Source organism: Moschus berezovskii, chromosome 13 (assembly GCF_049115385.1).
Source record: "Moschus berezovskii isolate FMDL1 chromosome 13, NW_MosBer_1.0, whole genome shotgun sequence".
Lineage (NCBI taxonomy): Eukaryota > Metazoa > Chordata > Mammalia > Artiodactyla > Moschidae > Moschus > Moschus berezovskii.
The window spans coordinates 52,607,266-53,760,698 of NC_142472.1; the positions used below are offsets into that span (position 1 = coordinate 52,607,266).

General features: G+C 44.0%; 10 protein-coding genes, 1 non-coding gene and 2 pseudogenes across 29 annotated transcripts; 6 read left to right on the forward strand and 7 right to left on the reverse strand.

Annotated features, from left to right (window-relative positions):
* Positions 1 to 74,441: 74,441 nt before the first annotated feature.
* Positions 74,442 to 76,349, reverse strand: AMER2 (APC membrane recruitment protein 2). Of its 3 annotated transcripts, none has more exons than XM_088842850.1 (2): positions 75,596 to 76,349; positions 74,442 to 75,313 (listed from the first exon to the last, which is right to left on the reverse strand). In XM_088842850.1, the coding sequence occupies exons 1-2, from the start codon at positions 76,347 to 76,349 to the stop codon at positions 74,442 to 74,444; spliced, it is 1,626 nt and encodes a 541-aa protein (XP_088698976.1). The 3 variants fall into 3 exon arrangements, with proteins under 3 accessions (XP_088698976.1, XP_055282767.2, XP_088698975.1); XM_055426792.2 differs by having other exon boundaries at positions 74,442 to 75,316; positions 75,605 to 76,256; XM_088842849.1 differs by having other exon boundaries at positions 74,442 to 76,349.
* A 20,428-nt stretch (positions 76,350 to 96,777) lies between these two features.
* Positions 96,778 to 135,456, reverse strand: MTMR6 (myotubularin related protein 6). 6 transcript variants are annotated; one of them, XM_088842691.1, is made up of 15 exons: positions 135,316 to 135,456; positions 131,613 to 131,729; positions 128,313 to 128,475; positions 126,748 to 126,905; positions 126,441 to 126,569; positions 124,858 to 124,992; positions 124,060 to 124,173; positions 122,355 to 122,487; positions 121,502 to 121,611; positions 120,970 to 121,095; positions 118,430 to 118,479; positions 117,787 to 117,987; positions 117,286 to 117,417; positions 117,055 to 117,181; positions 113,065 to 115,239 (listed from the first exon to the last, which is right to left on the reverse strand). In XM_088842691.1, the coding sequence occupies exons 1-15, from the start codon at positions 135,439 to 135,441 to the stop codon at positions 114,979 to 114,981; spliced, it is 2,082 nt and encodes a 693-aa protein (XP_088698817.1). In that variant the 5' UTR covers positions 135,442 to 135,456; the 3' UTR covers positions 113,065 to 114,978. The 6 variants fall into 6 exon arrangements, with proteins under 6 accessions (XP_055282343.2, XP_088698817.1, XP_088698818.1 ...); XM_088842692.1 differs by having other exon boundaries at positions 135,320 to 135,448; XM_055426368.2 differs by lacking the exons at positions 113,065 to 115,239; positions 124,060 to 124,173 and adding an exon at positions 96,778 to 97,001 and having other exon boundaries at positions 135,320 to 135,448.
* Positions 135,457 to 139,685: 4,229 nt separating this feature from the next.
* NUP58 (nucleoporin 58) lies at positions 139,686 to 178,606 on the forward strand. Of its 3 annotated transcripts, none has more exons than XM_088842693.1 (15): positions 139,686 to 139,996; positions 145,855 to 145,994; positions 148,900 to 149,049; positions 149,648 to 149,785; positions 151,322 to 151,432; positions 153,045 to 153,069; positions 154,050 to 154,115; positions 154,459 to 154,633; positions 155,289 to 155,368; positions 159,539 to 159,657; positions 160,010 to 160,092; positions 162,397 to 162,598; positions 167,956 to 168,054; positions 169,614 to 169,709; positions 176,453 to 178,606. In XM_088842693.1, exons 1-15 carry the CDS (start codon positions 139,890 to 139,892, stop codon positions 176,533 to 176,535), a joined length of 1,674 nt encoding a protein of 557 aa, XP_088698819.1. In that variant the 5' UTR covers positions 139,686 to 139,889; the 3' UTR covers positions 176,536 to 178,606. The 3 variants fall into 3 exon arrangements, with proteins under 3 accessions (XP_088698819.1, XP_055282338.1, XP_055282336.1); XM_055426361.2 differs by lacking the exon at positions 176,453 to 178,606 and adding an exon at positions 171,167 to 173,282 and having other exon boundaries at positions 139,687 to 139,996; XM_055426363.2 differs by lacking the exons at positions 151,322 to 151,432; positions 176,453 to 178,606 and adding an exon at positions 171,167 to 173,282.
* A 16,259-nt stretch (positions 178,607 to 194,865) lies between these two features.
* Positions 194,866 to 680,068, forward strand: LOC129556377 (phospholipid-transporting ATPase IB). Its single transcript, XM_055426358.2, has 37 exons — positions 194,866 to 195,074; positions 260,711 to 260,855; positions 294,847 to 294,946; positions 295,377 to 295,475; positions 296,237 to 296,282; positions 296,949 to 296,989; positions 300,622 to 300,695; positions 302,457 to 302,526; positions 303,812 to 303,939; positions 305,131 to 305,242; positions 312,138 to 312,303; positions 315,826 to 315,953; positions 316,783 to 316,860; positions 322,050 to 322,138; positions 324,715 to 324,759; positions 325,526 to 325,601; positions 327,741 to 327,846; positions 328,203 to 328,285; positions 329,763 to 329,812; positions 330,422 to 330,491; positions 332,710 to 332,794; positions 333,984 to 334,123; positions 335,526 to 335,664; positions 344,192 to 344,256; positions 404,421 to 404,593; positions 461,778 to 461,961; positions 466,056 to 466,166; positions 512,423 to 512,497; positions 520,074 to 520,196; positions 522,158 to 522,236; positions 537,930 to 537,991; positions 539,416 to 539,472; positions 540,831 to 540,938; positions 613,559 to 613,647; positions 620,872 to 620,976; positions 667,721 to 667,812; positions 674,940 to 680,068. The coding sequence occupies exons 1-37, from the start codon at positions 194,999 to 195,001 to the stop codon at positions 675,035 to 675,037; spliced, it is 3,567 nt and encodes a 1,188-aa protein (XP_055282333.2). The 5' UTR covers positions 194,866 to 194,998; the 3' UTR covers positions 675,038 to 680,068.
* On the reverse strand, positions 245,734 to 246,789 carry LOC129556615 (E3 ubiquitin-protein ligase RNF146-B pseudogene; annotated as a pseudogene).
* Positions 338,628 to 338,734, forward strand: LOC129556660 (U6 spliceosomal RNA). The gene has a single exon (XR_008686064.1). It is a non-coding gene; the product is annotated as a U6 spliceosomal RNA (small nuclear RNA).
* On the reverse strand, positions 538,357 to 538,535 carry LOC129556654 (U2 spliceosomal RNA; annotated as a pseudogene).
* Positions 680,069 to 709,727: 29,659 nt separating the features above from the next.
* On the reverse strand, positions 709,728 to 715,205 carry SHISA2 (shisa family member 2). Its single transcript, XM_055426359.2, has 2 exons — positions 714,875 to 715,205; positions 709,728 to 711,905 (listed from the first exon to the last, which is right to left on the reverse strand). Exons 1-2 carry the CDS (start codon positions 715,203 to 715,205, stop codon positions 711,352 to 711,354), a joined length of 885 nt encoding a protein of 294 aa, XP_055282334.1. The 3' UTR covers positions 709,728 to 711,351.
* Positions 715,206 to 750,755: 35,550 nt separating this feature from the next.
* On the reverse strand, positions 750,756 to 835,801 carry LOC129556553 (phospholipid-transporting ATPase IB-like). 2 transcript variants are annotated; one of them, XM_088842852.1, is made up of 36 exons: positions 835,644 to 835,801; positions 832,795 to 832,894; positions 830,281 to 830,379; positions 829,184 to 829,229; positions 828,505 to 828,545; positions 826,851 to 826,924; positions 823,759 to 823,828; positions 818,367 to 818,494; positions 817,894 to 818,005; positions 817,428 to 817,593; positions 815,515 to 815,642; positions 814,014 to 814,091; positions 811,064 to 811,152; positions 810,754 to 810,795; positions 810,004 to 810,079; positions 807,846 to 807,951; positions 807,186 to 807,268; positions 806,796 to 806,845; positions 804,099 to 804,168; positions 801,933 to 802,017; positions 798,680 to 798,819; positions 797,032 to 797,170; positions 790,286 to 790,350; positions 787,131 to 787,303; positions 785,168 to 785,351; positions 780,826 to 780,936; positions 776,449 to 776,523; positions 773,487 to 773,609; positions 771,996 to 772,074; positions 766,972 to 767,033; positions 765,526 to 765,582; positions 762,571 to 762,678; positions 762,001 to 762,089; positions 757,123 to 757,215; positions 752,972 to 753,066; positions 750,756 to 750,874 (listed from the first exon to the last, which is right to left on the reverse strand). In XM_088842852.1, the coding sequence occupies exons 1-36, from the start codon at positions 835,742 to 835,744 to the stop codon at positions 750,756 to 750,758; spliced, it is 3,456 nt and encodes a 1,151-aa protein (XP_088698978.1). In that variant the 5' UTR covers positions 835,745 to 835,801. The 2 variants fall into 2 exon arrangements, with proteins under 2 accessions (XP_088698978.1, XP_088698977.1); XM_088842851.1 differs by having other exon boundaries at positions 813,966 to 814,091; positions 835,644 to 835,780.
* Positions 776,554 to 778,977, forward strand: LOC148775838 (F-box only protein 27-like). Its single transcript, XM_088842551.1, has 4 exons — positions 776,554 to 776,610; positions 778,142 to 778,535; positions 778,699 to 778,801; positions 778,878 to 778,977. The coding sequence occupies exons 1-4, from the start codon at positions 776,554 to 776,556 to the stop codon at positions 778,975 to 778,977; spliced, it is 654 nt and encodes a 217-aa protein (XP_088698677.1).
* A 42,912-nt stretch (positions 835,802 to 878,713) lies between the features above and the next one.
* On the reverse strand, positions 878,714 to 890,925 carry RNF6 (ring finger protein 6). Its single transcript, XM_055426356.2, has 5 exons — positions 890,692 to 890,925; positions 889,937 to 890,023; positions 888,543 to 888,749; positions 887,358 to 887,453; positions 878,714 to 881,695 (listed from the first exon to the last, which is right to left on the reverse strand). Exons 3-5 carry the CDS (start codon positions 888,733 to 888,735, stop codon positions 879,981 to 879,983), a joined length of 2,004 nt encoding a protein of 667 aa, XP_055282331.2. The 5' UTR covers positions 888,736 to 888,749; positions 889,937 to 890,023; positions 890,692 to 890,925; the 3' UTR covers positions 878,714 to 879,980.
* A 14,452-nt stretch (positions 890,926 to 905,377) lies between these two features.
* Positions 905,378 to 980,906, forward strand: CDK8 (cyclin dependent kinase 8). Of its 6 annotated transcripts, none has more exons than XM_055426353.2 (13): positions 905,378 to 905,655; positions 931,218 to 931,293; positions 940,166 to 940,276; positions 944,532 to 944,672; positions 960,456 to 960,513; positions 962,757 to 962,888; positions 969,806 to 969,949; positions 972,743 to 972,812; positions 973,626 to 973,698; positions 976,279 to 976,376; positions 977,047 to 977,125; positions 977,246 to 977,401; positions 979,616 to 980,906. In XM_055426353.2, the coding sequence occupies exons 1-13, from the start codon at positions 905,528 to 905,530 to the stop codon at positions 979,739 to 979,741; spliced, it is 1,392 nt and encodes a 463-aa protein (XP_055282328.1). In that variant the 5' UTR covers positions 905,378 to 905,527; the 3' UTR covers positions 979,742 to 980,906. The 6 variants fall into 6 exon arrangements, with proteins under 6 accessions (XP_055282328.1, XP_055282326.1, XP_088698821.1 ...); XM_055426351.2 differs by having other exon boundaries at positions 977,243 to 977,401; positions 979,616 to 980,905; XM_055426354.2 differs by lacking the exon at positions 905,378 to 905,655 and adding an exon at positions 905,718 to 905,991 and having other exon boundaries at positions 977,243 to 977,401.
* Positions 980,907 to 1,075,255: 94,349 nt separating this feature from the next.
* On the forward strand, positions 1,075,256 to 1,147,882 carry WASF3 (WASP family member 3). Of its 4 annotated transcripts, XM_055426348.2 has the most exons (11): positions 1,075,300 to 1,075,374; positions 1,079,962 to 1,080,059; positions 1,110,262 to 1,110,354; positions 1,118,659 to 1,118,801; positions 1,129,366 to 1,129,500; positions 1,131,592 to 1,131,745; positions 1,135,381 to 1,135,498; positions 1,139,896 to 1,140,071; positions 1,144,075 to 1,144,338; positions 1,145,777 to 1,146,144; positions 1,146,944 to 1,147,882. In XM_055426348.2, the coding sequence occupies exons 4-11, from the start codon at positions 1,118,669 to 1,118,671 to the stop codon at positions 1,147,099 to 1,147,101; spliced, it is 1,506 nt and encodes a 501-aa protein (XP_055282323.1). In that variant the 5' UTR covers positions 1,075,300 to 1,075,374; positions 1,079,962 to 1,080,059; positions 1,110,262 to 1,110,354; positions 1,118,659 to 1,118,668; the 3' UTR covers positions 1,147,102 to 1,147,882. The 4 variants fall into 4 exon arrangements, with proteins under 4 accessions (XP_055282322.1, XP_055282325.1, XP_055282323.1 ...); XM_055426347.2 differs by lacking the exon at positions 1,079,962 to 1,080,059 and having other exon boundaries at positions 1,075,256 to 1,075,374; XM_055426350.2 differs by lacking the exons at positions 1,079,962 to 1,080,059; positions 1,139,896 to 1,140,071 and adding an exon at positions 1,143,104 to 1,143,270 and having other exon boundaries at positions 1,075,256 to 1,075,374.
* Positions 1,147,883 to 1,153,433: the final 5,551 nt, after the last annotated feature.

Genomic DNA, 1,153,433 nt, shown 5'->3' on the forward strand with positions numbered 1-1,153,433 from the left:
GTCTCCTCGCTACCAGTGCTAAACACTGGCTCCTTCTTTCACAGACTTCATTTCACTCTTTTCCTAACTCTTAACGTTCTTTTGCTCCACTGAGCCTGGCTCCATCTCCTCCTTCCTTCTTTCTGCTTCTTTCTTGTCTTTTAAAAAAAGGCTCCCTCCGCTTCTTCCCAGACAGAGGTGCAGCCTGGGGGTGGTGAAGGGGAGACAAAGGATTTTGCACGCAGCCTAATTGGGTCTGTTGAGAGGCTCAGGCTTGGTCCCCAAAGCTCACAAGTGTGTCTGCTTTGCAAGGGCATCACACAGAATCACTTGACCTCATCAGAAGACGGGACTCTCCCTCTCTGGGTGACTCTGACCAAATCACTCAACTTCTCTGAGTTTCTGTTTTCTCATCTATTAAAAAGTGGTGATGCAAATTCCTGTGAAGGGGTTTAGGACAACTCTCCCCAAACGGGCCACTTTGGCACATGGATTGTTTTGCGCTGAAGACAATAAGGTCCCAAAAGACTCAGGAAGGGCTTTTGACCTCCCCATCACCTGGCACTAGTGGTAAAGAATCCACAGATCCTCTTGCAGATGATGACAGACAATGTCACAGGGAGTCCTGTGGATGGACGGTGGTGATGGTCACACAAGAGTGTGAATGCATGTGGTGGTTCAGTGGTAAACAACCCGCCTGCCAATGCAGAAGACTTAAGAGACCTGGGTTCAATCCTTGAGTTGATAAAGATACTCTAGAGAAGGGAATGGCTATCCACTCCAGTATTATTGCCTGGAGAATCCCATAGACAGAGGAGCCTGGCACGCTACAGTCCATAGAGTCTCAAAGAGTCAGCCATGACTGAAACAACTTAGCACTCATCTAACTTCCTACAGGGATTAGACTGAGGCCTGACTCAGAGACAGGGTTATTACAGAGAGAACTTTTATCTGAATGACTGATCTGTATGGCAGAGCAACTACCAAACTTAGCAAACATCTGTTTTCTCATTGTCCTGGGAATGACCCCTTGCCCATGGAAGCCTCAGGCCCCCATGCCCTTCCTCAGCTCAGGATATTACAGAAGCCTCAGCTCCCAGACTTGTCCTTGGGTCTCACATCTTTGGGGCTCTTCTACATATATAACTAAATTTGTTTTCTCCTGGTAATCCTTCTTATGTCAGTTTAATTATTAGACTAGACAAAGAACCCAGAAGGATGGAGGAAAAAGTTTTCCTCCTCTACACTTGCATGGTTGTTATGAGGTTAAATTAAGATAATACACTGGAAAATAATTTATATACTAGTCACCATAACCCTCGTTAATTCTTTTCTTACCTTTTGCCATCATCCATAGCTAATTAATTTGGATAAAAATTTCTATCTGCAAAATAGGTACTACCTAGAATTTTAGAGTGTGGTGGCATGAAAAAAATTAGAATTTCTATGACTCTGAATATACATATTTTAAAGGATTATTTCTACTCTATATCTCATTGACCTGATAAATTTTATTTTTTTTTCTCCTGCCAGTTAATAATTATGAACAGTGTTGCACTTGGTATTAAGAGGAGGATTCTAAAGACACAAAAGATCTGGTTTCTGCAATCTGTTCAGGAAAATAATATTTTAACTGTAAAAACACTTATAAAATTATTTTACAGTGGTTTTCAGGGCTGTGATGGGGTGTAGGTAGCCAAATCTAACTGCAGGTCAAGCCAGCTACAAACCCTGAACTTTCTAGGACAACTTTTCAAAAGGCAATTTCCAATTATCACCCATCAGCAGATGCTGATTGCAGCCAGGAAATTAAAAGACACTTACTCCTTGGAAGGAAAGTTATGACCAACCTAGATAGCATATTAAAAAGCAGAGACATTACTTTGCCAAACAAGGTCCATCTAGTCAGGGCTATGGTTTTTCCCATGGTCATGTATGGATGTGAGAGATGGACTGTGAAGAAAGCTGATCGCCAAAGAATTGATACTTTTGAACTGTGGTGCTGGAGAAGACTCTTGAGAGTCCCTTGGACTGCAAGGAAATCCAACCAGTCCATTCTAAAGGAGATCAATCCTGGGTGTTCATTGGAAGGACTGATGCTAAAGCTGAAACTCCAATATTTTGGCCACCTCATGCAATGAGTTGACTCACTAGAAAAGAGTCTGATGCTGGGAGGGATTGGGGGTGGGAGGAGAAGGGGACGACAGAAATGAGATGGCTGGATGGCATCACCGACTCGATGGACATGAGTTTGAGTGAACTCCGGGAGTTGGTGATGGACAGGGAGGCCTAGCGTGCTGTGATTCATGGGGTCGCAAAGAGTCGGACACGACTGAGCGACTGAACTGAACTGAACTGAAAGACAATGCCAGGATAACTAACAAATCTGATTGAAAAAATTTAAAATCAGGAAATATAATAAAAACATGAATGATAACTAAGTATATATTTTGCTTTAAAGAAGTCTAATTCTGTAACAGTTTGTACTATAGAATCCTTTAATACACAAGTACCTCCAACATCCTTAAAACATGAGTTTAATAACCAGATCTTAATTTTCTTATTAACTTCTTAGGAACCCCTGAAAAAAAAGATTATTGATGACAGCAACAGTCCAGTAGGAAAACCATACCTTCCTCAAAAATGAAATTGATATCTGATTTTTGAAATACCTTGCTTTTGAAACAGTTCAACCAAAAAGAAAATTACATAGGTTTCTTTTTTTTTTTTTGGTGGAAATTCAAAAACTTCAAAGATAATTTGGTTTGTAGGGACATTGGGTCAAATGGTTTAATGCTTCAGAATCAGGACATCATAGCAACCATGTTTGAATTTAGATCATGACTTAACCACTTATTGACTGTAAGTCCTATGGAAAATCACTGTACTTTTTCTGAGCGTCACCTTCCTCATATTCTCAATGGGTACCTTTGCCTTGAGAGGGCAAGCATGGTCAGGGCGCCGCCTCCTATTAGCAACAGAGGCCATTCTGAGTGGATTCCTAAGTGAAAAAATATCATAGTGGATTCTGATCACTTACCAGCCTTCGCCTCTCCCTAAACGGTGAGTTTTTCTAATTCAACTTTGTCCCTCTCACCACTCACTCCTTTTCTCTCAAGTCCAGCAAGATACACAGCATGGATTAGAACTCCAACCCATGTCTGATGAATGAATACACGAATAACTAAATAACACATGCTGCTGCTGATGCTCAGTCGCTTCAGTCGTATCCAACTCTGTGCGACCCCGTCTCCATTGCATGAAAGTGAAAAGTAAAACTGAAGTCGCTCAGTCATGTCTGACTCTCAGCGACCCCATGGACTGCAGCCCACCAGGCTCCTCCATCCATGGGATTTTCCAGGCAAGAGTACTGGAGTGGGGTGTCATTGCCTTCTCCGAAATAACACATAGATAAGTTTTAAATGGAGGTAGAGGAAGAAAGAGCCTAGTGTATGGAATACATTTTAAGTACTGGTAGCAGATCCATGTCTTTGGCAAACAATTTAAATCTGGAGAAACAGATGAAAAACGCCAAAAAAAAAAAAAAACAACCCTCTTATAGGAGGATAAAAGGAAAAGAGAGTGGGTGCAAGTTCCACCGTAGCTGTCAGTCACTGCTCTGGAAAAGGTTATTCAAATGCTTTGCAAATCTTTTTCTGTAGTGTATCGCTAAAACAATCTTTAAAATAACAAGCCAAAATTATCCAGCACATTTACGTGTAAGAAAATACCCAGTGAGGGGCTTTCCTGCTGGTCCAGTGGTGAAGAATCCATCCTGCAATGCAAGGGACATAGGCTTAATCCCTGGTCCAGGAAGATCCCACATACCTTGGAGCAACTAAGCCAGTGGGCCACAACTACTAAGCCTGTGCGCTAGAGCCCAGGAGCTGGAACTACTTAAGTCCGCGTGCCTAGAGCCTCTGCTCTGCAAGAGAAGCCAGGGCGATGAGAAGCCCATGCACCGCTACTAGAGAGTATCCCCCACTCGCAGCAACTAGAGAAACCTCTTGTGCAGCAAAAAAGCTCCAGCGCAGTCAAAACATAAAATAAATAAATAAATCTTATTTTTTTAAAGGGGAAAAAAGAGAAAATACACGGGGTGGGGTGGGGAAATGAAGTTAATTCTCTCACATACTTTTAAAGAGTCATGTTTCTCTAAAACATTTTAAGATGCAACTGTCTGAATTTTAATATTGTATGTGCTTTACTTTTGCAAAGCTTTTTATTAATATGCCCAAAAGGCCAAAGGTCCATTCGTTTTCATGACTTCAAACCAGGTTCTCTATTTAGTTTTTTTAAGTGATAATAATTAAGGGATATCCAAGTAAACGTAGAAACAAAAATACTTCTTTTTGTTGTTGCTTTAGAAAGGATATCTTCTAACTTTTTCACGTCTTCCTTCTGACCACAATCTAAGTAGTTTCAAAAATAGAGTATTAAGGCATCGAATAGGCGGTAACCTAGAAGCCTGATTACCTAACAGCACTGCCAATAGGCTGCAGTTACCCCAGAGCCGAGCGTCAAAGAAACACCAGACTTCGTGGCTGGTCCTCTGAGCAGCTTCCTAGATGCCGCGAACCCCTTCCCGCGTTCCTCCGTCGTCTGGCAACCAGGGCACGCCACGGCTCGGCCCCGCCCCCGCTACCATGGCGACGCACGCCGCGACCGAGCCCCGCCCCCGCTGCCATGGCAACGCGGGCTGCGGATTGTGTGGAGCCTCCCAAGCACAGCTCCGCGCTTGCGCTGCACCTGCTGGGGCCGCGGCAACTTCTCAAACCTCCGGCTCGGCCAGTGCTGCGGCCGCGGTCTCACGCCGCTCCTTCGCCTGTTCTCAGCCTCGCTTTAGAGAGTGCACAGACGCGGGATTTCAACCACCTGCTGCTTGGCGGTTCCCTCCCCAAAAGTGAGGGCGGAGGGACCGCCGGCGCAGAAACCCGCTTACCTTTCTCAGCATCCCTCCACGTCAGCGGGGTCTCCGGCAGGATCGCCCACCCCGCGCCGAGTTCGGGTGGGAAGGCGGTCACGGGGAAACAGAAAGGGAACTCGGCCCCGGCGGAAGCCGCCGAGAGGACACCTGCATCCCCGTCATTTGCAGGACAAAGTGGGGACCTTCGGCTGCTTGGGCGGGAGACGGTGAACCGGTCCAGCTGCTACCTTCCGGGCCGAGTTCACCCGGGCTCCGAAGGGCTGTTCAGACGCCACGTTTCCGGAGCGACCAACATCCAGGGGCTCCTGTCCCGCGGCGAGCACGCCTCCGGGACTCCGGGCTGCGCTATTGTTCGCCGGCCGTGCAGGGCGTGGTGGAGGCTGGGGTAGGCCGGAGCCGTTAAAGGCCGACAGAGGTTGAATTTCTTTCAGGGTTTTCCTCTGGTGCTTCCTCCCAGCCCCTCACTTTTGCATATTCATAAGGAGGCGGGGCCGCTTGCATCTCTTTTGAATCCTCGGGGTTGATGAAGTCCCGGCGAAGTGGAGATGATTTCATTTGGAAACAAACACTAACAGAAGGACAGGGTGGGGAAGGAGTAACGTAAGCAAACAGAGGGGTCCTGTTTCACTCACCCCCATTCCCCAGGCATCCAGGGCTCACACATGCACACACAGGACCTTCCTCAATTCCTGAACTGAGCAAAGGAAGCTTCAAGGAGAGTCTCACTAAGTCCCTTGGTCCTAACTGTGCTGCTAAGTCACTTCAGTCATGTCCGACTCCCTGCGACCCCATAGACGGCAGCCCACCAGGCTCCCCCGTCCCTGGGATTCTCCAGGCAAGAACACTGGAGTGGGTTGCCGTTTCCTTCTCCGATGCAAGAAAGTGAAAAGTGAAAGTGAAGCCGTTCAGTCGTGTCCGACCCCAAGCGATCCCATGGACTGCAGCCTATCAGGCTCCTCCCTTGGGATTCTCCAGGCAGGTGTACTGCAGTGGGCAGCCATTCCCTTCTCCGAAGAGATCTCTAGTCTTTCCATTCTATCGTTTTCCTCTATTTCTTTGCACTGATCGCCGAGGAAGGCTTTCTTATCTCTCCTTGCTATTGTTTGGAACTCTGCATTCAAATGGGTGTATCTTTCCTTTTCTCCTTTGCTTTTCGCTTCCTGTCTTTTCACAGCTATTTGTAAGGCCTCCTCAGACAGCCATTTTGCTTTTTTGCATTTCTTTTCTTGGGGGTGGTCTAGATTCCTGTCTCCTGTACAATGTCAGTTGTACATTGGAGACAACTGTACTGCATCCTGTACTTGGCAATTTAGACAGTTCAAAATGGTGTGGGAAACTGAGGAATGAGCAATCTTGTTTCTATCAAAAGCCACAATACTCGGGGAAAAGACAGACATCAAGTTAAGAACTTGAGGTCCTAACTGTAGTAGTAGACTAATTGGGGTATTTGACTGGGGGCACGGATTTTTAACAGATGATTTGATCTATGTGCTCTTTCCTCATACCAAAGAGAGAAGTTAAAAAATTATATATGCAGACCTTACTCATCACATCGATTTTATTGAATTTCATTATAATTGTCTGCTTTTAATGTAGTGCAGCCCTCCATCAGGCTTTAAAAAGAAGAAACAGATTTTTCTGGGCTTCCCTGGTGGCTCAGAGGTAAAGAATCCATCTGCCAGTGCAGGAGACACAAGTTTGATTCCTGGTGGGGGTAGATCCCACATGCATCAGAGCAGCTAAGCCCATGCACCACAACTACTACCACAGTTTCCCCAGACTTAACAAGTGGTCCTCCAGAAGGGCTTCTCTTTCCTCCCTGAAATGTCCACCAGGGGCAGCATAACTGAATTACACCACAGACTTCAGATCTAGCTGCCCCTCACAGCACAGGTGGTCCCTGAAGAGGTGATCTGAGGAATGCAGAAACTCTTCTGCTTAACACTTGACCCCCAAACGACCTGCTTTCACCACAGAATTCACTCCTCTGTGTTAAAGTCCTGTAGAGAAATCCCTGTTAAGATGTAAGTTTGTTAGCCAAAAGAGGTGACCCGAGCTCATATCCCCTCACTATTTACATCTGGTTAGACTCATGGATGGGCTTCCCCGGTGACTCATCAGTAAAGAATCTGCCTGCAATGCAGGAGATGCAGGAGACATGGGTTCTATCCTTGGGTTGGGAAGATCCCCTGGAGGAGAGCATGGCAACCCACTCCAGTATTCTTGCCTGCAGAATCCCATGGACAGAGGAGCCTGGCAGGCTACAGTCCATGGGGTCACAAAGAGTCAGGCACAACTGAAGCAACTGAGCACAGCACAGACTCATGGGTGTTAGAAATGCCCTCATTCTGCAGGTCCTCACTGGTGCCTACCTACTAGTGAACAGTGGGTGCTGGGGAATCAGATGACAATGAAATAGCCCAGGGCACTGCCCTGGGAGCCAACATTCTAGTAGCAGACAAACTACCACAAACAAAAAGTCAGAGTTATCATCACTGCAGAGAAAAATAAAGCCATGTAGAAAAGCAGGTGCTTGAAGCCCAGAGGGTTCAGCGGTGCCTTGACGTCCTGGATGGAACCAACTGAGATTGAGTCCAGGTGTCCTGACGGGGTTTTAGGCCCGTTCTGTGGTCACCAACTGTGTGACATTTTGAATTGCCCTTCTGAGTTTCTGTTTCCTCTTAAAGCAAACAAACGAAAGGCTAGGCTACCTTTTTAGTAGTTTTCAGTAGTCAGAGAAGGTTGCTGTGCTGATGGCAGGCACATGGAGGGGCAGAGGGTCTGACAGTGTGGTTGGATGATCAGTGCATGGATGCTGTGGTCAGATTACTAGGCGAGACCCTTTGCCTCTGAGTCTAGTTGCCCCTGTTGTAAACTTGGGTAATAATATCCACCTCAGACATGCTGGGAATTTTAAATAAATGGAAAAAAAAATAATAGGATTAGTTATTGTAATAATGTCTCACCTTCTGGAGGGCAGCCCACTGGCATATCCTTGAAAGAGTGTTTGCTTGACTATGAGAACTAACGTTGCTTTCTAACCTTGACCCTTGTCTTTAGTCTGTCCTTGCAAAGGGAAGTAGAATGTGAGGGACAGGCTAGGGCCTACAGATGTCCCCTCTGGCACTCTTTGCACATCATCTCTTGGCCGCAGTCACCTCTAAACTTGCACAGATTCAAAAGAGAATCTGAGCACGGTTTTCCTTAGTGGTATAGTCACTTCTAGAGAGTTAATATGGAGAAGGCAATGGCAACCCACTCCAGTACTCTTGCCTGGAAAATCCCATGGACAGCGGAGCCTGGTGGGCTGCCGTCTATGGAATCGCACAGAGTCGGACACGACTGAAGCGACTTAGCAGCAGCAGAGAGTTAATAAAATCACTGTGAGACATAGAGACAAAAATACACCCCCGTTCTATTCTAATCTGATGCCCGCATGTGCCCTGCATGTGTCATAAGTACTTGCTAACTGTCCTGTTGATTAGCCTTTCTTCTTGTGTTGATTCCTGTGAGTGACTCTGAAACATGTTTCTCCATCGTTTCTCAGGGCCCACTATGATGAAGGTTTCTGGTGCCGGCCGTCAGTTTGTCTGTGAAAGCGTGCAGAAGGTGCTTCTGGAGTTAAGATCACCCTTCCACAAAGGATGAGGAAGAGAGCAAAGATGCGGAAGAGGGAGGGTGGGGAGGCCTAGCCGTGATGAGCTGGCTGCCCTGTGGCGAGCTCTGAATCAGGAGCACTGGGACCTGGGAAAGACGGCCAGCCAGGCGCCCACCCCAGAGATGCCATCTAGACCCCAAGGAAGTAGCCGAACCCTAATGAGCCTCCTCATTAGCATGTGCTGAACACAGTAAAATGTTTGTGCACTTGTCTGGAGATCTTCAATCTTATCAGGGACACAGTACTTTGTTAGGTACTGCTGTCTATGAGGTTTGGCTCAATGACCTCTCTTGTTCATTCTTCAGTACTGTGATCATCTGTGGTCAACTAATTTGGATAGATATTTCTTCTGCATTTGAAATACAGAGAAATGCACTGTATTCCCTCCCTGGATTTCCAAGTTTATCCAAAAGAAATGTTAGGCTAATTATATAGAAAGACCTTTATCTAAGTCACAGGCAGGCAGAAATACACAAGGCAGAATCTCTCCAAATTTCAGAATGTGATGTTATTCCCATGAATTGCTCTAATGCATTATTGGGACTTGAATCAAATGAAAGGAAATCAAAAGTGGGTAAGAAAGACTCATATCTACTGCCCTAAATTATTCTAAGCATCAAACAAGCATGTTACCTCGGGGTCCTAAAAGTCACTTTTTGTCATTTTCATTGCGTACCCCAGAGAAGAGACACATAAGCAAAACAGACAAGCTCTGACAGTGTCGTTAACCACCAGTGCCAAACTCGATCACTGTAGCACAGGATTCCTCTCATAGTTGTGCTACTCTGTACAAGCACCTGATGCCCTCCATCTACCAGGCAGACGTGGAGGAGAGGGAAGTGAGATTGAATTTGAGGTTTCTTAGCAAATTGACCCCAGAGTGGGCCCTTAGGAATTGTCAGTCAGATTTCCCCTAAATCACTGATTGTGCGCATCTCTCTGTTGCTTTTGAAGACATAAGCTGTCACTCACCACTTTGACTTTTGTTCACCGTTTCATTCAGCAACTGTCAATCGAGTAACTATGTATAAGGCAAGATGTCAGGTACCTGGGGAGGTTTTTTTTATAAAGCAATTGTCCATAAGGACATAAAAATATAGTGAAAAGGTAACATCTATGTATACGTCATTTTTCTATAAATTAAGTTGCTTCAGTGTAGCTTTAAAAGATACACAGTGTGTTACAAAAACACCATAACTATGCGTGGTGGTGAATGTTAACTAGACTTCTTATAATTATTTTGCAGTAAATACAAGATCTGGGCTTCCCTGGTGGCTCGGTGATAAAGAATCTGCCTGCCAAAGCAGGAGACACTGGTTTGGTCCCTCAATGGGGATGATCCCCTGGAGTAGGAAATGGAAACCCTCTCCAGTACTCTTGCCTTGGATATCTCATGGGCAGAAGAGCCTGGCAGGCTACAGTCCATGGGGTCACAAAGAGTCAGAGTCAGACATGACTCAGCAACTGAGCACACGTGATGGCATATACAATATATATATCAAACCATTATTTGTACACCTGAAACTAACATAATGTTTCATGTCAGTTGTATCTCAATTTAAAAAATAAAGGGCCATTTCCAACCAAAAGAAGACATAATTTGAGGAATTATGTGAAACATGGTTTTGTAAAGCCAAGAATCCCATTGTAATATGAATAACAACCTTTACTTGATTTTTAAGTTGGAATACTGGTATAAAACATATTTGTAAAGTTGAGAGGAGTCTGAGAAATGGCAGATTTCTTCCTGAAAGTTTTCCTGCATGACCTGGGTGGGGAATGATGGAGGTGACGAGGGATTGGACAAGGACATAGAGAAAAGAGATGAGGAGATGTCCAGGGTGGGAATGGGGACCCCCAAGATGGGGAGAGATGAGGATGCCAGGTTCAAAGGAGCCTCTAACTCAAGGCAGAGAGGTTCTGATACATATGATTCAATGCCCAGTGTCCCGAGAGGGGCTGGAGGCTATGATCGGTGGTCATAGGTCAGGATTCCCATCTCGGCAGCAGAACAAGCACAGATCTTAGTTGTCCAGGAATTGTTGCCATGGGGCTCAGCCCAGGTACAGGAGGGTCAGACAAGTTCAAGGAATGTGGAGAGAGAGTAAGTCAGCTCAGGGGAGACGGTTGGGAACAGTCTCCAATGGACACAAATCAAGTAAAGGCTGTTACCTGAGACATGAAGGAAGTGAGATGAGCTGGGCTGCTCTGTGGGGGAGACTTCCAGAAAGAGCCAGCAAGTGTGCGAAGCCAGAGATGCATAGTTTAATGGGCTAAAAGCATCAGGACTCACTTGTCTGCTCATGTCCTCTCCTTTCCACTAGAATGAAGCACCACAGTTTACCCAGTAAACTGAAAATTCCCCCACAAAGCCTTAAGAGATTTAGTGTGTCTCTGAGATTACAGTCCAGAGCAGACTGTTACCTTTCTTTAAAGTGAAATCACATAAGTAAGACACACGGATCTTGAATGTAGTTTGATAAGCTTTGATAAATGTGTACACTTGTGTAATTACCACCTTAATAAAGACAGAGCAGAAAATTTCCTCAAGTCCATTTCTCCTCTCCTGCTTCTCCCCTCAGAAGCAACCACTATTGTGGTTTCTATCCTCACAGATGAGAGTGGACTATTGTTGGGCTTTATCAGAACAGAATCCTGCAATACGTATTCCCTGGTGCCTGGCTTCTTTCACCGAGTGCACTGCTTTTGAGTTTCACCCACATTGTGTACTAGGAGTTTGCTCTATTTCATTGCTGTGTAGAAATCATCTTGAAATGGACAATTAATGTTTATCAGCAGACTTTTTTCATATCATTATAAATATCTTCTCAATGGAAAGAATTTCATGTTTTAAATTTCTCTTCGCTGTGATATTGTTCCTTGTATACAACATAGGCCATCAGATTCAGATATAAAGTACCTACTTTCTCTCACTCACTCATAGATACACCGATTACATCCTAGGCCGGAGCTGTGGGCACTGATGAATGGGCTCAGCTCCCCCATGTTGATAATTAAGGCCAACGGCAACCCAATCCAGTGTTCTTGCCTGGAGAATCCCAGGGACGGGGGAGCCTGGTGGGCTTCCATCTATGGGGTCACACAGAGTCAGACACGACTGAAGTGACTTAGCAGCAGCAGCAGCAACAGCTCCAGACTGTTATCTCAGAGAGATGCTAAATCGCAATTACAAGGTAGAGCTTCCGTAAGCTGAGCGGATGCTGACAGATTGTGGAGTAGGGGAGTGGTTTTGTTCAGTTCAGTTGCTCAGTCATGGAAGACTCTTTGTGACCGCATGGACTGCAGCATGCCAGGCTTCTTTTCCATCACCAACTCCTGGAACCTACTCAAACTCATGTCCATCAAGTCGGTGATGCCATCCAACCATCTCATTCTCTGTTGTCCCCTTCTCCCCCTGCCTTCAATCTTTCTCATCATCAGGGTCTTTTCAAATGAGTCAGTTCTTCGCATCAGGTGGCCAAAGCATTGGAGTTTCAGCTTCAGCATCAGTCCTTCCAATGAATATTCAGGGTTGATTTTCTTTGGGATGGACTGATTTGAGCTCCTTGTAGTTCAAGGGACTCTCAAGAGTCTTCTCCAACACCACAGTTCAAAAGCATCAATTCTTTGACAATCAGCTTTCTTTATGGTACAACTTTCACATCCATACATAACATGACAACTGAAAAAACCATAGCTTTGACTAGATGGACCTTTGTTGGCAAAGTTATGTCTCTGCCTTTTAATATACTGTCTAGGTTTGTCATAGCTGCAAAACTGGAGCGCTCTGCTCTAAAAAGAAAAAGAAAAAAATATGTCTTATGGAAATAAACATAAAAACAGCTATTTAGAAGGGCACTATGACCCCTGAAAATGACCCCACACCACACAAACCCTGACCACCACTGCACAAGTGCCAAATGGAGGGAATATCTAAGAAGACTGGTCAGGAAGAGAGCACAGAGACCCTGAAGCCATCAGGGCTAAAAGACTGATCGATAATAGCTATTTTATTTCTATATATTAACACCTAGCAGCGGAAAACGGCATTCTAGAAACAAATATAGCACTCCTAGAGCAACCGCTAAAAAGCAATGAAATTAGTTAAAAAGCCTAGATTAACATTTACTAAAAAAAATTTTTTTTGTTTAATACATAAAAGGCAGGGAAAAGGACTAGAGGGACTTTTTAACACTTTTGGCCATGCCACACAGCTTGTGGGACCTTAGTTCCTCAACCAGGAATTAAACCCAGGTCCAGGGCAGTGAAAGTTCTGAATCAGCCACTGGACCACCAGGGAAATCCCTAGTGTGATTTTTTTACAAACAGAGATGAAACAAATAGAAAATCATCAGGCAACATAAATCCTATCAATAATTAAATGAGTATATAGTTGTATTTTGATTTTGATGGGGCTTGCATAATTGCATTCATTTGCCAAAATCATAGAAATCTGTGAATGTTATTGAATGCAAATTTTCTTGAAAGATGAAAAATTCACATGTAAAAATGAATATCCTTCAAGTGTGAAAATAACAGTCAGGGAAATAATTCAGCAGAAGCACCTGACTCCACCCCCAGGAAGGCTCTGCACCAGCTGTACCCGTGGGCTCTCTGGTCTTGCCTCTGGTTGAGTTTGGCCAATGGAAAGCGCCAGCTAGAGATCCAAGGTGCAGGGAGGAAAGGGAGGAGGCACATTTATTTCCTCCTCTGCCACTGTTCTCTCCGGTGGTGTCACAGCAGGCTGGTGGTGTCCCTGGACCAAGGTCATGGTTCCTGTCTCCAAGGGGACCTCCGAGTGTGGGATACACAGTCCTTCCTTGCCCTCGACCGCTCACACCTGGCTGAGAGCTGAGGCCCGCTGGTTCACAGCCCAAAGGCACTAACTCCTCTGCCCTCTTGCTTCTTCTATATTTTGTTCACATTTTTGTAAATATCACGTTTCTCTTCTTTATCACGTGAAGTTATCCAACTCAAATTGTGTCATTTCCTTACTTATGAAGCTTTTACTGATACAGAGCCCAATCGAAATAGCAACAAAAAAGGAAAAATACATCAGAATTAACAAACCAGAAATTGCAGAAGTTATGTAAAGAAGAATTCAAAATCCACAGAAGACGTAAAGGGAAACACACCTATGTACTTGGACAGGAAGCCTCAATATCATAAAGACATCAATTATTCCTCAGCTAATTTGTAAGTTGAATGCCAACTGATACTTTTATTGTTGTGTTGCTATTATTGCTGTTGTTTCATTTTTATATAAACAAACCAGTTTTATCATTCATGTTGAAAAACAAACAACAATAGCTAAGCAAACTCTTAAAAAGAAGGGCAAATAGTAAAACATAAAATTATCACTAATTTTTTAAAAATCGTATGGTACTGGCCCATGAGTAGAGACACCCATATAATTAAACAAAAGCCTAGGAATATATGCACATACTTGTGAAAATTACAACAAATTTTGCATCTCAAATCAGTGGGGAAAAGACTAGTAAATAAATGATTTGAGGACAGCAGGTAGCATTCTGGAAAACAAAGGCAGCTGAACATTTTAACGTGTATTGGGAGAAATTCCAAATGAATCACAGATTTAAATGCAAAAATGGAATCATGAAAGTATTAAAAGTAAGTGAAAGGTGTTAGATGCTCAGTTGTATACAACTCTTTGCGACCCTATGGACTGTAACCTTTGTCCATGGAATTCTTCAGTCAAGAATACTAAAGTGTAGCCATTCCCTTCTCCAGGGGATCTTCCTGACCCAGGGATAGAATCCAGGTCTCCTGCATTGCAGACAGATTTTTTACCATATGAGTCACCAGGAAAGCCCTATTAGAAGTAAATGTGAGCCCTGTTAGAAGTAAATGCAAGGGAATTTGCAATAATTGTGGAGTGGTAAAAGTCTTTCCAATTATCTTAAAATCCAGAAGTCATGACAAACATTACTGAATATAGATTCCAAAAAAACTAGTAGTAATGTCTAAAGATGAAGTGGGAATAAAATATCAGGTTCCCAGAGATCCATAAGAAAAAGACCAATAACCCAGTACAAAAATGACCAGAAGACACAGTTAGAAGAAAAAGAAAAACAAAAGAGTTTTAAAAGCAAGAGAAGATGCCCAACTTTTCTCATAATAAAAGAAGTGCAAATTAAAACAACACTGAGAAATCACTGTCCACTTATCAGGAAGAAATCTTAGAAAAATGATAAAGAAGTCCCTGGTGAGGCTGTGAACAAAGAGTTTCCTCTGTACAAGGTTCTTAGGAGTAAGTTGGTGTCCCCTCTACAGAGGGCTGTTGAAAACATCTATTAGAGTTCAAAATGCATTTACTCTTTGATCTAGCTATTCAATCCCTGGATATTTAGTCTGCAGACATACTTGCACAAGTGAAAAATTATGTCTACATAAACTTTCTATCTCAGCATGATTTTAATAGCAAAAACCCAAACCCCCAAATAATCCAAATATCTAACAATGAAGAACTGATGCAATAAATTAACACATATCTATTTCCAGGTGGCTCAGTGGTAAAGAATCCACCTACCAATGCAGGAGATGCAGGTTCGATCCCTGGGTCAGTAAGATACCCTGGAGGAGGAAATGGCAACCCACTCCAGTACTCTTGGCTAGGAAATCCTGTGGACAGAGGAGCCTGGTAGGCTACAGTCCATGGGGTCTCAAAGAATCAGACACGACTGAACAACTCAGTGCACATACATCTATGAATTACAATATTTTGCAGCCTGAACAAACATAGAGAATGCCCTCCACTTACCGATATGGCAGAATACTCCTTGGAAATGCTAATTGAAGTAAGCAAGATTCTGAGGAGGGTGTGTAGTGTATTACTAATTGTATGAACGAAAAAGTAGAGGAAAGTAAGAAAGTACAGATTTACAGTTGCTTGTATATAAACAGGAATACTCTGAACAACAAGGTCTTACTGTATAGCATGGGAAACCATATTCAATATCCTGTGATAAACCATAATGGGAGCAAATATGAAAAAGAATATATATGTGTATATATATATATATATATATTTGCGTACACCTGAACCTAACACAACATTGTAAGTCAACTATACTTCAATGAAATAATTTTTTAAAAAAGAGTACTTTGAAAGGACGGGCAAGAAACTAGTCAGAGTGATTGTCTGAGGGACAAAGGTGAGAGGCAGTGACAGCTAGGTGGATGAAGAATAGAGGTGGGAAGGCGGCTTGCATCATTTATCTTCTTATATTTAGGGAAGTCGAACCCTATAACTATCAATATAGCCTCTATTCAAAATTTTCAAAACATAGAGACTTCCCTGGTAGTCCAGTGGTGAAGACTGCAAGCTTTCAGTGCAGGGAATGTAGGTTTGATTCCTCATCAGGAAACTAGGATTCCACATGCCATGCAGTGCAGCCAAAAAAAATTAATGATAATAAATAAATAGATAAGTTCTTTTTAAAAAACATTGTTGTTGTTGTTGTTTAATTGTTAAGTCATGTCTGACTGTTTTGCGACCCCATGGTCTGTAGCCCGCCAAGCTCCTCTGTCCATGGGATTCTCCAGGCAAGAATACTACTGAGTGGGTTGCCATTTCCTCCTCCAGGGGATCTTCCTGACACAGGGATTGAACCTAAGTGTCCCGTATTGGCATGTGGGTTCTTTACCATTGAGCCACTAGGGAAGCCATTAAAAACATTAAGGTATGTTCATCTTAAAAGCAGGACCCCAGAATGACGAATGCTAGTATATTAGGTCAACAATTGCTCCTTAATTTAGCATGGGTTCTTCACACCCCTGGGGTTCACAATGTGCTGTGAACATTTTCTGTTCTCATCCAGAGAAAACCAAAAAGAGCAGGTCTGTACCCTTTGTTCCCAGCCTGGACACTTATTCCTCAGTTCTGACCCATCTCAGGACTCAGAGGCAGGAGAAAAGCCCTAGGAATGATCCGCTTCCAGTCAAGTCGTGAGGGTGCCTACGTCTGGTGGTTTTCGCAGGACTGTTGCACTTCTCTCTTTGGACGAGTTAATAAGCGCAACTGCAACACATTCAACCTCATCATAAAATTCAGCACCATTGCCAAAAAGAGGCCTTTAGTTTAGCCTGACAGCCTGTGATTGGTACTTTTCCTTTTTTTCTTCTTTTTTTTTGCATAAGAACCTACTTCATTCAGCCTTAATTTGTGCATACGACTGACTGCCTTAAGTTTTATCTACAAAAACATCTAGGAGGAGGTGTTTTCTACAGATCGTGGGCTCTCCAGCAGATGAGCATTCAAACCTGTCACTGGTGAAAATCACGAAATGAATAGAAAGCTCCACAAAAGGAAAGGGAAAGCATAGGAGTCAGATGTGTGAATTTATTTTTCATTTTATTTTGGAAACCATGGAGACTGAGAGCTCCAATGAAGCCATACAATACGCCAACAATATGCCAGCATCAACTCAGGTGCATGTTGGATGGACTATATCCCTTTGATCTATTTCATTTCTTTTCCTACTGGACAAAAATCAATGTTTGCCAACCACCATCAAGGTTTATATACCAAATATGTTTATAATAAACCAAACGGACCAATAGCTGCCCAGCAGAAATGACCTCCTGATGCATAGCTTAGCCTTGTTCCTCATGCCTCCGTGTTCCGGACGTAGGATTACAACCCTGAAAACTTCTGGAAATCTAAAAATGAAGTTACAGATTGAATCATAGGTCTCCATCCACTGCCACTCCACCCACAGGAAGGAATAAAAGCTGGTCTGTTTTCATGTCTTTGTGAATCTGCCTTCCTATCCATTTGCACACTGAAATGGCTTTACTCTGCAGCCTTTCTTTGAAAGAAAAGAGCATTTTGCATTTGTTAATGAGGCAGAAAATTCATCACACATCTTAAAGTGATCACACCATTCTTAGCACCTACTTTTTCCAAGACTGCATTCTTCAAATGATGTGTGTATTCCTAAAAAGCTGAGTATGAATCTAATTTTTAAAACTTTAATTGAATTTTGTATTCATGAAGATCGCTATTTAGAGAAGCTCTGGAATGAATTCTTGGTAACAAGGACAGACTCTCCTAATTGATCCTTTTTGTAGACTGGACCTTAAAGGATTTTGTTAACAGAACTATTTCAGATTGTCAATTATTAGATATATAGCTACATTAAGTCCCAAAATCAAGGTTGTTTACTTTTGAGTGTAAAGCTCATACTTAACATGCGAATTTCCAGTATGACTCCAAGAGAACATATATATACTTATATTATGTATTTGTTATTTATTTTATATAGTTACACATTTACTATATAGTTATATACTTATATAAAGTAGAATGTATTATATATAAATTAAAACATAATATTTTAAAAACCCACATAATATGTATATTAATAAAGTAGAAAGGAAAAAGAAAATTTTTCATTTGACCTAGTTTTTCCAACATTTTAAAATTTGGGATCTGAAAGCTAGCCTTGGAAAATTATTAATTTTACTGATCTTTCTCTGCCTTTTCTGAATTATGATTTTGGTATCTCCCAAAATATCTCAAATATGAAAATCACTTTTTTCATCCAAAATTTCAGATCTTTACATAATAGAATTTATTTTTAACATTCATAAATGAAGAAAATACACAACTGCATAATGAAAAATATCTATTATAAATTCAGCAACTTTTAAAACAATCATAAGATTAAATTTTATGTTTTTTTAAAGATAACTAATCAAGATAAATACACACATAACTTTTATTTATTTATTTTTTTTTGACGTTCCTACACCAGTTTTATTTAAAACACAAATAAGTATTTATCTTGCTGTAATGGCAAACTGTTCAAATAATGGTGAACATGAATCACTGACTAACACAAGGCTTTAAATATGAAACAAAATGGTTTTTTTTAAAAGCAAAAGAATAAAGGTTATATACAAAAGGGACCTGGAATCTACAAGCCGATTCCCAAAATGAAATGAGTAGAAAATCTGTGGTGAAACCAGAACATTTCACCCCTGCTTTGGAGAAGGGCTATTAGACAACATTCAGTCAGCTGAAGATGGACTGGTAGATAAGTATCTATACATAAACTTCAAGTCATTTTTGCTTGTGTAGAATCATCCAGATCTACATTTTATGTTTTTTTAAAGATAACTAATCAAGATAAATACACACATAACTTTTAAAATCTAGTTGAATAAGGGCATTCCTGGTCTTGATCACAAGCTAATCACTTTAAATCACTTGGTTTTATAAGACCACTTTACTGAGATGTGATGGACACACAAAAAGCTGTACACACTCAATGTACACACAACTTGATGAGATAGGGAATAAATACACACCCCTTAAACCTCACAACATACAAGGCCATGACTTATCCATCACCTTTTCAAGTTTTCCTTCTGCCTCCTTTATTCATTTATTTGAATTAATTTTTTTTTTCCCTTTTGCAGTAAAAGCACTTAACACAAGGCCAGGTGAGTGTTGCTGACCATGGGCTCTGGTTGCACAAAGCAGATCTCCAGCTTCCTCATGGCACAACTGAAATTTGGCATCCTTTCACTGATATGGCCCCCTCCTCCTCATGCTGCCCCTCCCCGGGCTGCTGGTGCCCATGATTCTACTCTCAAGTTCTGTGAGTCTGTTTGGAGAGCCTTGGGAATGAGACAGCGTTTCAGCTGAGCCTTTAAACATGAGTGAGATTTGGATAGATATTAATACTAAAAAGGAGAGTAGGTGTTAGAGGCTAAGGGAATTTGTCCAAAGGCAGATGGCTATTCATCAAATCTCAGAGTTGTCTCCCTTCCCTGGAATCGAGTTGTTTCTGGAAAGCAGCTGTCCTTCTAGCTCCTTGTTCCATCTAGAATGGGCCATGTCATGAACCCTCATCCACAGAAGGCCGGGCAGCTAGGACACAGGGACCTTTCCACTGTCTGTCTCCTCATTTCCTGGAGGAAGAGCAGTCGCATCCATTAAGAGAAAGAGGAGCCAGAGACAGAAGCTTTGGCCCAGAGTCTCTCCAAGAACAAAGCTACTCACCAACTAGTAACACACTCCTTGAACTGGAAAGAAAAGAAAGCACGAAGTGAGGATCCAGGCTATGGTCCTGTCATTACAACACACTACATTTATCACTCAAAGGAGGAAGAGCCATCAGAGATTCTTAAGGCAGGAAGCTTCTAGTTGGTTAAAATGTTGAAAGAAAAAAATACTCATCTTCTAAATCTCTGTGGATGGTAACCGTAGCCATGAAATTAAAAGACACTTGCTCCTTGGAAGAAAAGCTATGGCAAATCTAGACAGCATGTTAAAAAGTAGAGACATTACTTTTCTAACAAAGGTCCGTATAGTCAAAGCTATGGTTTTTCCAGTAGTCATGTATGGATGTGAGAGTTGGACCATAAAGCAGGCTGAGCGCTGAAGAATTGATGCTTTCAAACTGTGGTACTGGAAAAGACTCTTGAGAGTCCTTTGGACAGCAAGGAGATCAAACCAGTCAACCCTAAAGGAAATCAACCCTGAATATTCATTGGAAGGACTGATGCTGAAGCTGAAGTTCCAATACTTTGGCCACCTGATATGAAGAGCTGACTCATTTGCTAAGACCCTGATGCTGGGAAAGATTGAGGGCAGGAGGAGAAGGGAGCAACAGAGGATGAGGTGGTTGGATGGCATCACCAACTCAATGGACATGAGTTTGAGCAAACTCCGGAAGATGGTGAAGGACAGGGAATCCTGGCGTGCTGCAATCCATGGGTTCACAGAGTCAGACACGACTTAGTGACTGAACAACAATCTTCACTACACTCTTTCTTTAAAATACATCCTTTGGGACTTGGGAGTCATTTAGAGAGGGCACAGTATGCAAGTTGAAGGCAAGGGAAGAAAGGGCTCCCCTCCCTGAAAGGATAACTTCATCGCACACTGTGGCCCAAGGATGCAGCTGACAAACCTCAGGTTTACTTTTCAGTTTCCCCTGGGCTGTTCATGGCTGCCCCTACCACTGGGAAAACTGGGTCATTAAATGGTAAGCACAACTGTCCTCATTTCCAAAGCTCTCTGGGGAACTCCTGCCTGGGGCACCACTTGTAACAGAAGAAGGCAAAGCTACCAGGGTTTTCTGGGTGATGTGAAAGACAGAAGATGCAAGGTAATTAGGCTGCTCCAAGCAAACCAGAGTCCATGGTGGGGATAGGCCTGCCTTCAGAAAGATAGACCTGCAGTTCAATCAGAAAATTAATGTCAAATCAGATTATATCATTAGACTTAAGCTGACACTAGCCAGTTAACATTTAACATTAGCCTTTAGGATACATCAAGTCTAAAACAGTCAAAAGAAGAAGCTTCTAAATAAATAGGGACTCCTCTCCAAAATCCCATGCCCATTAAGACATTTACAAGACTGCACACAGATCTGTGTAATGAGCCATTCATCTGAGGCCGGCACACTAGTGTATGTTGACATGAAGCCCTGGAGACAGATAAAATCAGATGAACCTGGGATCTATCATCTGGGATAATGGCATCACTGACTCCACGGACGTGAGTCTGCAAACTCTGGGAGATAGTGAAGGACAGGGAAGCCCAGTGTGCTGCAGTCCATGGGGTCATAAACAGTAGGACACAACTGAGCAACTCAACAACAACAATGTAGGCCGTTATAATAATATATCATTTTCACTGTAATAACTAAGCACCTTGGATTAAAAAGTGATCAACTACCTGTCCTGTCTTTTGGCTTTTATTTCCAGTCGAAGGAGAATGGTGATCAAATACCAACCAACAGTCAACCTAAAGGAGAGAGACCCTGAGAAGAAGGCCTAGAACGCACTCTGCCAAGGACCCGTGAGTGCTTCTTCATCACCAGGATTCACCATGAGATGCCATGTTTTCATGAATCATTGCTTAAGCTATTTATATGTAAATACGATGGGTATCATTTTAAGGGGAAGGCCGCAGAGCTTTTGAGACAAGCATTCTCCTGCAAAAGGCAAGAAGCTGCGTCTGTCAGAATGGGGCTATCTCTGCTGGGTGCTATGCTCTCCTGGCCCAAGGAGATGGACACCCAGGGCCTCCATCAAGGGCAGCTGGGCAGGTAAAGCCACAACTCTCCAGAACATGCCCACCTAAGTAGACAGAGCATACCTCCACCAGTGCACTTAGACCAACAAGAGATGCAGGTGGTTTTACAGCATCTGTTCAGGTGTCACGGGCTCTCTGTCTCACGCAGCATCAGCAGCATTTGAGGAAGAGACATATAGCTATTCTTTCAAGGGGCAGGAAGTCAGTAAGCAGGGGAAATCATTAGGCAGCTTCCAGTGGAATTTATTAAAAAGATAGTGTAGGCACTACACATTCTAGAAACATACCATATGACCAGTGTACCACCAGGACACACGTGAGAACATGGACCAGGATACTGGCTGCAGGGACCAGGCACGTGCATCTGAGTAGGAAGTAGAAGAGAAATCCATCCTCTAAGGAAATGTCACAGCATTTTAAAATTACCCATTTCCTTCTAATGCATTTTATAAAATAGTTTATGGAACAAAATCAGTAGGCCACCAAGAGCCTATGTCGCATGCCAAATTGGCACGACTGATATTTTGCCAAGTCTGCAGTTAAGGGAACAGAGGCTCATCTGCTAAGTATCAATATTTTAAAGTTATAAATATTAAATGTTATAAATCAATAAACAGCTAAATAAAATATGGTCTACCCATTGCCTTGTCAAATAGACCTTCATAACAGAAGAGTAGAAAAAAATGTGTAGAGTTGTGATTTTTATATTTTGGCTTCAAGTCCAAAAATCACTGTTTATGTTTTTATTGTCAAGCCATTTACAAAATTTGTCTTCTTCAACCATAATAATCTAAGGGATTTAAAATAAAATGTAATGGTAGTCAAAGTGTGAAAATTTCAAGTATATATGGGAATTCCCTGGTGGTCCAGTGGTTAAGAATCCACCTGCCACTGGAGGGGACGTGGGTTCCACCCCTGGTCCAGGAAGATCCCACATGCCTTGGGGCAACTAAGCCCGTGAGCCACAACCACTGAAGCCTGGGCACCTTAGAGCCCATGCTCCCCAACCTGAGAAGCCACTGCAATGAGAAGCCTGCACACCCCAACTAGAGAGTCATCCCTGCTCGCCACAACTAAAGAAAGCCTGAACACAGCAATGAAGACCCAGCATCAGTTCAGGTCAGTTCAGTTCAGTCACTCAGTCGTGACCGATTCTTTGTGACCCCATGAATCACAGCACGCCAGGCCTCCCTGTCCATCACCAATTCCCGGAGCTCACTCAAACTCATGTCCATCAAGTCGGTGATGCCATCCAGCCATCTCATTCTCTGTCGTCCCCTTCTCCTCCCGACCCCAATCTTTCCCAGCATCAGAGTCTTTTCCAGTGAGTGAAAGTGCTGCACTCAATATGCCAGCAAATTTGGAAAACTGAGCAGTGGCCACAGGACTGGAAAAGGTCAATCTTCATTCCAATCCCAAAGAAAGGCAATGCCAAAGAATGCTCAAACTACCGCACAATTGCACTCATCTCACACGCTAGTAAAGTCATGCTCAAAATTCTCCAAGCCAGGCTTCAGCAATATGTGAATCGTGAACTTCCAGATGTTCAAGCAGGTTTTAGAAAAGGCAGAGGCACCCGAGATCAAATTGCCAACATCCGATGGATCATGGAGAAAGCAAGAGAGTTCCAGAAAAACATCTATTTCTGCTTCATCAACTATGCCAAAGACCCAGCATAGGCAGATACAAATAAACATGTAAAAAAGTATATATGATAAAATGAGTAAATGAAAAAATTAAATTATTTCAATGTACATTTTTCAAAAAGATTTTATTAGAATATATTAAAACTGCCTTTTAAAATCTAAAGGCAATATATCAATTATTAGTTAATGAGTATCAAAAACTTTTAGGGTCAAAATTTTTAATCCAAAATAAATCAAAGCTGAAAATCATATTCTTTCTAGAATTTCCCTAAATGTTAAATATTATTTTAAAGGATATAGATATATACATATATAAAAACATAAGACATATATCAATATTTATGAAAATAAAGCTGTCAAAATCTAGTGTTTGATGTTCATCTAGTTGTCAATGTAAGGAGTTGATAAGCACTTCACTCATTATATACACACACACAGATATATACACATCTGTGGGGGCTTCGGACCCTCCCAGCATCTTGAAGACAGGGGTCTGGGACAGTGACAGATGTAAGCAGCAGCCCCCGCCCCGAGGGCCGGGGAAGGTGTGTGGCTGGGAAGTGAACCTAGAGCCCCACATGTCCACTGGGCTCCTCTGTGTGCATCTGTGCATTCATGATGCTTCAGAACCATGGCCAGGAAGGAAGGACATGCGCCACCCCCTGCAAGAGATGGTTTGTTACAGAAAATCCACTGCATGCCTGAAGCGAGGAAGCCTTTGATAAATTGTTTAGTCACTAAGTCCTGTCTGACTCTTTATGACCCCATGAACTTTAGCCTGCCAGGCTCCTCTGTCCATGGAATTCTCCAGGCAAGAACACTGGAGTGGGTTGCCATTTCCTTCTCCAAGGGATCTTCCTGACACAGGGGTCAAATCAAGTTAGATGTCTTTTATCAAAATAGTTCATTCACCAAGGACCCCTGACCCTCAATTCTTCCTGTTAATCTGGAGCAAAGTCCACCTCTAAAATCAATAGCCACACCCCCAGTTTGCATGCATTACGATGGAAAAAGTGAATTCCCTGCGGCCCGAACCATGCTGCCCCAAGAACACCTGCTACTAAGGCCAGGCTAAGCACAGGCAGATGCAGCAGTGTGGGCCAACCCTTAGCGCCACCACCGGTTGGGGGTGGGGCCTCCCGGCCCCAGTCTCAGGTGGCTCTGCGTAAGGAGCGCTGTGGCCAGAACTGTAAAGCCAGCCCGGAGTTTCATTTTGAATTTTCTAGTAGCCACGTTAAAAAACAAAAAGAGGTGAAATTAATTTCAATAGCTTGTTTTCTTCAAGCCAATACATCCAAAATTCATTATTTTAATATGTACTCAATACAAAACGGAGAAGGCAATGGCAAGCCACTCCAGTACTCTTGCCTAGAAAATCCCATGGATGGAGGAGCCTGGTGGGCTGCAGTCCGTGGGATCGCTATGAGTCGGACACGACTGAGCGACTTCACTTTCACTTTTCACTTTAATGCATTGGAGAAGGAAATGGCAACCCACTCCAGTGTTCTTGCCTGGAGAATCCCAGGGAAAGGGGAGCCTGGTAGGCTGCCGTCTATGGGGTCGCACAGAGTCGGACACGACTGAAGTGACTTAGCAGCAGCAGTAGCAGCAGCAATACAAAAAATGATTCATGGGATATTTTACCTTCTTTTCAAAAAAATCAAACTAAGACTTCAGAACCCAGTGGTAATTTTGCATGTATAGCACATCTCACTGAAGATCGCCACATTCTAGACAGCACGGCCAAGGCATCTACTTCCCACACCCATTTTTTAATGTCTTCAAATTTATTTAATTGGAGGTAATTGTTTTATAATATTGTGTTGATTTCTGCCATGTATCAACATGATACCACCATATCAGTAGGAATCAACCGTAAGTTGGTAAGAATCATAAGAATCAACCATAAGGGAACCATAAGTCCCCTCCCACCCCAACCCACCCCTGTAAGTTGACACAGAGCACTGGACTTGAGCTCCCTGCATCATACAGCAAGTTTCCACTGGCTATCTATTTTACATATGGCAATGTATATGTTTCAATGCTACTCCCTCAATCTGTCCCACCCTCTCCTTCCCTCACTGTGTCCACAACCCACACCCATTTGACTAGAACAAAGGAACACAAAAATCTTCTCTGAGCAGAAGATAATGGCTACCATTTATGAAGTATTTACTTGACCAGGTACCATAATAAGCATGTTATACTAATTCTTTCATCTAGCTCACTTGCAGGTACTATTTCTTTGCATATTTTAAAGATCAGGAAACACAAGAGAGTGATGAGTCCTTGACTGAGGAAGAAGAACATCTCAAGTCCTAGACCCTGCATTCCAGAGCCAAGGAAGCCACTGGAATAGGACAGCCCCCGAGCGCTCTGCTGCACTAAGTTCCCCAGACGCGCTCCACAGAAAGAAATCAGGAGATAAGAAGATCACTTCAATGTCTTTGCCCAATACTGACTTGTTAGCATGAGCTCCATTTTGGATTTTTCCTCTTGGGCTTCTCATACCAAATAAAAATGGCACTGCTCCCCCACCACCCACCCTCCAATGCAGGAGCCAAGAGAAATTCCATATGAGGACTCGTTTATTCCAAGGGTAGACAGCCAAGCGGGTTGAGAAATTAGCTCCTGCTTGGATGCAGGAATAATGAACTTGGCATAAGGACTCAGTTGGTTGTTAATCTTGTGTTAACCAGACATTCTGGAGTGCAGCAGAATTTTCATCAGACCTGGGGATCATGCCAATGTTAAAAAACTGGGGCAACTTTGTAGGTTAGATCACTATGCAGATAGCATCCATCAGCACGGTCCTGTGATAGATTGGGCAAACCGACAAGGTACACAAAGAAGAAGGATTTCAGTTCCCCTGCTCCCCACAAGACTAAAAGATATTGGGAAGTGAGGTGGGCCAGATATCTGTTAATAACACTGAACAAAAAAAAAATCTATAGAATCAGGATTTTTCATGTAAAGAATGTATTTAATCAGTACAGCTTTATAGCATAGTTTGAAACAATCAGGAAGACTGAAGCCTCCAGCTTTGTTCTTTTTTCTCAAGTTTGCTTTGGCTATTGGAAGTCTTTTAAGATTCATACAGATTTTAGGGCTGTCAGTGGGCAAAATTTCTTAAACAAGTCACCAAAAGCAGTAATCATGATATAAAAGATTAATAAGTTGATTAATAAATTAGCCATGATAGAAAAGACTAATAAGTTGATCTTCATTAAAATTAACAACTTCTGGGAGTTCCCTGCAGGTTCAGTGGTTAGGATTCGGCACTCTCACAGCTGTGGCCTCAGTTCAACTTCAGAAGCCAAACGGCACAGCATAAAAAAAAAAACAGTTAAGAATTTCTGTTCAACAAAAGACAACCCTGAAAGCAAAAGGGCTAGTCACGGACGGGGAGCATATTTGCAATCCCTTCCCAGGTTGTGCTAGTGGTAAAGAACCTGCCTGCCAATGCAGGAGATACAAGGGACGCGGGTTTGATCCCTAGGTCAGGAAGATCCTCTGAAGGAGGGCACAGCAACCCACTCCAGTATTCTTGCCTGGAGAATCCCATGGACAGAGGAGCTTGGTTGGCTACAGTCAACCAAGAGGTCGCAAAGAGTTGGACACTACTGAAGCGACTTAGCATGCACCCAAGATGTCTGATGAAGTACTCATTTCAGACTATTCAAAGAACTACAAAATAACAACAAAATTCAAATTCAATTTTAACTTCTTTTTACCAAATGAAGGAAAGACTCAAACAGGCAGTTAACAAATATCCAAATAGACAAGAAGTTCCCAAAAGATGTTGAACATCATATATAGTCATCACTACAGCACAAACTAAAGCCCCAGTGAGGTCACTGCACCCCCACCTGAAGGGCTTAAAAGGGCTGACAGTACCAAGTTGGAGGTTGTGAAACAAGCAAAACATGAACATACTGCAATTAGGGTATTAATGGGGGCAACCACTCTGTAGAACTGTTTGCTGCTGCTGCTGCTGTCGCTTCAGTCGTGTCCAACTCTGTGCGACCTCATAGATGGCAGCCCACCAGGTTTCCCTGTCCCTGGGATTCTCCAGGCAAGAACTCTGGAGTGGGTTGCCATTTCCTTCTCCAATGCATGAAAGTGAAAAGTGAAAGTGAAGTCGCGCAGTCATGTCCAACTCTTCGCGACCCCATGGACTGCAGCCTACCAGGCTCCTCCGCCCATGGGATTTTCCAGGCAAGAGTACTGGAGTGGAGTGCCATTGCCTTCTCCAGTAGAACTGTCTGACATCCTACAAAAACGGGATGTATGTATCATGATCCAGTATTTCCGCTATATGTGTCCACCTAATGTAAATGAGTTCCTAGATCCAAAAGACATGGACAAAAGTGTTCACAGCAGCTTTATTCATAACACCCTGGAGTGGGAAAATCTAAATGCATATCAGAAGAATGGATAAATAAATAATGGGATATTAAAAATGGAGCGCTACACAGCTGTGAGAAGAAGAGACAAACTCTGATGAATGCATCCGTGTGGACAATGTCTGAAGATATCTTGCTAAACAGAAGGAATCATAACTGAAAAGATCCATCTCCATGATCTATTTCCGTGAAGGTCAAGGACAGGCCATGGTCATCTATGGTGACAGAAAAGGAAAAGCAGCAAAACTTTGCAGTGGTGGGAAGGAAGCATTGACCAAAGAGACAAGGTTGGTAACTTTCTATATCTGCCTCTGGGTGGTTGATCAGTGAGTATGCTCATGCTCAGTCACTTCAGTCGTGTCCGACCCTCTGAGACCCCATGGACCACGGCCCGCCAGGCCCCTCTGTCCATGGGATTCTCCAGGCAAGAATAGTGGAGCGGGTTGCCATTTCCTTCTCCAATCTGGAGATCAGTGAGTATACACATGTTTAAAAAGTATTCCTGAAACTAACACAACAGTGTAAATCAACTATGCTCAAATAAAAAAATTTTTAATAAAAATTCACCAAGATGTACACTTAGGATGTGTGCACCATATTGTTTGTAAGTTATATGTCAGCTTTTAAAAATTAAAGGAGGAAGAGAAGAAGTGAGAGCAACACATCCCCTGAGAACTGCTAAACCGAGTACCAGCCCTAGTGACAGGAACTTTAGTACTACTCTAAAAACAAGAAACCTTCTTGGTAAGGAAAGCATGACACTCAGTCCAAATTAATTGCCCGCAAGTGCAAGAACACATGCTAATCAGGTTTGTAGTGTGAGACAGAAGAAAGAACAGTGTTGAGTTTGAATGGGATTGAATTTCCCTGTCCTGTAACTGTCTTTGCCCTTCACATATGTATTTTGCTTCTGACTCAGTTTGCTTTTGATTGAAAATATCAGAAAATCCAGCTCCATCTGGGTTAAACTGCCACGGAATGTACTGTCTCCCTAAATGTACAAGCCTCCCTAGGATCGGCTTGGTTGGTAGACAGCTGCAACAAGGAATCCCACCGCTGTTCCATCTTGTCTCTTTATCATCAACAGTGTGGGTGCAGTTTAAGCTGAATTACTTCGTGGGGGTGAGACAGTTGCATGGAGGCTACACTCTTCCTCATCCTGTGAGAAGAACTGCTCCTGAAGATCTCCCCAGAACCTCCAGCAAATCACTTCTTGTGTCTTCTTGGCCCAAGTTTTGTCCTAGTTCCATCCAAACCAAGCACTGGCTGGAGTGGGGGGTGGAGCGTGGGTGAGTGAGACGACCAAGATGGGTTTGATCTAAGGAGTGCCAACCCTAGGGCTGATGGTGGGGTGGAGAATGGGGGGAAATGCAGGACTCTGTTTAGAAAGAGAAAGGCAGGGGCTAGAAAAGGCATATGTTGGGTTGACAACCAATGATACTCAAGACAGTTTCCTCAACAAGATTTTAAGCACCAAGGTAGCAGCAAAAGTGTTTATTCCCACAGTATGGTACTGTCTGAGGACCATGGAAGATAGAGAACAGGAGACAGGTGTGTAGCACCCCAGAGTTTCACACATCAGAGGAACAGCAGCTGATACTTTCAGCTAACAGTCCAGAGATGCGGATAAGGTTTCCAAGAGTGCCCCAAAGTTTAGAAGAGTAAGGAAGACAACAGCTTCTGCTGGACAGAGCCCTGTTCATATCAACCCTGTAGACAATGAGCTAGAATAAAAGTCACAGCCAATCAAGGAGGACCTGGTAACCTGCAATGGAGTCAAATAAGGAGGCAATGTTTCTTTCCTTTCCCCCTGCCCTCTCAGTAAAGAGTCTGGAACACAGTAGGAGCAAAAGTCTAGCAAAAGTCTAGCTTGGAGGTTGGAGTAGGCAAATGAATTGAACATGAGCTTGAAGTTTAAATATGAACAAGTCAGTGATAACTGAGATGTACACTTTCATAACAGCCATATATATGTATAAAATTCACGCACCATAAACTTCACCCTCTCAAAAAATGTAACTCAACTATTTCAGTCTATTTCCAGAGTTGTGCAGCCATCACCACTGTCTAATTCCAAAACATTTTCCTCTCTCCAAAAAGAAACCCAGACCCATCAGTTACTCCTCATTCCTCTCTCCCCTTAAGCTTTGGCAGCCATGACCTACTTTCTGCCTCTATGGATTTGCCTGTTCTGGACCTTTCACAGAAAAGGAATCATACAATATGTAGCCTTCCGCATCTGTCTCACATAATGTTTTAGAGGTTCATCCATGTGGTATCATGTATTAGTGCTTCATTCCTCTTTATTGTTGAATAATATTCTATCATATGGATGTACCACATTTTGTTTGTACTGTATTTTCAGTGCACAAGTCTTACACTAATTTGTAAACTTATTCTTAAATATTAAATATTTTTCCCTTTTATGAAGCTGTAGTGAAATTGTTTTCTTAATTTCATTTGCAGATTTTTAATAGTATACAGAAATCACTGGTGGCTCAGTTGGTAAAGAATCCACCTCCAATGCAAGAGATCTGGCTTTGATCCCTGGGTAAGGAAGATCCCCTGGAAAATCAAATTGCAATCTACTGCAGCATTCTTGCCTAGAGAATCCCATAGACACAGGAAAATGGCAGGCTACAGACCATGGGGTCACAAGAGTCGGACATGACTGAGAACTAAACCACCACCATCACCATACAGAAATATAATTTATTTTTGCACATGCATCTTGCATCTTACACAGGGTATAAGTTTGCTGAAAGTCAGTGAATCTTACCACACATGCATTTCACTGCAAAAAGTTTACTTCAATAAAAAATTAATATGTAATTTTAAAGCAAATAAATAGGACTTGTTTTTAGAATGAGACCATTCTAATAACTGGAAATAATAAAGGTTTATATAAGTGGACTGGCTCTTCGCAGAGAGAAAGGAGTGGTGATGTTCAACAGAGCACAGCTAAAGGCTGTAATGGAAAAATAAAACCGTTCAGTATCGATTCTCCAACGAGTGAAGACGACCCACTACATCAGTAACCATGGTGATAGCAGATAGTGTAGGCTATTATCTGCATTATGTTGACATTTATTTTATCAGAGCACTCTCAATCAAAAAGGTGTTTGTTTCCTTTTAAAAAATACATACTGTCTCTCTGTCAAACGCTTATTGAACTCGCCTCTGTCATAATCAGTGAACACCCAAGTCCCAGAATCTTTATGCTTGGTACTCCTGTCTTAACCGCTCACGTCTCCAGGCACCTGGGGCATGAGCAGCGCCTTTACTGTCCCTCCAGCTACATTGCGAATGCTGAGCCTCTGCTGTTCAGTACTTATAAAGAGAGGTTTCGGCTGTCAATCAAGAAATAAGGCTCTTTCGGTGCAGATCTTGTGAAAATACAACTCTGACAAGTTTTCATAACTATTGAGATAGGTGGGTCCACTTCTTACTGTAGTAAAATCTATTTCTTCTAAAGAGTTCATGACACTAGAGCTCATGACACTAATGAACCTTAGTACCTGTTCAATGCTTCCTGGACCTTCCAGAATTTATAAAGAATGCTTCAAGACCAGAAGCTCTTGGAGACGTTGGTCTTTGAGCTTTTATACCTAAAATTAAAGGAAAGAAGACCAGATGGATAAAATGGGCTCCATGGATCATAAACACTTTGTCAGTGACAAGATGGTTCATCTTTCACATTCTGAGGCCTCAGCAGATCTTAGTCTAAGAAAATCCTCTGCAAAACTAGCCAACATTTACTTAAAAACAATCTGTTGATCTTTAGTCTTCTAATGTGAACTGCTATCACGTAAGAAATCTAGGTATTCCTAAGATGATTACAAATAATCACCCTTCAAGTACATTCTATAAAAAATTAAATTAACATTTGTTGAGTGATGCATTGTTCTGGTGCTTTTATACATAATCTTCAGCTTAACAAAATTTTTATATAATGAAAGAAAAAAATGCACTTTACCTGCCAAGTCAATTCAATAAATTTATGTTTGTTAAACGGACAACTAAAACATTGTTCATATACACTCCAGTTTTTTTCTTAATATTTTAAGCTTTCCAAAAATTACCATAAAGGCATCAAAACCTAATCACAGTTCATCCTTCTGATTTTCCCACTGAAAGAAAAGAGAAGAAAATTCCATATCTGTCATCTTAAATCTATTAGTAACTATTTTGGCTAAGCCTTGAAACTGAGATGCCACAGATCAATTACACAGGTATGAACTGACATTTGCTTCCTGCCAGGGGCAATATGCACAGGTAGAAAGAACGGCTTTTCTGAATCTTGTTGCAGAAGACAGTGTTCAAGTTCGCAGGAATCTGAGATTTATGAATCTAGAACTAAAAGCTGTATGTTCCAAGAAAAGACTCAGGTGTGGGGAGTCTCTGGAAGCCCCACATTTCCTTGGTGTGGCATCTCTTCAGCTGGCTTATCTGGATGTGCTGAAGCAGAAAGAATGCTCTTTCTTACTTCCGGCAGAGTTGGGCAGTAGTCAGGGGAGGAGGTAAATCCTTAATCCTCTCCCAAGGCCTCCAAAAGAAGAAATATTGAAATGTTACACCTGAAAGAGCCCTGAGAAGCCCACAGTCCTTGTCAAACAGACAAGGGAATGAGGTAAAGACTGAAGGTGACCTCAGTTGAAGCTTCTGGACCCTTTGTCATCCCAGCATTTCCATATGTTGTTTAGAGATGATCCCCAAAAGTTTTGCTGGTGGGACTGGAACTTGGGTCCTTTTCAGTTGAGACAAGGAAAATGCAGAAATGATGTCTCGTGTGTATGTTCTTGGGTGTGTGTATGTTTTTATGTGTATATATGTGTGCCTATATACATAAGTGATTACAAAATAGCACAAAACACACAGAGAATCACTTACAGTAAGAGAAGAATCCCTTCCAAAGAACCTCTGATCCTCTCCACAGTGGCCCTCTAAGGAGTCACAGGTACACCCAGACAAGTGGGTGTCAGCCCAAATGCAATTTCCACCTCGCAGGACCTTCTACTAAAGTAAGGTGCCCTCTGCTTCACAATGGGCTTCAGGACTGGACAGCCAGCTAGATGGAGATCAGTTGCTTTTAAAATACCACTGAGCTGGACTTCCCTGTTAGCCCAGTGGTTAAAAATCCACCTGCCAACGAAGGAGACATGAGTTTAATCCCTGGTCTGGGAAGATCTGTGAAACAACTAAGCCCATGCATCACAACTACTCAGCCCACATATCTAAAGCCAGTGCTCCCCAGCAAGAGAAACCACCACAGTGGGAAGCCCGTGTACCGCAACAAAGAGTAGCCTCTGCTCACCACAACTAGAAAAAGTTTGCATGCAGCAAGGATGACCCAGCACAGCCAAAAATAAAATTAATTAATTAATTTTAAAAATAAAAAATTAATTAGTTTATACTTCCCCAGCGCTTCCCTGATAGCTCAGTTGGTAAAGAATCTGCCTGCAATGCAGGAGACCCTGGTTCGATTCCTGGGTTGGGAAGATCCGCTGGAGACAGTATAGGCTACCCATTCCAGTATTCTTGGGCTTCCCTGGTGCCTCAGCTGGTAAAGAATCTGCCTGCAATGTGGGAGACCTAGGTTTTATCCCTGGGTTGGGAAGATCCCCTGGAGAAGGGAAAGGCTACCTACTCCAGTATTCTGGCCTGGAGAATTCCATGGACTGTATAGTCCATGGGGTTGTAAAGAGTCGGACATGACTGAGAGACTTTCACTTTCATACTTCCCCGGGTTTGATCACTAGGTCAGGAAGATCTGCTGGAGAAGATCTGCTGAAGATCTACCCACTCCAGTAGAATTTCCTGGAGAATTCCATGGACAGAGGAACCTGGTGGGCTACAGTCCATGGAGTCACAAAGAGATATGACTAAGCAACTAACACTTTCACTTTTCCACTTTTTTCAGAATATTTACATTAACAAGAAGAGCATATGCAATCCCATCTAATGATGTCTTTCTGGGAATAAACTTAACTCCTATGCTGGCAATAAAACAACCAAGTTCAATCTTCCCTTATATAAGAAAAAGACTGGTGTCCTTTCTGAGACCCCAAAATAGAGAGAACCCCTCTTTCCAAAAGTCTACATTTGATAGATTCCCAACATTCCAGTTTTCCAGCTCTTGTAGCAAAAGCAAATTTCTAAGCAATAGACCTTATGCTTTGCTGAAGCAATAAATTTCAACAATACATGCAATATTTATTTTCTGGAAATTAGGATATAAACACATGACACTTGGATTAGAAATCATAGGAAAGGTGTTTCCCCCTGTTTCTCACACTTTTTGATTCAAAACTATTGAGTGAAAGACTTATCTCTTACTATTTTTCTATGTAAAGTGATTGTTTTTTACTGGCAGTGTGTAATAATGGATTCTGGTAGGAATGTGTCCACTCAAATGTGAATGTCCTGGATACAGTCTGAGATTATGGCGTAAGAGTGTCTCACTGCTGCCATCTTCTGGAGATTTCAGTCTCTGCACTATTGACCAGACCGTTTTAAAACCCAAATAATTTCTGAATAATTAACCTCACTTAATGAAAAAGCCAACATGGCTACACTTGTGGCTTCAGGTGTGTTTATGGTGGAAAAGCTTGACTACCTGAAACATGGAAGAAAAATCACATAGGATTGATCATAGAACAGAAGGTGTGATTTCTACTCTGTCCTTTAAGTGATCACAATAGCTCATGTTATGACAGTCAACAAAAGAGTTCGAAATGCAGTACTTGGATGCAATCTCAAAAACGACAGAATGATCTCTGTTCATTTCCAAGGCAAACCATTCAGTATGACAGTAATCCAAGTCTATGCCCTAACCAGTAATGCTGAAGAAGCTGGACGGTTCTATGAAGACCTACAAGACCTTCTAGAACTAACACCCCAAAAAGATGCCCTCTTCATTATAGGGGACTGGAATGCAAAAGTAGGAAGTCAAGAGCTACCTGGAGTAACAGGCAAATTTAGGCTTGGAGTACAAAATGAAGCAGGTCAAAGGCTAACAGAGTTTTGCCAAGAGAATTCACTGGTCAGAGCAAACACCCTCTTCCAACAACACAAGAGAAGACTCTACACATGGACATCACCAGATGGTCAAATTCTTTGCATGGAAGATGGAGAAGCTCTATACAGTCAGCAAAAACAAGACTGGGAGCTGACTGTGGCTCAGATCATGAACTCATTATTGCCAAATTCAGACTGAAATTGAAGAAAGTAGGGAAAACCACTAGACTATTTAGGTGTGACCTAAATCAAATCCCTTATGATTATACAGTGAAAGTGAGAAATATATTCAAGAGATTAGATCTGATAGAGTGCCTGAAGAACTATGGATGGAGGTGCGTGACATTGTACAGAGACAAGACTATCCCCAAGAAAAAGAAATGCAAAAAGGCAAAACGGTTGTCTGATGAGGCCTTACAAATAGCTATGAAAAGAAGAGAAGTGAAAGGCAAAGAAAAAAAGGAAAGATACACCCATTTGAATGCAAAGTTCCAAAGAATAGCAAGGAGAGATAAGAAAGCCTTCCTCAGTGACCAATGCAAAAAAATAGAGGAAAACAATAGAATGGGAAAGACTAGAGATCTCTTCAAGAAAACTACAGATACCAAGGGTACATTTCATGCAAAGATGGGCACAATAAAGGGCAGAAATGGTATGGACCTAACAGAAGCAGAAGATACTAAGAAGCGGTGGCAAGAATACACAGAAGAATTGTACAAAAAAGATTTTCATGACTCAGATAATCACGATGGTATGATCACTCACCTAGAGCCAGACATCCTGGAATGTGAAGTCAAGTGGGCCTTAGGAAGCATCACGATGACCAAAGCTAGTGGAGGTGATGGAATTCCAGTTGAGCTATTTCAAATCCTAAAAGATGATGCTATGAAAGTGCTGCACTCAATATGCCAGCAAATTTGGAAAACTCAGCAGTGACCACAGGACTGGAAAAGGTCCGTTTTCATTCCAGTCCCAAAGAAAGGCAATGCCAAAGAATGTTCAAACTACCTCACAATTGCACTCATCTCACACGCTAGCAAAGTAATGCTCAAAATTCTCCAAGCCAGGCTTCAACAGTACATGAACTGTGAACTCAGATATTCAAGCTGGATTTAGAAAAGGCAGAGGAACCAGAGATCAAATTGCCAACATCCAGTGGATCACTGAAAAAGCGAGAGAGCGCCAGAAAAACATCTACTTTTGCTTTACTGACTATGCCAAAGCCTCCGACTGAGTGGACCACAACAAACTGTGGGAAATTCTGGAAGAGATGGCAATACCAGACCACCTGGCCTGCCTCCTGAGAAACCTGTATGCAGGTCAAGAAGCAACAGTTAGAACTGGACATGGAACAACAGACAGGTTCCAAATTGGGAAAGGAGTATGTCAAGGCTGTATATTGTCACCCTGCTTATTTAACTTATTTGCAGAGTACATCGTACGAAATGCTGGGCTGGAGGAAGCACAAGCTGGAATCAAGATTGCCGGGAGAAATATCAATAACCTCAGATATGCAGATGACACCACCCTTACGGCAGAAAGTGAAGAGGAACTGAAGAGCCTCTGGATAAAAGTGAAAGAGGAGAGTGAAAAGGTTGGCTTAAAGCCCAAACATTCAGAAAACTAAGATCATGGCATCGGGTCCCATCACTTCATGGCAAATAGATGGACAAACAACGGACACAGTGAGAGACTTTATTTTTTTCGACTCCAAAATCACTGCAGACGGTGAGTGCAGCCATGAAATTAAAGGACGCTTGCTCCTTGGAAAAAAAGCTATGACCAACCTAGACAGCATATTAAAAAGCAGAGACATTCCTTTGCCAACAAAGGTCCGTGGTCATCTGCATCACCGTGTTTGTCATCACCTTCAGAAGCAGCAGTGCTTCCTCCTCCCCCTCCCACTGTGCAGGCTACAGCCCATTTCAGGAGAGCTCACTGGGGGAGTGGTCTGTGCCTGGGGTCAGCTTGGGGCAGCGGGCAGTGTCTGTTTCCATCGAGGGCCATCAGTGCTGGCTGAATGCTCTGCAGCATCACCAGGCACTCTCTGTGGAAGAACCGCCACCCCACACCCCAGCTTGGCCTCCAGGCCCCACGCTGCCTGGAGCCCATTTTCTGGAGTTTTGGAGCGCCCCTGCCTGGTGGACCTGTGCGGCTCTCGCCCCTCCCTCATCTCTGAGGCCTGAACTCTGGGACTTACTTTTCCAAAGACTGCTGGGGGTGTTTGCCACAGTTCTGTAGCTTCTGTAACAGCAAGCCATGTAGGAGAACAGCCTTTCCAGCTAAACAAACCCATGTTCCTCTGTTCATCAAAACACATACACACCAAGTCCTTTCACATAAGTCAGGGTGGCAAGTTTCCGTCTCACCTTAGCTCCAGAAAGAAACAGAAACTCAACCAAATACAGGCAATTCATTTCAAATTCAGTCCCAAGACATCAACATGTCACCTCTATTGCAGGGAAGGCCATCACTGGAGGATGGGGCTTCTGGCCGTGGAAAAGCAGGCATCCTTGTGCCAGACCTGGGATGAGGGGGCTGTGTTCATCCCACCCAGGCAGGGCTGCCCCAGGAAACCTGCAGCCCAAAGGGGCCCTGGAGCCAACCCTCAAAGGGGGGCGGGCAGGGTTGACCTGCCCCATGTCACCATCAGGACCAGAGTGGTTGCTGAGGCTTAAACTGAAACATCCCACACGAGAAGGACCCTCATCCCAGCACATAATATGCAGCTTTCACAAATAAAGCAAGAGTTTCACCTTGAAACATAGAACTTAACTTCTGTGTTGAACCATAAAGGGTAGGTTCTAAGTCAACTGACAAAGACAACAGGGGTCATTCTGAACAAATGGGTTTCTCTTTAGAGACACTTGTCTTTCAGTCATATGACCTCCCCCAAATCATCCTCCCTAAAGAAAAAGACTTGAGTTTTGATAAGCACCTTAGAAACACCAGTTTTCAGCAGATGGTGCTGGGCACCTGGGTTTAGTGAGTGACGGAGGGGTTCAGTGGGACCAGAAAGGCTGGTCCGGGTCTTGGCTGTGTGTGTGTATATGTGTGTGTGTGTCTGTAGTCAGCAAGTTCCTTCAGCACTGGAGCCAGGGGTTCTCAATCTTCAATTTGATGACAAATCTCCTGGAGGGTTTATTAAAAATGCAAATTCCCAAGCTCCACCTCAGAGCTTCTGACTGAGATCAGGAACCTGATTTTTAAATAAGTGCTCCCATGTGATTCTTAGGCAGATGGTCTCTAAGCCATGGTATATGTGTGTGCTCAGTGGTGTCTGACTCTTTGCTACCCCATGGACTGTAGCCCGCCAGGCTTCTCTGTCCATGGGATTCTTCAGTCAAGAATACTAGAGTGAGTTGCCATTTCCTTCTCCAAGGGATCTTCCCAACCCAGGAATCAAACCCGAGTTTCTTTCACTACAGGTAGATTCTTTACCGCTGAGCCACTTGGGATGCCCCCTCTGGGCCACAATTTGAGGGAAATTGTGATTGTTCCTCGTGGGTGAATTTCAAACCAGATCTTCCCCATGTCCCTCCGCTACATCTCTGTAACATCACCTGGGAAATTGCAGCCCCTGCACCGGCAGGATGGCTCTGTGGGTTAACTTCGTTATCTCCAGGATACCTCCAATACTCTCCAGCAGAATGGTCTAGATTCCTCCCTGGGTGTGTAGAGCATGTATGCGTAGACTCTTGCGGGCTTTTTATGTCACACCCTGTGTTCCATTCTCACCATCCTCTTTACGTGTCTTTCTCCATTTCCACCTAAAGCCAAATGCTTCCCTGAATTTGGGGTTTTCTGTGGTATCTGCCAGTCACATCTCAGCAGATTCTCTTCAAGCCCCTGCTGTGTTCATTTCACTGTGAAAGCCATCAACCACAGGTGCAGACTGGGGGTGGCCAGCTTTGCCATGGACTTGGGGTATCACAGCACCTCAGAGTCCTCAGGGTGCAGCCCCGGCCCTCAGTCTTGTCCCAGCTTTGCTCAGTGGTGCTTTTACTCCTGGTCTGGCCGCCCCTGTCCTCACTGCCCTGTAACTGGCTCTGACCTGACTGACACCATCCATCCCTGATCTCTGGACGGGGACCAGGGGCCGCACCTGCACGTCAGTCTCCCCCAGACACTTTCCCAGGAGCTGGCTGGGAACACGACTGATAGCCGATCTCATTTCAATTCTTCCCAAACTTCCCAACACACGATACCCACACCATCTGTGTTTTACTGAATTCTCATCCTTTCCTCTTATTCCAAATCAAATCTACTCCTCTGCCTGCTCCCACACATCAGTAAGCCATCAGGATGAAATAAATGTCTGCAGAACCAACAGGCCCGTGATTAAACAAGGTACTGATCACCAATGTGGTAGCTAATCCCTGATGTTTGTGGCGATGAAGATCCCCTTAAAACTCCCCTAAAAGTGCTCTTGTCCTTGACCAAGTGTCATCAGCCCTGGGGCTACTCATGTAGGGACTTTGGAAGACCAGGTCATATTACTGTGCTTTGAATAACTGTCATTTTCCCATTAAAATAAACATATTCACAGTGTTCTTTCTCTTAATAACACTCTTTTCTGATACTTTGTGGCTGGGATACTTACAAGCTTGTTAGTTGGTACCAACACACAGAAAGGCCTGATGGTCCCATATTCCTGGATTTGGGGAATTTTAACAAAGAGAACTGTGGGATAAATACTATTTATTTATTCTCATAAATCCATGGGAAAACTGTGGCTTGGGCATCTTGGAGCTAAGTGAGGTGTGGCCTGTGTCCACTCAGAGTGGAGATGCTTTCATACCATCCTCACACGTTTGCTGCAGACAGATTGTAAGTGGAGGCATAACAGCCCCAGGCTGGTGGGAGTCCCGGGGGAACAAGCCTACAGCATAAGGCTCTGTTGTGCTGTATCTATTCTGGGGGAAAATGACTCTCCTCAATGTGTTGAGATCTGAGGATGGTTCTGAAACGCTATTCACAAAAGACACTCCCACAATAGGAGGTGTGGCCTGAGTCATGGGAGCCAGGGGGACAGATGGAGTGATGACTGAACTGGGATGCTATGTGCGTGCAGAGTCCACCTTCCCGCTGCTGGGCAGGACAGCTGTGCTGATGGAGCAGAGGATGCTGCACATGGGCTGCATGAGACTTGGATCCTAAAAGCAAGACTTTTCTAGGAAGAGGGTATGGAGGTGGCATGTCCTTAGCTCCTAGCTTCTCAAAGTTGGGAAAACCTGGGTTCTTTTTACAAGTGTGGTCCTGCTCAGATCCATAAAATTCAAAGATGTATTTCATCAAGACCTCTAAGCAGCTCACATGCACATAACAGCTCAGCAGTGCTGGCCCAGATCTGGGAAGAAGGCACAGCCAAGAATGGAGACAAGGACTGGAGGGGAGGGACCACTCAGATGAGCCGAGAAGATGCTGATGGAGAGGATGTCTGGAGCGTGGGGGCATCTTGAGCTGAGTCACCTCTTCACACTTTTTCTGGGATCCTCACAGTCAGAAACCATCTGTCTCTGTAATTCCAACAACAGCTAACACTTACATGGTGCCAGACATGCTTCCAGGCCCTGCACGTGTATCAGCTCGTTTGATCCTCATGACAGCCATGAGGTGATGACTACTATTATCCTGCAGATGAGAAAACTAAGGACTCCCCTGTGCCCACACAGCCCGCAGTTAGACCAGGACTCAGACCTGGGTGCTTCCATCCTGATGCTATAGGTGTCACCACTGTGTTCTGAGGCCAAGTAGGAGCTCAAGCTCTTTGCATTTGCTTTTTGTTCTTCTTGGAGTGTTTGTCTGTTTAACAGGCAAACAAAAAGGTTTTCTCTTTCTAAGTTTCAGAAAGAGGAAGGGACTGGAGTGTCCTGGACTATTTCCTCCTCCAGCCCTGTTTTGTGTGAGCTGGCAGGCCAGAGGCTGAGTTCAGCCTCCAGTGAGTTTTCCTTCACTAGAGGTGTTTTAAAAACCAGAAGTTTGCACACAAAAATCCCCCTGCTCACATCTCTGCCTCCAGATTGTCGCAGTCCCCACCACTCCCTGACGTCCTACATGAGGCCACTTCGTGGGGTCATATCCACTGCCTCTCCCTCAACACAGCATTTCCCCCACCCCATGTTCTCCTCTGAACTACAAGCTCATGAGAACTGTGTCTCCCAGTCGTCCGTGTCCCCCTACAGTCCAGCATTGGGCCTGGAGCAGCCAGATCAGTGATCCCTGCTCTGAGCATCCACGAGGAGAAGTGGGCAGAATCAGGGCCCTGAGGAGTGGAAGCAAGGGCAGAGGAATCAACACGAGAATCCCTGACTCAGGGAGGAGGCTTTCGTAAGATGACTGTAAATGATGGTGATCCAAAGATAAATCCCGACTTTAGAGCGAGCAGCTGGGAAATCCCTCTTCCCTTTGAGTCAAGCCCCACGCCTGCTCCATGGAAACCTGCCGTGCTGTCTCAAGTAGCTGATTTCTTAATAAGCGAATGCATTTTCTGCTGTCGCAGTCTCTCTCCTTCGCACACCATCTGTCGCTTTGCCTCTCTACAAATGGATCCCTTCCAAGACATCACAGGTTTTGAAGTGGGATGAATATGCTCAAAGATGCTCCACCGCCAGGAGGACTGTCTGCCCCCCACCCTCACCAGAGCCAGCAAAGACCTCCTTACCCTTCTCCACTTTTCTGAAGTGTGAGCATTCATGACTCACGTGTGTGCACACATGCTAAGTCACTTCAGTCGTGTCTAACTCGTTGGGACCCCCATGGACTGTAGCCCACCAGGTTCCTCTGTCCATGGGGTTCTCCAGGCAGGAGTACTGGAGTGGGTTGCCATTTCCTTCTCCAGGAGATCTTCCCCACCCAGAAATCGAACCTGAGTCTATTATGTCTCCTGTATTGGCAAACGGGTTCTTTACCACTAGCACCATCTGGGAAGCCCTCATGACTCATGTACTCAACACTAAAAGTGAATTTTTAAGGAAATATAGTCATGTTCTCTTAAAGGAAAACACCAGTAAAGCTGGTCCCACTGTGATTCACTGTTGGAAAGACCAAAGTCTCCATATTTTCCACCTGTCAATTGGATTCTGGAATACAACTCTGATAATAAAAGATTTAATACTATTTGCCACTAGTTCAGTTCAGTTCAGTTCAATTCAGTCGCTCAGTCGTGTCCGACTCTCCGCGACCCCATGAATCACAGCACGCCAGGCCTCCCTGTCCATCACCAACTCCCGGAGTTCACTCAAACTCATGTCCACAGAGTCGGTGATGCCATCCAGCCATCTCATTCTCCGTCGTCCCCTTCTCCTCCCGCCCCCAACCTTTCCCAGCATCAGAGTCTTTTCCAGTGAGTCAACTCGTTGCATGAGGTGGCCAAAGTATAAGTAGCTAAGTTCAAAAGGGGCTTCGCTGATGGCTCAGTTGGTAAAGAACCCATCCACCAATGTAGGAGACAGGATCAATTCCTGGGTTGGGAAGATCCCCTGGAGAAGGAAATGGCAACCACTCCAATATTCTTGCCTGGGAAATACCATGGAGAGAGAGGAATGGTGGGCTACAGTCCATGGGGGTCACAAGAGTCGGACACGACTTAGTGTCTAAACTATCACCACAGCTAAATTCAAAAAATAAGTCTCCGCTTAAAGCAAGTGATTATTAGAAAGGGACACCCTTGTATACTGTTGGTAGGAATGTAAACTGTGCAGCTGCTGTGGAAAACAGCATGGAGATTCCTCAAAAAAATTAAAAACAGAATTACTGTATGATCCAGCAATCCCACTCCTGGGTATATATTTGGAAAAAATGAAAACACTACTTCAAAAAGATATACACACTCTCACTGTTCCTAGCAGCATTATTTACAATTCCCAAGAAATGGAAACAACTGAAACTCCAATACTTTGGCCACCTCATGCAACAAGTTGACTCACTGGAAAAGAGTCTGATGCTGGGAGGGATTGGGGGTGGGAGGAGACGGGGATGACAGAGAATGACACGGCTGGATGGCATCACCGACTCAATGGACATGAGTTTGAGTGAACTTCGGGAGTTGGTGATGGACAGGGGGGCCTGGCGTGCTGTGATTCATGGGGTCGCAAGGAGTCGGACACGACTGAGCGACTGAACTGAACTGAACTGAAGCGCCTATAAATAACTGACTGGATAAAGAAGATGCCATATATACTATATATAATATATATTAATATTATACATACATATACACAGTAGAATACTTTCTCAGTCATAAAGAAAAGAATGAAAGGTTGCCATTTGCAGCAAAATGGATGGACTTGGAAGGTATCATGCTAAGTGAAACAAGTCAAACAGAGAAAGACATATACTGAATGATATCATTTATATGTGGAATCTAAAAAATACAACAAAGTAGTAAATATAACCAAAAAGAAGCAGACTCATAGCTATAGAGAACAAACTAGTGGTAACCAGTGGGGCGAGGGAGGGACAGACGGCAAGACAGGGGTAGGGGATTAAGACATACAAACTGACTAGGTATAAAATAAATAATCTGCAGGGCATATTGTATAGCACAGGGAATAGAGCCAATATTTTATAGTAACATAAATGGACTATAACTTTTAAAAATTGTGAATCAATATATTGTACATATGTAACATATAATATTGGATATCTATAATACTTCAATAAAATAAAAATAATAAAGCAAGTGATTAGTTCACATAGAAGAATGGTGCAAGGATATTAAATATTCTTGCAGCTCTTTCTTCTACTAGGAAAATATCCAAAGAGAAAATCAGAGTCAGGTTATCATTTCTAGAAGGAAGAAAAATGAGCCTCCTGCTGGGGAACACAAGACGTTTATTAAAGCCTGAAACCCGAAATTCTCTCATTTCTGTCTCTTTGCCCCATCCTCACCCCCTCCTCTCCCAAACACATCCTGCCAACTAAGCCTTAAACCGTGTACGTGGTCGTGTTTATGCTGTTCTGTGCTGTCCTTCTCCTGGTCCCTGAGCTGCAGCCACCTAAGCACCAACCACTGAGTCGCACTGTCCCGGCTCTACCAGCTACGGTCAAGGGCCTCACTCTGCCAGGCGGTTGTTTCTCAATTTTACTCTCTGAGTTGTTGCAAAACATCTAGAAAGGGACTTATGACTTGTTTCCTTAAGTGACATATTAGATTTGTCCCTTTGAAAAGGGTGGAGATTTTCCAAAAATAATCCTGACAGGAAAGACCTTATTTTTAATATGTCTATCTCAGATGCATCCTAGAACAATGCATTTTGAACTTACAAGTCCATTCGCTAGAAAAAATGTTTTGAAGTTAGTGAGTTCTTAACCTGTGTTCCTGCTGTCTCCCATCCGTAAAATGGAAACAGTTACATCCATCAGAGTGACTGGAAGGAGAAAACAAGTGGACGCATGAACAGTATGAAAAGCACCACACGTAAGCCTTCAGTCAGTCAGTCAGTTCAGTCGCTCAGTCGTGTCCGACTCTCCGCGACCCCATGAATCACAGTACGCCAGGCCTCCCTGTCCATCACCAACTCCCGGAGTACACTCAAACTCATGTCCACAGAGTCGGTGATGCCATCCAGCCATCTCATTCTCCGTCGTCCCCTTCTCCTCCCGCCCCCAACCTTTCCCAGCATCAGAGTCTTTTCCAGTGAGTCAGCTCGTCTCATGAGGTGGCCAAAGTATTGGAGTTTCAGCTTTACGTACATACATACTGCCGCTCACACACAGTTCCTCTGGAAAGTGCTCAGCATGAAAACTAGGGTCCACACCAGCAACATACGACCTGCTGTCTGCGTAAGTGACTGGGGAAAAAGATACTCAGCAGGTATTCCGGTATCAATTTTCCTTAGTTCTCTGCAAACAGTCACCTGGCTGAAGAAGCCGAGGTTAGGGATTCAAGTGATGGAAAAGCTGGCAAGGGTCTCCTGTCTGTTTGAGGAACCGGTGTGTGGAAAGAAAGGACATTGGTTCCCACAGACTCCGATTTCTGCCAAGGTCAGTGAGCTCTCCTTACTCCTGGTCCCATCATTAGTGATGGCATCGAGGAAAACAATGGCTTACATTTCCACTTCAATCTTCCCACAAAAGAGAGCTCAATCTGATAAGGCAAAATGCTACCACATTTCAAAGCTCTCATTACATAATTCAAAGAGAGTTTAGGAGCTTTTTAAAATTTCTCTTCAATTATTCATAACAGGCATCTTTGAAATATTTACACTCCTTTCTCTGGCGGTCAGAGGAGAATGCTGATGGAAGGCACGCTGCTGCCTGGAAGACACGCGATGTGATGCTGGGGGCTGGAGGCAGGCAGAGGGGTAGGGGGAGATGGCCTCCCCATCCAACCTCTCCACCCAACCGAATGCTTTTTGTTCTACAAAAGGCTTGCTCTGCTTTCTGAAACTAAGATCCAGGTTTTAGCAAATGGGATTTATTTTATCTAATGTTATTTTTGAGGAAGAGCCCTCAACCAAACCCAAGCAAACATGTGAAAAAGTGGGAAGGTCCTCCCCATAGCAAATGAGAAGCGGCTCGTTAGCAGATCATGGGGATGCTACTACCCAGACGCTAGTGCAGCTGGCACCCCTTCTGAGAGGGGATGATTCATTACCATGGTTACTGATGCCAGAAATATTACCTTCTGCAATCAGCACACACAAAGATCCTTTAAAGAGAGTGTAAAAATTAGAGCGCTGTCAACAATTAGTGAAAATTGCCAATGGGCACGGAGGCTGCACTCACACAATGCTGCTTTCAGGGCAGCAAAATGGGGTGGGGGGAGGCGAGGGGGGATGCACCAAGGCTGCATCAGCCAATCTGGCTGAAAGCAAATGAGACTCTCATGTTCAGGGAGGGAGCAGAAGGCCCCACCCACAAGCATTTCTGTACAGACTTGCTACCAGTCACATGGACAAAGTGAGAAAAAGGCCTGATTGGTCATCTCCGAATGATCAAGCTACTTAAACCCACAATCAGTTTATGTTAAGTTGTAAAAATGGATTAAATTTCTTTTTTTAGACCAGTTTTAAGGTTACAGAACACCCCCTGTCCCCACCCCGACAAACTCCCCAAGCATCAACAACCCCCACCAGTGGTCCACTGGTAACTGAAGCTCCATCGTGGATACATCTTTATCACCCAGAGTCCATAGTTTACCACGGGGATCATTCTTGGTGCAGTACATTCAACGTGTGCTCAGTCATGTCTGACTCTTTGTGGCAAATTCTTTACCACTAGTGCCACCTGGGAAGCCCGTACATTCTGTGGTTTTGGGCAAATGTATAATGATACGTATCTGCCATGAAAGTACCATGCAAAGTACTTTCAATTCCCTAAAATCCTCCATTCTACTCCAATTGATCCTTCCCTCCCCTCTAACTTCTGCCAACCACTGGCCTTTGTACTGTCTCCATACCCTCTACCAGAATGTCACAGAGTTGGAATCATGCTGTATGTAACCTTTTCACACAGGGTTCTTCCACTTAGCACTATGCATTTAAGCTTTCTCTATGTCTTTTCATGGTTTGATAGCTCTTTTTTTTTTTTAGCACTGAATTATATTCCACTGTCTGAATCGACCACAGGTTATTTATTCACTGACCAAAGACATCTAAGTGGTTTCCAAGTTTTGGTAGCTATGAACAAAGCTGCTATAAATATCCACGTGGATGGACCTAGAAGTTTTCATTTTAAGTGAAGTAACTCAGACAGAGAAAAACAAATATCATACACTATCACTTATTTGTAGAATCTTAAAAGAGATGTAAATGAACTTATTTACAAAGCAGAAATAGACTCTCAGACATAGAAAACAAACTTATGGTTACCAAAAGGGATAGGGGAAGGGAGGGAGAGATAAATTAGGAGTTTGGGATTAGCAGATACAAACGACTATATATAAAATAGGTAAACAACAAGGACTGGCTGACTAGCGCAGGAAACTATATTCAATATCTTATAATAACCTATAATGGAAAAGAATCTGAAAAAAATCTATATAAGAATAAATGCAGAATATATAACTGAATATAAGAAGGTATAACTCAATCAGTTTACTGTATACTTGAAACTAACAACATTGCGAATTAACTATACTTCAAAATTCTTTTTAAATTTAAGAAAGAAATGAAAAAAAAGCTGCATGCAATTTTTTGTGCAGAAAGAAGTTTTCAGCTCTTTTAGGTAAATACCAAGGAGCATGATTGCTGGATCAGAGGGCACGGGGATGCTTAGTTTTGTAAGAAACTGCCAACTGTCTTCCAAGTGACCGTACCATTGTGCCCTCCCACCAGCATAAATAAGAGTCCCCCACAGCTTTTGCAAAGTGCCTTGGAAGATGCAGTGTATTATAGTGATACATCATTACAGACCAGTGCTGTTACATCTTAGTAACAAAACAAGGACAAAGAAGTTCAGGGAAAGGAAGTGTGGCTGTTAAATGATGACAGTTTCATTTTCAACTGCAATGGATTTTTTCCCAAGTTTTGAAATGACAGATGAACTCCCACAAGAAAGCTTTGAATGGATGAGTCACTTCTGTACTTATTTTATTCTATCTAAAGAACATCAACACTTTGAAGCAACCCAGGCTTTCATAAACTCTACTCCAAACCCAGTACATCTCAAAGTCCTACCCTGCTCTACTGAAATACCTGTGGTAGAACCTGGATTGTATAAAACTCTCTAATTCCTATCACGATCACTCACATGTTCAAAGGACAGAAGTTTACTCCCAGCAGCATCATTTCTTCATACACCAGTTGTTATATCAATTTGTAGTATCAATAAGATAATAATCTAACTATAGGAAGAAAGTGATGTCGCATTTTGTAACACAACCTTCAAAGTTGGTGAAACTGTTCTTTATTTCACATTTATTATCTAGTCTTTAAGAAAGAACAGCAGTTTATCAATACTTTATTAGCTGCTAAAATGTGATTTGATAAATACAGGCACAGATATATTCTGTACATGCCTGTGTGTGTGTGCTCAGTTGTGTCTGACTCCTTGCAACCCCATAGACTATAGCCTACTAGGATCCTCTGTCCATGGATGCTCCAGGCAAGAATACTGGAGTGGATTTCCATGCCCTCCTCCAGGGGATCTTCCCGACCCAGTGATCGAACCCACATCTCCTGCATTCCAGGGAGATTCTTTACCGTTGAGCCACCGGGGAAGTCCCATTCTGTACACACACACATACAAAAGTAGATAGATGTATGTATAATGTGATCTCCAACCGAGCAATGTTTTCTCTTTTGTTTATATTAACCATTTATCCCAAGAACCGAGACAAGTGTCAGCACATCAAAGTTATAACCATATAGTTTTCTAATATCTACACACACACACACACACACACACACACGAATAACTATGAAGGCTCCCTCCTTCCACACTCGAATTCAAAACTCTTCATGTTTTCTTTCTTTTCTTTCAGGGAGAACAGCAGCTCACCCTCCCTCAGGGCTGTAACTGTGCTTTGCAGGTCTGGCATCCCTGGCCCCCCAAGTGCCCACCAAGAATCACCTGATTCTTGCTCTTGGATCTCAGGTTTGATTCTGGCCCACTTGTCCCTACCTTGGTCCCGTGGGCTGCTTCTGCTTTGCCTCAGCTCTTGGGTCCCCAAAACCAGCTTGGAAAGGGCCCTTGCTTTTTCTCTGCTTCACTTTGAGGTACTTCTTCAAAGCTCCAAACAGTAGCTGAAAATGACATAATTGATCTGATCTTGTCAATTCTTACAGCATCCTTGCTAGCTGTTCCTTGGTGCTAATGGTTGGTATTCAAATCAGTGCAACTAAGCGCTCTCAGGGAACAAATGCCCTTGCACACCAGTGCATGGTCAGCCAGAGCAAGACTGGCCAAAGGCCGCAGACCAGCTAAACTGCTGGGCTTGCTAACACAGTAGCTCCCAAACAGAATCCACTCAAAGGGGCTGATTCAGCAGTCATTAAACTCTGCTTCTTTTTCTCTTTTAAGCAACTACATACATTCTGAGATTAACCAGGCTTGAGTACAATCATGTGCTTCCTGCTGTCTGAGGCAGAGGGCCTGGGGAGTGGTATAGGACAGGATGATGGGGGTTGTTCATCTCTCTGGGGCCTGCTCTGTCCCCCACAAAGTCAGGCTGACAGGGCTTGGCTGGTGTGGACCCCCTGTAAGGACCCACATTTCTCTGCCTCAAAGGAATATCAGGCCACCTCTGGCCATGAAGACACCTGAGAACAGACAAACTCCCAGGTCAGGTTCTTCTCAGGAGACAGCTCCACAGAGCAGGCAGGGGCCTGGCTGGAAGCCTAGCACAGGGGGATTCCCACCTCTGCTGTGTGCTACCTGCATTGTTTTAGGAAAGCTTCACAACTTCTCTGGGCTTCGGCTCCTGTCACTGTAAAATGGCAAAAGTCATCGCCAAGCACGTAGGCTGTGACGAGGCGGGCACAAGTGAGCATAGAGTATAGGGTGCACAGAGACCCTGGGGTTCTGCCTGGACTGTTCACCTATGGTCATCATAATACCTGGATGGCAGCCCTACCTGGTGACCTCTGTGCACACTCCGTGTTCCCTGAGCACCCTCAGACCAGCTTCAAGATGCAATAATGAGAAACGTGGGTTTTATTCAAGATTTTATGAAGATTCAGTAGAGAGGCCTCAGCAGCCAGTGCCCAGTAGAAACAATACAATTTCCCTGGTTAACACCTTGGAAGTTTTCCTTGACAGTCATCAGCATCACATCTGCTTCTCTCCCCACAACACAGATTTGAAAGACCTTGGTGATCCCCTGTTCCATCCAGCCCCAGGGTCAGCTCCACATCCCACACTGAAACATAGGGCTCAGGGGTCAGCAACTTCCTGTCTGTCTGGCAGCTGGTGTAGACTTGAACTCCCACAGCTTTGGCCCAAACGTCGCTCTGGGGCTCCTCGTCTCTCAGGGAAGGAAAATACAGGCAACTCTGACGTGAGAAATGATCAGCTTCCCTCATAGCTTTTCAGTTCAGTCGCTCAGTCATGTCTGACTCTTCACAACCCCATGGACTCAGCACACCAGGCCTCCCTGTCCATCACCAACTCCCAGAGCTTATTCAAACTCATGTCCATTGAGTCGGTGATGCCATCCAACCATCTCATCCTCTGTTGTCTCCTTCTCCTCCATCCTTTAATCATTCCCAGCATCAGGGTCTTTTCAAATGAGTCAGTTCTTCGCATCAGGTGGCCAAAGAATTGGAATCAGTCAAGTCCTCACAGTAAGGTAGGCTGAGGACTGCCCATGCAAGCCTACCGCTGTAAGTCCCTGCATGTCCAGCCCCCTTCCTGTGTGTCCTGGGTTTTAGGAGCGCAACTGCTTTTCTGTCCCACATGCCCTGCACTGGGCAGGTAAAGTTTAATGAGAATACTGGATGCGTCCAGATCCCTCCATCACCTGTGACATAAAGTGGAGTGTGAGACCTGGACTGCCTTTGAGTAATCCAACCGCAGGCGTGGTTTCCTGGCAGAACGAAGCCCCTCACCCTTTTCTCTGTCCCCCCAGCCTCCCTTCTTCCCTCAGGTGTGTGGGCAGCTTATCTCCCATTGCACTTACTCCCACCTGCAGGTCTGGGTCTGTGCAGTAGTGGGAGGTGGAGTGTAAGCTTTGCATCTTCCTGCTCAGTGCTTGAATCTCGGGTCCCCTGCTTACTAGTGGGTGGGATCCTTAACCTCTTGGAGCCTAAGTTTCACCATCTGTAAAACACGATAGTATTACCTCTCAGAGGCCTGTGGTTCAGACCCAGTGTCTGCACAATGCACTTCCTGACAGAGAGTGAGGATATGTCCTGATTTGGGCAGAGCTGGGTTTGGGGTTCCCTTACCATCTGATGGGCTTTATTTCGAGGATCAGCCACACAGGCCTGCATGTCATCCTCAGGGGTCACCATCCTTGCCCCGACCACATCACTTCCTGCCCGTCTGGACCTCAGGATTTCTCTCTCATTACCCTTTGTTTTCCTCAGTGACCCTCAACTAGGGCAATCATTTTAGCAGGTCTCGGACACTGGGCTCTGCCTGGAGAGTTTTGTGGCTGCCATAGGTTTGGGGGGCGGGGAGTGGGATTGGTGTGCTACTGGTATCTGGTGGGTGAGGGCTTCAGACAGTGAATAGGACAGGCCCTGCCACCGAGAATTGTCCAGCCCCAAGTGCTGCTGAGCTGGGAGGTCCAAGACCTTGTATCCAGAGGTATACGCTCACAGATGAAATGGCATTTTTTATTAAGTGGGGGAAAAAATTTTGTTGGAGGCACCTATGCAAAAAGTGCACTTGTGGACAAATTCTCTGAAAGAAAACCAAGACCTGTTATCGAAAGAGCAAGATCTCAGGTGAATTTTCTTGATTTTAAAGTCTTCCTATAAGGTTGTTTGGGCAACAAATAAAAAAGAAGAAGAAATGAATTATTCTAGAGTGAGGCACAAGATTCAGCTGATATTTAAAGATACTCAGACTTGGAGACTCCATGACATTCAGACTCTCTTCTTTCAACCAATGGGTCAATTTGTCCCCACCCCACACATACTAAGAGATATTAACATTGGCAGGGGATAGGGTGAGAAAGTCCATCCAGGTGAAAACAACTTAAGTAGGGTTTTTAAATTCATTTAATTTTTATATCACTGTTCATTAAACCAGAAAATGACAGTGATTGCCATGACCAGTTACGTCCATTTGGACAAAATTTTTCTGGTTTGAGTGGTTTTTCCTTCAAAAAAATATTTTTTTCTCCAGAAACTGTTTTGTCCTGCTAAGTCATTAAAAACTGTCAAATCAATCTGTGTAAAACAGAACCAAAGAAATTTAGTAGCTCAGAGGGGGAAAAAGTAAGCACTTAAAATCCCTTCCACATTATGGACAGACAGCATCCATAATCAGAAAAGGAAAAGTAACAGGACCTTGATAGTGAAGTGGCTGAACATGAGATGATGTTATTAAATCAAGGTGAAAAAAGATTCCTACATACAACACAAAAGGTTAATCAGAGTAAAACATTGAAAAGCCCCATTCATTTGAGGCCACAAAATGGCTTAGATCTCCAAATACTATTAAAGAACCAGTTACACCCCATGTTTCTTGTTAGCCAAATACGTGAGACTCGGTAACTGCTTTCAGCCACTTGCAGCGTGTTGCGTTAATGTGTATGTGATTTATATACACTCTTCTGCAGGTAGGTAATGTTTTTCATAAGTCTGAACTTTTCATTATTTTTTTTTCAAAGAAAAAAATCCATTGACTAATGGTGTGGGTGTCTTTCAGCTGTTAGTTGGAGCAGCTTTTGTCGTTCTGCCTCTAACTGCAAGCTCCTGAATTGCCCTTTTGATTTATTTACTAACACTGATCAAGGCAAGGTAACATGACACTCCAACCTTTAATCTTTGAGATGGTTCTATAGGATAGGGCTGAGCTTAGTTCCCCAGCAGAAAACACCAACGTTATGAAATTATAAACTGTATTATTTATGAAAGAGGAATTTTGTTGTGACAAAAATTAGCTTTCAGGCGGTATTCTGTAATGGGTACAGTTAATTTGATCTGCTCATTCTACCCTGTCTAGTCTTGCAGAAATAATCTGTTTATTTATTCATTGATTCATTTTTGCTTCACTCCACAAATGCTTCTGGGAAGAACACACACATACAATGCACACACATACACACACACACACACAGAGTACTTGATGTGATAAAATTGAGGGAAAAGGCTTAAACCAGGGAGAGATTAGAGCACAGAATTCAAGCCATGCAATGCTATGGAGCTCCCTGCTGCTGCTGCTGCTGCTAAGTCACTTCAGTCGTGTCCGACTCTGTGTGACCCCATAGATGGAAGCCCACCAGGCTCCCCCGTCCCTGGGATTCTCCAGGCAAGAACACTGGAGTGGGTTGCCATTTCCTTCTCCAATGTGTGAAAGTGAAAAGTGAAAGTGAATGGAGCTCCCAGTGTGGGCTAAAAATTTGGTGCCAAGCTTCTCTGCAGCCAAAGCAAAAATCATACTCCAATTATTACAAGATTCACAGAAAAAAAATCAGTTGTTCAGAAGTAGAGTGATTCTTGACTGTGAAAACTGAAAGAACATTCTTGTTGTGCCTCATAACGGCAGTTTCTTAAGAGAGTTGTCAAGTAATAGTAATGCTTGTGTCTTCTGTCTCATTACTGTCTGCACTTATCTGTACTGTTTCCAAAATAGGTTAACAGAACACAATTTTGAAAAAACACGCCCTAGAGAAACCCACATATGTACCTAAGAGCATTGTTGCAAAGAAACAAATGTTCATCATTAAGAGAATGCATAAACAAACTTTAAGAGCCATACATGGGAATATAATACATCAGTTGAAATAAATGAATTAATTCTACATCATCAATATGAAGTCTCAAAAATATTGAATCTTAAAAAGCAAGTTGGAATATGATACATACACTTTGTCTCCTTGAGTAATACTAGATAGTGACTATGCTGCTGCTAAGTCGCTTCAGTCGTGTCCGACTCTGTGTGACCCCATAGACGGCAGCCCAACAGGCTCCCCTGTCCACAGGATTCTCCAGGCAAGAACACTGGAGTAGGTTGCCATTTCCTTCTCCAATGCATGAAAGTGAAAAGTGAAAGTGAAGTCACTCAGTCGGGTCCGACCCTTAGTAACCCCATGGACTGAGCCTACCAGGCTCTTCCATCCATGGGATTTTCCAGGCAAGAGTACTGGAGTAGGGTGCCATTGCCTTCTCCGAGATAGTGACTATAGACATAAACACATATAATTAACAAAAACATATAAACTTGGGTGGGAGGACACAGAATAATTTCAGGATAGTGATTTCCTTAAGGGGACAGAGAGAAGCATGTGGTGGCAGTGAAACTGAATGCCATGTAGGGGGCAGGACAGCAGGCTGCTCCTCCTGTACCTCTAAGGCTCTCTTTAAACACAGATATGACACAAACATGGCAAACTAATTAACAGTCTAAAATGGTTGTGGGCACTTCAATGTCTGTTGCATATTTCTCTGAACTTTTCTGTGTATTGAAAATTTTAATTTATGTTTAAACATAAAAAATTAAAAGAGTGAAAGTGAAGTTTGAGGACAGAATTTGAGGGATGGGATCTACCATGAGATCTACCATGAACTTTCTTCTCTGGGTATTAAAAGTATTGGTGCAGAGGGCAGTCTTGTTAGAGCTGTGCTCTAGAAAGATTGTTCTACCATCCACATGGGATTGATATGAAGGAGGAGGGTTGGAGGCAAAGAGATCTGCTTGGGAGTTGTTGAAAAATGCCCACTATAAGAGTTAGTGTGCAACCTACCACATTAGTTAGGAAACATACACATATTTGCTTAAAGTAGGTAAATCATCATGCTCTCACTCTTTCTATGATACATACATAATTCCGCCCTTATCCTTTGATGTCACAGTCTCAAAGTTATTCCACAAGGATTATGGAACACTCACTGTCCCATTTCACCACCAGGATCAATGTTTCTTGACTCAGCTGTAGATCTTTGAAAGAGAAGACTTCGTTATTGTAGGGAGTGAATAAGAAAAAATGAGACTAAGGGTAGAGAGGGGATCAAGAATCTAGAAACATATTTGCTGTGATTAAAAATACCCTAAGGGGAGCAACATAAAATTAAAACTGAAAGCAGTCTGTGGGAATTACATGCCAATTCACTGGTGGCCCAGCTATTTTAAGCACTGACTTTGTTAGGTGTGATTAACACGAGCACATCAAATTTAAGGACTCATCCCAGCACCCCCTGTTCCTCCTTGTTTGGGTATCATTCCAAAGTGTGTCACTACACTTTCCCCAGGAGTAAATGTGCCTGCACAGAAAGCCTTAAGTCACGTCTGTTCCAGCCTGTGATCTGTTTGTGCCCCCAAACAAGGCCCTCCATGAGCAGGTCGGGAATTTCCCATGAGTCGTGCTCTGTTGCTGACATAGATCACTTTATTAATACACCCTGGCAAGAAGTGTCTGCACTGGGTGTATTTCTACCAACATTTCTGCTTTCTCCCCTCAAACTCCAAGTACTGCTAAAAAAAAAAAAAAAAAGTCTCATTACTGTGCCAATGGACTCAACTGTGTATTTGTGCTATCTAACCTCAGGGCCCTTGCCCAATCCTTTAATTGATATTTCAGTCCCCTTGTCTGGGTCCCCATTGGCTGTTTCAGACTGTAGGTCATCTGAAGTTCCTCCCTCTCTCTGGTCCTGACAGCAGAAGGCTTCCCTTTCCCTTTACTAAGGACATAGGAGCCCTCTTTGTGCTAAAGCAGGCTCACCTGTACTTCACACTGATCACCTGCCTCCTCGGCATCAGCCTCCTGCTCTTTCTACCCCTCTGAGGATTTGGTTTGATGTGGCTCTCACAATCTTTTGAGTTGGAACACAGGACCCAGAACTTACTCTTTTTCATGCTGAAACCCCTCAGCCACATGACTGGATCAGAGGCGGTCACATGTTCTGGGAGCTGGCCAATCAGAGCCATTCAAATCCCTAGGCACAGGGATGGGTTCAAGGATGAGCTTAAGATCTGAACTGGCTTGCTGCTGCTGCTGCTGCTAAGTCACTTCAGTCGTGTCCGACTCTGTGTGACCCCATAGACAGCAGCCCATTAGGCTCCCACGTCCCTGGGATTCTCCAGGCAAGAACACTGGAGTGGGTTGCCATTTCCTTCTCCAATGTGTGAAAGTGAAAAGGGAAAGTGAAGTCGCTCAGTCATGTCCCACTCGTAGCGACCCCATGGACTGCAGCCTACCAGGCTCCTCCGTCCATGGGATTTTCTAGGCAAGAGTACTGGAGTGGCTCGTCATTGCCTTCTCCGCTGAACTGGCTTAGTCCAGGCCAACGCAGGACTGAGGCTGGACTTCCAGGAGGAAACCTCTCCTCTTGCCCTGTGCTTGATCCCAAGAAGAGGAGCAAGTTTCCGGGGACTGTCAACTGCTCTGAGAATTGGAGCCAACATAAAGGAGGGAGGGAAAGAAGCCAGCTCTGATGGCCTTGTCTGAAGTCCTAGATGCAGCCCTATCTGGGACTTTTTTTTTTTTAGTTTTTACTTTATATTGGAGTATAGTTGATTATCAAAGTTGTTAGTTTCAGGTGTCCAGCAATGTGATTCAGTTTTACACATACACGATGTGACCAGCAGCTTTCCTTTCCGCCTGAGCAGGGTTTCCTGTCCCTGCAGTTAGACAAGCCTGACTGGTCCAGCTGATCCAGGGCTCCCCCCACTCCCCAAAGCGGCCCCTGTCCTTCCCCTCCAGGCTCCACACCCCCTCCTATTCACCCTCAGCAGGCACCTGCCTCCTCCCCCTCGGAAAAGAGAAAGCACCAGGCACAAAGAAGGAAGAAAACGAAGAATAAAAGAAGGGAGAGAGAAATGGATTGAGACAGAGAGAGGGGGAGGGAGGGAGGGAGGGTTGAGGAAAGAAATGAAGATCACTTCCCTTTTTCCTGAAGATCAAGCTATCATCCCTTTTCTTCACTTTACTTCTCGTATTTGTTTCAAGAACATTCTGTACCCCCGCCCTTCTCATCCTCCATTCACTCCTCAGCCTGCTGCAATTAGGATTCTGCTCCCACTTTCCTGACATGGCCAAGTTCAGTGACCTAATTCCAACATCTCTCTACTCTGGAACAGTGACTCTGCTGATTTATCCTCCTCAGAATGGCCCCTCCAGCAGTGCCCTCCCCCCACCCCAGAGATCTCACTGTTTCTCTCCAGGGCTCCCTCCTCCTCTCTCTACCCCTAAAGCCAACAGGGCAAAGGCTTTTAAGGATGACAAACCTACTGAAAATTTGACAGAACCTATGGTTTCTTTCCCTAGAAATGTATGCTTTGCACAGTATTGGTCAAGGTTGTTAGAAACAAACAAATGGCCTTCTCGGGCTAGTTTAATCAGAAAGGACTTTCCTAAGAGGTCGGAGTTCCCATAAGGGTTGGAAGGGTGAAACTTCAGGAACCTGAAGCCCTTTGCCTCTGCTGGGAAGAAGGAAGGCTTACAGACGGAAAGCCACCACCAAGTTGCTGGCACAAAATTGCCACCCTCTCTGGCAGGAACTGTGCCGGCAAAGGGGTACCTGCCCACCACTCTGCGCTTATGTCACTCTGTCCCAGATCAATCACTTGTGAGGCTCACGGGGCCCCAAAAGTGACCCAGTTTCTCATCAAGGTTGTTACAGCTCCTCTCACGGGCAGCACCTGAATCTCAGCCAGAATCCAGGCTTCGACTGGGAGCAGGAAGCGTTTCCATCATCCCAGCTCTGCACAGGAGGAGGGGCTGATGGGGGAGTGCTGGCTCATCAAGCACCTGGAGCCCATGCGCGGGTACATTATTGGCCCAGACACAGAGCAACCTTGGTCACACTGTGTCTGTGAACTTGGCACAGGAATTGCTCACTCACTCAGGTAACCTCTCCACCCTGCTTCCCCACGTATCTCTCAGGCAGGAGCTCCCCGCCATAAATTGGAGATCTCGTCCCCTGTCCCCAGCACCAGAGCAACCCTGGCAGACAAGGAACCCATTTCCCCAGTAGTTTTAGCAGAAGACCTAGGGTGATACCCAGGGAGCCAGGCACTCCTCCTGCACCCACCATGCAACCAAGGACTGCTGAGCTCCTGAGGAGCGTGTCTGGGCAGTGTGTCCAGCCCTGGGTCCAGAATGTAGGGGGTCTCTATATGAACAAGTCAGACTGATGGGCAGGCTTGGAGGTGCTCCCCCAGGAAACAGTACGTTGTTACCAATGTAGGGAGAGCAATGCTGGGAGAGCTAATTCAAGGGCTGTCCATCACACCAGAATTCTCTCTCTCACCTCCTGGTCCACATTCCTTCTGGATAACCTCAACTACTTCTGTGATTTCAAGTGCTGCCTTGATGGAGGACCTGCTTCTCTGATCATTTTCATCCGAATTTCAAGTCACTGAAGGATACTGTCCAGTCCACAAGGCATTTTTGAGAAGGGGCGGGCACTGTGGTTTCCTTTTTGGTCCAAGACAACAGTAAACAACACCCAGAAATGACTCCCACCACTTCTGATCCTCTGCTGGAAATGAGATTACATGTATTCACTAGTGGATAATCCAGTTCACCTTGTCAAAAGGGTGGACACAGGTGTTTTTGTCCATAATATTTTAAAAATATATTTATTACTGCTTCTCCAGGAACAGAACTCATTTTTTAAATTTATTTATTTTTGGTTTCACTGGGTCTTCATTGCTGTGCACGGGCGTTCTCTAACTGCAGTGAACAGGGGCTACTCTCTAGCTGCAGCGTGCAGACTTCTCATTGCCATGGCTTCTCTTGCTGTAGTGCATGGGCTCTAGGCGCAGGCATCCATAGCTGTGGCTTGTGGGCTCAATGGTTGTGGTTCCTGGACTCTAGAGCACAGGCTCAGTAGTTGTGGTGCACAGGATTAGCTGCGCCATGGCATGTGGGATTTTCCTAGACCAGGGACTGGACCTGTGTCTCCTATATTGGCAGGCAGACTCTTTACCGCTGAGCCACCAGGGAAGCCCCAGGAACAGAACTCTTAATCCTTGAGATCTTCTATTGAGATATTCAGTAAGTCATTTTTCTCACTTAAAAACATATTAAACTTGTATGTTTATTTATGTTCACTGTTACTCATCACACGAGAATCTGCTGAGATTTATGGTGTTCAGGATGTTATAATCTAACAGTTCATGGGGGAGGGAACAATATAAATGGATTTTTCTGATATGAAATAGAGTGGGTAACGGAATTATAGACAGTTTTTGAGTTTCCCTAAAATATGAATGAAGTGACTCTCACCTGAGTCTGGGCACCTCCTGACTGAGGACAGCTAGACCCCATGCTTTTCCCTTTGAAGCCCCTATAGAAAATGACAACCTGTCCATGCTACTGTCAGGGAGGAAGTAGGGAGAGCCTGCGGACAACCACAGGGGACTTGGTAAAAAAAAAACACTGCATTTTCATCATATTATACAGTTATGCCAATGCTAAAGCTGAAACTCTAATACTTTGGTCACCTCATGAGATGAGTTGACTCACTGGAAAAGACTCTGATACTGGGAGGGATTGGGGGCAGGAGGAGAAGGGGACGACAGAGAATGAGATGGCTGGATGGCATCACCGACTCTGTGGACGTGAGTTTGAGTGAACTCCTGGAGTTGGTGATGGACAGGGAGGCCTGGCTTGCCGTGATTCATGGGGTCGCAAAAAGTCGGACACAATTGAGTGACTGAACTGAACTGAACTGATAACAGTTATGCCAAAAAAATAAGATAGGAAGTATCAGGGAAAATATGTAACACTGATTTTCTATAAAACTTTTCAATAAAATTTCTTTAAGAACTTAGCTGAGAAAGTCCAGGTTGCTCTCCTGGATGTGGTTTGTGTCTTTCAGGGTTTCAGCCTTACTTGGCTTCACATTTCTTTTCAAACCCATGCCAGTCACCATCAGGGAGAAAATGTGTTCATGCAGATGGGTGATAAAAAATTGAAAACCATTTTGCAAAGCTTTCAAACATTTATAATGGTTGAGATTAGATTTTAAAAGTCAGGAGCTCAGCCTTTTCTTTTATGATGGAAGTTCTCAGAAGAGCAAGTGGATTTTGAACCCAATTGGACTTTTTGACATTAACAACTTTGAAATGTGGAAGCTCTCCTTTGCTTGTCTCATGGGTGTGAAAGCAGTCATTCTGGGGGCAGTTACTCTGTGGAAAGTGTCCTCAGTCAGAAACAGAGAGAAGCACTCTAGGTGGGTGGACAGACAGCACTGGGCCCACCTGGTCTCCTCTACACCAAGTCTGACTGCACCCTGGGCTGTAGAGCCCAGTACCCTGCCCTTTCCAGTCCAAATGCCACTTCATAGCTCTACCCTTTGTCCATCAAATGGGCAGCAGGCGACTGAGCCTGGGTCACCTTGCCTGCTCTTTCTATCATGGCAGGGAGCCCAGGTTTTCTCATCCATCCTCAGACCTGTGGGTACCATATGATGATGTCAGGACCTCCATCCTCTGCCCCAGCCACACTCTACAGACCTCCAAACCAGAGTCTGGTGAGTCACTCCAGACACTGCCAGGCTGCCCAAGGGCTGAGGGGATCTGGTCCTCCCAGTGGAACTCTGAGGACTATCCAGTTAAAGCCATAAGTAATAAATCTTTAAAGGTTCAGAGAAAGTCTCCTAAAATTAACTCAGAATCAAGCATAGCTGGTAGATCAACTAGGTATATAAGCTATAAGAACATAGTATAATTTTTATTTCATTATAGATAACATAATAAAAATAACTTTTGATAAGGTTTTATTTGGGGCTGATAGAATCAAGGCTTTCTTTTCATTGTGTCCTTGCAATGCTGCAGTTCACTTCTGACACTAGACATGCCAACTGAGCAGTTTTGTGCTCTTTCTCTGCTCACCAGCCAGGAGGCTATACCAAGAAGCCCCAGTGTCCAGGGATTTGATTGGGCCTCATTACATAGGTGATTCAGTCATTGGCCATGTGGTTGAACTCAGTCTCCAGCCCCTTCCCCTCCATGGAAGTCAGAAGGGCAGTTCATATCACGGGGCTCAGAGCCCCAACCCTCCAATCACGTGGCCAGTCTTTCTGGGTGATCAATCCCCATGCTGAGTCAGCTCACTCCATAAACTCAGGTGCAGCTGGAAGACCCGCAGTGAACAACAAAGACATTCTTATCACTCAAGAAATTCCAAGGATTTCAAGGCCGTCTCCCAGAAAGGAACAAAAGCTAGGTATGTCCTTTATACAACAATCCCTGGCTACACTAGTTTATCAGCACAATTCTCAGGACGAGCCTCCCAGATAAAGCAGATAGTACACTGATTTTTCCCTAAAGGAGAACAAATGAATTGTTGGGAAGATGATTCCGGGTTAAAGGTCAGTAGGCAAGAAGGTTACTAAGAGAACAAAGAGCAAAGAGGATAGTAAGAAAGAAGGAAAGATTTCAACCAAAAAACATAATCTGAAAAGAAGAGATCCATTAGAAGATGCAAGTCCTTGGAATGGGGACACTTAGACCATGGGGAAAGGTGGAACCAAGTAGGGTTTCACTTGTTACTGCTGTTTAAAGACCTACAGGGGGACGGGGATCACTGTTGGGAGGTCAGGACTCTCTGAAGCAAAATTCTAGGCTTGGACTCACCAGTGGATGGGCCCCCCACTGAGAAGAAACTCCAGGACACACACCGACCAGACACATCCTGGTGAGTGTGGCATCAGGCCAAGAGTAAGACACTTGGTGAATGTGGCATCAGGCCAAGAGTAAGACAAGATGTGACAGGAGGCTTGTGAAATGCAGTCCCGTGGGCAAAGAAAGATTTAGACACTTGTTAAGAAGCACATTGCCATCTGGAAATAAGTACGTGACATAGATTGATGAGGAATTGGTGTCTTCCAGGAAACACTGAGGGGCTAGCTGCTAACGAAGAAAGATCTTTCTAGATTCTCACTCAGTTCTTGTGTGCCCAAGTGGAAGGCCTGGGAGATAAGCAAAGACAAGAAGCAAAGATGTCAAATGTACAGGTTCTCATTTTCTTCCAAAGTGAGAAGCTTGAGAAATAACCTTCAGTTCAGTTCAGTCGCTCAGTCGTGTCCAACTCTTTGCGACCCCATGAACTACAGCATGCCAGGGCCCCCTGTGCATCACCAACTCCCGGAGTTTACCCAAACTCATGTCCATTGAGTCAGTGATGCCATCCAACCATCTCATCTTCTGTCGTTCCCTTCTCCTCCTGCCCTCAATCTTTCCCAGCATCAGGTTCTTTTCAAATGAGTCAGCTCTTCACATCAGGTGGCCAAAGTATTGGAGTTTCAGCTTCAACATCAGTCCTTCCAATGAACACCCAGGACTGATCTCCTTTAGGATGGACTGGTTGGATCTCATTGCAGTCCAAAGGACGCTCAAGAGTCTTCTCCAACAGCACAGTTCAAAAGCATCAATTCTTCAGCGCTCAGCTTTCTTTATAGTTCAACGCTCATATCCATACATGACTACTGGAAAAACCATAGCCTTGACTAGACGGACCTTTGTTGACAAAGTAATGTCTCTGCTTTTTAATATGCTGTCTAGGTTGTCATAACTTTCCTTCCAAGGAGAAAGCGTCTTTTAATTTCCTGGCTGCAATCACCATCTGTAGTGATTTTGGAGCCCCATAAAATAAAGTCAGCCACTGTTTCCCCTGTTTCCTCATCTATTTGCCATGAAGTGACAGGACTGGATGCCATGACCTTAGTTTTCTGAATATTGAGTTTTAAGCCAACTTTTTCACTCTCCTCTTTCACTTTCATCAAGAGGCTCTTTAGTCCTTGCTGCTGCTAAGTCGCTTCAGTCGTGTTCGACTCTGTGTGACCCCATAGATGGAAGCCCACCAAGCTCCCCCATCCCTGGGATTCTCCAGGCAAGAACACTGGAATGGGTTGCCATTTCCTTCTCCAATGCATGAAAGTGAAAAGTGAAAGTGAAGTCGCTCAGTCGTGTCCAACTCTTAGTGACCCCATGAATTGCAGCCTACCAGGCTCCTCCATCCATGGGATTTTCCAGGCAAGAGTACTGGAGTGGGGTGCCATTGCCTTCTCCGCTTTAGTACTTACATTTGTGTAATTCTGTACAGACCTTAGTTGTGTCTATTTGGCATCATCTTCACTAAATAGTAATTGCTTCCCAATGTCTGGACATTTGGCGGCTGTGTTACCCAAGCACCAAAGGGCTTCCCCAGTGGCTTAGTGGCAAAGAACCCACCTGCCAATGCAGGAGATGTAAGAGATGCAGATTCAATCCCTGGGTCAGGAAGATCCCCTGGAAGGGGCATGGCAACCCACTCCAGTATCCTTGCCTGGAGAATCCCATGGACAGAGAAACCTGACTGGCTACAGTCCATACGGTTGCAAAGAATCAGACACAACTGAGTGACTAACATACACACAACCCCGTTTTACCCAAACGCCTGTCCATGTGCCCCATGCACAGTGAGGCCAAACCATTCCAAAATATAAGGAGTTGGGTGCTTGCGCCTGAAAAAGCCCAAACTCCCCAAAAGCTTTCATCAAAGCCCTTTTCTAGGAAAGGTGAGGGAGGGGCATGGTTAATTGTTATAAACCCCTTGCTATGGGATCCTTTATTCTTGAGGTCAGATTATGGTCAGGTAACCAAATGTTATTCCCTGTTCAGACAAGAAAGAGCCAGGTCCCAAGCACAGCTGTTGTCCTCCCAGATCCTGGTCCTGACTGAGAGGAGGCAGAGCTCAGCTGGCAGCTCCCTCAGGGCCAGGTCCCCAGACCCTGCCCAGCCGTCACCCCTGAGGGAGACAGGCTCCCAACCCAACAAGCCCTCGGACTCCTCAGGCAGCCATATAGTGGAGGCCAGGTCCAGAAGGCTGCATGCTATGCCTATGCTGTGAGGTGGCAGAGGCAGGGATGGGGAAAGAGTAACCGCCTCAGGGTCTGGGCCCCGGTCAGATGGCGGCCCTGGCGAGGGCTCTGGAGCCCTGCAGAACACAGCTCCCAACCTGTTTCCTGGGCTGCCCCAGCTCACCTGCTGGTGCTAGGCTAGGTGAACCAGAAGGACCCCAGGAAGAACGCTAGGGTCCGCCTCTTACCTCACTCTCCTACTGAGGACCACTGTTCTACTGACGGTTGACAGAATGGGCTGCTAACAGTCGCTCCTTGACAGGTGGCTGCCCGTGGGAGGGGCCACTGCAGCTCCAACCAATGGCTGAGCAGGACTATTAACGGTTGCTTCTTGACGGTTGGTTGCCCGTGGAGGGGCCACTGAAGCTCCAACCAGTGGCTGAGCAGGACCATTAACAGTTGCTTCTTGACGGTTGGTTGCCCATGGAGGAGCCACTGCAGCTCCAACCAATGGCTGAGCAGGACCATTGACAGTTGCTTCTTGACAGTTGGTTGCCCATGGAGGGGCCACTGCAGCTCCAACCAATGGCTGAGCAGGACCACTAAGAGTCCTTAGGTAACCATTGCCTGGTAATGGAGAGGAGGTTTGTAAAGTCAAGACCAAAAGTCCACAGTGCTAAGGTCTGGGCATCATGGCCCTCTATGCCAGCTGCAGACTCAACACTTACGTATGTGTACTCAGTCAGTTAGTCATGTCCGACTGTTTGTGATCCAACATTTAGATAACTGTCTTGACCACCATGTGTCTGGTCACGGCTCTTGAGGCTGCCAACTCAGCAACCATCCTTGACGTCCTCCACAAAGACAAGGTGTCATCCCTGAATCTCTCCTAAACACATGTACGCTTTTCATTTCAGAGCAATGTGTCTCAGAATAACACACTCAGACCTCTCTCCTCCTCAGCTGGCTTCACTCTCTTTACCAATGAAAGCAAGTTCTCTGTTCAAGAAAAGTTCAACTCCAACCCATCAAGTTTTAATTTTTATAAATGCCTCTTTTAGAAAAACAGAAGGAGCTAAATTAACATATACAAAAATATGTATTATGTCTTTGACACCTGCCTTTCTGAAAGTTAATCATGGTACAACTACAGTGTAGATTAAATCTCATTATCCTCCTTCTATAGAGCAGGAAACTGTGGCTCAGAGAAGTTCAGGAAACTGCCTGAATTCACACAGCTGGTAATTGTCCAAAGTGAAAGTTTCTCAGTCATGTCCGACTCTTTGCAACCCCATGGAGGTAGCCCACTGGGCACCTCTGTCCATGGTGACTCTCCACACCAGAATACTGGAGCAAGTAGCTGGTCCCTTCTCCAGGGGACCTTCCCAACCCAGGGATCGAACCCAGGTTTCCAGCATTGCAGGCAGATTCTTTACTGTCGAGTCACCAGGGAAGCCTGGAATTCAAACTGGATTCTGTTTGATTCCCAAACTCTGTCTCTTTTTACCAACTTCACCACCTCAGAGACTTTAGGAAAGTCACAGCATCCCTAGGCTTTAGTTTACTTATTGCCTCTTGAAAGAGGAATTTGGTTTGTTCTTGCGAGGTGCCTTCTGTTGAATTCTAGGAAAAGTGGAAAAAGAAGGGTCGAGGAGAGCTGGAAGAAGGGAGAGCAGACAAGGCATAGAGATTTTGGGAGTCTCATGTCTCACTGTTTATGGCTTTGTGTTCACTTACTATGACTCTTCTTTGTGACGAATCACAGCTCCCTTTGGAAGTGTGTGTTCATTGTGTTCTATAGATAAATTTGAGTTTTTCTTCTTAAGAGAAACGTTAGCAACTGCAGTATGGACAACTCCATTTTAAGAGAAGTAGACTTTCAAACGGAGAAGGCAATGGCACCCCACTCCAGTACTCTTGCCTGGGAAATCCCATGGACGGAGGGGCCTGGTGGGCTTCAGTCCATGGGGTCGGGAAGAGTCGGACTCAACTGAGCGACTTCACTTTCACTTTTCACTTTCATGCATTGGAGAAGGAAATGGCAACCTACTCTAGTGTTCTTGCCTGGAGAATCCCGGGGACGGCGGAGCCTGGTGGGCTGCCGTCTATGGGGTCGCACAGAGTCGGACACGCCTGTCCTGACTTAGCAGCAGCAGTAGCAGCAGACTTTCAAACAATCTAGGAAGACTTCAATTCTTATTTTTCAAACAAAGTGGTGCAACCTCATTATTCATCACATTAAGTTTCAGAAGTACTTAGATTTGAATTACTAGTCAGATGCGGTGAAAACATACCCCTCAAACAAAACTGAAAACAGCTCTTCAGAAATATTCTAATTTGCTACTGCCTACAGTCACATGCAGCAGGTGGGTCCAACTCACAGGGCATTATAAGGAACAGAGATTTTCCTAGTAAAGGCTCAGAAATCAGATCAGAGTCAGAATAACAAACAAGCTTTTCCAAAGGCATTTGCTCAAGCCAAACAGTAACTTATCACCTGTTCACAAAGTGTGGAAAGAAATACGAGCCTCCTGTTGGTCAAATGTACACACCACACATAGCACACATGCACCACACACCCCACACGTATACACCACACATACACACTACACCTACACAACACACACCACACACATACACTATATACACACACCACACATACCTCATACACTTCATTCATATCAAACACACCACACACACTACACACACACCACACACACACTACACACACACCACACATCACACACCACACACACATCACACACCACACACACCCCACACACATACACTATATAGACACACCACACACATCTCACAATCTTCACTCATATCACACACACCACACACACTACACACACACCACACACACACTACACACACACCACACACACACTTCACACATATACACTACATACACACACCTCACACACACTGTACACACCACACACACACCTCACACTACACACACACAACACACACTACACATACTACATACACACCCATTGTACACATACCACACATACCATACACACTTCACACACAGACCACACACACAACATTGCATATACTCACATCACATGGTCATTATTTCACTAGTATAAACTAAAAATTTTGGAAATAAAATTTATCCTGGAAAAATAACCACCAACAGAAATCACATTTAATGTAAAGAAGCAACAAAATTTATTGACTGAATTAAACACAACATTTAAAATGGCAGTGCTGTACTTTCATTTTAAGATGTTTGAATGAAGAAAAGTGCTATTAGTCCAAGCTTCTTACATTCATTAAAAGGGTGACTATAAAAACCAGCAACATGCACAGTGATACATATGCACGAAATGGAATTATATCAACAAATATACAAAATACCCAAAATAAAATATTTACAGGTTTAAAAATATAAACATTGGTTCATCTATCCCATTAAACCATTGGAGAGGAGAAAAAGAAAAGACCCTATTGTTATTTAGAATCCTTTTTAAAAACAAGTCTTAAAAACATAGAGTAATTTTAGGAGACAATTTTTGATGTTGGGGGAATTTAACATTCTATTACAAAAATAATATCTATAAACCTACCAACAACTTTCCTCCTGTGCACAAAAATAATACAGCCAAAAGCTTGTCCTCAGAGATACACTTGACTTTCAGGAAAACTAATTTTAGAAATATGGAGTTTCTTATTTGGATTTTCTTTGTCTTTATTTTCAACAACCTGCAATTCCCTATATTACACCGAGATATTTTCTATAAATAACTTGGGCAAAACTGAAGTTAGCAGTGAGCGTGGTATGTAGCTGGAGTCCATTAAAAGATGACAGGAATTTATTTTGTCTATAACATCTAAACCATTTCCCCTGATATTCTTGGAAAAAAATACCACCATCCGATCCTTCATGTTCAGCTAAATGTATACGTTAGACATTATTTTGTTAAGAGTTTTTCCTCTTCTATTTAGAAATAACTCTAAAATGGGGCATATTTGAGAAGGTTTACTAATTCCTCCAGGCACCCTTGGTCCATTTCATTTTACGACATGATAACGAGTCTTTCCTGTGTGTCAATTTAATGCCCCTGTGTCATTTGATCAGTTATTTTTAGTATTTTCTTTTTTTGTGTATAAGGTAGGGATCTGAGAAAGTTTATTATGCCTGTAACAACCAGTGACCTAGGTTATCTTTTATTAAAAATGATCTCACATAGAGCAGAAAGTTACTCTACCTAATTATTGAATAACTTCCAAAAATTACCCCAGTTTACTATCCAACACAATGATCACCTGTGATTAAATTCTTTCACTGCTTCTCATTAAAAAAGCATTTCAGCAAGTGTGGGCAGCCCATATATGAATAAAATAACCTCTTTAAATGTGACAGTGATGCATTTCAAAATGATTTTCCCTAAACACTGACACTTGCAATTTCATAGAATCAGAGTGGAAGAAAACAGGTTGTAACCTGCCAAATTTACTATTGAAATTGCTTTTGTTGGTTTTTATTATTGACAAAGCAGTCATCAGATTATAAAATCTGTATGCAGACCTGCTAGCATGCAGTAATTGGTGGATATGGCCTAAATTTTTGACTGGCCAGGTGAAGGGAAAAAAACAAAAAACAACCCTGCTAGCTCCAAGATCTGCCTTTCAGACATGCATGTACAAAGGCCATCAAATAGTTTTTTTTAAAAAATCAAGTCCACTTTTAACTGAAATAGTCATTCTTTTAATGGTATCCACCATCATAAAAATCTGGTTTGACTCTTGCAGTTCAGAACTTTGATCAGTTTCTTAACTAAATCATACATAAATTTAATCAGACGTCTAAAAGAGACTTACAATTAAAGCACAAGAAATAGATTTCTGGTCCAGATTCTGTCAGTGGCTTGTTAAATTGCTGCCATTTTCCAAAAGGAAGAGGTATTTTACCTCTTCATCATTTTCTTCCTCCAAAGAACAGAACCTCCATAGAACAGAACAAGGCCCCACTTTGCCTGATTCTTGTGGACAGAATGTCAGTGAAAACAGAGCACCATCTCAGCTCACAATAAATGCACAGCATAGGGTTAGACTTAGAGGTGTGCATGAAATATTAGTTGAATGAACAAATTAGAAAATCCAGGCCAGCATTCAATGACCAGAGACAGAACGTGGATGTACTACTTTCAAAAGAGCCAGGAGTTCTGCAGTTCAGAATCATGTTGAGGTGGGCATCACTCCACCAGCTACTAGTTCAACAAATAACACAGGATACCCAGAACCAGCCTAGACTGGGCTTAAGGTAGAAAAACAAGTGAAACGTGCTCAGCATGGCTGAAATCCTATCAGAGCAAAAGTATCACCATGACAACAGAAGAGATGTCTGTCTACACTTTTGAAGTTAATCCCAAGAAGGTGCGGATCCCTCCCAAGCAAGGAAAACTGTCTGCCTCTAAATGGTACCCAGCGGCAGCCTTCCCCCAGAATGATGCTGAATACCACCATCTCAGACACAAAACCAATTCTCAGCTGCATGACATGCGTGAGCTCTTTCTCTATTGAAAGTGAGCTGTTGATGAGATTTAGCAGTTCTTAGCGCTTGTATTACTGTAAATCATTAAAGAGTGTCTATCCTTGTCCTGGGTGGAGAGAGAAAAAAAGAGGGATGGATGGAATGAATGGGGTAGAAGTAAACCAAAAGGATGAATTAGATATGCTCTGTGAGGGAGGTAATATCACTTAACCCACATGGCTGTGAGAGGACTGAGTAAATATTTGTAAAGCTCCTGTAAGGGGCTGGCATGAACTAAGTACTCGACAAATGTTAATTGTTTGTATAATTACTATTCTTACTTTTAGAGGAATATGTGTGTACATGCAAAGTTGTTTCATTCGTGTCTGACTATTTAAGACCCTCTGGACTGTAGCCTGCCAGGTTCCTCTGTCCATGGGATTCTCCAGGCAAGAACACTCGAGTGGGTTGCCAAGCCCTCTTCCAGGAAATCTTCCCAACCCAGGGATTGAACCTGTGTCTCTTATGTCTCCTGCATTGGCAGGTGGGCTCTTTACCACTAGCGCCACTTGGGAAGCCCTTTTAGAGGAATATGTTTGACTTATTCCATACCACCCTTGTTCAATCTCACTGCATTCTGCTCCAACCCACAGACTATCAGCAAAATAAATAAATAAAAGTATACAATGAAATAAAGGTATTTCTAATGAATATTAAGAATGTCTGATTCCAGTACAACTATGTGTGAACTCTGAACTGAATGGGTTTTTATTAAGCATGAGATCCAGTATAAGCCCCTTGAATATGTGTTGCATAGAATTAAATATCAAAATCAGATGTGCCCACTTTCAGTTCTGGAGGCTTAGTGGCTATTTTAACCATTTGTTTTTCAGTTTGAGAAGTAAGTGCTTTCCATAATCATGAAACAATCATTCTGAATCAGTCCTTAGAAACATTGTCTTGGGATATAACTTTCCTTGGAAGTGGCTATTGTTGCAACAAATTGCCTCCTCTCAATGGTCATCACAGTGAAAAGGCTGTGAGAGGCCATGCAGGGTGGCCTTCACACAACCTTCAGAGCAGGACAGGGTCTGCCCTGACGAGGGACCACATGCCCAAATCACCTGTTACAGCCCCCCCCCTTCAACAAGTATTAATAAATTTTGGCCTCTGGTTTTCCCACCTGAGAAACCAGGCTGCCCTGTTAGTCTTTGGCTTCTAAACTCCTTTTAAATATTTGTGCGTACAAAATTGAAGACTCCTAAATAAGAACTGTGCTGTTCATCCTTCGGTCTGCCTGGTTAGTGGAAGGGAAGCGGGAATTGGGCTGGGGTATTTCAGTTTCTCCTCTTATTTCACCCAGGTACTTCTAATGGGCCATCCTCAGTTACATATGGATGTGAGAGCTGAACCATAAAGAAGGCTGAGCACCAAAGAACTGATGCTTTCCAACTGCGGTGCTGGAGAAGACTCAAGAGTCCCTTGGACAGCAAGGACATCAAACCAGTCAATTCTAAAGGAAATCAACCTTAAATATTCATTGGAAGGAGTGATGCTGAAGCTGAGGCTCCAATACGCCACCTGATGTGAAGAGCTGACTCATTGGAAAAGACCCTGATGCTGGGAAAGACTGAAGGCGGAAGAGAAGGGGGTGATAGAGGATGAGATGGTTGGATGGCATCACTGACTCAGTCAACATGAGTTTGGGCAAGCTCTGGGAGATAACGAAGGATAGGGAAGCCTGGTGTGCTGCAGTCCTTGGGGTCGCAAAGAGTCAGACATGACTGAGCGATTGAACAACAGCAGTGGTAGGAAAAAAGATGTAACTGTGAGGCTTTTTCCTTATGTTTAATGGTGTAAGAGTCTTGGATTAATTTTTTACCACTGAGACGGGGAGCTGAGTATACATGTGAATGTGGAAGCCAAGCACAGGGGGCCACATCCACATAGTCTTAATGCAAGAGAGAAATCTAGAATGTGAGTGAGGACCGAGCTCCACTGTGCAAGTGTCAAAACAGGCGAACATGCTGAGCTGCATCCCAGTACTGCTCCCTGAGGGCACCACGGAAACAGGATGGAAAAAGGAGAGATCAGAAAGCTCGTAAACCAGTCTCTTCAGCCAAAGTTAACTGTAAAAGGTCACTGAAAATTAATCTGATGAAGAACATAAATAACAGAAACTCAGAAAGTTCAGCCAAAGACACCGCCACCCCTAATACCATCTTTCTACTCCGACAACTGTCAAGGTAAAGGGTTATGTGAATATTCATGGAAGTGCCAATACCTGAAAACTACTTGAGATTAATGAATAAACCCTTAAACTCCTGAGTCATCACTTTCATAGACATCACACAATTTGTATTTAAATAGGCAGATAATTTGTGGGAAATGGAGCTAAAGGAAGTCTTTAACGTTCTACATTCCATGGTTGTTATTAGATGACATAATGCAAATATATTTCCTCTTGCGATGATTCAAAATGCTCTAGGGCTAATGGAAGCAAGAAAACCTTAGTAAGAAGCACAGGGGTTCGAGCCACACTGCCTAGGTAACACAGATGCTGAAGTTAGGCTGTCTTTGTGCCAAGTTGTTAAAATGACTGATAAATGGAGGACCAACAACTGATTTGGACCTAGAGGATGAGACGATTGGATGACATCACCAACTCAGTGGACATGAGTTTGAGCAAACTCTGGGAGACAGTGAAGGACAGGGGAGCCTGGCACGATGCAATCCATGGGGTGGCAGAAAGTCAGACATGATTTAGCAAATGAACAACAAAACAATTGATTTGACTTCTTCCTACAAAATTTGGCCAACTCTTTAACTAAAGGATCTCAACCAACTAGCATCATAGATTCATAGGAAAGGTGTCGGCAGCCCATATCCAACCCTTTCCTTTAAAAACCAGCAAATATGGTCAAGTTAGGTAAGAGCGTTAATAATTACTGGGAAATAGCAACCCACTCCAGTGTTCCTGCCTGGAGAATCCCAGGGACGGGGGAGCCTGGTGGGCTGCCGTCGGTGGGGTCACACAGAGTCAGATACGACTGAAGCGACTTAGCAGCAGCAGCAGCAAGCCTACTAAATTTCTAGAATACAATCTCTATGAACATGAATAAGAGAAAGTAGCCCTTGGCACAAAAAGGCAACGACAACCCCTTGTCTGTGGTTGGAAAAGGTTAAGACACAGCTCCCTACACTGGTCTTGATTGCCCATCAGTGACTGAGGCCATTTTATTCATTGCCTGAATCCTTCATTTGACTAGTGTGGATGGAATTCTTAAAGACAGAGAGTTTTTTTTTTTTTTTTAAAAAAGGAAAATATATGGGAAAAAGAACAGAAAAAAATAGTTTAAATCCTGTATAAATGGTTCACTGACAGGCAAGGGGAAATTAAGGTAAACTTTGCTGACATTTTTCTTTGCTAATAAAAAGACACAACACAGAGGTACAAATGTAGAAACAAGTCCCAAAACCGTGAAAGCAAATCTAGTTTGTTCCAGTGCTTACAAAATAGACAAATAGGTTGTCTTCCTATTACAATATTCTCATCAGTCCTTCAGGGCTTCCTACCTTCCCTGTGCTATTGAACAAACAGAACTCTGTCATGGATTCAGGCTGGGGAGACTATGACCCCTGCAAGAAGATGCATAGGAAGAAAATAAAGATCCTTTGTTTTACAGCTAGAAGTAAAATTTATGTTCTTCCCCTTCCCTAGGGGGAAATGGACATATTTTGAGTCTAAGTAGTATGATCAGTGTTGAATCGAATTCAAATCCCTTTCTCAAGACCAAACTAATCTCTAAGACATCTCCAAGTTCACGGTGAACGCCTTTGTCTGTTGGTTGTGCACAGCTGAGTGCGTGAGCACGTGTGAGCTGCTTTATGAATTCCTGGTGGTGTATTCAGAGTGCTTAAGGCTATGTCAGCCTATGAGACCTCATCGACAGACATAGGAAATTAAATATTAAAACACTACTTTGAAATAACATTAAGGATCTGACACAACGCAATAAAAGCCAGTAATCTGAATAATAAATAAATTCAGTCAATTTCTACCACTTCTTCTAATGGAGTCATTGCAGGTTTAAAATGGGGAACAACTTGCTTTGTGCTATTGGCTAGGATTTGTATTCCTTTGATGTCTGTTTATTTTGTGACTTCTTTCACATTATTAAAATAGATCTTCATATACGTGCCTTATTCTTTCTTTTATAAAACAGAAAACAAACTTAACAAGCATGTACTACCAGTTCATTACTTAGGGAATCTCCCTGGAAAATGCGAGTTGGAGAGAAGCGTGCATGTCTTTTATGTGTGTGTGGTTTCACTTGAATACGAATCTCCCCAATACCATGAACCATCTCCTAGTAGAAGCTCTGATCTTTTGATTAAATACACCGAAATGTTTCAAAGAAGATATTTTATAACCATTAGACCCTAATAGCATTCTAGGAAAGGCTTCAGTTTATCATTCAAACTATTGAGGCATATGGTAACCCTTTCTGAAATAAATGCTTCATCTAAAATAACAGAAAACACACATATAAGTAAACCACTTTTCAAAAATAATCTTGGCATACAATGTTAACGATACATAAGCTTCCCAGTGTCATATTCTTAACATATGTGGCTCAGTCCTAAGTCATAAAGAAGAAGTCAATGAAAAACTACATTTTCTATTGTTTTTCTTTACGTGTTCCTCGTTTTGGACTCCTCATACTGAGACACGGTTGAATCCGAAATTTTTATAACCAAGGTAAAAATCTCTGAAAATCAGGGTCCAGGGTGAGAAACAGACTTTTACCCAAGACAAGGCAGAACCATTCCTTTGGGACAGCAACACAATAGATTTTTTTTCCCCTACACTGAAAGCCAGAGAACCCTTATAAAACAAAAAGAGAACTGCTTCTGTTTACAGTACATAAAAGAACATCAGTGGTTTGGGAGCAGTTACGGTGTCTAGCTATAAAACCAAATTTTAAACTGGAGGTTACTGACAGATTATAAAAGGTTAACAGCTGGATAATCTGTAAAAGATGCGTTATCTACACATGAAAAGGTTACAGTTCATAAATGCTAAAACACTGTGTCTGTTGGCATTTAGTGAAATCTTGCCCTGGTCCTCATCTCTGTACTGGGTGGGGAAATAAAAAAAGAAAAAAAAAAAAAAAAAAACCTGCTCTGCTGAGGTTTTTATTTCTCCCCAAACAAATGATCTAAATAAACCCACCAAACCCAAACTCTTGTGATCATCTTAGTGGTAGATATTTATCTATTTGCGTACCTAGCAACTGAAAGTACAGCAGGTTTTCTGCCCATCAGTCCTGCCTCTGCTCATCAGGTAAGTACCTGGCTCTTTCAGCTTTGTAGGTGTTTCCCACACAGTGATACAGCAAAGGGTGGTTTTTTGTTTTCTTTTTTCCCCTGGAAAGGAAAAGGAAAATAAGGAAGTAAAGTGTCAGGAAGAGGAGGGCTCCTCTCTGGTTCTTCGGATGGTTCCTAGAGGCCCGCTGAACGGTGACACAGCCAAATATCATGGCATGATGCTTCCTTAGGTTGGGTTAAGTCTTGTTTTCTGCAAAGGCAAGTAAAGGTGACTTCCGAATGTTCGGTGCAATAAAGAAAAAAAGAAAGGAGCGGGGCGAGGGAAGATTTTTTAAAAGGTTAAAAAAAGGGGGGGAAAAGTGCTTGAAAAGAATCCTCAGGGAATTATCTGGATGGGGGAATCCCGTTGTGCAGCATTCCCCTGCCTGGGGGCAGAGCTCCTGGGTCCAGGCTCCGAGTGGGGACTGTCGGCAAGGCCCTTCTCTGGGGATGCAACATTTGTCCTAGCAGTTTCCAGACAAAGTTGTATTCCTCGACATGCGGCCCCTCCACCTAGGCCTCGGAGATCTCACAACTTTTTGGCACTATCGTGGCACGCCGCGGCCCGGAGGGTGGTCCCAGCCAAGCCCCGGCTGCTGACCCGGCGGACCAGCACCTTGGACACCGGGATTTTGGTTCTGGGCAGCTCGCTCCTGGCTGGTGGCTGGTGCACCACCGGGTGGCTGGATGGCAGGTTCGCCAGATGCTTGATGCTGACCGGGATCTTGGAGTCCTTCAGCAGGCTCCCCGGCGTGCGCAGGGGGCAGGTGATGGTGACCGGAGACACAGGCTTTAACCGGGACGAGGAGGACGTCTCTTCGCTGGCGGCGGGGGCGGCGGGCAGGGCCGCGGGGCTTCGATCCGGCTCGGCGGCGCAGAGCTCGTCGCCGCTGTCGCTGTCCCGGGGGAGGCCGGTCTTCCTCGCGCCGCCGTCCTCCTCCGGCCTGGGGGTGGGGGAGTCCCAGTAGCCCTCGTCGCTGTTGGGGACGCCTTCCTGCGGCTCCTTGTCCGGGTGCTTGGGCTCTTCCTTCGGGGGGAGCTCCGTGGGGACCCGGTGAAGCCTCCGGCGCTTGACCGAGGACGCGTCCTTGGTCACCTCTGCACACCTGGCTTCTTTGGGGGTCTCGGGAGGCACCTGCGCGTCGGACGCCGCCGCCGCCGCCGGGGCCGCTCCTCCCTGGGGCCCCTCTCCCTGGTCCTCGGTCTGGGACAGCATGTCCCAGAACTCCTGCAGGTACGAGTCGTCCGCCTCGGCCGGGCTCGCCATCTCCTCCCCGCCTCCCTGGTAGGCCACCACGCCCGGCGGCTTTGTGGCGGGGCCCGGCTGGCCCGGCCCGGGGGCGTGCTTGGCACAGCCGGGCCCGGCCTCGTCCTCGGGGTCTGCGATAATATCTCCGCAGCCTGTAAGAGAGTCAAAGCTTTTCAGTGAAGTCACGTCAGAAAACATCAGACAAATACGATCGGCCGATGGGTCGGAGGGCGGATCGACCGAGGAAGGGTCGGGGGCGGCGGGCGCGCGGCCGCCTTCGGAATCTGCCCCGGGCGCCGTCTCTGCCGGCGCGGCCCCGGACCCCGCGGCGTCCTCGGCCGGCCGGCCCTCCCCGGCGCGCGGCTCGGGATCGGGGGGCGCGCGGGGCCGCTCGGCGCGCCGCCCGGGCCCTGAGGCGCCCACTCCCGGGGCGCAGGCCGGCTCGGGCTCCCCCGCCGCGGGCTCACCTGCTGGCTCCGGCTGGCGCGCGGCCGCGGGCGCCTCCTCCTTGACGCACTCCAGGCTGGCGGTGAGCGAGCCCGGCCGCGCCAGGCCGCCCGGGGCCCCCGCGCGCCCCGCCGGCGCCGCATCCTGGGGCCGCCGGTCCTTCCTGCGCCAGCGCACGCCGCCCAGGAGCCCCCGCAGCCCCCGCTTTTGTCTGCCGCCGGCCTTGCCCGCGTCGGCCTGCTCCGCCCCGCCGCTCTCGGGCCGCCCGTTCTTCCGCAGGAGCGAGAAGAAGCTGTGCGACTTGGCCACCGAGCCGCCGGCCGCCGGGCCCGCGCCTCCCGGGGCCGCCCGGGGGGCCGCGGGGCCCGGCCGCGCCCCGTCCCCGCCGCCCGCGCGCGGCTCCTCGCGGCGGCCGCCCTCCAGCGCCAGAGCCTCGGCCAGCCCGTCGTGCGTCCGGCTGCGCACCAGCCCCGCCGGCCCCGCGCCCTTGCCGTCCCCTTTGTGTTTGACCCCGAAGATGCTGGGCATCGCGCCGCCCGGCTTCCTCTTCTTGAACAGTTTGAAGGCGGCCTTGTTGATCTTCCCCGACGGCGGCTCGGCGGCCGGCGGCTCGGCGGCGCGATCACAATGCAAGTCCATCTCTACCGCGAGGGTCCTGGCCGCGGCCCGCGCCTTCCTCCCGCAGCCCCCCGCGGCCGCGCGCCCGCCGCTGACAGCCGCGCCGCGCCCGCCCGTCTCCATGGCGACGCGAGCAGCCCGGCGTCAGCGCGGCCCGCGCCCGCCCGCGGTCACCCGCGCTCTGCATCCGCCTGCAGAGCGCGGAGAGGGCCGTCTCCCCTCCCGCCGGGGCTTATATAACGCCCTAACCCACTTCACGGCCGGCTCGGCTTTGTGCTGCGGCTTTTCTGCGGCAGAGCCGCGAGCTGATTGCAGAAATTAAAGGCCAGTAATCTCGGGATGCAAATTCCATCCAGTCTCACCCACCTTCAGATTCCTCCTCCCGGCTCGCTCTTTTCAGAAGCCCAGTCCGAGGATAGAAAAATGCCCCCCACATGGACAAAGAAAGCCACGCCAGTACAAAACGCGGATCTCTCCCATCAGACTCTTCATGCCTTTCCCACACCCTTCATGTCCCTCTTTATCACTGGGGTACCAAGTCCGGCTGCCCAGGTGGCTCAGTTGTAAAGAATCTGCCTGCCAATGCAGGGGATACAGGTTCCATTCCTGGGTGGGGAAGGTCCCCTGGAGGAGGAAATGGCAACCCACTCCAGTATTTTTGCCTGGAGAAACCCATGGACAGAGGAGCCTGGAGGACTACAGTCCATGGGGTCGCAAAGAGTCAGACATGACTGAACAACTGAACAACAGCAACCACTAGCAAGCCCTCCAGGCACAGAGGGTGTCTGTTTCCATCGGTCTTATCCAGGGTGGAGCACAGTCTCCCAGGGGATATGGAGTCTGTGTCACTGCAGTTCTGGTTCTTGCCCCAAAGGCATGGGCTGAAAAGCAACTCTGCCATGCAAGTGCAAGTTCTGCGAGGTGGAAGTTGACTGGTCCGGTGGTACAACCTTGGCTTTTATCCCAGACTCCAGCTACTGGGGCTGAAGTCACAGAAGCCATTAGCCAGTCTGGCCAAGCTGAGGATAGAGCACCCAGTTTGAGACTCTCAGGTCCCCTCCACAGGTGGTCCATGGCGTCCAGGCTCTACCCTCTCCTTTTCCATCCGGCAGGGTCCAGGCATGACTCCTGCTGCTGCTGCCAGCCCCGTTCACCCTCTCCCAGGGCTGGTCTGTAGCTGCCTCCCCTATGGGGCAAGAAAAAGCCTGACAGGGTCCCTGAGTGCCATTTGGTCTGGCTGCTTGATCTGGGAAAAGGGAAATCTTGTCCCCCATAACAGCCCAATCTGGAGATCTTTGCTATGTTCTGACTTTGAAAGTGGCTGCTGATATGGTAACCTTGACACCTGACTTGATGATCCTCGCTGAGGGATTATTAGCAAATAAAGAAGAAAACTGGAGAAATGCATGAGGAATCATTTGGGAGCCCACCACTGTCATCGTCACCATCAACACCATCAATTCTTTTCTCAGGTGTCTTCCAACCCACCTTTGCCCTAAAATTCTCTATTTTAGCAGAGCTACCAGAATGTAACTTGGAGAAGGCTGGGTGAGGCATGTGGCTTCAAGCCACAGCGGCTGCCAGAGGACCTGCCCCTGCCACAGCATCCCTATTAGGGAGACTGAAGGCTCTATCCTAAATTTGCTTCAGGTCTTTAAAGGGATAATGTTTAATCAGTGAAGTTTGAAGTGATCCTTGACCTGGGACAAACACCTCGCATTCTCTGACCATTTAGCTGCTCTGGACCCCAGCCCCATCAGAAATGCCAGCTCCCCATCCTTGACCCCCTACAATTCCACCCCATGATTATCCTCCAAGGCGAGCATCAGAAGCCCTGTGATGTGAAAGAAGACCCTCAACTGTGCTCCCACCCAAGGTCCTTGTTCTGGGGACTCTCAAGGAGAGCCCCAGCTTTGCCCTGACCCTTACCCAGAGTCCATATCCCAGGCCTGGCCCTGCCCTCCAAGAGAGGGCGAGGGCCTCTTGTGAGCTGAGACCAACAAGGTGACATGCATGACTGCCAGGAGAGCACAAGTGGGTGCCCCTTGCAGGAATCCTGGCCAGGGGGATCCTGTGCCCTCATTCCTGGGGGGAGGAGGGGATGCTCTGGGGCAGGGCTGGCAGGACGAGGGCTAGAGGGGTCTTGGCACAGAAAGTCTCAAGCTAGACTGAAGTCCTGATGTTTTCTTTCTCATATTTTGATTCCTGATGGCTTCCCTGGTGGCTCAGATGGTAAAGAATCCGCCTGCAATGCAGGAGATGTGGGTTCAATCCCTGGTTGGGAAGATTCCTGGAGAAGGGAATGGCAACCCACTCCAGTATTCTTGCCTGGAGAATCCCATGGACAGAGGAGCCTGGCAGGCTACAGTCCATGGGGTTGCAAAGAGTCGGAAACAACTGAGTGACTAACACTTTCACTTCACTTTCATTTTGATTCCTGAATTCCCCAAATATCAGCTTTCACTGTGGATTGATAGCTGTTCTGATTATGTACGTATTCAGAGGAGAAACTCATTTCTAATGAGTAAATGCAGGTGTAAAAAGCCCAGCATAACTCGTGATTTTCCGCATTAACCGGGTGCACAGTTGGGGCTGCTGAGGGGACAGAAGTCAGCCTCGAGGAGCAGGAAGCCATAGGGGTTCTGGAATGGTCAGGGAGCTCAGCGCACGAGCTGGTCTGGGCACAACAGGTCTTCACTCAGACGGTGTCCCCTCAGCCCGGGCCCCATGGCTTTGTACCTGGATCCTGGAACAACAGTGCCCAACAGGAGACCAAATGAAAGCAAAATGAGTGCTTCTCTGCATTGCCCAGGGGCTCAGGCGCAGGAGCCAGGCGGCAGGGGGCAACGCTGCATTTGGGCAGTGGCTGCGCCTCTCCTGTGGCTTCTGGTGATGGCTGCAATCATGGCATTCCTTGGCTTCTAGACACTCGGTGCTAAACACTGACCCCATCTCCACACAGTGTGGTCTGCATCTCTTCTTATAAGGACATCAGTCATGTGGCCCACCTCACTCACTCCAGCAAGACCTGATCTTAATTTACATCTTAGTCACATCTACAAGTACCCTGTTTCCAGTAAGGTCGCATCCCCAGGTGCCAGGGGTTACGACTTCAGCATGTCTCTGGAGGGACACGATTCCCCCGGGACAAGCGTTTTCAGCAGTGCTGACAGCACCCGCCACACCTCCGTTCTTCAGCTCGGTCACCAGTACCCTGGACACAGATGTCCACGTCGGTGGCTTCAGGTGGGGCCTGGGCTGCTCCCGCAGGTGGGGGCCCTCAGCAGATGTCAAGGTCATGGGTGGCACTTGTGGAATTGCCAGCACCCCTGCCAGCCAGTGCAAACAAGAACGTGGGACTGGGCTTGAAGAGTCGGTCTTGCCATCCGTTTGTGATACCCTGGGGAGCCTCAGATTATCCAGGAGGAACTTAACCCAGTGATCCCCTTTTCCTCCTACTCTGCTATCTGGCTGGGGCTAGTCTTAGAGAACATTCAGTCCAAAACGAACACAGCATTGTTAATTAACTATCAGTTCAGTCAGTTCTGTCGCTCAGTCGTGACCGACTCTTTGCGACCCCATGAATCACAGCACGCCAGGCCTCCCTGTCCATCACCAACTCCCGGAGTTCACTCAAACTCATGTCCATCGAGTCGGTGATGCCATCCAGCCATCTCATTCTCTGTCGTCCCCTTCTCCTCCCGCCCCCAATCCTTCCCAGAATCAGAGTCTTTTCCAGTGAGTCACCTCGTCGCATGAGGTGGCCAAAGTACTGGAGTTTCAGCTTTAGCATTGGAAGGACTGATGCTAATCAACTATACACTTATATAAAATAAAAAACGTTCTTAAAAAGAGAAAATATTCCTCCCCAGATTGTAGGGTGGGGCGGGGTCTCTCCAGACTCTTGGCACCACGGTGGCCGAAGGGGAGGCCCAAAACAAGCAGAATGAGGTCAGGTAGCAGAGGCGGATAGACGCCAAGCTTCATGCTTGGATGAGTGCACTTGGGGAAAGGCCAGGCTTGGCCGCGGGAGCCATCTAATCCTAGCGGGAATGCAGACTAGACCAGAGTTCAAGATGTGGGCCCGCAGGTGTGCATGCGGAGGCGAGACACTGGAATTCACGAATGTGAGCCTGGAGAGGCTGCAAACAGCCAGCCAAGCCCAAGCCCCTGGGCCCTCACTGAGCTTGTGCGCCTGGCAAAGGAACTCTGCTCTGAATCAGCTTCCCGCCAGGAAGCAGCGTCACACATGGGGTAGGTCCAGCCTTCTAAGCAGACACAGGTCACCTCCAAGCCCAGGTACAGCCTCTGCTGTTCCTCATTGCCACCTCTGCTGGGGGAATCCCCTCGTCACCACCACACGGAGGCCTTGGGTGGCCATTGACCCCCTTTCACATCTGTCTCAGAGATTCCAGAAAGCTCCCCTACTTCCCCCACCCCTGCTCCACATGATACTACCCCATCCTCACCTGCCAGGATGGCATGGGGACTCAGACAAGGACGCTCAGCCCATGGGGTGTCCTAGCCCCGCTCCTTTGGGGTTGACCTGGGTGCAGGGTTAGCCACACAGTTCAAAGTTTATATTGCAATAAACTTAGCTTCTAAAGGTGAGTCTTCTCTGTCCTCCCGCATGTCTGCCTACCTATCCTAGTTTCCCGGCTCTGTCCCATCCGCTATGCACAGTACATAAACAGTCGCTCTCACACTCTGTGTTCCAGCGAGTCTGAGCACAGTCCCTGGATAGGTGCTGGCCGTCTGCAGCTGAACCACTGCCGCTGTCACCTGGGGTAGTATTGCCCCGCCCCCACCCTATACAGCTTAGGATTCCTAGGCACGCTCTCCACAATGGCGGGGACCCCAGGTCCTCTGGGTCTCTCTGAGCTGCCTCAGATTCCCACAACACCGTCAGGCTGTTTTCTACCCAGCATCCATCATCTTGCCCAGGGCCCGCCCCCAGAATTGGGCTTTGACTTTGGGGAACCGAAGGCTGTGATGACAGTGAAGGGTGTGGTTCTTCCCCAGCAGTTACGTGGCTCTGTCAACTCAATCGGAGGCTGATGAAGCTCTTCCTGGGGCCACCGTCTCCCTGTTTCGAGTCATGCAGGTGGGTGGGTTACTTCCCTTGGTGTTCTAAGGTGTTACTTGGAATTGTGCTGGCATCTAAAACAAATAGCTCCCCAAATATCATGACTCAACCCTATAGAGGACTACTTCTTGCTCACCCCCCGGGTGGATGTTCAGGTCATTGGAGGCCTTCTCCTCCACAGGATCTGCAGGGTCCCAGCTGTCTTGCCCCCCTGTCTTCTCTGGGGTCAGGTTGCCGCCTGCATCTGGCTGATGGGAGGGGGGGGAAACCCTGGGAGAAGCTGCGACTGAGACGCGATGCATTTCACTTCCTTTCAGGGTCTGTTGGTGACAACTAGGCACGTAGCTGCATCTAGTGACAGTGAGTGGGAGATCCCGTCTCAGCCGTGCCTGGCTGCGCGCCCATGACTGTGGAAGGAGAGAAGAGATTCGAGCAGACAGCTGGCAGGATCTGCCACCCATCCACCTACCCCCAGCCATGTGAGGAAAGGAAGCCTTCCACCCCCAGGGGTTCACCTGCCTTCCTGCCTCCTCCTCCATGAGCCGTGTGGGAGATCCCAGGACCTCCGGGCCCACACCCAGTTCTCACGCCCTGTAGCCTTCTCCTTCAAAGAGAATGCTGCTGCTGCTTCTAAGTCGCTTCAGTCGTGTCCGACTCTGTGTGACCCCATAGACGGCAGCCCACCAGGCTCCCCCGTCCCTGGGATTCTCCAGGCAAGAATACTGGAGTGGGTTGCCATTTCCTTCTCCAATGTGTGAAAGTGAAAAGTGAAAGTGAAGTTGCTCAGAATATTCAAAGAGAATATTCTCTGTTAAAAAATAATTATATCTAGTAAATGTTCTAAATGGGCTTCGCAGGTGGCTGAGTGGTAAAGAATCTGCCTGCCAATGCAGGAGATGTGGGTTTGATCCCTGGGTCAGGAAGATTCCCTGGAGAGGGTTATGGCAACCCACTCCAGTATCCTACCTGGAGAATTCCATGGACAGAGGAGCCTGGTGGGCTGCAATCCAGGGGTCGCAAAGAGTTGGACATGAATTAGCAACTAAGCAGCAACAACAATAAAATGTTTGAAATAGACTAAATTAACCACCTGAACATGGTTATCTTAGGAAGGGTCCCCATGCCAACTTAGCTGTGTCCATTTGAGTTTATGGAGCATCTACTGTGTGCCTGGAGGTTGGCAGAAATCAAGCATGATGCCAGCCCTGGACACTGACCAGAAGATTCGTCACTGTGACCCTTATTCAGTATGAAACGCTCCACTTGGCCAGACTGACGTGACCTGGTTCCATCTCAGTTGTGGACCAGTGTGATGGGGCTTTGGCAGTTTGCATGTTAGATTTCTCTCCTTTGGGGAAAAAAAAAACACCAAACCCTATGTTTACCTCCAGGATGGGTTAATCCCCAAACAGCCCAGCCCAGGGCTTGTGCCCAGACGCTGGCCCCTCCTGGGCTCCCTCGCTTGGGGCTTAGCCCCTGATCCGGCTTCACGCAGTTCCCATTTGTGTTTTCTTTGCCATCCACCACCACAAGCATACTTTTTTCAAAAGACAGACATCTCAGCGGATGAATTCATTCTGGGATGTTTCCCGGACACACACTAGTGAGCTCATTAGCCCAAGCTAATACCAGGAGGCTTTTCCCCCCTTTTTCCCTTTTTCTTTCTTTTTTCCTTTTAGTTTGCAGCAAAGAGCAGGACCACGTGATCTCCTCCAGCTCTCACTAGTTTGGGCAGCCGGGACTAAAATCACCCGCGGGAAGGGAGGGCTGGGCTTTCTAAACACACCCGCTTCTTAGGAGTGTCTGCTTTTGTTTAGCTGACGACAGAAGCACATACAGGAGATTTCTAGGTCAGCTACTCTCTGCTCTAATGAAAGAGAAATTGAGCCAAAGAGCACAGCAAAACCGTGGCCCGGCTTTCTGGAGTGCCTTGTCTGATTACCCAATGATTACGGCTCAGACAAGGCAGGGATTAACCCCTGAGGTGGGACAGATGGGGAGCACTATTAAAGCACCCCACGGGGGGCTGCAGACTGAGTAGCAAAGTGACCACCTGTCCCCGTCTCCTGGGTCAGCCCGTCCTCATTTGGGGCCCCAGGATTGCTGTCCTTGAGGCCCATGTGTGAAGCCAGTGACTGCCCCTGGCTGGCTGAGGACCCCTGCCCTCCTGCGTCTCCGTCCCCATTTTCTGCTCTACCCTGGAATGACCTGGTATAATTGTTCGCTGAACTGCCAGTGACTTGGGGCTCGGGGCCTTTGGGACCAGGGCTGGGACACTTTATCAGATCGTAGCGGATGGGACGGTTTCCATCCAGGCCTCCTTTGCTTTGTGAGCTTCTGAGTGGGCAGCTCCTTCCTTTCCTGGCCTCCAGGGGCCACCTGGGCTGCTTCTGTGTCTTGGAAGCTGGAGACGAGTTAACTGAGATCCGTTTCATGTCTTGGGCCTTTTTGCTTCTGCATTTGGGAGGTCAGGACAGTCTGTACAAGTTTGGGCAAGGAAGTCCAGGTTGACCGCACAGGCAGGAGGTTGCTGCTTGCAGCCCATTCAATAATCAATAATCAGACTCCTTGATCCTATAGAAGTGGTGATGTTGACCTCATGAGGATGGGTCCAGGAACATCCATGCTTGATGAGAAGACATTACGGCAAATTGAACATGTTGGGTGATCTCAAATTCGTAACGATTTAGCCAGATGAATATTTCTTTCTTATCTCTCTAGCTCATGTCCACTCAGGAGCAGTGCATGGAGCAAAATGAGGGCCTCTTCCACTGGAGACATGGGACAGAGGACCTCAACCGTGTGACCAATAGCCCACGCACGACTGCAAGGCCCCCAGGAAAAGGGCCTCTCACTTCCCCAGGCAGCTCACTCCACATCTGGACGATTCCACTAGAGACATTTTTAATAGAGTTGATTTATTTTGTATCTTATTATTATTATTTTGTATCTTCCATCCCTCCATCCTCATTCTACCCCAGGTTTTATGGAACAGGGATTGTTCTAAATGATTCTCATGTGTTAAATTATTTAATCCCAACTATCATCACATGTTTTATAGAAGAAACTTGGACAAAGAAGTTTCATGATTTTCTCCAGATCAAATAGCCAGAAGGTGGCCAAGCAGCTGGCTCCACAGCTTAGCTTCCCAATCACTGTCTGGTATAGTTATTGCTAAATAATGTTTCTCTCCAAAACCTTAGTTGTTTAAAACAAGGCTCATTGGATTGGCTCCGAATTCTGTGGTTCGGCTATTTCAGGAGGGCTTCGCTGTGTGGATCTTCTGTCCCACTGGTACCAACTGAGGTCCCTCGAGGACTGCAGTGTGATGGCACTGGAACTGGGATGGGAGGGTGACTTCACATCTGGCATGTGGCAAGGACAAGCTGAAAGGTTCCACATGACTTTTGCCAAATGACAACTGGACCCCCAAAGCAAGCATTTCAATCTGCATAGGCAAAAGCTGTATGCTCGCTAAGACCCAGAAGTTACCTGGCCCCACATCCACCAAATTCTATTGATTTAACAAGTCTCAAGGCTGCCCAGCTTCAAGGGGAAGATAACTAAACTCCACCGGTTTATCAAAGAATGGCAAGGTCGTAACACAAAAGAACAGGGCAGGTGAGAGAGGGTGTTGTGGCCATCTAGGGAAACACCATCTACGAAAACCACGCCACCACATTGCATCTCTAGAAGAGAAGTTCATGCAACTTTCAAGTGATACCTCTCCAGGTATGCAAAACTCTCTCTCGAGTCTCTCTGAGCCTTCTGTTTGTCAGCTTAGCCTTCTCATTCCATCAGCCATTCCTTATGAGGATGGGGCGCACGCTGTCCTTCTTCTCTGACACACCCAGAACGTAGTGTCTGGCTCCAGGCTGTGTCTCAGCTGAAGGGCCGTCATGCACGTGTTATAGCTGTGGATACTGCACTGGGAATTGTACACTGTCTCACGTGGCAGTTCTGTCACCTGAAATTCTCCGTCCCCCATGTTGTACTTGTGCAGTTGTTTCCAGGAACCCAAGTTAAATTCCATCTTATGAAATCCAGCCTCGCCCTCTGATTCACTGAGCCTTTCTGGATCTCCATCTTGCCTGCCACTGCATTCACGCCCCTTCCCAGCTTTCAGTCAAATGTACGTTTGACTCACAACTCACCTCCTTCTTCTACATCTTCTGCCACATGACTGACAAAACTACTGGCCTGTTCAGAGACAAGAACGAAGCTCTGAGAACCACCACTCGAGCCTGTCTCCGTGTTACAATATAGCCATGAATCGGCAGCTTTGCAAATGGATGGGGCATTTGCTCGGGGAGTTTGGGCTTCAAACTGCCCATGCCTCCAAACCACCTCTTTCTGTCCTGGCATAAGAACCACTGCTGGCAGTTTGTTCAAGTTCTACAAACTTCCTGCTCCATGACTTCCCCTGTTGTGCAGCTTAAGGAGTTTAGTTGGTCGGCCTGGGTGCTTTATGGAGCCCCTGTGGACTCCTGGCGATGGCAAATCCTCCCCTCCGCCAGTCATCCCGTTAGTATCCCACGCTGGACCCCTGCCCCACCGTGTTTACCTGCTGCCTTGTCTGGACATCACTGCACTGTCTACCCATCTCCAGCCCTTCTCCTGGGCTCCAGAGCCCTTCAGAGAGAACCTCGGGTATGCACTCATGGAATTAATCACAGCGCCACTTCAAGTCTGATCCTCTTAAGAATCTGGGTCAGCAGACATAAAGTTAGAGTAGCAGGTGCTGCCAACTCTTTTCTAGGAATGTGGGTTTCTGCTCCCCTCAATGAGAAGGGCATAGGTGCTACCTTCAAGCTGCTTACAACCTAGTTCAAGGGCGCATGCTAGTAACAATTATATATTTAAAAAAAGAATGTAATTGCTACCTTTATGAGGGTGGACGTGAGCCATGACAGGGTTTATAAGACAAATTACTTCTACTTGGACAGAGAAAAAGCTTCTTGGAGGCAGTGGCACGTGGAGTAAATCCTAAATATCTGCTGAGTGCTGGCGGAGATGCAGAGAGATGGCTTCTGCTCTGTTGCTTATAAGTCTATCTGTTCACGGACATTCTTGAGACTGGCCAGATGACAATGTAGCATATTTCTTTAACATGCTGCTACCATTTGATCTAGTGCTGGGCTCCTCTGGTGGCTCAGATGGTAAAAAATTTGCCTGCAATGCAGGAGACCCTGGTTCAATTTCTGGGTCTAGAAGATCCCCTGGAGAAGGAAATGGCTACCCACTCCAGTATTCTTGCCTGGAGAATCCCATGGACAGAGGAGCCTGGCAGACTATAGTTCGCAGTGTCACAAAAGAGTCAGACATGACTGAGTGCAAAGTCCAAGGAACTCATCCACACACAAAGAGTTCAAAGTGTTATTAAAATGATATTGCTGTTGAATGGAAGGGCCTCTCCGGTGGCTCAGTGGTAAAGAATCTGCCTGCAATGCAGGAGACCAGGTTCGATCCCTTGGTCAGGAATATACCTGGAGGGGGGCATGGCAACGTGCTCCAGTATTCTTGCCTGGAAAATCCCACTGATGGGGGAGCCTGGAGAACTACAGTCCAGAGGGTCACAAAGAGTCGGACGTGACTTACGGCTGAACGCGCGTGCAGGCTGTTGAATGGAATGCTAGGCAACCAGCAAAAGACCATGGTGGATGTAGACCTGACCTCAGCTTAGGGATTTAAGAGGAAATGGCAACCCACTCCAGTGTTCTTGCCTGGAGAATCCCAGGGACGGGGGAGCCTGGTGGGCTGCCGTCTATGGGGTCACACAGAGTCGGACACGACTGAAGTGACTTAGCAGCAGCAGTAGCAGCACTTGCTGACCTAGGTATCCAATTAACATGTTCTGACTCTCCACAACTGTTGAAAATGCAATGCTTTCCCGATAATCGTGTAAATGATCAAGTATTTCCTTCCTCTCAGATGTTTTTTCTGTCTATGCCCCCTGTCTGGGGCTGCCCCATCTCAGCTTCTCCACTCCCCCAAGCACTTCATGCTTTGGGTGACCTTACTGTCACTGTGGGGATGAGTAAGGGGGCTCAGATGAGGCTGCTAGGCACCAGCCCACCCTCAATTCCCTGGCACAACAGACAGGTCAGTCCCCATGCTTCTCCAGAGCTTTTTCCCCAAAAAGGAGGCAAATTTTTCCTTAGAAGGAATTCTTGTATCAGCTGCTAATAATATACATTTCCCTCCTTACATTGGTGTGTGAGGAATTTCTTGTGACATGGGAAAATGCTTATGATAACATGAGCTGTGTGTGTTAGTCGCTCAGTCATGTCTAACTCTTTGTGACCCCTTGGACTGTAGTTCTCCAGGCTCCTCTGTCCACAGAATTCTCCAGGCAAGAATACTGGAGTGGGTAGATGTTCCCTTCTCCAGGGGATCTTCCTTATTATTGTGTATATATTAATCCCAAACTCCGAATTGATGCCTCTTTGTTATGTCTTTATGTACATCAAAGATATAGAAAATGGTGCTTACCCAGTAAATAATCCAAGTATGCATGCGTTATGTGCAAAACACACTTACTAGAGACCTTAGCCTCCTTCCTGAGTAGAAGGGTGTGGTAGGACCTGGGAAGAGAGACAAAGAAGCAACCGGAGCTTAGATGGTAAGTTGTGTCTAGTTCATTCCACAGAGCAGGGCCAGCTTCATGGCACAGCCAGTATCACAGGGCCTTGTTGGCTAATGGCCCATCGTTACATCTTGAAATTGCTAATACGTTCTGCACAGGGGAGCCCTGCATTTGCATTTTGCACTGAACCCCACAGACTCTGTAGCCAGCCTTGCTGCAGAGCTCAAGGTCCCAAGAGTAACAGAGAAGGTCAGTGGGGTCTCTCCTGGAAACATTGTTGGCGGCGGCACTGTGGGTCCAAGCGCGCCAGGATCACGGGGTGTGGCCCCCTGGGTGGCCTGCAGAAAGGTCCGCGGAGATGAGCTTGGGGAGGGCCAGGGGCTAGCCAGACGGCCATGTGAGCTCCCCTTTTGAGGCCGGCGCCTGGGAACAGCTGCTCACTCTGCCCGGTTGAAGAATTTAGCTGCAAAAAATCTAATTTGGAACTCCCTAATTAAGCTAATGAAGTCAAGTCATTTTAATCTGTTCTTGGTTCAGTCCTGTGTCTAATCCTGGAATAAATAGATAATTGTGACTTTGTGGCATATGTGTCCTTTTTTTGTGATATGTGAGCCAGGCAACATCTTATTTGATTTTTTTTTTTAACATTTAGAAAAGGAACTGATTTTCCTTAGCCTTGAGTGTTTGAGATGAAGTGAAACTGCAGTACCTTTAAAATCAGTCAATCATACCCCCATTTTACATTTACTGATGACTACGAACCAGCTGTGCCCAAACAGTCCCTTAGTCCTGAGAGACGCTATGAGATCCACAGGCTTTTCTTTTTAAAAGAAAACTTATGAACAATCAATGTCCATTCATACAGATGTCTCCTGAAACGGGCTGAGGTTAGCGGAAGAGAGGCCAAGCTCTTTCTGTCCTTTGGCCTGGAGTTCTACAAACCAGGAAAATTCACTCATTTACCTTTAAACTGTATCAAATTATTTCCCTGAGACACACACATCTTCGTAACGTCAGGAGAACCTATAAAGTTCAGAGACAGAGTGACCCTTGGTTTCATCTGTCTAGCTTCCTGCCAATCACGGTCCCTCCTTATGACAAATTCCTACCTTTCCTCAAATAACAGAGATGAAGTCATTCTCTCCCCTTTGGAGCTGATGGCTTCATTTTCTGAATTTTTAAATAGGAATCCAAACACTAGGCTAGTTACAGGCATCATCTATTTCTCTCTTTGTGCTCAATTGCTCAGTCATGTCTGACTCTTTGCAATGCCATAGACTGTAGCCCGCCAGGCTCCTCTGTCCATGGGATTCTCCAAGCAAGAACACTGGAGTGGGTTGTCATTCCCTTCTCCAGGGGATCTTCCTGACCCATGGATCGAACTCATGTCTCCTGTGTCTCCTGCATTGCAGGCAGATTCTTTACCCGCTGAGCCACTGGGGAAGCCCAAAGATCCCACATGCCTCCCAGCATAAAATAAAACAAGATAAAATCTCTCTGTCGGACCAGGTTTCTATCACTCCACTGATAGAAAGCAAGTAGCATCACTGTGTATTTTGGAAGGAAGAAATCTCCTGTGTGTGGACGCTCTGAACAAACAATGACTTGTGTCCAGCTTTCTGTGTGACCCCACACAGGCCCACGGAAGGCAAGTGGTCCCCTAGGTGAGCACTGTAATCAAGGCTAACCTGTTAGCACCGAGTCCCGAACGACCCCAGTGTGAGGAAGGGCGGGTTCAAGGAAGACAGGCCCGGAGGGGGACCTTCCAAAGGCTGAGGATGGAGAGAGAAGATGGAGGACAGAGCTGCCTCAGCGGGGAGCACCCTCTGGACTCCCCCATCATCCTGTGACTCCCTCCAGCGACACTGGACTCTTTCAACCATGGACAGCAGGGACCACTGCCCTGCTTGACTGATCCAGGGCACCGCATCTCCTACTGGTGACCCCAGAGTCCTGGGCTTCGTCCACGCTCTGCTGTCCCTTGCTGGGGATTTGGACAAAGGTTGTGAGGGTAGCCAACTTGGAGGGAAAGAGGCTCCCCAGCCGTCTATCTCTGGAGAAGCCTCTGAGCTTCCATTTAGGCGGACAGAACCAGAGGGTTTTCAAGAAGCTTTGAGAAGGAATCCTGGGGGACCAAAACTAACAGAAAAAGACAAATAGCTTTTCTTCTCTATTTTAATATCTGTCACTGAAGAGTCCCCTTGTTTATAACCCTCAGGGCATGTGCTCAGCTCCCATGACAATGCCACTGCGGAGCCAAAATGTGAGCTCAGACGCATTGTCAACCACAGATGTGCGGCAGGGTCTGGGCGGGGGGTGGGGGCCCCAAAAGGAGGGGCTGGTGTCAGCTGAGCACGAAGCAGTGGCACACTGTGTGCCGTGGCCCCTGATCACTGCAACAGTCCAGCTGGGGGCTTTTCACGTGAGGTTGGAGAGCCCACAACAGAGAAGATTCTGGGAGCCAAGAGGAGAACACAGCTGAATTTGGGTGATGAATTGAGTCTCGTTTCATATAGAGACAGGGAGCTTCTCTGCAGTCAAGGCATTTGCTGAACCAAGAACGAGTTCCTGCTGTTGGACAGTGGACAAGTTGCAGTGTCCTCTGGGAGACGACAGATGCCCAGATCATATTAATATGTAAGCTGATTAAAGATTTGTAGTAGCTCAGTTTAACCATGTCACTAGACTCACATCTTTTACTTCTACTTTAATTTTGAGGTTAAAATGAGAACCGTTGTGAAAACAAGCATGGAATTAATTTCCTGTCATCTTCCAGGAGGAATGTGACATCAGTACCATCACTTGCACGGCAGGGCCGTCTGACTCGGTGAAAGTCGAGAGTCAGGCACTACGTTAAGGCTTTGGAAGGGTGACTCTTCTAGTGACAGAAGCTTCCCATTTAATTTTTATCCCCTGTTTTGTTGTCTGTATGCACAGCTGAGCTGCAGATTTCAGCAGAACAGGAATCAATTTGTCTGCATCTACGATGCCTTGCACAGTGCCCCAGAAGCACATAGTAGCCACTCAATAAATACTTGTTGAATGTATGAACATGAATGAACATAGTTCCCATGAGGCAGGGAACTACGAGGCCTATTTTTAGGGCAGAGTTCCCATCTCCTGCCCTTAAAGTGTGCAACCTGGTATTCCAGGATGCTTCTGTCACCAGGAGAGGCACCCTTCCAAAGGCTTAACGTAGTGCCTGACACTCGAATTTCACCGAGTCAGACAGCCCTGCCGTGCAAGCGATGGTACTGATGTCACATTCCTCCTGAAAGATGACAGGAAATTAATTCCAAATGGACATGAGTTTCAGCAAACTCTGGGAGACAGTGAGGAACAGGGAAGCCTGGAGTGATGCAGTCCATGGGGTCACCAAGAGTTGGACACAACTGAGCAACTGAACAACAAAGGAAAGAAAGATAATTTTTTAAAAGCTCATACAAGGCTGACTGACTTAGTTGACAAATAGGAGTGTCTCACATTTGCTTATGTATTCAGTTAACGGACTTACCAGGTGGCGCTAGTGACAAAAAACCTGCCTGCCAATGCAGAAGACTTAAGAGATGTGGGTTTGATCCCTGAGTTAGAAAGAGCCTCTGGAGGAGGGCATGGCAACCCACTCCAGTATTCTTGCCTGGAGAATCCCATGGACAGAGGAGCCTGGTGGGCTACAGTCCACTGGGTTGTAAAAAATTAGATATGGTAAGGAAATGAATAAAATATTTGGCTGTAAAATTATTAATTTCTGTTCAGTGAATATTACTATAAATAATGTGAAATGAAAATTATAACCTTACAAAATAAAATGATAACATCCTAAAATTTAAAAAATCAAATCACTTAAATACATGCTAAAATGGTAACATTATAACGTTTATTTTCGATGTTCCAAATGTAATCTCCCCGAACTGAAGTACTTCCATCCCCACAACATTCGCTGGAACACAAGCCACCTTTCCCCAAACCACCACCGTCAGCAGGTCCTCCCGTCTCCATGGAAAGGGAAGCGGAGGGAACCAGCAGGATGCAGAGCCCATCTAAGTTGAGCTCTGTGTCCTAAAGGAGTGCAGCCCTCCCCGCCCAGAGCCAGGCTGCCTGCTGGCTCCTCCACCCTCTCTGGACAGGCCTTTCACAAAGCTCTTCCCTCGGTCATGGTGCTAGGAAGCTTCTGTCCTGTGAGAAACAGTCCTGGAGGCAGAGGCCAGAAAGGGAGAGTCTTCACTGGCTGAGATGCCAGCAGACCAGTGCCCCTGGCACTGAGAATTCTGCCCCTGTCACTCACTCAGGAGTCTATTCAGAAGGGAAAATCATCTTTAAAACGGATTCTCTAAAAGGAGAGAAACCATCTGTGACACAAACATCAAAGGACAAAAATTATGTGAGTAGAGAGAGCAGAACTTCTTTGGCATCTGGGCTCTTTTTTTTCCCCCAAAAAAATAATGCATTAGAGAAACATAACCGAGAGATTGATGATGTCGATACAGATACAGATAAGAGATTTCTTACAGGAACTGGCTCCCATGGCTATGGGGGCTAAGAAGGCTCAGGGTTTCCCAAACCTACTGGCTGTCTCTGGAGGTGGATAGGACATGTGCAAATTATTCTAAGGATGGAATGGAAAGGAGAGGATTTCTTTCCTGTACAGACCATATTTCAGAGAAACCCAGCAGCTAATGGGGGGAAATGCTTAACAGAAGAACACAGCTAATTAATATGCAAGCAATTATATTCTCGGAAAATCACAATTTTGGGAAGAAACAGTGGAGCTTGGGAACAATCATCAGTGGCTGTTAAAATCCATCAGGAGTGACGTGAAGACCTGAGAGACCCATCCCACAAACGGAAGGCAAGGGGAGGTCCTGATTTGAATAAATGAACTGAAACATTCATTTTTGAGTCAAGAGGAAAATTGAACCTGAGTTGCCTCCTAAATATTAGATGTTGCAGGAATATTACTAAGTGTGGTTGGGCGTGATAACAGCATTGTGGTTATGCTTTTTTTTTAATGTCTGTATGTATTAAAGACACACACTTAAGTACTATCAGTGTTGTGATGCCATGTCTGGGATTTGCTTTAAAATCCTCCAGGAGACATTGCACAGGGGAATAAAAGGTAAAAAACAAAAAGTAGAATACTGTTGATTTTTAAAGGGGGCAGTGGTTATGACTCTATTCTGTCTACCTTTGTGTACGTGTGAAACCCATTTCCACAATAAATTAAAACAAATTTTTGTGAACAAGCTAAAGCTTCTCTGCAGCCAGTTCAATTCCAGCCTGAGGACAGGAGGGTCTTCCATCTCACCTGGGGACTGGGGACCCAAACCCTCCTCTGGCCAACATGGAGAGGCTTACCCTCCCTCCCCCACCACCCTACTTCCTCAGCCCGGGCGGGGGGCCACACCAAGGACTGGTACAGCTGCCAAGTGTGGTCTGGGGTATGTACAGGAGAGAGAGTGAGGTGGGAAGTGGGTAAAGTGAGAGATAGGAGGGCAGGGGAGGAAAGAGAAAGGGCTGCTCTCTCTGTATTTGCAGGTAACATTTACAGATTTTACGATACTTCTGTTTTCTGCTGCTGAACACTTGAGCAGGTTAGACCGTGGCTTATTTTAATTAGTCTGAATATCCCTGCACCGGGTGGGAGGTTAATTTAATTTTCACCACTGTAATAGACTAATCGGATTCTCCTCCTGGGGAGTTTGAACGTGAAATACAGAGACAGAGTTAGCAGAAAAGACTGGAAGCAAAGTGAGGAACCGACGGTACCAGGCTCTGCTGCCCTGAGAGCTGCCATGCGTTCAGACTGAGAGTCAGGTCTGCTCTGCTCTCCTGAGACCAGGGACCCAGACCGCACGTCTCCATCTCCTCCATATCCGTTAACAAGCCCTCCTCACACAAGGGAACCAGATGAGAACCTTTTTTAGCGCTAGGAGAGCTCACTAAGATCATTGTTCATTACTTACTGTTTTTTAACCCTCTTCAGCTTTTCAGGTGGTGCAGTGGTAGAAGAACCCACCTGTCAATGCAGGAGACAGAAGAGAAGGGGGTTCGATCCCTGGATTGGGAAGATCCCCTGGAGGAGGGCATAGCAACCCACTCCAGTATTCTTGCCTGGAGAATCCCATGGGCAGAGGAGATTGAGGGGCTAGAGTCCATGGGGTCGCAAAGAGTCAGACAAGACTCAGCAACTGAGTGCATTGCAGTGTCTTACTTCTCAGTTTCCATCCTGAATGAATAAGTGAAATATGTCCCAGCTCTCTGCTCATGAACCACATTGTTGCCCAAGATTTGGTCCGGAGATGTGGCCTGTGTGGCCAAAAGTGGAATTCACTCCTTCATTCCATTATGGAACCATTGACCAAAATTGCCCACCGTGGCCACAGGATGACAACCACTTGCCTGAGTTGTCCCACAACAGAGGGGCTCAATACAGAGTGCAGTGCTGCCCCGAAAACTAACCCACAGAATTAACCTGGAGAATTCGGGGTGGGGGACAGGGGGCAGGGGAAGGAGGAGGGAGGAGTTGATTTGTCCTGCCAACCTCCCAGAATCCTTTGTGCTGGAATCTGTCTTGGCTGAGAGATGTGTGAACCACCACCAGGAAGGACCCTGAATCATCACATACAGTCCAAGCAAGATGATTGTCCAGGGACAAACAGGAAACCAAATCCATCACCTTAAAACCAAACTCATCACCATAAAACCAAACCCATCATCATAAACCAAACCCATCACCATAAAACCAAACCCATCACCATAAAACCAAACTTATCACCATAAAACCAAACCCATTACTTAAAATAAAGCCCATCACCATAAAGCAAACCCATCACCCTAAAACCAAACCCATCACCACAAACCAAGCCCATCACCATAAACCAAACCCATCACCATAAACCAAGCCCATCACCATAAAACCAAACCCATCACCATAAAACCAAACCCATCACCATAAAACCAAGCCTATTACCATAAAACCAAGCCCATTACCATAAACCAAACTCATCACCATAAAACCAAACCCATTACCTTAAAACCAAGCCTATTACCATAAACCAAACTCATCACCATAAAACCAAATCCATCACCATAAAACCAAGCCCATCACCATAAACCAAACTCATTACCATAATACCAAACCCATCACCATAAACCAAGCCCATCACCATAAACCAAACCCATCACCATAAAACCAAACCCATCACCATAAAACCAAGCCTATTACCATAAAACCAAACCTATCACCATAAACCAAACCCATCACCATAAACCAAACCCATTACTTAAAATAAAGCCCATCACCATAAAGCAAACCCATCACCATAAAACCAAACCCATCACCATAAACCAAGCCCATCACCATAAACCAAGCCCATCACCATAAAACCAAACCCATCACCATAAACCAAATCCATCACCATAAAACCAAACCCATCGCCATAAAACCCAAGACTGCAAGCAACATGGCAGAGAAGTCCTCCTGGGTTCCCTCACCCCAGGGGTCCCCAGACTCCAGGATCTAATGTCTGGTGATCTGAGGTGGAGCTGATGTAATAATAATAGAAATAAAGTGCACAATAAATGCAATGCTCTTGAATCATCCCGAAACTATCAAACCGTCTCCTAAACCCCAGTCCGTGGAAATACTGTCTTCTCCGAAATTGGTCCCTGAAGCCAAAAGGCTGGGGAATGCAGCTGACCCTACTGCTCTCTGTCTGGGCGCATCTTCCCAATCTGCCCTGCGTGCCAGGTTAGGGGGTGTCTCAGGTGAGCAAAGTGGCATCGAGGTGTTACCAGTCCATCTGGAATATCTGACACTTTAGGAAAGAGCATGGAAAGACCAAAACCAAAACCAAGTGAACGATGGGAGAAGAAACATTCAAAAGATCCTCATTGGCTCCAGGGAAGAGGAAGAAAAGAGAAAGGGCGGTGAGGCGTCTGTGTCCTGGTGGGGTGGGCAAGGACGTGCGGGTTATCGGAGCGTGCACCTCGGGCCCCCGACAGCTGGCCCTCTCCAGACAGGCAGCCGGGCCAGGAGACAGCCTGAACTGGTCCTGCCAGCACCCCCAGTGCAGAAACGCCCCTCAGCCCCTGAGGCTCCTAGGGTTGGTGGGGGAGCCCGCTCTGTGTGTCCTTGGATGGGGGTGGGGTGTCCAAGGCCCAGGCAGCTGGAATGAGGCTGCACTCTGGACAAGGGTGGCCGTGTGTCTGGCCGTTCAATCTGAAAGATCATGAAGGTATTTTATAAGAGCCAAGTGCTGGTCAAGGAGTGCCCACAGAGCTACGTAAGGGAGCAAGGACACATGTGTGTGCCAGCTCCCAGATGTGCTCCAAGGGAAGGGTGAGTGGCTTCCTAGATTGAGGGCTTGGGCCACAGTTTCCTGGCTACATTTTGAATCATTAAGGAGAAGGATCTTCTGAGGATAGTTGGCTCCGTGACTGAAGGCCAAAATGGAAGACAGAGCACCAGGCTCAGTGGCTTCCCTGACGTGACTCCTCAGGATGTGGCATCACTCAGAGGCCCACTGGTTCTGGACCCACTCACATCCTTCAGACCAGGCCCTGGGGCATGGGCTCTGAGCATGCTTTTAGATAAGAATCACTGGAACAATTTTTCTTACTTTTAGCAACTGTTGGCCCTCACACTCAAAGAATCTCCTGATTCCACGTAGACAGGGCAATAGAGACAGTGGCTCCCACTGTCCTTTGGGGGAACCTCTCATGTGCCGGGCACCCCAAGAACTGAAGGAGGGAAGCTCTGCTGACCCCAGGCAGTGAACCCCACTCCTAGGCCTATCTTCATCCTTCACAAATTGGGGACCAGGGCTCTGAAAGGATGGGTAACTGAGGCCTGTCACATGTGCAGCCCATGAAAAGCCTTGAAAGCTAACCATCTTTATTGTTCACCAGCAAATAGGGCGGAGGGGGGCACATGGGCCCTCAAGTGCATTTACTGATTTACATGCATCCTCAGTGGACAAAGGCAGAAACAGGATTGGCGGGTGAGGGTCACACCAAGCAGGATGTCGGCCTGGTGGCGTCAGATTGTCTGAGTGTCGTCAGGATGCTCTCAGCCTGACTGTCCACCTGACAATGTGGTGATCTGAAAGAGGAGAGAACAGCCCCCTTTAGAGAACGGCTGGGAAATGCCAGAAGCAGGTGCCCTTGGCCAGCCTCACCCACTCTCGGGAAATGGGTACCTCACAGTGGGGCCCAGCTCTAAGCTGGGAGCCCAGTTCCTCTCAGTGTCTGATCCTTACATCAGGTGACAGCAAGACTTCTTGCACATATCATCTATTGGTGATGATCCAAAGATTATGATGATCCAAAGATGGAAGGAGATGCTGAGCAGTACGGTTCCTGATGAAGTTACATGGACGAAGTCTTGGGTGTTTGTTCTGGTTTTGCCCAGAGATAACTCTGAGCCATGGTTCCCACAGAGCAACCCCAAGACCTCAGTCCAAATCCCCAGCATCTCCTCAACCCTGCTTCCTCATCTGTGAAGTGGGCAAGAGCCTGTGAGCCCCAGCATTTACCCAAATACCATACGTATGCCATGATTCCCCCTTTTTCTCCCTTTTGAGGCCCCCAAAAATTGCATCTCTGTGTGCCCCAGAGCAAGGGGAGGAGTGTTGCTGTTGTTCAGTCATGGTTCACTCTTTGCAACATCATGGACTACAGCACACCAGGCTTCCCTGTTCTTCACCATCTCGTGGAGTTTTCTCAAACGCATATCCATTGAGTCGGTGATGCCATCCAACCGTCTCATCCTCTGTCATCCCCTTCTCCTCCCGCCTTCAATCTTTCCTAGCATCAGGGTCTTTTCAAATGAGTCAGCTCTTCATATCAGGTGGCCAAGGTACTAGAGTTTCAGCTTTAGCATCAGTCATTCCAAACAATATTCAGGGTTGATTTCCTTTAGGATTGACTGGTTTGATCTCCTTGCAGTCCAAGAGTCTCCTCCAGCACCACAGTTCAAAAGCATCAATTCTTCGGTGCTCAGCTTTGTTTATAGTCCAACTCTCACATCCGTACATCTGTGTGCCCCAGAGCACAGGGAGGACTGCCTCTCTCCAAAGGTCGACTGTCTGTTCAAATTCCATCGAGGACCCTTTCACACACATCACTGGTGCTGATGAAACAGGGCAGGGTCCGCGGTTTCCTTCCCAGGCCGTTCTGCTGAGAACAGCCCAGGCAGGGCATTGGCCTCCCCGCTGCATGTGCATGTCCTGTGTGGCTGCACACGTGCCTCTAATCTCCCGACAGCTGCTCCAGAGAGGAAATATCTGACTGATCAAATGCTCCTGGGACAGTGATTCCACACGCTTTGATATAAAATAACATTTATGAAATACCCCAGGCTTTGGGTTGGAAGTGAAACATGAGGGTCATGAATGTTTCATCTCCTTCATTAGGCACAGCGTCCCCGTGTCCCATGAAGCAGGTCTGCAGCTCCATCCATCACGTTATTCTGTGCTGATCTGGAGAACAGCCGTGAGACCCTTCTGCGAGAGTAATGATTAAGGATGGAGTTTATAACCAGGAAAAACAGAAGCCTGTCTATTCTCTGATACTTACAGAAGTGCTGGGGGCATGAAATAGGATGGTTTGGGGTTCTGCCCCTTGGAGCTGCAGTCTGGATGAAACTGTCTTGGGCACACAGGGCCTGGGCATGGGACCCAAAATAATCCCCTTTCTCTGCAGGTCTCCAATCCTCACTGCTGTCCCCAGGAGCCTCGCTCTGTAGGATGGGCTCTCCCTGGGCTCAGTAAATCCAGTCTGATGGGATCACTGAAGTATTACCCTCAGGTCTCTGCTCAGTCTCTTCTGCAGAAGGTTGAGTCCTCAGAGACTGTCCTTTCTTCCCACTGTCCTTCCAGGTGGTGACTAATGACAGCACCGGTTCTGGGCAGTCTCCCCAGGGGTTCCAGAGACCTCAGAGAGGCTGATGAGCCAACCCTGGAACAGATGAGGACTTACAGGGCCTGTCCGGATGGATGGAGAGGCATCGTGCCCACACTCTCTAAGGGGTCCTCGCTCTAGCCCCTTGTTCCACACAGGCTTTGACCTGCCTGTGGGCTGTCCCCAGGGTATGAGGGCACAGCTAGGTCCTGACCTTGTGCCATAGTGGAAGGGGTCACACGAGGGACCAGCAGCTGGGAACCAGGCTTCACAGAAAAGGTGTCTGGCAGACAAAGCAGCAGACAAAGATCTAAGCCACCACTGGTGACATCTGGTTTATCATGGGAGGTGGTGCCAACCAGGGACAAGTCAAGGGTGCTGGGGTCCTTTTCACTCTCTGAGAGGCGAGTGATCTGCTTGCCATCAAAAGGATGCTGTAAAATGAAGATCCTGGATGGGACCTCTTCCGTGAAGCCCTCCTGGATTCTTGCCAGCAGGCAGCATGAGGGGAAGGAAGCCTGAGAAACTGTTGATGACCAGAGGAGGTTACAGGGACACGACCCCTAAATGGAACCTATGATAGGGTCCTGGAACAAAGAAGAACATTGAGGGAGAAAATGATGAAGTCTGAGAACAGAATGCAGCTTCGTGGTAACATGCCAATATTGGTTCCTGGGACAAACCCCACTGCGGTGAGATGCCAGCAGTGGGGGAAATGGGGAAAAGCGTCTGGGATTCTCTCCGCATCTCTGCTGTAAAACTAAGGTTATCCTAAAGTCAGGCATTTCCTAAAAAATTAGATGAGACTCAACAAAAACCGGTATAATCCATGTGTGTAAGTAAGACTGAGGAGGAAATTCTCCAATGGTCCAGTGGTTAGGACTCCCTGCTTCCACTGCAGGAGGCACAGGTTCAATCCCTGGCTGGTGAACTAAAATCCCACAAACCACATGGCATGGTCAAAGACAAACAACAACAACAACAAAAATGCCAAAAACAAACAAACAACAAAAACTAAGGAATAGATAGACCAAAAAAAAAAAAAAAACTAAGCTGAACAACACCTGGACCCTGTTATTTCCAAGACCAGTTAAGACAACACAGATGGAATCAAATGCAGATAACAACTTCGCCAAACACCAATTAGCTCAGGTTTGGGTCTCAGGATGCTCAAATGATCGGTGGCTGTACATGAAGTAATTAATTATAAAAGATTAACTAGACTATGATTCAATTTAAAGTTTGAGTTTCCAATCATGCTGCCTTTTGTCCTGGGGAATCCCAGTTGAATGCGTCTCTGAACTGTGAATTGCACTGGCAGTGACAGACCAAGAGTCTGAATGTCCTCCTCTAGGAAAGGGTGACCAGTTGGCCCCGCTCCTCTCTGTTACCTGACAGCAGCACCAGCAGCAGCAGCTAATCCTAGGTTGCAGGAGCTGAACGAGGTTTACATTTCAGAGGGCTTCCCTGGTGGCTTAGCTGGTAAAGAATCTGCCTGCAATGCAGGAGAGCTGGGCTCAATCCCTGGGTCATGAAGATCCCCTGCAGGAGGAAATGGCACAACACTCCAGTATTCTTGCCTGGAGAATACCATGGACAGAGGAGCCTGGCAGGCTACAGTCCATGGAGTCACAAAGGGTCGGACATGACTGAGCAGACATGACTGAGCGACTAACATTTTCACCTTTTTTTTTTTTTTTTTTAACATTTTAGAGCCTTAACTCTAAAAGTGCTGGTGCAGATGATGTGGGTGATGTTAAGGGGGAGGGCTGCCCCTTCCCAGGGCCGTTTCTCCGTGGAGATGGTCCTTGCATGCTCTCTGGGCCTTGGCAACAGGGTTTTGGACTTCCAGTCCTGCTGTGTCTGACTGGCAGCTCAGTGGGAAACCCAGCTCAGCACAATGAAAGCCCTGGTCCTCCAGACCAAGGCAGGAACACCCGCAGCTCTGTTCCCAGGCCTCCCACAGAAGGGGGCGGGGGCGAGGCCAGGGGTGCTGTGAAAGTGCCCTCCTTCCGGTGCCCCGCAATTCAATTTCCCATCATCCTCCCCTTCCCCCCGCCACCCCCGCTTCAGCAACCAAGCACTGGAATGCTAAAAGTGGTATCGCGGTTTTGACAGTGGGTTTGATTTTGTCTTCCTAAGAAAGGATTCGTAATGAGGACAAAGGCTCCTTTTATCCCATTCTGGCTCATGGCACACAAGAGGCCTGCTGGCAGGGAAAAGGTTACATCCACAGTCCCCAGCGAGGGGCTGGGATTTTAGTCCCCAGTGAGGGGCTGAGATTTTACTCCCAGTGGGCCAGGGGGCCGTTGGAAGGTGCAGTCATTCAAGAACAGTGTGTGCTCAGGAGCACAAGAGGCTTGCCTGGAATGAGGGGAAGTTTATGGGCTCTGTCTTCTCCCTCATGAATCTTCATGACACGGTAGGAAATTGAGGTCAAAAGAAAGTGACTCTTACCTTTAAGATCAGTTTCAAGCAGAGTGACTTCCTCAACATGCAAACCGCCCTGTGGGCTGGAGTTGTGAGGTACACGTCCCAGAATGAGGAAGAGGGAAAAATCACATGGGTGGGAAAATTGTTGTCCAATTGCTAAGTCGTGTCCGACTCTTTACAACCCCATGGACACAAAGCATATCAGGCTTCCCTGTCCTTCACTACCTCCCAGAGTTTGCTCAAACTCATGTCCATTGAGTCGGTGATGCTATCTAACCATCTTATCCTCTGCCACCCCTTTCTCCTTTTGCCTTCAATCTTTCCCAGCTTCAAGGTCTTTTTCAATGAGTCTGCTCTTTGCATCAGGTGGCCAAAGTATTGGAGCTTCAGCATCAGTGCTTCCAATGAATATTCAGGGTTGATTTCCTTTAGGATTGACTGGTTTGATCTCCTTGCTGTCCAAGGGACTCTCAAGAGTCTTCTTTAGCACCACCATTTGAAAGCATCAGTTCTTTAGCACTCAGTCTTCTTTATGGTGCAACTCTCACATCTGTACATGACTACTGGAAAAAATCAAAGCTTTGATCTGTAACATTTTCTTAATGAAAGCTCTGGCCCCACTTCTGAATTATGACAAACAATTTGTTTCAGACAAGATAGAGAATGCGGCAGCTGGCTGGTGCAGAAGCAGGCTCTCAGTTGTTAGTAATCTTGCATCCAGTCACTTTACTGATTCTTCATCAGGAAATGCTTCTTTAATTGATTATCTGGGGTTTTCATAGGCAGTCAACAATACTGTCTGTGATTTTCCGCTCCTTTTAAGTAATTATATATCTTATTTCCACTTGATCTAAGTGCATTGCCCAGAGATTCCAGGAAATGGTGAGCAATGATAGCCATATCAGACATCCTTGGTTCACCCCCAGTATTGATGGAAATACTTCTAAGGTTTCACATTGAAGTCAGCTGCTGTTTAATGAAGCTACATATTCTGTACAAATGTGCACTTTCAAATCTCTAGTGTTTTAAGGCTTTTTCTTATCTCGGTAGGGCAAGAGCCTTGAACTTCACAAGTCTCTTCAGCCTCTAATGAGATGAACTTTTCCTTTTAGAGTTATTCATTTGATTAATATATTAATATTAGTGTAGTTATTCTTGTAGTCAATTTTACATGATCATAATAAATGATTCCTTAAATGTGCTGTTCCATTTATTTTGCTAGCATTGTATGTAGGATTTTCACCTGTGTTTGAAGCGGAGGTTGGTCTACAGTTTTCTATTCTGGAATTTGGGGAAAATAAATCTTTAACAAAAATTTTGATAATTTTAAATTATTGATCTATTTCAGTTACCCTTTTTATCCAGTTAAATTTTTTCCATTTATTAGCATTTATTGTATTTTATAATCTTTTCAAACTCCTCTATACTTTTTCATTCCTCCCTTCAACAACTATTGTGTTTGAGTTTATAGATCCAATTCATAAGAGGTCTGGCAGGGAGATGTCACATTTTAGGTTAAAATCACTGTGCCTAGTATTGGTTTAGGTGCTGGTGATACAGCTGTGAAAATAGCAATAGAGCTTCCATCCCAGTGGGGCAACCATAGACAAAGTAAACAAACTGACTATAGACAATGGCATGAAGATGACCAAGGGGGGACGTGTAATGGGGACAGAAGAGCGGCTGCCTGGTACACAGTGCTCAGAGGAGCTCGGGTTTCATGGAAGGCAGGCCTGCGAAGGCCTAAGGCCAGCACTGCCAAGGATGCAAAGACAGAAAAAGCACGGCAAGTTAAAGAACAAAAAGAGGGCAGGAGGGAAAGTCAGGCAGGTGATGAGAAAGGAGGCCAGAGACAGGCACAGGTGAAGTCCCTTTTGGGCACCGCTGGAAGACTGGATGGCTGCTAAGGGCAACGGGAGGATGATGGGGGAGTCTCTGCTTGGCTAGACAGAATCTCGTGCACACCTCGAGAAGGGCAGTATGGCTGTTGCAGGGGTGTCGGGGCAGAGAACCAGAGTGGCCGCGGGGAGACTCGCTTGGGATTGAGTGGGTGTCCAGGCAGGAGATGAGGGTGTGGCCACGTCTCTCCTCTCATTTTGTTTTAGTACCAAGTAGTTATTCTGGAAGTTTGCCTGCTTGATCGCTTTCATCTAGGGGACAGCTCTTGGCTTTCCTGATGCACTCACTCTTCTGATGTTCTCTTGTCAATAATTCATCAGTGGTGTTCTGGGCTCTGTGATTGCTTTCTATCTACTCCTTTTGACATTCTGTTCCTTTTGCTCTTATCTGAGTCTTAGTTCATATGTGTGTTGCTTTCTTTAAAAACAAAAGCATTTTGAGACTTCAATGTATCCCATTATCTGATAGGTAGCAAAACCTTAGTTCAGCAGACACGCCAGTTGGGATATTAACATGGAGGGCCCAAATTTCACTATATCAAGCTCCAACGTGGACAACTGTGGTTCTTTCTGAAAGCTCCCAGGCTTGGGAACTTTCCACCCTACTGAAATAGAGCAGGACCCTGTGGTCCTTGCCTGCACATCCTCTGCCTGCCTTTCGTTTGTGAAAAAACTTCAGCCAAAGAATAAGTTTAATCAGAGAAGTGAGAAAATGCAGAAACAAGGGAAAACAGTCCAATAAGACTAAGTAATAATAGTTTAGTCAGTGGTGGTGGTCAGTTCAGTCCAGTCACTCAGTCGTGTCCGACTCTGCGACCCCATGGACTGCAGCATGCCAGGCTTCCCTGTCCATCGCCAACTCCCAGAGCTAGCTCAAACTCATGTCCATCGAGTTAGCTGTGGTGGTGGTGGTGGTGATTTATTCGCAAGTCATGACCAACTCTTATGACTCCATAGACTGTAGCCTGCCAGATTTCTCTGCTCAAGGATCTTTAGTTCCTCCTCAAGGGCTATAGATAATATTCTGAGCCATGTCCTGTGAGCTGTCTTATAGAGACTGAAATCCCCATCAGGTGGAAGAAGTTAGCTACGTGATGACCACACCGCAGTCACGACGTAAGCTGCTACAATTCTGAGAACTAGCTCCAAGGAAATGGGAGAAAACCAACCTGGAACTGAAGATTATATTTAAAACAATCAAGGTGACACTAGTCAGACAACCCATGATCAATTTAAAGATGACTGTCAGAGCTGCCTGTGGAGTCTTCCCCGACCACTTCCTGGGTTGCCAGCATCCAAAATAAAGCAAACTTTCCTTTCCACCAAACTGGCCTCTCTCTTGGCTTTTGAGCAGCAAGCACTGGATCCCATTTTCATTTACACTATGGAACATCAATGATCTACCCCAAATTAAATAGAAATCCCAGATAAATGCCCACCTCTTTGGTGCAAGGAAATGCATGTTAGACTCTAAACAAGAAGCCAGGGACAGGACAGCCAGGGCTGCACACACCTGCCAGGACAAGGCAGCAAGGCCACCCCCACACATGGGGCTACAGAGCAGAGGGGAGCCAATGGCAGGAAAAGTTCCATGCAGGAAGGATGACCAATCACATCCAAGGTCCCAAGAAGACAGATGGGGAGCAAAGAGAACTGGCCATTGGAGGTGGCAATGGGGAGGCCATGGGAGGGGAAGCCCTTTTGGATGGCGTGTGTTCTCACAGAACACAGAGAAGCCAGGCCATCACCTGGAGGAAGGAGGCTCCAGGAAAGGTTGGAGATTTATAGGAAGGCAGCCCTAAAAGTTCTCAAAATTTTTTTAGCGATCAACATGGCATGTGTGTGTGCTTGTTTCAGAGAATGCAGGAATACAAGTTAGATAAATTGCACCTTAGTCTAAAGCTACTACCAGGAGAGGGAACCCTGGGTTGCCAGCAAGGTCCCTGGCTGCCCAGGTCTATGGAGGTAAATTCAGTGCCCCCTCCAGTCCTGAGCAAAGCAGAACCACTCCCTAGTTATGGCCTCATCTCCCGCCAGGAAAACAGACTTCACATGCTTGGAAATTGAATTTCATTGACGTGAAATACCCAATATACCTTTTCCCGCCGATGTAACTGTAAAAACTAGTGGAGACTACTTCACAGACTTGCTTCTGCTTTTATTGAACACGGCATGACTCCTCCCTCCTGGTGAGCACATGTTTTTAGTGATCTCTCCCTGCTTTCCTCTGTGGGTCAAGGCTCCTCTTTGAATGTACCCCCACCCCACAGGCGGGCTAGAGAGAAGTCAAGGACATAAATATTTGAGGTGGCTAAAAGCAGGTTTTCCCTGTCAAAATACTGTACTCCACCACCCAGAGTGAATCCAGACGTTAAAAGCCTTCTCTTGGAACCCACACACCCCCAGATGACACTTGTAACCTTGTCACTGGCTTTCTTGGGACTGCTCTCTGGTGACTCCATTATAGGAGTAAGCTCCTTTCGCACACACAATGTCAAGTCCCCACAGCAGGCTGATTTTAGACAGAATCTACAGAGTGAATGCCAGATGCTAGAATCCTTTTCTCGTTTACACAATAATCAGGTATTTGACTACCTGACGCTCATTCGTTTTCTTGACCATATTAACCATGAGTTGTGAACCTAGGAGGTTGACCGCTGGAGACAATGCTTGGTATGGGTCCTTCGTCATCGCCACTGAGCTACTGCACAGGCTTCCTTGTTAGGACCTGCCATCCCACCTGGGTCTCCCTTCCCCTCCCCCTGAGAGAGGCGTGATGGGCAGCTGGGTGTAGAAAGTGGCTTTGGGAGGTACGCACAAGAGTTGGGGGAAGGGATTTCCCTGGTGACTCAGTGGTAAGGAATCCGCCTGCCAAAGAGACCTGGTTTCAATTGCTGGGTCATGACGATCCCCTTTGCCAACAAAGGTCCATCTAGTCAAGGCTATGGTTTTTCCAGTGGTCATGTATGGATGTGAGAGTTGGACTGTGAAGAAAGCTGATCGCCGAAGAATTGATGCTTTTGAACTGTGGTGTTGGAGAAGACTCGAGAGTCCCTTGGACTGCAAGGAGATCCAACCAGTCCATTCTAAAGGAGATCAGTCCTGGGTGTCCATTGGAAGGACTGATGTTGAAGCTGAAACTCCAGTACTTTGGCCACCTCATGCGAAGAGTTGACTCATTGGAAAAGACTCTGATGCTGGGAGGGATAGGGAGCAGGAGGACAAGGGGACGACAGAGGATCAGATGGCTGGATGGCATCACCGACTCGATGGAGGTGAGTTTGAGTGAACTCCGGGAGTTGGTGATGGACAGGGAGGCCTGGCGTGCTGTGATTCATGGGGTCGCAAAGAGTTGGACACAACTGAGCGACTGGACTGAACTGAACTGACGATCCCCTGGAGGAGGGCATGGCAACCCACTCCAGTATTCTTGCCTGCAGAATCCCATGGACAGAGGAATGTGGTGGGCTCCAGTCCATGGGGTCGCAAAGAGTCAGACACGACTGAAGTGACTTAGGACGCACACATGCGCTAGAGTGGGGGAGCCTGAAATGAGGCAGGCAGAGCAAAGCCAGCACAAGGGTGAGTTCCTGGGGCCCCCTGGGCCTCTCCTACTCCTCAGGCCCGGGCAGGTTGCCTCTCTGGACTGTCCACCCAGGAGGGGGCCAGGAGAGGCGCTGACCCACTGGCTCCCATCCTTCACCGTGAGGGTGTGAAATCCTGTGCTTCCCAGGTGGGGGAGGGGTGTGTGGGGAAGCACCAGGGGTGTCTGACACCCGCCCAATCACACCCTTCCTTCCCAGTATCTTCCTAAAATATACACTGACTACACACCTCCTTGTGTAAAATTCCCTGATCCACGGCACCCACCACCAGAGCAGAGCATAAGGCCTTTCTGCTCCAGCCACCACTGCCCTCCCCACGTCTCCCCACCGCCCCCTGGCTCCGTGTCAGAGCACCTGTGTCGCTTGCACTCATCACCCTTGTCCAGCCCTTGTGTTGGTTCATCCGCCCACGTCTTCTCCACCACCTGGTGGACTCCGCTCCTCATCTGAAACTCAACTTCACCACCACTTCTGTAGAGCCTTCCCGACTCCCAAACAAGCCCCCAGCAGGACCCACAAAGAACCAGCTAAGGCTCCCCACTCCTTTGTTCCTGTAACAAACAGGAGGAACAATGTACACAACTCTAATGCCACCTGTCAACTGTCTTGATTACACGCCGATCTCTCCCCTACCATCCACCCTTGAGTGCATGAACACCTAAGTCTTATTTTTGTTTTTTTAGTGCCTTGAATAGTGTTAGACTCGAAGGTCATGCACAAAGTATTTCTTGAATGACAGCATGGATTTGTCATGTAAGGAATCAGCCACTTGGCTAAGAATCTGATGCAAATGTCACTCAAGTGCAGGCAGGGAAGAATCAGAAACCTGCCCAAATAAAATACCCCTGGAAGGCACACCATCAGGCGGTGACCTGGCAGATATAAAGAGCTGAAAATTCATCCCTCTACTGTTTGTCTTCACTGAAGACCACAGCTTTCTGTTTTTCCTATTCTACCCTTTAAAATATAGTCCTATGAGAGCAACTGCTATACACTGTATTAGTTCAACATCTCCAAGAACTTGCAAATTCTTTGGAGGAGGCACTGGGGGGTAAGGTAAGTAGACGTGATTACCATGCAGAATAGAAAATTGGATTAAAGCAGTCCAGGTGACAACCAAGGAAAACAGCACCAAACACAGGGTCTTCATACAGAGGACAGTGCTTTGCAGCAGCTGCAAAGGAGGGACATTAAACATTTATTAATGTTGCCCATTTTCAGAAGCCATTTGGCCAAGAGCCACCTGGCCTGCCTCCTGGAGCAGTGGCCCTGGCCCCGAGGCTGCCAGGTGGCTGCCAGGAGGCTGCCCTTGGAGCACACTTCCAAGGCCTTCCAAGTGAAAGCTGACATATGGCATAAGGGCTTCGAGCCGAGCTGAAACATCCCTGCTAGGATCCTATATTCTCATTAGCTGGTATCAATATTCAAATTTTAAAATCTTAACTCACTGCCAAGCTCTGTAAGATACTAAAATATTTAGATTAAATACTCTGCTAGAATTATGAAGGGAAGAGAAAGCATATTAAGAAATAGTCATCCTAGCAAATGGGGGAAATGACAGCCTAGTCGAAAATTAAAAGTATCCGTTCTTGGTATGCATCAATATTTTAACATGATTCTGTTTAATTCCTTTTAATGCCATCTGAAACTAGAAAGAAATGACCCTAAAAAGGCTGGGGCTGTATCTCTATCCACCCACCCAATCAATAAAGCTCTCCTGTCCAACTGCTGGGCACCTGGCCATGTGCCCTGAGCTGCAGATAAAAAGAGGAAGGTGCCCAGTCATTGAGTGGCTTGCAGTCCAGGACCAAGGGCGCTAGGAGCTGCTCTTCCCGTTCTGTTCCATCCCCGTGGGCTCTGTGTGCTCGGGTTTTAAAAGCAATGATCTTTAATATACATCAATCCTTCTAATGGGGAAGTTATATAGACAAGAATTTTGTTTCCTTTCTAGTCATAAGTGCAATCTGCCTCCATGGTCTCTACTTATGCATTTCTCTTCAATTGTAAAACCACTGAAGTTTGATTTTTGCGTGTACTTTAAGGAGGCTTACGTTAGTTATGTTAAGTGGTTGTTTTTTATTTTTCAGGTAATGGGATACAAGGGGGATGGAAGGGCCACACAGAACAAGACCGAGGTGTCTGTGAGCAGCTGGTAACGAGCAGTGTGCCTGACTCACCTCCCGCAGACCTCACGTGAACAGGAGTGGAAGGAAGGCAGGCCAGCCTCCCTGCACATCGACCCCTGTTCCCAGACTCTCTGAAGCTCTCTCCATCTACCCACTGCTCAGAAGCCCTCCCTCTCTCTGGCTCCCACGAGCCCAAGACCCTGCACAAACCCACGGCCTCACCTGCTATGGCTCTGACCCAGCCCTCCTTTCCCCTCAGAAGCCGAGACTGAGCGTCAGTTTCTGCCCGATGTCTGATCATTTCTAAAGACGGTGTCATTGCACAAACTGAAGGCTCCAGGATTTACACCTATCTGCAGGAACTGTCTTGTATCCAAGCTTGCAGTTGGGTAATTATTTAACAACAGAGGGCAGGAAAACAATCAATTTAACCTGTGAACCTTTGGGAAAGTAAACAGAGGAACAGATCTTGGGCAAAGGAGACCCCACTGGTTAGGTTTTTGCTGCCCCAGACAGCAGGCACGTGTGACTATCGAGCATCTATGATGTGGCAAGTCCAATGCAATGGTATCTTCATACCTAAGATGTATATATATTCACACACAAATACACACATTTTGAACTGTTTGGGTAAAAATAAAATAAAAATTAAAAATCTGGGTAAAAATTAAATACAAAAAATAAAAATCACTGTTTTGTGATCACACAATGAAATAACTGATTCAGGCAAATATCAACGGGTAAATTGTTAGAGAACAGGATATCCATACCCTGCAGAGCATTGGCTAAATCCAGAGGGGAAAAATGTACCTTTACGTTGGAGAAATCAACCAAGTGACCAAATTCAGCATCAGCACGGCCGACAGTCTGATGCTATACCCTCCAGAGGGATTCAATATGCAGTGCGCAGCATCCTTCCTAAATTGCTTAATCTGAATCTCACCTTGTGCCTACTTTACAGGAGGTACAGCTGACGGAGGAGCAAGCTGTACTACACCTGGGGGAACAGCTGGACAAGTGTGCAGCACAAGAGGGCAGAGTGGTACTTCACACCTGCTCTGGTTCAAAGCATCAATGCCAAGGGGCAAAGGTCAGGTAATGTTTGAGGCTGAGACAAAAGGGCTCCAGCCAAATGCACCACCTGAACCGTTACTGGATATGAGTACAAGCATCCTCAGTAAAAGGTCATCTGGGGATGATGAGGAAGTGGTCTTCAGATGGAATCAGAATCGCTCCCTTCTTTGGTGTGTCAGTGGTCTCACCATTCTGGAAGGACCCGGTCATCTACGGTAACAAACAACCCAAACCCTCAGTGGCTCAGAACAAAGGTCTCTCATTCTCACCCTTGCAGCACACACATGGACATTTCAGATGTAAGATGTTCTCCAATCTACTCCTCTTTTGTACAAGAGCAATTTGGTTTTTCTTTCAGTAATGAGAGAATCTGATTGAGGATCAGGGTAGGTGATTTAGGGCAGCGATCCTCAGAGTGGGATTCTCCTACCATTTGCATCAGAATCTCCAAAACATTTTAAAATGCAAATGCTTTATTGCTATATAAATGTTTTTAACTCCACAGTCCCAACCCACACTTGCTGAATCAGGAGCTCAAAGCCAGGGCTTTAGGAGTCAACAAACTAGATTCTGAAAGTGGCTTTTAGTTACACATTCCACTATTTTATAGAAGTTGCAGTGCAAAAGGATATTCTACTTGCTCAGTGATGAGCAGCATTAACATTATTTATAAAAATGGCAGAAATTCATGCTTTTTTAAATAAGATGGCCAGCAAAAAGTATATACTTCTTTTGATAATCAGTCATTCTAAATTACAGGCTTTTTTCTAGTATAGGTTCTTAAAGCTTATAGTGACCTTTTAGTTTTGTTTTTAATTTTTATTTGAGTACAGTTGATTTACAATGTTGTGTTAGCTTCTGCTGTACAGCAAAGTGATTCAGATACACACATATATATATCCACTCATTTTTAGATTCTTTCCCCAAACATGCACTGTGTGCTAAGTTGCTTCAGTCACATCCAACTCTTTGGGGCCCTATGGACTCTAGTCCGCCAGACTCCTCTGTCCATGAATTCTCCAGACAAGAATACTGGAAGGGTTGCCTTGCCATCCTCCAAGGGATCTTCCTGACACAGGGATCAAACATCTCTCAAGTCTCCTACCTTGGCAAGCCGGTTCTTTACCACTAGCGCCACCTGGGAAGCCCCTTCCATATAGGTAAAGGGACATGTTTTTAAAAATAGGTTAGAATGTACATATTTAAGCAAGATATGCTAATGCCAACTGGATTACTGCATAGAAAAGCCAACAATATAGCTCAAACCTGGGGAATGAAAACGGACCAATGTCAGTAACAGTGTGCAACTGCCCTGCAGAGCACTGCAGGTGACAGCAGGCATTTTGTCCGACTTGGGATGCCAGCTGGAAAACATCCAGTATTCCTAAGCTGACCTTCTGCACAAGGGGGAGAAAAGCAAACACCACCGGCTACACACCTACAGGAAGGCCAGTGTCCTGATCACTGACAACGCCATGTACTGGGCAGGGTGTGAAGCGGCAGGAAGCCTCAAGCATTGCCAGTGGGAGTGCAGATTCCCACATGCAGAATGCAGAAATCCTTGCTGGTGGGAATGCAGATGCTGTACAGCCTCTCCAGAAGACCGACCTGCGGGTTCTTACAACACTGGGCACATTCCTCCTCTATAAGCCAGCCGCCACGCTCCTCGCTCCTCGGTTCTCACCTGCACAGAAACCTAAACACAGATGCAGATGTTCACGGCAGCTTTATTCCTAACTGTTGAAATTTGGAAAGCAACCCAAATGTTCTACAGTAGGTGAATGGATAAATAACCTGTGGCTCATCCAGATGATGGAATATTCCGTTCCGTTGCTCAGTCGTGTCCGACTCTTTGCGACCCCGTGGACTGTAGCCTACCAGGCTTCCCCGTCCATGGGATTCTCCAGGCAAGAATACTGGAGTGGGTTACCGTTTCCTTCTCCAGGGGATCTTCCCGACCCAGGGATCGAAACCCGGGTCTCCCGCATTGAAGGCAGATGCTTTAACCTCTGAGCCACCAGGGCTCAGTGCTAAAAAGAAACGAGCTACCAAGCCACGGAAAAAAAACAACACAAAACCTTAAATGCACATGACTAAGTGAGCATCTCTGTAACTGACCTGGAAGGTTACACACTGTATGACTCCTGCTGTATGACATTCTGGAAACGGTGACACTATGGAGACAGTAAAAAGATGGGTGGTTGCTGAGTGTTGGGGGAGGTGGGGATGAATGGGTGGAGCACAGGGGGGATTCTTAGGGCAGTGAGACTGCTCTGTGTGACACTATAAAGGTCAATACATAACATTTGTCCAAATCCTCAGGATATGACACCGAGATGAACCCTAAGGTGACCTGTGGACTTGGGGTCATTATGATGTGTGTCTCATCAGTCCTAACAAACGTGCCATCTGGTGGGGATGCTGACGATGTAGGAAGCTGTGCACGTGTGGGGCACAGAGAATACAGAAAATCTCTGGACTTGCCCTCCAGTTCTGCTGTTAACCTAAAACTGCCCGAAAAGTAATGGTCTTTAAAAAAAAAAATTGAGGTTAACTACCCCCTGCCCTGCTACCCCACCGAACAAACTGGAAAAAAAAAAAGGCCTTCCATCCATCTTTATTTAGTGACAATTTCCCAAGCTACTTCTAGCCTAACCAACCTGATAAACACCCTTATATAAAGTCACACGTTTCTCTATCAGGCACCTTCTTCTTCCTGATTACAAGCAGATCGGCCTCTGGGGAAGACCCTGCCCCTTGAAGGGACACACCCACTGGACACCACCTTCCATCGACATTGAGAAGGGCGCAGTAAAATACTGATGTGACATCAGGAAGTGACAGGATCGAAAGGAAAATGCAGTGACATTATCAACTGTTATCTGTTGAACCTTTCAGCCCTCTATGCTTATTTTAAGTATTGTGGAAATGATTTCTATATATGTTATTTTTATCAACATTCACTTTTGAAAAGTGAAATGCTCAAACCTTACACTACGATGAATGTGTTATGTGCAGGTTATTTTGCCTGCTGCTGCTGCTAAGTCACTTCAGTCGTGTCCAACTCTGTGCGACCCCACACTAAATAAGGGAAAAAACACACCACAACTCAATCCCATTTGTTTAAAAAACAAATTCAATGTAAAACATGAGCATTAAATAATATATGTAATAAGGTACATGCTATACACTCCCAAACACACTGAATACAAATCCAATCTTATAAGACATATACACAATCTACTTTTCACCAACACACACCCTGTAGGTCACTGAGGATGTTAACAGATTTCTCAGTCCACACGTGAGTACATGAACGCACATATATATGCCTCAAGCTGAAGATGAAGACAATAAACCAAAGAGCCGAAGATGGGAAGGGTGCTGTGGAAGATCCTAAAACCACAGTCAGCAACTGGAACCAGGTAACAAGGCACAACAGCTTCCCTTCTGTGGTCACAGAGATTAAGTTTCTCATCCCAGGGCTCAAACATGGAAATACACTTGGCTAAATCACAGACTATACGTTACAGTGTGTTTCTATTACTGTTTAAAAACAAGTATTTTTCTTATTACATAATGCATTACAGAAAAGCACTGAAAAAATAGGATTAGATAAGCTCATACAATAAAGCCTGTTTTTCCATTTGAAAAAGATATTTATGTTTAAAATCAATATAACAGATGTAGGTGTAATAAAAAGCAGCAGAAGGGATCCTATGCAGATTTCCTAGTACCCCTGAATCACAGCTTGTGTCACTCCTGTTGAATTTTCCATTTTAAAGCCAGCTGGGTGATACTGTCAATTGAAAGTAATTTCCTTTTATTTTTTCTTTTTCTTGTACTTTAATGATATGTACTAGTACAGAGAATAAACAGTTACCGTAACATGGCAAAATGAAACTCTTCCTAGCATTGAGTTTCTTTGTTAAACATTACCTTTGTGTTAATTTTCCTTCTATGAAAACAGAGAAGAAAAAAATGTGTCACAGAGAAAAACTCATGCAACCAAGCAAAATCTGAACTATCTGTACTCCTTTTTTAAACCCAAAGATTCTTGAGTAAATTGAAAACTTATTCTAGGAAGAGCAATTCGGTGAGAGATAAAACAGTTTGCAAATATACATATATGTACTATTCATTGTTTCTAATAACGATTTAGAGCTTTAGCTTTGTAAACTCACACAGTTATCCAAGGAATAAGGCCAACCACAAAATAAGAATCAATAGGATGCAGTAATCCGTCCAGAAAAGACGGTCAAATGTAAGCACAAGAAACCAACAATCGAAGCTGTGAATAATAAGTCATGAAATGCAGCACTAAACAAATAGTAACCAGAATTAAACTGCCAGTTTGGTTGTTTTGACTCCAGAAGTGGAACCAGTCACACCTGAGGTTGGCAGTGTCCCTCGACCATGTCTCCGTAGGGCCTGCAGCTCTTGCGGGTTTGAGAGCAACCCCTCACAAACAAAACCAGGCTGATCAAGCAAAACAGAACAAACCATTGCTCTCGGCTATAAAACCTAAGAGTGATGTAATGACTAATGAGTAAACTGAGGTTTTAAGGCTTTCTTAGAAATATTTTTCATGGCACTTCAACAATAAACACCACTAATAGGCAACATTTGCAAACATTCATAGTTACATAATTGAAAGTACATGCCATGTCAATTATTAAGTGAGGGACGGCTTTGTCAGTTGAGTCTTCTGGCTATCAAATTATACTTATGGAAAGCTATTCAGGTTTGGCTGCAATTAACATGTAAATCATATAGACAGGTCACTTTACTAGTATACAGTACACACTGTGTCTGGAGTACCTTGGCCAATATATCACCTTTTTCTTACAGAAATGAAAGTCATTCATTCCTTGCTAGAAATGCAATTAAACTGACTTCTCTCACAAGAGTAGTTGTCACCCTGACTTCAACAATTAACCTGTTAAACTCTAAGATCATTATTAGGCAAATTCCTCGCATCACGCACACAGACCACCCTCACAATAATTGCACCACAGGCAGCCAGAAAGCCCTCTCTGAGCCTAGCAGGTCATCCTGGCCACGCCATACTCCAGGCTGACCACCGCAGGCTCGGCTTTGGAAAACTCGTCTGCGTATTCGCTGTAGCGGTTATCTGCAGGGCTGCTGCCCTCTATAGTTCGAAGAACATCGTTCACAGGCAGCAGAGCCTGCTCCTTGAGACTCAGGGTGGCTTTGAGGGCGGGTGATTCAGGACGGACTGAATTTAACAATTCCTTGCTGAGAATTCCATCTGTATGCTTATTTTTACGTTGCTTAATTTGCTAGAACAAAGCCAAATTTGAAAGAAATTATGAGCTGCACACCCCACATGTTCAATATATACTAGATAAAAGCTAGAAAAAGATCCTGCGTTTGCAAATGCTCCGTTTATGTACAATGCAAAATTAAATCTCAAAAAACTAAAATCTAGTGTAGGTGAGACAGGACTGAGAATCCGAACTGTTCACAGTTTTTGCAATGGAAAGTATATTTGAGAGAAGAGGGTCACTAGACCTTCATATTTGAAAAGCACATACATTTCCTAGAAAGGATAAAAAGTAAGCATTTTATAATGTAAGAAATATGTATGAGACGGTCACCCTGAAATCCCAGCTGTACAATGTGACAAACATACACTCGTTTAGCTGAAGATCTGCTGGCCTGATGAGCTCTGTCTGTGGTGAGCCTGCACTGGTCTATTACGTGAGTACAACAGGCGCTAGAACACGACAGAGTTTTTTACTTCAACAGATTTTAAAAGAATTCGTTGGCAGAGTTCACACTCCCCAGATCCTCGGACTGATCTCCAGATAACCTTCCTGTGCCACCTAAAACTGGGGCCTCTCCGACAGGTCACTCACGTGGTCATGGCCTCCTTATCTGAGAGCCGACCAGCAACAGCCCTGCCTAAAAGGCAGACAGGACAGTCTCACAGAGATATAACAACTGGTTAGGCTTTTTTAAAACATGTACTTACTGATCCTTTTTGGGTACATATAATGGTAAAGAAATGTTTTAGGGTGGGGAAGGATTTCTTTAAAAAGGCATAAAACAAAGACTGATGAATTTGACTATATTAAAATTCACAGTATCTATACAAAACACACCATCGTGAAAATGGAAAAAACAATGACTGGACAAAGCCATTAATGATAAATTTAACTAAATAAGAATTAGTGTCTAGTATATAAAGAATTCTTAGAAACTGGTAAGTAAAAGGCAAATATACCAACAGAACAATGAGTACAGGTTTGAACGGGCCATTCGCATGCAGAAAGGGAAAAACCAAATGGCCAACAAAAACATGAAAAGTCATCCAACTTCACCTGTTGTGACAGAAATCCAAAACTGCAAATAACTGAAATGTCTAGTGTAGCTGAACTGATAGACTGTGCCATAGTCATAGAAGAGAATATCAGGTAGTAGTTACTGAGAAAACAGATGAACTAAATCTACATGTACCAACGCGGACAAATTTAAGAACAATGCAGAGAAAGGTGAAGCATGACAGTGTGACAGACTTTGTATAGTTTTAAAATATGTGGTTCCTGAAGTGGAGTGAAGGGACTGGGCATTTGTGTAGTTTGCTGCCCTTTATAGAAAACTGTTTTCTTCTGTGTTTTTTCAATACATAATAAAAATAATATATTAAACCAAACAAAAATTTGTGACAAACTGTTTGTGGATACAAGCATATATAGAGAAAGTATGAAAACACGGGCAGGCTTAGTACAGTGAGAACGGGTAGCAGGATGCAGCAGGCGCTGCAAACAGATCAATGATGCTCCTTTTCTTCAGAGAGAAACAGGAAAGACCTGAATCAAATACAACAGATGCTAAAATCTCACAAAGCTAGGTGGGGAATACCCTAATATTCATTATATTTTTTCTATATACTTCAAATATTTCAATATATTTTAAAATTCAGAAAATGCAATTTGAACTAACCATTTCAAGGCAGAGGAGATCTAATTTTGAAGCAACCATAGGTACTTGTGAGATTTCTATATATACTGATTTACACTGAGAGCACAAACAAGGAAATAAACTAACTTAATATTCCAAACATATCACACAAGATGCTTCAGAATACTTACAGATTCTAAGTCCTTGATATCCTTCTCTAACTGCTTATTCTGCTCATTCAGGTTCATAATTATATTAAATACAGACTGCCTAGGATGCAGTGTTCGATCAAACTGGTGGTACATGTTTCTCCAAAACCTTGATGACAAAAACAGACAAAAAAAGAGAAATTTTTTTTTTCAATAAAAATTGCGTCTGAGAAAGACTGAGTATAATTAAGTATTTCAATAATGCCACCTTACTTAAAATTGAAAGACACTGTATTTGGCTCCAGAACTGCCGATTTCTGAGACTGGGAACTGTAGAGAGGATTGAGGTACTTCTTCTGGTCGCCCAGAAGAAACGGCCACAGGGAGTACGTCTTCTCCTTCAACCTGATGTGATGAGAAAAACATGAAGACCCTTCCCAGAGACGCTGACACTCTCCTATAAAGCAGGTAATCATTTCCCACATAGATTTAGTTTCCCCTTTTTCTTTTAGTCAGTCTAACCTCACCTCTGAATTTTTCACACTTAGGCTATACATACTTGTCTGCACACACCACACTTCAAAACAAATTCTTAACTATTAGCCGAGAATGTGAGGAGTGCTCAGAGCTCACTCGGCTGCAGAAATACAGACAGCAAAATACTCATGTTAAGACCCAGCTCTATATCATATTGTCAAGACAGTTTAAGTTCAACTACAAGTTAGACCTCAGCTAAATAGGAAAAAAAAAGCCCATTTCAATCAACTGTCTTACTTGAGTTCTTCTCTTTCCTTCTGACAATTCCCAATAAAGTTTCCAAACTGGCATGAATGAATATGTTCATGGATCTGAAGAAGAAATGCTTCATTGAACTCGAAGGCTTGTGGAAACTGTTCGGTCAAATGCCACACACACTCCAAGAACTGAGTAAACACCGGTGAGACTTCCTTTGGGTCACCATCCAAATGGCCACACCTAACCCCCCAGAAAGTACAAGCTTTTGAAAATGCCACTGGAAGAGGTCAACTGCTTGGGTACTGTTAAATTTAAATACATATCCCCCCATCCAGAAAAAAAAAGTCCTAAAACACTGTTATATTGGCATTAAAAAAAATGCCAAAACCTGACATGTTTCTATTGAAACAATTTATGAGTTTTTCAACTACAGTTTTCTTTAAAACTATTACATTCTAACCACTACAATCCAGACAAAAAGGAAGGTAATTAAACTGCCATGAGAACTAATGAAAGTATGAGACTTAAAAAAAAAAATGACAGAAAAAAAATTAAATTAAATCGGTTTTCATACAAAAACCCACACCACTCTCATTTCCCATCATGAAGAACCAGAACATTCTGGTCATCTAAACTAGTTCTATTAATTTTACAAAATACCTGAATGTACATTGTGACTCACCTCTCTGAAAACTTATGTCCAAAGGAGATCCAATCTTTTTCTATTAAAACCTTAATGAGAAAAAGTAAAATCCATTTTACAACCCCTTTTAATTCCTTTTTTGTTTAGAATGGATTCAATCCTGTTACCTTAAAAACGCATTACTTTTTTAACTTATGGTGGCAAATAAAAAACTGTTTAAATTATAAGCAAAACCCAGCAAGAACCTGAGTTACAGGTTGGCCTAACAGAAAATGAAAATCATTCATAAAAAGAAGTATAGTGGTCTTGTGACTTAAGTTTATTTTTTTTTCAGTTGCGTTTAAATACTATGTTTTAAGTGGAAAGCATGTTATAAAACACTACTGCATTTTGTATGAATGATGATGATATATGTATAGAAAAAGCTTAGGAAAATGCAAACCAGGAGGTCACCAGTGGTTATTGGGTGGTAGACAGGGGTGGATGGTTTAAATCTTTTGGCTTACTGTACATCATTTCCATAATATTGGTACTTAAAGAAAAAATAATGGCAAAGAAACCAACGAAAAGTTTATATTCAAATTCAAATGGTAATATCTAACCTCTTGAATGAACTCTGTATGTTTTCTCTATTACAACTCTACTAAAATAATAGGCTTCGAATTATTTTCGGTCTAATCTCAACAATATTATCTTTGTAGTATTTAACATACTTTCTAATTTCATTATATAATCACCAAGTACATCCTTTTCGATGTCGAAGTTGTCACTTTCAGCTCCTCTGACTTTGTCCTGAATCTCTCCAAGAGGCTACAGTACTCTAGGGTAAGGTGCGGACCCTGACGTTATGGTGCCCAGGCTCAGATCCCAGCTTCCCTACCATTCATACACCGCAACTCCTGGCACCTGTTCTGCCTGCAGCCCCGGACTTTACCGTGGGCTCCTTGTCGCCTTTTGACACACCCACCTCTGAAAGTTAACTCAGTACCCTTCTCACTAAATTCACTCCTCTGCTGTCCAAGTGAAGAGCAGAATGGCACAGTCCATCCTGCAACTGAGCCCTGAGCCTGCACACCATCCTAGAGGAGGACTCTTCTCTGGCACTACCTCCAGTCCCAGAACAGCTCTTACTCTACTGTCTTAACCTCCCCAGAGGTGGACCCGGCACGCCCCCCTCCATCCGTCTGCATGCACTACCTTAGCTCTGCCCTCTTTTCTCCCTAAGCTGTCCTAACAGGTTCCAGCAAGTCTCCTACCCTCCATCCCCACCTCTCTGCATTCAAGACATCAAACCATTTTTAAAAAAACAGTTCTGAGCATGTTACTTTTCCTGCATTTAACGGCTCTCACCACCCAGGGAGGATAAAGTCCAGATGCTACATTTTTCTTCCTCAGGCCTGCAGCCCACTCCACTCTCCTGCACCCAGCCTGCCCCTCACACAGCCTGCAGGCCCCTGCAGGAGCCACGCTTTAGTTCTCACTGCTCCTTGGTCTGGGAGGTTCTGACACAGTCACTGGTCACTGCTTGAGTTCATCTGGACATCAAGACAATGAAAGCGAAACACGGCCAAGGAAACATCTTGATTCACATGCTAGAGGCAAGCGGAACTGCACTTTATCAGCAGCACTTCCACCTGGCCTGTTCACAATTCAACATGTTGGCGCTACAAACACAACAGTTCTGAAAGGGATCTGGGGATGTCCAACCTTCCCCTGCTAAGCTGGCACTGTGTGGAGTAATTTCAAACCAAGGAAAACTGTTCACCAGCTCTTCATTTATATACTTGCTCTGAGTTAAGATGCAAAGTTTGAAAACACAAGTTAATCTGATCATATGTTAAAAAGGCAAACAAAACCCAGGAGCCAGGGCTTTAGGGCCACAAAACAAAATCTGTCCAATTAGAAACTGTCTCTTCAGATTTAAAACAAGCTTCCTAATGTGTACCTGGGCTTCCCTCTTGCCTTAGAAGGTAAAGAATCTGCCTGCAATGCAGGAGACATGTCTTTGATCCCTGGGTTGGGATGATCCCCTGGAGAAGGGAATGGCAACCCACTCCAGTATTCCTGCCTGAAGAACCCCATAGACAGAGGAACCTGGTGGGCTACAGTTCATGAGGTTGCAAAGAGTCAGACAAGACTGAGCAACTAACACTTAACACTTAAGGTGTACCTACGACTGATAAATGAAGGTGTGTTAAATACAATTTCCTGTGGAATATAATTTATAAGTACTCTGATCTATGGCTTGTCTTACTACAGTATTTACATTTGTTAGATTAAAAATGAGGGAGAAATGCTGAATAATTCTACTGCAATACTTTGCAGGGGAAAAAAAAAGTTTAAAACTTTTTGTCAAAGAGATGGCACAAGTGGAAATTTGTCTAACCCAGGGTTTCTCAGCCTTAGTATCATGGACATTTTGGGCCAGGTAGCCCTCTGTTGAAGGGTTGTCCTGTGCATTACAGGACATCACCAGCTGGCTCTCCACCAGCTAGAGCCCAGGTGTACCCTGCTCTTTAGATGTAAACATCAAAATGACTCCTGCTTGTCTCCGCTGGCCTGGCCAAGCAAGCCCTTACCATGAACCCTCTGATCGTCCTGTAGTAGGGATCCAGCAGGAGAGAGCCCAGGGAGCAGACCTGTGAGGTCCTATCCCATCCGTCAGAGCAGTGCACCAGCACACTCGCGCTCTCAACCGAGATTGCCTGAAAAGACAGACCACACACTTCGATTCTACCAGGATACATTTTAGGTAAGTCAGGAAGTTCTACTTACTCAAAAACCAGCTTAGCAGGTATGCATTATGAAGAAGAGCTAGGGTTGCAGTGATAATGCTGTCAGAGCTTATCCTCCAAAACACATGACAGAACACAAAACAAACAAAAAACACAGACAAGCATGTCATTTCAGAGCACTGGGGAATTTCTTCTGAAGCTCCTACATTAACTACTATATGATATTTTTAAAGCTCCAATTAAAATAAATCTCACTAAAGAGATAGAACGCAGTAACAGCGATCTGACTGGGAAGGATACAAGAACCCCACAGAATGAACCCGTTCCTTCCCAACCACGGAAAGACCACGATCGAAGGTGAGTGATGAAGCGTTACTTTGGCTAAGAAGATCGCAGCGTCCATCACAGCTTTGATGTGGCGAAGCCATCCTGAGCTCTCTAGACCAGAGTAGAAATCGTTGACGGAAAGCCCTTTGGTACCGTTGACTGCAAGGGGAGAGACAGTCCAGTTAGGAAGGAGCCTGAGTCCCCACTTCTATTCAAGAGACCCCCAGGGAGCCAGCTGGAGAAGACAAAACAAACAGGCTAGACTCTTCATACATGGAAACACGCTATTTAAAGCTCATTAATGGATTTTTGGGTACATTTTTCTGTCATTTCTTGTGCTTTGAAAAGAAAAAATAATGTTCCAATGTCCCTTTTAAAATAATCTGCAACACAAGTGTTTAAAATAGTCTGATATTTTAATTTTTTAAATTCCATATCAGGACTGGAAAGATTAATATTTAAACAGAACATTGTTATATATTAAATCTTCATGGTACTGACTGATGAAAATATCTAAACAATAGCAATTTTTTGTAAAACCATTAGAATTATACTGCCCAATAAATATAGTAGCCACTACTGAAATATCGCTATTAAACACCTGAAATGTGAGTATTCCAAACTAAGATGTATTGCAAGTGTAAAAGACACCCTAGCCAATTTCTAGGACGTAAAGAGAAAAACCAAAACATATCATTACTAATTTTTTATACTGATTACATGTTAGCATGTTTTTAATATATTAATTTAATTATGTTATTAAAATTTATTTCAATTTTCTTTTTACACATCTGAATGTAACTACTAGAAAATTTTCAAGTATGTAACTTTAAATTTTATACTGTGACAAGCATTATGTTTCTGTTGGACAAAGCTGTCTAGAAGGCATGCAATAATCGTACCTTCCAATAATTTCTGAAGGCTGGACCGCATGACATGGATATTTTCAATTCCAACAAACTGAAATCTAATATTAGAATAGTTGTCTTCATTTTCATAACCTTTTCCAGCTGCTCTGTTGGCCATTGCATTCAGCTAAAATTTTAAATTTTAGAAATTTAGAGACAAATTGCCTTTCTCTTTTAATTTACCAAATATCATGAAAACACTAAATAAACTACCTTTTAGCCAGCAGAGTTTAAAGGAAGTCATCAAAACTGAATGTGCTACCATTTTTTAATAATCAAAAACTATCATCTATATTATTCAAAGTACAGAGGATCCTATAAAGTAACAACACGCTTGCTATGTAAGGATCAGACAAGAAATTGCTTACACATAATTCATGACACTGATTCACATGTGCATTTAGTCAGTCTTCCATATGTTTGTAATATTTCAAAATTTATAAAAGAATTATCTCCCATCTAAACCCTACACGATTCAGTGTTAAGCAGAGCTGTTACAGAATGAACTTTCAGACTCACTTCAGAACAAGCCTGGAGCACCTGATCACTCAGAAAGCCACAGAGACCCTGAAGCACAGCTGAAACACAGGTCAGGTCACTTGGGATCAGATTATACAGTACACCACACAGTATGCAATGAGCTAGCCTGATACAGCTCCAAGAACTGGGCCCCAAAACAACCTGATTCCTAGGGAGAAAAGACCGCCTATGGGCCCATGGTCTTAGGTTATTAGATCAAATGCTCTCAGAGGTTAATATTTGGGATGTTTAATTCTTTCAGACTGGGATTTCCTATGGTATGTTATGACATTTGTCAACAGTCTTAAGGAGCTGGATGAAACAGAACCTAAACTGGAAGAAAAAACTGCTTTTCTTGCAGTGAACTGGGGCTCAGGTTGGTAAGAAGTACAGTTACATCGTCTACTGACTCACTGGTCATTTGGGATCTATGATAACTAAGGCAAGACTTAGATACTTAAAAAATGCTTCCACATTATTGCTGCTGCTGCTGCTGTGTCACTTCAGACATGTCCGACTCTGTGTGACCCCATAGATGGAAGCCCACCAGGCTCCCCCGTCCCTGGGATTCTCCAGGCAAGAACATTGGAGTGGGTTGCCATTTCCTTCTCCAATGTGTGAAAGTGAAAAGTGAAAGTGAAGTCGCTCAGTCGTGTCTGACCCTTAGTGACCCCACGGACTGCAGCCTACCAGGCTCCCCCGTCCCTGGGATTCTCCAGGCAAGAACACTGGAGTGGCTTGCCATTGCCTTCTCTTAACTAGTAAAACACAACAATCAAATAAAGACATACATTTTTTGTGTAGACATCAATTATATAAGAGATATTAGGGCCTGAGAAACAAATCACCCTCAGACCTCATGTTCAGAAAGTCTTAAATTACGGTCATCCTTTGTATCTAATATTACCTAAAAATAGTGCTATGAAATTAACCCACTCAACTTATACTAGGAAGTAAACCAAAATTTTTCTTACAAGAGATCACACCAACTCTCTCAACTTCTAAGAAAGTCTTTTTTTGTTAAACAAAGATTAACAAATTATCAATCTCTAACTTTTAACACTTAATTTACACAAATTACTCTTATCTTTTCTCCATTATCTTTTGTAAAACTGCATAATGATGAGAATTACGATTCCTTTCAACAAAGCTGCCTAAAATTGTGTTTTGTATCGCTCACTCGCTTTTTCTCATCGCTTTCTCTTATTTTCTCATCATTCCAGATTTTTGAAGAAATCCTCACTATAATTCTGCCAATGTCCTTTTGTGTAGCCCACCAGCTCTGCACACGATGCTACAATAAAAATTAAAAGTAATGTTAGCTATTACTGTTGAGGATTTTAATTATTTTAGTTTCAGGATCCTATATGAATTGGTTGTTTTACTGCACTGACAAAAGGAAAAAGGGATTCGGACATTTGTCCCAAAGATAAAAATGTATCCTGACATGATAGATACCTAACAGAACAATTGTTTATTGTTCACTAGTTCAGTGTTCAACGTTCAACTAGCTTATTAGTTCAATTCTCTAGTTCAATGTTTCTTAAGTTAGCTCACTATCTATTTTCCTTATTTTCTTGAACATTCCATATTAAGGAACATCATTTTAACACAAAGTGTTTTGCCAATTAAAAATTCGATGAAAAAAAAAGTAGTGTGAATTTCTAATTTTCACAACATACTTCACAATAACATAACACTGACATACCATCTAGAGCTCCTAATATAAAATTCAGCTTTCCTAAACTTGTACATGTATCAGAAAACATAAAAAATCACAACCTGGGTTATTGGGAACTGGGTCTCCTAAGTTGGTATCCTGTAAAAGATTGACTTCCTTAGCCTCAGCTCATTTAAAGCTAGGATTCAGCATGTTCAACATGGACACAGTGCCCGGCTCCCACTAATTGAATCAGCAAAGACAGTGAACTGCCAGGCTGTACTGGGACATACACATATGTATGTAGTGGACACATACTCTGGGTCTGGTGTCCATGACGTACATGTAGCGGTTGGCTGGGTTGGCCTTGCTGATGGCCTGAAGTAAGTGTTCATCTTCGAGGCACCGGGCACTGAACCCTGACAGCGGCTGACTACAGCGACAAATGGCAGCCTAGTTATAGAAAGAGAGAAAGCCGGTTATCCAGAGAAGTCTAAAACACATCTTGAAAACATGCTTAAAAGAAAAAACCCACAGTTAAAATCAAATGTACAATCTGTTTAAAAGCTGACAGGACGATTAGATTTCCTGGTGACTCAGATGGTAAAGAATCTGCCTGCAATGCAGGGACCGAGGTTTGATCCACGGGTTGGGAAGATCCCCTTGAGACAGAAAAGGCAACCCACTTTAGTGTTCTTGCCTGAAGAAGTCCATGGACGGAGGAGCCTGGGTTGCAAAGAGTCGGACATGACTGAGCGATTACTGCTTTCACTTTCAACTTAGAAATCCTACTTGTATTAAATACTTTCCAATATTTTGATGTTTATCTAAGTTTTCTCAATATTCTCTTCTACTAAGAAATCTGAATACCTCCTTACTCAAGAGTTTGATGGAAAAAAAAACCCCAAAACCTGTGATCCTAAGATGTAACAACTGTTTGATTCCCTATCAGGTAACCTAACCAGATACCTGCATTCTGTGCTCTGGGTTACAAGATTCTTTCAAGTTCAAGTAATTGATTTAGTCAATAAATGTAGAACAGAATTTTTAAAAATAGCAAAATTTGAACTTTTACTTTCCAAAGTCATTCCAATATCTAATTAGAAATCACTGATGTTTATATATAATGAGACTTATGAGAAAAATAAGTTTCAATTCAAGTTTGGTTAAAATACAGTCAGTCTAAGAGGGAAAAAATATCTATAATAAGCCATGTGTGTTGGATTATTTACTGTTGCTTAAAGTCTTAAAAAAGATTTCTAAGATTTAGACCCATACACTTTTTCTCCAACCTCATTCTTACTGACTCCAACTTGATCCTACCCAAACATTACAATTATAGTACCACGAAGTAAAAAAGCACACGTAAATTCATATTCACACAGTTTAAACTCACCCACAAAATAAAATCATGGAAATGTAAGAAAATAGTAGAAGAAAATAAGGATTTCCTGAGCCTTTTTTTCCAGACCTATTTTCTGTATTTGTTAAGCTGGGCACTGAATATCTATTTTCAGCCCAGTTTTCCCATTTAAAAAATGTACAAAAACATGGGTGTGTCAAATAAAGGCTATAATGAGAGTGATAAAACCCCTATGACTTTTCTGTGAAAAGTTGATGAGGAACTTCTTTTTAAAGTTTTACTTTTTACCTCTTGCGCCCTTCTAAAACCTGACTAAAATTCTAATAAAGGTGAGGTGAGGAAGATGATAAGGATGAAAGTTTCCATATTTCAGGATAATTTTGTTTCCAAATTTCAGAAATGTAATCAAGGGAAAGGTCAGCACTTCTCTATCAGCAACACTGACAGTGACCTCTAAGTGTAGAGATGGGTATTCTTTTGGACACCTAGACCTGCAGAGGACTCGTACCCCACTAATAAGGTCAGAGCAGCTCCTTACCTCCTTACTCTGGTGGTAGTAGGAGAGAACAGGAAACCTCCCCTTGCTCCGGAACTTGGAACTACCGACAATTATTGGTTTGCTTGCTATTCGGGGCACATACAGTTCTCTGGGGTAAGTTTCACAAATCTGTAAAAATCAAACGAAACACACAACGATTCTACTCACAGTTCTAGAACCAGGTTAAAAATCACCTTTAAAAACCTCTAAAACTCACTAAATGCAAGAACAGTGAAAGTTACTGCTGTGACAGTCTCGGACTCCAGTACCTCGTATTCTGAGTACCTCCGGAGAGGGACAGGGGTACCTTGTAGTCTCGGTTGGCGTCAGACAGCTGCCAGTTGGAATTGGGCACTCCCATCCTCTTATACTCCTCGGCGAGGTCAATGAGCTCCCATCCCCGCAGTCTTTCAGCATCATTTTGTTTGGGATTATAAGAGAACGCATAGAGATCTTCGTATTTTGCTAGAGTATACAAAACACATGAATGTTAAGAGGCAACTTCTAGGACTTAGGACACTACAAATGAGAGTAATTTTTCAGTTTTATCTCTCTATTTAAAAAATCTTCAAAGAGACGGCTAACATCTGAACATACTACAACTTAACACCTCAGTTCTTTGAAATGGATGATTATACCTAAAGGCACACATATATAGATCTGAGATTCACTTTATAAAATCAGCAAGAGCTAGTAAACAATACACACATATTAAATACTACACTGCAGTATTTCCTTTTTCTGAAAGTAAAATTTTAAAGATACAAGTAGACAGTCCCCAAATGAGATGGAAGTCCAATGTGCACTTGGTGGAAAGCTAGAGGTGACATACAGAACCTGAGGCTGCTCACACCCCACCACATAAACTTGCAAAGGCTGTGTAGAGCTCTAGAGACCACCTACTCCCGAACAGTGCCAAGCCCCAAAGTCACAGGGCCATCCCTGCTGCAAGACATGGCTGCCCTGGGGACACTGGGATCAATGGCATAGGCTTCCAGGGCTGGGAAAGGGGAGTGAGCGTGGACCTGCTCCCAGACCACTGCCACCCAGGTGTTCCACACAAAGGAACATTCAGGAATCGGTGCGCTTCACCTCTAGGAAAGAGCGTAATTCCAGCATGTCCTGGAAGGAAGCCTGCAGACCCCAGGGGCATAAGCAGTGATGTGATTCCTCCTTAGGGTGTGTCACACCCTCACTGCCACCTCTGCTAAAGCAGAGGTCATCCCCTCAGGCTCCACTTCGATGGATTAAATGTACTAACCCCACTGCTATCAGAGGAGGCTGACTGCCCTTAACTTAATTAGGAATCAATTTCCAAGTCATTTCTCGTGGTTGTGAGATACCCACTTAAAAAAGAAAAAAAAAACAACTGTGGTTCAGGTGATCAATAGACTTTGAAAACATCCACATAAATCTACGATTTTTCAGTGGTTTAAAATGTTTTGCTCTTTCCTTATTATCACCCCTTCTTTGGGCTTCCCTGGTGGCCCAGTGGTAAGAATCTGCCTGCCAATGTAGGGGACCCAGGTGTGATCCCTAGGTTGGGAATATCCCCTGGATGAGGGCATGGCAACTCACTCCATTATTCTTGCCTGGAGAATCCCTTGGACAGAGGAACCCAGCAAACTACAGTCCATGAAGTCACAAAGAATCAGGCATGAATGAGCAACTGAACAACAACAATAACTTCTTTGGAAACCAGTCTCATAATTCAAAAGTTTCTAACTATTTATAGGTAAAATTTTTTGGAATACAGTGCACAGGACCTTAAGAGTAACTTAAAGTACAAAATAACAATAATGAGACACTTAAAAAGCAGCTTAGAGAATCCACATCAATTGAGAAGTAAGCTTTGGTCCTGAAGAACAGCACCTTGCTTTGACAGCTGCAGCAGAGAGTTGTAAATATCGTGGCAGTCTCTCTCTCTGGGAACGATGAAGTGCACGGTCCGGAAGTTCTTGCACTGGATCACCAGGGGGCATCCAGAAGTCGTCAGAGCGAGCTTCTCAACCGAGGCAATGTGGTGGTGCAGTATCTACAGTGCAAGAAAACATTCGCTCATCATCAAAGTAAAGCTTTTAAAAGACCAAATACCCAGGCCAGAAACATGCCTGATACCTCCCCACCACGGCACCTGTTCCACACACAATCATAGCTTGAGAACAGGGACTCAGAAACATTTCTGCACCCTGTCCCCTTCTCTCCATCTCCACTGTCATGGCCCTAGGTGCAGTGTCCCCACCGGAGCTACTGTAAACAGCCTCTGCAGGCTCTCTCCACAGCCACTCTTCACCTCTCTAAGCCATCTTCTACAAGGCAGAGGAGTGACCACTGAAAAGCAATTAAACAGTTGACATATGACACGGCAATGCCACTCCTGGGCACATAGCCAGACAAAACTACAATTCAAAAAGATACATGCAGTTTATGTTCACAGCAGCACTATTCACCATAGCCACGACATGGAAACAATCTAAACGTCCATTGACAGATGAGTGGATAAAGATATGCGTATATACAATGGAATATTACTCAGCCATAAAAAAGAACAAAATAATGCCGTTTGCAGCAACACAGATAGACCCAAAGACTATCATACTAAGTAATCCAAAAAGGAATAGGAAAAACAGGAGATCTTTTCAAGAAAATTAGAGATACCAAGGGAACATTTCATGCAAAGATGGGCTCGATAAAGGACAGAAATGGTATGGACCTAACAGAAGCAGAAGATATTAAGAAGAGGTGGCAAGAATACACAGAAGAACTGTACAAAAAAGATCTTCATGACCAGGATAATCACGATAATGTGATCACTGACCTAGAGCCAGACATCTTGGAATGTGAAGTCAAGTGGGCCTTAGAAAGCATCACTATGAACAAAGCTAGTGGAGGTGATGGAATTCCAGTTGAGCTATTTCAAAGCTTGAAAGATGATGCTGTGAAAGTGCTGCACTCAATATGCCAGCAAATTTGGAAAACTCAGCAGTGGCCACAGGACTGGAAAAGGTCAGTCTTCATTCTAATCCCAAAGAAAGGCAATGCCAAAGAATGCTCATCTACCGCACAACTGCACTCATCTCACACGCTAATAAAGTCATGCTCAAAATTCTCCAAGCCAGGCTTCAGCAATATGTGAACCGTGAACTCCCAGATGTTCAAGCAGGTTTTAGAAAAGGCAGAGGCACCAGAGATCATATTGCCAACATCTGTTGGATCATGGAGAAAGCAAGAGAGTTCCAGAAAAACATCTATTTCTGCTTCAATGACTATGCCAAAGCCTTTGACTGTGTGGATCACAATAACCTGTGGAAAATTCTGAAAGAGATGGGAATCCCAGACCACCTGACCTGCTTCTTGAGAAACCTGTATGCAGGTCAGGGAGCAACAGTCAGAACTGGACATGGAACAACAGACTAGTTCCAAATAGGAAAAGGAGTACGTCAAGGCTGTATATTGTCACCCTGCTTATTTAACTTATATGCAGAGTACATCATGAGGAACGCTGGGCTGGAAGAAGCACAAGCTGGAATCAAGATTGCTGGGAGAAATATCAATAACCTCAGATATGCAGATGACACTACCCTTATGGCAGAAAATGAAGAGGAACTCAAAAGCCTCTTGATGAAAGTGAAAGAGGAGAGTGAAAAGGTTGGCTTGAAGCTCAACATTCAGAAAACAAAGATCATGGCATCTGGTCCAATCACTTCATGGGAAATAGATGGAAAAACAGTGGAAACAGTGTCAGACTTTATTTTTTTGGGCTCCAAAATCACTGCAGATGGTGATTGCAGCCATGAAATTAAAAGGTGCTTACTCCTTGGAAGGAAAGTTATGACAAACCTTGATAATATATTAAAAAGCAGAGACATTACTCTGCCAACAAAGGTCGGTCTAGTCAAGGCTATGGTTTTTCCCGTGGTCATGTATGGATGTGAGAGTTGGACTGTGAAGAAAGCTGATCGCCGAAGAATTGATGCTTTTGAACTGTGGTATTAGAGAAGACTCTTGAGAGTCCCTTGTACTGCAAGGAGATCTAACCAGTCCATTCTAAAGGAGATCAATCCTGGGTGTTCATTGGAAGGACTGATGCTAAAGCTGAAACTGCAATACTTTGGCCACCTCATGCGACGAGTTGACTCACTGGAAAAGACTCTGATGCTGGGAAAGGTTGGGGGCGGGTAGAGAAGGGGATGACCAAGAATGAGATGGCTGGATGGCATCACCGACTCTGTGGACATGAGTTTGAGTGAACTCCGGGAGTTGGTGATGGACAGGGAGGCCTGTGATTCATGCTGCGTGCTGTGATTCACGGGGTCGCAGAGAGTCGGACATGACTGAGCAACTGAACTGAACTGAATCCAAAAAGAGAAAGGCAAATGCCATATGCTATTTACATGTGGAATCTAAAATATGATAAAAATCAACATATCTACAAAACAAAGAAAGGTTCACAGACATAGAAAACAAACTTGTGTTTGCCAAGGGGGCAGAGAGGTAGGGGTGGAAAGAAGCGGGAGTTTGGAATTAGCAAATGCAAACTATTACATATAGGATGGATACACAAGGTCCCACTGTATAGCACTAGGAACTATATTCCTGTAACAATTCATAATGGAAAAGAATATATGTATGTATGTAAACATAAATCTGAGTCACTGTGCTGGACGACAGAAATAAACAAAACATTCTAAATCAACAATACTTCAATATAATTTTTTAAGATAAAATAAATTTTTTAAAAAAGGTAGTTATAAAAAAAGCTGTCTAATCATGCTACTCCCCATTCCCCTAGCCTCGCTTCAAGTCCCCCCGCATCCCTAAGTTCTGGTGACAACAGCTGTCTTTCAGCTCCTCCGGACGCATCAAGCTCCTTCACACAATGCTGCACTTCCCCGACCTACTGGGATGAGGCAGCTCTAACTCTTCACCTGGGAACCTCGAGTGCTGTTTCTGGCCTTCGCTTACAATTCACCACTGAGAAAGAATGCCACTCACTCCAGTGACACCACTGTTTTATTTAAAGAGGAGGGCAGATGTAACAACGTGACTGTGAAATTTCCTCAGTTAAGACAGCCAGCCAACAGGAGCATTTTTTTGCACATGTTCAGAGAAAACATGGTGCGACTCCATTACTATAATTACAGTGACGAGTGCAGCACAGGCCCTCCTCACCCAGGTTTCTTTCTGATGAGCATCTATGAACAGCAGGTGCGTGGCTGTGAGATACAGCGTTCCTGTTAACGACTTGTTGCTTGTACTGAACCGGTCAAGTAACTTCACTTGCTCAACCTGAAAAAGAGAAAGTGTTATTTCTCATTACAAAGTCATATAAATTCTTTTTCTTTTTATCTCAGTACTTAAATGTACAGTTTCAAACTGCTTCCTCCTGTTCAAAAAGATGAGATTACTTAAGGTTGAAAGTTAAATTTCACATATCTTGGGTAATATATAAGCCACCAACAACATTGATATTACTTACAGCAACAAAATACAGCCTGCAAAGAAAAACTCTGTAAGAAATTTAACATAAATATGAAAGAATCTGGGAGGAAGGGTATGGTATCAATAAGCATAAACATTTTTCGTATCCAAGAGTCAATGTATTTTGTACATGGCAAGTCAAGAAATAAATAAGGTTATTATCCAGGGTTAGGAAAGTAAAGTACCACCGCTCAGGACCATTTCTTCCTTAAATAAAAGTCTAACTTTATTATACCACACACTTCTCATCAAAACATAAACATGTTTAAAACAATGGGATCAACTACTGTTGACTCCTCCTTAACTGTGTGAGGCTCGCTGAAAAAGGACACTCTGGTCAGCCAACAGTGATACCTGGATACAAAGCTCATCTGTCTTACTCCTGCAGCAATTAAAGCGAAGTGCTCTAAAGAAAAGAGAACTAACGCATATACATGGAAATAAAGGTTATTATAAAGCATCAATGCTACTCAAGCAAATGATCTGTGTCTTTAGTAATAACCTTTGCACATGCATTTACAAAAAAATGGGGGCACGTAGCAGGCTAAGAAGAAAGCATCACTTTTGAAAGAACTCAATTTGAGTCTCAATGGGATCAGATTTTCAAGGGATATTCCATTCTTTAACCAGCTCTAGGAAGCGGTCTTTCATACACAGAGCGCCAAAGAAAATCCTCCCATTCCATTCTGTAATGTTCCATTTACAATAAGCAGCACAACACCATTTGGCATCAACATATGATGTCAGCCAAAGAAAGCACTGGGGCCTGGCGGGGGAAAGAGGATGCATAAAAAAGGACTGTCTCCGCACAGCTCCCTTTGTTTCCTGGCAAGACTCTCGTTAGGGGAAAGTTAGAGCTCAAAGTAAGAGACGGCTGCTAAGCTGCTCACAAATACAGCCTGGAAATGCACTTTCAGAAATGCAAATTCAGACTTGACGTCTTTATTGACACTATACAGTTAGTAAGTCAAATGTGACCAAAACAGGATAATATATCTGATCCTAAATTTTAGAACTATAAAGCCATCTATAAAGTCAGGTAAAATACTTTATCTGATACATCTCTGGTTAGTAACTTTTTAAAATGACTAAAACAGCACAAAAGACAATACTATTTATTTACTTATGTCAAGAAGAAGTTTGGGGAAGAAAAAGTTCTTAGAATTATTAAGATTTCTGAATTAATATTAATACATTTGAACAAGCAGACTGAAAGCAGAGAGGCAATGGAAAAGCCACTGTGTAGTTTGTGGGTGAGACAGCTTTGAGGTAAATTTTGGCTCTACCTCTCACAGGCTAACTGGGAAGGTCGCTTAAACTCTTGAAGCTGATTTCCTCCTCATCATAAATGGAGATAACGTCCCCAAGGGCAGCGGTAAAAGATCAGTGATGATTTTGAATACATTAACATATTTGGGAATTGTAAATATTGTGAAATCACATTGTAGAGTTGGCTATTCTGACATACCCTTGCTCAATAAAAGGTAATTATTACTTCTCAAATACAGCCAGTCTGAACAACACTGAACAAAGCACGAGTTACACAGTTACTACTCTGACAGTCAATTCTTGATCGCGACTAAACTACACAGGTCAAAACAGCTAAATAAACGGAAAGCAATTCATTTTTAGTTTTCAAATACTTACAGTTACTTTTGCAGCAAATTAACTGTCCAGGTGAAGGCTATGTGTAATAGAAACAAAAAGTTGGAAACAAAAAACAGAAACGAAAATCTTTTAAGAATACGCCGTAATTTAGGAGGATATCCAGTCCACCGAGCAACTCTCAGAATGTCTGCCCAGCTCACTGCTGTGGGCCTGACACGTAACAGTCCCTAGGAAATATCTGTTTAACAGCAGTTCACTCACAGGCATTTAAGAGAGTAGGAGTGGTCTAAAGCTAGAAAAATAACCCAAAGAAATAAAGAAGCACACTTGAAAAGTAATGTTAATAAGAAATTAGTCAGAAATCTTTTTAGTCTTTTAAAAAAATTCATAAAAAGACCTTACTAAACCACCAGTATGGGTCCACTGTGAAAAGGTAAGACAAAATTTAAAAATTAAAGTCCATCAACTGGTAGTTAAAGAGAAACATTAGGCCAAATGAAAGTCATGGGCAAGAAACTTCAGATCATGAGGGTTGTTACAACTGTAGAAATAGAAACAAATATATATAGTCATCATAAATTTCAGATGAAAAGATTTAAAATAAGCCAAAGGATCCTAAACATTTTCTAACATTCTGTCCCCTCTAACCGATCCTGAGGAGTACGGTTTGCTCTGATTGCTTCCATTCAGTTCACTCTTTACTATTTTTTCATTGTGTGCTCCACACTGCGGCCAGCAGGATGAAAGATGCAATCAAGAGGTTCAACTGTGCACAGAAGGAAGTCACGGTGCACACAGCTGCTACCTAACACACACCTGGAACCTGGAAACCAGGACAAGACCCTGCTAGTCCTCTTCTCCACCTCTGCACCTTCTACTACTTTGCATCTTTACTTAGGCACCCTTCTATCTTCAAACTTTAAGTGGCAGTAACTTGAATTCCAGAGTTACTTTATCTTTCCTCTCTTAAACATACAAATTTTTTTTCCAATGGTATTACTTTTTAGCATCTTTAATTTTATTAGATACAGTATGGGCCACGTTTTGCTTTTCTTTTTTTTTTTTTTTTGAAGCTTTACTATAAATCCGCCTTAGGAAGGTTTGTGAAACATTTTAATGATTTCCATCTCACATTCTCCCTGGGACAGATGAAGAAGACGAATGTCTGCTCTTTTCCCTACTGGAGCTGTAACTTGAGGATGGGCCACAATTGACTGATGGCTTCGGCAAAACCCGGAGGGAGAGTCAAGGCTCACAGGGGATCCCTGTCCTGATTTTGTTAAAGGCTCAGCGTGGGCCATTCAGTGCTTCTGGTCTCGATTTGTTTTCCCCTCCCCCGCCCTAAGTTGAAGATGAACTTCATTGCGGACGGTCAAGCAAGTCGCCGATATTCTGATGTCACTCCCTTCCGTTTTCACAGCTGTCCCAGGATCACAACCCTAGTGAGTGCCCTTCACATACAACACTGAAGCGAGGGGCTTCGTGAGCTCAGCTGCAGAGCGTTTCCCTCAGACACGTTAAGACGTGGGCTCACACTCCCCTTCTCCGGAGCTCGTCTTTGCAGCTGACTGGACTCTAAAGACCCCCGAGCGAGAAGCGGCGAAGGAAACCGACACCCCCGGGGAAGTGAGGTGTGGAGTAGGTGATCGAGGGGAGGCCGCTGGCCCCTCGGGACTGACTGCAGGCCCCCGGAGCCCAACGCCTGACGGAAAACCCGCCCAGGCGGCCCGGCCCGCTGGGCCCTCCGCCGCGCAGCCGCGCCCCGTCGCGAGCGGCCGCCGTGCACCCACCTTGGTCGTACGGATGTGCTCCATCCCGACGAGGCGCCCACCCGCCGCCGCCGCCGCACCGCGAAGAAGAGGACCCCCAGCCCGGCGCGCACCACCACCGGCCCGCCGCACCCGCTGCGCATGCGCCGCCCACCCACCGTCTCCTGGAAACACTTCCGCAAACCGCGGAGCGCCGAAAGGGCGCGGCGCGGCGCGCAGAGCGGCCGCGGACTCGCCCGGGGCCCTCGGCTGGACGCACGGCGCCCCCTGCCGGTGCAGGCTCTCCGATCCCCGGGAGAGCGTGGTCCTCTCCGTGTCTACTGGCCCGCGCTTCTACCCGGTGGACGAGGTCGCGGGGATCGGCCGTGCAGAGCATTCGGTGGGTGAGGGGGAGACAGGGAGTCCCTGGAGTCCCTTTACCCTCTCAGGGGACGGCACCAAATCTCGATATTTCCGCTTTTGTCTGAGCTGCAGTTCTTTCACGAGAATCTCAGTTCAGTTGCTCAGTCGTGTCCGACTCTTTGCAACCCCATGGACTGCAGCACGCCAGGCCTCCCTGTCCATCACCAACTCCCGGAGTTTACTCAAACTCATGTCCATTGAGTCGGTGATGCCATCCAACCATCTCATCTCATCTTGTCCCCTTCTCCTCCAGCCTTCGGTCTTTCCCAGCATCAGGGTCTTTGCAAATGAGTCAGCTCTTCGCATCAGGTGGCCAAAGTATTGGAGTTTCAGCTTCAGCATCAGTCCTTCCAATGAATATTCAGGACTGATCTCCTTTAGAATGGACTGGTTGGATCTCCTTGAAGTCCAAGGGACTGTCAAGAGTCTTCTCCAACACCACAGTTCAAAAGCATCAATTCTTTGGCGCTCAGCTTTCTCTGTAGCCCAACTCAAATCTATACATGAATACTGAAAAAAACCATAGCTTTGACTAGACGGACCTTTGCTGGCAAAGTAATGTCTCTGTTTTTCAATATACTGTCTAGGTTTGTCAGAGCTTTACTTCCCAGGAGCAAGCATCTTTTAATTTTATGACTGCAATCACCATTTTCAGTGATTTTGGAGCCCACAAAATAAAGTCTGTCACTATTTCCATTATTTCCCCATCTATTTGCCGTGCAGTGATGGGACTGGATACTATGATCTTAGTTTTCTGAATGTTGAGTTTTAAGCCAGCTTTTTCACGCTTGTCTTTCACTTTCATCAAGACGCTCTTCAGTTCTTTGCTTTCTACCAGAAGGTGGTGTCATCTGCATATCTGATGTCATTTATATTTCTCCCGCAATCTTGATTCCAGCTTGTGCTTCACCCAGCCTGGCATTTTGCATGTTGTACTCTTCATATAAGTTAAATAAGCAGGGTGACAATATACAGCCTTGATGTACTCCTTTCCCGATTTGGAACCAGTCTGTTGTTCCATGTCCAGTTCTAACTGTTGCTTCTTGACCTGCATATAGGTTTCTCAGGAGGCAGGTGAGGTGGTCTGGTATTCCCACCTCTTTAAGAATTTTCCACAGTTTATTGTGATCCACACAGTCAAAGGCTTTGGTGTAGTCAATAAAGCAGAAGTAGATGAGTCTAGGTTAAGGAAATAATCAGATGTATTTTATGTAGTCTTATCTGAATCCAGCACAATCTCCAGTATTATGGGATTGCGATGTATCTCCACAGTTTAATATCATCATCTCTTAAAAATTATGTGATGAGTCCAAGCAAGTAAAAACCTTTCTCTGTCTTATTTTCCCCCAAGGTTTTGTCTTTTTCTCCATTTCACATCTTCATACATGTATCATCAAAACTCTATCTCCTCCTCCTCTTCTCTTGTCATTTCTAACCTTCTCTTTTTTCAGTTCTCATGGAGAGGTAACAACACTAACACTTTAATGATTACCAGGTGGCAGAAAGAGTACTAAGTGCTTTATCTGTATTATGGGGAAAATACTGTTATCCTTTTCATTTTAAAGATGAGGAAAGTGAAACACAATAAAGTAACTTGCCCTACATCACACAGCAGATAAAGCCTAGATTCCAGAGGTAAAGCCAGACAGTCTGACTCTAGAGTCTGTATTCTTAACACTGTTCTGTATTGATTTGTTTTTCAAAATCCATTAAAATTTCATTTGCGGTAATTTGGTAGGCTAGGAAATGAGTCTGTGCTTTTTTTAAAAATAAGTAAAATAATATCTAAAATAGAAAATTAAGGGACTTCCTTGGCAACCCAGCAGTTAAGATTTTGCCCTTCCAATGCAGGTGGTGCAGATTTGATCCCTGGTGGGGGAGCTAAGATCCCATATGCCTCCCAGCATGGCCAAAATAAATGTATGAATGAATAAATAAAATAGAAAATCAAATTCCATAAAGTACCAAATAACTGAGAAGAGAGTGAAGACTTACAAGTGCAAAATAGAAGGGAAAGTGTGTATGCACAAAGGTAAGCAGAATGCAGACATTCCTGCCAAAGGGCCATTTCCAAACCAGGTGAATTTAGTACTTCTTTTGACACTCTCACAGCACCCAAAGTCCAGGAGTCAAAGTGTAGGGCCCACCTCAGGTAGGGAGCACAATGGGAGATTCTATCTACGTGAAGCCAGGACCAGAAGGAGTCTCAACCAATCCAGTGCCCAGAATACTGCAGGAAATTTACCTTAACATTTTACCTTTACCTAAAAAAAAGGTCACTGGATACATTTATATAACCTAGATTCATCCCACCCAAAAGACTTAAAAAAAAAAAACCCTCAGGTTGTGAATATCATTTTAAACCTTTGGGATTAGTGCCTAGGAATGGGAGGGCAATAGAGGATGAGATGGTTGGATGGCATTACCGACTCAATGGACATGAGTTTGAGCAAATTCTGGGAGATGGTGAAGGACAAGGAAGCCTGATGTGTTGCAGTCCATGGGGCAGCAAAGAGTTGGACATGACTTAGCAACTGAAGGACAGCAAGGAATATCAGCATAGCAAACACAAATCTTTTTTTGTGTGTGTGAAATGCCACTCTATAATAAATTTTAAATAACCCTCACAATTAATTTTCCAGGGAAAATCATTAGCCACCATAAAAATAACTAGCACAAGAGGAAACAATTCTTAAAGAGATAATTTGCAAGAACAGCATAAGTGGCAATAAGAGTTTATAATTATCAGGCTTAGTTTGTAAAAAAAAATTATCCTCATTATGCTCAAAGAGATCAGACATGATGAAAATATCTGCAGTGTATGGGGGGAAAATAGTTTCTTAATGATCTAGCAGACATGAAGAACCAAATAGAACTCTTATAAATTTATTTTTTCCTTTAAAATAAATTTTCCTCTTTTTAAAAATTAATTTTTATTGAAGTATAGTTGCTTTGACTTCCCAGGTGGCTCTGTGGTAAAGAATCCACCTGCCAATGCAGGAGAGGTGAGTTCCATCCCTGGGTTGGGAAGATCCCCTGGAGAAGGAAATCAGAACCCACTCCAGTATTCTTGCCTGGAAAATCCCATGGAGTGGAGCCTGGCGGGCTACAGTCCATGGGGTCGCAGAGCGCAAAAGGACCGATCCACTAAACATTTCGAATATGCACACGCACAGACACATAGTTGCTTTACAATGTTGTACTTGGTGTCTCATTATTAGGGAACCAATCCTGTCATGACGGTCCTACTCTTACGACCTCATCTAAGCCTTATTGCCTCCCAAAGGTTCCATCTCAAATAACTACCAGGACATTGGGGATTACGTTTTCAACATGTGAGCTGCGGAGGGACACAGTTCAATGCATATCAGGTAGCCTAAGCTCAAGGCAGGAGAAAATGCTGCATTCATGTATGGATGTGAGAGTTGGACTGTGAAGAAAGCTGATCGCCGAAGAATTGATGCTTTTTGAACTGTGGTGCTGGAGAAGACTCTTGGTGGTCCCTTGGGCTGCAAGGAGAAATCAGTTCCGAATATTCACTGGAAGGACTGATCCCAAAGCTGAAGCTCCAATACTTTGGCCATCTGATGCAGAGAGCTTATTCATTTGAAAAGACCCTGATGCCGGGAAATATTGAGGGCTGGAGGAGAAGGGGACGACGGAGGATGAGACGGTTGGATGGCACCACCGACTACAATGGATATGGGTTGGAGTAAACTCTGGGAGTTGGTGATAGACAGGGAGGCCTGGCGTGCTGCAGTGCATGGGGTCGCAAAGAGTCGGACACGAATGAGCGACTGAACTGAACTGACTGAGACTCAAGAGCCATACACCAAAGAAGCAACAGAGCACAAACGCAAAACTGAACAGAGACCAAAGCACTATCCCAGCGGGACATCCGGGCACCGCCCCCGTCCGTCCCAGGGCGCCTTGCGCGACGCGCTGGCCCCGCCCCTTCCCAGCAGTCCCTGCGCGGCGGGCGCGCTTCCGGAGCTGCGTGCGCGCGACCAGCCCAGACGTGCGCGGCGCGGCCTCCACCCCCCTCAAGCCTGTCTTCGCGGCTGCAGGGCTCGGCGTTCGCGCCAGGTCGCGACTCGGCGGGAGCGATGCTGCCGGGCCCATCTGGGCCTTGAGGCGGGAACGGCGTGCCGACACTTTAGCTTGCCGACGGCGCGCGGAGCCCGCAGCCATGTCCACAGGGTTCTCCTTCGGGAGCAGCACGCTGGGTTCCTCCACCGTGGCCGCTGGCGGGAGCGGCACGGGTGGAGGTTTCTCGTTCGGAACCGGGACGTCCAGGTAACCGCGAGCGGCCTCTTTCCCGGCGGGGCTGGGGGCAGGCGGTCTTGGGGGCTGGGGCCTGAAGGCGGGGGCGAGTGGGGGTGGGGGCCTGCGGGAGGCAGCCTGAGGGCCGAGGGGTCTGGGGGACGAGTGGCCTAGGGGGAGCGGCCTGGGGGGCGAGGGGCCTGTGGGGGGCGACCTTGGGAGCGAAGGGTCTGTTGGGGGGCGACCTTGGGGGCGGGGGGCCTGTGGGGGGCGACCTTGGGGGCGAGGGGCCTGTGGGGAGCGGCCTGGGGGACAAAGGGCCTGTGGGGGCGCCCTTAGTGGCTGGGGACAGCCTGGGGGTCGCGGGCGGCGGGGGTGGGTGGCCTGGGTGGAGGCTCGGCGGCGGCATCGTGGCTTCTCTGGCCCCATCGCGGCGCTCTACTGCGCCGCCCATTGAATGTCAAGCGGCTGAGTGGATCTCAGCTTGTTGGGGTTAGAAAAAAACAATAGGAAATTTTAAGGGGGTACAATGTCAAGTTTGTCCCCGATAATTGAGACACCGTTGCAGGATATGTGGTTTGGGACGTTAATGATTTGCTGGTTATTTTAAACACGGTTTCAAACCTTTTGTGCTTCATGGAAGCTTATCTGAACTTTTGTGGGGTTTTTTTGTTTGTTTATTTCAAATACTTGCTACAGCACTTACTGGCGGTAATTTCGAACAGTCTCTGCAAATTAGTATAACGCAGGTGAGGGCGTTGTGTCGACTCGCATTGTTCTTTACTTGGCTTATAAAATGTAGGCTCCATAGTCATCGTTTTTGTGGAGCCTGCTACTCACCCCGCCCCCCCCCCCCCCCCCCCCGCTGAAGTGTGACAACCATTTGGTTAGCTGATCTCCAGAAAAAGGCAGTTAAGATCTTTTTAATGATGTGAGATTTGATCTTAAACTCAATCTTTTAAATATAAAAGTGGAGGAGATCATTAAATAAAGAGGCGTGTGTAGAATGAATTACAAGATAGCTCCTGAAACTTGAAGAATGTGGTTGTAGATTATCAAGGCCAAAAAAACACACTAAAAACAAAACCTATAGCTTTGTCTGTACCAAAAGGGAGGGGGGCACAGACTCTGCAGTGAGGTCAGAAATCTGGAGTTTTCCTTAATAGCTCTTTCCCTCGTAATAGTAAGGCCTGATATTCTTGATGCTTCACTTTCCATTTGCTTTACTTCCAGAGACACCACCATGTTGTAGGCTCTTGTCATTTGTAGAACAGGTTCCTATGTAATAGGCTCTCTTTTAGCCAGTAAAATAAGTCCTATTCTCCTGAAGCTTACATTCTTATGAAAATACTTAAGATTCCTGCCAATTTCTCAACCAGTGACCTTTCTCATGTTAGATGAAAACTGCTTCCATCTACTACTTTGATTAGTTCCCTGGAATCCCAGTTGTCTCAGCTGCATTCATGTCGGCTTTTTTTTTTGTAACAACATTATCGCCAGGGTGATTAAAAATTTTTGTTTCCATTTCCTTTTCATCAATGATTTTCTGCTGTTGCTCCAAATGAGATAAAAATGAATCTTACCGTGGTCCACCAGACCCGGTCTGGAATCTCTTCAGACATCCTGAGCCCACCTCATTTGTTTGCTCCAATTCAGTAATATAGGTCCACTGTGAAAAAACAAAAACCCTGCAGGCACACCAATAAATAACTGAAACAAAGTTTCAACAAAAGATACTACCCTTACACTTTGATATTTTCTATGTGCTTTAATCTTTTGATCTTTTCTCTTTTTCTTTTTTGACCTGATACTCTTGTTTCCTTTTTCTTCTTCTTCTTTTTTTAAATGCTGGTTATTCTTTGGGGGATCCTGATCTTAGTTTGAAAAACACAGCTTGGGCATTTTCTCAGTTCCTCAGGTGAAAGCCAAATCCCTTCCAACTTGAGGGCAGTTCCCTCTGCTTGGAATTGCCCTGCCACCTGCCGTACTGAGCTGATTCCTACTGTGGGCCTCAGGTGGTTATAGCCCAGGGAGGCTTTTCAAGACCTGTCAGCGGAGAGGGGTGTCCATCCCTTACCTGATGTCAAAGCACTTACACAGTTGTGCTCAGTTCATTTTATTTTTTGTTGACTTGTTTATTGTCTGATCTCAGTGGTACAGTGTAAGCTCCATGATGGTGGAGGTCTTTTCATGCTGGTTTTCCAAGAGACACAGTGGAGCTCAGTACATACTTGTTCAAAGTGTGCACTAAGTTGTTTTGGTGGGTTTGTCACAACCCTGTGGACTGTATTGCCCAGCAGGCTGCTCTGTCTGTGGGATTCTCCAGACAAGAATACTGGAATGGGTTGCCATGCCCTCCTCCAGGGGATCTTCCTGACCCAGGAATTGAACCTGCATCTCTTACCCCCTGCACCACCTGCATGAATGATAAATATTTCTCTGGTTGGAAACTTCCTGAGGGCAAGGTCTTAAGCTCATTTATCACTCCAAGACCCTGTGACAGTGCCTGGCCATATAAGAGGGCTTTTATAAATACTTGTTGAATGATTGAGTAATAAACTAGAAACGTTTATACATGCTTTAGAAAGTCTTGGGAAATTAATGAAAGAAGAGATGGTCTAACACCTGCCTTTTGAAGTACTAGTTTGGAGACCTAACATTCTTTTGGAAAATCATTTTGGGGAAGTTACTCTCCAAGCTTTAGTTCTCACATCTGGGAAAGGGGTATGATAACGTACTGTTTATCTCAAAGGGTTGCTGGGTGAAATGAGCCGGTTTACTATGTAAATGTCACTTGTTTAGCTCTGAAGTTCACAGTAAGGCCAGCGGGGAAGGTAAGATTCCATTCCCGATCTGCCTCAGTCTTCTGGTTTTTCTATAACACATTGACAGATAATTGTATTGTTTGAGACAGTAATTGATTAGGTCTGGGGTAGCTTTTTGTTTTTCTTTCAGTGATCTTCTCTGCCACAGAGGAATTTCTCCTTTGCTTCTCTGGTGAAGATTTCACTTTGATGTATTTTCTTTGGTAATGTTTTCAACTTTGTGAAGTTGTGAAACACTTCATTGTGTCTCCACTTGTCTTGAATTGTCAAGAAACTTTAAATACTTGTCTTAAATGTGCATACTTTCACTATATATCTTTTGTATGTTCATAGAAAGGCAGCAAAACCATGGAGTTGCTGATTTGTTTCGGAGCAAGGGGAGCATAATAAACATTTTCTTAATTTGATTCTGTTTCGTAAAGTATGATTTGATTTAGTTGATTGTAATTGTGAGTGAGACCTTGCAGCCCTACTCTGCCAGTCCCCTGTGCTTATATATACCAGGGGCACATTTACATTGCTGATGAGGAAAGACACAGGGTGCACCTTCTCCTTTTTCCTGCGCAGTACTGATGACAGATTTCAAGTTCTCCTTCTTTAAGAAGCTCTTCTCCTTCCTTAAGAAGCTCTTCTCTCTCTATTCCTCTCACAGTGATTTCCTGGCATAATACCTTGTATATAGTGTGTTTAGTTGAATTTATAAGTGCTCCTTATGATAACAGTAGCAACAACATTTATTGAATGAAGTTAATGGAGAAAGCAAGAGAGTTCCAGAAAAACATCTATTTCTGCTTCATTGACTATGCCAAAGCCTTTGATTGTGTGGATCACAATAAACTGTGGAAAATTCTGAAAGAGATGGGACTACCAGACCACCTGACCTGCCTCTTGAGAAACCTGTATGCAGGTCAGGAAGCAACAGTTAGAACTGGACATGGAACAACAGACTGGTTCCTAATAGGAAAAGGAGTACGTCAAGGTTGTATATTGTCACCCTGCTTATTTAACTTATATGCAGAGTACATCATGAGGAACGCTGGGCTGGAAGGAGCACAAGCTGGAATCAAGATTGCCGGGAGAAATATCAATAACCTCAGATATGCAGATGACACCACCCTTATGGCAGAAAGTGAAGAGGAACTCAAAGGCCTCTTGATGAAAGTGAAAGAGGAGAGTGAAAAGGTTGGCTTGAAGCTCAACATTCAGGAAACGAAGATCATGGCATCTGGTCCCATCACTTCATGGGAAATAGATGGGGAGACAGTGGAAACAGTGGGAACAGTGTCAGACTTTATTTTTTTGGGCTCCAAAATCACTGCGGATGCTGATTGCAGCCATGAAATTAAAAGACGCTTACTTCTTGGAAGGAAAGTTATGACCAGCCTAGATAGCATATTAAAAAGCAGAGACATTACTTTGCCAACAAAGGTCCGTCTAGTCAAGGCTATGGTTTTTCCCGTGGTCATGTATGGATGTGAGAGTTGGACTGTGAAGAAAGCTGATCGCCGAAGAATTGATGCTTTTGAACTGTGCTGCTGGAGAAGACTCCTTGGACTGCAAGGAAATCCAACCAGTCCATTCTAAAGGAGATCAATCCTGGATGTTCATTGGAAGGACTGATGCTAAAGCTGAAACTCCAAATACTTTGGCCACCTCATGCGACGAGTTGACTCACTGGAAAAGAGTCTGATGCTGGGAGGGATTGGGGGTAGGAGGAGACGGGGATGACAGAGAATAAGATGGCTGGATGGCATCACCGACTCTGTGGACGTGAGTTTGAGTGAACTCCGGGAGTTGGTGATGGACAGGGAGGCCTGGCGTGCTGTGGTTCATGGGGTTGCAAAGAGTCGGACATGACTGAGCAACTGAACTGAACTGAACTGAATGTGCTCTTCATAATCTCTAAATCTTTATAGAAAATTCTTGTTATTCCCATTTTGCTTATGGCTCAGAAAGGGTATGTCACACAAGTGCCAGGAGGTTGGAGAACTGGTACTGGATCACTGCTGCCTGCCCTTTTAGTTGAAATGCTGCAGGCTTTGAAGATTCTTTTAAAACTGACCTTGGTTGTGTTGTGGCATTTATGTCTATGTGGAAGGGCAGAGAGAAGAAATAAAGATTTGGGCTTAGGATAAATGGGATTTCCCTTTATGTTATACAGGTTATAATCACTCTTAACTCTCCTACATAATTTTTGAAGTCTCAGAGTGTCAAGGTATTTTGGCTTGTTTTCATAATTTGTTCTCCCATTTATAGATAGCAAATTTGAGCCTCTGCAGCCTGGAGAATCCCAGGGATGGTGGAGCCTGGTGAGCTGCCGTCTATGGGGTCGCACAGAGTCGGACACGACTGAAGCGACTTAGCAGCAGCTTGCTAAGAACAGTTGAAAAGCTGTGAACTTTGTTCACATCACTTGTCATTGTCAGCTGCTCTTTTTTAAGCTTTCAGAGGCTTTGAAGAGCTCTGACTTCTGCCAATTTCACATTGTCGTGGTAGAGGGTAGTTTTGCCTTGCACGTTCCTTGTGCCAGGACACATCTGTTTGTGTCCCTCACCCCAGTCCCAGTGGTGGTAATATAGTGATAGGTGGTGGGGACAACTTAGACTAACTTTTCTGTTTCTGGTCATGTGTTTTCTGTAGCAGTTGGGGAAGGAGAAATGAGCTTAGCAGTGTGAATTGTACATACTTAGTTCAAAAGGAGAATGATCCACATTTATAGGATTTCCTATAAATGGTTGTTTTAAACTACGTCAGCTTTCAAGCAAAAACTGGTGAGAGCAGAATATATGTGATCCTGTTTATAACTCCTTGGGATCTGAAATCCTAGCTGCCCTAGATTCTACTTTTCTTGAAGAATGATGCCTTTTTTTAAGGATAATTTTATATGTGGATTTATTATTAAAGAGAACAGAAAAATACTTGAACTTAGTTGCTTAAAGGTAAATTGTTAGTTATTTTTGTAGCCTGTGGAGATGCGTGAGATACTAACTTCAAAGAGCTAGCTTGCATTTCTCTTAAACAAGTATTGGCTTTAGTAGACTTTACTTTGTGTTTTTTATAAACAAGCAACCCTACTGTGGGGCTCAATTTTGGGACACTTGGGAGCACCGCCACTCCAGCTACAACATCTGCTTCTGGTGGCTTTGGAACCAGCCTCTTCGGATCTAAACCTGCCACGGGGTTCACTCTGGGAGGAACGAGCACAGGTAAGGGGGATCATCACATTCTCAGGGAGTGGGTTTGGGATATTCATTCTTTGCAGGTTCTGTCCTCTGTCTCCTCCCTTTACAAGAATCATCATTGTTGGTAGACTTAAAGAAATAGAAAATACTGATAGGAAAAACCATACAGGGATGTGGGATTAAGGGCCAGAGATAGGGCCAGCCATTAACTGTGATTTACTTCAGTGACGGAGGGACAACACACATACGTCTAAGAATGAAAGAAAATAAATCTTTTTAAATATAATGAATTAAAGTAATTCAAAAGTTTATGTTAGATTATATAACACAGTGTTTTACATTAGTGAAGATTAAGTCAGTTTTAGAGTTTGGGCATTAATTTAGCATATATGGGACAGTCAGCTTCCTATTTTGCTGTAACATTATAATTTACATCCCTGAGAGATGTCTTAGATTTTTTTTTACTATTACAAACAATTGTTTCACTGGGAAAGGGCAGGAGTAAAGCTTTCTGGTAAACATTTTAATAATAATTAAAAAAATACTGTATTTTGTTATAAGCCAAAAATATGTTTCACTGGAGCCACCATTTAAAAGTTTGCTTCCTTGCTTACCTTTGTCCTCTGCCCTCAGAGCCTCTTGGTCTCTGTTACCACCTTTGACATTGAGCTGCCAGCCTCACTGTAGCACTTCCCACAGCCACGCAGAGACCATGGAAGGACTGTAGGAGTAACGTGAGTGTGCCTTTTGAGACAGTGCTGGTGTTTTGTTGGGAGTAGCTTTTTTTTTTTTCCTCCTTGCTTGATTTTGTTACAGGCAATAGTTCCTTGCATTTTACAACTCAGTCCCTAATTAGCCAAACTACATACAGCTTGTAATAAGGGAACCAGTGCTGCAGGAAGAACGCTAGTGTTCGATCGTGATTGTGGTGGAAGATACTGTGTTGCCCGTCAGTCTCACCAGCAGTGTTACAGCTCCCTCAGGGTGATTTCAAATCCTCCCCTATGACAGGGCAAAAGAGTGCAGTCTTCCACTGATGATTCAAGCTTATTTCTCTTTTTGTCCTCAGCAATAACAACAACTATAATTACAGGATTAACTCTGAGTAAGGGTTTCTGAGGGGAGGTCCCGGATCTGTGGTTTTCTGCTCTTTCCTGGTCTCTCACAGAGTTGGGCTGTAGAAGACAGTGTCCGAGGACCTGATACAGATAACAGTTACTGACTTCTCAAAGAACCTTTCAGTATTTGAGTATTTAAAAAATAAAACCATCGATGACTGTGTAATCCTTTTCTAATTCAGAAAAAATTTTAAATACAGAATTTTTTTGTAAAAATTTATTTCACAGTTATATTGTTCAGTCATTTAAGCCCTTTTAATGGAGAAACTTTAGGCCAGAAGTCTTGGAGTTGAGCGCTGGTTGTACCTCTAAATAGTTGTGAGGCCTTCGGCAGTCATGTCTGGCAGCATTTAGCCACCTATCAAGGGAGGGCATTGGAATGGAAGGTTTAGATTCCTGTCCAGCTCTACTGTCATAGCGCTCCATCATGATATGCTGCCCAGAATGTGGGCAGCCAGGGCGGCAGTTGCCTTCTCCTTGATGCCAGGGAATAATGCAGAAAGATGAGAGGACAGTGAGGAACCACAACGGTTAATTCATTTAGTTAAATGCAGGTTTAAAATAGAAACAAATTAAATATTTGTGGACTTTCTTTACTTGGATGCTGCTTGCCTGTTATCCACAGAAAGCATGTCTGTTTACCACTGAAGTTTTAGACAGGATTGGTTACACGGTCAAGCAGTTGACTCCTCTTGTGAGATTTTAGAACATAAATGTGTCCGAAGCACAATACCCTGGCAGGGACTCCAGTTGTAGCAGGGTCAAGCCAGGAGCATGGTTTCTGGCTTCTTTTCTCTCAGTTTTCAGGAGAAGCCAAAATGCAGGTCATTCATAATTTCTTTGTGTAATAATTTTGAGCTACTGCTTCTGGCTGTGACCTTGAGTCTGCCTGATGCTTTGAATATTGAGTTTCAGCAGAATGTGCTGGAGGTGGTGGTATGTTTGAAGTAGAATTGACAGAATGCATGGGAGAGAAAGTATGTCATGGATGTTCATGGTCTCTGGCTTTAGCAACCCAGTTGACTATGGGGAATTTAGGGAAGTTTTTGTAGGGAGACGTGTGGAGTTCAGAGGAACATAAGGCAGAGATAGCTTTGGAGACTCAGATAGATACCGACTTAGACCCGTGAACCTACAGTTGAGATTCTGAATGTGGGCAAGATGTTTTAGGAAGTGAGAGAGCAAAAACAGAGCCAGATGGAGTATGATTTAGTAAGTGAACAGAGATATACAACTAATACATGTGAAGAATCAATAGACAGCACGGGGAACTAAATTCAGTATCTCGTCATAATCTGTAATGGAAAAGAACCTGAAGAAAAAGTATGTATTTATAAAACTGAATCACTTTGCTGTACTCTTGAATCGTTGTTAAATCAGCTGTACTTTAAGAGAAGACGTGAACTGAGGAAGGAGACAGACAGGAGGGACTGGAGGAGCCGCATGGGCAGGAGAAGCGAGGCAGCTGGGCACTGATGGAGGAGCAGAGGAGGAGGGCTGCCAGCAGCAGAGGAGGTGTTTTAATTTAGTCCTGGAGAAGGAAGACTTTTTCTGTTGAGTATAAAAGAAAGGAGGGGACGCGCTGTTCTAGGTACATCTGGAGGTGGGGCAGAAGATGAATTCCAGTGTCACCGCTTCAGCTGGATTTTCCTCTTCGGTGTTCACTGTGGTTTGGTGAATGATTTCTCTCGTTTATAAGTGCATATATCTGTTTTATCTACACAAAGTAGGATCTTAGGTTTTTAGGGTCCTGATTGATACCAATATAGTATGCATGTGGTTACGGTAAGATGGAATTCTCTTTAAAACAGGAACGGCAGCCACGACATCTGCATCTACGACAGGCTTCAGTTTAGGCTTCAGTAAACCCGCAGCGTCCGCCACGCCCTTTGCGCTGCCCATTGCCTCTACCTCGGCCAGCGGTCTCACGCTCTCGTCTGCACTGACATCCACTCCTGCAGGTGAGGCTGATGGAGAATAGTGGCATTTTCTAGTTTTATTCACATTTCATTCAGTTAGTGAACACAGGTGTCCACCTTTAGAAAAGGTAACTTCAGTTGGGGAAAATTTTTACTTCAGTCATTCAGCAGTGTTGACACACTGAATTACTGGTTTGTGAAGATCTGCCTTGAGCATTAAAGCAGCAGAGGCCCTCTTGGAAGTTAGTCTCTTTACAGAGCAAAGCAGGGTACTGGATGAGAGGTCACGTGTGAACCTGTTCCTGTCTGCTTTGTTCTCAAGGAACATTCTGGTGATGGGAGGGTAAAGACTGCATAAACCTTGCCTGGTTAGGAGTTATCTAGTTTTGAGTGTGTACTGTCTGCACTCTCTCACCTGATACCATGCTAGTATTAACCAAAGCTTATGCTTGTCACTGGTTTTTGCTTTAAAGATAAAACTTCTTTCTATTCTTAAGTATATAGTATATTCTTAAGTGAATAGTTTTCCCCAAGAGCCAGTTTTATCTTGATATCAGTTTAAGAAAATGCTTTGTATTTTCTATGATGTTCTTAGAAATGATGTTGCTTTTTGAAGTCTTACAGTTTTCACTTTTTGTAGCATCCACAGGATTTACCCTGAATAACTTGAGTGGAACAGCAGCCACAACTACCACTGCCTCAGCAGGCCTCTCTTTAGGGGGTGCCTTGACTGGTTTGGGAGGCTCACTTTTCCAAGGTACAAGCACAGCAACATCAGGTAAGTGGTGACACCTACTCTCCAGAAGAGTGAATAATAAAGTTTTTCATACATAATTGGATATCTTTGCCATATTTTAGAAGTAAATTTTCTCAACATGACTAGATAAGGAGACAAAGAAGGACCTGTTTCAAGAGTCAGTAAACTGTTCCAGAGAAACTTGTCTTTTGAATAAATGGCAGTTGGATAGTACTGAATTGTTTAGCCTCTAAATTCACTGTGAGAGAACTTGACCTCCTGACCCGAGTTCTGGGAATGGCTTTTTGTTACAGATGTTAGGAAAGGGTGTTAGAGTGCTTTGAAGGCAAGGCATTAAAAGCAAGTATTAAATTATTTTATTAGTCAGTTTTGTAGGTGTCTCCTATTTTTTTTTTTTGGTGAGTATCTTCTAATAACCAAATCACTGGCTTACTGTAGCATACATTTCTTTGTAGGATAAATATTTAAACATCTTTCCCAAAGATTCCAGTGAGATCAAAACACAAAAACAATAGAAGAGTCAGGATTGCTTTTGTATCTCAATGTTGAGTTTTGGTTGACACAGTATTCAATGCTTACTCTGTGTTGTGTTCATCTAAAAGTGCCATTGATTTTTTTAAAAATTCATAACATTTATCCAGCTGTGTGTTTTCCATACATTGTCAGGATTTCAACCCAGTTTTCATTTATCCCATGCTGTTATCCAGTACATCCTGCTGTTTTCTGTTTTTAAAGTAAATAGCGTCTTGTCTAAAAAGAACACATTTATGTCAGCTTGAGAATGCATGGACTTAAATGATTTACCAGGGCAGGGTCTTTGAAGGTTTGATTTGATTCACAGGTGTACGTTGATGACTGATTAACTGTAGTCTAGCTCTTCCATGTCTTTTTCTCTGTGAAGTAAAATTTAAATAAGTGAAGTCTTTTTTGTTTGTTTAATCAAAAGAACTTGAGAATGTGAAATTTTGATGTTGACTGCAAGTTTCTATCAGTTCTTTCAATTTCATTAATAGTAAAACTGTTTGCTTTGTATTATACTAAAAATCTTATAAATTCATGCTAGATTATTTCTTTTTCCCCAGCTTTGTTGAAATATAATTGACAAGTAAAACTGTAAGATGTTTAAAATGTACAACTTGAAGGTTTAACTGTATACCTTATTTCCCCCATCAAGTTAATTTATACATCCAATACTGGATGATTTTGAAGTATAGAATTCCAAAGCATGATTGGAAGATGAGAAAAATGTGCACACTAAAGCTACTTTGATACGGTTTAAAAACATAAAATCGAGTGTCCCTGTATATCAGTTAACAGATATATTCTCACCCTCTTGATAAAAATCACATCATCCAAACTACATACAGCACTGAATCCAAGTGAGATTATCAGTCTTTGTCCAAAGAATGCTCTGAACTTGTTTCTTTTTATTTGTCTAAGTCAAGCATGATGATAAACTGGGATCCAACTTAAAGGTGTTGAGTGTGTTGGTCATTCGGGGAAGTCTTTATATATTAGGGTGAGGAACTTTATCAGTGATGTTTGGCTTGTTTGTAGGACTTGGACAGAGTGCTTTAGGCCTGACTCTGGGAACTACAGCAGCTGCTTCAGCTGCTGGCAATGAAGGCCTCGGAGGTATAGATTTTAGTAGCTCATCGGATAAGAAGAGTAAGTAATGTTACTGTAATTTCACATTCTAACAGTCCTATTGAGGGAATTAAATTCCTGTGTCTGAAAAATTATTAGTTAAATATTCAATAGGGAAATTTTTAAGTTTGCATTATATTTCACAAATTTTGTGTGTGTTACACATTTAAGATTTTATTTTTGTAAAGGGCTCAAATTTGTATGTGCATTTGTCTTATGTAACTATCTGAATGCATATATTAATACACATTTTAAAAATCGGGACCATGGTCCATGTGTTGTTTTGTAACCTTTCTTGTGTAATATATCACAAATTTTAATCAGAGTCAGTAATTCTTTACAAATATTTTAATGTGCTTATCATCAGTTTTATGAAAGGATGTATCATGATTCAGTCAGCCATCAACCTCCAGTCAGTGTTTGTCTCCAGAACTTTGCTTTGGGAAGTGTCACTGTACTGGGCACCCTTGCAGAGAGAGGCAGTGTGATATGGTGGCTAGCCTGTTTGCTGGCCGTAGATCCTGGCTCAGCTGTTCACAAGCTCTGTGACCATATTCAAGCTCTTTATCCTCTTGGTGCTTTATGAAGTAGGGGAAATAACAGTCCCTGCTTCATGGGGTAGGTTTGAGGATTGTAAAACCTCAGCAGAACCAGGCACACAGAAAATGCTGTTTGATTTTATTATGACTTTGTGTTCATATTTTGGTTATTTCTTTAAGGCAGATACCTAGAAATTGAATCATTGGCTTAAAGGGAGGGACATTTTGGAGTCCCATCGTATATATTGTGAAAGTGCTTTCTAAAAAGATTTACTCACCAACCAGTATGAAAATGCCCTTCTTGCTGTGCTCTTGGCATGCCTAGTATTCTTTAAAAACATTTTTCCAATCCAAATTCTTTATGAAGTTTCTTTGTGTGTGGTTGTTGGTTCTGTGTGTGATTTGTTCTGATGAAAGCACGTTCCTCCAGAGTGCATACATACATACTGCACTGAAGCTTTTTGAAGAACAAGGATGACATCATGCATGAAGAAGGATATTCAATGTCCTGTGTCTGTACGGAATTTTTCAATTGGACATGGATTTTATTATTAGAAGATACTATTATAGGGTGAATTACTATCCTAAAAGTTGATATAATCCTTTTAACCTAAGAAGATTTGAATTTATTTTTCTTTGAATGAAAAATTTAAACAGAAGGTCTTATCTTGTTTTTACTTAATTTTCTTTGTAGTAATTCCATAATTCAAAAATAGCAGCAGCTTATTTTTTTACTCATATGGAACACCCTGATAATAGGGCCTTAAAAAGTGTCAAAGTTCTCAGGAGTTAAACTCCTCAGCAAGAAGATTTTTCAGGGAAGATAGTTGAAAAAGGAACGTTCTTTCCCTTGAAAGAAATACTTGCAAATCAGCTGTAGAACTGTTATATATGTAAATAAAAACAGTTATATATGTCTGTAGCATGCTGTGATTAGAGTGTGACAAGTCATGACATCACATACTGTTTAAGAGGCAGTCTAAGAAATCTTTAACCATTTCTACTTTTACCTTAGTTTGTGTTAACTTAAAACTTGTATTTGGAATACACTGATAAATAGCATATTTTTACACTAAGCTTTTTCAATTTTCTAGGTGATAAAACAGGAACAAGACCAGAGTAAGTTTACAATTTGACTTCTAAAATATTTTAATTATAGAGTTTTGCTTATTAAACTATAGGCAAATGGTATGGTTGGAAGTAAATGGAACCTTACACGCATTTAGAAGAATTGTTTTGAAGTTTTTGTGGCAAAATAATAAACATAGGCTCTGGAGAGATTGTGAAAGGTCAGATATTTGAGAAAATTATAACTATTACTTTCTACGAAGTAGTTGGCTTTTCCTCAAGTAATAAAAATAAGCACAAATATATGTAGTGTCTCTTTACCTTCTTTTAAGTATTAAACAACTCATGGAACTTTATTCTTGGACCACTTTTTATTTATGTATACAAATTAAACATGTATATGTACCTTTTCTTTTATGTAAATTACTGTGCTAGCACCATTCACTTCCTGATGTTGAAGAGGGAAAAGGCCTCCATGTACTTTATGTGTATGTTTGAAGAGTTTCATTTATTCCTGTCTTTGTTAAGTAATCATGATTCCTTTAGCTACCCCTAGGTCTTATTTTGTTGAAGAACAAATTGAAGTTATAAAATAATAAAATAAAAGTATTGTGAGCATCTCACTGTGAGAAGTTTGGCAGGCTTTCTTTCTTTAACGAATGCTGTAATACTTTTGAACTGAACAAAATGTGAACTGGGATTTTTGAGTTGGAGAAACTTAGTTTAATATCTCATCCTACCTGCAGTATTCTCTGATTTTGTTCTGAAACATTTAGTCAAATGCATCTATGTGAACTTGTAACAGATGCCAGTCTTCTTAGAACAGAAACCTGCATGTCAGGTGAATTGTTAGTTATTGTGTAGGTCAGGATGTTTATTACTCTTTTTAAGAAACTTTAAAGTCATCCAGGAAAGATATAAATAAGGAATATTTGCTCTGTTTTCACATGCTTTAACACACACTGTAGTAGAATTAAACTGCCAGCTTCTTATGATCTCGGGTGTTAATGCGCCTGTGGTATCTTTCTCAGGGACAGTAAAGCACTGAAAGATGAGACTCTGCCTGCTGTCATCTGCCAGGATGTCGACAACCTCCAGTAAGTGTGTCAGGTGTCACCAGGAGCTAAGTCAGACTCCAGCGCGGGCAGTGGTGGGGGGTGGGTGTGGATTTCAGGGGGACCATCTCCTCCTCCTCCTGAGCATTTAAACTTGTGGAACATTGGAATGCCTGTAGAAGTTAAAGAAGCAGAGCAATTGAATGAAGGAGAAAAAGGAATTAAAATTCTGTAACTGCCATTCTGTGAACTGTAGATGAATTTTTTAATAGTTGCTTCTCAAAACACTCAGACTTAAAACCCTGACCAACGTGTGGTAAATGTACTTTTTTTCTGTAGAAAACCAAAGGTGTATTTTTTTTAAAACTCAGTGTTTTTTTTTTAGGAAGTTTGTGAAGGAACAAAAACAGGTTCAAGAAGAAATTAGTAGAATGTCTTCAAAAGCAATGCTTAAAGTCCAGGAAGATATTAAAGCTCTGAAGCAGCTTTTGTCACTGGCTGCCAGTGGATTGCAGAGGAACACTCTCAATATTGACAAACTGAAAATAGAAACCGCTCAGGTAAACTGAGTGTCATTTGTTTTAGGTTTTTTCGTTTTTTTTTTTTTTTAATAGAAGTAGGTCTTTTTAAAATTATGAAGTTTCGTGTATAAGAAAACCACATAGCACATGCACTTTTAAATTACTTTAATAGTTCCTGGTTTTTATTGAGTGCTTACTTTGTATGAGGCAGTATTCTAAGCAGTCTAGATATATTAACCCAGGGATTTTCCACAGTAGCCCCATGAGGTGACGTTTGTTAGAGAAGTAGAACCTGTAGCAAAGGGCTTGGTACACAGTAAGTGCCGCTGCTGTCATCATCCTCAGGGTTATTTACCTTGTTTTTATACAACAGTGTTTTCTATGGTTGTATAGTACAGGTTTTAAAATAGTAATGTCTGTATCTGTGGATGAATAAACTTCATGAATCCTGCATAAATCCATAGTTTAAGATGGACCAACAGCTCGTTTTACATTTATTATGAAATTTGTTCATGAAAGTATAGTTTGTTCTGCCTGAAAGGAGGTTTCAGCACCTTGTGATGGAGCTTCAGTCATAATATGTTCTCACAGCATATGAAGCTCTGAGAGTCGCTTTACTGAAATCCTGAGATGGTTGGTATTTTTAGCCTGACTTGTTAACTGGCTTTTTCTTTTTTGAAACCTGTTATATTAGGAGTTAAAAAATGCTGAAATAGCTTTAAGAACCCAGAAAACACCACCTGGATTGCAACATGAAAATACTGCTCCTGCTGAGTAAGTTAAATATTTGTCTTTAAAATAGCAGAACAATAAAAACAGTATACAGGCCATGGATTTCTTAGTTCACTTTTTAGCAAGTCTGGGTACTTTGTGTGAATTTTTAAAATTTAATTCTCATAATAATTCTGAGAAAGTTTATCACCCCCATTTTACTGAAGGGTAAGTGAAAGCTGGCATATTGAGTGCAGCACTTTCACAGTATCATCTTTCAAGATTTGAAATAGCTCAACGGGAATTCCATCACCTCCACTAGCTTTGTTCGTAGTGATGCTTTCTAAGGCCCAGTTGACTTCACGTTCCAAGATGTCTGGCTCTAGGTCAGTGATCACATTATCGTGACTATCTTGGTCGTGAAGATCTTTTTTGTACAGTTCTTCTGTGTATTCTTGCCACCTCTTAATATCTTCTGCTTCTGTTAGGTCCATACCATTTCTGTCCTTTATCGAGCCCATCTTTGCATGAAATGTTCCCTTGGAGTCTCTAATTTTCTTGAAGAGATCTCTTGTTTTTCCTATTCTGTTGTTTTCCTCTATTTCTTTGCATTGATCACTGAGGAAGGCTTTCTTATCTCTCCTTGCTATTCTTTGGAACTCTGCATTCAGATGCTTATATCTTTCCTTTTCTCCTTTGCTTTTCACTTCTCTTCCTTTCACAGCTATTTGTAAGGCCTCCTCAGACAGCCATTTTGCTTTTTTGCATTTCTTTTCCATGGGGATGGTCTTGGTCCCTGTCTCCTGTACAATGTCACGAACCTCCGTCCAGAGTTCATCAGGCACTCTATCTATCAGATCTAGTCCCTTAAATCTATTCCTCACTTCCACTGTATAATCATAAGGGATTTGATTTAGGTCATATCTGAATGGTCTAGTGGTTTTCCCTACTTCCTTCAATTTAAGTCTGAATTTGGCAATAAGGAGTTCATGATCTGAGCCACAGTCAGCTCCTGGTCTTGTTTTTGCTAGCTGCACTCAATATGCCAGCAAATTTGGAAAACTCAGCAGTGGCCACAGGACTGGAAAAGGTCAGTCATCATTCCAATCCCAAAGAAAGGCAATGCCAAAGAATGCTCAAACTACCGCACAATTGCACTCATCTCACACGCTAGTAAAGTCATGCTCAAAATTCTCCAAGCCAGGCTTCAGCAATACGTGAACTGTGAACTCCCAGATGTTCAAGCAGGTTTTAGAAAAGGCAGAGGCACCAGAGATCAAATTGCCAACATCCGCTAGATCATGGAGAAAGCGAGAGAGTTCCAGAAAAACATCTATTTCTGCTTCATTAACTATGCCAAAGCCTTTGATTGTGTGGATCACAATAAACTGTGGAAAATTCTGAAAGAGATGGGAATCCCAGACCACCTGACCTGCCTCTTGAGAAACCTGTATGCAGGTCAGGAAGCAACAGTCAGAACTGTACATGGAACAACAGACTGGTTCCTAATAGGAGTATGTCAAGGCTGTGTATTGTCACCCTGCTTATTTAACTTATATGCAGAGTACATCATGAGGAACGCTGGGCTGGAAGAAGCACAAGCTGGAATCAAGATTGCTGGGAGAAATATCAATAACTTCAGATATGCAGATGACACCACCCTTATGGCAGAAAGTGAAGAGGAACTCAAAAGCCTCTTGATGAAAGTGAAAGAGGAGAGTGAAAAGGTTGGCTTGAAGCTCAACATTCAGAAAACAAAGATCATGGCATCTGGTCCAATCACTTCAAGGGAAATAGATGGAAAAACAGTGGAGACAGTGTCAGACTTTGTTTTTTTGGGCTGCAAAATCACTGCGGATGCTGATTGCAGCCATGAAATTAAAAGACACTTACTTCTTGGAAGGAAAGTTATGACCAACCTAGATAGTCTATTAAAAAGCAGAGACATTACTTTGCCAACAAAGGTCTGTCTAGTCAAGGCAATGGTTTTTCCCGTGGTTGTGTATGGATGTGAGAGTTGGACTGTGAAGAAAGCTGATAGCCGAAGAATTGATGCTTTTGAACTGTGGTGCTGGAGAAGACTCTTGAGAGTCCCTTGGACAGCAAGGAGATCCAACCAGTCCATTCTAAAGGAGATCAGTCCTGGGTGTTCATTGGAAGGACTCATGCTAAAGCTGAAACTGCAGTTCTTTGGCCACCTCATGCGATGAGTTGACTCACTGGAAAAGACTCTGACGCTGGGAAAGGTTGGGGGCGGGAGGAGAAGGAGACAACAGAGAATGAGATGGCTGGATGGCATCACCGACTCTGTGGACATGAGTTTGAGTGAACTCCGGGAGTTGGTGATGGACAGGGAGGCCTGGCGTGCTGTGATTCATGGGGTTGCGGAGAGTCGGACACAACTGAGATACTGAAATGAACTGAACTGAAGTGAAAGCTAAGGTCGAACTTTTAAGCACTCTTCTGCAGTTGCACTTCATATTGCTTATAGGGTCTGTTCCACTTGATTACGTTGTGCAGATAGTAGAAACTTATGATTATACCATAAGTACTTTCAGTTTAAAAATATTTTTATGATAGTCTTTTCCTTAAACAGGGCATACTAAGTGTAGTCTAACCCTTTTATTTATTTCCATAAATTTATTTGCATTCATAACTTTTATTTGCATACATAATAATCTTCAGGAAGAAAAATTTTGAAGTGTAGATAAGCAGCTTGAAAAAGCCACCTGTACCTAGCTTGTATGTTCATCTAGTTTCCATTCATGTGATCTCTTGTTGTCTGTTTCCATATCCTTTTGTGTTATGCAAGATGATAATAGTTAGCATTGTCAGATGCTTGCCATAAACCACCTGGGTGCTTGGCTCTTTACTGCCAGATCTGACTTTGCGCAAATCCTCTCAGGCTGTCAGAGTCCACTCTAAGAGATGGGGAGCCTGAGGCACGGAGATGTGAGTCCTGAGCTTCTGGGTGGGTGGGGTCCATTGGATTCCTGGTCCCTTATTCTTTTTTTAAGTTTTGTTTTGATTTCAGATTTCCAAAAAAGTTTCAAGCATAAAACCAAGAATTCTCACATATCTTTCACCCAGACTCCCTGCATGTTAGCATTTTTATTGCAGTTGTTTTGTTCCTTGCTGTCCATGTTTATAAACACATGTCCCCTGTGTAGAGTTATTTGTCAAAATCATGCCCTTGAATGCTTGAGTGCTTCAAAGTGTATTTCTTCAACATAAGGATATTCTCTTTCATACCACAGTGCAGTGGTCAAACTCAGGCAATGACAATGATGGTAATACTCCTGTTGCCTTATTCAGATGAGCATGGGGAGAGCTGCTTTACTGGACTTCTCAGTATCTTATCCTGCTGTCTTTGTTCTTCATGCTGCCATCAGAGCTAATTCTGAAATGGGTTGAATCATATGATTTTCCACTATAAAAACTTTCACAGTTCCCCATTTCTTATAGAGTCAGTTCCAGCTGTGTTTCGTGCTATTCAAGGTCTCTTTTTATCTTTCTAGCATTCTCTGGTTACGTTTATCAGAATAGTAATTGTAATTATATACTTGTGTAGTACCCTGTAGTGTTTTCAGCTTATAAATAGTACTTCCAATTATAAATATAAGAACTCTAAGTATTTGGCTGTAAAATCTGGTTGACAATTGCACTTTTTTAAAAAAAAACTGTTTCTTTTAAATTTTCAACTTAAAGTTGCAATATTGGTAGTACAGTACAAAGAGTTTTCTTCCACTCCTTAACCGTTAACATAGTGCATAATTATATATATATATGTATAGTATAATTATCAAGAAGAGGAAATTCACATTGCTACTGTATTAACCAAAGTATAGAATTTACTTGAATTTTACTGTCTTTTCCACTAGTCTACTTTTTCTGTTCTAGGATTCTTTTCACATTGCATTTAGTTATGTCACTTCCAGCCTACAACATTTATTCAGTCTTTTCTTTGATGACCTTGACATTTTTAAAGACTATTATTTTGTAAATTATCCCTTAATTGAGATTTTTTGTGATTGGAGTAAGGATATGCATCTATTTTTGATACCTTGATAACTTATAAATTTGAGGTTTTGTTTCAGTAATACTTGTGTCACTTAAAGGTATATTGTGTCATCAGACTAATTCAAAAGCCTGTTTTTGTTGGAGTTTTGAATATGAAGGAAGCAGTGTTTTTATGCTGTGGTCTGTTCTGACTTGGTAAATGTTCTCGTGTAGCTACTTCAGGATCCTGGTTCAGCAGTTTGAGGTGCAGCTCCAGCAGTACCGACAGCAGATTGAGGAGCTGGAGAACCATCTTGCCACCCAAGCGAACAATTCACATATCACCCCGCAAGGTAACATGCTTTCTGTGGTCATTTTTTTAATAGTGCTTTTAGTAGTTGTCTGAAGCTGCCATAAGACAATTTCTTTAAGTCGTTGAGGAGATCTGTATTTCTTACAAATATAAAATGCTTTATTATGAACACTTATGATATCATGGGCAGATGTCCTGGGGCCCGCCTCCCCCAGATTACTGATAGAAGTCCTTCTCTCAATCTGCTCTGCTATCTTCTCTCGGCCTTGGAAGTATTGGTGTAATTTGTTTCATCCTACACGTTAACTGTACCGAGAAATGGACTCAAGTAACAGAATAATATTGATTGTGTTATATGTGTCTTTGTGTGATAATATGATTTTCTTTTATAGATTTGTCAATGGCTATGCAGAAAATTTATCAAACATTTGTAGCTTTAGCTGCACAGCTTCAGTCTATTCATGAAAATGTGAAGGTGAGTTCTCATTCCCTGTTCATTTATCTGGACATCTGTACCAAGTGAAGTATTTATTCATTTGCAGGACATAAGTGTCCATGATCATCGCAGAAATAGCTCAAATTACTTGTAAGTGAAAAAGACCAACTCTGAAATAATCTATATGCCCAGACACAACCGGGCAAGTGTTCTGTGAAGTGTGTTAACTTTTTTCATCAACATATTGTAAATGACTTTCCACATTCATACATGTACTTGTTTGCCATCGTTTCAGTAGTTAAGCAGGATTTTGGTGCATGTATGTGCAGTTTGTTTAACCCATTGTCTTTTGTTGGACATTTTGGTTGTTTCCATCTCTTATAGCACTATAGAAGGTAAACATTCTTAGTAGCAGAATCATTTCCCACTGCTTGAATTTTATCTGTGTTTTTTTCTTAATGTGTGTTTTAAGTGTTTATTGGACCCTTCATAAAAAAAACTTGCTAACATTTGTCCATTCTAAACACAGGAAAATATATTTATCAAATAATAAAAATAAAAAACTTTGTCACTGAATATTTTGAGCCTTGTGTAATATGTTCATTTTTTAAAATTACTTGGGCGAAATAAATATAGGTATACTTTACCAATCAAGCAAATAAAATTGGTCTTTCTTGGATTTATATGTGGTCAGAGATAACCTTTAAAATTCAAAGCATCCAAACGAATCTAGATAAATTCTTAACTGTATAGATTAGAATTTCATGGAGATTACAGTGCTTTCATTTTTATTCTGATGCATGGTAATAGAATTTTTTAAAGTTAACCACTTAAATCATAGTATTTTTGAAGTGATAACATAGTTCAGACCTTTTGCTTTGATTGGTTAAAAATTTTAAACCAAATCTTTAAAATAACTTAATTTTTTAAAAATAATTTTAAAGGAGGAATTTTTACTCAATTCTCTTGAAACTTTGTAATAAGTGTTTAGTTTTTTAAAGTGCTGAAGGTGGTTCTGTCTTGGCACTTTGAAGTCTATGTTGTGCAGATGTTTTTCTTCTTTGTCTTATTATGAAAGTTTTCAAATATATAGAAAGTAGTATAAAGCTGATTTATTTAAGCTAAACTTTTAAGGAAAGTATTTAATAATCCAGGGTGAAAAAGAATCATTCCTATTCATAGCCTTAATTAAGGAAGATGTTGTGTTGGGTAATCCTACCCATCTTATGAACTTGGTAATTTTTTTCTTGGGCTTCCCTGATAGCTCAGTTCGTAAAGAATCTGCCTGCAATGAAGGAGACCCCCGGTTCGATACCTGGGTCAGGAAGATCTGCTGGAGAAGGAATAGGTTTTACCCACTCCAGTATTCTTGGGCTTCCCTTGTGGCTCAGCTGATCAGCTGATAAAGAATCTGCCTGCAGTGCGAGAGACCTGGGAAGATCCCCTGAAAAAGGGAAAGGTTACCCTCTTCAGTATTCTGGCCTGGAGAATTGCATGGACTGTATAGTCCATGGGGTCACAGAGAGTCAGACACGACTGAGCGACTTTCACTATGTTATTCTCATTGTAGAATAATCAAATAGTATTGATATAGTATACCCTCCAAGCTCTCTTTGCTTTGGTGACATTTTGATAGGTGTCACCTGCACCTTTTAAAAGGTATTTAACATAAAATCCCATGGATGGAGGAGCCTGGTGGGGTCGCTAAGGGTCGGATATGACTGAGCGACTTCACTTTCACTTTTCACTTTCACACATTGGAGAAGGAGGTGGCAACCCACTCCGGTGTTCTTGCCTGGAGAATCCCAGTGACGGGGGAGCCTGGTGGGCTTCCGTCTATGGGGTCACACAGAGTCAGACACTACTGAAGTGACTTAGCAGCAGCAGCAACATACATATATATGCATATATATATATATATATATATGTATTTAGTAGACTTTTTTTTTAAGCTGTTTACATCTAAGTTATCCAAAGGTTGGCTATTAAAGGGGAAATTGTCATGAAAAATTAGAATATTTAAAATGGAATTTTAGATACTACTCTGCTTGTCTGCAGGCTCTCTAACTGGCCTCAGGTAGCCAGAATATGCAGGCAATTGATCGTAAAGACATATGGGTAAAAGCAGGAAGACACTATTAAAGTTGTGATAGAACTCTCAAATTCACCACTTCCCACACCATGCCTGTGCAGTGCCAGCACTGTGATTGGCAAGTTAGATGAAGTATATGATGCAGTGTTTTTGATCTATCTTTGCTAACTTATTGCATGGTTATATTCACCCTCATATTGTCAAAGTCAGCACAAGACGTGATTAACATGTTCTGTTTTTCATTCCTATAGGTGCTCAAAGAACAGTACCTTGGCTACAGGAAAATGTTCTTGGGAGATGCTGTGGATGTGTTTGAAGCCAGGCGAGCAGAAGCCAAGAAGTGGCAGAACGCACCCCGAGTCACTACTGGACCCACCCCCTTCAGCAACATGCCAAACGCAGCAGCCGTTGCCATGGCTGCAACTCTTACACAGCAGCAGCAGCCTGCTACAGGTCTGAATGCATTCAAGTTATAGCTTCTTACTGTTAAAGTTCAGAACACTGATGTGCATTTTTATGAGTCTTCCTTTTGTGTTAGCACTGAAGAAATTCTGAGTAACTGTTCCAGTACAGTCTAAAAATTGTGATGGACACAATTATAAACATATACCTGATAAAAACACAGGGTAGTCTTAGCAATAATTAATTATACATCAATTAGATACTGAATATTGTGAATTTACTTCATGTTATTTGCTGTGTTGCTATAAATGCCCTTTAGAACATGGTGTTTCACTACTGAATTACATTTAAGAACAGATTCTAAATTTGTGACTGTATCGTATATTGTTTTAAAGTCGGAGGTAAAGTAGCCAGAGGTTGCATTCTTCTCTCTGTGATGCTGACAGGCAGTGTGTTCTCGCGTGCAGTGGTTACAGAATGCCCACACTCAGGATGAAGTACGTCTTTTTTGACTGAAGGCGTGTTGAGAGCAGTAGGTTTGTATAATGACTGGAAACAGAACAGGCCTTCTTAACCAAATTTAGAAGAAGGTACATGCTGGAGTTGTTCATACCTTTCACGATGAACAGAACAGTGGCAGGAGCAGGAAAAGGATGTTTGGAATTGCTCTGGATTGTGCATGAGGTATGTGCTGGGAGGAGCAGATGAAATAACTGGGGAGATACTGGAAAGCAGGTAATGGTAGTCCTTGGTTTAATTTCACTTCCTATGAGAGAGACATTTCTGTGGTCCAGTTCTGCATGTTTAGTTTGGTCCTGGGTCTTTCAGAGATTATTGTCTTTTTATTTCTGCAGTCCCTGTTTTGTCAGGCTTGAAGTGTGGCATAGAGAAATACAGTTACTGGATGCTGATTTTTTTATTTACTCATTCATACATTTTTGAATAGTGCTTATGAGTTACTTTATGGCATGTGTCTTTCTGAGAGTTCCATAGAGTCCAGTAGTAAGTTACAGTGTGCAAAAGTAAAAAAAGTGCACGTCTAGATTGCATTCAGGCTGCCTCTTCAGGGGAAGCATTCTCTGGGTTTTACTGTTGGCAATTTAAAAAATTGTTCTTCATACTTGGGGATGACAGAGTTGACTTAACCATCAGTGAATGGCTAATGATGGCTTTATGCCGAATCTCCCATGTTCCATGGCTGGACCCATGTGGACAGTGGCCCACATAGGCCCTGTGTAGTAGTTCTCTAGATGGCTAGGGTGTAGGACTTATGTTACAGAGGGAAAAAGTTACTGTGGCATTGGTTCCCAGCGGGTCATTGTTGGGTGGATAGAAATCAAATCAGCCCAGTACTGGTGCCTTCAGTTCTCCTGATGATTTATTTAATCAGCTCATCAAACTAACTGTAGTACCAGTTTACTTTTCAGAGCAAATACTAATTCTAAAATAGACCAGAGAAAGCAGGATTTGGTTAGGTATTCTTTATATGTAAGAGATTTCTATTCTAATCAGTGAAACAAGTCAGTTATCTAAGCTGTTATGCTATAAGGGAATTATGTTCTGTGGTGTATGCTAAAATTGAGGTAAAGTCACCTGTTGGATTTTTGTTTTATATCCTTCCTTATGTAGGCAGTCTTGAGAGGTTTGTCAGTCTCCCTGCCTGTGTTTTGGGCTTAGGGAAATACTTGTTCATTCTTTGAGTGCCTCCCCTGTGCCAGACTCTAGGGATAGCAAGGAAAACAGCAGAGATGCGGTCTGTGCTGTCTGTAGTGGTGGAAAACGTTAGCTTAATTTAGAGGAGCCATCCTGAAGCACCCTTTGCTCACGTGCTTGGGTTCTTTTAGACCTTTCCCAGGCTTTGGGGACACTGACTGCCTTGTACCTTCCCTGCATTTGTGAAGCCCATCTAGGGCTTTCTGATCAGGTGGCAGGAATTGTAATTTATTAACCTAAACAGTCTTGCAGTGTTTTCATTTTGCATTGTATGGATTTTTGAACTGAGAAGCTGAACAGTAGTGATCATTTTGTGCTGTCCTCTTGGTTCCCTTTTGTTTCTCTGAGGGTCTCCATGTTCCATGGCCCATCCTTTTATGCCTCTCTGGGTCAGTCAGGATCTGCCGCATTAGTCGCGTCACCCACCACTGGAGTGAGACTGAGAAGCTGTTAGATGCATGCAGCCCATTAGAAATGCCCTCTTTATTGCATTGTGCTTTGTACCCGTGTCTTGTTCCTTATGTCCTGTGACTGGTGAAATCTTTAAGTGCCAGTAACAGAATTTAAAGACCATCTCGATGAAGATGGGTGAGGCTTGTTTGCAGTTTTTAGTCAACCCTGTTGGTCTGTGCAAGTCTTGAGTTGTCAGGGGGCTTTGCTTCTGTTTGCATATAGGTTCTTGACTTTATTAATGTAAAAAAAGCAGACCGCTTCTTAGGCTGCTACCTTCTGAAGGTGCATTCTGTGTAATCTTTCTTGGAGGTGGAAGTATGGACGTAAGTGACTTCATGATCCTCCTTCAATGTCTTTTAATGAAAAAATATATATAATAGACCTAAGGCCTGTGTGATTTATGGTTATTGCTTCTGAAAGCTGAGGAGAATTGATGGCAAACTCCGCAGGCTATTTATGTATGAAATTAACTTCGTTATGTGGATAGATTACGTGCTGGCAGATCTGTAGCACGCCGTGCACCGTGCTTCTGAAGCCTCTTAAAAAGCTTAAGGCATCAACATTAGGCTTTTCAGTGTAATTTTTACTTAGGATAGATTGTTTTAAGCTAATGAACTGGGATTAAGTTTTGCTGTTGTGTTTTGATGCTTTTAAAAGTTCTTGATGTTTACATAAAAAGACTTTTCTCATGTGACTTAACTGCTGTTTTTAAGGAGAGCTGAGACATTTTGTTAGGAATTCCTACTTTCTAGCTTTTAGTGTAGGTTTGGACATTTAAGGTGTATTGCTAAATAGGAAACTTCTTCATTTGAGTTTCTTGTGGTTTTACAATTTTGTTGTATGTAATAACCAAAGGAGCATTCCCCACTAAATCAATGAGTAAAATTTTTCAAACTGGGGAAAAAGCAGTTTTTGTTTTTTAAGAAAAATTATTACTTTAAAAAATATGATTTAGGAATAACCATCCTCATTACATTAGGTATTTTGAATGATCATTGAAAATTATAAAAGAAAAATTTAGCACTTTAGTCCTTTTCCTGTGAATTCAGTTTTACTTTTAAGAAAGTAGAATTTATTCTGAAAAATATGAATTAAAGTGCTAATAACTTGATTTTGTTATGTGTGAATATATATACAGTAACTTTTGTAAAATGTTACTCTACATGAAGGTTTCACTTTGGGCAATCACTGGGATATGTTACTACTAACTGGGTATTATTTATGGAACTAAGAGCCTCTCATTGAATGACTAATGACTATTCAGATTTTGAGACAGATTTCTTGAATTGTTTACGTAATCTTTGCCTGAAGGATGTAGATTCTGCTTTCTAATAGTGAAAATAATTTATATGGTGGCCAGAGTGTAATATATGCTAATACTTTGGCATGGGAGATATTTATCATGAGTTTTTACTATTAAAAATGTTATACATTTGCCTACTAGTTTTATAAATGATGTTGCCTTCAGAATTTGTGTGAAGGTACAAAACTCAAAATATCATGTACCTGTTGTGCAATGGAAAGTCTTGTCATTCTTAGAGTTCTTGATTACCTATCTCCTGAATATTAATGATTAGAGTTGCTCTTAAAAGCAGACCCGCACACAATGAAAAGCATATTATGTGAGTAACTCTTGGGATTTGTAGGGCTGAGGGCTGTGGTGTGCATTATGCTCTAGGGTCTTCCACCAGCAGTGCCTCCTATGAACACATGACACTTATGTCTCTCAATGTTAAAGAAACTGGACGTGTGTTTTCTACATAATACTTCTGTTAGAAATAAGAAGGTAATATGCTTAGTTTCTTTTTCATATAGTAACATTTTACAAAAGAGCTGCTAGGCAGGTATTTTATTCTCAAGTTGATCTCAAACTGGATGTAAAAATTTAAATCTTTTCTAATTTATTTTTTAATAGTAGTGTAAGAACTCTGGCTACTGTTGGTCTTTCTTTATTTTCTGGGTAGAAGCTATTTGGAAAGTCCAGTTTCTGTCCCAGTGTAGCAAAATGTAGTTTCTTAGTTTCTTTTTTCTTCTTTCTTCAGTGTTTTATAATTTTACACTACCTTTTTGAATAAAGAAACCTCATTCTTCATTGAGCAACTTGAAGGCTTTGATTTCTTTAAGAAGTCTAAATATCAATCAGTATGTTACTTTGGCAGTTCCCTCAACTTTGAGATGCACTGATCACTGTGCTTGAAAAAGACAAGACTGAAGATTGTACTATGAAATTTATCAAATAATTTTCATAAATGATCAAATGAGAGATTTTTAGATTTTTGTATTCTGCTTAGTTTAAAAATAAAGTAGTTAAAAAAGAGAGGCTAGTAAGTTTGATGCTATTCTTGCCAAACAAACTCAGCCAAAATCTTTAACAAATGGGAAAAGGATGACTTAATTGTTTTGCATCTGAGTACATTTTCCAAAATGTTGAGAAGAAACTTCTGAATTGAAATCTTGAATGTATTGAATCTGTCAAGGTACACAGCAGTGCCTTTGTAAATGTTCATTCTCTATCTTATTTAATCAGGTGATAAGTGGTGTGATGTAGCAGAGCCTAACAGTAGAACTCAGTTATCACTTTTTGTGAACAAGTTGGAATTGTCATGTTACTGTGTAATTGATTTGCTTTAAAATGAACAATAAATTTAATAAAATAAAACATTGTCTTGTTTTTTATCTATTTATTTATATCATTTATATTTTCTGTAAGAAATCATGCCTAGTTTTTGGTACTTACACTTATGAAGTAACATGATGGTTTTGCATGTTAGTGTCAGTCTCTTGATAATGGGGACTTGACTCTAACAGTAAGGAGCTTATTTTAAAAAGAAAAAAAGTAAAAACCTTTACTGATTACAGCAACTAATTTTAACCAAAAACAACTGGGGAGATCTAAAATCATCCTAGAAGTAAAACTAAAAGAACTATAACTTACAATACATTAAAGATTTCAAATTATTTAGTAGGTTAAACTAACACTTTTTTCGTATGGTAAGCCTCTTTGTACTTAAGTGTGAACAAGTTAATTTTTTTTAAATTTATTTTTGAATAGGTAAATCCGCTGGGACAGATAAATTAGGCTGGGGAGACATCCTGAAAACTAAGTTTTAGCAAATAGAATTTGTTAGAAATAATGACTGTTCATTTTAAAATTAATTTCATAAAGAAACTTTAATCTTGAAAGAGTAAGGCAAATTTGTTTTTTTTTCCCCCCCATTTTTTTTTTTTTTTTTTTATACCAGGGCCACAGCCATCTCTGGGAGTTAGTTTTGGAGCGCCATTCGGCTCAGGTATTGGCACTGGCTTGCAGTCAAGTGGCCTAGGTTCTTCAAACCTTGGAGGTACACTTTAACTTTTCTCGTATTGCATTGCACTATGATACATTCGAATTGCTACTAGCCTGTAAAAACCTCTAAGAGGATCTGCTTTTTGGGGAATTAAGGTTCTATCTGGCTAAAAAAAAAAAAAGGATTCTCTAAACATATCAGTACTTTCTAAAATTATTAGATCTAGAATTTTAAAAATCATTTCATCTCTGTGAATAGTAAATATAAAAATGTATTAAAATCAAATGGTAAGGGTGTTCATATTTTCAAAGCACTATGCTAAAATATGAACTTGAAAATTGCTTATTTTTATTAAATTAACTTTAAAAAATTAGTTGGAGTTCAAGCTACTTCTGGACAGACATTCTCCTAATCATCTTTCTTTTCTGAAAATGCAGTGCTTTAAATGGGGAAAAAATTGTATCATAAATTGAACAGCCCAACTTCTTTCCATTTCTAGTCACTTTTGGCCTATTTGCCTTTATGTTTACTTCTGTACATAAGCAATTAAGTTTATTTAAATAGTTTTTATAACGTAACTAATTAGTAAGGTAAGTCTTCTGCAAAATATGCTGAAGTACAAATGCATTCCCAATTCTCTGGTGTGGGTAATTGTAGGTTGATTGTATTTTGACAGGTGCATTGTCATGTGATGAGTAAGAGTCCCTTATTACCATTAGAATATATCATCATAAGAGGTGAAGCCTATTAGCTATATGGTTATGTAATATATTAGACTGTGTTAGGAATTATTAGAATTAATGGCAGACAGCATAATTCCTGTGGTCTGTATTCCAGTTTGTTACCATATTTCATAGAGTTACAGGCAATAATACTATCAAACTCAATAATTTAGATGAACTATTGCAAAGTAGCCAAAGATGATTTTGAATTTCATTTTCTGAGCACTTGAAACAAGTCTTCAAGTACTTAGCAGACTCTGCTCTAGAACTCTGTATGATGAACACATGTTCTTTATTTAAATTGTGACTAGTATTGTTAAGAGAGAAACCATGCTGCCCCTGCTCCCAGTTCCTCAGTATTGCGTTGCTGGTACTCTTGCAAGAGGCTGCTCTTCCTGCGTAGAATTAGTGACTGACTCTTGTGTGGTCATGCACTTTCCCAGTGGTAAACTTAAGTGAAAGTGTTTTTGTAAAAAGAATAAAATTACTATGCGGTACATTATGTTTAAATTGTTGTGCATGTGCTTATTCATGAATTTACAGTTTTTTCTTTCCAAAATGAAATAACCCCTATAGATATATGTATATGTGTTTGAGGAAAGTCATACTTGAATGGTCACTGAAATTTCTAGTCTGTTGGGAGAGAAAGTACTATTCTTATTTTTTTATGGCTTTGTTCTTTAAAAATTACTGAGTGGTCGTGAACTTAGTCTAAATAGATAAATGTTTTATTTGGGAATTGATCTAGTTCCTCTAGAAGTCTTAGACAAAGGGGTAAATAGCAGATCTCAGTAAGGCTGTGGTTTTCGACACTGTTTATTATTGGGTGTGGCTTGTCATATCCTTTCACCTGTGTTTTACCTCCATGTGTCTCTCTATCACCCCCACTAGGCTTTGGAGCTAGCTCTGGTTTTGGATGCAGCACCACAGGGGCCTCCACATTTGGATTTGGAACAACAAATAAACCCTCAGGAAGTCTTAGTGCAGGTTTGTGTGTTTTAGCCTGAATTTCAGGCCACTAGGTGCATTATTTTAAAAGTATAAGTGTTGTTACTTCCAATATCAAAAAAAAGATCCCTGATTCAGTTTCTATCCCTGGATGAAGCCTACAAGCCTAATATTCATATAGCTTTCTCTCTTATACGCTGAAGGTCAGGTTAGTAGAACCTTTCTAACAACTTTCTCATACGCTGAAGGTCAGGTTAATAGAACCTTTCTAACAACTTAAGTTTGATATAATAAATAATTACATATGCTGTTAACTATGTAGAGATTATTTTGAACCCTAAGACTAGTTTTATGATTAAACAGTTTTTCTTCATTATTACAAAAATAAACCCATTGTGAGTTTTAACCCAGTTTTTATCATTATTCATTCAGGAGAATAATTTTTTTCCTGAAGAGATACAGTTACATAAGTTATAAATTCTTTAGTTGCAAGTCCCTCTGATTTTAAGAATACCAGTCCTACAAATGATGATTAATTGGGTGCTTTGCTTTTAGGTATAATTTTTTGACACTTCTAATAGAGAATTCCAAATTCCATCTCCTTTTGCATTTTTTTCTATATTTATAAATAATGACTTGTTATATTTTATTTTCTTTTTTTATTTATTTACTTTTTGTGGTCTCGCAGCACAGCTTTTGGGATCTTAGTTCCCCAGCCAGGACTGAGCCCAGGCCTTTGGTAGTGAAAGTGTGGTGGATTCCCAAACACTGGACCACCAGGGAATTCTCAATAATGACATATTTTATTGTACAATGCTTAGGGATTAATAGCATGCCTAAAATAACAACAATTTAATGTGGATTAACTTTTCAATTGAGGAAATTTTAAGGAAATTCCATTTAAATTAAGTAGCGTTTAAAATCAGTAGTCCCTAGGAAGTAAGATAATAGAATTCAGTGGTGTCAGGATTATAATTTAAATATTATATGCTAACATTAATTAGCTAGGCTGGATCTTAACTATGTGAAGGCTCTTATAGCAACAGTTGGTACTGCTCTTCCATGTAGTCTTTGTCCTGAAAATTGTGGTTTGAAGCTTTCTTAGAGGACTTAGAATTGCGAGGGTGGGTCCAAAGGCTGGGAAAGTCTCTGCTCTACATTTTGATAAAGTGTATATGGATGGCTAAGGAGGAAGGCACCTTGGCATATTTAATTAATACAAAAGTGACTGCCAACTTGAAGTTTTCTGTTGATTTCAGTTACTTGTGTAAGGTTTCTCTCTTGGCCTGGATCACTCAACTTGTGTCTATAATAGGGCCACTTAGTTGTCAGCTAAATTATTTTCCTGTAAAATTCCATGTTAGAAATTTAGGGCCCTAAGACATTTGCTGTTTTCATGGGTTATATATTCTTTCAGGTAGAGAATTATCCCCATTTTTTACATTTGTTTTTGTGACTTAACTTCTGATATGAATATTTTCTTCCCTAAACATAAGGCTTTGGCAGCTCAAGTACATCTGGGTTTAACTTCAGCAATCCTGGCATCACAGCATCAGCGGGTTTGACATTTGGGGTGTCCAATCCTGCCTCTGCAGGCTTTGGGACAGGAGGACAACTCCTTCAGTTGAAGAAACCTCCAGCTGGAAACAAAAGAGGAAAAAGATAAACCTATGGGTTGATGTGCTGAGAGAACGCACAGCAGCATCATTCATTCTCTGAGTCTATTTTTCTAAAGTTGATGCAGTAAATAAATTGCATCCCAGGAGATTTATAAAGTTTTGATATTTTTCCTTACTTCTGGAATTTGAACTCTGTTCTTGTTTGCCATGCTAAACAACTTTTCTCTTGTGAATTTGAAACCTAGTTGTATATCTTTCGTTATTTTGATCCTCAGTGTAAGAAATATTCTTATTACATCGCTGATTGGTAAAACCTACTACTATTTAACCTAGTGTTTTAGCATTGTTTTTGTTGATAAGGTTTACTTTATGTGAATATATGCACATTTGTTTCTTATATGGATGTTATGAACTCTAGGGCCTATACTAGAATCTGTGTGTTCCTTGACAAAAGGCCTTTTGAACTACACTGCAGGGCATCTTGTGAATATGTACATAAAATATATACAGGATAATACACACAACCGTGTGTGCATATAAAATATATATTTACAGACCTACAACTTTTGCCTCAGACTGTTCCCCTTTTCTAAGGGTGTTCATTTTTCACCTTTTATGCTTCAAATCCTCAGTGCTTGTAGAATGAGGATCTAGAGGTACCAGGTCTTATAGTTACTTGCTTAAAGACTTAGTGAAATGGTTACTGGTGTAAATATTGGCCAACTCAACAACATTGTCCTCAGTCTTCCCCATTTTTGTTTCCACCTTAATCTCAGCAGTTCCTCCTGTCGAAGGCTGCTGTGAGACTGAGCAGGCATATCTCTCAACAACTTAATTCCCCTATGTATTCTTATATCCAAGATGAACCTTCAGGAGCACGTTTGAACTCCAGACTGGTGTCTGGGGGCAAAGAGCTTTGGAGCCAAATTGATTCTATGCAGGTGTAGGATGCACTATTATTTTAGTGGAAACTTTTCTAGCTATTCCAATACAGAGTTCTTTCTTACAGGGCTATTGATATTGACACCAAATGGAGTGGCTTCTCAGCCTCTTTTATGTCTTAAGTAAGTGCATAATACAGAAATAGAGAAACGGTATATTTTAAGAAAAAAGTATTCTCTGTAGCAACAGTAAACTATCCCCTGTTTTAACCGTGAACAGAAAGCTCCAGGTAATAACACACAGACATGTCAGGTTGCATCTGTGTATTATTAGTATTAGTGATAGAGAGTGGGTGAAAAAGAGAGCCCTTGGAAAGAGAACTGCCTTAGCCATGATTTCAGACAGAAACCGTTATGTAGACCTATTTATCTTTCAAGTACAGTTTTCAGGTGAGATGCTGAACATGGAATTTCATTGAAAATAGTTTAATTTTTTATATAGAAGGTTTTGTACATAATGTGCATCAAGTGAATATTTTCAGAATCATTTTCACCAAGGCACCTTTTTTTCTAAAATAGGTATTACATACAATATATATACATATATATATATTTTAGTATAATGTTACTTGGGTTTGACAAAAGTGTTGTCAAGTCTGTTTTATTTATCTGCATATATCAATGATTGGCTTTTGGAATTGAAGTTTTTGCACCTTGATGCATTAAAATAAGGAAAATGCTTTGTTTCTGAGCACTGAAGTTGTTTTTATTTTTTGCATACTTCTCTAATAATGCAGTCCCCAGATCCAGGTTTTGGGGAAGGGTAGGAAAACATGTGTTTAATTAAATACACAATTACAGCAAACTTTTTTTTAAAAAAGGACATTGCATTGTGCTGCAAAAATCTGGATATTTATATTTCTTGGGTTTTTTCTTTGTATTTGACATTTTAATATGTTGACCATTGAGACTTTGTAATGAATCTGTTTGTGACAGGAGTTTAAATGTGTCGTCCCCGTGTTCACTGTGTCCCTATTCTGTCCAGAGCCTGTCATGATGTAAACAATAAAATTTACTGTGTCAGCTGCTTTGAATCTTTATAGGCGTCAGTAGTCGTTCTTAATACATAATATCCTTATTAATCCTTATTATTTCCTCTTTCATTCTCTGGTTGGTTTTTAGTGTTTTGTTTTCACTGGTTTATACATCTTGCTTTTTTAAAAAACAAAAGGCTGAGCACAAGATAGCAAGTTCTTCATCACTCGCTTTTGTCTTTGCAAAATTATAAAAACATTTTAAATTATAAACAGAAATACTGAGTGAAAAGTGAAAGTTGCCTTCAACTCCTGGGCCCCACTCGGTCTCTTCCGCACAGTGTCCACTCTTCATAGTTTGGTGTGTATCCTTTCAGACCCTTTAAAAAATGCCTTTCAACTTGTGTACAGATGCTCGTTCTTTTTCTCTCATTTTCTCACATTTTATTCTCTTAGATCCTTTTCCTCTTTTTTAACAAGTGGCTTAAAGGTCTATGTATTCCGTGACTTGCCTGTCTCTCCTTGAGTGGCGAATCAGGGACATCTTTGCACATCAGTCCGTGGAGACTCTTTGCTGACTGACCATGGCACGGATGGCGGGTCATCCGCTCTAGACACTCCCTGTTCTTCCTAGTATTTCACTTTTACAGAAAGAGCTGCAGTGAATATCCTTAAACATGACAGTTGGTGCTCATGTTTAATGCTTCTTTGGGATCAATTCTAGAAGAGGACTTGGTGAAAGAAGCATACAGAATGTATGTTTTAATGTCAGACTGCCTTCCATACATGCTGTATAAACAGATGCTCCTGCTCTGTGAGTACCCACTTCCTGACTGCAGCCCTAGATAACCATCAGTCTTTAAGTCCATGTGAGCTGGAGCTTTCTAGCATAAATGTTAGTCATTTGCATATTAATTTAATTGCATATTAATATCCAGTGTCCATTTTATACCAGATGACTTGGGAGTTTTTTTTCTTAATGATGTCTGTAGGTAACATAATCTTAACATTTTTCTTACGAGACAGACGACTCCTAGCTGACTTTCTGGGAGTCAGCTCGGCTTCAGATCCCTGCCTGGAACGTGTGTGGTCTCTGGCAAGTTTCTGTTCTAGACCTCAGCTTCGGCACCTGCAAAATGAGGACAGTAAAGACGTGTGGTCGTATGAGGGTTGTGTCTACATGAGGCACTTTGGTGCAATCCCTGACCCTGTAGAGCCTTGTGTTGGGTGACTTCTCTAGGACCTTCAGGATGTATCTATTTTGTCAAGTTCAATTTTTTCATAGGAAAAATACTTTTGGGTTTTTATTAATAGGTTTATACAAATGAAATCTGTACCTGGGGAGAATCAATGTCTTTCTATGTACAACCTGGTATGTGCATTTGTTAGGTCTTTTCTTTCAGCAAGGTTTTACAGTGTGTGTGAGCTCCCTGATGGTTTCCCCTGACAGCTGCTTAATTCTGTTTCTCGTTGAGGGTCTTTATCCTACAGTCAGTACAAGGTCATTCACATTATTACAGATGCAGATTAACTGTTCTTTTGTGATAATATAGTATGCCCAAGTTAATGTACTACTAATCTCAAATAGGGGCTTCCCAGGTGGCTCAGTGGTAAGAGAATCTTCCTGCCAGTGCAGGAGATGTGGGTCCAATCTCTGGGTTGAGAAGAATGGCTGGAGAAGAAAATGGCAATCCACTCCAGTATTCTTGGTTGGGAATCCCCATAGACAGAGGAGCCTGGTGAGCTTCAGTCCATGGGGTCGCAAGAGTCAAACACAACTTAGCAACTAAACAACAATCTCAAAAAGTGTCTTTGCAGCAAGAGAATAATGGTGCCTCCAGAAATTTTGCGGTGGGATATTTCTGTGTGGGACATATTTGAGTTAGGACGGTTTATCAGAAGATAGGCAGCATCACCTTCTATGAGCCTTGCTGCAGCCTATCACTGTGGATGAGCCTGGCTGCAATGTGCCTTCTGGAGCACACACCAGAAGGTGTTACTCAGGTAACATTACTCCATAATGTGGGCCGGTGTCCTGGAAGCACCAGGGAGTGCAAATCTGAATCTCACTCGCAGTCGTGTCTTACTTGTATGTAGTCTGTTAGGGGCAGCACACTCAGAACTTTATATACTTGACCTTGTTTAGCCTTATTATTTCTCAAAAGCAGAAATCTGCCATGTCTAGATGAAAGAACAGGTTAGATTAAGCAACTTCCACGAGGTCACACGGCTGTTCAGTCCTGGAGCTGGGGATTTTCTGTGATACAGGATTTTCATGTCCATCCTTTCCATAACACTGAAGGTCATGTGATGATTTTTACAGTGGGGTTGCACACCTGCAATAGACTAGATCACGGCAGGTGAGGTGAGTACAAAGGTCTCTGGGCTTGAGGGAGCGTGATCATGTGTGGGGTCTAAGGAGTGTTCTGAAGACATGGGAGTGCCTCACAGCCTGACTTCTACTCCCACCCACCCCTTTGGACACCCTTGCACACCATGGCCCTTCTCGGACACCATGTCCCTTCCACCACTCCGCTTGTGCACCAGTCATTTCTGTGAAAGTGAAAGTCAGTCACGTTCGACTCTGTGCGACCCCATGGACTATACAGTTCATGGAATTCTTCAGGCCAGAATACTGGAGTGGGTAGCCTTTCCCTTCTCCAGGAGATTTTCCCAACCCAGGGATTGAACCCAGGTCTCCCCCATGGTCTGGAGTAAATGTTGGCCTTTCAGTGCCATCTTTTCTCACCCTGAACACACACCTCCAGTCCGCGTAGACTTTGGGTCTCAGGGTGCAGGCTTCCTTACATGGTTTTCTTGATGGATCTGTTTGTCTCCCACTTTAGATTGAGTAGTCCCAGAACAGGAACCCTGTCCTCTGTTGTTTCGGTTTGGTATTGTATCATCAATACTTACCATCTAATTGAATTTCATAAATACCTCTGAATTAAGTAATTAGTGCAGTGGGAAAAGGTTAGTTAATTTGGTGACCCACTGCCAACCTTTCTCTGGACTTTGGAACCATGCTGCTGGTGTAGAATTTTGCTCCACCACCTAGTAGGCGTGCGGCCTTGGTCAGGGTTAACGTCTTTGTGTCTCTTTAGTAAAACAGTGAGCACTACTGATGTTCCAGGTTGACTGTGCAGACTAAAATGAGTTAACTTAGGTAAGATGAAAGCTAAGCATGTAACAAGTGGTATCTACATGTGTCCTAGTATAGTCTAAACTATTTTTTCTTTTTCTCTCAGGCAACAAATCACAGGTTTTAACTGGATTTCGAAAACCCAGTATGACAGAAGTCAATGAGCTAGGAAGAAAAATCCAGTTCTGAGCAGGCACTGAGTCAGCAAGTGTCTACTTTGCAAGAAACTTCTGATTGTCATCCTGGGAATCTGATTTGCCGTAGAGTGAGTTTGGTCAAAAGCTCGCCCCTGTTGTTTAAGGACAACCTAATGGATTATATACAGATCCTAGGAGTGTTTAAAGCAATTGCAAGCAGCCTGCTAATCCAGTGTATGCAAGGAATAGAGGAAAATTCACAGATGGAATAGGGAAAGCTGATCCAAAAGGCAACTGGCCAAGTAGAGTGAATTAAATGTTTGTAACTTTAATTACACAACTCATACTATTTTTTTTAAAAGAGCTTTATTGAGGTATAATTTACATACCATAAAGTGAATGAGGGGTGCATTTCAGTGGTTTTTAGTGTATGGACAAAGTTGGGCATATCACAGTCTGATTTCAGAACACGTGGGTGTGTGTGCTTAGTCACTCAGTCATGTCAGACTCAGCGACCCCGTGGACTATAGCCTGCCAGGCTCCTCTGTCCATGGGATTTCCCAGGCAAGAATCCTGGAGTGGGTTGTTGCCATTTCCTATTCCAGGGTGTCTTTCCGATGCAAGGAAGTCCTGGGGTCTTTACTGCACCTGAACATTTTTGCCACCCCAAAGAGAATCCCCATATACATTAGCAGTCACTTACCATCACCACCACCCCAAGTACTCAGGACCGTTCATCTACTCTCTGTTTCTACATAATTTGCCTATTCTGGCCATTTCATATAAACATGACTAGCTTCTTTCACTTAGCACAATGTTCCCTAGGGCCATCCATGCTGTAGGAGACATCACTACTTTATTCCTTTTAGTTGCTGAATAATATTCCATTATGTGGATATAATCTATAATTAAATGTATAATTTTTTTAATCGTGATTAAACCTGAAGGACAGAAAAAAACTGAAAAAATATGAATAGAGTTTTAGGAACCTGTGGTATAATGTTTAAAAATCCAACATCAGTGTGAAAAGACTCCTAGAAGGGGAGGAGATAAATGATGGAGTAGAGACTACACTGAAATAAATAACAGCCAGACACTTTCTAAACTGGATGAAACACATGCCTTTACAGACTCAAAAGGCTCACTGAACTCTGAGCAAAACAAATCCAAAGACACTCTGCCAGATATAGTCAAACTCCATGAGACCCAATATAGAGAAAAAGGGGACTTTGCTGGTGGTCCAGTGGCTAGGACTCAAACCTTCCACTGCAGGCTTCAATCCCCAGTCGGGGGACTAAGATACCACATCATGCATGGCAAAAAAAGAAACAGTTAAAGTTAGTATAGGAAAATAATAATTAGAATAATGCTGAATTTCTCCTGAGAAACCATGGAAATGTCTGTAGAGCACTGGAGGGAAATGGATTCAGATGTATGCTTACGATGACTCAGAGGCCAAGGGTGCTGGGGGAGACTAGGGAAGGTTTCCAGTTACTTGATCATGGCCAAGTTTATAGCTGTGCTTTCCAACACACTAGCCTCTAGCCCTTGGGTGTCTATGTAAATGTAAATTAACTGAAAGTAAAAGTGAAGGTGTGGTTCTTGAGCCAGGCTCAAGAAAGCTGCATGTGACAAATGACCGCCATACTGCACTGAATAGATCCAGGATGTTTCCATCATCACAGTCCTACTGACAGTGCTGGGCGCATGCCCACGGGAGTGGGTGCTGATAAGAGACTCTGTGGAGGAAGGGAAGTTAAGGAACCCTGAGGCCAGGGTGCTGTGAGGACTATGTACACGGATATTGGAGTCATCCAGAATCTCCCAGGAGTAGTATTGGAAAGAGTGGGAGTCAGGAGCTAAAGTCTTCCAGGAAGGAGAGAGGAGGAATGCAGGCAGTGGTGCAGCCTGATGGCCTGAACTTTGGAGCGCAAGGATTTTTTGAAAGCATGAGAGAGGTTGGCCCAGAAGCAGCCTCCAGCAGTCTCCCGGCCAGGTGTAGGGGATATGAGAGCAGGTTGCCAGAAGCAGTGCCCTGGGAGAGAGGTGAGTTTCCATCAAGGCAAGATGACAAGAGTCCAGTTCTGAGGCTGTAAGGGACTTTGCTGAGAACTGACCTCCTTTGCAGACACAGAATTCAAGAACTGGGGAAGGGCGGGTGATGAGATTAGGGGTCAATGTGCAAGGGTGTAACATGTTTAAATGTGAGGTTTGAGGGGTGGATGGGGAGTGCTGGGGTAGCATGTCGTTCAATCGTTCAGTCGTCTTCCTCTTTGTGACCCTACGGACTGCAGCATGGACTCTGCGATTCTATGGACTGCATGCACGCCAGGCTTCCCTGTCCTTCACTATCTCCCAGAGTTTGCTCAAACTCATGTCTATTGAATCAGTGATGCCATCCAACCATCTCATCCTCTGTCATCCCCATTGTTGTCAGTCTTTCCCAGCATCAGGGTCTTTCCTAGTGAGTCAGCTCTTTACTTCAGGTAGCCAAAGTATTGGAGGGTAGCCAAAGTATTGGAGCTTCAGCTTCAGCAGCAGTCCTTTCAATGTATTCAGTTCAGTTCAGTTCAGTCGCTCAGTCGTGTCCGACTCTCCGCGACCCCATGAATCACAGCATGCCAGGCCTCCCTGTCCATCACCAACTCCCGGAGTACACTCAAACTCATGTCCACAGAGTCGGTGATGCCATCCAGCCATCTCATTCTCTGTCATCCCCTTCTCCTCCCGCCCCCAACCTTTCCCAGCATCAGAGTCTTTTCCAGTGAGTCAACTCGTCGCATGAGGTGGCCAAAGGATTGCAGTTTCGGCTTTAGCATCAGTCGTTCCAATGAACACCCAGGATTGATCTCCTTTAGAATGGACTGGTTGGATCTCCTTGCAGTATAAGGGACTCTCAAGAGTCTTCTCCAATGCCACAGTTCAAAAGCATCGATTCTTCGGCGATCAGCTTATATTCAAGGTTAATTTCCTTTAGCATTGACTGGTTTGATCACCTTGCTGTCCAAAGAACTCCCAAGAGTCTTCTCCAGCACCACAACTCGAAGGCATCAATTCTTCAGTTCTCAGCCTTCTTTATGGTCCAGCTCTCTCATCCGTACATGATTACTGGAAAAACCAGTTTTGACTATATGGATCTGTGTCAGCAAAGTGATGTCTCTGATTTTGATACACTATCTAGGTTTGTCATAGCTTTTCTGGATCAAGCATCTTTTAATTTCACAGCTGCAGTCACAATTTGCAGTGACTTTGAAGCCCAAGAAAATAAAGAGTTTCACTGTTTCCATTTTTTCCCCATCTATTGGTCATGAAGTGTTGGGACTGGATGCTATGTTCTTAGTGTTTTGAATGTTGAGTTGTAAGCCGGCTTGTTCACTCTTTCACCTTCATCAAGGGTCTCTTTAGTTTCTCTTCCCTTTTTGCCATTAAGGTGGTATCATCTGCATATCTAAGGTTTATTGATATTTCTCCCGGCAATCTTTTGATTTCAACTTGTGATTCATCTAGCCTGGCATTTTGCATGACGTACTCTGCTTATTTTGAAACACATATGCATGCTTGCCAGGTGGCACTAGTGGTAAAGAATCTGCCTGCCAGTTCAGGAGATGCAAGAGACATGGGTTTGATACCTGGGTCGGGAAGATCCCCTGGAGGAGGGCATGGCAACCCACTCCAGTATTCTTGCTGGAGAATCCCATGGACATGGAGCCTGGTGGGCTGCAAGCCATGGGGTCGCACAGAGTTGGACATGACTGAGCACACACTTCCCTAAATGTTTCATTTAGCTTGTTTTTGAATGTTATAAAAATGCTACCTTGTATGTAGTCTGAAAATTGCTTATTTTCTCTCAACATTATATTTTGAGGTTTACCCATGTCATATCGAGGTATATCTAGGTTCGTGAACTTTCACAGTGGTGTAACATACATTGTGTAAAGCTAACTTTATGTGTCCTGAGGGTGGAGCTTTGTTGTTCCTACACTATTTTCTATGAGAACCCATGAACATTACCAAGTGAGTTCCCTGATACACTGTGTAAGAGGGTCTCCAAGGCAGTGGCCTACTATCTGATTGTGACTGTGGCTCACAATTAGTAAGCCATGAAAACAAATGAACAGAATGCAACCAACATCTGTAGATTTCAACCAGACCTGCCATGTTTCAGTAAGGCCCAGAATGAAGAACGGACGGTGTACAGAGGAGGGGCCTGGTTGAACAGAGGGGAATCCTCCGAAAAGCCACACTGCGGACCAGGGAACATAGCCTCACAAACATTATCACTGCAAAGCTGAGAAGACTTTAGGACCTCAGACACCAGGCTTCTGAAACTGTTGGATCAAAGATGACATTTACCAAGAGAGTGAATGTGTGCTTTGAACACAATTATTTAAGCATTCTAGCAGAGAGGGTGCGTCCAGAAATGTGAAGAAAAATGATCAACCACAAATGGAAGTGGAGAGAGAGGGACACTTGGATTCAGCTGGAGCATCTGTCTGCTCTGCCCAAAACCAGTCATTTGGAAAAAAGTATAAGCTTGAGACAAAAAGATGAGCACATGTCCTTCTACTCTACCATTCATCTTCTTGTCTCAAAGCTATGGTTTGTCTAGTAGTCATGTATGGATGTGAGAGTTGGACTATAAAGAAAGCTGAGCACCGAAGAATTGATGCTTTTGAACTATGGTGTTGGAGGAGAGCCAACCAGTCCATCCTAAAGGAAATCAGTCCTGAATATTCATTGGAAGGACTGATGCTGAAGCTGAAGCTCCAATACTTTGGCCACCGGATGCAAAGAGCTGACTCATTGGAAAAGACCCTGATGCTGGGAAAGATTGAAGGTGGGAGGAGAAGGGGACGACAGAGGATGAGATGGTTGGATGGCATCACCGACTTGACATGAGTTTGAGTAAACTCCAGGAGTTGGTGATGGACAATAAGGCCTGGAGTGCTGCAGTCCAGGGGGTCTCAAAGAGTTGGACATGACTGAGGGACTGAACTGAACTGAACGGAAACATTTGTGAACAGGTTTTTGTGTGATTGGAGGTTTTCATTTTTCTTGGTAGATTCCTAGGAGTAAAATTGTTGGGTCATATGGTAAGTTTATGTTTAACTTTTTAAGAAACTGCTAAAATGTTTTCCAAAATGATTGTACGTTTTTACATTCTCACCAGCAACATATGGGGATTTTAATTTCTATCCACATCCTCACCAACACTTGTTATTGTCTGTCTTTTTTATTATAGCCATTGGGGTTTTAATTTGCATTTCTCTAATGACTAATGATGTGTAGAATTTTAAAATGTGATTCTGAGCTTTTGTATATCTTCTATTCAAACCTGTTTTGTGTTTTCAACTTAGGTCATTTGTCTTATTGAACTGTTCTGTGTAAGTCCTTTGCCAGATATATGATTTGCAAATCGTTTCATAATGATGTTTTTTGAAGTGCAAACATTTTTTTCTCAAGGAAGTCAAACTCTTTCCTCTTTATGGACTATGTTTTTGGTATCCTGTCTAAGAATGCCGTACTTAATCCAAAGTCACAAAGACTTTGTTTTCTTCTAGAAGTTTTATGGTTTTAGTTTTTATATTCAGCTCTATGATCTATTATGAGTTAATTTTTTTTATGTGGTGAGATGTAAGGGTTTAAATTCACCTTTGTGTATGTGGATATCCAACTGTTCCAGCATCCTTTGTGAAAAAATGTTCTTTTGAGATGTGTGGAGCGAAAAGACATTTACCTTCTTCCTAGGTACTATATAAATTTGTTACAGTGTTCCTGAAGAGCTTGCACATCAGCTGGCATATCTGTAGTCATGTTCATACCTGGTTGTGTGTCTCTACTGATTGTCTCTAGTTAAAATAACCCTCACAAAGTTAACAAGTCACTTTAAAAACTGGGTGGACATTGAGAATCATAACAGTCACCTGTAATTGCAAACTGGAAGCAAATTGGCAGTGTTTCTACAGGCTCTGCATTCCTGGCCAGTTCATGCCATGTCCACCCACATTCTCCCTTTTTCACTGGATGCTCCTGCTTTCCTTTGCATCTCCTCTTTCTTCGAGGTGGAGGGGGGAGGAAACTAAGTTTTCCTGAGAGACAGCTGGGGAGGATGTAGTGTGTCAGGACGGCCTTTCCGGCTGTGATGGCTGGTCGGGCAGGCAGGGGAGGGCAACTTCCTTTCCCAGCCTGTTTTCCAGAGAATTGTGCCTTAAGGTATGGCTGACAGAGGGGTCTAGGTCCACTCTGCTCAGCCGTTCCCTGGGCTTTGAGGTCCTGGATGAGAGGCTGCCCTCTGGAGCACGGGCATCATGCTGTACTCCAGACCCCCCATCACTCGGGGAACAAACAGCACACCTGGAGCAGACCCAGCTTCAAGACGCTTCCCATCCCCGTGAGCATGTGTGTATGCAGGTTACGTCACACACCACATGTGCCTGTGTCCCCACCTGAGTGCCTGCCTTTCTCAGGGTCTTCGCTCACCCACTCTGGTCACTCTCTGGGGTTCTTTCTGTCCGAGCTCAAACAGAGCAGTTCTGACTCTCAGGTCACGAGGGACAGGGTGGTGGCCACAGCCAGCAACCCGGGAACTCAGAGCCCATCCTGGAAGGGCTGCTCTGTTCTCTGTTTAAGCAAAACACAGACGGTCAGATTGAATCTAAGGCAGTTTTCTCAGAATGGGGTAGAGGCCATGCATATCAGAACCACCCAGAATGCTTGGAAAAAGGTAGATACCCTTGGGACTACTAGCCACGACTTACTGAATCCGGTTGGGGGAAAGGGATATGTAGGTCCTCAGCTCCTGGGTTTAGTAAGAGGTGCTTTTCTTTGCAGAAGCTTAACACCTAATAGTCCAGGGGATGTCACAGAAGGACATGTAGAACTGACCACAGTCGACTGCTGTTGAATACAATTGTGGCTCTTGATCCTTTGTACAAAATGGACTTTATTATGTTTGTAGTCACTGCATTTCAGAGTTTAAAGAGACTTATTGCTCATCTAAATAAGGCCAATGGATATGCACTGGCTTGCCTGAAAAACCCATTTTTCTTTATTCCACTGTCTCCTTAGTGGCACGTCTGTAAAAGTGCTCAAATGGGATGACAGACCTTTCACCCAAAGGTAGAATGCAACTCATAGAAAGAATTATGAAAGGGAAATGGGAAAAAAGATGTATTAGTTATCTTTCAAATTCATCTAAACATGAAAGGTTAGCTTCCCCAGGTGGTGGAGAATATTCTGAGATAAGCAGAAAATGCTGACATAAATGTGAGTCTGTGAAACTTGTTTTACTCGACCTTGTAATTGAGTTTAAATTGTGAAATCAGATCTTAGTAGAAATCACATATTTAAAAGCCTCTATAAGTCTCTGAAATTTCCTGTTGATGTTTGAAATTTATCTTAGGCAGAAGGCTACTGCTTGGCTACTGAGACACTGAGTCCTAAACTTCCTCTAAGAAAAGGAAATAATCGAGAAAGTGTTTGAGGAACTGTGTCATCCTTAAAGTTAGGAAGAAGTTACCTTATTCATGGAGAATTATATAAATGGCAATAAGGTACTGGTGGGGAATTTGTAGTGGATGGGCATTCTTTATGTCCAAGGTCTTAATTACTTCCCAGGGAGCATCACACAATGGACATAAAAAGGTCCAAACACACTCAGGACACAGGTTTACGAATTTGCATTTTTGTGATGGAACACCATGGCCAATATACCAGCTGATGCTCATAAACACATTTCATTTTTGAAATAAAAAACTATTGAGACACTTCGAGAAACTTGGCTGTTGCTTTGTTTTATGTTGACAAAAACAACGTATACATGGGCTTCCCTGGTGGCTCAACTGGTAAAGAATCTGCCTGCAATGTGGGAGATCTGGGATTGATCCCTGGGTTGGGAAAATCCCCTGGAGGAGGACATGGCAACCCACTCTAATATTCTTGCCTGGGGAATTCCATGGACAGAGGAGCCTGGTGGGCTATAGTACATGGAGTTGCAAAGAGTCGGACATGACTGAGCAACTTTCACTTTCATACATCTATACACAGCATTCTTTATAATAGCAGGTTCCAGGCAAATCTGCTGACAAACAGAAAGATTCAGAAATGGTGCAGGGATGTGTATTAATCAGTAATATTTTGGTTGCCAACAATACAAACCTTGCTGGTTTCAGGAGCGTTTGCCACACTTCAAGCTATGTTTTCTAGCTTTTTTCTCCCTAAATCTTTCCTATGTAGAACTTCCAGAGTTGCACATTATCTGAAGTAAAGAAAGGAACTTATTTAATCACATAAAGTCCAGTGAGTGGTCTGGGTTTCAGAAAAAGCTGGACCAATCAGGTCACAAAATATTATCAGAAATGAATCTCAGGGAATTTCCTGAGAGTGCAGTCCAGTGGTTTGCACTCCATGTTTTCATTGCAGGGGGCACAGGTTCAATCCCTGGTCAAGGAACTAAGATCTCACAAGCCACAGGGGTGGCCAAAAAAAATGAGTCCCAGTCTTTGCTACCTACACATGGTCTCTCCCAGTGGTACTAAGATGGCTGTTGGAAGCCCCAGACTTCACATCCTTCTTGTAAGTCCCTACAGTCTCTCTGTCCTCAAGTTTCTCTCTGTAAGTCTCTGTGTAAAGCCCTCTAGTTCCGCCTGCTTGGATCACCTTTTCCTCCGGAGGTAAAGCCACGTTTTCAGGGAGACTTACTCTGGTTGGCCAGCATGGCTCCCCTGGCCACATATTTGTGGGAGAGGGAGGCTGGGACACTTAATCTCTCCCCCAAAACTGCTGGTAGTAAAAGATGACAAGTCACAGATGTCTGTCCACCAAGGATTGATGAACCTCAGAGTTAGTGGAATATGAGTTTTTACTCATAACGTATATGAGAGTACATGTGTTCAAATCTGTAGTTACCTTTTTTTTTAATTGGAATATAGCTGATTTACAGTCTTGTGTTTCAGAGTACAGCAATGAGATTCAGTTATACATATATCTATTCTTTTTCAGATTCTTTTCCATTACAGGTTATAACAAGATAACAAGATATTGAATATAGTTCCCTGTGCTCTACAGCAAGTCCTGTTGTTTATCTGTTTTATTTACAGGACTGTGTAACTATCAATCCCCAATCCTAATTTATCCCTCCCCCCAAAGCTGTATTTACCTTTGCTGGTCTTTGGTCAGCAGATGTGAAAGAAAATACAGAAGCTTTAGTAAAGTCCTTCATTTTGTTTATATAAAACTGTGCTTTTTATTTGTGCTATTACAGCTTCTAGATTTTTTTTTTTTTCAATCTCTCTGTTGGGAGACCTCTTTGGAGCTGCAAGAGAGGAGCGTAATTATGAGTGTGACCCCTCGACACAGGTAACAAAGAGCTCGCTTTCTGGCTCCACGTCCTGACTACCTGTGTGATCGTGGGCGAATTATTCAGCTTCTCTAATCCTGCATTTTCTCATCCACACAACAGAGGCAATAACGTGCTTTCCTCTTTGAGTTGTTTTGAAAAGGAAAAGCTATCATGCAAGCAAAGCTTTGAGCTTCTTGCTGCTCAAAGGAAGCACTCAGAAGTGCTCTTGTTATCAATATTATGAAACCAGTTCATCTGCTTTTATGCCTGTTCACTGGTCATGGTTGCCAGGTTGCCCGGTTAGCTGTTGAGTTCCCCAGCACTCAGCAGCAGGTGCTGTGTTTCCTTCGGGAGGGGCTTCATGCCCAACCCCACCGCCCTCAGGCTCAGCCGGGTCACCAGTGCTTGCTCTGGTCACTGACTTTCACCCAGTGCACTGTTCTCTGTGGAATTCCAGCAAAGCGACACCTCTGAGCAGCACCTCGTGCAAGAAGACACTTTTTCTTACTGTATTGTGAAAAATGAAAATATACCAAGAAGGATAAGAAGGAAATGAAAGCCACCATCCAGAAGCAATAACAGCTAACGTTTTAATACCTCACTCTTCAGATATGAGGATATGTGTGTATATATACGTACACACACACACACACACACACACACACACACACGTAATAAATGAAAGTGAAAGTGTTAGCCGCTTGGTCATGTCTAACTCTCTGTGACCGCATGGACTGTAGCCCGCCAGATTCCTCTGTCCATGGGATTCTCCAGGCAAGAATACTGAAGTGGGTTGCCTTTTCCTCGTCCAGGGGGTCTTCCCTACCCAGGAATTAAACCTGAGTCTCCTGCGTTGCATTGCGGGCAAATTCTTCAACGTCTGAGTCACCAAGGAAACTCTCTGTATATGTGTATTTAAAACTAGATCACAACATATACAGTGGCATTTTCCCTTTGTTCATTTAACATTTGACATTCATTTAACATAGTATGGCTTCTCAAACCATTAAGCAGTCTTCAAAATTTTTGCTTTTGAAGAGAATCATTTTCTAGAAAGAATTTTGAATTATTTAAACGCTTATTCTTTTGTCGTTGGGCTTGCTTTTCAGGTTTTTGCTATTAGGAATAACATTATTATGAGTATCCCAGGACAAGCATCTAAAATACTCGCTTCCTTTATTTAGTATTTTATTTTTTTTGGCTAGGTGGTACAGCTTTCGGGACCTTAGTTCTCCAACCAGGAACTGAACCAGGCCACAGCAGTGAAAGCCTGGAATTCTAACCACTAGGCCACTGGGGAACTCCCTTTTATTAGTATTTTATTTTTTTGGCCACACCGAAGGTGTGATGTGCTCTCAGTTACCCAAGAGCAGAAACTGACTCCGTGCCCCCTGCAGTGGAAGCTCGGAGTCTTAACCAGTGGACTGCCAGCGAATTCCCTTTGTTAGCATTTTAAAAGCTGGTCTAGTTTCCCTGAAATATACACATACATATATATATAACCTCTCTCTGTATGCATGTGCATGTGTGTATATATGTATATGCTCAGTCACTCAGTCTTGTCTGACTCTTTGCAACTCCATGGACTGTAGCCCACCAGGTTCCTCTGCCCCTGGAATTTTCCAGGCTAAAATACTGGAGTTGGGTGCCATTTTTGACTCCATATATAAATATATAGACACACATGTGTCATATATATACACCACATTTTCTATATCAACTCATCTATGGACGGGCACTTAGAGTGCTTCCATATATTGACTGTTATAAACAATGCTGCAATGAACACAGCAGTGCCTATATCTTTTCAAATTAGTGTTTTCATTTTCTTCCAATAAATACCCAGAAGTAGAATTGCTGGATTCTATGGCAGTTCTATTTTTAATTTTTTGAGGACCCTCCATACTGTTTCCATAGTGGCTGCAGCAATTACATTACCACCAACGGTGCATGAGGGTTCCTTTTTCTTCACATCCTCCCAACCACCAGTTCTTTCTTTTCTTAAACAAAATATTTATTTTATCTATTTGACTGTATCCTGTCTTAGTTGTGGCACACAAGACCTTAGATCTTAGGTTGTGGCATGTGGGATCTAGTTCCCCGACTAGGGATTGAACCTGGGCCCCCTGCATTGGGAGCACAGAGTCCTAGCCACTGGACCACCAGGGAAGTCCTGTATTTCTTGTCTTTATGATGTCAGCTATTCTTACATATGTGAGCTGATCCCATTGTTTTGATTTGCATTTCTCTGATGATTCGTGATGTTGAATACCTTGCAAGAGATTTTTATAGACCAGAGTGAGCAGGAACAAGGAAGTGATACTGGGCATTTGCTGATCGGTTAAGTCAGCGTGGTGGTTGTTCGGTCACTGCTTTCCTTGTAAGGAACAAAGGGAAGTCTTGGAGCAGACGGGAAGCTTGTGCTGAGCAGACAAGCCCTGATAGGTGGATGAGGCTTTCCTTTTCTGGGAGAGTTAAGCACAGAGCGTAGAAATTTTGTTAAGTTTTGGTTTGCTGATGTGGGGCTTGGCATGAGCAACTCATCTTGGGGTTAATCTGGCTATTTTAACATTTGTTGTTGTTCAGTTGCTTGGTTGTGTCTGACTCCTTGCAACCCCACGAACTGCAGCAACCAGGCTTCTCTATGCTCCACTATCTCCTGGAGTCTGCCCAAATTCATGTCTGCTGAGTCTGTGATAACCATTCTTTATCTAATCTTTTGTGTGTTGCTTTCATTCAGCTTCCCTCATAGCTCAGCTGGTAAAGAATCCGCCTGCAATGCAGGAGATCCTGGTTCAATTCCTGGGTTGGGAAGATCCCCTGGAGAAGGGATAGGCTACCCACTCCAGTATTCTTGGGCTTCCCTGGTGGCTCAATTGGTAAAGAATCCACCTGCAATGTGGGAAACCTAGGTCGATCCCTGGATTGGAAGATCCCCTGGGGAAGGGAATAGCTACCCACTCCAGTATTCTGACCTGGAGAATTCCATGGACTGTATAGTCCATGGGATTGCAATGAATTGGACACGACTGAGTGACCTTCACTTTCATTCAACATCAGGCTCTTGAGATCCATCTTGTTGTACACATTGGTAATTGCAAATGCATCCCTTTTACTGCTGAGTCATCTCCTATGAATTTATTACAATTGTTTATCCAGTTACCTGTTGGGTTGTTCCCAGTGTGAAGTTGTTATTGTTCTTAGTTGTTAAGTCATGTCCAACTCTTTACGACCCCAGGGGCTGTAGCCCACCAGGCTCCTCTGTTCATAGGATTCTCTGGGCAAGAATACTGGAGTGGGTTGCCATGCCCTCCTCGAGGGGATCTTCCCGACCCATGGACTGAACCCAGGTCTCCTATATCACAGGTGGATTCTCTACCACTGAGCCACCAAGGAATCCCAGTGTGAAGTTATTATGAGTAAAACCTACTATTAATATCCTTTTACAAGTCTTTTTGTAAATGTGTGTTCATTTCTCATGGGTAAGTACCTAGAAGTGGTATCTCTAGATTTATGGAAGGTGGATATTTAACTTCTACAGGGACTGTGAGTGTTCCAGAGTGGTTACAGCATTCTACACTCACCAGTAATGTCTGAATTTTTGTTGCTCAACACCCTCCACAATAATTTGGAGTCATTTATCCTTGACATCCTGTGGGTGTGTAGTGGACTACTGCTTTTTTTTAAAAATTGGAATATAATTGATCTACAATGTTGGGTTAGTTTCAGGTGTACAGCAAAGTGCATCAGTTAAACGTGTATCCTCTTTTTTAAAATATTTTATTCTCATATAGGTCATTACAGACTATGGTGTAGAGTTCCCTGTGCTGTATGCTGCTGCTGCTGCTGCTAAGTTGCTTCAGTCGTGTCCGACTCTGTGTGACCCCATAGATGGCAGCCCACCAGGCTCCCTGTCCCTGGGATTCTCCAGGCAAGAACACTGGAGTGGGTTGCCATTTCCTTCTCCAATGCATGAAAGTGAAAAGTGAAAGTGAATTCGTTCAGTCGTGTCCGACTCTTCACGACCCCATGGACTGCAGCCTTCCAGGCTCCTCCGTTCATGGTATTTTCCAGGCAAGAGTACTGGGGTGTCATCACCTTCTCCCTGTGCTGTATCAGTTCAGTTCAGTCGCTCAGTCATGTCTGACTCTTTGAGACCCCATGAATCACAGCACGCCAGGCCTCCCTGTCCATCACCAACTCCCGGAGTTCACTCAAACTCATGTTCATCGAGTCGGTGATGCTATCCAGCCATCTCATTCTCTGTTGTCCCCTTCTCCTCCTGACTCCAATCCCTCCCAGCATCAGAGTCTTTTCCAGTGAGTCAACTCGTCGCATGAGGTGGCCAAAGAACTGCAGTTTCAGCTTTAGCATCAGTCCTTCCAATGAACACCCAGGACCCATCTCCTTTAGAATGGACTGTTTGGATCTCCTTGCAGTCCAACGGACTCTCAAGAGTCTTCTCCAACACCACAGTTCAAAAGCATCAATTCTTCGGCGATCAGCTTTCTTCACAGTCCAACTCTTACATCCATACATGACCACTGGAAAAACCATAGCCTTGACTAGATGGACCTTTGTTGGCAAAGTATTGTCTCTGCTTTTTAATATGCTATCTAGTTTGGTCATAATTTTCCTTCCAAGGAGTAAGCATCTTTTAATTTCATGGCTGCAATCAGCATCCGCAGTGATGTTGGAGCCCAGAAACCTAAAGTCTGACACTGTTTCCACTGTTTCCCCATCTATTTCCCATGAAGTGATTGGACCAGATGCCATGATTTTTGTTTTCTGAATGTTGAGCTTCAAGCCAACCTTTTCACTCTCCTCTTTCACTTTCATCAAGAGGCTTTTGAGTTCCTCTTCACTTTCTGCCATAAGGGTGGTGTCATCTGCATATCTGAGCTTATTGATATTTCTCCCAGCAATCTTGATTCCAGCTATAGTAGGTCCTTATTAGTTGTCTATTTTATATATAGGAGTGTGTGTATGCCAATCCCTGTCTCCCAGTTTATCCCTCCTCTCATCCTTTCCCTCTGGCAACCACGTTTGTTTTCTACATCAGTGACTCTATGTTTCGTAAATAAGTTCATTTGTACCACTTTCTTAGGTTCCACACATGAGCAACATCACATGATATCTGCTGTGATGTGCACTTTCCTTATGATGAACAAGGTGGAGCTGTTCTTTTAGTTGTGAGCTGCGGGAATTACTTATCCACTCTAGATCCAAGTCCTTGTCAAAAGGGTGCATTGCAAATATCTTTTCCTGGTCAGTGGATGACCTATTCATTTTCTTGGCAGAAGAAATGATGTTTGATGATGTCCCATTTATTAGTTTTTCCTTTTCTGATCAGGGCTTTTTGTGGCCCAGCACAGGAAGTATTTTCTCCTCCGTTTTCTTCTAGAAGTTCTCTCTGCTTAGGTTTTTACTTTTAAGTCTGTGGTCCATGTTTAGTTAATCATTGCATATGGTTGAGGGGGTCAAAGTTATTTTTTTCCTATGAATGTCAAGTTGTCACAGCACCATTTATTGAAGACTACTTTTCCCTATTGAACTGCTTTAGCACCTCTCAAAATCATTTCCCCACATGTGCAGGCATCTGTTTCTGGACTCTGTCTACTCCCATGCCCACACTCCAGTGTCTTAAGTAGTGTTCACATTCAAGTAAGACCTGAAACCAGGCAGTGTAAGTCCATCAGTTTTGTTCTTTGGGAGCCTGAATGCCTTGTTTTCAGTGTGAAGGTTCTGCACATATTCCACTAATTTTTCAATAAGTGTTTTACGATTTTGCTGCACTTACGACTAATAGTTTATGAAAATCACAATTGCTTCCTGGTAGTTCTGATAGACTATATTTCTCAAAATGGCTGCAACGGTTTCCAATCCTCATGCTCCTGCAGACTCCGGCCACTCTCCCATCAGTAGATGGGGTCTCCTCTTTCCTGTCCCCTGGGACCGACTGGGCCCTTGTGGCTGCCTCAGCGAACAGGATGTGGTGGGAGAGATGGTGCATGATTTCCAGGGTCAGGTTGGAAGGGCTGACAGTGTCCACCTGCCTCTCTTTCCTGGGACCCTTGGATCCAGCCAGCGTGTTGTGAGGAAGCCGGGGTTACCAGGAGCGGCCATGTGCAGGGGTCCTGCTGCAGCCAGCATCGCAGCCAGAAGTGAAAGTGAACGAATGACTGAGGGGGAGGGCCTGCCACAACTGCCGCTTTGTCATCAGGAAAACAGATGGGCAGTTCTACTGCAGGTTGCTTTTTCTTTTCTTTGAAAATTTTATCTTTAATTTTGGCCAGAGTAGGTCTCCCTTGCAGCTCCCGGGCTTTCTCTGGTTTTAACAAGTGGGCTCGACCCTTCCTTGTGGTGCGCAGGCTTCTCTTGTTGCAGAGCGCCGGCTCTAGGCTTCATGGGCACCAGAGCGCAGCCTCAGTAGTTGTGGTGCATGGGCTTAGTCGCCCTGAGGTATGTGGAATCTTCCTGGGCCAGGGATGGAACCCGTGTCCTCTGCAATGGCACGTGCATTCTTTACCATTGGGCTGCCAGGGAAGTCCCATATTGCTTTTTCTATGTCTGGTGTGGTCCACTGCTCCCTAAAAACAATGTGTAACATTGAAAAGAATCTGGAGAAGAGTCATCAAAACGCATGTGCAGAGCTCTTACGAAGCCCACCGTAAGAGAATAAAGATTTCCACTGACTGTTCTTCCTTCCCAGTTGCTGTCCAGTCCGTAAGTTGTGTCTGACTCCGTGACCCCATGAACTGACCCTTTGCTTAATCCTGTCAGGGTTGCTCTTTGCTTTGTTAGTTTGTAAATAACATCAGAGGAGAGCTTGAAAGGAAATTGGTCTGGGGACCAGAAGGAAAGGAAGGAGGTTAGGGACTGGTGGCTTTCACTGTGTCTGGATTTGTTTGTTCCCTAAACTGGGGTGGAGAGGTGTGCGCGCTAGCTATATGCTTATCTGTGCCTTTTTTACATGCCATATATATGCCTTTCCTTTACAAATGTCTATAGACATGCATCATATGTAAACATGTGTTTGTGGTTACTTGTGTCCGACTCTTTGCGACCCCATGGACTGTAGCCTGCCAGGCTCCTCTGTCCATGGCATTTCCCAGGCAAGAATATGGGAGTGGGTTGCCATTTCCTCCTCCAGGGGATCTTCCTGACCCAGGGATGGAACCCGTATCTCCTGTGTCTCCTGCATTGGCAGGTGGGTTCTTTACCACTGAGCCACCTGGGAAGCCCATCCATATGTAAAAGGTAGACATGTATATGTATACCTACTATGGACATTTTTAAAAGGAAATGAGGTTTTAATTTGAGGAAAAGAAAGGGTTAAGAAATGGCTTAAAGTCTTTTTAAAAACATTTATTTATTTATTTGGCTGCACTGGGTCTAGAGAAAGAAATGACAACCCACTTCAGTATTCTTGCCTGGAGAATCCCATTGACAGAGGAGCCTGGTGGGTACAGTCCATGGGTTGCAGAGTTGGACACAACTGAGCAACTACCTCTTTCACTTTTCATGAACATTTTAAAAAGGAAATAGGGTTTTAGTTTGAGGACAAGAAAGGCTTAAGAAATGGTTTAATATCTTAAAAAAATATACATATATATATATATATATATATATATTTCTTTGGCTGCACTGGGTCTTAGCTGCAGCCCGTGGGGTCTTTGATGTTCCTTGTGGCAGGGAGGTTCTTTTAGCTTCAGCATGTGGGCTCTTCAGTGGCAGCATGTGAACTCTTAGGGCTCGTGGGATCTAGTTTTCTGACCAGGGACTGAACCCAGGTCTCCTGCATTGGGAGCGCAGAGTATTAGCCACTGGACCACCAGGGAAGTCCCTTGAAGTCTTATTTATAAATTTATAAAGATGAACTCACTGGTAGAAACTTTTAGGATCCCCCCAGCAGTTCTGATGACCTCCTAAGAAAACCTCTTTGGCCACCCTGAAGCTTAGCCCTGCAGTTTAGAACATGTCCTATTCCTCAACTTCCTGCTAAAGACTCATCAGGAACCTGTTTTGTTTTGTTTTAGGGCCCAGGATAGGCAGGAATCCTACTTGAAGCTGAAATTCCCAGCCCACAGTTTTCAAAGCAAGTTGTCCATCCCTTCTGCATTTTTTTTCTAAGAATGGAGGCAGAGGCCAGCCATGGGGGAGCTTGGCACCACATGGCTTTGTGACCGCGGGAGGATTCTCTGTGCTGAACTCTGTTCTTGACAGGCCTGATGTTTATGTTTTTTGAAGGTTAATGATCACATAGTAAATTCTGGGGCAGGCTCTTACTTACATCGTTTTGTGTGTGTGTGTGTGTGTTCACTTTGAGGTCAGAATTTTATCAGATATTAAACAGATTTGGCACCCCCACCCCCACCTCCGCCTTTATGGAACTGTGCCCAGGAGGACCAAGCCCAGTTTCAACATTAACATTAAAGTAAAAACAACCAGAAGTAGATCATGTGATCTTGGACCAGTCCCCTCACCCCTCAGTGATTCTGTTTCTGTGGCAGAAGGTGTGAGTGTGTGTGTGTGTGTGTGTGTGTCCGGCGTTAAATGATGCCCACAATTTCTTATAGCTTTAACAGGCCATCAGCTAGAGCTGGAGCGAGGTTGTGTCCTGGTGGTGGGAGTGGGTTGGGTGGGTGGGTGGTGTGGTATGAGTCTAGAGACCCAGGACTTCACTGGGGAAAAGGCCACCATCGGGCATCTTAGAAATACCTGTTCCTGTGAGGTTCCGCATAGGCCCCAGCAGACCGGACACGGAGGAAATGGAAGAACAGAAACTGCGGGGGAGGGGGCGTATAAAGAGAAAGCAGGCGTCCCGACCGCCTCACATCAGCGCCCCACGGCAAGTGCAGGGAAACCAAAGTCCCTGAGCGGCGCGCGTCCCCGAGGCGAACCCCCAAAGCACGGATCCCCTGCCCCGCCCCGCGCCTTCTCCGCACCTGCAGGCGTACCGTCCTGCGTGACGTTCGGCGGCTTCCCGGAGCCCCGGGCGCCCCCCCGCCCCAGCCCCGCAGCCCGCAGCCCGGGCGCCGCCGCACTGGTCGCCGCAGCGGCACGGACGGCGCAGCCCCGCGCAGAGGCCGCCCGCTTCCGCCCGGCGCGCCCCCCATGGCCCTCGGGCCGCCGGCCCCGCGCACAGCCCCGCGCAGCGCCCTCGGGGGGCGTGATGCCCAACGGCCCCGGCCGCGCCCAGGCTCTTAGGATGTCCCTGCCCGGGAGGCCACGGATCCGCGCGTCCGTGGGTGAGAGCGGGGGCGCGGACTGGGGGGTACTGGGCGGGGGCGCGGGAGGAGGGGGGGCGCGGGCGGGGCGGGCCGGGGGCGCGGTCAGGACACAGCGCCCCGCCCTCCGTCCGCGCCTCCGACCCCTCCCCGCGCTGCGAGGCCGGGGCCGGGGGTAGGGGGCGGGTCCCCCCGGGATGGGGAAGGGAGGGGCCCGGATCAGAGCCCCGGCGCCGGCTCGCCTCCAGCCACCGCCATCGCCCCCGCACCCGCTACCCGCGTCCGCTCCGCGGTGGGCTCGGGGCGGGCGGCGCACCAGCATCTCGCCCCTCTGGCCTCGCCGCGCGTCTTGCTGCCGCACAGCTGGGGTGGGGGCCGGCGGGGCACCCGGTTCTGTGACTCCCTGGGGACCCCGCAGCCGCGCGCAGCGACGCCCGAGCCGCTGACCCCTCCCTTTCCCACCGCCGGGGGCCGCCCGGCGCCCCCGCGAGCCGGCACTGCGCCTCGGAGGCCCGGTCGTTAGAGCCACACGCAGCCCGGCGTCGAGGGCGGCCTGGGGCTGCCAGTCCTCAGGAGCCCTGTGTGGTTTGTTATGTAAACGTGTGTAGGGACCACAGGCTTGTGGAGCTGGGTGTCACGTGATGGTGACACAGGATGCGCTAGCAACACCCTTCGATCATGAAACATTGAAAGGGTGCTTCAAAACGATTAGATTTCGTGTCATTTTGGGGCTCTTGGCGAGTTTGTAGGTACATACACGCAGGTGCAGGGTTTGCGGCTTGGAGCTGGCTTCGCTGGTAGCAGTCTCCCATTGATTTTGTTTGAGAAAATAGGCATATAAAAATAAGTGACTTCCCTATTCCTGTGGCTGAATGATGTGAAAGGGAAGCAGCTTTTCAGACAGTCTAGACCGGTGTTTCCGAGGCTTGAGTGATGTACTGGCACCTTCGGAGTTACTTGCAGAGAATCCCAGCGACAGAGGATCAGGGGCTGACAGGCTGAGACCAGACTGCGGGAGTCCCAGATCCGGGGGAGGGCAGATGGTCCCTGTGTGGGTGCCAAGGGGGAAGGGAGAGTACAGCTGCCTTGTGTTTGAAGGTAGGACCTACAGCATTTGCTCATGATTAGGATGAGGGTGTAAGTGAAAGAAGAGATGCAAAGATCGAGGTTTTGGGTCCAAGAAATGGTTACTGAGTTGGGGAAAGGTTCGGGAAGAGCAGGGTTCTGTTTTTTTTGGGGGGAGAGGGCATCACGAGTTTGGTTTTGAACCTGTGAAGTGCCAACCAGAGGGCCCAGTGGATAGAGGCAGGCTGGTGTACAGACCCCAGAGGAGAACTGTGAGGATTGCCCAGCAGGACGGGCTCTCAGGACTGATGTGACCAGTACTCACTCAGGCTGCCATCTAGAAAGAGTGCCCAGTTTGCCTTCAGGCCCTGTCCTTGCTCTGTCGGAATTCTTCCTTATTTTTGAGCCAGGGGCCTGCACTTTCATTTGGCTCTGCGCCCTGCCGATTACGTAACCCGTGTGTATAGCTGTGGCCAAAATGAGAGGGGTCCTTGCCCAGAGCCCTGGGCACTCCACATTTCAAGGTCAGGGAGATGCAGGTGGCAGCAGGGGGCTGCGAGGTTGGCCAATGAGCTCAGAAGGAGCCGAGAGACTGTGTCCGGGAAGCAGGGTGTCCGACTGGGCCTGGCATCACCCCGGGATCAGCACAGGTGAGGCCTGAGAACCGTCTGTTTGTTCAGCAGCAGGGAGGGGAGGGCATCGGTGACCTTGCAGAAGCTGATTCTGTGTGATCCCGGGAAGAATGTCCATAAGAGATGAAGAGGACAGGCGTTGAAAACAGCTTGACCAGAAAACTCTTTAGGGTCAACTTTGTTGCTCGGGAGAGTTGAGCAGAGGGGGAGTGGTCGCTGGAGGAGGATATGAGTTTTAGAAGGCCGTTTTAAGGCTAATGTGACAGTTGTACAGTTGTTGGCATGGACGTAAAAGCCAGGGGAGAAGGGAGGGCAGGGTTCTGAGATTCAGAGAAGAGAGCACATCGTCAGGGTGGAGCAGTGGAGACGTGTCCAGAGGTGGAGGATGGGGGCCTCGCTGTTGGATAGACTGCAAGATGGGAGCTTATTTGGGGTCTATTACACTTCCCTGGAGGCTCAGGTGGTAAAGAATCTGCTTGCAATGCAGGAGGCCCTGGTTTGATTCCTGAGTCAGGAAGATCCCCTGGAAAAGGGATAACCTACCTACTCCAGTATTCTTGCCTGGATGATTCCGGACAGAGGAGCCTGGCCGGCTACAGTCCACAGAGTTGCAAAAAGTCAGACATGACTGAGCGACTTTCACTTTTTCACTACACACCATGTAAGGAAGAGGGAGGCCTTGACAGTGTGGGCTCCCTGGGGCATTCATTTGAACTTGCATAAAGGGCCTGCTGGGCCTTCCCAGGTGATGCTAGAGGTAAAGAACTAGCTTGCCAATGCAGTAGATGTAAGAGACACGGATTCTATCCCAAGGTGGAGAAGATCCCCTGAAGAAGGGAATGGCAACCCGCTCCAGTATTCTTGCCTGGAGAATTGCATGGACCAAGGAGCCCGATGGGCTATATTCACGGGGTCACAAAGAGTTGGACATGACTGTGCATGTACCCAAAGACTAAAAGAAAAAAAAAGGATTATTCACAAATTACAGTTTAAATTGATTTTGCTAGTGCGTGGGGTCGCTAGGGGTTGGACACGACTGAGCGACTTCACTTTCACTTTTCACTTTCACACATTGGAGAAGGAAATGGCAACCCACTCCAGTGTTCTTGCCTGGAGAATCCCAGGGATGGGGGAGCCTGGTGGGCTTCCGTCTATGGGGTCGCACAGAGTCAGACACGACTGAAGTGACTTAGCAGCAGCAGCAGCAGCAGCAAAACTTTGGGGTTTCTATATTGATTGTATATCCAACAACCTAGTGGGCTGTCTTAAGAATTTTTTTTAATCAATTGATTTTTTATTGACAGATAATTGCTATACAGAACTTTGCTATTTTCTGTCAAACCTCAACATGAATCAGCCATAGGTATACATATATCCCCTCCCTTTTGAGCCTCCTCCCATCTCCCTCCCGATCCCACCCTTCTAGGTTGATACAGAGCCCCTGTTTGAGTTTCCTAAGTCATATAGCAAATTCCTGTTGGCTATCTATTTTACAAATGGTAATGTAAGTGTCCATGTTACTCTTTCCATACATCTCACCCTCTTCTCCCTTCTCCCCATGTCCATAAGTCTATGCTCTATGTCTGTTTTTCCACTGTTGCCCTGTAAGTGATTTCTTCAGTCCCATTTTTCTAGATTCTGTGTATATGTGTTGTTGCTGCTGCTGCTGCTGCTGCTGTGTCACTTCAGTCGTGTCCGACTCTGTGTGACCCCATAGACAGAAGCCCACCAGGGTCCCCCCATCCCTGGGATTCTCCAGGCAAGAACACTGGAGTGGGTTGCCATTTCCTTCTCCAATGTGTGAAAGTGAAAAGTGAAAGTGAAGTCGCTCAGTCGTGTCTGACCCTTAGCGACCCCACGGACTGCAGCCTACCAGGCTCCTCCATCCATGGGATTTTCTAGGCAAGAGTACTGGAGTGGCTTGCCATTGCCTTCTCCGTATATGTGTTAGAATATGGTATTTATCTTTGTCTTTCTGACTCACTTCACTCTGTATAATAGGTTCTAGGTGCATGCACCTCATTAGAACTGACTCAAATGCATTCCTTTTTATGGCTGAGTAATATTCCATTGTGTATATATACCACAACTTCTTCATCCATTCATCTGTAGATGACATCAAGGTTGCTTCCATGTTCTAGCTATTGTAAATAGTGCTGCAAAGAACAATGGGGTATATGTGTCTCTTTAAATTTTGGTTTCCTCAGTCTATATGCCTAGGAGTGGAATTGCTGGGTCATATGGTGGTTTTCAGTCCTGGGTGTTCATCGGAAGGAATGATGCTAAAGCTGAAACTCCAATACTTTGGCCACCTCATGCGAAGAGTTGACTCACTGGAAAAGACTCTGATGCTGGGAGGGATTGGGGGCAGGAGGAGAAGGGGATGACAGAGAATGAGATGGCTGGATGGCATCACCGACTCGATGGACATGAGTTTGAGTGAACTCCGGGAGTTGGTGATGGACAGGGAGGCCTGGCGTGCTGTGATTCATGGGGTCGCAAAGAGTTGGACACGACTGAGCGACTGAACTGAACTGAATTGATGGTAGTTTTATTCCTAGTTTTTTAAGGAATCTTCATACTGTCTTTTATAGAGGCTGTATCAATTTACATTCCCACCAACGGCACAAGAGTGTTCCCTTTGCTCCACACCCTTTCCAGCATTTAATGTTTGTAGACTTTTTGATGATGGCCATTCTGACTGATATGAGGTGATATCTCATTGTGATTTTGATTTGCATTTCTCTAATAATGAGTGATGTTGAGCCTCTTTTCATGTGTTTGTTAGCCATCTGTATGTCTTCTTTGGAGAAATGTCTGTTTAGGTCTTTTTCCCACTTTTTGATTGGGTTGTATGTTTTTCTGGTATTGAGTTGTGTGAGCTGCTTGTGTATTTTGAAAATTAATCTTTTGTCAGTTGTTTCATTTGTTATTATTTTCTCCCATTCTGAGGGTTGTCTTTTCACCTTGCTTATAGTTTCCTTTACTGTGCAAAAGCTTTTAAGTTTAATCACGTCCAACTTTACTTTTGTTTTTATTTCTGTTACTTTAGGAGGTGGGTCATAGAGGATCTTGCTTTATGTCATCAAGTGTTCTACCTATGTTTTCCTCTAAGAGTTTTATAATTTCTGATCTTACATTTAGGTCTTTAATCCATTTGGAGTTTATCTTTGTGTATGGTGTTAGGAAGTGTTCTAATTGCATTCTTTTACATGTAGCTGTCCAGTTTTCCCAGCACCATTTATTGAAGATGCTGTCTTTGGCCCATTGTATATTCTTGCCTCTTTTATCAAAAATAAGGTACCCATAGGTGCATGGATTTATTTCTGATCTTTCCAGCTTGTTCCATTGGTCTATAATTCTGTTTTTGTGCCTGTACCATACTGTCTTGATGACTGAGCTTTGTAGTATAATCTGAAGTCAGGAAAGTTGATTCCTCCAGCTCCATTCTTCTTTCTCAAGACTGCTTTGGCTATACGGGGTCTTTTGTGTTTCCATTTGAACTGTGAACTTTTTTGTTCAAGTTCTGTGAAAAATACCATGGGTAAGTTGATAGAGATCACATTGAATCTGTAGATTGCATTTGGTAGTACAGTCATTTTCACAGTATTGATTCTTCCTCCCCAGGAACAGGGAATATCTCTCCATCTGTTGATGTCATCTTTGATTTCTTTCATTAGTGTCTTCTAATTTTCTGTGTACAGTTCTTTCATCTCCTTAGGTAAGTTTATTCCTAGATATTTAATTCTTTTTGTTGCAATGGTGAATGGGATTGATTCCTTAATTGCTCTTTCTGATTTTTCATTGTTAGTATATAGAAATGCAAGTGATATCTGTGTATTGATTTTGTATCCTGCAACTTCACTAAATTCACTGATTAGCTCTAGTACTTTTCTGATACTATCTTTAGGGTTTTCTATGTATAATATCATGTCATCAATAAACAGTGAGGGCTTTACTTCTTGTTTTCCGATCTGGATTCCTTTCATTTCTTTTTCTTCTGATTGCTTTAGCTAGGACTTCCAGAACTATGCTGAATAATAGTGGCAAGAATTTTGATAGTTTATAGATTCTTTAAAATTTTCAAGCATAGGTAGTCTCTGTATCTGCCAATAGTCATTTAGTTTCTTCCTTTATAATTGCTATAATATTTTTTCTCCTTTGATTATATTTGCTAGTACTGCCAATAAACAGTTACCGGAAGTGCAATAAGGGGTTAATTCCAGGATCTCGTGCTTCTGGAGTGTGATGTGTGCTCTCAGAGCAGTAGTTCTGTTACACTACGGAAGGACTCTTGCCCTCCTACCTGTACCCAGTTCAGTATGGGCAGAGGCTGTTTTGCTTGCGCCTTTTAGATAATCATAAGAAAACAGAAAATACATGAAGATTCCGGGTGGCTGTGGGGGGTCCCTCCCTTTTTCCTCTGGAACTTTGTGTTGATTAAAGTGAACCATGGAGCATCTATCAGAATGGCTATAATGAAAAGTGGTAACATCACCAAACACATGCCAAGGTGCAGAGAAACTGGATTGCTCATACCTTAGTGCTGGGCAGGTAAAATGGTCCACCCAACCACTCAGGAAAAACGTTTGGCAATTTCTTACAAAACTGAACTTGCAGTGTCCTTTGACACAGCAGTTGTACCCTTGGGCATTTATTTCAGAGAAACAAACTTCCCTTCACACAAAAACTTGTACACTGATATTCATAGCAGTGCACTAGATAGCCAAAAACTAGATGTCTTTCTGATAGCCAAAAACTAGATGTCCTGTGGCTGGGTGATTGAACAAGAACTATGGTGTCTCTGTACCAGGGATCACTGCTCAGCAATAAACAGGAGCCAAGTACAGCAACTTGGGTGGATCTGCAGAGAATTGTGCTGAGTGAAAAAAGTCCAGTCCCAATAGGTTATATGCTGTCTGATCCCATTGACGTAACATTCAAGAATTGCAACTGAGAAATGGAGAGCTGGCTAGTGGTTGCCGGGGTGAAGGAGGGTGCAGGGGTGGAGAGGTACAGGGCAACACGGGCATCCTTGTGCTGATGGGCATTTCTGCGTCTTGACTTCCTCCATGTCAGTATCCTGCTTGTGATTCTGCCTTATAGTTTTGTAGGATGGTGCCACTGGGGGAACCAGCTGGAGGGTACACGCAGTCTCAGTGTCGTTTCTGTTTTAAATAGTTTTATTTATTTATTTTTTTGGCTGCACTGGGTCTTCGTTGCTGTGAGGGCTTTGCTCTAGTTGTGGAGAGCAGAGGCTGCTCTCCAGTTGCAGTGGGCGGGCTTCTCATTGCGGTGGCTTCTCTGGTGGCAGAGCACAGGCTCTAGGGGCACGGGCTCAGTGGTTGTGGCTGTGGGCTGTAGAGCACAGGCTCGGTAGTTGTGGCACACAGGCTTAGTTGCTCCACAGCATGTGAGGTCTTCCTGGTTGGGGGATCGAACCCATGGCCCCTGCATTGGCAGGCAGATTCTTTACCACTGAGTCACCAGGGAAACCCTCAGTTGTCATTTCTTACAACTGCATGTGTATCTGAAATGATCTCAAAATATAAAATTTAATATACAAAAGTAAGGCATAGTCATTTTTCATCAAATCAAATAATAGTTAATTGTCATGTTCCAGGTCTTGTGGTATACTCTCATTGAAGACATTTTAATTATACTGTTATAATTTCATTGATAGGAGGTTCCTTCAGGGCATTAGATTGCCCACCACCTTTGTAACACCACAGAGCCTCTGTGTTTAAGAAGCTTTGTGCTTGGCACGTTACCTCCTGCTTGATATATCTTGGCAGGGTGCTGCTGGGGGTGAGCTTAGACAATAGTATACTCCCTTCAAAGTGTGCTTCTCATTTTTTACAAACTAGTAATGAAGGGATCAGCGGTCACGGTCTGCTTTCAGATTATGTGCCAACAGACATAGAGAACCGACTTGTGGTTGCCAAGTGGGAGAGGGATGGGGAAGGGGTGTCTGGGAGCTTGAACTTAGTGTATGTAATCTATTACCGATAGAATGGATAAGCAACAAGTCCTACTGTACTGCACAGGGAACTATATTCAATTTCCTGTGATAAACCATAATGGAAGAGAATATGAAAAAGAATATATGTATGTATAACTGAGTCACGTTGCTGCACAGCAGAAATGAACACATTGTAAATCAACTGAACTTCAATAAAATATTTTTTTAAAAAGACTACATGCCAAGCTGCATGTGCTAGGTTGCTTCAGTCGTGGCTGACTCTTTGCGACCCTATGGACTATATAGCCCACGAGGTTCCTCTGTCTGTCCGTGGGATTCTCCATGCAAGAATACTGCAGTGAGTTGCCATGCCCATCTCCAGGGAGTCTTCCCAACCCAGGGATCGAACCCGAGTCTCTAATGTCTCCTGCATCGGCAGGCAGGTTCTTCACCACTAGTACCATCTGGGAAGCCCTCCAACCTGCATACTGTTGAGTAAAATAATTCTAGGGTTGTTGTTTCTCACCTACGAGATGTCTTTGACTCCTGCCTTAACCTGGATGTGAGACTGTGCTTTGGTCAGCTCAAATATACTTTGTGCTGGTGTGTTTCAGACATTTTCCCTGGAGATGAGAATACAAAGACTACTAAGAAGGTCCTCCTGCCTCTGTAGAACTTACAGTTTGGTTGAGGTGGAGCCTTTCAGTCTAGTGAGGGAGGCAAAGTGGAAACAAAGTCATTGATTTGAACACATATGTATGGGGACCTGCTATGTGCTGGGCACACGGGATGCGTGTCCTCACGGTGCATGTGGGTGAGCAGGGAATCAGGTGCTGAGTGTGTCGGTGGGTGTGCAATGGGGGTGAGAGTGAGGACGGACCGGAAGGGGAGGTGTTTTCCGTGGACGATGATGGCTGGTGGTATTGGGCAGCAGCTTACCCCTGTGTAATTCAGTGTGTGCTGTGTGCTTAGTCACTCAGCAGTGTCCGACTCTTTGTGGCCCCATGGACTGTAGCCCACCAGGCTCCTCTGTCCATGCAGATTCTCCAGGCAAGAGTACTGGAGTCGGTTGCCATGCCCTCCTCCAGGGGATCTTCCTGACCCAGGGATCAAACCCAGGTTTTGTGAATTGCAGGTGGATTCTTTACTGTCTGAGCCACCAGGGGAGCCTTACTGAATGTATCGATTTGGCAAAGGTTTAGCCACGGTGAGCAGGCAGGAGGCACACAGACCATATACCGACCCCAGAGGCTGACATCTCTTCCAGAAGAGCCCTCCAGATCCACACCCCACCCATCCATCTTGTCTGCCCTCTCCTGGTCTTCAAAGGTGGTTTTAATTTTGTTTCATTTTAAAAAGCGTTCCTACAAGGACCTAGATTTCCCCTAATGACCTGCCCCATGTTTCCAGGGGAGAATGAGGAGAACTGGGGCAGCTGAAAGGGCGAAGACCACAAATGTAAGGACTGGAAGAGATCTCAAAGTTTAATCCCCTCATTTCACAGAAGAGACACCAACCCCAGGTGTGTCTTGCCTGCTGGTTAACTTCCAGCAGGACCAGCTAGTTTCCAAATCCAGGGCACTTTCCACCACATCCCACTTGCCTAGTTCAGTATCAGACCTGCATTCACAGAACAGGTTCATACATTCTGTATTGTCTTCTGTTCCTCCAGTGGAAATAAAGAACTAGGTCTAATTTCTTCCATTTTCTGTACTATCTATCCTGTGGGTACTCAATAAAGATTTGGCTGAGCTTTGTCATGCATTATTTTTGCACTTGGTCTAACTTGGAAGATTCCTAGAGGTCACACATATATGGGGTTTAAAACATCAGGCTTTTGGGTTAGAGAGAAGTGGATTTAAATTTTGACACTCATTTGCTACCTGTATGACATTACAAAGGTTTCTCTATTTCTACTACCAATGAGGATGAAAGTAAAAAATGTGTAGTTCATGGGGTGGTTGTGATTAGTGAGTAGTGTGTATAAAGGGGCACACGTTAGTTACCCGGCCCATTAAAAAGAGGGCTTTGTGATCCGATTGAGCTCGTATTGGCATATCCGGTCTTTCTCATGCTGCCCAGCATCAGCCAAGGTCAATTCCACCACCTACTTATCCTACAAACAGCAGAATTGGCAGAAACTTCAGTTGTTATTTTCTTGTCTGCATCAAATGATGGAGGCTTAACTGGGAGATGACTGCGTGGTCATCACTGGATAATTTGTGTTCTGTTTGTGCTGTTATCCGGTGTGCGTCATTACCCAGCAAGCACTCTGATTTTCATCCTCTGGTGTCTCTGAAGATTGTCACCTTCTGTTAGAAGCAGTCTTCCCTCCAAGACTGTTTTCTACACAACAGGGGTCAATAAGCACCTCAGCTGATGACTTCTGATATTTTATCATTCATTGATTTTACTTTACAACGGATGCTTTATCTCAAACCCTCATCTAGCATAGATGCCAGCTAGACAAATGGATTAAGTTAAAGTTATTCTCTGAAAAGGTTTCATACATTTGTGGGTGGATGTGTACAGAACACGTTTAAAGATGGGTCTCCACATTTCCATTCTGGGTCTTTACATGGACTAAATATAACCTCTGGTCAATGCCACACTGCATATAGGTGTTATTTACATCCTTTTAGGCTGTGACAGTGCTTAGAGCAAATATTAACAACCGTTAGGAAAGGCTAAAAATAAAAGTGATCTCATATCCGTGCCCTGGGAGCTTCTCTCCATCATCAAGGATAAAGGCAGAAGCAGGACCTTGGACAGAGCCCTCACCTGGACTTGAGGATGGTTGGTTGCACTTGAAAATACTCTGACAGTGGAAGGGACAGAGTCCCACACACACCGCTGCTTGGGTCTGCATGGTAGCTGTGTTCCTATTGTTCCATTCATTCATCAGCGCATGTGTATGTGTGTGTCTGTGTTGTTTCTGTGTGTCTCTTGTTCTGACAGCTCATCTCTTACCTTGCTCAATGCCTCTCCGTACACACTGCTATATTTAAAATAGATAACATAAAAGGACTTACTGTATAGTGCAGGGAACTCTTCTCAATGATATGTGGCAGCCTGAACTGGAGAGGAGTTTAGGGGAGAATGGATACTACATGTATGACTGAGTCCTTTTCTTGTTCAGCTGAAACTATTGAAACATTGTTTGTTAATCAGCTATATCCCAATACAAAATAAAAAGTTCAAAAAAAAAAAAAAAAGACCCAGAATAGGCAAAAATTAATTTTTTTTCTAAAGTTAAAAAAAATTGAACCATAAAAAAGGAATCAGAATCTAATTTACCATCCAATTTCACCCTAAAAAGACCCTAATCTTGATTAACTTTGATTTAGAGGTTGTACATTTGCAATCAAGTCTTCCAGTCATGTGTAACCTATGCCAAATGGCGCATTTCCCACATTTTGGAGGGGCATTTGGGAGCCCCCGTTCCCTTTTCTGTCTCTGTTAGCCATCAGTGGAACCGAGGATCCCAGGCTTATGGTATTATTTTAAGCACATCACCGAGACTGGTCGTCCGGGGAACCAGGGTGAGCAAGCGACACGTGGAGTCAGCACTCCTCCGCTCTGACGTCGGGAATCTCATTCCACATCCTCAGTGCAGAAATGCTTGCTCTTCCCAGTAGCTGATACCTTCATACCACGAGATGCTCGTGCATCTTCAGAGCGGGGAGCGGCTTGCTCACTGCGGGTGATTTATTCAGGTCAGGGCGCTGCAGGATCAGGCCTCTTATAGGCTATTTTTAGCCTCATCATGCTGATCCTTATTTAAGATTCTTCAGTTTTCTTTTCTTTACTCATGCACTGAGGAAGCATAACTTTGATTTTAAAGCTATGGAATTAAAAAAAAATGTTTACTGAAGCAGAGTTGATTTATAATGTTGTGTTAATTTTTTCTGTATAGTAAAGTGATTCGGTTATACGTTGACATACATTCATTTTCATATTCTTTTCCATCGTGGTTTATCACAGAATATTGAACTATAGTTCTGTGTGCTGTGCAGTGGGACCTTGTTGTTTATCCATTCTATATATAATAATTGGCATCTGCGAGTCCCAAACTCCCAGTCCACCCCTCCCCACCTCCTTCCCCCTTGGCAGCTACCAGTCTGTTCTCTATGTCTGTTTCCGTTTCATAGATAAGTTCATTTGCATCTTATTTTAGATTCCACATCTAAGTGGTATATGGTATTTGTTTTTCTCTTTCTGACGTCTCTTAGTATGATAATCTCTAGTTGCATCCATGTTGCTCCAAGCGCCATTATTTCATTCTTTTTATAGCTAAGTAATATTCCATTGTAGTTATATATGTTCCACACCTTCTTTATCCATTCCTCTGTCCATGGACATTGAGGTTGTCCATCTCTGAATCCCCAGAGAGGTAGTTACTGTATATCTAGCAACCAAGCTTCTGTCCTCTGGAATCTCAGGGACTTGCTCAAGGGCCAAGTGTAGCCGAACTGAATTGCTAGAAGTGTCTGATTGTGCTGTTTCTATTGTGTGCCCTGCCCTACATGTCCCTTCCCTAAAGTACCCTGCTCATTGTTGCTGGCGAGAATAACGAAGAGAGGCTCCAGGTCTGCTCTGCGCTGTGTTCGTGTGCCCCCTTCCCGGTGCCTGGATCCCAGTGCTTCTTTGGGCTCCACTTGTGAGTCAGGGCTCAGGCGCTTTTTCTGGAGGGGGAACACCATTGTGGGCAGGTGACTGAGAGGAGCCGCCTGTGAAAATGAATGGGACTGGGTAGAAACATGGGATCAATGAAGACTGCAAATGAAGCGCACGGTTAGGGGCTGTGGGAGATGCCAGCCTGAACCAGGGCAACGTCAGAGATGAAAAGGGAAGATGGTTATGGAATCGCCAGCTGGAGAGACAGAGACCATCATGTGAGAGGTGAGGAGACGTTTTCTGAGGGTGGGCAAGGAGAAAAAGCTGTATTTCCGTCTTGCTGGTCTGATATCTGTCCCTCAGAGAGCTCGAGGTTTCTGCCCAAAGTCAGACATTGTCAACGCTGAAGGCGTCCCCCATGTCTGTGCCATCCAGTGTGGGGCCAGCAGCCCCACGTGGCTACTGAGCACAGTAAAATGAATCAGAAACAAGCTGTTGTATAAGTGGAAAATACGCACTGGAGTTTGAAGACCTCTTACAAAAATGGAATGTAAAATGTTCATTAATATTTTATGCATGTTATATATTGAAATAATATTTTGGCTATGTTTTTTGGGCTCCAAAATCACTGCAGATGCTGATTGCAGCCATGAAATTAAAAGACGCTTGCTCCTTGGAAGGAAAGTTATGACCAACCTTGATAGTATATTAAAAAGCAGAGACATTACTTTGCCAACCAAGGTCCGTCTAGTCAAGGCAATGGTTTTTCCCGTGGTCATGTATGGATGTGAGAGTTGGACTGTGAAGAAAGCTGATCGCCGAAGAATCGATGCTTTTGATCTGTGGTGTTGGAGAAGACTCTTGAGAGTCCCTTGTACTGCAAGGAGATCCAACCAGTCCATTCTAAAGGAGATCAGTCCTGGGTGTTCATTGGAGGGATTGATGGTAAAGCTGAAACTGCAATACTTTGGCCACCTCATGCGACGAGTTGACTCACTGGAAAAGAGTCTGATGCTGGGAGGGATTGGGGGTGGGAGGAGAAGGGGATGACGGAGAATGAGATGGCTGGATGGCATCACCGACTCTGTGGACATGAGTTTGAGTGTACTCCGGGAGTTGGTGATGGACAGGGAGGCCTGGCGTGCTGTGTTTCATGGGGTCGCGGAGAGTCGGACACGACTGAGCGACTGAACTGAACTGAACTGATGTCAGGTTTAATAAAAACATATTGCAAATTATTTTCCATGTTTCTTTTTACCTTTTGTAGTGAGGCTACCAGAAGATTTCATGTTGCATATGTTTAATGTTGCATTGTATTTCTGTTGGTCAACAAACTTATGGTTACCAGTGGGGAAGGCGTGGAGGGCAGGGATAAATTAGGGTATTGAGGTTGACATATACTCGCTGCTGTTTATAAAGTTGGCCACCTGATGCAAAGAGCTGACTCATTGGAAAAGACCCTGATCTGGGAAAGATTGAGGGCAAGAGGAGATGAGGGCGACAGAGGATGAGATGGTTGGATGGTATCACTGACTCAATGCACATGAGTTTGAGCAAACTCTGGGAGATAGTGAACGACAGAGGAGCCTGGCGTGCTGCAGTCCATGGGGTTGCAAAGAGTTGGACATGACTTAGCAACTGAACTACAACAGCAAAAATATGTAAAATGGATAACTAATAAGGACCTACTGTATAGGTCTCTATAGAGTCTGTAGAGTCTATAGACCTCTGAGGAGGTCTCTATGGAATAGGAACTGTATTCAATATTCTGTAATGACCTATATGGGAAAAGAATCTAAAAACTACACACACACACACATATATATTTAAAACTGACTCACTTTGCTAAATGCCTGAAACTAACACAACTTTGCAAATCAACTATATGCCGAGAAAAAAAAATTTTAAATGCTAAAAAATATTTCTGTTGGATAATGTGATAGATCATCTCATCCAAACAGTTCTGATTGACTGTTCATGGAATTGCAGACTTTTTGGAATAAAATCATCCGGCAGTCCAGCACCCACATTTCCAGGTGAGGAAACCAAGGCTGGGAGTGGTGAAGCCAGGACCCATTGGGGCCACAGGTCAGTGATGGAGACCAGGACCCATGCCTTCAAGCTCCAGCCGTGTCTTGTCAGGGTTATTTTATCTTCCTCTTCCACTGAGTGAAAATCTCCCATGGGTGCAGTCTAAGAGATCCACCTAGAATTAATTTAGAAAAAAACTGGGTCATAATACTGCAAAGGCCTGTTATATTTCCTTGAACCGGTGGCTCAGTTGGTGAAGACTCTGCCTGCAATGTGGGAGACCTGAGTTCAATTCCCTGGGTCACGAAGATCCGCTGGAGAAGGAAATGGCCACCTACTCCAGTATTCTTGCCTGGAGAATCCCATGGACAGAGGAGCCTGGTGGGCGACAGTCCATGGGGTCACAAAATAGTCAGACACAACTGAGTGACTCACTTTCCCTTTCACTTTCAATCACTCATAAAACTTAGTTGTTAGAGAGTCTTGGTTGTTGGGTGTTATCCTTCAGTCTTTGCTGGGAGGATCTTCAAACACCATACACTTGGGATTTGCAGATAAATGGACTTTTGACCACATGCTGTGCTGTCTAGGGGAGCGGCTGACAAATCGGTCTGTGGCTCATCTTTTCATTCTCTGTGCCTTCAGCAGAGCACAGGTTTTTAATTAAAAAATAATTCAGTTTATCAATGTTTTCTTCCATGAATGATGCTTTTGTTGTTTTCTTTGGTAATGTTTTCCCCTTAGTTTTCGGAAACTTGTACAAGAAAACCTATTCTTCTAGAGGTTGCTTTTGAGTTGTAAAAATAGAATACACATATTTATTTTTTTCCTGTAACAGTGGCTGGAATTAATCAGTATGTTGATCCCGTCCCTCTCCTCGCCGAGCCCCCAGGACAGAAGGAGGACACGCCGTGGACACTGTCTCTCCTCTCCACTGCCTCCCCTCCCCTCCATGCCTCCTTGCTGACATCACTTGCATCTGTTCCACACAGCAGGAAACAGGTACCTACTAATTTCTTTGCTCACAGATCTTCCTCTTTGTGTTTCATTTCTCTCATTGGAAGAGATCCCCTAAGGTCTCCCAGTGACCATCTGTGAGTGGTGAACTGATTCTTTTGTCCTTGAAAACACTTCTGTGCCATCCTTGCAACTGAGGGATAGTTTTGCTGAATACAGAGTTCTAGACTCGAAATGCTTTTCCTTCAGCACTTAAAAGATACTGCTTCTTTATCTTCTTCTACCTGGACTTGCTGATAAAAAACTGGCTCTTGTTCCTTTGCAGCTAAGCTGTGTTTTTCTTTTTGATTAGTTTGAAATATTTTTGTCCTTGATGTTCTCAAATTTTGGTATGACAGCCTCAGTATTTCTTTTTTCCATTAGTTAAATGTTCCGTTCTGGGAAGCTCTTGCAATCTGAGAATTGTGTCTTTCTTTGGAGGAAATTCTTGCGTCCCACCTCCCTGGTCAAATCTTACCGCCTCCCCTCTGCTCCTCTTCCTCCCTGCAACCCCAGTTAGGTTGCTGTTGGTCTCTTGCCCAACTCAGTTCTCCGTCCCCCTGCCCGGCCATCTCTTTATGCGCTACTTGGGGAGAATTGCTTTGAGTTGCCTTCCAGTTCAGTAATTCTCTCTTCAGCTTCTCTTCTTGTCAGTTCTTCCTATCTATTGACTTTTTGTCTCAACAATTAGGTATTTTATTTCCAGAGCCTCTAACCAGTTCTTTTTTGTAACAGTGTAGTATTGCTTAATGGATTGGTTACTCACTCCCTTCCTGGAAGACAAAATTATACTTGTTTCAGAGTATTTTCTGTTTACTTTGTTACTGAATATAAGCTCTTCTTGCTTTTCATGGTGTGCATGCATCTTTGGGACTCTGTGATTTCAGAACTCTTTTTTTTTGAAGTTGAGCGTTGCTGGAAGGGATGCATCTGGCTACTGGGACCGTCCACACAGTCTTCAGTGAGTGCAGGATGGTGGGATGAGCTGCCAGGGCTTCCTCATGGAGGGTCTGCTGAGCCCTGTCCTCATCCGTCGGCCCTTCTGTGTACCCTGTGAACTGGAGGCCCCACCAAGGGAAAACTGCTGGCGTTTCAGTTCCCAGGGGGCCAGTGTTTCAGTGGGTTAACCCTTTCTAGGCATCGGGGTCACATGCCCATGTGAGTTGTCTGTTCCATTTTTTCCTTTCTTTACTTCAGAACGTGTGTGCTGGTTGAAGCTGGAAGCCAGCCATACACTCTTTTCTCCTTTGATTGGACCTGTGGTCTGGGCTGAGCACAAAATACTTCTGTGTCACCCTTTCAACTTAGGGCTAGTATTGCTAAATACAGAGGTCTAGACTCGAGATGCTCTTCCTTCAGCCCTCGGGAGGCTGCTTCCTTATCTTCCCCTACTCAGATTTGTGGATCAAAATCTGATTCTCGTTCCTTTGCAGCTATTTTCCTTTTTAATTAGTTTCTAATATTTTCACCCTTGATGTTCTCAAATATCAACATGATGGCCTCAGTATTTCTTTTTCTGTTAGTTAAATGCTCAATGCTGGAAAACTCTTTCCATTTGAGAATTGTGTCCTTCTTTGGGGGAAATTCTCCCCATGGGGTTCTTAGCCAGGTGGCTGCTGCTGTGGGGTTTGACCCTGACCCCTCCTCACTGGGTGTCCTTGGGGAAGTGACCTCCCCTTCAACACCACTTTCCTCGCCTGTAAAACACAGTGGTAGCCCTCCCTACCTCCCTGATTACTGAGAGCACCTCACACTGCCTGAAACTTAGTGTGACTTATGAATTATTATAAAATTAATAATGAAAGCAGTGACTTAAATATGATAATGCAATTATTTCAAGAACAATAAACTGGGACTATAAGACCCTTATCACCCAACAGTTTATTTTGTTTATAACTAGATCGTTAACTTCTCTCTGTATAATGCGAGCTCTGTCTGTGTGGTTACAAATGTCTTTGGGAAGTCATATGTCAGTCTTAGTGGGCTTAATTTTTAAAACAATTTTTTTTGAAATAGAGTTTATTGGCAATGTCATGTTAGTTTCAGGGATGAAGTGAAGTGATTCAGTTATATATATATATAAATAATAATATAAATATATATATTATTTTTTAGAGTATATATATATGTGTATTTTCTTTTTTAGAGTGTTTCCATCATAGGTTATTATAAGATTTGAGCAGAGTCACCTGTGCTGTACAGTCAATCCTTGTTGGTTATCTATTTTATATATAGTAGTTTGTTAATCCCAAACTCTTCATTTATCCCTCCTCTCCCCTTTCCCTTTTGATAGCCCAAAGTTTGTTTTCTGTATCTGTAGGTCTAAATAAATTCATGTGTATCATTTTTCTAGGTTCCAGATATAAGTGATATCATATGATTTTTGTCTTTATCTGACTTACTTCAGTTCATATATTCTCTGGGTCCATTCATGTTCCTGCAAATGGCATAATTTCATTCTTTTTTTTTATGGCTGATTAGTATCCCGTTGTATATAATATGCCATATCTCCTTTATCCATTCTCCAGTCAATGGACAGAGAGTGGGCTTAATTATTGAAGAGCATTAATGAATTCTGCTCATATCGGTAAGTGCACAGGAGAATTTGTCTCTTCCTGTGAAACAACATCAGTTTCCCACTTGGTAAATTTAAGAGAATCTATGACATGAGACTGCAGGTGGGGGTGGTTTAGTGGAGAAAGGTGTTTGCACACCTATTTATCACACTCAACTTTGGATTGAAGAAGTCCCCCATATATTTCACTTATCTGTTTTTTAATGCAAATACTTATTGAACATATCTCATCTACGTTATGTCAAGCAGTGACCTGGGTACCTTGTTGTGGATGAAGGAGGTACAGGACTATACAGTCTGTTTCCAAGGATTTGACCATCTGGATGGGGAGATAAGAGCTGGGCATGTCATGAAAAAATAATGAAAAATAGATAACAATTCGTGGCAGTCATAGAAGAGCTGCCCACAAGGCATGATTAATTGCTGGATGGGTTACGTGGATGATAGAGGAACACTAGAGGCACAGAAGGGTTACGGGGAGCTTTTTTGGAAAAGTTGATTTATTTATTTTTTTAAAACTTTAAAGAAAAAGTTTGTCTGTGTTGGGTGTTTGTTGCTGTGGTGGCTTTTCTCTGGTTGCAGCAAGCAGGGGCTACACTCTAGTTGTGATGCTTGGGCTTCTCGTTGAGGTGGCTCCTCTTACTGTGGAGCGCAGGCTCTGGGCTGCTCAGGCTTTAGTAGTTGCAGCTCCTGGCTCTAGAGCACAGACTCAGTTGTTATGGCACACTCACCAACCATCTATCATAATGTACAATATATAAGTACATGGATTAAGAAATAAAGCTATTGGACTTTCCAGGTGGCTCAGTGGTAAAGAACCTGCCTGCCAATGCAGAGGACATGGTTCACTCTCTGGTCCAGGAATATATCACATGCCACAGAGCAACTAAGCCCTTGTGCCACAACCACTGAGCCCACGCACCATAGAGCCTGTGCTCCGCCACAAGCGAGCAGCTCCCTACTCGCTGCATCTAGAGAAAGCCTGTGCACGGCAACAGACACGCAGCGCAGCCAAAAGTAAGACATAAGTTATTTTAAAAAGGAAGACATAAAGCTATCAAATTCCAGGGCGTGGAGGAGCAACCAGCACGTCCCTGGCTCCACTGTCTTCGTGCCGAGTCCACACAACGTGAAGTGTGGTCACCCTCGGGGCTCCACCTGGGCTGGCTGTTGCCCCGGATCCATTGTGAAATCTGGGCTGTGGTGCTGGGATCTGGATGGGGGCCCCAGCGGTAGAGTCGGGAGAGGAGGGAGACCTTTATAGAATTGTGCCCGTACAGTGTGGTTGATATATTTCATTGAAAGCTGTGGGTGAGGTTGAGAGGTGGCGGTCTGAGTGCACATGGACTCTGACTGCCAGCTCAACAATGGGCATTTTATGGTTTAGTGCCTTTTCCTGTGATCACGTCCTCAGCTGGCATTAATGGCAACTCTTATTCAGTTCCCTGGATGACTGCTGCGCATGCTGGGTTAATATGAATCAGCCACATGGGGCCGCCCAGCTGGGAAGTGAAACAGACGTCCTACCTGCTCTAGGATGCCTGTTTTCTTCATGAGATCTGAACACGTTCTCACCCTTGCAGTGTTGCAGAGTCAATGAGGATAAGGAGAAGTAAGCTAAGGCCCTTTAAAGTGGTTCAGTGTTATAAATGAAGGGGATAGCCGTTCCTTTTACTCAAAGTGTTAAACATGGGATCTGCAGATAGCTGTGGCATGATGCTGTAATTGAAGTGACATTTTCTCACGGGCTTTCAGCCTGCCTCACTAGAGCAAAAGTGTATATCTCTCAGGTTATAAATCAAACCTGAAAAAATGGCTAGCAGCAGTATTATTATTATATTTTAGTTTTAAGTCATGCTGTGGGGCATGTGAGATCTTAGTTCGCCAACCAGGGATTGAACCCATGCTCCCTGTGTTGGGAGCTCAGAGTCTTAACCAATGGACTGCCAGGGAGTCCCCGATATTAATAAATGCTTACTCAGGCTGACTCATTGAAAAAGACCCTGATGCTGGGAAAGATTGAGGGCAGGAGGAGAAGGGGACATCAGAGGATAAGATGGTTGGGTGGCATCACCAACTCGATGGACATGAGTTTGAATAAGCTGCAGGAGTTGGTGATGGACAGGGAGGCCTGGTGTGCTCCTGTCCATAGTGTTGCAAAGAATCAAACATCACTCAGCGACTGAACAACAACAGGCTATAGTAGGAAGTTCTTGTTTCCTTTTTTTTTTTCATTTTCTTTTTTATTTTTAACCTAGAGTGTCCTTTTTAATAACTTAATTAAATCTTTTAGCAGTATCACGTAACAAGGAACTGTCTCAACAGTGAGTCTTAGTAAACACTAGACATTAACAAAACTAGAAACTTAATTTAACAATTTACAAACTGGCAGCCAAAAACTTTCTTCTCCAAAAATTACTGTTTTTCATCCCTATTCTCCTGCTTCAAGCTATTTCCCCCCACCCCCAGCAATTAATATAGTGTAGGCTAGATTTCAAGGGACAAAGATAAGTGCCTTTTGGTTCAGGAGGAAAAGGCAGCAGATGTGTGCATGACAGCAAGGTGATCAGCCTCAAGCAGGCATCCTGGCCACGGGGCCTCTGTGCTGGGGGTGTCTGTGTGGGTGAGAGGGCAGGCTTGATGGACGGTGCCCTTTGCAGTCAGCCTGTGTTCCATGTTGGTTTTCCGGGTGCTGGCTCCTGGGACAGTGTAGGATTTACTGGTTCAGTCTCATTTTTTCTCTGCCTTTCAGTAGACAGTGGCTGAGTCTGGCAGAATGCCAGTTCAGGACTCTGGTGGAAACAGAGTCCTCTGAATTTTAAGTTGCCCAGGCCCACCTAGGGACTACCCAGGTGGTGCTAGTGGTAAAGAATCCACATGCCAATTCAGGAGACGTGGGTTCAATCCCTGGGTTAGGAAGATCCCTTGGAGAAGGAAATCGCAACACAGCCCAGTATTCTTGCCTGGAGAATCCCATGGACAGAGGAGCCTGGTGGGCTATGGTCCATGGGGTCACAGAGAGTCTGACGTGACTGAGCGAATGGGCATGCTCATAGAGGCCCACTGACAGAGGCCTCCTTGATAGAATGGTTCTTGTTCCATGGAACCTTCTGTCTTGGTTAGTCCTATTGAGCTGGAAGGGACTGGAGCTGCAGAAAATATGAAGAAAACCATAAGCAGAATTGGTGGTGAGTCGTCTGAGTTGTAAATTCTGACTCCGCCTTTGCCAGGAACTCACCGGGTGACCTTGAATCAGTTTTCAACTCTTCTGCATCCAGATGTTTGCCTCCAGGCCAGCTTTCTCCATACTGAGCTAGGAGTGGGGGGCACCATGTTTCCCCAGAACCCAACCAGAACATGTGGTCTAGAGGCATATTTTTCTAACATACATTTATTTTTAAAGGGAATGTTGCCCACTGACTTGAGGCATTTGGTAGCTAGTTTCAGCCATGACACTTTGAAGATTAGGGCCTGAGAGGAGTAGAGACCTTGACGTTGGGAATGTCCAAGAAAATCCTATGTATGATTCTGTAATCTGCATGGAAGTTATCAGGTCACTTCATTGATCACGGGTGAAGAATCCTGGGATCATGCCAGATGCAGGGGACACTGGTTCGTGTTCTCATCCATCCACTGGGACAGTCGTTGAGTACTTGCTGGGTGCAGGTGCTAATTAAGTGCTGACACTGTGCTGGGGGCCGGGGGATCCAGATGAGTAGATGGCTTGTTCAGGGTGATAGGTGCCATGACAGGGGGAGGGGAGGGGGGGCACTCAGAGGAGGCTCCATGTGAAGACCGAGTCTTGGAAGGAAGGTGTCGGGGTGCACGAGGACTCAGGGCCCAGGAAGCAGCCTGTGGGGGCTGGATATGTCTGGTCTGGGGAGCGAGAATGCCCAACTTCCTTAAACAGCTTGAACTTCACCTGCAAAGTGGTGGAGGATCCTTTGAAGGATTCTAAGGTCCCACAATGGGTTTCACACTAGAGAATTTTGACTCCGGTTCCACTCTGGAGGGGGGCTTCCCTGGTGGCTCAGATGATAAAGAATCTACCTGCAATGCGGAGATCCAGGTTTGATCCCTGGGTCAGGAAGATCCCCTGGAGAAGGAAAAGGCAACCCACTCCAGTATTCTTGTCTGGAGAACCCGATGGACAGAGGAGCCTGGCGGACCACACTCTGTGGGGTCACAGAGTCAGATACAACTGAGCAGGCATACAGCATGCAGCCAGGTTTGTAGTAGAGCAAAGTAAAAACTCTCCAAGTGTTGTATTAGCATCTTATTAATGAGTTCTGTTTATGGGTTTTCTGTACTAAGCCTTTACCTTAAATCTTCTCTCTCCCAAAATAATCTTGGCCTTATTTTAAAGACAGTTTCATTAGGAAATCCTCATAGCTCCTGTGCTTTGGAACAGCTCTCTTGGTTCCTGGAAACCCAACTTATGTCTAATAATTTTAGGAAACTGATTTTATGTCTCCTAGTTTTGATTTCTGATTATAGATGGAGAACAATACTGTGATCCTCCTGAAAATGTTGCACAAGAAGCAGCCTAAATACAGAAAAAAAATGGGCTTTCTGAAAATATGCAAAGAATCATAATAACACTTCAGTAAAGCATTGTTGTGGCGGTTGATTTTAGTATCTTCAGTTATATGCAAATTCCTATATCATGTTATGGAATTGTTATTTGAAGATCTTTCTTTTTTAGTTTTCTCTGCTCCTTCTGAACTGATGTATGCCCTTTCTTACTTTGATATTCCTGTAAAGCTCGCTTTTTCTGCACACAACAATTTCTGGAAATAACATTGCTGGCTAGACCAGCGGGCTGGCTTTCATTCCTTCTCTGCCCTGATGCACACTCTGTCCACTGCAGTATTGACTCAGAGTCTGCAGGCTTAGTACTAATGTCGATTGTGTCTGTTTACAAAAAGGGATTTGCTTGGGCTTCATTTCCCTCTGGGGAAGAAGGAGACGGTTACTGACATTTGTTTATCAGTCTGAGCGTGATCATTATGGAGCATAAAAAATACAAACAAAAGGGCAAGCTCTCTGATATCCAGGGCTCAAGACCTACGATGAAAAATTCCAAATACCATAGCAAATAGCTAAGCTGAAGTGAGACAGAGATGGAACAGATAACCTGGAAGAGTGAATGGAAAAAGTGATTTGACAGGATGATAGAGTTTTATTTCAGGTTCTTATAAATCACGACCTTCAGGAAGAGACAGAGGTCTGTGCCAGGCACGTCGAAGCTCTGGTCTAACAGGGTTGCTGCCTCTGAATCAGAGGGTAACTGGGAAAACCATGGAAAATACTAAAACGTTAACATTCACCAAGGAAACAGGACACACTGCCCAGTCTTCAGGAAGGACTGTGGGCCTCCAAGTTGGCCAACAGGAGTTAAACCATTTTCCTGTTGCACCAGTGTGCTGAGTGTGTGCTAAGTCGCTTCAGTCGTGTCTGACTCTTTGTGACCCCCTGGCCATAGCCTACCAGGCTCCTCTGTCCATGGGATGCTCAGGCAAGAGTATTGGAGTGGGTTGCCATGCCCTCCTCTAAATCGAACACACATCTCTTCTATCTCCTGCGTTGGCAGGAGTGTTCTTTATCCCTATCGCTACCTGGGAGGCCCAACATCTTATCATATTACAAGGAGTAGCAGGGACCAGAGAGGCCGCCCCTGGGACAGTGCTTTTCCAGAATAAATACGAAGCCCACTGCAGTGGGGCTTCTGCTTGGCCCCCACTGCGGGGCCTTTGTTCACAGCACACATGTGGCCGTGGACTTACATGTGCAGATGAGTTTGTACAGATGTTACTTCTCAGGCCTTCTCCCCCTTCACGAGAATGGTCTCTCCAGTTTTGAGTCCTGAACTTACTTTGCCTTCAAAACCGGGCCCAAGGCGCTTCCTCTGGGAAGCGTTTCTTCTTAACAGCGTGGATGTAACTTTTCTAAAAGCCCCACGCACCGCTGTCTGTTTCTAGGGAGACATTCGTTTGCTGTCCTATATTTATTTATACTTCTGTCTCTCCCATTGGATTCTGACTTATTTGAACTCACAGGCTGTATCTTCTCCCTTCTGTTCTCAACGTCCTGCACAGTGCACAGCAGGAGAATACTCTCCCAGGAGATGTTTGCCTGGGGAATAAATTAGTTCTAAATAAAGCAGAAGGATTGGGGCCCTCGTTTAGCAGATCGTGTTGAGTCAGCACATGGTTTTTCAGCTCTGCCCGTGAGGAGGGTGGGCATGCATTCTGAGAAGCCTGTCGTCAGGACTGGAAGGTTCTCTGCCACTGATGAGCCCTGCTGTGGCCTTACCCCTTGGCAGCTGGCAGAGCCAACATCATCTTCCCAGGGATCACACTCGGGGAAATTCCCAGAACGGGCAAAGACCCTGGGCCCATCTTACCTTCATGTCTCCCCGATCACTGCTTCCACCATCCTCCTCTTTCTGGCTCTTTGCACCTTCACCTGTGGGATCCTGCGAGGTCCGCCCAGCTGCCTGCTCTGTTGTCAGCATCCCTGCTTCCTAGTGACGCTGTCTTCCAGGAGTGCTGGGCTCCTGTCCACTCCCCATTAGATTCTTCCCTTACCTCTTCTCTGGAAAGCTGCCCATCAGTCAGTATGGCCAAAGACAACAACTTATTTATAATGTTGTCAAGCATATTTTTATAAAAACCTCTTATCAGCTTCAGCAACCTCAGATATGCAGATGATACCACTCTGATGACAGAAAGTGAAGAGGAACTAAAGAGCCTCTTGATGAAAATGAAAGAGGAGAGTGAAAAAACTGGGTTAAAACTCAATATTCAAAAAACTAAGATCACGGCATCCGGTCCCATCACTTCATGACAAATAGATGGAGAAAAAGTGACAGAGTATTTTTTTCTTGGGCTCCATTATCACTGTGGATGATAATTTTGTGACTGTAGCCACAAAATAAAAGATGATTGCTCCTTGTAAGAAAAGGTATGACAAACCTAAACAGTATTAAAAAGCAGAGACATCACTTTGCTGACAAAGATCCATATAGTCAAAGCTATGGTTTTTTACAGTAGTCATGTGTGGATGTGAGAGTTGGACCATAAAGAAGGCTGAGCGCAAAAGAATTGATATCTTCGAATTGTGGTGCTGGAGAAGACAATTGAGAGTCCCTTGGACTACAACGAGAACAAACCAGTCAATATTAAAGGAAATCAACCCTGAATATTCATTGGAAGAACTGATGCTGAAGCTGAAGCTCTAATACTTTGGCCAAATTGAAGGCAAAAGAAGAAGGAGGCAGAGGATGAGATGGTTATATAGCATCACCGACTCAATGGACACGAGTCTGAGCAAACTCTAGGAGACAGTGTAGGACAGGGAAGCCTGGTGTGTTGCAGTCTATGGGTTTGCGAGAAGTTGAACATGACTGAGTGTGCATGCATGCATGAGCACACACACACACACATACTCACATACAGTGTGGAGTTCAAACACTTCTTTTTTAAAATAAGAAAATGGAGGCTGGAAATGTTCCATGACCAGTGACTGTAAGGCTGGTGGTTACCTCGGGAGAGGGCATCCCACCTGGGAGGCCCGCTTCTCCATTGCTGACCATTTGCTCTCCATTGCCTGGCCATTATTTCAGAATGAGAGTTTTCCATTCTTAAAAGGCCTTGTGTTGTAATCCCTCAGTAACCCTCTGTTTTAATTTCTGTTTCTTTGATCCCTAATGAGGTTCTTCATTTTCCTGCCAACGAGCTGAAAATCTTTAAAAGTGGAGGCCTTGTTCTTGCCTTAGTGGCTGCAGCGATGAGGGCGGGGGATTGGCTAGTGTCTGCCGTGTGGCCTGACCGTGATCAGAGAGCAGACCTGTTGGAGAGGAGGAGGCTGGGTGGTCACGGACCTGACCTTGACTTTCACACTGTGAGACTGAGACCCACAGGCACCCAGTGACTTTTCAGGGACCGAGGGCTGTGACTGGGAACTCCAGACCCTTGACACCGTGTCTGTCTTCTTGCATGACTATATTTCTAAACAGGAGCATCAGTTGCATAGCCTTTAAAAGTAAACGTATTTTAGGAGGTGAAGCTGGCTGCTCTGTGATCCAGGACACATTTAGAAGCATCTGCATCAGTCAGTCCCTGGAATCATCTTACTTCTCTCACTTTTCCATAAATTGAGTGTTTCCATGTAGCTTACTGAGGCTTCCTGTATGTTAAGGACCCTTGTCGTGTATTAATTCCGTGTTGAAAGTCTCAGAATCACAAATGAGGCTGCATTTCATTGGCTTATCTTGGTTAATTACCTAATGTACATTTTGTTCTCAGAGAATTGCCCTTGGTTGCTTTTAATCTGTTCCTTCCTTGTGTGCCCTCACCACTACCCAGCTGTTCTTCTGTCTCTTCATTTGTTCTTTTGTCAGTTCTTGGCCCAGGGCGTGATGAGCGGGTACTCTGTAAATAATTGACCAGGAGCACATATGTATTTGGAATTTTCAGGGTTGAAGCGAAGAGCATGGTGCTCTTGCGGATCAAGGAGATGCTAAAGATGATTGGTTTCCGGGAGCAGGCGCTCTGAGCACACATTCCTGCCCGAACACTAATGTGTCTTTTCAGTCCACTTAGAATTTAGTTTAAAGTCCATCACAGGTGCAGGTCCTCTGTGACCGGCCGTGGGACCCTCACTGACTCCCCGCCAGCCTCCTACTCCTGCCTGCACCCCCAGCACATGGCTTCCCTGACGATTTTCAGACACTCTGGCCTCCATCGGGACGCTGTGCACTCACAGGGTTGGTTCCTACTTCCGGCATCTGAAACTGCACTCCTGGCTCACTCTCTAAGCCCTTAGTCTCTATGTTTCTTCACTGAATGTGTGATATGTGTGTTATCTGCCCGCTGACGATTGCAGGCTTCACAAGACGTGCATCGTTTTATTTTGTTTTTTGGCTGCACCATGCAGCTGTCAGGATCTTAGTTCCCTGACCAGGGATCGAACCCGAGCCACCACTGCAGTGGAAGCTCAGAGTCCTAACCACTGGACTATCAGGAAGTCCCTGGGCACTGTTTTTTAAAAATTAATTTTTATTAATTATAGTTGTAAATGTAAAGAGCATAGATGCTTTACATTCTGGTATTAGTCTCCGCTGTACAGCTATACATATATCCCCTCTTTTTTGGGGATTTCCTTCCCATTTATATCACCCCAGGACATGGAATAGAGTTCCCTGAGCTATACAGGAGGGTCTCATTAGTTATCTGTTTTATACATCGTAGCATAGCTATGTCAATCCCAATCTCCCAGTTCATCCGATCCTCCTTTTCCCACCCCCACCTCCCCACCTTGGTATCCATAAATTTGTTTTCTACATCTGTGTCTCTATTTTGGGTTTTGTTCACTGTTTCTGATACAGAAAACCAATATTTGTGAAATGAATAATTGGGATTATCTGAGACTCTAATGCGATGATTAAGATCCCTATTAAAGCTCAGAGTTTTGCAGCTGAACATTAGGGCTACAAGGGTGCTGGCAACATGCAGTTAATAAAATCCTAGGATTTCCTTTATTGTCGCTCACTGGGTCTGTCTGTGTGGCCCTTCCCCCCAGCCCCGCCCCCAGCCTGAGCCCATTTATCTTTCTAGATTTCACACGAAGGTCTCTGAAAGACTCCAGGGCAGATCCGGACACCAGACTCGGAAGGTGAGAGCCCTGCTTGCTCCTCTCATCCGGCATCCGGTGACAGCAAGACGAGATGTGTGTGCACTTCCAGGCAGCTCTGCTGTCCACGTGCTCATCTGCTTGACAGGAAGCTGAGGATCTGTCTTCCTCTCCCCCAGGCCCTCTCCAAATGGGCTGATTCTAACCCCCTTGGGGCCCGTTCCTGCCATCCTTTGTTAGCTTGTCACATCACAAGACGTAATGGCCCAGGAGAAGCCCGAATTGTCCATAATTCTTGCAGAATGATCAACTGCATTAATATTTAAGATTAATCTCCAATGGTTTCCTATCCCTTTACTCCTTTCTTTTATTCATGGAAGATGCTCACAGCAGCCCTTCTTTTAGAGTTGAAACTATTGAGACAAACACATGTCAAAAGCCTTGACTTGGTCCTTGTGACCTGTGATTCTTCTTGTCATGGGAGGTCTGGGGTCTCTCCTGCTCAGGACTGTCACCAGGCTTAAAACTTGGGCCACCTTGAGGGGCTGTTTTGAAAACTGGTTTCCAAATTGAGTGATGTCATTTATCAGCAATTTAATTACAAAGTGAAAGTACTTCATTTCTTTCCCCTTGTCTGAAGACCCCATCTTTGCCCCTGGGACATTTTGTCCTCAGTTTTACAGAATTCATGGCCGTTTCTGGAAGCAGGTTATGATTTCGGTTTCCCTAGGTTAGGCTGAATGTGGCATTTCCATCCATCCTTAGCCTGATGGTATAACAGGATCTCCAATTTCTGGGATGCTGTGCCCTGACCACACGGTAAAGGTTGAGGTACCCCCCGCCCCCGGTGCTCGGCCCCAGGTCCTGCCTTCTTGGTCTAGGCAGAATTCGTCACAGTCTAATGCCATGGTCTTGGCCAAGATACGCTGACGTTCAGTTTCTTTGTCTATAAGAGGAGATGGTTGTATTACATCATCTGTCCGAGAATTCATTCATCAGCAGATACATGGGTTTCGATCTTCCTGGACACTGCTTAACTCTTGTTTAAAAATTTTTTTGGTGTATAGTTGATTTACAATGTTGCGGTATTTCAGGTATACAGCAAAGCATCTCAATAATATGTATGCATATATCCACTTCTTTTTAGATTCTTTCCCATATAGGTCATTGCAGACTATCAAGTAGGGCTCCCTGTGCTATACGGTAGGTCTTTATTATCTGTTTTATGTGTAGTAGTGGATAACTCTTCACTGGCTGATTCATTCATTCATCAACTCACATTCGAGTTTGTTTCTGGGAAGAATTTGAGGCAGCCAGGTAATAGCCTTTGCCTTCACAGCATACAAAGCACTTTCACGAAAACAATCCCTCTTGGTTATCATAATATTTCTGTGAGGCAGGTCATTTAGATATGAGGCTCGGACGGTAAAGAATCTGCCTGCAGAGCAGACGACCCGACTTCTTGGGTTGACAAGGTCCTCTGGAGAAGGGAATGGCAGCTCCAGTATTCTTGCCTGGAAAATTCCATGGACAGAGGAACCTGCCAGGTTACAGTCCATGGGATCACAAAGAGTCAGACATGATTGAGCAACCAACACTAACTGTAGAAACCCCTTCCAATAACTCAAATTTGATAGTTCGATAGTCCAGTCGTCCTGCTGTTCAGTTGTATAATGATTCCATTTCAGCGATTTTCAGACTTCAGTGTATATAAATGAGGAGTCTGTTTAGAGCGGAGATTTCTGACTCACTGTTTGGGGTGGAGCCCAAGAATCTCCACTGTAACAAGGAATCATAACTGTTCTGATCAGGGGGCTATTGGCTGTACTTTGAGAAACACCGTGTCTCCAACAAGGGTGCCAGACACAGCATGAGTGTTCATCCAATGCTTATTGGCTTAATCTATGGACAACCGATCTCAAGTCAGTATTAACCGTAGAAACAGAATTAAAATTTCTAAGTAGAGATGGACAGGTGACAGTGTATTCAGTGACATCAGCCCCTTGACCCTAGAGAGGTGACCTCTCATCCTACTGAACTGCTGGCACCCCTCAGGGCTGTGGTCCAGCCTCTTACCTGTAGATCCTTCATCTGAAGCATGCAGAAATACCGGGGTGCCTGTCTACAAGGTTTGTGTGAGGATTGGCTCAGATACGCCTGTCAAAGCACTTCATACGTGATCGTGTGAGCATATGTGTTGTGTAGTCCCCTCCTCACTGTCATGTGGGCCATCACCTCCATCCCGGCTATTGATTTTGGTCCTTCCTTATATGAGAGTGAAGGGAGCAAGGATCCTGAGTCACATCCTTCTTCTAGCTCTTCTTGTGTGAACTAAATAGATTGCTGAACTTCTGTGATTCCCCCATGGTCTCATCATTCAAACTGAGGTAACAGTATTCACCCGCTATGTGCGTGTATGTGCGTGAGTGTGTGCGTGTTTAGCCACTCAGTCATGTCCCTCTCTTTGTGACCCCACAGACTGTAGCCTGCCAGTCTCCTCTGCCCATGGGATTTCCCAGGCAAGAATACTGGAGTAGGTTGTCATTTCCTACTCCAGGGGATCTTCCTGACCCAGGGATTGAAGCTGCGTCTCCTGCGGCTCCTACATTGCAGGCAGATTCCTGACCACTGAGTCTCTGGGAAGCCCCTATTCACCCTGCTAGTATTTTGTCTTGTGGCTCAGCTGGTAGAGAATCTGCCTGCAATGAAGAAGACCTGGGTTCCATCCCTGAGTTGGGAAGATCCCCGGAGAAGGGAAAGGCTACCCACTCCAGTATTGTGGCCTGGATAATTCCATGGACTGGCGTAATTCCATGGGGTTGCAAAGGGTCAAATATGACTGACTGACTTTCACTTTCAGGATTTTGTAAAATTGAAATCAAATGACATGCAAAGTGCTGGCATGCAGCAGGCCTTCTCCAAAAGTGAGCTTGCTTCCCTTCCCTGCCAGTAACCTGGCTCCACTGACCTTATCTTCCTCCATCATGGGGTGGGGCTGAGGGTGAAACATGGATCCCTACAGCATCCAAATCACAAAAATTCCATGAAGTTTAACTCATACCCAAAGGACCTCTCACCAAGGGTCTCTGAGTTTCTGTAGCAGAACTGGCTGTGACTCAGAGAGACAATAGTCTATGGGAACCATCAGGAAGTTCGTTTTCTTCCAACCACAGTGTATTTAGTACAAGCGTTGGTCCTGTGCAGGCTTCTAGAGAATCGTAAGACTTAATCACTTGCTTTAGGGAGCTTATATTTAACTGGATATATAAGCTTAAAATGGGAGATTCTACAAGAGCAAAATACAGTCAGGAGCTGTGATGACAAATAATGTAAATTAATGATAATAGCTGTAGCTGACTCTCCACTTATGATTCTTAACAATCCTGACTAAGGGCGACCTTGGCCAGGATTCTCCTGACAGTTGATGGGAGCAAAGAACTGCTGCAGATGTGTGAGTGGTCCTAGAAACCATCATCAGAGATAACTCGCGAAGTGTGTGTGTGCACGCAGTGGCCCAGAGTCTAAGTCATCTCCCAGGATTCTGGGGTTTTCTATTGAAAGGTTTGCAGAAAAACCACCAGAGAAACAGTCTTCATATTGAAGCTTGGGAGCATCTCCAAACTTGACTCATTTGGAGGATGGCAAGAGGGCCAAAAGGGATTCATCCTTGGGACCCTTTGAAAAGAACCACTTTAGGATGAATTGCCTGGAAGCGGGTTGCTTCAGGCAGGACCCCAGCTGGGGTGAGTGGCAATCAGTTCAGTTCAATTCAGTTGCTCAGTCGTGTCCAACTCTTTGAGACCCCGTGGACTATAGCACACCAGGCTTCCCTGTCCTTCACCAACTCCCGGGGTTCACTCAAACTCATGTCCATTGAGTTGGTGATGTCACCCAGCCATCTCATCCTCTGTTGTCCCCTTCTCCTCCTGCCTTCAATCTTTCCCAGCATCAGGGTCTTTTTAAATGAGTCAGCTCTTCGCATCGGGTGGCCAAAGTATTGGCATTTCAGCTTCAACATCAGTCCTTCCAATGAATATTCAGGACTGATTTCCTTTAGGATGGACTGGTTGGATCTCCTTGCTGTCCAAGGGACTCTCAAGAGTCTTCTCCAACACCACAGTTCAAAAGCATCAATTCTTCGGCACTCAGCTTTCTCTGTAGCCCAACTCTCACATCCATACATGACCACGGGAAAAGCCATAGCCTTGACTAGACGGACCTTTGTTGGCAAAGTAATGTCTCTGCTCTTTAATACGCTGTCTAGTGTGGTCATAACTTTTCTTCCAAGGAGCAAGCATCTTTTAATTTCATGGCTGCAGTCACCATCTGCAGTGATTTTGGAGCCCCCCAAAATAAAGTCTGTCACTGTTTCCACTGTTTCCCCATCTATTTGCCATGAAGTGATGGGACCAGATGCCGTGATCTTAGTTTTCTGAAAGTTGAGCTTTAAGCCAACTTTTTCACTCTCCTCTTTCACTTTCATCAAGAGGCTTTTTAGTTCTTTGCTTTCTGCCATAAGAGTGGTGTCATCTGCATATCTGAGGTTATTGATATTTCTCCCAGCAATATTGATTCCAGCTTGTGCTTCATCCAGCCCAGCATTTCTCATGATGTACTCTGCATATAAGTTAAATATGCACAGTGACAATATACAGCCTTGACGTACTCCTTTCTCTATTTGGAACCAGTCTGTTGTTCCATGTTCATTTCTAACTGTTGCTTCCTGAACTGCATACAGATTTCTCAAGAGGCAGGTCAGGCAGTCTGGTATTTCCATCTCTTCAAGGATTTTCCAAAGTTTGTTGTAGTCCACACAGTCAAAGCCTTTGGCATAGTCAATGAAGCAATCAGAGACCAGTATAAAATGAGGGGGTGTGTCAGAGGGGCGGGCAGTTTTGCTGCAAGCCAAACTGCAGTCAAGGCCAGGCTGCAGTGGAAGGGAGGTCTCTTTTGTTTTACAAGTTATTTTCTCAGAAATGGGATATACCAAAGATTATTACATTGAATACTAGACACACTTTAGGTGCAATGTTGTGAGTACAAGATAAAACTTAATGGGATGACTGAAATGGACTTCACATTGAATCTGTAAAGTTACATGCTTTCATGCTCACAGTCATTGATCTTAGTAGAGCTCAAATGTTAAAGGATGAATTTCAGTTTTAAGATTTAGTTGGGATAGGTAAAACCAGCTCTGTACAAATGCCTTTTAACTTTACCTTAGGTCCACAGAATGTCTCCAGGGTTATCTTATTTAAGCTTTGCCTTCCCTGTATTTCCAAAACTTTGCTCCAAGTTCTAGGTCTAATTGTGAAATAGCTCAGATTGTGTCTATTGTGTAAAGTGTGAGAAAACTCTAAAGGGACAGAGGCCTCATGTTCTTAAAGAAATGACCACTGATAAAAGAAATGCTCACATATTGAGGTCTGGGGAAGTCAATCTGGCTTACACATTAACTTGATTTTTATGCTAAGTGAAACAGCCTGCTTGTGGCCCACCAAATGCTTTAATTACTGAAGAAAAGGGCACATTGACCAGAAGTAAAGAATGTGTTTAAAAATGAAAATAAAGATGAAATGCCTCCCTCCCTGGTCCTCCTTTGATGATAAGCCTTCCTTCCCAGGTGTCAAGGGCCTGCTGACTCGCTGTGCTCATGCTGATTTTTTTTTTTTTTCAGTTGTTTCTCTGACTTGTTTCTGATAAGAAATAAAGCTGTGCTGAAAACCCTGCTCCTCTGGAGCAATTTCTCAGAGTCATCTGGGAATCAGGCTTGCAGGCTCGTCTTCAGTTTGGTTTAAGTAAGACTATGTTCTGTTCCTATTACTGATTGTTTATTGATCATTTTCGTTGGCATAAAACGCACAGGTCGGGTTGAACTTCCCAGGGATCGTTCTCTTGGGCTGGGGTCGCAGTGGTTCCTGGGTGCTTGCTTGTCGGTGCGTTTTGTTTGTGGGGTTCCTCCAGAGTTGTGTTCCCCAGTTTGTGTCGGGAGCATAGTGACCCTTCTTACATTTGTTAACCTATTTCTCCATAGCTTAGAGTTTCTCTTCTCCTTTTAAAAGAGGAGTGAACTGTATGGCCACCTGAAAATGACACAAGTAATGATCACTTTTTGTGCCTGCACAGAACTGGCAGTACACAGCAGGGCAAAGAAAACAAAAATAGAGTTCAGTCTGTCACCATGTGCCGGCTCTGTTTGGTGCCGTGGAAATCCGAGATGAAGATTGGGTGTGTGTTTACTGCTGAACTGTGGGACCTGGCAGGGCTGACAAAGACAGCTGAAGTCCCTTGGACGGTATTTGAATCTCTCTTTTTTTTTTTGCTCTTTGTAAATGTATCACCATTTTTCTGCATCACGTAGTGTCCTTCCTACTGAGCAATTATTGGGAGGGGATTAAAAACAGGTGCAGGACTGCAACCTTGACTTCTGATCTCAGGAAAGACAAGGCAGCGTCATCGTCCTCTTCTGGCTTGTGAGATGGAAGAGGATGCTGATGATCAGTGCCTCTCCCAGCTTAAGTGTGTCTTCCTTCCTAAAATGTATCTTACAAAGTAGACATTCATTGTGTGTGTGTATTGCATACAATACCCAACACGTAATACTTATCATATTAGTTACATGATATAAATATCTGTATTTCCTATATATAATCTATAATCTCCTATTTTGATGATAAAGCCTTTGAGTGGGCCAGAAGACCTCAGCGACATTCATTTTATATGCTTTCTCTAAAACAAATTTTAATTGACGCATTCTAATGCAACCTTTATTTTGGGAAGAAGCCTCATGCAGTCACAACAAATTGGGAATTGATTCCCCCCTACTCCCTGAGCTCTAGAAGACAACCTGAGGTTATCTGAGATTCAATTAAGCTCTAGCTTGATTGCTTCTAATTTAATAGGAAATGCTTCTGAGAAAAAAAAGCTTGTAGCATTTTTTTTACAAGTTTAACTTGTCATTACATTATTACTTATAGAAAAGTGCATGGTTTTTATTTTTTATTTTAGTCACATGCATTAAATGTATGCTTTTAAAGTGTACAATTCACTGGGTTTTACTACATTCAGAATCCCATGGCCATCACTACATCTAATTCCAGAACATTTCCATCAGCTCCAAAGTAACCTTGTACCCCTTAGCAGGCCCTCCTCTGAGCCCCTAGCGGTCACTTACCTGCTTTGTCTCCATGGCTTTGCCTGGTTGGGACATTTCTTGTAAGTTCTAGGATATGGGGCTTTTTGCATCTGGCTTCTTTGACTTAGTATAATTTCTTTTTTAAATCTGATTTTAGTATTGGAGCATAAAGGCTTTATTACATTGTGTTTCTGCTGTGCAACGTGAATCAGCTGTTGTTGTTCATTTGTTCCGTTGTGTCCGACCCTTTGTGGCCCCATGGACTGCAGCACGCCAGGCTTCCCTGTCCCTCACTATCTCCCAGAGTTCGCCCAAGCTCATGTCCATTGAATCAGTGATGCCATCCAACCATCTCATCCTCTGTCGCCCTTTTCTCCTCCTGCCCTCAATCTTTCCCAGCTTCAGGGTCTTTTCCAGAGCTTCCCTGGGGGTTCAGGTGGTAAAGAATCGGACATTTGTATACATATTTCCCTTCCCTCTCGAGCCTCCCTCCCACCTCCCCATCTCTAGGTCACTACAGAGCACCGAGGTGAACTCCCTGTGCTAGATAGCGGCTTCAATTAGATATCTGTTTTACACATGGTAATGTATATACGTCAATCCTACTCTCCCAATTTATCTAGTCCTCTCCTTCCCCACCCCCTGCCATGTCCAGAGGTCCATTCTGTCTGTGTCTCTGTTCCTGCCCTGCGAATGGGCTCATCTGTACCGTTTCTCTAGATTCCATATATATGTGCTAGGGGCTTCCCAGGTGGTACAGTGGTAAAGAATCCATCTGCTGATGCAGAAGATGCAGGAGACTTGGGTTCAGTCCCTAGGGTGGAAAGATCTCCTGGAGAAGGAAGTGGCAACCCATTCCAGTATTCTTGCCTGGAAAATTCCATGGAGAGAGGAACCTTGCAGTCTAGAGTCCATGGGGTCGCAAAGAGTTGGACATGACTGAGCACGCATGCACACATGTGTATGTGTTAATATATGATACTTATTTTTCTCTTTCTGATTTACTTCACTCTGTATGACAGACTCTATGTCCATCCACATCACTACAAATGACCCAATTTCACTCCTTTTGATGGCTGAGTAGCATTCCATTGTATATTACTTCTTCAATGTACAGATCTTACTTATCCACTCATCTGTCTATGGACACGTAGGTTGCTTCCATGTCCTAGGTATTGTAAATAGTGCTGCAGTGAACGCTGGGGTGTGTGTATCTTTTTGAATTATGGTTTTCTTAAGATATATGCCTACTTGTGAAATTGCTGGGTATGGTAGCTCTATTTTTAGTTTTTTAAGGAATCTCTGTGCTGTTCTCCATAGTGGCTGCACCACTTTGCATTCCCATCAACAGTGCAAGAGGGTTCCCTATTCTCCACACCCTTGCCAACACTTATTGCCAGTGAAAGTGTTAGTTGCTTAGTCATGTCCAACTCTTTTCCACCCCATGGACTGTGGCCCACCAGTCTCCTCTGTCCATGTAATTCTCCAGGCAAGAATACTGGAGTGGTTAACCATTCTCTTCTCCAGGGGATCTTCCCGATCCAAGGATGGGATTGAGCCCAGGTCTCCTGCACTGCAGGTGGATTCTTTACCTTCTGAGCCAGTAGGAAGCCGTGTTCCAGTTTTTTAGATAATAGCCATTCTAACAGATGTGAGGTAATACCTCACTGTGGTTTTTTAAATTGAAGTGTAGCTGATGTACAATATTATGTAAGTTACAGGTGAACAATAGTGATTCAAAATTTTTAAAGGTTACACTCCATTTATGTGTTTAGTAACTCAGTCGTGTCCTACTCTTTGTGACCCCATGGACTGTATCCCCCTGGGTTCCTCGTCCCATGGAATTCTACAGTCAAGAGTACTGGATTGGATAGCCTATCCATTCTCCAGGTAAACTTTCCGATCCAGGAATCCAACTGGTGTCTCCTGCATTGCAGGTGGATTCTTTACCAGCTGAACTACCAGGGAAGCCCACAATCCGTTTACAGTTATTATAAAATACTGGCTATATTCCTTGTAGAATATGTCCTTGTAGCTTACGTGATACATAAATTTGTAGCTCATACACCCCAACGCCTAAATTGCCCTTCCCCCTTCCCTCTCTCCACTGGTAACCAATGGCCTGTTCTCTTTCTTGTTAGTCACTTGTTCGCTGTATTTTTTAGATGCCAATAAGTGATATCATGCAATATTTCTTAAGATAATGGTAATTTATTAATCCAATATTAGTAAGTCATTAAAAAGAATAGTAAACTAGCCTTCCTATTGCTTTTGAATCATAAAATGTTTGCATTTTTGAAAATATGAGCACAGAAACAGAAATAAAGAAGAAAAAAGTCATCTGTGTTCTTAAAGCCCGAAGAAGATAGCTGCTGCTAACATTTTGGTGTCTGTCCTCTTAACAAGAAATAATGAGTTTTAGTTCTTTGCTTTCACTGGTTTGCTGAATTTGTTTTTTTTCAGGGTCACAATCTGAAAATCTTAAATCAGTGAGTGACTCTGAGGCATTCTGTGATCCTTAGTGGGTTTTTAACCTAGGGATAATTAAACCTTGAAAGCAGATGAGAAGTGAGAGAAGTTCTGGGTGGGAGATTTGTAACCTAGAAAAGTCCTGTACGTATTTAAGAAAGACGCCTACCTCTAAAAACCTTGTGTTTTCAGTAAGAGCTTTTAACTGTTATCAACTTTTGGGGATGATTTCTTTAGAGTTTCACTTTCTACAAAAAAGGTAATGAATTAGAAAACACAGTCTCTCTTAGCTTTAAACCAAATTTGGTAGCAAATTCAGCCTTGTTTATGCTGAGATTTTGTTTCTGTGTGACAAATTATTTATTTCACTATAGTCCTTTTGTGGAAGGATAGCTTATCCACACATCAATATGGCATGGTGTGTCTCAATTTAAAAGAAGGCAGAAAATAGGCAATAAGAAAAACCAAAGGTAAGAAGTAAGAAAACCAGAGGTCAGAGAAAGAACACTTGGCTCAGCCTTTAATCAGCAAAAGTGGAAAGGAAACATGATGTGTCCTGAGAATTAGTGTCCAGTCATGGAGAAACTCTGCCCCGGGGCCACTGAGCTATTTCTGATACTGAGGTAAGAGTGGGATTTCTCTCGTGGGATGCAAACTGGCACTGTGATCAGGGACCACAACCTCCACAGCATCCTTAGAGAAGGCAGAGTGGTGTGCCTGCCTGCAGCCTTCCTGGTGCTCACCGTGTGCTGGGGCTGGGCAGGGACAGTCCTGGGGCAGTTCTTGCAAATGGTCCCTGTTAGATGTACCTGGAGCTGCCTCAGGGTCTCCCTACCAGGGAGGTGGTGCTACATCTTCCCGGGAGGTGGGAGATGCTTTAGGACAGAGTTACAGAAGGCAACTCTGCTGGCTCTCCTGTGGGTGTCCCTGGTGACTTTGTGAGGAGCTCCAGACTCAATCTGGCCACTTTGTATAAGGAAGAGCCTCTGATTTTTTTTTTTTTTTATCACTTTCAGGGATAATGTTTGCCGCTGCCTCTGCACATCCTTGATGCATGACGGGCTTTAAAAATGTCACAGGATTCTAACTCCCTCTACTGATTTTGGGTTTTAACTAGGTCCCATGTATGGTTTGAAAAGTTCAGTATGTTGAGTTTGAGGACTTCTATATATTTCCTAGATGTCAGCCAAAAGCCATCATGCTGAGAGATCTTTGCTATCTTTGGAGTTGGAGGATTAAAATCCAAGAGTCATTTTATTTATTTTCAATTGAAATTTAATTGATTTGCAGTGTTTTAATTTCTGCTGCATAGCAAAGTGATTCAGTTATACATATATATATACATATACATTCTTTTTCTTTTAATATTCTTTTCCATTTTGACTTATCACCGAGTATTGAGTATAATTCCCTGTACTCTACAGTAGGACCTTGTTGTTTGTCCATCCTGTGTATAATAGTTTGCATCTGCTGACCCCCAAATCCCAATGCTTCCCTCCATAAACTCTCCTCCCCCTTGGAAGGAGAATCCTCTGTTCTCGGTGAGTCTGTTTCTGTTTCATAGATAGGTTCAATTGTGTCCTATTTCAGATTTCACATCTAAGTGACATCATGAGATGTCTGTCTTTTTCTGACTTAAAATGACACTCTCTAGGTATATCCACGTTGCTGCAGGTGGCATTGTTTCATTGTCTTCCATGGCTGATCATATTCCATGTCCTGGCTGTTGTAAATAGTGCTGCTGTGAACCAGGAGGTGCAGGTATCTTTTGGGCTTATAGTTTTGTCTGAATATATGCCCAAGAGTGGAACTGATGGATGGTACTTCTATTTTAATTTTTAAAGAACCTCCATGGTGGCTGCACCCGTTTACATTCCCACCAACAGTGTAGGTGAGTCCCTTTTCTCCACACCCTCCAGGAGCCATTTTACAGGAGGAGGTTAGCCAGGGAGAAACTGCGGTTGCATGTGTCACCCACTTGCACCGTCCTTGTGAATGATGTGATGTGGTACTCGCCTGAATTTTACAGGAAGATCGGTTAGCTGGGAGGCGCTCCGGGGTGGCCAGGACAGCCTGGGTCTTGGCATGGCTCTCCCTGTGACTCAGTCACGGACTCTACGATCAATCCTCAGATGTGACTGGGAAGTACAGCCAGGAAGACTTCCTATTGATTAGAGGGTTTACTGTAGCAGCAGGAAATAGCACTGAGTAGTATTCCTCCCTCCCCCTTTCTCCCCCTTCTCTAATTTAGTAGGTAAAAGGGTTGTTTTTTTTTTAAAATTCCCCCATTCTTCAATTCCACGTGACACTATCCTACCCATTGTGAGTTTCTTGTGCTTGAGAGTTGTGTTTCCTGCCAGCTGAACTAGAGCAGGACAGTTTCAGGACGTAACACAACTCTCCCAGATTATCATGAGATCAGCCCTGAGCTCTCCTAATACTCAGACCCATCAGCGGTTACCGCCGCCTTAGTCTCCATGTGTCCGTGTAGGGGACGGAGCGCCATGCCTCTGGCCCACAGCTGGAGAAGATACTGCTCTATAGGTAATGAACACATCTGCAGCTGTTGAGCAGAGATGTAGGCCACACAGGAGTGGCTCATGGGTTCCCTCTGAGGAGCAGCAAGGTTTTGAGTAGATGGTTAATCTGTAGTCAGCAATTCTTCATTCTTACGCCTGCTCAGTACTGAGCATGTGTCATTTAGCTTAAAATGAAGCTGAAACAGCCTTGGTAATGACATAGGGAATTCTTTTTATTTTTGCAAATGTTAATCAAATATTTTAAAAATATTTGTTGAGAGCCTTGAAATAGCTTTTTTGTAATGCAAATATTTAGACAGTACTTAGGACAGAGGTTACTTGTGAATATGTTCTAATAATATTCTGTGGTCTTGGAATAGATTTCTTTACCCCTCAGCAGGTGAAAGAAATATTATAAGCTCAAAACTTTATGCTTCCGATTGGCAGGAGAGGAAGTAATTTTAATGCTGAGCGTTACAAATCCCCTATTTTTTTTTTTTTCGCTATTTCTTTTAGTTTAAATATCATGGTGAGTTAGGTATTTAATTTGCTTTGGCAACAGTGATGGAATACTGCTGAAGTATAAAAATCCAAAGAACATGAATTGAACTCTGAGTTTCTGGGCAACTTCTTTTAATTGGTAATAATTATAGCTGTTAAACTGTAGCTGAACAGACTGTAAAGCTGTTTGTCAAGATACAGTGCTTTATTTATTTTTTTTTAAGATACAGTGCTTTTGGCAATCAAATGTTTTGATCCCTACGGTACAATTAGAGCAACAGTATCAGGACCTTGAGTCCAGAAGTGCCAGTCGTTTATTCCAGACCTGTGTGACGAGGTGTTGCTGCACCAGGTACCATGAGGTGGTCTAGGAGCTCTCTCCTAGTTCGGTCTGCTGTCCTGGCCTATCTGCTCATTCATTTTTTTCTCCATCCTAACTATAACTTGGGACTCCGGTTTTTGCAACCGGATACAAATTGTTCTCTCAGACATACTTTAAGTATTATTGGATGACCAAGCTATGGTATACATCCAACACTAAAATTTCATGCTTTGTGTATGTATGTTTTTCAGTAATTAGACTGGACTTTTAAAATTTGAGATTATTGACCTATATAACATGTTAGTTTCAGGTATACAACATAATGATTTGATATTTGTATGCAGCTAAACAGATCACCACAGTGAATCTTATTGATATCCGTCACACATTACTAGAAGTTTTTTCCTGGTTGTATTACTACATGTAACAAATGAAACTTACTACTCTCATGGAGGAGATGAGGCAAGTTCAGGGTGGTTTGGCTGTAGATGGCTACTCTCATAGAGACTGAGAACAACTGTGGTTGCCAGGAGCCTGGGGGTAGGGAGGTAGGGAGTTAGTGTTTAATGGAAACAGAGTTTCAGTTTTGCAAGAGAAAGAATTCTGGAGGTTGGCTACACAAGGATGTGAATGTACTTAACACTTCTGTATGCTTAAAGCACATACTTCTTAACCATTTTTATCACAGTTAAAAAAAAATACACGAAATTGTGTGTATCCATCACGACTGGATTTAGCCAGTAGTTTATGGGGTCAGTGCCGGAATAGTAACTCAGACTCCCTCCCCATCCCATTCTCCATCCTCACTCATTGAAACTTTTTTGTTATTTTACATTTATCCTTATAAAATACTATATAACTCATTTACTGTCTCTCCCCTACCCCAGATTGTGAGGGCAGACCCTTCTGCTTGCTTGTTTTCGCTGTAGCTTTCATGTCTGGAAGGGTTCCTGGTCCACAGTAGGGGACCAGCCAGGTTCTATTGGTTTCATTTCTGCATGTGTTTCTCTATTTTTCCCAGCACCATTTGTTGCAGAGACTGTCTTTTCCCCATTGGGTATTCTTGGCTCCCTTGTTGAATGTTCAGTTCAGTTCAGTTCAGTTCAGTCGCTCAGTCGTGTCAGACGCTTTGAGACCCCATGAATCACAGCACGCCAGGCCTCCTTGTCCATCACCAACTCCCGGAGTTCACTCAAACTCATGTCCATCGAGTCGGTGATGCCATCCAGCCATCTCATTCTCTGTCATCCCCTTCTCCCGCCCCCAATCCCTCCCAGCATCAGAGTCTCTTCCAGTGAGTCAACTCGTCGCATGAGGTGGCCAAAGTATTGCAGTTTCAGCTTTAGCATCAGTCCTTCCAATGAACACCCAGGATTGATCTCCTTTAGAATGGACTGGTTGGATCTCCTTGCAGTCCAAGGTACTCTCAAGAGTCTTTTCCAGCATCACAGTTCAAAAGCAACAATTCTTTGGCAATCAACTTTCTTCACAGTCCAACTCTCACATCCATACATGACCACGGGAAAAACCATAGCCTAGACTAGACGGACCTTTGTTGGCAAAGTAATGTCTCTGCTTTTTAATATGCTATCTAGGTTGGTCATAATGGCGTGATTTAATTCTGGGTTCCCTGTTCTGTTTCATTGGTCAGTATTGAACTCATTGTTAACTTTATTCTTGAGCTCACTGAACAGCATTTCTGAATTTTCCTGTAGCTCACCGAATTTCTTCCTAACAGCTGTTGTGAATTCTTTCAGTTAGATCGCAATATTCCATGTCTTTGGGTTTAGTTGCTGGAAAACTGTCATTTTCTTTTTTTGTGATACTGTACTACCATGATTTTTCACAGTGCCTGGTGGAAAGTGCCCCTGCTGATGTCTTGGACACCTTCCTAATTTAGACTATCCTTCACTTATTTTGATTTTAATAGTTCAACAGTTTGCCAGTTAGGAGTCTCCTTGTTTTCCAGGAGGTGGTGTTACAGTGCAAGTTTTCGGTTTCTCTGAGCTGACTCCCCAGTAAGGTTGGGAGTGGGCATGTTAAAAACAGACACAAAGAAACAAAGGGTGGGGGCATAGTGGGGTGAGGGGTGTCTGTGGCCCTCGGGTGCGCCCACACCTGGTAAAAGGGGATCCTTGATTGGCAGGGGCATCCCAGCGGTCAGTGGTGCTGCTCCTGCCTCCCGGGACAGACAGCAGGGGACACTCTCCTCCAGGGTTCTTCGTCCAGTCCACCACCTCCCGTCCCTTTCCCTCGTCTGGTGACTGAGGCCCGTCCTCAGAGAGCAGCCGGTCCTGGCAGACCCCACTCACCACCTCCACACTCCGCCGCCTCTGCCAGCGGTTGTGCCCATCTGCTGCCAGGTGGACAGTCTCCTCTGCTCCCGCTGGCCCCATGTCCAGTCCCCTTGCCGCGCAGCTGCCTCCGAGGTCCAGTCTACTCTCAGATGCGCAGATGGGTGCATCTGTCAGTGTCCTGGGCTACTCAGCAGAGATGCTTTTTCAAAAAAAATTTTTTATATTGAAGGATAATTGCTTTACAATGTTGTGTTAGATTCTGCCATACAGTAATGTGAGTCAGCCATGAGTGTACACAGATTCCCTCCCTCTTAAGCCTCCCTCGCCCCCACCCGCCATGGCATCCCACCCCTCTAGGTTGTCACAGAGCACCGAGTTGAGCTTCCTGTGTCATCCAGCAACTTCCCACTAGCTATCGGTTTTACTCGTGGAGGTGTATGGACATCGGTGCTGCTCTCCCATTTCATCCCACCCTCTCCTTTCCGCTCTATGTCCACAAGTCTGCATCTCTATTCATGCCCTGCAAATAGATTCACCAGTACCACTTTCTAGATCCACATGCATTAATAAATAATATTTGTATTTCTCTTTCTGACTTCACTCTGTATAGCAGACTCAGGGTTTGTCCACCTCACTAGAACTGACTCATATTTGTTCCTTTTTATGGCCAAGTAATATTCCATTGTATATTTGTACCACATCTTTTTTATCCTTTCATCTGTTGATGGATATCTAGGTTGCTTCCGTGTCCTGGCTGCTGTAAATAGTGCTGTAGTAAACATTGGGTTTCATGTGTTTTTTTGAATTATGGTTTTCTGCGAGTATATGCCTAGTAGTCAGATTGCTGGGTCATATGGTGGATTTATTACTAGTTTTTGAAAGAAATGGCCAAGGCACTATTTTCCCAGTTATGGATATTCATGGGCTTCCCAGAGAGTTCAGTGATAAAGACTTAACCTGCCAAAGATTCAATCTACCATAGACTCAACCTGCCAATGCATCTCCCCAATGCAGTTTTCAATCTCTGGGTTGGGAAGATGCCCTGGAAATGGAAATGGCAACCCACTCTTGTATTTGTGCCTAGAGAAATCCCATGGACAGAGGAGCCTGGTGGGCTATGGTCCATGGGGTTACAAAAAGAGCTGGACGTGACTTAGCAGACACATGGATGTCTGATTAGTTGTAAATAACAGGGAGAGAAAAGAGGAATGATTCGCACCACCTTGATGCTGCCTGAACTTTTTTAAAACTCTGTTTCTGCTTAATGTTAAAAGAGAATATGTTCTGTTTGCCACAGCAGAGGGGGATAATAATTTGAGAGTGGATAGATTAACTTGGACTTCAAACCTTTGTCTTCTCTCTGCTTATACGGTTGAGCATAACTTCCCTGGTTTGCCCCTCACTTTTCCTTTGTGAGCTTTCAATTATAAGCTTTTTTAAAAATTGAAGTATAATTGACCTACAGCATTGCTAGTTTCAGAGGCATGACATAGTGATTCGATTTTTCTGTGCATCTGAAAATGCTCATCATGATAAATCTAGTTACCGTCTGTGGCTGCACAAAGCTATTACAATGTTATTGACTCTGTTCTCTGGGCTGTCCACTTCATCCCCGAGAGTCATGCTGGACGTTTGTAGCTTTTAATCTCTCCCACATATTTCCCTGCTCCCTCCACCTTCCTCTCCTCTGGAAACCTCATGTTTGTTCTCTGTATCTGTAACTGTTTCTGTTTTGTTAGGTTTGTTTTCAATTCCACATATAAATGAAATCACATATATTTGTCTTTCTCTTGTCTTTATTTTTATTGAGTTTGACATACTTCCGGATTTTCCTTTTCATTTCTTCATTTGCCCTACAGTTTAGAAGTGTGTTTTAATTTTCAAATATTTGGAAATTTTCAAAGAGCTTTTCATTATTGATTTCTAATTGTGGTCAGATAACATGTTTTGTATCATTTCAGCCCTTTTAAAGGAGTTGAGACTTCATAGTATAAATGTGGTTTGTCTTGTCGAATGGTCCACCGTAAGCTTTTGTTGGGTGGAGTGTTCTGGAAGTGCCAGCTGTGTCAATTTGCCTTATAATGATATTCAAATTGCTGCATGGTTGCTTGTTTCACTGTTGATTTCTCTTTCTCCTTGTTGTATCAACTGCTGAGACATATTCAAGTCTCCAAGTATACTTGTGGCTTTGGCTGTTTCTACATATAAGTCTGTTAGTTTTCGTTCCTTTATCTTTGAATAGAGGTGTAAATGTTTAGTGTTAAGTCTTCTTGGTGAGTTCAGTCCTTCATCTTTCTGAGAGATGCCTTTTACCCCGGTAAAATTGCTGTAAAATCTCCTTTTGCCCAGTGCTTTGTGGCCACGCGTTCTGGGAAACACTCCCTCAGAAGGACAATGCAGAGAGTGGAGTGCAGTTTATTATACCGGCGGGCCTAAGGCAGAGTCTCCTCTTAGCCAAGCACCCCGACCAGTTTTTGTGAAAACCTTATATACCCTAAGTGTAGGTACCCAAACCCACCTCCCCAAATTCCCTGAAATGAGTCTGAACAAAGGAAAAGGAAAGATACAATCAAAGTTAACCTGTGATTCACATGCCCTAAGCCTAGGTAGTTAACTGTGGACAGTCATCAATAGGCCTGTGGTCATACCCCAATAAGCATAATAGAATGTATGATTCTATTTGGTTCCACAGAAAATTGGGGTATTCTTTTAGGCAATGGAGAGCCCTGGAGCTCTTCCTTCGGGGGGCCTGGTTTTCCGGTTGATATGTCTTTTCCTTGGATACTGGGCATGTAGCTCAAAGTCCACAGTCTGGCCCAAGATGGAGCCCTGCTTTCAAGACAGAGCTGTTCTCTTTCCTCCTTCAGTGCTGTTAAACTCCAGCCTCCTTTTGGTATCCTGCTTGGTATCTCTTTTCATTTAGTCTGTCTGTTTTATATTTAAGATGGATTTCTTATAGATCGACTATAGTTTGATCTTTTTAATTCTGTATGAAAGTTGAATAACTTAGAATACTTGGACTATTTATAATTAACATAGTTATCAATGTGGTTGGGTTTAAACGGTCTTTGTTTTTTATTAGTCCAATCCCTTCTTTGTTCCTTACTTTCCTCTTTTATCACTTAAAAAATATTAATTGTGTATTTTAGATATTTTTTGGTGGTTGTTCCAGGATTTCCTACATACATCTTTCCATTTGTCACTTTCTACCATCAAATAACAAAGTATTTTATGTGTAATGTAAGGACCTTAATATGGTATCTTTTATTCACTCCCCTTCTATCCTTTGCACTATCCAGTTTGGTGTTGTGAAGGAGGAAACAGAACAGGCTCTATCTTAAAAGCAGGACTCCATCTTAGGCCGGACTGTGGACTTTGAGCTATATGCCTAGTATCTAAGGAAACGACATACCAACTGGAAAATCAGGTCCCCCTGAAGGAAGAGCCCCAGGGATTTCCATCATCTGAAAGAATACCCTAATTATCTGTGTAACGGAATAGAGTCATACATTCTATTATGCTTATTGGGGTATGACCACAGGCCTATTGATGACTGTCCACTGTTAACTACCTAGGCTTAAGGCATATGAATCACGGTTAAACTTTGATTGTATCTTTCTTTTTCCTTTGTTCACTCATTTCAGGGAATTTGGGGAGGTGGGTTTGGGTACCTACACTTAGGGTATATAAGGTTTTCACAAAAACTGGTCGGGGTGCTTGGCTAAGAGGAGACTCTGCCTTGGGCCCACCAGTGTAATAAACTGCACTCCACTCTCTGCGTTGTCCTTCTGAGGGAGTTTGTTTCCTGGAACACACAACAGTTATTCGGTCACTCAGTCATGTCCGACTCTTTTGCGACCCCATGGTCTATACAGCACACCAGGTTTTTCTGTCCTTCACCATCTCCCAGAGCTTGCTCAAACTCACGTCCATCGAGTCAATGATGCCATCCAACTATCTTGTCCTCTGTTGTCCCCTTCTCCTTCTGCCTTCAACCTTTGCATCAGGGTCTTTTCTAATAAGTCAGCTCTTCTCATCAGGTGGCCAAAGTATTGAAGCTTCAGCATCAGTGCTTCTGATGAATATTCAGGATTGATTTCCTTTAGGAAATCAGTTTAGTTCCAAGTATAATTTGCACAACACACTTTTATATTATCTATTAAAAATTTGTACAGAAATGTCCCATTTACCCCAGTTTTAGGCATCCCTTTGTGTGTGTGTGTGTGTGATCTAAGTTTCTATCTATATTCTTTTCCTTCAGCCTAAAAATCTTCCTGTAACTTTTCTTGTAGTTCATAAATTCTGTCACCTTTTGCTTTTCTAAAAAACAAAGTCTTTATTTCTCCTTCATTTTTGAAAGATATTATTACTTGGTATAGAATTCTAAATTAAGTTAAACTCTTTGAAGATATTTTTCCATTTTCTTTTAGACTTGCATAGTTTCTGATGAGAAGTTTGAGATATTTGTTTGTTCCTCAATATGTAATATGTTTTCTCTGGCTTCTGGTAAGATGTATTTATTCTAGGCTTTGTCATCTGAATGTTGTCTGGCTTCTTTTATACTAAAAGGAGAAAGGGTTAAGTCTTGTTTCTGGGTCAGTCTCAGAGTGGATGGATGTGTTAATTTCTTCCTTCCTGCAGCCCTTCACAGGATGTTTCCTGCAAGCTAAACAAAGGTATTGTAGCTAAATGCTCATTACATGGGAGGCAGGGTTCCCAGAGATGGGCCATTGGGTGCAATTTAAACTTATAGAGAACACCCCTGTAGTGATTAACTTGTAATAGCATACCAAGGTTCTTCCTTATTGCATCAATACCCATCGTAAGATACTTTGGAGCGCTATAATGGAATAGTCTTTGGTCTTTGGGTAATTCATGACTATACTTACCAGTCCTCTAGCCAGGAGGTTTATACCAGGAGATTTGGGTAATTGACAGGGTTTGTTTTTTATTTTTTCTGTGATGCATTGCGTCACCATGATACAAATTTGAGGGCAAATTTTAAACCTGGAAAATATTTCCAGTATGAACTGTGACTCCACTGTAGGAACAGAAGAGTTTGTCAGGTCAGATAATGCAATATACAAGTGAACTGCTTTTGTGTGCAAGGGAAATATGGGACTTAGTTTAGAATTATAAGGTACAGGAGCAATATGGTCGGAAGGACTGGTAGACGCGGGATCCCCTTGTCATCTGAAACTCACCAGTGGATGGGGGAGAGGAATTCCTGGCTGGAATATAAAGTAAGTAAACAAGAGAGATTCTTGGGAGAAATGAGTCTTTTATTTTTTGATAAATTCTAGTATTTATTAAATTATAAAGTCTGTAATAAAGAAAAGTGTGGATCAAGAGAAACCTCTAACTACAAGGACTAGACAGCAAAGCCTATGAGAACGCCATGAAGTGTGTTACAGACAAGATTCTGAAACATAAGTTATAAGCTGTTTTCTTTATATTTCCATTTCAGTAACTTTGTTGCAGGAAAGGGGACCCCTTCCAGGGCCTGAAACTGGGCTCTTGTCTAACACTCGGAAAAGAATTGTCCGAGGAGACACGTGCTGACAAAGCAAGAGACTTTATTGGGAAGGGCACCAGGGTGGGGAGCAGTAGGGTAAGGGAACCCAGGAGAACAGCTCTGCCGCGTGGCTCGCAGCCTCGGGTTTTATGGTGATGGGATTAGTTTCCGGGTGGTCTTTGGCCAATCATTCTAATTCAGAGTCTTTCCTGGTGGTGCATGCATCGCTCAGCCAAGATGGATGCTAGCGAGAGGGATTCTGGGAAGTGGACGGACACCCAGTGTCTCCTTTCCACCTTTCCTGAACTCTTCCGGTTGGTGGTGGCTTATTAGTTCCATATTCCTTATCAGGATCTCCTGTCATAAAACAACTCATGCAAATGGTTACTATGGTGCCTGGCCAGAGTGGGTGGTTTCAATCAGTGTGCTTCCCCTAACAACTTTACTATTAAGTAGTTGTTATTCTTCTATTTTAAAACCCCAAATTCACATCTGTTCTCACGTTAATTAAGCTTTCTGTTCATATTGATACCAGACATCTCGTAGGTGCCAAATTTTAGTAATGGTTTCATGTCAATCCATGCATACAAATATGAACCAATGCAGTAGTCAGATGAGGACCATTAATGCACAGATAATACACACATGCTGGCCAAAAGAACTGAAGGTATTTTTAAAAACTATAGAATAAACAGACCTCAGGAAAACTGGGTTATTACTAAACAGCTCTCAGCTATTAACACCCAAGTTCCTTATATTAAATAAATTTCTCAACAGAGATGTGTTCAGTTCAGTTCAGTTCAGTCGCTCAGTCGTGTCCGACTCTTTGCGACCCTATGAATCACAGCACACCAGGCCTCCCTGTCCATCACCAACTTCTGGAGTTCACTCAAACTCATGTCCATCGAATCGGTGATGCCATCCAGCCATCTCATTCTCTGTCATCCCCTTCTCCTCCCGCCCCCAATCCTTTCCAGCATCAGAGTTTTTTCCGTGAGTCAACTCGTCGCATGAGGTGGCCAAAGTATTGCAATTTCAGCTTTAGCATCAGTCCTTCCAATGAACACCCAGGATTGATCTCCTTTAGAATGGACTGGTTGGATTTCCTTGCAGTCCAAGGGACTCTCAAGAGTCTTCTCCAGCACCACAGTTCAAAAGCATCAATTCTTCGGTGATCAGCTTTCTTCACAGTCCAACTCTCACATCCATACATGACTACTGGAAAAACCATAGCCTTGAGTAGACGGACCTTGGTTGGCAAAGTAATGTCTCTGCTTTTTAATATGCTATCTAAGTTGGTCATAACTTTCCTTCCAAGGAGTAAGCATCTTTTAATTTCATGGCTGCAATCAGCATCTGCAGTGATTTTGGAGCCCCAAAAAATAAAGTCTGACACTGTTTCCACTGTTTCCCCATCTATTTCCCATGAAGTGATGGGACCAGATGCCATGATCTTTGTTTTCTGAATGTTGAGCTTCAAGCCAACCTTTTCACTCTCCCCTTTCACTTTCATCAAGAAGCTTTTGAGTTCCTCTTCACTTTCTGCCATAAGGGTGGTGTCATCTGCATATCTGAGGTTATTGATATTTCTCTCAGCAATCTTGACTGCAGCTTGTGCTTCTTCCAGCCCAGCGTTCCTTATGATGTACTCTGCATATAAGTTAAATAAGCAGGGTGACAATATACAACCTTGATGTACTCCTTTTCCTATTTGGAACCAGTCTGTTGTTCCATGTCCAGTTCTAACTGTTGCTTCCTGACCTGCATACAGGTTTCTCAAGAGGCAGGTCAGGTGGTCCGGGATTCCCATCTCTTTCAGAATGTTCCACACTTTATTGTGATCCACACAGTCAAAGGCTTTGGCATAGTCAATGAAGCAGAAATAGATGTTTTTCTGGAACTCTCTCGCTTTCTCCATGATCCAGCGGATGTTGGCAATTTGATCTCTGGTGCCTCTGCCTTTTCTAAAACCTGCTTGAACACCTGGGAGTTCACGGTTCACATATTGCTGAAGCCTGGCTTGGAGAATTTTGAGCATGACTTTACTAGTGTGTGAGATGAGTGCAATTGTGAGGTAGTTTAGGCATTCTTTGGCATTGCCTTTCTTTGGGATTGGAATGAAGACTGACTTTTCCAGTCCTGTGGCCACTGCTGAGTTTTCCAAATTTGCTGACATATTGAGTGCAGCACTTTCACAGCATCATCTTTCAAGATTTGAAATAGCTCAACTGGAATTCCATCACCTCCACTAAAGATGTGTTAGACATTTTAATTACAGGTCTATCCTTCCCATACCCCTTCCCACCCCAACTCCCAAAATACACTACTAGGGGTGAATATAATGTTACATGGGCAGAAATTTACAGATAACCATTTCATCTTGAACACGGATCTGAAAACTTTTTTATTTAAACTTCCGTTACTGTGCACTGTCCATCAGGCCTTCGAGATCTGATGCTCACTGTTTCACCCGCTGCCACTGATCGATCAGTTCCTGACTGATTAGATCGATCAGATACTGTCTGATTTGGATTAGGAACCAAACGTCTCTGTTGGGTCAAGGAGTGTACTGCAACAAGCGCAGATACATCCTCACTGTCACTGCTGGCATCGGATTCGGTTTCTTCAATCGAAGTGTCTGGTGGTGCCCTGCCTGAAGATGGTGATCCATGCTCTCCTTCTTCCCTCTATGACTCCTTTCCACCATGCTGTCTCCACCAAGTTGTAAATGAGCAAAAGAGTCTTCCAGAGAAGTGCTTGCATCAGGGGATGGCATGGCGGGCTTGTTAGCTGACCATCTACTGACGTCAGGGGCCTCACAGAAGACGACTGAACAGAAGCTCCGCTCTGGGCGGGTACACTGTCCGCTCCGTCAGCAGAGTTCTCTCTAGGTTTACGGAATTAGCATCACAGTCCAGCCTAAGTCCGGCTACTCCCTTCTTTGCTATATCTAGTATATCCCGCTTGATCTTCCTGCGACGTCCATGTTCGTTTCTCCTATCCTGTACCATATTTTCAAGATCAGCAACATACAAAAACCCGGCAATTAACATTTCAGTGCTCTTTTTACCTTTGGAAAAAGCATCCTCCAACTCTCTGCTAGTGTGCTCGTCATACTGCCACCACCCATTTCTTCCTTCATAATACCAGGCATATTCACCGTTTCCTCTACTTGCTGCCTTGAGTTCTTCTGGTGACAACAAGGTTGGCTTATCAAGGAAATCTTCAGGGATTTCTTGTCGACAGAGGGCACATCGTTTTCCAAGCCATGAAGCTCCCTTCACACACAGATAGCAGAAAACATGCTTACAAGGCAGACTGACTGGGTGAACACATGTTTGCAGACAAATGGCACATTCAGGGACAGTTAGAGAAGGCGCAGTATTAGAACAGGACTCGTTTGCTTTCCTGTTCATAGGAAGCATGTTTATAGAGTGATCAATTTCTCCACAGCCAGCCATCATTTCTATTACAGACCCCACAGATGCCTGCCACAAAAACAAAATCTCATCTTCATGAGTAATCAGCCAGTCTGCAGACTTTTCTCCTCCATCGCTGGATCATCCTGTGCTCTGTGGCCACAGCCTAAGCCGCCTCGCCGTCTTTTCTCTTTGGCCTCCGAGCCCGCCGTGGCCGGGAACGTGCGTGCATGCGCGGCAGTCAGAGACATGAGTCTTGACACAAAGAGTGATCCCTGTGTTGAGGAATTCTGGTAGCTGATATCAGAGAAGGCAATGGCACCCCACTCCAGTACTCTTGCCTGGAAAATCCCATGGATGGAGGAGCCTAGTAGGCTGCAGTCCATGGGGTCGCTAAGAGTCGGACACGACTGAGCGACTTCACTTTCACTTTTCACTTTCACGCATTGGAGAAGGAAATGGCAACCCACTCCAGTGTTCTTGCCTGGAGAATCCCAGGGACAGGGGAGCCTGGTGGGCTGCCGTCTATGGGGTCGCACAGAGTCGGACACGCCTGAAGCGACTTAGCAGCAGCAGCAGCAGCTGATATTTAGATACTTAAGTGTTCTTATGGTGTTGTGCTTAGTCACTCAGTTGTGTCCCACTCTTTGTCAGGGCAGAGAGCCCACCAGGCTCCTCTGTTCATGGGATTCTCCAGGCAAGAATACTGGAGTGGGTTGCCATTTCCTTCTCCTGTTATGGTGTTGGAACTCTTTTATTTGACAATTACAGACATAGGGGTTCATGGAATTGTTAATAGAAAAACTCTGTGTTTGTAAAATTTGTCTTTGTTAACTCTAACACCTCTCGGGAGGGCCTATCAGTGTTTGGGGTCAGGGAGATTAAGAGATTTGTTATGAGGTCTGGAGGTAGGATTATGACGTTGGGTTAGACAGACTTGAGTTCCTTGTAACATCTGGTGTCTGGCTGTGATGAGATCATTGCATTAATAGTGTTGGCTCATGTGGGAAGCTTGCCACAGGCTTCTAGCAGCTTTGTATTTACGGTGAGGCTGAAATTTCACCCTTAGGGAGTGGGCGCTTGACAGCTGTCACCCGTAGCAACAGAATAGGAGAGAACTGAATTGGGAACCATGTTACCCTGCTGGCTCAGATGGTAAAGAATCTGCCTGTAATGCAGAAGATCCGGGTTTGATCCCTGGGTCGGGAAGGTCCCCTGGAGAAGGAAATGGCTACCCACTCCAGTGTTCTAGCCTGGAGAATTCCATGGACAGGAGCCTGGTGGGCTACAGTCTTTGGGGTCCAAAGAGTCAGACTTGACTGAGCGACTAAGACTTTCACTGTTTAACACTTGAACTAGAGTGACACACTGCTGACGGCAAGCCGTGCGTTTCAGGCGGCTACATCTTATGAATCTCTCAAGGGACTCTTTTTGGGGAATTGGCTTTAGTAATTTTTATCTTGCTATAAAACAGAATTGAACTTGCCTGGTGGCTCAGAGGGTAAAGAATCTGCCTGCAATGAAGGAGACCTGGGTTCAATCCCTGGGTTAGGAAGGTCCCCTGGAGAAGGAAATGGCCACTCCAGTATTCTTGCCCGGAGAATCCCATGGACAGAGGAGCCTGGTGAGCTACAGTCCATGGGTTCACAAAGAGTCAGTCACAACTGAGTGACTTTCACATAAAGCATAATTAAGTTTAGAGCACTGACTTTTGACTTTGAAACTATTAATATCATTTTGTTTCAAAACTGTCTTAAAGTTATTCTTAGAGGATGATAAAATTCAAAACAGAATGCAAATTTTTTCTTTCAAATCAGAAGTTACTTTTAGGGGCTTCCCAGGTGGCTCAGTGGGTAAAGAATCTGCCTGCAATGCAGGAAACACAGGAGACGCAATTTCCATCCTTGGGTTGGGAAGATCCCTCCTGGAGGAGGGAATGGCAACCCACTCCAGTATTCTTGCCAGGAGAATTACGGGGACAGAGGAGTCTGGTGGTCTACAGTCCATGGGGTTGCACAGAGTTGGACACGACTTAGCAACTGAGTATGCATGAATAGGCCAAGATGCTGGCATGTTTCCACGAGAGGCATTGATATGAAACAGGCATTCCTGTTGACAAGTGTGACTCACCCAGGTGTGAGCAGGGGAAGTTGTGCTGGGCCCTCTGTATGCCTCCCCCTGTTCGTGGCCTCACCTGGGGCTGGAACCGATTTCTTGGTGGCCAGTGCCTGCGTGACACCAGGGTGGAATATGTGTGTGTATAGACCAAGCCCTGACCGGAGGCTTGGATGAGATGGGGGGAGGGGCTCAGGTGTGTGTAAGAGGTGCCTTGCTTCCCCTCTGCAGGTGGGTCTGAGAGGAGCTGCTTCCGAGGAGGAGGTTGAAGGATGGGGAGAGTTATCAGTGCACAAAGACCTAGGAGCTGCTTGTGTCGAGCTGCAGAGAAAAAATTCAGCCTCCAGGCATCGAGCTAGTTGCAGAATTATACTTCCATGTGTGTGTATGTGTGTTTGCACGCACACACTCAGTCATGTCCAACTCTTTGTGACCCCGTGGACTGTAGCCCGCCGGGCTCCTCTGTCACTGGGATTCTCCAGGCAAGAATGCTGGAGTGGGTTGCCATTTCCCCCTGCAGGGGATCTTCCTGACCCAGGGATTGAACCTGCATCTCTTGTGTCTCCTGCACTGGCGGGTGGGTTCTTTACCTCTGTGCCACCTGGGAGTTACTCCTTGCCCCATTTTCTGTTTTCTCCCAGGTTGCATATGCTTACCCTGTGATTGTTACAGGCATCATAAGGGTTAACATAGATAAAATGCTTAGACAAGGCTCGACAGAAGATAGAGGTGCTTCTTATCATAACCTCATATCTATGACCTCGTGACGTGACGGAGACAACAGACGTGGCAACACCGAGTTGGCAGAGGGGCTCAAGCTCCAGATGTCTGCGTCTCCTTGGCGTCCCGCTGCCTTTTTTAACGATTTCCCATATTTGAGACTTTCTCACTTCTCTGTCTGAGAAGAAACGTGATACACAAAATGTCACATCAGTAGGAAAGTCGTGAGGAGCCATCACACTGGGGAAGAGTATCTTTTGTATGTGATAAGTTGGCCATGAAGATGGATGAGTTGGCCTGCGTGTTGGTTTCTTCAACTCTGCATCATTTTCGAGGTTACATTAAGATTGTTGATGAAAGCACAGTGTTAGCCTTGCTTGTCACCATGGGTCCTGGCACCCTAACGGGCTGGTTTGCATGTGACACTGGGTGGTGGCCGATGCACACGAACATGCCTTTCTCTTGAACGTGGCATCTGACTTGTAGGCATTCAGAGCTCTGACGGCCCTGGGAAGATGAGAAATTCCAGGAGAAACCTCATGGTGCTGTACCTCCCACCTTTCAGGAGGAGCAGGGACAGGGAAGCACAGATTTTGGTTATGAGGAGTCTTTGCAGGTCGGTTTCTCACCCTTTTGTCATATTTACAACAGATGTTGGGAGTCTTGACTCAGCGTTTTCTAGCTTGAAGATGAGCTGCCTCAGTGGGTTTTTAAAGGGTTGTTTGGAATCCAGAAGGATGGTGTCAGGGCCAGGCACTCAGAAGCTCACCTCAGTGTTTGATCTTCTCAGGACAGAAAGGAGAGGGTTTGGGAGAGACACTGGACAAGAGACATCTGAATTTTTCTCCTCTGGGAAAGGTTTCCCCATTTGGCGAGCTGAGGTGTGGGGGACACATGAGGGTAAAACCGAGAGCTGGTAGGTTTCGTTTTCTCGAGTTGCCTGCCTGACAGTCGATGAGGTCCAGGAGCTGACTGGAAAGCCTCTGGCCAACCAGAGGCTGGTCCTGCACGGCTGCAGGTGGATGGCTGATGTGGACAGACTGGATTCAGACAGTGGCAGGGGTGGCGGTTTTAGCAGAGGGAGCCCAGGTGAGGGGCAGCCTCCTGGGGACACAAATGGTCCCTGATGGAGCCAAGCCAGACCTGTCACCAGCTGTAGCCACAGATTCCAGCAGGGGGCCCGGGATATCACCCTGTAGACCAGTGGAGACAGAAGGCACCCAAGGATCTGGGCTCTTCCCACGCCCATGCCCTGCTCCCTCCCACCTCCCCCCACCATGCCATCTGAAGGTGAGAGGAAGAGGGTGAAATTCTGGCAGCCAGAGCATCTTCCCTCAAGAGAGTTAACACCACTTACATTAACTTTTAAATTTATAAAACTGGACTAAGTTCCAAACCGAACTGGATATTGCCCTTTCTCCCCCAGGTCCCTTTTGGGTGGTACCTTAGGGTCCAATTTGCAACTCCTTGAATTCAATCTACATTTTTCTCTGTCCACTTAAGACAGGATATGTTGTGGTCACATTCTCTTTGCTCCTTGGACACATTTATTGAGCACCTTCTGTGTCCCTTCACTGGGGACATGGAGGCGACTGGCATGAGCAGGGCCCCTGCTCGTGGAGCTTACAGCTAATGCTGGAAGTCAGAGGATGAGCAAACCAGTTTCCTAGGTGCAGTGAAAGGAAGGATGTGGCATCAGGGAAGATCTGAGCTGAGGAGTGCGGTGGAGATGGCAGGTCGTCAAGGGCTGTGATGGGATGGTGTCAGCAAAGCCAAGCCTAGAGGAGCAGACCTGGTGGAAGGAAAGGCAGGTGCTAGCGCCCTGGGGGACAGAGCTGAGGAGGGGAGAAGGCTGCTTTGAGGAGAGGGGAGCTCTAAGACCAAGGGAGAGATGGATCACCAGGGTGCTGGAGAAGAGCACTGGCTGTGAGAACATGTGCAGCAAGCCTGTGTGCCTTTGGCCAAGGTCTTGTGAGTCTCAAAACACTTGTGTGTGTGTGTGTGTGTGTTGCATGTTTAGTCGCTCAGTCATGTTCAGCCCTTAGCGACCCCATGGACTGTAGCCCGCCAGGCTCTTCTGTCCATGGGATTCTCCAGGCAAGAAAACTGGAGGAGGCTGTCATTTCCTTCTCCAGGGGATCTTCCCCACCCAGAGATCAAACCTGAGTCTCCTGCACTGGCAGGCAGATTCTCTACCACTTAGCCACCAGGGAAGCCTAAAACACCTAGAATAAGCAGACTACAAGTTCAAACTGGCCCTCTCCTAGGATTAACTGAGCAGAGACTGTGTTCACTCATGTTGAATCGGTGGTGCCGTTTAAAGTCTGTCTGTAATTCCAGATCAGTTTTGAGGCCCCAGGAGTGATGGAGAATGCCAGCAAAAGGGGGCCTTGCTTCAGAAAACTCATTGGGCTTGTATTTTAAGTTTCAGTCAATCCAGTCCATGTTGAAAAAAACCTCTGAATTGAATATTTGAAGCATAGATTTTCTTCTTCATTTTTAGTTATTAAATGTATTTCCTTAAAAGTATAGTTTTTTTCACCTTTACTTAACCACTTTATTATAGTCTTTGTTGTTATTTCTAAACTTTATATTTTTAATTTTGTATTGGGGTATCGATGAGTCACAAGGTTGTAATAGTTTCAGGTGGACAGCAAAGCAACTCAGCCATTTAATACATGTATCCATTCTCCCTCAAGCTCTCCTCCCATCCAGGCTGCCACATAACATTGAACACAATTCCATGAAAAGCATACTTGTTTTAGTTTACATGATGGATTTTAATGTGTCTGTCTCCCTGGGTAGCTCAGACAGGAAAGAATCTGCCTGCAGAGCAGGAGACCTGGGTTCGATCCCTGAGTCAGGAAGATCCCCTGGAGGAGGGCATGGCAACCCACTCCTGTATTCTCGCCTGGAGAATCCCATGGACAGAGGAACCTGGCAGGCTATACAGTCCATGGGGTCACAAAGAATTGGACACAACTGAGTGACTCGTTGCATGAGGTGGCCAAAGTATTGGAGTTTCAGCTTTAGCGTCAGTCCTTCCAATGAACACCCAGGATTGATCTCCCTTAGAATGGACTGGTTGGATCTCCTTGCAGTCCAAGGGACTCTCAAGAGTCTTCTCCAGCACCACAGTTTAAAAGCATCAATTCTTCAGTGATCAGCTTTCTTCACAGTCCAACTTTCACATCCATACATGACCACGGGAAAAACCATAGCCTTGACTAGACGGACCTTTGTTGGCAAAGTAATGTCTCTGCTTTTTAATATACTGTCAAGGTTGGTCATAACTTTCCTTCCAAGGAATAAGCGTCTTTTAATTTCCTGGTTGCAATCAGCATCACCTCATGCGACGAGTTGACTCCCTGGAAAAAGAGTCTGATGCTGGGAGGGACTGGGGGTGGGAGGAGACGGGGATGACAGAGAATGAGATGGCTGGATGGCATCACCGACTCGATGGACATGAGTTTGAGTAAACTCCGGGAGTTGGTGATAGACAGGGAGGCCTGGCGTGCTGTGATTCATGGGGTCGCAAAGAGTCAGACACGAATGAGCGACTGAACTGAACCGAACTGAACCGAGTGACTAAGCACACAAGGTATAAAACGGGCTTCAAGGAACAGCCCAGTCTGTGTAGCTGTGCTTACTGGACACTAGGCTTTGGGTGACCGTGGCTCACCTTTCACCCACCAGCTGGAGCCGGCCAGGCTGTGAATTAAGCATCACTGGCTTGTGTCTCGACTCGTGTGATACCGTTCCTGGAAGGCTCTGCACTTTGTCTGCACAACCAGATCATAGCCATTCTTAATAGCTGAGTGCAAACTCTTCCTTAATGAAATCGCTCTGGGTTTTTGGCCGGCATGAGCGTGGCAGTCACGTTTGTCCTCTGAATTCCCAGGTTATTGGTTCTTTCTGTTGCCTCTGTTAAATGTAAGCCTAAGACTGTGTGCCTTTCCCCTTCCCACCACCCGGCAACACGCCTCTGTCTGGGAGATGCCCCATGACTCCGGGTGAAATGGTGCCCCTGCTGCTGCTGCTGCTAAGTCACTTCAGTCGTGTCCGACTCTGTGTGACCCCATAGACGGAAGCCCACCAGGCTCCCCCATCCCTGGGATTCTCCAGGCAAGAACACTGGAGTGGGTTGCCATTTCCTTCTCCAATGTGTGAAAGTGGAAAGTGAAAAGTGAAAGTGAAGTCGCTCAGTCGTGTCCGACCCTTAGCGACCCCACGGACTGCAGCCTACCAGGCTCCTCCATCCATGGGATTTTCTAGGCAATAGTACTGGAGTGGCTTGCCACTGCCTTCTCCGGAAATGGTGCCCCACAACATCTTAAATCGTAAATAGTCCACGGCCGTACTTTCCTCCCCATCTTTTCTTTCCCTGAAAAGAGAAACTAATAGGCATTTGCAGTCATGAGAGATCCTGACCTGCTGGTGTATTTCCTTTGAAATCTTAGGTGGAAGTGGATCACAGATGCTGTGTTTGGGGAGGTGTGGTTTACACAAGATGGGTGGTCTAGAAAAGGCCCAAGGTGAGAATAGGCACATTTTGCATTTGTGCAGTGTTTTCATTATGTTGCTTTTATTAGGAGAGCTAACAGCCCCAGTGCCTCCTTGGCTACCAGACTGCTCTGTGTCTGTCTTGAAGGGTTAGAAACATCTTTGTTAATGTGGGTAGATGCTGGACTTGAACTCGAAACTCCTTGGGAAGGAGGGTGTGTATGTCTGTGTGTGTCTGCGTGCGCGCGCACATTCATGTACCTCTTGTTGCATAGCTCTGTGATGACTGCAGTCTTTTCTTGGAAATCTTTCTGGAGGCAAAAACCCCCCATCTTTACATACTTTGCAGGTACATAAAAAGTAGGAAAATGACATGACCAACTTAAAAATATTTTTAAAATATTTTAATAGATACAAAAATAGTCAACAAAATGTTTTATTGAAATATAGTTGATTTACAGTGTTGTATTAATTTCTGTTCTACAAAGTGTTTCAGTTATATAAACTTATATTTTCATATTCTTTTCCATTATGGTTTATCACAGATATTGATATCCTGTGCTGTACGTTATGGGCTTCCCTTGTGGCTCACCTGGTAAAGCATCCACCTGCAATGTGGGGGACCTGGGTTTGACCTCTGGGTTGGGAAGATCCCCTGGAGAAGGGAAAGGCTACCCACTCCAGTATTCTGGCCTGGAGAATTCCATGCAGAGTCGGACACGACTGAGCAAGGACCTTGTTTATCCAGTCAACTTTTAACTCATGAGGCCAAAGCCCAAGCACCTGTGTTGCCAGGAATTTGATGTCCTGTCTTTTTGATAAAGGAGAAATTTAATCTAACTTTTCCTTGAGATGGGGGTTGGGATATAGTTAGTTTAACTGTGAAAGGACTTGGTTTATGTGAGTCAACAAATTCTGGTCTGAAGAGGGGCTAGATTGGTTCATGCATTTTTTACATTTTGTTGTTTAAAAAAAGAGACTGAGGCCACATGTAGCCCCAAACCTGAAATATTTACTACCCGACCCTTTGCAGAAGTTTGCCAGCCCTTGATTTGTGTATTGTTTTGTGGCCAAAGAAATCAGGGCTCAGGGGTGCTGAGCTCATGGGGCAGCCAAGCCCAGTGGAAGGAGAATTGGGTCCAGGTGTCTGCACGTCTGGCTTTTAACCCTGCTTTCATTGGACCTACCTAATACATTTCTGTGATTGTTGAAGTTTCCCTTTTGACTCTGTCATCCTGGAATTCAGAGTGGTGCCTGCAATGAGATTCAAACACTAACTACCAGGAGTTGGTCAAACTGCACAGGTTAGGGACACAATTCTTTATGTCTGTCCTCAGTCAGACACCAGCTGCAAGGTCTGGGGTCCCCAGATCATCTGCACTTACGAGCAAATGGCTACAAATTCAGGGTTCACATTGACCTTGTGGTTTCAATAATAAACTAAAATAACTCAGAGCACTCAGGAAAGAGTATTATTGGTCGTTCAGTCACTAAGTCGAGTTCACCTCTTTGTGATCCCAGGGACTGCAGCATGCCAGGCTTCCCCATCCCTCACTATCTCTTGGAGTTTGCTTAAATTCATGTCCATTGAGTCGGTGATGCCATCCAACCATCTCATCCTCTGTTACCCCCTTCTCCTTTTGTCTTCAATCTTTCCCAGCATTAGGGTCTTTTCCAATGAGTCAGCTCTTTGCCGACCTATATAGAGGAGTCCCATAAAAATGACCAAAGTATTGGAGCTTCAGCTTCAGCATCAGTCCTTCCAATGCATGTTCAGGGTTGACTTCCTTTAGGACTGACTGGTTTGATCTCCTTATGATTATAGTTTTATCAGACAGGGTACAAATCAGGACTAGCCTAAAGAGACAGAGTGAGGCTTGGGAGGTTCCCTGTGGGAAGCTTTCTCCAGACACATCGCCTGAGCTTTGGTGTTCGTAGTTTTATTGGGGTTTCATGAAAAAAGAAACTGGAATTGTCCAGACAAGAATACTGGCATGGGTTGCCATTCCCTTCTCCAGGGACTCTTCCAGACCTAGAGATCAAACCCGGGTCTCCTGCATTGCAGGGAGATTCTTTACCACTGAGCCAGGGAAGCCCATTTATTACACGGGTGTTATTAGTTGGCCACATGACTGAACTTTCATCTGAGATAACTTTCTATCTGAGAAACTTCACTGCATAACAGGGCACAGGGCAACCTTTGTTTTTCAAACACCTCCTCTGCCTCCTGTGAAAGGTCTTCCTTCGTGTCCTGACACCCCCCTGCCCCCTTAGCTCAGGATGTTACATAAGCTGCAATTTCCTGGCTGCGTTTTAGGCCTTATATTTTTATGGGATTTCTGTATACAGGTCTCCAGTCCTCATGTTGCCCCCCTGCACTGCCATTCAGGAGGTCAGGCTGATGTCAACTGGCTCAATCCCAGCCCTCCAATCACACGGTGTTCCTGGCAGGTCAGCCCCCATCCTAAGACTGTCCAGGGTCCACAGGGGTCACCCCATTGGTATAAACTCAGGTGTGCTCAGATGGTTCCAGCATGAACAACAGATAGTCCTATCACTTGGGAGATTCCAGGGGGCCAGAGGCTCCCCGCTGGGAAGCCAGGACTCTGACCAGCTGAATTCTTCACTCTGACAGTGGCCGAGGCTTGACACTTCCCACGGAGCTGGGGGCAGTAGTGCCAAAAGGCTTATGACTTTAACAGGCTTCTGACTTAGGAAGGCAAGAGTCTTTCCCAAGAATTCCTTCTGTGTGATAGTAAAACTTTGCATGTGAAAAGGCAGAAAAATGTTCCTTCTGTCCTTGGAGGTTCTCTAGTTGATCTAATAATCAAATTGACATATGATAGATCAACAGAAAAACAAATCATCTCCCTGGGTCCCACGTCAAAGTTCCCAGGAGAAAGACTTTTACTGGGTCAACTCGGACCACATAACCACATGGCGCTGTGTTTCCCCAGTTGATAGGAGGACGGGGGTAGAGCCGTGAACTGGAGAGAGTCCCTGCCCTCGTGGCCTTGGCAGTCCGCTGTCCAGTCTGGGTTGCTTTGTGCTCATCTGAGTCTGTTCTTTCATTTTACTTTGGCTTCTTTCTTAGTAGACGTTTCCTGAGTTCCTGCTGACACCAGGCTTATGTACATGGGGGAGATGTAAACATACACTTCGATTTTATATGGTGGTATTTTCCTAGCGCATTAACTCAGAATTCATCTCATGAGTCTGAATTTGAAACCTTGGTCATAATGTGCTTTGCTATATATGGTACAGCATTCTCCTTAGGCAAGACATTTTCAACAAATCATGTTAGTTATTTTCAAAATATTAATGTCTTTCTCCAAAGCAGGATTGGGTCACGATGCAGCCCCTGAGCTAGAAGAAAGTTATCTGAGTCCTGGAGGTGGGATGAGGAGGTAGGGACAGTATTTCTACTTAAAATTCCAGATTTGGCCCCGTAGTTGTATAGAAAGGTGAGCTGGCCTGAGAGATGACATGTACTTGGGATATCATTCACTTCATGTTGTTCCCACCAATGTGTCAGTAATTTTTCACCCCATTATCTATGATCCAACATTGAAATACTTATTAGGGAAAACTTGTTTCCATTCTTATTTCTATCAGGGATGGGTTTGTTTTTTTTTTTTTTTGGCCTCAGTCTTCTCTTCACACCTCTGTTATCCAGTATTTCTTCTTCTTTCTGGTCCACACATTTTGTCCAAAAGAAGTCATGCAAAATTTTCTTTTGAAATGTTTCTCATGTCCATTGTTTTTCCCTTCCCCCTGTAATAGATGCTTTTATCATTTTTCTTCTAGATGGTTGGGCTTTCCTAGTAGTTCAGCTGGTAAAGAATCCACCTGCAATGCAGGAGACCCTGGTTCGATTCCTTCATCGGGAAGATCTGCTGGAGAAGGGATAGGCTACCCACTCCAGTATTCTTGGGCTTCCCTGGTGGTTCAGCTGGTAAAGAATCTGCCTGCAATGCGGGAGACCTGGGTTTGATCCCTGGGTCAGGAAGATCCCCTGGAGAAGGGAAAGGCTACCCACTCCAGTATTCTGGCCTGGAGAATTCCATGGACTGTATAGTCCAGGGGGGTCACAAAGAGTCAGACACGACTGAGCAACTTTCACTTTCCTTCCTAGATGGTGGAGTTCATTTTCTGCCACGTCTTTTCCCATGCTCGTCTTGTGAGTCACTGCTGGCTACGCTTGTCTCCTGCTTAGAAACCTTCTGTGGTTCATCTGACCTTCAGGATGAAGTTCAGATTTCTTCCCCTGGAGTTAAAATCATCCACGTCTGGCTACTGACTATTTTTCTGAGTTTCCTTTCTATTATTTCCCAATCTGAACGCTCAGGGCGGTTTTTTGTCATTCTCAGTTGCCCCCTGATGTGCTTTGTCTACAGGGCCTCTGTCTGAGGTTTTCTTGTCCTCATCCAGATTGTCTTCCTTTTTCCTGCTATAAACCTGACCCAGAGGTTGAGGCTCTGAGACCTGCCCTCACACTGTTCCTTGGCACAAAGTGGCCGCTGACCTCTGACCCCTCTTAGTCACCGGGGTTATGTTGGTTAACACTTTTGAGAGCAGGAGCCAGCTTTTTTGTTTTTGTGTTCTCGCCTGCATCTCACCATGGATTCTCAACCGTGGCTACCCATTCATATCACTTTAAGAAACTTTAAAAACAAGAGGCACAATCGGTGAGGGGTGGGCCCAGGAACTGGCTAATTGTGAGAGCTTTCTCGGTGGTCGTGTGCAGCCAGAGTTGAAAGCCACGAACGAAGACCACATGGAGTGAGCTGCTCTGCCCACAGTAGGGTGTGGGGTTTGTGCCCTTTATGCCCATCACCATGTCCCTGCCTGGAGAATTCAAAGCGACCCTTTACATGACTTACTCAGCCAGCAAATACGAGTGCCCGTTATGTGTCAGGCACTGTTCTGGGCACCAGGTCCCTGTACTGGACAAAACACATCTCTGCTGCCTTGGAGCTTCTGCTCTTGGCCTTGGGGAGACAGACCATAAATAAATAATGTCAGGTAATGATGATACCGGCTGTGGAGGAGAACAAAGTGGGGTGAGTGGGCAGAGAGGAAAGCAGCACTTTTGTATAGGCTGGTTTCAAAAATATCCTGTGTCGGCCTTAAATCAGCAAATGCTTTAAAACCAGCCTCTGAGGTCCAGCCGGGTTTGAAGGTCCTGCTGTTCTCTGCTGCCCCCTGTCGACAAGCAGCGGGCAGAGCAGAGGGACGCCAGAGAATGAGGGCTAGAGGGGGTGATCTGAGAACGGGGGTCCTGTACTCAGACCTACACCCAGCTTGTGACCAGGGACCTGGTTGTGAGCACGTCCCATGACAGCATGTCAACTCTCAACAGCCAGTGTTACACTGGGATGTCCCCATCTTAGGATGCAGATCATAACAGGATTCTAATCACTTGAAAAAGATGATAAATTGACATAGCTCAAACTGTCTACTTCAAAACGTTTCTGAGCATGAAGTGGCTGTGTCTGAAGTGAGATGCCTGTTACCTAAGTTCTGCGACACCTGTTTCTTTTATAGGTGGAACGTGAGGTACTAGAGCAGATGGGATTTAAGGAAAAGGAGAGAGGCCTCCGTCACCTGCAGGGCACTTATTTCTCTGTGAGCCTGGACTTCAGGGCCTCCTCCCTGAAGGTCAATTCTCAAGCTGGGTTGCCCTGTCCAGGGAGGGAGCCTGCCTTGTGGTTGGAGGTGTGTGTGTGTGGTGGGGTGGTGGTGGTGAGCCCGGGGAAGTGGTTTCAGTAATGGTTATGTCATCATTCCCCTTGCTGACCCCTCCTCAAGTGAAGGTGAGTGGGGACTTTTAGCCCAAGAGAGGGTCAGCTGTATGGCTGAAATTGCGTCTTAAGGAAACAGACGGGCTTGGGTCTTAACCACAAAGACTTGGGATGCAGGCTTGGGGTGCAGGCTCGCATGTACCCCTGAGCTGGGATGGGCAGTGCTCTGCGGTCGGGTGGCCAGGGGCATCTGCTTGCTGCTCTGTGCAGACTAAGCCGGGGTGGGGCGGTGGGTGGGTGGTGGTGGGCCAGGGCACTGCACCAAGGTATGGGAATTTCATCTTGGAGCACAGAGGTGTCTTCCTCAGCCCCTTCTCCTGGGGCCGAGTGCTGGGCACACCCCCTTGCAGCCCTCTCGCGTTTCCCAAGCACAAAGGAGCCAGAAAGCCAGCTCCAGAATTCGGTCTCTGGGCCTGGAGGGGGAGCTCGCCCGGGGGAGGGGAGGCTCTGGTCTCTGCTCCCCACATCCCCGCAGTCCACGGGGGCCCTGCCTCCAGCCGTGCGCCCCTCGCCATCCCCGCGGAGCCTGCGGGTCTGGCGCAGGGGCTGCAGGTTTGGGGAGGGAGGATGGAAGGAGGAGGGAAGCGGGAGGTGGGGGGAGGGGCGAGTGGGGGCGGGGCCGAGGTTCCCACCCCCGGAGAGGCTCCTCCGCCTGGGGACCAGCGGGCGGGGCGGGGCTGGCGCCCGTCTCCAGGGCAGCAGAGGGACTGGGTGGCGCGACGCCCGGAGCATCCTTCCAGCTAGTCCCCGCCCGCCGGTGCTGCCGCCGCTGCCCTGCGTGACTTCTTTGTGTTTTGCGTTCTGCCCGCGCCTCTTCTCCGCAGGACCTGTCCGTCCTCCTCCGGGCTACAAGAAGGCAGACGATGAGATGTCCCGGGCCACGTCTGTTGGAGACCAGCTGGACGCACCAGCCCGCACCATTTACCTCAACCAACCGCATCTCAACAAATTCTGTGACAACCAGATCAGGTAGGAGAGGGCGGCCCAGTCGGAGCAATTCATTAATTCCCACATAGGAGGGGGCTTGGCTTCCTCTGAGACCTCCGCAGTAGCCAAGCAGCCCCCACCCGTGCCCCTGCGGCCTCCAGCACTCCCCTCCCCTCCCCACTCAAGCCCGGCAGTCTATACCCGCGTTTCCCACTGGGGTGTGGGAATATACCTTTCATCCTTCTGTCCTTTGCATTGGTTCTGTGTGCAGGCTCTCTGTGAGCCTGGAGGATGCTTGTAGGCTTCTGTCCTGGCAAAAATAAGGTTTCTTCTCTCTCTTCATCCCTGAGTTCCCTCCCAAGAACTCCCCCATCCTGTTTTAAGCCAAATTTTAAAAAGACAATTTAAGCCTGTTTTAAGCTCTCCTTAGCAATTTGCCGACTGTAATGTGGCAGAGTGCTTTATAATGGATCCCTCCGGTCACAAGAACTTGCATTCAGTTCTCAATGCCCAGGACATTTTTTAAGAAGGCTTTCTTTGCTGGGAAACTTTGCCCAGAGTGAGCGGGAAGACAGATGGACACTAAGATTTAGATATCTGCTCTTTGCCGGCTGCTCTATTGGATGCTTTAGTTACACTAGCTTTATGAAACCTCATCACCTCTTGAAGAAGGCAGTCTTACCTTCACATGAGGAAACTGACATAGGAAGATAGATATTAAAAGACCTGTGGCCATTTAGCTACCAAGTGGCAGAGCTGGACATAGAACCCAGCCTGTCTGGCTGCTGAACTCAAAGTGTTTGTGCTGTGCAAAGCTAAATCTTTTAGGCACGGAAGTTGGCATGTTTGCAAATTTCATTAAACTTTCAGGCTTCGACAACTTTATCCCTGGGAGGGACTTCAGAGGATGTGGTTCTGTGAGTGGCTCTGAACTGCGTGCTCAGGTGCAGAGAAGGGAGGCGATGGGTCAGGTTTGCCAGTACTGTGTGTGTGTAACTGAATTCCAGTCCAGGGCTCTCTCCTGAAAGCTGTGGCTAAAACTTTGTTGTGTATTGTGTCACCCTGAAGCCTTAGCACTTGAACTTAGCCTTAGCTCTTTATTCAGAAAAGCCTGGCTGTTGGGTGTTATTGTAGCTTCATAGGGTTGGGGATAAAATAATGGTGCATATACTGTGCAGAAGTGACACTTATTAAAAGAGTGTTAGATTATCCTGACTTTATTTTGGGTTTTAAGAATGGCCATTGGGGCCTATTTTTTTACTCAAATGTGTAGCTTGGAAGAACAACTGAGGCCAAAATTCAAAGATGAGTGAGTTTGGTTTAAGATGCAGAGCAGCACACATGAGTTACTGCTTCACCCACTGTGATAGCGCCAATCAAAAAGACAGTAGCAAGTGTTGGCAAGAATGGGGAGAAATGGGACCCCTCCTACATTGCTGGTGGGAATGAAAAGTGGTGCAGTTGCCTTTGAAAACAGTTGGGCAGTTTCTTAAAAGGTTAAATATAAAGTTACACATGATCCAGCCATTCGAGGTGTATATACCCAAGAAAAAGGAAATCATACGTCCACACAAAACTGGGTGCAGATGTCCATAGCAGCTTCATCAGAGTGGCCCAAAGGGGAGACAGCCCAGGTGTCGATCAACTGACAAATGAATAAATAGAATGCGGTACATCCATACAGTGGAAGGTCATTTGGCCACAAAGGGGAATGTAATACTACAACATGGATTAACCTCGAACACATTGTACTAAGAGAAAAGCCAGTAGTAGCAGGTCTCATGTATGACTGCATTTATATGAAGCATCCAGAAGAGGCAAATCCATTGGGACAAAAGATAGACTAGTGGTTTCTAGGGTGGAGGAGGAGGTTGGGAAAAGAGAGACTGTAATATACGTGGGGTTTCATTGTGGGGGATGGATCCACAACTCTGTGAAAGACGCCTCCACCGTCCGGAATCCTGCGTTGACAGCACAGTTCCGTTTCCTCGGACTTTGTCATGTGTTTCTAACCTTAAGATGTTTCCAAGTAGTGTTTTTGCCTTTGCGACCCCTTGGATTGCAACACACCAGGCTCCCCTGTCCTTCACTATCTCCTAGAGTTGCTCAGATTCATGTCCATTGAGTCAGTGATGCCATCCAGCCATCTCATTCTCTGTCGTCCTCTTCTTCTTTTGCCTTTGATCTTTCCCAGCATCAGGGTCTTTTCCAATGAGTCAGCTCTTTGAATCAAATGGCCAAAGTGTTGGAGCTTCAGCTTCAGCAACAGTGAATATTTAGGATTGATTTCCTTTAGGATTGATTGATTTGATCTTATAGTCCAAGGAACTCTCAAGAGTCTTTTGACTAGTTCCTATTAATTTTCTTAATTTCAGTATTCATTTGTGGACGCTTAAAGCTGGGAAAAAGAAATAGGGGTCTTTGTTTTTTGTCTAAATTCTTTAGTTCCCATGGAAGGTGAAGATTTTTAAAAGTCTAGGTAGTGGGGGTCTCACAACCTGTTTAATTGACTCACATTGACTTTGAAAAAAATTTTATTTATTTTTTATTGAAGTATCATTGGTTTGCAGTGTTAGTTTCGGGTGTACAGCAAAGTGATCAGTTCTACACACAGCTCTATATATACATGTATATGTATAAATCCTTTTCTAGATTCTTTTCCATCATAGGTTATTACAAGATATTGAATATAGTTCCCTACGCTCTACGGTAGGTCCTTGTTAGATCTATTTTATATATATATATAAATATATATATATAGAGAGAGTTGGATATATATGTTAATCCAAAACTCCCAATTTATCCCTCCTCCTATTTTTCCCTTTTGGTGGCCATAAGTTTATTGCGTATATCTGAAGACTCACTGACTTTTGAGATTGATTTTTATATCAGGGATTTCCAGTGACTGTTTGTTATACAGTTTCGTTTGTACTTTTTTGGAGTGGGGGAGTGCTCAATGGGAGTATACCATAGATGGGCTAGGAATAAAGTAGGTAGACACAACCATTCCTTATATGTGAGTGTACAATTGAATTAGTTAAATATTCTTACAGTTCATACAGTTTCTGAGTTCATGGCTTATACTATGAGCATTGGTTTCAGAATACACGGAATAGGCTCTTAGAAATTAAGGTGTGTTGCCTGCTGTCCTAGAATACAGTCTTCCAATTTTTACTTTATCTTGACTGTATTTAATTAGGAATTACTAATGGTAATGTGACCCATAGTTCATTAAAGAATTGATTTTAAAGCTTCTTGGCATTATGGTTTAAGGATTTTATAAAATGTTGAGCAACATTGTTCAAGCACTGGACCATTCATTTTATAAGATACCGATTAAAAAGAAAAATAAGGCTTCTTATCTTGGTCATGAATGTTTGCTGAAAGTTGATAAAGCTACTGAAAGGGAAATTTTCATTAAAGGGAGTTGATAAAAGATTTCTTTTTCTTAATAGCTTTTTCTTGAGAAAACACTGATGGATTTTCTTGGTGGGTCAAAGAGTGTCATCCCAGCATCTAAATTGAGGCTTTTGAGAAGAAGGGACCATGTGATTGGTGGCGAAGGGGGGGGGGTTGTCTGGCATATTTGACACTCTGCCCTTCCGAAGGCTGGCCTTCGCTGGGACCCAGCTCTCACTTATCTTCCCGCATCCCAGGGCCTCCCTGGATTGGAACCTGGTGATGGTGACAGTTGCTTTCTGACTGCCTTCGTGAGCAGCTGGTGTTTTGACTTCACTAGAGGGACTGGAGTTTGCCTGGAAGGGATATGGTGGTTGGGTGTTTGGGGAGGTTGGTGAGGGCAGGATGGTACCATTAGAGCAGGGACGGACGGTCTGGGGTTAGCGTTTGGACTGGTGTGTCTGTCCAAGGAGGAGGTGCCACCAGGCTAGTGGGAGTGAGAAGGTCACTGCCCGGGTTGATTGTGGCCTTGGCAGCCCCAGGGGAATGCCAGTTGTGGTGACTCAAATTCCAAGCTGTTTCCTGAAATTCGGGGAGGGTCTGTGCTATGTAAACAGATATCTTTCTAAACCTTGTTCTTGACACTTGACACCAGCATTTAATTTGACCTGAAGCTGTGGTAGGATGAAGCTTTCCATTACTGAAGCCAGTGAATTTAGATTATGATAATTATGGAGACACATAACGTGGTCTTTTCTTGTGTGTGTGCTGTGTGCGAAGTCATTTCAGACGTGTCCCACTCTTTCTGACCCCAAGAACTGTAGCCCACCAGGTTCCTTTGTCCGTAGGATTCTTCAGGCAAGAATACTGGAGTGAGTTGCCATTCCCTCCTCCAGGGGATCTTGTAGGGATTGATTTTTCTAGGATCTTAATGGTGAAGACAATAGTTGTCTTCCATCATCCAAAAATGAGTAGATTTTGCAGTGTAATTATTACACCTGTACATGTACGATTGTATGTATGTCTACTTTACAAGATTCCTTTTCTGAAGTGTACAATTACATCACCTTTAAAACTGGACAGGTTTATTGAGAGATAATTCACATACCAGATAATTTTGCCCATTTAAAGGGTACAGTTTTGTGGCTTTTAGTATATTCAGAATAGTACACACATCACCACCACTTCAGAACATTCTGTCATTTCTCGAAGAAACTGTTCCCATGGCTGTCATATCCTAGTTCCTTTCTCTCCATGCTTGAGACAACCACTAACCTACTTCCTATCTCTGTAGATTTTCCTGTTCTGGATATTTTATATGAATGATACCATGTCCTTTAAGCATTTTAAGTTAAATATTAAATGCTTATAGAAAGTTTGCTATTTAGAGAAACTTGGTATTAATTATTCGTGATGGAGAATAATTAATTTCATGTATCTATATCTTAAATGTTTCAAATTAAATTTTTTTTTCCAGAAAATATCTTCATGATTTATTGGTCAGAGGAATGGGCAATGTTTATGCCATCAAGTTCAGTGCAGTCTTTTTATGTGAATGTCAGCACACCATGTAAAACAGTGAGTTTCAAGGCTATCAAATGGTTTTCTCCAGTGTCTGAAATGAGGTTTTGTTAGGAATGTTTATAGATACTCAGTTTTGAATGAGTCATTCATTTTAGGCAGGAGTTTTAGGTAGCAAAAATCTTCATTAAAGCAGTAACTCGAGCTTTGCCAAGCTATTGAGTTGCTTTAGGTTCCTTTGTCTTGAAAGAAAATTACTTCATATGAATATTCTGTTGGTTTTGCCAAGAGAAGATTGAAATAGAATTTTGCCTTTACTGAAAGGAGAATTGAGTACCGGGTGGTAGGTCTTGTAGCATCATAGTCGTATAATATTCTGCTGGGATCCTGATGTCTGAGAGGATATCTTTGTCTTAAGGAGTGAAGAGAACAGAGTCATCTTCAAAAGCACTTTGTGCATGAGTAGGAGTGGTAAGGGATGATACGGTACCGGTCTAAGACCGTGGAGGACTTCGAGGAGCAGTGTCTTTCCCTGGGTGGCTACCGATGCAGAATTTAAGTAGAGTCTGGTCTTCACAATGAAGGTGCTTACAGTTTAATAGAGAAAGAATACCAAGAGATTGTTAACAACTCTAACTTCCTTTTGATTCATGTACAGATTGTTGTATTAAGAACCGTGGTTTACAGATCTCACTTGAGATAGTTATCCTTGTCAAGATTGGTGAAGGTATATAAAAACCCTTATCAAGAATAGTTGATTAAGAGCTATACAGAAACATATATCTACTCTATTTCAGGTTCTTTTTCTATATAGGCTATTAGAGTATTGAAGAGCGTTCTCTGTGCTATAGTAGCACCTTGTTATTTATCTATTTCATATAATGTAGAATGTATATGTTAATCCCAACTTCCTTTGCATGTATCTTCCTATCATTTCCATAGAATTTGGCCAAGGAAAGAAAGTAAATACAATGTTCAGCACCCCCCCACCCTTACCCCAAATAGTTGGTTATGTTGAAAGCATTGCATTTACCTACTTTCAAATGACCAAGATTTTCTTCCATTTAATGTTCTTTTTATTTTTCTGTTTATTTATTTTTTTAATGAAAATTATATGTATTTAGAAAGTGAAAGTGTTAGTTGCTCAGTTATGTCTGACTCTTTGTGAACCCATGGACTGTAGCCTGCCAGGCTCCTTTGTCCATAGGATTCTTCAGGCAAAAATACTGGTGGGTTGTCATTCCCTTCTCCAGGAGATCTTCCTGACCCAGGGATTGAGCTCTCATCTCCTGCATTGCACGCGGATTCTTTACCGTCTGAACCATCAGAGAAGCCCCAATATAAATATATTTTTTATTTTAAATTTTTAAATGAAAATGGGCTGGAAGAAGCACAAGCTGGAATCAAGATTGCTGGGAGAAATATCAATAACCTCAGATATGCAGATGACACCACCCTTATGGCAGAAAGTGAAGAGGAACTCAAAAGCCTCTTGATGAAAGAGGAGAGTGAAAAGGTTGGCTTGAAGCTCAACATTCAGAAAACTAAGATCATGGCATCTGGTCCCATCACTTCATGGGAAATAGATGGAAAAACAGTGGAAACAGTGTCAGACTTTATTTTTTTGGGCTCTAAAATCACTGCAGATGCTGATTGCAGCCATGAAATTAAAAGACGCTTGCTCCTTGGAAGGAAAGTTATGACCAACCTTGATAGTATATTAAAAAGCAGAGACATTACTTTGCCAACCAAGGTCCGTCTAGTCAAGGCAATGGTTTTTCCCGTGGTCATGTATGGATGTGAGAGTTGGACTGTGAAGAAAGCTGATTGCCGAAGAATTGATGCTTTTGAACTGTGGTGCTGGAGAAGACTCTTGAGAGTCCCTTGGACTGCAAGGAGATCCAACCAGTCCATTCTAAAGGAGATCAATCCTGGGTGTTCATTGGAAGGACTGACGCTAAAGCTGAAACTCCAGTACTTTGGCCACCTCATGCGACGAGTTGACTCACTGGAAAAGACTCTGATGCTAGGAGGGATTGGGGGCGGGAGGAGACGGGGACGACAGAGAATGAGATGGATGGATGGCATCACTGACTCGATGGACATGAGTTTGAGTGAACTCCGGGAGTTGGTGATGGACAGGGAGGCCTGGCGTGCTGTGATTCATGGGGTCGCAAAGAGTCGGACAGGACTGAGCGACTGAACTGAACTGAAGACATACAAAATGAGATTTGATTTATGTAGTGAAAAGCTACAGTTTAGCTAATCTCTTCACATAGTTACCATTCACTGTTTTTTAATTTGCATGCTAAGTTGCTCCAGTTGTATCTGACTCTGTGAGACCCTATGGACTGCAGCCCACCAGGCTCCTCTGTCAGGAATTCTCCAGGCAAGAATACCAGAGTGGGTTGCTGTGCCCTCCTCCAGGGGATCTTCCAGACCCAGGGATCGAACCCACGTCTCTTACATCTAACCTGCATGACAGGCAGGTTCTTTACCACTGGTGCCACCTGAGAAGCCCTTAGAGCCAAATATTTATTCTCCAAACCAGGCACTCCTATCTTATATTTCCTGAATATGAATGTCACAGTATACTGAGAATCCTTACTTTATACAAGCCAGTAGCAATTAAGGCCACAGAAGCTGCTTGTAATTAGAACTATTACCAGGTTTGCACCCCTGGACAAGGCTTTTGAGGCATTCTGCAGGCAAAAGCATTCAAACTCAGGGCCTTTGGCATTGTATAGTTTGGTAATCAAACACTTGAGCTTTCTTGAAATATATTATTTTTAGAAACAGAAAACTGTGTCAGCCTTGGGCCAGTTTTGTATTTGTTTCTAAGGAAACAGCAGATGTCTAGGGGAGTTGACTGGGGTGAAGTTTACCCTTGTATGGGTAGATCTGGTGCATATTTTTAATTTAATATTCAAAACTAAATATTTTTCAAAATTAATATTCAAAACTAAAAACACAGACTAAAACGTCTGTGCCATTCTGATATGTAAAAACTGGGAAAGGTGCTGGGTTTGAGTTCTGGTCACTAACTTATTTCCCCTCATCCCTGATCGCAGATTTTGTTAACTTTTAACATCCTCTGCGAACTTAAGCACTTCTGATCTTTACCCATGAGAAGAATGAAGCATCAGGATTTGTGAAAAACGCAAGTTAAAATTAACATAATTGGAGGAGACTAAGGCGATGTGACAACTAAATGCAGTATCAGTTCTAAATCAGATCTTGGAACAGAAAAGGTACACTGGAAGAAGCACTGTAATTTTTTTTTAATTGAAGTATAATCAATTTACAGTGTTGTGTTGATTTCTATTGTACAACAAAGTGATTCAGTTTTATATATATATATATATATATATATTCTTTTCCCTGTCCTTTTCCATTATGGTTTATTTCAGGATATTGAATATAGTTCCCTGTGGTATACAGTAGGACCTTGTTGTTTATCTGTTCTATATATAATAGTTTGCATCTACTAATCACAGACTCCCAATCTATCCCCCTCTCCCCTACCCCCTGCCCCTTGGCAACCATGAGTCTATTCTCTATGACTGTGAGTCTGTTCTGTTTCACAGATATGTTCATTTTATGTTGTATTTTAGATTCCACATATAAGTGGATATCATTTGGTATTTTCCTTTCTCTTTCTGACTTACTTAGTATGATTGTCTCTGGGTCCATCCATGTTGCTACAAATGGCATTATTTTGTTTTTTTTTTTAATGACTGAGTAATATTCGATTAAATGTATGAGATCAGTCCTGGGTGTTCGTTGGAAGGACTGATGCTGAAACTCCAATACTTTGGCCACCTCATGCGAAGAGTTGACTCATTGGAAAAGACTCTGATGCTGGGAGAGATTGGGGGCAGGAGGAGAAGGGGACGACAGAGGATGAGATGTCTGGATGGCATCACTGACTCGATGGAGGTGAGTTTGAGTGAACTCCGGGAGTTGGTGATGGACAGGGAGGCCTGGTGTGATGTGATTCATGGGGTTGCAAAGAGTCGGACACGACTGAGCAACTGAACTGAACTGAACACTAGTGAAATTGAACTCTATAATTTGGGGTATTCTTATGCTGATGTCATTATATTAGTTTTGATCTAATTTGATCTAGATTATACTGTGGTGATTGAAGATACTGACATGGGGATAGGGTGAAGGTTTATGGCAGCTCTGTACTATCTTTGTAACTTCTCTGACTATAAACTTATCTCAAGATAAAAGTATATTAAAAATTAACAAGAACTGTCTGAGAGATTAGGAACTAAATGCTCAACTCTCATCTTTCTGTTGGATGCTACGGGAAGTGTTGGGTCCTTATTGGAGAGAGCCGTGTGTTTGAAGGGGAGGTAGTCAGGGAGACTGGACTCCTGTCTTCACACATTTATCATGACCAGACAGGGAGACAGCATCCCCTCAACTGGCAGTACTGGAGTTTGCTTCTATAATGTCCGATCTAGCTGTGTTGAAGTTGAAAAAGTAGAACTGTGGGCTATAGAAAATGGTGCAGTCAGAGTTCAGTCTTGTGAGCTTTTGTGTAGTGATCTAGAAAGTAGCATCTAAGTGTTCATTCTACTACTTCTGGCTGAGTCACTCAACAGACAGCAGAAGCTTACTCAGAAATGCCAATCAGCAGCCCTTTCAAGAGGGACAATGCTTCCGGAGAACAAAAGGCGAGGCTGACCATTGCAGAGAAATTTCCTGAAATTGTGAGGTTGGGTTTGATCATTTAAATGCTGATCTACCCTTTTCTGCTAAATGAAAGCCTCGTCACAACTCAGACTGTAGGCTTTTAGCTATCCTTGTGCAGTGCTGTGGTTAGTCTCTCAGTCGTGTCCGACTCTCTGTGACCTCATGGACTGTAGCCCACCAGGCTCCTCTGTCCATGGGATTCTCCAGGCAAGGATACTGGAGTGGGTTGCCATGCCCTCCTCCAAGTATCTTCCCAGCTCAGGGATCGAACCCAGGTCTCTCACATTGCAGGCAGATTATTAGATTTAATTAGGATTGGGGGTTGAGCTTGGGATGTTGTGGTTTATCCTTTGGAGAAATTCTCTGTATACTCGGTATTCATCCTCCGCAAGCTCCTGGAGGGTGTTGGCTGGCTCGGGCTTTCAGACCTGCCTGAGAGAGGATGACATCCGGGGAGGGGCCCTCCCTCTCTCACATCAGCTCTGCGTCTGTATCAGTGATCTCCACACTTTTCTGATCACGTGGCCCATCAGTAAAACTTTTTACCATGAACCTGTACTATGTCTATTTAACTATCTGTCTATATGTGTTACCGAGCTTCCCTGGTGGCACAGTGGTAAAGAATCCACCTGCAATGCTCAATCCCTGGGTCAGGAAGATCCTCTGGAGAAGAAAATGGCAACCCACTCCAGTATTGCCTGGAAAATCCCATGGACAGAAGAGCCTGGTGGCTGGCTGCCCATGCAGTCACAAATGAGTCAGACGTGACTGAATGGCTAACACTTTGACTTGATATGTGTTACAGCTCTTATCTGAAGACCCAATATGTATTGACCAAGATTTCTTGGTTAAGAATTGTGGGTGTCAATCCATATTGTTGGTAGCTTTCTTGATTTTTGAATACTTTGGGCTGATTTATCAGATTCGATTCAATCATCCTAACACAACCTGGAAACATGATTTTGAAGAGCTTTTCTTTCCTAGAAGTGCCAGTTCTGCTGTCTGTGGGCTTGTCATTAGTTTATCATTTTCAGTCTGCAGTTTGCTTCGTTGCATCAGTCTTAAGCCCCTTGTTCTTTTTGGGAGGGTTAGTTGGGTTGAAATGAGGTAAATTAATCATCAGTGCACCTAGCTGGACACAGAAACTGAAACCCGTCGTGATGAGCTGAGAGAACATCCAGGGAGGGCACCTCTGTCACTCCCGGTCTTAAGTCATCTCAGCTGCCGTGACAGAACACCGTGGACCGGGGGCTTCCACCTCAGAGATGCATTTGCTCACAGTTCTAGTGGCTGGAAGTCCAAGGTGAGAGGGTCAGCAGGGTCAAGGTCTGGTGGGGACCCTATTCCTGGCTTGCAGACAGCCTCCTTCTCACGCGGCGAGGAGAGAGAGAGACCAGGCTTTCCGGTGTCTCTTCCTGGGCAGGCAGCAGGGCCATGCGAGGGCTCAGCCTCGTGACCTCATCTCAGCGTCCTCACTTCCCAGTGGCCCCATCTGCCAAGGGTGAGGGCTTCGACCTGTGGATTCAGGGGACACAGTTCAGTCCACAGCACCCCACCCGCACTGTTAGGGTGCTCCCCTTGCAGCCGGGGGTACCGGCTGAGTGTCAACACATTCAGTAAGTGTTAGTAAAGCGTGCTTTTTGGAGGCACATGTACATATAAGCTGTAAAACGTCCCCCCGCACTCCCTGGTGGAACCATCTGCTTTAGAGTCTCTTTCTTGGGGAAAACCTGTCCTGCCCAGTCAGCCTCAGCAGCCATAGACTGATCACAGAAGGGAGACTTGAGCGCCGCTTCCGGCCTGCGTTGGTCTGTGTGAGGGAGGGTGTGAGCCCCCTTCTGTCAGGAGTGATGTACGATGGCGTGGGCTAGGGGTGGCCTGTGGCTCTGAGGGGTGGGGGAAAGCTGCCTGCGGGTCACCAGTGAGCTGGGTTGGAGGTGAGCAGCAGTTGATGCTGGGAGGGCAGAAGGTCTAGGAGCCACGTGTGTGCCTTTCCAGAAACCATGTGGATGATGCTTGAGGTGCCTGGAAGGGCCAGGCTCCAGAGGAGGGTTAGCTGTAGCCAGGAAGGCTTTTAAAGGGACAAGTGACAGCGATCCTTCCTGTCTGAGACCCTTCTGACTGACTCAGTTACATAAGGGAATATTCCTTAAATTGGATAATTTAAGGAATCAAAAAATTCCTCCTTTATTTCTGCTCCTGGAGGTTTTGAAAGTATTGTCTAGCATGTGAAATGTGTTACCAAGCTCTGACAGTTTAAAAATAGAGCTCTTTACTTGAAAAGAGGAAGGCTGTCGACTGAGTAGTATATCCTTACTTCCTTAATATTCCATCTCTGTTAGAATAGTTAAGCCTGAATTTTTCATGTTGCCGTTACAAATTAGAGTTCATTAATCATTCTAGTGTTGATATATCAGAATAAATTGAAGTATTTCATAAAACAACTGTGGCGAGGGCAGACAGAAACGTGGACTTCTCTCAGTGTTCCTTTTTTGCCTGTCAGCTGTCACAGGATTTCACTGCTGCTGGGATTTCAGTAACATTTTATTCATTCTGTTTCTTCAGATGTTTCAGGATAAATAATTTTAAGGACAGGAAGGCATGTGTGTGTGTGTGTGTGTGTGTGTATGTGTGTGTATGCGTATGTGTGTATATGTGTGTGTCTGTGTGTGTGTATATACAGTTATTCTCTATATGGAGGTCTTGACATGAGTCAACCATGTTTATAAGCCAAATATTGTCAATATTGTGAAGTCAGGAAACTCCAAGGCAAAAGATAACAACGTGGGACTTTCCTTCTGTTGTCTTAACCAGTCTCCTTCCTCCATTCTGTGTAAATGTGTGTCCATGAGTACCCCTTTCCCACACCGGAAACTCTCACTTAGTACTTGTAACTCATTTGCCTACAAATGAACACCTTATCCAACACCTGTTGGATAAGGCAAAAGGGTTGGAGAAGTTGCCTACCATGCTTTTGCCCTTAAAACTATACTTGAAACCTCTAAAACTGCATGCTCATGTAGAACTCTGAGGACATGTTGAGAAAGTTTGATGTTGCTCAGTTCAGTTCAGTTGCTCGGTCGTGTCTAACTCTTTGCGACCCCATGAATCACAGCACGCCAGGCCTCCCTGTCCATCACCAACCAACTCCCGGAGTTTACTCAAACTCACCTCCATCGGTGATGCCATCCAGCCATCTCATTCTCTGTCGTCCCCTTCTCCTCCCGCCCCCTTGATGTTGCTACTGGCCATTTATTCATGTTTCTAATTCCAGTTTCTGAGGACAATGTATTTTAACTTTTGTGGTCCACTTGATAGTCTTTCTTTGGATGGTTCCTGGACACAATATAGTGCTGCAAAGGTTTGTTTCACATGTCATGCACTTAACCTAGACAAGAAACTATTTTTTAATACAGTGCTGGTGTTTGCCATCAAGTAAAATAAATGTTTTACAGAAACCAACACATGATGTCTAAGGATTTTGGAATAGTGGATTGCTTTATAAGAAAGTTAGCTGACTTTGATTTTAATTCATAATCCCTTCTATATAAATAGTCTGAAGATACTGATTTAACATTCTGCACAGCCAAATATGTTTTTGCACACAGTGGTTGAAGACAGATTGATTATGCATCACCTGTTCTTTTGAACTGTTTTGGTAAGGGACCTCATGAATTTTGGTGCTTTGAGGTATTGTGTTTAGAAAAAATGAACACAGTGAGAATGTCTAGGGTTTTTGAGAAACTCATATCCTGTTTACTTTTTGAAATACATTGGCTGTTTAAAAAATTAGCCTAAAAATGGGTTCACAAATGTCCATGGAATAATGTTTATGACATACTGAGCAGAGTAGTGGTTGAGTGAAATAGCTTTGTCATAACATCTAAGATATATTCTCTGCTTAGCAAGACTTTGAAGATAGTCTCTGACAAAGGGGGTGAGGGTGGGGGAGGAATGTATTGGGAGTTTGGGATTGGAGATGCGAATCATTATGTACAGAATAGATAATCAACAAGGTCCTACTGTACAGCACAGGGAACTATATTCAGTATCCTGTGATAAACCACAATGGAAAAAAATATGTAAAATAATATATATAACTGACTCACTTTGCTTTATAGCAGAAATTAACACATCATTGTAAATCAACTATACTTCCATAGATTGTTTTTGAAACGTGAATTGTCTCTAAAACCTTTTTGCCAGGCTTTTGTAGCCCATAAATGATGAAATACATTTTAGTGAAATCTTTGCAAAATGGCATCAGTGCCTGTGGTCACTTTTTGCCCTCAATTTCTTGTTATTATCATGCTTGTACTCCACAGGCTGTTATGTATTGTGCTTCTCATTTCCTGTCATATAGATGGGGAGACCAGGAGATATAAATCACCAAAAATAAATAAATAAATAACTTTACGTTGCATAAGAAATCTCGGGGCTCTGATTCCTGTTGGAAACTAGTTCTTGGTGATTTTGAAGGTGGCATCATTTTCACCCTATCCTGCAGAATGCTGCTGCTGCTAAGTCACTTCAGTTGTGTCCGACTCTGTGCAACCCCATAGACGGCAGCCCACCAGGCTCCGCCGTCCCTGGGATTCTCCAAGCAAGAGTACTGGAGTGGGTTGCCATTTCCTTCTCCAATGCATGAAAGTGAAAAGTGAAAGTGAAGTCGCTCAGTCGTGTCTGACTCTTAGCAACCCCATGGGCTGCAGCCTACCAGGCTCCTCCGTCCATGGGATTTTCCAGGCAAGAGCACTGGAGTGGGGTGCCATGGCCTTCTCCGGAACATTTTATCCTGCAGAATAGAATATATGTATTCTTTTCCCACATTCTTTTCCATTATGGTTTATTCCAGGAGGGTTTCACATCACGGAAGCCTGTCTTTCTTGTTTCACATCCCCCCAGCCCCTTTGGCAACTCCAGCCCCTCTCAGCCCCATAGCGCTGCACTGACTTTTCTGTTGGGGACTTAGCTGGTTGGGTTGCATCACATCTATCTTTATGGCTGACTCCCCAGCTCCTCTGTATCATCCTTGATGGCAAAGTCCATCCACTTTACCCAGCATCCTCCCCAGGACCCAGTCCCCATGCTGGCCAGTCGGAAGCCAGAAGTCTTTGCTGACTGACTTTGCTCCACAGGTGAAGGTCGGAACTGAGCAGAAAATAGGAATTGGCTTCACACATTGTTCTAAGATTTCCCTTTCTTCTTAATTGCTTATCGAACAGAGCTGAACCCCAAAGCAATTACTTAAACCTTGGAAATTGATGTTTTATGTGGTTTTGATGTTTTGCTTTTATTTATGAAGTACTCTTGAAAAGTGGTGGGGCAGTGTGCTGAGTTAGATGCTTTTCACATCAGTTCTTCAGACTTAACAGATTGATATTTGCCCTCCAGGGTGGGTGCCTTTGGGATTTAATGTGATCGCTGGCATCCTTAGTCATTTCTGTCCTTCAAAGTTTAAAATGAGTTCATTCGACAAATTTATTTTTAGTCCCTAGTATACCAGTCCCTGAGCTGCCACTGGGGATATGATGGAAAAGCAAGGTATCTGTGACTTGTCTCTTCCCCACCCCACCCCCCTTTTTTTTTTTGCTTTAGCGTTTTGGATGGGCTTGAGTGCAGGTGATGACTGAGGGACCACACATTTTGTCCAGACCTGAGTCCTACTTAATTGCTTATCAAACAGAGTCAACCCCTCAAAGCTAGTTGCCCTCTGCTTTCTGGCTCACACCCTCAGCCCCTTAGTAGAGGAGTTCTAGGAGCTGGAGACTCAGATCAGCTTTCCTGGCGTTTGTAACTTTTGCTCCCATGGTACCTTCCTCTTAGGCTCTCCTGGGGGTATAGACTGCTCACAGGCAAGGGGGCCAGGTTCCCACTTCCAAGCATTCATCCCAAGGAGAGGCTGGGTGGGAAGTGTGGGCAAGGCAGAGCTGGGGTCCCTACTTCACGGGAAGACCTGCAAGGAAAGGGTCTGTAACTCATCTGAGCCTCACAATCCATGGAGGACTAAGGAGCCATCTGCCTGAGATGCAAGCAGTAAAACCAACTAAAAGTCTGTCTGCTATACATCGTCTTGTGCACCAGCAGTGGTCAGCAGTGTTGGCAGAAGTCTTCAGTTGAACTAAGGTCTAAACAATTGCAGTAATGATTAGGTTCAATTCAGTTCAGTCACTCAGTCATGTCCAACTCTTTGCGACCCCATGGACTGTAGCATGCCAGGCTTCCTGGTTTATCACCAGCTCTTTGAGCTTGCTCAAACTCATGTCCATCGAGTCGATGATACCATCCAACCATCTCATCCTCTGTCATCCACTTTTCCTCCTGCCTTCAACCTTTCCCAGCACCAGGACCTTTTCCAATGAGTCAGTTCTTCACATCAGGTGGCCAAAGTATTGGAGCTTCAGTTTCAGCACCAGTCCTTCCAATGAATATTTAGGACTGATTTCCTTTAGGATGGACTTGTTGGATCTCCTTGCTGTCCAAGGGACTCTCAAGAGTCTTCTCCAACACCACAGTTCAAAAGCATCAATTCTTTGGCGCTCAGCTTTCCTTATAGTCCAACTCTCACATCCATACATGACTACTGGAAAAACCATAGCTTTGACTAGACAGACCTTTGTTGGCAAAGGAATGTCTGCTTTTTAATATGCTGTCTAGGTTGGTCATAGCTTTTCTACCAAGGAGCAAACATCTTAATTTTATGGCTGCAGTCACCATCTGCAGTGATTTTGGAGCCCAAGAAAACAAAATCTGTCACTGTTTCCCCATCTATTTGCCATGAAGTGATGGGACTGGATGCCATGTTCTTAACTTTTTGAATGTTGAGCTTTACTCTCAATGTTCCCTTGGTATCCCTAACTTTCTTTACTCTCTTTACCACTCTTTCACTGTCCTCCTTCACTTTCATCAAGAGGCCCTTTAGTTCTTCACTTTCTGCCGTAAGGGTGATGTCATCTGCACATCCGAGATTATTGATGTTTCTCCCAGCAGTCTTGATTGCAGGTTGTGCTTCATCCAGCCTGGCGTTTCTCATGGTGTACTCTGCATATAAGTTAAATAAGCAGGGAGACAATATACAGCCTTGAGGTATTCCTTTCCCAATTTGGAACCAGTCTGTTGTTCCATGTCCAGTTCTAACTATTGTGTCCTGACCTGCATACACATTTCTCAAGAGGTGGGTCAGGTGGTCTGGTATTTCCATCTCTAAGAATTTTCCGCAGTTTAATGTGATCCACACAATCAAAAGCTTTGGCATAGTCAATAAAGTAGAAGTAGATGTTTTTCTGGAACGCTCTTGCTTTTTCGATGATCCAGCGACTGTTGGCAATTTGATCTGTGGTTCTTCTGCCTTTTCTAAATCCAGCTTGAATATCTAGAAGTTCTCGGTTCATGTACTGTTGAAGCCTAGCTTGGAGAATTTTGAGCATCATTTTACTAGCGTGTGAGATGAGTGCAGTTGTGCGGTAGTTTGAGCATTCTTTGGCATTGCCTTTCTTTGGCATTGGAATGAAGACTGACCTTTTCTAGTCCTGTGGTCACTGCTGAGTTTTCCAAATCTGCTGGCATATTGAGTGCAGCACTTTCACAGCATCATCTTTCAGGATTTGAAATAGCTCAACTGGAATTCCATCACCTCCACTTGCTTTGTTTGTAGTGATGCTTCCTAAGGCCCACTTGACTTCAACTCCAGGCTGTCTGGCTCTAGGTGAGTGATCACACAATTGTGATTATCTGGGTCATTAAGATCTTTTTTGTACAGTTCTTCTGTGTATTCTTGCCACCTCTTCTTAATATCTTCTGCTTCTGTTGGGTCCCTACCATTTCTATCCTTTATTGAGCCCATCTTTGCATGAAATGTTCCCTTGGTATCTCTAATTTTCTTAAAGAGATCTCTAGTCTTTCTTATTCTCTTGTTTTTCTCTATTTCTTTGCATTGATCACTGAGGAAGGCTTTCTTATCTCTTCTTGCTATTCTTTGGAACTCTGCATTCAAATGGGTATATCTTTCCTTTTCTCCTTTGCTTTTCGATTTTCTTCATAGCTATTTGTAAGGCCTCCTCAGACAGCCATCTTGCTTTTTTGCATTTCTTTTTCTTGGGGATGGTCTTGATCCCTGTCTCCTGTACAATGTCACTAACCTCCGTCCATAGTTCTTCAGGCAGTCTGTCTATCAGATCTAATCCCTTGAATCTATTTGTCACTTCCAGTGTATAATCATAAGGGATTTGATTTAGGTCATACCTGAATGGTCTAGTGGTTCTCCCTACTGTATTCAATTTCAGTCTGAATTTGGCAATAAGGAGTTCATGATCTGAGCCACAGTCAGCTCCTGGTCTTGTTTCTGCTTCTCCATCTTTGGCTGCAAAGAATATAATCAGTCTGATTTCGGTGTTGTCCATCTGGTGATGTCCATGTGTCATCTTTAGTGCTGTTGGAAGAGGGTATTTGCTATGAGCAGTGCGTTCTCTTGGCAAAACTCTAATAGCCTTTGCCCTTCTTCATTTTGTACTCCAAGCCCAAACTTGCCTGTTACTCCAGGTGTTTCTTGACTTCCTACTTTTGCATTCCAGTCCTCTATGATGAAAAGGACATCCTTTTTTGGTGTGTGTGTGTTAGTTTTAGAAAATCTTGTAGGTTATCATAGAACCATTCAACTTCAGCTTCTTTAGCATTACTGGTCGGGGTATAGAGTTGGATTACCGTGATATTGAGTGGTTTGCCTTGGAAACGAACAGAGGTCATTTTGTCATTTTTGAGATTGCACCCAAGTACTGCATTTTGGACTCTCTTATAGTGATGATTGTTTAGTTTTAAAGATAGTACTGGGCTGGGTTGGCCAAAAAGTTTATTTCGGCTTTTCCATATTATAGAAAACTCTGAATGAACTTTTTTGGCTAACCCAATATATGTGTAAAACGCATGCACATATATGTTCCAGGCTAGCACATTTTTGTATTACTTTATTATTTTCAACATGGGGTTTCAACTAGGGGCAGTCCCAGGCAACCCTCTGGCACCCATCTACTGTATACAGACTAAATTAATAAAAATCTTACAGTTGAGACTTTTTTGTAATTATTCATTGTTTGCAAATGTGGAGACCAAATCAAGAAAATAGAAACCTAACATTAGTGGTATGATTTAGTAGTTGTCTAAATTACATTTTTTGCAGACGTTCCAGTTTTATTAAATTTCACCTGTGAGTTACTTGACAATTATGGACGTAAATATTGTAGCAGCCTGTAACCAAAAGATCCAAGTTCAAGCTGCCACGTAGATATAAAAATGATTGAACGAATAGCTGTGCTTTTTTGGTGCTATCATTTTAGTACCCAAATTAGACATGATTAGATAAAACTTGATCACGACAATGTTTCCTGTCTGTTTCCTGGTCAATTTTATATGTTTTAATTTTATGATTGTTACTGAAAGTAATTTTGCAACACAGAGGAGGGGATTGTTACACCCCGTCTCCTCTGGGTGTGTGACACACTGGACGCAGGCTGGCCTGGCCTGATCCTGGTCTCTCGCTGCGCTTGACTGTGGACCCCATCTCCTGCACCTGGGCAGGTATAGTTGGCCATAGCGCTCTGTCTTCTGGGCCTTAGTCTCCTTCTGTGTTAAATGAGGGGCTGGAGGATATCTTTCAAGGTCTGTTTCACCTGTGATCTGTGGTGTCTTGATGCACCCGTGGCCTGGCGCTGGGAGAACAGGTTTGGTGTGACCTGTGAACCCGTTTCTGCTGTGACCCCCCACATCTGCCATCCTTAGCCCTGGAGGTGGGCGGGATCAGTTTCTCTTGCCCGTTGGCAGACGTTGCAGGTGGTCCGTGGGCATGTTGTGGATTCCTTCTTGTTCCCTCAGATTAGGAGAGAGAGGTGTGCCCAGGTCTCCCTTTGCACTTGGGAGGAAATAGATTCTCTGGAGTTCCTTTGTTCACACTATCACGTCAGGGGTCCCCAACCTCCGGATCTGATGCCTGATGATCTCAGGTGGAGCCGGTGTAATAATAATAGAAACAAAGTGCCTGGTAAGTGTAATGTGCTCGAATCATCCTGAAACCTTCCCCCACCCCTATCCGTGGAAAAATTGTCTTCCACGCAACTGGTTCCTGGTGCCAAAAAGGTTGGGGAGCACTGTTTGACATGACACTCTATGTTCTTACCTATCCAGTTAGTCTGATAATATCATCAGTCTCCCCCTCTCACAGATTTTTTGGTCAATGTGCTCAGGAGTTTTGCTTGACTTGCTTCACACTGTGTCAGTACCTAGAATTTACCACGCTGGTGGTGACTTGACTCTGATTGGTATTTCTGAAGTGTTTGTCGCTCAGTTGTGTCTGACTCTTTGCGGCCCCGCAGACTGTAGCCCGCCAGGCTCCTCTGTCTGTGGGGATTCTCCAGGTCAGAATACCAGAGTGGGTTGCCATGCCCTCCTTTGGGGATCTTCCCAACCCAGGGATCATACCCGGGTCTCCTGCATTGCCCGTTGATTCTTTTACCATCTGGGCCACCTAGGAAGCCCACAGCTATGCTTATTGATTGTTCTGGCCTCAGACTTGATTTTGGTGGAACAGAACAGCCCTTGCTGTCTTTTTGCTTATGTTTGTGTTGTTGCTTATGAACACATTTTTACTTTTTCTAAGTGACAGACTCCTCACAGAGGGACACTTGACCTCTCTGTTGTTTGTTTCGTCTGTTTTTGCTTTCTTGTCTTTTTCTGGACTCTCAGGTGTGACTGCGGACGCTCATCATGGAAGTACTGACCAAGTGGGAAATGGGAGGCGGAGCCATCGGCTTGGGCCATCAACGCTGACCTGGCAGGTCTGGGACGGGCAGGCAGGTGAACCCAGGACGTGCTGGTCCAAGGAGGGCTTTTGTGGTAGAGGTCAGGGCTGGAGGTGGACTTGGTGACCGTGAGCACCCTGGTGGCAGTTTGAGAAATGGAAGTGAGTGGACAGATGCTCAAGGATGTTGAGCAAGAGAGGGTCCCATCTAAGTGCCCATCAGTGAAGGAGGGAAGGTGGTCCCCAGGGAGGAGGCCCTCTGGGGAGGGAGGTGGACCGGAGCCCCTTCCTCTGAGATAAGTCGATGAAGAGAGGTTGATAAAGGGGAGAAGCTCTGCAGGGATTTTATATCAAAATAGATGTTGCTGCAGAGTTTTGAGCCTGTTCTTAGTCTAAGGGGTAAGCAGTGAGGGAGAGGAGAGGAGGGCGGAGATGTTGACACTTCTGATGGTACCAAGTCCTGGAGGAGACGCTGGGGGTTAAGGGGTGACCGTGGACTTGGACAGGATGGGAGAGCCATCCCTTCCCAAGAGAGGATGGGGAGGATGGAGCCTGAGGAGCTGGGGCAGCTGGTGAGCTGGAGTTCCAGGTGAAACAAGTCTAGTTACCTCCGTGGCGGGGGAGGGAAGGGGCAGAGCCTTGGAGGAAAGGGGCGGGGCTGGTGGGGAGGGGGAGGGGCAGGAGCAGGGCCCTGGAGGCTGGGGAGGGAGCTGTCCCCTCCAGAGGGGCCCAGAGAACCCAGGGAGACACGTGGGTCACTGCACAGTAGAGGGTCTGCTGGGCTTTGCTTCCTGGATTAACATGCATTAGTGTTTTTTAAACCTTTGTTGAAAAAGAAAGCTGAAATGAAGTAGAGAGACCAGCCTGGCTCTGAGGCAGACTTCTGGGTGTGGTAGAGACCGACTCTGAGGGGCTTTGTGGGTGGGGGAAGCTTTGACCTTCCTGCCACTGCAGAGGGTTGAAACATGAATAAATATTTAATTAGGTTTCCTGGGAACCAAACCACCGCTGCAGAGGGTATGGAGGCTGGTTTGGCAGAGATGGATGGGAAAGGCGGGTGTGACAAGAGAAAAGGGAGGACGCAGCCTGTGTTTGTTTCTTTGTTTGCATTTTTTGAGGGGCAGGGACTCTGGTACCTGTGGGCTTTTAGAAAAGCTTTGTTTTTCTGGTGTTCAGAGGACCTTCATCTGTGTTTAGAAAACTGAAAACAGAAGGACAAAATCTGATCTGAAGCTTTTGACATGTTTATAATTGTTTTGAAAAGCAGTCACCTCTGTCTTCCCGTTTTTTCTTTTGGACACCTTCCGCCCACATCCAAATTTCTGGAAGAAATTTGATGGAAATATCTCTTGATTTGACACCAACCATAAAAATTTACATGGCACAGCTGTTCATGAATTATGACGCTGAAAGAAACATTACCGAAAGAGCAATGAAAAATAACCGTGAGAGGAAAGAATGAATTCTTTTTATATTTTTTTCTATAAAAACTGTTACAAAATTATTGTGCGACTATCAATTTAAGCAATGAAATATGGGGGAAAGTTTTATAGAATACCACATATTTAATAAAAAATATTGTTTTCTGGATGTTAATGTAGTATATACCAGCTTTCATGAATTATTTGGTGATTCTTTTCCCCTGTCATTCTAAATAAATATTCACTTTTGTACTTTGTTTTGTTCTGGTAATTTTGTGTTTTTTCTAAAAAAGTGAGATTCCCAAGTTGTATGCCTATTATATACAAATCATATTCTCAATCCCACAAAATCTGGATCTGAATATTTAAATGAGTAAATTAAATGAAAAGATGAGAAACAATTTTAGGATTACTTAGAGCTCAAATGGTAAAGAATCTGCCTGCAATGCAGGAGACCCAGGTTTGATCCCTGGTTCAGAAAGACCCCTTAGAGAAGGAAATAGCAAACCACTCCAGTATTCCTGCCTGGGAAATCCCATGGACAGAGGAGCCTGGTGGGCTGCAGTCCATAGGGTCGCAAAGAGTTGGACACGACTGACCCAACTAACAAATTCACATTCAGGAATGAACTAGAATAGTTTATTTTAAAAATATTTAGTGGCCACAAGTGAATATTGTTGTTCAGTTGTTTCTGACTCTTTGCCACTCCATGGACTGTAGCACACCAGGCTCCCCTGTCCTTCACTATCTCCCAGAGTTTGCTCAAACTTATGTCCATTGAGTCGGTGATGCCATCCAACCATCTCATCCTCCTCTGCCTGCTTCTCCTCCTGCCCTCAATCTTCCCTGACATCAGGGTCTTTTCCAATGAGTCAGTTTTCTGCATTGGGTGGCCAAAGTATTGGAGCTTCAGCTTCAGCATCAGTCCTTCCAATGAATATTCAGGATTGATTTCTTTTAGGATAGACTGGTTGGATCTCCTTGCAGTCCAAGGGACTCTCAAGAGTCTTCTCCAACACCAGTTTAAAAGCATCAATTCTTTGGTGCTCAGCTTTCCTTATAGTCCAACTCTCACATCCATACATGACCACTAGAAAAACCATAGCCTTGACTAGACGGATCTTTGTTGGCAAAGTAATGTTTGATTCTGCTTTTTAATATGCTGTCTAGGTTTTTCATAGCTTTTCTTCCAAGGAGAAAGCGTCTTAATTTTATTGCTGCAGTCACCATCTGCAGTGATTTTGGAGCCCAAGAAAATAAAATCTGTCACTGTTTCCATTGTTTCCCCATCTATTTGCCATGAAGTGATGGGACTGGATGTCATGATCTTAGTTTTTTGAATGTTGAGTTTTAAGCCAGCTTTTTCACTCACCTCTTCTTTTAAGTGTCTTTTAATTTCATGGCTGCAGTCTCCATCCGCAGTGATTTACTCAGGGTTGATATCCTTTAGGATTGACTGGTTTGATCACCTTACTGTCCAAGGGACTCTCCAGAGACTTCTCCAGTGAATTTACGTGGGCCAGCTATTAAAATTAAATAAAACACAAACGTTCTTCATTAAATACTGGTCCTCTGAGGCTTTGTTAGGAAATGACTGAGGACCCAGGTCTGGCTCAGGCTGGGTGGAGCTGCGAGGTTTACCGGCAGAAACGCCGCTGTGATGACTAGCCAGCAGAGGGCGCTGCGTTGCTGGTGTGCGGGGTGCGTTTCGTTCTCCACCTGCAAGGCAAGCACAGGTGGTTAAGGGAGGGGATCTTTGATGTGGCTCATAGAGCCCACCGCTAAGAGCAGAGGGAATTGCTTTTTCCCTCTTCCCCCCACCCGCCCTCACTCCCTCCCCCCACCCACACTCACACACGCAGCTGAAATGATTGTGTTGGGAAGGCACGCATAAGGAAAAGCTTGCAGGGAAGCTGACCCCTTGGGCTGTTGGCTCAGAAGAGAAGGATGTGGTTTGAGAAGAAGAAAGAAAGATGTTCTAGGAATTTGGCAGAGGATGACAGGAAGCAAGGGAACTGAGGAAGAGCTCGATACTCTTCAGAATAAATGATTTCCATTTAAGGGGGAGGAGCTTTATTCTTGTTTCTTCTGTGGGCTGAAGTTACAGGGTCGAGGCTCCCTTCCTGAAAGCCAGAGTGCTCTTCTCAAAGGGACAAAAGGAAAAACACCTTGTACCTGGGTTTCTGGGCTGATGTCTGCTCCTCATTAGGCTCATGGAGGGCAGGTTAGAAATCCCTTCCTTTTATCCCTCACCAGGGACCCAGAAGCTGCTGGCAGAAGAGGGTGACCATAGCAATCACTGTCAGAGATGAGTGTCAATAGATTGTTTTGTGCTGGGAGGTACTATGGGAATAACTTAGGTCTTCAGCCTGATTTCATGTTCTAATAAGCAACTCCTTATATGCGACCATTCCTGAAATTAGCTTAAAACAGAAGAACCGATAGTCCCTTGACAGTTACATCTGGGTACTATTCTTATTTAAAATGTTTATTAATAAAAAAATACATGAAAGTAGTTAAAAATTCAAATGCTGTAGAAGCTTAGCATGAAAATCAGTACCTCCAGCCTCATCTGTCCCATTCTGATTCTACTTCACCAAAGGCAGCCACTGTTTTTAATTCTTTTGGTGGTTTCCACCATGTTTCTAAACTAGATTTAGAAGAGATCTCTCTGAATTCTCTTGTAGATGGATATTTAACTCATTTGCTTTGGGATGAATTAGTGAAGTAGTGTATCATGTTCATCTCTTTTCTAATACAACTTACTTTTCCTGGGTTATTTTTCTACTGGAATTTTTTTTTTAGCATATCAATTCTTATTTTTTTCTATTAGAACATTTTGTATTTATATTTTGCAGCCTCTCACTGTACCTTATTTTTAAAGTGTTTTTATTTTTTCTTCCATCTGTACTGAGATATAACTGACATATAATACTGTTTAAGGTGAACTGTTTTGACAACATATTTTACATCTTCCTGGGTATTCCTTAATAATTATTGTGGATACAGACATTACTATGACTGTCTCTAACCTTCCTACTAGCTTTATATATGGCTGATTTATTACCTTTACGGTGTACTTTGCTTTTTTTGTTGTTGTTCAGTTGTTCAGTCATGTGTGACTCATTGTGACCCCATGGACTGCAGCACGCCAGGCTTCCTTGTCCTTCACCATCTCCTGGAGTTTGCTCAAACTCATGTCCATTGAGTCGGTGATGCCATCCAACCATCTCATCCTCTGTTGTCCCTGTCTCCTCCCACCTTCAATCTTGGCCGGCATCAGGGTCTTTTCCAGTGAATTGGCTCTTTGCATCAGGTGGCGAAAGTATTGGCACTTCAGCTTCATGTTTGCCTTTACTAATAATTTTTTCTTTGGTGACTTTCATATTTCTAGTTGTGGCCTTTTCCGCTTAGAAAAGTTCCTTTTACAATTTTTTTATAAAGTTAGTTTGGTGCTGAACTCTCCTTGCTTTTTGCTTGTCCGTAAAACTTCTGACTTCTCCATCAAATCTGAATTCAGCCTTGTTGGATTGAGTAGTCTTGGTTATAGGTTTCATTCCTTCTGGCCTGCAGAGTTCCTGCTGAAAAGTCACCCGATCACCTTATGGGAGTTGCCTTGTATCTAACTTGTTGCCTTTCTTTTGCTGCTTTTAATATTCTCTTTAATTTTGCCTCATTGAAATCGCAGTCTTTCTTGGTGTGTTCTCTCTGGGTTGATCCTTTTTGGGACCGGGAAGTCCCAGTCCCTCTGTAGATCCCTCTCAAATCACGGCTCGTTTTCAGAAGACATCTTAGAGGAGAGTAGATGTCTTTTTTTTGCCAGAAGCAGAAAGGAGTCTATTTCAGGGGGAAAAATCGCCTTAGCTGATAATTTCATTCCTCAATTTTAAACACATGGCATTCTTTCCTACTATTTTAATGGTGCCCGAGTAGGCAGAAGAGTAACATGTGTGTTTCCATTCCACAGTTGGGTGTCAGAAGCCAGGTTCCCTTAAGACTGGGCCGTTGTTGCTCTCGAATCCACTCATGGAGACTTGACACCCCTCATGTATCTGTGTTAAATCTCAGGCAGTCACCTCCATGGGTGTGTTCACTTCTGGAAAGTCCAGTTGTATCCTTAGCTCATCCTGCATGTAAGAAATTGCACAGAACCCAAAAGGAAACCTGTCACTAATATTGAACATTTGGATTAAGTTTGGCAATTATGTGAGAAATTGACAGAAATAAACTAGACCTTCAGGGGCTCAGTAAAGAATCTGCCTGCAATACAGGAAACGCAAGAAGCGCAGGTCCAATCCCTGGGTCGGGAAGATCCCCTGGAGGAGGGCATGGTAACCCACTCCAGTATTCTTGCCTGGAGAATCCCATGGAGAGAGGAGCCTGGAGGGCTACAGTCCATGGGGTCACCGAGAGTTGGACATGACTGAGGACGCGCATGCACACACGTGCACACACACAATGATAAAAGACAGACAGACTTGCTTTACTCCAGCCCTGAGTGACGTCTGTGTGTGAGTCCTGCACCCTGATTCCACCTCCTCCTGGTCTCTGGGTAGGTGTCACTCACTGTTGGAGCTCCCAGACTCTGCCCACCGGTAAATGACCTCATGGACTAGTCACAGTGCCCTCCCCTTGCGACCCGCAGCACCACTGCCTCCTTGACTGAGGGCAGAGACGTGCACGGTGGACTTGGATGCTTTTGTTTTTATAACTCAATTTCAGAGTCAGGTCACACCTTGTTTGACATCTCAGTTCAGTTCAGTCGCTCAGTCGTGTCCGACTCTCCGCGACCCCATGAATCACAGCACGCCAGGCCTCCCTGTCCATCACCAACTCACGGAGTTCACCCAAACTCATGTCCACAGAGTCGGTGATGCCATCCAGCCATCTCACTCTCTGTTGTCCCCTTCTCCTCCCGCCCCCAACCTTTCCCAGCATCAGAGTCTTTTCCAGTGAGTCAACTCGTCGCATGAGGTGGCCAAAGTATTGGAGTTTAAGCTTTAGCATCAGTCCTTCCAATGAACACCCAGGGCTGATCCCCTCTAGAATGGACTGGTTGGATCTCCTTGCAGTACAAGGGACTCTCAAGAGTCTTCTCCAGCACCACAGTTCAAAAGCATCAATTCTTCGGCGATCAGCTTTCTTCACAGTCCAACTCTCACATCCATACATGACCACGGGAAAAACCATAGCCTTGACTAGACAGACCTTGGTTGGCAAGGTAATGTCTCTGCTTTTTATTATACTATCAAGGTTGGTTATAACTTTCCTTCCAAGGAGTAAGCGTCTTTTAATTTCATGGCTGCAGTCAGCATCTGCAGTGATTTTGGAGCCCCAAAAAATAAAGTCTGACACTGTTTCCACTGTTTTTCCATCTATTTCCCATGAAGTGATTGGACCAGATGCCATGATCTTTATTTTCTGAATGTTGAGCTTCAAGCCAACCTTTTCACTCTCCTCTTTCACTTTCATCAAGAGGCTTTTGAGTTCCTCTTCACTTTCTGCCATAAGGGTGGTGTCATCTGCATATCTGAGGTTACTGATATTTCTCCCAGCAATCTTGATTCCAGCTTGTGCTTCTTCCAGCCCAGCATTCCTCATGATGTACTCTGCATATAAGTTAAATAAGCAAGGTGACAATATACAGCCTTGACGTACTCCTTTTCCTATTTGGAACCAGTCTGTTGTTCCATGTCCAGTTCTGACTGTTGCTTCCTGACATGCATACAGGTTTCTCAAGAGGCAGGTCAGGTGGTCTGGGATTCCCATCTCTTTCAGAATTTTCCACAGTTTATTGTGATCCACACAGTCAAAGGCTTTGGCATAGTCAATGAAGCAAAAATAGATGTTTTTCTGGAACTCTCTTGCTTTCTCCATGATCCAGTGGATGTTGGCAATTTGATCTCTGGTGCCTCTGCCTTTTCTAAAACCTGCTTGAATATCTGGGAGTTCACGGTTCACATATTGCTGAGGCCTGGCTTGGAGAATTTTGAGCATGACTTTACTAGCGTGTGAGATGAGTGCAATTGTGCGGTATTGAGCATTCTTTGGCATCTAGGGCAGCCTTAATCTTTCCCTTCTGAGAGGGCTTGTTGCCCTGGGTTTGGAAAGAATATACTGAATTCTGAGCAAAAGGCCAAGGGTGTTGTAATTCAGTGGACTGACCTGTATTGCTTTCTTTCTGTGGCCCAGTGCTAGGATCGGGCCTCAACTATGACTGCTTCCATGCTTAGCTGCCTTCAAGACAGATAGTTTCATAAATATCTGCTGTTTTTTTTTTTTTTTTTTTTTTACTGAAGATGAGAATTCTCATGGAAAAGGATCCTTGGAGATTTGTGATGCAAAATTGAATGAGTCTCAGAACTCCTTTCCATTTGATTTTACATGATAAAATTCACACGTTTTCTTGTAAAGCAGATGAATCTAACCTACTCTTTCACGGTGCTGTGTTTAAAGATGTTAGCCATCAGTATCTAACGTCCGACCTTTGAGAATGCTTGCCTAAGAGTTTTCTGCACTGAAAGACTTGCTTGGCAGCAAGCACCATGCTCAAGATGCTGTCTTCTCTCTTTTATCTTCTTCTCAGCCCATGTTTCTATGCAAAATAAATTGCTTTATGGCCAGAGCTATTCATTGAATAATACATTGAGTAAAGAAAACCAAATTAGGAATGTGAAAGGAACAAGACTCTCCTGCTGTTTAATAGGAATTATGAGGGTATCTAATTTTCAAAGGTACATTTATAAGCTGATTAAAATTCAACCCATTTTTCTCATTGGATGTGTGTTATAAAGATTAGGCTGATCTTTCAGCTGGCATGATCTATAATAAAGGCTATAAATAATTATAGCATTAATAGCACTGCTGGTCTCGTGACTACATTGCGGTCCAGGCCATGAGGCCAGGCAGGATTTAGCGCTTGTTTCCCAGCTATAGACCAAAAAATCAGAGGAGTGTTGAAAATAAACATGGCAACATTTTGAAATGAGTTTATTAACCTCTGATGTGCAACGGGTAAAATTTTAATAGTTTAGTAAAATGAGGTAAAACTTTCTAGTGAGGTGGTCTTATATTCATGTGGATGGGCACTGGTGATTAAGATGGATTTTTGCATTTGGGATTTCCAGAATATACTTTGGGAGGGGTGGTTGACAACACATCAGGAGTCCCAGCCAGGGGAGAGGACGGTGGGCTTGGCTGTCCATTGGAACGTCCTCCTGGGTGTGTGGTGAGGCCAGGTGTCAATGAGAGTGGCAGGGGGTCTCCTGGGGGCTTTGCATAGAGTGGTCTGGGTTAGAGAATAATGGACTCTTAAGGGGTAAATTGAGCTTCCCTGGTGGCTCAGATAGTAAAGCATCTGCCTACAATGTGGGAGGCCTGGGTTCGATCCCTGGGTTGGGAAGATCTCCTGGAGAAGGAAATGGCAACCCACTCCAGAATTCTTGCCTGGAGAATCCCATGGACAGAGGAGCCTGGTAGGCCACAGTCCATGGGGTCGCAGAGTCAGACACGACTTCACTTTCACTTTCAAGGGGTAAAAAGGGCTTTCCTGATAGCTCAGCTGGTAAAAAAATCCGCCTACAATGCAGGAGACCCTGGTTTGATTCCTGGGTTGGGAGATCTGCTGGAGAAGGGATAGGCTACCCATTCCAGTATTATTAGGCCTCCCTGGTGGCTCATCTGGTAAAGAATCTGCCTGCAATGCGGGAGACCTGAGTTCGATCCCTGGGTGGGGAAGATCCCCTGGAGAAGGGAACGGCTACCCACTCCGGTATTCTGGCCTGGAGCATCCCATGGACTATTCCATGGAAGAAGTGAATGAAGCTGAAATAAATGGAATAAATGAATGAAGGGGTAAATGAATGAAGCTGTTTATGAGGACATGAATGACTGTCTGAGGACGTGTCTTCTTCCTCTGGTAATTCGGAACTTCTTTCTCATTGAGTATGTGAGAGCAGAAAGGTGGAAGGTCTCCTGCAGGGAGCTGGGGAGAGTGGAGGGTACCAGAACAGGGTGTTAGAGCCCCTAGCCAGCTCAAAGGGGTGAAGGGGTTTAAACGGGCTCCTGCTTTTCCAGTAAACATTGAACGGTTCGGGTACCTTAGGCTCATGCAAGAGATTTATTTGTGTGGGGCCAGAGAAGGAAAACACCCCAGTGTGCATTTACTGTTCACATGTAGGGTGTACACTAATTTAGTTCCTGGGTTTCTGGAGGCTTGTTATCTGGGGAAGTTACACTTTGAGCTGCTTTTGAATTTTTAGACTTGCCTTTGGAAATCAACTTGAATTTTTCTCCAGCTGAAAATTCACATTCAGACATCATTTCAGGGTTGGTCCTGGGGCTGCCTTCTGGAGGTCAGATTCTGTAAGTGCTTGTGACTTGTGATGGGTGGGGAGCCCCCGACCCACATTTCTCCAGGTCCTATTTTCTGATGGGTTGTTTCCCACACTTGCCACATTGTAAGAGTTTCCGCAAGGCATGTGTTCACCGCATGTGTAACCAAGTTCCTGCCTTGCTGAGTCAGGTCCCCAGAGAGGCCTTTGCTCACAGGTCACCTTCTCAGCAACATGGTCCCTTATCACCGTTGAAAGCAACCTCTTCCCCCACCCTCCACCCCTGGTCTGTTTTCCTCCATGGTATTCATCACCATCTATCCTGCCACGCATTGGTTTTTAAATCTCACTTTCCTCTAGAATGTAATTCCCTTGAGACTATGCTTTTGTGACCCTCTGGTTTCCCACAGTGCCCGGCCCTGTGCCAGGTGCATGGATGGGGCTCGGGACATACCTGTGGATGGATGGATGGATGGGTGGATTTTTGTCAAGCCCCTGGTCATTCTTCATGTCACCCGATTTCAGGAAACAGTGGTTTGACAGGTGTTTAGATGAACTGAACCACAGGGTACGATTGTGTTTTCTCCTGGTCATTTTTTCCCATGCCCCAGGCCTTGAGGACTTGCTCAGTGCCTGAGATTCGCTGGCAGCCGTCGCTGGGCCAGGCTCTCAGGGGTGCTGCCACCTGCTGGCTGAGGGGGAACGCGATGGGATCAGTGAGCACACCCGGTGGACAGACTGTTCTGCTGGGAAGCGCTTCCTTCCCCCAGGTCATCCTGTACGTGTTCTTCACCTGGGGCAGTGATGGTAAAGATCTCCCATCCTGTTACATCGTGTAATGTTCAGCTGGACTGAACTCAAATGTGAGATTTGAATACATCTACCTCCTCAGGGGTAGCTCCTACTCAAACTGTGGTCCTCAGACCAGCAGCTCTGGTCTCACCTGGGAATGTGTTAGAAATGCAAAATCTGAGACCCATACCAGACTCTCTGAATCAGGAAGTTAGTTGCTCAGTCATGTCTGACTCTCTGTGACCCCATGGACCGTAGCCCACCGGGCTCCTCTGTCCATGGAATTCTCCAGGCAAGAATACTGGAGTGGGTTGCTATTCCCTTCTCCAGTGAATCTTCCTGACCCAGGGATGGAACCCATGTCGCCTGCATTGCAGGCAGATTCTCAACCGTCTGAGCCACCAGGGAAGCCCCACTGAATCAGGATATGCATGAGATGGTTAATCTTCCATGTCATTTTGGCTGGGCCATGGCACCTGGATATCTGGCCAAACATGTCTCTAGATGTTTCTTTCAAGGTGCCTTTTGGATGAGGTTTACATTTAAATTGATGGGCTTTGAGTAAAGCAGATTACCCACGGTAATGTAGGTGGACCTTGTCAGATCAGCTGACAGCATTAATGAACAAAGAGTCACCTCACTGAGGAAGAAGGTATTCTGCCACCAGATGGTCTACAGACTTGAATCGCTACATCAGATCTTTCCTCGGGCCTCCAGCTCTCCAAAGCCTGTCCTTCTGGGTTCTTATGGAGGCTTCATTGCAAACACACAGTTGAGTGAATCATTAAATCATTGGCTGTTGGTGATTGAAATCAATCTCCAGCCCCTCTTCTCTCTTAGGAGGGGGCAGGACTGAAATTTCCAACCCTCCAATCATGTGGTTTGTTCCTCTGGCAACCAGCCAGCATCCTAGGGACTTTCCATGAGTCACCCCATTGAGGTGACAAAAGATACCTTTATCTCTCTCTCAACACTGTGGCAGTCCCCAGCGTTTTGGGAGCTCTGTGCCAGAAACTGGGATGAAGACCAAATATATGTTTCTTGTGATGAAGCACAGTATCACAGCACTTTACAAAGAAGAAGGCTAAAGATAACTCAAGGATGACGGTAATCACCGTATAATGAAACCCCAGGCTGTGGTTGTAGGTCTTCCCTGAGGCAGTGGCCATAGATGGTCCACAGAACCGCTTCTCAGCTCCATCAGATGGCCTTTGGCTGCTGTGTTGTTTGAGTTGTCTGCTTTCATGTTTCCTTCTGCCCTCCCAGGTTTGGTCACTGTCAGGTCTTTCAGGAGTACCTGTGCTTCAGGTGGTCTATCTTCTGAGCCCTTGGCTCTTCTGTCTGGTGCTTCTAACTGAGGTGTATTTTCAGTTCAGTTCAGGCGACTCTTTGTGACCCCATGGACTACAGCATGCCAGACTTCCCTGTCCATCACCAACTCCTGGAGCTTGCTCAAACTCATGTCCATCAAGTCAGTGATGCCATCCAACCATCTCATCCTCTGTCGTCCCCTTCTCCTCCTGCCTTCAATCTTTCCCAGCATCAGGGTCTTTTCCAATGAGTCAGTTCTTCGCATCAGGTGGCCAAAGTATTGGAGTTTCAGCTTCAGCATCAGTGTATTTTAAACCTAGAAAATCTCTCGAGACTGTACTTCAGATAAGAGTTGGCTTCAGAAAGTAAGCTGGGACTCAGGCAGGTACTTTTGTGGATGAGCCTTTGAGCAGCTAAAGGAGGCCTGGTTCATTTTATCCCTCAGACCTCCAGTTCAGGCCTTTTCATTATTTCCTGGTTCATTGATTATCTGCTACGTGCCAGGAATATATGAAGTCGAAGTTGTTTAAAAAAAATTCACCTGAGTAAATTTTAAAGATCTTATTGGTTTTTTTCAATGATTCATGAGTTGGGCAGCATTCCATCAAGCAGACAGAAAGGAGCTCTGAAGAGCTGTGCAAAGTGAAAGACTTTTATAAGCATATGGGAGCAGGCAAAGAGGCTGCTAGCAAAGAGTAGGTTGTTGGGGACAAGATCACCTTCCTTTGGGGGGACAGCATGGGGGTCTGTAAGGCAGATTACCTCACGAGTGCTCAGCAGGTGATTCCAGACTGGTTGAGAATACATTCCTGAGAGAGGCTGAAACTCATCCATTAGATCCAGCATTGAGCCTTGGTTTGAAATTGTGGGCTGAGCACAAGTGACTCTATTTTGGGTTTGTTTGTTTTTTTTTAAATAAAGTAAATAATCTTATTATTCCCAGAGTCTGTTCTGGGAGTAGATAAATATAATACAAAGCAAAGCAGAGACTCTGAAATGGAGGTGTAAACACCACCCTGGGACTTGGGGGAGGAGCCTTGGAACTGGACCAGACTTCACTGGAGGGTAAGATGGGCAGGACCATTTAGTCCTGGAGACACTGCATGGAAGCACAGGACGTTGGCCGTGGAAGCTGCAGTGTGAATGAACGTGTCTGAGTGAAGGGTGTGTGGAAGTGGGGTAGAGTGTCTGTGGTGAGTGCCCAGAGAGGTACTTTAAACGGCCAACCATGCACCTGTTGCCATGTTCGGCAGAGTTGACTGTCTACATTGAATCAGCGACTGTGTGAGAATTCTAGTGCATCACCAATCCCAGGGTGATAATCCTCCCTTGATGGTGAGTTTCTCAGTTGATGCTTCACCTCTCTGTGTTCATATTTTACTGCGTTGGGAACGTGTGCCTCTCTCTGTTTTGTGATCTTTGACACATGTCTTTATCTTTAAAAACATCATTTGCACCCTCACTCTGTTCACAGCCCGAGGCTCCCAGAAGATGGGTTCATGTCCCTGCTTACACCATGTGGCAATAACCAAACACATATCCATCAAAGTTTGAAAGCCAAGATCACATCAGAATATTTTCTTAGGAAAGGTATCTTTTTACATAATGAAGCTTCATAGGAGTGGGTCAGCACAGCAACGTTCTTATCCTGAGTTTTGAAATATTTTGTTCTTATAGTTACTCATGTAATTTTGGAATCTTTGTTTTCGTTGTTTAGAATTTCTGTCTATACCTGATAGCAGTGTTGTCCCTTGCCCTCACAGTACGGCCAAGTACAGCGTGGTGACGTTTCTACCTCGATTCTTGTACGAGCAGATCAGGAGAGCTGCCAATGCCTTCTTCCTCTTCATTGCCTTATTACAGGTGACGTTTATTTAAAATTCATAGCTTTAATTGCATGCAAAAGAAGCTCTTGCTGAAAGGTTACTTAACTGAGAAAGTGTTATCATACCTGATGAACTTTGCTTGCTTCATCCAGTCACTGTGTGCATGAATGCGATATTTGCATAAAGGTAGAGTTCTTTAGGTGTTTGCTTACGGGAATTGCAGTTGTGAAAAGAGGCATTGAGACATGATTGCGGGGTCTCACTTTAACCCTGTTTTTGTTCCAAACACAGAGATAGCGGGTAAAATTATAAAGCCATGTAACACACTTAGCTAGTTTAAGGTAATCACTTTGCAACAGAAATGGAACAGATCTCCAGAAGAGTGAGGAGTGAGTACTGTGTTTTCTTTTTCATGGAGAGGATTTTTAATGTGCCCAGTCCCTACTTTTGGTCTCTTTATCTTACAGCAAATTCCAGATGTATCTCCAACAGGAAGATACACCACCCTGGTGCCATTGATCATTATTTTAACAATCGCAGGCATCAAAGAGATTGTAGAAGATTTTGTAAGTTTTTGCTTTCGGATAATAACAACATTGTATTGACTGTAACTTACAACTTATTTGTTGCTTTGGAGTCTTTAAGACAGAAAAATTGGTCTGTGGGCTAACCAGCCTCTCAAGGCTTGTGACGGTATTTTGGGGAAGAAAATGTGCACACACAATGTCTGAAACACCCGCACAACGGACAGAAGCAGTTCAGTCCGTGTTTACTGATGTCAGGTTGCCTGGAGTAGCAGCACTGAGGTTATTTTGACAAGACTCTTCGTCTTGTTTCAGTGTCTCCGAGTCCATTAGCTCACACTCTCCTCTGCGTTCTGTCTTCTTTTCAGGCTCTGTCTTCTCCCTCTCTCTTCATGCACGCACATTTCTCTGGAAATAGATAAATGAATAAATGCAATGTAAACCGAAGCCAAGGCACTTTACCCATAAAGTTCTTTATCAATAAAATGAACTCAGTTGTTTGTTGGTAATCATGTAGAATAATTCTTCTTCTTCAATCCAAAACAATCTAGGAGTAAAAGTTTTATACTCCAAAGTGCTTGTTCCTTGCTATAGCCAAAATATAAGCATTTAAACCTGATCTGTTGTTACTGTGTTAGCCTCTGAATTTACTGAGTGACCTTGACCATCGAACTGAATTTTAGGACGTTAGTGTTCCTGCGAGTTGCCTTCTTGGTCCTGTTTTTGCCGAGTCTTATTGTTCGCTGTTTCAGTTATTCACCTGGAACTTTTGAAACTAACATCTTTTTTTCTTTCTGTGACAGAAACGACATAAGGCAGACAATGCAGTTAACAAAAAGAAAACCATAGGTAAGAGTCCAGGCTGACTCACCTTTTCTGCTGGAAAACTTAAGAACAAGACTTGCATTTAAGGAATTTTGAATTGGTAGTTAGTGGTGTTGAGATAAATTGAGGGAAGTAATCTATAAAATACACTAAAAATTGCAAAATGACGGACGAGTCCAATAGAAGGTGAGTCCTGGTAGTTAAGATGTGAACAGGATTTGTGTAGAGTTTAAGAAAAGATGGTAGTTTTCAGGAGTGAGACACACTTTATGTCCGTAAAAAGTCAAAGCATTCATAGTCTGGCTTTGTAATTGCTCCCCACCTCTGTCTACTTATTCTACCATTTCTAGAACAGTAGCTCTGTGTTATTAGGGGGTGCATATGTGATTTGGTAAAATCTTGTAGCAGCACAGTGATGTCCTTTACTTCATATGGGCTAAATATGCATAGATGAAGCTTCCTTGCATATACATGTATTTATGTGCGTGCATTGCTGTATATATGGTATGTCAGTATCTTGATGGGGCTTTGTTTTGGGGAGTGATGGTGTTACACCTTTATGTCTAAGAACATGGTGTATTGGAATTAATCAGTCGAATTTTAAAAGGAGCCTTTTGGAGTTTGGAAAGCTGATCTTATTCTGATTATCATCAGTATTAACGAATACATTGTTTTGTTTTTCTTTGTCAGTGTTAAGGAATGGAATGTGGCAAACCATTGTGTGGAAAGAGGTAAAGACTGATTTTATTTCTTTTTTAATTTATGTATTTTAATTGGAGAATAATTACAATATTGTGATGGCAGATATGCCAGAAAGTACTGGCTTGGAGACTTGTAATTAATTGTTACTGCAGATTTTGGAATTCAGTTTGTGTTAAGACACAAGCCATGTCCATTTCAGGTAAGTGTGGCAGTGTGGTTTTCCCCTGAGACTTCCCTAGATGGGTGTGTGTATCCTTCTTTCCTGGATCTTATAGGTGTTCCCCCATGTCAGCTCAGAGCTGGGAAATTCATTGCTCTTCATGGATGTTTCTGAAAATTCACAGCATTTTCTAGTTTCTAAACCCAGTTCAAGAAACATTTTCCTCTGGTCTTCCATTGCTATCTTGGTGTCCAATTTTTTTTTAAGTTTTTTTTCTTTTTAACTTTTGAGATTCTCACTTCTGACATTTTTGGTGGAAAGGGTTTGGGTCTGATTAGCACTAAATCTGAAGTGATGGAGCCGGGGTTTGGAATCGTCGTGTGTTGGTCCTGAGGCTGAGAGTTGTTGATGCTTTTAGCTTTACAAGAGCAAGAAGGCTTTGCATCCACACGCCTGGAGGTTGGGGTTGGCAGGGCTTGAGAACGGCCTGGTGATTCGGTTGTTGCGAGTGATAAATAGAAGACTGAGAAAGGCTCTGCTGTGCCATCTGGGTGTTTCGTGTCTACTAAAGTTGGCTTTTTCAGGGAGTGTCTGTTGTGACTGAAGCTTAACGGTCACAAGATGTTCTTGGAGTGTGACTCATGATTCCAAGATGCAACGCTGACTATCTTCATTTCAGAAGAAGAATGTGTTTTTGAAGTTTCTCTTGCTAAGCATTTAATAAGCGATGTTTCAAAATGTCTCTATGACCTTGTGAGTCTCCAGGATGCCCAGAGATGTGGTAATGCAGCCTTCATTGTAGTTCTTTTCTTTTAACTTTGTTACTGGCTTACATTAAGCCCCCTGGTACAGTTATGTGATAGCACCTTAACCTGTTAGACACCCAGAGGTCCTGTATTGTAAATACTAACTGATCTCACTTGGATCTCATTTGGAAGTAGACTGGCCCTCGGTCAAGTGGTTGCAAATTCTTGCCTCCGCAGAGGGTGGCAAAGCTCCCAGTACTAGAGAAACTCGAAAACCTCCCAGGCACTGAGGAATGGCTTTTCTCTCCCTAATGTCCCTGCTGCCACTCCCCACCCCCTCCCCGGAAAGGCAGTGATCCTGGCCAGAGTGGAGAATTATTTGAATTTGGGATCTCCCAGCACTACTTGAAATTGGAGTGAGGAGCTCAGAATTTTGGATCTAGGAGCGGATGGATTCAGATTCTTAAATCTCGTTACTATTTCCCACACAAGTTTGCTGAGATAAGAGAAAAAAACAAAACAAATACCTGTTATATGCTTTGCCACATGCATTTTTATTTCAGTTAAAAATGCATTGTGCTTATTTAATTGGATCTCTTAGCATGGACCAGGAGAAGGCAATGGCACCCCACTCTAGTACTCTTGCTTGGAGAATCCCATGGACGGAGGAGCCTGTTGGACTGCAGTCCATGGGGTCACAAAGAGTCGGACACGACTGAGCAACTTCACTTTCACTTTTCACTTTCACTTTCATGCATTGGAGAAGGAAATGGCAACCCACTCTAGTATTCTTGCCTGGAGAATCCCAGGGATGGGAGAGCCTGGTGGGCTGCCGTCTATGGGGTCGCACAGAGTCAGACACGACTGAAGCGACTTAGCAGCTGCAGCAGCAGCATGGACCAGGCTTCCCTGGTGGTGCTACGGTAAAGAACCTGTCTGCCAATGCAGGTTAGATGTAACAGACTGGGTTTGATCCCTGGGTAGAGAAGATCCCCTGGAGGAGGGCATGGCAACCCACTCCAGTATTCTTACCTGGAGAATCCCATGGACAGAGGAGCCTGGCAGGCTGCAGTCCATGGGGTTGCACAGAGTCAGATACGACGGAAGCAACTTAGCATGAAGCATGAAGAGCATGGACCAGAGGCAGTCTTAGGAGCTGAAATGCAGATAAGAATTAAGCCTCGCACCTGCCCTTGGAGGGGTTTGAAGTGATCAGGCTCCAGCTGGCACCCCAGTTGCCTGGTGGGCTGGTCCAGTGATGTGCTGAACTCCTCTCTCAGACCCTTTGATCCAGCAACTCCAGGCTGGGGCCTTGGAATTTGCATTTTTAAGAGTTCCTCGGTAAGGTTGATGCTGTTGGTCCGGGAGTCCCACTCCAGAATCACAGGTGTAGTGGAAGTGACGGGCAGGTAAACAGGATGCTGTGTGGACACTGAGCCCTGGGGTGGGGCCTGCTTCAGATGCCTGGGGCCGTTAGGGAGGGACACCTGGTCTGGACCCACTGGTTCAAGTCAGGAAAGACTTGCTTCACAGATGCTGCAGTGAAGAGCTAACTGGGCGAAATTAGAGGTGGATGGAGAGCCAGTGCCACAGAGCTGCTCAGTGAGGCTGAGAATTGTGTGAGAGGACAGGTGATGGGAGGTTGGGGTGATGTGCGGGGCGAGGGGGTCGGGCGTGGGGAGCTGGCTGCCTTTCAGGTCACCAAGCAACGCGACTCGAGCCTGAGACTTGGAAGCTGGAGTTGGCCGTCCTGGTTCTCCAGGTGCAGCAGCAGCTTCAAGGGGTTCTCCGTGACCCTGGCTTTATTTTCCTCTGCACTTATTCAGAACCATGAGCAGCCCTGTGAGGCAAGAGGGGATTCAGGGACTGCTGGGGGCCTCTTTCCCTCCTTAAGAAACCTTCTTCTAGGTAGTCACATGAGGGACAACCACACATGAGAACACCAGATAGAAAACTATTTTCAAATGAGATTCCAAGTAAGTAGTTTCTCATATATAAAAAACTTTTTAGTGCTTTTTTTTTTAATCTAAGAAGCATTTCTACCCCATTAGCAAAGACAAGGGAAAGCCATAATTTCCCTGTCCTCCCACTTTGAACTAAAAAAAAAATCCATGGCCTTTTTTCTTTTGAAAACATGAGTAATTTTCCTTTCTAGTTTTTTCCTTAACTAATTGCTTCTGATTTTCTTCTGTGTAATTAAACTATTCATGTACAATGTTTTTACATTAAGAAAACGTTTTCCATTTTCGTTAAGTGCTTCTGCTCGTGCTGGTTGTCGAAATAGGTATGTGTTGTCTTTGACTTCATTATGGGATCTTTAATTATTTGCCTTTCTTTTGCCTTTAAATTGGATATGAACGTCAAATGTTGACACACACAGGAAAGGGGTATCCCTGGGGAAGGGGGATTGATCCAGGCAGGCTCTGGATCTGTGCCCTTAGCCACTCGCCCTGCGATCCACAGCCGTGGGGATGGACATGAGTGTGTTTGGAAGTGGAGGAATAGCTGTGAGAAAGTGAGACCTTGATCATTTTGACTCATCCCTCTTCTCCTGCTCCTGCGTTCAGCATCATTGTAAAAAGGCAGTATTACCATTCGTCTGTATTGAAATGTTTTTATTCTTGTAGAGGAAAGGAATTGGAGCTTCTCTGCCTTAAACATCACGGCACAGTTACACAGTAATTTTTCCTCCAGGTGTTTAACCGCTTTGTGCTTTCTTGTCTCATGCATCTGTATCCTTGTCCCCGGGTTCTAGGTGGCCGTGGGAGACATCGTCAAGGTCGTCAACGGGCAGTACCTTCCAGCAGATGTGGTCCTGCTATCCTCCAGGTTAGGTGGGCTCGTGGGCACGGCTTTGAAGTCGGGGTTGAGGACAGTGGAGTGTCACCTGGGGCCTGGAGAGGACTCCGGTCACCTCCCGTCCACCTCCGGGTCACCACCCCCTCCCAGTCTCCTCTTTTACTCCTTTGAGTTGTCCTGCCTTCACCTTGTACTTTTTCCTGAACTTTTCTGTTTTTTGATTCGTTTTCATCTCATGGCTGTGTGGGCTGTTCCTCATTGGTAGAGAAACATTTCAGAGCAGTGGAGTGATGTGTTGAGTAGTGTCCAGGTCACAGAGTCTCTGAAACTGGAGGACCAGCTCTGATGGAGGGTCCAGCACAGCAGCCTTCCCTAGAATCCAGGTCTCCCTTCACTAGAGGTTCAGAGGCCACAGGCATTTCTCAGTGTCCATATGATTTGCAGATGGTCCATATTTTGCCCTCTTTCTGTCCAAGCATTGTTGCCTTGTTTTCAAGGTAATTTGTGTCACAGAGGTGTCATCACCAAGGGGCATAAATGATAGAATCTCAGTCCTTGACTTTCCCCTGGATGACACATAAAAACGTCTATCAGAGAAGAAAAGCCCAAATCAGGATAAGAATACACTTGAACTTGAGCTCAAGGTTAAACTAGATGCTGTACCGATGTGCTGCTGGGAATCAGCTGTCACACTGGGTGTGTGATTTGAGCGCAGACAGACTTTCTTTTATGGGCCTGAATCACTCATTTTGTCAGATTTTAAGCCTTATCACAAATTTTCTCCTTGAGATTAAAAGCTTAATAAAAGCACCTCAGGCCTGTAGAGAGGGAAGAGCACTGTATACACTGGGGCAGGGCTCATGTTTGTCCCTAATGATCAGTAACCAAGAAACTCTCAGAAATAGTAAAATGTTGATCACTTGATAGTTTGGGTTATGAGGATTGGATGTGACCCTCAGGAAGCCTGGTTTGAAGGCAGTGTGTCTGAGCAGATGTCACGTATCCTGTGTGCTTATTGGTGTTTGTGCCAACCACCTGCTGAGAATGTTATCCCATCTAATCTTCCCACCAACCCTAGGCATCCCTACGTGTTCCATGAGAAAACATGGGATGCAGAGAATTGGGACAGCTTACCGAGGTCACACCACCAGGAAGGGCAGCACCAGGAGACTGTACATGGCTGGTGGTCATAGAATCTATTCTCTTAACCCTGAACTCTGCCTGGACCTGAATATCCAAACTCAGGGTGTAGTCTCTGCCATGCTTACATTTCTTCTTTGAATTTTCTGTCCTTGAAATTAAGTGTTTTGATTAAAAAGTTGCCTGTAGACATAGTAAAAACTGTAGAAAGAAAAGACCTGCAATCCCCTGCCTTGGTTTCTCAGCTCCTCCGGCCGCGATCTCCTTCAGAAGTTGCGTGTGCGGCTCTCGTGGGCGGGCAGCTCTTGTGGCCTAGGGCAAGCTGGCCTCCGACTTTCAGGGTCACCTGAGCCCACTGGGCCGGTCTTAGCTGGGGCATCTTGTACTTCCCATCACGTGCCTGTCCCCTTCTGTTCATCCTGTTACTTCTGCCCACGTGAGGTCAGGTGCCGTTGTGTGCGGCCCTTGTGGGCGGATCACTGGACTAGAGTGTCCGTCTGTCTGCCTGGTCAGTCGCTGCTCCTGCGGTGGTCGATTCTGAAACCCCTGTGAGGGTCCATCAGCAGAGTTTCCATGGTGGAGGCTCTTTCAGCCGTAAAGTGCTGGAGTGGACCTTACTCACCTTGGCTGTTTTGTTTTCTCTTTCCTTAGTGAACCTCAGGCAATGTGTTACGTTGAAACAGCCAATCTGGACGGGGAGACGAACCTTAAAATACGTCAGGTAACGTGGCCCTTTACCACTTGCATCATCATGGAGCCCAGATTGTGAAGCTGCTTCCCAGAGGTTAACCATCGGTGCTGTTTCCAGAGGGAACAAAATGTTCTGCTGCAAAAGGTTATGCCTTCATCCTGATGGGAACCGTGGGAAGAGCACGGTTAGGAAAGGGATTCCTTGGGAATGATGACAAAACTAGAAAGAGTGGACTTCATCAGAGCACAGGCCATGCAGGGAGCCGTGTCTTGATTGATATCTTCCTGGACTCTCTGCCTGTAAGGATGGGTGGAAAGGGATCCTGGGGGAGGCAGTGGGCAGCAAGTGCAGTGGACAGAGGAACCAGATGGGCTCTGGGTCCCTCACTGGACTTTGTTGTTTTCATGGCGATTCTAATTCTAGAGAGTAGTATATTAGATTTCCAGCGTACAAAACATCCATGCCTTAAATAAAGCTATTCTTACCATATATTTTAATTCTTGAATGGAGATTAGTCTTTAATAGAAAAGTTTTAAGTTTCAATGAATAATGATTCGTTTTGACACTTCAGTTTTCTGTGGTACCAAGTGGAATTTGGTGATTCTGTCCACATGTTTTTCATTTCTGTGTTAGATATTTGGCTTAGATATTTTATTTTTCTCTTTAGAGAAGAGTTACAGGGCATTGAACATCACAGTGTATTAAAGGGGTACTTTATTCTGTGTTTATGGTCATGTCAGGATACCGCTAATGGATGCTTTCTGTAAGGTGTTTGGGTGTGGTAATTATCATACAGAAGCTCCAATACTTGGCCACGTGATGTGAAAAGCTGACTCAGTGGAAAAGACCTTGATGCTGGGAAAGACTGAAGGCAGGAGGAAAAGGGGACAACAGAGGATGAGATGGTTGGATAGAATCACCAACTCAATGGACATGAGTTTGAGCAAACTCTGGACGATAGTGAAGGACAGGGAAGCCTGGTGTGCTGCCGTCTATGGGGTCTCAAAGAGTCAGACCAGGACTTAGTGACTGAAGAAAAACAAATTATGACTTTAGTATGAATGTGTCAGCATAGTGGTAGAGTCTTGACCTTTTGGTTTGTTGAATTTTTTTGAACCTTTTCTATTTGGTTGCTGTGGCCAAAGTCACCTATAATCCATCCTGAGGGGTTGATACGTTTGAGGACCCCCCTCCCCCAAAACTATTCCATTTTAGTTGATTCAGGCTTCCTTTTGGATTAACAGTAGGGATGCTGCATGTCATTCCTAAGCCTGGAAGGTTGTGTTCAGTTTCCTCTTGGGTTTAAACCTTTTAGGGTTTGAGTCACACTGCGGACATGCAGACGAGGGAGGTGCTGATGAAGTTGTCTGGGACCATAGAGTGTGAAGGGCCCAATCGCCACCTCTACGACTTCACTGGGAACTTGAACTTGGATGGGAAAAGGTACCACTTCCTCTTGTCCTAGTGGTTTTTATTTTAATCTTTAACATGACTTAAGAATTATATATCGGAGCTTTGGGAAATATAAGTTTGTCTTCTAGTTTCATAATGTTTTAAAACAGATTTCTCCACGATGAGCTTTTTTCGAAACACCATTTTAATCAATTTAAGCCTCCCCTGAAATTTAAGGAAAGACCTGATTATTGGCAAGAAAATATCACAAGGGTCTGAAATGAAGTTCACAAAACTCGCCTGGTGTGTCTATCTGTGTGTATTACCCATCAGGTAAAAGACTAGTTGGTTTTGAGTGCATAAAATTGTGCAGAAAAGTGGAAGAGAGGTGTCTGAAGTATATAAAGGAAAACAGTTATTAGAGAAACATCCTTTTTATTTATCTTTTTGCTTTCTTCTAAGTAGTCTCTGCTTGTAGCAAGTTAAATGAAAGGAACAGCTGTCCTTCCATTAGAATGTTCACTGCCCTGTTGTCTATGTTCTGTCATCCTTGTCCTCTTGGCATTTTTTTATCATTTGAGTCATTTTTTGTCATTACGTTGGGGTGCAGTGTCTCTCTTCTGCTCATCTTTCATCATCATGCCTCTTACTAGCGCTCCCCACCTTCATATTTGAACAGACCCAAAGGGAACGACCCAGCCATAGGAATCAACCTACAACTCTGACAACTCTAAGTGTGACAGCTTTCTTGGTTTCATGCAGTGTGCAGAGCAATTCTGTAGGCTATCTTTTTAAATTTCTAAATTTTTACTCAGGCTTTTATTTAATGAAGTCATCTTTGACAGATCTGATATTATAGCTTTGGTGTTTTTTTTTTCTTATAATCTATAAACTGACTTTCCCACATGAATAAACTTCTGGTTATCTTAGCAAGTTCCTTTTTGGATATTGAGTTTCCTAATAGAGTTATAAGAGAAAATATTTCCTGTTAATGTTTTAAAGGAAAAAAAAAATGGAAACCTTTTCTGTGTTGATGAATGGATGAGGTCAGCCTTTCTGTGTGGGTCTCTTTTGGGGTAGATTAAGCCAGTGGTAACCTTTATGGCCCCTATGTCCCAGTGAAACAGTCCGAATTTGACTAAAGGAAACACTTCATTTACTGTGGGTTTTTGTTTAAGGGGAAAGCTCATGCTCATTTTTTTTGAACTCTCATTGAATATAAATGTTGTTTCTTGTTTTTAGCCCTGTTGCCCTTGGGCCGGACCAGATCTTATTGAGAGGCACACAGCTTAGAAACACTCAGTGGGGCTTTGGCATAGTTGTTTACACTGGACATGACACCAAGCTCATGCAGGTAAAACATTTCTGTGCTGAGAAACAATGCCGATTTTAGTCTTTTTTTCCTTTTTTTTTTTTATGAAGTAGAGGGTGGAAAATGCAGATGTTGCATTTAAGAGGCTCAAGTTTTGTCTGTGAACCTAAATTTGGAAAGGAAGGGCCTTTATTTTGGTTCCCAGGTGGTTTCTCCTGGTTTTCTTTTATTGTATCAGGTATTTGTTACCTCTTGCCTGAAATATCCACCGTCTTTATTTTCTGGATCTAATGGGACAATCAGTCCTCGCCTATTTTGTCTTCAAACTCAAGGGGGGGATTTGTTCTAACATCTTTATTTTTCTCTCTACTTCTCCTTCTCACACGATTGATTAAGATTTGATAGGAAATTGTCTTATGTAACTGAATTGTAGGCAGTTGAAAATCAGCTTTGAAATCATGCTTGTTCTTTGTATCCTATACCAAAGAGAAAAAGTACTAGAATGATTTTGTTCTTTAAGATTATTTGTGAATTTATAGCCTGTAATTCTTTTATGACACATTTTGCCAGGTGACTTTGAAATCCTGCCTAAATCAGTGTCCCTCCGTGTCCTTTCTTACATTGCTTTGCTATCACTTGGCATCGTACTGGGCTCATGGTTGTTATTCATCAGGATTGGCTTTTTAACTTGTCTGCCCTTTTGTATAACCTCTGAGGCACATATTTGGTGCTATTTCTTGATTTAACAGTGTTTAGTGGCCACCATGCACCATGTCTTGTGCCAGGCTGTGTGGCTACAATAGTGAAAGGCCCAGTCTTGCCCCCCCCCCACCCCCCGCCACCCCAGAGAGTTAGACAGACCGAGGAGTGATGGGGATTACAGAGTGGAGAGATGATTGTGTGATGCGGGTCATTACTGAGGGCCGTGGGTCCATGGGGACTTTCCAGGTGGCTCAGTGGTAAAGAATCCACCTATCAGTGCAGGAGACACAAGAGGTAAGGGTTCAGTCCCTGAGTTGGGAAGATTCCTTGGAGTAGGAGATGGCAACCTGCTCTAGTATTCTTGGCTGGAAAATTCCATAGGCAGAGGAGCCTGGAGGGCTACAGTCCATGGGGTCACATAGAGTTGGACGTGACTGAGCAGGCACACACACACACAGGTCCATATGGAAGGCCAACCAGCCCAGGTTAGGAGGTGTCAGTTGACCAGATACCAAGAAGCACATTTTGATGTTGAATTGAAGAACAGAGGGTGTTGTGTTGGCCTGCTCTTGAAGGTCGAATGATACAGAAGGAGAGAGTTAGCTATTGATTAGGACCAATGGGGTGATATAGCCCAGTGTCTACACCAGCTGGTCACTGCAGTGCAGATAGGAGAGGAAGGTCGGGGGGATTAGAAGGGCTGAGACTTACTGAAGTGGAGGAAGACTGATGAGTGATAGGCCTCTGTGCAGGGCGCTTGGCTTTGACCTCCTGGGGCAGAGGGTTTGTGGAGTGGAGAGACCCAGGCCTGATCGCTGGGGGGTAGGATGTGAAAGGAAAGCTGTCGGAGGCCATTGAGGAGTGATGGATGATGCAGGGACCACAGCATTTGGTGACCGTAGGATGAGGGCCAGGTAGAGAGGGACGCCGAAGCCAGTGGCTCAAGTCTTCAGGGAGTGGGGGGAGGGGAGAGTTGGTGGACTTGCTGGGGGAAGGGGCAGAAGGCGGTGTAGCCAATGCAGGAATGTTACATGTGGGTTTTTAACACAGCACTGGAGGAAGAAAATGTCAGAATATTAGCGGGTCCTGAGTATACGCTTAGTAAGACTGTCTTCTGCAGCGTGGGAGTCTGCACGGAGACCCCTCTGCTGGGGGGACCTCCCGGGATGGGTGGGTGAGGCAGGGGCAGGGAGGAGGGCCTAGGGGCCTAGGGCAGTCGTGGTCTTGGAGAAGGGTGGGTTGCTGCAGAGGGTGCCCTGGGCAGGAGGGGTCCATGGCAGCTCACAGAGAGAGGAGCTGGTGAGTGCTGAGAGGCGGCTCTTGAGTGGATGAAGGCTTGCGCTTACCTGGGAGGCACCTGCTCCAGCCTTCCTGTAGATCCTCACCTGTCCACCAGCGCTGATCAGAGCACGTGACGTGTGTGGGTTCTGAGCGGCTGTGTAGAAGATCTGATCTCCGTGAATAGCTTAGTGCCCTGCCACCTGGGGAGGGTCCTCACCCTGCCCCAGCCCAGCACCAGCAGCCAGAGGCCGAAGGTGGAAGCCCCACCGGCCACACTTCACCTCCGTCTTTATGATGAAGTGACAGAGAACGAGGTACCCGCTCAGATTTGGGCAGGGCCCTGAGACTAGTTTTCAGGTTGTACAGTTTACAAATGTGACCGCTCTCTAAGATTCCTTGTACCACGAGTGTTTCTTTTTTCAGGGTGCAGTACTGTTTCTCTATGGAAATCTTGGGGTTCCCTGATGGCTCAGTGGGTAAAGAATCCACCTGCAACGTAGGAGACTCAGGAGATGCGGGTTCTATCCCTGGGTCGGGACGATCCCCTGGAGAAGGAAATGGCAACCCACTCCCGTGTTCTTACCTGAAAAAATCCCATGGACAAAGGAGCCTGGCCAGCTACAGTCTGTGGGATCACAAAGAGTCATACATGACTGAGCGACTAAGCACGCTGTTTCTCTGGATCGTGTGTTGGTAATACAGCTTTGTTAACTAAGGCGTAAGAGATAATTAAGTGACACTCAAGAGTGATTCCGTCCTCCCTTCGGTGAACAAGGTGCCCTAAGTGAACTCATGAGGTCTGTGTCCCCTGAGTGTGCTGGGCACCTTCCCTGCCTCTGCATGTGCTAAGCCTCTTTGTGAGGCTTCTTACATGTTGACTGCTCAAGTGCAGAATAATGGAAAGCCCCAGGAACAGCTGTGCTAGGGTTGCTGTGCCTTTAGGGCTAAAACAACAAGTAAAAATAATGAGCTTTTAAAAGGAATATAACATAACACACGTCGCTGGAAGCCATCCTGTTTGTGAAATAACATTTCCCGTCTGGACTTGTGCTGCTTGACCACAGAGAGGAAACACTGTTGCTTTAGGGTTCTTCTCCTTTGTTTTTTCAACTCTTACCTCAGTGTCTTCCGCTCTTCCAAGTTCCCTCATTTCATGTGGAGAGTACTTACTGGTAAAAATACTTCAATGTCTACTGTTTCTGTTGATTGAGTGAATGGGAAAGAGATACTGTCACATTAATAACAGCAAATAGTGCCCCATGCATTGTTCCAAGAAACTTGCATTTATGAACTCATTGATTTCTCACAACAGTGCTATGAAGAATACAAATTGTTGTTCCCATTATCTAGATGAGGACACAGGCGCAGAACCTAAGTAAGCTACCAAAGTTATATTCCCAGTAAGAGAGAGCTGGGATTCGAACCTAGGCAGTCTGGCTCCTTGTTCTGACTAAGTACCCTGCCGACTGTTTTCTTAGAAGGGAATCAAACGTGTAAAGTTCAGGCCTGATTTAAGATTTTGCAAAATCTGATGTTTGGGCCTGTTTCTATTTAGAACTTCATCCACTCAGAAGTAGCAGTATTTTCTGAGAATTTTGGAGAGGAACTTATATCAGATTCCTACTTGCATTATTACATTATCATCACTACAAGGAGAAATGCTTAGGGAAGGGGGGTAAAGACGTAGACCTTGTCTCCCCTAAGTGCATGAGCTGAAGCTGGAAGTTTTGGGTTGTTGCTGCTCTTGTGTTTAATGAAACACAGCTTCTCTTAACCCAGTTAACTGGCCAGGATTCAAACACTGGGAAAGATCAGAAGTTATTAAACTTACAGAGTCATAGAAATAATGTTTATTGTAAATTTTTTCCTACTGTATCTCCAATGAATGTTTATTAAAAATAACTTTTAAAAGGTTGGGGTAGGCAGTCTTGAAACGGGTCTTCTGGCTCTTGCCATGAGGCCAAAGGTGATGTGTCAACCCTATCAACTTTGAGATGATATTTGATAAGTTGGCCGTTACTGATGGATTTCCATTTAGATTCCAGAGGAAAATTTAAAAAAAAAATCTTCAAAGGATGAATAATTTAGGGAACTATAAAGTGAAACTAAAGTGAAGCTTCAAAATCACTGCAGATGGTGACTGCAGCCATGAAATTAAAAGATGCTTGTTCTTTGGAAGAAATGCTCTGACAAACCTAGACAACATATTAAAAAGCAGAGACGTTACTTTGCCAACAAAGGTCCGTCAGTCAAAGCTATGGTTTTTCCAGTAGTCATGTATGGATGTGAGAGTTGGACTATAAAGAAAGCTGAGTGCTGAAGAATTGATGCTTTTGAACTGTGGTGTTGGAGAAGACTCTTGAGTCCCTTGGACAACAAGGAGATCAGACCAGTCCATCCTAAAGGAAATCAGTCCTGACTATTCATTGGAAGGACTGATGTTGAAGCTGAAGCTCCAATACTTTGGCCACCTGATGTGTGGAGCTGACTCATCGGGAAAGACCCTGATGCTGGGAAAGATTGAAGGGAGGAGGAAAAGGCGACAACCAAGGATGAGATGGTTGGATGGCATCACCGACTCAATGGACATGAGTTTGAACAAGCTCTGGGAGTTGGTGATGGACAGGGAAGCCTGGCGTGCTGCAGTCCATGGGGTCACAAAGAGTCAGATACAACTAAGCGACTGAACTGAACTGAAAGTGAAATGGAGAAACGAGTATATGTGAAGGAAATGGTGCTGTGCTGTTTAGATTCTTAGAAGACTACAAAATCGCCAGCTTTGCAACTCCTAGACTCCCTAGCCTCACAGAAAGCCACAGTAACGGTAGTCTTGGATTTGGGGATATAATTCAGATAAGGTTCAGCCTCCTGTGGTCTGAGATTCTCTATGGAACGTAGCAATGAGTCGCCTCTCATTTTTATCTCGATTTTGTTCCCACGTTTTGACTTTGTGGTCTTACTTTCAGGGACATTTTCATCCTAGTTCTGTTGGGGTCCGATAGATTGGGAAGAGGGAGTGAGAGAGTGGACTCGAGTTGGCACCATTTTTTTGGCCAGTCCGTGCCCTGCAAGCATTCATATCATCTGATCTTGTGAATCAGTGTCGCCTGTAGAGGGACAGGGCTCAGGACTCGTGGAAGGAGACTGTGGAGTGGAGCTCTCGCCACCCCGCCCCCACTGTCCTCCCCTGGCTTCTGCTCTGTCTTCCTCCAGGAAGGGTTGTCACCATCTGCTATATTACTGTGTCATTTTCCTGTTGCTTCTATGACAAATCGCACAAATGCCGTGGCTTACAACCACATGAAGCTCTTACATGACGTTCTGTAGGACGGAGGTCTGATGAGGGTCTCATCCACATCGTGGTGTTGGCCGGCAGCCTCTTTAGAACATTCCAGGAGGTTCCAGAGGAGACTCCTTTCTTGCCTTTCCCAGCATCCTAGAGGCTGCCTGAATTTCTTGGATGGCAACCCACTCTTGCCTGGAAAATCCCATGGATAGAGGAGCCTGGTGGGTTACAGACCATGGGATTGCAAAGAGTCGGACAGGACTTAGCGACTAAGCACATCCATTTTAGGAACTTCCCTGATGGCTCAGTGGTAAAGAATCTGCCTGCCAGTGTAGGAGACTCAGGTTTGATCCCTGGGTTGGGAAGATCTCCTGGAGAAGGGAATGGTGACCCACTCCAATATTCTTGCTGGGAAATCCTATGGACAGAGGAGCCTGGCGGGCTATAGTCCATGGGGTCGTAAAGAGTCAGACATGGCTGAGTGACTAAACGACAATAACATCCATCTTCAGAGCATCAACACTGCATCTCTTTGGCCATTTGTTTGTAGTTATATCTCCCTCTGACCGTAGCTGGGAAAGGATCTCTTCTTTTTCTGCTTTTGAAGACCTAAGTAATTAAATTGGGCCCATTTGGAGAATTCAGGTTAATCTCCCGAAGTCATACCAGAAAAGCCCCTTTGCTGTATAAAGTAACATATTCATGGGCCAGGTCATCTTGGGGAGGAACATTATTCTGTTCACCACAGCTAACTTCTGAGATTTTCAAAAAATGACTTTGAGTTAATACCTGTCCAGTGCAAACTGTTGTGTTGACTTTTCCACTGCAGAGGGTATACAGCTCCAAAGGTGATGTGCAGTGGTCTTCAAATCTGGTCTTAATGAAGCTTTCTGGCCTCACTCGCTTTTTGTGTAGCTCGGCTGGTTTCCCCACCAGCAGTGAGAAAGCAGGCCATGAGCATTCACAGACGCTGCTCTGTCTGCTTTTATCATTGCTTCCTGCCCGTATTCTGTCTGTGGTTAGGACCTTAGGACTCTGTTCAGAATTCTCCTGGCTCCTCAAGCTTTCTTGATTCTTCTTTGTTTCTCATTCACAGTTTTCCAAATAAACTCTTTGTCTATCCATTTATTTTTGACACCTGCTGTTCTGTTTTGCATTACTGATGTGTGTGTTTGTGTATGTCTCCCCCCCTGCTCCCACACCACCCCAATTAAAATTTGAGCTACTGAGCTTAAAAAATAACTCATCATGTATTAATTACAGAGCTATGTTATTCCTTTGAAGATTCTAGATTTTCCTGATGTAGAATCTTTGTTTCTCTTAAATTAGCAACATCTTGATTTCTTTAAAACTGGATGTAAATGACGTAGAACCTGCCATGTTTTAAGATCACACAAGTCTCTAATTTTTTGTTAAAATGTAGTCATAAGAAGTACAAACTGAATCGGGTAGAGTTGTGACGATTTTTAGAGTGTGTCTTCTGTGTTCTTTATGTAAAACTAGATGTTGATTGAGGCGCGTAGTACACTTTAAAATTTCTTTGCTTATTGGGCAAAGAAAATACAGTCTTTTATTTGTTGAATTTGGTTAACTTGCCTCCTTTTCCCCCTCCTGTTGGCCCCTGAGTGTATTCTGTGACCCTTATTGATTTTAAATGCTCTTGTGCAGAATTCCACCAAAGCCCCTCTCAAGAGGTCGAACGTGGAGAAGGTAACCAACGTGCAGATCCTGGTGCTGTTCGGCATCCTCCTGGTCATGGCCCTGGTGAGCTCGGTGGGGGCCCTGTACTGGAACGGCTCTCAAGGAGGGAAGAACTGGTACATCAAGAAGATGGGTATGTACTGGGCAGGCTGCTTGTTGACGTGGTCCACCCTTCCGAGTATGTGCCATCCTAACTCCTTCTTCACCCTTGGCCTGTTGTACACAAAGCCCATCTTTGAAGAACCGCTAGCAGGAGTCTCGTGATAAAGTGAAGGTGGACTCCTCTGGGGATTGCTGTATATTCAGGTGGTTATTTCTTAAAATTACTTATGTTTTGGCTGCACCGGGTCTTCACTGCTGCGTGCACGCTTTCTCTAGTTGTGGCTCGCGGGCTCCTCACTGTCAAGAGAAGGCACACGGGCTCCAGAGCCTGTGGGCTTTGGTACTTTTGGCGCGTGGGCTCTGAAATTGCAGCACATGTGCTCAGTTGCTCCGAGTCTTGTGGAATCGAACACACGTCCCCCGCACTGGCAGGCAGATTCTTAACCACCGGACCACCAGGAAAGTCCCAGATGATTCCCTTTTGATTGTTCGTGTTGGAGTTATTTTCTTAGTGGTTGCTTAAGGAATTATGGCTTATGTCTTAATTCATCAGCATCGACTTCAGATTAATACTAACTCAATTCCAATAAAATACAGAAACTTTACTCCAGTGTAGGTCCATTTTCTGCCCTACTTTGTGTTGTTATTACCATATGTATTACATCTGTCTTTGTTATCAAGCCAATAATACAGTGTTGTACTTACTGCGTATGTAATTTTATGTCTTTTAAAGAAGCAAAAAGAAAAAAAACAAGTGTGTTTATAGAGTTGTTTCACTTTAACTTACTTATTTACTCTTATTCCCAATTCTTTTCATTTCTTCCTGTGTATCTGAGTTACCAACTTGTCATGTCTTTATTTCACGTACCTTCTTTGTTTCCTGACCTTTTTGCTGGCATGTATTTTACATTGGGGCTTCCATAGTGGCTCAGTTGGTTAAAAAAAATTTGCCTGCTTTGCAGGAGAGTGCTTGCAGTACAAAAGACATTAGTTCAATCCCTGGGTTGGAAAGATCCCCTGGAGAAGGAAATGGCAAGCTACTCCAGTGTTCTTGACTGCAGAATCCCATGGACAGAGATGGGTAGGCTACCATCCATGGGGTCACAAAGAGTTGGACATGACTGAGCAACTAAACCACCACTGCCGTGTTACATCTAGATATGTCCGTTGTGCAATTTTATAATCTTTTATCACTTAAAAAAATCCAAGTGGAAGTATAGAACATATGTAATTATATTCTTTTATAAGTACTTACATAATTACCTTTATTGCCCTTGTTTCTTTATGTGCATTGAATTGCTGTCTGGTGTCACTTCTGTTTTCCTGGAGAATTTCCTTTGTTATTTCTTGTAAGGCAGACTGGATAGCAACAAATCATCCCAGGTTTTTATCTTGGACTTCTAGGGGGTCAGCATAGCTTAGAAGTCAGCCAGTGGGTGGTCAGAGGTTGTCCTGACCTTCCCTTGAGCCAGTGAGGGGCCAGTTGTTTGATCTATGTGTGGCTTCGGAATTGGCCTCACTGATGGGAAGTTTAAAATCAACCCCACGTTCAGTCAGGCACTAGAGGCTCACAAGGACTCGTCCAGTCTCCTGAGCAGGTGCAGCCTTGCACATGGACCTGCCCTCTGGACCACCAGGGCTGGGTGTAATCCTAGCTAGTTTTCCTTGGCCATCTTTCCATGGATCTGCCTGTTTAATATCTGTCTAGTCTGCTGGGTTTTTTGCCTCTACTAGTATTGGGAGAGATTTGTCTTCCCTGATCAGGGATGTCTATTGTTTTTTCACAGTGCCCTAGGCATGGCAGTTTTATGCTCTGCTTCAGATACTGTAGGATCCCTCAGACTGTTCCTGTTCTGACAGTCTGTCCCACCCTGGGATAGAATTTATGCAACTTGGGCTGGGGTGGGGGGATGAGAGTTGCCAGTCCTCAGGGCCCTCCCCACCTACCACCCAGAGCAGAACTTAAGCAACGTGGATCTGGGGGAGAGAAGGGGAAAATAGACTTTGGCTTAAGTGCCAAAGTCTCCCACTCATTGAGATCGAGCAGTTATTCTTGAATTCATGCTTTTGAATTTTTTGTGTGCTCTATGATCGGTTTCTCGGCACTTTGAATGCTTGTTTTGATAGTTTTGTCCAGTTGTATGGCTTTTTGTTTTGAGATTTGCTAATCTCCTTCCACAGCAATTCCAGAAAAATAAATAAAATTTAATGACAAAATAAATAGTGATAAGTTGAGTAATACATTTGAATTTTAAGCTTTGAAGTATTTTCTTGGGATAGTTATTATTCCCAGCTTTCTTTATATTTTAGTTAAACTGATGGAAACATTTTTTTTCCCCTTTCCTAGTTGTCTCATATAGAAAGCTCACACATTTTGAACTGCCCAGGAGGACTGTTGTTGCCACTTTATAGATGGGAAAAGTCACTGGGACTTCCATTGTAGGTTGGGTCAAAATTCCTTGATTTTGGTTCTTAAAACATGGATTTCAACCATGTTGTATGTTTAGCTTCAAACGTGACGACAGATGGTTTTGTTTATGTATTAGTTGCAGCATGTCATGGTTTAGGTGCATAAACAACAGTGACGCTATACTGATGTACAAGCTTTGTGGAAACTGTCATTTAAATTGCTCAGCTGACATCAAACTCCAGTACTAGCTGCATGATTTACAGTGAAGAATTTACTTATTTTTGGTTCCATTCAGTGCTTTGTGCCTTGTTATCCTTAGGGTGAAGTCTAAGTAGCTCCAGTAAAAGCCATCAGACTTCACATTTGTACCATCAGTGTCAGAGCTTTGACTTCAGAGAACTTTCCTCTTTGACACTCAGAGACCCTGTGCCTCCCCCTCCTCTCCTGGTCCCTTCTGCCTTAGCCGATTCTGCTTCAGATTCTTCCTTTAGGGACCATGTTCCATTAAGGCATTCTTTCTCTTGTCTTCTATAAATAGGCTCAAAGCTTCCTGTCTGCCTCCCTGTCTGCACCTGTTTTCCTGTTCACACTTGCCCCAGTTTGACCAATTCTTTAGGGTGTCCCCATACACTCCTACCTTAGTGAGGTTGTAGGTATTCCTACAACCATCTCGGACGCCTGTCCTCTTTTCTGCATCCTTTTCAGTTAGCTTCCTTCCTGCCATCCTCCAGAACTTGTCTTAAGCCTCCGTTCTTCTGGATGATTTTGAGTGACTGTGACTGTGCCTTCCCATTAAACCCCTGCTGCCACGGTGTCTGCATGCCTGTGAACTCCTCTTTAATCGATATCCCCTGCTGCATGATCACCTTGGCAGATGCTAACTTCTGCTCACGCCTTTCCCCCAAAGCCTCCTATTGGAAGCCAGCTCTTTATTGGAAGGAATTGTATCATCACAGCCTTGTGTATCCACAGTTCATGGCACAGAGCAGGTGCTCAGTAACTATTTCAACTTGAATCTCTAAATGTACACTTAAGCCAATCAACTTCTTTTGTGAACATCTTTCAAAAAAATGCCAGCATAATAAAGTACAGGGATACTGAACGGAGACTAAGCTATGCACATATTGTGGTTTTCTTCTGTAGACGCGACCTCAGACAATTTTGGATACAACCTGTTGACATTCATCATCCTCTACAACAATCTGATTCCCATCAGTCTGCTGGTGACTCTCGAGGTTGTGAAGTACACACAAGCCCTCTTCATAAACTGGGTGAGTATCACACATGGCTGGAAGCAGAGCTGCTGGGGATGTGTCATTTCCTAATATCCTGTCAGAGCCTTAGTGATGAAACCGGACCTCCAGAAAAAGAGGAGAGTCATTGATTTAGAATTCGATCTTGGATTTCACTGCCTAGAGACTGGGCAAGGTTGTCCCTGAGCCAGTGGTGGTGGTGACTAGTCACCTAGTGTCTCAGTTTCCTGGGCCATGAAACAGGCAGGTGCTCTCAGAAGCATCAGTGGGATAATGGAGAAGAAGGCAAGCAGGTCCCTGTCTTCCAGTGCGTGGGGATGAAGTGGCTGCAGCTGCTCATGTTTTATAGTCTCCTTAGTGCAGAAGGAAAGCTCTCTTAGGTGTGTCTGCTTAAGTGTTTTTTATATCAAAATTCACAGTGACAGTGAGCTTGGGTTCTGTTGCAAGAGTCCAGGTGGAATTTTCAAGGACCCACCATGGTCGTGAAGCACTGGACCTCAGCAGCTAGTATTTGATGATCAGACACTTTCATGTGCATTTTTTTTTATGGGCGTTTTTATTCGAGCTTCACAACAACCCTTTGAATGAGGTAGTAGCTAAGCTCAGAAATATGAGTTAGTCTAGGTTAGGAAATGATCATCTGGAAGCCAAATCTTCTAGATATAAATAAATACCATGTTTTCCCCTGTATCTCAGTCTTTTTCTACATAAATAGACTCTGTATTTTCGTCACTAAATTAAAAATTAGCATCTATTTGAGTTATCTCTTTTGAGCTTCTTCTTAATCTAAATGAGCGATGGATGGTGGATATTTGCTGAAGTCCCCCCACTCCTTTCTCTCTCTCAGGACACAGATATGTATTATCTAGGAAATGACACTCCTGCCATGGCCAGGACGTCAAACCTTAATGAAGAGCTTGGCCAGGTGAGAGCCTCTTGGGGACTTTGGGACAGTGATGTGAGCATGAGGGCAGACAAGTGTTGGAAGAACTGTGGAGAGATTGTGCAAAAATAATTCTCCATAAAAGTGGTTTTGATGTCTGAAGAGCTCTGTAGTATTTACAGGTATTATTCAATACAAATGTTAATTGATCTTGACTTGCTTTTTAAGGCATGGATAGATCTTATCACCTAGAAGATCTTATCACCTGCAACACATTTAGTACAAAAAATATAGTGCAAGGTTACTTTGCATGCAAGATTGTTCATCAGGAGCAAATAAAGGGAAGACAATGGTTAAGATGCTTGGATATTGGGTTGTTGTTCAGTTGCTAAGTTGTGTCTGACTCTTTGCAACCCCATGGACTGCAGCACGCCAGGCTTCCCTGTCCTTCACTATCTTCCAGAGTTTGTTCAAACTCATGTCCATCGAGTCAGTCATACTATCTAACCATCTCATCCTCTGTTGCCCCCTTCTCCTTTTGCCCTTAATCTTTCTCAGCATCAAGGTCTTTCCCAATGAGATGGCTCATCGGATCAGGTGGCCAAAGTGTTGGAGCTTCAGTTTCATCATCAGTCCTTCCAGTGAATATTCAGTGCTGATTTCCTTTAGGGTTGACTGGTTTGATTTCCTTGCTGTCCAAGGGACTTTATGTGGGGGCTAATTTGAAGGACATAAATCCATAAAATCTCTCACATGTTCCTGATTTTGTCTCTGTAATATTTCAGGGACCCAGTTTCTCTCCCACCATCACCCCCAAACCCCATTGCCGTTTTACTGAGTTACACTTTGCATTATGTCCTCATTGTGAGTTGAAATCACTGCAAAGTCTAAGTCTGTTGAATACACTATAATTACAGATTATAATTTCATTTTATTTACTTATCTTATATGATTCTCCCCACAACCCCATGAAGAGAGTGCAGTATACATCAGACTAAACTGGCCTTCTCTTTGAACCCTGCTCCAGTCGTCCATCAGAGTTAATTTACCTGAAACAATCTCTCCAAACACAAATACAGTAAAAAAAAGTGACAGTGATATGTTTCTGTTTCCATCCTGGGATTTCTGAGCCTGTTCAAAGGTGTGGAGACGAGGTCTTTGGTCATCTTTGTCTGCCTTTGTTATTTTAGCATAATGGTTAGCGTAACTTCGTTCTCAAATGCTGTTGAACTGAACCCAAATGATTGAAGGATTCAGTGTCCTCCGCTCCTACGATGAGATCAGTCAGTTCAGTTCAGTTCAGTCGCTCAGTCATGTCTGACTCTTTGCAACCCCATGAATCACAGCATGCCAGGCCTCCCTGTCCATCACCAACTCCTGGAGTTCACTCAAACTCATGTCCATCGAGTCAGTGATGCCATCCAACCATCTCATTCTCTGTTGTCCCTGTCTGCTCCCGCCCCTAATCCCTCCCAGGATCAGAGTCTTTTCCAGTGAGTCAGCTCGTCGCATGAGGTGGCCAAAGTACTGGAGTTTTAGCTTTAGCATCAGTCCTTCCAATGAACACCCAGGATTGATCTCCTCTAGAATAGACTGGTTGGATCTCCTTGCAGTCCAAGGGACTCTCAAGAGTCTTCTCCAACACCACAGTTCAAAAGCATCAATTCTTCAGTGATCAGCTTTCTTCACAGTCCAACTCTCACATCCATACATGAACACGGGAAAAATCATAGCCTAGACTAGATGGACCTTTACTGGCAAAGTAATGTCTCTGCTTTTTAATATATTATCAAGGTTGGTCATAACTTTCCTTCCAAGGGGTAAGCGTCTTTTAATTTCATGGCTGCAATCAGCATCTGCAGTGATTTTGGAGCCCAAAAAAATAAAGTCTGACACTGCTTCCACTGTTTCCCCATCTATTTCCCATGAAGTGATGGGACCAGATGCCATGATCTTTGTTTTCTGAATGTTGAGCTTCAAGCCAACCTTTTCACTCTCCTCGTTCACTTTCATCAAGAGCCTTTTGAGTTCCTCTTCACTTTCTGCCATAAGGGTGGTGTCATCTGCATATCTGAGGTTATTGATATTTCTCCTGGCAATCTTGATTCCAGTTTGTGCTTCTTCCAGCCCAGCATTCCTCATGATGTACTCTGCATATAAGTTAAATAAGCAGGGGGACAATATACAACCTTGACATACTCCTTTTCCTATTAGGAACCAGTCTGTTGTTCCATGTCCAGTTCTAACTTGCTTCCTGACCTGCATACAGGTTTCTCAAGAGGCAGGTCAGGGGGTCTGGTATTCCCATCTCTTTCAGAATGTTCCACAGTTTATTGTGATCCACACAGTCAAAGGCTTTGGCATAGTCAATGAAGCAGAAATAGATGTTTTTCTGGAACTCTCTTGCTTTCTCCATGATCCAGCAGATGTTGGAAATTTGATCTCTGGTTCCTTTGCCTTTTCTAAAACCTTCTCGAACATCTGGAAGTTCACGGTTCACATATTGCTGAAGCCTGGCTTGGAGAATTTTGAGCATGACTTTACTAGCGTGTGAGATGAGTGCAATTGTGCAGTAGTTTGAACATTCTTTGACATTGCCTTTCTTTGGAATTGGAATGAAGACTGACCTTTTCCAGTCCTGTGGCCACTGCTGAGTTTTCCAAATTTGCTGGCATATTGAATGCAGCACTCTCACAGCATCATCTTTCAGGATTTGAAATAGCTCAATTGGAATTCCATCACCTCCACTAGCTTTGTTCGTAGTTATGCTCTCTAAGGCCCACTTGACTTCACATTCCAAGATGTCTGGCTCCAGGTGAGTGATCACGCCATCGTGATTAACTTAGTCATGAAGATCTTTTTTGTATAGTTCTTCTGTGTATTCTTGCCAACTCTTCTTAATATCTTCTGCTTCTGTTAGGTCCATACCATTTCTGTCCTTTATTGAGCCCATCTTTGCGTGAAATGTTCCCTTGATATCTCTAATTTTCTTGAAGAGATCGCTTATTTTTCCTATTCTGTTGTTTTCTCTATTTCTTTGCATTGGTCGCTGAGGAAGGCTTTCTTGTCTCTCCTTGCTATTCTTGGGAACTCTGCATTCAAATGCTTATATCTTTCCTTTTCTCCTTTGCTTTTCACTTCTCTTCACAGCTATTTGTAAGGCCTCCTCAGACAGCCATTTTGCTTTTTTGCATTTCTTTTCCATGGGGATGGTCTAGGTCCCTGTCTCCTGTACAATGTCACGAACCTCCGTCCAGAGTTCATCAGGCACTCTATCAGATCTAGTCCCTTAAATCTATTTCTCACTTCCACTGTATAATCATAATGGATTTGATTTAGGTCATATCTGAACGGTCTAGTGGTTTTCCCTACTTTCTTCAATTTAAGTCTGAATTTGGCAATAAGGAGTTCATGATCTGAGCCACAGTCAGCTCCTGGTCTTGTTTTTGCTAACTGTATACAGCTTCTCCATCTTTGGCTGCAAAGAATATAATCAATCTGATTTCGGTGTTGACCATCTGGTGATGTCCATGTGTAGAGTCTTCTCTTGTGTTGTTGGAAGAGGGTGTTTGCTATGACCAGTGCGTTCTCTTGGCAAAACTCTATTAGCCTTTGCCCTGCTTCATTCCGTGCTCCAAGGCCAAATTTGCCAGTTACTCCAGGTGTTTCTTGACTTCCTACTTTTGCATTCCAGTCCCCTATAATGAAAAGGACATCTTTTTTGGGGTGTTAGTACGACGAGATAGTTCATCCTAATTGGGAATAGGAAAAGTTTGCATGGGGAAGTAGTTCTGAGTTGGAACTGAAAAGACAAGTCAAAATCCAATAGGCAGAATAATAGAAAAATCTTAATTCCTTATTATAAAATTGTCATTTTGAAATATTTTGATATCATCTTTTAACTTTTAAAAAAGAAACAGGAAGAGATACTGCGTTTTGAAAGGCTGATTCTACTGAACTTTTTATACCCCTAGTCTTACTGCAGATAAAACTTATATTTAAACTTGTTTATGGTTAAAGCATTCATTACTTTAATAATGTACTGATTTCATATTTCTGTGTACTATTTGACTTCTTTAGGATGGTTAATAATCATTACTTGAAGGCACTTTAAAAATTATTCTTAGTATTTGCTTATATTGTATCAATTAGGAAAAGTCTTGAGTACACAGTTCTTGTTATTAATCTGTCTTGTATAAAAACAGTGCAGTGTGACTTCCCTAGCACAGTTCTTGGGAATTCCTGGAATCCATCTCATATCCAGCCGCAGTCATGACCCCTCTTTAGAAAGTCACTGAGAAACTGGAATTTTACTGGAGACAGTTCTGTTAATACTCCCCTCTCACTAATCTATGATGTAATTTCCCAGAAAGTTAGACATGGAGTAATGTTACTTATCTTCTGGCCAAACGCTTATGGACATGGACGTTGAGTCCCAGAAGGCTGAGGTAACTTTTCCAACCCGCACGATTCAGAGCCTGACCTGGACTCCCTTCCCTTGCGGTCCTGAGTTCTTTGCCTGTTCCCCGCTCGTACATCCACGCAGGAGGACAGAACGGAACAGCACACGTGCATTTGGGCTCATCTCCTGTGCACTCAGTTAATCATGTCTAAATGGTTTGCTTATTGACTCTCACAGGAATTTCTCTTTTCACCTTTGTATATCGAGAGCCTAGCGTGTTAAGTCATATAGAACTTTGTGCCTTAGAAAGTTACATTAATCTGTTGCAGTGCCATGCTGCCTTTATGTAACCTCACTATGATGGTGATTGAAAAGCTTAGTGTTCTGTGCTATTTCAGGACATGCTTTCAGTCCAACCAAGGGATGGAGTTTTAAAAACAAATATTTTTTGGTTGCCACAGTCTGGTTTTATTGTCTTGATGTATTAGACACAAGAATGAATTCTGTGTAAGTGTCATTGAGATGCCTTGTGGTGAAATTTAGTGCTTACTGATGTTAAATGGATTCAGGTCTGTTACTGAAATCTCTTTTGTATGTTTCCACACATGTGGACTCCAGAATTGTGGTCTTAAGCTTTAAAATATATTAGTTTTACAATATATAATTATCACATATAACATATGTTTAATTATAAAATATGTTTTGCTTGCCTAAGGAAATTTACCTTTGAAAACTAATACAGATTTTGAGACATGTAGAATAAAAGACTTCACTTATGTGCCTTTGCATGTTATTACATTCTTGGCATATATTTTTCTCTTTGATTTAGGTAAAATATCTATTTTCCGACAAAACAGGAACTCTGACATGCAATATCATGAACTTCAAAAAGTGTAGCATTGCTGGGGTAACCTATGGGTGAGTGTCTTTATGACATACTGGATTTCATTTGTATTCTTCCAACAAAAAAAGTTTATTTTTAGCCACTTAGTCAAATACCTTCACTTTCTGATACTTTGAAAGGGTATTTATAAGGGATTTGGTTTCATAATTACTACTGAAGATATTTAACACTGAATGAGTCCCAATTTAGAACAGTTAAAACATGGTTATTTCTAGAAATACTAACCTATGAGGAAATCTCCAGGAATATGTAACTTTATATTTCCAGTCTAGTAAGTATACGTTTCTACTTCATGTTTAGATCTCAACACTTTCCTTTTTTAAAAGGAGCATAGTGCATCTGGCTATGTTCTTATTTCTCAAGGGTTTGTGAGTCTGTATACATTTTAGAATTGTTCTGTTTCTGGCATTTTGATATGGATTGCACTGGGCCTGTGGATTTCTCTGGGTAGTATAGACATTTCAGCACTAATTCTTCCAATCCATGAGCACAGAACGCCTTTCCGTTCATTTGTGTTGCTGAATTTCTTTCAGGACTGTATCACACTTTTCAGTGTATGATCTTTTATTCCTTTGGTTGAATTTATTCCTAGGTATTTTCTTCTTTTTGATGCAAGTATAAGTGGAATTGTTTTCTTAATTTCTCCTTCTGATAGTTCTTTACTAATGCATCAGATTTTTGTATATTGATTTTGTATCTTGCAACTTCACTGAATTTGTTAGTTCTAACAGATTTTTGGTAGAATCTTTTAGAGTTTATATATATAATATCATATCATCTATAAATAGTGACAGTTTTGTTTTTTCCTTTTCTATTTGGATACCGTTTACTTCTTTTTCTTGCCTAATTGCTATGGCTAGGACTTCTAATACTATGTTGAGAAAAAAATAATAAGAGTAGGCATCTTTGTTTTATTCTTGATCTTAGAGGAAATGCTTTCTGTTTTTCACTGTTGAGTATGATATTAGCCTTGGATTTGTCATATATTATATGGACTTTATTATATTGGGGTACATTCCTTATATACCCATTTTGCTGACAGATTTTTCATTATATGTGAATTTTGAATTTTATCAAATGCTTTTTCTGCATCTATTGAGGCAAATCTATTGGGGCTTCCCTCATAGCTCAGTTTGTAAAGAATCTATTTGCAATGCAGGAGACCCCAGTTAGATTCCTGAGTTGGGAAGATCCACTGGAGAAGGGATAGGCTACCCACTCCAGTGTTCTTGGGCTTCCCTTGTGACTCAGCTGGTAAAGAATCCACCTGCAATGTGGGAGACCTGGGTTTGATCCCTGGGTTGGGAAGATCCCGTGGAGAAAGGAAAGGGTACCTACTCCAGTATTCTGGCCTGGAGAATTCCATAGACTGTATAGTCCATGGGTTTTCAAAGAGTCAGACACAACTGAGCAACCTTCACTTTCACTTTCTTTCATTGAGGCAATTATATGATTTTATTTTTCATTTTGGTAATGTGGATGGTGTTGTCATATTGATTTGCAGATACTAAACTGATCTTCCATCCTTAGAATAAATCCCAGTTGATCATTGTGTATGACCCTTTTATTGTATTGTTAAATATGGTTTGCTAATATTTTATTGAGGATTTTTGTGTCTGTTATTCAGGGATATTGGCCTGTAATTTTCTTGTGATGTTCTTTTTCATTTGGTATCAGGGTAATGCTGACTTTGTAAAATGAGTTTTAAAGTGTTCCCTCCTCTTCTATTTTTTGAAAATGGTTGGTATTAATTCTTCTTTGAATGTTTGGTAGAATTCACTAGTGAAGCCTTCTGGTTCCAGACTTTTGTTGGGAGTTTTCAAATTACTGATTCAGTTTCTTTAGTAGTAGTGGGTGTACTCAGATTTTCTGTTTGGGTTGTATGTTACTAGGCATTTATCTATTTCTTCTAGGTTGTCAAATTTGTTACCATCTAATTGTTCATAGTTGTCTTTTGTGATCTTTTTATTTCTGTAGTGTCAGTTGTAATGTCTTCTCTTTCATTTCTGATTGAGTCCTCTCTTTCTTGGTGAGTCTAGCTAAAGATTTCTTAACTTGATCTTTTCAAAGAACCAACTTTTGGTTTCATTGATTTTTTTCTATTGACTTTTGAGTCTCTATTTCATCTATTTTTGTTCTAATCTTTATTTCCTTCCCACTTTGCGTTTTATTTGTTCCTTTTCTAGTTATTTTCAGTATAACGTTGTTTGAGATTTTTGTTTCTTGAGGTAGGCACTTATTGCTATAAACTTCTCAGAACTGCTTTTGCTGCATTCTGCAAGTTTTAGTATTTTCATTTATCTCTAGGTATTTTTGGATTTCATGTTTGATTTCTTCATTGATCCATTGGTTTTTCAGTCACATGTTGTTTAATCATCACATATTTGTGAATCTTCCATTTTTTGGGGGGTAATTGAGTTTCAGTTTCATGTCTTGTGATAGGAAAAGATGCTTGCTAGTTCAGTCTTCTTAAATTTACTAAGACTTGTTTAGTAGCCTAGTGTATGATCTATGCTGGAGCTTGTACTTTGTGTGAATACCTGTGTTTTTGATCACAGCTCTGTAACTGCTCTGTTTCTCTCTCTGGCAGTCATTTTCCAGAACTGACAAGGGAACCATCCTCAGATGATTTCTCGTAAGTATATTTTAACAGTTCTTTATACTTTAGTGGGAAAGGCTTTGGAACAATTTTATATTAGCATTTCTCAGCTGATTATTTTGTAAATAAAAGTTGCATGTTATTTCAAGAGAGAACCAGAATGAAAATGAAACATGAGTATGGTTTTAAAAGTCCAATCATGCTACAGGGTTTTTAACAAAAATACCCAGCTGTCAGTCTGGTACGTCCTGCTCACTTCCCACTTGCCAGCATAATATCCTTAAGGTTGTAACATACATGTTGTAGCACGTATCAGAATTTCATTCCTTTTGAAGGCTGAGTAATATTCCATATATACACACCACGTTTTGTTTATTAATTCATCTGTTGTGTGGCTGTCTGGGTCCAGCACGGCAGTGTTTCAGTTTTCAGCCTCGTGAGGGTGGGGCTACACTTGCTGCCCAGAATCACAAGAGAGGATTGTACCATGTGTTGCCATCCTGTGGAGAGATCAAAATTCAAAGATTGAAAGATAGTTTCTACTGAATGCTTATCAGTTTTGCACCACTGACAAGTTATTAAGTCAAAACAATGTAAGTCAGGGACCATCCTTATTTTGTTTATAGTCAGGTGTGAGATTTACTGTCTTAAGGTTTGAAATCATAGACAATATTTCAAATCTTTAAAAGTTTAATATAAATTTATAGGCTTTTTATGTGTGGTTCTTTCTGAAGACAGATTCTTCCTAGGTTTGAGTTAAAGGAACTCTGGAGCTGAGTAATATCTCCTGTTCTCTTCTCAGCCGGATTCCTCCTCCACCTAGTGATTCCTGCGACTTTGATGACCCCCGGCTCTTGAAGAACATCGAGGATCATCATGTAAGGGCCCTCGTTCACTCCTGGGACATTACACATCTTATGATGCTCTAGCATTTATGTATGTATATAGCATCGTGAAAGATGCTATTTTGGAACTTGGGGAAGAGATGTGGCTTCACTTCTATGGTGTTAGTACTTTAGGAAAATGATCAGCTGTTTGTGAAGAACACTTTGCATAACTTAATTTGGAGCCCAATTAAGTATGTAGTGAAGTTATAAAGTAAGTCCATCAAGATGAGTCTGATTATAGAATTTGCTAGCATTTCAGATTTCTGTTGTTTTGTAGGATTTCTGCAAGACTGTTTCTTCATAGTTGTGAATCTAAGAGGTCATGTATTTTGAAAAGTAATTGCAGTATCTTTTGGTTAGGATCATCTAGGAAACGTGATATATAATATGCAGGATTTATAGCATCCTACTTATGTGCTGGACATTTGAAGTATACTTCCTTTAGCACCTGAGTCACCTCAGAGGGGTGATGGGGAGTTGCATAGGAAACTTAACTTGGCCAAAAGTTACCCGGAACACAGATGGAGAAATGAGAGTCAGAATTTAATCTGTTGGATTCTTAACTGTGATGTCACATTCTGGACTATTGTAGCAAACCAGGATTTACTGCTGGTCCATATAAATGCATTTTTGTTCTAAAGGCTTTTCTGAAAAATACTAACTTTTTGAGTGATCAGAGCATTTCACAACCAGTTTAACCAGTATAAATTAGACCTAATATGACTTTTCTTAAAAAAAAATTCAGTTTTAAAATTAGGTAAACTTGAGCAACATTAAAACTTTGTCTTTCCCAAATTTCGTGAAGAGATAGATACACTTAAAACATTCTCTGAATTTTAAGCGAGAAGGTCTGCTATACTGTATTTCAGTTAGTGCCTATTTGTTGATGCTAGAACTTTCCCAGCAGTGTTCTGAGATGTGAGCATGGAAGGCACCCATGCTCCTGGGCTGGGATGCAGCCATCCTGCTTCAGCCCCAGAGATGCTGACCAGGTGGTCCAGGCTGCACAGAGGATGCTGCTGACGGCCGTGCTCTGTGTCAGGATCACAGACGTTGATACTGTCCTTTGCTGGATTTTGGTCTCAGAGGTAGATGGTGCTACTCGGCTAGAGGTCCTCTAAGCAGAAGAGTGGCGTCTCAGAAGAACCTTCTGTGGAGGAGGGGAGTGTTAATTAAGGATGTTAAAGAAACAAGCCCCTGTGAGGACTTGCTTTCTGAGAAAGGACTCAAGCGTCATCAAAGTGTGTTAGGTTGAGAGTGATAATGCAGATGGATGGCGGAAATGGTCTGTTCGCATCGGAATGGTGAAGGGTGAGGAGAAAGTACAGGGTGACAGCAGCAAAGGATTTAAACTATCAAACAGAAAACTGGTCAATAAGAGACTCATTCATTTAGAAACAGTTTCAGGGCTTCAGTTCAGTTCAGTCGCTCAGTCGTGTCCGACTCTCCGTGACCCCATGAATCACAGCACACCAGGCCTCCCTGTCCATCACCAACTCCTGGAGTTCACTCAAACTCATGTCCACAGAGTCGGTGATGCCATCCAGCCATCTCATTCTCGGTCGTCCCCTTCTCCTCCCGCCCCCAACCTTTCCCAGCATCAGAGTCTTTTCCAGTGAGTCAACTCGTCGCATGAGGTGGCCAAAGTATTGGAGTTTAAGCTTTAGCATCAGTCCTTCCAATGAACACCCAGGATCGATCTCCCTTAGAATGGACTGGTTGGATCTCCTTGCGGTACAAGGGACTCTCAAGAGTCTTCCCCAACACCACAGTTCAAAAGCATCAATTCTTTGGCGATCAGCTTTCTTCACAGTCCAACTCTCACATCCATACATGACCACGGGAAAAACCATAGCCTTGACTAGACGGACCTTTGTTGGCAAAGGTTTAAGGGCTTAGTTTACATCAAACACCTTGCTAGGTACCAGGAGTAGGGGGTTGTGAGCTGTAGGAGATGGGCTGGGTGGTGAGCAGGTGTGAATGGAAGGTGCCTGGAGTCCACACCGGGGCTCCCGACCTCTATTCTGAGGGGAGCAGGAGGGAACCCCTGGATTCTAAGCAGGAGGTGCCTTGAGCCTGACCCTGAAGTAGGGGCATCCTGACAGCTGCTGACCTCGGCTCCGTTTGCAGCCCACAGCACCCTGCATCCAGGAGTTCCTGACCCTGCTGGCTGTGTGCCACACCGTGGTCCCCGAGAGGGATGGGGACAGCATCGTCTACCAGGCCTCCTCCCCAGGTGAGGCCCCACGGCCGGGGTGCCCGCTGCCACCTTCCCCGACCCCTGGGTGTTTGCGGTGCTGTTGCCGGCCCCACCGAGCCCTGCCGTGTGCCTCCGGTCTCCCGCTGACTGCAGAGTGTCCTGGGGGACTAGTTCCAGGTCCACAGCTTCTCCTCTGAGGGAGGTGCTCCTTTCTGGGCCCTAGTAGGGAGCGAGGAGTGAGTGGGCACCTTCTAGGTCCTCAGACTTTACTGCATGGAAAGCCAGGCATCTGTCGCTGGTGTGGGTCTTTTTCATGTGAAAAATAACACTTGCTGAACAGAATGCTGTCCTTCCCAGAGACGAGTCAATGCCTCCTCTGTTCTTATTGACAGACGAAGCTGCTTTGGTCAAAGGGGCCCGGAAGCTGGGCTTTGTCTTCACAGCCAGAACGCCCTACTCCGTCATCATTGAGGCCGTAAGTGACAGCCCCAGGCACCGCCGGATGCTCCTCGTCACCTGCTTTCTGGAAGGCTGTCCGTTAGATATAATAACGTCTGTTGTAGTTAGGAGAGCTGGTTGTCTGAGAAACTAGGCATGTTGAGAATTGACAGGTTGTGTGGTTCTGCTGGCTCAGTGTTGTGTGCTTTTATGTTGTTGGCTCAGGGTTGTGCTTTTGCATTTCTGTCATCTTTCTTTCTCAAAGGCACTACCCCTGGTCTTCCACCCGCTGATGTGGAATAACATGCAGGAGAGAACGTGGGAAGCCTGATACTGGGTCTGTGGTTGTTGGGAATAATCCCCATCCACCCTCCGCCCCAACCCCATCCTCAGGGGCGGGTCCATGTCTGTCTCTCTGAAGCCCTCAGTCTCTGACTCTGGTCTCCGGGGCTGGCAGAGGATGGAGTTGGCACTTAAATTTTTTTTTCCATCCCTTGAAATCAAAGAGTTTGATTTTTTTCTGAGTTTCCCTCTCGAGGAGCTAGAGGGAGAAATTTGGGGATAAGAAAAGGTTTAAATCAGGAATGAGGTCAGATAGGAACCTTGGGGGTGGCAGAAGGGACACGGGTGGGTGGGATGGGTGTTTTCTGTAATGAGCCAAGAGGGGCCACGCCTACTGTCTTGGTGGGTGAGGGTCTGTGGGCAAGTCCTCTAACAATCCCCACCCTCCGTCTAGGGAGGACTCGTGGCTTTTTACAGCTCTTGGCTTTCTGCATCCTCGAATCTCATGGATGCGTGTGAGGTTCATGTTCATCTGGTGTAATAAGTCCATGTTGTTCCCGACCTGGCAGCAGTCCATTCTTTTACTTACATGCAAAACTTATAAAATATCATATTCCAAGTTCTTTTCAGAATTCCCCAGAATTTGGGGTGTGGACACTTGGTAGCAAAACCCAGTGGGACTGCCATGGGGCTGCGTCTGTTCTGTGTGACTTTCACCTACCTACATGTCTTGCTGCACAGGCTACAGTCCAGGGTTCCTACAAAGAGTTGGACTGAGCGACTAACACTGCAGAAAACCCACGTGTTGTATAGCAGGGTGCACTCCCAGCCACCCGGGAATGTAGTGGGGTGCAGTGTGTGCTCCTGCTATGAAATGTGGAAAATTCTGGATTCGTGAGCCTAACTGGCCTCAGGTTTGGGATGGACCTGTGTAGCTCGTGTCCTTTATTTATTGTCTGGGAAGCGACTCTGTCACTAGCTAGCAGGGCGGTCACTCCTGGTGGAGGAAATGAGAAGCTTCCACCAGAAGGGGGCGCTGTGACCCTACCAGCCTAACTGCGGGGATCCTTACAGGTTGGAAGGCGTCTGACGGGGAATAGATGGGGAGAATGAGAGAGGATGAAGGGGAGGGGCGGGGGCAGGTGTGCGTAGAGAGGTTTGTAAACAGGGAGTTGGTTGTTTTGAGATGTAATGCTTTGCACTTCAGGTAAGAGCTTTTTTCCCCCCTCTAGATGGGACAGGAGCAGACATTTGGAATCCTGAACGTCCTGGAATTCTCCAGGTATGTTTCTCTTTTCTTAAACTCTCTCTGTATATACTGATCGGAAAAAAGAAGAATCAGAGGGAGAGGGCAGGCCCTAATGGAAGACGTGCAAGGAGGCACGTGCTGGTGGGGGCGCTGGGGAGGAGCCATGGAGGGACCTCAGTGCTAAATCGCGAGGTTCTCGGAATCCATCCTCTCTTTCCACTCCAGTCAAAAGAAGGCAGGATGAGATGCTTTTGAGTGAAGTGGGTTTGTATTCGATCTTCCCCTTTGTTGCTTGGCATGTGACTGGATATTTTTGAGCTGTGCAATAAGAGTACATGGACAGAGTATCATCAGAAGAAAATTAGATGCACAGAGGAGGCACTGAGGGTCTCCACTTCTGTCTCTCCTGCCATCCAGAGCTGTGCTAGTGAGTCTCCTTGGTAGGGAAAAGAATAGGTTTATGTCCCTTATATATAAATAAGAGAGTAGGAGGCACACACATTTCTTGGAGGAGGAAGGTAGGGAAAATGGAGATTGGAGCAGCCAGACCAACTTTTGGGCTGCTTACTGTTTAATCACAGGATGTGATCCTGTTAAACAGCAATGACAGCTTTTTTTTCCTTTGTGTCTTTACTCTTACAGCGACAGAAAGAGAATGTCTGTGATAGTGCGAACTCCTTCAGGACAGCTTCGACTCTACTGTAAAGGGGCTGTAAGTACTGGCTGATGTTGCATGGTGGGGGACCCCTACTTCTCCCTTAATTGCCATTCTCAGCACCCTTCCTGGTCACCCAGGTTGAAAGGCTCCTGAAGTTCACTGAGAGGTAAAAGCCCGCTGACCATGACAGGGGTTCAAGCCAACGTAGCCAGGACAGTCAATGATTGGTTTCAGAAACAGTAGCTGGCTGTGTCCTCCAGAATCCTTGGCGTGTAAATTCTGATTGCTGTTTTCTACCCTTGCACTGTGACTATGAGAGATGCAATCATTTGTGTCAAGGCTATGGTTTTTCCAGTGGTCATGTATGGATGTGAGAGTTGGACTATGAAGAAGGCTGATTGCCGAAGAATTGATGCTTTCGAACTGTGGTGTTGGAGAAGACTCTTGAGAGTCCCTTGGACTGCAAGGAGATCCAACCAGTCCATTCTAAAGGAGATCAGTCCTGGGTGTTCATTGGAAGGACTGATGCTGAAGCTGAAACTGCAATACTTTGGCCACCTCATGCGACGAGTTGACTCACTGGAAAAGACTGATGCTGGGAAGGATTGGGGACAGGAGGAGAAGGGGATGACAGAGAATGAGATGGCTGGATGGCATCACCGACTCGATGGACATGAGTTTGAGTGAACTCCGGGAGTTGGTGATGGACAGGGAGGCCTGGCGTGCTGCAATTTATGGGGTCGCAAAGAGTTGGACACGACTGAGCGACTGAACTGAACTGATGATCTTTTAGGGTTTCCCAGGTGGTAAAGAAGCCCCCTGCCAATGCAGGAGACGTAAGAGATATGGGTTTGGACCCTGGGTCAGGGAGATCCCCTGGAGGAGGGCATGGCAACCCACTGCAGCACTCTTGCCTTGAGAATCCCATGGACAGAGGAGCGTGGGGGGCTACAGTCGGTGGGCTTGCACAGAGTCAGACACAACTGAAGCGACTTCATCTTTTAAGGACTCTGGTGTGTGTTTTTTCTTTAGTAGTTGTTCTCAATATTTGTGGTTTTTATTCACTGCAGAGGCTGTGTGGCAGGCTTGAGGCGGTGTCCATCTGTGGTCCATCATCACGTCTGGTCCCCTCTGGTTACTTCCTACGTCAGGCTTTTTGTCCTCTCTGCCTCCTGGTCATTGAATCTAAATCTTTAGGGAAAGATGCTGTTGTTTATGAGCCTGACTCACAAAACTACATTCTGTAAAACTGTGGTCTTATGTGTTGAAGGAAAGCTTTAAAAGCTCAGTTTTTGAGTCTGTGTCAGGAAATATGAAATAATACTAGGATTAACAATGCATTGGAAATCTTACTGATTTTTACCAATTTTGGGAAGAAGTATTTGAGGACACTGTGACCAGAGTTTTTAAAAGTGGGCAATGTGTGTAAATTCTAAAAGCATCCTATGTGAATTCAATAAGGTCCAGATTATGTTAGGATTGCTGTGCACCGGGCTTCCCTGTCCTTCACTGTCTCCCAGAGTCTGCTCAAACTCAGGTGAGTTTGTCAGTGATCACTTGGGTCAGTGATGTCATCCAACCATCTTATCCTTTGTGTTCCCTTCTCCTCTTGCCCTCAGTCTTTCCTGGCATCAGGATCTTTTCCAATGAGTTGGCATTGATTCTTTGCATCAGGTGCCCAAAATATTATGGGATTTAATTTTTTCCAACTTGCCTCCCCCCAAACCAAACTAGATTTCTTAAAAAATTTGGGGAGAGTCTAAAAACTGTGCCGTTTGTAACATATTTGCTGTATGATCTGTAGCCTGCAATCCTCCAGCCCTACTTTTGTAGGTCACGTGAATAATCCCTGGGTGATGAACTGTCTATACCATGTGCTCTCAGCTGAACTGGATTCTGTGCCAGGCAGGTTGTGCCCACCCCCAGGTGGGAGTCCGGCAGCACTAGGAAGAGACTGCACACTTGAACAGTGTAGGCTGTGTGTTTACGCTTCCCACTTCTACAGAGGGTATTATAAACTCCACTGTGAGCTTCACAAATCTGGGTGAACGTGGACCCCTTTGTGTCCCTGATTATTTATCCTCCTGACACCCGGGGTCCTCCCCGATTTGTGTACCCACAGCTCATGACTGCGTCCAGCCCAGAGCTGTCCTTCCCCTTCCCCACTCAGGCGTGCACTGGATTGAAACCAGGAAGTCAGAGCTGAGCTTGCGGCGCTGAAGGGTCAGCAGGCCTAAGGGTTTGCCTATTACAGCGTTTCCCTGTTTTATAGGATAACGTGATTTTTGAAAGACTTTCAAAAGATTCAAAATACATGGAGGAGACTCTCTGCCACCTGGAGTACTTTGCTACGGAAGGTGAGTGGAGTTTGAAAATGTTATTTCTGCCGGCAGAGCGGTGCTTTCAGGGGGCACTCCAATGAGCTTTCATGTTCATGTGTCATCTCTGGGCAGCGCTTGGCTTGCTTCACAGGCGGGTGGTGGTCTCATGCCAACCCCGTCCCCACCCCTAGTGTTCTGTGCCACTGGCAGTGACAAGAGTTGAGGGTCCAGACGAGCTGTGCTCTGTGACCTACACAGGAATTGCCCCAATTCTTAACCCCGGGGACGCGGGTGAGGCAGGTTCACACCTGATGCTGCACAGAATTGTCTTCTAGTTCAGAGTCCCTTTCTGGGAAAACTCCCCTTGTTGTTGTTTTCCTTATGACACTGGCTTACCCTTGACTTCCGGTGAGAATAACCCACTGAAGCCACAGAGAACAAGAAAGGAGTTCTCTGCAGGGCTTTAGACAGACTGATGTCAGGCTCCCCTGCACGTGGGTGCAATGAGAGCTGGGCTCCTGTGTGAGTGCTGGCCACCGCTTCCTCATCTCCCTGGGCTCCCGTGGGCATGTGTACCCATGTCTGTGCATACACACGCACACACGGGGATGTGGGGGAACACACACGGGCACACACCCGCACACGTGGAAGCACACGCCCACACTGGGACACATGCACACATGGGAGCGCACATGGGAGCGCACATGCGCACACGGGAGCGCGCAGGGAAATGCACATGCGCACACCGGGCACACGGGAACGCACATGCGCACACGGGAGCGCACATGCGCACATGGGAGCACACGCCCACACAGGGACATATGCACACGCACACACACAGCCTGGCTGATTGAAGCCTGTGTCTTTCGTGTGGTAGCGTGCTGGGCCTTTGTTGCTGTCTGACAGGTGTTCCTGCTCCCCAGCCCTGGCTCCTCCCGGGTGTGGGTCGTGCCCAGCTCTTGTCCTCCTCTTCTCCTGGGGACTCACTCTTATGGCTTCTTCTCTACTGTCAGCATCTGTAGAAGAGCTGGTTTATATTAAAATAGAATTGCTTTTAAATTCCCCTTTTGAGCGTGCGAACGTGGAATCAGAGTGACCCTACAGAGCCGACGGTCTGTCTCACTTTTGCACACGCTGGTGGGGGCCTCATGGTGTCCCCTGGGGGTGAGCCCCCTGCTGCCTGTCGCCAGCAGCCTCACCGAGAGACGCTGGGGCTGTCTTGCAGGCTTGCGGACTCTGTGTGTGGCTTACGCCGATCTCACTGAGCGGGATTACGAGGAGTGGCTCAAAGTCTACCAGGAAGCCAGCACCATCCTGAAGGACCGCGCTCAGCGGCTGGAGGAGTGCTACGAGATCATTGAGAAGGTAACTGCACGTGGCGGGGTTGCTATCGCCCAGTGACACCCAGCGGGCAGACAGTCTGTGAGCAGGACTCCTTTTGCTCTACCTTCACAGTGATGTTCCCTGTCTTACGAGTGTCTTAACTCACCATTAGCGTTTTTTTTTTTTTTCTCACTAGGAAATTACAATTTATTGAACACAAAAATTGGCAGCCTGGTAACTTACTTTATGACATATTACCCTTATGTAACAGTTACCTGGTTATTTGAAACTTTTCATAAAACGAGTTCATTAAATCAATGAGGTACATCCGTGAAGAAAGATACACTTTGGAAAAACTCAAAACCAAGTAAAAAGTCATCATTAGTTTTTAATCATTTCTCTGCTTTAAGAAACCATCAGTTTTTATGGGCTACTGGAAGGGTCTCGACCCTCTGTCAGGCATTTGTGTCTTAAGTATCAGGGCAAAAACAGCATCGATGACTTTCTGGACTGGCCTGAGATGAGGCTTAATGAGATTAGTTGACCCTATTGAGTTTCCTGGGCCGATAGAATGCCTAGGCTGCTTGGACATCATACCTACTGTTCTCAGACTTTATATCCCAGCATGGTTTGAACTCTGCCTTTGCTGTTCCATGTTGCTGGTATGGATTTTGTTGTTATTTCAGTTTCTCCCAAGATGTGAATTAGCTTTCTGCAGGCTGATCCCTGAAATCTGGCAGCCGTATTTCAACCTTTTGTTTCGTGACAGCAACTGTTGGTCTGTCCGTTTTCCAGTTTCAGTAGCTTCAAAGTCATTGCTTACTTGCTTTTCTCCTTCCTTTATTTATTTTAATTCACCTTTGCTTTTTCCCCCCCTTGTTTGTCATTTTAATGAAATTTGGGTGCAGATGGAGCTGAATTCATGTGTCCATTTACCCTGATTCCCTGACGATTCCAATATTTACTTTGTGAGTCATAAAGCAATTAAATAGATAACTGTACCCCTGTGGCCCCATGCTAGCGGTGGGCACATCGTTGGCTTGCTGGTCACTGAATCATTTCTTCTCAGGTGTTAGCTGTGCTACTGTCCTTTGCTTGTCAGTGAAGTGAGGGGGAGGGCTCAGTCCTATAAGTGTCCCCAAGGTGACTTGGCTGAGTGCTCTGCTGCCAGACGGTCTCTGTCTCATGATGCCTGGGTACCCAGAAGTGGATGATGAGTGCTGGCCTGCGTGCGTGGGGGAGGAGTGGGGGGCTCTAGCCTTGTGGATGGTTTTGAAATGCCACACGTGTCAATCATTAATTATCTGCAAACAAAGGTTTCGTGTAGAGGAAATAAGGTAATTACTTCAGAACATTTTGACTGCCTTTCGTTTGTGAGGAGTTTTGTCATTCATGCTGCTCTCACGTGTTTCCCCATTTTAACTGAAACTGTTTTTCAATCCAGAATCTACTGCTGCTTGGAGCCACTGCCATAGAAGATCGACTTCAGGCAGGCGTGCCGGAAACCATAGCAACTCTGTTGAAGGCCGAGATTAAAATATGGGTGTTGACAGGCGACAAACAAGAAACTGCTATTAATATAGGTAATTCATTTAAAAAATAATTTCCCGATGCTGATTTTTGTCTTGTGTTTTTAAAGTCTTGTAGAAGTGTCCATAGGCTCCTCAGACACACTGACAGATGGTGATTTATAGAATTCTCCGTTCACAAGGTCGAGAAAAGTTTCCTGAAACCAAATGAACACGCTCTTCATGAGCATTATCTGCCTGTTATAAACATTAAAACTATGACACCTTCCTGAAAAGTAATTGGACACACTTAGAGGGCTTCCCTGGTGGCTCAGTGGCAAAAAATCCACCTGTAATGCAGGAGACACAGGAGAGGCTGGTTCAATCTCTGGGTTGGGAAGATCCCCTGGAGTAGGAAATGGCAACCCACTCTAGTATTCTTGCCAGGAAAACCCCATGGACAGAGGAGCCTGGTAGGCTAAAGTCCATGGAGTCAAAGAGTCAGACACAACTGAGCGACTGAGTATATATTCATAAAACCTAGAGAATTCAAGAATTGATGAAAGCTTGATTTTCTTACTTTTTTCACAAAAATTTAGTCTCAGAGACTAAGCATATTTTCATTAAGTTTAAATATGCATTACTATTTTATATAGTTATAGCCATTTTAATGATTTTTAGCAATTGATATCGGAGAAGGCAATGGCAAGCCACTCCAGTACTCTTGCCTAGAAAATCCCATGGATGGAGGAGCCTGGTAGGCTGCAATCCGTGGGGTCGCTATGGGTCGGACACGACTGAGCGACTTCACTTTCACTTTTCACTTTCACACATTGGAGAAGGAAATGGCAACCCACTCCAGTGTTCTTGCCTGGAGAATCCCAGGGACGGGGGAGCCTGGTGGGCTTCTGTCTATGGGGTCACACAGAGTCGGACACGACTGAAGTGACTTAGCAGCAGCAGCAGCAGCAATTGATATGTTTTTCTAAGAGGCTTGCATCTTTCCCTTCCCTGTATGAGTTGACAACCTCTTTGGTTGCTAAGTATTGCAGACATGAAAACTGAAGAAAGGGAATTTAAGTCCAAATGACTTGATGAGTGTTGCTGAAGATGGCTGTATTTCTTGTTTATGGCTGAGTAGTATTCCACTGTGTATATACCACTGAATTAGGGCTTCAGTTGAGCCTGCAGAGGATGCAGTGTAGATGTCTAGACTTGAGGTTAGACTTGTCCACATCAGACCACAGGCAACGGCTGTGAGCAGCTTGAGGTCACGCTCCAGATCAAGGACAGTTGTCAGCCTCTGTCCTGGTCCCATGTTCCTCAAACCTTCTGTGATATGAGCTGTTTGCATCTGTCTCCCACAATATGGACTGGATATTTTGTACATTTTGGTGTGTCCTATGTGTATGTTAGGGTACCCAGAAGGTACTTGGGAAGCAGATCCAGTTCTAGCAGTTCTCCTTCTGGCTGGAGTAAGGAGAAGAGTCCTGAGAGCCAATTTTGCTGTGCTGTGTGTCGTTTCTCCACCCTGTCTTTGGTCTTTACACATCAGCAGTCTTAGAGCCCTGGGAGCGGGAGACATCAGAGTCTACAAGGTCTCACTCTACATAATGACCAAGCTAGTTAGTGCCGGGTCTTGGGGCCATGAGTCCTGGTGCAGGATGCATTTTAAACAGATTCACACAGCTTTCATGAACACCCTTCTCCAAAATTTGACTTATAAAACCCTAGAAAAGGTACTTTATTTCATGCATTCTAAGAAACACATTGTTTTCATATTTCACTGCCTCCGAAGTTGGAATGTCTTGTGACTGTTGACTGTTACGGTTTTTACCTGGCAGCATTTCCCGTTAGAGGTGACATGTGGTGTTTGCTGCTATTGTCCGTCTTTAGTATTTGCTCTGTCTCTTGCCATTTATCTGCCACCTGTCCACCCATCTGTCTGTCAGAGTTTGAAAATTTATTTAAAGCATTCCTTTTAGCTTCTACCTTGAAAATAAATACATGTAGTCAAATTAAATTCCAGTATATTTGTCCCGTATGAGCTTATGAATATTAGGTAGACACAGTCATCCCGCATATGACTTTGAGGTCCTTTGGAACTGGCACAGTGCCAGGACTCTGCAGTGCTGTGCTTGAAACACACTAATGAACTGTGTTTCCGGGAACTGGCAATTCTCTTTTTTAGCCTAAAAACTTAACATCAGCTATTCTAAAGTGAAATTTCAGCTGTAGCCTTTGTGAATCATGTAGTTGTCATTTCCTATTACGGCTGGATGAAGCATTATTACATGGTAAGAAAGTAGATGTGAGGTTTTCAGAGTCTATAATTTTCTTTTAATGGAGGTAGCATAAGTGGGAACAAACTTTGAATGCATATTCCATCTTAAAGTCATCGTGCTGGGGACAGCTTTCATGGTGAACCGTCTGAGCTGGAGTTCAGACACCTCCCCCTGCCTCTCACATTTTGGTGTCATTTGATACCTTGAAACCACTTCTGTAGTCTTTTGCAAGTTTAATTTCTGAAAGCCATGAACGTGGACTTGCCCACTGGCAGGAAGATGAGTCTGGTTGTCGGGCAGTGCTGGGAGAGCTCGGCCCCGGCCCCAGTGATGCCCACAGAAGAGTCAGGTGCGTGGTTTCTTGGTGACCTGCAGCTCCGCAGTTGCCAGCGGCTCCCCTGTAGACTGGGGAGCTTAGATTCCCATCTTGGGGCCTGAGTGAATCATGAGACCAACTCAGGAATGAGATGGATGCGAAAGTGCCAGTCATGCAGTGTAGATGCTGAGCATGGCTGGCGTTCACAGTGGTTACTCAGTGACTGTGCGCAGTTGGCGTACGATGGCTAAGTCCTTTCTGTAAGTCTTACATTCCCTTTGAGATCGACATTATCCCCTTTGAAAGATGGAACTGAGACTCAGAGGTACCAGGTCACCTAGCCTGGGCCACACCTAGCCTGAGAGTCTGAGCGTGTGAGCCTGACATGGGATAGTCACTTCCCGGAAGGAAAGATGTGTGTCAGAAAGGCCAAGGGAGTGCTCGCTTCAGCAGCACATATACTACCGTTGGAACAATGCAGAGAAGATTAACATGGGCCCCGTGCAAGGATGACACACAAATTCGTGACGCGTCCCATGTTTTTTATATATGGCATCCAGAAAAAATGGGACTGAAGAATTTATTTACAGGGCAGCAGTGGAGAAACAGACATAGAGAATAGACTTACGGACTTGGGGAGAGGGGAGGAGACGGGGAGATGCATGGAAGGAATAACAGGGACACTCACATGACCAAAAGTAACATAGACAGCCCGCGGGAATTTGCTGTATGGCTTAGGAAACTCAAACGGGCTCTGTATCAACCTGGAGGGGTGGGATGGGGAGGGAGTTTCCAAAGGGAGGGGATATATGTATACCTATGGCTGACTCATGTTGAGGTTTGACAGAAAACAGCAAAATTCTGTAAAGCAATTATCCGTCAATAAAAAATTAATTAAAAAAAAAAGAAAGACCAAGGGAGGCTCCGTGGCTGAGATGGGTTTAAAACTTGAACCTCAAGAATTTGTTTCAGACAAAGAATGAGCATAGCACAGGTCAATGATGGCAGGGTTTGCAGGGGACATGGTGAGGTACGGTTGAAGCCCTTCTGAGAGCCATCTGAGGATCTGGCGAGAAAGGTGCCTGGGTGTGGTTCTGTGGACAAGCCTTCAACATTCTGGTTCTCTGATGGGGAAGGATTCTGGAGCCTTGACCCAGTCTGGAGGAGACTGAGTTCCATCTGTTATCATCCGTTTTTGACGTCTGGCGCTATGTTTCATATGCTCACACTCGAACACTGAGTGACCAGATTCTACCTGATCTCATTTAGAACCAGCAGCACACTTGCTGAGGATTTGGAGCCAAGGTGAATCCCACTGTCGGGTAGCTTAGTGGATCCCAGGTATATGGTTAGTAGGAATCAGTCATTCCTAACCCTTCCAGAGGGCTTCCCAGGTGGCACAGTGGTAAAGAACCCAGCTGCCAATGCAGGAGATGTAAGAGACACGGGTTCAATCCCTGGGTCGGGAAGATCCCGTGGAGTGGGAAATGGCAACCCACTCCAGTATTCTTGCCTGGAGAATCCCATGGACAGAGGAGCCTGTGGGCTACAGTTCATAGCGCCACTAAGAGTTGGACACGTCTGAAGCGTCTTAGCATGAACACAAACCTTCAAAAGTATCTCTGAAGAAATCTGGGTTGAGCTATCTTTGACAATATATGCTTACCTCAAAAAAAAGACACTGATCGTGAGTTCCAAGGGGTTTGGTTTGGTCATATTTTCTAGTGTGAATGATGATTTTATTAAAGTCAGGTCCTGTTCTAAGTACCATAGATGCTGTAATATTTTGATTTCTTTGATTCTACTCAGGTAGCAGAAAGACTCAACACTTTTGTGGTGTACTGTTAACTTCAGGCCTAGTAAAGAGTGAAATCCCAGAGGTCCCCTCCTCAGTCATTTTACGGTCGTCTTGTTAGATTGTGAGATTAAAGAAATAGACCTCAATTTACAAGAGTAGATTGACATTTCATACCTGGCTCTTCTCCAAGAGTTGATCTCATTTTATCCAAAAACATTAGAAATCAAGCACAGCAAAGTTGGATTGACATAATTTAATTTGCCACATTAGCTAAGTCACATTTAACTGTGTTAAACTTCCATGGTCTGTCTAGAGCAAGTGTTCTGTGTGATAATTCTTTAAGCAAAATCTTGATTCGTTTTCCAAATTAAAAAGAAAAAAAACCTGTTTCTTCTCAGAAGCCTTGAGTTCTGTGTATTTAAATTCATGAACATGTCAGTGGTTTTATTTATTACCCTCTCCCTGCAACGGATAGAAAAATACTTTGAGCTTTTCCATAATATCTTTATGCAGCTTCAGTTGTCAAGTGGCATTTGACTTAAATTGCGAAATGTAAAATCAAGAGGCAGGCGACGGCTTAAAGATTACAGCTTACTTCTGCAGCTGTTGTTCATATCAAAAACTACCAGCAAATCCTTTCACGTGAGTTATACTAAATTTGTAACAGTCTCTATTGTGTGGAGTTGCTGGAAGTTTCTGGGGCAAGGGAAGAAAAATGATTAAAGTTTCAATATCCCTGTTTGTCAATGAAAATAAAATGTAGACCTCCCTTCTATACTTCACCTAAGAATTTATAGGAAGGAAGAATACATTTGTAAAATTTTGGGGAAAGAAAGTTCAATTATTTGTATCTTGCTGTTAGAAATTTTAATGGCATCCTGGGAAACTCATTTCTACTCATCACTGTTGTTAAAATACAGACTTGAACAGGTTTGGAAATGCATTGAAAATTGTGCTGTGTTTCCTCCTTTTTTTCCCCCTCCCCCTTTTAGAGGTTAAACAGGTGTTTGCTTGTGTGTTCCTGTGATTTTTGACTTAGTTGTTTTTACTTTAAAAATATTAATAATACGTGGCCGTTGTAACCAGCAAAATAGTCTCATTTCCTTGAGATAACTGTTATTAACTGCCTGGACTAGGTATTCTTGATGGTATTCTTAAAAAAATTCAGTTCAGTTCAGTCGCTCAGTCATGTCCGACTCTCCACGACCCCATGAATCACAGCACGCCAGGCCTCCCTGTCCATCACCAACTCCCAGAGTTCACTCAAACTCATGTCCACAGAGTCGGTGATGCCATCCAGCCATCTCATTCTCTGTTGTCCCCTTCTCCTCCCGCCCCCAACCTTTCCCAGCATCAGAGTCTTTTCCAGTGAGTCAACTCATCGCATGAGGTGGCCAAAGTATTGCAGTTTCAGCTTTAGCATCACCCCTTCCAGTGAACACCCAGGATTGATCTCCTTTAGAATGGACTGGTTGGATCTCCTTGCAGTCCAAGGGACTCTCAAGAGTCTTCTCCAACACCACAGTCCAAAAGCATCAGTTCTTCGGCGATCAGCTTTCTTCACAGTCTAACTCTCACATCCATACATGACCATGGGAAAAACCATAGCCTTGACTAGACGGACCTTGGTTGGCAAAGTAATATCTCTGCTTTTTAATATGCTCTCTAGGTTGGTCAAAACTTTCCTTCCAAGGAGTAAGCGTCTTTTAATTTCATGGCTGCAATCAGCATCCGCAGTGATTTTGGAGCCCCCAAAAATAAAGTCTGACACTGTTTCCACTGTTTTTCCATCTATTTCCCATGAAGTGATAGGACCAGATGCCATGATCTTTGTTTTCTGAATGTTGAGCTTCAAGCCAACCTTTTCACTCTTCTCTTTCACTTTCATCAAGAGGCTTTTGAGTTCCTCTTCACTTTCTGCCATAAGGGTAGTGTCATCTGCATATCTGAGGTTATTGATATTTCTCTCAGCAATCTTGATTCCAGCTTGTGCTTCTTCCAGCCCAGCATTCCTCATGATGTACTCTGCATGTAAGTTAAATAAGCAAGGTGACAATATACAGCCTTAACGTACTCCTTTTCCGATTTGGAACCAGTCTGTTGTTCCATGTCCAGTTCTGACTGTTGCTTCCTGACCTGCATACAGGTTTCTCAAGAGGCAGGTCAGGTGGTCTGGTATTCCCATCTCTTTCAGAATGTCCCACAGTTTATTGTGATCCACACAGTCAAAGGCTATGGCATAGTCAATGAAGCAGAAATAGATGTTTTTCTGGAACTCTCTTGCTTTCTCCATGATCCAGCGGATGTTGGCAATTTGATCTCTGGTGCCTCTGCCTTTTCTAAAACCTGCTTGAACATCTGGGAGTTCACGGTTCACATATTGCTGAAGCCCGGCTTGGAGAATTTTGAGCATGACTTTACTAGCGTGTGAGATGAGTGCAATTGTGCGGTAGTTTGAGCATTCTTTGGCATTGCCTTTCTTTGGGATTGGAATGAAAACTGACCTTTTCCAGTCCTGTGGCCACTGCTGAGTTATTAACTGCCTGGACTAAGTATTCTTGATGGTATTCTTAAAAAAATTACAATTGGATAAAAAGTCGTAGTTTTGTGCTTGAAAATTTGTGTTCTGAGATGGCTGCTAAATATTCTTGTCAAATGATCATCATTAGTGAAGAATATACTTCATACATTCCAAAATAAACAAAAATATTTATCACCCCCCCCAAAAAAAAAACCCCAAGGTTTTTCTCATCTTAATTTTAGTCTGTCTTAAATTCTATTTTGTGCCTGATAGTGGTGCTTCCTGGGGATGAAAAGAGAGCCTGCTGGGTAGAATTGAGCACAGACACACAGTAGCTCTGTGATTTGTTCATCAGTTAAATGCCTGTCATCTTTTGTAGTAAATACACTATCTATGGGAAGGGCTATTTTGGCTCTTTTGTAGAGGAGAACCCTGGCTCCTGTTGCCCAGGGAACAGCATGGGTTAAGGCCCTTCATGTGATGGTCACCTGCGTCCTTGCATGAAGGGTGATGTCCTTCATGCTGATGACTTGTTCCCTGTTTCTGGGTCAGTTGCCATTATTGCTGTAAGGGCCACTTTTCTAGGTGGGAGGACTCTCTTCTTGCCTTTTCTCAATGAGATCAATTGAGTAGGGGTTGGTGGTGAATGCATGTTGTTGCCAGCTCTCTCGAGCAGGGTGATTTGAAAGAAAGCCCAGGGCCCCTATAAACACCCTGGGACTTTGGGTTGGCTAGGCCCACCTCCTCCTCTTCCCCAGAGCCTGGGGATTTGAAGGGGAGGAGTCAGAAGAGGCTCTCAAAGTCTGAGTAGGAAAGAGCTTCATAGAAATATGTTCACCTTCTGGGAGGAAAAGTGGGAGAGTACCTGGCTTAAATTAACCTACAGAGGAGAGGTACCGTTGTTTAAAATGCAATGGGAATTGTTACAATTAGCACTGAGATACTCTTATTCCAAACCTTTTTTAAAGCTCATTTGATTTTTGAAATGGGATTGCTTTGAGCTTTCGCAGGAAAAGTAACTCTCTCTGTGTATCATAGTATTCCTTAGAAACCTGCCGTGAGAATTGACATAAAAGTGAAAGTGTTAGTTGCTCAGTCACATTTGACTCTTTGCGACCCCATGGACTTGAGCCCTCCAGGCTCCTCTGTCCATGGGATTCTCCAGGCATGTATACTGGAGTGGGTTGCCATCCCTTTCTCCAGGGGATCTTCCCAACCCAGGGATCAAACTCATGTCTCCTGCATTAGCAGGTAGATTCTTTACCGTCTGAGCCACCAGGGAAGTCCCAAGCAGGTGAGGGACTCAGTGTCACAGTAGGCGCTTTTATGGTGATTGAGGAGCACTTTTGGGTTCCATTTGTTTTCTAAAGTGTTTGATGTTGTTCTAGAGAACCCAGGACTCATCCTGTTGTTCTACAAGGATAACAAGGATAAGGGAAAATCCACAGAAAACTGACAAGTGTTTATTGATATTTCAGTCATTAGTTATGGAGACCTTCTTGAGCAGTGCTGTGAGAGCCTTCTGCAAGGGTCAAGCTCTACTCGATTCCTCTGTGTGAGCCCATTGGCTTAACATGGTCATCAGTCAGGTGCAGGAGGGGAACTGAATTCAGGTGACTCTGAACATGGTGCGACCTGGCCAGGATGGTAATTCACGTATCTTGTTCTTTTTTTCACTCTAGGTTATTCCTGCCGGTTGGTGTCACAGAACATGGCCCTTATCCTACTGAAGGAGGACTCTTTGGACGTAAGTAGCTTTTCAAAAGTTATATTTGATATAATTGTGTTAAATCTTTTGTTTATTTCTACTATGGCTGATAAGCAGTGTTTATTTATTTTACTGAAAAGTGACTATGAAACTACTTTGTGTGTTTTCTGTTTTTGTTTATGAATGGATGGCCTAAAGTCATATCTGTAAACATCAAAATAGTAAGTTTAGGACATTTCTTTGTGAGCTTCGTGGTGATGCTTTGTTTTACTCACCTAGAGTTGTGCATTTATAATGGAGTAGTCTTAGCCTGGTTTGACTTCCTGTTAGGATCTCCATAAAGGAGTGATGGTCAGCTCAAGTGCTGCTTGCTATGGAGACTTGCAGGATTTCCTTTTTAGTTTCAAGCGTCAGGAGCTGTATATGACCGTTGGTTACACAGGCTCAGGGAGAATGGAAGAGACCCCTATTTGTCCTCTCATGGTCTAAAGCCACTGGTAAGACCCTGGCTGGGAGCTGATTTGAGGGTCACCAGTGGTCTGCTTGGCAGTTTGATAAGTTACCAGGAGCTCAACAGTGAGGTTCCATTTGTAGGTCACTTAACAAGAGCTTGTTCCTGGCAGGCGCCCGTGGCCGTGCTTACGGTCAGTGCGTTATATTTAAATGCCAGCGCTCAGAGCAGGTGTTAGGGTTAGTTACACTTGTAAAGGGGGGAGATGTACTACCTGCAAACTGGGGATATGCATCCTCCTGTCAAGGCCAGGACGTGGTGTACCCGTTGAGGATTCCAGGGGTGGGAGTCAGGGGGTGTCTGTACCTCTGAAGCCTCTCATCAGTTGATGTGGATGGTCTCTGCTTTTTCTCCCTGGGGTGTGGTGCTGGGTGAGGTAAGAGGTAAGAGGTACCTCTTACCATGAGAGGTAAGAGGTGTTGCTGATTGCTCTTCTGTTTGGATGAGCATTTTCTTTCCAGTCTTTCAATATGAGAGCAGTCTTAAATGCATGACTTAATAACATGTTGAACAAAAAGAATCCCTGGGCAGATAAAAACCCAAGCTTACTGTATAAGTAGGAATAGGAGTATTCTTTCTTAGAGATGAGCTGTCTGCTCTCATTGGGGAAATTCTTAAGTTACCACCGTCTCCTTCTCCTGGTGTAACCATCTACTTCTTCCACTTAAATTCGAATCATAAACCTCATGGAAGATGTTTTAGTTCATGTGAACTTACTCATTTGACCTGAACATTATTTTATTGAGGTACTCTTTTCCCTTTATTACCCAGAACTTAAATTTTCAGTGTAAAATAAAGCAATATATATATAAAAAAGAGAAAACTTCCTGTAAGGGGTTAATGAGAAGTGAAAATGTTTTTCTCTGCTGTCCATGGCAATAGTCACTTGCCATAAGTGGTTATTAATTACTTGAAACATAACCAGCTTGATTAAGGAACTATCGATTTCAAGTAATTTAAACAACCACATGTAGCTAGTGGCTGCTGTACTAGAAGACACAGTGTAGGTCATTTTCAGTCCATTTGTGCAGGGGTCAGCAATTTTTGGCCATTGGTCCAAATCTAAGCTTACCACTTTTTTTTTTTTCTCTCAGTTTTATTGAGACATAATTGACGTACAGCACTGTACACATTGGGCTTCCCTGGTGGCTCAGACAATAAAGAATCTGCCTGCAATGCATGAGACGTGGGTTCAATCCCTAGGTCGGGAAGATTCCCCAGGGAAGAGGATGGCTATCGACTCCAGAATTCTTGCCTAGAGAATTCCATGGACAGAGGAGCCTGGCAGGCTACAGTCCATGGGGTTGCAAAGAGTTGGATGTGACCGATAACACCCTGTATCCATTTAAGGTGTTCAGCAAAATGACTTACCTGCATTATGAAATGATGACCACAATACACGGAGTGAATGTCATCTCCTAGATACAAAATTAAATAGAAAAAATATTTCTTGTGATGAGAACTCTTAGGATTTACTCTTAACAACTTTCATATATAACTTACAGCAGTTAATAAATAAATTATATTTATCATGTTGTACATTCCACCCCTAGTGCTTATTTACTTTACAACTGGAAGTTCGTAGCTTCTGACCACCTTCCTACACTTCCCCCTCCCCAATCCCTCACTTCTGTCACCCACAAATCTGATCTTTTTCTATGAGTTTGCTTTTGAAATATAATTGACCTATAGCACTGTTAGTTCCTGTTACACAACATAGGGATTTGACCACCTGTTTTTGTAAATGAAGTTTTATTGGAAGACAGTCATTTACATATTGTCAATGGTAAAGGTAAATAATTGCAAAACAGAACAAGTGGTTCATGAACCCTCAACTATTTGCTGTCTGCTCCTTTGCCCTCCCTGATCAGAGGGAAACTGACTCCATTCTAGTTCCATTGTGTGCTATTGCTGCGTCTTCTAAAACAATGTTTTTTGAAATGTTAAGAAGCACTAAGAGAGAAGTAGAATCTCTGGCTAATTTGGGGGGAGATCCAGAGTTATAAATAATTAAGTACGTTTCCCTACCACAAGTTTGTGCGATCTTTAATATGCTTATCACACTGAGAGTCAGGCAGAGGGTGATATAGAATATTTTGTTAACCAAACTTATTTAACCACTGAGTTTCTTTTTTGATGAGTGACTCTTGTGATAGCATTACAGGTTTAGAAATGCTGATTTTAAAAATATAGACATTTCCTCTTTACAGATGTGATAAAGTAAAAGCAAATAAAAGAGGATACTCAGAGTAAGAAAACAGAAAAACACATATTTAAGTTCAGAATTTATATGAAATCAACAGATATTTGAGTGTTCTTAGTAGGCCGGGCAGATTGCTAGAATTGCAGATGTAGCAATAAATGGCAGTGTATTCTCTACTCCCAGTTTCTATTTTAGCTGAGAAAATAGCCATTTAGTATTGACTTAATTAAGCTTTTTTTGGTGACAGTTGCCACAAAGGAGAAGTGTAAGGTAAGATGCTAAGTACAAATAGTTAGGAGGGTTCATGAGCTTTCTTGGCGAAGGATGAGATGGTAAATATTTTAGGCTCTAGGTCACAGCTGCTCTTTTCTCCCCCTTTAATGAGAAAGCAGCTGTAGATAGTACACACACAGGTCACACATACATAGATGTGAGCGTGCCCCATTTGCATACATACATCTGTCTCTTTGTACTCATGTTCTTAACACATTACTGACTGGGGGATTTTGCAGACACTAACACCAGTGGCCATAATACCTCTTTGGTCAATAATGTATTGAGTATTTTCCAAAAATGACTGTACGAGTCATAAAGGAAGTCTTCATGACATTTCAGAGAATTGGTAATCGTTTGGCTTGTTCTGTGAATCGAAGGCTCCGAACCAACAAATCAGTGATTTTAAAAAAAGTTCATTATAAAACTTCCCTAGGCTTCCCTGGTGGCTCAGCTGGTAAAGAATCCGCTGGTAGTGTGGGAGACCTGGATTCGGTCCCTGGATTGAGAAGATCCTCTGGAGAAGGAAAAGGCTACCCAATCCAGTATTCTGGCGAGGAGAATTCCATGGACTACAGTCCATGGAGTCGCAAAGAGTCAGACACGACTGAGGGACTTTCACACTCGTAAAAATCTGTACTCTTGGAAATTTAAAAACCACTCATAAATAATTCAACAGTCAGAGAGGAAATCACATTGGAAATCAGAAAATACTTAGAATAAATGAAAAATGCTTTGCATCAAAATCTGTGGGATTTGAATTTCTCGGACAGAGAAATTTGTACCATCACTGCTTATCATAAAAAAAGAGGAAATACTTAAAATTAGTAAGCTATTCATACAATTTAAGATGTTAGCAAAAGAGCAAGATAAGATCAACAAAACTGAAAGTGGATTCTTCAAAAAGACTAATGAGATTAACACACACAAAGCTGGTCAGGGAAAAAAATGTTAGGAATGAGAAAAGAGAAATAACTCCAGGTAGAGAGAGCAGTGATTAGAGTAATATGAATGACTTTGTATAAATAAATTTGAGGCTTAGATGAAATGGGTAATTACCTAGGAAAAACATAAAACTTCAGACTTGAGGAAATAGGAAACCTGAATAACCCTACAACCGTTAAAGCAATAGTATCATGACTTCTGATTTTTCCTCCAAAGAGAATACATTATACTCTAGTTTTGTCAAGAATTAAAAGAACAAACAGTTCCAATTTTATAAAGAGTCTTCCAAAAAAATACCAAAAGAAGTCAATACTTTTCAGCGTAGGTTGACGTTTAAAGTTACCTTTGGATCAAAAGCAGCAGGGGCAGAATGATAAAGAAAAATTGCAGATCAATCTCAACTGTGAACAGAGGTAACATTCTTTGATAAAAGATCAACAAACCAAATCCAATAATGTAAAAGAAATCAGACATATGATACAGTTAGGTTTAATTCCAAGGCTGTAAGCATGTATTTTCTTGAGAAAAATCTGTTAATATACTTTACCTCATTAACAGATAAAAATAATACAGTCATCCAATTGGATGTAGAAAAATATTTAGTATTTATCTTTAACCAACAACAGCAACAAACTTTAAATCCTGGAGTAGGTGTGCACTTAACTTGATAAGGTGCATCTACTGAAATCCTATGTCAAATAACTATATCATTCACGGTCAATGATAGACTTGTTGTCTCTAAAGTAGAGAGACAGCATGTTCCTGCCAGGAGTCCCTTTTATTGCTAGATGTCCTGGGTTGCTAGATGACTTTTTAAAGAAACAGAACATTTCAGATGATTGAAGCTTCATTAGTTCTCCTTTATCCATGGTCTAAAACCTTTGGGTTCCTTTGCCATCCACGTGTGTATCTATAAGCTATGTCAAACCTGGTTTTGAAGCTTTAATTTTGAGATCATATTTTATGTATCTCTGCAGTTTGCCTTTTTCACCCGTGTTTTTGACATTGACTCATGCCGATCAGTCTAGTTCTAGCTCATTGCGGAACAGCATTGAAAACTTGGTGGTAGGCGTTTCAGATTGAGTTTCCATTTTTGTGTTGTTGTGAGTGCTGCTGAGAACGTTGCACGTGTGTGATCTCTGTGCCCCTGCACCGAGACACGAGTCCAGCTCCTCAGTGTGCACACCCTCTGTGTCACCAGGTGGTGCTTCTTTCTGTCTGGAGTGGTTCCACCACACACTCCTCTTCCAGGAGTGTGTACAGGTTTCCATGACTACAAACCCCATTTCTGCGGATGCTCCATCCGTATACAATAGGCACAAAAAGATGTCAGTTTCCTATTATCTTTGCCGAAGTCTGACAGTCACCTCTTAGTGGGTCTTTTTCGTACTGCTTCCTGACTGCTTGGGAAAAGTTTTCAGTGTGCTCCTCCACTTTGATTTCTCACAAGAGCTTCTGGGGCCTGTGTGACGAATTATGTTGTCAGTGTGTGGAACATCATTCTCTTCTTAAGGATTGTGGACTCCACCTCCTGCCCTCCGTACCTTTTTGGTGGTCTTTTTTTTTTCTTTGTGGGTAAGTGGTTTCTAAAGCAGTCCTTTTCCCCCAGATAAATGAATACGAATCCTTCTTTGTTTCCATTCTTCAGTGACCACTTAATGAAGCCGAAATTTTGAGAGCAGTATTTGGTATAGCTTATCTCATCAGATTCTTCGAGTCTCTGAAGTTACCTGTTGGGGATCCAGAAAGAAAGTGATACTTCTAGGCTGCCCCCACCTCTGGAATGTTTATTTTCTGTTTCTGAAACACAAGAATCCTAGGAATCACTCTTTGTTCCTTTAAAAAAAAATTAGCAAATCTGATAGATTGAATTAGGTTGTAGGGGACAAATTGCTGTGGCCAACCAAGCACATATGGCTCCTATTGAAGGCAATCACAGTCACCCTTTGACACGTGTGGCAGCTGCTGCCAGTCTCCAGCCGGGATCTAGGCTTAGAGGGCGGTGCACATGTAATTTAAGCAGTAACCTTGAGATTAAATATGTCATTGACAATGATTTTGCAGAATAAAGCTGAAGCCTGCTGTATCTTGAAAAGGAAATTATTTCAGACATATAAATAGCTTACTGTACAGTTTAATTATAGTCTTAGTAGTAGACAAGGCTCAACTGATGAATCTCCACAAGGAGATTCACGTAGGACTGAAAATCTTGCTGCATTTATATGGCAATAGCAAAAGCTATGATGCCAAGTGGAATGTAAAACCAGTTTCAGTTAATTTTGAAGTTAATTTTTTGACTATAATTGTATGGAGAGTTATTATTCCATGACCGTGTACAATTTCTTTATCATTGTCTAATAGATTAATTTGAAGGTCTTTTCCTATTATTTATGTGGCATTTGCAGTATTTAGATATTAGGTTTTAGTTTTAGAAGTTGATTGTTTTTATATATTATTTTTCTTTTTGACTGCACCTTGTGGCTTATGGGATCTTAATTCTCTGACCAGGGATTGATCCTGGGCCTCAGCAGTGAAAGCACCAAGTCCTAACTACTGGACCACCAGGAAATTCCCTTTATATCTTTATTTAAATTCTGGGATTTTATGTTCCATTGAATCTGAATTATAAGCACTTTTAAATATTTCAGTTCTTTCCATTAAGAATTTACAGACTAGTTTTGTAAGTGGGTGTTTATTTGAAGGGTTTGGCCAAATAGAACTGAAAACTGGTTTATCTAACAAAAACTCTTCAGTTGGGTGCCGAGACAGATAAGATATTTGCTTGCCAACCTGATTCTTTGTTGGTGTTACCTCAACTTTGTTGTTTATTGCAGTTTTCTCTATGAATTTCTTGAATTTATTTTTGTTAGAATCATGCGATTTACTGAATTTCTTATGTTTTCCCATGGTTTTTCTTCATCACTTTAGAATTTTAAAAAGTGAGTGTGATCTGGTGAGATTTTAAGAAACACCCCTCTTCCTTCACTCTTAGCTTCTGTTACCTTCCCCTCATAAACCTTATTATCTAGACTTAAAATACACAATCGGAGAAGGCAATGGCACCCCACTCCAGTACTCTTGCCTGGAAAATCCCATGGACGGAGGAGCCTGGTAGGCTGCAGTACATAGGGTCGCTAAGAGTTGGACACGACTGAGCGACTTCACTTTTTCACTTTAATATACACAATGGATAAAGAAAGGAGTGGGTTTCTAACTGTTTTGCAAAATAGCACTTTGTGGTGTGATGCATGTTTGTGTTTAAAATTCAACCATTTCTACCCATGTAGCCTACCGAACCCCTCTGCCTCATGACACATTATTTATATTAGTTAATTTGTGTGTTTCTATGTTTTATATTATGAGTTTAAACAATACAGAAATTGATTACTGGTCTGGAAATTACGTGGAAGTGTCCAGCATGTTAAGTATGCCATATTCATGAAAGCAGGTTGAGAATCCAGGGCTTGTTGCCTGTCCTGTGGAAAATGTGTAGGAGTTGAAAGATGGTATGAGCTTGGATGGATATTTGGGTGGCAGTGGGAAAGCAGATTCCTTTTTGAACTTTAGAACTGAAGCTGTTTCTAGTTTTTAGTTGTGGTAGGTGTAAGCTTAACCAGCTCTCCTGCTGAAAATAAGTAAGGCTGTTGAATTAATATTTTCATAAGTGTTGAAGAGAAGACAGGTGAGGAATTCTCAGATAAAACTGAAGGAAGAACATAAGCCTTGTCCTGAAGGCCTTCATGGCCACAGCCTAGGGATCTGAGTGAGCTGGGACGAACCTGGCTTCCTGTGGGCTTGACACCTGGGTTCTTCTCACCTGTCAGGTGCAGAGTACGCACAGAACTAGGGCTGAGAAGTTGAAGTTTGTATTTTGTACAGAAAGAAAATGGCCTCGGGTGGAAGACCTAAGTTGCACAACAGACTAGAAAGCAAAGAAAGTGTAAAATGTGCGCTAAAACCTAGATTAATACTGAATGTATTCAGTAATACCTGGGGATATAGTATCAATTTGAAATATAACATGATGATAGCCTACAAGTTGAAGAGTGGGAAACAGATATTAGTTGGAAACCCTCATGTTGTTTGGAAATAGTTTTCAAGCAGAAATTGCTTTATGGTTGATAGAACACTGAAGACTTAACAGCTTTTTCCTCCCTTTTAAACAGAATCATGGAACCAAATGTTCCAAGTAGACACTGAATCCTATTGCTTGGCACCTGTCATCAAGGGGGAGAGTTGGAAATCAGTAACCCAATGATGACGTTACTTTTTATTGAAGTATAGTTAATTCACAAAGCCATGTTAGTTTCTACTGTGCCATCAAAGAGATCAGTTATGTATATTATATATATTCCTTTTTATATTCTTTTCCGTTATAGTTTATTATGAGATATTGAATATAGTTCCTTGTGCTATATAGTAGGACCTTGTCATTTATCTTTTTAATATATAGTAGCTTGCATCTGTTAATCCCAACCTCCTAATTTATCCCTCCCCTGCCTTTTTCCTTTGGCAACCATGTTTGTTTTCTATGTCTGTGAGTCTGGTTCTGTTTTGTCTTATGAGTTCATTTGTATCATATTTTAGATACTACTTATAAGTGATATCATATGGTATTTGTCTTTCTCTGACTTCCCTTCATATGATACCTCTAGGTCCATCCATGAAAATGGCATTATTTCATTCTTTTTAATGACTGAGTTATATTTCGTCGTATATATGTACCACATCTTTGTTATCTGTTCATCTGTCAATGAACATGTAGGTTGCTTCCATGTTTTGGCTCCAATGATGACATTTTAATTTTATTTCCGTAAAATTGTATGAAACTGTAGAGGGAAAAGAGACCTAAACAAATGAAAGAATCCTCAAGGAATGTATGATCATTATGGTGGGGAGCTGGTTTGAGGGAGTTAAGGTGAGGGTTGAGCCGTGTCCCTGTGGAAGGATTGTCAGTGTTGCTGTCTGGCCTCTGTTTTATTTCTCCTCTTGCTATGTTAGTGTGACTGGTCCCAGCGTCCTCCACTCTGGGCTCAGCATCCCCAGGGAAGGTGTCTTATCCTACTTACTCTTACATCTGCTCTCTTCTCCAGTTCACAAGAAGGTACCTTGAGATGCATCAAGAAATATTTACTTAATAATCAGGAGAGAGGCTCTCAATATAACTTGTTTTGTAGATTAATAAGTATAAAACCTACTTATGTGTCAAATATCGTATTTCTTAGTCCCTGGGCTGAGTGTTGGTGGACACACTGGATGACAAATTAACCGTTAGACTCAATTAGAACTAGGCTAAATCTGTTTACTTCGCTATTTTTATTTTCCACAAACTGTTCTGCTACTTGGTGCTTACTTGCCATTGTCTTGGATTTTTTAAATTAGTATGTTTAACTCCTAAAGTATTATCTTGGGCTGATAATGCTTATAAATGTCGATCTTGGAAATTCTTGTGGGATTTTGCAGAACAGAGAGATCAGTTCCTTTCTCTTAAGTATAATTGTCTTAGGTTTTATTTAATGCACTTTCATTTTTCACCAAAATCTAATTCAGTTCAGTTCAGTTCAGTCGCTCAGTCGTGTCCGACTCTCCGCGACCCCATGAATCACAGCACGCCAGGCCTCCCTATCCATCACCAACTCCCGGAGTTCACTCAAACTCATGTCCACAGAGTTGGTGATGCCATCCAGCCATCTCATTCTCGGTCATCCCCTTCTCCTCCCGCCCCCAACCTTTCCCAGCATCAGAGTCTTTTCCAGTGAGTCAGCTCGTCACATGAGTTAAATTCGCCATCATGCATTCTTATTTCTGTATAATGAGACATACTGGAACATGGAGTTTTATTTTTGTTTCAAAGTTTTGAGACAGTAAAAGAGGACTTCTTTCTTTAAGCAAGCTCATACATTTCATTTTAAGTTGCATTCATGTGGAAAATACCATAAATTTAGTTCATGGGGCAAAATATGTTTTCTGTTCTCCCTTTCTATAGGAACTCCATGAGGTCATTTCTAATTCTGAATTTGTATCAAAATCTACATAATGGCAATGAATAAATGATGTAAAATACTTATTCAAATAAAAGATTGAATTCTAGAGAAAAAAATAAACAAAAAACCTTACTGTGTAATCTATATTCTTCCTAACGAGAGTCATTATGGACAGAGATCTTCATAGTTTTTTTGGTCAGACCCCAAAATTCATTTTTTTTTTTTTACTTGAAGAAACTTTACACTTTATTTTCTGTCACTTTTAATGTAATCACACAACATTCTCCTGTCTTATGTCACCATATTAGTGCATTTTTAGTGTTACAAGTGTAAAAAATAAACATAAAGCGTCACTGTATTTTTATGGTTTTAGCTGTTCAGTTTTAAAGTGTTACATAGTTATTTTTTTTTTATTGGAAGCTAATTATTTTACAATATTATATTGGTTTGTTTTGCCATACATTGACATGAATCCGCCCTGGGTGTACATGAGTTCCCCCTCCTGAACCCCCCTCCCACCTCCCTCCTCCCTTTATCCTCCCTCTGGGTCATCCCTGCACACCAGCCCCAAGCATCCTGTAACATGCGTCGACCCTGAACTGGTGATTCGTTTCACATATGACAACATACATGTTTCAATGCCATTCTCCCAAATCATCCCACCCTCACCCTCTCCCAGAGTCCCAAAGACTGTTCTATACATCTGTGTCTCTTTTGCTGTCTCGTATACAGGGTTATCATTTGCATCTTTCTAAATTCCATACATATGCGTTAGTATACTGTATTGGTGCTTTTCTTTCTGGCTTACTTCACTCTGTATAATAGGCTCCAGTTTCATCCACCTCATTAGAACTGATTCAAATGCATTGTTTTTAATTGCTGAGTAATACTCCATTGTGTATATGTACCACAGATTTCTTATCCATTCATCTGCAGATGGACATCTAGGTTGCTTCCATGTCCTGGCTATTATAAACAGTGCTGCAGTGAACATTGGAGTACAGGTGTCTCTTTCAGTTCTGGTTTCCTCGGTGTGTATGCCCAGGAGTGTGATTACTGGATCATATGGCAGTTCTATTTCCAGTTTTTTGAGGAATCTCCACACTGTTCTCCATAGTGGCTGTACTAGTTTGCATTCCCACCAACAGTGTAAGAGGGTTCCCTTTTCTCCACACCCTCTCCAGCATTTATTGCATGTAGACTTTTGGATAGCAGCCATTCTGACTGGTGTGAAATGGTATCTCATTGTGGTTTTGATTTTTTTTTTATCATTCCAGCTAATGTTGATATTTATTAAATCCAGTACTGATACATGTGAGGAAATTTGGGGGTGGGTGGCAGGTGCGATTGCTTATGTAACAATGGGTTTCCCCTTGAGGAATTTGAAGATCTGTTTCTTTTGAAGTACTGGTTGCAAAAATTAGAAATCATAGAAAACAAATTTGTACTGAATCTAGAGCAAATTTACCCCACAGTTTGTCTTTAAAATCTACAATGGGCTTTGAATTTAGTCCCGTGGACATGATTCAATTACACCTTGACCCTGTGTTATTTTTATAAATCAAGATGCTCAGGGAATTTATGTGGCAAGTGTGAGGTGTGTAAGTGTAAGGAGCTAAGCAGATTTTGGGCAGCTGGCCTGTTTAGTGCCTAATGGAGAGAAAAGAAAACGGAAGAACCAGTGACATAAGGAGTCTTGTGAGGGGTGATGGTGAGCAGAAGCCAGGAGAGAGGGTGTCCCAAAAGAGTGGGAGTGCTGATGAACGAGAAAGACAAATACCGCATGATATCCTTAAATTGGAACCTGAAACATGACACAAGTGAACCTATCTGTGAAACAAACAGAATCCTGGACATTAGAGAACAGACTTGTGGTTGCCAGGGAGAAGGGGAGGTAGGGGAGGGAAGGATTGGGAGTTTGGGGGTAGCAGACACAAGCTGTTACATATAAGATGGATAAACAACAAGGTCCTACTGTAGAGCACAGGAACTATACTCAATATCCTGTGACAAACCACAATGGAAAAGAACATGAAAACAATGCATATATATGGATAACTGAATCCCTTTGCTGTGCAGCCGAAAGGAGCACACCTTTGTAAATCAACTATACTTCAATAAAAGTTTTTTAAAAGTGGTAACGTCAAGGTATAAAATTATTATATTTTGAAACCCAGAAAAGCAATGAATCTTGTCCTGCCCCCCCCCCAACCCTTCTCCCCGCTCCCATACTTTAGAAAAGGGTGAAATAATCTGAAACAAATGTTTATAGGAGTTCCTATAGGGTCATGTAAGAGAAAAATGGATTTGCCAAGATTTTCTCATTCAAACATTTGTGTGTAAATGTGTGTAAATAGAACTCTGGCCCCAAGCTTAACCTACTGTCTCTTCCCAAGCTGTAAACAGAGATATTCTCGATTAAATGTCTTTGCTATAAATTATGAGCCACTGACGTTTAAAGAATATATTGTAATATGTATCCCTCAGCCCCCAAATTAAACTTGAACACGAAAGGCTAAGACCATGATTTTTTTAAAGATTCTTTTCAGTATCAACTCAGATGATGAAACAGGTTTTTTTCTTTTTTTTTCCCAAGGAAAGATATGAAGAGGCCAATATAAAAATCTTGTAAATTCACTAAATGTATTTTTTGCATATGTGTGTGTGTGTGTATTTTTCATTTTCTGATGCTGTCATTAGGACCAGTTTCTCTTTCTTTGCTCTTTTTTCATTTTCTGATGCTGTCATTAGGACCAGTTTCTCTTTCCCCATCATGAACTTGGGACATTGGAGGAGTTTATCTTGATGGAAACAAAACTGCTCTAACTTTTCAGTTGTTATCGAAAACTTCCCCAAAATATAATCCTCCCAAATCCATCCCCCCCGCATCTTATTCCCTACAATTCTGAATTGGTCTATTGAACAAACCCTGCCTGTAACATCCTCAGCATCCAGCATGCTGCCTTACATTATGATGGGTACTGAATATACCGAAAGAATGAATTTCTCACTTTGTTCCTCATTTTCACTCCTGAAATACTCACCCTAATCCTGCTCGTGTGGATGATCATTTCTTCCTGGCTTATCTTGTTTCCTTCATGCCTGCATCTCTCAAACAAGATTTGGGTTTCCATGTCCTCATCTTAGGGAGCTTATTTTGCTGATTCAGTGGAGGCTTTGCCTAGTTCCCCTTAGGGTTGTGAGCTTGTGTGTTAAGACAGTATGTCTTGATGTTAGAGAGCTGTTAAATATATTCCATGTAGGTGGTGCTTAAGACAATTACAGAATTGAAATCCCTAAGAAGCATATTTTTAAATGGGAAACTGTCCTGCCTTTTTCTTTATGTTTCTTTTCTAGTTGGCATATCTCACTTTTCTTGCCTTTGCTGGTCTGTAGGAGTCCCTGCTGTATAGTGCTTATAGCTTGGGAAGAGACAGTAGGTTAAGCCTGGGGCCAGAGTTCTATTATCACCTATTTATACCTGTGGTTTATGAACACAGAAGTGAAAAAGGAGAGGAATTTGGAGGAAATTAAATTATAGAAACTGCCTTGGGTTGATTGAGTTATAATCTTAATGCTCTGCTTTTTCTAACTGTAGACAGGTCCTTTACCTTCACACATGTCATCTCAATTTCATTTACATTTTGCTACGTTGTTGGGAGACTTGGTGAATTGCAACAAATACCTGATATTTTTATGTATATTTATTTTTAATGGCATCTGTATTGGAAAATATTGCCTAAAGTGGGAACAAGGCACTTCCTAAGCACGCATCACAGTAACAGTATTTTCCCAAACTGTAAGTACAAAGGGCATCTGAGATATGTATGCAACTTGCCAACTTGCCAGCGGGTGGTCTTGTGTACATGAGCTGCTTTGCAGAAATATAGCCAGTTTTCCCAAATAACATGACTAGTACAATTTTCCTGGTGACCACCCCTGTAAGTTCTCATTTCTGTTTCAGCTCCTGTAAATTTAATGACTGCCTGACTTTAGGAGATCCCTTCCATCTGCAGTAGTGTGTTGCTTGGGACATACTTAAATTGGCTGAGATCTAGAAGGTTTTTGTATTTGACTTCCCTCTAGACGTGCAGAAGGGTTATGTTTTTCTTTAATGGCGTAAGGAAAGCTTCACAGCAACGACAGATTGTGCACGATCAGTTATATATAGTCCTATTTGTGGGGAGCACAACTTGGAGTATGAAGGGTGGGCGATGAGAAGATGGACCTTTAGTGACCAGAGGAAAAGAAATTGGTGTGGATCCAGAGTTGCACTTGTCTCAGCTGCAGGGAATCAGCAACACTGTTCCTTAGGGGGACGTACAAGCTGGGGCCCAGTCATCAAGAGACAAAGTGTTCTTTAAGAAGACAAAACCTTGTTCTTTTTGTTTCCATTTTTTAAAAAAATTATTTTTTGAAGTATACTTGATTTGCAGCATTGTGTTAGTTTCTGCTGTAAAGCAAAGTGATTCAGTTATACATATACATGTATATACATATATATATATACATACATATATATACACACACACACACACATTCTTTTCCATAGTCTTTCCCACCATGGTTTATCACAAGACATTGAATATAGTTCCCTGTCCTATACAGTAGGCCCTTGTTTATCTAGCCTATATATAATAGTTTGCATCTGCTATTCCCAAACTCCCAAACCATCCCTCCCCCACCTCTCTTCCCTCCCTTGGCAACCATGAGTCTGTTCTCTCTGTCTGTGAATCTATTTCCATTTTGTAGGTCAGTTTATTTGTGTCCTGTTTTAGATTTTGCTTATATGTAATTTTTCTTTTTCTTTCTGAGCTCACTTTGTGTGATAATTTCTAGGTCCATCCATGTTGCTGCAGATGGCATTGTTTCATCTTTTTATGGCTGAGTAATATTCCATGGTACGTCTGTACCGCATCTTCTTTACCCATTCATCTGTCAGTGGATGTTTAGCTTGTTTCCATGTCTTGGCTGTTGTCAGTAGTGCTGCTGTAAACTTAGGAATGCATGTATCTTTTTGAATTTTAGTTTTGTCTGGGTGTACACCCAGGAGTGGGATTGCAAGATCATATGGGAGCTCTATTTTTAGTTTTTTGAGGATCTTCCATAGTGTTCTCCATAGTGGCTGCACCAATTTACATTCCCACCGACTGTGTAGTAGAGTTCCCTTTGAGAGAAACTCCTTCTTTATCAATCCCTCAAATGCAGTCCTTGAAGACATCGTTTAATGAAAAGGGTGTAGAAATGCAGTCATGTGAATAGGACTTAAAAGACGTGGCTCTTCACACCCAAAGTTCCCTGCACAGTGTGAAGTGATTGTCCAAAATTACCTGTGCTGCTACGGTGATTGAACTCCGGCTGCTAAACGAGCCCTCAGGTTTTTAAAACTGCACAGACCTCATCAATTCAGAGATGCCTGAATTATACTTTCTTGTGGGAACCACCATCCATAGGTTCGAGCAGTGGGGAGGAAGGTCTTGGAGATGCCAGGTGATGGGTGTCTCCTTACAGCTTTGCTGCCTGGCCCTTTTTGTGAGGTGTGGGCTCCTTCCTAAGTGGGGAGATTTGATTACTTCGCAGGTCTGGAAAAGTTGAGGTTTCTTGAATTGACTCTTGCTTTGATTTTTGGGTTGATCTCTGAGTGTCTAGAAATTAAATGACTTATGAACCAAAAAGTGCACATTGGTATATAACTCAGTTCTGTTATTTAACTTTCCCGGCAGCTCTGTCTCCCTCTCACACATGGATGTATTGGGCTCAGAAGTGACTTATCCATGGTCACACCACTAAGTAGAATTGCTGACACTGTCTCTCCTGGTTCCAATTTACTTTTAATTTTATTTTTAAATTTTATTATTTTTTACTGGAGGATAAGAGTTTCTTCTGTGCAGCAATACACGGAATCAGCTACACATGTACATATATCCCCTCCCTCTTGTATCTCCCTCCCACACACCCCCCACCCCTCTAGGTCATCACGGAGCATCGAACTGAGCTCCCTGTGCTATACAGCAGCTTCCCACTAGCTATCTGTTTTACACATGGTAGTGTATATACGTCAGTCCTACTCTCTCAATTCATCTCACCCTCCCCTGCCCTCCCTGTGTCCAGATGTCCATTCCCTACGTCTGACCATTTTTATAAACTATGTCTTTGCTCCGTTGAGTTTTCAGATATCTTATAGTCAAAGATCAAGTCTATAGTGATTTTGATTTTCCAACCCATGTTCAAGGGGTGATGATGGGATTCTCATTAAAAGAGGTTGAATTCTTCAGTTCAATAAATTTGTTGAGCAGCTGCTGGGTGTGGTTTTAGGTGACAAGGAATAAGAGGTTATAAAGGGCACAGAAGGTGCTTGAAGGGAGTGCCTCATGTAGTTGGAGGGAGGTGGGTGGATAAATGAGTCAACAAGACCATGTAAGTGCTTTAAAGGGCGGGAGACAGGCTGGTGTGTTGAGTGGTTTGAGGGGTAAAGGGAGGGCACCTTTCTGTAGGATGCTCAAGAGAGTTCATCGTGAGGAGCTGGCCTTCTGCCCGAGATCCAGCGATGGTGGCATTGGGCCAGGGGAGGAGCATGTGGACCAGGAAATGGGTATTTACCCTTACTCCACCCCCACCAAGGGACTTGCTGGGTGAGGTCCAGAAGCAAGAAAGGATTTGGCAGGTCACATGGGGCCCTTGTACACAAGAAGGAGCCCGGACTATCCTAGACATTCTAGAACTTGATAATGCAGAGTGATTAGTTAGCACAGGATCAAAGCATTATCTTAATGAGAATGAGTGGCTCCTGGGCTAGAGGTCCTGTTGTATAATTCGACTGAACATTAAGGAAAGAAAAAACTGAAAGAGATAAAAGTTGGTAAAAAGGAAAGATGATAAGGATCCTGAGAGGCCGACCACCTGGGTATTTCGAGCAACCAAAGGGACGGTGCCCAGGAAGATCCCGCCAGGCTCAGTGGCAGTCATTCACAGACCGTGCCACCCCGTCTGACGCTGTTAAATGTTTAAAGTGTAGGAGGAAGTTCTTTCTATGACAGCGTTTTTAGTAATAATTTTATTGTTTTGATATTTGAGAGAGAACTTAAGATATGGAGGGAAGGGAGAATATAATATTGCAGTTCACGTGGGAACCACAGTTTAATTTTATGACAAAATCACCCACTTTAGAAAGGGTGATGTATTTATGGAACTGAAAGTTTTGTGTTGGCAATTTCTTTCAAAGAAAGCGATTCTTATTATTCTGTCATAGACCTGCACCACCCTCATGCTATTAAAGACACTTTTTTCCCCTTCCTTGAGCAGGCAACTGGGAGGGAAAACCAGGCGTAGGGTGTTTCAGTGCTTGCCTTCCAGGGTTTTATTTCTAAGTGAATGGAGACCATATGGTCACATAAAGCTGAAGCTAGGAGGTTCAGAGCTTTAATTTTGTGGCCTTGAAACATTTCCAGTTTTGCTCACAATTAGTGGGAAATAATGTGTTCATAGGACAATTTATAACTCAAACCCACCGCGTGAGTCCCACAGGCCAGCTCTAGTTACTGTCGTGTGTCCAAGAGAAGTGGCAAGTCTCCGTAGAGATGGCCAATCAGAGGACACTATGCCCTTTCCCTCTGTATCTGACAACATTTATTTGGTGTGACACTGACTTTCCAGCGTCAGTTTCCTGGCCAGTGTGTCCCAGCCGTAATCCTCATTTTACACACAGGCGTGTTCCTCCTTCATCCTTCATGGATGAAGCTTAGCTCCAGGCAAACAATTTTAAGTGCCAGAGCTTTGCTTTGCTCACTCAGCTAGCAGTGCTCGTGTCCTCTGATGAACAGAAAACTCTTCCAGGTATTTCCTGGAGGGAAAGACTCTGCAGAAAACCTGGAGACAGCTCTTATGTTGATACATGTAAAATCCGCCATTTAGTTATGCATGTTGGTGATAATCGGATAAACGGAGTGATGACTGAGTGCTCCAGTGTGCTGACTGGCTGGCAAACAGGGTGTTTACGAATCCTCCAGACATACCAAAGGCCAGTGTATCATTTATTGAGAAGTTGTTCGAGTTCTCTTTTTCCTCCTTCATTTTAATTTGCATAAGCGGTGACTGCTCTTGGGAATGACCTGGGAGTGTTTCCTGGGGATTAAGTCTGGGTATGGAGTCTTGGGCTATGCTGGAGACCACAGGCTTCACGGCGAAGGGCCTCTCTCATTGGAGCTTAATCGCAGCATCTTGAATTGTTGACGGTGGATTTTCAGAGACCAAGAGAGCTAAGAGCAATTTCCTTTTCAGTTTCTGACCCAGCAAGTGTAACTTTCCCCAAGTAATTGTTTAGTAAGAGAAAAACACATGTGATCTTTGCAGGGGGAGTAACGACGGGTCTTCAGAACTTACAGCAGCAGCGTCCCCTCCTGCAGGAATGTTCGTTTGTGCTCTTCGTGCCCTTGGCCACCTCTAGTCACTTGTGGCCAGTGCGCCCAAGGACCTCAACTTTTTATTCCACTGAATTTGTGTGTAACTAACCACATGTAATTGGTAGCTGCCTCATCAGGCAGTGTATTAAATAGATTGAGACTATTTTTAAAGACCAAAGACAGTTCTGAAAGTGAAAAGTGAAAGTGTTAGTCACTCAATTGTGTCAGACACTTTGTGACCCTATGGACCATAGCCCACCAGACTCCTCTGTCCATGGGATTCTCCAGGCAAGAATACTGGAGTGGGCTGCTATTTTCTCCTCCAGGAGATCTTTCTGACCCAGGGATCAAACCTGGGTCTCCTGCATTGCAGGCAGATTCTTTATTATCTGAGCCACCAGGGAAGCTCCAAGAACACTGGAGTGAGTAGCCATTCCCTTCTCCAGGGGAGATTTAGACTATTTTTAAAGACCGGAGATAATTCTACCTGCTGGAGATAATTCTAAGTAAATTTAGTGTACTTAGGTCCATTCCAGGATACATTTATATTTTTGGTCCTGAGTTGATGTGAGGAAGAGGCTTATGTTTTTGAGGTCATCTGGAGTCCCTTGAACTGCAAGGAGATCCAACCAGTCCATTCTAAAGGAGATCAGTCCTGGGTGTTCATTGGAAGGACTAATGCTAAAGCTGAAACTCCAATACTTTGGCCACCTCGTGCGACGAGTTGACTCACTGGAAAAGACTCTGATGCTGGGAGGGATTGGGGGCAGGAGGAGAAGGGGACGACAGAGAATGAGATGGCTGGATAGAATCACCGACTTGGTGGACATGAGTTTGAGTGAACTCCGGGAGTTGGTGATGGACAGGGAGGCCTGGAGTGCTGTGATTCATGGGGTCGCAAAGAGTCGGACACGACTGAGCGACTGAACTGAACTGAAACTTACTCTTTATGCAACGTCATTTTGTCCGTGCTGGGTGAGGATGATGACCTTGACTCTCGAAGAAAAAGCTTGCTGCTCATGTGGGGGAAGACTAACCTGGTGGGTCGTGCTTCATTCACAAGCTGAAGAGACCAAGGCTGTATCTGTCCTGGGCATGATACTGTTTCACCTGAGGCTGAATTAGCTTATAGTGGCCCAGGGAACATGATGACAGTGTTTTTAAAGTGCATTTAAACAGTGCTGCTATCGTCAACATGGATACCATTCCTCTACTTCTTCCAGTTTGTGCATTCATAGCTCACCTGGTTTTTGCCCTAAAGTGCCTGTCCTTCACCTTGCACTCTCTTTGACCTGGTGGGCTTCTGCAGGCTGTAGTCAAGGTCATTGCACAGGGGTAATTCATAGGGGAGGGTGGGTGGGAGGTAGATGGATGGTGGGATCCTGGGCTGCGAGGGGCAGTTCTGTGGGAGCACCTTTCATTTAGAGATTCAGAGGAGTTGTGGGCATCTGTGTCTTTGTGATGCAGGATCTTCTTGAGTCCCCAGCTCAAGGGGGAAGCTCTCTTCTCAGGGGAATGGGGGTGCCCTGCTCACCCTCCAAGTTGTTGTCACTTCCCCAGGGAGGAGACTCCGGAAGATGCTCTCAGAGTCACACGGTTTATTTACTACTGGCAGTTTGGTGATGCTTTCATGCCTAGGTGACCAACTGTTTGCAAATCAACCTTTTAAGTAAAAGTGTTGAGTCATGGAAGTATCAGTCAGTCAGTGAGTTTAGTTGCTCAGTCGTGTCCAACTCTTTGCGACCCCATGAATCACAGCACGCCAGGCCTCCTGTCCATCACCAACTCCCGGAGTTCATTCAAACTCATGTCCATCGAGTTGGTGATGCCATCCAGCCATCTCATTCTCTGTCGTCCCCTTCTCCTCCTGCCCCCAATCCCTCCCAGCATCAGAGTCTTTTCCAGTGAGTCAACTCGTCGCATGAGGTGGCCAAAGTATTGGAGTTTCAGCTTTAGCATCAGTCCTTCCAATGAACACCCAGGATTGATCTCCTTGAGAATGGACTGGTTGGATCTCCTTGCAGTCCAAGGGACTCTCAAGAGTCTTCTCAAACACCACAGTTCAAAAGCATCAATTCTTCGGCGATCAGCTTTCTTCACAGTCCAACTCTCACATCCATACATGACCACGGGAAAAACCACAGCCTTGACTAGACGGACCTTTGTTGGCAAAGTAATGTCTCTGCTTTTTAATATGCTATCTAGGTTGGTCATAACTTTCCTTCCAAGGAGTAAGCGTCTTTTCATTTCATGGCTGCAATCAGCATCTGCAGTGATTTTGGAGCCCAAAAAAAATAAAGTCTGACACTGTTTCCACTTTTTCCTCATCTATTTCCCATGAAGTGATGAGAACAGATGCCATGATCTTTGTTTTCTGAATGTTGAGCTTCAAGCCAACCTTTTCCCTCTCCTCTTTCACTTTCCTCAAGAGGCTTTTTAGTTCCTCTTCACTTTCTGCCATAAGGGTGGTGTCATCTGCATATCTGAGGTTATTGATATTTCTCCCAGCAATCTTGATTCCAGCTTGTGCTTCTTCCAGCCCAGTGTTCCTCATGATGTACTCTGCATATAAGTTAAATAAGCAGGGGGACAATATACAACCTTGACGTACTCCTTTTTCTATTTGGAACCAGTCTGTTGTTCCATGTCCAGTTCTAACTGTTGCTTCCTGACCTGCATACAGGTTTCTCAAGAGGCAGGTCAGGTGGTCTGGGATTCCCATCTCTTTCAGAATTTTCCACAGTTTATTGGGATCCACACAGTCAAAGGCTTTGGCGTAGTCAATATTTAGTGTCTAAGAATGTTTTACTGAAAAAGGGGATCCTGGGGATTGGTTTCCTCCAGGCTCTACTTACTCCCATTAGCAAAGAAAAATGAAGTTAGATTCCTCTGGAGCTTGGTGATATCCATTATTATAACCTTCATAGATTGAGGTTGATCTGGCCTAGCGTGCTGTTTTTACAGAGTCAAGATTGAGGTTCCCCAAGTGTCCACATCAAGTAGGTAACGACCTTTCTTTAGAGTGGCATGTAAAGACATGTATTGTTTCCTGGAGTATTCATTGTATATTCCATATTCATTGCTCATAGTCTGCTTTTAAGGGGATTCATCCTGTAGTGTGATTTCAAAGAATGAAGAGTGAATACTATCCATCATTAGTCTGAGTGGTTTGAATTACAGCTTTGTCTTCCTTTCTAGGAGGCTTCCCTGGTGGCTCAGTCAGTAAGAACCTGCCTGCAATGCAGGAGACCCGGGTTTGATGCCTGGGTTGAGAAGATCCCCTGGAGAAGGAAATGGCAACCCACTCCAGTATTTTTGCCTGGAGAATCCCATGGACAGAGGAGCCTGGTGGGCTAAAGTTCATGGGTTCACAAAGAAAGAGGTGGGAGGTGGGGGCAGGGGGAGAGGAAGAAGCAGAGAATGAGAATATGAAATGCATCAGAGTGTGAGTGAGATCACATCTTTGACTTTTTATCGGGTTGGCCAGAAAGTTCGTTTGGGTTTTTCTGTTTCTGGCCAACCCAATAGAAATCTCAGATGTTGGCATCAAAATTAATTTCTTACTTTGCCCTTTCGGTAACAGCAGTAAAATGACATGTGATGGCAATAATGATGCTGTAATAGCCACTTCCTGTCAATTTGTCTCTGGGAGGACAAACTGTGCACTGCAGGAATGAGGTGTGGGATAAGTTGGATGTAACACAGCATCAGCAAAATCAAGATTGTAGTCAAGAGTAGCCTGCAAATATTGTTTGTTGATGGAACAACCACCTGAATATTAAACATGATCAAGAAAAAATGAACTTGAGTGCTCTCAAAATCTGCAGAACTTTACCCCAAAATGTAAGAACTGAAAGGATTAACTCTGTCAGGCTTGACACAGACTTGTGCTGTCTCTGCTTTTAGCTACAGATGTTTTAGGAGACAATGTCCCCAAACAAGTCTTCAGAAAAGCTGTCAGTTTTTCTCTGGGAACCGTTACTACTGTTGGAAACTGTGCTCCTGATGGAGCAGGCATCAAATCAATTGAACTCATGAATATTAATTTCTAAAAAGTAAATACTAGGTCTCTAGCCCTTTAAAATGGCCACATTCTGCTTTAAACTACAGTAAGCACTCTTAGTGTGTGTGGGTGTTCAGTTCATCCAGCCTATAAAGTGATCGTTCAGAAATAAAATTCTAACACATCATAAACTTAAGCTACATCTAAACTATGAAAAAATTCAAATTTTAATGAGAAGTAGTTCATCTTAAGGCTTTTCAGCTATGACTATAACAATCTCTTAAGACTCTCTAAGGAAGTTGGAACTGATGTTTTCTTTTAAATCCTCCTGTACCAAGTAGTGGCGTGAAAAACAAGTCCATGTTTGGTTTGCTTTTACCACTGCTTTCTGTGGTGGTACTTTTGTATTCTGTCTTCAGTGGAAAATGTTGGAAAGAAGACTTGTGTCAAACCTTTTTTCCACTTGCCTCCTTCCACTTGTCTTTTCAAGTTGACGTAGAATTGCAATTTTAACTCTGGTTCCTGACCAGCTAGGTCTGCCAGGGGAGTTAGGACCCTGAGGACTAACCTCCTTGACACTAACCATCATGGCTAGCCATTGGTTTGGAAGCTGTAATCATAAAAAACACAATTACCTGATCATTAGCAAGCACTTTTATTTTTTTTAAGAGAAGGATGGAAATACCTACTGAAATTGCTCTGTGGAATGTTCTTCTAATTAAAAAAAAAAGTACCAGAAACAAAACTAGGGGGAAAAAGTGAGTTTGCATTGCTGTGTGTGCACTGTCTCTATCTGCCTAATGTTTATGAGTTTTTACTACATGGTAGGGGCTTCGCTCTGTGCTGGGGAGGCAAGCCCTCATCACGATTCACCAAACTCAGTCCAAGGGAAAGGGACCAACATAATGTTTTAAAAGTGCAAACTCATAAGCCTAGAGAGGGCTGTGGAATAAGGGGAGATGTGGACAGGAGTAGGCTAAGATTGGCAAGGGTTAAGGCTGAAAAAATGAATTGGAGAGAAAGCCCAGGGGGGGAAAATGAGGCATGAAAAGTTCCTCCTTAAAGGTTGCCATCATGTGTGGAGTGTCCCGCTGAGTATCTGTGTCCACAAGAAAGATCGATTGTGGCTGAAATTTTGTAATTTCTCCTTAAAGGTCTCCTGTATACTTTTAGATTTATTTCTGGGTATATTGTGTTTCTCTGTGTTGTGATAGATAGTGACTTCTTCCAAATTTCATTTGCTACATATACATTGCTGGCATTTCTAAACGGAATTTATTTAGTAGATTATTTTGTGAACTAGGAACTTTGCTAAACTCTAATAGTCTAATTTAAATACTAGTTTTTAATGAAAATGAAATGTTTTTAATGAAACATTAAAAATGAAATGTTAGTTTTTAGTTAAAATGATAATATACCCTTTGAGTGGCATTGTAGTACATCTTCGTCCTTATGGTTTATCCCGTCTTGACTTACCTTACTGACTGGGTCCTCCAGCACATTGCCAAATAAAAGTAGTCAGGGGGCTGGTTTTGTTTTTTTCTTGCCTGAATTCTTTTCAAGTTTTACCTTTAAGAATGATGCTTATTATAGATTTTCTGTAGATACTCTTTACCATGTTAAGATGAATGGATGTGAGTTGTATTAGATTCTTTTTATATATTCATTTGGAGAATCTGTTGATTTTTCATCTTTCATCTTTTAATTTTTGAGCTACAATTAATTTTCTACTATCTTTTCATTTATTTATTTTTGGCTGTGCTGGGTCTTCGTTTCTGCAAGGGCTTTTCTCTAGTTGTGCAGAGCGGGGGTGCCTCTGTAGTTGCCTGTGCTGGCTTCTCATTGCAGAGGCTTCTCTTGGTGTGGAGCGCGGGCTTTAGGGTGTGTGGGCTTCAGTTGTTGCAGCTCCTGGACTCTAGAGCACAGGCTCAATAGTTGTGGTGCTTGGTCTTGGTTGCTCCGCAGCATGTGGGATCTTCCCAGGCCAGGGACTGAACCTGTGTCTCCTGCAGTGGCAGGCAGATTCACTGAGCCACATCAGGGAAGCCTGGAAGTACTTTTAATTTTTGAGCTACATTTACATTTGTTCAATATTAAACCAGTCTGGCATTCCCAGAAATATCCCACTTAGGATGAATTACATTTTTTATTTTTTACTGACTTTTGTTTGCAAATGTTTATTTAGAATTTTATATCTCTATTTACATGTATATATACTTTATATGTGTGTAATTTGTCTGTGATTTTTGTTTCTCTCTGTTCTTGTTGGATTGTGATATCAGTTACATAACACATAGTGAATTAAGGACAAGTTCTATGTTTTTCTCTGATGGTTTGTATAAAGCTGGAATTACTTCTTTTTTTTTTTTTGTACAGTTTGCTAGAGCTCATTTGTAATTGTCTTTGTGGAAAGATTTAAAATATGGAGTCCATTTCTTGATGATTATAAGATTATTCAGTTTTCTTTTTCTTGGAAAGTCAGGTTATTATGCTATACTGTTCTTCAGGGGATGGGAGTTGCTCATATCGTTCAGTTTTCAAATTTATTGGCTTAAAGTTACTCATAGTTATGATCCTCTTAACTTTATGACTGAAGTGCCTCTCATTTTAATTCAGTTTGTTATTGATTTATTTTAGATCTTATTGATTACAGCATTACCAGAGAGTATGTTAGACTTTTCAAAGAACAGACTTAGGGCTTTATTTGATAGCCATTCTGAAGGGTGAATTGTATGCATCTATTTCACTCTTGTCTGTCATAATCATTTTTCTTATTTCTTATAAGTTATGTCTTTATGAAAGATATTAATCATTTAACACAATTTGTTGTAAATGATTTTCTCTGCTATTCTTCAGTCTTCAGTCAGATTTTTTGTCATTTTTCACTTGATTTTTAGACCTGGAAAGCCATCTTCTATCTAGCAATTAAAGATTTAGAAATTTCTCCCAACTTAATTTTATTTGTATTTCTAATGAAACTCCAATCTGAAGTGTTATTCTGACCTTGGATATGAAATAAGACTGTAAGATTCAAAATCCCAGCTTTGCGATCAAGTCACCCGAAGCTAGTCCACTTGGTAGAAGTTTCAGTATCTAGAGGACAGCTCAAAGGACACAGCTCAGAATATTGTCTCTGGCCCTTGATGGGGAACCGAAGGGCAAGATCATTTATTTAATGATGAAACTATTGCTATTTTAACTACTTTTTCTATATTTCCTCGTTTGTGTCTGATGAAATTTATTCTGACTAAACTTTGTCTATAGACGAGAGGCAGGTGGAGGACATGGCAGGGCTAGGGGACTGTCCTGGGAGGAACCCGTAGGGTCGCTCTTGATCCGTTTCACAAGCTCAGATGCCTCTGGTAAGAGATAGGGACATACGTGAGTGTGGTGGCTGGGTGAGGACTGTCACCAGGCAGAACTTTCCTCCTAAAGGTTCAGCCACCGACTGGTGCCAACCGTTTGTTTCATGCAGGAATTCAGGCCCACCATCCCAGAGTCTGATTTTTCAAAAGAAGCAGGAACTTAGATTTTTATGTAAAAAACCTCTTGATTTTGGCATGCTGGAAATGATGTTTTAGGAGTACTGAACGGCCCCAGTAAATCATATCTTAGGATCCAGGCTTAAAACCATCAGTTGGCTTTCTTTGAAATGGGAAGAACACATTTACTATGCCTGTAACGCAGGAATACCAAGGGTGTCAGGTGATGTTACTGGAAACTCTGAGTGAAGTGGCCTGGAGAGGACTAGTGAGGGTTATTGTGGGCTGGCTGGTCTACTGTGGGATGGCTGAGTTATTCGGGGCACCCGCTGTGTACATAACTCCACCCGCAGTTTCTCGGTAGAGCAGTTGCTACAAGTCAGACTTGGCCCAACGCAGCAGACGCTACCCTGTAAAATGCTTGGAATGCTTCTCTTTTGCCTTTTAGTGATGTTTCCCTTGTCAAGATTCAAGGTTTGGGTTCTTCTCTTCTTTCATGTTCAACTGATTGCATCATCTGCTAAAGAATTTCAGTTTTATGGCTCAGAATCCCGAAATCAGGGGAGGCCTAGGGGTGGACAGAGACACCCAAGCTTGCAGGACCCCCAGACCTAGGCATGGATAGCAGACGGTCATCTTAATACATCAGAGCAGGTTGAAGTAACTGCTTGGCCTCTTCAGCAGATAGTTGTTTGGCTTTGTCTTTCGTTAAAGATACCCTAAGGGAGGAGAAGGGAACGACAGAGAATGAGATGGCTGGATGGCATCACCGACTCTGTGGACATGAGTTTGAGTGTACTCCGGGAGTTGGTGATGGACAGGGAGGCCTGGCGTGCTGTGATTCATGGGGTCGCGGAGAGTTGGACACGACTGAGCGACTGAACTGAACTGAAGTTGAATTACCTGAAAAACTTATGTGACTTTGCAAGTTGACTGTATAGGCAGATATACATAACAGAATTACCAGTCCAAGGCACAGACACCCACACTCTCTCCTCCGCTGCAGGTGGCTACTCTGCTTTACCGTTTGACGATCATCCCTTCCTTGGGTCTTTCCATCTTCTTGATAAAACTACCAAGATCCCTGATCACAGATTTGCCCCTGCTTTCTGACAGCTCCCAATCCAGAGAGAACTCGAGCCTTCTGTGAAGCTTTCCCCAAATCAGCTGATAGAACTCAACCTGTAACAAGCTCCTCCTGGACCTGTTCTGGAGCGCCCACCGCCCCAGTTCCCATTGCCTGTTGGCCGCCTGATTCCCATAGACTGTCCTGGTGATCCGCAGATGAAGGGCACTGATACCCGTGTAAGAGTTGATGGTATTATTACATCGTTACTTTCGTTACTTGAGAAACAGAGGCAGAAGGACAGCTTATAGGAGAAAGTTTATAAAGGAACATGAATGGTAAAAACTGAATGAGTGATCCATTTCATTAAAAGCTGCTTCACACATGGTCTCTCTTCCAGGATGTGAGACCTGGGGGGAGCGGGGTGGCCTCTACAGGACCTGGGAGAGCCAGGCCATCTTAGGGGCGGAACTGCAGACGTGGTGATTCTCAGTCAGGAGGAGCTGATGACCCCTGGCAACCCAGGTTGAGAATGTTCTTTCCAAAAGCTATCGATTGTGCTGATTATGATCCTAGCAGGTTTCAACCTGCTGTCCAAGTCTGGAACTTGAGACAAGTTAAGATCAACAAGCATCTTGCGGTCGAGTTTCATTTAATTAGCTTTTGCTGCCAAGTCATGGTTTGGAAGCCGACTTCCATGCCAAGTGTGTTTCAACAGTCGAAGTGGACAACCTCCCAGGACATGCTGCCTTTTTCCCATACTGGTTAGCTGGTAGATCCGATGTGGCGAGTGGACCCTGGACCAACCCTTCCAGCACCACTGCCTAAAGGACTCTTTGCTGCTGATGTGTGAAGATAAAGCGAAGCCTATGAGGTGGTGGAATTAGGGAAGCCGTTTGGTAGGCTTTTCCCAAAAGCCAGAGGAAAGTATTTTTAGTCCTTTATCAGGACAGCTTTTTTAAAAAATGTAAGCTGACTTTTATTTTTTCAGGTCACTTTTCTAGGAAACAGGCAAGGTCCTCTCTCAGGCTCTGGCAGCTCCCTTTGTGAGGCAAACGCAGAGCCTTCTCTTGCCAGCTCTATTATGTCATTGAATTAATAACGTTGTAAAGACGAAATCAGAAGTCAATTTGGCAGCTGTGCCTTTGGGGAAATTTTTGGAAGAGTGACCTTCCATTTTTAATAAGCATGTTATTACATTTAGAATTGAATTACTGAGAGCTGAGCCACCCTCCTGAATTTGCTATTAGCCATTTTTTCCCCTTTTATTTTTAATGAACTAGAACCAGTTGAAGCCAGTTGTTGCTAACAGGACACAGTCAGAAAGGAACTCAATCTTTTACTGTCAGGCCCTTTATTTCAGAAAAGCTTAACTCTTCCAAATGTTAGATTTAAAGAAGTCTTTCTAGACAGCATCCGTTTCTTTTTTAAAAAATTAAAGTGGGATGGAAGAATCTTTTTCATTACTTTCAGTGCCCCTCCTCATGCTTGAGCTTTCTCCCCTAAAGTCAAATACATCATCTTCATTGAAATCTTGTGATTCTGAAATTCATGCAGAAAACAAATGGGCCAGAGAGGCCAGTGGTGTTGGGTTGGCCAAAAAGTTTGTTCGAATTTTTCCATAACAGCTTACTTAAAAACTCGAACTTTTTGGCCAACCAAATGAGAGGGCTTAACCTATCAAATACTAGAGCCCAAGTTAACACACTGATCCTTAAAACAGTGTGGTGCTGGGGACACATGAAATATCAGGAACTCAGAGGGCAGTCGAGAAATTGCCAGCTAGCAAGTTGACTCTATTTTAATATCAAAAATTACTCCCAAATAAGACATTGGAACTCTTCAGGAGTGATGGTGGCATAGAAAAATGGCAGTTTGGAGCCAGAAACTTAGATCCCAGACCATAAACCTAAAACAAACAAAGGGTACCCCACATTATCTAATGATAACGAATCATCAAACTGTAGAGAATATCATAGAAAATAAACTATGCTCAGGTGTGAAGCAACAAACCAGGTCATAAATCTAGAAGCATTCCCCTGTTATCTCAAGATACTCTTGAGAGCAGGGCCTGTCAGGTACTCTTGGTTTCTGGCAGCTAACATACCTACCCGGTTAAAGCCCACACACTGGCAAGGGTAGGTTAGAGAATGTTGCAAGTGAGGAGCCATTGTCTGAACTAGCCTGTGGGGATGTGTAAGGAAATATACAAAAAATTTAAAATATGCTGGGATGATTACAGTATGGATAATTTTCAAGAAAAATCCCTTTAACGTATTTGCAGCAAATTGGGAAAAACAGTAAACTAAGCAATATGCTTTTTAGCTTCTGTGAAGTCTTTGATCCAGCAGCAGGTATATTATTTTGTTATCTCTTTCTCAGGTGGATGATGATGGCAGAATTTTTTGAGTTCTTATCACATGCTGAATGCTTTTAAAATAATTAACTTGGTTCACAGCAACTGTGGGGCTTCCTGGGTGGCACAGTGGTCAAGAGTCCACCTGCCAGTGCAGGAGACATGGGTTTGATCCCTGGGTCAGGAAGATCCCCTGGAGAAGGAAATGACAACCCACTCCAATATCCTGGCCTGGAGAATCCCATGGACAGAGGAGCCTGGTGGGCTGCAGTCCATGGGGTCACAAAGAGTCAGACACAACTCACACACTCAGCACATACATACACAACAATTGTATGAGATATCTGGGTTTCTGAATTCATGTTAACCGTAGATCTGTAGTAAGAACTGATGTGTGTGCTTGCACATGGGTCTGAGAGAGAGAGAGAGATGTGTGTGTGTGGGTTGGGGGTAGGGGGAGATTTAGAATCCTCTACTGAATCGTGAGTTCCTTGAAGTTCAAGAACATTATGATACACAAGTTCTCTGACACCGGAACACACCTGACCAACCTATCAGATACTGACTATAGGACCATCTCTTCTACTCTTTCATTTCCCTAAAACCTGCTCCTGCCCCACTTAATCTAGATGGATCCCAAGTTGAATAAATGCATAGTATTGAAGATCAGAAATACTTTTCTACTTGTACTTTTCTTGATTCAGATGATATTCGTTCATTCGTTTTGTTTATTGGCATATAGATGGGTCTTTTGGTCCTCATTAGGATAGACAATTTTTGTTTTTGACCACAATTATTATGTAGATTGGGAAGATCTGCTGGAGGAGGGCATGGCAATTCACTCTGGTATTCTTCCCTGGAGAATCCCATGGACAGAGGAGCCTGGTGGGCTATGGTCTGTAGGGTCGCAGAGGGTTGGACACAACTGAAGCAACTTAGCAGGCATGCACATTGTGTAGATCGTTGAGTGAAGTCAGGATTATCTTTTCTCTTGTTTATTACCCTTGATATTTCAGTTACATACTAAATCAAGTGAAAACTGCTTGAAGGAAAAAAGGGGGAACTTAAGCAGGATAAAATCAATTTGCATAGCTCTGGAGAGGCTATATGTCACTTCTGTAAAGCAGGATTTAGAAGATGTGAGATGTAATGTCTGAATCACGAACCATGTGACTCTACTTAGCACCCATTTCTAACATCCTGATGGGCACTGACATAAAATTAACCTGATTGTTTGGGATTGAGGAGTAAATTTGTTGTTTGTATAAAGATGTTTTAAAAATAAGTGAAAGTGAAAGTCAGTCATGTCCGACTCTTTGCCACCCCATGGACTATACAGTCCATGGAATTCTCAGGGCCAGAATACTGGAGTGGGTAGCCATTCCCTTCTCCAGGGGATCTTCCCATCCCAGGAATCAAATCCAGGTCTCCTGCATTACAGGTAGATTCTTTACCAGCTGAGCCACCAGGGAATAAGGCATCATTCTAAAGGAAAGAGGATATATGCTAATCAAAGTGTTGGTGTGAGGTTGGGGTTGACACACGTGCAGCACTGATGTGAACTGAGAACCAGTGGAAACGTGAGGATTCTGTACTTTGACTATGCTTGTTTCCAACACACTTGAGGCAATGTAGGGTAGCAATTAGCCCAAGAATCCTGAGGTCAGATGGTCTGAAACTGAATCTGGTTGTACTCCTTTATGGCTGTGATCTGGACCAAGTTTCTTAAACTCTCTGTGCCTAGACTTTCCCTATTGTAAAATGGTGGTAATCATAACACCAACCTCAGGATTATCAAGTGAGTTAAAATAGGCACACGAACACACTGCTATATTTAACATGAATAACCAACAAGGACCTACTGTATAGCACATGGAATTCTGCTCAGTGTTATGTGACAGCCTGGATGGGGGGAGGGGGGACTTGGGAGAGAATGGATACATGTATATGTATGGCTGAGTCCCTTCGTTGTTCACCTGAAACTCTTACAACATTGCTCATCGGCTATACCGCAATACAAAAAATAGGCACTTGATAGCATATTGTCAGCACCATGTGTTGGCTACCGTGACTTGCTGTGATGAATGGGCAGAGATTGACTAGGACACAAAGGCAGCTCACAGCATCAGAGATAAGTGTGTTTTGTGGGCTGTATCCTTGATAAAATTTGGTAGTTGCCTACAATCAATGATAATGGAAAATATATAAAAAAGAATATATATATATGTATAACCGAATCACTTTGTACAACAAAAATTAACACAGCATTATGTGTTAGTAATAATTCAATTTAAAAAGAGGTTTAGTAGGTGCCCCAAGATGGCACCCTATTTTTCAGAAAGAAAGTACTGTAGGCATAATGTGTGACCGATTGGAGCCTGCATGCTCACCACCCCTGTGTGGGCTTCTGGATCTTTGTTCTTCTCTAGTTTGGTATGTTGAATGTTGTTTTCTTAGTTGTATTAAACAGAAGAGAGGTCGTACTAATTTTTAGATCCTTTGGTATCAAAATAAGAATGTTCTTGAAATGGTCTGTCTGAGAGAGAAACCTGACTGGAAGTTAATAGCGAGTTGTTGCAAACTGAAACGAATTATTCTAAGAAGTGTGATTTCACAATCACTGTTCTAAAAGTGAATTAGTGATTAACCTAGAAAAAAGAAATCCCTTCGCAACAAATAAACCTTACACATTGAGGTGAAAGTCAAAGTATTAGTTGCTCAGTGATATCTGACTCTGCTGTGACCCCACGGATTGTAGTGCACCAGGCTCCTCTGTCCATGGAGTTCTCCAGGCAAGAATACTGGAGTGGGTTGCCATTCCTTTCTCAAAGGAATTTTCCTGACTCAGGGATTGAACTTTGCTCTCCCACATTGCAGGCAGATTCGTTATTGTCTGAACCACCAGGGAAGCCCTCACACTGAGGTACCTGTGTGTACTTGTCTTTAGGCTGCTGATGTCCCTTAAAACTAATAGCTGAGGGATCTAAGAAGGTGCTCTTGAAAAAGTTTATAGAAACCTGGGTCTGTGCTGAAGGTTCTTCTGGGAACTGGGAATATTTGCTTGTAGCATCTGTTACAATGCAGAAGAAAACCTTCATACACAGATACTAGCTCATTTCCAAGTACCCTGTCAGTGAAAAGATGGCAGTAGCCCAAACGCAGAGGATCACCGAGAACTCACAGAGTAACTGGTAGGGAGCCAGGTGGACACCTAACCAACCACTCTGCCTGTGCTTTGTGCTGGCATCCTCAGCCATCAGTCCAGTGAATGTGCTCTGGCGTCCAGAAGAGGGGCACAGTGGCCTCCATCTGGGCTTTGGAGGAGAATGAAGCTGAGAGAAGAAGAGCATCCCAGCCAAGATCACACACAGAGCGTGGCAGAGCCAAGGCTCGCATCACTCAGTTTGGAGTAACTCCAGAGCTGCCGAATCACCTGAAGGTGCAGGTTTCATAAGATTCAACTAATGCGTCTACAAGGTACTTCAATGCAACCAGGAATATCTGCCTGTAGAAAAGACCCTGATGCTGGGAAAGATTGAGGGCATGAGAAGAAGGGGCGGCAGAGGACTGGATGCTTAGATAGCATCACCAACTCTAAGACATGAATCTGAGCAAACCTTGGGAGATAGTGAAGGACAGGGAAACCAGGCGTGCTGCGATCCATGGTGTCGTAAAGAATCAGACACAACTTAGCAACTGAACAACAACAGCAAAAAGCATCCTGTTATAATGCAGAAGAAAACCCTTATATGCAGATGCATCAGTGTTTTTTAATTGATGTATAGTTGCTGTACAATATTATATAAATTACAAGTGTGCAATATAGTGTTGTTGTGCAGTCACTAAGTCATGTCCAACTCTTTGTGACCCCATGAACTGCAGCACGCCAGGCTTCCCTGTCCTTCACCATCTCCCGAAGTTTGCTCAGACTCATGTCCACTGCGTCAGTGATGCCATCCAACCATCTCGTCCTCTGTTGTCCCCTTCTCCTGCCTTCTATCTTTCCCAGCATCAGGGTCTTTTCCAGTGAGTTGGCTCTTTGCATCAGGTGGCCAAAGTATTGGTGCTTCAGCATCAGTCCTTCCAATGAATACTCAGGGTTGATTTCCTTTAGGATTGACTGGTACAATAAAGTGATTCACAATTTTTAAAGGTTATACTCCTTTTATAGTTATTATAAAACATTGGCCATATTCCCCATGTTGTACGTGTATCCTTGTAGTTTATTTTATACAGAAAAGTTTGTACCTCTCATTCCCCTCCCCATGTATTGTTCCTCCTCCTACTGTATCTGCCTTTATCTGTCTGATTTATTTCACTTAGCATAATGCTGTCCAAGTCCATTCAAGTTGTTGCAAATGACAAAATTCCTTTTTTTTAAAAAAAGACTGAGTGTTATTCCATGGTGTATACATACTACATCTTCTTTATCAAATCATCTATTGATGCTTAGGTTGCCTCTATGGACATTGGGGTACATTAATCTTTTTAATTTAGTATTTTTGTTTTTTCTGGATATATATTCAGGAGTGGAATTGCTGGTTGGATGGCATCACTGATTCAATGGACATGAACTTGGGCGAACTCTGGGAGATGGTGAGGGACACAGAGGCCTGGCATGCTGAGGTTCATGGGGTAATGAACTGAACAACAACATGGTAGCTCTACTTTTAGTTTTGTTTTTTTTTTAGAAACCTCCATATTGTTTTCCACAGTGGCTGTACCAATTTACATTCCCATCAACAATATACAGGGGTTTCCTTTTCTCCACACCCTCTTCCACATTTGTGTTCCTTTTGATGCTAGCCATTCTGACAAGTGTGAGTTGATATCTCATTGTGGTTTTGACTTGCATTTCCCTAATGATTAACAATGCTGAGCATCTTTTCATGTGCTGTTGGCCATCTGTATGTCTCCTTTGGAAAAGTGTCCCGTCAGGTACTCTGCCCATTTTTTAAATGAGGTTGTTTAGTTTTTGATGTTGAGTTGTATGAGCTGTTTAGGTATTTTGGATATTAATCCCTTATAGGTCATATCATTTGCAAATATTTTCTCCTATTCAGTAGGTTGTCTTTTTTTGTCGATGGTTTTCTTTGCTGTGCAAAAGCTTTTAAGTTTAATTTAGTCCTGTTAGCTTATTTTTTGCTCTTTTTCCCCTTGCTTTAGGAGATGGATCCAGAATAGTTTGCCGCAGTCTAAAAATTTGTGTTCTACTTTATTGCCTCTAGGAGTTTTATGGTTTCTGATCTTTTATGGTTTTAGGTTTTTAATCCATTTTGAATTTATTTTTGTGAAGTTAGAAAATGTTTTAATTTTGTTCTTTTACATGTAGCTGTTCAATTTTCCCAGTAACCGTGCTGGCTAGGTTTTTAAATCCAGAGCTGGATTATTAAGCCTTGTATAATCATGAAATGTGTGGTAGAAAATTTAAGATTAACAATGGTGTTTGTTTCCTTTGACTCTTATTGGCTGGTGGGAAGAACATCACAGGCTTGTAAACAGAATGTTTACCCAGACCAAGGCTAGTGTGCCTTCCTGTTCTCAAAAACTGGTGTGGTATGACATGGGCTTTAAACTTCCTGGGAAGAGATTCTTTGGAACTTTTATTTATTTATTATTTTTTTTAATTGGAGGCTAATTATTTTACAATAATATATTGGTTGGTTTTGCCATACATTGACATGAATCCGCCCCGGGTGTACATGAGTTCCCCTTCCTGAACCCTCCTCCCACCTCCCTCCTCCCTTTATCCTCCCTCTGGGTCATCCCCGCACACCAGCCCCGAGCATCCTGTAACATGCATCAACCCTGAACTGGTGATTCGTTTCACATATGACAACATACATGTTTCATTGCCATTCTCCCAAATCATCCCACCCTCACCCTCTCCCACAGAGTCCCAAAGACTGTTCTATACATCTGTATCTCTTTTGCTGTCTTGTATACAGGGTTATCATTTGCATCTTTCTAAATTCCATATATATGCGTTAGTATACTGTATTGGTGTTTTTCTTTCTGGCTTACTTCACTCTGTATAATAGGTACCAGTTTCATCCACCTCATTAGAACTGATTCAAATGCATTCTTTTTAATGGCTAATACTCCATTGTGTATATGTACCACAGCTTTCTTATCCATTTGTCTGCAGATGGACATCTAGGTTGCTTCCATGTCCTGGCTATTATAAACAGTACTGCAATGAACATTGGGGTACATGTGTCTCTTTCAATTCTGGTTTCCTCAGTGTGTATGCCCAGGAGTGCGATTGCTGGATCACGTGGCAGTTCTATTTCCAGTTTTTTGAGGAATCTCCACACTGTTCTCCATAGTGGCTGTACTAGTTTGCATTCCCACCAACAGTGTAAGAGGGTTCCCTTTTCTCCACACCCTCTCCAGCATTTATTGCATGTAGACTTTTGGATAGCAGCCATTCTGGCTGGTGTGAAATGGTATCTCATTGTGGTTTTGATTTGCATTTCTCTGATTATGAGGGATGTTGAGCATTTTTTCATGTGTTTGTTAGCCATCTTTATGTCTTCTTTGGAGAAATGTCTGTTTAGTTCTTTGGCCCATTTTTTGATTGGGTCATTTATTTTTCTGGAATTGAGCTGCAGGAGCTGCTTGTATATTTTGGAGATTAATCCTTTATCAGTTGCTTCATTTGCTATTATTTTCTCCCATTCTGAAGGCTGTCTTTTCACCTTACTTATAGTTTCCTTTGCTGTGCAGAAGCTTTTGATTTTAATTAGGTCCCATTTGTTTATTTTTGCTTTTATTTCCAATATTCTGGGAGGTGGGTCTTGGAGGATCCTGCTGTGATTTATGTCAGAGAGTGTTTTGCCTACGTTCTCCTCTAGGAGTTTTATAGTTTCTGGTCTTACATTTAGCTCTCTAATCCATTTTGAGTTTATTTTGGTGTATGGTGTTAGGAAGTGTTCTAGTTTTATTCTTTTACAAGTGGCTGACCAGTTTTCCCAGCACCACTTGTTAAAGAGACTGTCTTTTCTCCATTTTATATTCTTGCCTCCTTTGTCAAAGATGAGGTGTCCATAGGTGCATGGATTTATCTCTGGGCTTTCTATTTTGTTCCATTGATCTATATTTCTGTCTTTATGCCAGTACCATACTGTCTTGATGACTGTGGCTTTGTAGTAGAGCCTGAAGTCTGGCAGGTTAATTCCCCCAGTTCCATTCTTCTTTCTCAAGATTGCTTTGGCTATTTGAGGTTTTTTGTATTTCCATACAAATTGTGAGATTATTTGTTCTAGTTGTGTGAAAAATATCGTTGGTAGATTGATAGAGATTGCATTGAATGTATAAATTACTTTGGGTAGTATACTCATTTTTACAATATTTATTCTTCCAATCCACGAATGCGGTATATTTCTCCATCAATTGTCGAATCTTAAAAATAGTAGTTTTAAAATGAATGATTTCAGGTTAAATTTTGCTATCTCACATATTGGGGATTATTATCATAACTTTGAATTTTTGGGCTTAAAAGTGGATTTTTTTTTTGGTATTTTTCCTCTTTTCATTGTTATATATGTTAAACTCTGAGAGTTTGACACCAAGCTGCTGCAAAGAACCATGCATTTTAACTTTGCTTTCAGAAAGATTAGGGCAAAGGAATAAAACTTCAAGATGGATTTGCAACTAGGTTATCTGGTTATATGGTTATATCTAGGTTATCTGGTTATATCTGGTTATCTGGCAATATCAACATGATCCCAGGACTTCTGATGTCTCTATAGAGCACAGGGAACTATATTCAATATCCTGTGATAAACCATAATGGGAAAGAATATGAAGGATGTATATGTATAACTGAGTCACTTTGCCATACAGCAGAAATTAACGACTTTGTAAATGTGAAAGTGTTAGTCACTCAGTCATGTCTGATGCTTTGTGACCCCATAGACTGTAGCTCACTAGACTCGTCTGTCCATGGAATTCTTCAGGAAAGAATATTGAAGGGGGTAGCCATCCCCTTCTTCAGGGGATCTTCCTGAACCAGAGATCAAATCTGGGTCTCCTGCATTGCAGGCAAATTCTTTACCATCTGAGCCACCAGGGAATTCCCTAAATCAACTATACTTAAGTTAAAAAAATTAAAAAACAAAAAAACCCCTGTTAACTTCAAAATGAAGCCTCAGCTTTAGTGGCTCCCCTTCAAGCGCTCCCTTAACCCAGCCTGGTCTTACTCTCCCACCAGTTCCCATTTTGTTTTGTATTCGCAGCGAGCCAGTCGCCATTGCTGGTGTAGAGCCTGGGGTCTCCACCTTGTAGTTCCCTTTTCCCCATGTTTCCCCTCCCTCACCTTCTCTCCTTCGTGGGTCTGTAATCTACCTGTTCCTCAAAATCAGTCTCAGATGTCCAATCTGCCAGTTGTGGGGGATTGGAAAGCTTTGTAAAAGAAACTTCTACTTTTAAAAAAATTCCTTCTTACTTTACTACTTTTTGCTCTTAATGTTCCAGGGTCTTGTAGTTATTTTTGGTGCACATGCTTTCTTATTCACTTGTCTATTATATATCACATCTTAGCCTGTAGCCTCTGAAACGAACAGAGGAACAGGATACAGTTTTGTTCTGTGAGGACGTTGAAGGCTGTAGCATCTGCCTCAGATGGGTACCAGCTAGGAGTATATGCCAATCTGTCTGTCTCTTATCTCTTTCTTTGACTGTCTCTTTGTATGTCTTTTGTCTTGTTTGAAGATTGATATTTTTTTTTTCTATAGGGAATCAATACAAGATGCCCAAGGAGATTCTGATTCTGTTTCAGCCTGTCTTTGCAGGCCACCGTAGAACAGGTTGGAGTAGGAAATGGCAACCCACTGTAGTATTCTTGCCTGGAAAATTCCATGGATAGAGGAGCCTGGCAGGCTACATTCCATGGCATTGCAAAGAGTCAGACACTACTAAACATGCACGCGCTAAAGCAGATATGTCAGGCTTCTTGTCTTTTCTGACTGTATTGTCCTAGGCATTTCTGTAAGTACTAATCTCTTACAGCATCACTTGACAAGGTTAGTCCATTTCTCTTTGTGGCTGGACCTTGGGGATGGGGCAGTATTCTTTTCTAACACATTTGATACGGGAAGTCAGATCCCAAAGTATCAGGAATATATTTTTTAACATGTGTGCTTTCTTTTTTTTTATTTTTGAGAGGCCCTAAAATTTCCTTGCCTCCAAACTTATTCTGGCTGCTGTTTCTTTTCTTCATTCTCTAAATTCATTTGGCAGCAGCATTCTGGAGCTGCCTCTTCCGGTTGCCAGGCGTGGGCCAGTTTGTTCCCTTGTGAGTGTGGATGCATCTGACCTTAGGATGGGGTAAAAATCTGTCCCAATGGGTCCCGGTTCTGCCTTTTGGAGCTAATATATTCTTCTAATTTCCCTCGCATATGATAGCTATTAAAACATTTTGAGACTGTGAACATGCTTATTTAAGACCGGAAGAGCCTGGGTCATAGAGGAAAGAGGAGGCAATTACAGAGTCAGAGGGGAGTGGGGTGGGACAAGCTCCGGTGGTTTCAGGGACTTTGGGAGACGTGAATAATATGAGGCATTGTGGAAGAGATGGAAGAGGTGGGACAGGGACAAAAATTTTGTTCCTGTGGTAGCTTTTATGGTCAGTGCACCCTGAAAGCCTCTGATGGCTCAGACGGTAAAAAGTCTGCCTACAATGCAGAAGAACCAGGTTCGATCCCTGGGTCGGGAAGATCCCCTGCAGAAGGAAACAGCAACACACTCCAGTATTCTTCCCTGGAAAATCCCACGGACAGAGGAGCTTGGCAGGCTACACTCCATGGGGTCGCGAAGAGTGAGACGTGACTGAGGGACTAATGCACACACACACGTGCCCTGAAAAGAATCTCTCCAGCTTCCATCTTCAGAATGAAAATGAGCATGGTATTTTAGATGGAAAATCACAAAATTCCCACGTTAGCCCTGTGTTTCCATGTGACCCTGCCCCTGTCCTAACAGCAGAGGAGGACCAGAGGGGAGACTGAGGCATTCCTACATTCTCAAAGCTCTGGCTTTGAGATCACACCATTTGCATGTTTCTGTTGAGATTCTTACCAGTGAATGCTGCTGGCCTTCTGTAAACTTATAAGGGATTCTATTCAATAATTCTTTTTTAACTTCCCAGAGACCAATTGCTGTAACTAGAAAGCAATGAGTCTCATGTCTGTACACCACACAGGAAATGAAATCTCATTACTCCAATCCTGTTGTGTATAATATCGATGTAATTATAGGAATGGAAGTAAAAAATATACTGTAACTAATGTGATCCTGAGAGTCATACAGCCTTACCGACTAATTTACCTTAATTTCATGACATTTACAAATTGGCATTTATCACTCCCTGTTCACCCTGCTTTGCTCCTCCAGTAAGCTAGGTTTCTTACTCGAGACACAAATGGAGTTGGAATCTTCCATCTACTCTACCCAGACAGCTCTTCGTAAGTGGGAAAAATGGTTTAGGCTTATAAAGAATACTTTACAACAGCGGAGTTTACAAAAAGAAAGGAAAATGGCTACTGAACTAATGGAAAAGGAACCCCTTAGTTTGAAAGATGTATTTATTTGCTTCTGTGGGCCTAGTTTTACTTGGGCCCTTAAGTGGACAGGAGAAATACACAAAGTGAGTTCAGGGAAAAAGGTGAAAGACAGTATAGGACATTGGTTGGAAATTTTATAGTCTACATGCTGCTTTGTCCTCCTAAAGCTTGTGTTTTAAAGTCTTGGTGGTTCAGCAGAAAACACCCCGGAGTGTGACTGCAGCTATGGAGTCCATCACGGCTACACCCTGCCTGAAGAAAGATGCCTTCGGGATGGTGTTGATGTCTTAAGTTATAACCGAACCATCCAAGGAGCTCCATTTTCTGCCCAAAGTAACATTTCTGCACTGAGAGAAGCCTCCAGATCTCTGTGAAGGGAACACAGTCATCCTGGTCATGGTCCAGGGGTCCTGTGGAGGGTCCAGATGTCAAGAAACTGTATCAGTTCTATGAGGACCCTGGGCACACTCCAAGAAGCTTGTTTTATTTTCAGCCATGAGTGGAATAAAGCATGCAAATTAGGTTTTTTTTTTTTTTTTTTATAAATCATGACTCCTCACATAATGGTTTTTCCATTCCAGGCAGTTTTAGGCCTCCAATCAAGTCATTAGGTCCTGAATTGGTTGAAACAAATTAGCTTTTAAATGTCTCCGATTCATGTTGGCACCCATATTTCAGCGTGAGGAGGTTACCATGGGCTCCCTGCCAGGACTGCCCTCTTGTTTCTGCCTCTCCTAGTAGGTGGTATATTTGTTGCTTTATAATCCCTGCAACAAATTGGAGTTTCCTATTCTTTTTTTTTTTTCCCTCTGAAGAGTATAAAATTACTATCAGATTTGGAGAGCAAAGTGAGACTGAGACTTCGAGAGCAAGTACATTCTCTGGCACAATCTCCACACCCCGGAATCCTCAGCGGCACATTTCTTCCTGTTGCTTAGCTCTCGAGAGAGTAATAACTTGACTCCCTTTTCAAAATGGCAGTGTGACTGTAGTTCTGAATAGCATGGAATTGGGAGCAGGGCTGAAGTGAGCGAGGCTTGCAGACTGAAACTGCACCTGAAACGTTTCCACTTGCCTCGAGAAGATCGTCTCACGGGTGGGCTTTTGAAGGTACCAGATTCACTGGTGGTGTTTCTGAGCGCTTTGAAAGCAAAACTGTAGTCATAAGTGAATATAGGGGGCGATGGAAGGACCATTTCATTCTCACCCTTCCTCCCTCTCTTATTCGTGGGACTGTTCTGGGGCCAGGTGGGGGTGGACCTGCTTTTTCTCCCTCCCTTTGTCCTTCATGCCGATTCTCCCCCTGAATGTGTCCACCTTGTTAGCATCAGACTTTACAAGGTAGGTGAACAGATGAAATAGACATGGTCCCCATGAGGTGGAGGGGAGGCCTCCTGAGACGGCATCTGGGGAATGGCGGCAATGCCTGTTACCTGTCTGTTGTGTCTGTTGTCCTGAAGATTTGGGTAATGTGACCTGGAATGCCAGGTGGCTGAGTAGGAGCCAAGCTGACTGTCTGTCTCCAGGACCAGTGCCCTGCAGTTGCCAGTCTGAAATGCTTAAAGACGTCTGACATTCTTCCTTTCCAGAAGGCATGTCCTGTGTACATATGGTCACTGTTGAAGTCAAGCCTAGTGGATACATGAGTTGTAGAACAGGATAGATGGAATCGCTGCAGGCCAGGTACATGCCTGCAATCTTTTTCAGATGCTGGCGACTATGTGGAGGTTGTGTCTTTTATCAAGTAGGTTCTCATTTTAATATCTTAGGAAATGTGATGACATAACCTTTACTCACTAATATCTTATGTGCTTTAGGCAGAATGTGAAGTCATTCTGCCAGAAGTAGGAAAGAATTATGGAAGAACGATGTCTTGTGAACAGATTTTAGCAGATTCAGACATTAACTTTTGTTCTGATCAGTATGTTTTGGAGAGTGAAGGTGTTTGGAAGAGTGTTGAAAATATTCTCCTGGGCTCTGCTGGAGTTCATGAGTTGAGTACGCTTACTTTCAATTAGCAGACCTGTGTGCTCCCAATGAGTGATGCAGAGGCTCTAAAAAGAACATTTGATTTTTTATTTTATATTGGAATATAGTTGATTTACAATACTGTATTAGTCTCAAGTATACAGCAAAGGGATTCAGTTATATGTATATGTGTATCTATTCTTTTTCAGATCCTTTCCCCACAATATTGAGTAGAATTCCCTGTGCTATACAGTAGGTCCTTGTTGATTACTTTACATATATTGTAGTGTGTATATGGTAATCCCAAATTTAGTCAGTTGTAGTGAGGTGGACGGAGAAGGCAATGGCAAGCCACTCCAGTACTATTGCCTAGAAAATCCCATGGGTGGAGGAGCCTGGTAGGCTGCAGTCCGTGGGGTCGCTAAGGGTCGGACACAACTAAGTGACTTCACTTTCACTTTTCGCTTTCACACATTGGAGAAGGAAATGGCAACCCACTCCAGTGTTCTTGCCTGGAGAATCCCAGGGACGGGGGAGCCTGGTGGGCTTCTGTCTATGGGGTCGCACAGAGTCCGACATGACTGAAGTGACTTAGCAGCAGCAGTGAGGTGGATGAACCTAGAGCCCGTCATGCAGATTGAAGTGAGTCAGAAAGAAAAAAACAGATATTGCATATTTATGATATATACATATATATATGTATACACATATATATGGAATCTAGAAAATTGGTACTGATGAACCTATTTGCAGGGCACGAATAGACACAAATGTAGAGAACAGACTTGTGGAAACAGCAGGGGAAGAAGGGGTGGGATGATTTGAGAGAGTACCATTGAAATACATACATTCAGTTCAGTTCAGTTCAGTTCAGTCGCTTAGTCATGCCTGACTCTTTGCGACCCCATGAATCACAGCACGCCAGGCCTCCCTGTCCATCACCAACTCCCGGAGTTCACTCAAACTCATGTCCATCGAGTCGGTGATGCCATCCAGCCATCTCATTCTCTGTCGTCCCCTTCTCCTCCCGCCCCCAATCACTCCCAGCATCAGAGTCTTTTACCAAATGTAAAATGGCTAGCTGGTGGGAAGCTGCTGTATAGCACAGGGAGCTCAGCTCAGTGCTCTGTGATGACCTAGAGGGGTGAGATGGGCTGGGGTGGGAGAGAAGCTCAAGAGGGAGGGGATATATATACACTTATAGCTGATTCATGATATCGCACAGCAGAAACCAACACAACATTGTAAAGCAATTATCCTCCAATAAAAAAAAAACAAAACCCAGTCTCCTAATTTGGCCCTCCCCACTTTCCCTTTTGATAACCAAAAGTTTATTTTCTGTGAACAAAAAGAATACTTTTAAATGGAAATCTCCCAGTTGATGCTTTCTTTCTTTGATTTAAGTTACATAAACTCACTATAATTACATCATTTATTTATTTACTTGGTTATTTATTCATTTGAAAAATCTGAGTGCCTTGGAGGATAAGTCTTCTGACAGAGAGATAATGGTTATAAGCTCATGATCTGATTGGAGGTACAAATCAGGGGATTGAAATTTCAAATTAAGGAGTAAGTTTCCAACTTGAGAGCTTAAGCATAGAGATTGTCACAGGTCCTTAATGTTCATGGGCATTTGGGGAGGGGTGAGCTAGGTTGTTTTTTCCCATTTGGCTTAGATCTTTCTGCATTTGCTGCCCTCAGTAGCTCGTCACCAAAGTTGAATTCTACTGGGAAACTGCAGACCTTTGTGTGAGGCAGAGCGTGGTAGATAAGTCATTTCAGAGGAGTGAGGTCTAATCTGGTTCAGAGATCACTGTGAGCAGTACCTGAGGACATCCTGATTGTTTCCTTGGCAGGGGTTGATTTTACGTGAGCATATCATAAAGCCTACTACCTTCCCCCAGCCTTGCCACACTTCAGAAATAGATTGTTTTATGTGTGCCAACAAAGGCTGAATTTTGACAAATTGGAAAGGAAAATGTAGAAATTCCTGTTACATGATTATTTTACATTTTATATATTCTTTCTAGAAAATAATAATTTTGCATTTGACTTGATAGAATGATGAACTTAGTAGGGGCTCAAAATTTCTTACTGGTAGAGTTAGTCAATTGGAAATTCAAATTTGACAAGATTCTCAAATGGAAAAACGTCTTATGGTAAAGAATCTGTCTGCAATGTAGGAGACCCGGGTTTGATTCCTGGGTCAGGAAGATCCCCTGGAGAAGGGAATGGCAACCCACTCCGGTGTTCTTGCCTGGAGAATCCCATGGACAGAGGAACCTGGTGGGCTACAGTCCATGGGATCGCAAAGAATTGGACATGACTGACTACTAACACACTTTCAAGGCTCCCAAATGGAAAAATGTCTTATCTTCTATAGTCTTTTGGTTTTTGTTGTTTTGTGTTTTTAAAGAGTTTAGGAAACCCCTTACTCTTCTTTTCGTTTTTCTTTTCCTAGTGCCTTGGTGATGGAACAGAGTCCTCTCTTTCTCTTCCCTTCTAGAGAAGTCTGCCCAGATTGCCTCCAGGGGGCACCTGGCTAGTTTCCCTACTGGGTCCACAGCACACTACATGCCCTCCTGCTGGATCACACTCATCTTTTAAAAAATCTTCTGTCGTGGCATCACCATAGTCTAGAAATCTACCCACTCCTGTTGCCACCAGCTGTGTGTGGCTATTTAAATTAAAAGCAGTTGAAATGTTAGTTCCAATGTGGTTTCATCAGCCACATTTCAGGTGCTCCACGGCCATGTATGGACCAGACAGAAGAACACTGACATCCTCACAGAAAGTTCTATTGGTGATGCTGGTGTAACATCCATAACAGTTTCCTGTTTTTTAAAGCTTCACGTGTAAACACCTTAACCTGGCTTCTGAGCCTTCTGCAGTCTTGCTGTCTGTATAGACTGAGTATGACTCACTATCAGGTGGTGAGGAAAACCCACGGCTGGAGCTCCCAGGAGACTGGGTGGACCGGATGAGGCAGCTCATTCCTTTCTCAAGAACGGGTGCTCCAACAGGCAGGAGGTGGGTCTGAGGAAAGGTGTGAATGGGAAGTCAATTTAAGAAGTGTGGAAGATCTTGGTGAAGTATAGGGAACAAAGGGCAACCTCCTAGGCCATTTTCTTTTCCCAGAACAAGGAGAATAATTCCCATTCTCTGAACCACTGCAGGCTGATGGGTGAAGGGAATTTGTGTGGAAGCATTTTTTTTTGTTTGTTTAATTGAAGTCGGTATCACAGACTCAATGGACGTGAGTTTGAGCGAACTCCGGGAGATGGTGATGGACAGGGAAGTCTGGCATGGGGCGTCCATGGCGTCACAGAGTCACACGACTTAGTGACTGCATAACAAACAACAACAGCTGATTTTACAACGTTGTGTTACTTTCTGCTGTACAGCAGAGTGACTCAGTTATACCCATGTTTACATTCTTTTGTTCTTTTCCATCCTGGTTTATCACCGACTATTGAATATAGTTTCCTGTGCTATACAGTAGGACCTTGCTGTTTATCCATCTTATATAAGCTGGTTTGTATCTGCTAACTCCAAACTCCCAGTCCATCACCCTCCCTGCTTCCCTCTTGGCAACTGCAAGTCTTGGAAACAGTTGGTTTTAAAGTGACTGATTCTTTACAAGGGCCTCCAGGAACACTGGGAATTCTAGATGGGCTTTCTGGAGAACAGAGTCTTTGAAGGTTAAGAAATTCAAAAATAAAAGTAAAGATCTGTGTTCAGGCAGATGGACGTCCCCAGATCCAGGGCCTGAGGGTGGCAAAGGCATTGCAGGCTGGTTGTCTATGTGTCCCGTGACTCCGGACACATGAGAACCTGTGTCTTCAGTCCATTCTGTTAGAGCTGCCATATTGGAAGGTGTAAGTTCAGTTCAGTCACTCAGTTGTGTCTGACTCTTTGTGACCCCATGGACTGCAGCACGCCAGGCCTCCCTGTCCATTGTCAACTCCCGGAGTTTACCCAAACTCATGTCCTTCGAGTTGGTGATGCCATCCGACCATCTCATCCTCTGTCATCCCCTTCTCCTCCCACCTTCAATCTTTTCCAGCATCACGGTCTTTTCCAATGAATCAGTTCTTTGCATCAGGTGGCCAAAATATTGGAGTTTCAGCTTTAGTGTCAGTCCTTCCAGTGAAGGACTAAGTGTTGACATGTTAAAAGCTTTGTCACATATTGGATGCAACATGAAATATTTGTGTTGCCCTCACTCATGTTTTCTTTAAGTTTCCAAGCTGTGGTTACTCCAGAGATGGACAGGTGTGTGACTTTGGGTTAGCAGCCCGACCTGTGTGCATTCCTGCCGTCCTGGCCACCATGGGCTCCTGGCAAAGCCCCTCTGGCTGGGAAGAAAGCAGCGGGGAGCCCTTCTCGAAGTTTCCAGGGCCTCTCCAGAAACAGTGGTTTCTCCCAGTGGAAGAAGAGATGTGGTCCCGGTAGGAGCTGTGGACGGCCCTGCTTCCCCTCCATAGATTGGCCATTCCGTGCCTTCTCTTTTTACCTTCCCCCTCCTCATCTCACCAAGACCAAGTGCCTGGGTCCTCAAGAGCTGGAAGTGTGTGCAAACAGTGATCTGAGATGACAGGAGACAAGGGGAGCCTCAGGGCCTGTTCCCTTCCGTGCACCTTTCAGAACAGAGCGGGTGAGGGGACAGCTGTGGGTTGTTGGCTGGCCACGTGGTCTGTGAGACTAATACAGACCGAGTCTCTAGCGAGGGTGCTGGACCATAATCCAGGCCCAGAAGGACACTCTGGTCCTTGGCTGGTGCCGAGAAGCAAACCACGTCACATAGAAGCAAGATGAACACGTGTCGGCTTCTGCTTGTAACTGTGTGTGTAGCTGTAGCTGCAGGAAACTAACCTGGGGGGAACAGCTTGTGACTGCTGTTCTCTGTGACCCAGACAATGGCAGTAAGAAGTGCCACGGCGATTTTCATGAAGATGTGGCACCCTGGGGGCAGGGGCTTCTGGAGTTCCCCGTCGGCCTTGCCCCTTCCCCGTGGGTCTGTGGTTAACTGGACCCTCCATCCCCGCTCCTCCCCAGACACCTTGCAGTTCTGAGAGGGGTGACTAGGCCGCAGCCCGGCCCTGGCACCCCGTGCGCCCTCCAGCTGGAGTGGCCAAGCTGCCTGGAGTGCTCCCCAACCACTGGTTTTCTTACTCGTGCTGCTGCTTTAATTGGCCCCAGTTCTCTTCATCTGTTGTGAAAACTCTTGAAAATCATACGAGAGTCATTTCCCCCCTTCTTTATTGGGATTATTTTCTCTGCATGAGGTGCCATGGCTGGTGAGGAAACCTCTGCCCTCTGCTCAGTTTCTTGGCAAAGCCATCAACTGGTGGGTTTCTGCAGGGCAACCAATTGCGTTACCCCTGAGGAATGCTGGACCTGGTTAGTTCTCAGCTGCACGATGTCTTTCCCTGAAGTCCTCAGGCCATGGGGCCTGCTCTGAGGCTTCACATGTGCGGATTGGTTTGCTGCTGCTCTTGTTTAGTTGCTCAGTTGTGACCCCATGGACTGCAGCACTTGAGGCTTCCCTGTCCTTCACTGTTTCCCAGAGTTTGCCCAAACCCGTGTCCATTGAGTTGGTGATGCCCTCCAGCCATCTTGTCCATGCTGGTGGGTGGCACTTTGTAATTGGCCACAGATCCCACCGCCCCTCAGTGTCAGCTGTACTTTTATAACCTGTCTGGTGCCCTGAGGTCATTTATCTGCACATAGATACATTTGTGTGCAGATAAATGACCTCCCAAAGCACATTTTCAAGTTCTTCCCAACCAAAAGTCAATAGACAGATTTCTATTCAGTTTATTCAGTTGACCCTTGACCTGTCATTAGAGCAGGGGTTAGGGACACCTACCCCTGAGTAGTTGAAGATCTATATTCTACTATCTCTGCCTCAAAAACAAAGGAATGTTTTTCAACTCAACTCATTCAAATGCACAAAGTTGAAACGTTTGGGGTAGACTCAAACCCTCCTTTTTCTGATTTTACATTTTGTGATCTCTAACAATATCAAAATGTTTCCCCATTTAGTTAATTTAAAGATCTATAAAATGAGAATATAAGCACTACATTTATTGGAAACCCTATAAATGTTTAAAACTCCATATAAGTGGACCCGCACAGTGCAAAACCCATGTTGTTCAAGGATCAATTGTATTTGTATTTATCTCTCCACTATCTTCTGATAGTGGTTTAAAATGAACAGTTGAGGGGATTTCCCTCGCGGTCCAGTGGTTAAGGTTCCACTGCAGGGGGCATGGGTTCGATCCTAGGTCAGGGAACTAAGATCCCACATGCCAAGCAGTGTGGCCAAAAAAAAGAAAGTTGAAAATGAAGAGTTGAAACAACATTCACGAAAGGAAATAAAACTGCTGAAGGATCGACTAGGAAGGCTTAGGGCCAGGATTACAGATTAACTGCTTTATTAGTCTGTTGGTTGGTGACGTTGATCTTAATGACTGCGTTTAGGGTGGGAAGCTGACTGAGTGAACAGTCCTGGTATTGAATGACCTTGGTTTCACTGCTTTTGATCTTACTGGAAAGATCTTTTGCTGCTAGGTTTCCCTTCTTCCCCAAATGCTGCTGAATTAACACAAGCAAAATCGTCTCCATTTCACATACTTCTCTTATTTGTTCTCTTGAAAGTGTTGATCTCGCGACTGGCTACAGCCTGAGCCTGGCTGGCAGTGGTGTGATCAGTTCCTCCCCACGTTCCTGTCTGTGGTCAAGGGCTGTCTTCTGGAAAGGCCGTATCAAGTTCGTCCTCTGTTGTGAATGAAAATAATCAGTTGGTGAAAGCCCAGAATTAGAACCCTCTTGGTATATTTATTTCTGTGTCTCAAGAATTCTGATTTAAAGCAGACATTATTTCAAGTCATGTGAACAGTAGGTCGTTCAGGAGTCTTGGATGAATCAATGTTTTCTTCCCTTCTCTGTAAGAAAATGTATTTAAAGGAAAGGTCAAATCTAGCCTGGATTTAGAACCTATTAAATGTGGGTCTGGAGGAAAGAGCTGCTACTCTTTTAAATTTTTTTCTACATAGTTTTCAAGCACTAGGGACACTCTGGTCTTCTGCATATCATCATTTCATGCTTATTTCTGGTGTTGGTATTTTTCTTTTCTTCTGGGGTGTAGCACAGATACCTAGTGAATTTGAGCCCATGTGGGTCTTGGGCTTGTTCAAAGAATAAATTGTTCAAGGAATAAATTAAGCCTTTAAAAATCATCTTGGAGGAGTTTATTAGGCTTTGAACTGCATCTGAGAAGAATGGATCAGTGCCCCTTGTTTAATTTAGAGGCTCAGAAGTCAAACTCTGTGTCCACCCGTCCTGCCCTCCCCTGATCCCTCCAGCTGCCCCCAGCTCCATGAAGGTGGTCTAGCTATTGTTGGAGGTGATGGCCCCTCCCACAGCCTTACTCTGTTACCAACCCCCCTGGTACTTCTGCTGCAGAGAAGTCTCCAATCCCACACTTCCCAGCCCAGCCTCGTGCCCTCTGCGGCTGTTGGCACAGACCCTGGACTGGTCTTCCGCTCCCCACCCATGGCTCCCTTCCCTAAGCTCTCGTCGCTCAGGAAAGATTGCCGCATACTCTGCAGGTCAGGCTCAGAGAAAGGCCGTGGGGAAGGCATCAGTCAAGGGAAGAGGTCACCTGTGGAAACGTGACCTTTCCTACGCTCTTTACTGATTTATTTGGTTTTATTTTTTCATTTTTCAAATGCGTATGCCGTGGAGTACACCCCTGGCTTTTCTGACCGGAGACTATCGCTTAGAAAGTGTTTAAGTGTGCAGCAGTGTCCACGAAGACATCAGATGTTTTCCTAACAGAGCTGAGGGTGTGTGAACAGCTGGCCTCTCCTCTCACGTGACAGATTCTTCTCCCAACGACTGCTGATTCGAGAAGTGCAGAGGACCTGTGGGCAGACTCTTTGTAGAACCGGGCCGGGGTGAGTCGGCTCTGGGGGCAGCCAGGCCCAGTCCTCCTCCAGTGCTCCTGCCTCAGTGCCCCCAAAGGAGAGCCCGTGGTCCCTTCTTCCTGCGGGTGACACTCTTCACTGCCTGCTTGCACAGCCCACAGCTGCCACACATGCCACACACAGGTCATTTTTATGATCTGCCTTCACTGTTTCTCTTTCAGAAATTTTTTTTACCCTCTCTGTGGCTCACACAAGTCTAAACACAGTCTGCACACGTTATAATTCCTCTCGGAGTCCAGAAGCCTTTAGAAGTAGGAAGGGCAAAGGCCGTATCATCGAAATATTAATGTTAAAAGCTTAAACCTCCAATGTCAGGAAATTAACTAATGTTATGATCACTTTTTACATGGCATCATAAGGTTTATTTTAAAAGTTAGCCTGTGTTTTTAAAGAATCTGGTCTGATCATACTACAAATCAGTAGTTCAAGAACGGAGATGATTTTGTAGCAGTTGCAATGTGCTCCGCATGAGGACATGACAGATGTTAGCATTTGTCACTGAGGAGCAAGTTAGGCCTTTAGTTTGTAATTGGTATTTTATCTGTTTTTTAATTGAAGTATAGTTGATTTGCAGTGTTGCATTAGTTTCAGCTGTACAGCAAAGTGTCAGTTAAACATATACATGTACCTATGTATATATGTTGGGCTTCCCAGATGGCTCAGTGGTACAGAATCTGCTTGTCAATGCAGGAGACACAGGAGACTCAGGTTTGATCCCTGGGTCAGGAAGATCCCCTGGAGGAAATGGTAACCCACTCCAATATTCTTGCCTGGGAAATCCCATAGACAGAGGGACCTGGTGGGCTACAGTCCATGGGGTTGCAGAGTTGGACACAACTGAGCACACACCAAGCATATACACATGCCCAGAAATACCTGGACTTATGAATTTAATATCTATACTATAATCAATATTTTATAATAATCTATAAGGGAAAAGACTCTGAAAAAAATCTAGAATATATATATATATATATATGTATATATAGAGAGAAGAATATTTACTAGATTCTTTTTCAGATACTTTCCCCTTATAGATTATTATAAAATATTGACTATAATTCCCTGTGTTGTACAGTAGGTCCGTTGAGATATGTCATCTTTCCCATGTGAGATTGATAGCACTGTTTTCCTTTGCCAAACTTTACCTGATGTAGTTAATCACACAGTTCATTAGAAATACTCTACCAACTTTTTCTGTAATACTTTTCTTTTTGCATTTCTCAGCTCAGTCACCATTGTATTTGCTTTGGGCACTTTGTAATTCCTCCAAGAACCAAGGCAACTTTAGAAATAGTGAAGTGTGATGACTGTGTCATAGATAGGTTATAAGTTAAAAATGTAAATCTGCAAAGGTAAGGAAATTAAGCAATTAAGCTGAGGTTGTTATGTGGAGTGTAAAATTATTCCTGGTGAGTGTTTTTTTTTTTTTTTTGTGGTTGGGGTGGGGGATAAGGCCCAGGAATTTTGGAGTCCAGGAGGTACTTTAGTGATAAATGTGTTATTTGTGACTCTTTCAGAATCACTGATGATGCTTACATCTTTTTTTCCTGTTGTATTTATCTGTGAGTTCTTTATCTTTTTATTTTTATTAAAGTCTAATTGATTTACAGTGTTGTTACTTTTTGCTGTGCAGCCAAGTGACTCAGTGACATATACATATGTTCTTTTCATATTCTTTTCCAGTATGATTGATCACAGGATATTGGATGTAGTTCCCTGTGCTCCACAGTAGGACCTTGTTGTTTATCTATTGTGATGATTGTAAATATGATTCACCATGTCCCCAAAATAGACAGCTACTTCCTGAGACCCAGCCTGGACAGATGTGTGAGAAGCGACTGTTGCATGGAATTATAGAGGGTCGTTTTCTACACAGCTGAGTGATCACTCACAAATGCAGATGTCACATTCTTCTTGCAAGAGGGTCATGCTTTGAAGTCGTTTCTTAAAGAAAAAGGTTATCTCTTTTCTCCAAAATTGCCAAAAGGATCCATAGTTGAAGTTCAAATACCAAATGCTTTTTCATGCATCTACATTATTTCTGAGATGTTATTATACACAGTTGGGCTTCCCTTGTGGCTCAGCTGGTAAAGAATCTGCCTGCAATGTGGGAGACCTAGGTTCCATCCCTGGGTTGGGACTATCTCCTGGAGAGAATGGTTACCCACTCCAGTATTCTGGCCTGGAGAATTCCATGAACTGTGTAGTACATGGGGTTGCAAAGAGTGAGTGACTTTCACTTCACTACACACAGTTATGCAAGAAGCATATCTGTTCAGTCTATAAAAGGATTCCTGGTGCTAAAACCAAAATATGCTTTTTTGGAAGAAAATAAGCATATTTGGGTTGCTACTTAATATCCTTTGAGAAGTAAAAGGAAGTACATATTTTCAGGGAGTTTTTTAACCTTGGTGATGTGAACTGTGTCACAATTTAGTTGAATTTTCTTTCAATAAATAGTGGAGACCGATAGTTTTCAAACTTTCTAGGCTCTTAAGCCTCAGTGAATAAATGGTCTCTTTCTTATAAATGGTACTTGTGGGTGAGTGGCTGCTGCCGGTTTCTTTCACACGCCCCACTTGCTGAACCTCTTTTCTAACACTGCTGCGGCTGCCTTTTCAGGAAATCATGGATCTTTGTGGATGTGAAATGTAGAAAGAAAAGAAGAACCTGAAAAAATAGAGTGTTCTGGCCCTGAAGAGAGATTCTTGGTGCTAGCCTATGTACATGGCTGTTATTAGTCAGTCAGTGTTAATTGCTCGATCGTGTCCCACTCTTTGTGACCCCATGGACTGTAACCTGCCAGGCTTCTCTGTCCAACTCTCCAGCCAAGAATACTTGAGTGGGTTGCTATTTGTTTCTCAAGGGGATCTTCTTGACCCAGGGATCAAACCCGGGTCTCCTGCGTTGCAGGTGGATTCTTTACCATCTGAGCACATTACCCTACGTAGTGTCTCCCATGTATTATGTGAATTATTCCACTGCACTTGTTGCATGTCATGAATTCCAGCAAATAGAAGTCTGTTTAATTCTTTAAGCATCCAAAGATATTTCAAACTGTCAGTCATTTGAGAAATGCAAATGAAAACTACTAAATCTAACACTACCTATCTATTAGAATGGCTGACATTAGCAAGACGGATGGTGTCAGTCAGTGTGGACAAGGGTGAGGCATAGTTGGAAAGCTCAGCTGGGACTGGTGAGAAGGCAAAATGATAACAACCACTTTGGAAAAGATTCTGTTTCCGTAAAGTAAACATGTGTGTGTTCTGTATGTATCTGTATAGATGGTAAGACAGAGTAATTCCAGTTTGGGAATCTACCAAAGAAAAATAAAAACGTATGTCGGCACAAAGACTAGTATTTAGTAAAATTAATTCAGAATATCCTAAAACTAGAAACAGTCCCCATGTGTAATAACAGGTGAGTGAACGATTGTGGTGTAGTCATACATTGGAATACCACTTGGAAACAAAAAGGAATACGCTATTGGTAAGTGCGTAAATATTGGACAGATTTCAAAAGATTGGGCTGAATGGATAGGTGAGACATAAATGACGAAACTGATTCTATTTATATGGCTTTCCAGAAAAGGAAAAACTGTAGTAACGGAAGTGGCCAAAGGGTGGCAGAGGAAGGGGTGAAATTGCCTGTGGAGTGTTGGGTGGGGACATTTTGGAGTGATGGAGATCGGTATTTTAATGGTAGAAGAGGTTGCGTGACCAAGTTGTAGAGAGATTCTTGGGGCTGGCCTTTGTCCTCCACTGTTAGCGTTGTTTAGTCACTCAGTCATGTCCAGCTGTTTTCGACCCCATGGACTGTAGCCCACCAGGCTCCTCTGTCCATGGGATTTCCCAGGCAAGAATACTGGAGTGGGTTGCCATTTCCATCTCCAGGGAGTCTTCCCAACCCAGGGATTGAACCCACGTCTCCTGCATTGGCAGGTGAATTCTTTACTGCTGAGCCAGCAGGGAAGCTCTGCTGTTATTACCCTACACAAAAATATCTCTGTGCACTACTTGAATTATTCTACTTCATTTAGTTTTATGTCTTGAAATCCTTTTGTATTCTTTTGGCAAAACTCATTGAATTGTACACTTAAAGTGGCTCAATTTTGTGTTAATTATAACCCAACGAAGCTGATTAACAAAGCCAAACCAAACAAACCTCTGGATAGGCTTTTGTGCTTGTGCAAATTTGGTAAATTGGGTTGGTTGACTCTGAGATTAATTTTTTTAAATCAGAAATGCAACCTTTCTATAGAGGGTGGAGATGGCCGGTGCAGGGACAGGCCTGATGGGAGTGGGGGATGGGGTAAAAGGTGATGTGAGGATACCTGACAGGCACCTTGTGTTTGTATTAATAGCAAGAGACCAAGTGATTTCTTGAGGATGTTTGCTTCATGCCTGTGATATATCATGCCATTTTTCCTGGAATTGTTTGTGTTATAGGAAGTCTTTGAAATGTTACACATCTAACAGATTCCTCTTCTCTTGAACCTTTGGACCATAGGATGACCACGAGCCTAAGAGGCTCGCGAGCTCAAAGTTCCCTCAGGAGAAGGTGGTTTGCCCTCGAATGTGAAGGCTGTGCAAGTTCTTGAGTGTGATTTGATTGAGTTGCCGCCCCTGAAACTCAAGCCCTCCCGGCTTTTCAGCATCGTCAGCTCTGAGCAAGTTGGAATTTATAGAACATCAAAGTGAGAGCTGAGGCAGCTGCTGCTAGCAGGGCAATCTCAGACATTCCTTAGGACACTGCCAAGGTCAGGGAAGGGGAGAGTGACCCTCCTGGACAGAGTCCAGTGCTCGTGCACTGTTTAGTTTTGAGGAAAGATTCCTGCTATCTGCAGACTGGTAGTCATGCATCCAGGGTCTAGAAATGGTTGTCTCTCCTGGTTTGTTTATTAAATCTAAAGTCAGAACAGTAGCGCCACCTTCCAAATCCCATCTGCCTGTAGGCTGAGCGGGGTGCACTTCAGCTGTGCTCAGGGGCCATCTGATGAACATCTGATCTGTGAATCTGCACAGGAGAACCATTTCCTGAGATCACAGGGTAGCACGGTCTACGTTGTTTATCTAATCATATTTAAAAACCCGGAAAGGCAGAGGCAAAGACTGACTTTATTGATAAGAAGTGCAGGGTTCATTGTACAGCATGTCTGGGTAAAAGTGTCTGGTATGATTCAGGGATCAATCTATACTCAGAGTTGCCCACTTTTGGCTTTAAGTCTTGTGTGCTTTTAATTGTGAAGGAAAATGGAGAATGTGTATGCAAAGCTGGAAATGTAATTTTTCATAGCAATGCCTAAAAGGCAAATTCTAACAAAGAATTTCGGAATGTTTTGCATCTTTCAGGCAATGAAACCCCAGCCCCAATTCCCTCTGCCCTTCGTAACAGCCATGTCTATTGTAACTTTCTGTAATTGGTTTTTTATTAAAATAAGAGAGTGTAGTATAAATTTTAGCAACTAGGCTAAATAGGTATTAACAGGCCCTGGGATCCAACCACAATTTGTAACATCGTTCCTTTGGGAGAATGGATTCTAAGTGCCCCATAACTAACTTACAAATAGACTTTTGAATCATAGTCCATTTGAGAATAAGGAACTGTTTGTGATAGTAATACCTCCGATTGGCTGGCTCCAGAATTACACAGAAGGGACCTATATTCTGCCACACATGTGTGGTGAGCCGAGCTAGTCTGGGTTTGATCAAAGATTATTGCTGAGTGGGCATTGAAAGCGTAGGAATTAAAACCAAAGTAGAGACTGGAGACAAGTCAAGGGTGGAGTTGGAAGGATGGGCCTGGAGGGGCTTTAGTGGTAGGAAAGGTTTTTAATCTCAAAGGTGCAGATGTGATTCTGAGCCAATGAAATGAGGGGAGAACAGGTGACAAGGGTGGTTAAGTGTAGAAAACGTTGAAGACAAAAAGGCTAGAATAGGAGGGGGAAGGTGAATCAAGAACCAGTCATTTTTTTTAAACCTGGAAATATAAATTACGTTTTAATTGGTTTGCAAATATTCTTATTAAATTAGAGAAGGTGAGTTATACCCTTATCTCTTTTATAGTTGATATTATTTCCCATACATATTATGGATTTTACTGAGAAGTGTTAAATTTAGTGGCATTCTTTAAAAAAATGAAAGAATTTCATTTGTAGCAATATGGTTGGATCTGGAAATTATTATACTAAGTGAAGTAAGTCAAAGACAAACTCCATTGATATCACTTATATATGTCCATGGGGTCGCAAAGAGTCGGACACCACTGAGCTGCTGAACAACAATAAATACGTGGAATCCAAAAAAATGATACAAATTAAAAATGAACCAATTTGTAAAACAGAAATAGACCCATATTCATGGAAATCAAACTCATGAAGAACCAGACATTTTTAAGGAAATGTAGTGTTAAATGTGCCAGTAAGGCTGGATAGCTCACGTCTTCCAGACAAACAAATGCCTCCAAGACCTATAAATAATCTCTTAAAGATACCACACTGAAGGATTAGCTGAGACTCATTCATTTACAGAGTCAGCACATTTACTGAGCACCTGCTCTGGGCTTGCATGATCCCAGTTTGGCAAAGGAAGTTTCTGCCTTCATCGAATTTACAATTGAGTACAGTTCCAGCCAGACTCAAAGATGAGCCAGAGCTGGCTGGGGCAGGATGTTGGTGAGACCTATACTCTGCCCGTAAGAATATTAGGTTTTTATTCACTCTTCTGTGTGTGTATTTGCTACCCTGATGGTATAGTAGGACTTCTGGGGGTATATACACCCCCAAAGCATAGTAAGTACTCGAGTAACCACATCTTGGTTGGTTGATGGTAATAGGTCTGACTCATGTAATTGCTTAGTTGAACCCTTTTTATTCATGGGGAAACTTGTATTTGTTAATGTACTACGCTCTACCAGTGTATGAGAAATTGCCCAAACAATGGAATATGAACATGAAATCTCTTTTTTAAAACATGCTTTTTGGTAACATTTAGTGTTCTTACTGCAAGTGGAGAGCTTGCTCACCCTGTTTTTATAGGGTGTAGTTCAGCATAGCCAATGGGCACCACCCGCCCCAGTGGCCATGCCCTGCTCACCCTAATTCCGTGTATTCATGGCCTTGTCTCCCATGTTGCATATATCTGACACCGCCCTTGCCACACTGGAGTAGAAGGCTCATTCCAGACAGTAAATGTGATGGGTTATTGCTTGTTCAGTGACCGTGTCCTCCCGGTCCTTTCATCTCTGTGTCCACTACTCCAAGAAGAGTGCTGCATCATCTGTGAATTCACCGAGTGGCCTTCTGTCTTAGCTCAGGCTGCTGTCACAAAAGTACATAGTCTGATGGCCTAGACAACAGGAACTCTCTCCTCATGGTTGTGAAAGCTGGAAGACCAGGACCCAGGAGGAGACCCAGTGTCTGATGTGGGCCTTCTTCCTGGTTTGTCTTCATGAGGGTTGAGAGGGGAAGGGAAAGAAAAGAAGTTCTCCTATCTCTTCTCCTAAAGGCACAATGGGGTTATTATGGGCTCATTGAATTCTGTCCTTTGTGCATCTTATCTCGGGCCACTGTCCTGCTTTTCTCCATCTTGAACCCCCAAGGGTATACAGTCAGGGGCAGCTGTGGTGGCTGATGATTTGATGACTGCAACACCCTTTATTTACTGACATGGCAGGTGACATTTTTGGTCCATACCATCTTGGGCCTAGTTGGTTTTAACCAGTTTTATTCTCTGCAGCTTCTTCCTAAAACTTAGATAAGAGCAACTGATTGACATTTGAGGGAGGGGCTGGGGTATGAAGGGCTTCCCTGGTGGCTCAGTCATTAAAGAATCTGCCGGCAATGCAGGACACTTGCGTTCAATCTCTGGGTCAGGAAGATCCCCCAGAGAAGGCTATGGCAACCCACTCCAGTAAACATTACCTGGAGAATCCCATGGACAGAGGAGTCTGGCAGTCTGTAGTCCATGGGTTCACACAGAGTTAGACACAACTGCATGACTAACTTTCACTTCAGGGTGTGATTCCAGGGGAGCAGCCTTGGTAACCCTGGAGCATATTTTATCAGCACATTTCTGCCATCATGTGCCCTTTGCTCAGACTTCTTCTGGGCCCACTCCGCATTTAATGCCTGAACCTCCACGGACCACATCTGCAAACCCATTCTCATTGCTGTGGTGAGAAGATTCCCAGGAGGATGCTCTGGCCACTGTGCACTGACCCAGGCAGGCACGCCCTCCAGAATTGCCTGGACCTGTCTGAGTTCCCCTGGAGACATCCCCAGACTGCCAGGCTGGAGTTTCCCTAAGTGGTTGGAATTGTCTTCTCTACCCAAATTCTGAGGGACAGGCTGTTGGCACAGATAAAGTAAACATAGATGTTTTGTTTGAGATTCAGAATTACCCAACTCACCAACAGTAAGAAGCATAAAGTGTCCTTTATTTTTATTTTTAGTAGGAGCCCATTTAATTTTTTTTTTCTTAGAGCATTATTTTATGACTTCCTCTATTACCACGTTGACAAAGCAGGTCTTGTCACGGATGGCATTCATTCACTGCCTGAAGTGGCAGAGATGTGTGTTTTCCTTGATGTGGGAAGTCCTTATTGAATAAATAGTAACAGGAAGAGGAATGGGTTTGACTGGATGCCTATTATGTGCCAAGTAGGTTACGCTGAGTAACTCATTTTTCATAAGAAAGGCACTATGAAGTGAGTATTCTTAGCTCCACTTTACACTCGAGGAAACTGCTATTTAAAGAGGTTTTGCATCTTGCCCAAGGTCACAGAGGCAATAAGGGGAGAGTTGGGACCAGACCACAGGTCACTTGACCATAGAAGGACAATTGTGCCTTAGATGCATCTTTTTTGAAATTAATTTCTCCTGGAGTATGAGTTTGAACTCCGGGAGTTGGTGATGGACAGGGAGGCCTGGCGTGCTGTGATTCATGGGGTCGCAAAGAGTCGGACATGACTGAGTGACTGAACTGAACTGAACTGATAGTTGCTTTACAGTGTGGTTAGTTTCTGCTGCACAGCAAAGTCTTTTTGATATTGACAGCCTCCTGTTGAGAAGGAAAACTGAGTAGTCAGACAGTAGAACCTGCTTCTTACCTTGAGATGGTAGCTGATCCTCAGTTTAACGAGGGGTAGAAGAATTCCAGTTCATTCTACATGTTTCTACATGTTATGTTATCAGATGACAAATTTATATATATATATATATATCACTTAATAGCTGAAAGACAGTTGTCCAAACAGAGTAATTTCAGCCGACTGGTATACTTCCCTGATTAATTTAAAGCAGGTTTTTATTATGAGCCCAAAATATCTTCTTATATTTGAACTGGATATCCTATTCATAATCATGAATTCCCTAGGGAGATCAGAACATCCTTTTTTTTTAATCTTAAAAATGGTTCTATAATGAACTTATGGTTGCTGGAGGGAAAGGATGAGGGGAAGGGATAGTTAGGGAGCTTGGGTTGGACATGTACATACTTTTTCTATTTAAAATGGGCTATCAGCAAGGAGCTGGTGTATAGCACAGAGAATTCTGTTTAATAGTTATGCGGCAGCCTGGATGAGAGAGGAGTTTGGGGGAGAATGGATACATGTACATGCTGGGCTGAGTCCCTTTGCTGTCCATCTGAAATTCACAACATTGTTAATTGGCTATACTCCAGTACTAAATAAAAAGTTTTAAAAAATGGTTCTATGCTTTAATTCCATCTGATAATAGATATCACACTAAAACACTCAGGCTGGTAGTAACGTTTTAAAAGGTACTGGTGATTTAATTTGGTTGAATATATTTTGTAACATGAAAAAAATTATCAATTCGTTTCTTACTCCAATGATTCATGAAGAAAAATGGTTTAATATGCAGACCTCAGCAAAGAAAAGAAAGGGACCTTTTGCGTTATTTTTATATCCTCTAATTTCTTTTTCATGCTTTGAAGATGACCTTGTGTAAACTGAGAAATTCTTGACATTTAAGTTCCAGCAACGTTATCACCCTCACTGGCCCCCCCCAAATTTTGTATTTATGGAATTTCCTGTTCTAGGAACACCAAGAATAATGTGTATGTAGGTAAAGGAGGGGAGAGAAAGATAGTCACAAGAATCTTAGCAATTAAAGTTCCAATGGAAAAGAATTCAGATGCTCTAGGTCAGCTGAAGATGGCAACCACAGTAGGTTATTGTAAATGTCACTGTGGGGATGTTTTCAGCCATAGCACAGACCTAGGCTGTGGTCTGTTGTAATATCAATGCATCAATAGGCCAAGTTGAGCTCTGTTTGTATGTTTTACGTTATAGGGGGCATGTTTTCATTTTAAGGAACTTAGTTTGGATTTCTGGGTCTTTTTTCTGCTGTTTAAAAGCTTCTGTTTCTGCTATACTGAGATGTAACACCGCGCCTCCCTCTCCCCGCCACTACCTTGTTTCAGGCCACCCGGGCAGCCATCACCCAGCACTGCACCGACCTCGGGAGCCTGCTGGGCAAGGAGAATGATGCGGCCCTCATCATCGACGGCCACACCCTCAAGTACGCCCTGTCCTTCGAGGTCCGGAGGAGCTTCCTGGACCTGGCCCTCTCGTGCAAGGCGGTCATCTGTTGCAGGTAGGTGCCAGGCTGCCCCAGGCTCATGCTCTGACTCGGCCGTGTCCTTCGTTTATGTAAAAGAACCACACGTGGGAGTTCTAAGGGTGAACTTTCGGGGGGAAAGAAAAGCAAAACAACAGTACAGATTCAACTGTCCGTTCACAGATTTTGTGAAAGGCAGTCAGTGGTTTTCGCATTTTTGTTTTCTTTACTGTCTTCTGAGAAGGTAAAAGTGATCAGAGCCAGGGAGGCAGGCACACTGTGGGGTCTGTGAGGTGTCACCACCCAAGGGCATCACTCACTGTCTCACGCGGAGCCGGAGGTCATGGTGAGAATGTCACCATCCCTGGCAACTGCCACGATGACCAGGGAGCCATCACCCCGCCGCCGCGGTGAGCAGAGACACACCAGAAACCACCAGAATCAACACGGAAAATCTGGTAGACTGTAAGTCCCAGCACATGTGCTCTAACTTCATGGTTTTTCAAGGAGGAAGTGAAACGAGCCCGTTTGGGTTTCTCAGGGGAGAGCAGAAATGCCTTCCAGGCTCTCCGGGAACTCACGCTCTGCTTGCCAGGTGCTGGACACCAAAGGAAAACATCTCTTTGCCCTTCTGACCATGGCTGCTCTCTGAGGCCTCTGTGTGTCTCACCTCACTGAGTCCCTCACTGCTTCACAGGAAGGCGTTCACCCTGGAACTGGCACGGAAAGAGGAAATTTCAAATTAAATACCGTTACTGTCTACAAAATAGAAGCATTAATTGGAAAAAAAAAAAAAGAACCTGGGATGGTGCAGTTTTGCCTCCAGGAGACGTTTCTTGGCTGGTCTCACATTTAAGATTAAGGAGAAAAAAACCACATACATTTTTTTTTTTTAAAGCACATCTTTCAGATGCTTTCTCTTCATTGAGAATTTAAACTTTAATATGTGACTTCAAATATAAGGTTACCCTTCCATTTAAGGTTGACCTTTTCAGCTTTAAAATGTAATAGTTATCAAAGTTACCCTTTTCTCTAATAATAGAATAAAATAATTTTTTTTCAGAAAATAATTTTTCACTGAAATTGTTTTGTGTTGTCTCCCAGCAGTATTGATTCAAAGACTGGCAAAGGCAGTGTGAAAATGGATAAATGCTTTAGAGCAATATTTTAGGCAGCAGAAAAAGGGGAAATGGAAGAATTTAAGATTTTGCTGAGATTGGAATCATACTGTTTTACTAATTACACATTGTTATACTAAGATCATGGCATCCGGTCCCATCACTTCATGGCAAATCAATGGGGAAACAATGGAAACACTGACAGACTTTATTTTCTTAGGCTCCAAAATCACTGCAGATGGTGACTGCAGCCATGAAATTAAAAGACGCTTGCTCCTTGGAAGAAAAACTATGACCAACCTAGATATCATATTAAAAGGCAGAGACGTTACTTTGCCAACAAAGGTCCATCTAGTCAAGGCTATGGTTTTTTCAGTAGTCATGTATGGATGTGAGAGTTGGACTATAAAGAAAGCTGAGCGCCAAATAGCTGATGCTTTTGAACTGTGGTGTTCAAAAGACTCTTGAGAGTCCCTTGGACAGCAAGGAGATCAAACCAGTCAATTGTAAAGGAAATCAGTCCTGAATGTTCATTGGAAGGACTGATGCTGAAGCTGAAGCTCCACTACTTTGGCCATCTGATTTGAAGAACTGACTCACTGGAGAAGACCCTGATGCTGGGAAAGATTGAAGGTGGGAGGAGAAGGGGACGACAGAGGATGAGATGGTTGGATGGCATCACCGACTCCATGGACATGATTTTGAGCAAGCTCTGGGAGTTGGTGATGGACAGGGAAGCCTGGAGTGCTGCAGTCCACGGGGTCTCAAAGAGTTGGCCATGACTGAGCGACTGAACTGAACTGAACTGATACCAGAGTATTTTTTCATGTGCTTAAAATCCTAGGAAAGTCATCATCTGGGTAGCAGTACATTTAGTGATCAGTGTGGACGACAGCTTACTGTTGTTGGCAGGGATGTTGCCTTTTATTTGTTGAGAAGTAAAATGAATAGTCCACTAAGGTGTTTATTGTAGGCTTGATATTCACACTGTATGTTCCTGGGCATCATAGGAGAACAGAGAAAAGACTGGTCTTTGCCTTCAGTGCAAATGATGAATGTGTGTTTATAATCCTTGCTTCTGGTCTCTTCCTTTACTTCTATGGTACTCCTCTCCTCCTTGAAATCAGGCCTCCTCCAGGAAGGCCTCCATCTTGCCATACCCACAGCCTCTCAATTCCTTTCTTGATTTGTCCTCAGCATCTGATGTTGAGAGCCACCGCCCGTTGGATTCTCCTCTATTTCCATGACACCTTTCTCTTCTCCCTAGTTCTGTGTTTCCCTCATAGGGTCTTTCACACCAGCTTTGAGACTCCATATTTTCAGCTTTCACCTTTGGCCCTGTTGTATTTCCAACCCACGTCTCTTCCACACATGTGTTCCCTCTGCTCCTACGGCTCATCTGTCTTCTCCATTAGTGATTCTCAGTGCTAACTTCCCACTGGATCATCTGGAGAGCCTAAGACATTTTCTTTATAGTTAAGCATAGAATTACCACAGTATGACCTAGCCATTCCACTCTCGTGTAGCTACCCAAGAGAATTAAAAAGAGGTAACCAAGCAAGCCACTCCAGTACTCTTGCCTAGAAAATCCCATGGATGGAGGAGCCTGGTAGGCTGCAGTCTGTGGGGTCGCTAAGGGCCAGACACGACTGAGCAACTTCACTTTCACTTTTCACTTTCACACATTGGAAAAGGAAATGGCAACCCACTCCAGTGTTCTTGCCTGGAGAATCCCAGGGACAGGGGAGCCTGATGGGCTTCCGTCTATGGGGTCACACAGAGTCGGACACGACTGAAGTGACTTAGCAGCAGCAGCAGCAACCAAGCAAATGCTTACGTGTGCATGTTCAAAGGAGCACTAGTTGTAATGGCCAAAAGGTGGACACAACCCAAGTGTCACTCAATGGATGAATGGACAAGCAAAATGTGGTCTTTCCATACAATGGATGCTTTTTCAGCCATAAGAAGGAATGAAGCGCTGATCCATGCTGTAGCGTGGATGAACCTCAAAAACATACGCAGAAAAATAAGCCAGTCGCAAAAGACTATGTATTATAGGATTCCATTCATGGGATATATTCAGGATTAGCAAATCCACACAGAGAGAAAGTGGCTTAGTGGTTGTCCAGGGCTTGGGGAGGAGGACTGAGGAGTGAGTCTCTGGTGGATACGGGTCTCCTTTAGGGATGATGAACGTGTTCTGAGACTCCACAGCAGTGATGCTTCTCAGCACTGTGAATGAGCTGAGCTGTTACACTTGACGTGATTAATTTTATGTTAACTTTGCTGTTGTTCAGTCATTCAGTTGTGTCTGACTCTTTGTGACCCCAGGGACTATAGCACACCAGGCTTCCCTGGCCTTCACTGTCTCCCAGAGTTTGCTCAAACTTATGTCCGTCGAGTTGGTGATGCCTTCCAACCATTTCATCTTCTGTCATCCCCTTCTCCTCTTGCCCTCAATATTTCCCAGGATCAGGGTCTTTTCCAGTGAGTCAGCTCTTTGCAATCAGGTGTCCAAAGCATTGGAGCTTCAGTTTCAGCATAAGTCCTTCTCTTGAATATTCAAGGTTGATTTCCTTTAGGATTGACTGGTTTGATCTCCGTGCAGTCCAGGAGCGCCACACTTTGAAAGCATCGTTTCTTTGGCCTTCTTTATATCTCTCGCATCCATACATGACTACTGGAAAAACCATAGCTTTGACTATATGGATCTTCGTTGGCAAAGTGATGTCTCTGCTTTTTAATACCTGTCTACGTTTGTCATAGCTTTTCTTCCAAGGAGAATGTTAACTTAAAAATATAAACAAATGAACCAGAGAATTCATCCATTGCAATGACATGATTGTCGAATGAAAAAATGGAATGTTGAATGGAAGTTTTATTGATTCATTTGAATGAAATCTTTGTTGAGAGAAAATAAACAAAAAAAAGCCTGCGCCCTAGGCCCTATCCCAGGATAATTAATGTGGAATTCTAGGAATTTTATGAGCCTCTGGGTGGTTCTGATGAATAGTCAGGGTTGAGACTGGATGACCTCCCCAGTCTTTCTGTCCCGTGCGACCTTTCCCTTGAGTTCCAGCTTGAGAGCCCCTCCATCTGTGTCTGGGCTTCCTCACACTGACGTTCTTGGGTGCCTTGAGTTGGAATGTGGCTGAGTTGGCTACTGTCCTCTGGTCTGTGCATCTCCTCATCCTTGCCAGTCTTCCTACTGGTTTTCCAGGTTTACCGTCTCAGTGGATGGTATTCCTCTTCTCCATTGCCAGGGCCTTTTTGTAGCAGAATAGGCATGATTTTATACCCAAGGAACTTTTAGAGAGACTAAACCACAATGACAGATTATGACATCGAGGTCAGAAATTGCAGGCTCATAACTCATTCTTGAAAAGTGTTGTCTTGACTTTTTAGAAGTGAGGAAATGAAAGCCTCAGACAAATTACATCATCTTGCCTATGGGTTCAGCAAGTGATGGAGGCATTATCCACAATCTGAGTGAGATGAGGACCTCTGCTTCTGAGTTGTGAAGTTGTCTGTGCCAGAAAATCCACGGTCTTGTGTTTATTATTGGGACCAGATGTAAGGTTTGATTTTTAACACATTTTTCAACCCATAGAATTTGTTTAAACCTATTCAGCATAAAATTTTGTGGGACTTGTCGTTGCCCAGAGTGCTTCCCAGGTAGTGCTAGTGGTAAAGAACCCACCTGCCAATGCAGGAGACTAAGAGATGTGGATCGATCCCTGGGTCGGGAAGATTCCCTGGAGGAGGCATGGCAACCCAGTCCAGTATTCTTGTCTGGAGAATCTCATGGACAGAGGAGTCTGGCAGGCTACAGTCCATGGGGTCACAGAGAGTGGGACATGACTGAAGTGACTCAGCAAGCACACATGGAAGGATAGCAGGCATGTAGAAAATGGGTTGAAAGAAGGAATCCTCTGTTCTCTCTTCCCTGTTCCCATTACCTAAAATGACCATCTATCTTGTTTTCTTATTTTTCCTTTTTCTGTGAAGCTCTTTATTTTGTAAAGCTTCAAAATGGAGATCAATTTTGTAGGCACAAATGAGAGTCTGGGGACACTTTGACTTCTTGAACATTGACAAATTTGAAAGTTTATCTTGACAGGAAGAGAGTCATGAAAGAATCATCAGGGCCTGCTTTGTGAGGGAGCTGGTGGATGGCCCCACCACAGCCCTCTGCAAACACGGGGTGCTCACAGCCCCAGTGCCGCCACCCGGGCAGAGGTGATTTATGGCTCTGTGTCTCTGGGCAGGAGATGGAGTGGAAGGAAAACATCACAGCAGAGATTTCCCCTGGTTGTGCAAATTAGGCATCTCAGAAGGCATCGTTTATTTTCTCCGATGTGTTTAGACTTCTGTCTTTCAGGACGGATGCAAAGATAAACAAGTATGTACCTACCCTCGTACCATGGGAGTTAAGACAGTGCAGAGGAGAGCACAGAGTGGATACGACCAATGTTTCTGAAAGCTTTGGGGGCTTATTTTTCTAAGAGTGATTTATATTTCTTGTAGAGAAAAGCCAGAAAGTGCAGATAAACAAGAAGAAACAGCATTCCCAATCCTGTAGACTGGAGATAAGCCTTGTTAGCGATCAGTGTCTAAATGTAGATCTTTTTCAGTTGAAATGGCTTTTCTTGGAAGAGGGTTAGACTGTCCACAATACGTGGAGTGCAAAGATGATAAACAGTTTTTATGGCAAATAGTAACATAAAATGTGTTGTTTAATTTATTCCTCGTTGCTGAATATTCAGGTGAAGAGGGTTTTTTTTCCCCCCACTGTTTAAGTAGCACATGAATAAGGTTGTTATAGCTCAGTCTTTGTAAGGATGCTTGATTTCCCTAATATAATAGTGGATTCAAGAGGGAGCAATACAGAAATTTACAAAAATGCCTGTGCCCTTCCCCTCAGAAAGCGAAGTGATGACTTGGGTGTGGTCAGTGGTCACTCTCTGGTTCACTGGTCCACTCTCTGGTCACCCCCGGCCAGGACAAATGTGCTGTCCTCTGGGCAGCAGAGCTGGGCTTTGTTCGTCTCACCTAGAAAGAGGAGCAGTTGTGAGGCTATTTTGTGTCGGGACACACATATGTAGAATCTAGGGAGAAACCACACTGCATTTTTACCTGCTGACAGTGTCATTCCCACGGCTGGCTCAGTCTTACATTGTCTGAGCTCCCTGAAGCACCGGACTCACTTATCCAATGTCTGTGCCTCTGTCCCCCTGGGAAAGGAACTGCTTCTTCCCACTCCGTCTCCCTCCAGCTCCGCTCTCCCACTAATGAGGCATGATGGACTTTTGAGACGTCTCAGTACGCTGTGATTTTGCATGGGGTGTCTTTCAGCCTGTGAGCCATCCACAAGAATAATATCAACGCAGAGCTCAGACACACTAATTAGAATTGTACCACCGATAGTGTTTGGGTTGGCCTTGATGTTGGTAGGGATCCAATCGTACACTTGCAAAAATAAAACTTTTCTTTGGTTTCTTTCATGATGTGATTTCTCGGCATCCTATGTGTTTGGTTACAAGTCAGCTTCCTCCTTGGACCTTTTATTCCAGAGAGCATTATTAACTTGTCGAGTTGTAAGTCTATCCTTGGGTTGTTTGTATTACGGCTTAAGAGTATGTAAGCCCATTTGTTGATTAAATGCAATTAAGGGAGAATTCATTTTTAGACAGGTTTTTTCTTTTTTTGGTTAGCTCTAACATGAATGCTATTATTTGAATGATTACAGCAATTTTATGTGGTCCTAACTGGCCTTATTGTTACTCTGCTAAAGATGAGTGCTTGGATGTAATGGTTCTTTGGCAACACATTGAATGAAAACAATTTCCAGAAGCTCAAAGTTTAAGAAATGTTTTTCTACCCGCAGTTTTACTAGTGTTTCTCCAGAATGAAAATGAGATGGATGTAGATTTTGTAATGTATAAAAAATTCCTTATGTTAACCATTGTAGAGACTGGCATATTTGAAGGCTTCAGAGTATTAACCCGAAATAGTGAAAGGAATCCCTTTCTAAACATTCCATCTTAGAAAAAAAATTTTATTCAACTTTTGGAAGCCAAAGATAATTTTGGCTATGACTCATGTTTAGAAATGGACTATTTTCATCTTAAGTAACTATTGCAGGAAATAGTTTATGCTAATCACTCTGAGATCAACTTTTGACTTTTATAGATTTCTGATATGTTTGATTCCCCTCCAGCTAAAAGTTATCTATTACCATTATTTACATGTAACTGCTTCCGGTGAGAAATAGAAAAGTGAATTAACCTGTCAACTTAGTTGCTTGTGTCCAGAACTAACAAAATGATTTGGTAAAGATGTCTTTTTATAGTGCATGTGATAAAACATGGGAAAATATTTTAGTATAGATTCAGACTGCAGGAAAATCCTCTTTAAGAAAATCTAGTATAAGTAATTCAAATGAAAAGTTGGTACTTACAGCATGACAACATGATAGAAATATCTACTAGGGGACACTTGATAATAGTGTTTGATCTATAATAATATGCTATGTTATTGGAAACATCTCCTAGAAGAAAATTCTTTTTAGTTATAAAATTGGTGTTATATCACTTTTCATCTGTAAGGAAAGTATTATTCTGAACATTTCTGAAAAGTAGTTTACACGACAAGAGTTCCCTTGGATTGGTGATCTTCACATCAGTGTGTCTACATAGGACCTCAGGTAGAAAGTGGGCAGGGGGAGGGTGGAGGCCCTTTTCCTTTTCGGCAGTAGTCTAAGAATTATGGTAACAGGATTCCCCAGCTCTCCATCCCTCTGCTCTGCTGCTTCCAACACGCGGCCCTGCAGGATATGCCAGAGGAGCCCAGAGACACGTCACGTCTCACGTTTTCTCCTGTGTTTCCTCCTCTCCCCCCTTTCATGAATGATTAATTTGCCAGTGCATGTCATTTTTGACAATGCTGCTTGCCAAACGAAACAGGGTGATGTTAGGTCAAACCGCGGTCCAAAGTTCTGAAATAGAAGCTCATAATATTTGGCATCTTTCCTACTAGAAAAACAAACCAGTGGAGGACAAAGTCAAGAGCAGAGCTCAATTAAGCATGTGGAATATGTCGTGAATATTTATGTCCCCAGGTCTTGCCTTGTGATAGTATTTGTACTTAAAGTGCCTTTTTTTTCCTTTTCCTGTGAAGTCGTCCAGAACGTGTTTCATTAATACAAGAAAGTGTCATGTTAACTTTCGTTCGGGAAAAAAATCGCACTTCTCCTGACAGCACTGATGTTTTTCTGATTGAGAATATGCAAAGTAGCTCTTACCTTAATTGGTCCCAAAGAAAATTATGTTTTCCCTTTCCCTGTCTATGTATCTGATGCGTTCCCTCATTTATCACCTCTTGAATTATCGATGCCGTCCCTGTCCTCATCTGACAGCTAGGATTCCTCCGATGACTTTGAACATCATATGGACTGCTCCACCCTGAAGTTTCACTGTCCCCCAGTTTGAATAGGAAGGATCAGGGTTACAGTTTGCATCCACAGACTGCAGGCATCTATGTTTCTGCTTGTATTTTCCAGCTCTATTAAGGTGTAATTGGTATACAGAAACCGCACGTAATTATCATACGCAGTTTGCAGAGTCCAGACATATGTATCTACTCTTTTCACCATCACTACAATCTGGGCAATTAACATATCCACCACCTCCCAGGGTTTCCTTGTGTCCCCATTGGTGTTTTTTGGCTTGTTTCTTTTGATTGATGTAGTAAGGATGCTTAGCATGAGATCAGCTCTGTGGACAGATTGTAAAGGACCTCATCGTGAACTTCAGCAGCTTACTCATGTGTTACTGGAAGTCTGTACCCACTGGACAACAGCCCCCCACCCCTCTGTCACCACCTTTCTGTTATTGGTTTCTGTGGAAAGAAGAAAGTGAAAGTGTCAATCGCTCCATTGTGACCCTGTGGACGGTAGCCCGCCAGGCTCCTCTGTTCATGAAATCCTCCAAGCAAGAATACTGGAGTAGGTAGCCATTCCCTTCTCCAGGGAATCTTCCTGACCCAGAGATCAAACTGCCATTGCAGGCAAATTCTTTACCTTCTGAGCCACCAGGGGCTCTACCAGTGACTATTTTAGACACCTCTTGTAAGAGGAATCATGCAGTGGTTGTCCTTCTGGGACCAATTTGTTTCACCGGCATAACATCTTCTGGGTCCATCTGTCCACCGTGAGGGCAGGGTGACTTCTCTGCTTTGAGCTCCTGAGATTCCATGGTGAACTTGAGAGAGGATGCAGGACAATGGAGAGAATGCAAGACAGAGAAGAACATTGACGTCTTTTGTTTCTCAGAGTTCTTGATATGATATTTATATTCTGTCCCACTTTGGATTACAAGCAGAATTGTCAACAGGAGAGAAGTCAGATTGGTGGAGTCAAGTTGCCAAATTATGGAAGCCTGAACTTGGTTTGAGTTTTCTGATTGGTGATTTCAGAGCTTTGTTATCAGGGTCCTCTGCATAGCTTTGTTGGGTCAGCGAAGGCTAAGAGCTTCTGCTGAAAGGCTTGCCCTTCTGCTGTTTGTTGATCAGCTGACAGAGGTCTGCCAGCCAGTGGTCTCCCATGGCTGAGTTCCGAATAGGCTGGCAAATGAGAGAGCAAGGTAGACAGACAGACAGCCACTCTCACCCAAGCACACCATCATTTGACATCTGGGTCATCTGAGAAGAGCAGAGCCAGCCTTTCTTCCTACTAAGTGAGTACTCGTTGTGGCATCCTTTCAATTGGGCACACCAGTCATTAAAGACCAAAGTAAATACACCAGCTTGAAGACAATCCTTTCACAAATATACAAGCATCAAGTTAAAACCATCTGTCAATCATTGTGTGTTTTTCCTTTTATTTGTTTTAATGAATAGGTGTTGTTTGAATATACTAGAGCCTGAAACATTAGAAGTCTTATGTTATCACAGTATTTTGCCAATGCACAGATAATTGAGGCTTAAGTTCTTATTTTGTCTTTATGAAACCACGATGAACATGAATTATTGTCCCTGAAACAGAAGATAGCAACAGTAACAGAATAGATGCTTATTTGTAGACGATTGAACATGTGAACATATAGATTCAGTGTTTTTTCAAACCTGAATACTTCACATCACAATAGGAAGTTTGAATGATCCAATCTGGGAACAAATGCAAGATTAATATAGGAGGCAATGAAGCCTTTTTTGAAAAATGGAGGAAAAATGTTGCATGATGTTCACTTACTTTCATGACAATTGGGATCTGAATTTCTATTCCCATATAGCTGTATTGTATATTAGCCCATGAGAGTGTAAACACAGCTACTTAAGAATAATAAATAACAACCGCATTAGGGCTGGCACCAACATTTCATGAAGTTTAAAATATTTATAATCAAAGAAGTTAGAGAGAAGGCAGGGGTTGGCTGTGGTCCTGTTTGTGTTTCCTGTGTTTAAAAACTGCAGCCGAATCTTTAGCGTGAGTCCCCCCTTGGGGACCTGGCCGTATTTCTTTTGTATATGAGGTTGTCTTGTGCTAAAGATTTCTCTGGATTCAGTGTCATGTTATTTAGAAAAAAAGAGAAAAAGAGGGCTTTAAATATTTTCTAGACCTGCCAAAGTCTAATTACGGTTAGAGTTAATATTTTTATATATGTTTTTAACTGAAGTATAGTTGATCCACAACGTTGTATTCATTTTAGGTGTATAGCAAAGTGATTCAATTTTATACACATACCTATATTCATATCCCTACACACACACATATATACTTTTTCAGATTCTTTTTCCATATAGGTTATAAACAAATATTGAGCATAGTTCCTTGTGAAATACAGTAGGTCCTGGTTATTTATCTGTTTTATATATAGTAGTGTGAATGTGCTAATTCCAAACTCCTGATTTACCCTCTCCTCCCTTTTCCCTTTGTGCAAACCATAAGTTTTCTGTCTGTGAGTCAGTTTGTGTTTTGTTGGTAAGTTCATTTGCATCATTTTTTTAGATTCCACATAGAAGTGTTATAATATTTGTCTTTTGACTTGCGTCACTTAGTATGATCATCTCTAGGTCCATCCATGTGGCTGCAAACTGCATTCAATTAGTCAGCTACAGTATAGTTTATGCAGCTACAGGATGAAAACAAGAGGGAAAGACTCTGAGCTGCACACAGAGTCACCCTGAGCTTACATGCAACCTGGTGAAAAAAATATAAACATAGTATGTCTTTAGAAAATATAGAAAACAACGCATGTAAATGATGAGAGCTGACTGCAAATTAAATATCATACAGCGGCAAGTTCTAGTATTTATCGTTGTGGTTTGTCTGATCAGGGGACGTTTTCTGGAGGAGGAGAATTCTCTTTGCAGCTTGCAGAAGTGGTGGAAATTTGTAACACGGGGAGAGGCTAGTACTATCCTCCTAGGGGGTCAGGCTGGATCTGAGGTGGACAGGACTTCAGGACGAAGGTGCATCACAGCTGACGCAGGCTGGGACACCAGGTGACATGGTCGGCATCTTTCATACAACAAATGTTCTATGAACGTTCCTTTTTGATTGCAGGAGGAAACTGGAATGTTTAGCAGTTGATTTTGGGGGGCCCTTGCTTTTCTGTATTAATTTCCTTGATGTGTGAAGTTGCACTGACAAGCAGCCACTGAAAGTCTATGCTCTCCTCTATCGACTTGCTGAGCTTCCATCAGGTGCAAGTTGCAGGGCTGCTCTTTTCCTTTGGGTTTGTGAGCCAGGCTGCTGAAGCTGTTCCCATGAGAAAAGGACTCTGAGCTCTGCTTGGTTTGCACGGAACATGGGAGTTTTCACCTCAAGGCATGGAGACCATCTTCATCGGTCAATGCTGCTACCTCTAGGTCTCCGGAGCTGAGAGGACAAGCCTTGTAGGAAGTCCCTCTTTCTCCGTGCAGGCTCAGAAGAGGAGAAAGTGCCAAGGAAGGTGAAACATCCTCCATAACTCAGTCCCTCTGTCAAGGTCACAGAGAGGCAGGGCTTTGGGTAAGGTCAGGCTTGCTTGCTGAGTAATGAACCTATTCAGGGTAATGGAATATGCTGCCTGTATCCAGACCAATCCCATGGGTTTGCTGGAAGTCTACAGACTCTGGGCGACTAGATGACAAAGATCTAAGTGGCTCCCCTCATGCTCTTCCCGAGACCACAGATACAGTGAAAGGGAATCTAAGTGCTATGGACATAATTACATCCTCCCAAAATTTAACTAGTCAGTCCTAAAGGAAATCAACCCTGAATATTCACCAAAAGGACGGATGCTGAAGTTGATGCTCCAATACTCTGGCCACCTGATACAAAGAATCAGCTCACTGGAAAATACCCTTTTGCTGGAAAAGATTGATAGCAAGAGGAGAAGTAGGTGACAGAGGATGAGACGGTTGGATGGCATCACCAACTCAATGGACATGAGTCTGAGCAAACTCTGGGAGATGGTGAAGGACAGGGAAGCCTTCAGTCCATGGGGTCCCAAAGAGTTAGACATGACTTGGTGACTGAACAACAACAAAATTTGTATGTTGAAACCCTAGCCCCTAATTTGACCATGTTCAGAAACAGAGCCTTAGGAGGTAACTGAGGTAAAATGAAGTCACAAAGGAGAAGAGGGTGACAGAGGATGAGATGGTTGGATGGCATCATCCACTCAATGGATGTGAGTTTGAGCAAATTCCAGGAGATAGTGAAGGCTAGGGAAGCCTGGCATGCTGCAGTTCACGGGGTCGCAAAGAGTCAGACATAACTTAGCGACTGAACAACAAAAACACAGCAATAACCTGATCCAATAAGCTTAGTGTCCTTGCAGTTGGTACCAGAGAGCTCTCTGCCAGGTACGTACACAGTGAGAAGGCACCGTCTACAAGCCAGGAAGCAGCTCTCCCCAGAAACCCAGCTGGTCAGCACCTTGGTCTTGGATTTCTAACTTCGGAACAGTGGGAAAAGTGTCTTTCTGTTGTTGAAGCCCCCCAGTCTGTGGTACTTTGTTATGCCAACCTGAGCCAACCAATAAGCTTAGGTCTCCATACTGCTCAAGCTAATTAATAAAATCTTCAAGTCTGAGTTTGTGTATATAAAAGGATTTGTGGGGTATGAATGGTAGGTGGGGAGAATTGCATGAGTAGGAAATAATAGCCTTAAAAGTATTTCCTTGTGAAATAAACCAGGAGCTGCTTGGAATGGAAATTTATGCCATCCCAATGAAGCATATGGAGAAGGAAATGGCAACCCACTCCAGTATTCTTGCCTGGGAAATCCTGTGGACAGAGGAGCCTGGCAGGCTAGTCCATGGGGTTAAGAGTGGGACATGACTGAGTGACTAAACAACAACAAGCAACAAAGGATATGTTATCTCAGCTGATGGGAAAGTGAGGGAAATCTTCATGGAACTGAAAATTTACTACTGTATTTAGTTCACTGTACCAGTCTCCCCTTAAGATTATCCTAAGATTAACTTGATTTATTTTGTCTTAAGGTACATTTAGTAACTTAATCCTTAAAAATCAACATGGTGATCACTGTACACAGTTCCCTCTTTTCCCAGAATGATGTCTGTTTCTCTTACTAAGTTCCCAGCTTTGTCAGTTCATCCCATATTTAAGTTTTGATGTCAGCTTTGAAAAGCAGAAATTGCCTCCTCTGTTTCCAACTTGAAAGGCACGTTTACAATTCTGTGTAACAAATTGCATCATTCTCACAGAGTCTGTGTTATCTGACAGGACTAAGGGGTGATTTTCATTGGCTTCGGAATTTTCACCAGTTTATATATATATATGTATTATATTATTCAAGTATACCTTTGTGTAAGAAAGGGTGCTGATTTAACCAATTTACATTAGCCCACTAATTTTCAAATTCCTGAAATTAATCAATCTGATTTGGAGTGCCATAGCTTTCATGTTGGAGAAGGAAATGGCAACCCACTCCAGTGTTCTTGCCTGAAGAATCCCAGGGACGGGGGTGCCTGGTGGGCTGCCATCTATGGGGTCACACAGAGTTGGACACGACTGAAGTGACTTAGCAGAAGCTTTCATGTAGATATTTTAGGGAAAATAAATATCTCATTGCTGTGAGCTCAGATTCTCAGGCAAGATTCTAGAAAAGTCCAATATGAATCTAGTAGGTGCTAATGATTTATAAGTTTTTCCTATTTTTACCTTAGTGCCTTTCCTGTGACTATCCCAGAAAATTCTAGAAGTCTTCTAAAGATTAATTCAAATGTCGGTCACAATGTGTGTGTCTTGAGTTGAAAATCAAGACGAAATTTGCATATGTGTTGAATGAGTTAAAGGTACGTGGTATAAAAATACTTCCTGCCCAATACCTCCTTGGGGCTCCTGGTCTGTTCTGGGGACACAGTTGTATGGCGGCAGCGGAGGGGGAGGTGGTGGAAACAAGGTCTCACATGTGTGTCCATGCTTGGGTTGAACGCAGCAAGTCACACTCTAGGCGGGTAGAACAGAGATGGTAAGTAGTCTTCTGCAAAGAAAGATGCCTTTAGTTGCCACTGTCCCATAGGTGCTGTTTTCGCCTGTGAGTTTTTCATTTAATGTGTGTTTCCAACTGCTGGTGACGTTGCCAGAGACCGGCAGACTGAAAGAATGGCCACTCTTTCGTTTACTCATCTCATTCATTCATTGGTCCATAGTCAGTCAGATCTGAGTAGTTTGGATTAAGGAGTTGAAGAGAAAGTCTTGAAGAGTTCTGAAGAGTTCACAGATTTGAGGGTGGTCAGGATGGAAAATGGAGAGTACTCTAATCAAGTAAGAAAAGTCAGAGTGAAAGGAGCAAATTGTCAAGAATGGGACCAGGGATTCAATATTTTATTGGTAATGATAGCTATTTATGCTGAGAATGGGCTCCCTACTGAGCACCTCCCAGGCATCATTTCAGATGATGTCCAAAAATCCTTTCAAGGTGAGCACCACCACCACTGCCCTCAGACGAGATCAAGTCTTAAGGATATAAAGTCACAGGCCCCAGATCTCAAAACTGTGAACCTTGATCAATAATAGTTCCTCTTACTAGTGCGCTGAACTTCCTTTTACTTTGTCAAACTCCTTTCTTCAAAAAGTATCCAAAGATGGAATGAAAGAATCTATAATAACTCTGCTGCTGCTGCTAAGTCGCTTCAGTCATGTCTGACTCTGTGCGACCCCATAGATGGCAGCCCACTAGGCTAAGTAAAACTTTATCAAAGAAGGAAAGTTGACCCCGAAAAAGCCATCATCTCACTGACTCTGTAACGTATGATGGTCTTTTGGAGGCTGTGCTTGCTTTTGTGGGGATGAACCCTGGTCTGAACACTTCTCTTTGTATAATTGACCCTAGTCGTTACAGCATGTGCCCCACTGAAGTTCCTCCTGGGGTGGGCAAGGGCCTAAGGCAGGGTGAGGGTGGGATGATTTGGGAGAATGGCATAGAAACACGTATGTTGTCATATGTGAAACGAATCACTAGTTCAGGGTCAATGCATGTTATAGGATGCTCGGAGCAGGCATGCGGGGATGACCCAGAGGGAGGATAAAGGGAGGAGGGAGGTGGGAGGGGGGTTCAGGAGGGGGAACTTATGTAAACCCGGGGCAAATTCATATCAATGTATGGCAAAACCAACCAATATAATATTGTAAAATAATTTGCCTCCAATAAAAAATAAATTAATTAAAAAAAAAAAGCAAGTTGGAATGAAGAATTGAGATCAGGCTTGCTTATCATTGGCATTTTAATTTCCTCCATTTTACTGCATGATATATATTTTAATGATAGCGCTTTAAAGTCCAGGCTTCCAAGAAAAGAAAATGATATTGCATGTAAAGACTTGGGGATTAGATGGTGGGACGGTCCTGGGGCCTAGTATATGGGGCTTACTCCTGCCTGATGTCACATGTATCCCAAGATCTTTTCCCCTTGATGTTGGGACTGGTTAGGTCATGGGATTTTATTTGTGTGGTGGTGTGCTAAATTTTTAGAGTTGTATGGTGATGTCAGGGAAGTTGGATTAAGATTACTTTTTTTGTCATAATGATGAAATTCAGCAACAGTTTCCAAAACCAAGCATTTGTGTTATTCCTTGAGTTGAAGGAAAATCTTGGATTATAAAATTTATTAAAGAGCATCTTAGTATCTCAGAGACTTGGGGTCAGAAGAAAGTTAAATGACTAGACAGTTTGTTTTGAGCTTTGTTTCCTTTTCATTGTCCTGCTGTTCTGAATCTTTTGGTTCTTTTTTTTATGTTTATCGCTCTTGGAGTTACAAATGCCCGCTAGTGCACAAAACTGAGAGCCTGTTTGCTGTTGTTTAACTGACACTGTGTTAAATCTGGAGGAGTATGTATTTTTTTGCCCAAGTGAGCTACAAAAATCAATACATACTAAAAAAAAAAAAATTAAAGAAAGTGCTGAAGAACCAGTAATAATCTAGGATACATCCTCCAAGAAGACCCAATACAGAGGCCCCGCCTCCTGAAACAATGAGTTGAGGAAAGAAAACAGGTGGTTTAATTTAGCTAAGAATAACAATGAGAGATTAAAACAATAAATGCTGGAGAGGGTGTGGAGAAAAGGGAACCCTCTTACACTGTTGGTAGGAAAGCAAACTAGTACAGCCCCTGTGAAGAACAGTGTGAAGATTCCTTAAAACACTGGAAATAGAACTGCCATATGACCCAGGAATCCCACCACTGGGCATACACACTGAGGAAACCAGAATTGAAAGAGACACGTGTACCCCAATGTTCATCGCAGCACTGTTTACAATAGCTAGGACATGAAAGCAACCTAGATGTCCATTGGCAGATGAATGGATAAGAAAGCTGTGGTACATGTACACAATGGAATATTACTCAGCCATTAAAAAGAATGCTTTTGAATCAGCTCTAATGAGGTGGATGAAACTGGAACCTATTATACAGAGTGAAGTAAGTCAGAAAGAAAAAACACCAATACAGTATACTAACGCATGTATGTGGAATTTAGAAAGATGGTAACAATGACCCTATATGCAAGACAGCAAATGAGACATAGATGTAAACAACAGACTTTTGGACTCTATGGGAGAAGCTGAGGGTGGGATGATTTGAGAGAATAGCATTGAAACATGTATATTACCATATGTGAAATAGATCGCCAGTCCAAGGTGGATGCATGAAACAGGGCACTCAAAGACGGTGCAGTGGGACCACCCTGAGGGATGGGAGTGGGGAGGGAGGTGGGAGGGGGTTCAGGATGGGGGACACATGTACACCCGTGGCTGATTCATGTCAATATATGGCGAAAACCATCACAATATTGTAAAGTAATCAGCCTAAAATTAAAATAATTAAGAAAAAAGCAAACACCAGTACACTGTTTTAAATTGATCTTTCAAAAGTTGGTTAGAAGTGAAAACATATGAACATGGGCCACTTTAGTGAGTGTTCTGTTGTAACTGGCTTCCGGCTTGGATGGGAGCAAACTGAAGGAAGGAAGGAAGGAATGAGTGAACAAAGTTGGTACAGAATGGCAGAGGGAAGGAAAGGACAGCTCCCTGCTCACGTGCAGAAACACGCACGTGGACACCCGGTGGCATCGTCTGTGTGTGCAGGGTCTCACAGGCGGTGCCTTCTTCTGGCTCTTTTGAGTTCGAATGTAGTGTGAAACACTCGGCCTTCAGTGTCCGCGGGCGCTGTCACCCAGGCCTCCTTCACTGAGCCCTGCTGTCCTGGGACTCCAACTCAGGCCCAGAGAAAGACTTTATCATTGGGCTTCAGGCTTCAATTCGGAAAGTCTCCCTATTTCATTTCTTCCAGACTAGTCCCACCGCATCACTGCCGTGTGCTAGCTGGACAGCTGCCCTTTATCCTTCAGGGATGACCACAGTAAAACAAATACTGCTGTCTCCCTCCAGGGCCAAGAAATGGAACCATATCAATGGTGCTGAAGCCCTTCTGTACACGAGACCACACCCGCTCCTCCCCCACGGAGGTGCCGCTGCCCACTCACCTTGTTTGCTTGGCCAGTTGCGTTCCTCCTAGTTTCTGCCTGTCTGTGACTCACGTTGCTTCCCTGTACGTATGTTTGAATGTGGCATAAATGGAATTGTACTGCAGGGTGGCCCGTTTGGCTCAAGGTTGTTTGAATTTAATCTGTGATTCGTGTAACTGGTATTTTCATTCCCACTGCCACACAAATGCCCATTGTATGAATATCCCCATGACTTATTTTATTATTCTCCCGTCAACAGGCATTTATTTGGCTTGATGGCAGATTATTATGCATACGCACAATGTGGATATGGAAATAGTAAATGTCCCTTTGTGCACACGTACAAATATTTTCCTAGAGTGGAATGCTTGGAAAGTAGAATTTCTTGGTAGTGGGAAATGTGTGTTTTCAACTTTTCTAAATAGTGCAGAATTGCTTTTTCAAGTGGCTGGTCAGCAGTTTATAGGAATTTCCCCAGATCTACATATATGCTAAGACATGTATTTTTTTTAACTTTATTGAAGTACGGTTGATTTGCAATGCTGTTAATTTCTGCTATACAGCAAAGTGATTTACTTGTGTGTGTGTGTGTATGTGTGTGTATGGTGCTGATTTAATTGCTAAGTTGTGTCCGACTCTTTGTGATCCCATGGACTATAGCCCGCCAGGCTCTGGTGTCCATGGGATTTTCTGGGCAAGAATCCTGGAGTGGGTTGCCATTTCCTTCTTCATATGTGTGTGTGTATTCATATTCTTTTCAATTATGGTTTATCACAGGATATTGTTTATAGAACTTGTTGTTTATTCATTCTATATATAATTGTTTGCATCTGTGAATTCCAACCTCCCAGTCCGTACCCCACACTGCCTACCCTATGGCAATCACAAGTCTGTTCTCTAAGAACATGGATTTTTAAGGTGTTTAACTCTTGTTCAGTCACTAAGTTGTGTCTGACTTTTTGTGACCCCATGAATTGCAGCACACCAGGCTTCCCTGTCCTTCACTATCTCCCCAAGTTTGCTCAAACTTGTGTCCATTGAGTCGGTGATGCCATCCAACTATCTCATCCTCTGTCACCCCTTTCTCATCCTGCCCTCAATCTTGCCCAGCATCAAGGTCTTTCCCAATGAGTTGACTCTTTGCATCAGGTGGCCAAAGTATTGGAGCTTCAGCTTCAGCATCAATCCTTCCAATGAATACTCACGATTGATTTTCTTTAGGATTAACTTGTTTGATCTCCCTGCTATCCAAGGGACTCTCAAGAGTCTTCTCCAGCACATGTTTAACTCTTACCAACCTCAAAAATGTGATGCGCCTTATCTCCTTGTCCCAACTTTGTTCCCCACTTGCTCATGAGAGGCATTTCTGTATTTTTAGCAATGTTTTTTGTTGTTGTTGTTTACAGTCTCATGTCCGATACTAATTTTTCACAGTAATGAGTTCTCTTTAGTGAGCATCTGCCTGGCACATCCTCCCCCATCCTTTCACTTCTGGCTTTTCTGTGTTCCTTCCAAGCATCATCTAGCTGGCTTTTGTTAGTTTATGGTTTGTAACTCTGTTGGGAGGGTCGGTGTAGCTAGAGAGGGTGATCGCTTCCTAGAGACTGTGCTGATTGTTCGCTGCTGTTCGGGGTGAGTGAAGGATGGGAGGGACGAGGTGACGTGTACTCCATCTGTGCAGTGATCCAAGGTGGGTAAGTCATCGCTGGAGGCTCATCACTTACCCGTGAGAATGGACCCAGAGGTTCGGGGCAGAGTCTGAGTGTGGGGTCGTGTGCTTGTCTGGCTGACCTGGGTTAGAGGTGGTGACTGTTGACCGAGATGGGGTCCGAGTGCCTTTTCAGACCCGAGGTTCACTGTGCAGACTCTGTTCCTCTGAGGTGAGCATTCCCAGACCTGAAGGGCTGAAGATTGGGGCAGGACAACAGAGAACTCATTCTTAGGAGGGTACGAGGATGGAGCAGCAGGGGAGCCAGGTCCCACAGGTGCTGATGGCAGAAAACTGTGCATCTGTGGTCGCCAGGCCGCTGGGTGTGACTCCCAGACACATCTGTTGGCCTGGACCAGACACTGTTGGACGGCCGCCCTCGGGCCTGCCCTGGCTGAAAACCTGCCCCGTGCATTGCCCAGGCCTCGGAGTTTATTACCGAGACACTACACTCTTGGTCCCTTAGCTGCTGGACCCTTCATCCCACCAGCTTCCTCTCTGTCTCCTCCTGCTGATATCACCCTGGTTTGTTCCTGATGGTCACACATAACGATGGGTCCCTATTCCTGTTTCAGTTCCTGTATCATTGATGATGTTCTTGTTTCTGGTGTCATGGAGATGCAGCCAACCACAGTGGGGATATGCTGTGAGTTTTTCAAGTGATGAGACTGGGCAGTCAGATGAGCTGGTTTTCCGACTCGTAGACCCATCGTGTGCCTTTTAAGTCCTAGAGCACGGGGGATCAACATGATCCCTGTGACTCAGTGTCGCATGCCGGGGCGATGACACGCACTGAGTGCTCATCATGTACTGGCTGTTATGCAAGGCGTTTTATATGTCATTTCATTTGTGTGCCTACACTACTTTTCTAGAAAGAAAACTGAAGCTCAGCGGGGATTAGTGACTTGACAAGCACTATCTGAGCCCATGTTCGCCTGTGGTATATAGATACACATTTAATAGAAAACTCTGCCAACATATTTTGGACCTATTTATTTCAAAGGCATCAGTGGTGTTTATTATTTAAAGAATTATTAGATGAGAATTATTTTCCAAAGAGGAAATACTGCATATATAATGAAAAAGTTTCCTATATATCCAATATTTAGGATACCTATATAGGGAAAAAAAGTTTCCAATTTGGGTGAAATAGATCATCGTGTTTTGTTGTCCAGAAGCTGAGGCAAACTATGTTTAGAAGGCAGACAGGACTGGGGGAGCCGCAGTGGGTGTGGGAAACATGACGGGGACAGATGCAGGGAGGGCAGGGAGCCCCTTGCAAGCTGGGCGGTATCAGCAGTTTTCTCTTGCTGCTGTAACCAGTCTCCACAAGTTTAGCAGCTACTCTCTTACAGTTCTGGAGGCTCCAGGGGAGATTGTTTCCTTGTCTTTTCCAGCGTCTGATGGATGCAGAATTCTAAAGGGTTTCTTTTTTAAAAAAATTTATTTTAATTAGAGGCTAATTACATTACAATACTGTGGTGGTTTTTGCTATACATTCACATGAATCAGCCATGGGTGTACATGTGTTTCCCCATCCTGAAGCCCCCTCCCACCTCCCTCCCCATCCCATCCCTCAAGAGGGTGGGATGATTTGAGAGAATAGCATTGAAACATGTATATTATCATATGCGAAATAGATCGCCAGTCCAGGTTCGATGCATGAGACAGGGTGCTCAGGGCTGGTGCACTGGGATGACCCTAAAGAGTTTCTTCAAATGAGAAACTCCTCGGCTTGTGGCCCCTTCTCCCATCTTCAGAATGCATCACTTCAGTCTGCTTCTGTCATCACGTCAGCTCCTCTGCTTCTGCAGTAAACCGTCCTCAGTGGACGGCAGTGATCACATGTAGAGACCACACAGATAATCCCAGATAATCGCCCCAGCTCCAGCTCCTGAACTTAATTATGTCTGCAGAGGTCCTCTTTGCCATATAAGGTAACATTTATGGTTTACAAGGATTAGGATGTGGGCGTAAGCTTTTATTCAGCCTAGAATGATTGGCTTGAAAGGACAGAGGAGTCATTTGATGGATTCCAAGGAGACCTTTCCATGAGAAGGTTGGATTTCCAGGGGCTGGAGGAAATATCTAGCAACAAGACAGAAATGCTAGGAGGCTCTGTAGGGAAGAGCAGTTAACAACTTACTGACCAGGGAGGAAGTAATACATCTTGTGTTCAGTTCAGTTGCTCAGTCGTGTCTGACTCTTTGCGACCCCATAGACTGCAGCACGCCAGATTTCCCTGTCCATCACCAACTCCTGGAGCTTACTCAAACTCATGTCCATCATGTCGGTGATGTCATCCAACCATCTCATCCTCTGTCATCCCCTTCTCCTCCTGCCCTCAATCTTTCCCAGCATCAGGGTCTTTTTCAATGAGTCAGTTCTTCTCATCAAGTGGCCGAAGTATTGGAGTTTCAGCTTCAGCATCAGTCCTGCCAATGAATATTCAGTACTGATTTCCTTTAGGTTGGACTGGTTGGATCTCCTTGCAGTCTTGTGTTACCTGGACGTTATTGACTGGAGCCATAGCAATATCCCTTATCTGACACATCTCCAGCCACAGACATTAGTTTCTGCAAAAACCCCCCGGTCATAAAGTGTTAAGCATCAGCTGGAGGAGGAGGAGGAGTTGGGTGGACACGTGTGTATACATTTCACTCCCTTCCTTTGTCTTGATGTTCAATGCAGTGCCTGGTACCTACTCCAGCTGGGGTAGGGTGTGTGCACATGTGTCCTGTTGGACTGGGGTGATCAGGGCCTCACAGAAAACCTGGCCCATCCAGGGTATGTTTTTCCCCTCAGCTCTCAGAGGAAAGTCTTTGTGTATAAATTAACCTCACTGTGGCATGATGGAGACTGTAAAGGTCACCTGAATTTTCAAGGTAAGCCATGAAACTCGAAACCTTTTCAAGCTTAACCCTCCTGTGACAGACTTCCGTCCTCTGAGAAATATTGTTTACTGCACTGAAATATTACAGGAAGAAGTTTAGGGCTTTGGGGGTTATGTTTGGTGTCATGGAAACCTTGGTTCCCACAAGATGCTGTGCACAGCCAGGGAAGTAATTCTGTCCATGGTGTCATTTGTGTCAAGACCAGAGCATCCACCACGTGGTAGGGCTGTATTTGCAGTATAGAAAAGCAGATACCACGGGCCTTTGAAGAATTTGAGACCCTCTGTCCTAGAGGAGTACTCGCAGCTGAAGTCAGCCCTTACCCAGAATCAACTTCCCCAGAGGGAATTTTCCAGACTTACACAGCGGACTGGTAATAAAACACAAACTGTAAAGAGTCCTCCGGCAACAAAAACACGTGGGATGTTTTTGTATATAATATTTCACACTAAATGTAATTGTAGATTAGTTTTTATAGAGAAAATATTTATTGAAGCCAGATATGCTTAAATCCTTTCATTTCCTCAAGTATGACAGAGCGCTGGGAATATGCCCCTGTGTAATTTCCTACTGGTTCGCCTCAGTTACGGAAGAGCATGGACCCTGCAGAGGCTGCACATGGGGAAGGACCCAGATGGAAACCTTAAATTGCCTCTAAGCCCTCTGTTCTGAGGTTCAGAGTCACAGCGCACCTGTGGTCCCTGGCCCACTCCCCAGGTGTGGCCCTAACCCTTTGCAGTGGGAGTGGTGGGACACTGTGGCTGTAGTATGGATGGGGCATGGGTGGGGTGGGCTGGGGGCATGATATGGGGGTGACAGGCATTGGTGCGGTGTCTTGGGGGCATGGCAGGGGTGCTGTGGGTGGGGTGTGGGCAGGGCAAGGCCGTGGCATGGGCATCCACAGAGCCCTTTCCTGCTCTAAACTGGCACATGGTCTGTTTACTTAAACCTTTGTCAGATTTAGTTAAACCAAAACCCATGTTTGTAGTCTTTACCAGACATCAACATTTGGACCAATATTTTTTATTACTTATTATTAAGTACTCATTATTAATGATGTATTACTGTTTAGAATTTAACAATGTCTAAATGGCTGGTGTGAACAGACTTAGCAGCTATAGTTAGGAGGGCGCAGGTTGTGAACCTTGTCTCGTCCACCTGCTAGTTGTGGGGCCTCATCAAGGAGTTGACCAGAATCATGTGTTGGATCTCTTGTAAGATGCGGGGACATCTGCCTCACAAACCCACCTGTGCAAATGTGAAGTGCCCAGCACACTGCCTGGCTGATGATATTACCTGTTTAATAATGGAGGTAAAAGCGGCAGTGAGGTCTTGCCCAGTTTTATAGGAAGACGTTTAGGGCTTTTCATCTGAGCTTCTCATCTTGTGCTGAAACCACTAGGACAGATGGTCCCTGATTTATGATGGTTCAACTTACAGTTTTTTGACTTTATGATGGTGGGAAAGTGATATGCATTCAGTAGAAACCATACTTCAAATTTGGGGTTTGGATATTTTCCCAGGCTAGAAATAGGGGGTCTGATTCTCTCTTGTGATGCTGGGGAGCGTTGGTGAGTGAAACTCCCCTGCAATCACAAGGGGACGCACCTGACATGCTGACTATCATACAGGATGCAGACAACCATTCTGTTTTTCACTTTTGGTACAGTATTCAGTCAATTACATGACTTGCTCAGTGCTTCAGTATGAAATAATCAGTGCGTTAGATGAATGTGCCCAGCTGTAGGCTAATGTAAGTGTCCTGAGCATTGAAGGTAGACTGTGCTAAGCTGTGGTGTTCGGTTGGTTAGGGGTATTAATGCATTTTCAGTTTACTATATTTTCAACTTGATGATGGACTTATCAGAACATAACACCATTGTAAGTTGAGGAAGATCTGTACTTAAAGGTCGTATTTCTTTTTAGGACAACAAAAGACTCTGATGCTGGGAGGGATTGGGGACAGGAGGAGAAGCGGACGACAGAGAATGAGGTGGCTGGATGGCATCACCGACTCGATGGACATGAGTTTGAGTGAACTCCGGGAGTTGGTGATGGACAGGGAGGCCTGGCGTGCTGTGATTCATGGGGTTGCAAAGAGTCGGACACGACTGAGCAGCTGAACTGAACTGAACTGAGGATATTTGAGCCATGAAATGAACAGATTAAAAGGTCTTTGCCTTAGGGAGCAAATGGACTTTGTAAGTGGTCAGGATGGCATCATACTGTCACCAGCAGATATTTGAGTTCAGCATCTGAAATACGAGTGGTGAAGCATCTGAGCCTGCAAGAAGGTTTGGTGCTGTGTCCCCAAGAACAGAACCACTGAGATCTTCCCTGCCACCACCCCTGGTCTTGTGCTGTTTGCACAGCTGTAGCTTTCAGGTTGAGGTTCTCACTGCATCTCTTTGGTGTGTGTGTGGAGATCTGGAATTAGCACTTGGGTGTGCGTGTCTAGGCATGTGCCTGAGACTGTTGTGAGGTTCCCATTGAGTTCTCCTTGGACAGTGACTGCAGGCAACGTTGACTCTGAAAATTGTTTTTCAAAAGGCAGGTATAACTTCGAGTCAGCCTTATCAGATGGATCTCTTCTTGTTTCATTCATACACCCTCAAGGGTAATCTTGCTTTTCTCTCTCTTTTCTTGCAGAAAATTTCACTGGTCTATTGGGTCACCCTCACAGGAACATGTCCTTTCAACTTAGAATTTTCATCTTTTCTGGATACATGCCCAGGGTTGGGATTGCTGGAAAGCCATAATCATTAAAATATTAATCAATTGAATTATTGTCTTGATTTCCCCCTTCTCTTTCCAAACTCTTTTGGCCACAGACTACTTTTTATTTGGAGGAAGGCCTGTCCAGTCTTGTACTTCCATTTTTCTGAGTCAGAGTGCTGATTCCATGAGAGCTCACGTAAGACACTTCAGTTCAGTTCAGTTCAGTTCAGTCGCTCAGTCGTGTCCAACTCTCCACGACCCCATGAATCACAGCACGCCAGGCCTCCCTGTCCATCACCAACTCCCGGAGTTCACTCAAACTCATGTCCACAGAGTCGGTGATGCCATCCAGCCACCTCATTCTCTGTCGTCCCCTTCTCCTCCCGCCCCCAACCTTTCCCAGCATCAGAGTCTTTTCCAGTGAGTCAACTCGTCGCATGAGGTGGCCAAAGTACTGCAGTTTCAGCTTTAGCATTAGTCCTTCCAATGAACACCCAGGATCGATCTCCCTTAGAATGGACTGGTTGGATCTCCTTGCGGTACAAGGGACTCTCAAGAGTCTTCTCCAACACCACAGTTCAAAAGCATCAATTCTTCGGCAGTCAGCTTTCTTCACAGTCCAGCTCTCACATCCATACATGACCACGGGAAAAACCATAGCCTTGACTAGATGGACCTTGGTTGGCAAAGTAATGTCTCTGCTTTTTAATATATTATCAAGGTTGGTCATAGCTTTCCTTCCAAGGAGTAAGCGTCTTTTAATTTCATGGCTGCAATCAGCATCTGCAGTGATTTTGGAGCCCAAAAAAATAAAGTCTGACACTGTTTCCACTGTTTTTCCATCTATTTCCCATGAAGAGATGGGACCAGATGCCATGATCTTTGTTTTCTGAATGTTGAGCTTCAAGCCAACCTTTTCACTCTCCTCTTTCACTTTCATCAAGAGGCTTTTGAGTTCCTCCTCACTTTCTGCCATAAGGGTAGTGTCATCTGCATATCTGAGGTTATTGATATTAGGGTCACCGAAATGGTTAGTGGAATATGTCTGTTGGTGTGATCACATTTTCAAAAAGTAGAATCGAATGCTTTCTTGATCTTAGGGTGACACCATCAACACTGGAAAACCAGACTTTTTCCACAGGTGGGTAGTGCCTCCCCCTTGGAGCTCTGGTGTCCTTGTAGGATCCCCAGTGTTACCCCCCACTGGTTCCCCTCCCTCTTCACCATCCCTCTTGTGGTGCTGTACCTGGGACATGCTGCTCAATCTCCCTAATATCAGGAGAGGAAACAGGTTTTTCTCTCCCCAGCCCAAAGAGCTTGGCTTTTCCTGGAGGAACGAGAAACCCCTGGTCCAGTCATTGGGTTTGGAGGAAGGAGGCCCTTCTTCCCCTGTACAGTGTATGGAGCTGGATGTGTGGATGGTCCCATGTGGATGAGATGTGCTCATGGGTTTCCAGGGATGAGCAGCATTGCATGATGGGAGAGGGTCTGGACCTGTGTGGCCACATGGAGACTGTCACTCACCATGAGTTCCTTGAACAAGCTGTTCACACTTCAGACCCCTATTTCCTGATTATAAAGTAGGAATAGACTCCACCATCTCCAAGGTATTGTTTGTTGTTCAGAAATTGTAGATAGTATTTAAATTTCAGTACCTAAGAGAAATGAATGAAATCTCTCCTGAATTTACTTTGGGCTTATCGCTTGTAACCAAGAATATTCATTGATGTCAATGAGTCATTTCAGGAAGTGCTTTTTAACTTTTCTGTGGGATTATATTTGACTTGAAATGTTTTATTTTCACGGCATCCCGATTTATCAAGGATCTCAGCCTAGCAAACTCAGTGACAACAGAATGGATGCTGTCTTTAATGAGTCAATCAGTGAGGTCTCAGAGGGATAAAAATTATGGAAAAAAGTACATAATTTGCCCCAGTAAAAGAGCTAACTTATGGCTGAAAAGAATACCTCATACCCGGTATTATTGCTGATTTGTCCCACAGGTGTGAATACACTCAGAAAGCATAAACATTTGGAAGTTATTGAAAATTTATTGGAAATGTAGTACAAAACTCCCACCCTTTCTTTGTTCCTGTCCAAAAATCTAGAATTATTATAGTTGGCTGGGGTTTGTCTTATATCTCAATGGTGTCATTTCCCACATGTGAGAAAATTGAATAGGGTGGATTGGAGAATAATAGGCTGTTAAACAACAGTTTTACATGCTTTTAGGATGAAATATGGGTGGTAGGAAATGTGCGTTGTGAAGTCTTCAAGCTGAATACAGGAAGAAGCTGACCCACAGCAGGTGTTTTGATTAACAGAGAAGTTAGTTTATAGCATAATAAAGAATGGCATGAAGGATTATATTGCCCCCCAAAATAAGACAGATTTGGGGGGGAGTGGGAAGGGGAACAATTTCTCCCTCCCCCAACTATAGAAGTAATAGATATTAACTGTAGAATTTGAAAAAAGTGCAGAAACCAGAAATCACTAACGGTGCCACCATTTTCAGACAAATGCTATTATTTCCTTATAATGCCCTTTGCTGCAGGTACTTGTTTGTGAACACACACGTGGGGTTCAGTTCTTTTGGTGTACACAGGGTGCATCGTGCATTTTCTGCAAGGTCAAATAGGTCATCAATGATGTGAGCAGATTGGAAACCTAGGTCAACAAGACCCAAAAGTTCTACTCTTTGTGTTAAGAACTAACTTTTCTCTTTTCGTTTATACTAATCTAGAAGTTACTTATTTTGTTCTTTGTACTTGGTCAACCCTCTTACTTACTGGGTTTTAATAGTGTTTCCAAAGGATGTGTTGTTTAGTGGTTGCAAGTATGGAATCACTTAGTCTATTTTATACATAAGCCCACTTTAATCAAAAGTCAGTCCATCGTGATCCAATGAGGTAGCTTAAGAATTTATCAGTTCCTCCTCATTTCTTCAAATAGAGCCACCCAGATTCTCTCAAATGGTTTAAGGACCTCCTGAAAGTAAAACTGTAAACCACAAATAGTGTTTAGCACCCTTTGATGTCAGCAAATTATTCCTCCTACCTAATTTCAATACCTTGTGGCACAGCTTACTTCATTTCCTTTAGATTTTTCTCCCTTGGCGATGGGGAACAGCTGGTCAGCTCTTCTGTAACATTACCTTTCCCCAATGTACAGAAAAGACCAAGTTCCCTCTAACTTCCTCTTCTTGTTAAACTTCTTTCCATCCTCTTTTGTCATGATGAGCTGTCTCTGGATACCTTGAATATCATGTTTGCCATGTGGTATGCATTCCATAGATATGTTCAATTGTATATCAGTATTGGTTGTGAATTGTTGTGTAGATAAAGCATCACTTTCCTTATGAACTACTTTTTCTTTATCTTCATATCCTTTTCTGTCTTCCTGGTTCATCCTACTTGGAAAGGCCCCCATGTCTAACTGGGAATGGGAACTAGGCCCATTGCTAAGACAACACTTGGGAAAGCCCTTGGCTCAGAATTTGATCAAGTCCGGATGAATGGCCTTTCCTTCTGCAGGTTGTGTCTGTAGGAAGTGGGTGGTAAACTAAACATGAAACAGTTGGCAGCATAGGTCTCTCTCTTTTCTTTTGTGCACTATTTTGCACAAAGCATTTCGTGTCTTAGCAGGCATTTATTGGGCACCTGTTTTGCTGCAGTGGGTGAGGTTACTGGGACTTTAGGGTTGCTCAAGACAGCTCTTACCTTGAGTTCATAGCCCGGAGGAAGGATGGCATGTAATGAATGATCATGACCCATTGTGATAGCTGTCTGAAAGAGGTATGATCAAGGTGCCATGGTGGCAGAAAGGAACACATGATCAGTTCCATCTGGTGGTCAACTGAGACTCAGGAAAAATCAGTTGACTTGGTTCCCAGTCTACCACCTAAAATCCAGTTTGATTTATTTAGTTCTGTGGTTCCATCCCCCTCCTAGAAGGTGGGTATTGGAAATCCTTGCACAGGCAGCTGGATCTGTGGATGGGAAATTGTTGGCTGTGAAGACAGAAGTGATTGTAGATGTAGATGAAGCCTGAGGGGCCATATCTAAGGGGACACTGAGTGAGAAATAAGAGTTGAAGGTTTTTGATGCCAGAAAATGACTGACAGCTGGGGCAAGGGTGAATGAGAAGAAGGTGAGGTGGGGGAGGGGAGGAAACCAGGGGAGAGTGGATGGTGGTGGTTAGAGAGCTGGATGTGAGGCTGACCGCACTGTGGCAGGTGGATTCCTGGCTGTGGGTGGACCACAGCTCTATTAATTCCAAGTGCAATGTGAGGGTAAGGGATGACAGGGGAGCAGGCACTTGTGGATGTTTGGAGAGCAGCCTGGGAGACACCCATGCCAATGTGACCTGCAGCACAGTCTGCATTGAGGGTTGGCAAACTTTTTCTGTGAAGGGTCAGATAATAAGGATCCTAAGCTTTGTATGGCTGTGGATGCTCCATAACAAGCAAAGCGGGCTGTGTTCCGGGACATCTGTGCTTACGAGGTTGGGCGGTGGGCTGGAATTTTGACCCCCGGGTTACGAGAGTGTCCATGTGGAGTTTGCCTTTGAACATGTACTCTGTGGCCGTGTGACGCAGAGCCCTGGGGAACACTAATCAGAAGATAAAAACTGGGGAGAGGATTTCAGCATTTGGGGAAGCTTGTCAAAGTCAGCTGTCACTGCGACCGTCTTAAGTGCTGAGATAACCTTATGATGCCCGTCAGGCAGGAGGGACATGTAGAGGGGGAGGTAAGCCAGAAGAAGGGACACAGGTAGATTGGAGAGTGAATGGCAGGTGGGCAGGTGAGCACAGGGGTCTTTGCCAAGACTAAATGCAGGGAAACAGACCCTCACAAAGGTAAACAAATTACCCAAGTCTGAGCCAAAACTCAAACTCAGGTGTCTATATATAGTTTTAGTTTTTTACTGTACCCACCTGGGCCCTGATAAATTCTTTTGGTCATTTTGTTAAGTCCCACGTTAAGAGAATCCTTTCCTGTTTGACCAAGGATAAGTCACCCATTGGTCTACTGTGTGTAGGAAAAAGCTTCTCTTCTACAAGTAATCCACAACAAACTTAATAGTTTATTTCTTTTTTGAAAAAATTATTTAATTGGAGGCTAATTACATTACAATATTGTAATGGTTTTCTCCATACATTCACATGAATCAGCCATGGGTGTACATGTGTCCCCCATCCTGGACCCCCCTGCCACCTCCCTCCCTTCCCCCCTTCCCATCCCATCCCGCTGCGTTGTCCCAGTGCACTGGCTTTGAGTGCCCTGTTTCATGCATCGAACTTGGACTGGTGATCTATCTCACATATGGTAATATACATGTTTCAGTACTATTCTCTCAAATCATCCCACCCTCGGCTTCTCCCACAGAGTCCAGAAGTCTGTTCTTTACATCTGTGTCTCTTTTGCTGTCTCGCATATATGGTCATCATTACCATTTACATACTGTATTGGTGTTTTTCTTTCTGGCTTACTTCACTCTGTATAATAGGCTCCAGTTTCATCCACCTCATTAGAACTGATTCAAAAGCATTCTTTTTAATAGTTGAGTAATATTCCATTGTGTATATATACCACAGCTTTCTTATCCATTTGTCTGCCGATGGATGTCTAGGTTGCTACCGTGTCCCAGCTATTGTAAACAGTGTCATAGTTTATTTCTATAAACTTATTTTCACATCCAGATACCAGACAACCCTTTTTGTACATAGGGTGCTGCTGGCTGAGTCCTAAGACCATGTCGTACTCTGGACCCAGAGCGTTAGGCATGTCAGTTTGTTTAATCTTAGATCAGCCCTCTAATTTCGGGAGTGTTGTTTTCATTTTACCCACAAGAAAGGCCTAAGAGACTCCAACATACCCCCAGAGTAGGTGGTGGCCCAGGATTTAGATCCCCGGGTGCTGAAACTTCGGCACAGACTGCAGATTCAGAAACACAGATGTGATGTTTCTGTTGTCTTGTTTATTTCTCTCGCTTCTGCCTGTCCCCTTGCCCCACCCCCACCTCCTTTTCTGATCGTTGCTCTGGTTTCATCTTTAAGAAGGTTGTAGGGCTATGGAATTTTGTCATATCCTGTGTTCTCATTCTGAGGTCTACCGCCATGGCTGGGCTTCTGAGCTTAGCCAGTAGAAATGATGGGAATGGGTCGTGATGGGGGGAGGTGGGTAAGGGGGTGCCCAGGGCAGGAAGTAGAAAGGGATTCGTGGTGAAGGATGGGGAGGCGGCCGAGCCTGGGGGCCCCTTTGAATGTGGCTGCATACCCTAAACACATCTGTTTTCAGCTGGCTCACTTCTGCTAACAGTTTCTCAATTTACATACGTAAGAACTACAGGCAAAATGGCTGGAACCAAGGCTCATACCACCTGGATCCTTGCCAGCTTTTATTTCGGGCTGACAAGATTTTGGATGTAATACAAGATTTATAGTTGTTTGTTTCTTCTAATGAGGTGGCAAGATAAGGCTGCATCTGTTACAGCTGTTCAGCACAGGATAGCTGAATATTGGATTCCTTTATATAAAGAAACATGAAACATGAAAACGTAAAACTTTACAACTCTGAAAATCATGGGCATTATTGAGCTGATGAGTGGTCTCATCATGAATAAACCTCTGTTGCTGTGTTGGCGGGTGCGGAAGGGAGACAGGAGGCATGAAAGGGCAGACTGGCATGTGAAATTGGTGAGTAAATGTTCTGTTTTTTCTCTCAAACTTCTGGGGCAAATGAGTCACACCCTGCATTTGAAGAGGGTCTCCAATGCCTGCCCAAGTGCCTGCTGGTCACAGGATGGATGCTGGGGTGCCATCCCTCACAGCACCTGCCAACACAGGTCCCAAAGGCATCTGCAGCACTGGGTGTGTCCCCCTTTCCTCTGAACTTTATCCTAAATGGAGCTTATTGATCTGATGCTCTTGTTTGCAGGAGAAATTCTTTTCTCCTTCAGTCAAACCATATTGAAACAGAGAGAGAAACGGGAGCTGAAAGATTTAAAGGTGAAACTTGTGGACATTAACATTTTTCTCTGTAACTAGATAACCAAGAGGTGCAAGTCATCATGATACAGAATAGAAGGAGGCTTTCTTTCATTCTTATTTTTCTACAGTACTTTTGACCCTGTTCTATTGCCAAGTAAATTCAACTTGGCTTGGAGAAGAGCCACACAGATGGAAAATAGTGGGAAGGCAGTAAATAAACATAGGATAAATGGCAGGGTTACCACTGTAGCTTGACGTTACGGGGATTTGTTCAATCGATCTTATTTTATCTCAGGAGGAACAGATTTCATGTTCATGAGGTTGGCAGGTGGTCTTGAATCATGAGATTTCAAAAATCTGGAAGAACAGAGCTATTATAATTATACCTTAAGGATTAAAAATATAGGCAGGAAATAACAAAATGAGATACAGCTTGAAAAACGCACACTAATACGACTGGGGAAAAATAATGTAAAGTGCAGGATCCAAGTGAACAGGAGAAATGTGTTCTAAACTGCCAGAGAGCAGCAATATTTGGAAGTCTTCACCAGACTGTGTAATACACTACAGTGGACTAGCCATCAGGGCCACCTATGTTGCACATCCTCAATAAAAAGATGGTTTAGTTTGCAGAGCGATGACCAGCAGTGCTGAAGTTAGTTTCCATCATTTCACTGTTTAAGAGACAAGGAGATTGGAAGGCACTGATTAGTAGATGTAAGCATGACTCTAGGGAGGATGGAAATGGAGAGGAAGACTAAACTGAGACCATGATCGTGGGGTCGGTCCAAAGAGATGGACCTCAGAGAAGTTCAGGAGGCAAAGTCAACAATATGAAAATCCAAGAAGGAGGAGGGAGAAGTTTTAGATGGCACCGCCATTGGGGCAGCGGGTCACGATGAACACTCACAGGAGGGGTTGTAGGAGGCAAGTCAGAGTTGGCAGAGTTGGCAGTTGACTTTTGGCAGAGGCTGAACGTATATTCAATTGTAGGAGTTTCTAGTATTCAAATCAATGTTTAGGTCCAGCTGGGTTGGTCTGCAAACTGAATAATGTGTTCAAGGTTGATATGAAACATCAGTTATTACGTTGCATTGACCCTTAACCTTTCCTCCCCCAAAACTGCAAGAATCTCAACTTGGGCAAAACAAGGGAAACCAGTTATTTAAGCATCTTTTTTCTTTTCACAAGACTGTTTCTTCACCTCTCTTTTTTTTAAATTTAATTTTACTTATTTATTTTTGACTGCTGGATCTTCATTGCATTGCACAGACTTTCTTTAGTTGTGATTGATGAGGGCTGCTCACCAGCTGCAGTAAATGGGCTTCTTGTTACAGTGGCTTCTGTTGTCATGGAGCACAGGCTTCAGTCGTTGTAGCACATGGGCTTAGTTGCCCATGGCATGCGATATCTTCCTGGACCAGGAATCAAACCTGTGTCCCCTTCATTCTCAACCACTGGACCACCAGGGAAGCACCCACCTTTCTTAACTACAGCTATAGTAAATAAAGCTACTTCAATCATCACACATTTAAAACCATGTGTAGTTTCTGCTGCTGCTGCTGCTGAGTCACTTCAGTCGTGTCCGACTCTGTGTGACCCCATAGACGGAAGCCCACCAGGCTCCCCCGTCCCTGGGATTCTCCAGGCAAGAACACTGGAGTGGGTTGCCATTTCCTTCTCCAATGTGTGAAAGGGAAAAGTGAAAGTAAAGTCGCTCAGTCGTGTCCGACCCCTAGCGACCCCACGGACTGCAGCCTAACAGGCTCCTCCATCCATGGGATTTTCTAGGCAAGAGTACTGGAGTGGCTTGCCATTGCCTTCTCCATGTGTAGTTGCTACGAACTACCTAAGAAAACAACTATTTAAAAGAACACTTAATGGAAGTTCTCATAATTTTAGTTTTGTAGGATAGACCTTTGTCTGACAAAGAATTAGTTTAAAAATCAATGAATTCTAGGATGTCATGGGAACTTTGCTGTGTACTGGATATAAACCTCACATTCTAAGGACATTGATGATGTGCGAGGTTGAAATCAGATTGCTGCTTTGTTTCTTAAGATACTGGAATTTCCCCCCTTGATAGTCATTAGCAGCTAATGGGCAGGGTATCCGGAATAGAAGCAAGCAAAATTTTAGCTTTTAAGTTTAAATGCTTAGGGATGTTGAATTACTGACATTAAATTAAAATACAACCCTTTACAAAATGAGGCCTGGATGTCATAGTATTTGGGGGGAGAAAGCTGGACCCCAAAACCAGGAGGGTTGTGTTCTGGGGTTGGACCTGCCCTTTACATGCGTGAGCTCTGATGAGGCTCTGGTCACAACTGAGCCGGTCACCTGAGGGCATGTGCTTGGGCGTCTGTCCTCCTTCATTGTAGAGATTCTGGTGTGGATGCTCATCGAGGGACACCCCAGCAGCCTCCCTTCCAGGTCTTTCTAAGAGTCAGTTTCTCAGGGTGCGAGTGAGGTGCGTGAGATAAAGTGCACTGTTCATGTCCGCAGCAGCCACGTGGCTGAGGCAGACAGCACACGGGCACACCGTAAGGAGGTGTCAGGACGGGGCGGGGCTGGGCGCTGCTGAAGCTCCGCTTCGCAGAGTATTTCCTGCTCCTCTCACCGTCATCAGCGTCTCCCCTGTCAGTGTCGTTTGTCTTTTCAGATCGGGAATCCTCAGTAGGCTGTGATGCCCACACGTATTTGACTAATTTGACACCCTCTTTTTTATCAGCAGGGAATCTTTGGGGCCTTTTACTCTAAGGAATATGCCTCAGGAAGGGAACCCATAACCAGAGGTTTTACAGTAGGTGGAGGAAGCAGAGGTTCGGAAATGGCCTTCAGAGACTGAGGAGAAGGCGGCTGCTGCCCCTTTCAATTGGAAGGATGTGAAATGTGAGACAGTGGGGGGACCGAGATACCAGAGGGCACCCTTGTATCACAGGACTTCCTGGAGGAGCTAGGTTCCAGTTTGAGAGGTGGAGGGATCTTGAAGAGGTGGAAGATTTAGGGGTGTTGTGGGCTGAGTTGTCTCCCCAGATCTTTGTGTTGAAGTCCAGACCTGCCCTGTTCCTCAGACTGTGACCTTAGTGGGAAGAGTCATTCTGATGAAATTAATTAAATTAGTTAAATTAAGGTGAGGTCATTAGGATACCGGAGGAGGCGATGGCACCCCACTCCAGTTCTCTTGCCTGGAAAATCCCATGGATGGAGGAGCCTGATAGGTTGCAGTCCATGGGGTCACAAAGAGTCGAACACAACTTCATTTTCACTTTCACTTTTCACTTTCATGCATTGGAGAAGGAAATGGCAACCCACTCCAGTGTCCTTGCCTAGAGAATCCCAGGGACAGGGGAGCCTGATGGGCTGCCGTCTATGGGGTCACACAGAGTTGGACACAACTGTAGTGACTTAGCAGCAGCAGCAGCATTAGGATACACCCTGATCCAGGATGACTTTATATAAATGGATAATTTGGACAGAGAGAGGAACATGGTCAGGATAATGTGTGATGATAAATACAGAAGTTGGAGCAATGCTTCTGCAAGCCAAGGAATGTCAAGAGTTACCAGCAAACCATCAGAAGTGAGGAGAGGGGCCTGAAACCGTCTCCCTTGGAGCTTCAGGAGGAACCTGCCAACCCCCTGATGGAGCCGTCCAGCCTCCCGGACTCTGACGCAATACACTTCTGTTGTTTAAGCCTCCCAGGTGTGCACCTTGTTATGGCAGCCCCAGCAAACCAACCTAAGGGGAGATGGTGACACGAAGAAGCGCTTTCTTTTATTTTTAATTGGAGGATAATTGCTTTACAATATTGTGTTGGTTTCTTCTATACGACACGGATCAGCCCTAGATGTACACATGTCACCTCCCTCTTGAACCTCCCTCCCACCGCCCCACCCCTCCAGGTTGTCACGGAGCACCACTCTGAGCTCCCTGATCAGACAGCAAGTTCCCACCGACTGTGTTACATATGGTAATGCGTGTGTTTCCATGCTGCTCTCTCAATCCCCCCTACCCTCTCCTTCCTCGACTGTGTTCACGAATCTGTTCTCTGTGTCCATACCCCAAGATCCTTGCTGAGTGGTGGACAGTCTGGTCACGGGAAGGAAGCACAAAGAGTCAGCTTGTGGGTGTGGAGGAGATGAACCCAGTGTGTGTGGGTGGTCACAGAACCTGGGAACACAACTCCACTTTCGCGTGTGGCATCTACCAGGCACATTTTTCATTTGTCATGGGAGACCTTGCACCAGCTTCTGGCATGTGTTGGGTTGGGAAAGAAACATTAGACCAGTGTGTGTTGGGGTGTCCAGCAGTGCCACTGAAAGGGGTCTGCGGAGATTTGTTCTAAACCTTTCAGCAAGTTGATCAATTTCACCCACTTCACCTGTTGCTGAGTTTTTCTTAACCTTAGCAAGAATGCTAATTAGTTTTGAAAACCTATATTGATGAATGAGGTGAAGACCCTTGAGAAGCATGCTTTCTGTCAGTTAACAGTTGATTTATTCATCGATGGAACGTCCTTGGAAAAAGCATTTTGGGTTAGAAGGAAAGTATTTTAAAATACTGTAGGATGTAAGTTAATCCTGTGACTATATCTATTACTTAGGAAGGAAAAAGTATATACTGTTCTAGCGTGGCAGCAACATTTAAAGTCATTCATTATCTTCTGTGGATGTGGTAATTTTTACAAGCTAACATCTTCCAACAAGTGCCTCAGTCTTGTGACAAGGAAGAGACTGAAAAAGCTGAACTCATAGAAATGGGAGCAAGAAGGGTGGTTGTCAGGGGCTGGAGAGCAAGGGTGAGGGGAGATTTTGGCCAGGGAATACAAACATGAGTCTGTCAGATAAGTAAGTTCTGAGGACCTAATGCACCCTAGGTAGGAATGTTCTTAGACCATCGTCCAACGTTTCCTGACAGCAGTGGAAAAGGAAGTGTTCCCTGTGTAAATAAATGAGTACAGTTTTGACATTTGGTAGCGTTTATTATTAACAACTTTTGGTGCCATTTAGTGCCCTGCATTGCTGGCAATCTCTTTGAATTTCAACATACCGAATGTGCACAGAAAACAAGCGTATGGTTTCAAACTACTCAACTTATAAACCAGTCTGAATGCAGTAGATTATTTTTTTAACCCTGAAACTGTCAGTGGAATATATTTCTTTGTTCTCTTCTAGATTTCCTTTCACCCTCCCCCTGCCCTCCTGCCTCTCTCCTCTGTGTGTGTGTGTGTGTGTGTGTGTGTCCGTGTGTGTGAGTGAGGTTCATTCTACCCAAATATGCAGGGGTGTGGGGTCAGAGACACTGCTGAGCAATGAATGCTGTATGTGGTTTTGCACATGTCATTTCAGATGCACTTGCCTTGGTCCCTTCAAAAGGACTAAGATGGGTGAAGGGGAGAGCTTAATCTGTATAAATATGGTTCCGTAATTTGAGATTATGGGATCATTTCAGTTGCATCTGTGGTAGTGATAATTAGAAAGCAATTGCAAACTGTTAATTAGATTGAGAAAGGAGATGGCACTGTGGATTCTAGCTCAACTGTGTCCTTATTATGTGACCTTGGTTAGAAATCTCAAAGCCACTGTAGTCAGAGTGACTTGCCTCAGATAGTGTAACAACAACCACGTTACAAGGCATGCTGTGAAATTAATGTGTCCCTGTCTGGAGAGAAATGCTGGAGTTTTCTTAATTCTTTGCTGATTAGACACAGATTGCAGTTCAGAGGAAAGGATCTTAGATATTGGGGTGGCCAACTCGATATGTCTTTCAAGGATATAGTCCCATGTCCTGCAGATGATAAAAGGGAAATTGTAAATCAGAGAAAGACAAATTCTGTGCTATCACATATATGGAATCTAAAGAAGCTGAACTCATAGAAATGGGAATGAGAAGGGTGGTTGTCAGGGGCTGGGGAGCAGGTTCGAGGGGAGATATCGGCCAGAGAATACAAACATGCATTTGTAAGATAAATAAGTTCTGGGACCTAATGCTCTAAAGGAGATCAATCCTGGGTGTTCATTGGAGGGACTGATGCTAAAGCTGAAACTGCAATACTTTGGCCACCTCATGCGACGAGTTGACTCACTGGAAAAGACTCTGATGCTGGGAAAGGTTGGGGGCGGGAGGAGAAGGGGAAGACCGAGAATGAGATGGCTGGATGGCATCACCGACTCTGTGGACGTGAGTTTGAGTGAACTCCGGGAGTTGGTGATGGACAGGGAGGCCTGGCGTGCTGTGATTCATGGGGTCGCGGAGAGTCGGACACGACTGAGCGACTGAACTGAACTGAACTGATTGTAGCTGATATGCTGTATTATATACTTGAAAGTTGCTGACAGTGGATCTTAAACATTGTCTCCACAAAAAGGAAAAAAAAAATGGTAATTATGTGACATGATGCAGGTGTGAGCCAAGCTAATAATTTTAGTGTATCAGTGTACCAAATCAACATGTTATATGCCTTAATGTTACATATCAATTATATCTCAGTAAAGCTGAAGGGGAAGGGAAATTAACACCTTTCTAGAAAACCCTAGTGACTGTATGGTGGTGTTAAGTGGTTGGGAGAAGAAAGGAGGAGAGTGCTAGGGCAGGGACCCACCTGTTCTGATTTGGCTTTGGAATTTTCAAGATAAGGAGGGAGCATGGATGGTATATAATTTATCTTCCCACTTGATTTCCTCAGGCTGATGACAAGCCCTATGCTTTGTGCTGCAAACGGCTTGATGTCAATAGGAGACACGTGCCAGTGACAGGGGAGCCAGCCTAAAATTTAAAGTCAAGTCTGTTATACTATTAATGTATCTTTATTTATAGCCCATCTTGTTTCTGATACCCTATGTGAGGTGCTTGAATTCGCTTTGGTGCCATCTTCAGGATTATCTCAGGAAGACTTAGAATATTCCATTCGCTTGGTCTAAGTCCATTGATGCTCTGTATTATATCCACCTATGATTGAAGGTGGAATTTTCCTGGCAACTGGGGATGTGCTGGAGAATTTACATGTTGAAGAATATGAATTCAGGCAGGGCAGAGTTGATACAAAGATAAGGTAATATTTAAGGAACGAAATGAATATTCATGAATGAAATAAGTTTCAGTGTCAATTTCTAATGTGATTAGGACTTCCATTGCTTCTTCTTTTCAAAAATAGTTTTTAAGCAAGCAAACAAAGAATACCTGAGTTTCACCCTCCTGTTCAGTTTCCTAGAAATGCAATATTTTTTTGGTGCCAAAAATGATATTTTAGTCAAAGAGAAATAGTGTTGTAGGAGCAGATCTCCCTAGTTTGGACAGAATGCAGAACATGGGGCTAGATCCCACACGTCTGTGCTTTCCAGTGTTTTCACCATGCTTTGGGTATCTTTTGGGGCCAAGTTATCATTCTCCTGCAGTGAGCCTTTGTTACAGCTTCATTCGTACCCCCAGAGACTGCCACCATTGAAAAAATGCTTTTCAGAAAAGACTTTAAAACCCAGATAATGTCATTCATGTTCATCATGTTTCCAGCTGCAATTGGTGTGCTCGCTGATACCCTCAAGGCACTAATGATAGAATCAATTCAAGTCCAAAAACCTAAGGGCAAAACTCCAGGCGGAACAGGGCAGACTGATCCAGAGCTCTCAGGCTGTTGGTGGGCTCTGCAGTGGACTTGGGCTTCAGGCAGGATGGGTAACATGGCATGGGCATCTCCCTGGTTATTGAACTTGGGAAAGGAAAAAGAGTGATGCTTGCCCACAGTTAAAGTTCCTTAGAGTAAGGTGGTCACAAGAGTTTGAATTTGAACTTGGAAGGACTTCAAACAGTCCCTTTCTGTACACGTAACAGTCTCTTTTTTTAAAGGACAATATTTGAGATGACTTTGTGTGTTATGGGACTTCCCAGGTAGCTCAGCAGGTAAAGAATCTGCCTGTAATGCAGGAGACCCGGATTTGATCCCTGGGTCAGAAACATCCCCTGAAGGAGGGCATGGCAACTCACTCCAGTATTCTTGCCTGGATAGATCCCCAGGCAGAGGAGACTGGTGGGCTACAGTCCATGGGGTTGTAAAGAGTCAGACATGAAGTGACTGACACACGTATATTGTGGGTGTTCAAATACTTGTGAGATTATATTATAGTTAGAAAGAAATGAACCCAGGTTGAGTCTGCTGTGTTCTTTGCTCATTCGTTGCACATCAAGGATCAGGTTATCAAAAGGAAACTTTACAGTGCATCCCCTGCCCTGGATGGACACTGTTTACGCCTCAGCAGCAATAACAATGAACAGCAAAGCAAGCATTTCCTCAAAAGCTAAAACCTGACAGTCCCAGCTCAGTGTTGAGAGAGTATTGCATTTAAGTCTGAGCTGTATAAACAGGTCAGAGTGAAAGCCAATTTTTACAACCAGAGTGAAAATCACTGTGGAGTAGGTATTTCTTAATTTCATATTTTAAACATTGTAGTGTCATCTCTGGCTCTTCCATCTGGGCTTTCAAAACACCCTTGTGACCAGAGCGTCTTAGATCAGAGGCATTTAGTTCATTTGGGGGAATCCCAGGGTCCGCTGGGATCATGTTCACATCTCCCCACTTCCTCTGTAAAATGAGACGCTTCTTTCTCAGGTTTTCTGATCTCACCCAAGGGTTTTCCAATTTTTTTTTTTCTTTTTTTAACAAGGGAGGATGTTGCCATTTTCAAAAAGCTTTAGAAGGGAATTTTTGTTTTGTGTACACATAGGAGAAAGGAAAAATAGGGATCAAGAGATACATCCATCTCATCTATGACCCTGTTATTTTATCCACTAGTAGTAATAAGGAATTCAAGCCTGCTAGAGCCAGCTTAAGCCGGAAAACACACTGCTACATCCATGATCTTCGGACTCATAAGAGGGACAGGGTTGTGGGCAGGTCAGAAGAAGAGTCAGTTTTCTGCATTCTCCAGTTTTTATGGTCTTTCCACCGAAGAGTTTAAGGAATTCCATTTTAATTTTTTGGCAGAAGTAGTAGAGGGCATTGTGATGTCTTACATCCCGGAGGACCTTTGCAGAAGAATAGCTGCCCTTAAGGCCGCTTGAGAAGGAGTCTTTAGAATACAGTGGCATCGATGTGACGCTGGAGGTGATGCGCCAGCATGGAGGGGAGCGGGCCATGTGGAATGTCTCCCAGGAGGAGGGACTGGTCTAGCAAGGACCAATGCAGACTGTGCAGTGAGGCATGTACCTCGTGTAGAGTTTAGTTAGACACCTGCTTTGTGTATACTTTCATTTCAGCTTAAGACCCTGCAGGCGTGTCTCATCATCTCCATTGTACAGACCAGGAAAGAGCAGCAGTGAGCAATACCATGGGCACAGAAATACATTTAAACATAATATTGAATTAACTAAGAAATGTTCCCTGGGGATATAAAATTAGCCAATTTTGATTTTCCGGTAGGCTGACATTTTTAGCTGGTTCTATTCAGGTATTTTTCCATAAGTAATCAATTCAGCTAATGTTTGAGAAAATCTGAGGGTTCATTTCTAACATGTCTGTAGTTCATTTTGATTTGAAAGTCAGTTTGGTTTAAATTCAAGTTTCTTAGTTCATAGAAAAAAGCATTCAGTAGAGATCTGTTTGTACTTTAATTGTTTTAGCTCTGTGTTTTCAAAGCAGTATATGTAGATAGTACTGTACATTGTAAATGAGCTAAATAGTTTGCAAAAATTTCACTCATAGTAAAAGTTATTTTTTGGTGAAAGGAGACAGTGAGATTCTCCCCCCACCACATACACACACCCTGAGCTGTTTCACGTTGAAGATTCTTCAACAAACTGGGCAGCCTTCTGCCTACCCATTTTGAAAGATCTTTGACCTGATTTTTCTCCTCACTACACATCTGAATTTTCTTAAGCTTTTGGAACTTTTTTTTTTCTGTTGTAAATGTTATATAAACTCTTTGGTTGGACCCTTGAATGAAATGTTATGACATTTAAGGGGGAAAAATCCTATGAGCATTAATCAATGGAAGCTATTTGTTGCTTTTTCATTCAACCCCGTCCTGCTTTCATCCTGACATACACCATCCTGGAGGCAGTGGCCGCTTGTTTAATTGTTTGGCACAGAACGTGGTTTGATCTCTTTCTTGTGCTTTCAGTCCTGGTAAATTAATCAAAAGAAGTTACTGCACTGCTGGGCATTAGCATGGGTTTAGATGTTTCTGCCTCAGAGCCTGTTCATCAACTAAAATGCTTTTAAGCCCCAAAAGGAGAGTAAACAGTATAACTGTGATCGCTTTGAGGTGACCCATGACCTGTGACCTGCTTGCATTTGTGAAGGGGTCTGTTTGTATTAGCAGTTATTTCTGGTTTGGGTTATAGCATTTTCAAAATGTCTTTTCTGTTCTTTCTCTTTGAATGTTTTTAATATCTGCAGAGAGCCAGCCCACCATCATTCCCACCATGGGCTTTTCCGTAGACCTACTGCGTAGCACAGGGAACTTTCTTCCGTATCTTGTAATAACGTATAATGCAAAAGAATCTGAAAAAAGAATATATAAATATGTATAACTGAATCACACTTCACTGTACACTTGAAACTAATACAATATTGTAAATTATTACGCCTCAATTTTTATAAGGGCTTCCCTTGTGTCTCAGCTGGTAAAGAATCTGCCTGCAATGCGGGAGACCTGGGTTCGATCCCTGGGTTGGGAAGATCCCCTGGAGAAGGGAAAGGCTACCCACTCCAGTATTCTGGCCTGGAAAATTCCATGGACTGTATAGTCCATGGGGTCGCAAAGAGTCGGACACGACTTTCATGTTTAGAAGACATAGAGGTCAGAATACAGGAACCCAGTTTGGTTCTATGCCAAGATTTTTAGGAAGTTTGAGAGCTAACACAGGCAATCAGTGTTTGTCCTTGAAAACGATGAAGTTATAACACCATTCTAGAGAGAAGTTATCAGAAGAGTTTTCAGTAACATCCAATTGTGGGTCCTAGCATTGTTTTTCCTCCCAGTAGATAAAAGTTGACACTTTTATTATTGTTGGCACATTTGGTGCTAAGCATTGTACCAAGCACTGAGAATAGAAAAGAAAGTCATCTTTAATTTTTACTTTTTGGCTGCAGTGCACAACATGTGGGATCTCAGTTCCCCGACCAGGGACTAAACCCCTGCCCCTGCTGTGGAAGCTCGGAGTCTTAACCTCTGGACCACCAGGGATGTCCTCCTAAGGAAAGTCATCTTTGCCTTTAGGAACTAGACAACAGAAACATAAATGGTCACTTCAGGGTGATGGGGTGAGGGTTCTGATTGAGATATTTACCAGGGGACCACAGGAGGGTAGCGGAGGGTAGCTGGGCTAGTTGGGTGGGTGGGCCAGATAGGGAGAGTCACTGGGGAAGACCTCTTTCAAAGAGGAGGTGACCTTGGAACTGGTTTTCAGAATGGACAGAAGTGAGCTGAGGGGAAACAGGAAACTGTGGGTTCGGGGGGGGGGTGTTGGTCAGGAGAAGAAGCAAGCACAGGAGTGTGAGTGGGTGGGTGGGGGGTGTAGACGGCATGTAGTTCTGGGTGCCAGAGTTCTCAGAGGGAAGCAGTGTCTGGAGGGAACAGCCTTGATTCAGGGGATGGTCAGGGAACCTCTTACTTCAAAAACAGGAATTTATTGTAAATTAATATCGCAGTCTGCACTCAGAGAAATGAGAGATTCTGTGTTTGAAATATTAATTTGCAAATCAAATGCAAAAGAGAGTCAAAGGAGAAAATTAAACTAGGTATACCCAGGAAAACACAATTAGAGATGTAAAACACCATAGTCTCCTCAGAGTCCATGACTCCTGCATATTTTTAAGTTTTGTTGAGATATAATTGATAGACCAAAGCTGCACACAGGTAGTGTGTCCAGTCTGAACTTGGACATATGCAAACGACCATGAAACCATCACCACCATCAGGGTACCAGACACACCCATCATGAGCAAAGCTGATCAAGGATCCTCCTGAGTGGTGAGCTGCTGGCCGTGGGCTCATTCCTGGTGGGGAGAGGCAGGATGTTTAGGAAAAGGTCCAGAGGGCATAGTAGTCCCACAAGCAGAGCAAGGCTGCAGGGTGGACAAACCTGTGATGCTTGTTCAGATTTATTTTTTATAGGAAAAACATTAAAACAGGAAGCTTTGATCGTTACGGAGAAAAAACAATTACTTCAGGTAATTTAATAGTGTCTCCTTAGTTTCTGTTCATTGTTATCTAAAATCTACTTCAAAAAAATATTACTGTGTGTAGAGACATCCTACTTGTGTCTACAAAATTTCTATTTTGAAAGAATTTCAGAGGGGGAAAAATAAAATCCTTTGGGGATTGTGTTGCTAGTTCAGCAAAGCATATAGTAGCAACATACCCATTTTTAAAGCCTGCTGCCGCTGCTAAGTCGCTTCAGTCATGTCCAACTCTGTGCAGCCCCATAGACAGCAACCCAACAGGCTCCACCATCCCTGGGATTCTCCAGGCAATAACACTGGAGTGGGTTGCCATTGCCTTCTCTGTTTTAAAGTCTGAGAATGTGTTATTCTTTTGGGCCCAAGTCTAAAAGTGAAGTGAGTTTTCTGACTGCATCCTTGTGGATTAGAAAACTGAGAGGCTCTGGGGCACTGATTGCACGGGGTCTGTGAACTCAGACAGCCATGCTGTCTGCAGAGGATGATTGTATGTCTTCCTGGTGAAATTGAGCTTTCATTGTGGATCTGATTGGTTGTTGTTGTTCAGTTGCTAAATCATGACTGACTCTTTGCAACCCCATCGACTACATGCAGCACGCTAGCCCTCCCTATCCTTCACCGTCTCCCAGAGTTTGCTCAAACCATTGTCCATTGAGTCAGTGATGCCATCTGACCATTTCATCCTCTTTCGTCCCCTTCTCCTCCTGCCCTCAATCTTTCCCAGCATCAGGGTCTTTTCCAGTGAGTCGGCTCTTCACATCAGGTGGCCAAAGTATTGGGGCTTCAGCTTCAGCATCAGTCTTTCCAATGAGTATTCAGGGTTGCTTTCCTTTAGGATTAACTGGTTTGATCTCCTTGCTGTCCAAGGGACTCTCAAGTTGATGGGTTTTCTGATTCTCCTGGAACCTCCTCTGTGGTGATTTGAAGATAACTAAGTTAACCTCCTACACTCTTGGTTTATTTCAAATTCAGTCTCATCCAAGGGTAGTGAGCAAGCCTGAGATTATATGTAAAAAATCGTGCCCATCATGTGGGTTGCCATTTCCTTTTCCAGGGGATCTTCCTGACCCAGGGATCAAACCTGAGTTTCCTGTATCTCCTGCATTTCAGGCGGATTCTTTACCTGCTGAGCCATCAGGGAAACCTGAATACCCCGTGGTGTAGTATAACTCAGGTGGCTGAGATCTGGGCCAAAGGTGGTCATTAAAGGAGTAAAGAGGAGTGTGGAATAAGTGAGGCTTTTGATGATTGTTCATCAGCTTTTGTTTTTAAGAAAAATACCCAACACAGTGAACAGTGCTCTCACCATGCTGACACCTTGACCTGTCTGCTATCCATTTACTTTCTCAGCAGAAGTTCCTGGAGTTGAGTTGCCTGTTCAGAAGTGACACCTGGTTACGTCACTCCATTGGTAGTATTTTAAGGGGCTGCATGTGTACCCATACATCATCACTGTGTATTTTTAGTCTACTTAGTTTTTGCCAAATTCTGTTCAAAACATTCCCTCCACGTGAAGACTTTTGGGCTGTATGGCCACTGTCTCTGGCTGTCCTTTCAGGACAAGCTCAGAGAAGGGTTCCTTTTATGATTGTCTCCTAACTTCTCTTTACTCCCCACCCTCTGCTGTGTTCTTGGCTGAACTGTGATGTCCTGGTCACTTTCGTTGTCCCCCCGACTAGGGTGACAAATAAGCAGCTCTTATCTCTTCAGCTGGAGTGTGGCATCCTGGGGGCAGGGTGGGGTCTGGCTCACCATGGGGTCTTTGACCCTCCCATGGGACTCTTCCCCAGGGTGGGACTGCACCTCATGTGCTGAGAGAAGGCACAGACCAGGTGGGTGCCTCCTTGGAACCACAGATCAGAGACATGCTGGCAGGACGATCACAGCACGTGTCAGATCACTGGGTGAGTAAAACACACAGGTGAAACTGGGAGGCGGCATCACAGACAGACCAGGGAATGCACATGGGAGCCCACGAGCTGGGTGAGTCTCCTGGGTGTGGTCCTGCAGCTGCCCACCCCCACTTGACCCCCCGCCCCCCCCACACTCGTATAAAACCCCCTCCGGCTCCTTCAGCCAACAGCTCAGAGCTGAATCCTGTGGGTGCTGGCAGAATGTTCTAGGTGTGTGTGTGTGTGGTAGGCCGCTTCCTCTTCTCTTGATGAGCACAATACTGCCTTCCTCACAGACCAGGGTGACATGAGCTGTCAGTGCGGAGACTCATTTTGGTGGAATAGGTCCGTCCACAAGTGTCGTGAGAGTGGATCACGTACCCAGGAGTGTGGTGACCACTGGTGTTATGTTGGGAAACAGCGAGTGTGGTGCTGCCTTGGGGAGATGGCAGCGGGAACGCCAGCCTCGGTGTGGAAGGACGGGGTCTCCATGTCTGCGATGTCACTTCCCACCTTGTCTCTCAGGGACGAGATGTCTGAGAACTGGCAGCCCCACCAGGGACCCATGATGATGCTCTTGAGTGAAGGGTGTCCCTGCCTGTGAAGGGTGTCCTTTTCCCCTGGGCATGGTGAGTGAGTGTGCAGGAAAAGATGTACCACACCTGCATCAAAACAGCCTCCTCAAATTCAGTATGAGTTTATTTCCTTGATTAATGTGCATCTGGAAGAAATAGAAAATGGCTATTTCCAATTACCATTAAAGTGTACTAAGCCAACATTCGTGTATATTTTTCTCTCCTTCATTCACTCAAGGACTTGGAAAGAAACCACTTCCCTTGCATTTAGCACCATGTCTGTGTGATTTATGGGCTTCCCAGGTGGCGCTAGTGGAAAAGAACCCACCTGCCAAAGCACAGGACACAAGAGGCGCGGGTTAGATCCCTGGGTTGGGAAGATGCCCTGGAGAAGGAAATGGCAACCCACTCCAGTATTCTTACCTGGGAAATCCCATGGACAGAGGAACCTGACGAGCTGTAGTCTATGGGTCGCAAAGAGTCGGACACAACTGAGCGACAGCACACACACATGCACACTGTGTGATTTATTCCAAGAACTGCCGGGTGCCCTGCAGGTCCACCTGATTCAGTGGGGATTGATGTCCCACCTTATCACTGCAGCACCTCAGCAGCTGGGGGGATGTCTCTATACGTCCAACTTAATTGCCAGATGCATTTATATTGGTCAACCAGTTGGCTGCAGTCTGTGTAGCTAGATTGTTAACATATATATTCTTTTGTTCAACTAATGACCTAAACTTTATAGCATGTGGATAAAAAGAGTCCCCAAATGTAGAAAGGAAACTGACAGAGCATGTCGGTGTCTCATTAAACTAACTGGCCCTGGCCTCTGGGGATATCTGTGAGCAAGTCAGACAGAGTGGGCTTATCCCCATGCTGATGGCCCAGATCCATCAGGCGGTTATCTCTCCAGGAAGCAGCAGCCTTCTGTTTGCTTCTTAGGGAAACTCCAACTTTTAAACATTTCAAACAGAAAAAAAAACCCTCTGTGATTTTGTGTGTGTGGGGTGGGGGGCGGGGATGGAGGAGGTGCTGCTTTTGCAAATATGACTTAATCGGCTGCAGCTAGCTTCTTGGAAACCAAACCATCTTTTCAGTAATGTTGAAAAGTGTTTCCCTTTGACTGAAAATGCCTTTGACTTTAGAAGAACTCTGCTTAGAGTTTTGTGGCTCCATCGAGCCCCATGTGAGTGAGCACAAAGTGGGGAATTGTCTGATGGCACAGAGGCATACATCATTTTAGCTCTTAAAATTGTTTCAGAGATGAAGAGCACATTCACATTTAATGTCTTTCTGTGACTTTAATCATCATCTCAGAAATGAAGTGCTTTTTAGATTCTTTTGTCTTTTACTATGAAAGTGAAAGTGTTCGTTGCTCAGTCATGTCCTACTCTCTGTGACCCCACAGACTGTAGCCTGCCAGGCCCCTCTGTCCATGGGATTCTCCAGGCAAGAATACTGAAGTGGGTAGCCATTCCCTTCTCCAGGGTACCTTCCTGGACCAGGGATTGAACTGGGGTCTCCTGCATTGCAGACTGATTCTTTACTGTCTGAGGCACAAGGGACCAGCAGATTATCTGTGAAATGAGAGAAGAATCACAGATTTTGTAAAATCATAGGGTAATTGAGAATGGTCATCTACTGGAGGGGGTAGTTTTGTTTCTGACTTGTTTACTGATATTATTTTACATAGCTAGGGCTATTTGACATTATTTTATATGTTTCTATCCATTTTCTTTGGAAAGCATAAAACCGGGTCTATAAACTTTCACTTGTATTAATTGCACCCCAGCTGGGTTATGGTTTGCTGTTTTGTTTTGATTTTGGAGCTGAGAGCAGGGAGGATGATGTGGGGTCTGAATGAAGAGAACCAGGCTTCCGTGTTTGAGGTCACTTGGGGAGGAGGTTGTGCTTGTGGTGGCTGCACATACATTAGTGGTGTTTTTCATTGATTCTAGGGAACCACGGGCATTGTTTTAGGGCATGAGGATGGAGTGGGCTCATCGTACAGTGGTGATCGTTCAGAAAAAGCTGGTGTTATTTCACCTCCATCTTCAGATGCAGGTCTTCCGCTCAGCTCCCCACTCCCTCCGGGACAGAGCTGCTGAGCAAGGGGTGCTGACAGTGACAAGGATACTCATTCCTTATTTGCTGTCTGCTCCATGCATATCCGTCCCCAAAGCACACAGCAGAGGGGCTTCCATCACTTCTGCAGCCTTGGTCACGAGAGTAAATAAGCTGAAGCCCTTGTGTGCCAAGCACATTGTTGGGTGTGTGGACAGTTGAAAAAGGGGAGACATTGTCTTCACTCTGCAAGACCTGAAATCTTGCTTGTGTTTATGTACATTCATATTCAGTAGGTATGAATAGTAGTGTAAATGATTATACTATTTAATGGGTTGGTAGAGAAAGAAACCATATATTAAATTATACATGAAGATGTCCGACACAGGACTTTAGGGGAAGGGCTAATAAATTCAATAAACCATCAGCAGTAAGAATAGAAGAGTTTTCTTCGAGCCAAACTGAGGACTACAGCCCGGAAGCCTGATTCCCAGATGACTCTGAGAAACTGCTCCGGAGAAGCAGGGTTCTCAGCACAGTTTTATATCTTGTCAGAACAAAGAGCATTCAACAAGCCAGGGATACATTTCTTCAAGGTTTCAAATCACAGACCAGCCTGACGTCCACAGAGAGTCAGCATGACCTTGGCACCTGGGAGGGATACTTACCATCAAAGAAGGACCAGCACTGGCGTCCCAGGAAGGGAGGCGTTTAATCTTTATTTTGAACGTGGACAGTTCTTAACTTCTGGTCAGTGTGTGCTTTTCTTTGATAATTAAAGCAGATGTACAGTGTATGTTTGATAGGCCAAAAACAGGCTGTTCTAGTTAGCATCCAATTCAGTTCATTCAAGTGAACTCAGAATGACTTTCCCAGACCTCAATATGTGAACATTTATTTTTTTTTATTTTGAAAAACAGGCTGGTAGAGATTTAATTTTATATACCATATAGTTCCCCTCTTTAACGTGTACAGTTCAGTGGGTTTTAGTATATTCACAAGTATGCATCCATCAGCACAGTCAACTTTAGAACGTTTTCATCACCTCAGAAAGAAACCCCTTTAGGTGTCACCCCACTAACCCACCAAAGTACAAGCAGGAAACTGAGAACCAGAGGACAAAGTAGCATTGTTGGAGTTTTATTACATTGCTTGAAAAACAGATAATGACACAGAAGGTATCATACTTTAGAGTCTATCTGTAGTTCAGTAGGTCCCCTACACACGAACCTTCAAGTTGCAGACTTTCAAAGATGCAAATGTGCCTTCCATAAACATCAGGCATGAGTGACATTGCACCTGGCCCTTCATCTCCAACTGCTGATGACCCTTCAGCTCTACCATCTCCCACCTCCTCTCCCCGCTCCAGTTAGTAACTCTTCTTGTCTGGTCACTTGATGCCAGCGCCTGTGTGTCAGTTGTACTGGACTACTGTACTTTTCAGGCACTATACTATAAAATTCAAATGTTTTCTTTGTTTTTTATGCACTGTTTGTGTGAAAAGTATTATAAACCTATTACAGTACAGGACTATATAGCCAATTGTGTCACTTGGGTACCTAGGCTATCTGCTGAACTTAGAGCAAATTGGACTTAACAAATACGCTCTCAGAATGGAACTCATTTGTGTGTAAGGGATATATTTACCTATTCCGTTTAATTAGACACTCTGGGGATGAGTGTGTATCTGTAAATGAACTGAAGAGTTTGGATGTTTGCTGTGACACTGATCTAGTCTCGTGCCCCCGACACATCCTCTTGGTTGGGGCCCACTTTGGTCCCGTGTTTGGCTGCAAGGTGGGTGGAATCATAAGTTTGCATCAAGGCTCTTGTGGGCCAAGAACTCAGACCCATCTTCGTGGAGCTGGGAGCTCCTCTGTGGGAGCAGCACCCCCACACACACATCTCAAGAGTCTCAGCTGGAACTTCCTTCTCTCTCTCCCCCTGACCCCAGTCTGGTACCAGCCCTAGCCCTGCAGTCAGATGTCTGGTGAGTTCTCTCTTGATCCTTGTTACAAGCTCAGCATCAAGGCGCTCTGCCCGGAGGCAGCGTGGTCCTGCCAGATAAGGTGGACCTGGCCGGTACTGGTGGCACCGACCCACTACCAGCCTGTAAACAGCAGGCTTGATTCTTTGGCAGTGGTACAAGAGGTTGCAAAAGGTGGTAACCCGATACATGTGGTTGTTGGTGAATTCATTTCCTCTGAATGTACCAGGTGGAATCAAAGGTTGTGATTTGGGCTTCTCTGAACAGACAAATGAGTCCTCTTAATCTTGCACTTTCTTTAATCAAACTGCAAGATGAGCATTATTCACTTAGCATGCTAAGTGTGTCCTTGAACACGAAATGAAAACTATTCATTGTAATTAAGGAGGAGGAAACGGGGAGCTGTGTTTGAAGTCCCAAAGAATCATTTAAAAAATGGATGATTCCGCAAATGTTCATTTATCACCTGTTGTGTTTGGTGCTGTGAAGCAGGTCCTGCACACCGGGTAGCTCAGAGCCCAGTTGTGGAGGCGGAAGTGCACAGCTGCCTGCATTTCTGATGGGGCTTTATCTGAAGAAGCCTGTGACGATGGCCTTGACCAGCTTGGAGAGTGAGTTACACACACGGCTTTGCAGCAGCCTCGGCTGACTGCTGTCATAGTTCACTCCCTCTGGGGGTGCACGTGCCTTAAGGCCCACGTCCTCTCTTTACACAAACCCGCATGGGTGTTCACTCTGCCAGGTGTGCCCACCAGCCCAGGACCTCCTCCCCATGTGCTTGATGACTGGCCATATCTCTCTGGATGGCAGGCCATAAAGTACTCTGTTTAGGACTTTAGCAGGTGTCCAGAGCCATCAGGAATCATTTTCGTGCTCTGTTTGGGGAGTGGTAGAATGCTGTTGTTTTTCCAGTAGCCTTTATTTTTAGAAGTTTTAGGCTCACAGGAAATGAAGGAAAGGTCTGGATATCCCCCTGTCCCCCTTCCCCACATATGCATGGCTTCCCCCACTATCAACATCTATTGCCCATCTGAGGCCAGGCATGCTGTTTTGAAATAGTAGTGAAATTTACAGTGGGGAGTAGTTAATGTATGTTAGCTTCAAGGAAGCAGACGCTCCTGAGAGGGTCTTGGGGGCCTTAATAAAGCATTTCAAGGAAGCAGAGTATCGATAGGATGTTGATAGTGGGGGAAGAGTGAATCGGTAGGATTCACTCTTAGTGTTGTCCATCCAATGGGTTTGGATGAATGTACTTCCTGGTTTACACACGTTTACTTATATGGTCATGAAAAGGGAAGCATATCATTTCCTGCTATTGAGACCAAAAATTAGTGGTTTTTATTAAATATGCATTGCATTGCATGAGTGCTCAGTCATGTCTGACACTTTGCAACCCCATGGACTGTAACCCACTAGGCTTCTCTGTCCACGGGATTTTCCAGGCAAGAAGATTGGAGTGGGTTGCCATTTCCTTCTCCAGTTAAATATAAGCTTTAGCTTTGAGAAGGGTCTGTGTTATTTAAAAGAAAGACCTTTGTTTAGTTCACTTCTATTCCCACCCAACAAATCCCACTCTCAAATTTTTTTAAAAAAGGACAGGAGAGAGAAGCATTGATTTCTGCACTGACCCCCTAGGCATGGGAACCTGGCCTGGCTACCATCATCCCCGGGCCTCTCAGCACTCTTGGCTGTTTGGATTAGGACTGGGGTGAAGGTCAGTGGTGAAATGGCTGACTTCTTTTTGCAGAGTATGAGCAGTTACAGCTTGCCCTGCTTGTTGATCATTAACCAGGTGGGGGCCTTTGTTCCAGCACAGGTGATGGGCAGGTGTGATTAAGGTCATTCTCTTAAGCACCTCAGTCGTCATTCATTTTCAGCCTTGCAGCATCTCATGATGACTGGTCCTGATGGAGCCGTCAGCTTGCTCCGAGACATCAAAACTCAAGCCCTTCTCAGCTTTCCTCCCGACTGTATTTCCTATACCACCTGCCCTGGAGCTGAGGCCAGGCATGCTGTTTTGAAATAGTAGTGAAATTTACAGTGGGGAGTAGTTAATGTATGTTAGCTTCAAGGAAGCAGACACTCCTGAGAGGGTCTTGGGGGCCTTAATAAAGCATTTCAAGGAAGCAGAGTATCGAATTTATGCTTTTTGTGCTAAAAACATTAAGGTATTTAAATGTGTTATTCTAATCCCTCTTGCAGCCTGGGAACAGGAGGATCCTATATCTCTTATTTAAATCCCAGCCTTGCTTGACTGCGCCTAGTATAGGAAGAAACAAGCGCTAACCAGTCGACTTCAGTGAATATAAAATTCAGTGTCATTCACAGCATACAACTTAGTAAAGTTTTTATAAAATGCGGTTGCCCAGATCTTAATTGATTTGACACCATTTGGTGTCGATGTTGGGTTTTCAGAAGCCATCCTCCTGTCTGAGCGCCTCTTGAGTTGCTCTGTGATAAAATTGTCATGGACACAAGTGCAGATGATAAATCCTGAACCCACAAGCTGGGTATCCTGATTTCAAAGGGAGCCCTTTCTCAGTTGCAGAGTAAGCTGATCTTCAGCCAGGGTGTCCTCCCTTTACCAAGAGCACTTCTAAAAGCCTGAGTTGCCCAGGCAGCATTTACGGCCCTGGTGCAGGATCAGGTTATAAGGGTTTTGTTCTCTTAGTAAAGAAGATCAGGTTCCCTCTGACTCACACTGTGGGATGGCTGGTCTGTCCCCCCGGAGGCTGGGGAGCAAGATGGGCCCTTAGCAGGCAGGCAGTCACTGAGGTCAGTGATAAATATTAATAGATGGCCTCATCTCCGCATAGCCTCCTTCCTTTTAAAATTCCTGTTTATTGAGGAAACTTCCAGCATTTAGAATCAAGATGTAGAGGCCGTATAAAGATGACCTCAGAGGACCAGAAAATCTCGTCTTGAAATTTTTCATCCTTAAACCTTGGATAGTGCAGCCCAGTGAAAGTGCCTGGGCGAGTTTGCTTTTCAAGGTCCAACGCTAAACATAGGAGAATCAGGACTGTATTTTCTGCAGTGTGTGTGTGTACAGCTCTAAGATAGTCAGGGACCCCTCCAGATTTTATATGATTATTAAATATTAAATACCAAATGAGGTAAATGAACCTTTTGAACAACAAGGATATCATCAGTAGAAAAGGTTGATGTATTTTTATAGCAGTCAGTTTATATAAATAGTATATTTTAAAAGCCTCTCAAGTTCTTTTTCTGCTTCTATCCTTCTCCCTTCCCCCTCTCCCTCCCCTTCCTCCCTCTTCTTCTTTTTGGTAGAGTTTGAAGATGAGCTCAACTTCAGCTTTTGAGAGTTGAGTTCTACCTGAAGCGTCTTTTCTGGAGTGTGGAACCATTTATACTTACCATTTATGGAAAATGAATACTTAGACCATGTTGAAAATCACATTTGTACGTATAGGATGCTGCAGAAATGTTATGCTTTCTGCAGTTTGAATTTAATATCTGCCCACATATATGTATTAAATTCCTAAAGTGACTGTAAAATTGTCCCAGCAGGATACAAAGCACGATGACAGGGCACCTGCCTGCTTTCCCCCAGCCTCCCCATAGCCAGATTTGTCATCTTGTGCCCAAAGCGCGCACACAACCTCCACTGTCGTCAGAGGGAGACCTCCTTATGGCTGAAACTGGCAAAGTCCAGGAAATGTTATCAAAACATGTGCATTTCAACCATGCCAAAATAAGTAACGGTGCTGGCACACCTGGGTTCTTGACTCCATTTCTTAGCAAATCCAGTGGCATGTTGGCCTGTGTGTCATAGCGGTGGCTGGACAGCATCAGGGCTCATCGTTAATTCATGCAGTTGTTTGTCACCAGTAATGAGATTCCACATTTTATTCCGTCAGCAAGTTCAGTGCTTATTCTACTAGCCTCTGCGTTGATCGTTATTAGTGCAAAGGCACTGAAGTGTTGGAGGTTTCAATAGCATGTGATTTCAGACTGAAATCCTTGTGCAGAGAGCAAATACCCGGTGAAGTGCTTAAACAGACCTCATTTGGAGGACTTGCACCACCCAACATCCCGAGACCGTTTGTAGAGAGTTGGTGAGCCAGTGTCTGCCCCACCCTCTAAGTGCTTAAGATGATACTCAGGGCCTCACCAGCGGCTTATCATGGTCAAAGCACAGTGATGGAAAGAGGCCCGGGATGGGGGGACGGGTAGTGGGAAGAGACCAGGCTTACATGCTAGCCTGTCCCAGGAGAGCCCTACGAGAGGCCAAAGAGCTCTGGCAGCTATACGTCACTAAGAGCTGTCACAAAAAGCCTGTAGTAAGTCTGTAACGTTTCCAGGGATGTTGGGAGAAAACAGAATCAAGACCCTTGGCGTGTTTAGTCAGGAAGCTTGTAAACAGCGTCCATTCCTGGCCCACAGGCGGTGGGGGGAGGGGGTGCTTTTATCTACTTCCGAGGGTGATGAAGTTTAAATCTTACAGAGGCGTCTGGTCATTTTATGAGTGCTTTCACTCACCATGTTTCTAGGTCTGTTACTTATACAGAAGTTAACATAGTTTTGTGTCAGTCGAAGAGTGTGTTTTTCCCCTGTTATTCATAGTATGGTTAGAGATGTAATTAATCTTAGAACCGTGATTGTGGTAGTTAGTCCCCGTGGATTGAACGTCCACTGTATGAATCGTTGGATTAGCAGTGAGGCTGGGGTGCGGGCCAGGCAGGAAGAGGAAGGAACAGTGAAAAAGACAAGTACACCCCACAGAAAGGATGTACTCAGCCATACTGAGTATATATTAATCAGGGTTCACAGAAGTGATACAATTTAGGGACTTCAGGTGGTGGTGGCTCCCCTTGTGGTCTCTCCTCCTTCCTGCTCTTTTATGAGATCAGAGAAGAAATAGTAACTTCAATCCTATGGCATTTTGTAGAAAACCTCTCATTTTATATTACCAATCAGATGTGGTTTTGAATTTTTTTAACTTTTATTTCATATTGGAGTGTAATTTACAATGTTGTGTTAGTTTCAAGTGTACAATACAGAGTCAAACATGACTGAAACAACTTTAGCACACACGCACCATACACTAGTCATTTTGAAAAGTAAAAGTGAAAGGGTTAGTCACTCAGTTGTGTCCACACTTTGCGACCCCATGGACTGTAGCCCACCAGGCTCCTCTGTCCATGGGATTCTCCAGGCAAGAATACTGGAGTGGGTAGCCATTCCCTTCTCCAGGGGATCTTCCCAACCCAGGGATCGAACCCAGGTCTCCTGCACTCCAGGCAGATTCTTTACCATCTGAGCCACCATGCTTTATTATCTGGTTTTATACTCCGAACAAACACTTCATCATAATGAATGGTGCTGTGTTTTGGACCCCATAGATTTGTACTGCTCTTTCCCCCAGGTGGGCTATGGGAAAGAGCCCACTGTCTTTGACTCTCCGTGGAAATAGCCCCTCTCAGGTACAGTTTGCACACCATCTCCTTTGGGGCCAGGCTTCTACAAGTTCGGTGTCAGTGGACCTTCTGTCCTGGGATTGCCCGTCTTTAGCCCTTCTGCCTTGGCTGCCCTTCAAACGCTGCCTCCATCTCCAGGGTGGAGATGGAGAACTCTTTCTTCTTTCCTCTCACACTAGTCCTCTTTTCTGCACTTCTCAAGCCCTGCCAATTTTTCATTCCCTTTTCTGAAAGCAGGTTTTGTAGAAAATTCCCTTGCCCTCCCTAAGTTACGTGTGATAGACGGCAAAGCAAAACGGATCTGTGCTAGTTTTCTGATTTATTGGGAAGACCTATACCAAGACCTCTGTGAGCATCTCGGCTGCCGTTATCATCCGGGAGGGCAGGCATGCCCCAGAGGAGTTTGCACGTACTGCTCCTGCCCAGCGGTGTGATTACTGACGGGCTGTGTTTTGAGTTAACTTGAGTTGTGTATTTCATTTGTGAAGCTGGCACATACTTGAAAGCCGCAAGCTACTGTTTTCTGAAAGCTTCTTTGCACATGAGCCTAAAACTGTCTGTATTGGATTTGGAAATTATCCAGTAACTGCCCTTTTAATGCAGCGAAATGTAGATTACAGCTGTTTCCTCTGGAAGGACACGTAGAGTCCTAACTCGTCTCTCTCCTCCTCCAGGGTGTCTCCTCTGCAGAAGTCGGAGATAGTGGACGTGGTGAAGAAGCGGGTGAAAGCCATCACCCTGGCCATCGGGGATGGTGCCAACGATGTGGGGATGATCCAGACGGCCCACGTGGGTGTGGGCATCAGTGGGAACGAGGGCATGCAGGCCACCAACAACTCGGATTACGCCATCGCTCAGGTGAGCCGCCTGGTCAACCGGCCGTCACATGCAGTTGACAGAGTCCGCTGGGCATGAAGGCCAGCTGGCGCTTGACCTTCAGTCCAGTCCTTCAGCTGCTCCTTTGGAGGCGGCGTGGAGGAGAACCCACTGGTGTAATTGGGTTTTTCTCTTGGTTTCATCTTGTGTAGTTACGAGGCCCTGTCCTGCGGTTTGGGTTTCTTTTTCGGCAGTGGGAAGGGCCAGGTTTTCTGTCGTCCAGGTGAGAGGTCATTTCCAACAGGTGGATCTCTGATTTTATGATAATGATCTCTTCCCCTAAACCCTGCAACTGCTGCGTGTCCTCTTCCAGCATCCTCTGTGCCCGAGGATGGCTGTGCTTGTAGCACCTATTCTCTGTATCCCCCTCCTAACATCTCCCGTCTTCCAGAAGGTGCTGGAACCCTCTCTCTCATGTGGCATGTGAGGTCGGGGGAATCAGTGATTCACAGACACCGCCCTCTTGGCTGTGCCATGGGGGGCACAGAGCCATTGCTGTCAGGTGAACTGTCAGGAGTGTGAACCCCAGGCAGCAGTTCCCCCCCATCCCCTGCCATGGTCAGCAGCACAAAGCTTTTGGCAGTTTGATTCAGCAGAGGCTCCTAACATACTTAGTAGCTCCTGTCCTAGCAGTCGGAGACTGAACGGAATGTCCACTCCTCAGTGACAGCCCCAAACTGAAGGGAAATGGCCAAGCTCCTACCCCCCTGGGATTTGCATCTAGACCATTTTTGCTGCCTGACCATCCAGGAAATCTAGGTGTCTCAGAGAACACAGACCGTTTCCTCCCATCTCCGATCACAGTGTGCTGGGATTAAATCCCTGCTTGTTGGCTCGAGTCCCCTCGTGTTCCTCCGTGTTCAGTCTTTGGGAGAATGCATTAACCTTATCACATGAGCACGAGTAATCATGGCCTTTTCCTCCTTGAAGCTGAAATCTGGGGCTGCATGTTAAGTATGGAAGAACTTGTTTCAAGCCCAGGGATGCAGGTTGGCCTTATGCATTTTTAAGATCTCACTTCCTGGAGCGGGGGCTCTGCTTAGATGCCATCTTAAATCCCCACCGCTCCCCACCCACCAGCTAGTGGTTTTGCAAACACAGAGAACAGCAGGATCCTTATAGGTCCAAAAAGTGCATGAAATCAACCTTGTTCCTTTTGTCAATTTCAAATGAATCCTCAAGATGATGACTAGTGTAGATAGGAGAAGGAATTCCAACTTTATAGGTGGGAAAACTGGGCTTCCTTTACAAGCGGTGACCTACCGCAGGTCCCAGCCCCCAGGGTCAGAGAACAGCGGACCTGCACGTGACCTTGGGGAACTAGCCCCGTGCACCTGCCTGGTTCCTTTCCAGAGTCAACTGCCCCAAGGCCTGTGGGACTCGCACTTCCTGCAGGCTGTCAGCACCTGGAGATGTTATGCACCCCAGCATTATTAAATACTTGAGTTATAGCATCATATGGCTGGCAGGGGTCTTCAGAGGTTTCCTAGGAGCTCTAGGCAAATATTTGTCCATCTTTTTCTTGCAAATGTCGAGGGAAGGGAGATTCTGTGACCTGCTTTATTGAAACCGGACTAATAGAATGTGGGATCTGGAGCAGTTGGTCTCTTCAAATTAAAGGCAAATCAAAATGACAAGCAAATCAAAATGAAAGGGCAGATGCAGAGGAGAGCAGGGCTTTGTGATTCTGTTTGGGGCTTTTCTTGTCCATCCAGCCTACATCACCTGTGCTGGAGGAGCTGATGGACAGCCCCAAAGACTGAACACGGAGGAACAACAGGGGTCTCTAGCCAACAAGCATCCCTGCATGTCCCTCCCGTCTGCCATCCTGTGCAGGTGTAGACAGAGATCCCATTATTTCAGGTTTGCATTCTGCTTACCTCATACCCTCCTCACCAGGATGTTTCCTCTGCCATAATTACTAGGTAGGACATGCCACAACTGACTGAGTTCCTTTGGCTGAAGTTAATACAGTGATAAACGTCTTTGGTCAAAGTTCATGCCTTAGCACTTGATCTGTTTATTTTAATGTGGATGAGCATGTTTTTGATGTATTCTTAAGAACATGCCCTGGAAAGTTATATCCAGAAGGAAATAAAGATTAGCTCAAAGACTTGTCCTCAGGAAAATTATGAAGTCGTCAAAGCCCTGGTTCTGTTTCTCCCCAGCTGGCCTGTGTTGTGTCCACAGGGTGGCCCCAGGCTGCCGGCCGGCCCGTCGGGGCCTCACTGTGCAGGGCCAGCCCGTGCCATGTTGTGTCTCCAGCCCTCCACTGCCTGTTCTCCTTGGAGAGAGTCATTTCTGCCCCCTGCCTCCTTAATGTTTTTTGAGCACCTCATGAAAACAGCATTTTGATTTAGGATTTTTGTTTTGTTTTCTGAAAAGAAATCACTGTAGCACTAAGCCAGGGCCTTCTGGATGGTTCCAACAGATGTCCTCTGTACTCATGGAAGGTTGAACGCCAGGGGGTCCAGGTCAAATACAAGCTTCCTCTTTATTTGTTTAGCCATTCCCCTTGGAATCCTTGATGACCCTGTATGGGAAGCTTTATTTCTCCACATGTACCCACTCCTGCCACTCCAGAGTCTCATTCAGCTTTTGGAGCCACAGGTAGACAAGCCATCTGCAGAAACTCGCCCAGATGTGGTTCACGTGGATTGAGCTCCTGTCCTTAGTGTTAACACCAGCTATTATGTGGCCTCCTCTCGAAAAAGTGTTTAAAAAATACTGTATCTTTGGCCAGTCTTTCTTTTCTGTATTTGGTTAAATGTAATTTCAAAAGTAACCTAAAGTTATTAGGAAGTTGACAAGAGCAGAACTCCTAGTATGTGTGCATGGTCCTCTCTCGTGGGAGAGTGACGGATCTGAGTTTGTGGGCTGCCCTGCGACTCAGAGCAGGAGGTAAGGTTTTAGTTCAAGGCAACCAAGGAGGACTCAGTGCCAGGAGAGGCTAACTGAATACATAGGAGCCGTGAAGTGAAGCAGGATCACCCTACCAATGCATACCACCAGAACACGCCCAGACTATGGCCCCAAAACAGCCCATCTCCCTCCCTCTGGCCCCTTGTTCGCACTTTTGGAGGCTTTTGTGAAATAGGACCCAGAAGGCAAAGTCAGGCTAAGGGGAGGCTGAGGAGATAGCATTGGAGTGGTGTCCAAAGACCCCCTGCCCCGAGGAGGATTTGAGAATTTTATTGGAATATTGTTGAATATTTCAGACTGCGAGAGCTAAGCCATTACATCACTCTCAACTTGGTGTCAGCTGCGTGTTGATGTTTCATTTGGACAGATGACTACATCCCATGTCAGCAAGAGGGGCTCTTACTTGTTGGAGGCCAGAAAAAGGGGAAGGAGATGGGTCTAGAAGTGGAGGGCAGAGTGTGCGTCTCTGTGTGTGGAGAGTCACTGTCTTTCACCTGCAGGCTGACAGTGGAAATAGGAATAGATAGTGTCTATATGCGCATCCCTCTTCTTAAAAGGATACGGGTACATATCCTTCTTAAAAGGATACAGGGGTCCCTGTCCCTTGCTCCTGTTGTCATTACAAAATTGGTGGTTGAATAGAAGCATCTGATTGCACTGCTCTTTTCTGCCAATTCTGGTTGCTCACCCCCTTTGAATAATTATGGAATTTAGAAAAATGGTAACCTGAACCCTGTATAAGAGACTGCAAAAGAGACATAGGCATTTAGAACAGTCTTTGGGACTCTGTGGGAGAGGGTGAAGGTGGAATGATTGGAGAGAATGGAATTGTAGCATGTATATTATCATAAGTGACCAGTCCAGGTTCGACGTATAAATTTTCCTCTGTTCAAAAAAAAAAAGAATAATTAATATCCTAAAAGCATTAGGGTACATAGAATTTCACAAGACAGCAATTTGAAGTCTAGCTGTGTAACTGGGGAAAATCATAACTCTGTAGCTTAAAGAGGAGACCTTAGTCCTTCTCACCTGGCCCGAAAGCTCTGCCTCTAAAGCGAGTGGCGTTCTTGGTCACCAGCAGAATCCGGGTTCCTCCACTCCCTTGCCCGTCTTCTCCGAAGGACGTTCCAGACCCTCTTTCTTTCCTTTTTCAGTTTTCCTACTTGGAGAAGCTCCTGCTGGTTCACGGTGCCTGGAGCTACAACCGGGTGACCAAGTGCATCCTGTACTGTTTCTACAAGAACGTGGTGCTCTACATCATTGAGGTGAGCAGGGCTGGCCCCTTCCTTCAGGAGGAGGGTCTGCATCAGCGGGACATTAGGTGACTTAAAGGAAGGGTTTTGTTCAGGGAAAACTTACTCCCCTGACGTGTGGAGATCTGCGACATCCACTCAGCCTCTTTGAAGCTGGGGACACCTTCTAGATCTAGTTTCGCTGGACCAAAAGTCAGACATCCCCGGCTGCCTTCTCCACAGCGTGTGCCCTTCTCTCTCTCCCTGATGGACAGACAGACAGGGCAAGGCCCTCTCCTCTGCGTGTCCCTCCTGCTGTCACTCACACCCTCCCCCACCCCTCAGTGGCCGGAGCCTGGGCAGCAAACGTTGGCACCTGGTGTGGTGGGTGCCGAGACGTTCCTAGGCAACCCAGCCTGTTTTTTCTTCACTGAATGGAAGAGTTTCTTGCTGGATGTCTCACGGACTCCGCAGGCTTCCTGAGCTTTTGGTTCTTGCTTCTGGGACATGTGGATGCTGCTGCTTTAGCCGGGAGGATGTGGGATTGAGTGGGGAGGAAGCCAGGAACATAATTAAAAATGTCTCAATGAACGCATTGAGTTGCCAGCCTGTTTTTCAAGACGCGGATGCGGTTGTAAGTGAAATACACATGTTGGTTGGAGGGACCAGCAGGGCGGAGGTGCTGGCCCAGGGACGAATGGAAAAGACACTTCAAGTTCCGCTCCGATGGGAGCACGCCACCTTGTTCCTCCTCCTTCAGAGCAGCTCTACTGTAAAGGTGTGGCCGTCACGACTAAGAGATTTCCAGACGTGTTTAGGAAAGAGGCAACAGGCAGTCACTCTGGGGAAATAGGGAAGCAGTGGTCATTGTGTGTGGGGCGGGTTATTTTGTGTCTGGTTTCTCCACTCTTGGCAGAAATAATAACCGAGGCATAGATCCACTGTTTCTGATGTGGTCCCTGAAAAGGCTCAGCTCAGATCGTGGGACATGGGGTTTGCTAGTGGAACCGTGGTTAACCATTTCTTGACCAAATCATCTGCTCCTTCCTGTTGAAGAGTCAGCTCAGACCTAGAGGTTTGCATCCCTCCCTCTGTAGCCATTTTGGAGAAGGCAATGGCAACCCACTCCAGTACTCTCACCTGGAAAATCCCGTGGATGGAGGAGCCTGGTAGGCGGGCAGTCCATGGGGTCGCTAAGAGTCAGACACGACTGAGCGACTTCACTTTCACTTTTCACTTTCTGTAGCCAAACTCCTACCAAGTAATTTCCCCAAGTTGCACAGGTTGTTCACTGCACAAGGCTGCCCAGCCAAAGCGGCTGAAACATAGGAAAACCTAGAGGAAGGGATGTGTTTTTCTTACCCCTGCAAAGGGCAGCCCACTTGCCTCGTCTGCTCGTGTGGTGCTGCCGTGTTCAACTCCACCCTGTCTGAGTGAGAGCGTTCAGGTGTTACCTGTCATAGATGCTGGGGCTTCTGTCTTCTTTCTGTCCACATTCTTGCAGTTCCCTTTCGGTGCTTAAAGATGTTTGCCAGCCCCTCCCCACAGCCTTTCCTGCATCTGTAACAGGAGTCACTCCTGAGTGTCACTCGGGGTCACAGATAATTGGTGCTGTGGTCTGGGGCGAGGAGCACTGAGGCCCTGGTGTCAGCAAGTTCCCACGTGTCAGTGTGTCTCGTGCATGTTCGTCTCTTGAAGCTGCTGGCTTCAGAAGCTTGCTCAATAATCTGGTTTTCCTCATGATCAGCACATTACAGATAGTCTAGACTTCTTATCAGAACCGTCCCCATGAAGCCCCAACCCTGGAGCTTTCCAGAGCTTCCTTGGGGGCCCTTCTTAGTCATTGACACCTACTATCTTGGCTTTTTCCTTAAAAAAAAAAAAAAAGCTTCCAGTGAGCTGACTCTGAGACGAGTACAATTTCAGTCTGTCTGAAAAATTCTGTTTGGCAGACTTTCAACTCTGAACGTGCCAGGCAAGTTCCTTACATTAATATTGGCTATTGTGGCTGAGCAGCAGGGGTTAAACAGTCTTGCGTAATTAGGCTTTTAAAACATTCTGTATAAAATGCAATGTCTCCACCGCTCTGTGCCCAATTTTCTCCTGGTGTGGCTGGGTGATCTTCATTTTAAAATAGGAAACGAAATCCTTCCTGAGCCCAGACAGAGCACTGACTCAGACTGCGTCTGCCATTCCTGCATAACCCTCATGGCATCAGTGGGTGCGCTTCGCGCGTAATTCAAACACAGGAAAATACTACGTGCATGCTGTTTTAGTGTATTTTTGAGCTGAAAGATCAAAAATGGTTGTAATTTGATTTGTTCATTTGCAATCACAAGTTTTACATTCTAAGGGTTACTTTGTAGTTAATTACTTATGGGAGAATAAATTAAATATATTGCGTGTTTTTCTTAAATGGTTTTCTTGTAGCTCAAGAAGAAACTCTTTGCAATAGCCAGGACGTTCTCATCTCAGATGCCCTGTGATACATGTAACTGTCACTTAAAAAGACAAACTTGAAATAATTTGCCAACTAAAAAAGGTATCAATAGAAAGGTATCAAGCATGTACACACACATATCTAGCCTTAGCCTTTAGTAGGAGAATCATTTGTTGTCGTCGTTTAGTTGCAAAGGCATACCCAACTTTTTGTGACCCCATGGACTGTAACCCACCAGGCTCCTCTGTCCATTGGATTCTCTAGGCAAGAATACTGGAATGGGTTGCCATTTCCTCCTCCAGGGGATGTTCCCAACCCAAGGATCAAACCCATGTCTCCTGCATTGCAGGCGGATTCTTTTCCCCTGAGCCACCAGGGAAGCTACCAAGAAGGTTCGTTCCATGACTTGAATTACCAGTAAAGGTGTTAGAAACAGGAACCCTTGACAAGTTTGAAGAGAGTAGTTTAATTCATTCACTCATTCGTTGCCAACAATTTGGAGCACGCATGCTCCAAATTCTGTGCCAGGCAGTGGGACTGCTCAGATGTGTTTTTCAGAAAGCCCATCCTGCCTGCATTAGAGATGCTTGAATGGGCAGACATCACTATTTTAAAGTATAATTAATATACCGTAAGATATACCATTTCTTGGCATACAGTTCCATGAATTAAAATAGGGTTTTTAATCATTAGAAACTAACTGGCAGTTTTCTGTCTGCTTCTCACAGATGATAGGAAACAAAAATGTCATAGAGAGTCCTGTGGATCGACGATGATAATGGTTGCAAAACAGTGAGAGTGTATATGGTGGCGCAGTGGTAAAGAACCTGCCTGCCAATGCAAGAGACCAGACGTGGGTTCTATGCCTGGGTTGGGAAGATCCCCTGGAGGAGGGCATGGCAACCCACTTCAGTGTTCTTGCCTGGAGAATCCCATGGACAGAGGAGCCTGGAGGGCTACAGTCCATGGGGTCACAAAGAGTCGGACATGTACAACTGAGCACACGTGTGAATGTATATACTAATGTCACCGAACTACACACTTGGAAATGGTTAAGGTGGTGAACTTTATGTGAATTTTGCCACAGTTTTTTGCTAAAATGTTAAAGAATGTCACAAGCATTTGGCTGGTTTAGTCATATTGAGGGGAAACCAAAAAAATGTGTATCAGCTTATTGAAGGCTTGAAAGACAAACTTCACATGTAGTTTTGTACTAAAACCAAGCAGATGCTGAATTTAATGGCTGTGACCAGATGGACCATACTTCTCAGAAGGAGAAACCTTGTCATGGGACTGACTTGGGAGAGGGGTGGCTTCACAAGCTGGCCAAGCAGGCGGGACCCCTATCAGCCAGTTGGAGGGGAGTGTGCCTTGTGTGTCTGCATTCAGGGCAGGAAAAGGAATGGAATTAGCAGAAGCAAGGAGGGCATGGGTGGCCACCAGAGTGGCCAGAGGAGGGCCTGAAAACCAGACAGGAGCTTTGTTGCTCTTAGAGGCTGGGATTTGTTTTTCATTCTGGAATAGGCATGTTCCACAGTAAAAGCGGCTTCAGAAAATGTGTCTGTCAGTGTGGCAGGCAGATGGTAAGCAGAGACCTTTAATGTACTTCTGTTTAACCTGGGGCATGAATCCTGGCCATCATGATGGTGAGCAGTTGGTGGCTCCTAATACAGAGAATAACCATGACACATAGATATCGAGGTGAAAAAAAATAGGAATTTTTGTACCACTTAGAGTGAGTGCCTGCTTATTTTTGGCACCATATATGAGAAATTTTGATGTTTTCTTGGGGTCGTTAAATTGGTATGGGATACAGGCCAGGAAATGGGATGCATATTAGCCTGGTGGTCTGGAAATGTTATCACCAAATGAGAAATAGAGATTTAAACTATTGCATTTTGGGGTTGTGGTAAAGAACCCTCCTGCCAATGCAAGTTGATGTAAGACACACAGGTTTGATCGCTGGGTTGGGAAGATCCCCTGGAGGAGGGCATGGCAATCCACTCCAGTATTCTTGCCTGGAGAATCCCATGGACAGAGGAACCTGGCAGTCTACAGTTCATAGGGTCACAAAGAGTTGGACACGACTGAAGCGACTTAGCACACACACACGGGATCCAGATGAACAAGACAGAGTCCTGGCTCTTGGAGTCAAGTGAGGGGACACGAAGAAGAGCACCCACCGCTCAGACGACTTCCAGGAATATGCTTGCAATGAGATCTGTCAGAAGGCGTGCTTCACATCCAGGAAGGGTGGCAGCCTCCAGGTTCTAGGATGAAACAAGTCAGCACCTGAAGGATGAGGAAGGGCTGGGGCTGGAAGGGAAGGTTAGACCCATGTACCAGGGGGAGCCCACACCTGCTGTTCCCATCCCATGCCCTGTTTACTCCAGCGCTGCAGAGAAGTAACACAAGTAAACAGTAGGAAAAAGTGCATTTTGTTGGGATTTTATGTTTCAAAGGAAGACGGCTGCAGAACTTGTTAGACGTGGGCTCAGGACCAGCCTCTCAAAGCCTAGTTGGTTGCTGCTGGTCCTTAGAGCTGGGAGTGTGTTAGCAGAAGGCGAGGGGAGGAGAAAGGGAGAGGAGCGGTCACCAAGCCAGAGAAGTCTTAGCAGTCCGGAGGGATCCCCCCACCAGATACCCAAGCACTTTGAACTTTATAAAAATAGACTCTTACTGCTTTTTACAGGTGACAGTATATGCTTTTTTAATGATGTTTTCGCAGCTGCTTTACCTAAGAGGATCGTTATAAAGATTCAGCGTTCTGGAAGAAAAAAGTATTCAGCCATGGCTGTTTTAAAAATCGAGTCTCTAACTCCATAAAATGTTTAAGCCTCCCTGGAATTAAAAAAAAAAAAAAGAGGCGCAAGTCCAAAAACAAAAAAAAGACTTTGTGAGCTCTACAGTATGCATTATTCCAGGTGACCACGTTTCCCCACCACCTGGTACTTGGGCCAAAAAAAGAAAAACAAAACAAAACACCCAGACCCAGCAAAGTGTCCAGCTCATCACGTCTGGTCTGCATTAAAGCTCACAGGTTCCAACTCGCCTCCCGTCCTGAAGGCCTCCTGCTTCCAGAGACAGCTCCACACAGGGCAGTACTGGGTGCTTCTCTATCCACCAGATTGGTGGGGATGTCCAGGCACAGTGAGTGACCACACCCAATAAACACACACTCAACTGAGCGGGCTTCAGTAGAGGCCAGCCTCTAGGAAACTGTCAGGCTTTTTGGTTTTCTTTTTTGTTTGTTTTGTTTTTAGGATAGAAGAGAAGGTTTGCACTTTGTACTGTGTGTCTTGCCTTTTAGGAAATGCCTGTCTGGTCTAACCTTAAATCTTTCCTAGTGGAATTTTCACATGGAGAAATATCCCCTCCAAGTGTTAGACAGTTAATTCATTTTACAGTGTGTTTAATCTCGTCTTTTGAGGGTGAACTATAATTTTGATTGCATTCTTTACACACTTTATGGGTTTTCCAGGTGACTCAGTAGTAAACAATCCACCTGCCAATGCAGGAGACAAGATGTGGGTTCGATCCCTGGGTTGGAAAGATCCCCTGGACAAGGAAATGACAAACCACTCCAGTATTCTTGCCATGGACAGAGGAGTCTGGCAGGTACAGTCCATGGGGTCACAAAGAATCGGACATGACTGAGCACATGAGCACACAAACTTTCCTACTCAAACTAACTTCCATTTCAGCGGAAACTCTCAAATAGATTTTCATTCTCAGGAAGTTGATTTTACCAGTTAGGTTTTTCATCTGCTGTTTTTTTCTTGCCATTTTCCTCTGTTTGATTTGCTCTCCTGAAATGTATTTTATCCTCTTCTTTCTTTTGAAAGTAGAGCCTGGGTTTCCTAAAACTATTGAAAACAGATTTCCTTTCATTTTTACAGTTAATTTTGAGGTAATGTCTCAGCACAAATCCATTGTGATTCCTCCTGTCTGTGTTCATTTCTGTACACTGGGGGGCACTGGGCTGAGCAGCTGTGGTGGAAGGTCCAAGATCAAGAATGGAGGATTTGGGACTACCCTAGTGGTCCAGTGGTTAAGACTGTGCGCTTTTACTGCAGGGGACATGAATTCAGTCCTTAGCTGGGGGTGAAGATCCCACATGCCACACAGAACATCCAAAGACTAATTTTTAAAAAATTTTTCTAGAAAGCAGAGAATTTGATTATAGACCCAGAAGATACAAAGTGACAACAGAAGGCACCTTCTGTAGACGACAAAGTTGGTAGCGGTGAGGGGGCAGTGACAGTAACAGGCAGAGTGTATTGATTGATGATGTGTGACTCCAATGGCAGAAAAATCTTTTCCATTATAGGTTACGAGATATTGAACATAGTTCCCTGTGCTATACAGTAGGTCCTCGTTGTTCACTTTATATGTAGTAGTATGTATTTGTTAATCCCAAACTCCTAATTTATCCGTCCCCTTTCCACTTTCATAACCATAAATTTGTTTGCATCTGTGAGTCTATTTCTGTTTTGTAAATAAGTTTGTTTTATTATTTTTTTAAGATTCCACGTAGAATTGATAGTGTATGATATTTGTCTTTCTCCTGACTTCACCTAGTATGATAATCCCTAGGTCCATCCATGTTGCTGCAAACGGTATTATTGCATTCTTTTTTTATGGCTAATATTTCATTCTGTATGTGTGTGTGCACGTTTATATATATCAGATCTTCTTTATCCATAAATGTTTAACTTGCTTCCGTGGCTTGACTATTGTGAATGGTGTTGCTATGAACATTGGGGTGCATGTATCTTTTTGAATTAGAGTTTTCAACTTTTTTGGATATAAGCCCAGGAGTGAGATTGCTGGGTCGTATGGTAGCATGGCTCATAGTTTTAAAATATCTATTATAGGCAAGTAAAATGTAATTACTTATGGTAATGCAATTCATCTTTCTGTTTCTTGTACTTGAGAGTTTTCTGGCTTTGACTTTTAGTTGAAATCATTCCTATTAATAAGCACCACATTAGAAACTCATCTTCCCTCCAGTAAAGGCCTGTACCCTTAAGTGGTAGCTAATCTCTGCTGCATTCTAACAGCTCATTTGAGCCCTGTATTGTTTTTCCAACAGGTGCCCTTTCCTTCTTATTTCCAAGGTTCTGGCAGACCCAGTAGACTGTTTCAAGAAAGCTCAAGAGTAATGTATATATTTTCTTGCCTGATCTTTCAAACGAGGGGAAACAAAGTAGATTGGTGCAATCAGATGCTGCCAGTACCTCCAAAGCATGCCATTAAAAGAATATTGATTAAATATTGCCCTCTTTTATCTAGGGATCATTGGATGAAGTTTATCATTCCTCCTTAACTAAGCTGCATGTTGTTCTGATCTGTTGTGGGACACTTGTCAATTTGAAAATTGCTTTTTCGTAACATGGGCTATTAATTAGAAGCTGTTACCTCCTCATTAGCTTCACCTAATTAGTTTCCCTTATTCCTTTGAAAGTATTTATTAGTAAGGTATGCCATTCTCCATTCTAAGGTATGCCATTCTCTCATACGGTGTAATTTACAAGGACAAAATTAATACTTTTTAGCATACAGTTCTGTGAGTCTTAACAAATGCATTGCCACTCTCGGATATAGAACAGTGTCATCATTACCCAAACCTCCCCCAGCTCCCTTTGTATCAGCTTCTACCCCCACACCCAGTCCCTGGAAATGACCCGGTCTGGTTTCTGATTCTATAGTTTTGCCTTTCTTAGAATGTCATAGGCATGTAACTGCATAGTGTGTGGTCATGCTGGCTTCTCCTTGCAGCATAATGCATTTGGGATTCATCCACGTTGTTGAGAGTGTCAGTAGTTTATTCTTCTTTATTGCTGAGTAGTATTCCTTTATGGACTTCCCTGGTAGCTCAGCTAGTAAAGAATCCACCTGCAATGCCGGAGAACTGGGTTCGATCCCTGGGTTGGGAAGATCCCCTGGAGGAGGGCATGGCAACTCACTCCAGTATTCTTGCCTGGAGAACCCCATGGACAGAGGAGCCTGGTAGCCTACAGTCCATAGGGTCGCAAAGAGTTGGACACAACTGAGTGACTAAGCACAGCACAGTATTCCTTTATAGGAATAGAGTTTCCCGTGGTTGGGGAGTTCTGGAAACCCAATCCCAGGGGGTTGAGAACCAGGGGCCAGGAAGTCAGTGAACTCCAGATAATATCATAGTTTAAGGAAGGGCTGGAGTCAAGTTTGACTGGGATGACACTGGCCATAATAAAGCAAGATGGTGGTAGTGGATAGGTGAGTCAGCCTGGTGAATGTTGTCTGCTGAACCCCTCCGGGAAGAGAAAAACCAGTGGCCCACAGACTTGTCTGCTAGAGCCACACTTCCATCCACTGTCTGGCTGGTGACCGTCAGCCCAGGGCACCATTGCCATGGCAGCATTGGCCATGGCCAGAGGCTCCACCTGGAGGCTTTGCCTCCAGCTTGTGCCATGCAGACTAAGCCCCAGACCACTCCCAGCCTCAGTATCCTTCTCTGTAAAATGGCGATAAGAAAGCACATGGATCAAAAAGTTGGTGAGGAGTAAGTGAAATCACCATGGAAAGCCTTTAGCCAGCTGCATAGCAGCCCTCACATCACATCAGCCTTTAGCATCCCTATAAGTTATTTCATATCTGATACCCTTACAGCTACACTGTGTTCACAGGCTTCTCGAGATGCTTCTCATCCCTGCTTCTTCCAGAAAAGGAATCTAGTTTTCTAGTCCCCCTCCCCAACAACAGGAAGCCTTCTGGGAAGGAGGCATGTCTTCCCTCACTGCTTCTGTAGATGCTCTGCCTTAAGTGTGGCTCTGATTATATAATCCTAAATCCTGCAGCTGTGGATAATCGAGGTCGAGCAAAACAACCAGGACCAATCTGCTAGATTAACTGGAAGTTTGCTTGCTTCCCATCTGTGCATTGCTAATAATTGAGGTGCTGATACATTGTTTTCCAGTATCATGGGCCCCTGTCCATAACTGAGAAAGAGTTCTCACATTATTTGCGGTCTCATCTTCTGCCCTGACCCCCAGAGTGTCCCCTGCAAATTTCATCACGTAGCCTAGCTCGGTGCTCACACACTCTGCCCAAGTTACATCAGGAGCATTTAAATGAAACATTGAAACTGCATCCTCTCCCCAGTCCACCCTGCTGGACTTTGCTGGACGGAATCCACGTGAGAGGGCTTCTCCCCCAGAGTATGAGATTTGCCAGTTTCTTTCAAAGTCAGGCCATCTCATGTGGACTGAAGGTCACTCTCCAAGCTGTAAAGGATCAGGATGCCTGTCTGCTTTAGAAGCCAAAATAATCCTGTCTCTGGGTGCCTGCTGATCGCATGAAAACACACCCTCCTCTTTCCTCATGTACAAACCGGGTGGGAATTGTGCTGTCAAAAAGGTAATGTCAGCGCTTTCAGGTGGGTAAAGTGCTGTGTTGATCTTGGGCGTTTTCCACTTATAGTTTTAAAGTATCCAGAAGTTCTGCCAGTTACACCTGCAAAAAGGTGCTTTGAAATTCACCTGCTTTGGGCTCTCTACCATAAGAGCAGGTGACAGTGAGATACTGGTCACCAGTATGTGTTGGTATGAAAATAAAAAGTAACTTTTCCTGGGTTCTTATTGCTATTCTTGCTGATGAGTGTATTTTCAATCTTTAAAAGTCGGGTGCATTTGGTATGTATAGCCTGACTTTTTTGATGGGGGAGGAGACTTGCCAGAGAAACCAAAAGGCGGTGCTCTAAAGCATTCCTGTGCTATTTGGTGGGTCATAGTAAAGGCCACTGGGGTCCATTCTTATAATAGTTAGCTGATGTAAAACATTTGAGTTAGTGCATTTGACTTAGTGATTCTTTCTGGAAACATTAAAAGCTCATACTAAGTACTTGCAGTATCTTGTTACTTTATCCTCAAATGTATCTGAAAAGACTGATGGAAGACTCACCTTAGGAAAGTTATACAGCAGCTGTGGGTTTTTCCTCCCACCTGAATCACACCAAGCAGATGGCTCTTGTTTTAACACAGGTCTCCTGGTCACATCTTTCTCGAAGTTCCTCCCAGTTATAAGCACTGCCATAGATGCACAAGAGCCATGTATATACAAATACACTCGGAGCTTGCTTTTCCTTCCTATTTCTCTTTGTGTGGTCTGATAGGAATCTGTGATGGAAATTCCCTGGGACTCCTGCCACAGGAACCCTCACTGGATGTGTCTTCCTGCATCCCTCCTCTTATTGGCTACTTCCTATAACGACAGCCAGCACCCTGGTTACCCTGCTTCAGGCCCAAGTCTGTGCAGAGAGGAGTCGTGAGTGATGATCTGCTGCTTCTCTTTTCTGTCCTGTTTCTGTGGCATCTGTCACAATGTATAATCCCCCTGGTGGTATCGGCCTATATAAAAAAATGCTCATCAGTGGTTTCTAAACGTTCAGCACAAATGGAAAAACAAAGAACCCTCAGTTCTATTTAAAACAATTAAGTCTTATTGCTGCTGATTAAGTTGGTAGAAGGAATTCTAAAAAATAAAATTAAAATTATATTTAAAATCAAATTTTTCTGCCTATGGTGAGTTACAGAAATATTTGTCTTAAACATTAACCATAAGGATATATTCAGTATCCTGTGATGAACTGTAATGGAAAAAAATATCAAAAAAGAATGAATATATATATGTGTATATGAATCACTTTGCTTATAACAGAAATTAATACATTAAAAATCAACTGTACTTAAAAAGGATATATTAAAAATGACTGTAAGTGTCCTAAGCTAGAGTAAGAAAAGTACTACTATAAAAGTCAATGTGAATAAACAGGAAGACCTTCCCACTCTTGGATATGAAGAAATTCGCACACAGACACACAGACATTCAGATACATACATACATGCGCATACATATTTATGTATAATATATGACAGTTAGAGGGGCTTCCCTCATAGCTCAGCAAAGAATCCACCTGCAATGCGGGAGACCTGGATTTCATCCCTGGGTTGGGAAGATCCCCTGGAGAAGGGAAAGGCTATGTATTCCAGTATTCTGGCCTGGAGAATTCCACAGACTGTATAGTCCATGGGGTCGCGAAGAGTTGGAGACGACTGAGCGACTTTCAAATGACAATAAGTATCAAAATGATTATTTACTTAGACGAGGAAATGCTGAAGATCATAAGAAAATATAAATAGGAGGAAAGAGCCTGGAAATTTTGAAAATAAGGGTGTTAAGAAGGATTTGTCATACCAGATGTTAAACATAGTATAAAAATATAGCAATAAAAGCCACTGGGACTGTGCATGGACAGAGCAATAAAACTGAATAGAGAAAACACACAATCTGAATTCCAGCAGGATCTTTGAGTCATGATGAAACTGGCATTTGAAATGAGTGGGTCCAAGATCTTGACATAAATGCTAATGGGCAACAGGGAGCCATTTGGAAAAACTATTTCAGTGGATTGGTAATTCTTTACTGTTGTCACCAAGGTTAATTCCAAATGGATTTGAGGTTGGTTGGCTGATTGGTTTAAAAAACCATTCCATGCTGCGGAAAGGCAATGCAGTCATGTGGTAAGCTGTAAAACCCCATCCAAAATGGAGAATATAAACCTGCCTGTGTCTCTACTCTCTCCGCATCATTGCCCCCTGCCCTCTGAAGGGGTCCCTCGTACATCTTTCTGGCATTTGTTTATGGATACTGAATTATATGATTATTCACCATTGTGTGTGTGTGTACGTGCGTGCTCAGCCGTGTCTGACTCTTTGTGATCCCATGGCCTAAAGCCTGCCAGGTTCCTTTTCCTAGGGATTTTCCAGGCAAGAATACTAGAGCAGGTTGCCGTTTCCTCTTCCAAGGCATCTTCCCAACCCAGGGATTGAACCCATGTCTCTTGTGTTTCCTACATTGGCAGGCAGATTCTTTACCACTGTGCCCCCTGGGAAACTCACCATTAGGCTTTCTTTTTTTTGCACAGAAGGCCGCATTCTACTGACCTCTTCTGTATCCACTTTTGTGATATAATGTATCCCAAGAATCTCTCCACATAATACTGGAGTGCCTCCTCAATCTTCTTCAATAGCAGAGTGTTCAGTTAGGTAAATAGCTTATTTAACCAGTCCCCTTTTGATGGGCACTTGGGTTTTTTCCAACTTCAACATTTTCCTTTAACAAATTATGCTGCAGTGTTGGATAAATTCCCAGAAGTGGGACTTCCATGTCAAAGGGTAAAAGCATTAATAATTTTGATAAACACTGTCATTTTCTCTTTTTTAAAAAAATTTTCTAGCAGTACCTTATATATTGTGGAGATTAGTGTGTGGTATGAGTTGCAAGCATTTTATTTTTCATGGTAAAAGATTGGAATCATTCTAAGCCATTAACTGCAGGTTGGGATTCCTGAGAAGGAGACTCTGAGATGTAGTTGGCATGAGGGGTGTTTGTTAGGAAGTGCCCTTGAGATCAGCGTCTCTCTATGGGCAGGATGGAAGCTCCTGGAAACTGTGACTCAGGCAAATGTATGTATGGGACCCTGGGTCAGATGGCTGGCCAGGGGCAGAGCCAGGAGGGGACCACAGGCCCTGCTCCTGATGGAGCACAGATGCAGGCTGCTGCTTCTAAGGACAGTATCTTATAGAAGGCCCCAGCTCAGAAGACATGATTCCAAAAGAAACAAGTGGGAGGAAGCAAAGAAAAGCAAAGAAGGAAAGCTTCCTTAGGAAGAGGGTATGCAAGTGAGGCTGGGAAGTTGTAAGTAGGGTTGAATGGTTGAAAGTTAGGAATAAAAGAAATGCCTAGAAATGCAGCAGGAGTGAAGGTAAGCCTCAGGTATGGGTGAGTCCTGGCATTTTAAACATAGCAGCAGTGCGTCTGCCTCCAATGCGGGAGACCCTGGGTTTGTTCCCTGGGTCGGGAAGATCCTCTGGAGAAGGAAATGGTAACCCACTCCAGTATTCTTGCCTGGAGAATCCCATGGATGGAGAAGCCTGGTAGGCTATAGTCCACAGGGTCGCAAAGAGTCGGACACGACTGAGCGACGGAATGGAACGGAACGGAGCAGTGATATGATGAGATGTACGCTTCTGAAAGATCTTTCTGGTAGCAGTTCATGTTGATGGTTCATAACAGAGCAACAGATGCTGTTTTACGCAGAGGGTGCTACCAATGTGTCTTTAAGTCCTGTGATCTTCATACAAAGTGCCCCTGTCACTCCTGAACTAAGCACTGGGACTGTGATTCTCTTTGCTGATTCAGGCTGGACTGTTGTAACACCCTGAAGCAATAGATGTTTCTGAGCCCAAACTTGTACTGCTCTCCACACGCCAGTAAATTGGAGATGACTTGTCGGGGCAAGGAATAGTGGCTTTATCCGGAAAGCCAGCAGACTGAGAAGATGCTGGACTCCTGTCCCAAAGAACCACCTTCCCTGAGCTTGATTTCAGACTTCTTTGATATGGAAAGGGGAGGGATGTGGTTGGTTGGTGAAAACTTCTTGGTGTCAGGATCCTTTATTCTTGCTATTGTCCAGGTAAGTCAGGTCATAATAGTCCTGTAAACCCTTCAACAAGACAAATTATTCTCTGGTAACTTTTTATATCTATATGAATGGGAAGTTCTATATCTTTAAAGATCAGAGTCTTGAGAATAGGCTCTCCTGTATATTTTAGGCTACAGGCAACATTCTTGACTTGTAAAAGCAAGAGAATATAAAAGTTAAAGAAACAGACCCAACATGTAGTCAGATTTGTTCTTCTCTGTTATATGGATACCAGGTGACTTCCAAGGGTAAAGCATAAAAGGTCACCACCCTTGGAAACCAGCTGTCCTGTTGTAGGAAGACCAGGGCAAAGGGGAGGGCGCACAGAGCTTTCTGGTTAACAGTTCTCTGAGGCCTCAGCTGCCAGCCCCACCCCGAACTGATGCTAGGGTAGTAGAGCTTGCTTCCTGCTGAGCCTGCCAAGGGGCAGACCTGTGAGCCATATTCACCTCATCCTCACTTTGAGCCACTAAGTCTTGTGAGTAACTCTTTAAGGAACCACAATCACTGGGACAAATAGCTCTGCCCATTTTGATTTTAATTAATGCCCCATCCGGCCAACGAATTTTTTTATCTTTTAGTTCATGTTTCTTTGAGCCAGGCACTCTGGGCAATGCTGTGTTATGTATTAATACAAACAATCCGTTCATCAAAAAGCAGCCTGGTTACAAGGACCCTGTCACCAGGAGACATAATGATTAGGTACCAGGTGCGCTGCCCTCTGTCCTTTCCCCCTGGACCTGCCGAGACACTGAAACCATCCGTGTCCCAGTGACAGGAAAGTACCAGGTCTTCCTCTGGACGCACCAGTCTATGCAGTTGTTAAAACTCATGGGACCGTACCTAGAACAGGGCCAATTTTACTGTATATAAGTTATATCTAAAAATAAATATAAATAAGTGGAGAGAGAGCATACTAATTGCTTCCTGATATTTGAATCAGGTCAAGCGCCACATCTATCAGAAAGGCCTTTCATTTATATCGAACTTCTCCCCTCCTGTCCTCTTGCTGCTCTCAACATGCATGCGCGCGCGCACACACACACACACACACACACACACACATATAAACATGCATACACATAGAGTTTGTCTCACTTTCATAAGCTCACACATTTTTTGTTGTAATTGCTTTAGTGTTAGTTTCTGCTGTATGAGGAAGTGAATCAGCTATATGTGTATGTGTATGTCTCTATATATGTGTGTGCATACGTATGTCTCCTCCCTCTCATCCCACCCCACCCCACCCTCTAGGTCATCACAGAGCACTGAGCTGAGCTCCCTGTGTGATACAGCAGCTTCCCACTAGCTAGCTTTTACACATGGTACTGTATATATGTCAGTGCTACTTTCTCATTTCATGCCTTCCTTCCCCCCACGTGTCCACAAGGTCATTCGGGACATCTGTGCCTCTATTCCTACCCTGCAAATGGGTTCATCAGTTCCATTTGTCTAGATTCCATATATATGCATTAATATATGGTATTTGGTTTTCTTTATTCTGACTTAATTCAGTCTATATGACAGACTCTGGGTTCATTCACATTACTTCAACTGACTCAATTTCCTTCCTTTTCACAGCTGAGTAATATTCCAGTGTGTGTGTGTGTGTGTGTATCACATGTTCTTTATCCATTCCTGTGTCCATGTATATCTAGGTCTCTTCCATATCCTGGCTATTGTCAGTGGTGCTGCAGTGAACATTGGGGTTCGTGTGTCTTTTTGAATTAAGGTTTTCTCAGGTTATGTGCCCACTATCACACACACTTTCTTATAGTCATTTTTGATGGGTAGGCCTGCTAAGGCTGGTCCATGCAACCATGCTGGTTGATGCAGCAGACAGAGCTGTGATCAGAAGATTGATTCTATAACTTATAAAACTGGGGAACACTTGACCAAACTAAACTTTGTCTCCCTGACCACAGCCAAAGCCTGGGAAAGTGATGCAAACCCTTCACATGTGCATATGTGAAGAGCACTAGGTAGTTTTCTCTCATTCCACTTTCTCATCCTTGAGAGTTTATGTGGTTCAAAGGTTCCATCGGGCTGTCACAGCTTCATCCTGCTCATTATTTTTGAGTTGTAAGAAGATAGCTAAAATGCTCATATTTCTACACATTTCCTTAACTTTCAAATGTGAATATTACAGTAAATAATAAACCACAATTCAAAGATGCAAACACCTCCTGTGCCCACATTTAGCATATTTAGTCAATTTCTTTTCCATTCTCACTTAATGACAGCTGAATGAATTTCTTTAGGATGACAGATTGTCAGCACATTGATGTAGATTGCTTTAGTTGTATATTTTTGGTGGGTATGAATGATTTTTGAGTGAGTTTTGCTCACCAATACAATAATAAGGAGAAGGATTGTTATTCCATGTACCAAACTTACAGAATCTTTTCCCTCTTTTTGTGGGGTTATGGTCAACCCAATCTGTACTTAATAGCAAGTATTTTACAAAAGAAAAAGAAAATTTGGAGTTTGTCGAAATTCTCACATTTACAGAAATAGACCTGTGAGTTAATAGTAAAGAAATCATCTGAATCTTCTTGACTGAAGACAGAGGGGGAAAAAATTAATAGTTTAGAATTGTTTTTTCTCCTTTATTGTATTTTGTTACTTGGATAATGTGTGAGGAAAGAAACTGATCAAAACATGGTAGACAGGGCATTTCCTTACATTTATTCATGAAACTGAACTGAAATCTGTTGTTGTCAGGACAGTATTTTCCTAACATATCTATTTGGAGAACTATGATCACTCTGAGATCCTGGATCCTTGACTAGGATCAGGGGCTCAACTTGTGTCTATGACCCAGTTATGACCCGAGGTTCTGGAATTTGCTCAGGAAGCAGGCTGTGTGTTTTCTGCCTCTGAATGTTTGGGACCATCTCATTGGAAATGGCCATTGTGTTGCCCAAAAGCATCACCTGCCTTGATATCTTTTAAACTGGTAAGATTTTATAGGACATGGACCCAGGGAGGTGAAAACACCATCACATGGGTGAAGAGGTAATTTTGTGTAGCAGAGAAAGCAATTTTAATTTTCCTTTGGAAAATAATTAACAGCCACCAGAGACCATGAATCCTTCAACTGCCCACAAACAGCGAAGGTTCCTTGGCAGGGTCCTTGGTGGGTAGTTGGTGGAGTTTTTTTGGGTGAATCCAGAAACATCCTGCAGGAATGTGGGGGCCCCACAGAACTCCAGCTCTGAGTGCCTGATCCTACCCGTGGAATCTCAGGTCTCTCATACTTGCCCACATCACCCTGACCCTTTCCTGGCTGTCTGAGCAGGAAGCTTTGTCCTACCCCTTAGTGGATGGAGGCCCCGGGGCATTATTACCTCATTGGTCACAGGAATAAGAGAGTCTGGAGAGGTGACTTAAAATAACAACGATAGTGAATTGAAAAAGAATATCAAAATGAAACTACTAAGACATACTTGCAGATATGAGTGCCATTCGCAGCTTCACTTCTGACCCCGGAACTGTACATTGTAGCCGAGCTGTACCCTTGGGCTTCACCTGCATCAAATCCTTCTTTTTAGGGTGAAGTGTAGACTGGGTGGGAAACCTTTTGATACTTTATTTGCAGTTACTGCCCCATTTTAAACCTGTATTTTAAAATGTGATGACTGTGTATTTTTAATGACCACGAGAAAACTTTCTTAAGATAATGACATTTTTATACCATATAAACTCAGCTATGCAAATCTATGTGCATATAAAAAAGAGTAGAAGGACAAATATCAATATATTCTCATGCTCACATTTGAGTAAATGTATGGGTGATTTTTCTGTGTTTTATAGATATTTTTAAATGTCTCCTAAAATAGCATATTGATTTTATATGCAGGAAAATGTAATTTTAATTAGTATGTGTATGAATAGATGCTCTAATGAAGAGGGTTAGAAGAAAGGCAACCAGAAATTATAGTTGTCATATGTATTAAAAAAAAAAAAATCACTCCCCAAATCCATTGAAACTCAAGTAGGCCATTGCAACAAAAATTAGGCTGTTATAGGGAAAGTATCAGGAAATCTTGTATTATCACATATGTTTTGCTGTTAATCATACATATTTATTTACAGACAGTTTTCCCTGAAAGATACATACTGTGAAAGTTTTTCAAAATGATACTCACCTTGGCTGGATTTAATGAACTCTCTCTTCAAGGGTCTCTAGTGGACATTAGGTAATTTACACCTCTGCATGAGTTGACTTCTGAACACATTCAAATATAATAATAAAAACTTGCCGCAGTGAGGGGTAAACAAAATAGCTGTGTTGTACCTATTTCAATCGTTAATTTCTTCTCGCTTTCATTGCAGTCAGGTGTGTTGTCTTCTGTTGAGTTCTTCTATATTAATTTGCTCCTTTTTTGGTTTTAAAATATGCTTGTGTATTTAAAAGTTTATACTTGTAAGCTGGTTAAAGCAATAAGCTTTTTATGTTTATAAAAAGCTTTAATCCAAAGAAACTGAGGGACACTTTCACCTGCAACTGTATAGACTATTAAGCATATATATTTATTTTGGGGGAAATTTGATGTATAGGTTGTATTAGTATAGGTTCTATTTAAGTTCTGTCTTCTACTTTAGGCATTGGAAGGGCCAAACTAGTATTATTTGATGGTCTGAGTGTGTGAAAGTAGGATCTCCAAGGGCCTATTGACTGTTTCACTACCACTTGTGATGGCACATTTTTGAAATTTATTTAACATCACATGCTGAATTCATAAAAATTAAACATCTTGATATTAACTGTCTTTCTGCATTTCAGCGTCCTCGTTGACTTTCTACCCTAAATGGTAGTTGCAGCAGTTAAATAGTATTGACTTGTGGGTGCCTGCTGCTGCTGCTGCTGCTAGGTCACTTCAGTCGTGTCCAACTCTGTGCGACCCCATAGACGGCAGCCCACCAGGCTCCCCCATACCTGGGATTCTCCAGGCAAGAACACTGGAGTGGGTGCCTAATAGAGTCTAAACCCCTAAACGCCCTGCCATACGAAACACAGAGCCATTCTGGCAAGCAGTTCTGTGGGGCATGACAGGAGTTCGTCCCTGGAAAATCGTCTGAAACCGATGGAGGCTGAGCGGGAGCCTGGAGAGAGGAGTCCAGGTGAGACGTGCTGCCAGCACAGCTGCATCCAGGTGAACAAGGAACTTTTGCTCTGTGTTTTTAAGGACTCAGCTCTAAGCAGCACTCATACTCAAGGTGTCAGCTGCTCTTACAGAAGACAGATGGAGCCATTGTAGGGTACAGCGGCAGTGTTCATTACAAAGGGCCGCCCTGCTCCTAAGAGAGCAGGAGAGTGACTCTTCCTCATGAAGACAAGATTCAGACCTCCCCAACAGAGCAGCCAGATCTTTGGGGAAATGTAACATGTTTTCCAAAGGAAGTGGTAAAGGTGAAATATCTTCTGATGACTCGATATATTCCACGATAAATACAGTCACAGTGTAGCAGACATCTGCCACATATCTTTGCGTACCATCCACTGTTTTCAGTGCTTTACATATATTCACTAATTCCCAGGTGGTGCTAGTGGTAAAGAATGTACCTACCGACGCAGGAGACTTAGGTTGCATCCCTGAGTTGGGAAGATCCCCTGGAGGAGGGCATGGTAACCCACTCCAGTATTCTTGTCTGGAGAATTCCATGGACAGGGGAGCCTGGTGGGCCACAAAGAGTTGGACATGACTGAGCAACTTAGCACGCACATACACACTCCCTATTAGATGTTCACTAAGGTGATCCCCATTTTACATGAAGAAACCAAGGAGCATGCAGGTCAGAAGCCATGTGTTCATAGTCAAATGATGGCCAAATCAACATTTTAAAGCAGACATACTGGTTGTAATGAATGTACACATCACATCTGTACTTATATCTCTGCGACCAGTGAGGATAAGGAGCAGGCATCTGTGCTGACCTGGGAAGAGTGTAATAACAACACAGGAACATGATTATAAAACCACGAATTGGATGGCAGGTCAGTCCTAAGAAGTCACACCAGAAATTATGATGCAATAGCTTGAATCCTGTCCAGATGTCTGATAGAACCCTTTTCCTGGAGTTTTCAGAAATCCTGCATATGATTTCAGGTGCAGCTACTTATTTTGACGTTAAAGGAGTTATATGGCAGGTTCCCGAACACCTGGAGGCACTATATGGATTTCTTTTTCCGAAAAAACTGTCCCTTGGGAGGAAACGGCTGACCTCAGACGCTGAGCTGTCTCTCACAAAGGATGTATGTGTCTCACGGTGAAGGAGGACTTCAGTCGATATAGCTAGACTGAGCTTTTCCGTCTCAGTCCTGACTTCAGCCTGCCTCACACTTCCATCCTTGCTTGGAAAACTTGACCTTTGTGAAATTCTCAGTGAGCAGCGGTGAGAGGATCCATGGGGGGTTGGTAGGATATGGTTTCAGCGGCCAAAAGGGGCTTGTGATTCGAAGACCTCCCTTCAGAGCGGTCAGTTGCCCACTCTGTGCTGATTCCAGGAAGAAGCAGCAGAAAGCATCTTTCTGGGTTGAGAATCACTGAGACCCTCACCTAAAGTCTACTTCCATTCAGACACAGAAGCTGAACTCTGAGCCTAACCTTGCTTGGTTTTCTGAGGTGTGTCTGTAGAATACACTGGACTATTGTCAGAATAAGATGGCTTCAGTTGCAGGCAGAAAGGAGCCTGCCTGTGAAAGAGAATTAAAGTGTGCTTAGAAGGGAGGCGTGGGGTGGGGGGCTCCACCTCTGAGCCCTGCCTCCTCTTCAGGTTCTTCTGGAATCTGTGCCCGCTCTCCTGGGGACGGCTGTGGAACCCAGGGCATCTCTCTTTTTAAGGCATTTTCTGTGCTTGGTAGGCTGTCCAGATACACTCACCTGGAGTGGGTTAGCGTTCTGACCCAAATGAAATGCCCCTTGTCTCCCAGCTTCCAGCCAAATCATCTCCGGCTTTGGCATTGCTCCATCACTCCAGCCCAGCAGCCACGCACATCAGTCTTCTGGAAGCTCACACGGGTAAACTCTAATCACTGCTGCTGTTAAAAATCTGCCTCCTACGTCCCTGTCTGTGGATGGTTCTCTCATGAAGGTGGCCAGGGTGATCGGGGAGGAAGTGCTGCTAAATCTTCTTCCTCCTTCTTCCTGGAGGACTGGGGCTCGCTTTTGGGGAATTTTTCAGTATGCCTGGAAACTTGAAGATTGATAAGTGATTGGATGTGAACAGATATTACTAGACAAACTTAAATATTAAAAATGGGATCTGTGTGGTAACCTACATTAATGAGATTCATCATCTGGATATTAGACGTTAAAAACACGTCTTTCTTTAGAGATGCCTCCCATGGTTGTTAAAAAGAGGTGTATGTTCTCTTAGAACTTGTCTTTACAAATACACACGCTGAATAACTGAGTGGAACAAGTGATCAGTATTCAGTCAGGGAGGCTCAGTTCCTGCGGGCAGCTTCACGGAGACCTTGGAGGCCAAAAGCTCTGTTCTGGTTCCCCATCCCCTGGGAGCAGACCGGAGTGGTGAGAGATGGGATGAGGAATGCCCTGTCACTGCGTGCCAACTTCCACAGAATAAACACACCAAACGAAATAGTGCCCTTTGCAGCAACATGGATGGACCCAGAGAAGATCATACTGAGTGAAGTAATCAGAAAGAGAAAGACAAATACCATATGATAGTGCTTATGTGTGGGATCTAAGAAGATGACACAATGAACTTATATTACAGAACAGAAGCAGACCTAAAGACACAGAAAACAAGCTTCTGGTTACCAAAGGGAAAAGGGGTGGGGGGAGGTAAATTAGGAGTTTGGAGTTAGCAGATGAAAAAGTGAAAGTATTAATTGCTCAGTCCTGTCCAACTCTTTGCAACACTATGGACTGTAGCTCGCCAGACTCCTCTGTCCATGAGATTCTCCAGGCAAGAATGCTGGAGTGGGTAGCCATTCTGTTCTCCAGGGGAACTTCCAGACCTGGGAATCGAACCCCAGCCTCCTCCAGATTCTTTACCATCTGAGCCACCAAGGAAGCCCATTATATATAAAACAAACAACAACGTCCTACTGTATAGCATAGGGAATTATATTCAATATTTTGTTCCAATTTTAGTATATGTGCTGCCAAAGCGAGCGCTATATTCAATATTTTGTAATAAACTATAATGGAAAAGAATACCAAAAAAATGCATATATATCTGGATCACTTTGCTGTACATTTGAAACTAACATAGCATTGTAAACTAAGTATGCTGCTGCTGCTAAGTCGCTTCAGTTGTGTCCGATTCTGTGCAACCCCATAGACGGCAGCCCACCAGGCTCCCCCGTCCCTGGGATTCTCCAGGCAAGAACACTGGAGTGGGTTGCCATTTCCTTCTCCAATGCATGAAAGTAAAAAGTGAAAGTGAAGGTGCTCAGTCATGTCTGACTCTTTGCGACCCCATGGACTGCAGCCTACCAGGCTCCTCCATCCATGGGACTTTCCAGGCAAGAGTACTGGAGTGGGGTGCCATTGCCTTCCCCAAAACTAAGTATACTTCAATTAAAAATAAAAAAATAAACTAACAAATCAATCAATATATCTCTTAGGAGATATGAATTGCATGTTTTAATTGAAAAAAAAATGTGGTAACCCCAAGTGAACTTCCTTTCCTACACAAAATATAGGGAGATGGTAAACATTTATTGTCCTTTTCTCATGAAAACGGCAGATTGGGAAGCAACAGAGGAGGTGACCACTGTGTGTGCCCATCCTGATTTTATTTGTAAAGTAGAAGGCTTAGACGTTGGATATTAACTTAGCAGGAAAGAAATCTGAAAATCAACTTATTTTTAGTTTCGTTGTAAAAATAAACCTCCAGCCTTCCACCTGGAAATTTTTTCTCCTCCAGTTGAGAGGAATAAAAATGAAGTTCTGTTTCCCTTTCATTCTTGCATCCCTTTCAGTGGTTACTGCCTTGCTAGGCATGCAAGTTGTCATAACCATGTAGTGTAAACTTACATGAAGTGATGAACTAATCCTGCAGAAAGCGAGGGCGTTGTGTTGTCTTAATGAGAACTAATTTGTATGCTTTGGAAAGACTCAAAGGTAGAGGTTTGCTTTGAAAGCTAATTAGATAGGAGTAAAACAACTGAAAAACCGGAGGATTTAAAAAAATCATGAAGGATTTACACCCAAATTGCCATACATGTTTTCTCTTTACCTTAAAAAAAGTGATGCTGGGCATTTTGTAACTTACAGTATGGACATTTTGTGGTGTCTGTGTGTGATGGAGAAGATGGAATTTCGTCTCAGAGAGGAGTTCCTACCAACAGAATCACGTTTAGTGAACATATTTACGTTTGTATATTCTCAATTGAACGAAATATTTATGTATCAGGTTTGATTCATTTTTTGATTAACTGACTTACTGCAGATCGCAGGAAAACCAGATGACAGGATTGTAACAGATTGCTAAAATGAGTTTCATAATATAATTGAAACTGAATATTAAAATTATAATTCAGTCCTTGGGAGAACAGTTAAATCTACAACACAGTCATTTAATGGAGGTTCCTTGATGTCAATTTAAGGAATTTGTTGTTCAGTCATTGAGTCATGTCTGACTCTTTGCAATCCGACGGACCGCAGCATGCCAAGCTCTCCTGTCCTTCACTGTCTCCCAGAGTTTGATCAAACCTATGTCCATTGAGTCAGTAATGCTGTCTAACCATCTCGTCCTCCTCTGCCACCCGCTTCTCCTCCTGCCCTCAATCTTTCCCAGCATCAGGGTCTTTTCCAGTGAATTGGCTTTTTGCATCAAGCAGCCAAAGTATTAGAGCCTCAGTTTCAGCATTAGTCCTTCCAATGAATACTCAGGGTTGATTTCCTTTAGGTTTGACGGTTTTGATCTCCTTACTGTCCAAGGGGTTTTCAAGAGTCTCCTCTAAGGAATATCCCATAATATATAGGTATATATATGTATATTCTTAGGATATTTGTAGAGACTTGGCCCACGTATGAACCTTTTTTAGCTACAGTCATTTAATAAATATCGCACAGATGATGTATACTGCCTTGTTCTCTTGCGTTTGTCTAAATGAGCCTCTCAATCCAAATGGCCCTTGCCTCTTTGCCACATTTGAGTATTGAAATGCTTTTGAAAGCCAGATCCAGTATCACCTTTACCTGCAGGCTCTTCTAGGTTCTCCATGTGATGTTCCAGCGGACCCATGAAACTTGTCTGTGGCTGGTACCTCAGGTTATTACCTACTCTTTGCCTTAGTTGGGGTCGGTCCCAGTACTGTGTTTTCCAGAAGTGTTTTACAGGCGATGCATCTAAGAACATACTTGCACTTGGGTGTAGGTTTGTCTGCACACAAGACCACATCTCCAGTTTTTCTGAAACATTGTCTTTAGCGCTTTTACTTAACTCCCATTTAAGAGAAATACTGTGAAAAGCAGCGTGAATTTAGGTATTGGAAGAGACAGCAAATGATCAGAGCAAGCATGAACAGATCCAGCTCTTGAGAAAAAACACACATTAATAATATTCCGCCGCTGAAGTGATGCCTTGCATGTATAGAGCACTGTGTACTTTGGCAAAATGTTTTGCTTAAACTTCAAGAGCCTTTTAGTGTTTGCCAGGATATATTTAAATGCTTGCATGCATTTATCATCATTTTCTGGGAGTGAGGGGGGCTGTGAGGAAAGGTCGCTTTGATGATGTTAACAGAGGATTCTGGACTAGGAAGTAGTGTTAGTAAAAACTACAATATGTATTGAAAGTGTGAAGATAGAAATAAGTGGTACCTACTTGAAAAGCTGTAAAACTTAGAACCTACAAGGAATGAAGAAGCTCATTTTCACTCTGAAATAGCATCTCCATATGTTTTGGAGTTTAATTTTCTCTGATATTAGCCAATTCCAGGTAATGAGTTTTGTAGCTTTGCAATTGTACAACTCAATAGAGAAAATGGTTGTGTCTGCATTTATAGTGCTAGTGGGTGGGGCTAGTTTCTCCTCGATAGATGGGGGCCCCAAATTGTCAAGCTCTCTGTAAACACATTCTAAATCTAAAAGTATCTTTAAAAGTGAGCTTTCTCTCCTTTTTCTTTTAAGACAGGGTTTCAGTTGGGCGCATATTTTGCTCTAAGATGCTCCTTAGGGAGTCTGCACCTGGTGTGGCCTGGCTGCCCAGCTGACACAGCCTAGGTTTGGTGGCCCTGCAAAGACTTCTTGACTCAAGTTGTGTAGAAAAAATTATTTCTGTGGACCTGAAGTCACAGCCCCAGGGGCCTTCTAGTATAAAGAAAAGGCAGAGGCTCGCTGAGGTTTATGAAGCTTGTTTAGGAGAAAAATGAGGTGTTAGACACAGCCACGAAATTTTCAGCATCGATTAATAGTGCTGAAACACTCAGGTCTTGGGTCCAAAATATAACCATTTCCAACTCACCGGTATTAAACATTCGGTTGCCAGCTTCTGGTTTCTTGATTGTTACTTTTCAGTGCATGTGTTTTAGATACTCGGCTAAGAGTTTTGTTAAAATATCTTTTCTTGTTTAAATTCTCTTGTCCTATAAATTCTGACTTTGCTTTAGAGATAGATACTTAGAGATCGCTTACTTTTTCTTATTTACCCTTATTTAAGAGTAGGAAGGTAATATATCTTTGATTTTATTACAGAAATATGTAATACGTGTAATTTATTCCAAAGCAAAGATTGCTTTTTAAATTTCCGCATGTTTGGGACCTAAAGCTCTGCCTATTGGTGGAGTTTCTGGCCATATTTCACATTGAAAACCATACTGGCATTTCAGAAATTAAGTACAAACTGTTCTTATAAAATGGCATGCAGCGTCTAATTTTGAAAATGTGGAAATATTTAAGTTACTGTCTTGATGAAGGCTACAGCTATTACAGCATTTTTCTTTCTTTCAACTACAGAAGAAACTCTGTTTATAGGAAGAGGCAAAAGAGCCAAAGCTCTGGTAGAGGCTCAACATTTGGGAGAAGTGGTAGAAAAAAAAATAGAGCCAATACCACCGCCAAAGCCTCTGACAACCTCTAACCTACTTCCTGTCTCTGTGGATTTGCCTCTTTGGGACGCTTTATTATGTAGGTGGAATAATTCCATACGTGGCGTTTTGTGTCTGGCTTTTTTGGATCAGCATGAGGCTTTCAAGGGTTTGTCCATGTTGCAGCAGGTGTCAGGACTTCGTTTCTTTCTGTGGCAAGTAGTACACCATTGTGTGGATAGGTCACATTTTGTGTATCCACTTGTTAGTTGATAGATATTTGAAATGTTTCTACCCTTGGTCTATTATGAATAACACTCCTGTCGACTTTCATATACAATTTTTTTTGTACAGACACGTATTTTCAGTTCCCTTGGTGTGTACTAGGAATGGAATTGTTGAATTGTGTATACGGTTGAGACAGAGAGAGATAATAACTCTATGTTAACATTTTGAGGAACGGCCAAATTGTTTTCCAAATTAGCTGCACCATTTTTCATTCCCACCAGCAATATCCAGGGATTCCAATGTCTCCATACCCTCACCAACACTTGTTACCACCCTCCTTTTTAGTTATGACCATCCCAGTGGGTGTGCAGTACATCAATCTGGTTTTGATTTACGTTTCCTTCCTTGGTGGCTCAGATGTTAAAGAATCTGCCTGCAGTGTGGGAGACCAGAGTTCGATCCCTGGGTCAGGAAGATCCCCTGGAGAAGGGACTGGCTACCCAGTCCAATATTCTTGCCTTGAAAATTCCGTGCACAGAGGAGCCTGGCAAGCTACAGTCCATCGGGTCACAAAGAGTCAAGTATGACTGAACGAAAACACAGAAATGACCAATATCAAGTACCTTTTTGTGTGTTTGGTCATTTGTGTATCTGCTGTGAAGCAATGTCTATTCAGAACTTTGCCTATTTTTTCTTTGCCAGTTGGGTTGTCTTTTCTTATTGAACTGTGAAGATTCTTATACACACACACACACACAAATCCCTTATCAGACATATGATTTGTGAATATTTCCTCCCATTCTGTGAGTTGTCTTTTCACCTTCTTTATAATATCCTTTGAAGTATAAAAGTTTCTAATTTTCACAAAGCCCAATTTATCTTTTTCTTATTTGTCCCTTGTTTTTGGTGTCAGATATACAAGCAACCAGAGCTTCCTGATGGTTCAGATGATAAAGAATCCGCCTTCAGTATGGCATACCTGGGTTCAATTCCTGGGTCACAAAGATGCCCTGGAGAAGGAAATGGCAACCCACTCCAGTACTCTTGCCTGGAAAATCCCATGGACAGAGGAGCCTGGCAGGCTGCAGTCCATGGGGTCGCAAAGAGTCAAACACAACTGAGCGACTAATGTTTTCACGTCACTTCACAGTGCTTCCCTTGTGGCTCAGCTGGTAAAGAATCCACCTGCCATGCAGGAGACCTGGGTTCTATCCCTGGGTTGGGAAGATCCCCTGGAGAAGGGAAAGGCTACCTACTCAAGTATATTGGTCTGGAGAATTCCATGGACTACAGTCCATGGGGTCACAAAAGTTGGACACGACTGAGTGACTTTCACTTTCACAATACAAGAAACCATTTCCTAACTCAGGGTCACAAAAATGGACTCATATTTTTTCCTGGTGTTCTATAGGTTTAGCTCTTATATCTAGGATCATTGTCCACTTTGAGTTGGTTTTTGTATATAGGGTAAGGCAGGTGTCCAATTTCACTCTTTTGCCTGTGAATAGCCACTGGCACCATTTATTGAAAAGACTATTCTTTGCCTCATTAAATTGTCTTGGGACGCTTATTGAAAATCAGTTGACCACAAAATGAGAGGGTTGATTTCTGAGTTCTCAGTTATAGTCTATTGATCTATATGTCTAACCTCAAAATTCTTAAAATAAATACCAATAGTGAGACAATTAACTTGGTCACATTACTTATTCCTTGTGGAAAAGAGGATGGAAAAATATCTGTAATCCTGTCACTGGGAATGTTTTGCCATATTTCCCTTGAGTGAGAGTTGGACCATTTAATTCCTTTAAAGTTGTTATTCTTACTGTTTTTTTTTAAACTCAGTCTGCTTGCATTGCTCATTTGTTCTCCTGCACTCTGCAGAACACAGAGGAAACACATGAAGCAGCAGGGCCCCTAGGATCACTCCATACACACACACACACGCAGGAAGGGGAAAGGGGTTGTTAAATTTCCTTTTAATATTCTATTCTTTGTTGTTCCCTGACTCACTGAGTGCAGTACAGGGTCCCTGCACCAGCTGTGCACTCGAGTCTGTCTCTTAACACACTTTCAGAAATATTTTCACGAGAGCTTTGAATCACAAGTTACCTTAATTTCAGGGCAAGAAATAAGAGCATTCTGAACAACATATAAACCTTTTTTGAACTAAAGTTCAAGCTGATTTCTTGACTCCCCAAAGACTTTGTAGACCTGAAATACCTACATAAAAGATATTTCTACTTGAATTTTAAAAAAACCTTCAGATACCTATACTTTACTACGCATGATTTAACTTTTAGCTACCTCCGTGACCTTACAAACAAAGAGATCTCTTGAGAACCAAACTGGGAATTCATATTTTCAGAGAACTGAGAGATTTTTCAAAAAGTTGAAAGAGAGCTAAGGAATTCACATCTCAGGAGGAAGGACTGTGTCCTTTTTAAGAGCCAGATGTGAAAAACACATGTAATATTTTAAAATGTATTGTTCTGGTGAATATTCACATGGCATATTTTAAATGATCTGACTTTGACAATGGCTTGGTTTGTATGTGAAGTACTGGCTTTAAATGATCAGAAAGGGAAAGACTGCTATTTGAAATTAAAATCTGTGTTGTTTTGCCCTCTCAAACTTTACCTGTCCAAGAAAGGTGTTGATACTTTCATCTCAAAACCTCGCCTTGCTGCTCTTCCCTTCCCCCTCCTCCTCCTCTTCCCTCCCCATCCTTTTGTGGTCCATTCTTGTCCACCTCTCTGCCTCTTCACACCACACTCCCAATTACTTATTAAGCTCCAGCAGAATTACCCTCTGTCCTGTAGTCTAAACAGATTTACCTCCTCTTCCTCTCTAACTGGGCTGATCCATCTCCCTTTGAAAGGTGATTGTTCTCACCTCCATCTCATAACACCCTGTGTATTTTCTTCCCTGTCGGGACCCTCTGATTTGTATGTCTTCCCCTTTCTCCTGTGTTTCCCACTAGTCCACAGTTGCATGGAGGCAAGGACCGTTCTTTCCCCTGAATCTCCAGCACCTGGAGGAGAGCCTAGTACATGGTTGGTGCTTCATAAATACATGCCCCACACAAGCTCACAGCGTAAGCAGTGAGCTATAATCCAAAGTCAAACCCCTGGAGAGTCTGCAAGAACTGGCGTCTGTGCAGAGCCCTAACTGATGTATTGCCGTGGAGTGGGCCATCCATACCTCCCTCTTCCTAGGGAGCCCACTTAGCCAACTTCCACCATTCAAATGCAGCAAAATCGTTTCAGTTCTGTTCGTTTTATTTTTCCCTGGGCTTTGAACCCCAGAAAAGTCATTGTCACGACAGCTTTCCTTCAACTCTGAGGGTTTGTGATCTTCGTTCAGTACCGACTGAATGAAGGACAGTTGTACTGAAGTAATGTGGGAAAGGCAGGTTGTTTGAATGAGGCTTCATGTTGCTTCTGATTTTAGCTGTGCTTCTGGTCTTAGTGCTGAAGAACTGACACAAGATTCTGCTTCTTTAGATGGCCAGTTAGAAGTTACAGTATGAATGAGAGCACTGACTCTCCCTGTCCGTCTTGGTAGGAGCTGTCTTTCACGCCACAGCTGAGGCTGGGGCCTTGTTTTGGGTCCTGAGCAGCCTTTACAGTCCTTAATAGCATTTATCCTGTTGTCATCCTAGCCCCAGCTTGAAAAAATCCTTGAGACCAGAGAACACATCTGTCTTTTTTTTTCCCTCTCCAACCTGAAAATGCTGACATCTGTGATGCATGGACCCATTTTCCAGCAGTAGTAATAATGTGACTTTGTTGTAATAGTAAATAAATGTCCAGAACATTCAAATGCAGGGATGTGAATGGCTCAGTGAGAATGGCTCAGGTATTGAGAAAGAGAGGCATGAAGAGAGAGAGAAAACAGGAGAAGCCAGTTTGAGCTTTTAGCCACAGAATTGCAGGCAGCAGCAGCTTGGTTCCTGGGTTGGCAACTTGAACTTTTGAACAATTATTAATGAGATTATGGTGTATTAGCTTATACCCTCAAATTATTGATGATCTTTTCCAACTTCTTAGAAAGAGTCAAGAATAGGATTATGATCACATTTACATTTTATTCATCATTTTGTTTTCAGTTTGCCCTATATTGTTGGAGTTAAGAATTTTAAGGGATGAACAATAGAGTTATACAAGATGTTTGTTTTTTGCTTCCCCTAAGAGAAAAAAAAATACCCACAACTGTTTTAAAAGACTCTCCTGTCTTAATAAAAGGAGAGTCAGGTAGCTATTTTCCTGGGTTTCTTCCCCCTCTTAATTATATAAGCTGTGCTGAGTGAGATGTAATAACATGATTTTAAGTTGATAATTAGTGTTTGGAAGGCACTTGGCAAAGAAATAAGCAGCGCCGTCAGTGTCATAACCGTGGCAGTAGAAAAAATGTCAGTACGGAAATAAAATTTATACCAGGTTGTCAATATTTGAGAATTAATGTGTCTGGGAAGTAAAACTACATTAAATTTTCTAATAAAAATAAAACATACAGTTTACTTAAAAGTTTAAGTGACAGTACCTGTAGGCATAGGGTATCTATATGTGTATCTACTTACTCACACTGGGAGTGTGTATGTATTTACATTCTATTAAAACTCGTAATCTTTACCACTGTTTCCCCTCTGACCATTGTTCCAAGAGGAAAACCCCTTCAGATGTTTCTCCTGAAATTATCTTTACATCTGTAATGAATGTGCCTGTGCCCTGTGTTGTTCTGTCTGTGTCACACCTCGCCTCTGACTTCCCATTTTGGTGGGTAAGGAATTCCCTCCCCAGTAGCCCTGCCCTATTTCCCCTCTTGGCTTCTAGGGCAGTTATATCTATCATGTTGTAAATGCATGGATCCATGTTAACCTCTTTAAAATGATGTAAATCATGTTTGCTCTAGAGCCAAGAAATGTGTTAGGATTATTTTTCCTTTCTTGCTCAGGTTTCAGTTTTTCCTGTAGTTTCTGAAAGCTGTTCTTTTTTGCCTCTTGACTGAATTCTGTATACTTTTGATGCGCCACACAATACTCTCCATGTGCTCCATCCTGTCATTTGTTTTCTTGCGTCTGCTGTCCTGTTCATCCTCCTTCCCTTCTGAAGCTCTCGTCCTCCAGGCTCCATCTAGATAGTCTGTTCCTTCTGCTGTGGAAATTTGTCTCCTGGATCCCTTGTCATCTTTATTTTCAAATTCTTCAGTCGTGTTCCTGATACATAAGCATCAGTAGATTCTTAACAAGTGTTACTTGAGTAGTATATTTCTGAGACATTAAATAACCAGAAATATCTTTATTTTTTTACTGTAATTGGTTGGTAGATTGGCTAGGTATAAAATCATAGGCTGAAATTCTTTTCCTCTCAAAATTCTATGTCTCCTTTACCTTTCTTCTGAGAGAAACTCAATGCAATTCTGATTCCCAGTCCTCTGTACTTAGACTCTAGGATGTTTTTCTGTCTTCTCATTATGTTTTGTGTTCTAAAATTTGCAACTGTGGGAAGCAGGGAGGATCTTCTTTCCTTTATGTGCCTTTTCAACCTAGAGACTGGTTTTCTTTAGTCTGGGAAATTTTTTTTCATTATTTTGTTTTGTTTTGTTTTTAGTAATATCCTCCTCAACTTTCTGCATTTTGTCTTTCTACAGCTTAGTCATATATCGAACCTTGGGGGTTATCTCCCAAGCAGATTTTCTTTGATTTTTTTCTATCTTATTTTTTGCCCTCTTGGAGGTTCCTTGTTTTATCTGCTAGCCCTGTGATTGAGGTTTTTTTAAATGTTGATCTTTTTATTTCTTTTTAATTTTTAAGTGCTTTATTTATTTTCCTTCCTACTTTTATAGTAACATCCTGACCTTAGTTTATGGGTGAAATATCTTCTCATATCTCTTGAGGATGTGAAATAAAATTTATTTGAAGTTTTCTTTTGTTCCCATATTTCCCTTCATTTTGTGGTTTTCTTTTTCTGTTTTGGAAAGCTCTTCTCAGAAACTCCAGTGTGTGGTTTTAGGCTTTCTTTAATCAGCTCTTTTATTTCTTATGTACATATTTTAACATTCACCTAATAAGGTAAACATTGAATAAGCTAAGACATTTCAGAAAATCATAAAATTAATGTATGCTCATAGTACTTTGACCCTGGGATCAAAGGTGACAGCATTTTCTGTTTACCACATTTATTCTCGTCTCCTGAAAGAATGTCTCAATAAATTATGAAAATAATGGATAACAAATTTCTTAGCAAATCTAGTTAATGACAAGCATTATGCCTATTCCTTTGCATCCTATTGTGAGGGTTTTCTTTCATGGAAATATAAAAAAATGCATCATTATTACTACATACATGCATATATCCTTGGATAGCTATCAAGAGGTCTTTCTCAGGACTGAATTCTGGAATTTTTCCCATATGTTAGTAATTCATTGAGTTATATATTAGATTCAAGTTAAATTGTATATTAGCTTATTTAGTGTAAGTCTAAGACTGACAAGTATCTGCAACAAGAAAAGCTATTTTGAGAATTTAACTCCCCATAAAATACATACCAGGCTGTAATTAGTGCCTTTAGCATTTGCTAATATTCTGTCTATATTAGTATTTATATTAGCCTGTCTATATTAGCCTTTTAGAAAGATTGAAAAATGTTTCTGCTGGTTGTTAAATTGTTATTCTGAACCTATGCTTAAAATAGCTTCCCAGGTGGCACAATGGTAAAGAATCTGCCTGCCAATGCAGGAGATATGGGTTCAATCCCTGGATCAGGATTCCCCCTGGAGGAGGAAATGGCAACCCATTCCAGTATTCTTGCCTGGAAAATTCTATGGACAGAGGAGCCTGGAGGGCTATAGGATTGCAATCCATAGGATTGCAATATAGTTGGACATGACTGACCACACATACACACGTGTTAAAATGGACAAGTTGCTGTATTAGTGCCCCCAAATTATTTAAAATTATGTTCTAAATATGGATCGTGCCACAATTAAATAAAAGGTAATAAACTGCCATCATAGTAGCTCGACTGCTATGAATTTATTGAGGAGATATTTTCCCTTCTGAAAATAAAAGCTGAGAGCAAAGAAAAGGGAGAAGAAAAAGGGAAAAGTACTCAAGAAGGTTTTCCATGCTCATTCACCAACATCACTGTGCTCTGTACTGACAACTTAGTGAGGCCTGGGGCGAATATGTGGTGTTGATTGAGAGAGGGGATGCTCTTGATGATATTTCCCATATTAATTCACTCAGAGATCCTGAGATTACACCTACTGAAGCAGCTCTCAATGTGGGACCTTTGAGGAAACTGCCACTTGTAAGGGTCCCATAATCGGGAACTTTGAACATCACATTTGGTATAGAGGGCGGGGTAGGAATGCTTTTACAAAGCATGGTTTTAGCTTTTGTTTCACAGAGCTTCTCATCTGATGGGACAAACAAGGATGTTGGGCTAACTTGACCTCGTCTATAACGTTTTCCCCTATAGCTTCCCACCCTTCCCCCCACAACCCCAGAGTGATTGTTCTGGGCCAGACTGTGTGCCTTGTTCTGGCCAGTCTTATATAAGTAAATGCCTCTGGGTGGACTTCCAGAAGTGCCTGGCCCATGAGCAAATATTTACTCAGCAGTGAAATAAATGAGCTATAAACTTTAAGTGCCATTTATAAAATTTAATGCAAAGTGCCTTTGCTTTGCTTCTGTGTTTGACCCTTGACCTGTAACTGTTGCTGACACCCAGAGGCCCATCCATGGGTTTCTTCTAACCCAGGGTCCCTCACTGGATGTCTTCTACTCTCACTGATATGATTATTACCTGTTTATTAATATTGAAAACATTTTCCTTATTTAGATTCTCCCCTGAGCATCAGCCTTGCACTATGGATTTCTCCCTGGGAAGCCAAGCCCACAGGTTCTGAACATTTAACACACTTCCAAAACGAACTTGTCTTCTGCCTTCTCACCTCCAAGCTCCACCTCTGGTTGTGGTCATTACTAACCATTAGGGAAATGCAAACCAAAACCACAATGAAATGCCAATTCACACAACTCACACCGATTATGAGAGCTACTATTTAAAACACACATACACACAGAAAATAACATGTGTCGGTGCAGATATAGAGAAATTATAACTTTTGTGCCTTGCTGGTGGGAAAGTTAAATGGTGTGGCCCCTGTGGAAGACAGTATAGAAGTTCCTCAGAAAGTTGAACATAGCATTACCATACAATCCAGCAATTCCACTTCTGGATATATGCTCAAAAGAATCAAATACAAAAACCTGAATAGATACTTGGGCATCAGGGTTCATAGGAACATTATTCACAGTATCCAAAAGGTGGAAGCAACCCAAGAGTCCATCTGTGGATGAAGAGATGAGCAAAATGTGGTCTATATATATAACGAAATATTATTCAGTCTTAAAAATCTGTTAATTGCTACATTGTAGATAAACCTTGAAACTATTATGCTTAAAGGCATAAGGCAGACACCAAAGGACAAATATTGCCTGATTCCACTTATATGAAGCATCACACACACACACACACACACACACACAGTAGCTTCAGTCGTGTCCGACTCTCTGTGACCCACATGGATGTAGTCCACCAGGCTCCTCTGTCCATGGGAATTCCCAGGCAAGAACGCTGGAGTGGTTTGCCATTTCCTTCTCCAATATGAAGCTACAGGAGTAGTTATTTCAGAGACAAAATGCAGAAGAATGGTTACAAAGGGCTAGAGGGAGGAGGAAGTGGGCAGGTATTGGTTATGGGAACTTTCTCAGTTTGGAACAATGAGAAAGTTCTGGAGATGGATGGTGGTGATGGTTTTTCAGCGATGCCAATGTACTTAATGCCACTGAATTGCATCCTTAAAATGGTTAAAATGGTAAATTTTATGTTAATGTGTATTTTGCCACAGTAAGATAAGTAAGTGTATATTGAGAGAGTTGCAGACTTAGTATATGCATATTTCTCCAGGGCATTTCTCTAAGGCAATGTGTGCAGCGCTGTTCACCTTCTTGAAGAACAGCTGTGTAATGTCCTTCAGAGTCTGAAGCCAGCCCTCTCCTCTCACTTCATTTCCCTTGTTCTAGCCACCTGGAAATTCACATCTGCTAAAATTACATGCAAGTCTTTCCTCTGCCTTTAATGTCCCTCTGCCCCTGTGAGTTGATGATGGAATCTGATACTTCAAGACCCAGCCAAGTGCCTGCCACCTTTGGAAAAGCTACAGTGACTCCTGTAGACAGAATCCATTTACCAAAAGACTCTTCCATCCTTCTGATCCATCCCAAACTTGTCCTCAATCAGAGTAAGGTCTTTAAGGGAAAGGACATGTCTGCCTCACCTTTGTACCAGCTACACGTAGCACAGAACATAATTTGAAGCAGGGTCTTAGGAAATAGTTCAATAACAGAATTTTTAAATATATATAGTATTTTTCTAATCCTTCTCAGAGGGTAGACAGTCCTTTGCCCCCACTTTCCAGAACAAGTAAATAAGGAAAAGAAATGTCACACCTCGCCCAGGTTGCAGGTATCAGATGACTTGTGGAGGTGGAGGGACAGCATCACCGTTCTCTTGCCTTCTTCCAGTCCCCATCTGTGGAGCCAGGCCTTAAATCTTACCGTTCATATGTTAGGAGCACTACTTTATTGGTTATAAAATACATGATCCCAAATATTTGCCATAGGTCCTATCCATAAGTGGAATGATCTTATTCGTATTTCTGCTACCCCTTCTGCAATAAACCCCCTGCCACTGTTCCAGCATCAGTTATCCCAGACGAAAGTCTCATTATTTCATTACTAGTCTCCAGGGCTGTTTGGTCTCGTAACACTGGAGCACGGGATTTGGGCTGAGAGTCTAAGCCTTGAACTATTAAAAAATGTAAGTAGTCCTTGACACAATTTGGAGTGATTACTTTCTATTGTGCCAAGAATTCCTTATTAAAAATCAATTTAATTGTGCATACTCCATCTGGTTGGTATTATGGTCTTTATGGGAAGGAAACATGTTTCTGTATTTACCTGATGGTCTGTAGGACAAGCACGTAACTTTGCAGAAAAGGAGGCATTTGGTAGCCCTAAAAAATCAAGGAGACTTTGAGGTTGTTTACCAGATTTCACTTTACTAACTTTTGGGTCTTTTGAGCTCTAAGACTCAACATCTTCCATCATTTGGGATTTTAATGGAAAAGAAAATGTTTAAACTGAAGCAAGAAAATTGCTATATGCAGATCATATGCTATATTTATTTGCATGTAACAAATTCTGTTTTATTCTGTTGACATTCTCATCTCTTTAAACATAACTTAGATGGTCACTTTAGTATTACTTTGTGTTATTTTATATTAAAAAATTTTGGATAATGAAAGGTGAGAGGCTTACTATTGTCTGCTGAGTTGGTTTCAACCATATTAGTGAAAGACTGTAATATTTCAGCTTAAAATACTGGAGGAAAATGTTTTTAGAACCAGAGTGGTTGCATTTTGTTTTGTGGCATGTTTTTGAAAGCAGTTTCTATCTTAGTTTAAAAAGGAGACTTAGCTTCTTTCCATGTTATTAGAGGCTGAAGACTGAGATCATTCTGTTAATAAGTTTTTTGAACTTCTTACATGCATATAGTTGTGAAGTATTTTGTTCCTGTCTCAATCTTCAACCGTCAACAGCATGGTTAGTTGCCATAAATATTGATTTGATTCTGAATCACCTTAACGTCAGTGTTTAAAACTGTTAATAACTACAGCAGTCTATCAGACACCTATTTGGTAGCAGTCATAATATCACAAATCGTCCTTGTGCCCTGATTTTTTCACTTGTGAAATGCATACCATGCCTTTGTTGGGACTGCTAGGAGGTTTAAATGATTTACTCCACTTAGAGTGCTCAAAGTTTCTGTGCAGAGTAAGCATCAAATACACATTAGCTTTTATTGTCATTGTCAGAAACGACAGTGACAGTTCTGCAGTGGGTTGTTTTCTTTCCATTTATTTTGTAAAAACAAGAAGCTCAAAGTGAATTAAGGAAGCTTCCCCGATCACAAAAATTCAGTGGGTGTAACTGATATCATCTCTGACTGCATGCGTCTCTCAGATGATGGGGTAGACAGGTAACAAGGTGACAGAAAGTACAGGAGATAAATGAACATGGTGAAGTAACAGAGAATAACAAGGTGTTTCCTTCTATGAAATTCTTGGAAGGAACACTTATTTGTTGTATGATAGCAATGTGAATAGAAAAATAACTCCCTCCTCATCCGCCTCTATTTCTGCACTAATAGTCACTTCCATGCTTTTCTCTGTATTCATAGAAATACATAAACATGCAGCATTTTTGTTGTAGTTTTATAAGAGGTGGATTCTGTACACATCACTGTGTAACTTTCTTGTGTTGGTTTGCCTTGAAAAAAAGTCCCCAGAAGTTTTGTAAGCATGTGGTGTTTGCTGTTAGCATTGGGCCTGTCGAGGACTGGCCCAGAAAGAAAAAACCCCGTAGTTTTCAGAGATGAAGCCAGCCTGTTTATTACCATCAGTTCAGTTCAGTCACTGCGGATGCTGATTGCAGCCATGAAATTAAAAGACGCTTTCTCCTTGGAAGGAAAGTTATGACCAACCTAGATAGTATATTAAAAAGCAGAGACATTATTTTGCCAACAAAGGTCCGTCTAGTCAAGGCTATGGTTTTTCCAGTGGTCATGTATGGATGCGAGAGTTGGACGGTGAAGAAAGCTGATTGCTGAAGAATTGATGCTTTTGAACTGTGGTTCTGGAAAAGACTCTTGAGAGTCCCCTGGACTGCAAGGAGATCCAACCAGTCCATTCTAAAGGAGATCAGTCCTGGGTGTTCATTGGAAGGACTGATGCTAAAGCTGAAACTCCAGTACTTTGGCCACCTCATGCGACGAGTTGACTCACTGGAAAAGACTGATGCTGGGAGGGATTGGGGCAGGAGGAGAAGGGGACGACAGAGAATGAGATGGCTGGATGGCATCACCGACTCTTCATTTAATTCTGGCCACTTAGTCCCATCTTTATTGGACAAAACATCCTGAAGGGGGAAGTTTCTAGGGTATTTTGCTATTACTTGTTTTTACTAAGATTTTTTTTTAATGTAGATCATTTTTAAAGTCTTTATTGAGTTTGTTACAATATTGCTTCCATTTTATGATTTGGCCACAAGGCACATGTGATTTTAGTTCCCCAACCATGGATCGAACCTGCACGCCCCATATTGGAAGGTATAGTCTTAACCACTGGACCACCAGGGAAGTCCCCCTACCTAGTGCTTTTTTTTTTCTGTTCTATTATTTTTATTTCTGATAACTCTTAACTCTATCATAGCACCCTTGAATTATTTCCCCTTGATTTCCTAACTACCTACCTATAGACTTTCCTATTCATTTTGTCTTTTCTTTGGTCAGTTCCATGCTGATTCTCTGGCACACATTCCTTCATTCACGTACATACAGATTTTACATTTTAAAAGACAGACTTGCTGCATTCACCCCCTAATAAAGAACTTCAAGGAATCTGTTTTTCCACTGTTAACAGTACTGCAAAAGAAGACATATTTTAACATACAGGTGCTTTTATTTATGAGAAATGCACTTCTAAAAATAGAATTTCTAGGTGAGATGTGTCCTTCTTTTCTATTCTAATACATATTGCCAGATCAAATTCCAAGAAGATTGTAGTGCTTTGACTTTGATCGGCTCAGAGACATCTGCACATCAGTAGATCACAGTGTTGCTGCCACTTTAGTGAGGAACTGTGGCTGATCTATTTAACTACTCTCTGGAGGGTACTCTTCCATTTCAGCCCTCTACCGTGGGTCTGGGAAGAGCAGAGTAAACTGAGGAGCAGTTCTGCCCATTCCCGGGTGAAACCATTACCCAAGCATGTGGACTGGGGGCTCAGACTCTGAGCGGCAGCAGGGCTAACTGCGGAGGTGGTACAGTGGTGGCCGGGACCCTAGACAGGAGTCTATGCAGTCAGCCAGGACGGTTACTGCATTCTTGGCAGAAGGGCAGCAGTTAAAGCAAGAAAGGATCTTTTTCCAAGTAGGAAAAGCCATTTAATAAGTTTGGGTCAGTTTGCTCCTAACAGCGCTGCATTTGAGCAGGAGAAACCCCAGGAGCTTGGCAAACCGTGTTGCTGGCCAGTCTTCCCACCAGCTCACAAGTCTGAGGCTCTCCGGGCAGAGCCTGGCTCTTCGCTTTGACTGCAGCCATTTAATATCATTCCTAGTTAACAACAGAGTGAAGGCAGAGGAATCTTTGCCCTCTTAGTCTAGAAGAGTAAGATTTAGTGGCTGTAGCAAGCCATGGTCCAAGTAACCCCACCGCAGAGGGAGGGCGGTCTGTCTGCTTTGCGGGCTGTGTGCCTGGGTGTGCGGCTTGGAGCCCTGGTACTCCAAAATTGACATGGATGTTTATGAATTGGGCAGTGCTTTCTTTTTTAGTAGATGAATTAGCATTTGTATATGACTAACCAGTGTGAAAGTCTGATTTTACAGTGTGTCAGGGAGTCGTCGTGTACCTGTCTTGTGGATAAATAAAGTAAAAACTCAGTACATTTATATAAATATTTTAAAATACGGTGTGTTCTACTTTTTCCACTTCACCTAGGGAGATCTTGCCAAAATAAAATCAAGTTTGAGTGTTTACGGCGTAAGAGAAAACCGCTTCATGGATTTTGAACTTAGGAGATGAATTGTGTATTTTTGTTTATTTTTGTTTTAATTTTTTTCCTCTCCCAAATAAATATTTCTAATGAAATAAACAGATCTGACCATCTAATGATGGATTATTTGAATGAAGATGGAAACTAAATTGGAAATGTTGAAAATGAGCTGGCTTATACTTTTCAAAAAGCTGCAGCACCTGCAATTGATAAAAATTAGTACAAACATATCAAAATCTTGGAAGAAACATATGGCTCAGCCAGGGCCAACTTGGACAGAATCTTAACACTGGCTGCTTAGAGGAAATATCTCAACATTCAGCTAATCAGGGATGTTAATCTGAAGTGAAGATTGAAAATTGTGACGGTTAGGATCGCTCAGGGCGAAGGTTAATGCTGAGAAAGACATGTTTGATTTCTTAGGATTTTTTTTTCCTTACGGTGAATTTCAACAACTAGAATGTCACAGTTACACAAAATTCACTCAGTCTTTAAAGTGATATCTCAGTGATAATTTATCAAGATATATTCTGGTTTAGGGATCTAATTTTGTCCAGTTTTGCAGTCACATCCATTGCTACCATGGTCTCTAAGGTGTAGGGCCTGTGGTTCTATGTACGAGGTCAGCCCAGGGGGCAGTTACTCAAAAAGAAGCAAAGCTTTCTGAACCCCCACCTTGTACACACACACATACAAGCATGACTTCCTGCAGCCTGTCATGTGGCGTTGTTTTGCTTATAACAAACATGTTACAATATTATTTCAAAACTTTATCGTGTTGACCTCATAAACCTATTTCTTTCATCCAGGCTTTCTTGGTAGTGGTTCTGTTGACACCTTGGACCAGACAGTTTCTTGCTGTAGGGAGCTTTCCAGGTCATCCTATGATATTTAGCAGAATCTTTGGCCTCTACCCGCCAGATGCCAATAACACATTCAGATGGTTTCCAGGCATGGCCAGGTGTCTCAGAGGCAAAATCAACCCTCCTTGAGAATAACTGCTTGAAACAGTTATCTAAGTAAAACATGGACATGTTTAAAAAGTTCACAGAGGTATGAGTGAGTCTCCATACTACCCCCTAGAGACCACTTCTGCTACATCAAGATAATGGATATTAACACTTTCTTAAGGGTCTTCCAGAAATTTGCCATGCATGCAGGAGTGTACACACCTACTCCACGTGACCATGACCATTCAATATGCACCCTGGCATTTTTCATGCAACACTGTACCAGTGAGTGTTCAGTATTACCACGTGCATAGACCTATATTGCTTTTTTTAATGTCTGCCTAGTATTTCATTGTTCTAGACAAATTATATCCATTTAACCAGCCTCCAGTGTACATGGGGGATCCTAGTTTCTTATCCTTCTTAATAGTTTCTCATATTAGTATGTTATGTTGAAGGCTCTATGATTATAGCTATAAGATATGTAGAGTATGTTCCTAGAAGTGGAATTACTAGATCAAAGGAAAAATATATTAAACATATTTGTGGACAGTGCTGTATTGCCACCTGGGTGTGAAAGGAGCTGTTTGCTCAGGTTGTCAAAACTTTTAAATCTTTGACCATTTGTTGGGTGAAAAATGATATCCCTTTGTGTGTGTGTTTCACAAAAAATGAGATTTCCTACATTTATAAGTGGTTTTGTGTCCTGTGATCACACTACATGTGTATTCTTTGCCTGTTTTCCTAACAGTTTGTTGGGCATTTCCTCTGTCATTTGAGGAACTCTTTTATAGAGTTCTATAAAGGAAAAGATCTAAGGAAATTAGATCTTCACCAGGCTTCTCCATCCATGGGATTCTCCAGGCAAGAATACTGGAGTGGGTTACCGTTTCCTTCTCCAGGAGATCTTCCCGACCCAGGGATCGAACCCAGGTCTCCCGCATTGGAGGCAGATGCTTTAACCTCTGAGCCACCAGGGAAGCCCTCATAGATGTTACAAATACATATTTATATATACTGTTTATTCATCTTCTTTCAACTTTATTAATGTTTGCCTCTCTAGAGGTGTTTCAAATGCATTTCTCTTTTTGTATGATTTCTGAAAATTAATGTCATATAGAGAGTCAATTTCACATACAAAATAACTTTTTTTCCTGCTGTCTCCTAATGCTTTGTGTTGGGTATCATGGTTAAGTATTCAAGCCATCTGTAATTAGTTTCAGTATATGGAGTGAGACCAAAACAACCTAAAACTTTTCCCAAATACCGTGGTAACATTATATATTAAAGGGCATTTCAACAGAGTGAGATAAAGGTAACTTATGAACCAAATGCTGTTGACATAATTGCCCTCTGTCTGGGCTCAAAGTAATGAAGCTGGATCCACCTTTGGCGCTCATCTGAACCAGTGGAAGGCCATTCCATCTCTGTAAGAAAGGACAGTGACCTCAAGATGGCAGGCAAGGGCCTCATCCATTGTAGGGCTTTGTAAGTTAGGGTTATGAATTCAATCTTGAATAGTGTTTCTTTTTCACATTTCTCTTGTACTTAGCATATATTTGGGTTTTCATATTTTTAATACATTCAGCATTTTTCAGTGTATTATTAAGGTAACAGACATATTTGGTATTACTTCTGTCATCACATTTTATGTCATGTTTTCAGCTCTTGCTGTTTCCTTGGTTTCCACCTTTTGCTGAAATTCTCTTCATACTTAATTTCCCTAAGGGCTTGTGAACACACGCTGCTGACCTCTGGTATTGTCTACTGTGCTGGAGAAACATGACACCAACTTGGCTTTTCCCCTTGTAGGCTAATTGGTTTTCCTGCTTGAATATATTAAAGAGTTGATACTACAAAATTTCAAAAGTCATTAACTGATACATCAGGGTACACATGGCTTTTGATCTTTTTGTAGCTGTTGTTTTGTTTTCTGGGGACAAATAGTGTCTTCTGTATTTATTGGCTGAGTAAAGTTTTAGACTATTTCAGGAAATTTTCTTCTATTATATCTTTGAACATTTGCTTCCAGTGTACAGTTTTTTTAAAGGTACACGTTTTCAGACTTTTGCTGTTATATTTGGAAGTCCATCAGTATCTCTTAAATTCAGTGTTAACTTTTGTCCTTTGCCCAGCATTTTTCTACTCGAGCCTGTACTACCCAACCCAGACTAGTTTCAGCAGTGTGCATCCTGGGTTTTGCTTCCCTTTGTGGGTGTGCTCAGATACTCAGCTGTGTCCAACTCTTTGTGACTCCATGGACTGTAGCCCACCAGGCTTCTTTGTCCATGAAATTCTCCAGGCAAGAATACTGGAGTGGGTTACCATTTCCTTTTCCAGGGGATCTTCCCAACCCAGGGATTGAACCCGCGTCTCTTGCATCTCTGGCATTGTCAGGCAGATTCTTTACCCCCAGTGCCATGTGGGAAGCCCATTTTTATTTCCTTTATGTGTCCTTAATCTGTCCCATCAGCCTCTTATTATTTGTTTCCCTCTTTGATATCTCACACATCTTGTTTCCGCTTGTTTCAGGGAAAGATCACATCTTCTTTAGCTCTTTTAGGCTTGTCAAGAGCATTCAAAATATTTTTCAGTGCTTTGAATTGATTCTTTCTATGGAGAATGTTTCATATTTGACCATTTTTTATGTCATATTATTTTTTTATTATTTTTTAATGACATCTGGAAGGAAAGTTATGACCAACCTTGATAATATATTAAAAAGCAGAGACATTACTTTGCCAACAAAGGTCCGTCTAGTCAAGGCTATGGTTTTTCCCGTGGTCATGTATGGATGTGAGAGTTGGACTGTGAAGAAAGCTGATCGCCGAAGAATTGATGCTTTTGAACTGTGGTGTTGGAGAAGACTCTTGAGAGTCCCTTGGACAGCAAGAAGATCCAACCGGTCCATTCTTAGGGAGATCGATCCTGGGTGTTCATTGGAAGGACTGATGCTAAAGCTGAAACTGCAATACTTTGGCCATCTCATGCGACAAGTTGACTCACTGGAAAAGACTCTGATGCTGGGAAAGGTTGGGGGCGGGAGGAGAAGGGGACGACCGAAAATGAGATGGCTGGATGGCATCACCGACTCTGTGGACATGAGTTTGAGTGAACTCCAGGAGTTGGTGATGGACAGGGAGGCCTGGCGTGCTGTGATTCATGGGGTCGCAGAGAGTCAGACACGACTGAGCGACTGAACTGAACTGAACTGAATGACATCTGGGGGAGGGGACTTCAGAGTTTTTCAGAACACTTTCTCATCAATGTTTTGTCTCTTCCACATGGGTCACCTGTCCCTTTGCAGTCGTGACCACCTCTCTCACCACCATTTTTTCTCTGCAGGTGAGTTGGAGGCCTCTACACCTCATGGTGAATTTCTGGGTGTTACAGCTTTCCTGTTAGGTGACTTTGCATTTATTTCTTTTTGGTTTACCTCGATTAGCATCTGCCAAATTGACTGCCCTTTGCTCCCTACTGGGCCCTGCCATTCTCCTCCATCACTTATGAGGAGAGGAGGCATATATGTATATATTGCCCTTGAACTCAGTGTGCCTGCTATGTTGAATCAGTCTCAGGATATCAGTCATGACTCACCCCTACATCAGTCTTACCCTCTAATTAAGAGCTGATTCTGCCCTTTCTGGGCCTGTTTCACCTCTTTCTTGGAAACCTTTTTACTCTGAAGGGTTTTTAATTTTTCTTTTCTGTTTTCTTTTGATTAACTACTTAACTAGGCTGTGTCGGGTCTTAGCTGTGGCATGCGGGATCCTTTCATTGCACCACCAGATCCTCTAGCTGGGGCTCACAGGCTCAGTAGTTGCAGTGCACAAGTTTAGTTGCTACGCAGCATGTGGGAGTCTTAGTTCCCCCACCAGGGATCAAACCAAGGGTCCTTGCATTGCAAGACAGATTCTTACCCACTGAACCACTAGGGAAGTCCTGTCTCTGAAGGTTTTGTCTGCTATTGACATTCTCGTCTTATTGATCAGTTTCTATTCTATGTCATTTGTAGTTTTAACTAAGGCTATCTCATAGTTTCATTGAAAATAGCTATTTCTTTTTTGTTTTCAATTACTTTTGCTGCTTTCAGATGCTATTAGGGAGGAGAGGGCAGTAAAAATATTACTGCTCTACCTTCAACAAAAAGCAATAAATTAACTGAAATAAGCAATAAAATAGTTCTGTTTGCTAGGTATTTATCAATGTTCACTCAGTTGTTTGAAAAAAGGACAAAAAAAAGTATAACACAGTCTTGGGAAAATTAGGTTAAGACCCTTAAAACACTTTATAATTGTGTTTGTATCTTGTATGGATCTGGACTCTCATTGCACTAAAAGTTTGGTTGAAGTACTGATTGCCGAGGCCTCACATGGTAGGGAGGCCATGTGAATAAAACTGTTGTTCTCGGGGTGGCTAATGGAGAAGACTCTTGCAAGTCCCTTGGACTGCAAGGAGATCCAACAGTCCATCCTAAAGGAGACAAGTACGGGGTATTCATTGGAATTACGGATGCTGAGGCTACAACTCCAATACTTTGGCCACCTCATGCAAAGAGTTGACTCATTGGAAAAGACCCAGATGCTGGGAGGGATTGGGAACAGGAGGAGAAGGGGACGACAGAGGATGAGATGGCTGGATGGCATCACCGACTCGATGCACATTAGTTTGGGTAAACTCTGGGAGCTGGTGATGGACAGAGAGGCCTGGTGTGCTATGATTCATGGGGTTGCAAAGAGTCGGACACAACTAAGCGACTGAACTGAACTGAATCTTTAAATTGGGTTTCCCAGGTAGCTCAGTAGTAAAGAATCCGCCTGCCAAGGCAGGAGATGCAAGAGATGTAGGTTCAATCCCTGGATCAGGAAGATCAGCCTGGAGGAGGAAATGGCAACGCCTTTCAATATTCTTGCCTGGAAAATTCCATGGACAGAGGAGTCTGGTGGGCTACAGTACATGGGGCCACAAAGAGTCAGATATGACTGAGCACACAAGTAGTTTATGAGCTAAGAACACGTGACCAACAGTGGAGTGTCTGTTGTTTTTTTTTTTTTCTTTTTCACTTTTATCTATTTGAAAGTCCTACAAAGATAAGTCTTATTTATCAAGTCAATTTTATAGGGAAAAGAACATGAAGTAGAGATCCTTTCCGTATTGAGAATGTGCCGACGCAAAACATTAGATATAAATTAAACATAAATTGCTTTTCTATAAATATTTGCATGCTACCTCTTAAAATCGATGAATGCCTTCAATGTACAGTTTCCTTAAAATGTTGGTATTTGTGATATTGGGAATCTGTATTTTATGGAAGAATAACCTCGGTCCTCTGGCTCTGTGTCCCTCGGCAGCTGTGTCCAGCTGGTGGTCCACATTCCCCACGATTCCTTTAGTGAATGGAAACATTTAGGTCAATATTGATATAAAACTTCTTGAACTTCCTTCTCTTTCAGCTTTGGTTTGCCTTCGTTAATGGATTTTCTGGGCAGATTTTATTTGAACGTTGGTGCATCGGCTTATACAACGTGGTAAGTAAGCCCTCCCTCTCTCTCTCTCTCTCTGATGGCGTGCGGGGCTGCGCTGTATGTGTCTGTGACGGGGATCTAAGTCCCTCATCTGCATCCATGGCTCACATACATCTTTAGGGCCTCCGTTGCTGCCACACATCCTGCAGAAGCACAAACTCCCCACACATGGTTTCAATCATCGCAGATCATTCCTGAATAACCCCATGAAATTATTAACCCATATATCTTGATAATAGACCCTTGTTACCTCCTGACTAAATGCCTGGGCAACATTTCCATGTTTGCAGCTCCAGAAAAAAAAATTTCTGAACTGTGTCTAAACTCATTCCGCTCCATAATTTCATTTCTGAATCCGTCAACACAGATGTGAATGTACAAAACTTAACCTGGTGTCCTTTCTGTCCTTCTTAAAAGCATATGTGTCCTTGTGGATGGACGTTTTCTCTCACAAATAGTGCTAAAGTAATGAATTCTGACTCCCAGCTCCTGTGGCAAATGGTCTTCAACTTATTTGGTATTTTTTATGATTTTCGAGTTCTCATTTCATTACTTGACTGTAATGAATTCAAAAGCTAAAAATAAGTATCAACTATAGGCTAACATGACTAAGTAGCTACTTAGCCTTTTGTTTTCCTGGCAAGGGGTGTAACTTAAGGGACCTTTCTTGAATTGTGCTTCCACACTTTTGTTTTGGACCCTAACTCTGACATTCTGTGCCTTGGGGGAGTTTATACTCTGAAACAGCCGTCATAGGTAGGCATAGATGGAAGGTACCAGACATACAATAATATAAATCATGGTGCTATAAATATTTAGAGTTTGTATATACATTTGTGGCTGGGTATTCAAGTCATCCATCTACTCAGTCCCCTCTTTTTTTTAAGTAGCCACTCTGCTAGGTGCACTATAAAACACTGCATACAACACATTGAACACACAGCTTCAGCCCTGTAGAGCTCAGCAGATGAAGAGGGTCACATGTGGAGACTAAGATGCTGCTGAACCAAGTTCAGATCGTGGTTGATCAGTTGATAACTGTGTGACTCGCCGCAAAGTACACTAGTAGATTTTTTGCTAATAATTATGCCCCCAAAGACAAAAGTGACAAGTGGAGAGAACAGACCTGAATTGATGGCCGTTTATCACCTATGCTAGAAAAGCCACTCTAACCACCTACCACATAGAAAGGGCCTCCCCTTGGGCAGGTTGTTAACTTTGCAGGACTTAGAAGTGTTTTGAGTAGGTTAAAATTATGTGACCATTCAGGGGGAAATATACTGACTGCTCCACAGTGATTTAGGATTGGAAAAGGCCAACCCTGGCCCACATGCGTATGGTATTCGTAACTGGAAGGCTGAGACCTAAGAGGCTGTGCTTTAGCACTAAGAATTGAAATACACATCACCCGGTCACACAATAAAAGGAGTTTAGCCCTGTTTTCATGCTCAGGCAGAAGCACTGAATCCTCTCCTTAGTTCTCTGTCATCTCGGGCAATTCAGGTTCATCCAGCAAACTCGTAGCTATGATACATCAGATGCTGATGGGCTGTGGGATGGTGCTGGTCAGTGTGGTCCTCAGACTACATGCGTGAGCATCACCAGGATTTCTTTGACAATGCAGATTCCTGAGCACTGTCTCAACTTAACAAAGAGTTTCCCAGAGATACTGAGGAAACAAAACAAAATTTTTAGAAAAAACTTCCTAGCAGTGGTTATCCACATTAAAGTTTGACCCCCTAGGGCTTGGGATGTATTTTTTAACTGTAATTTAAAAATCCAGAGGAGAGAGAATATTGCAGCTGAGAAGTGAATTCCGAGGTGAAAAGGCCTGTTGCCATGGTGTGGGAGTCGGTCACCAGGAAGTGGTGGCAGAGAGTTGGGACAGTCAAGTGCAATGGGCTCAGAGGGTCATTCACCTCACAGTCAGTCACCGGAAGGGCCAATGCTTTGGAGGACTGGAAGTCTGCCCGCCCCCTTGGAAATTGTCTTGGTAACTTTTGTTTGAAATAATAGAAACTTAGGGAAAAGATGTAGAAAGGATACAAAGGACAGTATACCTTCATCCATCAGTTATTAGCGTTTTGCCCCCACTTGCGTTCCCTCTCACGACACTCAAACATGCATATAGAGTCAAACATGCGCACACACTGCAGCACGTGTCTTTCTGAGCCGATTGGGAATCAGTTAAGACATCATGTCCCTGAGACTTCCCTGCTGGTGCAGTGGCTAAGACTTTGCTCTTCCAAGGCAGGAGGCCTGGGTTCAATCCCTGGTCAGGGAACTAGATTGCACATGCTACAACTAAGACCCAGGGCAACCAAATAAATAACAAGCGATTTACTAAAAAAAAAAAATTTATTTAAAAAAAGATATCATGTCCCTTCTGCTTTATCCTTAAGTGCATAGCTGGTAAGACAGTTCTCTTACGTAATCACTGTATGATGATCAAAATCATGAAGTTTAACATGGCTACAACACTGCTGTCTAATCTATGCATACATGCGTGCTAAGTCGCTACGGTCATCTTTGCGACCCTTTGGGGTATAGCCCACCAGGCTCTTCTGTCCATGGGATTCTCCAGGCAAGAATACTGGAGTGGGTTACCATGCCCTCCTCCAGGGATCTTCCCGACCCAGGGATCAAACCTGGGTCTCCTTTGGCTCCTACATTGCAGGCAGATTTTTTACCATTGAGCCACCAGGGAAGCCCTTGCTGCTGCTGCTGCTGCTAAGTCACTTCAGTCGTGTCCGACTCTGTGTGACCCCATAGACGGAAGCCCACCAGGCTCTCCTGTCCCTGGGATTCTCCAGGCAAGAACACTGGAGTGGGCTGCCAACCAGCCCATATTCCAATTTTGTCATTACTCTTCTGTTCAGTATTTCCTTCCTCTGCAGGTTGCTCCACAGAGACCCAGGGCAAGAGGCAGTTAGTGACATCTGAGACAATGCTGCTGCTGCTAAGTCACATCAGTCGTGTCCGACTCTGTGCGACCCCATAGACGGCAGCCCACCAGGTTCCCCTATCCCTGGGATTCTCCAGGCAAGAACACTGGAGTGGGTTGCCATTTTCTTCTCCAATGCATGAAAGTGAAAAGTGAAAGTGAAGTCGCTCAGTCATGTCCGACTCTTCGCAACACCATGGACTGCAGCCTACCAGGCTCCTCCGTCCATGGGATTTTCCAGTCAAGAGTACTGGAGTGGGGTGCCATCGCCTTCTCCAGAGACAATGCTAGTAACCACTTTTCTGGGCTGGGGTCTCTCTTCCCAGTTTCTTCAAGCAGTGTTGCTTTTCCTTCTTCAGTACTTAGCTCTACATGTTTGATGCGCCAAACCAGCTAAAGCAGCAAATTACTGTTTCCCAATTTAATTCTCACAGTGCTGAATTAAACAGCTCTGAAACTAACTTCAGATTCCTCCATATCCTCTAGTCATGGATCAATGCCATCCTATTAGATGTTAATTATATCCATAGTTAGATTTCTACATCATTTTATTTTACAGGTAGAATGAGACCAAAGAAGCCACCAATGACAAAAGCTACCCTGATCAAATGGATTTCTGCTACATTTTATCCATTTTTTTGTGAAGAGTTGACTTTTTAACAACAAAGAAATGCATCTCACTTATTTTATCAAGCCATCAGAATTTGGAAAAAACTGATCCCAGCTTCACTTATAAACAGAAATGTACAAATTATAAATAAGGTGTCAGCAAATAGAGTTCAACAGTGTATCAAAAGGATAAAATATTTGACAGATAATTGGTTTATTTCAGAGATGTAGGAGATTCAAAACTTTAAAAAAACTTTCTAAATATCACTGTATCAGCCAGATAAAGAAGAAAAATGTGATCCCATCAGTATATGCTGCAAAAGTTATTGAGTCAATCCAACTGCCAGTCCCAAAATAACAAATCTGAGTAGTATAATAAATAAAGAAGTCAATCAGCTATAATGCATACTATTTATGAAAAACTAGTACCATACTACCATAAATGGTAAAATCCTAAAACTCTTTCATTTTAAATAAGAAATTAGTCAGGGATTCCTGTCATTGCTATATAATTCAGCATTGTTTGGGAATTTTCAGTAACTGCCAAGAAAATTAAATAGCTATTACAAATACTAGGAAAAGGTAAAATATTTCTGTGCTTATACAAATATGTGAACCAAAATGGCTGTGTAAATATGTTCATATGACTGTACATCTAAAAAGCCCAAAATATACCAGTAAAGAAATGATAGAATTATAAGAAAATTATAAAATTGTAAGATTTTAATTATAAGTTATAAAACTATAAGACAATGATAAAATTATAAGAAAATCTAGTAAAGTGACTAGATTTATAATAAATACATGAAAACCAATAGCTTTTTCTGACTTGGCAATCACTAGCTATTATTGTTTAGTATAGCCGTAAGATTTAGAAGTGGAAAGAGAGTAATAATTCCTTTCAAAATAGCAATTAGAACTCCACATTTCATAGGAATATTTTTTATACTGAAGACTTCCCTTGTGGCTCAGCTGGTAAAGAATCTGCTTGCAATGTGGGAGACCTGGGTTCTATCCCTGGGTTGGGAAGATCCGCTGGAGAAGGGAAAGGCTACCCACTCTAGTATTCTGGCCTGGAGAATTCCATGACTATATAGACCATGGGGTCGCAAAGAGTCAGACATGACTGAGTGATTCTCACACAGTATCATAAAAAACTAAGTATAGTATCAACCCTTCCAAAATTAGTATGTAAATTTATATGATTCCAATTAGAATCCCACTGGATGATTATTTTGGGGGGAGAGGGTAGGGGAAAGGAATTGCATAAAATGATATTGAAGTATAAATGGAATTAACAGGTGCCTGCCTAAGAGTAAATATGCAAAGCATGTTCAGAAAAGAACAATCAGAGGGCAGACTTATCTAAACATCAAACCGTGCTGTAAAAACCGCATCAACATGGTACTGAGAGAACTGGGCGGATAAGTCAGGGAACTTAGCACTAAATCCCAGTTCTAGCTTCTAAATCTGTAATATGTGAGAGTTTAATAAGTAAATGTCAAAGGTGATATTTTAGGGTAGTGAAAAAGTTTGGACTGTGTTCTCAAAACTGGCTATTTATAGGGAAAAAAAATAAAATTTGACTCCTTTCTTATCTAGCATAGATACATTAGTTTCGAAAAAATTGAGATGTAAATTTGAGAAGTAAAACTGTAAAAATCCTGCAAGAAATTCCTGATGTAATTGCATATTGAGAAGCTATTCTTGATCTTATATAAATTGAAAGCATTTTATATGACAAATGAAACCATAAAGAAAGCTAGTGAACAAAAAGTGTATTTGGAGGAAATTTTATAATAGAAAGAGTTCAAGAACTCTTAGAAAAGCAGATAAACCATGAATTGAAAATGGACAAAGGACCTGATATGCACAATTCCAAATCCTCACATCCAGCAAATACTTTAAAACATGGTCAGACTCACTGGTGGTCCAAGGAATGTTTATTTTTAGAAGTAGTCAATATCTTCAGTTTTTTTAAGTGGAGAGTATTAAATAGAATATAACAAGCAATTGCTGATAGAAAAGCAGGGGGAAAATTGTGTCCTTCATGAAAGGAGAGAGAAACCATTGAACCCTTTTCTGGAAGCAGCCAAGCAGCATCCTATGAAGTTAAAAGTGTATTTGTTTTTTTTAAAATCCCACAGCCCTACTTCTGGGAATCCTTCACAGAGAAATAAAAGATACAGGATAGATACTATAATATATTCTAGGTGTTTATTACATGATGGTTGTGGCAACAGAGAACTGGAAACAATGAGTGCCTATCCATAGGTGGTGGTTGAAAAAATACGGTCCACTTATAGTATGAATTATTATGTGAGCATGAAAATGACTGCTTTGGGGTCAAACCCTGGGAACTTGGGGGCTTCCCATGATGTTTTGTTTAATGAGAAAAATACAATGAAGAAAGTGTGTATGATGGATTGTTTCTGAAAAACAAGTAATGATCCCTGACATGTGTGTGTGTGTGCGCACTACAGTCCAGGTGAGATATCTGGCAGGTAGTTAGCCTGGGGTTGCAGAGGCCAGAGGATTTGAAGTAGGTAGGAGGAGGAAGTCAAGTGAAAAAAGGAAAAGACGAAACAGCTGGCTCTGTGCATACTGTGCGGATCGCTCCTTCAGCCCGACAGTGAGGGTGAGTTTATATATACACTGAGTGTGCAGCGCTTCTGAGATGTCTGTGGGGCACCTTCCTGTAGCGTTTGTCATTGAGATCTTTTTCTCCTTGAGATCTTTAGAACATGAACATCCCAGGGCTGATCTCCTCTGCTCCGGGTTGAAGGTGGAGCCGGCCAGTTTCCCGGGCCTCACCCCACCACACTCTGGTTGCTTTGTCCCAGCAGACTTAAGGCAGGCTGACTCCTGGCTAGGCTACTGGGAACTAATATTCACTCAGCACTCTCTCGAGACGCCCATTCAGTTCTCACGGCCCCCAGAACTTGGTGGGCTTGGGGGTTCAGATTTGGTCCATGCCAAGCAGAGAGCAACCCGTGCTCACACCCGAGGAGGAGGTGGCCCGAAGATCTGCCGACCTGGGATGACATGCTTGTACCAGCCCTCTGCTTCAGCACGCAGCTTTCTCTTTCTGGAACACAGATAGAAGCCTGTCACATTCTATGGAGGACAGGCAAAGGTCAGCACCCTCTGCTCAGCATATACAGAGGTCATTCTGTCTCCATCCCAGCCTTGTCTCGTGCCGTGTCCCTGGCCACCCTGGATGGACTCAAGGTCCCCCCAAATGTTCTTTGTGTGTTTGAGCCTCAGAACTTTGTGATGGGTGCTCATTCCATGGGGTTGCTGCCCTCCCATTCACACCCCTCGCCATCCCACCAAACTCTACAGGTGCAGTACCTTCCAGGCCAGAGGCTCTGTGGTCCAAGCATCCCTCCTTGACTCCCCCGCTTCCTGCATTGTCTCCCCAGGAGTGACTTTGTAGAGCACGCTGTTGTGTATGTACGTTCTGTGTTTGTTGCCAGCTGCCACATCCCCACCTCTGCAGTAAACAGAGTTCCGAGGGGTCAGGGACCTGCTTCTTTTCCTTCTTCCTTTTTAAATCTCTCCCTCCCTGGGGGTTATCACAGTATCTAACCCATCATGTATTCCCAGTAAAATGACTGAGTAAGTAGGTGAAGGACATTGTGCTTCCTGAAAAGTGAGCATAAAATCAAGGTAAATGGGGCCTCGGCTCCCACAGAAAAACACCCCCACACCGCACAGTGCCCACCGTGTCAGATTCGAAGTCAGAGCTCATCTGCAAAGGAAGGCAGTTGTTCCTTGAACCAGAGCTCTTGGCCAATTGCATTTTAGGATGTTGGTCTTAGTGTTCCGTGTCGAGTGTATGCTGATTAGGCAACAGTGTAAAATGACCTTTTGTTTATTTTCTCTGATGGGAGGTTGTCCAGGGAGTCCCTGAACCTCGGTTTGGACTTGACCTGAAGTTACGGCGTCATCACATTGACCTGAATCTCTGGGGCTGCAGGAGTTGGAAGGGCCTCTGCCAACAGCTTGCTCTTCTCTCCGCAGATTTTCACGGCGCTGCCCCCCTTCACACTGGGCATCTTCGAGAGGTCTTGCAGCCAGGAGAGCATGCTGAGATTCCCGCAGCTCTACAAGATCACCCAGAACGCCGAGGGCTTCAACACCAAGGTGAGCCACGTGTGCACGTGGGACCCCTCAGAAAGGCTGGTGACCCCGCCAATGCTCGGGGGGGACCCTTGAAGGAAGGCGAGGCCCCAGATCTCCCCCAGGGTGGCACACCCAGGGAATCTGAGCTACCTGATCAGGCAGGAGGCATCCAGTCTTCCTGTTTAACAAAGCCTTCTTCCCCACCTGCACCCTTGATGGCCACATGGCCAGTGGCCCCCACACCCCGAGGCCTGTAGGATCCAATCCTCCCGCATCCCATCAAACCCCGTCACCTGGCACGGCCCTCGCTCCATCACTGCCTGGTTCTCAGTGACAGGGAAATAATCCTTCAGCCAGTGAGGAGAATTGGCCAGAGGTGAACACAGGAATCAAGTCAGACGTGGCTGTTGTTTTTCATCCTGGAGAATCGATAAAGAGAAGACATCTAGACAGACAAGGAGTAGGGATCCAGGGCTGAGCTGAGCAGGAGCAGGCTTAGGCATTGCAGGGTCCTCCAGTCAGGAGTAGCCAAGGGGTCTGGTGGGTCACTGGCCGGCCAGCCATGTCTGGGGGGCAGCGGTGCAGACCCACTCTGAGGAGGGCAGGTGCCTGGCTGGGCTGGAGGCAGAGATGCCCACACACCTGCATTTGCTGTGTTTCCATCTCCAGTGTTCATGCAGGAGGGGTTTCAGGGGCTGGAACTGAGGCTCGTTGCCCCATTCAGTTAAGGCAGCAGGTGCTGCTTTAGTGTGTGACCAGCCTGCGTGGCCACCGCTGGGGCCTGAGAGAGGGTGATCCAGGAGTTCTGGCAAAGAGCGGTCCCTGAAGACCTTGTTCTGAGCCAGGTGTTGTGACAGTCCTCCTTCAGAGCGGCCTCGTGTTCAGGAAAGCATGATAGCTGTGTCCACATCCGGAAAAAATAGGAGGGATCCTGCTGGATCTCTTGTATTCCACACACAAGGAGATGGGAGTGACTGGTTGTGTCCCTGTTCACTGACTGACTGTGCCCTTGTTCACTGTGGCTCTGTCCATGAGAAATACAGTCTTCGTTCAGCGTCATTTATGTGAATCAGATCTGTGATTTGCAGAGTTTGAATTCAAAGGCTGCATAAGGTGGGGGTAGGGAGTGGACGCATTGGAAAGGTGGCAGAGATGAGGGTGCTCGGAGACTAACCTGCAGGCATTTTGAAGATGGGGGTGGTGGCATGTAGAGTGCAGGGAACAGACAGGCGAATCATGAACATTAAAGCTGGAAGATCACATTGTCTTATCATTTCTCATCGTTTTCTGTTGTCCTGTCACTAGTCAAGATCAAGCTATGTGGCAGTTCCTGGTATGATGTGTAGATTTTTAAAGAAATTCAATTTGGCTTTAGTAATTCTTTCATCTCAGGGTTAAAGGCATGGTTGAAATGCATTTATGAATCTGTAATTTAGAAGAAACTACTGGTTTAGAACTAATGTTCTGTTGTTTGACCTTTCACGTGTTAAAAGGAATCTTTAACTCTGAATGGCATTCATCTAAATCCTAAAAACCAAAAATGGGAGGGATTTTCAGGGGTAAAACAAGAGAGTGAGTGTGCTGTGCAAGAATTCACATGTTAAATATTTGTAATGCTTTCCCAAAGTGTGGTTTCAGTCTCTTCAGTCCCAGCGTGACCTATTACCCCTTTTTTTGAGTGATGGTAAAATGTCGTCGTCTTGCTTTCAGCTCTAAAGGAAATGGATCATCGTTTATTTTTCGGATGTGGGTAGATTGTATATTGTCCTGTGTATATGTGAATATCTCTTTAGGTCTTTGTACACGAGGAATATTATCTGGAGACAGCCGGCTCATTTGTACCTAAAAAGGAGGAAATTGGTTTTTTCCGCCTTGTGGAGCTGGAATTGCCGCCCGCATCCCTGACAGTGAGGGGCTTGTTGAGCCACACAGAGGTCAAGAGTGTGGGCAGTTCCTGACAACCTCGGTCTGTTTTCCCGTAGGTTTTCTGGGGTCACTGCATCAATGCCCTGGTCCACTCGCTCATCCTCTTCTGGTTTCCCATGAAGGCGCTGGAGCATGGTAGGTAATGGCTTCGTGATTCAACTCTCAGCAAGTAGCTTTGCAGCCCCTCCACGCCAGTTGTTCACAAATTTTTTTCCCAGTTCCACAGGCCTAGAGATCACAGGAACGAATTTCAGAAGAAAAACATACGTAACATCTAATGAGAGCTAGTCTCGGCTTTTATAGCTTGTAGGTTTCACCCCTTCTGGCTCTAAGAACCCATTTTCTTTCCAGTTGCCTGGAGAGTTTAAATACTAGGAATTTGAAACTTTATTTTTAATAACCATCTGAGTCAAAGATCTTGAAGAAAAGCACTTTACTATAATGAAACATCAATGCCTCTTGCCCTCGAGTTTGAAATTTTCTGTTAATTACTTGGGCTTTCGCTTTCCAAGCCCGACGCACCTCTATGCCAAATAACTCAAATCTCATGAGAGTATAATTTTATTCCCTGTCTTCTGAAAGTCTCTTTTCCTTGATGTATACTTTTCAACCTAATGTTTAAAGTTTGTTGGAGGCCGGACTATTCCAGTTGGTTTTAACCTTCGCCGAGCTGGAGGAGAGTGTGCTTGTTCTCATTAATGCATCCAAAATGTGGCCTCTTAAAAAGACATACCTTTTAGCCTCGAAAAATGAAAATGTATTATGAGAATGTCTATTACCCCTCTCAAATCGTAATAATACCCCCGGGGAAAGTTACTCCAAATGTTGACTAGACAAGGCCTCTGACTGTCAGAGAACCAAAGGATATAAAGTGTCCAAGCTTCTTTGTTTCTTCTTCCAAGTTTGTGTCAGTGGTTTTTGTGCTTCAGACGGACATGATTCATCCTCACTGATGTGCTTTAACCTGTCAAATACTGATTGTTAGAGAAAATGCAAGCACAGCCAATGTGTTATATACCTTATGACTTATTCTCTATTTCATCAGACCTCCTTTTCTTTCAAGAGTCCCTGAGTCTCTTGCTTACTTGTGTGTGTGCTCCGTCAGAAAGTCGTGTCTGACTTTTTGCGATCCATGGGCTGTAGCCTGACTAGTTCCTCTGTCCATGGACTTTCCCAGTCAAGACTACTGGAGTGGGTTGCCATTTCCTTTACATATAGTAGTTTTAATTTATTGGGTTGGCCAAAGAGTTCTTTTAATTTTTTCATAAGATCATACAGGAAAAACCTGAACAAACCTTTTGACCAACCCAATATTTTGAAATCACTTTGTGATTAAGGGCTTACAAATATAAGAGTGTTGACTGTGCTTTGTATTAGAAGCTCTGGCAGTTTGGTGATAAAGTGGCTGTCTTTGTATCAGGCTGGGCTGGTGATGGGAGGCAGTTTGTCTGCTGAGCACAAGAGCGGCTTTGGTACGTGTCCTCTGGTCCCCATGCCCAGCCTTTCGTGCATAAGAAGAGACTTGTACTCGTACTGACTTTGGGTATTATCTCTAGGCCCACCACCCTGTTATGTCTGTGGGGACTCTATAAACACGCAGTGCTTGCTTTGGACTCATAGAAATTTTGCAAGATGGTCCTTTACTTGCCTGCTTCAGAAGGAGCTAGTGTGGCCCTGTCTGATCAGGTGGTTTTCTGATCCTGAGTCACCATTATGTGCCCTGAGATGGTGGCTTGTAGTTTATGGTGGGATCACTATTGTTTACCTAGATCACATCACATAAATCCATTCACTCTTCCAATGTGGTCTGTATTTAAAAGAAGATAGATCCCCAACAGTTACTAGTTTACCTAAGAAGTATCACCAGGTAAATTTCAAGTTAGTTTTCACCACACAGCTTCCCTGGTAGCTCAGTTGGTAAAGAATCCCCCTGCAATGCAGGAGACCCCAGTTCAATTCCTGGGTTGGGAAGATCCATGGGAGAAAGGATAGGCTACCCACTCCAGTATTCTTGAGCTTCTCTTGTGGCTCAGCTGGTAAAGAATCCACCTGCAATGTGGGAGACCTGGGTTCGATCCCTCTGTTAGGAAGATCCCCTGGAGAAGGAAAAGGCTACCCACTTCAGTTATCCAGCCTGGAGAATTCCATGGACTGTATAGTCCATGGGGTCACAAAGATCAGACACAACTGAGTGACTTTCACTTTATCTGCTTCATTCAGGTTAGCAATTTGCCTAGCAAACAAAAGGATGACTTTTTTCCATTTTTTAATCACCATCATGGTTAGCATCATTATTTAATCATATTTATTAAGCCTTTTGCATAGAGGTTTTCTTTTGGTTATATTATAAACAGTAACCTTTTGACTGAAACTGTTGAAGGTGAAATGAATAACAAGTGTGAAGTCTATTTGGCAAAGAACAACAGAAGGCTGTTGGTGTTCTTGGTCACTAGTTGGTGTCCTGTAACAAATGGAATGAATATTGTAGGATTCATTTCTAAATTCTCACTATTAGTACACCACAAACATGATTATGTGATATTTATGTCCAAGGCCCTTTGATAGAGTCTAAGGGTGGTGGATAAACATGGCAGTGTGGGTCTTCCCGTCAAGGCATTTGAAGTCTGGTAAGGGATGTGGATAATTCTAGTACAGGCAGAAAGGAACTCTCTCAAGTAAAATCCAAAGGAAGCACTCTCAGATTGCAGGGGGCTGAGAGAGATGTCTTTCATTTAGGATGACTCATGGCTTGTTGGAGGAGATAATGTGTAGGCTTATCCTGGAAGTCCAGGCAGAGCAAGATGAGAGGGTTGGAGGGAAGAGCTGAATGAAGGGGGTGATTCAGAACAGATGCAGAGAGCTTGAGAAGTTCATTCCTTACAGGGAGGAAGGCAGAAGAGTTGGAGAAGGTGGGTGAAAACTGGACTGCAGAGAGCTTAGAATGCAATGTTAAGAAGCTAAGACTCCATTTGGAAGCATTGAACAGTCAGTAGCATTTAGATTGAGCTGAGAATTGCGAGCAGAGCAATTTTGGGAAGTTAAAACCATCATATCTTGTTAGGCCGATAGGAGAAGGAAAACTGATAGCAGGAGTCCTGGTTAGGTCTCCAGCTGTTCCAGGGAGCTTAAGGGAGGGTTAAACCTAGGACTGGAGATGGTTTAGCGAGGGGAGAACTTGTTTTGAGAAGTCCTTCAGCAGAATCATAGCAGACTTGTGATGTGCCGGGTGCCAAGGGCATGGTGGACACTAAAAAAACGCAGCTTGTCTTGCTCTCTGGGGGATTCTGTAAGGTCAGAGCTGATGATCGGGAAGAAGAAGATGTTAGATAGTCAGGAATTATGCACATAATTGCTTAATGGCCAGTGTGCTGTGTTCTACAGGCTGCTGGGGAGCTTGTAATACCGGGACATACCTAGTCTAGTGGGTCAAGGAAGCATCTTCTCCAAGGAAGTAAGTAGTACTTAAGTTCTTAAAAAAGGAGCAGGGGGTGGGCAGGTGGGGCAGGGGAGGTGTAGGGAAAGTGGGGGAGAAAGAGCATTCCTGACAGGGAGTGTAAGCACACAGGGCTCGTGCTGCCCAGGAGCTGGGAGAGTCCTCTGGCAGTGGCTCCCAAGCGGATGCAGGGGATGGACTTGGGACCTTGTTCAGCCTTTGGTGAGCACTTCTGGACCCTGAGCTTCCCTGGCCATGGACAGTGAACCCCCTCCCCACCACTTTCCCCTCCTCCCCGCTCCCCCGGCCTTGTGCAGCTGTGAATCAAAACATGACTGCACACATTCCCAGCATCCCCTGTGTGTCTGCAGCAGCACCCTAGTTGAGAGGGCAGTAGCATAGGGTGTTAGGTTGAGGGTCAGATCACTAAAACCCAGATGGTGACCTTTTTTATGGAGAGGTTTGGGGTGGGAGAGTTACACCCTGCACTTGCCTCCAAGGAAGACAAGACAGCCATGTGGAGAGGTGCATAGGTCTGGTAAGAGCATGGGGCTTTGTGTGTTCGATTTTTTAGTGGAGGGAAGGAAGTCAGAGGAGGAAATCAAAAAGCTTGCAAGTCTGAGAAGAACCAGGATGTGGCAGCTGATTTGATTACTTGTTCATGGGCTGATTGCCCTAAATAACAATGAGCTCCTGTTAATACTTTGAACCACCCCTTAGAAGGAGGCATTCACCCCACTCCCAAAGAAGTGTTGGGAAATGGCACCAATTTGAGACAAAGGAGGGCATCTTCAGACCACGGGGACCCTGATCTCACAGAGCAGTGCTTTGGGCCCCCCACCCCTGCTCCAGCCCCAAGTCCTGCTGGAAGCTGACCCACGGGCTACATTCAGTGCTGAGGACCTTTGCTCGACTGGGGGCTGAGATCCACAGAGCAGCTTGGTTGCATTGTTTCATGCTCTGTGGGCTCCATCGTCAGTGTGGTGGATTTTACCAGGAAATTTTCCCCAAGCTCCCTCGAGAGAGGCTTAGGTACAGACAGTGCTGGTCACCCCCAGCATAGAGGCTTAGGTACAGAAAGAAACTTTTCTGAGAGGTGCTAGCCCGTCGATCATTCCTTAAGCGCTGTCCAAGAATTTTGCTTAGCTTATTTCTGTGTGGTTTTGGATAGAATTTTCAAAGCAGTGCTCGGCTGATGGAGTTTGTGATGATTCATTTCAAGTTTCAAAATACATTTTTCCACTCCAGCAATTCTGTAGTAAATCAGATTTCTTCCAACCATCACAACCTTACGCTCACAGCCATGGCCGGTCTGCAGCTCCCACCCTTCAAACTTAAATCATGATTCTAGGTTAAAACCAGAGATGTCACCTCTGCAGGGACCAAAATTCACCAAGACTTTGGTGTTGGGCCACTCTTGGGCTTTCCAGTGGTGTATCCAGTCTGCATATGTGAACAACCCTCCTTGAAGTGGAATGTGGTTATTGGCAAATTGTTTTGATTTTTTAAAAAGGAAAATTTCAGATTTTGTTTTTCTTGATGGAATTTAAGAGGGAAGGGATAGGAATATACTTAGCATCAGAGAAAAATGCCCCTAAAAGATTTATTCTTGATTCCTCCCTGTCTACACTCTGGAAACCATCCCCATCTCTTTCCAGAAGAAATGCAATGTAGATACTTATTGTATTGGCACTAATTAAGCAGCAGGATCTCTAAACATTTTTGGAGAAGGCTACATTATATTTTCTAATAAATGTGTTGCTGTGAGACGAGACACGTTTTATAAACTGAAATGATAGAATACCTGTATAAAATGAGATGTAGGGTACTTCTCTCTGCCTGTGGCAGTACTGGGTCATTTTTGCTTGAATTATTTATGACCGTATCGGTCAGTTCAGTTCAGTCGCTCAGTCGTGTCCGACTCTTTGCAACCCCATGAATCACAGCACGCCAGGCCTCCCTGTCCATCACCAACTCCCAGAGTTCGCTCAAACTCATGTCCATTGAGTCAGTGATGCCATTCAGCCATCTCATTCTCTGTCGTCCCCTTCTCCTCCTGCCCCCAATCCCTCCCAGCATCAGAGTCTTTTCCAGAATCAGAGCCTTCTCCAAAAATGTTCAGAGATCCTGCTGCTTAATTAATGCCAATACAATAAGTATTGAGTCAACTCTTCGCATGAGGTGGCCAAAGTATTGGAGTTTCAGCTTCAGCATCAGTCATTCCAATGAACACCCAGGACTGATTTCTTTTAGGATGGACTGGTTGGATCTCCTTGCAGTCCAAGGGACTCTCAAGAGTCTTCTCCAACACCACAGTTCAAAAGCATCAACTCTTCGGCGCTCAACTTTCTTCACAGTCCAACTCTCACATCCATATGTGACCAGTGGAAAAACCATAGCCTTGACTAGACAGATCTTGGTTGGCAAAGTAATGTCTCTGCTTTTTTATATGCTATCTAGGTTGGTCATAACTTTCCTTCCAAGGAGTAAGCATCTTTTAATTTCATGGCTGCAGTCACCATCTGCAGTGATTTTGGAGCCCAAAAAAATAAAGTCAGCCACTGTTTCCACTGTTTCCCCATCTATTTCCCATGAAGTGATGAGACCAGATGCCATGATCTTAGTTTTCTGAATGTTGAGCTGACCTGTTACTATAAACTTGGTTATTTTTATGTCACGTAAGTTTCACATTAAGCTAAACTGGGGTTAGATTGCCCTTGTTCTCTGAGATTGCATCTTCTTAAAAGCAATTACTCGTTCATTAAATAAAAAAAAAAAAGACAAGTGACTGTGTCCTTTGTGCCAGGTCCCTGTTGGCAGATGTAATACAAGTAGCAGTAAGCAGATTCCCTGTCCTCGTGGAACTCAAACAGGACAAAGGAGGACTGAACAGAAAGTGTAATGATAGAACGATCAAGGTCAAATGGTGTGCGTTCCAAGGACTGCTGATCTGGCCCCGGGTTTGAGGACTGCCCCGGATGGGATGTGTTACATAGTCAAAGGATGCGTGGGAGGAGAGAGCTGGGAAGAGAGTAGGGAGGGAAGGGTTTCAGGCTTTGGGAATAGCATGGGTAAGAGGCTGTGATTCAGAGTTAGAGAAGACATGTGTGGGTGGAAGACTGAGGAGCGAGGCTGTGAGATCGATTGCCTAGGAGTGGTAAAGGATGGAGACCACAAGACCAGACCTTTCCCAGTCTTGGGGACTAGTGAGTCTTTTGAAGTATAAGTTCAGCGGGAGCCACTGATGGATTATAAGCAGAGAGCCAAGTAGCTGATGAATTTCAATGTGACCATACTGGCCAGAACAATTTTTGGCATCCGGCTGGTTGGCTGTTGCTTAGGTTGTGTAGTGACAGCATCAGAGAGGTGGACGGATTAGAGGGCTACTAAGGGGGCAGATGTATGAATGTGGAGTTGGACTGTGAAGAAAGCTGATCACCGAAGAATTGATGCTTTTGAACTGTGGTGCTGGAGAAGACTCTTGAGAGTCCCTTGGACTGCAAGGAGATCCAAACAGTCCATTCTAAAGGAGATCAATCCTGGGTGTTCATTGGAAGGACTGATGCTAAAGCTGGAACTCCAATACTTTGGCCACCTCATGCAATGAGTTGTCTCACTGGAAAAGACTGTGATGCTGGGAAAGGTTGGGGGCAGGAGGAGAAGGGGATGACAGAGAATGAGATAGCTGGATGGCATCACCAACTCGATGGATATGAGTTTGAGTGAACTCTGGGAGTTGGTGTGGACAGGGAGGCCTGGCGTGCTGTGATTCATGGGGTCGCAAAGAGTCGGACACGACTGAGCGACTGAACTGAACTGAACTGAACTGAAGGGGGCAGAATTGGAAGGATCCAATATTGCATTAATGAAAACTTCCCTGGTCTATCTGACTGTGTGTGCGTGTGTGCTGAGTTGCTTTAGTCGTGTCCGACTCTTTGTGACCCCATGGACTGTAGCCTGCCAAACTCCTCTGTCTATGGGGATTCTCCAGGCAAGAATATTGGAGTGGTTTGCCGTACCCTCCTCCAGTGGACCGTCCCAACCCAGGGATCAAACCTGCACCTCCTGTAGGGCAGGCAGATTCTTTACCACTGAGCCACCTGGGAAGCCAATATTTTCTCAAGAAAATAATAATAAACTGTACAACTTGGACTTTTTCCATGTCCCAATTCATGGGGTCGCGGAGAGTCAGACACGACTGAGCGACTGAACTGAACTGAACTGAAAGTATGATTCATTAGTCATTTCTATTTTGCACTGTTGACAACTTCTGTAACCTGACTGTGTCACATGTATTTTACACAGTTGGATTTGATGTAATGCTGTAAAAAACATGAGCCAGAGTTCTTATATTTCACCTTTAGAACTCTGTCAAGAAGTTGAATCAAGGTGTATTAGGGTAGGAACAGCTGCTGCAACAAACAACCCCCAAATATCAAGGGCTTAGCCCAATAAAGGCTTATTCTGCCTCGTGTCATCATCAAATGGAATAGTATATTGTACATGGTATATTGATGCTGTTTTCTATTTTCCGCATTTGTGATGCCCTGGTATTAGGCACCTTGATCCTGGAAAAGGTCAGTTTTCATTCCAGTCCCAAAAAAAGGCAGTGACAAAGAATGTTCAAACCACCACATAATTACACTCATCTCACACGCTAGCAAAGTAATGCTCAAAATTCTCTAAGCCAGGCTTCAAACCATGAACTCCCAGATGTTCAAGCTAGATTTATAAAAGGCAGAGAAACCAGAGATCAAATTGCCAACATCCATTGGATCATCGAAAAAGCAAGAGAATACCAGAAAAGCATCTGCTTTATTGACTACGCCAAAGCCTTTGACTGTGTGGATCATAACAAACTGGAAAATTCTGAAAGAGATGGGAATACCAGACTACCTGACCTGCCTCTTGAGAAACCTATATGCAGGTAAAGAAACAATAGTGAGAACTGGACATGGAAGAACAGATTGGTTCCAAATCGGGAAAGGAGTATGTCAAGGCTGTATATTGTCACCCTGCTTATTTAACTTATATGCAGAGTACATCATGAGAAATGCCAGGCTGGGTGAAGCACAAGCTGGAATCAAGATTGCTGGGAGAAATATCAATAATCTCAGATATGAAGATGATACCACCGTTATGGCAGAAAGCAAAGAAGAACTAAAGAGCCTCTTGATGAAAGTGAAAGAGGAGAGTGAAAAATCTGGCTTAAAACTCAACTTTCAAAAAATGAAGATCATGGCATCCAGTCCCATCACTTCATGGCAAATAGATGGGGAAACAATGGAAACAGTGACAGACTTTATTTTCTTGGGCTCCAAAATCACTGCAGATAGTGATTGCAGCCATGAAATTAATAGACACTTGATCCTTGGAAGAAAAGCTATGACCAACCTAGACAGCATATTAAAAAGCAGAGACATTACTTTGCTAACAAAGGTCTGTCTAGTCAAAGCTATGGTTTTTCCAGTAGTCATGTATCGATGTGAGAGTTGGACTATAAAGAAAGCTGAGTGCCAAAGAATTGATGCTTTTGAACTGTGGTGCTGGAGAAGACTCTTGAGAGTCCCTTGGACTGCAAGGAGATCAAACCACTCAATCCGAAAAGACATCAGTCCTAAATATTCATTGGAAGGACTGATGATGAAGCAGAATCTCTAATACTTTGGCCACCTGATGCAAAGAACTGACTCCTTGGAAAAGACCCTGATGCTGGGAAAGATTGAAGGTAGGAGGAGAAGGGGATGGCAGAGGATGAGATGGTTGGATGGCATTACTGACTCAATGGACATGAGTTTGAGCAAGCTTCAGGAGTTGGTGGTGGACAGGGAAGCCTGGTGTGCTGCAGTCCGTGGGGTCGCAAAGAGTTGGACACAACTGAGCAACTGAATTGAACTGATCCTGGAGAGACTGTTTTCCCATGGTTGGCTGGTTCCTAGAGCTGACAGCTCCCCTGCAGGCTTCCCTTTGCTATCCAGCCAACAGTTCTGGGGCCCCCCAGACATCTCTGTATCTTACTCTTTCACACCAGACTAACGTTCCCTGTCCTAAATCACCCTGGACCAGGTATCACATAGCTAGGGATCAACCTTGAACCCAGAGGCTGTTGAAATTATTCATACTATCCAACCCTGAGCTTACACAGTGTACTACCCTGCCTTGTCCATTTTATCCCGTGAAAACACAAATAAAAGCTCTGGGTCCTGTCTTCCCCTCTCCCTTCCTGCCTGACCCTGCTGTTTCCCCGTGTGGCCTAGTTTGACATCCTGTGTGTCCTGTTTTTAGGGATCCTTGAGTATAAACTTTGCCTTCATGACCATCACACCCATGTCTATTTCTCTTCTGACATCTGGTTAAAACAAGCCCTGGATTCATCTCCATGGTGGTGCTTCCTCTGTTCATGGCCCCCGAGTTCACCCTTAGCCTCACTCAGGGACAGGAGAGGGCCAGGAGGACTGATGGCTCTTAACCTTCTCTGGCAGGACAGGATCCATCACTTCTGATTGGCGAGAACTAGTCACAGGGCCCGCCTAGGTAGGAAGGGCCTTGGACTGTCCCTAGACTCTGCTCCTGGGAGTCAGAAATGAGCCTGTGCCTACAAGATGGATGTTTGACATCGACAGGCAGTCGAGTTTACTTTCCATCATTTTCACTTCCTTTTTAAAGTCTATTTTTAGTAAACAAGAATGAAAAAGAGAAAGGTTGAAATCTGAGTTTCATATCCTTAACTTTATCCAGCAGAAATGTCAGTACAGAGGAGAAAATCCAGAAAAAGGCTTATATAACCAGGAACTTAACCCAGCACTGGTTCTCAATGTAATTATAATCACTAACACTTGTATAAACTCTACCTTTTAGAAACGGCTTGCAATAGTATATGGTACTCTTTACAGAGAAAGGAAAAATGAATCTTCTCTTTACGAATACACAGCATCAGAAGCAAAAAGAATCATTTCAGTTGTCATACAGACAGTGCAGACATTTTAGCAGGATGAGTTCTAAGTGCATTTGTAAGTGAGTTCTTTGACACTTGGAAGACATTTTCACTCTTGATATTCATCCAGTAGTAGCTGGTTGGCATTGTACCTCTGAGCCTCTGCCATCTTAAGAGGCCCCAAGAGTGAGATGGGGATAGGAGAGCCTGTTAATATGCTGGAACAAGGGCTGCTCTGAATTGGTGCTGCTGCAGGTTCAAGGCTCAGATGCTAAAGGATCCACTTGCAATGCAGGAGATGCAGGTTCGATCTCCTGGATAAGGGAATGGCAACCCATTCCAGTATTCTTGCCTGGGAAATCCCATGGACAGAGGAGCCTGGTGGGCTGCAAAGAGTCGGACATAACTGATCAACTAACACACACACTGAATTGGTGCCACTGAAGCAAAAGTTTGGAAGAAAGAGAACAGGAGGGACGTGTGCACGATGCTGTGATTTTGAATCCAGGCCTCCACAGGTTCTTACTACACCAAAAACACATGTATGCATTCACCCCATCTGTTTTCTTGATTATTGAACCCTGTCTTCTCTGGCTGCACAGGGCTGTGCTGTAACTTAGGCTTCAGATTTTGCTTTTCGTCAAAGCCCTCTCTGAATACGTTTTTGTGGTTTAGCCGGGTCATAATGTAATGTGTTTAACGAGCATTTCATTGAAATGGCATCTTTATAGGATGTCATCAGCCTAGCCCCTTGGAAGCCTCTGAGGTAAGTTCCCCGATCATTCTGCCTGTTTAGAAAACGAGACAGACTTTCCCCACAAACATTCTTGGACAGTGTTTTGCATGCAGCGTTTGGGGCTGTCACTAGTCACTGGAGGGTCCATGTGGGTTTGTCGTCACTGTTCACACCAGTCGGTTTAGTGTCTGGGTTTGTCAACCTCATTTGGCTATTCCTACTTCATGCCAGTCCCTGACTCCAACCCGACTTTGCAGATGACGTAAGTCCAGACCTACAGGAGAATGAGTGGCTCTCAGGACAGGGCTTCAGGCTCCGATAATACCACCTTTGATTCACACAGTCATCCCATCATCATATCAGATTTTACCACATGTGAAGCCCCATCAGGTCATTCTATACGTGACCAACAAGTGAGACAAGCATCTTTCCCACTCTTAAGCTTCTTTTACCTTGCGGAGCTCTTTCCCTGGACCGCGGGGACAGGGAGCACACACTGTCCCCCCTCGTTTCAGCTCTCCTCAATCTCGATCTCCTGGCTGATCTCACACAGTCCAGTGATACACTGGGGAGAGTGCTGACGCAACAGGCAGCCCGCTTCCCTCCTCTTCCCTTGTCCCCCTCCCCTCTCACTCCCTTTCTCCCTCCCTCTCCCTCCCCTACCCTGGCCTGGGGCTGCTGGACCTTTGTGTGCTAGTGATGGTTTCTGCTGGGAGATGCTCAACGTCCTGCTGGTGAATAAAGGTGTGTTGAGATCACCTCTCTCCACCTGCACGTTGGATGGGTTTCTCTGACTGGGACCTTCTCAGAACCTGGAATGGCCTGGCTCCAGCTGACGTCACCATCTGATGCAGTGCAGGCATCCACCCCCATGTCTCTAGGCGGATGGATTTCCTTTTGTGCCTGAACTGTCCTTTCCCCTCTCTCTGCCCCCTTCCTCCCTATATCCATCTCTGCCCCCCGCCCCTGCTGTGCTGCTTCATCCGCAGTAATCTTATCATCGCTTACATAGATGTTGGATAAATATGTTCTAAAGGCTGGCTTGGGAACCCAGTGACTTACCTTGGTTTGGGGGTTCTTTGTCTCCTATTAAAACAGTCACTTGAGTTTTAAATACCCTGCTAAAATGAAAACAGCTAAGCTACAGGAAAGTTGTTTTTCTGAGTAGAGTGGTGGATTATAACAGTACTGTTAAGATTAAGCAAAACAGGAAGAAATAATTTGTGAGCAACGTGCTGCAGAAATAATAAAGTGGACAGTCCAAATGGCCTTTTCCAGCCTTGAATTATAAGCAAGCTGTAGCTTATGAATGTGTTCATCCACCAATGATTGTTTAAGACTAGTGTCTTTTCTTCAGGAGGATGCTACTGGCGAATTTTTAATAAGAACTGATGACCACAGGTATTTCCCTCTCAAGCAGTCAAAATATAACCTTTAAGAGAACACGCTATTCTGTGGGAATTTCCCCAACAGGGCGGGCCAAGCAGTGGCTTGTGAGTTGTTTAGTGGATGCTGTCTTTTCCAAGGCTCTTGATATGTTCAGAATCACAAGTTAGTTTGGGAATTTCTCCTTCAAGGAATGAATTATTCCCAGATGGTATTAGTTTCAATTGGGCTGGGAGATGTTCTTTCCTAAGAAGAAACTTAAAATGCAGTGTTGAGTTATCCTTGAAAAATGATGAGTTGGAATAGTAGGGTTATCTTGGCTTCACTAATCTTAAGTATATTCAGATGAACTCAGGTGCAAGCAAGTTATTTAATGCCCGTAGCACTGTACTATCATGGCAAGGTAGAAATACATGCCTTATAAAATTCTAGAAGCTACAGTTAGAAGAGGTTCCTGGGTTTCACTACCTGTCTCTTCTGTTTGTGCCAGATTCCCAGCATGTTGGTCCATGGTTTTAAGGGTCTCCATGGAGATGCTTTCTCCATCAGTGAGCTCTCGCTCCTGGAGGCGATCACAGGGTTCACCCCTTTAAAGGCCATCAAGCAATGGCAGTTCCATCTCTTTGTACCAAGGCCTCACCTTGCTTTTCTGCTGATGGTGTGAACTGTGAGGTCCCAACACACTCTGCTCCTCGGCCTGACTACAGACGAGGGGCGCTCCCTTCATTTGCCACTCTTATTTCAGGGTGTATTCTCTGTGTTTATTCCAGCTCCTCTGTTTTCTTTCCTCTAATACTGTGATTCTCAATATGGGGAATTTTCCCCAAAGGACATTGGCAGTGTCCAGAGGCATTTTTTGTGGTCACAACTTGGTGGTGGATACTACTGGCTCACAACCAGGGAGTCGGTACTATTCTCATCTTGTAGATAGACACCAGGCATGCTGCCGAGCACCCTACCATCACAGGGACAGCACGCCCCAGCTGAGTGAGAAAAATTGACCCCAAAGAATAAAAGAAGACAACTTCAAGGGGAAAAATAACTAGATTAAGAAGAATTCTTTTGAAATACCAACACCTAATGGGAAGGAACTCTCTAGGAGAGAAATAAGGTGGAGATAAAAGTGAGATTCACGTGACAGAGATTCTGCACCACTTTGGGGTCCATTTCTCTCTCTCAGTTAGTGAAAACAATGTCTTATTTCCAGAGTTCACAGTTTCTCACTCAGAGTGTGGCCTCACATGTCGTTTAGCTTCTATTTGCTGCCCTGGTTTCCTCACCTGAAACATGCAGGTCATAATACCATTTCATAGAGTTGCTGGAGCATCAAAGAAGTATTAGGCATTTTAGTGTTGCATATTAGTAATGCTAATAGTCATCTATTAGTATTACATATATTAGTAAACATACTCATGGAGGTAAAGTGCTTAGAACAGAGCCCGTCTTATGCTTAGTACCATAATTTCTATTTTCAGTGTGGAATTAACTAACAGTTTTCTGTTCATTAAGTGTATATTCTTGAAGTATGAAACACATTCTAAGTCCTCCATATGTCGATAAATGCTTTGTATGTTTAATTAAAACCAGCCTTTGTAATATTACTGTCGAAAGGAAATTCAGAAGTTGTCAAACCATAACTGTAAACCTGGTTTTCAGCTCAGCCTCCCAGCCCTTCTAAGTTTTCCATCTGATCAGCGTTTTCTCCAGACTCTATCAGAGTTTCATTTAGGTAGCACTCAGAGCCCTCAGATCACTGCTCATCTCAATCAAAAGTCTATTCTTCATTTGTGAACTCAGAGGGCGAGACTAAGGATAGGAAATCCATCTTGAGCTAAAACGAACAGGAGGTAGTTCGGAAACTCTTAGGTCTGTAGTTAACACAGCCCATGATGTCTCTCTGAGGATTCATCTGTCCCTATCCACCAATTTTCTTACCTGGAATCAAGAGAAAGGGAACACCCTGTGGCTGGATCCAGGGTCCCATGACGATCATATTTTACATGTGATCTACTTCATCATTATGGTGTTTGACAAAACTAAATAGATCTTGATTCTTTCATGAGTCAGATTCTTCAACAAACAGATGGGTAAATTGATGAGCCCAGATGTACATGTACATCAGCTACTGGGCTGGAAATTTGAACACAAAAATCCCTATTTACTTGGCCTATGGCCACAGGTCTAAATTGGGTATAAAGAAAGAATAAAAGGAGATTGGCGGTGTCACTCAAATAAACCATTTCTGATTTTAAAACAGGTTTTCAACCCTCAAGGTAAAAACCAGACTTTTCGCAGCAGGCAAGCTGACCTGAACTAGATAATTCTCTTGTGGTTCAGCTGGTTAAGAATCCACCTGCAATGCAGGCAATCTGGGTTTGATCCCTGGGTTAGGAAGATCCCCCAGAGAAGGGAAAGGCTACCCAGTCCAGTATTCTGGCCTGGAGAATCCCATGGACTGTGTAGTCCATGGGGTCACAAAGAGTCAGACATGATTAAGGGATTTCCCTTCACTTCTGTCTTAGTGATCATTGTGTACGTTGTCATAGTCATCCTTCAGAAGAAGAAGATGGAAAAGCTGCAGAATTAAGGCTTCACATCCTGGTTCTATTGTCTGGGCATCTCGCATTGAATGTTTGCATTTACAGGTCCCAGTAGTTCACACAGAAGTTGATGGAGAACATGGGTAGTGACTGCCCTCCAGAATTCTGAGTGCAGTCGTCATGGACTCATTTTGTATTGCATCGTTATCTCTGCTATTGGCCTGCAGTGCCAATTTAGCAAAAATTAAAGACAAATGGTAAACAAACACGCAGAGTCTGTCTAGTACTAGCACCCACAGAGGTAGATTTTTTGGTTGTTTAGTCACTTAGTCATGTCCGACCCTTTGTGACTGATCCCATGGACTGTAGGCCACTCTGTCCGTGGGATTCTCCAGGCAAGAATACTGGAGTGGGTGGCCGTTTCCTTCTTCAGGGGATCTTCCTGACCCAAGGATTGAACCCACATTTCCTGCATTGGCAGATGGATTCTTTACCACTGAGCCACCAGGGAAACCCAGAGATAGATTAATATGGTTTTATTCTATTCCTTCTTCTAATAGACAAAGAGAAATTTTAATCTGTATGAAAAGTGGTTGGTTGGTTGGTTTGTTGGAAACCTGACTTTGTGTGTTTGCTTCATTTGGAGAAAATATAAGATGAAATTCAGAGTTAGAAAGAGGAGGCATTAGAATCACAGATGATGTGACAAATGTAAATGTCTCTAGGGTTCTCTTTTTACATTCTGAGTGAAACAGACTGCAGTGCTCTACAGGTTAATTGCAACTTCTTTGTTTTTCAGATACTGTGTTGGCCAATGGTCATGCCACAGACTATTTATTTGTTGGAAATATCGTTTATACTGTAAGTTTGCCTGTTTATTGACTCTTTCTTAAATGGCACGTGTGTGGGTTCTACCTCTCTCTCCCTTTATATAAAGTCTTTGTCATTATTATTTCAAATTTCTGAAGTATATATTATAGATTCCTTAAAGACTGCAGCCTTGAAATTAAAAGACGCTTGCCCCTTGGAAGGAAAGCTATGACAAACCTAGACAGTGTATTAAAAAGCAGAGACATCACTTTGCCAACAAAGGTCTGTATAGTCAAAGTCATGGTTTTTCCAGTAGTCATGTACAGATGTGAGAGTTGGACCGTAAAGAAGGCTGAGCACCAAAGAATTGATGCCTTCGAACTGTGGTGCTGGAGAAGACTCTTGAGAGTCTTTTCAGAGACTCTCTGATCTCCTTGAACTGCAAGGAGGTCAAACCAGTCAATCCTAAAGGAAATCAACCCTGAATATTCATTGGAAGGACTGATGCCAAAGCTACAATACTTTGGCCACCTGATACGAAGAGCCAACTCATTAGATACTACACTTGATCTTAGCCAAAAGGCCGAGAAGCGATAGAGCCGACTCATTAGGAAAGACCCTGATGCTGGGAAAGATTGAGGGCAGGAGGAGAAGGGGATGACAGAGGATGAGATGGTTGGATGGCCTCACCAATTCAATAGACATGAATCTGAGACAACTCCAGGAGACAGTGGAAGACAGGGGAGCCTGGTGTGCTGCAGTCCATGGGGTCACAAAGAGTTAGACACGACTTAGCAACTGCACAACAACAACAGGCTCAAAATGGTTGTAAAATGCTTGCCTTGTATTTTAGTGAAGTGTATGCAAAGTTCCGTGGTGGGAACTTTCCTGGTGGCTCAGAGGATAAAGCTTCTGCCTACAGTGCGGAAGACCTGGGTTTGATCCCTGGGTCGGGAAGATTCCTTGGAGAAGGAAATGGCAACCCACTCCAGTATTCTTGCCTGGAGGATCCCATGGATGGAGGAGCCTGGTAGGCTACAGTCCACGGGGTCGTAAAGAGTCAGACAGGACTGAGCGACTTCACTTATATAAAGTTCAGATTTCAGGACAAGGGATCAACAGACTTCCCTCAATCTTTACATGACCATTTCACACCTACTTGTGAAAAATCAGAACAAGCAAAGAAAAAAGAAAACCCCTACATTGAGAGAAGGTGATTTCTCCCTAATCTTCCAAGCTGAAGAAAAGGGGGGAGTAACTATTACTTATGAGAAGACAATCACTAAAGTGAGGACTTTTCTTGAAAGAAACCTGCCTGTAAGTTTCCTAAAACTTACCCCCAGGAAACTAGCTCCCAAGGCGGCACTTCCAAAGTCCATCTGCTGGGAAGAAACTGCCCCTGGGGAGGATGTGGGCTTTATCCTGACTGAGGATACAAGGATAACATGTTTCCCAAATTCTGCTTTCTTTCACAGTATGTTGTTGTTACTGTTTGTCTGAAAGCTGGTTTGGAGACGACAGCTTGGACAAAAGTAAGTTTTCTATAGAATTATTAATATTTCTCTATCCAGTATAGATATTTTTGTGGCATAGTATCTTTTTAAAACCCAGGAAAACAGTAAGCAGTGTCAAGCCATGGTAGTTTAAATTTTTGCATCTAAAAATTGTGGTTTGATCTTTATCAGGGCACATTTGCCATCCAAAGTTCCCTGATCATTTGCTAGGCTCTTAATACAGCTCTAAGCTATTAACAGCTCATTTCAAATATGTATGCACATTATTAAAATATACATATGTATATATATATACACACAAAATACAGGACAAAATGGTAAATTTTTAATTGCCATAATTTTACCACCAAGAGGTAACATTTGCTGTATTACCTTCCAGACTTTGTGCATTTATTTTAATAAGATGAAGCTTTACAGAATATAGGGTATTGTAGCCTTTTTTTCACTTAAAAATGTATCAGTATTTTACATGCTTTAAAATATGCTTCTGCAAAGTCATAGTTCATGATTAAAGAGAATGGAGTTTTATCAATGTCCCATCGCTTATTTAATCAGTCCCCAGTTTGGGACATTTTTAGTTATCTCCAACTCTTGAGGGTTATGGCCAATGTTTCATGGTTGTCTCTGCTGTTTACAAAGGCTTCTAATTCTGTGCTGATTACTTAAGAGAGGGGTGGGAGAGAAATACGGAAGCAGAGAATTGAGACAGAGACAATGAAGCCAGGTGAGGGGGATGGTGGCTTAGCCTGGGGGTTAGAGCAGGCACTGAGCAGTGGTCAGATTTTTTAAAAAGCTAACAGAGGCTCTTAATAGATTAGATCATGGAGGAAGTCAGGGATTATCCTATTAAGAGGACAAAGGAGAAGAAATTCACAACTCAGAGTGGTGGTGTTAAGATATATGTCCATGCCAGATTTCTTTTTAAGTTCTTTGGAAAAGAACAACTGAAGTCTCAGAATGATAAATAAAACCACCTTGGTCGTTTTTTTTGTCCAGCACCCTTTTACTAGATGAATGAGACCTTGTTTATTCAGATCCAGGTTGGAATGCACACCAGTAAGGGACAGATGGGAGCCTGCTGGCACCATGGGATGGGCCTAGGGGACCATCAGCAGTGGTGCAAAAAGCACTTTCCTCTTCAGGGTGTTTGGGGTCACTAGTTACTTAAATTCACCGTTAAATACTCTGAGACAAGAAAGTGAGAAAGATCAAACTCTCCAATGACCAGTGTGACTCATAGAAACCTTTCCATAAAGAAAAGTGGCATGGACCGAGGGCTCCTGCCGCAGGGGGGTCGTGGTGGGGGGTGGGGGGGTCAGTCAGGTGGCTCCTGGGCCCGCAGACAACCCTGCTTGAGTGTCTGTTTCCTCTTGCAGTTCAGTCACCTGGCCGTCTGGGGAAGCATGCTTATCTGGCTGGTGTTTTTTGGCATCTACTCGACCATCTGGCCCACTATTCCCATCGCTCCAGACATGAAAGGACAGGTCAGTGCCACTAATTGTCAGTGGGCATCCTGGGTCTCAGGGTGGAGATGAACTGCAGGACAAGCTGGTGTTGCCTGCTTCTGTCAAAATGAATCTGGTGGGAAACAAACCACATCAGAACCCCAGGAAGAGGTTGTCCAGGCCACAGTAACAGCATTTGAAATGTTCACAGGTAAACTGTTGACTTAATTCCTCTGACCGACCCAGCACGTCCGCATTTCCACAGTGAATTCTGTTCTCAGGTATACAGTTCATGGACATGGAGAATGGGAGATGATTTGAGTTGTCCATGGTTATATTGGTTGAAGTTTCGATAGTGGCATTATAATACTTTGAATAGTTGACAGTGTCACCTGTGAAAGAGAAATCTAACCACTCTATGAACCAGATCATTAGTTAAACAGAATTTCTCACTGTGCGTCTCTTCATCGAGAGGCTAAGATAGAAGACCTTTATACTCTTTTGTATTTTGTTTCATCTTTTATATTATCTCTGTCTAGTGTTTGCCATGGAGCCTGCAGCCCTGACACACTGGATCTTAAGATCCCACGGGACGGAGTCTGGGGGGAAACTTGAAAGCCCTGGGTTCCAAACCCCCTCAGTTTACAAATGAAGCTGTAAAATTTGCTTTACAGGGAAATGTTTCAGGGTTTATAAGAGAATATGTGATTTGTGGGAAGGGACACAGAATATCTATGAAGGAAGACATTGCATTCCCTGTTCTCTTTGCATTCGGACCCCTTTGGAGGTCTCTGTGCTGACCGTCCCCATTTGGTCTTGTCCAGGTCAGCAGTCCTGGTGCCAGGGCAGCACCCCAGCTGTAGTGTGCTCCCCAACTCTACCCGCCAGGCCTGCCTTGGTTTGTCCCCACTTCCAGGCCTGGAGCTCACCGCAGGGCCCAGGCAGCTGTTCGCAGGGGGCGTGCGCTGGGTCTGCTGCGGTTTGCTCTGGGTCATCCCCCCAAATTTGCATGAGGGCGCTGGTGTCTCCGGTCAGAACCAAGCGTGGGAAGAGAGGGCTGTGGGTTGCGGGCTTCTTCTGGCTCCTGCCCCACATTGACGTATTACAGGGACAGGCCCATGCATGGCACATCGGGCTGCTATCTTTATTTACCTCACTTACTCTGCACAAATGAGCCAGAACTCGGGTCTCCCAGGTCTAGCTACACACCCGGCAACTGTTTACTGTGAGGTCATCGGGGTGGGCTGCTTGCCACTTTGACTTGGTGAATCCATTGGTGTACCCTCAGGAGCCTGGGACCTCCTCTGAGGTGCTGAGCAGGATGGACGTGTCCTAGCGGGGCGACTTGTATGTCCGTGAACACAGCTTTGCCTCCTGTAAGACACAAGGAGAAACATGTAACACACTTTTCAGGTCCTTCCCAAATCCAAGCGGTAGAGGAAGTTATAGAGCAGTGAATGAATCAAGAAGATCGTTGTGTAGCAAAACAAGCATTTCCCAGCAAAGATGCTTGACGGAAATGGTAACACACTCCAGTATTCTTGCCTGGAGAATCCCATGGACGGAGAAGCCTGGTAGGGTACAGTCCACGGGGTCGCAAAGAGTCGGACACGACTGAGCGAATGAACGGAACGGAACGGAATGGATGCTTCAGTCAGTTCTTTCTGTTCGTGAATATTTTTTTAAATTGGAGGATAATTGCTTTACAATATTGTACTGGCCTCTGCCACATATCTACATGAATCAGCCATAAGTATACGTATGCTCCCTTCCTCTTGAAACCCACCCCCCACCCCATCCCACCCCTCTAGGTTGTCACAGAGCACTGGGTTGAGCCTCCTGCATCATATAGCAAATTCCCACTGGCTGTCTATTTTAGATATGGTAGTGTATATGTTTCCATGTTACCCTCTCAATTTGTCGCACCCTCTCCTTCCCTGACTGTGTCCACAGGTCTGTTCTCTACGTCTGCGTCTCCATTGCTGCCCTGCAAATAGGTTCATCAGTACCATCTTTCTAGATTCCATATGCATGGGTTAATTAAGCAAGAAAACTATCCATAATGATGGATAAGGCTGGGTAAGGCTTGGTGCCTGAAATATCTGCTTCATGTTCTTTCCTGTGGTTAAGGATGAGTGTGGCCCAATAAACATTTCATCTGGGGGATTTGGGGCAGAGGATGATTAAAGGGACAGCAGCCACCTACAGAGGACAGTCTTCTAAATTAGAAGAGAAGGACAGCAGAAGGATGGAATCAGCTGACGGGTGACTGGTTGACAAAGCCCCCTCCTTTGAAAGCCCCTCCCCAGAGAGATGTTCCAGTGACCCCTCTGTGTTCACTGGCTCCAGTAACCCCAACTCAGATGTGCATGAGTTAGGCTGGTCACCAGTTCATTGGGAGGTTGACCTTTGACATGTGGAGGGACCATTCACTGTGTAGTCCGAGTTGTATGTTCTTTTGTGTGGTTCAAAGGCTCAATGTAATGATGAAATTTCCATAGTTGGGGACTTTCTGAAAAAAAACCAGTGAGCTATTCCTGCCATCCAAGAGCAAGAAATTTGTAATATTAAATCACGTTTCACTTGGATATAAAAGTTTTTTTTTAACATAAACCGCATCATTTCAGCTTTTTGGTTGGTTGATCTATTGGAAAAGAGTCTGATGCTAGGAGGGATTGAGGGTGGGAGGAGACGGGGAAGACAGAGAATGAGATGGCTGGATGGCATCACCGACTCGATGGACATGAGTTTGAGTGAACTCCGGGAGTTGATGATGGACAGGGAGGCCTGGCGTGCTGTGATTCATGGGGTCGCAAAGAGTCGGACATGACTGAGCGACTGAACCGAACTGAACTGAACTCATCTATTTCCATGATGCAAAAGTTGTTCTAAAATCGCCCGTCACTGGCTGAGACCGAGGTTTTCATTAGACACGGAAGACAATATTACTGTAGTTTTCATGTCCAGGGACTGCTGGGTGGATAATCCACAGTCTGTGTTGAAAGGACTATTTCTTACCTCTGGTCTGGAAATTGAAAATATGGCCAAGTCATATCCATCCCTTTGGTGCTATGCTGGTCCTGTGGATTGAATGTTTGGGTCCCCCTCAAATTTGTGTTGAAGCCCTGACCCCCACCCTCTCCAGCATGGAAGCGGGGCCTTGGGGAGGGACTGGAGATCAGATGAGCGGAGAGACCTGAGAGACAGCTTGCTCGTTCTCTGCTGTGTGAAAACGCAAGGGTCTGAAAAAATATATCTGAGTCACTTTGTTATACACCTATAACTAACACAATATTGTAAGTCACCTGTCCTTCAGGTTTTAAAAATGTCTGACAGACACAACAAGAGAGGGGAAAAATAGATGCAAGAAGTTAGACGTCTCCCACCCAGAAGAGGGCCCTCATCAGAGCCCAGCCAGGCCGCCACCCTGGTCTCAGATACTCAACCTCCAGAACAGGAAGAAATACATTCCTGCTGTTGAAAAACCACCCACTTTGGGGTATTTTGTTACAGCAGCTCAAGCTGACTGAGATGGTTGGCGAAGGCTTCGGGGTGATGGTATTCTGGAAAAAGACTGTGTTTTTAAAATTATTAATGTTATATTATTATAAGAGTGTTTCTAGTGATTTTTTTAAAATTTATTTTATTGGAGGCAAATTACCTTACATTAATATATTGGTTGGTTTTGCCATACATTGACATGAATCCGCCCCGGGTGTACATGTGTTCCCTTTCTTGAACCCCCTCCCACCTCCCTCTTCCCCATATCCTCCCTCCATGTCATCCCCGTGCACCAGCCCCAAGCATCCTGTATCATGCGTCGAACCTGGACTGGTCACTTATGATAATATACATGCTACAATGCCGTTCTCCCCAATCATCCCACCTTCACCCTCTCCCACAGAGTCTCAAAGACTGTTCTATATACCTATGTCTCTTTTGCAGTCTCGTATACATGGTTCAGGTTACCATCTTTCTAAATTCCCTATATATGCGTTAGTATACTGTATTGGTGTTTTTCTTTCTGGCTTACTTCACTCTGTATAATTGGCTCCAATTTCATCCACCTCATTAAAACTGATTCAAATGCATTCTTTTTGATGGCTGAAAAATACTCCATTGTGTATATGTACCAAAGCTTTCTTATCCATTCATCTGCAGATGGACATCTAGGTTGCTTCCATGTCCTGGCTATTATAAACAGTGCTGCAATGAACATTGGAGTACATGTGTCTCTTTCAATTCTGGTTTCCTCAGTGTGTATGCCCAGGAGTGCGATTGCTAGATCATATGGCAGTTCTATTTCCAGTTTTTTGAGGAATCTCCACACTGTTCTCCATAGTGGCTGTACTAGTTTGCATTCCCACCAACAGTGTAAGAGGGTTCCCTTTTCTCCACACCCTCTCCAGCATTTATTGCATGTAGACTTTCGGATAGCAGCCATTCTGACTGGTGTGAAATGGTACCTCATTGTGGTTTTGATTTGCATTTCTCTGATTATGAGGGATGTTGAGCATTTTTTCATGTGTTTGTTAGCCGTCTTTATGTCTTCTTTGGAGAAATGTCTGTTTAGTTCTTTGGCCCATTTTTTGATTGGGTCATTTATTTTTCTGGAATTGAGCTGCAGGAGCTGCTTGTATATTTTCGAGATTAATCCTTTATCAGTTGCTTCATTTGCTATTATTTTCTCCCATTCTGAAGGCTGTCTTTTCACCTTGCTTATTTTTGGGCTCCAAAATCACTGCAGATGCTGATTGCAGCCATGAAATTAAAAGACGCTTGCTCCTTGGAAGGAAAGTTATGACCAACCTTGATAGTATATTAAAAAGCAGAGACATTACTTTGCCAACCAAGGTCCGTCTAGTCAAGGCAATGGTTTTTCCCGTGGTCATGTATGGATGTGAGAGTTGGACTGTGAAGAAAGCTGATCGCCGAAGAATCGATGCTTTTGAACTGTGGTGTTGGAGAAGACTCTTGAGAGTCCCTTATACTGCAAGGAGATCCAACCAGTCCATTCTAAAGGAGATCAATCCTGGATGTTCATTGGAGGGACTGATGCTAAAGCTGAAACTGCAATACTTTGGCCACCTCATGCGACGAGTTGACTCACTGGAAAAGACTCTGATGCTGGGAAAGGTTGGGGGCGGGAGGAGAAGGGGACGACAGAGAATGAGATGGCTGGATGGCATCACTGACTCTGTGGACATGAGTTTGAGTGTACTCCGGGAGTTGGTGATGGACAGGGAGGCCTGGCATGCTGTGATTCATGGGGTCGCGGAGAGTCGGACACGACTGAGCGACTGAACTGAACTGAACTGACTGATAGTTTCCTTTGCTGTGCAGAAGCTTTTGATTTTAATTAGGTCCCATTTGTTTTTGTTTTTTTTGCTTTTATTTCCAATATTCTGGGAGGTGGGTCTTGGAGGATCCTGCTGTGATTTATGTCAGAGAGTGTTTTGCCTACGTTCTCCTCTAGGAGTTTTATAGTTTCTGGTCTTACATTTAGCTCTCTAATCCATTTTGAGTTTATTTTGGTGTATGGTGTTAGGAAGTGTTCTAGTTTCATTCTTTTACAAGTGGCTGACCAGTTTTCCCAGCACCACTTGTTAAAGAGACTGTCTTTTGTCCATTTTATATTCTTGCCTCCTTTGTCAAAGATAAGGTGTCCATAGATGCGTGGATTTATCTCTGGGCTTTCTATTTTGTTCCATGAATCTATATTTCTGTCTTTATGCCAGTACCATACTGTCTTGATGACTGTGGCTTTGTAGTAGAGCCTGAAGTCTGGCAGGTTAATTCCTCCAGTTCCATTTTTCTTCTTCAAGATTGCTTTGGCTATTCGTGGTTTTTTTGTATTTCCATACAAATTGTGAGATTATTTGTTCTAGTTCTGTGAAAAATATCGTTGGTAGCTTGATAGGGATTGCATTGAATGTATAAATTACTTTGGGTAGTATACTCATTTTCACAATATTTATTCTTCCAATCCACAAACACGGTATATTTCTCCATCTGTTAGTGTCCTCTTTGATTACTTTCACTAGTGTTTTATAGTTTCTATGTACAAGTCTTTTGTTTCCTTAGGTAGATATATTCCTAAGTATTTAATTCTTTTCGTTGCAACAGTGAATGGAATAGTTTCCTTAATTTCTCTTTCTATTTTCTCATTATTAGTGTATAGGAATGCAAGGGATTTCTGTGTGTTGATTTTATATCCTACAACTTTACTGTATTCATTGATTAGCTCTAGTAGTTTTCTGGTAGAGTCTTTAGGGTTTTCTGTGTAGAGGATCATGTCATCAGCGAACAGTGAAAGTTTTACTTCTTCTTTTCCAATTTGTATTCCTTTTATGTCTTTTTCTGCTCTGATTGCTGTAGCCAAAACTTCCAGAACTATGTTGAATAGTAGTGGTGAGAGTGGGCACCCTTGTCTTGTTCCTGACTTTAGGGGAAATGCTTTCAGTTTTTCACCATTGAGGATAATGTTTGCTGTGGGTTTGTCTTATATAGCTTTTATTATGTTGAGGTATGTCCCTTCTATTCCCACTTTCTGGAGAGTTTTTATCATAAATGGATATTGTATTTTGTCAAAGGCTTTCTCTGCATCTATTGAGATAATCATATGATTTTTATTTTTCAGTTTGTTAATGTGGTGTGTTACGTGGATTGATTTGCGGATATTGAAGAATCCTTGCATTCCTGGGATAAAGCCCACTTGGTCATGATGTATGATCTTCTTAATGTGTTGTTGGATTCTGATTGCTAGAATTTTGTTAAGGATTTTTGCATCTATGTTCATCAGTGATATTGGCCTGTAGGTTTCTTTTTTTGTGGGATCTTTACCTGGTTTTGAGATTAGGGTGATGGTGGCCTCATAGAATGAGTTTGGAAGTTTTCCTTCCTCAGCAATTTTCTGCAAAAGTTTGAGTAGAATAGGTGTTAGCTCTTCACTAAATTTTTGGTAGAATTCAGCTGTGAAGCCATCTGGACCTGGGCTTTTGTTTGCTGGAAGCTTTCCGATTACTTCCTCTATTTCCGTGCTTGTGATGGGTCTGTTCAGATTTTCTATTTCTTCCTGGTTCAGTTTTGGCAAGGTGTACTTTTCTAGGAATTTGTCCATTTCTTCCAAGTTATTCATTTTATTGCCATATAATTGCTGATAGTATTCTCTAATAATCCTTTGTATTTCTGTGTTGTCAGTTGTGATCTCTCCATTTTCATTTCTAATTTTATTGATTTGGTTCTTCTCCCTTTGTTTCTGGATGAGTCTGGCTAATGGTTTGTCAATTTTATTTACCTTCTCAAAGAACCAGCTTTTGGCTTTGTTGATTTTTGCTATGGTCTCTTTTGTTTCTTTTGCATTTATCTCTGCCCTAATTTTTACGATTTCTTTCCTTCTACTAACCCTGGGGTTCTTCATTTCTTCCTTTTCTAGTTTCTTTAGATGTAGAGTTAGGTTATTTAGTTGACTTTTTTCTTGTTTCTTGAGGTGTGCCTGTATTGCTATGAACTTCCCCCTTAGCACTGCTTTTACAGTGTCCCAGAGGTTTTGGGTTGTTGTGTTTTCATTTTCATTCATTTCTATGCATATTTTGATTTCTCTTTTGATTTCTTCTATGATTTGTTCATTATTCAGCAGCGTGTTGTTCAGCCTCCATATGTTGGCATTTTTAATAGTTTTTCTCCCGTAATTGAGATCTAGTCTTACTGCATTGTGGTCAGAAAAGATGCTGGGAATGATTTCAATTTTTTTGAATTTACCAAGGCTAGATTTATGGCCCAGGATGTGATCTATCCTGGAAAAGGTTCCGTGTGCGCTTGAGAAAAAGGTGAAATTCATTGTTTTGGGGTGAAATGTCCTATAGATATCTATTAGGTCTAACTGGTCTATTGTATCATTTAAAGTTTGTGTTTCCTTGTTAATTTTCTGTTTAGTTGATCTATCCATAGATATAAGTGGGGTATTAAAGTCTCCCACTATTATTGTGTTATTGTTAATTTCCCCTTTCATACTTGTTAGTAATTGTCTTACATATTGCGGTGCTCCTATGTTGGGTGCATAAATATTTATAATTGTTATATCTTCTTCTTGGATTGATCCTTTGATCATTATGTAGTTTCCTTCTTTGTCTCTTTTCACAGCCTTTGTTTTAAAATCTATTTTATCTGATATGAGTATTGCTACCCCTGCTTTCTTTTGGTCTCTATTTGCTTGGAATATCTTTTTCCAGCCCTTCACTTTCAGTCTGTATGTGTCCCTCGATTTGAGGTGGGTCTCTTGTAGACAACATATATGAGGGTCTTGTTTTTGTATCCATTCAGCCAGCCTTTGTCTTTTGGTTGGGGCGTTCAACCCATTTACATTTAAGGTAATTATTGATAAGTATGATCCCGTTGCCATTTTCTTTATTGTTTTGGGTTCGAGTTTATATACCCTTTCTGTGTTTCCAGTCTAGAGAAGATCCTTTAGTATTTGTTGGAGAGCTGGTTTGGTGATACTGAATTCTCTCAGCTTTTGCTTGTCTGTAAAGCTTTTGATTTCTCCTTCATATTTGAATGAGCTCCTTGCTGGGTACAGTAATCTGGGCTGTAGGTTATTTTCTTTCATCACTTTAAGTATGTCTTGCCATTTCCTCCTGGCCTGTAGAGTTTCTGCTGAAAGATCAGCTGTTATCCTTATGGGGATCCCCTTGTGTGTTATTTGTTGTTTTTCCCTTGCTGCTTTTAATATTTTTTCTTTGTGTCTGATCTTTGTTAATTTGATTAATATGTGCCTTGGGGTATTTCGCCTTGGGTTTATCCTGTTAGGGATTCTCTGTGTTTCTTGGACTTGGGTGATTATTTCCTTCCCCATTTTAGGGAAATTTTCAACTATTATCTCCTCAAGTATTCTCTCATGGTCTTTCTTTTTGTCTTCTTCTTCTGGGACTCCTATGATTCGAATGTTGGGGTGTTTAATATTGTCCCATATGTCTCTAATATTGTCCTCATTTTTTAAAATTCTTTTTTCTTTTTCCGTCTCTGTTTCATTTATTTCTACAATTCTGTCTTCTAACTCGCTTATCCTGTCTTCTGCCTCCGTTATTCTACTGTTTGTGCCCTCGAGAGTGTTTCTGATCTCATCTATTGTATTATTCGTTATATATTGACTCTTTTTTATTTCCTCTAATTCCTTATTGAACATTTCTTCCATCTTCTCAATCCTTTTCTCCAGTTTATTTATCTGTAACTCCGTTTTGCTTTCCAGATTTTGAATCATTTTCACAATTAAAATTCGAAATTCTTTATCGGGTGGGTTCCCTATATCTTCCTCTTTTGTTTGTGTTGGTGGGCATTTATCCTGTTCCTTTACTTGTTGGGTATTTCTCTGCCTCTTCATCTTGCTTATATTGCTGTGTTTGGGGTGGCCTTTCCGTCTTCTGACAGTTTGTGGAGTTCTCTTTATTATGTAGTTACCTTGTTGTGTGTGGGGTTGGATGGGTGACTTGTCAAGGTTCCCTGGTTAGGGAAGCTTGAGTCGATGTTCTGGTGGGTGGAGCTGGATTTCTTCTCTCTGGAGTGCAGTGAAGTGTCCAGTAATGAGTTTGAGATGTCAGTGGGTTTGGAGTGGCTTTGGGCAGCCTGTATATTGAAACTCAGTGCTATTTTCCTGTGTTGCTGGATAGTTTGCGTACTATGTCTTTCACTGAAACTTGTTGACCCTTGGGTGGTGCCTGGTTTCAGTGTATGTATGGAGGCATTTGATGAGTACCTATCAATTAGTGTTCTCTGGAACAGGAGATCTCTGGTGTTCTCAGGATTTGGCCTTAAGCCTCTGCCTCTGGTTTTCAGTCTGATTCTTGCAGTAGATTCAAGGCTTCTCCCTCTGTTACTTCCAAGGCAGTTCCTTCTGTTGAAAAAGCTCTTCTGTTTTCTGGTCTCCTCAGTGTCTAATTCCCGTCCTGACACCAGGATGTGGTGGTGGACACTTTTTTTTTTTCCCCGGCTCACCTATTCAGTCCTGCTATGGGGAGGGAGGAACTGCTAACAAATAGCCCTGGCGTCTGTGGGGAGTGCTCGCAGTGTCTCGGCTACACTGGGAATGCTCCCGCTCAAGGCGTGTGTGCTTTCCCTGTTTATGCTGCTTAGACTTTAGTTTGGTCTGCTGCGAGCTGTCCGCGGCTGGCGCTGGGTTGCATGCACTTCCCAGGTCTGAGCGGCTCAGGTTCAGGTCCTCGGGTACTCGACAAAGGCGCAGACTTGGCTGGGCCTGCGTTTTGTGCCTTCCCCGGTCCGAGCAGCTCAGGTGACCAGGCGTTTGGCGAGCGCGGTCGCTGCGACTTATCACCTTCCTGGTCCCTGCCGCTCAGTTTTCTAGGAGAACAACCGGCGCACTTTCTCAGGCGGATATCAACTGGCCCGAACCCAAGAAGTCCTGGCCAGCAAGGAAGCCTGCCTGCAGCTTGGCACGGGAAGCCTCTCTGGGGCCGTGGCTGCCCCCGCCCTGGCGCTGGCTCCCCTCCCCGCCCGCGTTGGTGGGGGCTGGGGGAAGGGCCGCCCGCTGCCGGCTCCTCCACTCCGCGCCCGGTTCTGTGGGTGGGGCTGGCGGAGTCCTGGCTTGGGGCTTTTCCCAGGCTTTTTCCAGCCCTCTCTGCTCTTCAGCTGCAACCTCTGCTCTGGTATCTTAAGTTCGAGCCCTCAGTTTGCCCTGGGGCGTTCAAGCCCGGTTCTCCCTCTAAGCGCTGCTGCTGGTGCCTCCCTGCCCAGCCCCCGCCTGCTAGTGAGGAGCAAGGGCATCAGCGCCCCGCTTCTCCGCTGAGAGTTTCCTCTGGGCACTTAGTCTGTGAGTTTTAATTATTTATGTCTTTTGTCTCCCAGTTATGCGGCCCTCTGGGGTTCCACTCGCCAGTGTTTCCAGGTGTTTGGAAACTTTTCTCTCTCTCTTTTTTGTTTAAAGCCTCCCTTCCCGGGGGCGGAGCTCCGTCCCTCCCTCTTTTGTCTCTCTTTTTATCTTTTTATCTATTTCCTACCTCCTTTCGTTGACTATGGGCTGCTTTTCTGAGTGCCTGATGTCCTCTGCCGGTATTCAGAAGTTTTTTTGTGGGATTTACTCAGCGTTCAAATGTTCTTTTGTTGATTTTGTGGGGGAGAAAGTGGCCGCCCCGTCCTATTCCTCCGCCATCTTCCCATGCTCCCCTCTAGTGATTTTTATAAACCATTTTTTGTAAGTCATGGGCAGTCAGGTTTTGGCAATGGAACGCGGTTCTTTTGAGTTGTAAAATTAAACTAAGACTCTGAAGGCAAATGGCATTTCTTACCAGGAATCAAAATAGAATTACCTGAGAGACATACCTCCTCTTCTTCATCTTTCACTGATCAGTTATTTCCTCAAGCCTTTATAAATCGGAATATTGTGACTTAAACTCCCATTTCTTTTGGCTAAAGAATTTTAACATTTTATGGGTTCTTTTTTACTTTGTTTTATTTTCAACATTCTATAGGTTCTTGAGGTGAAATTTCTGAGTACGGTCCACTGACCACCTACATCTGAACCATCTGGGCTGCTTGTTAAAATGACAGCCTCTTTCTCCACCAAAAAAAAAATGTACCAAAAAAAATATGCAACACATACACACAGAATCAAAATCTCTGAGCATGGAGCCCCAGCCTCTGAATTTTGATAAATCTCCAGGCTGTTTAAAGCTGGAGCACCCCTGCTCACCACACCTAAAATGTGACCCCTGACATTCAAGCCAGCCCTGGGGGTTCCTGGAGAAGAGGGCATCTGGGTGTCTGCAGCGGCCCTGCATCTCTGAGCGGTGGGCCTGTGAGCGCTGGCAGGAGGTTTGGCGTCTGCTCTCAGCCCCGTGCTCTAAGCAGCAGGTTATACCCAAAGACATTACCTCGTCCGCCACAGAAAAGTACTCCTCACCGACTGCTCCTTGCTTTTCCTTTAAAGTCCTTTCCATGGCTAGTAAAGAGGGAAAGAAACCTTCACTTCAAAGCCGACAAACCGCTAACTCCATCAGCAATGCCAGGCTCCAGCCAGCTTCTGGCAGAGGACAGCCCTTTTTTTAAAAACATCCAAACCCAGGAACGGGTTTACTTTTGAGTTTTATATACACACTTTGTATACACAATGCAGATCCCAGTGGACTAAGAGTGAACGGAAGCGGGGGGTGGGTCTGACTGCCTCAGTGCCGTCCTTGGATCAAAACAATTAATTCCTCATCTTCCCTACGTGCTGGCTTTCTCTGGACTTTGCAGCTGAGCAAGATCTCAGGCGCAGGCATTTTCCATATAAATGTAAAAAAAGGGTTTTTGTTTCCAGGTGCTTTAAGAGTACACCGAGAAGCTGGGGTAAGAGCTATCTCTGCTCAGAACATTCCAGAATGTCTGTCAGGCTGATGCTGGCCTAAAGGCCAGGAGAACCCTTGTCCTCAGGTTAACTGTTGTGGCTTGGGACACTGCCGTTTGTCCCCAGCACCCACCTTCCCTCCCGCCTTTGCTGAGGGGCTGAGTTCATATCCCATTCTGGCCCTCATGGAAGAGCCCAGCCCCTTAGGGAGGCTTTCCACCCCTCAGTCCAGTGGGGAGCTTGTCCCTAACCCTGTGCTGTCATGGGTGGTTCAGACCCCTGAAGGGAGATGCAAGGAAACGTTCACTGGGGATTCCTGGCAAAGTCACATGTCTGCACCTGAAAGACGCCCATCAGAGACTTGATCTGCTCTTATGCACAGTGAGTAAGGTTGCCTGGGAGAGATGCCAGCTCCAGAATCAAACTGCTGCTGTGAGAGAAGGAATAGAAAGGCTGAAACCAGCAAATGTCTGTTACACGGTTTTCCAGATAGCAGGTGCAGCAGCCTCGAAGGCCACCCCCAGTGCAGGCCCTCCCAGGAGCATCCTCCCAGGCTGCCTGGCCTCAGTGAGAAGCAGCTGTCAGCCTCCTGTGGACGGAGCTTGCTCTTATGTTTGCAAGTATAAGGGCAACAAAGAAAACAGGTGATTTTTAAAAAGCAGTCATAAGGCTTTAATATCCCATGTTCTGTTTTACTCAAACTTAGGTATTTATAGATTTGTTTACATATTTTGTAAACAATTACTTGAGTGTTGCAATTATGAGTGTTTTAGATGATAATATCCCAGAAACATCTAATGTGAATATCATAAATTCATTGGAATTAATCTTCTAATACAGCAATATTGAATAGAATTGGTCCTATTTTTCTTAAATAACGTATTTCAGGAGCCTATGGCCTGGCTAGGGTGTGACGTGGTCATCCCAGTAAGGCAGGAAGTCCCATCAGTAGAAACTTGCCTCTTGGTTTGAAATAACTGTCTGACATCTTTGTACAGTGTTCTTCTGTGTGGAACTTGGCCAAATTATCTGTTGAAGTGCAGTTTACATTTTTCAATTTGTGCATTTTGTGTAATAATAAGACTGACATCCAAGGAGGACCTTGCTGTTTCTAGATGACCTGATCTGAAAAAATAGCAATAGGAATACAGTTAAGAGGTTAAGGACTTTCTGGTTTTTCTGTGTCTGGTTTCCATGGTTCCTGCATTCATATACATTTGCCTCTTGAAGGCTCCCTACACGAATCCCTATCTGAGTTAGTCACTAGAACTGAAAAATAAGGAAAACTATAACAAAAAGTTCTTCACTAATAAAAGGGAAATCAAAAACAGTCACTTGACCAGGGCTATCTAGTTGAATTCTCACTATAAATATAGGCCTATAAATATCTGGGCTCTAAAAATCAGAAAATTCAGGCATTGGACAAGAGTTCTATCAGAAATTGGCTTTCAAAGTCATTACGTGTCACGCCAAATTGTTTCTGTTTTTCTTTTCCTGATTACCAAACAAGAAAGAAAGTATGCTTTGTAAAATCCATTTGCCCCTCAAAGTAATTCCAGATTCTTCCTAAAGGAATGGGACCAGCACCCGCTGGATCCTGGCTGCTTCCTACAGGGTCTACGGGATCCACTGAGGGCTAGGTTAATGTGACCCGAATCAAACTTCTTTCCTATTCACTGCAAATCCTAACAGTGAAAGTGGGATGTGAATTAAATTAGCCTCGTGCTTAAGAAGTCAATCAGGTTAAGTCAGTTGTCCATCGGAGGCGTAATTGTGTTATTTCTGAGCCTTGGTTTTGTCAGGTATGAGAAGTAGATAATATGGGACTTCCATAGTAGCTCAGTGGTAAAGACTTCACCTTCCAGTGTCAAGTGGGGTGTGGGTTCGATCCCTGGTCAGAGAGCTAAGATCCCACATACCGTGGGGCCAAGAAACCAAAATATAAAACAGTAACAATACTGTAACAAATTCAACAAAGACTTTAAAAAAATAGTCCACATCAAAAAATCTTTTTTAAAAAGTAATATCTATCTTTGGAGTTAATAAAGACATGAAAGAAAATAAGGTGGTTGTTCGGTTGATAAGTCATGTCCGACTCTGCGACCCCATGAACTGCAGCACACCAGGCGTTCCTTTCCTTCACCATCTCCTGGAGCTTACTCAAACTCATGTCCGTCGAGTCGGTGATGCCATCCAACCATCTCATCCTCTGTTGACCCCTTCTCCTCTTGCCCTCAATCTTTCCCAGCACCAGGGTCTTTTCCAGTGATCAACAGCAGATGATGTCTATTGAGAAAATACTATGTCCCAGACAAAATATACATTCAAATAAGGATTCTCTGCCTGTGAAATTATATGTATAATAAATTAGCATTAGTTCATCTGATAATTCACTCTACAACCATATGAACAGATAGGGGCTTAGAAAGAAAAAAGCCAGCACCTTGGTCAGGCTGCAGAAGGTGGCTGGGGCTTCCTGAGTCCCCTGAATCTCAGGGTCCGAGCCCGCACACACTGTCGCTATGGTGAGCACCTAGGGCAGTGCTTGGTTCAAACCAGGGATCAAATAAGTGTCAGTCACTTCTTAAAAACTTCTTAAAATTTTGGTTTTGTTAGATTGTATCTGAAGTGACTTGCCCTGCAGTTTCAGAGAAATTTTCAAATATAAATGTAGAATTTCTACACATACTTGGTATTCAAGCAGCAATCGAGGAGAAGGGGGTGACGGAGGATGAGATGGTTGGATGGCATCACTGACTCAATGGACATGAGTTTGAACAAACTCCAGGAGATAGTGAAGAACATGCTGCATTTCATGGGGTCGCAAAGAGTTAGACACGACTGAGCGACTGAGCAAAAACTGCCTATGAACCCTAGTCAAGACAGTTTCAAACAATGGCCTTTTTCTAAGCACATTATAGAAAGCCGAAATTTTCTTAGCCCTGCCCCCTGCACCATTTTCTCCATTCTGGAAGTTTGTTTTATTTTGGCCTCTCGTTTCAAGGATGCTGTGTGCTAATTCAAGACCGGATGGCTTTGGTTGCGAGTTTTTTTTCCTCTGGGGTTAAAGGTCTTGTGGTGGTGTTGGCATTTGTCATTCATTCTGTTGTTAATTTTTAAAATATCTGTCAGCAAATTGAAGTACACATTACATGCTGATTTTGTTTGTTTGGAATATTTATCCTCCATGGTCACAGAGGATGTTTGATGTGGTTTTGAACTTTTCCTTTCTCCAAACATGTGGAAATGTGCGTGGGGAGCCCTGGGGTTGAAGTTCTCTGCAGGGATTGACTTCTTCTCAAACATCTGTGAAGGGAGATGCCTGTCTGGGGACCAGAGCTGTAGTTCTCCCCACCACCCGCCGACATCTGGGTTCTTTAGGTTTATTCTATTTAAGAGATAGAGAGGTGCCTGAGAAAGACCAGCAGATAAAGAATTTTTGCAGGAGAAGATAGGCTGGGTTAGGCTAAGAAGAGAGAAAACAGAATTTCAGCTCACTATTATACATGTACCAAGTTTCCCTGTTTTGTGCGAACGAGGATGCAAAGCTCTTATTGACAGCATCCCAGAGCACCAGATAGTGGAAGGACTCAAAGCAGGTGAGAGCTTTAACTGTGGTTGCCATGGGTGCTGGGAACTATCAGATGTTCATTGAAATCATATGCCTTTTGAGTCGGATTAAGCAGCTGTTGGGTTTTTTTGCATTATTTTGGCAAAAAGCAGGAAAAGAGAAGTCTAGGCTATCTGTGTTCACGTCTGTAGTGCACTTTCACCCACATATTTTTTTAAGTAAAATTACTGCAGTGTGTTTTTTCTTAATTTTTAAGATTTTTCATTATGGAAAATTTTAGATATACCATAATGTAAACACATGTCGTTAGCGTGGAACAAGGCGTCTCTTATAAGGAAATAGCCATTGATTTCAAATCTTACTTGATAGTACTGTGGGTCCATCCTAATCCAGCACCCTGTTCTCCTTTGTCTCCAAGTTTGTTTTTTTAAGAAAATCTATTAAATATTTTATGTATTTATTTTCCCCAATTTATCCCACTCTGCCACCTTTCCCTTTTAGTAATCATAAATTTGTTCTCTATGTCTATGATTCTATTTCTATTTTGTAAATAGTTCATTTGTATCCATTTTATATTCTACATATAAGTGATAGCGTATGGTATTTGACTTACTTCAGTTAGTGTCATAATCTCTAGGTCCATCCATGTAGCTGCAGATGGCATTCTTTGGTTCTTTTTTATAGCTGAGCAATGTTCCATTGTATATATGTACCACATCTTCTTCATTCATCTGTTGATGGATATTTAGGTCATTTCCATGTCTTGACTATTGTGAATAGTGCTGCTGTGAACATTGGGGTTCAGGGATCTTTTCAGATCGTGTTTTTCTCTGGATATCTGGGAGTGGGACTGCTGGATCATATGGTAGTGCTAGTTTTAGTTTTTAAGGAACCACCACACTGCTCTCCCTAGTGACTACACCAGTTTAAATTCCCACCCACACTGTGTCAGGGATCCCTGGTCTTGATAAAGGATAGAAACAGAACGAAGGACACATGTGGATGTGCTGGTCCTTCTCAGGGTGCTACAGACTATCAAATGTTCATTGAAATCATATGCTTTTGAGTTGGATTAACCAGTCATTGTGTTTGGCTTTCCTTTGGCAAAAGACAGGAAGAGAGAAATGGAGGCATCTTCCCGCACTCCACCCAGTGGCAGCATCTCCTCACCTGTCGCCTGTCCTACATCCCTTTCCCCCTCCTCTGGTCCCAGCCCCCCAGTCCCATCCCCTCTTTCAGAACATGCACTCAGACAGTGCTGGTTCTACTGCTGCTCAGCCTCTGGGTCTGGAACCACCACCCAGGAATAGTCAAGCAGGATCTTTGTCTCGTGGACCATGGGGTTGATTCACGAACAGCACGGTGCCCCACCAAGGCCATTTAGAGACAATTCAAGGATTATTTATAGAAACAAAGAGGGAAGGGAGAAGCTCTCTTGCTGCTGGGTTTGTTATATATTAGGGATATCATCAGTCTCAAGATGCCACGGGCCACCGCCAAGACAGTGTGTGCTGGGGATGAATCGAGCACAGAGGAAAGCCAAAGTGAGAGATGATGGCATTGAGTGTGCACCTGGATCAAGCTCTACCTGAAGCTGGAATGATCTGTGAACTTCCAGATACATTAAAACAATATATACCCATTTTTTGCAGAAGAATACAATTCAAGTTGGCTTTCTGTCACTTCTGAAAAGACTTCTAATTAACAAAAAAATTACTAAGTTACAGACACAAAGGATAAAATCAGCTGGGTCAAGCTAAGGTAACGGGAACTCTTTCCTTCTGGGAAACTGGTTATGTTGTAGAAAAGCAGCTGGTGAATTTCCCTACTGTGCATCTTGTGTCGGAAGTGGGAAGGTCAGGGTACCAAGGGAATTTGCCTACTTTTGTGGCTTTCCTATGCCCTTCTCCTGCCACGCACCCCCCCAAGAAAAAGAAGACATGAAGTGGTTGTTCAAAAATGAGATGGAAGGAAATAGAAGTTTTTCTAAGATGGGCCTCTTTTTCTCTTCAGCCAACAATTCAACATGGCTCAGAGTCAGGTGGTCCTGAGCAATGCTGTCCTATAGAAATATTAATATAATGGGAGACACATTATTACTTTGAATTTTTAGCAGCCCCATTAAAAAATGGAAAATGGAACAGATTAAGTTAGCTTTATTAATATATTTAACCCACAGTTTCCAAAGTAGTATCACTTAAACATGTAGTCGACATTAAAAGAAATTATTAAAGAGGTAATTTGCATTGCTGCACTAAATCTTTGCAAGCCACTGTATATCTTGGACTTGGAAGGCATCCCAAGGCAGGCTGACTCAATGGCAAGTGCCCAGTAGCCACATCTGGACACCAACTAATGTATTGGACAGCCCAGCTCTTAAACAGCAGTTTCACGCTCCAGAACTAAATTTAGTGCAGGCAAGATTAAGAGGTGGGAAACCCAGGCTCAGATAAAACTGGGGCCTGGGAGAAGCCTGGCCTCCAGGACCTTCCTCTGTAGCATGGTGTGGGTGCCTGACTTTGATCTCTGTCACCTGCAGTGAAAAGGGTCTTGGCTCTTACAGGAGGTTTCCCCTAAGAAGAAACTCTGGGGACCCCGGAGCTGCTGTTCATCACTGCTTATTAATTGCTTTAAGCAGAGTGTATAAACCAAGACTTAGAAAGCGTGGATCTGACTTCAGGTGGTTTTCCCAAAGTGCTGGCTAATTCCCCGACCGCATCCTCCTGGACATGGGATGGAAGAGGTCAGGATGGAGGCCTTTGATCACTTTTCTGTAATGCGGCAGCCCAATGAAAGGACTTTGCTGGTGTCTCAGTGGTAAAGAATTCACCTGCCAATGCAGGAGACATGGGTTCAGTCCCTGGGTGGGGAAGATCCCCTGAAGGAGGAAATGGCAACCTACTCCAGTATTCTTGCCTGGAGAATCCCATGGACAGAGGAGTCTGGTGGGCTTCAGTTTATGGGGTCACAAAGAGTCAGACACGATGGAGCATGCACACAGATGCAACCAACTAAGGAGTTACTGGGGTCACAGTAACAGTGCCACCAAAAATGAGCTAGATCTGTTCTGAACGGGGGGTTAATCTGTTTAGCAAGTGGCAATTTCAAGTAGGAGTCTTAATTCCTAAGACTGTATCAACCCCTATCCTTTTTATTCCCTCTAGAGTTTCAGGCCATCATTCCAACATCATTGTGCTGGACACAAGCCCTACTGTTTCCACCTCCTAAATATCTCTTACCTTGTCCCCTTCCATGCACTTCTGCTCCCACCCAGATAGTCAGTGCTACAGAATTTCATGCCTGGGCCATTGCAGTAGAGCAGTCTCATGACTGGTTTCTCAAAATCTGTCTAGACCCGTTGTTCTGTGCGGCCAAGTGACAATGTTAGTCGCTCAGTCATGTCCAACTCTTTGTGACCCCGTGGACTGTGGCCTGCTAGGCTCCTCTGTCCATGGAATTCTCCAGGCAAGAATAATGGAGTGAGTAGCCATTCCCTCCTCCAGGAGATCTTCCCCACCCAGGGATCAAACCTGGATCTCCTGCACTGCAGGCAGAATCTTTACCATCCGAGCCACCAGGGAAGCCCTCTGCAGCCAAAGTGGCTTTCAAAGCAGAAAGCTGATGGAGTTGTCCCCCTGGCCTCCCAGTGTGCTCAGGGTAAAACTACAGGCCATTTGCCAGGCCTGTTTGTCCAACACCACTCCTGTCCCACCCACACTGGCCTTCCTTCACTCCTGGGTGGGCCCTGTTTAAGCTCCCACAGTGCATTTGCTCCTGCCCCCACTTCCTAAATGCCCTGGTCTCTATCTACCTTGTACGGAGCTAGGGCTCACCTGGTGTTCAGACCTCAGATGAGTCGTTCCTTCCTGCAGGTACTTTTTCTTGTGGCCTTGACAAGGTGGAACCCTCCTACATGTGTGTTCTCTTAACACAACTTACCTCTCTCCCTTGCACTTCAGTTCAGTTCAGTCGCTCAGTCGTGTCCGACTCTCCGCGACCCCATGAACCACAGCACGCCAGGCCTCCCTGTCCATCACCAACTCCCGGAGTTCACTCAAACTCATGTCCATTGAGTCAGTGATGCCATCCATCCATCTCATCCTCTGTCGTCCCCGTCTCCTCCCACCCCCAATCCCTCCCAGCATCAGAGTCTTTTCCAGTGAGTCAACTCGTCGCATGAGGTGGCCACAGTATTGGAGTTTCAGCTTTAGCATCAGTCCTTCCAATGAACACCCAGGATTGATCTCCTCCAGAATGGACTGGTTGGATCTCCTTGCAGTCCAAGGGACTCTCAAGAGTCTTCTCCAGCACCACAGTTCAAAAGCATCAATTCTTCGGCGATCAGCTTTCTTCACAGTCCAACTCTCACATCCATACAGGACCACGGGAAAAACCATAGTCTTGACTAGACAGACCTTGGTTGGCAAAGTAATGTCTCTGCTTTTTAATATGCTATCTAGGTTGGTTATAACTTTCCTTCCAAGGAGTAAGTGTCTTTTAATTTCATGGCTGCAATCAACATCTGCAGTGATTTTGGAGCCCAAAAAATATAAAGTCTGACACGGTTTCCACTGTTTCCCCATCTATTTCCCATGAAGTGATGGGACCAGATGCCATGATCTTTGTTTTCTGAATGTTGAGCTTCAAGCCAAACTTTTCACTCTCCTCTTTCACTTTCATCAAGAGGCTTTTTAGTTCCTCTTCACTTTCTGCCATAAGGGTGGTGTCATTTGCATATCTGAGGTTATTGATATTTCTCCCGGCAATCTTGATTCCAGCTTGTGCTTCTTCCAGTCCAGCGTTCCTCATGATGTACTCTGCATATAAGTTAAATAAGCAGGGTGACAATATACAACCTTGACGTACTCCTTTTCCTATTAGGAACCAGTCTGTTGTTCCATGACCAGTTCTAACTGTTGCTTCCTGACCTGCATACAGGTTTCTCAGGAGGCAGGTCAGGTGGTCTGGTATTCCCATCTCTTTCAGAATGTTCCACAGTTTATTGTGATCCACACAGTCAAAGGCTTTGGCATAGTCAATGAAGCAGAAATAGATGGTTTTCTGGAACTCTTTTGCTTTCTCCATGATCCAGCGGATGTTGGCAATTTGATCTCTGGTTCCTCTGCCTTTTCTAAAACCTGCTTGAACATCTGGAAGTTCAAGGTTCACATACTGCTGAAGTCTGGCTTGGAGAATTTTGAGCATGACTTTACTAGCGTGTGAGATGAGTGCAATTGTGCAGTAGTTTGAGCATTCTTTGGCATTCCCTTTCTTTGGGATTGGAATGAAGACTGATCTTTTCCAGTCCTGTGGCCACTGCTGAGTTTTCCAAATTTGCTGGCATATTAAGTGCAGCACTTTCACAGCATCATCTCCCTTGCACTTACCACAATTAAAAATCTACCTTTGTGTGTGAGATAATACTTTATACACATTAGGATAGCCACTATTTAAAAAGACTCAAAGAACAGCAAATGCTGGCAAAATGTGGAAAAATGGAATCCTTGGGCATAGTTGGTGGGCATGTAAAAGGGTATGGACACTGCAAGAAGACAGTATGGAGGGTGCTCAAAAAGTTAAAGAATTACCACATGATCCCATAATTTCACTTCTTATTCCCGAAAGAATTGGAAGCAGAATCTTGAGGTATTTGTACACTCTTGCTTGAAGCAGCAGGATTCACAATAGCCAAGAGGAAGGAGCAGCAAAGTGCCTGTTGACATGTAATCAGTTACACAAATGCAATCTGTACATGCCATGGAATACTATGCAGCCTCTACATAGTATGATGAATCCTGAGAACAGTAGGCTGTGTGAAATAAGCCAGTCACAAGAAGACAGACGCCTTGTGGTTCCACTGTGTGAGGAACCTGGAGTAGTCAAAGATAAAGAGACAGAAAATGGAAGGGGATGCTGGGAGGGGAAAAGGGGTGCTGTGTCCAACGGAAACAGAGTTTCAGGTTCACAAGATGAAAACATTGTAGAGATCTGTTGCATGACAATGTAGAGAGAGTTTACACTGTTGAACTTAAAAGGCTTCAGATGGTACATTTTATGTTATTTTTGTCACAATTTTCAAAAATTTATATTTATGTGATTTCATAATTCATATCAATTTCTTCCTCTATTTGTATTTATGTGGTTTCATAATTCATGATAGTTTCTTCCTCTATTTATATTTATCTAATCTCATAATTCATATCTATTTCTTTATCTAAATTGTAAGTTTATGAGGAAAGTGAACGCTCTTCAATATATCTTTGGTACCTACCTCTTCTCTTTCCTGGCAATCAGTAAGTATTTAAATGAATGGATTAATAAAGCAGAATTAAATACCTCTCCTGTAGAAATGGAGAATGGATTTGACTTTGTGTAATAAGTGCTTAATATCTGTTTGCTGAATTGATAACAAAGACAGATGCCAAATAGTCAAACATTTGGAAATAGCCTGGCACAAGATGTGCATGTAAGAAGTGATTGATTAGTTAATTTACCATTTTCTGAAGTGTGCTCAAAAAACCAGTGCACGAACCATACATTTTTCCCACCAAAAGAATGATTTCTAGATTTAAAAAATTTTGAAACACTTCCAGTTAAAATTGTAGTTGAATAATTTTTAGCTACATGGGTGATATCTATGGTAATTATGTGTTGTTGATGTTGGTATTTGTGTAGGGTTAATATTAAGGTTTAATTACTTAATGGAAATGGCTGTTTTGGAGCAAATATTAAAGGAAAGGCAAATGTGAAATATAGATGAGTACCTAGTTCAAGGAAATACTAAGCTAATCAGTTTCCAACAGTTTTATTACTGGAGATAAAACTGATGAAGTTAGTGACTCACAGATAGTTTTAGCAGAAATGTAAGTTCTCTAAACAAAAGCATTATCAGACAGCATTTTCATTATTCTGTTGAAGGGGTTGGTTATTTTTAGAGTAATAAATACAAGCACATAGTTGGAGAGGAGGTTTTGGTCAAGAAAATGTCATAGGTAGAGTTTCATTAGCAGCTGGCCTGTGATAAATCTGAGATGATTTCATGGAAGAAACAGACCTTCTCTGGGGGGTTTGTGCCTTTAGTCAGAAGAGGAAGCATTCCAGGCTTGTGGCTTAAAGCTGGAGTGGATCTGACACCAAGAACCACTTTGGGACGTAGAATTTCAGTGTCATGTAAAGTGATATTACAAGAAAGGAAAAAGTTTGATTTGTACCCAATTCAGCATCTTCATTAAAAGAAAGAAGAGCAGTAGGTACGGTGATTTCTATGTCCAGTGAAACCAGAAGCAGCGATGGGAAACAGAGACAGATGAAGGGGAGAGTGATTGATACAGGAAGGACATGAGAAGTCTTGGTGTGATGGAGAAGGCCAGGTGGGGCAACGAAGCTGGAAGGAGAGGGCTTTAAAATTTCACCAAAGGAAATTACAGGGTTGTTGAGAAATTTTCCAAGACATGGCATCAAGAAAGAATGAGGGTGACCATAAATAAAGGTCCTGTAACATAATGAGTCTGGCTTTTACCTTCTTATGATCAGTGTGGGAAAATTAATTCTTAGAAACGAAAGGAAATAGAGGGCATAGGAGTTTCATTTTTTGTTGACTTTCTGACGACTGAATCATTTTAAATGAATAAAATTGTAGCCCTTGTCTAGGCAGTTAAAAAAAAAAAAGTCTTCATTCCACCATTGAAAAATAATTAAATATTGGATTGGAACATTACAGTAGTTTTCTGTTATATAAGCTTATTGATTCTAGATGAGATTTTAAAAAATCTGAGATGATCACAATTTTAGAAAATAGCTTTTTATGCCAGAATGGTTTGTTTTGAACTGGAAACGTAAAATCAAGGAACAACTTTAGATAATTAACAAAGTTGTCTGCTTGGGGATGTGCTCATTTTGTTAAAAGAAAAATTGGTCCTTTAGACTTTCAGTGTTTTCAATGGCTCAGATTTAGTGGAATAATTAAACAAAGTTTCAGTATTCTCATACAAGGCACGAACGTGAATTCTATTCAAACCTTATAAGACCTTCTTCTGGCATAGGTCTTAGAGATGGGTTATCATCTTCTAGAGGCTGTTGCAGGCCATTTGCTCTCCAAAAACTTTTTTTTAAAGAAAAGCAATGTGTCCTTTATTCTTCTATGTATATTTATGTAACTACCAAGATTGGGGTTGTCATTTTATTCAACTGTTTACTTTATGTTGGAATATAGCCAATTAACAATGTTGTGATAGTTTCAGGTGGGCAGCAAAGCAAGTTAGCCATACATATCCATGTATCCATTCTCCCTAAAGCCCCCCTCCCATCCAGGCTGCCATGTAACACTGAGCAGAGTTCCCTGTGCTCTGTAGTAGGCCCTTGTTGGTAATCCATTTGAAATACAGTTGTGTGTACATGTCCGTCCCAAACTCCCTAACTATCTCTTCTCCCCATCATTCCCCCCGGTAACTGTTAGTTCTCTAAAATGGAGTTTGTCACTTTAGAAAGTTGCATTTTGGGATCAGGTCGTCCACAGAGTCCCACCCCTCTTTATCCCCTAAACTTTCAGTAGGGTGAAATGAGCTTCCAAAACTGAAAACTCTAAACAATGAACATCTGACAGATGAAGCGATGTGTTTGAAGCTGTACTGCGTGTGAATTCTCTGTCGCTTTGCTTTGTTTCACAGAGAGTTGTTTACATTTGGTGGTTTTACATACCTCTTGCCTTCTTTCAGGCTAGTTCTTGGTTTTCCCGTTGATGTTCCGTCATGGTCAGCCCCTGCTCTTCCATCGGACGCTGGGTCCCGGCCAGTGGTTGCGTCTAGGGGGTGTCTCCTCTCCTGTGTCTTAGAGCAAGTGCCTTGGTAAACTTTTGTCCGCTGCTGTAGTGGCTTCAGATTAAATTAATTTATAGATCACAGTTTTGCCCAGGTGTCTTCTACCAAAATCTGTCACCGTGAATTCTGACACCATTCTGTAAGACCCTCAGCCCGCTCAGACGTAGTTTAGGAAGTGGCTGTGCTCATTAAGAACTCAAGAAGGACATAATCCTAGAGTCAGAAGTAAACCACATATAGACATATAATTACCTAGAGCTTGTCAGGGTCCATAGCAACTCAAAGAACGAATTTCCTTTTCCTTCTGCTTCAAGGGAAGCCAGCAGCTCATCCATAGAGGGTTGTCTCTTGGCAAACTTGCTCTGAATGAAGTAGGGCTTCCCTGGTGGCTCAGATGGTAAAGAATCCGCCTGCAGTGCAGGAGACCTAGGTTCGATCCCTGGGTTGGGAAGATCCCCTGGAGGAGGGCATGGCAACCCACTGCAGTATTCTTGCTTGGAGAATCCCTGTGGACAGAGGAGCCTGGAGGGCTACAGTCCTTGGGGTCACAGAGTCGAATGTGACTAAACTACTAAGCACACACACATGAAGTAGTTAAACATTCCACCAGGTTAAAAAGTGTAATTTCTCTGTATTTTCAGGATTCTGTCAAATCAGGAGCAACCAAAACAAGAGAAGAGAAAACATACGATTAGCATTATTTCATCATATTAATTAAAACACAGTGGCAGTTTTAACTTGAGCGGATCAGTCACTAAAACCAGGGGAAGCTGCTCCCCTATTGTTAGTCTTTACAGTGAGACCTTAAATGGGAATGAAAGGTTTGAGATGACTTCTGGCTTTGCAGCAGAATTTAGGCATTGTGAGGGTCTTTCTAGAATACCTTTAGATCAATTCATGTAAAATTTCCAGAAGAATCTTTACAATAAGATACCATTTTTCCTCTCCCAAGAGTTACTAAGTGTCTTTACAAGTTCTGTGTCTCTAAATGAAAAATGCAATCCCATCTATTCCTGCATGCCCCCTCCTAAAGCTACTAAGAATAAGTTAATCTTTTCAACAGAGCAGCCAACTTTTCCAGCAAAGGAATTTGCAGCCTTTGTGGTTTGGGTAGAAAGGTGGTTCATTTTACCAGTTTCTCGAAGAAATATGTTCCATGATAAATTCAATCTTTCCTCTAAAAAGAAGTTCCCCAAATCTACTTTTCTGCACAAATTTCGACATGTGGGGTTTTCTCTCTTGAAGCAGCCAAATGCTGAGTGTGTGTGGACCTGTGCAAACAGTGCTGGGTCCAAGGTTAAGGATATTTATTGCTGGAGGCATTATGTGTATTCGTATCCAGGAAGAGCAAAATCCAACACGTTGACAGTGGTTTTGAAATATATTAATTTGCCTTCTCTTGTCTTGGGGGAATGTTTCTCTCCCCACTCCCACTTTTAATCCTTTTCCACACTTGGTAGAATTCGGAAGGATTTTTGCCAGGAGTAATGAGCGAAGGCAGACAGTGTGTGAATACACAGGAGAGCTGCTGGTTTCATTGCAGACTTCAGAGAAAGTTCCATGCACTCTGACTCTGGCTTGGCATGCAGGAAATTCCTCCAGGGTCTGCCCGATGCAATAAACAGACCTCCTGCATCTAACCACATCCACACCAAAGTTTCTTTTGTGGGGTTCCTTTTGCTCTTTGTGTAAAAGTTAAGGGTCCCAGCATTCCTATTCCAACTCCTTTAACCCCTACACTTTGGAATTGGTGTATGGCTGTGTTTAGGGGTTAATAGGCCTTGGGGTTTAATAGGACTTATTCCATGTTATTTATGCACACACAGAGAAGGTAGACGCAGGAAACGGATTCCCTGTGGACACGCTTCTGAGAAATCTTATATTACGTCAGGTTTGTCAGAAGGCTCACGGGGTCACATTTGCCTTCAGGTGACTCACTGAGGACAGGGCTCATTATATGCAGTGCAGGTGAGTTTTTCGGTAATTCATGCAGCCCCCAGCTGGCAGCCCCAGTGTCACTGAAGAGAGGGCTTGTTAGAAATGCTGAATCTCAGGCCCTAGTCTCGAACTACTGGACTAGAGTCTGCATTTGTAAGCAGAGTCCCAGGGGGTTCGTAGGACATTAAAGGGGAAGAAGCCTGAGTTAGGTCCTGGCCACCAGAGTCCCATCCCAGTAAGATCGTCCGAGAGCATGTGGGGCAGAGAGGAAGGAAGGCGGGGAGGACATCGGCTGAGTTAAATTATGCTCATTAATTCAATTTGAGGCAGGAATGTGTGTAAATAAACGCTGGCAGCTGCAGAGGCTCCGTTTCCTGCTGGGCTCAGGCTGGAATGCAGGGACCAGTGCAACAGAAAGTCGACTGCGGGCCAGTGCAGCAGCCCTGTGACCACGAGATAATGCAAAAGAGATGGTCTTGCCCTGCAAGGGAGGTTTTCAGGGCAGCAATAAGTGCCAAACCAAGTGGAGCTGGAGAGGACTGTGCCAGCCAAGATCAAATCTCAGTTATTTGAAAAGATGAAATGCCCTGGACAGCCCCCTCCTCTTCCTTTAAATCAATGCAGATCAGATTTCCAGGGGTTCAGATGAGTGGGACAGCGGCCGGTCCCACACAGCCTGCTGGCAGATAAATGACCTGTTCACATCTCCTCTTCCTTTACAAAGCTGAGTCCCTGAGAAGCAGGGAGGGAAAGAATGAGTTTTAGAACAGGAGCATCCTTGGTGCCATAAATCTGTAAACGTTGACAGGGCTGGTTCTTGGCATTTGATGTTCATGAATGGTTTTGGGGATGGAGCCGTCCTCCCGGATCGTGTTTATTAAACTCCTCGTGCCGTGCTGGGCAAGATGCTCGCTTGCGTATTGCCAGGTGGATCTCGTGCTGTCCTTTGTAGGAGCTCGTTGACTGCCGTGTATTCCAAAGAGACATCTGTTTCCCAGCTAGTAATGACCAGTGACTCCTTGTCCCCATTCAGCAAGGAATGGCTGTCCAGAGAGGCAGGTTCTTCACTCATTTTATCTGCAAATGTTTTCTTAAACCTTCGGTGCCCTTGCTGATCAGAAGGGTTCACCCAATGCTGGGCACTTCATTGAATGCTTCAACTGTTTGATCCTCACTACAGTTTCCGTTTCCTAGGCAGGAAACCAAGTTCTGGTGAAACAAAGAAACTGCCGTGGTTGCCAAGTCAGGGATGGAGGCAGGATTTGACATTGGGCTGCCTTGAGGGCCCCTATCAGCCCCGGTCACCCTCCCAGACACAGCCCCCCTTAGCCTCTTAGCATGCCTCCCTGCCACTGCCTCCCAGAGGGCTTCCTGCCTTCTCTGTGCTCTCAGAGTCCTCTGTGTCATTTAGTTATGAAAAAAGATTATCATTATTATTACAGACGAGCGTGTGTGTACATCCCTCACTCACTGGACCGGTAGGGATCTTAGGAGAGGGCCTGGCTTAGAACAGGACAGTGGTCAGAGGTAGCTCCTCCTGAATACCCCCAGCCCTGAGTCTCCATCCTTGTGCCGTGCCCTGCCCTGGGTGGGGGAGTGGAGAAGGGGGGCTGGGTGGTGGAACTTGGCTGCTGAGTGATTCTGGAGGGTGAGGAGAGCCCTTGTTCCTGGGCTTTGTGCTTAGTCACTTCAGTCATACCGGACCCTTTGTGACCCCATGGACTGCAGCCCGCCAGGCCTCTCTGTCCATGGGGGTTCTCCAGGCAAGAATACTGGAGCGGGTTGCTGAGGGCTCTGTCGAAGCTGCTTTGAAAAGCTAGAGAGCCCCCTTCCGTGTCGGCCACTCCAGGTAAACTGGAGAAAACATTACCAGCCCCTGAATAGTCCAGCCCTAACCCAGAGACGTCTCAGTGCCCACTGTTTCTGATTATCTACTTTCTTCCCGTTGATTCTGTGGTCTTGTTCCCTAGAAGTCATAACCTGAGTGGAGGGAACTTCGGTCAGGGTGTTTGTGGAGTTGAGGTGCTTTTTCCTCTCTGAAAATTGGCCTCTGACGCAGCCACGGGCATTGTTTCCACACTTTGCTCCCTGATGGCGTGTTTATTTACCTAGACCCTCACAACCTCTCTCACCCTCAGTAATCCAATATTAACTTGTAATAACCAGGATTTCTACTGAAGGAAGGGGTTTGTTCAGGAAAAGCAAAGGGAACTGAAGATTCAAAATTCCAGAGAGAAACTGAATTAAAACCCTACCAAAGAGGGTGTGGAAATGTCTAAGTTAAGAGAGCTATCTCCAACATAACACAGCATTATAAAATTTTCTTTAATTAATAAAATAATAAAATTAAAATATTTTTAAAAATTGAACTTTTGAAAAAAGAGTGACCTCCCAGAACAGCACATTACTGCTCCTCTAGCGTATACCTTTGTTTTTAAGTTGCATTTGATCTGAAGGGAGTTTTATCTCTAGGGCTATTATAGTAGCTAGTTCTGAAACTGGCAAGTAGTGATACATCTTCTCTTAGATGAGGTTATGTGTTTATGTGCCTGTATTAATCAACAATGCCATGTTTTCCACCTTACCTAATACGAACCCTGTCCTACCCCTCTCCAAAGACGTTGGAGATGATGGTGAATTAAAGTGATGCTGGGGAAATTAGTTCATAAATCTCAATCCACTCTCATTCTGGAAGATTCTTACAGTGGGCTTGGTGGCTTTGGGCTCTGGCTGGACTTGACTGCATGTGCTTTGTGTGTGCTTATAGCGTGAGGGCATTCGTGCCCTGGCTTTACATGCAATGACTGTTGGACGTTATCCCCCACTCTGGTCTCTCTATTTTAGGTCACATCTGGAAGCATAGCCTGTCTTTTAAAATAGGTCCCTAAATCCAGACTAGAGTGTTACATGCAGCTGCCGCCATGATGGCTCCACACTTTCCACGTGTGCTGGGTGCTGACTGCGAGAGAGGGATGGTCCCCCTGGGTTTGACCTCATGGACAGAGCGCCTTCCCGGCCACTCCGGGGATCTGTGCCAAGCAGCAGCCCAGGGCATCTTTGTCACATCTGGTAGCTGTTGAGCAGCATGTAGGAAAAATGTTCTGAGACTCAGGGCCTCCTCCATTGGGACCACCAGAGATTTACTGCCATGAAAGTGGAAAATTATGAGAAAAACATGAAGAGGCTTCCATTTGCCAGGCCCTTTGTGTTCCATAGGCTTTACAGATGTGACATCACAGGTTGTTTATTATATTATAGAATCCAGTTTGCAAAGCAAAAGGCATCCACTTCGGCTGTTGGCAACACCCAGTCAAGAGGCAGACAGAACATTTTCCCATGGACTGGTTGACTCTCTGTAACATCCAAGTGGTCTCGCCAGACATCCATGCTGTGTGATTACATTCGTAGAAAGTTCAAAACCGTGCCAAACTAATTTATGGTGTTAGAGGTCACGGCAGGGGTTACGCTTGGGTGGAGGAGGAGTGAGACATGGGAGAGGCCTGAAGAGCTGTCTGCTGAGTTTCTGGGGGCTTCCATCAGAGTGCTGTGTTCACAGTATTCGTTTTGCAAAAATGAAAGCCCGTTTGTGATGCACACATGTCATCTGTGCACTCTGTCATGTACATGTTTCATTCTGATCAAAACTTTACATTTATAAGTATGACATAAGAGCATAGGATAATGTTCTTTCCTCAATCTGCCGTGCTTAGTCACTCAGCTGTGTCGACTCTTTGCAACCCCAGCGACTGTAGCCCACCAGACTGCTCTGTCCATGGAATTTTCCAGACAGGAATACTGGAGTGGGTTGCCATTTCCTCCTCCAGGGATTTTCCCAACCCAGGGATCGAACCTGCACCCACATCTCCTGTGTCTCCTGCATTGCAGACGGATTCTTTACCCGCTGAGCCATCAATCCACCTCATTAGTAATAATTGCAGATGAGAGGAGAGAGGAGGCTGCAGATTGAAGTGGGTGTTTCCTGCAGCACTGGAGGTGGGGACCCCATCGGCTGTGTATTATCTGACGACCCTCCCTACGAAGCTTTGGATTGTCTATTGAGTGTCCCAGGTTGGTTTTTTAGCTTGGGTTTCTTTTTTTTTTAATAATAAGCATATTAATATTTTTTTTATCCTCAGTAGAATGCTTTTGAATAAAAGCTTCTGTTGCTTCTTCTGCAGTGAATAATCTTCAATATCTCTTTCAATAGGCTGACATGGAAATTAGCACCATGTGGGTGATGATCACGGGAGGGGCAGCAAGGCCTGTGGTGAGTGGGCAGACAGACAGGAAAGGATCAGCCCCAGGGAAACCAGCACTTTCACGGTGGAGTGGGTAACGGCCTTCTGCCCACCAAAGATAGCACAGGATAGTAGGCAGTACGTGGGCTATACCCTCCAGGCTCCTCTTTCTATGGGATTCTCCAGGCAAGAATACTAGAGTGGGTTGCCATGCCCTTCTCCAGGGGATCTTAGCCACCCAGGGATTAAACCCAGGGCTCTTGCATTACAGGCAGATTCTTTACCATCTGAGCCACCAGGGGAGCCCCTCGGCAGTACTGCAATGGCTCTATTAATAGAAAGATGGGTTGAATAATTCAGTCTTTTTTTAAAAATGCAGTGGCTACATTGAGCATCTTTTCATGTGCCTTTTCGTATCTGTATGTCTTCTTTGGAAAAATGTCCGTTTAAATATTCTGTCCCTTCTCTTTCCCCTTTGGTACAAGTTTGTTTCCTATGTCTGTGGGTCTGTTTCCATTTTGTATATGAGTTCATTTTGGGTGAGCATTTTGGAAAGTTCATTTTGTCATTTCTTTTTAGCTGCCACATATAAGCAAAGTCATATGACATCTGTCTTTATCTGGCTTACTTCACTTAGTATGATAATCTCTAGATCTATCCATGTCGCTGCAACTGGTATTATTTCATTCTTTTTTATGATTGAGTAATATCCCATCATATACACACAGCCACACTAAGTCGCTTCAGTCTTGTCTGACTCTTTTCAACCCCATGGACTGTAGCCCACCAGGGTCCTCCATCCATGGGATTCTCTAGCCATTGGAGTGGGTTGCCATTTCCTCCTCCAGGTGATCTTCCCAACACAGGGATCAAACCCACATCTCTTGCATCTCGTGCATTGACAGGCAGGATCTTTACCATGAGCGCCACCTGGGAAACCCATATATGCAATACATCTCCTTCATCCATGCATCTGTTGATGGACATTTAGGTTGCTTCCATGTCTTGGCTATTATAAATAGTGCTGCAGTGAACATTGGCGTGCACGTATCTTTTCAAGTTATAATTTTCTCCATACCTATGCCCAGGAATGGGATTGCTAGGTTGTATGGTAACTCTATTTTTAGGTTTTTAAGGAACTTACATACTGTTCTCTATAATGGATGCATCAGTATGTATTCCCATCAACAGTGTAGGAGGAATGAATTAGGAGTTTGGGCTCAGTATATACATACTACTATATATAAGACGGATAACCAACAAGGACCTACTAAATAGCACAGAGAACTATATTTTATAATAACCTATAAGGGAAAAGAGTCTGAGAGAGAGCTTACACATACTCACACACACACCCACACCCACGAATCACTTTACTGTACACCTGAAGCTAACACAATATTGTAAATCAACTGTACTTCAATTAAAAAATAAAATTGAAAAAAAAATGAAATAACTTTGAGTCACCATGAGATTCCCTTTCTGAAGTGTTAGAGCAATATCCTGACTGAGAGTTTAGTAGCACGACATTCGGCTTCAATAAAGAACTTTAAAATACTTTGTGTACATTTTCTAAAACTAGATGATAAGAATTCTTTATATATATATAAAAGTGCAGAAAAAGTGCAGAAAAAGCTAAAAGCAAAAGGACAGTGACCACACGGAGGCTGTGTGCAGCAGCCTCTCAGGGGTCGGCGGTGGGCAGTTCAGGCAACACCAGGGCAGGGGCCACGTTACCGCACCAGTTGATATGTCTTCCTGTGAGAGTTCGGCGGCCCCTCTCAGGGATGGAAAGTTTATTGGAATAGATCAGTTTTTTCCCCCATATGTTTAAGTTTATGGGCAAGTTCTATTTCTAATGCTTCCTTTTTCTTTTTCACCTTGATATGGCATTTTTTTCCCTATGACCCAGGCTATGCCAAGAAGCAAGCCATTTCAGCTTCATCACCTGAGAGACTTCTACAAAGGAATAACGAAGTGTTGTCTGAAGCCCATTTCAGACTATCATTTGCTCTACTGTCTTGTTGCTTTACTGTTCTGATTTTCCCCATTTCCTAACAGAGACCTTGTCTCTTTATTGCTGTTAAATTTGCTTTCTCATCATTTGTCAAATATGTCACTGAAATGATTTTTCAAAGATAATAAAAGGTTTCATGATTTCAGGAAGTTGAAAATCCTGGGGGCAGAGCATTGTATGCACAAATTTTGTTGAAATCCCTGTCTCTCTGCCTCTTGGCTGGAGGACTCTTGAAGACGTGATTTCATTTCTCTTAAGAAAGTCCCTGACATGTGGTCTGATCATAACTCTGTTCGCACTTGCTTGAGGCTCCGTGGCGGATGAAGAACGTGTTCTTTCGAAACGACTATTATTTTAGGCTCCGTTTGGGCTTTTTATGCAAACCTTAGCTTTTTTCCTGTTGGATATCATCAATACTGTTTCCGCCCCCTCCCTCCCTGATACAATGACCTCTTCTTCACCTTCATGGTGGTTGATCTCTGGGCAGCACTTGATCCTGAGGCTTCTAGAAATTCTGTCTTTTGCTTCTGAAACATAGTTCTGTCCTATCTTTCTTAACTTTCTTTACCTCCATTTCAGTGGCACATCCCTAAAGTATAATGAGTCTGAAGGATTATTTCCTTATTTTAACTTTCTCTTAGGTTACAGTGTATATACCAAAGTCTTCAATTTCAGCTAAAAACTAATAACACCTAACTACCTGTCTTTCAGCCAAAGCTTGATAGTTGCCTATAGCTTGATTTACTTTGAAAACGGAGACCTTTTCACCTTTTGTATCTCTTTGAATACCTAACAGGATACCTGGTACATAATAAATATTAGATGGATGGGGACGGGGAAGGCAATGGCAAGCCACTCCAGTACTCTTGCCTAGAAAATCCCATGGATGGAGGAGCCTGGTAGGCTGCAGTCCGTGGGGTCGCTAGGGGTCGGACACGACTGAGCGACTTTACTTTCACTTTTCCCTTTCACACATTGGAGAAGGAAATGGCAACCCACTCCAGTGTTCTTGCCTGGAGAATCCCAGGGACGGGGGAGCCTGGTGGGCTTCCGTCTATGGGGTCACACAGAGTCGGACACGACTGAAGTGACTCAGCAGCAGCAGCAGCAGATGGATGGAGAACATGATCACACTGGTAAAAATTTAATTAAAACTTAATTAATTTCTCTGTTCAATTTTATGAACTTCTTCTAATAGTGCTCAGTTTCTCAGTCATGTCTGACTCTGCCACCCAATAGACTGTAGCCCACCAGGCTCCTCTGTCTATGAGATTTCCCAGGCAAGAATACTAAAGTGATTGTCATTTCCTTCTCGAGGGGATCTTCCCAAGTACAGAACTGAACTCGTGTCTCTTGCATGTCCTGAATTGGCAGGTGGCTTCTTTACCACTGAGCCACCTGGGAAGCCATTCCCTAAGTAATGACATGTGAAAGATGAATAAGGATGTTTTCTTTCCCAGACTCTTCTGTCCTCATGCCGTGTTCATTATTGATACCTTTTTACCTGAGGACCCACCTATCACATTTCTTGTAAAAGTGGATCTTTGGCGATCAAGGTGACACTTTGCAGAATAGTTTTTTCCTAGATTCTTGTAGGACAGACTGCTTTTGAACTTAACTCTATGGAGCTGAGATGCTGAAACACTTGGGAAACTTTTTTCCTAGGGGAGATTTTTATGGCCAAAAGTGAATCTTCCATAGGGCTGAAGAAAGACCGATAAAATTTAGCTTTTAAAACCAAAGTTGTGTTTAAGTTCTGTGGAAACAGAAGGTACTGCTTGGACAGAACATGGCAGATGTTATGAAAATTTGTTCTAAAGCATTTCCTTTAGGTTAAGTCATGTTTGCCAAGTTATAACCTGGAACACATTCTGACAGCTCAGCGGAGTTCATAGCTGAGGATGTGTGGTGGCCACGGGTTTGGGGAGGGGAGGGGTGTCCATCGTTGTTAGACTATCACGCTTCTCTTTCTGAGGCCAGCAAGCTCCCTGGTCTTCGAGATCTACTTTTGTCTAATGAAAAGTGTGTTTTAATAGACACTCTGGGCTTCCCTGGTGGCTCAGCTGGTAAAGAATAAGTAATCAGGTAAAGAATCAGCAATGCGGGAGACCTGGGTTCAGTCCCTGGATTGGGAAGATCCCCTGGAGAAGGAAAAGTCTACCCACTCCAGTATTCTGGCCTGGAGAATTCCATGGACTGTGTCCTTGGGGCCGCAAAGAGTCTGACACGACTGAGCAATTTTCACTTTCACTTTTCAATAGACACTCTACCTGGCTCTCACTGGAGAAAACCATATAGATTTTCTTCGATACGTACTTGATATTTCTTTAGGGCAAATATCCCAAATAACTCAAAAATGATCATGTTAAGAAGCCTATAGAATCCAGAATGGAGTAGATTCGGGAATGCTTCTTAGATCTGAACCATTGGGTCCTGCCACCCCCCTCCTTCATCCCTATGAATTGTCAAAAAAAAAATCTGTCTATTATGGATAAACAGCACGGTCCTACTGTACAGCACAGGAAACTATTCACTCTCCTGTGATAAACCATAATGGAAAAGAATATGAAAAATAATGAATGTGTGTGTGTATAACTGAATCATTTGCTGTCTACTTGAAACTAACACAACATCATAGATCAATTATACTTTAATAAAGTAAACTTTAAAAAATAGAGATCTGTCGACTTTAGGGGACTAACTCTGGAGGGGTCACTGCCATCTCTATCTCTGCACTCAGGTATCTGAGTGTTTCCCCAGGAAGTGCCAGAGTGCCCTACTCTGGGAAAAGAACAAGCAGCAGAAAGGCCACTGATGTTTTTCTTTTGTCTGACTCATTCAAAAGAAAGCCCAAGGTAAGGTCTCTAACAGACTGCTTAGAATGGTGGTTTGTTGTTTGCTTGATTTTGAGGCTTCATGTCTTTTAGCAAATGGATGTGTGTGACCTTGAATGTCTTTTTCTCGTTTTCTTAAGAGGTGGTATCATTTAGGTTCTTACATGTTGGGCCTATCTGGGCATGCTGTGGATATAGAGCTTTATCTGAGATATAAGAGATTTATCTGGGCTGAAGGAGAGAATTTCCTTGATGCCCATGGAAAATAGGTGAAAAGTCATGGACGCTGTCTTTTCACACATCTTAGTGACTTTTCTTGTTCTCCCACCTGTGTTACTGAGATGCTCTGGGAGGTCTGTGCCCACAGAGTGCAGGACTGCCTCTCCTATGACTGGAAGCTTCTCCCACGCCCCCTTTTCTGCAGCGGCCTTGTCACCAGCTAAGGTGACTCACACAGGGTCCCGGGCCAGGCTGCCCTCACGTGAAGCACAGAGGTGCCTTTATGGGGGAGTCAGCTTCTCTATCGGAGAAGGCAATGGCAAGCCACTCCAGTACTCTTGCCTAGAAAATCCCATGGATGGAGGAGCCTGGTAGGCTGCAATCCATGGGGTCGCTAAGGGTCGGACACGACTGAGCGACTTCACTTTCACTTTTCACTTTCACACATTGGAGAAGGAAATGGCAACCCACTCCAGTGTTCTTGCCTGGAGAGTCCCAGGGACGGGGGACCCTGGTGGGCTTCTGTCTATGGGGCCACACAGAGTCGGACACGACTGAAGTGACGCAGCAGCTTCTCTATTCTGGCCTTGTTGGTTCCAGGGAGATACTTGGAAGAAGCAAGAAAATCAGTGAGCATCAGAGTTGGGGTCTAGGTGAGAGAAAAGTCTGACTCCCCTTGGATATGATGGCATCCAAACCATGAGCCACCCTGAAGCAAACGCCAGTGCAGTGCTGTGCTCGGAGCTGGGGCCCAGGGAATGACCCTCCACCGGCCTAAGGAGGAAGTTTGGAAGGAGGGTGAAGAAAGACGGAGTGATGGCGACCACCCTGGCATGGCAAAGAAACTGGCTAAGATGGGTGACTAAACCGGGCTGGTGAGATTTGCTGAAGGTGCCAGGCCTGGAGGAAGGGATACTTCTGGAGGCTTCTGACAGCATGAGCAGTGCTGGAAGGGGGTGATGAGAACGTTGGCCTGGGGATCTTGTAAGTAGTGCTGGGATATGAAAGTGGAGAGTCTGAGGAACAGGAAAAAGAGAAATGAGCTGAGCAGGAGGGGCTTTGGGAATTTTGTGGCATTGGAGAACTTTTCTAAGTAAGGAGCTCCAGCAGCATCTGTTCATATCCAAGAAAAAAAAATTACATGTAGTATTTGTAGTTGAGATGCTTTCTCTGCACGTGTGTGCCTTTAAAGGAATTAAATTGTATACTCAGGAGATGTGCATTTTTATGTAAAAATGTATCACAGCTTTGACTACAAATTCATAGCTACATTATATACATATAAAGTATGATTCATAGAAAAATTAGGTCAACTAATAGGATCAAATAAAATTTTTAATGATTTGTTTTTCCATTGTTTTTTGTATATAGATCTTAGAAGTGGGAACAGAACCGTTTCACAGGTCTGTTTCTGAGAGGAGTGAATAACCAGGCTTTAAATTGCTGTTGATAACAAAGAAACTGTGCTGGATGGCTGAGGTTTCAAAGTCAGATTAGATTTCACTCTGGAGAGGCCTCTTCCAGCCTCTTGGCTGGGAAACTCTCTCCGAACAGGATATGGTGATTATTTGTAAATGATCATTGCTCCTTGTGACAATAGCTCATCCCAAGTACTCAGAGGACCAGCTTTGAAACACATACAGATGATTTGAATGAAAATATCATATGCGCAAGCATACACAATATTAGCTGACCTACCAGGAAGGTGACTCACTGAAGATAATTCTAAATAATTTAGCTGTGTTGACCTGGCTTTGGGATCCATTAAGCGACTAGCCTAGTATTTATAGAAAAAGATAACAAAGTTAAAAATTCTTGGCAAAAAAAGTGAAACAAAAGCATGGAGTTTGGGAAAGAACAGTGAAAAAGTTGAGCAGGAAGAGGTGATTCCTCAGTGGACGGTGACCCATCTCTCCCGCCAGCATCTTGGCGTTTCAAGAGGCAGCTGCAGTTCCTGCCAGGAGACATTATCTGACTGCAGAGTGATGTGATAATGGTCCATCTGGTCTTCTTTTAGTTACACGTTGAAGCTTCAGTCATATCTCTGTGCCCCTCTCCCCAAAGCCTCGGGGGACATTGGACATTTCTCTTTACAAGCTGATTGGGTTATTTGTCCAAATGATGGGCATTTTTGAAATAGGAAATCCAGCTTTTGCCTATAGAATCCCCATACCTGGTGGACAGAGAAGAGTGTAAATACTCCGTGCCTGTATTTAGATTTTGGATCGTGGGTATTTGAAACAGTCTGTTACATCCGTTCATTGGAAATGCCTGTGCATCATTGCTGCAACATCCACCCCCACTCTTAGGTAATGACCCCGTGCCCATATCCAGCCCGGACTGCAGCCTGAGCCTCAGACTGACATTAACTGGGCACATTTCTAGCTTTTTCAACTGGTCACTCCCTCCTTAATGTTTCCAGGCCTCTCAAAATCAACATGTCAAAATCGTAACTAGCTTTATCCACCCCCCAACACACCACAGACACGCGCGCACACACACACACACACGCATGCAGCAGAGGGTGGGGGAACAAAGCAGAATAAAATGTATTTCTCCAGCTGTGAGCTCTGTCTTGCTTTCAAGTAACCCACATCAGGGACTGATTCCAGCTTCTCTCTGCATCACTCCTGTACGCACGCCTCCCAAGGTCGGCAGCAGGACCCTGACTTTGCTTCCTAGTTTCCTCTCCTTGACGTGGCCTGGCTGCCACTCCTGTCCTTCTTCCCTCCGTCTCAGCGCCCCCAGCCCTCCCTTCAGTGCCCTACTTGCCAGCTGTGCCCCTAGTGGGTTATACCCTTACCTTAAACCTCACTGTCTGAAACTTTTGTCGTCTTTGCTCCCTTTTAAGACAGATCCTTCCTAGTTTCTGTGGTTGCCATTCACCCTCTGAGTCATGTCTCAGGCCTCTGATCACCTCTCTGCCCTCCACCTTTGCCTTTACAGCCCATATGTCTGCCCCTGTTGGCTTTTCTTCCAGCCAGAGAATATAAACCTTCTATTGCTTCCTGGCTTCCCACCTTTGGTCTCTCCTCTCGGGACCCACACAGTGGCAGCCTTGACTTTTCTGAAAGCCCATTCTCATTCTCCCTCTGCCCAGAATCTGCAGAGGTTCCGTTATTTCCCTCGCACACACCTCCCCGGTGTTCCAGCTCCCCACAGCCATCCGCCGCCCCTCTGCACCCACTGGCCAGCATCGGGGTCCCCTCCCTCCTCCCTGCTCTGCCTCCCTGTGACGTCTTCTGTGCTCCCAGAGGAGATGCTCTGCTCTCCTCTCCATCCCTCTTTCCAACCAGACACTCTGCTTCTCCTTCTTGTTCTTGTTCCTTTGTGAATACATTCTACACAATCTTTGCTTTGCTCTTGCTTTTTCTGCTTAATTAACGAGATGACAAAATGAGAGCCTTTGGTTAGGAGACCCTGGCTCCTGTGATGTGTTTCTGCGCCGAAGTGGGCCTGGCTGAGCCCTGCATCTGTGTCTGTTTCTCCCTGGGCTTCGCGGGCGCAGTGGTAATGAATCCACCTGCCACTGAAGGAGACGCAGCTTCAGTCCCTGGGTCAGCAAGATCCCCCGGAGGAAGAAGTGGCAGCCCACTCCAGTATAATTCCACAGATAGAGGAGCCTGGCGGACTATGGTCCACGGGGTCGCAAAGAGTCGGACATGACTTTGCGACTGAGCACACACACTGTTTCTCGCTGGTGAGCACATATAGGGCTCCTCAACCAGTACAGGTTGTCAGGCAGTTAAAACAGGGCAGAACACATTCAAAGAACTGGGATGTTGCTGTGTTCCAACAAATGATAACTTTCAAAGGGAGCTCAATTAACCTGAAACCTCCACTTTGATAACCATTTACATTAACACTAGTTTGGAATCTTGGCTTCTTCGGTGGGTTTCTCCTTGACAGAGGTCTAAGATGTCTTCTTTATTTTTCTTGCTTGACTCATTTAGTCAGTAAAAGGATTTATTGACTCAACCATTCAACAACCGTTCCATGAATACCTATGAAAGGGACACGGCAGATTCCTAAGTCTGCTTTCAACTACACAGTATCAATGACATTTTCTGAAGACAGACAAAAGCCTTACTGATTAAAAGGCCTCAGACAGATATTTTTTTAAATTATTCCCTTTTTGCCATCACAAGCTTTCCACATGCCCCTCTTTTTTTATCTCCTACCTTTATTTCTCATCCGAAGTTTGGTCCCCGTGTTTTTGGCTCTCAGACATCAGACGACATTCTTAAATAAACCCAGTAGATTACAGAGTAAAAAGAGATTTTCTCAGAGTCTGTGATTGACCAAAGCGTGACCTGGTGCAGCTGGCTCTGAACAAAAGTGGGGTCTTACAGGTGATTTTCAGGAGTTAAGGTGTCATGTTTCGTAGCTGTGTCCGTAGGATTTTACTTACTTCTGCATCCTTGATAGACTTTTTTCAGATCATGGTTCTTTGATAACAAATCATCTCTATAGTCTACTGCTGCCCATTACCAGGCTATCAAGATTGAAATAATAACTATCATGATTTGACATAAACCTTAGAAATCTCTGGTGGAGCCAGTTCCTCCATGTCTGATGGTTTCCTATTCAGATAGACTTTCTTTGCTTCTGCATCTATAGAGCAGATCTTTCATGCATGGTTTTGATAGCTTCCTTTTTAAAAATTGAAATATAGTTGATTTACAATTTTGAGTTGATTTCAGGTGTGTAGGAAAGTGATTCAGTAACACAAACATATATATATACTTCTTTACATGTAGTGGAGTGTATCTACTAATCCAAACTCCTAATTTATCCCTGCCTCCACTTTCCCCTTGGTAACCACAGCTTTGTATTCTATGTGTTTTTTGTATATAAGTTCATTTATATCTTTTTTTTTTAATTCCACACATAAGTCATATCATATGTTATTTGTCTTTCTCTGGCTTATTTCACTTAGTAAGCTAATCTCCAGGTCCACCCATGTTACTGCAGATGGCATTATTTCATTCTTTTTTGTGGCTGAATAATATTCCGTTGTATAAATATACCATAATTCGAAAAGATTCATGCCCCGCAGTGTTCACTGCAGCACTGTTTACAATAGCCAAGACATGGAAGCACCCTATGTCCATTGACAGATGTACGGATAAAGAAGACATGGTATATTTATATAAGTGATTATTTCTATGAGTCATCAATCCTGTGGGCTCACAGCCTGGTGGCTCTGCACTGAGCACTTTGGTCTGTGGTCACAGTGATATAGGGGAGCTGAGCGGGGTTTCACCCACCGAGTAGTCTCGTGCAGCTGGGGCTGCAAGGAGCTGAGAGTTTCCCCGTTGGTCCTCACGCTGCTCCTGGACACTTTCCCATTTGCAGCTTCTTGTCTGGTAAGGAGGTAATGAAGCCGTGATTGGCCTCCCTGTTCAGGATATCCCTGAGGCCCAGGCCCCCTGGGTGTCGTGTAACAGCATTCCAGGGCAGCTGTGCCATTGTAAGGCTCACTGCACTCAACAGATTCCAGACACCCTCCGGCTGCTGCTGCGCTGAATGGTGAATTCAGGCTTCGCTGGGTTTGGGCCTCAAGGGGGCTGAGCCAAAGCTGACATGACTTACTGTTCAGACGACAAGTACCAAACAGGGAAAACAGTTCAAATGCCAATGAACTGCTGCTTTCTTCAAAAGAGATTGACTTCCCAGGAGCAGCTCTCAGGCAGTTGGGAGCCTGGTTCCACTGACTTCAACAGCATTTCTCTCCCTTGGCCTTTCTGTAGACGGGGCCGTTGACTCAATGATTCTTAATACTTTTAGTGTGTGACTTAGCTTTTATATAGCAGTCAATAAAATAGAAAATTTTGTTTGGAAAACAGGAGGGGCAAACAGTTTTAGAGGAAAAGAAAGCTAAATAATTTATTCATGGCTTTAAGTTGAATTTATGGTATTAAATTTTTAGATGGTGTAAAATAAACCTTGAACTTTGAGGGTTCTTCTTTATCAGTAATACCCATATGCTGAATCTATATTTCAAGCTGATGTAAGCTGAGTAGAAGAGCTTTGCAAATAGACATTGGAGTTGCTGAATGATTTATCTTCTGATTGTTTATTTACTTTCCTAAGAAAGGAACTCCTAAGTGCCCATTTATGTTACTATAATTAAATCATTCCAAGGTAATAGTTTCATAAGTTTCTGGGGGCTTACCTGGTGGCTCAGATGGCAAAGAATCTGTCTGCAATGCAGGAGACCTGGGTTCGATCCCTGGGTCAGGAAGATCCCCTGGAGAAGAGGAAATGACTACCCACTCCAGTATTCTTGCCTGGAGAATCCCATGGACAGAGGAACCTGGTAGGCTATAGTTCCCGGGGTCATAAAGAGTCCGACATGACTGAGAGACTGAGTTTCTAGAATAATGTATCTGGTAAAGTCATTTAACTGTGACTTATTATCCGTGTCATATTTTGTTTCATATTAATTTTTAATCATTTTAACCATTTTTACATGTACAACTTGTGGCATTAAGTACATTCATAATGCCTGCAACCATCCCCACTGTTTACTTCCAGAATTTTTTCATCTTCCCAAACAGAAAATCTATCCCCTTTAACTCCTCACACCCCCTCATTATCCAGCCCCTCTCTGTCCTTCTGTATTTGCCTGGTCTAGGTACCTCGTGTAAATAGAGTTATACAATATTCATCCTTTGTTTCTAGCTTATTTCACTTAGCATGATGTGTTCAAGGCTCAGCCATGTTGTCGCTCGTATCAGAAGTTCATTCCTTTCGAAGGTTGAATCACATGATTCCATTAAATGCTTCATAGACAAGGAAAAAGGTTTTCCTTGACCCTTTTAGAGTTGCTGGTTGAGTCTGAAAATTAAACTGAAAAAGACTGGTTAGCAGGAGAAACGTTAGTCACTTAGTCATGTCTGACTCTTTGCAATCCCATGGACTGTAGCCCGCCAGGCTCCTCTGTCTATGGAATTCTCCAGGCAAGAATACTGGAGTGGGTTGTCATTCCCTTCCCAGGGGATCTTCCTGACCCAGGGCTCAAACCCGGGTCTCCTGCATTGCAGGCAGATTCTTTACCATCTGAGCCACCAGGGAAGTCCAGCAGGAGAAAAGCATGCAAATGTACTTGAGTTTTATATGACTCAGAAAACTTCATAAGGCAATGAAGACCAGAAGAAATGGTTAAACCTGAATGCTTTTATGCTGAGTTTGGTGAAGAGTAGGCTTCTCAGATAGCTCAAATGCTAAAGAATCTACCTGCAATATAGGAGAACCAGGTTCAATCCCTGGGTCAGGAAGACACCCTGGAGGAGGAATTGGCTACCCACTCCAGTATTCTTGCCTGGAGAATCCCATGGACAGTGGGGCCTGGTGGGCTACAGTCCATGTTGTCGCAAATAGTCAGACACGACTAAGTGACTAATACTTTCACTTTTCACTTGGTGAAGAGTGGAAAGTTGTGCTGAGCAGAAGGTGAGCTCAGGGTGGTGACCTGAAGGGGCTCCGCACAACCTGTCTATTGGATCCCTCTGTGTCCCTGCTCTTTCAGGACGTACCTCTCAGGTGAAGGTCTTTTACCCACCTCAGAGGTGCAGGGCGGAGGTCGGAGACACATCTTGCTTCTGCCATGTTTGCAAACTCCTTCAGCTTAAACTATTCATCCTGCTAAGGTGCCATAGGTGAGGATAGGCTGTCCTCAACCCCATGAATACAGACCACGTTTTGTTTATCCGTCATCTGTTCATGGACACTTGTGTTATTTCCACCTTTTGGCTGTTGTGAGTAATGCTGCCATGAACAGAGGTGTATTGTTTCTGTTTGAGTATTGACTTGTCTTGAAATGGGCCTCTCTTTTTCTTATGATGGGAAATACTTTTTGACAAGAAACGTCAACTGCGTCTTTCAAAAGGGGTCCAGGATTAGCCTTTTTACTCTTTTCCATAGAAACAATACTTCCATGGGTATGAGCGTCCTGTGTGAGGGTCTAGGTTGACAGAAGATTGTGTGAGTCTTCACGCCTTCCTGTAGATACTGTCTCAACCTCTGTGGCACCTACAGATAACTAGGTAACTATGGAGAGAAGACAGTTAGCCCCCTTTAGAGGAGGCTGAGATCTTTGAAAGGTGTATGTGTCAGTGTGGTGTTTCATGGGTGAACAAAAGATTCCACTGTTTTCCAGGAAGTGTATATTCCAGACCTTGTCAATCTGGAACCTCACTGGAGCCTCAGCTGCCAGAGTCCCTGTGTCCAGGCTGTAGTGCTCAGACCAGGTGGCCCTGAGGGTCCCCACAGAAGGGTAGTCTTGTTGTTGTTCAGTCTCTAAGTCTTGTCCAGCTCTTTGTGACCCCATGGACTGCAGCATGCCAGGCTTCCCTGTCCTTCACCATCTCCCAGAGTTTGCTCAGATTCATGTCCATTGAGTCGGTGATGCCATCTAACCATCTCATCGTCTGTCACCCCTTCTTCTCCCACCTTCAGTCTTCCCCAGCATCAGGGGCTTTTCCAGTGAGTTGGCTCTTCCCATCAGGTGGCCAAAGTATTAGAGCTTCAGCTACAGCATCAGGCCTTCCAATGAGTATTCAGGATTGATTTCGCTATTGGATCTTAGCAACCACACAGGTGAGCCCAGCAGGGTCAGGTGGAAAGCTATGCTGGGAGTCAACAGACTCAGTTGTGGTTTTTTCCCCTTCTCTCTCTTCGTTCCTATGTTTGAAAATCACGCATCATCAGTATGTAGCTTGTGCTTCCATCTGTATCAGTACCTGGAGAAAGTGTTTTTGTTTTCCAGTGAGGAAAATGTATACTCTTCTGTTCCCAGGGTTGAATGGAGGTGGAGGTCTTTGCTCAATATCCTCGAATATTAATACATTAACAATTGAGCTTCTGACAAAGAACTGTGACCTTTTTCAAATTATCTGAGCTGTCTGCTGTATGTCACATTTTACCTTTTTAGAGAAGTGCTAATTCATGTTAAGTCCGCCTGAGAGATTTGTTTAATGAGCAGATTAAATGCATGATTATCCCTGTCTTAATTTTTTTCTTTTCTTTCTTTTTTTTTTTTTTTTTTTGAAGGAAGGGCTTCTTGTGATGCCCTCTTCTATTTGGCAAAGGAACACAGAAGGGTCTTTTAAAAATTACCCCTGCAGGGTCACTGGGACCCAAGCTGTTTGCTTCATTAAACCCCAGTGGCTTCTTTCTAGCCAGACCCCTCCAAACAGCCCTGACACAATTGTATCTAAATTAGCATCTGAGTGACCTCCTTTCTCTCCTTTTTTTTTTTCAAGCCCCAGCTGACAGGGATTGGGGAAAGATGTTAATTGGTTGGGCCTGGCTCAGAACAATAGACTTGCCAAGATGACAAAAGGACTAATGTTTCTTTCAATATGCACCCGGATTCACATAAGTACCTCTTTTAATTACCAGGAATTATTGTAATGCCTGGTCAATGGAATAATTGACCCTCAACAGCTAGAGCTTATTCTGTAATAAATAATGGCACAGGCCTCCTCAGAGGCGCAGGTACTAGGGTGATTTTCGGGCACTAAAAAGAGATTTTCCCAGCCAGTGTCCTGTGATGTACCAGGGCAGCCCAGTGGGGGTCCAGAGTAGGGGCTCATTTAGGCTTAAGCAGGAGGAAGTGTGCTGAGAGCAGTTAGAATTTACCCCGAGAATCATAAAGGGCTGAGGGAGGAGCTTGAAAGGAAGGAGTTAGTAGCTTGGCAGTTCAGGACCCACGTGGTCAGCGACTGGGTGGGGGTCGGAGGCTCCAACCCAGGTGAAAGTGAAAGTGTAACTCGCTCAGTCATGCCCAATTCTTTGTGACCCCAACTCTTTTAGCCCACCAGGCTGCTCTGTCCAGGGGATTCTCCAAGCAAGGATACTGGAGTGGGTTGCCATTCCCTTCTCCAGGGGATCTTTCCAACCCAGAGATCTAACCCAGGTCTCCTGTGTTGCAGGCAGATTCTTTACCATCTGAGTCACCAGGAAAGCCCAGGTGGAAACATTCTAAAACCTACCCTTCTAGGCAGGAAAACCCAAGGCTCATTTCCAGCCTGCACTTCAGTCCCCCCTTTTGTAAAGCTCTTGAGACTTGGTTGACCTTTCAAGGACTAAACCCTCATCACCTATGTGTTACTACCTGGGTGGGTCTTCTCCAGTCTTCTGAGCAAACTTGACTTTCTCTCTACGTCCACCCATAGCTCTGAAGTGCTCAGATTGTTAGAAGAACATGTATTCTACTTATTGTTGCTGTTGTTTAGTTGTTAAGTTGTGTTTGACTCTTTGCAACCCTATGGACCATAGCCCGCCAGGCTCCTCTGTCCGTGGGATTTTCCAAGCTAGAATACTGCAGTGGGTTGTCATTTCCTTCTCCAGGAATCTTCTGTCTCATCATTAATTTGTTGTACATTGGTCAGGGTCTAACCAGCAACAGAGAAGTCAGGCTCATTATTTTTAAGTGTTTTTTTTTTAATTCAAAGAGATGGTTGTGGAGGTAACACAGGCATTGGAGGGCAGCCAGAGGTGAGCCACAGTGGAAAGTGCCCCCACCCTAGGCTGCAGGGTGGAGGGGGAAAGGGCTGGACCACTGCACAGAGCCGGAATCCTGGCCGGTTCACCTGCAGGAGAAAGAGCCCGGGGAAAACACAGCCAGTTCTGGAGACATCCAGGCAGAGGGGAAAAATCCTGGCTTCTCCCTACTTCCCACCCTGTCATCGCTTGCCAGCGCCTCCCTCCTGGCAGACCCCAGCTGGAGCTCCCGGGACCTGCAGCCCACAGGGTTCAGTCCGAGTGCAGCAGAGCAGAGCGGGGCTGTGCAGAGGCCCTGCCGGCAGACGGGACCAAGCACCGATCGCAGCTGTGTCTGTCTCCATGATACACTGTGAGCGACTTAAAAACAGGGACCTCGTCTCACTTGCTTTTGTAACCACAGCACCCAGCACCAAGTAGGTTTTAATAAATATTTAGTGAATTGGAGTGAATTCTCGAGTTTCTTTCCAGGACTAAAATGATGCTTTCTCTATCCATGCTCTGCTTCCATTTATCATCACGTGGAAGCAAAAACATGAAACATTTCCATGAAATTTGTCTTTACAAAAATCATAGGGTTTTGTGTCATTATTTACTTAAACCCAGGCTCTCATTCCATCTCGACTCTGTTCCTTTATTACCGTGAAGCCAGTGCTATTTATCAGCTCTGAGTTCGGTTTTGAAAACATTCTCCACCAACTGTGAGTTACTTGAAAATAAAGGAAGGGAAACCGAGACGTGGGCTTCATGAATGCTAACAATGTGAGAGAAAAAGGAAAAATGACATTGTGGGCAATTTTCACATTAGTCATCCTAAACACGCCTTTGAACACACTCCTTCCCCAGCTGTGCCCGGGCTCCCCTGGACCACGCAGAGCGGACCCTGCAGAGAGACGGGCCCCCTGGGCAGGGCACAGTGGGTATGGGGCCAGAGCTGTGTATTCAGGCTGCCTGCCTGCCTCACTGGCCCAGTTTCCCCTCAAAGGAGACATACCAAAGAATAAAGCCATCCCAGGGCAGCACCCATGGTCCTGGCATGCAGGGGTCACCCTCCTGCTCGTAAATCAGCCTCACCCTCCTGAGATGTCACCTGGCTTCTGCCCAACCTACAGACTGGGTCTGTCAGACATCAGGACTCAACATAAAATGTGCCATAGATAAAATAGATGAACAACGGGAACTCCTGTATAGCTCAGACAACTATATTCAGTATCTTATAATAACCTTTAGTATAAAAGAATCTAAAAAAATTCATATATATAACTGTCAAGTCACTTTGCTGTATACCTGAAAATCAACACAACCTTGTAGATTAACTATCAGTTCAGTTCAGTTCAGTCGCTCAGTTGTGTCTGACTCTTTGCGACCCCATGAATCACATCACGCCAGGCCTCCCTGTCCATCACCAGCTCCCGGAGTTCACTCAAACTCATGTCCATCATCGGTGATGCCATCCAGTCATCTCATTCTCTGTCGTCCCCTTCTCCTCCCGCCCCCAATCCTTCCCAGCATCAGAGTCTTTTCCAGTGAGTCAACTCCGCATGAGGTGGCCAAAGTATTGGAGTTTCAGCTTTAGCATCAGCCCTTCCAATGAACACCCAGGAGTGATCTCCTTTAGAATGGACTGGTTGGATCTCCTTGCAGTACAAGGGACTCTCAAGAGTCTTCTCCAGCACCACAGTTCAAAAGCATCAATTCTTCGGTGATCAGCTTTCTTCACAGTCCAACTCTCACATCCATACATGACCACAGGAAAAACCATAGCCTTGACCAGACAGACCTTGGTTGGCAAAGCAGTATCTCTGCTTTTTAATATACTATCTAGGTTGGTCATACGGAGAAGGCAATGGCAAGCCACTCCAGTACTCTTACCTGGAAAATCCCATGGATGGAGGAGCCTGGTAGGCTGCAGTCCGTTGGGTCGCTAAGGGTCGGACTTGACTGAGCGACTTCACTTTCACTTTCACACATTGGAGAAGGAAATGGCAACCCACTCCAGTGTTCTTGCCTGGAGAATCCCAGGGACGGGGGAGCCTGGTGGGCTTCCGTCTATGGGGTCACACAGAGTCGGACACGACTGAAGTGACAGCAGCAGCAGCAGCAGGTTGGTCATAACTTTCCTTCCAAGGAGTAAGCATCTTTTAATTTCATGGCTGCAATCAGCATCCGCAGTGATTTTGGAGCCCAAAAAAATAAAGTCTGACACTGTTCCACTGTTTCCCCATGTATTTCCCATGAAGTGATGGGACCAGATGCCATGATCTTCGTTTTCTGAATGTTGAGCTTCAAGCCAACCTTTTCACTCTCCTCTTTCACTTCAATGTAAAAAAATAAAGTGCCATGGGATCTACTGCATGAAGCATAGCATAGCATGCATGCTCAGTTGTGTCCAACTCTACAGCCCTGTGGACTGTAGCTCACCAGGCTCCTCTGTCCATGGGATTTCCTAGGCAAGAATACTGAAGTGGGTTGCCAGTCCCTTCTCTAGGGGATCTTCCCAACCTAGGGATCGAACCTGAGTCTTCTGTGTGTCTTGCGTTGGCAGGCAGCTTCATTACCACTGACCCACCAGGGAAGCCCTATGTGAAGCATGTGTCCAAGCAAAGTTGTAGGAACCTTTAGGGAACATCCCAGTCCTTTCCTTCCATGAGGAAATGGAAGCCTGGCCAGTCCTGGCCAGTGACTGAATGGCTGTGTACCCAACCTGGAATTCGACTTTGGCTTTCAAGTCATGTTTTTAATGCCTTCTCCAAAATTTTACATTGTTCTTCTTACTGGAGGGTTCAGGTGATCTCATAGTCAAGACCAAGATGCCAAGAAAAACTACATGTGTTCATCTGGGAAAAAACAGCAAGCAAGTCTTGGCTAAAGCATTCAGCGTTCTGGGAAATGATTCGTTCTTCTCTTTTCCTTGATTCCTTAAGTGTGGTCTTTGCACTGAGGGTGGGGGAAAGGGCTTGTGAATAGTTTTTCAAGAGTAAACTAAGATGTGAAATTATACACACATCATGACTCCTAACTCCAGATATTTTTAAAGTTATTGTTGTTCAGACGCTTGGTCATGTCTGACTCTTTGTGGGTCTGCAGCACACCAGGCTTCCCTGTCCTTCACTGTCTCCCAGAGTTTGCTCTAACTCATGTCCATTGAGTCTGTGATGCTGCCCACCATCTCATCCCTTCTCTTCCCGCCCTCAATCTTTCCCAGCATCAGGGTCTTTCCAGTGAGTCGGCTCTTCACATCAGGTGGCCAAAGTAATGGAGTTTCAGCTTCAGCATCAGTCCTTCCGATGAATATTCAGGGTTGATTTCCTTTAGGATTGACTGGTTTGATCTCCTTGCTGTCGAAGGGACTCTCAAGAGTCTTCTCCATACCACAATTGGAAAGCATCGATTCTTTGGCATTCAGCCTTCTTTATGGTCCAACTCTCACATCTGTACATGACCACTGGAAAAATCATAGCTTTGACTAAACAGACCTTTGTCAGCAAAGTGATGTTTCTGTTTTGTAATGCGCTATCTAGGTTTGTCATAGCTTTCCTTCCAAGGAGCAAGCGTCTTTTAATTTCATGGCTGCAGTCACTGTCTGTAGTTATTTTGATGACTGTTGAGTGTGTACATATTATTTATTTTAATAAAATAGAGGAAAAACAGTCCATTTCCTGGGACTGTTCCTGGCATTTACTTGTATTCCCATGAGACAGGCTTCCTGCTGCCCAGGACCCTAGCCTGCTCGTTGGACACTGGAAACAGCACCAGGGCTCAGAGCCTTGGCCGCTGTTACAAACTACAGGGAAGTCTGTAAGATGGAAGCTATTCTTTGGAATTGGAATTAGGAGCTGGTCACAGACTTGGGTGAGACTAATTGATGGGAACGTCGTCAGCGCTGACAGGTGAGGACTCAGTGAGGCAGCGTCCTCCCGGCTTCCCAGCCTGGATGAGAACACTCGCACCCCGAGCCCGGCACGGGGGAGAGGGGCCTCACTTTCCCCTGCATGTCTGCAGAAACAGTCTGTGTTTCTGCCTCTCCTTAGAAAAGATGGCTTCCCCGTCTCCTAGCCCACATGATGGGGAGCCACCATCCTCTCTCTCTCAGCAAGCGAGACATCACCGAGCCTGGGGTTTCTGTATCTGAAACATCGCCAGGTCTCCCTGCGTGCTGGCTGCCTGGCTCAGTAGAATGGCACCATTTCTGGCATTGGAGACCACAAGGGGTTCCCATCCTGCAGCTTTGCCATTTGCCCCAGCATCTCAAACTCCCAGTCCTTCCTTTGCCTTTAAAATAGTCCTTTTCCCTAACGTCCCCAGCACTTTCTTATTTTCACTTCAGTTCAGTCACTCAGTCGTGTCCGACTCTTTGTGACCTCATGGACTACAGCACTCCAGGCCTCCCTGTCCATCACCAGTTCCCGGAGCTTGCTGAAACTCATGTCCATCGTGTTGGGGATGCCATCCAATCATCTCATCCTCTGTCGTTATATTTTACTGTTCCTTATTTGTGCCAAGGGATAAATGGTGAGGGTTCAGAGAGAAGAAACTCTGTCTTCCTCCTGGTGTTACAAGAAGCAGCACTGTTTTCCCCACTCTTACACACACAAAAAAAGCAATGACTAATGAATAAGATATAACAAGGTTCAACAGCAAGGCTGCAAGACTTTGCTTGCAACTGAATGAGCTAGTGTAAGCAAGTTTCTAAAGAGAACAGACTGTTGAATCTCCCCCCACCTTTAAAATATATAAAAGATGATCAGATATTAGAAAAGCTGAACTGAAAGTAATTCATATCTGTGTGTTCTGTTTAATTTATTTACCTATAAAATTGTGTGCTGACTTGAAAGACTTCAAAGCCAAAATATGTTATTTTGATGGAATATGTGACATGCTGTGGCCCGGTACAATATTTATAGTTTGAAAGAGTAGTTCTCGGTGTTTATTTGATCAAATGTGTATGAAAGTGAAACGTATATTGAACTAGGTTTCTAAACCAGAAATAAGTTAAATAATTTCTTGAGGTATTGAATATTTTTCCTTTCACTGCTTTATTTCTTCAACTTCTGAAATGTAAAAACAGTGATACCCTTGTGTGAAGTTTGGAGGGTAAGAAGTAGCTTCATTTAAATTTGAAGAGTAAGAATTGGCTGCATTTTCAGAGTTTCAGGATCAAACGGAGAAGTCCTGGCATGGTGATGGCCTGGATCTTATCTATATAAATAAGGAGGTCAAACTGTACTACAAAATGGATGTGGTCTTCAATTCTAAAATTCCATGATGGGTCTGTCATCTTAACCAGTAACATGCGATTTGAAAATGTCTCCATGGCTAGTTCGCTATTGCCCATTAGGAGTTTTTAAACATTCAGGATTTTACTCCAGCATCCAGAATTTGGGTATCTGAGTATGTCTGGGGCGGGGCACATGAGCGTGTAGTTTAGGATGAAAAGTGACTTTACAAGAGTAAGAGAGATTGGTCTTAACTGTTATCACGTTGTTTGGGGAATTAACAGCGGCTGGTGACAGGACAATGAGACCTTTCGATCCTGAAGTTGCAGTGAACCCCAGACAGAAGGAAACCAGTCGACGGGTCTCCCGTTATGGAGCTGCTCCTCTTCCCAAGATGACAGAAAGGAACATGTGTTTGCAGTCAGTGGGTAGGGTCGTGGGTTTCCTGTTATAGGCAGCTGCTCACTGCTTCCTGGACGGCCACCAAGTGATCCGAGGTTATAAATAAGCAATTACTGGAACCCCTTCAGAGACCAGGCAGAAGGGTCAGTGATTCCTGGCATTCTTTCTTTGGCCCGCCACTAGAATTCTGATGCTGAGGCTCATATGCCTGTGTGCATCCAGAGACCCCACGCTTCCCAAACCAAAGGGGAGACCCGTCGGTCTGCTGCACATTTGTTGCTCATCTGTTGGCATCAGGCAGCTGCCAGCCAGCCGCGCTGTCCGCCTGCAACATGGACTAATTCTGATCCTTGTGGCCTCACTCGTATCACTGGACCCAGAGCCTCACCTGGTAGAAACCCAGAGAATACCTTCGCTCCCAGGGACCCAGTCTTAGACCCTGTGCTGAGTTGATCTGGATCTGAAGTGGAGTATCTTCTTTCTATTATCGACGTGATAGGGAAGGGACAGGTGTGATCGAACAGCTCCAGACTCGGCTACCCTGTTTACTTTACAAAGCCAAGGAAAGACCTAGAAACACATGTCCTGGGAGGAACACAAAGTGAAAAAGAGTGCCCCTCCTCGCATCAGAAAAGGTCACCAATTATCATATTTGGCTGAACAGTGTAGTCAAGTTTTCCCACAACCAGATCCACTGGCAATGCCCTGCCAAGAGCAGCAGCCACAGGCTTGCAGTTCAAGGACTCTCCTAAAAGAGCATTTTATTAAACTCTTTTATTTCACTTTCAGGGAACGATTATTGTTTGCCCTCCACAAGCCAGTAATTGGCGAGGCGCTGCAGACAGTACGGGAGGCTGTGGCCTCCGCCACCAAGCGCTGGTCTAAGCTCTGAAAAGTGTGAAATGCAGAGTGTGCAAAAGCATCTCATGCCTTTTACTGTTACTTTTTTTTTTTCAAGTTAAGAAAAGTTACCCTCTCCGTGACCATGTCCATGCTGACACCATTTATTTTAGAAAAATGATTGAGACTGAAATCCCAGTGATGAAGTTCAGATGACTTAACATTTCAGCCTGGGGATATCTTGATCTCTGGCCTCCACTTGTCTTCTGTAAAATGGGGATGATGTTAGGCCCCTTGGTACCAGGAAGTTATCATAACAATGGCCTTGGAGGTCCTGTGTGTATTAAAAACACTGCCCATTACCAGAGAAGCTCTGGATATGATGGCTCTGATCTTCATCTTTTTGTAGACGGAGGGTTAAATCATTTCATTCCTTTCACTTTATTTTTCTGAGAATATCATCTAGATAGGATTATGTAATTCTAGCATTTTCTGTGAAGTTGTTCTCTGGCTGCATAAGACATTCCAGAAAACAGCAGTATGGTTACAGTGTCTGGCTTTTTAATGAATGCGTGTGTGCTGAGTCTCTTCAGTCATGTCCATCTCTTTGTGACCCCATGGATTGTAGCCCGCCAGGCTCCTCTGTCCATGGGATTTTCCAGGCACAAATACTGGAATGGGGTGCCATTTCCAGGGCATCTTCCCAACCCAAGGATCAAACCAGCATCTCTTATGTCTCCTGCGTTGGCAGGCAGGTTCTTTACCACTAGTACCTCCTGGGAAGCCATAGCATTATCAGAGGACACTTCTCTTCCAGATGGCTGGCTCAGGTAGGCAAACACACACTAGCAAGTCAGCAGCCCTTCAGCTCACCCTCTGTGTCTTTGTAAAAATCAAGTAGGTTGGTCATGTCTGTGGTTTGCATCCCATCAAACACACCCAGCTCCTTCCCAGTTTCCTCCTGTAGGTCCCAGACCCAGAAGAAGAGCAATGGAAGGCTTGATAAGGGCGACTGAACTGCAAACAGCAGCCCTGTTAACATCCACCTTCATTTCCTATGGTACTGTAAGAAAGGACCACATGCTGGGTGGCTCACACAGCAGAAATGTCTTGTCTCGCGGTTCTGGAGGCTGCAAGTCTGAGGTCATGATGTCGGCAGGGTTGGTTCCTCCTGAGACTGTGGGGGAGGGTCTTCCCCAGGCCTCTGTCTCCTCGCTTCCAGTGGTTTGCTGGCGATTTTCGGCATTCCTTGGCTGGGAGAAGCGCCACCTAATTCCTGCCTTCATGTTCACACGGCTTTCTCCCTGTGTTCATGTCTGTGCCCACACTGCACCCTTTTAAAAGATGCTAGTTGTGGTGGGTTAAGGTCCCATCCTGACCACCCCATCTGAACTAATGACATCTGCAGAGAGCCTATTTCCAACCTTCTGAGGTTCTGTGGGTTATGACTTTACGATGAGAATTTGGGAGGGGCTTCCCTGATAGCTCAGCTGGTAAAGAATCCACCTGCAGTGCAGGAGACCTGGGTTCGATCCCTGGGTTGGGAAGATCCCCTGGAGAAGGGAAGGGCTACCCACTCCAGTATTCTGGCCTGGAGAATCCCATGGACTGTATAGTCTACGGGGTCACAAAGAGTCGAACATGACTGAGCGACTTTTACTCACTCACAGTTCAACCTATAGCAGTGTCATAAATTGATTTTACATTGAGATAGTTTTGCTTCCAACTGTGTATAATTCTCACTAAGAACTAACCAGATGAAGGACTGGGTTGAGCTTTTTTATTATTATCTTTGGTAAAACTGCACAGCTAATGCAGTTTGATTTAGTTAATAGAAATGTTTGGGGAAATGAACTAGTGAACATGCTAGTTACTTACCCTGGCCCCAGAAAGCCTTAGAGGGTTGCAGGAGCAGTGGGTGATGTGTGTCCCCAATGCCCCAGCCTCCCTCTCCTCTGCTGACTCCGTCTTTCCCACCCCTTTACTCCACCGTCCACCCTTCCTGGCATGTTGGGCCCACGGTTGGTTCTAACAGAAGTGTGTCCATGCTAGTTCGGTACTGGGCTCCCCTCCCTGACCATGTGGCTGGCCCTTGTGCTTTGAACCCCACCATCACAGTATATTCATCTCTTCTACTCCTCAACTCGCTGGAAAAGGCATGCAATCTTAACTTCTAAAAGGTTAAGGTTCTGTATTTTATCACTTTCATTGGACAAAATGTAATGACTTCTGCATTTCAGAAGTGTTTTGTTTTTCACTTTAAAAATGAATCAGGGTTGACATCTGGGGTACCTGCAGTCATGTTGTTGTTCAGTCACAATGTCATGTCCAACACTTTGCAACACCATGGACTGGCAAGCCACAGGCTCCTCCATCTTCTACTGTCTCCTGGAGTTTGCTCAAATTCATGTCTATTGAGTTGGTGATGCTAACTGTCTCATCCTCTGCTGTCTCCTTCTCCTTTTGCCTTCAATCTTGCGCAGCATCAGGGTCTTTTCTAGTGAGTTGGCTCTTCGCATCAGGTGGCCAAAGTATTGAATCATACTCACTCTTAAAATAGGCAGGTGGCTGTGTCAGGGTTCTGAGCTCTTTTTTTGTCATAATGCCAGATAGTGTTTCTCCAACTGTGGGGACTACTCTTGGGCCAGTAGGGCTGGAAAAGAAATAGTCTAATGTTCACTGGAGTAAATGGGTTCACATTGGAAGTGTGTGTCTTGGCACCCAAAGATTTAAAAGGTCTGAATATTCATAAGGTCTTATCTAAGGCACTCACTGGTTATTAGTTCTTCACATTAAAAAGATAGTCCTCAGAGGTTCATGGTACATCCGGGCTGAGTAAGTGTGAATCTTTAAAAAAAGAATTGGCACATTGAGTTTTCAGTTGAAAATTCAACGATTCCTTCTTCTCGGGGTTCCATCCACTCACAGAGCAGTGCAGCCCTTCCCCCACGCTGTCCCCCAGACCACAGCCAAAGCCCAGGTAAAACTGTGATCACTGCATGTCCAGAACCACGTTTGATTTCGCTTTACGTGTATGCCACTCCTCTTCTTTTGCGTCAAACATTTTGCAAGGGTGCAGACAGCTTTGAAAGCAGAACACCCACATTTGGTATCCCTACCTTCATTTTTCTTATGTTTTGGCCTCAATCACAGTGTTTTTCATATTCATGAAGTCTGAAAAAATAAACATACTGCAACTATTTCCTCTGCATGGAAATGTCTGGTTTCAAACCCCAGGGAAGACAATTGGGAAGTTCTGCAAAGCCACATTTTCTCCCTGTCGGCTGGAAAGGAGCTCCAGCTTGGCAGAGGTACTTCCTTGACACTCTGGGCTTCCCAGAGCAGATGACGGGGTGGGGGAGGTGCGGGGGGTTGGGGGGGGTGCTTATTAAGGAAGGACAAGGAGTCAGCAGACATGCGTATTAGCGTATTTAAGTATTCCTTTGCAATCATAGATACTAGAACACTTTTTTCCCCCTCTTTTAAGATTATTCGTTTATTTTTGGCTGTGCTGGGTCTTCATTGCTCTGTGGGCTTCTTCTCTAGTTGTGGCGAGCAGGGGCTACTCTCCAGTTGTGATATGTGGGCTCCTTGTTGCAGTGGCTTCTCTTGTCGCGGTGGTTTCTCTTGTGGTGGTGGCTTCTCTTGTTTTGGCGTGTGGACTTAAGTAGCTGCAGCTGTGAGCTCAGTAGTTGCAGCTCCCAGGCTCCAGAGCACCGGCTCAGTTGTTATGGCATGTGATCTTAGTTGCCCCGAGGCGAGTGGAATCTTCCCAGACCAGGGATCGAACCAGTGTCTCCTGAATTGCAAGGCGGATTTTCAGCCACTGGACTACCAGGGATGCCCTAGAATCCTTTCAGTTGATTCAAAATTGTGTAATTGAGGGAGGTAGGAAAAATATTTATTCCACTTACTTCTCTGTGTTCAAGTGGAAATTGTTGACAATATTTCTCAGTCTTCTTTCCTTTAAGCCTACATTGATATTTACACCCTAAAATTAGTTCAGCCAGTCCCTTAAATATTTAAAAGGAATAAAGAGCAAGAACTCCCCATGAATTTGAAACCTATTTAAGAAAAAACAAAATAAGTATTCAACTGAATTGGCCAAAAAGTTTTTGGGCTTTTACATACAACATTATGGAAAAACCCAAACAAACTTTTTGGCCCACCCAATAAGTAGTTAAAAGGAAATTGGTATCAGAAGTGGTGTTTCAGTAATGCAATATGGTCCTAGGTTTCTGTGCTGGAGTCCAGCCCGGCGGGTCACCCTAAGTACAGACAGGTGCTCCTCCATGTTGCCCAGAGGACATTGCCATGGTCACCACTTCTCCCCCGCCCTCCCTTGCTTGCGCTCTGTCCGAGGATGGTCCCGTGTGCCACACTGGTGACTGAGCTATCACCACCTTCATGTTTCTCTTTCTCCCAGCTCCTCTGTATCATGTGTTTTCACCTTCTTTCTCAGGAGCCATACGATTGCTCTCTTCCCTCAAGCTAACTGCCTCTTCCCCCAGTTACATCTCCATAGCCGACTCAAGTGCCATTAGCAACCTCTTTGGTTCCTACCACTTACCACTAAGGATGCTAAGGAGACACATATTTAGGGGGCCAACTCCCTGGTAGCTGGAAGTGGTCCTATGAGCCAAAACTATCTAGTGGTCAGTGGGGATGTCAGCCAGGGCCTTCCAGCATGAGGGGAGCTGGATAGGCTGCCTTGTCTTCCCTCCTGGAAGACAGATGGAAGGTCTAGTGCTACGTCTGCCATCTTGGGGCCATGAGGCCACGAGAGAGAGGAAAGAAGAAAACCACTGCTGAGGGTGGTAGCACCGAAGGACCAGAAAAACCTGGGTGCTCTGGATCATGGTGGAGCAAATACCTTCTTCCAGAAATGTTGGGAGAGAAAAAGTCAGAATCAGTGTTCATTTCAGCTCTCATTCTCTGTGGTCCAGAAACACTTTCTTTTTTCCTCTCCTGCACCAGAATGTGAGATTCTGGAGGAAATTGTGTCTTGTTGGTCTCCCTTGCTAGATGCATTGGATATACTTGTAGGTGAGCTCCTTGTTTTATAATAAACTTACCCACAGGGTGCAGACCTGACATGTCTAGCTTCCGTGACAGCAGACCAGGGGTAGGACCAGAGTATGGTTTCATCACAGCTGGTGGGCGGATGCTGTGATCGTCAGAGAGGAGCAGAGAGGGAAGAGGTCCAGTCATCCCATCTCCCGGGACGGGTCAAAGGAGAAATGACAGCCTAGCCTGGGGATTCCCTGGTGCCTGTTTTGTTGTAGCTTCCCACAAGAAACCTTTTCATCATTTGAGTCATCACGGTCCCCTCCTCACAGAAGAAAATAAGATGGAAAATTCTCCCTTCGGGTGGACTCTGAACATTCGTTGAGGCTGCTCAAGCAAAGAGCAAACCGGAAGGCCTGCACCTTGTGGTCCCTGGCATCAGAGGGCCCGGGTTTTCTTTCTGCCTAATTTTCATATGCTCGTGAGCTGCGGGAGGCTTAATTAAAACTGCAGGGGAGCCAAAGTAAGCACAGAAAGGAACTGTTTTGATGCTTCAAAACCCCAAGCAAACAGAGTGTGGATTATTCCATTAGGCACGCTTATAGGATTTGTCCTGGGTGTTTGGATTGCTCCAGGCCTGCTGGGGAAGTCAGTCGTGGGCTTTAGAGCTGAAAGGAACCATATTGAATGCCCCCAAATTTCACTTTTCATCTTCCCGGCGAGGTTTCCCATTCCCAGTGCGTTATTGTGAGCCATGTGTGAACTTTTCCTCCAACTTCTGTTTACTCAGCTTTCCTTCCACTGAGGCCAGATTACAAGGCAGGGCCGGTCCAGTTTTTCTGCCTGGTTTGGCGGTCATAATCTCGGATTCCTTGCCTGCTTTTCCCTGCTGTCTCTAGAGGCTTTAGTAAAAGCTGGGTTTGCCTAAGAAACAGCACAGTTCAGGGTTCAGAGCACGGGGTCTGCCAGCTGGACTCCTTCTTGTCTGTGTGACCTTAGATGAGTCACCATATCTTTACGCTTTGCTGCGTCATCTGCCAAAGGGGGATCAGGGTGGTGAAAACCGTCAACATCTTAGGGTTTGCTGTGTTCCTTCACTGAGGACTTATCACCAGAATCACAGTACTACAGGCCAGCACCGTGTCTCCCAGGGCTAGGGCAGGCCGACCTGGGAGTGAGCACCTGCCTGCTCCTCAGAGAGGATCATTCAGTCATCAGCTCAAAATGGACCCATGTGCTGAGGAACCTAACCCGATCTGACTGCTGGAAAGCCAGGCCAGGGAAGAGGTTTGCCTGATGCCAACTGAAGAATCCTTAAGAGTCTGGATAAAAATACTGAGTATCAGCTGCAGAAGAATTAGGAAATGGTGGTACTCGTGGGCCCGGCCTTAGCTTTCTAACCAGATATTTGTACCCCAACCAAGATGACAGTGTAGATTCTATAGTGTATATGACTAGCCTGTGCCAGCGAACCTATGACATTGGCCACTGAGGACCCACCTCCAATCTCAGGAGGCTTTCCGTCTAAGGAAGAAGATCAAGCAACACATGAGCATCCCTAAGCACAGAGCAGAATCACAAGACACTGTGGAAAGCAGGTACACCCTGAGGTCTACCTACCTGGACCAGGGGGTGGTTCTTACCTCTGGCTCCAGAGGGAGGACACATGACCTCTCTGGACCAGACTTTCCCCATCTATGAAACAGAGGTGAATGCTATTGTTGTAGGGCCATCTCTGTGTGTTAACCCAGGGGACAGCAAGTGACCATGCAGCCACACAGTCATGCAAGAAGCAGCAGCAATAGAACTGTCACCGATAAAGACGAACACAAGGGAGGAAGTGGACCATTCTGCCTGGAGACACCGAGGGGGTGATCCTTGAACTGAATCCTGAAGAAGGAAGAGGAACTCTCACTGTTAGAACCATGGCAGAGGTGGGCACTGTCAGTCAAGCATAAAACAAGGTGGGCAGAGCCCCCCTCAAAAAAAAAAGAACCTTGAGGATTTGAAGAAATGTAGACAGTCCATGTGGCCAGAATGCACGGCTGGGCATGCAAGGCCAAGAGCTGGGTCTTGAATGAAAGACCATAAGTGGCCTCAGGTGCCCTTGTAGAGAGTTAGATTTTGCCAAGTTTTGCAACGTGCTAAAAAGCCCAGTGCCAATTACCCTATTGGCAATTTATATACGGTGGTTGTTGTTCTATTGTTAAGTCATGTCCGACTCTTTGTGACCCATGGACCGCAGCACGCTAGGCTTCCCTGTCCTTCACTATCTCCCAGAGTTTGCTCAAACTTGCTCACCATTGAGTCGGTGATGCCATCCAACCATCTCATCCTCTGTCATCCTCTTCTTCTCCTGCCCTCAATCTTTCCCAGAATCAGGGTCTTTTCTAGTGAGTCAGCTATTTGCAATCAGGTGACCAAAGTATTGGAGCTTCAGCTTCAGCATCAGTCCTTCCCATGAATATTCAGGGTTGGTTTCCTTTAGGATGGACTGGTTTGATCTCCTTGCTGTCCAAGGGACTCTCAAGAGTCTTCTCCAGCACCACAGTTTGAAAGCATCAATTCTTTGGTGTTTAGCTTTCTTAATGGTACTTGATGCCCAAATTCACCCTCCAAGGATAAGATAGCCCCATTTTACAGATGTATGCACTTGAGCTCAAGGAGGTTGGCACTTCATCATTCAACTCACCATATTAACTTTTGGGGAATTAGGCAGGCTGCCCACATGACAGAGGTGTCCCATATTTCATGTTCAATTGTGTTGCTTATTTTTTGTTTCATGTTTATTCACTTCCCCTTGGATGCATTTGGAACAAAGCAATACCACAAATACCACAAGACCAGCCTCTTGAGAAACCTGTATGCAGGTCAGGAAGCAACAGTTAGAACTGGTCATGGAACAACAGACTGGTTCCAAATAGGAAAAGAAGTACGTCAAGGTTGTATATTGTCACCCTGCTTATTTAACTTATATGCAGAGTACATCATGAGGAACGCTGGGCTGGAAGAAGCACCAGCTGGAATCAAGATTGCCGGGAGAAATATCAATAACCTCAGATATGCAGATGATACCACCCTTATGGCAGAAAGTGAAGAGGAACTCAAAGGCCTCTTGATGAAAGCGAAAGAGGAGAGTGAAAAGGTTGGCTTGAAGCTCAACATTCAGAAAACAAAGATCATGGCATCTGGTCCCATCACTTCATGGGAAATAGATGGGGAAACAGTGGAAACAGTGTCAGACTTTATTTTTTTGGGCTCCAAAATCACTGCAGATGCTGATTGCAGCCATGAAATTAAAAGACGCTTACTCCTTGGAAGGAAAGTTATGACCAACCTAGATAGCATATTAAAAAGCAGAGACATTACTTTGCCAACAAAGGTCCGTCTAGTCAAGGCTATGGTTTTTCCCGTGGTCATGTATGGATGTGAGAGTTGGACTGTGAAGAAAGCTGAGCGCCAAAGAATTGATGCTTTTGAACTGTGGTGCTGGAGAAGACTCTTGAGAGTCCCTTGGACTGCAAGGAGATCCAACCAGTCCATTCTGGAGGAGATCAATCCTGGGTGTTCATTGGAAGGACTTATGCTAAAGCTGAAACTCCAATACTTTGGCCACCTCATGCGACAAGTTGACTCACTGGAAAGGAGTCTGATGCTGGGAGGGATTGGAGGTAGGAGGAGATGGGGACGACAGAGAATGAGATGGCTGGATGGTATCACCAACTCGATGGACATGAGTTTGAGTGAACTCCGGGAGCTGGTGATGGACAGGGAGGCCTGGCGTGCTGTGGTTCATGGGGTCGCAAAGAGTTGGACACGACTAAGCGACTGAACTGAACTGAACTGAATACCACAAATAAATAAAATACACCATCTCCACTGATGGTGAGACTTGAAGGAGAGTTGGGTCATCCTTGCCAGCTGGACCGCTGACCAGATGAGGTGGAGCCCTGCTTCTCTGTTATAGGCAAAATACCAACACAGAGACTCATGTTTACTTTTGGTCATATTCTCTCCAAATAGATCAGGCATCCTGTTAAAAAACAACGCATTCTATTTTTTTATGGCAGGTATTAGCTTGAGTGCAAAATAGGATAATATGAGACACTGGGTTGAGGTTGAAGTTATGAATTTCATGAAATTGTGTGTGTCACCCAGAAAGGAATAAGACCCAAACCAACCTCAGATGGGTGGGCTTCCCAAATGGTTCAGCAGGTAAAGAATCCACCTGCCAATGCAAGAGACGCAGGAGACTTGGGAAGATCCCCTGGAGGACGAAATGGCAACCCACTCCAATATTTTTGCCTGGAGAATCCCATGGACAGAGGAGCCTGGTGGGCTACAGTCTGTGAGATTGCAAAGGGTAGGACACGGCTGAGAGACCGAGCATGCACGCATGCAACCTCAGATGAAGCATCCTCAATTAAAAGGTGGTAAAAGCACACGTTCACATCAACCTAGGAGTTAGGGTATCTGACACACCTCAGAACCCCGAGCTCTCTAATCTCCACTGCTGCTGTGCACCCGGAATGCTCACCACGCATTTATTTTGGACGAGTTCTAAACAGGTATTTCCTCTGGCCCGCTAGTGGTTTAACTGAGAGCCTCACCACATCTGGCGTGTTCAGCTGGAATCACGGAGCGGAGGCCGTGCAGGCCTGGCGGCTCTTCTGTGCGATGCTGACGGCCGGGACTTGCCAGTTCCCACGCTGGTCAGCGCTGGACACAGAACAGATGTTGGGGATTACAGGGGAGGACTTGGGGAGGCTGTGGGCCCCAGAATCTGTGGAAGTAATTCATTGTGGGGACTGGACAGGCCCCGTGGAACCTGTGGTGAGAAGTTCTAGGAAGTAAGCCTCAATGGGCCTGCAGATCAGGGTGCCAAACAGATATTCTCCTGGTGTCCTTGGATTGAAGGAAAAATCGTCCATCATCATGTACAAGTCCAGCTGAACAGAGAAGTGAAGAAACCCTAATCCCACAGATACTCGTTCAGATTCTAAACTGTGAATTAATCAGTGGGGTCCTGACTCCGAAGCATCAGAGTGGTATCCTCTGATTGACTCCACGTGAATCACTGGGAGATGGTTGGCAGAGCCCTGGAAGCTTGGTGGCCCACCCCTGTCCCGGCTTCCAGGGGGCTCCTTTAAGGCTGGGCTTGATTTACCCCAGGATAACACAGAGTTGTTTCTTCCTGCCCATTTCTGGCCATCCTAAAATTCCTCTGTCCAGCTGCTCCACCAGCGGTACTTGTACTGTTGTCTCATCCTCGGCCTGCTTTCCAAGACGCTATGAGTTAGAGATCCAGAGCATACCATGCTGTGGGTGACAGTTTCAGTATTTGCTCAATGACCATCAGTGAGCCTCGCTGCTTCTTAGCGCTGCTCTGTGGGAAGCTAACCAGAAGACAACTATATTAAGTGCTTCTGGGTCACCCTCTGTGTGGTTGATGGACTTCAGTCTGATTTCTCATACAATTCAATTGTGTTGGTCACTGCATGTCAGTAACTGTTGTTGGTTTAAAAAATAAAGTCATTTAAAGAGCCGGAAAGAAAGGAATGGCATGATTAGAGTCACCTCAGCCAGTAAGACTCATTGAAGAAAAATTTTAAATAAAAGTATTTAAATAGGGACTCTAAGTGGAATAGAACTCAGAATACTTTTTTTTTTTCCTGATTTTTCTCTTCCATTAGGTCTGTTGCCAACTTATTTATAGCCTATTTATTTCAGAGGGCTTCCCTGATAGCTCAGTTGGTAAACAATACCCCTGCAATGCAGGAGACTCCAGTTTGATTCCTGGGTCGGGAAGATCTGCTGGAGAAGGGATAGGCTACCCACTCCAGTATTCTTGGGCTTCCCTTGTGGCTCAGCTAATAAAGAATCTGCCCACAATGCAGGAGACATGGGTTCGATCCATGGGTTGGGAAGATTCCCTGGAGAAGCGAAAGGCTACCCACTCCAGTATTCTGGCCTGGAGAATCCCATGGACTGTATAGTCCACAGGTTCACAAACAGTCAGACACAACTGAGTGGTTTTCACTTTCAAGGGTTTCAGTAGAAATTTCAGTAGAAATAATTACAGGCAAAGATGTATGTTCAACTATTACCACCTTAGAGTTGATAGGAATTTTTTGTTTTTTTCTGAGACTGTAGTATATATGTTGCGGAGAAGACAATGGCAAGACACTCCAGTACTCTTGCCTAGAAAATCCCATGGATGGAGGAGCCTGGTAGGCTGCAGTCCGTTGGGTCGCTAAGGGTCGGACACGACTGAGCGACTTCACTTTCACTTTTCATTTTCACACATTGGAGAAGGAAATGGCAACCCACTCCAGTGTTCTTGCCTGGAGAATCCCAGGGACGGGGGAGCCTGGTGGGCTTCCATCTATGGGGTCGCACAGAGTCAGACACGACTGAAGTGACTCAGCAATATATATGTTGTGTTTTCTGGAGGTAAACATATAAACATTTGTGCTAGGGAGAAAGCAGGTAGTTAATATGGAGAACAAAGGAATGGTGATAGGTTGCTAATAAATGTTTTTAAAGAAAAAATAAATATAAAGGAGACATAAAATTGTATATCATTGGCATGAATTTCCATAATGAATAAACAAGTAAAAGCTTGAGAAAAAGCAAAATGGATCCTTGGAATAAACATTCTATTATTCAAAATCTCAAATGCATTAGTAGAATTCATTCACACAATCAGCTAGGAACTTTTTTTTAACAGTGCCTCAAAGTAACCTAACTGGTTTTTGTTTTGTTTTCTAAAAATGAGAAAGAGGGATAATTATTGAATTTTATTTCTCCTCTGAAAGCATCTTCATTTCTCTAAAATTAATATACGGCATTTCTATAAAAGCAAAGAAATCCCACAGTGCCTTCAACAATATTAAGGGAACAAAGACAAAAGAAAAGAAGGTCTAAAATACCATATGATGTCACTTGTATTCGGCATCTAAAATACAATGCAAGTGAACTTTTCTACAAAGCAGAAACAGACCCACAGACGTAGAGAACAAACCTGTGGTTGCCAAGGAGGTAGGGGAGGAATGGACTGGGATCAGCAGATGCAAATCTATGGGCTGGTTAAGCAGCAAGGTCCTACTGTACAGCACAGGGAACTCTATTCAATATCCTGTGATAAAGCATAATGGAAAAGAATATGAAAAAGAATATATACATATGTATATAATATTTGTATTGAACTCTTAAAGAAGAAAAGAAAGTCTAGATGATTTTATGACGAGCAAATGCTATCATATGTTATGTATGTTGACAACCCAGTTCTAACATGAGAAGATGCTGAAATGTAGTAGGCTATCTATAGAAGAATCAGTCAAAAACATTCATGTGCTATTGCATCTATGAATTTTTAAACTCGGGAAGCTATATTGAGATAAAATGAAATATGTGGGAAAGGGAAACATAGCTGATATGTTTCTATTAGAGTGTGATGAAAAAATTGCATCTGTTTTATGTAAATTTTCAACAGTGACCTGGTAAAGAAAGTCAAAACTACATTAATTAAATTTACAGAGCCAAAAAAAGGTGAAGACCCAGGAGGTGAAACATAAAAATACAGATGGACTGAGAGAGATGAGAGGAAATAGACAGACCTTTACAACATGATATTCAGCTTAGAAATATGCACGCGAGTATGATGGGGAATACTAGCCAAAAACAGATAGCTGGGTTAAAGAAAAAGTTAATAAAATGTTGAGTCTGAAAAACCATACAGACCAAAGCCAGGAAATTACACAGTTGCGGATCCCGCAGTAACTGTAAATTAGCCCCACGGCACATGTGTAGTATTTCATATTCCGGGATGTGATGCTAACTTTCGCGCATAGACGTGTGTGTGTGTTTCATCTGAATTATAGTTGTAACAGGACAGAGGTGAAACAGGATGTGTGATGGGTCTCCTGCTCCTTTTCCCAAGTCATCCGGAGCCTGGGAGCCCGAGGAAAGACTTGGGAGGAGATAGGCTTTCGTTCATGTCGTTATTCATCAGAGGAGCTGGAGGGTTGTTTCTTACAATTGTGAAGTGCTGTGTGTGTCTGGGGTCTTGGAAAGTTGCCCTTAGCACCTCTGAGTTTATACTGGCCCTTGAACTTCCAGAGTCACACCTTCTGCCCCATTCCCTCTCTGCACTCTGCTGGGACCACTCTCCCACCCTGTCCTCTTGATTATTTTACCTCTCAGGACTTCCATGATAGCTCAGTTGGTAAAGAATTCGCCCATGATGCAGGAGACCCCGGTTCAATTCCTAGGTCGGGAAGATCCCCTAGAGAAGGGATAGGCTACCCACTCCAGTATTCTTGGGCTTCCCTGGTGACTCAGCTGGTAAAGAATCTGCCCGCAATGTGGGAGACCTGGGTTCACTCCCTGGGTTGAGAAGATCCTCTGGAGAAGGGCACAGTTACCACTCCAGTATTCAGGCCTGGAGAATTCCATGGACTGTTTAGTCCATGGGGTCAAAAAGAGTCGGGCACAACTGAGCGACTTTCACTTTACTTCACTTTCATTTTACCTCCCAAGTTCTTTCTTTCTCCTATCCCATCCCCCCGCTGCCATCAGGGTACAGCGATAGCATGAGGAAATGGGGGGAAGGGAGGAGAGCCGGATGGAGCTTGTCCAGCAAGATGAGATGTTGTTCTGTTGCTAAGTCATGTCTGACTCTTTGTTACCCCGTGAACTGCAGCACGCCAGGCTTCCCAGGTCTTCACCATCTCCCGGGACTTGCTCAAACTCATGTCCATTGATGCCATCCACCCATCTCATCCTCTGTCTCCCCCTTCTTCTCCTGCCTTCAATCTTTCCCAGCATCAGGGTCTTTTCCAGTGAGTCAGCTCATCGCATCAGGTGGCCACAGTATTGGAGCTTTAGCTTCAGCATTAGTCTGTCCCATGAATATTCAGGGTAGATTTCCTTTAGGATTGACTGGTTTGATCTCCTTGCTGTTGAAGGGACTCAAGAGTCTTCTTCAGCACCACAGTTTGAAAGCATCAATTCTTCGACACTTGGCCTTCTTTATGGTCCAACTCTGACATCCATACATGACTACTGGAAAAAACCATAGCTTTGACTATATGAGCCTTTGTCATCAAAGACCTTTTTACAAAAATGATTGTTTCCTAACCTGTTGATGCCAGCCAGGATGCTGTGAAGACTAAGATGTTGGTTTTGCTTCACAAGTAACAACCTTAATAAGACTTGTCCTACTGAAAAATAGTAAGGACCATGAGACCCACTCAGACCCACAGCTCTTTCAGTACTGGACTCTAGTTTTTATGGACATGGCACTGTATTATCTGTTAATTGAGACAATGTACGCCTGCTCGCTGGGTCAGCACATTGCATCATCCTCTGGAACAATGACATTCCCATGAAATAACCCAGTTATTAAATCCATCATCAAAAAATGTTGCATTTTAAGCAGAATGGAAAAAGACAAGGTCAGAAAAGTTACAATAGAGTAGGACTTCTGAGCAGCTGGATTATACATATCTAAGGCTATGGTTTTTCCTGTGGTCATGTATGGATATGAGAGTTGGACTGATACTGTGAAGAAAGCTGATCGCCGAAGAATTGATGCTTTTGAACTGTGGTGTTGGAGAAGACTCTTGAGAGTCCCTTGGACTGCAGGGAGATCCAACCAGTCCATTCTAAAGGAGATCAGTCCTGGGTGTTCATTGGAAGGATTGATGCTAAAGCTGAAACTGCAATACTTTGGCCACCTCATGCGAAGAGTTGACTCGCTGGAAAAGACTCTGATGCCGGGAGGGATTGGGGGCAGGAGGAGAAGGGGATGACAGAGAATGAGATGGCTAGATGGCATCACCGACTCGATGGACGTGAGTTTGAGTGAACTCCAGGGAGGCCTGGCGTGCTGTGATTCATGGGGTCGCAAAGAGTCGGACATGACTGAGCGACTGAACTGAAATGAACTGAAAGGCTTGCAATTTATTAAAATAAAAGTTATTGAAATGCTAGCAAAATGGTAGAGAAAATACTAGAAAATTATGAGGAGCCATTAAAGCCACTGTCTGTTGAGAATATGGCTCTCAGACCACAGGAGAGGCCCTGGCACTGGAGTCAGAGAGACCTGGCTACAGGTGACCTTGAATTGGCCACTTGTCCTTGAGCCTTAGTTGCCTCATCTATAAAATGGGAACAATTAGTGTATCTCTTGCAGGGGGTTTTTGTGGGGCTTAGAAACAATATATGTGGAAGTGCCCAGGAAGAGAGGTTTAATATAAGAGAAGAGAAGCAGAAACAAAAACCCATCTCTTACACAAGCCTGAGGCAAGTGGTGTCACCTAATGAAAGTAGGAAATGCTAGGGGAGGAGTGGGGAGGTGGGAGGGTTGATTTTCAGGTACTCAGTCAGTTCAGCTTCAGATGCTCAGTCGTGTCCAACTCTTTGCAACCCCATGGATTGCAGCACATCAGGCTTCGCTGTCCATCACTAATTTCAGCTGCTAATACACGTCTATTATTTGAGAAGCCCCTGTGGGGAATTTGGAGCTGGTGCAGGGTATGTTGGCGGATCCTTGTGTACATCAAGCAGTGTGTCCATGGAGATGAGAAGGTGCCCACAACATATGTTGTCAGTGGGTGGAGATGAGGCCCTGGAGGCGTGGATGGCCCTCCTCCATCCCCGAGTCTCTACAAAGGGACCTCAAAGTCGGTCCGTACCAAGTGCTCCAAAACCTTGGAGAAGGGAAGGCACAATAGTTGTTGCTGTGAAGTTTCTAGCTTCACAAAATAAATTTAGTTTAAAAGTAGAAAGCATAGTTTTCATTTCTCAATCTGGTCCTTGGGATGGGTCATTTGCGATTCTCGTTTGGTTATCATAAACTGTTTATGAAGTCAAATCTTTTCTTCCCAAGACTCTTTTTATTCTCTTAAAAAAAAATAGCAATCTGAACTTTGGTTGGAGGAGCTGTAAAAAGTAACAGCAAGAGTGAGAGAGAGGGAAAAACTGCAGAAGGGCTCCCTGGGGGGCTGCGGGCTGCTGCTCAGTTTCAGTTGCAGTTGTCAGAGGTAAAGAAAACAGTGGAGAAAACGTCTCATCGAGGGTCCCGGGCTGCTCTGCTCCAGGAAGGCAGCAGAGGGCTGGAGCGCAGCCAGTGGGCGGGCGGGGGCTCAGACACGGTGCCCCGCGCCAGCCCTGAGCTCACTGGCGGCTCTAAGTCATCTTACAGGCAGAGCTGTTTCCAGATCAGATGTTTGGGGGTTGGGAGAGCTAGGAAGACTTCAAGGAAGGGAGGAGCACGGGCTTATTTTTGAAGGTTTGCTTGGGGCTTTGGTGGCATGGATCGTCTATGAGTGCAGCTGACAGTAAGGTGGGTGCCACAGCCCCTCGAAGGGAGGAGCTTCCACTGTCCTGGTCCTGGCTGCTCAGGGGAAACTGAGGCAGGCAGAGGGCAGTGGCCCCATGCAGGCATCACCATCTAAAGCTTAGAGGCACAGCTCCCTCCCAGCTCCGTGTGAACCTGAAGTCCTTGCTCCGTCCACCTGCTCAACTGCTGAGAAATCCCCCAGGACAGCAAGAGTTGGTAGCCTGAGGCTGCTGCCCAGGGGCGAGGACTCTGCCCCCCCACCCCCAGCAAATGCTCATGGTGACTCATGGAGGAGAAGACAGTGGCCCTGACCCCAAGGGGAATCCTTGTCCCTTCTGTGTCCATTCTGAGATCTAGATTGAGAAGCACTCCCAAGAGATCCAGTGGCTTGGAAATAGGAAAACCTTGATCCAGGTAGGATCCACTTGAAACCTGAATCAGCAAAACTGTAGTGTGATTGAAGCCTGGTGATCCACGGCCCTTCTGTGTCGCCCCAACAACGCCTGCTTCTGCCTCTCTAAGCTCCCACCTCAGGGATTGGTCATCTAATGTGTAGTCTCCACACCAGATATGTATTCTTGACTGTTAGGTCCACTCTCTTGAATTAATTTCTCTCTCCGTGAAACACCTCTGACGGTGGATGAGGGAGACACACATACCCTGGAGGCCCAGGGACGTATCCTGTAGCATTCACTGCACCTCCAAGTTCATATGTATTTGAACACTCTGGTTTTACCAGTATGAAATGATCCATTTTTCAAATCTTTGGGTGAGATTGAAGATCCAGAAAAATATGACCTTTTTATCAGGGGGCTTTTATTCTAATTTAGAATATACATGTCTTTCAGGTCACACTTGGAGTTTTAAAGATACTCTAAATGCCCAAAGGAGTGATTGCTGAGGACTTTCCTGTGAGATGAAGGATGTCCCGTTTGGGATATGTGTGTCAGCATACACATCGTATTAATTACCTGGTTCCTGTTATCTGCCTCTTCATTCATGGGGAGGTAGTCCCTCGAAAAAGAAGCCCTTTGCCCCTCACACTTAGGGAGGGAGTTGGGTCCCTGGGGAGGTTGCAGTATTCAGTTTCTTCTGCAGAAAAGGGACTGGGAAGGATGGTTTATGGGAAGTCCTGGCACTCTGTGATGCACCAGGCAATCTTGGTCTCCTCCTCCAGGCAGGGGAGCAACTGCCATGGTTGCCTCCTCCATGGCTATCACGGCGTCCAGAATCCACCCCACAAGAGGAAACGAGGACCGACCTTGCCCAACTCAGGCTTCTCCAGCCTCATTTCTAGAACCTTCTCTCGTCTATCACCATGTCCATGGGTGGCTGGACCTGAGCACCATGGACATTGTGTGTGTGTGATGAGCCTGCAGAAGTTTCTGCATGTTCTGATCCCTGGCCACTTGTTTCACGGCATCCCTGGTCTGTCCGGATGTGATACTGTGCTGTGTTACATTCAGACCAGCTCTACCCTCTCTGGGCTCTCACCAGCTGTGGCTTTGTTATCAAGTAGCTTCACACCCAAGCCTCACTTTCCTCTGATTTACTGCAAGAGGTTCCTCTGCATTTGGCCTGTGTGCTCAGTCGTGTCCAACTCTTTGTGACCCCGTGGACTGTAACCCGCCAGGCTCCTCTGTCCATAGCATTTTGCAGGCAAGAATACTGGAGTGGGTTGCCATTTCCTGCTCCAGGGGCTCTTCCTGGGCCCAGGGATCAAACTGGAGTCTCCTGCATTGGCAGGTGGATTCTTCACCACTGAGCCGCCAGGGAAGCCCATGCATTTGGCACCCAATCCAAGAGTCCTCACTAGCTAAAGATGTATTAACTGAGGGTGCCTCTTCCCAGAGGGGCTGTTAGCACATCAAAAGGATGCCTTACTCCGTAGTGTATGTGAGTGGGGAGAAGGGAGTAAGTAATGCTGTTAGTCACCTAGTCCAGCTTAATAAACCTTTTTTTTTTTTTAATGCTAAGAGAATAAGAACGATCTAAATCTCAGTTTCAATACAATAGCTGTGGCCTTGGCAAAGATTTCAGTACCGCGAACTTAGTCAATATGTGAAAATCAAGACACTAGAAAATCTTTCTGGAGACATACCCTTAAAATCAGTTATTTCCACGACATGTTTTAACAGCTCCAAGTTTTAAAAACCAGCGACAAAACCATACTTCCAAATCCCCACATAACCTTTGTCAACTGGGTTCAAAGACTATTTCCCTCAGTTCCCTCAGCCATGAGAGTTCTTACTGATGTTTCATAACCCACTTTAAATAGCACATACATGATTGTTATCAAACGTTATTTTTACTTTTCTCAAAAGGCAGTTCCCAGCTTTATTGAGACACAGTTGACATCTCACATCATATGTTTAAGGGGTACATACAGCATGTCGATTTGATGCACTTACATCTTGGAAAATGATTACCATCACAGCACTAGCTAACACCTCCAGTCTATCACATAACTGTCATTTCTATAAGGTGTTATTTTTAAATGACTGTATTCTTTGATAAGTATACCAGCCGGTAATGATCCAGGATGTAGCAGCCCCACAAATGGAGCTTTAACAAGCCCGCCTTCTGCTGCTCCATCAACCTGGGATAGGTTTGGAGGAGGAAGGCAGGACCTGCAGAAAGAACCTGGATAATTCAGCTCCTCCCTGTGGTTTGCTTGGGCTGCTCTGGCTGGCTGGGTGAGTTAAATTTGCCTTCTGTGTTTATGCTTTCTTTATGAGAAATGGGAACTAGAGATAGCCAAAGAGCTATGAAAACTGCAGTGTACTCCCTCCAAGAGACCCCCGCGTGCGTTTTTCCTGACATGTGATCTCACGGTGGTCCAGTGGTTGGTGGTCTGCACAGTCTCACTGGATCAAGGCCTGGAGTGATGCACTGTGTTTAAAGCCCAGGAATTTTTTTTTTTTTTAAGGTGAGGAGATTCCAAAGGAGAACATACAAAAGCCATCATATGCATCAATGTATATGAGCGTATACACAGCATGTAACACTTAAAGAGGCAGTGTAACTCTGGGTGGGCAGCATCAGGAGATCGTGTCTCAGGTTCAGTTCTGAGACTTGGGCTAATCCTGCTTCCTTTCCCACTCCCACTCCTGTTGCCATGAAGGGACTTGAAGTGCTCTATAAAAAAGGGAGACAAAACTCGTCAGCCTATTAGGATGGAGACAAGAGCTGATGGAGATCATGGTGAGGGGCTCTTGCCACCGGTTGGTCCCGTTGACATTCTTCCTGAGTGTGTATTGCAGCTTTCATTGAATTTAATACCTTCTTTTGCTTAAGGGGCATTTTATACTGATTGAATTACATTTCAGCACTTTTAATGCACGTGTCACTTCTGGTTTTTGCAGGCAACCATGGTTCTGAGCTCTGCGCACTTCTGGCTGGGATTATTTCTGGTTCCCACCGCATGTCTGATCGAAGATGTGGCATGGAGAGCGTAAGTGAGAGATAAAGTGATACCCCAGGGCTTGTCCTGTGTCCTCCGTTAGTCTTTAGCAAGTCCCACTATAGGGTGTTAGATCCTGTGAGACTTCTGAAGTCACAGGTCTCCTGCCACCTGCCACAGCAGATATAGAGGATGTTGGCTTGGTTTGTTTTGGTTTGTTTGTTTTTTTTTTCTTTTAACCTGTGCTTCACCTTGATATGAGAATATAGTAGAAAAGGAGTCAGGCTATGTGAAGGTCACATATGAGAGGTGTTGCTTGTACAGGATTATAAGGGAGAATTTCTGAGTACAGATCCATTCCACCAGGGTTAAGAAGCATAACTCAAAATTCATTGATTTTTTTTAAAGATTTAGCTGTGTCGGGTCTTCATTGAGGCACATGAGATCTTCATCGCGTCATGCAGGATCTTTCTTTGTGTTGCATGAACTCTGCAATTGTGATGTGGACTCAGTAGTTGCAGTACGAGGACTCGGCTCCTCCAGGCATGTGGGATCTTAGTTCCCTGGCCAGGGATTGAACCAGCATCCCCTGTATTACAAGGCAGATCCTTAACCACTGAATCACTAGACAAGCCCCTCAAAATTCATTGATTTTTATCAATACTGAGTGATCACAAATATAGTCTGGCTTTAAACTCCATGCTTAAAGGGAAATTGTGTGTATATGTACGTCATTTCAAATCACCGAATGCTTAGAATCAAGTAGTCTTTGTTTTCCCAAATTATTCCCAGTAAGAATCCTTCGAATATAATTTCCCGAAGTGTCAGTTTACAAATCTATGAGAAGATTAATCACAATGACAAAATTATCACATAGGTTCAATAGGAAATAACTTATGCTCAATTTTTGTTTGTGTTTCAAAATGTATTATTTTCTAACTATATTATTTACAATGTGAAAAAAATCTGCAAGGAAAAGAAGGAATACTGCAAAAGAGGTCAGGTTGATTTTTGAGGTCAGGTTTAGACCTGATGACTTCTACTGTTGCCAACTTCCCTGAAAATCGAGACTCCTGGATTGGTATTACTTTGGGCAAAGCATAATTATTTGGCGTCTCTAAGGTAGAGAATTGAGACTTGATTCCAAACCTTCTAGGAGAAGACATCAGATTTCATTTTTCTCTCTCCCTTTCTCCCACACTCAATGAGAACTGCTCCTACCTAACAGGTAGGAATGTATTTTGAAAAAAATCTTCATCTTGGCATTATCTTGACAGCCAATGATCCTCAGAGAGAGAAGGTGGGAGAGAGGATTTTATAGCACATATTTTGGGTGTTTTCTTTTTTTCCTTCTTTTCACTAAATTTTACAACTGTTAGTGAAAATTAAATAACTGATTTTTGATTTATCACTACTTCCATTTTATCTGCTAAAACTGTGTTCTATAAATAGCAGAATTGGAATCCTTGGAAATCAAACTATGATACCCAAGAAAGATGTTTTCTTAATCTAATAAATGAACTGAAAGAAATCTGAGTTCTATGACTTGTGCTCATAACACAGCCCAATTATGGCACGATATATTGCCTTGCCAACTTTCTTAAGTTTTGCAAGATCATCAAGTTAGTTTTAGGTAAATAGAATGTGATCTTGATTACATCAGATCACTCTTTAGTATATAGTTTGAGACTAGTAACTTGATTATAAATTAATCTTGGTCTCTTTTAATTCAACTATCAAATTAATATGAAACAATTTTATTAGTACATAATTTTTAATTTATTTTTAATTGGAGGATAATTGCTTTACAATATTGTGTTGGTTTCTGCCATACATTTTTGCTGAGACTGATATATTTGCTAAGTGAGATGCTGGCAGGTGTATCTTTCTACCATTTCAAAAAAGAGTATTTGCAGATTGTAATATCTCTGCCGCCTCCTCTGTTTTCTGAATCTTTTCTAATACATTCCAAGGAAGAGTTCCCAGTCTGCGTGAAACAAATTATCTATCCTCTCCAACGGGATTTTTTTTGCCGGGGTGGGGGGTGGGGGGGGGAGGGTTTCCTGGCACTGTCAGATTAGCGCTATTTACATTTTAACAAGGACACTGCTTCCAGCTCCACCATATGGAAAGGGAAGTCACTTCCTTCCAAGAACTTGCCAGCCAGGTAGGAGCGGGAAAGGCCCCTCTGAATTCCAGACCCATCTCCTGAAATGCATTTTTGTCTCATTTAATTTGGATTGAATGGCTCATATAGCCTCTGACCCCGAGTGTTTGCCCAAAATATATGACCAATAATACATAGTTAATGTAAACTATACTTATCCCTCTCCTCAAAAGCAGGAATTTGGCAAGTTTCTTTGGACATTTTGCTGCTGATCAAGGAGTCCATCTTTTATCTCCTATTATACTCCCAGCCTGACATATTTATTGTTGAGTCAAGTAAATTCGGGGGCTTTCCTGATATCTCAGCTGGTAAAGAATCCACCTGCAATGCGGGAGGCCTGGGTTCGATCCCTGGGTTGAGAAGATCCCCTGGAGAAGGGAAAGGCTACCCACTCCAGTATTCTGGCCTGGAGAATTCCATGGACTGTATAGTCCATGGGATCACAAAGAGTCAGACACGACTGAGTGACTTTCACTTCACTTCAAGTAAATTCACAGGCTTCTCCCAGGGAAAGTATATAATGAGTTGCTTACCTCTAATGAGGCCATGATACTTACTTGTCATTTCTCTTTCTTCAGCTTTACAAAACTATCCTGTTTTTCCGTCCTATACACTGAACAAAAATATTAATCACAATTGTCCAGAAAATTGCTCGTCATTTGGTTCAGACTGTAGAATGTTTCTTGTCACGTGATGTGCCAGGCTGTACCCTGGACTCTGGAGAAGAGAGCTTGAGTGACTTGATAGGGAGTCAGGGGGCAGCTGGAGGGCTGGCTCTGATGAATCAGCTTGAGGCAATGTCTGGAACTTCTGTAAATTTGCTGTGATTCTTTCATCTTGCCTTGGGCCAGTCTTAAGACCTTTTAGTTTTATTTTGAGAGTTGGTGGTTAACTCTATTTTGAAAACGCTTTTAAATTCCAGCTCAAAGCAGTCCTGCCTTTTCACATACAAGTGAGTCCCTTACATACAAACGAGTTCCATTCCAAGAGTGTCTTTGCTAAATCCAATTTGTTCATACGTCCAACAAAGTTAGCCTAGGCACCCAACTATAAATAATATAATCAGCTATATAGTACTGTAGGGATCTATAGTACTTTTAACACAAGTAATACGTAAAAAACAAAACAAAAAATGAAACATTTTAAATCTTACAGTACATTTCCTAGTAGGACAATAGCAGGCACACAGGGGCTGGCATTGAGTGAACAAAGATGAATTACTGACCTGTGGAAGGGGAGGAGGTGGGAGATGGCAGAGCTGAAGGGTCGTCAGCAGTCGGAGGCGGAGGGCCAGCTGCAGTGTCCCTCACACCTGGCGTGGATGGAGCAGGTGCTGGCTCCGTGCTGGAACCAGACACACAGTCTCATCTTTGAAAGTTCAAAACTTGAAGGTTCGTATGTAGGGACTTAACTATGCATTTCTGTGCACGCAGGTTGCTCTGTCTTCCGGCATTTTCCCTCTTTCTTTCCCAGTCTCTCTCCCATTTCAGGACCTGCACTGTTAAGCGTAAGGAAGAAAAAACAGCATGAGGCAATTTGGTGATTTTTTTCAGTGAAGTCTCTCAAATTTCCGAATGAAAATCCATTATTGAACTATGTTAAGGCAGATTTGGACATCACAAATAACTTCTGTTACCCTGTTAACCAGAGTTTTCATGAGGGACTAAACTAACACATCTTTTATTAAAATAATTGATGATAGATGCTACCTGGCTAATGAATGTTTTTATTAGATGCATGCAGTTTAAATTGTCCAGAACTACTTTAATATCCTTTAGCTCATGTGCTTCCAAAATGTTTACCCATGACTGCATTCTTAGGTAAGCTGCCATGTACTTATGCTCATAAAGCAACAATTTACTTGTTGCTTTATAAAAATAATATAAAGCTCAAGGCCACAGAGCTCAGGGACCCATCTCTTTTTGTCTAACTGTATCTCCTGTACCTTACCAGTCAGCCCACAGTACATTCAGCAAGTCCGCAATGACTTCATTTCCTTATTATAATCTCAGATAGGCAGTTAAGTGGAAATAAAAGGTAATAAGAAATTTCTGTGTACAACGGGGCATTGATTAAAAAAGAAAAAAAAACAACCTTCCAACCAGACAAATTTCTTTTGAGTCACATTCTATTTACATTTTCATCCACATTTAAAATGTTTCCTTCTGACTCGTTCTCCTTCCATAAGGAAAAAAAAAAAAAAGGAGTCCAGGAACAAAAAAAAAATTCAGAAACAAGATGAAAAGTTCAGGGTTTTAGGCCAACTTACTTATTTCAAAAATCTCTGATAACCTGGAGAATACCTTTCTCTCTATCTGAAGGTTCACTGTGGACTGCCACACACTCTTACAGGGTCTAAGCACCCCCACCTGCCCTTCTGTGCTCACCTGGCCTCTGGACATGGGGTTGGGGGAAGAGCCCTGGGAAACAGCCATCCACAGGTAATTGGGTTCACTCTGCCCAAGCTGTGATTCAGAACAAACCCAACCCCAGCTCATGGTGAGATCTGATTCCTTGCCAGTGGTTACTACTTAGTGGCCGGCTTTTTGAAACTTAGAAGTATTAGATTTCAGTCGATGACAAATGTAGACTTTTGCAGGGGAGGTCTTAGAATTATTTCTCTAAGTAAGGCCTTATTGGGTAAAGATTCTTGAAGAAAAATATTTTTAGCTATTCTTATTTATTTCTTTGACTGGGCCTTAGTTGTGGCACGTGGTATCTTCAATCTTTGTTGTGGCAGGGGGAATTTTTAGTGGTAGCAGGCAGGGTCTGGGCTTTCCTGGTGGCTTCTCTGGTGGTAAAGAATCAGCAGGAGGCTCAGGTTTGATCCCTGGTTCGGGAAGATGTCCTGGAGAAGGGAATGGCAACCCACTCCAGTATTCTTGCCTGGAGAATTCCATGGACAGAGGAGCCTGGCAGGCTACAGTCCATGGGGTTGCAAAAGAGTCAGACATAACTTACGGACTAAACAGAAACCACAAATTTGGGATCTAGTTCCCTGACCAGGAATTGAACCCAGGCCCCCTGCATTGGGAGCTCAGAGTCTTAGCCACTGGACTACGAGGACAGTCCCCAAAAACATGGTTTTAAATCAACTCTACTGCATTGCTCCAGGCAGAAAGACTAGCCATGTTCTCATACTGGTTAAGTTCCCAGGCTAACTCCTGGGAACTAGCCCTGTGGAAATACTACAAAATTGCTGAATAACTCTTGGGTATGAACGCATTTTCATCTACTGGGGATGTGAACAAGGCCAAGTAGAATCAACATGCTTATTTCCTTCTCGAGCAGTTTTATGAATGAGTGAAAACTGGCGGCTTCAGTCCCGTGGGTCAGAGTCTCTTTTCTCTTGACCCAAGCTGTAGGATTCTGGTGCTCTGCGCCCTGTGGTCCAGCCCTCCTGTTTCAAGCCTACTTCGTGTCTCCCTTCCCCTACCCTGGCCCAGAGGATAACACTGGGGCTGGTCTAGAGGTTGGTGAGTGCTGCTTGCTCTGTGGGTGAGAGAGGAAGAAGGAAGGGAGGGTGCTGGAGTGAAGACATTCCTGAAACAGTAAGGACAAGCCAGACACACTCCACAGGACCCCTGTATCTGGGGTGAATCCAAGTGGAGTGGGGCAGGCTGTTTACCCAGATGGCTCTTATCAATACAGCCCAGAAGCACAGTTGAGATCAAAGGTAGACTTTGGGCCTGGCATATTCAGTCATAGCGAACAGTGTCACGTTCTCTTTGTCTTCTTTCCAGCAGAAAGTTAAACATCTTCTCATTTCTTGTTTAAATGAAAATTCCCCTGTCTCCGCTTTGAATTGCAGTGTTTTAATCGCCCCTGAGTCTCAGGACACTGCTTGGTGTGGTTAAGGAATTATGTGTGAAAACTGTGTGGTTCAGTTCTTGTTTCCTGTGGGGAGATGAATGGCCTACACTTACACAGAATCTCCACTCTGACTCTCCACCGGAAATGAACTTGGGGTGTCAGCAGACAACTGGGCGCTGTCTTCCCAGACTCCTGGAAGGCGGAAGGTGGATGGGAGCACGTGGTTCTGTGGAGCAGCTCAGGTCTCCAGAAGGTTCCATTACATTGTGCTGTGTCCTTGCAGACACACTCAGTTTGGTTCTGATTCTGTCTCTGAGTCTGGGTGCTTGATGGGCACCCCACATGTGCTTCTGCAAAAAAACTAGAGAAAGATTTTCAGAAGAACACTGCCCTGTGCTGCTCTGCTGGAGTCTTTTGCTTTTTTACAGTTTCTCTTTTCTCATTTCTAACCTGTATCTCCGTCAATGACCTTTCTTCACCTGTATGGCTTCTAACCAGCCATTCTCTATTTAATCTCAGTTTTAGGAAGACCTTTGCAATCAGACACTTATTGAAACATTGTGAGGTATTTCTTAGTTTAATCAGGAGAAGGTGCAGGCAACTCTTTCTGCAGGTCAGGGAGAGGGTTTGAGGCTTACAGGCTGGAAAGGCCAGCCTGTTTTGCTGTTGTGTTTATTGTTTTACGCTGCTGAGGTCTGCAAGAAAGGAAAGAAAATCTGCAAGAAGAAAGGAAATCTGTGCCCAGATATTTGTATTGACCTGAATTTCAGATCAAGGGTTTGGCATGACGACAGTGACTTCTGGCATCATAACTCCATCTTGCTGTGACTTTTTTCACCCTAAAAGGAGAGAGAAGATGTTTCCACAGGGCTCTTGACCTAACAGTTGGGGCACAGTCCAAAGAACCCGCAAATGTCCACTTGGGTGAGGATTAGAGCATCTTCTGGGTCTTTAGGTCCTGCAGTAGGTAGCTTTCGAGGTAGACCTGTGACCCTGCAGAAACCCTGGGCTTCTGTCTGGGCTTGGAGGGCATCAGCCAGCTCTGCAGCTACAAGCAATGCTCTTAGGGGATCATTTGCTGACACCCATGGCCTGGGCCCATTCTGCAGGACTTCGGGTGCTTCCCAGGTTGCAGAAGAGGAGCCCTTTCCATGCACAGGGCTGGCACATGTTCCACAGTGTCTCCAAGCCCCAGCCTGGGTCAGAGTACATCAGAGAGGGCCCATGGTGGGGGCAGCCTGTTGTCATGGCTGAGTTCACATGTCATGTCCTTCTTGTCTTCTCCTTGGACACAGGGCCAAGCACACTTGCAAGAAAACGCTGCTGGAGGAAGTGCAGGAGCTGGAGACCAAGTCAAGAGTGATGGGCAGAGCAATGCTCCGGGACAGTAATGGAAAGAGGTGGGTAGCGCCAGGCCAGGGTCCCCAGGACCCCTCTCCTTTTCCCTACCCCTCCTTTTGGGGTTTCCTTTCCTATTCTTGGTTTTCAATGTGAGCACATGATGGGTGAGACAGAAACCATGCCCTCTCAGGGGCAACATGAAATCTGACTTTCAGGTCCCTGGGCCTGCCCCAGGTGAAACAGAGTCTGGACATGCAGAAAATAGGAATAGCATTGTGATCTTCAGGTGGAGAAGTGCTGTGTCAACAATATTAGCAAAGCATGTTTAAAAGCCAGGCCTTTTGCTCTCAGCCCCAGTGATATGCTAAAGGGTATCTGCCCTGAAGTTCTGCTCATCGAAGAATGCATTTTGTTTGTATAGATTCTGCTCATTCCAAGTATACCCAGGGTTTGTTTTGTTTTTGATGAATTATTTTTTGCTCCTGGTGTTGAGACAGCATCACTTGACCTACTGGTTGGTCCAGCAAAACAGGGACTGCCCCCTCCCCCACCCCCCTTATTTCTTACAGAGCCTCAGTGGCCCCTACTTCTCCCCTAACTGCTGAGCATGTGAGTAGGTTTGGTTTAATCGTGTGTGTTAAAATGTTATCAGATTGCATCTGGTTAAAATTTACTGAAGGAAACTGACCTGAGCCCAAGGACAATGTGCAGGTAATAGGAGGCCTTGGCCACCTTAGGGACATGGAGGTCCAGGAGATTATGAGCATGGCTCCCCTCTAAGTACTTGGAAGGGACCCTAGAACTAGCTACTCAAGAAACAAAACTCTAGAGGTGGAGTACTTCCAGAGACCCTCTGATATTTATGTTCTGTTTTATTTAGGGTCTGTCTTCTTGTACCGTCTTTCAAACCAGTGAAATCAAAGCATTTTTGTTTTGTGTTGCTTTTAGGAAAGAGAATGCAAATATTTTGAGAAGTATCAGTAATATTATCTCAAATGGCTAGATATTTTAGGAAAGGGGCTGAAGAGTATAGGATTGAAGGCTCTGTGGTTGAAGTTGTGATTTTTTTGTGTATTTATGACATTTTTCCTGAGTCCATTAGCATTCATTTTATGGCAGCTGAGCTAGTCGTTGTAAGACTTTATCAGTCAACTGGACAAAAATCTCTGTCTGAAGCTTGAAGTCATGACTGGTGGGGGCAGGACTGGGCTTTAAGGTGGTCTGTGTATAACTGATACAAGGGCCACACAGCTAAGGGTGAGCAGGCCTCTTCTGCCCGTTGGACAGCAGACACAGGGCTTGTGTCTGGGTTGTCAAGGACCCACAAAATTCTTTAATCTCCAAAAACAACATGTTCATAGCTTCTAAAAATAGGGAGATGCTTCTGAAAATTGAAATTAATACATGGATATCAGTCTTAAAGCGAAATAAGCACACCGTTTTATCCTATTTGCAAAATATTTTACAGGCTTTTCTGTATCTCAAGAATTCTCCCATATATACACAGTGATTTCTAAGAGATCATGAGTCATTTCTGAGGACAATGAGAGTTTCCAAGCAAAATTCTAAAACTCTTCTTAAACATTGGACAGGAAAACACTGCAAGGAAGGCAGCGTGAGACAGTCTGAGCTGACCTGGGCGGGATCTCCGGCCCGTGGGGTCCTCAAAACAGGCCTGGATGGGGGGTTAGCAGCTCAGGGGATGTCCGGAAGAGGCGGCAATCCCAGGCGGCCTCTGGCTTGAGAAATCGAGAGAGGCTGCCCACTGGAGACGGGATGGAAGACAGAGCTGTGAGGATGGGGAGATGGTGGAGCACAGAAAGGACGAGAGCATGTGTGGCGGGGGCTCGAGTCTGATGTGTGCAGGGAGGATCACAGAGCTCTGAGCCTATGTCCGAATCCTGGCTCAGCCATGGCGAGCCCTGCAGTCTTGGGCGAGAGATTTTCTGTAAGGAGACTGTCTTCATCTGTTAGAGATGGAGACTCATGGGGGGTGGGAGGTGTTAGAATTTATGAAACTGAATTTATGATGAGTGACAGCACACTGACCAGTTCTGTGCTCAGTTGCTGAGTCGTGTCCGACTCTTTGTGACCCCATGGACTATAGCCCGCTGGGCTCCTCTGTCCATGGGATTCTCCAGGCAAGGATACTGGAGTGGGTTGCCGTTTCCCTCTCCAGGGGATCTTCCTGACCCAGGGATCAAGCCTGAGTCTCTGGCCAGCAAAAGGTTGGGGGCTGGGCTTTGGTTTGGCAGGAAGGTCGTGATATTGAAGGGTCTTGTGGGCTCTCAGCTTGTGGTTGATTAAAAAAAAAAAAGTAAATTAAAACATACTTATTTTTTATGGACGTATAGTTGATTTACAATGTGTATTCGTTTCAGGTGTATAGCAAAGTGATTCAGTTATACACACATACACATACTTTTTCAGATTCAAAGAGGATGTAATTTCTAAAAGCACTTATCCTGTTCAAAGTTCACTTTCATATGTTCTGGTGGATCAGGAGGTAACTGGAGTTTAAACGTGATCTATGCCTCCTGCATTTTGGAATCTCTTCTCTGAGCATCCTGTAAACCCCTCGCTGGGACAGTCGATTCGGGGGGTGGAGGGAGGGTGAGAACGCGGATGTGCAGGAGGAAACGTGGGGTCACAACTTCCTTTCTCACTGTCCCAGATCCAGCCTCACGTTGGGGCTCCTGGAGAGGTGACTTCAGGGTCTCCAGGCCTCCCACCACCCCTGGCACTCCTTACTCCATCTGACTCCTCCCCTCAGTGGCTCCCGGATTTCCTGGGTGGTCCATGGGCAGCCTGGACAGGCAGCTGCTCCGGGGAGAGAGGACTCTGCCTCCCAGTTGTTCGTCTACCACCTGCCTGGCTCCTTTCACTCCTGCTTGGATTCCCTGCTGCTGGGGAGCGCCTGGGGGAGGGGCGGCCCGGGCCGGGGTGGGGGCCGCCCTGTCCCTCCCTCTGAAGAGTCACAAACCGACTCCCTCTTTGAGAGACCCTGAATATTTTGTCTCTCCTCCCACCTCCCCGTGCCTGCTTCCCCGCCCCGTGTGATGTTTGAGTTCATCCACGCCTCTCTCTCCAGCTGTCAGGCTGGCGCATAGGGAAGCTCTGTAAATATTTGTTTTCTTTTAGTTGAATTAATTAATTTACTTTTGGCTGCGCTGGGACTGTGTTGCTGCTCTGGTTTGTCTAGTCGGGGCCGACAGGGGCTGCTCTCCTTTGCGGTGTGCAGGTTTCTTGTGGCAGCGGCCTCTCTTGCAGAGCACGGGCTCCGGAGCACAGGCTGGTAGTTATGGCGCAGAGGCTTAGCTGCTCCACGGCATGTGGGATCTTTCCGGACCAGAGATCAAACCGGCATTGGCAAGTGGATTTTTAGCCACTGAGCCACCAGGGAAGACCCCATAAATATTTGTTGACTGAGTAGAAATGCAGAAACCCAGCGAAGGGAGGAAAGTGAACCTGCAGCCTCCATGCAGCTGGTGCCAGGGCGATCGCTCCCGTTGAAAGTGGCCACAGAGGGCGCAGGCTGTCACTCGACCTCTAGTGACAGGGCTCTTTCCTCTGGTGGCTTCAGAGGGGAGCTCACATTGAAGCACGGATGAGGGCTCTGGTCCTGCCTGCCGCCGCAGCACCCAGGTGTCCTGGCTCCGTGGCCGCCCTGCCTGTCAAGTGTCCCTCAGGTTAGCTCTGATGCCCGAAAGAGGGCCTCTTGAGCACAGCCTGCCAAGTCCTAGAAGCAGGTCCAAGTCACTGGCAAAGTCTAACGAACAGCCAAGTCTAGCCGTTTTTCTCAGGAACGGGCTCGTAAGAAACAGAACCAAAATCTTTATGCATCAATTCCAAAACCCCTTTTGTGCCAAATGACCATTTTGAAATGGTACCTGGAGATCCCAAGTACCCCTGTGTGACCCTAATTCATCCAGTGAAAATACCTAAACATTTTATTGATCGTATCTAAGCTCCCAGACTTTTACATGATTTTGGTAAACCTTAAAGTTTCCTGAACCGGTTTCTGCCTTCTCTCATGAGTGGAATCGGCTTCCAAAATTAACCTGTGTGATTTGGACATAAATCAGCCTGTTCTCATGACTTAGAGAAAAGAAACCGAGAAAGAGAACTAGGTGTCTGGAAAGTATAGTGAAGTAAGAAATGCCAAGGGGATAAGCAAAATGATTTTTCTTGATTTTTAGTTTGTTTTTTCTGGGTGGAGCGTTTTTCTCTCCAGGTAGTTTGTGTATTGTAGAGATGCTAAGAACTTACAGGTATTTGGTTGTTGAGAACACCTGTTGCCAACCCATCTTCCCAGCGTTCTTCACCAGAAGATAACCCTACCATTCTGCCTGTGGAACAGTCTGTCGTGCACACCATTGCTCTACATGGTCTTAAAAATGAGCTAAGTTGGAAGAATGCCTTGTTTCAATGTTTTGGTTATATTTCTCCTTCTTTATTCCTTTTTTAAAAAGCAGCTAGAGTTGACTTGCAATGTTGTGTTAATTTCTGCTTATAGCAAAGCGACTCAGTTATGCATTTATGCTTTCTTTTTCATACTGGTTTCCATTATGGTTTCTCTCAGGATGTTGAATGTAGTTCCCTATGCTGTACAGCAGGACCTTGCTGTTTATCCCTCTCTCTTTATTCCTAATGCGTAACTCATGCAATTTTTTTTTTCCTGCTGGAAGAAAATCTACCAGTGGCCACTTCCTTTACAAATACAGTTCAGACAAATGCCTAAAATATCATGTAAGGGGACAAGCTGTTGTTTTTTTCCCCTTTACATTGTTTTTCTTCCTTGGTGTGTAGTAGGGGGTGTCCTGGTATTTTAGATGTTTCGTCAAAGCAAGAAGAAAGGCTGGGTGTGTTTGATGCAAACTCCCAGTTTCCCAGCTGTGCCTTAAGTCTGAAGGAACAACAAGGAGGCCCCAGTCTTGTCCCAGACCTTCTTTCTGCTCATCAGAGTTGGCGGGAGGTCAGTGGGGTTGGACTCTGTGCTGATCTTCTCCAGGTTCAAGGTCAAGAGTTCTGGTTGCTGCCCTTGTCTTGGGCCAGCCAAGTGGTGGAATTCTCTTTCATTTAATGTGCTTTCCCTAAGCTCGCTGAGGCCTGGGTACAGGAAGCCTTGCGGCTGGTCTCCTCGGGCCCCTGAGCCATCGCAGCATCCTGCACGTGGTTTTCTGTCCTTTGCGAGCACTGATGCACGGGCTTCAATGTCCCACCTCCCCACCCTGCCCTGCCTGAGCCAGCACTCAGGGGAAATCTAGATGCACGTCTGCCTCTCGGGAATTCCTCTCTGCTCCTCTGTCTGAGCCACAGCCTGTGTCCCCCAGCGTCCGTCCCATCAAGGCTGCTCCCCACAGCCAGGACATGGTCCTTACTGGCCATCTGGGCCTACTCGTGGAGTGTCATCTGCCCAAAACCAGAAGACAGAGTCTGAAACACATCAGCAGGGGTTGTTTTATTCTTTTTTTTTTTTAATTGGAGGATAATTACTTTACAATATAGTGATGGCATTTGCCATACATCAACATGAATCGGCTGTACGTATACATGTGTTTCCGATCCCCACCCCCACAACCCACGTCCTGAACTCCCCCGCCTGCTTCCGTCCCCACCTCATCCCTCGAAGTTGTCACAGAGCACCGTTAGCAGAGTTTTCAGACAAAAGAGCTCATCCACTCCACCCCAGGCCACACTCTCCCAGGCTCTTTTGAAACCGTCCGTCCCGTCCGTCCCGTCGCTCAGTCGTGTCCGACTCTTTGCGACCCCCTGGACTGTAGCCTACCAGGCTTCTCCGTCCATGGGATTCTCCAGGCAAGAATACTGGACAAAACACAAAAACTGCCCAATACATTTTGAGTGTGTGCTCTTAGCAAAAAAATATCCATTCTGCTTTGATCTTCAAACAGAAATCCTTTGATCTTTAAAATAATGTTTCAAAAGCTATTTGGTTTCGTCATTCCTCCAAGGCAAATTGGGTACAACCGCTGAGTCAAAGATGAGTGAAACAAGGCCAAAACTAGGAAACGACCAGCTTGACCGAATATTATTCTCCAATGTGGGTTTTATATCATTTCAGGAAACATACTTTCTTTCTCCAAGTATTGGCTGCAGACAACACATTCATTTTGTTTCCCTCTCCACCTCCTCACCACACTTTCCCCCCTAAAATATCTATTAGTTGTTTTATTAGCTGAAAGGTTAGGAAATTATGCCATCATTTCAATGAACCTCTCCAGGCCAGGTGGCAAACTTCTGCCTCCGACACCTGGTTAAGATTTATTTCACTTCCAGCTGCATTTTTTCCATCGATGTGTCATGAAGCTGGGGAGGAAACACAGATTGTGGAGACAGACAGACCTGGGTTGGGCTCCACGCCCGGCTGCTCACTGAGCTGTGTGACCTTGGCTGAGTTACAAACGTCTCTGAACTTTTGTTTGCTTATCATCACTTTGACTTGAGGTCTAAATGAAATAATACATGTTAAATCCGTAGCACATGTAGATGTTCAGAAAGTGTTAATGCCTCTGTGTCTGTAACTCAGAAGCAGAACTGCAGTTCAATTCCACTGGATCTTTGATTTTCCCAGAGGGCTTGGAGAGACATAGGAGTTGGATCCTTGCCCTGCAGGGACCCAGCCCTGAGGACAAATGCTTCCTCCCCTGGACACACTGACCTTGCTCCCTCGTTCCCGAGTCTTCCCACTATCCTGATGAATGCCTGGGCTTCCCTGTGTATGTTTATTTCCACAGTTTTCTAAATTATTCAAATATTCAACAAACACAAGAGTAGAGAGACTAGTATAAGGCATTGCTGTGTACTCACTGCCTGGATTCAACACTTACCAAGATTTTGCCACAGTTGCTTCATCTAGTCCCTTTTGTTGTTTGGTCACCAAGTTATGTCCAACTCCGTGCGACCCCATGGACTGCAGCACACCAGGCCTCCCTGCCCCTCACCGTCTCTCAGAGTTTGCCCAAGTTCATGTCGATTGAATTGGTGATGTCATCCAGCCATCTCCTATCACCCCTTCTCTTCTGCCTTCAATCACATACGCCTGTTGTTATAAATATTTTCTTTCTTATTTTCAGCCACGCCTCACAGCTTGCAGGGTGATCTTAGTTCCCTGACCAGGGATTGAACCCAGGCATTCAGCAGTGAAAGTACCGAGTCCTAACCTCTGGAGTGCCAAGGAACTCCCCACTCCTGTTTTTTCTTTGCAAATCCTAGACATAACAGCATTTCACCCTGGCATACGTCAGCATTTGGCTCTAAATATCCTACATTATGGGCTTCCCTGGTGGTTTAGACAGTAAAGAAGAATCCACCTGCAATGCAGGAGAACTGGGTTGGGAAGATCCCCTGAAGGAGGGCACAGCAACCCACTCCAGTGTTCTTTCTTGCCTGGAGAATCCCCTCAGATAGAGCAGCCTGGTGGACTGTAGTCCATGGGTTGATGGACTACAACTGAACTGATGACTAATAATCTTATCCTTGTTTGTGCTGTGACATAGAAACACTGTAACTCTACTGCCTGTTATCACCTCTAATAATTAACAATCATTTTTCAGTATCAATTGATAATCAGTCCATAAACAGATCTTCTGCGTCATCTCAGCCCTGTTTTTTTAGGGTTTTATTGGGTGTGTTTTAGGATCTAGGCGAGGTCCGCACATAACATGTGCTTGCTCTGTTTTTTATGTCTCTTTGAATCTCAAGAAGCATCCCCTTCCTTGTTATTAATGCCATGGACTTGAAGACGTGATGCCCCATTTGATTTTCCTCATCACGATCATCGCTGCAGGCAGCAATTGGTACTTTCCTTCTGTAGAGAGTGGGGAGCTTGGCCTCCAGGAGGTGGACTCACGCTCTGGTTGTCCAACTCAGCAGGGTCTGGACCCCGTCTTCCAAGTCCAGGGCTCTTTCTAGGAAGCCAAGATAGTGAGCGTCACTGAGTGCTTCAGTTTCTGAGTTGACCTTCCTCAGAGTTCCTGGAGAACCTCGGAGCCCCAGAGACCAGGAGGGAGGCCGGTCCTGGAGCGGGAGCCCCATCAGAGGCTGCAGACCAGGGTCTGATGTCATAAGCAGGGCTCTGCAGGAGCTGGGGAGTCAGGGGGTGGTGGCTTTCGGTTCCTAAAAGCAGAAAGAACATGAAGCAAATGGAGAAACCATACCCTCTCTTAAAGGAACACAGAAGCCAAGCAACTGACCACTGCAGAGGAGAGAAGGGCAGGGAGCTGACTACTCTGTTTCCACGGGCTCAGACAGGAGCAGCCTTGTGGAGAAAGATGGCGTCTGGCCAGCATCACGTTCCAGGGGACCAGCGTGTGCCTAACAGACCCTAAGGGTGGGGAAGAGCCTGGGGCAAGGCTGAACATCAGCAGGTCTTTCAGTTTAGACACCAGGGAGCCTTCTCAGGGAAACAACCAGCAAGAGAGGCAGCAACACTCCCAGGTGAGACCAGGGAGATGTCAGAGCAGGCGAGGAAATGCATTTGGGGGACAGGGAGAGTAAATGACCCAGAAAATGATAGGAGGGCTGACGGGATGACCCAGACGGGGATTTCTGGGGACTGTTGTGCATCCTGGGCCCAGGAAGGACGGGATGAGGGATAAACTCTTAAGGGGGTGAGAGACCTGACTAGCATGTGGCTAATGAACACCTAAGCCACCCGTGTCAACTAGAATTAATCAGCTCTGTTATTAATACTTTATGATGCTCCATCCCAAGGGCCCCTGTTGTTGTTGTTATGGCCTGGAGTTTGATAATTAAGAACAACTTTTCTGAACACCATTTGTCATTTGTTTTGAAGCAAGAAACAGACTTCTCGTCCACCTTCAGAGGCATGCTAGCTGTGCTGAGACGTGCCCAGAGTCTAGCCACTGGCCATAGCTTGATGAAAGATGATGGCATCTTTACCGGATACCTGGAGAGGGCCAGGCAGGAGCGTTGTTTCCTTGCGATGTAGGGAGACGAGATAATGGGTGAAGGCAGATTCAGTGTTGATCAGCGGTTTTCTGGGAGCAGTCCTCATCCTATTAGTCAAATGACTTAAATATGTTTAACTTTTTGGGATTATGACTTAAGTTAGCTCAGTGTCAACTTTTATCTGCCAACAAGATCCCTTTTCAAAAATTTTTCACCCATGAAGTTAATGTCAGTAACTTTCCAGGATTAACAGCTTATTGCACCCTTTTAAAACTAACATGAACTATTTTAATCCTCTTTTTTGAAAGTTGACTTTATTAATATTTAAGCCATCTGAGCAACAAGAGAAGCAATCAAGGGTGGACGTAAGACTTCTGTTTTGCTTGTACAGGTCATATCATTTGAATGGTGACGCTTCACATTCCAGGCAGGGATTTGTTCTTCCCTGCCTTAGACAATCTCTGCTAATTGCTTTCCTTTGATTATCGGTGAGCTGTTTGCTTTTCCGTTTGCCCACCCTCCCCCCGACCCCTCTCCCTTGCCTCCAGCTGAGATGGGAGCAAAATATCCTAGCCAGAAACCAGATGACCCAGAATACCTGCTTTGAAACAGAGCCACAGTGAGATGTTGTCCAGGAAAGACCCAATGCTACCACCTGTTTCACTCCTCAGTTCTTGGGGAGGCTGAAGAAAGAAGTGTGGAGTTTCTGGTGCCCTGCCAGTGGGTTTTGTGGTGCAGTCACTAGATTATTGAATCCCTCGGTCATACTGGACTGTTGGGGGGGAAAAGTTGAGATGGGCTGCTGGACATTTTTCGTTGATGTCCCATATCTGCTTCTGCACTGACACTGCTCTGAACATATCGCCCAGGTCCCAGGCATGGTTGTTTGTGTCAGATGAGGCGGCCCCATCTGTACCTGGCACCTGGAAGGCCAATCGAGGCCCATTTGTTGTTTTTCAGTCGCTCAGTCATGTCTAACTCTTTGTGAGCCCATGGCCTGAAGGACACCAGGCTTCCCTGTCCTTCACTGTTTCCCGGAGTTTGCTCAAAAGTAATGTCCATTGAGTTGGTAATGCCATCCAACCATCTCATCTTCTCTCACCCCTTTCTCTTCTTGCTTTCACTCTTTCCCAGCATCAGGGTCTTTTTCAGTGAGTCAGCTCTTCACATCAGATGGCCAAAGGATTGAAGCTTCAGCTTCAGTCCTTCCAATGAATATTCAGGGTTGATTTACTTTAGAATTGACTGATTTGATCTCTTTACAGTTCAGGGGACTCTCAAGAGTCTTCTCCAGCACCACAGTTCAGAAGCATCAATTCTTTGGCACTCAGCTTTCTTTATGGTCCAACTCTCACATCCATACATGACTACTGGAAAAACCATAGCTTTGACTATACAGATATTTTTAGTAATGTTTCTGCTTTTTAATACACTGTCTAGGTTTGTCATAGTTTCTTCTACCAAGGAGCAGGTGTCTTTTAATTTCATGGTAGCAGTCCCCATCCCCAGTGATTTTGGAGCCCAAGAAAATAAAGTCTGTCACTGTTTCCATTTTTCCCCATCTATTTGCCTATTTGGTCACAGGTAAATATGACATTGACGACCCTGAGGTTGAGAAGAACTTGGAGAATAAATTTCCAAGACACAAGAACTAGGAGATGGTCATGTCCAAGAATCACTGCATTTAGTGATAGACTGAGTTGTGTCTCTAGAGAGTAAATCCTTCTCTGGGCCAGGACACAGACATGACTACTAATCATGGTACCTTGGTTTTCAGCTACTCAGGGACCTCAGCAAAGTCTTTGCTTCCTAACAAGACAGTGATAACATGGATCTTCAGCATGTATTCTCTCTCATGCAATTAGGATCTACTCAGGGCACCATGGGTGGTATAATCGGGATAATTGGGAGTTCACACACTTGCTAATGAGTCACCACATTGGCTTCCAAACAAATAGAACCAGTGATCGGCTTACTAAGAGACAAGTCCGAAGTAAGGACCAGCCAGACCAGGGTGTGGCGTAGGGCGAGACAGATTTCTGCTGTGCTGGGGTTCACATTCCAGTGTAGGTGACAAGAACAAACAGAAGAATGAACAGGAGAAAAGGAGGAAAATGAGGCAGAGCTCTGTGCTGGGGTGAGACTGGCAGGGCTGGAATGGCAGTAGAGCCTCTCCAGGTAACACTCATCAGAGACCCGAATAAAATCAATACATACGGCCAACCAGACAGAGATCTGAGAAAAGAGCTCTGCTGGCTGCAGAGAGGCTGGTGGGAAAGCCAAGGGGGCTGTCTGGTCGAACCGGGGCCTCCACAGTGCAGGCAGAGTCTTCTTGCAGGCAGCAGAGTTTCTTGGGGGATTGTGAGCCAGCTCAGGGGACCAGGGTTTCAGTCACCAGAGCCAGGGATGGGTCTCAGCAAGGGGACCACAGGACCCAGTTTTCTTGAACATGTGATTAAATTTGTATGCACTTATTTAATTTACTGACAAATATAACTTTTCATTATTAATGAAATTTTTAAAATTTAAATTCTACCATAGATTTCTTGTTGCCAGTTCATCCAAAATAGTCACAATTGTTAGATATTCAAGATATCTGTAGAACAATAGTTTTGTTTATTAAAGCCTTGACATACCACCCAGACACCCTATATGGTCCTGACTCTGTGCTACTTATTCAGAAAGCACTTGTCTTTTTTGAAAAGCACATAGGACAGGAACTCAGTGGAAACACTTTGGTCACGTGAACTTTGGGCTTCTTGTCCTGGTGGCATCTTTTCACTATCCTTACAAATATGTAGAAAGCGGGAGAACTGTCAAGGCTGGAGACGAAGGCCTCTGCCTGCTTCATCCAGGCAGCATCTTTCATTCAGCCTTTCTCAAAGCAGATGAAAGATGCTAAGACCCTCAACGGCAGTGGTGTCAGGCTGGGCTGTGTGCAGGCCTGATGGCCACGGTGCTGGGTTCTTTGACCAGCATCACAAATAATGTGCCCTGGAGCCTCTGAGATTCCCCAGCGGCTTTCCAAATTAAAATCCAAGGCAGCTGCTCATTTGATAACCCACGGAAATGCCGCACCTGCACGGCTGCTCCATCTGGCCCCTGCTTCTTGCATCTGGAAATCCTGCCGCCCTGATCCAGCGGCTGAGGACCACTTATGCCGTCCCTCAGAGGTTTTCGCTTGAGTTTCTTCAGTGCTGGGAAATGAGAACACCCTTTCGTCCTCAGAAACAATAGATATGTGTCTGTGCTGTCTTGTAAGGAATGTCTATGGGCAGAGCGCACCGTCTGATTCCAGATCAAGGTTCGTCTTGAGCATCGTGAGGGAATTCGCCTCTCAGCCCAGCAGACATCCTCCTTCCTCCTTTGACCCTTATGATCGACTTCTTCCTTTTTGTGTCGTATTCTCAAAGGACATAACCACATCATTCCATCAGGGTTACTTCATAGCTGTGTCACTGCTGTGTTCCCTGCCTTCGTTTCTCTCTTGAAGGCAGCATCTCATACTCAGCAGAGGTTTCGTGGTTCTGACTTTTGTTCTTTTATAGCCCTGCTGGAGCGCGGCCAGCCCATGACATCAGTAGACGTAGCGTGGAGGCCGGGAGACGCACCTGCTGGGGATCCACTCGGATTTTCCTTGTTGCTTTCATGTTCATGTCAGCAGCAAGTGTTTTCTCATACCTAACCACTGATTGATGTTGTTAGGTATATACACACACATGTACTCAGCCAACATTTCTCATCTATCTCTGCCTTACAAGAACAACAAAAGAACATCTATTTCTATTTTTTATTGAAATATAGTAGTAGATTTGTAATGTTAGTTTCAGGTGTAAAACATAGTGATTCAGTATTGTTATAAGTTGTACTCCATTTAAAGCTATGATAGATGATGGTTATAATTCCCTGTTGCCCATTTATTTTGTATATGGTAGTTTGTGTCTCTTAATCTCATACCCCTTTCTCTTTCCTCTGCTCTCCCCTCTGCCCACTGGTAACCACTAGCTTATTTTCTGTATCTGTGAGTCTGTTTCTGTTTTGCAATGTACATTCATTTGTATTATGTTTTAGATTCCACGTGTAAGTGATCATACAGTATTTGTCTGTCTGACTCATTTCACGTAGCATAGTATTCCCCGGGTCCATCCACATTGCTTCATATGGCAGAATTTCATTCTTTTTATGGCTGAGTAGCATGCGACTTCACTTTCACTTTTCACTTTCACACACTGGAGAAGGAAATGGCAATCCACTCCAGTGTTCTTTCCTGGAGAATCCCAGAGAAGGGGGAGCCTGGTGGGCTTCCGTCTATGGGGTCACACAGAGTCGGACACGACTGAAGTGACTCAGCAGCAGCAGCATGTCATTGTATGTGTGTGTGTGTGTGTGTGTGTGTTAATCCAGTCATCTGTTGATGGGTACTAAGAGCGTTTCCATATCTTAGCTGTTATGAATAATGCATCCTTTAACATTGGGGTGCATTTACCTTTTTGAATTAGTCTTTTCATTTTCTTTGGATATATATCCAGGAGTGGAGTTGCTGGATCATATGGTAGTTCTTTTTTAATTTTTTCAGGAACCTCCACACTGTTTTCCATAGCGGCTGCACCAGTTTATTCCGTACATTCCCACCAGCAGTGCACAAGGGTTGCATTTGCTCTATATCTTCACCAGCACTTGTTGTTTGTTGTCTTTCTGATAACTGCCGTTCTCACAGGTGTGAGGTGATAGTTCACTGTGGTTGTGATTTGCATTTCCCTGATGAGTACCGTACTGAGCAGTTTTCCCTGTGTCTGTTGACCATCTACATGCCTCTTTGGAAAAACTGTCTTTTCAGGTCTTCTGTCCATTTTTTAATGGGGGTTCTGTGGGGGTTTTTTTTGATACTGAGTTGTATACGTTGTTTATATTTTATATGTGAATCCCTTGTCATTCATATCATTTGCAAATATTTTCTCCCACTCAGGAGGTTGTCTTTTCATTTTATCAATGGCTTTCTTTGTTGTGCAAAGAATATTTCTACTATTTATCGGAACAACAAAAGAAAAAGGAAGTAACAGCAAAAACAACTCTAGAGTTTTCAGTGACATTTTGTTCTCTCAAAACTCTGCTCAACCATCAGCGAGCAGTACAGGACATAATACTCCCTTAATTTTTTTTTCTTCTATAAACCATTACCATTTACGTCCAAACTCTCAGAAATGTTTTGTACAAAACACCTGATAAGCAAGTAGAATGCCACTGTTTTAAAATGCCTGTGAATAGGCATATCCTGTTGTTGAAGGTCATGTTATGAAAAGAGGTTCTCTGACAGAACCTTGCTGCGATTTCCTCCTAATCGCTAGGGGTCAGCTTGGATAAAAGTGGAGCTCCCGAGAGTTTTCCACATGGGGTTTCTGGTATGTGTTTGCTCACCCAGAGATGCTGATGTTGTTGTCCTTCGTGGTGTTGCTAAACCAGCCAAGAGCCTATACTGAGTCCTTGTGTTTTGCCAGAGGTCGTTGTGGGTGGTATAGAAATTCAGGGAGGGATGGCAGATAAGCATGGGAATACAGTGGGAAGGTGCTGTAACAGGGACGGAGAGACTGCCCAGAGAGCACCGTGCAAATTAGGCTCTGTCCCTGGAGAGTGAAACGGGGTGGGGGGCGGGGGTCTGGCTGTAGGGCAGATGTGAAGCGTTATCTGGGCACAGTGAAAAATGCAGAACAAGGGCTGAGAAGTTAGGTCTCATAAGTAGGTGGAGGGCCAGATCATATGACCTGTGGGGCTTTATTCTGTAAACCACAGGGAGCCGTCGACAGCCTCACTTAGCCTCACTTACGAGAAATAGCCAGAGTGAGATCCTCTGAGGAGAGAATACTGGCCTTTCTTCACCCCGCTCTGTGCAGTGTGTCCAGGCAGAAACAAAGTTCAGATGTCCCCAGGAGTCCCCCCAACCAGGGTTGTCCTGGGACGTGCATATTTCATCCAGGAGTATTCCAGGGTCACCCTCAACCCCACCCTAGAACAGCTTACAACATAGGAAGGTTTTCTCACAGTGGCCTCACACCGTTTTTGAGAAAAGGAAAAGTGCAGGTGAGTGACTGCCTTGCAGAGAAGCACTGAGCACAGATGCAAACTTAGAGCGCTGTCTCTGGAGCTGACTGTGAACTGGCCTCCATCCTGAAATCACGACACCACTTCTGTGGGCATGTGGTCGCCCAGGCGGGGCCTGATGGATCTACGCAGCCAGGAGAAACAACATGTGCTGGTTGTTTACAGGAATGGAGAAGGTGTTAAAACCCAGACTACTGTTACAAATCACATCCAAAAGTAGGCTGTAAAAAGTAAACACTAGGTGTAAGTTCCCTATGCTATGCAGTAGCTCGTTGTTGGTTATTTTATATATAGCAGTGTGCATCTTGGGTTTTCCTGGTAACTCAGACAATAAAGATCCGCCTGCAATGCAGAAGACCTGAGATCAATCCCTGGATAAGGAAGATCCCCTGGAGAAGGAAATGGCAACCCACTCCAGTACTCTTGCCTGGAGAATTCCATGGACAAAGGAGACTGATGGACTTATAGTCCATGGGGTCACAAAGAGTCTGACACGACTAAGCGACCAAGCACTCACTCAGCACTCAGTGCATATCTGTTAACCTCAAACTCCTCGCCCCTCTCCTTTCCTCTGGCAACCATAAGCTTGTTTTCTAAGTCTTTGAAGCTGTTTTTGTTTTGTAAATAAGTTCATTTGTATCTTTTTTTTTTTTCAGATTCCACATATGAGTAATATCATTTGGTATTTGTCTTTCTCTGTCTTACTTCACTGAGTATGATAACCTCTAGGTCCATCCATGTTCTTGCAAATGGCATTATTTCATTCTTTTTACGGCTGAGTAGTATTCCATTGTATCTATGTACCACATCTTCCTTAGCCATTCCTCTCTCGATGGATGTTATTCTTTATCTTAGAAAAACAGCATTGCTTCCCAGAGGCAGAGGTGTGTCATGCTCTGAGGTTTCAGCGTTCTCCAGTGCGGTTTGTGCACTCCTGAAGTACAGGGATCAAACACTGGAGATAGACTATGGTTTTTAGTTGCTATTTCATCATCTTTATGGATGACCCAGAGAGAGGCCAGGTAATAATATATGAAGAGTTAACTTTAAACATTTAATACACTCTTTAAAAAGTTCATAATCCAGAGGTTTTTTTTTTCCATTGGAAAAGAAAAGGGAAACCTGTTTTCTCTCCTGCGCCCCGTGTATTTCTCTTCTTCATCACATCCTTCACACACTGTCCCAGCATCAGCTGCCAGGACCTTCCCACAGATTGCTGGGCACCCAGACCAAGGTGATCCAGCAGACCTGCCTGGACAGCCTCACCCTGTTGGATATAGGTAAGTCCTCTCAACGAGGGCTCTTCTTCAGACTGCAAAGCGTGAGCCAGCAGTGATGCAGACAGTAATCTTATTTTGAAATTTTGAAAGCGATGGTCTGCCAGAAACACTGGCAGGTTTAGCAGCTCTCCTACCTGGAAGAAGACAGGGCCTCTTCCAAGAAGACTCTCTCTGGGTCATCCATAAAGATTATGAAATAGCAACTAATAGCAACATCAGAGAAACATCGCTGCTGTCTACATACTGTCCTACAAAAAGAGAAAACTGAAAGCATATTTTTTAAAAGTAAGAGTTTATTTAAGCAAAAAGCAGTTCAAGTCAGGGGTTCAGCTAGGCCGGCGGCTTGGCCATGGGAAATAGAGTTGTTAGTCTCCAGAGAGGATTCTGGGCAATCTCCAAAAATCTGGGAAAGCTCCAAAGTGGCCCTGCCTGGTAGCGGAGACCTGTCCCCTGGGAGTGATAAAGGGGCCCCGCCAAGACACGGAGCGGGGACGTCAGCCTCAGCCAGTGTGCAGGCCTGTCCCTCAGGTCACACAGCTCGGACGCCCCCACTGCCCGAGCGTGGAGATCCTGGGCCCCGGCACAGGGCTGGAGACAGGCCTGGGTTCACCCCACAGTCACCCCACTCACCTTGTCCCCAGGCACTGCAGCTCAGCGCCACATCCCACATGGAACACAGTCATCCAAAAGGGAGGGCAACTGGTGGCTTTTCCTGAGTCTCCCCAGGACTTGTTGTCACAGTCCCTTCCCCAACTGGGGATGCAGTGAAGGAGGACGGTGGAAGGGAGCCTTCCCCCACATGCTGGGAGTGGCCGGCTGGACTCTGGGAACTCAGGACCCTGAGTGCATCCCCCTTCGTAAAGTCTTGCTTATGTTACAAACCCCCCTGGTTCCCAAACGGGCTGTAGGCAGCTCAAGACTGTGACTCAAGTGCTCTGGTTTAAAAACCAATTTCTTGAAGTCTTCCAGCTCTCCCCGTGGGCTGGGCTGAACGAGCAGTGACTCGTCTGTGGTCTGACGTCTGTAAAGAAACAGAGAATGGTCTGAGTCTGCAGGGCCTCCCCAGTTGTTCTTACTGGGTGAGGTTATTGTCTTCCCACCGATTGGCAGGGAGGCAGTGCCCACTCCACCCTCGCCTCCCTGGGGGCACCTGCCTGCAGCCATCAGAGAACAGGGCAGGCAGCACCTCCATCCATCATTATCTTTAATTAGTGTTTAGGAGGCTAATCGGTAGAGAAGCTCATCTTTCTTTAATTACTTCCACAGTTGAGTCGGGGGACCCTGTGGCCCCTTCTGAATTTTTCTGTCTGTCTGCACGCTGATTTGGATCTGTGAAGTCAGGTGTTCATTGCCCAGACCCTGTGTGTATTGGAGGGAATGAAAGTGGGGTGATGGTGGACAGGTAGTTATTTTATTGGAATTAATTTGCAGCTTCATGGGCCTCCTGGGAAGTTGGCTACCTTAAAACAAAATCACCATCATGAGAGATATCAGTGGTTTCATACTTGATTCAAATCTGTTCAGGTTCTAATAGGCAAATTTTATTTTTCATTTAAGGGCAAGTTCACATTCAGGGAATTTAACTGATTTAAAAAAAATATGATGAAGGCCCTGTCCGCATGCCTTAACCTTCACAGACTGACTCCTTTGTCCAGGCAGGTTGACTTTCCAGTATTTTACGCGCCAGGGCTGCTAGCCTTACCCTTGGGAAATTAGACTGCAGCCCAGCAGGCTTCATTGTTCAAACCCACCTTTATTGCGTGGTTTCCACGCCCCCAGCTTTTCTCCAGAACCCAGTGTTACGTCAGCCCCTCTTCCAGCTGTTACCTGTAACCATCAAAAATCACTCACTGCTGCCTTCTTAAAAAAATTTTATTGGAGTACAGTTGCTTTACGTTGCTGTGTCAGTTTCTGCTGTACAGCAAAGTGAATCAGCTCTACGTGAACATCTATTCCCTCTTTCTGGATGACCTTCCCATTAAGTGTCCCAGAGGGCACTGACTCGAGTTCCCTGTGCTATATAGTAGGTTGTCTCATTATCTACTTTACACTTGCTGGGCTTCCCTGGTAGCTCAGCTGGTAAAGAACCCGCCTACAATGCAGGTTCAATTCCTGGGTCATGAAGATCCACTGGAGAAGGGATAGGCTACCCCCACTAGTATTCTTGGGCTTCCCTTGTGGCTCAGCTGGTAAGACTCCTCCTGCAGTGCGGGAGACCTGGGTTCAATCCCTGGGTTGGGAAGATGCCCTGGAGAAAGGGAAGGCTACCCACTTCAGTATTCTGGCCTGGAGAATTCGATGGACTGTATAGTCCATGGGGTCACAAAGAGTCAGACACTCCTGAGTGACTTTCACTTTCTTACACGTAGTATCAATGGTGTATGTGTGTCAATCCTAATCTTCCGATTCATCCCACCCCTGTCGTATCCATACATTTGTTCTCTACGTCTGTGTCTCTATTTCTGTATTGCAAACAATATCATCTATATCATTTTTATAGATTCAACATACATGCATTAATATATGGTATTTTTCTCCTTCTGACTTACTTCACCCATATGACAGTCTCTACATCCACATCTCTGCAAATGGCACAGTTTCATTCCTTTTCATGGCTGAAGAGTGTCCCATTGTATATATGTATCACATCTTCTTTATCCATTCCTCTGTTGATGGACATTTGGGCTGCTTCCATGGTTGCCTTTTTATAAATGTTTTTCTGAAGTTCTTTTCCCCCATCACATTTACATACTGTTCCTACAAAAAGAGAAAACTGAGTCATCTTTTTTTTTTTCTTTTTTTTTTTATGTAATTAATTAATTTTTTATTGGAGGCAAATTATTTTACAATATTATATTGGTTGGTTTTGCCATACATTGATATGAATTTGCCCCGGGTTTACATAAGTTCCCCCTCCTGAACCCCCCTCCCACTTCCCTCCTCCCTTTATCCTCCCTCTGGGTCATCCACGCATGCCAGCCCCGAGCATCCTATAACATGCATTGACCGTGAACTAGTGATTCATTTCACATATGACAGCATACGTGTTTCAATGCCATTCTCCCAAATCATCCCACCCTCACCCTCTCCCATAGAGTCCCAAAGACTGTTCTATACATCTGTGTCTCTTTTGCTGTCTCTTATACAGGGTTATCATTTGCATCTTTATAAATTCCATATATATGTGTTAGTATACTGTATTGGTGTTTTTCTTTCTGGCTTACTTCACTCTGTATAATAGGCTCCAGTTTCATCCACCTCATTAGAACTGATTCAAATGTATTCTTTTTAATGGCTGAATAATACTCCATTGTGTATATGTACCAAAGCTTTCTTATCCATTCGTCTGCAGATGGACATCTAGGTTGCTTCCATGTCCTGGCTATTATAAACAGTGCTGCAATGAACATTGGAGTACACGTGTCTCTTTCCATTCTGGTTTCCTCGGTGTGTATGCCCAGGAGTGTGATTGCTGGATCATATGGCAGTTCTATTTCCAATTTTTTGAGGAATCTCCACACTGTTCTCCATAGTGGCTGTACTAGTTTGCATTCCCACCAACAGTGTAAGAGGGTTCCTTTCTCTCCACATCCTCTCCAGCATTTATTGCATGTAGACTTTTGGATAGCAGCCATTCTGACTGGTGTGAAATGGTATCTCATTGTGGTTTTGATTTGCATCTCTCTGATTATGAGGGATGTTGAGCATTTTTTCATGTGTTTGTTAGCCGTCTTTATGTCTTCTTTGGAGAAATGTCTGTTTAGTTCTTTGGCCCTTTTTTTGATTGGGTCATTTATTTTTCTGGAATTGAGCTGCAGGAGCTGCTTGTATATTTTGGAGATTAATCCTTTATCAGTTGCTTCATTTGCTATTATTTTCTCCCATTCTGAAGGCTGTCTTTTCACCTTGCTTAGAGTTTCCTTTGCTGTGCAGAAGCTTTTGATTTTAATTAGGTCCCATTTGTTTATTTTTGCTTTTATTTCCAATATTCTGGGAGGTGGGTCATGGAGGATCCTGCTGTGATTTATGTCAGAGAGTGTTTTGCCTACGTTCTCCTCTAGGAGTTTTATAGTTTCTGGTCTTACATTTAGCTCTCTAATCCATTTTGAGTTTATTTTGGTGTATGGTGTTAGGAAGTGTTCTAGTTTCATTCTTTTACAAGTGGCTGACCAGTTTTCCCAGCACCACTTGTTAAAGAGACTGTCTTTTCTCCATTTTATATTCTTGCCTCCTTTGTCAAAGATGAGGTGTCCATAGATGCGTGGATTTATCTCTGGGCTTTCTATTTTGTTCCATTGATCTATATTTCTGTCTTTATGCCAGTACCATACTGTCTTGATGACTGTGGCTTTGTAGTAGAGCCTGAAGTCCGGCAGGTTAATTCCCCCAGTTCCATTCTTCTTTCTCAAGATTGCTTTGGCTATTCAAGGTTTTTTGTATTTCCATACAAATTGTGAGATTATTTGTTCTAGTTCTGTGAAAAATATCTTTGGTAGCTTGATAGGGATTGCATTGAATGTATAAATTATTTTGGGTAGTATACTCATTTTTACAATATTTATTCTTCCAATCCATGAACATGGTATATTTCTCCATCTATTAGTGTCCTCTTTGATTGCTTTCAGTAGTTTTTTATAGTTTTCTATGTACAAGTCTTTTGTTTCCTTAGGTAGATATATTCCTAAGTATTTAATTCTTTTCGTTGCAACAGTGAATGGAATAGTTTCCTTAATTTCTCTTTCTATTTTCTCATTATTAGTGTATAGGAATGCAAGGGATTTCTGTGTGTTGATTTTATATCCTGCAACGTTACTGTATTCATTGATTAGCTCTAGTAGTTTTCTGGTAGAGTCTCTAGGGTTTTCTGTGTAGAGGATCATGTCATCAGCGAACAGTGAAAGTTTTACTTCTTCTTTTCCAATTTGTATTCCTTTTTGAGTCATCTTTTTAAAAATCAAGAGTTTAAGCAAAAAAAAAAAAAAAAAACCAGTCCAAGTCAGGCAGCGACAGAGCAGAGTGGAGCTGGGGAGAGGCATGTACTCAGAAAGGGAGACAAAGGCAGGTGGTTGTTGACTGGCCATCGCTTCAAGCCCTCTCGGCTGCTGGTGGATCTCGTATCCTGGGGTTTTAATTCCTAACCTTGATTTGGGCCAGGGACCTCCTCATTTATTAGTTTAGCAGCCTTCAGTGAGTCCGTGCTTCTGGGCATCATCTGAAGGTGCTCCTTGGCCTGGGGCCGTGATGCACGGTTTCCTGACTCTTCACCAGTCTGTGGGTCTGCTGAGAAGTGCCCGCTCTTCTTTGGCCAAATAACAAAGTAGACTTGGGAGTCCTGTGGGCCTGGAAATTCCCTTTCATAGAAAGAAGCTCCTGTGACAAGATCTTGTGAGGTCGTGCCAGCTACCCCCTCACCCCTCTGGAAGAGGAGAGCTCATGGGGAGAAGGAAAGACTTTGGGCTCTGTGCCCTTGCCACGTCTGTCTTTGTCTCTGCTTGGTGCTCTGGCCCAGAGACCAGACTCTCTTGACTCCTTCAATCCTGCAACAAATAGTTCCTAAGCATCTGCTATGGGCTAAAGCACTCTTCTTGGTGCTGGGTGCAGAACTGTGAACAAAACCCAAATTCCAGCCCTCCTGGAGCTGATGTCCAGCACAGACCACAGACGTAAACACAAAGTCTGCAGTGAAAGTGGGATGAAGATAAAGCAGGGGACACGGGGGTAGAGAGAGGAGGGCATTCTCACATGAGTGGTCCTGGGGCTGCTCTGAGGGAACTGGGGGAAGGGGCCGCCTGGGAGGCAGAGACCCTGGGGTGGGAAACTGTCTGGGGTGTTCCAGGAAAGGACAGAAGGCCCTGCAGCTGGAGCAGAGGGAGGGTAGGGTGGGCAGGTAGGATGCTGGGTTGGAGAGGAAGCCAGGGTCCTTTAGCCAATGCTTCTGAGCAGGTCCAATGGGTGGAAACAGAGCTTTAACAGAACTTCCTGCCAGTAAAGCTGCCTCTTGCTGACCCACATGCTGCTGTACTGCTGCATTCCTGTTCAGGCTCATCCTTTCCCCAGATGCCCGTCAGGAAACGTGTGGAGCCTGGACCATTCCTGCCTCTCTCCATTACATCTGGGGCTGCTAAACCCACTGAGCCGCCGTTCCCCGAGGCCCCTCTGGGTCAGCCAGGTGCCCCTGCTAATTTATCTGTTCCTCACAGCCCCAGGACTCTGACCTAACCTCACCGTGGGCTCTCCGACTGACCCACGGTGCTCAGCTCTGTTCGAGGGGAGCCTCCCACCTCACTGCACGTCCTGGGATGGGAATGGTTTCCATATGTGCGGGGCTGTCGATCCAACTCCACTTAGCCTGCTCTAATGAGGTCAGACGGCTCCGCGGAGGTGGACGGCTGCTCCCTGGAGCAGGGCCGGCGGGGGATGGAGGAGGGTCCCCCCATCCCTCTCTAACACAGCTTTGAGATGTAGCTTTCTCCCTACTTCTTCAAAAGGGTAACTGCAGACAAACACAAAACAGGAGGGAATGCGTAAAAGTGAGAGGGATTTTTATTAAAACTTTTTATTTGGAGAAAATTGCAGCTTCACCTGCAGTTGTAAGAAATAATACAGAGAAATCCCACGTACTCTTAGTTCCCCTGATAGTGGTGGTGGCGGTGGTGGTTTAGTTGCTGTCGTGTCTGACTCTTGCAACCCCATGAACTGTAGCCTGCCAGGCTCCTCTGTCCATGGGATTCTCCAGGCAAGAATGCTGGAGTGGGTTGCCATTTTCTTCACCAGGGGATCTTCCCGACCCAGGAATTGAACCCGGGTCTCCTGCATTGCAGGGAGACTCTTTACCGACTGAGCCACCAGGGAAGCCCTCCCCTGATAGCAACATCCTGCAAAACTGAAGAAACAGCCTCACAATCAGGAATAGATCCAGTCATCTATACCCGGCACGGACGTGGCCAGGATATAGAATGTTTCCATCACCACAGGGTTTCTCATGTCATCTTTTTATAATCGAATCTACTCTCTATCCTCTGCTTAGCTCCGTCTCTCTGGTCTCTATTTCTATAATTTGGTCATTTCAAGAAAGTCATATAGATGAACCGTGCAGTGTGTAACCTTCTGGCCGTGAGCTCTGCTCACACAGCACAGTTCTCTGGAGATTCGTGTGTGTTGTTTCGTGTATCAGTACTTCCTTCCTCTTCATTGCTGAGTAGTCCCTCATGGCATGGATATACCTAGCTTTGTTAAACCATTCACCTGCTGAAAGATACATGGGTTTCTAGATTGGGGCTCTTTTGAATAAAGCTCTTATAGGTGTGTGTGTACAGGTTTTTGCATGAACATGAGTTCTTCATTTTTCTGGGATAAAAGTCCAGGAGTACAACTGCTGGGTTTATGGTACTTGCATGTTTAGGTGTTCCCTCCACCCTTTGAAAAAATATCAACCATTTATTTAGATCAAAGTTCTGTAGATTGGCAACTTGGGCTGCATGTTAGTCCAGGCTTATCTGATCATTTTTGGGGAGATACAATTTAAATACATAAATTTCATCATTTTAAAGTGTAAATTCAGTGGTTTTGGTATATTCACAACGATGTGGTATGTTTGGTGTTTTTAAGGAACTAGTGGTCAGACCACATAACATCCCTACCAGTAATGTGTGAGGAATACAGTTTTTCCAGACCCTTGCTGGCATTTGGCGTGGTCCCTATTTTTATGTTAACCACTCTGGAAGCTGTGTAATAATAACTCACTGTGGTCTTAATTTGCATCAACTGATACGATCATGTGATTTTTCCTTGCTTATTTTGTCTGTGCTATCAATTGTTGGGAGAGGCATATTGACAGATTCAACTATAATTGTGAGTTTGTCTGTTTTTCTTTTCAATGTATTTGGGCTTCACACACTTTCCATCTCTTGCATGGCGCATAGACATTCATTTAGGATCGCTGTGTGTTTTGGGTACATTGACCTTTTTGTCATTACATAATGTCTTTCACTGTCTAGTACTTTTTCTTTGTTCTCAAATCTACTTTATGTTAATATAGTTACTCCTACTTTCCTTTGATTAATATTCATGTAAGATATTTTTTCCATCCTTTTATTTTCTGTCTTTCTATAGCAATATCGGAGAAGGCAATGGCAAGCCACTCCAGTACTCTTGCCTAGAAAATCCCATGGATGGAGGAGCCTGGTAGGCTGCAGTCCATGGGGTCGCTAGGGGTCGGACACGACTGAGCGACTTCACTTTCACACATTGGAGAAGGAAATGGCAACCCACTCCAGTGTTCTTGCCTGGAGAATCCCAGGGACGGGGGAGCCTGGTGGGCTTCCGTCTATGGGGTCACACAGAGTCGGACACGACTGAAGTGACTTAGCAGCAGCATAGCAATATATTTAAAGTGTAAGTTTCTTGTAAACATCGTATCATATCATTGGGTCTGATTTTGTGATCCATTCTACCACCCTGTGTCTTTTAATTGGCATATTTAAAGCATTTATATTTTAAGTATTATTAATATGTTTGGACTTAGTTTACCATTTTATCTTTTGTTTTCTATTTGTTCTACTTTTCATTTTTCTGTTGTTTCTTCTCATGTGTTATGTGAACATTTTCTAGTATTCCATTTTTATCTGTTGTGTCTTTTAGTGTCTCTACAGTATAGTTTCTTTCTCCTGGTTGTTCTGTGCATTATATTATATATACAAAACTAATCTCAGTCTCCTGGTGTTGTCATTTTACCAGTTTGAATGAAGTACAGAAATCTTGCCTCCTTTTATCTCTTTCAGTTCAGTTCAGTTCAGTTCAGTCGCTCAGTCGTGTCTGACTCTCCGCGACCCCATGAAACACAGCACGCCAGGCCTCCCTGTCCATCACCAACTCCCAGATTTCACTCAAACTCATGTCCACAGAGTCGGTGATGCCATCCAGCCATCTCATCCTCTGTCATCCCCTTCTCCTCCCACCCCCAACCTTTCCCAGCATCAGACTCTTTTCCAGTGAGTCAACTCGTCTCATGAGGTGGCCAAAGTATTGCAGTTTCAGCTTTAGCATCAGTCCTTCCAATGAACACCCAGGATTGATCTCCTTTAGAATGGACTGGTTGGATATCTCTTTACCCACCCGTATTTATAATATTCTTAAATATTTTCTCTACATGCATTCAGAACCACACCAGACAGTATGTAACTTTTGCTTTAACTTGTCAGACATAACTTGGAGAATTCAGGAGGAAGGAGAAGGCTCCTTGTTTTATCCATATATTTGCTTACCGTGTTCTCCCCTGATGTGCTGAAATTCCTTCTTTTATTATTCCCTTTTTGTTTTTAGAACTTCCTTTAGCAATTCTTATAGGGTAGTTTTGGTGGTGACAGATTCTCTTAGTTTTCTTTCCGTCTAAGAATGTTCCAGTTTCTTCCTCATTTCTGAAAGGTATTTTCACGGAGTTGACAGTTCTTTTCTTTCAGCACTTGAAAAATATTATGCCATGTCTGGCCTCAGTCATTTCTGATGAGAAATCCTTTGTCATTTGAATTGGTTTTCCACTATAGGTAGACTGTCATTTCTCTTTGGCTGCTTTTTAAGATCTTTTCTTTGTCTTTAATTTCCAGAAGTTTAATTATAATCTGTCTTGGCCTGGCTTTCTTTGGGTTTATCCCAGTTAAGATTCATGGAGCTTCTTGAATCTCTAGGATGATGTCTTTCACCAAATTTGGGGAATTTTCAGCCTTTATTTTTTGGAATGCTTTTTCAGCCCCATCCTCATTCACCTCTCCTTCTAGAACTCTAAAGACACGAATGGTTATATTGCCAGTTATACTCCCACAGATCCCCAAGACTCTGCTAATTTTTCCTTCAGACTGTTTGTCTCTGTTACTGAACTCAGATCATTGCTTACTGCCCTGTCTTCCAGGTTACAGGTTGTTTCCTCTGTCCCCTCTGCCCTGGCATCAAGACAGCCCATCCACCATGCTTTTTATTTCAGTGATTGTGTTTTTGAGCTTACAAAATTTCCAATTGATTCTTCTTCTATCTTCTATATCTGCTGAGGCTTTCTTCTTTTTTTCCATTTGCTTTTAGCATGTTCATAGTTGCTCACTGAAGCATTTTTATCGTGGCTGCTTTAAAATCTTAGCCAGGTTATTCCACCATCTCTGTCATCTTGATATTGGTATCTGTTGATCTCTTTACATTCAATTTCAGACCTTCCTGGTTCTCAGTGTAGAAACTTTCAAATAAAACCTGGACATTTGGGTGTTGTGTTATGTGACTCTGGATTTATGGCAGGTTCCCCCCAGCCAGGCAGAGGTTTTCCCGGAGCCCAGCTTGGTCTGTGTTGATGGCAGCAGAGAGTGGGTGAGAGTTCCTGCTCTCTGCGTGGTTTCCAGTGACGCTGCAGGGCAGGTGGGGAGGAGTCAGAGGAGGTACGTCCTCATCACTGCTGGGTAAGGATGAAAGTCCTGATTCTCCATTAGGCCTTTTCTGATACCATCCCCCAGTAAGGAGAGGAAGGACAGAAGTCCGTTCTCCCCTGCTCCCAACATCTCTGCTGACACCACAGGGGGTCAGATGCTGGCAGGGATGAAAACCCCGGGTCCCTACCTTGCCTCCTCCATCAGGTACACAGTAGGGTTTTAGGACACCTTGTCACAGCCTCTTGCGGGTGAAGTCCAGGCCTCCCTTGGCCTTTGCCGGCACAGATGGGAGCAGAGTCACAGCTTCTTCCATGGTGTGTGGTTAGAGTGGTTATAGTCTAAGAGTGTTCTGTCTTGTGAGGCTCCAGCCTTCCTGCTTCTTTGGCAGAAGACAAGAGGGCTTTCTTCCTGGGTGTTTCTGGCTGCATCCCTGGGCATTTCTGGGTTGCCAGGCTCTTCCACTCTACGTCTAGAATGTACAAGCCAAAAGGAGACTAAAAGGTCTCTCGTGCCCCAAGGTTCCCAGCTGTCTTCCACCTTCTCTCCACCTTTTCAGTGTCTTCACATATTTGTTTGACATGTGATGTCCGGGGTTGTCAGTTGTACTTTACAGGAAGAATAGAGAAAATGCACCTATTCCATCCTCTTGGAGGCAGAAGTTTCTCTGGGAATTTTGTTTTTAACAGCCTTTAAAATGTTTTAAAAGTAGATAGAATATGATAATACTGATTTTCAGGAGAAGCATTTTTGCCAATTTTACCTAACTTGCTGTTTCAGGTAAAGGACAGTGTAGTTGTTGGCTGCCCATTTCTATCTCTTTTTGGCTTTCCTCCTAACCTCACTGTTTTACTTAGATTCCCACCCCATGAGCAGGCACGGTGGAAGAGGATTTACATGTATCTATCTTTGCTGTGGGATCTTTTCAATGTCCCCTGCCCCTCCTTTTGTTAAAAGTTTCCCAGGCAGCCCTATCCATCACCACCGTCACCTCGTGCACACCGCTTGTGTCCTGAGCCAGGCTGGTTGTCAACAGACAGACCTCACTTGTCTTGTTTGACTTCTAGGAGGTATTGTATAATAGGTTTTAAACTTTACTTTTAATTGGAGAATAATTGCTTGACCATGTTGTGCTGGTTTCTGCTGTACAACGACATGAATCAGCCATAGTGTACCTATGTACCCTCCCGCTTGAACTTCCCTCCCACCCCCACCGCTCTAGGTCATCTCAGAGCACCGAGCTCAGCCCCCTATATGATACGGCAGCTTCCCGCTAGCTGTTTTACACATGGTGATGTGTATGTTTCAGTGCCACTCTCTCAATTCGCCCCACCCTCTCCCACTGTGTCCACAAGTCTGTTCTCTATCAGAACCCACTTTTTTTTGAGGTTTCATATCCACTGCTTCCCCTGTCAAGTTCACCACACAATTTGGTACCACCACTACTCCTTGGTCCACTCTTCTTTTTGAAAAGAAATCACCCAATCCACACTATAAAAGGCTGAAATGTCTTCTGACACCCAGAATGCACCACTTACCCACACTGTCCAAAGCCTTGTGCAGAAGAAAAGAAAACAGACACTGCTGGGACAAGCCTTCCTTCCCTCCACTCCCCAGTTTTGATGGTCAGAGGAGACTTGAGACCTGGGAGGACAACAGGAATCTTTTTATTTGGGGAATGGCATTTGTGTTAAGTTAGTTCCTGTCCTCAGCCAGACTGTCCTCCAGCTGTTGCTTACATCTGAATTCTTTTCTTGACAAAACACAGCGTCCTGTCTCTGTAAAGGCCACAGGAACTGTTTTAATTCTCGCTCACAGTGTTACTGAGGATCTAGAGGGGGCTTTCCTCTTCTCAGAGAGAAGTGGGATGTTGTCCCTATTCTGTCATTTCTTTAAAGTTTTTATGTATTTGTCCATGCTGGGTCTTGATTTGCTGCATGGGCTGCTCTCTAGTTGTGGCACTCAGGCTTCTTACTATGGTGGCTTCTTTTGTTGTGGAGCACAGTCTCTAGGGTGCCAGGGCTGCAGTAATTGTGCCACGTGGACTCAGTAGCTCCAGGCTCTAGAGCACAAGCTCAGTAGTAGAGGCGCATGGGCTTAGCTGTCCCGTGGCATGTGGGATCTTCCCAGACCAGGGATCGAACCCGTGTCTCCGGCACTGCCAGGTGGATTCTTTACCACCGAGCCCCCAGGGAATGCTCTCTATTCTGTCATTTTAAAAGAAGAACTTATTAAAGAGGAATTTTCACAGCTAGCATTGGGACAACCGCTGTCCTGAGGTCAGCGATGGGCATGTGGACAGACCCTGAGCCTCAGGACACAGAGTCCAGGGATGGAGACACAGGGCAGACACACAGGGTAGTGCCAAGCACAAGTGTGGGTTTGTGTGTGTAACCGTGTCCCCTGTTCTCAGCCAGGGTGGGCACTGTGAAAACACAGAGAAGACAGAGGACCTGGTCCCTGTCTGAGGACGAGCCCTCCAGGGGAACACGCAGAGCTGCATTGGTGTTTCTGAGAGTCTCTGCTCACGCCTCCTCCCCTGCCTGCTCTCTGTGGTTCCTGTAGGATAAGGGGCCAGGAGAGCCTCTCCGATATGGCCCCCCCGCCCCCAGTGCCTCAAAGGCAACCCAGGAGGAGAATAATTTACCACCATCTAATAGAGTTTATGAGGACTTCCCTGGTGGCTCAGTGGGTAAAGAATCCACCTGCCAATGCAGAAGACCCGGGTTCGATCCCTGGGTCAGGAAGATCCCCTGGAGGAGGAAATGGAAACCCATTCCAGTATTCTTGCCTGGAGAATTCCATGGACAGAGGAGCCTGGTGGGCTATAGTTCATGGTGTCACAAAGAGTCGGACATGACTGAGCGACTAAAGCATCACCACCATAGAGTTTATGAAGGGCTCATACCTCCAGCATAGAACGCCTGTCTTATTGGAATCTTGGGCTGGAAATACTGTTTTGTTTTATTCTTGTTATTTTCCCTCATTACATAAGTGTATTTAACTATGGTGAGGGTTTCTGTTGTTGTTGTTTTGGTAGGGTTTTTACTTTTTAATCCTACAAAGGCCTGAGTAAGTCTGGAATATGATTGAGCCCAAAATTTCTCATTTCCTAATGTTGAGATTATAATGAGCCAAATAAGTTACCAGTTGAGGCCATGAAGTTTCGTCCCCTGAGGATCTTTAAAAGTGGGTTCGAATTTCAACAGTCAGCTAGCTGGGTAGATGCTTGGCCCTACCTGAAGGTAAGGGGACTTTGGATTAGCTTTTATCTTGAGGAACCCAGCAGATTTATGTTTTGAAGACAGTCCAGCAGTCATTTAAAAATAAGTTTCTAAAAATACCTGTTTTTTTGGCTGCTTTGTGGTGTCAGCTGTGATTCCCACCAGCTGTAACTTCTGTTGTTGTTCAGTCGCTCGGTTGTGTTCAACTCTTTGCGACCCCATGGACTGCAGCACGCCAGGCTTTCCTGTCCATCACTAACTCCTGGAGCTTGCTCAAACTCATGTCCATTGAATCAGTGATGCCATCCAACCATTTCATCCTCTGTCATCCCCTTCTCCTCCCGCCTTCAATCTTTCCCAACATCAGGGTCTTTTCCAATGAGTTGGCTCTTTGCATCAGGTGGCCAAAGTATCGGAGCTTCAGCTTCAGCATCAATCCTTCCAGTGAATATTCAGGGTTGATTTCCTTTACGATTGACTGGTTGGATCTCCTTGCTTCTCCAGCCCCACAGTTGCAAAGTGTCAACTTTTGACAAGCTCTAGAGCAGATTCATGGTTCTTGCTGTACTCTCCGTGCTCTGCTCTGTACCACTGATGCATGTGTGGTTCTAGCAGGAGCAGCTTCCCGGCAGACACGTGGGCATAGGTTTATTATCCCCCGAATAACACTTGCCAGCTCTCTGCTCCATCCTGCTGCTGCTCTTTGAGACTAGAGCGCACCAACTACCTCCCCCGGGAGGTGCCGGCTTTGCAGCAGTCTGCCTGAGGGGCTGCATGACACAGGCTTTCACCACCATCAGTGGTGTTTACCTGCACCTTCCACAGCAGGGACAGAGCTCAGGCAGTATCTCTGCCTAAGCTGCAATGGACAAAGGTCAAACAAGCACTCAACTCCATTCCCCCTTCCAACCCTGGTGGGGAAGATAAGCCATAAAGAGGACATCATTACCAACCCTTCAGGTGAGGAGGGAATTTTGCTCCATTCAGAAGCCATTCCCTGTCCTTTTAAATTTATTTTATTTTTTTTTATGTTATTGAAGTAGAGTTGGTTTACAATGTTGTATTAATTTCTGCTGTACAGCAAAATGAGTCAGTTATACATATATACTTTTTTCATATTCTATTTTGGTTTATCACAGGATACTGAATATAGTTCAATATAAGACCTTGTTTACTCTGTATGTAAGAGTTACCATCTAAGTGTACAGTTTGGTGGCATTTAGTACATCACCTGATGTGCAGCCATCACCCCTATTTAGTTCCAGAACATTTTCATCTCCCCAAATGGAAATGTCAGATGCTTTGAGCAGACCCTACCCGCTCCCCTCCCCTCCCCACCCCCACAACTCCCCGCTGCAGTCCCCGCCCACTCTTCTGTTTCTGTGTAGTTGCCTGTTCCAGACACTTCATATAAATGAAACCAGACAAGACGTAGCCTACTGGGTTGGCGCCTTTCACTCACCGTAAGGTTTCCAAGGTTCTTCCATGTTGTGCATGTGTCAGTACTTTGTTCCTTTTTGTGGCTGAATAATATTCTACTGTATGGCTAGACCACACTTTGTTTATCCACACAGCAATTGATAGATATCTATCTGGACTGTTATTATGAATAACGCTGCTGCAGACATTGGGGTACAAGGGTCTGAGTCCATTTTTAGTTCTTTTGGCTGCTATGTAACCTAGGAGTGGAAGTTCCATATTGAAGTTCCTGAAGAGCCATGGCTGCACCATTTTACAGGCCCACCAGTAATGTGCTAGAGTTCTAATCTCTCCACATCCTGTCCAAGACTTGTCATTATCTGTTCTCATTTTTCTTATAGCTGTCCTAGTAGATGCTAGGTGCTATTTATTTGTGGTTCTGATTGCATTTCCCTAATGACTAATGATGTTGAGTATCTTCCCAAGCGCTCATTGGCCATGGTGTTTCTTCTTCGGATAATGTATCCAAATCCTTTGCCCATTTTTGGTTTGGTTTGTCTGTCTTTTTGCTGTGGAGTTGGGATTATTGATACATTCTGGGTACTAGGCCCTTACCAGATACTCGATTTGTAAATACTCTCATTCTGTGGTTATCCTTTCACTTTCTTAAAAAATATTTCAGTTGAAGTATAGTTGATTTACAGTGTTGTATCAGTTTCATGTGAACAGCAAAGTGATTCAGTTATATATATATATATTTATATATATGCATATATATACATATATTTATACAGTATATATATTTATATATATACTTTATATGTGTATTATTACAGAACACTGAGTAGAGTTCTTTGTGCTATACAGTGAGTCCTTGTTAGTTATCTATTTGATATATAATAGTGTGTACATATTAATCCGAATCTCCTAATTTATCACTTTCCCCCACGTTTTCCCTTTGTTAATCTTAAGTGTGATATTGAGATCTGTGAGGCTGCTTTGTAACTAAGCTCATTTGTATCATTTTTATTAGGTTCCCCATCTAAGTGATATGATATTTGTCTTTGTCTAACTTACCTCAGTTGATGTGATCATCTCCAGGTCTATCCATTCTGCTGCCAGTGGCATTGTTTTGTTTTTATACCTGGGTATGGCATAAGCCCTCTTGGAGGAGGGCGCCATTAACCCCACCATACGGCCACCAGAACGTACACAGGACTGGGGAAACAGACTCTTGGAGGGCACAAACACAACCTTGTGCACACCAGGACCCAGCAGAAAGGAGCAGTGACCCCACGAGAGACTGACCCAGACTTGCCCGTGAGTGTCCAGGAGTCTCTGGCAGAGGTATGAGTCGGCAGTGGCCTGCTGCAGGGCTGGGGGCACTGAGTGTAGCAGTGCCTGCGTGGGACCTTTTGAAGGAGGTTGCCATTATATATTACCTCCACCATAATTTGGCCTCAGGTCAAACAACAAGGGGGGAATAGAGCCCCACCCATCAACAGAAAATTGGATTAAAGATTTACTGAGCATGGCCCTGCCCATCAGAACAAGACCTGGTTTCCCCCCCTCAGTCAGTCTGTCCCATCAGGAAGCTTCCATAAGCCTTTTATCCTTCTCAATCAGAGGGCAGACAGACTAAAAACCACAATCACAGAAAACTGACCAATCTGATAACATGGACCACAGCCTTGTCTAACTCAATGAAACCATGAGCTGTGCTGTGTAGGGCCACCCAAGACGAATGGGTCATGGTGGAGAGTTCAGACAAAACGTGGTCCGCTGGCAAAGGGAATGACAAACCACTTCAGTATTCTTGCCTTGAGAACCCCATGGACAGTATGAAAAGGCGAAAAGTTATGACACTGAACGATGAACTCCCCAGGTTGGTAGGTGCCCAATATGCTACTGGAGATCATTGGAGAAATAACTCCAGAAAGAATGAAGAAATGGAGCCAAAGCAAAAACAACACCCAGTTGTGGATGTGACTGGTGATAGAAGCAAAGTCTGATGCTGTAAAGAGCAATATTGCATAGGAACCTGGAATGTTAAGTCCATGAATCAACAAATTGGAAGTGATCAAATAGGAGATGGCAAGAGTGAACAATGACATTTTAGGAATCAGCGAACTAAAATGGACTGGAATGGGTGAATTTAACTCAGATGACCATTATATCTACTACTGTGGGCAAGAATCCCTTAGAAGAAATGGAGTAGCCATCATGGTCAACAAAAGAGTCCAAAATGCAGTACTTGGATACAATCTCAAAAACAACAGAATGATCTCTGTTCATTTCCAAGGCAAACCATTCAATATCACAGTAATCCAACTCTATGCCCTGACCAGTAATGCTGAAGAAGCTGAAGTTGAATGGTTGTATGAAGACCTATAAGACCTTTTAGAACTAACACCCAAAACAGATGTCTTTTTCATTATAGGGAACTGGAGTGCAAAAGTAGGAAGTCAACAAATACCTGGAGTAACAGGCAAATTTGGCCTTGGTATATGGAAGGAAAGTTATGACCAACCTAGATAGCATATTAAAAAGCAGAGATATTACTTTGCCAACAAAGGTCCGTCTAGTCAAGGCTATGGTTTTTCCAGTGGTCATGTATGGATGTGAGAGTTGGACTGTGAAGAAAGCTGATCACCGAAGAATTGATGCTTTTGAACTGTGGTGCTGGAGAAGACTCTTGAGAGTCCCTTGGACTGCAAGGAGATCCAACCAGTCCATTCTAAAGGAGATCAATCCAGGGTTTTCATTGGAAGGACTGATGCTAAAGCTGAAACTCCAATACTTTGGCCACCTCATGCGTCGAGTTGACTCACTGGAAAAGAGTCTGATGCTAGGAAGGATTGGGGGTGGGAGGAGAAGGGGACAACAGAGAATGAGATGGCTGGATGGCATCACCGACTCTGTGGACATGAGTTTGAGTGAACTCCAGGAGTTGGTGATGGACAGGGAGGCCTGGCGTGCTGTGATTCATGGGGTCGCAAAGAGTCAGACACGACTGAGCGACTGAACTGAACTGAACTGATACGGAATGAAGCATTCAGGGCAAAGGATAATAGAGTTTTGACAAGAGAATTCTCTTGTCATAGCAAACACCCTCTTCCAACAACACAGGAGAAGACTCTATACATGGACATCACCAGATGGTCAATACTGAAATCAGATTGATTATAGTCTCTGCAGCCAAAGACGGAGAAGCTCTGTACAGTCAGCAAAAACAAGACCAGGAGCTGACTGTGGCTCAGATCATGAACTCATAGCCAAATTCAGACTGACATTGAAGAAAATAGGGAAAACCACTAGACCATTCAGGTACAACTTAAATCCCTTACAATTATACAGTGAAAGTGACAAATAGATTCAAGGAATTAGATCTGATATAGTGCCTGAAGAACTATGCACAGAGGTGCATGACATTGTACAGGATGTAGTGATCAAGACCGTCCCCAAGAGAAAGAAATGCAAAAAGGCAAAATGGCTGTCTGAGGAGGCCTTACAAATAGCTGTGAAAAGAAGAGACGCAAAAAGCAAAGGAGAAAAGGTAAGATATACCCACTTAAATGCAGAGTTCCAAAGAATAGCAAGGAGAGATAAGAAAGCCTTCCTCAGTGGTTAATGCAAAGATATAGAGGAAAACAATAGAATGGGAAAGACTAGAGATCGTTTCCAGAAAATTAGAGATACTAAGTGAACATTTCCTGCAAAGATGGGCACAATAAAGGAGAGAAATGGTATGGACCTAACAGAAGCAGGGGTGGCAAGAATACATAGAACTATACAAAAAAGATCTTCGTGACCCAGATAAACACGATGGTGTGATCACTCACCTAGAGCCAGACATCCTGGAATGTGAAGTCAGTGGGCCTTAGGAAGCATCACTATGAACAAAGCTAGTGGAGGTGATGGAATTCCAGTTGAGGTATTTCAAATCCTAAAAGATGATGCTGTGAAAATGCTGCACTCAATATGCCAGCAAATTTGGAAAACTCAACAGTGGCCACAGGAGTGGAAAAGGTCAGTTTTCATTCCAATCCCAAAGAAAGGCAGTGCCAAAGAATGCTCAAACTACCCCAGAGTTGCACTCATCTCACATACAAGCAAAGTAATGCTCAAGATTCTCCAAACCAGGCTTCAACAGTACATGAACCATGAACTTCCAGATGTTCAAGCTGGATTTCGAAAAGGCAGAGGAACCAGAGATCAAATTGCCAACATCCGTTGGATCATCAAAAAAGCGAGAAAGTTCCAGAAAAAGATCTACTTCTACTTTATTGACTATGCCAAAGCCTTTGATTGTGTGGATCACAACAAACTGTGGAAAATTCTTCAAGAAATGGGAATACCAGACCACCTGACCTACCTCCTGAGAAATCTGTATGCAGGTCAAGAAGCAACAGTTAGAACTGGACATGGAAAAAGAGACTGGTTCCAAATCGGAAAAGGAGTACGTCAAGGCTGTATATTGTCACCCTGCTTACTTAACTTATATGCAGAGTACATCATGAGGAACGCTGGGTTGGAAGAAGCAGAAGCTGGAATCAAGATTGCCGGGAGAAATATCAATAACCTCAGATACACAGATGACACCACCTTTATGGCAGAAAGCATAAAAAACTAAAGAGCCTCTTGATGAAGGTGAAAGAGGAGAGTGGAAAAGTTGGCTTAAAGCTCAACAGTCAGAAAACTAAGATCATGGCATCTGGTCCCATCACTTCATGGCAAATAGATGGGGAAACAATGGAAACAGTGACAGATTTTATTTGGGGGCTCCAAAATCACTGCAGATGGTGACTGAAGCCATGAAATTAAAAGACACTTGCTCCTTGGAAGACAAGTTATGACCAACTTAGACAGCATATTAAAAAGGAGAGTCATTACTTTGCCAGCAAAGGTCCATCTAGTCAAAGCTATGGTTTTTCCAGTAGTCATGTATGGATGTGAGAGTTGGACTCTGAAGAAAGCTGAGAGCCTAAGAACTGATGCTTTTGAACTGTGGTGTTGGAGAAGACTCTTGATAGTCCCTTGGGCTGCAAGGAGATCCAACCAGTCCATCGTAAAGGAAACCAGTCTTGAATATTCATTGGAAGGACTGATGCTGAAGCTGAAGCTCCAATACTTTGGCCACCTGATGTGAAGAACTGACTCATTGGAAAAGACCCTGATTTTGGGAAAGATTGAAGGCAGGAGGAGAAGGGGATGACAAAGGATGAGATGGTTGGATGGCATCACTGACTCAATGGACTTGAGTTTGAGTAAATTCCGGGAGTTGGTGATGGACAGGGAGGCCTGGCGTGCTGCAGGCCATGGGGTCGCAAAGAGTCATACACGACTGAGTGACTGAATTACTGATTCCAGTATATAGGTATGTACCACCTCTTCTTTATCCATCCTCTGTCTATGGACACTTAGGTTGCTTCCGTGTCCTGGTTATTGTAAATAGTGCTACAGTGAATACTGGAGTGCATATATCACTTTGAATTATGTTTTTCTTTGGATATATGCCTAGGAGTGGAATTTCAGGATCACATGGTGGTTCTATATTTAGTATTGTAAGGAACCCCCATACTGGTCTCCGTAATAGTCGTACCCATGTGTATTGTACCAATTTATATTCCCACTGACAGGGCAGAAGGGTTCCCTTTTCAATGCACCATCTCCAGCATTTATTGTTTGTAAATTTTTTGATGATAGCCATTCTGACCATTGTGAAGTGAAATCTCGTTGTGGTTTTGATTTGCTTTTCCCTGATAACGATGTTGACCATCTTTTCATATCTTTCAGCCATCTGTCTGGAGAAATGTCTATTTCAGTTCAGTTCAGTCGCTCAGTCATGTCCAACTCCTTGCGACCCCATGAATCACAGCACGCCAGGCCTCCCTGTCTATCACCAACTCCTGGAGTTCACTCAAACTCATGTCCATAGAGTCGGTGATGCCATCCAGCCATCTCATTCTCTGTCGTCCCCTTCTCCTCCTGCCCCCAATCCCTCCCAGCATCAGAGTCTTTTCCAGTGAGTCAACTCAACTCATGAGGTGGCCAAAGTATTGGAGTTTCAGCTTTAGCATCAGTCCTTCCAATGAACACCCAGGATTGATCTCCTTTAGAATGGACTGGTTGGATCTCCTTGCAGTCCAAGGGACTCTCAAGAGTCTTCTCCAGCACCACAGTTCAAAAGCATCAATTCTTCAGCTATCAGCCTTCTTCACAGTCCAACTTTCACATCCATACATGACCACGGGTAAAACCATAGCCTTGACTAGACGGACCTTGGTTGGCAAAGTAATGTCTCTGCTTTTTAATATGCTATCTAGGTTGGTCATAACTTTCCTTCCAAGGAGTAAGCGTCTTTTAATTTCATGGCTGCAATCAGCATCTGCAGTGATTTTGGAGACCCCAAAAATAAAGTCTGACACTGTTTCTACTGCTTCCCCATCTATTTCCCATGAAGTAATGGGACCAGATGCCATGATCTTTGTCTTCTGAATGTTGAGCTTCAAGACAACCTTTTCACTCTCCTCTTTCACTTTCATCAAGAGACTTTTTAGTTCCTCTTCACTTTCTGCCATTAGGGTGCTGTCATCTGCATATCTGAGGTTATTGATATTTCTCCCAGCAATCTTGATTCCAGCTGGTGCTTCTTCCAGCCCAGCGTTCCTCATGATGTACTCTGCATATAAGTTAAGTAAGCAGGGTGACAATATACAGCCTTGATGTACTCCTTTTCCGATTTGGAACCAGTCTGTTGTTCCATGTCCAGTTCTAACTGTTGCTTCCTGACCTGCATGCAGATTTCTCAAGAGGCAGGTCAGGTGGTCTGGTATTCCCATCTCTTTCAGAATTTTCCACAGTTTGTTGTGATCCACACAGTCAAAGGCTTTGGCATAGTCAATGAAGCAGAAATAGATGTTTTTCTGGAACTCTCTTGCTTTCTCCATGATCCTGCAGAAGTTGTCAATTTGATCTCTGGTTCCTCTGCCTTTTCTAAAACCTGCTTGAACATCTCGGAGTTCACGGTGCACATATTGCTGAAGCCTGGCTTGGAGAATTTTGAGCATGACTTTACTAGTGTGTGAGATGAGTGCAGTTGTGCAGTAGTTTGAGCATTCTTTGGCATTGCCTTTCTTTGGGATTAGAATGAAAACTGACCTTTTCCAGTCCTGTGGCCACTGCTGAGTTTTCCAAATTTGCTGGCATATTGAGTGCAGCACTTTCACAGCATCATCTTTCAGGATTTGAAATAGCTCAACTGGAATTCCTTCATCTCCACCAGCTTTGTTCGTAGTGATGCTCTCTAAGGCCCACTTGACTTCACATTCCAAGATGTCTGGCTCCAGGTGAGTGATCACACCATCGTGATTATCTTGGTCCTGAAGATCTTTTTTGTACAGTTCTTCTGTGTATTCTTGCCACCTCTTCTTAATATCTTCTGCTTCTGTTAGGTCCATACCATTTCTGTCCTTTTTCGAGCCAATCTTTGCACGAAATGTTCCCTTGTTGCTGCTGCTGCTGCTGTTGCTAAGTCACTTCAGTCGTGTCCGACTCTGTGTGACCCTATAGACGGAAGCCCACCAGGCTCCCCCATATCCCTGGGATTCTCCAGGCAAGAACACTGGAGTGGGTTGCCATTTCCTTCTCCAAAGTGTGAAAGTGAAAAGTGAAAGTGAAGTCTCTCAGTCGTGTCTGACCCTTAGCGACCCCACGGACTGCAGCCTACCAGGCTCCTCCATCCATGGGATTTTCTAGGCAATAGTACTGGAGTGGCTTGCCATTGCCTGCTCCGAAATGTTCCCTTAGTATCTCTAATTTTCTTGAAGAGATCTCTTGTTTTTCCTATTCTGTTGTTTTCCTCTATTTCTTTGCATTGGTCGCTGAGGAAGGCTTTATTATCTCTCCTTGCTATTCTTTGGAACTCTGCATTCAGATGCTTATATCTTTCCTTTTCTCCTTTGCTTTTCGCATCTCTTCTTTTCACAGCTATTTGTAAGGCCTCCTCAGACAGCCATTTTGCTTTTTTGCATTTCTTTTCCATGGGGATGGTCTTGGTCCCTGTCTCCTGTACAATGTCACGAACCTCTGTCCAGAGTTCATCAGGCACTCTATCTATCAGATCTAGTCCCTTAAATTTATTTCTCACTTCCACTCTGTAATCATAAGGGATTTGATTGAGGTCATATCTGAATGGTCTAGTGGTCTTCCCTACTTTTCTTCAATTTAAGTCTGAATTTGGCAATAAGGAGTTCATGATCTGAGCCACAGTCAGCTCCTGGTCTTGTTTTTGCTAACTGTATGGAGCTTCTCCTTCTTTGGCTGCAAAGAATATAATCAATCTGATTTTGGTGTTGACCATCTGGTGATGTCCATGTGTAGAGTCTTTTCTTCTGTTGTTGGAAGAGGGTGTTTGCTATGACCAGTGCGTTCTCTTGGCAAAACTCTTTATTAGCCTTTGCCCTGCTTCATTTCGTGCTCCAAGGCCAAATTTGCCTGTTACTCCAGGTGTTTCTTGACTTCCTACTTTTGCATTCCAGTCCCCTATAATGAAAAGGACCTCATTTTTGGGTGTTCGTTCTAAAAGGACTTGCAGGTCTTCATAGAACTGTTCAACTTCGGCTTCTTCAGCATTACTGGTTGGGGCATAGGCTTGGATTACTGTAATATTGAATGGTTTGCCTTGGAAACGAACAGAGATCATTCTGTCATTTTTTAGATTGTATCCAAGTACTGCATTTCGGACTGTTTTGTTGACCATGATGGCTACTCCATTTCTTCCAAGAGATTCCTGCCCACAGTAGTAGATACAATGGTCATCTGAGTTAAATTCACCCATTCCAGTCCATTTTAGTTCACTGATTCCTAGAATGTCGACATTCACTCTTGTCATCTGTTTGACCACTTCCAATTTGCCCTGATTCATGGACTAACATTCCAGGTTCCTATGCAATATTGCTCTTTACAGCATGGGACCTTGCTTCTATCACCAGTCACATCCACAACTGGGTATTGGTTTTGCTTTGGCTCCATCCCTTCATTCTTTCTGGAGTTATTTCTCCACTGATCTCCAGTAGCATACTGGGCACCCACCAACCTGGGGAATTCCTCGTTCAGTATCCTATCATTTTGCCTTTTGATACTGTTCATGGGGTGTGCTCAAGGCATGTTATCTGAAGTGGCTTGCCATTCCCTTCTCCAGCGGACACATTCTGTCAGACCTCTCCACCATGACCCGTCTGTCTTGGGTGGCCCCACACGGCATGGCTTAGTTTCATTGAGTTAGATAGGGCTGTCGTCCATGTGATCAGATCATCTAGTTTTCTGTGATTATGATTTCAGTGTGTCTGCCCTCTGATACATCCTCGCAATACCTACTGTCTTATTTGGGTTTTTCTTACCTTGGTTGTGGAATATCTCTTCACAGCTGCTCCAGCAAAGCGCAGTCGCTGTACCTTACCTTGGACGTGGGGTAGCTCCTCTCGGCCACGCTTCTGTGCGTTAGGTTGCGTCGGAGCCAGCGTCTCTCGCGTCTGCGCTGCCGGCGTCAGTCTTCTAAATAGAAGACCTATTTTTTGATTGGATTGTTCACATTCTTAATAATGTCTTTTGATTCAGAAAAGTTTTCGTTTTTTTTTGATCTTTATTTTTTTTTTATTTTACAATATTATATTGGTTGGTTTTGCCATACATTGACATGAATTCGCCCCAGGTGTACATGAGTTCCCCCTCTTGAACCCCCCTCTCACCTCCCTCCTCCCTTTATCCTCCCTCTTGGTCATCCCCGCACACCAGCCCCGAGAATCCTGTAACATGCATTGACCCTGAACTGCTAATTCGTTTCACATATGACAACATACATGTTTCAATGTCATTCTCTCAAATCATCCCACCCTCACCCTCTCCCACAAAGTCCCAAAGACTGTTCGATACAACTGTGTCTCTTTTGCTGTCTCGTATACAGGGTTATATTTCCATCTTTCTAAATTCCATATATATGCGTTAGTATACTGTATTGGTGCATTTCTTTCTGTCTTACTTCACTCTGTATAATAGGCTCCAGTTTCATCCACCTCATTAGAACTGATTCAAATGCATTCTTTTTAATGGCTGAGTAATACTCCATTGTGTATATGTACCAAAGCTTTCTTATCCATTCGTCTGCAGATGGACATCTAGGTTGCTTCCATGTCCTGGCTATTATAAACAGTGCTGCGATGAACATTGGAGTACATGTGACTCTCAATTCTGGTTTCCTCGGTGTGTATGCCCAGAAGTGCGATTGCTGGATCATATGGCAGTTCTATTTCCAGTTTTTTGAGGAATCTCCACACTGTTCTCCATAGTGGCTGTACTAGTTTGCATTCCCACCAACAGTGTAAGAGGGTTCCCTTCTCTCCACACCCTCTCCAGCATTTATTGCATGTAGACTTTTGGATAGCAGCCATTCTGACTGGTGTGAAATGGTATCTCATTGTGGTTTTGATTTGCATTTCTCTGATTATGAGGGATGTTGAGCATTTTTTCATGTGTTTGTTAGCCATCTTTATGTCTTCTTTGGAGAAATGTCTGTTTAGTTCTTTGGCCCTTTTTTTGATTGGGTCATTTATTTTTCTGGAATTGAGCTGCAGGAGCTGCTTGTATATTTTGGAGATTAATCCTTTATCAGTTGCTTCATTTGCTATTATTTTCTCCCATTCTGAAGGCTGTCTTTTCACCTTACTTATAGTTTCCTTTGCTGTGCAGAAGCTTTTGATTTTAATTAGGTCCCATTTGTTTATTTTTGCTTTTATTTTATTTTTTGATTGGATTGTTCACATTCTTAATAATGTCTTTTGATTCAGAAAAGTTTTCGATTTTGATGAAGTCCAGTTTATCTGTCACATGTGGATGTGAGAGTTGGACTGTGAAGAAAGCTGAGCGCCAAAAATTGATGCTTTTGAACTGTGGTGCTAGAGAAGACTCTTGAGAGTCCCTTGGACTGCAAGGAGATCCAACCAGTCCATTCTAAAGGAGATCAATCCTGGGTGTTCATTGGAAGGACTGGTGCTAAAGCTGAAACTCCAATACTTCGGCCACCTCATGTGACGAGTTGACTCACTGGAAAAGAGTCTGATGCTGGGAAGGATTGGGGGTGGGAAGAGAAGGGGACGACAGAGAATGAGATGGCTGGATGGCATCACCAACTCGATGGACATGCGTTTGAGTGAACTCCGGGAGTTGGTGATGGACAGAGAGGCCTGGCATGCTGTGATTCATGGGGTCGTAAAGGGTCGGACACGACTGAGCGACTGAACTGAACTAATGCTTTCGGTATCATAGCTAAGAAACTGCCATATCTAAGGTCATAATGATTTATATAGTTCTATATATCACTTCATGGGAAATAGATGGGGAAACAGTGGAAGCAGTGTCAGACTTTATTTTTGGGGGGCTCCAAAATCACTGCAGATGCTGATTGCAGCCATGAAATTAAAAGATGCTTACTCCTTGGAATGAAAGGTATGACCAACCTAGATAGCATATTAAAAAGCAGAGACATTACTTTGCCAACAAAGGTCTGTCTAGTCAAGGCTATGGTTTTTCCCGTGGTCATGTATGGATGTGAGAGTTGGACTGTGAAGAAAGCTGATTGCCGAAGAATTGATGCTTTTGCACTGTGGTGCTAGAGAAGACTCTTGAGAGTTCCTTGGACTGCAAGGCGATCCAACCAGTCCATTCTGGAAGAGATCAATCCTGGGTGTTCATTGGAAGGACTGATGCTAAAGCTGAAACTCCAATACTTTGGCCACCCCATGCAACGAGTTGACTCACTGGAAAAGAGTCTGATGCTAGGAGGGATTGGGGTTGGGAGGAGACGGGGACGACAGAGAATGAGATGGCTGGATGGCATCACCGACTCGATGGACATGAGTTTGAGTGAACTCCGGGAGTTGGTGATGGACAGGGAGGCCTGGCGTGCTGTGATTCTTGGGGTCGCAAAGAGTCGGACACGACTGAGCGACTGAACTGAACTGAACTGATATAGATATATATATAAATCTTTAATTTTTATCCATATAAAGATTTCTATAGTTTTAGCTCTACAGTGACAGAGAGGCCTGGCGTGCTGCAGTCCATGGGGTCGCAAAGAGTCAGTCATGACTGGGTGACTGAACAACAACCACAGCTCTTACATTTAGGTCTTTGACCCATTTTGAGCTACTCTTTGCATGTGATTGCAGGTAAGAGCTCAACCTCAGTTACTCTAGACCCATTTGCTGAAGAGACTTTTTTCTCCTCATGAATGGTCTTGGTACCTTGGCCAAAAGTCAGCCAACCATAGATGTGCAAGTTTACTACTAGGCTCTTAACTACAGTACACTGATTTATATGCCTATAAATTTCAGGAGTTCCTAGTAGTTCAGTTGGTAAAAAAATCTGCCTGCAATTCAGGAGATCCCGGTTCAATTCCTGGGTCAGGAAGATCCGCTGGAGAAGGGATAGGCTACCCACTCCAGTATTCTTGGACTTCCCTGTGGTTCAACTGGTAAAGAATCCACCTGCAATATGGGAGACCTGGGTTCATTCCCTGGGTTCGGAAGATTCCCTGGAGAAGGGAACGGCTACCCACTCCAGTGTTCTGGCCTGGAGAATTCCATGGACTATATAATCCATGGGGTCACAAAGAGTTGGACACGACTGAGTGACTCACTTTCACTATGGTTTTATAGTAAATCTTGAAGTCAGGAAGTATGAGTCCAATAATTCTGTTGTAACAAGATCATTTTGACTACTTGGGGTCCCTTGCAATTCCATATGAATCTTAGGATAAATTTTTCCATTTCTATTGGAATCTTACCTACCTGCTTAGGTTCGAACGTCCAGTAAATTTGCTGAATGGAAGTGGTAAAACCATGCAGCTTTGTCTTGTTCCTGATCATGAGAGAGATGTGTTTCACCGCAGAGTATGATGTCAGCTGTGGGTTTTTCATAAATGCTCTGTTGAGGGATTTCCCTTCTTGTCTTAGTTTGCTGAGTGTTTTTATTATGAAAGGGCATTGGACTTTGTCAAATGATTTTTCTATGTTAATGTAGGTGATCGTTGATACTGTTCTTTCATTCTGTCAGCGTGGTGTATTATATTGACTGATTTTTGTATGTTGTACCACCTTTGCATTTGGGGATAAATCCCATTTGGTGAGGTTGTTGGTGATAGTTTAGTCGCTAACTTGTGTCCAACTCTTGAGACCCCATGGACAGGAGCCTGCCAGGCTCCTGTGTCCATGGAATTTCCCAGGCAAGAATACTGGAGTGGGTTGCCATTTCCTTCTCCAGGGGATCTTCCTGACCCAGAGATTGAACCTGGGTCTCCTGCATTGCAGGCAGATTATTTACTGACTGAGCCACAAGGAAAGCCCTTGGTAAGGTTATATAATCCTTTAATTATACTGCTGAATTTGGTTTGTAATATTTTGTCAAGAGTTCTCTTTTTTAGACCTAAATTATTCTCTCCTGAGTAATCTGTTCTCCTTTCTTTCCTTCTTATTAAGCAGAATTAACCAAAGTAAATATTTGATTGTGTTTTCTTCACCTTTCTTCCTAAGTCTTCGTGAGTAGGTAACTTTCAAACCATATATAGGTAGCAGAATGCTGGAAGTGGTAAATGTTATTCTTATACCCCTTTCTGTCTTGAGCTTTTCCAGCACTTGTAGGACTTGGTACAGGAGTGCAAGTGGAGACTGAGTGTGTGTGTGAAAGTAAGTCAAGCTGATGAATAACCAAGCACCTTGATCAGCATACCTGCTTGAAGACCGCAGTGACCGGTGATGCCCAGAGAGTCTGGGAGCTGTGGATGGTGCATCTGCTCAGCCCTGTGGCTCAGGGCGGTGGTTCAGAGGGCCCAGGGCAGTTCATTTCCCTGGAAGGAGAGACGAGAGGGCAGGAAGAAGCAGTGTGAGGGGAGAAAGAAGCGCCTGTTCTCACTGGATGTCTTCCCGAGGTGGGCAGGCTGAGGCTCATGCTTCCAACCAAGATAATCAGACACTGCGGTCTTAGTGAGCAGTGAAATTCAGCTCGTAGGTCTGTGGAGAGGAGCTGAGCCCTGCCCCCACCGCACAGGCCCTTGGGGGAGCACTAAGTGGGCCCTGGGCTCAGGCCTGGACCACAGGCAACCTCGGCTTCTCCTCCAACTTCCATCATGGGAAGCGGGGCAGAGCAGACTGGGGGCTGTGTGTGTTGCCATAGAAAGTACCACTCAGCAGATGGTTTGAACAACAGCAGCATTTTCTCACGGGTCTGGAGGTCGGAAGTCCCCGAGCAAGTGTCTACAGGGCTGGTTCCTCCGGAGGTGGCCTCCTCTGCTTGCGGGTGAAGGCAGTCTCTGTGTGTCTTCACTTGGCCGTCCCTCTGTGTATGTGTGTCTTAATCGCCGCTCCTCATAAGGACCCTGTCAGATTGGATTAGGGTCACCCCAACAACTCCATTTGAACTTAATACTAGTTGCTCAGCCATCCCCAACTCTTTGCAACCCCGTGGACTGTAGGCCATCAGGCTCTTCTGTCCATGGGATTCCCCAGGCAAGAATACTAGAGTGGGTAGCTATTCTTTTCTCCTAGGGATCTTCCCAACCCAGAGAGTGAACCCAGATCTCCTGCATTACAGATGGTTTCTTTACTGTCTGAGCCACCAGGGAACCCATTTGAACTTAATCAGCTCTTTAAAAGCCCCCTGTCCTAATCCAGCCCCATCCTGGCATCCCGAAGGGTTGGGGCTCCCACAGGTGCAGTCTGGAGGGACCCAGTCCAGCCGTCACAGACAGTGTGGGCAGCTCTGTACACCGTGGTCTCTTGGGGAAAGCCCGGTGACATCCCCCCAACAGGAGGAAGTCAGGGCAGTGTACCACCCCAAGTGCCCCCTCCCTTGGTCTTCAGGCATAAAGCCCAACCATCCTCAGGGTGGGGGGGACTTCTGTCTCCCACAGCAGTGGCAGCCTTGGAGGGGATCATGTCTGGAGAGGCAGGAAGAACTCCTAATCCTTGTGTTTTCAAAGAAAATGCACCTTGGTGTTCACTGTGGTTCTAAAGAAGCATCAGGTTCCGCAGAAAGAAACCATTTCCTGCCGGATCCCCAGGGTACCAGGGAAGGCTCCAGGCCTGGCGGAGAAAGAGGGTTTTCATTCACCAGAGCCACAGCTCTGGTCCCCTCTGGTATGAGGCGGGTGGGGCTCCAAGGTGTCCTGCACAGGGTGGGCTGGACACAGGGTGGCTTTCAGAGGACCCAGTTCAAGGAGTCGAGCAGCAACAGGCAGCATCCGTGCGGACAGATAGGCAGCTAGTGAGATGGGGCGTTCTTCTGGACGGGGGCAGCTTCTTCCTGGTGTGTTTCGTCTTACAATCTGAAGTTGCCCTCCAAGCACCTCCAGGAGGTGTCCGCGGGACCAGAGACTGACCGTGTGCGCTGTGCCCCCAGGATGAATGAGCGAGACCGGCTGCTAAAGAGGCTGAGCAGGAAGACACCGCCCACCCTCTTCCGGGGCAGCTCCCTCCAGCAGTCCATGCCACGTGAGTAGCCCCCTGGGACAGGGGGTCTGGGGGGAGACCACAGCCAGGCTGGAGAAGTGGAATTGGTGTACCTGGCTCCAGGCAGGGACAGCCAGACGGCAGGTAATTCCCCAGGACCCAGTCAAGTGTCTGAATGACATGGTCCATAAACTTAAAACTCGGATGTGGTTAAGATCCTTGCGTCAGCCTCCCAGTCAGATTCTTTCTAAGATGAAAGTGATGTTGCCTTTGCCTGGTGCCCCCCAAGGATGGCCCCACGCTCTTGGCAAACTAAGCAATGACAATCACTAGCCCCTGCCTCCCCTGGCCCCGCAAGTGGAGGCTCGGCCTGGTTTCTGCCAAGTGGGGTCCATGGGGATGTGCCAGAGGCCAGGGGAGCAGGAGACACGAGAGTCAGGGGGAATAGAACTCGGGGAGGTGGTGGCCTTACCTGCCTCAGGACACCTGGCCGAGCCTCAGGTCAGTGCAGTAACTGATCCAGCACCACCCGGGGCTCCAGAGCCCAGCCCGGGCCTCTGATCCTCGAGAGGGTGAGTCTGGAGAAGGCGGGGTGGTGGGCTCCCAGGTTCGGGGTTGTACCTTGGAGCTGGGCAGCCTGCTGTCTTATCCCATCTCTGCCCCTCTGTGATCTCAGGTGAGTTAACGCCCCTGTTTCTACACCTGTAAACCAGAAAGGACACGAGAACATACCTGGGTTACTGGGATGATTCTCTGAGGTTGTACGTACAGAGTACCTGGAACCGAGCCCAACAGTAAAGAGTCTGATAAATGCTAGGTATTGTTTTTCTGCCACTAACTGCACAAGAGAAGACTCTACACATGGACATCACCAGATGGTCAACACCGAAATCAGATTAATTATATTCTTTGCAACCAAAGATGGAGAAGCTGTATACAGTTAGCAAAAACAAGACCAGGAGCTGACTGTGGCTCAGATCATGAACTCCTTATTGCGAAGTTCAGACTTAAATTGAAGAAAGTAGGGAAAACCACTAGACCATTCAGATATGACCTCAATCAAATCCCTTATGATTATACAGTGGAAGTGAGAAATAGATTTAAGGGACTAGATCTGATTGATAGAGTGCCTGATGAACTCTGGATGGAGGTTCGTGACATTGTAAAGGAGACAGGGACCAAGACCATCCCCATGGAAAAGAAATGCAAAAGAGCGAAATGGCTGTCTGAGGAGGCCTTACAAATAGCTGTGAAAAGAAGAGAGGCGAAAAGCAAAGGAGAAAAGGAAAGATATAAGCATCTGAATGCAGAGTTCCAAAGAATAGCAAGGAGAGATAAGAAAGCCTTCCTCAGTGATCAATGCAAAGAAATAGAGGAAAACAACAGAATAGGAAAAACAAGAGAGCTCTTCAAGAAAATTAGAGATTCCAAGGGAACATTTCATGCAAAGATGGGCTCGATAAAGGACAGAAATGGTATGGACCTAACAGAAGCAGAAGATATTAAGAAGAGGTGGCAGGAATACACAGAAGAACTGTACAAAAAAGATCTTCCCGACCAAGATAGTCACGATAACGTGATCACTGACCTAGAGCCAGACATCTTGGAATGTGAAGTCCAGTGGGCCTTAGAAAGCATCACTACGAACAAAGCTAGTGGTGGTGATGGAATTCCAGTTGAGCTATTTCAAGTCTTGAAAGATGATGCTGTGAAAGTGCTGCACTCAATATGCCAGCAGATTTGGAAAACTCAGCAGTGGCCACAGGACTGGAAGAGGTCAGTCTTCATTCCAATCCCAAAGAAAGGCAATGCCAAAGAATGCTCAAACTACCGCACAATTGCACTCATCTCACACGCTAGTAAAGTCATGCTCAAAATTCTCCAAGCCAGGCTTCAGCAGTATGTAAACCGTGAACTCCCAGATGTTCAAGCAGGTTTTAGAAAAGGCAGAGGCACCAGAGATCAAATTGCCAACATCCGCTGGATCATGGAGAAAGCAAGAGAGTTTCAGAAAAACATCTATTTCTGCTTCATTGACTATGCCAAAGCCTTTGACTGTGTCGATCACAATAAACTGTGGAACATTCTGAAAGAGATGGGAATCCCAGACCACCTGACCTGCCTCTTGAGAAACCTGTATGCAGGTCAGGAAGCAACTGTTAGAACTGGACATGGAACAACAGACTGGTTCCAAATAGGAAAAGGTGTACGTCAAGGTTGTATATTGTCACCTTGCTTATTTAACTTATATGCAGAGTACATCATGAGGAACGCTGGGCTGGAAGAAGCACAAGCTGGAATCAAGATCGCCGGGAGAAATATCAATAACCTCAGATATGCAGATGACACTACCCTTATGGCAGAAAGTGAAGAGGAACTCAAAAGCCTCTTGATGAAAGTGAAAGAGGAGAGGGAAAAGGCTGGCTTGAAGCTCAACATTCAGAAAACAAAGATCATGGCATCTGGTCCCATCACTTCATGGGAAATAGATGGAGAAACAGTGGAAACAGTGTCAGACTTTGTTTTTTTGGGCTCCAAAATCACTGCAGATGCTGATTGCAGCCATGAAATTAAAAGACGCTTGCTCCTTGGAAGGAAAGTTATGACCAACCTTGATAGTATATTAAAAAGCAGAGACATTACTTTGCCAACCAAGGTCCGTCTAGTCAAGGCAATGGTTTTTCCCGTGGTCATGTATGGATGTGAGAGTTGGACTGTGAAGAAGGCTGACCGCCGAAGAATCAATGCTTTTGAACTGTGGTGTTGGAGAAGACTCTTGAGAGTCCCTTATACTGCAAGGAGATCCAACCAGTCCATTCTAGAGGAGATCAATCCTGGATGTTCATTGGAGGGACTGATGCTAAAGCTGAAACTGCAATACTTTGGCCACCTCATGCGACGAGTTGACTCACTGGAAAAGACTCTGATGCTGGGAAAGGTTGGGGGCGGGAGGAGAAGGGGACGACGGAGAATGAGATGGCTGGATGGCATCACCGACTCTGTGGACATGAGTTTGAGTGTACTCCGGGAGTTGGTGATGGACAGGGAGGCCTGGCGTGCTGTGATTCATGGGGTCGCGGAGAGTCGGACACGACTGAGCGACTGAACTGAACTGAACTGAACTGAGTAAGTTTGAGCCACTCACGTATTTCTTTGAATGTCTGTTTTCTCACCTGAGGAGAAAAAATGGAATGATGTCCATCTCACACAGTCTGTGAGGCCGCATGATGGTCAGTGCACAGCCCATGAGGAACAGGAGCGCTGGCTCCATAAACACAGGGCTTGTGCTGTGGAGCCTCCGACCAGAGAAAGAAGACAGCAGAGCAAAGACCACCCGAGGACCCATGCAAGCAGGGTCTGGCAACAACCAGAAAGGCTCTTAAAACAACTAAGAATTGTTTTCTGAACTCTCCATATTTTGACAGACACACACACACAAAAAAATTCTAATGAACAAGTACAAAACATAGTAGGCAAGCTGCTAAAATCACACCATGTCTTAAAGACAGTCAGCAACTAGTAATAAGACCTTGATGGACAGCAGGGTGTTCTTGTCACCCACCCCCAGAGAAGGCCATTTTGTATCGGGAGCAGCCTCCAGCCTCAGTGTTCCCAGGAAACCAGAAGGAGGAGCCTAGGTCCTGGAGCACTTGTTCCCAGGGACCGCACATACATGATGTCCGCAGCCCAAGCTCAGTGTTCCCTGGCTGGTCTGAACTCCTTACCGTCCCCCTGGTCTTCCCACATTCTACAGATCTGAGGACTCTCCCAGACAGGAAACAGCTACTTTCCCTAAGATGTTATCAGAGCTCAGCATCGAAGGAATGCTACTTAAGGGATGTTTTATTCCAAAATAATGAAAAAATGACCCAATCTTATGGTCTTCCCCAAATGTTCTACCAGAAGAAGACAAAACAACTAAGCAGTGTGTCTGCCCTCCCACCTACCCAAACACTGTCCTCGGCCATGGCTGAGCGTCAAGGAAGTGGATGCACCAGCCGTCAAGTGTATTCTCCAGGCCCCCAGCATTCCTTCCCAGCTCTCAGGACTTCCTAGAGATGAATGATGATGGGAAATGCTAAGAGCCAGGGCCCCCCCTTCCCCGTTTGAATGCAGATGGCAGTTACCTGTTCATCTGGCAAGAGCTGTGAGTGATGGGGAATCTTTTTTCAAGCTGGGCAGGTGGAGGCTGGCTGGGTGATTAGTGTCCCTGTGGTTCTGGTCTAACCCGTCCCAGGCCTGGTTTCCAAGAGGAAAATGTTTATCTGGATCACAGAGCACCCTTGTCCCCAGGACCACCATTCTTTCTTTCTAGCAAGTCCACTTAGCCTCAGTTGAGGCTGAGAACATCCTGGTGGATGCCCCTGGGGGAGCCAGTGGAGGGGACTCCAGGAAAATAGCTTTGCTGTCAGACCAGTAGCTTCCCTGGAAACCCTCCCCACCCCCGAGGGGCCGAGCTACCCTACCTGACAGCCCTGAGCCTGTGAGTCGAACTGCCCAGGAGGGCACTGCAGCTGATTTCCCCAGGAGCAGGCAGGTCTGAACAGAAAACAAGAAATAAAAGACAAGGCTGCGGCCCTTCCCCACAGGGAGTAGACCACTCCAGATGCTAAGGTCCTCTTCCCGACAGGACATTCCCAAGCAATGTTTACTTGTACATTTCAGCAAGTCCCCTTCACTCCAGCCCATCCACCCCCAGAGAAGACACATTAAAACACAGTTAGCAATTGTTTTGTCTGGGCTGATTGTCAAGTCAGGCTCCTTGGTCCCTGGCCTGGAATGGAGGCCTCCGCTGAGGACGCCAAGGGTGGAAGCAGTTCTGCCTGCAGGAGAGGGCTCTGTGGCCTGGGCACTGCCAGCCGAGGGCCCTTCCTGGCACCCACATGGAAGCCTTGAGGTGAAGGCCTCATCCAGTACAGGCCATTTATTTTACAGAAAAGTAAACCCAGGAGACCAAAACCTTAAACGGCACCAGTTCTGTGGCCAAGCAAGGACTGGAACCAGCCCTCCTCACCTGGGGCCTCGGCCCTGGGCTCCAGATCCTCCGTACAGGCGGGGCAGGGGACAGCCAGCTTAGGATGGAGAGCCCTGTGGCTGCCTGCCTCCCCAGGTGTGGGAGGAGCACTTACATACTAAGTGAAGCAGGTCAGGCAGAGAAAGACAAATATCATAGGATGTCACATACATGCAGAATCTAAAAAAGGCTACAAATGAACTTCTTTACAAAACAGAAACAGAATCACAGAACTCATGGCATGGGGGTGGGGGGGAGGGATAGGACAGGAGACTGGGACTGATGTGTACACAGGACTGTATATAAAACAGACAAATGAGAGACCTTACTATATAGCACAGGGAACTCTGCTCAATACTCCATAATAACCTAAATGGGAAAAGAGCTTAAAGAATAGATACACATGTATATTAAAAAGCAGAGACATTACTTTGCCAACAAAGGTCCATCTAGTCAAGGCTATGGTTTTTCCAGTGGCCATGTATGGATGTGAGAGTTGGAATATAAAGAAAGCTGAGCACTGTAGAATTGATGCTTTTGAACTGGAAGAAGACTCTTGAGAGTCCCTTGGACAGCAAGGAGATCCAGCCAGTCCATCCTAAAGGAGATCAGTCATGAGTGTTCATTGGAAGGACTGATGTTGAAGCTGAAACTCCAATACTTGGGCCACCTGATGCGAAGAGCTGACTCATTTGAAAAGACCCTGATGCTGGGAAAGATTGAAGGCAGGAGAAGAAGGGGTCGACAGACGATGAGGTGGTTGGATGGCATCACCGACTCAATGGACATGAGTTTGAGTAAACTCCGGGAGTTGGCAATGGACAGGGAGGCCTGGCGTGTTGCAGTCCATAGGATCATAAAGAGTCGGACACGACTGAGCGATTGAACTGAACTGAACACATATATAACTAAGCCACTGTGCTGTCCACCCAAAACAAAACGCTGTGAATCAACTGTACTTCAATATAAAATAAAAATTCAAACAAAAAAGAAATCCAGTATGATACACAGGCAAAACTCCTGATTTCTTGTTCTCCTTTAAAGGATATGATGAGATAACAGCACCAGTGTAAGCCATAAACATGTGTGGATGGGGCAGGCTCTGGCCTGGGTTGTCTTTTGCTCAGAAGATCTTATCTGGCTGTGGGGCGTTTCTGGACCCCTGACCCAGGAGGGTCGGTGAGCAGAGAGGGATTCTTGCAAATGTCCCTCCAGTGGGAAGGGCTGGTTAGGAGGGACTGTCCTGCCTCGGGCTGGGAATGCAAACTCCGTCCCAGGAACACAGGACAGAGCTCCGGGGAATGTGGGCCCTGTCTGGGCTTGGCTCCCAGCTCTGCCACCTTGGGAAAAATGACATCACCTGTGCCTCAATTTCCCCACCTGTGACATGGGAAGAACTCTCACCTGCCTCCTAGGGCTGTCAGGAAGAGGAAACAAGCCATGTGTGCTTAGCATAATACATACAACAGTGCCCGAGACACAGAGCATTTAATAATTGTCTGCTGTCGTGATCATTGGAACTGGGAACTCGCTGGGGATCCAGTGGTTAGGAACTCCAGGCTGTCAAATGCCAAGGGCCCAGGTTCAGTCCCTGGGTGAGGAACTAAAATCTCACAAGCTTCGTGGCCCCCCACCCCAAAAAAAATCATTATTGGTACTGGTTGTAAAATCTAGTCTTTATGTAGCCACTGGGCCAATCATTAAACTCCTCAATTTTATCTAGTGATCTTTTTCTTTATATACACAAACACACACTCACTGTAATTTATTACGGGTCCAGATCCATGCGACATCAGCCAGGCAGGCTCCCAGCACCACATGCGCTCTGCCAGCCTTTCCTGTCAGTGTGTTTACGGCTGTATGAATTACCGACTGGCCTGCGGCTCGGGGCGCATTGGGATGTTTGCCGCACAGGACGACTTGCCTTTCCCCTTGATGGGTGGTGGGAAAGTGCAGCCATGGCCCAGTGACCCACAGATGATGCCTCACAGGCTGCGCTATTGGGAGGCCATCCCTCTGAGCCCTGCCCAGTTGTGTCAGCACCCACCCCTTCCCGGGGGTCACAGGTCTCTGGACCCCCATCCAAGGCTACAGAGCCACAGTCTCTCCCCCCATATGCAGCTGCTCCTCACCGGCCCCTGTATTCCTCTTGCAGATGGGTACGCCTTCTCCCAGGAGGAACACGGAGCCGTGACTCAGGAGGAAATCGTCCGCGCCTACGACACCACGAAGCAGAAATCCAGGAAGAAGTAGGATGCTGCCTCCTGCCAGAGCGCGAGAAGAGACTCATGGCAGCAGCCATAACACCGCAACACGTCCTGTGGCCTTAGCCCGTTCCTTCGCTCTGTGCCCTGGCGACCTTGGACCCAGACCGCCGGGGTGCCCCATGCCCTCCCTGCTCGTCCGCTGTGCTCGGCCCGACTCTTGTTTAAGCGTTCAACTGTGCGCTGTGAGGTGTGAAATTAAAACCATTATGTTTCCCCAGTATTTACACATCCGTCCAGGTGGCTCTGGGAGAACAGGGACAGGCTTTCATGCTGCATGAGGAGCCCAGCTGGGGGGTCGGATACCCGCAGGTTTGTTCCACAGGCTGCACGGAACCTTCCCTCGAGGTGGACAGCCTGCTGGCTTTGATGTCCCTTGTGTTGGTATGAAGTTGGCATCATCTTGATTGCAGTGAAATCATAAACATAGGTATCTGGGTGGTAAACCTGAGAACTTTGGGAACCTCAGTCATGGTCTCAGCAGGGCAGACCCGCCGGGGTCCGCACAGTCTCCTGACTCCTCCTGCCCGGTGCCTCCCGGCCAGGCACCCCAAAAACAGTCCCACTGCATGGTTGGCCCTGCGCTTGGTGCATGGCAGCCGTGGGCACCTGCTCCGACCCTCACACTCCCTCCTTTTCCCCCAGATTCAGAAACGGGTGCAAGAAACCCCCCTTCTTCTCTATCTAAAGAAACAGCAACTTGCGTATATTCCAAGTGTTTATCTTCCTCTTTCTGGCGACAAGGAGGCCTGTGGGTCAGGGTGATGTGGACTTGCTGGAGCCCTGACTGCCCTGCTCAGGCTCGCAAACCTCATTTTCTGGCCTCCAGACCCGTGGACCTTGGCACCTGCTTAAATTAGAACCCACACTCGTTCTCTTGGGAGTTCAGAGCACATTTTGGATTTCGAGTAAATTTACAGCATGTCTCCCCAGCAAAGGAACACACCGGTCACTCCAGACTCTGGGAGGATAAATAGCCCAGTGAGGGTCCCTGAGGGTGACGAGGAAGACAGCCACTGCAGGGAAGCAGCGGCAGAGACACCGAAGGAGGATGCTTTTCCTGCAAATCTCAGTAGCATTCTGAAATCAAGCCCGAAGCCCAGACAGTGGTCATGATCAGCCTACAGTGTCCACAGACCTGCAGTTTTTATTGAACAGAGCTCCAGACGTTTCAAGCAAGCGGCCTTTCTTACCTGAACAGATTTTCCTACCTATCCAGCCCATGTTAGATGCAAGCAGCTGTCTGAACAGGAGGGTCCCTGATTCCAACACGGGGATGAGGGCAGGGTGGCCATGTGTTTGTCCACCTTCTGAACAGGACAAAACCCAGGTGCCTTCGGGTGGGAAGGCACCACCTGGAACCAGCCTGGAGGCATGTCCCCTGCTTGCAGCTTTGTTGCCAAACCAGCTATTTGGATGGTGTAACATCAATACTTCTGGGCAGCTGTTGCTGGTTAAAACGACACAGTTCCCCTGGGGAGGGCTGTGCTAAATTACAAAATAAAACAATGGGGCATTTTGCTTCCTCGCCTTCTTTTCAGAGCATCCGCATCTGATTGGGCATTGAGATAATTTAGAGTATGATCTGCCTGGCTTACACAAAACGAGAGGTGATGAAAGCCCAGAGGGGGCTCCGGGGCAAGCAGAACACCACAGCAAACAGGTGAGGTTAGGAATACTGCCCCTCCTCCCTCCCCAAGGTCTGAGACATTTTAAATACTAGGGCAACTAGCAAGAGGAGGGGTTAAGGACCCTTGGGCAGGAATCACAACAAAATATGTGCCTGTAATTAACACACAAAGCCAGGCAGATGCCCCGCCTTCACACACAGAAGGAGGAAGTCCTAAATACAGAGGAGAAATGAAGCTTTGGATTGTGCTGCGCTAGGCACCCAGGATGATTTGGTTTCATCTGGGAACTAAGCCTGGTTGGAAAAGGGAATTCAAACTCAATTCTTTTGTCAAACACTTGGCTGGCTCTTGAACTTGAAGCCTTCCGAATCAGATTTGTGAATTACAGTGTGCGCTTGTTAGGGCTTTATGGTTTTCATTTTTCACGTTGAAATACAGTACCGAGTTTTCTGAGATTGAAGTATATTTTTCAGCTCTCTTGAGAAGTAGACTAAACAGCCTTTGCAGTCATGAAAGACACACAGAGAAGGAAGCACTAGAGAGATGCCTTTCTATTTATTCTCTCCCACGATTAAGCTATCTTGTAGCCAAATGACTAAACTGGGTGTCCGGGAGGAGCAGCTGTCACTGTGTGAGATGCATGACCTTCAGCTGGGGCGACTTGGGCTGTGTTGTTTGTCCTATCTTTAAATTGAGGTCAGAGTGTCACACACAAGCCCTCCCCTGGGAGCAGGGTGGGTCGACTAAGCCGCACTCTGTCAGCTCCATGGAGATGCCACCTGGGACTTGTCACTCTGCCACACAGAACATGACACAGGCTGGCAGGTCAGCACTGCAGGGCCTGACATTCAATTGGACTAAAATGGCAGATCCCTCTCAGGTCCAGTGCTGGGCTAGTCTGGTACCCAGACTGCTGATGCTCACTTGAACCTTTGCTCCGTGCCGGCTGCCTCTGCAGACGGAAGAGAGCAGCCTCCCCAGCTCTCAGCTCTGCACCGGCGAGCATGGGTGGGTGCCTACACACTGAGAGGAGAAGATGAGAAAGCAGAAGAAATCAGACATTTCTGCTGGGCTGTTGGGATTAGCCTGTCATCACCAGTCTGGGGGCTTGGGCATAATTTTTGGGTGTCACTGATGGCTCTAGTCTGTCTCTAGGCAGAATATTTCAGACTTCTTGACCAGAGTTACAGTCTCCCATCTCCCAACACACACACACACACACAAACAACCCTGTGCTTTGGAGAAAGAAGATGCTATGACTTTAACAGTTGGAGTGAGACCCTAACACGCAAGCCTGGGCTTTCGTGGACCACAGCTGAGAGCTCTGCTGGTCTTTGCTTTCCCCTGACAAGGCTTTAGGTCTTGCTGTAGGAAGCTGGCAGTGAAAATCTATAATCACTTGTTCAGAAACCATGAATCATGAAAAAGTGAGTATAAGTAACTAATATCTGAAATGCATATGGACATAATATTATCAACTATACAGTTGAATTTTCTTTAAAGAAAGCTCTAGTCTATCATCTCATTGTTATAACAATGACCCTTTATTTTTTTGAGCCATAAAGAAGAGAATTTTCTATCATAGCTCCACTCCTAGAGATTTACATCCTGGACCACAGGTTGAATAGAATGTTTTCAAAGCTCTGCTCTAAGATAAGGTGGTCTTTAGTTTTGAACATGTGAAAGAACTACACATGTTTCAGCCAGGGTTTGAATTACTGCCCAGGGTCACTGTCCCCAAGTAATTCAAGGGTGATTTAGGCTCAGCATCTGAAATGTAGCCTTTATCTCCTGGGAGCCATAAAGAATTTTAACAGGGAAACTGGTTAAGCAGAGCCTGAAATACTGTGTCAAAGAAGAGAGTTTATCAGGTCAAGTTAAAGGATGCCACCCACCCCCCATCATATTCATTAAACAATTTCTTCATGCAGATGCTTAAATTAGAAAATATATGAGTGATGGAGACAGTGAAAATAAAGTATCCCCTCCTTAAAAATAGAGCAATACAGCAGAGGCTTTATGGCTTTAAGTCTGTTCTTGGTCTCTGTAAGTCTTGGGGAAAAATTATTTTGCCTCATATTAGCCATCTTTCCATCTTGAAGAACTAAGAGAACAGTTAGAAGATTTTCCAATGGGTCTTAGAGGTCAGGACCTGAGATCCCATGTGATGACAAATTAACAAGTGTTCCCAAAAGGAAGAGATCCATGTCAGACTCTTCACTGAGTTTTTCTTTCTTCCTCCAGTGCCCAGCAGCACATGTCTCCACTCTCTTTTACAAGAGCTTCATTTAGTGCCAGACCTCCAGCTCCGGCTGTTTAAAGGGCTTCTGGTTTGTTGGGTCTCAGTGAGGCACACGGGAATCCTTTCGGCGGGAAGAAAGCCCTGGGAGCCCACATCAGCTCCAAGTGGCTAGAATTGTGAAACAAGTGGCAGTGGAGGAGGGGCACACACCCCCATGTCCCCACACCACGTAGAACCCATACTTGTCACCCAGTAGAACCCCTCTGCTCCCCTGACTGGGGGTGGGGGCACAGGAAAGAGACAAGAGAGCGATTCTTCTGACACCCAGGCCGGCTCGTTTTCAAGTGACAATATCTCGCCCAAGTTGCCTTAGCGATATCTACTCCCAGGCATCAGACCAAGAAAAACACGCTCCCGAGATTAGCCCATCGGCATTTCTCCTGACCTGGCCACAGAAAGGAGACCTGTGCGTTTTAAAAGCCGGGAACAAAGTGTCAGGTGGCTTTGATTTATGACGGAAGAGGAAGAAGCAAGTGGAAAGACTGGCGCTATCCAAATAACCCTGCCCGGGGAAACCCAGGGTCAAGAGAGCCTTCTCAAGAGCCTCTCCCAGGCCAGCCTGACATTGTGGAGAAAGGGCCAGCAGGAGTGGGGCCGCCTGAGGGTCAGGACGTGAACCCACTTCCTTCCGAGGGACCGGAGCCGGCTGGGGTCCTGAGATGGCTGGGCGTGCAGCTACAGGCAGAGCAGGAGACACCAGGTACAGAACAGAAAGACAACCTGCCCTGTCTCAGGGCCTCCCTCCTGCCCACGAGGTCCCTGCACAGGGGAATGCATTCGCAGTTTTCCATTAATAAAGTCAACCCAAGTCCAATCGCTCTTACTCCACCTGCCCTCTCCCGGGTGGCCGAGCTGGGAGGTGTGTTGGGCTGCCCCACCCCCAACCCCCAGGGCCTGTAGCCCCGACAGGTCACCCTTCCAGCTGCGGTCTGAACGTGCCACCGTGCAGCGTCTCCTTCACTTGGGCAAAGCCACGTGTTATCCTTTCCGTTGTCACATCTGTGCTGCCACCGCTGAGATGGCGTTTGGCTGGGAGATTTCATCTGGTTATGCAGAGCGAAGGGGGCTCGGGGAGGGGTGCGCTCGCTTAATTGGCTCCCAGCAGAGTGGGCAGCTCTTCTCTGGAGTATAGGGGGTCCTGTCCTCCCCTCTAGAAGTCTCACTACTGTCCTCATGTCCTATTAACAGCCTCTGGTTGTTAAATTACAGCAGTCTTTAGCCAGAACAGGGGAGCTGGGGGTTCCTCATGGAGTGAATACAAATGAAGGGCATTTACTGGTATTTTGGGTAGAGAGGCTGGAAAATATAGTGATGCGTGGCTTTGATCAATCCTGTTGACTGGTGTATGTCTGCACAAACCTGTTTCAAATAAATCTTTTGTTAAAGTAAATGATTGGACCCGGCTGTATTTGTGAATTTCTTTCCCACTAATAAGCAGCTCCTGCCATAGGGACTTTGGCCTATTACACAGAGGTTTTGTCAGCAACTACAGACTACACACGTACCCCCCCCCCACACACACACACACACACGCATGCTCTGCCTCCCAAGCTGACAGCCTGGAATCACTGTGAACGGCGGGTGTTCAGTGCGATCTGAATTGCAGATGAGTGGGAGGCCAGGCCCCCTTTATGAGAAGCAGGTCTGAGAGGCCTCCCTGAGCCGGACTGACCACGCAAAGGGGCAAACTGCACAGAAGGCCTTCTCTCTCAATTACTTCATTCCCTTTGGTTCATCCCAGTTCCCTTGCAAACTGAGATGGGGAAGTTCAGATTCTGTTGTCAAGTGTGAAGTCATGACACTGTCCTGAAAGAAGGTCCAAACATGGCATCCGGAGAGGGACCGCTCTGGCATAATGATGACTTGAGCTGAAGGCGCCTGTGAAACAGCAGGTGCGGGAAGGGCTCCCCGCCCCCGCTTTCCACCGACAGTCAGGCCCCAGCATCCCCGTGAGAAAGGGGCCCTCCCTCCCTGCACCATGAAGAGAAGGACATTCTTGCCACCAGAAATGGGTGTGGAGGCAGTCATAGGCGTGGACAGACCATCTTCTGAAATAACCCTGATCCTCCACGAGTTCCCTCCCTAAATTTCCTACTCACATCCCACAGTCTCTCTGTAAATGGTAGATGAGCTACTGGGGTCTTCATTTCCCTCCTGAAGACTCCTATGTGCACATAGAATGTTAAATAAATGTGTGTGCTCTTCTCCTGTCTCATGTCAATGAACCCGAACAACCACAGCACCCAGGAGGGCAGAAGGAAGGGTTTCCTCCCTGACATTATTTTCAAGAGCGTCATGAGACCGCTCATGTCCCTGCAGGCACAAAGTGTCACATTCCGGCAAGCATCCACAGCCCCAGAAGTCCCTTCCTGGGAGATGCAGTTCACATGGCCCAGGCCATGTGAAACCTGGGTTAAGGGAGCTGAGGGCCCAGAAGTCAGCTTTGGAGCACAGGGGAGGGGGCATCCTTACCAGAACACTGGCCGGTGGCCCGCCCATCTGGCTTTGTCTGGGCAGCTCCACACATCCCGGAGGTGGAGGGCAGGGAGGAAGAAAAGCATGCTGGACACGGTTCCCTGCAGGACCTGAGGCCAGAACCCAAAAACCTCTTACCTATCCACTTCACATGGGTTTCCCTGGTGGCTCAGACAGTAAAGAACCCACCTGCAATATGGGAGAAGTGGGTTCAATCCCTGCGTTGGGAAGATCCCCTGGAGGAAGCAATGGCTACTCACTCCAGTATTCTTGCCTGGAGAAACCCCATACACAAAGGAGCCTGGCAGGCTACAGTCCATGGGGTCGCGAAGAATCAGACACGAATGAGTGACTGACACATTTACTATGACTTCCTTTAGCACACTGAGGGACTCTGAGACAGGCCCTGGGCCCCTTTGCTGTAGTGCCTGTCACCTGGACAAATGTCTCCTCCAGAAACAGGATACAAAGAAACAATAAAGGACTAAAAATAACTTCATGCAACTGCTTCACTGACTATGCTAAAACCTCCAACTGTGTGGATCACAATAAACTGTGGAAACTTCTGAAAGAGATGGGAATACCAGACCACCTGACCTGCCTCTTGAGAAACCTGTATGCAGGTCAGGAAGCAACAGTTAGAACTGGACATGGAACAACAGACTGGTTCAAAATTGGGAATGGAGTATAACAAGGCTGTATATTGTCACCCTGCTTATTTAACTTATATGCAGAGTACATCATGAGAAATGCCAGGTTGGATGAATCACAAGCTGGAGTCAAGATTGCCAGGAGAAATATCAACAACCGCAGATATGCAGATGATACCACTCTAATGACAGAAAGCAAAGAACTAAAGAGCTTCTTGATGAGGGTGAAAAAAGAGAGTGAAAAAGCTAACTTAAAACTCAACATTCAAAAAACTAAGATCATGGCATCCAGTCTCATAACGTCATAGCAAATAGATGGGGAAAGTGGAAACAGTGAAAGATATTATTTTCTTGGGCTCCAAACTCACTGCAGATGGTGATTGCAGTCACAAAATCAAAGACACTTGCACCTTGGAAGAAAAGCTATGACAAACCTCAGTTCAGTTCAGTCTCTCAGTCGTGTCCAACTCTTTGCGACCCCATGAATCACAGCACGCCAGGCCTCCCTGTCCATCACCAACTCCCGGAGTTCACTCAAACTCATGTTCGTCGAGTGGGTGATGCCATCCAGCCATCTCATTCTCTGTCGTCCCTGTCTCCTCCCACCCCCAATCCCTCCCAGCATCAGACTCTTTTCCAGTGAGTCAACTCGTCGCATGAGGTGGCCAAAGTATTGGAGTTTCAACTTTAGCATCAGTCCTTCCAATGAACACCCAGGATTGATCTCCTTTAGAATGGACTGGTTGGATCTCCTTGCAGTCCAAGGGACTCTCAAGAGTCTTCTCTAGCACCACAGTTCAAAAGCATCAATTCTTCGGCGATCAGACTTCTTCACAGTCCAACTCTCACATCCATACATGACCATGGGAAAAACCATAGCCTTGACTAGACGGACCATGGTTGGCAAAGTAATGTCTCTGCTTTTTAATATGCTATCTAGGTTGGTCATAACTTTCCTTCCAAGGAGTAAGCGTCTTTTAATTTCATGGCTGCAATCAGCATCTGCAGTGATTTTGGAGCCCAAAAAAATAAAGTCTGACACTGTTTCCACTGTTTCTCCATCTATGTCCCATGAAGTGATGGGACCAGATGCCATGATCTTCGTTTTCTGAATGTTGAGCTTCAAGCCAAACTTTTCACTCTACTCTTTCACTTTCATCAAGAGACTTTTTAGTTCCTCTTCACTTTCTGCCATAAGGGTGGTGTCATCTGCATATCTGAGGTTATTGATATTTCTCCCGGCAATCTTGATTCCAGCTTGTGCTTCTTCCAGCCCAGAGTTCCTCATGATGTACTCTGCATATAAGTTAAATAAGCAGGTTGACAATATACAACCTTGACATACTCTTTTTCCTATTTGGAACCAGTTCTAACTGTTGCTTCCTGACCTGCATACAGGTTTCTCAAGAGGCAGGTCAGGTGGTCTGGGATTCCCATCTCTTTCAGAATGTTCCACAGTTTATTGTGATCCACACAGTCAAAGGCTTTGGCATAGTCAATGAAGCAGAAATAGATGTTTTTCTGGAACTCTCTTGCTTTCTCCATAATCCAGCGGATGTTGGCAATTTGATCTCTGGTTCCTCTGCCTTTTCTAAAACCTGCTTGAACATCTGGGAGTTCACGGTTCACATACTGCTGAAGCCTGGCTTGGAGAATTTTGAGCATGGCTTTACTAGCGTGTGAGATGAGTGCAATTGTACGGTAGTTTGAGCATTCTTTGGCATTGCCTTTCTTTGGGATTGGAATGAGGACTGACCTTTTCCAGTCCTGTGGCCACTGCTGAGTTTTCCAAATCTGCTGGCATATTGAGTGCAGCACTTTCACAGCATCATCTTTCAGGATTTGAAATAGCTCAATTGGAATTCCATCACCTCCACTAGCTTTGTTCGTAGTGATGCTCTCTAAGGCCTACTTGACTTCACATTCCAAGATGTCTGGCTCCAGGTGAGTGATCAAACCTAGACAGTGTATTAAAAGGCAGAGACATCACTTTGATGACAAAGATTCATATAGTCAAAGTTATGGCTTTTCCAGTAGTTATGCTTGGACAGGGAGTTCATGGGGTCACAAAGAGTCAGATACAACTGAGCAACTAACACACATCCGGACACACACATGTCTGGATGTGAGAGTTGGACCATAAAGAAGGCTGAGTGCTAAAGATTTGATGCTTTTGCACTGGGTGCTGGAGAAGACTCTTGAGAATCCCTTGGACTGCAAGGAGATCAAACCAGTCAATCCTAAAGGAGATCAACCCTGAATATTCACGGGAAGGACTGATGCTGAAGCTGAAGCTCCAGTACTTTGGCCACCTGATGCAAAGAGGCAACTCATTGGAAAAGACCCTGATGCTGGGAAAGATTGATGGAAGAAGGGGAAGGAGACAACAGAGGATGAGATGGTTGGATGGTATCACCGAGAAAACTGTAGGAGATAGTGAAGGACAGGAAAGCCTGGTGTGCTGCAGTTCATGGGGTCACAGAGTCAGACATGACTTAGACTGAACACCAACAAGGTGCAATTAGGGCAAGTTATGGACAATGAAATACTGAGAGGCCAAAAAACCCCAACTACCATTTCTGAGGACCCAAGAGCAAAAGCAGGGTACTGTGCATGTCCCCTGCAGTCAACACCCACAAAGGGTTGGGCAAACCCTACCTAAGCCACCCTTCAGCCTGACCCCTGGACACACCCCTACCCTCACCCTATATAAGGGACCAGCTCACCACTTCCCCTTGGGGAACAAGTGAGTAAGGGAACCCCTTACTTGTTCTTGCTCTCCTCTGCTGCAGAAGGGCCCCAGTAAAGCTCTGCTTGAATTTCCTGTCTGGCCTCTGATCAGTTTCTATTGTCTTGGGAAGGCCAAGAACCCTGGTCAGTATCAATTCATCCTAGATAAGCCATGTGCTGTTAGTACTGGACTTAGGCAGGGGTCATGACCTTGGTGGCCCTGTCTCCAGGTACGGTGGGGAGAGGAGGCCAGCTTTACTTCCAGGCAGAGTTCTGCAGCTTTTCCTCTGCTCTAAACAGTCCTTGCTTTTGCTCTTAAAAAGTCATGCAAAACAAGATGATTTCATGAAGTCAGCAGCAAAGTATTAAATTCCACCCTTTGTCATCTCTTGATCGTGTCTACAAAAATCTGCCTTTGCCAGTGGGCTCACCAGAATGAACCTGAGCCACCAAGGCCAAGGGCAGCTGATGGCAGTGTGCAGACCCTACCTTTCTGCCTAAAGCAGTGCTCTCTAGAATAGTCCTCTCTCTGAAAAAGACTCAGGATACTCTGAAAAATCATTCAGGTTCCCCTGTGTATTTTCAAAACCTTTACGTACAATATACACAATATGAGGGACTGAAGTATGGTCAGAAGAACACAGCACACGTCAGAAACCTGCTCCAGCCTCTGACATCTTCTGCCTACGTTCTCTTCCACATAGGAATCCTTTCACAGGGATTTTCCAGCAGTTGTTGCAAAGCTACGCAGTCAATGTACCTGGGTCTATAATTGGAGGTGTGGGACTTAATCTTTTCCCAGAGGAGGATGGAATAAAATCCTCCACTTACCAAAGCCAGAAGCACCAAACCACATAGTCCAGCTCCCAGACACTGAGGTTTTCTTGTTTAAAGGAGGCCACACTTGCTCCTCAGAAGAAAAGCTATGACCATCCTAGACAGTGCTTTTTAATAAAGCAGAGACATCACTTGGCCTACAAAGGTCCATACAGTCAAAGCTGTGGTTTTTCCAGTAGTCATGTACATATCTGAGAGCTGGACCATAAAGCTGAATGCTAAAGAATTGACGCTTTTGAACTGTGGTGTTGGAGAAGACTCTAGAGAGTCCCTTGGACTGCAAGGAGATCTCACCAGTCCATCTTAAAGGAAATCAATCCTGAATATTCATTGGAAGGACTGATGCTGAAGCTCCAATACTTTGGTCACCTGATGCGAAGAACTGACTCGGAAAAGACCTTGATGCTGGGAAAGATTAAAGGCAGAAGAAGAAGGGGACAACAGAAGGTGAGATTATTGGATGCCATCACCGACTCAGTGGACATGAGTTTGAGTAAATTGCAGGAGATGGTGAAGGACAGGGAAGCCTGGTGTGCTGCAGTCCGTGGGGTCTCAAAGAGTCAGACACGATTTAGCAATCAAACCACAACAACACACATAAATAAAATGACTTAAAATTCCTGACAGCCGGCCTCAAAGCTCTGCCTGTCTCTCTCTGCAGTGTACAGTCCTTGAGCTCAGACTGCAGAGTGACTGACGGGTGCTGACAGCAAGGATTCAGGGCTGTCCTAAGAGTCATAGCCTTGGCCTGAGCCCTGAGCAGGTAGGGTCTGCCCTGTCCAGTATCGACAGAGTTTGTTTCAGCTGTTCACAGTTTAATGCTACCTGCACTCTCTCCTCTACTCTGAAGAAGGTGTGTTTTGATTTGAAATACTCTAATTGCTGAGAAACTCTTCCTGATTCTCTTCCAACAAAACATCTGTGCATACGTTAAGTTCCATTTAATGGAAAGCCCTTCTGCTGACCGGACACCTTGCCCATGGCCGGGGGAGATGGGGGGTTACATTGGGTTGTCCCCAATGCTTCCCAAATGGCCCTGAATGGAGGAGGATGAGTAGCTGCTGTGAGTGGAAATGGACCTTCAGCGAAGAACAAAGTCACTCTTTTCTTCCTTCTCAGTGTTCTTAAGAGAAGCCACTGCCTGCAAATTACATGCAAAGATGGTCGCAGGTAAAAGCCCTTGAATTTGTTTCCATATTACATTTAAAATTGGATGGGGGTGGGGAGACCCTCATGCATCGGTAAAAGAAACCACCTCCCAGCAAATTTATTTAATACTTTTGCTGAAAATGTTTTAATGGAATCCTGCTCTCCAATTTATTCAGTGATAAGCCCTGGGGGGCTCACTGCAGACCTGGGGCCCGGGAGTGGGGGAGGCAGGCGTTCCACCACCACCTGCCCCCTGTGTGAGGGCCCCCGGGGCAGACACACGGGACACTTCTGGAACCATGTGGGCTCAGTGAAACAGGGGCTGGTTCCGAGGTGGGGAGTGAAGGAGACAGACGTCCGTGAACACAAATGAACAAAACTTCTTAACCTTGAGAATTTGGCAGAGCAGCTCCGACAATGCTATGAAGGTATGCAAAGGCTGGCCCACGGCTTGTTTTTTAATACAGCAGAAAACATACTTCTGGCAACTGCAGACGCAAGGGTCGGCTCAGGGCCCCTGGGGTCCCAGCTGCCTAGACGGCTGTTTGAGAAGCTGGGCCTCTCTGACGAGGCGACCGAGGCCCAGTGCCCAGGGAGAAGCCAGGCTGGAAGCAGAGGTGGAAGATCTGGGCCCTGCCATCCACGTGGGCACCACAGCCAAGCTCGGAAGCAAGACTTGCCAATGACCCTGAGTTCTGCCATCCAGGGGTTTTTGGCCTGGAAGATAGTCACATACCTGCATAGCTGCTCCTGAACCATCTTCACAGAGGAGCCAGAGAAGCAGACAAAGTCCCTGCCTCTCGGAGCTCATCTTCCAGGGGGAAGCAGAGACAGAAAGAGGGATCCGACAGCTCAACTCACAGCACAGACACTGCCCCGACAAGACCACTCAGCCCTGAGGGCTCGTAAGAACCCTGTTCCTTTCCCACGTAGCCGAGGCTATAGGCTGAGATTCAGAGGAGGGGTCTGGCCGGGTCACAGCATCCTTTCACCCGGTCCTCCCACCACACCAGTGTCTGGGCAGCTCCTGGGTCCCTTCTACAAAAGCACTAACCCCACCACCCGCCATGGCCCACCTCCTAACAGGGGCAGCACTTCAGGGGAACACAGCACCCAGTCCCAACAAAGGGTGACCACCCTCTGCACCAAACCCTGGTGCCACATCCCACGGCCCTGAAGATGGTTGAGTCCCACTCAGCCAACAAGTTAGCCTCCATAAACCCACCTAACACTGTCCACAAATAGTGACAGTGTTAGGTGGGTTGAGTCTCTCAGTCCGCAGGACTGGCAAACTACTGAAAATAAGAACAAACAGAATCTCAGTAAAACTGTATCTTACAGAGACACGGATGCCCAGAGTCTGCTGGGGACAAGGACAAACATGTATGTTCCCCCTCTTCCCTACACCTTGTCCCCTAAACTCAATAAAAGACTCAGACCCCCACTCTTTAGTGCCAGCACTGCTCTATGCATCTGCCCCTTTCCTCTCTTGGAAAGTGAATACGAACACTCTTTTCTCCTCTTGCTAATATGCCTGTGAATTCTTTCACAACTTGCATTGGCTCACCTAACACTTTGGTGGCTGGAATGGGGAGAACCTCCACTAACTGAACTCCTTTTGCCTTCACCTCTGGCTTGACCTTCCTCGTCACCCACCGAGACATCCACCAAACTGAAAGTCATTCCCTTTGATGGGGCTTCCTCTAGGGAGAGCAGTGGCAGAATCTGGGCGACAGTAAGGCCGAGGTCAGGTCTGTCACCATTGAGGTCTAGGTTGGAACATGGCCTCTCAGATGCCCCCGTCCATCTTCCTTATGTCTCATCACTGATCCAATTCATCTATGACTCAGAATCCTAGGTCATTCAAAGGGGGCGGGGGATGCTTCTTCTGAACCCCAAGATTCCCAGAATGGCCCCATCTCCCAAATTCTGTCTTTCCTCTTCTTTCTAGCTGTCATTATGGGAAACTGTCAATCTGCCCCAGGGACATACTCCCCCTTGGGATGTCTCCTCAAACACTGGAAAGCTCTCAGACTAGGCTTCCCTGGTAGCTCAACTGGTAAAGAATCTGCCTGTAATGCAAGAGACCCAGGTTCAATCCCTGGGTGGGGAAGATCTCCTGGAGAAGGGAAGGGCAACCCACTCCAGTTTTGTTGCCTGGAGAATCCCATGGACAGAGGAGCCTGGCGGGCTACAGTCTGTGGGGTCACAAAGAGTTGTACACCTTAGCAGCTAACACTTTCACTTCAGACTGGACAACCTCAGACCCAAATGAACGGTCTTCTGCCGCACAGCTTGGCCTCAATATGCACCGGGCAACTGGGAGGTCCAGCCCCAGGGCAGCTTTCTCACCTGCAATACTCTTCTCCACCTCCATCTGTACTGCCGCCTCTTTGGCAAATGGTCTGAGGTTCCTGACATTTAGGCCTTCTGTCAACTCACTCAAGACTCCAAACTGGGGTCCTAGTGCCACACGTCACCGTCAACACCACCTGACTTCCCCACCTCCGATCCTGAGCACCTCCCTCTTTCTGCTCCTTCCCCCCAGTCCCCTCAGCCACTTCCTCCTCCAGCCCCTTGAAACCACTGAACCCCTTTCCCAGACCAGGACCCGCAGCAGCCCCTCTTCCCTACCACCACCCGCTCCTCCACCAGCCCCCAGTTCTCCTCCTCCCCGGCACACCCAGTCCGGATGTCCCCTCCTGTTTCCTCTGGAGCCAGCCCCCCAAGTTCCTTTACATGAAGTGAGTGGTTCCCAGGGAATCGTTTGTGTTTGTGTTCCTTTTTCTATGTCTGATCTGGAGGAGAAGGGGACGACTGAGAATGAGATGGCTGGATGGCATCGCCGACTCTGTGGACATGAGTTTGAGTGAACTCCGGGAGTTGGTGATGGACAGGGAGGCCTGGCGTGCTGTGATTCATGGGGTCGCGGAGAGTTGGACACGACTGAGCGACTGAACTGAACTGAACTGAACTGATCTCTGTCAAACTGAACTCAAGCTAGGCTTGAAGACCCCACCAAATTTACTAAAGAACTTGAATATCTTACTTTAACTTAAGACCTTTCTTGGTGTGACACACATGTCATTTTCCCCACTTGTACTAATACAGCAGAACAAGCTGGAATCTGGACTAGAGCCAGGGAATATGGGGACGACCTTAACAGGGGCCAATTGATGCTCACGTGCTGGGATCCACAGTGGTCCCTGACAGTGATCCTGACTGAAACTACCAGGACGGGTCGGGACAGACAGCGATGGGACCATGTGCTTACCTGCCTCATCGAAGGCATGAAGAGGGCCACCGCCAAGGCTGTAACCATGACAAAAAGAAAGAAATCACTTCAGGCCCAGATAAAAACTCTGCTCTTTTCCTGTCTTGTCTTTCAGAGGCTCTATGCCTTTAAACCAACTCAGACGTAACCTCTGAGGAAGGCAAAGCAAGGCTAGCGATGTGCTTCATCTCCCAGCTGACCTCCAACACATGTGGAAAACTCCAAAAATTAGAGACGGGCCCTCAGACTCCCCAGTTTGAACTCAGAAACCAGTCTTTAAGGTCTCTAATAACCGAGATGGGATGGCTGAAACGGCGCGAGACCACAGGGTCTTGAAAGCAGAAAAATCTTTGCAAATGCTCACGTCTGCAATCGGTCAGAGGCACCCATCAGGCTAAGAACCGTCCAAGGCCCCCCAGCAGAGACAAGGAAAACAGTCACTGGGCCCCGACTCTGGCTCCTACTCCAGCGGCAGACTGGAGTCAAGATTACCAGGAAAGGTTGCCCACAGGACCATGCCCACTGTGTGAGCAAGGCACTAGGCGAGGGACTGCCCGCCCTCTCCTTGATGAGAAGGGACAAAATCCCCTTCTGAAAACGGGGACCCTCCTGCGAGACCCCTCCACCCCCATGATCTTCAAGAACGTCTACCATCTTCAAACTGACGGCCACGACCCTGGACCTGGCTCCCTAACATGAGATCAACTGAGCCTCATGGTCCAGTGGTTAAGAATCCACTTATAATTCAGGGGACATGGGTTCCATCCCTGCTTGGGGAGCTAGGATCCCACATGCCTTGGGGCAGCTAAGCCCATGACTCCTGAGCCAGCATGCTGCACCCAAATATCAGCGTGCTGCAACTAAGACCTGACACAGCCAAATAAATAAATAGTGTCGTTGTTTAGTTGTTAAGTTGTGTTCAACTCTTTGTGACCCCATGGCCCACCAGGCCCGCAAGTAGATTCTTTTCCACTGAGCCACTGGAGAGTTTTCATGCCTCAACTAAGACCCGGCAGTCAAATAACAAACAAAATGTTTACATATATATATATATACACACACACACACACACATATATGTATTTATTTATTTTTAAAGAGTTCACATGCCTCAACTAAAGATCCTGCATGCTGCAGCTAAGACCAGGCACAGTCAAATAAACAAATATATTTTTTAAACGACTTGGCCAAGCCTCGGGTAAATATCCATAGAGGTAAAAAAGTCAATGTCTTAACTGATGCTGCAGCCACCGACTCTGCTCTTCCCAAGTTCTCAGGTCCCTTGATTCCCTCACCCATCATCATCATCACCGCAGAAGGCAAACCTCAACCTATGCTCCAAACCTCTGACTCACCACGCTCACTGGGAGATCAGATCTTCACATTCCTCTCTTGTCCTTTCCAGCTGTCCCATCCCCTCCTAGGCACCCTCGTAGGCCACCCCCCAACCCTGTTTTGGACCAAACTAAAGACTGAACTAATTCTACATCACAAACCTCCTTCCCTGGAGTTGTAAGAGATGCTCCCTCTGATGCTCAGCCTTCTTCTCCTACAAGAAATGCTTGAACAGGTTCCCTGAATTATATAGAGAAGACTCTTAAGAGTCTCTCGGACTTCAAGGAGATCCAATCAGTCAATCCTAAAGGAAAGCAACCCTGAATATTCACTGGAAGGACTGATGCTGAAGCTGAAGCTCCAATACTTTGGTTGCCTGATGCGAAGAGCCAACTTCGCATCAACAAGTATATGATGATCACTTGTTTAGTAGTTTGGCCACCTGATGTAAAGAGCTGACTCATTGGAAAAGACCCTGATGCTGGGAAAGATTGAGGGCAGGAGGAGAAGGGGACAACAGAGGATGAGATGGTTGGATGGCATCACCGACTCGATGGACATGAACTTGGGCAAACTCCAGGTGATAGGGACAGAGGAGCCTGGCATGCTGCAGTCCAAGGGGGCGCAAAGGATCAGACACAACTGAACAACAACAATGGTACGGGACATTGACACCCCCAAGAGGACCTCTCACCTGACTCCTGTCACTGTCACCCTCTCGCTTTCCCCGCTGCTCTCAAGATGCTGTAAAACTGGAAGATCTTAGGGGACACACACCCCTCATTCACAAATTTATAAACTCTGGACTCCTTAGACCTAGCAACTCCCCTTATAACACCCCTGTTCAACTCGTTTAAAAGGCAGAAGGCACGTGTCGTCTAGTACAGGACCTAGCTTTGATTTATGAGGCAGTGGTCCTTCTCCACCCTGCAGTCCCAAATTCCCACACCGCCCTCAGTTCTCCTAACACTCAGGTCTTCACTGTCCTCCATCTAAGAGATGCTTTCTCCACCATCCCTGAGATTCTCGAAATATATTTGCTTTTTTTATGAATGGACCCTGACACTCTCCGCTCCCAACAACTCACGTCGCCCTCCCTTCTCCAGGGATTCAGAGATAGCTCCCACCTCTCCGGTCAGGCCCCTGCCTCCGATCTACCCATGGCTGCTGGGCAGCACTCCTCACTGTGTTGACAACCCCTCCTCTACAGCCCAGACCACCGCCCCTCCCTCACCAGATCCACCGCCCTCCTTACCCGCCGAGCTCTGCAAGGCTATCAAAGTCTTCCTTCTAGAGCACACGTGAGTCCAGCCACAGTCGGATACCCAGAGATTTCTCTCGTCCCCAGGACAACACGCAGTCACTACTCAACACACAGAGCTCACAGCCTCTCTCTCCTTCCACCTCCGAACTAGCAGGAAATCAGGGCCTTTCTGAGCCTCACTGGACACTTCCACATCTGGCCCCTCACTGTGGCCTTACAGCCAAACCTCCTCCTGAGGCCCTCTCCCCATTCAGTCCTCCCCACTGCTCCAGCCCTGGCCCCCCAAACCTGGAGAAGCCCTTCTGGCCGTACCCCCCTGGATGAAGAGGAATCACCCTACAAGTCTTAGGACAGAAACACAGCCCCAATTTTACAGCTGAAACTTACTTCTCAAAGAACCTGAACACCACAGCTGAAGGCTGGCCTCCTCCGAGCAGAGGGCAACAAACTCACTTCTGGACAGACACTTCCTCTCCCCACACCTCACCAGGGATGGACATTCCAAACAAGGCCCCTCGGTTTCCCACCAACAGTAGGATTACTCAATATCAAACTCGTACCCGATAGTCTGTCACTCAGTGTCTTTCTATACACTCAGTTCTCAACCTGACACATTCCTGCCAGACTCCCCTGAACCCAAAACCCCAGAACACTCTTGTGTAGAAATCCTGGAATAGTCTACCACTGTCTGATCTGATTTAATGGACACCCCCATATACTCCCTGGATCACACTTGGTTCACCAGTGGCAGCAGCTATATGGTCAATGAACAATGCAAGGCAGGATACACTCTTGTCACCACCACTGCCATCCAATTCCTCTGCCCCAAAGGCTGGATTAATAGCCTTAATTAGAGCTTTACAGGCTTCCCTTGTGGCTCAGATGGTAAAGAATCTGCCTGTAATGCAGGAGACCTGGGTTCGATCCCTGGATCGGGAAGATGCCCTGGAGGAGGACATGGAAACCCACTCCAGTATTCTTGCCTGGAGAATCCCATGGACAGAGGAGCCTGGAGGGCTACAGTCCATGGGGTTGCAAAGAGTCGGACATGACTGAGTGACTCGGCATGGCACAGAGTTTTACAACTAGCCAGAGACCTTGAAGTCAACAAACACACAGATCCTAAATTTGCCTTCCATCTCCTTCACTCACATGCGCTATCTGGAAGGAAAGGGGCCTGCTCACCACCCAGGGGACCTCAAGTAAACATGCCCATCTTATCCTATAACTCGGGCAGGCAGCTCCATCACCCACTCAGGTGTCAGTCACGCACTGCAAAGGGCAACAACAGACCTAGTGCTCAGAGACTACAGGCAACAGCACAGTCGACAAAGCAGTCACGCCGGCCGCTGCAGGGCCTCACCCTTCCCGCCAGGCTCTCTCCAGCCCTTCTCCCTCTCAAGTCACCCTGCATGTTCACCAGTCTGAGGCTGAGGTGTGCTCAGAACCAGGGCCTCCTCAGGATGGGCCATGCTTTTCACTCTTGGGAAAATGTTGTTGCTGTCAGCAACAGGCTGACCCACATACCACTCTCCATGTGGGCACAGAGCCCTGAAAGTTTCTCTCAGCCCCTCTTCTCCATTCCGCTAACTTAGAAGTAGAACTAAAAGATGTCACTTCACCATATCCTATTTGCAAACGAGTGAACTCCCGGAGACATCTAAAGCCTGTGCCATTTCTCCCAACCCAGCAATTAAGAGGACGCCTGCCAGGTCAGGACTGGCAATTAGACTGCACCCGTATGACCACCCATAAAAGGTGCAAGTACCTGTTAACATTCGTAGACACTTTACTAGGTGGACCAAGGCCTTCCTGCTACACCCAGAAGGGCTTCTGTGCAACTCAGGTACTTCTGCCAGAAATTATCCCTAGGTTGGATCTCCCCACCTCTCTCCAGAGTGACAGTGGCTCAGCTTTCACCTCTCAAATTACCCAACAGGTGTTTCAAACTTTAGACATTAAATACAAACCACATACCACCTGGCATCCCCAACCATCAGGAGAAACCAGAAAAGGCTCACTCTTCCCTTCAAACAGCGGTCCACATCCTTTTTGGCACCAGGGACCAGTTTCGTGGAAGACAATTTTTCCACGAACTGGGGGGTGCCTTGATGGTTTGGGGATGATTCAAGAGCATTACATTTATTGTGCACTTGTTTCTATTATTATTACATCAGCTCCACCTCAGATCATCAGGCATTAGGTCCCATAAGCTGGGGACCCCTGCCTTAAAAAACAGCTCACTAGGTTCACCTTGGAACTCTATCAGGGCTGGCTAGAACACCTTCCCTGTGCTTTCTGACTCCAGATGACCCTGAAGGCCCGCTTATAGCTCCATCCCTTTGAACTCATGTGTGACACCCAGCTCTTCTTTTTTTACCATGAAGCCTCCTCCTCCAGGCTCTTACCCCTCAACCTTAAAACTAAACTTACAGCCTTTCATGGACCCATGCTAATAGATACCCACCCTAATCTCAGGTGGTGCTAGTGGTAAAGAACCCACCTGCCAGTGCAGGAGGCGTAATAGACCTGGGTTCCATCCCCGGATTGGGAAGATCCCCTGGAGAGGGCATGGCAACCCACTCCAGTATTCTTGCCTGGAGAATCCCATGGACAGAGGACCCTGGAGGGCTACAGACGACTGAAGCGACTTGCACCCTGACCTCAGGACTTGTCCCCACCCACAATCCTACAATCTGGGGACTGGGTCTTATGAAAGACCCCCTTATCTCCTGCAGAGGGTCCATTTCAGGTACTACTCACACCTCCGACGGCAGTCAAGCTCTCAGACATCCAGCTGGACCCACCTGTCATGGCTCAAGCCCACTGGTCCCCCTGCTGTGTCCCCAACACAGTCCTTTCCCTATGCCAGTCAGCAATCATCCACCTCCAAACTTCGGGTCCACTGGAACCCAGGGACCACTGAAACCAATACACCCAGGGGGGCTTACATGGGTCTTACTCTTTTATTTCCCCTCTACCCTTTATACTCTTTCATAGCGGCATTTGCAACCCTTCCCCTGTCCCCACAAGGAAGTGCCCGGCCCCTGCTGGACCAACACCACAGACGGCTAAGGCAGAAGGCTTGTTCTCTTTCTCACCCTTGGCCACGTCTTGGCCACGTCTTTCACACTAGCCACCCGTCAGGGGCCTCTCATCCATCGCCCTTCCTTCCGCACAACAGCAGACTCCACGGCCCTGTTTCCAAAGGCCAAGGGCTCACAGCATCGCTGCTGGCTGTGTGCTACCTCTGGCAGGACAGGCTCCTCCTGGTTCCCAGCACCCCCTCAGGCAACCTTGTCCCTACTCGGGCCCCCAACCCTGGCTTGGGCCCCTCCCCCCACGGTGGTGTTTCTGGCCTCAAGCTGTCTCATGGGTCCACTTCCTCTAATGCCCCTCCCCATCCACAGACCCCTCTTCTAGGAGGTCTCCTTACTGATCAAGTCTCCCAGGTACATTATGGCCAGCACTACCTCAGGGGTGGTCCCATGGCCTCACACCCAGACCACACCTTCACCCCCAACTCCTCCCAACTGCAATCAAACTCTCTACCTAAACCCCCTCTTGATGTTGGGGCAGAACAAGAAACAGAGCTCAAATAAATAATTTCCCCAACTGAGGGGCCTTCCCAAATTGGGCATCTAAACAATTCCATCCTCCTTCAGTGAATGGTCCTTTCACAGGACTTCTATTTGTCCTCCTATCAATTCCACTGACTTTCATCTGACCTCCTCTACAGGTAACTCCTGGCACCTGCCCTACACAGCGAGGTGAAACTAGGACCCGTCACAAACACGTCAGCTCCTTCCACAAAAAGCTGGGGCTTTGACTTTCAAGGACAGCTTCTCACCTGGCAAAAGAACCTCCAGCCTCCCCAAGGCTTCTGCCACCTTAAACCCTCTGGAGGAACTTGCTGTAACCCCCACACAGGCCCTGACAGAAGTGTCAGACGTGTGAAGGTCCGCTTTACCACAGCTCTTGCAGCCCGATACCACTTTCATTTGGACTGCACTTCCTCCACGGGACCTCTGTATTCCTCCTAACTGGATCGAAAGCTACACTGTCGCGCCCCTATTACCCCAGAAGAGCAGCCACACCTGGTCTATGCCTCCTCTCACCTTTCCAGATGCCGGATGAAATGACAGCTTCCGTCAGTCCTAGTAACCGTGGCTGCAGCTCTGGCTTCAGGCACTAAACGTGGCTATCTCATACTCTTCACTGCTACGCTTTGTCTCCTCTGCTTCACTCCCTGTCCTGTACGGTTTCTCCTCTCCTTCACCAAGAACTGTCTTCTGCCCTCCCCCACTCCCATCACAGTTCAATTCAATTCCAAGACAACCCTCCAGGGCCCCCAGGTGGAGACAGCTCTGTGGCCCAGCTCAGAAGACGAGCCCTCCATCCTGATTCCCAACAGAGGGGCCATCTAGGTTCCACTGTAACTCTTAAGACTAAGTTAATATTCAGAAGCTGCTGCTGCTGTTAAGTCACTCAGTCATGTCTGACTCTTTGCGACCCCATGGACTGTAGACCGCCAGGCTCCACTGTCCATGGGATTTCCCAGGCAAGAATACTGGAGTGGGTTGCCTTTCCTCCTCTACAGAATCTTCCCGACCCAGGGATTGAACCCATTGCCTGCATTGGCAGATGGATTCTTTACCTGGGAAGACAGAATATTCAGAGGAGGGAAATATAAACCTACCTAACACTGTTCACAATAGAGCAGCACCTGTCAAGGCCCGCTATCGAGTCTCTCTCAGACCCCAGGACTGGAAAACTACTGAAGACAAAAATGTACAGAATCTCAGTAAAACCACATCTTACAGACACAGCAGCCCGGATTCTGCTGGGGACAAAGATAGACATGCCTGCAGCCCCTCTTCCCTGCACCTGGTCCCCTAAACTTGATAAAAGTCAGACCCCCATCTATGTGCCAATGCCAGTCTAAGCATCTGGCCCTTCCCTCTCTTGGAAAATGAATTTCTCCTCTTGCTAATATTTCTGTGAATTCCTTCTCACCACACAACCCTCTCTGTGAATGGACAATCATGTCGGCCACACAGTAAGTGACCAGAGAGGGGACAATTGTGTCTCTTCCCTTCCCCAGCAGATGGCCGTCTGTCTGCTCACCAAAGGATCACCACTTCAGCCAGAGTTCTGGGCCTCTGGACGTCCAGGCCCACTGCCCACTTAGGCTCCTGGCTTGCCCTCCCCCCGACCAAGACCCACATCCTCAGAGCCTGGTTCCTGCAGCCTCCCCGGGGCATGTCTCAGACCGCGGGGCTCACAGGCCTGCACCCATGGCCTGGAGTCCCCAGGCCCCATAGCCAGAGGGCTTACAATAAGAAGCCCGTCCTTCCAGGATGACTGTGAACTTCCCCTGCAGTACCCATAGTGTGATGGAAGGACTTCGACTAAGAATCAAAGCCCCCATTTCATGAGCCTGGACACCTGTCCACCTTGTGACCTCACAGAAGTCACTGACCAGCCCCCTCCCCCGCACCTCAGTTTCCTCATCTGCAGGACATGGTCCACATCCCCCACCTCCCCACCAGCGATGGTGAACACTATCGCTGCGAGTGACACCCACCCTGGGACCACTCGGCTGCCTGCAGAGATGCTCAAACATCCATACCAGGTGATAACTAGCTGCACCCCTGCCTGTAAAGCAGCAGGTGGGTCCATCCACCACCACCTCTGGATTGCCCCACCATCCAGCAACTAGAGGGGATACCTGCTGGGGGGCAAGGGGCACTCCTGACCCTACAAGGCACTGGTCCTTTGTAACGAACCCATGCCTACTGCCCATCAGATTCATAAATATTCTCAAAGTCACAGCTGGTTGTGAGACTCTCCATTCACTAGTGCCAGAACCACGCTCCATGCTCACTGCTACAAGCTAACAATGCGGACAAACAGGGCATCAGAAGAGCTCTGCCCAGTGGAGAAGACAGACATGCAAACACACAGTGCGGTCCAGGAGCATTCAGGTTGCCTGTTACCATGGAACAAACCACCTCCGAACTTAGGCTCAAAACAACAGGTTCCTCAAAGACTGAATAGATATTAAGTACGATCCAGAAATTTCACTTCTGGGTGTGTATGTGTGCGCACTCAGTTGTGTCTGACTCTTTGTGAGGCCTATGGATCGTAGCTCACCGTGGGATTTTCCAGGTAAGAATACTGGACTGGGTTATCACTTCCTTCCCCAGGAGATCTTCCTCACCCAGGGACTGAACCATGTCTCCTGCATCTCCTGCATTGGCAAACAGATTCTTTACCACTGGAGCCACCTGGGAAGCCCCATTTCTGGGTATATGTCCAGAAGAATTGAAAGCTGGGGCTCAGACCGATATTTGCACACCCAGGTTCACAGCAGCATTGTTCTCAACAGCCAAAACTGAAAACAAGACAAATGTCCACTAACGGGTGAACAGATGCATAAATCCATCTGTCCATACAGTGGAATGTTATTTACTCTCCAAAGGAAATTCTGACATGAGCTACACATGGATGAAGCTCAAAGACATCACACTAAGCAAAATAAGCTACATGCAAAAGGACAAATATGATATGAGTTTATTTATATGATGAACCTAGAAGAGGCAAATGCACAGAGACAAAAAGCAGAAGGCTGTATTAAAATACCAATAGTATTTTCCCACAGAACTAGAACAAATAATCCTAAAATTCACGCAGAACCAAGAAGACCCGAAATTGCCAAAGCAATCTTGAGAAAAGAGAACAAAGCAGGCAGTGTCACTCTTGCAGGTGGCGCACTGCATGGCAAAACCACTGCAGTCGAAGCAGCACATGGAACAAGCACAGACACACAGGCCACTGCACAGCAGACAGCACCCAGAGACACACCCACACACCGGAGGCCAACCTGTGACCAAGCAGGCAGGGACACACGGTGGAGAAATGACAGTTTCTTCCATAAATGCTGCTGGGAAAACTGGAGAAATAGTTGTAAACCAATGAGATTAGAACTTCCTGGCACCATATTAAAAAAAAAACAAATAGACTCAAAATGGATGAAAGACCCAAATTTAATACCTGAAACCATAAAACTCCTAAAAGAGACCAAGGCGGAATATTCGTTGTCATAAATCATACCAATAGTCTTTGGATCCTAAGGCGAAGGAAACTAAAACAAAAATAAATAAATAAGACCTAACTAAACTTACAAGCTTTGGTAAGGAAAGGAAAAAATAAAAAGACAACCTACAGAATGGGAGAATATTTGTAAATGATATGGTTGATGAAGAGTTAGTATCTAAAATATACAAACAGCTCATACAACTCAATCTCAAATAAAAAACAATTTAAAAAATGGACAGAAGATCTGAATAGACATTTTTACAAAGAAGACATACAAATGGCCAACAGGCACATGAAAAATGCCCAACATTGCTTATTATTAGAGACAAGCAAATCAAGATGACGAGATATCACCTCACACCAGTCAGAATGTTCATTATCTAAAAGTCCACAAATAACAAACACTGCAGAAGCTCTGGAAAAAGAAAAAGAACCCTCCTACAGTATTGCTGGGAATGTAAATCGGCACAACTGCTGTAGAAAATAGTATGGAGTTCCTCAAAAATCTAAAAACAGGGCTACCATGTGATCCAGCAATTCCACTCCTGGGTATATATTTGGAAAAAAATGAAAACACTAAATTGAAAAGGTACATGCACCTCAATGGTCACAGAAACACTATGGACAATGGCCAAGTCATGGAAACAGTCCAAGTGCCCATGAACAGAGGACTGGATTAAGAAGATATAGCGCACATGTACACACACACACCGTGGAATATCAGTCATAAAAGAATAAAACATTGTCATTTGCATCAATGTAGGCGTACCTAGAGAATCTTGTGCTTAGTGAAATAAGTCAGAGAAGGACACATATTGTATGATATCATCATGTGGAGTCCAAAATATAATACAAATGAATGTACATGCAAAACAGAAGCAGAGTCACAGAACCAGTGGTTCCCAGTAGGGAAGGGAGTAAGAGACACAACTACTATGTATAAAACAGCCAAGCAACAAGAATATATTGTACAGCACAGGGAATTATAAGCATTATCTTGCAATAACTTTTAATGAAATATAATCTAAAAATAATTCACATGAAACTAACATTGTAATCAATATTAGTCAACCAACTATACTTCACCTGAAACGAATATTATAATCAATCAACTCTACTTCAATAAAATATAAATAATAAAATCTTTCCCCTCCCAAAAGTGGAATGGTGGTCGTCTGGGTCTGGGTAAAAGAGGTACAGGAAGTGAGCATTTCGGGTACAGAGTTTTTGAGTTTGGGAAGATGAAAAAACAGTTCTTGAGACGGATGGTGGTACAGGATTATGACAACATGAATGTCCTCAACGCTACTGAACTGTACACTTAAAGTGAGTCAGAGTGGCAAAGTTTGTGTATTTTACAATTAAAAAAAAAAAAAAGAAGAAAAAGAACAACCGTTTCTTTTGCTCTTGAATCAGTGATTTGCACAGAGTTCAGCAGCATTGACTGCTGACGATGCTAAGCCATCACCTGGGAAGACTGCCATGGCCGAGCCGCCCGCGCCTCTGAGCCTCCCTGGTGACCCCGCCACCTGGTCTCACCTTGTCATCAAACCAGGTCTGCTTGCCCGCCATGCTGTCAGGAGCCACAGCCCAGGGGACACCGGGGGTTTGCAGCAAAGAGGGGTTTATCCACAAGGTCCAGGAAGATGGCAGAACAAGCCTCAGACCAGCTCTCCAGAAGGTGAGGGCAGGGTATTCATGGGATGAGGGATGGAGACACAGGAGGCGCTGCCTGCTCAAGGTGGGGTCGGGGTCCTCTGACGTCATGAAGTCAGGAGGACACGCAGGCCGGCCCAGCCGGAGGGCAGGTGCTCCTGTCAGGACCAGTCTTAACAGGCTCAGCTAGAACTAGACACAGCTGACTCGCTGGTCGCTAGGAAACCTCTTGTTGTTCAGACTCTCTCCAGTGGAGGACACGCAAGTCCTTCCTAAGAACAATTAAAACTACCTTGATTCGTGAAGTCTAGTCACAGGTGAAATGGATTTAACTCATGGTTACCCACAGTTTCGGTGACTCAAACTGTGAGTCTGCCTGCATTGCAGGAGACACAGGTTCAGTCCCTGGGTCGGGAAGATCCCCAGGAGGAGGAAACGGCAACCCACTCCAGTATTCTTGCCTGGAGAATCCCAGGGGACAGAGAAGACTGGCGGGCTACAGTCCATGGGGTCGTAAAGAGTCAGACACGACTGAGCAGCTAACATTTTCACTTTCACGCCCACAGTTTCACTCTCACTACAGTCAGAGGTCATTTGTGGCAGCTCCGGCATCCAAGAGGAAGCAGTCGAAGCTGAGCTGAAGTCCGGCCTGGAGACACCACAGAATCACTGCCCCAAATGCCCTCAGTCAGAAGCCACAGGGCCCCTCACTCCCCAGGTCCCAGGGGAGGTGACTGACAGCCCCTCCTTTCCATGGAAGGAGCAGAGAATTCGTGGCCCGTCTTATTCCAGCTCAACGTAGAAGTGAGGTATGTACAAGGTACTGAAGCAGTGTGGGCACAAGATGCCTCCCTGGGGATACACGAGACTTTAGGAAAAGGAGACGGTCTCATCAGGAAGAGGTAATGGATGTGAGAACAATTTGTATACCGTGAACTGTTCCACCAATGAATTGTCAGTGACAGAAAATGTTGAATTAAGACAAAGCTTTAAAAAATCATACAAATGAGCTTATTTTCAAAACAGAAATAGACTCACAGACTTAAGAGAATGAACTTACTGTTACTATGGGGGAAGGGTCAGAGGAAGGGCTAGATTGGGAGTCTAGAATTGACATGTACACACTGCTTTAGTTAACATAGATATCCCCAGAATCAGCCTCCCTGTGACCCCTTGGACACCAGTCTGCAGGTACCCCCTCTCTGAGCACGGCAGGTCCTCCAGCTCCTAGATTCCAACAATCCAGCTTCTTCCCTTCACTTTGACCTTGGGGTAGTAACTGCCTCGAGTGGGTAACAATTCCGTCTCCCTCAGCATCCCCTTCTCCAGGCCTCTCACACTTGTTTAACCAATTCCTTACACAAATTTCTGTTAAAAATAACTGGTGTGTCAATGACCATATCTATTATACTAGGGCAAATACATACAAATGTATCTTACACCATAGCGACTCTACTTCTGAAATTCCACCCAAGAGAACCGAGTGTTTTTGCTCACCAAAACACAAGTTTCAAAATGTTCCTAACTGCCTATTTCTAACAGCCCCAAACTGAAAATAACCCTTGTCCAACAAGTTTCCTCAGCTGCTAAGTTGTATTCCACTCTGTGTGGCCCCAGGGACTGCAGCATGCCAGGCTCCTCTGTCTGCCACTGACTCCAGCTACAGCAGAGTTGATAAATAATTACACTTGCACTGCGGTCCATGGGTGGAATAGTACACAGCAGAGAAGAGGAATGAATGGCCCTATTCAACCCTAGTCATAACATTGAGACACAGAAGAGTACATCCTGCGTGATTCCATTTGTATGATACTCAAAACCAGGCAATGCTAACCATTGGTGACGAGAGAGCACTTATTTTCTAAGGGCGCTATCGAGTGTATATTTTCTGTTCTTGATCCAGGCGATGGTTCACTGTGATGTAGATTTCAGATGTGTGGGCTTGGTTGTAATTCAGTGGAAAATTTTAATGTTTCAGTCCAGGTTCTATATGAACCAGGTTCTCTTTGAACCATAACTGCTTCAAAGAGATGCCAAGTGGCAGAGTAGGAAGGCTTGGTAGGAACTTACCAAATCTAGTGGAGACACAAGGCGCAGAGAGAGCCTGGGAACTTACAAAGCAACAGCAAAGTAACGCAGGTATTCGGGGTGTTACGATGAACGGAAATGACTCCAGGGTCAGAGAAGGCCAGTTCTGCACAAGTCTGCTGTGCGTGCATTTTGTCGCAGAGTCGTGTCTGACTCTTTGGGACCCCATGGACTGTAGCCAGGCTCCCCTGTCCATGGGATTCTCCAGGCAAGAATACTGGAGTGGGTTGCCATGCCCTCCTTCAGGGGACCTTCCCGACCCAGGGATCGAACCCAGGTCTCCTGCATTGCAGGTGGATTCTTTACCATCTAAGCCACCATGGAAGCCCATACAAGTACACTAGGCAACCCCAAAATACAAGTAATGTAGACTAACCTAGGTAAAACCCGTTAGTTGTTAAAACAAAAATAAGGGAAATATCCTAAGCTGGTTCTCTTATAAACGTGCATATATATACTTATGTGCTATACTTTATCAAATAAAGTATATATTTCTTTATATTGAGCAGGTTGAAAACACCTGAAAAGAAGTTAAGTTCTATGAGTATCACAGAAACCTACTGGGTGCTACCAGAATTGTATGATGCCAGGTCCTCCATCCCCATGCCAACCATAGGAGGTGGGTGTCAATCCCCTTTTACAGAATTCACACCAAGGTTCAAAGACTAGCAACCCTCCTCCAAGGCCACACAGCAGGTGGCAGAAGTGGGTTCAAACCTGGGCCCATCTACTTCCAGCGTGGGTGGACAGAACCAACTCTATCAAAACAGGAAAAACTGAGCCCTGCAAACAAATTCCAGTTTCAAAATAACAGTCGGGACCCCGAGCAGAGTCATGGATGAGACAGCTTCGTATAATAAGTTGTTCCGGTTCCAGTTTTCCCTCTGTGCATTCTGGACGCTTGTGTGCACACACACGTGGCAATTGTATATACATGATACAGATGGCAATCAGCCTTCTACAGCTGTTATGTCTACTGAGTAAATAATGTCTTGTGTAAACTATGGTTCTTCTAAGTGGAAAGACCTGCATTTCAAGATGTGTGAAATTAAGATGCCAGTTTTATGTTTAAAATTGATCTTAAAGTTGCCATCATTTTTACCCCTTTTTATCATCTCTCATCAAAAAATTTTTAGACATTAATTCTAAATTTCTTGTTCTTGATTTGAATCTATGTCCTTCAGTTTTGAATGTAAGTGTTGACGGCATTCTGAACATTTAACTGACCATTACAGCCAACCCCCTACATTTTATCTCAAAGTACTGTGGGTTATAGTTAATGTTCAAAAATACCATTCTAGACAGGAGGGACTGTTTCTCCAGGGCTTTATCTTTTCATCTTTCACCGACAAATCTGCAGGACACACGTGTGCCCATGTAGTGCCATGATTTTCAGGAAAGGGGTTAATAATTTCTCTTCGTCATCTTTCACTTGCCCACTTGAAAGGTACTTAAATGACAGTAACATTCGTGTTTTCAATTAAGAAAAAATTCTCAGAAGTCCAAGAAATTTTCTATATAAGCATTTTGGAATGAATGGGCCAATGAAAACAGTTCATCTCTGGTTCTTGAAAAAGAGAGAGAGGGCAGAAGGACAGAGCTGTCTCCTTTCTCTACTATCTAAGAGGGGGAGGAAAAGGTGGATCAAGGTTGATGACAGGGAGTGGGGTTCTCACTCGTGTGCATGACTCACTCTTCCTTGCAATATATCGGCTGCTCCTCAAAAATTGCAAGGGCTCTACAAGCACATGTGCATGCGCTCGCTCAGTTGTGTCCAACTCTTTGCAACCCCATGGACTGTACCCTCCAGGCTCCTCTCTCCATGGGATTCTAAAGGCAAGAATACTGAAGTGGGTTGCCATTTCCTCCTCCAGGGGATCTTTCTGACCCAGGGATCTCTTGTGTCTCTTGCATTGGCGGGCGGATTCTTTACCACTGAGCCACCTGGGAAGCCCTGTACGAGTGCAAGACATGTGATTTCCCCAGCGGCCAGGTACCGACCCACTGCCAGGCTCCTGGACCTTCCTCTGGGTTTTTTAAGTTCCTGCGGCCACCCACTCTGGGTCTGGGGATTCCTCCACAGCGTCCTCAGACACTGTGATTTTGTTCCTGTTCAAGACACGAAGGAAATAAACAAAATAGGGAAGTGATCATGTTAAAAAGTGCCATCCAAGCACTAACCAGGACAGACCCTGCTTAGCTTCCAAGATCAGATGAGATCAGGCACCTTCACATTCAGGGTAGTGTACAGACTTAGAGAATGAACTTACAGTTACCAGGGGGAAGTGGGAGGAAGGGACAATTAGGGAGTTTGAGATGGACGTGTACACACGACTACATTTAAAATGGAGAACCAACAGAACCTACTGAATAACACAGGGAACTCTGCTCAATATCATGTAACAACCTAAATGGGAAAAGAATTTGAAAAAGAATCAGTTCAGTTCAGTCACTCAGGCATGTTTGACTCTTTGTGACCCCGTGGACTGCAGCATGCCAGGTTTCCCTGTCCATCACCAACTCCTACAGTTGACTCAAACTCATGTCCATTGAGTGCAGTGATGCTATCCAACCATCTCATCCTCTCTCATCCCCTTCTCCTCCCGCCTTCAATCTTTCCCAGCATCAGGGTCTTTTCAAATGAATCAGTTCTTCACATCAGGTGGCCAAAGTATTGGAGTTTCAGCTTCAGCTGAAAAAGAACAGACATATGAATATAACTGACTCATTTTGCTGTACAGCTGAAACTATCACATGATTGATCAGTTATACTCCAATATAAAATAAAAAGTTTAAAAACTGACAAAAAAATTAAACAGAATAAAAACAAAAAACTCCCAGCAAGTTCAGTCAGCCACAGCTGCCAATACCTGACTCACCTGGGCAGCAACACATCAAGTCCATCAGGTGCCCGAGTCACTGGCCTTCCTTCCTGATGACCGACAGGGTCAGTCTCATTTCTGAGCCTGCATAACCCCTCTCCCCAGATCCCACCAGCACACCGCCCCCTCAAGAACAGGCTAGGAGTAGATGGACTCAAACACCCATGACTCATTTTAATGCTGCACTTTGACAGACTAGAGAACCAGGCCAAGTTCCTGGGAAGACACAATGTTAAAGTCGATTATAAATAAATGTATTCCTTTTACACATTTAGGAAGTTTAAGCAACTAAAAGCAAGCATCTGCGCATTAATTTAAAACACTTTAATGAACAGCTGGGCACATGTATGGTGGGAAGATGTTATGTAAGCAAAAGGCTGCTGTGAATTTGCAGGGAAGCACTGTCAAAATCTTGAGAGAAAAAGGGAAAAAGCGTGATCGCTGTTATTGGGCAGGGGCCACTTGAGGAGAGAAAGCGGTATTCCAAACTTTCTGAGCCCCGCTTGTAGCTCTATTTAAACTTTTCTCCAGGTGATTAGTGGTAAAGAATCCTCCTGCCAATGCAGGAGACATGGAGTTTGAACCCCAGGATGGAAAGAACCCCTGGAGGAGGGCATGGCAACCCACTCCAGTATTCTTGCCTGGAGAATCCCATGGACAGAGGAGCCTGGAGGGTACAGTCCATGGGGTCACAAAAAAGTCAGATGCAACTTAATGACTAAACAACAACTTTTCTCTCGTGTGCCCAGAACTTCTGCCCCGCTTGCCTGGTCAACCCCATTCTCACCTTCGTGCATTTCTCAGGAGATGCTTTCGGAGGAAACTTAAATCCAATTTGTAACAAAACACGGAAAAAATACAAGTCACAGAATTCATGGACCATGACAGTGCAATCTTGAAAAAATGAGCTCAAGGTAAATTTAATAAATGAAATATGTCCTTAGTCACGAGTCTAAGGACTTAATCAGAAGCGGAAGGCTGGCTTGAAGGTGAGCATCGCAAAGTAAACACACTGGAAAAACACATTTGTCTCAATGGTCTTCTCGCCACTTTGGCTGTTGATATTCTCGTTAAAATTTAACTTTCCCAGCGGTAGCCTTAGAGATAGGAGATGGGGAGTTTCCAGGTTCTCAAGTGGATGCCAAGACCTAGTTAATTTCTTCCCTGCCGTCAAAGGATCTGACTTTCTTACAAACGGGAACCCAAAATGCCCCCGAACCATCATGAACTAGCCGACGCTGAAGTTTTCCACACAAGAGGATGTGTAGCAGCAGACTGTTTCCTGTCTGCATGTGCTTTTTCTTTTTCCAACAGTTTACTATGTTTCTGTGGGGTGCACATTACACTTCACCGGTTCTGATTTCCTGGCAGTAAGGAAGGTATACCAAAAACCAGGTGTTTGAATGTTTTTAGGGATACTTTGTCAGTTACATTTCTCCAGTTTTGACCAAAACTGAAGAGATCTGAAGTTGCTTCTAGGGATGTTATATTTTTTTGAAAGACCAAGTAGCATTCACTAAGTGAAAAACTCATTTCCTTCATTAAAGTGCACTTTTGCTTGAATCATGATATTGAAAAGAAGACAAAGTCAGACAGTCCGTATAGAGAAGCAGGCACCCTCCATCTCTGTATGTTTAGAAAAGGCTGCTGAGAACTCTGCTTGGGGACTCCAGCACCAAGTAAGGATGGACTGGACAGTGCGTGTGTGAGTCACTCAGTCGTATTCGACTCTTTGCAACCCCCCAGGCTGCTCTGTCCATGGTGATTCTCCAGGTAAGAATAGTGGAGTGGGTTGCCATTTCCTTCCAGAGATCTTCCCAACCCAAGGATTGAACCCTCACCTCCTGCCCTGGCAGGTGGATTCTTTACCACTGAACCACCTGGGAAGCCCATGGATTAAATTAGATGTTGGGAAAGTGAAAGTTGCTCAGTTGTGTCCAACTCTTTGTGACCCCATGGACTATACAGTCCATGGAATTCTCCAGGCCAGAATACTGGAGTGGGCAGCCTTTCCCTTCTCCAGGGGATCTTCCCAACCCAGGGATCAAACCCAGGTCTCCGGTACTGCACTGAAAGAACCCAGGCAGATTCTTCACCAGCTGAGCCACAAGGGGTTGGGAAACCACGGCCTAATGGCCAAATCTGGCACACTGGATTTGTATAGCCCGAGGCGTTGCATGAGGTTGACTCACTGGAAAAGAGTCTGATGAGGGATTGGGGGTAGGAGGAGACGGGGACAACAGAGAATGAGATGGCTGGATGGCATCACAGACTCAATGGACATGAGTTTGAGTGAACTCCGGGAGTTGGTGATGGACAGGGAGGCCTGGCGTGCTGTGATTCATGGGGTCGCAAAGAGTCGGACACGACTGAGCGACTGAACTGAACTGAACTGAACTGAGGGCTAATAATTGGAGACAGCAATGGCAACCCACTCCAGTACTCTTGCCTAGAAAATCCCATGGATGGAGGAGCCTGGTAGGCTGCAGTCCATGGGGTTGCGAAGAGTCGGATGAGACTGAGCGACTTCACTTTCACTTTTCTGCATTGGAGAAGGAAATGGCAACCCACTCCAGTGTTCTTGCCTGGAGAATCCCACGGACAGCGGAACCTGGTGGGCTGCCGTCTTTGGGGTCGCACAGAGTCGGACACAACTGAAGTGACTTAGCAGCAGCAGCAGCAGGGCTAATAATAGCTTTTACATTTTGAAATGGCTGGAAAAAAAATCAAAAGTATTTTGTAATATGTGAAAATTACATAAAATTCAAATTTCAGTGTCCATCTATCAGGTTTTATTGGAGCCCAGACACGCTCAACGTGTGCCTTCTATGGCTACCTTTGTGCTGTAACACCAGAGCCGAATAGTTTTAGAGACAACAGGCAAAGGCTAAAATACTTACAATCTGGCTCTTTACAGAAAAAAAAAGTTTGCCAATCTTTCGTCTGGGCGATCTCTGAGGCTCCTTTCACCTCCAAATTCCTAGGAATTTGACTTCCTTAGATAAGCTAGAATCCTCCGTCAAAGATAATGTACAGAACACACATTAGCCTGATAGTATAATCACCCCAGAAGAACTGTTTGTTTTGGGCTATCAACATTTCCCAAGACACATGTAAAATGATACCCACTGACTCAGAACACACCATCACTTTCCCAGATATTAATCACTTTAAAAGGCAGGCTCTTGGTTCTAGAAAGCAGTATTTATGATTTTTAGCAATTTTACTCTATTAGCAGGTTTAATAGACCATCTGTAAAATTACCAAGTAGAATGAAAATTAAAAAAAAAACAACTCCCCTAGGAATTCATCCCATAAAATATTTATTAATAAGTAAAATGATTTTCCCCTGCCTTTGGTTATTAAGAGGTTTGATGGAGTATCTTGTTGACAACAATTGCCAACAATGGTTTTATTCAGTCATGAGATAACAGGTAGAGATGCATATAAGCAATCAAACAGGTAGACACATGATTGATGACAGATAACCACAGCTACAGATATAAATATGTAAAAGACCATACCTTATGACCATTTAATTACAAATCTTGGTTTTGCTAGCATTTGGAAATTTACTAGCACACATCTTGACTTATTTCTTATAAGTGAACAATACACAAATAAATTCACTTGAGATTCATAATTCACAATGCTGGTAATGAATACAGTGTTTGCTGAAGACTAAGAGAGAAGAAAACAAGAACTTTGTGGGGAAGAAAGACAATGCCTACTTTGAAAAGCTCTTCTCAACTTAACAGTCCCTCTTGCTTGAAAAATAAGACATTTTGATAACGACGGTATAAAAAGCCTAGATTTGCACAGTAAATTGTATTTGTGGTTTAAATTTCATCCCAAGACTGGGATTATGGCTGAGAAACGATACTAAGTATCTTTATAAAGCATGTGAGTTTTTATAGGGAAAATAAGAAAATGTTTTATCAGATCTAGGCAGAAAGGCTGATGTTATAACATTTATAACAACAGTAATTACCTGCACTCAGTACCATATGGACATGGAGATTTGAACACCAAACAGAATGAAAGCCAAGCCATAACACACGACAAAATTAAAAAGGAACCTGGAGAAGTAGCAGGTGATACAGTTTATGATTTCAACACAAAAACATTACTTCTTCTCAGATATCAATGTAAAGCCAGAAATTTAAAAGATACAATCAAGAAGGGGATGAATGGTTTTATTACTACACCATCCACTACTTCAAGATTAAAATAATCCCAGAGTTCTGAAATGTCATCAGTTAAGAACTATACAATTTCTTTCAGTCTTTTTTTTAATGTAGAAAACCACTTTGTAATAAGACCTCTACACTAGGTAAAAAAGCACAAAACAGACCCCCCCAAAAGCACAAAAATAGATAATATATATATCTTTTTACAACAAATTAAGATGTGCCTGGGAAATACTGAGATCAAGGACTAACGTCTGAGTCCAGGTTGGCTTCCTTTTATAAGAACTGTTGTTCTTTGCGTCTCCCCTAAAACCTTAGATGCTTATTAGAAACCGGCCCAGGTAACGGGGAGGGAACAGCAGTTCTGATCTTGTAAAAAAAAAAAAAAGTAATAATAACAAAATAATAAAAACTCTCCATCCGTTTACAAAATTCTTTTGACAGCCATACCTCAAGGGCACTTAAAGGCTTACAGGTGTCACGGAGCCGTTGGAAACGACACAGGTATCTCCAGGGACTCTTCTTTCCCATCGTAAATCAATCATACACCAGGATAAACAAATCTAGACACGCTAATTCAGAGAAAGATGTTTTCATACAGTTTGAGGGCAAATGAAGCCATCCAACAGAACCATGCCATAAGCAACACCGACAGGCAGAGACTTCCAGGCTAGAATCCTTCCCAAGCCCACAGCGCCCGCTCACCCCCGGCTGGTCCAGGCCCCCTGCCACCCTCTGAGTTACACAGTCACCGCTGGGTACATCTTCTGTTCGCTGTTAGTGTGGGGGAAGGGAGCCTGGAGCTGCCTGTAGCCCGTCTGCAGCCCATCCAGGAACGGGGGCACCGGGGTCAGGGGCACCGAGTCTGGCTGCACGGGGTACCCCACGAAGGGGGGATGGAGGTACTGCCCCTGATGGGGCACGATCTGGGTGGCCTGCTGGCAGTTGAGCACGGAGAAGTTCGTGGGCATGTTCACATACACGTTGTTCATGGTGCCCTCGGGCAGGCAACAGTTGGTCTGGGACCTGGTCGGGGGTGCCCGGGCCCCCGAGTTGGCGCTGGAGCTGGAGCTGGCGGCCGTGCTGGACTGGCGGGAGGAGGAGCCCCGCGAGGTGCTGGCGCTGGGGATCATGGGGATGGTCTCCACCAGGCGGGGCCCCCCCGGGGCCCGGCTCAGCTGCGGCTCCTGCTTGGGCCGGAGGCATCTGCAGCAGCAGGCGGCCACGAGGGACCCCAAGACGATGAAGGCGACAAACACGGACCCGACGATGAGGAAGGGCACGTAGATGGGGACTGAAGAAAAGGAGAGAGATATACATGATGACTTCCTGAAAGGAGGCAGTAAAAATCTGATGACTTCCTGGAAGGAGGCAGTAAAAATCGGTGATGGGCAGCAGAGATCAATAAATGAGCCACACCAGTTCCCAGAGTCCCGGAACCGCGACCGGGCGGTGTGCGCGCTTGTCGGAGGCGCACAGCACAGGAAGCACCGCCCTTTATCAGGAGCTTAGGAAAAGGGGGTGAGGATTAGGACCTGCCTGCAGACTGGGGGGTCGGTTCCCAAAACAAAGCTGTTTACGCTGACAGCTAGACTCATCAATCGCAACACTCTTTGAGGCAGATATCCAATTTATCAAAAATATGAGTTTTACAGATTGAGTTTATTCTAAAATTCCTACAGTAACTGCACTGCCCACATTTCAGTCTGCCCTAAAGTTTGTGCGGTCTGCCCAGAAATGAGTCGATAGTATTTCAAAGTCTTTTTTCTTTTCCCCAGAAAGTTATTCGCAGTTCTGGCAAACTTCTTTGACCATTTTTTTCACAGGTTCTTGTTTCACAGGCAAATAAAAAATCTAGGTCACATCCTAGTCACAGCCATTTCCAAAAAGAGTTTGTAAGGCACAAAGGTCAAAGGGTTTTAAGGGAAAAAAGCCCTCCCATACACACTTGCCAAGCTGAAGGCTGGTAACTGGGAGGTGGGCCTGCATAGGGGGCGGTGGGGAGGGAGCAGGGGAGCTATCCAGACAATGATGGGTCAGCATGAAACAAGGTACCCAGGAGGACAAGTGTCTCCAGGGGCACCAAGAAGGGCCTAGGCAGGACGAGGTGGTGGAGGAGGAGTCACAGGCCTGGCTTAGGACACTGGATTCTGTGTGGAGAGCCACAGGGAAAGCTATAGAACATACAGCAGTCAGCATCGTACCTAGCCAGTAAGATTTATTCCAGAAAATAAAACTGTCAAGATAAAAATAAACACTTTCTTAAAATCAGTAGTGAGCTCCATTTTTAAAATTATTTTACTTACAAAGATCTTGGGGGGTGCCGTGGGCCTAGCACTATGGGGTTTCAGAAGCTGGACACACTGGCTTGATGGGGACCAAGAACCAGGAGGGAAGGGTCTGTGGACCCCACCCTACATGACCAAGAGCCCGTGTCTTTTGAGGTGTTCCTTCCCATCTCCCTCACTATCTGATTGGACATGAGGGCAAGGACTGGTCCCACTGTTCTCAGCCAGTACACAGTCCAGGAAGATGCGCAGCTCCCCAGCACCTAGGGCAGAGACTTAAAACACCCTCTTATCCTAACTGTCCACTAGGGCAGCGGCTGTTCTAACCACGCTCCTCTGACAGTACTGATATTTCTAGAGTTGGTGTTTCTAAGACACAGAACCATACAGAGCCACAGAGAAAGGATGGCTTGTCAGTAAAACATACTTTATTAAGCATGTAACCAAAGGCTGATGATGGAAGATAACATTTTCTAAATTAAGACACCAGCCTTACATGTTATTGAGAAGTAAACGAATTAACAGTTAAGAAAAAATACCCTAAACGTTAGAATGTACCTAACTGAAGGCAGTCTAAGTCCACATAATGAGTTTGGGGGAGAAATAACTGTTCTCTTTCCAGGATTTTAATCAGAAGCCTAAATAACTACGCAGGGCAGAGAAGGCAGTGCTCCTGGAAGCCCTGGAGACTGCTTGATTAGACATGCTGTCCTTCTTGACTGCAGAAAAGCAGGGTTTTTAGGAAAACAGATCCAAAAGTGCAACTCAGAAGGCTTCCACTCACACGACAGGATCGTGAGAAGCTGGCTGCCCACCGACTAGTCCGCAGTCACTGCGGCGTCTGGGAGGCCGTCTACTGCCAACTTGGCAGGCCCCAGGAGCTGTGTGCCTTTGGCTCCTCCCTCCAGCTCCAGGTCTGCTCTGTGGCCACACACCCAGCTGCACTGGGCTTGCCTTCCAGGACCCCTCCTCATCTCCCTTCTCCTCTTCTCAGTCAAGGCAGAGATCAGGAAGGATGGCTAACAGAAGTGTGCGACTGAAGGACACTGAAAGGAGCTGCCTCTCACAAGCCCAGCCAGTTCTAGGAAGAGTGACCAGCAGAGCAGGGCTCAGGCAGCTGGAACCCGGGGGGCTCAGGGTGCAAAGTCCTTTCCTTCTCAGTACCTGCCAAAGAAACACAGGAGATGCCGCTCTGGGCTACAGGTGCCCGTCCACCTCCATTGGACCATGTCCTCCCTCCCTGGACACATCCTGGGTGTGTCCTCGAGGCAGGAAGGGGTCTTGGAGGCTGGTGACAAGCAGAGGAAGTGAAATCTATCAAATGTTTTCAGGAGTATATTTTTCCAACTCTAATTTGGGCAATTTGAAAAACTATAATTAAAAAATCAAAGCCATAAAGAGCAAGACTGGCAGCGCTCTGATATCACACGCACCAGGTGGGTGTGATAAGGAGATCCGGCCGGGGGAGCCCTGTCTTAGGGACAGCTAGACGTTCCCAGGGTCTGGGGTGCCGCGTCACCATCACCCCGGGGAAGGCCCCGCAGCTGTCTTCCCTGTGGGGAGCCCTCAAGTGCCCCCGCCAGGACAGGACCTTTTCCCTGGACTTACGGAGACAGGAGACACGGGGAGGGGCAGAGAGACCTCCGGGGAGGAGGAACGTGGGGCTGTCTGCGGCCAACTCTGACTTGCATGTTACGATCTTGTTTGTTTCGGGAAAAATCCAAGCCAAGCCACTCTCTAGCTGACAGATGGGGCAACTGAGGCCCAAGACAGTGGACCGGTGTCCTGTTCCGCACACATTAAAGGCTGGGCCAGAGTGCAGACACCGTCCCCCGCCCACCCCCCCAGTCCAGACCCCACGCCCGCAATCGCAGGCTCATAACTCCCTCCTCCTCTCCAGGCTCGCGGGGCCCGCCGGCGAGCCTGCGCCCCTTACCCCGCTTCCGGCTCGCCCTGCCCGGCCCGGCCCGCCTACCTGCCGAGCCGTCGGGGCCGTCTTTGTCCGAGCGGCCGGGCTCGCTGGCGCCCTGCTGGCGGTCGTTGTCGCAGCCGCCCTGGTCCAGGCGCGCGTCGGCGCTGGAGCAGCAGTAGCGTAGCGCGCAGCTGCCGCAGCAGATGGTGGCGTCGCCGCCGTCGAAGCGCTCGGGGCACTGGAAGCCGAGGCGCCAGACGCCCTGCGCGTCCAGCCAGCCGTGGCAGTACTCGCCGCTGGCCAGCGCCCCGGCCGCCAACAGCGCGGCCAGCAGCAGCCGCAGGAGCGAAGCGGCGTCCGGGGAGGCGGCGGCCGGGTGGCGGCCGGCCCACATGGCACCACTCTGGGCGCGGGCGGCGCGTCTTCCGAGGGCGCAGAACCGACTCCGGCGCCCTGGTCCTCTTCGCTGAGTGTCCGGTCCGCGGGTCACCGCCCCCGCCGCGACGTCCGGGACCTAAGCCATGCCCTCCCTCGGCCGGCAGCGCGGTCTGAGCAGAGGCAGCCTTGAACTCGTGGGCACTCGCCGACCGAACTCTCCGGGTTACGACTCAGAGGGTCCCCGGGGCTGCCATCGGGCAGCCTCCGGAGGCTTCACCCGCGACGGGACCCTGCCCGTGCATCCCCGAGGGGACGATCACTCTAGCCAGACCACCAGTGGGCGTGCCGCGGCGTACCCAGAGCCAGCGCGCTCCGCAGAGTTTAAGCCCTGTGGTCCCGAGTGCGTCTCGTTTCCTTTATACCCCGCGCCGGCGGTGAGAAGAGCCCAGGAAGCCGGGCAGCGGGCGCAGGGCTCCGAGCAGCAAGTGCAGCGGTCGGCCGCGCCCAGCCTTCTGCGCTCCGAGCTCCGTCCGCATGGCTCCGGCCGCGCCGCCCGGGCAGCGCACCTCCCCACCACCCGGCCGCAGCTCCCACGATCCGCTCCGCGGCCGGACGGTCGGTCCTCCAGACGCTCGCGGGCGTCCGGGACGTAGATGAGGACCCTGCGAGCCCCGCCGCGGTCCCGGGAGCCGGGCGGGCTGGCGGTGGCCGCGGCTGCTGCTGGGAGCGGATCCAGGCGGGCGGCTTGTCCCGCTCCCCTCTTCTGCTCTCCGGCCCCGGCCAGCTCTGTCCGGCGCTCCTTCTCCCCCGGCGGTGCGCCCTCGCGGGGGGCGGGGGGCGGTGAGTAGGGGGCGCGCACAGTCGGGCGCCTCCCACGGAAGTCTTGATTCCCCGGGGCTGCGGACGAAACCGAGCGCAGGCACCCCGCGCGCGCGCTCGCGCGGCTCCGACTCTGGGGCCCAGCGGCAGCGCTGCGCTCTTAATAGGGGCGGGCACCGCGGACGCGCATGCGCGCTGGACCACCGCTCCCTGCTCCGGCCTCCCCGGCCGCCGGCCTTTCACCTTCCGACTCGTAGTCGCGGGCGGTGGGCTGCCGGCTGGAAGGCGGGCGGGAGACCCGGGCTGGAGCTGACACAGTAACAGCAGTCCTGGCAATAAGGACAAACTAAACGTGTTTCTGCAGGTCTTAGGCATTCACAGTTGGGTTTGATTCTCAAAACTTCCCAAAGAAGGCTGATAATTGCGCTCCACTTGGCAGACACTGAAGTTGTCGCTCAGAATCACGGCCCCATTTAGTTCCAGGCCCCTGCTGTCCAGGTCTCGGCCAGCCACGCACGGACCGAGGGCCCCGCGGTGGGCTCGGGCCTCTACTAAGTGGGACGGAGACTGCCCGAATGAGGCCTACTTTCAGATGATTTGTGTCTCTTCTTGTCTTTCTAAATTTGGGCCGAGCAATTTATTGGATCCAGGCAGAAAGGTGCCTGGGCCCCCCATTTGGCCCCGGCGGTGTAGACAGCTGTGGGAGGAAGCAAACAAGGCTCCCGACAGACCCGCAGCGCGGCTTTGAGGAGGAGAAATTGATAGCTGCTGACCTGCGGAAGCCGCAGCAACAGGTGCTGATGCTATTAAAGACGCCACGATTATTTTTAAAGGATCTGGTGACCCAGCCAACAAGGCCTGCTAGTCAGCAACCTGAAATCTAGGCCTCATCTGACCAGAAGAACCCTGCATTGTGCTGGCCTTAGTTTCCTGATCTGTAAAGTGGAGCACAGGACCTGCAGGGGTTTCCCAGGTAGCAGTAGGGGTAAGGAACCTGCCTGCCAATGCAGAAGACATAAAAGACAGGGGTTCAGTTCCTGGATTGGGAGGATCCCTTAGAGGAGGGCATGGCAACCCACTCCAGTATTCTTGCCTGGAGAATCCCAGGGACAGAGGAACCTGGTGGGCTACAGTCCATGGAGTCGCAAAGAGTCAAAGACAATTGAGCAACTTAGCACACACACGACCTGCAGAGGTCCCTTCCAAGTCCATGACCGTGGAACACAAGGCAGTTTTATTCACAGCAAAGACACTGCTGTTCAGCACCGCCCAGCACTTGTGTCAGCTGGGTCACCTGTCCAACTCAAGTAGGGTGGCTACCCTGCCACCCACCACTCAGAATCAAAGGAAAAAACCTACCCTACGCCCTGGAAACAAACATCTTACTCTTCAGTAAACCTCTCTCCAAACACTGCACTTTACTTCATTGCACTGTGGGGAGGGGTGTATTTTTAACTTCAGAAAACCGTGCATTTAAATGCACCAGCCAGGAACTTTTCTAAACCAAGTAAATTAACAAAATTTTAATATCAACTTGTTTGTTCCACAACTACATGCTAAGCAGTCACGGTGTACTGTGGCTCTGGGTTGGGTACTGGGGGTTCTCCAAAAAGCCAGACATCCTGGCCATTTCCCCCAAACAGAGCTGAAAGTCAATGGAAATTGGACAGAGACACAAAGAACTGACTAAGCAAAGACGGTACAAGTATTATAAAGCTGTGTGGTGATGTCCAGAGTCAGTTTAAGCACATAATCTGGGGGCAGGGAGATGGGTGGGAGGGTCAGAAAAATCATCAGAGCAATGGCATTAGTTCAGATGAAGCGGAGGGAAGACTTGGGTGTTAAGACTGGGTCTTTTTCTTAGAAGATACTATGAGCAACCGTTTATTGAGTGCTTCCTCTATGCTGGACACAGGGCTGAGTTTTACCTGAGTAATCCTCACAGCCACCCCACAAAGAAGACATAATGACTTGCCCCACTTTACCAGTGAAGATAGCCCGCACTATCCTTACAAACAGAAAGTGACAGTTTCCTGGACTCCAAAGCCTTCCCACCATGCTGCTGGTCACCAGGCTCCACTACAGAAAGCTAGAATGAACTTCAGAGTCTACACCAATCACCAGAGAGTTAGGCAGCATTGTTTTCCTATGGCACCATAAAATAACTAGGGTCGTGTTCAAAAGCTTAATACTTTACCTTGCTTTTTGTCTTGGGGGGAAAAATGCAAGGGAACTGTCCACTTCTTCAGACAGCACCTATGTCATAGCTTCCTTCCACTATACATTTATCCACTTCTCCAAACACCCACCATTTGTCAGAGTTTACTAATGTAAACAATGAAAGCAATGTTGCTCATTTTCATATAGAAATTGATTTATGACCTGGTAATACCTGAGCCCCTTGTACTGCAAGGAGATCCAACCAGTCATTTCTAAAGGAGATCAATCCTGGGTGTTCATTGGAAGGACTGATGCTAAAGTTGAAACTGCAATACTTTGGCCACCTCATGCGACGAGTTGACTCACCACTGGAAAAGACTCTGATGCTGTGAAAGGTTGCGGGCGGGAGGAGAAGGGGACAACAGAGAATGAGATGGCTGGATGGCATCACCGACTCTGTGGACATGAGTTTGAGTGAACTCCGGGAGTTGGTGATGGACAGGGAGGCCTGGCGTGCTGTGATTCATGGGGTCACAGAGAGTCGGACATGACTGAGCGACTGAACTGAACTGAACTGAATACCTGAGCCTAAACACAAGAAGTTTTTCCCAAACAGTTCATAATTTAGCCCACAACCAGCAGGCTTGGAAGTGCAAAGCTTTGAGCAAATTCATCCTTTTTTCCGCACTGCTGTGTTCGTGTATTCCCTAAGAGCGAAGGAGTGGCCTCTCCTGTGGTTACTCAGTGCAGTGGTTGACTGTCTTCAGTGCTCATGGAGACTTTATATCATTCTGTTCCTCCCTCTGACTTGCTTTTACTTTTTCTTTGTGTATCTAGTATGTTGTACTGAAGTTTTATAAAATAACTTGTCAGGTACTTACTGGGCATCTCTGTTAGAGGTGCTACCTGAACACAGTAAGGTGGTAGGACTCCTTCCATAAAATATTCCCAGACCATCCTTAACAGACAGCTTTAAACTATTTTGCTAGTCTCTTCTGAGCACCTGTAATTAGTTATCAAAACATATAGGTAGTAGTAATAATAATTTATTATAATCAAAACTAAATGTCAGGCAATCTGCCAGAGTAGATTTAAACACCGATGAAGGTGTGCCCTTACCCATTTTAAAAAGTTGAATTCTATAGATACTAACTGCAGATTTTCAGTTTGTTTTACCTTTCAGTTTGTGCCTATATACAGATATATATGAATAAAATGCAATTATTTAAAAACAAACTTCTGACATATCTTCAAGAGTACAAGTACAAAGTCATAGAACTATAGAAATGCTTACTTATAACTTTGCTAACTGGACTTGATGCAAATCATATGAGGGTAGTCATATTTCATTTGTCTGGCAGTTCTAAAAATTGCAAGATCTACAGTGATTTTCTGTAAATTTCAGGAAGAGCAGAAGGTTGCTACCGTCTGCACACCAGTCAGCAGTCTGTTTAGGAAGAATGCCTTTCCCTGGGTTCATTCACTTCTTTCCCCCCTCTTTTATAAATGGGAGTAGTATTGAAAACTCACATTTGGTTTACCAGAATTTCTTTCAGGTTAAAGTGTTTGTGTTAACGAATGAGACCGCAAACCCAAACAAATATGCTAATTTACCTTTCTTGTAATTTTGTCTTGTGGTTACCTAACCTCATCTGAAAACAAAAATGGTCATAAAACTCTGAAAAAAAATTCCTGTTGTTTTAAAAGTTTTCATCTTTCATCCTCCTGTTTTTTCCTTGTAATTAAAACGCTGACTTTCAGGAAAGTAATTTCCTTATTTAAAATTCTTTTCCTTCTCATCTACTATTCACTTTAAACATTTAGCATACTTCTCTTCCTGCCCCATCCTCACTCCTAACTCCACAGTTTAATGAGCCATTTTTATGTTGATTTTTATGCTTATTAGTGGTATATTTTCTTTTTGAAGATATGGAATTAAACACCAGCCAGGACTTCTAGTAATGCCACAGTATCTAAAAAGGTGGTGTAAATAAAATCAACACAACATCAAAAAGTCTGCAGCAAGTTTTTGCAAATTATATGAGAAGAGTCTAGTATCCAGAGTGTATATACAACTCAAAAACAATCCAATCAGAAAACAAGCAGAGAATTTGAACAGACATTTCTCCAAAGAAGACAGACTGACAAATGCATGAAAAGACGTTCAACATCTTTAGGGATCTTCCTAACCCAGGGATCGAAACGGAGTTGCCTGCATGGCAGGCAGATTCCTTACTGTCAGGAGCCACCAAGGAAGACCAGTCACTATCACGATAATACTTCACACCTACTAAGGTGGCAGTAGTAGTAATACTAAAGATAATAATAAACAGAAAATAACAAGTGTTGGAGAGAAACTGGGAACCTGCACTTTGCTAACTGGGAATACGAACCACTGTGCGAAGCAACTTGATGGTTCCTCAAAAGTTAGAGAATTGCTCTCTGACCCCGCAATTCCACTCCTAGGTGCACAGTCCCAAAAGAGTTGGAAACTTGTGTCCATACAAAAAACTGTACACGTAACAGCACTATTTATCATTGTCAAAAGTAGAAACAACTCAGTGTCCAGCCACTGATGATCAGCTAAACAAAAGGTGGTAAGTCCATACAACTGGACTATTATCTGGCCATAAAAAGGAATGAAGTACTGACGCCCGCTACAGAAACGGATGAACTTTGAAAAGACTGTGGTAAACCAAGGAAGCTAGACACAGACAGACACTTCTGAATGTAATTCCTACCCTCTAAAATGAATGCTGCAAGTTCTCCATTATGGACTTTAATTATGACCCTCCCCCCACCACCACCAAATGCACAGGCTGAAGCCCTAACCCCTCCATGTGACTCTAACAGGACAGAGGGCACTGGGGATGAAAGCCTTGGAAGGCAGGCTCAGAGGGAGGGAATCTTGCTTGGAGCCTCCTGGGGCCCCGCCTAACAGAATCCTTTTGAGGCTGAAGGGGAGAGTGGCTTTGCAATGAAGGAAGCTGAGAAAACAAACAAGCTGTTTCCTGGGTGTCACCAGGTGAAATGGGAAAGTTTGCCATCCACAGAACCAGTGCCAGAAGCTTCCATCATTTGCAGTGGTGTGCGGGGCAGTGTTGTGTGGGGCCTTCCCCAAGCAGAAGCCTGGGCACTGGGGCTCCGGGTACCACTGTGGCCCAGCAGACTGCCAGCTTCAGTGGGTACCACAAAGGTGAGTCTGAGAAGCTCAGTCACCCAAGGATTCCCCCAATGGAGAGGACTTTCCAGGTGGGGCAGGGCTGGCCCCTGCAGAACAAGACAACCTGGAGTCATGTCTAATGCTATGTTGTATGAGAGGATGTCATTTTACAGAATTCAAATTTCATATATTTAACTTAATAATTCAGAGGTCACTTTGAGACCATGGGTTCCTTGGGATTTCTCACTCTTAAGATCACTGTTTTTATATGCCTGGGTCATAGGGGAAAAAAATCCCATTCATCCTGGGTGTTTAGATTTGACATAAATGGGAATTTCCTTCATCAAAGCTGCCTTACTAGTCTCCTGGTAAAAACATAAAAAGATAAAAGAACCATTGTGCTGCTTATTCGAGCAGAAACGGGATGATGGAATTTACAGTGCAGCCTCACAGCCCTCATAATTACCCCTGTCCAAACACTTTAACTTTTCCAAACTGAGCCCTCCCCCATGTTACGGTGTCGACATTTTTTTGGGTATCTTTTGGATTAGTATGAGATTTTCCTTGGCTTTTGCAAGAAGTCAGCCTCTCAGGAAGCAACTGAATTAAACTTCACATTTGTTTAAAAGACCTTGGATAACACCCCACATTTGTGTTTCCTCAAAATGTCTTCACTAAAAGAATATGGGAAGAATGTTCTGTACTGTGTAGTATTCAGATGAGTAGAGAAAGGTTTGATGAGTCTGTGTCCCATGAATTTAAGTTAGTGGCCCAATTATACTTCAGACTCAAGTATTTCAGACCATTCTGCAGCTTTGCAGCATTCAGGGCACTGCTTGCTTGATATTGTTAAGCTCTCAGATAATGTAACTGTTCTCTGGACAGTTTCCAACTGGCTAGCCTTCATTACCTAATTAGAAGGGTTGGTTTTTTTATTTTTTTAATGTTTTTACATTAGAACATATGCTTGAATAGCTCAAAGACTGAAGCTCCGTCAGCTAATAAGGACCACTTATTGAACATCTGGTATGTGCTGGGCATTGTGCTGAATTCTTTGATTATCATTACAGTGTCTCTCCTAATAAGTTTACTAAGAAAGCATTTTAAAAACATTTCTTCATCCACTTCTCTAAAATTTCCAAAGAAGTTAAAAAGGAATTTCCAGCCTACACAGAATGTCACCCAATTAATTTTAACACAAGTACCATTAGCATTCCTTTCGCAGTCTTTATGGTCAATGAACAAGTTACTAAGGTGACACAAATGAGATGTCCTAGAAGACGACAAACCACTGGCATTCTTAATTTTGATCACCTTTTTGGTACAAAGCAGTGTGATTTTATAAGGTGTACATATTTTTAGTTCTATTTTTAATCCTACTTCTGGAAGTAGGTTGATTGACTTTAGAGATAAGTCCAGAAGAAAATACTTAAAAAGTGGAAAGCAGGAGCGTATAGAAAGACTTCGGGTGATGAGCTACTGTGCCTGAGGGAAAAAAGATTATGGGTTTGCTTCAGAACACCCTTTAACGATGTGGGCTTTAGTCTCCAGTACAGAGAACGCAGACTAGAGCAAGTGGAATCAAAGCACAGAGAGTGATACTTCACGCACACTGTCTAACCAGTGTAGATGCAGAAGCAGGAACACAGAGGATGAACATAGGGGGTGAAATTGCCTAGCCCCTACCTTCCTGGGAGAAGGCAATGGCACCCCACTCCAGTACTCTTGCCTGGAAAATCCCATGGATGGAGGAGCCTGGTAGGCTACAGTCCATGAGGTCGCTAAGAGTCGGACATGACTGAGCGACTTCACTTTCACTTTTCACTTTCATGCATTGGAGAAGGAAATGGCAACCCACTCCAGTGTTCTTGCCTGGAGAATCCCAGGAATGGGGGAGCCTGGTGGGCTGCCATCTATGGGGTCGCACAGAGCTGGACACGACTAAAGCAACTTAGCAGCTACCTTCCTTAAGAGCTTGTGCTTCCCCGATGGCTCAGTGGAAAGAATCTGCCTACAATGCTGGAGACGCAGTTTCCATCCCTGGGTTGGGAAGATCCCCTGAAGGAGGAAATGGCTATCCACTTCAGTATTCTTGCCGGGAAAATTCCACTGATGGAGGAGCCTGGCAGGCTACAGTCAATGGGGTTGCAAAGAGTCAGACATGACTGAAGTGACTGAGCACACAAACTCCAGCCTTGGGAGATGGAAGGATGTCTTAGAATAGCTGTGCCATAGAGAGGGCGAAGACTAAACTCTCAAGTTTCCTTACTAGTATTTCTTGACTCTTACTATGCAATGTGTAGTGTCAGGCTTATAATAAAGAAAACAAACGTGGTTCATCTTTGTTCCTCTGACATCAGTCAAGCTTCCTGACATCCTTCATCAAAGAAAACATTTTAAAATACAATGTTGCCTCCATAAATGTACCTGGTATCCCATCCCTGTAATAGTTTAATTAAAGTTTTGGAATAATATGTATATTTAACACTTTTGAGGATGGGGGTTAGAGACAGTAAGAGGGTGACCCCCTGCTTGAGGGCTGTCTTCAGACCTGATCTCTGTCTGTCTGCAGAAGTAATGCGACTCTAGTTCCTGTGAATTCAGAAGGCAACCAGAGTGGGTTTCAGATGTAGGCAATTTACATTTATAGACCAGGTCAAGCAAACCGGACAGTTTAAGTGAGCACTGAGTGAAGGGGAACATAAATGTGTTGGAGCCAATAAGTGGTGTATTTATAGAGTGCAGTAAAACCGGTATCTCTCACTCCACGTGGAGAGGTCCTGCTAAGTGAACACAGTGGTCCTGATACTGAGTGCTGAAGCCATAGGAGAGGAGAACTCCCAACGTCCACAGCTCTATTTCAGATGTACTTGCATATCTGATATCCTCTTGGTAAAGAATGAACACTAAGTGCTCAGAAACAAAACAAAAAAACACAAGCAAACAAGTGAAAACAGAAAAGCCCACTTCCTTCTGAACTCATTCATACATTTCCAGAATCTGCACGGGGCTGCCAAACTCAGTCTGATTTTTGAGAAAATATAATCCATATGTTGCCTGATAGGAAGAGAAAGATTAAGACAGACTCCAAGTAATAAAAATATGGAACTGCCTCCCAGCACAGCCCTTGCTGCTGTTTTCTTCATCATGGTGGGTCCTGTTCTGGTCGTCCTGGAGGTAAAGCTGAAGATTGGGGCTGGTATACTTTACTTTACTTGGAATAGATCTCGACCCCCCAGCCCGGAGGCACAGCCACTTGTGGGTTTGGGCCTGAGGAGGAGATGTTCTAGCACAGGCGGGGATTATCCTGGCTGAGTCATGGATGAAGAGTGAGCAAGCTCACTAAGCTGGAAGGTTCTTTTTAAAAGACAAAGAAAGTCAAAACCTAGCTCCTCACCTTTTCCTGTGCCTCTCTGGAAGAATTCAGACAAACTGCCATGTCTCTGGTCACTGGAGACTCTAAGATTCCTCGGATTGTGAACACTTGGGATTCAGATCACTGACACGTATCAAATCTTCAAACTCCCTTGATTAATGCTTATGACGTATCATTTCACCGTTTGCTGTAGGTTTCTGCCAACTCCAGTATTTGAGTGTCTTTTCCTACGAAGTAAGCTAAGGGCACTGTCAGCGCTATTGTTATCTAAATGATAAAATCATGTCATGTCTGACTGACTCTGTAAACTAGGAAACTTGCTTTTTGTTTTTACTTTTTACTTGCAAATAACTTCAAACTTGGAGAAAGAATTGCATGAATAAGAATGGCATACAGCACTGCTCTGTATCCCTTTACTGTGGTCAGCAATTGTTCACATTCAGGCAATCTGTCTTATGGCCAAACAGTAAGTCACAGAATGGATTAACCCCACTCCTTCAGATCTGGGGTGATCTACCATACAGACACGTAGACCATAGCACCAACATCACCAATTGTACACTGCTTGTTAGAACAGACCCAAGACCCATTTTCTCATGCTGGTGATTGATTTGTACATTTCCTTATTGTCAACAAATTGTTAACTCTCAATCGTATGCTTGTTAAAACACATCGTTGGAGGACCCATTCCTGAAGTTAGCTTGGCTAACTTCACATGTATCTGGCTGCTGAACTTTGGGCTCAAGGGCTAAACTGAAGAGTATGACTCCAGGCCTTTCAAAACAAGAAAAGAATGAAAGCTATAAACATGCCAAGATTTCCTATCTTGGCTCTCGAGCACCACCTTCTGACTAAAAGTTGTCCATAAGACAGTTATTCTTGAATGGGAAATTCCATGCATAGTCTGGCAGGCTGCGGTTCAAGGGGTCTCAAAGAGTTCACACAACTGAGCAAGTAACACACTTTCAAGACAGTTAAATCGAGCACACCAATTGTTTTAATCAATAATGTCAATTCAGTTCAGTTGCTCAGTCGTGTCCAACTCTTTGCAACCCCACAGACTGCCAAACGCCAGGCTCCCCTGTCCATCACCAACTCCCGGAGCCTACTCAAACTCAAGTCCATCAAGTCAGTGATGCCATCCAGCCATCTCATCCTCTGTCGTCCCCTTCTCCTCCCGCCTTCAGTCTTTCCCAGCATCAGAGTCTTTTCCAAGAGTCAGTTATTCACATCAGATGGCCAAAGTATTGGAGTTTCAGCTTCAGCATCAGTCCTTCCAATAAATATTCAGGACTGATTCCCTTTAGGATGGACTGGCTGGATCTCCTTGTAGTCCAAAGGACTCTCAAGAGTCTTCTCCAACACCACAGTTCAAAAGCATCAATTCTTCGGCATTCAGCTTTATTGTCCAACTCTCATATCCATACATGACTACTGGAAAAATCATAGCTTTGACTAGATGGACCTTTGTCAGCAAAGTAATCTGCTTTTTAATAATGCTGTCTAGGTTGATCATACGGAGAAGGCAATGGCAAGCCACTCCAGTACTCTTGCCTAGAAAATCCCATGGATGGAGGAGCCTGGTAGGCTGCAGTCCATGGGGTCGCTAGGGGTCGGACACGACTGAGCGACTTCACTTTCTCTTTTTACTTTCACACATTGGAGAAGGAAATGGCAACCCACTCCAGTGTTCTTGCCTAGAGAATCCCAGGGACGGGGGAGCCTGGTGGGCTTCCATCTATGGGGTCACACAGAGTCAGACACGACTGAAGTGACTTAGCAGCAGCAGCAGCAGGTTGATCATAACTTTTCTTCCAAGGAGCAAGCGTCTTTTAATTTCATGGCTGCAGTCACCATCTGCAGTGATTTTGGAGCCCCCCAAAATAAAGTCTCTCATTGTTTCCATTGTTTCCCCATCTATCTGCCATGAAGTGAGGGGACCAGATGCCATGATCTTAGTTTTCTGAATGCTGAGTTTTAAGTCAACTTTTTCACTCTCCTCTTCGCTTTCATCAAGAGGCTCTTTAGTTCTTCTTTGCTTTCTGCCATAAGGGTGGTGTCATTTACATATCTGAGCTTATTGATATTTCTCCCAGCTGTCAACTGAAAAGATGTACAACTTGAGAGTTGTGAGTTAAGTTTTATTTGGGGCAAAATGAGGACGGCAGCCCAGGAGGCAGCACCTCAGATAGCTCTGGAGACTGCTCCAAAGAGGTAGTAGGGGAAGGTCAATATATAGGATTTTGGTGAAGCGGGGAGTTCAATACCATTAAGCATTCCTTTGACAAAAAGTTTTCTGCTAGTCACAAGGATCTGATGTCACCATGAAGGGATTTATTGCTTTTCTAGATATGAGGAGATGCAAGGATTGAGATCATAAAAATCTGTTCCTAAAACATCAATCTAAAGACCTGTCTGACCAGATTGCCTGGAGCACAGAGTGCCTTACTCCACCCTGAACTCTCTCAGGAAGTGTTGAAGGTCAACAGCTGCAACAGTGCAGGGTTTGGTCTCTGCAGAGGCAGATGGCAAATGCCCTTGTTGTACAGTCATCAGCAACGATCTTGGCAAGTGCCAATTTGTAGTTGACAAGGCCCCCTTATGGTCATAAATCCAACCATACTTTGAGGGGCATTTCATGACCATTTTGTCCCGCATTGCTGGGGAGGCTCGTTTCCAGTTCTGAAGAAAGTTTTTGCTGATAAGCCACTAAATGTGCTATTACTGGATTAGGTCCTCATAGTTAAAGTTCTCTGGACACCTGTCTTCTAGTTACAGTCCAGGAAAGTATTCCCTATCATTGCATCTTCCCATATCTAGGAATGCTCAATGGCACTGAACTCCCTCCTTCACCAAAATCCTATATATTGACCTTCCCCTACTACCTCTTTGGAGCAGGTCTCCAGAGCTATCTGAGGTGCTGCCTCCTAGGCTACAATCATTGATCACAAACGAAGCTATACATTTGACCAACTGCTTCAAGTCTAGTCATCATTAATCTGGTTGGAAGCTTGGTCATATACTTGGTAATACAAGAAACAATAATCTTGTAAAACAGGAAAAATACAATAGTATTGGTAATAACATTAGTGGAATTATAAGTAAATATTTTAGCCATGAGCATCCCACACCAAACCAGTATTTTAAAAGATCATTGAGACTAGGGAGTGGGTCACCTAAGGCAGAAATCTGATTTTTCATATGGTTCATTAAATGTGTTATATTAGAGGATTCATCAGGTATAAAAACACAACATTCAGTTTGAATTATGGCACAGGTGCCTCCCTGAGACGCCGCAAGGATGTCAAGGGCCATGCGGTTTTGTAGCACTTCCTTTCCCATCATAGAGACCTCAGAGTTCAATAGGCTAATAGCCTGGTTACTATCATTTAAAACTTGTTGAGTGAAAGCTGTTAAGGCTTCAATATGGGCAATTACATCCTCTAATCCTACTGGAGGCACAAGAATAGCTGCTAAATGGTTATACCAGTGGAATACAGACCGTTTGACCCTTCGGGCTCACATCAATGGTAGACTGGCTAATTTGTTATGTATAAAACCTTGCATCCATGAGAATCCCAGGGTACACTTTCCTATCCATCCTGATGGAAGCCAAGGCCATATATTAGTACCACAAATCCACTGAGTTCCATTAGGTGCAACCCAGCAAATCTCTGGTCGTCTGACCCATTCAGTTCATACCAGTCACTCTCTCTAAGGGTAATAATATGTAGGCATTGTTCATAAGGCAACCAGACTAGTTTCCTAATATTACTAGGTTGATCATCCTTCAGTTCAGTTCAGTCGCTCAGTCGTGTCCAACTCTTTGCGACCCCATGAATCACAGCACACCAGGCCTCCCTGTCCATCACTAACTCCCGGAGTTCACTCAAACTCATGTCCATCAAGTTGGTGACGCCATCCAGCCATCTCATTCTCTGTCGTCCCCTTCTTGGTCATCCTTAGTATGACTTAATTGTCCACATTGGGAAGCTTTTAAACTTAGATGACCATAGCCTGGTGTTAACCACATGGACCCATCCCATAATTGTGGGAGTTTTCCTTTTAATAGATGAGAGGTTACAGTTTTTGATTGTGATTTATCTTGTTGCTCTGAATGAGCTTGAGTAATCCTAACAGAAAACTTAAATTTATGGCCAGGGTCAGAGCAGGTATTATTAATTGGTCAATTGAGAGGATCCCATCTAGTAGTATCAGGAGTAGACAAAACAGAGTTGAAGTCTCTTTTAAAATAAATTTCCTAAGAGCTATCCAATCAGAGCCTTGAAGGGGAGACCAAGGCAACCCAGAAGTACTAGATGCAGGTAACTGGCCACAAACCAACAATTGGACTGATTTTCAAAATTAGCATAGGATTGTGCCTATGCCACAAAAACATTTGATTCATATGCAAAGGTTCAAGAAGTCAGGAAAACATTATAAATGATCATACGTGTCAGATCCAGCATCTTGGGCAAGCTGTCTACCTCTGATATCATCGCCTTCTCACCCTGGAGTGAGTGTAGCTCCTCCTCTATTCGAGCATTGTTTTAAAGTGAGTTTGAGATCAGTAGCCCTTTCTAAAGTCCAGTCTGGAGCAGGGGCCCCTTTTACGTGGGAAAAATGAAAGCAAGAGTCAATTCCCTTGAATTTTGCAGCACATGAGTTAGTTAAGAGAACCTGATGAGGGCCTTTCCATCTGGGTTTCAGTGAGTCCTTTTATATGATGTCTTTTCCAATACAATTATCTCCTGGTTGCACATCATATGATACCTTATCTTCATCCAAAGATAGATTACTATGATGAGCTTCAGAAACAAGTTTAGAATGTTCCTTTAGGAGTTTAAGCCTTTATGATAATGTAACATATCCCCTTTAAATAATATAGGTTCATACAATCCTGCATCTCGTCTCATTGGTCTCCCGGTAACAATTTCAAAGGAAGACAAATGATGCTTCCCAAAGGGAGTAGACCTTAGGTTGAGGAGAACTGACAGAAGAGCCTTTGGCCAGAGTAGGAAATAAACATCTACAATTTTAGCCAATAGAATTTTAATTGTTCCATTTGTATTTTCCACCAGCCCAAAGGACTGGGGATGGTAAGCACAATGGAAATGCTGCATAATTGGCCAGATTTTGCAAATTTCCTTAACAATTTGTCTGGTGAAATGGGTTCTCCTATCACTATGTATTTCTGCAGGGACTCCCCAAATGGGACTCACTCTAAGATTAATTTGCCTACCAGCTGTGCGGTGGCCCTTCTGCGTGGGAATGCCTTAATCTAATGTTAAAACATGCAAACCATGACAAGTACATACTGGTAACCTTGAGAGGGGGGCATCTGGATAAAATAGATCTGCCAAATTTCAAAAGGGCCAGCTGGTAACAGAAAGTTTCCTGAGAACTATGTAATGGCTTTCCTGAGCTGTATTTCGGACATACGGTGCATCTAGAATAAACTTTCTGAGCTATAGTGATAGATGCCTTCCAATAATATTGTTTACCCCACAGTACCATCTGATCTGGGTTCCAGTGAGCCAATTCGTGAATACATTGTAAAGTGGGGTATTGAGCTCCAAACAGAAGGATAGGCTTTCCATTTGGGCCTATCCACAGCCCTTTATTGGAGTAAAACCCTCCTTTTTGTTTCTAAGTATTTTTTCTCCATTTGGAGCTGTTTCCTGAAAATTTAACAGGGTGTTAGTAAGATTACTAGGAAGCTGAAAAGGGAAATAAACTGTTAATTGATTATCATCATTTTGCAGAGCTGCTGTTTTGGCGGTGTGATCTGCTAAAGAGTTCCCTTTAGCTTCTGCAGCATCAGCCTTTAAATGACCTGATACCTTAATGACAGCTAATGCACTTGGTAGCAGAATTGCATCCAATAATTCTGCAACTTGTCTCCCATTTTTTTATTCAATTGATTTAATATTTTAATTCTGAACCACAGCACTTATACCTTAAGATTCCATTTTCTAACGTAGAGAGAAAGCAGTTTAAAAGTTGATCAAGTTTGGCCAAGTCACCCTTGCTAAGCTTCTGTTTCCTCAGCTGTAAAATTACCCATATCTGATAGGTTGTTTTAAGAAGTGATGAACAGGTGAGTAGCTCTGACTTTCATTTTGACTCTAGGATAATTCTTAGATTGTATCTCCTGGCACATACAACAGTGACTTATATACATCTTTGTGTTTATTACTTCATAGTAACTATTTGCACTCATATTTTTATCCTAGGACATTTAGAGATTTATGAATGATTCTCCTCAGTTCAGTTCAGTTGAGTCGCTCAGTCGTGTCCGACTCTCCGCGACCCCATGAATCACAGGACGCCAGGCCTCCCTGTCCATCACCAACTCCCGGAGTTCACTCAAACTCATGTCCAAAGAGTCGGTGATGCCATCCAGCCATCTCATTCTCCGTCGTCCCCTTCTCCTCCCGCCCCCAACCTTTCCCAGCATCAGAGTCTTTTCCAGTGAGTCAACTCGTCACATGAGGTGGCCAAAGTATTGCAGTTTCAGCTTTAGCATCAGTCCCTCCAATGAACATCCAGGATTGATCTCCTCTAGAATGGACTGGTTGGATCTCCTTGCAGTCCAAGGGACTCTCAAGAGTCTTCTCCAACACCACAGTTCAAAAGCATCAATTCTTCGGCGATCAGCTTTCTTCACAGTCCAACTCTCACATCCATACATGACCATGGGAAAAACCATAGCCTTGACTAGACGGACCTTGGTTGGGAAAGTAATGTCTCTGCTTTTTAATATGCTGTCTAGGTTGGTCATAACTTTCCTTCCAAGGAGTAAGTGTCTTTTAATTTCATGGCTGCAATCAGCATCTGCAGTGATTTTGGAGCCCAAAAAAATAAAGTCTGACACTGTTTCCACTGTTTCTCCATCTATTTCCCATAAAGTGATGGGACCAGATGCCATGATCTTCGTTTTCTGAATGTTGAGCTTCAAGCCAACCTTTTCACTCTCCTCTTTCACTTTCATCAAGAGGCTTTTGAGTTCCTCTTCACTTTCTGCCATAAGGGTAGTGTCATCTGCATATCTGACGTTATTGATATTTCTCCTAGCAATCTTGATTCCAGCTTGTGCTTCTTCCAGCCCAGCGTTCCTCATGATGTACTCTGCATATAAGTTAAATAAGCAAGGTGACAATATACAGCCTTGACGCACTCCTTTTCCTATTTGGAACCAGTCTGTTGTTCCATGTCCAGTTCTAACTGTTGCTTCCTGACCTGCATACAGGTTTCTCAAGAGGCAGGTCAGGTGGTCTGGGATTCCCATCTCTTTCAGAATGTTCCACAGTTTATTGTGATCCACACAGTCAAAGGCTTTGGCATAGTCAATGAAGCAGAAATAGATGTTTTTCTGAAACTCTCTTGCTTTCTCCATGATCCAGCGGATGTTGGCAATTTGATCTCTGGTTCCTCTGCCTTTTCTAAAACCTGCTTGAACTCCTAGTGGGCCATTTAAAGACTGTGAAAAGACCTTGCCCTTCTCATTTTTATTTTTATTTTTTTTTTTTTCAAGCACTCATTATTTTTATTTTTATTTATTTCTTTTTTTATTTTTTCAAAAACAATTTTAGGAATCTTTACTTAAAAACAACCTTATCTTAAAATGGAGTAACTTTGGTTTTACGAGCAGCAAGCAAAGTACAGAAGCAAAAATGCATTACAGGAGCATTAAGTTCTACATTAGGTCACAGCGTCTAATCTGAAATCACACCCATAATATCATTTTTCAGGATATCTGGGAAATAGTTATTTCCCAGGATGTCTGAACCATAGCTACTCTATTTTGACTTTTAATTGTAAAAAAAAAAAATTTTTTAATAGCCAAAGCAGATTTCACCATTAATGATGTCAGTGTTTTTCTAGGTATGAGAAGATGCATGAATTGGAACTCATAAAACCTTTTTTTGAAAAGATCTAACTATCTGAAGGCCTGTTCTGCCAGTTTTTTTTTTTTCCTCAGAGCACAGAGTGCCTCATTCCTGATTTTCACCCTGAACTTCTTTCAGGGGGTGTTGAAGGTCAGCAGCTTGCAATGGTCATGATGTAATCTTTGTAGAGGCAGCTGGCAAGTACCAACTTCCAGTCAGCAGGGTCCTTTCATAGCCACATATCTGACCATGTGACACCATTTCATGGCCATTGTGTCCCGCGGTGCTGGGAAGGCTCATTCCCAGGTCTAGGGAAGTGATGGGCCACTCAGTGTGCTAAAATTGGACCAGGCCTTGCAAGTAGCAAAAGTCTCTGGACCACTGTCTTACTAGTCTCCTGGTCCAGAAAAATATTTCCTCTTGTTGCTTTTTCCCATACCCAGAGTCACATTATTACAATTATTGATCTCATATGGAACTGTCAGTTCAGCATTATATCACAGGCTCAGTGAAACAAGTGACATAGAAAATAATATAGCCATAGCTAGCAGTTATTAGTAAAATAAGAATTATAAGTCAAGAACTTTCATTAGATAAAGCCTGGTACACCCCAAGTCACCTGACTTCATTCATTAAATGATTATAGTCTGGTGTTAATCTCCTGGTTGTACATTATGGAGCATCCAACCTTTATCTGAAGATTGGTTACTGAGATAAGCCTTAGAAACTAACCTTGAGTGTCCTTTTTAATAACTTAATTAAATCTTTTGGCAGTATCACGTAACAAGGAAGTGTCTCAGCAGTGAGTCTTAGTAAACACTAGACATTAACAAAACTAGAAACTTAATTTAACAATTTACAAAACTTAATATTCTGTGATTTTTCATTATGGAGGCCCTGTAGCCAGGGAGGCGTTAACCCATCAAATAAAAAATGAGGTTTGTCAGGGAGCTGGGAAAAGCCAAGCAGCCATCTTGGATTTCCCATAGCCCTGACTCTGATTTCCAGCTATTGTTTTTAATTTTCCAGTTTAGAAGCAGACTGTTGCCATGGTTTAAGGACATTAGGATGGCACAAGTCTAACAGAGTTTTTGTATAAGCAGAATGAGCTTTTACATGTCTACAAACCCGACAATTGGATTAATTTCTAAAACTAGCATAGGATCAGGCCTATGGTAGAAAAGCATTTGATTTATATGCAGAGGGCTAAGAAGTCAAGAAAACATTATAAATGATCATACGAATCAGGTCCAGCATCTTGGGCAAGCTGTCTACCTCTGATGTCGTCGTCTTCTCATCCTGGTGTAGTGTAGTTTCTTCTGAAAAAAGTCCTTCCATCCAGGTTGGAGACAGTTCTTTAAATTATGTCTTTTTTTTTTTAGTCCTGGTTGCAAGTCACTAGAGATAAGTCTTCCCACTGGTTAAATGTCATTCTTTATAACCCCTAGGCCTCCTAATATTCTGCCATATGCAGGGTGGTTATGTAGTACATATTAAATGAAAAATTTTACTCTGCCAGTGATATCCAGCATGATGTCACTACATTGCAGCTCAAGAGCACTGTGCCCTCCTTGGTACATGAGCCAGGCAAGCAGATACTGGTATGCTGCTTGGATTCCGTGTTTTGTATGTCCTGTTTTGTTCTATAAGTAAGTGTTAGTCGCTCAGTTGTGCCTGACTCTTTACGACCCCACGGACTGCAGCCCACCAGGCTCCTCTGTCCATGACATTTTCCAGGCAAGGATACTGGAGTGGGTTGCCATTTCCTTCTCCATTGTCTCCCATTTTTAATAGCTTGCCCTGCAGATGTTAAAAATCCTCTGTTTCCAAAGCATGCCAAAATCATGTGCCACCCCAAATGTGTAGTGGCTGTTGGAATAAATATTAGCAGATTTCTGTTTTGCCAGTTGGCAGGCTCTGGTTAATGCTATTAATTTGGCCTCTTGGGCAGAAGAGACATCAGGTAAGGGACCATTCTCAAGGACTGATTCTGGAGAAACAACAGCATAACCGGCTTGGTATTTCCCATGAGGTCCTCGCAAATATGACCCATTGGTGAATAATATAAAATCAGGATTATCCATAGGACTTTCTCGGAGGTCAATCCTGGGGGATAAAAGATTGTCAGTTAAATACAATACAATCATGTTTTTCATCTTCAATACCTGATTCCTCCAGCAGCAAGGTAGCTGGGTTAAGCTTCTGTGAATAGTTATATTCGGCGAGAGCAAGACAGTCTCATGGGAAGTTAGTCTACTTGCTGAGTAATGTTGTGTGTGATGAGAACTGAGTAAGGCTCCCACAGAGTGAGGGGCAGAGATACTGAGGGTGACTCGTGACTGTCTCTTCTGTGGTCTGACACAGCAGACCCCGGAGGCAGGGGAGGCCTCTGGCTACTGCATCTAGCTGTTGGCTGTAATATCCTATGGGCCGGTAGTAACCACCATGTTGTTGAGTTAGTACTCCTAGTGCATTTCCCTTATTTCATGAACCAAGAAGAAGGGTAGATCATAATACCCAGGGCTCGGGTGTTGGCCAGAAGATTTTTTAAGGTCTCTGTGGCCTTGGAATGTTCTGCACTCCAGCAAAATGGTTCAGGTTGGTCCTGTTTGAGTAGGTTATATAATGGTTGAGCAATTAAGGAAAAACTTGGAATCCAATTTCTACAGTAGCCTGCAAGTCCTAAAAATCCCCTTAGTTGTCTTTTTTGTCTTTGGGGCAGGGAAGACCAGAATGCCCTTCACTCTGTCCAGATCAATCAGAAGCCCTTCCTTAGAGATCCTATGTGTCATGGTCCAGGCGCGGGTTGGAAAAGAATTTCCAGACATGAGACAGAATGAGAGGGAAATAAAGTTTATTAGAGTGGGAAACGCTGTTAGAACAGCAGGCCAGCTCAAGGGAGAACCAACGTTGAACAGGGATTCCTTAGTCCACTTTTATACCCAGGGTACAAGGAGTGGGATAGGGGTCTTGTGGGTCATTTGCTGATTGGATGAGGCATGTATACTGGGTGGGGGAAGAGTAGGGCAAATACCTTCTCCCTACAGGGCAGGAGGGGAGATAGGTTATACTGTTCCATTAATAGTTACCACACGGGGGAGGGAAGGACAATAAGGGTCTGGTTTTTCTCTTCCTGCATTCCAAGACCCTCCTTGGTTTTATCTGCTCTTTTGTCCTTGGGTCACCACCCTATGTCCTAAATATTTTACACCAGTCTTACAGGACTGCAATTTTTCTTTCGACGCTTTATGTCCCTTTAAGGTTAGTTTCTGGAGTAAATACAAGGTGTCTTGCTGGCTGTTTGTCAAACACTTTGAACACAGCAGCAAAACACCTACAGATTGTTTCAACATGGACTTATGAGGGAAGTCCAGATCATCTAGATCAGCTTTCAATATCTGGGAGAAGTAAGTGGGGCTTTCAGTATATCCTTGTGGGATTACAGTCCACGTATATTGCCATTCATTCCAAGTAAAGGCAAAAAGATACTAATCATCAGGGTGTTCAGTTCAGTCGCTCAGTCGTGTCCGACTCTTTGCCACCCCAGGAATCACAGCACGCCAGGCCTCCCTGTCCATCACCAAATCCCAGAGTTCACTCAAACTCATGTCCATCGAGTCAGTGATGCCCTCCAGCCATCTCATTCTCTGTCGTCCCCATCTCCTCCCACCCCCAATCCCTCCCAGCATCAGACTCTTTTCCAGTGAGTCAACTCGTCGCATGAGGTGACCTAAGCATTGGAGTTTCAGCTTTAGCATCAGTCTTTCCAATGAACACCCAGGATTGATCTCCTTTAGAATGGACTGGTTGGATCTCCTTGCAGTCCAAGGGACTCTCAAAGAGTCTTCTCCAGCACCACAGTTCAAAAGCATCAATTCTTCGGCGATCAGCTTTCTTCACAGTCCTACTCTCACATCCATACATGACCACGGGAAAAACCATTGCCTTGACTAGACGGACCTTTGTTGGCAAAGTAATGTCTCTGCTTTTCAATATATTATCAAGGTTGGTCATAACTTTCCTTCCAAGGAGTAAGCGTCTTTTAATTTCATGCCTGCAGTCAGCATCTGCAGTGATTTTGGAGCCCAAAAAATAAAGTCTGACACTGTTTCCACTGTTTTTCCATCTATTTCCCATGAAGTGATGGGACCAGATGCCATGATCTTTGTTTTCTGAATGCTGAGCTTCAAGCCAACCTTTTCACTCTCCTCTTTCACTTTCAACAAGAGGCTTTTGAGTTCCTCTTCACTTTCTGCCATAAGGGTAGTGTCATCTGCATATCTGAGATTATTGATATTTCTCCCAGCAATCTTGATTCCAGCTTGTGCTTTTTCCAGCCCAGCGTTCCTCATGATGTACTCTGCATATAAGTTAAATAAGCAAGGTGACAATATACAGACTTGACGCACTCCTTTTCCTATTTGGAACCAGTCTGTTGTTCCATGTACAGTTCTGACTGTTGCTTCCAGACCTGCATACACGGGAAAAACCATAGCCTTGACTAGACGGACCTTGGTTGGCAAAGTAATGTCTCTGCTTTTTAATATGCTATCTAGGTTGGTCATAACTTTCCTTCCAAGGAGTAAGCGTCTTTTAATTTCCTGGCTGCAATCAGCATCTGCAGTGATTTTGGAGCCCAAAAAATATAAAGTCTGACACTGTTTCCACTGTTTCCCCATCTATTTCCCATGAAGTGATGGGACCAGATGCCATGATCTTCATTTTCTGAATGCTGAGCTTCAAGCCAAACTTTTCACTCTCCTCTTTCACTTTCATCAAGAGTCCTTTGAGTTCCTCTTCACTTTCTGCCATAAGGGTGGTGTCATCTGGATATCTGAGGTTATTGATATTTCTCCCGACAATCTTGATTCCAGCTTGTGCTTCTTCCAGCCCAGCATTCCTCATGATGTACTCTGCATATATATTAAATAAGCAGGGTGACAATATACAACCTTGACATACTCCTTTTCCTATTTGGAACCAGTCTGTTGTTCCATGTCCAGTTCTAACTGTTGCTTCCTGACCTGCATACAGGATTCTCAAGAGGCAGGTCAGCTGGTCTGGTATTCCCATCTCTTTCAGAATGTTACACAGAGTGTACAGGGATACTAAAAACTGCACTTCAGAGATTACAGAAAAGAAATTACTGTTTTTAGGAATGCACGACACTAAAGTGTGGGGGTCTGGCACTACAGAATGTCGAGGGATAATAATAGTATTGATAGATATCAGATCCTGTACAAATCTCCAACCCTTGCCATTTGGTTTTCTAACTGGCAAAATGGGAGTGTTACAAAGGCTTGTGCAAGGCACAATGAGCCCTTTCTTGATGTAAGCTGATATTAAAGGTTTTATTCCTTCTATGGCCTCCTGCCTTAATGGATACTGGTGAATATTGGGAAGAGGTTTATCTTTATCTACAGTAATTCTGATGGGGGATTCAGAATGTATTCATCCGTTGTCAGTAGAATCAAGTGCCCATAATTCTTCACATACTAAGGCTAGCAACCTATCTGGTTCAGCATCATCCTCATCATGAGTCACAAACATTATATGATGAAGGAAATCTGATAGTCCTTTAGATCTAGAAACATTTCTCCCTTAGGAATAAAGGAAACATGGGCTTTGTAAACTTTTAACAAGTCTCTACCTATCAAGTGAACAGGAGCACTTTCTGCTAGAAGAAAGGAATGTCTTCCCTTAAGTTTCCCTAAGTAGAACTCTAAGGGTAATGATTTAGGAGCCTTAACAGGCGCATTAGAAACCCCTACCATCTGTACTGAGGTATCCCTCTGAGGGAGAGCGCCTTTAATTTTGGTAGAGTTTAAAACCGAAAAGGTGGCCCCTGTGTCTATTAGGGCTTTAATTGTTTCTCCTTTTATAATCATTTCTACTTCTCCCAGAGTATTAGAGAGAAGGGGAAAAGCTCCCCATGTTCCCTAGGAGCAGCAGCCCTATTCTTGTTTAACTTGGAATTCTGGTCTAAAACCCAGTTCTCCCTCTAGCCTTTTTTTTTTCTTCTTAGCTTATAGTTCATTTTCTGATGTCCTGGTTTCCCACAGTAAAAACAAACTCTTTGCTTTCCTCTCAGTTGAGGACTAAATGGGGGTTGGTTGACCTTCAACTGGCTTTGAGTACTTAACTGGCGCAGCTGAAGGTTCATGATTTTGGTAGATAATCCTTTTTCTAACGGTTTTGAAAAGTTGGTCACCCAGTGTAACGAGACCATTGGTATACAACGCAGACCAACCTAGATTGTGTCTTTTGACCAAAGTAGCCAAATCCTCATCTAAACCTTCTAAAAAGGTGGAGTTAAGCACCAGATCATTTTGGGGGCTGGAGAATGATTCAGGCATCAAACCCAAATATCGTTTAAAAGTTTTTTTGAATCTCTCATAATAATCTGGAATTGATTCATCTGGTCTCTGCTTGCACTGTTGAATTTTTGTCCAGTGCTCAGTCTTTGAAGAAAGTTCTGGGATAAGTTCGAGTAATTTCTGAGCCAATTCCTTGCATTCAGTATGAGCTTGTGGACTGTGGGATTCAAAATCCATTAAGGGGTGTTTCCATCCGGCTTTCTCCATTCCCTTGCTTTACTTTCAGAAACTAATAGCTGTATTAGTTGATATAGATCTGACAGCCCAGGTTTGTAGGCCTGGATGGTTAATTAAAATTCCTTAGAAAATCCCAATGGATCCTGATTGGGATCAGGAAATTCCTTAGCTAGGGCTCTAAGTTCTGTACTGGTCCAGGGTGTGAAGGGAAACATTGAAGATGGGTCACCTCTCCCTGTGATAGCTTTCTCCTTAAAGGGAGGATAATCACTTCTGATTTTTCATCCTCCTTTGCTGGGGAAAGAGGAGCAACAGGAGGCTGAAGGACAAAGTGTCTGGCAGTTCAGACTCTTGCTCTTCTTCTGAGGAGCAAAGGGAGAGACAGAGTTAGCTGCAGTGGCTTTTCCTAGTTCTGACAGCATATCAAGCAATTTTTTGTTGGTTTCCTGCAAAGAAGTTACTCTATTATTTCCTCTTTTAGAAGCTTCTAGATACCACTCAAAGTAAGCATTCCATTCAGTCTGTTTGATCTTATGGCCGGCTTTTTCTAGTTGTGCAAGGAAAAATATCAATTTTGGAATACAGAAAGAACCCCAATTTGGCCATTTTAAATTAGTGTCTCCTTTAGTATAAATTCCCCAATCAACTAGGTACTTGCAAGTATGAGCTCTGTACATATTGTACATGAATTCGGCCAGGGTGTTAGTCAGAGGTTGGCTTTCTGATGCCCCTCTTTGATTTTGCGAGATTCTATTTCCCATTTTAAGCTGAATTTGTCAGGGATAAAAATCACTAGTGAACTTGTGTAGGGGGCCTGTGTGCTGCTTGTGAGCTTAACTCTTCCAGGAGTCACCCTAGAGTCGTTTCAGTCCCTTATGTGTCTCGGATTCTGCCTCCAGTAATCTAAGACCACCATGGCTGCTCAGGTTGCTAAATCGCCAGTTCTTATGTGCGACCCCTGGACGAGCAAGTATTTTAATGAATGAGTGGGTTTCCCTATGGGACCACTGCATGGTGTGAGGACTAGGCCTCTACCACTCCAGTACATTTCTCAGTCACCTGAGAAAACCGTAACTGGCCTGGAGGAGTCTTGTCCCTTCTCTTCGGAGCAAAGTTCTCATCTATTTTCCTCACTTTTATCCCAACAAATTCTATAAAGGCAGCTGAATTGAGGAGAAGTGTCAGATCAGCCTCTTACCTGTGCACTCAGCCAAGATCACTCAATGCCCTACAATGGAGTGACCTCAGCATCTTTTCAACTGAACCCCGGGTATACCTCGATTTCTTTTGGTCGAGGCTCCTGACCAGTACCTTTCCACTGGCTGGGTATTTTGCTGGGCTTTTCCACCCAGTATCTCTTGACTGGGTGGGAATTTCTCAGTATTTTCTAACTGAGCCCCACTCAGTGCTAGACCAGGAGTGGGCATGCCCCGGATATTTCACCCGAGCCCCACCCCACCCCCGCCAGTATCTTTCCAACTGGGAGGGGGCAGCTAACCTGCTCCACTGCCAAATAAAACTCAGAATCTCAACCAATATGGGAGATTCAAGAACCAGGAGAGATTTACCCAAATTCGTCTGGATCCCCCAAGAAGGCGAATGAATGGGCTCAAGAGGCCGCTACTGGTACCAAAGCTCCAGTTCCTCGTGGAGTTCAGGTGAAGGAGGGAAGTCCACTCTGGGTCCCTTCATGGTCACCAAAACCGTCGACTAAATAGATGTACAACTTGAGAGTCGCAAGTTAAGTTTTGCGCCTGGATTCCCAGAGCATCCTGGGTCTCTGTATACCCTACAACATGCTCACCACCAAAACTTTTGTTTCCACAGTCACCAGACAACTGACCCCCTGTACCGGTCACCACCTCTCTCAACAGGTAGCTCTGGTAACCACTGCTCTGTTCTCTTCATCTGCTCTGTTCACTGCATCCACGCTGTTTGTATGGGGGAAACAAACCCTCTTGTGAGTAAATATTTGAGTGAAAGAAACTAAACTGATTGGATAGAAAAGAAGTTCTAACAGTGGTTTCCAGCCGCCTGGGAATGGGTTAGAAATGCAGATTCTTGGGCCTATGGAGACAGCAGTCTGGACTGAGGCCCAGCAATCCATGTTCCAAGGAACCCTCCAAGGTTCTGATGCCTCTGGAGGCTAAGCAACATTGGATAGGAGGAGGTGTCTTTCAAGGAGGACTTTGCTTCTGCATACATTTTAAGTCTGGGTCTTGACCTTCCCTGCACTTTTAGAGACTCTGGGAGGACTTGGTTGGGGGGGTCCCCATGGCCCCAGCTCTATGCCCCCAGAGGCTCCTGGAGGACTTGGGATCCCTCTGGTGCCTGGCTCAGTTTCTGCACAGTGCAGGGGTCAGGGGAAGGAGCTGGGCCTCCGGTGGTCTCGTCACTCAGCCCTCGCTCCCCCTGCTCCTTAAGCTTAACCCTCTGGCTGCCCCAACAAGGTCAAAGCACCTGGTGTGTCATGCGAAAAATATTCCCCAGCAACGTGCTTTGCCTCCAGCTGTGAAACTGATTAGTGGCCTTACAAATTCCCCCAAGAGTCTCTACTGGCAGCTGCAGTTGCTATTTTAAAACAGCAGAAGCATGTGTGAGAGAGGAAGGGAATTGTGTGTTATGTACAGGAAAAAGGTAAAAAAAAACTTTCCCTCCAAGTTAAAGAATGGCACACCCAGTAGAAGAAACGTGCTTTTTGTTGGAATAGCCTAACTTTTAATTAATTATGATAAAGCTATTTCTGAAATCAGTATCGAGAAATTCAGCTGGTTAGGATTCAAGAGACTGTGGGATTAGAAGACAAGAAGCAGCCGCTACAGATGCGAGGGAAGGTGGGCTCCTTGCTGAATGCTTGGCCAGGGCAAGCTGACTACATGCATTCAGGAACTCTGTCTGAAATACAGGATGGAAATCAGAAGTGCCTGATACAATAAAGATAATGGTTCAAGTGATTACTCAGACCTGGATTTCTTTTTTCCCTCTGCCTTCCATAAGAATGAGTTTTAAAAGTCCAGTTTATGGACCACTCATGGCCAGAGAACCCAAACTAAACCTGCAGAAAAGTTCAGCCCTGGACCTGGCCAGAAGTCTATTTATCCAGCAAGGGTTTACTGAGCATCTACCAAATGGACAACATGAGTGCAGCCCTAGAAATGTGAGTAAAGAGACTCTTAGTCCACAGGATGGAGACAAGGTGTGTGATGTTAAAACAGCTCCAAGCAGAGCTCAGGGGAGACTGGAGGGAGACATCTAGGTTCGGTGAAGGAAAGAGACGGTGCATTTCAGGTGGGACTGGAGCCTCTGCAAAGACACACAGGTCTGAAAACGGACAGCAGGGCATCTTGACCAGAGGAGCCGTGGAGATGCTGGAGCCCCAGGCAGGGAGGAGAGGTCAGGCAGGCGGATTCTGCAGGGGGTTGGCATGTGGGTGGGTTGGGGCAGAGGGATTCAACCATCTCTGGCAGAGTTGCCAAGGTTACGTTGTTGTGATAACTCTACTGGGATCTGAAGATTGCCTGGACAGGTGAACTAAAGAGGGCAAGAAGCTTGATCAAAGACAAGAGATGCAAACTAACATTTGTCTCCTGTTAGTCACAGGATATGTCCTGGTTGCGCCCACCATAAAGCTGATTCCTTCCCCAACCAAAGCAGGCAGACACCTCTGAATCTCTGAGGTGGGGAAGCATAAAATTCACTGACGACTTGGAAGAGGAAAACTAACTATAAAGCAATTATACACCAATAAAAAAATTTTGATAGGAAAAAAACAGACAAACCACTTCTTTTGAAATTTTTCTATATCATTCAAGAAGGTACAGGAAAATTATTTTAATCACTGGGTATACAGGGTTAAAAATGTTGACTACTGCTGTTTCCAAAGCACCTTTTATAAATTCATTCAGGTAACTTGACAATGAGAAGGCAGCAACAGAGTTGATGAAAGGAGTTTTGAGCAAACTCCAGGAGATGGTGAAGGACAGGGAAGCCTGGTGTGCTGCAGTTCATGGGATTGCAGTCACACACAACTTAGTGACTCAACAACTACTTAACACTTATTGAACACAATATAACGCCTACCACTTGCAATTTGTTTGAATTACTGGCATTTGTTTTCCCAGTCAGTACTTTCTAGGAAATATTTCCTACTCTGTGCACAAGGGCACCATTCTTTTTTTCCCCTAAAACCCTCTTTAAAGTGAAAGTGAAGTCGCTCAGTCATGTCTGACTCTTTGCGACCCCATGGACTGTAGCCTACCAGGCTCCTCTGTCCATGGGATTTTCCAGGCAAGAATACTGGAGTGGGTTGCCATTTCCTTCTCCATGAGATCTTCCCGAACCAGGGATTGAACCCGGGTCTTCTGCATTGTAAGCAGACACTTTACCGTCTGAGCCACCAGGGAAGTGGAAAACCCTCTTTGAACACATCCTAATACCTTGAAGTAGAAGGAAGCTGCGTGACCAGGATGGAACGCTCTTCCAGGCCTCAGCTGCTGCTCTGGGAGCACATCATGTGAAACAAATATTCACTGTCAGTCCAGATGTTTGATTGACTGTGTATTAACACAGTCAATTTGATTTTCACCCAGTGCGTAGGGGGAGGGAGGAATAGAAAAATATATAAACTGTGGACAAAACAAATGCAGATCTGGTAGGTGGAAAAGCTACAAAGGTCAACACTGGACACGTCTTCTTTCTTCCTAAATCAAGGAAAGTGCTGCTGACCAGAGGGAAAAAGGTCTCTCCTGCCCCCTGCTGTCTTCCCATCTGACTTGCAGCATTCTAAAATTTTTGAATCATTATTTCAAGGGAAAAGATTTCTGTAGATTTTTCCCTGACTCAGAACAAGTTCTAGAACAGTGAATGAATTTTAATCCCCCATCTTTACTTATGAGATATTATAAGAATTAACACACACGAATTTGAGTAAATACCAGGAGACAGAGAAGGACAGAAGAGCCTGGTGTGCTGCAGTCCATGGGGTCATAGAGTGACACACAACTCAGCAACTGAACGACAAATGACGGGAGGCGGAGTGTTTGCTGACGGCTGTGTAGAGCTGGGAGTTTCGAATGTTGCTTTAACCTAGTTAAGATCTAAGGCAGTGAAATAAGCAGCTATCAAAACAAACTAACAGAAAGGGGCCCCCTTCAGAGAAATAATCAAAATAATGTGATCAGAAGAGTGCTGAGAATGGTCTACATTTATTTGCTGTTACCACTTGCACTAGAAGCATCTGGAATTTGATGTCTAAAAAGTTCAAATAGCTAAAGAACATGAACAAAACTAAAAGCCAGACAGCATGCTTCTGAGAAAGTATTTTTCATGCATGCGATTTTTGGTGAGAGGAGGAAACAGAATACAGGGCTCAAAGAATCAGTTTCCTTACTCGCCACCTCAAGAGCCACATCTCCATCTCTTCAAGCCTGAGGTCTGAGCACCACGGCAGGTGTGCACGTGCCATCCCAGGAAGGGTTTGTTTTTGCACAATTTGGACTGACCCAGGCCCAAGGACACAACATCCACAGATACAAGACACTGGTCTCCCAGCGACAACACTAAATAATCAATACCACAATCAGCGGGAGGTCGGATCACTTTGAGAAGCTGGCTCCCCCAGTGCTGGGGTGGATTCTGCTGGGATTTACCCAACCAGCCCTCTGGGACATGCTTAGGGGAGCACCTTACTGCCAGTCTCCACCTGTTCCACCTCTCCAGCTTCCCTCTGCCCAAAGTCACAAGGCACTGCTTCTCAAAGAAGGATTTGTGTGGCTGCCCAAAACCTTCCTATGGCTTCACAGCCAACAAAACCGTGTCTTACCACGATGAGGTCACCCAGCTGTTTTCAAAGAGAATCTATTGAAAGGCAGAAGAAAACTAATAGCATGCCTTTACTGAATAATACTCCCCCTTTGACTTCAGTTCAGTTCAGTCGCTTAGTCATGTCCCACTCTCCGCGACCCCATGAATCACAGCACGCCAGGCCTCCCTGTCCATCACCAACTCCCGGAGTTCACACTCATGTCCATCGAGTCGGTGATGCCATCCAGCCATCTCATTCTCTGTCGTGCCCGTCTCCTCCCACCCCCAATCCCTCCTAGCATCAGAGTATTTTCCAGTGAGTCAACTCGTCGCATGAGGTGGCCAAAGTATTGGAGTTTCAGCTTTAGCATCAGGTGACCCCAAAGAATCAGAAGGATTTGCTTCCACTGAAGCTAGAAGGTTTAAGTTCTCAACCTTGCGCCTGATGTTTTCCTGGTCTAGGGAGGACACCCTCACGACCCCAACACTTCTGCCCAAGCCATACGGGGCAGGTGTAAACAGTAGCCAATCCTTACTGTTCCCAAGTCAAAGGTGGAGGATGCGGAGTGAAACAACCTTCACGGCGCACACTAACTGCACCACGGAGGAACTGCGAGTTGTTTTTGGATCGCCAGGGGAGGGCAGCACGCTCCCCACGGTCTAAACCCCCACTGTCTAGATCCAAAGGCTTCTTTTCTTGAAGCCCTCGTCTGCCCTGAAGAGCTCAGGGGTTCAGGGTTCCCTTCTGCAAATGCAACCCAGCGGCTTCCAACAGCAGGGCCACCCCAGACAGAGACCCAAGGCACGTAGAATGCTCTTTCCGAACTGGGCACCAAACGCTCACCGCTGACACGGTTTTCTGGGTCCTGGCCGCCTTCATGAAGCTCAGCCAGACCTGAGCGCTAAGGAGCCAGGAAACTAACGATCTGCTAGGAGGTGCGTCCGAGGCCCCGCGCGCTCCTCGCGTGCAAAAACCCATAGCTGGGCGCCCGGGCTGAGTCTCCCCTGCGGGTCGGAGCGCATCGTGCGTGTGGGGACCCCAGCTGAACTGGCTGGCTAACTTCCAGACGCGTCGGGGAACAGCTGAATTTCCAACTCCGCAATAAGCGGAGTGGGCCGCGAATTTGAGTCTCTAACAAGCCCAGCTGCGCGTCCCCGCGCAGAACAGCCGCGAGCTTGGACCTCGGAGAAGACGGGCCCGGCTCGGCTGACCCACCCCTGGGTCCGACGACATGCGATGCCCAACGGGGTGTCGGGGCGCTTCTCCCCTCTAGCGAACTCACAAGCACGTGCAGCGCACACACCTGTGCACACCCCGGCGCCCACCTCCGTCTCCGCTGCCCGTAGCCGCCCGCCGCGGACCTGCTCACCTGCGGCTGCAAGGCGGTGCGCAGAGGGAGGGAAGGCCGGTCTCGCCGCTCAAGCGCCCGAGTCGCCCCCGCATCGGTTCGAGCCCCAATCCTTTCGAAGCCCATCACCCCCTCCCGCTCCTAGGCCCAGCCGGCCCGGCGTCCCGCATTCAACTGGTGGGGCTGGAGGGACCGGGGTTGGTAAAAAGAATCCAGGGAGCCACGAATTAGGAGGCTTTTCAGGAGCTGGGACGCGGTGTGGCTGCCGGGGGCGCCCCTTGCTTGAACTTTGGGGGCGCCTCGGGAGGCCTGCTTCCTGCTCTCGGGTGTGGCGTTCGCCCTGCGAACTGGAAGGACCCGCCGCCTCTGCGTGAGCCACCGGGGCTCCACCCCGCGCGCACTCCCACGGTCTCCGAGCGCGCGCCGCTCCGCCCCGCTCGGCCCCGCCCCGCGCCGCACCTGGCGCACCTGCGCACGCTCCTTGCGCCTGGATTCCCGGAGCATCCTGGGTCTCTAGCCACCTGCGCAGAAAGGAGGCGCCCTAGAAGTGAACGCGCAGGGAATCCGTGTTCTGCAGAAACAAAATTCTTTTTTTTTTTTAACTGTTTTGAGAATTTATTAGGTGTGGGCATAGTGGAGGGCACATATCATACGTTATCTCTTCTAATCTTCAAGACCATATGGAAAGTTTTTTTTTTTTTTTTTAAGATGAATATCCAGAGTTCAGTAATTTAAGCTCACCTAGCCAACAAACCGGAGAAGGCAATGGCAAGCCACTCCAGTACTCTTGCCTAGAAAATCCCATGGATGGAGGAGCCTGGTAGGCTGCAGTCCGTGGGGTCGCTAAAGGTCGGACACGACTGAGCGACTTCCCTTTCACTTTTCACTTTCACACCTTGGAGAAGGAAATGGCAACCCACTCCAGTGTTCTTGCCTGGAGAATCCCAGGGACGGGGGAGCCTGGTGGGCTTCCGTCTATAGGGTCACACAGAGTCGGACACGACTGAAGTGACTTAGCAGCAGCAGCAGCAGCAGCAGCCAACAAACGGCAGAGCGGGGACCCCTGCATGTGCCTGTGTGGTTAATCACCGTCTTTCTCCTCCACTTCCTCCCTGGCTGCAGGAGACCAGGCACCTGGCTGAGAAGTCGGCCGTGGGGAAAGGCCAAGGACTGCTGAAGAAGGAGGAGAAACAAAATTCTTGAGAAGTGACTTGTCCGAGGCTATCTTACTCAATTTTTGTTTGTTTTTTGTTTTCAGAGTAGTGAATGTGGCTGCTGTCTCAGCGCACAGTTCATAAGTGTAAAAACTTTAAGGTAACTAGACAAAAACGCCAACTTGAGAGGTTCAAAACCCAAATTCAGAGCGTGGGTGTACAATCGTTTATTTCCTGGCGAATACTGTGTTTCATTCCGTTGCAGGAAAGGGGACCCCTTCCAGGGCCCCAAACTGGGCTCTTGTCTAACACTCGGAAAGGAGTTGTCTGAGGAGACACGTGCTGACAAAGCAAGAGGTTTTACTGGGAAAGGGCACCAGGGTGGGGAGCAGTAGGGTAAGGGAACCCAGGAGAACTGCTCTGCGCGTGGCTCGCAGTCTTGGGTTTTACATTGATGGGATTAGTTTCCGGGTGGTCTTTGGCCAATCATTCTAATTCAGAGTCTTTCCTGGTGGCGAATGCATTGCTCAGCCAAGATGGATGCTAGCGAGAGGGATTCTGGGAAGTGGACGGACACCCGGTGTCTCCTTTCCACCTTTCCCGAAATCTTCCGGTTGGTGATGGCTTATTAGTTCCATATTCCTTATCAGGATCTCCTGTCATAAAACAACTCATGCAAATGGTTGCTATGGTGCCTGGCCAGGGTGGGCGGTTTCAATCAGTGTGCTTCCCCTAACATTATTCTATTAATACTAGGTTGTGGATCAGTAGTGGAGCAGGTGCAGATATCCCCAGAAAGGATCAAATCCCCGAGGCCGCTTGAAGCTGAGGCTGGCTTGTATTTCCAGGAAATGGACAGACCACCTGTTGTCCTAGTTCTTAAGAAACCAATCAAACAGCAACAGTGGATGGAAAGCTTGAGCAACCAGCCTTGGAAAACACAGGCCAGCAAGAGACCGCACATGTCTTTAATAAGTTCATTTCCACAAAGAAGCCTCCCAAAAAGGCCTCTTGCCCAGAAATGAGGCTTTAACAGGGAGCTTTGGAACAAGACATTTTCCCAAATAATTAATATAGGATAGGCCATCATTGGTTTGGTTTTTGGTCAGGAAATCTTTTCTCAGTAAGCCTCACTGGCTGGAGAAAGGATATTTTTTAGGGAACAGGTGAGATGCTGTCAAAGTAAAGTAGGCATGTAATACTTTTTCCCTAAGCACACTGTAACTTGCATGGTGTCAGGCAACTAGTTTTTCTTGTTTCCTGCTGGTACCCCTAGCAAGTGTGCAGCCTGTACTATCTGCATAATAAACTTTTGCTGCAAACACATAAAAGCATGGACCTGGTAGCTTTGAAATTTCTGAATTTATCATTTTTGAAATAGGTGATTAAAAAACTTCATGGTTTTATTGAGATATAATTTGTATACCAGAAAATCCACCCTTAACTGCATAGGTCAATATTTTTAGACTATTACAGAATTGTGCAACTACCACCACCATCCATGGTGTACAACATTTTCATCACCCTCAGAAGACACATTGTGCCCCTGAGCAATCGCCCCACCTTCCATTCAACCCCTCCACCCCCAGCCCTAGGCAACCACTAGTCTACTTTACATCTATAGATTTGCTTATGACTTTCTTGTGAATGGAATCGTGTTGTATGTGGCCCCTTGATGTTGTTTAGTTGCTAAGTTGTGTCTGACTCTTTGCCATCCCACGGACCATAGCTCACCAGGCTCCTCTGTCCATGGGATTTCACAGGCGAGGATACTGGAGAGGGCTGCCATGCCCTCCTCCAAGGGATCTTCCTGACCCAGGGATTGAATCCATATCACCTGCATTGGCAGGTGGATTCTTTAGCATTGAGCCACCAGGGAAGCCCATGAGCCCCCTTAGGACTGGCTTTTTTTTTACTTAGCATAATGTTTTTAGGGTTTATCCATTTTGTGTGTGTTTCATTCTTATTACAGCTGAAAAACATTCCATCTTATGGCTATCCATTCTGTTCCGTTCCGTTCCGTCGCTCAGTCGTGTCCGACTCTATGCGACCCCGTGGACTGTAGCCTACCAGGCTTCTCCATCCACGGGATTCTCCAGGCAAGAATACTGGAGTTATATGTTTGTGGATAACTTTTTGAGGTATTTATGGGCATTTCTCCCAGTGTTTTCCTTGTTGTCTTGTTTCCATTGAAACAGGTCTCAGGATTTTCTGTTTGTTTCCTCAGAAGAGTCTTTGGCAGCACAGAAAATTGACATAGTTTACAAGAATTCTTGGTCTTCACTTCTAAAAGCTCAAGAGGTAGAACAGGACTTCAGGAAGGGGGCTCTCTACCTTGGACTACGGGAGAGGTCTAAGAGACATCTCTCTGTCCCCTCAGAGTGCACTGGGAAGACAGCGTGCCCCAAGACAGGAATGTTAGACCATGGGCATGGGGGTCCCAGCTCCCCAAAGGCTCCGGTGCCCTATCTCTGACACAGAAGCCTCATAAAATGGCCAGGCCAAAAGAAAGCACGTGTCTTTAATGGTGACCCGTGTGGGCAGATGACAGAAGAATGGAGGAGCCCAGTGCTTTGCAGCATCGGAAACCCTGGAGAGTTCATGCACATCTGAGGCAGAATCACAAGAATGACTGAGGGTGGGAAAAAAAAAAGAATGAGCTTGACTTTTCTACTGGCCCTGGTGTGCAGGGGAATCAGGGGAGAATGAGATAGTCATTCTCGCACACCTGGTTTTGAGGCTGAAGATCAGTCTACACTATACTCGTTACATGCGTTCACTGAAACCAAGAATATGGTGCACATCTCATACTCATCAGACATAACTCCAACACGACAGGACAGGACATTCTACTTAGGAAAATGCGTTATATGCTGCCTGTGCCCCTTAGTCTGTAACTTTTCTGCATGACCGCTTTCCAAAGAAGCAAGACAAGCTTATTATACAACATAACATCCTTGACCTTTTTCCCTCAAAACAACCTGTACCAAAGTTTAAATTTTGGTGAAACATAATACTTTGCAATTTTATACTTCAGACTCAACTGATAAATCATCTCACAGCTACAGGAAAAATAAATAAATTAAGTAAAACATTGAAGACAAATTAAGAAAAAGCATATAGGGTTCCCCATCATTTATACCCAAGGATAGTGATTTAATCAGTATAGAAATAACAAACTGGCCAGAGTCACAGGTGGAAGGAGGAGTCAGTCATAGGAGGAATGTTGAGGAGCGTTGGCTCATTGCAGCTGTCCTCAGAATGGACACAAAAGGGTAGGACCTGGTGACCCAGCTCTTACTCAAAGGTGGCAGAAGGAAAAGTCCTCTGGGGTTTGCTTTTGGTGGTGTCATAAGATCGGACTAGTTCTTCCTGAGAAATCACAGCTTGTTCTACCTGAGAAAACGCATACCCATCTGAAAGAGCAAAGCATGGGGATGCTGTTAGAAGGCAAATATGTACAGTGAACATTCTGGTGACAGAAATCAAAACCCCTCCCCGACTGGGACACATTGGCCACTTTAGGCAGGGGTGGCTGAGGCAGGGAGAGTGGCGATGTCTGGGGAGGGCTTGGCGATGGAGCAGTTTGCAAACCTAGCTGCATCAGAACCACTGATGAAGCCCTTTCTGCATCCTTCTTTCTGGGGCCAATGGATCTGCATGGCTGGACATCGATGGGAGGTTTTTAAAGTTCTCCCAAGGATTCTGATGTGGTGCCCGAAGCTCCCTGAGAGCCATGTCCTGCAGGATACAGCCTGGCCAAGGGCTCAGGGGCTTGTGCCTGTCTCGATGGGGCTGTGGCCCAGCCCAGTCTGAGCAGCTCAAGAGGGGACCCATGGGTCCCTCACTACATTTTCCCACTGCCATTCAAGAGAAGGGGCCCTGGGACAGTCTGAGTCTTGAAACTGAAACCTACAACTGGAACCCAGAAAGATAAGCTTTGAAGCTGAAAACATGCTGGGGGACAAGATGCAATATTAATATTAAACTTGGTTAAAAAAAAAAAGTCCATCATGCTGGAAATGTATCTGTTTTAAAATTTAGCTGATTTAACTAGGTATTCAAAGTGGTTTACTTGAGTTGACGTGAATAACAGAGTCATGGGTAGAAGTTCCCAGAGGAAATAACTCATTGACCTGCAGCACTCTCTCTCTGGGAAAATCAATCCTAAAATCATTTCTGAAAGCGATACCGGCTCTCGTGGGGCAATGAGGAGAGCTGATGAGTATTTCCGCTCTTCTTTAACTTCTGACCTTGACAGGTCAGACCTAGAGCAGTCTCACATTTGAACAATATTAATACATTTAGATTAAAACACGACCCAGAGCGAGCACATACTGCTTCCACACACTTCCAAGGTTTACCCGGGCTCACCAATGACAGTGGATTTACTTGTGAGTGGCCATGCTCTTTAGAAGATGATAAAGTAACTTGTGTCCATATGTTGTGAATTGGCTTATGTGCTTGTATGTGGAAGGAGAGAGGGATGTGGTGGTCCACAGCCTTCTCTGCATGGAGAGCCACCCCAGAACTGGTGAGAAGCCTGGTACCCCGCACAAAGGCAGGACCAGTGGTTCTCAAACTAGAGTGGGCACCACCACCAGAGGGTTGATTCAGTGAGTCTGTGGTGGGGCCCAAGAGCCAACAGTTCTAGCAACTTCCTGGGTGACACTTCTGCTCCTGCGTTAAGGACAGTGCATGGAGCACCACTGTTTTAGGCCATTTTCACCACAGTCTTGGACTGGATGCAGTTATCAGTGGCTTCCCATTCCCGGGGATGACCTTCCTCCCACTCGGGATGGATCCACCCAGAATCTCAAGGTGGAATCTGGGTTGGTACTTCTCAGGTGTCACGGATTCTGTGCGTGGCTGTGGGGACAGGAGGGAGTGCCCTGCGGCAGCAAGTCTCTGAGAAGATTTTCTGAGCACAGAGCACCCCGCTTCCCAAGCACAAGTCCAGGCTCTGTCAGCAATGCAAACTGCCAAAGGTGGAAAAACCACTGTCCTTCACTTTATCTTAAATGTTCTAGATGCAGAAACATGGAAGGCTGTGAAAAATAAAAATATGAAAACAGCCCCACCCTTGAAGATGTGTTCGCATTTTAAATGGTCTCCTTGTTCTGCACTAATGGTTTAAAAAAATTCAGGCAGTTACCTTTTTAAAAATGTGGTTAAATGCATGTAGCATAAAGTTTACCATCTTAAGGATATGAAGTGTCCAGTCCAGTGGCACTAAGAACAGACACAAGGCTGTGCGGACACCCCCACCCTCTGGCCCCAGAACTCTCTGCCTCTCCCACCTGAGACTCCCCTCGCCCCACCCCTGGAAACCCTGCTCTCCCTCTGAGACTCTGACTGCTCCGGGGACCTCATATCTGTGGGGTCACACAGTACTTGTCCTTTCGTGTCTGGCTTATTTCACTCAGCATGTGCCTTCAAGGAGGAGAACCTCACATTTAAACACCCATCCTTCTGTGAGTCAACGGCATCTCCATGTTGCGCGCGTGACTTACGTGGGGCACCTAGATCAACAGAGTTGTTCCGGAAGACCACCTGACAGGGCCTGGGACTCACGGATCTTTGGAGATTCACTTCCTCCACCTTGGGCCTAAATCAAACACAGACTGGCTTTAGTTCGTTGCATACTAAGTTGTTTTAGGCGTGTCTGATTCTTTGTGTCCCCATGGACTGTAGCCCACCATGCTCCTCTGTCCATGGAATTCTCCAGGCCAGGATACTGGAGTGGGTTGCCATTTCCTACTTCAGGGGATCTTCCTAACCCAGGGATCAAACCTGCATCTTTTGTGTCTCCTGCATTGGCCAGCAAGTTATTTACCACCAGTGCCAGCTGGGAAGCAGATTTAAAGGTATTTGTTGGAGGAAAAAAAAAAAGTTTCAAGGTAAAAGTAAAAAAAAAAAAAATCTTCCTTACCACTTGGAGAATGTTCTTACATTTAAAATAAAATGGATATTATCCAGAGACTCTCGGCAAGATGCTTCTTCTAAAATAGCATTTTGCTGTGAGCATCTCTTATGTTGTTATTTAGTCATTAAGTCATGTCCAACTCTTTGTGACCCCATGGACTGCAGCACACCAGGCTCCTCAGTCCTTCACTATAGCCCAGATACATATATCCCACTGTTACTCAAACTCATGTCCATTGAGTTGATGATGCTATCCAACCATCTCATCCTCTGTCACCCACTGCTCATCCTCTGTCATCCCCTCTTCCTCCTGCCCTCAATCTTTCCCAGCTTCAGGGTCTTTTCCAATGAGTCGGTTCTTCGCATCAGGTAGTCAAAGTATTGGAGCTTCAGCTTCAGCATCAGTCCTTCCAATGAATATTCAGGATTCATTTCCTTTAGGATTGACTGGTTTGATCTCCTTGTTGTCCAAGGGACTCTCAAGAGTCTTCTCTAGCACCACAATTCAAAAGCATCAATTCTTTGGCATTCAGCCTTGTTCATGGTCAAACTCTCACATCCGTACATGACTGCCTCATGTACAGCCCTCCTACCTGTTTTCTCCAAAGAGCTGAACTGGCCAATGAATGTCCTGTTTTCTCAGGCCTCTGAGAGTACCTTAGACATCTTATGGCATGTATTTTCAAAATCTTTGCCCCAGTTTCCTTTTCTTATGGCAAAGCCATCATCTAGAGTGGTTCAAGATTCTTTTTAAAATGATTTATGACAGCACTGGGTCTTCACTGTTTTGCACAGGCTTTCTCTAGTTGCGTGAGTGCGGGCTTCTCACTGTGGTGGCTTCTCTGTTTGTGGAGCACAGATTGATGCACAGGCTTCAGTAGTTGCAGAGTGTGAGCTTAGTTGCCCTGCGACATGTGGAATCTTCCCAGACCAGGGATCAGCATATGGGATCTTAGTTCCCGGACCAGAGATCAAACCTGTGTCCCCTGCATTGGCTGGCAGATTCTTAACCATTGGACCACCAGGGAAGTCCCGGTCTGAGACTCTTGACAAAGTATGTCAAGACAGGTCGGCTCTGGGCATGAGAGCTTCTCCAGATCCCAAGGCTGACTGGGGGACCACGCGGGAAAGTCAACAGTGAGAGAACCAAGAATCCTGAACTCCTACAACTTTTTCATTTCTTGCTCTCTTCCTTGGTGAGCTGACGATTTTCTATAGTGATAAGCTTGATTCCTCTTTCTTTACTTTTGTGTATTCAATATAAGTTTTTGCTTTGTGGCTACCATGAAGCTTACACAAAACAATTTATATTGGTAACAGTCTGTTTTAAGTTGATAAAAACTCTAGTTAGAGTGCATTGTAAAATTTTATGCTTTTACCAAAATGGGTTTGATCCTGGCATTGGGAAGATCCCCCAGAGAAGGAAATGGCAACCCAGTCCAGTGTTCTTGCCTGGGAAATCCTGTGGACAGAAGAGCCTGACGGGCTACAGTCCATGGGCTCACAAAGAGTCAGAGACAACCTAGCAACTAAAACAAACAACAACAACAGTGCTTTAGGTTATTGATGTTGCAATTCGCATATTTTTATCTCATGTATCCATCAACAAATGATTGCAGTTTTAGTTATTTTTACTACTTTTGTCTTTTAACTTTCACATTAGTGAAGGCTTATAAGTGATTAAACTCACCACCTTCACATCAGATTATTCTGAATCTTACTATTTATTTACCTTTATCATTTAGATTTATACATTCACATAATTTACTTCTTAGTGCCCTTTTGTTTTGGCTTAAAGAAGTCCCTTTAACATTTCTTTCTCTCTCTCTTTTTTTTTTTTTTGGCTGTACCGGGTCTTCGTTGTTGCATGTGGACTTTTATTTAGTTATGGCGAGTGGGCTCTACTCTCCAGTTGCAGTGTGTGGGCTTCTCACTGCAGTGGCTTCTCTTGTTGTGGAGCACAGGCTCAAGGGCACACGGGCTTCAACAACTGTGGTGTGTGGGCTCAGTAGTTGCGAGGCACAGGCTTAGTTGCCCTGTAACATGTGAAATCTTCCCGGACTAGGGGTCTTCTGCATTGGCAGATGGATATTTAACCACTGGACCACCAGGGGAGTCCCCCTTTGAAGACCAGTCTAGTGGTGATGAATGCCTTCAGCTTTTGCTTGTCTGGGAAACTTTCTATCTCTTCTCCCACTTCTGAAGTATACCTCTGCCGAGTGAAGTATTCTTGGTTGGTACTTTTTTTCCTCCTTCAGCATGACACCCTACTCTCTCTCAGCCTGGAAGGTTTCTGCCAAGAAATCCTCTCATAGCCTCATGGGCATCCCCTTCTGTGTCATGAACTTTTCTTTTGTGGCTTTGAGGAGTCTCTCTTCATCTTTGATTTTATATATATATATAACACAGAGTTTTCTCTGGTGACCCAGATGATAAAGAATTTGCCTGCAATGCAGGAGATCTGGGTTTAATCCCTGAGTTGGGAATATCCCCTGGAGAAGGAAATGGCAACCCATCCCAGTATTCTCGCCCGGAGAATCCCATGGACAGAGGAGTCTGGCAGACTATAATTTGCTAATGAGTTTCCCTGTTGGCTCAGAGGTTAAAGCGTCTGCCTGCAATGCAGGAGACCTGGGTTCGATCCCTGGGTCAGGAAGATCTCCTGGAGAAGGAAATGACAACCTACTCCAGTATTCTCACCTGGAGAATCCCATGGACAGAGGAGACTAGTGGGCTGGGGTCGCAAAGAGTCGGGCACGACTGAGCGACTCCACTTTCACTCAGTGAAATATTTTAGGGGTTCAATCTGAGTGAGGTTTTCTTATGGCTTCATGTATCTGAATATGTGGACATATCTTTTTTTAATTCTCTTGGGTAAATACCTAGAAATGGAGCTGCAGGGTCACAGGATAGGTGTTTGCTTAAAAGGATTAGAATGACCAGTTATCTAAACTGATTGTACAAGAGTCATAGCCACTCTTCATTGTCATCACACTTAGTACTATCAATGGTGCATACTCAGTAGGTGCCAAATACATGGATATTGTTTAATCATCCCATTCATTTGCTTTAGATTGCCTGTACTACAATGTTGCTTCCCCCTAGAACTTTTAAATGTGCTTTTGGGTCTCTTTACCCAAGCCACACCATCAGTTGTTTTCCATCCTTTCCTTTAAGCAGAACAAAGCACTTAAATGTAGTAGGTATTCAGCATAGTCCAAAGATTGATTTTTTTGCCTTAGAACCCCTGCAAAAACACTCCAGATTCAGAGAAAGCCAACTGGAAACTCCAGGCCACACCCAGGCCTCCAGTGAAAGCCCAGAACAAATGACTGACATGGTTACTGAGAAGACCATGGTCCTTTCACTCAGGACAGCTCCCAGGTTATGTTAAACGGTTGGAACTGATCTCTCTCTGGAGCTGCTGTGCATGCAGAGGTTGAAGTCTTGATGAGAGGAACAGGATTTCCTGACACCGTGGGCATGGGATGTGAGGAAGAGGAACTGAGGAGGATCTCAGGATTTGGGGCCAAGAAGCCGTTAATTGAAAGGAAGACCGTGGAGGGGTGCAGCAGAAGAGGGGCCTGCCCTGCTGGGGATTCAATGCTCAAGATGCCGAGAGGACCTGGGAAATCTTGGGGGGTCAATCCCCACACCCCTGGGAGGGAAAGGGGAGGAGGGGGAAGGAACAAGGGAAACAGGCTTTTCACAAAAGTCAGGATAAAGGGAACTGCCTCACCTCCGTGCAGAGTCTCTGCGAAGTACCTGAACTCTGCTGCTTTCCATCTCCCGAACCTCCTCCAGCAAAGTTCTGTGGCAGGTGTTTCTAATCCTGAAAGAGACAGAAAGAGAAAAGGGACATAACACATGAGCTCTGCACACTGGGAGTAATGGTTTCTCCCCTCCTGGATGACAGCTGGACACCCCTTGGCTACAAGCAGTGTGGAGGGATGCAAGGCAGCATGTACTGTCTGCGTGTGAACAGCAGCCTCTACTTTTCTGGTAACTGAGATCATTACTGCTGCTGCTGTTGCTCAGTCACTTCAGTCATGTTTGACTCTTTGCAGCTCCAGGGACTATAGCCCACCAGAATCCTCTGTCCATGGGATTCTCCAGGCATGAATACTGGAGTGGGTTGCCAAGCCCTCCTCCAGAGCATCTTCCCAGCCCAGGGATCAAACTCACATCTCTTATGTCTCCAGCATTGGCAGGTGTATTCTTTACCACTGTGCCACCTGGGAGCATTACAGAGTTGGACAACGTGAATTAGCAACCAGCCACCTCAAACATTGCTGACTCTCTGTGAAAACCTAGATATTTCTGGGTATGTGCTGAGCCTGCACACCACAAATACTGGGCCTGTGTGCTACAAAAAAGAATCCACGTGCCACAACGAAAGATCTCACATGACACATCTAAGATCCTGTGTGCCATAACTAAGACCCAATGAAGCCAGATAAACAAATAAATATTTTTTTAAAACTTTTTTTTAAATTTCATGAGTTTTTTAACATTTAAAGTGAAAGTGAAGTTGCTCAGTCATGTCCAACTCTTTGTGATCCCATGAAATGTAAGTCTACCAGGCTCCTCCATCCATGGGATTTTCCAGGCAAGAACACTGGACTGGGTTGCCATTTCCTTCTCCATTTACATTTAAAATTACCTTCAATATTGGAGACATGGATTTCTAACACCTTAGTCTTTTCCCCACCCCCTTTCTGTTAGACTTAGTAAAAAAAAAAAAAATGAGATCTTCTAATAAGCCCTTCTAGAACTAACACCAAAAAAAAAAAAAAAGTCCTTTTCATCATAGGGGACTGGAATGCAAAAATAGGAAGTCAAGAGATACCTGGAGTAACAGGCAAGTTTGGTCTTGGAGTACAAAATGAAACAGGACAAAGGCTAATAGTGTTTTGCCAAGAGAATGCACTGGTCATAGCAAATACCTTCTTCAACAACATAAGAGATGACACTACACATGGACATCACCAGATGGTCAGGACCAAAATCAGATTGATTATATTCTTCACAGCCAAAGATGGAAAGCTCTATACAGTCAGCAAAAACAAAACCAGGAGCTGACTGTGACTCAGATCATGAACTCTTTATTGCAAAAATCGTACTCAAATTGAAGAAAGTAGGGAAAGCCACTAGGCTATTCACGTATGACCTAAATCAAATCCCTTATGATTATACAGTGGAAGTGCCAAACTGATTCAAGGGATTAGGTCTGATAGACAGAGTGCCTGAAGAACTATGGACAGAGGTTTGTGACACCGTATAGGAGGCAGTGATCAAGACCATCCCCAAGAAAAAGAAATGCAAAAAGGCAAAATGGTTGTCTGAGGAGGCCTCACAAAAAGCTGAGAAAAGATGAGAAGTAAAAGGCAAAGGAGAAAAGGAAAGATATACCCATCTGAATGCAGAGTTCAAAAAAACAGCAAGGAGATAAAAGAAAGCCTTCCTCAGTGAACAATGCAAAGAAACAGAGGAAAACATTAGAATGGGAAAGATTAGCGATCGCTTCAAGAAAATCAGAGATACCAGGGAAACATTTCATGCAAAGATGGGCACAATGAAGGACAGAAATGGTATGGACCTAACAGAAGCAGAAGATACTAAGAAAGGGTGGCAAGAATACACAAAAGAACTGTACAAAAAAGATCTTCATAACCCAGATAACCATGATGGTGTGATCACTCACCTAGAGACAGACACCTAGAGTGTGAAGTCCGGTGGGCCTTAGGAAGCATCACTACGAACAAAGCTAGTGAAGTGATGGAATTCCAACTGAGCTACTTCAAATCCAAAAAGATGATGCTGTTAAAGTGCTATACTCAACATGCCAGCAAGTATGGAAAACTCAGCAATGGCCACAGAATGGGAAAAGGTCAGTGTTCATTCCAGTCCCAATAAAGGGCAATGCCAAAGAATATTCAAACTACTGCATAATTGTACTCATTTCACAGTCTAGCAAAGTAATGCTCAAAATTCTCCAAGCTAGGCTTCAACAGTACGTGAAGCGAGAACTCCCAGATGTTAAGCTATGACAAACCTAGACAGCATATTAAAAAGCAGAGACATTACTTTACCAACAAAGGTCTATATAGTCAAAGCTATGGTTTTTCCAGTAGTCATATATGAATTTGAGAGTTGGACCATAAAGAAGGCTGAGTGCCAAAGAATTGATGCTTTTGAACTGTAGTGTTAGAGAAGACTCTTGAGAGTCCCTTGGACTGCAAGGAGATCAAACTAGTCAATTTTAAAGGACATCAGTGGAAGGACTGATGCTGAAGGTGAAGCTCCAATACTTTGGGCACCTGATGTGAAGAACTGACTCATCAGAAAAGACCCTGATGCTGGGAAAGACTGAAGGCAGGACAAGAAGGTAACAACAGAGGATGAGGTGGTTGAATGGCATCACCGACTCGATGGACATGAGTTTGAGCAAGCTCCAGGAGTTAGTGATGGACAGGGAGGCTTGGTGTGCTGCAGTCCATGGTGTCACAGAGAGTCAGACATGACTGAGTGACTGAACTGAACTGAACCAACTGAGAGGAACCAGAGATCAAACTGCAACATCCATTGGATCATAGAAAAAGCAAGACAATTCCAGGAAAACATCTGAGTGACGGAGTGAGTGAAGTCGCTCAGTCATGTCCAACTCTTAGCAACTCTATCAGCTGGAGCCTTCCAGGCTCCTCCATCCATGGGATTTTCCAGGCAAGGATACTGGAATGGGTTGCCATTTCCTTCTCTAGGGGATCTTCCCCACCCAGGGATCAAACCCGTATCTCCTGTGTCTCCTGCATTTCAAACTGATTCTTTACCCATTGAGCCATTGGGGAAGCCCAGAAAAACATCTACTTCTGCTTTATTGACTACACTAAAGCCTTTGTGTGAATCACAGCAAACTGTGAAAATTCTTCAAGAGATGGGAATACCAGACACCTTACCTGCCTCCTGTGAAACCTATGTGCAGGTCAAGAAGCAACAGTTAAAACTAGACATGGGACAACAAACTGGTTCAACTTGGGAAAGGGGTACGTCACTGTTTTCTTAATTTATTTGCCGAGAACATCATGAGAAATGCTGGACTGGATGAAGCAAAGCTGGAATCAAGATTGCCAGGAGAAATATCAACAACCTCAGATATGCAGATGACACCACCTTTATGGCAGAAAACAAAGAGGAACTAAAGAGCCTCTTGATGAAAACGAAAGAGGAGAGTGAAAAAACTGGCTTAAATCTCAACATTCAAAAACTAAGATCCTGGCATCTGGTCCCATAACTTCATGGCAAATAGATGGGGAAACAATGGAAACAGTGACAGACTTTATTTTCTTGGGGTCCAAAATCACTGCAGATGGTGACTGCAGCCATGAAATTTAAAGACGCTTGCTTCTTGGAAGAAAAGCTATGACCAACCTAGACAACATATTAAAAAGCAGAGACATTACTTTGCAGACAAAGGTCCGTCTGGTCAAAGCTATGGTTTTTCCAGTAGTCATATATGGATGTGAGTTGGACCATAAAGAAAGCTGAGTGCAGAAGAATTGATGCTTTTGATCTGTGGTGTTGGAGAAGACTCTTAGAGAGTCCTTTGGACAGCAATGAGATCCAACCAGTCCATCCTAAAGGAAATCAGTCCTGATATACTGGAAGGACTGATGCTGAAACTGAAGCTCCAATACTTTGACCACCCGATGTGAAGTGCCGACTCATTAGAAAAGACCCCGATGCTGGGAAAGGTTGAAGCAGGAGGAGAAAGGAATGACAGAAGATGAGATTGTTGAATGGCATCACTGACGCGATGGACATGAGTTTGAGGAAGCTCTGGGAGATGGTGAAAGACAAAGATGCCTGGCATGCTACAGTCCATGGGGTCGTAAAAAGTCAGACATGACTGAGCAACTGAACAACAACAAATCTAATAATACTGGCTAAGACAATAAAGGAATCTGCCCACCATGCTAGAGACCCAGGTTCGATTTTCCTGGGTCAGGAAGATCCCCTGGAGAAGGGAATGTCTAACCATTCCAGATTCTTGCCTAGAGAATCCCATGGGCAGAGAAGCCTGGTGGGCTACAGCCCATGGCGTTGCAAGAGAGTCAGACATGACTGAGTGTCTAACACTTTTTCAATCTAATATTTAAATATTCTGGGAAAATTGGATTTGAAAGACTCTTATGACAATTTTTTTGAAAGTAAAAAATGACTTTCTAATTTCAATATTTCCCTTCTAGTTCTTATTTTATCGTTAATTCTTAATCTGTGATCATTTGGTATCACATTTTGTTTCCTGTGAAGTAGATAAGAGTTCCACACTAAAGAGTGAAGAAATGGACCTCTTTTCAGAAAAAAATTATGAACTTTATAATATTTCTACCAAATTTCCCTCTCATACATTTGATTCCATCTTTTTTTCCTAAATTGATTGCTGGTAAAACTCCAGTGGCAAAAAGTAAAGGGCATTTTCTTACTTTAAAAGCTCCATGACATTTAATATTCACAGGGTGGCATTAAACTAAGTGTTTAATTTGAGAGCCATACAATTGTAAAGGACAATTAATTATGATAATATATTCTCTGGGTACCACTTCATTTTTCAACTTACGATTTCCACGCTACATTTTGAATCAGGCACACAATCGGGACTATGAGAATACCCAGCCAAAAGTGTGGACACATCAGAGCCATATTGCCCTGCAAATAAGCAGAGATAAGGGACATTTAAATAAGAATCTGTTAGTTTGCCAACAATGAGTACCAAGAGCAGCTTTCAGTTTCCTCCCCTCCACAAAAAAACCAACCTGGAGATGTCAGGAAAGGTATGGATATGAATCCATATGACGGCAGTCATATGAATCTAGAACTACTAAATCAATTAAATAAACAGGTATATAAAACCTGAAAATATAGTATTAACTAACTTAATTTAATACCTTCATTGAAACATTCAAAATGCAGAAAGAGAATCTTGAAAGCAGCAAAAGAGAAGTGAATCACCACATACAAGGATCCTCAGTGAGATCACTAGCAGATTTCTCATCAGAAACACTACAGGCCAGAAGACATTGGGCCCATAAATTCAAAGTGCTAAAAGAAAAACACTATCAAACAGAAACCCAGTTTCTGGCAAGACTGTCTTTCGAAAGTGAGAGGGAGAGATTTAGAGCACACTCACCTGTCCTGTCATCTCAGGGGCAACGGGAACAGTGGGCCAGAGGGAGGAGTAAACTGCGAAAAATCCCAGCCAAATCATTATGCTGCCCCAAATGGCGAAATGGGTAAACTGCAGACAGAAGAGCAGCACGAAAATATTTCAGCCTCCTCTATTTAAAAGGACCTTTTTTAAAACTCTATTAAATAATCAACTATCAAAATCCACTTGTCCAAACCATAAGTTCTCATATGAAGAAGTTGATAATTTTTCAATTTGTTGCTATTTGAGACTTCCTAACCTCCTTCTCAGAATACTTTGCTATGAACTCAAGGCACAGTTGTCTGGCAAGTATCAAAAACAACTGTACCTTGTTCACCCAAGCCAAGTGGTGTTCAGAGTCTTCTGCAAAAAGATCAACTCTCAACAGATGTAGTTCATTACAATTGGTGGGTGATTTAATGAGACTTGGGCGTCTGTCTGTTTATTAATACAAAGTTCTTTACAGTAAAAAAAAAATCAAATACAAATCATTGAGAGATAAAAATTTGAATGTATCATACTTGCTCCATGTGAATAACTGTGGAACAATGGCAGAAGTTGTGATCTTTAGACTGATCGGAACTGGCAGGTTTTGTGTACCTATCAACTGTATATGCCATTCTGACTGAGACTGCAGCTGAAAGACCACTGACCAGGCGTGAGTCTGGGAACTGGTACCAGATTCTCCAGTAATAGATGCTAAAAGAGTAGACCCTTCTGTGAATCTGTGATCTGTTGCTTTGAGCCCTCGATGTTAGCAGTGGAATAGTGAGGAAAACGACTAGGAGACCTGTGTTCTACCCTTGGCCAGAGTGGGTACACCACTTAAACTGAGCAGGCCTAAGATGTATTATCTATACATAATAAGGCAACTGGCTAGACTAGATCAAATGTTCTTATCCTAATTGTTTTTGTTTAGTTGTCAAGTCGTGTTCGACTCTTTGAGACCCTGTATACCGTAGCCCACCAGGTTCTTCTGCCCATGGGATTTCCCAGGCAAGAATACTGGAGTGGGTTGCAATTTCCTTCTCCAGGGGAATCTTCCTGACTTGGGAATTGAACTTGTGTCTCCTTTGTCTCCTGAATTGGCAGGAGGCTTCTTTACCGCTGAGCCACGTGGGAAGCCCTCTTATCCTAATAGGATTTTGGTTCTTTTCCTCAATATTTTTTGCTCAGAGATGACTAAGTAAGCTCATTACTTAGTCATCTCTGAACAAAAACTATAGAGAAAAAACCCCAAATGTGCTACTTCTCAGAGTATATATTATTTGTTTAGGAGTCATTTTCAAAGGCACTTTTTCACACTCCTTAAAAATAACCTTTAACCCAAGCAATTCTTTCTCCAATTAAACGGAACTGGTCTCTTGAGGACTATGTCTCATGATAACACAGACGATGGAGAAGAGGATCAGTCTGAAGCTATGAACTTCAAACTCTTCAGAACTGCAGTGAGTTTTCCTATAAGAGTTCCCTTAGAGTCAACATCATGCATCATGTGCAATGTGAGGTATTTCTGTGTGGCTTCAAGAGTATTTTCAGATGGGTCTCTGTTGGGATCATCACCTTCTGGGAGCTGCCAGCCCCCACTGCTGCTTAGAGCTGTGTTCTGTGTCTCTCTGCCCTTGCCTGCTTTCTGCACCTGATTGGTGACTTCCAGCATCACCCTCCTCCCCAGTGAAGACACTGCCTCCTCAGCCCTCCCCATAGGCAGGGCAGCATCAGCACAAAGGTGAGAAACAGGCCCTTCTCTCTCCTGCCTCTGTCCCCACTCCTTCTTAGCCCCCAGGTGAGCTGGAAGGCAGGAGCCCAATCTGTCTTAGGCCGGAAGAGACACCTCGTGTAGTTCTAAGTGCGCTTTGACAAATGAGGTTCAGTATATGCAGATGACAGAAGTGGTCTATGATCCATGAATATGGTATAATACAATTAGATTGCCTTATGATTTGTAATAAAACATTTTTGCTTATAACTCCTTGGTTCCAACTTAGTGTTGGGGTCCAGTAGGGATGGTGGCAGTCAGAACTCTGAATTGATTGCATCAGAAAAGAAATATATCATAGGCTGCAGCAACTTAGTTCTTCAAAAGACAAACACATAAGAATTCATTTTCTCTCAGAAATTTTTTGAGTACAACTTGAGACACAACTTGTTTATAGATGTAAATATGTATGTGCAGGTACACATACAATTTATTTAAACTATTGATGTTATAAAAATTAAAATTCTGCTTAATTTATCAGAAATTACACTTGTAATAGTATCCTGAGTAAATCGTTACTCATATCTATAAGTACATCTGTACTGATTACAGTATTGATTATACATCATTTATAGTAACTAAAGTTAAAATAATTATTCAAAAATAATGCAAAAATTTTTAATAAAGTAATGCAAATAACAAGCATCCATGTGCTGAAACTTTATTCCATCAATTAATAAGGCATAAAAATTTAAAATTTGGAAAAATATTAAACATCTGTCATTAAATGAAAAAAAGCAACTTGTAAAATATTAGGTACATTATAATCTTGTTTTTATAGAGGGGTGAGGGGAGACGACATAGAACAAAGACAAAGAGTAGAAGCCAAACTGTCAACATCATTGACACTGAAAGGAATAAGCAACATGTATTTTTCTTTTTGTCTGTATTTGCTAAATTCTATCTTATCTCTGTACTTGGATAATAGTGAATTAAGGGTCTCAATTAATGTCATGATAAATTGAATCTGTTTGAAACGTAAGGCAGGAAAATGACTATTCCACAGCCATTAGATGGCTAGTATGCCTTTCCTCTGGTTTAAATCATCATTTAAACATGTAACACAAGAAGTAAAACGTGGAGACCAGAAAAAAAATGCTTATTACTTTTCTGAAGCTGAAGAAGGACATCAGCGTGCCAACAACTATACTAGATTGAGGAAATATCTTAACACTCACTTTATTCCAAGACATCGTCTCCAAACCAGCTTTCAGACAAACAGTGACAACAACATACTGTGCAAGGCGCCAGGTGCAATGGAAAGGGAAAGAGATTGGAGAAAAAGTATTAAAATTTTCCACCAGAATCTGTACCTCCACACCTGCTTCCTGACCCTCACCCATGGCTTTCTACCACATCTGCTGAGCGGTGGTGTCATTATGTTGCTAAGTGTTTTGCTGCACTTTAGTAATGGACAAAATGCTACACTTTTCAATAAATGTACCTCATTTAGCAGCTCTGTACCATATGATGAAAATCCATGCTTATGTCTTCAGCTCTTCTATTTATATTCTTTATGAACAGTGTGGAAGATCTGACTTAGATAAGAAGTGGATTGCAATCTCTTGTGACTGTGCTGACCCTCAAAGCAAAAACTGCAAAACAATCATTTTGCTGACTAGATCAGAAAGTGTGATATGATCATGCCCACTGGCCTTGAACTCTGGCGGGGAAGCAAATATTTCTATCACTAAATTTCTGCCAACTCTACTGGGGATAAATAGGCAAGGCTTTTCAAGATTCACAATACCCTCTGATCCAGAAATTACACTTCTGGAAATTTATCCAAAGATATAGTTCAGTTCAGTTCAGTCGCTCAGTCATGTCCGACTCTTTGCAACCCCATGAATCACAGCACGCCAGGCCTCCCTGTCCATCACCAACTCCCGGAGTTCACTCAAACTCATGTCCATCGAGTCGGTGATGCCATCCAGCCATCTCATTCTCTTTCGTCCCCATCTCCTCCCACCCCCAATCCCTCCTAGCATCAGACTCTTTTCCAGTGAGTCAACTCATCACATGAGGTGGCCAAAGTATTGGAGTTTCAGCTTTACCATCAGTCCTTCCAATGAATACTCAGGATTGATTTCCTTTAGGATGAACTGGTTGGATCTCCTTGCAGTACAAGGGACTCTCAAGAGTCTTCTCCAGCACCACAGTTCAAAAGCATCAATTCTTCGGCACTCAGCTTTCTTCACAGTCCAACTCTCACATCCATACATGACCACGGGAAAAACCACAGCCTTAACTAGACGGATACTCATGGGCATAAAGGATCATCTTTGCAGCGTTGTTCATAGTGGCAAAGGATCCCAAACAACCTTCACATCCACTAACTGGAGACTAGTTGAATAAATAATGAGTTATCTACACAAGCAGCCCTGAAAGGTAGACTTTCATGGGCTGATTTGAAGCCATCACCAAGGCAAGTTATGTAATGACAAGACACAGAAGCGCACCCCCTGTATGAACAACAACAAATGTATATGCATTTCACATTTCTGGAAACATAAATAATGAAACCATTATAACAGTGCCTTCTTGAAAAGTCAATACTGTCTTATAATGCTTTAACTGTTTCATTAAACACTAGGAAAAGTGATAATCTACATGGATGATCTTACCGTGTATATAAAATTTCCAAGAAACAAATAGTCTGTAGTGTAACCACTTTGCAAGACCATATCTGAAAAGTGAAAAAGTTATTTTTTAATCTTTATAGAGTCTGAAACATAGATTTTTTTTATTGGAGGCTAATTATTTTACAATATTATATTGGTTGGTTTTGCCATACATTGACATGAATGTGATTATTAAACCTAGTGTCACATGCATCTAAACCATCTAGCAGAATCTATAAATTAAAAGTCCATGGACTTCCCTGGTGGTCCAGAGTGGCTAAGATTTTGTGTTCCCAATGCATGGGGCCAGGTTCAAGTCCTGGTCGGGGGTCTAGATCTCACATGCCACAGCTAAGACCCAGTGAAGCCAAATAAATAAATAGATAAGAATAAATATTTTTTAAGAAAAAGAAATTTTTTTGAAGTAATCCAATTAGTGACAACAAGTAGCAAGACTAGGATTTTAAGGATGTTTGTCATCACATTTTTTACACTATTTCTTCTCCAGGATAACTAAAATGATAAACTTAACAGATAACTGGAAGTTAAAATAGAGTTTCATATACTTTTTAACTATTCTTAAATCTGCTGTAAACTTACAAATTTCATTCTAAAGGGTCAATATTATGTCAAGATTAGGGTAATTTCTTAAGATCTTCTTTACACTTTTAAAAATTCTCAGTAAATATTGGTGGACCTGGTCCTGGTTGATATAGAAATTTTTAAGTGCAAATCCCTGACCCTAACCTCAATTCAGGTATCACACCCATATATTTGAGACTCACTTATTTTCCTGATTTATGTTTTCTCCTGATTTAGAACTCACTAAAACATACAATGCCTAGTCAATCGCTCAGTCATGTCCAACTCTTTGCGAGCCTTTGGACTATAGCCAGGGCTCCCCTGGTGGGCTAGTGGTAAGAACGTGCCTGCCAGTGCAGGAGGTGCAGGAGAGGCCGGTTCCATCCCCAGGTCGGGAAGATCCCTTGGAGAAGGAAGTGACAACCCACTCCAGTATTCTTGCCTGGAGAATCCTATGGACAGAGGAGCCTGGCAGGTTGCAGTCAATCAGTGCACAAAGAATCAGACATGACTGAGGATGCATGCAACGGATATGAAGTTGTGTATCATCATGGTTTCAATTTTTTTGTTTGTTTAAATATTAATGATGTTGAGAATGTATTTATTAGTTATTTGTCTATCTTCTCTGAATAAATGTCTATTAAAATCCTTTGCACATTTTAAAAAATTGGGTCATTTGTCTTTTTATGTTGAGTTATAAATCTTCTCTATATACTCTGGATACAAACCTTTTGTTATCTGTAGCTTGTGTATCCTTTGCTCCATTCTGTGGATTGCATTTTCACTTTCAACTAATTTGACACTTTCCAGCTATTATTTCCTTGAATTTTTTTTTCCTGCTTCATTGGTTTTCTCCTCTTGTTCTGGTATACCCATCGTGCTTCTGTTGGTGTGCTGAAAGGCATCTCACATTCTCTAATGCTCTGTTCATTTTTCTTCATTCTTTTATCTCTGGTCTTCAAATTGTGCTGTGCTAAAGCAGAGACATTACTTTGCCAACCAAGGTCCGTCTAGTCAAGGCTATGGTTTTTCCCGTGGTCATGTATGGATGTGAGAGTTGGACTGTGAAGAAAGCTGATCGCCGAAGAATCGATGCTTTTGAACTGTGGTGTTGGAGAAGACTCTTGAGAGTCCCTTGGACTGCAAGGAGATCCAACCAGTCCATTCTAAAGGAGATCAATCCTGGGTGTTCATTGGAGGGACTGATGGTAAAGCTGAAACTGCAATACTTTGGCCACCTCATGCGACGAGTTGACTCACTGGAAAAGACTCTGATGCTGGGAAAGGTTGGGGGCGGGAGGAGAAGGGGACGACAGAGAATGAGATGGCTGGATGGCATCACCGACTCTGTGGACGTGAGTTTGAGTAAACTCCGGGAGTTGGTGATGGACAGGGAGGCCTGGCGTGCTGTGATTCATGGGGTCGCGGAGAGTCGGACACGACTGAGCGACTGAACTGAACTGAACTAAACCTCAGATATGCAGATGACACTACCCTTATGGCAGAAAGTGAAGAGGAACTCAAAAGCCTCTTGATGAAAGTGAAAGAGGAGAGTGAAAAGGTTGGCTTGAAGCTCAACATTCAGAAAACAAAGATCATGGCATCTGGTCCCATCACTTCATGGGAAATAGATGGAAAAACAGTGGAAACAGTGTCAGACTTTATTTTGGGGGGCTCCAAAATCACTGCGGATGCTGATTGCAGCCAGGAAATTAAAAGACGCTTACTCCTTGGAAGGAAAGTTATGACCAACCTAGATAGTATATTAAAAAGCAGAGACATTACTTTGCCAACAAAGGTCCGTCTAGTCAAGGCTATGGTTTTTCCCGTGGTCATGTATAGATGTGAGAGTTGGACTGTGAAGAAAGCTGATCGCCGAAGAATTGGTGCTTTTGAACTGTGGTGTTGGAGAAGACTCTTGAGAGTCCCTTGGACTGCAGGGAGATCCAACCAGTCCATTCTAAAGGAGATCAATCCTGGGTGTTCATTGGAAGGACTGATGCTAAAGCTGAAACTCCAATACTTTGGCCACCTCATGCAACGAGTTGACTCACTGGAAAAGACTCTGATGCTGGGAAAAGTTGGGGGCGGGAGGAGAAGGGGACGACAGAGGATGAGATGGCTGGATGGCATCACCGACTTTGTGGACATGAGTTTGAGTGAACTCCAGGAGTTGGTGATGGACAGGGAGGCCTGGCGTGCTGTGATTCATGGGGTCGCGGAGAGTCGGACACGACTGAGCAACTGAACTGAACTGAACTGAAGTCACTTCAGTATTGTCCAACTCTTTGTGACTCTATGGACTGTAGCCCACCAGGCTCCTCTGTCCATGGGATTTCCCAGGCAAGAATACTAGAGTGGATGGACATGCCCTCCTCCAATGGATCTTCCCAATCCAGGGATTGAACCCACGTCTCTTACATTTCCTGCATGAACAGGTGGGTTCTTTACCACTAGCACTGCCTGGCCCTTATTGTCTATTGGTCTAACTTCAAGTTTGCTAATCCTTTTTTCTTCCAGTTCAAATCTACTGTTGAGCCTCTCTAACACATTTTTCGAGTTTTTGGTACTTTTCAACTCCAGGGTTTTCATTCAGTTCTTTATCTATCTCTTGCCCTGGTTCTCTCTGGTAAATCAGTTGTTGCCGTTATTGAAGAAGGGCTACTGTTTTTGAGAGTATCCTTAGACTTGAACTTTCCCCCACTTTGTTTTTAATAGTCATCTTATTAGGGAAAGAGTTTGGGAGCTCTTTTTTGCTACTGGCAAAATCTTGGACCCAGTACTTTTGTGCTAGTGGTCTAGCACAAAGCCACCAGTCTTCTTGGCTTGACGCTCCCAGAAATTCCCTGCCCCACGTGCGAGTTGTGGTGAGAGTGACCAGGGGCCCAGTGTTCTTGGCCTGTTCTCTGTCCCGTGAATGTTAATTGCCTAGGGGAAAGGGAGCTCTATCTCGCACGCCCATCAGAAATCGGGCCTCTACAGTCAGAGCTGGAGGGATGAGAAAAGCTGGTGGGCTGCCCTTCCTGTGAGACGGGAACCCTTGACCGAGAGCTGAGAGGAGCGGTAGTCCCGTATTCCTGTCCACACCTGCTGGAGTGGACCTTTCATCCAGCCAGGCGACCGTGGGGAAGGAAGGGAGAGGGTCATGGCTCAAGTGATGCAGACTCTTGATGCTCTTACTGAGTTTTAGTAGACTGATAATCTTCCTTGCCTTTTGGATAAGTTTCAGAGGATTTATGGAGTTGTGTTTTTATAGTTTTGCAGCTTTGGTTTTTTTGAGGGTGAGGCTCACATCCAAGGAGCTCTTCACACTACCATTCTGAAAGTGGAACCAACTCTTTGTCAGTGTGGTACTTTGCTATTTGTTATCACTTGAAAATTTTGCTCATTTTTTTTTTTTTGCTCATTTGTTTTATAAGGAATGCCCTTAGCAATATAATGGCAGATTTTTTTTTTAAATACAAATGGACATAAACACACACAACCAAGGCTCAATTAAACAAAATATATGCCTAAGATTAGGACATGTTGCTGCTGCTGCTGCTGCTGCTAAGTCACTTCAGTCGTGTCCGACTCTGTGTGACCCAATAGACGGAAGCCCACTAGGCTCCCCCGTCCCTGGGATTCTCCAGGCAAGAACACCAGAGTGGGTTGCCATTTCCTTTTCCAATGTGTGAAAGTGAAAAGTGAAAGTGAAGTTGCTCAGTCGTGTCTGACCCTTAGTGACCCCACGGACTGCAGCCCACCAGGCTCCTCCATCCATGGGATTTTCTAGGCAAGAGTACTGGAGTGGCTTGCCATTGCCTTCTCCAGGACATGTTGCTAGTACTATCCAATAAAAATTAAATCTGGTTAAAGGAAAATAATTATATTTCACACCTTAATTTGTGGCTATGAGCCCATTACACATCAGTAACACACTTAATAAATATATCTCCTACTTCTGGATCTATTTATACACAAACTAGTTTGGCAAAAAAGTTCATGTATAATGTTGTTTGGAAAACTGTATCTCCGGAAAAGGAGACCTAGTCCAATAATAAAATATAAGGTTAAATTTCTATATGGCCTGTTGGACTTGTTAACAGTTTAATTGAAGCATAAAGTTTGAGAAATGAAAGCAATAAATATAGTAGACAAAAGTTTCAAACTCACTAACAGAGGGAATCTATGACTCAGTAGAACTGTTGTGCTTTCTATCAGAACTCCTGATTCAAATATTTATTAAAATTAACAATGAAAGCACTAAGTTACAATTTATACATGTCAGAGGCAAGGAGAATGGGCTCTAAAGGCCATCTGTTAAATGTTCAAACTACAATCTGTTAACCAGATTATACTATTAGTTTAGGTAAATATATATAAACCTATATTTTCAATCCTACTTTTGCTTTCTTCAGGTCTATCTGTAGACACACACACAGAGAAAACAATGAAGTTACTACCATGCTCCAGCATTTTTGCAGGCAACCAGAAGAGAATGAATGAATGGACAATAGCATTTATACATTGAATCCAAAGCACCTAAAAGAAAACAAAGCAAGAAAATCAAGACAGTATCCAGGTCTAACTCTAAAAATATGTGCTGTTGTAAAGTTTACTTGCTGTGTGAAACACAGTTACAAAGCTAAAATGTCTTCCTGGAGACTAAAAATTTCCATATCTTTAGTCTCCTTTTAAAAGAAATGACTGTGAAATTATAGGATAATATAATTTGAAAAACAAATTTAATAAATATAAATATGTAGAATTCAAAGATAATGTATTTATTATCTAGCAAAAAAGAACTAATTTAAAGAAATAATAAAAAATACTTTCAATCTTTAAATTATAGTACTTAAAATATAATTTAATACATATTTTATATGATATACCCTGTACTTTTATATCTATACCCTATGGTCAAAATAATGTTTAATATACCATATACAGGCATACCTCAGAGATACTACAGATTTGGTTCCAGACCACCACCATAAAGCAAATATCATAATAAAGCAAGTCACGTGATTTTTTTTAGTTTCCCAGTACATATAAAAATTATGTTTACACTATATGTAGTCTATTAAGTGTGCATTGTCTAAAAATAATGCATACACATCAATGAAAATGCTAGCCATCATCTGACAATACAGGTTTGCCACTAAACTTCAATTTGTAAAAAAAAAAAAAAAAAAAGTATCTGCAAAGCACAATAAAATAAGGTATGCCTGCACAATTTTCTTAAAGGATATCTCAGGAATATAATATCTCTGGGATCAGTCAAAGAAGTGTGCACATGGTTCAGTTCAGTTCATTTCAGCTCAGTTCAGTCGCTCAGTCGTGTCTGACTCTTAGCAACCCCATGAACCACAGCACGCCAGGCCTCCCTGTCCATCACCAACTCCCGGAGTTCACTCAAACTCATGTCCATCGAGTCGGTGATGCCATCCAGCCACCTCATTCTCTGTCGTCCCCGTCTCCTCCTACCCCCAATCGCTCCCAGCATCAGAGTCTTTTCCAGTGAGAAACTTTGGCACATGGTTAGGATATAACAAAAAAATAACAAAAACAAGTCTTTGTTCATTCAATTCTAAATACACCAGTTTTGTTTTTTGTTTTTTTTTCATGCTTGCCAGGAAGACTTACAGATAAGGGACTAGAGAGAAAAAAAAAGAGTGTGGAAAAAACATCTTTCGCCTGCAACTAAAATTTCCTGGAGTAAGCACAGCACAGCACAAAGCAGTTTTTAGGAAAGAAACTGGTTCAAACACAAAGTTAATGCCAGACTGGAAAACCTCAGGATTCACGGAACCTTAGGCAGAATACAAAGAAATATGGCATAGGGCTGCGTTCCTTGTGTTTTTAAAATTATTTTTCCTAAAGCATCAGAAAGGAAAGAGACAAAAGTACCTTTTGGAGGGAAGTTGAAAGACCTGCAATAACCTTCTGCTTACCTTTATGCTGAAAATATCACCTGTCTGAGAAATTCTGTAGAGTTGTGGATACTTGAGCAGGCTCTCCTGACTACAACACCGTTCAAAGATTCCAAGAGTAAAGGGTGGCAGTGACGTGAAAATCTACATAGGAAACAAGAACCTATTAAAAAGAGCTTTCAGTCTGTCTCTGAGTGAGTACTGTGCCAATGTCATTTTCCTGGCTTTGATAATGTAGTGCAATTACTAAGGTATCATTGTGCGGGAAGCTGGGTAAGACACCTGGTTGTTGTTGTTAGGATATAACAACAACCTTCTGTTGTGTCCAACTCTTTAGAAACCCCATGGACTTCAGCCTTCCAGGCTCCTCTGTCCATGGGATTCTCCAATCAAGAATACTGGAATGAGTTGCCATGCCCTCCTCCAGGTGATCTTCCCAACCCAGGGATAGAACCCAAGTCTCTTAACATCTCCTGCATTAGCAGGCAGGTTCTTTACTTCTAGTACCACCTGGGAAACCCTTATTATGGGACTAATTCATCCTTATTATTAAAAGTGTGACTTATGTAAGGAGTTTCCCCAATATCTTGTTTAATAGATCTTCCCCACCAGGCTAATGGGAATACAAACTGTTCCTAGCCCTGAGCAAGCTCTAGAAATCCAGCCCGCTGTTTTCCAGTGGCTTCTCTGGTGGCTCAGACAGTAAAGAATCTGCCTGCAATGCGGGAGACCTGCGTTTCCCTTAGCTCTGAGTACAATTCTCTCATGCACATACAGATAAATCCTCAACCAGAGGCTCAAGGGAACAGCTACACATTTCCAGAAACACTGTGTCTCTGTATTTCTCTGTGTCTGCAACTCTCTCTCCACTTCTCAGTACAGTTTGCCTGTTTCTGATATTCTGTCTGGCAGATTCTAGCTTTCTTGGCCCACGGAACTCCACCCTCTGTGTCTTCAGTTCAGTAAAGACAGCTGGGCTCCCCTATGGGCCCATCTTCCTTCACTTTGGCCTATAAACAGGCCTGCTCTTAGGGATCACGCAATGAGCAGCCTGGCATCAAGTGCCTGAAAACTATTGTCTCATACATTTTTTCTGATATTCTAGTTGTTTTTTTTCTGTAGGAGGGTAATTCCTATAGCAGTTAGTCATGCATGAGCAGTAGCAGAAATAATCTATAACCTCTAGAAGTAGCATGACAACTCATATAAACTTAGTTATCAAATAAGTAGACAGAGTCCATCTCTGGCATTGCCAGTAACTATTGGAATGTCCTGGTCTTCATTTTTTTTTTACCTGTAAAATATACTTGTAATGGGATGAAAGTTAATAAGTCAATGGATATTTAATAAGCATGTCATTATATTTGATCCTCAATTGTCCATAATTATTTAAATTTTCCACCGGAGTTCCAGTTGGCAAGATTCCATTGGTCAATAGCTGTGGCTTATGTATTCATAGGGATTGTTCTCACCCAGAGGAGAGACTCTGCCACTCCCTACTCCTGTGTCTAATGACACTTCAAAGAAAGTTTATCAATATTGTCCTTTGTGACCAAGAGCCTGGCAGAGACAACTCTACATACGACCCAAGTTTCCCTGGTGTAGTGCTCTGACCAAATACCCCCAGCCATGGGCACTCACATGACTGTCAATATGCATAGCAGTCACTGAGCACCCAATGACTTCTATTCAGTAACTTCAGTCTGCTCTGGAATTTCAGCTCCCAGAAGGCAGACCTTTAGGAGTGAGGGCACAGAGCATGCAGAGTATAATGTCACTGCAATAACACAATGCACAAGAGAGGTCATGGGATACTTGCTGGGCGCCTCATTTTTATGGTACTTTTCCTAACTTCTAACCCTTTGGTGGAATAATAACACAAGAAAAATAAAGCAAAAATTAAAAGGTCATGTGGGTAAAAAGCCACTTAGCCTTACTATTTATTAAACATCTAATTTTTTAATTGAAAATAATTCAAGTAATGGTATGGGATTACTAGATCTTCTATTATTAGAAGATTCCATTAAAATAGAATATTGTATTTACTATAGGCTTGATATAAAAATTCAGCATTTAGTACAAGCACAGTGTGTTCTGTGTTCTGCCATAAATACAAATTTTCTACCAAGAGGCTTGAAAAGTGAAAGTGAAGTCGCTCAGTTGTGTCTGACTCTTTGTGACCCCGTGGACTGTAGCATACCAAGCTCCTCCATCCATGGGATTCTCCAGGCAAGAATACTGGAGTGGGTTGCCATTTCCTTCTCCAGGGGATCTTCCTGACCCAGGGATTGAACTCGGGTCTCCCGCATTGCAAGCAGACGCTTCACCCTCTGAGCCACCAAGAGGCTTAAGAGGACATTGAATTACACTATAAACACATACACATACATACAGACACATAGAGAGATAAATCTAAATTATATGTATTAAATGCAATGGGCTTAGGAAGAGTTCAGCAATTTTTACTTGACTTAAAAATATGAAACTGTTATATAGGCAGAGTTAGAAAGATTCTGAAATATCAATATTATAAAAAATACATTGATTTAAATGTTGTGTGTATGCTTGCTAAGTCTCCAGTTGTGTCCGACTCTTTGCAACCCATGCACTGTGACCCACCAGGCTCCTCTATCCATGGGGATTCTCCAGGCAAGAATACTGGAGTGGGTTGCCATGCCCTCCTCCAGGGGATCTTCCCAACCCAGGGATCAAACCCGTGTCTCTTACATCTCCTGCATTGGCAGGCCGATTCTTTACCACTAGCGCCACCTGGGGAATATCATGTAGTTACTAGAAAATGATCTGTGATGATTGAAATCATGTGTGGGGAGTTTGTGCTTCTGCAGGATGTGTGGCAGCAACAGAGGCCCTAAAGATGTATGTGAGCCGTGGATGCAGATGAGGGACTTAGCTCCGCGTCCCAGACACAAACGCAGCCCCGCACGCCATCAGAGAGAGAGAGGGAGGGAGAGGGCTTACTTACCACATTGTACAAGCTGATGCACCAACGTTCAAATATAATCTGCCCAGAAAATCCATTAACAATGGCGAACCAAAGCTGAAAAAGAAGGAAGCCAAGTGCACCGCTATGTCAGTGCTGACCTACATACACTCATATAGTAAAGTCACTCTGGAAAACAGTTTGGTATACACCTACCATACAACTCAGCAAATGTACACGTGGACACTCACCTTAAATAAGTGAAAATTTGTGTTTATTACACATAAACCTATGCGCATGTCCACAGCAGCTTTATTCATGATGGCTCCAAACTGGAACCAACCTAAATGTCCTTTGACAAGTGAATAGTAAACAAGTGATAGCCACCTGTGCCGTGGAGTACTACACAGCAGTCAAGAGGCAAAATGATTGCTCGTGCTGCAACTTGGATGGATCTGAAAGGAATTAGATTGAGTGAAAAAAATCCAGTCTCAAAAGTTACATGGTATATGATTGCACTTTTAGAGAATTCTTGAAAGAACTCCGTTACAGGAAAAGAGAATAGATAAGCTACTGCCAGGGGTCTGAGTGGGTATGAATTTAAAGCATGAGGCAGATCCTGTGGTGATGAGGCGAGTCTATATCTTTGATTGGAACAGGCCTGTACCTTGATTACTCTGGTAGTTACATGAGTCTACACAGGGATAAAAGGACACAGAGTGACACGCACACACACACACACATGCACACGTGTGCATGTAAAGCTGATGAAATCTGGATAAGTTCTGAATGAGTTGTACCAATATCAGTTTCCTGGTTTCATATTATCCTGTGGTTTTATATAAGGTAAGCTATCTTTGGGATTAACTCGGTGAAGGGTTCACAAGAACTCCGGTAAATATTTTTTATAACTTCCTGTGAATCTATAATTATTTCAAAATAAAATGTTTAAAAAGGTATTTCCACAGCCAAATTTAAAGCTTACACAGATATTTTTAAAGTCAGGATGGTAGTTACAAGATTCACTCCCATATTTTGGCTGTTGTAGATAATGTGCCCATCAACAGATGAATAGATACAGAAGATGTGGTATATATATACAACAAGATATTACTCAGCCGTAAAAAAGAAAGTAATTCTGTCATTTGCAACAACATGGATGAACCTAGAAAGTATTATGCTAAGGGAAATGTCAGACAGAGAAAGACAAACACTCTATGTTATCACTTATGCGTGGAATCTAAAAAAGACAGCAAACTAGTAAATACAACAGAAAGGGAGCAGACTCACAGATATAGAGAACAAACTGTGGTTACCAATGGGGAGAGACAAGTCGGGAGGGGTAAGATAGGAGTATGGGAATAAGAGACACGAACTATCCTGTGTAAAATAAGCGTGTACACTTGAAATGAATATAATATTGTAAGTCAACCATTAAAATGAATTTTAATCCATTAAAAACTAATAAATAATCATTTTAAATTAAATAAGTAGAGTGGTGCTTAGCGACCCCATGGACTGCATGCCAGGCTTCCCCGTCCTTCACCACCTCCCCGAGCTTGCTCAAACTCATGTCCATTGAGTCAGTGATGCCATCCAACCATCTCATCCCCTGTCGTCCTCTGCAGTTAACTATTAGGATTTGAGGAACTCTTGGAAAGCATTCTCTGCCTCCTGCTGGTTGTGGAAACATTTTCCCTACGAAAGGTTGCTGAGATGCTTGAAGAAGTGATAGCTGATTGGCAAGAGTTCAGCAGCGGCAGCCTGGCCTGGCGAGGACGACCTGTGGGCCTCTGGGGGCCTGCCCGTCAGTGTCCCCGCTCCCGACACGGAACCCGAGGAGGTGCTGGACCTGAATCGACTGCCTAACGAGCTGCTCCAGGAGGTGCTGAGCTACCTGCCTCCCAGCACGCTGCTCGGGCAATGCCGCCCGGTGTGCCGGCGCTGGCGGGACCTGGTGGACGGCTGGGACCTGTGGCGCAGCATCCTGCCCTGGAAACACCCCGACCTGTGGCCAGTCATCCGCACCTGCCTGCCCCCTGCTGACGACCCCGGGCCCTGCATCCTGGGCCGCTTCTGCGAGCGCAGACCCATAGGACGAAACCTCCTCCAGAGCCCTCGTGGCCTAGGTGGGGAGCCCAGAAAAGGGGTCCTCGTGGGAGTGGGAGGGAGGGTGCGGTAGCCTTGTATTTGGTAGCGGCGCGGCAGGGGACCATAGGGGAGACCCATGGGACTTTAACTGAGCTCACAGGTGGACGACGAACCTCGGCATAAGTCTTTTTTACTTAACACGTGGCTTCCAAAAACATAGCTTAGTGATGCACTGCATGATAGAGGGAACCTATAGAGGCATTCCTGAAGTCTTTTCTCCGTTCTGCCACAGTCCTGGTAACAAGTAAATGTCCCTCCCTATTCCCCAAGGACCAGGGTGGTGGTGAGAATTTCCCTCTTCTTGACTTTTTCTTTCTTAGGCGGTTTCTAAAGAAGGAAGTATTGGACCTCGAGGAAGAGGGCCTGTGGCCAGAATTCCTGGATAGTGGAAAGACTGAGATTTCTGTCTCTGCCCAGTGAGCGTGATTATAAAAACAGCCTTTAGCTAAGTGCTGACCTTGACATGGGTGATGTCATTTAGGACTCCCTGAGTCGAACACAATTTAGCGACTGAACTGAACTGAACTGAACTGAACAACCCCTTGGGCTTCCCAGGTGGCTCAGTGGTGGGGAATCTGCCTGCAATGCAGGAGACCTGGGTTTGATCCTTGAGTCAGGAAGATCCCCTGGAGAAGGAAAAGTAAAGTGTTAGTTGCTCAGTTGTGTCCGATATGTGTGACACCATGGACTATAACCCACAAAGACTGTACCCTGTCCATGGAATTCTCCAGGCAAGAATACGGTAGTGGGTTGCTATGCCCTTCTCCAGGGGGTCTTCCTGCCCCAGGGATCAGACCTGGGTCTCTTGCATTGTTGTCAGATTCTTTACCATCTGAGCCACCTGGGAAGCCCATGTGGAGAAGGAAATGATACCCCAATCTGTTATTTTTTCCTAGGAAATCCCATGGACAGAGGAGCCTTGCAGGCTACAGTCCATGGGGTCGCAAAAGAATTGGACACAACTTCAGTGACTAAACAACAACTTCTTAAGATGAAGGAATAGTAATGACTTTACCACTCTCATAGCCTTAGTACTTAGCAGAGTTCAGTCTCTGAACCCTCCCTTAACCCCCAAAGGAAACTGGATTGGAAAATGCCCGGTTGGATTCAACACAGATTCAACACATTCACTTAAGAACAGAATGTTTAAAAAAAAAGAACAGCAAGTTGCCAGCAAACGCCACCCTCAGCACCCCTCATGCCCCATTCCCAACACTTCCAACCCAAAGGTAGCGCCATCCTGAATTCTGTTACCATAGATCAGTTTTACCCATTGTGATACTATATATATATATATAAATACATTAATGTATATATGGTGTCATACAAAAAAAATAAATAAGTAGCAAAGATATATTGTTTAGTACAAGGAAATATAGCCATTATTTTATAATAACTTTAAGTGAAATATAATCTGTAAAAATACTGAATCACTGCGTTGTATACCTGAAACTGTAATGTTGTGAATCAATGATACTTTAGTAATAAAATAAAGATTCACCCCAAAATCACATTACCCTTATACACTGCATACTAGAGAAAGCATGCTTTCTCAGAGGCAATAAAGGCATGACAAACACTCAGATTCCATGAAAAATGCAGTTATGGAACTCTTCTTTGGTCCACTTTCAGGAAAAAAAGAGGCCCTGATGCCAGGCACTCTGCCAGTGCAGGGGATGGGAGCCGGGGTGGGCGGCAGGGCTGGCTGCAGCGTGGGAGACACAGCTCTGCAACCCCCAGCACGGAAGGAGAGCAGGTTCAGGTTCTTTCCATTTTATTTTCTTGACATGGAAGCAACACTTGTGAAAAGTTTTTTTGTTCCTTTTGCTTTAACCACCAGTGCTAAGCTGAGACAAAAGGAAGAGTGGTGTTTGGAAGAACAAGGCCCATCCCGGCCCCTAGTGGGATGTTAGGAAGACAACAACAGCCTTGGGACCAGATTTCCAGTGTCAGGAGGAAAACAGTTCAAAAGCCCAGAGATTTCTGATGCCTCTGATCACTACAAGGATCTGGAGCTGGCAGAGACACACTTTGGTTCCAAATAGAATTTTCTTATTTTTTTTTAAACAACAGATTATGTCAGCAAGTCATCGTGATGTTGTGACATATTTTGCTTGCTGTTTTTTATTAAATCGATTTTATGTGAGCCACAACTTAAGGCAGCATTATGTAACAGTACTTAGTGAGATAAATAAGGAAAACACTAAATTATCAAGCTCCACATCAAAGACAAGACCTCACACCTCAAGGAAAGAAAGCATTCCTTACCTCGATGATGTATAACACGACATTCTTATAGAAACAATACAGTATGCATTTGGTCACTCGAAAATAATTCCAAGCTCCGTGAACCAACAGAAGCTTTTCCAAGTAGCTAAACTAAAAGACAGAAATAACGATCAATGAAGTTCAAAGGAACCTACCATTTAGTGACAAATCCCACAAAACGTCATTTTCCCAGGGTTCACACCTCAGCAGTTCCCACTCTGGAGAACAGAAGCAGAATGAAACCTACTCCCAGACAACCTGACATGACTGTTCACTAGAAAGTTTTTCAGATCTCGGTGAAATTAACTTTTCTTATTATTAAAATAAATAAACATTACTTTTCTGCCCAGCAAATGCTGCTTGCATTTTCACTTGTCACATACAAAGCTTTGAATTTTATCTCATCCACATCTAGGACCTAAATTGTGAGAAGGGACTCAGAATTACTTAATGAAATAAGATCCTGGAAGCAAGAACATCAGTCACTGATTTTTCTGTCTGATCAGGTGCATGTAACAAAGTCTTACAGGAATCAGTTCCCCCCATTTCCTATAGTAAATATATAAAAGAGAAAAATTAAAGTTAAAAAGGAGGTAACATGTGATTTCTGCAGCACCCCTCATCTGCTTTCCCTCATCTGGGTTTTCCTTTTCCGTTACACTTAACATCTTCAAATTATGTGAGCAGGGCTCACTGTTCACCTTGTTCACTGATGGATCCCAAACACCCAGGAACATGCCCAGGGTGTGAGAGGCACTCAATAAGCTTTTTTTTTTTTTTAGGATGAATGAATATTCAGGAGCATTATTCCACAAAACAAGGCAATTTAGTAATTTAATGACTATGAAAATTAAATACTGACTTTAGAGTGACATAAGTCGGTATATATGGGGAGGAAAAACCCAGCTTTTCAAAAAAAGACTGCTCAAGAGTTTGGAACAGGATGGTCAGGATGGGGAGGGACATGACGGGTCATAAAATACATAGCTACACTGAAACAAGTGAATTCAAGAGGAATGGCTTTTGTTTTCACCTAGAACTTGATATGAAAAGTCATTATAGACAACATTCCTATTTTTGGCTTTGCAATGATTTATTTACAGGGAGAAAAAAGTGTATTTCTAAGTCAAAGTTGTATTTCTTGGGATGGTTTTAAAATATTAAGAAGTTTAGAGAGGAAGAAGGGAATAATTTAGAGAAGAAGGGAATAACTTAAGCTTTTCTGAGAATAAAAACATCTAGGCTGTGAGCAAAGTGTTTCACTGGTCCTCTCTGAGGAAGGGAGAGTCATGCGTTGCAAGAGGTGAAAAGGAAAGACAACAGACCCTCGGCAGCAGCCCAGATAAGGGCGGGCGGATGGGACAGACATAGGTGAATGTCCGCTATGGCGCTGAGGACAACATTTGAGGGAGTATGAAATGGCCCACACCATGGCAGACACCCTCTCCCTCTCTCCAGTCAAAGTTACTCTCAAGGAAAAGTGAGACAGAAAAAATCTGATGGGCTCAAAGTGGTTTCCTTAACCTGAAATAGTGTGTTAATAAAAAGGGGGGCAGAACATGAGTTGGACCAGTCTCTTGCATCAGTGCCTGGCTTTGTGAGGGGACTGAGGTGGGTGGAAAGGAGAAAAGAAAGCCCTGGGATCCTGCACTTTCTGTCTGATCATGATTGCAGCTGCGATTCTAAACCCCTGCAAGATATGGTATAAAAAAAGAAGTGGAAGAGGAACTAAAGTGCCTCTTGATGAAGGTAAAAGAGGAGAATGAAAAAGCTGGCTTGAAACTCACTGTTTAAAAACACTAAGATCATGGCATCCAGTCCCATCACTTCATGGCAAATAGAAGGGGAAAAAGTAGAAACGGTGACAGATTTTATTTTCTTGGACTCCAAAATAACTGTGGATGGTGACTGCAGCCACAAAATTAAAAGATGCTTGCTCCTTGGAAGGAAAGCTATGACAAACCTAGACAGTGTATACAAAAGCAGAGACATCACTTTGCCAACAAAGGCCCATATAATCAAAGCTATGATTTTTCCAGTGGTCATGTACGTATGTGAGAATTGGACCATAAAAAAGGCTGAGCATCCAAGAAATGATGCTTTTGAACTGTGGTGGTGAAGACTCTTGAGAGTCCCTTGGACAGCAAGGAGATCAAACCAGTCAATCCTATAGGATATCAACCCTGAATATTCATTGGAAGGACTGATGCTGAAGCTGAAGCTTCAACACTTCAGCTAGGAAGAGCCAACTCATTGGAAAGACCCTGATGCTTGGAAAGACTAAGGGCAAGAGGAGAAGGAGGCAACAGAGGATGAGATGGTTGAAAGGCAACCCTGACTCAGTGGACATGAATTTGAGCAAACTCTGGGAATAGTGAAGGACAGGGAAGCCTGGCGTGCTGCAGTCCAGGGAATCACAAAGAGTCAGACACAACTTAGCAACTGAACAACAACTTAAAAAGAAAGGGTGTCCCAGGGGGCTCAGTGGTAAAGAATCTGCCTGTAATTCAGGAGAAGCCAGAGACACAGATTTGATCCCTGGGTCAGGAAGATTCCTTGGAGGAGGAAATGGCAACCCACTTCAGTATTCTTGCCTGCGAAATCCCATGGATAGAGGACCCTGGAGGGTTACAGCTATGGGGTCACAAAGAGTCAGACACAACTGAGCACACACACAAGGTAAAACATCGTGTTTAGAGATGTACAACTGGATAAATTGTAAAGACATAGAGGAACTTTAAGATTCATATAACTACGTGAAAGGAGCCAGTGTGCAAAGACTACTGTGTGATTCTAACTAGACGACATTATGGGAATGGCAAAAAGTGGAAACAGTAAAAAGATCAGTGGTTTCCAAGAGTTATGGCGAGGGTGGAGATGAACAGGTGAGGGTTTTAGGGAAGTGAGGCTGCTCTGTGTGATACCATAATGGTGGATACATGTCATTGTACATTTGTTCAGACCCACAGAACAACACAAGGAAAAATCCTAGTGTAAACTATGGGCCTTGGGTGATAGTGACCCGTCCTGTAGGTTCATCAGTTATAACACATGAAGTGCTCTGGTAAAGGATGTTGCTAACAGGGAAGGCTCAGGGGGCGGGGGCTGGGGGTGTACAGGAGATATCTGTACTTTCTGTTCCATTTTGCTGTGAAGCTAAAACTGCTCGAAATAAACAAAGCTGAATTTTTTTTAAATGCCTGACAAAAGGCAGTAGTATCTCCTTAAGAAAAACGGTGGGGGGAATAGGGATATTTTAAGTCTTTATCAAGAGATACCACAAAGCAAAGAACATACAGATTGGAGGGACAGGGGACCTGCTTATATGAGCACAACTACAGAATCTTAGCGGCAGCAGTTTTGAAAATTTCAAAGCTGGAAAGGGGAGGCCTTGACTGCTTCTAGGGCTTCCCAGGTGGCGTTGCTGCTGCTGCTGCTGCTAAGTCACTTCAGTCGTGTCCGACTCTGTGCGACCTCATAGACAGCAGCCCACCAGGCTCCCCCGTCCCTGAGATTCTCCAGGCAAGAACACTGGAGTGGATTGCCATTTCCTTCTCCAATGTGTGAAAGTGAAAAGTGAAACACTAGTGGTAAAGAACCCGCCTGTCAATGCAGGAGACGTAAGAGATGTGGGTTCGATCCCTGGGTTGGGGAGAGCCCCTGGAGAAGGGCAAGGTAACCCATTCTAGTACTTTTGCCTGAAGAACCCCATGGACAAAGGAGCCCGGCACGCTACAGTCTAGAGGGTCCCAAAGAGTCAGACACAACCAAAACAACTTAGCACGTACACACGCATTACTGCCGCAAGATGCATCAGCACAAAACTAAGCAGATAGGGCAAAACCTCTGTATTCTGTCACAAGCTCACCACTAAAGGGATGTTGCCTATAAGTTTAAATTACACATAATGGTCCGTCTCTAGGAAACCTGCCTCCCAGGGGAAGCTAAAATACCTTTTGGTTCGGCTCACAGCCCACCTGTGAATGGCTGCAGGGAGAAAGAAGTCAACACATCCCCCTCTCCAGAGGCTGACCAGAACCAGGACTTTATCCCCTCCCCTTTTAGTATAAAATAAGCCTGAATCCTGACTCGGGCAAGATGGTTCTCTGGGACACCAGTCCAGCATGTTCTCAGTCTGCTGACTTTCCCAATAAAGCCACTATTTCTTGCCCTAACAACTCCTCTCTCCACTTATCAGCCTGTCGATCGGTGAGCAGTATAGCCTTCAAAGAGGTGCTGATAGCTTCTAACTGAAAGCAGCTTAGAGATTGGGCTAAACCTTGGGGGTGGACCCGAGGTCTTCAACCCTCCCCATGCCCAGCTGGCCACCCTCACCACTGACCTGAGCAATGGCATAATCTGAGTTGTTGGTGGCCAGCATGCCTTCATTCCCACTGATGCCCACACCCACATGGGCTGTCTGGATCATCCCCACATCGTTGGCACCATCCCCGATGGCCAGGGTGATGGCCTTCACCTGCTTCTTCACCACATCCACTATCTCAGCCTTCTGGAGGGGAGATAACCTGAAAAAAAAAAGAAAGAAAGAAACAACCATGTTTTCTTGTTTTATTTTGGTTCATTTTATTCATCCTATTCTAAAAAGCTTTACAAAGGAGTCAGCAATAATCCACATACAGTCACATTTAAATGGCAGTTACTGGTAAATTTTCCAATTCATTCATTAATTTCTTTACAGATATAAGGAAGCCCCTACCCATCACTCAGTCGGCAAGTTAGACACACACTTCTATCAAAAACAATAAGGGCACACAGGGTTTCATATTCCAGTAAGCAAATGACCTCACCTATCATTCTCTTCCCTCAAAACAACTCCTAATAACTAATTTAAATTTAACCTTTTCAAACTTCAGGTGAGATTATTATAAACTGAACAGATAGAAGGTTTCTTTGATTAGAACATGCTCCAAAATTTAAGGTAGAAACACAGTTGGAAAAAAAAAAAACACCTTCACTTCATAATGAAGAGAATATATTCAGTTAACATCACTACATTGTGGGTATAATCTGAACATTTTCTGAAGTAGAGGAGGTCAGAAACCATTTGTAAGTCTAGTTCTCATCAAGAGACACTGGTTCTTTTACTGGAATACTTGCACTGATAATAGCCTCACCATTTAGTCTGATGATCACTTTCATGTTTAGACTATGATATTTGTAGAGGGAAAAAACTAATCAATTTAATTAATCTCAAGTCTGACTCTTCATGTGAGTGCATGCTAAGTCACTTCAGTTGTATCCAATTCTTTGTAACCCTGTGAAGTGTAGCCCACCAGGCTCTTCTGTCCTTGTATTCTCTAGGAAAGAATACTGGAGTGGGTTGCCATGTCCTCCTCCAGGGGATCTTCCCAATCCAGGGATTGAACCCGTGTCTCTTACATCTCCTGCATTGGCAGGTGAGCTCTTTACCACTAGCATCACCTAAGAAAGCCCCTGCCTCTTCATATCTTAATTTAAATCTTAATCCCATCCTCCTGGCAGTCAAGTTCTCCACATATCATCAAGTCCTTCACTCACTGCTTAATGCAGTTCTGCACGCTTTACCAAAGCTCCAAGTCAGTTCTGACCAGTTAAGAGGAGAACTGGATGATCACTGATCTGATTTTGGATCTTCTCACTCATATATGAAAATATCGCCTAAAATAACATTAGTCTTATAATAACTATCTGTTAACTGAACAACGGTCAATTAACTCAATAATCACTCATAAATTCATTTTCCTCTAGGTCTCAGTGGTTTGGTTTCAAATTTGCCCCTCCCTGTAAATGACCAGGGCCTTTGTTGTACCTGGACTCCCCTGTGGCTTAGACGGTAAAGCATCTGCCTGTAATGTGGGAGATCCAGGTTTAATCCTTGGGTCGGGAAGATCCCCTGGAGAAGGAAATGGTAACCCACTCCAATACCCTTGCCTGGAAAATCCCATGGACAGAGAAGCCTGATAGGCAACAGCCCATGGGGTTGCAAAGAGTCGGACACGACTGAACGACTTCACTTACCTTTCCTTTCCTTTTGTTGTACCTGAAAGATTTCTTTCATTTGGCCAATACATCAATAAATAACATACCAAAATAATGTGCCACTGAAAAATTATAAACTGCTTTTGAGTAAATCTTAAACCTTACAAGTAGAATTAAATTCAGACCTTGCATTTCAGTTTGAGTGTATATTTTCCCAATAAGGTAGTTTGTCTATGAAAAAACTTATATTTCCGTGTCTATATTTTCTTTCCATAAAAAAATATGAAATATAGCAAGGGAAAAAACAACAGTGAATATATTCTTACCTACAACATAATACTGTTCTGCACGAGAGGGCCAAATTAAGGAAGCACTTCTTAACTTCAACATGGAGGGCATGTTTCAATGTTTTACCATCTATGATTAGGGCCAGGTCATTTTCTTTACCTAACAGTGCCCCAAGATCTTGGCAGTTCTGATTAATCACTTGTTGTGTTGCCTAAAACAAAGAGGGGGAAATTATCTTTTACCGTTTTAAATATAAATGAAAAGACCTTGAGAGAGGGTGCTCAGGGCAGGTGCACTGGGATGACCCAGAGGGATGGGATGGGGAGGTAGGTGGGAGGGGTTGAGGATGGGGAACACATGTAAATCCATGGCTGATTCACATCAATGTATGGCAAAAATCACTCCAATATTGTAAAGTAATTAGCCTCAAACTAAAATAAATAATTTTTTTAAAAAAGATAGTAGATTAAGGCATATGTCTACCTCCTCGTTCCCTTTGAAAATCTGACAGAAATTAAATTTAAAAGTAGATAAATAACATGAAAGGATGCTTGAGATCATTAGTCATCAGGTAAATGCCAATCAAAACCACAATAAGATACTACTTCATACCCACTAGCATGACTAGAATTTAAAAATCAGATAATAATGTGTTGATGAGGATGTGAAGAAATCACAGTTCTCATACACTGAAGGTCAGAATGTAAAATGGTGCAGCAACTTGGGAAAATAGTCCAGGAATTCTTCCAAAAACTAAGCACAGAGTTAGTGAATGATCCAGCAATTCCACTTATCACTGTATATACACTCAAGAGAAATGAAAATATGTCTGCACAAAAATTTGTACATGAATGTACAAGCAGCAGCATTATTCATAATTGCCTAGAAGTGGAAACAAGCTGATGAATGGATAAATAAAGTGTATACATACAATGCAATATTCCTTAGCTATTAAAAAAAGATATGAAGTACTAATGCCTGGTACAACATGGATGAACCTTGAAAACATTATGGTAAGTTAAAGAAGCCAGTCACAAAAGACTGCTTGTTAAATTATTTGATTAACATAAAAGCCCAAAATAAGTAATTCACTGAAACAGAAAGTAGAGGAGTGTTGTTTGGGGGTGGGGCAAGGAGGGTCAGGGAGATGACAGCTAAAGGTACACAGTTTCTTTTACAGATGATGAGAAGTTTCTAAAATGATTCTGCCATTGATTGCATGTATCTGTAAATACAGGAAAATCCCTTGAATTATATTAAGCAGGTTAATTTTAAGCCATATGAATTACATCTCAATAAAGCTATTTTTGAAAAGGTGTATAAGCAGGAGAATTTTTACTTGGAAAATATGGAAAAGTGTTAATAGCAAAGAGGAAGTTCAGAGAAATTTTGGGAAAATTTTAAAAGATGGGAACAGAATAATGGGGTGAACTTCCATAAAATTGGGTATCAAGGTTCTAAAAGAAGGAAATATGCCCAGAGCATTCTCCATCGCAAAAGCCTAGCCTCCGAGGTTAAAAACTTTACCAGAGCCTTATCCCACCTGGAGGGAAAGTCATTTACCCAATTCCAGCCCCATGTGGTCTTCTTGTCTCACCTAAGGGGAGAAAGAAAGCACTAACACTTAAGACAAAGGGGTTTCTCTTGAAGACTGAGATTTAACATTAGATTATAGAGCTTCTCTGGTGGCTCAGACAGTAAAGCGTATGCCTACAATGCGGGAGACCTGGGTTCAATCCCTGGGTCGGGAAGATCTCCTGGAGAAGGAAATGGCAACCCACTCCAGTATTCTTGCCTGGAAAATCCCATGGATGGAGGAACCTGGTAGGCTACAGTCCATGGGGTCGCAGAGTCAGACACGACTGAGCCACTTCACTTCACTTCACTATAGAACACTTCCCTGCCCACATAGCTTAACACCACCCCACAGGGCTGTAAAAACACTGTGAAAAACACTAACAGAAATGAAAAATATCTTTTATGGACTCAACAGTAGACTGGACACAGGTGAGGAAAGAATTAATGAACTTGAAGAAATGTCAATAGAAACTTCCTAAACTGAAGCTCAAAGAGGAAAAGAAGAGAAAAAAACAGAACAGAATATTCAAGAACTGTGGGACCATTCAAAAGATCTAACATACAAGCAGTTGGAATACCAGAAGGACAAGAAATAGAGAACAGAAGGAAAAGTTTGAGTGCTAATAACTGAGAATACTCCAAAATTAATTACAGACACAAAACGTAGACCCAGGAAGTTCAGAAGACACCAAGCAGGGTAAATTGCCAAAAATCTACACCCAGGCATAGCATAATAAAGCTGCATAAAACCAAAGACAAAGAGGCAATCTTACAAGAATCCAGAGTGGAGGGAACACCTTAACTGTAGAGGAATGATGATAAGTAACAGACTTCTCAGCAGAAAGTTTGCAGCCAAAAAGAGAGTAAAGGAAAATATTTAAAGTACTGAAAGAAAACAAGAAATCCCAACCTCAAATTCTATATCCAAGGAAATTATCTTTCAGAGTGAAAGAGAAATAAAAACCTTCTCAAACAAAAAGTGAGAAAACTCCTCACTAGCCGATCTGCTCTGTGAGAAATATTTTTAAAGATTTTTCACAGAGAAGAATAATGATCTATGTTGGAAACTCAGATCTACATTTTTTAAAAAAGGAAGTGTGTCAGAAAAGGAATAAATGAAATCTATTTAAAATTACTTTAAAATGAGTCTAAGAAAATTATACAGTAAAAAATACTTCATAGAACTAGCCTTTTAAGGGCAAGGATGTTCAATGTTGGATTCCAAATTCTTTTCATTCTTGCAATGTAAATGCATTGATCTTTTCAAACTTTTCATAAAGACTGTTATACAGACACAATTTTTTCTCTTTTTTCCATTGTAAAAAATGAAGGATCTGGATTTGGTATGACACCAGGGGGGCAGGGAGGGGGTGGGAGGTGGTGATTAAAGGACTAGACTAAAACAGAGGGAGGAATAATGGGAGCCAGGGGTGACGAGGAATAGAAAATCAGTAAAAATTTCAATTTTGGGAAAAGAATCTTGGGACAAACCTAGACTTTCCAATGGACTTGAGTGGGAGTTAATGGAATCTTATGTAGGTTTTAAGGAGTTGAGTAACCTTCAAGTAACAAGCTGATTACATTCATATTAAATATATATTTAAAAACTACTTACCTCTAATGAATTTGCATTCAATTGGATACGAGGCATTTGACCTGATAACAGTTTACAGGAATAAGCTACAAAGAAAGAAATAAAGAAGTCATATATCTGAAAGATCCAGTGCCTTACGTGAGCTCACTTTTTAAAAAAAAAATCTATTTATATTCTTCCTTTATCATACTTTCTGCCTCATGATTATTTCAAAGCCTAGTGGCTCAGCACAAAAACTGAGCAAGAGGTTGCAGATGGATAAATTTCTGATAATTTTGAAAATTAAATTTCTGTACATCTATAACTGGTGATTCTTATGAGACAAATTTTCTAAAATGATTTAAATCTTCATACAAATCAGTTTCATGAGAGTTGGAATTTAATTTAAATATAAATTTATACAATATCATTTTAATGTTTTCTTTGAAATTTCCTAAAACTTGTGTAGGTTTCAATAACAAAAGTAGCTTCCTGATTTGTATATAATTCAAAATGCTTATATGTACGTATTCTACTGTAGTCAGTACAATTACAAGGAGAAAATAATTTTTCAAGGCTCTTCATTAATTACTGGTTTATCTGACACTTCCTATGTAAGGTGTTCTTTTTCATAGAATATGATTATCATTAAATTTCTATTTTGAAGCTTGTGGGTATTCTCTTTGCCTTGTTATATTTTTCAAAACTAGAGCTACTAAGCTTTTCAAAAAATTCTAGTGACTTCCTGACATATTTTATTGTAATGTCCACTTATATTTTGTAATAAGTTACTGGGGAAGTTAACTGCCTGAATGCTGGCAGCTCCTGTCCTAACACTCAGGTTCAGTTCAGTTCAGTTCAGTCGCTCAGTCGTGTCCGACTCTCCGCGACCCCATGAATCACAGCACACCAGGCCTCCCTGTCCATCACCAACTCCCGGAGTACACTCAAACTCATGTCCACAGAGTCAGTGATGCCATCCAGCCATCTCATTCTCGGTCGTCCCCTTCTCCTCCCGCCCCCAACCTTTCCCAGCATCAGAGTCTTTTCCAGTGAGTCAACTCATCGCATGAGGTGGCCAAAGTATTGCAGTTTCAGCTTTAGCATCAGTCCCTCCAATGAACATCCAGGATTGATCTCCTTTAGAATGGACTGGTTGGATCTCCTTGCACTCAGGTTAGAAAGTTAATATTTGTGCAGGTGCTCAGGGACACAAACCAGACACAGATAGGCAAGCCAGCTTCCTTTGGGATCCCGGTGCTGCCCCCATGAGGAGCCCTCTTCCCTGAAGCCACTGCTGCCCGCACTGGCTGAATCCAAACAAAGGCTAAAAAGTTTTCATGTATTATGACCAAAATGCAAATCAAATCAACATGCAAGTTCTGAGTGCTTACTGGCACCCAGCTTTATGCTGGGTGCAAAGGAAGATTTACAACAGAATATGTGATAAGTCTCTTAAAACCCAAGGAAGCAAAGCTAACACAAAAGAAAACAAACCATGCACACATTCATTGGTAAACCAAATGTAATAGTACATATGCTGCTGAGGTCAAGAGGCTGCAGATTCATGTTGAATCAAGTTATTAGAAAACTTTCAGAATCTAATAGAACTAGAAGCTGGTCTAGGAAATATGTTCAAAATGTGTGACAGTAACCTTTGTTTTCATTTCTTGCTGTTGACAAAATCAATCCTAACATATTTGTTCCTGAAAGTAAGTCTCCTGCTAAATTCCTAGCCAAATTTTGTTTGGAACAGGTGTCAAGACTATATGTAGCCTTTTAACTGCAACATGTTAGCCAACTTTAGCTCCTGGAGAGATGATGGTATTATTCATAAATATTCATAAATGCAGGAGCTAACATCTATGAAGCCCTCACTCTATCCAATACACCAGCTTAGAAAAACCTTCACAGACTCCCTTCCACGTAATCATAACAACCAGCAGAGGTATTGCGACCGTTTTAATAATGGGAAAACTGAGGGTTAGAAAAGTCCATAAAGGCACGGGCTCATAAATATAGAGACAGAAGATTCAGGTTCAGACCTTGGTCTTTATAACTCTGAAGCCTGACTTTTCAACCACCATGCCTGCTATGCATTTCTCTTCAATGATGTTGGCTCTCAGAACCAGCTCTCAATCTTTTTTCTCTTTGAAGTATTCCTCAGCTGTTCAAACTCATGAAAGGAACATGAAAGCTCTTTAACCAAACCCTATTGCTTTTCTGGGGGGAAAAGCAAGAGCTCAGAAAGTCTCTAAGAAAACAAATTATATCAGCATACACCAGGCAAAGTTGACTGACTATCTTTCAACTGGTCTCCTCTGCATGAGTAGCTTCTAAGGGGAGAAGTAAAGTCCAATCTGAGAAAGAAATGGCAACCCACTCCAGGATTCTTGCCTAGAGAATCCTGTGGATGGAGGAGCCTGGTGTGGGCTGCTGTCCATAGGGTCAGATATGACTGAAGTGACGTAGAATGCATGCATGCATTGGAGAAGGAAATGGCAACCCACTCCAGGATTCTTGCCTGGAGAATCCCAGGGACAGAGGAGTCCGGTGGGCTGCCATCTATGGGGTCGCACAGAGTCGGACACGACTGAAGTGACTTAGCAGCAGCCCCAGCAAAGTCCAATCTAGGACCCAGAACTTAAGGTTGGAGGATAGCAAGCTGCACTCAGTCAACACACATGTATTGTTTTCCCCTTACAGCATGTTACACATTAAGCAACAGTTATAAATCAGGATATTTCCAATCAAAACACAGAATTCCAATTATCTTCTAAGAGCTAAAAACCTGTGCCAACAGTGGGTTCTCATTTCCAGAAGGAGTGGCTGCTCTGGCTGCCCCTCTGGGGGGCCAGGGTTCCCCCATGGACTCCCCCTCCAACGTTTGTGTTGCCTTTGCCCCTACACATGTATGATTGTCCTCTGCCCACTGCATGCGTGTGTTGCCCTTCACTCTAGTTCTGCTGGTTCTTCCCCATGTTTTCAATCCCTGCTCTAAGAAACTGGAGACAGTTTCCCTTCTTTTTTCAAAGGCACCATGGTTACTAAACAGTAAGTTGAAAATGGGTACAATTCAATAAAGCAGTTATCTAATGCGATCCAGTTATTCTGAGTAAGGGGTCCTTCATGTGAATTGTAGATTTCTGGTAATAAAAATAAGTCTCATTCTATAAGGGTAAAAGCTCTGCTCTTAACAGTAACTGCTGGGTATCATCTAGTTTGAGTTTCAGTCCTGAGCCAAAGAGACTTTTGAAGTTTCAGGCAAAACCAATGTTTTCAGGTAGTGGGCCTGGCAAAGATGTAATTGCTGCTGCTGCTAAGTCACTTCAGTCGTGTCCGACTCTGTGTGACCCCATAGATGGAAGCCCACCAGGCTCCCCCGTCCCTGGGATTCTCCAGGCAAGAACACTGGAGTGGGTTGCCATTTCCTTCTCCAATGTGTGAAAGTGGAAAGTGAAAAGTGAAAGTGAAGTCGCTCAGTCGTGTCCGACCCTTAGCGATCCCACGGACTGCAGCCTACCAGGCTCCTCCATCCATGGGATTTTCTAGGCAATAGTACCGGAGTGGCTTGCCATTGCCTTCTCCGAAGATGTAATTGAGGAAGGTGGTAAGAAAGCAATTGTCCCTTTTTATGGTGCTGGGCCAGCTGAGCCTCTTCACAAGATATGCACTAAGTTACTGTGGTCATTGAGTGCATGGTTCTCGAGGAACATGGCAAGGCACATTAAAGCTGAAATGTGGGAGAGCTGGAAAAAGGAGAGCATGTGGATGGTATGTTTCCAAATGTTTGCCAGATGGATAAGTGACTGCATGGTGGTTGGACCTGATTTGTGAGTCTTTCATAATTACATTAATATCTAACATTCCCAGGGGACTTGCTAAGTGTTTTGCAACAACTTCAAGGGAGTTACCTCAAGGCACTCTCACAACAACTCTATCAAGTAAAAACCATTATCATCCCCAATTTGCAGGCAGGAAACTGATGTTTAGAGATGAAATAGCTCCTTCAAAGACAACCAACACGTCATCAATTCTGTTCTCTTCCGGCTACCAACCTAGGTCTCTGCTCCCTTCACAGAGAAACTCTTTGAAATAGTCATCAACTCTCACTGCACTCATATCAATGAGGGCTGGCAGATTAACCCACCAAATGCACCCCCAAATTTATACTGGCCCTTGAAAAATGGTGGAGGTAGGCTGCTAACCCACACACAGTCAGAAATCCACATGTATCATTACAATTGGCCCTCCATATCTGTGATTCTTGGGCTGCAAGGAGTCCCTTAGACAGCAAGGAGACCAAACAAGTCAATCCTAAAGGAAATCAACACCGAATATTCATTGGAAAGACTAATGCTGAAGATGAAGCTGCAATATTTTGGCCACATGGTGCAAAGAGCCAACTCGTCGGAAAAGACCGTAATGCTGGGAAGGATTGAGGGCAGGAAGAGAAGGAGGCAACAGAGGAAGAGATGGTTGAATGGCATCACTGACTCAATCACCAGTAGTCAGGTATGGATGTTAGAGTTGGACTATGAAGAAAGCTGAGCGCCAAAGAATTGATGCTTTTGAACTGTGGTGTTGGAGAAGACTCTTGAGAGTCCCTTGGACTGCAAGGAGATCCAACCAGTCCATCCTGAAAGAAAACAGTCCTGAATATTCATTGGAAAGTCTGATACTGAAGCTAAACTCCAATACTTTGGCCACCTGATGTGAAGAACTGACTCATTGGGAAAGACTGATGCTAGGAAAGATTGAAGGCAGGAGGAGAAGGGGAAGAGAGAGGATGGATGAGATGGTTGGATGGTATCACTGACTCGATAGACATGAGTTTGAGCAAGCTCCAAGAGTTGGTGATGTACAGGGAAACCTGGCATGCTGCAGTCCATGGGGTTGCAAAGAGTCGGACACAACTGAGCAACTGAACAACAATCTGTGGTTCTGCATGGTGCAGTACTGTCATATGTGCCATTGGGGGGAAAAATCTGAGTACAGGTGAACCCATGAAGTCCAAATCATGTGATTCAAGGATCCAGTGGAGTCCTTCCCCAATATTCCCCATTACATCCCAGTACAAATGACTGCCATCTCTTGTATAGGTTTCTACAAAGGTGTCCTAAATGACCTCCTGCCTTCCATTTAGTCCAGTTTCCACACAACAAGAAGAAGATATTTTAAAAACACAAATTAAATCATGTCACTCTCCTGCTCAAAACCCTACACATTTCTTCCTGTGGCCTGACAAGCTTTCACCTCTGCTTTGCTCCCCATACTCCACCCATGTTGGCCTTTCCATTGCTGCTCAGATAAGACACCAGAGCCATGTGCTCACCATACGTTTGCCAGGAACTTTGCCAGTGATTGCTCCTTCTTCCCTGGGTCTCTGCCTCAAATGTCACCTCCCTAACGCGTTTTCTGTCTCATTACCCCTCTATCCATGACTATTCCCTGCTTTGTTTTCACTGTTAACACTTACTGCAATAATATTTACAACAGTTGGTGATTTGCTTGTTAATTTTTTGTCTTGTCTTGTAGATGTAAGTTCCTTGAGGACAGAGACTTTATTACTCAATTTTTCATTCCCAGATCCTAGAATTTTCTGGCACATAGCAAGCATTCAATGTTTGTTAAATGGATGAATATAGAGTAGACAAATTAGCAGAAACATAATTTAAAGGGTGTCTGATGAATACAGGGTCATTTCATAATACATGTTAATCTAACCAGAGCTGGATACCATGATGATCTAAAAAAAATAAGAATTTCAATCCCTTCTTATGATCAAAATTTGCATATTCATGACTAAAAGTTGACTTTTAAACTCCTTTTCCTTTTCTAAATACTTATTTATTTGGATGCAATGGGTCTTAGTTGTGACATACAAACTCTTTAGTTGTGGCAGGTGGGATCTAATTCCCTGACCACGGATTGAACCCGAGCCCCCTGCATTGGGAGTGCAGAGTCTTGGCCACTGGACCACCAGGGAAGTTACTCAACTCCTTTTCCACACATCTGAACCCTAACATACCATCAAACAGTGAAATAATAATAATAATAAAAACACTATAAAGTCAAACAAGTGACATCAGAGCTTAGGAAAAAAAACACTAACTCAATATTCTGATAATGATTAAATGTTTATGAATAAACATACAATTCAAACACAGATATTCGGATTCATTCAGATTTTTCTGTAAGATTTTATGGAAAAACTCACATGAACTTTTTGGCCAACCCAATACATACTTCATTAGAGAAAAAAATGTCATAACTTCAAGTATCAAAGGAAAAGAACAAGAAATTACATATGACTCATGGACATTCTGAATTATATTGTTTCAAGATGGTGAGGAAAGATAAGAGCTTGCTTTGCTTAGTTTGTTTGAATTCTGTGCCATGTGATAGTAAGATTTCACTGCACTGTACTTTCCTGAAGAAATAAAAAAAATATTACTTGAAGGCAGATCAACCATACATTCTTAACTGTAGGGCATATTTAGGATACATGTACAACCAGGCTTTTAAAAAACATTCTTCGTGTCTGGTTCAGTTCAGTTCAGTTCAGTCGCTCAGTCAAGTCCGACTCTCCACGACCCCATGAATCACAGCACGCCAGGCCTCCCTGTCCATTACCAACTCCCGGAGTTCACTCAAACTCATGTCCACAGAGTCGGTGATGCCATCCAGCCATCTCATTCTCTGTCGTCCCCTTCTCCTCCCGCCCCCAACCTTTCCCAGCATCAGAGTCTTTTCCAGTGAGTCAATTCGTCACATGTGTCTGGTACCTATATTAATTGCAGTTTCTTGTTTATCTCCTGTCAAGACCCATATTTTTATGTTCGCTTTCAATAGACTTGTTATCGTTTCCGGAACACGTGCTTGAAGGCGATCCTCAATAGCCGTGGCTCCAAGTAGTAGGAACTTCTAGATATTTTTGGGAAAAGATAGTCATTATTGCTAATTAAAGATAAAAATATGTCATTTCTTGGCCTTTTGGCTAAGATCAAGTATAAAGATAAAAATATTTTAAGATGGAATAAATAGAGCAAATTTTGATAAAAGACATGACGCCTAATAATTGATTATGTGAAGTCCCATATGTGCATACACTCACACATTTTCTTCTAGTATCTTCCACTGGTCTATTTGTTTGTCCCTATTTCACTATAGGGCTTCCCTCATGGCTCAGTGGTAAAGAACCCACTTGCCAATGTAGGAGACACAGGCTCTATCCCTGGGTTGGGAATTTCCACTGGAGGAAGAAATGGCAATCCACTCCAGTATTCTTGCCTGGAAAATCCCATGGACAGAGGAGCCTGGCGGGCTACGGTCTATGGAGTCACAAGAGTTGGACATGACTTAGCAACTAAACCACCACCACCATATAATGTATAAACCCTTCCACATGTATAGGTCCTTACTTTTGTCTATAAGAAAAATTTCATAATTTTCTCCATAAATCTCTAATCACCAGATGGTTTATTTTATAGTTTTTCTTCCTATTGTGAAGTATTGGTCTACCACTGGAGAGAAGTGGTTACAGTGTTGTTTGAAAGTGGACTTTTCAAACTCTTTGACAATCACTAAAAACATTTTTAAAGGAAGTATGATTGATATACTAAAAAAGAGAGCAAGAAAGCAGATCATATATAATGCTCAATTAGAACCAAAGAAAGCAGAAAAAAGTGGGAAAAAAAAGAAAAAAAGTGGGAACAGATAAAAACAGTTACAAATACAGTATACATTAAACTAATCATCACTATAAACATAGCCTAAATGTTTATAGTGGTCTAAATATACCAATTAAATGAGGGTTAGGTTAGGTTAGGGGCTTCTCAGGTGGCTCAGTAGTAAAGAATCCACCTGCCAATGCAGGAGACATGGGTTCAGTCCCTGGGTTGGGAAGATCCCCTGGAGGAGGGTATAGCAACTCACTCCAGTATTCTTGCATGGGGAATTCCAAGGACAGAGGAGTCTGGTGGGCTACAGTCCATGGGGTCATAAAAAGTCAGACACGACTAGCAATTGAGCGCGCACACACACACACAAATACATACAATAGAATACTACATATATAACACACACAAAAGAACAAAGGGAAGAGACTGGAACTCAGTCATTAGCCCAACATTTCAGATGACTATTATACATTATCCTAGCATATTTTTCTATAATAAACATGTATTTCTTTTCAAGTGAGGAAAACTATACAGAGGATAACAAGACTGAAGTGACTAGGATACGATTCAAAACAGGGAGAAACATTTTAAATAGTTTAAAAGACATTTTATGAATTCTCAGTACAACAAGACAGATATATACTTCAGAAAAAAATTTACCTGAGCTTTCAACATGACACCAAGATATGACTACATTGGTAAGTTCATTTTCTTCAGATGTGTTTGCATGGATAACACATGCGGGGTACATTACCTTTTCAATACTATCGTAACAGTCTTCCAGACTTTGTATTCTGTCTTGTACCACTGTGCTGGCTTTCTTATACATGACCAGCCACTGCTTATACTCTATCTCAGTTAAGTCTATGTAGGCAACACAGAGAGTTCTCAGACCTGCAAGAGAGAGATCACCTGGTGAGGCTTCCAGTGATTGGATAGAAGCAGAGAATTTGAAAACAAAATCCAAAAGTGTTTTGGAGCCCATGGGACAATAAAGGCGTTCGTGTGGCCCTTCCTGACCCACCTGGTCTCCTTACTCATCTTCCCTCCTCCCCTCCTCCTTGCTCACTGTAGTACCCTTGCTGGTCCTCGTATTCCCCGACATTTGGACTTGCACATCCTATACCCAGAACACTTTGTCCTGAGGGCCTGCCATTCTCTCCCGCTTCCGCAGTCTCTACCTAACTCACCCTACACAGAGAGCACCTCGTCACTCTGTCCCTTTACCCTGTTTATTTTCTCTCTATAGCACTCCTCACCCCATGACATCATCTATCACTGGCATATTCTCACAGGACATTAGCTGTCTATGTTTTGTTCACTTCCGCCCTGGAAGCTGAGAACACTGCAAGGCACTATATAGATGCTCAATAACTATTTGTCGAATGAAGGAAAGAATAAGAGGCTTCAGTTTCCAATATCAAAGTAAGCCCAACAAATGCTGAGATAAGAGAAAATTAACTTGAATCCCAAGATGTTCAAGTTGGACTTAGAAAAGGCAGAGGAACCAGAGATCAAATTGCCAACATCCTCTGGATCACAGAAAAAGCAAGAGAATTCCAGAAAAACATCAATCTCTGTTTCATCAGCTACGCTAAAGCTTTTGACTGTGTGGATCACAACAAACTGTGGAAAATTCTTCAAGAGATGGGAATACCAAACCACCTTACCTGCCTCCTGGGAAATCTGTATGCAGGCCAAGAAGCAACAGTTAGAACCAGACATGGAACAATGGACTTGTTCCAAATTGAGAAAGGAGTATATCAAGGATGTATATATATAGTCACCCTGCTTATTTAACTTATATGCAGGATACATCATATGAAATGCCAGACAGGATGAAGCACAAACTGGAATCAAGATTGCTGGGAGAAATATCAATAACCTCAGATATGCAGATGACACCACCCTTATGACAGAAAGCAAAGAGGAACTAAAGAGCTTCTAGATGAAAGTGAAAGAGAAGAGCAAAAAAGTTGGCTTAAAACTCAACATTCAGAAAACTAAGATCATGGCATCCAGTCCCATCACTTCATGGCAAATAGATGGGGGAACAATGGAAACAGTGAGAGACTTTATTTTCTTGGGCTCCAAAATCACTGCAGATGGAGACTGCAGCCATGAAATTAAAAGATGCTTGCTCCTTGGAAGAAAAGCTATGACCATCCTCAGTTCAGTTCAGTTCAGTCGCTCAGTCATGTCCGACTCTTTGTGACCCCATGAATCACAGCAAGCCAGGCTTCCCTGTTCATCACCAGCTTCCGGAGTTCATCCTAGACAGTATATTAAAAAGCAGAGACATTACTTTGCCGACAAAGGTCTGTCTAGTCAAAGCTATGGTTTTTCCAGGAGTCATGTATGAATGTGAGAGTTGGACCATAAAGAAAACTGAACACCGAAGAACTGATGCTTTTGAACTGTGGTACTGGAGAAGATTCTTGAGAGTCCCTTGGACTTTAAGGAGATCAAACCAGTCAATCCTAAAGGAAATCAGTCCTGAATATTCATTGGAAGGACTGATGTTGAGACTGAAACTCTAATACTTTGGGTACTGATGCGAAGCACTGACTCATTGGAAAAGAACCTGACGCTGGGAAAGATTGAAGGCAGGAGGAAAAGGGGACAACAGAGGATTACATGGTTGGATTATCACCAACTTGATGGACATGAGTTTGAGCAAGCTCCAGGAGTTGGTGATGGACAGGGAATCCTGGCAGACTGCAGTCCATGGGGTCGCAAAAAGTTGGACACGGCTGAGTGACTGAACTGAACTGCAATAACATGCCTGAAAAAAATTTTTAATTGGATTGTAATATTTTAGGTTAATTGTGACAAAACATTCAAATACTTGAGAATTTCCTGTTTCTCTACAGAACACACTTCTCAGGTGGCTCAGCGGTGAAGAAGCTGCCTGCCAAGCAGTAGACAAGGATTTGATCCCTGAGTCAAGAAGATCCCCTGGAGGAGGAAATGCAACCCACTCCAGTATTCATCCCTGGGAAATCCCATGGAGAGAGAGGCCTGGAGGGCTACGGTCCATGGGGTCCCAAGAGTTGGACATGACTGAGCCACTGAGCACACACACACACATAACTCTCTGCAGAAGACCTATAGAACTTGTTATCAATATAGTTCCCATATGTTTCTACCTATTGGAACCAACCTACAGCACAGGTATATTTTCAGAGACCACTAAAAGATCCAAAATGTAAACTTGCAAAATATCCATACTCTCACACAAGACACACATGTGTCTGTAGGAAGCATCAGTTTGTAAACTAAAAGGAGAAAGTGGACTATAGTGTTGAAGGTACTCTTAATCAGTATTACTCCTTGCTTTTCAAAGCATCTATAAACCTTTCAGTGGATGTTGTTCTTATTCAAAACTCTCTCAAGGAATGTATTTCATAAAGAGATGGATGATAGGTCAAAATCAGAAGGATAAAAGAATGCAGCAAAATATCAACTATGTCAGTATTCTGAGTTATACACAAAATGATTAACTTCAAAACACACAACACAAACCAAACAAAAACCAAAAAAACCTCTCTTTATTTCCAGTTCAGTTCAGTCACTCAGTCGTGTCCGACTCTTTGTGACCCCATGGACTACAGCACACCAGGCTTCCCTGTCCATCACCAACTCCTGGAGACTGCTCAAACTCATGTCCATCAAGTCAGTGATGCCATCCAACCATCTCATCCTCTGTCTAGAAATAGATTATAGACTGAAGACACTGCTTTAGGAATAAAGGAAGAGCCCACAGTAAAAACATACATTTTAGTGTTTGCAACTAAGCACAAAATACTGTTGGAGGGGAAGAAAGGGAAAATAATAATACTGCCTGGACAGGGCTTGTTTGGGGAACCATTTATTTTTAACCAAACAGAAGGCATACAAGTTCTCACATACCAACAAGCTTCCCCGAGCATGCACTGAGGCTATAATTTCAACAGTTAAGGACAGCATTACAAAAGGGAATTCAAATCTAAATAATTTTCACTTACCTTCTTTAGCAAAATTTTCCAGATGGACTAATGTCTCCTCCACAAAGAGAGAATTTTCTGAAAGTCTCTCATAAATCACTGAATCCTATAGAAAAAAAGCCACACACACACACACCGTGATTAACATCTTATCTAAGCCTGATCATCTGAATTACAAAAACTTTTATCATTTTTTTCTGTTATAGCTCATAGAAGTGAAGGAGCTCAAGAAGCCCCAGTGAAGGCACAATTCCAGTAAAAAAAAAGATGTTATATACAGAGGAACAAAGACAAGGAATAGAGCAAATATCTCATGGGGACAATGCACGTGAGAAGCCAGTAAAGCGAAGTCTCTACAGCACTGAAAGAAAACCAAAATGGTCAGCCTAGAAGTCTGTACTCAGCAAAAATTTACTTCAAAAGGTTAGAAAAAATAAAAATGAAATACATATTTTCTTTCTGACTTAGGCTGAAAAAAATGTATCACCAATAGATCTCTGTTATAAGGTATGGTAAAGGAACTTCTTCAGACAAAAGATTATTATACCAGATGGAAATATGAGTCTGAAGAGCACTGAACATGGTGTTGGCATGGGTATATATATATATACATTATTTCTCTCATTATCTAATTCTTTTTATTCTAAGAAATTGGACAAAATTAATAGCTGTAGTGTGAAGCTTGTAACATTTGTAAAATTAAAATGTATGACCAGCATACCAGAAGGATTAGGAGAGAGAAATGGAAACACAGAATTGTAAGGTTCTTGCACCATATGTGAAGTAATATAATATCACTTGAAGGAGAAATGTAATAAAGATACCTATTATAAGCCACAAAGTGACTACTAAAATAAAAACTTTAAATTTTAAAACAAGGAAGTTGGAAAAAAATATTCAAGTACTCAGAAATAAAGTATAAAATAAAAAAGAAATATGGGGAAAAAAGAGCAACTGGGACAAATAGAAAATAAATGGCAAGATGATATATTTAAACTTAGTCATTTAGATAACCATACTATATAAATGGTCTAAACATCAGTTAAAAGGCAGAGATTTCCAGAACAGATTTAAAACACTAGAACCAATGGCATGCTCCTTAGAAGAAACACACTTCAAAGACACACACACACACATACACACACAAAATGAAGATTGAAAAAAAATGAAAAGACTTCCCTGGTCTTAAGACTTTCTTAACCAGTCATTAAGAATCTGCGTGCCAATGCAGGGGACATGGGTTCCATCCCTGGTCCTGGAGGATTCCACCTCCCGTGAAGCAACTAAGCCCGTGTGCCACAACAAGAGAAACCATGGCAATGAGAAACCCACACGCCACAACTAGAGAGTAATCCACAACAATGAAGACTCAGCACAGCCAAAAGTAAATAAATAAAATTTAAAATAATAGAGACTATGATGAACAATTTTTCCACAACTAGGAAAAACTCCACAACTTGGATGAAATAGAAAAGTTCTATGAAAACCACAAATCAAAGCTAACTAGCTAATTAGAAAAAATGTTCTGAAGAGCTCTATATTATTAAAGAAATTGAATTTGAAGTTATGAATAATATTTCCACCTCAGGTCCATGACTATGTGCTAAGCCCCATGAATCCTTTTAGAGACTCACCGAAAGCATAGCAGTAGTCTTGGGAACCCTCATCACAGATGAAAAACACATGGAAAGATGTTTACTATCCTCAGTCATCATGGAAATGTAAATCAAACTCACAGTGAGATACACACCTATCAGACTGGCAAAACTAAAAAGACTAACCAGGCCAAATGTTGGTAACAACTGCTGGTAAGAATGTAACTTCAACTTGGTGGTTTCTTAAGAAGTTGATATATAGCTCCCACGTGATCCAATAATTTTACTCCTTGATATTTACCAGCGAGAGATAAAACTCTATGTCCATAGAGACAGTTGAAAACAAATGGTCACAAGAGCATTACTTGTAGTAGCCAAAACTGCAAATCATTGGTTCTCAAAAAAATAACTGAGTGACAGCATGTTTTCACTGACATCAAAGTTTAATAAAATTCTGGTGGCATTTCAGTGGGTTTGGCTGCCTTGAGATGGACTTTCCAATCTAATGCTGTCAAACACCAGTGATAACAGCACATACAAAGTAACGACATTTTTAAAATTCATTACATGAATAATGAATCCCAATACTTACGGCCCCTTTGCAGTAGAGCCGGAGCTGTCCTTCAGGAGTTCGGACAATTACAGACATCCTCTTTCTATTACTAAAATAATATCGAAAGTATTGTTAGTTTCTGTTTTCCTCAGTATGTGGAGCTACCACTCAAGCAAAAACTCAAAGTCAAAAAATTCTAACTGTTAATCCTCAGCTGCCTATAGCTGAAAAGGCTGGCACGTTTATTGCCAGCCTCCTCTTCTTCCTTCTTTACAGACTTCCTTTAACTGAGATTCTGATTATAAATCTCCACCTTCTTCTACTACTATTCTTTGGGAATTTACTGACACAAGTATATACAATAGATTATATTAGGATATATTAGATTAATATGTACTATTATAATACAATATAGCATATGATGTATATATGATGTAACATCTTTATGTATTATATATACACATGTATTATACAACACATATATTACTTAAAATACATAAATTTTATATACATGTAATGCGTTTCAATTCAGTTCAGTTCAGTTCAGTCGCTCAGTCGTGTCCGACTCTCCGCGACCCCATGAATCACAGCACGCCAGGCCTCCCTGTCCATCACCAACTCCTGGAGTTCACTCAAACTCATGTCCACAGAGTCGGTGATGCCATCCAGCCACCTCATTCTCTGTCGTCCCCTTCTCCTCCCGCCCCCAACCTTTCCCAGCATCAGAGTCTTTTCCAGGGAGTCAACTCGTCGCATGAGGTGGCCAAAGTATTGGAGTTTCAGCTTTAGCATCAGTCCTTCCAATGAACACCCAGGATCGATCTCCCTTAGAATGGACTGGTTGGATCTCCTTGCGGTACAAGGGACTCTCAAGAGTCTTCTCCAACACCACAGTTCAAAAGCATCAATTCTTCGGCGATCAGCTTTCTTCACAGTCCAACTCTCACATCCATACATGACCACGGGAAAAACCATAGCCTTGGTTGGCAAAGTAATGTCTCTGCTTTTTAATATATTATCAAGGTTGGTCATAACTTTCCTTCCAAGGAGTAAGCGTCTTTTAATTTCATGGCTGCAAACACCGTCTGCAGTGATTTTGGAGCCCAAAAAAATAAAGTCTGACACTGTTTCCACTGTTTTTCCATCTATTTCCCATGAAGTGATGGGACCAGATGCCATGATCTTTGTTTTCTGAATGTTGAGCTTCAAGCCAACCTTTTCACTCTCCTCTTTCACTTTCATCAAGAGGCTTTTGAGTTCCTCTTCACTTTCTGCCATAAGGGTAGTGTCATCTGCATATCTGAGATTATTGATATTTCTCCCAGCAATCTTGATTCCAGCTTGTGAGTTTAATATAATGATTAAAAACTGATGAGAGGAGGGGAAAGCAGGCCTGGTCCTGTATGTTTTTCAGTCCTCACACCATCTTCATCAACTAGACCTTTCTGGCCCCATTTTCCTGCACAGAGATGTTAAATTGCTGGCTCAGTAGATGCCAGAATCTTTTGAATGTATAGTTCTGTCTCAAAGCCCTCTGGATTGTGTGTGTGTGTGTGTGTGTGTGTGTGTGATAGCTATCATAGAACCTAAACTCACTGATTTTGTTCCTGATTTAGGAGCCCAAAGTGGCTTGAAGATCTCCTCTCACCTCTGTCCTCCACACACGGCCACGGTAAACTGGCCGAGACTGTCCTTCCCCTCACCCGGTCATTCCCCAACTCTTAACTCTCCTTCCACATTTCAGTCAACAGCCCAAAGCTCACCTCCTCGCACAGGCTCCCAGGCCCCTCAGAGGTAAACCCCCACCTCCCAGGACCCCACAGTCTCCATCAAGTCATATTGTTCAATATTCTTTATCGCCCTCAACATGACTGGAGCAGAGGCCGCAAAAACAGGCGGTCATCAAGGCCACCTTACTCCTCGAACAGTGTTCTAGAAAAATATTTTTAGCTTTATAGACTGCACTGCACACCATGGAGATGAAAATACATTTTTTAAAAATTCTTTAACTTTTCTTTGAATTTGAGCAAATTTGAGCAGGAGATAGTGCAGGACAGGGAAACCTGGTGTGCTGCAGTCCATGGGGTCATAACAAGTTGGACACGACTTAACGACTAAACAGCAACTTTTCTTTCACCTCTGGAGGCACAGATTGGTTGACAATACCAAGGACTCTGGAACCAGTAGACCTGGATTTCAACCCTGATTCTGCCACATATTTGCTTAGAGACACTGGGAAGGTCATTTAAACGGAGCCCCAACTGCAGGTCTTCCAAGTGGTATGGCCACCATGGGCCTCAGAGGACAGTTCTGAACGTGTCCTACAGACCAGCTGGGCTCTCAGTCATTACTTCCTCCATGTTTCCAAGCTCTTTCAAAAAAAGAACTTTATTTTCCCTCAGGAATAATACTGATTAAGAAAAAGATTTTCAAGATTGGAAGACAAGTAAGAGGTTCATAGAAATGATGGCCAAAGAGAGGAGGAGGATCTCCTTCATGGAGAAGAAAATCCTGGTAAAATTGAAATGCTTAAGCCTCAGAGAAGAGTGTTCCAGTTAAAATAATTATCATAATGAGGCCTAGAGAAGCAAGAACTGAACTGAGATGCAAGGGTGTATAGAAGCTAATTAGAATTTCAGGATTCTGTTTTTAGGTTTTCATTTACAGCCAAATCTCAGTTGAATAGTCAAAGAAGAGCCTTGGAAAATGCACATACAGAACAAAAAGGTAGCTTACCTAGAAAATTCCAGTACATTAAGAATTTCAAATGTGAGTTCTTCTCCCATCTACAGGAAAATAAGACAACATATTCTTACCTTAGGAAAAAATGTATTTGTCTCACAAAGTAACTCACTCTCCCAATCATGAACAAGTTTCACCCTCCAAATACATATCTTTTTCAAAATAAAGCCTTCCTGCAAGTCTGATGAGATGATGGTGCCCTCCTCTGGTAAGAATATGGTTTGCAACCTGGACAATATTAATAGAAGTGCTTCCTATAACAACAGATTAAGACTGAAACAACTCTCCAATCTAAAATCAGCATGATTAGAAAAATTGTACACGTGTGTCTCTGGATGAGCAGGTGCATGTAAACCGCTAGAAAGTATGTCAAGTGTTACTCACAGCTTCTATGGTGACCGAGTTCGGCATCCTTGTAGTGAAAACAAAGCCAAGTTTCTTGGCTCCTTTCACTAAAGCTGCTTCATCTGTCAATAAAAGGCCTGTATTAATGGAGCTTGAGCAAGTGTATTAACACTATATTTAATTTAATACAGATTTCTCCAGCAGTAAAATATCATGTCATTCTTTAGAACTTGGGGTTTTCTACCCAAATGCGTTTATCAGTGCTTCTAGGTAGCAGAGAGTGTTGACAGAAGAGGAAATCTGGTTAAGTAGGGCCTCGGTCAGTGGGACTAATCTACCAGCATGGAATTAAAACACTTCCCTCCTGCTCACTGAGGTCTGCTCTGTTCTCCACAGCATTAGTAGCATTTCCATAAAATGTTGCATGGCCTTAACCTGCCCCATGCCTGGTTACTGACTGTAACCTGCTTCTAAGCCCCTGCTCCAAGACCACCCCCTGCCAGCCTTCTGGGCACTTTGGGGGTATGTGGAGAGTGGGAGCCCCAGAGCTTCAGGATGGCTCAGAGCTGTGTACGAATGCCCCAAACTGGTAAGAATTTCAGGGAAGGAGAAAGGCAGGCACGACTGGGGATCCGTGATGGCTTCCCTCCCTCTGTGGGCTCATCATCTTCCAGGTGTTCACAGGCACACGGCACCTACCTGGAGAGGAGGCCTGGTAGCTTATGTTGTTTCCCTCTCTCTCTGGAAAAACAGTGTGGCACACACACAACAGGGTAAGAAATTCCTTTATATACTCTTTCGTGGGCTGTAAGAAAGGGACACAGCTAATGAGTCTCTTCCAACCTGCCCCCTCAACTCAAAAGTCCTATATAATCTGCAGATATATATATATATATATATGTACCAAGTGAGATTTTGCTTCAGGTCCATACAGAGTAAGGCACTGGCTAGAAATCATACCACACATTAAGAATGTGCTTGTGGAGTGGAGGCTGAGTCAGGGGGACAGGCGGAGGCTGGGGCAACCACAGGGAACAGGAAGACCCTGCTCTCTAGGGATGTTTGTTCTCCTTGGGGACACAGGTATTCGCAAAACTGGAGGAAACAAGGAGGGGGTGTGATAGGGAAGTGAGGGGCCTATTTTAGGGAGGTGATGCAGAATATTCCATGCGAAATGCTGGGCTGGATGAAGCATAACCTGGAATCAAGATTGCTGGGAGAAATATCAATAACAAATATGCAGATGACACCACCCTTATGGCAGAAAGCAAAGAAGAACTAAAGAATCCTTGATGAAAAAAAAAAAAAAGACTCTTTGATGAACGTGAAAGAAGAGAGTGAAAAGCTGGCTTAAAACTCAACATTCAGAAAACTAAGATCATGGCATCCAGTCCCATCACTTCATGGCAAATAGATGGGAGAACAATGGAAACAGTCAGAAACTTTATTTTGGAGGGGCTCCAAAATCACTGCAGATGGTGACTGCAGCCATAAAATTAAAAGATGCTTGCTTCTGGGAAGAAAAGCTATGACCAACCTAGACAGCATATTAGAAAGCAGAGATATTACTTTGCCAAGTTTATCCATATAGTCAAAGCTATGTTTTTTTCAGTGGTCGTGTATAGATGTGACAGTTGAACTATAAAGAAAGCTGAGCACCAAAATATTGATGCTTTTGAACTGTGATGTTGGAGAAGACTCTTGAGAGTCCCTTGGACTGCAAAGAGATAAAACCAGTCAATCCTAAAGGAAATCAGTCCTGAATATTCACCAGAAGGACTGATGCTGAAGCTGATACTCTAATACTTTGGCCACCAGATGCAAAGAACTAACTCACTGGAAAGGACCCTGATGCTAGAAAAGATTGAAGGTGGGAGGAGAAGGGGACAAGAGAGGATGAGATGGTTGGATGGCATCACCGACTCGATGCACATGAGTTTGAGAAAGCTCTGGAGTTGGTGACAGTCAGGGAAGCCTAGCGAGGTGCTGTCCATGGGGTTGCAAAGAGTTGGACACAACTGAACGACTGAACTGAACTGAACTAATAAGGGGAAAAAAGCATATTTAGATGTTTAAATTAAGACCTAAATGGAAAGGTTAGTTGTGGGTCTGTGTTCACGTGTGTGGTGGCACACACCAAACGTTGTAGCACTTTCCCAGGACCCAAAATCAGGACACAGATTCATCGTTAGTGGAGCTTCAAGATAAATGTGGCTCCAGCATCCTGAGTGTAGGGATCAGTGACACAGGATGAGGTTGGGGACAGAGAAAGGACCACAGTAGAAAGTCAGGATTCTATCTTAAATGTGGCGCCAGTCCTCGGAACGGTCTTAAGCAAAGGAAGAACATGTACAGGTTTTCTATTTTAAAGATCACTTTTATTTATTTTAATTTTTGGCTGCTCCCCAGGGCATTTGGGATCTTAATTTCCTGACCAGGGATTGAACCCTTGCTCCCTGTGTTGGAAGGCAGAGTCTTAACCACTAGTCTACTGGGGAAGTCCCAAAGATTACTTTCATTTTTAAGAAGATCAAGATTTCCCATCAGCTAGATCAATATCTTAAAATAGATAAGTGAAGATATTGATTGCATGCTATAGAACCAAAGAGCTTAAAAGCAGATAGAGATAGGATTTCACAGATTGCTACATAGTAGAATATTCCTATATAATGTTTGAATTCATTCACACTCAAGTCAAGGCATAGCTCATACTTTTCATGGTAAATCCCTTGCTTACTATATTAATACCAAAAACTTTTCAAGACTCTCTCTCTCTTTTCCTTTTAGGAAAATAAATGTGTGTTTGAAAGTTATATAGCAATACCCTGACAACATAGAGGGAAAACAGCAGACTCACATGATCATTCTCAAAATTCTGCAGCAATTCGGGGTCATTGAATTCGTAGGAGTCTGAGATGGAACAAGGAGACTGACTGAAGAAAACAGAAAAGAGTCATTTTAACTAAAAGTTCCCGGCAGTACCAGTCAGCAACCACATAGACCTAAGTGAAATACAGCCCGTCTTCTGTTTTCACTAAATCACACTTACAACTAGTACATAGTCAGTGTTCTCTCAAATTATAATTCCCTGGTGACTCGGTGGTAAAAGAAACAGCCTGCTAATGCAGGACATTCAGGAGACATGGATAGATCCTTGGGTTGGGAAGATCCCCCGGAGAAGGGAATGGCAACCCACTCCAGTCATTCTTGCCTGGAAAACCCCCATGGACAGAGGAAGTTGGCGGGGCTACAGTCCATGGGGCCATACAGAGTCGGACATGACTGAACACACAAGGCCCCCCCACCATGTCAAATTATACAACTTCCCAGACCTCAAGCTGCGTTAGAAAATGCTTAAACTTGTGTTGAATATGGTATAGGTATATAGATTTTGAGGCAGAGGAAATTGCCACCAACACAGTAAACTGAAGAAGAGATTCTGGGTTCTTTGAAACATGGGAAAGATCTATACAAGGGAGCTTCCTGAGAACTGCCACTGGGGGTCTGAACAATGGGGGCTGTGTGATTGTATGTCAGTGCTCCAGTATGATAAAACATCCAGGGAAAAGGAACACCGGCAAAGGAGGAGAGAATGTTATCTAGTCACCTCAAGTCTTTTGCACCATCATCACTTTTGCTTGACAGATCTCTAAGAGAAAGTGAGGGAGGAAATATGATGATTACAGGTTATAAATATAAAACTCTTTAGGAATTCTAATCATGTTTAAAAGTAGACGTAAACCATATTTTAGAAAATAAAAACACCACAAGTTTTCATTTAAGGTATGTTAAGTTGCAATCTCATTCAGATATAGCTGTAGAAGTTCAGATAAGTTTTAGAGTAAATGAAGGCTACTTAATTTTTAAGAAAAAAAAAATGGGAACTTTCAAGAGAGTATGGCAATAAAAACACTTACCCATACATTATACCAGCAATGCTGCACTTCTTAAATGTCATAATATTGCAAGTGAGGGTTCCTGTCTTATCAGAGAATAAGTATTCCACCTACACAAAGAAGAAATACATTTTAAATTTAACCAAATGAAGAAAAACTTAACATGATAAATGACATAACTTAAAATGTATTTAGAGAGCAAAGATGGCATTCTTTCTCTTTAAATCCTCAAATTATATGAATTTTTAGAAAGCAAGGATTTCAATCTATAAGAATTCTATCTTTAATATTTACTTCTTTCAGAAGCCATACTCTCCTCTTTGTTTTACACTGGAGATGCAATTCTATGGTAACATGCGAAGTAAACTTCAAGTCATCAAACCTAAGAAATTCAGAAGTCCAAGTTCATTTTCCTGATGTAAGAAATCTCATTAAAACTACCTAGAAAACATTAAGTAGGTAGATTGGTATTGATATACCAATATATGTATACCTCAGATGAAAAAGAAAACCAGATTGAAAGCTATTTTAATCATGATTATGAATATAATGTTCATTTTAAAGACCAATGGAAATTTTGTAGGTGATCATTTCTGTCCAATGAATACTGCAAAGCAATGTGGATTTAAAGTTTTAAGATCTTCGCATTATTTGGATAGATAAGATGGATGCTAACCATTTAAGTCACCAAAAATGATAATAAAAGGCAGAAATTTTCACGTATACTTTCAGAAACATTTGTTTTCATTTTTAGAAACAACTTATTTCTGTATATTGGTTTTGTGTCATGCAACTTTCCTCGGTTCTTTTTTTATTATTGCTTACAGGTTTTTGGTGCAGTCTTTAGGGTTTTCTATATATAACATGCGAAGAAGGCAATGACAAGCCACTCCAGTACTCTTGCCTAGAAAATCGCATGGACAGAGGAGCCTGGTAGGCTGCAGTCCATGGGGTCGCTACTAGTCAGACACGACTGAGCGACTTCACTTTCACTTTTCACTTTCACACATTGGAGAAGGAAATGGCAACCCACTCCAGTGTTCTTGCCTGGAGAATCCCAGGGACGGCGGAGCCTGGTCGGCTGCCGTCTGTGGGGTCGCACAGAGTCGGACACGACTGAAGCGACTTAGCAGCAGCAGCAGCATACCTAACATGTCATATGTCAAAAGAGACAGCTTTAATTCTTCCTTTCTGATCTGGATGCCTTTTATTTATTTTTCTTGCCTAACTGCCATGGCTAGGATTTACAATACTAAGTTGAATAAAAGTAGCATTTTTTAATGCTACCCTTACAAACAGAGGCATCCTTGTTTTATTTTTGATCTTAGAGGAAAAACTTTTCATTTTTCACTGAGTATAATTTCAACTGTGAGCTTGTTGTACACACCCTTTATTACATTGAAATATGTCCCCTCTGTAGTCACTTAATGAGACGTTTATGATACATGGATGTTGAATTTTGTCAAATGCTTTTTCTGCATCTATTGCATACATTTCTTATCCTTCATTTTGTTAAAAGGGTGTATCATTTTGGTTGATTTATGCATATTGAACCAGTCTTGCATTCCTGGAATAAATAATCATGATGTATGATCCTTTATTCATGTTGAATTTGATCTGCTAACATTTTGTTGAGGATTTTTGCATCTGAGTTTATAAGGGATATTGACCTGTAATTTTCTTTTCTTGTGGTGCCTGTGCATCCATGCATGCTCAGTCGTGTCCAACTCTTTGCGACCCCATGGATTTTTGTAGCCCACCAGGCTCTTCTGTCCATGGGATTTCCCAGGCAAGAATACTGGAGTAGCTTGCTATTTCCTTCTCCAGTGGTATCTTTGTTGATGCTGGTAAATGATGAAACCAGGATTCACATTCAGGATGTTTAACTCCAAAATTCTGCCTTTTACCATAATTTATATATGGCCTCTAATTAATTGAAAGATAGAAAGTCATAATCTAGTAAATACATATGTAGAGACAGAACAAAAAGTAGATAGAAAAAAGTAACAATTACAAGTCTTTCTTCCTTCAAGTTCTATACAACTGTGAGAGTTGATGTTGGTTTTTTTTTCAGCTTTATTATATTAACAGTATAATTGAAAAATAATCATGGGAGTTTTTAAAACTGAATTTAAACTTGTAAAGATGCCATTGTCATTTAAAAGGCAACCAGCAACCGTCTGTTGGTAACTGGGCATCATTCCCGCCTTTCTATTGTAAGGCAGGGTCTAAAGGCCTGAGGCTACGTTTCTCTGGTCTGCAGATTAGATTCCACCATTGAGAGACATTTTCAGTGAAGATCCAGAAGCTCTACTGCTTCCCTTCTGGCAGCTGTGGGCAGATGAATGGATTTGGCCGATGTGAAATTTCACAACAGCCTGTGGATGCTCCCCTATGAGTCACCTGCCTTAAAGAAGCAGAAACCCAGCCATCCACAGAATCCAGGGTCCCTGTGGCTCCCTGAAAGCTACATGAAGCCCTGGGAGCCCCCAGCAGCTTTTCCTACCTGTCCCGCAGCTCTTTCACTCTTTCATAAGCACATAATAACCTGTATCAGGTATGTTCTACTTGTAACCCACTATGTAATATTATTAATAATTGGAATAAATTATATTCCTAAAGCTTCACAAGGGTGTCACATTATCTATGTGCATGCTCAGTCACTTCAGTCATGTCCGACTCTTTGCGACCCCAGGACTAAAGCCCGCCAGGCTCCTCTACCCATGGGATTTCCCAGGCAAGAATACTGGAGTGGGTTGCCATGCCCTCCTGCAGGGGGTCTTCCCAACCCAGAGATTGAACCTGGGTCTCTTACATTGCAGGCGGATTCTTTAGCACTGAGCCACTGGGGAAGCCCCATATTACCTCTTGCCCACAGCTAAATCTGGCCTTTCAGCTCTGCACACTCTCTCCCTAGACCCACCTCCTGAGGCGCTTCTGTCACACTGCCCAGCCCTGGAGAGGCCCTCACCTGCCCAAGCTCTTCATTAAGATTGGATGTTCTGGCCATGGCATAGACGTTACTTCCCTTAAAATGCATATCTTCATCCTGCAGGAAACAAACAAAATAACCAAGCCACATAGACAGAACTAGGCTCAAAACTTCTTCAGGAAGTCCATATTGCCACTGATCTTCTGATGTGCTTGACATTTATAAAGAATTCACAGTAGAGAGTCCAGAATACTTGGTTTGGGACACATATACGCTAGTTTTTCACACGGGTTGCAGAGTCGATTCAGGAGAAGCAAAGCCATGTAGAAACAAAGGTCAAGGTGATTTGGAAGGTGCAGCTTTCAATCCTGTCTGTGCCTCAGGCACGCTGTGTGGCCTTAAGTGTGTCTCAGTTACTACGTCTATCAGATAGGGCAGTAACAGGGACCGCCCTCCTGGCACTACTCAGAGCTACAGCAAAGATCAGATGAGAACATATTTGAGGGCTGCTGCTGCTTAATGGAAGCCCACCAGGCTCTCCCGTCCCTGGGACTCTCCAGGCAAGAACACTGGAGTGGGTTGCCATTTCCTTCTCCAATGTGTGAAAGTGAAAAGTGAAAGTGAAGTCACTCAGTCGTGTCCGACTCTTAGCGACCCCACGGACTGCAGTCTACCAGGCTCCTCCATCCATGGGATTTTCTAGGCAAGAGTACTGGAGTGGCTTGCCATTGCCTTCTCCATATTTGAGGGCACTTTGTCTAATTTTGTGGTTGCTAAAATAATACTCCCATTCAAATGATGGAAGTGACTTAGCAGCAGCAGCAGCAGCAGCATCAACATATTGGGAGGATCCTGTTAAGGTGATATCCAGAAAGAATTTTATTTCAAAGAAGAAACCAACACAACATTGTAAAGCAATTGTCCTCCAGTTAAAAAAAATAATAATAATACAGATCAGCAAATGCAAACTACTATGAATTACTGTGTGCCATATGCCTGAAACTAACATAATATTGTAAATCAACTATACTCCAATAATAAAAGAACAATATGAAGACAAAAAAAAAAAACAACTAAAAGTGACAACCCTACACACAGATTTGAAAATCTGTTCAGTCACAACTGACAAAGTATTAACTTCAGTCAATACATGGTTGTCACCTAGAAATATTTTTCTTAATTTGAAGGAATGATGAAACGCCATTGTTTCTGTCCTTCTTGCCAAGCTCTGTAAATCTATTGTAAGTCTATTGGACTCTCCTTTGTGAGTATATTAAGTTTGAATGGTTGACTGTTTCTCTACACTTGCTACTAAACCTCTATCTCTTAAATATTTCTGATCGTCTAGAAAATATATATATAGGGAAAATGTTGTATCCCCAAAAGTGAGTCAAAGGCATCCAGGCACTGCTGAGTCAGCTTTGGCTCTTGGCCTGTCAGCTGCACTGGCCCCACCACAAGGACTCAGTCACATTGATTCTCGAAACCAAAGTCATAACCCAAGACAGAACTGTCTTAATTTCCTGAATTTACTACTCACCCAGTTTATAAACAGGGCCTGAATGTATTTCACAATTTCCAGAGTGACCAGCAGACTAATGGGGATGAGATTGTGGTACAAGATGATGAATACCAAAAGGTCAAACCCAAAGCTGTGATAGTCATGATCTGCGGAAGAAAAATCAGAGGAACCGCATTGTGGCTTCAGGCCATATCTTTATTCAGCTGTGTTCTCATTATTACTTTTTAAAATTGTGGAATTTTTCTCCATGGAAATTATTATTTAGAGTATAATTAAGTGGACACAGATATAAAATAGTTTTTAAAATATTAGCTAAGTACCAATCAACCATGTAACAGGGTTCATAGAAGCATGGGATACAAGTTCTAATAAGACTTAGATCCTGCCCTCAGAGAACTTCAGATGCAGCCTGAGAAAATGGGATGAGCCAGGAACTACAGCGGGACGAGCTCTGTGAGGTGGGTAGCAGCAAAAACACAAAGTTGGAGGCACAGAAATGGCTCTTGAAAAGGTGGTGAGAAAAGCATTGAAGAAAGGAAGTTGCTAAACACAGGAGACAAGGAGGGGGTGATGAGGAGGACTTTTTAAACTCTTGCCTAGGAAATCCCATGGATGGAGGAGCCTGGTAGGCTGCAGTCCGTGGGGTCGCTAAGGGTCGGACACGACTGAGCAACTTCACTTTCAATTTTCACTTTCAAACATTGGAGAAGGAAATGGCAGCCCACTCCAGTGTTCTTGCCTGGAGAATCCCAGGGACGGGGGACCCTGGTGGGCTTCTGTCTATGGGGTCACACAGAGTCAGACACGACTGAAGTGATGCAGCAGCAGCAGCAGCAGCAACAGTAGGTTTGAGGGCTTCCCTGGTGGCTCAGTGGTAAAGGACGTGCCTGCCAATACAAAAGACCCAGGTTTGATCCCTGGGGCAGGAAGATTCCCCTGGAGAAGTAAATGACAACCCACTCCAGTATTCCTGCCTGGGAAAACCCATGGACAGAGGAGCCTGGTGGGCTATAGTCCATGGAGCTGCAAAAGAGTCGGACATGACTTGGGGACTAAACTAGCAACAACCGTAGATTTGAAGCTAAAGAGACAATTATTATAATGATTTTTTAAAACCCAGGGAAAGAAGTAAAAGATATTTTTCTTAAAAATATCTAGAAATTGTTCAGAGGATCTATACGTACTGCCTTATATATGTCTTCCTGAAAACTTGCATCTCAGACTTACACATTAAATTTACATAGTTGAATTATGGGAGGAAGGAGTTCTAACTAAATACAAAGGAAGTTGTAAAATGCTCGCAAACAGGTCCTCTCGGGAGAAGTTAGGGCAACACAGAATCCTCAGGTGATAGATTAGAAAAGGTGGAAAGATGTAAGACGGTTGACCCTGAAAACACAGAAAGACAGAAACAAAACTGCTGAAATTTTCATGCCAAATCCCTTTAAGTTCACCTTTAAACCTCTTACTGACAGAAGGCCACTATGGCCGCTGAGTCCCCTCGGAGCTCCTTGTCACCACTCACTGTACACGGAGCCCTGCAGTGACAGAAGGAGGCAGCTACCGTCCCCTTTCAAGTGAGGAAAGCAAGGCTCAGGGAAGTGAACACCTTGTCCAAGCCCTTCTGGTGACTGCATGACAGGTGCAAAGGTGTGGGCCTCCTCCATCTGACTCAGTCTCATGCCTCTGCCTGCCCCCTCTCTCTGCTTTATTCCGGAATGCCAGGATTACATGACACTGGCAGGACAATCTTTCCCAAAAAATCTTAAGAAGGAAATGTTCTATTTCTAAAACTCAGTAACCTTCAGTTTCTGAAAACAAACAAAGCAAAAGCACCAACCTCCAGTTAGAACGAGAGACTTCCCTTTTAAATGAAAACATGGGAAGTAACTTACAAGGGTGGCATCTTCCTCCCATGCTCTGACACTTACCTTTCTTCCCAATGTACCAGGGCTCTGCACTGTATCTGTCTTTCCAGAATATGGCTCCCACACAGCTCACCAAGGACATGACCAAGAGCAGCAGGAACAACACCAGGATCTGCATGTTGGTCACCTTCTCCACCTTGGATCTCTTGAGGGGTGACTTGACTGCATTCTGCATGATAGCAGGCAACCACACACCAAAAGGACCAGAAACAAGCAAGACAGGTGAATTACAGTTTGATGGTGAAGGAGGTAATAAACCGCAGTGGTTAAAAAGTACAACATCTTTTGCCAAATCACGGATGGACTGAAAGTGTGCCCATGGGTTTCCACCTCGCTTCTTGGGGCATCAGTCTCTAGTTCACAGGAAGCATAGCAGACCTATCATCTCAAAGTCCAAAGTCCTAGGGTTCCTAAAAACACAAAATGTTGTGATTTGGGGCAATGCTATTTGTCACCATAGATTATTTACCTGCATGAATTTAGTTTCAAATCCAGTGTAAACAACTATGCCCAGGATCCACTCAGTATTTTTAAGCTGTGTACCTCTCAGCAAGACCTGGTCAGGCCCAATTGAAATAGGGCTAAAAAAATAAAAAGAGTATTAGTAAATTACCACAGAACTTTTTCTTTTCACAATGTAAAACAAACCTAGACATTCACCATATATATATATATATATATATATATATATATATATTTCCTTTGTCAAGTTCAACTTTCTAGACAAATAGCGATAAAAACAAATGTATCTTCAAAGAAAATATCTTTCTAAAACAGCACAGGAAAAAATTGCTTTGTTATCCATTTCTCACCATTCCTAAGATATGTAGGTTAAAAATTTTAGAGACTAAAACATTCTTTATACTTAGAGTGACTATAAAAGTAATTGTCAGGGAAGATTAAGCAGACAAAAAAAATGTTTGAGAAGGAAAAAAGTGATACCTTTTATTATTTAGGTACAAGGTTCCCACAAAACTGTTGAAATGAAAATTAGGCTCTTCACATTTTATTTTTCCAGATAGGCTTGACAATTGCTTTTCTGTTTTCATGGCAGCTGTTTCTGACAAAGCCTACAAAATAAAATCAAAAGGAAAAATGAAAACAGAATTTTCAAGGCAAAGTTCAATGTCTCATTGTTGTTGTTCTGTCGCTCAGTCATGTCCGACTCTTTGCGACCCCATGGACTGTAGCCCACCAGGCTCCTCTGTCCATAGCATTTCCCAGGCAAGAATACTGGAGAGGGTTGCCATAATGGCTAATAGAAGAATATTATGAAAGTCAGTGTCTGAAAATGTATTGTACTTACCAAGCCAAAAAAAAAAATGTATATCAAATGCTAACATAAACTTTGCTAGAAGGCTTTGCCATACCAACATTTTGCAAATAATTTTAATGAGGTCAAAAGAGGTATGAGAGTTAAATTTCCATCGCCTTGGAGTGAAATTATAATTATCACGATCAAACACCATAGAGTATTTGATAGATTTATGCCTATAACTGATGATGCTCAACTGTGGATCACACTCTGACTAGCAAGGATCTAGAACAATGATTCCAAACTTCTGTGTGCATCAGACTCACCTGGAGTCATGTTAAAGTACAGATTGCAGGGCTGTGCCCCCAGAGTTTTTTATTCAGTGGGTCTGGGGTAAGGCAACAAAACTTGCATTTCTAACAGCTCTAACAGGATGGTGATGCTGCCAGTCCAAGGATCACACTTTGAGAATCTCTCATCGAGAAAATGCCTCATTTCAATGAGATGATCTCAGCCTTCCAGAGAGAAAAGGCAGATCACCTCCAAGAGAATTTGAAATCAAATTGTCATTAGTCTAACAATAGGAAATACTTAAAGACAGAGGATTTTATTTTTAAGTACTTAATTAAGAGACCTTTAAATCTAGAATGTTACAACTTTCTAATTTCAAATAAATGTGAAAGTTTAGTACAAATATTCTCAGGCATGCATACGAAGTCTTAAAAGTTTTGACACTCAGGGACCTACATTGAAACCGTTTGGGATGAACTTCTGTTCAACAAAAGATACCTTAAAGTCTGAAAGCAAGTTACCAACTTGAAGAAGACATTTGTAAAGAAGACATTTGCAACACATAAAACTGATATACCTATTCTTATGTACTGAAAGTACATGAAGAAATTCTTTAAATCAGAAAGAGAATAGAATGAAAAGTGTAATGAAAGTGTTAGTCACTCAGTCATGTTCAACTCTTTGTGACCCCATGGACTATAGCCCACCAGGTTCCTCTGTCTATGGAATTCTCCAGGCAAGAATACTGGAGTGGGTAGCCATTCCCTTCTCCAGGGTATCTTTCCCAACCAGGGACTGAGTCAGGTCTCCTGCATTGCAGCAGATTCTTCACTGTATGAGCCACTAGAGAAGCCCCCAACAAGAACAAATACATTTCTGTTCTTTTTTTTTCATCTACTTTCTTTGTTGTTTAAACTGGGTAGTTTCTATTGTGCTATCTTTCAATTCACAGATTCTTTTCTCCAGCCCTTATATTCTGCTGTTGAGCCCAACCCCTGAGCTTTTTCCATTTGGTTGGTTGGTTGCTTTGTGGGTTGCTTTGTGTGTGTCTGGGCTGGGGTGGGGGGGTTCAGTTCAGTTCAGTTCAGTTCAGTCGCTCAGTCGTGTCCGACTCTCCGCGACCCCATGAATCACAGCACGCCAGGCCTCCCTGTCCATCACCAACTCCCGGAGTACACTCAAACTCATGTCCACAGAGTCGGTGATGCCATCCAGCCATCTCATTCTCCGTCGTCCCCTTCTCCTCCCGCCCCCAACCTTTCCCAGCATCAGAGTCTTTTCCAGTGAGTCAACTCGTCGCATGAGGTGGCCAAAGTATTGCAGTTTCAGCTTCAGCATCAGTCCCTCCAATGAACACCCAGGATTGATCTTCTTGAGAATGGACTGGTTGGATCTCCTTGCAGTATAAGGGACTCTCAAGAGTCTTCTCCAACACCACAGTTCAAAAGCATCAATTCTTCGGCGATCAGCTTTCTTCACAGTCCAACTCTCACATCCATACATGACCACGGGAAAAACCATTGCCTTGACTAGACGGACCTTGGTTGGCAAAGTAATGTCTCTGCTTTTTAATATACTATCAAGGTTGGTCATAACTTTCCTTCCAAGGAGCAAGCGTCTTTTAATTTCATGGCTGCAATCAGCATCTGCAGTGATTTTGGAGCCCAAAAAAATAAAGTCTGACACTGTTTCCACTGTTTTTCCATCCATTTCCCATGAAGTGATGGAACCAGATGCCATGATCTTTGTTTTCTGAATGTTGAGCTTCAAGCCAACCTTTTCACTCTCCTCTTTCACTTTTATGAAGAGGCTTTTGAGTTCCTCTTCACTTTCTGCCATAAGGGTAGTGTCATCTGCATATCTGAGGTTATTGATATTTCTCCCAGCAATCTTGATTCCAGCTTGTGCTTCTTCCAGCCCAGCGTTCCTCATGATGTACTCTGCATATAAGTTAAATAAGCAAGGTGACAATATACAACCTTGACGTACACCTTTTCCTATTTGGAACCAGTCTGTTGTTTCATGTACAGTTCGGACTGTTGCTTCCTGACCTGCATACAGGTTTCTCAAGAGGCAGGTCAGGTGGTCTGGGATTCCCATCTCTTTCAGAATGTTCCATAGTTTATTGTGATCGACACAGTCAAAGGCTTTGGCATAGTCAATGAAGCAGAAATAGATGTTTTTCTGAAACTCTCTTGCTTTCTCCATGATCCAGCGGATGTTGGCAATTTGATCTCTGGTGCCTCTGCCTTTTCTAAAACCTGCTTGAACATCTGGGAGTTCACGGTTTACATACTGCTGAAGCCTGGCTTGGAGAATTTTGAGCATGACTTTACTAGCGTGTGAGATGAGTGCAATTGTGCGGTAGTTTGAGCATTCTTTGGCATTGCCTTTCTTTGGGATTGGAATGAAGACTGACCTCTTCCAGTCCTGTGGCCACTGCTGAGTTTTCCAAATCTGCTGGCATATTGAGTGCAGCACTTTCACAGCATCATCTTTCAAGATTTGAAATAGCTCAACTGGAAAGTTATTGTATTTTTAAGTTTTTAAATTTCCAAATTTCCTTGCTGAGACTGTTTCTTTGCTGAGACTTTTGTTTCAAGCATTTTTGTCATTGCTCATGAAAGCCTTTTTTCTAATGTCCCCTGTAGTGTCTCTGTCAAATAATGCTTACATTTTTTGTTATTTTGGTGTTAGCATCATGGGTTGTCGTTTTTCATTGAGTTAGAGATCCTTCTGGTTTGGAGTATGGTGAATAAATTTTGATTGAAACCGGACAGCTTGCCTATTACATGTATTATGTTACGAGATACTAGACATCATTTAAAGCTTAGCTGGCTTCCTCTGGCACCTCTCTGACAGGGGATGAAAGTGCTGTCTCATTACTGTATGATGGGGGATAAGCATACAAGTTGCAAACTTGACCTCTTTTGATGGCCAAGTTGGGGGGAGGGGTGGTCAGTTATAACTGGGCAAGGGTGAGAGCCCTGTAGACCTTCAACAACACCTCCCTGGCTTAAATGGGTTGCTATGACTTGTTACTACCATCCACATGGTCTCCTAATCCTAAAGGAAATGAACCCTGAATATTCATTGGAAGGAATATCTTTCTTATCTCCTGGAGTTTGCTCAAATTCATGTCTATTGAGTTGGTGATGCTATCTAACCACTTCATCCTATGCCACCCCCTTCTCCTTTTGCCTTCAATCTTTCCCAGCATCAGGGTCTTTTCCAATGAGTCGGTTCTTTGCATCAGGTGGCCAAAGTATTGAAGCTTCAGCATCAGTCCTTCCAATGAATATTCAGGGTTCATTTCCTTTAGGATTGACTGGTTTGATCTCCTTGCTGTCCAAGGGACTCTCCACAGTCTTCTCTAACACCATAGTTCAATTCGTCAGTGCTCAACCTTCATTATGATCCAACTGTCACATCTGTGTGTGACTACTGGGAAAACCACAGCTTTGATTATGTGGACCCTGAGATAAATGAGGCCAAAGAAAGAACAGGGAACTCGCCATCACATTGTTCTCAGGGTCGCAAGGTCCTGCTATCTGACTTCTTCTCTCAGTTTTTCAGAGTCTTATGTTTGTTTTTTATATAAAAGTCAAAGTATTTATTTGTACTTAGCAAGAAAAAATAGGTAAAACAATGTCTACTCCATCTTCCCAGAAACAGAAGTCTGTAATTGAATTTTAAAAAATCAGGTAGGTATCAAAGTATTACTATGATTAGCACTGAGGACAAAGGTGGGATTTGGAAAGTGACAGAGGTAAAATAAACTGATTTTCTCAATTATTTTACAAAGATGATAGACTTAACAAATTCTAAGCCTGTTTTCTATTTTCAAATCAAATTTTCAGTAAAGATAGCAACAGACATGCAAATAATCAAATGTAAAATCAGGGACTTCCTTACTTAAGCAAACTAACAGAGCAAAGATCAATGCCCTTTTCTCCATTAATGGAAAGATAATTGAACACTGCCTCTGCCCACTCATAATCACATGCTAAAGTTCAGATGGTAGTTTTAAAAGCAATGATATATAAGATCACCCAGTGTTCATTTATATTCCCTTTTAATCTGGTTATGGACAACTTCCCTGGTGGCTTAGCCAGTAAAGAATCTGCCTGCAAGGCAGGAGACCTGGGTTCAGTCCCTGGGTTGGGAAGATCCCCTGGAGAAGGGAATTGCTTACCCACTCCAGTATTCTTACCTGGAGAATTCCATGGACAGAGGACCCTGGTGGGCTACAGTCCACAGGGTGCCAAACAGTTGGACATGACTGAGCGAGTAACACACTTTGATCTAGTTAAATTTAGTCAGGACAGTTTTATCACCAAGTCACCAGCAGAAATATCAAACTCAAAACAAAATGCATAAAGGTGTGTCACCTTTATGACCTGAATTTTATACAATATGATTTTTCTTGCTGTAGTGAGTGACACATTCATGTAGTTCTTGCTTATTCTTTTGAAATTACCTTCTAAATATCTCATGAGGATAAATTACATCCATTTATTAGTGGTGAGTCCATTTTCATCATGAAAAAAAAAGTAAATTTTGTACACGACAAAACTTGACACTGTGGACTCAAGTATAAAGTTAGGAATTAGAAAGGCATCTCAGGACTTCCCTGGTGGTCCAGTGAATGAGACTCTGGGTTCCCAATGCAGGGGGCATGGGTTCCATCCCTGGTCAGGGAACTAGATCCCATGTGCCGCAACTAAGGGTTCAGGTACCACAACTTGGACCAGATGCAGCCAAAGAAGTAAATAAAGGTGTCTTTACCTGCCGTATTTTTAGATTCGTCTCTCCATCCAGATTAGATGTTGCAACAAAACATGTTGCCTGAGGTTCACTAAAGAAAATAAAATGAATAATACTGAATCAATATCTCTCCAACAAATTAATTTCCCAACAACTGTAACCATGAAATATGATCTACATCAGTAAGGATTCTTCAGAACTGAAAGGACCACAACTAGCTTCCCAGTGGATTTCAGCGGTCTGATCCTACAAACCCAAGAGTCCTAATCACTGGGCCATCAGGGAATTCCCTAAGGTTGGTTTCTGTGTAGAAAGGAATTTCACTCTTTGCTGTGTGGGTAACCAGTTCCAAAACATTACTACTTAACAGCCCATCCTGTTACCACTGGCTTCCCAGGTGGCTCAGATGGTAAATAATCTGCCTGCAATGCAGGAGACCTGGGTTCGATCCCTGAGTTGGGAAGATCCCCTGGAGAAGGGAATGACAACCCATTCCAGTACTACTGCCTGGAGATTTCCATGGATAGAAGAGCCTGGCAGGCTACAGTCCATGGGGTCACAAAAGAGTCAGACATGTCTGAGCAACTAACTCCTGTTATCACTAAACCAGAGTGACACCACTGTCACACATCAAAGCTCCAACATGTACAGATGTGTTTCTGGATTCTCTATTCAGTTCAGTTCAGTTCAGTCGCTCAGTCATGTCCAACTCTCCACAACCCCATGAATCACAGCACGCCAGGCCTCCCTGTCCATCACGAACTCCCGGAGTTCACTCAAACTCATGTCCACAGAGTCGGTGATGCCATCCAGCCATCTCATTCTCGGTCATCCCCTTCTCCTCCCACCCCCAACCTTTCCCAGCATCAGAGTCTTTTCCAGTGAGTCAACTCGTCGCATGAGGTGGCCAAAGTATTGCAGTTTCAGCTTTACCTCCCATGATTCTAGTTTTTCTGTTCCTGTGCCAATATTAACCCATCTAAACTGCTACAAATTGAAAATCATCTCTTTAAATGAAGTCAGACAACTACCCTCAAATTATTCTTTTCTAAATTTATTTTTAATTGGAGGATAATTGCTTTACAATGTTGTACTGATTTCTGCCATACATCAACATGCATCAGCCACAGGCATACACATGTCCCCTCCCTCTTGAACCTGCCTCCCATCAACACATCTCACCCCATTTAGGTTGTCACAGAGCACCAGGCTGAGATCCCTGTTACACACCTACTTCCCATTACCTATTTTACACACGCACGCCAAGTTGCTTCAGTCATCTGACTCTTTGTAACCCTATGGACTGTAGCCTGCCAGGTTCTTCTGTCTATGGCATTCTCCAGGCAAGAAAGCTGGAGTGGGTTGCCATTTCCTTCTCCAAGGGATCTTCCTGACGCAGGGAACAAACCCACATCTCTTACATCTCCTGCATTGGCAGATGGGTTCTTTACTGCTAAAGCCACCTGGGAAGCCCATGGTAAAGTAAATATTTCAAGCTTCTCTCTCAACTCATCCTACCCTCTTCTTCCCCTGCTTTGAGTTTGCTATGTCTGAGTCTTTATTCCTATTCATAGGTGCCTTGACTGTTCTCAGCCCTTTGCGCTTCCAAATACATTTCTATTAACATTGTCTTTGACTTTCTGTATCTTATGATGTCTTGACATCTTACAAATTGACTGGAAAGAGACTGCAACTCTCAAGGGCAATTGATCCTTAGAGACAGAGTAGGGCTCTACCAGGAGTGTGCCTTCACATGCAAACCAACCAATCCTGAATCTATGCTCCCTAAACAGCTACTTTATCTAACTTTCACACACTTGTGCCCTAAATCATCCCAGGGCCTGGCACTTGGCAACAGGAGACCTATAGCCCAGAGCCCAGAAGATTAAGCCAAGACTGTTTTTGCTATTCAGTCACTAAGTCCAGTCCAACTTTTTGTGATTCCATGGCCTGCAGCAGGCCAGGCTTCCCTGTCCTTCACTATTTCCTGGAGTTTGCTCAAACTCGTGTCCATTGAGTTGATGATGCCATCCAACCAGCTCATCCTCTGTTGACCCCTTCTCATCCTGCCCTCAATCTTTCCCAGCATCAGGGTCTTTTCCAATGAGTTGGCTCTTAGCATCAGGTGGCCAAAGTATTAGAGCTTAAGCAATCCTAAGTGGTTCACTCTGCCCTGCCCTGACTTTCCTCCAGAAATCTCACTAAAGGTCTGACCTCTCTCTCTTGTTTCTGCCTCCTGACCAAATGCAATGCCTCCCTTTTGACCCTGCATGGCAGGGCATCTTGCCCTCTCTTGGGAAGTATAATGACTCTTCTCTCAATGGCATTGAATGTCATCATTCAATCACCTCCACAAGCTCAAATCCCACAGGTACAAATTAAATATTTATAATCAGCTCATTGATTCCCATTAAAATATATTTGAGATTTTGGTTGGAATGGCAGTAAGCTTTTAGATCAGTCTGGCAGGAATTGACATCTTAATAATATTGAATCTTCCTATCCAAGAACATGATATATTTCTCCATACATTTAAGTCTTCCATTAAGCACTTGCATATGTTTTGTCAGATCTGTTCTTAAGTACCCTATCATTTTTGTTTCTATTGTAAAATATATCCTTTTATTACATGAGAATAAGACAAGATAATAAGTGTAAAATAATTTAGATTTGTTGAATGTCTATAGAAATTGTAGAAGAGAGAGAATTAACCTAAGAATCAGAATAGAAGAAAATATGTCCAGGGAAAATAAAGAAAAGATCATAAAAGTATAGAAGAGCAATCATCAATCTATGACCCAAACGCTAAATCTGGCCCCTGCTTATTTTCATAAATAAAGTTTTACTGGGACACAATCACTCTATTTGTTTACATTTTGCCTTTGGTTGTTTCTGATAGTACAGAAAAAGAGCTGAGTAGATATAACAGAGATTGCATGGCCCACAAAGCTGAAAATATTTGCTATGTGTCCTTTTACAGAAAAAGTTTGCAATCACTGGTCTCCAGCATAAAGGGATGATGAAAGGAGTGAAAGAAGAAAAGGCTTTGGGATTTTTTGTTTAATTTCTATTTCATAACAAAAGTTCCTTAAATGCCCACTAACATAACTAACCTGGAAGAAATCAGGACCATGTCTGCAGGAAGGAACTGCCCATTGGTGGCCTTCACAATGTCACCAACATTAACCTTTTAAACCAGGAGAGAAAACAAAGAAGCATGAATTTTAAAGCACAATTAAAACCAAATCTGTCAAATATTCTCAAGAAAAAGTATAAGATGAAAATTCTGGGGCCATCCTAATAAATTCAGCTATATTAGAACAACTAAATCTCCTGATGCTTTCATTCCTCTGTGATATCCTCTATATAAATGCTGTCTTGTACCCACAGCAATAGGCTGTGAACCGTTGACTTTAAATCAACACCAAAGCCTTTGACTGTGTGGATCACAACAGAATGAAAAATTCTTAAAGAGATGGGAATACCAGACCACCTTACCTGCCTCCTGAGAAATCTGTATGCAAGTCAAGAAGCAACAGTTAGAATTGGACATGGAACAACAGACTGGTTCCAAATTGGGAAAGGAGTACATCAAGGTTGTATATGGTCACCCTGCTTATTTAACTTAGAGGCAGAGTACATCATGCAAAATGCCAGGCTGGATGGAGCACAAGCTGGAATCAAGAGAGTTGGGAGAAATATCAATAACCTCAGACATGCAGATGACACCACCTTTATGTAAGAAAGCAAAGAGGAACTAAAGAGCCTCTTGATGAAAGTGAAAGAGGAGAGTAAAAAAGCTGGCTTAAAACTCAACATTCAGAAAATGAAGATCATGACATCCAGTCCCATCACTTCATGGCAAATAGATGGGAAAACAATGGAAACAGTGAGAGTTTATTTTGGGGGGGGGTTCTCCAAAATCATTGCAGATGGTGATTGCAGCTATGAAATTAAAAGATGCTTGTTCCTTGGAAGAAAAGCTATGACCAACCTAGACAGCATATTAAAAAGCAGAGATATTTGCCAACAGAGGTCCATCTAGTCAAAGCTATGGTTTTTCCAGTAGTCATGTATGGATGTGAGAGTTGGACCATAAAGAAGGCTGAGCACCAAAGAACTGATGCTTTTGAACTGTGGTGTTGGAGAAGACTCCTGACAGTCCCTTGGACAGCAAGGAGAGCCAACCAGTCCGTCCTAAAAGAAATCAGTCCTGAATATTCATTGAAAGGACTGATGCTGAAGCTGAAATTCCAATACTTTTGCCACCTGATACAAAGAACTAACTCATTGGAAAAGACCCTAATGCTGGGAAAGGAGGAGGTGACGACAGAAGATGAGATGGTTGGATGGCATCACTGACTCGATGGACATGAGTTTGAGCAAGCTCCAGGAGTTGGTGATGGACAGGAAGCCTGGTATGCTGCAGTCAATGGGGTTGCAAAGAGTAGGACAAGACTGGGTGACTGAATTAAACTGAACTGACTTTAAATATTCCATGCAGCAACATGGAGGTAACACCCAGGCACAGCGGAGGTGTGTAGACCTCTAGCCAGGCCAGCTGAAGTTCAGATCCATTTCACTCCTTCCTGGCCACATAACTTTGAGCAAGAGGCTCATTCTCTTTGATTCTCTACTTCCTCATAAACAATAACAACAAATGGACAATATGATGGTTTTGAAAGACATGCTTCGCAGATAAAAATCTGTTAGCTTTAAATACAGTAGGGGCTTATGACTAAGTTAAGCATTAAAATACATTCTTACCTCTTTCCACAGAATCATTTGCCATGCATTCTGTCTTAACACTGAAAAAGAAACAGCTATGTATTCAGTGTAATAAAGATACCTTTTCCCAAAAACTACAGGCATTTCTTTATATTCTCTTTGTTAATTTAACTTTTATATAAACTGAAAGAGTAATATGCACTTTACCAAAATGAGCAATATACATAACATGATAGGATAATGATATATTATAATATAAATAGACAGGTAGATAGAGGCTGTATTAAGTCACTTCCAATCCCAAGAGAAAACAGTTTGCTGTTATATGCTAAAATACTGGCTGTAGCCTGAGAGCAACATTTTTCCAATCAAATACAGAGACAGCACATATCAAAACTAGGACTGAGAGAATATGTAACATCCAGATCTATTTTACAGACATAAGAATTGTTAAAAAACAAAAAAGAATTGTTCATATCCTGAATACTCTACCCTTCCCCATCTTTTATCTTTCTTTTTATTCTAGTTCATGTATTTACGTGATTCTAACATATGGAAATTGAGTTTCCTTCTGGTTTTTGTTATTTCTATATTTTGTTACTATTTCTATATTTCTTTAAATACCAAAATGTTATAAAACATATTACAAGTATCTACTTGATGAATTTGGATATTTTCTTAGAGTGAAATAGGGTAAAAGCTAAATCTAATATCTTACCTATTGTGTTCTTTGAGTTAACTAATTTGTCTGCCATATGTCGTTTCTGTTACAGGAAGGAAAAACAACCATGATATCAAAAGTTTGAAGTGAATCATTCAAATCACAATATAAGACACAGTGGGTTTAAAAAGAATAGAGGTAGTAAACCTAACTATAAAGCAGGTCTTTGGCTATAACTGATTTCACTTTCCTTTCTCCTTTACATGACTTCCTAAACTGAGGTGTGCCCTAAGGGAGGCCGACGACCAACATGGTCAAGTGTGGGACCTCTAGAACCAGCTTGCCCTGGCTGACTGTGACAGCCTCATCAGGTCAGTTTAAATGAATTAACACACACACACACATACACACACACACACACAAAGATATATTGATACCACAGTGCCTGCTGCATAGTAAAGAGCTTACTTGAAATGTTAGCATTTCATGTGATGTTTGTAATGACTATTTGGCAAAACACATAATTGGCTATGTTGAATATTGCCCCAATTTAACCAAAAGCTTTTAAGTTTGAAAAATTCTTTCATACTGCAGACCAATTGAAAGGCCTAACAGATTTAACTGATAGCATAACAAGCTGGTAGGAGTAAGGCAGAAACATACGAATGATCACCACTAGTTATCTTAGAAACGAGCATTAGGACCGTAGGAGGTGAGGAGGAGACAACTCTAGAGAGACCCCAGCTGCAGCAAAAGAAAATACTGTTAGCTATCTGTCTTCTTTTATTTTTCTACTGAAATCTGCAGGTGCCTGTAAAATCACTCCTCTGCCAAGGTTATAGGAGTAACGAAGTAAGAGCACAATTTGTGTGCACATCCCTCTCTGCCATCTAGGATTCTCTCCTCTGGCTGGATTATGTCCCTGAAGATACTATCATAGTTCTCAGAATAGATATGAAGTCCTGCTGGTCTCTCAAATACATATACGATTAAAAACATGAAACCTCAAAACTTTAATTCACTCTTCATATCAACTACAGATTTAAAGAACTATACAGTTCCAAACAGTAGCATGAAAAAAAAAAAAGAGCAAGAAATACACCTCTTACATTCAAGGCAGTGGTTCTGAGAGCATTTACTAACAGTAAACTTACATAATCTTCTACAATCTCTTTGATGCCTGAAATTACAAGAATAACTAGCAGAGGCACCAGAGTTGTATATTTTCCCGTCGGAGATACATCTGGAATTTGCTGCAAAATAGAGTTACACTATTAATTTCATAAGTCCTTAATTATATTTTGCATATACTGAAAATTACACTGCTAATGGCATGACCCAGGACGTGACAACAACAGACACATTAAATATAAAGGGAAAGGATTCAGGATACCAAAAGCAATCCTGGAGTGTGACACTAAATACTCAAAGTCAAAAAGTCAAAGTGTTAGTTACTCAGTTGTGTCCAGCTCTGTGTGACCCCATAGACTATACAGCCCACCAGGCTCCTCTGTCCATGGAATTCTCCAGGCAAGAATCCTGGAGTGAGTTGCCATTCCCTTCTCCAGGGGATCTTCCCGACACAGGGATTGAACCCGGGTCTCCCACATTGCAGGCAGATTCTTTACTACCTGAGCCACAAAAGAAGCCCAGACACTAAATGTTATACACTGTGGAAAAGTCCCCAGAGCAATTGCTTAATAACATTTCAGTCATTGTGTCACCTTTCTAATAGACACTTTACTATGCTTTGGTTGAAACAGCTCAAAACGTCAATGTTTAAAATAGTATCTTTGGGGGAAATTCCTTGGCAGTCCAGAGGTTAGGACTCCACACTTTCATTGCCAAAGGCTTGGATTCGATCCCTGGTCAGGGAACTAAGATTCTTCAAGCCCCACAGCCAAAAAATACATTTTAAAATAATAAATAAAACAGCATCTTTTCAAAATAGCTAAATCCAAATGGTCAGCTATCTTAATCGTACTTCTTTTTGAGGAAGAGGAGAAATTTTTTGGAGGCCCAGAAGAATAATGTTTCCTGGGTACAAGTTACCTGTAGACAGTGCTCTCGGGCTACCCCCTACTGTCTAAATCGTGAAGAATAAAGTGATTGAAACTGAGGTTGTAGTTGCTTTCTGATGGATGCAAGGGTAGGTGAGGTATGGGGTCTGACCCTTTAGTTTTCCAAATTTAGACAAGTTCTTGTTCAGTCTCTCAGTCGGGTCTGACTCTGCAACTCCATGGATTGCGGCATACTAGGCTCCACTATCCTCCACTCTCTCTGGGCATTTGCTCAAATTCATGTCCATTGAGTCGCTGTTGCTATCCAACTATCTCATCCTCTGCCATCCACGTCTCCCTTTGCCTTTGATCCTTCCTAGCTTCAGGGTCTTTTCCAGTGAGTCAGCTCTTTGCATCAGGTGGCCAGAGTATTGGTTCATCAGCTTCAGCATCAATCCTGCCAGTGAATGCTCAGGGTTGATTTCCTTTAGGATTGACTGGTTTGATCTCCTTGCAGTCCAAGGGACTGTTAAGAATGTTCTCTAGCACCACAGTTCAAAAGCATCAGTTCTTTAGCACTGGGCCTTCTTTATGGTTCAATTCTCACATAATTACTGGAAATACCATAGCTTTGACTATATGGACCTTTGTCAGCAAAGAGATGTCTCTGCTTTTTAATATGCTGGGTAGGTTTGTCACAGCCTTACTTCCAGGGAGCAAGCGTTTTTTAATTTCATGGCTGCAGTCACCATCCGCAGTGATTTTGGAGCCCAAGAAAATAAAATCTACCACTGCTTCCATGTTTTCTTCTTCTGTTTTTCAGGAAGTGATAGGACTAGATGTCATGATCTTTGTTTTTTTAATGTTGAGTTTTAAGTCAGTATTTAGGCTATATTTCCAGACATGGGCCTAGGTACACTCTCTATGCTGCCTTAGTATTTTTGCTTGCTTATTATTTCTTTGTATAATAGTACATATACATACACCTAGTTCAGCCTTAAGGAAATTCTGTCATATGTGACAACATGGATGACCCTTGAGAAAATTATGAAAGTGAAAAAATCCAGTCACAGAAGGACAATACTATGACTCCACTGATATGAGGTATCTAAAATAGTCAAACTAACAGAATTATCAAGGAGAACAGTGGGTGCCAGAGGCTGGCGATGGGGGTTGAGGGAAGCAGCAGCTGTTACTCAGTGAGAAGAAAGCTTCAGTTATGCAGGATGAAGACGTTCTAGAGATCTGCTGGGCAGCAAAGGTCCTACAGGTAACAGCACTTTATTGGAGATTGGAGACTTAAAAGTTTGCTAAGGCGCTAGACCTCATGTTAAGTGTTCTTATCATTACTGGCGGGGGGATGTTATTTTAAACTAACATGAGGGGGTGAATTATATTTTTCAAAATACAATAAAATTATCTTATTATGGAGGTGGCACAAATGGCAAAAGTCACTTCAAATATATCTCATTAATTCATCTACTGCTCACCAACATGTCTTTCAGCCCAGAAATGGAGTTTAGGGTCTCACTGAGTAAGTTGCAGAATTTAAGAAGAGAGTTCTCTCTTTACAGTGCTTAAACTTATTCTCTGTGTCACACTCATGAGATTGTTATACCTTTTTAAATTCTTAGAAATCTGAATCTAACAACATGTTCAAAACATCACCTGCAATATAGTGATGAACAGGAAGAAGGCATTGGCAGTTTTGCTAAACTGCAGATACAAATATCGAGGGAGAAATGACCACATGCTGTACTTGGCTGTGCTGTGGGTAGAAAGGTAGAAAGTTAGACAGTTAGCCTTCTGAACTCAGTAAACACCAATGGAAAACACAAAATTTGGTTATAACTCAGAAGTGGATAAAACGTTGTTTTAAAATGCTGAGCCTCTTCTAAAGATATTTTGTCCTTTTTCACAGCATTCATTGTTATCTTTAAAAAAAAAAAACCCAAGGTAAAAGAAGAATTTCCCTATTTTATGGAGTACTGTGAATACATAGGCAGATGTGGAGAACCAAGGATCTGAAAGCAGACAGCAGCATGCTATCTAGACACATGGATGACTGAGTCCCTTTGCTGTTCAACTGAAACTATCACAAAATTGTTAATCAGCTATACTCCAATACATAATAAAAAATTCAAAAGAAAAAAAAACACATGGAAAGGAGAAGGGAATAAGGAACACAACCTGGTAATGAGCAAAATTTTGACATATAAAAATATAAGTCCTGTTCAGAAAGAAAACACTATAAGACTGAAAAGTGATAACCAACTAGGAAAAATACATTTGTAGCACACAGGAAAAAGAGGCTAATATTTCACGTATACAGTGAGTCTTTAAAACCACTACGCAAACAACATTCACCATAATGTAAAAATGGATCTAAAGCGTAAACAAGTAACTACCAAAAGAATAAATCCAAGTGGCCAGTAAACATAAAGCAAGCAAATAAACCTCTAATAATCAAAGGAATAAAAACAAAGGAGGCTTTCACTTCTCACACTGACGACTGAGTGACTGAGCAATCCCAGCATTATGAGCAAGGACACGAGGAAACATGAGCTCTCAAACTGCCGGTAGGTGTAAACCAGCAGCATCTCCGGTGAAGGTCGTTTAACATGTATAAAAGTATAGACAGTATGTCTTTTGGTCTAGGACAGTGTCTCAGTCTATTTGAGCTGCTGTAACAAACATACCATAAACTGGGTGCTTATAAACAACCGACATTTATTTCTCACAGTTCCGGAGGCTTGGGGGTCTGAGATCATGGCACCAGCAAATTCAGTGTCTGGTGAGTGTCCACTTCACCACTGACATTCTCAGTGTAACCGCACATTGTGGAAGGGGCAAAGCAGCTCTCTGGGGCTCTTTTATAAGGTCACAAGTCCACTAATGAGGACTCTGCCCTAATGACCTCATCATTTCCCAAGGGCTCCACCTCCTAAAACATCACATTGGAGGGCTAGGATTTCAACATATGAACTTTGGGGGGATTCAGACCATGACAGAGAGATGATAGGTAGATATGAATGGTTTAAAAAATTTAGCTCTATAAATCCAAAAATATAAAGAATCAAATTCTTCAAACATCTTTGTAAAATCTATTGAAGTATGGTTAATTTTAAAAAATGTGTTCTGAGTACCTCACTTATCTTTAATACTTTCCTCTTTTCATATACTCCTTATATTCTTTATTATGTTTGGATTTGCCGGATATTATGCATGTTATTTTACCAAACTTTTAGAGTTTTTAAATAAGAAATTTAATATTTCTTCTTTTAATTCATCCTCATTGAATTTGAAGAATTCCCTAGGCAGGATGTGTTTGAAAGACTCATGGACTAAATAGAATTAATAATTAGCAACCGAAAACTGTTCTTCAAATTCATTACATTTAATAACTTTTAAGACTATTGATACATAAAATAATTTTATAAATATTAAAGTCAGAGCCAAATTTAAAAGATGTTACATTTCTTCACCATGTGCCTTTTAAAAAGCAGACGTTTTATTCTCCCTTCATTTAGGAGGTAGTCTTCCATAGACACAGTATTACAGTGGTGGGTTTCCAATTCTGTTTTCCACCAGGTGTGGCCTTAGGTTTGAGTTCCCTCCTCCCACTGAACACGAAATCTGAAGCCCTAAGTCACCAGAACTGGGCAGGTGTCCTCAGAAACCAGCCACATCACATCCATGACCTCTTTGGGTTCCTGCTTTGCCTTCATTTTTGGCTTCAGAGATATCCTCTTTCTCTTGCCAAGTCAATGATGCACATTTTTAAGCTCTTTGATTAGTTAGTTAATGGTGAAAAAGTTTACTGACTACTGAGCTCGTATATCCAACCTCTGGCCTTAGAACCTGGTTTTAAAAAAAAATACAGAATATATGTGTGTGTGCGTATGTGTGTTAGTTGCTCAGTCATGTCCACTCTTTGTGACCCCATGAACTATAGACCACCAGGTTCCTCTGTCCATGGAAGTCTGGAGTGGGTAGCCATTTCCTTCTCCAGGGGATCTTCCTGATCCAGGGATAGAACCTGGGTCTCCTGCATTGCAGGTGGATTCTTTACCATCTGAACCACCAGGGAAGTTACAAACATATATATGAAAAAGGTCCCTTTTAGGCTTTCATCTAAACTGCCTCTGCAGAGTCTCAGTGCTCAGCTCAGTGAATCCCTCAGGAAGCAGAACTCTTCTTAGCTAATGCTCATTCCCCAGTGGGTGGTGTTGGTGGGTGGCTCTCCTGGCGAGGGCTTTTCCCCACTCCCTAACAAGTGGTTTTGCTAGAGCACTCTCAGCTGGTGGGTGGGTGCCTATGAATGGGGACAAGTCAGAGCAGAGAGCGACTTCAAGAAGCCTCGAAGGGAAGGTGAAGACAAATCCTGTTCTCTGCAGTGAGTTCCTCCAGGTTCAAGAATGCTGTTCTAGCCTGCAGCATCCACACAAAGTGTTGTTTTTTGCAGGGAAGACCACGGCTTCCTGCTTCCTCTCCTCCTACCTCCACAGTCTTCTCACCTGATGGAGTTTTCGCAGAAAGTGTTCCTAAGGGGTTCATTGAGGTAAATGGTGCGGGTCATTGGCACGTCTGTTCCTTGCAGAGATTGCCTCCAGCCCATCTTTTCCTCCACCTCCGACAGTCCCCAGAGAAGCGAACAGGTCCTGTGGCAAGAAGGCACCAAGACGTTACATGGAAACTCAGGTGAAGGCAGGCTCCAGGGAGGGCAGCGGGTACTCTGTGTGTGTGTCTGTGTGCACGTGGAGGGGTCTCACACAGCCTCTCTTGAGTTCCCTAGGGAGGACAGCGTTCTTTGCCCCCAGGGATCATGACCTGGGCCAAGAGAGGTAGGGCAGCCTTCTGCTGCCCTGCATAGAGGGGACAGCTGGACTCCTCCACAGCTCACATACCCCACCCCTCCTCATCCCCGGAGGCTCTGGGTGGGCATAGGGCCCAAGAAAGGAGTGAGGGACCATGAATTAGGACCCAGTGGCTGGACCCAGAAAGAGGAGGAGGAAAGAGACAGGAAAAAGGGAAGAAGAGGGGAGGATGGGATGGGGTCCCCCCAGAAGAGTGTCTTGGCTAAGGAGCAGTGGCTCCCAGATCAGAAACCTGAGCCCTGACCAAGATGACCTTCATCTAAACTAAAGTCCAAACAGGTGTCTTTCTGCCTGCAGACCCTTAAAGTCACTTTTCTCTTTTCTAAGACCCTTAAAGTCACTTTTCTCTTTTCTAAAGTATTCTCTTTCAGTTCAGTTCAGTCACTCAGTCGTGTCCTACTCTTTGCGACCCCATGAATCACAGCACGCCAGGCCTCCCTGTTCATCACCAACTCCCGGAGTTCACTCAAACCCATGTCCATTGAGTCGGTGATGCCATCCAGCCATCTCATTCTCTGTCGTCCCCTTCTCCTCCTGCCCCCAATCCCTCCCAGCATCAGAGTCTTTTCCAGTGAGTCAACTCTTCGCATGAGGTGGCCAAAGTATTGGAGTTTCAGCTTTAGCATCAGTCCTTCCAATGAACACCCAGGACTGATCTCCTTTAGGATGGACTGGCTGGATCTCCTTGCAGTCCAAGGGACTCTCAAGAGTCTTCTCAAACACCACAGTTCAAAAGCATCAATTCTTCGGCGATCAGCTTTCTTCACAGTCCAACACTCACATCCATACATGACCACGAGAAAAACAATAGCCTTGACTAGACGGATCTTTGTTAGCAAAGTAATGCCTCTGCTTTTTAATATGCTATCTAGGTTGGTCATAACTTTCCTTCCAAGGAGTAAGCGTCTTTTAATTTCATGGCTGCAATCAGCATCCGCAGTGATTTTGGAGCCCCAAAAAATAAAGTCTGACACTGTTTCCACTGTTTCTCCATCTATTTCCCATGAAGTGATAGATAACCTGTAATTGTAACTAAACTTACTCTATGCCCTTTGAAATGTATGTAAATCTCAAAAGCCCTCTACCAACTTTAAGATTCAGGGAATCTTTCTCAAGGACCTGGGATATCTCTGAAATGCAATCATACAGGACCATAGACTCCTGACTTCCCTGCTCAAAGCTGGAAAACTCCCTCCTGTTGTGAAAAGGGAGAAGCTGTACTTTTCCTTTGGGTAAAGCCAATGTTCAAACCCTGGATTGTCCATGATCCCCTTCTTCCCCACCTCAGCTCTTAAATATTTCTCTCCAGTCCTTTGTGTCAGATGAGTTGAGTTCTGTCTCCCTTCTTTCTGCAAGAGTCTTGAATAGTCTTCCTTGCCTATGTAGCTTTCCTACTCCCTCATTTCCTAACTCAAGAAGGAGGAAGGCTTTTGACCAAAGGGCCAAAAGTAGCTTTGTTTGTGGTGAGAAGGAGAGGCCAGCTTGGGGAGGGGCTCTGTCCTGAGCTCCATCCACACTGAGAAAGTAACTCTGTATGTGTCCATATGCCCATATTGCCCAGATTTGTCAAAATTCTTTCAGCTCAGGGTTAAAGTAGATGTTCAGATTCTCTGGCTCAGGGATTCGACCCTCATAATTGTAGTTTAGTCCAGATATTTCTCTTCCCACATTTTACTAACAGAGTATCCATGAGTGAGGGGAAGATACAAGAGAAACACAAGAAAAGAGGTGAATGACAGCTAAGCTGCTGCTAATGAAAGTAAACAAAGCTCTGGGTCTTCATCCGACCAGAGACCTGTGTCATCAGGGCTACCTCGTAAAGCCTGCTGACCTGCAACCTAAGGGAAGGTTGCCAGTGGCCAACTGTTCCCATTGGGAAGGGCCAAGCCTAAGGCAATGCCCCTGCTCACCCACGAGGTGCCTCCTTCCTCAGCAGGTACCTGGGCTGGAAAGTGGCCCAGGAAACGGAGCAGCAGTAAAAAGTGATCCAGCACAGGATCCATGCAAAGTCATGCAGATTTTTGCCCAAAATATGACAAAGTAGAAGGAACAAAAGACAAAGGGAATTGTTGTTTGCATATCAAAAGAATTAAGTAACAAAACACATAGAAAATACACTTACTTTAAATGAAATTAAATATAGCCATGATGAAACAAGAGCTCAAAAAAAAATCATTTTTTAAAGTGATTTTTAGAGACTTCCCTGGTGGTACAGTGGTTAAGACTTCACCTTCCAATGCAAGGGGTGAGGGTTCGATTCCTGGTATGGGAGCTAAGATCCTACAGACCCTTCTGGCCAAAAAACCAAACCATAAAACAGAAGAAATATTGTAATAAATTCAATACAGACTTTAATAATGGTTCACATTAAAAAAAATCTTTAAAAAGTAAAGTGATAATAAAACTTCAGAAGAATTTTAAACTGACCTGAAAGAGCTCAGGGAAGAAATGAAAGAGAAAAATACCTTAAGAAAATGAAAAGCTACATTGAAGCAACTCAAATAATAGCTGAAAAGAGGGGGTGCGCTGCACATACACTAAGCAAGATGAAATCTGAAAGAGCACAGAGGATAAAGAATTGGAGAAAAATTATAAATGTAGGACAAAGTATATCCAATGTGTGTATATTTGTTGTCCCTGAGAAAGAAACAAAAAATGAAAAAATTAGCTAGGCAGTTGCTGATGCAAATAAAAAAATACAAATAAAAATATCCAAAGCCATGGTAGAATAAACTTGTTATTAAAGACTTTACTTTAAGGGGTATGACATGATTAAGGAAAATCTGATACAAAACAATCAATGCCCAATGCCAAGACACTTCCTGACAAAGTTTGTTGGACTTTAAGAATAATGAAAAACAGATCATCATTCTTTTTTTAAATATTCTCAATCAAAAGCCAATTTGTTCAATGCATTTATTTGGCTGTATGGGGTCTTGGTTGCAGTGCTGCGGATTCTCCTTGTGTCTTGTGTTGTGCAGGCTCCAGACCACCAGGGCTCAGTTGTTACAGCAGACAGGTTTAGTTGCCCTGGCATGTGGGATCTTAGTTCTAAGAATAGGGATCAAACCCACATCCTTGCATTGCAAGGTGGATTCTTAACCACTGGACCAGGGAAGTCCCCTAAAGCCAATTTAATTGCCTACAAAGTTTGGAAGGAAAGGGAATACTGGGGCCACACTTATACTCTACCACTGAAACATTCAAGCCAGAGATAGAAGATTGAATATCCCACCAAGAAATGAATGAAAAACTTTGGTAATCAAGATTAGTAGGAAGCAGTGATTTATTTAGACACAAAAGTAAGGCTTTAGATAATGGCGGGCTATCTTCTTGTGACCAAACTCTCTACTGAAACATTTTAAATGGCTAAAAAAAAAAAAAACACACACACAATTTTTAAAAGTTTTTTGAATGCATTGAATAGTCAAGATAAGAGCTATTATTGGGCAAAAATTCAGTCAAAAGCAAAAAAAATCCAGAGAAATAGGTGAAAAAAGTAAAAAAGCACTTTTTCCCAGAAGAAATTTGCAAAGTCCTACTAAAGTTAACTATAGCGAAATAGAGGGTATATAAGTCAAGGCTCAGGTCCTGAAAGGCTTAGGGAATCTGAAAGAAGCCTATGGTCACACAGATTCATCTCCTGAGGAAGCAGAGAGAAAAAGGGAAGAGGGAAAGAGAAAGGAAGGGAGGGAGGAAAGAGACAGAGAACACATCCTGGAAGGCTGTGACTTCTGTGGGCTGGCTGTCTAGCAAAATAATCCAAACTGGCATCGCCAGAGTTGAAAGACACCTCAAGCTTCATTTAAAAGGGTTCAGCACTGGTAGCGGTAGAAGTGACTGAAACAAAAAAGAGTCCACTCCAAAGAAAAATACCGTCATCCTAAGCCTCAAAAAATCCCCACAAATTATTTATGGAGGGGAAGGAGTAATATACAGCCAAAAAAGGAAGAAAAGCATCATAAATAACCAGCATTATGAATAAAAGATGGCAGAAACTACCCACTAAAGATTTCAAATGCTTGAGTTAGAAGGTACAGATTTCTTTAGAAAGAAAATAACCATATTTAAGAAAAGCACAAGCTTTAACATACCTATATGGTGAGAAACTATGAGAAGTAACCCGACAAGTGAAAAAGAATCAGACAAAACCTCTATAAATGAGGGAAGTCATAGTCAAACTTAAAAATTCAGTGGACAAATTTGGCAGCAGATAGGCTGCTGCTGAAAGTGAAAATAATAAGATGAAATAGAGATCTGAGAAATTATGAAAAATACAGCTTGGGGAAGGGAATAGATGGAATATACATAAAGAAATTCAAGTAAATAAAATAAAATGATCTAACAAAAATTTAATTGGAGTCTCACAGGGAAAAGAGAGGAGAAAAAAAAAATGGAACAGATACAACATGTGAAGAACCAATGGCTATGACTCTTCCATAAAAGCAAGAAAACCAACAAATCTTTATAAGATAAATAAAAACAAAATCATACTTACATATATAGTTAATACAGAAAACAGAAGTCAAAGAGAAAAGCTTAAAGTTAGCCACAGAAAAGTAAGAGGGGAAGCAGGAACTCTTCCCAAAATATTTTATGAAGCCACATTATAGTGATACCAAAACCAAAGTCATTACAAGAAAAAAATGGTACAAAATACTTTATAAACATGGACACAAAAATCTTTAGCAAAGTGTTTAAACTCTACCACTATGCAAAATGATTATACTTCATAATTTTTATAGGTGGAATTGTGTTTCCCCACCAAAAGAAACATTAATATAATGACATCCTGACCTTGGAGTAGTACCTCAATGTGATCATATTTGGAAATATATTGTCTAGATCTGTTGGGGCCACTATATCATAATACCACAGATAGGATATCTTATAAACAACAGAAATTTGTTTCTCACAATTTTGGAAGCTGAGAAGATCAAGGCACCAGCATGATCATGTTCTGATAAGGACCGTCCACCTGATTCATAACTGGCGCATTCTGTGTTCTCACCTGGAAGAGGGTCTATGGTGCCTCTGGACCCTCTTTTATGAGGCAATAATCCCATTGTTGAGGGCTCCACTTTCATGCCTAAGCTCCTTCCAAAGGCCCCACCTACAAATACCATCACCTTTGGGGAGTTAGGATTTCAACATGTGAATGGTGGGGAGGCAGGACACAAACTTGAAAACCATAGCATAAGTTGTTCACAGATTTAACTAAATTAAGATGATGTCATTAGGATGAACCCGAATCCAATGTAACTAGTGTCCTTATGAAAGAGAGAAATTTGGGCTCAGAGACAGATACACAAATAGAGGGATAGGATGCTAGGAGCTGGCGTGCGGGGATGACCCAGAGGGAGGATAAAGGGAGGAGGGAGGTGGGAGGGGGGTTCAGGAGGGGGAACTTATGTACACCCGGGGCGAATTCATGTCAATGTATGGCAAAACCAACCAATATAATATTGTAAAATAATTTGCCTCCAATAAAAAATAAATTAATTAATTTTTTAAAAATAAATTTAAAAAAAATAGAGGGAAGATGTGCAGAGATGGAGAACGTCACGTGAAGATGGACGTAAAGAATGGAATTCTGTTGACATGGGCCAGAAACTGAAAGAACAAAGAATGATCCTTCCCTACAGGCTTCACATCGAGCATGGGCTGATGACAACGTGATTTCAGACTTCTGTCCTCAAGAAACATGAGACAGTAAATCTCTGCTGTCCTAAATCAGCCATTTTGTGGTACTTTCCTGTGTCAGGAAACTAATGATGACCATGTGGGGACTGGTTCCAAATTGGGAAAGGAGTACATCAAGACTCTATATTGTCACCCTGCTTACTTAACTTACATGCAGAGTTCTGTTCTGTTCTGTTCTGTTCTGTTCAGTCGCTCAGTCGTGTCCGACTCTTTGTGACCCCGTGGACTGTAGCCTACCAGGCTTCTCCATCCATGGGATTCTCCAGGCAAGAATACTGGAGTGGGTTACCATTTCCTTCTCCAGGGGATCTTCCCGACCCAGGGATCGAACCCTGGTCTCCCGCATTGGAGGCAGACGCATTAACCTCTGAGCCACCAGGGAAGCCCTACATGCAGAGTACATCATGCAAAATGCTGGGGTGGATGAAGCACAAGCTGTAATCAAGATTGCTGGAGAAATATCAATAACCTCAGATATGCAGATGGCACCACCCTTATAGCAGAAAGTGAAGAAGAACTAAAGAGCCTCTTGATGGTGAAAGAGGGAAATGAAAAAGCTGGCTTAAAGCTCAACATTCAAAAAACTAAGATCATGGCACCCAGTCCCATCACTTTACGGCAAATAGATGGGGAAACAATAAAAACAGTGAAAGACATTATTTTCTTGGATTCCAAAATCACTGCAGATGATGACTGCAGCCATGAAATTAAAAGACGCTTGCTCCTTGGAAGAAAAGTTATGACCAACCTAGACAGCATATTAAAAAGCAGAGACATTACTTTGCCAATAAAGGTCCAAATAGTCAAAGCTTTTGTTTTTCCAGTAGTCATATATGGATGTGAGAGTTGGACCATAAAGAAGGCTGAGCACCGAAGAACTGATGCTTTTGAACTGTGGTGTTGGAGACAACTCTTGAAAGTCCCTTGGACTGCAAGGAGATCAAACCAGTCAATCCTAAAGGAAATCAGTCCTGAATTGGAAGGACTCATGTTGAAGCTTAAACTCCAATACTTTGGGTACTGATGGGAAGAACTGACTCATTGGAAAAGACCCTGATGCTTGGAAAGATTGAAGACAGGAGGAGAAGGGGATGACAGAGGATGAGATGGTTGGATGTCATCACTGACTCGATGGACATGAATTTAAGCAAGCTCTGGGAGATGGTGATGGGCAGGCAAACATGGCATGCTGCAGTCCATGGAGTCGCAAAGCATCGGACATGACTGAGTGACTGAATTACATGTGGGGTTAGGGTTAGAAGGCAAGGTTGAATCATTTGAAATCAAAATAATGAAACTTGTCAAAAGACTGAAAAGCCCGGTGATAATGTCAGTAGATATAGAAGAACTATTTGACACAATTTAACAGTAATCAGAAAAATCTCTCAGCAAACCAAGAAAAGAAGGAAATTTCCTCAACCTGACAAAGGATTTTTATGAAAAACTTGCAGGAAATATCATACTTAATTGCCAGAGACTGAATGCTTTCTCTGTAATACTGGTGACAATACAAGGCTGTCCTTTCTCACAGTGTCTATGCAGTGTTATAGTGGAGGCTTTAGTCAGCACAATGTAAGAAAAACAAGTGAAAAGGGAAAAATGGAACTGTATTAGAAAACAACATGATGGCCTCTACGGAATATTCTCAAAGAGCCTACTTTACAAGTTCTGGTGCAACATGTAAAGAATTTGGGAGTCAAGACTTTTATCCTTACAAATTGAAAAAAGCTAAACAAATTGAAAAACAACTCTTCTTAGATCCATAGATAGATAATCTCAAAAACCTAAGAATGATATGAAAATGATACGTTACTGTTGATGTTGTTTAGTTGCTAAGTCATGTCCAACTCTTTGTGACCCCATGAACTATAGCCTGCCAGGTTCCTCTGTCCATGGGATTCTCCAGGCAAGAATACTGGAGTGGGTAGCCATTCCCTTCTCCAAGGGATCTTCCCAACCCAGGGATCAAACCTGGGTCTCCTGCATTGTAGGCAGACTCTTTACCACTGAGCCACCTGAGAAGCCCATGAAAATGATACATGTACTCTATTAAATCATTTATGTAAACTTTAAAATATATAACTACAATATTAGTCTTGTGTATGGATCTATAGTTATAAATGTGATTTTAGAAATTAAAAAAGGACTAAAATCATGTAACAGAGCACATCCCTGAGCACTCAGCCATTGCTGGGCACAATAACTCAGCACCCTGTTACCAGGCAACGGGTCGTCCTCAGCCATTGGTCAGCCCCTTGGTGGGCCCCATCCACAAGCAACCAACTGTCAATGAGGAGCCATTAGAGAAGTGACTCAGTCAACAGTTGGTGGTGCTGTGGTCCTCAGGTAGAGAATGAAGTAAGAGGCAGATCCCTGCCTTCTCCCTGAGACCCTCCAGCTTGCCTAGCCCCAGGCCAGCAGGTGAGCTGGGGGGAAAGGGGGCGGCCAGCAAACAGGCTGGGGGCTGTGTCCTGCAGGGCTCCAAAGCCCTTGCCAGGGCCATCCATTGGCCAGGACTAGGCCTTGAGGCAGCAGTGAACCTCTCTCATTCCTGTCTCTGTGACCTCAATGGTTGCGGCTGTCTGCTTGGGTCTCAGTCTGTGGGAACTACCCCCACCTTGTGGGAGGCCTGAGGAGTCCAAGGGCCAGTTGGGTTGGGAGCCTGTCTCCCTCAGGGATGGCAACTGGGCAGGGTCTGGGGACCTGGCCCTAAAGGTGCTGCCACCTGAACTCTGCCTCCTCTCAGCTAGGACTGGGACCTAGGAGGGCAACAGCTGTGCTTGGGACCTGGCTCTTCCTTGTCAGGACAGAGAATAACATTTGTTTGGTAGAGGTTTATAGGAACAACATCAGCTGACCATGAACTGGCCTCAAAAACAAGGATCTGAAGTCTGCAGCAACTGACAAGTCCCCTCCCTCACTGAAAGCCTTCAATAAGTTTGGGGTTCTTAGTGCATGAGCCACCCGTCTCCTTGTGTGGCCCTGTAACAAACCTTTATTCCAGACTCCAGTGTTTTAGTATTGATTGGCCTCACTGTGCCTTGGGCACACGGATTTGCATTTTTGGTAACAATCATGCAAAGCACACTTATAATAGTAATTGCTTTGGGTGGGAGGTGGGAAAGGAGGGACAGTAGGAATGAGCCTAGACGTAATGGTTTACTTTGCTTTATCCTAACGATTCCTTTTTTTGAAAGAATGTAAAGAGAAAATCCTGGAAGCAAATGTGACAAAATGATAAAGGCTGTTTATTCTATAGGGTGAAAATAGAGTGATGAACTTTGTACACACATCGTCACATATCACATAGCGCTGGCGTCCACTGAACAGTGACAGGTCACACACTAGGGTATGTTTAAGCAATACGTAAATTACAACTGAATCCATCATCTCAGTTGATTATTTCTCTGGCCATTCACACAGGACCCTGACTGAGCTTCTCATCACCTGCCCCATGATACCTGGAGGGCAAGAACGTGGGGTGAAACGGTAACAGTGGCAGACTGCCAGAGCAGAGCAACCAAACCTGGCTGACTTCAGTTACTGTAACTGCTGCAGGGCAGCTGCCAGGCTTAAAGGGGAAGCAAGCTGAAGGAAGGCACTTCAGAGTTACTCACCAGCCTCAGGCCACGGAGACCACTTAGGACCAGAATTGCTGATCCTTTCAAGAAAGATCTTGAATGTATGTTGTAGCTCAGCACAAACAGCTCTAATCCCAGACTGGCCCCTGGCCTTCGCAGGGAATGAAATGAAACCTCCCCAGCTGGCCTCCAAGAGTTCTGACAGTTGAGGGCTCAGCACCGTTCCTCCATGCTGCACTTCTGAGATGGGGTGACCAAGCTTCTCATCCTTACTCACTCACAGACTGAAAAGGAGGCCTTCTGCACTTAGAAGTCAATTCATCTTTCTCCTAAGTGGTGAAAAAATACATAATATACCTTATTGATGAGTGAATGCATCAGGGTAAGACAATACCTCACTTAACGTGACATAAAGTAAACTTGATAATTGATGATTTTTGCAAGTATTGGTGTAGCCTAAATCATTGTTTCTCAAACTGGAAGATCTCAGGAACTCTTCATATGCAAAGAACCTAAGGAGCTTTTGTTTATGTGGCTTCCGTCAATCAGTCTTTACCATACTAGAATCTACACAGGTACGGAAATGGAACAGGCCCCACGGTCCTGTTGCAGTGAAAAGGATAAAAACAAAAAAGAGAGAAATGAGTTTTTCTCTTTCCCTGTCTGAGAACAAAGAAAATAAAGAGAACAGTGAGCAGACCTGAACTCACGGAAAGTATTTTACTTTAACGGCTCCTAAGTCTGCATGCCTGCAACCAAGTTTGCTTTTCTGCCCCCTGACTTAGCAGGAGCTACACTTCACATCTCTTTTCCTTTGGCTCTACATGCTAAATACATCCTGTATCTGGTGTTTACCCTTACAACCCTTCCCCCTATAGTTACATATCAGAAAGAAGACTGCAGAGGCATCAAACCGCCAGACCCAATTACTGGATTACAGGCACCAGCCTATGACTGTCTTCGAAACAACGCAAGAGGAAGAAATCAAGATCCGAACACTTTTGTTCCTCATCACGACTCCTGACTTGGAGCCCTCATCTTATATAAGCCCCTAGACTCCTCATGGATGGGAGGCACAGTTCTTGAAGCTTGAGCCTACTGTGTTGCCCTCTCCACTGACTGAGAATTAAGCCATCTTTCTATTTCCTCCAAACTCCCTCTGTGTATTTTTTATTTTGCTTTGGCGGGCAGAGAAAGCAAGACTCTGGCCAGCAACAGTCCTTCCTCTCTTACCCATGCTATCTGACTGCCTTTTGTCTGTGGAAAAGCTTTAGCCAAAGAATAGGTTTAATCAGAGTAGAGAGAACATGCAGAAACAAAGGAAAATAGTCGCAGCAGACCAAATAATACTTTAGTCATTATAGTTAAGGACTTTTAGTTCCTCCTCAAGGGCTGTAATGTTCTGAGCCATAATATATGAGCTATCTTAGAGACTGAAACCCCCACCAGGTGGAAGAAGTTAACTACATGATGACCAGACTATAGCCATGATATAAGCTGCCACAATTCTGAGAATTGGCTTCCAAAAATGGAACCAAACCAACCCTGGAACTAAAACCTAACAGTTCTTAAAACAAGATGACACTGGTCAGACCACTGCAAGACTAATTTCAAGATGACTGTCAGAACTGACTGCTATTTCTGCATGTAGCCCCATCCCTCAGCCTATAAAATTTCTTGCCCCCTGATTGTCAGAGGGGAGTTAGCCTTCGGACAAGGATCCACCCTCCCTCCACCCCCCAGGTGGCAAGCATCCAAAACAAAGCAAACTTTTATTAATTCCACCAACCTGGCCTCTTTAATGACTTTTGAATGGCAAGCAGTGGGACCTGGGTTCAGTAAACAGTACCACCATTCCTGAGAGCAAGTCAGCACTACTTACTGAAGCTAAATATGCATATACCCCCAAATCCCAGCCACTCAACTCTAGGACATACTTACCAAAGAAACCACAGGGTAGGTTCATAATGAGACATGCACAGATCTGTAGAAGTGGGAGCAGCTGGGAACCACATAAGTACCCATGATGAAAGGAAGAGATAAGCTATGGCACATGACTGCTACAGAATCATACATGCCAGTCAGAAGCCTGTAACACAAACAGTTCTCGAAAAAAGCCAATATTTTATGAAACTTAGAAGCTAGTTAAGATGTATATCACAAAGTCATTTATACAAAAATTTTTAACTTTGAATATTATTATATAGTTATTTAAGAAAATATGTTCAAAATATAGAAGACGGCTTGGGAGGACAAACCTTAAAGACATTAGGTGTATGGAACTGCAGGAAGGAGATGAAGAAAAACAACCAAAGGAAAATGAAAGAGAAAAGGACCAATGATGCTGTGTCATGAATAAAGAGTCTGATGATGACTAACTCAATTCTCAGCATCTGAGGTCCTTAAAAAACAGAAGTCATTTCACATGAGCAGAAAAGACTGTTAAGACTCACTGGGACTTCCCTGGAGGTCCAGTGATTACAACTCTATGCTTCCACTGCAGCAGGCATGGGTTCAATCCCTGATCATGGAACTAAGATCCCACATGCTACTCAGTGCAGTTTTTTTAAAAAAAAGACTTGTCGAGATTATGTAAACATTTCTTTACATGTGACAACTACTCATGCGATGTGATATAGTAAGTGCCCCACAGGATTCATGAGTTAGCTGACCAGTTTATTCTCCCAAGTAAAATGAGATTTTAAAAAATTGTATAATATGAAAGGGCACTTCAAGACAATGTTGAAGACATAAAATTTCTTGTGTTGAACTAATACCCTATTTTTCTAAGTTACCTTGTATCAGCAAAGTAATTTTAATATACATTTTGGGCAAAGGAATAAGTAAACAAATTTTCATTTCTAATTAGGTATGTGTGAGTCTGAAATTTTTTACAGGATGTGAGAACCCATGTCATCTTACTTTTGATTATTTCTGACATTACAGATGATATTCCATCCATACAGATTTATATTATATATTAGGTAACCTCCTCTGCTCTATTTAACTACCCGATGTCCTACGGGAGAACTGGAGAGAGAGAAACCGGAGCAGATCACAAGGGCACCTGAAAGTTCTCACTCAATCAACACATACTTATTGAGCACCTGGAACATGAGAGCCACTGGCTTAGACTTGATCACAGGTGATAAACATGACAGCTTCAGTGGAGCTTCCGGTCTGAGATGGGAGGAGAACTTCTCAGGCCACTTCCAGAAGCCTCTTAGCGGAGCAGCTCCCAGCAACTCACCAGCAGACGGTCTGGACTTTGCCAATCTTCCATTCTTTTCCATGCTGGCTTCCAGCGCCAATCACATGTCTGGATAGTAACCCCTGAGCATAGGTTACAAGGGATGGGAAACCTATCTCATGGATAGGTTATAACTCATGAGAAATGATGAGAAAGAAAGGGTCCCGAACGCTATGGTCCCCCCTACCACCATGGTTCTAGAGTGCTGCCCAAAAAAAGACCCAAAATCTTGAAATAAATACATTAAAATGCATCCATCTTACATTTAATTAAGGAAATATATCATGCTGCTGCTGCTAAGTCACTTCAGTCGTGTCCGACTCTGTGTTACCCCATAGATGGAAGCCCACCAGGCTCCCCCGTCCTTGGGATTCTCCAGGTAAGAACACTGGAGTGGGTTGCCATTTCCTTCTCCAATGTGTGAAAGTGAAAAGTGAAAGTGAAGTTGCTCAGTCGTGTCCAACTCTTAGTGACCACACGGACTGCAGCCTACCAGGCTCCTCCATCCATGGGATTTTCTAGGCAAGAGTACTGGAGTGGCTTTTCATAGGTATATTCATCAAGATGTTAATATTTTATAAAGTACAAAAAAAAAGACACCTTCACATTTTAACCATAGGTGAGTTGACTACTAGTAACAGTCAAAATCAGTGATTGTATAAAAGTAATAGCACAGGTTTTCTGACACATATAAGATCGTATGACTGAAATAACTAAAGAAACAGAAGAAGCACATCCTAAGTGCTGGGTGTCCAGAGTGCTATCAAGTCCCCTGAGCTTTGGTGGGCGCACAATGCTGAGGGGCTGTCGAGCCTTCTGCACCAAGTTGGCGGCTCTCAGCACCTCCCGAAGCGGGACAGGTACCTTCCTCCTCTCCACAATAATGGTGATACAAGGTTATCTTGTGGGATAGGCTTTGCCGAGGGCTCAGGACTAATAAGGGCTTCCCTTGTGGCTCAGATGGTAAAGAATCTGCCTGCAATGCAGGTAGACCCAGGGTCGATCCCTGGGTTGGAAAGACTTGCCACCCCCCTGTCCGCTGCAGAGGAGGGAATGGCTACCCACTAGTCTTCTTTCCTGGAGAATTCCAGTCCACAGGGTCACAAAGTCAGATACAACAGAGCCAATAGCACTTTGACTTTTTCAGGACAATAAAGGGAAACTAGAGCAGAGTGAGGAGCAACTTGAAACTCATTTGTAGAGATGTGGACGGACCTAGAGACTGTCATACAGAGGGAAGTAAGTCAGGAAGAGAAAAGCAAGCATCGTATATTAACGTATATATATATATATAATCTAGAAAATGGTACTGATGAACCTATTTGCAGGGCAGGAACAGAGGTGCAGACGTAGAGAACAGACTTGTGGACAGAGGGGAAAGAAGAGGATGGGACAAACTGAGAGAGCAGCACTGACATACACACACTCCCACGTGTGAAACAGCTAGTGGGAAGCTGCTGTACAGCACAGGGAGCTCAGCTCGGTGCTCCGTGATGACCTGCAGGGGTGGGATGGTGCGCGGGAGGGAGGCTCGAGAGGAAGGGCACGTGTGTACACGTATAGCTGGTTCACACTGTTGTAGAACAGAAACTAACACAACATTGCAAAGCAATCACACACCAATTTAAAACACACCGAGCTGACTGGATGGTACGCTATCCACAGCTTTGCCCCGGGTCTGCCTGGATGTCTCTCTCCTTAACCCTGACCTGGAGCACCACTGTTGAGAACCCTTATCTCCCCAAGAAGGGGGTCATCGAGTCCTGTCCTTTATCCTCAAGTTCTGGACTCTGGACCCTTTTCTGCCAGAAAAAAAAAAAATAAATAAACAAGAGTAAGTTACTAGTTCAGCAGAGTTCAGCCCAAGGAGTAGGAGATGGCAGCAGCCAACTGTCTATTCTTGACACTTTTTGTCTTCCCCAGATTCTGTGGAAATAACTGAAGACCAGCTTCCCTCATAGCTCAGTTGGGAAACAATTCACCTACAATGCAGGAGACCCTGGTTCAATTCCTGGTCGGGAAGATCCCCTGGAGAAGGGATAGGCTACCCACTCCAGTATTCTGGCCTGGAGAATTCCATGGGGTTGCAAAGAGTTGGATACAACTGAGCAACTTTCACAACCAGATGAGAACAAACAAAGGTCACTTATTCTGAACTTGCTCCTGGAGGGGAGTAAGCCAGCATCGCTGGCATTTTTGCTGAGACTGAAAGGCAGGCAGAGGAGTGGAAAAGCTTCACAGAAAAATGAGAAGGCTTCAGGTGCACACTGACTGGAGGCTGTTGGCACTGAGAAGCTGCAGATGTGAGCAAGAAGCAGGGCTTCATATGTGGTTGGTTATGAATGTATTTTTTACTTTCTCTTCAGTTCAGTTCAGTCGCTCAGTCGTAACCAACTCTTTGCAACCCCATGAATCACAGCACGCCAGGCCTCCCTGTCCATCACCAACTCCCGGAGTTCACTCAAACTCATGTCCATCAAGTTGGTGATGCCTTTCTCTGCTGCTGCTGCTATCACAACTGCAATCAGTTGTGTCCGACTCTGTGCGACCCCATAGACGGCAGCCAACCAGGCTCCGCCGTCCCTGGGATTCTCCAGGCAAGAACACTGGAGTGGGTTGCCATTTCCTTCTCCAACGTGTGAAAGTGAAAAGTGAAAGTGAAGTCGCTCAGTCATGTCTGACTAGTAGCGACCCCATGGACTGCAGCCTACCAGGCTCCTCTGTCCATGTGATTTTCTAGGCAAGAGTACTGGAGTGGCTTGCCACTGCCTCCTCTGATGCCTTTCTCTAGTTGGTCCTAAATTGGGAGTAGAGAAGCTGTCAGTTAGGAATAAAATCCTGGTTGTGTGGGGGCAATTGTTACAGGGGTTATTGTTTGGTTTCCTGGAGGACTACTAGAGATGGAGGTCTGACTTCCTCAAAGTCTAATTTGTAGCTAGCAGACTGGCTTCCTAGGATGGTTACTATACATAGTACGTTGATTTCTGGGCTGGTTGCTGCAGACTATGGTGGGAGTTCTGTCTTTACATATGGGTCTGGCCATGTTTGTTTGTATATTTAATCTCTCAGTTCAAAACTTCACCCAGTGAAGGGGCTGTGGTGTCAAGGACAGAATCTTTAACAATATATACCTTCACCAACTGGCCCCTTATCTGGTTTTCTCTTCTGTCACTTCATCTTTTTCACATGAGTATTGTCGACTAAAAAAATGTACAACATGAGAGCTGGTTTTATCCAGGGCAATATGAGAACTGCAGACAGGGAGACAGCACCTCAGATAGCTCTGAGAAACTGTTCTAAAGACATAGGGGGAAAAGACAGTATATGTGTGGTTTTGGTAAAAGGGGGAGTGCATGCAACCAAGCACATATTTTTTCTGTAGAAAGTCTCTGCTGGTCTTGTGAAGCTTCTGATAGTCATGAGAAACAGTCGTCATCATGAAGGATTTTAGTGCTTTTCTAGATATGAGATGATACAAAGAACTGGACTCACAAAATGAGCTCCTGAGAATATCTAACTATCTGAAGACATTTCCTGCCAGCTTCCTGCAACACCGAGCACCTCATTCCTGCTCTCCACCCTCAACTCCTTCAGGGGGTGTTGGAGGTCAGCAGCTGCCATGGCACATGAGTTAACCCTTGTAGAGGCAGAAGACAAGCACCCATGGCAGGTGCCAGTTTGTGGCAGACAGAATCCAAAAGCTGGACCCGTCAGTATCCCTGGAGCACACAGAGCCCCTCCACACCCCAGGTCTCTCCACGCACAGGCCACCTTGTCTAACACTGCCCTCCCTTGGCAAACCCCTGCTCCGATGTCCCCTCCTCCCCGTGGCCTTCCCTGACCTCTGGCCATCCTGTATGGCTGTCTCCTACCTGGCACCTTACCTTGACATATTAGTGTTCCCAGTGGAGGGATTTTTCACCAGGCCAGACCTTGACTTCCTCAAGGGCAGGAATCGTGCCTTAAGATTTGTTTCTGCATCTAGCAAGTATTAGAAGGAGCTCAACAAATCCCTGTGGAATTAATGAACAAACAAGCACAACTAGACTGATATGGACCTTGTACAGCTCATGAGAGGGAGAGATCACATCAGTGACGAGGATTTCTGTAAAGCTGTCTGCTGCAGAGGGACAGAAGACTTTGATAGCTCTTTTACCCCCTCCCCCAAAAAAGTTATCTTTGTCCTAACCTTCCTGTCCCTCTTGACCCCTAGGCAAACTGGGAGTGCACACACACTTTTAATTTCTTCCTGTAATCACAAAAGAGTTTTCCCACTGCCAGGTACCAGGCTCTTTGAGAATTAGAATATTGGTTGGAGTGACATCATTGCTCCAAGCGCTATGACAAGGCTGGCTTCTGATTCCCTGTAATCACCTCAACTGAGGAAGTTTTGTGTCCCTGGATGAATCTTAAAAGGGAATGTTTCATGTGCATGCATGATAAGTCGCTTCAGTCATGTCTGACTCTTTACGACCCCATGAACAATAGCCCACCAGGCTCGTCTGTCCATGCGATTCTCCAGGCAACAATACTGGAGTGGGTTGCCGTGACCCACTCCAGGTCATCTTCCCAACCTAGGGGTTGAGTCTGCATCTCTTATTCTCCCACTGTTCTGGTTTGTTGCAAATAGGAAATCAGCACTTCCTGGAATGAAGAGTCAGCTTCCCTCCCCGAAATTTGTAAAGTCGTACATCACAGACAGCAAACGTGCTAAGTGGACACAGTGCAACAGAAGCTCAGGGGTCCAAAGACAACCTCTAGAGCCTGGGGGTGGAGAGGACACGAGGCTGTGCCTCCACCCCATGCCCAGCCTGCACTCCCAGCCGGCCCTCAGGATGTGCTGCTACCTGGTGGGAACAGTGCAGGACGATCCTAGGGCCAGACGGATTCCAGACAGTCCTCCGGGAGACTTACGGATACCCTTCCTACGTGAGCTGGAAGGGCTGCCAAAATAAAACGCCATAGACTGCGTGATCTGAGGGATTAAAGTGTACTTCTCACAGCTCTGGGGGCTCAAGTCCACAATCAAGGTGCCAGCAGATGAGGATTCTTCAGAAGCCCCTCTCCTTGGCTCACAGACAGCCACCTTCTCACTGTGTCCTCATGTGGACCTTCCTCTTGGACATGCATTCCTGGGGTCCCTCTGTGGGTTCTAAACTTTTCTTATAAGGACACCAGTTGCAGTGGAATAAGGCCCACCCTAGAGGCCTCATTTTAACTTAATTACCTCTTTAAAAGTATCTCCAAATACAGTTGAATTCTGGGTTACTGGGGAGTGGGACTTTGGGGGCAGACAACTTAGCCCGTACAATTTCCAAAGATTCTTGCTAGCAGCCAAGGAGTTCGCTATCAACCAAGGTGCTCATTCTCTGAGTCAGGTGCTTTTTTTGTTGTTTCTTTTGGGCGTTTTGCTTGTTTGCTTCACTTTTTGGCCTCATGGAGTGGCATGTGGGAATTTCAGTTTCCTGGCTGGGGACAGAACCTGTGGCCCCTGCAATGGAAGCGGGGAGTTCCAACCGCTGGACCACCAGGTAAGTCCATCAAGTGTGTTTTAAGAGAACACTCTGACCCAGAGAATAGTGACTTCCCTCTCCAACCCCTATGTACCCAGGCACACTCAGCACTCCTCTCTGAGGGCCTATCACATTGCCCTCTCTAAGATGAAGCTTGGCTTACTTGTCTTTGGTGCCCTGGTTACAACCACAGCTAGAGGCAGCCTAAGGAATTTATTCCAGACACACTTTGTTGCAGACCAAGAGCCGCCTGAAAGCAAGGAAAACTGGGCAGTGAGGAAGAAGCAGCAGAGGGCACCAAGAGGGAGTCAGAGAGGGTGGACAATTTCCTCACTCTCCTAATGACTCCTGGGGCAGCATCATATGCCTCCGGGTTATACCAGGCTGCAGGGCAATTTCCAACTGGAAGATGTGTAAGGAAAACAATGAAAATATCTGCTTTTTTACAATTTTCTCAGACTCATATAGAATTCAAGATTCTCAAGGCAGTGTGTATGTGTATGTGTGTGTGTGTGTGCACGTGCACCTGTATGTGTGTTTGACAAGAAAAGAGTAGGAACACACATTTTCACATTTCATGGAAAGCCAGCATTGGTCATGCTCTGGACGTACCTAACTGTTAGCCTCGGGACATAAAGTTATCCACATCAACGCCTTAGAAACGAATCTTAAAGACATGGCCAAGAGGAGGCGAAACCTGCTAAACAGGCAGTGGTGATTGTCTGAGGTGTGAGGTCCAATGGAGCTAATGAAGAGGAGTGAAGATGGGAAGAGGGGTTGGCTGGTCACTCTCTCAACTGAAACTCCACCTTCTAGTCAAAATCAGACATTTTCATGTGGGGAAGCTTGCTTCAGGGTTCTCTAGTCTCTACTTTTCCTTTCACTTTAAGCATGCTCTCCCAGTCTCCCCTTTAAAGACTGTTACAGATTCAATTATGTCCCCCAAATACATGCTAATGTCCTAACCCCTGGTACCTGAGGATGTGACAGTATTAGGAAACAAGGTCTTGGCAGATGTAACCAAGTTAAGATGAGATCATTACGGTAGAACATAATCCAACATGACTCGTGTCCTTTCAAGAGGAAAATGTCACGTAAAGACAGAATCACACAAAGACAGTACCGTGTGATGATGGAGAGAAGAACTGGATGTGTCTACAAGCCAATGCACACCAAGGATTGGTGGTTACCACCAGAAACTAACAAGAGGCAAAACAGGATTCTACCCAGAACCTCAGGTGGAGCACAGTCCTGCTGACTCTTTGATCTCAGACTTCTAGCCTCCAGAACTGTAAGAGAATACATTCCTGTAGTTTTGAGCTACCTAGTTTGTTGTAGGGTGTGGATATCTTTGGGGGGCACTTCTCAGCCTGTCATCATGGGCTGATACTTCCTAAAGCATAACTCGATACTCCATCCAAAGGTCTTATTTCTAACGTGTAAAATAGGCCCCTCTAATGCACAAACGTGCATTCTTTACCATGATTTAACAGGAAATGCCCAAAAACCAAACCATGATGCCTAAAAAGTCTAATATTTGCTCCCACAGCTCTTCATGGAACAATGCTAGCTGTCTGGCAAATTGCCCTCTGTCTAACCATTTTATATTTCCCTGAGGAGTCTTCTCACATACACCCAATGGATCAACTTCATTTCCTCTAGCATAGAAATTAGTGAAAGGAATACATTATAGGAATATATTGAGCTTTGTGCCGGGAGAGAGGGCTTCCCAGGTGGCTCAGGGTTAAAGAATCTGCCTGCCAATACAGGAGACCAGGGTTCAATCCCTGGGTTGAGAAGATCCCCTGGAGGAGGAAATGGCAACCCACTCCAGTATTCTTGCCTGGGGAAATCCCAAGAACAGAGGAGTATGACAGGCTACAGTCCACAGGGTCACAAAGACTCAACTATGGGTACACATGCTCAGTGCTGCTGGGAAAGTGGTACTGGGAAAGACATATGGTCTTAAGAAATGTTTTTGAAATGCGTAGTTTCAAAGAACAGAGTAAATCTCATAAACGACTGACCTCTGTAAGTAAAGCTTCTATGAGATGCCCAACCAGACTCCTAGGGAAGAAAATATCTGGGTCCCTTCAGTTTCATCAGCAACTACAGCTCCAATTTCCTTCAGGTGAACGGTGACCCAGTGGGCCATAGAAAGTTTGAGTCCTGTGAGTTTTGTGGTTGCCTTCTGTGATCATGTGTATTTTGACTTCAGATGTCATTTATATTTAAGAAATTCAGGAAGCTGGATTCTGCCATAGGTCAAGTTGAAAAACATGCACAGGAATGTCAATACCCTGTAAGCCACTGCACGTTTACAATCCACGTAGGACGGAAAGGTCATAGATGTCCTCTGAAGTCATTTATTTCCTACATTAAAAGAACAAAAACATAGAAAAGGCATCTAAAATGTGCTTCTGGGTGCCGGCTAACGGTTGTGACTAAGAAGAGCACAGAAACTGGAGGTCAAATGCTTTGCTTCACATTTCAGCCAGCACTTTGCACAGGGAACCACAGTCAATATCCTGTGATAAATCAGAATGGAAAATAATTTTTAAAAAGAATATATATATATACACACATATACATATTAACAGAATCACTTTGCTGTTTAACCGAAATTAACACAATTGTAAATTAGCTGTACTTCAATTTTTAAAAATCTTAAAAAAAAAAAAAATCCCAGCCAGCAGAACAGCTCCCTGGCTTGTGACCTTGGGCAAAGGAGTCATTCTCACAGATGAAGAGCAAGGGCCTTGTGAGGTTAAGATACTAAGCCAGGAATGTGACGCTTTTAGATGCCAGGCGCTCTGCTCAGCACTCTTAAAACAATTGCTGCGCAGTCGGCGCCCAGGGGCCTCGGCGGCGCGCCCTCTGCTGGCGCCTAGGGGCACCGCCCAGCTGCCAGGAGCTCCAGGGAACGAGACCAGGAGGCTCCAGGAGCAGGTACCAGCATCATCACCCAGCACCTAGTGTGGTTCCGTCCTTTCACCCAGACCGGGCCACAACCCAGGAGTGAAGAGCCACGTCGCGGTGGCCGCCTGGGGCTAGAGGAGGCCCAGCCAGGGCGCAGAGCTGTTGCTGATGATCAACTGATCATCTAGTTAAGATTGTCCTCTGACTCTCTCCATTATTCAGTTCAGTTCAGTCGCTCAGTCGTGTCCGACTCTCCGCGACCCCATGAATCACAGCACGCCAGGCCTCCCTGTCCATCACCAACTCCCGGAGTACACTCAAACTCATGTCCACAGAGTCGGTGATGCCATCCAGCCATCTCATTCTCCGTCGTCCCCTTCTCCTCCCGCCCCCAACCTTTCCCAGCATCAGAGTCTTTTCCAGTGAATCAACTCGTCGCATGAGGTGGCCAAAGTATTGCAGTTTCAGCTTTAGCATCAGTCCCTCCAATGAACATCCAGGATTGATCTCCTTTAGAATGGACTGGTTGGATCTCCTTGCAGTATAAGGGACTCTCAAAATCACTGCAGATGCTGATTGCAGCCATGAAATTAAAAGACGCTTGCTCCTTGGAAGGAAAGTTATGACCAACCTTGATAATATATTAAAGAGCAGAGACATTACTTTGCCAACCAAGGTCCGTCTAGTCAAGGCAATGGTTTTTCCCGTGGTCGTGTATGGATGTGAGAGTTGGACTGTGAAGAAAGCTGATCGCTGAAGAATCGATGCTTTTGAACTGTGGTGTTGGAGAAGACTCTCCATTGTAATGGCACCTTTTTTCCATATATAACTAACCAGTAAGCTACTCTTAGATAACATGCAACTCGGTATGCCACAGAACCCAAGTATAGTTCCATAAAAGAATTCCATTGGTGACCTTGAATAGGGAGAGTGATGGAGCGTTGGGTGGGGATGTAGTCTTTGACAAAAGAATTCTGAGATATGTGTTACCTTCGGAGACTGTGGTTGGACCATGGTCTGCCCGCATAATATTCCTTTCTGACTTGTGGCCTGGAAGTGAAGTAGAGAAATACAAGGTACAGTGAAGGAAGCTTCTATCAGGCGTGAGAAGCTCACGGTCGGTGGAATATCTAAAGCAATTCTACCTTGTCTTTCTCTTCTCCTTTCCCTACCCTACCTAGGCATTTTGGGGCATTTGTGTATATTTGCTACTGTTTGTTGTTTGGGAATCAGAGTGAGGGATCAGGACTCTTACGTGCTTATAATCATTTATCTCTTTGCCTATAATCTTAACAGACTGCAATTTGAAGGCACAGGGAGCTTGCTGCTGCTGCTGCTAAGTCACTTCAGTCGTGTCCGACTCTGTGTGACCCCGTAGACGGAAGCCCACCAGGCTCCCCCATCCCTGGGATTCTCAAGGCAAGAACACTGGAGTGGGTTGCCATTTTAGACAGCTTCTAAAACATATTAGTTTTTGCAGAAGTAGAAATGAGAAAGTAAAATTGAATATGTTGAACAAGTAGTTTAAAAAAACTTGGAGAAATAAGAAATGGTGACTGAATTATTTATCTACAGAACTGGAAATTGTAAACAATTAGTGAACAATTTCTCTTTTGATTTACATTACATGTTTCAGCCCTGTATCTCATAGTCCTGTATCTGACTTTGCTGGAAATTCATACATAGGTCTTTAATGTATTTCTCAGACTATATGATTAGTCTCCCCTGTTTCACCTGCTCCATAAAGGCATTTTAAAATTTGTTCAAATACTGAACTATTTAAGTCCAAAAGACATGCTATTTTATAGAGATCTGTTACGCTTTTACACTAGAAGTCCTCAAGGCTTAAAATTCATAAGCCTTTATTTATGTATACATATAATATAAATTTATCATATAATATACATGCATATATGTAAAAGTAGAGAATATCTCACCATCAAAACTACAATAATATGGGAATTAAATGATTTTTAAAATGATACACTGGGTTAAGTGCCAAGGAGAATGAAGTTTCGAAAGATCAGCAAAAGTCCTTCCGAGGAAGTGGCCTTTAATCTGAAGAATGAGCAGAAAGGAGGCGGAGTCTTTGCCTGGGGAAACAATGCAGAAGTGTGAAGTGTCATCTGGGCGGATTTCTCTCCCTAAAGAACTGCACACGGTCCATGTACCCGGACCCTGAAGGGAGGAAGTGAGGTGGACTTGGACCGGTCCACTGCGGACAGGTCACGCAGAGGCTGCAACCTGTGTAAGGGTTTTAGATTGCATCCAAAAATGCAGTGGGGGAGCCAGTCACAGGTTTTAATCAAGGGCAGAGATTCAGGTTGATTTAGGGAAGCTTCCGTTTCCCTTTTACATGCCCTAGGTTGCCTACAGCAGGTCCAAGAGTCAGGCCATTACACACTGCAGAATGAGATTTCAAAACAAACAAGTGGAGGTGGGAGGAGGGGGGCCGCGGGGAAGCAAGCCATCAAGACGGTTCTGGAAATCTGACTGCCGGAGCCTGAGCAGCTTTGAACCACTAAAGCTGCAGCAGGTTGTTCAGAGCGCCTTTTAGACCCGCCTATCCGACCGAATTCCCTGGTGGCTCAGAGGTTAAAGCGTTTGCCTCCAATGCTGGAGACCTGGGTTCGATCCCTGGGTCAGGAAGATCCCCTGGAGAAGGAAATGGTAACCCACTCCAATATTCTTGCCTGGAATCCCATGGACAGAGAAGCCTGGTAGGCTACAGTCCACGGGGTCACAAAGAGTCGGAAACGACTGAGTGACTTCACTTATCCGACCGCCGCAGATCCTGATCAGGCCGCGCCTGGGGCTGGCGCTCTTTCGCCGCCTTCCCGCGAGGCCCTCAGGCGGGTTTCGGCGGCATATGGACTGTACGGATCGACCCGCGACCCTCGCGCAGGGGCTTCCCCGGGACCTCGCCAAGTCCGAAGTTCGCGGGCGAGCAGTGATCGGACCACAACCCCGAGGACGGCTGGTCCCGCCGCCTTCTGCTCCCAGGGGACAGGCTGCGATGTGCGGTCCAGTCTTTGGACTGGGAGCCCGTGGGAGATGCACAGGATGGGGAAAGGCCTGGAAAACCGAGCCGGCCCTAGGAGGGGTGAATGTTTGGTGGTCAGGCCGATAGCCTTGGTGATCGCAGGAGAGGAGAGAAGGAGAGTTCTAAGGGTGCCTGGGGTGTTGGTGTGAATGTCAGCTCTGGTGTGCAAGAAATACCGCACCTCTTAATTTTCTGCATCTCATTTTATGACTCCTCTGAGCCACGTGCGACCCACCCTTCCCTGTCCCCTTCTGATGGACTGGGTAAAAATTACACCATGTTTTTTGTTTGTTTGTTTTGGGGGGTGCTCCCCTTCCCAGGGATTAAGCCAAGTTCTGGAAGCAGTGATTTTTGTGGGTAAACGCATGATTAAGTAACTTACCTGAGGTCCCATTACCAAAAGTGGCCCTCAGGATTCAAACCCAGACGGCTCAGATTCCAGAGGCCATGCTCTCAAGCAACTTGCTAGATCCCTCTCTGAAATGTTTGGCTTCATTCAGCCATATCTGACGCCAGCTTGGGACCACAGTGCCCTGAACTACAAGCCCACTGGACTGGGAGTCAAAAAATAGGACTGGCAGTCAGCAGGTAGCCTAAAGCAAGACTTCAGTTACCCCGGGAAGAAACGGGTTTAGTATAGCCAATTCACTTTGCTGTACAGTAGAAACTAACCCAATGGTTGTGAAGCATCTATATGCCAATAAAAATTAAGAAAAGAAACAGGGTTAATGTCCAAGGTCTACAAATTCTAGGGAGTGTAACTGGTCATTGGCAGGCCAGCATGTAACCCATCCTGCGGGTGATGTGGCGGCTCCAAGGTGAAGTGCCCTCATCACCACTAATGGGAAACTGGATTCTGTAAGAATAAATGGTTGATGGACAAGGTGAGAATGGTGAGAAATGCTGATGATTAGGGCATTTGCCACCTCCACCCCCAACAGCCACCCCCCACCCCACCTCCCTTCATACAGACTCCACACTTCCTGGTTGAAGAACTAAGTGCCACATTCTGCGTGGGGTGGCAAATAAAAAAAAGGAGAAGATAAATAAATTTAAAACCCCTCACTTTTGGAATAGATTTCCTGGTTCTAATCCAATCCCTCCTCCACCAGGGCAGCATTATGGAAACTTAGATCTGGAAAAAAGCCTTAAAGGTCATTGTATTAGTTTTCCACCAAATTTGATGGATTGAAACACATTACTTTATTATCTTACAGTTCTCTGCATTTAGAATTCCAACAGAAGTAAAAAAATTCAACGCATGTCAAAAAATCAGATAGCAGGGCTATGATTGTTTCTGGGGGCTCTTGCTGGGTTGGCGGGGTCTTTCTTGCCTTTCTTACTTCTTTAGAGGCTAACTTTATTACTTGGTTTGTGACCCCCATTCTCCTTCTTCAAAACCAGCAATGTTGCCTCTTCTGACCCTTCTTTACATCATCCTCTGATTCTGACCTCAGTGGGGAAAGCGTTCCTGATTTTAAGGACATGGGGTTAGACCAAACACCCCCAACCCCCTGCCAATAATCCAGGATCATCTCCCCACTTTAAAGTCCTTATCTTAATCACATCTGTGAAGTCCCTTTTGCCATATAAGGTAGCATCCAATAGGTTCTAGGGATTCAGTCAGTTCAGCTGAGTCGCTCAGTCATATACAACTCTTTGTGACCCCATGGACTGCAGCACGCCAGGCCTCCCTGTCCATCACCAATTCCTGGAACCTACTCAAACTCACCAGTTGTGTTGGTGATGCCATCCAACCATTTCATCCTCTCTCATCCCCTTCTCCGCCCCCTTCAATCTTTTCCAGCATCAGGGTATTTTCCAAAGAGTCAGTTCTTTGCATCAGGTGGCCAAAGTATTGGAGTTTCAGCTTCAGCATCAGTCCTTCCAATGAATATTCAGGACTGCTTTCCTCAGGATTGACTGGCTGGATCTCCTTGCAGTCCAAGAGACTCTCAAGAGTCTTCTCCAACACCACAGTTCAAAAACATTGATTCTTCACGCTCAGCTTTCTTTATAGTCCAACTCTCACAACCATATAAGACTACTGGAGAAACCATAGCTTTGACTGGATGGACCTTTGTTGACAAAGTAATGTCTCTGATTTTTAATAAACTGTCTAGGTTGATCATAGCCTTTCTTCCAAGGAGCAAGAGTCTTTTAATCTCATGGCTGCAGTCACCATCTACCGTGATTTTGGAGCCCAAAAAAATAAAGTCTGACACTGTTTCCACTGTTTTCTCATCTATTTCCCATGAAGTGATGGCACCAGCTGCCAAGGTCGTAGTTTTCTGAATGTTGAGTTTTAAGCCACTTTTTCACTCTCCTCTTTAACTTTCATCAAGAGGTTGTTTAGTTCTTCTTCACTTTCTGCCATAAGAGTGGTCTCATCTGCATATCTGAGGTTATTGATATTTCTCCCAGCAATCTTGATTCCAGCTTGTGCTTCATCCAGCCTGGAATTTCTCATAATGTACTCTGCATGTAAGTTAAATAAGCTGGGTGACAATATACAGCCTTGACGTACTCCTTTTCCTATTTGGAACCAGTCTGTGTTTCCATGTCCAGCTCTAACTGTTGCTTCCTGACTTGCATACAGGTTTCTCAAAAGGCAGGTCAGGTGGTCTGGTATTCCCATCTCTTTCAGAATTTTCCACAATTTGTTGAGATCCACACAGTCAAAGGCTTTGGCATAGTCAATAAAGCAGAGGTAGATGTTTTTCTGGAACTCTCTTGCTTTTTCGATGATCCAGGGGATGTTGGCAATTGGATCTCTGGTTCCTCTGCCTTTTCTAAATCCAGCTTGAATATCTGGAAGTTCATGGTTCACGTACTATTGAAGCCTGGCTTGGAGAAGTTTGAGCATTCCTTTGCTAGCGTGTGAGACGAGTGCCATTGTGTGTTAGTTTGAACATTCTTTGGCACTGCCTTTCTAGGGATTAGGGCATGAGGATCTGCTGGGGAGGGTTGTTATTCTGCCTACTTTCTGCAAGAAGGTAGAAACATGCTGTTCTGAGTACTTCCACTGACAGCAGGGAGGTTAGCACTTTGTGAGGCTGCCGAGGGTGATGTTCAACTCCAGTTGCCTCTGATCTACGGGCGACGGCCACCTCCAAGTCAGAAGATGAGCGTGCTCGGTGCCGGTGGCTCCCACGCAGTCTTTACCTCCAGAAATGCAGAAGAAGCCCTGTCTGCTGCCCCCACTTACATACAGCCATGTGACATTCTTGAAACATGTGAAGACAGCCAGAAGATTTCGCTGTTGAATCCCAGACCACCTGACCTGCCTCTTGAGAAACCTGTATGCAGGTCAGGAAGCAACAGTCAGAACTGGACATGGAACAACAGACTGGTTCCAAATGGGAAAAGGAGTACGTCAAGGCTGTATATTGTCACCTTGCTTATTTAACTTCTATACAGAGTACATCATGAGGAGTGCTGGGCTGGAAGAAGCACAAGCTGGAATCAAGATTGCCGGGAGAAATATCAATAACCTCAGATATGCAGATGACACCACCCTTATGCGGAAAATGAAGAGGAACTAAAAAGCCTCTTGATGAAAGTGAAAGAGGAGAGTGAAAAGGTTGGCTTGAAGCTCAACATTCAGAAAACAAAGATCATGGCATCTGGTCCCATCACTTCATGGGAAATAGATGGGGAAACAGTGGAAGCAGTGTCAGACTTTATTTTTTGGGGCTCCAAAATCACTGCGGATGCTGATTGCAGCCATGAAATTAAAAGACGCTTACTCCTTGGAAGGAAAGGTATGACCAACCTAGATAGCATATTAAAAAGCAGAGACATTACTTTGCCAACCAAGGTCCGTCTAGTCAAGGCTATGGTTTTTTCCGTGGTCTTGTATGGATGTGAGAGTTGGACTATGAAGAAAGCTGAGCGCCAAAGAATTGATGCTTTTGAACTGTGGTGCTGGAGAAGACTCTTGAGAGTCCCTTGGACTGCAAGGAGATCCAACCAGTCCATTCTGAAGGAGATCAATCCTCGGTGTTCATTGGAAGGACTGATGCTAAAGCTGAAACTGCAATACTTTGGCCACCTCATGCAACGAGTTGACTCACTGGAAAAGACTCTGATGCTGGGAAGGATTGGGGGTGGGAGGAGACGGGAACGACAGAGAATGAGATGGCTGGGTGGCATCACCAACTCGATGGGCATGAGTTTGCATGAACTCCGGGAGTTGGTGATGGACAGGGAGGCCTGGCATGCTGCGATTCATGGGGTCGCAAAGAGTCGGACACGACTGAGTGACTGAACTGAACTGAACTGAGAAGATTTCACTGTTATCCCTTATATGTAGGTTCTATTCTAGGCTTCAGAGATGGGGGAGTTTATCATCCAACGTCCTTAACCTCGTAACACTTCTGGTGAAGAAAACAGGTGGATGATCCAACGAACTGTGTTAGCATGGCCTTGAGTACCACCAGATCAAGGGTACTAAAAAATTCTTGAAAGAATGGATTTTTAAGTTGTATTTATTTTTGGCTGCTCTGCCTGCTGCCTGCGGGCTTTCTCTAGTTGCATTGAACCAGGTCTCCTGCCTAGTTGTGCTTGCTCCTCGTTGCAGTGGCTTCTTGGTTGCAGAGTATGGGCTCTAGGGCGAGTGGGCTCAGTCGCTGTGGTACACCAGCTTAGTTGCCCCTCAGCATGTGGGATCCTCCCTGACCAGGAATCGAACCAGTGTCCCCAGCATGGGCAGGCAGATTCCTAAAATCTGGACCACCAGGGAAGTCTGAAAGAATTTATTTTTTCTTAATCATGTAAATAACAATTTTAAAAAGAAGTTAGAAACTTTATACATATGTTTCATATTTCAGGGTTGTTTTTGCTTTGGATTATAATGGGGGGAACATCAGACCCTTCTCACACCCACAGTCGTCTGAAAATCTTACTCTAGCCCTGAGGGAGAGAAGATTTTAGTAAGAGAGAATAGTTTCAATTAGAGTAAGCCAAGATGATTTCCTGGAAAAAGTTGAGACTTCCAAGATGAGTAGATTTAGATAAAGGCTAGAGGGGAAGCCATACTGTAAACTTCTGCTGATGCCATGGCAGCCAGAGAAGACAGGATTTGGGCAGATAATCCTTTCAGTTTGGGTCCAGTATATACAGAGTTTTTAAATAGAAGTCTTCTCAAAGGCACTGAGAAGAGACGCTCGGCTCCGGCGCAACCGACCACGTGCAGAATCGTGGCTGAGATGAGCTGCCCCGCGCCCAGGGTTAGGGCGGTGGCCGAGAGGAGCTGTACCACGTCCAGGAGGCGGTGGCTGCTTGGGCACCGGAGGGCCGAGAGGAGCTGATCTACATTCAAAGCAGGAGGCGCGGCCTTGAGGAGATACCCCTCGTCCAAGGTAAGGTACAGCGGCTGCGCCTTGCTGGAGCAGCTGGGAAGAGATACTCCACGACCAAGTGGAATATAAGAATCCAGTGTTCTGGGAAGGAAGGAACAAGATGGCGGAGGGATAAGATGGCAAGACCACTTTCTCCCCCACAAATTCATCAAAAGAACATTTGAATGCGGAGTAAAGTCCACAAAACAACTTCTGAATACTGGCAGAGGACATCAGGCTCCCAGAAAAGCAGCCCATTGTCTTCTAAAGGAGAGAGAAGAAATCCAGCTCCTCCCACCAGAACACCGACACATGCTTCCCTAACCAGGGAACCCGGACAAGTCACCCGTCCAACCCCACACACAGCGAAGAAACTACGTAATAAAGAGAACTCCACAAACTGCAAGAAGAGGGAAAGGCCACCCCAAGCAAAGCAATATAAGCAAGATGAAGAGGCAGAGAAATACCCAGCAAGTAAAGGAACAAGATAATTGCCCACCAACACAAACAAAAGAAGAAGATATAGGGAATTTACCTGATAAAGAATTTCAAATTTTGATGGTGAAAATGATTCAAAATCTTGAAAGCAAAATGGAGTTACAGATAAATAACCTGGAGAAAAGGATTGAGAAGATGGAAGAAAGATTTAATAAGGACTTAGAAGAAATAAAAAAGAGTCAATATACAATGAATAATGTAATAGATGAGATCAGAAACACTCTGGAGGGAACAAACAGTAGAATAACAGAGGCAGAAGACAGGATAAGCGAACTAGAAGATAGAATTGTAGAAATAAATGAAACAGAGAGGAAAAAAGAAAAACGAATTAAAAGAAATGAGGACAATATTAGAGACCTCTGGGACAATGTTAAACGCTCCAACATTCGAATCATAGGAGTCCCAGAAGAAGAAGACAAAAAGAAAGACCATGAGAGAATACTTGAGGAGATAATAGTTGAAAACGTCCCTAAAATGGGGAAAGAAATAATCACCCAAGTCCAAGAAACACAGAGAGTCCCCAACAGGATAAACCCAAGGCGAAATACTCCAAGACACATATTAATCAAATTAACAAAGATCAAACACAAAGAACAAATATTAAAAGCAGCAAGGGAAAAGCAGCAAATAACACATAAGGGGATTCCCATAAGGATAACAGCTGATCTTTCAACAGAAACTCTTCAGGCCAGAAGGGAGTGGCAAGACATACTTAAAGTGATGAAAGAAAATACCCTACAGCCCAGATTACTATACCCAGCAAGGATCTCATTCAAATATGAAGGAGAAATCAAAAGCTTTACAGACAAGCAAAAGCTGAGGGAATTCAGCATCACCAAACCAGCTCTCCAACAAATGCTAAAGGATCTTCTATAGACAAGATACACAGAAAGAGTGTATAAACTTGAACACAAAGCAATAAAGAAAATGGCTACGGGATCATACTTATCAATAATTACCTTAAACGTAAATGGGTTGAAATTTTCAAAAAGGCTAGGAAACAATTCTCATAGCCATCAATAGTTCAGTGTTGAGTTCATGAATAGTTTTTAAAGTTTGGGACAAACTGTAGTATTTGCTATTTGAAGTACTATTTGTAATTGGCATATTACGATGTAACATTGGTCTTCATTTCCATCTTAAAACGCCTAAAAATGCCTAACAGATTTTTAGATTTGTGAATTTTAGTTGAAATGTATTTTACGATGTTACTAAACCTGCAGAAATATTGAAATATTTCAGAGAACTTATTCACTGTACATTTAATTTATTTTATTTATAAAAGTTATGAACTGTAGAAAGTTTTACTTGTTGAGTCAAATGCTTGTTGCTTCAAATGCTTGTTGCATTTGAAGTGCTAGTTACAAGAAAATCAAATACCTTCAATGTATAAATGCTATTAAGTTTTTAAAGGACTCTGGAGTATAAGTAAGTTTGTTTAAAGAAATTTAGTCTGTTCAACTTGAAAAAAATAAATAAAATTGGAAAAAAACAAAACAAAACAAAAAAAAGGCACTGAGAAGACTAGGAATTCTGTGGCAACGGGGGAGCACACCACCTGCCTCTATGCAAAGAGCCTGTGAAACAAGAAAAAAACCGGCTCTACAGGCTACAAACCCTGGAGCGTGTTACCCTTTGTGTGTTAGTCACTCAATCCTGTCCAATTCTTTGCAGTATTATGGACTGTAGCCCACCAGGCTCCCCTATCCATGGGATTTTCCAAGCAAGAATACTGGAGTGGCTTGCCATTCCCTTCTCCAGGGGATCTTCCTGACCCAGATCTCCTGCATTGCAGGGGGATTTCTTACCTAAGTGGGTTGCCATTTCCTTCTCCAGGGGATCTTCCCGACCCAGGGATCGAACCCGGGTCTCCCGCATTGCAGGCAAATGCTTTAACCTCTGAGCCACCAGGGAAAAACCCTCTGGGCCACCAGGGAAGCTCAAACACCCTTTAGCTTCCTGTGATTGAGTTTATCTGAGTCTCCCACAGAGCTCCAGGCACTGGCAACCTGTACAATCTGGGAGATGCTCTGGAGGGTGAAGTTCATCAGGTTATTTGTTCTTAGTCATTTAACTTCTACCCTCTTCCCCTTGGTCGAAAAACATGCTCGCCATGTGCATTCTGGAAAGTGTAATTTGCATTCACATTGTATACTGCTGCTTCTGAAATATAGATGAAGGCTTAGAGGGTGAAACAGCTGCCTGCAATGCAAGAGACCTGGGTTTGATCCCTGGGTTGGGAAGATCCCCTGATGAAGAAAATGGCAACCCACTCCAGTACTCTTGCCTGGAAAATCCCATGAATGGAGGAGCCTGGTAGGCTAAAGTCCATGGGGTCACAAAGAGTCTGAGCGACTGAGCGACTGGCGGGACCTCACAAAGAGTCTGAGTCATCACACGACTGAGCGACGACTCCTTTTTGTTTGAAATACTGTAGATAAACGTAACTAACTTTCACTCCAATTTCCTGACAGAAAATTAAAATCTGGTTGTTGTTTTTTCTTTTCAACTCAGTTTTCTAGAGATTCTGCAGCTGACACCGTAACGTTGAATGTTCACTGGTAGACTGAATTATCTGTTGACCTCACCTCTTCACTGTTTAGAAATTGATGCATTTTATAATTAACATTTGAGGTCTCCCCTTCGGCTTTCTTATTTGACTGCTTTGTTGCAAAATAATCATTTATGGGGGGTTTTTTGTTTTTGTTTTTTTTTTAGGCATGTTTGCCTTTAAAACTCAGAATAATTCTGACTTATTTGACTCCAGGTCAATTTCAGTCATATTTCCAAAGACCTTCTTAATGATTGCTGGAAGTGTTTCTGGCATTGTTTTGGATGGAACCAAGTTTGTATCCTGTGAGGATAATCTCATTCTCAGTGATTCTTATTTTTAAATTTTGTTTGGTCCCTAAGCGGGTATGCTGAGTTGAAACTTGAAACTGCATTAAAGTGAAGACAGGGTCTAAAATGAAAAATAAAAGATGGTACAATGCTGTCTGAGTAAACAGTGAAACGATACTGGTATCATTCTTTTTCAGTTCTCTATGAGGTGCTGGAGAACTCTGCTCACCCTCTTCTTTTACTACCTGTATCAACTCAGAGAACGTGGGCCTCATAGTAGCAAAGATCAAGTGGTTCCCCTTCCCTTAGGGCAAAATGAAATCTTTCTGGGGCAGGTGACTTGGTTTCTTTCCTTATTTATACATAGGTTGGGATATTTAAAACTGTAACATGATTAAGACAATTTAAGCAAACCAAGCTCTACCCATTTAATGTTCACACATACTAGAGGAAATAACCAATAACCTAACCCTCAAAGAATGCCCTTAGGGGAAGTTTTTTTCTTGGTATAGTAGGAGAGTTGACAGACTTAAAGGTATGACCACCACAGTATCACATCATTACTGATATCGTAGCCACAGACAATGGGCGGGACCTCAGAAAACACAGGAGACTCCTCCAGGGAGATTTGCACGAAGCGGCAAGGAGACTTTGAGAAGAACTGGAGATCACCCATGAGGAAGAACTGTAAAAAATCGTTTCCCTTCCATTCCGTTCCGTTCAGTCGCTCAGTCGTGTCCGACTCTTTGCGACCCCGTGGACTGTAGCCTACCAGGCTTTTCCATTTTACCCAATTTGTCACTGTTCACCACACCTCTTCCCCAGAGGATGGCATGGCTGGGGGGTTCCTGGGTTATTCACCAGTGTCTACAACAACATTCAGATTCTTTGGTCACTTCAGTTCAGTTCAGTTCAGTTCAGTTGCTCAGTCGTGTCCAACTCTTTGTGACCCCGTGAGTTACAGCACACCAGGCCTCCCTGTCCATCACCAACTCCCAGAGTTCACTCAAACTCATGTCCATTGAGTCGGTGATGCCATCCAGCCATCTCATTCTCTGTCGTCCCATCTCCTCCCACCCCCAATCCTTCCCAGCATCAGGGTCTTTTCCAGTGAGTCAACTCGTTGCATGAGGTGGCCAAAGTATTGGCATTTCAGCTTTAGCATCAGTTCTTCCAATGAACACCCAAGACTGATCTCCTTTAGAATGGACTGGTTGGATCTCCTTGCAGTCCAAGGTCACTTAGCATGAAGCAAAAATCCAGAAATCCAAGATATGTTTCCGGTACTGCTACTAGGCCTTTTGATTGATTTGGGTATATTATTCATTTCTCTGTAGTTGAGTTTCTTCCAAAATAAACATAAATAATTCTTACCTAACCTACTCTCAAGTTGGTTTGAATATCAAATGAGACATGAAGAATGAAATCCCTTTGGGCAGATGAAATGTCATAGAAAATTAGGATGATGTGCTGATGAGTGATATTATCAGCATTCCAGAGTGGGACTAGCACACTCTCCTTCCTTTCCAGATTATTGGCAGTAAGAGAGAATCATATAATAATCAGACTGGGGGATTCCCATTAGCTTTCAATATACTGTTATTCATGAAACAAGTATCAAAGAGTTTTGTGGCTGTGCCAGCTTCCTGAAAACCTAGGAAGCACTGTGAGTCCAGAAGAGGCATTCATTGTTAGAGCTCAGAGGTGGAGTGCTTTAACAATGATACAAGGCAGCTTCTTATCTCTGCCTCAAAGCATCACTAAACACCCGCCCCAAACAAAAAAGGAAAACCTTTAACTGATTCCCAGAAGCACAGACTTTGCAGAAAAGCTGGAAGAGAGAGGGTCAGTGAGCAAGAATAAAAATAGAGTACATTTAGGAAGAAAAAACAGAGACGTCAGTATCACCCTGGCAGATACAGAACAAATAATGAACAAAATTACCCCAAGGCTAAGTCAAGTGGGTCATAAGTTGGATATGAGTCAGCAAGGACTGGGGACGATGTTAACAATATTTATGGAGGACTGTGTGCTGGGGGGTTTTAGTGTATACATGCCTTATCTTGTTTAACCCCTTGGAGAAGGCAATGGCAAGCCACTCCAGTACTATTGCCTAGAAAATCCCATGGATGGAGGAGCCTGGTAGGCTGCAGTCTGTGGGATCGCTAAGGGTCGGACACGACTGAGCGACTTCATTTTCACTTTTCACTTTCACACATTGGAGAAGGAAATGGCAACCCACTCCAGTGTTCTTGCCTGGAGAATCCCAGGGATGGGGGAGCCTAGTGGGCTTCCGTCTATGGGGTCACACAGAGTCGGACACGACTGAAGTGACGCAGCAGCAGGTAGGTATCACTGTATCCATATTTCACAAACCAGGAAAACATTGCCCAGAGCATTACAATACTTGCCCAAGGCCTCCAAGCCATCATGTGGCAAATTTGGGACTTGAGCTGACATCTGTCACCCAAGTCTGTGTTCCTAATCAAGACTGTCAGTTGCCTCTCTGAGAGCATCCTGCTCATGGAGGACAAGGGGGCACAGTTCTGGGCTTTGGCAGAGGGACTTAGCAAACCTTAAGAGGATCCTGTGGGTAGAAGTGAGAGGGATAAAATTATTTCAATGTGGGAATCTGCTCGATAGGTTAGTACTTAGGAGTTACTGGTATGAATTACCTCTGGGTTTACTGCTTTCTGGGCTCTCCAGGTGACTTGGTGGTAAAGAGTTCACCTGCCAACGAGACCTAAGAGACGAGGGTTTGATCCCTGTGTCAGGAAGATCCCCTGGAGGAGGAAATGGCAACCCACTTCAGTATTCTTGACTGGAGAGTCCCATGGACAAAGGAGCCTGGCAGGCTACAGTCTATGGAGTCACAAAGAGTCGGATGCAACTGAGCAACTGAGCATACACAAAAAACTGGGAAAAAGAGCTAAGCTGAAACCCGTAGGAAAGTTAACTTACCTCATGACAGTTGAGGTTAAGCAATAGAAAATGGTTACTGGTGGTTTTGGAGAGAAGCAGGATTCAGACTAAATGTGGATCCAGTTGTGACTGTTTCTGGAAATGAAGGATGCTACGTGTTTGCGGTGACCATGCAGGAGTACCATGCCAAAGGGCCTCCAAGTGAGAGGGTCACTTCCTAGGCAGATTGATAGATAAGAAGTCTTAGGGTCCCCAAGGAGAAAGGGGTCTGGAATTCTCAAGGATGAAGAAAGGACAAACTTTTTTGTCCCTCTATATTCCTTAGGATTATATAACAATAATGTATCCTGCTTGAGGACAGTCTCTGGAAAAAAACCTTCTGGCTAATCCTGTTATCTTAAGGTGTAGATTATGGGAGGAGGTCTAGTGAGGTCTTTACAACCTCCAGACATTCTTTTGATTCATTGTAATAACTAATTAGAGAGTATATAACTCCATGGTTAACACTAGCAAAGGGGTACTCTTTCTGCCCCCTTCTGATGCCTATGTCAGAAGCTTTCTCTATCTCCTTTACACTTAAATAAAACTTTATTACACAAAAGCTCTGCGTGATCAAGCCTCGTCTCTGGCCCCAGATTGATTTCTTCTCCTCCGGAGGCCAAGAATCCCGGCGTCTTTTTGTGGTTCAGCAACAACTTTTCACAAGTGTCACCCTTTGTTTGGGCTTGCCAAGGCTTCCAGGTCCAAGCTTCTGTTCTTTCAGCTGCCCCAGGTAATGACTGACCTGAGCAGGGACAAGAGCTGGGCCATCCCTGCCCACTGGGGGACTCCCCTGCCAGCCTTGACGATGCTCCCACTGAGGTTCCTCTCCCAGAACCACCCAGTGGTCTGAAACTTCTCCTCCCCAAGGCCCCTCCTTCCCTCTTGTCTGAGGTGTGAGACATGCAAAGTAGCCTGGAGTTTCGCCTCACCTGCTCCTGCTCTGACCCTTTTATCCTTAACAGGTGTTTCCCCAGTAAATCTCCTGTATGTATAATCTTTGGAGGAGGAAATGACAACCCACTCCACTATTCTTTCCTAGGAAATGCTATGGACAGAGGAGCCTGGTGGGCTCCAGTCCATAGCGTCGCAAAAGAGTTGAGTACGACTTAGAGACAGAGCAAAGCAACAACAATGTATAAATCATCAAGTGTGTCTGCTTCTCAGAGACCCAGGCTAACATCATGTTTTGTTGTGAGAGGAAAGTAATCTTTTGTCTTTAAAAGTAGGCTCTGTGATTAACTGAAACATTTGAAGGGCAGGCTCCCTTCAAAGAGGATGTGCTTAGATAGTCCATCTTCTCCTAGGCCTGAGATTCTATGAGTCTGTCTCTGGGGCTTAAATATAACAGAGGTTGAATGTTCCTAGTTTATTTCATTTTTATAAGATACTCAGTGTTATACAGCCAAAGAAATATGACCTTAAAATGTTTGCTGCTAAGTCACTTCAGTCGTGTCCGACTCTGTGTGACCCCATAGACGGAAGCCCACCAGGCTCCCCCGTCCCTGGGATTCTCCAGGCAAGAACACTGGAGTGGGCTGCCATTTCCTTCTCCAATGTGTGAAAGTGAAAGTGAAGTCGCTCAGTCGTGTCCGACTCTTAGCGACCCCACGGACTGCAGCCTTCCAGGCTCCTCCATCCATGGGATTTTCTAGGCAAGAGTACTGGAGTGGTTTACCTAAACGATAATGAGAAATGCCTGAATGACACCATCACTGTCCCTGTCACCATCTCCGATCTGAAACCTGCACGGCTCTAGCACATGCTGTTAAAATTACTGCAGAAGTGAATGCAGCTTCATATTCATTTGTACTAGAAGGCCACAGATCTGAGGATCAGCTTTGGAACTGAATTGAATCCCAAGAGCAACGTGATGAACCAGCTCAAACTTCCCCCACTCAAGAGTCTTCAGAGATGTAGTGCTCAAAATAAAACATACCCTATATATATATATATATATGTATATATATATATATGTATATATATATATACACTTGCTGAAAGTATTTATGAATCTGCGATTATCACAGGGGCAGAAATATCAGGGCCGAATACACTCAGAGTCACTGAAAAGTACCCTTAACCTGTCTAAAGACATCAAAGCAACCACCACTGCTGGCACACACAGCCACATCATCTGAAACACGAACATTTGGCCTTCTCAACAAAAGGCAGCTCTGATTTCCCAGGAAATCACCTCCCAGATCTGTGTTGACAGATATCCAAGGTCTCTGATTTCCAATGTCATACAAGGTTGAGAGGGAGACCTTGCTGACTCTGTAATGGAAGTAAAACCACCTGTTTCATTTGGAGCACCATTCCTACACGATGTCTTCTTCCTCTGGCTAGAGATTATTCAACTGGAGAGATGCAGGAAGATGAAAAGTTCCTCATAAGTTCTTGTGTGGGAGGATTGGTAATATTCGTGAAAAGCCTTCAGACACAGCCTTTTAACTCTGACCTTAAAGCAGCATCTTCAGATGTCTCCTATTTAAGGGACTAGATCTGATAGAGTGCCTGATGAACTATGGATGGAAGTTCGTGACATTGTACAGGAGACAGGAATCAAGACCATTCCCAAGAAAAAGAAATGCAAAAAAGCAAAATGGCTGTCTGAGGAGGCCTTACAAATAGCTGTGAAAAGAAGAGATGCAAAAAGCAAAGGAGAAAAGGAAAGATATACCCATTTGAATACAGAGTTCCAAAGAATAGCAAGGAGAGATAAGAAAGCCTTCCTCAGCGATCAATGCAAAGAAATAGAGGGAAACAATAGAATGGGAAAAACTAGAGATCTCTTCAAGAAAATTAGAGATACCAAGGGAACATTTCATGCAAAGATGGGCTCAATAAAGGACAAAAATGGTATGGACCTAACAGAAGCAGGAGATATTAACAAGAGGTGGCAAGAATACACAGAAGAACTGTACAAAAAAGATCTTCACGACCCAGATAATCACAATGGTGTGATCACTCACCTAGAGCCAGACATCTTGGAATGTGAAGTCAAGTGGGCCTTAGAAAGCATCACTATGAACAAAGCTAGTGGAGGTGATGGAATTCCAGTTGAGCTATTTCAAATCCTGAAAGATGATGCTGTGAAAGTGCTGCATTCAATATGCCAGCGAATTTGGAAAACTCAGCAGTGGCCACAGGACTGGAAAGGTCAGTTTTCATTCCAATCCCAAAGAAAGGCAATGCCAAAGAATGCTCAAACTACTCCACAATTGCACTCATCTCACACAATAGTAAAGTAATGCTCAAAATTTCTCTAAGCCAGGTTTCAGCAATACACGAACCATGAACATCCAGATGTTCAAGCTGGTTTTAGAAAAGGCAGAGGAACCAGAGATCCAATTGCCAACATCCCCTGGATCATCGAAAAAGCAAGAGAGTTCCAGAAAAACATCTATTTATGCTTCATTGACTATGCCAAAGCCTTTGACTGTGTGGATCACAATAAACTGTGGAACATTCTGAAAGAGATGGGAATACCAGACCACCTGACTTGCCTCTTGAGAAACCTGTATGCAAGTCAGGAAGCAACAGTTAGAGCTGGACATGGAACCACAGACTGGTTCCAAATAGGAAAAGGAGTACGTCAAGGCTGTATATTGTCACGCTGCTTATTTAACTTATATGCAGAGTACATCATGAGAAATGCTGGGCTGGATGAAGCACAAGCTGGAATCAAGATTGCCGGGAGAAATATCAATAACCTCAGATATGCAGATGGCACCACTCTTATGGCAGAAAGTGAAGAAGAACTAAAGAGCCTCTTGATGAAAGTGAAAGAGGAGAGTGAAAAAGTGGCTAAAAGCTCAACATTCAGAAAACTAAGATCATGGCATCTGGTCCCATCACTTCATGGGAAATAGATGGGGAAACAGTGGCTGACTATTTTGGGGGGCTCCAAAATCACTGCAGATGGTGATTGCAGCCATCAAATTAAAAGATGCTTACTCCTTGGAAGGAAAGTTATGACCAAACTAGAGAGCATATTAAAAAGCAGAGACATTACTTTGTCAACAAAGGTCTGTCTAGTCAAGGCTATGGTTTTTCCTGTGGTCATGTATGGATGTGAGAGTTGGACTATAAGGAAAGCTGAGTGCTAAAGAATTGATGCTTTTGAACTGTGGTGCTGGAGAAGACTCTTGAGAGTCCCTTGGACTACAAGGAGACCCAACCAGTCCATCCTAAAGGAGATCAGTCCTGGGTGTTCATTGGAAGGACTGATGCTGAAGCTGAAACTCCAATACTTTGGCCACCTGATGTGAAGAGCTGACTCATTTGAAAAGAACCTGATGCTGGGAAAGATTGTGGGCAGGAGGAGAAGGGGACGACAGAGAATGAGATGGTTGGATGGCATCACCGACTCAATGGACATGGGTTTGGGTGTACTCTAGGAGTTGGTGATGGACAGGGAGGTCTGGCTGTTGCGGTTCATGGGGTCACAAAGAGTCGGACACAACTGAGCGACTGAACTGAACTGATTCATCTCTTTTCTGGATTCATCCTTGTAATATAGATTATACTTGATATTTTTCTGTAGCAGTCCTTCTCTCTTCATCCTTGAGACAGAAAAGATGTATTTGCACATGGAAACATGACATAACAGTTACAAAATTAGAAAAATATCTTTTCAGGGACCTCCCTGGTGGTCCAGTGGTTCGGATTCTGAGTTTCTAGTTCAGGGAGCATGTGTTTGATTCCTGGTCGAGAAAAGTAAGAGCCCACCTGTCGCATGTGGGGTGTGGCCCCCACACACAGAAAAAAAAGGAAAGAAAAATATCTTTAGCAAGGATAGACTGAAAATGTCTCAAGGTATTTCTTCTTCTGTGAATGCAGGGTGTAGGAAGAGCTCAGGTTTGGAGGCAAACAGATAGTCCTGTGACTGACTCTAAACTCTGCCATCTACTGTGTTAAGTCAGAGGTCCCCATCCTTTTTGGCATGGGGGACTGCTTTCATAGAAGATTTTTCCACAGATCAGGGTGGTGAGGGGCAATGCTTTCAGAATGATTCAAGAGCATTACATGTATTGTGCACTTTATTTCTATTATTATTATCATCAGCTCCACCTCAGACCATCAGGCGTTAGATCCCGGAGACTGGGAATCCCTGTGTTAAGTGGCAATAATACTTCAAGGAACTCATGGGAGATTTAAATTGTGAAGTCACATTAAAGATTTAAAGAAAAATGACCTAAGAGTGGATGAAAGATAATCAAGTCACAACAATGCTAGTTGAAATTATAAAACTCTGCGATACTAGAGGGGAAAAGGATGTAATACGTAGGAAAGTGAAAGTCACTCAGTAATGTCCGACTGTATGATTCCATGGACTGTAGCCTGCCAGTCTTCTCTGTCAATGGAATTCTCCAGGCAAGAATACTGGAGTGGGTTACCATTTCCTCCTCCAGGGGGTCTTCCCAACCCAGGAATTGACCTCAGGTCTTCTGCATTGCAGGCAGATTCTTTACCGTCTGAGCCACCAGGGGAGCTGGCTGGAAAGCTGACAGAAATTTGCAAGACCGCCACACTCTACAGAAAAGGTTCTAAGGACACGTCAGGGAACCTAATATTCAAATAGAGGATTTTAAATGATCTGTACTCTACAGAAAAGGCTCTAAGGACACGTCAGGGAACCTAATATTCAAATAGAGGATTTTAAATGATCTGTTGCTTTCTATATTGGAAGCACAAAGGGTACGATCCTTGCTGAGTAGATGCTATAAATAGATAATGAGCCTTTGTATTTTTCACGGGATTTGTTTACTGGAAGATGAATGAAATTATTAAAACACTTCTTTGTTCCCAACCAGGATACCAATTTACCAAACTCTTTAAGCATTCCTGCTGCTTTCATGGAATTTTCCATACTGCCCACCATCGAATTTCACATCCAGTGCCTACCTGGGATCTCTCTGCATGCAGTCCTCCCACAACTTGCAAAGCTCCAAGGATCTACACGCTCTTATTTCTCCCTGACCCCTACTTTGTTCATTTCCCCATTTCTCTGTTCTCCTCTTGATTTTCTGAACTTGTCAGAACAGGGAGCTAGAACTTTCTGAGGAAGATTTCATCTGAGCGGTAACCGCTGGATTTAGTCTCTTGTTATGTGTGTGTGCATGCTGTTGTGTCTCTTTGCGGCCCCATGGACTGTAGCCCACCAGGCTCCTCTGTCCATGGGATTCTCCAGGCAAGAATACTGGAGTGGGTTGTCATTTTCTACTCCAGGGGATCTTCCTGATCCAGGGATCGAACCTGACTCTTGAGTCTCCTGCATTGGCAGGCAGATTCTTTACCCCTATCGCCACCTAGGAAGCCCATAGTCTCTTGTCATATTGGGGTCAAATGATCACATTCAAATGAGTGGGACAGATACATGAACGCAGTTCTGTTTCAGGTAAATGTCTACACTGGCCAAGCTTATAACGTGTCCTCCCTCCTGCCCTCAGAGATGCTTTACCTACGACCTCCCATCTCTTCACAATGAACAAGAAACAACGAAATATCTTTTTTTCCCAGTGTTTTTCTGCCCTTTCCAGTTTCACTGCCATTACCCTGGGTTAGATAACAGCTGGTGATGATAATTGATAGTAAAAATTTACAGCAATTGTTCCTTTATTGACTTTTTGCTTCTTTTTCCACTCCACTGTACTCTGCACCACACCAATCTTCCCAAAACTTGAAAACTGATCTCACCCTTCGCCAACATAATTTAGCAAGAGACACCTCAAGTCTGTAAAGTCAAGTCTTTAAGTCTGGTATTTAAAGTCTTCAGATCCAATTTCCGTCCCCAGCCCTACATAAACCATTTACTCCAAAGTTACCACCTTTACATAAACCTTTCATTCCAGGTGTGAAACACTCCCTAACAACATCTGTTCATGTATCTTATTGAACAAAATGCATTTAATCACTAACTGGAAAGGAAAACTAAGTCTTGAGATATACCTCAATCTCACAGAATTGGCCTTGAGGTACTTGTTCTTGTGATTTTGTCCAAGCAGTGTCACCACAGGAAACTGTCATTTATTAATGACATGAACAAACATGAAAGTCAGAACAGTAACACATTTATTAACCAAGTTTCCATTTCTAAGAGCAAATATGTCTTTCCCGTGAGGAGAGGGACTCTGTCTCTCCTCTATGGAATTCTTGACACCTGCAACACTGCCTGGCATCCAGCTGATGTGAAATATCTATTTCTTTCAGTGAATAAACAACAGTGGACCAACAGAGAATAGTTGACACGTTTTAATATTTATTGGTAGAAACAGATCTTCAATGCATACTTTGTATAAATTCTACATTCTCTTACTTTTGTTGTCATTGTTTTATCTGGAGTTTTTTGGCCTCCAAATGAACTTAACATAGTATCTATGCATTTGATTCTTTACAGATTTTTTTTTAGATTTTAAACTAAATTTGAGAAACCATGCAAGTTGTACATTTTACTTAATTTAATCCAAAAAATAGTTTGCACTTTCAAAAAAGTCACGAAAAGGCAGAACTCAAATAACCTCTATGCTCTAAAATGTCCATGTTCCATTTCTGAAAAAAGAAATACTTGTTCAGTGTTATATATTGCTTGCTATCTAATAAGTCAGATTGTCAGAAACGCTTCATAAATTATCTCTATTTTTAAATATCTTAATCTACTTCCTCCCCGAGATGATCCTGCAAATATTAAACATTGTGCCATATGCAGCAATAGCCCAACAGCTTAAAATAAGAACCAAACCAGTAGTTTTCAGACTGAATATTTTAACCTTAAAATTATATACTTATATATACACATATTAAATTTAAGTGCGGCATAATAAATTTAACATTTCAAGTAACTTAAGTGCATTGAGCAAACATTCAGCCAGGAACTCTTTCATGAAGACACTTGTCCTTAGAATGAAAAGTTAAAGGAAAGCTTATTTAGACACCAATGTCTGGACACTGTATGAAGCCTACGGGACCTGAAAGTCCAAGCAAAACCCTGCAGGACTTTTCGGACAAATATTGACTTGTAACCTACCAAACTGTGCAGATATAAAAGTGCTTAGCATGAACAAAATTACCAAAATAAAAATATTTTAAAGGTTATTTGGTTCTAGCAATAATAACTATTCTGTACTTTAGGATAATTTAATATTTGCATTTTAAACTTTCTATAAATTTACTCTTTTTAACAAGTTAAAAAAGCACACACAAAAAATAGTTCAAACTATAATCATCTGCTATTTTTCACCCTGGTAAGTGCATCACAAATGATTCAAGAAAACAATGCCTGAACACAGCTCCACGGTGGTGTGCATCTGAGGGACTCAGGGTGTCACCCGCTGTTGGCTAGGCCGGACCCTAAAACAGGCTGCCGGCAGACGGGGCAGGTGCAGTTCTCTGAGAGCCACCGGTCGATGCAGTGGATGTGGAACTCGTGCATACAGGGTAACTGCCTGAGCTTGTTTCCGGCCACGTAGTCGCTGATACACACACTGCAGGCCTTGCCCGGCTCGCCGTCGGCACCGCTGTGCTCGTAGTTCCGGGTGGAGAGATTGTCGATCTGCTCTTTGGTTAAACCACGCGTGGGGTCGTCATCATCCCCCTCGTTAAGCAGGAAGAAGTGAGCAAGGCGAAGAATGGGTAGTGTTCCTGTCTCCACTAAGTTACCTGAATTCCGCACAGGCCGGCCCGCCACCGGGTCGCTGGCTAGGGTATGAAGCGGGGTGAGCTCCACGCGGGCCAGCCGGCCCCGGGGGGCTCCTCCCGCGGGAGGGCCGGTGGCCCCACCGGGGGGACCCGCGTCTGAACGCAGCGCCGGCCCGTGCGGGCCATCGCTCTGCGCCTCTGACTCGGCCTCCATGAGAGAACTCAGCTCACCAAAGCCAGTCATGATCTGCCTTAGGATTGATCGCAGCGCCGCGGAAGACGGCTCGGCGAGCTCGTGCTCAGACACCCTGCGCAGCGGCACGGTGATGGTGCTCACGTAGGTGCGCATGCCCAAGCGCTCCTGGCGTGAGATGCTGCGGTGGAAGCCCCCGCTGTTTCTCTCCAAGGAGATCCGGTTCTCCGCCAGCCCCACCCGAGACCGAGTCCTGTTGGCGATGCTGTCGCGGTCGCTGCTCTCTCCAGGACGAATCCTCCTCACCTGCAGGTCCAGGGTGATGGTCGGGTGTCGCCGCACGGCCGCGGGCAGCCTGCTGGGCTCCTCCTCCTCCTCTTCCACCGTGATTCTGGACACGAGCCTGGAGTTGGAGAAGAGCGAGGACGTGGCCCCTCTGCCTTCTGCGTCCTGCTCCAGGAAGACCCGGGTTACCCCTCTCCTCCTGACAGACTGCCTGGTGCTCTGCTGGGAAGGCCGGCTCTCTCTTTGTGAATTATGGTAAACTGTGCCACTCGACCACTGAATCGGCGACCGGCTCCGACTCCTGAAAGTAGACCGTAGTCTTATGGGCTCTAGTCTTTGGTTTGTATTCCTCACTGTGACATTGGTTCTGGCCCCATTTTCCCAGACATGGGCTGCTCCAAACCGCTGCCCCTCCCTCTGCCTAAGTTCACTCCCACCTGATGGGGTGCTCAGATGAGTGAGGGGGGCACCAGGTCCAGGACTGCCAGATGCACCCCCAAATCCATTTCTTAGTCTTCCCAATGGAGACAGAGAGCCTTCAACTGAGCTCTGCCCCCCAGAGCCAAGGCGCGTCCTGGGAATGTGTGCACCGCGGCTGAGATTCCCTGCTGCCTGGCTCCTGGTTCGCCTGGCCACAGGACTGCTTGGTCTCTGGGGCCCATCTGCAGCCTGATCTTGGCCGACATCTGAGAAGGGCATGCCCGCAGAGTCTTCGCCATCCATTTCAAATCCTCTGTTCTCCTGGTTGATGTGGATTTCCAGACTAAACCGAAACTCTCCACTGTGCGGGTTGGTTCGACTCACAGCTCTCCAGGTCTGGTTCCCATTCTGCCCACTTCTAGTTGCGTTTCCTGTGCGAAGAAAGGTGTTCAGCCATTCCAGCAGAGAATCTTCATTCGAACTCTCTCGAGGGATCCCTGAGTCTGGAAAGCAAACCAAATCAACTTAACATCAATTACTGAAATCTATCTATAGATTTTCATTAAAAGCTTATAAGATACAGATTTTATTAAAATAAATGATATTTAAGAACATCTGTGCATTTGAATGAATGAAAAACAGCCAAAAAGAAACTGGACTTTCTAAAAGAAAGGTGAATACTACAAGCATACTATCATACACAGTATGAATTAACATTATGAAATTTTAAATACTATTTGTGCAGAGGTGTGAAGAAATCTTCACTCTTGCTTTCTATAGGCCTATTATTGGCAAAATATTAAGGCAAATTAAAAATATAACCATTACCAAAACTGTACATTTAAACTGCTTTATTCATATGGCAATACTAATAAAACATAGCAACAAAACATACATAATTCACTTGAATTTGTAAAATCCTTTTGGGAAAGGTAACAGTGTTTTTTGCAACTAGGTATTTTGGTAACCTTAAGAATCTTGTTTCTTAGAAACTGCCAAAAACATATAGCTCAAGAACTGTCGCTTTATGAGTACAATATTAGAACCACAATATGTCTTTATGTAAAGAAAGGAAATTTTAACCATTTAATTCAGTTCTCTATGGCTATATCCTTATCTGTAAATTTGAGATAATAATAGGATAGATGTCAGGGGATTATCATGAGGATAAAAGAAAACATCGTATATGATTAACATATGGCATGATATATTATGTGAGAAAGCACTCAATAAATGTTACCCATTATATATAATACAATAAAATACATTTTTTGTTCATTTAGAATGTGCACTGCATGCAGACAAACAAGTTTTGTCTTATTTTGTTCACTGTTAAATCCCTAACCTCTATTCCATTTGGTAGAAATCAGACTCTCAATTAATACTGCTGAATGCATCAATTTAGAAATAACTGTCCAACAACACAAGAGAAGACTCTACACATGGACATCACCAGATGGTCAACACCGAAATCAGATTGATTATATTCTTTGCAGCCAAAGATGGAGAAGCTGTATACAGTTAGCAAAAACAAGACCAGGAGCTGACTGTGGCTCAGATCATGAACTCCTTATTGCGAAGTTCAGACTTAAATTGAAGAAAGTAGGGAAAAACACTAGACCATTCAGATATGACCTCAATCAAATCCCTTATGATTATACAGTAGAAGTGAGAAATAGATTTAAGGGACTAGATCTGATAGATAGAGTGCCTGATGAACTCTGGACGGAGGTTCGTGACATTGTACAGGAGACAGGGACCAAGACCATCCCCATGGAAAAGAAATGCAAAAGAGCGAAATGGCTGTCTGAGGAGGCCTTACAAATAACTGTGAAAAGAAGAGAAGCGAAAAGCAAAGGAGAAAAGGAAAGATATAAGCATCTGAATGCAGAGTTCCAAAGAATAGCAAGGAGAGATAAGAAAGCCTTCCTCAGTGATCAATGCAAAGAAATAGAGGAAAACAACAGAATAGGAAAAACAAGAGACCTCTTCAAGAAAATTAGAGATTCCAAGGGAACATTTCATGCAAAGATGGGCTCGATAAAGGACAGAAATGGTATGGACCTAACAGAAGCAGAAGATATTAAGAAGAGGTGGCAAGAATACACAGAAGAACTGTACAAAAAAGATCTTCCCGACCAAGATAGTCACGATAACGTGATCACTGACCTAGAGCCAGACATCTTGGAATGTGAAGTCAAGTGGGCCTTAGAAAGCATCACTACTAACAAAGCTAGTGGAGGTGATGGAATTCCAGTTGAGCTATTACAAGTCTTGAAAGATGATGCTGTGAAAGTGCTGCACTCAATATGCCAGCAGATTTGGAAAACTCAGCAGTGGCCACAGGACTGGAAGAGGTCAGTCTTCATTCCAATCCCAAAGAAAGGCAATGCCAAAGAATGCTCAAACTACCGCACAATTGCACTCATCTCACACGCTAGTAAAGTCATGCTCAAAATTCTCCAAGCCAGGCTTCAGCAGTATGTAAACTGTGAACTCCCAGATGTTCAAGCAGGTTTTAGAAAAGGCAGAGGCACCAGAGATCAAATTGCCAACATCCGCTGGATCATGGAGAAAGCAAGAGAGTTCCAGAAAAACATCTATTTCTGCTTCATTGACTATGCCAAAGCCTTTGACTGTGTCGATCACAATAAACTATGGAACATTCTGAAAGAGATGGGAATCCCAGACCACCTGACCTGCCTCTTGAGAAACCTGTATGCAGGTCAGGAAGCAACAGTCAGAACTGTACATGGAACAACAGACTGGTTCCAAATAGGAAAAGGTGTACGTCAAGGTTGTATATTGTCACCTTGCTTATTTAACTTATATGCAGAGTACATCATGAGGAACGCTGGGCTGGAAGAAGCACAAGCTGGAATCAAGATTGCTGGGAGAAATATCAATAACCTCAGATATGCAGATGACACTACCCTTATGGCAGAAAGTGAAGAGGAACTCAAAAGCCTCTTGATGAAAGTGAAAGAGGAGAGTGAAAAGGTTGGTTTGAAGCTCAACATTCAGAAAACAAAGATCATGGTATCTGGTCCCATCACTTCATGGGAAATAGATGGAAAAACAGTGGAAACAGTGTCAGACTTTGTTTTTTTGGGCTCCAAAATCACTGCAGATGCTGATTGCAGCCATGAAATTAAAAGACGCTTGCTCCTTGGAAGGAAAGTTATAACCAACCTTGATAGTATATTAAAAAGCAGAGACATTACTTTGCCAACCAAGGTCCGTCTAGTCAAGGCAATGGTTTTTCCCGTGGTCATGTATGGATGTGAGAGTTGGACTGTGAAGAAGGCTGATCGACGAAGAATCAATGCTTTTGAACTGTGGTGTTGGAGAAGACTCTTGAGAGTCCCTTATACTGCAAGGAGATCCAACCAGTCCATTCTAAAGGAGATCAATCCTGGATGTTCATTGGAGGGACTGATGCTAAAGCTGAAACTGCAATACTTTGGCCACCTCATGCGACGAGTTGACTCCCTGGAAAAGACTCTGATGCTGGGAAAGGTTGGGGGCGGGAGGAGAAGGGGACGACGGAGAATGAGATGGCTGGATGGCATCACCGACTCTGTGGACATGAGTTTGAGTGTACTCCGGGAGTTGGTGATGGACAGGGAGGCCTGGCGTGCTGTGATTCATGGGGTCGCGGAGAGTCAGACACGACTGAGCGACTGAACTGAACTGAACTGAACTGTGCCCCTGATAAACTTCTTTCACTATGACAGTGCTACTGTGGGAAGCTTACATTTTCTGTTTTTAACCAGTGGGTTATTAAAGTACAAAACTCAATGAAAGCATTGTAATGTATATTAACTACACAGACTTTACCCTTAAAGTCTGTTCTACTCAAAAACAGCTATTAAATGGGACTGCTTTGATTTTATTTCATTACTGCAATCTCTCATAAAAAATGTTCTTTATTAAAGTTAAAAATGTAATCAGCGGCTGATTATCAGTAAAATACGCAATTTTAGCCATATTCTAAAAGTATAAGCTATTTCATTTGTGATGAGTACATTTTCCATTAAAACATATATCAAAGGACCAGTCTTACCAGCTAAACTCATATAGTACAATCTGTCTATATCAATGTAGAGAAAACAAGAGTTAATTTCCACTTTCCATTTTAATTTGCAAAGAGATATGAGTAAAGAGCAGGTAAACATTCAGTTCAGTTCAGTTCAGTCGCTCAGTCGTGTCCGACTCTCCGCGACCCCATGAATCACAGTATGCCAGGCCTCCCTGTCCATCACCAACTCCCGGAGTACACTCAAACTCATGTCCACAGAGTTGGTGATGCCATCCAGCCATCTCATTCTCTGTCGTCCCCTTCTCCTCCTGCCCCCAACCTTTCCCAGCATCAGTCTTTTCCAGTGAGTCAACTCATCGCATGAGGTGGCCAAAGTGTTGCAGTTTCAGCTTTAGCATCAGTCTCTCCAATGAATACCCAGGATTGATCTCCTTTAGGATGGACTGACTGGATCTCCTTGCAGTACAAGGGACTCTCAAGAGTCTTCTCCAACACCACAGTTCAAAAGCATCAATTCTTCAGCGATCAGCTTTCTTCACAGTCCAACTCTCACATCCATACATGACCACAGGAAAAACCATAGCCTTGACTAGACGGACCTTGGTTGGCAAAGTAATGTCTCTGCTTTTTAATATACTATCAAGGTTGGTCATAACTTTCCTTCCAAGGAGTAAGCGTCCTTTAATTTGATGGCTGCAATCAGAATCTGCAGTGATTCTGGAGCCCCCAAAAATAAAGTCTGACACTGTTTCCACTGTTTTTCCATCTATTTCCCATGAAGTGATGGGACCAGATGCCATGATCTTTGTTTTCTGAATGTTGAGCTTCAAGCCAACCTTTTCACTCTCCTCTTTCACTTTCATCAAGAGGCTTTTTAAACATTAACTCATTCTAAATGCCACTTCTTTAATTACTAGGATGTAGTGATGATGATGCATGAAAGAGGTCACTCATATCTCACAAAATCTGTGGTCCCTTCTTCCACTGTAAATGCACTGTGATGGTCCTGGGAGCAACCTGGCAAGCAGGGTGTTCACAGGACTGAGTTCTCATCAATGGAACTGGAGTGGAAGTGAGAGAGCTCATTTTCAAGCAGGTGCCTGTGCCTCCTTCTGGACCTAGAACTGCCAGCTGGAACCTAGATGTGGTGGTGACTTAGCTTGATCATGAAGGCCGCACCCCGGAGCAGCAGCAGTCGATGTCCAGTAAACCTTTCTGCAACAGTGGAGGTGCTCTGTCTGTGCTGTCTGATACAGAAGCCACTGGCTACATGGGATTATTAAACGCCTGAATGTGGCTAATATGACTGAGGAACTGAGTTTTCAATTTTACTAAATTTAAATAGGCCCATGTGGTCAGTAGCTACTGCACTGGACAGCACAGTTGTAGAACCACTCTGCTGGCTGGGTGGGTCCCAGGAGGCTTTATGGAGCAAAGTGTGTCTGCCCTGGACTGTTAACATGAAAGAGGAGTAAACTTATATCTTCCCGAGCCAATGCACTTGGGGTTTTTAAGTCTTCACCCTAATTTATACCACGATCTTGATGTAATATGTGAAACTACTACTAACAAATACTTGTGGGGAAGGAAGTGGTAGGGTGGACCTTAATGCTGGCTTTACTTTTAATTCTATACACTTCTGTTTAGTTTGAATTTTTTTTACAAGCAATTTGCTTTTTATAAGAACTTATATTATGACTTAGTGTCTGTTCAGTAAAATGATACAACAAACACAAAAACAACACAGGAAAGCAACAAACAGGTTTTCCTGACTCAGTCTTTCTGTGTTGTTCTATATAACTTTTTAAAAGCTTAGTTATATTAATTTAAAAATAAAAACTAGCCTGTACATTCTAAAATTAAAAAGAATTCTGTTGGCAATTAATATACTATTTCATACACAGGAGCTCCTGAAGGCTACAGGTGTATAAGACATCTTTATATGCAACCTCTGTCCTGTACTGCCGAACTCTACTGCTTTGCATATAATTCATAAATAGTCCCTGAATGAGTATCACATTAAGTCTAAAAAACACAAAACCAACGTCAGACAAGGTCCTGGAAGCTCATGTCTGCAATTACTCCAATCAAACCTGTTCCTTATGGAAAGGAGTCCATAGTACCTCTGGCGTTTGTCCCATTTCTCAAGTCAGGCTGAGACGCTATTTGTTCCTTGATGCCATCTAACCGCTGTTGTAATTCTTCTGATGTTATTTCTCCTAAAAAACAGAAAAATGCTCACTGAAATTCAAATTTTTAAATTACTAAGTTTTATGAAAACTTATGGTCAGACTCATCTTTAGCAATCTGTGAAAGACATTCTACTGTTTTCATTTCTGTAAACTGAAGACAGTAAAAACTGTTTACTTGATGCAAATACACATCATTTTGGTTGTTTCATTTATTAATGTTTTATTTAAATTAAAATAAGATTTAATTTGAATCATTAATAAAGTACTCCTAGTTGATATACTTAGGAACCCAAAGGCTATAATTCTGTGGATTTTTGTCAGAGTTAAAAAGAAATTAACAGGGGAATATTTCTAGAGAAAACTTCAAATCTTTACTTGAATTTTACCTAGTTCATTATATGGGTAATCCAATATATAGTATGCAAATATGCAACATACAAATATATTACAAACAAACCTGCAAGTTTCAACCAGTTCATTGTGAAATTAATTTGTAAAAAAATTATGGAGCATGTCTGACTTTGGGGGAGTTATTAGTTCAACTAAATAAATAAACAGTAACATGAGTTAGGATGAGTTAGAATCAGATTTGAAATGAATAGCATTTTATTTGTACAAATATTACTTAAGAGAAATAGGACCACATGTAAATATTGGACACTATCATGTACATGAACCAGTTGATTTGACACTTGTATAACAGTGCTATATATTCAATATTCTTGTTTAGTTGCAAGTCATGTCTGACTCTTGTAAGCCCATGAACTGTAGCCCACCAGGCTCCTCTGTCCTTGGGATTTCCCAGGAAAGAATAATGGAGTGGGCTGCCATTTCCTCCTCCAGGGGATCTTCCTGACCAGGGATCAAAGCGAATCTCCTGTGTCAGCAGGTGGAGTCTTTACTGCTGAGCCACCATGGAAGCCCCAATATTAACCTACTTATGAAGTAGATAAGTATGCCAGAGATTTTTCTATGTTCTTATGTTACAAAGCTCTTGAAGTCACCAAAACAGTACAGTGTATTTTGGAACAGGGAAGATGGGGGTAAAAATCCCTCCTAACACTGAAACTTTTAATAATGCTGAAAAAGGTATTTTCTCTTTTACCTATCCCTTACCAGGAGTGCCTAAAAGATTATGGTCTCTCATCAGCCGATAATCTTCATCATTGAGGTTGTTGATAAACTGGTAATATGCTTCTTCTCTGTGGAGACGCTCTTGCTGCCACCTTCTCTCATTTTCTTGATGATGCTGGTCTTGGGATGAGGTTTCTTCACCACCATCATCTGACTGAGATCTAGATCGATTCATGCTGAGACTCCTGGCTTTGTTCAAACAACAAACACAAATTCAAGGTGTTAGTCATAGACTGACTAAACACATGGCTTCATGTTTATTAAGAGGCAAACACTGCTTTTGGATTATCCTGAAATGTCATTCCTGAGAAATTTACTTTTAAACCATAAGGAAATCAAGGGAAGAACTATTTATTTCATAAATATCTTAAAAGTTCTTAAACATACCTAAGTCGTTAAAGCTTCAACTGGGAATGCACATCAAACTCACTTGAGGAAATTTTCCGGAATACAGATGTCCAGAGTTCATCCCCAATCCAGGTCAGAATTTTCCAGGGTAGGGCCCAGGTCTAACTTCAAGAGCTAATTTGGGTGCTCTGTGGCTGAAATGGGGCTTCCTGAGTGGTGCCAGTGGTAAAGAATCTGCCTGCCAATGCAGGAGATGTAGGAGACACAGGTTCAATCTCTGGGTCAGGAAGGTTCCTGGAGGAGGGCATGGCAACCCACTCCAGTATTCTTGAGTGTGGGTTCTAGGTGGCCAGTGAAGCAACTGTTATAAATATGATTCAGTGTTTAACAAGCAAACTATTGATATTTTGGGCTTCCCTGGTGGCTCAGTGGTAAAGAACTGCCTGCCAATGCAGGAGACTCCAGTGCGATCCCTGGGTTGGGAAGATCCCCTGGAGAAGGAAATAGCAACCCACTCCAGTATTCTAGCCTGGGAAATCTCATGGACAGAGGAGCCTGGTGGGCTACAGTCCATGGGGTCGCAGAAGAGTCCAACATGACTGAACAACTAACAACGAATTGGTACTTTAAAAATAAAGTGAAATTAGCCTATGAGTGTAACTTATTGTATGAGTTAGCTACTATCCAATCTCACACACAGTCTAACATTAAATTACAAGGTTTTTTTTTTTAACAGTGATAACGTCATTTTTAGAAGATCTGTAGCACTATGTAATCACATGCAAATGAACATTATCAAAAGTTCCCCATTTCTTTTCATGTTCAGCATGGTCAGGACTAGCCCATCACTAGCATAGAGCGTATTTGGTAGGTATGGCTGTAATGTGACTTTTGTATATTAAACAATTAAAAAAATATGAAACCTGTCACAAGACCAAACTAAATTAGTATTATTCAAAACTTTTGAGCGTCTCCGCAAAAAGGTAATTCTCCCGTACAATTAAACACAATTAAATCCAAGTGAATACCTTCTTATTTTCCTTTCAACATGCTTTTAACATACGCAGTGGTATCCGTCCTTCCATTGTTTGTGCCTTTTTTTGACGACTGCTCATCTGAAGCGATAAAAGAGAGTTAATGAATTCAGTCAATGGCCTCTGGGAAGGCGGGAAACGGGCTAGCCGTCTCCAAACTCGGCTGCAAAGAAGAAGCAAAAATCTCTAGTGAATTCTGTGGAGAGACTCACCTAGAAAACGAGATGCCCGAACAACTAGGTCATGAACCCCCGCCACCCTCCCCCGCAGCAGAAACTAGGCCTCTCCCAGGGTAACAGCTCCTCTCTCAGGGCCCTTCCTTCCCACCCCGCTCCCTCTCTGAGGCGGCCGGGCTTGGGGGCCTCGGGCTCACTTCTCAATCTTCACTTTCTCGCCACCCCTGCCCTCCACCTCCGAAACCGGCTTCTCTCCCGGCCGTTGCGACGGAAGCGCGCGCCGGGGGTAGGGTCCCCAGAACATTAAACAAACGAGCTCAAGGGGACGACCAACCTCTTCCCAAGCGGTCCCCGAGTAACGAACGCTTCCCATGGCTACCCAGGTTCCCAAGGGAGGCGGCTGACAGACTGCGCCTCAGCGCCAATTACCGGCCAGGGCGGTGCAGCGGGCGCGCGGGTAGCCAATCAGAGCAAAGGCGGGGCTCGGGGCGGTCCCTCAGGGGGCCGGGGGTGGGGGTGGGGCCGCGTCTCCCGGAAGTTCGCGGGAGGCCTGGAGAGCTCCTAGGACCTCACCTCGCCGGCGTTCGGTCCGCTTCCCTCCAGCTGGCGGGAGAGGAGAAGCGTGCGTCCCGGAGGCAGGGACCCGACGGCGGGCGAGGCTCGAATCCGCGCCTCTGGAGGCCGCTGCCCTCTGTGGGCGTCTGCTGAGGAGAGGCCTCCTGTGCCGCGGGACAGTCCAGCAAGGCTCTGGAGGCGGGACGGCCGGGCCGCGCCCCCTGCGTGACTGAAGGTGCTCGCTCCACCGCTGCCGGGCGCACGCTGGTGCCACCGGAAACTGCGTCCGGCGGGACCCCGGAGGCGGCGTCCAGCGTTCCGGCCCTCGGCGCTGGCGGTCTCCGGGCCGCCCTCCCCGGTTGGCGTGAAGCCCAACTGTCGGCTCCTATACCTGGAATCGCCTGGGTACCGCGTAGCTCAGCACCCAGCCGCTTTCCCGTATCGCTCGTCGGAAACTGCCAGTCCTCGTAAACTCTCCAGCGCTTTTACTCCTGTTGCTTCACCTTCCCACTAGGAAGGCGCGTTGAAACTCTCCCCACAGTCGAGCCTCTGGTTTTATTTCTGAGATGTGACGCTTTCCAGACTCGCCTCACACCACTCGTTAAACCCTTGAGTCCCTGCTCAGCCTGGTAGGAGCTCCCTGACTTCCCTATGGTCCAGAAGACTCAGTCGTTGCGCGGGTGCTCACACTGCTGCGATTCTTCAGTTCATTCATTCATTCATGGCCTTAACTGGGGAGCCGCTAGTCGATCCCCGCCATCACGCTGAGCTCCTGGGTAACAAGCCGGTGTGAGCTTGGGAATCCATAAGCTACCAGCGTCGTAGGGGTCGACGGACGTTTGTTGATTTGCTTTTTAATTGGCATAGTTATAGAGACTAAAAATGGAAATGTATAAATGATGCCGCCTGCAAGCCCCTTCACTGTCATCTCTGCCGCGTACTGCTACAGACTGGACTCTTCTTGGCATCTGGGAACTACTTGAAATTCAGTCTTGGGAACTCCTAGGCAACCCCAACCCTACTTTTACCTAATTTCCTTTATCTCCCAGGACTCATTTCATATCTCATGGTCAAAGGGTTTTTTCTCTGATAACTCTGACTTTACACTGTAACGCCAACCTCCAGACACACATAAAACTAGGCCCATGTCCTTTCTATGGGGGCACCCATAGCTTCCTCTGTGTAACTGTTTTAGCATTTACTCATTTTGCTGTTCAAACCCTAGGTCTCGTCAGACTCTTTGCCACCCCATGGACTGTAGCCCACCAGGCTCCACTGTCCATGGGGATTTCCAAGCAAGAATACTGAAGTGGGTTGCCATTTCCTTTTCCAAGGATAACAAATATTTACTGGGTGCCACTAGGAGTTAGGTGCTAGTGATAACAGCAGAAGATGAGACCAACCAGGCCTCTTGCCCTCCTTTTCATTTGAAAAAGACAGCCACTGAGCAAGTTCCTACAATGATTTGATTTTCTGTTCATTTATAGGTCTCTCCCATCTAAGGTCCAAACTTCTTCCATTTGAACAAATGGTTTCATTCATTTTTGTAGTCCCAGAACTCAGCACAGGGCCTGGCACAACATGCCCCCCAGAAAACTGCATGGATGAGCAGAGAAAAATGCACTTTTGAGACTTCCCTGGAAGACCAGTGGTTAGATCTCCACGCTTCCACTGCAGGGTGCACAAGTTCGATCCCTGCTTGGGGAACTAGGATTCTGCATGCTGTGCAGCATGACTAAAAAAAGAATGCAAACTTTTTACAAACAGGATTAATGCATGTTAGTGCAATGACTTCAAGAACTGTGAGTACAAGTTTGAGAAAATCACACGTGAGACATCTAAAATTCAAGCAGAAATCATTTCAAGTATATATATGAATTTTAATGAGTATAATACTCCCTACCCTAGGAATAAAAAAATATAAAGTCTAACCATGTGATTTACCATGTGGAAATTTCTACAGATTTCTGTGGATAGTCTGGTATGTACCGAACCTGAATCCAGTATCTTGCCTCAGTTTTGTAGCCCAAAATTAAGTGACTCTACAAGGGTTCTAGATGTGATAACTGGAACAGAGAGATGGATCACTCTAGATGTCTGTATTTCTAGGTCTCATAACCTGCCAAAACGCTAACCCTAACCCTAATTAATCTCATTTACTATAGTAGTACCTGGCCTTTTTTGTGTGTCTTTTTTTTTATTTTTTTTATTGAAGGATAATCGCTTTACAGAATTTTGTTGTTTTCTGTCAAACCTCAACACAAATCAGCCATAGGTATACATATATCCCATCCCTTTTGAATCTCTCTCCCATCTCCCTCCCCATCCCACCCCTCTAGGTTGATACAGAGCCCCTGTTTGAGTTTCCTGAGTCATACAGCAAATTCCCATTGGCTATCTGTTTTACATATGGTAATGTAAGTTTCCATGTTACTCTTTCCATACATCTCACCCTCTCCTCCCCTCTCCCCATGTCCGTAAGTCTCTTCTATATGTCCGTTTCTCCACTGCTGCCCTATCAATGAATTCTTCAGAACCATTTTTCTAGATTCCGTATATGTGTGTTAGAATATGATATTATCTTTCTGTTTCTGGTTCACTTCACTCTGTATAATAGGTTCTACGTTCATCCACCTCATCAGAACTGACTCAAATGCTTTCCTTTTTATGGCTGAGTAATATTCCATTGTGTATATGTACCACAACTTCTTTATCCATTCATCTGTCTATGGGCATCTAGGTTGTGTGTGTCTTTTAATTCCAAGACTTTCTACAATTAGGAATAAAAAGGTATAAAAGAATTAAAACCATATCATTAAAAGGATATTCTGTGTGTTTTCTGTTTTATGTATGAAAATGTTTAAATGATTTTGGTTTCTTACAATGACAACTTTAACTGAAATTTAAAATCAAATTCATGGGGTTGCAAAGAGTCAGACAAGACTTAGCAGTTGAACAACAACAATAAAAGGGCATTACTTTGGGAAGATATTGGCTTTGGGTGATGAGTTAAGATCCCAGCAATACTGAGTTGAATCTCAAAGAGGTGACAGGATTTAGAGAAGGAAAGAAGGAAGGGGAGTGTGGATGAGGGACAGAGGGGCATGGAGATTGTTTAAGAGAGAATCAATAAACGTGTCCTATGTAGCAATTCTCAACCTTGAATGCCCATTAGGATCACCAGGGAGCTTTAAAAATCCCAGTGCTCAGTTGCAGCCCAGATCAATTACATCAGAATTGCTAGAGTGATTCACCAGGTATTTTCAATGGACACCCAAGGTCGCAAACCACTGTTTAATTGGATGAAAAGCAGCATAGGAGAAACTGGTTAGGAACTGCAGTGGAGACTCAGAAGAGCTCAGACTGTGGGAAACGTAGCTATGTGGAGCTAATGAATCTAATTCTAACGTTTCCACTGCAAGCTGCCTTAAGGTGTTTTCATCATGTCAGGCTAAAGTAAATAAAGGCTGGAATATTAGATAAAGGAGCTAGGCTGTAGGCAGTGAAAGGTCACACAGGATCCTTGAAGATTTCTGAGTGGAGTAATGATGTAAATAAAACAGCAGTTTAAAATTTAAAAAGATGTAGGGTTTCAAAGCAAGAAGGACAATCATCTGATGGAACTTGACCTTGGGCTAGTAAGGGGAAGGGCTATGAAGGGTGAAAAAGCCCCAGAGTTTCTGAGCGTGGAGCTGCATGGAAACAAATAACCTTACATATCAAGTATCAGGTGGTTGCAGAGGTGACCTAATCGTGTTTGCGTTCAATAGAAAGAGAACTCTGTGGCTCACAGGAGATTCATGATTGGACAGGAACCAGCCAGAAATGACTCGGCTTTTCTGAGTAGCATAGTCCAGCTATGTGGAGGGTGAAATATATTGGAATGAAAAGCCAGAGTAAGATGTTAAACCTTGAAAAACTGACATGAAACTAAACAGTGTTCCTATAGATTACTTGCTACACTGTGGTGTAGCAAAATATACTTTGAAATGAAAATTAAAGTCATATGCTTATTCAAGAAAAAAGGTGTCCAGCAGAGGGATAAAAGGACAATATTATATTCCTGAATATCAATTTAAAGAAGTAAATTTTTCTTTAATAGTTACAGAACACAAGAGCATAATTCATCATCAACAAATGGGAGAAATTTTCAGTTTGGGACATTCTTACCGGTTAATGGGAATCTCTTAGCTAAGAAAAGTAATTTTTTAACCTGTTACATGTATTTATTCAGCTGTCTCTTTTACTTAGTAGGTATTTGATGGCAGGGTCTTGGCACCATACATAGACATTAATGAAGCAAGGGATGAGTGTAGGCATTTTTTAAATTATTTTGCAAAACATTAAATTAAAAACATCAAGCTAGTGTTATAAAGAGGGGAAATCCTGTCTTCATTTCCCTCCTGACCCAGCTTAAATGTCATGGTCCTTTTCACTCACTGCCGCCAATAATCCTCACTTGCTATCCCACATCTTTTCATCCTACCCAGCTGTCAGGGCCCTAATCCAGGATGAATCCAACATCTGTCTTTGTCTGGTCTCCACCTGGGCTGTTGAGTGCTGGTGTCAAAAACCTCACAGCAGGGCAGATGGATACTGATACACTGCATGGCTGCACCTGCAGATGGGCCCTTGACATTGGCTGGAAGTCCTAGGACAGTCTGCCAGCTATCTCTCTGATTCCGCCCAAAGGTTGTTTCCAACCTGCAGTCTTTTCAGGTATGAAATCATTGCTTTTTCTCCTTCTACACCTGTCTGCTCATTCACAGCAGGCAAACTTTTACCATATAGAGAAAACCAAAGCCATCTGAAATGGAACTACTTTCACCAAATCTACAGAGTCATATATATCCATGCCTGGTTGGAGAAGACTCCTGAGAGTCCCTTAGACTGCAAGGAGATCCAACCAGTCCATCTTAAAGGAGATCAATCCTGGGTGTTCATTGGAAGGACTGATGCTGAAGCTGAAACTCCAATATTTTGGCCACCTCATGCAAAGAGTTGACTCATTGGAAAAGACTCTGATGCTGGGAGGGATTGGGGGCAGGAGGAAAAGGGGACGACAGAGAATGAGATGACTGGATGGCATCACCAACTCGATGGACATGAGTTTGGGTAAACTCCGGGAGTTGGTGATGGGCATGGAGGCCTGGCATGCTGCGATTCATGGGGTTGCAAAGAGTCGGACACGACTGAGTGACTGAACTGAACTGAACTGGGTAGACAGAAAAGCGTGGATGATATTTTGCACTTCCTACTCACAAGAGGTGAGGTCTACTTACCCAGTCTTTGAAACTGGGCTCATCTTGAGTCTTGCTTTCATCAACAGAATGTGGTAGAAGTGATGCCTTGTAAGTTCCAGAGCCCCAGCCTCAAGAGACCTTAACGCTTTAACCTTTGCCATTTAAGAGCTCTCCCAGGTGATATAGGAAAGTGTGAGACTGGACTGCTGAGCCCAGCCAACCCCCAGACAGGTGACAAACAATCAATTTCTGTTTCACACCACTGTGTTTTGGGGTTGACTATAGGGCAGCAGGAGATCTGTGACAATAGTTTATGTCCTTTTCTCCTCCTACTTTTTAACCACAGAGGATATGTTCAAGCACAAGTCTCCCCTCTCTGGTCCAGTCTCTTTTGCTAGTTTAGGGGTCCACAACTATTCATCATCCTCATTAATCCCTTATAACTGGTTCCATTGAATTAAGGAAATACCTTCGGTCTCTTGTGACTAACAAAGCTTCCTCCAAACTTATGTTCACTCCCAGTTTTAGCCCTGATGCTGTAGGCTCTACTCATCTTCCTTTCACAGCTAACGTCCTGAACGAGACTAGTAATAGCTAACATACACGAACACTTACCGTAGCTAGGCACCATTCTAAATACATATATTATTAAGTGCCTTAACCATGACGACTACCTCAGGAGGTAGTTACTACTATAATTCCAATTTTCCAGCTGAGAAAACAGGCACGAGGAAGTGAAAAACAAGGTGCCCTGTTGCAGGTCTGGGTACAAAAGCCAGGTTTTGTGGCTACAGTCAGTTCTCCTAACCATTCTGCTATAAAAGCATCTACACTCTGTTCCATTTCCTTACTTCAAACTTAACTCTTCCACTCAATGTAGACTGGCTTTGCCCCCATCTTACCATCAAAACTGCGCTTATTATCCAAAACAACCTATATAGATAAGACACATGGTCTTAATGGGGACCCCCCCCAAAGAAATTGCCTCTTAAGAGGCCCAAAAATTCTTAGCTATTACAATGGCTTGTGGTCCTCAAAGTGCCATGGTAAACAGATACACAATGTATCTGTGGTATTAACATTTCATAGGGGTGGACAGTTAGGAAGCTAAATGTCTAAAAATATTCCTTGGAGGGGGGTGATCATTTTAAAAGAGGTTAAGAAACACTGTAAATTAAACACTATACTCCGTATCTTGCTTTACTTCTTGGCAACATCCAACACTATTGACCATTCCCTTCTTTCCAAAACTTGTTCTCCTCTGTCTTTTGTGACATCACTCCCCTTGATTCCCTGCAAAACCCTCCGGCTGCCTCCTCTCGGTCTCCCTTTCTGGCTCCTCCTCTACTCAGCCCTGGAATGTCGGAGGTGCTCAGGGATCTGCTCTGTTCTCAATGTAACCCTGCAGGTGAGCGAGTCAATTTGTACAGCTGATGAGTCCAAATTTTTAGCTCCAGCTATGGTCTCTATTTTTAGCTTTAGTCTCCCATATCCCCCTTCCCACTAGGAATGTTCACTTATATTTCTGCAACATCTCCTATCTGACATGTCCAAAATGGAGTTCTTAATTTTTCTTCTAAACTTGTCTCTTTCAAAGTCTTCCCCATCTCAGTAAGCGGCAACATCTTCAGGAGTCATCTCGATTCCTTTTTCTTTACATCCCTTCCAACGATCAGCAAGTCCCCTATCTATCTACTTGCCCATCTATCTATCCATATATCTGTCTCTTAATCTTGCCTTCTACAATCCATTCTTAACATAGCAGCCAAGTTGTTCTTTTCAAAGTAAAGACACCTGGGCACTAACCTGCTTTCAACCTTCCAGTTGCTCCAAGATAAAACCTGTGGCCTAAAAGGCTTCCCTGGTGGCTCAGTTGGTAAAGAATCTGCCTGCAATACAGGTAGACTCAGGTGCGATCCCTGGGTCAGTGAAGGTCCCATGGAGAAGGAAATGGCAACCCACTCCAGGATTCTTGCCTGGAGAATCCCATGGACAGAGGAGCCTGGTGAGCTACAGTTCACGGGGTTGCAAAGAGTTGAGTTGGACACGACTGAGCGACTAACAAAAGGTTCTGTATAAGCTTGCCCCTGCCTACCTCATTGTCCTCATCTTACACAACCCTCCCCTCATGACACTCCTATCACACAGCCTTCTTTCTGTTCCTTGGCTCCTGGCTCAAGGTCTTTGCACTTGCTGTCCCTCAGATCCATCCATCTGGACCACTCTGCCTCCCTCCCCTTGGCAGCTTTTGCTCTTCATCACTCAGCATCACCTTAAGCATCACCTCAGAGAGTCTCTGGCCATTGACCTGATCTAAGTTATCTCCTCCTGGGCCCACTTTCCATCTCATTGCCCTGTTTCACTTCTTCACGGTACTTACTTAGAGCGTTTCCCCTTCTCCTGTGAGCTCTTTACCCCCATCTTCCTCATCCCTCTGAATGAAGGAGCACTGTATGCTTATATAACCCTACCTCCATGGCCACACTTCACTGGTCCAAGACGGGCCCCTGACCCAGCTGGTCCAGCGTCTTTCCTGGGATTTTTAGAACTAGAATTGAGAAGCAGAGCTGATTCTTCTCTAATGACAGGCATCTTACATCAAATTCAGGGACTGTTAGTGGTCATGTGTCCAGTCATGTGGAGGAAATGACTCTGTAAGAGCAAATGACACTCACATGATTAAGGGAAGAAAGTTATTTTTGAAAGTGTTCTTTTTTTTTTTTTTTTGGTTCTAGTGGTTTCTAGGGTCTAAATTAAATTTGAGATGCTTATCGAGTTGAGAAACTTTTTGCATCAGTATTTTCTTTGAAAAATTATAAAAGACTGGACAGATTGAACCTGCTATTTCTCGTGTCTAGCATTATACTCAAATATAGATGCTTAATTTGTGCTTTTTGATGATAAAGGTAACAAACACTCAACCTGTAGAATGGGAGAGTAGATATTTTACATTTAAATCACTTAGAACTGGAATTGAGATACTGACCGAGAAAATGGAATTAAAAGTTGCAGAAACAAGCGATCAATGCTGAGAAGACTCAGTAAGACTTTTACGTTCATATATCATAAAGCACCAAATGCTTTTGCTGCAAAAAGCACATGCTCAGAGGAAGGGCTGGGGGACATGTCAAACGCTTTAAAATGACTTGCCCCCCTTTATATTATTATTAAGGTTCACTGAAATCTTTAAGAAACCAAGTCAATGCAGCACATTCTAATTCTTTATAATTATGCAAACTATGTCCTGGGCCCTGTGTGGAGGCCTAAGATAAGTTAGAGACTCGGTCATTAAGGTGTTCATTAAAGGAAAGATTTTTTTTTTAAGTACATAAAATAAATGGCTGGGTTTCTCTGGTGGCTCAGTGGTAAAGAATGCGCCTGTCAAGCAGGAGACTCGAGTTTAATCCCTGGGTCAGGAAGATCCCCGGAGAAGAAAATGGCAACCCACTCCTGTATTCCTGGCTGGGAAATTCAATGGACAGAGGAGCCTGGTGGGATACAATCCATGGGGTTGCATGAGTCAGACATAACTGAGGGACTAAACAACAACAGCAAAATAAATTACTACCATATAAGGTAAACAGGCTTTCCTGGTGGTTCAGACAATAAAGAGTCTGCCTGCAATGCAGGAAACCCAGTTCAATCCTTGGATCTGTAAGATCCCCCAGATCTCACAGAGCAGAACAACCGACTCTAGTATTCTTGCCTGGAGAATTCCGTGGACAGAGGAGCCTAGCAGGCTCCAGTCCATGGGGTCGCAAAGAATCAGACATGACTGATGCAACTTAGCATGTACACATATGAGGGAGCCATGATGTTTCTATGTGAGTTACAAAGCAAGTGCAATGGTACCAGGGCTGGGGTAGGAGATCATGGGAGAGAAAGGTCATATTCAGTTGCCAGAACCAGGAAAGGCTGCATGACTGACTTAGGCATTTGAGCTGTACCTTGGAGGATGGGTAGGCCTGCAAAGGTCAGAGATGGTATGAGGAAGCATCCAGCCTTTGAGAATGGGACAAAAGCATACTTGGCATGAGCACAAAGGACAGTGAACAGCAAATGAAGGCCTGAGCTCAGAGGGTTGGCAGGAAAACAACAGAACGTCTGTCTATGGGCATCGCTGTGCTGGGGAATTGGGAGGTTCAGGGCACCGTATGGTATGCTCAGTTTCAGAAATTTTAAGTTTGAGATGACAGCACATTATCCCCTGAGGCTGAACAGGAGGCAGTGGAAATGTGGGGCTGGTGTTTGAGAGGCATGTTTAGACTGGAGATGTTAAATTTAGAATGTAAAGAACCAGATTTTAAGAAAAGAAGCACGAGTGTGACTTGTGCGTTGTCTGGAACGTGGACCAACAAGGGCCACAGATGCTCTAGTGTCGCTGGAGGTCATCATGGTGCCATGAGATGTGACTTCAGGATGACCCGAGGCTGAAATCAAACCAAAACAGGAGCCCTTAGGTCCCTGATACGTTCGATTCAGTCAAACAACAGTTAAGACTGAAGCTGATTTCTCTGATCCCTCCCTCAAGTTTGTGGAATACAAGCATGAGCCCCAAGGGCTTCCCAGGGCACTGCTTTGGCTCTGTGGGCCACTTCTTCACTCCTATAGTTGAGGTTCTAGCTGCTGCCTCTTCCTTTCCCCCAAGCCTGGACACAGGCTCCAGAGGTAAGACCGGCTTATGTCTTAGGGATGACAGAAGGGAATTACCACACAGAAAAGAAAACCTCAAGCTGGATATTAGCTATTACTGCTCCTGACACATGAGCCAAGCTCCCCTCAGGGGCCCTAGTGGCTCTCTCTTCCTTTGCTCCCTATCCTGTTGCTCTGCTAAGGGGCCAGCTCACTTCACACCCATGTGTGCCCCCAGCGTAGAGTCCAGACCTCTAACTCACACCATAGTTGCAGAGACAAAAGCAAGCCTTTCTCTTCCCTGGTCCAAGGTGGCCTTCCTTTCCTATCCTGGGATTACTCACAGTAGAAACATGACTAGGTTGACTACAGGAGTCATTTCACCATGTACATGTATATCAAACATCATGCTGTACCTCTTAAATCTAAACTATTTTTTATGAAAACAAAAACAAAAAACTCAGGAACTTCCCTTGTGGCTCAGTGGTAAAGAATCCACCTACCAATGCTAGTTCGATCCCTGATCTGGTAAGATCCCAGGGGATCGAAAGAGCAACCAAGCCCGTGCATAGAAACTACTGAAGCTCCAACTTGAGAGCCCATGCTCCACAACAAGAGAAGCCACTGCAATGAGAAGCCCGTGGACCGCAACTAGAGAGTAACCCCTGCTCACCACAACCAGAGAAAAGACAGCACAGCAGTCTCCTGCATTGCAGGCAAACACTTTACCCTCTGAGCCACCAGGGAAGCCCCAAGGGAGAACCAGCGCAGCCAAAAGTAAAATATATAAATAAAATTATTTATAAAACAAACAAACTCAGTTTCTTCACAGGGATATCTGTCTTATCTTCATCCACAAAGTGGATGAAGTCATAACGGTAGTCAAAAGTCATTTGAAGAAGTTGGGGCCCTTCAGGATTCAGGAATATCATGTGTAGGGGATGTGGGAAGTGGGTACAGGGCCAGGGTGGGGGCAAGCCCAGTCCCAAGCTTCTTCACAACCTTTTCTTTAACATCGTGGTTTGGTTTCTCAGGATCTATGAGTAAATACTTGGACAAAAAAACATATCATTCAAGAAATACAAAATGTATAAGCTTCAGGAAGAGTCTATTCTAAATTCGTATTTAGGAAAAATATTAAATTCTTTATGCAAAGGAACAGTCCTGCTAGAAATCCTCCAATTTACATCACTGAATAGAAACATCTAACATCTCACTCATGAATGCTTACCTTTCTGGAGCACTTACTCTAAGCTGAGGTCTTTTTTTATCTTTAATTTTTTGGCCATGCTGTGAGTCATGTGGGATCTTAATTCCCCATTCAAGGATCCAACCTGAGCCCTCTGCAGTGGAAGCTCGAGTCTTAACCACTGGACCACCAGGGAAGTCACTGAGGTTTCTTATATCTCCATTTTGCAAAGAAAGGAATTCAGGGACCAAGAACACACTGCTAATAAATGGAACATCAAGATTCAAACACAGGCCCCTTGACCAGTCAGTATGCTGCTGCTGCTGCTAAGTCACTTCAATCGTGTCCGACTCTGTGTGACCCCACAGACGGAAGCCCACTAGGCTCCCCCGTCCCTGGGATTCTCCAGGCAAGAACACTGGAGTGGGTTGCCATTTCCTTCTCCAATGTGTGAAAGTGAAAAGTGAAAGTGAAGTCGCTCAGTTGCATCCGACCCTTAGCGACCCCATGGACTGCAGCCTACCAGGCTCCTCCATCCATGGGATTTTCTAGGCAAGAGTACTGGAGTGGCTTGCCATTGCCTTCTCCGGACCAGTCAGTATACTTAAACACTAATTAGTATTTGATGCACTAGGAAAAACAACTTTGTTTAAACCAGTGGTGAAGTCACTCTTTTCTCCTGGGAAATTTGTTTAAGAGCCTTTCTGAGAATTTTTCATAAAATGGTATCATGGTCATCATTTGTACATAGATATTTTTGACACAAATGTCCTTACTCATTAATTCAACATGTTTCTGGTTTCCCTGATAGCTCAGTTGGTAAAGAATCTGCCTGCAATGCAGGAGACCCCTGTTTGATTCCTGGGTCGGGAAGATCCGCTGGAAAAGAGACAAGCTTCACTTTATCACTCCAGTATTCTTGGGCTTCCCTGGTGGCTCAGCTGGTAAAGAATCTGCCCGCAGTGTGGAAGACTTGGGTTTGATCTGTGGGTTGGGAAGATCCCCTGGAGAAGGGAAAGGCTACCCACTCCAATATTCTGGTCTGGAGAATCCCATGGACATATATGTTTTTGACACAAACGTCCTTACTTATTAACTCAACACATGTTTCAGCTCAGTTCAGTTCAGTTCAGTCACTCAGTCATGTCTGACTCTCCGCCACCCCATGAATCACAGCACGCCAGGCCTCCCTGTCCATCACCAACTCCCGGAGTTCACTCAAACTCATGTCCACAGAGTCGGTGATGCCATCCAGCCATCTCATTCTCTGTCGTCCCCATCTCCTCCCACCCCCAATTCTTTCTAGCATCAGACTCTTTTCCAGTGAGTCAACTCGTTGCATGAGGTGGCCAAAGTATTGGAGTTTCAGCTTCAGCATCAGTCCTTCCAATGAACACCCAGGATTGATATCCTTTAGAATGGACTGGTTGGATCTCCTTGCAGTCCAAGGGACTCTCAAGAGTCTTCTCCAGCACCGCAGTTCAAAAGCATCAATTCTTTGGCGATCAGCTTTCTTCACAGTCCAACTCTCACATCCATACATGATCACGGGAAAAACCATAGCCTTGACTAGCCAGACCTTTGTTGGCAAGGTTTCAGTTCAGTTCAGTCGCTCAGTCGTGTCTGACTCTCTGCGACCCCATGAATCACAGCACGCCAGGCCTCCCTGTCCATCACCAACTCCCGGAGTTCACTCAAACTCATGTCCACAGAATTGGTGATGCCATCCAGCCATCTTGTTCTCTGTCGTCCCCTTCTCCTCCCGCCCCCAACCTTTCCCAGCATAAGAGTCTTTTCCAGTGAGTCAACTCATCGCATGAGGTGGCCAAAGTATTGCAGTTTCAGCTTTAGCATCAGTCCTTCCAATGAACACCCAGGATTGATCTTCTTTAGAATGGACTGGTTGGATCTCCTTGCAGTACAATTTACTGCACACCAAAATCAAGCCACGATACTGGGCATCAGGGAAGATGCAAATATGACTTCCTATAGGAATTAATAATCTAGCAAGGAAGAGGAAATAAAAGAACACAATTTGATGAATACCATGGGAAAGGTGAAAAAATTGGTTGGAGGTTCAAAGTGGAGAGACAACGTGGGGAGCTTTCGTGAAAACAGTAGCAGTTGGGAAAAGTAAAATAAATATAAACATAAAATTAATATAAAGTCAAAAAATGAAAAATAGACATCTAAATAAGGGGGATAAAACAAAATGAGGTATTATTATCAATATATCAGCACTGGGACTTCCTTGTTGGTCCAGTGGCTAAGACTCCACACTCCCAATGCAGGAGTCGGAGGTCCCATCCCAGGTCAGGGAATTAGACCGCACATGTTGCAACTAAAGATCCTGAGAGCCACAACTAAGACCTGGCGCAGCCAAATGAACAATTGAAAAAAAACACAAACGATAAAGATACCAAGACTCCAGCAGACACCTTTCCTCCCTTAAAATTATGAGCAGTTTTTATGGATTTAGATCCATTGCTGTAATCATGGCTAAAAAAGGCTATTCTTAGGAGCAGTGGTGCAAAAGGCCGTACTCAAAGTAACATCTCCTCTGAAAGGATAGTCCTCTGTCACAAGAGTGCCACTCTCTAGGGGCAGCGTGGCCACTCCCAACTGACTTTTACTGATGTTTGTAATGCGTGTCAGCACGTTGCTATCACTGTGCAGCCCTTATTAGACCGTGAACTACAAGATTCCCCGAGTGATAGTCTGTGAGCCGTTGATCAATAATTAGACTTATTTTTTTCGATAACGACAGTGCCCTTTAAACTCTGGAGTTCGGAAGTGGCACAAAATGTGATTCTAACACAGATTAGACTCCCTCACGCTTAAACTTCTCTGGTTAAGTTTCTGGCTCAAATCTGACTTAAGCGACAACGCTGTTAAAAAAAAAAAAAATTTCCCAAGTGGTCAACGAAACGACTCCCCTTCTTCTGGACTACGAATCCCATCGTGCATCGCTCCCACCTCCCCCCCTCGCGGGGGGCGGAGCCGAAGGCGGGGCGGCCACGGCGGCGGCCGGTGCATTCTGGGTGCTGTAGTCTGGAGTCCCGGCTGCGGCCGGGACGGTCCACGTGGCGCTGGTGGCGGCTGCTCTGGGCAGCGGCTACCGCGCTGAGTTCACGCGCCCCACCGGGGACCGAGGCTCGGCTGGAGAGTCGCGCGGCGCGGGCGGCGGGGAAAGCCGAGCGGCCCGGGTCTTCGCGACGTTTTTGCGACAGCGCGGCCGCGTTCCGTGAGTCCCCGCCCTCCGCTCTCTGAGGAGGTGCCGGCTGTTGTGCGGCGCTGCCTTTCTGTCTGAGTGGACGGGAGAGCGAGCGAGGGAGAGAGCGAGTGAGGGAGCGAGCGTGAGCGTGTGTGAGCGCGGCTAGGCGCGAGCGCCCGAGGGGGAGCCCGCCGCGCCGCCGCCGCCGCCCGCCGCGGGGGCCGAGCGCGCGGCCGGAGCGCAGCAGCCGGAGCCCCGGAGCCCGCGGGGACAAGGGCAGCGACCGCGCTCCCCACCCCCAGCCCTCGTCCCTCGCCCTCCTGCGCCCCCGGGTTCCTCGGCGTGTGTCCCCCCACCCACCCCGGCCGGCCCCCGCCCCGCCGCCCTGCTGGATGTCCCCGGCGCCCTCGCGGGGCCTCCTCTTGCTCCTGCCGCCGCGGCCGGGCCGGCGCTGCGGCCGCCGGGCGTAGAGCGGGCGGCTTCCCGGGGGCCGCGGCTGCCGGAGCCTCCCGGAGGGCCCCCGCGCCCGCGCCGCGGCGCCGCGACCCCCGCTCCCCGGCCCCGCCGGCCGTGACAATGGACTATGACTTTAAAGTGAAGCTGAGCAGCGAGCGGGAGCGGGTCGAGGACCTGTTTGAATACGAGGGCTGCAAAGTTGGCCGAGGCACTTACGGTCACGTCTACAAAGCCAAGCGGAAGGATGGGTGAGTGTCGGCGGCGCAGGTGGGCAGCCCCCCGCGGACCGGGCTCCGGGAGGACGTGGTGCCCGAGGGGGGCCGAGCCCGCGCGAGACCCCCACCCCCACCCCGCGAGCCGCTCCAGGGGTCTCCGGGCGCCGCTCGTCGGGAGGAGGAGCGTCTGATCCACGAGCTCTGTACTTTTCAAGGGCTGCGGTGCCAGATTTCTTTCAATGTTCCTTATAAAACGTCAGCTTAAATGATCTTGGAGGGAGGGGTCGATTTATTCGGGGACCCTTCACCCGCCTCCAGACTGACATCCATCAGCCCGGAAGGGAAGCTGGGATCCTTTCCCCAGCACAGGTTGGTGATGGATTTAAGACCCCATTTGGGTTTTCTGTGGGGAAGAAAGCAGCAAGTCAGTGTGGTTCTGAAGAGTTCCTCCCGGTGATCGATCACCTGCGGCAGAAACGTAGCAGTTGCTGTTTCGCTATCATTAGCTGCGAGTTTTACCTAGAACAATGGGGGTTTGGTGCAGGGTGGGTGGTGGGGAAAAAGGCGAATGACAAATAGTGTCTTATTCAGACTCCCCCCACCTCCCAGTTTAGCAGTTGACAAGGAACTTTAAATAGTCTCTTTGCTTTAAATGTTCTTACCTAGAAATAACTTAATTAAGTCTATGACTGGTGATGCTCCCAATTTAGTTTCCTAAACCGGCAAGTGAACTGCTCATTTTTCCTTTGTCAGTAGATGAATGTCTTGTAGTGTTTTCAAAAGGGAAGACATTTCTTAGTTGAGAAATATAATCTATTAACTCCTAGTTTTCCTCTTGTAAAAACGGGTGTTGTCTTTCTCACCTTTGACACTATAGGAAAAGGCTGGAAAGGACGTCAAAGCTTATATAATCTTTAGATTTTATTATAAACAAAGTAGGTTTACTTGAACATCACTTTTAGTTTGGTTAAGCTGCTGTTTAACGTTTAAAATAATTGCTTTTTTCAACAGATTAGATGGGAGGATATGTTCAGAACAGTATTAGTGCTGAAAAAAATGAAACCATTCATAAAGCTGAAGTTATCTGGGTTGGGGGAAGCCATATTTATAAATACTTCAGTATCCTCAATATTGGAAAAGGAAGGAGCTATGTATTCAATATTTTTCTTAAATTTGCCGAGGTATCTTTCTAAAGTAACTTAAAATGGACTCTAAGGAAGAAGATAGTAATTCTAATTAATTTGGAATATAAGTTTCAGTGCTTGTATGCAGCAGTAAAGCAGTACTGGTATCTGCAAAGATAGGGAGTTGAAAACTTGATCCTGTAGGTGCTGCATGTATCACAAGTACTTTTAAGTGGAATGAATAGTTGGGTGACATTTGAGAAATCACTGTCTGGAGATACTGCTGACTCTTGTTTAATTATGTTTCTCATTGAAGTATTATTCTGTAATAAAGTACATATTTAAAAAATTTTCCTTGGTAACTTCCTATACAATGTTTTTAAGAACCTTATGCTCTCTCCTTGTCCCCCAGTATTATGTAATTTGGGGCATGTTCATAAAAGCCCTGATCCTATGAGGTTAGACATTGTAGTACATTTGACTAGTCTGTCATCTGTTCTATAAAATTCTGGTGACCTTAAATTCTTTTTGATCTCTCTGAAAAAACCAGTTCTATTTTCATAAATTACTATTTTAATAAAACATCTAAATTTTATTAACTTTGATTTAACATTTTATTAAAAATTGTAATATTGTTTACTGGCAGGAGGTACTTTTGACCACATTTTATATCTCGTGGTCAGGTTTTCATTTAGGCTAAGCATAATTTTAGGAGATTTAAATTTAATCTGTACAATTTAAAGATAGATGGATGTATGGTATATGAACATATCTTTGTCATTCATGATAGCCAGGTAGCGTTGCATTTGGAAACATTAACTTTTTGTTTATAATTCCTTGGGCTTGTTTTTCAGTAGCCATTAATGATTTTGTTCATAGGAAGAACTCTTTTTTAAAAAATGGATCAAATGTCAAGAGAGTGTTAAAATTACTTTCAACAGTGTCTGTGTTCCAGAGGGAATATTTTTCAGTTTGGCTTCTTATAATTTCACTCTGGTAAAATGCAGTATTATATTTATGAAGCTTTTTTGATCTTATGTCAGTGAAATGTAATTTAATGCATTTAAGTTCAGGTAAAATAAAATTTATGGCTATTTAATCTTTTATAAAAAGATGATCAGATAATTTGATTCTAGTATTGATTTATTTCCAAATGAAGTTGTATATTCTGCAACTGAAATTTCAGAGAACTCTAGGACCTTAGACATTAACACCTTCAAAGAGAGTACTCAGATTTAAATAAAATGAAATAAATTTTGTTTTGATGTCAGTTCATTTCAGTCACTCAGTTGTGTCTGACTTTTAGATGCCTTTGACTGCAGCACTCCAAGCTTTCCTGTTCTTCACTATTTCCCGGAGTTTGCTCAAACTCATGTTCATCGAGTTGGTGATGCCATCCAACCAACTTCTTGTGTCCCCTTTGTCATTTGGCTATTAAAATGAACATATGTAATTGTATCTTTAATGTTGTCCAGCAAGCATCCTAGACATGATTAATTAGTAAAGGAATTTATACCAGAGGAGTTAGCTTCTTAAATTATTGTTTTAGGAAATAAACAGCTTGGTCAGTTCTTTGATATTAAGAAGTAGAAACACTCTCCTGCCAGTATACTAAGTATACCAAGGCATTTTAAGGATTGTGGGGAAGGAGGAGTCCTTTGAAGCATGATTACATACAGGGAAAAGGGACCTTTTATAATTCTGTTAATTTCAGGTTCTAGTAGAGTTGAAACATAAATGTACAATAAATCTTGGGCATAATCTGCTCTCACTGTCACCATAAATGAGATTGAGAGTGTGCTTTGTGCCTTAACACCAGAAGGGTAGTCAGTGGAAAGCAGGGGGATTCGTTTTCTTTCTGAGTCAGTTGCTTTTCCTCTTTGCAGAATTTAGGCAACCAAACATGTCTTGTTCAAAGAAATAGAAAAGTGTGAGAACCAGAAAACAATTTGTGTGTTTAAATTCTGAGTTCTCATTATTGGCACTGGGCATTGTAGAATTTAAAAATTAATTTGGGCTAAGAGTTTGATCTCCAAAAAAGAAAAGCAAAAAGAGTTTCTTGAATAGGGTTCTTAGTCTTCTGTACTCTGTGTTCAAAAGAACAAAAACTGGGCTTGGGATTTGGGGGTTGGATAATTGGGATTGTGTGTGTGTGAGAGAGAGAGAGAAAGGTAGAAGGGAGGAGGGAAATACACAGAAAACGTTTGTTGGGGGGCTTTTGTAGACAGCACAGAGGTTAGTAGGCAGAAATAGTAACAGTAATAGCTAAATTACTGAGTAAATCTTGGGACATGGGCAAAGCTTTGACAGCCATCATCTGTTGAGTCCTCATAGGTACCACAGCAGTCAGTTGTGTTCTTTCAGCTTTACAGTTGAGGAAACGGAGGTTTAAAGGTGAAGCAGATTTGTCCATGATTCAGTTCAGTTCAGTCGCTCAGTCGTGTCCGACTCTCAGCGACCCCATGAATCACAGCACGCCAGGCCTCCCTGTCCATCACCAACTCTCCGGAGTACACTCAAACTCATGTCCACAGACTCGGTGATGCCATCCAGCCATCTCATTCTCCGTCGTCCCCTTCTCTTCCCGCCCCCAACCTTTCCCAGCATCAGAGTCTTTTCCAGTGAGTAAATGTCAGAGCTGGAATTGGCGGGTTACAAGCAAGTCTCTTACTCCAGACCCATACTCTTAACCATCATGCTTTGTATTAAGATAAATATAAGCATAGTCACGGGGATTTGGTGTTTTAGGGAGTCCTTAAGAAAACATGAGTGCCTTATCCCTGGGCTAGTCTTTTCAGTTAACTGATACTTTCTCAGTATGTTTCTGAACAATCTTAGTTTTTTCTAGTGCTGCAAAAGTAAGTATATAACTATGTGGGTGTTTCTATTTACTCTGTGTGTGTGTATGTGTGTGTGAGGATGAACTGTTAAGTTGGGGAGACTGGAGAATTGAGTGTGAGTTCAGACTCTGCCTCTGATCACCAGTGTGACCCTGGGCAAGTCATTTGTCCTTGTAGACCTTTGTTTCCTTATTTCTAAGGTTACAGGGTTTCAGGTGATAATTTTTTGGGACTTCCTAGTACTGTAATTTGAAGAAGTAAAAATCATGACTATAAAATACTTTTGCAAGATGGTAAACAACTAATAAGACAAAAATTTTACTTTAGGCAGTAATATGCTTCAATATTTCTTAGTCTCATGCTTTAATGTGGATTCTCATCAACCTCCAGTGAGAAGACAGGTAACTTCCAAAGACTTAGCTCCCACACCTAACATGTCTTTTATCCCACTGTAGCGTCCCCTCCATTTACCTGTGAAGGCGCCAGGCTCGTGTAGCTCTCCCACTCTTGTGTGCCACTCGTTTGGTGGCTAGCATGAGGGGCTCATCTGATCTGAACTGGCGCTGTGAGTCGGCTTTAATTCCTTAACTCTGATCAGCACTTGGTTGGAACCCTATCTTCCCCTGAAGGATTCTGATAGTTTTCTGAATATCACTGAACCCAGTATCTAGCTTGAATCTGATTTAAGTATTTCTTTACATGTCAGACATGGCAAATCCAGCATGTAATAATCCCTGTCACTGGGGATTTTGCATGTCCAGTAAGGAATATTCCTTGTAACATTTAAAACCTGTGATGGAGAGGGACAGGCAGAACATTCACTGTGCGTTTCTTCCCTGCTGGCTGTTGAACTTACCTGCCTTAGAAACTCAGTGAATTCAGATCCACAGGTTCAGCCACTCTGAGGTGTCATTCTTAGATCCCATTTTCTTAATAGCAAGACTGGCAAATTAATTCATTTTGGATTTGTTTGATTGTTTTACAGTTTCTTCTAACATTGGAAGAAATCCATCCCCTCATTCATTCAGCAAATATTTACTGGATCCTTCTATCTGTCAAGCACTGTCCAAGGTATTGACAGTACAGAGATTAATAAAATACTCCATTATTTGAGAAGATACCTGCTGAGGAAACAAACATGTAAATAAGCTGTAGCAATTTAATAAGCACTATAATAATCAATACCAGGTGCTACTGGGACACAGACATGGAGCTCCCAACTTCTCTGCTTTCAGGGAAGCCCCTTACAGAGGGCAACACTCTGTTGACTGTGAAAGGACTCTGTTGACTCCTCAGAAAGGACATTTCAAGAGGACAACAAGAGTGCTTTCTGTTGTGCTCTTACAGACCCCAGCACAGGTTGTGGGTTTGGATTCTTTCTTCCCATGCCTTTCCTCCCTATACCTGTCTGTTGCCAGCGTCTTCAAGCTCCTGCCGTATGCGTAGTGCTCCACACATGCGCTGCAGATGTTCCCTTGTCCGCATTGAACCTGATGAGGCCCCCGGTTCAGCACAGGGATAACGTTATCAGCACGTAGGTGGTGCAGTGGTAAATAACCCCCGCCTGGCTCGGGAAGATCCCCTGGAGCAGGAAATGTCCACCCACTCCAGTATTCATGCAAGAAAAAAATGCCATGGACAGAGGGGCCTGGTGGGCTACAGTCCATGGGGTTGCAGAGAGTTGGACACGACTGAGTGCCTCAGCACGCGTGCACACTGCACACCTTAACTGTCTCTGAGGCAGTTTGCCACCATGAGGACATTGGTGCCTCAGAGGACAGGCAGCCTCTGAAGCCCAAGGGTCTGGTTTAGGAGTAGCTCTCACGTGTGAACTGCCACGGCAGGACAGCCTTTGGCTTCCGGCTCCCAACAGCAGGTGATCTTCCTTTGGCCTCAGCTCTGTTAGGAGTAGGGAACCAGAATTTTCTAGCCCCTGAGATGGTGGTGGCAGTAGATCGGAGTAGGGATTCCTCTAGTTGGGACTCTCGGTGGCGTGAAGAGGTGTAGGGAGGAGGCTTCCAGCATACTGAGTATCAGCCAGGAAAACAGAAATAATGATATCTTATTATAAGTTATTGGTCATTTGCAAACTTATCTGCTTTTTCAAAAATTTGTTCTCTTGGCAACTGTGTCCCAAATTATGATTTGCAAACACTTGAAATATCCGTATGTTAGGGAACTGTATAGAAGGCAATGGCACCCCACTCCAGTACTCTTGCCTGGAAAATCCCATGGACAGAGGAGCCTGGTGGGCCACAGTCCATGGGGTCGCTATGAGTCGCACACGACTGATCGACTTCACTTTCACGTTTTACTCTCATGCATTGGAGAAGGAAATGGCAACCCACTCCAGTGTTCTTGCCTGGAGAATCCCATGGACGGAGGAGCCTGGTGGGCTGCCCTCTGTGGGGTCGCACAGAGTCGGACACGACTGATGCGACTTAGCAGCAGCAGCAGCAGCAGGGAACTATATATGCCAAATTGGTGTTGATAAATATATATGTTTTTCCCTGTGACTAGTGTCATCTTTCTTGTCATGTCTTACATTGTTGAATGAATCCTCATTGTTTTTTTTCTTTTTTTTTTTTATGCTTTTTCTGTTCTTAGCTGCTGCTAGAGAATGGAAACGCTACTGTCCTTAGCTCCTTCAGAACAGTTTGTATATCCTTTCCTTCACGGCAGCTTAAGTAGGCCTCGGCCATTTCTTTGAAACTACTGTGATATTTTTTGTCTTTAAATATCTCTTGTCACCCCAAAGCAGTTCTTGAAGTTGTCACTGAAAAGTGACTTTCACTCGTTATTTTGATCTTAATACTTAAAGGCCCTTTAGTATTAATTTTCTCAAGATTCTTTAGTGTAGTAACTGTCAAAGTCACAAATCCAGTCCCTGCTGTAGTAAGCTGCTTTTACTGATATATGTCATGTCGTTCAGGTGTGTCATCGCAGAAAAAATGCTGAGAATCCCCTTTTTAAAACTGAGATATATCACTTACCATAAAATTCACCCTTTCAAAGTGTGCAGCCCACTGGCTTTTAGTCTGTTCACAAAGCTGTCTATGCCAGAACATTTTTCTCCTGTCAGAAGGAACTCCACATTGGTTAGTAGTCACTCCACAGTTCTTCTTCCCAGGCCCTGGCGACCACTCATCTGCTTCCTTTCTCCATGGATTTGCCTATTCTGAACATTCCGTGTAAATGAAAGCACACAGTGTGTGGCCATTAGTGTCTTTTACGTGGCGTAGTGTTTTCAGTATTCATCTGTGTTGTGCATGTGTCAGTATTTCATTCCTTTTTATGGTTGAAAACTATTGCCTTGTTTGGATAGTCCATATTTTGTGTATCCATTCATTACTTGGTGGACATCTGGATTGTTTCTACTTCTTGGCTGTTATGAATAATGCTGCTATGAAACTTCATGTGCAAATTATTGTGTAGATACATGTTTTGGGTTTTCTTAGGCATATATCCAGAGTCATATGGTAACTGTTTAGCTTCTTGAGAAACTGCCAAATGTGTGAAAGCAGCTGAGAACCACTTTGAGTGACTCTACCTTGACTTTGGTTTAGAACCAGGATTTGTCCTTTGTCTGCAAGACCTGAACACCTTAATTTCCAGGACACCTTATTCCCAGGACTCGGTTGACACACTAGTCTATATCATAGATCATCGTGATTCTGAAATTCAGATTAATGCAACTGCTCCTCCTCCATTAAATCAGACTGCCCTTTTGAACTTATTCTCAGGCAGCACCTGTTGCTGGGCATTTTTTTCCCTCAGCTGAAATCGGTTCTGACATATTGCTTCAGAAATCCTAACTACTTTTTCTTAAAGTACAACTCCAATAATCCTCTCTTCACTCATCACCCCACAACACACAGTTAGCTTTTCATAGATATATTCTGTAACTACTTTAGCGTATGTGTGATTACTGTTTATATGTCCTTGGGGTCTTTCTGCTGAATGTTAGATATTATAGATTTCCTCTAGGGCAGTAACTGTGTTCCCTTTACTTCCTGGCATATTGCCAAATGTTGACAGGTATCTTAATACTTTTTTATTTTTGGTGTACCTAAAATTGATATCTGAAAATTTTCCTTTTAAAGTTGCTAAACTTAAAAACTTGAGCATATTTCAAAATAAAAAAGTAGTGCCTTGTGAAATTACCCACAGAAGCTAAGTTTGATGGGCTGGCTAAATTGATACCAGGAACAGACTTGAACAAAACCAAAGACCAGATGCAAGCTTTGTTAATTGAAAAAAGGTATTTGAAAAACTGAGCCACTACAAGAATGAAGTATTTGCTAAAGTATACCTTGCCAGTGCATCAGTTTAAATGGGGATCAAACCTTTATTTCTAAATTTAAGGAAAACATAATTAGTCTCTTAACCAAAGTTGGCATTTAATTTTATTTAAGCTCTGTGATTGTTTCATATTTGAAATTTTCTTTTGTTATGTGAATTAAAAATTATGTAGTTTAACAACTACTCAAGGTAACTCAAGTTCTCATCTTTCCAGACAAGCTCTTTAAAATCTATAACTTTATTATAACCCATGAGTTTTAATAAACAGTCATCCTAAGGAGAGGAATTCCTCACATCAGGATACCTGCTGTAAGTGTTTTGATACACCTGAATTTTATAGGTTGTCTAGAGAACTAAGTGGAGAAGGCAATGGCAAGCCACTCCAGTACTGTTGCCTAGAAATCCCATGGATGGAGGAGCCTGGTAGGCTTCAGTCTGTGGGGTCGCTAAGGGTCGGACACGACTGAGCGACTTCACTTTCCCTTTTCACTTTCCACTTTCACACATTGGAGAAGGAAATGGCAACCCACTCCAGTGTTCTTGCCTGGAGAATCCCAGGGACGGGGGAGCCTGGTGGGCTTCCGTCTATGGGGTCACACAGAGTCGGACACGACTGAAGTGACTTAGCAGCAGCAGTAGCAGAGAACTAAGGGATTAAAAAAAAATAACCCAAACTTGTCAAACAGCAGTTATCATAGTTTATATTAAACAAGTCATTATTTTGGGGAAAACAGGTAGGTATTGAAAAATTATTTTTATGTGGCTTGTTTTAAGGAAAGCCACTAAATCTCATGAAAATTTTAAGCTCATATAGGATAAATACATTTGTTTGGAGTTTTTTCACTTTATGAAAGAAGCCTGTTAAATGAGGGATCTATCCTAACATACTTATTCTGGGACTCAGTTTGCAAAAAAAATTCGATTTATACACAGTTCCCAAGAAATTGTTAAGCACACAGTAAGGAGTACTTATATTTGTTTTCTACTGCTGACTTAACATTGAAGGTTCTTTTAAATGTAAAATTAAATCATTTAAATATTTGACATTGCATTATAGTTTCTCTTTAGCTGTAATGGGGGGGAGGCAAATTTGTGTATCTATAGTTTATTTGGTAGCTATTCACTGAACATCTGTAATATGCCAGGTTCCAGGTTCTATGCTAGGTATAGGTGATTCAGCAGTGGACAGGCCACAGGTGTAAGTCCTTAGGGAACTTAAAGACTTTGAGGGGCACAAGCAAGTAAACAGTTGCTTGTAGTAAGTGGGATAGGGCTGTGGTGGAGAAACCAATGAATGAAATCTACTATGACCTTACATTTTTTCATTCAGGAATATTATGCATCTTTCCATGTCTGCGAGTATAGCTCTAAATCCTTAATTTTAATTATGTCAGGCATCACATTATTTTGATTTACACACAGATTTATATGTAAATATGTATCCAGTTAACCAGTTCTTTAGTGGTAGATGAAATTTAAGTAGTCTCTAAATTTTGGCCATTGCAGTGAGCAAAGAAGCTCCTAGAAAATATGACTACAGTTCTTCAATACAATATCAAGTTCTTGCAGTGGAATTTTAGGGTCAAAGATTATATTCTTTCAAGAGCTATATTTCTGTTATAAGATTAGATTATAGAATTAATGAGCTCTCAGGATAAATAATCAAGCAGGCTATGCGAGAAGACAGCAGTCCCCCTCTTTAGGGACAGTCGTTGTCAGCCTCCTGTGTGTGTGCAGGTGGAAGCAGGTGTGTGCCTGGGTTGACTTTAAAATTTAATACTTCATTCATTTGAGCAGATAATACATGCGTATGTAAAGAATGTAAGTATACTGAGGAAGTGAAAACTTAAGTCCTCTCATCTCTTTCTCCTCCAGTCACCAATTTCTTCTTTGAGAGCTGTCCACTTAGATGTGTTTCTTGTGTATGCTGTCCAGCTTGTGGACACAAACATCTTTGGACTTAGTTTATGGTATGATTTTTTTATGTGTAACTCTTATTTTTATGAAGTCACGTTTATCAGTGGCTGCTGGGTTATATGTAGGAATTAGAAAGGTCTGTATGTCATCATCTTTAAACACAAATTGTTTGATGGCATATACATATGTTTTGTTTTGAAGATGGCTACAGTCCATGGGGTCTCACAGAGTTGGTCATGACTGAGCGATTGAGCTTGCACACAAACAGCCATAATAACACAGTTCACTTCAGCAGCTTGTCATTCTGTTTTATGAACATACTGTATTAGTGATACACAGATCCAGTTGAGGACGTTTAGATTGTTTTCTTTTATTTTTTAATGCTCTTAAACAGTACTGCAGCAAATGTCCTTTATATCAGTCTTTGCATACAGCATTCTCTCAGGTGGAGATAGAACTGTCCAGGTCCCCAGAGCCTTCCCCATAGGGAGGTTTGCTGTGGAGCATACCACTGGCAAGGAGCGAAGTGTGCATGAAGCAAGGGAAACTCCCTCCTGGCTTCTGTCAACTTTTTAGAGACTGATCAGCGTGCCAAGCACAAGTGATATATGACCCCGGCATGTCACTGTTAGACTGCTGCAGTGTAGGTCAGTTTCCCAGGAGTATCTCTTTAACAGGCCTGAGCTTCAGGCTTTTCTGAGATCCAGTCTTATGTCCTCAAGAAAGTTTGCACCAATTACACTATCATCCAAACTCCCAAAACAAAACTTAATGTGGAAGGAAGAAATGGGAATAAATACAATAATAACATGCTTGAATCATGGGGGTTAAATGCATTGTAGAGTCAGAATTGTTTCGATTGTTCTTTTGGAAACTTTGCTGTACGTTTTCCTTCCCTGCATAGTCCTAGGTATTTTAGATTGCTGGTTGGCATAAAGAAATTAAGACTTGTGGATATTTAAAATTACAGTCATTATGAAGTTCACATGTTATTTTATGTTCACGTTCATGAGATTTCTCTGTTCCAGCTGAACATTGCTGCTGAACTCTGTTCCTGTCCCATGTGACTGGGGCTCTTGATGTAGTGTCTCCCTCCAGCCACCTGTTCAGCCCTGACTGCGTGTACTCCTCTGTTGCTCAAATGATCTTTCGCTTTGTTTCCTGTTGCTTGACTTTGGTCATCTTTTCATTCCCTGACCAGCACTGACCCAGTCTTTTCCTTTTCACCCCTTTTTGGCTTGCTTTTTTTCTGTTTTATACTGATTTTGACTTTGTTCCTTGTTCCTTGTCCCCTGTCTCAGTCGTATTCCCCTCTGGGCTTGCCTCTGTGGACAGAAAGCTGGAACCTCTTCTGTTGCCAGTGGAATTGCTTAACTTTGTGTATTCAGCAGTGGTAATTGTTTATGTCGGTAGGCAGGCAGCTGATTATCTGTAAGACAGTTCTGATGTGTTTTATGAATTTAGAAGAGATTTTTTTTTTAAAGTCTTAAGTTCAGCTAAACATTTTCTTCATGTACATAATATCTGCTCAACAGAAGTTAGAAAGTACTTACTTCTTATAGACAGATAAGAAGCTGAAAAAGTATGCAAACATTTCATCTTTTTATCTGAAAACCTATTTTAGTACAGATGTGTCCAGCACTTTTTGAGAGTTTAAACCAGATACCCTGGAACCGAAAGTTACTATTGTCCTGGTTTTAGCCAAGACTAGCTAACCTCCACAGAGCCTTGACGTATGCTTGGACGTGCATACGTGAAAAACACAAAGAAGCCTGTCAGAGTAGCACACACATCTCCTACTTCACCTGTTGCTCTTCTGCACTTTTTTTTTTTGAAGGGATGGGACCATTCAGTTCTGAAAGGTGATTCAACCTGATGTTAACTTTAAATGCTTGAAGTATTCAGCGCAAGCCAGAAATACTAACCAACCTTACCACTTTTTAACCTTTATTTGACTTGGATCATGTAGCATTTGGTCTATTTCCGTTGCACTTTGTAAAACTGTACTTACCGAATTTAAGTATGCTTGCTGATTTTAAAATCAGAATGCAGCACAATTACATTTTTCCTTGGTGAAATTATCTGTACTATGATTATCCCTGAAATGTTTTAGAATATAAGGTAACATTTGTTAAAATAGTGACTCATTTTTAAATATTTAAAAAGTACTTTTGATTTAGTTGCAGTGTATTAAGTAGAGAAATTCAATACTAGTTGTCTTCATGCAGAAAATATTAGTGAAACCTGTCAAGAAGTTATACATTTTTAGTTCATAAAGCTTTCCAATAGCTTTATTGAGGTATAATTCACATACCGTACAGCTCTCCTGTTTTAAGTGTACAGTTCACTGTTTTTAGTATATTCACAGAGTTGTGTGGTTGTCACCACAGTCTAATTTGGAATATTTTCATCCCCCCAAAAGAAACCCTGCACCCGTTAGCAGTCGTTCCTTACCCTCCAGCCCTCCAGCCTTAGGCAACCGCTAATCTGCTTTCTGTCTGGATTTGCCTGTTCTGGACATTTCATTGAAATGAAATCATACAATATGTGGTTTTTTGTGACTGGCTTCTTTCACTTAATGTAATGTTTTTAAGGCCCATCCATGATTTAGCTTGTATCACATTTTGTTTGTCATTCATCAGTTGTTAGATAGTTGGGTCGTTTCCACTTTTTGGTTATTATGAGTAAGGCAGCTATGAACACTGGTGTGCATCTGAGTCCCTTCTTTCAGTTCCTTGGATATACACGCACCTAGGATATACATACAAATGTGGAATTTGGATATACATTTAGGAGTGGAAGTTCTGGATCATATGGTGCCTGAACTCTGGCCTTGTAAGTAACCACCAGACTGTGTCCTCAGTGGCCACACCATTTGACATTCCCACTAGCAGCCCATAAGGGTTCCAGTTTCTCCACATCTTTGTTAACACTTTCTTCCCACCCCAACCTTTTTTTTTTTTTTAAATATAGCTATCCTTATGGGTGAGAACACATAACTAATTTTTATTCTCATAGCAGTATTAGATATGAGATTGACCTGCAGTATACCAGCTGGATCAATTCATTTAATCTTTCTGAGCACTGTGGATTTCTTGTCTATAAAAATAGATTCATCCCACAGGGATCCTTTGTATAGTATATGATAAAGCATATAAAGAAAGTTTTCAGGCTCTCATAGGGCCATGTAAATTATACATATTTTAACGTATTTATTAATCTCACGGGTTCTATTGTTTGTGGTTCCACTATTTCTCCAATTATGCTAATTTGTATTTTTCAGGAAGAATTTGTGATGTTTTTTAGTAGGCAGTTTACCTAAATGTGTCTTTTTGCAGATAGTAACTTACAATGCTTCTGCCTACGATGTCATGGTTGTGTTTCTGAGAAATCTCTTACAAAAAATCTCTTATGAAAACAGCTTTCACTGGGGTATGGGTGCTAGAGGGCTTTTGTTGGACTTGGCTGTGATGTAAGTATTTTTGTAGTTGTATTCTAAGAGGAATACATCTGTTGACTAAACAGGACAGAAATAAACTTTGCTTCTTTACCATTTGGTTTACTCAGAAGGTTGAGGTTCCCCAACCTTTGTCCCTGATTGAGCAGTCTTGCTGGTAGTGCTGCTGCCATTGCCAGTGGTAAAAGAATAAAAGAATGCCTGGGTAAACAAAACAATTCCGTTCCAGAAGAACCCCCAGTCAAACAGTGCATCTATGTGTGCCTGTTCTTTGCATGCAGCTATTCTTTTTCCTGTTTACTCTGTGCTGATTCCAGTTTGCATCGTAATAATGCCTTTGTGTGGAGACTTTTCCCCCCTGATTAATTGGTGATGTTATAACCATATTGTGTTGTAAAAACTCATGCTATAAGAGACTTGCCTGTGTTTGCCAGTACAGGGTAGATAGTAAGTAAATATTTGTTGATTTCAGGTGACCAGATGACCCGTTGTATAGATTGAGACATTTGTCACTGCTCTAACTCAGTGCAGTGTTGATGCTCAGCTCAGTAAACAGTGCTTATTGATAGGATCTGGTTGTACCAATACATTTGTTTTTGTTGAAAGTGTTTTAGTGCGTTCCAGAGAATTACAGGGGGAAGTTATCTCTAGAAAAACATATGTGTCGGGGAGTTGAGCAGATGAAACAGTAGTCCCCTCCTTATCCAGACGGGATACTCTCCAAGCTTCTTGGCGGATGCCCGATAAATCTTTGGATAGTAGCATATTTCCTGTGTTCTCTAGTATACTAAATGTACACAGCATGGTACACTGGACAGAGAAGTGATCCTCATCCTTGGCGAGACATAAGATTTCATCATGCTGCTCAGGATGGCATGCAGTTTAAAACTTATGAATTGTTTATTTTCCGTTTAATATGTTCAGACTGTGGTTGACCACGAGTAACTGAAAACGCTGGTAAGGAGGGACTACTGTGTTCACTGTATCATTAGACTTTGTGTTGAAAACAAAGTGGAAAATGTAATCCTGCCATTGTACAAAATCATGAGACCTTTTTGCTTTTGACAAGCATCGTCATGTTGTAGGGAGACAAGAACTAGAATAGCTCTGGAGAAAGGAAAATATGATAAAATGATTGGGAGAAGACTACCGTAGTATATAAACTGAAAGGATTTGGGTCTTTCAACTTGGAAATTGAAGGGATGGATTTGAAGTGTAGTCAGCCCTGGGCACAGAGTGGAAAGGTCAGGGGCATTGTTTCTAGGACCCTTTGGATGTAAAAAATTGAGGATACTCGTTTCCTTTTTGGGACTTCCACGATGGGAAGTGGTTAAAACTCCATGCTTCTGCTGCGGAGGATGAGGGTTTAATCTCTGGTTGGGGAACCGAGATCAATCACATGCCACTTGGTGTGGTGAAAATTTTAAGTAAATAGAATGATGTAGTATTCACACATACATGAACTATGCATATTGTCCCATATACTTTATTTTCTAATTGGAATATAATTGTTTTACAATGTTGTATTAGTTTTTACTGTACAACAGGGTGAATCACCTATGTGTATACACATATTCCCTCCCTCTCGAGCCTCCCGCCCGCCCCACTTCCCACCCTCTAGGTCATCACAGAGTGTTCAGCTGAGCTCCCTGTGGTATAAAGCTGCTTCCCCTACCTGTTTTACACATTATAGTATATATATGTTAATGCTGCTTTCAGTCCATCCCACCCCCTCCTTTCTGCCCTGTGTCCACAAGTCTGTTCTCTACATCTGCACCTCTATTCCTGCCCTATAGGTTCACCAGAACCGTTTTTCTAGATTCCATATACATGCATTAATATACAGTATTTGTTTTTCTCTTTTTGACTTACTTCACTCTGTGTGACAGAATACAGGTTCATCCACATCACCATAAATGACCCAGGTTTGTTTCTTTTCATGGCTGAGTAATATTCCATTGTGTATATGTACTGTATCTTCTTTATCCATTTATCTGTTGATAAACATTTAGGTTGCTTCTATGTCCTGGCTAAACAGTGCTGCATTGAACATTGGGGTGCATGTATCTTTTTGAATTATTATTTTCTCCAGGTATATGCCCAGGAATAGGATTGCTAGGTCATATGGTAGCTCTATTTTTAATTTTGGGGGAACTTCCTTACTGTTCTCCATGGTGGCTATACCAACTTACATTCCCACCAACAGTGCAGAGGGCTCCCTTTTCTCCACACTCTCTCTGGCATTTTGTTTGTGGATTTTTTGATGATAGCCCTCCTCCTTTCCTGAAGTTGATTGTGCCTTTTCTCTTGATTTCCAACCACTCAGAATGTTAATTTGTTAAATCATAGTTTTTACACAGAGTTAAATTTTTTTTACCTCTTCACTGTATTTCAGTTTTGCATAATTAAAGGGTTGTAGATCTGTGAGTGCTACAAATAAAGCTTCAAAGTTCAAGTAGTCTTTTGTTTTAAGGTATCACCTATTTTCTTGGTTGTTCATAGAGTATGTAACAACAGCTTGAGTCATTATTAAACAACACTTGCCATATAAAGGATAATTTGTCATAGCTATGTAAACTATATAATAACCACGATGCATTTTTTCTTCATGAAGCACCTGTATAATTGTTCTCATAGCTGTTTAAGTTAAAACAGTACTAGGGCCAGTCAGTAACTTAACTGCACTAAAAAATGATTTTCTTTTTCCTCTTCCTCTGCATATACATAGACACATGTATTTTGGGATATTTATATGTCTGTCTGTCTCATGTATGTGAAAGTTTTTATCTGTGTAGGTGTACATGTATATATATGTGCATGTATTTACATATGCATTTTAAATATATTTACAGTAATGTGATCAGATATCACTAAATGTGGGGGTTTCCATCAAAGTAAGCAACCAACCCATGTTTCTTAAAGCATCTTCCCAAGTGTCATTTTTTTGAACACGACTCTGTGAAGAATAAAGTTATAATCATGGCATCTTGACTTCAGGAACTATATTTTGGCTCTGGTAATTTATAATCATTCTTTTTCTCTTTAATATTCATGCTTGAAGAAATGATCAACACAGAAAAGAGAAATTAATGTGTAATCCTTTCCTTCCTAATGACTGGTCTTTCCTGCTATTTTGTGTATCTGCCTAATTTATTTCTGCTTGGCCCCAAAGATTTTCTTCTTAAAAGTAGCATCACATCAGGCATGTGAATACACCTGAACATTTAAAAAAGATTCACCTGTTGTACTCCAAGTATACATTTAGTGGTCCTTTTACTGTAATCTTGTAACTAAACAGACAGAAAGGACCAGGAGTTTCTTTCTAGTCTCCAAGCTTAGAAATACTTTTTAAACTTTACGTAGCTTTTTTCCCAAACAAGATAAAGATGCATTTGAAGTATGAGAGCTAACAAACTGAGCTTGAATCCCTCATGATAATGCAGAGGAGAGAGATTCATAGCTAAGTTTACAAGAAGCTTTGTAACTTCCTGGAGCTTGGCATCTGGAGCTGCTGAGAAACGTGGAAGTAACTCCTGTTAGGTCTGTCTTGTTCACTGGTGTATCTTAGGAACTATAACAGTGCCAAGCACAGGAACGCCCCGCCCCCCTCTAATCAAGAGTTAGTAGTTCTAATAATCTTTTAAATAAACTAATGTAATTAACCAAAAAGTTGCAGATTTCATTTGTCAGAATGATTGAAAGAGCCAACATGTTAACCTGAAAAGGAATTTCAAGCAGAATGTAGCATGGCTAGCTAGAATGTGTTCTCTGAGAGCTGACCCGATTTAAATGAAAGGGACTGTTGTTTCAGTTTGCTTTAATGCATTGTAACTTCGTGTAAGATAATTGAGCATCCTGTATGATACAGGCCGCAGGAATGCACCAGTGCTAGAGTTTATTGGTCTGCTGTAGCAAGGGCGGGCACACACCTGGCTCCCAGAGCAGAGGGGTCTTCCTTGGTGAGTGTGGGTGGAATGATTCTAAAGAAGAACTGAGGAGAAGACCAGCTATGGGCTGGGTCCTGTTGTGGGGTTGGTTTGGTAATTGGGTGCCTCAGTATTCTGCTCAAGGCAGGTGGAGTGAAGCAGAGCTGGGTCCTCATTAGTCAGAGCAGTCATCGCTCAGAAAAGGGCAGTTCTAGTCCTTTTGCCATTCTGCTGTAGCCTTGGGCAAAACTCCATTTCCTGCTTGCCTTTTCTACTGGCCTTGCCACTAATTTCTGAGGGATATCAGAGTTTGATTATCAGTGGGGTTTATTTTCACTTTCTTAGACCTTTTTGGCCAGGTTCAGCCCTGGGGGACATTGTTCTATGAAATCCAGCTCTTCTCTGTGCTGGGATTCTGCTGACCAGGAGACTGTTCGGAGAGCTTCAGCTACTGTTAACTGAAGTCAGTATTTTATGAATACTTTTGTGTTGTAAGATGAGTTATTGAGCCCTCTGAAGCAAAAGTGCCTGTGCACTAGATGACTGGAGATGACAGCTGAGCTCTGGCACACTGGCAAATGCTGAGAGATTATTAACCGTGTGTAATCCAAGCACCAAGATCCCAAGTGTGGTTTTGGCATAGACAGACTATCCTAGGTTTGACATCATAGGGCCTGTTTGTCTTGTTTACTGTTTTTAGTTGGCTATTTGAAAGAAAGGGACTGTTGTCCTGCTCTGGGAGCCAGGTGTGCGCCGGCCCTTGCTGCAGCAGACCAATAAACTGTAGTACTGATGTATATGAAAGAAAGATCACACACGATGGTGTGATCACTCACCTAGAGCCAGACATCCTGGAATGTGAAGTCAAGTGGGCCTTAGAAAGCATCACTGCGAACAAAGCTAGTGGAGGTGATGGAATTCCAGTTGAGCTATTTCAAATCCTGAAAGATGATGCTGTGAAAGTGCTGCACTCAATATGCCAGCAAATTTGGAAAACTCAGCAGTGGCCACAGGACTGGAAAAGGTCAGTCTTCATTCCAATCCCAAAGAAAGGCAATGCCAAAGAATGCTCAAACTACCGCACAATTGCACTCACCTCACACGCTAGTAAAGTCATGCTCAAAATTCTCCAAGCCAGGCTTCAGCAATACGTGCACCATGAACTTCCAGATGCTCAAGCTGGTTTTAAAAAAGGCAGAGGCACCAGAGATCAAATTGCCAACATCCGCTCTATCATCAAAAAATCAAGAGAGTTCCAGAAGAACATCTATTTCTGCTTTATAGACTGTGCCAAAGCCTTTGAGTGTATGTATCACAATAAACTGTGGAAAATTCTGAAAGAGATGGGAATACCAGACCACCTGACCTGCCTCTTAAGAAACCTGTATGCAGGTCAGGAAGCAACAGTTAGAACTGGATATGGAACAACAGACTGGTTCCAAATAGGAAAAGGAGTACGTCAAGGCTGTATATTGTCACGCTGCTTATTTAACTTATATGCAGAGTACATCATGAGGAACTCTGGGCTGGCAGAAGCACAAGCTGGAATCAAGATTGCCGGGAGAAATATCAATAACCTAGATATGCAGATGACACCATCATTACGGCAGAAAGTGAAGAGGAACTAAGGGGCCTCTTGATGAAAGTGAAAGAGGAGAGTGAAAAAGTTGGCTTAAAGCTCAACATTCAGAAAACTAAGACCATGGCATCTGGTCCCATCACTTCATGGGAAATAGATGGGGAAACAGTGGCTGACTTTATTTTTCTGGGCTCCAAAATCACTGCAGATGGTGACTGTAGCCATGAAATTAAAAGATGCTTACTCCTTGGAAGGAAAGTTATGACCAACCTAGATAGTAGTATATTAAAAAGCAGAGACATTACTTTGTCAACAAAGATCCGTCTAGTCAAGGCTATAGTTTTCCCAGTGGTCGTGTATGGATGTGAGAGTTGGACTGTGAAGAAAGCTGAGCGCTGAAGAAATGATGCTTTTGAACTGTGGTGCTGGAGAATACTCTTGAGAGTCCCTTGGACTGCAAGGAGATCCAACCAGTCCATTCTAAAGGAGATCAGTCCTGGGTGTTCATTGGAAGAACTGATGCTGAAGCTGAAACTCCAATACTTTGGCCACCTCATGCGAAGAGTTGACTCACTGGAAAAGACTCTGATGCTGGGAAGGATTGGGGGCGGGAGGAGAAGGGGACGACAGAGAATGAGATGGCTGGATGGCATCACCGACTCGATGGACATGGGTTTGGGTGAACTCTGGGAGTTGGTGATGGACAGGGAGGCCTGGTGTGCTGTGGTTCATGGGGTCACAGAGAGTCGGACACAACTGAGCGACTGAACTGAACTGAAATGAGTGCCCAAGAACTAGAGTGCGCTGATTTGCACCCAAAAGGATGGCTACAATTTCAACAGTTAGCCTATTTGCAAATTTTAGTGAACTTCTGAGCAAATTGTAGCCAGGAATAATACTCATGCAGGGAGTGACTCGGGGTGCAAAGAGCAATATTATTGGTATCATTGGTAGAAACAACAAGTGTCTGTTAACAATTCAGAAGTTTAAAGCAGCAGAGAGGAAGGGAAAGAACCAAAAAAGGGAGCATGCAGATTAAAGCCTGGCAATCTTTGATTCTAACTAATTAGATTTTGTTCTGTAATTCCTGAGGGTGGAAGCTGTCTCTCTCAGGCTGCTTGATCTAAAGGTCTTGGGTAGAAGTTTTCTCATTCTGAGATTGTCTTCTGGACGATTCTTAGGAAACCTCAATGGGGTCTCTAGCTGGACAGTCTTCCAGTAATTTGAGGGAGTGGTCTGTCATTGAGAGCTGTGGATCCAAGGAGTTTTATTGCAGAATGTGGCAAGGCCATTTCCATGGGAGCTCAAGTGCAGTCTTTCCCTAATGTTGCTTCAGAAATAGCCAAACACCTAATCTGAGAGCATGTAGAGCTGGTTAAGTATCTGGCAAGGGAAGATAGTTGTTTACATCAGTGATAAGGTTGAACAGCTCTGGAAAATTATTATGTTAACCAGAATTATTACATCACGTAATTTTTTTGTGTGATGGAAATAATTAAGATATAGTCTGGTAGCAACTTTGCTATGCATAGATCTCCAGGATTTTTTGAATCTGCTGGTTGCAAGTTTTACCCTTAAACAATACCTGCCCAGTCCCTGAGCCCCTGGTAACCACTCTTCTGCTTTCTCTATTTACAAGAGACTGCACATGTAAGTGATATTCTCTGTCTGATTTATCTCACCTAGCGTAGTGTCTCGGAGAAGGCAATGGCAAGCCACTCCAGTACTCTTGCCTAGAAAATCCCATGGATGGAGGAGCCTGGTAGGCTGCAGTCGGTGGGGCCGCCAAGGGTCGGACACGACTGAGCGACTTCACTTTCACTTTTCACTTTCACACATTGGAGAAGGAAATGGCAACCCACTCCAGTGTTCTTGCCTGGAGAATCCCAGGGATGGGGGAGCCTGGTGGGCTTCTGTCTATGGGGTCACACAGAGTCGGACACAACTGAAGTGACTTAGCAGCAGCAGCAGCGTCGTGTCTTTAAGATCCACACGTGATCTGAGTTATCACAAGTATCAGGATTTCCTTCTTTCTCGTAGCTGAATAACTGACCATTTTCAGGTGGCCCATTACCCATCTTCAAGGGACGCTTGTAAAATCTGCCACTTGTCTCCACTTTTCTGAAATACCTAAATATTTTGTCTTGATGTGGGTGGGCTTTCTTTCATTTGTGATGGGAACTCATTGAACCCTTATAGTGTTACAAATCCTGTCCTTCAGTTGCCGGAGTTTTCTTGAATTACTTTGTAAGTTTTCTGTCTCTCTTTTCTGTTTTTTTTTTCTGAAACTCCTAACTATTTGGATTCCCTGGACTGGTTCTCTGATTTCTGTGTTTTTCTTTCGCATTTCTCTATGTTTTACTGCTGTTTCTTAGGCTCTCTCCTCAGTTTATCTTCTGCCTAGCCAGCTCTGCCTCCAGCGGGATCTTGTCCTCTCAGGTCTCAGCTTTGAGGATTTGACTCTGAAAATCCAGTAGGTGCCCAGCTTTCTGTCAGCTTCTTTGGTTTTTCTGGATCCTTGTCATCCATTACTGTTTGTCCACTTGTGTTCTAGTTTCCAAATTTCTGTGCCATCTTCTCTCCCATTTTTCTTCCTTATAAGTGTGTGCCTTTTCCATAGTTTTAGTAGGGTGTAGGAGGGGAGTCAAGTTTGATGTGTGTGTTCAGTACCCTATTTTACCAAAACTCTGCTCATTTTTGTAACTTACCCGCTCCCCACCATCTGGTAAAGGCAAGTGTTCCTCATGGCTGTGCCCTCTTCTTTTTGGTCATGTCACATGACACACTTTCTCTAGCTTCGTTTGCTTATCTTTAAATGTAATAATGTTCTCTTGTCGTCCTCATTTGTTTTGTACACTCCTTGAGGTGAGGCACACATACTCTGCACCCTTTGGAGACAGCTGACATGAAAGTTCTGCTCCCACCCCGCCTCTGAAAGCAGGCAGACCTCAGGGTTGTCCGCGTGTTTCCATGATTTTACGCAGCTGCTGCTGATCTTTGCTCTTCTCCAAGCAGCCAGACCCTGCCTGTGCCTCAGTATTTTTGTTCATGCTGTTCCCCCTTCCTGGGGTGTCTCATGTAACTACTCATTTCTTTCCCCAACTCCTCTTTCCTTTCCTGACAAGCTTCTTTAGTCTTAAGACCTGCTTAAGTATACTCTTGCAGAAGCTTTCCTTCAACCCTTCAAGGTATACTGAACATCCCCTGTGTTTATAGTACTTTATATGGAACCCTGTACTGCAGTTATTATTGATAGTCTGACTACTACAACAAGATTGTGACTCTTTTTCCTCTGAAATGTGCCTTTGTGGTTAAAGAACTGTGCTCCACACATCACTAAGTACTGTTCTAGTATGATGGTAATTAGGTGAGTTTTAAGAGGTTGTTGCCTTTTTGATAATCACACATCTTTTAAAGTGTTTTTTTTTTTTTTTACACGTATTCTCCCATTTACCTTTCTTTTTGATAACTTTTTTAAAAGATAAAACATGTAACTACTTGGGGTGAAAAAGGAACTGATTGCAGATTCAGATTTTTTAGTTTATTTTGAAGAAACTTTCACAAGGCGGTTTTTAAAGAAGAGAAAGTCCAGAGGTGGTTGTTAAGGGGGTGAATGAGTTAGTCTTTGGTTTTTTTTTCCTTCCCCACTGCTCATTCTCTCCACAGAGGGCTCTAGTTTAGGAAGTCATCCTCAGCAGTAGATATAACAACCTGTTACAGTCCTGGGTTGACCATCTGCTTATAAATTAGTACCTTGCACATGAACTGTCTAATCCCTGGTGGATATATTCTGATCCCAATTTCATTTTGTTTTTGTGTCACTCTCTTTAATGTCCCCTTTAAGTTTTCAGATATCATTCTGACTTGGTGAACATTAAGTACAGATATTCTTAATGTATTTTTAATATAATGTGTGCCCATTTGTGTGCTTTGCTAGAAAGTACTTGTAGATCTGATTGTCATAAAACAAATCTCTTTTCAGAAAAATAATGTCATTGGGATTTGTTTTTGCAACTAAAGATAAGGTGTAAATATGTTATATAAGCAAAGATAAAGCCAAGCAAACTTAATAATTTAAAATAATAAAGTGTTAAATTAATTGATTTTCTAAGGGGTTACCCCTTTGTTCAGTCAAACCTTCAGTCTTTTCAGAACTCCAGCACTATCACCCTGCCCTTTCTTTTATTATTTGACCTCCTTTCCAACATCAGAAAAATATGAAAGCCATCAGAATGAGAACTCCCTGGCTTTTGCCTCTGAATCCACCCTTCTACACCTGTGTCCTCCTTGGTCTTCCTGTTGGTGATATGATGGAGAAGCATTTGACCTCACTTGCAATGTAGTTCCCCCCCGCCACCTCACCCCCAGCATTTCAGTCTCTGCTTTTCTCGTTTTCCCCTCTCATTTCCTTTTCTCTGGGCTCTTCCTCTTAGTACTTAACATACTTGAATCTTTACATCTTAAAAAATGTTTAATCTTGTATACTACTCCAGCTGCTGCCTTATTTTATCACCTTCAAAGAATCACCTACGTCTCAGTTGACTTAATGCCCAAGTCATTGCTCAGCCTTCTGCAGCTATTTTTGCCTAGTCCAGCATCCCTCGGTGACTTCATCATTAATAAATTCAGTGGAAGCTGCTCAGTCCTCACCTTACTAGGCTTCTCTGCAGCTTTGGATACTGTTTACTATTCTGCCCTTTCCTGAAATTCTTTTTCTTGTCATTCCTAGTCCCTGATCTCCCCTCATGTACTCTCCTGACTTGGATGATGGTATGTATACTCTAATATCTTCAGCTTTCTCTTTGGATGGGTCTCTTCAGCTTGCCACTCCCACGTAGGTGTCTCACAGATGTCAGACTCAGCCTGCACACAGCGGAGCGCTCATCTTCCTGTTCGCTCTGACCTCCTGTGAATGCTGCTGTTAGCCTGTTCCCTGAGGCAGGAGTCATCATCTGTGACGACTCCTCCTTTCTCACCCCTAGGATTCTATCCTGTGGGCTGCAGTGCTGCCTCACGTGGCTCCAGCTGTCTCTTCTGCAGCAGGCAGCATCGCCTCTCACCTGAGTCATTCTGACACTGTTGACTTAACTGATCTCTCAGCCTCCTGTCCTTATCCCCCCAACCCGCCCCCCCAACACACACCTCCCTAGCATTCAAAAAAGGTAGGCAAAGATGTTTCCCCCAAAGGAGGATTGCTGTTCTCCTGTTTAAAAACCTTGAATGGAGCGCCTCCTCTTGTTCTTGGAGTACAAAGACTTGTATGATCTGGCTCCTAATTATATCCCCAGCTTCATCTCCAGTTATTTAATGTCATTGTTTTTCAAATGCTTTTCCCTCCCTTCAGGTGATAAGGCACACTGTGTTTCCCTCTTAACACACACACAGCACAGTTCTCAGAGTGTGATCTGGGAAGCCCTAGGTGTCCCCAGAATCCTCTCAGAAGGTCTGCAGGGTCAACACTATTTTCATAACAGGACTGTATTCTTTGCTTTTCCTCACTCTGATTCTCATGAGTGTACAGTGGCTTTTTCTCAAAAGTGACGTGGCAGGTGTTGATGCCGTTGCTCTGGTGGCTAATGGCTATGTGCTTTTGTAGGCTGTGTTTTTAACAGGTCCAGTTTTTAAATTCTAAGAGGGTTAATATTGACAGAACCTCTTCAGGATCTTCAGTGATACCCAAGAGAGAAAAAGGGTCCTGAGTCCAGAAGGTCTGAGGACTGTCTTTCAGGCTTTGGTTAGTTGAGATTTCCTCTGAGGAGACTTGGCTTGGATCTCCACAGCGTGACTTTTGGGTCACCTCTGCGGGTTGTGCCTTAGCACATATCCTGTGGTGGGTCGGTTAGTTACCTCTCACCGCCGGTACACACCGAAAGCTCCACCGTGGAGGTAGGAACCCCAGTCAATCCCCAGTTCTGGAGACAGTGAGTGCTCAGCAAACACAAGCTGAGTGAATCTCTTTGAAGGTGTTTGGGGATATGAACTATAACATGTTTTAAATCATAACCATTTTGTACTTATGAGAGATGCATTCATTTCTTAACTTTCTTGACCCCTTAATAGCTGAGTGGGTTTTAAGAAAGCAAGTTTTACTTTATATGCGTTGTGTACATGTACACACACGTACATACACACACACACACAAGGAAGCGTATTCATATTAGAGCAGAAAGAACCTTACTTGTTGGAAGTCAGGAGCTTCATTTTGGAATCGTCTTTCTCTTCTGTGCAAAAAAAGCATAGAGCCTTGGACATGTCTTTTTATTCCTTTGAATATAGCTTCCCTCATCAAATAATGTGATTGTGCAGGATTATCTGAAAAGATTTTCCCATGTGAAATTATGTGATTATATATGAAGAGTATCGAAGTATATATGATTCATATTTCTTTATATATATTAAAATGCATGTACATTTAGATTTATTTATATGTTAAAATCACTGTTTTCACAGGAAAGATGATAAAGACTACGCTTTAAAACAAATAGAAGGAACCGGAATCTCTATGTCGGCATGTAGAGAAATAGCAGTAAGTGAAGCTCTTTTTTATCGTCATTATCATCAACTGACTTACGCATATCAATTATATAGGTCTCTGAATTGTATTTGTCACAAACACACGTTAATTGAAAGTTGAGAAGTGTTTTTCATATCAACTATTTATAGAAAAGTGTAAAGATGGTATGTAGTTCTAGCAAAAATTGCCATGTAAATTAATTGATTTGAGATTAAGTCTCAGTTGTTTATATAAATATATATATATTTTCCAAATAATGTCACTAAATAAGGATCCAGTTATTTTATTGTGTTTCTATTTTAATAAGATGAAATTATTGCCATTATTTATGAATTTAAAATGAGATTATTTGATTTTCATTGTTTCTGTCTGTTTATTTGCATATGTAAAATTATATACCCCTTTTTTTGGAAGCATATCATTGCCATATGGTAATTAAAATCTCATTTTGATTCCAAAGGAAAATATTCTTCACATTAATGCATTACCAAATTGTTCATACATTTAAAGTGAGATTTTACTTCAGTTTTTACTACTGGGAAACTGTGGGTCCAGACTTATCTTTTCAATCTCTAGTAAGAATATTCTAAAATATGTATTATAATAGTCTTTACTTTTATTGCTTTCTGCCCTCTTTCTACAGATATAGGCTGTTATGGCCTGGAGGTATTAATTTAAATAATTTTACTCCTTTAACAGCTTCTGTACCATTGGGTTTTCAACTAACAGTTATTTTGTATCATATTGACAGCAACTAGACCAAGTTAAAGTATAGAAACTTAGAGAAGTCAGGAACCCTGGCCTTAAGTGTTTACACACTGATGAGAAAGGAGACTCATAACTCTTATAGGAACAATTTAACAGGCATTATGATAGAAGTGACTGGGAAAAGGGTATATGTACATAACTAGAGAATCAAGGAGGGTTTCAGATTTTGGAAGCCATGTAAGTATTATCCCCACAAGGGAAGAATAGGAGTGAGATGGAGGGTGTTCTTAACCAAAGGTATGCTGTAATGAAAACTGTATTTCATTTCATTGATACAATTTTCATACTCTTGAATCTTGAGGTAAGATATCTGTTCATTAACTGTCAGTTCTGCAACTTCTACTAGTCTCTGTGTTCAGTCAGTTGTAAAGCATTAAAATCCATTGCAATATGGTGAGTGATGTTGGACATCAGGATAGTGATGACCTTCGGAGGGGCAGAGAGGGAGTAGAAGGACAGACAAGGGAGCTTTCAGGATGCTAGTGATATTCTGTTTCTTGGTTTTGCCCTGGGTCTGGTCATGTGGGTTTCACGTGTGAAAACTTACTGAGCTGTGCACTTAACCATTCGTGTGCTTTCCTCTGTCTTTATTATTCTTCAACAAAAAGTTTTTAAATCAACACTCCATTCATTTCAGAAACATTCTTAGCTTTTTATCTGTGTTGATAATTGTAAATGCAGTTAAGCACAATAAGGAATACTCCTTATTTTTATTGTACTTGATCATGGTTCTTCTACCTAAGGTGAGCAGAAATTTTTAATTTTGATGACATCTCATTTGCTAGTTTTTTCCTTTTATGACTTTTTTTCTGTGTCTGGCTGAAGAAATCTTTGTTTGCTGATTGTGAAGATATTTTCCTTTGTTTTCTTCTAAAGCCTTGCAGTTTTAGCTTTTATTGTAAGTCTGTGATCTGTTCACTTCATTTCTATTTAGTCTGATGTAATGCTTGAATGTCTCCTCCCCTCTCTCCATGCGAATGTACAATTGTAGCATCATTTTTTGAAAAAACTCTTTCCCATTGAATTCCTTTGGCATATTTGTAAAAAATGAAATGACTGTAAGTGTTGGACTACTTCTGGGTGCTGTTCTATTCCATTGATCTCTTTGTCTCTCCATGGCTGATTCCGTATCACTCTGCATCACACACATCAAGACTTGAAGTGAGGTGGTATAATGCCACCAGCTTTATTCTTTTGATTCAGGATTGTTTGGGCTATTTTAGGTTATCTGAATGAGCATATACATTGTTGAACTGGCTAGTCATTTTTATTTCTAAAAAATGCCTGCTGAGATTAAGGTTTAGATCAGTTCAGGGAGAACTGGTATCTTAATAGTACTGAAACTTCCAAACCATGAATCTTAAGAAGGTATATTTTCCATTTTTAAGGTTTTTAAAAAATTTCTGTCAACATTGTTTATAGTTTTTTAGTGTAGAGGCTTTACATACTTGTTAAATTAATTCCTAAGGACTTTATGTTTTCTGTACTATATATGTATTATTTTAAAATATTTTCTACTTCTTTGCTTCTGTACGTAGGATTGGTTTTTTTAATGTTATAAGTTTTTTTAAATCAAATTTATTTAGATTTACCTGATTTACCCACTTATGTATATCTTTTCTGAGTATTTCCTTCATCCTTTTTTATATATAATTTTATTTATTTATTTTTGGTTGTGCTGGGTCTTCGTTGCTGCATGGACTTTTCTCTAGTTGCGGTGTATGGGCTTCTTACTTCAGTGGCTTCTGTTGTTGCGGAGCACAGGCTCTAGGGCACACAGACTTCAGTAGTTGCAACACGTGCGCTCAATAGTTGTGTCTCTTGGGCTCTAGAGCGCAGGCTCCGAAGTTGTGGTGCACGAATTTAATTGCTCTGGGGCATGTGGGATCTTCCCAGACCAGGGATCAAACCCATGTCTCCTGCACTGGCAGGCAGGTTCTTTACCACCAAGCCACAAAGAAAGCCCCAAGATGCCATTTATTAAATAAATTTTATTTCTAAATTCACTGGTAGGTTTGGTGATAATCTTGGAATTTCCTACATAAATAATTATGTCATCTATAAATAGGAATAGTTTTACTTCTTTCTATCTATATACTTTTATTTTTTTCCTTTCCTATTGCATTGGCTGGAAACTCTCAGAAGGTGTTGAATACTGGTGAGAGCCAGCATCTTACTACTTGTTCCTAGTCTTGGGGGAAAGTGTTTTCAGTGTTTCACCATCAAGTTAAATGCTAGCTGTAGGCTTTTTATAGATATCATTAGCCAAGCTTTAGGAAGTTCCTTTCTTTTTTTTTTTTTGTAAATGGTAATGAATTTTGTCAAATGCTTTTTTCTGCATGTCCTGAAATGACTGTATAGTTCTTCTCTTACTGTTATATTGGTTGACTACATTGATTACTTTCCTAATATTTATCCAATTTTGCAGTTTTGAAATAATCCCTGCTTGATTATATATATCACGTGGTTTGATTTACTAGTGTGCTGTTAAGGAGTTTTAGGTCTTCTGAAGAATGTTAGTCTATGATTATCATTCTTTTAATGCCTTTGTCTTTGGTATTGAAGTTGTGCTGTCCTCACAGAACAAGTCAGGCAGCCTTTCTTCATCCTCTGTATTCTGATAGTTTCCATGCAGTTGGCAGTTATTTTTCCTCAGATGCTTGACAGAATTCACAAACCATATATCTTCACATTTAGTATTTTGTGTTTAAGTTGTATTTTTTATGTAATTTTTTCATTTTGTTTAAGTTATTGAATTTACTGGCACAAAGTTAAGAATATTCTGTCTTTAATAAATGTAGCTTCTATAGTGGTGTCCCTGTTTCATTGTGGACTTGGTAATTTGTGTTCTCTGTGTCATTGATTTTTGCTCTTAAACTTTGTTATTTCTTCTACTTACTTTTGGCCTGCCTTTCTTATCTTCTTAAGGTGGACCATTAAGTCATTGATTTTTTTAAAAAACTATTCTTTTCTAATATAGGCAATTAAGATTATAAATTTGCCCCTAAGCTATGTTTTTCTTGTATTTTTTCTTGACACATTTTTGTCGCATTGTATTATTATCATCACTTTAGTACAATTTCCATTTTGTGAGTTTTTTCTTTTGTTCATGGGTTATTTAGAAATATATGGTTTAATTTTTAAATATGTGAGGCTTTCCAGGTAGTTTATTGTTGATTACTAGTTTTTTCCCCCACTACCGGTCTCCTTGTTCCTCTCATAGCTCACAGCCTCACAGGGTTGCAGAGAATGGTTAAGACCCTACCCAGATTACCGAGGCTCTTATCTTGGCTTTGGACTTCCCTGATAGCTCAGCTGGTAAAGAATCCACCTGCAATGCAGGAAACCTGAGTTCAGTCCCTGGGTTGGGATGATCCCCTGGAGAAGGGAATGGCTACCCACTCCAGTATTCTGGCCTGGAGAATTCCTGGAGTTGCAGAGAGTCGGACACGACTCAGAGACTTTCACTTCACTTGTTACCCTGGCTTTACCACTTACCTGGCTTGTAGGACCCAAAGCAGGTTACCCGATTTCCGTGTTTTGGTTTCCTCTTTGTAGAATGAGAGCAGTGGTATCTCATAGGGTTTCTGTGCATTAGGAGCATTGGTCACTTCTTGGGGCACGGTGAGCTCTGGGTACCTGTTGGCTCCTCAGTAGATGCCAGTCATCACTGCAGCAGCCACAGCACGTAGACGGCCTGCCCACTTGAATTTATCTGCTGCCGGAGGACTTCTGTGGAAGGTCTCAGCACATTTTATATCCCGGGACCTTGTGTAGCACCTACCACAGGGCCTGGTGTGTGGCAGGTGTTGGGTAAACGAGCCCTGCTAAATGTAGTGCAGCTCCCTGGCCCTTTTTGGAAGAGTGTGAGTGTAAATATTTACTTAGAGGCAGCTCCTCACAGAGACTCAGCTCCAGCCAGCTCCAATCCCTCAGTGATCTAGCTCCCAGGAGAGTGTGTTGTACGTACTCAGTAGTAATAGCTATTTGCTGTACTAGTTTGCCCAGGCTGCCACAACAGAATGCTATAGACTGGGGGGCTTCAACCTTTTTTTCTTAGTGGTGGAGGATGCCTGCACAGTTGACTTCTTGTGAGACTTCTCCTTGGTTTGCAAAGGGCCACCCTCTTGTGGCCTCTTCTCTCTCTGCGTTCTAATCTCCTTTTCTTATAAGGTCACCATTCTGATTGGATTAGGGCCCATCCTACTGACCTCATTTTACCTTAATTGCCTCTTTAAGGGTCTTATCTCCAAGTAGAATCATTCTGAGGGGCTGGGGATTAGGGCTTCAATACAGGAATTTGCAGACACAAACTCAGTTAAGTCCATAACACTTTTATTACTACTATAATAATCATACTTACTCACTAGTAAAATCATTGCCCTCAAAGACTTAATATTTGACCAATCAGATGGATTTTCTTAAAAATAGAAGTGAATTGATTTTTTTGATGAAAGCATTGATGTTAGTCCACAGTTCAGAAGCCAAAGGGTGTGTTGACAATGCTTTAGCTGATATATTTTGTTTATTTGTGAATTCAGTTATTCATATATTCACCAGGTGTTTAATGAGTACCTTTCAAGTACCAGGCAGTGTGCGTGAAACTAGCAGTCCCGTGATAATCAAAACACAGTGCCTGCCACTGTCCAGTTCACAGCCTAGTATATATTTAAAATATCTTTGTCTGTGGATGAAGGAGAATTACTGCCCCTGGGGACTAAGTCTTAGGAGTTGTTGGTATTAGACCACAGAGTGTTGGATTTGTATTTTAGAAATTAATTAACTTTGAAAGCATTTAAATCCTGATTCTAACCACTACTTATGAATGTGACCTTGAGCAAATTATTTAATCTCCTTATACCACCATTTCCTCTTTGTAAAACAGGAGCAGTATAAATATTTCATAGGGTAATTCATGATGGAGTGAGATAGTGCATGTCACATTCTTAGTCCCGTCTTGGCACCTGGGAAGAGCTCAGTAAAATGGTTGCTGCTGTTTTCTTTTTAAAACAGGAACTCAGCCTCATCTCAGAGGTGAGATTCAGACAACACCTAAGAATAACCTACTTATATGTAGGTTTCTAATAATTTGAGAGAGCTTTTGCCAAAGCTTTGGAGTTTGTTTGTTATAATTTCCACCCTGCTGGTTTCCAGAGAGGATTTGAAATAGCTGCTTAGCTGAGAAGTGTGTTCCAGTTGTGAGGTAATGGAGAAAACACTGACCCAGAACTGAGATGAACTTAGCACTCGGTCCATGCTTCCAGCCAGCTGACTGGTCCCTAGTGACCCCAAAGTCCCGGCTTTCCTGTATCAGATTCTTGGCCTTGTTTGTTAATTAGCAAATAGTTTTAGATATTGGCCTTAAGTTTCAGAGAATTTGTATTTAATCTATAGCATTTCATAAGTTTGAAGTTTTGTTCTAAAAGTAGAAATATGTAACTTGAATTTAATCTTGTTCCTAAATAGAATAATCATCACTTTCCAAAGAATAATTGTTCATATAAATGACTTCATATATAGTCCATTCATAGTCTTTCTTCTGTGAATTCATTTCAGAGCCCCTAATGCATTATTAGCACTACATTTACTTGATACCTGTTTTGGTGACAGTATTCTTATAAAAGATATTGAAGTCCTAAGTTCTAAGACCTTGACTTTCTCACAGGTCTGTCATGTCTCTGGAACACATTTGCAGGGCACGGTGTAAATCATTTCTAACTGATAAAGACAGAATATCAGGCTTCATGAGAACTTTTTTCTTATTGTTGCTGTTTTATTTGTTTTTGCTTGGTGGAGGGGAAATGCTGATGGATTATTAGGGCCACTTGGGTTGCTAAATGGAGATAAAATAAGGAGGTATAAGGTTTTAAATAGAAGAATGTCCTTCTAGGAGATGACAAGGGTTAATAAGCCCTTGAAAGTGTGTTCTACTTGGTTGTTTCTATTTGTATAAGCTCTTTATTATTTTATGAAACGTTTATAAAATTTTAATGAACTTTACTTTGTAATGTAAATAGCTAAGAAAATAGGTACTGTATCCCACAGAATTACAGATCTTAATTCTCATCTGGTATTCAGTGGTGATGAATGTTTGTTTTGTTGTGTTTTCTGATGTTGCTGTTATAGTTGTCCCTTTGTATCCATGGATTCAGCCAACTGCAAATAGGAAATATTCGGGGGAAGAAATTTCCAGAAAGTTCCAAAAAGCAAAATTTGAATCTACCATGCTCCAGCAACTATTTGTGTAGTGTTTACGTTGTATTAGATATTTTAAGTAATCTGAAGATGGTTTTAAGTATATGGGAGGATGTGCATAGATTATATGCAGATATTGTACCATTCTACATAAGGAACTTGAGCACTGGGGGATTTGGGTACCCACGTGGGTTGGGGTATTGGGGTGTCCTGGAATAAGACCCCCTCTGATACTGAGGGACAACTATAGTTAGTTTTTCAAAGAATTACAAACTACAGATTTAAGTGTATTGTTGTGTGATGTCAAAAAATAGACAACTAGTGGAATGGGAGAAAATATTTGTAAATCATATATTGCTAAAGGATTAATGTCTATACTATATAAAGAAATACAACTCAATAACAACATCAAAAAACCCAGTTCAAAAATAGGCAGAGGACTTGAGTAGACATTATGAAAAAGACTTGAATAGACATTTCTCCAAAGAAGATATACCAATAAGCACATGAAAAGATGCTTAACACCATGAGTCATTCGGGAGTCCCAGCCACAGCAGATACCACATCATACCTATTAGGACATGGCTATTATAAAAAAATTTTGATGAGGGTGTGGAGAAATTGGAACTCTCAACACATTGCTGATGGGAATGTAAACGGTGAAACTCCTGTCAAAACCAGTTTGGTGGTTCCTGGAAAAGTTAAACATAGTCATCATATGATCTCGCCGTTCCCCTCCTAGGTATTTACTCCAAGAACTGAAAGGAGGAATTTGAGTACCCATACACCAGTGTTCATAGCAGCATTATTCACAGTAGCCAAAATGTGGAAATGACCAGTGACTGTTAGCCTATGAATGAATAAGCAAAATGTGTATATATGGAATGGAATGTACTCAGTCATAAAAAGCAATGAAATTTTGATATATGTTACACCATGGATAAACCTTAAAGACTTAAGTTATGCTTAGTGAAATAAGCCAGACACAAAAGGACAAATACTGAATGATTCTACTTATGTGAGACACCTAGAATAGGCAAATTCATAGAGACAGAAAGTAGAATAGAGGTTACCAGGGGCTCACAGGGAGAAAAAAGTGGGGAGTTATTGTTTAACAGGTACAGAATTTCTGTTTAGGATGATAAAACAGTTATAAAATGGACAGTGGGGATGGCTGCATAGCATTGTGAGTGTGCTTATGCTACTGAATTGTACCCTTAAAAATGGTTAAAATGGTAATTTCTTAAAAATTTACTTATTAAAAAAAGTTTTACAACATAATATTTTCACATTATATATTTTTTAATTGAAGGATAATTGCTTTACACATTATGTTGGTTTCTGCCATACATCAGCATGAATCAACCATAGGTATCCATATGTTCCCACCCTCTTGAACCCATCTCCTACCCCATACCACCCCGCTAGGTTATCAGGGAGCAGCAGGTTGAATTCTCTGTGTTATATAGCAGCTTCTCATTAGCTATGTATTTTACATATGGTAACGTATATATTTCAGTCCTGCTGTTTAAATTCGCCCACCCTCTCCTGCCCCCAGTGTGTCCATAAATCTGTTCTCTATGTCTGAGTCTCTATTCCTGCCTGGCAGATAGGTTCATCAGTAGCATAAAATAGTAATTTTTACATTGTATGTATTTTACCATAATAAAAACATTAAAGAAGGAAGCCGACTGAACAATAACAACAAAACTGACAGATTTACACAGTTATATCTTTTCAGTATCTTTTGCCCACAGATTTGTATTCATTTGTGTGGGCATCTCAAAATTGTATGGGTATTTATTAGATTTTTAGGATTGAGTACCATTAGGTTTGTATTGCCTTTGAGTTACAAATGGTGTGGAGTTTTTCATGTTATTTTTATGACAAAGATTTTTAATGACTCCCCTTTGTTTTGCAGCTACTTCGAGAACTTAAGCACCCAAATGTCATCTCTCTTCAAAAGGTGTTTCTGTCTCACGCAGACAGGAAAGTGTGGCTTCTGTTTGACTATGCCGAACATGACCTCTGGGTAAGGCGCGCCGTGGTGGATGTGGGGCCATGGTTTCAGTTGGGGATCAACAGGACTAACTGGAGACAATTTGGGGAGCTCATCGTAGTATTAGAGTTATTATTTTAAGATAAAGGGATCTCAGAATGTGGTTGAGAAAGTAGGAAGGCTGGAGTATTGCTTTGTATTTTTACTTTTGTTCTTATCAGTTTGACATGCTGCAGAGAACAAAAGAATCTGAAGAGTATAGAAAGCTCTTCAATATTGTTTTCTAGCTGTGGATTTTGACAACATAAAAAAAAGTAACAGTAATAGCTGTTTTGTTATAAAAATTTTAAAGCAGCGTATTTCCTTTTATTCTGTAGCAAAGGAGATCTAAGATGAGAAGGTGATAATACGTTGTGTAGGGACCTGAGTATGTTGTATTTCTTTGGAGAACTAGATTGAGATTTAGGCTTCCCTTGTGGCTCAGCTGATAAAGAATCTGCCTTCAATGCTGAAGACCTGGGTTTGATCCCTGGGTTGGGAAGATCCCCTGAAGAAAGGGAAGGCTACTCACTCCAGTATTCTGGGCCTGGAAAATTCCATGGACTATATATATAGTTCTTGGATTCTCAAAGAGTTGCGCACAATTGAGCACTTTAGATTCACTCACTCAGATTGACATTTAGTGGGCCTATTTGTCATATGACATAGGGCAAATCTCTTAATGACTCTGAAGGGGTAGCTTCCCCCATCTGTAAAATATAATACTTATACTGCTCTTTTTTACAAGTAAATAATATCCAGTATTGTGTCATTAATTAATTAACAACTACTTCACTATTGTAAAATATATTTTTCTGCTACTTAATACATAATAAGTTCTTTAAATATTTTGCTATGTTTTGCTTCCTGTCTATACTTACTGAATTAGCATGGCTGTGCGTTTATTGAGCTAAATAAAAAGAGAAAACATATGCAAGGGATTACAGTATCCTGGCTCAATTTCAGAATCTTCAAAATAATATATCTTTTCATCCAGCTGTAGTTCATAAATGGAAGTACAAAATTTTGAAATAAAGCTAGCACAAATCCCAGTAAAACTGTGTAAAAGGAAATTCACCTTCTGAAAATAGTGAAAGTTTCAAACTCTTTTGCTAGTTTCCAGATGAATCCTCGTTTCTGTCATTTTAACTTTAACAGACTCCAGAAATTGAAACTTATTTTGGTTTCATATGCTTTCAGATTTATTTTTTAAAAAAAGTTTTTTCGTATTGTTTGTAGATTCCTGTTTTACATGACTAAATGTGATTTGGTTCAATTTATTTTTATATAAGTTACCTGGAAAGAACTATTTTCAAATAGAAAATAGACACATGAAATTTTCCCTCTTTTATGAGCCTATTGCCCAAGGTTCGTGATAGTTTTTGTTGGCTTCTGTTATTGTAAAAGAAATCTAATCAAATCAAATTCGGATTCTGTTAATAAAAGTTCATCAAATTGGAGTGGCCAGTATTGAACACTCATCATATTCAAATGTAGTATAAAATCAAATTATATAATCCAAATTTATTTGAAAGTTTCCAGGCTAGTTGATAAGCATGATATATAATAAGACATAGTTGAGCATAGGAGATAGTATTGTATTCAACATGGTTTCTGGCAAAACTGGTATGTAATATTTAATTTTATTTGTAGGTATAATAATACTTTCATAAATTAAGCTGCATGTAGTGTGTGTAAATGGAGAAGGAAATGGCAGCCCACTCCAGTATTCTTGCCTGGGGAATCCCAGGGTCAGAGGAGCCTGGTGGGCTGCCATCTATGGGGCCGCACAGAGTCGGACATGACTGAAACGACTTAGCAGCGCAGCAGAATGTGTGCATAGAGTCACCATTGACTTTATCAACTCATTTAAGCCAAATAAGCACTTTTAGTGCTCATTTTAATAAAAACCAAATGATGATTCAGTTTACTAAAATTACTCTTTATCCATTTTATTTTCTTATTTTAATTGGAATATTGAAATGAATTAGCTGGGGTAAGGCAGCAAAGGGTAAAAAGAATAAAAAGTCATTTGAAAAAATTACTTAGGTGTTGGTGAAATCTTATGGTATATGCCATTGCTTATTTATTATATAGCCCAGGAATAAAAATGAAAGTAAGACATTTCCCCACTATAGTTTTTGTAGCTATAAAATATTGGTTAAAAAGTAATTTGTAATACCTTAATGAAAATACTATCTAAAGAACTGTATATGGCATCAATTGATTATCTTACCTCCCCTGCATATTTGTTCCTTTCATTCTTACTCTGGCAGGTTTTAATTTTCTTTTTTTAATGTATCTTAATTTTTTTTTTTAAGCTCTGAGAGCTGCTGGGTCTTCTTAAGGTGATGTGACTTGATTGTCATTTCTTTGGATGGGTGACAAACAGTCTAGATTATTAAGACTTAATATAACTCTGTTTTGTTTGCTTGTTCTTAAGTACTTCGAAAAAATGAGAAGAAAATTAAAATAATATGCTGCTCCTAAAGGATAGATTAATCATACTAAATTGATTAATCATACTACATACTAGCATTGATCATACTACATCCTACTAAAGGCACTAACTGATACCCTTTACCTTCCCAAATATAGGCCTTTGCTCTTTATTTTTTCTTTGGAAAATAAAACTCCTTTACTCATTAGTCATTAGTTATTTCTTACCCATTTTCTACTTCTATATCTTAAGAAAAGAGCAATGAAAAGGTTAAGCTATACTATTAAATAATTAATAGCTATACTATTAAAATAATTACTCCTGTTTTAATTATTTTTACTAAGTTCAAGAATACACCTAATATGCAGTCAGATACTGGCCAGGAGTCTGCTCTTGTGCATGTTAGATGCAGGCCTGTGCCCAGTGGTATGCACAGCAGAGTTGGCTGCAGCCGATTTCTAGATTTTGTGCTTGCATTACAATGGAGACATCTGTCAAGAGTTTGAAACATTGGATTTTGTTTCTGTTGAGGTACATTTATTTGTAAAATGATTTTTCTTTTTATAAAGTGGCATTATGTTTACTGGATGTCCACTAACATTATACCTAGAAAGCTTTGCTGGATGTTTCAAGGCCATTTTTTCCCCCTCGTCTGAAGCATTCATATTTCTAAATATTATATATGACCAAAGATATAAACTGGTCATTTACATATTATTCCTTTGTGCTTCTGTGTACTTAATTGAAATATTTTTCCATTTGCTTTCTTTAACCCAGTTGTGGTATAGAGGTACCACACCTATGCTATGTCAACCAGCCAAAACTCTCTGTTCTTTTTTTTCTTTCTTTCATTTAATACACATTTTATTCACTGCAGAATAACAGATATTTGTTTCTTGAAAATCTTCACTAGATAAATGGGTCAAGTAACTCTGAAAGTAATTTTTAATTAATACTTTAAAAATAAAATCACATTACTTTCTACTTCTGTGTTGTCATTTATTTTCTGAGGCCCTATCCCGTACTCCGGAAATAACATTTTAGCTGTAGTTATTTTTTTTTTTTTTTTTTTACATTTTAGCTGTAGTTATTTAAGGTTATTTATGCTATGAAATTAAAAGACACTTACTCCTTGGAAGGAAAGTTATGACCAACCTAGATAGATAGCATATTAAAAAGTAGAGACATTACTTTGCCAACCAAGGTCCGTCTAGTCAAGGCTATGGTTTTTCACGTGGTCATGTATGGATGTGAGAGTTGGACTGTGAAGAAAGCTGATCGCCAAAGAATTGATGCTTTTGAACTGTGGTGTTGGAGAAGACTCTTGAGAGTCCCTTGGACTGCAAGGAGATCCAACCAGTCCGTTCTAGAGGAGATCAATCCTGGGTGTTCATTGGAAGGACTGATGCTAAAGCTGAAACTGCAATACTTTGGCCACCTCATGCGACGAGTTGACTCACTGGAAAAGAGTCTGATGCTAGGAGGGATTGGGGGTGGGAGGAGACGGGGACGACAGAGAATGAGATGGCTGGATGGCATCACCGACTCAATGGGCATAAGTTTGAGTGAACTCCGGGAGTTGGTGATGGACAGGGAGGCCTGGCGTGCTGTGATTCATGGGGTCGCAAAGAGTCGGATACGACTGAGCGACTGAACTGAACTGAATGTTATCCAGCAGAATGTGAAGTGATATTTTCAATATCTTTGGAAATCCCTGAGAGTTTCTTTTTCAGTTAGGAAAACATTATTTATCAAACTCTTTCCTTCTTTTCTTTTTTAAGCTTCTGGTGATATTTTTCTTTCTTTCAGCATATAATCAAGTTTCACAGAGCTTCTAAAGCAAACAAGAAGCCAGTTCAGTTACCTCGGGGGATGGTGAAGTCACTATTGTATCAGATTCTAGATGGGATCCACTACCTGCATGCTAACTGGGTGTTGCACAGGGATTTGGTAAGTTGAAACGTAGTTAGGTGTAAACAAGAAAAATGCACTTAAGAGTTGGGTGATGTCTCTAGATGTTAGTGCTGTACGGGCCTGCAGACCTTACAGGGGAAGCAGGAATGCGATGGTCTCAAAACTAGCCCAGCCTGTGCTTCTGTGTGATGTCTCCTGCTTTGGGACATACATTAGCTGGTGCTTAAGGGGTGAAAGAGGCCACACTGGTTTTGCTAAGCTTTTAAGTCTGTAAATAAAACGTTGGCTTGTTGACATTGATTATTAGATGCCAGACAAACTCTGGAAGTTGGTGCATTTATGAAAAACTTGAAAATAGAACCTTTGGAACCTTCTGCATATGAAGTTGAATATTAGAAGAGGAGTGTTCAACTGCTTATTTTTTGGACCCCACTATATTAGTAGCAGTCTCTCAGCCAATAGCTTTATTAATCATGATTAAATACATTATTAAGAAGCCTTGCCATGTTAAGGTACACTAAATTCTTAAGAATTCAGAAACTTCAGAAATTGACTTTATTTTACATGGCAGAATAGTGTATGCTCTTAAAAAAGTGTATAGCATTAAATTGTTGATTAAATTGTGCTTGTTCATGAAAGCTTTATATATTTAAATCATTTAAATTTCAGATTCCTGTTTACCCCTTTCATATTGCATAATTACATTGTGCTTTTGTTGTTCTTTTCTTTGTAAATGTAGTGACTCTAGTAAGGTTTGTAGCAGTGCCTTCATTTCAAGCAGATATAGACACAGTGCTGGAAGCTCTGGGGTGGTCTCTGATCTCATGTGTACATAGGAGAAATCTCCATCCTGATAAGGTGGAGCTGCTCTGCCCTCACGTGCGTGCGCTTTGCTGGGTGCTCTATGTTTAATGCATTTGTCTCTGCCTTCAGTCAGGTGTTTTAGTTTCTGGTTCTTTCATCTGTCTTCAGTAAATCTCCTTGAAATACATTTGGTGGCAGTTATTTTATCTCCAGTTCTCAAGGCTAGAAAAAGCATTTACAGTAGGACCAGTAACACATCAGAAATTTGGCTGAAATAACTTTTTCTCTTATGCAAACTTAATTTTTTAATAGAATTAGGATATTTATAAGCAGTGAATTTACAGAACATAAATATGAAAAATCGTTTGTATCTTTATGAAAATGAAAATAAATTTCAGCTTTTAGAAGAGTTAGCTGAGGGTAAAACTGTTACTACTTTTGAGCTCCTGACATTTTTCATGATTTTAAAAGAATAGAATCTGGTTAAAGGGCATTTTTCTCCCTTAGAGTTAATTATGCTAAGATAATATTATATTTTTAATTTAAATATTTTCTCATCACTAAACTATGTATGTTCATTAGATGAACACAAACTAATTTTTTAAACCAGTATTTAATTTTTATATTAATATGTAATATACCTCCTCTGTCCATGGAATTCTCCAGGCAAGAATCTAATGTATAATGTACCTTCTCTGTTCATGGGATTCTCCAGGCAAGAACACTGGAGTGGGTTGCCGTTCCCTTCTCCAGGGCATCTTCCCAATCCAGGGACCAAACCTGGGTCTCCTGCATTGGCAGGTGGATTCTTTATCTTCTGAGCCACCAGGGAAGCCTCATAATATACCTGAACTGCTTACATTAGTGTTAACTACACTATGAAATAATGAAAGTAATGAGAATAATTTTGAAGTCTGATTTCTTTTGGGAGAGTTCTTTCTGTTGACGCATTGAGCAGTGGTCTTTGGCTTAGAGACAGTGTCAGGCAGCTCATTTCAGAAGTCTGTGTAGGTGGTGCCCCGGGAGACGGGGCGTGGAGCAGTGTACCCAGGTGCAGGTGATTTAAAAATAATAGTGAAACAAACTAAACATAGTTACACTTTATTATTACCAGGTACTGGCAATTCTGAACAGTATCAGGGGTAAAACATTCCTATTCACTGAAGCAAATCCTTCCTGGAGCTGTACCCCTCTTGCTCGGCCACTGTCATCTGTTTAGAAGTGTGTTCATCCACAGTCTTTTCTAAACTGTAATCAGTTATTTGTCTGCTGCTGCCTCCTTTGACTTTCCCGTCTGAAGCATGATTTCATGTAATGTCTATGCTTGGCTTCTTAGTGCTCTTTCCAAATGCCTGACCCTTCTGTGCATTGCAGGCCCACTGAACCATTTTCTCATTGAAGTGATAACCTCCTCCCCTAGGCTGGATCTTACTGGTTCAGGTCCTTGCCTCTTGAATTATTCTTCAGTTCTTGAAGGAAAGATTCATAATCATGGTTTTTATTAAAATTGTGCCTACCTTCCTCTCAACTGAAAATCAAATTTTGGAGTTTGATAGTACATATTTTTTAACTGCAGCTACATAAGATATTCATATATGCAGTATTAAAATATTTACTCTGAAGAATATTCTTTCGAAACTGTATGACATGACCTTTTTTAGAATCTTTCCTCAAGCAGTTATTATTATTTGCAGTATAATTACTAGTTAATTATGTTCTTTGCTCCTTTTCAGTCAGGTTTATATGAAATGAGGTGATGCCAACCTTAGCAGATCTACATAGATTTCTAATGTTAAGAATTGGACCAGTTGGTTAAGGTGCTGACTTGCCACATGAAGCTTCATATTAAGGTAGCGAATTAACATAGACCCCCTAAAAACACCATTTGAAAATATTCCAGAGTGTTACTGAAGCTTTTGCTTAATAAAATTGGCTTTATTGTTAATAGAAATACTGATTTGAGTTGATAGAGTTATGGCTGATTTCAGTTGATACTGATTTGAGTTGATAGAGTTCTTTGGTTGATATGGTATAGTTAACTTTACCATTTAATAAATAAAAGTTGGTTTTGTCACTACTGATCATTATGTAGTAGCAAATCAGTGACTGAGGTCTGTCATCCTCCACAGGAAATAGACTTAATAATTCTGGAACTCTTGTTGGGCTGAATGTAGTAATAAGTACACATGTGCAGATGTTCTAAGAAATGGGCTGGAAAGGAAAACTATACACTATTTGTGAGATAATTTATGAATTCAAAGAAAACTGGAGACAGAAAACGGTGGTGTGTGTAAGGTAACTTTACTCTTTCTTTGGGACTACGCCCTTCCCCTCTCTTCTTGTATTCTCCTCTCCTTGGAAATGAATGTTGTTTGACTAGCAGTCTATAGTCCTGGTTCTGGCATTACCACCTGTATTAATCATTGTTCTCCAGAGAGAGAGAATGGGTCTGTGTGGAGAGAGTTGGGTCTGTGTGGAGAGAGTAAGGTTTCTCCTAAGCACTGCCTTCATGCAGTTGTGGAGGCAGGGTCAGTCCAGAAGCTGCAGGTCAGGCTGGCAGGTTTGGCAGACCCAAGGCAAGAGTTGCAGTTGAGTCCAGAGTCAGTCCACTGGCAGAATTCCTTCTTGTTTTGGGGTGAGGCCCACCCACGTTATGGAGGGTGACCCCACTTAACTCAGAGTCCACAAATTTAAATGTAAATCTCATCCAAAAACACCTTGATAGAAACATCCAGAATACTCTTTGACCAGATGTGTAGGCACTATCTTCCAGCCAAGGTGGCACCCAAAATAGCCATCCTATTCAAACGGGTCCACTGAGACACATGCAACATGGGAAAAGGTATTTCAGGTTGTGTTGTCCACATTCTCCCCCGCGCCAGCCCCCCAGTTATCTGCTTACATAAAATAGGAGTGTTTTGTTGGGTTAAGGAATATTAAGCGTTTTTTTTTGCCATATGTACCATAAAGAGAAACTAAGTGTGAAATATTAGGAAAGCTTCAAGTAAAGATATGTTTTAGTGACTCAAAATAAGGACAAGTTTGAAGTCCATTAGCCTGATTGGTTGGTGGTTTTTTTCTGAGCCCAGTCTAGTAAAAAGCTTGAAGCACCAAAGTCATATTCGATCCTTTTTGTGTAGAAGCCAGGCTTGATCCAGCAGTGGTGACTGAACTTCCCTTTGAGATGTAGTCCTCTGGGATTGAGTTAGAGCTGGTGGGCAGGGGTGTGACCAGCAGTGATTCCGTTGTGACCTATTTGAGGAAGTCCAGTCAGTTTGCTGTCTAGGCTCTATCAGTGGAAATGATTATTTTTTTCATAAAACTTTCTAAATTTTGTCACTGTTTTCTTGTGCAATTGTGAAATTTCAAACTCAGTAACTTTTCTCTTCCTAGGAAAAATTCTGTGATAGATTAAGAATTTGAAAAACACTTCTCACTAGTATGCATGCTGCCGAATTGAAGATTAAAAACACCACCATGGTCTGGCTCCAGTCTCCTGTTTTTCTTTTATCTCATTCTTTGTATTTATTTTCCAGTCAACCCAGAGGTTGTCCTGCCTGTCTAAATACCCTCCTCCCTTCATCTCCAGCATTTGAAATTCCATTCATCCTTTAAAGCTCTGCTCCTGCTACCTCATCAGAAAAACCCCCAGCACCCACCACCCCAGTCACACTAGCTGAGAGTGAGCATGTTTACTTCTAAACCCTGCAGCATTATTTTGAACTACCCCTGGGGTGCTTACTAGTTGGGTAATTGTACTCCTCTGTCTGGCGGTAAGTTCCTGAGGGCAAAGACTGGGACTTCTTGTATCTTTGTAGACTTCCCAGTGCCTGTGGAATACACAGTAATGTGTACAGTATTGCTTACATGGGGTAAATGAACAAACTAGCCCGTCTGTAACAGAAGTAAAGTGGTCTCCAAGGTTATTCCCCATAGCTTATCTCTGATGTTACCTGACACTTCTCCGTATCTAGGGACGCACACAGACCCTGCTGCACTTCTTCCCTTCACTCCCTCTTATCTCTGCTATGATTTAGTGCAGTGAAACAGTGCACAAAAAATTCTTTTCTATTCATACCACATTTTAAGTCCTTTCGGCAGCGTTCTTTCCACTGAAAAGAACTCAGCCCTTATCACTCAGTTCAGAGACCATTCAGCTAATGACAGTGATCTGTTGATCTCATCCATCTCTCCCTTCCTATGCCCTAGATTTTTGTTCCGCCCAGGGAGACCTGTTTCTTGACCCTTTGTCTGTTTGTTCTGATGTTCACTTTATGTCATTTATTTTTTCCAATTTTTCTCCTTAATCTTAAGGGTGGAACGTTTTCATCATTGTTGATTTACATCCCTCACTTTTTTCTTTCCAGAACTTCTGGAAGTCCCTTCTGTATGAATTATTCTTTAATTGTTAATGGGGTGGGGGTGGGCATGCCTCTCTTCTGTAAGTTCCAACTTGCATTGCCTATGTTTCACTTTAATCTTACATTTAGCAGACCAGGTCATTTCTAATCACAATGTCAGTATTTTAATTTCTAGCTGATAGTTCTTTTAAAATTTTCTAGTGAATTCATTGTTGGCTGAATTTTGTGCTTTTTGTTGAAAATATTCATTCAGCTATATCAGACTTAACATGGAAATGATTTACGGTCAAATCAAATGATTTACTTGTATTTAAGTATTAAAGACTTGTACTTTTGACTTGTTTCCTAAGGAATTTAACAGAGATTAGAGAAGTAGTTATTATGACTTACCTGTTTGCCATTAACTTTCATTAAGTGTATATCAGTTCTCATATGGTCATTAATGTGTTCCATTTTAAAAAAAATCTAGTATCCCCCCAAATTTCATTTTAATTACTACTTTAATGATTTTATCATAGTGGTAATTAACTTGGAGCTCCCAGGCACATAGGCTATATTTTCATCCTCTTGCACTGAATGGATAATGTAAGATATACTATAACTTTCATAATTTTTTTCCTTTTTTCCTTTAAGCTGAATTACAAGGCTGTATATGAAATTTGGAGTGTTTTGGAGTATTACAGCTATCTGAAGTTGGTCACTCCTGCCCTAAAACAATTCAGAATATTTTCTTTTGGCAGGGAGAGGGGTGGGTATAGCTCAGTGACAGAGCATTCACTGCAAAATAGGTTCTTTGTTTTTTGCACAGTTTTTAGCCTTAGTAAAATTTCTTAGAAAATAAATGTCTGCAGAGATTGCCTTTGGAAGTATCCCAGGGGGATGTCTTGTCATGTGTAGTATGTGATATGAAATAGCCCAGTGGGCCATTGCATAAACATGTTTATAAAATGCTCGAGCTATTTCAGAGCTTTAATCTGGCTTATTTAAAAAAAAAAAATCTGATAGTGCTGCTGCCTTGCAGTTTATTTTAATTATATCGGATAACTTGGAATCACTTGGTGGGGGGAGAGGTTTAACTGTGTTTGGTGAAGGAAGAGTTGATTTCCTAGCAACTGTTCAGTACGATCGAAATTTCAGAGTGAGCCATTGACTCAGACTCAGTATTATAGGGCCTACTTTATGAAGGCACCTAATTACTGATTATAACGTGATGAATTATTGGGGTGTTTTTGATCTGATTCTTCTTATTTGAGTAAAAGATCACCTGGTTTATTAGATTTGCTTACTAATACTAAAGTTTGCAAACAGTAATATAATTCGTTGGTTTGCTTGGGATTTTTAGATTCATTTTCTTATTGACTGCTGAGCTCTGTACAAGGAAGTGGAAAACTCCGAAGAAAAAAGATTAAATGACCTGATTCTGGCTACTTAGCTAATTATTTTCAAAGCTGGATCAGTGAATTTAGGGATTTCCCCCTCTAGGTCAGTGATTTTTAAATTGCAGGTTGTAAGCTTTGAGTTGGGAAATCACACAACACAACCAGCCTTTTTAAATTTTTTAATGGAATAGAGTAGAACAGAGCAAATATCAGAGTACATCATATGTCTTGAGGAAGGTTGTTGCTTCATGAAACTTTTGTTTCAGTTGTGTGTGTGTGCGTGTGTGTAACTATGGCCATAATAAGTGATTTTCTTCCTGTGGGTTGTGTTCAAGAAGTTTTGAAAGCCACTGGTCTTAGACTGTTGCCCAAAAGGTACTTGATATGTTTAGGAAAAGATAAGATCAAGTCTGTAGAAAATACTTTGTTCTAATTATAAGTACTTTAATATTTTATGCAAATGTATTGACATTGATAATAAAATCATGTTGAATAGCAGTAGCCCTGTAGGGAATATGTTTTTCTAAGTAAGGTTTATTTATAGGTGGGAGAATTTCAGGCAAGTTTGACTTTCCTCCTTTAATACCTTCCTGAAATTTCTAATAGTTTGCAGTTAACATGTTACAATTATAATCATATAGAAGGAAACAAGAAAATACCTATTTAGTCTTTTATTAAAGTTCACACATAATATTCAGTGTTGTTTAGTGTATTTGTTTTATGTCAGTAGAGGATGGTTGCTATTAAGGGGAAAAAAAGCCATGCATATACACTTTTTTGTCTGCCTAAAAGGAGGGGCCAGTACATTCTTTGGGGACAGGGGAAGCAGAAAGGACCTTGACACTGTCCAAATGCTGAAAGAAGCAAAGAAACAAATTGATTGGCCAGCTGGGAAGAAAGGAGACTGTGTTCAAGGCCTCTGTTCTGACTGCTGTTGTTACTCCTTCTCTGTGCTTAGCTTCCTAGAAATGAGTGTTGGGAATATATTAAGCATGTTTCTTTAAAACAGAGCTTTTTTTGAAGAAAAATGCTTTGTGATTGTCAGGATCAATCACTGCTTATTATTTGAGATTTGCTTCATTTACTGGGAATAAATGGAATCTCCAAGGATTTACTCCAATTTTCTTGTTTGTCTAATTGTGTAACTAGGAAAACATACAAAATTGTATCCATAAAATTTAGGCTTTAAGATGAAACATAGGTTTTATTGATAAGAATGAATTAAGGCAAACTAAAGTGAGGTTTGCATTACTTTTGGTTAACATAACGAATATTGTGTTTATTCTGTAGTATGTTGACTTAAATGACAGTTGGACAGTTTTCTTTCTTGGAAGTATTTGATTGTAAGCAGTCCCTTTAGTTTCTTAATATATGCCACATTTGTGTAATTTAGATATTGAGCATGCACAATGAACCATGTTCTGTTTGTAAATAATGAAAAAGTGGCCCATTTTGGTTTACTGAATAGTTCAGCTCCAGACATTGTACCTGCTTATGTGGGCAGATTAGAAGTTGATTATAAAAACACTATGTTACTTAGTTGGCATGTGGCTTCTCATCTACTTTCAGGTTCTTGATGAATCTTTTCAGACCCTTGATCAGCAAGATGCTAGAATCTTTTTTAAGTCCCATTTCTCACCAGACAAGACAGATATTCTAAATAATTTAATTGAGCTTTTAAAAAAAAATAGAGTGAAGATGATATTTTTGAGTAATCCTGAAAATTGGCTAGAAATAGAAGATTATCTGAGTTTTAAGTCACATATATATCTTTTCTCTCTTTTTTTTTAACATAAATTGGAGCGAGCCCCATATTTTTGTCTCTTTGATAGAGAGTGAAATATCAGGTTGTCTGGTGCATAATAAATGTTCAGTCAGTGTATTTTAGATCCAGTCCATCATTAGGTTGCCCTAGGACTGTGAATAAGTACCTTAGGTGTGCGAACTTTATCCATTTCACTTACTGGTATATCTTTAGCACCCAGGATAGCACATATTAGCTGCATGATAAATATTTTTTGAATAACTGGATTCTTATCAGTGCTCCCTTCAGAACACATTTCAGATTGAAGTACAATAAGACTCTCCTATAACTCTGATTTGAAGTAGCACAACTGGCCTTTGGTCCCAGTCATCTGAGCAGCATCTTTTCTCAAAGAAAAGTCAACTGTAGTGCTTGTTTTCAGGGAGAAGACGCTGTGGGAAGAGTTAGCCAGGGAGGGAAGGGCAGATGAGCAGGGATGATGCAGTCCCCGTAGCTCAGTCTCCCTGGGTCTTCCCAGTGGACAGGTGCAAACTAACAGGAAGATTTCAGACCACCTTGCTTGCAGGATGTGGTGTCACTTTGGACTTCCCAAGTGAACTTCCAGGTCTGCTCATTCATTTCACTCATTCCTGTTCATTGATCCTACCTGACCTCCCAGTGCACACAGTTGAGTATTTTGCAGTCCATTTCCTGCTTCTTGACTTTGCTTCTTATCGTTTCTATCGCTGCTATTCTAATCCAGGGTACTTGGATTACTGAAAAAACAAGCACGTGATCGTCCCTCCTTGCAGTCTTACGTTTCTGTGGTCCAGTATCTACGTAGCAATCAGAATGACCTCTAGAAAGCAAAGCACACCATGTCATTCCCCTTCCTGCAATTTCTCAACAGCCTTCTAACCTGTGAGACAGGTAACTCAGAATCTATCCTAAACACAAACCTAATAAATACAGTTGGTCAGTGTCACGTATAAACATTTTTGCTTATATCTTAGATAAAATATTAGCGAATAGGATCCAAAGGAACATTAAAAGGTTACTATACTCCAAGTAAATGAAGTTCATTTCAAGAATGTGAAGATGATTCAGTATCTGGAAACCTGTTGACAGAATTCATATTAATAATGCTAGGAGAATAACGCTGTGGTTATCTCAGTAGTTGTAAAACTTCTGCAAAATTCAGTGTTCGACAAAATTTAATATTCATTTCTGATTGAAGTTCTTTATAAAAATAAGGAAAGAAGGAAACCTCTAAGTGTATAAGAGGTTAGCAACAAGTCAGCAGCTGTTAGCCTTCTGACTTCTCTGTTACCACTGTTATCTGACAACGTCCTAGAGTTCTTCTGGTCTAAAAATAACCTAAGGAGCTATGGTAGGGGAGGCTAAATAAAGTAGGATCAATACAGTAGTGCTATGCGTTTATATTTTGTTCATTGTTAAGTGAATACAGGAATCAAAAGGGCTTTTCTAAGATATTTATATACTTGTAATAATGTAGATTTAGAGAAATCTGGAATTATGTCCACCAAAATGTTTGTAATGACCTAACTCTATGAGGTGAAGTTTCAGGTAAATTTTACTTTCGTTGTACTTTTCTATATTTGAATCTCCTATAGGAATCTGTGTTTTTATTGCTTTAATTCTTAAGAGGCTATTACTAATAATAAACAGTTTTTTGATCTGTAAAAGGCATAAGTGACTGAAATCTAGATAAAAACAAATTAGGGGCATCTCCTAGGGTGATACTGAAAAATCATCTTGGTGGCAATCATACATAGGTACCTTGCCCCAGGAGTTTCTACTTAAATCACTTCAGTTGTGAGTCACTGTTAACAGATTATAGTGTTAGCTGTCATTATATTTTGGACTTTTAATATATCAAGCATTATATTGTCTTTATGTACATTAGCAAAATTTATCTTTGCAACACTAACTTGTAATTATCTTTATCCATATCTTATAAATGAGAAAATGGAGGTGAAGGTCGTGGAACTAATAGTTAATGGGATGCTTGATTTTTTTTTTTTTTCTTTTAGCCTATTCTTAAGCATTTAATCATACTTCCTCATCTTCAGAAGTCTGTTATATTCCTCAGATGTTTAGGGGAAGAAAAAAAGTTGAGAACTCTGGGTCTAGAGTCTGTGTCTGTTCAAATATAGAAAAAAATTAGAGTGTCAGATAAAATATATTTTATTTCAAGGGACTTCCCTGGTGGTCCAGAGATTAAGACCCTGCCTTTCAGTCCAGGGGATGCAGGTTTGATCCCGGATCAGGGAACTAAGATCCCACATGCCATGGGGTGTGGCAAGAAAAGTGTGTTTTATTTCAAAAGATTGAAACACATTTTATAACAGCAGGATGATTGAAATAATGAATATACACCAAAAAACTTATGGTTTGTTCAATTTGGCAGTTGTATAGAAGGAATTAGGAATATATAATTATGTACCTTGATATACTTTAAATCAAATTTGTTTAAATAAAGAATAAGCAAAAACTATACAATGAAGCAATGGGATACAGTAGAATTGCTTGGCATTTTGGAACATATAAAAGAATATACTTTAAAATATCCATTACGTAGAAATCTCTGGTGGTCCAGTTCTTAGAACTCTGCACTTCCACTGCCTTGGGCCCAGATTCAATGTCTGGTTGGGGAACTAAGATCCCGCAATGTGCACAGCACAGTCTAGAAATAAAATATATATATAAATAAGCATTCAATAAAAATGTATGTCTAGAAAAATTCAGTGTGTAGTATAAGATAAAGATATACATAATAAGTACTCATAAAGATACAGATTCTGCATTAATCTCTCAGAACACAAAACTAGAAGTAAAAGCTGAATTGTATTTTCTTAACAATTAGACATCATCAATTGAAAAGTGTAATTTGAAATACAGATCAGTGTGTATTATGGCACACAATGATTAACAACCAAACTGAAAGTTATCAAGTGTCCAGAAAGTGTGCCACCAGGTTTTGTTGTTTACAGTGTGTAAGTTTAGTTCCAAACAAATCTTGGAGAGCAGCACTTGACAGTGGTTACTTGTGCGTCGCTGTCTTCTTTTCATAGATCCATTAAAAATCAGCTTTTCTTACTGACTCAGAGTCTCCATTTTGCCTTGATGAAGTCAGTGAACCACTGAAGACCCCGGCTTCATCCCTAGAAGAAAAAGTTTTTACAGTTAGTTTGACAGAGATGCCAGCGTTGTGCAGTTCTGTACCTGTGTGAGATACCTCTAATTGATAATGGCAGTTTTCTGACTAGCCCAGGTCCTGTCTTTCTTAAGATGCAGTTCCCTGCAGCCCTTAGTTTTCTTCCACAGTTGGGCCCTTAAATGAAAACCAGTTTACCATCTCTGCTGTTTGCCAGAGTCATCAGTGTGATGTTTCCCAGTGTGACAGAGTCTGGAGAGCAGAAAGTCTCACCAGGAATGGTTATCTCTGTAACACAGACATCTTTTTTAGGAAATGACAATGGGGACTTTTTTGGAGCACACAACATAAAGCAAGAATAAAAGCCGTGAGACTGTAAAACAGGGGCACACTCTTTAATTTCGGGTTGGCCAAAAAGTTCATTTAAGTTTTTCCATACCAACCTAATACAAAATTAGTTTTTTTTCTGGAAGAAAGAAAACAAGAGAACGGCTTATTTCAAGGCATAGTTTCAAATAATCAAATAAGTAGACTTCGAAAAGTATTTCATTCATCTGTTTCATTGTTCAGCAGGCAATAAAGGTGTCCTGTAGTCACTTCTGTGAGTAAGATAACTATTCTTTAAGATATGTTGTCATGATGCTAAAATACTTTTAAGTCACATTGTACCTTTGCTGTATGTAACAGCAAATAGTTTAATGGGGGGATGTGCCTCATCAAAATGTCACCAGCAAAGTTCTGTATGTTCCTTTAAGATGATTATGTTTGATTGCAGTTGACTAAAGTCATGATTGTTACTGTGTTTTATCATCAGCGACTTGGATGGTTTGGCCCTAGGGCTACCAGGTTCTCCCACTGATAGAGAAAGATGAAAGAAATTAGCCTTTTGGAGTATATAATATTGTCTTGGTGTGGCATTAAGTACTAAAACAAAAATCAAGTCTTTTGAAGTCTTCCTTAATACTGATTAAACAAATACAAGAGTATTCATGATCTTTGTGCTTTTTCTGCCATTTTCTCTTGAACTTTCCATTAGGTTACATTCTCAAATGTAGTGTGGAATTTGTCTCCTAAATCAGACTGTCACTCTCTGGGGCCTGTGGAATGACACCATGGGATATCCCATGGGGAGTGACTCACTGCTTATAAATAGTGTTATTAAAACAGCACTTAATACCGTTCTCTTTTGTTTCTGACTATATAGCATGCCAAAGCTGAACTTAAATCCACTAATTTAAGTCTGCTTAGTGCCTCAGCTCTGGGATCTACTTCAGATTGTGCAGTAGGCAGTGAGTTGTCTACTAGAAAAAGTTCTAATTATTAGATGGAGCTTTAGTCCCAAACCCTAATACCAGGCAAGACTTTGATGGAGAAACTGTTCCCAGCCAAGGCTCAGAACCAAGCTGCTTGGGACATAGCCAGTCCATTGAGTGTATAATAAAATGAAGACCAAGAGAGGGTTCCCCCACCACTTTGCCTAGTAGCAGGCTAACCAGTACCACCTACCCCAGGGCTTCTCAGATCTGAACCCAGCTGCTAAATGAGGAAGAAATCAAAAGAGGGAGTTTTTCCACTCTATCTAGAATAGAAGGAAGAAAGACATGCCCCTTTGTGCTTGTGCTTTTGCCAGAAACAGAAGTAATCTTTAGGAGCACTTGAGTGCTAGCAGAATCCATCACAGCAAGCCAGATAATCAGCTGGTAACTGTGGAAGACGGAATGGTGTTCGGGATACGGTGGAGGAGTGATGGGTGGTGGAAGAGTCTCTGATTCTTTAGAATCTTTTAACTGTGTGTGGCCTGTTTATAATCAGGGTGTATTCGCGTATTATATCTTTAAAAGGCGAGTGGAGAACCAGACGTTGCCAAGTAACACAGAGGAAAGGAGAGTTGTTGTGGCAGAAATACAGGGCCAGCACTGACGTAGTTGTGAACAAGGCCTGACTAGTCACAGAACAGGACAGTCATGCAGCACACTTGTGGCAGGGCCATGCCCTGCGGTAGGGGGAGTGGTCCTGGAGCCAAGCTTGCAGGTGCCTGGCATCCCACTATGAAGACTTCTACCTCTTCACAGCACAAGTTGGGAGGGGACATGAAAGGTGAAGTGTTTAAGTAATAATAAAGCAGAAGAGAAGGGCTCAAAGAAACTTGTGAAAAAGTTCATCCCTACCTGTCAATGACCTTTTTTGTTCTTCTAGTCCTTACTTGTGGCCCTTTTTTTTTTTTAACCCAGTTGTAATCACAGTGTATCTATCATTTTCTGTTCCACTGTCCTAATAATTTTCCCCTGTTACTGTGGAAGATTTTAAGCAAGGGGGTGATGTGATCAGCTTTGTCTCTTAGGAAGTGAGCCCTGGCGATGGTACAGAAGGCAGAGTTGATGGGAGGAGAATCAAAATGAGGTTCAAGAGATGTCTCAGGGCTCCTGCCCTGACAGACCATGAGGAGAGAGTTCTAGCCCAGACGTCAGGTCCCCTCCTGAGCTCCACCCCCGGTCAGGTGGACAGGCTGCCTGTGCCTCCAGGAGGGCCCACCCCTTCCCTCCCCCTCCCACCCCTTGTCACATTCCACAAGCGTCCCTGAGCCCTGGTTTGCTCTGGAGCAGAACCTCATCTGGTGTCACCACCGATGGGCAGTGCTGTTTGTGGTTGGCAGCTCCACACATGGGGAGTGTTATCGGCCCTGCACTTCTTGTGCTTGCCCTGCTGTCTCAGGGCAGGAGCGGGTGTGATGAGACAGGTTCTGGAAATGTTTGCTTGAGCAGAACATAATGATCATGACTATGGTGATACACATCCATTTAAAGCTGGCTGTATAAATCACTCTCAGCAGGGCATGTTGGGAAGGGGGCAGCTCTGCTCAGGGACAGGCTGGATCCTTGTGCTGCCCCAGCTCACCCGTCGCACTCAAGGCAGGCCAGTCACTCTCTGGTGCCGTGTTTCCTCACCTGAAAAGCTGCAGAATTTTCAACCTTTGAAATGTGTGCACTGCCTTTTCAGCATTGTCTTTTCGCTGAAGATAAAGAAATAATTTTGATCTTTGGTAGTTAGTAGAGTAATGTCCCGGAGAAGGCAGTGGCAAGCCACTCCAGTACTATTGCCTAGAAAATCCCATGGATGGAGGAGCCTGGTAGGCTGCAGTCCATGGGGTCGCTAAGGGTCGGACACGACTGAGCGACTTCACTTTCACTTTTCACTTTCACACATTGGAGAAGGAAATGGCAACCCACTCCAGTGTTCTTGCCTGGAGAATCCCAGGGATGGGGGAGCCTGGTGGGCTTCTGTCTATGGGGTCACACAGAGTCGGACACGACTGAAGTGACTTAGCAGCAGCAGCAGCAGAGTATTGTCCTGGAAGTCACATTTTTGTCAGCATAGAGGCTGTTGTTAAATATGGTCAGGGGAGCCTGTGACCTGGTTCCCACTGTACACAGCCTACATTAAGATCTTTAATTTGATCTTCAAGATTGCTTTGATCTGCGTTTGAAAGGGTTGAGCTCAGGTTTCGCTCTTATTTGGCAGACTGGTAGAACTGCAGTCAAGTCAGGCGGATAGCAGGATGGCAGCCTGAGAGAGGTTGTGGCCGCCGCCTTCCCTCCTCCTCTGCCTTCCTTCCCTTCTCCCTTTTTCCACAAGAGGGGCAGTCCTTACATTGCATGATAGTGTGGTAGATACAACCATAACAGATTTTAGATGACAGTTAATCTTGCTGTTTTTAGACATTTAAAAACTGTTTGAAGTATTACTTTTGTAAAATCTCATTTTAATATGTTAGTTTCCTTTTTTATTTAAAAATGAGAACTGTTCAGGTCATGGAAAATTTCTACTATGCTAACTCATTTAGAAAAGGGTCTTACATTGATTTCTCTATAGTTTGTTTGAAACATAGATATATACTATGTGGTCCTCCCCCACAAAAAAGAAAGCTATCAGGTGGCCCCTTCCCTGTAATTAACTTTCTATTTTAATAATACAGTGTTATATTATATTTGAAGATACATTTCCCCTTAAAGTTGCAGGGCATTTTATATAATTGAAAGAGTTAGAAGGAAGCAGAGCATTGTAACTTTCTGCCAGATGTTCCACAGTAGTGAAAGCAGACTGATAACAGCGCCAAGAAAAGCCCTCGCTCTGCCTGGAGAAAGCACTACCATATTTGGCCTTCATGAAGTTGCATATTAGTTGGCATACACACACACACATACACAAAGCTTCTTTGGTGACTTCCTGTGTTTGATTTTAATTTTTGAGTAAATGTGGTTTTTTTAAAGGTGGATTTATGTTATATTGGCGTATTGTCTATTTAAAAGAAACCACTACTGTCTACTGAAAAAAAACACTATTTTGTTTCCACAGAAACCTGCTAATATTTTAGTTATGGGTGAAGGTCCTGAGCGAGGAAGAGTAAAAATTGGTATGTTATATCTTTGATAAGTCACAGCGTAGCACTCTTTTAAAACTTTTTCAGGCAGCTTTATCACTTCTAATTTTTGCTGTAATAATATGCATTTATTCATATAGTTCCATGTGATCGAAGCCATTTCTAAAGAGTATACATTAAAAGTGAAAAATGTTTCACACTCTCGAAAGATGTCAGACAATCTTTAGAGACTGAAGTGTTTTAATTATAAAATAAGCCATGTGAGTTTCTTAGAAATTTTTTGCCTTCATTAAAAATAGCCTGTAGAGGTGAGTGGCTTCTATCCCTGTTAGAAGCCAGCCTCGCCTTTAGTCCTAAGGGCGTACAGCAAACTACTAATCATACCATCCATTCTGTTTCCCTGAGCCAGGTCGATCCGAACATATCCTTCTGTTAGCCTCATCTAGGTCAGGGATTACAAACTAAGAATACCACTGAGGCTGGGTAGGTTCTTACACGCCTTTGCCTGAAGGGAAAAGAATTAACGAGCTTTCTGTACCTCTGCTTGTTTTCTAATAGCTCTGTTTTCTTATGTATCAGTGCAAAATTTTACCCATTTCTGGTCTGATAACTTACAAGGATAGAGCTAGATTTATTTATCCTATTTTTTCACTGTCATTTCCAAGTTGTGTTTGTGACATTTATTTAGTTTGTGTGTGGATAGAAGAAATATAGTAACCAAATTATCTTAATTTTAAAGCAGCAGGATTATGGGAGTATATAACAAAATAAATAGGAATTTCTGATTTCCAAATTTAGTATAAATTGTGATTATCAGCTGATTTGTACCACTTCACCCAACCCTTCTTTATATCCTCCCCTTTAGATCCTCCAATCCCATTTTCTCCTTCTAATTAGACTCTGAAAATACCCTTGATATGAACTGCAAAATTCTTGACAAACATTTGATGCATCTCAGAATGCTCTTAGTCAATTGGCTTGCTTTAAGAACCAGGCCCTGTCGGTCCTTACGTAGCGTCAAATGCCTGTTAGGTCCTTAGGGGTGCATTTAGCAGATTTCATCCAACCAGCGTGGTGGCATCAAATTCAAATGTAAGTTCAAAGCATGTACAGTCTAAAAGACCCAGCCAGACAGTATTTACAGATGTGTTTGCTACTGTAAGACTCGGGGAAAATTTATATATTAAAAATAATCTCGTTTGGAATTATTTCTGTGTCACATGTATGATGTTGACAGGCTTGGGGGATATCAATAGCTTCAAGAAGTCACACTTAAGATACATTCTTCTGTAAATCAGTATTTAGTAATCCGACTCATGGTTTTAGTTCTTTGCCACATTTCTGTGTTGGTTTTTTTAACCTCTCTAAGTAGATCAATTAAGGCCTGCTTCATTAAAAATGTGTATTAGGAGAGCAAAATCAAACAAATGGTGGATGAATCTTGAAATTTTTGAGTAGGTGGTATAACTAGTGATTGTTCATTCAATGTGTATTTGGCAGCTCTATGTAATGACACTGTACTTGATATTCCAAGGGATAGCAAGACAAAAACATTTTTATCTGTTAAGATCATGGTTTGTTAGGACAAACAGCTGTGCCTGAATAACTACACTACATAGTAAACTGCGAAATGCTGTGAACTGTATCTCAACACAGCTCCAGCTCTGAGATACGAGTTGTTGACATTTGTCAAATCAGTTTCTTCTGCCCTGGGAGGTGATTGAATTATATGATCTTTAAAGTCTTTTCTGACTTAAAAAAACAATCACAATTCTTTAAAATTAAAGAAAAAACTCAACCCAAATAAATGGGGGGAAATAGTGGTATTGTCATATTGTCCATCAGCTTATACCAGTGAGCATGCTTACTGGTGCAGATACCGGGAGCGGGAAGCCTCACCCTAACTGATCCAGTTCCCTGGTACTTGTGACCAGTAAAAAGAATGAACATGCGGCTGACTGCACAGCCCTGTCCCCCTGGTGGTAAGACAGAAGGAAAGAAATCTGCGTGGAGAGGTAGGGTCACCCTGGACCTCAGGCAGCAGAGTGAGTCTATAACCCAGTGGCAGTAGTTTGCAATGAATGAAGATCTCAACCTTGGCTTATATTTAGACTTCTGAAAGGAGTGAGATGTTTTGTTTTTGTTTTTTTCCCCACAGAATTCACGTGTTTTGTATCTTACTAAATAATAATAGTAAAATTAGAGTCATCAATTATATTTGTAAAAAATTATTTATTTAGCATTGTTATTATTATTATTATTATTATTTTTTACAGCTGATATGGGCTTTGCCCGATTATTTAATTCACCTTTGAAGCCTTTAGCAGATTTGGATCCAGTAGTAGTCACATTCTGGTACCGAGCCCCAGAATTACTTCTTGGAGCAAGACATTATACCAAAGCTATTGGTGAGTAAAACTAATTAAAGTTCCATGACATTTTTTAAGTGGCCTTGTTGTTGTGAAATATACATATGTCTGTATGTTTTTTAGGTCAAGTGATACAGAAAATTATAAAAGAGCAAAAACTAACATAAAGTTCTACTGTCTAGAAATACCATCATTGGCATTAGGGGTATACCACTCCAGACATCTATTTCTGATAAATAAACAGATGCTAAAAAGGTTTTTAAATATATGGGCCCATACTATGAATTCTAAGTAAAAACTATTTTAATTTTAGGTGAAAAAGAGAAATAAACACAGTAAAATTTCTGAATCATTGAACTTCAGACAAATGTTTCTTTTGGCAAAAGAAATACTAGCTTCTAAAAGATTTCCCTTAAAATTAAGGAAAAGAAGATTATGAAAATAGGTAGGAGCTGAGAACATGGTCATTCACTTTTCAGTTTTTATTAGTATTGATTATCTCCCTGTATGAAGAATTAGGAAATGAGTGCTCTTCTACTTGTTCCCCCACCAGCCTCTCAATTTATAAGCTCTCTTAATAATATCAGTCATTATCATCATCATTATTGTTAGCACTTTGTTGATGTTTACAGCATTTATTTTCTGTTTGCAAGCCATAATGCCCACTGTTGTTTATACTTAACTACATATTGTAATGGACTTGATATTCAGCTGCCACCTTTTATCACAGCTATACCACAATCCTTTTATAACATCTTTATTCTGCTTCATTTTATTTGGTAGAATTTTATCATCAAGTAGTTTTTTTCTTACGTATTTTGTCTTTCATTTTTTTCGTGCCTCTGTTTTTATATGCCTTTATTGCTTACTTGTTCTACGTTCTCCAGAATGGTATTAAACCCATTTTTATCTTATTGGGTAACTCCATCCCCAGCTCTTTTATACTTTGCTCTGTTCTGGATCGATTTTCATCTTGCTTTTTCCTTTTTTTGTTCATCTGGGTTGGATCTGTTTCTTTCTGGATTTCAGTATTTCATCCCTTACTTTGCTACTCAGGTAACCTGTCTTAGAGGTAAATTTTCTAGTTCTGTATTTGTGAAAAAAAATGAGTTTGTCATACTTTACAGTTTGGCAGGGACTAAAGTTACAGCTACAAAGTGATTTTCCCTCAGAGTTTGGTGAGGCTCCTCAACTGTGCTCTGGTGTAAGTGTTGCTAACGGAAGGTCTCACATGGTGGTGGATTCTGTGGGGTTTTGTGTTTCCTGAAAACAGAGGATTTCTCATCCTTGTGTTTCACACTGATTTGCTGGCCACCTCCAGGCCCATTCAGTTTGAGGTTTATATCCTCTGTCTGTGGAAAATTCTCTTGAAGTAGACTTGATTTCCGCCTCTGTGTTTTACTTCTCTCTTTCCAAAGCTGAGTGTAGGCAAATGTTGGATTTCTTGGACTGGTATCCTTTATACCACTTTTCTGCTCATGTTTTTCTACCTTTGTCTTTTTATTTTTTATTTATTTTTACCTTTGTCTTTTTAATTTCTAAGAACCCTTTCTTGTTCTCTGTGTTTTCTTTGTAGTCACTCTCTTCATTGATTTGTCTTAGTCTCCCTTTCATGTGGTTAGTATTCTTCAACTGTTTGTTGACCCTCGATGTCTCTTTTGCATTTAAGACTCAGGTTACAGAAGGCTGCTTGGGAACTTAGTATGCATGGATCAGAGAGCTCCGAGGCTGGCAGGCTTTACTTTAGAATGATCCAGCCAAGAGCAACCATTAATGGAGAACCTAAATGCCAGCATGTACAAGTCTTTGCTCTGAGGACTTTCAGATTCTTTAGGGAAGAATCCTCCAACCTTTAGCCCAATCTTTGTATACCTGGTAGTCTCAGGGCATTTGGGAAGTTGGGCAGTGGGGGTGGTCCACAGTTCAAGGTCTTTGTATTTGACATTTCCAAGTACAGAATCTTTCCTGAGTTGTGCAGGACACATCTGCTTCCCATCCAACAATAATACTATGGACTGGGGCCTTCTCTGAACTGTCTCCAGAAATATTTTTGTCTGTATCTCTGCTCAGTCAGATCTGCACATGTGTCTTCATCCAGGTCTTGGTCACAATTCTCCCTCTTCAGGGAGAACTTCCTTGGTCACACCATCCACCTTCCCCGTCCTGGTAGCTGTATGTGGTGTCTGAAATCCCCTAAGTGGGTGGGCTGTGCCCAGCTGTCACCGCTGGAGGCCATTGGCTGCATGGCCCCAGGTGAGAAGTGGTTCCTTGCCAAGGGAATCCCTGATGGTCTCTTTCCATGCTCTGTGTTACTGGGGCTTTGCTGTCACTTCAGTGTGTATCCAGAGGGGAAAGGAGCAATGGTTGTGCTCTTTCCCTCGTAGCAATCTTGAAGTCAGTGTGTCCTTTTTCGTAAAACCTTTTATGTTCACTAATCTTTATATCTGCTTTGAGATCACATTTTACTGTATAGAAAAATAAAGGTAGATTATTAGATATGGGACTTTTCTGTGCTATTATTGCAACCTTTCTACAAATCTAAAATTATTCCAAAATAAATATTTTATTTTTTTAAAAGTCAATTAGGAGGAAAAGTAAAGATTACTGAAGCTAGTCCTGGTTTTCAATGTATATTACTACCTAAACATACATTTAATTATCTTTTTTACAAGTGTATTCTCAATGTTTAAGCATGTAAACTAATATCATACATAGCTTTTTTTTTCCACCGAGAAAATGAATATTTAAAAGCAGTGCTACTTTTGGTAAGACATATTTAAAGACTATACAAATAAAAAAGTAATTACCAACTTGTAGCTGCTATTAATGGAAAACTTGAGACTGAATTGATATACATTGAAGAAAAAATAAACTGTCACATAGGTGTGTGACTCTGGCTCATCATTTATCTTTTTATTTTTTCTTAAGAAACCCATTTTTCATTGTGAGTGTTGAGATCTGAATAAGCTGTTACCTTCCAGAGCAGTTTAGCAGTTCTAGGTCAGGGCTATTCGTCACAAAGCTGGACTCACCAGCTGTTAGATAAGATTCCCTTGTTCAAATGGGTGCATATTTTGGGTAGTAAAAGGCCTTCCTCTTCATTAACATCAAAAGTTATTGGATAACTATTAGGCTTTTTAAAACTTAAGAGAAACCAAAATGAATGAAAATTATGTCGTTTACTCTTAAGGGATCTCCATCCATTTGAGAAACAGAATGAATATGTGTGGAAAATATGTTGCCATCTTTGAACAGCAGAAGCCTAGCCCTCTGACGTCGCCTTAGCTGCGCCACTCTGGGGGTTGGGGGACAATGTGTCCTTCACAACCTCATTTTCTGAAGACAAGGATTTAACCTAAATCATCTCTTGGGTCCCTTTAACTCTGAACTTTCTGTGCCCTTGGATAGACTCCACTGCCTTCTGGGTTAGGAAGAGCACAGGGGATTAACATGGGGGCAGGTAACTGACACCAAGGTCCATGCCAGTCCCCACGAGCATGCCTGGCCCGGCCCAGGGCAGTTCTGGAGGATGCTTTCTTCCAATGAGGTTTGACCGAAAACAACAAAATTCTGTAAAACAATTATCCTTTAATAAAAAAATAAATAAATTTTAGTAATAATAAAAAAAACTAAAGTGATAACAACTGCATTTAAGAAAAAAACATTGGATCAAAAAAGTAATGATGTAGGATCTTACAGATTGCTTTTTCATTTGAGAGACAGAAACCATACATAAATCACTTTTATATACATTTTTAAGAATAAGGGCTAGAATCCACAAGTGAAAAATGAAACTTCTAAGCTTGCTTCCAGTCTCTCCTGCACCATTACATTCCTCCTGCTCCCAGGTGGGTAGCCCAGGGGTGCAGTGAGGTTCTCAACAGGGCCTCCAGACCACTGTCAGTGCACTCTCCTAGCACTTGGACTTCCTGAAACAGATAGAGGAACCTTTGTGGTTGAACTTAGGTATTATTAGCTGAATATATTCATTTTAGTGACATCACTGAGAAGGCTTAAACCTGCCAGTGGAGTTAGGTGGGTCGTGTTAACATTAAGGTACTAACAGGCAGCAGGAGAGCGTGGGGGAAATCTGAGCCCACGAGCCCGCCTGTTCCCAGCCTTGCTGTAAGTAGGTCTTGGTGCCGTGGTCATTCACTCCGTTGTAGGAGACTGCGAACCAAGTCATTAAACTGGAGAGAAAATGATAGATTAGTCAACAGAGATAGGCTCGTTACTCATGGGGACAAAGTTTTTAATTCAGTTTTGAGTGTTGAGGGTTTTGTTTGACTTTGTGGAGAAGGGTGAAAGAGGGGAATCAACTCTTTGTCAGTAAGGCAGCCTTAAAAGTTTTTCTAAAGTGTAAACTTTAGTAAAACGGGGAGAATGAGAATTTAGTCTTGTATTAAGGTAGAGGCTTATAATTAATGATTAAAACAAATTTAATATATCTCTCCCTCCCCCAATTTGGGTCTGCGTAGCCTTCCAGTTGGTGTCTACTTTGCCTGGTTAGCTCTGTAGCTACACACGAGCATTACAGAATTTGAGAAGTAGATGGGGTTTATGTGTTTTTAATTTGAAAAGTTTTTCTAGAAGAAATTTGACAGGTAGGTGAGCAAGAAGGGACTTATGAATTTAGCACAATCTGAAAAAATCGGCAAGGTAGGGAGAGACTTATTGACAAAGATTCAGAAATTTATCTGAAGTAACAGCCTGATCAGCGAACTCGAATTCATGATTATTGTCTGGGTCAGGGTTTGAAGGAGGGAAGGATGGTGAAATTGATAACAGGTGAAAGATAATAGAAAACACATGAAGAAAGAAGTTAAATAGGGTAAAGTTAAACAAGTTTCAGTATTTTTCCTACTTTCTTGACTTTTCTTTTAAAGCAATGTCAAGTGAGGGTAGCTAAACTATTTTCTTTACATGTTTTATTTTCTTTGTTGGGGTTTTTCATTACCAGGCTGAGTTGATACAGTGTCTCTTGGGTGCCATGAGTAGGGTTTTAAAGATGCACACTGACCCCACGTAGCTTGCCTACCTTCTTCCTTCGGATTGAGATGATCAGTCACCTTACTGTAGGGTTCCCACATAAAAAGAATAATCACAAAATAATTAACTTTCCTGTTTACTTTCTGATGGTAAAACGAAGATATCCTGGCTTATATTTCTTGAGGAGCCTTTTTCATAAGGTGGTGTTGGCCTGATTTGGTTCTCTGATGGGGGAGAAAACTGATGAGCAGACAGCATCATTTTTAAAATCGCTTGCTTATAGTCTTGCTTGTAATCTTAAATAGAGGTTTAACTAGTTATTTTGAAATATAAGTGGTGATTTTAGATGAAATATGTATATTCCAGTTTTAGATTTTAGGAATTCCCAGTTATTTATTAATTAATTCCCCCCCCCCCACTTTCTATTTAAGTGACCTTTATTAACAGGTCTGAATAATCAGCTTTAATAGTGGTTGCTCAGACGGTAAAGCGTCACGCCTACAGTGCGGGAGACCTGGGTTCGATCCCTAGGTCTGGAAGATACTCTGGAGAAGGAAATGGCAACCCACTCCAGTACTCTTGCCTGGAAAATCCCATGGACGGAGGAGCCTGGTAGGCTACAGTCCATGGAGTCGCAAAGAGTCGGACACGACTGAGCGATTTCACTTTCACTTTCAACTGTCCTCCTATAGTTATTTAGGGCTTCCCTTGTGGTTCAGCTGGTAAAGAATCCACCTACAATGTGGGAGACCTGGGTTCGATCCCTGGGTTGGGAAGATCCCCTGGAGAAGGGAAAGGCTACCCACTCCAGGATTCTGGCCTGGAGAATTCCATGGACTGTAAAGCCCATGGAGTCACAAAGAATCGGACACGGCTGAGCGACTTTCACTTCACATAGTTTTTATGTTTGCCACAGGTATTGGTTAGATCAGTGAGACACCGTTTACTGTCTGCTGTGTGCACAGCACTGTCCTGAGTGTAGGGAAGTTGCCATTGCTGGTTTAGGGATTTGTTAAGGGTAGAAATGGAGTATCTGCAGCTTCAGATTATAAATTGGCATATTTATCTTTCTAATAGTTCTATTAGTAGGAATTTAATATGAATGAAAGTTAGCCTGTATCTTAAAGTAAGTGCAGGAAATTTGTTGTATACAGAGGAATCCATTTGCCTGGCTTTTAAATAATTCTTATGAAGTTATAGCCTCTGTGCCTATTGAAAGGTAGTATTTTGCCCCATATTTTCTTGTCTTTTAAACACTTAAATTTGCAAAATCTGACACTGCTATAGCATGAAGAAACCCTTCGAACGGAAAGTCCTTCCAGGAGGAATGCTATTTTGTCAGAATATTTGAGGCCAGGCATTGTCTTTTTTCTGTTGGAACAGCACCTTGCTAACTAGTGCTAACACAAGGAGGATAATTATTAAACTTTACAAGCTAATAAGTCCATAAACTAGATAAAAAATAAAAAATATTTTTTACCTCAGAATATGGTGCTGATTGTTTTCAGCAAGTATGCCCAATTTCCAAGGCTGTTTGGGTTTTCTGTTTGTTTTTTTGTTTGTTTGGTTTTATTTATTTATGGTTCCTATGCTCTGTGTGCAGCTTTGTATGTATTTCACAGATAAGGTAATGTTTGAAGCACTTAAACTCACCAAAAATTTTAGGTAATAAATTTGATTGAATTTGGAATGAAACCACTGGGTGGGATGGAGGTATAACAAGGAATGAAAAATGGGTGGATGGGGTGGGAATATATATTTACAAACAATATTTTTATATTTATAATTGCTTAGGATTTGATATGACTTAGTAGGGGAGAAAAAGAATGAAAAAGCACTCCCTGCCAAGATAAAGATGCATTTTCTTTTGGAAAGATCCACTTTATTTTCCTCCTTTCTTTTTCTTTTTTCCTTCCTTTTTTTTTTTCTTTTCTTTTTTTTTTTTGTTTTTGTTTTTTGTTTTAAAGATATTTGGGCTATAGGGTGTATATTTGCAGAACTACTAACGTCAGAACCAATATTTCACTGTCGACAAGAGGACATCAAAACTAGTAATCCTTATCACCATGACCAGCTGGACAGAATATTCAATGTAATGGGATTTCCTGCAGGTACACATTATATTTTTGTTTTTGTTTTTAAATCACTGTTGTTTGAACTTAGATGTCTTCGTTGAAAGGATGTGTATTTTTAGCTGATGAAAGCTACTCAATTCTTACTCAATTCTTTATATTTATGACTTGCATTAATCAAAGTCCCATAGAAATAGCAAAATTTGTAGAGTTCACATATTAGCATAAAAATATTTATGGGTTTCTTGAATTTGAGGAGTGTATTTTTGTTTCATTTCTGTTTTTGGTTTTGTTTTGTTTAATATTTAAAGTGATAAAATATTTGCAGTATCTGCGTTTAAAAAGTGCCTTTAGTTCTCACCATTGGCAACTGAATAGAATTCAGGAGCATGTCTTTTTGTCTGATAGCATTTTAATAATGTCATTGTTTGGTATTTGAATACAGATTTTGAAGACTGTTTCTACTTGAAACACATTGTATTGAATCATAGCATTTTTTGCTCTATAACCCTTGTCGGTAAAAACATTCTTTCCAGTTAGAACAGGCAGGATGTGAGTGAAGGCCCAGCCCTGCACAGCGAGGAGGCCTGCTCTGACTGCCGCTGGGAGGTGGTTGTTGGGGCATCTCGTCACGGGCTTTAGAGCTCCAGCCCCAGCCCAGTCCTTGTGCCAGAGAACAGAAGTCCATCACTCGCCATTTGAAATGCCTGCATAGTCTTGGCTAGTCAAGTACTTAGTATTGAAATAATAAACAATAAGTTCACTATTAATAAATGTATAGTAATAACTTAAAATATCAATAACTTATTATTGAAATAATAATAAGAAACAATAAGTTGTTTATTATTAGGAATATTTCTCAGGTCAGTGGCTCAAAACTAATATAGAAATATCTGGGAGTTATAATTACACATTCCCTTTAATTATCAGTAAGTGCAAAGTAGCTACCTTTGTCCAGAATTGACCAACATTTCTACAAAGATTGCTTTGTTGAGATGGGAGTTTCATTTATTCACTAAATATTTATTGAGCACCTGCCATATTTCAGGCACTGTATTAAGTGTAAAATATTGTTGCTATAACAGACGTGATTCTTGCCCTCTTGGAATTGACATTGAGCTACTCTAAGTAGAATGTTGAAAGAATAGGAGTAGCTTGAGTAGATGGAGAAGAATGGCCTTTTCTTCCCACTTCTGAATGCACTCATTATTTCAGGGGTCCCCCGGGGAAGGAGCCTGACTTACAGGGGCTTGGAGGAGGGGTGGCCTCCACAGGAGATGGTTCTGAAATGGTTCTTAGGGTGTGGTTCCACCGTTGGGATCTGCTTATAGGGAATCTGAAAACCAGGCAATAGAATTTAGATTTGATGTTCTAAAGAAGGAGAATCTATGAAAAGTTCTTGAGAACTAGGACTGTGATTTGTGTTCTACTTTAGAAAGATTTTTATGGCAGGGTTATGTAAAAATTTAAGAGGGCTAACTGAAGTCAGGAAACCACTTCTTACCTACAGCAGTACTCCCACGTGTAAAGTGATTTGGATGGAGAAGAAAGGATAATGGTATAAATTTTTAGAGTAAGCCTGTAATTAGAAGAAAAAAATAAAAGATTATCTCAAGATTTCTACTTGAGAAATTGACAGAAATAAAGAAATTGGAACAAGGAGGTAGTCAAGGAGAAAATTCCACTTAGGAGTTTAAAGTATGTATTTAGTTGACAATATGTGGTATCTGGAGGCTAGATAGCAGATACTTTTATAAGGCAGTTGAGAGAGAAGCTAACCTCTGGAGCTCATTTAAAAGCTGAGGTGCCGTGAAGCTACCTGGTAGAATGTGGGCACCTGTGGACTCTCAGTAACGCCCCCTGATGGGGACAGCAGGCTTCTCAAACTGCGTGTGGTGTTTGAGTAACTCTAATGCCAGCAAAACTGACCAAGACGTTTCCACCTGTTGGGTCCGGTAGCTGGGGTTGCTTTTGTTAGTATTATTGAAACTAGCCCAGGTACTAGCTGACTTGTTCATATGCTCATACATCCTACTCTGTGTTTCAGACAGCTGTAACTGCTTACCTTGATTACCACGTAAAGCAGTGTATTTAATAAGGGGAGCGTAAGGAGGGCCACCCGGAGAAGGCAATGGCAAGCCACTCCAGTACGATTGCCTAGAAAATCCCATGGATGGAGGAGCCTGGTAGGCTGCAGTCCGTGGGGTCGCTAAGGGTTGGACACGACTGAGCGACTTCACTTTCACTTTTCACTTTCACACATTGGAGAAGGAAATGGCAACCCACTCCAGTGTTCTTGCCTGGAGAATCCCAGGGATGGGGGAGCCTGGTGGGCTTCCGTCTATGGGGTCACACAGAGTCGGACACGACTGAAGTGACTTAGCAGCAGCAGCAGCAGCAAGGAGGGCCACATAAGAAGGACAGCTTACAGCTGCTGAGGGGGAAGATACTGCATTTACTATTGAAAAGATCGGTTGCTGGATTAACCAAGACATGGTGGGACAAAAGTGGTTTTACAGATAAAAACAGAACTATTTAATAATGGAAATATTTCTTTGTAATTTGTTGGTGTCTTAGTATAGAAACTGAGATACCTTATAGTAAAACATAGAGAAAACAGACATTTAAAAAGTTTAAAAAAAACAAAGAGAGAACACAACGTATGAAGAATGCATTTACAGTTAAAGATGTTTACTGCAGCTCACCATTTATTCGAAGTCTGTGCTTTCAGGGAGGTTAAAATGTAGGACATGTAATGAGAAGTGAAATCACCTTTATTAAAGTTCTTGATAATAGGAAGACAATATAAAATTGTATCAATGTGTTTCACAGATAAAGATTGGGAAGATATAAAAAAGATGCCTGAACATTCAACATTAATGAAAGATTTCAGAAGAAATACGTAAGTTGGCAAGAAGATAGACTGTTGATTTTTGCTTTTCTAGAATACTCAGGATAAGATTGAATACTCAGCATGATAGAATACTTGACAGAAGACTAGTCTCTTAAATAATTTTACTTACTGTAATAAATGTTTTTGCATTGTGGTAGTCTTCATTTCTTAAGATGTTTGAATGGTGATACAAGAAGGTAAATATCTAATATCAGCAGCTGATTTGGATATGAGGGGAAAAGTCAGTTCATTTCTTTCCATATTTATTACTTTCGGGAAGCTCTGCATCTGTGAAAGGTATTACAACTGAAGCAGTAAGAGACTGAAACAAACCAACCTTTGCTGGTAGCCACTTGCCTGCTCCTCCTGGGTTGGGTTGTAAATTTAAGCAAGTTTTTTAATAGAGAAAAAGGAACGGTTCATCTGTTTTCACAGCAGGATCAGGGTATTGGGACATGCAGTTTACAGACCTATATGACATATGACAGTGTTCGAAAATTTTGTATTTATTTAAGCTTACTAGTAAGGCTGAGTTCAACTCTTGACCCATATATTATTTAAGATCATTGTTGCGATAGCCTTCATGTGAACAAAAGCTAAGCAGTCTGTATGTTACTCATGAAATTATCTTGCATTTAATCAGTGATGTCCACTTAAAACTGACTCGTGGGAGCCCTGAATGAAGTGTAAAATTGATTTAATACCATTTTCAGTGTATGTTCTGTGTTGGTTATGATTAAAACAATTCTGTTCAGAAAATTTTACCCAATATTAAATTAATCTCAGATCTAATATAGATATTTCATAGTGTCTCTCTTTCAGGTATACCAACTGCAGCCTTATCAAGTATATGGAAAAACATAAAGTTAAACCAGATAGTAAAGCATTCCACTTGGTAAGTTTTAGAGAACAGTACTAATGAAGTATGTTTTTCCCACCTATTTAACCCAACCTGACTTTTTTGACTCAATTTCTGTGGTTACTCAGTATTCTTAGAGTTCTTTAATAGTAATACTAATGGAGAGTTCTTGTTGGTGTGTACTAGTAATGATATCAAAACCCAGGTTTTTCCAAACCCAGGTTTGACAGCCTTAATGTTTGTTACATTTAATTTTCTAAAGACAATCATTGAACCAAGTCTGTCACTTTTTTTTAATTCTGTTAATTGGTTTTCATCAGTTATTTTAAAATTTCAAAGAATCAAAATGAAAACAGTCTTACTGTTCAGAAATAAGGTTTAGAGGTTATTTTTTATTTCAGTCCTTTGCAAGGTTGTTTACGGGATTTTAACTCCCAAGGTACCGCTTATAAACTTAGCTGTTAAAGGTCCTTCAGGGACGCTGTGATTGTGTGCTTTTTCTGGAAGAGTATGAGAGATGCAGTATGTAGATAGTGCATAGTGGAAAAATGATTTGACCTAGGATCTAACTGTGCACTGTCGAGGTGACTTGTGACATTATAATCAACTGTTGTCAAATTTGTTTACAATGAAATTTCCATTTTTATATTATAGCAATTAAAAATGTTTTTCAGTTTTATGTTTTTCAAAAGAAAGTAATATAAAGGAGGATTGGGGGTAGCAAGTTGTATTTGGCTTGGCTTAAAATTCTTTTAATCCTTTTTTCCCAGTATTTTTAAGTGAGTTCATTAAATGGGAATTTTTCTACCTTGAAAGGATTAAAATTTCCTTTAGTACCAGGCCACTTGGCAAATATTGCTTCCATTTCTGCTTTTTCTTCTCCTTCTACTCTTCTACTTCTGCAGTAATGTTTTATCATGTCCTGTATCATACATTTCATATCTAGTCAGCAACTTAAAAGACAGTGCTCAACTGACCATATTACCATACAGTGTATTACTATCCAAATCATGGCTTCCTATAATATCCTTAAGGTAGTACCCAAATTGGAAGGTAAGTTAGATCCTTCAAAGGTACAGCCTTATTTATTCTAACAAAATACTGGTGACAGTGGTAGAGCAGAAGTCCCGCCTTAAGGGGTTTGCCTTACCACCCGCCCTGCTCACTGCTGCTCATTCCAGTCTGAGGACTCTGGCCACCCCCACCACTGACACTCCAGAGACCAACTTTCTTTTCCACTCACCTGCTTGTTTTTACTAGGGTAACTGTCTTGCGTAGTCCCATCTGAAAGCTCTAATGTAATTTCATTAAACCTGTTGGGTGTTTTAAGTAGCAAATCCATGCTTTTCCTTTCAGTCTCAAAATAAAATTGTGCTTCTACTGAAATATCAGCTTATTGAAATTAAACTGTCACCATCTCAGCATTTCATCTGCATTTAAGCATATCTTCTGTCCTTTTGTTCTCGATTGTATCATCTCCCACAGTCTCCACATGTTTCATGGTTATCAGAGTGTGTCCTAGTCCAGTAGCACCAAAGTCATCTGGGGCTGTTAGGAAGTGCTCCCTGGCTGATTCTGGAGTGCTCTGAAGCCTGGAAATGATGGTGTGAGGTCAGAGATTATAAGCCAAGAGACCACCATTTAGATACTATCTTAAATAACATGTTACATCAAATGTTCTACTTCATAGAGCCTTCAGTAAATTATATTTCAACCAGAAGATACTGAATTTTCACATTAGTGTGACATTTCTGTAAGTAATATTAGTTATGATGATGATGATAGTAATGGCTAAGATTTATATAGTGCCTTCTTTGTGCCCAGCACCATTATAATTGCTTTCTACATATTAACTCATTTAATTCTGAAAATAAACTTAACGTAAAAGGTACTGTTTTTAACCCCCCTTTGATAAACGGGGTTACAAAGCAGTTAAGTAACTTGTTTCAAAGTCACTCAGCTAATAAATGTAAGATCAGGATTTGAAGCCAGGCAGTCTCCTTAGAGTCTCCACTCATAAACACGCCCCTGTACTCTGTGGTTCTGTGCTAGTCCCCACAGCTGTCTGCAGACTGGTGCTCACTGTCAGGAGAGCGCTGTCCGGCAATCCGTGCTGTCCAGTAGGGCAGTCCTGAGTCATGCGTGGCTGCCAAGCTCTAGAAACGGACTTGATATGACTGAGAAACTGACTTTTAAAATGTAATATAGTTTTGATTCATTTGGATTTACATCTAAATAGCCACATGTGGCTAGTGTATTTATATTACAAGTTTTCCCTTTAATAGAAAAATAATAACTCGAAGAATTTTAGTCCTGTTCTAAATTGGATATAGCAATTTAGATAATGTAGGGAAAAGATCGTTGGTTTAGAGTAAGAAGACATGAGTTTAGTTACTTCTTACAGGAGAACCAACTGAGATAATGAATATTAGAATGACTAAAATGTGAATTATTACATTACGTGGAATAATTGGGGAACTTGCAGGGGGGAGTTAATTTGGGGCAATAAATGCTCTCCCTATTGCAGTATTATTAATTTAAAAAGCATCCCACAATGTGCCACAGGTGTGACTATGAGAAGTAAAACAGTGATGTGTTTATGACTTGTGGTTTCAGCTTCAGAAGTTGCTTACCATGGACCCAATAAAGCGAATTACCTCAGAACAGGCTATGCAGGACCCCTATTTCCTAGAAGACCCGCTTCCTACATCAGAGTAAGTGATCAGTTTGTTCACTCACCAGCTCCATAGACGTTTTTGGTGCCTGCTTTTCTCTATAGTCGTCAGCTTCAAGTCACCATCGCTCTTATATGGGGACCCAGGGGAATCCTTATGAGAGGCAGAAAGTGAGCTCTGATGACGGAAGTGTCCTCGGGATTTACAGCTAGCATGGTGCTGGCATCATTTGCCTCTGTCATTTGGTTAGTGACAGGTTGGTTCCACACACTGTCAGCCTCACTGCTTGCAGTTAACAGTTGCAAACTCCATCCCCAAGTGCATTTGTGTTTCCATTCTTTCTTTCCTTTTACATGTAGCATGGAGGGGAAAAGAGAAGTTTCTGTTTGAATAATCATATTCCTGCCAGAATCTGTCTCTCGTTTGTGATGGTAAAAAAGGACCACGGGGATCAAAGAAGAAATCAGAGTCCTGTCAGAGTATTATTGATTATTTATACAGTGAGCAGCCCTCCTGGCGGCCTGCTGTCACGGCAATAGTTAGAAGGGACTTGCTGTGTCACAGTTGCATGAAAGATGCTTATTACATCACAGATGGGGGGTAGAGTCCAGACTAAAAGATGAAAGCAAGAAACCACTTACATGCAGCATTTGAAATACTGGTTAGTATACCAGAAATCGTTTTTCTTTTTCTTTTTTCTCATGATCAGTGTTTTTGCCGGTTGTCAGATCCCTTACCCCAAACGAGAATTTTTAACAGAAGAAGAACCTGATGACAAAGGAGACAAAGTAAGTATTAAAGTACAGTTGGCGTCTGACTTTGTTTGGTACTCCCGTGACTTCTGGCATGGACATCTTTGGTTCTCCCTCTGAGTTGAGCTGTGTCTCTCTGTTTAACCAATTGAGAAGAACCAGCAGCAGCAGCCGGGCAATAACCACACGAATGGGACCGGCCACCCAGGGAACCAAGACAGCAGTCACACCCAGGGACCCCCGTTGAAGAAAGTGAGAGTCGTCCCTCCTACCACTACCTCAGGTGGACTGATCATGACCTCAGACTATCAGGTACTCAGGCTGTCTCGCAGTGACCTGCATGTCAGTACTGCCTGTGGGCTTGTGAGCACTGGGAAATGCGACGTAGCTAAGAAAAGACCCGCCCGTGTATGCCAACACATTGATGGGAAGAGCTATGGGCGTGGAAGGTGCCCGGTGGTACAGTAGACGGGGCTTAGCCAGACTTGGGGTGATTGGACCCAAATTGTGCTGTTGGTTGGCTCTGTGACCCTGGGTACGGCTCTAGTTCCTCATCTGTATCATGAGCCGGGCACACCTACTGTGCTGCTGCCGTGGGGGCGGCTATGGTGACCCTCAGCATCTGGCTTACAGGGGTGCTCAGGAAGTGGTGGGTCTCATTTCTGCAACCCCATCCAGCCTCAAGGGGGTGGTTCAGATCTTCTCGGTGTCTTCATTTGTCGGATGTGGGTGGTGGTCAGTGTGAGGCTGTAGTCAGGATGAAATGAGACAGTGTGAGCTGACAGCAGTGGCCGGCCAGACCGACAGTTGTTAGACAGATGACGCCAGTGCCTGTGTTCATTATTGTTATCGTCCTTAGAACTCTTAGTAATGTTCAGCGTGCGCAGTGAGTACTTGCCAAGTGTCAGTGGTGGTGCTGGGGGTGACGCGATCATGGGAGGAGCTTGTCAAGACAGGTGTGCCAGCTCTTCTGTCAGTGAGGGACAGACCTTCCTTCCTCCAAGCAGTATGATAGCTGTGAGGTAGGCGTTATTGGCAGGAAATTGGGGCTCGTGGAGGTTGAGCCCCTTCCCTCGTTCACCCCTCAAGCTGGGGTGGACTCAGGACGCAGACTCGGACCTGCTAGGCGGCTCCCTGTGCATTCGCTCCAGTGACAACAGCCATTCCTTCACAGACAGACCCGTTTTGAAAACTGTATACCTTGTTCTGTTCCTGTTCCCATCTGGTCTGGATTCACTGTGGAAGTGTACTGAAAACTTGACCCATGAGAATTATTTACCTACTGAAAGAGAGAGATTGTAATAAATGGATAAGGCTCCCAGAGCCTGCGACTATACGTCAGGGATTAGATCAGAATTCTTCGCATGGTCCATGGTGGGCGCAGCCTAGCAAGCCCTGGGGATCACTGTCTGCTGAATGGTGGCTGTCCTGCGGTGAGCTCAGCGAGCAGGGGCTTCAAGGCAGGCGTCTTGCGAGCTCATGGTTGCTGCTTCCCTCCCAACCTGGGAGACAAGCACATCTCCAGCACACGAGTGTGTTTACACACAAGGTGTGTGTCCTGAGCCGGGGTGGGGGTGGGGGGCTCTAACCTTTGCCACTGAAACCAAGGAAATACTGCTGTGTGTCTCTCTGTTGACATTATTGTGGTGGTTTTTTGAGTGATTTCAAAAATGATATTTCTGACTAGTTTTACATGCCCACTCTCTTTAAAATGTTGTTTTTGCTAGGGTTGGCAGAGTTTCGAGTTATATGATTTATTAGGTATCTTTGAAAGAGGAAAGTATTATAGTTAATCTTCCATAGTGTTTGTTTTGGGGAGCTAATAGAATGAGAGAGACCTGCAGGGCTGAGAATAAGAATATAACCGATTGAAACTAGAGGTATTTGAACTCTACCTCTTGTGCTGCTTCTAGAATTGAGAATACCACTCTTCCTACATTTCAACAGCTGTAGCTTTACCTTTGTATATCGCTTGTAGCTGAAAAACAAGGTTCATTAATTTATAGAGCATAAAAATATCTAATGCTGAAGGAATAATTCTATTGTTTCCTTTCTTGTCCTATTCATTTTTTATTCTTCAGTCATGCATGGGTGTTGGGAGTTTTCTATTGAAAAAATATATAGATTAGCTTTGAATTTCTTCAATGTATACATCATTGCATTCAAGAGTAAGTGTCCCAGACAAATTATTTATCAGGTAGATACGAAATAGCATGAAGGGGCGTTCCTGTCAATAGAATGAACCACACAGCACAGGAGTAAGACTCACTTTAGTGTTATTTTATCAGCAGTACTTCTGACCTTCATAAAGAAAGACTTGACACTAAAAGATTTTAAGGGTTTTGTCATTTTAATTCTAAAGCCAATACCTAGCACAGGACCTTTAAAGTTCTTACTGCCGAAAAATAAATGACATTACTGCCATAAAATAAGTGATGTTTCAAACACACAGAAACCTTGCTGGCCTAGGGTGCAGCCAGCCCACAGCAACGCCAAGTCACGTCTCCTCTTCCTCTGCTTTTCCAGCGTTCCAATCCGCATGCTGCCTACCCCAACCCCGGACCAAGCACATCACAGCCGCAGAGCAGCATGGGGTACTCAACTACCTCCCAGCAGCCTCCACAGTACTCCCACCAGACACATCGGTACTGAGCTGCGTCGGACACTGTCCATGCACTGTTGCTGTGCCGCAGGCTGCCTGCAGCTCTTGGCAGGAGCCTGGGATGGGCCATGAGAATGTACTGTGCAGCCACGTAGTCAGATGTCCGGTAGCCAAGTTCCACCGCTTTTCACAGATTGGGGTAGTGGCTTCCACGTTGTTGCTGTCTGGAGTTAGGCTTGAGAAGAAAGTGCTAGCACAGTTTGTGTTGTGGGTTTGCTACTTCCATAGTTTACTTGACATGGTTCAGACTGACCAATGCATTTTTTTCAGTGACAGTCTGTAGCAGTTGAAGCTGTGAAACGTGCTAGGGGCAAGCATTTGTCGTCGTATGTGGTGAATTCTTCCAGTGTAACAACATTATCTGACCAATAGTGTACACACACACACACACAGAAGTTTAACTGGTACTTGAAACACGCAGTATACATTAACGAAGTAACCAAGACTCAACATGAGATTATTTCGGTACATCTTTCATTTCAATGTCTTATCAGTGGGTTGATTCATTTTCTACATTAATCAGTGTTCTTTGACCAAGAATATTGCTTGGATTGTTTTGGAAAGTACAAGAAGCCACATAGTTTTTCCAGGAAGGTTTCAAAACTCCCAAAGATTAATTTCCAACTTCTGAGTTTCTTTTTATTTTCAATCTATGACTTGACTGGTATTAAAGCTGCTATTGATAGTAATTAAATATGTTGTCATTGATATAAACCTGTTTGGTTCAGCAAACAAACTAAAATGATTGTCATAGACAGTGTTTTATTTTTCCTGTTGGTGTTGCTGATTTGTGAGCATGCTTTAAGATGAAAAAAGCATGAGTGATAACTTCCTTAAAAAGGTGCGGCATCCGATTCAGATATTTTGTCCTGATTTTAAAGCTGGTTGGTGTAGTGCTACTAAAATTTCGTTCGGTTCATTTTCTTTTTTTAAAACTTGTTCGCACGTTGTTTAGGGTGCCCTTACTTCAGCAAAGGAGAAGGAGTAGGAGAGCCTTAGAATTTTTGAGGAAAAAAGAAAATCTATAACATACAATGTACTGTATCAAACTATTTTACATGAATGACACAAGTATTCTGAATTTAAAAAAATTGAACATTGTTAAAAACAAGGTGTTATGTAATAAATTTATTTTTCATAAATCAGAATATGGAGTCAGCTGTATTTTTATGTACACCCAGGTGTTTTATTTTAAAATGTGTCCTAACAAGTGGCCTCTGAGGAAACTTTTTCAGGTGTTTTCATTGATAGTATCTTCTGCCTCCACAGTGAAGTGGTGGCCTGAGGTTTAGATACAAATTCGTTTCTCTCTACACTTCGTGCAATAATATAAGATGAGAAATAGACACTTTTCTAACTGAAAGACATTATCATGAGCCTTCCCTTTCTAGAATAATACCAGAAACTGTGTTATGCTGAGCCCATTTTGTTTTATCCCAAATAATTATTTGAGAGGGAGTACCTCCTTCACAAAATACAGAAGATTAAAAAACTAACATATTCTTTTCTTTAAAACTCAATGCATTGAAATAAAAACATTCTAGAACATTTTAAGAACTGAGGGATCCTAAAACTGAGTGGCCCGACCCTCACAGGATGGATAATTTTTGGAAGCTAAGTTTGTGTTCCCATGTTAGTTCTTCACTCACACAAGGCACAGATCTGAGAGCAGGGCCCCCACCTCTGGGTCACTGCCATAGTCCTTTTACCTGAATTTCCCTTCCACTCTGATTGTCTTCTGTTTTTTTCTCCCTGCCCTCAGTGCCGTGATTTTGAAACTCATGCACATGAGAATCATCGAGAGCTTTCTGTCTTCTCAGGGCTGGTACCCGAGGTTGATTCAGTAGGCTTGGGTGGAACATGGAGTCTTCGATTTTAACCAGGACCCCAGTTGGCTCTGATGCCCCGGTTGAGGGTTACACAGGAAGAAGAATGCCCCCAGACTGCTCTAAAGCCTGAGTAAATGTAGCAGCTAAGTGACTCGGAGAGAAGGCTGCTCCACTGTCTTTTCCTCCTGCATGAACTTCAAAAAGCCAAACCCACGGCAACAAGTTCCTCTCTGGGTGCTGGAAACTCCGTGGACACAGTTCTCAGATGCCTTTATTCCTTTATCAGCCTCCGTTCTCCAGGTGGTGCTGCCCAGGCTTGCCAGTGTCCTCCCCAAGCTGCAGATTCCTGGACTTGGTCGCGTCTGTGACAGATGACACGCACACTCCTGCTGTGGCTCTCTGGCTTGGCCCCCTGACCCCGTGTCTCTGTGTAGCACCTGTCTGTAGCTGTTTCTGTCTCTTCCCCCTCCATCCCAGGCCTCCCCTCTTCACACTTGCTCCCTGGCTGTGACGCCCAGATTTCCACCCTAGACCTCACTGGCACATCTGAGCTGTTCCTAGGTTCTCTCTGGACTGAGCACGTCCAAGTGCAGACTCCCGCCTGCACCTCCGTGACTGGGATCTTCCTGCCCAGTTGTCCAGGCCACACGGCAGCCTTGGCGCATCTTCACACACACACGTGCCTGCTTGTGAGCCCTGTCCACCCCACATGCAACTTTTCCTGAAGGGACTCCCAACCGACACCTCCTCCCCTTCCCTGCACCGCCAGTCTTCTCTGCTTACCCCCTCCAGATGGCTAGACCCCTAACTGTCCCCACCAGGCCCCGCACGTCCTCCCGTATGTCCCCTGCCCCGTCACCTGCCTCCTCCAGCTCCAGTGCAGTCCTGGCTGTCCCTGGAGCTTGCCTCACAGGTGTCGTCTCGAGACTTTGACACTTTCTGTTCCACCGCATCTGTCTTTCCCCAGCTTCTTGGCTTTCTCCCTCACCTCTCTGAGGTCAGCTCGAATTGTACCTTATCAAAGGCTCCCCTCTCCCCCCTCCCAACACCCCCCCTACAACTTGCTCTCTGTACAAAACTCAGCCTATCCCTGCCTTCCCCACCAGCCAGCATCCTAACCCCTTGGCGTGGCTTTGTTTTTCTGCATAGCACTTAAACTGTCACCAACACATACTTGTGTCATGCTTTTTCTACTCCTCGAAGATAAGCTCTACAAAGACAGCTTTTTTTTTTCCATAGAAGTATAGTCAGCACACACACTGAGTAAAAAGTGAAGTGTACAGTCCTTTGATTGGATGCCCATGAGTGCCTGTAGGACATACTGGAAAAGGCAGAAGCACGAGGTCAGAAAACAGAACTATGGTCGCCAGGGGCAAGAGTGAGAAAGGGATTTGTTTTTTTGTTTTTTTTTTCTTCTAACTTTTGGCTGCCACATGTGGGATCTCAGTTCCCCAACCAGGCATTGAACCCACGGTCCCTGCCTTGGAAGCATGAGTTTTAACCACTGGACTACCAGGCAAGATCAGAATTGACCACAAAAGGACATGTGGAGGTTTCTTTGGTTGATGAAACTGTTCTGTGTCCTAATTTCTGCAGCACAAGTGAACATGAAAACCTGCAGAACTGAGTAGGTGAATCTTAGTGGTTCTGAATTTTTCCTTAATAAAAAAGTAAATAGAAGGGGGAAATAAAGACCAACAAATCTAGTGTTGGCAAGGATAAAAACAACTAGAATTCTCATACATTACTGGTGGGAACATAAACTAGAACAGTCACTTTGGAAAACAATTCGATGGTTCTCCTTATAAAGTTAAACGTATACTTACCATATGACCTTGGAGTTGCACTTTAGTAGTTTAACCAACAGAAATCAAAGCGTGTCCACACAGTAGCCTGTAGATACATGTTCAAAACACCTTTATATTATAGCCCACAAATGGATGTCTGTTTATAGAGGAATAGATAAATGGGGGGGAAGTGTAAACAGTGACAGATTTTATTTTTTTGGCCTCCAAAATCACTGCAGCGATGAAATTAAACGACACTTGCTCCTTGGAAGGAAAACTATGACTAACCTAGACAGTGTATTCAAAAGCAGAGATACCACTTTGCCGGCAAAGGTCCACATAGTGAAAGCTGTGGTTTTGCCAGTAGTTGTGTACAGATGTGAGAGTTGGGCCAAAAAGAAGGCTGAGTACAGAAGAATTGATGCTTTTGAATTATAGTGCTGGAGAAGACTCTTGAGAGTCCCTTGGACACCAAGGAGAAAAAAGCCAGCCAATCCTAAAGGAAATCAACCCTGAGTATTCGTTGGAAGGACTGATGCTGAAACTCCAATACTTTGGCCACCTGATGCAAAGAACTGACTCACTGGAAAAGACCCTGACGCTGGGAAAGATTGAGGGCAGGAGAACAGGGTGGCAGAGGATAAAATGGTTAGGTAACATCACCAGGTGTTCAAGCAGGTTTTAGAAAAGGCAGAGGAACCAGAGATCAAATTGCCAACATCCGCTGGATCATGGAGAAAACATGTTCCAGAAAAACATCTATTTCTGCCTCATTGACCATGCCAAAGCCTTTGACTGTGTGGATCACAGTAAACTGTGGAACATTCTGAAAGAGATGGGAATCCCAGACCACCTGACCTGCCTCTTGAGAAACCTGTATGCAGGTCAGGAAGCAACAGTTAGAACTGGACATGGAACAACAGACTGGTTCCAAATAGGAAAAGGAGTACGTCAAGGCTGTATATTGTCACCTTGCTTATTTAACTTATATGCAGAGTACATCATGAGGAACACTGGGCTGGAAGAAGCACAAGCTGGAATCAAGATTGCCGGGAGAAATATCAATTACCTCAGATATGCAGATGACACCACCCTAATGGCAGAAAGTGAAGAGGAACTAAAAAGCCTCTTGATGAAAGTGAAAGAGGAGAGTGAAAAGGTTGGCTTGAAGCTCAACATTCAGAAAACAAAGATCATGGCCTCTGGTCCCATCACTTCATGGGAAATAGATGTGGAAACAGTGTCAGACTTTGTTTTTTTGGGCTCCAAAATCACTGCAGATGCTGATTGCAGCCATGAAATTAAAAGACACTTACTCCTTGGAAAGTTATGACCAACCTTGATAGTATATTAAAAAGCAGAGACATTACTTTGCCAACCAAGGTCCATCTAGTCAAGGCAATGGTTTTTCCCGTGGTCATGTATGGATGTGAGAGTTGGACTGTGAAGAAAGCTGATCGCCGAAGAATTGATGCTTTTGAACTGCGGTGCTGGAGAAGACTGTTGAGAGTCCCTTGGACTGCAGGAGATCCAACCAGTCCATCCTAAAAGAGATCAATCCTGGGTGTTCATTGGAAGGACTGATGCTAAAGCTGAAATTCCAATCCTTTGGCCACCTCATGCGACGAGTTGACTCACTGGAAAAGACTCTGATGCTGGGAGGGATTGGGGGCGCGAGGAGACAGGGACGACAGAGAACTGGATGGCATCACCGACTCGATGGACATGAGTTTGAGTGAACTCCGGGAGTTGGTGATGGACAGGGAGGCCTGGCGTGCTGTGATTCATGGGGTCACAAAGAGTTGGACACGACTGAGCAACTGAACTGAACTGAACATCACCAACTCAATAGACATGAATTTGAGTAAACTTCAGGAGATAGTGAAGGACAGGGAAGCCTGGTGTGCTGCAGTCCATGAGGTCGCAGAGTCAGACACAATTTAGTGACTGAACAACAACAACAAGATAAATTCAGTGAAATAAAATATTCAGCAATACAAGTGAGCATTTGGTAGAATCTTGATTGTATGGTGATTCTGTGTACACATACATTTTTCAAAACGCATCAAAATACAGTTTAAATTGGTGATTTGTATATCAATTGCACCTTAAACTTGACTTAAAACCCAGTATTTGTAAACCTTTTAACACATACCAAATTTATAAGCATATGTTAAATGTTAATTATTATTAGTGTCCTCTGTATATGGAAATATGATTTTTTTCTTAAGACTTACAATATGACCTAGTTCTCACAGGTAAGTTAAACTTGAAATCCTTTCATGACCAATCATTTCCTCACCTCTCATGAATCAGAGTAGAGTGTTTAAATGAGCGTATGTGGAGTTAGTGCCTCAATGATCCCAAGGCCAAAATTATATAAAGATCCCCCTGAATTCAATTTTCATTAAGTTTTCTTTTTTAAGTCTGCAAAGACTAGGGCTCCAACTTTTCTGAAATATTACTGAACAGGACTTCCCTGGTGGTCCAGTGGTTAAGACTCTACACTTGCAATGCAGGGGCACAGGTTCCATCCCTGGTCAGGGAACTAAGATCCCACATGCCGCACAGCACGGCCAAAGCGCTAAAAAATGTCACTGAACAGTTAATAGTCTTTCTCTCATGTGGGGACGCTGTGTGCTTTCTCATAACCCCAATGTTCTTTGAGGGGTCAGAAGTAGGGAACTCATTAGACATTTATTGAATGTTTGGTAGCCTGGGAGGACTTGGAGCCAAACAACTGAAACAGGCCATAGTCGACGTCATCAAATCCTCAGGGAACTTACCTGAGTCGAGGAGTCAGAATACACAGCAGTGGGAGCCATTAGTGGCTGCATGGAGGGTCGAGAACTGGAACTGTCCTCTCTTAAGGAGAGGAAGCGGCACATGGGAGGGGTGTCCTGGGGGGCGAGGATTGGTGTGAAGCAGCAGAACACAGGGCTTGGGGTCAGAAGACCTAGGTCTTGGTTCTGCCAGTTCCTTCGTGTCAGCTTTGGTCAAGTGATTCAGCTTTCCCAAGCCCCTGTCAATAATAAGAACTGTCATAGTACAGCAATGCTTTCACTGTCATAGAAATGCTGGAAGGCAGCATGTAAAGCAAAGTACATCTACCTCCTCAAAGTTGCACAATTAACTCTATTAAATCTCAGCTGGACCCTAAAGTAACACTGAATCCCCACCCTGTACCAGGTGCTGTGTGAAGCCTGTTACACACTCATGAAAGTTTTGTGAGTTAAGTATCATTTTCCCCATTTTGCAAATGAGAAAAATGAAGTTTGGAGAGACCATGCCCTGCTCATAGTCAACTATGTGACAAAGTCAGATTTGCTTTATCTCAGCTTCCAGGCCTCAGAGAAGGGAATGAGCCCAGGATGCTGCTAAAATGTCCACTCTGTCCAGAGCACAGAACATGTCCTGTGGCATGGAGCCAGAGATGAAATTAATGAGCGTTCTCAAATAAAGTCATTTCTCGGTGTGCTTTCCCATTTAAATTACAAAGTACAGAAAGAATTTGTATTTTACTAGTTATTGATATTGTCTCTTGAAAGCATACTCAACAATATAATGGATTTTAAAAACTGATGCAGGTTTAATTAATAGGCCCTAAAATGAGCTTGATTAATAAGCGGTGATTGCTTTTCCAGTTGAGTTTCTGTATTGGCAAGAAGAGGCTCTACATAGGCAAAAACAGACAAGTACAATTTGTTTCGGCTGCAGTCAGAGGCTCTCACTGCACCCAGTTATACTGGACTCCCTGTTCCCATGGGTGCTGCTTCCTCCAGCCACTGCAACAGTGACTGTCCACATGGGCTGCAGCCACGTTTGGACAGGTGGTCTATTGGGACCCCAATCCCTCTCTGCCATGAATTCTGATGCATCGGCACAGTGCGCTCATAGGACCCCCTCCAGACTCAGGATGGGAGGGGCAGCTGGCACTTACAGGGTTTGTTGTTGTTCAGTCGCTCAGTCATGTCTGACTCTGCGACCCCCATGGACTGCAACACTCCAGGCTTCCCTGTCCTTTACTGTCTCCTGGAGTTTGCCCAAACTCATGTCCATTGAGTCGGTGATGCCATCCAACCATCTCATCCTCTGTTGTCCCCTTCTCTTCCTGCCCTCAGTCTTCCTCAGCATCAGGGTCTTTTCCAGTGAGTTGGCTCCTCACATCAGGTGGCCAGAATATCAGAGCTTCAGCTTTTTAGTGTGGTATACTTCCACTTTCATTTTCTTTTGCTGTCTTTGCTTTCGGTGGGTGTCAAATCCAAAAAAAAGGATCACCAAGTTCATTTGTTTGTGTCTGGTGGATAGCAGGGATCCAGTTTCATTCTTTTGCATGTGGCTGTGCAGCTTTCCTGACCCCATTTGTTGAGACGGTCCTTCCCGCGTTCATTCTATATTCTGGGCTCCCACGTGGTGGTTGAGTTGACTGTGCAGGGGTTTATTTCTGGGTTCTGTTACATTGATCTCTGTATCTGTTGTCATGCCAGCACCATATTGCTGTGATTACTGTAGCTTTGCAATGTGTTTCAAAATCAGAATGTATGATGCCTTTAGCTTTGCTCTTCTTTCTCAAGATTGCTTTGGCAATTGGGGATCTTTTGTGGTTCCATACAAATTTGGGGATTATTTTTTTCTGTTTCTGTGGAAAAAATGCCTTTGGCATTTTGACAGGGATTGCAGATTCCTCAGATAGCATGAACATTTTAACAATATCAGTCCTTTCAAACCATGAGCACGCAGTATCTTTCCACTTATTTTGTTTCTTAACTTTCTTTCATCATGTTGTATTTAGTTTACAGTATACAGATCCTTCACTTCCGTGGTTAACTTTATTCCTAGGTATTTTATTCTTTTTGGTGCACTGTAATGGAATTTTCTTCTTAATTTCTCAACCTAGTAGTTTTTTACATTGGATGCTGGATGTTTTGAATCTTGCTCTGTTGGTTGCTAGGGTTGTATTTGCTTAGGGTTAAATTTTGTTTTGGCACACTGTTAAATTAACTGTATCTTTTTGATACTTGTTTCTAAGCTTGTATATCAAGTCTAGCATGCTTTTCAGTCTAGAGCAAATTAGGCCCCACTACTAAAGAAATGTCCTTCTGAGAATCCTGCCAGAAGGCCCAGCTGCCGCTCTGACTGGTGGGAACACAGACGATTTCCAGCCTGTGCGAGTCTCAACTGGCGGAGGCCTCTCAGGCACTGGCTTGAGCGGACCCCCGTGCAGATCTCCAAAGCACCCTCTCCTTACCCCTCCTGCTCTCCAGTCCGTTGCTCTTAAATTCCCTCCTCCTCTGTTTCCATGCACTGTAGCTGTTATCTGCTCAGAACTCCAAGACCACTGGACTTCACATGGATTCTTCTGTATTGGGAACTTCTCATGCACCAGCAAAACGCTTCCGTTTCTCAGGAAAACAGTACCATGCTGTCCACTGATGTCTGAAAACCAGTTTTTCAATGTATTTTGTCCAATTTTTGAAATGTGTAAAGGAGAAGGGTAAATCTGGTCCCACTACTACATCTTGGCTGGAAGCATGGTCTGCACGCGGAGACAGTTGGGCAGAACATTAGGCAGATTGACAGGATTTATTGGTATCGTAATATAAGTGAGTTTGAGCTTGATAAGACAGTCCATACATTTTCCTAGAACTTGTGTACTTTGTGCCACATAAGGCAACCTGGTGTATAATGTGACCGTCTAGTTCCCAGTAAGTGAGAAGGTTACAAAATGAAAAGCTTAGGTGCACAGATAGATGATAGACGGAGATTCAGACATTGATATAGACATCCTCGGGGCTTCCCTGGTGGCTCAGTGGTAAAGAATCCACCTGCCAGTGCCGGAGACATAGATTCGATCCCTGATCTGGGAAGATCCCCTGGAGAAAGAAATGGCAGCCCACTGCAGTAATCTTGCCTGGGCACTCCCATGGACAGAGAAGCCTGATGGGCTGCGGTCCACGGGGTCATAAGTGATTTATATAAGGCTTGTTTACAATCTGTATACCTGACAACTGTAATCAAGTGTGTCACACCCCCAAGAATAATTACTAAATACTAAACCTGTTCAATTTCTTTATCTCTGTTTTTTAAAATCATTCCATCAAATGACCTCTGTAACCATCCGAAATTATCATTTTAAGGTCATTTTAGACTTGACTTGCAAGATAAATTATAGGGTGTCCACTTAAACTTGAATTTCAGATAACCAATAAATTTTAATGTAATAATGCCCCAAATATTGTTTGAAACATACTAAAAAAATATTGTGTATCTGAAATTTAGATTTATCTGAGCATACAAAATGCCCAGTTAAAATAAGAATACTGATTTTTCTTCGTTAAGTCTGACAACCCTATTTGAGAACAGTGCCTGCCTCAACTAATCTTGTCAGATGATTCCTTCTATTTTGAGGGATAAGACTGAGAGACAATCTCACTTTATATTTCAGCTTTAATTTCCTCCATCATTTTCTTCCTAAGTATATAACACCATGCTGCTGCTGCTAAGTCACTTCAGTCGTGTCCGACTCTGTGTGACCCCATAGACGGAAGCCCACCAGGCTCCCCCGTCCCTGGGATTCTCCAGGCAAGAACACTGGAGTGGGTTGCCATTTCCTTCTCCAATGTGTGAAAGTGAAAAGTGAAAGTGAAGTCGCTCAGTCGTGTCCGACCCTTAGCGACCCCACAGACTACAGCCTACCAGGCTCCTCCATCCATGGGATTTTCTAGGCAAGAGTACTGGAGTGGCTTGCCATTGCCTTCTCTGTTAATCTGGTTGCTGCTGCTGCTGCTAAGTCACTTCAGTCGTGTCCGACTCTGTGTGACCCCATAGACGGAAGCCCACCAGGCTCCCCCGTCCCTGGGATTCTCCAGGCAAGAACACTGGAGTGGGTTGCCATTTCCTTCTCCAATATAACACCATAAACCCTCTTAAATGTATTTCCAAGCATTTTCCTTCATTGGAAGGTGGAAATTAATCCAGAGAATATAATAGGAGAAGACTCAATTCACCAGTTCTCTGAATATGCTACCAGAACCCACAAAAGCATTATGTGCTTAACATGGGTTTGGACTGGGTGAGTATGTTCATTTTTCTTTTCATATTTTCAGCTTCATTTTCCCTGAGTCTTCGGCACACCTGCATTTTTCAGAGGCAGATGTCATTTTTCTCACCAGCATCCTGACCCCACAGAGTACAGTCCTTCCTAAGATACACCTGCTTGTGAGACAATTTAAATGGCAGTCGTAGGATCCAGGAAGAAATGTAGGATTAAAGAATCTGTTTAATGAAATTGACGGGGGTTTTGTTTTATTTATTTATTTACAAAAACAGAAGTCTTGAGGGCTGAATTTCTTCATAAAACTAAACTTGTTTCCTTCACTCTTTCTTGGGCATGGTAACAATGATGCCTTCATTTCCCCTCACTATATTATTTAGAAAGAGTAATTCAATTCACCTCAGCACTGTGGAATCCTGGCAGGGTGTCAGATCTTTAATAACTTAACTCGTTCTGTCACTTTATTGAATTAGCGGGGGGAAGAATAATGTTTGCCACTTTGAATCCTGTTTTAGAATCCGCGAAAAAGTGCCAAGTTCATCTGTGGCTCCTGGATACCCTCGGTTAATATCAAATTGTACCCAGCTGGAATCATTTCCTGTGATTCAGAAAATCTTTTTTGTTCCATTCCCCAAGGATACAAATTGGAAATAAAGTGATGAAACTTGGAAGTAATGCAATAAGACATCCCTCGGAAGCATGAGAATCTTAGATTAACCAGTCTGTGAGTTTAAGATCTTGCCCAGATGTGCTGGAAATATACTCTCCACACTGTGAAAATACCCACCACCTTCTGGAATTCATTGTTTCTTCTCTTGCTTCCCTGTTTGCTCTCTTCTCCTTCCCTTCCTCCTCCTCCTTTTAATGTAGAAAAGCAGCTGCTGGTCTTGTTGGCAGAGGACACCTCTGGTCCTGAGGAAAAGTTGAGAGAGCTCCCTTTCTTGGAGGCTAGTGCAAGGTGGGGGCAGTCAAGCGCTTGGTCCAGGAATGTCTTCATGCCCTGGCTTAAAAACTTATTTCTGCCAGCGCATTCCTGTCCCTAAAGCACATCCCTGCTCTCCTCTCCAGCACAGTTCTTTCCCTTCTGGCCAGACAACTGACGTTAACCAGAGCTCAACCAGCCCTGTCACCCTCTCCCACACCAGTTACTCATTTTTTTACAGAAGATTTCATGTGTGCTGAGCCAAGCGTTCTTAAAGAAATAATTTTTTTGAAACATTAACAAATGGCATTTTCTCGGGCTCTGGTTTCTCCATCCTTAAGGGCAAGTGCACCCAGGGCCAATGTGTTCACAGCATCCCCTCTCATCCAGTAACTATCAAGCCAACTTGAAACGATGCCCGGGGCTCTCTCCTTTGTAACTTGATTTCTTTCACAGTGTTTTATACTGAGGGATGACCTGTGGTCCAGAGTCAGGCTGAAAATGGGCCATCAGCTCTGTGCCTGAGGGGATGGCACGTTCTGGAGGAAGAAACGTGGAACTGTGTTCTGACCCATGCTGGGCTCTTGGGGCAGTGTTGGGGGATGGGTGGCGAGGGGCTCAGGTTTCCCTGTGTGAAGCAGGGAGCATGGGAAGTGACAGACATGCACAACAACTCCAGGGCTTCCGGGCGAATCCCAGGCTGAGGCTGGTACCTCCCCAGAGCCCTGGTACCATCTGTGTGGGGGAACCAAGCCTTCAGAGGGTCTGGAACGGGGCTCCCTCCTGAGCTCACAGCACCCTCCTTGTCCACATCACCAACCTACCTTCTGAGAGCATCACCGGAGCAGGAACCCAGCCTGGTGTGCTTCCCAGAGAGGTGGGACCTGCATGGCAGCAGGCAGAGAGGGGCACTGGATGATTACCTGTCAGTGAGCCGAGTTCATCTGTGACAGCAGTGTTGACAACTAGTTTCTGGTTGACTTTTCCCCTCACAGTGAGCAGAACTCAGGAGCAGCAAGCAGCAGGGAGTAGTGGACGCAACAAAATATTCTGAGAGGTCAAGTATCTTCACTTCTACAGTCATTTGAAATAGATTTTGATTGCTTTTTCTCTTCCTGGGGGACGTTGCTTCGATATAAAAAAATCTTTCTATTGTCGCTATCTACTAAAAGCATTGGACATTTCCAAGCACAGTTAAGAATTTTCCCTCACGTCATCCAAAACAGATAACTAGGGACACAATTCCCCCTGCTCCTGTTGCCTCGCGAGGCCCCCACAGCACACAGGTTCTCAGGGCTTGATCTGGGTGTGGTCGCTTTGGTCTCCAATCCTAGTAAAAATGTGTTCCTTCATGTTGGAAAAAAAGGTATTCTGCTCCCTTTGAATCAAAGAAATTCTTTCTTGCTTTCCTGCGTTTTTTAAAGAAATTTTTTAAATTTATATTTTAATTGAAGTATAGTTGATTTTCAGTGTGTTAATTTCTGCTGTACAGCAACGTGATTCAGTTATACATACATATACACTCACTTCTTAAAATACGCTCTTCCAGTATGTTTACCACAGGATACTGAATGTAGTTCCCTGTCCTCTGCAGTAGGGCCTTGTTTATCCAGCCTGTAGATGAAAGCTTACATCTGCTAACCCCAGCCTCCATCGTCCTCCTCCATCCCCCTCCCCCTGGGCAACCACAAGCCTGTTCTCTATGTCCGTGAGTCTGTTTCTGTTTCGTAAAGAAGTTCACATGTAAACAGTAAACAGATGTACTCCCGAAGCCATTTCTGAGTTGGTTTTTGGCTGTTTGCAGTGGAAAGGACTCTGGATACACCAGCAAGCCACACGTGGGGTCCTCCGGCAAGCTGGGTGTGGGATCCTCCTACCATCCTATCTCTTCCATTTACTAATTATTTACAGATGTGCTTCATTTCTGCAGGGTTATATACATGAATGAAGTGTTCACTGATATTTATCACGTACGAGTTGGAAATCCAACTGTGTCAGCAGATGATTAAATGTTCACTCACTTTTGTTCTCGTGAATATTTTTTTTTCCCTCTTTTAACTTCTGTGTTTCTCTCTTGCCCCTGGGCGTTTATGAGACTGTCCCCTGGGCGTTTATGAGACTGTCCTGCTCTATGTGGAGAAAGCGGTAACATTTCTTTCTCAGTGGTACGTCACAAGCATGCTCTCTGGTCACAAAGCCCTCTCACACTCCCTTCCAAGTGATTTATTTCTTCTCAAGCTGTACAATCGCAGCCTTGTGGGGAGAGTCTGCCACTCCAGACAGCAGCGATGGGTTAGAAAGGTCTGTCTTTTTCCCAGCCGAAGTCTCCCCTGCATCCCTGATTACGTCTCAATGATGCTCTTATCCTCACACACAACCCGCTTTCTCAGCTCTCCAGGAAACACTTGATTTGTGTCCCCGCCCTGAGGACCGGAGGCAGCCGCCCTCGGAGGCTGGTCACACAGCCAGGTGAGCTGTGGCTGGGGAGCGGGTGGGCTTGAATGCTGAAAAGCTTTGGTATCAGGCCAGCCTGTTCACTGAGGAGGCTGCTCAACCCTGCCTGGGAAACTTCATGTGCAGGCAGGAAAGGGCTCGGACACTTGCAAATGGGGACACTCCGAGGTGGCTCTAATTATCCTGGTGGGTGAGGGGGGACAGTTGTGAGGGGGTAGTGCCCAGGGTGCGGTAGCCTGGAGAAGATAGACCTACAGATGACACTGAACCAAGGTTCTCACAGCACCCTCGGGTCCTGCGGGTAGAGTGCCTCAGGCCCCAGGGCCCACAGAGGACCAAGTCCCCTCAAGCTGTGGCTTAGATTTCATCAAGCGACAAGGACAGCCAGTGAGCTGGACAGTAGAACCAGGTGTGCCCAGGGGGACAGACGTCCTGATGGAGTCTTGACCAGGAGAGATGGCTCTGCCCATGGCCCCGACATGCCCGCACCCTCTGAGGGTTTCGGAGGGTCCGGTTTCCACTCAGTCGGCAGGGTGAAGATGGAAGATGGCCACTAACCATGATGTTTGAGTCTCCTTGGTCTGCTCTTGAAACCCAGTTCTTCCCTTGAGACCACCCAGACATTGAGTTAGGTTCCCAGGATGAAGGCGAATACCTGTGTGTATCTGGGGGTGGAGGAGAGGAAAATGGTCTGTGTTGCAAGTTGAATAATATTTTAAGTTTTTCTAAACGAACTTCTTACTCAATAGAAATGTTGTCATAATTCGTTTTCCTAAAATGAGAAATTCTGTGATACAAACTCATCCTGCTTTTAAACACTGGGGGCTTGAGAAGCAGGCCCACAGAGGGGCTGGGAAACCCTTGAGCGGCTGGATTCGGTTCCTAAGGTCGTCCTCCATGTGTGGGCCAGACCTGCACGGACTCCTGGCCCCTCCGGTGGCTTCCATGTGAATCCTGCTCACTGTGACAAGTCCTGCCACATCCAGCGGAGGCCAGAGTCAGCCCACACCCCTGCAGATGAAAGAGGACCAGGACCTCCTGGAGGAAGTAGACATGACATGTGATGACCACAAGGGCCTCCAGACACTTCCAAATGGGGTCACTAGTATGTGAACCAGGGCAGCCACTGTAAACCTGCTAGAAAGCCAGGCCTCTGGTCTCTTGGCCTCACTCACCAAGGCGCCGGCAGCACCCTCCAGGCTCCCTGGTGCCTGAGGAGCGTCCAGTGCAGACCCTTCCACGCCATCTCCCAGTGAAGTCACAAGTTCAGCCCTAGAGAAAACTGATGAAGGGTAGAAACTGCTCAATCTTCAATCTTAAAATTGCATCTATACCCACTCCTCACACCCACCAGACCCTAGGAATTAATCTTTTTTCTTTTCTTTTCAATGCAGTAATTATTTCGTGACTGGCACAGTTAAATGCATTGTATGTGTGCAGGCGTGACAAACTTGTTAATTTGTTAAACTGTGAAATGCTAAAATATGCCAATATTTTTGTAACTGCTTTGACATTCCACATTTTTAAAAAATATATCAGGTGATTTAATTTTTTAAAAAAAGGAACCAGGCTTGGCCTTTTTGAACTTCAAAGAGATCCTGTCTGGCCTCAGTGGAACTCCCTTTGAGTGCTCGCTGGTTGGGGTCAAGGGGTGAGCACCCCCCCCCCCCAGCCAGAGAAAGGTGAAGGCCGTGGAGAGCTGGGCTCCCAGATCCAGTCACTCTTGCCTCATTCACTGAAAAATTATACTCAGTATATTGGGTATATATACCCAGTTTACACTGGGATGTTGTAAATTTTGTCAATAAAAACTTTTCAGAAATTTGCTTTTTTTCTTGTGCTATAATTCAAACGCAGAGACAGAGAGTAGGGTAGTGATCAGTAGGGGCTGGAGATAGGGGATGGAGTTACAGTTTGGCAAGAGTCCTAGGGATGGAGGGGGTGATGGTTACCCAAGGAAAGCATCCCGAGTGGTTAAGATGGTAACTTTTCTGTTACGTATGTTTTACCACAATGAAAAGGCGCAGGAAGGAGGTGCAGTCCGTGGGCAGGACAGAGGGGAAGGCAGCTCCCTCTGGCCGGCCTGACTCACCGCTGCTCGCCCTTCACTTTCTCTTCCCGAAGCCCAGCACGCTCAGGGTCACCAGCAAAGCACCCACAGAGGCGCCGCCTGGGACAAGGACTCTGCCGGGAGGGCCAGACTCAGCGGCCACACACAGGTCTCTCTCCCCTTAGATGAGGCTCTGCTCTAGGAACCTCGCAGAATCAAGCAAAGAACCCGAGGTTTTTCACCATCACATCCCAGGCAGCACCTCTTTGTGGGTGCTTTGCTGGTGACCCTGAGAAAGTGGAGGGTGAGCAGCGGTGAGTCAGGCCGGCCGTAGGGAGCTGCCTTCCCCTCTGTCCTGCCCAGGAACCAGCCTCCGCCTCCCTCGGACTGCACCTCCTTCCTGCACCTTTTCATTGTGGTAAAACATACATAACAGAAGAGTTACCATCTTAACCACTTGGGATGCATTCCTTGTGTAGGTGGCCTTCCCTTAGGTTAAACTGCTTGTTGAGAGCACCCTTTCTTGTAACTCTGGGGGGTCACAGGGCCAGATCCACATCCACGAACCAACAGGTCCCAGTCAGAGCTCCCGTGATGTTTTAGCCATGGTTAACCTCTGAGTCCCCACCCTCCCACACCCACCACTAAACAGTTTGTCTGCTTGGTTTTCTGGGGATGACAGAGCACCGCCTGCCGGATATGCAACCTCTCCAGCCGCCCTCGTTGGGTCCAGCGGAGCCTGCAGGGACCCTGAGCCCCAGGACTGTGCCTCCTCAACCCCCACACCCTCAGGAGCCTGTCCTGGGTCACACATGGCCCCCCTGCCCAGCATGCCCACCCCTCACGTGTCGATCTTCGAACCTGTTAGTTCGGCACCAGGTCAGTGGATTATAATGGATCATACTCCCGCCTGTCTCCCCCCAGACTGTGGGCAGAACATGGCTTTAGACCTACCGCGGTCAGGCCTGGTGTGGGGAGGGAGGCATGCGTTGCTTCTGTGACCCTGGGGCCTTCAGTCAGGTGGCTTCAAGAGCAGGCTCCAAGGACACTGTGATGGCCGAGCCTGACAACTCAACTATAGTTCGACACCCCTCTTACAGGTGAGGCCCCCCTTTTACAGATGGGGACCTGAGAGGGGCCACTGACCAGCTGTAGTGTGGGGACTTGAACCCAGGGTGAACACCCACAGGCCCCAGCTGGGAGTCCTGCATGGGGCCTGGAAGGGGGTTGGTGGCCCCAGAAGTCACAGGGTGGGAGGCAGGGGGTGCCTACCATTTGGGCAGTGCCCACCCACCTTGCAAAACAGATACACAGCGCTGGGCAGGGCCTGTCCTTTCTGTGGCTGCCCAAAGCTCTGGTCGCAGCGTCAGCTTCTGAATGGCCTTAAAATGATTGCCATGGTCATGTATTTTAGCTCTTGTGAAAATGAGCGGAAAAGCCTGGTTGCATCAGGCTGTAAATCTAGTGTTGTTCACTCCTAATGGCAATGGCCTCTTGATGAAAATGAAAGAGGAGAGTGAAAAAGTTGGCTTAAAACTCAACATTCAGAAAACTAAAATCATGGCATCCAGTCCCATCACTTCATGGCAAATAGATGGGGAAACAATGAATACAGTGACAGACTTTATTTTTTGGGGTTCCAAGATCACTGCAGATGGTGACTCGACTATAACCGACTAGATAGACATGAGTTTGAGTAAGCTCAGAGAGTTGGTGATGGACAGGGAAGCCTGGCATGCTGCAGTCCTTGGGGTCACAGAGTTGGACACGACTGAGTGACTGAACTGACTGACTGGCAGTGGGGCAGTTCTGTGCTTAGTTGCTCAATCATGTCTGACTCTTTGTGACCCCATGGACTGTAGCCCGCCAGGCTTCTCCGTCCATGGGGATTCTCCAGGTAAGAATACTGGAGTGGGTTGCCATGCCCTCCTCCAAGATATCTTCCCATCCCAGGGATCGAACCCAGGTCTCCCGCATTGCAGGCAGACTCTACTGTAATCACTAAACCCAGGGGTTGCCAAGGACTGCAGTGTCAGCCCCTCCAGACCTTGGAATTCACAAACACTTAAAACAGACCCAGAGAGAGCAAAGGAAGAGTGGGGAACAGTGTGACTCAGATTCCTAGTCTCCCCTTCGCAAAGAGCTGGCTTCTAGGTTATGATCAGGAATCTCTATTTTAACTTCCCCGGTGATTAGATGCACCAAGGCTTGGGGAGCCAGTGGCCCTTGGTTGTTGTTCAGCCACTCCGTCAGATCCGATTCTCTGCAACCCCGTGGACTGCAGCACGCCGGGCTTCCCTGTCCTTCACCATCTCGCGGAGTTTGCTCAAACTCATGTCCATTGAGCTGGTGATGCCATCCAACCATCTCACACTCTGTCCCCTTCTCCTCCTGCCCTCAATCTTTCCCAGCATCAGGTTCTTTTCCAGTGAGTCAGCTCTTCCCAGCCAGTGGTCCTAACACCCCAGAAATCAGTCCCTCAACCCAGTAGGCCACATAAACAAGTGAGCGAATGACTCAGGCTGCACAGAGCAGTGGAAAGAGCCTTGAGGGGAGTCCAACCCTGGCTCTGCCCCATCTGAGGGTGGAGGGCAGGGAACAGTGCTGACGCAGTCATCGGCCTCAGAGGACTTCAGTTTTCCGATCTAGAGATAAGAAATTGGACGAAATAATCTTGAACTGTTTCCTGTTATGAATTTATCTGATTCCCATGAGATCCAAATTTCTTATTATTCACCGAGAGTTAAGGATATTTTTAAAGGAATGGCGGGGGGTGGTCAGTCCCTGAGGGGAGTTGTCATGTGTTTAGTATCTTGTTCTGATTCTGCTCTGGAATTTGGCAAGACCTCTGTCCGGCTCTCTCATTTCCCTTCCCTTCTGAGCGGAGGGGCGGTTATGCCGGTGACCCCTGACCCTCAGGCTTTGCTCAAGTCTCAGAATTCTTCTGACTTTCCTGCTCTCTCTTTCCCTGGAAACACTGGAATTGCCGTTTTCAAACCTGGCTGTATATGAGGGTCACCTGGGAAGCTTTTGTACACTTGGGCCCTAGCCCCCACAATTGAAACAAAACCTTGAGGTGAGGCTGAGGCATGTGTTTTTAAAGCTCCCAGAGTGTTTGAGATGCACAGGGTGGAGCCAGCTCCCCAGGGCTGGTCTGAAAGCAGGGGTGACTGGGTCTCCAGCTACCTCTTTACCCAAGTAAGGGGGAGTGAAAGTGTATAAGGCTGAATTTGCAGTGTTGCCAGGGCTTCTTGCCTTGGCTGACGTGCCAACGTTTTTAGATATACCAGATCAATATTTACAAGATCAAGTATTAAATAGACTGTAGACATGAAATGAAACACCAGGCCAACTGGCGCCACCACTATCCACCAGTTGACCAAGTCAAGTCTCCTGGGGTTCATTTTTCTCATCTGCAAAGTGAGGCCCACATTTCCCTCTGGTTATTAGGTAGATCAAATGGGATAATGTGGGTGAACTGGCTTTGGAAACTGTCAAGGGCTATAAAAATCGAATGGGTTTAAGCACCTTGTATGTAGAAGGAGTTCACATATTCAACTAAAGTTTAGTCATTTCTTCCCATATTGACTTACGTATGTATTCAGTGCAATAGCAAAACCAAAATCCCAGCAAGTTTTTTTTTGGTAAATTTTTAATATATATGTATTTAATATATATAATAAGCAGATTCTAGAATTTGCATGGAAATGCAAGAGACCTTGAATAGTCAAAACAGTTCTGAAAAAGAAGAACAAACTTAGCTCATATTCCCGGGTTGTAAGCAATAGTAATCAAAATAGTATCGGTGTAGAAACAGGCCTGTAGTTCCGTGAAATAGGGTGGTGAACCCCAAATAGATTCACAGATATCTGGCCAGTGGGTTTTTGATAAAATTGCCAAGGCCATTTAATGGATAAAGGATGATCTTTCAATAAATGATGCTAGAACAAGCAGACAGCAATATATATATATATGTATGTGTGTATGTGTGCATGCGTGTATGTGCTAAGTCACTTTAGTCGTGTTTAACACTTTGTGACCCTATAGATTGTAGCCTGGCAGTCTCCTCTGTCCATGGGATTCTCCAGACAAGAATCCTGGAGTGGGTTTCCATGCCCTCCTCTAAGGGATCTTCCCAGCCCAGGTATCAAACCTAAGCCTCTTGTGCTGTGCTGTGCTTAGTCACTCGGTCGTGTCCGACATTTTGTCTCCTGTATTGGTAAACAGGTTCTTTACCACTGACGCCACCTGGGAAGCCCGTGTATATATATGTACCTTTACCTCGTACCATTTACAGAGATTCACTTGAAATGGAACATAGACATAAACAAAAGAGCTGAAACTATAAACTGACTAGAATACAAAGGAGGAAAACCTTAGTGACTTAAGGTAAGCAATGATATATTAAATAGCGCACAGAAAGCAGAAATGAATAAATGAGATTTTGTTAACATTTAAAACATTTGCTCCTTCAAAGAAAAGACTTAAAAGCAAGCCACAGGCTGGAAGAAAATATTTCCAAAGCATGTATATGACAAAGGACTCAACATCCTCAATGGATAACACATACAACTAAAGGAAAGGAAAACAAATCACCCAATGTTTTAATAAAATAGAAGATTTAAAATATATATTAAAGCTATGCGTATGCCAAATGAACATCTGAGAAGATGCTATAACCTTGTTAATCAATGAGGTACCCACTAGAAGAGCTAAGAGTAAAGTCTGTGGAAAAGTTCTAGAGTGACTGGAACTTTTGTGAATCATGGTCAGAATGAGAAACGTTTTAGTCACTTGGGAAAACAGTTTGGCTATTTCTTATAAAGTTAAACATACACTTTCCATGGGATCCAGCATCTCCACTCCCACCATATCTCCACAGCAAATCGCATTCAAATGTGATCAGCTTTGTTCATAACTGTCCCAATACCTCCAGTGTTCATTAACCTGTGAATGAATGAACAGTATATCCATACAATGGAATACTACTCAGAAAGGAAAAAAGGATGGATTAGATTCGTATGCACTAACATGAATGAATCCTTAAAATATATTAAGTGAAAGAAGTTGGACACAAAGGCTATGGACTATTTTATTTCACTTACATGAACTTCAACAAAAGGCAAAACTATAGTGTTAGCAGTTTAGGGGGTGCCAGGGGTTAGGAGGAAGGAAATGAATACAGAGGGGTCAGAGGGCACTTTAGGAGAGATGGGAATATTCTCATGATTGTGTTGCTGGTATACAACTGTGTATTTGTCAATACTCACTGAATTGTTTCAATAAAAATGGTGAACCTCATTGTCTGAAAGTTATAGTTCAAGAAAGCTGACCAAAGGAAATGCAGTCTTTTCCCCTGTGCAGCAGATAGAGATCTGTATAAGGATGGAGAGGCTGGTTCTAACCAGAAAAGGGAGAGCAGGTTAAAAGGTATTTAAGCCAAGTCTTGAAAGATGGATTCATAGCTATTTGCCGAGTAATAAAGGGCTTCCTTGGTGACTCAGATGGTAAAGAATCTGCCTGCAGTGCAGGGGACCTGGGTTCAATCCCTAGGTCAGCAAGATCCCTTGGAGAAATGAATGGCTACCCATTCCAGTATTCTTCCCTGGAGAATCCCATGGACAGAGGAGCCTGGTGGGCTGCAGTCCATGGAGTCACAAAGAGTCAGACACAACTGAGCAACTAACACTAAAAAACACTAAAGGAGGGAAAACAATGCCACGCAGCAAGGGCAGAAGAACAACACCTCACGAGCTGGAAATAGCCAGACAGATTCTAAGAAATGCAAGTGGTTAGTTAAAACCCGAGGTTCCAGGAAGAGCATGTCCGGAGGTGACAATGTGGTTGGCAGTTAAGCTTGTAGGTAGGGTCTCATACCACGTACCAAGGCACATCGGCTTTATCCTGTAAACAAAGAGAACTTGCTGAATACTTTTAAGCTTATAGTACCCACATTCTGCTTTGGGTTTTGTAAATATTACTCTGGAGGCAGGGAGGAAGACAGATTGGAGGGGACAGCAAGATAAAAAACTGAGAAACTGATTAAAAGACTAATAAGACAGAAGAAGAAGAAGCCTCACAGATACTGAGAATAGACTAGGGTTACGGTGGGGACGGGAGGGAGGGGGAACACAGAGTTGGGGAGACGGAGTACAAACTCTTGGATGTAAGATGGGCTCAAGGATGTCTGGGGAATACTTTGTAATTCCGGTATTTTGTAATAGCTGTAAATGGAAAGTAACCTTTAAAAAAAATTGTATTTAACAAAGACTACTGTCGTCATCCAGATAAGATAAACCAGGAATTTTGTTCTGTGGAGCAGCATGATGGAGAGGGGAGATTTATGAGAGGCCCTGAGGAAGTGGAACTGGACAGAAGGTGTCCGAGGGCGCTGCGGGAGAAAAGGATGGAAGGCGAAAATACTCGGACAAAGATTTTACCTGCAGGCTCCTTAAAGAGCAAAGCGATGCTTTCGGGTCGCTCGATAGATGTTTGCTTCGCTGATGGAAATGGAGCTGGGCTCATCTGTTCCTTGGGGAATAGTGGACCCTCAGGGCCACCCTCAGGCATCCGTCTGTGGTCCCTGCTGCAGACCCTTCTCCCCCGAGCTGGCCCCCTCCACTGCCCCGTGCCCCTTCAGCCATCTCTGACCCTTGCACCTCTGCAGACTTGTCCAGCTCGTTCTATTGCCCTGCATACTCCTCTCACTCAAAGGCAGGATCTTGCCTCCGGGCAAAGCCAAACCTGCTTCTGTTCCACAGTTTCTGGCTCTGCCAGGCACCCCAGGGGGCTCCCTCTGCTCTGCTCCCCCGAACTCTCTCCTGCTTCCATTACTTGCTGTGATACTGTGATTTATTTAAAACAAACAAACAAACAAACAAAAAACATGTATTTTGTTCTTCATCTATTCCCAGCTCACAGCTGTTGACAACCTTGGAATTTCCTGATCAATAGGAGCCATGGGAGCATCTTTTGTTATATTTGGTCTTTTGTCCTCAGTTCCTGAAATTGCTTCAGAGCCATCAAGGTGAAATGGGTATCTTGTTATACATAGTGAGACCCTTTCTACCACAGCTGGGTTTATGTTGATGAGGTGACTCTTGGAAGTGGGGGCGCTGGTTGTCAGGGGAACAAACCAGGAAAGGGGTGGAACTTTCAGCCCCACCCCCTGATCTCCAGGGAGAGGAAGGGCTGGAGGTTGACTCAGTTGCAGATGATTTAATCATGATCTGATCAGTCGTGCCTGTGTAACAGATTCCACATAAACCCCAAACGATGAGGTTCAGAGAACTTCTCGGTTGGGGAACCCAAACCCTTCCATGTGCCACCTTGTCCGGGGGCTCGCCCTTCTGCAGCCCTTCGTCTGGCTTTTGGTTTGCATCCTTTAATATCCTTTGAAATAAACCAGTAATCTCAAGAGTAAACAGGTTTCCTGAGTTCTATAAGCCACTCTAGCAAATGAATCGAACCCAAGGAGGGGGTCGTGGGAAGCTTTGATTTACAGCCAGTGAAATCTCCCATCCACACCTTGGCCTTGGGTACAGAACCTCACTGTGTCTCTCTTGAGTGCAAACTCTTCGAGGTTAAGGACGGTCTTTTCATGCTGTACCCCTAGCTCCTGGAACAACTATAGGTTTCCAGTAACTTGCTGATGAGTGAACAAGTGCATGAACACGTGACTAAGAGAACACGCAGTGGAGGGACTGGGGACTCTGACCCCATGGGACAGGGCAAGTCCAGCATCCCAGAATCAAGGCGTTCTTTGCATGTTGTATTGTTTAATCCTCATTGACTTTGAGGTCAAAGCAACTAGACTATTACTTGGTCCTCACTTTGAAAGTGAAAAAGTGTTAGTCACTCAGTTGTGTCTGACTGTGTGTGACCCCATGGGCCTGCCAGGCTCCTCTGTCCATGGGATTCTCCAGGCAAGAATCCTGGCGTGGATTGCCATGCCCTCCTGCAGGGAATCTTCCTGACCCAAGGATAGAACTCACGTCTCTTATGTCTCCTGCATTGGCAGGCTGGTTCTTTACGATTAGTGCCATCTGGGAAGGCCTTCTTACAACTTAGATCTATTAAAATGCCAGTGAACAGATTCATACCCCTTTACAAACCAGGATATCAAATTACTACTTCATGGGTTCCTCAGGTGGCTCAGCAGTAAAGAATCTGCTTGCCAGTGCAGGAGAAAACAGGTTTAATCTCTGAGTCAGGAAGATCCCCTGGAGAAGGAAATGGCAACTCACTCCAGTATTCCTGCCTAGGCAATCCCATGGACAGAGGGGCCTGCGGGCTAAAGTCCATGGGGTCACAAAGAGTCGAACACAACTGCGCAATGAAACACTAACACCAATAAGAATGCCAAGAAGATCAGACCACGTGTCACCCTCCCTGGCTCCTCCCTGGGGACAGTGCCACTCTCATCAGCCACCTCGAGTTTTTTCAGATTCTGTTATGACTGTATTCCCCTCTTTACAATGTCATTCTGACTTCTTTTCACCGTGTGTCACATGTCAAGTTCATTCACATTGAGCTGGTGGCCCAAGTTCTCCCTAATGTAAACCTTCAATCAAAGAGGATGACCCGTCCTTGAGCTTTGAGCCCAGGATCTTGGGCTCTGTTTTGCTATGGGAACTGACGTCCCTCCCCGGCCCACTGATGACACTGTTTATCCTCAAAGGAGCGAAAAGTAGGTTTTCCCTTATGGGCCAGATGATGTGTCATGTAGAGTTGTGAAGACTCCCCGATGGAGATCTCAGCACCGGAGGGCCAGGCATACTGGCCACTGACACCACTGAGGTGGGGAGAGCAGAGCCCAGTGTCCTCAGCTGCCCTGACGACGTCTTTCTGCAGATATTTGTCTGCGAGTTGGTCTGACATTTCTGCCCTTTGCAACGGAGCCAGTGGGACTCCGTGTTAAGTGAGGAAGCAGCTGGTTGCCCTCTCCTCCACTCAGCCCTGAAATGTTGTGAAATTCCTTTGTTTTCAACAGCCCACGCGGGGACCTGAGAGACTCGATGTCCTTACAAAAAGTAAGCTCCTTTTTTTTTTTTTTTTTTGGCTGCATCATGCAGTTTGCAGAATCTTAATCCCCTGACTAGGAATAGAACCCATGATCCTGCATAGGGAGTGTGGAGTCTTAACCACTGGATCACGAAGGAAATCCCACAGGCAGCTCTTAAATCACAACTGGGTCCTGGCTTGAGAGCTGCCAAGAGCGTTCTGTTCTGCGCTTCTCTATGTCTCTCTGTTTCTCTCTCTGAACCCTTTTCATGTGTGCGTGTGTGTCTGTGTGTGTGTATGACCGACGTTTTAATAAAACCCACCATGTTTAGGATAAAATGTACTTTTATCATAACTCCTTTTAAAATTAAATAAAAATTCTGAAAGGTCAAGAAATGTGTCATAGGCGTATGAGGAAAGAGCAAACCTCGTCCAATTAAACAATAAAAAAAAGAGCAAACCTCAAACATCGTATCTGAGAAAAGCTGCTTCCAGTCTGGCTTTAGGGTTCCCGTCTCCACAGAACCTCCCATTCTGAAGATTGATGGATGGTTCATTTTCCCCGAGTAAGAAAATGCAGAGCGTGTTAAATGTGGGGTCACGTTCACTCAAACCGTAAGGAGCCTTCCTGTCCAGTTCTTCTGAGTTCGGATGCTTGAGCTTCTCCCCTGGCGATGGGACTGAGGGCTCCTATAAGCTCAGAGAATCCACCACGAGCCTTCATGCTGGTGATGACATTTCTAAGCAACAGACACAACAACCCAATGATACACCACTCCATAGAGAAGGCATGATTTTCCAGCTTCAGTAAAGGTATTTTTTTCTTCAAGCATAATTTTTTTTGTTTTTCCTGTTTGACCTAATCTCATTCTTCACCAAGCTATGGAGTTGAAGCTTATTAGCTCATTAGCTAAGTCAGGCGGGTTAGGGGACGTATTCACTCCTTTATCCCATCTAAGACCAGGAGATCATGCTTCCAGCATCTTGTCCTCACCAGTCTCCCTTCCAGTTGACAAGAAACAGCTATAACAATCATAAAGCAGAGCTCTGACCAAGCTCAGCTCCCTGCTCAAATACTTCTGGTTACCCCTGAGGTTTAGCCTTGCATCAAGACCCTCAATGGCATGACCCTGGTAAGCTTCCAACTTTCTTTCCCGTGCAGTGGTCACCTGCTCTTGGTCTTCGTCCCTGGATGCCGGTCGCTCTGCCTAGAAGTCCTCCTCCCCTGTTCCTCCATCTCTAAATCTACGCATCTTCAAAACCAAGTACACGAACCCTGCTCTGAGCTTCCCCAGCTATAGGTAATTGCACCTCTATTCTCTGAATCCTCAGAACACATTTCTTTTGTGACACATCACATTCTGCCATGTATTAGACACGTTTGTGGAAAGAAGGAGGAAAGCTAACATTTATTAGATCAGTCATTGCATTAAGACTTTTTATTAGCTCCTTCAAGGTTTACACAACCCTGGGAGGTATATATTATTACTCTTTGTTACAGAAAATGAAACAGTTGCTCAGAGTGGTGCTTTGAAATTGAATTCTGATGGCAGCCTTCACATCGGTGCTCTTTCTACTCCATAGTGTGCATTCCTTAACCTCTGAATGGTGACCTTCCTGAGAAGGACCAGATCTTTGTCTTCATACACCTCAAGACTCCGGATGCAGGGCTCGGCGCCCGGCTGGTGCTCTGAAGGCGCCAGGACTGAGGGCCGGCTGGCTGGCTGGGCCAGCACTGCTCCTTCCCAGCTGTGCTGCGAAGTGCAGCTGTGCATTCCAGAGTTACACGTGCTGCCGTGACCTCACCGCCCGTGTTCTGCCTGCTCTCCGTGTCCTACTTAGACGCCTTTGATTGGCAGGCTTTAAAGTACTCTTTTGTCCAGATCCTGAGCATAACAATCAACCAATGATTTCTGGGGATGAAAACAAGTTGTTTTTTCAGGGTGTTTTTGTGCTGCTGTTTGGATCAATTCTGCTTGCATTTCTTCCACCCTGCCTTAACAGCCAGAAATTGCATATAGAAGGTGCCATCACCTTTATATGAAAATTATGTGTGCGCAAGACCCTAAGCCTAGGAGGGACTATTTCACTCCTGTCCTGCTCCCACCAGCTCTCCCCTGCATGCTAAGTCACTCAGTTGTGTCCCACTCTGTGCAACCCCGTGGACTGTAGCCTGCCAGGCTCCTCTGTCCATGGGATCGTCCAGGCAGGAATACTGGAGTGGGTTTCCATTTCCTTCTCCAGGGATCTTCCCCACCCAGGGAACGAACCCGTGTCTCTTAAGTCTGCTGCATTGGCAGGCGAGTTCTTTACCACTCACGCCACATGGGAAGCCCCAGCTCTGCCCACGACCCCCCACAACTCTTCCCTGCCTCCTCCGCCCCCTCACATGCAGTCGCCCGGAGCTTTCTCTGCCCACCCAGTTGCCTCATTCTCTCATTGTCCTCCCAGGCACACCCATGGTCCCGACTCCCTCCGCCCAAGCTCACCTGCCCTGCTGCTTAGCTCATCCTGTAAACTACCTGAGGCTAGACAGCCGTTCACTGAATTGCTCCATCAGCTCCTTACTCCTTGTTAAGCCGTACTTTACGGAGTAACTTAACTGAATAAGTAACTCTCCTGGCAGGAACGCAGGCACCATGGTTTCCTAATGAGAAAGATATGTTAGGGCAAGGGGGCTTTTCTCAGGGTCCTCCTGGGGCACCGGCAGCCTGTCTGGCTGGTCCCGTCCACACACCATCCCCGCCTCCAACACTCAGCGCGAGGTTTGCAGCAGGAAGTAGCAACAAGGAAGGCCCCACTGCCGCCCTCTTAGCCATCTGACAGTGGGATGTGCGATGACTCACACACCAGGCTTGTGACACCGGTAACAAGAGCAGGAGTGACCACAGCCCTGTGGGGCTGGGAATTCACCCAGCCTCAGGGTGCCGGCCAAGGAGCCTCAGTGACCAGGAGGCAGGAATCCCGCCTGGCTGTCTCCTCAGCTGGTGACGCCTCTGACAGAGTGACGCATGCCCTGTCCTGTCCCCACACCTCCCTGCTGCTCTCTGAGACCAAAGACTGGGCCCCACAGAGACTCCAGGGCTCCTGGGCAGGGCCATTGTGGCGGGGGATGGGGGGGGTGGGGGGGCGGGGGGGCGGTGGGCAGGGCGGGGAATCCACATTTCAGGGCCCTGCACGTGCTGGGCGAGCAGGACTCTACACATGCCTTTGATTTTTCAAGAGCGCCAAGGAGTCTCTGACTCTCTGGGTGTGTTGCTTTGATATTGGAAAATCCTCCTTTTGCCTCCAAATTCGTGCATCCAGCACCCCCCCTCCCCGTCCCCCGCCCCGAGGCCCCAGATTTACGGCGGTTGGATTTCATGGGCATCAGTGGCCCCGAGCAGCTGTCGTGGGATTTCTGACTTTTGGACGCTGGTTCATTTCCCACAAAGAGCTCCAGGGACATCTAAGCCCTGGGATGTTCCCCCTCCGGCCTCCCTGTCTCTGCCCCCAGCACGTAGGTTGCCGCGGCTCTAGTTCCAGTTGTTATGTGCTCCTTCAGTAAAATGTTGTCCATGTTTATCTGTAGCTGTTTCTCTGAGTCACACTGTATCATGGGATGAAATCAAACGCTAAGAAGTAAAACTGGTCTATGGGCCTCTGGGTGATGCTGTTGCTACTAGCCTCTTCCTGGATATGAAAAATACTTTTATTTGTATCAGGTGATAGATTGAAAACAAGTGGCCGTTCTTGATGGGTTAGGAATTGACCAGATAAATGTCAGACATAGATAGATAGATGGAACTACCTTACACTCACATTTTATATGTCTTATCATCTATCCATCTATATATGTAATTATGAGCGCGTGTATGTGCTCAGTAGTATCTGACTCTTTGTGACCCTATGGACCATAGCCTGCCAGGCTCCTCTGTCCCTGGGATTCTCCAGGCAAAAATATTGGAGTGGGTTGCCATGTCCTCCTCCAGGGGAATCTTCTCGATGCAGGGATCGAATCCACGTCTCTGTGTCTCCTACATTTCAGGCGGGTTCTTTACCGATGAACCACCTGGGACGCCCATATGTAATTATAGAGAGGTGCTGTTCTCAAGTACTAAATGACGGGAGGTCAAAACTCCTTTTTCTTTAAGGAGAAGGCAAACCCAGGCTGTGAGGCAGAGGAGGCTATGCCATTCTCCCAGTGGAGGTGGGGTCTGAGCTCCTTCACAATTAGGAACAGTTGTCACACGCTGGCCCCTGGCCCTGGCACCAGCACCGAGGATGCACCCAGAGCCTCATCAGTTCAAGAGCGAAGCAGATGTTCAGGGCTGTCCCCAGCACTGGCAGAGGCAGGCTCTGGCCAGGGCTGTGCTCACAAGGTGAGGCCATGCCAGGCCCCAGGTGACTCCCCCCACAACCGGCAGTGCAGCCTTTGCCAGGGTCCAGCACTCGTGCACTTGACCTTTCAGGAGCAAGAGCAGGAAGTATCCCCCAGCAGCAGCAGCAGCATCCTTGAATGTGAGGCCCAGCAGGGCTGACTCTGCTGGCCATACTGAGGGGTGAGCAGCCCTGAAAGGTAGTCTCTGAAGCTCTGACCTTTTGAACAGCATCTTGATCTCTCAGAGGCATTGTTATGAAAAAGCACAAGTGTGGTCCTCCCTTCAGAGGCGAGATCCTCTCATTCAGATGCCAGTCTCAGGACCAGCTGCAGCATATAATCTGGTAAACTTGCTGAGAATACAGATTCCTACCTCCCACACCAAATTCTGACATGGTAGATCTGGAGCAACTGATGCTGAAGCGGAAGCTCCAATCCTTTGGCCACCTGATGCGAAGAGCCGACTCATTGGAAAAGACCCTGATGCTAGTAAAGATTGAAGGCAGAAGGAGAAGGGGACGACAAAGGATGAGATGGTTGGATGGCATCACCAACTCAACGGACATGAATCTGAGCAAACTCCAGGAGATAGCAGAGGACAGAGAAGCCTGGCGTGCTGCAGTCCATGGGGTCTCAAAGACTTAGCGACTAACACCACCAAAGGTCTAGAGTGGGCCCTGGAATCTGCATTTCAACAAACTGCTGTCCAGACAGATTTGGGGATACTGGCTTGGACAGTCTCTTCCAAGCTCTCATTTCTAGCTCTCAGGAGATGGCAGAAAAGGAGCAGGGCTGGGTGGCGGGGACTGTGAAGGGTGTGGTCTTGGCTGGGAGCCCTGAAGCAGGACTGCATCTAGTAGCTTGCACAGGGACGCAAAGCAGCTAACCTTGGCACTCCTCTGCCAGTCAGTCACTGGCTGTGGGTTGCCTGGGGGTGGAGACAGCAGATGCTTCTAACCACCCCAGGGTGAGTCAGATCTGGCTTGACCAAAGACAAGTCTCCAAAGGAGGGGACACCTGTGAGTCCATAGCAGCCAATATTCCTGGAGGCTAGGGGAAGGGTGTAGCCCAGTAAGAGGGGTCTGGGAGGGGTTCCACTTTGCCCCCTGGCTCTTGTGTTGGCCAGGAAATCAGATAACCAAACTGGCTTGGGGGATGTCATGCACAAATTCTTGTGTCCCCCTCAAATGGTCTGAGGTGGTGGGACCTTTGGGAGGTTATTAGGTCAGGAGAATGGAGCCCTTGTAAATGGGAGGAGTTGTCTCATTAAAGGGACCCCAGGATGAAAACCACAATTACAGAAAACTAACCAAACTTATCACATGGACCACAGCCTTGTCTAACTCAATGTAACCACGAGCCATGCCATGTAGGGCCACCCAAGACGGACAGGTCATGGTGGAGAGTTCTGACAAAACATGGTCCACTGGAGAAGGGAATGGCAAACCACTTCAGTATTCTTGCCATGAGAACCCCATGAACAGTATGAAAAGGTGAAGACATGATACTGTAAGGTGAACTCCCCAGGTCGGTAGGTGCCCAATATGCTGAGACGGCTGGATGGCATCACCGACTGGATGGACATGAGTTTGAGCAAGCTCCAGGAGTTGGTGATGGACAGAGAGGCCTGACGCGCTGCAGCCCATGGGGTCGCAGAGTCAGACACGATTGATTCGACTGAACTGAACTGAGACAGATACCCGATCCATGTGAGAACACAAGGAGTCTGTGGTCTGCAACCCAGAAGAGGGCCTCACGAGAACCCCCTCAGCTGAGCACGGATCCCAGAAGTCCAGCGTTGGCAGCCGGCAGAAGTCAATTTCCGCTGTCCAGAAGCTGCGGGTCTCAGCAAACAGGGGACGTCGGGGAGCAGCGAGGGTGGCCCTCCCCAAGGGCCCGGCTCCCTGGCTCACCACCACTTTTCACGGCTGGCTTTAGAAATCTCTGTTCCCACGGCAGGTTTTTCTGCTTCCCAACCAGTTCTTGGTTTTGTCCGGTTCGGTGGAGTTTGCTGAAAAGGTGAGTTCTGGGTAACCGAGCTGCAGTTCGGGTCCCCAGCAGGCCGACCCTGTTTTAGGGTGCGGGGTCGTCACGGGGGGGCGGGGGCCGCCGTGGCGCGAGTCCCGCCTTGGTCAGCGCGGGCCGCGCGCCCCGGGGAGGCGGCTGGCCGTCCCCGCGTGGCCTCCGCGGGCCCGGGAGGGTCCGGACTCGCCCCGGGCGGGAGTGGGGGAGCGGCCGCTGGGCGGGGCCGGCTGCTGGCCCCGCCCCTCCCCCGGCGCGTAGCGTGACCGTGACCTTGCCCCCAGCTGGGCTGCGGCTCCCGCGGCGCGGCGCGGCGCGGGTTGGTGTGCAGGTTGCCGTGGGAACCAAGCCCGCCTGTGGGCGGGAGGGAAGGCGGAGGGGTGTCACGCGCGGGGTTGGGCGCGCGCAGAGGCGGCCTCGGGGCGGGCGAGGCTGGGGCACCCCGCGCACGCGGGGCAGCGTCCCCGGGGGCCCAGGTCCCCGCCCCGCCTGGACCCGTGGGAGCTGCGCGCCCGGAGATGCCCGCGGGTGGGGCAGGGGGCAGAAGGCGGGCTGCCTCTCCCCGCAGCAACCCGCGTTTGTGGTTCCTGGAGTCCCGGTGGTATTCGGCGGCCGCCGGCGACTCTGCGTCTCCCCGGAATGCGCCATCCCTTGAGGTTCAGCCTGATTACCGCCTTTCAGTTCGCCCGCAGTGGCAGCCCCGCCACCCACGATGCATGAGAACTCAGTCTGGTAAACACCGTTCATCTTTGCAACTGGTTTATTTTGTGGACTCCTCTTCATGTGCCAAAATGGGAGATTAAAAAAGCAACAACAAACTCTTGTAATACATAATCATTGGAGAAAAATTAGATATTACAGATAAGCAACAGTCAGAGATTTGATTAAAATAATCCAAATCTTTCCACCCAGGGACAAGCACAGTAACCCGAATTCCTGACCTTTAATGTAAATATGAATGTCCTTTAGAAACAAATTTCATTCGCATTATACATGTGGCTCTCTAAAGTGCTTTTCCAACACATGTATGCTGAACATCCTTTCCAGTAGGAGAGAGCTAGAATCCACGGTATCTTTTAGGATGACTGTGGAGTACCCCTTTACAACCATAGATAGATTAGTGTGTTTTACCACTTCTTTAGGAGGTGTGCTACGCTATTTATTTTTGCTACGCTAAGCAACACTGCAGTGAATCACCTTGTGCGTATATCTTGGGGCACTGGTTTGCTTGCTTCCCCAATAAAAACTCCCAGAAAGAGAATATTATTAAGATTGTGTTCCTTACAGGGACTTTTGCTGCATCTCTCTGGATTGTTCCTTCAATGTACCTGTTTATGGTCCCTTCAATATGAAAAGGCGGTCATTTTCCTCATACCCATGCCAATACTGGTTATTATTCTTTTAATTTTTTTCCAAACCAGTATTTGAAAAATGCATTCTTGTAATGTTTCCTTCCATTTGTTTGATTACCCATGAGATTTATCACTTTTGACACGTACTAGCCAATGGCAAGCCACTCCAGTGCTCTTGCCTAGAAAATCCCATGGATGGAGGAGCCTGGTGGGCTGCAGTCCGTGGGGTCGCTGGGGGTCGGACGCGACTGAGCAACTTCACTTTCACACATTGGAGAAGGAAATGGTGGCCCACTCCAGTGTTCTTGCCTGGAGAATCCCAGGGAGGGGGGAGCCTGGTGGGCTTCCGTCTATGGGGTCACACAGAGTCGGACACGACTGAAGTGACTTAGCAGCAGCAGCCATCTGTATTTCTTATTAATATTTCATCAAATGCCTCTTTAAGACTACTCTTGGCCTTTTTCCCGTGAGGGTGCTACTCATTTTTTGTTGATTTGTTCAAGCTTTCTACAATCAGTTCTCACACACCTTTACCCAGAGAACACTCCCCTTCACACATGTGAGAAGTTCCCAAGTGAATGCTTTTGTGCAATGCTGTTGAAGTCAGGTTCCTTCCCGGGGGGTCTTTAAAGGAGAGCGGTCCCTCCCTGAAGGCAGGGTGGGGAGCTGGGGGGCGCTCCTTGTGCGAACTGTTGAAACTGGTGCTAACCGGGAGGACTAAGCTTGAGTGTAGCAGACACGAGGGTGGTCTCTGGTTGGACACTGGACCCAGAAGCGTGAGGCGGGGAATTCAATGGTGCTGAACTTACTTTTGTCGGCTTCGATGGAGGTTCCCCCGGGGAAGGCAACGCCAGCATTGCTCAGAGGCCTCCTTAGAAATGCAGATTCTCAGGCTCCAGCCGAAGAGACTTGTAAAGCACTTGTGAAAGTGAAAATGTTATTTGCTCAGTCATGTCCAACTCTTTGTGACCCCGTGGACAGTAGCCCATCAGGCTCCTCTGTCCATGGGATTCTCCAGGCAAGAATACTGAAGTGGGTTGTCATTCCCTTCTCCAGGGGATCTTCCTGACCCAGGGATCGTACGTGGGTCTCCTGCATTGCAGGCAAATTCTTTACTGTTTGAGCCACCAGGGAAGCCCGTAAGCACTTGTAAGGTTTGGTAAAATATACAGACATAAAATTTCCCATCTTAACTGTTTTTAAGTGTACAGTGCAGTGGCATTAAACATGTTCATACTTGTGCAGCCGTCACCGCCATCCATGCATGAACTTCATCTTCCCAAATGGAGACTCTGTCCCCATTAAACACCAAGCCCCCATTCTCCCCGCCCCCAGCTCCGGACAGCCGCCCTTCTGCTTTCTGTCCCCATGAGCTTACCTGCTTCAGTCCCTCAAGTAAGTGGAATCGTACAGTATTTGTCCTTCTGTGTCTGGTTTCTCTCACCGAGTAAAACGTCTTCAGAGTTCCTCCCTGTTGTAGCAGATGTCAGACTTTCCTGCCTTTCCAAGGCTGCATAATATTCCATTGTATGGATGGGCCACATTTTGTCTGTTCATTCATTCACTGATGGAGCTGAGTGCATTCTGAGGTGCTATATGAACAGGGTTTGCTGGGGACAGGATTCAACACAAATTGTAATCGGCGTTTCTGCAGTGGGCTTTGCAGCAAGTTCTGTGCCACTTGCCCTACAAGCCAGGCCATTCTTCCACTGTGTTCCATCACAGTGTAAAGACAAGCCAAAGCCCCAAGCGCTGGCCTCAGTGAGTGAGCCCCACAAATCTTATAGAAAGTTTCCGAAAAATATAAATTCTTCATTTCCCCCTTTCTAGCCAGCTCTGCCCTCCACCCACCCCCACCGCCATCAGACAGCAGGACTGAGTGGATATGAGAGCCTCTTGGCTGGGGCCAGGCCTCTTCAGCTGGCCAAGTTCTCACCCCGGTGCCCCGCCTCTGGTCTCTCCTTTGCTTCCCCCTTCCCTGCACCATGGTACCATCTTTAATCTGTTATATATATTCGACTTCTCACATTTGGAATGAGAACTCTGAGGCTAAAAGCCTGCATTCTGTAGTCACTCAGTCAATAAATAGTTATCGCATGTTACTCTGTTCAAAGCACTGTTCTTTCTGGGTACAGAGTGTACAGCTGGGAACAAAACAGACAAAAGCCCCACCTTTATCAGCTTTCTTGTTGATGGGGACACAGATTGTAAACAAGACAGATGAGCACGACTTTGGCTAGAGATATATATTAAGCATGAACAGTAAAGCAGGGGAGAGAGGTAGGAATTTGGGAGGTGATGGTGACCTTTTAGAGAGGGAGGCCAGAGCAGTCACCACTGTCATGCAGGTGACCGTGGAGGAGAAATGAGAGGAAAGGGAACAGCCATGTGGGTGGGTGCATAATAGAGCAGTACGTGCAAAGGTCCTGGGGCAGGAACCTGCTGGGTGCCTTGAAGAAGCATCAAGGAGCCCAGTATGCTGGGGATGGGCAGGTGAGGCAGAGGAGAAGATGAAGCCAGGAGAGCCAGCAGGGTCAGGCCACGCAGGGCCCCGCAGACCAGCGCTGCCCACTAGAAACATTCCAGTCATGTGGACTTCTCTATATTCCAGTAGTGGTACTAGAAAAGTGAAAAAAAAAAGGTGAAATTAATATATTTTATTTAACCCAGTATATTTGAAATATTATTTTTTCAATATATGTTCAAATTACTGATGAAACATTTTACGTTTTTTGTACTGCAAGGATGGAGTCTCCAGGGCTGGGGAAGCATTGTAAACAGAGACAGACAGACAGACAGATCCCTTACATGATTCCTCACGTAAGCACCTGGTTGTTAAGTCTCTAAGTCATGTCCGACTCTTTGTGATCCCATGGTGCAGCACGCCAGGCTCTTCTGTCCATGGGGTTCTCCAGGCAAGGATACTGGAGTGAGTTGCCATTTCCTTCTGGCTGAACTAAATGAATCTAGGCTCTTACAGTGTCCTTTTGAGGAAGAGAGGATAGCACATTTGTTGAAATACTTACGTATTCAAGAAAATTCCGGGGGAGTTTAGACAGCGAAGTAATAGTGGAAGAGACACAGAGTTATTCTCGGCTGGCTGCTCAGCACATTGGAACGGTCCCTCTGCCAGGTCTGGCTGGGTGGTTATATTTCCCAGGTCAGAGCTGGGGGTTAGGAGGGGCTGTCACCAGAAAAGGTCAGAACTGAGAGAGGGCACTCCCTCCAGGTGAGCGGAGCCCCTGTTACTCCCTTTAGTGGTTCCAGGCCTTTGCTGCAGGAAAGAATGTTGTCAAAGGGGCCATTTGTCACTCAATGCCTGACCCAGGGTTGGCATCTCAGCACTTAATGGGGGTTCATTCTGGTCAACAGCTCCCCGATCCCCATCAGATTCATCCAGCATCCAGGCCAGAGACACCAGAGTTACTTGTTCATATTTTCTTGATAATCTAAACAGAATGCTTTTTAAATTTTTTTGAATTTTATTTTTAATTTTTTAAGTATTGCTGATTTACAGTGTTTCAGATATGTGTGTGCTCAGTTGTGTCTGACTCTGTGTTCCCGTGGACTGTAGCCCACCAGGCTCCTCTGTCCATGGGATTCTCCAGGCAACAATACTGGAGTGGGCAGCCACTCCCTTCTCCAGGGAATCTTCTCTACCCAGGGATCGAACCCACATTTCCTGCCCCTTCTGCTACTTTGCAGGTGGGTTCTTTACCGCTGAGCCACTTGGGAAGCAAAGTGATTCAGAATGGACGTCAATTTCCTAAAGCTGGAAAAAGATCAAATTCAATTCTGCGATTTTATTTACAAACAGTTAACATGCATCCCCAGCCTCCCAGGCCAGGGTGTCTTGGATCCTGGGCAGAGCCCGACCCCAGGAGCGAGCAGGGCCTTCACAGGGAAGTGGGTTCAGCATGTGTGTTTGGAGGGAGGGTGAGGTGTTGGCCAACAAGAGTTCACAGATGGATGCTGAGGCTGGAAAGGAGATATTGAGAGGGGTGACCACAGAGAGGAGCCGGGACCAGGGACAAACGAATCAGCTGCTGGCACAGGTGGCTTGAAAAGTCCCCTTGGAATGTGCTCCGTGTTTGTGGGACCCACTTTATCATCACTTGTGTTGGCTTCACCCACAGGATCATGGCTCGTTTCTGATACAGGAAGCGTCACCCTTCTGAAAGGAAGGCAGTTCATGCAAATAGTGCTTCCCTGACAAGGTGGCAGGTGAGGAAATGGCCTGAACGTGCATCCATTACAGATCATGTTAGAGTCCCCAATGAAAGTGCACCCAGAGGTGTAAAACAGAATATTCACATTTACGTAGGTTTTACTTTGGAAAGCACTGGACGCATTTCCTTCCCTTGGCAGATCTGCCTCTTTTTCATGTTCTGCCATGTCAAGTGTTACACACGTTTGTCATACACCCATGTATAGGGTGTGTGGACATCAACAAGGAAGCCAGCTGGGGTGAGAGCAGGTGGTACCATGTAGCTCTACGAGAGGCCAGCCCTCCTCATGGGTACCTGGCAGGGGTTTCACAGAAGTCAGACGGCCATCAGCCCTGTGGGAGGTGGGATGCATGCGTAGAGAACAGATGCTCGGTGGTACCCAGACGTTTAACCTCCTTGTCAGTGGGGATGTTTGTTTGCAAGTGCTGGTTGTGTGAGTCAGCGAGGGCTGCTGTAACAAATACCACAGGCTGAGTGGCTGAAACAGCAGCCTTTTTTTTCTTCTTAGGTTGGAATTGCTTTTACTGGGGCAAGCGCAGCAGGCCTGCCACGGTTGGGTTAGTGTTCTGCCCTTGGAGGCAGCTGAAACCAGGTGCCTCCACCCACCACCTTCCTGGGTTAGTGGAACATGCAAAGAGTAGCAGACATTTAAACACAGTTCCGGAGGCTGGACGTCCAAGATCAAGGCGTGGGCAGGGTGAGTTTCTCCTGAGGCCTCTCTCCTGCTTGCAGACGGCCGCCTCCTCCCTGGGTTCTTAGCTGGTCATTCTGTGTGCCATGGTCCTGGGGTCTCTCTGTGTTTTAAGAACACCAGGCAGATTGCATTAGCACCCCTTGAAGGCCTCGTTGTAACTGAATCCCCCGTTTACAGACCCATATCCAAACTCAGTCTCATTCCGAGGTGTGAGTGTGCAGGGCCGCAATTGACGTCCCCAGCAGCCACTCTACTGTCCATGTCAGTAAGGCATCCGTTTCTCAAGGTTATATGCATTTCTACCTCTGTCCACTAGAGGGCAAACTTTCAGCTCTGTTCAGTTCAGTCGCTCAGTCGTGTCCGACTCTGCGCGACCCCATGAATCACAGCACGCCAGGCCTCCCTGTCCATCACCAACTCCCGGAGTTCACTCAAACTCATGTCCACAGAGTCGGTGATGCCATCCAGCCATCTCACTCTCTGTCGTCCCCTTCTCCTCCCGCCCCCAATCACTCCCAGCATCAGAGTCTTTATTTCGAAACGTTAGTCTTTATCTTTAACCCTTTTTTGCCTACATGGTTTCTTTTTAAAGGGCTTCCCAGGTGGCTCAGTGATAAAGAATCTATCAAAGCAGGAGACACAGGTTCGATCCTTGGATCAGGAGGATCCCTAAAGGAGGAAACGGCTACCCACTTCAGCGTTCTTGCTTCGGAAATCCTGTGGACAGAGGAGCCTGGCAGGCTACAGTCCATGGGGTTGCAAAGAGTCAGACACAACAGAGCACTCACCCACTTTCTTTTTTAAATAAAAAAATTGTCAGAAACAGATAAGACTATGCTGTTTATTGACATCAATTATTAACAGTTTAAGTCTCAAAAGGCTCTTCTTCCCTTTCTTTGAAAGTTCAGCATCATAGACTGAGATGATTTCCATTCCTGCATGGGGATGTCTTGACAATCTAAAAATCAACACAAAAAGGAAATTAAGGAGCTTGGTTTTTAGGGGCTCCTGGGGGGCTTTCTCATGTTTAGTAGGCAAAATGGGGGTGGCATGAAATCTGATGCCAGAGGTTCCATCTTTTGATACTAGGGTTAAGAATGCCTGCATAAGACGTGTATCAGGAGAGAAGCTGAGCACGTGTCAGAATTGACTGTGGCCAGAATGGCACAAGTGGTAAAGATTCCGCCTGCCAGTGGAGGAGACATAAGAGACACAGGTTCGATCCCTGGGTCGGGAAGATCCCTGGGGAAGGAAATGGCAACCCACTCCAGTATTCTTGCCTGGAGAATCCCATGGACAGAGGAGCCTGGTGGGCTATCGCCCATGGGGTCACAAAGAGTTAGACACAACTGAAGTGACTTAGCACAGAATGAATAGGCAGAAAACAGCATAAATCCAACAGCAAGTGCGGCCAGGAGCTGAGGATCAATGGGGAAAGCTCTGAAATCAGCATGGAGCGCCAGAGCTGCAGAGGCTAGAGAGGGGATAGGCAGGGGGTCCCGGGCCTCCGGGTTCACATCTGTGCAATGGGCACAGTGCCACAATTCACATGGTGGCTGGCCAGGAAGGTCCCTAAGAGAAGCAGCATCTGTGCAGCACCAAGAATGCAGTACAGACCCGTCACGATTCCTCTTCCCTCTCTCACGCACCTTCTCACTCTTGGCTTTCCCTTCAGCCCCCCTCCATGGCATTTGTGCCCTGGAAGGAGTGTGTGCCTCAGGCATCCTGTTGCAGTGGTTGGAGCGGGTGGAGGGTGTGGTGGGGACAGACTGCCTCCCAGAGTGGGGGCTCCCGGACACTGGGGCTCGAGGCAGACTCAGGCTGACTGGCGGCAGCAGCTCTTTCGGAAGGTGCGTCCAGGCTCGCGCCAGCCCTGCAGGAGAAGCAGAGACGACAGACGGGCTGGCCTGAGGCGTGGGGAGCCTCCTGGGCCCCAGGGTCCATGGCACCAGCCGACCCCTTCATTGCAGGCACCATGGTCAGAGGACGGTCCTGGTTTCACCCCTGGCTTCCAGCTGCTGCCTCGTCCTTTCAATCACCTTCCCCTGAAGAGCCTTCCTTTTGGGTACTTTTCAAAAATATTCTCCATTTGCACATAAGCTACTGCTTATTTTCCTTTTCTAGTCTTTATGTTTCCCTCTGGTTTTTGGTTTATATCGTTATCTATCTTTAACTGCCTTCATTTCCTTCCAGCCACTGTTTAAAATTGTTCTGTTTATTTTGCCTCAACTTTTATCTTTTAAAAATTCCTTTTATCATGACTCGTAAATCATTTTAATTTCTTTACGCTGACATGCTTTTATTATCCACATTTTAGTTTTCACCTATCTTAATCATTTTTTCTCTAAAAACAAAACATCCTTTTGAATTTACATCTTAACATTTTGTCCCTCTTAATCTCTTTGCTGTCGTTGTTGCTGTTCCTTTGAATGTCTTAGTTTGGGGTCGTTTCTGCTTTACTCTTTAACTCTGGTTTATACACAGCAGGCAAGATGTGTCTGTCTCCTGACTTGTCTCACCTCCTCTGAAAGAGCGTTGCCTTTGCCATGTGGCACCATACTGGTCATTTTGCAATTGAGTCCTGCCCTGTCAGCATTTAGCTCAAGTGAATTCAACTTCTGGGACTCAAGGAAAACCATGCGTACAAAGCATGGGTTCTGTCGGCCCTCCCCACCATACACATATGCCCTGGAGTGTGGATCTGGGCACTTGTGCACCCATTCTGATTCTCGTGCTGGAAGCATCTCATGCTGGGAGCATCTCTCACACCCACATTTCAAGCAACAACCATATTTTCTGTACAGCCTGACCTCAGAATGCAAGCCACGCTGAGCGCTTCCTTGGTGCTGAGTGGCCATCTGTGCGCTGCTGTGGGGGTCTGGCTGTGCTGTTGCTACTTAGGGCACGTGGTTTCAGACACCAAGGTACCACCCCCCGAGGGACTGTTTCCCCCACAGGTAGTGTTGATCATGCTTGATTTTCTCCTTGACATTGACTTGAGAGGCTATCTACCTGCTGCCTGAGACGTGACTCTGAGCTGACGCTCCTGCTCAGCAGGAGCTCCTGGAAGAGCAGACCACATCTAACTGTGCTTGTAGCCCAAGGGCACTCCTGGAGCACTGTAAGCCACGAGTGAGCGGGATGTGAGAGATGGACCAGAAAGATGGTTGAGCACCAAAGAATTGATGCTTTTGAACTGTGGTGCTAGAGAAGACTCTTGAGAGTCCCTTGGACTGCGAGGAGATCCAACCAGTCCATCCTAAAGGAAATCAGTTCTGAATATTCATTGGAAGGACTGATGCTGAAGCTGAAACTCCAATACTTTGGCCACCTGATGCAAAGAGCTGACTCATTGGAAAAGACCCTGTTGCTGGGAAAGGTCGAAGGCAGGAGGAGAAGGGGACGACAGAGGATGAGATGGTTGGATGGCATCACCCACTCAGTGGACATGAGTTTCAGTAAGCTCCGGGAGTTGGTGAGGGACAGGGAGGCCTGGTGTGCTGCAGTCCCTGGGGTCACAAAGAGCTGGACACGACTGAGTGACTGAACAAGAACAACAAAGGAAAGCCACGAGGTTACAGTGATGGTGTCAGGGTTCCTTAGCTGACCTGCCCTAGAAGGGCGGGAGTGGGGAGCAGATTCCAGCTCTCGAGAGGGTGCTGTGGGCAACCTGAGCCCACTCCTGCAGGAGGGTCAGTAGAGAGGGGAGGCCGGCCTGGGGGGTCATTCCAATTCGAGTGAACCCCGCCAGTGTCACCTGGTGACATCCCCAAGTGCTCCCAGGACGCAGGGTGAGGTGGGGGGAGATGGAAGTGGATTTGTGTGGGTCTAAAAGCAGAGACATTACTTTGCCAACAAAGGTCCGTCTGGTCAAGACTATGGTTTTTCCCGTGGTCATGTATGGATGTGAGAGTTGGACTGTGAAGAAGGCTGATCGCCGAAGAATTGATGCTTTTGAACTGTGGTGTTGGAGAAGACTCTTGAGAGTCCCTTGTACTGCAAGGAGATCCAACCAGTCCATTCTAAAGGAGATCAATCCTGGGTGTTCATTGGAAGGACTGATGCTAAAGCTGAAACTGCAATACTTTGGCTACCTCATGCGACAAGTTGACTCACTGGAAAAGACTCTGATGCTGGGAAAGGTTGGGGGCGGGAGGAGAAGGGGACGACAGAGAATGAGATGGCTGGATGGCATCACCGACTCTGTGGACATGAGTTTGAGTGAACTCCGGGAGTTGGTGATGGACAGGGAGGCCTGGCGTGCTGTGATTCATGGGGTCGCGCAGAGTCGGACACGACTGAGCGACTGAACTGAACCGAACCGAACAGAAGACAGCCAATACAATCCTCTACTTTAAAGAAAAAAAATATGAAATTAAGATAATTAAAACCAGACCAAAAAGAAGAGAATAGACACATTTTTTTTTAAGATCAAAACAAAAACCACAGATTGGGAGGTTATAAACAGGCCCTTGAGCAGAAAAGATCCCCAAGATGATTTGACTGAACCTGGAAGATGCCTTATCCACATCTTAATTTACTGCCAATAATTAAACATTGGGAGATTTTACACAGAAGTCTGGATTTCCTGTTTTTCTCGAACAATTCCAAAATCCGACGTCATGGCCCCATAGCTAGAGCTGGGGAGCTGCTGCCCTCTGGCGGGTCGATGGAGATGTGCACGATCTCCAGATTTCCGCCGCCCACCTGCTGTCTCGCTCACCTGGGGTCACTCACAAGGATTCGCCCAGAGAGAATGGAGCTAAAATGCAAAAATGATTCTAAGCTTTCAGAAACTGTTCAGGGCTCTTGTGTCATAAAGATAGTGTACTGATTCATCTAGTTTCAGTTTCTGAGGAGAAATGCAGTAAGTCCTTTTTCTCCTGCGATGTTCCATGCTCACAAGAAGCATGCCCAGCTGAGGGAAGGGAGATGGGAGTGAAGGCTGTAAACCCACATCCTGCATGTTTCTGCTTTCAGGGCCTGGGTGCTGCTGAAGACCCTTCCACAGCTCCCCATGGTCCCTGGAACAAGGGTTCTCAACAGGGGGGATTTCTCCACCTCACCAACTAGGGGCGAGAGGGCCATCTGGCAATGTCTGGAGACACTTTCGATGTCATGACTGGCGAGCTCCTGCTGGCATCTTGTGGGCGTGAGCTAGAGACGCTGCTGAGTGCCCCACAGGGTGTACAGGATGACCCTCCACCCCGCCCCACCCTCGACACAGACCCATCTGGCCTTCGATGTGAGCCATGCCAGTGCCGAGAAACCCCGCTAGAAAATAAAGTCCAGGTTCACTCGGTGCCCTGGCGAGACCCCCAGTGCCGGCCTGGCTTGTGTCAGCCACCCCCTCCCTCTCCTCTGCTCCCCCCCACACCGGGTGCACACTCGGGTCTGTTGCCCACAAGCTCTCTCAGACACTGGGGCCTCTGTATATGCTGTTCCTGCTCCCTGGAGCACCTTCATCTGCCCAGGGACAGCCCACAGCCCTGTGCGTCATCTTAGATGGCACCACAGGTCTTTTGAGGTGCTCCTGCCCCAGCCCCAGGCTCCTAATGATCACCCTCCATAGTCGCTCTGGTCTAAATCTAACCTATGTGTCTGCGGGACCCCACTCAACACTGTTGGGTGAACGCGTGGCCACGCCCTCATCTCTAGTTGCCTTAAAGAAATCAAGTTCATGTCCTCCAGGGCTGGCCTCCCATCTCCAGCATCACCCGCAGGAAATGCAGGGCTCCTGGGAGGAAGTGAATGAGCCTGAAGGCTTCACCAGCTCGCTTCCCAGCAGGAGCCGCTCTGGCAAGCGCCTGCGGTTCCCCACTCATTCGTTTTGTAAGTGGTTCCCGTTTGGCTTTGAAAATCCAAGAATGCAGGCAAGTTAATTACCATTTGGCATCAGTCAGCCCTGACTCACAGAAGTCCTCGTTCTACATATTTATTAAGAAATCCATCGACCCGCATTTTTCTAGACAGAGCAATTTCAGACACTTCCTGTCTCCAAGAAGTCATTGCTAATATCGAATTCCAGTAGTATGTGAAACTGCGGCTGGCAGCCAGTAAAAGATGCTCTAAACCCCAGTCCTCCCTTGATAGCCGAGCAGTTTGTGAGCAGCCTAACAGGCAGCGGATTCACTGAGCTCAGGGGGCTAAGCGTTCCTCTTCTCCTGAGGATGGACGGCCCCAGAGGAGCCACTTCTGGATGCAGAGTCGCTCACGTTCAGTCGCCCTGTGTTCACGATGGAACGTCATTCTTCCAGAAGACCCGAAAGCACACCTGAAGGGACAAGGGGAAGTGCTGGGTGGCAGATGGTGTTTCTAGACCGGAGCTCCGCAGGTTGAGAGGGGTGAGGGGCTGGTGGCACCCCTGCCTGGTGCCAGCCAGACCTCAGGTCCTCGGAGCTGAGTCCGCCTACCGCCCGGCGTGGCTTTGCTGTAACGTGGAGCCAGGCATCTTGTTCTTCCTCCCTGTGCGGATTTAATGCCATGTCTCTCGAATGCAACCAGAACGGCCAAAGCAGGGAGCCTTGGGGAGAGAAAGTGCCTCGAGCTGTAAATAGCAACAGAATGCAACCCTGTGTTTTCTGCTGATGGGCGTTCCCTTGGGAAGGAGCCCTCCCGGCAGGAACAACATTGCCAGTCTTTCAGCAACCCCCCACCGTGGTCGGTGAAGAGGTGTGGACGTGACAGCGCTGTTATTACGAGGAGATGAGATGGGACTGACTGTCGGGATCAGGAAGCCCGCTGAGAGGACAGCCTGAGAGGCTGGGGGGTGACGGCCCCTGGAATGAAGGCCCCTGTGCTCGTTACAGTGAGTGTCCCAGCTCCAAGGCAACATCACCCAGCGCTCTGCACAGTGTGTCCCGTAGATGAGCACCCCAGCCCCGAGGGCCTGAGTGAGGACGTCCCCAGGGCGACACGGGGTGTGAGAGGCAGAGTGGGGCCTGGTCCGGCCTGCTACCCTCTGCACCGTGCCATTTCCCAGCCCTGCCCGCTCGGAGCTCAGGCAACCAGCACTGGTTTCAAGTGTCTGTGTTAGTCTGTTCGGGCAACTGTAACAGAAACACTGGGTGACTTAAAAACACAGATATTGATTTCTCACAGTCTGGAGGCCGGGAAGTCCACAATCGAGGCGCCAGAGGATCCGGTGTCTCATGAACCTCTGTTCCTTGGGTCACACGTGGTCACTTCCCCCCAGGGACCCCACCTCCCTGGGGACTCTTTTGTAAGGACACTAATCCTCTCCGTGAGTGCTCCCCCCTCCTGACCTCATCGCCTCCCAAGTTGGGACCTGGCGTAAGAATTTTGTGGGGACACAACACCCAGGCTCCAGCACAGGTGGGACCTCGGCCTCTCCGATGCTCAGCTGGAAACAGTTAGGCACCCCCTGCCCCGCCCCGCTGGCTCCACCTCCCACCCCGGGCTGGCTCCGCCTCCTTTCTGCTTCCCGCCCACCCTTCTTTTCTCCTGAATTAAAGACAGAAAAGCAGAAGGCAGTAAGGCTTCCAGCGTCGCAGACGAACTGTCATGGTCTGTAAGTCACCAGGCAGACTGAAGTTTCTGGCGCCTGCAGGTCCCACGTCCAGCCCATCCTCCCCGCCTTTTTCAGACTGGGTGACCTGTGCCGTTTCCTCTTGCCAAAGTAAATAACCTGCCAAAGGAAGAGTGTCAAGGGCCCTAAGGGGGGTATTTTTTGAGGAGGGGGTGTCAGACACCCCTAGATGAAGGGCCAGACGGGGCAGGAAGAACAGAGCCAATAGATTTCCATTGTTAGAGGCACAGACGGTGTGACAGCTGGTCCCCAGCCTCCCTGACCCTGTTTTATTTCCACAGCCGGTTAGGGAAGGAGCTCCTAGGTAATTAAAACCATCCCTGGTGTTGAGACTGGAGGAATCAGCTTTCCTGCAGCCCAGCTTTCTCCCCAGTGCTGGGGGGGTGGGGAGGCTGAGCTCTGGGAGAAAGGTGTGATTCAGGGGAAGGGTGGTGAGGTTCCCAGGCCTGCCTGGGTCTGGAGGCAACCCTGGCCTTCAGTAGTGATGCTGACACTCATGTAAACGGGCTTTTGATAATGAAGTGGGGGGAGGGCAAAACAGACCCCGCTTCCTCTACAACTTGATGCAAAATGCAGATGATGGGCTTCTGGGCTAAGAGAGAGGGTGCCACATTTACTGCGTTCCATTTACTAGTCATACAGGAGGGCGGACGGGCTTCCCCTGTGGCTCAGTGGTAAAGAATCCGCCTCCAAGTCAGGAGACACAGGTTTGATCCCTGGGAGGAGGAGATCTTTGGAGGAGGGCATGGCAACCCACTCCAGTATTCTTGCCTGGGAAAATTCCATGGACAGAGGAGCCTTGTGGGCTGCAGTCCATGGGCCCTCAAAGAGTCAGACACGGCCTAACAATTAAACAACAACGAGAGGGTGGGCAGGAATCTGCTCTGACTCGGAGCCAAGAAGCATGGCTCCCGGGTTCATTGAATTCTGCTTCATCATTAGCCTCCCTAAGAATATTTGCTTTAAAGCTTTTAAAAAATAGTAATAGTTATGTTAGGGCTTTCTTGGAAACAGGTAACTTGATTTTCTGGCAAAACAGCTTAGCCTGTTTGATCCCTGATGAAAAGGTCAACGTCTTCCCCACACCAGTGTGCAAGCCAGTCTGCCTCTGGGAATTTGCCAAAGTCAGTAATCTCAAAGCCTGAAAAATCTACATTCAGGACTGTGCTTATGACAGCACTGCTTATTAGCATGAAAGAACAGTTTAGTTCAGTTGCTCAGTCATGTCCGACTCTTTGCAACCCCATGGACTGCCGCACGCCAGGCCTCCCTGTCCATCACCAACTCCCGGAGTTTACCCAAACTCATGTCCATTGAGTCGGTGATGCCATCCAACCATCTCATCCTCTGTCGTCCCCTTCTCCTCCTGCCTTCAGTCTTTCCCAGGGTCAGGGTCTTTTTAAATGAGTCAGCTCTTCTCATCAGGTGGCCAAAGTATTGGAGTTTCAGCTTCAACATCAGTCCTTCCAGTGAATATTCAGGGTTGATTTCCTTTAGGATGGACTGATTGGATCTCCTTGCAGTCCAAGGGACTCTCAAGAGTCTTCTCCAACATCACAGTTCAAAAGCATCAATTCCTCGGCACTCAGTTTTCTTTGTAGTCCAACTCCCACATCCATACATGACCACTGGAAAAACCATAGCCTTGATTAGACGGACCTTTGTTGACAAAGTAATGTCTCTGCTTTTTAATATGTTGTCTAGGTTGGTCATAAACAGTAAACACTTTAAATAAGGACAGGGGAATGGTTATAACAAGCCTATAAGCCCCCTGTTGGGAATATTATTCAACCATTACAAATGACAAGAAGATGCTGACTTCATGGAGAAAAACTCAGGATGTCAAACTGACAGTATTTGTGTACTAGCTGGAGATAGGGAACATACCCACCATCAACTTTGCTACATGAACAGTGATGGGGCCTTCCCTGGTGGCCCAGTGGTAGAATCCACCTGCCAATGCAGGGGACATGGGTTCAATCTCTGGTCTGGGAAGATCCCACATGCCACAAAGCAGTTAAGCCCGTGTGCCATAACTACTGAGCCCACTCACCCTGGAGCCCGTACTCCTCAACCAGAAGCCATGGAATGAGAAGCCCGTGCCCTGAAAAGAAGAGCCGCCCTCGCTCGCAACTAGAGAAACCCCTCAGGCAGCAACAAAGACCCAGCACAGCCAAAGATAGATAAACAAATACATTAAATTTAACTAAAAAAAAAAGACCTTAGAAAATATCAGTATGTACTTAAAAAACAAACAGTGATGGCAGAAGACTGGCAGAATCATGGATAATTTCTACTTCTGCAGTTCCATAATTAAATTTTTATAGCAGAAAATACGAATGTAACTTTCCAAAGAAAAAATATTCCACTGACTCCCTGAGAAAGTTCGTTTCTCCAGACCTGGGAGGTGGCTACCTGACTTCAAAGAGAGCCACGAGTGGAGGTTGCGGTACTACAGAGAATCAGCAAGTCTCCCAGGAGTCCGCCCAGCGTGAAGTAGTTGCTGCCACAGCTGCTTCTTGTTAGATGGTGCTAATAAAAGTGTGGTTTCTGGAACTCCTGCTGTTCTCTGAGTTGGTTGGTAGCGTCAGAGTCCTCAACCAGAACCGCATGTCAAGACAACCGGGAGGTACCCAGGAGTCAGGAGTCAGGGCGGTGAGGGTTGGGACAATCACGGGATGGGGCAACTGAAGCTGGAGCTGGGGAAAGAGATGCCGTGGCCGGATGGTTGTCCTCCAACATTTGGGAAACTGGAACCTCGTTTTGTTCTTAACATCGAATCTCTCCTCCCTGGGGAATTGATATCTTTATCCACGAGTGACTGAGGAAAGGTCACTACTCTTTTTTTTTTTTTGGCTGCACTGGGCCTTTGTGGCTGTGTGTGGGGTCAGGAATTGTGGCGTGTGGGCTTAGCTACCCCTCGGCACGTGGGATCCTAGTTCCCCAACTAGGGATCGAACCTGCTTTCCCCACACTGAAGACCGATTCTTAACCACTAGAGTACCAGAGAAGTCCCAAAAGTCACTGTTCTTATCTGCTGCCCTGGTTCTGATGCTCTGCTTTCCATGTGCTGTTTCATACCCAGTGCCATTCTAGGGAGGGCGAGGCAGGAAGTAGGGGGCTAACTCCCTTCTATCAGTGGGGACTTGCCAATCACAGAAAGGATTCTTCCTTTGTGATTGTTTAAATTCAGATACTAACTATGAAACCCTTGTTGTTGTTTCAAGAGATACAGTTGCTACCCTTTCTACTGTGCTACTGCACAGATCCATGCTCTGCTAGAATTTATTCTTCATTCGTGGCACAAATATTTTCATGAGCGCTCACCACATGTCAGTCCTGAGTAGGCACTGGGCCCCTGCAGTCCCCCAAACAGACCACATCTTTGCCCTCAGTAAGCTTAAGTTCTAGTGAGACAGGAAGAATTAATGATTACCAGGTAAGTGCGTGTATTAACTTGCTCAACCCTCATTCCACCCCTATTGGGTAAGTGCTATGAGTATTCCCAGTTGAGAGATGAGGAAATGGAGGCACAAAAACGTTGAGCAACCCATCCCAATAGACAGACTGAGGGTCCTTGCTCTTCTCCACGAGCTAGATTTGCCTTTGAGGGGTGAGCTTCCGGGGGCCCGTGCTTCTCCTTCTCCTGCTTGGGAATGATTTTTCTCAGCCCACAGTGAGGGAAGAGTATCAGAAGGATTGGGGTGTGGAAAGAATGACTTCAAAGTTGAGTACTATTAACCCTTGGAAACCGATTCCATCTAAATGACTTTCTGTGTCAAGTTGTCACAGGGACTCAGCACCACAGCCCCAGGCTCCCTTGGGCCGACTCATGACAATATCAGTTATCTTTTTACTTTTTGAAATTTTTTAAAGTTTTTTTTTTTTAACGTGGCCCATTTTTAAAGTTTTTATTGAATCTGTTACAATATTGCTTCTGTTTTATGCTTTGCTTTTTTGGCTGCAAGGCATTGTAGGATCTTAGCTTCCCGACCGGGGACCACACCAACATGCCCTGCACTGGGAGGAGAAGTCTTAACCACTTCCACAAGGGATGTCCTATTACCTTCTTTCGAGTTCACAAAAATAAAGGATTTCTCTCTGAGGAAAATATTTTCTTACATGGACCACGTTGTGATTCATGGGGTCACAAAGAGTCGGTCACGACTGAGCTACTGAACTGAACTGATCTGATGGGTCTACATGCTCAGGCCAAGGGGTCAGCATGTGCTCCAAGTGCCCCTGCTGTAGACAAACCAAGACAACATGGGCAGCTGCCTGCAGAGGTTGGAGGGGATTCGAACACACCAGCCAGGAACGCTGAATTTTTAGTGACGGTGTAGATTTCATCAGAGCCATTGGTATGCTTACGAATTAGACTCCTAAATTTTTAAGGTCATGAAGCTGGTAGGAAGTGCTAGATGCCCTGTTAATATTATGTTGCCTACAAGCATTTTGACGGTTTTCTAATACACACCCAGCCTAAGGTTTCAGGAAAAATCCATATTGAGGAAGAATGATTTTTCCCTGGCTTCTAGTATCAAGCCAAGTGAGAAGGCATCCTATTTTGGGGCATGCCTACAGAACTATTTTTCTCTTAAGGATCATATACATTCCTTTGTTTTAAAAATTGATTATTTTTCACTAACCTCTTATTTCTTGCAAGCCTACTATGTGTCAGGCAGTTTTATGGGCACTGGGGATCAGAGATCAATTGTTGTTGTTGTTTAGTCTCTCAGTTGTGTCTGACTCTTTGCAACCCCGTGAACTGCAGCACGCCAGGCTTCCCTGTCCTTCACTGTCTCTCAGACTTTGCTCAAACTCACGTCCATTGAGTTGGTGATGCCATCCAAACATCTCATGCTTTGTCACCCGCTTCTCCTCCTGCCTTCAATCTTTCCCAGCATCAGGGTATTTTCCAATGAATTGGCTCTTTGCATCAGGTGGCCAAAGTATTGGAGCTTCAGCATCAATAAGATCAATAAGGCAGACGAAACCCTTCCACGGGGTCTATATACTGGAGGTAAGGGGAAGAAGATGGCTGATAAGAAGACCATGAGTGAGTGCTTAATACAGTGTTTTTGATAATAACCACTTCGGAGGAAATGTTAGGATGGGAGAACGTGAAGGTTTAAAGGCGGTTTTAGATGGATCACCAGTGAGTGTCTCTGGGGAAGTGACACCCTGTACGACCAGACTGGACAGGAACTGAGGCCAGATCCATGCAAGCTGTGTGATCCTGGGCATCTTAGCGCACCTCTCTTTTCTTGTCACTAAAATGGAGATACGAATAGTGTCCTCAGAGTTTGAATTCTCCTCCATCCCTGGTCTGCCAGTTTTTCTTACAAGTGTACCATGACCATATTTTCTGAACAGATAGCAAATGGTGAGCATGTGCCTTTCCGAGTGATTTTTCTGGCATGTGACTGTGATTGTCACAAAAAGTGTAGACATTGTTTCACATTTTGATGCACATGTAATTCATCATATGTATGAATAAGCACAGGCTTCTTTTGAAATGATTATACATCTACATGTCATTGCAGGAAAGGGACAGAGGCCCGTGTACCCTTCAGCCAGCTTCCCCTGATGGTGGTCAGTAGCCTACAGTGCACTCCTGGGGACTGGGGCTGGGGAGGGTCAGGAATGCGGGGTGGGGGATTCTGTGAGCTGGTCATGGTCTGTATTTGGGCCTGACCATGGTTCAGTGACGGAGAAGGCACTGGTGACCCACTCCTGGAAACTCCCATGGACGGAGGAGCCTGGTAGGCTGCGGTCCATGGGGTCGCAAAGAGTCGGACACAACTGAGCGACTTCACTCTCACTTTTCACTTTCATGCATTGGAGAAGGAAATGGCAACCCACTCCAGTGTTCTTGCCTGGAGAATCCCAGGGACGGGGGAGCCTGGTAGGCTGCCATCTATGGGGTTGCACAGAGTTGGACACGACTGACGTGACTTAGCAGCAGTAGCAGCATGGTTCAGTGAGTGTCAGCCTTTTAAGTGGCAAACTGTACACATCAGTGTTGCCTCTTTTCCAGTTAAGTTCTATTTGACAATTTGTTCAGGGTTAAAAGAGAGCATGAGAGTTCGGGCAGGAATGAAATCTCCTGCTGACTTTTTCTCCATTCCTTCATGAGGTCACTAAAATGACAATAAAGAAATGTTTTGAAGTATAAATGCACAAGGAGAAGAAAATGGGAGAGCAGATGACAATATTTCAAGAAATATTTGAAAGATGAAATAAGAAACCCGTTTAGCAGAGTAGGGAAGCGTAAACACCTCACTATGAACCTCCCTCCCTGGGAAGGAACTACGAGAAGCAGGTGAGAAGTTGAAAGACCCATAAAACAGTTACCTGTGGGGGGACGGGGTGGGTGGGAGGGGAAGGAGCCACCGGAAAGACATCTCCAAATATACACCTTTTTACAAGTGTTTGGAGTTTTTGATAACTGATTTTTTCTTTTTGTAAACTGACTTGCAATATTGTATTAACTTCAGGTGTACAACAGAATGACTCAGCATTTTGATAAAATATGCTCCGTTTAAAGTTATCACTTCCCTGTGCTTGCAGTCTCTCTGTCACTGGCACTTACTTATTTTACAAGTGGTTTGGACCTCTTCATCCCCTAGCCCCTATTTGTCCGTCCCCACGTCCCTCTCCCCACTGGTAAACACTAGTTTGTTTTCTACCTCTGAGTCCAGTTTCTGTTTCCTTACAATTCATCCTTTCATCGTTTAGATCCCGGATATTAATGATAATAGAGTATTTATCTTTCTCTGACTTATGTCACTAAACATAATATTCTGGAAAAGAAAGAAAGAAAGTGAAGTTGCTGAGTCGTGTCTGACTCTTTGCGACCCCATAGACTGTGGCCCACCAGGCTCCTCTGTCCATGGAATGTTCCAGACAAGGATACTGGAGTGGGTTGCCATTTCCTTCTCCAAAATATTTGACTGTCCCAGGTCTTAGTTGCAGCATGTGGGATCTAGTTCCCTGTCCAGGGATCGAACCTGGGCCCCCTGAATTGGGAGTGCAGCATCTTAGCCATAGAACCAGCAAGGAAATCCCTTAATACTCTGGACGTCCATCCAAACAAGTATGTGGATTCTGACACAGGTCAGTGGTCATCTGCTCACAGCATGAAGGAGATCGAGGGGCTGAGATGATTCCCGCTGAGGGTCCATCAGCCAGCTGGGTGGGGGCTGGGCTAAGAGCAGGGCCCGGGAAGGTCGGGTGGAGAGGGGAGGTCTCAGGGACGCCCCCTGGAGCCGGGTGAGGTGACCCTGAGTGCCGGGGATGACATGGGTGACCTGGTACCTTCTCCAGCCTCCTTCCCCACGTGTGGGGCCGGTCACGCCTTGCTGCAGCTGGCCCAGTGGAGGGCTTCTCTCTGGAAGGAAAGAGTCCCTAGCTCAGGACAACACCCAGCGTGCACGGGGACCCCGGAGACTGCTGAGCCTGTAGGGCTGATCCACCGAGGATGGAGGGCAGTCATCTCGCCACCCTGCCCACCCCGGCTTCCTTCATCTCACGACTCCACCTCATGTGAACCTTCCAAACAGCGTTTAGTTTCCCTCTTTTCTGTATGCCTTGTCTTTGGGGTTAATATTTTAAATAATGAAACTATTTTTAGAGTGGTTTTAGATTCACAGCTGGATTGAGCAGGAGGTGCAGAGAATTCTTGTAAACCGTCTCCCGGCTATCAACATCTCCACCCGAGGAGTGCATTTGTTCCGGTCAATCCACGATCCCTCATCCACGTGCCCTCATCGCCCGGAGCCCATAGTCAGACAGCAGGGAGCACTCTCTGTGGTACAGACTCGATGGACTTGGACAGACGGGTAATGACACATACTCACTAATATGGTGTCCTATACAACATTCTCGCTGCCCTAAAACTTGCCTGTGCCCTGCCCATTCGGCTCTCTCCTCCCCAACCCCTGGCAAACCCTGATCCTTTTACTGATCCTTTACCCTGATCCTTTCCAGAGTGTCATATGCTTGGAAACATTATTAATAGTTTAGGAATAATTCTCATTGCCTTACTATCATCTTAGCAGGGTGTGGGAGGAAAAAGGAGATTAAAAAGTTGGTGTTTAATATGTCACCTTTAAATGGAAGGTATGTGAACCCCATTTTTCTGTTAGTTTTTCTTTTAAAATTGAAGCTGGATTCCCTAAGAAGGAAAAACAAACCTTCTGCAGGTTGAGTTCAAAACCTATGGGAGAGGGGGCTTCCCTGGTGGTCCAGCGGCTGGGGCTTCACCTTCCAATACAGGGGATGTGGGTTCGATCCCTGGTCAGGAAACCAGAACCCAAACATGCCACAGAGGGAAGCCAAGAGTTTAAAATAAATAAACACAACATTGTAAATCACCTATGCTTCAATTTTTTAAAATAAGAAAGCACAGAACCTGCAGGAGAGGGTTGGAGATGGTCAGACCCTGGGCTCTTCGATGGTGCTTCTGGAGACCCTCGGGGTGGCCACAGCCTCTGGTGAAAGCATGTCAGGCCAGAGTATCGTGCCTCCATCCACGCCCTCACCCCAAGCCCCACTACATGTTAAACTGTGTCCCCCGAGAAAGATGCACTGGAGTCCTGAGCCCCCAGGACCTCAGCATGTGACCTTGTGTGGAGACGAGGCCTTTGCAGAGGACGTGATCAAGCTCAAATGAGGCCGTGAGGGTGGCTTCCAGTCCACTGTGACTCTGTGCTCAGGAAAATGGGTCATTTGGACACAGACACCCAGACAGAAGATGACCTGAAGACACAGGGGAGCCAGGCGCCTGCAAGCCCAGGAGCCCTAAGGCCATTGGAAGCCGGGATGCAGGATTCAGGGCCATCAAGGCCCGGCTGGCACCTTGATCTTAGACTTCCAGCCTCCAGGACTGGGAGATAACCATTCCTGTTGTTCTGAGCCGACCAGTTCCTGGTGCTTTGCTATGGCAGACCTAGGAATCGAAAGAAACGCCTACAGGTGGGAGTTCCAAGGGCTCGATTTTAAAACAGGTTTGTTGGTTTCTGGGTTGAAGACCAGATTAAAGAGGTTTTTGCTGTGCTTTGTTTAAATGGCTTTAGCATTTCAAACATCAGCACTGAACTGGCACCACCATCACCACCCTACCCCACCCCCGCCACGCCAGCCAATCTGGAGAGTTCTTTACCATTTTGGCTAAAGTGGGGCTTTTCCCCTCTTGGGGAAAAGGGAAAAGAGAAACACCTGTAGTTAAATATCAAGGCCTGTCTACTCCTGGGCTTTGAAGGTGAAGAAAAGCAGCTTAATTGGCTCTGGCCTGTCTTGGGGGTACTTGACCTTCTTTTTAAAACAGGTAGCCAGGAACATCGTCTCATATTGAAATGCAGTGCCCTCAGTCTCTAAGTCTGAAGGCAACCCAGCTTCCTGCGGTCCCCCTGGCCTCATCCCCTCCCCAGAGTCAGCTGGAGTCTCAGCTTGGCTTCCCTGCTGCTCAGTCTCACCAGCGCCTCCTCCTTTTCCTCGTCACTTTTAGAATTTTTTTCCCCTTTCAATATCTGTCTGATGTAACACAGGGAACTCTGCTCTATCTTCGGGAATAACCTTTATGGGAAACGAGTCTGAAAAAGAAGGGATGCCTTGTGTAACTGACTCACTTTTCTGCACACCTGAAACACAACATTGTAATCAACTGTACTCCCATATCAAATGTAAAAAATTTTTAAATGCTAACATTTAAAGGATGTGAGTGAAAGGTAAGTGAAAAGTCTTGGTATTATCCTTGCGACTTTTTGGTAAGTGTGAAATTACCAAAAACTGGTATGGCCAAAACTAATACAATATTGTAAAGCTGTTATCCTCCAATTAAAAATAAAAATTAAAAAAAAATTAAAATTTGAACTTAAAAAAAAAAGATCTATCTGAATTCCGGGGAAGTTTGGAAGAGAAGAACGCACTGCTCTGTCTTATCCACGCTGTCCCTCCATCCTGGCTCCATCTTGTCTGAAGGCACCTGCCTGCCTTCCCTTCCCTGCCCTGCCACCAGCCCCCGCCAACAGCAGCAGGCAGCCCCCAGCCTCCCTCCAAAGGCTCAGTGCTGACCCCAGAAAGGTTGAAGCCCATGTGTAGTTCAGTTCTGCTAAAGTGTGTTTTTCCACATCATCAGCCTCTGATTGCCCTGGCTTTGTTATTCCTGGCACTTATTCCAGACCACCCCAGCGGCTTCAGTGGCGCATAGCCCCGGAATTTGAGGAGGAGAGAATGCTTCGAAACCTCCTTAGCTCTTGGCGTCTTTGTCATTAGAAACTCCGCTCCATAAAATTGCCTCATTTGGGTATTTTTTAAATGCCAGGTTCTTCTGTGCCCCAATAAATTTCAGGCCACCACTCTGCATATGCAACTGAATTGCACTCTGATGAAATATAGGAATGATTATATGCCCATATTGGTAGCAGAAGACCACCAAAGACTTCTCTTTTTTATCTTGGCTTAAAATAAAGCCATCCCAGAAGCTTCTGGTAATAGGGTCTATCTTGCTGACCCACATGGAAACTGAGGGCGTGTGGGCAAAGTTAGAATTCTTTCATTCTTTCACAGGAGATGCTAATACTTGAAAACATGAAATCCTTTGTATAGGTTTGTGTTAAGGGGAAGCTGATATATAAGGAAAGAATCAGAGAAACAATACCATTCTCACAAATTATAGACCTCTTTAGAATTGTATTTGATGTGAAATTATAGTCTGTCTCCAACTTCCTTTTTGCAACTGTGAGTTGTTTACTATTTAACTATGCAACCTTAAATTACAGAGAAGTTGGGGGAAAAATCCCTTGTTTGGGACATAGTCTATGCTCATCTTTGAAGATGTCTTGAATTGAGCATCACATAATATTCCTATTAATTATTTTACAGGTTAATTCTAGCCACTTTGTGGTTGCTTGGGTTGTTTTGAAAGTGGTATATTCCTATATAAGAAAAACCTGGAAATTCTGGAAATTTTTCAAAGCTTAAATAAAATGGCAGTGACTTGAAAACTGAAATCAAGGTTTTAACCTTAAAAAAATTCATCATCATTGTTCATTTCCCTGTAGACTTTTCCCAGAATCTGGCAAAGGAAAATTACAGAAAGGTCAGCCAGACTGCAGTTGGGCAGAAAATCTTTAGAGTGTATTATCACAACCGACTAGTCAGACATAAATAACAACAAGGAGTTAGGGATGTGGGAAGGACTTGGCCATCTCACAGTGCCCACCCTGGACCCCAGCTGCTGTGGGTGCCCAGTTGGCAGAAGAGGGGGCTTCTAGGACCACATCCATCACCCAACAGCTGGCAGCCCTGGGAAAATCATCTTCATTTCAGAGGCTTTAGTTCCCTCATCTGTAAAAAGAAATGATTGTTAAGATTCCTCCCAGTTCAAAGAAAGTTCTGATTCTACCATTTTCTGGTTCATTAGCTGACATTGGGGGCTTATAGGAACTCTTCAGGGAAGAAATGAAATTTCACCAGTGTCATGAAAATTTTGAGTCGAGTTCGGCGGTATCCTACACTAGAAACTGATGCCTTAGTGAAAATATATATCAATGCTGCTGCTGCTGCTGCTAAGTCACTTCAGTCATGTCTGACTCTGTGTGACCCCATAGACAGAAGCCCACCAGGCTCCCCCTTCCCTGGGATTCTCCAGGCAAGAACACTGGAGTGGGTTGCCATTTCCTTCTCCAATGTGTGAAAGTGAAAAGTGAAAGTGAAGTCGCTCAGTCGTGTCAGACCCTTAATGACCCCACGGACTGCAGCCCACCAGGCTCCTCCATCCATGGGGTTTTCTAGGCAAGAGTACTGGAGTGGCTTGCCATTGCCTTCTCTGCCTATATCAATGAGGTGGCCTCAAATAGGCAAGGATGGCTCCTGCTCTATTGGACATAGTCAACTTTTAGTCATGGACAAGCTGAGTAGATGGATGGATGGATGAATGGATGGATGGATAGATGTATGAATGGATGGATGGATGAAGTTAAAGAGAGGCAGGAAAGGGTTGAGGAGTGTTTAGAAAGGCAGAAATATGTCTGGAAAAGCTCCATCATTTTCCCTCTCTGACTTATGGTCCAGCAGCCTCCTAATGGCTCTCCATGTCCCCAGCCCCAGCTAGACGATAGGCAGCTTGAGGCTGTGTTCCGTTCCCCATAGTACACAGCATTGTCTGATTAATAGAAACCTTTATTGCCATCAGTAAGATTTCCAAGGCACTTGTGAATCTACAAAGTCATTTCAAATAAGTTTTGTTGAAATGAAGGAAGGCTGCCTTTCTGAAGGCTAGGTAAAAATAGACTTTTAACATCAGAATTCCCATGTGAGTTATAAATTCAATTACATTTTGGGGTTTAAAAAAAAGAGGAGATATTGGTTTTTCATTTCTTCTGCTCAGTTTCCAGGCAACCTTGAACTTGTCAAATAAAAAAGTCTAAACAGAAGACTGTGAGATGTATGACCTTAGATCGAAAACATACCCTTGACTGGCCAGATACACGACTCAGCATGATGACTAGACATTCCTAAAAGGCCAGCCCTCTTTTCTAATATTAGGGGTGTTTTGGGGTTTCTTTTTTTTTTTTGAGTTATTTTAGAAAGAAAACATGGTGTTGTAAAAAACACAGGACTTGGAGTTATATATTCTAGATAACTGGAGTCCTGAGTTTATTGCCATGAGACTGGGAAAAATCACTGAAACTTCTGAGTTTTGGTTTCTCTGTCTCTTAACTGGTTGTGATCCGCCACCCAGCCTGCCTCACAAGGATGCAACGTGTGTGCGATGTGACTGCAAAGTTGACCGAATGATAAAAGATGTCTTTTGTCCCCATCTTCATCATCAGTGTCCCTGGAAGCATTGCCAAAGGGCAGAGAAGGAGAGGCGGGCCCTTGGGACCCCTGCCTGACCCAGGCCTTCAGGAACGTCCCCTTCGCTCCTGTGGGCCGGCCTGCATCCTGCGGTCACCTTCCCGCAACAGAGTTAGAATTGGCTTGGCTGTGCCTTCTTGCCTTCCACCTCCTTAACCCTTGGTCCAATGATGCTCCAACCCACCACACACTTTGGCGCGTGGCCTCTTTTCTAGCTTCTGGGACTAATTTTGGGTGTGCCTTCGGTGACAGCGGGAATGACAGTTACAGCCCAATTCTGGGGTGAGTCAGAGAGGCCTGTGCACAGTTTTGAGCCCTCAGACACCCCAGCTCTGCAGGCGGCCTTTCCATTCCTGTTAACACAGGGAGGGGACAGTGAAAATGGTGAGACTGAGGAAACCAGAAAGCTGTGGAAAGCTCCTGGAGCTGTTAACTTCTATTCGCCTGTTGAGTCTTCAGAATAATTCTGAAGATCACCGGGAGAGAATTTTCTAAAAATTTTATTGAAGAAAGACAAATATTGTATATTAGTGCATGCGTATGGAATCTAGAAAGATGGTACTGATGAACCCATTTGCAGGGCAGCAGTGGAGACCCAGAAGGGGAAGGAGCGGGTGGGATGAATTGAGAGAGTAGCATGGAAACATATACACTACAATATGTAAAATAGACAGCCAGTGGGAATTTGCTGTGTGACTCAGGGAGCTCAACCCTGTGCTCTGTGACAACCTAGAAGGGTGGGATGGGGTGGGACAGGGGAGGGAGGTTCAGGAGGGATGGGAAACATGTATACCTGTGACTGATTCATTTTGATGTATGGCAGAAACCAACACAATAGTGTAAAGCAATAATCCTCCAATAAAATTTTTTTTTTAATTTATTAAAGTATAGTTGATTTGCAATGTTAATTTTTGCTGTGCAGCAAAGTGATTCAGTTATACATATACATCCATTCTTTATTTAATATTCTTTTCCATTGTGGTTTATCCGAGGATGTTGATGATAGTTCCAGGTGAGAATTTCTAAAGGAAGGGAGGGAATGCTGGATTTATTAGAAAGCTTCCTCCTCAAAGAGAGAAGGAGCCTTCTGTCTCCCCACAAAATACGCTGTTTCAGAAGAAAGCTAATGCCTTTGTCTATCATGACAAATAACATGTTCTTTTGTTAGGAATGGAAAACCCCAGATGGCGTGGTGGTAAAGAATCTGCCTGCCAATGCAGGAGACTCTGGTTTGATCCCTGGGTTGGGAAGATACCCTGGGGTTGGAAATGGCAACCCACTTCAGTATTCTTGCCTGGAAAATTCCAAGGACAGCGGAGCCTAGTGGGCTACTGTCCATTGGGTCCAAAGAGTCAAACATGACTGAGCACACTCACACAGAAAACGTGGCCCTTCACTGACAGATGGGGGGATGATTTCTATTATTTTCTGTCCACTGTAAATCAATTCAGATCCCTCACACATTTTGAGAGCATCAGTGGAAGACAAGTCTTCTGAAGAGAGATTTTTCAAATGGCAATTTTAAGCCCTCCAGGCCTTCTCCTGAGGCTGGCTGGACCCCACCTCTGGGATGATGGCTGGACAGCATCCTTCTGGAAGGTTTTGTTATTATGAAAGATCATTCTTTTCCATCCTGACCCTGTGACGCTTATGAGACAGGCCCAATTATTGAACCATATGGCAAAGGGAACTTTGGGTAAACAAATTTGTATTTCATTAAGATGTAACAGCCTCATAAAATGTGATAATTAAAATGTAAATGACAGTAGGTGTGCTTGTTCAAAGCTGGCTTCATACCTCACCAGCTGGTACATCCCAGGTGATTCGCGTTCCGAGGTTCATAGGCAGGTACTATTTTCAGTATTCTCTTCCTTCTGTTTTTTTCTCTTTTCTGATTCATTGATTGGCTGTATTTTACAGACTCTCTTAGGGCGTGCATCTACAAGTACAGTCTACTGAAGGGTTTGTTCTTGTTTTCTCAACGTTTTCTTGTTTACTTGTATGAGTCTCTCCTCCAGGATGGGAGGGAAGAAATAAGAGTGTTTTCCCCATGTAATTCCCATCTCAGCTTGGAATGAGCAAATGCTAAAAGCAGCCTTGCTGTGCAGACGGCTTGCTGGGGAGGTTAGAGTTAAGTTAAGGTGACAGGAGCTGTTTTTCAGCTGAAGGGTGGGCTGGGGGAGGGAGAAGTAAGGTTTCCTCCTCTGCTTCCACCCCATCCCCAATCTCCTCTTTCTTCTTTTTCTCGCCTGTCCCATCTCCCATGGTCAGAGGTGGAGGGAGAGGGCTGGGAAAGGACAAGCACGGGAGGGAGGTTGCCTGGACGAGAGGTTGAAATGCAGGGGCCACTCGGAAGTAAAGGGACTCCTGACTCTGAGCCTCCATCCGGCATGGGACCATCGTCTTTCTTTTCCTTCCTCACACCCCCAGCAGCCTCTGCAGAGCAGTCTTTTTTCAATGCTTAATTGGAATTTAGCTCTAGATTCCAATTAAGGTCCCCTCTGATGGCACGAGACAAGCCCCTGCTGCGGAGAAAACAGACCGAGAAATCCCAGATTAAGGAGGTCACAGAGGAAAGTGCCGATCAGAATGGGGGGCTCACAAGAGCCTTCTTCCTGAGAAAATTATACGAAATGGGAACTATAGAAGTCATCAAATAAAAATTTGGTGATACCACCTGCTCCTAACCAAGAATTAAGATACAGCGCAGGGCACAGGGTGGCTTCAAAGTCAGCTGGGCATTGAGTAATTGGGGGCCATGAGGATGAGCGTGGGATTGCCCTTAAGCCAACAGTGTTGAATGGTGCTACCATAGGCAGTGCAAAGAAACATGAGGTCAGTGTTCCTCCAGCTGAAAAGGGAGAGGTGGGGTCGAAGGCGTCTGAAACACCCTCAGCCTTGCCCCCAGAGGCCACGCTGCCAGCCCGAGTTAGGGCATGACACTTAGCATCCCAAGGACATTGGGGTAATATTATTCTAGCTCAGAGGAGAGAGGCAAGCCAGGCTGATGACCAGATGAGGCATCCCTTGAGTGCTGGGTTTACACTAAGTGAATATGTGAATAAATGATGGCTCACACGTGTGAATGCCAGCAGCCTGGTCCCGGCCCTGTTGGGGAGCATCCAACAGAGGAGCCAAGACAAACATATGTGAAACATTAACACTCGCTCTTGCGTCCCAACCCAGGTCAGCCAGTGGGGAGGGTGTCAGCTTTTACGATGGGTCACCCAGAGGGCTGGTGGAACTTAAGCGTCTTTGTTCTCATTAGCTGAAGCCCACCAAGATTCAGTGGCTTCTCTGGGCCACTGTCATCCATGCGTTGAAAGTGAAGTGTTCGTCTCTCAGTCATGTCCAACTCTTTGTGACCCTGTGTACTGTAGCCCACCAAGCTCCCCTATCCATGGAATTCTCTAGGCAAGAATATTGTAGTGGGTAGACATTCCCTTCTCCAGGGGATCTTCCAGACCCAGGGATCAAACCCAGGTCTCCTGCATTGGTAGGCAGATTCTTCCTCACTAGCGCCAGCTGGTGCCTGCAGCTTTGAGTAAAAGTCCTGCCTTGAATTTATTTGGGCCGTGTTGTTTAGTCACTTGGTTGTGTCCGACTCTTTTGCAATCCCATGGACTGTACCCGACCAGGCTCCTCTGTCCATGGGATTTCCCAGGCAAGAATGATGCAGTGGGTTGCCATTTCCTTCTCCAGGGGCTCTTTCAACCAGGGATTGAACCTGCGTCTCCTGCACTGCAGGCAGATTCTTTATCACTAAGCCACCTGGGCTTCCCTAGTGTATGCATAGAGTAAACTGCAAACATACCTTTTTTCCATATCTACTGACAGCGTAAGGATGTGGGATTGAAGGTACCCTGGGAAAGACATGGAGGTGGAAGCATTTGTGGTTCCAGTGGAAATAGCAGGAGATGTGGCTGCAAGGATGACCTGTCCACTTCAGCCTTCCCTCCCTGGTCCACTCTGATGTCCACTCAGGAATCTCTAAAGCGGGCTTGGGCAATGAACAGGCCAGAGGTTAGCAAGTACTCAGGGTCCCCCCAGTGCCGCTCAGCTCAGAAGAAGGAATCGTCACTTCAATTAAGCTAAAGCACAGAGGGCTGGGCATCTTCCCCTGGGGTCCCAGCACGTCCCCAGCCCCCACAGAGCCACAACCGAACTAGAGCCAGTGCCCAGGGCTTCCATCTCATGGGCCAGTTTGCTCAAGTTTAATTTTGGTCCTCAAGACAAGTTTTCTTTTGACATTTAAAAAATTGCCTTGCCAGTCTATGGGCCCTGAATTTTGTGATGGCTGTGAATGAGTTCTGACAAATTAGGATATCTTTCTGGATCTAGATGGAGATGTAGGAAGATAAATGGTATCTGTCTTCCACGAGAGTCACAAATCTGGCAGAACGTCAGGCCAGGAAGACAAGAAAGAATTCCTGACAGCCACTCCATGGGACAGCCAGCATGGGCTGAGACCCTGGGGCTCTCTGATAAGGCAGACAGAACACAGTGAAAGGTATAAATGAAGCTCACACTCTGGAGTCCTGGGAGACAGCTAGTCACACCCATGAAGGATTCTCCATCTTCTCAGAGATGTCTCATTTACCTGGCAGTCAGTTAGAGGGCCATCTCAAACGTGCATGATGGTGCCAAGACCCAGGAAGGACGTTAGACCACTTCTGAAGAGTTAAAAAAAGATGTCACAAAATCTGAGACAGAGACGTGAATCTTTAGATAGAATTCCAACAAACTTGGTTATCTGGTGTTCAGCTCACAACCCATAAGAAATAATACCTTTAGGAAGAACTCAGAAGTCTTCTAGAGATAAGAACGTGAAAAAAAAAAAAAGGGGAGAAAATTGCAGCCTGAAAGGAGGAGGCAGACAAAGACAAAACCAAACCAAAGCCTAAAAGCAGATGAAAGTCCTCGACAAGCAGAGCGTCCGGGGACCAGTAGCAGAAGAGATAGAAAGTCCTGTCTTCTCAAGTCCCCAAGAGCCCGGCCGTGCCCCATTCCAACCTGGTACGAAAGGAAGATGGGCAACTGGTGGAAGCAACGAGGGGATAAAATACGCTCATCATACTGCGTTTCTACAAATAGCCGATAACTACATTCCTCCAAAGGGAATGTATTTGAAAGGTTTTACTCTGAAGGAATAGATATCTTTATACAAAATGTATTGACTATTAATAAGTCTATTCATCTCGCAGGGCTGTCACAACTGACTGACTTCAACCTGACTTGTTAGCATAATTCATACAAGGTTCAAGCATGTTGTGTGTACCAGGAGTGTTTCCTCTTTAGTGCTGAGTAGTATCCTGTCTCATGGATGCCCCATGCTTTGTTTATGAAAAATATATTCAGGAACGCGGCTTCTCTCCATCAAATTGTACAATGTGGCCGACACAGAGCCGATAGAGGGAGATGATGGCTTCCTCACTCCCGATTCCAGGCCTCCTACCCTGTGCCTTGATCATCTCCCTGCAACTAAGATGAAAGTTGTGGCTTCCTCCACCTGCCTCTGCCGCAGCCACCCCCGCCCACCACACACGCGTACACACGCACGCACACGCACGCACACACACACAGCATGCTGCTCTCCTGCCTGGAATGCCTCTGTCCTCTACACCCTGGAGCTCTCATTCATCTCATAAGACTTTGCCGAGGTTGCATCTCCTCTAGGGATTCTCCCATGACTGATTCGGACTAGATCAAATTCCCCTTCTCTATGATGACTTTACACGCTATGGGTACAGCTGCCATATCATTTACCACAGGACATCACAGCTATTTCCGAGGTTGTCTCCTCAATATGCTATACATTCCTGGAAAGCCAAGGCTTGTCTCTTCCCTTTTATTTTTAAAATTTATTTATTGTTTGGCAGTGCCATTTTGCATGCAGGATCTTTTTTCCCCAACCAGGGATCGAATCCACACCCCCCTGCAGTGAAAGTGCAGAGTCTTAACCACTGGACCCCGAGGGAAGTCCTTGTGTCTCCCATTTTAAAAACCTTTCTCCTCTGCCTGGAACACTGCCTGCCACAATGCCTCACATATAAGTCACTCAATGCAGGATAGCTGTTATCATTTAAAATCAAACAGTAGTAAATCATGGGCAGGAAAGTGAAGTGTTATACAAACCAGTATGAATTATTTATAGACTGGATACTTTTTCTTTTCCATTTCACTTCTTTTCTTTTCTGCTGATTTCTTCCTAATCGAACTTGTTTCCAAACTGCTGATCTTTAAGATTGGAGAGAAAAAAAAGGGTCGGGGGGGGGAGAAAGAAAAGAGAGATAAAGCTAAAGAGAGTGAGGGAGGACGTACTTAGACATACACTCGTGTGTGCTTGCACACACCTTGATAAGCATTTTACACACTGAGATAACCACATTCCATCACTAATTCCCTTACTGCCTTGAGGTGAAGTGTAGAGTCCCGAGTCTAAAAATAGGGCTACAAAGCATATCTCTTTCAACAAGGGGCTTAATGTATTAATGAATGCTTACTGAGTACTTTGAGGATGAAAATTTACACACAAATCCTTACTAGTATTAGCTATGCTCTGTATAATAAGCCTTAGATGTGAAACTTATTATGCAACAAATCAGGTAACATGGCTCAAAAGTAGACAAGCATGTACAAAGTCCATAGTCATCATCCACATTAATCACATATTCAACAACTCCCAAATGCGCACTCCAGACCATCTGGATCATAATCCTTTGTGAGCATTCCAATGTATTATTGGCCCAGCATGGGGCTTTGTGATGTATATTTTAATGTACTTCTAGAAGATTTCCCTTTTTTTTTTTTTTTTGTTAGCTACATTTAAAAGACCTCATTCTGATGTGTTCTTCCAGTGAAGGAAAAAGTTGCCAGCACTAAAAACATATTTCATGTTATAAGATTTGAAATGCTGGATTTTGCCATTATATGTGCATTTTAGAAGGCTTCCCAGGTGGCGCTAGTGGTAAAGAACTTGCCTGTCAACGCAAGGGATGTAATAGATGCAGGATCAATCCCTGGGTCAGGAAGATCCCCAGGAGGAGAGGATGTCAATCCACTTCAGTATTCTTGCCTGGATGGAGAAGCCTGGTGGGCTACAGTCCTTGAGGTCACAAAGAGTCAGAATGACATAGCAACTAAACAACGACAGCAACAACAACAGTATGACTTGAAACAAGTCAGGTAGAACGCCAGGCTCTTTGGAATTCAGCCTCACTCATTTCAGGAAGCCAACCCCACCTTGGGTGACGTCTTGCACTTATTTCTCAGTGTGATATGTGGGTTGCATTGATTTCACCCCCGGCTGTTGTTTATGGAGGCCTTGCTTTTTGTCAGGTTGAGCTCAGCATTTTACAGGCTTGACTCTGAAGCTCCCTTCTGTATACAGGAGGCATCCTGACACCCATTTTGCAGAATCAGGAAGCTGAAGCCCAAATTACACAGAGCTACCAAGAGGCAGAACGTCCATTTAGACCCATTCACGTACATTTTCATTCCCCGCTATGTCAGGGGAGAGACTGCTCTTTGGATTTAAACGTGTGACTTGAACATGTCCTTTAACTTCTGTGAGCATCCATTTTGTCATCTGTACAGTGAAGGTGTAAAAATAGTTAAGCTTTCAGGTCTGTTTTTCTCTGAAATTCTACCAGTGGAAGAGGAGGCAGAGAAGAGACTCCCCGCTGTGGTGGAGCTGTCCATGGTCCTAACAAGACTGGCACCAATAAAATGATAATCAGCTTATCAGAGAAAGAAGCACAAGAAGCAAGAAACGCCTCCGTTAATAAAGATCTCACTGTTATTCTCTGGGTCTCTTAAGTAATTAAGCATGCCATCTCCTGCTGCTGGGTGTCCAGATTATGCTGGGGGCCAAGCCTCTGCAAATTAAAGATGCAGGTAGACGTGCACACACACACACACTCCTTTCTCCCACCCCCAAACCTGAAATGCCTGTGTGTTCCAGCCAAATGATCCACAGCACATTTTGTCTCTATTTTGTATTCTTTTGCCTTGAATTACAGATTCTTTTCCTGGGAGGAAGCAGATGTTCTTGAACCTGATTTTCCAAGCTTAGCCACCCTAAGAACCAAGTGAAATTAATTTAATGAGTTCTCGAAGAAATCAAATAAGTTCCTTTGTTTTCGCACATTTTCATTGCTTTTCTCATTTACGCACACAGATATGTTTCATAAGGAGAAATATACTTACTGTATAAGCAGTAATGGGGCCCCATGCACTATGGCCCGCCAGGCTCCTCTGACTGTGGGATTCTCCAGGCAAGAACACTCAAGTGCGTTGCCATTCTTCTCCAGGGGATCTTCCCAACCCACGGATGGAACCTGAGTCTTCTGCATTGCTGGTGGGTTTTTTATCATCTGAGCCACCAGGCAAGCCCCATTAGGTCCTTTGTTTTCGCACATTTTCATTGCTTTTCTCATTTATGCACATAGATATGTTTTATAAAGGGATATATATTTACTGTATAAGTAGTGGATACAGGAATGTTGAAAACATGAGATGAACATTCAGCCATATTTGCTTCTATAAATCTTTGGCTAGTTGCTAAATTTTGTACCATCACTTCTTATTATTTACCTTATATATAACCCTGATGTATAATTTAACTTGTAAAATGGCATTCATAATAAACCCCTGGTATTTTGAAATCTTTTAACTCCTTGATGACATTTGCAAGGATTTTTAAAAAATAGCAATATTTAAAGGCCTGAGGAGATCTTTTCAAACATATTGAAATAATGTGTCCCATTGAGAATTATTATAAGCTACAACTATGTTAGCTTATAATAGCTCACATAGCTCAGTTGGTAAAGAATCCACCTGCAATGCGGTAGACCTGGGTTTGATCCCTGGGTTGGGAAGATCCTCTGGAGAAGGGAATGGCTACCCACTCTAGTGTTCCAGCCTGGAGAATTCCATGGACTCTATAGTCCATGGGGTCGAAAAGAGTCAGACACGACTGAGTGACTTTCACTCACTCACTTCACAACTATGTTAATGAGAATGTACTGGACTCCAGGAATATAAAATTCTAAAAGCAACAAGTGGTCAGATTATGAGCTGGACACTGCACTTAGTGGTTGCCTGAATCTCTACTTGGATTGTGCATTCACTCGTACATGTGCTTATGTATGTAATTATGGTTTTACACTTTCAAATACACACATACCTTTTTTCTTGCATGCATGTGTGAGTAAGCATACATGACTGACTCTAAGCTATTTGTGTTGTGGAGCCAAGGATGATTCATTGTTCTCCAAACTCTCTTCCTGCGTGATTTGCAAGGGAAAGAAGATCTTCCAAGGGAACGCTTTGAAGATTCTTGGAGCAGACAATGAACCAGGTGACCTCTTAAGTCAAGTCAAGGAAAAGAAGCAGAAACTGTAGTATCTGGTGCTCATCCCAGTACCAAGGGCTAAGGTTGTTCCTTCGGGAGAGGAATCAGTTCAGTTCAGTTCAGTTCAGTCGCTCAGTCGTGTCCGACTCTCCACGACCCCATGAATCACAGCACGCCAGGCCTCCCTGTCCATACCAACTCTCGGAGTTCACTCAAACTCATGTCCACAGAGTCGGTGATGCCATCCAGCCATCTCATTCTCTGTCGTCCCCTTCTTCTCCCGCCCCCAACCTTTCCCAGCATCAGAGTTTTTTCCAGTGAGTCAACTCATCGCATGAGGTGGCCAAAGTATTGCAGTTTCAGCTTTAGCATCAGTCCTTCCAATGAACACCCAGGACTGATCTCCTTTAGAATGGACTGCTTGGATCTCTTTGCAGTACAAGGGACTCTCAAGAGTGTTCTCCAACACCACAGTTCAAAAGCATCAATTCTTCGACGATCAGCCTTCTTCACAGTCCAACTCTCACATCCATATATGACCACGGGAAAAACCATAGCCTTGACTAGATGGACCTTTGTTGGCAAAGTAATGTCTCTACTTTTTAATATACTATCTAGGTTGGTCATAACTTTCCAAGGAGTAAGTGTCTTTTAATTTCATGGCTGCAATCAGCATCTGCAGTGATTTTGGAGCCCAAATAAATAAAGTCTGACACTGTTTCCATGGTTTTTCCATCTATTTCCCATGAAGTGATGGGACCAGATGCCATGATCTTTGTTTTCTGAATGTTGAGCTTCAAGCCAACCTTTTCACTCTCCTCTTTCACTTTCATCAAGAGGCTTTTTAGTTCCTCTTCACTTTCTGCCATAAGGGTGGTGTCATCTGCATATCTGAGGTTATTGATATTTCTCCCAGCAATCTTGATTCCAGCTTGTGCTTCTTCCAGCCCAGCGTTCCTCATGATGTACTCTGCATATAAGTTAAATAAGCAAGGTGACAATATACAGCCTTGACGTACTCCTTTTCCTATTTGGAACCAGTCTGTTGTTCCATGTACAGTTCTGACTGTTGCTTCCTGACCTGCATACAGGTTTCTCAAGAGGCAGGTCAGGTGGTCTGGGATTCCCATCTCTTTCAGAATGTTCCACAGTTTATTGTGATCCACACAGTCAAAGGCTTTGGCATAGTCAATGAAGCAGAAATAGATGTTTTTCTGGAACTCTCTTGCTTTCTCCATGATCCAGCGGATGTTGGCAATTTGATCTCTGGTGCCTCTGCCTTTTCTAAAACCTGCTTGAACATCTGGGAGTTCACGGTTCACGTATTGCTGAAGCCTGACTTGGAGAATTTTGAGCATGACTTTACTAGCGTGTGAGATGAGTGCAATTGTGCGGTAGTTTGAGCATTCTTTGGCATTGCCTTTCTTTGGGATTGGAATGAAAACTGACCTCTTCCAGTCCTGTGGCCACTGCTGAGTTTTCCAAATTTGCTGGCATATTGAGTGCAGCACTTTCACAGCATCATCTTTCAAGATTTGAAATAGCTCAACTGGAATTCCATCACCTCCACTAGCTTTGTTCGTAGTGATGCTTTCTAAGGCCCACTTGACTTCACATTCCAAGATGTCTGGCTCTAAGTCAGTGATCACGCCATTGTGATTATCTTGGTCATGAAGATCTTTTTTGTACAGTTCTTCTGTGTATTCTTGCTACCTCTTCTTAATATCTTCTGCTTCTGTTAGGTCCATACCATTGCTGTCCTTTATCGAGCCCATCTTTGCATGAAATGTTCCCTTGGTATCTCTAATTTTCTTGAAGAGATCTCTTGTTTTTCCTATTCTGTTGTTTTCCTCTATTTCTTTGCATTGATCACTGAGGAAGGCTATCTTATCGCTCCTTGCTATTCTTTGGAACTCTGCATTCGGATGCTTATGTCGTTCCTTTTCTCCTTTGCTTTTTGCTTCTCTTCTTTTCACAGCTATTTGTAAGGCCTCCTCAGACAGCCATTTTGCTTTTTTGCATTTCTTTTCCAAGGGGATGGTCTTGGTCCCTGTCTCCTGTACAATGTCACGAACCTCTGTCCAGAGTTCATCAGGCACTCTATCTATCAGATCTAGTCCCTTAAATCTATTTCTCACTTCCACTCTATAATCATAAGGGATTTGATTTAGGTCATATCTGAATGGTCTAGTGGCTTTCCCTACTTTCTTCAATTTAAGTCTAAATTTGGCAATAAGGAGTTCATGATCTGAGCCACAGTCAGCTCCTGGTCTTGTTTTTGCTAACTGTGTACAGCTTCTCCATCTTTGGCTGCAAAGAATATAATCAGTCTGATTTCGTTGTTGACCATCTGGTGATGTCCATGTGTAGAGTCTTCTCTTGTTTTCTTGAAAGAGGGTGTTTGCTATGACCAGTGCGTTCTCTTGGCAAAACTCTATTAGCCTTTGCCCTGCTTCATTCCATGCTCCAAGGCCAAATTTGCCTGTTACTCCAGGTGTTTCTTGACTTCCTACTTTTGCATTCCAGTGCCCTATAATGAAAAGGACATATTTTTTGGGTGTTAGTTCTAAAAGGTCTTGTAGGTCTTCATAGAACCGTTTAACTTCGGCTTCTTTAGCGTTACTGGTTGGGGCATAGGCCTAGATTACTGTAATACTGAATGGTTTGCCTTGGAAACGAACAGAAATCATTCTGTCATTTTTAAGATTGCATCCAAGTACTGCATTTCAGACTCTTTTGTTGACCATGATGGCTACTCCATTTCTTCTAAGGGATTCCTGCCCACAGTAGTAGATATAATGGTCATCTGAGTTAAATTCACCCATTCCAGTCCATTTTAATTCACTGATTCCTAGAATGTCTATGTTCACTCTTGCCATCTCCTGTTTGACCACTTCCAATTTGCCTTGATTCATGGACCTAACATTCCAGATTCCTATGCAATATTGCTCTTTACAGCACCGGACCTTGCTTCTATCGCCGGTCACATCCACAACTGGGTATTGGTTTTGCTTTGGCTCCATCCCTTTATTCCTTCTAGAGTTATTTCTCCACTGATCTCCAGTAGCATACTGGGCACCTACCGACCTGGGGAATTCCTCATTCAGTATCCTATCATTTTGCGCGTTGATACTGTTCATGGGGTTCTCAAGGCAAGTATACTGAAGTGGTTTGCCATTCCCTTCTCCAGTGGACCACATTCGGCTGTGGTCCATGTGATCAGATCGACTAGTTTCCTGTGATTATGATTTCAGTGTGTCTGCCCTCTGATGCCCCCTTCGCAATACCTACCATCTTATTTGGGTTTTTCTTACCTTGGGCGTGGGATATCTCTTCACAGCTGCTCCAAGAAAGCGCAGCCGCTGCACCTTACCTTGGATGAGGGGTATCTCCTCAAGGCTGCCCCTCCTGACCTTGAACGTGGAGTAGCTCCTCTCAGCCCTCCCCGCGCAGCCACCGCCTATTGGACGTGGGGTAGCTCCTCTCGCCACTGGCCCTGGCCTCAGGCGTGGGGTAGCTCTTCTCGGCCGCGCCTCTTTTGCATGGCTGGTGTCTCCCGCGTCTGCGCCGCCGGGGCCGGCGTCTCCTGTCTTCAATTCACGCACAAAAGAAAAGGACTGAGGGCTGGGAGGAGGCATGAAGGCAACAGAAAGCTCTTTGGGCTCCTAGAGAGTTTGCAGCTCTGGGAACGTTGGCAGCAGACCCCTGGGAAGGGGCAGAACCACCCTGAAGGTTGTGGCAGAAACAACTGCCAGGAAATGGAGGTGCCCAGGGTTCTGGGGCTGTACCCAGGCCTGGCTGGGAATGGCTGGTGCAGACTGAACGCATTCCTCAGGAGGCTGTGGGGACCTATGGAACAGCTTTATTTTAGCTGTGTTGGGGGAAGCAGTGACAGCCTCTAAGTCACTTTTTCCACATTGTTTATATTTACTTATAGACCCTGATGCTGGGAAAGGTTGAAGACAAAAGGAGAAAGGGATGGCAGAGGATGAAACGGTTAGATAGCTTCTTTGACTCAATGGACATGAATTTGAGCAAATTCTGGGAGGCAGTGAAGGACAGGGAAGCCTGGCGTGCTACAGTCCACGGGGTCGCAAAGAGTCAGACACAACTGAGCAACTGAACAACACAAAAATTTTTAATTTGTAAGTATGTTATAGAATATAGTCAACAGAGAAAGACTAGAATGACATTTTCCATCACGCTCAAACCTGGTTTCCTCTTCCATTCTCCAGAAATAACCACCATTTGTTCTTGCATATTGAGGAACATTTTTCCTCAAACTGACTGAAACTTTGTTTCATTGACTGAAACTCAATGAGAATATAAGTTTTAATATTGCCTTAAAAATAAAGAAACATAAAAGAAACATCAGAAATATCTAGAATTTAGGCAATACAAAATGGCCAATGAAATGAAGAGCTTCCAGGGGATTTCCCTGGTGGTTCAGTGATTAAGACTGCTTCACCTTCCGATGCAGAGAGGCAGGTTCAATCCTTGGTCAGGAACTATATCCCACATGACTCTCGGCAAAAAAACCATAACAGAAAACAGAAGCAATAATATAACAAATTCAATAAAGAATTTTAAAATAGTCCACAGCAAAAAAAAAAAAAAATAATAATAATCTTAGAAAGAGTTTCCCTTGAGATGCTGGAAACATTTATTCTGTAAGCCCAGCCTCATAAATTCAACATGTCTCAGTGGAAGGAAAATGGAATGAAAGCTTTGGACCTAAATGACTAATTGATGTGGCTCCATAGTGTTTCCCTAAAGACAGACAGAAACATCTCAGCCCTGAGCTTGTGTCTACAAAGGAGGTGTCTGCCAAGGTCTAAGCTCTTGTCCCTAAAGGCTGGTTAGTCTTCCACACCAATGACTTGAGGTGGGCGAGAGCCAAACAGCTGGCACCCACTGCGGGTGACCTGTTAACAGTTTATCAGGAGAATGGTGTTGGAAGATTTTTGTAAAACAGGATTAAATCCCCTGGTTTGCAGCACTTCACAAAGCAGATGTGATTCCTCAGGCACAGAATAGACAGCAAGGCCTCCATGTGCTGCTTAAATCCTTCCTCGTGCGTTTCTATGGAACCAGATTGTCAGGACCTAATTCCATGACTCAGGTGCTCTGAATGTTCTGTAATCTGGTAAATGGTACTTTCAGGGCCCAAAGAGTTCACACAGCTTCCCTGTGGCTCCTGCCGAGGGGAGGAATACTTGGCACCCAGTATTTTGTTCTTTTGACCAGATCGATAAGACCCAGGACTCAGCTTGGGTGACTGAGCAGGTCTCCAGAGGCTCAGGATAGGGGCTGGACTCCTTCACGCCTGTGGAGTGAGTAAAAGTCAAATGTTGCAGGAAAACTCTTGGCCCCTTTTTTGGAACTGCATCTTTTTTTTTAAATTGGAGGATAATTGCCATGAAATTAAAAGATGCTTGCTCCTTGGAAGAAAAGCTATGACTAACTTAGCAATTTAAAAAGCAGAGACATCACTTTGCCAACAAAGGTCTTTATAGTCAAAGCTATGGTTTTTCCAGTACTCATGTATGAATGTGAGAGTTGGACCATAAAGAAGGCTGAGCAAAGAATTGATGCTTTTGAACTGTGGTGTTGGAAAAGACTCTTGAGAGTCCCTTGGACTGCAAGGGGCTCCAACCAGTCCATTCTAAAGGAAATGAGTCCTGAATATTCATTGGAAGGACTGATGCTGAAGCTGAAGTTCTAATACTTTGGCCACCTGATGGGAAGAGCTGACTCATTTGAAAAGACTGTGATGCTGGGAAAGACTGAAGGTGGGAGGAGAAGGGGACGACAGAGGATGAGATGGTTGGATGGCATCACCGACTCAATGGACATGAGTTTGAGCAAACTCCGGGAGATGGTGAAGGACAGGGAAGCCTGGCGTGCTGTAGTCCGTGGGGTCGCACAAAGTTGAACACAACTTAATGACTAAACAACAACAAATTGCTTTACAATGTTGTGTTAGTTTCTGCTGTGCGATGAAGTGAATCAGCTGTATGTATACATATATCGCCTCCCTCTTGGACCTCTCTCCTACCTCACCCCGCATACCACCCCCTAGGTCATCACAGAGCACCAAGCTGAGCTCCCTGTGCTATACAGCAGCTTCCCACTAGCTCTCCATCTGTTTTACACATGGTAGTGTATCTATGCCAATGCTGCCCTCTTGTCCCCTCTCTTACAGGAGCGCCCTGAGCACCCCTGGCAGGACTCTTGGACAAGCTGGTCACCACGTGTCCTGAGTGTTCCTGATGCCGAGGGCCGCTGGAGGGGAGTGCTCTAGGCTTTCTCTCTGTTGCCGATGCTCAGGCAGTCGGTTCACAGCAAGTTTGAGCAAGATACTTCTTAGACATCATTTGGCGGTCAGATTGGTCTTGGACTAACACAGTTTTAAATCAAAGGATTTGTTCACAGAAATGACTAGTTGGGGATCATGTTGATCTTGGTGGGAGGAGGATGGGTCTACAACCTGCAGCCCTGAGCTTGCTCCTGGACAGCACTGTTATGTGGGGGCAGCATGAAGGATTTAGAAAGAAGAAGAACCTCCTCACCAGTAAGCCTCATAAAAAGGGGAGAGGGCCCCAGGATAAATAAACCTTCTCCTAACCATTGGCCTCCAGGCTGAGAATCAGGTCGATCTATTCACCTGTGAAGTAGGAGGGCTGGCAACAAAAACACAATCCAGGCCCTGCCCTTGAGGGAGCGACAGTTACAACTTATCAGACGGGAGGGTTTGTTCCACTCACAGTCCTGGCCCGCTGTGGGCTCTGAGGACACAGGTTTTAACGAAGGAGGCAGGAAGAAGTCACAGGATGTGCCTGCGGGGGTAGGGGGTGGGAGGTAAGGTCAAGGAGGGTTTTAAGAAGCATTTGTGGGAACTTCCCTTGTGGTCCAGTGGTTAAAACTCCCTGCTTACAATGCAGGGGACTCAGGTCTGATACCTTGTGGGGGAGCTAAAATCCGACATGCTGTGCAGTCTGATTAAAAAACAAGCAAAGAAGAGTTTGCAGCATTTGGGGAAGCACATTTGACCAAGTGGATAGATCGAGTTTGAGAGTCCTGGCCCTGGAGTCAGGCAGGCCTGTTTCATTTTCTGACCACTGCATGCACTCTGTGATCATGGGCAAACTCTGAAGTATTTCTGAGCCTGTTTCCTCATCTGTAAAGGGATCAATAATACCAAGCTTGGAGGATTGTTCTACAAATCAGAGGAGATAACACATGTGAGGCCTTCGGTCTTCCCAACTTGGGGCTCAAACCCAGTCTCTCACACTGACATACCCATGGATCTGGCCACTTGTGCATCTACCAAGAGCAAGAAGGCTGGAAGGGGGCAAGACCACCTCAATAGAGCCTTGTAGGGCAGTGTCTGGGCTCTGACCTAAGTCCAGAGAGAACCAGTGAAAGGTCTGCCTGGGTAGGGGTGAAGGTAGGGGGGAGGGGGGAGGGGAGGATCCATCTCTACTGGCAAGTGTTAACGTGTAAACCCAAGTGGTGGTGGTGGTGGTGGTTTAGTCACTAAGTTCTGCCTGACTCTTGTGACCCCATGGACTCTAGCCAGCCAGGCTCCTCTGTCCATGGGATTCTCCAGGCAAGAATACTGGAGTGGGCTGCCATGCCCTCCTCCCGGGGGATCTACCTGACCCAGGGATCAAACCCACATGTCCTACATTGGCAAGTGTATTCTTACCACTGAGTCATCAGGGAAGCCTGTAAACACAAGGAAGCACAGTTATTTGCTGTGGGGTCCTCATGAGATTGCAAGGAGGAAGGCGACCAGCTCAGAAGTCCTTGCTCCTTGGCTCGCCAGAGCTCGTGGTTGTTTGCTAGCTCTGCACATGTGTGTCTTCACATGGAGGGGCGTTTGCCTGTGCTGGGCTTGAACTGGGTGAACGGAGCGGAGGTGAAGTTTCAGGATGCTGGCCGGGGGATGCACACAGTGGACTGTCCTTGACTGGCCTCCTCCGCTCATACTGTGTCCCCGACTTGTTCCCAAGGAGATCTATGAAGCCTCTTATTTTCCACTTCCAAGTTTTCTGTAATCCAGGAGAATAAGATGTGGGAAATACAAACGCTGACTAGGGCCAAGAAACAAACACAGAAACCTCTCCAAAGCGGGAGCTCACCGAAGGCCAGGTCTTGGATCCTGGAGGAGTTGCGGTTTCTCAGTTTCTCCCTCTGTACAATAGGGAGAGTGCTCCCTACAAATGAGGACTCGCAGGAGCACGGAGCTGGTGGGAGGTGCTCAGTCTGTGGAAACTGAACTTGACATCGATAGCGAAAGAGACCCCAGCTTAACCCACCAACGGGAATTCAGAAGAGGGCACTCCAGACGGAAAAGCAACGACTATAGCACCTCTTTCCCTCTGTCTCTTAAAAAACAAATTCCATTCAGAGCCTGCTCTGTGCAAAATTTCAAAACAGACGAAATTTCTTTTTGTCTTTCACTACCCTTATTTAAAAGAAAACCCATAGCATAAAACTTCCCTTCCTAACTGTTTTAAAATTCGTAGTTCAGTAGCGCTAAGCGCGTTCACACCATGGTAGAACCAATCTCCAGTACTTTTCCAGCTCGCAAAAGGGCAACTCCATATCAAACACGGACGCTCCACCCCCGCCCCCAGAGCCTGGCAACCACCATCCTACTCTCTGTCTCCACGAGCTTGACCCACTCGATACCTCATGAAAGTGGAATCGTGTCGTGTTTGTCTTTCTGTGACTGGCTTATTTCACTGAGCACAATGTCCTCCAGGTTTGTCTATGTCGTGCGCCAGGATTTCCTTCCTTTTGAAAGCCGAGTGGTATTCCACTGTATGGATGGACCACTTTTCCTTTATTTGTTCACTCCCTACAGGAAACTTGGGTTGCTTCCACTTTTTGGCTGCTGTGAATAATGCTGCTCCAGACATTGGTATCGGAGAAGGCAATGGCAAGCCACTCCAGTGCTCTCGCCTGGAAAATCCCATGGATGGAGGAGCCTGGTAGGCTGCAGTCCGTGGGGTTGCTAAGGGTCGGACACGACTGAGCGACTTCACTTTCACTTTTCACTTTCACACATTGGAGAAGGAAATGGCAACCCACTCCAGTGTTCTTGCCTGGAGAATCCCAGGGACGGGGGAACCTGGTGGGCTTCCATCTATGGGGGCACACGGGATCGGACACGACTGAAGTGACTTAGCAGCAGCAGCAGCAGACATTGGTATACAAATAACTCTCTCTCTTCTCCCTCCCTCTGTCTCCCTCTCCTTTCTGATTTGTAATCCAAGTTTCTGGTGATTTCACCCTTTACTCTACACTCTGTCATCAGGAAACGAGATCTGAGAAATCATTAACACCTTGGTGCAAATGTACTTAATGTGTTACCTCTAAAAGCGAGTGTCTGAATTTTAACAAGAGGACTAAACGGGAAGGCACACAAAATGAATATCAAACTGCTGAGTTTCAGGGCTGAGGTCCCTGAGTGGGGACTGTGTGGGCCCGTGGACCGCACCCCGCCTCAGAATGTCTCAGAGCTGACTTCGAGTTCTCCCCCAGTGAATACACCGCTTTGTTCCAATCAGGACAGAATTTCCTTGTCTTATGAGCCAGTTCCAAACTGAGTCCTTCCGAACCATCACACTCATGGAGGACATCTAGAAATTAAACATGTACCCTCTTAATCGTTTCATTTTATACCAGGAGGGAAAATCCTTTCAAAAGACTCTTCCGCTCAAATCATGGCTCAGGTCAAAGCCTGCAACCCTCCTCCATGCCGGGCCCCAGCCTCACTCTACCATCTCAGGCGTGGGAGCTCCCGCCTGCGTCTGATCCCCGCACTGCAGCTTTACTAATCTCCTTCTATCATCTTTTCCCCTGACGGCCTCCAGCTTGGCTCTCCACACCTGTCAATTCACCCGTCTCCCGTTGTCAACTACTACGCCTGTGTTGCTGCCGGAAACGCACACCCTCCCACAGCCCAAGATGTGCGACCTAGGAGATATTTTTCCTCCTACAGACTTTAAACTCTGTGTTCTCAGCAAATGTTAATCAGCTGCAGGAATTCATGGCTGTTCAATGAAATCTCGCTCTTCTCTCTTCAATTGTAGCCTGTCAGCTTCAATCAGCTGCGGAGCCCTGAGTGTTTCCTTTTGTAATGCCTCTCACATACACCACCCCCCTACACACACACACACTCCTATCCTCTCTGCATGGTCTGGGGGGTGTGGGCTTGCTGGGAAAATAATGGCTGATTATATCAACAGTGGAGGCAAACGCAGAATCTGGAGGCATGGCTGTGCCTAGTTACTGAGCGTCAGGGTGGCTGACCGAGCATCAGGTGAGTGCGGACTGGTTAGCAGAGGTGAGGGTGGCAGGGCCTGAGGGTGGCTACTAGGTTCAGGAACTAATGCAAAAGTGAGACCAGGAACCAGGGACCCAGGGAGGACCTCGTTCCTGGAAATACCTTTCTGCCGGCTGCTTTTGGAAAAAAATGAGTAGGCCACTCAGCTGTGTTTTGGGGATCATGTCCTTTGTTTACGACTCCCCATTCCCAGTTAAACCTCTCATGGTATTTAACAAATACCTCCCTGGGACCACTTACGTTAGAGTCTCTGAAGATGGGCAGCCCAGCAACTGCCCAGGTGATGGTCGAGAAGTCAGAATTAAGCACTGCTTGGTCATCTCCCCCATCATCCATCCTCCACGCTACTTCCAGCTGAACCTTTCAGGGCCGATGCTCTGGAACCTTCTGTGGCTCTCCTTTTACTTCTGAGCTAAACAGGTTCCTTGTCCCGCTGTTCAAGACACAGTGGGGCGTCCTTGCCTAGCCCGCCTGCACTCTGGCGTTCTCCTGCAATGTCCTTGGATGTGGTGGGTCAGCCTGGCTGACTCCAGCTGTGCAGAGGCCCTGGGAGGGATGAATGGGTCCAGGTAAGGTACAGGTGTGGGAAGGACAGCCACCCGGAAGGCAGAGCACAGTGTCTGAGGCCTTGTGAGCGAACACACTGAGGCCCGGAGCAGGCTTGGAGGGGTCCCGTGAGAGGGTGTGTGGAAATGTTCAAGTTGCAACAGACAGGAAGTCTGCAGACCAGAGCGGGCTCCCAACCATGAACCTGTGGGCTTCCAGCCCTGGCAGGATTACCTGTCAAGCCCAGATGGGTGCTGAGAATAAGGTGGAACATCGGTCCTGGCCCCAGTCCTGCTCCATCCCGCTGTTTCATAATCAGCACTCAGAAGTCTGCCACCCACACCTGCTCCCAGGGCAGCTCTGAATCAGGTTGAACTTACCACGTCCTCTGCCTCCTCTGGACGACGTTGATAATCCTGAGCCCCTAAACACCTCTGCTGCCTCTTCATCCTGTGTTCCATCAGTTCCAGGGCCTTCTTCCCTGCTTCAGACCCCAAACAACCCCTTCCCCCACCCACGTGCTTTGCACCCAACTCCCTATTAGGAGATGATAAATCAGGCTATAGACAAATATTTATTGATCCAGACAGATGTTTGTGTCGGTGCTAAGTGATAAAAAGCAGATTGCAAGAGAGTTTGTATCTGTGCAATAACCCCAGGGGTGTGGTATGTATGTGCAGAGAGAGTCTTTCAGGAAACTCAGCCATATGTTATGAGTGACTGTCTCGGGGTGGGAGGTGGTGATATTCTGGAAGTCTTTTACTTTTCTTCTTTCTCTCTATCATCTGATTATTTTACAGTAAAGAAGTATTGTGTTTTTAGTAAGAAAAACAACCAAAAGACAGTATTTTTATAAATTAAAAATGTAAGGTATTTCCAAGAGTCCCGATTCTCTGACGCAAGGGTGAGGTCAGCTGTGAGCCCTGGCCCCAGAGTAGAGTCAAGCCAAGTCCCCAGGTGTGGGGCCCAAGCTCCCTAGGGCAGGGGAAGGGGTGCTTAAGACTGTGACTGTTATCAGCTAGCCTGGTTTTTATCCAGCCCATCATCTCACAGTTGTGCAATCCTGGGCCAGCTGCTTAACCTCTCTGTGCCTTGTTTGTCTGATGAAAAAAATGGGATAAGATTGTTTTATGGATAATCTTAGGAGTATTTTGAGGATTAAATGAATTATTTATGTAACAAGTACTTTGCATGGTGTCTGGTAGGTAGTAAGTAAGCAATCAATGTTAACTCCTATGGGGAGAAGGCAGACAGGATTGGGTGGGGGTGTGTGGCTGACCTGGCACTCCAACACCATTTGGGTTCCTCCTTTTTATATCTCTAAAGTCCCGCCTAGCCTTTCATTCTTTTTTTAAAAACAGAAATTTAGTTCATTTTCTTTTTTTGGCCAAGCTGCCCTGCATGCAGGATCTTAGTTCCCTGACCAGGGACTGAACCCGTGCCCTCGGCGGTGGAAGCACAAAATCCTAACCGTACAGGACTGCCCGGAAAGTCCTCAATCTAGCCGTTCAACTCCATCTCAAACCTCACATCCTTTACTCAAGATTTCCTTTTCTGAGCCTCTGACCTGGAGTGACTCCACTCTCCTCTGCATCTGTCTGTTGCTCTGAATCAGGTTCCCTGAACGTGCCTCCCTTCTGTCAGTTGACTGGGCACTTGTTTCACTCCTTTTGGGAACCATATGCCAGGAAACTGTGCCATGCCTTCCATGAATTATCTGAGTTGAATCGCACGTTTTGAAGACAATCAGTTTGTCCTACAAAAATGCTACTTGGAATCTCCCGGCTGGGCACCTGTGAGATACTGACCTTCACTGCTTCATGGCAGCTGTCCTTCACCTGTTGCTTCACACCTGTGAGGAAGATTAATTGCACATTCAAAACATGATCTTTGGGGAAAAAATATATGACCTTTGGTTATGTGTAAAGGCTCATCTTTTCAACAAGTTCCATCATTAACTTTATTCTCTGCAAGGTCAGTTGTAAGCAGCAGCAATGCCATTTGGATGGATGGACCTAGGGATTATCATACTAAGAGAAAGACTTATATCTTTCTTATGATATCACTTATATGTGAAATCTAAAATGTGAAACAAATGAACATATCTACAAAACAGAAACAGATAGGTATACAGAAGAGATTTGTGGTTGCCAAGAGGGAGGGATGGATTGGGAGTTTGGGATTAGCAGACATAAGCTATTACATGTAGGATGAATATACAACAAGGTCCTGCTGTAGAGCACAGGGACCTCTATTCAGTATCCTGAATATAGTGATACACCGTAATGGAAAAGAACGTGAACAAGAAGCCATATACATGTACGAGTTCTCACTTTGCTGTACAGCAGAAGCTAACACGTTACTATAAATCAGCTATACTTCAATAAAATAAAAAACAAAACAAAAACAAAACCTGCCAGTGAGAAGTAGTTGTCGAGGTGGGCACCTCTTTGCCCGAAGCTGTGTCAGCCTCACACACTGATGTGAGGATGAGGGTTCAAGGCCACACATCGAGTGTGTTTCATCTGGGGTAACCAGCCCTCCCCACCTCCCCCTGCCCAAAGCCCATTGAAAGCTAAAACCCAACAGTAACGGTTGTTGTTGCCCTGGGCATAGACCAGGTGCTCAGCAAATGCTTATAGATTGGTGGCCTGTGACATTTATTTAGTGTCACTTTTGGGAAGGCAGTGAGTAGATTGTACAGCATGAGGAGCCTACAGATTTAACGAGATAAAGAATTTCTGGATTGGGCTAAAAGGTTGGAGTCTGTAAAGTAGGCAAAGAAAATGAAGACAGGAAGGGGAGTAGCACAGGGCTTTAGGGTGTAATGGCCCATGGGTCCCTGTGTTGAGGTCTGAGCCCCACTTCTCTGAGTCACATCCAGGCAGTGGCATGCTGGGGTGATACGGAGGTGGTGGGATGGGATCTGCCCTGACTTTGACCTGGGTCTTTGTTTTTCTGGAAGCATTTCACCTGGGCTCTTGGGACCCCTCTGTGCATGTGGGAGAAAGTGAAGCATGGATGAGTGGATGGATGGATCTATGTTTGCTTAGTCTGAAAGCAAATCTGGAAAACTCTGTGGGTCAAATGGGAAAAGGTGTTGGAAATGAAGATGGATTATTTATTGACTCAGAAGACCTTTAGCTTCCAGTTAGAATTGAAAAAATACAATAGAGATCATTCAAAGAGACAATGACTTCATTTTGAATCTGGTCCAGAGTTGGTCCATAAAGAAAACTGAGCACCAAAAAATTGATGCTTTTGAACTGTGGTGTTGGAGAAGACTCTTGAGAGTCCCTTGGACTGCAAGGAGATCCAACCAGTCAATCCTAAGAGAAATCAGTCCTGAATATTCATTGGAAGGACTGATGCTGAAGCTGAAGTTCCAACACTTTGGCCATCTGATGCAAAGAGCTGACTCCTTAGAAAAGACCCTGATGCTGGGAAAGATGGAAGGCAGGAGGAGAAGGGGATGACAGAGGACAAGATGGTTGGATGGCATCATTGACTCAATGGACATGAGTTTGAGCAAGCTCCAGGAGATGGTGAAGGACCGGGAAGCCTGGCTTGCTGCAGTTCATGGGATCACAAAGAATTGGACACAACTGAGTGACTGAACAACAAAAGAACTATCACTATTGCATGGGGGCCAGTGGGGGGATTAATAGATTCATGTAATAGTAATAGATTCATGCAGTGGCAAATGTCAGATCTAAACACCCAATTCTAGGACAAGGAGGAGAGGTGGTATATGGACTCCAGGTGGAACGATGGGGAAGCACTAAACAAGAGAGCCCCCCCTGTCCCAGGAATTACAGAAAGACTGTGTGGCACTGTTGGTTTCCCCAGCCTGGCTGAGCCTGACCTCTTCTCCTGGTTTCCACTGACAATTGAGTGGAAAACGGCTTTTACAGGGCTGTTATACTGCAATAATCTATAAGTCATTAACTGTAGCTATATTTAAGCCTGCCAGAATCAATCTCTAAGATCCCAGCAATTGTTATTGACATAAAGGCTAGTTACGCAACAAATCCTTAAAAAACAACGATTCTAGATCTGGGACTGGGGATTGGCACTGCCCTCACCTTCCAATTCTGCTTTGTTTCCTGGGGCTGGATGTAACTCCCCCCGCCACACCATCATATCCTTCTTAAAAGACTCTGCCATTGGAGGGTGTTACAAGCAAGCCTGTGGTAGATCATAGATCTTTTGCATATACTTGGGCAGATACAAGATTAGAAACTGCTGAATACAGTATAAGCTGAAGCCAATGTTTTCCAGTTAGACTTTATGAATGATGCTGTGATGTGCTAAACTGTGTCTCCCCGAGTCTCATGTATTGAAGTCCCAAACCCCAGTACCTCAAAATGTGTCTGTATTGGAAGATGCAGTCACTAAAAAGAGGGTTAAGTTGAATGAGCCCGTTGAGGTGGGACCCTAATCCAAGATGACCCGTGTCTTCATAAGAAGAGGATGAGACACCAGGGGGCTGGTGTATTTGTTACTGGAGCTAATATCCAGGATAAAAAGTAGGTGTGAATAGTGCACATTTCTGATCAGGATTGTAGTTTGTTTGTTTGTTTTTCCTGTATTTTATATAGAAAATATATTTCTATATCTTAAAATTTTACAAATGAATTGGTTTGGTAATAGTGGGAGAAGAGTTAAAAGGCAATGATAATGAAAACACAATGCTGGCCAGCCAGAACACCTCTGCTGGGTATATGTGGGTGTCCAGCTCCCATCCTGGTTTAACCCCAGATGGCAGGAGAGGAGCCCGGATGGCAAAGAAGGGGCGGGAGGCCTGGCTCCTGACGCAGCCGCCCCCTCAGCCTCTCATCCCGCTTGGTACCTTACAAGGATGGTTGTAGATCTTTACTTATCCAGCTCCATGTTCCTATCAGCTAAACATCTACCCTGCGAACCTTCAGGAACCCTTTCTACATTCCAGGTGCCACTGTTTCTTCTGAGCCACTGAATTCTTTTTATTTAATCAACTTTTGAGTCATTCTTCTTTAGGTTGGCAGCTAGGAAACTCAGAACCAAATAAATGGTCCACCTTTAACTATTCTTTGTGATTTCACCCTCATCTCACAATGTCCAGGCCTCATGTTTGTTCTTCAATTTCCTTGTTAGTTTTTTTTTTTTTTTTTAAGATTTATTTGTTTCTGGTTGCACTGGCTCTTTGTTGGTGCATGTAGTTTTGCTCTGGCTGCAGCTAGCAGGGACTACTCTTCACTGTGGTGTGCGGGCCTCTCATCGTGGTGGCTTCTCTTGTTGCGGAGAATGGGCTCCAGGCACTCGGGTTTCAGTAGTTGTGGCACGTGGACTCAGTAGTGGCAGCTTCTGGGCTCTAGAGCACAGGCTTAGTTGCTCCAAGGGCTTAGTTGCTCCAAGGCATGTGGAATCTTCTCGGATCAGGGAACAAACCAGTGTCCCTTGCATTGCAAAGCAGATTCTTAACCACCGAACCACCAGGGAAGCCCTCCTCATTAGTCTTTTTATTTTACCTTGTTTTGTGGAATATATGTTATGACATCCTTTAAACCTTCTTTGTAATCATATAATGTGTAAGTAAATTATTTGACTACGTGAATAGGACCTGCCTCAGTTTGCCTCCTGCCTCATTTCTGTATAACTTTTCCACACCTCTCTCCCATGCCTACACTGACATGGGTGTGCACACGTACACACATTCCATGTACATCAGCTTTCTGGGTCTGTCCGGAGTTAACAGTGATATTTACCTGAATTCACCATATACCTGGTACCTTTGCTTTTGGTACAGCTTTGCCTACAGGCGGCTCTTTGCTCGAGCTTACTGATTCCTGCTCATCCTGAGTCTCCTCCTCAAGAAGGCTTTTTGCATCAGTTTCCCTTTTTCAGCCTCTCTGCTTAAGATGCTTCTCATAGAACCTTCTGGAAATGTGTGCACACTGCCTGCCATAGTCCACTTGCTTCTCCTGATATTCTCGACTAAACTGTAAATTCCTCAGCAGCTGAGACTTTTAATTTTTTAAACATTTTCATTAAGTGCAAGTAAAATGCTCCCAACTCTTGTCCACATTGGAATGAGAGACAAAACAGAAACCAGCAAGGACACCTCAGAGAACAGACCTTTGTTTGGGTGAATTAAGACAGTCTGTGTAGGTTTGGTGTAGTCATTCAGTCTTCTGTTAGTGTCAATCAATGACGCTATCTAAAATCGCTTGATTTCCCCTGGAGAGTAAGGTTTCACTCTATTAATAGCTGTCATAATAGATCACTTGGTTTAGCGCACTGACCTCATATTCAGTTTTGCAGAGAGATGGTTCAGGTTTTCAGATTCTAACAAGTCAACCTCTGTGCCTGTATATAACATATACATACATACACGTATATGTTTAATTGAAGTTTAGCTGATTTACAATGCTGTGTTAGTTTCTGGTGTGCAGCAAAGTCATTCAGGTACACATATACAAGTTCCCTGTGCTATATAGTAGGACTTCATTGTTCATCTATGCACCAATATATTTTTTAAAAATTGCCTTTATTTCTGTTTTTCCTCTTGCAGAAAGGAACTACTGAGTAAACGGTATAGATAGATTTTATTTGTTATTTATTTTTTTGGCCTCACCGCGAGGCATGCAGTTTCCTTATTCCCCATCCAGGGACCCAACGTGCGGCCCCTGTAGGGGAAGCGCATTGTTAACCATTGGACCTCCAGGGAGTCCTTACACCAGTGTATTTTTGATTGTAGATTTCTATCTTTTCGATCTATACAGGACCCAGTGAATTTCCTTAGTGTTCACTGTGAAACTCCAGATATGTCTTCCAGCCTGCCCTTTCTCCAGCCTCCTCTGTTTATAATAACATCCTCCTGGTCCTCCTCAGAAACTTGAAACCTTGACTCCATCCCTGACATTTTAACCTCCTCTCTTCCTCCTTCCAGACCAGGGCTAAACCCCGAGGGCCAGACCACTGTCCACGCCCCACACCTGCCATTCCTCTCTGTTCCCTCTGCTGTGTAACCCATTTGAATCCTTGTTACCTGTCATAACTGTGAGAACTCAATAACTCACCTCTGACCCCTCCTCTCCAACCTACCACCCCTCCAGAGGACAGAAGTCCTCCCGCAGCACAAGCGCAAGCCCTTTCAACCCTTCCCTGGGTCGCTGGCCAGTTTGCTTGCTCGCACTTGGGGCTAGACAGACCGACTGTCTCCAGTGGGTCCTCGCCATCTTTGCAGTGACGTCTGAATTTCTTAGCAAGACCTTAATGACTCAGTGGAGATAAGTCCTAATCTCTTCCTCTGGCTTCTCCAGCACTTCTTCACATTTTTTCCCAATCTGCCATTTCCAAAATGACATTTACCCTCAAAGTGTCAACTTGAAGGTTATCTCTTCCATGCTTCCACTCAAATGAATCTATATCCACCTCTACGATGTTCCAAAGGAATTTAATTTATAACTGACTTCTCCCCTAGAACTAAGTACCTTTCTTCTCCCCTAGAACTAACTACTCTTCTTCCTTGACTTACAAGGTTTGAATTTGATAACATGCCTGGGTTTCCCTCCCGAGACGCTGCTCGTGGGCAGGAAGGAACACGACTCTTGGCTTGGCATCCTTCAGAACACCTTGCAACTTATGTCTCCTTTTAGAAAGGTTGTTGAATATCATTAGTGCTTTGCAGTAACTAAGAAGACTTGATGATTGTTTATGAGTAGTGAGGGCTAGAGAATGTGATGTGGGAATCACAAAGTGGGGAAGAAACAGCCTTTCCACCTAGGATGACTCAGACTGGCAGCTAAGGCAACTAGGGCATCTTCTGAGGTTTATTAAAATAAAAATTCTCTGTAACCTCAGGCAAGATATTTAACTTCCTTGAGCCTCCCATGCCTCATCTGTCAAATATCTTACCTTCAAGGGCTTTTCTAACAAAAAATAAATTTTTTAAAACACCCAAATCTGTTAAGATCTTTTGGGTTTCCTGCATCACAGGCAGATTCTCTACCATCTGAGCCACCAGGGAAGCCCTTAAATTTTATAGGAAAAGCCATTGCATCATAACCCACATATAAATGGGTTTGCAATTGTTAACTGGCAAAACTCCCAGCTCTGATGGTCAAAGGGAGCATCTGGAAATGAAGGCACGTCCCTCAGGTAGCATCCCCCTGGGAGCCGGTTACTTCCTGTTAAGGACCCAATGTCTTATTTCAGTCAACCTCACGGATTTGAAACTGGCTCCAGCAGCTCCAGCTGGTCACTGTGCAGGCTGCAGTGCATGGGAGAGCTGTCAACTTGTTTCAGGAGCAAACAAAGCCCAGTAATAACCCGAGCAGTAAAATGAAGACTGTCGTTTAATAACTGAATTTGAAATAAGTGCTCTTCAGTTTTTGTGATGATACGAAAATACGGCGCATGTGGATCATTAATAAAAGAACCACACATCCCAGCTAGGTATTAACACATTCCCTATGAGTCCAGTTGGACCAGCCGGTACCCTCAGCAATATCACCTACAGAGTTGATTAAAAAAAAAAAAAACCTCCTCATTGCAACACCCAGGTCCATCCTGTACCCTATTTACTGCTTGTTTAAATACTTACCATTAACTTGAGTCCACGTCATAGGTTTCGTTCAGGCATTTCCAAGTAACTCTTCTGCATTGTTTGTAAAATACGGACTTAAAACGGGGTTCCTTCAGGTGGCCAGGGGAATAGAGATGATAAATCAAGTGTCATCTGGACATAGAGAAGGTGGAGAAGAGGAATAATTAACGTTTCCTGAATACTAGCAAGGGTACAACCACTTTTTAGAAATTTATTTTTATTTTATGTTTTAAGTTTTCTTGAGTCAGCTGTGCATATACATAGGGGAGGCAGGTTCAGAGGGAGGGGACATATGCATACTTAGGGTCCAATCATTTTTTTAAGTTATTTATTTTTGGCTGCGTTGAGTGTGGGCTTTCTCTAGTTGCAGAGATCTGGGGTTACTCTTTAGTTGAGGCATGCGGGCTTCTCATTGCACAGGCTTCTCTCGTTGCCGAGCACGGGCTCTAACGTGCGTGGGCTTCACTAGCTGAGGCTCCCGGGCTCAGTTATCGTGGTGCATAGGCTCAGTTGCCCCTTGGCTTGTGGGATCTTCCTGGACCAGGGATCAAACCAGAGTCCCTTGCCTTGCAAGGCAGATTCTTAACCACTGGACTACCAGGGAAGCCAGTACAACCACTTTTATCCACATTTTATATGAGGTAACTGGGTCTCAGAAACATGGTTACTGCCCTGAGTGAATGGGATTCAGGAGTGCAGGTCCCTAGTGGTTAATTCCAAAATTCACACCCTTCGCAGCCCATCCCTGCTGCCTCCGCAGGTTTCAGGACCCAGAGTGAGGAGACAACAAATGGCGTCTAGATATGGCCCGTGCTTCTCTTTTGGGAATGCATTTGGCAGCCAGGTAACTTCAGATCCACATGCTTTCCCTGCAGCAAGGTCAGACTGCGAGGCTAGCAGATGAGGGTCAGGAGAAGGTGACCCCGTGGGGTTGGGGCAGCGCTGGAGCAGGCGGGAGCCCCAGGCCATATGTGGCCAGGTTGTCCACCACCCAGACACCTTCACCCTTCCTGCTCCCACTGCCGTCATCTTCGTGGCCTTCATGGGGGATGGAAGCCTACTTTCCACCCACTCACCATGAAAATGTCTAAGCCCAGTGCCTTGGAACCCTCTGTCCTAAAGTGCTCCATGGGTCTCTTGGATGTGAGTTATTCCTCTGCTGTCATGAAATCCATTCAACAAGCATTAGTTCAATGCCTAGCGTGTGGAGGGGCCTGGGATTCAAGACAGATTAAGAACAAGCTGCGGCCCTCTAGGGATTCCCTGTCTGGTGGGGGCCAGTGAAGTAGCTGCGGGAGGAAAGGAAGGTGGAGGGGTACCTAGGTGAGCACAGAGGCGGAGGTGAATAAGCGCCAGAAGGTTCCAGAGAGGGTGACATCGAGCTGCCTGTGAAAGGCGAGCTTCCCAGGGGCAGAAGGGAAGGACACCACGGCTATCAGACGGCCCAGGCATCCGGGTGAGTGCAGGATGCTTTAAGAAAACCGGTTGGAGCCAGAAAATGATTTGACTTAATCTTGTAGATGGTAGGCGCCTTGGAAGTTTTGTGAGCAATGAAGAGATACAATCAGATTCATAGGAATTTTAAAAACCACCCACAAAATTGTGTGAAGGCAGAAAGGGACTGAAGCCAGGGGACCAGTATTAGAAATACTTCTGTCACAGTACAGAAGGTGGTGGCAGTGACCTCAGCTTGCATAGTGGCACTTGGAAAGAAGGGCAGGGGACAGATGGCAGAAGTACTGGATGTGGTCTCGGAAGAGTGTGTGCATGTGGCAATTTTCACCATTGTCCTGGTTCACTGGAAAAACAGCTTTAGCACTAAAATATCACCCCAGGTAAATAACATAATTTCTCCATGTCCATCTGTAAAATGGACGTAATTCCATGTACGGAACAAGATGTTATAAATGTTAAGGATAACAAGCACATCACACTGCAAATAATGAATTGTTAGTACATGTTAGTTATTATCACAATACATAATTCCCTTCACTTGAAAATAAGGTTGATACCAATATACCGCCCTGTTCTCACAAGATAATTGAGCTAATATTCCAATGTAAGATAAAGCACTATTTTTTCTGGGGTAGATTTTATTCTTGTGAGATGTGGGCACGTAGATATGTGTATTTATCTCAATCTAGTGTCAAGATAAAAATAGATACTATCCTTCAACAGAAAGCTAGCGTAAGTGAAGCCTGTTTATAAAGATTTATGTATGGAGCTACATTAACTCTTGATAACTGAGGTATTTATAGTCATTACTGGACTTCATTCTGAGAACAAGGACAGATGAACATGTCAAAAGTGTTGACAATTATTGTGCTCTTCTAATTTGATTTCTTACATAGTCTAATCATGTTCTTTTAATTAGTAACCACTCTCGTTCCTTGGCTTCACACAAAGTGAGACTGAACTCACTTCCTAATGCAAAACAGTTTGTAATTTTTCTGTAAGATGACATGCTATTAAGTAAAAAGAATGACAATTGTGTTTTCACTAAGGACTTAATAATGATAAAGAGAACTTAAGCACATCACCAAGCAAGTATCTCATTTATAAAGAGTCTCACAAAATCACGGTGTTATCACTCTCAGATTCATCTGATTCAAAGAAAAGATGACACTAAAACTGCCTACATTTTAACTTTGGGAATTTATCCAAGAATTTGACCAGTAAGGGTAAAGAGGAACAAAGATGGCGCATTTCAAAAACTTTGAAGAATATAGCTGTGAGGATCTCATTAGGAACATACTTGAGAGCTTGTTCAGCTGTCCTAATAATAACACCGGGCAGCATGCATTCCGCTCACTGGTGGGTACAGCACTGGCTGCACCACGTGCTCCACACACATCATTTCATGGAACATGAACCACTGATCGCCTCGCATCACCAGGATTCTCTTCAGCACGATGCTTTATCATCACCTCCAGTGCTCCCAAACTTAATTTTACTGCTTCAGCAGGATTTCAGTTCCTGGGGATAAGGGCACTGTATATCAGGTTGGACAAATATTTACAGGGAAAAAAAAGGAAATGATGAAGTCTTGAGTAGTTAGTGGTGCCTAGTCTCCATGATCCCATCTTGTAGAACAATCAAGATGTTTTCGTTCCTGGAGATACACGCTAAAGTATTAAGGGTAGAGTGTCTGGCTGTCTGCAATTCACTTTCAGCGGTTGAATGCAAAAAAAGTCATGCGTGCTGAGAGAGAGAGAGAGAGATAAAATGGGAGGGGGTTCAGCGAGGGAGAGAGAGACTGATAAAGATTGAAAAAAAATGTGGCAGTGGGCAGACAGTTGGTGAATCTTTTACCCAGAACTAAATCTAAAAAGACAAAAAGTATATGTGAAGAATTTTTTAAGATTTAGCAGTAGTTGAAGGGCAATAGAATTTGTCTGTGAGTGCATTCAAAGTCCATAAATAAAGGTGACTCTTTCAAAGCAAATTTTTTCTTTTTATTATGATAGCTTCATTATGTTGACATCATTATATTAACTGTGATTCCTATTTTTTAAATGATTAATAGACTTTATTCTTTAGCACAGTTTTAGATTCACATGATAATTAGGCAGACAGTACATAGAGGGCTGTAGAGAGAGGACCATACATCCACCACCCGCACCACTCCCCAACTGACCCCCTCCCATGGTTTCTACTACTAATAACATCTTTTAGTATGGTTACGATGAATGAACCAATACTGATACATTTTTATTAATTAAAGTCTGTGGTTTACAGGTTATTTCACTTTTGTGTTATACATTGGGTTGTACATTCTATGGACTTTTGACATATATATATATGTATATATATATATAATGATGTGTCTACCATTATAATATACAGAGCAGTCTCACTACCCTAAAAATCCTGTGTTCTGCCTATACATCCCATCCTCCTCCTAACCCCTGGCAACCACGGATCTTTTTTACTGTCTCCATAGTTTTGCCTTTTCCAAAATGTCATATAGTTGGAATCATACAATGTAGCCTGGTTTCTCTCATTTAGCAATACTGTATATATTTCAGGTTTGTCTATGTCTTTTCATGGATTGATAGCTCATTTCTTTTTATCATTGAACAACATCCCATTGTCTGGATGTATCAGTTTGTTTATCCATTAACCTACAGAAGGACATCTTGGTTGCTTCCAGTGCTTGTAAACAAGCGTGTGGATGCAGGTTCTCATGGGGACCTTTGTTTCAACTCCTCTAGGTAAATACCAAGGGGCTCAAATGCTGGATCATGTGGTCAGACTCTGCTTAGCTTTGTGGAAAACTACCATGCTGTCTTCCAAGATGGCTGCACCATTCTGCATTCCCACCAGCAGGGAATGCAGTTGCTCTGCATCCTTTCCAGGTTTGGTATTATTAGTTTTTTGGATTTTAGCCATTCTAGAAGGTATGTTGTAGTATTTCCTTGTTTAACTTACAGGTCTCTGACATGTAATGAATATTGCCCTCTCTATTTTGATGAGGAGTCTCTTCAGAACTTTTGCTCACTTTTACACTGGGCTGTTTGTTTTCTTACTGAGATTTGAATGACTTTTTTAAAAAGTGGGTCATCTCATGAATAAATAAATAAGAGAGAGGAAAGAGACTGGGCAACCATGGTAAAAACTACATTCCCCTTTTCCCTCACTATCAGAGCCCTAACACTGGTGCAGACAAGGTCCATGGTTTTTACATTACTTCGCATTTTAGATTCTTTGGCATCTAGGGGTGGTCAGTGTGACACATGTCTGGCCAATCAGAAACAGGCAGAAGGTGGTGGTTGGGACCTCCCAGAAAGATTGTTAAGGGGAAGATTCAGTTGGCAGTCATCTCTGCTCTTGCATCCTTTAGCCATCCCCCTACCGTTTTCCAGAGTACGAGACAACGTCCAGAGGGGAGCAGGCACGCGTGAGACAAGACAGAGTCACGTGTCAAGGACAGCAGAGACAATGGGGAGAAGGAGGCTGACACCCGCTGACCCCTGGAGCTGAGGCAGAAGCCCCAGGCTGACTCCAGACTTCCTACTGTGTGGTTAAGAAACACCCTCTCTCCCCCCTCCCTCTTATACACTTGACTCAAGTTTCTGTTCAGTTCAGTTCAGTTCAGTTCAGTCACTCAGTCGTGTCCGACTCTCCGCGACCCCATGAATCACAGCACGCCAGGCCTCCCTGTCCATCACCAACTCCCGGTGTTCACTCAAACTCATGTCCACAGAGTCGGTGATGCCATCTCATTCTCGGTCGTCCCCTTCTCCTCCTGCCCCCAACCTTTCCCAGCATCAGAGTCTTTTCCAGTGAGTCAACTCGTCGCATGAGGTGGCCAAAGTATTGCAGTTTCAGCTTTAGCATCAGTCCCTCCAATGAACACCCAGTACAGGCAACCAATTGACTTCTGATTTGCCAACATTTTTCAAGCTCTGTTAAGTGTGAGGCATTAGCCCCTTAATGAAAATGCTCTGAGCAATGTTATCTGAAGGACTGGTTCACAGAAGTACTACATTTGAAGAAAATTTTCTACATTATGGACACAGTACTAGGGTAGGGTTATATTTACTGGATGTTCCAGCACTGCTCTAGACATTATGCAGCGAGGAAATAGGAGTAGAAAGTAAATGCCTTACCCTCATGGGATTTACCATCTAATTTGAGATCAGACCAACTTCTAGGAGATAACCCTGCCCACATCAGAATAGTACAATTAAGAGCTAACAGAAGGTGTAAATTAAGTGTAGCAGCACTTTATATACGGTGGTGGGGGGCGATCACTTAAGCCAGGAGCAAGGCAAATGTGATTAGCAGCCCTGAAAACACACTCTGGGTAATCTATGCCTTCATGTTTTTGAATTCTAAATCAATGACCTAAATATAGACATGGAAGCTACTCCCCGGGGTAAGTGAAGACAGAATGAAGAGAAAATATTTTAACTTGAATGCCAGTTCAGCTTTGAATTGAGCAGAAATTTATCACTCGGGTATTAATACTTCAAATACAGAGCACTGTGATAATTCACTAATATCCTGTTTACCTTATGAATGACCAGAATATTTCATGTTGCCATGATATGAAAACTAAATATATGTCACCTTAAAATAGAGCTTCAGAAACCTTTCCTTTGGAACTAATGTTGGTTAATAGATTACACATAAAGAGGGGTGCATGCTTTTTCTTCTGCATTTCCAGTGCTGCAAACATTGCTAAAATTGTTATCAACTACTATGCATTTTTCCTAGCATGTAGTTGCTGTTACCAGCGGGATGAGGTATGGGTAGTTATCACATGTCTGTAAAGACAACCTGAGTTAGTTTTTCTAGAACTCTTTATTGGGATTTGAGCTTGGGATTTAGTAATCTTATTGGTAAATCAAAAGAATAAAGCTGTTGTTGTTCAGTCGCCAGGTCATGTCTGGCTCTTCACAACCCCATGGGCTGTAGCATGCCAGGCCTCCCTGCTGCTGCTGCTGCTGCAAGTCGCTTCAGTTGTGTCTGACTCTGTGCGACCCCATAGATGGCAGGCCACCAGGCTCCTCTGTCCCTGGGATTCTCCAGGCAAGAACACTGGAGTGGGTTGCTATTTCCTTCTCCAATGCATGCATGCATGCCAAGTCGTTTCAGTTTTGTCTGATTTTGTGCGACTACATGGACAGCAGCCCACCAGGCTCCTCCCTCCACAGGATTCTCCAGGCAAGAATACAAGAGTGAGTTGCCATTTCCTTCTCCCAGGCCTCCCTGTCCCCTACCATCTCCTAGATTTTGCCTAAGTTCATGTCCATTGCAATGGTGCTGCCATCCAACCATCTCACCCTCTGTCGCCCTGTGCTCCTTCTGCCTTCAATCTTTCCCAGCATCAGGGTCTTTTCCAGTGAGTCAGCTCTTTGCATCAGGTGGCCAAAGTATTGGAGCTTCAGCTTCAGCCGAAGTTCCCCTTAACAATGAGTATTCAGGGTTGATTTATTTTAAGATTGACTGGTTTGATCTCCTTGCTGTCCAGGGACTCTCAAGAGTCTTCTCCAGCACCACAGTTCAAAAGCATCAATTCTTTGGCACTCTGCCTTTTTACGGTCCAGCTCTCACAACTGTATGTGACTACTGGAAAGACCATAGCCTTGACTATAGGGACCTTTGTTGGCAAAGTGTTTTGTTCAAAAGCAAAGTCTTGGCTTTTGAACACACTGTCTAGGTTTGTCATAGCTTTCCTGCCAAGAAGCAATCGTCTTCTAATTTCATGACTGCAGCCACCATCCGCAGTGATTTTAGAGCCCAAGCAGAGGAAATCTGTTACTGCTTCCACCTTTTCCCCTTCTATTTGCCATGAAATGATGGGGCCAGATGCCATCATGTTAGTTTTTTTAATATTTAGTTTTAAGCCTGCTTTTTCATTCTCCTTCACCCTCGTCAAGAGGTTCTTTAGTTCCTTTCACTTTCTGCCATTAGAGTTGTATCATCTGTATATCTGAAGTTGTTGCTGTCTCTCCCTGCAAGCTTGATTCCATCTTGTAACTCATCCAGCCCTGCATTTTTCATGATGTGTTCTGCGCATAAGTTAAATAAAGAGGGTGACAATAAACAGTCAGTCTTATCATACTTCTTTCTGAATCTTGAATCAGTCAGTTGTTCCATACAAGGTTTTATTTATTGCTTCTTAACCGGCATACAGGTTTCTCAGGAGGCAGGTAAGATGGTCTGATACTCCCATCTCTTTAAGAGTTTTCCACTGTTTGTTACGATCCACACATCCTTCAAGACCTAGGAGAACACAATTGGCTTTCTCTCTGTCTCTTTTGTCTTCCTTTCCTCCCTTTTCCTCCCCACTTCTTTTCTTTCCTTAAGTTTATCCCTAAGTCATCAAGTCCCACTGCCAGGGGGCTTGGCTGATTAGTTTCAGGCGTATCCTGCGTTTAATAGATATTGTGGATTCTCTCACATTTGGAAAGAGGGAGACTGAAGTTGGGGGAATAAGAAGGGAAAACACCTGCAGAGGGAGATGAGAAGGCTCTGCAGGGAGGGCGGTAAAGGATTTGAGAAGGGCATAAGACCAACCGCGGGCACGGCTCTAATCCTCTCAGGGCGGCCAGCCTCAACTCTGCAGCATGCAGGTACATGCATCTCTGTCTGCAAGATCCCTCCAAGCCCGGCAAGGTTCGGGTAGGGGAGGACACCCGAAGGGACTGCAGTGGGCCCACCGTAAGCGAAGAGGATGCGCGGCCCCCACACTAAACTCTGCCCAAAACGTCCTCACCTGTCCACCCCCACTCCGGGGGAGGGACTCCGGCCTGAGCCTCATCCCCAAACCCCGGGCGGAGGACCAAGGCTGAGAGCCGCCTCCTCCGCAATGCCCCGCCCCTCGGCGCAGACACGCCGCGCTCCTGCCGCTCCCCCATTAGCCGAGGCGCCCGCCAATCCAAGAGCCGCGGTTGGTGAGCGGGCCCTGGTTGGTGCAGCCGGCGCTGGGCCCCACCCCGCTCCGCCGGGCCCCCCGCGGGGAGGGGGCGTGGCCGCGGCCGTGGCCGGGCCGGAGGCGGCGTCGCCGGTGCCGCTGCGCGCGGGGCGGTGCGGGGCGGTGCGGGCCGTGCGGGGCGGCCGCGGCGGGACCATGGAGCTGGGGGCGCGGACCGGTGAGTGCGCGCTGCGGCCGGCCGGCTCTCTGTCCCCGGCCTGGATCCCTGCCGGCTCCGGGCCGGGCGGAGGCGGGCGCGCGCCCCGCAGCCCCGCGGCCAAGTGAACTTGCTGCATCGCCCGGGCGCCTGGGCGATCGGCGGGGCCCACTGCGGCCAGGCGCATCTTCCCCGCCGGCTTCCCGCGCTCGCTCCGCGGCCCTTGGCCCCGGTACGCGCCTCCCGGCCGCAGGGCGGGCGCCCGGGCCTCGGCCCACGCAGCACCCACGAGCGCGGGGCTGCCCAGCGCCCGGGAACCTCGCGTCCCTCTGGGCTGCGCGCGCCCTCGCCGCACCTTGGCCCGGTCCCCGCGTGCCCGCCGCCCGGGGTCTGGCCCTCTCCGCTCGACTCGACCCTCCCCCGGGGCTGCGGGCACCCGAGGTCAGGGTCCTGGCCTCGGCCTTCGGGCTGGGTTCCGGGAAGGGGTCAGCATCCCGGGAGCGGCGCGCTGCGGGGTCGCTGGGCAGGGATGCGTCCTCCGGGGAGACTCTCCCCCGCGGAGTCGGCGGGGCCCAGGGCTTGGGCCGGAGGAGGGAAAGCCTTTGCCTCTCTCGATGTGCCGGCTCACGGGCAATGGCGATTTCTTCTTGGTTCAGTCTCTGCAAGGGAGAGTTCCCTGGTGGAGAGCAGAGTTCTTAATTATTAAGAAACTCAGCCGTGGGCTTAAGAGATGAATGGAACATCTCATTTCTTAGCTGCTATTGGGTGGAATAGGAATTCTTTCTCATTTGGGGGTGAATTTTAAATACTCAGTCACTACTAGCAATAATTACTAAGTTTTTAAAAGCTGACACTTTAAAAGGTCTGCTTTAGCTTTTGACGCGCTTCAAATCAAGTGTCTCATGGGGCAGGAGATGCTAACTTAAGAACTGGAATCCACATTTTTTTAAGGGGAGGAGCCAGCCATTAGAAATGTTTTGCATCTTAAAAAAAAAATGAGGTTTGCCAAAATTTAAAATGTCTGCTGCTCTATCGAAATTAGGTTCAAAGTGTTATAATTGACTTACTTTTCTTTTGCCTCTAGGGCAAATTCCGTTGAAGGTTGGTTGCTTCTTTTTGTATCTGCTTCACCCAACTTTCCTTTTCTAGCCCTGAAACAATGTGGAGATTCTTGAAAGCTAGTTCTTTTTATCTGCTTGAGAGGTTAAACAAAAGGAAGCTGGCCTGGTCTTTCCCATAGGCAGTTCTCATTGTGTGTCTGGGCTTCTTTCTAAGAACAGCCACAGTCAGACTCATTTTTATTCATTTTTAAAAACCTTCTTAATTTATATTCATGAGAGTTGTGTCTTTTCAGACGTTTCGAGCTCACTAGGTTGGAAAGTTTGGTTGGCTTTATGTAGTTACCATCTGACCTGTAGTCTGTTTTCTTACCACAGTGAAAAGCTTGTTCTAGAACTATCTACTTATAAAAAATTGTTCCTGCCCTTCTGGTTGCTGACCTGAAGTTGCGTTATAGCATCGTTTTCTCTGTCTGTCTCAGATTTATTGACCGAATAGTCAATGATGCGCTACACCATTTTTACAAATTCTGAATGGAAAGGTAGAAAAACACACTTTGCTGAGCAGTCCTGGCAGCATGAGAGCATCCCTGCTCTCCCCAGGGTGTCCTTGTGGGTGGGTTTTGCCCTTCTTCCTTTGGAGACCTGCATATGACAAGGGACTTTCTGGTTATTGGAACATTTTGATTGAAACAATTGCCTGTTTCAAGTGTTCAGAGTTATCTGAGCTCCTGGGCCACTGCTGATGGTCCTTGAGAGTGTGCAGAACTTTCTCTGAAAGGATAGCTATTCGAGATTGTGTTTTCCAGTCATAGGCGACTGTCATTCCTTATATTTTCTTGGGCGCGCCTCTACGTGGCTGGACAGACCGCTAACGCTCAACTTCTCTTTTCCATCCTTGTTTCTCTGCACCTGGTTTGTCCAAATGCTCTTGGCATTTGGACCTCTGCATTCCTCTTCAGGACTGGTTCTTTACCCCCAACTCATTTTAGGCAGGTAATACAGGAATATCGTAGACCAGCAGCGCATAAATAATGCACATTGTACAGTAAATTTAACATCACTCTAGAGATCAGTGGAGTAGAAAGTCTGCAGTCTCCTCTCTTACTGGCGCTCTAGTTCTGTCCTGTTTCTTTCTCCATGGTCAGGTGTGTCCTTGGAGAATGGGCAGTGGGGCAAGGCTGGAGGGAGGGGAGGTTGAGGAGTAGGACGGGGTTGTGTGTGTGTTGGGAGAGGGAGGGGACAGGGCCAAGCAGGGTGTTGGTTGGTGGATGGCTGTGCTGTCCCTAGACACCAGGTCAGGGAGTAGCAACCATTCCCTTGGGGGAAGATGCTGACCTTGCCAAGTTCAAGGTGCCTGCAGGGCACATCGGTCAGTGGCTGCACTGGGATCTGGATATTGGGAGGTGTCTGGACTTGGAGACACACACTCGAGAGTTCTCAGCACTGGCTCCCAAACTACTTGCCACAGTGAACTCGCAGGGAAACTGTGGGGATTAAATTGTTGAAGGACCCTCAGCAGTGCAAACACCTGTCAGCCCTGAGCACCCAAGGACAGCTTTCACCAGAGTTTCTACCAAATTCCTTCTGATGATATCATCTTTGCAAAGCTGGGACTTCCCTGCTTGCTAGGGAAGGGGTGGGGGGAGTGGTATCCAGTCTGACTGCAGGTGTGAGAAATTGTGAGCTGTTCCACACAGGCACGTGGGCTGTTCATGGTTTATTTAACAGTGAAGTAAAATACCCGTTTTCTCTCAATAGAAGTGCACTGTTTTCAAATGGGTACTAAGTTGCTAGTAGATACTTGTTACTTGCACGTAGCTAAGGGTTTCATTTCTCGCTGGGTATTTTCTGGTTGCAGTCAAGAGGGTGCAGTGAGCAGAGAAAGTTCTGGAACCTCTGCCTTTGTTAACAGCGGATGCTGTGAAGTAGATCGGGTTATAGAGTGAGAAGAGAGGTGAGGAGAATGGACTCTGAGGGGTTCTTGTATTTAAAAGGCAGGCTGCCACATCGAGACTGAGAGAATGGGAGTTGGGGACATGGGTGGTGTCTGGGAAACCACGATCCAGTGAAACGTCATTCAAGAGGGATGATAGCAGCCAGGTCATTATCACAGAGGTGATGGCAGTGGTGACACAGTGACGGGAACAGGAGCGAGACAGCCGGTTTGTGAGGGGGCCTCCTTGTAAGTGGCAGCCAGAAGTGTGCTGAAGGGTGTTGGAGGAGGGTAGGTGAAGGGGGGCATTTTCTTCTTTTTTACAGGAGGGGTTTGAGCATATTAAAGGACCAAGGGACAGAGGGTGCTAGACAGACATTCCTTTGGATGGTGGTTTCAAGGTTTCTGTTGGATTTAACCCTAGGATGTAATTACTGATTTTAGCAGGAGGCATCTCAAGGGAGCCTTACTGCTGTGGATTGAGGGGTGATGGAGCTAAGGGGGTGAAGCCAGTCAGGGAAGGCTAGATTTTGAAGATGAGAGAAGGGCCTTTGCTTAGAGAGGAACCCTAGTGCAGGATGAGTTTTGTGTTTTGTGACAAGCACCAAACAGGGACCGGCATTCAGTGAGAGGATTGTTATGAGATGAACTAAAGTGGAACAGTTGCAGTAGATAGTAAAATCTTTGGATTGGGACTTCCGTGCTAGTCCAGTGGCTAAGACTCCGTGCTCCCAGTGCAGGGCCTCAGGTTTAATCCCTGGTCAAGGAACTAGAACCCACATGCCGCAACTAAAGACTCCGCCTGCAACAACAGAGTTCAAAGACCCTACATGCTGCAACCAAGACCCAGCACAGCCAAAATAAATAAAAATAAATATAAAAAAACCCCAAAACTTTGGATTGCACTGGAGCACTACTTTTAAGGTCCAGTACTGTCAGCAGTTTCTCTTGTTAAAAGCAGTCTTTTTCAGGCATGCTTTTCCTGCAGCAGGTGGTTCTTCTAAGGGTGGGTATTTGTGTGCACAGCCTTGTCATTTTCACGGGTCCTGGTGTCCTCGGAGGGTCACATTGTCTGTGACGTCCTCTCTCTGGCTGCCCTGTCCTGGCGGTGCTTTCCTGGCCACTGACCTCAAGGCCAGTCTTGTTTGTTTCCTATCAAAGCCCCTCCCCCTAACTTAATAGATGTCCTTCGATTAGAATATTCTCCATACTCAGATTTCATTCCAGATGTTTGGAGTCACCCTGATCTGTTTTTTCCCCTGGACTGTGCCTTTTGTCTCTGAGATTAGCTCTTCTTCACCTCTGTTGACTTTTTATTTTTAGGAAATTTTAAATATCCCAAACACCCCAGGGTATTTTCTCACTTTTTCAGGTCTCCTAGAGCCTCTGAGCCTTGACTCTGAGCTCAGCATCTGGGATCATTTCTCAGACTTTTTACAAATGAGTTTTTTTCCTTCTTATGCCTGTTGTTGGGGTGCCCTCTGACCTTCTGGAACAATGGTCTTGAAATTGATGTAAAGATGTTTTCAGTTGTATTACATATTCTTGAACTGTTTCAATGTTTTATTTATTTTAATTTCTTTCTTTTAGTTTTTGCTTTCTGGTTCTTTTCAGGAGGTCCCCTCATGTTTGGATGCCTACCATGTATCATGATAGTCACTGGTGGTGACAGGATTGATTCAGCCAAACTCCTGTCCTCTAAAGCCAGAGAGGTGAGGCAGAGGGTTTATTGTCTCGTTCACCATCTATAAACTCCTGATGGGCAGGAACCTGACAGGTGGTGCCTGTCTTGGTAGATGTGTCTGGCTTTGTCGGATGACCTCAGGTAAAGACCTCGATAGCTCATAGCCTTAGCTCAAAGGGGTAACACTCATTGTCTTCTGCCAGCCAACTTGACCTTCGGTCTCTGAGTACTTCTGACAGTATTGGACCTTAAAAGTTGTGTTCCAGTACTATCCAAAGTTTTTTTTTAAATATTTATTTTTATTATTTTGGCTGCCCCGGGTCTTAGTCACAGCATGTAGGGTCTTTGATCTTTGTTGCGGCAGGCGGAGTCTTTAGTTGTGGCATGTGGGGTCTAGTTCCCTGACCAGGGCTTGAACCTAGGCCCGCTCCATTGGGAGCACGGAGTCTTTGCTACTGGACCACCACGGGAGTCCCAATCCAAAGATTTTATTATGTACGGCAACAGTTCCATTTTAGTTCACCTCCTACCATCCTCTCCCTGAGTGCTGGTCCCTGTTTTGTGCTTGTCAACGGTTCAGTGAAATTCTGTTGGCAATGTAAAGGTATGGGATGTGATTGACTGTGAACCAGAGCCCATGTAGCCATATTTTATCCACTAAATGAATGAAATAGTGTATTCCTTGCACATAGAAGAGCCTCAACAAATATTTTTTCATTGTCTGAACGTCATGAGTTTTGATTCATGACCTAAGCAGAGCACTACCCCTACTGTGTAATTTTAAAAACTTGATTGGAGTCATTTTGTCCTGTTAGCATCACACTTATTTTCTTTCAGTTTCTCAAAATTGTATATGACACCATGGTTTTTGGTTTTCACCTGTTCCTTTATGTAGTCCTGGGTTAGGGAATTACCTGGGCAGATTTCTACTTTGGCCTGACACTGTAATTCAGGCTAGAATGAATGCTTCTGGAGAGGCTCAGGGATTTCAATTACTCCTTGTGGTGCCTGGAAGGGATAGTGCCTAAACAGAGAGCCAAGTATCCAGTCCAAAGTGGGATGGCATTAACCAGGAAGTTGCAAGGAGAGAGACAAAGCAGCATGTGCTCCTATTGGTCTCACCCTGTGAGCAGCTATCTGTAGCCTGGAAAGGGGAGCCACAGAGTCACCTTCCATTTCTGCAAAGTAACATCTTAATTTTGGGGCCATGATTGTAGTTTTCTAATATAAGCCATTTGTCTACTTCAATAGTAATAGAAAACTAATTTGTTTTATAACCGACCCTGTAGATTTAGAATATATCTTCGTTCTTGGTTTTCCATAGGATTTGTCTCCCATTTTTGTACACCCTTTAGAGTTAACGACTTTGATTATTGATTTAACAAACGGCAGTACACAGAATCCCCCAAACTTCCCAGTCACCTGTCTTCAGATTTCAGTTACACACTACAAACAGCTTTATTTCCAAAGGCTTGACTGAAGTGGAAATTGTTCTTTGAGATATTCCAGGGAGGAAGATTATTAAAACATTACTTCTTTATACAAATTGGCATTGTAATTTTGAATGGTTACAGGCTTGTCAACCTTAGTGAAGTCCCTACCTGAGCCTAATTAAAAATGCATAGCTTCTGCACTGTTTGTCCATTGCAGTCACATAGGTTAGTTAAAAACTTCTTCCATTTCCAGGATGTCCAGGAACATCCTGGACATTCTACTCCTCCCCCTAGAAAAAAAGAAATTATGGACATGACAAAACCTTAGGGCATCATTTGGAAGAATTGTATTAGGGATTAGGCATTAAAGGGTTTAGAAGAGAATTTCTTTTAAGCCACATCTGTGGCTACTATTTCCTGCTACACAGTTTGGAAGTTTGTGGCTTTATTTCTTCAGCTATTTGGTTGCTAATGATTGTCAAATTTCATTTGAAACAAATGATATTGCCCTTTCTTTTTTTTGGACACCGAAATAACTTAGATCCACTGTGTATAAGTGAAAGTTCCACGTACAGTTTTGTTTAAATGGAATGTGTACTTTCGCCAGATATTCATTGGGATACTTGATGATTTTATTGGACAGAAACAGTGGGGGCTTATCTCTCTTGTTCCTCCATTACATAAAGGCTTGAATTAACTTGTAGGAGATACTCATAATAATAAAGCTGTTATAAATAATGAGAATCAAAACTCCATGAAGATTGGGAATTAAAACAGCAATACCTGTACGGTCAGTGGCGTTCGAGCCTCCCAGGTTGTTGTTTTAGATGGCGATGGACTTATTTGAATAATGCAGGGTGTCAGTGACTCAACACGAGAAGCACCTTGGCTTGAGGTGGTATGTGTTGGAAGCTCTGTTGAAATTCAGTTTATTCCCCTACTTACAAGTAATTTGAAGGCCGTTGTATTCTGCCTTCTCTGTTAATTCTGGAAGGCATGGTCATAGGTGGATTTTTCACTCTTCTTATGGATGGTTTGGAAGGAGAATGGGGAGGTTTGGAATTAGGTAGACAAAAATCCTCTGAGCCTGGAAGTCCTGCCAGGCCAGCATAATTTTAATATCTAATATTGTCAAGGATATTACAAGGAAAAAAGTCAAAGGACAGTCTCATTCATGAACATGCTTGCTAAATCCTAAAAAATAATAGTTAGATCTATTAATATTTAAGGATAATATATCATGTGCTATTTGTGTTTATTCTAGAATGCAGTGTTGGTTAGGCATTCAGAATCCAGTGTTCAGTTCAGTTCAGTTCAGTCGCTCAGTCGTGTCCGACTCTCCGCGACCCCATGAATCATAGCACGCCAGGCCTCCATCACCATATTAATGAAGGAAAAAAAGTAGACAATCACAAACACTATATTTTATATCTATTTGTGATGAAAAACTTTCAAGCAAACTAGGAAGAGTATCTGTAAGAAAATGTGCAGCAGATGTCATATTGGTGGTGAAATAATAAAAAGTGACCTTCTGAAATTGGAAATGAGATACGGATGCTTGTTATTATCACATTTATTCAGCATTATGTTGTGGGTTCTTGCCAGTGCAGTAAGATAAGAAAAAGAAATAAAAGATACAAGAGTTGGAAGAGGAGAAAATTCAGTACATACAGACAAAACTATTTTGTATGTATAAACATCCACAAGATTATATGTAAGTTATTAGATTTAAGATGTGTGCTTAGCCTGCTTGCTAGATTCTCTATAGCCATAAACAATTAGAAAATGAAGTAAATAAAGGTACTATTTATAATAACGGTAAGTATCTGAATATACAGGAGTAGAACTTGCAAGTAATTTGCAATACCTTTACATAGAAAACCATAAAATTCAAGGAACAGGTAAGTAAAGAAGGAGTATACCATGTTCATGGAATGAAAGACTAATTTTACACAGATGTCCATTCTCCCTAAATTGGTACAGATTCCTTTCAACTCTAGTCCGTAGCCTGAAAAAATTGGGGGGTGTGGAAATTGGCAATGTGTTTATGTGTTTCTAGGATTTATATGAATGTAGAGAGCAAAGAATTTCAAGACACCCTTGAAAAGAACAGGTGGCAGGACTTATCAGATATTAAGAGTTTATAAAGTCATGTATTCTAGACAGTGCAATGTTGGCACAAGCGTAGGCAAACAGATTAATGAAACTGTATAGAAAGCCCTGAAACAGAACCAGAAATGTGTAGACATTTGATTGTATTATATACAGAAAGTTTGGAAAGTATGGTCTTTTTGAGAATTGGTGTGTGATCCAAAAGAAAAAACGGGTAAGAGATTTGAATAAGTATTTTACAAATGTACAGGTATGGCCATACAGATGGCCAGTGAACACATGAAAAGAAGCTTAAATTCATTAGGAATCAGGAAGCACAGATAGAAATAATCCTGAGAAGCCAACGTAGAGTCATCAGATTGGTTAACGTGGAAAAGACCAGACAGAGTCCTGTAGTGTGGAGAGCAGTGGGGCAGCAGGCACTCGTATCCCTGACCCGTGGGTGTGCAAATTGTCACAAACATGGAGAATTGTCAGGCGTTATTTACTAAAGCTGACTATCCACATACCGTATGAGCCAGAATCTGTTGTAGGTGTACATACATCCAGCAGAAACGCACGACCCTGCCAGGATGCAGGTATGGTGGTGTTCGCAGCAGCATTGCTGAACAGCCTGTTTGGAAACAGCCTAGATGTTCATCAGCAGTAGAGTGACTGAGTAAATTATGGTGAATTCACATATTATTCAGTGATAGAAATGGAAAACATTATGCTCCATGCAACAACAATGATAATCTCATACATCTAATGCTGGGCAGAAGATGCTAAACAGCAGAATTCATAACTGTGAGATTTCACTTAAATAAAATTAAAAAGGGTGTTAGTGAGGGAAGTGATTCCCTTTGGGAAGGAGAAAGGATTAACACCTGAGCGGACATGGAGGGCACATCTAAGGGTGCTAGTGCCCTGCTTCATGATCTCTGTGAATTACCTGGGTTTGTCCACTTTATGGTAATTCTCTAAAAGTTGTAGGTTTAGGGGGCTGTGAACCTTTTTGTAGATTAAAAAGAAAAACCTGTGTTTTCATCTTGTTGTTGTTGTTCAGTCCCCCAATTGTGTCTGACTTTTTGCGATCCCATGGACTGCAGCACGCCAGGCCTCCCTGTCCCTCACCATCTCCTGGAGTTTGCCCAAGTTCATGTTCATTGCATGGGTGATGCCTTCCAGCCATCTCATCCTCTGACACCCTCTTCTCCTTCTGCCCTCAGTCTTTCCCAGCATCAAGGACTTTTCCAATGAGTCATCTGTTCACATCAGATGACCAAAATACTGAAACTTCAGCTTCAGCGTCAGTCCTTTCAGTGAATATTCAGGGTTGATCTCCCTTAAGATTGGCTGGTTGGATCTCCTTGCAGTCCAAGGAACTTTCAGGAGTCTTCTCCAGCACCACTGTTCAAAGGCATCAATTCTTTGGCATTTGCCTTCTATACGGTCCAACTCTCACAACCACTGGGAAGACCATAGCCTTGACTATATGGACCTTTGTTTGCAGAGTAATGACTGCTTTTCAACACACTGTCTAGGTTTGTCATTGCTTTCTGGCTGGGAAGCAATCATCTTCAGGTTTCACAGTTGCTTCAGGTTTCACAGGCACCACAGTTGCTTTGTGCTGGTTTGTGTCCTGTGACTTTGTAGAACCTGTCTTTTGGTTTTAGCAGTGTCACAGTAGATTTCCTATGACTTTCTACATATAGGATCATGACATGCTGTAGTTATGAAATTGGCTGCTGCTGCTAAGTCGCTTCAGTCATGTCTGACTCTCTGCGACCCCAGAGATGGCAGCCCACCAGGCTCTGCCATCCCTGGCCTTCTCCAGGCAAGAACACTGGAGTGGGTTGCCATTTCCTTCTCCAATGCATGAAAGTGAAAAGTGAAAGTGAAGTAGCTCAATCGTGTCCAATTCTTCGAGACTCCATGGACTGCAGCCTACCAGGCTCCTCCGTCCATGGGATTCTCCAGGCAAGAGTACTGGAGTGGGTTGCCATTTTCTTCTCCGTATTAATATGACATGTTGTGCTAATTGATTTTGCGGGGTTAAGCTAACTTTGCATTCCTGGGATAAATCCAGTTTGTTCATGATATGTAACTCTATATGTTTCTAGATTTGATTTGTTAATATTTTGTTGAGGGTTTTTGCATCTAATTCACGAGGGATATTGATGTATAGTTTCCTTGTGGTATTTTGTCTGGCTTTGGTGTCAGCATAAAACTAGTTCGTAGAATGAATTAGGAAGTGTTTCCTCTTGTAGCAGAATTTGTGAAAGATTGGTATTTCTGTTTAGATATTCACCTGTGAAGTCATTTGGACCTTACCTTTTCTCTGTGGGAAGATTTTTAATTACTAATTCAGTCTCTTAACTTGCTGTCCGTTTTTTCAGCTTTTCTCTAAGTCAGTTTTGTTAATTTATATGTTTCTAGGAATTTCCCTTTTCATCTAAATTGTCTAGTGGCATACACTTCTTCAGAGTAGTCCCTTGTAATCCTTAGTAGTAATCAGTGTCTGTTCTTTCATTCCTGACTTTACTGATTTGTGATTCCTCTCGTTTCATGGTCAGTCTAAAGGTGTGTCAGTTTTGTTAATCTTCTACCATCAAGGTAGAACTTAACTTCAAAACTGTTGAAAAATGATCTATGAATGTGTTTTAGACTACAGAATTTTAGAATGACAGTTGTCTGGAACTGTCTTACTGTGAAACCGTTGTACAACAAGAAGAGAAACTAGATTAAAACACAAAAGTAAATAAAACACGCAGGCTAGAGAAGGGGAAAGATGGTGATGATCCATTATAAGCAAATTATTTAATTATAATGTTTTGCTTCCCTTTTATTGAGTAATTTTGGATATAGGCAAATAAAATTGAAGTACTTTAATGTTTACCTGGCGTGCTGTGATTCATGGGGTCGCAGAGAGTCGGACCCAACTGAGCGACTGAACTGAATGTTTCATGGATTCCAGACAAATATTAAATCAAAATACAAAAGACAGTAAATAGGTTGAAAATAATAGTTCTTTATGAGGGAACATTTGTATTTTGGTTTGTTTTCCAGATATAACAAAATCTCACATATATTATCACCTGGCCTATTTTACCATTTTTCTTTTGTCTCTGAACTTTTGGGGGGGAAAATGAAAAAAAAGAAAAAAGAAAAACACGACTCTCTTTGCATCCTGGTCACCCTGCATCCATCCCTCACTATGATCTTTAGAGATGGTGTGTACCCCTGTGAGGGGCTTCCCCAGTGGCTCAGCGGTAAAGAATCTGCCTGCAATGCAGAAGACTTGGGTTCAATCCCTGGGTCGGGAAAACCCCCTGGAAGAGGTCGTAGCAACCCATTCCAGTATTCTTGCCTGGAAGATCCCATGGACAGAGGAGCCTGGCAGGCTGCAGTCCATGAGGTCATACAGAGTCGGACACGACTGAGCACATCTTGTGATGACCCTTTCCAGTAGGAGACACCGTTCCTAACAGTTAGCATGCCCACTGATTATGCATGATCATCAGAAGCAAATGAATGAGCTGAGAGAAAAATGAAACTGAATCATGCCCCAAAAACACATGATTTCTGGATTGACTGCCTTTCGGAAGTCTTAGCTGTTGAAAATTAGAGATGCATGTATTTCCAGTCACTTCTTATTGTGTATTTTTGGGTTTCCAGTATGAAAGGCACTTGAAAATAACCTCTTCAGTTTGTCCTTTTAGTTATTAGGATAGGTTCTTATTAATATGAATGTGTCCAAAAGTTGGCTTTCATGTTTCCGCCCCCTCCCCCCAGAAGTGCTGTAGCATAATGTAGCTTAAAAATGTGTACAGTTTCTGTTTCTATCAGGACTATCTCAAAGAACCTCAGTGAATGGAATCCCGTTCAATGGGCTTTGTATAAAAGCGGCCAAGCATTAGGTTCATATGCTTTTGTAGGTCTAGTTAGCTTTCAAATATTATTTCTGAAGTGCTGGATTTCATATAATACATTTCGGCACCTTGTTGACTTTTTTCTGCCCCATAATTCTAGCGTCAGCCTCAAATTATTTCTGGTAATTTCAGATTTTTTTTTTTTAAAGATTATGTTTGTTTTACAAGCATTGGTTTGTTGGTGAAATGAGAAACCCTTATCTGGATGGGTGGAATATGATTTCTTTTCCTGAATTGAGTGAAATTTGATTTATCTCAAGTACTAAAATACATAAGAAAATACCAAAATATATAAGATTCAGCAAGTTTCATTTAAATTTAAGTTCCCAGAAGTTCTGAAGTGTTGGGGGTATGAACAGTAGTGAGTTAAGCCACATTTTAGGAAAGTTGAATAAATGTAAACCCAGAGAGTTTTGAGTTGACCAAAACTTTTTGATCTGTTGTCCTTCCTTCTCCCGCGATGCCGAAACAGTAAATGCTATATCCTAAGGCTATGTTTGTAGCCCAGTCTGTAAAGAATCTGCCTGCAATGCAGGAGACCTGGGTTCGATTCCTGGGTCAGGAAGATCCCCTGGAGAAGGAAATGGCAATCCACTCCAGTATTCTTGCCTGGAAAATTCCATGGACAGAGGAACCTGGCAGGCTGCAGTGCACGGTGTTGCAGAAGTCGGACACGACTTAGCGACTAAACAACCACCACCACCAAGGCTGTGTTTTAACCCTCTCTCGCTGTTGTTGTGTTGTTCAGTTGCTAAATTGTGTCCGACACCACAACCCCATGGATAGCAGCATGCGAGGTTCCTCTGTCCATGGGATTCTCCAGGCAAGAATTCTGGAGTGGGTTGCCATGCCCTTTCTTAGGGGATCTTCCTGACCCAAGGATGCAACCCGTATATCTCTTGCATTGCAGACAGATTCTTTATAGTCTGAGCCCCCAGGGAAGCCCATTCTATTAAAAAGTATTTGTATTTGCTTTTTAAATTGTGAATGTGTTATTTCCTGCTTTTGTTGTTTCTTTGAGCAGTTTTTCGGGGAAATGGCCCCAAACACACTGTCCTGTGGCTTTGGGCCACCTCTCCATTCCTTGTCTGTATCACATCTGTAGGATGTACCTTCTTAGAGCCATGACCATCTGTCGGAGCCTCTCTTGCTTTCTTGAAGTTTGCCTTTGTGGTTGGGCGGCTGCATCAGGACCATTTCAGTCTCCGCAGATAGTAACAGGCATCAGGAGGATGGCTGTCCCCTCAGTAGCTGGGAAAGGTTGAGTGTGCAGAAGCCACGGCTCACCAGAAAGAGATCTCAGAAAGGTCCTGAGAACTCAGTTCAGTGCAATTCATTTTGGGCTCAGGGCAGCGAATCTCTGACCTCCTGGTCCGTGTGCTCAGTCGTGTCTGACTCTTTGCAACCCCATGGACTGTAGCCCACCAGGCTCCTCTGTTGGGATTCTCCAGACAAGAATACTGGAGTGGGTTGCCATTCCCTTCCCCAGGGGATCTTCTCCACACAGGGATCAAGCCTTGTCTCCTGCACTGGCAGGCAGATTCTTTACTGATGAACCACCAGGGAAGCCCCTGACCTCCTGTAAGATAATGCATTTTTGCCTCCTGTTTCCTTACATCTCTAACTTTTAAGTGATACTTCTGGTGCTCTTCTATCATTCCCCTCACTTCCAGAAAAGAAAAACAATGACACCCTTGGTTTTGCAGGATTATGGAGGTCCAGTGAGCTTGATAACAAAGGCACTTCATCATGGCTGAATGACAGGGGACCCATACTTTAACAGACTGGGATTTCAGTTCAGTTCAGTTCTTCAGTCTTGTCTGACTTTGCGACCCCATGAACCACAGCATGCCAGGCCTCCCTGTTCATCACCAACTTGCGGAGTCCACCCAAACCCATGTCCATTGAGTCGGTGATGCCATCCAGCCGTCTCATTCTCTGTCATCCCCTTCTTTTCCTGCCCTCAGTTTTTCCCAGCATCAGGGTCTTTTCAAATGAGTCAGCTCTTCACATCAGGTGGCCAAAATATTGGAGTTTCAGCTTCAACATCAGTCCTTCCAATGAACACCCAGGACTGATCTCCTTTAGGATGGACTGTTTTGATCTCCTTGCTGTCCAGGGGACTCTCAAGAGTCTTCTCCGACACCACAGTTCAAAAGCATCAATTCTGTGTGCTCAGCTTTCTTCACAGTCCAACTCTCATATCCATACATGACCACTGGAAAAACCATAGCCGTTGTTGGCAAAGTAATGTCTCTGCTTTTTAATATGCTGTCTAGGTTGATCATAACTTTCCTTCCAAAGAGTAAATGTCTTTTAATTTCGTGGCTGCAATCACCATCTGCAGTGATTTTGGAGCCCAGAAAAATAAAGTCAGCCACTGTTTCCACTTTTTCCCCATCTATTTGCCATGGGAAACCTTCTCCTAGTCCTTTTTCTTGAAGGCTGGATGGTTTCGCTGGAATACAAATGAAACACTCAGGATTTTAAAGATATTTACTATGAAAATCCCTGACTGTGGCAAATGAACGTGTCTTATAATTCACAAGAAATATTTGCTAAGAGTGCTTCTCTGGAGCACTTATTTTTGGAGTAGAAGTGTGATTTTAATTTCCAGTACTAGGCAGTGAACATAATTTTTATGAAACTAGTCATGGGGTCTGAAATTAAGACTGTATGGCCTCTGTTAACCTAATCTACATTTAATATATTCACTGCAGTATATTGAGAGTCCTGGTTATTAACCAAAGAATTATTTATTGCAGAAATTATTAAGGACAGCTTAATGGAATTGACTTATAATTTCATTCATCTCTTTGTAACTACCAGCTTAAAGGATGCTTTGTCCTGAGTTCAGTCATTTCCTCAAATTAAAATAAGGAACCTATAAATTCTTTTTCAGCTTTATGGGGAATGTTCATGGGCAGCGAAGCACATGAAATAGTTATTCAGGAATCTTCTTAGACTCTGTATGGTGAAGGTACACTTAGGATAAGAGGTTTTGGAATCTCTTGCAAAGTCAGAATTGCCCTGCAGATGACCTTACAGAAAGTCAGAACTGTTTCAAAGACTTTGTAAACGAAAAAGATGAAAAGAGTTTCTCCTTTGATAGTTCCAACGGCTGGTGCGTTTGGCCAAGGACGTGAAGGAGAAATGTCTCCCATTCTCTGGTGAGTGATGGTGGAGTGGGAGGGGAGCAAATTCCTTCTGAATCGGAGCTTCCATCATGAAATACATAATATCCTCCAAAGTGATAGCACGGGAAGCACAAAAGGAAGAAAACTTGGCAAAAATCGATGGAAGTGAGCAAATACGTAATTGTAGCAAATGCTATTTTCATGTCAAAGAGAATGAATGGATGAAAACTTGGAGGAAAACAGGATCTGGATAAAGGGGAAAGGATCCACAAGAAGTAAAAATTCCATGGTTTCAGGACCAGCGTGATACTGAATAACGATTGAGTTTAAATACTAATAGCAGCTGCAATGCAGGAGACCTGGGTTCAGTCCAAGAAAGGAAGATCCCCTGGAGAAGGGAATGGCAAGCAGTATTCTTGCCTGGAGAATCCCGTGGACAGAGGAGCCTGGTGGGTCACAGTCCATGGGATCACAAAGAGTTGGACATGACTGAGTGACTGACACATACACACACACACAAAACAGCTGTTTATATTACCCTGCCAATGTCACAAAGAGTCAGACACAACTGAGTCACACACACACATACACACAGAGCAGCTGTTTACATGCAAATAGAGCTCCCACTCAGCTAAGAGGCTATTCTGTGGTGCCTTCTAGCTTGGGGCCAAGGTAACCCATAAACTGGTTTAATAAAAAAAACATGGTTAGAAGTGATTTGCTTATAACTAATACATTAGATAACAATTGTTTCGCTTTATTTGGTCATATGGGGAAATGAGAAGATTGAAACATGACACATGTTGCTCCTGTTGATCCGTATGGTTTGTTTGGCTAATAGGTTAGACGGCAGGCTTCTTGGAGGCAGAAGGCTGGTTCTTCTTCATCTTAGAGTTTGGTGTCACAACTTACATTCAGCAGGTGCCCAGTCACATCTGTGGACATCATAAATCAGTAAGCGTTCACTGCCGAGTCTGCATGCGGACCATCAGACTGTACACCCCAGAGCAGGCTTATTCTGAAAAGAGCGCTTGTTGCTTTGTTATGTGTATGTTTTGCTAAGTTCCACTCTGGCCCCAGATGCCTAATGAACGATTTACTGTGTGGCTGATGGTTTCCAGTGTGAGTGGAGGTTGTAGCTGAGGACGGCACTCTAGAAACCTCACTTCCCAGGCCCAGGCAAGAGAGAAAGGTTTGACGTTGTTCCCATGGATTCTGTGAGGTTTAGTTTTTGTGTGTGTTTTTTTTTTTTATTGTTTTAAGGCTCTCTATCTTCTGAGTGATCTGTATAGCAGACAGGAGTGCTGTGCGCCGGTGGCAGAGAACCTGGGTGTGTTCGCTGGTAGGAATCGGTGTTCTGAAGGGGGCTTCGTCTAGCTCATAATTCTGGCTTTGTTTATAGACTTTTTAATAATGAAGTAATATTTGATTTCTCCAAGTAGTTTAACATTTGGCTTCTTGTTGTTCAATCATGTTTCAAATGATTGTGGCTCAGTGGTAAAAAATCTGCCTGCCAGTGCAGGAGACATGGGGTTTGACCCCGGGTCAGGAAGATCCCTGGAGAAGGAAATGGCAGCCCTCTGTAGTATTCTTCCCTGGAGAACCCCATGGATAGAGGACCCTGGTGAGCTACAGTCCATGGGGTAGCAAAGAGTTGGACATGACTGACAATGCATGCATAGGATTTTCAGTAATGATGTAATATTTGATTTTTTCAAGTAATTTAATATTTGGCTTCTTGTTCAATCATGTTTTGAAAGACCTTCTCCACTGCAAGATACATATTAAAAAAAAAATCTTCTGTTTATTTCAGTCCTTTGTTGGCTCTATTTGAAATTCCTTTTGCTATAAAGGATGGATTCCGACTCAGTGGATTTTTAACCCCCTAATGTGTTGTTACAGTAGCATTTAATAATAATCTTTACTCCAGTGGTTTGAAATGCCACATCCATTTTAGACCAAGTTCCTAGATGTGTATGTATTTGTCATTTTCTGCATTTTCTAATTTGCTCCGTCATAGGTGTAGTTACTCAGAAGTCAGCACCGCACTGATTGATTACTGTAGCTTTAGTGTCTTTGTGTCTGAAGGGGATGCTATCAGCTCTTTAGTCTTCTTTTTCAGAACTTCACATCTCTGCTTGTATTCCTGTAAGAACTTTAAAATCGGCTTGTCTTGTTCCTAAGAGGATTGTTGGGCATGCTTACCGAAAACCTTACTCTGTGATGAGTGACACTGTGGATTCTTAGGGCCCCATCTGTGTTGTTAGCCTAGAGACTTCATTTTAAACCTAGTTCTGACATTAACTGGCTTTGTAATAAAAAAAAATCAGATTCACATTTTACTATTTTACAACTGTTTGCAGGTGCTTTTAAATAATTGCTGTGTCCTTTTTTTTTTAACTTTCTCAATCACTAGACACAACTATTGTAAGAACCCTTAACATTTTTTAACATCGAAGTGGGGTGCTTGTCCTTGCAAAAGTTGGAAACAACTGAATTAGAGTCCTGTAAGCTCTTTTTGTTCTAAAATTCAGTTCTAGATAAATAAGAGGGGTATATCATCAACCCCATCAAGGATTGAATTTACATCTTTGTCGTCGCTGAAAGGACTACTCCAACAAGAGAAACTGCAGAAGTGGTTCTTGGCAAGATCATTTGTCTGTTTCTTTCTTTTCCTCTGTAAGCAGTTGGTGTTTTGAAAGGAAGCATATTGTCTAGATTTTCAAAGTTCTCTAAAAACAGGATGGGGGAGTGCGTTATTTTCGAAGCATGTAACGCGACTGCATCTTCAGCAGAATTAAGTGCTTTGAAAGCTTGCATTCTTTGTGTTGTCATAGTTGACTGTTATGATTGAAATAAGTATGTATATGTCTTCTTCCCTTTCTGAGTGTTCGTTGTTAGGGCCGGAGAAAGCCTTGGATGGAATGATTATGGGAGGAGACAATCAAGGCTGTGTTAATTTTCAGATGAGCCAGAGTTTACATTTTGAGGGCACATCACATTTATACTCTGTAGGATTCTGTAACAGGTTGGAAAGTAATGGAACAAAGGATGGGAGAAGATTGGCCTTCACCTATCAGTGAATAGCGGTTACCATTAAAGTGAGTTTTAAAAGTGAGGAGGCGACAATTTCTTTTTTTTGCCCCCTTTGGAAAATTACTTTCAGGATTCATTGATTTTAAAATTGTTATGGGACTTAAAGAAAAAACCTAAAAAAAGAGCCATGAAAAATCCTGTTATTCTATCGGAATGATATTCTGAAGTGGAGGGTGAGGTTTGGGATGTGTTGAATCTAGTTACAGTCTCTTTAAGAAACGGGAATCATAGGGGTCAGTATAGTCATCAGATAAACTTGTTAAATCACCACTACGAAATTAGAAAGGTTAAAGAAGGGCGTTTAGGAAAAACAAGAACATAAGAAAATAATCTTAGAGTATGTCTTCCCTGGGGGCTCAGTGATAATCCGCCTGCCATTGCAGAGACTGAGGGTTCAGTCCCTGGGTCAGGAAAATCCCCTGGCGAAAGAAATGGCAACCCACTCCAGGATTTTGTGTGTGTGTGTGTGTGTGTACATGTGTGTGGTGTCAAATTAACCCTGTGTGTGTGTGTGTGTGGTGTCAAATTAACCCTGCATGTGTGTGTGTGTGTGTGTGGTATTAAATTAACCCTGCGTTTTTCTATCCAAACTGACTTCTGTATCTGTTGTCAATCATAGATTACCTTTTGGGAAATACGTAATTTTTTAATAATTGTTTATGTATTTGTATTTGGCTGTGTTCAGTCTTCATTGTTGTACAAATGCTTTCTCTAGTTGCAGTGAGTGGGGCTACTCTTGTTGGGGTGCTCTGACTTCTCCTTGCGGAGGCTTCTCGTGGTTTGGAGCATGGGTTCTAGGTGTGGGAGATTCAGTAGTTGCAGCTCTGGCTCAGTAGTTGTGGTACATGGGCTTAGTTGCCCCAAGGCACGTGGGATCTCCCCGGACAAAGGGTAGAACAGGTTCCCTGCTTCGCAAAGCAAATTCTTAATCACCGAATCACCAGGGAAAGCCGGGAAATACATACTTTTCCCTTAGATTCTAATTTGATCTTGGGCACCCTTTGCCATCTGAAAAAGCTTCCTTTACAGCTTATATGTGTGCCAGTAAAGTGTCAGGGTGTCTGTCCCCCACCCTGGCCAGCATGTAGATTTTTATGTCTTAACCTTTGCTAATATGGTAAGTGAAAACAGCGTATGGCACGGCGGCTCTTCTCTGCACTTATGGCTGTCACGTGAGGTTAGGCTCTTCTTCATGCCTTCATTATTAACATTCTAGTGTTAGTTGCTCAGTCTTGTCCGACTCTTTGCAGCCCCATGGATTGTAGCCCGCCAGGTTCCTCTGTCCATGGAATTCTCCAGGCAAGAATACTAGAGTGGATTGCCATTCCCTTCTCCAGAGAGTCTTCTTGACCCAGGGATGGAACCCAGGTCTCCTGCATTGCAGGCAGATTCTTTACTGTCTGAGCCACAGGGAAGTCCTCTTCATACCTGCTCTTCTGTTCATCACTGGATGGAGCGTGACTTAGTTCCCTGTTTTTGTTCAGACAAATCCCTGGGCTGCAGGGAGTCTTCTGTTTGGTGAGAGGATTCGTTTGGGAAGAGTTTCAACTTGTTCTGTCAGGCATCAGATGCAGCAGTAGGAGTGGTTCATCTTGGGACCCGTTTGGGCAGAGGGAGCAGGCAGGTGCCAGCAGGGCACAGAAGGAAGTGAGCGTGCCTGGTGGGAACCGCCGGGACCGACAGGTCGATCGTGATCAGTAGGACTGTAGCCACGACCACTCAGCAGGCATCGGGGACTGTATGTTCTGGCCAGTTACCTATGTTGCAAGTGACAAAGTGCCATGAAAGTTAGAGACGCTGACCTGGTGTGGTGGTGTCCATAGATGCCTGTGTAGGAGGTGTCTTGCTGATTCAACATTGGTTGAATGCCGAGAGTAAAAATCCTTTGGGAATGATTTTGCATATATCCGGTATTTAAATCTCCCCTTTGGTTATTTCTCCCAAGCACGGAGCTGGGCAGACGTGTATGCGCGCTTCTCTTGCAGTTACATTAAAAACAGTCCCGTTGGTGAAGGCTGGGGTGGAGTGGACAGTCTTCCTCTCAGTGTTAGACCTCGTGCTCTGAGTGATCTTGGACGCGGTTAGACTTGCGCTGCTTGGCTAGATGATTCTTTAGACTTTAGCCTTGGTGAACACCCTCGTCGTGCCTCTCACACTGAACTGGAGCAGGGCAGCGTCCTGTCCCCATGTTGGTTCCTTGACTGACCACCACCGCCCCTTCCTGGATTTCTGCCAGTGCGGGCGAAGGTGACCTCATAAGCTCAGGTTACAGGAGTGAATGGGGAATGTAAACACGCCTTTGTTCTCGTGTGTGTAACTTTCCCTCCCCTGTGAATGAATCCCATTCCGTTTGGGGAAGCTGGTGCTGAGCCCACATCTGAATAGCGTTAACAACAGGATTTCTCATTAATATGCTTTGTCCGTCCTCGCCAGCAAGACACCGTCCGGATGTTCTTGGCTGGAGGCTGGAACGCTTGGGTTTCTGCCCTGCTCTTTTCTTATCTGTGATCCTCTGCTGAGAAGATCTCTCTTCCCCATTTAATCAGACTCAGAAAAAAAAGGGGTGAATCGTCTGATGACTTTTTAATTGTAAGACTGCCATCTCACTCTCTGTAAAAAGAGGTAATGTGATGTTTACTTTCACTACAGTCATTTTTTAAAAAAAATTTTGACCTTATTTGAGGGGAAAACTAAAAGGAGGCATACGTTGTTAAGTTGATGATTCTTATAAAATGTCTTCCTACAGACCTCATCTTTAAATGTAGATCTTAAACCAGAAATATCCCCTGAAAATCTACTTGTAGAAAGTAATCTGGCTGAGACTTAAGTATAAGGCAGATCTAGATGAGATCACTGAGAAAAAGTTCCAAATAAATACATCTATAATCTGATAGTCTCGTAATTCTCTAGTTTCTTCTGTATAAAATGTAGGGATGACGCGCCACCGGACTTAAAGCAGGCTGGCTGTTGATTCGCATGTCACGTGTTGTGTGCTGTCTGGGCACCGGGGGCTCATCAGTGAACCAAACAGTGAAACAGTCTTTGCCCCAGCCCTGCTGAGCTGCCACTCATGGGAGAAGTGGGCAGGACACGCGCACAGCGGAAGGGGCCGGTGGTCTGGGGGAAGAGGCGTCCTTGAAGGACGGGGAGGTGGCCAGAGTCAGGGGAGAGACGAGGGCAGAGTGGCGGAGGGAGGGGAGGACACGGGCCAGGCGCCTCTTCTAAGTCGTCCTAAGGCTTGTGGCTCTTACCTGAGTGAAGTGAGCAGCCCTTAGAGAGTTTCAGGTCAGGAAAGACTGAGATCCAGCTGCCCTGTTGACGGAATTGCTCTACCTTCTGAGTGGGGAACAGGCTGTTGGGAGCGAAAGGTGGAGCCCAGGCCTCTGTGGGCAGGTTGCCTTCCTGCCATTCCTGAGCTTTGTGTTTGAGGCTGAGAGAGGTCAGAGCTTGTAAGTTCGCCTCCTGGGGATACTGAAGGCTAAACCATAAAGGACCCAGACACTTCAGTTGTCTTAATGCCACCTTTATTTTTCCAGACCTGGAATTAAGTCACCTGAAATTCGCTTTTGGTTTTTATTTTACATTTTGGTTTTTGCTTTACATTTTAAGTCAACTTCAGATTTTTTTTTATCGTTGATACTCTTTTTATATCATCTGTTAATGTTTGCCTCGTTAGCATTTATTTTACATGAGATTCTCTTGCAGATTTATTTGTTTACCCTTTCTGGGATGCTTACCAGTAGAGTCCATGCTCCACAAAAACAAGGAATTATATCTTTTACTGCATTTTTTACTAGGTCCCCAGTACCTAGGCACTAGCACATAGTAGATACCCAACAAATAATTTTTTCATAAGTTAATACTGTAGATACTATTTTGTACGCTTTCCCATGTAATCTCGTGTCATAAGACTTTTACCATGTAATTTGGAAGTCTTCTAAAATGCAACATAGGTGGTTGCCTAATAATTTATTTTACAAATCTAACATAATTTGCTTTAAATTAATTTGTTTGTCCTATTTCTCCTGTGTTTTATTATTATAAATAACACTAAGGGGAGCATCTTAATGTACGAATCTTTGCCCACATTTGTGTTGACTCCTTTAGAGTATATTTATATATATAGTGACACATTGTAGCTGAGATGGTAAAAGAATCCGCCTCCACTGCAGGAGACCTGGGTTCATTTCCTGAGTCAGGAAGATCCCCTGGAGGAGGGCATGGCAACCCACTCCAGTATTCTTGCCTGGAGAATCTCATGGACAGAGGAGCCTGGTGGGCCGTACAGCCCATGGGGTCTCAGAGTCGGACACGCCTGAGCGACTTTCACTTTCACTTCAATATATATAGTTGAAATCATTTAAAGAACTTAAGGCTCTTAACATACACTGACAACAGAAGTGTAGCAGTTTCTACCCCTGCTGGCATTTTGGGAGAGCGCCTTTCTGCTGGCATTCGCTCTCAGAGGCTGTTTTCTTCTCATCTGTGTTCATTCCCTTGGCCTCCCACCTGCCATGTCTCTGTTCCGTCCGCCCAGTTACAGCAGTGCTGGTGGATCCTGACATTCTTACTCTGGGCTCAGCTCTGTTCACTGGGGATCTGGGGGCTTCCCTGCACCTCGGGTCCCCACCTCCAAGCTGGTAAGTGTTCTCTTTCCATCACAACCTGCTCCTCCTGCCCTGTTCCCTTTGGAGACAAGTGAAGGTTGGGGGTGTGGGAGCGATTCTCAGTTCTTTCCCATTTCTTCTTTAGTGATGAGCTACTTTCCAGGCGACTGAAATTTCACCTGTCTTTCTGGGCGGTTATCATTCCCCCCTATTTCTGTCTCCTCCCATAGGCTGTGTTTTTCCTCCTCAGTGTGTTTCAGACGTGGCTACTGCAGGGTGTGACCGGGGGCTTGGTAGACTTGAATGCGGATGCACCATGAACTGTGATAGCCGCGTGTATCTGTCTTGTTTGCACGAACAGGCCCCCTTTGGAGGGGGGTGGTGTTTATGGACCCCTTTGTTACAGCGGTTGTGACTATACTCTGTCCCCAGGGAGAAAAAGAACTGACGTTACTTGTTGAATTGCTTGTGAAATCTTTATGTCAGGTTTAGTGGTACACAGAAAGCTTTGAAATAGATTTTGATTCTGGAATACATAAAAATTGTCATGGTGATGGGAAAAACCCAGCCCTCTACTGTGCATTTATATCCGCTATTTCCATCTGATAAGGTTCAAATTTCTTAAGTATTTTTGTGCATTTATGTAATATTTTTGGTCCAAATTTAAGATTCAACATATTGAATGAAACTAAACAGTAGTCCTAATTTGGTTATGGTCTGTTTGGTATCTGGCAGTATGCTGATTGCTGACTGTGTGGTACTTTGGGAGGTTGTAATATTGTTTAGTCTGAGTTTGAAGAGGAAGGATATTGTGTGGGGAGGCCAGAGTGACTGCCCTCATATCTGAGTTACATCTGTCCTTCTCCTGAAGGAGCTTGGACCTGCAGGACTCAAGGTATAAGTGAAGAAGTACCCCCTCTTTCCGGCAGTTGTAGAAACTCTGTGGGTCCCTCTAGGGGCCGACTGTGGTCCATGTGAGGGTCAGGGTTGAGAGAACCAGGTGGGGCTGGGAGTTAAAGGAATGGACAGAAGCCAGGGGCATATGGGAATCAAGGTGGGTCATAGCAAGGAAATAGACACCATGGAGACACCCAGTAGGTCAGTTTCCCAGGTTCTCAAGAACCAACACACAGTCAGAAGCGAGGGACCATTTATAAAGGTGAAAGCAACTTTAATCATTGCTAAGGAAACCTCCTTTATATTTACTAACGATGGCCTGGGATGGACTTTCTAACACAGCTGCAGCGAGGAAGGTGAGGCCAAAGCCAAGAGCCACGCCAGGGTCGGGAAGTCGGACCTTGGTCTCCGCGACAGTTTCTTGATGGAGATGTCATAACACTGGTCCAGCGTCCCCCTGTGGTGTGCATGGTGTTATTCTAGACAGCATGAAATATAAGCTTCTGTTTTTAGCCTCCAGAGCTTCTCATTGAGGTGAGAAGACAGAGCCTCTGCATCCAGAGGGAAACCTCAGTAGGAAGAAGAGGCGTTGGGTGTTTATCTGGGTGCTTATCCTGAGTTCTGTTGAAGCTGGAGGAGCGGGTGATCAGGCTGGCCTGGGGGTGCTTAGGAGATGTTATACGAGGTGGGACATCAGTGAGGAGGATGTAGGGAGGGCCCTTCCCCCTCCCACCTTTCCATGCTGTTCACCCCTGGAGCCCATTTCCTCACCAGTAAGCTAGTTAATTTCTGCCTCGCTTGTTGGCATCATGCTTGTTGTAGAGATTAAACGGGACAATTTATGTGAGAGCCCTTTGTAAATGGCACCATGGATTCAGATGTAAGGTGTTATTAATAATTTGCCATTTGCAGCAGGAGCCTGTTGGATCACTGCTCTGTTTTAATTCATTCATCATATGTAAATGAGGTTGTATCCTTGCAATCAGAGGTGTTTGATGAAGGTCATGATTAGACATTGAGGGAAGGAGTCAAAGAGACTGTTTTTTAGTAAGGTTAGTGTATGTCTGAGATCTTACAAACTTATAAATACATAATTAGTACTGAAAATTAATGTTTAATGTGAATCTGGAGGGCTTTAAATTTTTGGTTAATAAAAAGAGGAAATATGTCTGAAGAGTAAGTTACTGAGCTGTGAAAAAAACAGAGTCCATTTAGTAGCAAAATCACACAATGCTTCTCATTCCACATTCTAGAACAGACTATTTTTAGCATCTGTTTGAATCAGTGATGAATCCCAGTTACAGGATTCAGTAATTAAAGCAGAGAAAAATATAACATTGTGTAGGCAAGAAAATCTTTTTACTTGAGTTGACTCTGTTTCAGGGTTCAGACTGCTATCCTCGGGGTCTGCCCAGAATTGTCGATCTGTCATCCCCAAGGGTTCACAAACAAGAAGAAGAGCGCCAGGACCTCAGCCAAGGACACAGTGTCCCCTTTTTAAGAAGGGAAGTTTTAAAAAAATCCTTGGGATGTCTTTATGGGTAAGCTTGTGGTAACTGTGTCATCTGCAGGGTTCTGGGAGAAATGCTCAGGGATCCCTGGGCGTCCCCCTGTTTGCCTGTCCTCAGACCCTCCCTGATGGTCAGTTTTGCCCCTCTGTCTCCTGCATCGGTTCTGCTGCTTGGTTGCTTTTTCTGTTCTCCGGCTGCTTGTGAATGTTGTGAAAGCACAAGGCACACAGCTGCCAGTTGGTCCCGGTCCACATTTGTATCTAATGGTTGTGGATTGTTCCATAACGTTGCTAAACAGCTCTCTGAAAACTTGCTCCCAGTCAGCAATCTCTCCTCGAGCTGGGAGCCTTATTTTATCCTATGCAAGTTATTATTACTTTGTCTTTTATGCCCCTTCTGCAAAAGCTCATTAACTGTTGGGCTGCATTGAATCGGGGGTTCTGTTGACCCAGATTCTCCTGCTGCTCCCCTGGGTGGAGCCCAGCCCTTGAGGTGGTGACCATGGGACTGACACCAGGGCACAAGGCACCTGGCTGAAGTAAAGTAGGTCACGAAGATGCAGTATGATTTTTTTTTTTAACCAAGGCATTTGGGAAAGTTCACTTATTTGACAAATGCCTTTTGATCATTGCTTGGGTGCCAAGCATTGAGCCGGGTACTGGGAATTAAAAGATCTTTGGGAGTGAAGAGTGCAGTTTTAGGACTCAGGTGGCTGCCCACAGCCAGACCTCTCTGCTGTAAGTGTTAAAAATGTTATATGTGTATGTGCTAAGTCACTTCAGTCGTGTCTGACTCTGTGCAACGCTATGGACTGTAGCCTGCCAGGCTCCTCTGTCCATTGGGTTCTCCAGTACTCCAGTGAGTTGCCGTGCTCTTCTCCAGGGGATCAGACCCTTGTCTCTTACGGCTCCTGCATTGACAGGCAGATTCTTTACCACTAGCGCCACTTGGGAAGCCCTAAAAACATTATATATATATTTATAAATGCTAACAATCATAGTTGGCAGAAGCAACAAATAATTAGAAAATCCACTTTTCCTTTAAAAACTCTTTGTTTACTGTTTCCAAACTTTTTCAGTCTCTGAGTTCTTTGGTCTCCCAGTAGCTCGGGTATCTTGTGCTGTGGTGATGAATAACCAGGCAAATGTAAGACCAGACCTAAATCTGGGCTTCTTCGATCGTCTTGGTTTTAGACTCCCGTGTTCTCGTTTACTGGTTCCCTGTTTGTTTTGTTCTGGACCCAGGATGGTTCAGGAGGTCTCTGAGCTCCTTTCTGTGTGAAACCCCTGGGGGTATAAGGATGAAGTGATCCTCCCGCAGCCCAGGGTGCAGTCACAGTGCCCAGGGACCAGGCAGGGCCAGCGCTGGGTCAGCAGTGGAGGCTCTCGGGGCAATGTTACCATGTGGGAGACCAGCTTGTCCCAGGGATCATTCCTTTGATTCTTGGTCTCATTTTTGTATTTCAGGGAATTTAAGTGTAAATAACCTGCCTTAGAGGGTGTGATTGGGAGCCCAGTCTGAGCTGGATTCTGGCTCCAGAGCCCACCACACCGTGCCATCCTGCATCGCCCGGCTGGTTTGGTGGGCACAGAGGAGGGGACGGGCTCCACCTGCAGCTGGCAGTGCAAGTGATCACTCATTGGTCAGGGGGGCCGAGGGCGTACAGGTGGGAGGGCAGGTGTGGGCGATGCAGGTGGGGAAACCTGTGGAGCCTGCCCAGGAATTGGCTGTGCCGCCTTGTGGGGTGGGGTGGTGTGATGCTCATGGCGTGGGGGCCCCAAGGAAAAGCCAGCGGAGCCGGCAGGCTGGCCGCCTTAGGGAGGGTGCACTGCGGCCCCCAGTGCCTCTGACGCACCTGCATCTGTGAAGGGCAGACTGGAACACCAGGGAAGGCCAGAGGGGCTGGGAGCCCTCCCCTGCCTTCAGATCCCTGGAAGCTTGCAGAGGTGAGGGCAGGCTGAGCTGGATTCTTTGGTTTCCAAGGGCAGAGAGCACGGGTTTGAAGTTTTAAGATAAAGGTGCAGGCTTGAACCGAATACAGAGCTGGTGTTCACACTGAGAGGTTACAGTGTCCCCTGCCTGGGCAGTGTTCAGGGGTGGGGCAGCCCAGAGGGGAGCCTGCACTGAGTGGTGGGTGGCTCTCTGGCCCTTCCCACTCTGGCCACTGCATTTCCTGTAGCTGCCCAGACCTTGGCAGAGAGGACAGATGCTTTATTTTATGAGCAGGCTCTGGACCTGGGAACTTTCTGACCCCCTCATGACGCCTTCATATTTAGGTGGTGGCGGAGCACTTGTCTGTATTGACCTCGCATCGTCCCTGTGCCTCTGAGGACAGGAATCAGTCTCGTGTGTCACTTTATTCCACACACATATTTAAGTCTTGCCTTATTTGTGGTGGCTGGTCCTCTCCTCCCAGGACACTCTGCGGGTCGCCCTGGCCACATAGCGCTTTTGGGCCTCGTTTCCGCCTGATTCGTGACTGTTTCTTCTGTGTCGTAGGAAGACGCTCAGTGATTGAATGGATTGTGAAGTGTTGGTGTGGCCCAGATCTCCATCTGGGTTATTTGAGTCTCTGGCTGGGGATCGTTAGCCCAGAGGTATGGGCCAGCCATGGCTCTCTGCACAGCTGCGTTGTATCAAGAATTGATCATTTTGTCTTCCTATTATACTGGGTAGTTATTGATCATGAAATGAAGGGGGAGAAAGTATTGTTTTTATGACCCTAGCATATAAGTCTGTGATACATACTTTTTAAATGAACAAACACTTAAAACTGGGAGAATTTTTCTTCATCTGCCTCCTCATAAGATAATTAATGTGGTTTTATTAATTGTTAAATGAGTGTCCCTAGTTGGGAGTGGGCTTTGCAGGTCAGCTGACATTATTTTTGTGTTTTATGTAGCAGTACCTCTCCTGCTGCTTGTTTTATGTGTACACGCATACACACACACCTGTTGCTCACCAGGTGAAGCTCTCAGGGCACTAGGACCATGTCTTACACACCCACACCCCCCCACACACACCCTGTTCCTTACCAGGTGAAGCTCTCAGGGCACTGGGACCGTGTCTCACACACACACACACACACACACACCCTGTTCCTCTCAGGTGAAGCTCTCAGGGCACTGGGACCGTGTCACACACACACACACACACCCCTGTACACGCACACACGCGTGCACACACCCCCCCCACACACACCCTGTTCCTTACCAGGTGAAGCTCTCAGGGCACTGGGACTGTGTCACACACACACACCCCTGTACACGCACGTGCACACACACACACACACACACACACACACACACACACACCCTGTTCCTCTCAGGTGAAGCTCTCGGTGCCGGGACCGGGTGTACCCCTCGGCACTTCTACACGGTAGCTCCCTCCGTGTTGAGCTGAGCTGTGGGGCCGGCTAAGTGTGTCCCTAGCGGCCCTGACCTGAGAGGTGTAAAACGACTCCAGCTCCACTGGAGCTGAAGCTCAGATAACCCACCTGAGAGGCCAGGCAGAGCAACACGGAGGTTGCTGTTTTATCATATTGTTAGACACGCGCTTCTAGCTAAAACCATTCCTATTAGACATGCTGATGAGATGTTTCTCTGAAGATGGTAGAGTCTGCATGTTCCGGGCTGCTTACTGTCTTGTATGTAGAGCTTGCTGTGTGCAGAGAGAAGATGGTTGATGCTATGATCTCCTGGATGGAGAGGAACTTAGAATCTGAGTCTGAGGAGGAAGGTGGCCCTGGAATGCAGTGCAGAAACCACCATCCTTGACCATGTATGTGTGTGTCATATGTATGCAGCTCCCCATTTCTGGAAAACTGGAATTCAGAAGCTTAGGCGGGATGGCAGGGACCGAAATAGTAAACAAATCCTGATACAATCAGATTAGGTTAATTATTGGCAGATTACCAGTGAGTTATTTAGACACAACCTGTTCTCAGGTTAGATGTTTTCACATCACAGAGTTCCTTCTTTCATGTTGACTTTGGATGTTGTAGGAACTAAGAGGAAAGGGCAAAATCCCAGGGACAGCTTTATTATCAGTGACCTTTTTAAAGTGCTTTTAGAACAGAATACGTTATTTTGTAAATAAGTTCAGTCATTTCTTTCACAGAATAGTGTAGACCAAGTTCAGCTGAACCGCTTAGGAGCTGAGTGGCCTGTAATGTATCTGAAATGACCTGAACTCACGATCAAAACACTCTCCTCTCCCTTCTCTGCCTCCTTTTTTTAGAAAAAGGCATATTTTTCTAGACAGATATTTATCCTGGCTTCATTGACTATCCTTGATATACATTATGACTTGCTGTAGTTTCAGAATAATAGTTTTTCCTTAGTCTTTATTTTTTCTCCCCCCTCCCTTTTTATTTTTGTACTTCACAGGATAAGGGCTTTTAAGTTAATAGCAGTGTCTTCAGGATTAGGCTGTAATCTGGCGCCAGCACGAGTGCACTCTGATGCCCCATGTTGAGGACTTTACTGGAGACCTGACTGGACGAGGACAGCCACGTCTTGGTGGGATTTTCAAGGGAGGAGTCTCTTAAGCTCACTCAGTTTGTTCCTCTGTCCTTTGACTTCTTCATCCATCTATTCCACAATAATTGCATGTTTATATGCCTGCTTTTTAATATGCTATCTATCTAAGTTGGTCATAACTTTCCTTCCAAGGAGTAAGCGTCTTTTAATTTCATGGCTGCAGTCAGCATCTGCAGTGATTTTGGAGCCCAAAAAAATAAAATCGGACACTGTTTCCACTGTTTCCCCATCTGTTTCCCACGAAGTGATGGGACCAGAGGCCATGATCTTAGTTTTCTGAATGTTGAGTTTTAAGCTAACTTTTCACTCTCCTCTTTCACTTTCATCAAGACATTTTTTAGTTCCTCTTCACTTTCTGCCATAAGGGTGATGTTATCTGCATATCTGAGGTTATTGATATTTCTCCCAGCAATCTTGATTCCAGCTTGTGCTTCTTCCAGCGCAGTGTTTCTCATGATGTACTCTGCATATAAGTTAAATAAGCAGGGTGACAATATACAGCCTTGACGTACTCCTTTTCCTATTTGGAACCATTCTGTTGTTCCATGTTCAGTTCTAACTGTTGCTTCCTGACCTGCATATAGGTTTCTCAAGAGGCAGGTCAGGTGGTCTGGTATTCCCATCTCTTGAAGAATTTTCCACAGTTTATTGTGATCCACACAGTCAAAGGCTTTGGCATAGTAAATAAAGCAGAAATAGATGTTTTTCTCACTGCAGATGGTGATTGCAGCCATGAAATTAAAAGACGCTTGCTTACTCCTTGGAAGGAAAGTTATGACCAACCTAGATAGCATATTAAAAAGCAGAGACATTACTTTGCCAACAAAGGTCCGTCTAGTCAAGGCTATGGTTTTTCCAGTGGTCATGTGTGGGTGTGAGAGTTGGACTGTGAAGAAAGCTGATCGCCAAAGAATTGATGCTTTTGAAGTGTGGTGTTGGAGAAGACTCTTGAGAGTCCCTTGCACTGCACGGAGATCCAACCAGTCCATTCTAAAGGAGATCAGTCCTGGGTGTTCATTGGAAGGACTGATGCTAAAGCTGAAACTCCAGTACTTTGGCCACCTCATGCGAAGAGTTGACTCACTGGAAAAGAGTCTGATGCTGGGAGGGATTGGGGGCAGGAGGAGAAGGGGACGACAGAGAATGAGATGGCTGGATGGCATCACCGACTCGATGGACGTGAGTTTGAGTGAACTCCAGGAGTTGGTGATGGACAGGGAGGCCTGGCGTGCTGTGATTCATGGGCTCGCAAAGAGTCGGACATGACTGAGCAACTGAACTGAACTGATTGATGTGCCTTTCTCTTGGTATTCCCTTTTCCAGATCTGGTGACCACCCCTCAGTTCAGAATCACAAGCCTGCAGCATTTAGAGCTGCACTGTTCTGTCTCATAGCCACTAGCCATGCATTGCTGTGCACGTGAGTGTGTGCATGCTAAGTCGCTTCAGTCATGTCCAACTCTTTCCAACCCCATGGACTGCAGCCTGCCAGACTCCTCTGTCCATGGGATTCTCCAGGCAAGAATACTGGAGTGGGTTGCCATGCCCTCCTGCAGGGGATCTTCCCAACCCAGGGATCGAACCCTCATCTCTATGTCTCCTGCATTGGCAGGCGGATTCTTTATCACTAGCACCACCTGGAAAGCCCCATGTATTGCTATTTAATGTTAATTAAGAAATAAAATGGAAAACTCACCTCCTCAGTAACACTTGTCAAGGTCAAGCAGTCACTCAAGTGCTATCTGTGACTCGGGCTGTACATGGACTAGTGTCGGTCTGTGGAACACATCCATCGCTGTGGGGTGTGGGTGTGTATGGAGGAGCTGAGCCAGGCAGTGCTGCCTCTGCCCCAGGCCCACCCCTACCCCTGAAACACCCCAGTGCCCATCTGCTCCATTACCCAGCACCTACGCCTCTCAAGTTGATTCCCATTAAAGACTTCTCCCATGTCTCGTTGTAGGTCTTGGTCATCTGTCATCTGAATTAAGGCTGCAGTGTTACCAAGGTTGTGAATTCCTCCCCCATCCCCCATGGCTGCCACTCCTCCCCTGTGCTCTCGATACCACACACATACCGTTGTCACGTTGAATGCTGATTCCTCGTTGATAGGACTTTTCTTCTGGGGTACCAAGAGGTTCTTGTGGGTGCAGTATGGGCTTTGACTTGACAGGGTAGGGACACACACATGAAGCCTGACCCATTACCCCATCAGGTAAGTGTTCATTGAGCAGACAGGAAGGAATGGGTGGGTGAAGGAGGCCACTCTAGGTTGCACTGTGAAGGCTGGAGCCAATTTGGATGCACGGAAACCAGAAGAAAACAGGCATTCGTGGTGGGGACCATCACAGACACATGCCTATTGGCAGGAAGTGAAGGGCGCCAGTGCTCCCAGGAGTAGCCACTGAGCGGCGTGTTCAGCACCATGGCCAGGGCTTCACTGAGGGACATAGACCTTTGAGTTACCGCGTTGATCGTGCGGCATATAACCGTGTTTCCCTGAGCTAGTGTGACACCTCTCTGTAGAGGCGCTGCGTTTCACACTTCACAGTCTTCACCTGTAACTTCCAAGGAGTTAAAAGATTCACATTCCTCTGTAAAGTGAGGCAGCACATTCACAGAGCCGAGTTAATTCTTCAAGCCCTTCACAGCTCCTGACTTAGCTTAGATGTGTTGGCCACTCAGTAGGAAAGAAGAGTGCATGTGTGCACGTCCCGAGGCGGTCCTGTGACGCACATTGTGTGATGTGGTAACTAAGAGCAATGGTGGTGGCCAGACAGCCTGTCCGAACTCTGCCTCTCCAAAACCGTGTCGTCTGGACAAGACACCTTCCAATCCCCAGTTTTCTTTTTTTTTTAATGAGGGTGTTTACCTGTGTCAGCCAAAGAAAACCACACCTGGAGTTATGCTTCCCAACATAAGTTGGGAGTTATGTTTCATTTGGTGGCGGGGGAGGCCCTACTGAGGACTAGAGCCTGGGAGATAGCCTTACGGTTTCTCTGAGGAACTGCTCCAAAGAGATGAGGCGGGAGCCAGGATAAACTGGAGTTTTGTTGGGGAAAAATGAACAAACATGTAGTTGAACATCAGAAGGTCACTGCTGCTGCTGCTGCTAAGTCACTTCAGTCGTGGCCGACTCTGTGCGACCCCATAGATGGCAGCCCACCAGGCTCCCCCGTCCCTGGGATTCTCCAGGCAAGAACACTGGAGTGGTTAGTCATTTTAGTGCTTTTCTGTTTGTGGGAAGATGCAGGGATCTGGGCTCATAGTTCTTCATCCTCTGTCTTAACTGCCTAGGGCCTGTATCCTGTTTTTCTCCATTGTGAATGCCCTCAGGGCTGACTTGTCAGGGCAGCTGCCGTGGCTGCTGGTTGGATGGTGGGCAGCGTTCTTTGTTTATTGAAATGGCAGGGAGCATGGTTCTGTCCTGCCTTGCGAAGGTTAAGTTAAATGTGAGTGACGTGTTAGCATTCTGCTTAGTCTTCAGTGAGACATTTACCACTAGATGACTAATAATAGAATATTAGTTGCATAGCCTTTCACATGAATGGGGAATCCACACTTGTGTTTCCCAAAGGAAGAGGTAACCCAGGGCTGTAAATACAAAGCGTATGTGGACACTGGCCTTGCCCTTATGCACAGCTAGCAGATATGTATAATAACCTTATCCAAAGTGAAACATACATGCTGGTTACTTTCAGAATCATGTAGATGAGGTGATCTGGTTCGGGAGAAATTTGGCCCAGATAATCTAAAACCCAGAGATACTTCTCTGTTTTTGAAAATACGATGATCACTTATGCAAATAACTTAGGGAAAAGTCATTTTTAATTTTGCATAATCAAGTGCCCGCCGTACAGCTGCTCCTGAGAAATGGGAAGGAAGTCATGTGCTGCTGTTAATTTTAAGTGAGCAAACTTGGAGGACACGTGTGGATCAGAGTGTCATTGAACGATATATTTTTTTATTTTCTCACACTTTCAAAAGGATGGTGATGATCCTAACTCTGGGTGTTCATTATCTGCTGGCCCACATACAGCTCACAACACAGCCCTTTCTAGACTTCAGGTTGCTCACCTTCCCGAAGGACATTGCTTCCTGTCTTTTCCTGGGCCTCCTTTCCTAGCTTCACTGCTCCCCTCCCGCCCTTGATCTCCCGGGAAGCTTTTGCTTTACTCCACCCACTTCAGGGCTGCTCTGCCCTTTCCTGCACCTACTGTGTTGTGTTGTATCTGCCAGCATCAGCCACCCTCACAGGGTTGAGCAGGCGTCTTCTCAGTGATTTTTGTGTCCGCAGTGTTGAAAAGCGGGGGCCAGCTTACGCCAGGTACTTGGGAAAGTTTTGTTGGATGAATGAATGCTTGTTCAGTATACCTTTCTTAACTATACTCTCTGCAGTGAACCATAACTCTGGGTAGGAAGCTATATTGTTTTTGGTACCGCATAGCTTCTTCTCACTGGTGAACAGTGTTTAACTTCAGGTGACTCTGTAGACTTGCTGTTACTGTCAGTCATCCTGGAAACACTAGGGTCAGTTCGGCCCACATGGAGTCTTTGTCACTGTTTTATCCCCATATGTACTATTGAAATATTTTTTAAGTGATCACCAAAATTTTTATGGACTTGAAATAAGAGTTCTTGTGCAAAGGATTGGTATTCCATTAATTGAGGGTGGTCACAAGCCTGCGGTGTGTGTGAGCAGTTCCATTGAACAGACCTGTGATTTACTGGGCTTTTGTGTTTCTTCCTTTTGGCTGTTATTTACTCGACTCCTTGAAGTTACTTGCAGAGCTTATTCCGAGAAAAGGAGTGGGAGTCATACCAGAATGCACATTCCTTGTTAGCTCCCTGCTAATTAAAAAAGAACTAGTTCTGGGACTAGAGCTCCCTTGATGAAATAATCAAAATGTGAAATTTGAATTTTAAACTTTCTTGGAGATGCGAATGCATTTTGCTTGCCAGTATTTAATTTTATTTTTTCCTTTTTAGCTTTAATTCTGATTGCTGTTACTTCTGATACCTGAGCCAGTGGTGATGCTACCTAAGGGACATTTCTGCAACCCATAAGTCAACAGCGACACGGTAAGAGTGTGTGCATTTCATCATTAAAGCCATTTAATTTCTAGAACATTGTAGCTCAAAGTGTTAATTTGAAATAGAATAGGATAAAGTATGTTAATGTTTCTAAATAGTTTAATATATAAATATTAACAGCCAGGTAATATATCAAGCTTTTGTTCCTAGTCAACAGTAAGAATTTGAAAGAGGAAAACTGAAATTTGATATATTCATTTCCTGTTAATTTTTATGTAAACCACAAATGTGGCTATGCAGTTTCTGACTCATTAAACTGGGTCTCATTTTCTCAAACCCTGTATATTTTGCCCATTTACTTCAGAATTGTCCTAGTCAGTGAAACAAAGCAAGAAAAAGAAATATAAGGTATATGGATAGGGAAAGAGGCGAAAGCAAATTCAGGGTTCCCCTCGCCAGGGGCCTCAGACATGTGGGGTCGCCTGCTAGCCTCTGATATAGCAGGGAGGGTAGGGGCTGGTAGTCGCTGTTGAATACCAGCCTGTACTATCTACATTTTGGTTTCTGTGGCTGTGATCTGAAACTCATGAAAGCACGGCAACACATTTATATCACTTGTGGGTTTAAATTACTATTTTCTTTTAAGTTTAAAGTTAAAAGTCAGCATCATCTATTGGGAGGTCTTATTTCGGCATTTTCTTCTTTGTGTTAATGTAACTGGAAAGCTGTGTATAGTACTTAAAAGTTATGCATTGGTTTCAACTTCATTAAATAGCCTTTGTATTTTTAAAGAAAAAGGCTATCTGAAACAATGTTTAGATGTCCTCTCAAATACCATGAGAGTATAACAACATTATTTGTTAACTCTAACTGTCACTTAGCTTTGGTGGAGTTAACAGTTGTTTTGTATGCTTGCTGTCATGTCTTAAAATATACTGACATGTTTTGTGTAATAATATAAGATACACTGGAGGAGGGCACAGCAACCCACTCCAGTATTCTTGCCTGGAGAATCCCATGGACAGAGGAAACTGGCGGGCTACAGTCCATGGGGTTGCAAAGAGTGGGACACAGCTGAAGCAATTTAGCACACACACACAATCTTGATAAGCTGCTGAAAACATTGAAAAACATTCCTCAGAGCACCTCGGAAACCGTGGGCCCTCACTTGGTGATGCTGACGGAGGATGTTAGTTGCAGAAACGTACTAAGACTTTGGCACCTGCCACAGCTGGTTTGGAGTTGACGTTCTTGCACTTACTAGTCACGTCACTCTGGATAAATTACCTTTTTTGAGCCCTGAGTTCTTAATCTGTTAAGCTTATCTTTATCTGCCAGCCTATAAAGTTGTAGTGGGTGTCAGTGATATATAAAATGCTTACATATGTATTGATAACATGTTTCCATTTATCATGTGTAACCAGTTTACCATCATCAGCTTTATGATTTTGTTTCTTTGCTTGATTTTCTGTAAAACGACCTGTCTGAACACGGATTGGAAAAGAAGTTCCAGGCACAGGTCATTTCATAAAGGAGTGAGTTTATTGAGAACAAAGAGCAGAGATCACGTGGGCACCACAAGTACAGCGGGCTGACCTCCTGACCGACCAGGGAAAATCAGTGCTTTTGGGGGGTTAATTGAATGCTTTTGAACTGTGGTATTGGAGAACTCTTAAGAGTCCCTTGGACTGCAGGGAGATCCAACCAGTCCATCCTAAAGGAGATCAGTCCTGGGTGTTCATTGGAAGGACTGATGCTAAAGCTGAAACTCCAATACTTTAGCCACCTGATGTGAAGAAATGACTCATTGGAAAAGATCCTGATGCTGAGAAAGATTGAGGGCAGGAGGAGAAAGGAATAACAGAGGATGAGATGGCTGGGTGGCATCACTGACACAGTGTACATGAGTTTGAGTAGGCTATGGGAGTTGGTGATGGACAGAGAAGCCTGGCGTGCTATAGTCCATGGGATTGCAAAGAGTCAGCCACGACTGAGCAGCTGAACTGAGCCAATTTGTATAGCTTCAAGACAAAGAAAATTTCTGTTGAAAGGGTGGCATTAGGTGTTTGGTTAGGGAGAGTACTGGGATGGGCATTTTTGCCTAATTTGGGGTCAGGGAAACTGGCTGGTTAGGATCACAGTTACAAGGGGCCCAGTCAGTTCTGGAGATGACCTTAGTACTGAGCTCAGCTTCTGTGGCCTTGGGGCAGGACTCTGCATCACCTGTAAACCCAAATGATCCTTTTGGAGATAATCATAGTCCACCTTTCGTACCATGTTGGAACCAATAAGGTACCGGGTGTGCTCTTTGAGACCGAGTGTTGCAAATTTTAGATATTTCTCTAGTATATCTCTTCCTGCTTTCCTAGTGCAAACAATTGAGAGTAGTTAACTGAAATAGCCATTCAGTATATCTTAACTTTCTTTCACAAGCACAGCTTCTAGTTGCCAAAAATACTGCCATCAGGATGCTTTTGATTTCTAAAAATACAGAGACTCCACAGATTTGTAGTGCGTGTGCTGGGGAACAGTTGATAGGTTCTACAGATTTACTGCTATTTTGACCTTGTTTTATGTCATTCATATGAATCACCAACATTTGGCTATTTTTGACCAACAAAAGTGGTAATTTTGTATGGTTCAAGTTGATATTTCCGGCTATGCGGATAGTGTTTTCTTTACACGATTGGCAGATGATCTGCTTTTGTATCTTATAGTTCATTTCCTCCAGGACCTTAAATTTATTTTTAATGCATTTTGGACTTTCGTTCATTTCTTTGGCGAATGTCATTCTCAGATGGTTGCTGTAAAGGAGTAGGGTGGAGAAAAAGGAGAGCTGAATCTTTCTTAACAAGAAGAGGAGATGCTGACTTCTCTCCAGGAAGACTCTCAATTTATGGTCAAGTGAGTGAACAGAAATAAAAACTAGAGCCTTTTGAGAATTAAACCTTGAGGTCATAGGTCATATAGTAGAGTCTGAGTCCCTGAGAATCCTTTGAGATTCATGTTTTTCAGAAAGCCCTGTCTTCCTCACAAGTCTTAAAGCACTCTCAATGGTTTCAGCTTCTTAATGTGTTCTTAGGAAAATAATGCAGTGACCACTCAACTTAATCTTGTGTTTGTCAAGTGTCTATAGGTCATATGTTTATTGTACTTCGAATCGCAGGTTTACTATTTTAGTTTTATTTAAAAGGCATTCACGTAACAGACACTTAGTGTGGATCCTAATAAATACTGCAGTAATAATACTGCAGAAGGCAGCTCATGAGCCTGGCCTGCTCATCACAATGTGATCACAGCCGGGTCGTGGTGCTGATAAACCATCCTCCCCTTCCTGTCCAATTAAAGAGGAGAGGGAGGGATGGGGCTAGTTCTTTAATGTGTCAAGTAAGCCTTGATTCCTTCACAGGAGTAGTGTCTGGGGGTTTGGGATCCACTTTTCAGCATTCCTGGCCTTGGTGGTGTGAAGTCTCATTGCAGCCCTTGGAGGTGAGCAGCAGGCGTTGTAGGTGAGGACTGGGGTTTAGTGGAAGAACTCGGATTCGGCTCAATGGTCCAGCTTGTCCGGCTGCGGTGCGGGCGGGAGGCAGGGTGAGCAGAGCAGCTGTCTCTGCTCGGTGCTCACCCTCTTTGCAGGACTGACTTGGGGCCTGGTGAGGGGGGAACACATGCCCTGAGGAGGAGGGAACTCTGCAGGAGGAAACTTTTCCTCGGAACTGAGCTAGCGTTTCTGTTTGCTGGATTCACCGAGCCATTAACTGTGGCCTTTTGTATTACTCTTCTGGAGCCGTGCCCGATGAGTTGCTAAATTTATATTTTTTCTGTGGTTTTTTTTGTCTGTTGTAGTCTTTTGTCCCTTGTCTGTGGCTGATAGTAATTCTTTCTACCTGACCATCATGTCAGAATCTAAATAGGGAATACATTTCCAGCCATCTCCCCATTTGTATTCTGCTCTGCATCTCTCATCCACCCCCACGGATCCAGTTTTAAGCAGTTTTATTGGGCGTAACTGACCAGCAGTAAAGGATGCGTGTTTGAGACGTACCATCTGATGAATTCTGACCCATGCACATGGCCACAAAACCACCAGCACAGACCAGATGTGAGCTCGCACACTATCACTACGGACGTTTATCTAGCCTTGGTCAACCCTCCCTGGTTGCTCCCCGACCTCCAGGCAGCCTCCGATCTTCCCTGTGTCTCTGGAGATGGGTTTGCGTTTCCAGAACGTGACTGTAAAGGGAAAGCACTCTGTGTGTGTCTGCGCTTCTTCGTCTGACACTAGACGTGTGGACTTTCCAATGGCAGGCAGTTTGGCGGCACCAACCTCTGGGCATGCAGTTGACCTCAGTTCTGACATGTGTCTGGTGGAGGGCAGTCACCCCACAGGTGAAGGGTCCATCCTCCACGACCCCCTGCCCGTGCCCCACCAGCTTCCTTTGTCACCTGCACTCTGGCCGACTAGCTCTAAATCCAAGATTCCCACAGCCCCATCTGAGCTTCATGGTGCCCAGAGCCCAGGAAGCCAATTTTCTCACCGGACTCATGGCAGGGTTGTTAGAAGGACCTTCAAGGATGCAATGAGCAGTTTGAGGATGAAAACAAAGGGCGAAGTCTTGCAGGCCCTGAGCCCCTGGAGCTTCTGTCCCCGTGAGCTTAGGGCACGCCACCCTCCTGGCATGTTCATCTGGTGCATGAACCTGGGAGCCCTTGAACCCCATCCTTTTGGGAGTATGGAGGCTTCATGACGGACATGATGCATTAGGACATCGGCATGGGTGACGGAATTCAGCTTCCAGCCCCTGTCCTCTCCTCAGGGATTCAGGGGTGGGACTGAAGCTTCCAGCCTCCTACTTACTGGGTTGGTTCCTCTGGTAACCAGCCCCCCATCCTTAGGCAGGGTCTGGAGTCACTTCACTAACATCCACAGGTGTGGTTCAGTGGGGTTGGCTTGTTTGTGGCAAAAGACACCTTTATAGCTCTTGTCACTTAGGAATTCTGAGAGTTTTTGGAGCTCCGTGCCATCGATGGAGTTGAAGACCAAATATATATATTTGTTACTGTAAATCACAGTATCATAGTTACATAGATGGAGTCCTTCTGGCTGTACAGTTTTTGGTCTGACTTTGGTTCAGCATGATCATCCCAACTTTGTCAACATTGTTTCCCGGATCAGTGATTCACTCCTCGCTGTTGCTGAGAAGTACTCTTTGTTTATCTGCTTGCCTGTTGATGAATTTGGGCTTGTTTCTATTCTGGGGTTGTTTTTGGCTTTTGCAGATGAAGGTGTATGATCGTTCGTGTACAGGTCTTTTTTCGGGCATGTGCTTTTACTTTTGCATGAGTTCCCAGGCGTGGAGTAGATCCTAGGGTCATCCTGAGAAGTGTGTGTTTATCTTTGAAGAACCTGCCAGACTGCCATAGTGATTGGGTCGTTTTCCATTCCCTTCAGCAGAGAACTGTGCTCTGTCTACATCCTTAGCAAATGTTCGGTGTGGCCAGTGGTTTTACCTTCATCCATTCTAACAGGTGTGCCCGCTACCTCCCAGTGGTTTCAGCTGCATCTCCTTCATGATTAACGACTGATGGCTCTGGGGCTTCTTCTTAGAGCAGACAAGCAATGAGACAGAAGCCAGTGGTGAACGCATGGGGGCAGAGGAATGTCATCCTTGACCTCTGTTCTCTGCCTTTTCAATTAGAACTGGGTGTTAACATCCACCGGAAGGGTCCATATGTCAAGGAAAGGTGAACGACCATTTCATGTGTGTCACTGTGTTAGTCCATAGACAGAACTCTGCTTTCCCCACCCAGAGATACTTATTATTTAGTTGTAGAGGGTTTTGAGCAAAGACTGGATGACTTGGGATGCTGCTTCTAAGTCTTGGACGCAGCTCTGCTCACCGCTGTACGCTGACCTGCTTCTAAGCCGTGGCTGTGAACTGCACTCCTCACCCCCTGATGTTTACTGAGTGGCCTCCTCGTGCTGCCGGGGGTTGGCGGTGCAGTGTGACCCTGCCCCTACCCCCTCTTCCCCACCAGTGAGGTCTTTGCAGTTGTGTTTTAACTTCCCAGGAAATGAGAAACACCTTAAACTAGTGCTTGTCACCCTGGATTGTAACTTCATTTATATGCCTGTCCCTCTCACTGAACCGTTAATTCCTTGAGGAAAGGGATTTTTGTCTTATTTTTTGATGTTTATTCTTTCCATTTCCACTGGCTGAAGTCTAATCAAAATGCAGATGTGTGGCGTGCAGGCGAATCCACTGTGGATGTTTCTGGAGGCCAGCTAAGTGTATCTAACTGGGAGGAAGGAAAGCCTATGAGAGCTCGGGACCCTGCAAGAACAGCAGCTCTGTTGATCAGAAGAGGAACCTGAGGCCCATCTTGGTTAAGACGGTGCGGTGTTAGTGGCAGGACCCTGGTGCCTTTCTGCCTCTCTTCCTTCAGAAGTGGACGGACCATGTTCTAGTAGCAAAGCCTGGACGTTGATCCCGGTGAACCATGACTGCTGAACTGTCCCCAGTCCTTCCCCCGCCTCGCCCCTCACTTTGTCATGACTTTCCTCTGAAGCTTAACTAGGAGGAGGCCAGGTGGTGTCGCTCTAGAAGGCCATGGAATGGGCTGGGCCTTGGGGAAGCCCAGGTTTCCACTCCGACTGCGGACACGTGACCTCCTGGGGACATTAGCTGGCAGGTGGAGTGCTGTAAAACCAGGGAGCAGCCGCAACCTTGCCCTTCACAGTGGACAATACAGCGGAGTCAGAGCACGGGCTCTGTGTGGCCGCTTCTGCTGGGATCATGTTTATTCTGAGGACAGAATTCCTGCATACCTGTCAACAGGATCACAGGTCCAAACACGGGCAGCCAGCACAGCGATCTCCCAGAAAAAGTGGAGCATCACCGAAGGATAATGAGGTCATTGCACTGAGAATATACAGTGGGGACTTCCCTGATGGTCCAGGGGTTAAGAATCCTGCCGGTACAGGGGACGCGGGTTCGATCCCTGGTTGAGGGACTAAGCGCCCACGTGCCACAGAGCCACTAAACCCAGGCGCTGCAACTGCGGAGCCCACGAGAGCTGCAACTGCTGAAGCCCGTGCATCTAGAGCCCGTGCTCTGCAACAAGAAAAGCTGCTGTGATGAGAAGCCCACACACCACAACTAGAGAGTAGCCCCCATTTGCCACAACCAGAGAAAGCCCGCGAGCAGCAGTGTAGACCCAGGGCAACCAAAGGTAATAAATTAAAAAGACACAGGAATCTTAAATGTTCTGTATATGTTCAACAGCAGACCTTCAAAATACATAAAGACAAACTGATGGAGCTCAAGAGCAAAACTGACAGATCCACAGTGATCACTGACAACTTCAACACCCCTCTCAGTAATTCATGAAACGAGTGTATTAAAAATCAGCTAAGGATACCGAACATCTCAGCAGCAGCAGCAGCAGTCATTGCAGCTGATACACAGTCTTTTGGAGCGCGTGTGAGGCATTCACCAAGACACACCGCTTTCTGGGCCTTAAAACAGATTTAAAAGAATTAAAATCAGACAAAGCATGCCCTCTGATCACCACAAAATTCAACTGAAAACCACCAGCAGTAAGATATCTGGAAAAACTGACTAATTGTGTTTGTTTCACTCAGTTGGCTGCTCACCCAAAAGACATCTTCCAGATGGTTCACATGGACGGGGATGGTCACGGAAAGAGATGTTCTGAGAACTTCACACTGTTTTAAACATCTGTGGCGTTGCTTCCGTAATTTCTTTCTTTCTTTTTTTTTTTTTTTTTAAGAAAAAAGGTATTCCAGTTAATCATGCTATGGGATAACTGAAGAGCTTCATTGTGTGGAATTTTAAAGAGAGATTAGATGAGTTATTGGAAGGTAGGAAAGTTGCCTGAAAGTAGAAAGCATATTGATATGATTCTGAAGTTCTTTGACCATTTGACTTGGATTGTAATGAAGAGTACGACTGGAAGTTAAATGCCAACGTGCAGGTGTCTTCTTGCATAATGAGTAAAATCACAGGAAAAATTCAGGTTTAGATTAATTGTACAGTAAGCAAAATTAGATGGGGAATAATTTTAAGTATTTTATTTCTATTATGCTTAACTAGAAATTGTGCATACATCGTTTTTCTCTAAAAGTAGAATGTGCTGTCCGTGTTTCTTTGAAATCTGTAACATTTATATAACCAGTTCGACATCTGTTGCATGTTTAGCCAGTTTGCTGACATAGAAGCGACAGGCTAGTGCGGATTCCTGGGCAAGAGCTGATTTTCCAGGGAGTCAAAGCTCCAGGCACGTTGCACTGGGACTGTGAGCTTCTGAAACCATCTTTTTCATTTTCAGATCTGGAGCCATGCCCTTAGTGAAGAGGAACATCGAGCCCCGGCACCTGTGCCGGGGGGCCCTGCCCGAGGGCATCACCAGCGAGCTCGAGTGTGTGACCAACAGCACGCTGGCCGCCATCATCCGCCAGCTGAGCAGCCTGAGTGAGTCCCCTCGCCTTGGGCTCCCTCCTTTCTGATTGCCAATGACGTGTTAATTTTAATGACTTTAGCCAAGTGATTCCAGTTCAGTAGTTCTGAGATTGTCCAAAGAAGAGGCTTTGGAGGAAAGAGCCTTCCTCCCTCCTGAAAATTTCCTGGCGTGAAATGAGCTGTCTGCCTTCTCTGGTCTGCTGACAGCGGCTTGGTGTGATCAAGTTGGACTTGACTGGTTCACAGATGACTAGATAAGACCAAATGTGTAGTTTAAAGCAGTGTTCATTTTCAAAAGCTTGTTATACATAAGGATTAAAACAATTGGTAGTTGTTTTTTAAGTGAGTTATTTATTACACTTGGACAGGACTAATCTTTTTTTTTTTTAATGTAGTGAATTGAGAACTGTGCTATGACTGGCATAGAGCGGAGGCTTGATATGTGTTTGTTGATTGAATAAGGTTTCAAATGAATCAGAGGGTCCTCCCTGAAACCAGTGAGACTGGCTGATTTTAACCTTCTAAAAGGTTAAAGTGCGGGTACTGACTTCTGAACGGAGGTCAGCAGTGAGTTGCTGGTGACACGTGTGCAGTGCCATGCACACGTCACATGCATGGGTTACAGACACGTAAGCAAACACAAGCATGAAGAGGAGAGGGCTTCCTTTTATTCCAGTTTTGAACATTAGTATGAGATACACAAGGAATCCTCCGTTTCTTAAGACTCACGTGTGCATGAGAATGCTTTTCCTCCAAAGCTTTCTGAAGTTGCAGTCTTTCTGCCTAGCTTTTCTGTTCACGTCGTGATCTTATTTTCTCACGTCATCCCACTGCTTTTCGGTTTAGATGGTTCACACTGCATTTTGGGTGACAGGTTTTCACAGCTAAATTTTCAGAACCTCTGTTAATAATGAGAAAATCCTCCATGAAATTTCACATCCCGGTCACCTCAAGCACAGGAGAGTGGTTAAAAAAAACAAACTCAAGTACTTTTGTTTTGAAGAAGAAACACAACAGATGAGTATTTTCTTTTTTCTTTAAAAGAATTGTACTGTGTTGCTATGGATATATTTTTGATAGATGATACCTATAATCATTGGCTGAGGCCAGAGTAACCTGGAAATTACTTAAAATGTGTTTCAAAATAGATTTCTTCTGGAGTCTGAACTAATTATAATTGATTTTTGGTAGTGGTTGTTGATAAAATGTGTAGATTCATGTTACAGGAGGATACCATGTAGATTATTGAAGGGCAAATGTGTCTCTGTGTGCCTTCATGTATTTCTGTAAGAATGCTTTTCAGTCTCTTGTTTTTATGCCTGAAACGCTATGGGCGTGGGGTCTAAGTGAGGAAAACCAACATGAACTATTACAGTTTTTAACAATCGTGCCATGTTCCATGTACAGCGTTGTGTCTGTGGGGCCTGTCTGTAAGTGGAGCTGCCCACACGGTCTGGTCTGTTCCATGGAGTCCCCTTTGGGCAGACTGAGGGCAGCCCCTCCGAGGGTATCTGAATCTTCACCCTTGGGACCCATGGGTGTGCTGTGTCACTCAGCAGGCAGAGGGTTGAGGCTGCTTGTCAGCTCACCTCACAAGAAGCGGGTTACCCTGGGCTGTCCAGGTGGACCCAGTGAAGACCGGGGTATCCTTTAAACGGGGAATCCAGAGTCACTAGTTCTCAAGTGCAGTGGTCCCCAGTCCCTGGGCTGCAGACCCACGACCTCCTGTCAGCTCAGTGGTGAGGTTAGATTAGAGATAAGGAGCAAAGAAAGTGTGATGGATCATCTGGAAACCAGCCCCCTGCCCCTGATCCATGGAAAAATTGTCTGCCACAAAATCGGTCCCCTGGTGTCAAAAAGGCTGGAGAGCATTGCTCTCATGGGTCGAGGGGAGGAAGAACAGAGCTGGGGCCAGAAGGCATCTCTTTGGCCTTTTCCAGAAGGAAAACTAGCAGTAGAGGGCCTGGTGCACCTTTGGTGTCTCCCTGGTTCTCTTCACATCTGTCGGGGGACAGTTCCGCGTCATGAGGGGATAATAGATACCAAGTAGTCCCTCAGAATGCAAACAGAACTACCGTATGACCAGCGATTCCACTCCTGGATTTATATACAGAGAAAATGTAAATACTAACTTGAAAACGTTTTTCAACAACCCCAGTGTTCATAGCAGCACTGTTTACAACAGCTGAGACATGGAAGCAGCCTGAATGGCCATTGACCAATGGATAGAGACGGTGGGCTAGATAAACACATACACGCAGTAGAATATTACTCTGCCACAAAAAAGAATGAAATCCTGCCATTTGCAGCGATGTGGATGGACCGAGAGAATATTATACTTGATGAAATAAGTGTCAGAGAAAGACATACTGTATATCCCTTATATGTGAAATCTAGAAAATAAATGAATGTATATAGCAAAACAGAAACAGAAAACAAGCTAGTGATTACCGGTGGGGCAGAGGGAGGGGCAAGATAGGGGTGTGGGATTGAGAAATACAAACTACTATGTATAAAGCAGATAAGCAACAAGAATCCTCCATATGCAGCACAGGGAATTATAGCCATTATCTTGTAATAGCTTCTAATGCAGTCTATAGCCTGTAAAAATATTGAATCACTGTGTAATATAACTGAAATGAAAATAATATGTAAATCAACTTTACTTCAGTGAGGGAAAAAAAAAAATTAGTGTGTTACTTGGTTTTCCAGCAATGGAGTATTGATTTTTTTTTCCTTCAAATAATGACAGTTTAGTGTAGCAATTAACATTGAATCGGGAGTGCTTTTTCATCATTTTCCTTGATTAATTATGAGTGCTCTTGTTCTTATCACCTAGTTGCTCAATTAAAATTAGTGTCTTGCAATCAAATTCCTTCTGGTATTATAATGTAATTCTAATAGAATTTGCTTTAAAAAGGAGACAGAGCATTTGTGAAAAATCCATTTCTGTGCCTCCCCAGCCAGTTTCCAATTCTCTCTCTATGTTCTTGCAGTAATAGCTTTCTTTTCCTTTCTTACGAAGGCCCCCAAGATGGCACAAGGAAAGGAATTAGACCTTAGATGCCAGAGTTTTCGGTTATATTTGATGGTACTAATAAGATAGTACAGAGAACTTAGCACAGGATAACATGAAAGGAAAATATTACAAGTTTTTCTATTAATCACAGGAAGTTATTGATAATGGTTCATATATATCATTCTAAAAGCGATTTCTCATACATCTGGTTTTGTAGCCTATACTCGATATATATTTAGCATCTAAGATACATTTTTAATATCTGGAGATTATTGTATTATATTGATATACCATGAATAACCGTTATCTTGCTATTGGGCATACATACATTTCTTTGTTTGGGGAGACACTGTCATAATTCTTGTATAAAACTAGTATTTACATCTCAAATCTTTTTTGGCATCTCTTTTTTTTTTTTAAAGATTTCTTTCATCTTATATGTCATCAAGCTTCCTCCCACAGAGCCTAGATCATCCTTACCAATGGTATAAAAATTCTGAGACTCTATCAGTTTTAAACATGAGTCTCTTTAAAAAAAACTATTACAAAACCAATTTTCCATTTAATTTCTACATTGAGTACTTGTATAAATGAGAAGGAAAGTCTGTTTTCTTCTCAGTTTTTAAATTAGTGATTAATATTTTTATTAATACTGTATGTATTATGTCTCATATCAAACCAAATGCTAAATTGAATGAAAATACTTCCTTGATGGCTTGCAGCGTAATACATTTGCTTTATGTAATTGGATCTGAAATTCAGGGTTGTGTTAATTGATTATACCAAGTGCAGTTCTAGTCAGAAGAGAGATTTTAAGTGTTTTGAAGGAATGCACTGAATGGATTTCTTGGATGATTTTAGCCAAATGGAATATTTGAGGGGAAAAAGGGAAGGTTAAACATAATATATTCAAGAGATAGATCACAAGTTCATCGCCATGCAGGTTCAGGCTAGGTTAAGGGTGCTTTAAGAGAAGAGGTGTTTATGTACTAGACAGAGTTGACTGGAAGAAACAGCATGAATTTTTTAAAATATACTGCTTCAAACTGAGATACATGTTTGCATTTCTTGTGGATGAAAATAGAAAGCCAGTGAAGGACGTAAGTAGTCCTTTGTATGTGTAACTGTAAAGTAAGGCTCTGTCGAATTGGAGGCAAGTAGAAGAATCCCCTCCTCACAAAGACAGGGGCTGTTGGAAACAAGCGTCTTCCCTAACCCATCGCTCACCTGGAGCATCAGAAGTGTTTTCTCTTTTTTTTTTTTATTTATTTTTTTATTTCTAAAAAAGAATTTTATTAAAAAAGCACAAATGCAAAGAAATGAACAGAGGAAAATGTATGCGTCGAACCTGGACTGGTCACTTATGATAAATATACATGCTACAATTCCATTCTCCCCAATCATTCCACCTTCACCCTCTGTGGGAGAGGGTGAAGAAGTGTTTTCTCAATAGAAGTAATGACACCAGGGTTGTTTCTCACCTCTCCCTGCCCTGGGCCGACTGCAACGTGGCAGGATTTAAACGCAGACCAATTCTTCCTAGCACACGTGGAGAGCCAGCCATCAAACCTCTCTGCCTTTATCAACTGTGTTCCTCCCATCTCATGAGTTCATAGGCCTACGGTAACGTATCCTAAGTGACTTACAGGTGTCTTTCTGATCGTTGTGATCTGCACTGTTATTATCACCTAAAAACATTGAGGGAAGATTTTCAAGGCTCTTAATATTTTTTCTAAGACTGTGCAAACCATGACCCCACTCTCCTATCAGTCCACGATCGTGGTCATCAGCAGTCTCAGCTCAGCTGTATGCCTCCTTGACACAGGGCCTTTCATAAGGGCAGGTCTGCTGTGTCTGCTTCGTTCTCTACCAGCCTTTTACAACGTGGTCCAGCCAGAAGTAGGAGACTCATGGGAAGGGAGAAAAGTGTGACACTCGATCAAGAAAAAGAGAAGTTAAAGAAAGAAGCAGGAGTCACCGATGACCCCAGCCTGGCATTCCAGACGTGGAAGTCACACCCACCTGCACAAGGAAAGATCTCAGCAGCTTCTCTTAGCTCATCAGCGAACTGAGGTCACAGGACAAACCACTGCCCTGGAACTGGGAAAGACAGATTCCAAGGATCACAACTTACCAGGGTATGGGAGGTTTGAATGACACTGCCAGCCAGGCTGACTTCATCCATGTTTGTAGAACACAAAACTCCGACCTGCAGAATATACGTTCTTTTAATGCTCCCTCTCTAAGATGGGGCATGCGCTTAGCCATAAAATAATACATTTGAAGAGACTCGTACCACCAAGAGTATGATGTTAATGAGAAAATAATTCTAATAATCTTTCTAGACAGTTCTCACATATTGGAAAATCAAACAGCAGCTTCTAAATTAATCCTTGGGTCAGAGAAGAAATCAAAAAGGAAATTGCAAACTCTCACTGTACCAGTAATGAACACACAGAATCACCAACGTATTTGTGGGATTTATGTAAAGAGGTGCTCAGAGGGAAGTTTGTATCTTTAAATGCTTGTGTCAGAAAAGGAGAGGGACATGAAATCATTAGCCTTCCTCAGGTGGGCATTCAGGGCTGCTTGGCAGTCACACTGTAATTCCTGCACTAATTAGTTTCCTGCCTGTTTCACATCTTTTCTCCCCGCAGCCCCCCATCCCAGATTGTGAGCTAATGATTTGCTTATTTCAGGGGGAAAATTAAAGCTTTTAGGAGAGAACCAGACATCCCCCTTCTGCCGTCTCAGTCCTCTGCTTTGCCTCTGCACCGGCACGTCCTGCCCCGCCCGCTGTACAGTGGTGATCCCAGTACTGAGTTCACCTTCTTCTTGCCTGGCTCATGCACCTCTGACTCCCGTCCGCATCCTTTCTACCAAATACTCATTTATTGAGAGATCACCCTCTGCCTATTGCCCCATTCCTTGCTCCCTTCCTTCCCAACAAGATTTTTTGAGCTTGGACTCAAACTCGTGTGATACAGATAAATCCCTGATTGGTTCTTTGTCAGTTAAGAATGAATCAGTAGCTCTTACCTCTTCGTGGTCTTTAATTCAATTCAAAGTTAGCTCAGTTAAGCTGTTACCAGACTTACCATTGGAAGAGTGAGTCAAATTAAGCTCTTCGTAGAACTGAGTGCTGTGGTTGCAACACTTTATTCCTGTTCATCAGAAAATATAGTTCCTCCCATTTTCTTCTCTTTAGTCACTTGTCAGCTTCCAGCAGCTGGTAGAAGATCAAGTTTGCAAGTCTTTAATTTCTGTTTCTTTTTATAAATCGAGAACTTCCAAGGGGAGTAGAGGGTCCGTTGTGTTTTTTCAAATAGGATTAAGCAGTGAAGGTGGAGGGTCTGTGTCATTGATCCTTTTTGGCCTGTTTAGCATCTACAGAGTGTGTTTTGAGAACATTTGAGTCACTTTTGCAAGAGGCTGTGCTGTCCATGTCCGAGTTGTCGGTGGCACACACTGTCGCTATTAATTAGATTTCTGCAGCGCTGAAGGAAAAGGGGTTTTCTTAGAGTTGCACTGGATTTTTTAAATTTTATTTTAACCATTAATGGTCAAGTAGAAAAAAATTAGTTGGTTCCATTTTGATTACATCTGGCATTCGAAAAAAACAGCTGCTAGGCTTGAATCCAAACCATTTGGAACACGGTGCTTTGCCTATAGGTCGTCTGGCTGAATGGGCAGGCGTTTTCCCAAACAGGCTTCAGAAAATAGTCTGAAAGGCGTTACTGGTGTTTCAAAAACCAGTCAGTTTGAAAATGTGGTGTGCACGGTGCTTGTCCTGCGGAACCCCAACACACACAAACATGTTAAAGATTTTGAGATGCTTGAGGCATGTACATGTTTAACCTTTCAAGTCCAACATTTCCCAAATGTACCTGAGCAGGGAACCTTTATTGGTTGTGTCCTTGTGAACAAGAAAACACTGGTACAGGTTATGTGTTTTTATTCAAGAGATGCTGAGCACTGGCTAGCTCAATCAGTACTGAGACCATGGGCAGGGCCCACGCCCTTATAGGACCTGTGTAAAAAAGCCAAGAGGAGAGGTGTAGGATGCGTCCTGTGACTAAGATGTCCTCTGGGTATCTGAGGACACCGGGAGGGGGCCTCTGATCTCACAGACCCCAGTCTGCTTCCCGAAGGATGGGTTTTAAGTGTGTGCATTTTTGTTCGTTTCTTCAAATCTCTTTTTGAGCACCTACAATAAGCCAGACACGCCCTAGACCTTGGCGATTGATGCAGCGATGCATAGAGTCCTCCTTTCTTGGATCGTGTGCTTTTGTGGAAGGAGGCAGGCCGGAAACAGGATCTCTAAATACAAGTGTATAACGTACTATGTGGCGGTGAGTGCTCAATGAAAAGCATAGTAGGGAGGGGACGGTGGGTGTAGGGGTTTGTTTATGTCTGTGAGTGTGTGTACGGAGAGGTGATTGTCATTTAGCTAGAGATGCTAGAGAACGTCTCCCTTAGAAGATGACGTTTGGGTCTAGACCTGGGTGACAGAAGTGGTCCAGGCGGGAGGTACAGGAGATGTGAAAGCCCGGGCAGGAGCGGGCGTGTCTGGTGTGTCCGAGTATCCTCAGGGCCTGCGTGGTTGGCGAGGAACGTGGGAGGGAGACAGCAGCAGGGGATGGGCCCAGGAGGTCACTGAGCTGGACCCGGCAGAACCTTCTGAGTCAGTGCCAGCCTTCATCTCTTCTGAGTGAGGTGACAGCATGGAAGGGGTTTGAACACACAAAGGACTAACGGCATCTGTGAGCAAGTGGGGAGGGTTAAGGCAGTGTGTTCTGCCAGAGCCCAGAAAAAGGACAGAGCAAAAGTGCCTGCTCAGAGCCTTGGGTTTGGTCTTGAGATGATGGCAGCAGTGAAGGGTTGGAGTAGCAGCACAGTGACGTGCAGACCTAAGGATGGAAGGCGAATCTGGACACAGGAAAACAAAGCTGTTGATGTAATTCAGGAGAGAAACAGGAAGGGCCAGAGCCCAGGGGGTGGGAGGTAGGAGAGATTTGGTGTCTGCCCGTGGAGGGAGGGAGCACTCACGGGCGACTCTATTCTTTCTGGGGCTTCATCGCAGGCGGACCATGCCTTTCCACGTAGGGTGTGGGTTTGAGTTAATGGGAACATGAGCTCCTTTGAGAACTTGTCCAGGGATTGCGATTCTTACAAGACACCAGCATGGAGATGTCTGTTAGATGATTAGACACACAAGGCTTGCTCAGGAAGTTCATAATAAAGGCAGCAAACAAACCTTACCGTTGGATCCCACATTTCGTTACAGTGCTTAAAAGCATGCACAGTTCATCTGAAGACTTTTTTTTTTAATTGGTTTGCCTTTTGGAACCATTTTGTATAATGCGTGAGTGGGGACTGTCAGCAGTATTTCAAGTGACTCCAGAGAGCCGCACCGCAGGTTTTTGGCTTCAGGAGAAACGATCTGCTGCTCAACTGAGATACGTAGTCAGAGTCCCCACTCCCGTTTTTAGTGTTGTTCATTGATTCCTTTCTTACTCTTCTTTCCTCAGACAGTGTTCCTGTTATTAAGATAGTTACCCTGTTAGAATTTTTGAAATTATAGAAATTTCCAGTTCTTAAGAGATGCTTATGAGTAACCATTGAGGCAGCAGAATATTTCAGTCCATTTTATTAAGTACACAGGGAATTTCCAAGTGTCTCATGACCTGAGATAATTCCTGGGAGGTTGCTAACTTCTAGCCAAGAAAGCTGAGGGGAGCATGCGCTGAGGCAGGGAACCGAGGAGATCCAGGTTGTCGTCTCATCTGTTTCTCCCACTTCCCCCGCACGGTGTCTGGACGGACCACCTGGTGCTCAGCTTAGTCACCTGGAAGGTGGGAGCGGTGGCTCCATGTTTGGCTCATGAGTTCTCAGTCATCATACAGGTGGTGCCAGAAGGCTCTGTCCCAGGTGGGGACAGCTGGGGACACCCAGTGGACACAGGTGGTTCTTAACTCTCATGGAGGTTATAGTCTCAGGGTTCACAGCAAAGACTTAAGTTGAGGGTGTGAGAGCACCATGTAAACTGTAAAGCACGGTGAAAACATTAGTTATTCTTGCTCCAGGTAACTTTTCTTCCAGGAAGATTCAGGCTCTCTTCCCTGTCGAGTGATAAGTTGATAGAATATGCTGATAAAAAGTTGCAGGTCAATGCAGCTTATACCCCTCACAAAAATTAAGTCAAAATGGATCCTAGACCTAGATCTAAAACAATGAAATCCCTCGAAGATAGCAAACGAGAAAATCTAGATGACCTCGGATATGACTGTGACTTTTTAGATGCAGTACTAAAAGGCATGGCAGTGAAAGAAATAATTGATAAGCTGGCCTTCATCCAAATTAAAAACTTATGTTCTGTAAAAGATATTGTGGAGAATAAGAAGAAGACAGGCCAACGACTGAGAGAAGCTGTTTCCAAAAGACAATCTGATAAAGGACCATTATCCAAAATATATCCAAAGAACTCTTAAAACTCAGCAGTAAAAAAATGAACCACTTGTTTGAAAAATGGGCAAAAGACCTGAACAGACCTCTCGCTGGGGAAGATGTGCAGATAGCAAACAAGCACATGAAAAGATGCTCCACATCACAGTCTTCAGGGAAATGCAGCCTAAAACAAGATGAAACACACCTATTAGCACAGCCGAACCATAAAACACTGAGGGTGGAGAGCAATGGGAACTCTCGTTCGTCGCTGGTGGGAATGCAGAATGGTCCAGCCACTCTGGAAGATGGTTGAGCTGTTTCTTAAAGAACTAAATGTACTCATGCCATAGCATCTAGCAGTCATGCTCCTTGCACGCTCAGCAGGCAGTTATTAAATGTCTGTTGAGAGAGTAAAGGAATGGTGTTAGGATTTGGAAATTGAGTGTAGGCAGATACTGATTCCCATCTTGTGAAATTTTCAGAAATGTTATTAATTACACTCTAAGGAAGATGGGAGGTATGTCTCGCACTCACGGGAAAGAAGAGATGGTCTGTACAGAAAAATTTAACTCAGAATTCAACATACTGATTTTTAGGGAGGGCCAGAGTCAGCATGGTCTACCTAGATTTTGAAATATGAATTAGAAGAATTTAATGCCATTGCAACTGTGAGGCACCGCGTAAGATATCTGATATTGCTGATTGTGAGTGAGGTTAAAATCCTGAATTTAGAAGCCAATATGATTTGTTGAATCAAATTTGTTTACTTGGGAAGTAAAAGGAAAGTTCAGGTCCTGAACCGTGTATGTGCAAAGCATGCGAAATGAGAGCTAATTTTTTCCCAAAGAAACTTAATGGGAAGCAATTTGGTGAGGGCGGAAAGCTCATAGTAAAAATTCTGTATTATCTGGGCCATTAAAAATCCTACAACTTTGGGTGACTTTCAGATACGTATGAGTATTCCTAATAAATTTTGAAAAGTCCTACAGGCCTTTGATAGCGATGCATTTTGTGATAATTTGCACAAAACTGCACTTGTGGAGGTTGGCGTTGGGCTTGGGTGAGAGTGTGGCCTCTGACCAGGCGGCCTTCTGTCCGTGCCTTCTGCAGGCAAACATGCTGAGGACATATTCGGAGAGCTGTTTAATGAGGCCAACAACTTCTACATCCGCGCGAACTCTCTGCAGGACAGGATTGATCGCCTCGCTGTCAAGGTTACCCAGCTGGATTCCACGGTGGAAGAGGGTAGGTCATCCCTGGAGAGCCAGGAGCCGGAAGTGATGCTGACGGAGGGGAGGGAGTCACCCTGCTGCTTCCTTGGGGTCGTGCGCTCATCCTTCATCTCATCTTTTCCTAGAAGAAAAGCGAGGGGCAAAACCCACAGCGCGGTTCCTTAGTAATTAAGAGTCACATCTGGTCTACCTTGTGAACCATATCCAATTTTTAAATAAACAACACGTGCAGTATTTGTTTTAAAGGACTCTCTGAATGCATTCCGTGTTAGAAGTCCTAATGGAGGTTACTGGTAGTTATTGGAAAGATACTTTCTTACTGGAAAAATCACAGACTCATTCCAAAGATACTGTCCAGCTAAGAGAGCCCTGTACCATCTGTTTCCCTTAGGACCGATTGTAAGTGATTGAGCTGATCCTGCTGACTTAATTGCCCAGAAATGAAGGACTTCAGGCCTCTAAAACAAAGTTAATATGCACAGGTGCTGTGTAGTTAACTGATGGCCATTTTGATGATGTTCCCTGAAATTGGGATAGTTTCAAAAAAAAATTCAACAATCCTTTAAAATTTTTCACTTTTTGTCTCTTTCAAATAAAAGACTGAAATTAGACTAAAAAAACTGTCCCCCGAATCAAGATGTGCCATTTTATATTTACTTTGAAGAAAACGCTCAGATTAAAAATTATTTTTCCCTTTATATAGGCAATTACAGTTTCCCTTCTGGCATTAAAATGATCCTAGCATCTTATTTTTGTACTCGGCCTTCTATTGCAGTATTAATAAAAAGTGAAAGTTTTTTTAAATGTACTTACTTATGAAATTCATCCCTCATCACTCAAAAAAACATGTTTTCTTATCTTCAGATCTGTTTCAAAGGTCAAAATTAAATTAGTGAACTAAAAATTTAACAAGCATAGAACACTGAGATTTTAATATGTTATGAACATTCTTACTTTTCCAGCAGTAAGTAGGAAGCTAGAGAAGTGCTCTTTTTAATTTGATTTTTAAATGTATCTTTTATTTAAAAGGAAAAGTTTGAATAGCTACTGGGTCTATTCAGGCAAGGAGTTTTAACATTTCAAATCAATCATATACTTTTCAAATGGCATCAGAAATGATTTTAAAAATACTTGTTTTTATTCAGCTTTTTGTTGGCTCTTGCAGTTGTGATGCTTGTGATAAACCTTACCTTGGAAAAGGTTAGCATCATGAGATTCTGCAGCACATTTTATAGCCTTAAATTCTCTTCCCAATCAGTATTCTCCCTTATGACTTTCCTTGGTGTGGATATTCCTATAGAAGAATCCTTGACTAAGTCGGGAAATCTATGCTCTATGTGATCCTGCCACTCTTCCATTGGGCAATCTTGGAAAGGTCATTTAACACCCCTGACCATCAGCCTCATTGGTTCAGTGGGTGAATGCGCCTGTACACCCACCTCAAAAAGTCATGTCAAGGTCAGATGAGTTGATACCTGAGATGCAGCATGCTGTTCAGACTCAAGAAATGAGTGTGATTAGCCTGCTTCTCTCAGACTCCTTAGTGTAGATTTGTATCCTGCTGCTTAATTTCCAGGACTCTAGGTGTGCTGAAAAGCTTTACCATTTCTCCTTAATATTACTGTCAGAAAAACTTAATGCACTTTCTACATTCATGTATTTTTTGCAGATGCATTTCCCACATGTATTGTAACTAAACTGGTTTTAACTGTTTGAATGGTTCCCCTCCCCCTGGATATCCCGAATCTTTGTGTTTACATACCTATTACACTCATAACTTTATTCCTGTGTGGTTTCTGAGAAATGCTATTTAAGTAAAGAATGATACACTCATAATTAGGCTCAGTGAAATCATTATATTGCTACAAAAGAAGGAAAGACATGGTTTATAGAGATAACTGTTGTTTATCAGAGGGAGGGGTTGCGCATACTAGTAAGCATGATTTTAAATGAACAATAATAGATATTATTATTCAGCTAGAATAGATGTTATATATTCGGCTATTCTAGGAGATGTTTATGATTGTGAATCAAATTATACTTGTTTCTAAACGTTTCAAAATACTTCCACATAACCCGACTTAGGAGACTTTTCTCTAAACAGTGTCACTACAGGATATCAACATGAAAAAAGCTTTCAAAAGTTCCACAGTCCAAGACCAGCAGGTGGTTTCAAAGAACAGCATTCCTAATCCTGTTGCTGACATTTACAACCAGAGCGATAAACCACCTCCTCTGAACATCCTTACACCATACAGGTAGGTCTTCCACGTGCAGGTGCGTCCCCAGAGCTTCTCAGGGTAAGTAAGTTGGGAGAGGTGGGCAGTGTGGTGAAAACGTCTTTTCAGACTTTGAGAATAATCACTGCCGTGTTATCCAGGATGAAATTGGGTTTCCCAGGTGGCACAGATGGTAAAGAACCCGCCTGCCAATGCAGGAGATGCAGGAGACACAGGTTCGATCCCTGGGTCAGAAAGATGCCCTGGAGAAGGAAAAGACAGCCCACTCCAGTGGATTCTTGCCTGGAGAATTACATGGACAGAGGAGCCTGGCAGGCTACAGTCCTTGGGATCACAAAAGAGTCAACTCTCTCAACAACAAAAACAACCACAATGACATTAGTGATTTATAGAATTGCTAAAGTTTGAGTATTTCAAAATGCAGATAAGCTTACCAAGGGAAGTGTGAGCTCTGATGTTAACTTTCAGATGCAGATATCTTGAGAAGAGGGCACATTACATAGTAATGGTGTGTGATTGTGTTGATCCTCACGTTCAAAGTCAAGTTTAAAGGAGTTGCATAATTCATCTCTAATGCAGCCAAGTACCTGTCTCAGCATTTCAGCCCCGCAGACATTTGTTATTTAATTCAGAAACGTGTGTTCTGCAGCGTTGGGGTTTCTAAGAGTGAGAATAGAATCAAGAAGGTAACCTTTCATTTGAATTGGTAGGACACACTATCAGGACCAAACTTCCTAGAAAAAGAACAAAAAATAAATTGTACAAAAATTATTATTAAGACGCTAAACATGCTCTTTAGAACTCCTCTCCGACCTACTGCCACATCATTGTGTTCTTTGCTGTTTTCATGTATTGGGTTGGCTAAAAGGTTCATTTGGGTTTTTTGGAACAGTTACAGGAAAACCCAAATGAACTTTGTGGCCTACCCAGTAATTCTCTGGTCGTCCCCACCTTTCACCCCCTGTAGAGCTCTCTTCTCAGCCTGTGATGAGCTCAGACTGGTGGGGGGTGGTCCTCACGGCCCCCCAGGATTAGCTCTGCTGGGTGGTACCCCAGCTTTCCTGAATTCACTGAGTCCTTCATGTCCATTACTGCTCTGCTGGGTCCGGTGGCCCTTCTCAGGCAGTGCCCAGCGGTTTTCTTGGTCTGAATTCCTGTCCTTTCTCAGGGTCCAAAAGGAGATGTTTGGACCCGTCCTTTATTGCAGCTCTGCTAGGAACGTAGTCATTCAGACTGCATCCCTTTCTTCAGCATGGACAGAAAGATGCTCCAGAAAATGAAACAGGGATTCCATGGAAGCTGTGATGGGAGAGGATCAGGATACCACATTTTTCTATGAAACAAGTGTGTTTCTGGAGTCTTTAGATACTCAACTTAAAGATGAATAGTAGTATTGTAGCCTAATTTTTTTTAACCTTTTAAAAATTTATTTTTAATTGAAGGATACTTGCTTTATAATATTGTGTTGGTTTCTGCCATACGTCAGCATGAATCTGTCATAGGTGTACACTTTCCCCTCCCTCTTGAACCTCCCTCTGCCTCCCGCTCTACCGTATGTGAAATAGATAGCCAGTGGGAATTTGCCATGTGACTCCGGGAACTCAAACTGTGGCTCTGTGACAAGCTAGAGAGGTGAGATGGGGTGGAAAGCCTAATGTTTTAACTTGTGAATTTGCTTTTGTTCAGCAGACATTTTTCTGGGGGCAATTTCAGCTTTATTTATTCCAGAGCCATGAGAACTTACTAAAATTTTCCTAAGAAACCTCACTAAATATTTTGTTACAAAGGAAAAAAGAAACCCAGAAAACTCAGTGAACCACTCGTATTTGACTAATCAAGACCATGATTAAATATTTTTGGTGGTTAAAGTTTTTAATTGCATAAAAATAAATTGATGTTCATATATATTATGTATATTCAGTTTTACAGAAAAGAAAAATGTCTTTTAATAGTGTGTTTAAAAATAGTCATGCCAGCTCCAGTATACTTTTTATTAATACTGAAAATATTTTGGGTAGGAAAAAACATAGACTTTTGCAATTGGATTTAAATATGACAGTGACAACACAGTTTAAATAATACAGTGTGATACTGAAAAGTCAAGTGTTTAGTTGCGATAAACATAGAATATTTCTGCTTATATTCTGTTTGCTGAAGTTATTATACATATTTGTTCCATTAAGTAGTAACTCCTCATCAAAGTATTAGCTCCACTTTTGAAAAAAGAAGATGCATTTTATACATTTTAAAATTGCAGCAAGTTGTTGCTCAGTTTTTCTATGTCCTCAGCTATATTGACAACCTAGTAGTGTCTTAGGGAAATAGTTTATATTTTTCACAGCAATGTCTTTAATAAAATCCCAGTAATGCAGGTTGCTTGTCACTTAGGAAATTGGGAAGAGAGAGGATTTTAAATAACTAAAGATTGAAGTAGAGTGAATTGTGCTGGTTTGTTAGCGACTTTGAAGCAGAGAACTGCCAGACCACCCTCCTGAGAGCCTGACTTATCATTTGATGCTGAGAAGCTTAGAGAACCCCCACATAGCAGGGAGTTCAAGACCAGTTTCCCTTGAGTAATTCATGTCATTTTGTTTGACTACTGGGTCACAAACTCTTTTCTATACTATTTCTCTGATTTTTTTTTTTTTTTCTTCTCTGTATGCCTCAAATGACTAATTGAAATGCTGTCTTTAAGTGAAAATGTTTTGCTTCCTCTTGAAGGTAATATACAGGTCACATACTCTTTTTAAAGCATTAGCAGATAGAGTGTTCACTTCTTAACATGATTATTTTGAGCTTTGCTGTCTACTGATGTATATTACAACTTTGGGTTCATGTTGGCTGCATTTTATTGACTTTGTGATGAATGAGTAGTATATAAAGACTTGAAATATTTTTAATATATAGTAATTATAGCAGTTCTTGAAAACTAAATAGCTGCAAGTGAATTTTCTTTGTGAGTTACTTCCATTTAAAACCCCGGAGAAGGGAATAGCAACCCATTCTGGTATTCTTGCCTGGAGAGTTCCATGGACAGAGGAACGTGGCAGGTTACAGTCCCAGGGGTCACAAAGTGACATGACTGAGTGACTAACACGTTCACTTTCCATTTGAAAAGTATCTGGGTCATCACTTTCTATCCTAGTTACATTTATGCACCATGAATATTCTGCTGCTTTCCTAATTGAATTATAGATGTTGGGCAAACCTGATCTTTAAAAAAAGACACAGTACTTGCTAATTTTTATCCAGATAGCCTCATTGGTCCAGAATAGAAGTGAGCATATATGTGCTGAGAGATCCATCCATCTCTATATGCAGCTCCCATTGGAATAAGCAGAACATACCTTGAAATAATTGTGGTATTAATTATTGCTGTTTATGAGCCATATTGTGATTTTGGGTAGCATTTTTCTAAATCTAAATATGCAAGAGTAGTTTTTACTTAATTATTCTAAAAAAACTGCTGTTACTGCATGTTCACACATTTTTTTTCAAGTAAGGAAAATTGGGAGACTTCAGAGAATATAGGATAGTTCAGATTCCTCATGCAGATGTTATTTTGTGAGTTTAAATGAACATTAGTGATTACCCCATATGAAAATATCTAACAACCTTTTTTCCCGCCTGACTTGTAATACATTGATTTACAGAGATGATAAGAAGGATGGGCTGAAGTTCTATACCGATCCTTCCTATTTCTTTGACCTCTGGAAAGAAAAAATGCTACAGGACACGGAAGACAAAAGGAAAGAGAAAAGACGTCAAAAGGTACAGAATTCAAGTATGGGAAGTGTCATATAAATGTGTAACTGAGATGGTTGCTTAGAAATTAGAGATTTAAAAATCAGTACATTTTTTAAACAGTTGAGATGTTGGGTTTTGTGCTGAAATTTTTTTAGAGGTTGCATTCTTCACGTGAAGATACCATTCAATCTAACACAGTAATGCAGTACTACTGTCAATAAATTCTATTGATTTATTCTCTAAAACTTGCTTTGCTTTCGTAAAAGTAGTGGCAAAAATTTCAGTTTTGTCTCTGCGTTTTATAACTTTTCTCTTGCACTTCCAAATTTCATAAAGCAGTCAACCTTCCATATCAGTTAGAATTATCTGCTTTTGGCATTTTTAACATTATTAATTGCTGGGCTGGCACGTAACTAATTAAGACCTTCGTGAGAGAGGTTTGTATCGGATGGAAAAGCATGTGTGGTCAGCACACTGAGAGAACAGTATTTCCTGAAAATGAGCTGCTTCCCTTTGGTGGGGTGGTCGTAGGCAGGGGAACTGAGGCACCTGCCTTGCAAACACTCTTGGAGGGACAAACCCACCCTCGGGTTCAGGAACTTCTGTTTTGAAAATTGTCCCTTTGTGGCCCAGAAATTAGACTTAAATGACTGAAAATCAGTTATTCTCCAAAGGCAATTAGTTGCCAAGCCTTTTATATATGAACGATGTTTTTAAAAAATGACCACCTAGTGTGTGAGTTAAGAGCTTATTAGCATTTTGTGGGCTGGCTCCCTGGTGGTTTGAGACAACTAGTAGGTATACTCGCGCAGTAGGAGTGACAGTTCAGGATGGAAGAGGATTTGAGATTTGAAAACAGGATTTCAGAAAGGGAGCATGGCGATCGGTTGCAGACTGCAGGTGTGAAATGTTACCTTGTTATGCCCTGAGTCTGGTCCCCCCATACTGGTAGAATAAGACACTCGCAGCAATGCAAAAGCAAGAATGGGGTTTATTTCTAGCTCGAGCTAGGGCTCATGCCTCCTCCAGCGCAGTGGAGTGGGACAAGAGCCCCGAGCCCAGCTTACAGCGGTTTTTATAGTCTCAGGTTACATAAGCACCTATTTCTGTTCAAAAGATCAAGCTGGCGGAAGCTCATTGGCCAGTTTATACACGCGCGGGGTTTTTCTGGGGGATTTCCCTTTTTACTCTGATTGGCCCGACTTTTGGCGCCGGGGGGACTTTTCTAGGGAGGAGTTTCTTAATTTTGGCGCCGGTGGGATCTTCTTAGGGAGGAGTTTCTGTGGACTTAGTCTCCACCCTCTCTCCAGAAAATCAAAACTTAGGCCTAAGCAAGGTCTCAGGCCTATCCTGGCTACTCAGATGTTAGGGCTCCTAACAACCTCAAATCCTGGGAGGGAATGTCTCAGATTGTTATCTGTGTGCTCTTCTCGGGGCTTCCCAGGGGGCTCAGGTGGTAAAGAATCCCCTGCAATGCAGGAGACCCAGGTTCGATCCCTGGGTCGGGAAGATCCCCTGGACAACAGCATGGCAACCTGCTCCAGTATTCTTGCCTGGAGAATCCCGTTGGGGCAATTTAATGGGGAATCTTGGAAGAGTTGCTGGGTGTCCAAGTGGAGAAATATTCACACAGAGACACCGCTAAGGACTGCGTGCAGGATGGGAAGGTGCTGATCTCTCCAGAGGAGAAGGAACAGAGGTTTGAAGGCCTGTGGGTCTGAATCCCCACACCTCTTCATGGCACCAGGGCAGAACTCCACGACTTTACAAGTTCTCCCCTTTAAAGCATGCCTCCTTTAAAATGGCCTCCCAGAATTCCCTCGAAGCAGCAGTGTTCGTTTTGGCAAAAATATTTAACTTTTCCGCCACTGTTCTTCAGGGGAAAGCAGTCTTAGTCGACTGTGTTTGATTACCGTGTGTACAGAATTATTTGTCATTTCCTAGGTGGTTTTGTCTCATCCTGTGTGCCTCAGACACATAAAATTCTGATGAGAATTTCTTCTTCATTCATTTGTATGATGGTTCTTTTTTGAATGCCTTCTAAAGGCTGTGATGTAACAGAAAGGACTATCACCCTCATGGAGATGAGAGTTGAGTGGGGGAGACAAACATTAAAAAAAGTCACGCCATCCTCTGGAACTCACAAAGAAGGAAAGAAATTTGAAATTTTTAATACAAAATCTGCTTTCTATAGGAACGGGAAACGAGGCAAGGTAGCCTTCATTTCCCAGGATTCTAGAAACCCCAGAAGTCACACTCTTATTTGGAACAGACAAGCCCATCTGAAGGAAGAATTGGTTTAGAAAATTTGGGGAGAAGACATCCGTTGTTTCCGAACATGAAATTTCCTTCGTTTGCTGGTGTAAAAACATTTTTTTAAGTCGTGCAAATAACGACGTTGGTGTCAGGCTGAAGTTGCAGAGCTGGAAAGTGAGGGATCGGGTGGCTTTGGGGGAGGTGGCAGCGAGGCAAGGAGGCGAGGTGACTGTGCGGAGAGGATGTGGAGAGTGGAGGAGGTGTGTCCCTGAGATGCAGGGTCAGATAGAAGAGGCTGGCTGAGCGAGTGAGTGTGTGCGTGGGGGTGGTGGGGCTTCAGGATGGAGGAGCGTTCTAAATAGCAGCAGCTGAAATCATCCTGGGGTAAAAAGGAGCTGGGGACAGCCTTGGGGTCTTCATGTAGGCGGTGTAGCCAGATGCAGATGTGTCAGGGTCAATGTTATGGCATAGTCAGCTTGTGTGTGTGTGTGTGTGTGTGTCAGTCATGCATTGATGGGTAGATTGGAGGCTGAGCCATTGTAAAGAGAGTGGCAGATACCGCCACACTTGTCCTTACCCATGTCAGCATTCACCTCTTAAAAGTAGGGGTGATAGCTATTAATTAGTCGAAGACAGTGACTCTCAAGCAGGAGGTATGTTGGAATCCAGAGAAATCTTCCTTCTTTTCTTTCTCTTGGTTCTAAAAGCATTCAGACAATACATGCCAGTTGTAAAATGCCCAGCCCATCCTGAAGTAAACACGTGTGTTTAGAAAATTTGGAGGTGAGTTTCTCCCTTGCCCAGGCATAACTGCCCTCTGGTAACAGCTGTGCTTTCATAATACAGGTGTACACATTTCACAAAGTGTTTTTTATCCCTGGAATTGACCTGCATACACAGATACAGACATACCCATATCATGATATAATAATGAAGTACTTTGTTCTTCTTAATCGTTGTATCATATTCCAAAGTTTGGATGCTTCATGAGCTATTTACCAATTAAGGAATTAATGAGTATTTAGGTTGCTTCTAAACTGTCCCTGATACAGCACTGTAGGGGGTACCTGTACTCAGGTACATGTATTTCTTCAGGGTCAGTTCCCAGCAGTGCAGTGTGGACTTAAAATTTTGAAAGGTGCCACCTTCTTGCTGTTGACCCTCTCAGGACTGGGCCAGTTTATGCCCCTAACAGGACTCCTCCAGTTGTGAAGATTATCACTATTATTATTAGGCATTATCTTCATTTATTTAAAATTTTAAAATGTAGTTCTTAATGGTTCCTTTCCATTGACAGTTAGGGGTTCAGCTTGGGTGAGATTGCAGGCCCCATGAGGGCAGACACCTGTCCTCTTTTGTTTGCCATTCATACCATCCGGGCTTGGCAGGTGCCCCGACCATAGTGAATATCTTGTTACCTGGATTTGTTCATTGCAGAGCCATGTGTGGAGGGGCTGTAAGGGGGGCGTAGGACTTAAAGACTCATAGATCAGTTTCCCAAAGATCATCAGATTTCACGAGGGGAGCAGGAAGGACATATAAACACACATGGAAGTAGTGTCCTTACCTTTAAAAGAGCACCTGCAAAGGACCCAAGTTGTTTATTGAAGACATTTTTACTGGCAAAGTAGATCTGGAGCAGGAATGAGAGGGAAGGTAAGTTCTTACCTTGTTTTTAGTTTGTGTTAAGCTAGTTGCAGGGTTCGCTCAAATATTCTGAAATAATCCTTTTGAAACTGAACACTTAAAATTATTTTGTGATAGATAATTATACATTAGCAAGTCAGAGCAGTGTAAGTGTGGGAAACGAAGTCTCTGTATGGAGCAGGCAGGTATTTCACGAGTATGGAATAGATCTAGAAGTATTGTACACTGAACAGAAGCTACATCTTAGTGAGGTGAGAATTCTTGACCAAAAATGACGGTAAGCCACTCTTGAAACTGCAGCACAGTAACTTTTACGTGTTGGTGTTAAATCAGTAAGTGTCTGTTCTCTTGGTTGGGTCTGTGTTGGGCGAGGGTGTTAGGAGGTTCTCGACCCGGGAGTGATGGAAAAGGGCCTGCCCTGCCTGCACCTTGGGCTCACTGCTGCCGTGGCAACCGCACTAACTTGCTCTTTTCCTTCCCTCTGTCTCGTCATGCTTGCCTTCCTCCTCGGACGTCAGGAGCAAAAGCGTATAGATGGCACAACCCGGGAGGTGAAAAAGGTTAGAAAAGCCAGAAACAGGCGCCAAGAGTGGAATATGATGGCGTATGACAAAGAGCTTAGACCCGACACCAGGTTATCGCAGAGCGCACACCACGGAGCGTCTTCTGAAGGATCCTTGTCCCCAGACACTAGGTGTGTGTGTGTGTGTGTGTGGTGTGTGCACGCGCGCGTGTGCATGCATGCATTGTGAGGGTGAGTGGGGCTTGGCTTCCCTGTGGAAGTGGAAACGTAGCACAGCTTTGTGTTTCTATGGTCCACAGTGTCTCCTAACTTTCCTTAAAGATAAGCATTGTATCTGTTTTGAGTTTGAAATAAGACTTTAGTTTTGTTTGATGTTGGGTTACTTTGCATCATTTTCCATCTGTGACTTCACTTAATCATTGCATTAATCTAGATGTACTGTTTTAACCTCGATTCTGAATTTGGGCTTAGTACCTGCCCATGACTGGCATTTTCATTTTGATAATCATTTCATTCTTTCTCTGCCACTTTTGCTTAGAATTTATGCTTTTCCTTTGCCACTTGGTATCTGAAACGATTGGTAGTGATTGATGTGATCAAGGAATAACTTCATTGTTCTTTTTGATAACCTTTCCAAAAGGGATGAACAAAGTTTTTTTTTCCCCCTTCAGTTCACTAATCTTATGTATTCTAATTGCAGGAGGAGAATTCTCTTAGGAATTTATTTTTTAAAATTGTTAGCAATTCAGTAAAACTATTTTCTTGCAGATGTGAAAGACATGGTCACTAAGCAGCATTTATCCCAAAAGGGCTTCACTGGACAGGAAGAACTGACCAGTAATTGTAATTTACAGTTAATTTCGTATTTCTGCTTCTGTAAAGGTGGGCTCTTCCATCGGCATTTAAAAACGTGAATAGAGGATTCTTACATCCGCAGTAACCTGGACCTTGCATTAAATCTGTGTTTTAAGAAATGTGTATTAATCTCCGTGTTTAGCTCAGACTAATGTACAGAAGATGCTTAATGCTCAGTGGGTATAGCTCCCATAAACACACTTATCCCACAGGGCTGCCGGTCACTGGCTGAGGCAGGGTCTTTTTCTGTACGGGCTGTTACCAGGTAATGATCTGACAATTCCTGGAGCTTCAGCTGAGCTGTAGCCTCAAGTTTTAGTCTTTGTGTCAGTTTATCTCTCTAGAAAGTAAGACTGAAGATATACTTCTGCTCATAGTTCTTTGGGTGAGAAGTACATGAACTTGACAGCTCCCAGGATGTCGTATCTGCTGTTCGGTTTTCTCCAGCTAAGCTGTGACTGTTTATTCGTGCAAAATGTATACTTTTGTAATGTTCCATACATAATTCTTTCTGTAGGTACAGATGGAAAAATGAATTTTTAAAAATTAATCAATTTTCATTCTGGAATCTGAGATTAGACTGTGCCATGCTGGGTATAAAATTGATGGATTATAGCCCTTAAGTTATTTTGGATACTTTTTATATTATGAAAGTATAACAGTTTTCTGATTATAAAATAAGATTAAATTTTTATATTTGGAAAAAATTAAAGTATTCATAATCCTATTACCAGAGAAACCACTGTTTTTGCATTTTAGTGTATTTCTTTTTTTGGTCTTTTTTTCTGTACATGTGTATATTTTTTACATAGTGAAATTGAAGTCTTTGCCCTGTGTTATTTACCTTTTGATTTTATAATGTCTTATATTCCTGGGCTTCTCTGGTGGCTCAGAGAATAAAGAATTGCCTGCATTGTGGGAGACCTGGGCTAATCCCTGGGTTGGGAAGAGCCCCTGGAGAAGGGAATGGCTGCCCACTCCAGTATTCTTGCCTGGAGAATCCCATGGACAGAGGAGCCTGGGGACTGCAGTCCATGGAATTGCAAACAGTCAAACACAACTCAGCGGCTTTCACACATTCCTGTTTTAAGTGTTGTTTAGAAACATGTTATTTAATGGATGTACTCAGGGTAACTGAGGGAAATTTGAGCCTTAAGTTTGATGGTATGTATATAATTTTTTCTTGTAAGTAATACATTTTCACCTCATCACACAAACTAATGGTAAGTTTTCACTGTCTTTGTAGATCATCAGGAATGGTTTGATTCTAAGCATACATTGAGGATGAGCCTTGATGAAATGCTTGTCCCTGGCCCCCCACATCCATCAGGAAGCAGGGTGCCCCCGGCCCCTGTCCATCCCCCTTCCTCACCCTGCTCTGGGTGTCGCAGCTGCCTGACCCTGCCCGCCCGCAGAACCCCGAGGGCTTTGTCTGCTTCTCCCACTGAGTCTCCACTGCTGACACTTCCTCCTGTCCCATCTTTTCTTCATTCCTCCACATTCTCTTTCCCCTAGCAGATAACTCCTGGTGCCCCTGCAGCTTCAGGACCACCCGCCCGGGCCCACACGGTGCCATGTCTCCTGGGGCTGATTCTGCCTTCCTATTGGGGGGTCCTGTTCGCTCAGTGATCACCCTCCTCCTCATCTCTTGTCCAGCCCACCGGTGTCCCCTGAACAGGGGCAGTGACACCTCCAGTGACCAGTCAGGCCCCTCTCCACTCCCCCCCCCCCACCGTCACAGAGCCCTGCCCCCAGGCTCTCCTGCTGTAATTCCTGACATTGGGCATGGCCTGCTTGCTTCTGTCCTGCATCCAGTTTTGTCCTCCATTGACTCCATTCGGCCCGGTATCACCCTGAACCTCACAGAACAGAGCTCTGAATCGTGCCAGGATATTTCCAGCCCCGGCTCCTCGCCCTATCAGAAGCACTCCGTAGCCTGTAGATAAGTTTGTTTCCATTAGAAAGTTGTACCCTGACTGTGACACAGTTCCCCATACGGGGCCATGCCCCCATCATCAGGGAATCCGGAGTTTTAGGTATTCACATTTTAAAAATACACTAAAACTAAAAACAGGTCAGATTCATCCCCCACTGAAAATATTTTTAACTCCCTTGCCAACAGTTGGCATAGTTCAAAAGACAGTCATATGCACACCGTAATGCACAGTTCATACTGCAGTTAGGGAAAAAGGAGGTGAGTTACAAGTTATGTTTATACTGAAATTAGGGAAGAAAGAACAAAAACAGTAGTCTTTTGCCGTTTAGAGAACTTTTCTACGCAGTGATGTCCCAGGGAAGCTGCTGTCTGAATTCCAAAGACCCGACGTGTGTTTGCCTCTTCCCTTCAGAGAGAGAGACACAAGCTGAGTCCCAACAGAAGCCAGCAAATAAGTGTGAGCAAAGTGAGGACCAGAAGAGACGAGTGGGAGAGAAGGAAGATGGGCGTTGAGTTCATGAGTGACGCGAGGGGGCTGCAGCAGGCGGGGGGCGCGGCAGAGCACAGGACGCCCGCCGGGTTTGTGGTTCCGCTTGCTCCGGGTCCCAGCCCCCACGGCCCCCTGCTTCGGCGTCACGAGAGGATGCTCTGCCCTGTACTGACCACACGTCCCATAACCCCGGTGACTAATGCCCTGCGGCGCTGCCCAGCCCTCCCCGCCCCCAGCGGTACCCACAGGGTCCCAGCATTCTTCTCAACTCTGCCAACTAACATGGAGATGTGTGCATCCTTTCAGAGTTTCTCCCGCGCGCCTTGGAGGCAGCAAGAGGGCTTCTGCCTGCAGCACTGTGCTCCTTCTCTCTCTTTTGGCCATAAGTACATTTCTCCTGTTCAAGAAAACTACCACTCACCGCATTTTGACTTCTTTCTCTGTTCTTACTGTTCATTTTTTTTTTCCCGATTCATCTGCCGTTTGTTAAGGTCTAGTTAAATGCTGTCAGTTTAATCACCACTGAAATCTTCTACCTTGGATGCCGTTTTCAAGTTCAGCGCCCTGTCTTGGAGGCTCCTTGTCTTACAAACGTGTCCGCTGCGATGCTGTGAAGGGGGCTGTGCTGTCTGCCGCTTGTCCGTCTGTCTGACCACGCACTTCACAGCTCTGGCTCTGAAAGCACATAACCCTGGAGCTTTGCCGCTAAAGTTATGATTGCATTGTGCTTGGAAGCTCTTGTGGGCCTCGGCCTTGTCGATAGTACAGGGAATAAGCGTGTGATTTCTGTGCCTTGGCTGTGTTCTGATTTAAATGTACGCTGATGCCTGGTGGCAGGGGGGATGTCTTCTTAACTGACGCCACTTTCTTCCACCCCTGGCTCTGGCCCACAGGTCCCATGCATCGGATGTCACGGATTACTCGTACCCGGCCACCCCCAACCACTCTCTGCACCCGCAGCCCGGGACCCCTTCCTACGGAGCAGGTGACGCGCTGCCCCACGGGCCGGCAGCCCAGGCCCCCGAGCACGAGTTCCGGCCCCCGTCGGCCTCAGCCCGGCATCTGGCCCTGAACAGGCCCCAGCAGCCCCCGCCGCCACCACCGCAGGCCGCGGAGGGCTCCCAGGCCCCCGCACCCATGGCCCCAGCCGACTACGGGTAAATACCCCATCCTGGACTTGCTCTGGGGCTCACCGTTGCATGGGGGTCTTGCGGGTGGGTGATGAGGAATTGTCCCTGGATAACCTCGAGGAGGAAATGGCAACCCCCTCCAGTATTCTTGCCTGGGGAAGTCTATAGACAGAGGAGCCTGGTGGGCTACAGTCCATGGGGTCACAAAGAGTCGGACAGGACTGAGGGACTAACACTGAACACTGAGCCAAACTCTAGAGGCTCGGATGCAGCCAGGAATGAGCGGGTGCAGATACTGTCCATTGTGAGAAACTCTGTGTTAGGAAAGTCAGGGTCCCGCCGCTCCCCTGTTGTGACACATAAGCCTCAGGTCTGTGTCTGTTCGTGAACACACGTTACCTTTATGCTTGAATGACTGAGCCAGGCCTTGACAAAGGACGACGTGCCAGTTTTGTGAGCAGGTCCCAAATGCTCCAGAGAACTCGAATCTCAAAGAAGAGAACGATAATATGCAACACAGGACTTCTTAGACTTGGGTGTATGTAACCCTGACCTCTGGGTACCCAAATATTATTCTGCCACCAGGTCCTCTTGTTCTGTGTCATTTGGGAAAAGTTCAAACATCTCCTAAAAAAAAAAGATCCTCATGTTAAGGGCTTATTAAGTTAAGCCCCAAAATACCGCCTGTATTTTGGTAAACGGTCTTTTTGGCTTAAGCTCAGTCTTTCAAGAGTTAGTCCCTCCCAGTCAGCGCCCAGGGAAGTTGAACACGTGTTTCCATGGACAGCGTTTTCTCCATTCTGGGGCAGTGAGGGTGGCACTCTAAACGTACATCCCTCAGCCCCCAGAGGTCTTCTCTCCGACCGCAGGGTCTTAGACGGTCCCTGCAATTGGTTCTTTGTAACTCAGGGTTCCCACAGAGTGTTCTGAGGCTCTGAGTGTCAAGCAGAGAGGGTTTGTGGTCCAGTTGGTTTGGAAAACCTGAGGGTTTTCCAAAACAGAACCCTGCAGGTTTCTTGGCTAGAGGGGTTTTCGAAGCTTTGGATGTTCTGATGGGCTTTGGGGAGTTTTCATGGGGTCGGGATGTAAAATACAGAATTTGCCAATCTGATTGGCCTCAGAACCCTCCTAACACAGATTTCCGAGCCCGTTTTCTGAGATGCCCCGTGTAAGGATGCCTTGTCCTGCCTTCTTCGCGCTGCAGTCAGCTGTCCAGCGCTCCGCAGACGTCACCTTTTCCCATGGTTATCATTTAGTGCACGTCAGCAGACCATCTTGAATCCCATCACAGTGACTTGTGATGACCTGTGGTCCAAAGCATGGTTGTTTGTGTCCTGCAGTGTTTCACATGACAGCGTGCGCAGTGTCTGGCGACAGGGGTGCCTGTCTCCAAGGTGGGGGAGACCCTCTGAGGATGGGACTGCCTGTTGCTCTCTAGTGATTCTTTGCTTCCTGTCTCTGCCAGGATGCTGCCGGCTCAGATCACGGAGTATTACAGCCCCTCAGGACCCCCACCACCCCCACCCCCGCCCGTGATCCCCTCCGCACAAACTGCTTTCGTCTGCCCCCTCCAGATGCCCCTGCAGCCCCCCTTCCCAGCCTCTGCCGGCTCCGCCTACGCTGGCCCTCCCCACCCTCCCTCCGGTGGGCTTGTGGTCACGGCCCCACCGCCCCCGGGCCCCCCGCCACCCCCACCTGGCCCTCCAGGTGCCGGCTCGTCGCTCTCCTCCTCCCCAATGCACGCCCCTCCAGGGGCTGAGGCCAAGAGGCAGGAGGCTGCACAGCCGCCGGTCAGCGATGCCCGCAGCGACCTGCTTGCTGCCATCCGGATGGGTGAGTGCCCGTCCCAGGACAGTAGCCCACCAGCCATGGCCTCCTCGGCTTCCAGCAGCTCTAACCTCCACCAGATGGCCTTTAGGAGAGGGTGACAGGAGCCTCGTTTGATTTTCTTTTTTTTTTTTAAACCATGTATGTGTTTTTTCAGTGCCAACTAAACATGGTGATAAAGCACTGAGAATTCAGGAAAGCTTTACTTGACTAGGAATGGATTATAAAAATGATCATCAATTAATTGGATCTTCTTTTTTTCACTGCATCTTACTCTAAGGTCAAAAGTATAAATAAAAGAAAATGAGCTTCTGTCAGTGATCTAGTTTTTCAGACTAGTTTTTCATATCTAGGATATGTCTTAGACTTTTCGTATTTTTAGTTTGATGTGCCAGTGAGCTGCAGGCCATCCAGGAGTACAGTCTTCATGATGGAAACACTTGGTGGTACAATTGTCCCAGTACAGGGGGCCACCGGAAACTCCTTGAAACAGCCTCTGGTGGCCGGTGGCTACCTGCTTGGGCTGTGCTGCTCTAGAATGTTCTTTCTCGGTGCTCATGTGCACTGGAGTCATGACTATCTTACATTTCAAACACATCACTTGAGGAATGTCACGACTTCTATACATTTTATTTTTTTTCTTGGTCCTGTAACATCTATTTCCCAAGCATTTCCTGTCCAGTTTCTAAAACATTTTATTCTAGCGTCAGTAGGCCAAAAAAAGTCTAATAGGCTTGTCAGTCCGTCTCTGTTTAATTGGAGCGAGCAGAGGGATTGCATTCTGAGCCGCGTCTCGTGTCTCCAGGGATTCAGCTGAAGAAGGTGCAGGAACAGCGGGAGCAGGAGGCCAAGCGCGAGCCGGTGGGCAATGACGTGGCCACCATCCTGTCCCGGCGCATCGCCGTCGAGTACAGCGACTCGGACGACGACTCGGAGTTCGACGAGAACGACTGGTCCGACTGAGGCGGGCGCCCAGCAGGCCGGGCTGGGCCGGAGGGGGCGTGTTGACGATGTCAGTGGTCCCAGCACCCAGATAGTGGTATTATAATCCCATAGCTTAGCCACTTTTGTATCAATAATGTGAGATTGCTTTTGCACATCCAAAACTTCTGGGTTTTTTCAGTATTTACTGTGTAATACTTAAGTGCCACTAAACATAGCAAACCGTGCTGCACACGAGGAAATAACGCTGTAACTATCGCATCGTCCTGAAAACAGCCTCTTGCTTCTTTCTGTCGGCCACAAACGCGTTTAGTGACGTTTGGGTTCACGCTCCTTGATCATGAAAATCCTGCAGACTTGCTGTGTGTTTGTGAAGCTGCCTGTTGTCAGGTCTCTGCGAGATTCACGACTGTGCGACAGACAAGTGTCTTCCGATCAGTAAGCGATATTGTTTTCCACTTTTTTTTTTTAAATGTGTTTCAGAAGAAGTTGGTTCTCGAGAGAAAGATTTGACAAGTAGGAGACTCAGCTGTCTGGGCTTGCACTGTCATGGCCCGGAGGCCTCTGTGAATCTGGAGGCTCTGTTGAAGAACCTCATTTTTTCTGCTGACCTTGTGAAATGTGAACCTGGTCCTTCTCAGGCAGGATCCCTCGTGGGTGTTCATGGAGTCAGTGCTCGCTGGTGGTTTCTGTAGGAGGTTTCAGTAGCACAGTAGGAAGGAAAGTGGAAAACGGCCCTTTTTCCTTTGGGGTCGTTGGGGATGAGGGGTGCACTCAGCACCCTCGGTGGCCCCTGGAGCTGGGGAACAGAGCCCTCGGTGGCCCGCACGGACCTGGGAACAGAGCCCATACAACCTCTCTCCCGGAACCACGTCCCAGGTGGCCCACGTCCCCGTGGAGGCCTTGGAGCCACAGAGAAGGCTCCAGGTGGCACCTGGCCCCACCTGGTCTTGAGTTCTGAGAGCTTCATGTAGGTGAGAGGAGACTGTCGCATCTTTTTTGCCCTCCCTGTGGAGGTGCTGAGGCCAGTTAGGGACCCAGCCCTTGAAGCACATGGGTTCCTCTCCCACGCGGTCGTTGGCACACCACGCTTGACCAGGTACCCCAGGGGAGGGTCACCCCTTCCCTGTCCCTTCCCACATGGTGACAGGTCAGCCCCAGTGGGTCTTCCTGTTCAAGACAAACTGCTAGGAAACTCATGAATGAGAACTTAGATTCTGTAACGCTGGGTGAAGGTGAACTGTTCGTTTGAAAGAAAAAAACCACCCCAGGCTTTGATCTCAGGTGTAACTTCACAGACGTACAAAGACACTTTACCCCCGAGCAGTTCTAAGGCCACGGTCATCCTGTAAGGGCTGCCCGATGGGCCTTGAGTCACCTCGGTTGGAACTCGAGAAAAGCCTCAGATCTGTATTACCCTTGTTTCCAAGTGCCCAAGCCAGGTTGTCTGAGTCTTTTCAGCTAAACCCAGCTGTTCGGGCACATGCTTGCTGGAGCTTGTCACCATGTTGTGCTGCCTCTAAGCAGGTATTAGGGAATTCCTCAGTTCCTCTCTTTTAATTTCTCTCTCTTTCTCCAGTGCAGAGGCCAGCTGTTTTGGCATTTTTCCTGGGACTTCTACCAGTTGTGGTCATGTTTTGTCTTTCTTTACAGTATTTTGTCTTTAGTGTTACTTTTGGATGTGGAAGCACCTGTGTCCTTCTAGAACCTCTGTTTGGTAAATCTTTTTTTTTTGTAGTGTCCCTTCTGTCCTCAGGATGGAGAGAATGCATAAAGCTACTATCCGTGTCAGGATTTCTTCTATTTATATCTTATCACAGTAAAATTAGTGGCACTTTATACATATTCATGAGCCTGTTAAGTATTGGTTGTCTTCCTGTAGTTTAATCAACAAGTTATTTTCAACTTGATGTTCTGACCAGTGAAAACGCTTTTGCCCTGATGTGTTATGTAGCCTCTAAGAGAATAGAAAAGGACTAAAATCCATTTTAGATTATTTTTCACAGTATTTTTCTCAGCACTGATTTATTCTAAAAATGAAATCCAGGCTTTTTCTAATACGATAGCACATGAAAAGGAAAACGTGACTATTTTGAACCGTACACTTTCATTTTCAAGAAATATTTATGAGACAAATGGAGAAAAACATTTAAATTCATACTTCCTATCTATGGATTTTACGTTTTAAAGTAAGCTCTATGTTGTAAGGTTATTTTATTTTTTTGTTTAGTCTAATTTCTTACAAGGTTTTTCTCATGTCATGGATCAGGCAGAGGGATGAGAAGATGACTCAGAACTACCCATTAACTGCACGCATATGATGTAGTCAATTTTCTGTTGTTTAGCCCTAAAACCATAAGATTTGGTCGCTTATGTTTTTCTTCAGTAAAAGTATACTGTTGGAGAATTACCTTTTTCATTTCAGTAAATTTTTAGAATGTCGAAATCTTTTCTGAGCACCACGTGGCTAGATTGTGAAAGTTTTGTAATAATTTGCAGCTGAAATTCACGATACATTTTCATCCATTGAAGACTCATGGGAATGTATCAGCCAGAGTAGCAAGTAATTTTTGTTTTCTAAATCAGTCTGTCACCTTGCAGTATTACCAATGCTGTTGTACACTGAATTTAAAGTGGTATTTAAAAAAAAACTCCTGGTAAACAGTTTTTATCTGTTTGTATATCTTACTATAGATTATGTACAAGTAACATCTAAATAAAATTACACTTTTAACCCTAAACAGTTTTGCTTATTATAGCAGTGTTGTATGGTTAACCTTTTGGGGTGGGAGGAGAAATTGGGACTTGGTGGGGTTTTTAATTAGCCTTTCCATTATTCCCTGGTGGTTCAAATGGTAAAGCATCTGACTGCGATGTGGGAGACCTAGGTTCGATCCCTGGGTCGGGAAGATCCCCTGGAAAAGGAAATGGCAACCCACTTCAGTATTCGTGCCTGGAAAATTCCATGGATGGAGGAGCCTGGTACAGTCCATGGGGTCGCAGAGTCAGACATGGCTGAGCGACTTCACTTTCACTTTCCATTATTAGATAATAAAAGATACTGCTTAGATGCCATTTAAATTTCTACACAATTTTTGTGTAGACAAGAGTTGAGGTTGGTTCTGCGAGTGACTTGGGAAAGGACTGGTATAGTTTGAAAATGCCGTTCCTGGAGCACGAAGCAACCCGCCCAGGAGACTTTGGCATCTTTTTTTTTTTTTTTTTTAAATTTTTATCTAAAAAAGAATTTTATTAAAAAAGCACAAATGCAAAGAAATGAACAGAGGAAAATTTATGCGTCGAACCTGGACTGGTCACTTATGATAATATACATGCTACAATTATATGGAATTTAGAAAAATGGTAACCTGAACCCTGTATAAGAGACTGCAAAAGAGACATAGGCATTTAGAACAGTCTTTGGGACTCTGTGGGAGAGGGTGAAGGTGGAATGATTGGAGAGACTTTGGCATCTTAACCACATCAAGTCTCAATCGTAGTGACTAATATTCTGGAGCATTGATAGCTTCTGAGATGCTTCCGTCTACTCCTTAAAATGATCCTTTGAAAGAAGGCGTTCTGTTTCCTGTGTGAGAGAACAGAGTGAAGTTAAGCTGCTGGCCGGAGAAGGTTTCTGATGGACCTGCACTGCACATGGGGGCAGCGCTGCAGGGGATTGTGACAATTGAGGTCAGGGGGACAAGAGCAGCCACCTTAGGGGGAGCAGGCTGGCATCCAGGCTCCTGCAGCCGCTGCTCAGAGCTGGCTATCCACGCGCTCTGTTCTGCGAGGACTCCGGTCATCTGTGTGTCTGAGCCCCAGCACGGCCCCAACTCCTCCACACCAAGCAGCTACTCGTGGAGTGATTGGATGGATGGTAGATTTCCGAGTTACTTTCTTACCAAAAGTTAGCTGTGTGCAGTTTTCAAAATATGAAGCATTTCGCCAGGTTCTCCGTATTTCCTCCTTATTAGCACTTAACCCTGGATGCCTGGCTCCCACTCTATTTACGTTGTGTCCTCCAGCAGCGGGGCCTCAGCAGGGCAGGCGGGGAGTGTCATATTTACTGTTACAGCCTGTTTGTCAAGCAACGGTGCCCGGCGCTTCATAGGGGTCCATTCATATTTATTGATTGATGGTCATTTACAGAGCTTCATTAGAAAGGGAGTCTTCATCAACACATATTTGAAGGCTTAAGAAGAAGGTAAATGCAATAACCCGTGTAAAACACAGAACTGTGCCGGACGCCTAGCTGACAGAGGGGACTGTTGTTGGCCACCGGCGTCTGCAGGCCACTTGGTAGAGACGGAAGCATGCCAGTCTCTGCCCTCAGGGAGCATCTCATCTAAATAGACAACGTTAAATGCTGTCACATCCTTTGCTGGGATTTTCTTTGTATTTATCCTGCTTGGGGTTCACCGATCTTGAATCTGTAAACGTGTGTCTTTCATGAAATTTGGGGACTATTTGGGCATCATTTTTTCAAATATATTTTCTGCCCCTTTCTTCTTAAACCTGTTACAGGCAGACCTTGTTTTAGGCTTTGCTTTATTGCTCTCTCTTTACAGATGATGCATTTTTTTTCAAGTTGAGGCTCTGCAGCACCCCTGCCTCAAGCACGCCTGCTGGTGCCGTTTTCCCAGCAGCGTTTGGTCACTTCATGTTCTGTGTCACTCTTGGGTGATTCTCAATATTTTAGACTTTTTCATGATGTATTCCAGTGATGAGTGATCAGTGATCTTTGTTGTTACTGTTGGAATTGTTCCGGCATTTTTTGGCAGTAAAATATTTTTAAGGTAAGTACATTGTTATTGTGGACATAATGCTGTTGCACACTTTAATAGGCTACAGCATGTGTAAACATGACTTTCATGAACACTGGAAAATAGAAACTTCATGTGACTCACTGTCTTACAAGGGCTGTGAAGCCAAACCTCAGTGTCTCTGAGGCCCGCTTGTCTCCATATGTTAGCTCTTTCAGTGTTGGCCCGCAGTTGCTTCGGACTGTTTCCATTTTTTAAGTTTCTTTCTCGCTGTTTTGCAGGTTGGATAATTTTTATGTATCTTCAGTTTCACTGAGTCTTTATCAGTCATCTATAACTTGCTCTTAAGCTCATCTAATCTTTTATTCATATTTTTTCCATTCTAGAATTTGCTGTTATTTTTTTTTTAATAGTTTCTTTCCTGAGATTTCCTACTTGTTCACTTACTAAAAGCTCATTTTCCTTAATCTCTTTGTACGTAGTTACACTACCTCTTAAAAAACCCTTGCCTGATAATCCCCAACATTGGGATATTTCCAGGATCAGTCTCTATTGATATTGATGAGTGCATGATGCCTAGTAGTTTTGGATTGTATCGTAAACTTGGTGCATAACACATTTTAGAGACTCTGGATTCTGTTATGTCCCTCTGAAAAGTGCTAATTTTTTAAAAGTACACTTTCTTCACAGAGCTGACACCTGCTGGACATGTATGTGCCAAAACACAGCAGCTCTGTGGTGAATATTTGCATATGTCATCTTTCTAAGTCCTCCACTACATTCATCTGCGTGCTTGTGATTTGAATAATTAGCTTCAAACACAGCACCGTGATTAGAGGTGGTGAACTGGTGGATGATTCACTATGAAGAAAATAGACCCCCTGAGAATAATTTAAAACCTACGAAGTGGTGGTACTTTCCATGAAGTGACATTTCAAAACATTTAGTATTCTAGGGTGCGTTCTGGCAGTTCTGGCCCCAAACCGGTTTAAATCGAAGTCAAGCAATTTGAGAGGATGCAGCCCTTCCATCCTGCAGACGGGAGTTGTAACTCAGCATTTATATGGATCACACGTTGCCTTTTGTGGGTGCAGGTGATGGTGGCTTGAAATGGACCCTCTTGGAATCAAGACTGAGATCTTGATAATTAAGTTAGGGTGTTACCTCTGAGCTGCTTTGTAACGTCTTTGAACATTTCAAGAACCTAGGCATTTGTTTGACTTGCAAGTTAGAGACTTTCAATGACAGCTATGTTGAGGCCGAGCTGAGCAATGAATCACTACTGAGCCCCTGGATTCCTCCAGAGCACTGCCCCCACCCCCAGTGGCCAGCTTGCAGCTCCCTGCTCTCCTCCCCTCTGTGTCCAGACCCTGCCCCACCACCAGGTCTTGAGGCAATACTGGGCGCTGAGGCCCAAGGCAGTTAATAAAGGAGTCAGCTTGTCTGAGCCGGGATGTCCCTGGATGCTGCCAGAGGAGCATGGTAGTCACATCCCCTTCAGGGTCTTACCAGCCAAGAGTCTGAGTTTTCTCCCAGCCTTGTTCCCACCCTACCCGCACCACAGTTACCTGGGGATGCATGTTAAAAATG

Coding starts and splice junctions, on each gene's coding strand:
- AMER2 (XM_088842849.1), bottom strand. CDS start 76,349: ATGGAGACGGGCGGGCGCGGCGCGGCTGTCAGCGGCGGGCGCGCGGCC.
- MTMR6 (XM_088842691.1), bottom strand. CDS start 135,441: ATGCGCAGCGGGTGCGGCGGGCCGGTGGTGGTGCGCGCCGGGCTGGGG. Junction 131,730..135,315: donor CATCCGTACGACCAAGGTGG/GTGCACGGCGGC, acceptor TCTCTTTTTCAG/GTTGAGCAAGTGAAGTTACT. Junction 126,570..126,747: donor ACGCCAACCGAGACTACAAG/GTACCCCTGTCC, acceptor TGATTTTTACAG/ATTTGTGAAACTTACCCCAG.
- NUP58 (XM_055426361.2), top strand. CDS start 139,890: ATGTCCACAGGGTTCTCCTTCGGGAGCAGCACGCTGGGTTCCTCCACC. Junction 139,997..145,854: donor TTCGGAACCGGGACGTCCAG/GTAACCGCGAGC, acceptor TTTATAAACAAG/CAACCCTACTGTGGGGCTCA. Junction 151,433..153,044: donor TAGCTCATCGGATAAGAAGA/GTAAGTAATGTT, acceptor TCAATTTTCTAG/GTGATAAAACAGGAACAAGA.
- LOC129556377 (XM_055426358.2), top strand. CDS start 194,999: ATGCCCAACGGCCCCGGCCGCGCCCAGGCTCTTAGGATGTCCCTGCCC. Junction 512,498..520,073: donor GCATCGGCTTATACAACGTG/GTAAGTAAGCCC, acceptor TTCTCTCCGCAG/ATTTTCACGGCGCTGCCCCC. Junction 613,648..620,871: donor GAAGATGTGGCATGGAGAGC/GTAAGTGAGAGA, acceptor CCTTGGACACAG/GGCCAAGCACACTTGCAAGA.
- SHISA2 (XM_055426359.2), bottom strand. CDS start 715,205: ATGTGGGCCGGCCGCCACCCGGCCGCCGCCTCCCCGGACGCCGCTTCG. Junction 711,906..714,874: donor CGGCCCCGACGGCTCGGCAG/GTAGGCGGGCCG, acceptor CCTTTTCTTCAG/TCCCCATCTACGTGCCCTTC.
- LOC148775838 (XM_088842551.1), top strand. CDS start 776,554: ATGTCAGTGCTGACCTACATACACTCATATAGTAAAGTCACTCTGGAA. Junction 778,536..778,698: donor CCAGAGCCCTCGTGGCCTAG/GTGGGGAGCCCA, acceptor TTTACTTAACAC/GTGGCTTCCAAAAACATAGC. Junction 778,802..778,877: donor TGCCACAGTCCTGGTAACAA/GTAAATGTCCCT, acceptor TTTCTTTCTTAG/GCGGTTTCTAAAGAAGGAAG.
- LOC129556553 (XM_088842851.1), bottom strand. CDS start 835,744: ATGGGCTGGAGGCAATCTCTGCAAGGAACAGACGTGCCAATGACCCGC. Junction 811,153..813,965: donor TGACAGAAGCGCCTCAGGAG/GTGGGTCTAGGG, acceptor TTCTTTGTGTAG/GTGGAATACTTATTCTCTGA. Junction 807,269..807,845: donor CTACCAGGCCTCCTCTCCAG/GTAGGTGCCGTG, acceptor TTTTATTGACAG/ATGAAGCAGCTTTAGTGAAA.
- RNF6 (XM_055426356.2), bottom strand. CDS start 888,735: ATGAATCGATCTAGATCTCAGTCAGATGATGGTGGTGAAGAAACCTCA. Junction 887,454..888,542: donor TAATCTTTTAGGCACTCCTG/GTAAGGGATAGG, acceptor TCTGTTTTTTAG/GAGAAATAACATCAGAAGAA. Junction 881,696..887,357: donor AAATGGGACAAACGCCAGAG/GTACTATGGACT, acceptor TTTGCTTTCCAG/ACTCAGGGATCCCTCGAGAG.
- CDK8 (XM_055426351.2), top strand. CDS start 905,528: ATGGACTATGACTTTAAAGTGAAGCTGAGCAGCGAGCGGGAGCGGGTC. Junction 960,514..962,756: donor GCGAGGAAGAGTAAAAATTG/GTATGTTATATC, acceptor TATTTTTTACAG/CTGATATGGGCTTTGCCCGA. Junction 977,402..979,615: donor TCATGACCTCAGACTATCAG/GTACTCAGGCTG, acceptor CTGCTTTTCCAG/CGTTCCAATCCGCATGCTGC.
- WASF3 (XM_055426347.2), top strand. CDS start 1,118,669: ATGCCCTTAGTGAAGAGGAACATCGAGCCCCGGCACCTGTGCCGGGGG. Junction 1,131,746..1,135,380: donor AACATCCTTACACCATACAG/GTAGGTCTTCCA, acceptor ATTGATTTACAG/AGATGATAAGAAGGATGGGC. Junction 1,144,339..1,145,776: donor ATGGCCCCAGCCGACTACGG/GTAAATACCCCA, acceptor TGTCTCTGCCAG/GATGCTGCCGGCTCAGATCA.